The 1,118,350-nt window shown below is 45.1% G+C and overlaps 2 protein-coding genes, 2 non-coding genes and 4 pseudogenes across 4 annotated transcripts; 5 read left to right on the forward strand and 3 right to left on the reverse strand.

Annotated features, from left to right (window-relative positions):
• Positions 1-299,888: 299,888 nt before the first annotated feature.
• Positions 299,889-300,006, reverse strand: LOC126214107 (5S ribosomal RNA; annotated as a pseudogene).
• Positions 300,007-342,232: 42,226 nt separating this feature from the next.
• Positions 342,233-968,691, forward strand: LOC126213015 (coiled-coil domain-containing protein CG32809-like). The gene is made up of 6 exons (XM_049940576.1): positions 342,233-342,319; positions 374,446-374,472; positions 399,327-399,498; positions 470,133-470,331; positions 488,363-488,561; positions 968,567-968,691. Exons 1-6 carry the CDS (start codon positions 342,293-342,295, stop codon positions 968,594-968,596), a joined length of 654 nt encoding a protein of 217 aa, XP_049796533.1. The 5' UTR covers positions 342,233-342,292; the 3' UTR covers positions 968,597-968,691.
• Positions 522,041-644,755, reverse strand: LOC126213014 (uncharacterized). Its single transcript, XM_049940575.1, has 7 exons — positions 644,320-644,755; positions 639,201-639,306; positions 549,962-550,176; positions 546,547-546,949; positions 544,564-544,825; positions 534,361-534,716; positions 522,041-523,684 (listed from the first exon to the last, which is right to left on the reverse strand). Exons 1-7 carry the CDS (start codon positions 644,638-644,640, stop codon positions 523,398-523,400), a joined length of 1,950 nt encoding a protein of 649 aa, XP_049796532.1. The 5' UTR covers positions 644,641-644,755; the 3' UTR covers positions 522,041-523,397.
• Positions 660,632-660,706, forward strand: Trnat-ugu (transfer RNA threonine (anticodon UGU)). The gene has a single exon. It is a non-coding gene; the product is annotated as a tRNA-Thr (tRNA).
• LOC126214069 (5S ribosomal RNA) lies at positions 692,769-692,886 on the forward strand (annotated as a pseudogene).
• Positions 775,192-775,309, forward strand: LOC126214084 (5S ribosomal RNA; annotated as a pseudogene).
• A 4,832-nt stretch (positions 968,692-973,523) lies between the features above and the next one.
• LOC126214031 (5S ribosomal RNA) lies at positions 973,524-973,641 on the reverse strand (annotated as a pseudogene).
• A 92,871-nt stretch (positions 973,642-1,066,512) lies between these two features.
• Trnat-ugu (transfer RNA threonine (anticodon UGU)) lies at positions 1,066,513-1,066,586 on the forward strand. The gene has a single exon. It is a non-coding gene; the product is annotated as a tRNA-Thr (tRNA).
• Positions 1,066,587-1,118,350: the final 51,764 nt, after the last annotated feature.

The raw sequence follows: 1,118,350 nt of genomic DNA on the forward strand, positions 1-1,118,350 counted from the left end.
GAGGGTATAAGATGAACATGAACAAAAGCAAAACGAGGATAATGGAATGTACTCGAATTAAATCGGGTGCTGCTGAAGGAATTAGATTAGGAAATGAGACACTTAAAGTAGTAAAGGAGTTTTGCTATTTGGGGAGCAACATAACTGATGATGGTAGAAGTAGAGATGATATAAAATTGAGACTCGCAATGGCAAGGAAAGCCTTTCTGAAGAAGAGAAATTTGTTAACATCGAGTATAGATTTGTCAGGAAGTCGTTTCTGAAAGTATTTGTATGGAGTGTAGCCATGTATGGAAGTGAAGCGTGGACGATAATTAGTTTGGACAAGAAGAGAATAGAAGCTTTCGAAATGTGGTGCTACAGAAGAATGCTGAAGATTAGATGGGTAGATCACATAAAGAATGAGAAAAACAGCATTGGGGAGAAGAGGAGTTTGAGGCATCAAGGGATCACCAGTTTAGTATTGGAGGGCAGCGTGGAGGGTAAAAATCGTAGAGGGAGACCAAGAGATGAATACACTAAGCAGATTCAGAAGGATGTAGGTTGCAGTAGGTACTGGGAGATGAAGAAGCTTGCACAGGATAGAGTAGCATGGAGAGCTGCATCAAACCAGTCTCAGAACTGAAGACCACAACAACAACAACAACAACAACGCAGGTGCGTTCCGAGCAGAGCTGTCAGTTTCTTTCGGCGGAAAACCAGAGCATCGCAGATATTCACAGCCGCTGGCAGGAATTCTACGGAGAGCTGGCAGTGAACAAAAGGAAGGCGTCTCATATCGTCGCGATAACAAAGGTGAAGTCACTGATGACAGTGCCACTAAATCAGAGTTATTAAACACGGATTTCCGAAACTCCTTGACCAGAGAAGGCGAAGTAAATATTCCTGAATTCCAATCAAGAACAAGTGCCAAGATGAGCAACATAGAAGTAGATATGCTCGATGTAACAAAGCAGCTTAAATCACTTAATAAAGGCAAGGCCTCTGGCCCAGATTGTGCACCAGCCAGGTTCCTCTCAGAGTATGCTGGTAAAATAGCTCCATATTTAGCAATTATATACAACCACTCGCTCACAGACAGATCCGTAGCTAAAGACTGGAAAATTGGTCAAGTCACACCAATACCCAAAAAGCGAAGAATGAGTAGTCCGCTGAATTACAGGCCTATATCACTAACATCGATTTGCAGTAGGGTTTTGGAAAAGATACTGTATTCGAACATTATGAAGTACCCGGAAGAAAACGATTTATTGACTTATAGTCAGCGCGGATTCAGAAAATATTGTTATTGTGAAACACAACTAGCCCCTTATACTGGTGAAGTAATAAGTGCTATCGACAGGGTATGTCAAATTGACTCCATATTTTTAGATTTCCAGAAGGCTTCCGGCACCGTTCCTTACAAGCGTCTTCTAATCAAACTGTGTGCCTACGGAGTATCGACTCAGTTGTGCGACTGGATTCGTGATTTCCTGTCAGAGAGGTCGCAGTTCGTAGTAATAGACGGAAAGTCACCTAGTAAAACGGAAGTAATATCCGGCGTTCTCCAAGGAAGTGTTATAGGCCCTCTATTGTTCCTGATCTATATTAACGACATAGGAGACAATCTGAGTAGCAGTCTTAGATTGTTTGCAGATGATGCTGTGATTTACGGTCTTGTAAAGTCATCAGATGATCAAAACGACGTGCCAAATCATTTACGTAAGATATCTGTGTGGTGCGAAAAGTGGCAATTGACCCTGAATAAAGAAAAGTGTGATGTTATTCACATGAGTACTAAAAGAAATCAGCTAAATTTCAATTACGCGATAAGTCACACAAATCTGAGGGCTGTAAATTCAAGCCGGCCGGAGTGGCCGACGGTTCTAGGCGGTTCAGTCTGGAATCGCGCGACCGCTACGGTCGCAGGTTCGAGTCCTGCCTCGGGCATGGATGTGTGTGATGTCCTTAGGTTAGTTAGGTTTAAGTAGTGCTAAGTTCTAGGGGACTGATGACCTCAGAAATTAAGTCCCATAGTGCTCAGAGCCATTTGAACCATTTTTGTAAATTCAGGTAAATACTTAGCGATTACAATTACAAATAACCTAAAGTTGAACGATCACATGGATAATATTGTGGGCAGAGCAAACCAAAGACTGCGATTCACTGGCAGAAAGAAGGTGCAACAGGTGTACTAAAGAGACTGCTTACACCACGCTTTTCCGCCCTATTCTGGAGTACTGCTGTGCGGTGTGGGATCCGCATCAGGTGGGACTGACGGATGACATCGAAAAAGTACAAAGAATGGCAGTTCGTTTTGTATTATCGCGAAACAGGGGAGATAGTGTCACGGACATGATACGTGAACTGGAGCGGCAATCATTAAAACTAAGACGTTTTTCGTTGCGACGGTAACTTCTCATGAAATTTCAATAACCAGTTTTCTCCTCCGATTGCGAAAACATTCTGTTGGCACCCACCTACATGGGGAGAAATGATCATCACGATAAAATAAGAGAAATCAGGGCTCGCACAGAAAAATTTAAGTCCTCGTTTTTCCCGCGTGCCGTTCCAGAGTGGAATGGTAGAGAGACAGCTTGAAGGTGGTTCATTCAACCCTCTGCCAGGCACTTTATTGTGAATAGCAGAGTAATCACGTAGATGTAGATGTAGATGTAGACGTAGATGTCGCAGCAAGATGGCGCAAACCTGTGCGATCTCCCTCATGCCGCACACAGATGTGACCCCTACAATGTTGGAACGTGCGCACACTCTCTTAGAGGCGTCAACGGGTCGCAGTCAAACACCTTTCAGCACATATGAAGATAGTAACTGCTCTCGTAAGAACAGATACCATTGACGACCGTGCAGCTTCCCTAGAACAAATGATAATTAACTGAAAACCTCAGCTGCCGACAGGTGTTGCTGACATAACTTGATGGGGACAGCTGAAAATATGTGCCCCGACCGGGACTCGAACCCGGGATCTCATGCTTACGGAACGCCGTGCTGGATCCCAACGGCCTCGTATCTCTAGCTGTCGAGATGACAGCCGTCTTATCCGCACGGCTGTAACGGATCGTGCAGCCGCGTCTCGATCCCTGAGTCAACAGGTGGAGACGTTTACAAGACAACAACCATCTGCACGAACAGTTCGACGACGTTTGCAGCAGCACCGACTATCAGCTCGGAAACCACGGCTGCGGTTACCCTTGACGCTGCATCACAGACAGGAGCGCCTGCGATGGTGTACTGGACGACGAACCTGGGTGCACGAATGGCGGATGAATCGAGGTTCTGTTTACAGCATCATGATGGTCGCATCCGTGTTTGGCGACATCGCGGTGAACGCACATTGGAAGCGTGTATTCGTCATCGCCACACTGGCGTATCACCCTGCGTGATGGTATGGGGTACAATTGGTTACACGTCTCGGTCACCTCTTGTTCGCATTGACGGCACTTTGAACAGTGGACGTTACATTTCAGATGTGTTACGACCCGTGGCTCTACCCTTCATTCGATCCCTGCGAAACCCTACATTTGCGCAGGATAATGCACGACCGCATGTTGCAGGTCCTGTACGGGCCTTTCTGGATACAGAAAATGTTCCACTGCTGCCCTGGTCAGCACATTCTCCAGATCTCCAACCACTTGAAAACATCTGATCAATGGTGGCCGAGCAACTGGCTCGTCTCAATACGCCAGTCACTACTCTTGATGAACTGTGGTATCGTGTTCAAGCTGCATGGGCAGCCTGTACCTGTACACGCCATCCTATCTCTGTTTGACTCAATGCCCAGGCGTATCAAAGGCGGAGATGATTGTTCTGGGTGGTGATTTCTCAGGATCTATGCACCAAATAGAGTAAAAATGTAATCACATGTCAGTTCTAGTATAATATATCTGTCCAGTGAATACCCGTTTATAATCTGCATTTCTTCTTCGTCTAGCAATTTTAATGGACAGTATTGTACTTTGCCAATTCACTCATTACTCGCGGCAACTAAGTTGACGATTCCCGTAAGGTTTCGGGCAACCTGAGCCTATTCACACAGTCGAAGGTCAATGGCCGGGTAGCTTCTTAACTATATATGAAGATAGTAACTGTTCTCGAAAGGACAGATACCATTGATGACCGTGCGGCATCTCTAGAATAAATGATAATTAACTGAAACCCTCAGCTGCCGACAGGTTTTTTTGATGAACCTTGATGGTGACAGCTGAAAATGTGTGCCCCGACCGGGACTCTAAACTGCCATGTAAGCAGGAGATCCGAGTTCGAGTCCCGATCGGGGCACAAATTTTCAGCTGTCCCCATCAAGGTTGTTCAACAACACCTGTCGGCAGCTGAGGCTTTCATTAAGTATCAGCTTCCAGCACGACTGGACATGTCTATCGGTAGTGCTCAGACACTTGTCCACTACTGGCAGGTCTATGACCGCTGGGTACGTCCCCGCCCAACAGAGGACCAGAAAGAGCAGCGAAGAACCATCCGCACGGAATTGCTTGCGCTTTATGTGGCTGACAGCGACAATTTCTTGTCGAACAGCGTCATACGCGATAAAAGGGGGTCCACCGAATCGGAATCAAAATGGCAGTAGCGTCACACCACCCCTCCTCCAAAGGCAAAGTTCAAATGTTGAAATGTGTGTGAATTCCTAAGGGACCAAACGGCTGAGGTCATCGGTCGCTAGGCTTACACACTACTTAAACTACACTACTGCCCACTATAATTGCTACACCAAAAAGAAATGCATATGATAAACGGGTATTCATTGGACAAATATATTATACTAGAACTGACACGTGATTACATTTTATCGCAATTTGGGTGCATAGATCCTGAGAAATCAGCACCCAGAACAACCACCAATGGCCGTAATGACGGCCTCGATACGCCTGGGCATTGAGTCAAACAGAGCTTGGATGGCGTGTACAGGTACGGCTGTCCATGCAGCTTCAACACGATACCACAGTTCATCGAGAGTAGTGACTGGCGTATTGTGACGAGCCAGTTGCTCGGCCACCATTGACCAGACGTTTTCAATTGGTGAGAGATCTGGAGAATGTGCTGGCCAGGGCAGCAGTCGAACATTTTCTGTATCCAGAAAGGCCCGTACAGGACCTGCAACATGCGGTCGTGCATTATCCTGCTGAAATGTAGGGTTTCGCAGGTATCGAATTGAAAGGTGGAGCCACGGGTCGTAACACATTTGAAATGTAACGTCCACTGTTCAAAGTGCCGTCAATGCGAACAAGAGGTGACCGTGATGTGTTAGCAATGGCACCCCATACCATCACGCCGGGTGACACGCAGGTATGGCGATGACGAATACACGCTTCCAATGTGCGTTCACCGCGATGTCGCCAAACACGGATGCGACCATCGTGATGCTGTAAACAGAACCTCGATTCATCCGCCATTCGTGCACCCAGGTTCGTCGTCCAGTACACCATCGCAGGCGCTCCTGTCTGTGATGCAGCGTCAAGGGTAGCCGCAGCCTTGGTCACCGAGCTGATAGTCCGTGCTGCTGCAAACGTCGTCGAACTGTTCGTGCAGATGGTTGTTGTCTTGCATTGTCCCCATCTGTTGACTCAGGGATCGAGACGTGGCTGCACGGTCCGTTACAGCCATGCGGATAAGATGCCTGTCATCTCGACTGCTTGTGATACGAGGCCGTTGGGATCCAGCACGGCGTTCCGTATTACCCTCCTGAACCCACCGATTCTATATTCTGCTAGCAGTTATTGGATCTCGACCAACGCGAGCAGCAATGTGGCGATACGATAAACCGCAATCGCGATAGGCTACAATCCGACCTTTATTAAAGTCGGAAACGTCATGGTACGCATTTCTCCTCCTTACACGAGGCATCACAACAACGTTTCAGCACGCAACGCCGGTCAACTGCTGTTTGTGTAGGAGAAATCGGTTGGAAACTTTCCTCGTGTCAGCACGTTGTAGGTGTCATTTGCATATCACAGCATCTTCTTCCTGTCGGTTAAATTTCGCGTCTGTAGCACGTCATCTTCGTGGTGTATCAGTTTTAATTGTCAGTAGAGTAACTTTTACTGAGAAGAACACACACACCCATGCGCGAGGGAGCACTCGAACCTCTGTCGGAAAGGGCCACGCAGTCCGTGACATGGCGCCTGAGACCGCGCGGCCACTCCGCGCGGCGGAGATAAGTTCAATGCCGCAATCCCAGCCAGTAAATTCGAGGTCTCCTGCGACTCTGACGGGATTATTCTGTTTGATGTCGTCCTGCACTGTGCGACGATGAACTCGAAAGTGTATTGTGCTACCCTCATGATATTGAAGAAACGACTTCATTGTGTTCATTGCTACAAAGTGCAAACGAACTTCTCCGTGACAAAACAGGGCATCATGCAAATCTGGGCACCCGGGAAGAGACATTGGACTGTTCTCCCTCATCCACCTTACAGCCCGGATCTCGCACCTTCCAACTTCCATCTGTTCAGCCCAGTGAAGGATGAACTCCGCAGGAAGCAGTGGGGAGGTTATTTATTGATGCAGCAAGACGTTAGTCGAACGTCGGCCAGTATGGTGCCGTGCGGGCATAAAAGCCCTCCGAGTAAGGTGGCGTATGGCCTTCACATATAACGAAGATTAGGGTCGACAGAAGCGTCCGATCCCACGCGTCGGCTTTGACCCGTGACGTAAGTGTGTTGTCGTGTGTGACGTCATGACGGCGCGGAGTTTGGTTTGAGTGTGGCTGTCTCCATTTCTGTTTTATCTTATTTTATTTACTTTTCTGATCTGTTCGTTCTATCTCGTGAGATTTTTTTAAATTTAAAAACACTTATTACTTATTTTAATTCACCGTTTCTTCCAATTTCTGTTTCAGTTTATTATATTTATCTTTCTGATCTGTTCGTTCTATCCCGTGAGATTTTTTTTAAAAAAGACAAAAAACACTAATCAGCTACTGAAGCATCTTTATCTTCTATGGGTTGCAGGGGTTACGACCCCTGGGAGGTGGGTGGGTATTCATGCATGGCTGTCTTCACTTACACGTTGTAGCTACGCAAGGCGTCTACATTTGTTTATATTTAGTTTGCCCCCCACCCAAAACACCCCATTTCCAGCGCTTGTCCCGTTTGTTTCCGCCATATTTGTGACGTCATGGGTCAAAGCAGACGGGCGGGATCGGACGCTTCCGTAGTTCCGAAGATTATTTTGAAAAATAGGTTTCTGTAGCCAAAAGAGGGAAGGGAGGGGGAGTAATATGGTGCATTCGAATCCTGAATAAAATCAACCTGCTTTTAGGAAAAAAGTGTTCCATTTATATTGAACACCCCTCGTAGATTCAGTATACAGGGAGATATTGAGCTATGCAGTGGATTCCCCATCCGGAAATCGTATTCGCATGTTCTCTCTTTGTGAGAAGATGGTGTTACGCCTCTTGTAAGGAGGATGGACGTGTACCGGAATGTGTCGGAATTGTACAGTAATAGGATTGTAGTCTATCGCAAATGTGGGTTTGCTGTTCCTCGACATTGCGCCCTCTTATTGGTAGGTATCCCAGCAGCGTCAGGAAGGGCTTACATAAAACCATGCAAGATCTCAACGGCACCACGCGACTAGCGCCCGAGAGGACATTCGTATGTACTGACAGTGGTGCAGTCCAACAAATTGGCACTGGACACAGGAGTGGCACCACGTCGTCTTCTCAGAAGAGTCCCGATCACAGTCGACGTCTTCATGTGTGGAAGCAAAAGAACATAAATTAGCAGGTTACATTCGTTAGCGATACACGGCCCCACCACGTGACGTTAGGGTACTGTGTGCTATTGGGCGCGTGACACGATCGCCTGTGTTCGAATATGGGGTAATTTGGACAGCAGGCTTTTTAAGACCAGTGACTGTGCTCTACCTTCGAGGTGTCCGTGACGTTACGTTCCAGCAGGATAACAGCAGACCACGCGATTTGTTACTTGCAGTTCTTCGCAACTTTGCAGCTTTAAATTTAAGGAGTATATTTATTGTTCTTTCTCTCTCTCTCTCTCTCTCTATCTCTCTCTCTCTCTCTCTCTTTCTCTCTCTCTCACTGATTGATTCACTCACTCTTTCTCTGACTAGGTTTTATCTATAACTAATTGCGCTCTCTCTCTCTCTCTCTCTGTCTGTCTCAGTGACTCCTCCCTCACTCACTCTTTGTCCAGCTAGCAGATTTTTTCCATAACTAATTGCGCTCTCTCTCTCTCTGTCTCTTCTTCCCCATCTGGGTAGCGACTTTCCTCCATAATGAATAGCAGGCGCAACGGCTAATGTTTTAGGTGGTGATGTAAAAAGTTCCGATTAGAAATTTAAAAAACTAAACTCCTCCCGAACAGGCCATGAAGGCCAAACGGTAGCGGTACCGACCGGTCGCCGTGTCATCCTCAGGCAACAGGTGTCACTGGATGCGGATATGGAGGGGCACTGTGTCAGCACCCATCCAAGTGCTAACCCAGTCCAAGAGCGCTTAACTCCGGTGATACGACGGGAACCGGTGTTACCGCTGCGACAAGACCGTTGGATTAAATTAAAATAAGAGCAACTAAAGTTAGTTGATGATATTGGTATTTCCGGAGCAAAATAATTGCCGATGTGCGATGTAGGAAGGATATAAAATGCAGACTGGCAATAGCAAGAGAAGCCGTTCTGAACAAGATAGATTTGTTGGTATCGAATATATACGTACAGTCGTGGACAAAACGAGCGAGACCCCTCCCTTTTTCGTTATGCCGATCCGCACAGCTTTAAAGTCTGCTACACAGCATAACAGGCGTGAAATTGACAAACCATCCGAACTTTGTCAGACTGTTTTCAATCATGTGTATGACTATATTAATGCTGATTAGTGTGTTAAACACAACAAGTAAATATAAGATGTAAATGAAAGAAGAAACGCTAACTAGTATGAACTGTACTAATAAAAATGAATTTCAGCTTATTGAGGTAACATAACTGTTTTAGTAAGACAAAGTACCACCATATCGTTAAGAATTAGCAAAACGGGTTTTAAGGGCTGGGTAGACACTTAAACTGTGAAGAGAGTGACACTAGTAGGGTTCCATGTTTACCGATTTAGGTGACGAAATCCTAATAACGAAAATAGCTACGAGAGTTACTGATTCACGTTTACAGGAATGCAAATAAATTTCATTTGCCTATACACGTGGTAATCCAGATCCCAGTATTAATGCCACCGCGTTTTAGAAGTGCGAGCATTCCCATTGCTAGGGAGCTTAAGAAACACTTCGGCTAATGAACGGTTTCGGGCTGTGGCGAGTCTAATGGAGAATTCGAAACATTGTAGAATACGTTTGGCAGCTATGTAGCCGTTTATTGCCTGGGGTGGTGCAGAATTATCCTACTAAATTTACTCGCTTAATAACAGTATTTAGTTATTTCGAAAACATCCCGAATGATTGACACGTAAGCGGTGACATAAAGGTAGAAAATTCTTGTTTTTGAGTCCAGAAAGCTCTGTGCAACAGAAACTGCAGATCATTTTGCCATTTTCATTGCGAAATTGCCGGCTTATTCAAGTCTGGGGTAATAATAGAGGGCTGTTTGCTTGGATTGTCTGCTAGCGTAGTGAAAGGTGTTTGCTACTGCAAGGGCGGTCTGGTTTTCGGTTCTAATCTCGATGGAGGCAGGTAGACTATCAGTAAAGCAATTTTAAGAAATTCTCGCGCCCCCAATCCGTTTTATTGCTACCTTTATTCTGTACTGGCGCCCTGTGGATGTAAATATGAAGACCTTGTAGAATCTCATACTTGTTACTGATTACTTTTTCCGCTTCTGTCAATAATTGATTTGACTTATGTGTGGCACTGAATGCTTTTTTAACTTAATTTCGTTATGAATCTTCACGCATTGCTAAATTTGCACACTTTCATGGGAGGTCAGCAACGGTAATCCAGTATGACTGGTCGTAACGATATGGTGGTACTTTGTCGTACTAAAACAGTTATGTTACCTCAATAAGCTGAAATTCATTTTTATTAGTACAGTTCATACTAATTAGCGTTTGTTCTTTCATTTACATTTTATATTTACGTGTTGTGTTTAACACACTAATCAGCATTAATATAGTCTTCCACACGATTGAAAACAGTCTAACAAAGTTCGGATGGTTTGTCAATTTCACGCCTGTGCATAGTATGTTGGTAGCACTTCGTCGCCTTACCTTGTATACTGTGTAGCAGACTTTAAAGCTGTGCGGATCAGCATAACGAAAAGGCGAGGGGTCTCGCTCGTTTTGTCCACGACTGTACATGTAGGTATCCCTGAAAGGCATTTGTGTGCCCTGTGTAGCGTAAACTTGAAGTGGGACGTGCACGACAAGCATGTGCGAGTAGAAGATGACAGAAGTGTGGTGCTGCGGGAGAATGCTGAAGTTTAGATCAGTAGATCGAATAAGGCACTTGGGCGATGCGGTCGTATAAACAAATCGTCCTCCTGCGAATCGTATGTGTGATTTTGTGTACATGTGTGGATAGAGTTGACGGTCGTGCTAACTTATGAAATCGCCATTTTCTTCGACTGGAGCTAGGGTATCCTCAATATCTGTTTTCCTCCTGTTTCTAACTAGTCGGTCAGACTTTTCCCGGTTGTAACGAGGTACTCTGCAGCATATAGGGCCTCAGGTTCTACTGCTGTGGACTTGTGTATTATCGTGACATTAAGGGGCTCCGGAACGCCCTATACTTGCAATGTTAAAATAACGCTTATAAATTACATCTTTCCTCACAAAGTATTTGAGGTAGGAAGTTGAACTTTTTACAGATTATTTATTGGAATATGGGCTACAACTTAACACAGGAATTTTACAAAATTTTAGTTCAGTTATTAAAGATGATTTCTTTTCAATTGTAATGAAAATTCACAATTTTTCATTTATATATTCAAAAATATACAGTTTTTTGGAAAAAGGTTGTGTTAAATTATGCAGAAGGTACTGTGTAACACTTACTGAAAGTTTGAAACAAATATGTTTGGAAGATCCTTAGAAAACATGTAATTAGTATGAGAAAATAAAAGTTTTGGGAATCGAGCGACAAAGATTGGATTAACTTTTTAGTGCATTCCAGGTCCATAGGATGGATTATCTTCATCCTCTGCAAACTCCTCCTCCAGCTTCCTCTTGTTCCTCCTCCTGTTTACTCTTGCTTGTGTTTCTAGACTCTTTACAGCCCTGTCTGCAGCCCGAAGGCGTTCCTTGTCTAAAGCAAGCATCGCTCGTACCATGTTAGAACCTATCTTCATTCCCATATTTCTAAATACCTTGCACCTTACAATGTTGCCATCATTGAAAGTCGCAACAGCATCATACACACCAAAGTAAAGTGTTTCTATTCCAACAAATACAGTCTTGGGGATTCTCGACCATATAACACTATTTACACTTTCATTGGGGTTTTGAGTTTTTCCGTGAATACACTTTTTGAGAACCGACATATCAAATATTTCATTCACATCCGATTCGCCCATAAAACATTCATAGTTTTCACTCATTGAACCAAGCTTCTTCTGTGAAGTATTTTCTTTCCCACTTTGACTGCTATGGGCAGGTGTACTTGAGAGGTTAGGTTCACTCACTTGGTTATCGTCTTTATTGTTTACAGTAATAACACATACCGTTGGCTTTCCAACATTTCTCCTTTCCTTAAAAGCCTTCAGAGGATTTCTAATATCTTTACTTTTACTCATTATTGTACTTCAACAAAACAGAGACTCAAGAAACAGAATTACGAATATTTTCGTGATAACGACAGAGTAAATAAACATGAAACAATCGACAATCACACCAGCGATATATATTGAACCATCACAGGTTAGCCACAACACATACTTTATCTCACATCACTAAAATGTACCTGATGAACACGGACGTTAATAATAACACCATTTGACAGCAGCTTAACAGCGCCACAGTGGGTCACGCCCATGTAGAACACATTTCCAAAAAAATTTAAAAGTAGTTGTAGTCTTCTGAATTGAATAAATTATATATCTATTAAAAGGTAATAGTCTGCAGATTCAGAAAACGCAAAAAAGTAAAAATTGAACTTTCCATGATTTTGAGCCTTTCCGGATCCCCTTAACTGTTACTGAATTCTTCCTGCAGAGACTTTTGTTTAGTTGATGTGCCATTTCCATCATCCTGATCCGTGACGCAGAAAACTATAGTTTTCCAGATACTAGAATCTGTGCACTATCTTTCGGTACTCAGATATCTCCGTCCATCTGCTGTCCCCTTCTTCCACCTTTAGACTGGATGTTTGTTATAAATTCCGATTCCTCTAAAGAGATACTGAATCCTGCCTCCTGCTTGCGTCTTCGGTTCATTGATACGCTGTCGAGCTGTGTCTAGCGAATAAAATAAAAAAGGGAGGACTTACGTAGCCGGCCGCTGTGACCGAGCGGTTCTAGGCGCTTCAGTCCTGAACCGCGCTGCTGCTACGGTTGCAGGTTCGAATCCTGCCTCGGGCATGGATGTGTGTGATGTATTTTCGTTAGTTGTTTTAAGTAGTAAGTTATAGGGGACTGATGATCTCAGATGTTAAGTCCCATAGTGCTCAGAGCCATTTGGAGGTCATCTGCAAACAATAGATGGTGAACTGTCGAACTGGGTATTATCTTAGTTTATTTAACTTTCATTATATAACTTAAAAAAGTGGTTCAAATGGCTCTGAGCACTATGGGACTTAACATCTGAGGTCATCAGTCCCCTATATCTTACTACTTAAACCAACTGCGCTCGGCAGACCGGATGGTCACCCATCCAAGTGCCAGCCACGCCCGATAGCGCTTAACTTCGGTGATCTGACGGGAACCGGTGTATCCACTGCGGCAAGGCCCTTGGCGATTAGAAATTTAACTGTTCACAAACGGAGGTTCGAGTCCTCCCTCGGGCATGGCTGTGTATGTATTGTCCATAGCGTAAGTTACTTTAAGCTAGATTTAGTAGTACGTAAGCTTAGGGCCCGATGACCTCAGCAGGTTGGTCCCATAGGCTCTTACCACAAATTTCCAAATTTTTGAAAGTAAAACTATGTTCTACTACTATTTGAAAAGAACAATTTCAAGTATTTACTGGAAATTGCAGAAAAAGGTACAATATAAAATAAAAATATCAGCACTTCATCTTGCCATTTCAATATCGATGTTTTATGGGAAAAATTACGATATTTCTTCAACAGCCGTACTGGCGAATACGGCGTGAAACGTCAAGGCCACAGGAGGAAGCGTTGTGGTCAGGGGAAAAAAATGGCTCTGAGCACTATGGGACTTAACATCTATGGTCATCAGTCCCCTAGAACTTAGAACTACTTAAACCTAACTAACCTAAGGACAGCACATAACACCCAGCCATCACGAGGCAGAGAAAATCCCTGACCCCGCCGGGAATCGAACCCGGGAACCCGGGCGTGGGAAGCGAGAACGCTACCGCACGACCACGAGATGCGGGCTGGTGACGGGAATGTTTTCGTGGCATTTCCTGGGTCACCTCGTGATTCTCGGAGGCACAGTGAATAAACACAAGTGTGTGTCTGTCCTTTTGGACCACGACCACCGCCCGTGCACCTGTAAATGGAGAATCCGTTGGACCACCTCGTTCGGGCTGTCGGCGCCACGGATCGTCAACCGAGAAACCTAACGCACCTCGCCACGGTTTGGCTCCACATGCCTGTCGATACCTTCCAGTCTCTCATTGAGTCTCTTCCTACACGTCTTGCAGTGGTCCAAGCTGCAAAAGATGGTTATTCAGGCATCTGACACGTGGTCATGTTAATGTGAAGGCACAGTGTAGATTTTTCCACCTGTTTGTGCACAATACATTACATTTGTTGAGGTCCATCTGACAGCTAGTGTACCAACGTCAATCTCCCTCAGGTGTTCCTCGATTTCACCTCGGTTATCTATCGGAAAGCGCCACGGATTTTTCGACATTACCCACTAGGCCATTTACGTTACACTACTATCGCCTGTGATCGAAATTCGACCGTGTCGGTGTGGTTTAAATGGCTCTGACCACTATGGGACTTAACATCTGACGTCATAAGTCCCCTAGAACGTAGAACAACGTAAACCTAACTAACCTAAGAACATCACACACATCCATGCCCGAGGCAGGATTCGAACCTGGCCGGCGTGTCGGTGTGACAAAAATATAACTGTACATACCACGGTCAACGGCTATATATGCATGGTGGTCCATTGATAGTGACCGGGCCAAATATCTCACGAAATAAGCGTCAAACGAAAAAACTACAAAGAACGAAACTCGTCTAGCTTGAAGGGGCAATACAGATCGCGCTATGGTTGGCCCGCTAGATGGCGCTGCCATAGGTCAAACGGATATCAACTGCGTTTTTTTAAAAATAAGAACCACCATTTTTAAAACATATTCGTGTAGTACGTAGAGAAATATGAATGTTTTAGGTGCACCACTTTTTTCGCTTTGTGATAGATGGCGCTGTAACAGTCACAAGCATATGGCTCACAATTTTAGACGAACAGTTGGTTACAGGTAGGTTTTTTTAAACTAAAATACAGAACGTAGGTACGTTTGAACATTTCATTTCGGTTTTTCCAATGTGATACATGTACCTTTGTGAACTTATCATTTCTGAGAACGCATGCTGTTACAGCGTGATTACCTGTAAATACCACATTAACGCAAGAAATGCTCAAAATGATTTCCGTCAACCTCAATGCATTTGGCAACACGTGTAACGACATTCCTCTCAACAGCGAGTAGTTCGCCTTCCGTAATGTTCGCACATGCATTGAGAATGCGCTGACGCAGGCGTTGTCGGTGGATGACGATAGCAAATACCCTTCACTTTCCCCACAGAAAGAAATCCCGGGACGTCAGATCCGGTGAACGTGCGGGCCACGGTATGGTGCTTCGACGACCAATCCACCTGTCACGAATAATGCTATTCAATACCGCTTCAACCGCACGCGCGCAATGTGCCCGACATCCATCATGTTGGAAGTACATCGCCATTCTGTCACGCAGTGAAACATCTTGTAGTAACATCGGTAGAACATGACGTAGGAAATCAGCATACATTGCACCATTTAGATTGCCATGGATAAAATGGCTGCCAATTATCCTTCATCCCATAATGTCGCACCACACATTAACCCGCCAAGGTCGCTGATGCTCCACTTGTCGCAGCCATCGTGGATTTTCCGTTGCCCAATAGTGCATACTTATGCCGGATTACGTTATCGCTATTGGTGAATGACGCTTCGTCGCTAAATAGAACACCTGCAAAAAATCTGTCATCAACCCGTAATTTCTCTTGTGCCCAGTGGTAGAACTGTACACGACGTTCAAAGTCGTCGCCATGCAATTCCTGGTGCATAGAAATATAGTACGGGTGCAATCGATGTTGATGTAGCATTGTCAACACCAACGCTTTTAAGATTTCCGATTCTCGCGCAATTTTTCTGCTACTGATTTGCGGATTAGCCGCGACAGCAGCTAAAACGCCTACTTGGGCATCATCATTTGTTGCAGGTCGTGGTTGACGTTTCACATGTGGCTGAACACTTCCTGTTTCCTTAAATAACGGAACTATCCGGCGAACGGTCCGGACACTTGGATGATATCGTCCAGGATACCGAGCAGCATACATAGCACACGCCCGCTGGCCATTTTGATCACAATAGCCACACATCAACATGATATCAACTTTTTCCGCAGTTGGTAAAACTGTCCATTTTAACACGGGTAATGTATCACGAAGCAAATACCGTCCGCACTGGCGGAATGTTACGTGATACCACGTAGTTATACGTTTGTGAGTGTTACAGCGCCATCTATCACAAAGCGAAAAAAGTGGTCCAACTAAAACATTCATATTTCTTTACGTACTACACGAATATGTAATAAAAAATTGGGGTTCCTATTTAAAAAAACGCAGTTGATATCCGTTTGAACTATGGCAGCGACGTCTAGCGGGCCAACCATAGCGCCATCTGGTTTCCCCCCTTCAAGCTAGACGAGTTTCGTGTTTTGTTGGTTTTTCGTTTGACTCTTATTTCGTGAGATGTTTGGCCTGGTCACTATCAATGGACCACCCTGTATAGATTTCGTTGAACCAGACTGATGATTAAACTAACCACAGTAGTTGCTGCGTCGTAGCTACGAATATTCTTGAAATAATTCTTTCATCTCTCTCGAAGTCTAGAATCATTTGAAGTGCGTCCTTGATGAAGTGCATTGGAAATTAAATTTGTGTTGACGCCGGCAAATGAACTTTCCCCTTATGGCAGCACAATGTCAGTGCCTTTGTATCACTTGCAGTAATCTCTTATGTGAAATGTTTTGCATTACAGAATCTGTAATTCCATCAAACCGCAACTGGAACTGTCAAAATTATATGAAATTACCTAAGTGCACATGTAAATGTACCGTTCTAAAAAAGCAGCTGCATTACCATTATAAAAGTCCACTTTCTTGTTACTTTCTCTATGCAAAAATTGTGTCTGTCTAGCTCTGCGTCTTTCACTCCGGGCCATTAGCGTTGTCCTACTACACCGTCGCCAAGGTAGCCCCTGTGGGCCGGCAACACATCTAACACCACACAGGACCCAGGTTGTCTATGCCCGAGGCGCAAGCATTGGTAAACCTCGGCTGTTTTGGAAACAGACATTTCGCGTACTACTTCCTGCAGAGGGAGTTCGAGATGGCCTGCAGGAGGTATTACTACACCAACATCTGATTGGCTGGCCACTACTATTTAAAGGCTAGAACCAGCACCAGATATCAGTTCACGCGGCATAAGTCAAGGACGCCTCTACGGAACACTACGTCTTCGCCATCGGAATAGGACCTGGAATTAAGTGTATGTGTGTATACTACGTAGTCATGTGGGAAACTTACAAGGGAACCTCCCCATCGCACCCTCCTCACATTTTGTTATAAGTTGGCACAGTGGATTAGCCTCGAAAAACTGAACACAGATCAATCGAGAAAACAGGAAGAAGTTGTGTGGAACTATGAAAAAAATAAGCAAAATATACAAACTGAGTAGTCCATGCGAAGATATGCAACATCAAGGAGAACGGGAGCTCAGGAGCGCCGTGGTCCCGGGGTCAGCGTGAGTAACTGCGGAACGTGAGGTCCTTGGTTCAAGTCTTCCCTGGACTGAAAATTTTACTTTCTTTATTTTCGCAAAGTTATGATCTGTCCGTTCGTTCATTGACGTCTCTGTTCACTGTAATAAGTTTAGTGTCTGTGTTTTGCCACCGCACCGAAAAACCGTGCGATTAGTAGACGAAATGACGTGCCTCTCCAATGGGCACCGAAAACATTTGATCGCAAGGTCATAGATCAACCGATTCCTCCACAGGAAAACACGTCTGATATATTCTACACTACACTGGCGACGGCATGTGCGTCACATGACAGGAATATGTTGTCGACCCATCTAACTTGTACACTTGGCGAATGGGTAAAAAGATTCTTCTACCTTGCCGATTTAGGTTTTCTTGTGGATGTGATAATCACTCCCAAAAAAGTGATGAAAACATAAGAGTTTGCCACATGAACTGCAACAAATGAATGCATCAGTTTCACAGTCGCACAGTTTTCCATGTGCTCTGTCAAAACATATGTTTTTAACGTTTTCAAATTTTTCCGTGTGTAGACCGTCAAATCCTGCATGTGTCCAAGGAAATCTGAACATGTTCTGGAATTGTAGAGAGCGAAGTTGATTACGTTTGAGTGCCTTAACTTTGATAATAGTCTGAAAATAAAAAAAATTTTCACTCGAGGGAGGCTTGAACCAGAGACCTTTCGTTTCGCAGTTGCTCATGCTAACCACGAGACCACGGCGCTTCAGTTTACATTGCCCTTGATGCTGCCTATCTTACACATGGACTACTCAGTTTGTATATTTTGCTTATTTTTTTCATAGTTCCACACAACTTCTTCCTGTTTTCTCGATTGATCTGTGTTCAGTTTTTCGAGGCCTATCCACTGTGCCAACTAGTAATTAAATCTGAGGGGGGTGCGATGGGGAGGTCCCCTTGTTAGGAGTTACCTTTTCTTGCCTCTAATAGGAAATTATTACTGGCTTTCTGATTGTGACTTTTCGTTGTTATTCAGTCATTTCCATGTAGACTCACATAAATAAAAGTTGCGTTGTAAAAACTTTCAAATTTTCAGTTACAACAGTTTTCACATAATAAGGAAAGCCGGAAGTCGTGCCCGCATCTCGTGGTCGTGCGGTAGCGTTCTCGCTTCCCACGCCCGGGTTCCCGGGTTCGATTCCCGGCGGGGTCAGGGATTTTCTCTGCCTCGTGATGGCTGGGTGTTGTGTGCTGTCCTTAGGTTAGTTAGGTTTAAGTGGTTCTAAGTTCTAGGGGACTGATGACCATAGATGTTAAGTCCCATAGTGCTCAGAGCCATTTGAACCAGCCGGAAGTCGTAGTTCTTCCAAATGTAGGGCGTTAAAAATTAGGAACCTACTCCAAATTTTTATGGTAACAGCGCAAAATGACCACAGAATTACTCTTCCTGAAAAGAAAACGATATAACAATGCCAAAATACGTTATTTTTTAGATTTCGTTACTACGATAATTTGATTTTCGCTGCTGACATCACCGACCTATGAGCTGTCGCATTGTAGCTGCCCTGTATGCGTATTTTTCTGCAAGTGAACCACTTAAACATGAAGGCCCCTAGAATGAGATTTCACGGAGCTTTGCTACTTTCGTGTATTTCTACTATAGCACCTAATTGGTACATAGGCAGAAGATGCTAGCACTTCGGTTTTCGATGTTAAGATATTTGGGATCTTAATGGATGGTACAGAACTTCCCATCAAAGGTTTGAATATGAAAACATCTACTTGCTTTTACTACTTTATGATAGTGTGAACGGTACTGATGCGATAACAGTCCGTTGGGAACTGTCGAAGCTACTTTTGTGTCTGAAGTTAACTGTGCATTGTCAACAACGTGCTGCTTTTTATTTGCTAAGAAATCTTCAGTTCAGTGATAAAGATGTTCAGGTGCATTCGGATTTGCATGCGGATGCGCTGATTGGGTGTTAGACCACCGTTTCTTGAGGAATCCATGTTGCATCCTGCAGGAGAGAATGCAGTTCCCTTGTATGGCTCTTATTATTTTAAAAAACTGACAGTGATCTGAAATCAAACTTGCTACAAGTGCACAGAAATGGAAACTTCTGCCCTTTAAAGAAATGCTGAATCTAGTATGCTAGGTTAGCAATACGTGTGATTAACAGTTGAAAGCGGGTTACATACTACGGTTCATCTGTAGAATACTGGGGAAATGCAGTCATTCTACAAAGGAGATTCCATACAAAACACTCGTGTAGCCCATCCCTAACGTCTACCAAATAGGACGAATAGGGAAGATTCAAAATATACAAAGAATATCAGCACGAATGATCACAGGTTTGTTTGACCTGTGGGAAAATGTCACGGAATGCTGATAGAACTGTGTTCCAGATAGAATGAAAATTTCACTCTACAGCGGAGTGTGCGCTGATATGAAACTTCCTGGCAGATTAAAACTGTGTGCCGGACCGAGACTCGAACTCGGGACCTTTGCCCTTCGCGGGCAAGTGCTCTACCAACTGAGCTACCCAAGCACGACTCACGCCCCGTCCTCACAGCTTTACTTCTGCCAGTATCTCGTCTCCTACCTTCCAAACTTTACAGAAGCTCTCCTGCGAACCTTGCAGAACTAGCACTCCTGAAAGAAAGCACACAGTTCTAATCTGCCAGGAAGTTTCGTATCAGCGCACACTCCGCTGCAGAGTGAAACTCTCATTCTGGAAACATCCCCCAGGCTGTGGCTAAGCCATGTCTCCGCATTATCCTTTCTTTCAGGAGTGCTAGTTCTGCAAGGTTCGCAGGAGAGCTTCTGTGAAGTTTGGAAGGTAGGTGACGAGGTACTGGGAGAAGTAAAGCTGTGAGGAAGGGGCGAGAGTCGTGCTTGGGTAGCTCAGTTGGTAGAGCACTTACCTGTGAAAGGCAAAGGTCCCGAGTTCGAGTCTCGGTCCGGCACACAGTTTTAATCTGTATTCCAGATGCTTGAATATCAGTTATCGGGCGACAGTCCACTTAACCATTTTACGTGTACTACTCATCGTATGTGTAAAATTTAAATAAATTCCCAACCTAGCCGGTGTTTGTATCGAACAGCTGAATAAAATCCACTCTTACAGCAGCACGCGTTTGAAAACACGCCGTGTCCCGCGTGACCGCAGTTCCCCTCCTCCCCGCCGCGCGGCGCTGCACCCGTGTCCCGTGGCGCTGCCACGCGGCCAACACAGCAACTGCTTACCGCGTCGCGCCGTGCTCCGTGTCCCCGCTGTTCACTGTTCTCCGGCGCTCCCCGCGACAATATTGATCACGGCGCCGGCGCGCGTACTGTATTTGCCGCCGGATCCCCTCTTTATCTCCCGGGCGTGTCCCTGCTCTCCCGTGAGGCGGCGTGTGTGACTCTGTATGCGTGCGCGAGCGCGTGTGTACGTTTGTGTGCGTGCGCGCCGCCGACAGTCCATACGCGGGACGCTGGCAGCGCCGCGCCGCGGGCTCCGGTCAGAACTCACGTGCCCGTGCTGCCACCTCCTCGGCGCGAGCGCCAACTACGTGGGCCGCCCGCCACCGTCGTACAACTCCCCGTCATTCGGGTCTGCTGGTAGTTTGTATCAACTCGTCGGACGCGACGGGACGAATTTTAACCGGCGCGTCGCAGAACTCAAAAAAAAACATATCTCATCCCGCGCCAGAATTCCTCTCCACTTCGGGCCACTTTATATACGAAACGAGCACTGCCCGGTCTGTACAGAGGAAACGTACGAGCTTTTTTTGAGTGAAGTGCAATTATCGCGACGCACCACCCGTGTGTCAATATTTTTTTTGTTGCGAGTGCAAATTTAACGGCGCCGACGCGAACACTTAAATTTTCCGTCTCCGTGCGATAAATACTATTTTTTATATCTGTTTCAATCTGTCGGCGCCGACCCGTGTTTGTGTTTGTGTGTGGATAAACCTCTTTCGTGATTTCGCAGAGCCGTCTCGTCGTAAGAGCTTTTAAAAAAGTCAGCCTGTTCCGAAAAGTACGTATGTACCATCAGCAGAAACTTTACCAGTAGTAGCTTATTGCTGTAATCTTTTCGAACTTAACTGCCTAATTTAGTGATTGATTTTTTTTTCTTTAACTCGCGCGAAGTTGCATAGCCAAATTTGAGAACCTTGCCTGAGCCATTTCCATGAATTTTTAAATGCTTTTATTTTATTTTAGAATGTCCTGTGCTGCTAGAAATGACTATTTTAACTACTGCATGCATTTACATCTCCCCATTTCCTTCTTAGTCGATAAGAAACTAGAATTTTTGAAAAATAAAGTCGCCATGTAAAAGTTGTATGATTAGGAAGCGACTGGTGAGAATTTGTCTTTTAAGTAAAAGCAGTTTTACGATATCCTTGGATTATGCCGAACCGACAAACAGGGGACTGTACTAGTAATTTTTTTTTTTTGTGATACTTCCGGATATTGCATTTGACGTAATTTTTTTGTGTGTTAATTTTCAGCAAGAGAAGTTACCGCCGTTTTTGGGTGATATCGAGCGGTAGATGAAAACGAAGTGCCATGATTATTTCATTTGCAAATAAACTATATATTTTTACACACGGCCTTGACTATGAGGAAAAAAATATGCCGGGGCGTCTAAATTTACAGCAATAGTGTGTGTAGCGCGTGTAGTTACTGTTGCAGTGTGTGGGAAGTTAGTTATTGGTATTTGTGGAGAGGGTGGATGTAATATCAGAGTAGACGTACTAAGGGTGTGGTTTTGGAACAAGTTTAGGGGTTCAACTGTGGGCAGAATTACTACGAAGAGACTACCCGGCACCCCTACCTCACAGCACCGATGCGAGGGTGGGGCCTGGCTCAGTCCGAGAGCGGCAGAAGGGCACATCCCCTTTAAGCCGCCCTCCGATGTCTCATTCGGAGGAGAGAGGAGCCAGTAGCATTCCACCCTCATCTCTCTCTCTCTCTCTCTCTCTCTCTCTCTCTCTCTCTCTCTCTCTCCCCGTCTCCCTCTCTCTCCCACCCTCTTCTTCCGATTCTCTTTCACTTTCTCTTTCCCTTCCACCACCGACTGACTACCGGCAGCGCAGACTTCACAGGGAAATTACGACTGCTGTCGAAGAATGTATCGAAATGAACACGTCGATGTTAAGGAATTCCGCGGTAGCTACCGGGGTCCCGTCCTGACACAGGTTGATAGTAAAGTGTTTGTGGTGCTCACAAGGGAACCTCCCCATCGCACCCCCCTCAGATTTAGTTACAAGTTGGCACAGTGGATAGGCCTTGGAAAAACAACACAGATCAATCGAGAAAACAGAATGAATTTGTGTGGAACTATGAAAAAAAAAAAAGCAAAATATACAAACTGAGTAGTCCATGCGCAAGATAGTTTGAGCTCAGGAGCGCCGTGGTCCCGTGGTTAGCGTGAGCAGCTGCGGAAGGAAAGGTCGTTGGTTCAAGTCTTTCCGCGAGTCCCGGGTTCGATTCCCGGCGGGGTAAGGGATTTTCTCTGCCTCGTGATGACTGGGTGTTGTGTGAAGTCCTTAGGTTAGTTAGGTTTAAGTAGTTCTAAGTTCTAGGGGACTGATGACCATAGATGTTAAGTCCCATAGTGCTCAGAGCCATTTCTTTCCGCGAGTGAAAAGTTTAATTTTTTATTTTCAGACAATTATCAAAGTTCAGGCACTCATAGTCAACTTCGCTCTCCAAAATTCCAGGACATGTTCAGATTTGCTAGGACATACGCAGGATTTTACGGTCTACACACGGAAAAATTTGGAAACGTTAAAGACATATGTTTTGGCAGAGCATAGGGAAAACTGTGCGACTGTGAAACTGTTGAATTCATTTGTTGCAGTTTATGTGACAAACTCTTATGTTTTCATCACTTTGGCTGGCTCTGAGCACTATGCGACTTAACTTCTAAGGTCATCAGTCGCCTAGAACTTAGAACTACGTAAACCTAACCAACCCAAGGACACCACACACATCCCTGCCCAAGGCAGGATTCGAACCCGCGACCGCAGCGGTCGCTCGGCTCCAGACTGAAGCGCCCAGAACCGCACGGCCACTGCGGCCGGCTTTCATCACTTTCTTGGGAGTGATTGTCACATCCGCAAGAAAACCTAAATCGGGCAAGGTAGAAGAATCTTTTTACCCATTCGCCAAGTGTACAAGTTAGGTGGGTCGACAACATATTCCTGTCATGTGACGCGCATGCCGTCACCAGTGTCGTAGAGAATATATCAGACGTGTTTTGCTGTGGAGGAATCGGTTGACCTATGACCTTGCGATGAAATGTTTTCGGTTCCCATTGGAGAGGCACGTCCTTTCGTCTACTAATCGCACGGTTTTGCGGTGCCGTCGCAAAACACAGACACTAAACTTATTTCAGTGAACAGAGAGGTCAATGAACGAACGGACAGATCATAACTTTGCGAAAATAAAGAAAGTAAACTCCTCACTCGAGGGAAGACTTGAACCAAGGACCTCTTGTTCCGCAGCTGCTCAAGCTGCGCTCCCGAGCTCGTGGTATTCTTGATGTTGCCTATCTTCGCATGGACTACTCAGTTTGTATATTTTGCTTATTTTTTTCATAGTTCCACACAACTTCTTCCTGGTTTCTCGATTGATCTGTGTTCAGTTTTTCAAGGCCTTTTCACTGTGCAAACTTATAACTAAATCTGAGGGGGGTGCGATGGGGAGGTTCCCTTGTCAGATCAGCTTTCCTGTAATAGGATGACAGTGTGTGCGCTGTACTATCACGCAGATATTGACACGTGTACTATAGCTAAAGTGGTGCTTTAGTGTCGGAAACTGCCACAGGTTGACAGTCAAATGCGCCGTCCTTTCCATAGGGCTATTGTCATGTCTGTTATGCTCCCAAAGGGCGATAATCAAATGCAATATAATATCACAAGGTGATACACAAACTTGCTATATTGTCACAGGGTAATTGTTAAGCGTGCTATACTGCCACAGGATAATTTTGAAGTGTTGTACACGTTAAGTCATTGGAAAGCGATACGCACATACACAGGTGGCGGTCGTATCGCGTGCACATGATATAGAGGGGCAGTACATTGGTGCGGAGGTGTCACTTGTACTATTGCGAAAAGGTCTCGGACGGGAATTAATAGACTGGGAACGCATACTGCCTGGGTGGAACTGCACTACTGGCGATTGAAATTGCTACACCAAGAAGAAATGCAGATTATAAACGGGTATTCATTGGACAATTGTTTTATGCTAGAACTGACATGTGATTACATTTGCACGCAATTTGGGTGCATAGATCTTGAGAAATCAGTTCCCAGAACAACCACCTCTGACCGTAATAACGGCCTCGATACGCCTGGGCATTGAGTGAAACAGAGCTCGGATGGTGTGTACAGGTACAGCTGCCCTTGCAGCTTCAACACGATACCAAAGTTCATCGAGAGTAGTGACTGGCGTATTGTCACGAGCCAGTTGCTCCACCATTGACCAGACGTTTTCAGTTGGTGGGAGATCCGCAGAATGTGCTGGCCAGGGCAGCAGTCGAACATTTACTGTATCCAGAAAGGCCCGTACAGGACCCGCAACATGCGGTCGTGCATTATCCTGCTGAAAAGTAGGGTTTCGCAGGGATCGAGTGAAGGGTAGAGCCACGGGTCGTAACACATCTGAAATGTAACGTCCACTGTTCAAAGTGCCGTTAATGGGAACAAGAGGTGACCGAGACGGGTAACCGACGGCACCCCGTACCATCACGCCGGGTGATACGCCAGTATGGCGATGACGAATACACGCTTCCAATGTGCGTTCACCGCGATGTCGCCAAACACGGATGCGACCATCGTGATGCTGTGAACAGAACCTGGATTCATCCGAAAAAATGACGTTTTGCCATTCCTGCACCCAGGTTCGTCGTCGAGTACACCAACGCAGGCGCTCCTGTCTGTGATGCAGCGTCAAGGGTAACCACAACCACGGTCTCCGAGCTGATAGCCCGTGCTGTTGCAAACGTCGTCGAACTGTTCGCGTAGATGGTTGTTGTCTTGCAAACTTCCCCATCTGTTGACTTAGGGATCGAGACGTGGCTGCACGATCCGTTGCAGCCGTGCGGATAAGATGCCTGTCATCTCGACTGCTAGTGATACGAGGCCGTTGGGATCCAGCACGGCGTTCCGTATTACCCTCCTGAACCCACCGATTCCATATTCTGCCAACAGTCATTGGATCTCGACCGACGGGAGCAGCAATGTCGCGATACGATAAACCGTGATCGCGATAGGCTACAATCCGACCTTTATCAAAGTCGGAAACGTGATGGTACGCATTTCTCCTCCTTACACGAGGCACCACAACAAGGTTTCACCAGCCAACGCCGGTCATCTGCTGTTTGTGTATGAGAAATCGGTCGGAAACTTTCCTCGTGTCAGCACGTTGTAGGTGTCGCCACCGGCGCCAACCTCGTGTGAATGCTTGAAAAGCTAATCATTTGCATATCACAGCATCTTCTTGCTGTCGGTCAAATTTCGCGTCTGTAGCACGTGGTGTAGCAACTTTAATGGCCAGTAGTGTAGATGCATGGAACAGTCCATTTCGGTATTCGCTAGGGAACTCGACATTTCGACACCCGCAGGGAATCACCTGTCACCATGGACGACGCCGTCGCTGGCGGCGTTCATTAACGACCGAGGGTATCGGCGTTAGCGTAGAGTTGTCAGTGCTAACAGACAAGCAACGCCGCGTTAGTGGGCTTTGGCAGCAGACTGCTGGCGCGGGTGCCTTTGGTAACAGCTGTCTTGGGACCGTGATCATATCGGTTGGACCGTAGACTACTGGAAAAACGTGCCCTGGTTGGTTGAGTCCCGATTTCAGTCGGTAAGAGCTGATGGTAGCGTTCGAGAGTGGCGCAGGTCCCACGAAGCCACTTATCGAAGTTAAGCTGGTGAGCTGGCGGTGACTCCATAATGGTGTGGGCTGTCTTCACTTGAAAGTTCCGGGCTGGTAGACCGTGGTCGAAGTATAAAACTCTCCCCTGACGTTTCGCCTCCGACTGCGGGCGACATCCTCGGAGGTAAAACGGTGAACTGCGAAGAGAACTCGAGGAAGCGCTGATTATATAGGCAGTACAGAGGGCGCCACCGCCGATCACGTGGCGTAGGCTACGAGATTATTGTCTCTGCTAACGCCAACATTCTCGATTGATTGTAATCGATCGGCACGCTTGCGGTGCAACGCTGACATCCAAATTTTATCCAGTCTTTCGTGTTAAAATTATTACGGCGTTTATCAGTCTCAATAGCCTCTCTATACATGCGTGCGTAATAATGCGAGGTTTTTGATATGACGCTCGCCTCGCTGAATTTTCTTTCATGATCACCCTCCTGGTAAACATGTTCCGCGACGGCCGATAGATCCGGGTGACCCAGACGGAAACTCCTCTTATGTTCAACACAACGGGTGTTCAAACTTCTCTTTGTGGTACCGATGTAAACCTGTCCACAACTACAAGGAATTTTATATACCCCCGGTGTAGCCACAGGGTGTCGTACATCTTTTGCCGATCTTACATATTGTTTTATTTTCCTGGTGGGTCTGAAAATAGTGTCCACCCCATACTTGCTTAAAACTTTCCGAATGCGATCTGTGACCTTACTAAAGAACGTAAGAAAAACTTCGCCCTTGGGCGACTGTTGTTCGTCGTTGCTCCAGATTCTCTGCCTAGATCGAAGTGCTCGATCTATAACTTTGCTAGAATAGCCATTCTTCACGAAAGTTGACCGTAGATGTTCAATCTCATCTTGTAAGTAAACAGGATCACAAATTTTGTACGCCCTGTCTACCAAGGTTTTCATTACACCTCTTTTTTGTCTAGGGTGGTGGTTTCAATCTTTATGCAGATAACGATCAGTATGTGTGGCCTTCCTATACACCTTACGGCCCAACGTTCCGTCCCGTTGTTTAATCACAGACACTGTAAGACGTATGCGTTGCCGGCGATGGGCAAGGCATAGGAGAGTCTCTCACCAGAGAGCAGTATGTAGTTAGTTGTTGCTTGTCGCTAGTCGCCAGTAGTCTTGAGCAGTCTGCGTGAGTCGGCGCGTGTCGGGAGTCTGCTCTGGTCGGGACTCTGGAGGATGAGTATTATTGTAGAAGGTAAAGAAGCAGCCTTGCGCATATCTAGTAATGTATATTAACTGTCATAAATTTCTTTAAAAAATGCCCCAATAATAATTTTGTAATATAAAATAATTTTTTAAAAAAGAAACATTCATTTCAATTTAAAGATTTTATTCAATGGATTCCTTTCATGAATCACAAAGCATAGGCCAGCATTGCACAGAGCTTTGCCGAAATTTTTTTATGTAAGAGCAGATATATTCGTAGTTTTTACTGAGGTAAGAATTTTTTGCTTTTTTTTATTCAGAATACAGGGCCGTGGCGCAGCGCTGCTGTCGTCATAAAATTTACGAGGTTACTGCATTTTTTTATTATTATTTTGGTGTTTAGGAATTTTTCTGTCTCGAACTTAACATTAAATGAGAAAATAATTTTGTGGGAACATTAAATGTGAATGCATTTTTGCACAGAGATTATAAATGGGAGCCAATTTTGTTCAGAGGTTACAATATTTAAAATTCATTTAATTATTATTATTGCGCGGAGGTTACACTTGGTTCATGGTTCATCATGTAATTAATATTTTCATGTGGGGAGGTTACAATACATGCAGGAAATTCATTTGCCCATTCCTTTCAGTCTCCATAGTAAATTAGATTTTCGGATTAACGCTATTTAAATGCGTCAGGAAGCCATCCAACTCCTCTGCTCCGTGTGTCCACACTAAGAAAGTGTCACTGACATAGCGATACCATCTGGCTGGTCTCTTACTGGCAGACTGCAGCGCCCGTTCTTCAAAAGTCTCCATAAATAAGTTAGCCACAGCAGGACTAACGGGACTCCCCATCAATCTGTTCATAAAAGTTATTATTGTATTGAAACTAGGTTGTGGTGAGGCAGTGTCGGAATATGCCACAATATCGGTAGGAAAAAGGGCCAAGTTTTTCTTCTGCTCATTAGTAAGGTCAAGGATCACATTGGGAAACTTTTAAGCAAGTATGGGGTGGAAACTATTTCCAGACCCAGCAGGAAAATAAAAGAATATGTAAGATCGGCAAAAGATGTACGACACCCTTTGGCTACCTCGGGTCGCGCAGGATTAGCCGATCAGTCTGAGGCGCTGCAGTCATGAACTGTGCGGCTGGTCCCGGCCGAGGTTCGAGTCCTCCCTCGGGCATGGGTGTGTGTATTTGTCCTTAGGATAATTTATGTTACGTAGTGTGTAAGCTTAGGGACTGATGACCTTAGCAGTTAAGTCCCATAAGATTTCACACACATTTGAACATTTGGCTACTCCGGGGTATATAAAGTTCCTTGTAGTTGTGGACAGGTTTACATCGGTACCACAAAGAGAAGTTTGAACAGGCGTCTTGTTGAACATTGGAGGACTTGGCGTCTGGGTCACACGGATCTGTCGGCCGTCGCGGAACATGTTTACCAGAAAGGTGATCATGAAATAAAATTCAGCGAGGCGAGCGTCATATCAAAAACCTCGCACTATTATACACGCTTGTATAGAGAGGCTATCGAGACTGATAAACGCCGTAATAATTTTAACACGAAAGACGAAGGTGCTAAACTGGATCAAATTTGGATGCCAGCGTTGCACCGCAAGCGTGTCGGTCGATTACTTTCAATCGAGAATGTTGGCGTTACCAGAGACAATAATCTGATAGCCGACGCCACGTGATCGACGGTGGCGCCCTCTGTACTGCCTATATAATCAGCGCTTCCTCGAGTTGTCTTCGCAGTTCGCCGCCGTACCCCCGAGGAAGTCTCCGGCCGTCGGAGACGAAACGTCAGGGGAGAGTTTTATAATTCGACCACGGTCTCCCAGCCCGGAAATTTTAAGTAAAGAAAATACCGGCCGTGAAAGCTTACATTATATGCTGTGGGCTGTGTTTACACGACTATGGTCTTCTGATCCAGCTGGATCGACCATTGACTGAAAATATTAATGTTCTACTGGTTGGAGACCATTTGGAGCCATCCATGCAGTTGATGTTCCCAAGCAGCGATAGAATATTTATGGGTGACAATTCACCATGTTACCGGGCCACAGTCGTTCGTGAATGCGTGAATTCTGAACAATTCGAGCGAACGTTTTGGCCACCCAGATTGCCAGACGTAAACCCCGACGAACATTTGTGGGGCATAATGGAGAGGTCAGGTCGTGCAAAAAACACTGCTCCGGCAACACTTTCGCAATAACGGGGCGACTGTAGAGACAGCAGGGCTCAGCGTTTCTGTAGGGGACTTCCAACGACTTTTGAATCCGAGCCACGTCGGGCTGGTGCACCACACCAGGCAGAAGAAACTCCGACACGATGTAGGAGGTACACTCCTGGAAATGGAAAAAGGAACGCATTGACACCGGTGTGTCAGACCCACCATACTTGCTCCGGACACTGCGAGAGGGCTGTACAAGCAATGATCACACGCACGGCACAGCGGACACACCAGGAACCGCGGTGTTGGCCGTCGAATGGCGCTAGCTGCGCAGCATTTGTGCACCGCCGCCGTCAGTGTCAGCCAGTTTGCCGTGGCATACGGAGCTCCATCGCAGTCTTTAACACTGGTAGCATGCCGCGACAGCGTGGACGTGAACCGTATTGTGCAGTTGACTGAGCGAGGGCGTATAGTGGGCATGCGGGAGGCCGGGTGGACGTACCGCCGAATTGCTCAACACGTGGGGCGTGAGGTCTCCACAGTACATCGATGTTGTCGCCAGTGGTCGGCGGAAGGTGCACGTGCCCGTCGACCTGGGACCGGACCGCAGCGACGCACGGATGCACGCCAAGACCGTAGGATCCTACGCAGTGCCGTAGGGGACCGCACCGCCACTTCCCAGCAAATTAGGGACACTGTTGCTCCTGGGGTATCGGCGAGGACCATTCGCAACCGCCACCATGAAGCTGGGCTACGGTCCCGCACACCGTTAGGCCGTCTTCCGCTCACGCCCCAACATCGTGCAGCCCGCCTCCAGTGGTGTCGCGACAGGCGTGAATGGAGGGACGAATGGAGACGTGTCGTCTTCAGCGATGAGAGTCGCTTCTGCCTTGGTGCCAATGATGGTCGTATGCGTGTTTGGCGCCGTGCAGGTGAGCGCCACAATCAGGACTGCATACGACCGAGGCACACAGGGAGCGATCTCCTACACCGGCCGTACACCACTGGTGATCGTCGAGGGGACACTGAATAGTGCACGGTACATCCAAACCGTCATCGAACCCATCGTTCTACCATTCCTAGACCGGCAACGGAACTTGCTGTTCCAACAGGACAATGCACGTCCGCATGTATCCCGTGCCACCCAACGTGCTCTAGAAGGTGTAAGTCAACTACCCTGGCCAGCAAGATCTCCGGATCTGTCCCCCATTGAGCATGTTTGGGACTGGATGAAGCGTCGTCTCACGCGGTCTGCACGTCCAGCACGAACGCTGGTCCAACTGAGGCGCCAGGTGGAAATGGCATGGCAAGCCGTTCCACAGGACTACATCCAGCATCTCTACGATCGTCTCCATGGGAGAATAGCAGCCTGCATTGCTGCGAAAGGTGGATATACACTGTACTAGTGCCGACATTGTGCATGCTCTGTTGCCTGTGTCTATGTGCCTATGGTTCTGTCAGTGTGATCATGTGATGTATCTGACCCCAGGAATGTGTCAATAAAGTTTCCCCTTCCTGGGACAATGAATTCACGGTGTTCTTATTTCAATTTCCAGGAGTGTATTTCATGACTTTGTCCAGGCTTCAGGATCTCACATCATCGACGGCTGTACACAGTCAGGAATCGCTGTTCCGAATGCGCCCACATAGCATTCCCACAGGTCATCGACACTGCCAAGAGGCCTTGGGGGGGGGGTGGGGGTGGTTCAGCAAAGCTTTCTTTCATATATCCCCCCCCCCCCCCACGCCCACCACCCCATAATAAAATTCAGTGTATTCAGATCGGGGACCTGAAAGACCATGGTAGTGGCTAGACTGGACCGATTCATTTGCTGTCGGAGGTTCGTGCGATATAGAGGGTAGTCCATTGATCGTGACCGGGACAAATATCTCACGACATAAGCGTGAAACGAAAAAACTACAAAGATCGAAACTCATCTGGCTTGAAGGGGGAAACCAGATGGCGCTATGGTTGGCCCGCTAGATGGCGCTGCCATAGGTCAAACGGATATCAACTGCGTTTTTTTTTAAAATAGGAACCACCATTTTTTATTACGTATTCGTGTAGTACGTAAAGACATATGAATGTTTTAGTTGGACCACTTTTTTCACTTTGCGACATATGGCGCTGTAACAGTCACAAACATATGGCTGACAATTTTAGACGAACAGTTGGTTACAGGTACGGTTTTTTAATTTAAAATACAGAACGTGAGTACGTTCGAACATTTTATTTCGGTTGTTCCAATGTGATACATGTACCTTTGTGAACATATCAGTTCTGAGAACGCATGCTGTTACAGCGTGATTATCTACAAATACCACATTAATGCAATAAATGCTCAAAATGATGATCGTCAACCTCAATGCATCTGTCAATACGTGTAACGACATTCTTCTCAACAGCGAGTAGTTCGCCTTCCGTAATGTTCGCACATGCATGGACAATGCGCTGTCGCATGTTGTCAGGCGTTGTCCGTGGATCACGATAGCAAATATCCTTCAACTTTCCCCACAAAAAAGGAATCCAGGGACGTCAGATCCGGTGAACGTGCGGGCCACGGTATGGTGCTTCGACGACCAATGCACCTGTCAAGAAATATGCTATTCAATACCGCTTCAACCGCACGCGAGATATGTGCCGGACATCCATCATGTTGGAAGTACATCGCCATTCTGTCACGCAGTGAAACATCTTGTAGTAACATCGGCAGAACATTACGTAGGAAATCAGCACACCTTGCACCATTTAGATCGCCATGGATAAAATGGCTGCCAATTATCCTTCCTCCCATAAAGCCGCACCATACATTAAGCCAACAAGGTCGCTGATGTTCCACTTGTCGCAGCCATCGTGGATTTTCCGTTGCCCAATAGTGCATATTATGCCGGTCTACGTTACCGCTGTTGGTGAATGACGCTTCGTCGCTAAATAGAACGCTCGCAAAAAATCTGTCATCGTCCCGTAATTTGTCTTGTGCCCAGTGGCAGAACCGTACACGACGTTCAAAGTCGTCGCCATGCAATTCCTGGTGCACAGAAATATGGTACGGGTGCAATCGATGTTGATATAGCATTCTCAACAGCGACGTTTTTGAGATTCTCGATTCTCGCGCAATTTGTTTCTGCTGCTGATGTGCGGATTAGCCGCGGCAGCAGCTAAAATACCTACTTGGGCATCGTCATTTGTTGCAGGTCGTGGTTGACGTTTCACATGTGGCTGAATACTTTGTTTCCTTAAATAACGTAAATATCCGGCGAACGGTCTGGACACTTGGATGTCGTCGTCCAGGATACAGAGCAGCATCACGCCGGATGGGCATTTTGATCACAATAGCCATACATCAACACGATATCGACATTTTCCGCAATTGGTAAGCGGTCCATTGTGACACGGGTAATGTATCACGAAGCAAATACCATCCGCACTGGCGGAATGTTACGTGATACCACGTACTTATACGTTTGTGACTATTGCAGCGCCATCAGTCACAAAGACGAAAAAAGTGGTCCATCTAAAACATTCATATTTCTTTACGTACTACACGAATATGTGATAAAAATGGGGGTTCCTATTTTAAAAAACGCAGTTGATATCCGTTTGACCTATGGCAGCGCCATCTAGCGGGCCAAACATAGCGCACTTCAAGCTAGACGAGTTTCGTTCTTTGTAGTTTTCTCGTTTGATGCTTATTTCGTGAGATATTTGGCCCGGTCACGATTAATGGACCACCCTGTATACCTGAACATCCACGTGAAATTGTGCCGGAGCATCAAGAAGCATGTACCACATATCCACCATTTCACTACCAGGACCATAATCCAAAAATGTAGTCTTGGACATAACAACGTGTCATTGGTATGGCTCCATGTGTAGCTTTATCGTATCTGGGAATTCCGGACCTGTGTCTATTAGAATAATCTGCGTGTTTCATTGTTCTCTACATGCCTACGAGGACGTACTGAGAAGTAATGCCGCTGGTTTTTTTATAATGAAATGTTTTAAAGCTTTTTAAAGAAAACACACTTTATTAACATATCTACATTTTGTATCATGAGGATTTCCTTCCAGAGATACGGGTAGGATCTTGGTGAATGATATGCCTCCATTGGTTTCTGTCCTGGTACAGCTTTTCCCTCTCCACTACATCATATGTTATTCCTCTCCTCTTGAAATCTTCCTTAACCCGGCCTATCCATCTCTTTCTTGGCCGCCCAATTTGTCTTCTTCCTGGTACCTCTATCTCCAAAGACTTCCTCTGTAGTCAATATCACCTGCAGGTCTCCCCTTACATAATCAAATGGTTCAAATGGCTCTGAGCAGTATGGGACAACATTTGTGGTCATCAGTCGCCTAGAACTTAGAACTACTTAAACCTAACTTACCTGAGTATATCACACACATCCATGCCCGAGGCAGGTTTCGAACCTGCGACCGTAGCAGCAGCGCGGTTCCGGACTGAAGCCCCTAGAACCGCTCGGCCACAGCGGCCGGCCCTTACATAATCATTCCTGACTCTGTCTCTCCTAGTTTTTTGTAGATCTGGCCTAAGAAACTTCATTTCACATGCATGTATTTGACTCTCTTCTCTCTTATGACACAGACTTGCCAGGAGATAAGTTCTATACATGGTCTGTTTGGCTCTTTGAGGAACTTCCTTGTCACAGATTAGATTTCTTACTTGGTGGAAGAAGCTAGATCCTCTTGTTATTCTGTTTAAGACTTCTAGTTTGGAACTTCCATCGCGTGATATGATGCTGCTTAGATAACTGAAGCTTCTTCATGTCTGCATATTTATTTCTGAACGTAGTCACTGTGGCGACGAACAGATGTCTGTAAACTGAAGGTGCAATGGGGAGTAACGAAAGGAAAGGTTCAAATGGCTCTGAGCACTATGGCACTTAACTTCTGAGGTCATCAGTCCCATAGAACTTAGAACTACGTAAACCTAACTAACCTAAGGACATCACACACATCGATGCCCGAGGCAGGATTCGAACCTGCGACCGTAGCGGTCGCGTGGCTCCAGACTGAATTAAGTGAAGAGTCATAGTATAACCTCCTACACTACGTGATCAAAAGTATCCGGACACCCAAAAAAAACATACGTTTTTCATATTAGGTGCATCGTGCTGCCACCTACTGCCAGGTACTCCATATCAGCGACCTCGGTAGTCATCACACACTGTCAGAGAGCAGAATGGGGCGCTCTGCCGAACTCACGGACTTGGAACGTGGTCAGGTGATTGGGTGTCACTTGTGTCACACGTCTGTACACGAGATTTCCACACTCCTAAACATCCCTAGGTCCACTGTTTCCGATGTGACAGTGAAGTGGAAACGTGAAGGGACACGTACAGCACAAGAGCGTACAGGCCGACCTCGTCTGTTGACTGACAGAGACCGCCGACAGTTGAAGAGGGTCGTAATGTGTAATAGGCAGACATCTATCCAGACCATCACACAGGAATTCCAAACTGCATCTGGATCCACTGCAAGTACTATGACAGTCAGGCGGGAGGTGATTTCATGGTCGAACGACACACATCATACCGGTAAATACCAAGCGACGCCTCGCTTTGCGTAAGGAGCGTAAACATTGAACGATTCAACAGTGAAGAAACATTACGTGAAGTGAGGAATCACGGTACACAATGTGGCGATCCGATGGCAGGGTGCGGGTATGGCGAATGCCCGGTGAACGTCATCTGCCAGCGTGTGTAGTGCCAACAGTAGAATTCGGAGGCGGTGGTGTTACGGTGTGGACGTGTTTTTCATGGAGGGGGCTTGCACCCCTTGTTGTTTTGCAGCACAGGCCTACATTGATGTTTTAAGCACCTTCTACCTTCCCACTGTTGAAGAGCAATTCGGGGATGGCGACTGCATCTTTCAACACGATCCAGCACCTGTTCGTAATGCACGGACTGTGGCGGAGTGGTTACACGACAATAACATCCCTGTAACGGACTGGCCTGCACAGAGTCCTGACCTGAATCCTATAAACACCTTTGGGGTGTTTTGGAACGCCGACTTCGTGCCAGGCCTCACCGACCGACATCGATACCTCTCCTCAGTGCAGCACTCCGTGAAGAATGGGCTGTCATCCCCCAAGAAATGTTCCAGCACCTGATTGAACGTATGCCTGCGATAGTGGAAGTCGTCATCAAGGCTAAGGGTGGGCCAACACCGTATTGAATTCCAGCATTGGAGATGGAGAGCGCCACGAACTTGTAACTCATTTTCAGCCAGGTGACCAGATACATTTTATCACATAGTGGATAGTATAACGTCCTACATATCGGTCCCATAAGAATCACAAGAACATCCACATCTACATTTATACTCCGCAAAGCCATCCAACGGTGTGTGGCGGAGGGCTCTTTACGTGCCACTGTCATTACCTCCCTTTCCTGTTCCAGTCGCCTATGGTTCGCGGGAAGAACGACTGCCGGAAAGCCTCCGTGCGCGCTCTAATCTCTCTAATTTTACATTCGTGATCTCCTCGGGAGGTATAAGTAGGGGGAAGCAATATATTCGATACCTCATCCAGAAACGCACCCTCTCGAAACCTGGACAGCAAGCTACACCGCGATGCAGAGCGCCTCTCTTTCAGAGTCTGCGACTCGAGTTTTCTAAACACCTCCGTAACGCTATGACGCTTACCAAATAACCCTGTGACGAAACGCGCCGCTCTTCTTTGGATCTTCTCCATCTCCTCCGTCAACCCGACCTGGTACAGATCCCACACTGATGAGCAATACTCGAGTATAGGTCGAACGAGTGTTTTGTAAGCCACCTCCTTTGTTGATGGACTACATTTTCTAAGGACTCTCCCAATGAATCTCAACCCGGTACCCGCCTTACCAACAATTACTTTTATACGATCATTCCACTTCAAATCGTTCCGCACACATACTCCCAGATATTTTACAGAAGTAACTGCTACCAGTGTTTGTTCCGCTATCATATAATCGTACAATAAAGGTTAGTTAGGTTTAAGTAGTTCTAGGGGACTGATGACCTCAGATGTTAAGTCCCATAGTGGTCAGAGCCATTCGAACCATTTTCTCTTCAGTTAACAGTCGCCTTTGGGGATTAAAAGTAGGCTCTGAGGGGTTGGTTTGCGTCTGCCAGTTCAGTTTCTTCAGCCTCTCTGTCACACTCTACCATGTGTCAAACAAACCTGTGACCATTCGCACTGCCCTTCTCTGTATACCTTCAATATCCCCTGTTACTGCTGTACCGTACGGGTCCACACACTTGAGCAGTATTCTAGAATGGTTTGCTCGAGTACTTCGCAAGGAATTTCCTTTCCAGACTAATTGCACTTCGTCTATGACCTACTGTAGTCAAGACTGGGACTATGTAATCATTCTGTTCCATATCCGCACAAAGTGTTAGACCCTGGTGGCTACGGTCGCAGGTTCGAATCCTGCCTCGGGCATGGATGTGTGTGATGTCCTTAGGTTAGTTAGGTTTAAGTAGTTCTAGGGGACTGAAGACTTCAGATGTTAAGTTCCGTAGTGCTCAGAGCCATTTGAACCATTTGATATTTTAGTCACAGGATACTTCGTTTTCTTTTTTTTTTGTTTTTGTTTTTTTCTGTTTTTTTTTTTTTTCAGCTGGACAGTTTTACATTTTTGTGAAAATCTGAAGCAACTTGCCAATCTTTGCACCACTTTGAGATCTTATCAAAATTCGACTGAATATTTTGTGCAGCTGTTTTGAGACACTGTGCCCTACTTCATTATAGATAGCCGCGTCATCTGCAGAAAAAACCTGATTAATATGATCAGCGCCTGCTGCGAAGATTGGCATGCAACGACCATCGACATAAAAATAAATGTCAGGCGAAGCGCGGATGTAGGCGAGGAGATCCGGCATCGTTTTACTATACGATGGCAAGAATGTAAGTGGGATCAGCCACTGCCTTAAGAATATCCCGGTACTTCCCGTCCGCAGCGGTTTATGTTGCAACGTTCACATTCCGCTGTACTTAACTCACGTTTAGAATCAGCTGCCAGTTTTCGCAGCGGCCGCCCATCAAGTTTCCTGTGAAGATTTTTGAACGACATTACCTCCTTGTACAAAACTCTGTCGTGCAAGATAGGGACACGTATTAGTAGACAAAGGCCAGCTGCGCATTGGACTAAACGGACGACATTTTCAGCAAGAAATACTCACCAAGCCGCACAGCCAAAACTGTCTCTCTACGCCACCACCGTCACAAAAATAGCGCACTTGCGACATTTTTTTGTAACTTTAATAAAGGCGTTTCTTTTTATCTCATCTAAACTGTATTTTGTATACGTAGTTCTTTGGCACCTTGTATCTTTCATCTTTCGTTGACTAGTTCAAGTGATTCTAGTAACTTGAAGTACATTTCACTGAAGTTCATTTTCTATGTTCAGGGCAAAATATTCCTAACGACCACTACTACGTGTTGTTCTGTGATTGTGGCTTACGAAACTCTTAGCACTTAGATGAGTGTATAGAAGTGTTAAGCACATATTTTTCCCCAAACACGTGGAAAATTCTGTGATACGGCCGTCATTATAATGTGCTAAGGATACGATTCGAATCGCCCACTGCGTCGGAATAATAAACATTCTGATTGAGAGAGAGAGAGAGAGAGAGAGAGAGAGAGCTACCCTCTGTGCATTCGTTCGTTTTTCCGGAACGTACATTCGTCTTTGGTCAGGTGGACATCTAGCCGGCCGCTGTGGCCGAGCGGTTGTAGGCGCTACAGTCGGGAACCGCGTGACCGCTACGGTCACAGGTTCGAATCCTGCCTCGGGCATGAATGTGTGTGATGTCCTTAGGTTAGTTAGGTTTAAGTAGTTCTAGGGGACTGATGACCTCAGATGTTACGTCCCATAGTGCTTAGAGCCATTTTTTTTGTAAATTATTGGCAGCAAATGGAGAGAGTGGGGATCAATAGCAGTTAGAGCGAGATAGTGAATATGAACGCTTAACTAACCGTACAAAGTGACACTGGGTAAAAGATTTACAGTATTCTATGTAAAAAAAGAGCGGGAAATTGTTCACATGCGAAAGTTTTTGATGAGGAAGGAAGAATGATGATTGACGCGTCTGTTTCCCCACTTTTCTGTCAGTCTTTTAAAGAGGAGCATATTCGTCTTTTTGCTGTTGGGACACGAGCAGTTTTCCGTTGCTCGTTATAATACGAGGGCTATCCACAAAGTACATTACGTTTCGGAATTAGAAATAAAGTATTGGAAATTTTTTTTATTGTATACACATGTAAGCCACACTTAAATACTACGTTTCTACATAGTTGCCATTTAAATGAAGGCACTTATCGTAGCGATGGACGAGCTCGGATATTCCTTCGTCGTAAAATTCGGCCGCCTGCGCCTACAGCCACGTGGCGACTGTCTTTTTTCGACAGAAAAGGTGTGATTTTTGTGGATTTCCTGGAAAGAGGCACTACAATAAACTCTCAAAGGTATTGCCAAACTCTGCACAACCTCAGAAGAGCAATACAAAACAAGCGCAGGGGAAAATTGGGCTCAAAGATCTTGCCGATTCACGACAACGCCCGGGCCCACACGGCAAATGCCACTCGTGAAGTTCTCGAATCTTTTAAGTGGGAGTTGTTTCCTCATCCGCCGTACAGTCCCGACCTGGCACCGAGCGACTTCCACTCATTCCCGGCAATGAAGAAGTGGTTGGCTATGCAGCGTTTTGATGACGACGCACAGCTTCGAGAAGAGGTAACCACGAGGTTGAAGGCGCAGGCGGCCGAATTTTACGAAGAAGGAATTTCCGAGCTCGTTCATCGCTACGATAAGTGCCTTAATTTAAATGGAAACTATGTAGAAAAGTAGTATTGAAGTGTGGCTTTCATCTGTATATAATAAAAAAAATTCCAATACTTTATTTATTTTTAATTCCAAAACGTCAATGTACTTTGTGGATAGCCCTCGTACCGAAGTGGCGGTTCCACAGAAATTTTGTTTCGGACCTAGGTATCGTTGCTACGTGCGTTCGCGCTCTCTGGTCGTGCACCTAGGTCTACCTACCGTGCCGCGGGGAGCGATTCGCGACACAATCGATACGCGGCGCCACAATCGTTGATTAATCGGGCAGAGAGGGCGGGGCCTGCAGGGGGGCGTGCGTGTCTGCCGAGTCCGCGGTTCGATACCCGGCCGGCGGACGGGGGCACATTCCGTGCGCTTCGGTCCGGACCGGAATGAGGGCGATGTAGGCCTTGCAGGGGGGCGCGGCGGGGTGGATTGGGGGTGTGGATGATTGAGGAGGAGGGGGGGAGGCGGAATCTGAGAGCCACACGTACCAAGAGATTCGTGCGGAATGCACAGTGGGCGGAAAAATTTCACGCAAGTACACAACGTGAATTTGGTGTATACAAGTGAGAGATACAAACTGGAGAATTTACCAAGGCACGACAAACTGGCTGATAGAACCCAGTACGCTGTACTGCACGCATCTGTTCAGAGGCAAAGGCAGTAACTTCCGGTGTGTCGCAAGGACCACTGGCCGGCCGCTGTGGCCGATCGGTTCTCGGCGCTACAGTCCGGAACCGCCCTGCTGCTACGGTCGCAGGTTGGAATCATGCCTCGGGAATGGATGTGTGTGATGTCCTTAGGTTAGTCAGGTTTAAGTAGTACTTTCTAGGGGACTGATGACCACAGCTGTTAAGTCCCATTGTGCTCAGAGCCATTTGATTTGAGCAAGGACCACTGATGTGCTCATTATACGAGGGAAGGGGAAGTAGCTGAGGATGAGATGAGAGATACGGTACTGCGAGAAGAATTTGAAAGAACACTGAGAAATATAAGTCGAAATATCGCCCCTGGGGTAGACAACATTTTCTAAGAATTTGCCGGCCGGTGTGGCCGTGCGGTTATAGGCGCTTCAGTCTGGAATCGCGTGACCGCTACGGTCGCAGTTTCGAATCCTGTCTCGGGCATGGATGTGTGTGATGTCCTTAGGCTAGTTAGGTTTAAGTAGTTCTAAGTTCTAGGGGACTGATGACCACAGATGTTAATCCCATAGTGCTCAGAGCCACTTGAACTTCTAAGAATTTGGAGAGCGAAAATATCATCTATAAAAACCAACACGGACTCCGTAGACAATTCGTGCGAGAATCAGCTCGCTTTGTTGCTCCGTGAGACCTACACCGCTGTAGACAACGGCGCCCAGGTTGATGGCCTGTTCCTTGACTTTAGGAAAGCATTTGACACCGTTCCGCACTGCCGTTTAGTGGAAAAAAAACACGAGTTTATCGAGTATCGGAGCAGATTTGCGTCTCGATTCGAGACTGCCTTGCAGATAGAATTCAACACGTCGTTTTTACCGGAACAAGTTCGAGAGATGTAAAGGTAATATCCGTAGTGGTTCAAATGGTTCTGAGCACTATGGGACTCAACATCTGAGGTCATCAGTCCCCTAGAACTTAGAACTACTTAAACCTAACTAACCTAAGGACGTCACACACATCCATGCCCGAGGCAGGATTCGAACCTGCGACCGTAGCGGTCGCGCGGTTCCGGACTGAAGCGCCTAGAACCGCTCGGTCACACCGGCCGGCGATACCCGTAGTGTCCCAAGGAACTGTGATAGGAAAATTAGTGTTTACAATGTATGTAAATGATCTAGTGGAAACAATCGGACGCTCTTTAAGGCTGTTCGCAGATGATGGGGTTGTCTATCAGGAAGTAGCAACACCGAAAGACTGTGGCAATATCCAAAAGATTTGAAGAGGATAGATGAATGGTGAAGGTTCTGGCAGTTGACCCCGAACTAAATGTGTGGGAGATATTTGGCATGCATGAATAAGACTGTAGCAATATCCAAAAGATTTGAAGAGGATAGATGAATGGTGAAGGTTCTGGCAGTTGACCCCGAACTAAATATATGTGAGATATTTCGCATACATGAGAAATGAAATCCACTACTGTACAACTACAATGTTGATGACAAATCGCTAGAAACATATGGAGCAGTAACTATGCAGAGCGACCATAAGTGGTACGTCCACATAAAACAAATAGTAGGAAAAGTAAATGCCACACTGAGATTTATACGGAGAATCTTAAGGAAACGTAACTCATGCACGAAATAACTGGTTTACAAGACGTAGGACCTACTCTGAAGTATTGTTCACGCATCTGGGACGCTTACCAGTTAGGAATAAGAGAAAAGGGAGAGAGAGAGATAGATAGATAGAGAGAGAGAGAGAGAGAGAGAGAGAGAGAGAGAGAGAGAAGAGCGGCGCGTTTCGTCACGGTTTCGTTTAGACGGTACAAGAGAGGCGTCCTGCGTCACAGAGACGTTCACTGTAATAATTTTGAGAGAGCACTTTGCGAGAAGACTCGGACAACATATTAATTCCACCCACATACACCCCGCGAAACGAGCAAGATGAGGGAATTCGAGAAATTTTAGGATTAACAACAACCATTCTTCGCGTACGTCAGTCGCGAATCAAAAATAGTGTCACTACAAGTACCCTCCGCCACACACCATTATACCCTCATATTTAAGGAATAAAGTAATAATTCCACTTCCTATGAAGGCAGGCGTTGACGGGCGTGAAAAGTACCGAACTATCGGTTTAATAAGTCCTGGTTGCAGAATTCTTTACAGAATAGTGTAAAAAAAGTGGTAGGAGCCGACCTCGGAGAAGTTCAGTTTGGATTCCGCATGAATGTCAGAACACGTGAGGCAGTACTTGACCCTACACATTATCTTAAAAGTTAGGCTGACGGAAACCAAACTTACGTTTATAGTTTTCGTAGATTTGGAGAATGCTTCTGACGACACTCTTTGAAATTCTGAAAGTATCAGTAATAAAATACATTGTCCGAAAGCTTCTTTACAACTTGCACAGAAAACAATTATTCAAATAGCTCTAAGCACTATGGGGCTTAACATTTGACGTCATCAGTCCCCTAGACTTAGAACTACTTAAACCTAACTAACCTAAGGACATCACACACATCCATGCCCGAGGCAGGATTCGAACCTGCGACCGTAGCAGCCGCGTGGTTCCCGACTGAAGAGCCTAAAACCGCTCGACCACAGCGGCCGGCCAACTTGCACAGAAACAACATTCTACTTACAGATGTCGGAAGTTCGTGAAAGTGAAGCAATAGTGGAGAAGGTAGTGAGACAGGGTTGTAGCTTATCACCGATGTTATTCTGGGCTGTACATTGCGCAAGGTGTAAAGGAAACTAGGGAGGAATTTGGAAAGGCAATTAGAGGGGTAAGAAATAGAAATCTGAAGTTCGCCGGTGACGCGGTAATTATGTGAAAGACTGTAAAGAATTTGGCCGCGCGGGATTAGCCGAGCGGTCTTAGGCGTTACAGTCATGGACTGTGCGGCTGGTCCCGGCGGAGGTTCGAGTCATCGCTCGGGCATGGGTGTGTGTGTTTGTCCTTAGGATAATTTAGGTTAAGTAGTGTGTAAGCTTAGGGACTGATGACCTTAGCAGTTAAGCCCCATAAGATTTCACACGCACTTGAACATTTGTAAAGGATTTGAAAGGGCAGACGAACGAAGTGGATAGTATGTTGAAAGGCTGGTTCAAATGGCTCGGAGCACTATGGGACTTAACTTCTGAGATCATCAGTCCCCTAGAACTTAGAACTACTTAAACCTAACTAACCTAAGGACATCACACAGCCGGCCGGTGTGGCCGTGCGGTTCTAGGCGCTTCAGTCTGGAACCGCGTGACCGCTACGGTCGCAGGTTCGAATCCTGCCTCGGGCATGGATGTGTGTGATGTCCTTAGGTTAGTTAGGTTTAAGTAGTTCTAACAAGGGAACCTCCCCCTCAGATTTAGTTATAAGTTGGCACAGTGGATAGGCCTTGAAAAACCGAACACAGATCAATCGAGAAAACAGGAAGAAGTTGTGTGGAACTATAAAAAAATAAGCAAAATATACAAACTGAGTAGTCCACGCGAAGATAGGCAACATCATGGACATTTCGAGATAAGGAGCGCCGTGGTCCCGTGGTTAGCGTGAGCAGCTGCGGAACGAGTCGTCCTTGGTTCAAGTCTCCCCTCAAGCGAAAAATTATTCTTTATTTTAGCAAAGTTATGATCTGTCCATTCGTTCATTGACGTCTCTGTTCACTGTAATAAGTTTAGTGTCTGTGTTTTGCGGCCGCACCGCAAAACCGTGCGATTAGTAGACGAAAGGACGTGCCTCTCCAACGGGAACCGAAAACTTGATCGCAAGGTCATAGGTCAACCGAATCCTCCACAGGAAAACACGTCTGATATATTCTATACGACACTGGTGACGGCATGTGCGTCACATGACAGGAATATGTTGTCGACCCACCTAACTTGTACACTTGGCGAATGGGTAAAAACATTCTTCTACGCCGGCCGCGGTGGTCTAGCGGTTCTGGCGCTGCAGTCCGGAACCGCGGGACTGCTACGGTCGCAGGTTCGAATCCTGCCTCGGGCATGGGTGTGTGTGATGTCCTTAGGTTAGTTAGGTTTAAGTAGTTCTAAGTTCTAGGGGACTTATGACCACAGATGTTGAGTCCCATACTGCTCAGAGCCATTTGAACCATTCTTCTACGTTGCCCGATTTAGGCTTTCTTGTGGATGTGATAATTACTCCCAAAAAAATGATGAAAACATAAGAGTTTGTCACATAAACTGCAACAAATGAATCCAAAAGTCTCACACTCGCACACTTTTCCCTGTGCTCTGTCAAAACATGTTTTTTACGTTATCAAATTTTTCCGTGTGTAGACCGTCAAATCCTGCATATGTCCAAGCAAATCTGAACATGTCCTGGAATTTTGGAGAGCGAAGTTGACTATGTGTGAGTAACTGAACTTTGATAATTGTCTGAAAATAAAAAATTAAACTTTTTGCTCGAAGGAAGACTTGAACCAAGGACCTCTAGTTCCGCAGCTGCTCACGCTAACCACGGGACCACGGCGCTCCTGTGTTCAGTCGGTCCTTGATGTTGCTTATCTTACGCATGGACTACTCAGTTTGTATATTTTGCTTATTTTTTCATAGTTCCACACAACTTCTTCCTGTTTTCTCGATTGATCTGTGTTCAGTTTTTTAAAGGTCTATCCACTGTGGCAACTTATAACTAAATCTGAGGGGGGTGCTATGGGGAGGTTCCCTTATAAGTTATGTGGGACTGATGACCACAGATGTTAAGTTCCATAGTGCTTAGAGCCATTAGAACCATTTTTTTGACTTCACACACATCCATGCCCGAGGCATGATTCGAACCTGCGACCGTATGTTGAAAGGGAGTTGTAAAACCAGCATCAGCAAAAGTAAAACAAGAGCAATTCAATGTAGTGAAAGAAAATGAGATGATTCCCAAGGAATTACATTAGGAAATAGGAAACTAGAACTAGTAGAGGAATTTTGCAAGTTGGCAATCGAAATAAATGATGGATGAAGCAGAGAGGATATGAAATGTGGATTGGCTGCAGCATGTTAGGAAGTGTTTGATGAAGGTATTTTTATGGACTCTATCCATGTATGTGAGTGAAACATGGACGATGGTGATAACAATGCTGAAGGTCACGTGGATAGATTTGGCTTACCCGCAACTATTTTTATTTCGGCTTTCCACTTCAAATCGCTCCGTATGCATACTAGTAGATATGTTGTGAAAGTAACTGCTTCCACAGATTGTTCTGCAGATCTGAAATCATACAACAAAAGCGCTTTCTGCTTATACATTCGCAATACAATACATTTCTTTACGTTGAGGGTGAATTGCCACTCCATCCAGCAGGTATCTATCCCCTACATGTCGTGCTGATTTCGATACAATTTTCTATCGTTGTGATTTCTCTGAGTACAACAGCGTCACATGCAGAACGTCACATGCAACTTCCGACGTTATTTAATGGGTGATAAATATACACTACTGGCCATTAAAATTGCTACACCAAGAAGAAATCGAGATGACAAACGGGTATTCATTGGACAGATATATTATACTACAACTGACATGTGATTACATTTTCACGCAATTTAAGTGCATAGATCCTGAGATATCATTACCTAGAACAACCACCTCTGGCCGTAATAACGGCCTTGATACGCCTGGGCATTGAGTCAAACAGAGCTCGGATGGCGTGTACAGGTACAGCTGCCCATGCAGCTTCAACACGATACCACAGTTCATCAAGAGTAGTGACTGGCGTATTGTGACCAGCCAGTTGCTCGGCCACCGTTGACCGGACTTTTCAGTTGGTGAGAGATCTGGAGAATGTGCTGACCAGGGCAGCAGTCGAAGATTTTCTGTATCCAGGAAGGTCCGTAAAGGACTGTAACATGAGGTCGTGCATTATCCTGCTGAAATGGAGCGTTTTACAGGGATCGAATGAAGGATAGAGCCACGGGTCGTAACACATCTGAAATGTAACGTCCACTGTTCAAAGTGCCGTCAATGCGAACAAGAGGTGACCGAGACGTGTAACCAATGGCACCCCATACCATCACGCCGGGTGATACGCCAGTATGGCGATGACGAATACACGCTTCCAGTGTGCGTTCACCACGATGTCGCCAAGCACGGATGCGACCATCGTGATGCTGTAAACAGAACCTGGAGTCATCCGAAAAAATGACGTTTTGCTATTCGTGCACCCAGGTTCGTCGTCGAGTACACCATCGCAGGCGCTCCTGTCTGTGATGCAGCGTCAAGGGTAACCGCAGCCACGGTCTGCGAGCTGATAGTTCGTGCTGCTGCAAACGTCGTCGAACTGTTTGTGCGGATGGTTGTTCTCTTGCAAACGTCCCCATCTGTTGACTCAGGGATCGAGACGTGGCTGCACGATCCGTTACAGCCGTGCGGATGAGATGCCTGTCATCTCGACTGCTAGTGATACGAGGTCGTTGGGATCCAACACGGCGTTCCGTATTACCCTCCTCAACCCACCGATTCCATATTCTGCTAATAGTCATTGGATCTCGACCAACGCGAGCAGCAGTGTCGCGATACGATAAACCGCAATCGCGATAGGCTACAATCCGACCTTTATCAAAGTCGGAAACGTGCTGGTACGCATTTCTCCTCCTTACACGAAGCATCACAACAAGGTTTCACCAGGCAACGCCGGTCAAGTGCTGTTTGTGTATGAGAAATCGGTTGGAAACTTTCCTCGTGTCAGCACGTTGTAGGTGTCGCCACCGGCACCAACCTTGTGTGAATGCTCTGAAAAACTAATCATTAGCATATCACAGCATCTTCTTCCTGTCGATTAAATTTCACTTCTGTAGCACGTTATCTTCGTGGTGTAGCAATCTTAATGGCCAGTAGTGTATTACCACATACCTCCACCAATCTACCAACGAACTGTCGGATTCCTGATACGCAGAGTCAGTAACGTATCTCGTTCCAAAGACACACAAACGAGCTATTAAGCACGTGGTCACAATGTTTTCGCTCATCAGCGTAGTTTTGTCCGTGTTTTCGACAGACAACCCTTCTTGTGAATGAGCAACGGTCTTTTTACGATCGTTTTGCAATGATTGGAATGATTTACTCCTCTAGAGACCTACGGGACAGGGCTGCTAGAAGAGGGGAAAGTTCTTTCGCATACTCGTGTAGAATCGAACTGGGACCCTGTCAGGTCCGATGTACCTTCCTCTATTCGGCAATCTCAGTTGCTCACCTGTAGCACGCTCACTTCGATGTGGTTTTGTCCTTCGTGCGACGATTTAGATGAGGAACTGTCGAGAGAGTAAATACACTCCTGGAAATTGAAATAAGAACACCGTGAATTCATTGTCCCAGGAAGGGGAAACTTTATTGACACATTCCTGGGGTCAGATACATCACATGATCACACTGACAGAACCACAGGCACATAGACACAGGCAACAGAGCATGCACAATGTCGGCACTAGTACAGTGTATATCCACCTTTCGCAGCAATGCAGGCTGCTATTCTCCCATGGAGACGATCGAAGAGATGCTGGATGTAGTCCTGTGAAACGGCTTGCCATGCCATTTCCACCTGGCGCCTCAGTTGGACCAGCGTTCGTGCTGGACGTGCAGAGCGCGTGAGACGACGCTTCATCCAGTCCCAAACATGCTCAATGGGGGACAGATCCGGAGATCTTGCTGGCCAGGGTAGTTGACTTACACCTTCTAGAGCACGTTGGGTGGCACGGGATACATGCGGACGTGCATTGTCCTGTTGGAACAGCAAGTTCCCTTTCCGGTCTAGGAATGGTAGAACGATGGGTTCGATGACAGTTTGGATGTACCGTGCACTATTCAGTGTCTCCTCGACGATCACCAGTGGTGTACGGCCAGTGTAGGAGATCGCTCCCCACACCACGATGCCGGGTGTTGGCCCTGTGTGCCTCGGTCGTATGCAGTCCTGATTGTGGCGCTCACCTGCACGGCGCCAAACACGCATACGACCATCATTGGCACCGAGGCAGAAGCGACTCTCATCGCTGAAGACGACACGTCTCCATTCGTCCCTCGATTCACGCCTGTCGCGACACCACTGGAGGCGGGCTGCACGATGTTGGGGCGTGAGCGGAAGACGGCCTAACGGTGTGCGGGACCGTAGCCCAGCTTCGTGGAGACGGTTGCGAATGGTCCTCGCCGATACCCCAGGAGCAACAGTGTCCCTAATTTGCTGGGAAGTGGCGGTGCGGTCCCCTACGGCACTGCGTAGGATCCTACGGTCTTGGCGTGCATCCGTGCGTCGCTGCGGTCCGGTCCCAGGTCGACGGGCACGTGCACCTTCCGCCGACCACTGGCGACAACATCGATGTACTGTGGAGACCTCACGCCCCACGTGTTGAGCAATTCGGCGGTACGTCCACCCGGCCTCCCGCATGCCCACTATACGCCCTCGCTCAGTCAACTGCACAATACGGTTCACGTCCACGCTGTCGCGGCATGCTACCAGTGTTAAAGACTGCGATGGAGCTCCGTATGCCACGGCAAACTGGCTGACACTGACGGCGGCGGTGCACAAATGCTGCGCAGCTAGCGCCATTCGACGGCCAACATCGCGGTTCCTGGTGTGTCCGCTGTGCCGTGCGTGTGATCATTGCTTGTACAGCCCTCTCGCAGTGTCCGGAGCAAGTATGGTGGGTCTGACACACCGGTGTCAATGTGTTCTTTTTTCCATTTCCAGGAGTGTAGATAAAGCGCCTTGTAGCGGAAAAGCACGGCCATTGTGTCTGATAAGACCGGCCCAGGCAGCCACGGGTGGATATTGCAGTAAGCTGTAGGCCTACAGACGGGGAACAAGTGTTCCGACAAATGCAAAAAAATGGTAATCGGGAAGGGTTAGGTCTCAAGGTCAGTTATATTTGGTTTTTAGAATGAGATTTTCACTCTGCAGCGGAGTGTTCGCTGGTATGAAACTTCCTGGCAGATTTGAACTGTGTGCCGAACCGAGACTCGAACTCGGGACCTTTGCCTTTCGCGGGCAAGTGCTCTACTTTTTGTTCGGTAATGTTCGTTCCGTTTGGTCTGGGCGGACGTCATAGGACATCCGTTCAAGTTGATCGTTGATCCCTTTACTCAGTTTTTTAATTACAGAGGGAAGCTAAACCCTCTGACCGAACACGCTGAGCTACCGTGCCGGCTACATCTGAGCTACGCAAACACGACTCACGCCCCGTCCTCACAGCTTTATAGCACTTTCCCGCGAAAGGCAAAGGTCCCGAGTTCGAGTCTCGGTCCTGCACACAGTTTTAATCTGCCAAGAAGTTTCACACTGCAGCAATTCTCCCGAGGCATACTGAATTTGAGGCGATATACGGTTCACACAATAACTGGTGCCAATTTGAAGCTGGAAAAAAGAAAAAAAAGTCTAGGTAATGTAAATGAGTGTAGCTAGTGAACCACACAGTGTATCTTAGTAATATGGTTGATTGTGTAATTGGCGAGTGTTTGCATGAAGTCGTTCAATTTTCACCAAAAAAGGACAGTCATTTCTTATTATTATTATTATTATTATTATTATCGATTATTCCCAATTAAGAGAGCGTTTGAATTCCTTTATGATGATTGTTTGTTTTTTCTGAGCCCAAATTTTCTTCATGTGTTCACTGTGTTGTTTCTTTCGCTCCGCTGTCCATTTGCATCCTGGTCTCTTCTGTGTTGTGGTGTCAAATTTATGTTTTTTGATGATGTTCCTGAATTCAGTTCTATTTTCTGCATCGTTTACTGTTATGTGTGCTTGTGTGAGGTCCTCTTCAACTTCTTTTATCTATTTTGTTTTTCCCCTGCCTGAGTTGATGACTTTAAGAATTCGCTTTGAAATTCTGTTTTCATTCATCCTGTGGATATGTCCGTAGAACTCCATTCTTCTTTTCCTTATTGTATCCGTAATCTTGTCTGTGTATTTATATAATTCTGATGTTGGTCTCTTCTTCCAGATTCCTTGCTCTTGTATCGGGCCAAAAACTTTCCTGAGAATTTTCCTTTCTTGTTTCTCTATTTCTTTTCTTAATAAATATTGTTTAAATTAATTAATCGAAAATACTCTACGTGGTTCAATTTGAAATCTTGTTTCAAAGTTGTGGTTAAATTTTCAGACAAAAAACATTGAAAACTGTTGGAAATATGCTGCGTACCGTTTTGAAAAATCGTATTCCGAAAAAAAACGAGTTTGAAGTTTGAACTGTGTTATAGATGTGTACAAATGAAAACATTCTGCTTCTAGAAAACACTTACGATGATTGACTTGTCGTACGGTTGTCGTGACTGAAATGATATCTACTAGTTCATCGTGGAACGATTGAAATATTGGTCGTGGCAATTCCATGAACGCACGAAACTTTAGAATGCAAGCAGGCGCTCTGCAAGCATTATTCGACTGTTGACTCCACATGCGTTCCGCATAAACTTACTACTTGGGTACATCAACTTCTGGGCAGTTTAGAGAATCAGTAGTTACTGTGAATCCTAAGCCTCGAGGACTATACTGTAAAATTACAAGTAAACTATCAAAAGTCATCACTGTACACAGAAATCAACTTACGAAACGAAAGACTGTCTTTTTCGTACACGTACTGACGCTTGCTGACGTACTATTATTTTGAAATGCTTCTCACTATACCCAGACACTACATGTGGTCTAGAGTTGGCGCAGGTAGGCAGTTTCGGGTCATCCGAGGCGCTAGATTAGTAGTTCGGAATTCCATAGAACAAATTTCTGCAGGAATTAGATTCTTTGCTTCTTATTTTACAAGGTTCAAAGTATCTTTCAGGCCAATAAAAGTGAATTTTTTGAAAATTCTACAGCTGTCTTACCCCTTAATGTCTCAATTTCTAATCATATTCCCTCAGCTTCACCTGATTTTATTCGTCTATATTCCATTATCGTTGTTTTACTTTTGCTGATGTTCGTCTTATAACATCTTTTCAAGACGCTATTCATTACCTTCAACTCGTCTTTGAAGACCTTTGCCAGCTCTGACACTATCACATCATTGCCAAACCTCCAAGTTTTTACTTCGTCAGTCGAATTGTAATTTTCTTTCCAGATTTCTCCGTAGTTTCCCTTAGTGCTTTATCAGTGCACAGACAGAATAACATCAGGGATAGGCAACAACCCTGTCTCTACATGGGCTTCCCCTTTATCTCCTGTCTGTTCTTATATGTACAGTCTCGTTTCTGTACAAGTTGTAGCTAACTTTCCGCTCCCTCTATTCTGTCCCTTATACTTCCATAATTTCAAACCTACATCCCAGTCAACATCGTCAAAACCATTTTCGCATGTTCCTGTATTTCTCCGAAAACCAAGATCGGCTCCTACCAGTCTTTCCACTCTACTATAAATAATTCGTGTCATTATTTTGAAACCATGACTTATTAAATTGATGGTTCGGTAATACAGCTGCTTTCTTCGGATGTCTGAAGCTGTTTAACCTTTTTCATATGTGTTACAGACCAGGTGGAACCGTTTTGTCGTGGGTCGGTCGCGCAAGAATCTGAGTAGTTCTGAGGGAACATGGTATACTCCAGAGGCCTTGTTTCCACTTACAAGGGAACCTCCCCATCGCACCCCCCTCAGATTTAGTTATAAGTTGGCACAGTGGATAGGCCTTGAGAAACTGAACACAGACCAATCGAGAAAACAGGAAGAAGTTGTATGGAACTATGAAAAAAATAAGCAAGATATACAAACTGAGTAGTCCATGCGCAAGATAGGCAACATCAAGGATAGTATGAGCTGAGGCGCGCCGTGGTCCTGTGGTTAGCGTGAGCAACTGCGGAACGAGAGGTCCTTGGTTCAAATCTTCCCTCGGGTGAATAGTTTATTTTCTTTATTTTGGCAAAGTTATAATCTGTCCGTTCGTTCATTGACGTCTCTGTTCACTGTAATAAGTTTAGTATCTGTGTTTTGCGACCGCACCGCAAAACCGTACGATTAGTAGACGAAAGGACGTGCCTCTCCAATGGGAACCGAAAACATTTGATCGCAAGGTCATAGGTCAACTGATTCCTCCACAGGAAAACACGTCTGATATATTCTACACGACAATGATGACGGCATGTGCGTCACATGATAGCAATATGTTGTCGACCCACCTAACTTGTACACTTGGCGAATGGGTAAAAAGATTCTCCTACCTTGCCCGATTTAGGTTTTCTTTTGGATGTGATAATCACTCCCAAAAAAGTGATGAAAACATAAGAGTTTGTCACATAAACTGCAACAAATGAATGCAACAGTTTCACAGTCGCACAGTTTTCCCTGTGCTCTGCCAAAACGTATGTTTTTAACGTTTTCCGTGTGTAGACCGTCAAATCCTGCATGTGTCCAAGCAAATCTGAACATGTCGTGGAATTTTGGAGAGCGAAGTTGATTATGTAAAAAATTAAACTTTTCACCCGAGGGAAGACTTGAACCTAGGACTTCTCGTTCCGCAGCTGCTCAAGCTAACCACAGGACCACGGTGCTCCTGAGCTCACACTATCCTAGATGTTGCATATCTTGTGCGTGGACTACTCAGTTTATATATTTTGCTTATTTTTTCGTAGTTCCACACAACTTCTTCCTGTTTTCTCGATTGATCTGTGTTCAGTTTTTCAAGGCCTATCCACTGTGCCAACTTACAACTAAATCTGAAGGGGGGTGCGATGGGGAGGTTCCCTTGTAAGGGTCTGATGACCTCAGATGTTAAGTCCCATAGTGCTCAGAGCCATTTGAACCATTTGAAGCCATTCCACGCAAACACAGCCCACACTGTTACTGGGCCACCACGAGCTTTCACCGTGCCGTTTTGAAAACTTCGGCCCACAGCTTCGTGGGGTTTGCGCCACACTCGAACCATGCTTTCAGTTCCTACCAATGAAAGAGGGAGTTATCTCAAGAGGCCACGGATTTCCAGTCGTCCAGGGTCCAGCCGATATGGTCACAGAGTCCAGGAGAGGCGCTGCGGGCGATGTCTTGCTGTTAGACAAAGGCACTTGCGTCGGTCGTCTGCCGCCACAGCCCATTGACGTCAAGTTTCGCCACATTGTCCTGAGGGACGCCTTCGTCGCGCGTCCCACATTGACTTCTGCGGTAATTTCCGGCAGTGTTGCTTGTCTGTTATCACTGACGCCGCTGCTCTCGGTCGTTAAGTGAAGGCCGTCGGCCACAGCGTTCTCCGTTGGTGAGAGGTACTGCCTGAAATGTGATACTCTCGGCACGCTCTTAACACTGTGGATCTCGGAATACTGAATTCCCGAACGATTTCCGAAATGGACACGTGTAGCTCCAACTGCCATTCCGCCTTCAAAGCCTATTAATTCCTGTCGGATACCTCTTCACGTGAGTCACCTGAGTAGAGATCACAGCGCCGCCAATGCACTGCCTCGTAATGCCTTCTGTGTGCAATACTATCACCGTCTGTATATGTGCATATCGCTACGCCATGACCTCAGTGTATCTTTCCCGTGTACCTACAGTACTGCATTTCTCTTAGTCTATAGCCAATCATGCCTCAGCTTGTAGTTTCCGTCAACCTTACTTTTTAGACATCAAATAAATATGTCTCGTGCTCTAGCTAAGGATTTCTACTGTGCACATTTTGCCTATTTGGTCGTCTGCTGATTCTTCAGGTTAACAATTATTAAACTGAAACTTGCTGGCAGATTAAAACTGTGTGCCGGACCGAGACTCAAACTCGGGACCTTTGCCTTTCGCGGGCAAGTGCTCAACCAACTGAGCTACCCAAGCACGACTCACGCCCCGTCCTCACAGCTTTCGAGTCTCGGTCCGGCACACAGTTTTAATCTGCCAGGAAGTTTCATATCAGCGCACACTCCGCTGCAGAGTGAAAATCTCATTCCCCAATTATTAAACTACTTGACATAAAATGGTAACTTCTGAACACTTTGCGTCAGGAAGTTCAAACTGCACGGTTGGCCGCGGAGCATGATGGGAATTAGTATGCGCAGTATGTTTTACTACTTTTTTTTAATTTTTGCCATATTTTTCACCTTAAAACGTGACTGTAATCAAAACACTGGAGTTATGAATTAAACAACGCCTTCAGTCACAACTTTTTCGTGTTTTACTAACTACACGATGCATTTTTGACCCCGCCGGGCGGTGTGGCCGAGCGGTTCTAGGCGCTTCAGTCTGGAACCGCGCTGCTGCTACGGTCGCAGGTTCGAATCCTGCCTCGGGCATGGATGTGTGTGATGTCTTTAGGTTAGTTAGGTTTCAGTAGTCCTAAGTTCTAGGGGACTGATGACCTCAGATGTTAAGTCCCATAGTGCTCAGAGCCATTTGAACCATTTCGGACCCCTGTGGGTCCATCGTCAGATGTAATTTGTCTTAATACATGTTTTATTTCTTCTCCTGAATGAGGTGAAATGCATTTTCCTGTCACATAAAAGGTTCAATGTTAAGTTATGAATTTCGTAAGTCGAACGCGGAAAATATGTGCAAAATAGTGGAAAATGAACGTGTAAACTTACCACATAATCCAAGGAAAGGATTTTTAATGTTTTAGTACCGGCAAACATTCTTTTCTTCATCGTTTTAGTACATGTCACTTCATTCAAGATGTACATTTGCACACACATTTTTATAAACACTGTACAAAAACATCTGTGAAGTGTTAAAATTACCAAAAACTACTTTAAGCATGGCTAATTTTACCAATTTGTCGGTAGAGGACCCAAACTGTCCTTTTGTTAAGCGGTATTCCATTCCCTCCGCCCCCCATAACCCCCCCCCCCCATCCCCTTGACCGACTTCTAGAATCGCCCCTGCATGTTCATCGACTTTTCGTAACTACAGCCTCCTTTCCGTACAAGTTGCTGGTAACGTTTAGCTGCGTATTTTTCAATTCTGTGTCGTTCAGAATTCCGAATAGTGTATTCCAGTCAACATTGCAAAAAACTTTCTTGTAAGCCTGGAAACGTTATAAACGTTTGCATCGAAAGCAGTAAAGTGGCTGCAGCAGGCGTGTTCGCGTAAAGTGTAATCGGCTACCGGTGCACCTGTATGTTTATTATTGGTCGCGGAACGTACGGTAAAGCTATGGGGGGGGGGGGGGGGGGGCAGGGCTTAGCAGGGATTGTGCAGGGCGATGCCCGATAATCGCATTAGCCACAACCACCGGTTGCCGTGTGCACATAGCTCCGGACCCCGCATGTGAGCGTACGATATGGGCAGGCAGCGGAAACTTGCCGGAGTAATTTATTTGTAGCGCTCGGTTTTACGACGAGGGCGGTTCGTACGAGGGTAGCGGAGTTTTTACTGCCCAGGGGAAAGGGGGGGGGGAGGGATTTAGGGAGAGGGGGAGGGGGTGGCTAGGTTACTCCGTAGCACAGCAGAGCGGAGGTCGGCCCTTAAGGGCCAAATGCTTCACTCGCGACCGTCTTTTACGGGGTCAGGGTAGGGCGTTTCGGTTAACGCTCGCCGTCTTCGGTGCGTGTCCTATGCGGTGAAGCTTTCATAAAAGCCATTGTTGGCTTCGTATTTTTGTGCTACTAGTACTTCTTTGTTACGAGAGACGAAATACGCCTGTTATGCAAACACGAGAAGAAATCTGGACCACGCGAGGCACTACTGACATCTTAGAAAACGGGTTAATGACATACGTAGGGCAAAATGCATTCTTACACTTAAACATATACACTATTGGCCATTAAAATTGCTACACCACGAAGATGACGTGCTACATACGCGAAATTTAATCGACAGGAACAAGATGGTGTGATATGCAAATGATTAGCTTTTCAGAGCATTCACACAAGGTTGGCGCCGGTGGCGACACCTACAACGTGCTGACGTGAGGAAAGTTTGGGGTACTGATTTCTGAGGATCTACGCACCCAGATTGCGTGAAAATGTTATCACATGTCAGTTCTAGTATAATAGAATTGTCCAATGAATACCCGTTTATCATCTGCATTTCTTCTTGGTGTAGCAATTTTAATGGGCAGTAGTGTATACATCTCCAGAAATATGGCATCTAAAACAGTAAAATTTGAGACTATTATGTACAACATAATGGTTGGTATTCTGTGCAATTTTTGTTTGAAATGCGCGTCGACATACATTTTATAATGAACTGAATTTTTAATTGCCAGCAATAAAACTCGAATTCCGCAGTTGGTATCTGCATAACAGGATGGTAAAAGCGTGCGGAACATATTTTCGTTTAAGGTCATAGTTCATTTGAAATTACGTTTTCAGTTTTGTATTACGTGGGACTGCTCTATTTTTCTCAAATTCTAAAGTAGAACTTTTCTCCGAGAAAAGATAACGGAAGAGTGTTGTACAGGATTATTCATTAAGTAATTCTTAAGAACGCCAAATTTCAGCAGCATGTAAGCTTTTTTAGTTCCTGAGAGAAGATACATTATAGCTCAAAAAAGTCGGTTTACGGCATTTGAAGTTTTTATCTCAATTTATACCTCTAGTGACGAATGCTGTCCATATCCACAATCTTTACTCTGTCCCTCGTCTTCCTGGAGTAATCTCTTCCCCTGCGTCCTTTGCCTAGCCGACTTACGCATTTTTTTCCTCCTGCAACCTGAGCTTTATCCATTCGCGCTTCATCGATGCTTTTGAGTATCTTCAGAGTGAATGCACCTGTATAGAAGCCTAATCTCTGCAGGCACTTAATCCTGCCTACATTTCCCCTACTTAACTCTCAGACAGGCATCACATGCACCTGTCTTCACAACGGTAGAAATATTATTTTTGGGTAATGCTTCATATAAGGTGATTGTAACTCTCATTTGTATTCTGTGTTTTCTCATGTACACATTTTTTTTCAGCTGGTCAGGACTGGCTATGTACCTAAAAGTTGTTTTTATAACATCTAAAACAGCAAGTGGCATACCGTGTTTCTGGGTGTATGGCTTTCCACTGGCTTCTGCCTGAAGATATTTGCATCACGTTATGTCACATTGGGAATATTGAGGATTATCATCTGTGGAAAGTTTGTTAAAGAATATTGCCCACACGGCTTGCTGCTTTGTTTCCACGCTATGTACGTTATCCCTGATAGGTTTTCCATAATATATTCGTAAAGTGTTAACTCCCTTGTTTGTCAGTCTGTTAACACCTTCCAGTGTCTTTCCGTCTTCCGAGCACCACGTCGTAAACAAAGGAACAGACAAAGATAATCTTTCCCACAGCCTTCTAGACTCATCTGCAGTTCATTTCGGTTCTGTGAACGAAAAATTAACGCACAAAAAATTTCTAGCGTAGAGAAGGTGTGGATCGCAACACACAAAGAGGGGACGAAGTAGCCGCAGGCACCCAAACTTTTTAAAAACATAATTCTATCCACAATTTAATTATGAAACTGTGCGATGTTATTCTTAACGAATCAATCTAATAAATTACGCTTAAAAAATTACAATTTTTTCGCGGTTTACCCCATATCTGCCATTAAGGAAATGCAAACGTACGTTTATAGCATTTGTAGATTCAGAGGAAGCTTTTGACAGTGTTGACTGGAACACTCTCTTTGAAGTTCTGAAGGTAGCAGCGGTAAAATACAGGTAGCGAAAGACTGTTAATTGTTTGTACAGAAACCAGACGGCAGTTGTAAAAGTCGAGGGGCATGAAAGGGAAGGAATGGTTGAGAGGGGAGTGAGGCAGGGTTGTACCCCATCTTCCAAGTTATTCAATCTGTACATTGTGGAAGTAGTAAAGCAAAGAAAAATTTGGAGTAGGAATTAAAGTTGACGAAGAAGAAATAAAACTTCAGGGTTTGGTGATGAAGTAATTCTGTCAGAGACGGCAAAAGACTTGGAAAAGCAATTCTGCGGGATGGACAGTGTCTTTAAAGGAGGATATAAGATGAACATCTACCAAGACGAAACAAGGATAATAGAAAATAGTCTAATCAAATGAGGTAATGCTGAGGGAATTACATTAGCAATCGAGACATTTGAAAAGTAATAGATGAAGTTTGCTATTGGGGCAATAAAGTAACTCATGATGGTCGAAGTTGTTGTTGTTGTGGTCTTCAGTCCTGAGACTGGTTTGATGCAGCTCTCCATGCTACTCTATCCTGCGCAAGCTTCTTCATCTCCCAGTACCTACTGCAACCTACATCCTTCTGAATCTGCTTAGTGTATTGATCTCTTGGTCTCCCTCTACGATTTTTACCCTCCACGCTGCCCTCCAATGCTAAATTTGTGATCCCTTGATGCCTCAAACCATGTCCTACCAACCGATCCCTTCTTCTAGTCAAGTTGTGCCACAAACTTCTCTTCTCCCCAATCCTATTCAATACCTCCTCATTAGTTACGTGATCTACCCACCTTATCCTCAGCATTCTTCTGTAGCACCACATTTCGAAAGCTTCTATTCTCTTCTTGTCCAAACTAGTTATCGTCCATGTCTCACTTCCATACATGGCTACACTCCATACAAATACTTTCAGAAACGACTTCCTGACACCTAAATCTATACTCGATGTTAACAAATTTCTCTTCTTGAGAAACGCTTTCCTTGCCATTGCCAGTCTACATTTTATATCCTCTCTACTTCGACCATCATCGGTTATTTTACTCCCTAAATAGCAAAACTCCTTTACTACTTTAAGTGTCTCATTTCCTAATGTAATTCCCTCAGCATCACCTGATTTACTCCGACTACATTCCATTATCCTCGTTTTGCTTTTGTTGATGTTCATCTTATATCCTCCTTTCAAGACATTGTCCATTCCGTTCAACTGCTCTTCCAAGTCCTTTGCTGTCTCTGACAGAATTACAATGTCATCGGCGAACCTCAAAGTTTTTACTTCTTCTCCATGAATTTTAATACCTACTCCGAATTTTTCTTTTGTTTCCTTTACTGCTTGCTCAATATACAGATTGAATAACATCGGGGAGAGGCTACAACCCTGTCTCACTCCTTTCCCAACCACTGCTTCCCTTTCATGCCCCTCGACTCTTATAACTGCCATCTGGTTTCTGTACAAATTGTAAATAGCTTTTCGCTCCCTGTATTTTACCCCTGCCACCTTCAGAATTTGAAAGAGAGTATTCCAGTCAACATTGTCAAAAGCATTTCTCTAAGTCTACAAATGCTAGAAACGTAGGTTTGCCTTTTCTTAATCTTTCTTCCAAGATAAGTCGTAAGGTCAGTATTGCCTCACGTGTTCCAACATTTCTACGGAATCCAAACTGATCTTCCCCGAGGTCGGCTTCTACCAGTTTTTCCATTCGTCTGTAAAGAATTCGCGTTAGTATTTTGCAGCTGTGACTTATTAAACTGATAGTTCGGTAATTTTCACATCTGTCAACACCTGCTTTCTTTGGTATTGGAATTATTATATTCTTCCTGAAGTCTGTGGGTATTTCGCCTGTCTCATACATCTTGCTCACCAGATGGTAGAGTTTTGTCATGACTGGCTCTCCCAAGGCCATCAGTAGTTCTAATGGAATGTTATCTACGCCCGGGGCCTTGTTTCGACTCAGGTCTTTCAGTGCTCTGTCAAACTCTTCACGCAGTATCTTATCTCCCATTTCATCTTCATCTACATCCTCTTCCATTTCCATAATATTGTCCTCAAGTACATCTCCTTTGTATAAACCCTCTATATACTCCATCCACGTTTCTGCCTTCCCTTCTTTGCTTAGAACTGGGTTTCCATCTGAGCTCTTGATATTCATACAAGTGGTTATCTTCTCTCCAAGGGTCTCTTTAATTTTCCTGTAGGCAGTATCTATCTTACCCCTAGTGAGACAAGCCTCTACATCCTTACATTTGTCCTCTAGCCATCCCTGCTTAGCCATTTTGCACTTCCTGTCGATTTCATTTTTGAGACGTTTGTATTCCTTTTTGCCTGCTTCATTTACTGCATTTTTATATTTTCTCCTTTCATCAATTAAATTCAATATTTCTTCTGTTACCCAAGGATTTCTATTACCCCTCGTCTTTTTACCTACTTGATCGTCTGCTGCCTTCACCACTTCATCCCTCAGAGCTACCCATTCTTCTTCTACTGTATTTCTTTCCCCCATTCCTGTCAATTGTTCCCTTATGCTCTCCCTGAAACTCTCTACAACCTCTGGTTCTTTCAGTTTATCCAGGTCCCATCTCCTTAAATTCCCACCTTTTTGCAGTTTCTTCAGTTTCAATCTGCAGTTCATAACTAATAGATTGTGGTCAGAATCCACATCTGCCCCAGGAAATGTCTTACAATTTAAAACCTGGTTCCTAAATCTTTGTCTTACCATTATATAATCTATCTGAAACCTGTCAGTATCTCCTGGCTTCTTCCATGTATACAGCCTCCTTTCATGATTCTTGAACCAAGTGTTAGCTATGATTAAGTTATGCTCTGTGCAAAATTCTACAAGGCGGCTTCCTCTTTCATTCCTTCCCCCCAATCCATACTCACCTACTATGTTTCCTTCTCTCCCTTTCCCTACTGACGAATTCCAGTCACCCATGACTATTAAATTTTCGTCTCCCTTCACTACCTGAATAATTTCTTTTATCTCGTCATACATTTCATCAATTTCTTCATCATCTGCAGAGCTAGTTGGCATATAAACTTGTACTACTGTAGTAGGCATGGGCTTTGTGTCTATCTTGGCCACAATAATGCGTTCACTATGCTGTTTGTAGTAGCTAACACGCACTCCTATTTTTTTATTCATTATTAAACCTACTCCTGCATTACCCCTATTTGATTTTGTATTTATAACCCTGTAATCACCTGACCAAAAGTCTTGTTCCTCCTGCCACCGAACTTCACTAATTCCCACTATATCTAACTTTAACCTATCCATTTCCCTTTTCAAATTTTCTAACCTACCTGCCCGATTAAGTGATCTGACATTCCACGCTCCGATCCGTAGAACGCCAGTTTTCTTTCTCCTGATAACGACGTCCTCCTGAGTAGTCCCTGCCCGGAGATCCGAATGGGGGACTATTTTACCTCCGGAACATTTTACCCAAGAGGACGCCATCATTTAATCATACAGTAGAGCTGCATGTCCTCGGGAAAAATTACGGCTGTAGTTTCCCCTTGCTTTCAGCCGTTCGCAGTACCAGCTGATTCAGCACCCTATAAAATTAATTGTAGGAAGCACCTTAGTACAGTACGAAAAGAATGTTAAGAATGGAGCTTAACACAGTGTGACGCAGATTCACGTGAAGAATGGTAGGGGGCACGGCTTAACACTGTTTACCTACTTAAATAGTAATTTACATTTAGCTGTATGGCAACAACTTCAGAAGCTCATTCTGGCTGAGTGACACATTCAGGAACTCTATCAGACTCGCGTTAACCACATCATCCTCTAATTTGGAATTATTATATTCAAGAAGAATATAATAATTCCAATCCCAAAGAAAGCAGGTGTTGACAGATGTGAAAATTACCGAACTATCAGTTTAATAAGTCACAGCTGCAAAATACTAACGCGAATTCTTTACAGACGAATGGAAAAACTGGTAGAAGCCGACCTCGGGGAAGATCAGTTTGGATTCCGTAGAAATGTTGGAACACATGGGGCATTACTAACCTTACGACTTATCTTAGAAGAAAGATTAAGGAAAGGCAAACCTACGTTTCTAGCATTTGTAGACGTAGAGAAAGCTTTCGACAACGTTAACTGGAATACTCTCTTTCAAATTCTGAAGGTGGCAGGGGTAAAATACAGGGAGCGAAAGGCTATTTACAATTTGTACAGAAACCAGATGGCAGTTATAAGAGTCGAGGGGCATGAAAGGGAAGCAGTGGTTGGGAAAGGAGTGAGACAGGGTTGTAGCCTCTCCCCGATGTTATTCAATCTGTATATTGAGCAAGCAGTAAAGGAAACAAAAGAAAAATTCGGAGTAGGTATTAAAATTCATGGAGAAGAAGTAAAAACTTTGAGGTTCGCCGATGACATTGTAATTCTGTCAGAGACAGCAAAGGACTTGGAAGAGCAGTTGAACGGAATGGACAGTGTCTTGAAAGGAGGATATAAGATGAACATCAACAAAAGCAAAACGAGGATAATGGAATGTAGTCAAATTAAATCGGGTGATGCTGAGGGAATTAGATTAGGAAATGAGACACTTAAAGTAGTAAAGGAGTTTTGCTATTTAGGGAGTAAAATAACTGATGATGGTCGAAGTAGAGAGGATATAAAATGTAGACTGGCAATGGCAAGGAAATCGTTTCTGAAGAAGAGAAATTTGTTAACATCGAGTATAGATTTAAGTGTCAGGAAGTCGTTTCTGAAAGTATTTGTATGGAGTGTAGCCATGTATGGAAGTGAAACATGGACGATAACCAGTTTGGACAAGAAGAGAATAGAAGCTTTCGAAATGTGGTGCTAAGAAGAATGCTGAAGATAAGGTGGGTAGATCACGTAACTAATGAGGAGGTATTGAATAGGATTGTGGAGAAGAGAAGTTTGTGGCACAACTTGACTAGAAGAAGGGATCGGTTGGTAGGACATGTTTTGAGGCATCAAGGGATCACAAATTTAGCATTGCAGGGCAGCGTGGAGGGTAAAAATCGTAGAGGGAGACCAAGAGATGAATACACTAAACAGATTCAGAAGGATGTAGGTTGCAGTAGGTACTCGGAGATGAAAGGGCTTGCACAGGATAGAGTAGCATGGAGAGCTGCATCAAACCAGTCTCAGGACTGAAGACAACAACAACAACAACAACAACAACAACAACAGCACTGTTATCACGCACACATCCTGATAGACCTGTCTCTAGTTAGAATGTGAAATTTTGAGACAGAGCTACTAATTAATGTCAATGAAGCACGCCACATGTCTCAGTTGCAAAGTTTTGCAGCAACTGCTCAAAAAAGTAAAGTGCTCCTAAAATGCCAAAAAAACCTTTCTAATTTATTTTGTGACAATTGCGTGCAGTAATAGGAGGAAGGACGTGCATGACTAACACACTGAAGCGCCAAAGACACTAGTATAGACATGCGTATTCAAATACAGAGATGTGTAAGCAGGCAGAATACGGCGCTGCGGTCGACAACGGCTATGTAAGACAACAAGTGTCTGGCGCAGTTGTTAGATTAGTTACTGTTGCTACAATGGCAGGTTATCAGGATTTAAATGAGTCTGAACGTGGTGTTATAATCGGCACACGAGCGATGGGACACAGCATCTCCGAGGTAGCGATGAAGTGGGGATTTTCCCGTACGACCATCCCACGACCGTACCCTGAATATCGGGAATCCCGTGAAACATCAAATCTCCGACATCGCTGCGGCGGAAAAAGATCCTGCAAGAACGGGACCGACGACGACCGAAGAGAATCGTTCAAAGTGACAGAAGTGCAACCCTGCCGGGCCATCAACAAGTGTCAGCGTGCGAACCATTCAACGAAACATCATCGATATGGGCTTTCGGAGCCGAAGGCCCAATCGTGTACGCTTGATGACTGCACGACACAAAGCTTTACGCCTCGCCTGGACTCAGCAGCACCGACATTGGACTGTTGGTGACTGGAAACATGCTGCCTGGTCGGACGAGTCTCGTTCCAAATTGTATCGAACGTATAGACGTGTACGGGTGTGGAGGCAATCTCATGAATAACTGGACCCTGCTTGCCAGCAGGGGACTGTCCAAGCTGGTGGAGGCTCTGTAATGGTGTGGGGCGTGTGCAGTTGGAGTGATATGGGACCTCTGATACGCCTAGATACGACTCTGACAGGTGACACGTACGTAAGCATCCTGTCTGATCACCTGTATCCACTCATGTCCATCGTGCATTACGACGGACTTGGGCAATTCCAGCAGGACAATGCGACACCCCACACGTCCAGAATTGCTACAGAGTGGCTCCAGGAACACTCTTCTGAGTTTAAGGGGCTCCGGAAAGGCTCAAAATCATGAAAAGTTCCATTTTTACTTTTTTGCGTTTTCTGAATCTGCAGACTATTACCTTTTAATAGATATATAATTTATTCAATTACGAAGACTACAACTATTTTAAATTTTTTTTTGAAATGTGTTCTACATGGGCGTGACCCACTGTGGCGCTGTTAAACTGCTGTCAAATGGTGTTATTATTAACGTCCGTGTTCATCAGGTACATTTTAGTGATGTGAGATAAAGTATGTGTTGTGGCTAACCTGTGATGGTTCAATATATATCGCTGGTGTGATTGACGATTGTTTCATGTTTATTTACTCTGTCGTTATCTCGAAAATATTCGTAATTAATTCTGTTTCTTGAGTCTCTGTTTTGTTGAAGTATAATAATGAGTAAAAGTAAAGTTATTAGAAATCCTCTGAAGGCTTTTAAGAAAAGGAGAAATGTTGGAAAGCCAAAGGTATGTGTTATTACTGTAAAAAATAAAGACGATGAAAATCCCCAACATAGCTTGTGTCCCAAAGAAGAAGACAGTTGGTGTAAATATAACAAAGGATTACTAACTGGTGAAGTGTACACTCATAAGCATAGTCTGCCTCAAGCAATAATGGAGGTGATAAAACCTATTTTCAGAGACTTAGCAGCACCTGAACTGTTGAAAAAGTGTATTCACGGAAAAACTCAAAACCCCAATGAAAGTGTAAATAGTGTTATATGGTCGAGAATCCCCAAGACTGTATTTGTTGGAATAGAAACACTTCACTTTGGTGTGTATGATGCTGTTGCGACTTTCAATGATGGCAACATTGTAAGGTGCAAGGTATTTAGAAATATGGGAATGAAGATAGGTTCTAACATGGTACGAGCGATGCTTGCTTTAGACAAGGAACGCCTTCGGGCTGCAGACAGGGCTGTAAAGAGTCTAGAAATACAAGCAAGAGTAAACAGGAGGAGGAACAAGAGGAAGCTGGAGGAGGAGTTTGCAGAGGATGAAGATAATCCATCCTATGGACCTGGAATGCACTAAAAAGTTAATCCAATCTTTGTCGCTCGATTCCCAAAACTTTTATTTTCTCATACTAATTACATGTTTTCTAAGGATCTTCCAAACATATTTGTTTCAAACTTTCAGTAAATGTTACACAGTACCATCTGCATAATTTAACACAGCCTTTTTCCAAAAAACTATATTTTTGAATATATAAATAAACAATTGCAAAAAATGTTGTGAATTTTCATTACAATTAAAAAAAATCATCTTTAATAACTGAACTAAAATTTTGTAAAATCCCTGTGTTAAGTTGTAGCCCATATTCCAATAAATAATCTGTAAAAAGTTCACCTTCCTACCTCAAATACTTTGTGAGGAAAGATGTAATTTATAAGCGTTATTTTAACATTGCAAGTATAGGGCGTTCCGGAGCCCCTTAAACATTTCCGCTGGCCCCCAAACTCCCCATATGTAATTCAGCATATCTGGCATGCCCTGCGACGTACTGTTCAGAAGAGACCTCCACCCCTCGTACTCTTACCGATTTATGGCCTGTCCTGCAGTATTCATGGTGTCAGTTCCCTCCAGCACTACATCAGACATTAGTCGAGTCCATGGCAAGTCGTGTTGCGGCACTTCTGACTGCTCGCGGAGGCCGTACGGGGTATTAAGCAGGTCTATCATTTTCTTTGGCTTTTGAGTGTATATCAGTAAGGCATCGTCCGTAAAATGCTTGAAAATGGCCTGTGGCCGAAGTTGTACAATCTTACATGGAAATAAAGGGAATGGCAACTGTGAAGTTATCATGAAGTCATTCAAAAAATTCACTGTTACTGCAGATTTGATCGCAATGATAATTATAATCCAGGATGTGATTCTTGAGTTTCTCCCGGCGTATTTGATAATCAAAACGGACGGCGGAGGGAGCGCGCCGCGGGCGGAGGGTATTTAAATCGGCCGCCCCCGCGACCGAACCCAGTTCCCCCTGAGCAGCAATAGCGTACGGATCTCCGTGCCGGCACGTCCACAGGAGCTCAGTCCGTCAGTTCACCTGATGATGGCGACATGTTTGATCGCCGAAATATTGCGCCCGTTGGACACTGTAGACCGGCAGTACACCCGTGGATATTTTGATTATGATCCAGTATGTTTATTTCAAAATTTTCATCGTCAAAGTGTTGCCCCTTCTTGCATACCTACCTGATGAGCATGTTGTTGACCTTTCCGCCGTCCAAGATAGCGACAGCCAGTTAGGGCTCCAGACATACGTTCTCGGTGACGAATCCTGCCTCGGGCATGGATGTGTGTGATGTCCTTAGGTTAGTTAGGTTTAAGTAGTTCTAAGGTCTAGGGGACTTATGACCACAGATGTTGAGTCCCATAGTGCTCAGAGCCATTTGAACCATTTTCGGTTGACGAACACAAAGGAAGAACTTTCAGCATTGGAGTGCGTCAGCAATCGTAATTGTGAAAAATCCGCCTCGATTGCACAAACTACCTGGTGCTTACCTAGGTTTCAGCGTGGATAACCATGCCTTCTTCAGAACAAAATATAAAACAGCTTGCCTAAATAGGCACAGGGAAAGACTAAAATCAACTCCTACAGCGGCAAGACCCCATCATTTTTTTTTAATTTTTTTTTATCACGCGCATTTTCGCTACTCCAAATTCTGCTGTTCTGCTTACTGACGTACCCACTGAGGTGGAAGTGCGTCTCATCTGAGACATTTTATTCTTTTCTTGAAGTTGTCGCTCTCCGCTTGTCGATCCACGACCCACTGTGGAAATCGATGTCCATGATCTGCAGGCTTCAACACCTTGTGTAGGTTGATCCTTGCACGCATGCATTTTCAGATCTTTTGAAAGGATTTCATACACAGAACATGGTGATAAATTCAGTTGTTGAGGCCGGCTGTTGTGGCCGAGCGGTTCTAGGCGCTTCAGTCCGGAACCGCGCTGCTGCTGCGGTCGCAGGTTCGAATCCTGCCTCGGGCATGGATGTGTGTGATGTCCTTAGGTTAGTTAGGTTGAAGTAGTTCTAAGTTCTACGGGACTGATCACCTCAGATGTTAAGTCCCATAATGCTCAGGGCCATTTGAACGTTGAAAATGTGGATCTCGCGGGAGGCATGCCAGAGATAAATCCCTGCAGTCGCGCTATCCTCGGTGGCTCAGATGGATAGAGCGTCTGCCGTGTAAGCAGGAGATCCCGGGTTCGAGTCCCGGTCAGGGGCACACACTTTCATCTGTCCCCGTTGACGTATGTCAACGCCTGTATGCAGCTAGGGGTGTTCATTTCATTGTAATTTCACTGTTTTCTTGACTTCGAACAGAACGCGGCCATCCTGTTTTGTTAACGTTCGAAACAGAACCACACGTCTCAAACTTCCGCATCAACTTCCGAACTGACGATTCGGTTGGAGCAGCATTATGTCTGAGTGTCACACGCAATTCACGAACTTTGCCGTGGTACTTTCACTGTTTTCGTGATAACTTATCACTTGGATACGTTCTCAGTTGTCATCTGTTCCATGACGATAATAAACATCGGGCAACAATGCTCACCACACAAAAGCCACCAGGCTAGTAATGGAAAGGACCGCAGATAACAAACGTGGAAAAACCAAGGCTGGATCCGTCATGTGACAAAATGGCACAAAATTCAAATTCGTCCTTGCTTCCCGGACACCCATTACTTCGTCCGTTCTGTGTATGAGAACGAAGCTTACTTTGTCTCGAAACCTGACAGAAAATCCAAAGAGATTCTGGTCGTATGTGAAATATGTTAGCGGCAAGAAACAATCAGTGTCTTCTCTGCACGATAACAATGGAGATACTGTCGAAAACAGTGCTGCCAAAGCAGAGTTACTAAACACAGCCTTTAGAAATGCCTTCACAAAAGAAGACGAAGTAAATATTGCAGAATTCGAATCAAGAACAGCTGCCAACATGAGTAACGTAGAAGTAAATATCCTCGGAGTAGTGAAGCAACTCAAATCACTTAATAAAAGCAAGTCTTCTGGTCCAGACTGTACGCCAATTAGGTTCCTTTCAGAGTATGCTGATGCATTAGCTTCATACTTAACAATCACATACAACCGTTCGCTCGAGGAAAGATCCGTGCCCAAAGACTGGAAAGTTGCACATCTCACAATAATATTCAAGAAAGGTAGTAGGAGTAATCCACTAAATTAGACACCCATATCGTTAACGTCGATATGCAGCAGGATTTTAGAACATGTATTGTGTTCGATGCTGAGGGGATTAGATCAGGAAATGAGACGCTTAAAGTAGTAAATGAGTTTTGCTATTTGGGGAGCAAAATAACTGATGATGGTCGAAGTAGAGAGGATATAAAATGTAGACACGCAATGGCAAAGAAAGCGTTTCTGAAGAAGAGGAATTTGTTAACATCGAGTATAGATTTAAGTGTCAGGAAGTCGTTTCTGAAAGTATTTGTATGGAGTATGGCCATGTATGGAAGTGAAACATGGACGATAAATAGTTTGGACAAAAAGAGACTAGAAGATTTCGAAATGTGGTGCTACAGAAGAATGCTGAAGATTAGATGGGTAGATCACGTAACTCATCAGGAGGTATTAAATAGAATTGGGGAGCCGAGGAGTATGTGGCACAACTTGATAAGATGAAGGGACCGGTTGGTAGGGCATGTTCTGAGGCATCAAGGGATCACAAATTTAGCATTGGAGGGCAGCGTGGGGGGTAAAAATCGTAGAGGGAGACCAAGAGATGAATACACTAAGCAGATTCAGAAGGATGTGGGTTGCAGTAGGTACTGGGAGATGAAGAAGCTTGCACAGGATAGAGTAGCATGGAGAGCTGCATCAAACCAGTCTCAGGACTGAAGACCACAACAACAACAACAACAATTGTGTTCGAAAATTATGAATTACCTTGAACAAAACTGTCTATTGACACACAGTCAACATGGGTTTAGAAAACATCGTTCCTGTGAAACACAACTAGCTCTTTATTCCCATGAAGTGTTGAGTGCTCTTGACAAGGGATTTCAGATCGATTCCGTATTTGTGGATTTCGGAAAGGCTTTTGACACTGTACTACACAAGCAGTTCGTAGTAAAATAGCGTGCTTATGGAATAACGTCTCAGTTATGTGACTGGATTTGCAATTTCGCGTCAGAGAGATCACAGTTCGTAGTAATTGACGGAAAGTCATCGAGTAAAACAGAAGTGATTTCTGGCGTTCCCGAAGGTAGTGTTATATGCCCTTTGCTGTTGGTTATCTATATTAACGATTTTGGAGACAATCTGAGCAGCCGTCTTCGGTTGTTTGCAGATGACGGTGCCGTTTGTCGACTAATAAAGTCATCAGAAGATCAAAATATACTGCAAAACGATTTATAAAAGATATCTGAATGGCGGGAAAATTGGCATTTGACCCTAAATAACGAAAAGTGTGAGGTCATCCACATGAGTGCTAAAAGCAATTCGTTAAACTTCGGTTATACAATAAATCAGTCTAATCTAAAAGCCGTAGATGTAACTAAATACCTAGGTATTACAATTAAGAACGACTTAAATTGGAAGGAACACATAGAAAATGTTGTGGGGAAGGCTAACCACAGGCTTGCGTTTTATTAGCAGGACACTTAGAAAATGTAACAGACCTACTAAGGAGGCTGCCTACACTACGCTTGTCCGTTCTCTTTTAGAATACTGCTGCGCGGTGTGGGATCGTTACCAGATAGGACTGACGGAGTGCATCGAAAAAGTTCAAAGAAAGGCAGAACGTTTTGTATTATTGCGAAATATGGGAGAGAGTGTCACAGAAATGATACAGGATTTCGGCTGGACATCATTGAAAAGAAACGAGTTTTTCGTTGCGACGGAATCTTCTCACGAAATTCCAATCACCGACTTTCTCCTCCGAATGCGAAAATATGTTGTTGACACCGACCTACATCGATAAAATAAGGGAAATCAGAGCTCGTACGGGAAGATGTAGGTGTTCATTCTTTCCGCGCGCTATACGAGATTGGAATAAAAGAGAATTGTGAAGGTGGTTCGATGAACCCTCTGCCAGGCACTTGAATGTGATTTGCAGAGCCGGCCGGGATGGCCGAGCGGTTCAAGGCGCTACAGGCTGGAACCGCGCCACCGCTAGTTTCGCAGGTTCGAATCCTGCGTCTGGCGTGGATGTGTGTGATGTCCTTAGGTTAGTTAGGTTTAAGTAATTCTAACAAGGGAACCTCCCCATCGCACCCCCCTCAGATGTAGTTATAATTTGGCACAGCTGATAGGCCTTGAAAAACTGAACACAGATCTATCGAGAAAACAGGAAGAAGTTGTGTGAAACTATGAAAAAAATAAGCAAAATATACGAACTGAGTAGTTCATGCACAACATAGGCAATTTTAAGGAGCAAGTGATTTCACGAGGGCCGTGGTCCCGTGGTTAGCGGGAGCAGCTGCGGAATGAGAGGTCTTTGGTTCAAGTCTCCCTCGCGTGAAAATTTTAATTTTTTATTTTCAGACAATTATTATCTGTCCGTCCGTAGTATGGGGATGCTACACCTAAACAAACTTCGAAACACACGACGTCAGTCGACTACAGCGCACGGAAAAGAGAGTATTCCTCATAACGAGGCTCGCTGGCTGGCAGTTGACTGTTCGCTACTTTGGACGAGAGTGCATTAAATACGTGAGATGTATTCCGTGGGCAATATTAATCTAGCAAATATAGCGGACGGACGGAGAGACAATAATTGTCAGAAGATAAAAAAATTAAAATTTTCATCCGAGGGAAGACTTGAACCACGGACCTCTTACTCCGCAGCTGCTCACGCTAACCACGGGACCACGGCGGTCCTGAGCTTGTGTTATCATTGATGTTGCCTATCGTGCGCATGGACTACTCAGTTTGTATATTTTGCTTATTTTTTCATAGTTCCACACAACTTCTTCCTGTTTTCTCGATTGATCTGTGTTCAGTTTTTCAAGGCCTATCAGCTTTGCCAACTTATAACTAAATCTGAGGGGGGGGGGGGTGCGATGGGGAGGTTCCCTCGTAAGTTCCAGGGGACTGATGACCTCAGAAGTTAAGGGGCTCCGGAACGCCCTATACTTGCAATGTTAAAATAACGCTTATAAATTACATCTTTCCTCACAAAGTATTTGAGGTAGGAAGTTGAACTTTTTACACATTATTTATTGGAATATGGGCTACAACTTAACAGAGGGATTTTACAAATTTTAGTTCAGTTATTAAAGATGATTTTTTTTCAATTGTAATGAAAATTCACAACTTTTTTGCAATTTTTTATTTATATATTCAAAAATATACAGTTTTTTGGAAAAAGGCTGTGTTAAATTATGCAGAAGGTACTGTGTAACATTTACTGAAAGTTTGAAACAAATATGTTTGGAAGATCCTTAGAAAACATGTAATTAGTATGAGAAAATAAAAGTTTTGGGAATCGAGCGACAAAGATTGGATTAACTTTTTAGTGCATTCCAGGTCCATAGGATGGATTATCTTCATCCTCTGCAAACTCCTCCTCCAGCTTCCTCTTGTTCCTCCTCCTGTTTACTCTTGCTTGTATTTCTAGACTCTTTACAGCCCTGTCTGCAGCCCGAAGGCGTTCCTTGTCTAAAGCAAGCATCGCTCGTACCATGTTAGAACCTATCTTCATTCCCATATTTCTAAATACCTTGCACCTTGCAATGTTGCCATCATTGAAAGTCGCAACAGCATCATACACACCAAAGTGAAGTGTTTCTATTCCAACAAATACAGTCTTGGGGATCCTAGACCATATAACACTATTTACACTTTCATTGGGGTTTTGAGTTTTTCCGTGAATACACTTTTTCAACAGTTCAGGTGCTGCTAAGTCTCTGAAAATAGGTTTTATCACCATTATTGCATGAGGCAGACTATGCTTATGAGTGTACACTTCACCAGTTAGCAATCCTTTGTTATATTTACACCAACTGTCTTCTTCTTTGGGACACAAGCTATGTTGGGGATTTTCATCGTCTTTATTGTTTACAGTAATAACACATACCTTTGGCTTTCCAACATTTCTCCTTTTCTTAAAAGACTTCAGAGGATTTCTAATAACTTTACTTTTACTCATTATAATACTTCAACAAAACAGAGACTCAAGAAACAGAATTAATTACGAATATTTTGGAGATAACAACAGAGTAAATAAACATGAAACAATCGACAATCACACCAGCGATATACGAGGGCTATTCCGAAAGTAAGGTCCGATAGGTCGCGAAATGGAAACCACGGTAAAAATCAAAAATGTTTTATTTGCAACAGTTAGATACACCTTGCAGCTACTTATCTCCATAGTCGCCGACCCGACTTAGGCGTGTATCGTAGCGTTGTACCAACTTTCCCATACCCTCGCTATAGAAGGCAGCCGCCAGTGCTCTCCGCCAATTCTCTACGCTGGCCTACGGCTCGTTGTCTTGTGCCGAAATGTTGTCTTCATAACCAGCGGTTCATGTGACCTGAGCTGAAACAGAGGGAGACAATTACGGGCTGTATTGTGGGTACTCTCACATTTCCATTTGAAAACGATGCAGGAGCATCTTCATTGCCCCTGCAGAATGCGGCTGAGAATTGTCTTGAAGACGAAACAGCACGACAGTTATGTAATGTTAGCTGCATAGCTTCAGGCGAAATTTCTCACCAGGCCCCCGTACTTGGCGGCAGACACTATTTTCTAGACATCTTTACGCACTCACTGCGAGCTCAGAAATGAGAACAGCGACGTGATGCTAACTGGGGTTATACTAGAGACACTACCCAACACATATGTGCAAAGCTTTATCGGATTTTCATAGTCGTTTCCATTTCGTGACCGATCGGACCTTACTTTCGGAATAGCCCTCATATATTGAACCATCACAGGTTAGCCAGAACACATACTTTATCTCACATCACTAAAATGTACCCGATGAACACGGACGTTAATAATACCACCATTTGACAGCAGTTTAACAGCGCCACAGTGGGTCACGCCCATGTAGAACACATTTCAAAAAAAATTTAAAAATAGTTGTAGTCTTCGGAATTGAATAAATTATATATCTATTAAAAGGTAATAGTCTGCAGATTCAGAAAACGCAAAAAAGTAAAAATTGAACTTTCATGATTTTGAGCCTTTCCGGAGCCCCTTAAGTCCCATAGTGCTCAGAGCCATTTGAACCATTTTGATTTGCATAGTATCCTTGTAGATGTAGACATCGTTTTCTTTGTCAGTGTCAACAGATCGGCGGAAAAGTGAAATGAGGCTGTTCGCTTTCTTGTGCAGCAGTGTCGCCATGTTGGAGTCGGGCTGCTGTTCCCTCTCAGAATTCGTACCGCCGCGTCTCCACAGCCGTGCCGCAAGGCCCGTATTGGCTCTATTTATCTCGGTGCCCTGTTACTGCACGACCTAACCGCGCTGGCCTGCTCTTATCGCTGTCTGTGACCCAGCCAGCAGTGCAGCGTCGTATCGTATCGCTGCTGTGACCAGACCTGGGCTAAGTAAACACGCCTCACGACAGCACTTTCCTCTCTCCTAAGGTCTACCTCTGTAAGACAGCTGTCGAAAGTTACGTAAGTGATCCTGCAACTGCCCTGTCCGTACCCACCACGCACTTCAAATTTTCTTTCACTGCTCCTTTGCAGGTGTCGATTGTGAGACGGCGGACTGCGGCGAATGGTACTCGGAAGACGTGGTCACGACATTGTTATCACGGATTTACTTCAGACTTTGTACACTTCTAGCAGGCCTTCAAAACATCATGTGCAATGAGCCATAACGAACAAAATGAGATACAAAGAGTCGTTGGCGTTCGAGCCACATAACACAAACGTGTGTGACGCGACTCTTTGACTCCTGCTCTAAATTAATTTTAATCTATATTTCTTTAAATGGCTGGTCGTATTATTTAACTTATACGACATTTTTGGGATAATACAATACTGGCCATTAAAACTGCTACACCAAGAAGAAATGCAGATGATAAACGGGTATTCATTCGACAAATATATTATGCTAGAACTGACGTGTGATTACATTTTCACGTAATTTGGGTGCATAGATCCTGAGAAATCAGTACCCCGAACAACCACCTCTGGCCGTAATAACGGCCTTGATACGCCTGGCCATTCAGTCAAACGGAGCTCGGATGGCGTGTACAGGTACAGCTGCCCATGCAGCTTCAACACGATACCACAGTTCATCAAGAGTAGTGACTGGCGTATTGTGACGAGCCAGTTTGCTCGGCCACCATTGACCAGACGTTTTCAATTGGTGAGAGATCTGGAGAATGTGGTGGCCAGGGCAGCAGTCGAACATTTTCTGTATCCAGAAAGGCCTGTACAGAACCTGCAACATCCGGTCGTGCATTATCCTGCTGAAATGTAGGGTTTCGCTGGGATCGAATGAAGGGTAGAGCCACGGGTCGTAATACATCTGAAATGTAAGGTCCACTGTTCAAAGTGCCGTCAATGCGAACGAGAGGTGACCGAGACGTGTAACCAATGGCACCCCGTACCATCACGCCGGGTGAAACGCCAGTATGGCGATGACGAATACACGCGATGTCGCCAAACACGGATGCGACCATCATCATGCTGTAAACAGAACCTGGATTCATCCGAAAAAATGACGTTTTGCCATTCGTGCACCCAGGTTCGTCGTCGAGTACACCATCGCAGGCGCTCCTGTCTGTGATGCAGCTTCAAGGGTAACCGCAGCCACGGTCTCTGAGCTGATAGTCCGTGCTACTGCAAACGTCGTCGAACTGTTCGTGCAGATGGCTGTTGTCTTGCAAACGTCCCCATCTGTTGACTCAGCGATCGAGATGCCTGTTATCTCGACTGCTAGTGATACGAGACCGTTGGGATCCAGCACGGCGTTCCGTATTACCCTCCTGAACCCACCGATTCCATATTCTGCTAACAGTCATTGGATCTCGACCAACGCGAGCAGCAATGTCACGATACGATAACTGCAATCGCGATAGGCTACAATCCGACCTTTATCAAAGTCGGAAACGTGATGGTACACATTTCTCCCCCTTCCACGAGGCATCACATCAACGTTTCATCACGCAACGCCAGTCAACTGCTGTTTCTGTATGAGAAATCGGTAGGAAACTTTCCTCATGTCAGCACGTTGTAGGTGTCGCCACCGGCGCCAACCTTGTGTGAATGCTCTGAAAAGCTAATAATTTGCATATTACAGCATCTTCTTCCTGTCGGTTATATTTCGCGTCTGTAGCACGTCATGTTCGTGGTGTAGCAATTTTAACGGCCCGTAGTGTAGAAATATCTACACTCGTACCCGTCACGCCCTGTGCATGTTTTATAACTTTAAAGTGGGCGGAGTTGCAATGAGGAGCCGAAGTTTGTCATCTAATTCCCAAGGACAGCCCATATTAGGACGTATGTCTGTCTCAGGAGTGAGGTTGTTCTAATGACATTGTCATTCTTGCTTGTCAGAAATGTTAAGCTGCGATCGAATCGTTGAGAAAGGTTTCATGAACTCGGGGGTCAAGACAAAGACCGCAGCCGACAATATGCGAGGGACGGTCGCGTCACCGTTTTTCCGGTGTGGGCCGGACGGCACCGTAGCGTACCCGTTGTAGCTGGTCGCCTTTAAGAGCCGTTGCAGCGTCTCGCCGCCCCTTCCCTAGCCAGACTTGGATCCACAGGCCGCACAGCCAGTTTACGCGCTGCTTGGCGATTAATCGGCCGCGACGCGCGCTATCGACCCATCGCACGCCGCCGGGCGGTGGAGAGTGACTCGGGGAACCCCCACTCCCCTCCCACCGGCCACTACTACTCTTGCTCCCCACTAGACTTGGCCACTGTTTCTACGTTTCGGTACAGTGTATCGATACGTGGAACTGTTTCAGTGTTTCAGAACGGCTGTGGTTCACTGTTTCGAAACATTGGTGTTTCATTCCGCCCCTGTCTCGGATAACCGGACCAGATTCGATCTCGAGCCAGACACAGAAACTGTATCGTTGTTTCAAAATAAGGCTGTTTCAGTCCACCTGTGCTCGGAACGGACTAATTGTATCGAAACAGGGATGATGTTTCATTCCGCTCTGTGTCGGACGACATTCGGGCTCGGCATAGGTACTGAAACACAACATACCACTTCATGAAACTGTATCGTTGTTTCAAAATAAGGCTGTTTCAGTCCACCTGTGCTTGGAACGGACTAATTGTATCGAAACAGCGATGTTTCATTCCGCTCTGTGTCGGACGAGATTCGGGCTCGGCACAGGTACTGAAACACAACATACCACTTCGTGAAACTCTTTCAAGAGTGTCGAAATCTTTTTGACAAGCAATAGCATGAAGGTTAAGATATCCGAAAATAAAGCTTCGTTTCTAGCTGACTGTCCTATTCCGAAATGGCGTAACATCTGCTTTATAAACACTAACCAAACAATAAAACAACGCATATTATTCACATTCAAAATAATAAATATGTGAAAATCGTTCAGTTAAATTACACTTTTTTTACAACATACGTTCCCGGGTTCGATTCCCGGCGGGGTCAGGGATTTTCTCTGCCTCGTGATGGCTGGGTGTTGTGTGCTGTCCTTAGGTTAGTTAGGTTTAAGTAGTTCTAAGTTCTAGGGGACTAATGACCATAGATGTTAAGTCCCATAGTGCTCAGAGCCATTTTTGTACAACATACGCTTCTCTGTTCATGTACAGTAATCACATTAAGAAACGCAAGTAAGCTTACAACATTTTGAATAAAAAAAGGCGTACAGTGACAGTTATTAGACATATACATAAATTTGATGTAGCAACGGTTCGAACCACCTTGCAAGACAAAATTTTTTTCTGTTATTTTGTTATTTATTCGAATTATTTGGCGTTATTTGTGAGTGTATAGTCACTGTGCCTATTATCCACAATGATTCCCTTTGTGTGCATGGAAATTAGCAGGATGGGTATATTACCCATACTAACGGAATGTGGGAATCCCAGTAGCATATCCGTTGTTCCTGCAGTTTGCTCCCACCTCCAGTTCCGTTCGTGGTGGTTCTTCTGTCTTCAGCTATGGCTGTCCTCAGCCAATTGAAAAGTATGAAAGTCACACGACACGAAAGCAGCGCATTTGCTGCAGGAAATACGAAACTGCCAAGACGCCCAAGTGATAGTTTCATACTTTCTGCGACATGATTAGCGCTCTCGCACCTCATTTATGTTTATATGGACATACGTAGACAGTAGACATTCAAGATGATAAAATGTGTAGGTTTATTAGATTACAAAACACAAACTGTTTCACTGTTTCGAAACAGCGTATCGAAACATTACATTGTACTGTTTCATTTGTTTCGAAACAGTTACGTGTTTCAATTTGCCCATCTCTACTCCCCACTTCCCCCACCACTGTTGTCACCCTTACGGATAGAGACGGGCAAATTGAAACACGTAACTGTTTCGAAACAAATGAAACAGTACAATGTAATGTTTCGATACGCTGTTTCGAAACAGTGAAACAATTTGTGTTTTGTAATGTTATAAACCTACAAATTTTGTCATCTTGAATGTCTACTGTATAAGTATGTCCATATAAACACAAATGAGGTGCGAGAACGCTAATCATGTAGCAGAAAGTATGAAACTATCACTTGGGCGTCTTGGCAGTTTCGTATTTCCTGCAGCAAATGCGCTGCTTTCGTGTCGTGTGACTTTCAGACTTTTCAATTGGCTGAGGGCAGCCATAGCTGAAGACAGAAGAACCACCACGAACGGAACTGGAGGTGGGAGCAAACTGCAGAAACAACGGCTATGCTACTGGGGTTCCCACATTCCGTTAGTATTGGTAATATACCCATCCTGCTAATTTCCATGCACACAAAGGGAATCATTGTGGATAATTGGCACGGTGACTATAGACTCACAAATAACGCCGAATAATTCGAATAAATAACAAAATATAACAGAAAGAAATTTTGTCTTCCAAGGTGTTTATAACCATGCTTCTCTGCCCTTCCCGTTCACCATTACACTATCAGTGATATGTCAAACAGATTGCTTGCAATGATACCTACATCAAATTTATGTATATGTCTAATAACGGTAACTCCACGCCTTTTTTTATTCAAAATGTTGTAGGCTTACTTGCGTTTCTTAATATGATTACTGTACATAAACAGAGATGCGTACGTTGTAAAAAAAGTGTAATTTAACTGAATGATTTTCACATATTTATTATTTTCAATGTCACTAGTATGCGTTGTTTTATTGTTTGGTTAGTTCAAAAATGGTTCACATGCCTCTGAGCACTATGGGACTTAACTGCTGAGGTCATCAGTCCCCTAGAACTTAGAACTACTTAAACCTAACTAACCTAAGGACATCACACACATCCATGCCCGAGGCAGGATTCGAACCTGCCACCGTAGCGGTCGCGCGGTTCCACACTGTAGCGCCTAGAACCGCCCGGCCACTTCGGCCGGCGTTTGGTTAGTGTTTATAAAGCAGATGTTACGCCATTTCGGAATAGGACAGTCAGCTAGAAACGAAGCTTTATTTTCGGATATCTTAAGCTTCATGCTGTTGCCTGTCAAAAAGATTTCGACACTCTTGAAAGTGTTTCACGAAGTGGTATGTTGTGTTTCAGTACCTGTGCCGAGCCCGAATCTCGTCCGACACAGAGCGGAATGAAAATCCCTGTTTCGATAAAATTAGTCCGTTCCAAGCACAGGTGGACTGAAACAGCCTTATTTTGAAACAACGATACAGTTTCTGTGTCTGGCTCGAGATCGAATCTGGTCCGGTTATCCGAGACAGGGGCGTAATGAAACACCACTGTTTGGAAACAGTGAAGCACAGCCATTCCGGAACACTGAAACAGTTCCACGTATCGATACACTGTATCGAAACATAGAAACAGTGGCCAAGGCTACTTACGGACAGAGGTGGCTGCGTTCAGGTTAGATCTCGCCTCTACGCGGCGGGCTAGAACTCGCGGTCACACGCAAGAACAGAGAGCAGTGTGTGGACGCAGCTATTGCCGGAATAGCTCTGCCCTACCCTCCTCACACAGCAGCGCGCGAAACACTCCTTTGAAGGGACTACGCCAGCGTACGCAGCACGAGTACACAAGCAGCTGGCTCCAAGGCCGTCTTTTCAGCGTCTCATTCACCGCGCTTGCACGGGAGACGGCGCCCGTAGTAGAAAACGGAACCTGCAAAATTCTTGTGGTGTGCGCACTGAAGACCTTCGGTACACACACCATCAGATTATTTGACTTGTCGCTCTAACGAAGTAGGCGAGTGTCAGCAATATGTGTCGTGGTCTTATCGTGGCGTGTTTATCTTCTGCCGTTAGGTCAGACGATAGGAATGCCACTTGCACGCTTAGAGTAGCAGATTGACGGTGACCAACTTTAAACAGAACTTGATTAATTTTCACACACACTTATTAAAACAATAAAAAACATAGACATTACATAACTTGATTCTGGATACTGTTTACAATTGACAATCTGAAGTGCCTTTGGTCTTGGTACGTTAATCTTATTCTCACATATCTCTGATACTTGACAAAAGTGTCTATACATTTCTCTTCATGGCTATGTACAGGAATATTATGATCTTATTAGGCGCAGACTGAAACTTGGGTGCAGACTGACTAATCGGAGGTCTGTACACTCGTTATAATACACTCCTGGAAATTGAAATAAGAACACCGTGAATTCATTGTCCCAGGAAGGGGAAACTTTATTGACACATTCCTGGGGTCAGATACATCACATGATCACACTGACAGAACCACAGGCACATAGACACAGGCAACAGAGCATGCACAATGTCGGCACTAGTACGGTGTATATCCACCTTTCGCAGCAATGCAGGCTGCTATTCTCCCATGGAAACGATCGTAGAGATGCTGGATGTAGTCCTGTGGAACGGCTTGCCATGCCATTTCCACCTGGCGCCTCAGTTGGACCAGCGTTCGTGCTGGACGTGCAGACCGCGTGAGACGACGCTTCATCCAGTCCCAAACATGCTCAATGGGGGACAGATCCGGAGATCTTGCTGGCCAGGGTAGTTGACTTACACCTTCTAGAGCACGTTGGGTGGCACGGGATACATGCGGACGTGCATTGTCCTGTTGGAACAGCAAGTTCCCTTGCCGGTCTAGGAATGGTAGAACGATGGGTTCGATGACGGTTTGGATGTTCCGTGCACTATTCAGTGTCCCCTCGACGATCACCAGTGGTGTACGGCCAGTGTAGGAGATCGCTCCCCCACACCATGATGCCGGGTGTTGGCCCTGTGTGCCTCGGTCGTATGCAGTCCTGATTGTGGCGCTCACCTGCACGGCGCCAAACACGCATACGACCATCATTGGCACCAAGGCAGAAGCGACTCTCATCGCTGAAGACGACACGTCTCCATTCGTCCCTCCATTCACGCCTGTCGCGACACCACTGGAGGCGGGCTGCACGATGTTGGGGCGTGAGCGGAAGACGGCCTAACGGTGTGCGGGACCGTAGCCCAGCTTCATGGAGACGGTTCCGAATGGTCCTCGCCGATACCCCAGGAGCAACAGTGTCCCTAATTTGCTGGGAAGTGGCGGTGGAGTCCCCTACGGCACTGCGTAGGATCCTACGGTCTTGGCGTTCATCCGTGCGTCGCTGCGGTCCGGTCCCAGGTCGACGGGCACGTGCATCTTCCGCCGACCACTGGCGACAACATCGATGTACTGTGGAGACCTGACGCCCCACGTGTTGAGCAATTCGGCGGTACGTCCACCCGGCCTCCCGCATGCCCACTATACGCCCTCGCTCAAAGTCCGTCAACTGCACATACGGTCCACGTCCACGCTGTCGCGGCATGCTACCAGTGTTTAAGACTGCGATGGAGCTCCGTATGCCACGGCAAACTGGCTGACACTGACGGCGGCGGTGCACAAATGCTGCGCAGCTAGCGCCATTCGACGGCCAACACCGCGGTTCCTGGTGTGTCCGCTGTGCCGTGCGTGTGATCATTGCTTGTACAGCCCTCTCGCAGTGTCCGGAGCAAGTATGGTGGGTCTGACACACCGGTGTTCTTTTTTCCATTTCCAGGAGTGTACTTCGCGCGTTCAGGTATCACTGCGCGAGTGTGATCTGCGAGAAAAAAAGGTTCTACGTTAGCAGCAATCTCATTGGCTGCGTTACATATTAATACGCGGATCGGTGGAAGCAGAATTTGGTCCGTCTCTAAGGCAGCGCCATGTCGTAGTGCGGAGACGGACGAGCGCTGCGCCTGCGCTGTTGTGCTTAGCGGGGCGCGCTCTAGTGGGAAAGTTGTGTACGCGCTGACTGGCGAACTATGTACACAACAATTCTCTTCTGCAGTCCCCTCTCCATCGATTCTCTGGGACGATGATCTGCACCCGGTCGTACAAATGACCTACTTACAGCGAGAGCCATTCCGAAAGTAAGAAACGTTTCTTTCTCCGGATAGTTTTGACGTGAGAACGTCTGTTCGATAGTCGCTCGAACTTGCGTGAAGTACCGTCAGATTTGAAGCGCTACTGCACTGACGTGAAGCCGGCCGCTGTGCCCGAGCGGTTCTAGGCGCTTCAGTCTGGAACCGCTCGACCGCTACGGACGCAGTTTCGAGTCCTGCCCTGGGCATGGATGTGTGCGATGTCTTTAGGTTGGATAGGTTTAAGTAGTTCTAAGTTCTAGGGGACTGATGACCTCAGATGTTAAGTCCCAAAGTGCTCAGAGCCATTTGAACCGTTTGAACTGACGTGAATACAAGGGGCGTTTGAAAAGTCCGTGCAAAGTCCCAGAGATGGCACCACCGACGCGTATCGAGGTCATGTTTAGTTAGCAGCATATTTGGAAAGAACGCACACCAAGTTTCAGCCATATCGCTCTATTTCTTTGTTTGGCATTCGTGTGAATCAAGTAAGTCGAATGATTGTCAAGAAAATGGACGAAAAGGAATTTCGTGAGGTGATTAAACACTATGAAAGACAAAAGGCCTCGGTAGATTAAAGAGAAGCTTGATAAACATTACCGTGACTCTGCACCTTCGATTAGAACAGTTTATAAGTGCTTAACGTTCTGGACGCACTGTGGAGGTTACGACTCCAGAAATCATTGATGAAAGCCATGATATGGTGATGGATGACAGAAGAGTTAAGGTGCGTCAGACTGCTAGTGCTGTGGGCATCTCGAATGAACGGGTACATAATATTTTGCACAAACATTAGGACATGAGAAAGCTATCCGCAAGATGGGTTCAGCGATTGCTCTCCCTTGACCAAAAACGAAATCGTGTGAAGTGTTGCAAGGGTGGTTTGCAGCTGTTCAGGAAGAATCCGCAGGACTTTAAGCGTCGTTTCGTTACTGTGGATGAACTATGGATACATTACTGCCGGCCGAAGTGGCCGCGCGGTTCTGGCGCTGCAGTCTGGAACCGCGAGACCGCTACGGTCGCAGGTTCGAATCCTGCCTCGGGCATGGATGTGTGTGATGTCCTTAGGTTAGTTAGGTTTAACTAGTTCTAAGTTCTAGGGGACTAATGACCTCAGCAGTTGAGTCCCATAGTGCTCAGAGCCATTTCAACCATTTGATACATTACTATACTCCTGAGACCAAAGAACAATCCAAACAATGGATTACCAAGGGCGGATCTGCACCAAAAAAGACGAAGACCATTACTTCGGCAGGAAAGGTTATGGCGACTGTCTTTTGCGATTCGCAAGGGATAATCCTCATCAACTATCTGGAAAAGGGTAAAACTATTACAGGTGAATATTATTCATCGTTATTGGGCCGTTTGAAAACCGAGCTGCAAGAAAAACGCCGGCGATTGGACCGCAAAAAAAGTCCTTTTCCATCACGACAATGCACCAGCACACACGTCAGCAGTTGTGGTCGCAAAATTAGTGGAAATAGGATTCCAACTCGTTTCACATACCCCCCTATTCTGCAGACTTGGCTCCCTCTGACTACTATTTGTTCCCCAATTTGAAGAAATGGCTGGTGGAACAAAGATTTTATTCAAACGAGGAGGTGATTGCAACAACTAATAGCTATTCTGCAGACTTCGACAGTTCGTATTATTCGGAAGGGATCAACAAATTATTGTAGCGCTGGACGAAGTGTATAAGTCTAACAGGAGACTATGTTGAAAAATAAAAAAGGTTTACTCCAAACACGTAAGTAGTTTTTATTTTTGCCCCTCGTACAACTGCAATACCGAAGAAGAGCTGTGCGAGATATACGAAGGTTAGTAGGCGTGTTTCTACACCTGAAAGACGATGTCCATTCAAATTGCGCGTCAGTCGCATTAGAGTGGGGCTCCAACTCAGGCTTGCTTTAAATACGCTTTGTAACAGTCGTGAATGTTACTTACCTTTGAGATTGGACGTGGTGAGTTGATGTTAGACAAGAATGCCTTTAAGGCGACACTTCAACCACCATGGTGAGGTGATGGTTGAAGTGATCCCTATAGCAAGCAGAAATCTATTAATACCAGTACTGCTGGCCCCTGTTTTGAGCAGAACCGAGGTGGAGTCTTCCTATACGTCCGACAGGGGCCTGAACATGGCGTAGTAAATCGCCGAAACTACGAGGGTCACTCCAAAAGAAATGCACAAGATTTTTGGAAAAATAAAGTTTTCATTCTGCATGTGTGAAAGTTTTACAGTGTGTAGATACATCCTTCCCCCTTGTTTTCAAACTTAGTTCAACCTGTTCCCGTGAGTGGCACCGTCACAGCTTGCCTTCAAGACGGCTGCTACACTTGACGTTCGTCAGAAGCAACGTTCTGTCACAGAATTCCTGTGCTGTGAAAACGAGACAGTGGGAAACATCCACAAGAGGTCGAAAAAGGTGTACGGAGATTCTGCTGTCGATCGCAGTACAGTTAGTCGGTGGGCAAGCAGGTTACGTGATAAAAGCGGCCACGGCAATATTGAGGATTGTCCTCGCAGCGGCAGGCCTCGTACTGCACACACTCCAGACAATGTGCAGAGAGGTAACGAATTGGTGACTGCTGACAGACGCATCACAGTGAACGGATTGTCACGCTACGCTGGGATAGGGGAAGGAAGTGTTTGCAGAATACTGAAAGTGTTGGCGTTAAAAAAGGTTTGTGCCAGGTGGGTTCCCAGGATGTTGACAGTGGCTCACAAAGAAAAACGGTATGCAGCGAAGTTTTGGAACTGTACGAGAATGGTGGAGATGAATTTCTTGGAAGAATTGTGACACGTGACGAAACATGGCTCCATCATTTTTCACCAGAGTGAAGAGACAATCAGTGGAGCGGCATCATGCAAATTCACCCAAGAAAAAAAAATTTCAAAACTACAGCTTATGCTGGAAAAGTTATGACTACGGTGTTTTTCGATTCCGAAGCACTCTTGCTTGTGGACATCGTGCCAAGTGGAACCACCATAAATTCTGATGCATGTATGACGACACTGAAGAAACTTTTAGCTCGACTGAGTCGTGTTCGACCACATCGGCAAAAGCAGGATGTTTTGCTGTTGCACGACAATGCACGGCCACATGTCAGTCAAAAAACCGTGGAAGCGATCACAAAACTCGGATGGACAACACTGAAACACCCGCCTTACAGTCCTGACCTGGCTCCACGTGACTATCGTCTCCTTGGGAAACTGAAAGACTCTCTCCGTGGAACAAGGTTTGAAGATGATGACTCCCTTGTGCACGCTGCCAAACAGTGGCTCCAACAGGTTGGTCCAGAGTTTTACCGTGCGGGTATACAGGCGCTGGTTGCAAGATGGCGTAAGGCAGTTGAGAGGGATGGAAATTATGTGGAGAAATGAAAATGTTGTTCCTAAAGGATGTATCTACACACTGTAAAACTTTCAAACATGTAGAATCAAAGATGGAGTTTTTAAAAAAATAGTGTGCATTTCTTTTGGAGTGACCCTCGTAGTGGCCAAATAAAATAAGATTGGAAACTAGACGGCTGAAAGGTGTTTGATTTGACATCCTGTATCGAACAGCTGAGTCTTGCAAACATCTCGGGAAAGATGGACAGACAGACACTTGTAGAGTTTAGTTTGTGTATTTATGTTTATAAGTGCCACCTACCGCTGTCGGTCTAATTTTCTGGCCTTTTGTTCGTCTATTGCCGTGCGGATGACGTTGTTTGCCCTGCCAGTTTGCCATTAGATGTCATTCGGGTCCACTGGCCAACGAGCCACCAATAGTAACTAGGCAACTAGCCCGCCCGGCTATCCGCGCGGTCCAAAGCGCTGCTTCCCGAGCAGGAAGGCGTGCCGGTCCCCGGCACGAATCCGGCCGGCGGATTAGTGTCGAGGTCCGGTGTGTCGGCCAGCCCGTAGATTGCTTTTAGGCGGTTTTCCATCTGCCTCGGCGAATTCGGGCTGGTTCCCCTTATTCCGCCTCAGTTACATAATGTCGGCGATTGCTGGGCAAACACTGTCTCCACATAAGCGTACACCATAATTACTCTACCACGCAAACATATGGGGTTACACTCGTCCGGTATGAGACGTTCCCAGGGGGTCCACTGGGGGCCGAACCGCACAATGGCCCTGGGTTCGGTGTGGGTCGGCGGTGGGGTGGGTGGACTGCTGTGCCCTGCTGTGGAGTTCTGAACCACTGAGGGCTACGGCAGGATGAAGCCTCTCCGTCATTTCTGGGTCCCCGGTTCAAAACATAATAGACACTACACAACTACTCAACTAACACTATAGTTCAATTCTTTTATCTTGGCGGTTCGCGCATGCCCGCCCAGACGAGGGAGATTGCTGCGTTGCCAGTTGTACGCGCCAAGAGAAGCAGCGCCATAGTGTAGTATAGTTCGCAAACTTAGGTTTAGGGCGGAGCGCGCAGTTTATGAAGTAAAGCCACCACGGCCGCATTAATCCTTTCGCTGCTACAGAGACGTGCTCCCCGCATTCCGCGCTGTGCGTGATTTTGTCATCACTGCACTGCTCGCCTGTGCTGACACATGGTGTTTCGACTGCTTTGATACACTTATCATTCGATTTCACAAAACCTATTTGGCCCAAAAATTTGATTTTTACACATCTTCTTCACTGATACCTTCCCCCCATGAATGACTTAATTTTGTTTTTATGTTCAACGCAGTTATTGTGCAGCATTAGATGTAGTAAACCATTGCACGAAATTTTGAAGTGTTTGCAGAGGTAAAAGTCAATAGCGTATACTTTCCGTATGGTCGATTTCAGTTGCCACTAGAAATTTCAAAAAATTACATTCAAACGAATAAAATTCATGAAATCTCATTTTGTTCGTTATAGTTCGTTGCAATTCTTCGTGGCGGACGTCCCCTGACGCCCGTTGAAGTTCGTTATTAATCCATTAACTCAGTTTTTTTATTACAGAGGGCGGCTAATCCTCTGACCGAACACGCTGAGCTACCGTGCCGGCTGACACTTCAACCATTACGCTAATGTAGCTCGTCTTTCAGTATATCTCCAGGAGGACTTTAAAATATCACGCAAAGTACCGACAAACACTGTTGGTATGACTATGAATTACTCACGTTTCGTCGAAGTACAATAGGAAATAAACAATTACCGCTGTTCTTTATTGCGAAAAAGCGGTTCGTGAGAATGATACAAACACCTTTCCTTGCTATCGCCTGAATTAGGAGGCTTATTGCTTGTTTAATTAATAGAATATGAAGCAATTCGTATAAAGAATGCTTTTCCAAACTTTCTATAAAAGAAAGTCTGCTATCAAGAAATTGCTTTTGTTCAATTACTTTATTTATGACTGAACGTTTCTAAAACTGAAGACACTCGTCCGTGCTCTGCACTGCAGTCGAGATCTGGCAACGTCGTTCTCTGTTCATTGGCTGACTGTGTTTTGTGACGTCAGATGCGCAGAACGAACCTAAACTCGGCCGCCGTCGTAAATGACGCGCACTTTAATAGTGCTTAAGCAGTGGTGAAGCCAACAATGGACACCTCATGTCTGTACGTGTTTGTCACGCAGTATTTGCTTTGCTTGTGACGTCATTGTATCAGTATATGTACTACACGTAGTGTTACAAATTAGCTTCGTACGAAAGTTATAAACTGGCGCCGCAGGCAAGCGCATTTAGTTGGGACATCGATTTGAGTGTCAGTGTATTCAGATTGCGGAGATCCACTGGGGACCAAAGTGAGACGAGGTCTGTTCAAAACATTCCGGAACAAAAAAATGGTTCAAATGGCTCTGAGCACTGTGGGATTTAACATCTGTAGTCATCAGTCCCCTAGAACTTAGAACTACTTAAACCTAATTAACCTAAGGACATCACACAACACCCAGTCATCACGAGGCTGAGAAAATCCCTGACCCCGCCGGGAATCGAAGCCGGGAACCCGGTCGCGGGAAGCGAGAACGCTACCGCACGATCACGAGCTGCGGACGTTCCGGAACATTGCCCACAAAATTTTTCTGCGCTCCTTTTACTTATTGTGCATGGTCTCTTTCGGAATAGCTCCTCCACAACTGATACACCGCTACCAACGCCGCTTCCAATTCTGGATGCAGTCGTGGTATGCCTTTTGTTGGATCGGGCGAAGCGGCGAATTTCCTTTTATCTCGTCTATCGCTGCAAATCTTTGAACTTTTAACGGGGTTTTCAGGTTTGGAAATAAAAAAAAAACTCAGCCAGGTCTCGGAGGTACGGAGGATCAGGCACCATAGCGATTTCCTTTCTTGTGCAATAGTCACGCACCAACAGGGATGGATGAGCGGGTGCATTATCGTGATGCAAGAGCCACGAATTGTCTCGCCACATTTCAGGCCGTTTCCTTCTCACATTTTCTCGCAGGCGTCGAAACACGTTCGTATAGTACCACCGATTAACAGTCTGTTCCTATGGTACTAACTCGTGATGAATTACTCCTTCAAAGTCAAAGAAAACTATAAGCATCTCTTTGACCTTACCTGACGAGCTTTCTTTGGTGTCGAAGAACCTTTCCCGACCCATTGTGAAGACTGAACCTTGGCGTCAACATCATAATCGTAGACCCGTGTCTCATCACCAGTTAGCCGTGCGGGATTAGACCAGCGGTCTGAGGCGCTGCGCCGGCCGGAGTGGCCGAGCGGTTAAAGGCGCTACAGTCTGGAACCGCACGACCGCTACGGTCGCAGGTTCGAATCCTGCCTCGGGCATGGATGTGTGTGCTGTCCTTAGGTTAGTTAGGTTTAAGTAGTTCTAAGTTCTAGGGGACTTATGACCACAGCAGTTGAGTCCCATAGTGCTCAGAGCCATTTTTTGAGGCGCTGCAGTCATGGACTGTGCGGCTGGTCCCGGCGGAGGTTCGAGCCCTCCCTCGGGCATGGGTTTGTGTGTTTGTCCTTAGGATAATTTAGACTAAGTACTGTGTAAGCTTAGGGACTGATGACCTTAGCAGTTAAGTGCCATAAGATTTTACACACATTTGGACATTTGAACATCTCTAGTTATGATTCCCTTCAGGAACATCTCGTTGTCACTTACGCGATCCAAAAGCTCTTCACAGATTGCGAGGAGACGGTCTTTCTGGTCTTGACTCACGAGAAGTGGGACGAACTTGGCGGCAACACGATGGATTCCAAGATGCAGTGCCAGGATTTCATGACATGATCCGACTGAAATGTTATATTCTTCTACAATTTCTCGGACAGCCAGTCTTTGATTGTCAAGGGACGTTCCCGACTTGAGCATCGCCGGCAGACGTGGAAGGGCGTCCTGAACGAAGGTCATGTTTAACTTCCGTCCGGCCATTTTTTAAGGGGCTCCCGAACGCCCTATACTTGCAATGTTAAAATAACGCTTATAAATTACATCTTTCCTCACAAAGTATTTGAGGTAGGAAGGTGAACGTTTTACAGATTATTTATTGGAATATGGGCAACAACTTAACACAGGTATTTTACAAAATTTTAGTTCAGTTATAAAAGATGATTTTTTTCAATTGTAATGAAAATTCACAACATTTTTTTGCAATTTTTTATTTATATATTCAAAAATATACAGTTTTTTGGAAAAAGGCTGTGTTAAATTATGCAGAAGGTACTGTGTAACATTTACTGAAAGTTTGAAACAAATATGTTTGGAAGATCCTTAGAAAACATGTAATTAGCATGAGAAAATAAAAGTTTTGGGAATCGAGCGACAAAGATTGGATTGACTTTTTAGTGCATTCCAGGTCCATAGGATGGATTATCTTCATCCTCTGCAAACTCCTCCTCCAGCTTCCTCTTGTTCCTCCTCCAGTTTACTCTTGCGTGTATTTCAAGACTCTTTACAGCCCTGTGTGCAGCCCGAAGGCGTTCGTTGTCTAAAGCAAGCATCGCTCGTACCATGTTAGAACCTATCTTCATTCCCATATCTCTAAATACCTTGCACCTTACAATGTTGCCATCATTGAAAGTCGCAACAGCATCATACACACCAAAGTGAAGTGTTTCTATTCCAACAAATACAGTCTTGGGGATTCTCGACCATATAACACTATTTACACTTTCATTGGGGTTTTGAGTTTTTCCGTGAATACACTTTTTCAACAGTTCAGGTGCTGCTAAGTCTCTGAAAATAGGTTTTATCACCTCCATTATTGCATGAGGCAGACTATGCTTATGAGTGTACACTTCACCAGTTAGCAATCCTTTGTTATATTTACACCAACTGTCTTCTTCTTTGGGACACAAGCTATGTTGGGGATTTTCATCGTCTTTATTGTTTACAGTAATAACACATACCTTTGGCTTTCCAACATTTCTCCTTTTCTTAAAAGCCTTCAGAGGATTTCTAATAACTTTACTTTTACTCATTATTATACTTCAACAAAACAGAGACTCAAGAAACAGAATTAATTACGAATATTTTCGAGATAACGACAGAGTAAATAAACATGAAACAATCGACAATCACACCAGCGATATATATTGAACCATCACAGGTTAGCCACAACACATACTTTATCTCACATCACTAAAATTTACCCGATGAACACGGACGTTAATAATAACACCATTTGACAGCAGTTTAACAGCGCCACAGTGGGTCACGCCTATGTAGAACACATCTATCATCTATTAAGGGGCTCCGGAAAGGCTCAAAATCATGAAAAGTTCAATTTTTACTTTTTTGCGTTTTCTGAATCTGCAGACTATTACCTTTTAATAGATATATAATTTATTCAATTCCGAAGACTACAACTATTTTCAAATTTTTTTTGAAATGTGTTCTACATGGGCGTGACCCACTGTGGCGCTGTTAAACTGCTGTCAAATGGTGTTATTATTAACGTCCGTGTTCATCAGGTAAATTTTAGTGATGTGAGATAAAGTATGTGTTGTGGCTAACCTGTGATGGTTCAATATACAGTATATCGCTGGTGTCATTGTCGATTGTTTCATGTTTATTTACTCTGTCGTTATCTCGAAAATATTCGTAATTAATTCTGTTTCTTGAGTCTCTTTTTTGTTGAAGTATAATAATGAGTAAAAGTAATTAGAAATCCTCTGAAGGCTTTTAAGAAAAGGAGAAATGTTGGAAAGCCAAAGGTATGTGTTATTACTGTAAACAATAAAGACGATGAAAATCCCCAACATAGCTTGTGTCCCAAAGAAGAAGACAGTTGGTGTAAATATAACAAAGGATTGCTAACTGGTGAAGTGTACACTCATAAGCATAGTCTGCCTCATGCAATAGTGGAGGTGATAAAACCTATTTTCAGAGACTTAGCAGCACCTGAACTGTTGAAAAAGTGTATTCACGGAAAAACTCAAAACCCCAATGAAAGTGTAAATAGTGTTATATGGTCGAGAATCCCCAAGACTGTATTTGTTGGAATAGAAACACTTCACTTTGGTGTGTATGATGCTGTTGCGACTTTCAATGATGGCAACATTGTAAGGTGCAAGGTATTTAGAGATATAGGAATGAAGATACGTTCTAACACGGTACGAGCGATGCTTGCTTTAGACAAGGAACGCCTTCGGGCTGCAGACAGGGCTGTAAAGAGTCTAGAAATTCAAGCAAGAGTAAAGAGGAGGAGGAACAAGAGGAAGCTGGAGGAGGAGTTTGCAGAGGATGAAGATAATCCATCCTATGGACCTGCAATGCACTAAAAAGGTAATCCAATCTTTGTCGCTCGATTCCCAAAACATTTATTTTCTCATACTAATTACATGTTTTCTATGGATCTTCCAAACATATTTGTTTCAAACTTTCAGTAAATGTTACACAGTACCTTCTGCATAATTTAACACAGCCTTTTTCCAAAAAACTGTATATTTTTGAATATATAACTAAAAAATGTTGTGAATTTTCATTACAATTGAAAAAAAATCATATTTAATAACTGAACTAAAATTTTGTAAAATCCCTGTGTTAAGTTGTAGCCCATATTCCAATAAATAATCTGTAAAAAGTTCAACTTCCTACCTCAAATACTTTGTGAGGAAAGATGTAATTTATAAGCGTTATTTTAACATTGCAAGTATAGGGCGTTCCGGAGCCCCTTAAACCTAACTAACCTAAGGACATCACACACATCCATGCCCGAGGCAGGATTCGAACCTGCGACCGTAGCGGTCGCGCGGTTCCAGACTGTAGCGCCTAGAACCGCTCGGCCACCCCGGCCGGCAATTACGTATGTTCCGCAATTTCTTGAACAGAACTCGTATTCGCCAGAAAATAAGCGAAGATCGGTATTAAACAGGAAATTACGAATTAATGATAGATTTCCTCTAAAACGACTGCCCACTATGCTCGGAATTATAGGAAACGAAAGTCAGAGGAAACGTCTCGTCGAATTGGATCCAAAAAGCCTAAAATGTGATACAAAAAAGTGTGTAACGCTGTAATACGAGTAATTATTGTTGGGGTTCATTCGTAACAGAAGGGAAAGATAGGCTGTGTGTGTGTGTGTGTGTGTGTGTGTGTGTGTGTGTGTGTGTGTGTGTGTTCCGCATTTCGGCCGTAAATGGGGCAGTCGGGTCACTACCGACCACCATGTCGTCCTACGACAGTAGCCTCATCGGATGCTGTGTGGATGCGCGCGAGGTTCTCACACAGCTCTGCCCGCCATTAGTACGTTTCGTGACCTGAAGCCGCAACTAATCGGTCGTATCTATTGACACACACAGTCAACTTGGGTTTAGAAAACATCGTTCCTGTGAAACACAACTAGCTCTTTATTCACATGGTGTGTGTGTGTGTGAAATCTTATGGGACTTAACTGCTAAGGTCATCAGTCCCTAAGCTTACACACTACTTAACCTAAATTATCCTAAGGACAAACACACACACACACACACACACACACACACATGCCCGAGGGAGGACTCGAACCTCTGCCGGGACCAGCTGCACAGTCTATGACTGCAGCGCCTCAGACCGCTCGGCTAATCCCGCGCGGCTATTCACATGAAGTGTTGAGTGCTATTGACAAGGGATTTCAGATCGATTCCGTATTTCTGGATTTGCGGAGGGCTTTTGACACTGTACCACAGAAACGGCTCGTATTGAAATTGCGTGCTTATGGAATATCGTTTCAGTAACGTTACTGGATTTGTGATTTCCTGTCAGAGAGGTCACAGTACGTAGTAACTGAAGGAAAGTCATCGAGTAAAACAGAAGTGATTTCTGGTGTTCCCCGAGGTAGTGTTATAGGCCCTTTGATGTTCCTTATCTATATAAACGATTTGGGAGACAATCTGAGCAGCCGTCTTCGGTTGTTTGCAGATGGCGCTGCCGTTTATCGACTAATAAAGTCATCAGAAGATCAAAACAAACTGCAAAATGATTTAGAAAACATATCTAAATGGTACGAAAATTGGCATTTGACCCTAAATGACGAAAAGTGTGAGGTCATCCACATGAGTGCTAAAAGGAATTCGTTAAACTTCGGTTATACAATAAATCAGTCTAATCTAAAAGCCGTAGATGCAACTAAATACCTAGGTATTACAATTACGAACGACTTAAATTGGAAGGAACACATAGAAAATGTTGTGGGGAAGGCTAACCAAAGACTGCGTTTTATTTGCAGGATACTTAGAAAATGTAACAGACCCACTAAGGAGACTGCCTACACTACGCTTGTCCGTCCTCTTTTAGAATACTGCTGCGCGGTGTGGGATCCTTACCAGATAGGACTGACGGAGTACATCGAAAAAGTTCAAACAAAGGCAGAACGTTTTGTATTATCGCGAAATATGGGAGAGAGTGTCACAGAAATGATACAGGATTTCGGCTGGAAATCATTAAAAGAAAGGCGTTTTTCGTTGCGACGGAATCTTCTCACGAAATTCCAATCACCAACTTTCTCCTCCGAATGCGAAAATACTTTGTTGACACCGACCCACATAGGGAGGAACGATCAACACGATAAAATAAGGGAAATCAGAGCTCGTACGGAAAGATATAGGTGTTCATTCTTTCCGCGCGCTATACGAGTTGGGAATAATAGTGAATTGTAAAGGTGGTTCGATGAACCCTCTGCCAGGCACTTAAATGTTATTTACAGAGTATCCATGTAGATGTAGATGATGGCATTACGAGGCTGAGTACAAAAATCTCTGGCAGTACCAGGAATCGAATCCGAGTCCTCCGCGTCCAAAAGACTACGCTGCTATCTGCCATGCGACACCAGTAACCCACTTTTTTTTCACAATTTTTTCCCGGTTCTCGCCTGCGCCAGTATGAATTGCTCCTCCGTTTCTAAACACTACTGTCCAACTCCTCCTATATCCCCTCCCTGCGCCACTCTATCTCTGCATCTCCTTATTCTCGTTGCTCCTCTTAGTCCGGAAACCAGAGCGCTCTGTTTGAAAGAATTTTTAATTAATGCGCTGTCGCCCGGTTCCCTTTGCTTCCTCTCTTTTTACTTCTCCCAGTCCGGCGCCGGGCCCCACTTCTTGTTGCTCGCTCGCTTTCAGATTTGACATCTGACACCCGGACCTGCACCTCTCTCCTCCCCTACCGGGCACTGCCTGGCGGTCCCAGTTTTCGTAACATCACGGAGCTGCCTTGTCTACGAATGTACGCCGTTCGTCATCGACACGGGCGAAAGTAGCGTCTCGCGTACTTCGAGGTAGTGCGCTAGGGCCCCTCCTCTTCACCGGACAGTCTAAGGGAAAAAAAGACAATTACGCACCACGAAGGAATTGTCCGAACTGGATGGAAATCGGTAGATGTGGTGTAGCCAGCCCGTGTGGCCGAGCGGTTCTAGGCGCTTCAGTCCGGAACCGCGCGACCGCTACGGTCGCAGTTTCGAATCCTGCTTCGGTCTTGGATGTGTGTGATGTCCTTAGGTTAGTTAGGTTTAAGTAGTTCTAAGTTCTAGGGGGCTGATGACCTCAGATGTCCCATAGTGCTTAGAGCCATTTGAACCATTTTTAGATGTGGCGTACATGTACAGACAGACAAATGATAACAATTTCAGGAAAATTGGATAATTTATTCAAGAGAAACAGCTTCAGAAATTGAGCAAGTAAATAACGTTTTGGTCCGTCTCTGGCGCTTAAGCAAAATCCCGAGCTGGTTGGACGATTCTGCTCATAATGTTCCAAACGTTATCAATTGGAGAGAGATCCAGCGAGTTAGCTGCAAAAGGTATGGTCTGGAAAAAACGAAAACGAGCAGCAGAAAATCTCGCCGTCTATGGGCGGGCATTATCTTGCTGAAATGTGAGCCCAAGATGGCTTACTGTGAAGTTTTAGTTTTTCCCAGAACCTAAGTTTTCCAGCTAGGTCGCTGGATAAAGTCCCGAACTGAGAACGTTTGGAACATTATGGACAAGACCGTCCTACCAGTTCGGGATTTTGAGGATGTTATACGCCAACTGGACACGCCAGTTGGACACGATATCCCTCAGAACATTCGAAGACTCTTATCAATCAATGCCAAGCCGAATAACTGCATTGATAAGGGCCAGAGGTTTAAAAGTAGAGGCTGAGATGCAGAGCCTTAGAAGTAGAGGTTATGAAGCATCAGTACCGATATTCAGATTTCGGTTATCACTTGTCTGATACGCCTGCCATCTTAGGAGATGATGTTTCGCAAATGGATAGTGAAATTCTGGTTCAAAAATGATTCAAATGGCTCTGAGCACTATGGGACTTAACATCTGAGGTTATCAGTCATCTATAACTTAGACCTACTTAAACCTAACCAAGCTAAGAACATCACAGACATCCGTGCCTGAGGCAGGATTCGAACCTGTGACCGTGGCAGTCGCGTGGTACCGGACTGAAGCGCCTAGAACCGCTCGGCCACAGCGGCCGCTTCGAAATTTTACATGACCTGTTGGAGTGTCGGAACGTCGATGCTGTCGATGACCTCGTGATTAGGTGTTTTCGGTCCAGCAATGGTTTTGGAGGTATTGCTGTACACCTTCTCTTTAATACAGCCGCGCAAAAAAGAAGTCGCACGTTTTCAGATCGGGAGAATACGGCGGCCAATCGAGGCCCATGCCAGTGGCCTCTGGATAACCTGGACCCACAATGCGCTTGTCAAAGTGTTCTTCCGGGACATCGAACACTTTTCTGCTTCGATGGGGTCGAGCTACGTCTTGCGTCTTGTTGAAGTCAGGATCACTTTGGATAATGCGGATGAAATCATCTTCCAAAACCTTCAGATGCGGTTCACCGATTATCCCGTGAGTGGACAGTGCACACCGGACAGTCACCCGTTGAGGGTGAAGAGACTTCTCGATCGCGAAATGCGGATTCTCAGTCCCCCCAAATGCCCATGACCTTCATTTATACAGATGGCTCAAAGACCAATGACGGGGTCGGGTGTTCTTTTATTGTCGGGGCACAAAGTTTCAAATACCGGCTCCATGGCCATTGTTCGGTCTTCACAGCTGAGTTCTTTGCCCTCTACCAGGCTGTTCTTTACATCTGCCGCCACCGACATTCTGCTTATGTCATCTGCTCCGATTCCCTGAGCGCCATCCAGAGCCTCAGTGATCCTTATCCGGTTCACCCTTTCGTGCACCGGATCCAACGCTCTCTTCAGCAGCTGGTGGACGTCGGTTCTCCGGTTAGCTTTATGTGGGTCCCTGGCCATGTCGGTATCCCTGGGAACGAAGCTGCAGATGCCGCGGCCAAGGCTGCGGTCCTCCAGCCTCGGACAGCTTCTTGTTGTGTCCCTTCGTCGGATTGTAGCAGGGTACTTTGTCGGCGCATTTTATCGCCGTGGCATGCCGATTGGGCTGCACTTACAGACAACAAGCTTCGGGCCTTGAAACCTCTTCCCGCGGCTTGGACGTCCTCCTCCCGCCCTTCTCGGCGGGAGGAGGTCGTTTTGGCCCGGTTACGCATTGGACACTGCCGGTTCAGCCATCGCCATCTGCTGACGGCTGCGCCGGCGCCGTTCTGCCCATGTGGGCAATTGCTGACGGTCCGCCACATTTTAATGTCCTGTCCGGATTTTAACACACTGCGTCTAGATCTTAACCTGCCATGTACTCTAGATGCCATTTTAGCGGATGACCCACGAGCAGCTGCTCGCGTTCTTCGTTTTATCAATTTGACAAACCTCTCTAAGGACATTTGATGATGCTGTTTTTTACTCCTTTGCCTGTCAGTCTGTCTTTTATCGTGTTTTCCCTTTTAGTTGTTGTTTTAAACTTGTGCCTCGCGGTGCATCCTTAACGTAGTCAGGGCGCTAATGACCATTGAAGTTGTGCGCCCTAAAACCACAAAAAAAAAAAACAAACAAATGCCTCAATTTCGCTTATAGACGAAGCCGTTCAAATGAAAGTGGGGTTCGTCGCTAAACCAAACCACGCATGCGTACACTAATTCCCATGAAGCCCCGCGGCCAACGGTGCAGTTTGAACGCCCTAACGCAAACCATTCAGAAGTTATGACTGTTGTATTTGATATAGTTCAGTGATTGTCATCCCGTATGTGGAAGTTGTAAAAGGGCTCGGGACAAGAAGGTAGGAAGCAGGGGTAAACATAGAAGAAGATGGTTCAAATGGCTCTGAGCACTATGGGACTTAACATCTGAGGTCATCAGTCACCTAGAACTTAGAACTACACTGCTGGCCACCGTAAATGCAACACCCTGAAGGAAGCATCCGAATCAAGTGAAATTTACACCATGGGTTTGCAGCGATGAGATATGCAACTTATTAGAATTTCAGCGCAGACGCACATCACGCGCGCCTGTGGCGCCACCTCATAGCGCCATTTAAGGCTTGGCGATTTCGACGAGTGTACGTTCGGCACGTGTGTTTACCTTGTGGTTGTTTCACAAGACGATCAGTTATGCCTCGTAGACAACAGCGAACATCTTTTGATCAAGTATCCGAGTTCGACAGAGGAAGGATAGTGGCTTACCGAGATTGTGGATTATCGTACAGAGAAATCGCTAGTCGTGTTGGACGAAACCAAACAACTGTAATGCGGATATGTGACCGTTCGATGCAGGAGGGTACGACGGACCGACGTGGTCGATCGCTTTCACCTCGGTGCACCACTGCACGTGCTGATAGGCAAATTGTGCGCATGGCAGTGGCGGATCGCTCAGTGACATCCCGAACCGTAGCACAGCACATTGGGTCTGTAACTCATCATCCAGTGTCTGCGCGTACCATTCGACGCCGTTTACAGCAGAGTGGTCTGTCCGCAAGACGTCCATTGCTTCGTCTACCATTGACGCAGAACCACAGACGTCTCCGTCGCCAATGGTGTGATGACAGGCGGATGTGGACGGCAGAATGGAATGACGTTGTCTTTACTGACGAGGCACGCTTCTCTCTGCAGCACCACGATGGTCGGATTCGAGTGTGGAGACACCGTGGAGAGAGGATGCTGGACAGCTGCATTATGCACCGCCACACTGGTCTTGCACCGGGTATTATGGTATGGGGCGGTATTGGATATTACTCTCGCACGCCTCTAGTACGCATTGCCGGTACTTTAAATAGCCGGCGCTACATATCCGAGGTGCTGGAGCCAGTTGTCCTTCCTTACCTTCAGGGCTCGGCCACAGCCATATTTCAAGAGGATAATGCGCGACCACACGTGCCACGCATTGTCCAAAGGTTCTTCGTCAGTAACCAGATTGAATTGCTTCCCTGGCCGGCTCGCTCTCCTGATCTTTCCACGGTTGCTCAACGAGTGACCCAGATTACATCCCCAGCTGCCACACCAGATGATCTTTGGCAACGTTTGGAAGCTGCTTGGGCTGCTGTACCCCAGGAACACATCCAACGTCTCTTTGACTCAATGCCGAGACGTGTGGCAGCGGTGATCTCCAACAATGGCGGCTACTCTGGCTACTGATTCCGGCAGGAACCACATGTCACAGACGTCTGTAAACGTAACCATTTGATACTTGGTCAACATGTTATGTACAAAATAAATCTTGTTGTGCCACCTCTTGTCTTTCTTGGTGTTGTATTTACGGTGGCCAGCAGTGTACTTAAATCTAACTAACCTAAGGACATCACACACAGGATTCGAACCTGCGAACGTAGCAGTCGCGCGGTTCGCGACTGCAGCGCCTAGAACCGCTCGGCCACCGTGGCCGGCATAGAAGAAGAGAAATAGTAGTGGAGATAGAGAGGTAGAGATCTAACTACGGAGAGATATGGCGGGAGCAGATGAAAAGAAAGTGACGAGGAAGACTAGTGAGAGAGTTGTGGAGACAGACGAAGAGGATGAGGAGGTTGCTGCACGGGACACGTGTCGGCCACGTGGTTCGGCAGCCGGCACTTGCCACCCACACACAAATTCCGGCAGTGGCGCACACGCCTTCCGCGAACCGCAGGTGTGGAGTCGGCAGACCGCCGGCCTGCCCCTGTGTTTACTCGCCGGCCGGGTATTTCTGTTTCAGAAACGGCGTGATTTCGCGGGAATCCGTGCGTAAGCTGTGGCCCGGAATAGGCGCACCGCGTCACGTCAGCCAGTGGCGAGGCGGTAGGTGGACGGCCGTTACGTGGCCAGCCCGCTGTCGCAATGCGATCTACCCGTGGGCGCTTGCTTACACTCCCATCACTCACTCCGTCTGTCCCCAGCCACCCACACACCCACTGTATAGAGCTAGGGACTACTCTTATTGACTGGTCCTCTTCGTATACTCGAAACCGATTTGATGACCCAACAGCAATTTCCTCAAGTGTACGATCTAGCTTTTCTTTCTTTCTTTCTTTCTTTCTTTATTTAGAAGCGCTATTAAGTAGGAAATATAGTGAAGAGCCAAAGAAACTGGTACACTTGCCTAATATCGTGCACGCGGAGGTGCCGCAACACGACGTGACATGGACTCTACTAATGTCTGAAGTAGTGCTGGAAGGAACTAACACCATGAATCCTGCAGCACTGTTCATAAATCCATAAGTGTAGGAGGGAGTGGAGATCTCTTCTGAACAGTACATTGCGAAGCATCCCAGATATCCTCAATAATACAAAATTGTTAAGGCTTTCGTGGCCACTTGTTGACAAACTGCCTATTGGCTTCTGTCTCGGGTTCTTCGGCCGACGTTCATCTAATGATTTTTTCGACGTTTCGCCAGCACGAGTGGCTGGCATTGTCAAAGCTTCACCCTCCATTGCCGGTGGTGAACTGGAGGCGAGCTCGCGGCCGCAGACTACGAGGTGTGGCTAGAAAAAAAAACCGGACTAGTACTGGTGAAACAATAAAACGAATGCAATAAGGCTGAAAGTCGCGTGGCCTGTCACGTGACTCTCGCTCCGCCTACTGCTCGAGTTTCATCTGCCTCCTGCACTCAGTCTGCCCGTGGCGTCTGTCTTAAGTAGTTGACGTTTTGTCTGTGCGTCGGAAAATGTTGAGTGTACAGAAAGAACAGGGTCTTAACATCAAATTTTGTTTCAAACTAGGAAAATCTGCAAGTGAAACGTTTGTAATGTTACAACAAGTGTACGGCGATGATTGTTTATCGCGAACACAAGTGTTTGAGTGGTTTAAACGATTTAAAGATGGCCGCGAAGACACCAGTGATGACACTCGCACTGGCAGACCATTGTCAGCAAAAACTGATGCAAACATTGAAAAAATCGGTAAACTTGTTCGACACTTTCCTTGTCAACTCCTGTTAACTCAGACACTGCTCTGATTGTTAAACGGCGATCTTGTCGAACAAGTTTACCGATTTTTTCAATGTTTGCATCAGTTTTTGCTGACAATGGTCTGCCAGTGCGAGTGTCATCACTGGTGTCTTCGCGGCCATCTTTAAATCGTTTAAACCACTCAAACACTTGTGGTCGCGATAAACAATCATCGCCGTACACTTGTTGTAACATTACAAACGTTTCACTTGCAGATTTTCCTAGTTTGAAACAAAATTTGATGTTAACACGCTGTTCTTTCTGTACACTCAACATTTTCCGACGCACAGACAAAACGTCAACTACTTAAAACAGACGCCACGGGCAGACTGAGTGCAGGAGGCAGATGAAACTCGAGCAGTAGGCGGAGCGAGAGTCACGTGACAGGCCACGCGACTTTCAGCCTTATTGCATTCGGTTTATTGTTTCACCAGTACTAGTCGGGTTTTTTTCTAGCCACACCTCGTATATGTACCTGGCGCGCCAACGTCCGAGGGCTCCTCCGCGGTCATTTCCGGTGCGGTTCTCCTCTTGCTACCTGCGACGGTCGTTCGCTGCAGTACGGGAAGCCAGGATCCGTTTACCTTAAGGCTTTCCTCTTTCTTGTTGAAACTGTTCGCGTGTTTTTGGATTTCTACAGCTTCTCTGAACAAGCGCGTGTGATAGTGCTTCTCTACAGCCAGAACTTCCGTGTCGGCGAATTTTATAACGTGGTCGGTCTCATTGAGTGCGTGCTCTGCCACGGCCGATTTCTCCACCTGCCCCAACCTGCAATGTCGCTTATGCTCTTTGACCCTGGTGTTGATGGATCGTCGAGTCATTCCGACATAAACTTTTCCGCATGTGCAAGGTATACGGTATAATGTTCATGTCTGGGGTTTGGTGGCCAGCGGAAGTATTTAAACTCTGAAGAGTGTTCCTGGAGCCACTCTGTATCGCCGGCCGGGGTGGCCGAGCGGTTCTAGGCGCTTCAGTCTGGAACCGTGCGACCGCTGCGGTCGCAGGTTCGAATCCTGCCTCGGGCATGGATGTGTGTGATGTCCTTAGGTTAGTTAGGTTTAACTATTTCTAAGTCTAGGAGACTGATGAACTCAGATGTTAAGTCCCATAGCGCTTAGAGCCATTTTAACCATTTTTTTAGCCATTCTGTATCAAATGTGGACGTGTGGGGTGTCGCATTGTCCTGCTGGAATTGCCCAAATCTCAGTATGCAGAGTAGACATGAATGGATGCAGACAGGATGTTTACGTACGTGTCACCTGTCAGAGTCGTATCTAGATGTATCAGGGGTCCCATATCACTCCAATTGATCACGCACCCCCCATTACAGTGTCTTCGCCAGCTTGAAGAGTCCCTTGGTTACAAGCAGGGTTAATGGATTCATGACGTTGTCTCCGTACGTGTCTCCATCCTCTCGATATAATTTGAAACGAGACTCGTCCGACCAGACAGCATGTTTCCGGTCATCAACAGTCCAATGTCGGTGTTGACGGGCCAAGGCGAGGCATAAAGCTTTGTGTCGCGCAGTCATGAAGGACACGCGAGTGGGTCTTCGGCTCCGAAATCTCATATCGATGCTGTTTCGTTGAATGGTTCAAATGACTCTGAGCACTATGGGACTTAACATCTGAGGTCATCAGTCCCCTAGACTCAGAACTACTTAAACCTAACTAACCTGAGGACATCTCATACATCCATGCCCGAGGCAGGATTCGAACCTGCGACCGTAGCTGTCGCGCGGTTCCGGAGTGCGACGCCTAGAGCCGCTCGGCCACCGCGGCCGGATTTGCAAGACAACAACCATCTGCACGAACAGTTCGATGACGTTAGCAGCAGAACGGACTATCAGCTCGGAGACGACGGCTGCGGTTTACCTTCACGCTGCATCACAGACAGGAGCGCCTGCGAGGGTGTACTCGACGACGAACCTGGGTGCACGAATGGCAAAACATCGTTTTTTTTTCGGATGAATCCAGGTTCTGTTTACAGCATCATGATGGTCGCATCCGTGTTTGGCGACATCGCGGTGAACGCACATTGGAAGCGTGTATTCGTCATCGCCGTTCTGGCGTATCACCCGGCGTGATGGTATGGGGCGCCATTGGTTACACGTCTACGTCACCTCTTGTTCGCATTGACGGCACTTTGAACAGTGGACGGTACGTTTCACATGTGTTACGACCCGTGGCTCTACCCTTAATTCGATCCCTGCGAAACCCTACATTTCAGCAGGATAATACACGACCGCATGTTGCAGGTCCTGCACGGGCCTTTCTGGATACAGCAAATCAGCAAATGTTCGACTGCTGCCCTGGTCAATGGTGGCGGAGCAACTGGCTCGTCACAATACGCCAGTTCACTACTCTTGATGAACTGTGGTATCGTGTTGAAGCTGCATGGGCAGCTGTACCTGTGTCCTGTACACGCCATCCGAGCTCTGTCTCAATGCCCAGGCGTATCAAGGCCGTTGTTACGGCCAGAGCTGGTTGTTCTGGGTGCTCATTTCTCAGGATCTATGCACTTAAATTGAGTGAAAATGTAACCACATGTCAGTTCTAGTATAATATATTTGTCCAATCCTTGGTGTAGCAATTTTAATGACCAGTAGTGTCAAATCAGCTATAAGTCTTACGCGGCGTATCTAGTATATTGTGTTTTGTGGACTGGCAAGACAGCCAATCCACTAGGACGGGAGGCCGAGGGGCACGCGTTTAAGCTCACGCAGGCTGGCGTGAGGTCTGGAAAATGACAAGGAATTGAGACTCGCAAAATGGTACGTAGCTTCTGGAATACTTAACTTTAATCCATAATTGGTGAACATCGGTCTGACGGTACATGCATCACAAGATAAATAGTAACTGGTGGTGGTGGTGGTGGTTAGTGTTTAACGTCCCGTCGACAACGAGGTCATTAGAGACGGAGCGCAAGCTCGGGTTAGGGAAGGATTGGGAAGGAAATCGGCCGTGGCCTTTCGAAGGAACCATCCCGGCATTTGCCTGAAACGATTTAGGGTAATCACGGAAAACCTAAATCAGGATGGCCGGAGACGGGATTGAACCGTCGTCCTCCCGAATGCGAGTCCAGTGTGCTAACCACTGCGCCACCTCGCTCGGTAAATAGTAACTGGTAATGGCGCCTTGCTAGGTCGTAGCAAATGACGTAGCTGAAGGCTATGCTGAACTGTCGTCTCTGCAAATGAGAGCGTATTTTGTCAGTGAACCATCGCTAGCAAAGTCGGCTGTACAACTGGGTCGAGTGCTAGGAAGCCTCTCTAGACCTGCCGTGTGGCGGCGCTCGGTCTGCAATCACTGACAGTGGCGACACGCGGGTCCGACGTATAGTAACGGACCGCGGCCGATTTAAAGGCTACCACCTAGCAAGTGTGGTGTCTGGCGGTGACACCACATTGTGGATACTGTAACTATCGCTATTCTAGTATGCGATGTCACAACAACACCAACAAAAGAAAGAAAAACTTGCACCATCTGGTCTGCGTCAGGTTCTTCACGTATCGAGTTCGAGACGTGTACCGTAATCCGCCACTGGGAGACACGGCACCCATCCAGCGCAAGAGCCACGCATGCTGATCTGTGCCGATGCCCCAGTTTTCAGCAAGCTGCATTACAACTGCTCCTCCAACTAGCCGGCAGTAAATTTCCTCGTTGTTTACACGCGGAGGCAAATAGCGAGCGCAGTGTTGTTTGCCACGCAGTATCGAGTGTCGACAAGTGTTTGGACTCCGCAGTTAGTCGAGTGTCGTGTGTTTACCATACACCCTGTAGCGTTGTGACGAACGGATAGCGCCACACAACGCTGCAAAATGCAGAGAGAAACTCAACACTGGCCACCGTGACAGCTATTACGATTAGCTAAAAAAAAAAAAAAAAAAAAAAAAAATGCGATAGTCTGATTCCCGTAAATTAGAGGAAAATATCGCAATAGAGGTTTCATTAACTCGAGTGGCAGATTTTCGGAAAGAGGTCGAGTGTCTTCAAGTTACGGATTCTGGCAGTTTCGAAAACAGAGCGAGTGTCTTCAAGTTACGCCTGACATTGAATAAACCGCTATACCGCAAACCGACAACAGTTGCGGGTTGCCTACCTAACGGCTCCAAGTGGGGAACAATATTCAGATTTTCCGTATTTCCCGTTATTATTGGCCGAAGTGAAAGATTTAAAATGTGACGAACCAGTTGCTCGGCCACCATTGACCAGACGTTTTCAATGGGTGAGAGATCAGGAGAATGTGCTGACCAGGGCGGCAATCGAACATTTTCTGTATCCAGAAAGGCCCATACAGAACCTGCAACATGCGCTCGTGCATTATCCTGCTAAAATGTAGGGTTTCTCAGGGATAGAATGAAGGTTAGAGCCACAGGTCGTAACACATCTGAAATGTAACGTCCACTGTTCAGAGTGCCGTCAATGCGAACTAGAGGTGACCGAGACGTGTAACCAATGGCACCCCATACCATCACGCCGGGTGATACGCCACTATGGCGAAGACGAATACACGCGATGTCGCCAAACACAGATGCGACCATCATCATGCTGTAAACAGAACCTCGATTCATTCGAAAAAATGACGTTTTGCCATTCGTGCACCCAGGTTCGTCGTCGAGTACACCATCGCAGGCGCTCCTGTCTGTGATGCATTGTCAAGGGTAACCGCAGCCACGGTCTCCGAGCTGATAGTCCGTGCTGCTGCAAACGTTGTAGAAGTGTTCGTGCAGATGCCTGTTGTCTTGCAAACGTCCCCATCTCTTGGCTTAGCGATCGAGACGTGGCTGCACGATCCGTTACAACCATGAAGATAAGATGCCTGTCATCTCGACTGCTAGTGATACGAGGCCGTTGGGATGCAGCACGGCATTCCGTATTACCCTCCTGAACCCACCGATTCCATATTCTGCTAACAGTCATTGGATCTCGACCAACGCGAGCAGCAGTGTCGCGATACGATAAACCGCAATCGCGATAGGCTACAATCCGACCTTTATCAAAGTCGGAAACGTGATGGAACGCATTTCTCCTCCTTACACGAGGCATCACAACAACGTTTCACCAGGCAAAGCCGGTCAACTGCTGTTTGTGTATGAGAAATCGGTTGGAAACTTTCCTCACGTCAGCACGTTGTAGGTGTCGCCACCGGCGCGAATGCTGTGAAAAGCTAATCATTTTGAAACGGCCGGCCGAAGTGGCCGTGCGGTTAAAGGCGCTGCAGTCTGGAACCGCAAGACCGCTACGGTCGCAGGTTCGAATCCTGCCTCGGGCATGGATGTTTGTGATGTCCTTAGGTTAGTTAGGTTTAACTAGTTCTAAGTTCTAGGGGACTAATGACCTCAGCAGTTGAGTCCCATAGTGCTCAGAGCCATTTTTTTGAAACGTCCCTTTTTATCAATTTATACATACGACTGTGCTTATACCGACACACAGTATTTTTAGCGCAACGCAATCTGACTTTCAATAATCTCTACAACAGAATGGCCCTGACTAACATTAAACTATACCTTTCATAAATCACTTACCTCACAAAAATCTTGGTTACTCCCACTACTGCAATACAGCGAGCGCCACTACTGCCAGCTAAATAATAGATTCAAACTATGGAAGGCACTAACTACCGATAGGGATAGTTAGCAAATGAAAGATATTAATAGAGAACAAAGAATGTATTTACCTTGATATCATCATATATATAGCAGTTCATGACAAATTACAAAACTCCGCCATCTCTCTCCCCACATCCACCACTGCTGGCGGCTCACCTCCAACTGCGCAACGCTACGCGCTGTTAACATCCAGCTGCCTAACACTACAATGGCGAGTATTACAACAATGCAAAGCAGCCACAGACTGCACACAGCACAGCCAGTGATTTTCATACAGAGGTGGCGTTACCAATAAAAACACCTAAACAGCCTACTTACAATTTGCATATCACAGCGTCTTCTTGCAGTCGGTTAAATTTCGCGTCTCTAGCACGTCGTCTTCGTGGTGTAGCAATTTTAATGGCCAGTAGTGTACATAGCTTTAGAGCTACTAACAATTTTTCAGCTTCGATACTGTGAAGCAAATCTTTTCTACTGCAATCTCTTTGCTTTCCATATTTTGGGAAGTAGTAGTATGGGCCAAAACAAGAAAAAATGTCCAGTAAACATTTCCTCTAAAACGCATACTTTAAAAGTTTGAGTTGTGTTTCCAGGTAGCGAAGATGAGCACGTGCTCATATGTCTTAAGGTATGCACTTTAGATCACATATTTCTTGGACATTTTTTTCTTGTTTTGGTCCATACTGCCACTTCCCAAAATATGGAAAGCACCCAGCTTGCAGTAGAAGAGATTTGCTTCACAGTATCGAAGCCGAAAAATTGTCAGTAGCTTTAAAGCTATGCATTTTCGGCCCTATGTTTACTCAGACTTTTTTGCTTCTAGTATAATGTGCTTTGAACTGTATGCGTTTACGCCATTAATTATGATACACCCTACACATCCTCGAGCAATATAACTCATGGCGCGCAAATACCCGGAGTGTATTCATTCATGGCACGCAAGTACCCGGAGTGTATTCATTCAATACTTGAAATGAGAGCACTTTAGCGACTTGTAACAGAGCTTACACGTATTTCAAACCTTTACGAAACTTATTGTCGGTGACACCCCTCACATAATGGTGACAAGCAGGAAAGCTTCTCGCTTCCTACACTTTCGCAGCTCATGCAGCAGAATTTCAGCATCAGACATGACGTTTTAATTTACTACTAGATTTACTATTAATTCACAACTCGTTTGCAGACAGGATGCACATTCAGTTGACTCTTCTTAAGGGGCTCCGGAAAGGCTCAAAATCATGAAAAGCTCAATTTTTACTTTTTTGCGTTTTCTGAATCTGCAGACTATTACCTTTTAATAGATATATAATTTATTCAATTCCGAAGACTGCAACTATTTTAAATTTTTTTTTGAAATGTGTTCTACATGGGCGTGACCCACTGTGGCGCTGTTAAACTGCTGTCAAATGGTGTTATTATTAACGTCCGTGTTCATCAGGTACATTTTAGTGATGTGAGATAAAGTATGTGTTGTGGCTAACCTGTGATGGTTCAATATATATCGCTGGTGTGATTGTCGATTGTTTCATGTTTATTTACTCTGTCGTTATCTCGAAAATATTCGTAATTAATTCTGTTTCTTGAATCTCTGTTTTGTTGAAGTATAATAATGAGTAAAAGTAAAGTTATTAGAAATCCTCTGAAGGCTTTTAAGAAAAGGAGAAATGTTGGAAAGTCAAAGGTATGTGTTATTACTGTAAACAATAAAGACGATGAAAATCCCCAACATAGCTTGTGTCTCAAAGAAGAAGACAGTTGGTGTAAATATAACAAAGGATTGCTAACTGGTGAAGTGTACACTCATAAGCATAGTCCGCCTCATGCAATAATGGAGGTGATAAAACCTATTTTCAGAGACTTAGCAGCACCTGAACTGTTGAAAAAGTGTATTCACGGAAAAACTCAAAACCTCAATGAAAGTGTAAATAGTGTTATATGGTCGAGAATCCCCAAGACTGTATTTGCTGGAATAGAAACACTTCACTTTGGTGTGTATGATGCTGTTGCGACTTTCAATGATGGCAACATTGTAAGGTGCAAGGTATTTAGAAATATGGGAATGAAGATAGGTTCTAACATGGTACCAGCGATGCTTGCTTTAGACAAGGAACGCCTTCGGGCTGCAGACAGGGCTGTAAAGAGTCTAGAAATACAAGCAAGAGTAAACAGGAGGAGGAACAAGAGGAAGCTGGAGGAGGAGTTTGCAGAGGATGAAGATAATCCATCCTATGGACCTGGAATGCACTAAAAAGTTAATCCAATCTGTGTCGCTCGATTCCCAAAACTTTTATTTTCTCATACTAATTACATGTTTTCTAAGGATCTTCCAAACATATTTGTTTCAAACTTTCAGTAAATGTTACACAGTACCTTCTGCATAATTTAACACAGCCTTTTTCCAAAAAAACTGTATATTTTTGAATATATAAATAAAAAATTGCAAAAAAATGTTGTGAATTTTCATTACAATTGAAAAAAAAATCATCTTTAATAACTGAACTAAAATTTTGTAAAGTCCCTGTATTAAGTTGTAGCCCATATCCCAATAAATAATCTGTAAAATGTTCAACTTCCTACCTCAAATACTTTGTGAGGAAAGATGTAATTTATAAGCGTTATTTTAACATTCCAAGTATAGGGCGTTCCGGAGCCCCTTAACGTTTAAAAAACCTCTGAAGCGACGCAGATGACGCAGAGGCAAGTACGTGGGTCATGCAGTAATTAAAGAGACAAATTGATCTGGAGAATAAAGCGTTATTTTCACGAAACAACACTTTATCTGAAACTTCCTCGCAGATTAGAACTGTGTGCCGGACCGAGACTCGGACTCGGGACCTTTGCCTTTCGCGGCCAAGTGCTCTACCATCTGAGCTACCCAACCACGACTCACGTCCCGTCCTCACAGCTTTAATTCCGCCACTACCTCGTCTCCTACCTTCCAAACTTCACAGAAGCTCTATTGCGAACCTTGCAGATCTAGCACTCCTGAAAGAAAGGATATTGCGGAGACATGGCTTAGCCACAGCCTGGGGAATGTTCCCAGAATGATACTTTTTATACTTTTCAACATAATCCCCTTGAACAGTTGTCCTGGAATCGCTTCCTACGTAATGCCTCCTTCATTGCACCAAATGGAAATCACTAGATGCTAAATCAGGACTGTAAGGGGGATGAGGCAGTACTTCCCAGCCCATTTCGTCGATGGTTTCACGGATTAGTTGAGCAATATGAGAACGTGCGTTGTCTTGCTGGAGAATCACACCTCTCCTCTGAGATCCACGACGTCTCCCTCTCATGGCTGGCTTCACCTTGATTAAAAGCAAATCCGAGTAGTAGCGGCTGTTTATTGTACGCTGCTCTTCGAGAAAATCACAAAAAACTGGGCCTTCAGGATCTCAAAATCACCTTCAACATGACTTTTCCTGCTGATGCTTGGGTTTTGAATTTTTTCTTGACAGATGAGTTGGTGTGCTTTCACTCCATGCTTTGTCTTTTTGATTCTGTCTCATAATAGTGAACCCAAGTTTCATCACAAGTTAAAAATTTGTCGAGGAAGTGCTCACCTTCTCTTTCATAACGTTCCTTTAGCTCTCTGCACACTCTCAATCTTATTTCCTTGTGTAGCCGCGTCAACTCTTTTGGGACCCATCTTGCACATGCTTCGCGGTACTTCAGCTTGTTACAGATAATGCTACAAACTGTACCAGTACTAACTTGAACTTTATTTACTATCATTTCCACAGTCACACTTCGGTCGGCACGAACAATGTCATCAGTTCGACTTTCAAGTGAGGGTGTTGAAACTACAACTGGTCGGCCAGAACGGTGTTCGTCAACACTGAGTCGCGACCATCTTTGAACTGCTCCACCCACTTGTAAAAATTTGCACGATTCATAAAACCTTCACTATAAACTTTAGACATTGGTTCAAATGGCTCTGCGCACTAAGGGACTCAACTGCTGAGGTCATTAGTCCCCTAGAACTTAGAACCAGTTAAACCTAACTAACCTAAGGACATCACACACATCCATGCCCGAGGCAGGATTCGAACCTGCGACCGTAGCGGTCTCGCGGTTCCAGACTGCAGCGCCAGAACCGCGCGGCCACTTCAGCCGGCCAAACTTTAGACATTCTTCAGTATATATTCACTGGTTCCTCGCCTTCAGCAAGTACAAAACGAATAACAGAACGTTGTTCAGCTAATTGTAAGGTCCCCTTAAAAAAAATTATGAATGACTGTGCTGGTAAACTTCTACGTTATTTCATACAAAGACAGCTCAGTAAAACTGAACGTACTCAGACATTTCTCTCTGTAGTTACTCGGATCATCACAAAACTGACACACAATATTTTTAGCGCAACGCAGTCTGACTTTCAATAACTCGTACCAAATAATGGCCCTGACTAACAATAACCTATACCTTTCATGAATCACTTACCTCACAAAAATCTTCGTTACTCGAACTACTGCAATACGAGCGTCAATATTGCCAGCTAAATAAAAGATTCTAACTACTGAAGGCACTAACTACTGATAGCATAGTTAGCAAATGAAAGATTCTGATAGAGAACATATACAGGGTGTTTCAAAAATGACCGGTATATTTGAAACGGCAATAAAAACTAAACGAGCAGCGATAGAAATACACCGTTTGTTGCAATATGCTTGGGACAACAGTACATTTTCAGGCGGACAAACTTTCGAAATTACAGTAGTTACAATTGTCAACAACAGATGGCGCTGCGGTCTGGGAAACTCTGTAGTACGATATTTTCCACATATCCACCATGCGTAGCAATAATATGGCGCAGTCTCTGAATGAAATTACCCGAAACCTTCGACAACGTGTCTGGCGGAATGGCTTCACATGCAGATGAGATGTACTGCTTCAGCTGTTCAATTGTTTCTGGATTCTGGCGGTACACCTGGTCTTTCAAGTGTCCCCACAGAAAGAAGTCACAGGAGTTCACGTCTGGCGAATAGGGAGGCCAATCCACGCCGCCTCCTGTATGTTTCGGATAGCCCAAAGCAATCACACGATCATCGAAATATTCATGCAGGAAATTAAAGACGTCGGCCGTGCGATGTGGCCGGGCACCATCTTGCATAAACCACGAGGTGTTCGCAGTGTCGTCTAAGTCAGTTTGTACCGCCACAAATTCACGAAGAATGTCCAGATAGCGTGATGCAGTAATCGTTTCGGATCTGAAAAATGGCCCAATGATTCCTTTGGAAGAAATGGCGGCCCAGACCAGTACTTTTTGAGGATGCAGGGACGATGGGACTGCAACATGGGGCTTTTCGGTTCCCCATATGCGCCAGTTCTGTTTATTGACGAAGCCGTACAGGTAAAAATAAGCTTCGTCAGTAAACCAAATGCTGCCCACATGCATATCGCCGTCATCAATCCTGTGCACTATATCGTTAGCGAATGTCTCTCGTGCAGCAATGGTAGCGGCGCTGAGGGGTTGCCGCGTTTGAATTTTGTACGGATAGAGGTGTAAACTCTGGCGCATGAGACGATACGTGGACGTTGGCGTCATGTGGACCGCAGCTGCAACACGGCGAACGGAAACCCGAGGCCGCTGTCGGATCACCTGCTGCACTAGCTGCGCGTTGCCCTCTGTGGTTGCCGTATGCGGTCGCCCTACCTTTCCAGCACGTTCATCCGTCACGTTCCCAGTCCGTTGAAATTTTCCAAGCAGATCCTTTATTGTATCGCTTTTCGGTCCTTTGGTTACATTAAACCTCCGTTGAAAACTTCGTCTTGTTGCAACAACACTGTGTTCTAGGCGGTGGAATTCCAACACCAGAAACATCCTCTGTTCTAAGGAATAAACCATGTTGTCTACAGCACACTTGCACGTTGTGAACAGCACACGCTTACAGCAGAAAGACGACGTACAGAATGGCGCACCCACAGACTGCGTTGTCTTCTATATCTTTCACATCACTTGCAGCGCCATCTGTTGTTGAAAATTGTAAGTACTGTAATTTCGAAAGTTTGTCCGCCTGAAAATGTACTGTTGTCCCAAGCATATTGCAGCAACAATAGCGAATATTACAACAATGCCAACCATGCACAGACTGCACACAGCACAGTCAGTGATTTTCATACAGAGCGCTACGTGGCGTTACCAACATAAAAACCTAAACAGCCCAGTTACATAATGTGGACGTTTCAAGCGGACTAGCCGTCTTGAAATGCATTTTTGAGGTTATAAACAAAACAACGTTGATACATCAGCTGAGCATGGCTCATCCCAGTGATGCCAACTTAAAGTCATAAAACTAACAAACTTGCCCTACTAACAGTTTTTTCCCCAGACCAGATTGTCTCTTTAATTATTGAATGACCTCCGTAATTTAATGTAGGACACAGGGGGCTGCAAATCTCGGGAAATACCCCAAAAGTGGATGACAAGTGTCTGCGGCTTAGTGAAGTCTGCTCCATACTCAAACCCTACCTTCTCATCGTACCACCTGAAATCGGGACTCATGTGACCAGGCCGCGGTTCTCCAATCGTCTAGCGACCACAGGATATGGTCACGAACCCAGGAGAAGTGCCGTAGGCTCTCGCATCGCTCGTCTGCAGTCATAACCCGTTATCGATGAATAACGCCGCCTTGTCCTAGCGGATACGTTCGTCGTACGTCCCAAATTGATTTCTGGGGTTATTTCACGCAGTGTTGCTTGTCTGTCAGCACTAACAACCCTCCTCAAATGCCGCTGCTCTCGGTCGTTAAGTGAAGGCTGTCGGCCACTGCGTCGTCCGTGGTGAAGGGTAATGCCTGAAATGTGGTGTTCTCACAAGGGAACCTCCCCATCGCACCCCCCTCAGATTTAGTTATAAGTTGGCACAGTGGATAGGCCTTGAAAAACTGAACACAGATCAATCGAGAAAACAGGAAGAACTTGTGTGGAACTATGAAAAAAATAAGCAAAACATACAAACTGAGTAGTCCATGTGTAAGATAGGCAACATAAAGGAAAGAGAACGAAGAAGCGCCGTGGTCTCAGGGTTAGCGTGCGCAGCTGCGGAATAAAAGGTCCTTGGTTCAAGTCTTGCCTGGAGTGAAAATTTTAATTTTTTATTTTCAGTTTATGTGACAGTCTTATGTTTCATCACTTTTTTGGGAATGATTATCACATCCACAAGAAAACTAAATCGGGCAAGGTAGAAGAATCTTTTTACCCATTCGCATCACATCCACAAGAAAACCTAAATCGGGCAAGGTAGAAGAATATTTTTACCCATTCGCCAAGTGTACTAGTTAGGTGGGTCGACAACATATTCCTGTCATGTGACTCACATGCCGTCACCAGTGTCGTATAGAATATATCAGACGTGTTTTCCTGTGGAGGAATCGGTTGACCTGTGACCTTGCGATCAAATGTTTTCGGTTCCCATTGGAGAGGCACGTCCTTTCGTCTACTAATCGCACGGTTCTGCGGTGCGGTCGCAAAACACAGACAGTAAACTTATTACGGTGAACGGAGACGTCAATGAACTATCGGACACATCATAACTTTGCGAAAATAAAATTTTTAGTCAAGGGAAGACTTGAACCAAGGACCCCACGTTCCGCAGCTGCTTACGCTAACCACGGGACCACGGCGCTCGTGTACTCGCACTATCCTTGATTTTGCCTATCTTGCGCATGGACTACTCAGTTTGTATATTTTGATTATTTTTTTCATAGTTCCACACAAGTCCTTCCTGTTTTCTCGATTGATCTGTGTTCAGTTTTTCAAGGCCTATCCACTGTGCCAACTTATAACTAAATCTGAGGGGGGTGCGATGGGGAGGTTTCCTTGTCAGCAAACTCGGAGTAATGAATTCCCTGACGATTTCCGAAACGGAATGTTCCATCCGTCTAGCTCCAAATACCATTCCTGTGTCAGATCTGTTAATTCACGCCGTGCGGCCTTAACCACGCCGGAAACCTTTCACACGAATCACCTAGGTACAAATGACCGCTGCACCGATGCACCGCCCTTTTTGTAGCTGGAAATTGTTAGGAAATTCAATATTACGAGATCTGCAGTGTGAAGTGAGTGTCGAGAATACTAAATTTTGGGCATTCCTCTCACCACGGACAATGCAGTGGCCGACGGCCTTCACTTAACGACCTAGAGCATCGGCATTTGAGGAGAGTTGTTAGTGCTGACAGACGAGCAACACTGCGTGAAATAACCGCAGAAATCAATGTGCGACGTACGACGTAGCACGTTGTCATCGGTAGGACCCTAGACTTCTGGGAAATTGCGGTCTTGTCAGATAAGTCCCTATTTTATTTGGTAAGAGGTGGTGGTACGATTTGTGCCTATCACTATCCCTTAACTTTTGTTGCCTTGGTGTACATCCAAATACTGACCTATGCATCTGAAACATGGGTAATGAATAAAAGAGACGTAAGTAGACTACACGGATGTCAAATGAAGTTCCTCAGAAGCAGGATAAGAGTAACAAGGAGCGATATTAGGAATGAAAGGATAACGGAAATATCGAAAGAGTAACCCTTGCAGAGCGGGACAGAAACATCAAGGCTAAGATGGTATGGGGGCCCTTAAAGAAAATAGAAAACAGAATAATTCCAAAGCAGATACATGAAATGGAGGTGCAAGGAAATTACCGCGATGAAGTCTAGGGGATAGATGGCTGAAAGGTGTGTGTTGCAAAATAGAGACGAGGACTGGATCAGGATGAATATACAAGGGTCACTCCTAAAGAAATGCACACTATTTTTCTTAATCCACCTTTTATTCTACATATTTGAAAGTTTTACAGTGTGTAGATACATCCTTTAGGAACAATATTTTCATTTCTCCACATAATTTCCATCATCTTGGAACCAGCGCCTGTATACCCGCACGGTAAAATTCTGGACCAGCCTGTTGGAGCCACTGTTTGGCAGCGTGCACAAGGGAGTCATCATCTTCAAACCTTGTTCCACGGAGAGAGTCTTTTGTTTCCCAAAGAGATGATAGTCACACGGAGCCAGGTCAGGACTGTAAGGCGGGTGTTTCATTGTTGTCCATCCGAGTTTTGTGATCGCTTGCACGGTTTTTTGACTGACATGTTGCCGTGCATTGTCGTGCAACAGCAGAATATCCTGTTTTTGCCGATGTGGTCGAATACGACTAAGTCGAGCTCGAAGTTTCTTCAGTGTCGTCACATACGCATCAGAATTTATGGTGGTTCCACTTGGCACGGTGTCCGAAAGTAAGAGTTCTTCGGAATCGAAAAACACCGCAGCATAATTTTCCAGCAGAAGGTGCGATTTTGGGTGAATGTGCATGATGCCACTCCACTGATTGCCTCTTCGTCTCTGGTGAAAAATGATGGAGCCATCTTTCATCACCTGTCACAGTTCTTCCAAGAAATTCATCTCCGCCATTCTCGTATTATTCCAAAAGTTCGCTGCATACCGTTTTTCTTGTTTCTTTGTGAGCCACTCTCAACATCCTGGAAACCCACCTGGTCCAAACCTTTTTTAACGCCAACACTTTCAGTATTCTGCAGACACTTCCTTCCCCTATCCCAGCGTAGCGTGACAATTCGTTCACTGTGATGCGTCTGTCAACAGTCACTAATTTGTTAACTCTCCGCACATTGTCTGGAGTGTGTGCAGTACGAGGCCTGCCGCTGCGAGGACAATCCTCAATATTGCCGTGCCCGCTTTCGTCACGTAACCTGCTTGCCCACCGACTAACTGCACTGCGATCGACAGCAGCATCTCCGTACACCTTTTTCAACCTCTCGTGGATGTTTCCCACTGTCTCATTTTCACAGTACAGGAATTCTACGACAGCACGTTGCTTCTGACAAACGTCAAGTGTAGCAGCCATGTTGAAGTCATGCTGTGACGGCTCCACTCACGGGAACAGGTTGAACTAAGTTTGAAAACAAGCGGGAAGGATGTATCTATACACTGTAAAACTTTCACACATGCAGAATGAAAACTGTATTTTTACAAGAATAGTGTGCATTTCTTTTGGAGTGACCCTCGTAAGAAGAGGATTGTACGAGCAGAGCCAACTTGGGGCTGGAAACTGTTTGGGATGATGACGATGACGAAGAAGATGATGATGACAATGTATGTCCGCTGCACTATTTCTTCTGGATCCGAGGCCAAGAAAACAATATCTGCTGTAAAATTAATGCGCTGCCGACAAGATCCGTGTGTCTCGTGGACGCCATTGAACACTCGAGAATCATTCGAGCGGACGAAAGACATGCGCCGTAGTCAGTTGCGCACTGGTAGCGGAGCCGGAACTGACCTGGGCCGACCAGAGCGATTACGTAACGGCCGGCGCGACCGCAGCGGAAAAGCGATCGTCCAGAGAGGTTACGACACGACAGCACGAGGAACAAAAGACTGGCGCCGCGCGCGCCGCGGAGACACTCTCTGACCGCACGCTCACTTGTTCGGCCTTGAGCCGCCGCAGACAGCTGCCGATCGAAGACTAATGTGATTCCGTCGTGCGTTCTTTTTATCGGCGCACGTTTTCGGGGTTGCGGGAGCTTCTGCCGTTGCTACGCAACCGTTCCTCGCGATCCTAGTCACGGTCTGGCGACGTGACGCACTTGCGTCGTTAACGACTGCTTTAATAGCAGCGTGTTTCGCAAGGCGCCCGCCCTGGGCAGAATACACCATGATTGCAGTCGCTGCTAGCCGATTGGAACTAATGACGCGAACATCCTTTGAGGATTGTAATGTTGCTCGATTAACGGAAGGCGCTCGATTCAGTTCGGCGCTGTGGCCTAGAATAGAGTTTCTCGACTGCAGTGTTGCGACACATTGATATGTCGCGAATGCGTAGCCCTGTGAGTAGCGAGATTTTTAATGTCATCTAATATTCCGTAGATGAAATAATCGTATTTCATATTCAACATTTCGTAATCGTTCCACAATAAAAAAAAGCACTGTACGTACTTTACACACTAAGATGCCAAAGACCCATTATCGTGTCGACTCAAGAAGTCGTTGGAAGTTCCCTCCAGAAATTTTGAGCCATGCTGCCCCTATAGCCATCCATAATTGCGAAAGTATTACCAGTGCAGGATTTTGTACGTTGAACGTACCTCTCGGTTATGTCCCATAAATGGCCGGCCGGCGTGGCCGAGTGGTTCTAGGTGCTTCAATCTGGAACCGCGCGACCGCTACGGTCGCAGGTTCGAATCCTGCCTCCGGCATGAATGTGTGTGATGTCCTTAGGTTAGTAAGATTTACGTAGTGCTAAGTTCTAGGGGACTGATGACCACATACAGGGTGTTTCAAAAATGACCGGTATATTTGAAACGGCAATAAAAACTAAACGAGCAGCGATAGAAATACACCGTTTGTTGCAATATGCTTGGGACAACAGTACATTTTCAGGCGGACAAACTTTCGAAATTACAGTAGTTACAATTTTCAACAACAGATGGCGCTGCAAATGATGTGAAAGATATAGAAGACAACGCCGTCTGTGGGTGCGCCATTCTGTACGTCGTCTTTCTGCTGTAAGCGTGTGCTGTTCACAACGTGCAAGTGTGCTGTAGACAACATGGTTTATTCCTTAAAACAGAGGATTTTTCTGGTGTTGGAATTCCACCGCCTAGAACACAGTGTTGTTGCAACAAGACGAAGTTTTCATCGGAGGTTTAATGTAACCAAAGGACCGAAAAGCGATACAATAAAGGATCTGTTTGACAAATTTCAACGGACTGGGAACGTGACGGACGAACGTGCTGGAAAGGTAGGGCGACCGCGTACGGCAACCACAGAGGGCAACGCGCAGCTAGTGCAGCAGGTGATCCGACAGCGGCCTCGGGTTTCCGTTCGCCTTGTTGCAGCTGCGGTCCAAATGACGCCAACGTCCACGTATCGTCTCATGCGCCAGAGATTACACCTCTATCCGTACAAAATTCAAACGCGCCAACCCCTCAGCGCCACTACCATTGCTGCACGAGAGACATTCGCTAACGATATAGTGCACAGGATTGATGACAGAGATATGCATGTGGGCAGCATTTGGTTTACTGACGAAGCTTATTTTTACCTGGACGGCTTCCGTCAATAAGCAGAACTGGCACATATGGGGAACCGATAAGCCCAATGTTGCAGTCCCATCGTCCCTGCATCCTCAAAGTACTGGTCTGGGCCGCCATTTCTTCCAAAGGAATCATTGGCCCATTTTTCAGATCCGAAACGATTACTGCATCACGCTATCTGGACATTCTTCGTGAATTTGTGGCGGTACAAACTGCCTTAGACGACACTGCGAACACCTCGTGGTTTATGCAAGATGGTGCCCGGCCACATCGCACGGCCGACGTCTTTAATTTCCTGAATGAATATTTCGATGATCGTGTGATTGCTTTGGGCTATCCGAAACATACAGGAGGCGGCGTGGATTGGCCTCCCTATTCGCCAGACATGAACCCCTGTGACTTCTTTCTGTGGGGACACTTGAAAGACCAGGTGTACCGCCAGAATCCAGAAACAATTGAACAGCTGAAGCAGTACATCTCATCTGCATGTGAAGCCATTCCGCCAGACACGTTGTCAAAGGTTTCGGGTAATTTCATTCAGAGACTACGCCATATTATTGCTACGCATGGTGGATATGTGGAAAATATCGTACTATAGTGTTTCCCAGACCGCAGCGCCATCTGTTGTTGAAAATTGTAACTACTGTAATTTCGAAAGTTTGTCTGCCTGAAAATGTACTGTTGTCCCAAGCATATTGCAACAAACGGTGTATTTCTATCGCTGTTCGTTTAGTTTTTATTGCCGTTTCAAATATACCGGTCATTTTTGAAACACCCTGTATGTTAATTCCCATAGTGCTCAGAGCCATTTGAACCATTTTTTGTCCCATAAATGTTGGATGGGGTTCATGTCGGGCGATCTGGCTGGGTGCGCAGATCATTCGCTCTAATTGTACAGAATGTTCTAAGATGAACCTCTATTGCGCTCCGTAGGCACCATGCTTCACTTACACTATGTGATCAAATGTATCCGGACACCCGGCTGAAAATGACTTACAAGTTCGTTTCGCCCTCCATCGGTAATGCTGGAATTCAATATGGTGTTGGCTAACCCTTAGCCTTGGTGATAGTTTCTACTCTCGCAGTCATACGTTCAATCAGGTGCTGGAAGGTTTTTTGGGGAGTGGCAGCCCATTCTTCACGGAGTGCTGCACTGAGGAGAGGTATCGATGTCAGTCGGTGAGGCCTGGCACGAAGGCGTCGTTCCAAAACACCCCAAATGTGTTCTGTAGGTGTTCAGGTCAGGACTCTGTGCAGGCCAGCCCATTACAGGGATGTTATTGTCGTGTAACCACTCCGCCACAGGCCGTGCATTATGAGCAGGTGCTCGATCGTGCTGAAAGATGCAACCGCCATCCCCGTATTGCTCTTCGACAGTGGGAAGCAAGAAAATGCTTAAAACATTAATGTAGGCGTGTGCTGTGATAGTGCCTCGCAAAACAAGCGGTGCAAGCCCCTTGCATGAAAAACACGACCACACCATACTGTCATCGCCGCAGTATTTTACTGTTGGCACTACACACGCTGGCAGATGACGTTCACCGGACATTCGGCATATCCGCACCCTGCCATCGGATCGCCACATTGTGTACCGTGATTCGTCACTCCACACAACTTTTTTCCACTGTTCAATCGTCCAATGTTTACGTCATTTGGCATTTACCGGCGTGATGTGTAGCTTATGAACAGCCGCTCGACCATGAAATCCAAGTTTTCTCACCTCCCACCCAACTGTCATAGTACTTGCAGTGGATACAGATGCAGTTTGGAATCCTTGTGTGACGGTCTGGACAGATGTCTGCCTATTACACATTACGACCCTTTTCAACTGTCGGCGGTCCGTGTCAGTCAACAGACGAGGTCGGCCTGTACGCTTTTGTGCTGTACTTGTCCCTTCACGTTTCCACTTCACTATCTCAGTGGACCTATGGATGTTTAGGAGAGTGGATTTCTCATGTACTGACGTATGACACAATTGACATCCAATCACCTCACCACGTTCGGAGTCCGTGAGTTCCGTGGAGTCCCCCCCCCCCCCTTTCTGCTCTCTCACGGTGCCTAAATACTACTGAGGTCGCTGATACGGAGTACTTGGCTGTAGGTGGCAGCACAGTGCACCTAATATAAAAACGTATGTTTCTGGGTGTGTCCGGATACTTCTCAAATGGCTCTGAGCACTATGGAACTCAACTTCTGAGGTCATTAGTCCCCTAGAATTTAGAACTAGTTAAACCTAACTAACCTAAGGACATCACACACATCCATGCCCGAGGCAGCATTCGAACCTGCGACCGTAGCGGTCTCGCGCTTCCAGACTGCAGCGCCTAGAACCGCTCGGCCCGGATCCTTCTGATGACATAGTGTATCTATGCGGAAGACTTCCTCCCTCCCTCCCTCCTCCGTGTCTCTCTCTCTCTCTCTCTCTCTCTCTCTCTCTCTCTCTCTCTCTCTCTCTCACACACACACACACACACACACACACACACACACACACACACACACACACACACACGCGCGCGCGCGCGGAAAGAGACATACGGGGCAGCGTGACAAAATATTGTATTAAGTATGATTCCTATCTTGATAAGGAAGGGAGTTTGTGCTGTAAGGGAAAAAAAATGACATGAAAGTATTAACTGACAGTTTTCAAAAGCAACATTTCTCAAGCTGATAGCCTTCTTTTTCGTATATAAGAAACTAAGAAGAGTCGGAAAAGTAAGAGCTAGTGATCTATTGTATTCATTTCCAATGCAAAATATTTGTTGTTCACATTGCTTCAATTAGCGATCAGAATGATGAAACTTCCTAGAAAATGTAAACTTTGTTCCGGGTCGGGAACGGAACCCAGTACCTTCCATTCAGCATGAAAGTGCTTATTGACCTATGTATCCCATCCCGCCGCCCCCCCCCCTCCCCCGACAGCCTTCACAATTCATTAATAACTCACTAAGAGTCTTCCTTCCGTTTTAATCAAATAGGGGCCGCGTGACGATTTCTTTTTCTTCGGTTTACTGTTAAATGTGGCAGTAAGACAGACAGCAACGTAAATAATTTTGGCTCAAATGGCTCTGAGCACTATGGGACTTAACATACACTCCTGGAAATGGAAAAAAGAACACATTGACACGGGTGTGTCAGACCCACCATACTTGCTCCGGACACTGCGAGAGGGCTGTACAAGCAATGATCACACGCACGGCACAGCGGACACACCAGGAACCGCGGTGTTGGCCGTCGAATGGCGCTAGCTGCGCAGCATTTGTACACCGCCGCCGTCAGTGTCAGCCAGTTTGCCGTGGCATACGGAGCTCCATCGCAGTCTTTAACACTGGTAGCATGCCGCGACAGCGTGGACGTGAACCGTATGTGCAGTTGACGGACTTTGAGCGAGGGCGTATAGTGGGCATGCGGGAGGCCGGGTGGACGTACCGCCGAATTGCTCAACACGTGGGGCGTGAGGTCTCCACAGTACATCCATGTTGTCGCCAGTGGTCGGCGGAAGGTGCACGTGCCCGTCGACCTGGGACCGGACCGCAGCGACGCACGGATGCACGCCAAGACCGTAGGATCCTACGCAGTGCCGTAGGGGACCGCACCGCCACTTCCCAGCAAATTAGGGACACTGTTGCTCCTGGGGTATCGGCGAGGACCATTCGCACCCGTCTCCATGAAGCTGGGCTACGGTCCCGCACACCGTTAGGCCGTCTTCCGCTCACGCCCCAACATCGTGCAGCCCGCCTCCAGTGGTGTCGCGACAGGCGTGAATGGAGGGACGAATGGAGACGTGTCGTCTTCAGCGATGAGAGTCGCTTCTGCCTCGGTGCCAATGATGGTCGTATGCGTGTTTGGCGCCGTGCAGGTGAGCGCCACAATCAGGACTGCATACGACCGAGGCACACAGGGCCAACACCAGGCATCATGGTGTGGGGAGCGATCTCCTACACTGGCCATACACCACTGGTGATCGTCGAGGGGACACTGAATCGTGCACGGTACATCCAAACCGTCATCGAACCCATCGTTCTACCATTCCTAGACCGGCAAGGGAACTTGCTGTTCCAACAGGACAATGCACGTCCGCATGTATCCCGTGCCACCCAACGTGCTCTAGAAGGTGTAAGTCAACTACCCTGGCCAGCAAGATCTCCGGATCTGTCCCCCATTGAGCATGTTTGGGACTGGATGAAGCGTCGTCTCACGCGGTCTGCACGTCCAGCACGAACGCTGGTCCAACTGAGGCGCCAGGTGGAAATGGCATGGCAAGCCGTTCCACAGGACTACATCCAGCATCTCTACGATCGTCTCCATGGGAGAATAGCAGCCTGCATTGCTGCGAAAGGTGGATATACACTGTACTAGTGCCGACATTTTGCATGCTCTGTTGCCTGTGTCTATGTGCCTGTGGTTCTGTCAGTGTGATCATGTGATGTATCTGACCCCAGGAATGTGTCAATAAAGTTTCCCCTTCCTGGGACAATGAATTCACGGTGTTCTTATTTCAATTTCCAGGAGTGTATTTTCGCTTTTGGAGGAGAAATGTGCTGATTGAAATTTCGTGAGAAGATCCGGCCGCAACGAAAATTGCCTTTCTTTTAATGATGTCCATCTCAAATCCTGTATGATTTCCGTGACATTCGCCACCCCTGTTTCGCGATAATAGAAGACGTGCTGCTCTTGTTTGAATTTACTCGACGACCTCCGTTAATCCTATTAGTAAGGATCCCACACCGGGCAGCAGTACTCCAAAAGAGGACGGACAAGTGTAGTGTAGGCAGTCTCTTTAGTACATCTGTTACATTTTCTAATTGTTCTACCAATGGAAATGGAAATGAGCGTTTGAGTTCATTGGCCGGGAGGCCCCTTACGGGGCGGGTCCGGCCGCCTTGGTGCAGGTCTTATTACATTCGACGCCACATGGGACGACCTGCGCGCCGGATGGGGATGAAATGATGAAGGCAACACAACACCCAGTCCCTGAGTGGAGAAAATCCCCGACTCAGCCGGGAATCGAACCCGGTCCCCTTAGGACGGCAGTCCGTCACGCTGACCATTCAGCTATCGGGGTGGACGTTCTACCAATAAAACGCAGTCATTGGTTCGCTTCGCCACAACATTTTCTGCGTATTCTTTCCAATTTAAGTTGTTCGCAACTGTAATTGCTAGATATTTAGTTGAATTTACGGCCATTTAGATCTGACTGATTTATAGTGTAACCGAAGCTTGACAGTTTCCTTTTAGCACTCATGTGGATGACCTCACTCTTTTCATTATTTAGGGTCAACTGCCAATTTTCGCACCATATACACATCTTTTCTAAATCGTTTTGTAATTAAATAAAATATGGCGTTTCAGTCTTCGATCGCTATTCTTTATTTTCTATAACCGGTTTCGGGCTAGCTGCCCATCTTCAGATCTGTTAGACAATGTTAAAAATGTAATTAATAAGAGAGATGCAGTTAGTGATAAAAATATCTTAGTTTACAAAAAGAAAGAAATTTTGGAACGTATTAAATGCCAACATACCATATGTTGTAGTTACAGAGTAACTTGTCCGTACAGAACACACAGTTCACTGTCATAAGTAAAGTAAATTTCAATCTGTTAAAACATTATATCGCAGTATTTAAGAGTAACCTGATTGGTAACAGTAAACAGTGCCCTCTACCTATAACAATTGTGCATCTGTCATTATTTCGACGTATATATTAATGGCGAATATTCTTTTCAATAAAACAATTTTTAAGGTAATAACATATGAATAATCATTTTGAGTGGACCATGAAACGAAAAATTTTTGCATTAATTTAACATTTTTTTTATAAAGAAAAATAAAATATAATTAAAATGTAGATATTCTTCCGAATGCGCGTTTGCTCTTCTTTGTTTTTGATTGGTGGTGGAGTGGATTTCCCTACGTCAGAACGTATACAACGCCACGCCGAGTCGTCTTGCGCCGCGCCCAATTCACCTCGCCGCCAGTACGCTGAGGGCCGTTCCGCTGTAGCTGTTTCTTACTGGGGCGTGCTGTTGCATTCAAGAGGAAGCCTAAAACAGGTCTTTAAAAATCTCATAATAATTCCTGTGCATAAAATCACTTTGCTCATTAAGTAGTAGGTCTGGGGTTTTATTGTGATGTGCGTATATTTGAATCTCTTCGAGCACGTTGAGATAGAGACTTTTTGGAGCTTTATGTAGCACCTCCTTTTGATCATTTATATTACTCACTTCATGTCTACTCTCTTTTACATGTGTTCCAAATGCTGTTCGATTGCTATGACTGCAATGTTCCCTGTATCGAATTTCAAAATTCCGCCCTGTTTGTCCTATATAATAACTGTCACATTCAGCACATTTAATCTTATACACTCCGGATTTATTGTAATTCATTTGTTTCGTCGTTGCTGGTTTATGTCTTAATCTGTGTGCCATTTGCCCTTGGTTCTGAAATGCCACTGCGATGTTTTTTGGAAAGCATTTAGCAATTCTTTCCGACACACGCCCTTTGTATGTCAGGGTGACAAACTTCTTCTTAACTTTAATTTTCCTAGAATCGCTACTGATGCCCGCGGATCTGTTTTTGATTTTGTTAAACATACGTGTAACATCTTGTGTCCTGTATCCGTTAGCTGCTGCTACTTGCTTAATAATATCCAGTTCTTTCTGCAAGTCATCTTCCTGTAGTGGCAATCTGAGGGCTCTGTTGCACATTGCATGAAAGTACGCTCTTTTATGCTGTGCCGGGTGGTGCGACGTCGCTACTATGATGTTGTCGGAGCAAGTGTCTTTTCTATAGACGCCGAAAACGTGCCTGCCTCCCTCCTTTCTGACAGTCAAATCTAAACAGTTAATCGCCCCATTGTTTTCAATTTCTAGTGTGAATTGGATTTTTGGATGCTGCTCGTTTAAAACTTTAGTCATTTCCTCTACGTCTTCTTTTTCCCCTTTGAATAATAAAATAGTGTCGTCAACATACCGTCTGTAATAAATTAACTTCTCCTTAATTTCTGGAAAAGAGCTAAAAACTTTGTTCTCAAAGTCATTCATAAAAATTTCAGCTAAAATACGTGATAGACTGTTACCCATAGCTAAACCTTCGTCTTGAATAAAAACTTTATCGTTAAAAATAAAACTATTAAAACTCAGTGTGAACTCTAGCATATCTACGAGTTCGACGATTTCACCCATGCTCATTGACTTATTTTTTATCAGGTTTTTCCTTGTAATTTGCAAAGTGTCCGGTATTGTTATATTAGTGTAGAGGTTCACGACGTCCAATGAGGCTAGGACTGCATCCTCTGGGATTGCAATGTCCTTCACTTCGTTCGCGAAGCACACACTATTTTTTACGTTGTAAACTTGCTCGTATTTATACGCCGATTTTAACTTACGGTACAAAGCCCTATTCAAGAGCTCATTAACGGCTTCCTTCCCATTGCAAATAACACGCATTGGTTTATTCTCCTTATGCAATTTTATTTGCGCTCTTGCTTCTGGTGTTCTTGGATTCATCTTTACTAATCTAGCTTTTTCATTTGGAGTGAATAAAAATTGTGATTTTATGCACAGGAATTATTATGAGATTTTTAAAGACCTGTTTTAGGCTTCCTCTTGAATGCAACAGCACGCCCCAGTAAGAAACAGCTACAGCGGAACGGCCCTCAGCGTACTGGCGGCGAGGTGAATTGGGCGCGGCGCAAGACGACTCGGCGTGGCGTTGTATACGTTCTGACGTAGGGAAATCCACTCCACCACCAATCAAAAACAAAGAAGAGCAAACGCGCATTCGGAAGAATATCTACATTTTAATTATATTTTATTTTTCTTTATAAAAAAAATGTTAAATTAATGCAAAAATTTTTCGTTTCATGGTCCACTCAAAATGATTATTCATATGTTATTACCTTAAAAATTGTTTTATTGAAAAGAATATTCGCCATTAATATATACGTCGAAATAATGACAGATGCACAATTGTTATAGGTAGAGGGCACTGTTTACTGTTACCAATCAGGTTACTCTTAAATACTGCGATATAATGTTTTAACAGACTGAAATTTACTTTACTTATGACAGTGAACTGTGTGTTCTGTACGGACAAGTTACTCTGTAACTACAACATATGGTATGTTGGCATTTAATACGTTCCAAAATTTCTTTCTTTTTGTAAACTAAGATATTTTTATCACTAACTGTATCTCTCTTATTAATTACATTTTTAACATTGTCTAACAGATCTGAAGATGGGCAGCTAGCCCGAAACCGGTTATAGAAAATAAAGAATAGCGATCGAAGACTGAAACGCCATATTTTACTTATTGAACGATCGCGGACCTCCCAGTGAGACAACCATGTCTTGTTTTGATAGTTTTGTAATTAGTTTCGATCTCCTGATGACTTTATTACACGATAAACGACAGCATCATCTGCAAACAAGCTAAGAGGGCTGCTCAGATTGTATCCTAAATCATTTATATAGATAAGAAACAGCCGAGAGCCTATAATACTACCATGGGGAACGCCAGAAATCACTTCTGTTTTACTCGATGACTTTCCGTCGAATACTCCGAACTGCCAGATCACTGGTAGGAAATCACGAATCCAGTCACATAACTGAGACGATATTCCATAAGCACCCAATTTCCCTACAAGCCGCTTGTGGGGTACAGTGTCAAAAGGCTAACGGAAATCTAGAAATATGGAATCAATTTGAAATCCCTTGTCAGTAAAACTCAACACCTCGTGTGCGTAAAGAGCTTGTTCTGTTTCACAAGAACTATGTTTTCTCAATCCGTGTTGACTGTGACTCAATGGACCGTTTTCTTCGAGGTAACCCGTGATGTTCGAACAGAACATATGGTCCAAAATCATCTTTCAGTCTGTAACAAATTTAGCTACACACGTCTGAACTGCTTCCATCTTTTCCTTTAATCCAGCCTCCTGAGGATCCCAAATACTGTGGCAGTACTCAAGAATGGGGCGCACTACTGTTCTCTAGGCAGTCTCCTTCTTAGATGAGTTACACTTTCCTAAAAATCTCCCAAGAAACCGAAGTAGACCATTCGCCTTCGCTACTGCGGAGCTTATATAGGCATACTGATTCCATTTCGGGTTGCTTTCCAACGTTACGTCTAGATACATAATCATCTTGACTGCAAAGTGGCACATCATCATACTGTATTCGAACAGTATATAAAAAAAATGGTTCAAATGGCTCTAAGCACTATGGGACTTAACATCTGAGGTCATCAGTCCGCTAGACGTAGAACTACTTAAACCTAACTAACCTAAGGACATCACACACATCTATGCCCGAGGCAGCATTCGAACCTGCGACCGTAGCAGCCGTGTGGTTCCGGACTTGAAGCGCCTAGAACCGCTCGGTCACAGCGGCCGGCTTTTGAGTAACAAATTGTTAGTGTTCTGCTTCGTCTTGTGGCTAAGTTTTGCTGTGTGCTTTCAGATCTGTAATTTCTACGTAGGTGAACGTCAGTTCGTGGCCCAGGTCCGAAGTACGAAGTAAAAGAGCTAGACAAAAATTATATGTTCCACAGGGTGCTATATCGGGACCAGAGTTTCCGCGCCAGCCACAATCCACAGTAATATCCGACCGGTTGAGCGGTTCTGCTAGGGGTCTGGAAACGCGAGAAAATAAGATTTTTACGCGGAGACGGTTTACTTTTTTCTATTTTTTGAGAATCAAATTGGGAGTGTTCTGTTTCGTCTCGTGGTTAATTTCTGCTGTGTGCTTTCAGATCTGTAATTTTTACGTAGTTGAACCTCAGTTCGTAGTGCAGGTCCGAAGTACGAAGTAAAAGAGCTAGACAAAAATTATATGTTCCACAGGGTCCTATATCGGGACGAGAGTTTCCGCGCCAGCCACAATCCACAGTAATATCCGACCGGTTCAGCGGTTCTGCTAGGGGTCTGGAAACGCGAGAAAATAAGATTTCTGCGCGCCGCTTCTGGCGGTAATAATTTCTGTCTCCACCCACCCCCACCACCCCTTCACCCTCCCTCCGACAGAGCCCCTCTTCCGGGCGAGTAGGCGCTAGAAAATTCCGCAATTCCGAGGCGCGTCGCAGCCGATGGAAACTTGCGGGGACCCACCAGCGCTGTCGCCTTCTCTTCCGGGAGCCGGCGTCGCCTGGGGGAAACTTTATTAAGACCTGCTGGCAGCGCCCCTGGCGGTGGCGGGACGAAACGTGTGGCGAGGGTTCTGGAGGGAGGGGGCGCGAAATCACCAGCAGCGCACGAATACGAGCGCCGGGGCAGCGTGGTGGGGAACTTGGGCCGATTGGGGTTGTCAGAGGCATTGAGCGGTTAGGGTGAAGCCGTATTGAGGATGACGGGGGTGTCAGTCTAGGTCGCGAGACGCGTGTGTCTGGATCCAAAGGAATTGCCAAGGGAAGGAAAAAAGAAAAGCGTCTGGTCGTATCGGCGAAATTTCCACCAGCCAATACAATACCTGTAGTGTCGTCCGCAGAAATTGCCACTTGGCGTAGAAATGGCTGGAGAAGTGTCAGCGAGAAGATAGAGCTTTCTTTTTGGGAGCGGGGCAGTGGGTGGGGGGGCGGGGGGGGGGGGCGGCAGTGAACAACACAATCCCATTTGGAGTGGTGGAGTATAGCGAAGAAAGTAATACGCAGCTATTTTGTTTGAAGTGTGGCGCCATGTGTGATGTTTTTGTGTATATGTTTGAGTGTTTCGTTTGTGTGTTGCGTTTGCAAGTTTGCCTATATCATGCTTACAGGGACAACAAACATATGATTTCCATTATATATATATAGGGTGTTACAAAAAGGTACGGCCAGACTTTCAGGAAACATTCCTCACACACAAAGAAAATATGTTATGTGGATATGCGTCCGGAAACGTTTACTTTCCATGTTAGAGCTCATTTTATTACTTCTCTTCAAATGATGGAATGGAAACACACAGCAACAGAACGTACCAGCGTGACTTCAAACACTTTGTTACAGGAAATGTTCAAAATGTCCTCCGTTAGCGAGGATGCGTGCATCCACCCTCCGTCGCATGGAATCCCTGATGCACTGATGCGGCCCTGGAGAATGGCGTATTGTATCACAGCCGTCCACAATACGAGCACGAAGAGTCTCTACATTTGGTACCGGGGATGCGTAGACAAGAGCTTTCAAATGCCCCCATAAATGAAAGTCAAGAGGGTTGAGGTCAGGAGAGCGTGGAGGCCACGGAATTGGTCCGCCTCTACCAATCCATCGGTCACCGAATCTGTTGTTGAGAAGCGTACGAACACTTCGACTCAAATGTGCAGGAGCTCCATCGTGCATGAACCACATCTTGTGTCGTAAACGCACATGTTCTAGCAGCACAGGTAGAGTATCCCGTATGAAATCATGATAACGTGCTCCATTGATCGTAGGTGGAAGAACATGGGGCCCAATAAAGACATCACCAACAATGCCTGCCCAAACGTTCACAGAAAATTTGTGTTGATGACGTGACGTCACAATTGCGTGCGGATTCTCGTCAGCCCACACATGTTTATTGTGAAAATTTACAGTTTGATCACGTTGGAATGAAGTCACATCCATAAAGAGAACATTTGCACTGAAATGAGGATTGACACATTTTTGGATGAACCATTCGCAGAAATGTACCCGTGGAGGCCAATCAGCTGCTGATAGTGCCTGCACACGCTGTACACGGTACGGAAACAACTGGTTCTCCCGTAGCACTCTCCATACAGTGACGTGGTCAACGTTACCTTGTACAGGAGCAACTTCTATGACGCTGACATTAGGTTTATCGTCAACTGCACGAAGAATTGCCTCGTCCATTGCAGGTGTCCTCGTCGTTCTAGGTCTTCCCCAGTCGCGAGTCATAGACTGGAAAATTCCGTGCTCCAAAAGACGCCGATCAATTGCTTCGAACGTCTTCCTGTCGGGACACCTTCGTTCTGGAAATGTGTCTCGATACAAACGTACCGCGCCACGACTATTACCCCGTGCTAATCCGTACATCAAATGGGCATCTTCCAACTCCGCATTTGTAAACATTGCAGTGACTGCAAAACCACGTTCGTGATGAACACTAACCTTGATGCTAGTACTGTAGAGCAATGAGTCGCATGTCACCACAAGCACCGAAGTCAACATTACCTTCCTTCAATTGGGCCAAAAGGCGGTGAATCGAGGAAGTACAGTACTTACTGTCGAAACTAAAATGAGCTCTAACATGGAAATAAAGCGTTTCCGGACACATGTCCACATAACATCTTTTCTTTATTTGTGTGTGAGGAATGTTTCCTGAAAGTTTGGCCTTTTTGTAACACCCTATATATATATATATATATATATATATATATATATATATATATATATATATATATATATATATATATATATATACGAAGGTTGGAACTTTAATAGCGACAACTATCTATTTATAGCTCGTACAAAACAGATACGTGTTTCAAAGTTATACTGACCCTCAACGTAATCACCAGCATTGTGTATAACCCGTAGCTAGCGATGTGGAAGCCGTAGGATACTCTTAGCACTGCCATTGTGTGTTGCCGGCCCTGGTGGCCGAGCGGTTCTAGGCGCTACAGCCGGGAATTGCGCGACTGCTACGGTCGTAGGTTCGAATCCTGCATCAGGCATGGATGTGTGTGATGTCCTTAGGTCAGTTAAGTTTAAGTAGTTCTAAGTTCTAGGGGACCGATGACCTCACATCTTAAGTCCCATAGTGCTCAGAGCCATTTGAGCCAGTTGTGTTGACAGTTCGAGCGGCGCGGTCTATTGCCCGACGAATTTGTAGCAGTTCTGAAGCGAAGGCCGTGAAGTGTTTCCTTCAGTTTAGAAATCGACTTGAACTCCGGCTTAAATCGACTTGAACTCCGGCTTAAATCAGGGGAGTGCAGTAGGTAGTATAGCACTTAACAGCCCCATCAGTCAAACAAATCAGTAACAGCTTGCACGGTATGTGCTTGAGCATTTTCCTGCAAAATGATGGTCAGGTCGTGCACAAAGTGTCATCACTTCTGTCTCTATGCTGGTCGTAGGTTGTGTTCCAAAAATGAACAGCATACAGATAGAAGTGACGACATTTTCTGCAGGACCTGACAATCATTTTGCAGCACAATGCTGAAGCACGTACAGTGCAAGCTGTTTGTTTGACTGATGGAGCTGCTAAGTGCTATACCACTCACTGCACTCCATTGACTTAAGACCTCATGAATTCAACTCGATTTCTAAACTGAAGGAAAAACTTCACGGCATTCGCTTCACAACTGCTACAAATTCGTCGGGCAATAGACCGCGCCGCTCGAACTGTCAACACAACTGGCACTGCTGAGAGTATCCTACGACTTCCACATCGCTGGCAACGGGTTATACACAATGCTGGTTACTACTTTAAAGGTCAGTAAAACTTTGAAACACGCATCTGTTTTGTACGAGCTATAAATAAGTAGTTGCCACTATTAAAGTTCCAACCCTCGTCTACCTATCTAGATCTGGATCCCGCTCCAGCCACTGCCGGGTCTGGGTGCTGACGAGTCCTCTCCACTTGGCTCGGTCCTCCCACCACTTTTCTTCCTCCACTTGCTGCCAGGTCACGCCTCTCCTTTCCACAGATACTCTCACTCCCATTTTCCATAGTGGTCTTGGGCGCTCTCTGGGTCTTTTCCCATCCGTCTTTAGTTCTTCCATAATTTTGGGGAGTCTCTGCCCATGCATCCTCGTAATATGCCCGTACCATCTTCATGTCTTTTTTTAAATTTCTTCTCTCATGCTTTCTTGTTTAAGATCATTTCTAATCTCTACATTCCTTACTCCGTCCATTCTTGTTTTTCCCTTAACTGTTCTGAGAAATTTCATTTCCCCTGCATGCAGTCTGCTCCAGTCCGTTTCTGTCATTGTCCATGGTTTCTCCACCATAGGTGACAATAGGGAAGTAATAATTCTTATACATAAGGAGTTTTGCTTTTTCTGAAACTACCTTATTTCAAATCAGGTGTTTTATTGTTTGGTAGAAATCACTTCCCTTCTGTAACCTCCTATTAATTTCGTTGGTTATTCTTCCATCCCTAGATATTACGCTTCCTAAATAACCCTCGTATGAATATATAATATATTAATTATACAGGGTGATTCAAAAAGAATACCACAACTTTAGGAATTTAAAACTCTGCAACGACAAAAGGCAGAGCTAAGCACTATCTGTCGGCGAATTAAGGGAGCTATAAAGTTTCATTTAGTTGTACATTTGTTCGCTTGAGGCGCTGTTGACTAGGCGTCAGCGTCAGTTGATGCTAAGATGGCGACCGCTCAACAGAAAGCTTTTTGTGTTATCGAGTACGGCAGAAGTGAATCGACGACAGTTGTTCAGCGTGCATTTCGAACGAAGTATGGTGTTAAACCTCCTGATGGGTGGTGTATTAAACGTTGGTATTTCAGCCAATAAAGTTTTTGGTCCCTTTTTCTTCGAAGGTGCTACTGTAACTGGACTACAGTATCTGGAGATGTTAGAGAATTGGCTGTTCCCTCAGCTCGAACAAGAAGCACAACAATTCATATTTCAGCAGGATGGAGCGCCACCACATTGGCACTTATCTGTCCGTAACTACCTGAACGTCAACTACCCGAGGCGATGGATCGGCCGCCAGGCAGCCCGTGACAGAGCACTTCATCACTGGCCTCCAAGAAGCCCTGATCTTACCCCCTGCGATTTTTTCTTATGAGGGTATGTTAAGGATATGGTGTTTCGGCCACCTCTCCCAGCCACCATTGATGATTTGAAACGAGAAATAACAGCAGCTATCCAAACTGTTACGCCTGATATGCTACAGAGAGTGTGGCACGAGTTGGAGTATCGGGTTGATATTGCTCGTGTGTCTGGAGGGGGCCATATTGAACATCTCTGAACTTGTTTTTGAGTGAAAAAAAAACCTTTTTAAATACTCTTTTTATGATGTATAACAGAAGGTTATATTATGTTTCTTTCATTAAATACACATTTTTAAAGTTGTGGTATTCTTTTTGAATCACCCTGTATAATAAATTATAATATATAATAAACAATTGATATATTTTATAGTATCATATTACTATATATTATAATATATGTAATATAATTAAATAATCTACTCGTCATGAGGTATAATTTTGTAGCATAGATTACGACGCGCAAACTATCCACACTATAATTAACATCTTGGAATGGGTACGCTTAGCAACTTGCAACATACTTCACTCACAATTTTAAACTCTTACGAAATCTGCTGTCTCTCAGATCCACCCACAAGGCAATAAAAGTGAGAGTTTATCGATTACTACATTTTCGCTGTTTGCGTAGTGAAACTTTAGCGCCAGTCACTTTCTTTCCTTTATTTTTTAATTTTTTTTTTACTACCATCTATCCGATTTAGCGATTTCCAACGCACTTTAACCCTTTCATTGCGCGTTTACTCTCAGCGGCTCCCGCCCTGTGCGCGTTATTTTCACCCGGTGCGTATATATACGACTGTAGCAGTCTACCGTTATTATTGTGATAAAAATGAGACGCAAAATCCAGTATTGTCGGTGTAAATCTTTTCCTTTTTTTAAATGTTTGTTCAGAAAGTCTTATTTTGTTCAAAAAAGGTACTTTATTAGGAGAAAAAAATGCAAAACATATTACGTTAGTAATACTTCAAAGCGTGATATCTCTCGAAACAAAAATTCAAACATAAAGGCACATTACATTTTACACAAATGTATCTTGTGTCACTTCATTTATCGTGTTTTGCACATACAATACACCTTCTCTGGGCGGTCTTTTTCTTTGACGTTCATGGGATTAGCGACATAAAGTGGCGCTCGGTTAGGCGTAAGAGATTGTCACCATCAGCCTATCTCCTTCCACGACGTCCCTCTGTTTTGCGGTTGGTGGTAAATCTCTAAGATCTCCTTGATAAGTTTCTTTTGAAAATCAGATACTGAAATATTTCGTCCCGTTTTCAGTTTTATATAATGCATGCGCATTGAGCAGAGACAGATCCACTAAATGAAAAAAATACTTTTTTTATACCATTTTACAGTTTTTCGTACAAATTCTACTGAACTTAGTAGCATCATGTCGCTCCCGTCGACGGCCCCCATATATTCAGTGTAGCTTACGATGCAAGCTGGTTTTGTTTTTGGTTCATTCGTGGTTCTGTCAATTTTGTCAGTCGCTGTAATTTCGCTTGTGTGAAGAGTTGAAAGCATCCTCAATTCCCGCTTGTCCCGCCACTTCTTCAGGGCAAGAAGTTTATCTGTTGACATAAACTCGATCTCGCCTTTTCTAAGTTTTTTTTTATAAAGCAGGCATTCCTTTGCGGTTTGTTCTCACAGTTCCACAGGCATTAGTCACTCTGTCATGCAAATAAGAAAATAACGTTGGGCTAGTGTACCAATTGTCAACGAATAATGTGTGACCTTTACCAAGGTAACCTTCAAGTAAAGTGAGAACAATGCTTCCAGGTATTCCAACATTTACACCAAAGTCAGTTTCTTTTTTTTTTTACGTCTGTTGCTGCACCCACATAAATAATAAAGTCAAGAATATAGCCAGTTTCACAATCACATAACACAAAAATTTTACACCAAATCTGTGGCGTTTGGAAGGAATGTACTGCTAGAAGAAGACACGACCTTTGCAGAGAACTAAACTTTCGTCACTGCACAAATTTTTAAAAGGATAGAAAGCACTTGGAAATACTTTTATTAAGTGATCCACAATTCGACGTAATTTCCAGATTTTGTCATCTCCAGGGTCCCTTACTGTTATCAGCAAAATGTTTATTTCATTTTTTCTCACTTGAGCCATCAGAAAACTTACAGCAAGGAAACAGTAAACTTCGTCACTGTGTTTTTCCAACGTCGCAGTCTTGATTTTTCAATGGCATCATTGCAAAGGTGTTAATAATATAAATCACATTGCTCAGCTATGTAGCTCACAATTTCTTGACTAAAAAAAACTTAGAAGCAGTCGTATACAGTACACAAATAATCTAAATTGACGATTTTGCAACCGGAACCACTGTTACCGATATTATACACTTTAGGGTCCAAATCAGAGTCTTTCCATCTAAAATCAACTGTTTTGTGTTTCTTAGGATATTTTTCAGGCAAACGCACAGCCTCTTCTTCGGAATCGGAGAAAGAATCGACGATAACATCAAAATCCGGATATGCATTTACTGGTTCAACGTTTGTTGGTTCAGAAATATTTTTTATATTTGTGGTGACAGATTTATCTCGCCAGTCGTCGTCGTCATTATCTGTCCACCCATAATCGGCTGGATTGGGCATGATGATGCCCTCGTCGTCACTTTGGCTTAGAATACTCTGCAGCGCATCGTCTGTAAACGGACTGTTACGTCGCGTCATTTTATTCGGTAACGCGGAAACGGCCGCACACAATCTAGGTAATATAGCGATTCGAATGAATTCAGCAGAAAGAGAATTCAGCATTCAATAGTCTTTCGGGTATTTCCTAGTATTCCAACAATTAAACTGCATACTTGCGCAACAATTACCTCCGACTCGCTGGCCCGATTGTCAGTGTTATACGTAACTATACGACTGTAGCAGGCAACCGCTGTAAGTATTTTTTATTGCAAATAGTATATATTAGAGTTGGGCAACTCGATTCTTTTTCCCGATTCGATTCCTACGATTCAATCTCACATTGCGAATCGATTCCTACGATTCGTTCACGATTCTTTCACGATTCATTCTAGTCTGCGATGGCACGATTCTTACGGAATGCAAAAAGTACTACATCTTACTCACAGATGGCAGGACATGTCTGAAATTGTCAATGGGGTTAGAATCGAACTGTGTCATGATAAGATATGCCAGAAATAGTTTTACGATATGGCGTTATAAAAAAATGTGAAATAGCGTTTTTATAATATAAAATTGCGTTTTTACGAATGGAACTATGAAATATATTGTAAAACTGTCTTTTTACGAAAGAATGTAACTATGTAGGTGAACTCAAAAAGCAAAAACCAGTGTAAATACAAAATTTCATCCAAATCGTTGGGGCCGTTTTCGAGATACGCTAAATATAATACATAATTCAAGTGCTATTGCTCGTGTGTAAAGAAGGTGTGTGTGTTTTGCATTGCATCTGCAACAAATAAGAGGTACGTATTTATTTATCATACTTGGATTTCTTGATTTTAATCCTGTGTATTGGGAGCTGTGTACTCGCTGTATATCGTTTCTGTCATCACTGGTTCGTGTATTACTCACGCAAACTAAGCTGACTTCGGCGCGGTGGCTGATGGTAGCGATAATAAAGAGGGAAATGCCTTTACGCTCGTTCCCGTCAGCCACCGCCAAGTGTCAGCTTGGTTTTCACGACTAATATTACGGCCCACGAACTTCGTTTGTTCGTTCCGAGCTTCCTTTGTTCTCATGCATCGTCCGCTTGACTGCCATCTGGCGGTCGTAATCATTCAGCATGATTCGGAAGTTGCCTTCGAAGCATAGCGTACAAGGAATCGATGAATCGTTGGAACTTGGAATCGTCACGACTCGGAAACACGCAATCGTTTTTACGATTCTTTTGAACGACGATTCGTGCATATCACGATTCGATTCTTACGATTCTTTATTTAGAGTCGTTCAAATGAAAGACTCATTCACGAATCGCCACAACTCTAGTATATATACGTCTGGAGCACTGAAACGATTAGCGCATATTTACGTCTGGAGCAGTGAAAGGGTTAAACAATTTCAAGTGTTTTCTAAACTTTTTCTCGCTTACATGCGAGACACATTACGTCGTTAATAATCAGACGTTTGAATAGGTTTTATACTTGGGAGTTGGAATCTTCTGGTTAAAGATAAGGATTTCTAGATAACACATATCAACCCCGGCACGCCTCTCCCCCCTCTTTCTCACACTTCGCACGCCGCCACTGAATCCAAAGTTATGAAGCAGCGCTGTCACACTGGCGGCTAAATTATCTCTGACAGCAGAGATTTGCGCACTCTCGCCATCTCGCGATAAACCTCTCTGGCTTCAGCCCCAGCTGTCGCATCTCTGGCGCCACGCGGAAACAAATGAGCGGCGACAAATGACGATCGATAATGGCTGTCCACCCCTACCACCCCCACCTCCCACTCCCCCAGACCCCACCCTCCCTCGCCGCTCTTCCACTGTCAAACGATCGTGCCGGAGTGTCCGCTCGTTGCATAAGGCTGTGGGCGACAGTCGGAAGAGATACGCAACATCAGCCAGCGACGTCAGAGGCCATTTCCTCAAAACTTGTCATGTGGAATATCTTTCACGGAGAGCAGACGCAGTAATGTTGAATTAAAGTGTCTCGTCCTGGTGTAGAAAGCCGTATAGAATTATACGTACACCCTCCCCCCCCATCCATCCCTTCCCCCCTCTCTTCTCTCTCTCTCTCTCTCTCTCTCTCTCTCTCTCTCTCTCTGTCTCTCTATTCATTATGAAGAATGGTTTGATGCAGCTCTCCTTGCTATGCTATCCTGTACATGCCTCTTCATCTCTGAGTAACAATTGCAGCGTACATCCACACAGTAACCTGCTTGCTGTATTCATCTCTTCGTCTTCGATTTTAACTCTCCGCTCCCCTCTTTCCCATACTTCCGTCCAAGACTATATTTGTGTTCCCCTGATCACAATGCGTCGTATCGACCGAAGTCTTCTTTTAGTCAACTGAGCCATAAACTACTTTTCTCCCATATTCCGGTCAGTGCCTCCCCATTTGCTATTACATCTACCCATCTAATCTTCACCATTCTTTTACACCACTACGTATCAAAATCTTATATTCTCTGGCTAACGGGAATGTGTTTCGTCCACATTTCATTGCTGAGCAAGGCACCAATCCAGACAAATAGCTTCAGGAAAGATCTTCGTAACACCCATGTTCACATTAGATGTTAAACGATTCCTCTTTGTCAGAAACGCTTTTGTTACAATAGCGAGTCTGTATTGTATATCATCTCAACTTCGGCCATCATCAGCTATTTTGGTGCTCAAATAGTAAAAGACATCTACTACTTCTAGCGTCTCATTTCCGAACCTAATTCCATCAGCATCACGTGATTTAATTTGACTACATTCCATTACCGTTGTTTGTTGTTGTTGTGGTCTTCAGTCCAGAGACTGGTTTGATGCAGCTCTCCACGCTACTCTATCCTGTGCAAGCTTCTTCATCTCCCAGTACCTGCTGCAACCTACATCCTTCTGAATCTGCTTAGTGTATTCATCTCTTGGTATCCCTCTATGATTTTTACCCTCCACGCTGCCCTCCAATAGTAAATTGGTGACACCTTCATCCTCGGAACATGTCCTACCAACCGATCCCTTCTTCTAATCAAGTTGTGCCACAAACTCCTCTTCACCCCAATTCTATTCAATACCTCCTCATTAGTTATGTGATCTACCCATCTAATCTTCAGCATTCTTCTGTAGTACAACATTTCGAAAGCCTCTATTTTCTTCTTGTCCAAACTATTTATCATCCATGTTTCACTTCCATACATGGCTACACTCCATACAAATACTTTCAGAAATGACCTCCTGACACTTAAATCTATACTCGATGTTAACAAATTTCTCTTCTTCAGAAAGGCTTTCCTTGCAATTGCCAGTCTACATTTTATATCCTCTCTACTTCGACCATCATCAGTTATTTTGCTCCCCAAATAGCAAAACTTTTACTTTAAGCGTCTCATTTCCTAATCTAATTGCCTCAGCATCACCCGATTTAATTCGACTGAATTCCATTATCATCGTTTTACTTTTGTTGACGTTCATCTTATATCCTCCTTTCAAGACACTGTCCATTCTGTTCGACTGCTCTTCCAATTCCTTTGCTGTTTCTGACAGAATTACAATGTCATAGGCGAACCTCAGAGGCCGGCCGGAGTGGCCGAGCGGTTCCAGGCGCTACAGTCGCGGCGGAGATTTATACAAGTGTTCGATTCTTCCTTCATTCAGTTATGCCACGATCACAAAGAGTGTGTAGAAAACTGGATAAACTGCGTTTGAAAAAGTTAGTGAATGGAAAACGTGAGAAACAACGACAAACCAGCAATGAGGCTACGTCCGAAGTAACAAGATCTGCTGAAAATGTGAACTCGCTGAAAAGTCAGTTGAAGACCTGGTAAAGGAAAGAAGACAGACAACAAGAAACCAGAAGAGAAACCTTGAAGTGAAAGAGGACCCAGAGTACAAATGTGGTGCCTTCTCAAGAAGTGATATAAGGAAAAAGTTAGGTTGAACTTTAAATTGCGTTTCCTGAAAAATTTGTTTCTTAAATTTTTATGTACCTTCTCCTCAGATTCTATGAATGCTAGAATTATGAAATTTTGTACAGATATTTCTGTAAACCTAAAAAAACGTTGTCCCAAGAGCAAATTTCGAAATTCTGATTGCAAGCTCGGGTGTGGGGCAAAGTGATTGGAATTTTGCATGTGGAATTATAGTTAAAAAAATTATGAAAATTCTCATATTTGACTTATTCCAAAAACCTCATGAGAGAAGCTTACAACATATAAAGAGGTGAAACAGAGAAATATTTGTAGAAATCTCTTGAATACTTTCTGAGAAAAAGGAACATACATTATTTTTTGAAAATAAAACTTCAAATTTCATTAAAAAAAAAGTTGAATGTATACACGGTATTACAAAAAGGTACGGCCAAACTTTCAGGAAACATTCTCACCCACAAATAAGGAAAAGATGTTTTGTGCACATGTATCCGGAAAGCTTAATTTCCATGTTAGAGCTAATTTTAGTTTCGTCCACTTACGCTCAATGGAGCACGTTATCATGATTTCATACGGGATACTCTACCTGTGCTGCTAGAACATGTGCCTTTACAAGTACGACACAACATCTGGTTCATGCACGATGGAGCTCCTGCACATTTCAGTCGAAGCGTTCGTACGCTTCTCGACAACAGATTCGGTGACCGACGGATTGGTAGAGGCGGACCGATTCCGTGGCCTCCACGCTCTCCTGACCTCAACCCTCTCGACTTTCATTTATGGGGGCATTTGAAAGCTCTCGTCTACGCAACCCCGGTACCAAATGTAGAGACTCTTCGTGCTCGTATTGTGGACGGCTGTGATACAATACGCCATTCTCCAGGGCTGCATCAGCGCATCAGGGACTCCATGCGACGGAGGGTGGATGCATGTATCCTCGCTAACAGAGGACATTTTGAACATTTCCTGTAACAAAGTGTTTGAAGTCACGCTGGTACGTTCTGTTGCTGTGTGTTTCCATTCCATGATTAATGTCATTTGAAGAGAAGTAATAAAATGAGCTCTAACATGGAAAGTAAGCGTTTCCGGACACATGTCCACATAACATATTTTCCTTCTTTGTGTGTGAGGAATGTTTCCTGAATGTTTGGCCGTACCTTTTTGTAACACCCTGTATAATCAAAGGATTTTATATATAAATGTGTTACTTTCATGTAAAGCGTGGTACAAAATTTCATTGCCATATCTCTAAAACTGGGAATTTGGTGCGTTTTTGAAATAGCTTGTCTTTTACATCAACCTCCCCCCTTAAGCAAACATGGACATAGCAGTGAGCTTCGGCCTGAAGACGGATTGTGTACGAACATGTGGCAACAGGTGGATATGCGTCTCTGTCCCACTCGCACGACGCGATGCGTGCTCCAAGTTGACATAAGGACGGAGATTCCCGCTTGGGACAAGGTGGATGAGCGTGTGTGTGCGCTAGCGCGATAAGAGACTGGCTACATCTGTGTTTGTGTGTGCTCACAGCCCGTATCGCCGTCGGGTGGGGCAAGCCGAGCAGATCCGGCGGCTGCGTTATCGAGGAGGAAGACTCAGCCGTCTGCGGCTTCGCACTGCGGCTGAAGTCGTCGTCGTAGTTGTAAGCAGGCTGCGCGGCGTGTCTCCCGGTGAACGCAACGCTGATAGATACGTACCTCATCCCCCTTGCGGCAAAAACAGATCCGAGGAAAATAGTTGCCTTTCCTTTCTATTTTGCACTTATTTAGATTGGAAATTTGTGGGAAGTTCCTATGGGACCAAACTGCTCAGGTCATCGGTCCCTAGGCTTACCCACTACTTAATCTAACTTACGCTAAGGACAACACACACAAATCCATGCCCGAGAGAAGACTTGAACCTCCGGCGGCGGGAGGGGGGGGGGGGGGGCGGGCGGTGAACCGTGCGAACCGTGGCAAGGCGCCTGAGACTACGCGGCTCCTATTCAGATCGCATACACCTAGTCACTGATACACTTTCGAGTGGGTTCAAATGGCTCTGACAAGGGAACCTCCCCATCGCACCCCCGTCAGATTTAGTTATAAGTTGGCACAGGGATAGGCCATGAAAAACTGAACACAGATCAATCGAGAAAACAGGAAGAAGTTGTATGGAACTATGAAAAAAATAAGCAAAATATGCAAACTGAGTGGTCCGTGTGCAAGATAAGCCACATCAAGGTACGTGTACACTGAGGAGCACCGTGGTCCCGTGAGCAGCTACGGAACCGAAGGTCCCTGGTTCAATTCTCCCTCGAGTGAAAAGTTTTAATTTTTTATTTTCAGACAATTATCAAAGTTCATGCACTCAGACATGATCAACTTCTCTCTCCAAAATTCCAGTACATGTTCAGATTTGCTTGGACACATGCAGGATTTCACGGTCTACACACGTTAAAAACATATGTTTTGACAGAGCACAGGGAAAACTGTGCGACTGTGAAACTGTTGCATTCATTTCTTGCAGTTTATGTGACAAACTATTATGTTTTCATCACTTTTTTGGGAGTGATTATCACATCCACAAGAAAACCTAAATCGGGCAAGGTAGAAGAATCTTTTTACCGATTCGCCAAGTGTGCAAGTTAGGTGGGTCGACAACATATTCCTCTCATGCGACGCACATGCCGTCACCAGTATCTTATAGAATATTTAAGACGTGTTTTCCTGTGGAGGAATCGGTTGACCTATGAATTTGCGATCAAATGTTTTCGGTTCCTATTGGAGAGGCACGTCCTTTCGTCTACTAATCGCACGGTTTTGCGGTGCGCTCGCAAAACACAGACACTAAACTTATTACAGTGAACAGAGACGTCAATGAACGAACGGACAGATCGTAACTTTGCGAAAATAAAGTAAGTAAAATTTTTACTCGAGGGAGGACTCGAACCAAGGACCTCTCGTTCCGCAGTTACTCACTCTAACCACGGGACCACTGCGCTCCTCAGCTTAAATAGTCCTTGATGTTGCATATCTTACACTTGGAATACTCAGTTTGTCTATTTTGCTTATTTTTTTCTTAGTTCCACACCATTTCTTCCTGTTTTCTCGATTGACCTGTGTTCAGTTTTTCAAGGCCTGTCCACTGTGTCAATTTATAACTAAATCTGAGGGGGGTGCGATGGGGAGGTTCCCTTGTGAGCACTGTGGGACTTAGCCGGCCGCGGTGGCCATGCGGTTCTAGGCGCTGTTGTCCGGAACCGCGCGACTGCTACGGTCGCAGGTTCGAATCCTGCCTCGGGCATGGATGTGTGTGATGTCCTTAGGTTAGTTAGGTTTAAGTAGTTCTAAGTTTTAGGGGACAGATGACCTCAGCGGTTAAGTCCCATAGTGCTCAGAGCCATTTTTTGATTCGCTGATAATGACTGCATTGTGGTGACTGGATTATGATTATAATGGTGAGTTGTGGTGGTGGTGGTTGTGGTGGTGGTGGAGGCGGCGGTGGAGATGATGTCGTGCGACTAGGGCCTCCCGTCGGGTAGACCGTTCGCCAGGCTCAAGTCTTTCGATTTGACGCCACTTCGGATACTTGCGGGTCGGTGGGGATGAAATGACGATGATTAGGACGACATCCAGTCCCTGACTGGAGAAAATCTCCGACCCAGCCGGGAATAGAACCTGGGTCCTTAGGATTGACATTCTGTTGCGCTGACCACTCAGGTACCGGGGGCGGACAGGGATTTTGATGATAACTGGATTGTGATGTTCACTGGAATATGATGATGAGCGGATGATGATGACTGGTGGTGATGATTATCATCATGATTTTGGTGACTGGATGTGGATAAGTGGAGGACTGGATGAAGAAGCAGAACTGAATAGAGCTATTGACAATGATCAGATGATTGACAATGCCGTTTTGGCTTGACTCAGACGTTTAAATCCTTGTGAGTAGTAATGCCGATGTCGTACACACAGCACTCCACTGCTGCATATAATGTCTGTCTCACTAAATGGGAATAATCATGTACAGTGTGTTTTCAGCGAAGACTTAAGAGCTGACATAATGTCATAACGGATGTATCCGACCTTATAAATGTTTGTATAATAACTATTTATCACGACAAGGACGCCTTATGATATTACATTGTTTGCATTATCGGCTTAGCAATGTATTACCTCTTTCTGATGTGATCAGTTCAGTAACAGCTTCTTTTTGTCATGAGAGTACAGAGAGCAAGGTTGAATGTATGTGCTATGATGAAGCTGTTAGTGGATTAATTATTTCTGAACGTAGCAATAAACTGCCAAAACCGCTAATGTGAAGACTTTAATTATAAGACCATTTACAGGTTGTAAATAATCATTTGATTCTCGTAAACTTCCACGGAGGTTAAGTGCACGAAGAACTCTAGACGTCCAGCAGCGAATGTCGAATGGCTAACCGCGTGGTTTAGGCATCTTACGTCCGCTCCCCGCGTCGGAGGTTCGAGTCCTGCCTCGGGCATGGGGGTGTGTGCGTTGTCCTTAGCGTAAGTTAAAGTTAGATTAAGTAGTGCGTAAGGTTAGAGGGACCTATGACCTTAGCAGTTTGGTCCCATAAGACCTTACGACAAATTTCCTATTTTTCGAATGGCTAATGTTGGTGGTGGTGGTGGTGGTGGTGGTGGTACTGATGATGATATTATGATGATGATGTGATGCTGGTGGTGACAATGCTGAGGAGGTGAACAAAACGCATGCCATGCGCAGTGTTTTTACATCGGCACATTAAAGAATTGTTAGGTCGATAACTGTAGGTACCATAGACTGCGAATAATTTCTGTAGTCATGTTCTCACTAAGTTTATCACGAATTGCTACGTTGCTCTCTTATCCCTCTGTGGCGTGTTTCCTTGTTCCTTTTACTGCTCTTGCCAAAACTGGCGCGAGACGCATTTACTTTTGCCACTGCTGTGTGCTAAAGTTTGTTTTCTGTTTTCGTTACAGGTAAGCGTGCCGTATTATCTCACCTGCCCAGCCTCACTTCCTAATTAAGACGTTTGCCAAAAATGTAGCGGTAAGTAAAGATGCATGTTTAGACATTTGTTGGTGTAGTTCACCCACATTAACATATTTCTACAAGACAAATATTGCCCGACTGTACTATTCTCTCTGACGTTAGCGAATAGAACATGGCAAAGTGCTTCATATTATTTATGGTATCTGACTATAACCCATGACTTAGGGTGGTACGAGAGGAAAAATTATTGTTTGTAATTATAACAAAAGTTCGCGAAATATGTTTCTTCCGGTCTAAAGTTTGAACTGTTCAAGTGATATATTTGAAAACCCGCTTCCTCTCCCACTTTCTCTTTCTCGTGGATTTATTTAATTACCTGTCTTCCCACCTCCCCCGTCTGTCTCCCTCTCCCTCTCCCTCTCCCTACCTCCCTCTCCCTCTCCCTCTCCCTCTCCCTCTCCCTCTCCCTCTCCCTCTCCCTCTCTACCTCCCTCTCCCTCTCCCTACCTCCCTTCCCCTCTCCCTACCTCCCTCTCCCTCTCCCTACCTCCCTCTCCCTCTCCCTACCTCCCCTCTCCCTCTCCCTACCTCCCTCTCCCTACCTCCCTCTCCCTCTCCCTCTCCCTCTCCCTCCCTACCTCCCTCCCTCCCTCCACCCTCTCCCTCCCTACCTCCCTCCCTCCCTCTCACCCTCTCCCTCCCTACCTCCCTCTCTCTCTCTCTCTCTCTCTCTCTCTCTCTCTCTCTCTCTCTCTCTCTCTCTCTCTCTCTCTCTCTCTCTCTCTCGCCCTCCCCCCTCTCCCTCTCTCTCTCTCTCTCTCTCTCTCTCTCTCTCTCTCTCTCTCTCTCTCTCTCTCTCTTCCGCCCTCCCCCCTCTCTCTCCCCCCTCCCTCTCCCTCCCCCCTCTCTCCCTCCCTCCCTCCCTCCCTGTCTTCGTCTCTCTGTTCCATTCAATAGTTTTAAATTTCCATCCAACTCTTTCTACAGATATTTGCGATGACGTTAGTCCGCTTCTAGTTTAATCCCTCTTCGAAAACTCTCCTTCACTTTTTTCCCTAATTCTTGCATACTCAACTTTAACAACAAACCAGGCCCACATACTCGTTTAGCTTGACCTTGAAATCTAATGCTACAATAGGATGTAAATGTATGTGGGCAGATGTAGATATATAAAGCTGTATGGTAATATGTGGCAGCAGCAGTGTTGCCGTCAACATTGCTAGAAAGTGGCTTCAATGCTCGGCAGTAATGTGGTATGGCCGGTCAATATTGCTGATGGAACAGTCTGTGAGTATGACAAAAGGGTGCGAATTACTCCTACTTTTCAATGAGGGCTGCAGAAATTTAATCAGTATTACCGTATCACTATGACGATTCAGTGACTAACACTGGCCGATTACAAGAACATAATGCAAATCTTACCTTTTTTTCACTGTTACTTTGTGTCTTCGCGGATCAGATTACACTAAGTTGGCGAACCTTTTACAACAAGTGGTTCAAATGGCTCTGAGCACTATGAGACTTAATTTCTGAGGTCATTAGTCGCCTAGAACTGAGAACTAATTGTTGTGACTTGGCAAGACAGCCAAGCCACTATGAGGAAGCCGAAAGGCACGCGTTTAAGCTCACGCAGGCTGGCGTGAGGTCTGGAGCATTTAAGGGAGTTATACTTTAGCAAAAAGGTCGTAGCTGTTGGAATACTTAACTTTAATCCATAATTGGTGAACATAGCTCTTGACGGTACATGCATCACAAGATAAATAGCAAATGATAATGGCGCCTTGCTAGGTCGTAGCAAATGACGTAGCTGAAGGCTACGCTAACTATCGTCTCGGCAAATGAGAGCATAATTTGTCACTGAACCATCTCTAGCAAAGTCGGCTGTACAACCGGGGCGAGTGCTAGGAAGTCTCTCTAGACCTGCCGTGTGGCGGCGCTCGGTCTGCAATCACTGATAGTGGCGACACGCGGGTCCGACGTATACTAACGGACCGCGGCCGATTTAAAGGCAAGTGTGGTGTCTGGCGGTGACACCACACTAATTAAACCTAACTAACCTAAGGACATCACACACATCCATGCCCGAGGCAGGATTCGAACCTGCGACCGTAGCGGTCGCGCAGTTCCAGACTTTCGCAACATGGGGTACACTTATTGAGCGCTAGCATGCGTCTATTGCCATCCACAGAGCAATCGAGCTGGACCATGAATGGAGCCTGACCGTCGATATGGGGCTTTTGTTCGCCTTGACCATACCAAACAATATTTTTTTGTCCAGAAGCAGATAAAATTGTATGAAGCAAATGCTGGTTAGCAACCAGGGGGACGTTAACCAGCGTAATTCCTCTTCTTGTGACTACGAACGTACGAACGACAGCAGGTTTACGTCCGTTTCAAGAAGCATCATATATTTTTGTTCGGTAATCCGCTTCCTCTCCTCAAGACACATTCTAAAAAGGTATTGCAGTGCACCATTCACTAAACAACATGTTATTGTAAGTGTACCACAAAGCCACCTTTGACTCTGCTATACTGACGCATAATGCAGATCCCCGTTCAGATGGTTCAAATGACTCTAAGCACTATGGGACTTACCATCTGAGGTCATCAGTCCCCTCGACTTAGAACTACGTAAACCTAAGGACATCACACACATCCATGCCCGAGGCTGGATTCGAACCTACGACCGTAGCAGAATTGAAAATAATAGTATTGTCGATGCTATGCCTTGGACAATAAAATATTTAATTGATGAAGCAGCGCGGTTCCGAAGCGCCTAGAACCGCTCGGCCACAGCGGCCGGCTGCAGCTCCCCGTGGTAACGTAAGTTGACTACTAGGTGGAGTTGTCAGTGAACAGATGGAAACACGAGGAATGTCTTCACCGCGCATTCAGTCACCCGTTCTGAGCTGAAGGTCTGTGTGAATACGGTGGACACCAATGGACGGAAGGAAGAGATGCTGCTTCTACATGTATTCACATTCAACGCATGCTGCCATGCATGACATGAAACACGAGGAATTTTGTCTACAAAATTTATCTGCGCTTACCTTTTACTTACTGTGCATGGCCTCCTTCGAAATACGTTGCTCCCAACGCCGTTTCCAATCCCGGAAGCAGTTTCGCTACGCCTATTGAGGGAGCTCGCGAAGCGCCATCTGCGAATTTTCTTTTATCTCGTCTGTTGTTGCTGTTGTTGTTGTTGTTGTGGTCTTCAGTCCTGAGACTGGTTTGATGCAGCTCTCCATGCTACTCTATCCTGTGCAAGTTTCATCTCCCAGTACCTATTGCAACCTACATCCTTCTCAATCTGCTTAGTGTATTCATCTCTTGGTCTCCCTCTACGATTTTTACCCTCCACGGTGCCCTCCAATGCTAAATTTGTGATCCCTTGATGCCTCAGAACATGCCCTATCACCCGATCCCTTCTTTTAATCAAGTTGTGCCACAAGCTCCTCTTCTCCCGAATTCTGTTCAATACCTCCTCATTAGTTATGTAATCTACACATCTAATCTTCAGCATTCTTCTGTAGCACTACATATCGAAAGCTTCTATTCTCTTATTGTCCAAACTATTTATCGTCCACGTTTCACTTCCATACATGGCTACACTCCATACAAATACTTTCAGAAACGACTTCCTGACACTAAAATCTATACTCGATGTTAACAAATTTCTCTTCTTCAGAAACTCTTTCCTTTCCATTGCCAGTCTACATTTTATATCCTCTCTACTTCGACCATCATCAGTTATTTTACTCCCCAAATAGCAGAACTCCTTTACTACTTTAAGTGTCTCATTTCCTAACCTAATTCCCTTAGCATCACCCGACTTAATTCGGCTACATTCCATTATCCTCGTTTCGCTTTTGTTGATGTTCATCTTATACCCTCCTTTCAAGACACGGTCCATTCCGTTGGACTGCTCTTCCAATTCCTTTGCTGTTTCTGGCTGAATTACAATGTCATCGGCGCACCTCAGAGTTTTTATTTCTTCTCCATGCATTTTAATACCTTGTTTCCTTTACTGCTTGCTCAATGTACAGATTGAATAATTATCTCGTCTGTCGTTGCAAATCCTCGTCATTTCAAAAGGGTTTTCAACTTTGGAAATGTAAATAAAAAAAATTTCTGCAAGGGCCAGGTCTGTGGAGTACGGTGGATGAAGCACCACAGTGATTTCGGTTTTTGTGCAATAGTCACGCACCAACAGGAATGAATAAGCGGGTGCGTTATCGTGATGCAAGAGTCACGAATTGTCTCGCCACGTTTCAGACCGTTTCCTTCTCACATTTTCTCGCAGGCGTCGTAACGCGTCCCGATAGTGCCAACAATTAACACTTTGTCCCTGTGGCACGAATTTGTGATGAACTAATCCTTCACAATCAAACTATCAGCGTGGTTTTGACATTTGACCTGACCTGAAGAGCTTTCTTTGGTCTCGGAGAAACTCTCCCGACCCATTGCGAAGACTGCGTTGGTCGCAGCATCATAACCGTAGACCCACGTCTCATTACCCGTCATGATTCTCTTAAGGAGCATCTCGTTCTCCTTTGCGCGATCCAAAAGCTCTTCACAGATGGCGAGATGAAGGTCTTTCTGGTCCTCACTCATGAGCCGCGGGACGAACATGGCGGCAACACGATGCATTCCAAGGTGCTGTGTCAGGAATTTGTGACATGATCCAACTAAAATGTTATATTCTTCTGCAACCTCACGAACACGCACAATTTCGTTGACGTTCTTGAAATGCGGCAACGGCCTTGCCGCAATGGATACACGGTTCCCCCATCAGATCACCGACGTTAAGCGCTGTCGGGCGTGGCCGGCACTTGGATGGGTGACCGTCCTGGCCGCCATGCGCTGTTGCCATTTTTCGGGCCGCACTCAGCCTCGTGATGCCAATTGAGGAGCTACTCGACCGAACAGTAGCGGCTCCGGTCATAGGAAACCATCATAACGACCGGGAGAGCGGTGTGCTGACCCCACGCCCCTCCTATCCGCATCCTCACTGAGGATGACACGGCGGTCGGATGGTCCCGATGGGCCACTTGTGGCCTGAAGACGGAGTTCTTTTTGCTGAAACGAGAGTTGTCGGTAGAGGTTGAAGGACGTCATGAAAGAAGTTCATCTTTAACTTCCGTCCGATCATTTTTAAACCTCGCGACCTATTCGTAACACCTCTTACAGCTTAAGCACTCATCACCATAGCCTTTCTGTATCATTTGGTGTGTCTCTATATAGGTTTTCCTGAGTTTCACGCAAAATTTAATGCAGACGCGTTGCTCCTGTAACTCTACCATCTCGAAATTTGTGGTGGTGGTGGTGGTTAGTGTTTAACGTCCCGTCGACAACAAGGTCATTAGAGACGGAGCGGGTTAGGGAAGGATTGGGAAGGAAATCGGCTGTGCCCTTTCAAAGGAACCATCCCGGCATTTGCCTGAAACGATTTAGGGAAATCACGGAAAACCTAAATCAGGATGGCTGGAGACGGGATTGAACCGTCGTCCTCCCGAATGCGAGTCCAGTGTCGAAATTCGTAAACTGTGCGACACAACACTGTACTCAATACGGTACTAAACAATAACTAAGGACATACAAGAGTGGAACTTCCGACAGTTACAGATTGAACACAGGCGCGTGCAGAGATGGCAGCGGGGTAGCCGCACGGTCTCAGGCGTCTTGTCACGGTCTGCGCTGCTCCCCGCATCGGAGATTCGAGTCCTGCCTCGGGCATAGGTGTGTGTGTTGTCCTTAGCGTAAGTTAGATTAAGTAGTGCGTAAGCTTAGGGAACGATGCCCTCAGCAGTTTGGTCCCATAAGACATTACCACAAATTGCCAAATTTCCGATTTCGCTCCAACACACCATTGGTGCGAAATCGCGAATGTTTCGGAATTTTTTGATCAGATCTCGTTTATATGAGAAGCTCTTTCGTGCTTCAAAAAAATGGTTCAAATGGCTCTGAGCACTGCTGGACTCAACATGTGGGGTCATCGGTCCCCTAGACTTAGAACTACTGGCCGGTTTTGAGCGCGAGTACTCGCGTCTGCTCAGGCACGTGCTCGCGAGCAGCTGCAAGGTCGCGGAGTAGGGAGGGGGGGGGAAATGCGTGCGCACGTTTGAATAGGGCCGCAGCGTGCCTATTGAATTCGCGCCGAATGTGTAACGTTTAAAGTACTACGATCAGCTCTGACAGTCACTTCGCTGGTTAAGAATCATGTCAAGTCGCCGTTGTGTAACCCCAACCATGCTTTCGCAGTTCAACTCCCATTGGGGGGAATTGTATCTGTTTACAGAAAAAGAGGGTGTTGCAAAATATTTAGTATGTCACAAAACGCTGAATTCTTTTAGGAAATTTAATTTGCAGCGACATTATATGTCGTACTACGGAAGTGGAAAATGTGATGGACCAGATCGTGCACAGGAAGTTATTAAACTTAAAAGGAAGCTATCCGAAGAAGATCTGGACGACAAAGAAAAATCAACTGAGGCAGCTCTCAGAGTGGGTTACAAAATTGCTTTGCTTTTAGCAAAATCCCTGCGCCCCTTAACTGATGGCGATTTAATAAAAGAATGTTTGGTAGTTGCAGCGGAACATTTGTGTCCATCTCAAGTTGAACAGTTTCGGATTGTGCCATTATCTAACATGACCATTATGCGTCGCATACAGGACATGGCAGACGACGTCCAGAGGCAGCTTGCAAATATCCGTTAAGATTTTATGGCGTATTCTCTAGCTCTGGACGAAAGTGTTGATATCACTGGAACAGCGCAGCTTTCCATATTTATTAGAGGTGTTAATAGAGATCTTCAGGTGAGGGAGGAGCTCCTCGATGTAGTAGCCATGAAGAACACTACAACCGGAAGTGATATTTTAAGTAGCGTTGAAGGAAGTGTTGAAAATATAGGATTGTCGTGGAATTCTTTAGTTTCAGTGTCTACAGATGGTAGAGGCATACACTAAGCTAGTAAAATTATGTGACACGTCTACCTTCTCCTTTATTTGTTTCATTTGTCGCAGTAATAATTCGTGAGTGATATCCCTGCAGGTGGCCGCGGATTTACATCGACTGGCGGCAGCTGTTGTGTACCCCACGTGACTCTCCCCACTCTCCGCTCTGGTCCGGTAGTGGGGGTAGCGTGCTCGCGCTGCTCCGTGCTCGCGCCTTGCTGCTCACAGCTTGCTCCGCGAGCACGTATGTTGTGAAGCCCTGACTTAAACCTAACTAACCTAAGGACATCACGCACATCCATGCCCGAGGCAGGATTCGAACCTGCGACCGTAGCAGTCGCGCGGTTCCGGACTGAAGCGCCTAGAACCGCACGGCCACAGAGGCCGGCTTTCCTGCTTCATCAGTGGCGATTCACACAGTAAAGTAACACATCCCGTCTAGGGTGTCTGAACAGCATGCATGCAGAGATGTCCCGAACTAACTTGCTGGCAACCTCGCGTAACGATAGGAGTAGGTGAACATTCGCAGTCAGTGGTGCCAACTATTCGCCGCGGCGCGAGCCAAAAGATCGGGTCCAGACCTTCACCTGTATAGCCAGGCGGCAGGTGACGGGCTACTAGATCACACGGCGGGAATGTTGGCGGCACTGTCCGTGCCAACACTACTATGTAGACACATGCAGTGCCTTGCAGAGATTCTAGAACACACACTCATTTCGAGGAGTGAGTTTTACTTTCGGTATTAATTTATCGGCCTCCCCACGTAACCGATACATCAACTCTACGCGTGTTTTATGCGAGTATGCATAATCCAGGGCAACTCGATACAGATGTAGCGATTCCACATGGCTTAAGTATGTAGTGCGTAGCGATGCATCGAGTAGAGTTACATCGAATACGAGTGAAATGCTCCTGTCCGCAGCTCGTGGTCGTGCGGTAGCGTACTCGCTTTGCACGCCCGGGTTCGATTCCCGGCGGGGCCAGGGATTTTCTCTGCCTCGTGATGACTGGGTGTTGTGTGATGTCCTTAGGTTAGTTAGGTTTAAGTAGTTCTAAGTTCTAGTGGACTGATGACCGTAGATGTTAAGTCCCATAGTGCTGAGAGCCATTTGAACCATTTGAAATGCTCCTTGTCGTAAGTGAACAAGGCGAATCGCGCACGCGAAATATTGTGAGTGTCGAAATTTAAAGTCCTCTTTGCACCGAATCGAATGGAAGCGACGTGCGGTAGCGTTCTCGCTTCCCACGCCCGGGTTCCCGGGTTCGATTCCCGGCGGGGCCAGGGATTTTCTCTGCCTCGTGATGACTGGATGTTGTGTGATGTCCTTAGGTTAGTTCGGTTTAAGTAGTTCTAAGTTCTAGGGGACTGATGACCGTAGATGTTTAGTGCTCAGAGCCATTTGAACCATTTTTTGAATGGAAGCGGACACAAACGAACGACCATTCGCTGGCAATTCGTCAGTGTTCGCTAGCATTCGCTTCTAGCTATGAACAGGCGTTTACCTGGAGGGAACGGAAGACAATTTGAGATAACGAACTAATCGTGTGGATGCTGCGTTATTGTTTTTTGGCGCAAACAGTCGGCACACGACATACAACACTACAAAACTATAGTTACGATGCAACTCATGGTTAAAATGGCTCTGAGCACTATGGGACTTAACATCTGAGGTCATCAGACCTTTATAACTTAGAACTACTTAAACCTAACTAACCCAAGGACATCACATACATCCATGCCCTAGGCAGCATTCGAACCTGGGACCGTAGCTGTCGCGCGGTTCCGGGCTGAAGCGGGAAGAAGCGCTCGGCCACCGCGGCCGGCACGATGCAACACTTTGATATTCAGACAACATTGTTTTGACTAAGAAAATAAAATGGCGTAGGAAAGGTTGAATGTGGGTTTCTGAATTCGTACGTAAGCGTGTGTAATTGTGTGAGTGAAATCTTATGGGACTTAACTGCTAAGGTCATCAGTCCCTAAGCTTACCCACTACTTAACCTAAATTATCCTAAGGACAAACACACACACCCATGCCCGAGGGAGGACTCTAACCTCCGCCGGGACCAGCCGCACAGTCCATAACTGCAGCGCCTAAGACAGCTCGGCTAATCCCGCGCGGAGTAAGCGTGAAATGCTTGGATGTACAGTACACTTAACACTGAACTGCATCTCCAGTTTTTTCTTAGCGTTAGTCCAGCACTGTGTACATATGCCGGTGAACGATTTTTCTTAGCTCCTGATTACAGCTGAGAAGGAAATCTCAAAGAAGAACTGTAATTACCGGCGATCAGTATAGCGAGATTAAAAACTGTTTACACTAGGGTTATAAGTAATCCGAGACATTTTTGTTTCGCATTTCAGTATCTGCTAGGTATAGTTTTTGCGAGTTTGGTTCAAATGGCTCGGAGCACTATGGAACTTCACATCTGAGCTCATCAGTCCCATAGACTACTTAAAAGTACTACTTAAACCTAACCAATCTAAGGACATCGAACCATAGCAGTCGCGCGATTCCGAACTGAAGCGCCTAGAACCGCTCGACCACTGCGACTGGAAGGCCTCATTGTGACCAACCATTATTGGCACTGAGGCAGAACTAGCTTTCATCAGAAAACATAACAGACGTCCACCGTCCCCTGGAACGAGCAATCGCTTGTCACCACCGAAGTCGGAAATGGAGGTGGTTTGGGGTCAGTGGAATGAACGCTACAGGGCGTCTGGCTCGAAGCCATTCCAATTTCTAACAGTTGGTTGTGTCACTGTGGTGTAAACTGCTGTTCAGATAGCTGCTGCAGATGCAGTACGACACGCCACAGTCGCATGCCGAACACGATGATCGGTCGAGCGCTTCAGTCCGGAACCAAGCGTCTGCTACGGTCGCTGGTTCGAATCCTGCCTCGGGCATCGATGTGTGTGATGTCCTTAGGTTAGTTAGGTTTAAGTAGTTCTAAGTTCTAGGGGACTGATGACCACAGCTGTTGAGTCCCATTGTGCTCAGAGCCATTTGAACCAATCATCAGTCCCCTAGGACTAAGAACTACTTAAGCCTAACTAACGTAAGGACATCACACACATCCATGCCCGAGGCAGGATTCGAACCTGCGATCACAGCGGTCGCGCGGTTCCAGACTGTAGCGCCTAGAACCGCTCGGCCACTTCGGCCGGTCGTGTTGGGTTACAACAGTGGTATGTCGGCGAGCTTCATCCTGTTGGAATACAGCCCCTCGAATGCCGTTCGTGAATGGCAGCGCAACAGATCGACTCACCGGACTGACGCACAGATTTGCAGTCAGGATGCGTGGTATAATCACGACAGTGATCCTGCTGTCATGCGAAATCACACCCCAGACCATAACTCCGGGTGTAGTCCAGGTTCACTGTAGGCCCTCAGCTGGTCTCATTGTTCAAAATGGTTCAAATGGCTCGGAGCACTATGGGACTTCACATCTGAGCTCATCAGTCCCATAGACTACTTAAAAGTACTACTTAAACCTAACCAATCTAAGGACATCGAACCATAGCAGTCGCGCGATTCCGAACTGAAGCGCCTAGAACCGCTCGACCACTGCGACTGGAAGGCCTCATTGTGACCAACCATTATTGGCACTGAGGCAGAACTAGCTTTCATCAGAAAACATAACAGACGTCCACCGTCCCCTGGAACGAGCAATCGCTTGTCACCACCGAAGTCGGAAATGGAGGTGGTTTGGGGTCAGTGGAATGAACGCTACAGGGCGTCTGGCTCGAAGCCATTCCAATTTCTAACAGTTGGTTGTGTCACTGTGGTGTAAACTGCTGTTCAGATAGCTGCTGCAGATGCAGTACGACACGCCACAGTCGCATGCCGAACACGATGATCGGTCGAGCGCTTCAGTCCGGAACCAAGCGTCTGCTACGGTCGCTGGTTCGAATCCTGCCTCGGGCATCGATGTGTGTGATGTCCTTAGGTTAGTTAGGTTTAAGTAGTTCTAAGTTCTAGGGGACTGATGACCACAGCTGTTGAGTCCCATTGTGCTCAGAGCCATTTGAACCAATCATCAGTCCCCTAGGACTAAGAACTACTTAAGCCTAACTAACGTAAGGACATCACACATATCCATGCCCGAGGCAGGATTCGAACCTGCGATCACAGCGGTCGCGCGGTTCCAGACTGTAGCGCCTAGAACCGCTCGGCCACTTCGGCCGGTCGTGTTGGGTTACAACAGTGGTATGTCGGCGAGCTTCATCCTGTTGGAATACAGCCCCTCGAATGCCGTTCGTGAATGGCAGCGCAACAGATCGACTCACCGGACTGACGCACAGATTTGCAGTCAGGATGCGTGGTATAATCACGACAGTGATCCTGCTGTCATGCGAAATCACACCCCAGACCATAACTCCGGGTGTAGTCCAGGTTCACTGTAGGCCCTCAGCTGGTCTCATTGTTCAAAATGGTTCAAATGGCTCGGAGCACTATGGGACTTCACATCTGAGCTCATCAGTCCCATAGACTACTTAAAAGTACTACTTAAACCTAACCAATCTAAGGACATCGAACCATAGCAGTCGCGCGATTCCGAACTGAAGCGCCTAGAACCGCTCGACCACTGCGACTGGAAGGCCTCATTGTGACCAACCATTATTGGCACTGAGGCAGAACTAGCTTTCATCAGAAAACATAACAGACGTCCACCGTCCCCTGGAACGAGCAATCGCTTGTCACCACCGAAGTCGGAAATGGAGGTGGTTTGGGGTCAGTGGAATGAACGCTACAGGGCGTCTGGCTCGAAGCCATTCCAATTTCTAACAGTTGGTTGTGTCACTGTGGTGTAAACTGCTGTTCAGATAGCTGCTGCAGATGCAGTACGACACGCCACAGTCGCATGCCCAACACGATGATCGGTCGAGCGCTTCAGTCCGGAACCAAGCGTCTGCTACGGTCGCTGGTTCGAATCCTGCCTCGGGCATGGATGTGTGTGGTGTCCTTAGGTTAGTTAGGTTTAAGTAGTTCTAAGTTCTAGGGGACTGACGACCTCAGATGTTAAGTCCCATAGTGCTCAGAGCCATTTGAACCATTTCAACACGATGGTCTGCTCTCGGTAGTGCTATGTGGCCGTCCGGAGTCCGATCATCTGGCGACGGTACAGTTTGGTGACCACCGCTGCCAGCGATCATGTAGCGGGTGATCAAAAAGTCAGTATAAATTTGAAAACTGAAAACTTCATAAACCACGGAATAATGTAGATAGAGAGGTACAAATTGACACACATGCTTGGAATGACATGGGGCTTTATTAGAACCAACAAAAAAATACAAAAGTTCAAAAAATTTCCGACAGATGGGACTGAACAGCAAAACGTCAGTGACTGCGCATGACAATGATGTATAAAAGGAGCTGTAATGTTACAGAATCGCATCATCCCCAGCCTGGCTGATAAACACCGGCTGGAACGTACGATGTTTATGCAGGATGGCGCTCCACCCCACATTGCTAGACGCGTGAAACATCTCTTGCGCGCGTCGTTTGGTGATGATCGCGTGCTCAGCCGCCACTTTCGTCACGCTTTGCATCCCATGTCCCCAGACCCCAGTCTGTGCGATTATTGGCTTTGGGGTTACCTGCAGTCGCAAATGTATCGTGATCGACCGACATCTCTAGGGATGCTGAAACACAACATCCGACGCCAATGCCTCACCATAACTCCGGACATGCTTTACAGTGCTGTTCATAACATCATTCCTCGACTACAGCTATTGCTGAGGAATGACGGTGGACATATTGAGCATTTCCTGTAAAGAAGATCATCTTCACTTTGTCTTACTTTGTTATGCTAAGTATTGCTATTCTGATCAGATGAAGCGCCATCTGTCGTACATTTTTTGAACTTTTGTATTGTTTTGGTTCTAATAAAACCCCGTGTCATTCCGAGCATTTGTGTCAATTTGAACATCACATTATTCCGTTATTTATTCAGTTTTCAAATTTACACTGGCTTTTTCATCACCCGGTACAGTGGCTACAATCCTTCCAAGTCTTTCTACAATATCGCTGAACATCCGGCTTTGCGTAGCCCTATTACATGACCTCATCCAAACTCAGTTAGGTGCTGATAATGGCGTCTTTGTCGCCTTAAAGGCATTCTTGACTCACCACGTCCAATCTCGAAGGTTACTAACGCTCCACCGAGCGAGGTGGCGCAGTGGTTAGACACTGGACTCGCATTCCGGAGGACGACGGTTCAATCCCGCGTCCGGCCATCCGGATTTAGGTTTTCCGTGGTTTCCCTAAATCGTTTCAGGCAAATGCCGGGATGGTTCCTTTGAAAGGGCACGGCCGACTTCCTTCCCCAAACAACCCAACCCCCAACTAACGGTCTCGAGTTTCAGAGCGTTTATTTAAAGTAAACCTGATTTTCATCCTCATAGTGGCACTTCTAGCGGCACTCTTACGCGACTGGTGCGAAATTGCAGTGGCCATCATCTTTTAGATGTAGAAACGCGCCCACCAAAACTCCTCGGTGTTTCGATTTTTTTCCCGTCCCAACTTGGAGCTAGATTTTTCCTCGCATCCTGCTAACTCATCGCCACACAGAGACGGCTGCAGTGTGTTTTAATGTTAACAAGAGTGAAGAGAGTAATTTCCGGGCGCTGTCGGGACCTTACGCCGGCCGGTTATGAATCCCGAGCCAAATGTGTGCGGTCCGGAGCCACGCGGAACACAGCCGTTCGTTTGCCGCACACAGCCCAGGGGAACTGCCTAATGCCCCTCGGGGAGTCATCTGCCAGCGACACAAGGAGGGAGCGGGGGCAGAATTTCCGCAGGTTAATGGCGCTCTTAAGACGCAAAGTTGCGAGATGGGCCCTCTGAAATTCTGTCTGTGCCGGCGCGCACCTCACGTAACAGAGAATACGCTGGGCTAGACATACGAGGTGTGGCTAGAAAAAAACCGGACTAGTACTGGTGAAACAATAAAACGAATGCAATAAGGCTGAAAGTCGCGTGGCCTGTCACGTGACTCTCGCTCCGCCTACTGCTCGAGTTTCATCTGCCTCCTGCACCCAGTCTCCCCGTGGCGTCTGTTTTAAGTAGTTGACGTTTTGTCTGTGCGTCGGAAAATGTTGAGTGCACAGAAAGAACAGCGTGTTAACATCAAATTTTGTTTCAAACTAGGAAAATCTGCAAGTGAAACGTTTGTAATGTTACAACATGTGTACGGCGATGATTGTTTATCGCGAACACAAGTGTTTGGGTGGTTTAAACGATTTAAAGATGGCCGCGAAGACACCAGTGATGACACTCGCACTGGCAGACCATTGTCAGCAAAAACTGATGCACACATTGAAAAAATCGGTAAACTTGTTCGACAAGATCGCCGTTTAACAATCAGAGCAGTGTCTGAGTTAACAGGAGGTGACAAGGAAAGCGAGTACGGAGAAAACGGAACGATTTGTGGAGAAAAAAGTTATGGATCCTTCACCAAGACAATGCCCCAGCTCACAGTGCGTTGTCAGTGAAGACGTTTTTGGCAAAACACAACATTCCCATCTTAGATCATCCACCCTACTCACCTGATTTGGTCCCCTGTGACTTTTTTCTTTTCCCTAAAGTCAAGTCAGCTTTGAAAGGAACTAGATTTGAGACTGTTGAAGCAGTAAAAGAAAAAGCGACGGAAGTAATGTATGGACTTACCGAAAATGATCTGCAGCATTGCTATGAACAGTGGAAAATTCGTATGGAGCAGTGTAGAGACCGAGGAGGAGAGTACATTGAAGGAGATAACATGAAATTGTAAATAATTGTAAATAAATGTTTTTTCCAGCATCAGTCCGGTTTTTTTTCTAGCCGCACCTCGTAAAAGTTTTAATTATAACCCCGAAAAATTTGAGCTCTGAGCGTCAAACGCCGAGATGGTGTTGGTCCCTTCTCCACGTCTTCGTCCTCCAGGGCGACACATTCCTCCCAACGATGGATGACGTGGTAAACACTTGTACCAGTCCTCATTTGGCTCTTGAGGAAACATTCAACGTACACACATCAATAAAGTTGAACCTTCCTGGCAGATCGAAACTGTGTGCCGGACCGAGACTCGAACTCGGAGTTCGCAGGAGAGCTTCTGTGAAGTGTGGAAAGTAGGAGAGGAGGTACTGGCGGAAGTAAGGCTGTGAGGACGGGGCGTGAGTCGTGATTGGGTAACTCAGTTGGTAGAGTACCTGCCCCTGAGAGCCATAGGCTCCGAGTTCGAGTCTCGGTCCGGCACACGCTTTTGATGTGCCAGGAAGTTTCATATCAGCGCACACTCCGCTGCAGAGTGAAAATCTCATTCTGGATCAATAAAGTTTTGCATCACCTTGGTTCCCACAACTCCTGAAGATAGACGTCGACTGTGGATATTGTTTTACAGACACAGTCCCTTTGACTGTTCAGAGATCTCACTAAACCCTCTTAAAGATGTAAACAAGCATGCACTAGCTGCGCCTATTAGGCAAAGAGGGTCCGACAGCCGATCAGTTCCAGTCACTCCACCAGGAAGGAGGTACACGGCTCGTGTTTGTAGTTCAACCGTGCCTAGACGGTCAATACTGCGGTTCGATCGCGTCCGCATTGTTACTTTGTGCCAGGAAGAGCTCTCAACAAGGGAAGTGTCCAGGCGTCTCGGAGTGAACCAAAGCGATGTTGTTCAGACGTGGAGGAGACACAGAGACACAGGAACTGTCGATGATATGCCGAGGGTTACTACTGCAGTGGATGACCGCTACCTACGGATTATGGCTCGGAGGAACCCTGACAGCAACGCCACCATGTTGAATAATGCTTTCCGTTCAGCCACAGGACGTCGTGTTACGACTCACACTGTGCGCAATAGGCTGCATGATGCGCAACTTCACTCCCGACGTCCACGGCGAGGTCCGTCTTTGCAACCACGACACCGTGCAGCGCGGTACAGATGGGACCAACAACATGCCGAATGGACCGCTCAGGATTGGCATCACGTTCTCTTCACCGATGAGTGTAGCTTATGCCTTCAGCCAGACAATCGTCGGAGACGTGTTTGGAGGCATCCCAGTCAGGCTGAACGCCTTTGACACACCGTCCAGCGAGTGCAGCAAGGCGGAGGTTCCCTGCTGTTTTGGGGTGGCATTATGTGGGGACGACGTACGCCGCTGGTGGTCACGGAAGGCGCCGTAACGGCTGTACGATACGTGAATGCCATCCTCCGACCGATAGTGCAACACTATGGGGAGCATATTGGCAAGGTACTAGTCTTCAAAATGGTTCAAATGGCTCTGAGCACTACGGGACTTAACATCTATGGTCACCAGTCCCCTAGAACTTACAACCACTTAAACCTATGTAACCTAAGGACATCACACGCATCCATGCCCGAGGCAGGATTCGAACCTGCGACCGTAGCGGTCACGCGGTTCCAGGCTGAAGCGCCTAGAACCGCACGGCCACACCGACCGGCGTACTCGTCTTCATGGACGGCAATTCGCACCCCCCCATCGTGCACATCTTGTCACGACATCGCTCGACTGGAGTGGCAAGCATGTTCCCCTGACATGAACCCTATCGACACATGCCTGGGATAGATTGAAATGCCTGTTTATGGACGACGTGACTCACAAACCACTCGGAGAGATCTACGCCGAATCGCCTTTGAGGAGTGGGGCTATCTGGAACAGCAGTGCCTTGATGAACTTGTGGATAGTATGATACGGCGAATACAGGCATCCATCAATGCAAGAGGACGTGCTGCTGGGTATTAGAGGTACCGGTGTGTACACCAATCTGGACCACAACCTCTGAGGGTCTCGCTGTATGGTGGTACAACATGCAATGTGTGGCTTTCATCAGCAATAAAAAGGGCGGGAACGATGTTTATGTTGATCTCCATTCCAGTTTTTGTACAGGTTCCGGAACTCTCGGAACCGCGGCGATGCAAAACTTGTCTTGATGTGTGTACTACGATAATGATGGAAGCTGAAGAAATTAATTAAAATTTGTGCTATCGCCGGAACTGAAATCTGGGTCTACTTGTTCACTAGGCAGGAATGCTAGTCATTGCACCGCCAGAGCACTACAGCTAACGTTCCTGCGTGGACTACCCTATCAAAAATGGTTCAAATGGCTCTAAGCGCTATGGGATGTAATATCTTAGGTCATCAGTCCCATAGAACTTAGAACTACTTAAACCTAACTAACCTAAGGACATCACACACACCCATGCCCGAGGCAGGATTCGAACCTGCGACCGTAGCAGTCCCGCGGTTCCGGACTGCAGCGCCAGAACCGCACGGCCACCGCGGCCGGCGACTACCCTATCCAATGCCCTCCGTAAAACAAACTCAGTTCGGATCTTCAGCTTATTTTCCCCTTTTTTCTGACAGATAGCCAATAGCATTTAAAAGGATTAGATGAATTTTTGGATTTAGTAAGTGGGTAATTTTCCCACCCCCACCCAAAAAAATATATTGTTATGTAATATTTTGTGTAATGTAATATATTGTATAGACACCTTTTATTAACCTGACACGTCCCACATCACTACGATGTGTCGTATTCATGATCTATGGAACAAGTACTAATCTAATCTAATCTAACCTTCTTACATCGTCACTGTTGCTTAGGCTCTCCAGCATTGGAATAGCTGTTTTAAGGTAAATTTGGTTATAGTAGATCTATAGATGAGCTCTGCCTTAGTTGTAGGATTACCCCATTACGTCCAACACTGGGGTGCTGGTCCAATACAGGAGAGCGTTGGCAATAGTGACGATCAGAGAAGGCGAAAAAAAATGAATATGTGAATTGAAGGTTGGGTCAGGGAGTGGGGTACTCTGTGCAGGATTATTAGCTGTGGTACTCTAATGACACAGCGTCGTGGCGCAGCGGTAAGCGCTCGGATTCGTAATCCGAAGGTCGCTGGATCGAATCTCGCGCCATGCAACCCATTAACGAGCCTCACGAGTCTGCTTCTGACGGCGCTACGCCCTGCTTCACTAAGAGCGCCGGTGCCACTACAGGACATCCCAGCGCCCCTCTTTTATATAGGACGTTTCTATTTAGAACAAAGTTATTGCAGCGTCGCGCCCACGACACCACAAATGGCCACAACTCGACGCCTATATCATGACATGCTGCAACGCCGCCCCCTAAATGTGGTCGAACTAAAATATCCTGACGTACGGTGGCGCGTGGTGTGGAAGACTGTACACGATGCCATGCTTGATTCCGATGTTGTTTCTCAATGGTACGTCGTCGTTAATGGGAAGCTCGTGACGCAAGAACGTCTCTACAATATTCACATGGCAGAATCTCCCAATTGTGTGGGTTGTAATACAGTAGATTCTGACGAGCACCGCCTCAGCTGTGGAGAGACTGAACCGGTTTGGCACCTAGTGCGGCAGATGCTGGCCTATCTCTTGCGAGGTAGGCCGGAGCATATATCTGCACGCACGTTATTGTTTCCGGATGAGACATTTTACCCCAAGACTCGAACCAACTCGTGTCACCTGGATACGTGGACATGCGGTCCATTACCTCTGTCGTGACGGACACAAGAATTTCCTTGACTTCTGGCTCTATTTGCAAGAAAGACATCATGCTATTTCCGGGCATACCAGATATCGACAGTGCTTCACAAACTACCTATGGAGTGCCTTTCACAGCCCGCCGTGTAGCTGGAATGTTCCAGGCAGTGGCAGATGAGGTCAGAACGAACTGCAAACGACCATATATTGAACAATCTTATCAGTGGGCGCAGTCGCTGGGAAGCCTCACTACGACGTGGTAGCTTTCTTTTCATGCTATTTATGTTTCATATCTTCGATGGCGTCTTCATTCTGTTTTAGTTTTCCAGGCTTGGTTAACTGTGACTGTTCGCTGACCTGCGTTCGAATCAAAATATATACACAAGAACAAAAAACGAACAAAATGAACAACAAATAAAATTTAATAAAGTATTATACCCTTTCCTTTCTCCTTTTATTTTATTTTTTTATACAAAGTTCAGAGGCATATTTAATTTTTGTTCGTTGGCGGAACCTGAAGTGCCGGCGAACGGCCGTCCTAGTTAGCTTTAGGATGAAAGTGGCGGTGGCACTATTTTTGTTTTTGTTTATAGGCTAGATAGGTTTTTGGGGGTAGTATGGGTGATAGGGGCCAACGCCTGAAGTGGAAGAGGTAATTTTCTTTCTTTATTAAACAGAAAAAAAAAGAATCCTGCCTTGATGTACGTCGTGGTATAATTTCTACATGTGGTTTCCTTTACTTTATTAAAAAAAAAATGGCTAGCATTCCTGCCTCGTATGCAAGAAGGCCTGGGTTCAAGTGCCGGCCATGGAAAAAATTTTAATTAATTTCTTCAGCTTCCATCATTATCGTAGATAAAAATAAGACTTAACTGTCTCAAGGGAAATTAATTATATCATATTTATAGATTCCCAACTACATCTGTGGACTGAAAGGAAAAGCGAAGCATCCCAGAAGAAGAGGAGGACACCAGATGAAACTTCAAGATTGAATAACATCGGGGATAGGCTACAATCCTGTCTCACTCCCTTCCCATCCACTGCTTCCCTTTCATGCCCCTCGACTCTTATAATTGCCATCTGGTTTGTGTACAAATTGCAAATAGCCTTTCACTCTCTGTATTTTACCTCTGCCACCTTCAGAATTTGAAAAAGAGTAATCCAGTCAACATTGTCAAAAGCTTTCTCGAAGCCTACAAATGCTAGAAACGTATGTTTGACTTTCGTCAATCTAAGATAACCCGTAGGGTCGGTATTGCCTCACGTGTTCCAACATTTCTACGGAATCCAAACTGATCTTCCCCCAGGTCGGCTTCTACCACATTTTCCATTGGTCTGTAAGGAATTCGCTTTAGTATTTTGCAGCCGTGACTTATTAAACTGATAGTTCGGTAGTTTTCACATCTGTCAACACCTGCTTTCTTTGGGATTAGAATTATTATATTCTTCTTGAAGTATGAGAGTATTTCGCCTGTCTCATACATCTTGCTCACCAGATGGTAAAGTTTTCTCAGGCTTGGCTCTCCCAAGGCTGTCAGTAGTTCTAATGGATTGCTGTCTACTCCTGGGGCCTTGTTTCGACTTAGGTCTTTCACTGCTCGGTCAAACTCTTTTGTGGGGTTAACGGCAAAATCACACTGTATATATATATATATATATATATATATATATATATATATATATATATATATATATATATATCGCCAGCTGTCTGTGAATCGTGTCACTTCTGATCTGTGTGTTCTCTGTGTTACGTGTTTGTTATTCGTGTTTCCTAAGGCTGAGATTTGGAGCCAACGTAAATTAGAGAGGAAAACCGCACAAAAGCCACAGCGAGGCTAGCCACTGTACTAAACCAAAGGTCATTAAGCCACCTCACTGAATCGATCATCCCTGCCTGTCAAAGTAGCGCACTGTTCATTGCGCTGTACGAGCAGGTGTTACATTACACACGTCATGGCATACCTCTAATATCATGCCGGACCTCCTTTTGCCCGCCGTACTGCAGGTGCTACATGTGGCATGGACTCAACAATTTGTTGGAAGTCCCGGGCAGAAATATTCAGCCATGTTGCCTCTATAACCCTCCATAATTGCGTCAAATGGCTCTGAGCACTACGGGACTTAACATCTGAGGTCATCAGTCCCCTAGATCTTAGAACTACTTGAACCTAACTAACCTAAGGACATTACACACAGCCATGCCCGAGGCAGGATTCGAACCTGCGACCGTAGCAGCAGCGCGGTTCCAGACCGAAGTGCCAAGAACCACTTGGCCACAGCGGCCGGCCAGTTCATAATTGAGAAAGTGTTGCCAGTGCAAGTTTGAGCACGAACGTACCTCACGATTACGTCCAATAAATGTTCGATGGGATTCATTCGCTGGAAATGTCCAGAATGTTATTGAAATCAGTCGGCAGAAACTGTCGCCGGGTGACATGACATCGTTGCCTGGGAACACTGAGTTCAAGAATGACTGAAAATGGCCTCCAGATCGCCAGTCAGTGATCGGCTCAGTTGGATCAGATGACCCAGCTTGCACAGTGCCTTGTTGATGGTTCAGGCCCATGGCTTCGTGGGGTCTCTTACCAACCGAAATAAAAACTCCTCTGACTAGCGCACGGTAGTCCAGTCACCCAATATGGTCTCGGGGCCAGGAGAAGTGCTGCAAGCGATGTTGTGCTGTCAGCAAAAGCTGTAGGAGGCCGTCTACTGACATTGCCCATTAACGCCAAATTTCGCCCCACTGTACTAACACATACGTCCCACATTAATTTCTGCGGCTATTTCACTTACTGTTGTGAAACCTTCCCTTCTCCTCTATGCCTCTTTTGTTAATGATAACCATCTCTTTTACAAAAACCTATGTTACCTTTCCTTAGGATTTCTTTCTCTTGCTTACTAATAACAAATGAAATCTCCCCTTTGAAATTTATTCTCTTTCTCAATCTTCGCGTACAAATTTAATTGCTGCTTTTTAAAAGTGATTTTCGGATTAATTCTACGAAACATAGAATGTGTCGTCGTCGTGTGGCCCTCAGTCGTTACCTGCAATAACCCAAAACTGTTCCTCACCTTTTTTTTTACTGTTACTGGATCGCCATCTGACTGCTACATCGAACTGCGACATGAATATACTTACTCTGTTTCACTATACTCTATTAGCTGCTGGTGGGCTGTCATAATAAGTGGCTGTATTTATTACCAAAGCTGACGTTACTCTTTAATAGCAAAGCTGACGTCATTCTTTAATTAATTTGACTGAAGTTACGTAATTCATAGTTAAACTTTTTCTTGACAACAATAAAATTTTGCAAAGCTTTACGTTGATGGTTTTTGGGATGGATTATAATTAGAAATGCAATATTGCTGGCAAAAGTTAATTATATTCTGAATGAAATGATTTTACAAACTTTCAAATGGGACTTATTTTTTACAACAATGTTACAACTAGCAATGCGCTAACATACCTTCAGTAGTCTTGAGTTTCTCAAAAAATTAATTCAATAATATTAGTTCCTCTTATTATAATAGTTAGTTGATGTCTCTGTACATCCGTTTATAATCTCTTGTAAATCATAGCTGGTGGCTGGCAGGCACACCGCTCCTCTCAACCTCTCGCTTCAGACCTGCTACCGACTCGCTTCACATCTGGCTTACTACTCACTTCCTACGAACTCTAAAGTACGGTCTCTCCTGCCAACAATGCTTTCTGGTGCAGACATTCCCTGCTACCACAATTATTTCCAACATGACAAATATTAATTATTCCTACTTAATCCTATTAATAAAATATAAACATCTTTCCTAAATTGTGGTTTGACAATAGAAATATGCACGTCTCACAGTTGCTTGTCTGTTAGCACTGACGCCTTTACAGAGGCGCCCCTGCTCTCAGGCCGTCGACAACTGCGTTGTCCGTGGTGAGAAGTAATGCCTGAAATTTGGTATTCTCGGAACTGTGGATCCCGGAATATTGAATTGCTTCACGATTTCCGAAATGAAATGCCCCATGCCTGTCTCTCCAGCTAACATTCCGCGAGCACTGCCTGTTGATTACCGTCGTGTTCCCATGAGCAGCCGGCCGCTGTGGCCGAGCGGTTCTAGGCGCTTCAGTCCGGAACCGCGCAGCTGCTACGGTCGCAGGTTCGAATCCTGACTCGGGAATGGCTGTGTGTGATGTCCTTAGGTTAGGTAGGTTTAAGTAATTCTAAGTCTAGGGGACTGATGACCTCAGATGTTAAGTCCCATAGTGCTTAGAGGCATTTGAAGTCACAACCGCCGCGCGGGATTAGCCGAGCGGTCTAGGGCGCAGCAGTCATGGACTGTGCGGCTTCTCCCGGCAGAGATTCGAGTCCTCCCTCCGGCATGGGTGTGTGAGTTTGTCCTTACAAGGGAACCTCCCCATCGCACCCCCCTCAGATTTAGTTATGAGTTGGCACAGTGGATAGGCCTTGAAAAACTGAACACAAATCAATCGAGAAAATAGGAAGAAGTTGTGCGGAGCTGTGAAAAAAATCAGCAAAATATACAAACCGAGTAGTCCATGCGCAAGATAGGCAACATCAAGGATAGGGTGAGCTCAGGAGCGCCGTCGTCCCGTGGTTAGCGTGAGCAGCTGTGGAACGAGAGGTCCTTGGTTCAAGTCTTCCCTCGAGTGAAAAAGTTTACTTTCCTTATTTTCGCAAAGTTATGATCTGTGCGTTCGTTCATTGACGTCTCTGTTCACCGTAACAAGTTTAGTGTCTGTGTTTTGCGACCGCACCGCAAAACCGTGCTATTAGTTGAGGAAAGAACGTGTCTCTCCAATGGGAACCGAAAACATTTGATCGCAAGGTCATAGGTCAACTGATTCCTCCACAGGAAAACACGTCTGATATATTCTATACGACACTGGTGACGGCATGTGCTTCACATGACACGAATATGTTGTCGACCCACCTAACTTGTACACTTGGCGAATGGGTAAAAAGATTCTTCTACCGTGCCCGATGTAGGTTTTCTTGTGGATGTGATAATCATAAATTAAATTAAACTTTTTAGTCGAAGGAAGACTTGAACGAAAGACCTCTTGATCCACAGCTGCTCACGCTAACCACGGGACCACGGCGCTCCTGAACTCACACTATCCTAGACGTTGCCTATCTTGCCCATGGACTACTCAGTTTGTAGATTTTGCTAATTTTTTTCATAGTTCCACACAACTTCTTCCTGTTTTCTCGATTGATCTGCGTTCAGTTTTCCGAGGCCTATCCACTATGCCAACTTATAACTAAATCTGAGGGGGGTGCGATGGGGAGGTTCCCTTTTTAGGATAATTTAGGTTAAGTAGTGTGTAAGTCTAAGGACAGATGGCCTTAGCAGTTAAGTCCCATAAGATTTCACACACATTTTTGAAGCCACAATCCTGTCGGGAACCTTTTCCTATGAATCTCACGGGAACAAATGACAGTTCCGCCAACGCAGTTCCGTTTTATATACACTCCTGGAAATGGAAAAAAGAACACATTGACACCGGTGTGTCAGACCCACCATACTTGCTCCGGACACTGCGAGAGGGCTGTACAAGCAATGATCACACGCACGGCACAGCGGACACACCAGGAACCGCGGTGTTGGCCGTCGAATGGCGCTAGCTGCGCAGCATTTGTGCACCGCCGCCGTCAGTGTCAGCCAGTTTGCCGTGGCATACGGAGCTCCATCGCAGTCTTTAACACTGGTAGCATGCCGCGACAAATTGGACGTGAACCGTATGTGCAGTTGACGGACTTTGAGCGAGGGCGTATAGTGGGCATGCGGGAGGCCGGGTGGACGTACCGCCGAATTGCTCAACACGTGGGGCGTGAGGTCTCCACAGTACATCGATGTTGTCGCCAGTGGTCGGCGGAAGGTGCACGTGCCCGTCGACCTGGGACCGGACCGCAGCGACGCACGGATGCACGCCAAGACCGTAGGATCCTACGCAGTGCCGTAGGGGACCGCACCGCCACTTCCCAGCAAATTAGGGACACTGTTGCTCCTGGGGTATCGGCGAGGACCATTCGCAACCGTCTCCATGAAGCTGGGCTACAGTCACGCACACCGTTAGGCCGTCTTCCGCTCACGCCCCAACATCGTGCAGCCCGCCTCCAGTGGTGTCGCGACAGGCGTGAATGGATGGACGAATGGAGACGTGTCGTCTTCAGCGATGAGAGTCGCTTCTGCCTCGGTGCCAATGATGGTCGTATGCGTGTTTGGCGCCGTGCAGGTGAGCGCCACAATCGGGACTGCATACGACCGAGGCACACAAGGCCAACACCCGGCATCATGGTGTGGGGAGCGATCTCCTACACTGGCCGTACACCACTGGTGATCGTCGAGGGGACACTGAATAGTGCACGGTACATCCAAACCGTCATCGAACCCATCGTTCTACCATTCCTAGACCGGCAAGGGAACTTGCTGTTCCAACAGGACAATGCACGTCCGCATGTATCCCGTGCCACCCAACGTGCTCTAGAAGGTGTAAGTCAACTACCCTGGCCAGCAAGATCTCCGGATCCGTCCCCCATTGAGCATGTTTGGGACTGGATGAAGCGTCGTCTCACGCGGTCTGCACGTCCAGCACGAACGCTGGTCCAACTGAGGCGCCAGGTGGAGATGGCATGGCAAGCCGTTCCACAGGACTACATCCAGCATCTCTACGATCGTCTCCATGGGAGAATAGCAGCCTGCATTGCTGCGAAAGGTGGATATACACTGTACTAGTGCCGACATTGTGCATGCTCTGTTGCCTGTGTCTATGTGCCTCTGGTTCTGTCAGTGTGATCATGTGATGTATCTGACCCCAGGAATGTGTCAATAAAGTTTCCCCTTCCTGGGACAATGAATTCACGGTGTTCTTATTTCAATTTCCAGGAGTATATTATGTACTCGATACTGCCGCCATCTGTATATTTGCATATCTTCAGCCCATGACGTTTGCCACCTCAGTGTGTGAAGACGGAGAGTTGTCATTTTTCACGAAGTTAGGCAGTATGAAATAGTTATTTTTAGTTTATTGCGGCAGTCACATTCTGTGTTAGTTCTACGATGGAGGTTGCGGTGGCATTCGAGTAGGCGAGGGTTCCGTATAGGAAAGCTGTCGGCTGCGAAGCGCGTTGCTAGTGCAAGACAGTACAGTTAGCTGAGAGACAGCGGCCTCGGTTAACCGGTCTCTTGCCAGGGGCGTCCTAACTGCTCAGACGGTCGTTAGCACCCGCTCCTTAATGGCTTCCAGGACATTACTCCATCGGTGGCGCGTCGACAGTTCGTCATCGGAAAACTCGCCACGTTTCTGTGTCGGCCTTGCATATTGAGTGACAGTAAAATTGTTCTACTACAGTTTCAAGAGAACAGTTCCATATATTTACCGAAAATTTCGAAAAAAAATAAAAAATAAAACAAAAATAACGGCACTCGATATTGCCATTTCGATATCGAGATATCTGGAAGAAATATCGCCGACACATATCGATTCGAAATGGTTTTAATGTAATTACAGTGAAATGAACACTCTTAGCTGCTTATAGGCATTGACATACATCAACGGGGACAGCTGAAAATGTGTGCCCCGACCGGGACTCGAACCCAGGATCTCCTGCTTACATGGCAGACGCTCTATCCACCTTTCTCTTATCTCTTTTTTTTTTAATCTCATTTTGTTCGAGATTGTTCGTTGAATTTGTTCGTGGCGGACGTCCGATGACGCCTGTTCAGGTTGATCGTTGATTCGTTCACTCAGTTTTTTTGTTACAGATGGTAGCTAAACCCTCTGTCCGAACACGCTGAGCTACCGTGCCGGCATCCATCTGAGCCACCGAGGACACAGAGGAAAGCGCCACTGCAGGGATTTATCTCTGGCACGCCTCCCGCGAAACCCACATTCTCATCGTATTGTCCCGCACTACATTCGTAGTGCCCCCGCCCATTATACTCATTACTGGCGGCGCGTTGCCGATTCCCGTAAGAGTTCGGGCACTGTTTGTGCATTCGCACAGAAGAAGAAGATGGTCAAGTGGCCGGTGAGCCTTAAATATATACAGGGTGTCACAAAAAGGTACGGCCAAACTTTCAGGAAACATTCCTCACACACAAATAAAGAAAATATGTTATGTGGACATGTGTCCGGAAACGCTTAATTTCCATGTTAGAGCTCATTTTAGTTTCGTCAGTATGTACTGTACTTCCTCGATTCACCGCCAGTTGGCCCAATTGACGAGAATACGCACGCAATTCTGCAATCACGTGATCAACACAGATTTTCTGTGAACGTTTGGGCAGGCATTGTTGGTGATGTCTCGATTGGGCCCCATGTTCTTCCACCTACGCTCAATGGAGCACATTATCACGATTTCATACGGGATACTCTACCTGTGCTGCTATAACGTGTGCCTTTACAAGTACGACACAACACGTGGTTCATGCACGATGGAGCTCCTGCACATTTCAGTCGAAGTGTTCGTACGCTTCTCGACAACAGATTCGGTGACCGACGGATTGGTAGAGGCGGACCAATTCCGTGGCCTCCACGCTCTCCTGACCTCAACCCTCTTGACTTTCATTTATGGGGGCATTTGAAAGCTCTTGTCTACGCATCCCCGGTACCAAATGTAGAGACTCTTCGTGCTCGTATTGTGGACGGCTGTGATACAATACGCGATTCTCCAGGGCTGCATCAGCGCATCAGGGATTCCGTGCGACGGAGGGTGGATGCACGTATCCTCGCTAACGGAGGACATTTTGAACATTTCCTGTAACAAAGTGTTTGAAGTCACGCTGGTACGTTCTGTTGCTGTGTGTTCCCATTCCATGATTAATGTGATTTGAAGAGAAGTAATAACATGAGCTCTAACATGGAAAGTAAGCGTTTCCGGACACATGTCCACATAACATATTTTCTTTCTTTTTTTTTTCTATACTCCGCGAGCCACCTTACGGTGTGTGGCGGAGGGTACTTATTGTACCACTATCTGATCCCCCCTTCCCTGTTCCATTCACGAATTGTGCGTGGGAAGAACGACTGCTTGTAAGTCTCCGTATTTGCTCTAATTTCTCGGATCTTTTCGTTGTGATCATTACGCGAGATATATGTGGGCGGTAGTAATATGTTGCCCATCTCTTCCCGGAATGTGCTCTCTCGTAATTTCGATAATAAACCTCTCCGTATTGCGTAACGCCTTTCTTGAAGTGTCCGCCACTGGAGCTTGTTCAGCATCTCCGTAACGCTCTCGCGCTGACTAAATGTCCCCATGACGAATCGCGCTGCTTTTCGCTGGATCATGTCTATCTCTTCTATTAATCCAACCTGGTAAGGGTCCCATACTGATGAGCAATACTCAAGAATCGGACGAACAAGCGTTTTGTAAGCTACTTCTTTCGTCGATGAGTCACATTTTCTTAGAATTCTTCCTACGAATCTCAACCTGGCGCCTGCTTTTCCCACTATTTGTTTTATGTGATCATTCCACTTCAGATCGCTCCGGATAGTAACTCCTAAGTATTTTACGGTCGTTACCGCTTCCAATGATTTACCACCTATGGCATAATCGTACTGGAATGGATTTCTGCCCCTATGTATGCGCATTATATTACATTTATCTACGTTTAGGGAAAGCTGCCAGCTGTCGCACCATTCATTAATCCTCTGCAGGTCTTCCTGGAGTACGTACGAGTCTTCTGATGTTGCTACTTTCTTGTAGACAACCGTGTCATCTGCAAATAGCCTCACGGAGCTACCGATGTTGTCAACTAAGTCTTTTATGTATATTGTAAACAATAAAGGTCCTATCACGCTTCCTTGCGGTACTCCCGAAATTACCTCTACATCTGCAGATTTTGAACCGTTAAGAATGACATGTTGTGTTCTTTCTTCTAGGAAATCCTGAATCCAATCACAAACCTGGTCCGATATTCCGTAAGCTCGTATTTTTTTCACTAAACGTAAGGGCGGAACCGTATCAAATGCCTTCCTGAAGTCCAGGAACACGGCATGAATCTGCTCGCCAGTGTCTACGGCACTGTGAATTTCTTGGGCAAATAGGGCGAGCTGAGTTTCACATGATCTCTGTTTGTGGAATCCATGTTGGTTATGATGAAGGAGATTTGTATTATCTAAGAACGTCATAATACGAGAGGAATGTTTCCTGAAAGTTTGGCTGTACCTTTTTGTAACACCCTGTATATACGAAGATGGTATCTGTTCTTCCTCGGTGGCTCAGATGGATAGAGCGTCTGCCATGTAAGCAGGAGATTCCGGGTTCGAGTCCCGGACATGTCCGAAAGAACAGATGCCATCTTAGTATATGGTTTTAATGTGTTAACAGGGTGACTGGTTCACCCATGTTTTTCATAAATGCTTAGCAAATCGTATTTCCATGAGCCTTTCTTTTAACTCCTCTGTCGTTTTACTTGTGTTTTAATCTCCTGTAGAACAAATTCTAGAATTCCTTCGTTGTCTTAGCACGTATGTCAACATTTTCGCTATTATATCCACATTCGTTTCTTTTAATAGGTGTAAGGGCGCTATAACCTCGCTCTTGAGCGCTCCTATGCTCCAAACACACACACACACACACACACACACACACACACACACACACACACACACACACACACACACACCTACCTTTGTAGTGCACTGCGACCGCAATTTTTCGTCTCGTATACATGTCGGAACCACTCCAAATAGTTCAAATGGCTCTGAGCACTATGGGACTTAACATCTGTGGTCATCAGTCCCCTAGAAATTAGAACTACTTAAACCTAATTAACCTAAGGACATCACACACATCCATGCCCGAGACAGGATTCGAACCTGCGACCGTAGCGGTCACGCGGTTCCAGACTGAAGCGCCTAGAACCGCACGGCCACACCGGCCGGCGGAACCACTTCAAAGCCATTCGATGAAATCTGAAAGTGGTGCGAAGCAGTGAAGGTTACTTACATTTCTCCAGTGCTCCTGTTTACTGCCTTTCTGTGGCGTGCCCACGATGGAGTGCAGCATTAACATGCGCGTGCGTGAAACGGCGAAGTGCCCCTCTAAGATCCCCTCACCCCCCCCCCCCTCCATCCACCGCCTCCCACCCCCCAACCAGTTCAGCAACACCCTCAGTGCCTCCCACGAACCCTTGCTGAGCGCGTTAGAAATGTACAATCACAAACGTTGACACCGATTCAGCCGTGCAACTGTACTAGCGCCTGGGTTTCAGCCAACTATTCACGTCGGTTTTTAGAATGTATGGGTCTGCCGACATACCATCTGACTTTCTGTAAAATACAGGGTGTCCAGAAAAGGACTCCCTGATATCAAAATTAAATGGTTCAAATGGCTCTGAGCACTATGGGACTCAACTGCTGTGGTCATAAGTCCCCTAGAACTTAGAACTACTTAAACCTAACTAACCTAAGGACAGCACACAACACCCAGCCACCACGAGCCAGAGAAAATCCCTGACCCCGCCGGGAATCGAACCCGGGAACCCGGGCGAGGGAAGCGATAAAAATTAAATATCTCGAAAACAAAGATCGGTAGAGGAATGCAGTAAATGGTACGTTTATTGTGAAAGCTGTAAGAAGTTTATACAGCAGTTTGAAATGTTACAAAAGCTGCTAACAGATGGCGCTGTAATCGCCATAGGTAACGCCTAGTATAAATAGCGATCCGAAGCCCAGAGCGATCAGTTCCACTATTGAAACGTGAAAGGAGGTTAGCGTTCCGAAGGAAGAAAAAAATGGTTCAAATGGCTCTGAGCACTATGGGACTTAACAGCTGTGGTCATCAGTCCCCTAGAACTTAGAACTACACTCCTGGAAATTAAAATAAGAACACCGTGAATTCATTGTCCCAGGAAGGGGAAACTTTATTGACACATTCCTGGGGTCAGATACATCACATGATCACACTGACAGAACCACAGGCACATAGACACAGGCAACAGAGCATGCACAATGTCGGCACTAGTACAGTGTATATCCACCTTTCGCAGCAATGCAGGCTGCTATTCTCCCATGGAGACGATCGTAGAGATGCTGGATGTAGTCCTGTGGAACGGCTTGCCATGCCATTTCCACCTGGCGCCTCAGTTGGACCAGCGTTCGTGCTGGACGTGCAGACCGCGTGAGACGACGCTTCATCCAGTCCCAAACATGCTCAATGGGGGACAGATCCGGAGATCTTGCTGGCCAGGGTAGTTGACTTACACCTTCTAGAGCACGTTGGGTGGCACGGGATACATGCGGACGTGCATTGTCCTGTTGGAACAGCACGTTCCCTTGCCGGTCTAGGAATGGTAGAACGATGGGTTCGATGACGGTTTGGATGTACCGTGCACTATTCAGTGTCCCCTCGACGATCACCAGTGGTGTACGGCCAGTGTAGGAGATCGCTCCCTACACCATGATGCCGGGTGTTGGCCCTGTGTGCCTCGGTCGTATGCAGTCCTGATTGTGGCGCTCACCTGCACGGCGCCAAACACGCATACGACCATCATTGGCACCAAGGCAGAAGCGACTCTCATCGCTGAAGACGACACGTCTCCATTCGTCCCTCCATTCACGCCTGTCGCGACACCACTGGAGGCGGGCTGCACGATGTTGGGGCGTGAGCGGAAGACGGCCTAACGGTGTGCGGGACCGTAGCCCAGCTTCATGGAGACGGTTGCGAATGGTCCTCGCCGATACCCCAGGAGCAACAGTGTCCCTAATTTGCTGGGAAGTGGCGGTGCGGTCCCCTACGGCAGTGCGTAGGATCCTACGGTCTTGGCGTGCATCCGTGCGTCGCTGCGGTCCGGTCCCATGTCGACGGGCACGTGCACCTTCCGCCGACCACTGGCGACAACATCGATGTACTGTGTAGACCTCACGCCCCACGTGTTGAGCAATTCGGCGATACGTCCACCCGGCCTCCCGCATGCCCACTACACGCCCTCGCTCAAAGTCCGTCAACTGCACATACGGTTCACGTCCACGCTGTCGCGGCATGCTACCAGTGTTAAAGACTGCGATGGAGCTGCGTATGCCACGGCAAACTGGCTGACACTGACGGCGGCGGTGCACAAATGCTGCGCAGCTAGCGCCATTCGACGGCCAACACCGCGGTTCCTGGTGTGTCCGCTGTGCCGTGCGTGTGATCATTGCTTGTACAGCCCTCTCGCAGTGTCCGGAGCAAGTATGGTGGGTCTGACACACCGGTGTCAATGTGTTCTTTTTTCCATTTCCAGGAGTGTACTTAAACCTAACTAACCTAAGGACATCACACACGTCCATGCCCGAGGCAGGATTCGAACCTGCGACCGTACCGGTCGCGCTGTTACAGACTGTAGCGCCTAGAACCGCTCGGCCACAACGGCCGGCATCGAAGGAAGAGATTAAAACCGTGTACTCCATTGAACAACGCGTTTTTCTGGTGCTAGAGTACCACAGCTTAGAAGGTCCTACGGCAACAAGGCGAAGTTTTCGAGCACGATTTAATGTTCCAAAAGGACCCGATGCGAAAACCATTCGTACGCTCTTCGCAAAATTTCAACGAACAGGCAGCGTAACTGATGATCTAGTGGGGCATGTTGGCCGCAAGCAAACCGCAGTTACGCCTGAAAATATCGCCACAGTTTCTGGAATTATTCAGCGAAATCCAATGTCATCCGTCCGTAGAATTGCATCTGAGACTGGTTTGAAGCGTTCCAGCACGCAGAAAATACTGAGAAAGAGCCTACACGTGTTTCCATTCCAAATTCAAACGCACCAGGCCATACCCGTACGAGCTGTGCAACAAAGGGTTCCCTTTGCTAATCAGATGCTCACAATGATTGATAGTGAAGGATTTGATGTTGGCTGCATCTGGTTTACAGATGAAGCACACTTCCACCTGAATGGATACGTGAATAAGCAGAACTGGCGATTTTGGGGTTCCGAAAAGCCATATTGGTGTGAAGCGAAACCCCTGTATTCTCCAAAACTTACTGTGTGGGCTGCAGTATGCAGCAGAGGCATTATTGGCCCTTTTTTCATTCGAGAAACGGTCACTCGTGCACGTTACGTTGCAATTTTGGAACAATTTGTCGCCACACAGCAAGTGTTAGAGGGTCGACCAGGTACTGAACGGTTTATGCAAGATGGAGCCCGACCACATTGGACCGAACAAGTGTTTCGCTTTCTTGAGGAATACTTCGGGAATCGAGTCATTGCTTTGGAATATCCCAAATTTACTGGTGCAGGCATGGATTGGCCTCCATATTCGCCGGATTTGACTCCCTGTGACTTTTTTTTGTGGGGCACAGTGAAAGTCACGGTCTACCCGAAGCATCCCGCCACGCTGGACGAGCTCGAATCGGCGATCTCTGTGGCATGTGAATCCATTTCGGTTGAGACACTACGAAATGTGATGGCGAATTTCATTCTTCGTTTGCGCCACCTCTGCAGTGCCAATGGTGAACATTTTGAAAACATTGTGATGTGATTGTTTGCAAAGATTGTTTTCATACGATTATTTCACTTGTGTATGCTGATATGAGCTGTACAGCGTACAGCGCCATCTGTTAGCACCTTTTGTAACTATTATTTCAAACTGCTGTATAAACTTCTTACAGCTTTCACAATAAACATACCGTTTACTGCATTCCTCTATCGACATTCGTTTTCCAGATATTTAATTTTGAAATCAGGGAGCCCTTTTCTGGACACCTTGTATCATCCATACAATTCGGAAGACTGCAAGACCTGACAGGTGCGAGAATTATCGCACTATCAGCTTAACACCTCATGCATCCAAGTTGCTGACATACAGAAGAATGGAAAACGAAACTGAGGGCAGTTTCGCTTTAGGTAAAGGCACCCGAGAGGCAATTCTGGTGTTGCGGTTGATAATGGAAGCAACAGTAAAGAAAAATCAAGACACATTCATAGCATTTGTCGACCTCGAAAAAAGCGTTCGGCAGTTTAAAATGGTGCAAGATGTACGAAATTCTGAGAAAAATAGGGGTTAGCTATAGGGGGAGACGGGTAATATAAAATATGCACAAGGCCCAACAGGGAATAATAAGAGTGGACGACCAAGAACGAAGTGCTCGGATTAAAAGGGATGTAAGACAAGGAAGTAGTTTTACGCCGCTACTGTTCGATCTGTACATTGAAGAAGCAATGATGGAAATTCGAGGTGAAAGGATATCAATGATACGATTCGCTGATGACATTGCTATCCTGAATGAGAAGATCTGCTGAATGGAATGAACAGTCTAATGAGTACAGAATATGGATTGAGAGTAAATCGAAGAAAGACAAGTAATGAGAAGTAGCAGAAATTAGAACAGCGAAAAACTTAAAATCAGAAGTGATCGTCACGAAGTAGATGAAGTTAAGGAATTCCACTACCCAGGCAGCAAAATAGCAAATGATGGACAGAGCAATGAGGACATCAGAAACAGACTACCACTGGCAAAAAGGGTTCTCCTGGCGAAGAGAAGTCTTCTAATATCAAACATAGGCCTTAATTTGAGGAAGGAATTTCTGAGAATGTTCGTCTGGAGCACAGCATTGAATGGTACTGAAACTTGGACTGTCAGAAAATAGGATCAGAAGAGAATCGAAGCATTTGAGATGTGATGCTACAGACGAATACTGAAAATGAGGTAGAATCTGAGAGGAAAGGAATATGTGAAAAACATTGACAAGGAGAAGGGACAGGATCATAGTATATCTGTTAAGACATCAGGGAGCTGTAGGGGGCCAAATCTGTAGAGGAAGGCAGAGATTGGAATACATGCAACAAATAATTGAAGACGTAGGTTGCAAGTGCTACTCTGAGATGAGGAGGTTGCCACAGGAGAAGAATTACTGGCGGGTCGCATCAAACCAGTCAGAAGAATAATAACTTAAAAAAAAAAAGGAAATCTTCGACACGCCCCTTCAGGGGGTGAAGCAGACTCTACGCTGCTATCGAGAGTTTGTGAAGGTACATTTCTACCGCGCTTGACAACTCAAAGGTACGTTGGTACCACCGAGGTTGTTGCCAAGCTGAAGGGGATGTCGAGGGACTTTTCGACTTTTTATTCACGCACATGTTAATGTTGGATTTTTTACTGCAATTCAGCCTGGCAGCTGCTCCTACGCCTGAGTGTTATGCACCACCTTCGACACCTCTTGTGTGCGGCTTGCCTACCTTGCCTGCTTCGGTTCGTCAAATGGTTCAAATGGCTCTGAGCACTATGGGACTCAACATCTTAGGTCATAAGTCCCCTAGAACTTAGAACTACTTAAACCTAACTAACCTAAGGACATCACACACACCCATGCCCGAGGCAGGATTCGAACCTGCGACCGTAGCAGTCCCGCTGTTCCGGACTGCAGCGCCAGAACCGCTAGACCACCGCGGCCGGCTTCGGTTCGTCGGTATTTCTGAATGGTTATGAGTAGTCGCGGAACCCTGCCTTCGGCAACGTTGAGAATGTCGGGCAGGATGTTCAGAACTGACCTGTGTCTGATTTTCGTTTTTCGTACAATCTCCTAGGTTGAGATGCCGATCGTAGATGACTAGGACCTACATTTCTCTTTCATTTCCCGGTTCTCTACCGGAACACGGTCTACCACTTAGTTGTCCGTCGTACAGACTTATCACGATGGAAATGTCAGCGCTATCCAGTCACAGTGTCTCCCGCTGCTTCCATCAACCCGGCACGGAATGTAGGTCCATTATTCCGCGAAAAAGTATTGTAAGACTCAAATTTTCGAAAAAAAAAGAGAGAGATGGTTCAAATGGCTTTTGACTCAAAAGTTAAATTCAAAAATTTATTAAGAGACAGATGATTTCTCGTCAAAGCACTATGGGACTCAAAATCTGAGGTCATCAGTCCCCTAGACTACGAACTACTTAAACCTAACTAACCTAAGGACATCACACACATCCATGCCCGAGGCAGCAGCGCCGTTCCGGACTGAAGCGCCTAGAACCGGTCGGCCACAGCGGTCAGCTGAAGTTACTCTGCAGCGAAGTGTGCGCTGTTATGAAACTTCCTAGCAGATTAAAACAGTGTGCCGGAGCGAGACTCGAGCTCGAGACCTTTGCCTTTCGCAGTCAAATGCTCTACTACCGTCTTCCTTCTTTTCTTTTTTTTCGGTGCATTTGTTCGGTGCGGATGTCCCAGGACACCTGTTGAACTTCAATGTTGAGCCGTTGACCCAGTTTTTTTATTGCAGAGGGCAGCTAATCCCCTTACCGAACATGCTGAACCCGTCCTCACAGCTTTACTTCTGCCAGTACCTCGTCTCCTACCTTCCAAATTTTACAGAAGCTCTCGTGCTAGTTCTGCAAGGTTCGCAGTAGAGCTTCTGCGAAGTTTGGAATGTAGGAGACTAGGTACTGACGGAATTGAGGGTGTGAGGACGGGTCGCGAATCGTGGTTGGGTAGCTCATATGGTAGAGCAATTTCCCGCGAAAGGCAAAGGTCCCGAGTTCGAGTCTCGGTCCGGAACACAGTTTTGATCTGCCAGGAAGTTTCATATCAGCGCACACTCTGCTGCAGAGTGAAAAGCTCATTCTGGAAACATCCCCCAGGCTGTGGCTAAGCCATGTCTCCGAAATATCCTTTCTGCCAGGAGTGCTAGTTCTGCAAAGTTCCGCCGGCCGGAGTGGCCGAGCGGTTCTAGGCGCTACAGTCTGGAACCGCGCGACCACTACGGTCGCAGGTTCGAATCCTGCCTCGGGCATGGATGTGTGTAATGTCCTTAGTTAGGTTCAAGTAGTTGTAAGTTCTAGGGGACTGATGACCTTAGCAGTTAAGTCCCATAGTGCTCAGAGCCATTTTTTTCTGCAAAGTTCGCAGGAGAGATTCTGTGAAGTTTGGAAGGTAGGAGACGAGGTACTCACGGAGCTGAGGCTGTGAGGATGGGGCGTGAGTCGTGCTTGGGTAGCTCAGATGGTAGAGCTCTTTCCCGCGGAAGGTAAAGGTCCCGAATTCGAGTCTCGGTCCGGCACACAGTTTTAATCTGCCAGGAAGTTTCAAGAATTATAAGATTAATAGGCCGTGAATTTTTTGTTTTCTTCCTATTGCGGCCTGCTGCCGTTCTGTGGCGATGCATACCTGCAAAGAAACAAAAAATTAATTACGTAACTTTACTTTCTGGCTATCCTTCGTAACGTCTCCCTTTGCAGTTTGTTGAGCATCGCTGTGGCGCTCTCGCACTGCGTGTGTGTGTGTGTGTGTGTGTGTGTGTGTGTGTGTGTGTGTGTGTGTGTGTCCGCCTTGAGAGAGAGAGAGAAATCGTTGGAGATTTCCGCCTTCCATAATACGGGCTTCCACTGAATGAAATGATTCGTCGCAAAGTGATAAGGAGCCGATGCAAAGGAGGCGGAAGCGAAGACTGGTGCAAAAAGGCTGTAAAGGGGAGGGTCTTTTGTCCTCGTTACGTGACGTCATGGGGAGGGGGCGGCGGAGGGCGGGGCAAGGCGTGGGTCTCCAGGGTTCTTTTGTGTCGCTCACAGGAACTTGTTTTAAAATTCTATTCCCCACCAGAAAGACGTCTGCAGGCAGATAGAGGTAAAGGGTGAATAGCACGCGTGGGATGGAGGAGGGAGGGAGGCAGAGAGAGAGAGAGAGAGAGAGAGAGAGAGAGTGAGACAGGGGGTGGAGGGTGGGGGTGGGGAGAAAGACACTGCCAGTTGCACCCACAATTCGTGCCCCCGCTTTACCTCGTGCCACGAAGGGCAGCCCTAGAATTTTATGTTCATATCTGGTAGGCTCATGAATATAAAGTGCGTCCCAGAAATCCCTGTACCCCTTGGTCAGAGTCAAAACAGCGTATTCTGCATTGGAATACATTTCCTTTTTTGAGTCATCAGTCTTCTGGCTGGTTTGATGCGACCCGCCACGAATTCGTCTCCTGTGCCAACCGCTTCATCTCAGAGTAGCACTTGCAACCTACGTCCTCAGTTATTTGCTGGATATATTCCAATTTATGTCTTCTTCTACAGCTTTTGCCCTCTACAGCTCCCTCTAGTACCATGTAAGTCATTCCCTGTCTTAACATATTGCATGGGGGCTTAATTATATAATGAAAATATAATTTTAGTAGCTGCGTGTTCGGTTACGAAGTCTCGTAACCGGTTGGCCCTGACTAGTATTAGTACGCAATCTGACTGCATGAAATAACAATAAAGAATGAAAGGAAATTTCCGTTAACACAGTTGATTAATTAGGTCCCCTGCAACTATCAAAGCTACGAAACAACAAAGCACAAGTGTAACTGTTCTGTGTGTCGAAGTGCGATTCAACTTACATGTATCTGGCACGGTTCTTCCTCAATACGACAAGATATTTTAAACACCATTTACAATTAACTAATTGAAAAACCAGATATACTATAATTGCACATAGAAACCAGAATTACAGGTCTAACACATGAACACGAGCCAGATGCTTTGTTGACTGAACCTGTGACCAAGAGGCATTGTTATTTACGAAATTTGAAATAAAATTTTTTTTGTTACCTCCATATATATTGACGAAAAATACACTGTGATATTGAGGAAAAATACAGGGTGATTCAAAAAGAATACCACAACTTTAAAAATGTGTATTTAATGAAAGAAACATAATATAACCCTCTGTTATACATCATTACAAAGAGTATTTAAAAAGGTTTTTTTTCACTCAAAAACAAGTTCAGAGATGTTTAATATGGCCCCCTCCAGACACTCGAGCAATATCAACCCGATACTCCAACTCGTTCCACACTCTCTGTAGCATATCAGGCGTAACAGTTTGGATAGCTGCTGTTATTTCTCGTTTCAAATCATCAATGGTGGCTGGGAGAGGTGGCCGAAACACCATATCCTTAACAGACCCCCATAAGAAAAAATCGCAGGGGGTAAGATCAGAGCTTCTTGGAGGCCAGTGATGAAGTGCTCTGTCACGGGCTGCCTGGCGGCCGATCCATCGCCTCGGGTAGTTGACGTTCAGGTTTATACCAACGTTTAATACACCACCTATCAGGAGGTTTAACACCATACTTCGTTCGAAATGCACGCTGAACAACTGTCGTCGATTCACTTCTGCCGTACTCAATAACACAAAAAGCTTTCTGTTGAGCGGTCGCCATCTTAGCATCAACTGACGCTGACGCCTAGTCAACAGCGCCTCAAGCGAACAAATGTACAACTAAATGAAACTTTATAGCTCCCTTAATTCGCCGACAGATAGTGCTTAGCTCTGCCTTTTGTCGTTGCAGAGTTTTAAATTCCTAAAGTTGTGGTATTCTTTTTGAATCACCCTGTACACTGTGATCATTGCAACATCTTCCATGTATACATTACACCAACGGAACAGCATCTACTCTCTCGCCCAATAGAACAACAACTGCACACCACATCCTCTGAACTAGTACTGCTCTCGACATCCTCGCAACAAGTTCTGCCCACGGCAACCACTGAACTACTACTGCCCCAGTGGAGGCGGCGGAATAATAATCTTTGGCGCAATCTCTGGCGCTGTGATTCAGTGTAGCCACCTTTCAATATATCCTATTATCCTGTTCTTTCACCTTGTCAGTGTTTTCCACATATTCCTTTCCTCTCCGATTCTGCGCAGAACCTCTTCATTCCTTAGCTTATCAGTCCAGCTAATTTTCAGCATTCGTCTGTCGCACCACATCTGCCGGCCGCGGTGGCCGAGCGGTTCTAGGCGCTTCAGTCTGGAACCGCGCGACTGCTACGGTCGCAGGTTCGAATCCTGCGTCGGGCATGGATGTGTGCCATGTCCTCAGATGTTGAGTCCCATAGTGCTCAGAGCCATTTTTGGGAACCATTATAGCGACGATACCGCTCCGAAATGGGGAAATCCGCTGACATAGCCACTCTGGCAAATGGAAGATTGTTACGCCCTGGTACGCGGCAGAGAACTGGCAATGTGATTAACTGAGATCATTCCACCATCGTGCGACATTTACCCGCAATGGGGAATGTTCAAAAATCGAGTGTATGGGTACCGTATATCAGAGCCAAAATCACAAAATATCAGCGGGTGGCCATATGTGCATCTCTGACATAAGGAAAAGAAAGGAATATCTGAGCCCAAACAAAGCAACAACTCACCATACAAACACCTGAGCGCGTCCACAAAAGATAACGTTACATATCTGTTTGAACAGCGACGGTGTGGCGTACTACGAATTGCTTCCCCGAGGGACAGAAAACACTGTACAAGACTTGGGTTGGGAAGTCATTCCACACCTGATCTTGCGCCCTCCCTTTTTCAACTTTTCCGCTCCCTATGAAACGACCTTCAAGGAAGTTCATTTTCGGATGAAAATGCACTACGAACATAGGTCGACGATTTTTTTTGCCTCAGAACCACGTGATGTCTGCAGCTGAGGATTTGAGAAATTACCTCAGCGTGCGTGGGCAGACTGCTGTTTATAGTGAAGGACAATGACTTGTGTCTGTGTTAAGTGTGTTGTGTTTATTACACTTGTCGAAAAACGCTACAGACTTATGCACCAACTCAAAATATATGCTTCTGTGCTAGTGATCGCTCTCTGTACTTCTCCTTATCTTAAGGGGCTCCGGAACGCCCTATACTTGCAATGTTAAAATAACGCTTATAAATTACATCTTTCCTCACAAAGTATTTGAGGTAGGAAGTTGAACTTTTTACAGATTATTTATTGGAATACGGGCTACAACTTAACACAGGGATTTTAGTTCAGTTATTAAAGATGATTTTTTTTCAATTGTAATGAAAATTCACAACATTTTTTTTGCAATTTTTTATTTATATATTCAAAAATATACAGTTTTTTGGAAAAAGGCTGTGTTAAATTATGCAGAAGGTACTGTGTAACATTTACTGAAAGTTTGAAACAAATATGTTTGGAAGATCCTTAGAAAACATGTAATTAGTATGAGAAAATAAAAGTTTTGGGAATCGAGCGACAGAGATTGGATTAACTTTTTAGTGCATTCCAGGTCCATAGGATGGATTATCTTCATCCTCTGCAAACTCCTCCTCCAGCTTCCTCTTGTTCCTCCTCCTGTTTACTCTTGCTTGTATTTCTAGACTCTTTACAGCCCTGTCTGCAGCCCGAAGGCGTTCCTTGTCTAAAGCAAGCATCGCTCGTACCATGTTAGAACTTATCTTCGTTCCCATATTTCTAAATACCTTGCACCTTACAATGTTGCCATCATTGAAAGTCGCAACAGCATCATACACACCAAAGTGAAGTGTTTCTATTCCAACAAATACAGTCTTGGGGATTCTCGACCATATAACACTATTTACACTTTCATTGGGGTTTTGAGTTTTTCCGTGAATACACTTTTTCAACAGTTCAGGTGCTGCTAAGTCTCTGAAAATAGGTTTTATCAGCTCCATTATTGCATGAGGCAGACTATGCTTATGAGTGTACACTTCACCAGTTAGCAATCCTTTGTTATATTTACACCAACTGTCTTCTTCTTTGGGACACAAGCTATGTTGGGGATTTTCATCGTCTTTATTCTTTACAGTAATAACACATACCTTTGGCTTTCCAACATTTCTCCTTTTCTTAAAAGCCTTCAGAGGATTTCTAATAACTTTACTTTTACTCATTATTATACTTCAACAAAACAGAGACTCAAGAAACAGAATTAATTACGAATATTTTCGAGATAACGACAGAGTAAATAAACATGAAACAATCGACAATCACACCAGCGATATATATTGAACCATGACAGGTTAGCCACAACACATACTTTATCTCACATCACTAAAATGTACCTGATGAACACGGACGTTAATAATAACACCATTTGACAACAGTTTAACAGCGCCACAGTGGGTCACGCCCATGTAGAACACATTTCAAAAAAAATTTAAAAATAGTTGTAGTCTTCGGAATTGAATAAATTATATATCTATTAAAAGGTAATAGTCTGCAGATTCAGAAAACGCAAAAAAGTAACAATTGAACTTTTCATGATTTTGAGCCTTTCCGGAGCCCCTTAATAGTCAGAATGTCTCAATCGTGAGTACCAATTCTCTGTGCTTTCAGGAGCAATATAAAAATTATACGGTGGCAGTCTTAATTCTGGGAATTTGCCCTTTAGATCTGACTACGCGTGAAGGTTAAATTATACCACTGATTACCTGAAAATGCGAACGAAAAGAAGAGCTAACCGATATTACTAAATTTAAATGGTTAACGGTGTCTTATTTGATGTTCGTATTGTATACCGCCCGTCTTTATAATACAATGCAAGCTATTTCGTAATGTCACAACACCGTTTCTCAAAAATGCTTTAAATGGCTCTGAGCTCTATGGGACTTAACGTCTGAGGTCATCAGTTCCCTAAACTTAGAACTACTGAAGCCTAACTGACCTAAGGACAACACACACATCCATGCCCGAGGCAGGATTCGAACCTGCGACCGTAGCAGCAGCGCGTTTCCGGACTGAAGCGCCTAGAACCGCTCGGCCACAGCGGCCGGCCACCGTTTCTCCGTAACAAGGTATCTCAGTATACAGGGTGGTCCATTGTTAATGACCGGGCCAAATATCTCACGAAATAAGCGTCAAACGAAAAAACTACAAAGAACGAAACTCGTCTAGCTTGAAGGGGGAAACCAGATGGCACTATGGTTGGCCCGCTAGATGGCGCTGCCATAGGTCAAACGGATATCAACTGCGTTTTTTGAAATAGGAACCCCCATTTTTATTACATAATCGTGTAGTACGTAAAGAAATATGAATGTTTTAGTTGGACCACTTTTTTCGCTTTCTGGTAGATGGTGCTGTAATACTCTCAAACGTATAAGTACGTGGTAACACGTAACATTCCGCCAGTGCGGACGGAATTTGCTTCGTGATACATTACCCGTATTAAAATGGACTGTTTACCAATTGCGGAAAAGTTCGATATCGTGTTGATGTGTGGCTATTGTGATGAAAATGACCAACGGGCGTGTGCTATGTACGCTGCTCGTTATCCTGGACGACATCATCCAAGTGTCCGGACCGTTAGCCGGATAGTTACGTTATTTAAGGAAACAGAAAGTGTTCAGCCACATGTGAAACGTCAACCACGACCTGCAACAAATGATGATGGTCAAGTAGGTGTTTTAGCTGCTGTCGCGGCTAACCTGCACATCAGTAGCAGACAAATTGCGCGAGAATCGGGAATCTCAAAAATGTCGGTGTTGAGAATACTACATCAACAAGATGTTTCACTGTATGACAGAATGGCGATGTACTTCCCACATGATGGGTGTCCGGCACATAGCTCGCGTGCGGTTGAAGCGGTATTGAATAGCATATTTCATGACAGGTGGATTGGTCGTCGAAGCACCATAGCGTGGTCCGCACGTTCACCGGATCTGACGTCCCGGGATTTCTTTCTGTGGGGAAAGTTGGAGGATATTTGCTATCGTGGTCCATCGAGAACGCCTGACAACATGCGTCAGCGCATTGTCAATGCATGTGCGAACATTACGGAAGGCGAACTACTCGCTGTTGAGAAGAATGTCGTTACACGTATTGCCAAATGTATTGAGGTTGACGGACATCATTTTGAGCATTTATTGCATTAAAGTGGTATTTACAGGTAATCACGCTGCCACAGAAATTTTAAGTTCACGAAGGTACATGTATCACATTGGAACAACCGAAATAAAATGTTCAAACGTACCTACGTTCTGTATTTTAATTTAAAAAAACCTACCTGTTACCAACTGTTCGTCTAAAATTGTTAGCCATATGTTTGTGAGTATTGCAGCGCCATCTATCACAAAGCGAGAAAAAAGTGGTCCAACTAAAACATTCATACTTCTTTACGTACTGCAGGAATATGTAATTAAAAATGGGGGTTCCTATTTTGAAAAAACGCAGTTGATATCCGTTTGACCTATGGCAGCGCCACCTAGCGGGCCAACCATAGCGCCATATGGTTTCCCCCTTCAAGCTAGACGAGTTTCGTTCTTTGTAGTTTTTCCGTTTGACGCTTATTTCGTGAGATATTTGGCCCGGTCACGATCAGTGGACCACCCTGTATATTGCTGACTTCTTTTCCATTTTTTCCTTTCTGAATTTCTAATGAAGTGCTTATTTGCTTTTTTCTTGTGGAGGGAGGAGGACATTAGCTTTTAATGTCCCGTCGACATCGTGGTCCTTAGGAAGGGAGCACAAGCTCGGATTAGGAAAGGATGGAGAATGAAAACGGCTGTGTCCTTTCCCGGCGTTTGCCTAAAGCGATTTAGGGAAATGACGTGAAAACTAAATGAGGATGGCCGGATGCGGGTTTGAACCGTCGTCCTCCAGAATGCGAGTTCAGTGTGCCAACCATAGCGCTCGGACATTTTTACTGCCAGCCAAGTTTCTAGAAAATTTTTAACTTGAAATATTCAGCACGCTGTTGGTAGTTTGGTTTAACTATTTCACCCGCTTGGCTTAAATGAAAGGAGGCCTTCCAGGCTTCTGTAGAACAGAAACAAGCCTCCTGGAAACAGCATAATTCTCGCCAGTTACCAAAGGGTAAATAGAAACAGTATTTGGATAGGGCGGGAAACGGTGGTAATTGTGTTATTAGCGGGAACAAAAGAGGGTGTAACAGCGGCGATATCGGAACGGGGACTTTTTCGAAATCCCCGTCGGTTTGTCGGGGGAGGGGAGATTTCCGATAATGGGATGTGAGCGACCGTGATTACAATGGCAGAAGCGTCGTCCCCAATGGACGCTTCCTGGCGCCGGATTAACGTTTATGACGAGGCACGGTCGCCATTTTATTGGGAGAGGGGAAGTTCGGGGGTGGGGGTGGGAGTGGGGGAGGCAGGGAACACTAGTAACGTATATTGGTATCGAAAGCTGTTAGTCGATTCTCAGCGAAGTACTCGGTGGTTTGAGCAGCGTTTCTTTTCGCTTGGTTTCATCATAGCGGCTCACTATACACGGCGCTGGAGAAATACTGGAGGCCAGTGGCAGGTTAAGAGGACATTACAAGAACATAAACGCAGAACAAAAAAATCTTCCTGCCGGGTGTACTCTCGCTCGCTTTTGCTGTGTGTGTGTGTGTGTGTGTGTGTGTGTGTGTGTGTGTGTTTTACCTTGAAATCTCCAGTACAGCGTTGGAAATTGGGTTTAACTATTTCGCACCCTGAAAAAAAAAAAAAAAAAGACAACGGCTTTGCTTTAACGACAGCGGACCATCCAACGCCTGTAATAACAGAAACAAGCCCATTGCAGACAGCGTAAGACATTTTTGCCAGTTACGAAAAACTGTAACTTGCTAAAGTCGTATTCAGTGGCAGCTTGTATGCGATTGTGCAAGTGGCTGTGGAGTGGAGTAACAGAACCCAGTACGTTGTCCTCGATGGTGAGTGTTCATCGGAGGTGAGGGTATCATCTGGAGTGCCCCAGGGAAGTGTGGTAGGTCCGCTTTTGTTTTCTATCTACATAAATGATCTTTTGGATAGGGTGGATAGCAATGTGCGGCTGTTTGCTGACGATGCTGTGGTGTACGGGAAGGTGTCGTCGTTGAGTGACTGTAGGAGGATACAAGAAGACAGGATTTGTGATTGGTGTAAAGAATGGCAGCCAACTCTAAATATAGATAAATGTAAATTGATGCAGATGAATAGGAAAAAGAATCCTGTAATGTTTGAATACCCCATTAGTAGTGTAGCGCTTGACACAGTCACGTCGATTAAATATTTGGGCGTAACATTGCAGAGCGATATGAAGTGGGACAAGCATGTAATGGCAGCTGAACATTGCAGAGCGATATGAAGTGGGACAAGCATGTAATGGCAGCTGTGGGGAAGGCCGATAGTCGTCTTCGGTTCGTTGGTAGAATTTTGGGAAGATGTGGTTCATCTGTAAAGGAGACCGCTTATAAAACACTAACACGACCTATTCTTGGGTACTGCTCGAGCGTTTGGGTTCCCTATCAGGTCGGATTGAGGGAGGACGTGGAAGCGATTCAGAGGCGGGCTGCTAGATTTGTTACTGGTAGGTTTGATCGTCACGCGAGTGTTACGGAAATGCGTCAGGAACTCGGGTGGGAGTCTCTAGAGGAAAGGAGGCGTTCTTTTCGTGAATCGCTACTGAGGAAGTTTAGGGAACCAGCATTTGAGGCTGACTGCACTACAATTTTACTGCCGCCAACTTACATTTCGCGGAAATACCACAAAGGTAAGATAAGAGAGATTAGGGCTCGTACAGAGGCATATAGGCAGTCATTTTTCCCTCGTTCTGTTTGGGAGTGGAACAGGGAGAGAGGATGCTAGTTGTAGTACGAGGTACCCTCTGCCACGCACCGTGTGGTGGATTGCGGAGTATGTATATAGATGTAGCTGTAGAAACGGCATGCAACGAACGTCAGTCTGGCATAAAGCGTACTACTGGCTTCGATATGCAAGTAAGTAGCATTTCGACGCTACCGCTTATTTTTCTGTCTCTACTATCCAATGTCACTATCTCATCTTAATGCTTGTGTAGGCCGATTAAAATTAATTGACAGTTGGAAGTCCGTCTCGTGCTGCTACATTGTTGCCACATCCGCTGTCGGCTGTCGCTCACTTGTTGGCGGGTGACTCGACAAATGCTATTAGTGCGTAATGCGGAGCAACGTTGGAAGCGGCTCCCGCGAAGTAAAACGCAAATGCGAGAAGCTCTGTCGACCAGCCACTGAACTGCCGTTTCGTAGCCCTGGATTCAAACTCGTGTGCTAACCTGTTGTTGTTGTTGTTGTTGTTGTTGTTGTTGTCTTCAGTCCTGAGACTGGTTTGATGCAGCTCTCCATGCTACTCTATCCTGTGCAAGCTTCTTCGTCTCCCAGTACCTACTGCAGCCTACATCCTTCTGAATCTGCTTAGTGTATTCATCTCTTGGTCTCCCTCTACGATTTTTACCCTCCACGCTGCCTCCAATGCTAAACTGGTGATCCCTTGATGATGCCTCAGATCATGTCCTACTAACGCGTCCCTACTTCTTGTCAAGTTGTGCCACAAATTCCTCTTCTCCCCAGTCCTATTCAATACCTCTTCATTAGTTATGTGATCTACCCATCTAATCTGCAGCATTTTTCTGTAGCACCACATTTCGAAAGCTTCTATTCTCTTCTTGTCTAAACTATTTATCGTCCATGTTTCACTTCCATACATGGCTACACTCCATACAAATACTTTCCTGGCACTTAAATCTATACTCGATGTTAACAAATTTCTCTTCTTCAGAAACGCTTTCCTTGCCATTGCCGGTCTACATTTTATATCCTCTCTACTTCGACCATCATCAGTTATTTTGCTCCCCAAATAGCAAAACTCATTTACTACTTTAAGCGTCTCATTTCCTAATCTAATTCCCGCAGCATTATCCGATTTAATTCGACTACATTCCATTATCCTCGTTTTGCTTTTGTTGATGTTCATCATATATCCTCCTTTCAAGACGCTATCCATTGCATTCAGCTGCTCTTCCAAGTCCTTTGCTGTCTCTGACAGAATTACAATGTCATCGTTGAACCTCAACGTTTTTATTTCTTCTCCATGGACTTTAATACCTACTCCTAACTTTTCTTTTGTTTCCTTTACTGCTTGCTCAATATACAGATTCAATAACATCGGGGAGAGGCTACAACCCTGTCTCACTCCCTTTCCAACCACTGCTTCCCTTTCATGTCCCTCGACTCTTATAACTGCCATGTGGTTTCTGTACAAATTGTATATAGCCTTTCGCTCTCTGTATTTTACCCCTGCCACCTTTAGAATTTGAAAGAGAGTATTCCAGTCAACATTGTCAAAAGCTTTAAGTCTACAAATGCTATAAATATAGGTCTGCCTTTCCTTAATCTAGCTTCTAAGATAAGTCGTAGGGTCAGTATTGCCTCACGTGTTCCAACATTTCTGCGGTTTCCAAACTGATCTTCGCCGAGGTCGGCTTCTACCAGTTTTTCCATTCGTCTGTAAAGAATTCGCGTTAGTATTTTGCAGCTGTGACTTATTAAACTGATAGTTTGGTAATTTTCACATCTGTCAACACCTCCTTTCTTTGGGATTGGAATTATTATATTATAGTATTATTGTATTATATTATATTATAGTACTGGGAGATGAAGAAGCTTGCACAGGATAGAGTAGCACGGACAGCTGCATCAAACCAGTCTCAGGACTGAAGACAACAACAACAACAACAACCTAATCAGAACCTCATGATGTGCAACGTATCCGAGAAAACGGCGGTCGACAATCTGCGGCAGAACTGAAATCACGAACACTTTGTTCATTGCGTTTAAGACTAATCTCTACGAGCAAGCGCAAGAGAGAAAAATTTCGTAACATGCTTGTTTGTATAGCCATCTTCCGCAGCGAAATGTCAGTTTTAGCGCCAAAAGCAAACTGTAATTTCTCGCTGTCATTGGCTCATCTACATCTACGTCATTACTCTGCAGTTCACAATGAAGTGCCTGGGAGAGGGTACAAGGAACCACCTTCAAGCTGTCTCTCTACCGTTCCACTCTCTAGCTGCGCGCGGGAAAAACGAGCCCTGGTAAAATAAAGAAACTGACAGAACCTACATTGTGCAAACGAAACTAAACAATCACGTACATATTATGAATGTCACCTGCAAAATGAAAGTACTGGGAAAAACAGCAACACAGCAAGACTCCCGGGGCAATAGCTAAAAAATCCTGCTAAAAACTAACTACAGTTGGTCCAGGGAAATTGAGTTCGTAATGTTGACACAGAAGACCAATGAAACGACTCAACCTTAAATGGTTCAAATGGCTCTGAGCACTATGGGACTCAACATCTGAGGTCATCAGTCCCCTAGAACTTAGAACTACTTACAAGGGGAGGCCGCCAATTGTGAAATTCAGATTCGATTCATACTGCGCATAATAATAGCTCGTGGCCAGAGGTGTAATGTGGCAAAGCACCAAGATGCACTTCTCAGCCGTTGTCGAGAAAATCGACAGTTAAAAGAAACCGTTGCGGTGAAATGCTCTCCACGATTAATAATGTTCTACAGCGTCATGGCGCAGCGGTAAGCTCTCGGTTTCGTAATCCGAAGGTCGCCGGATCGAATCTCGCCCCATGCAACTATTTTTTTTTTTAGTATTTGCTTTTTGTAATTCAAATGTGTGTATACACACACACACACACACATATATATATAATTCCCGGCAATCAGTTGCAACAATTATGCATATAACAAGTTGTTGAAAGTCGTTTCTCGTGGAAAAACTGGCGACTTCGAACATCATTACGTTTTCCGCAAACAAAGTTGTATTTCACAAATGTTATTAATTGTCTTCATAATGTTAACCACGTATAGTTAACGGAAGACGTAGAAACGATATTCCGAAACGAAAACGTATAGCGTAAGTCAAACATTCGAATTAGAACAGAGGCCCCACGAACACAAATTTCCTGTAGCAGGTATGAAATATAAACTCCGTTACTCGCTCGTTACACTTGAAGGACAGATGTTGAATGGGCCGAAACGAGCAGCCGCATAACAGCGTAGTTGCCTGCTAACTTCGAAAGAAGGTAGATGCGGTCCCTAGCGCAACTTATAACATCGTCGAAAATCAGTGCGGACGGGAGAGCTTTGGTACACCCTGTTAAACAAACGGAAAAATGGAGGCGGTACAATTGGAGAGCGATCCGCCTTCACCAACATGCATAAGCAATTCATTAATGGTTTATATATAAAAAACTAATAAAAAAAATTGCATGGCGCGGACGGGAGAGCTTTGGTACACCCTGTTAAACAAACGGAAAAATGGAGGCGGTACAATTGGAGAGCGATCCGCCTTCACCAACATGCATAAGCAATTCATTAATGGTTTATATATAAAAAACTAATAAAAAAAATTGCATGGCGCGAGATTTGATCCGGCGACCTCCAGATTACGAACCCGAGCGCTTACCGCTGCGCCACGACGCTGTAGAACATTATTAATCGTAGAGAGTATTTCACGGCAACGGTTTCTTTTAACTGTCGATTTCCTCGACAACGGCTGAGAAGTGCATCTTGGTGCTTTGCCACATTACACCTCTGGCCATGAGCTTTTATTATGCGCAGTATGAATCGAATCTGAATTTCACTATTGGCGGCCTCCCCTTGTTAAACCTAACTAACCTAAGGACATCACACACATCCATGCCCGAGGCAGGATTCGAAACTGCGACCGTAGCAACAGCGCGGTTCCAAACTGTAGCGCCTAGAACCGCTCGGCCACCCCGGCTGGCGACTTAACCTTAAGTACTGTAATTTCAGTTAGGAAGGAACTTATCACAAGAAATTATAGACTCTAGATGAAAATTCATTTAATCTAATAACTTCCATGGTACAGTAAATTAACTCAGAAGATCAGTTAGCGGAATAAATATCGAGACCTCGATTGTGACGACCAGCAGTACAAGCCTACAAAAAATAAAAATAAACTTTTTACCTCCTATCGAACCATTTTTCCTCGTAATAAATGTGCAACTCACATAGTTCCATAAGTGCGTCCATGCATTACACTGTACGCTCAACAAAACCCCGCCTGCTGCATAACCGCAGCTTTCCACTACTTACTGTCACAGATTCTACGATTCCACAGTGCTGCCATCTCAGACACATAGACTTACTAAATAAAAACTAGACCGCGCATTGGCGCTAGTGTCGCGTCCCCACACTGAACGTGATAGAAGCCGCCATTTGCAGGGAAACAGTGCGTAAACATGGGTCGTTCGTGGGCTGCTTTTAATTGTAACAGTAAGAATGGAAGCAAAACGAAGACGGAAACAGTATTACATTTCACAGGTCAGTCATTTCTGGTTGTTTGTTACTTTCTATTACTTGTATATAGTATTTTCATGGAGAAATAATACATCATGGGCGTTTGTTATTGTTTGGATTTCCCCTTACAAATGATTTTCTAAATCGGAAATGGATTGTCGCTACTCGGAGAGAGCACTTCCAGCCGACAGCAAATCATTTGCTGTGCTCTCTTCATTTTGAAGAGAATTGTTACATGGAAAATTATGTAAATAGACGTCAACTGAAGGAAGATGCTATACCGACAGTATTCGGATTTCCAACTCATTTGAAAAAGTTATAGTGTTTGCAAAGCCAATTAATGCAAGTGCTAAATGTAGGTGACAGCAGATTGTTCTATAGCCTAACCTGATGTCTATATTTACACTTTATACTGTATGTAATAAACTTTCTGCTGCAGAAATTGCGCCGGCTGGTGTGTCCGTGCGGTTCTAGGCGCTTCAGTCTGGAGCCGAGCGACCGCTACGGTCGCAGGTTCGAATCCTGCCTCGGGCATGGATGTGTGTGATGTCCTTAGGTTAGTTAGGTTTACGTAGTTCTAGGGGACTGATGACCTCAGCAGCTAAGTCCCATAGTGCTCAGAGCTACAAAAATTGCAAGCTACATAGGGAAAAAGTTGCAGTGTTGGATTACAGACAAAGGTACTTTGATGCATGTCAAGTACTTATATTGTATTTGCATATAAATTACTAAAAATACTAACAGGGTTAATGTAGTAAGTTGAACTGCATGAAGAACTAGGCACATGTTAGGTATTTAGATTTTTAATCAAATATGTATTACGTATGAATCAGAGGTAGGTCGAATAATTGCGTTTAGATACTTAACATGTGTTGTCAGGTGGTGATTGTACTTCGTAAATGGTCAAATATTTGATCAAATGTTGCAAACTCAACCACTTCCAGAGGTGCTATCAGTGTTAATAACTAAAGCGCGAATGAAATTCCTACGTTATTTAAAGTGATATTGGTTATTATAATTAATCATACCAATATTCGAGTGTAGACAATACTGTGCTAAACAAAAGTAACTGTGCAAAATGTACACAGTAGTTGGCGAAAAGCAAACAGGACCTGGCAGGAAAATTATGTGAATTACATCGTACTGTGTGCTACTTCAAAAGTTTCATGTAACTATCTAATGCAAATAGCTCGATGTAAACTCGCTCCACCTTGTCAGGAAAGAGCCTTACATTCTTAAATTTCGCGTCTCTATGCAGACGTATTTCGGAAATTAGGAAACTTCATTCATTTAGGTATACTTTCAAAATAGACTCGAATAATCAGTATTTTTTAAAGAAACATGTGTTTAATGTGTGCTTCAATTTGCTCTTGTTGCGTCTCATATACTTCAAATGACAACTCCAGTACCAGGATTCATCCTTGCAAATGGCGGTGATCAGCTGCTTCAATTGATTGACAGTTGCCTCGCTTCTCCGCTACGGCGTGGTAGCGGCTTGCTCAGACACAGACACTGTGGCCTAGTAAGTGTTTCTCTGATCAGTTCTTCAAATATGTCATTTTCCTTTACAAGCATTAACACATCGAATAACATCATAAAAAAACAGCCATTTTACGAGGGCTATAAATAGATTTTGTTGTAAATGTTGTTTAGCCATTCAAGATTTTAAACATGGCTGCAACAGCAACTGTTGAAATTCTTCACGATCAAGGATGACAGCCAAAACAGTTGCAGGATAAAAATTTATTAAAATTCTTGATCAAGGTTTCGGTATATATAAATATACGTTCATCAGAAGTAAAAAATCCTAAACAGGAAGACACTTTCATTAGAAAAACCTTAGCATCGGAAGTGAGAAACACAAAAGCTTAAGTAACAGTGAAATTACCAGAGTAATACAGGCACAAAATCTTTTAGTTACTTGCTGAAATTATATCATGCAATGGAGATTAATAAAACAATTGTGTCAAAGGCGTCGTCAATAATTAAGACATCATCTCCATTTGTACAATATGACTATGGGCACAGGGTCAATGCCAACAGTTCAGCACCAGTACTTCGCCTATGAACTATCGAGACAAGATATGCACGAGTGTCTGGCACATACCACAAGTGCCCTCTCTCGGCGAAACCATCTGGCCTAGTGCTTTCACACTCTCGTCTCGATAGATCATAGGCGAAGTACTGGTGCTAAACTGTTCGCATAGACCCTGTGCCCATAGTCATATTGTACAAGTGGAGAAGATGTCTTAATTATTGACGACGCCTTTGGCACAATTGTTTTATTAATCTCCATTGCATAATGTAATTTCAGCAAGTAACTAAAAGATTTTGTGCCTGTATTACTCTGGTAATTTCACTGTTACTTAAGCTTTTGTGTTTCTCACTTCCGATGCTAAGGTTTTCCTAATGAAAGCCTCTTCCTGTTCAGGATTTTTTACTTCTGATAAAGGTATATTTATACACTCCTGGAAATTGAAATAAGAACACCGTGAATTCATTGTCCCAGGAAGGGGAAACTTTATTGACACATTCCTGGGGTCAGATACATCACATGATCACACTGACAGAACCACAGGCACATAGACACAGGCAACAGAGCATGCACAATGTCGGCACTAGTACAGTGTATATCCACCTTTCGCAGCAATGCAGGCTGCTATTCTCCCATGGAGACGATCGTAGAGATGCTGGATGTAGTCCTGTGGAACGGCTTGCCATGCCATTTCCACCTGGCGCCTCAGTTGGACCAGCGTTCGTGCTGGACGTGCAGACCGCGTGAGACGACGCTTCATCCAGTCCCAAACATGCTCAATGGGGGACAGATCCGGAGATCTTGCTGGCCAGGGTAGTTGACTTACACCTTCTAGAGCACGTTGGGTGGCACGGGATACATGCGGACGTGCATTGTCCTGTTGGAACAGCAAGTTCCCTTGCCGGTCTAGGAATGGTAGAACGATGGGTTCGATGACGGTTTGGATGTACCGTGCACTATTCAGTGTCCCCTCGACGATCACCAGTGGTGTACGGCCAGTGTAGGAGATCGCTCCCCACACCACGATGCCGGGTGTTGGCCCTGTGTGCCTCGGTCGTATGCAGTCCTGATTGTGGCGCCCACCTGCACGGCGCCAAACACGCATACGACCATCATTGGCACCAAGGCAGAAGCGACTCTCATCGCTGAAGACGACACGTCTCCATTCGTCCCTCCATTCACGCCTGTCGCGACACCACTGGAGGCGGGCTGCACGATGTTGGGGCGTGAGCGGAAGACGGCCTAACGGTGTGCGGGACCGTAGCCCAGCTTCATGGAGACGGTTGCGAATGGTCCTCGCCGATACCCCAGGAGCAACAGTGTCCCTAATTTGCTGGGAAGTGGCGGTGCGGTCCCCTACGGCACTGCGTAGGATCCTACGGTCTTGGCGTGCATCCGTGCGTCGCTGCGGTCCGGTCCCAGGTCGACGGGCACGTGCACCTTCCGCCGACCACTGGCGACAACATCGATGTACTGTGGAGACCTCACGCCCCACGTGTTGAGCAATTCGGCGGTACGTCCACCTGGCCTCCCGCATGCCCACTATACGCCCTCGCTCAAAGTCCGTCAACTGCACATACGGTTCACGTCCACGCTGTCGCGGCATGCTACCAGTGTTAAAGACTGCGATGGAGCTCCGTATGCCACGGCAAACTGGCTGACACTGACGGCGGCGGTGCACAAATGCTGCGCAGCTAGCGCCATTCGACGGCCAACACCGCGGTTCCTGGTGTGTCCGCTGTGCCGTGCGTGTGATCATTGCTTGTACAGCCCTCTCGCAGTGTCCGGAGCAAGTATGGTGGGTCTGACACACCGGTGTCAATGTGTTCTTTTTTCCATTTCCAGGAGTGTATATACCGAAACCTTGGCCAAGAATTTTAATAAATTTTTTAGCTTTATTTCATAACTCGTTGAATATCATGGATTTATTCGTATCTGGATGAAATTTAATACCGCTGAATCATAAAGGTGGAATGAATATTTCAGTCAGTAACTAGGAAAGATTTGAATATACTTCCCGTTTCGATATGAAAGTAACCTGTAAAATTCAAGATGGCGACCCGCCATTTGTCATCTATCGTTTCGAAGTTGCTGCGACCGCTCCTCGAAAAGCGATCTTCTGGCAAAAGGCAGAGGAAGCATCGATGATACTCTTCCCGCAATGTTCTGTATTCGTTTTGTTGGTTTGCATCCACCGTGACTGCAGTGTAGCGCCGAACTTGCCACTGCACCGAGAAATTAGCATAATTTCTCATGACTGGCGTGAAAACCGAAAAAATGCCATGACAGGTACTCATCGTTAAAGTCACAGTATTTTCCGTAGTGGATGCAACATCAAAATGGCGTCTCTTGTTTCGGACATGACCGAAAGAACAAATACCACAAATGTAAACAGAATTTAAAAAAGAACAAGTTATGACGACTACTCAAGTGTTCAGAGTCCGAGTTCTGGCACGAGTTTTCAGTTTTCTCGATATGTTCATTCTTTTGAGGACATTAACTGTTTCCTCTGCTGTGTTTCACGGCTATGACAGCCGGCCGGGATGACCGTGCGGTTCTAGGCGCTTCAGTCTGGAACCGCGCGAGTTCTACGGTCGCAGGTTCGAATGTACGTGATGTCCTTAGGTTAGTTAGGTTTAAGTAGTTCTAAGTCCTAGGGGACTGATAACCTCAGATGTTAAGTCCCACAGTGCTCAGAGCCATTTGAACCATTTTTGGACGGCTGTGACAAGACGAAAGTATGCTCGTGCACGCACACGCACTTGGATGTGCGTGCCCATGGAGTTAGGAGCGGTTTGTATGCTACAGCGAAGGACGTTAGAATAGGGAAGGTAGTGCAGCCTATGCTGAGCACAGCCTTCTCAGTTAAATACTGTGTAACGCTTGCTGTCTTTAGTAGGTCTAACTAGCAGTCATTTCTGAGAACGTATTTGGTACATTATAAAGAATCGCTCCAATGCATTATGAATACGCATTCGGCACCAAATGTTGTGGACACACCAATATGGCGGCCGTGGCTTCACTTTTGTGTGGTAAGGGTACCTCCCCTTATTCTAACCTCCTCGGCTACTGCGCTGGCACCGCTACAGACAGAGCCGGGGATTCCCCCACTTCAAGCCGAATCCCGCACCTGGTTCCCTCGTGCCCTGCGTTTGCCGTTCGTTTTATTTTTTAATTACCCTTCACGCCGCTACGCAGCGCTGCAGCAGCGCGGCCAATATCAGCAGGGGTTAAAAGCTCGCCTTTACGAACTAAATCCTCCCCAATCGCTCTTTTTCCTCTCGTTGTTGTTTTTTATTACGTTTTTTATTTCGCCTTTCCCCCATAGTCCCTCAGCTTGTCTCGTCGTGGCTTTTGAAACCCCCCCCCCCCTCCCCTCCCCCACCCGCGCCACCTCTCCAACACACACACACACACACACACACACACAAGGTTTTCCTTCTCTCTCTCCCTCCCCCTCTCTCTCCTGCCTTTCGTTAATGCCACAGAGCTAATACGACGGGTCCTACGTGGATTGTGACGTCACAGCAGGAATTAGTTCGTTGTGTGTGCGGCGGAAAAGTCACGCAAAGTACGAGACAGAAGGGGACCTTGATGAATGGCGCCGCGCCAGTCATTTGTCGTCACGCGCGTGTATGCGTGACAGAGAGAGAGAGAGAGAGAGAGGACTCTTGTTGACTGACGGTCAGGAACAAAAGAACGCCGCACGGGCTGCAGGAAGTATGTTAAGGGGGCAGCGAAGAGGAAAAAAAAAAGGACGGTGCAGCGAGTCTGTATGAGGACGACCAATGATCACCAAATTAGCTGGAGGAACAATCGGCGATCGAGTAACAAAACACAAGCGTGGCGGGGTGGAGAGAAAAACGGCTCACTCGCGCCAACGAACTTCGCACGAGAAAATCGCGTCGCGTCCTCACGTCAACAAATACGGGGTGAACCAGAACTCCACCGACAAACTTTTAGAGGCGGCAGTATAGAAAAAAGCAAGAAACAAAGTGTCTAGTACTCATGGGCTCCAAATTGCGCACCTCAAGAGCAATAAGCAGTTGTTCATCTTCGTTGCTGTGAAACATTCCTGGTTAGCCTGTGGTGGCCTTACTGCGCTTAAGAAAAAGCTAAATGGGGAAGGATAGTATAGTTCAGCAGGACAATTGCTGTCACAAAACAGCGTCTGAGAGGCTATGGTTTGTGCACAATAACATTCCTGTAACCCAATACCTTTGTGGATCACTTATGATGTCAACTACGCTCCACACACCACCGTTCAACTCTACCTTCTCTGGTTTCGCCTCGCCACGAAGAATATGATGCCATTCCTCCAGCCGGCCGGGATGGCCGAGCGGTTCTAGGCGCTTCAGTCCGGAACCGCGCGACCGCTACGGTCGCAGGTTCGAATCCTGCCTCGGGCATGGACGGGTGTGACGTCCTTAGGTTAGGCAGGATTAACTAGTTCTACGTCTAGGGGTCCGATGACCTCAGAAATTAACTCCCATAGTGCTCAGAGCCATTTGAACCATTCCTCCATACAGATTCAGACAAAAAAAAATAGTTTATGCTTATCCATTACGGATATTTTAGAACCGTGACTGTATATTGAATGTAAAGAAGTTATACACAACTGCAACCAGTAACATTTTTTCAATAATAATGCTTTATTACATGAACCGGTTTTCGAACCTTTTCAGGTTCATCTTCAGATGGTTGCAGTTGTGTATAACTTATTTACAAAAAATAGTGCAAATGGCTCTGAGCAATATGGGACTTAACATCTGAGGTTATCAGTCCCCTAGAACTTAGAACTACTTAAAGCTAACTAAGCTAAGGACATCACACACATCCATGCCCGACGCAGGATTCGAACGTGCTACCGTAGTGGTCGCGCGGTTCCAGACTGAAGTGCCTAGAACCGCTCGGTCACACCAGCCGGCCAGACTGAGCCACCTCATCGAAAGTGTCCACCCAGCAGAGGCCAAGCCGTTAGGGCGAAAGGTGGAAAGGTGGACTCACCGATATTAATATCCACTAATGGCTGTCCGGACGCTTTCGATCAGGTAGTTTATTTCTACGAACGTCATTACGATCATGAGAATAAAAAAAACACTCCGTGTTCAGGTCAGAAGTGGCCCATCAGGACCATCCGACCGCCGTGTCATCCTCAGCAGAGGATGGCGTGTGATACACACACCACACATCCGGTCGTTATGATGCTTTTCTTTGACCGGAGCAGCTACTATTCGATCGAGTAGCTCCTCAATTGGCATCACGAGCCTGAGTGCACCCCGAAAAATGGCAACAGCGCATGGCGGCATGGATGGTCACCCATCCAAGTGCCGACCACGCCCGACACCGCTTAACTTCGGTGATCTGACGTGAACCGGTGTATCCACTGCAGCAAGGCCGTAGCCGCACGATCGTGAGAGGCACACACAAAATCTTTTTCTCCTGTTGTGGCAAGTACAAGTCTTTCTTTCGGTATTGTGTCTCCTATTTCGGTAATACACTGATGGAAAACAAAACGCGACACCAAGAAGTTGTGTGATACACACGAAAGTTGGTAGGCGTGTTTCTCCATCTAAAAGACGATATCTGTTCAAATTTCGCGCACAAGAGTGGGGCTAGTAGCGCGACTATGAGGATACAAATCAGGTTTGTATTTTAACTAAAGTTCAGTCTTGATCACAACACTTGTCTCAATAACTGAGACTTCGTAGCAGCTGAATATAACCATAACTGGTCACTTATGTTATTGAGACTAAAGTGTTGTGATCAAGACTGAACTTTAGTTAAAATGTAATACTGTATTGATCACTGTCTCCTGCCGGCCAGAGTGGCCGAGCGGTTCTAGGCGCTACAGTCTGGAACCGTGCGACCACTACGGTCGCAGGTTCGAATCCTTCCACGGGCATGGATGTGTGTGATGTCCTGAGGTTGGTCAGGTTTAAGTAGTTCTAAGTCTAGGGGACTGATGACCGCAGCAGTTAAGTCCCATAGTGCTGAGAGCCATTTGAACCATTTTTGATCACTGTCTCCAAAAATGTCTACCAAAATTGCAAATTAGGTTTGCTATAAATACAAACTGTAGCGATCGTGATCGTTTGATACCTTTGAGATTGGACGTGGCGAGTCGATGTTAGTCAAGACTGCCTTTAAGGTGGCTGAATTTGAACGAGGTTTTGTGGTAGCGCTACGAGAAGCCGGTTGTTCCTTCTGCAATGCTACAGAATCACTTGACAGGAATGTAGCCACTGTGTATGATTGCTGGCAGCCGTGGTCACGAGAATGTATAGCCAAGAAGCCCGGGCTCCGGACGACCACGTGGCGCCGCCGAGAAGGAAAACCGTCGTGTTTGGCGTACGGCTCTGGCACTTCGTACTGCATCTGCAGCAGCAGTCGGAGCAGCAGTTGGCACCACTGTGACACAAGGAACCATTACAAGTGGGGTACTTCAAGGACAGCTTCGAACCAGACGCCCTGTATCATGCATTCCACTGACCCCAAACCACCTCCATTTGCGACTTGTGTCAAGCGATTGCTCGTTGGTGGGGAGGGTGGACGTCTGTTATGTTTTCTGCCTCAATGCCAGTAAAGGTTGGTAAGAAGGAAGCCTACAACCAACCTCTCTGTGTGCTGCACACACACTGGACTACACCTGGAGTTATGGTCTGGGGTGCGATTTCGGATGACAGCAGCAGCACCGTCATGGTCATCCCACGCATCCTGACTGCAAAATTTGTACGTCTGTCCGGTGAGTCGACCTGTTGTGCTGCCATTCACGAACGGCATTCGAGGGGCTGTATTTCAACAGGATAACGCTCGCCCACATACCACTGCTGTAACCCAACACACTCTCCAGAGTGTCGACATGTTGCCTGGACCTACTCGATCTTCACACCTGTCTCGAACGGAGCACGTGTGGGACATCATCAGACGACAACTCCAGCACCATCCAAAAACATCATTAACCATCTCCCTATCGATCGACGAAAAAATCGGGAGCTTCAAGGACAGCTCCGAGCCAGACGCCCTGTAGCGGGCATTCCACTGACCCCAAACCACCTCCATTTGCGACTTCAGTTGTGTCAAGCGATTGCTCGTTGGTGGGGAGGGTGGACGTCTGTTATGTTTTCTGCCTCAGTGCCAGTAAAGGTTGGTAAGAAGGAAGCCTACAACCAACCTCTCTATGTGCCGCACACACACTGGACTACACCTGGAGTTATGGTCTGGGGTGCGATTTCGCATGACAGCAGCAGCACGGTCATGGTCATCCCACGCATCCTGACTGCAAAATTTGTACGTCTGTCCGGTGAGTCGACCTGTTGTGCTGCCATTCACGAACGGCATTCGAGGGGCTGTATTTCAACAGGATAACGCTCGCCCACATACCACTGCTGTAACCCAACACACTCTCCAGAGTGTCGACATGTTGCCTGGACCTACTCGATCTTCACACTTGTCTCGAACGGAGCACGTGTGGGACATCATCAGACGACAACTCCAGCACCATCCAAAAACATCATTAACCATCTCCCTATCGATCGACGAAAAAATCGGGAGCTTCAAGGACAGCTCCGAGCCAGACGCCCTGTAGCGGGCATTCCACTGACCCCAAACCACCTCCATTTGCGACTTCAGTTGTGTCAAGCGATTGCTCGTTGGTGGGGAGGGTGGACGTCTGTTATGTTTTCTGCCTCAGTGCCAGTAAAGGTTGGTAAGAAGGAAGCCTACAACCAACCTCTCTATGTGCCGCACACACACTGGACTACACCTGGAGTTATGGTCTGGGGTGCGATTTCGCATGACAGCAGCAGCACGGTCATGGTCATCCCACGCATCCTGACTGCAAAATTTGTACGTCTGTCCGGTGAGTCGACCTGTTGTGCTGCCATTCACGAACGGCATTCGAGGGGCTGTATTTCAACAGGATAACGCTCGCCCACATACCACTGCTGTAACCCAACACACTCTCCAGAGTGTCGACATGTTGCCTGGACCTACTCGATCTTCACACTTGTCTCGAACGGAGCACGTGTGGGACATCATCAGACGACAACTCCATAACCATCCAAAAACATCATTAACCATCTCCCTATCGATCGACGAAAAAATCGGGAGCTTCAAGGACAGCTCCGTGCCAGACGCCCTGTAGCGGGCATTCCACTGACCCCAAACCACTGCCGTTTTCGACCTCAGTAGTGTCAAGCGACATGTCATCGGAGGACAAGGCGGAGGTATGTTGTGTTTTCTGATGAAAGCTGGTTCTGCCCCGGTGCCAGTGGTGGCCGTGTGTTGGTTAGAAGGAGACCAGTTGAGGGCGTCCAACCAACCTGTCTGTGTGCTAACCACACTGGACCTGCACGTGGACTTATGCTCTGACGTTTGATTTCCCTATAACAGCGGGAGCACTTACACGGTTTCACACGCACCATGACTGCAAATCTGTACGTCAGTCTGATGATTCGGCCTGTTGCGCTGGCCATTCGTGAACAGCATTCCAGGCGATGTTTTCCAACAGGATAACGCTCGACCCCATACCGCTGTTGCAACACTACAGAGAGTCGACATGTCGCCTTAGCCTGCTGGATCACCAAATCTGTGTCCAACTGAGCACATATGGGACACCATCGGATGATAACTCCAGCATCATCCAAAAACAGCATTAATCTCTGTATTGACCGACCAAGTGCAACAGGCATGGAAGTCCATCCCACAAACTGACATTCGGCACCTGTACAACAGAATGCATGCACGTTTGTATGCTTGCACTCAACATTCTGGCGGATACACCGGTTATTAATGTACAAGCATTTCACAATTGCAATGGGTTATTTCGTGCTTACATTAACCTGTGATTTTCCTATGTAAATCTTTTAAATTCGTTACCTAGAGAAATGTATTCCCGAAATTTCAATCTCCCCTCCTGAACAGGCCATGAAGTCCCCAAGGTACCGACCGGCCGCCGAGTCGTCCTCAGCCGGCAGGCGTCACTGGATGCGGATATGGAGGGGCATGTGGTCAGCACATCGCTCTCCCGGCCGTATGTCAGTTTACAAAACCGGAGCCGCTACTTCTCAGTCAAGTAGCTCCTCAGTTTGCCTCACAAGGGCTGAGTGCACCCCGCTTGCCAACAGCGCTAGGGAGACCACATGGTCACCCATCCAAGTGCTAGCCCAGCTCGACACCGCTTAACTTCGGTGTTACCCCTGCGGCAAGGCCATTGGCGAAATTTCAATACTCTACATTAATTACTTGTTGCTACTGAATTTTTTTCTGTCATTGTATGTGTGGCTATAGCTGTCTTTGTTACCATTTGGTCAGAGGCGGTAATGCAGACCAAGGCAGGATAAAATTGTGATGAAGATATGGGCTCTAAAATATGTATCTGAATAGCTAGGAGCACTTCTTCAACTTCACTACTATGAAACACATCTCTTCTACTGAACAAGAGCTCATGGGCCTTACCATGTGCGTTCTAGAACACATGTTTACTGGGAATTTTTTTTCTTGGTTTGCTCGATGCTACACAATATGGAAGGCAAAGAGCTTGAAGTGGAAAATACATGTATTTCTTGGTACTGTAGATGAACGAGTGCTCATAAGCCTAACTACACCTTTTTTTCTTGTTTGGTCGATAATGCCTCATCAGAAAGTATCGGTGAATTGACTCAGTGTTCCGTCGGTTCTTGGTAGAATATTTTATACATTATTAACGAAAATCTACATCTACATCCATACTCCGCAAGCGACCTGACGGTGTGTGGCGGAGGGTACCTTGAGTACCTCTATCGGTTCTCCCTTCTATTCCAGTCTCATATTGTTTGTGGAAAGAAAGATTGTCGGTATGCCTCTGTGTGGGCTCTAAGCTCTCTGATTTTATCTTCGCAGTCTCTTTGCGAGATATATGTAGGAGGGAGCAATGTAGTGCTTGACTCCTCGGTGAAGGTATGTTCTCGAAACTTCAACAAAAGCCCGTGCCGAGCTACTGAGCGTCTCTCCTGCAGTCTTCCACTGGAGTTTATCTATCATCTCCGTAACGCTTTGTGGATTACTAAATGATCCTGTAACGAAGCGCGCTGCTCTCCGTTGCATCTTCTCTATCTCTTCTACCAACCCTATCTGGTACGGATCCCACACTGCTGAGCAGTATTCAAGCAGTGGGCGAACAAGCGTACTGTAACCTGTGTTTTCGGACTGCATTTCCTTAGGATTCTTCCAATGAATCTCAGTCTGGCATCTACTTTACCGATGATCAACTTTATATGAGCATTCCATTTTAAATCACTCCTAATGCCTACTCGCAGATAATTTATGGAATTAACTGCTTCCAGTTGCTGACCTGCTATATTGTAGCTAATTGATAAGGGATCTTTCTTTCTATGTATTCGCAGCACATTACACACTTGTCTACATTGAGATTGCCATTCCCTGCACCATGCGTCAATTCGCTGCAGATCCTCCTGCATTGTGTGGGTTTTGTCGGTGAAGTTTTGGTTGACCCAGTACAGTCCACAAGGCTACAACCCATTTTCCGGTATGTGGCGGAGCGTACGTACCTTCCCCCCCCCCCCCCCCCGACCGCCTCCCCTTCCAACGTTTCTCTGTTCCTTTTGTGGATGAGCAGTTTTCTGCTGGTGGTCATATAGCGAGAAGCATGCGAGAGGAACTTACACACACTTCCCAGATTTTTTCTTGGAATTCACGCGGTCGTTACTGAAACACTAAACCTCTCTGTGATGCACAACGCCTCTCTTGTAGCGTCTGCGACAGTAGTCTGCTGAGCATCTCCTTGGGCTGACTAAACGATGCCGTCACAAACCGCGCTGCTCTTCTCTGCCTCCTGATGGGCGGCGCCTAACAAGGGAACCTCCCCATCGCACCCCCCTCAGATTTAGTTATAATTTGGCACAGTGGATAGGCCTTGAAAAACTGAACACAGATCAATCGAGAAAACAGGAAGAAGTTGTGTGGAACTATGAAAAAATAAGCAAAATATAAAAACTGAGTAGTCTATGGGCAATATAAGCAACATCACGGATGATGCAAGTACCGGAGCGCCGTGGTCCCGTGGTTAGCGTGAGCAGCTGCGAAGCGAGAGGTCCTTGGTTCAAGTTCTTCCCTCGAGAGAAAAGTTTATTTTCGCAAAGTTATGATCTGTCCGTTCGTTCATTGACGTCTCTGTTCACTGTAATAAGTTCAGTGTCTGTGTGTTGCGACCGCACCGCAAAACCGTGCGATTAGTAGACGAAAGGACGTGCCTCTCCAATGGGAACCGAAAACATTTGATCCAGGAAAACACGTCTGATATATTCTATACGACACTGGTGACGGCATGTGCGTCACATGACAGGAATATGTTGACGACCCACCTAACTTGCACACTTGGCGAATGGGTAAAAAGATTCTTCTACCTTGCCCGACTTAGGTTTTCTTGTGGATGTGATAATCACTCCCAAAAAAGTGATGAAAACATAAGAGTGTGTCACATATACTGCAACAAATGAATGCAACAGTTTCACAGTCGCACAGTTTTCCCTGTGCTCTGTCAAAACACATGTTTTTAACGTTTTCAAATTTTTCTGTGTGTAGACCGTCAAATCCTGCATATGTCCAAGGAAATCTGAACATGTCCTGCAATTTTGGAGAGCGAAGTTGATTATGTGGGAGCGCATGAAGTCTGATAATCGTCTGAAAATAAAAAATTAAACTTTTTACTCGAAGGAAGACTTGAACGAAGGACCTCTCGTTCCGCAGCTGCTCACGCTAACCACGGGACCACGGCGCTCCTGAGCCCACTTTATCCTAAATGTTGCCTATCATGCGCATGGACTACTCAGTTTGTATATTTTGCTTATTTTTTCCATAGTTCCACACAACTTCTTCCTGTTTTCTCGATTGATCTGTGTTCAGTTTTTCAAGGCCTATCCACTGTACCCACTTATAACTAAATCTGAGGGGGGTGCGATGGGGAGGTTCCCTGGTAAGAAACGGCCGAAGGAGTTCTATGTAAGCTACCTCTTTCGTGGATAAGTCCCATTTTCTGACGAATATCAAACTGGCATCTGCTTTTCCTACGATTTCTTTCGCGTGGACATTGCACTTTAGGTCACTGCGGATTGTTGATCCGTGGTCCTTTAACGTAGGTACCGTCTCCAGGGAAGGAAGGGAGATTGAGCTTAACATCCCGTCGTCATCGAGGTCGTTAGAGACGGAGCACAAGCTCGGATTCTGTCAAGAATGGGGAAGGAAATCGGCCGTGTCCTTCCAAGGAACCATCCCGGCATTCACCTTAAGCGATTTAGGGAAATCACGGAAAACCTAAGTGGCCGGACGCGGGTTGGAACCGCTGCACTCCTGAATGCGAGTCCAGCTTGCTGAACACTGCGCCACCTCGCACGGTGTAGTAATTCCTTCGTATTATTAGTAAAAAAAATGTGCAGTTCACTTTTATAAAAAGTTTTATGTGAAAAATATAAAAGCTGAAGAAGATGTCATTACAAGTTACAGCGTGTAATGGTACTTGAATTACGTAACCATTATGGTACCTCACCTGAACCTCTCGATACCAGCAATATTCTACTGTGTTTCTGTAAAGTAGCTGACATATTTCTGAGACAACATTCAGATTTGATTTCGTTAATGTAGAGGTACTTTGATACATCGATATGTTTATGTTGCAATGATATTATTCTTATGTGTATTCTTTCTTTTGTCACTATGATCTTTGACGTACTTGTAACTCCGATTTTTGGGCGTGTAAGCGATTATTTGTCACTGAGTTAGAGAGTCGGACCTTGAGAAGGTCAAGTCTTGGACGACATGTTGGAAAGACGCATATTGTAGTCAGCTTATAAAATGTGAACTTTAATAGTGAGGAAGATGTTTTCAAGTATGTTTCGTATTGTGAAGTGAAGTTTTGTGTGTTACGTGATATTGCAATAAAAGCAATTAAATTCGAAGTGCTGATTATATTTTTTACATCACCATTGTGCTAACTTTCAAAGGTTTAATCTTCAAGAATGGTTTGTGAAGCGCATCTACAAAACTTTTGAATATGGCAGAATAAAACCTAAGCCTCTTTGCATCCGAGCTTGGAATCATCACCACCTAGATTTTCGACGATTGAGCCATGATTTTACAACGAGAACAGCGTGGAAAACACGAAAAGATGACGGCCTAGTTTATTCATTATTACATGAAATGACTTTATTAACTGTGCTCTAAAGACACCTGCCACATAATAACTTTGTTGTTGCCCGAAAATGCAGTATTTAGCAGGTGAGCAACACCACAATCATTAAATTTTGACCTTTGTTGTGGTAGGGTTGTTAGAAGTGTAAGTTATTATATAATTTAGTTTTCAACAACAACCTGCAACAAATGAGTTTAAAAACTAAGATTTACATTTCTCATACTTGAAAATTAATTTTATACATTTTTATTCTTCTACTGTAGTGTTCGATACCCAGTGGTATCGGTAGGTACATATATGGGCTGGCCGTGATTTCATCAAAATTTGCAACAGTGTCAGTTTTAGAGTACGCTACGAAATAACTTCAGTGCAAGAGACGAGTGAAATAAAAGAACTTTTCAGTAACTGGAGCCATTACTAATTAATTCGGTACGCAGTTGCAGAGCAGAGGCGCTCTCCAGACACGGACTGACTGACCCTTAGCCGGAGCTCTAGCGCTGTAGACATCACAGAGCTACACTGTTTTCCTTTGTCTTCTTCTTCTTGCTTTTTCCTCGTTCGCTGCTCAGACAGCTGACGCTGATACACCGCCCTCTGTACTGACGGGTTCTCTTGGTGTGGGGCGGAGGGGGGGTTGTGAAGGGGGGGGATAAATTGAGTCAGGGGTGGGCGTGGAACGAAGAGGAGGGGTTGGCAGCGGGGGTGGGCGTGGAGCCTCGTTAGCGATCATTACCGCGCCGAAAGTTTTCCCGGGGAAAGTTGAAAAGCGGCAGCAGGAGGAAGCCGACGAGAAACTACGTCCCGCCCGTGTAAAACGCCCTTCGTCGGCAGGGCCTGCGGTTCGTATCTGCTGCGCTCCGCGGAAAGAGCTCCAAAGTGGATTACTTGTAGCGTAGCCCACGTACTCGGCAGTACAGAACCCAGGTAGGGGGGTGCGGTCCGCGTCTGCAGTATGGCTCCGTCTGTACCCCCACTCTATTCTCTTCCCGCAAGCTTTGGTAATTTTGCCGTTAAAAAAAAATCATCGACGTCAGGTCCTGTTTGCACGTACGAGTGTCATCTAGCAACTGAAAGCGTGGATTACGGTGGCTGGGCACTTAATCTGCTTTTACGGCTGCTCTTTTCTTTCATGTCGTCAAAATTTCGCTGACTGAGACTTTGCCCGTCACACAATTCAGTTGCGCTTCTCATTACCGCCAACAGCTGCCCTGTCCGCGTCCGTCATATGCTGCTAGCACCGGGCTTCATGCAACCCGCAACGCCTTCAAATACGCCCGAACTGTTAGCCCTGTAGAAAAAAGTGAACAGAATCTTTCTGTAAAATATTTAATGTAGTTAAATTGTATACTGATATACGTTTTCGCTAGAGGCAGTACTTTCCCAGTTATAAGAAAATAAACGTGCACAAGCGACCTTCAAACAGGTTTTTATTGAATAACATGAAACCGTGGGCTCCTGCGAAAACGTATCCCAGTACAAAATTTCACTACGTTACATATGCTACAAAAAGGTCCTGTTCATTCTTTCTGAAGGACTAATAGTTTGTGCATACTGAGTGAGAGAAAATGAAAATCTTGCGCGTGGTTTTAGAAGCCATTGTGGATTGCATAAAACCGATCACTAGGGGCAGCTGAATCGCGCTGTATACACAGCTCAGTCAACATTGCCACCATCGACTTGCTGAACAAGAAACATGATTAGTTCTAGTGGGCGAGAAGCTTCCATTGGTTCACGGTCTAATGTCTATACTTCTGTGCCCACTTTCGTCGTAATTGATGATGTTGTTGAGTCAGTGTCAGAACATGTAGGGGTCATCTGCTGGGCAGCAGAGACAAATGGAAACCATTCTAGCGATGATGTGAGCTGCAAAGGGCAAACCCACTACCCCACCCTGTGCTCTATCTTTGGGATCTCCATGATGTTATCTTTCAACAATATAACGCCAGACCACACACTGCCCTTACTGCCCGACCCTGTCCTCTACCCTTGGTATCTCCACAATGTTATCTTTCAACAAGATAACGTCAGACCGCACGCTGTCCTTATTGCCCCGCCCTGTGATCTACCTTTGGGATCTCCACACTTATCTTTCAACAGGATAACGCCAGACCGCACGCTGTCTTCACTGCCTGCACTGTGCGCTTTACCTTTGGGATCTCCACGATGTTATCTTTCAACAAGATAACGCCAGACCGCACGCTGTCCCTATTGCCCCGCCCTGTGATCTACCTTCGGGATCTCCACACTTATCTTTCAACAGGATAACGCCAGACCGCACGCTGTCTTCACTGCCTGCACTGTGCGCTTTACCTTTGGGATCTCCACGCTGTTATCTTTCAACAAGATAACGCCAGACTGCACGCTGCCCTTACTGCCCTGCCCTGTGCTCTACCTTTGGGATCTCCATGATGTTATTTTTCAACAGGATAACGCCAGTCCGCATGCTGCCCTGCCCTGTGCTCTACCTTTGGGATCTCCACAATGTTATCTTTCAACAAGATAACACCAGACCACACACTGTCCTTACTACCTCACCCTGTGCTCTACCTTTAGGATCTCCACGATGTTATCTTTCGACAAGATAACGCCACACCGCACGCTGCCCTTACTGCCCTGCCCTGTGCTCTACCTTTGGGAGCTCCATGATGTTATCTTTCAACAAGATAACGCAAGACCACATGCTGCCCTTACTGCCTCACCGTGTGCTCTACCTTTGGGATCTCCATGATGTTATCTTTCAACGCCAGACAGCACATTGCCCTTACTGCCCCACCCTGTGCACTACCTTTGGGATCTCCATGATGTTATCTTTTAAGAAGATAATGCCAGACTGCACACTGCACACCACCCTGCCTCAGTACAGAGGTGTAGTATTGCCAGCCTATCCAGACCTGTCATCCACTGACCGCACTTGTTCGCAGTGATACACCACCACTGCATACACACCATGAATGGTGGACTCTGGTACATAGCTGGAGCATCACAGACTGATGGGCCCTTACTGTCCTCATCAGGGCTCAGTCCTACCTAAAGCCCAGCCGGGTCACAGCCGGTGCTGCTGCCAGAGGTGACAACCTGTGTACTGAATTTTGCACCCTCTATAACTCTCACAAATCACCTACAAATTTAATCCTGTATTCTTCCTAGTGCACTGTACAGCATGTTTCCGTAAGAGGGTGCAAAAATGTAACCGGACTTAAGAGAAAGCTCCCCTGGACAGTTTGAGGTAGGGAACCTGGGGTCGGAGAAACCAGCGTAAGGAGATACGGAACTAAACTTGTCTACTGCTATGTCTAGTTTTACTGTTTTCGAGGTTATTTACAACTGACTTGTGTACACGTTTACACGTACTGTGTTGTTTATTTACTTGTACATTCCTTATTTCTGCAAGGAAACAAGGAGGACGATCCTGATTACTAGGAAGTCACGATGCAGTAGACCATCTGAATGGCCGCCACCTGTACTGTACTTGAGGTTTCTGCAAAGTGTTCTACCTGAGTTGTTGGAGAACGTGGCCTGGGCTGTTCGTAGAGGATGTGGATACAACAAGACCGTGTACATCTTCATCTGCATACATACTCCGCAATCCACCATACGGTGCGTGGCGGAGGGTACCTGATACCACAACTACCATCTTCTCTCCCTGTTCCACTCCCAAACAGAACGAGGGAAAAATGACTGCCTATATGCCTCTGTACGAGCCTTAATCTCTCTTATCTTATCTTTGTGGTCATTCCGCGAAATGCAAGTTGGCGGCAGTAAAACTGTACTGTAGTCAGCCTCAAATGCTGGTTCTCAAAACTTCCTCAGTAGCGATTCACGAAAAGGACGCCTCCTTTCCTCTAGAGACTCCCACCCGAGTTACTGAAGCATTTCCGTAACACTCGCATGATGGTCAAACCTACCAGTAACAAATCTAGCAGCCCGCCTCTGAATTGCTTCTACGTCCTCCCTCAATCCGACCTCATAGGGATCCCAAACGCTCGAGCAGTACTCGAGAATAGGTCGTATTAGTGTGTTTTAAGCGGTCTCCTTTACAGGTGAACCACATCTTCCCAAAATTCTACCAATGAACCGAAGACGACTATCCGCCTTCCCCACAACTGCCATTACATGCTTGTCCCACTTCATATCGCTCTGCAATGTTACGCCCAAATATTCAATCGGCCTGTACCGCCTGACTTCAGTGAGGATGTCCAGAACCATCTCTGTGCTGTACTTCCTAGTGGCTGGATTGTGAAGATATCTAAAGTCACTAGTGTATGAGATCCAACTAGGTACAGAGATGGAATTGGTTGCCATAATTTGGAAATTTGTGGTAGGGACTACAGGACCAAACTGCTGAGGTCATTGATCCCTTGATCCCTAGGCTTACGCACAACTTACTCTAACTTAAACTAACTTACTATAAGGACAACACACAATCATGCCCGAGGGAGGACTCGAACCTCCGACGGGGGGGGGGGGGGGGGGGGGGAGACCGTGTTGCCACAATTGTAGCTCCCTGTGATGCGGTTCGAAACACACCAGGGATATTTGTCAGAAAGCGTCAGAATCTTGTTACCCCATGTCATGCTTGCATTGAGGTTGATGGCCGTCAGTTTCAGCATATTTTGTAAGACGTAGTGCGAAGGGTACGTTCATTCTGTCAGTGATGGTATTTCCAGTTAACTGCAACTAGTATAAACAAAAAAAAGTGCACAGTACTTTGATCTTATTGCTACACTACAGGCCATTAAAATTGCTACACCACGAAGATGACGTGCTACAGACGCGAAATTTAACAGACAGGACGAGGATGCTGTGATATGCAAATGATTAGCTTTTCAGAGCATTCACACGAGGTTGGCGCCGGTGGCGACACCTACAACGTGCTGACATGAGGAACGTTTCCAACCGATTTCTCATACATGAACAGCAGTTGACCGGCGTTGCCTGGTGAAACGTTGTTGTGATGCCTCGTGTAAGGAGGAGAAATGCGTACCATCACGTTTCCGACTTTGATAAAGGTCGGATTGTAGCCAATCGCGATTGCGGTTTATCGTATCGCGACATTGCTGCTCGCGTTGGTCGAGATCCAATGACTGTTAGCAGAAGGCCGGCCGGAGTGGCCGAGCGGTTCTAGGCGCTACAGTCTGGAACCGCGCGACCGCTACGGTCGCAGGTTCGAATCCTGCCTCGGGCATGGACGTGTGTGGTGTCCTTAGGTTAGTTAGGTTTAAGTAGTTCTAAGTTCTAGGGGACTGATGACCTCAGCAGTTGAGTCCCGTAGTGCTCAGAGCCATTTGCACCATTTTGTTAGCAGAATATGGAATCGGTGGGTTCAGGAGGGTAATACGGAACGCCATGCTGGATCTCAACGGCCTCGTATCACTAGCAGTCGAGATGACAGGCATCTTATCCGCATAGCTGTAACGGATGGTGGAGCCTCGTCTCGATCCCTGAGACGACAGATGGGGACGTTTGCAAGACAACAACCATCTGCACGAACATTTCGACGACGTTTGCAGCAACACGGACTGTCAGCTCGGAGACCGTGGCTGCGGTTACCCTTGACGCTGCATCACACACAGGAGCGCCTGCGATGGTGACGAACTAGGGTGCACGAAGGGCAAAACGTCATTTTTTCGGATGAATCCAGGTTCTGTTTACAGCATTCCGATAGTCGCGTCCGTGTTTGGCGACACCGCGGTGAACGCACATTGGAAGCGTTTGTTCGTCATCGCCATACTGGCGTATCACCCGGCGTAATGGTGGGGTGCCATTGGTTACACGTCTCGGTCACCTCTTGTTCGGATTGACGGCACTTTGCACGTCCTGTGCGGGCCTTTCTGGATACAGAAAATGTTCGACTACTGCCCTATCCAGCAGATTCTCCAGATCTCTCACCAACTGAAAACGTCTGGTCAATGGTGGCCGAGCAACTGGCTCGTCACAATACGCCAGTCACTACTCTTGATGAACTGTGGTATCGTGTTGAAGCTGCATGGGTAGCTGTACCTGTACACGCCATCCGAGCTCTGTTTGACTCAATGGCCAGGCGTATGAAGGGCATTATTACGGCCAGGGGTGGTTGGTTCAAATGGTTCAAATGGCTCTGAGCACTATGGGACTCAACTGCTGAGGTCATTAGTCACTTAGAACTAGTTAAACCTAACTAACCTAAGGACATCACAAACATCCATGCCCGAGGCAGGATTCGAACCTGCGACCGTAGCGGTCTTGCGGTTCCAGACTGCAGCGCCTTTAACCGCACGGCCACCTCGGCCGGCAGGGGTGGTTGTTCCGGGTACTGATTTCTCAGGATCTATGCACCCAAATTGCGTGAAAATGTAATCACATGTTAGTTCTAGTATAATATATTTGTCAAACGAATACCCGTTTATCTTCTGCATTTCTTCTTGGTGCAGCCATGTTAATGGCCAGTAGTGTATTACCTCCTTAATTTGGCTCCTCCGACCCCAGGTTCCCTACCTCAGATTGTTCAGCGGAGCGTCCTCTATGAACCGTTAAATTTCTGCACGTAGGGAAACACAATAAGTAAAATTTCCTCGTTTGTTCTCATCCTGATGCAGGAATTTTAATGGCCGTCAACGCAGTAATATCCGAGCTGCTCTAGGCGACAGAAATTTTGCACCGATTGGGGTTGGCGCGTGCCGGGAGTTTAACGAGGGGCAGAGCTGTATTTTTTTAAGGAACGCAGAATTTCCGCTCGCGAGATGGGCCGCGCCCTTGCGTCCGGCCCGCCATTTGTAGCTGGGCTCACAGAAGGGCTGCGCCGCGGCTAATGACGGCTAATGAGCTGCACCCACACCCCTCTCCTACCACCCCCACTTCTGCGCACCCCCTGCCCTCGGTCAAACCCTTCACCCAGCTTCTAAGTCGCCACTATCTTAAAGCCACACCGCAGATGCACGCAGTACCTTTCCGCGCAACATCTTTGCACCACCTCCCTTTTTCCGGAAGGAATAACGGGCCAGAGCACTCAAGACGGGCCAAAGAGATGAAACTCATCCCCCCCCCCCCCCGCCTGCTCCTTCGCTGGTGGGCGTAATCTGTGGAGTGGAGACCTGAAAGCTCCGCTCGTAAAGCCGATGCCCCGAGCCCGCTGGAGGGGAACTCCCGCTGTGACGTCATCTCTGTTGTTCGGGACGGATCGCGAGAGCGACGTCATTGAGCCGCAGAAGCAGCCGCGACCACTTCTCATAGAAAACGGAATAGGAAGGGGCGCTGTACACACTGATGGCAAATTTAGCGGAAAGCGTACCCAATTACTTCGCCTTCACTTCGTTCCTGTAACACGCGAAAAGACGGCAGTAGTATACGTTCACAATATTAGTGCTCCACATTTTCACGACGCTACGTCGAGAATCCCAGTGCTCTTTCACAGAGGGTACTCTTCGGCACTGGTCCTTACTTAGCTCGCATTTATCGCGACTTTCTTGCCCGACTTTAGCAACAATATGGCAGGTCAGCAACTGGAAGCAGTTAATTCCATAAATTATCTGGGAGTACGCTTTAGAAGTGATTTAAAATGGAATGGTCATATGAAGTTGATCGTCGGTAAAGCAGATGCGAGGCTGAGATTCATTGGAAGAATCCTAACGAAATGCAATCCGGAAACATAGGAAGTAGGTTACAGTACGCTTGTTCGCCCACTGCTCGAATACTGCTCAGCAGTGTGGGATCCGTACCAGATAGGGTTGATAGAAGAGATAGAGAAGATCCAACGGAGAGCAGCGCGCTTCGTTACAGGATCATTTAGTAATCGCGAAAGCGTTACGGAAATGATAAACTCCAGTGAAAGACTCTGCAGGAGAGACGCTCAATAGCTCGGTACGGGCTTTTGTCAAAGTTTCGAGAACATACCTTCGCCGAGGAGTCAAGCAGTATATTGCTCCCTCCTACGTATATCTCGCGAAGAGACCGTGAGGATAAAATCAGAGAGGTTAGAGCCCACACAGAGGCATACTGACAATCTTTATTTCCACGAACAATACGAGACTGGAATAGAGGGGAGAACCGATGGAGGTACTCAAGGTACCCTCCGCCACACACCGTCAGGTGGCTTGTGGAGTATAGATGTAGATGTAGTAGATGTAGACACTAAATACCCAGGGCACAGGAAAATAAGGCGGGTGACTCTTGCGTTATAGGAAGGGCAAATGAACAGTCTCGGAAAACTGCAAGCCAATATCCTTAAAATAGGTTGGCTGCAGAATTCTTGAGCATATTCTAAGTTCGAAAATAATAAATTTACCCGAGAAACAAAAACGCCCGGCCACAAATCAGCAGGCTCCTTTTAACTCAGCTTGTCCTTTCTTCGCAAGATACCCTATGGACCATTGTTGAACGGCGACAGGTAGAGCATATTCCTGGATTTTGGGGAAAGTGTTTCACACGGTACCCCACTGCAGGTGGATAATACGGAATAGGTTCCAGATAAGTGAGTGGGTCGAATACTTCTTAACTAATAGCCGCCGGCCGCTGGTGGCCGAGCGGTTGTGGCGCTACAGTCTGGAACCGCGCGACCGCTACGGTCGCAGGTTCGAATCCTGCCTCGGGCATGGATGTGTGTGTTGTCCTTAGGTTAGTTAGGTTTAAGTAGTTCTAAGTTCTAGGGGACTTATGACCTCAGCAGTTGAGTCCCATAGTACTAATAGCCCCAGCACTTTGTTCTGGTCGGCAGTTGTTGATTGGAGACAAGGGTATCGTCAGGGGTAACCCGGGCCGCTGTTGTTTCCCATATACACTATGTCATCAAAAGTATCCGGACGCCCCCGAAAAACATACGTTTTTCATATTAGGTGCATTGTGCTGCCATCTACTGCCAGGTACTCCATATCAGCGACCTCAGTAGTTATTAAACATTCCGAGAGCAGAATGGGGCGCTCCGCAGAACTCACGTACTTCGAACGTGGTCATGTGATTGGGTGTCACTTGTGTGATACGTCTGTACGCGAGATTCCCACGCTCCTAAACAACCCTAGGTCCACGGTTTCCGCCGGCTGGTGTGGCCGAGCGGTTCTAGGCGCTCCAGTCTGGAACCACGCAACCGTTACGGTCGCAGGTTCGAATCCTGCCTCGGGCATGGATGTGTGTGATGTCCTTACGTTAGTTAGGTTTACGTAGTTCTAAGTTCTAGGGGACTGATGACCTCAGATGTTAAGTCCCATAGTGCTCAGAGCCATTTGAACCATTTCCACGGTTCCCGATGTGTTAGTGAATTGGAAACGTGAAAGGAAACGTACAGCACAAAAGCGTACAGTCATACTTCGTCTGTTGACTGAAAGAAAGCCTACAGTTGAAGAGGGTCGTAATGTGTAATAGGCAGACATCTATCCTCACTGTCACACAAGAATTGCAAATTGCATCAGTATCCACTGCAAGTACTGAGACAGTTAGGCGGGAGGTGGGAAAAATCCGATTTCATGGTCGAGCGGGTGCTCATAAGCCAGACATCACGCCAGTAAATGCCAAACGACGCCTCACTTGGTGTAAGGATCGTAAACATTGGACGATTGAACAGTGGAAAAACGTTCTGCGGAGTGTCGAATCACGGTACACAATGTGGCGATGCAATGGCTGTGTGTGGGTATGGCGAATCGCCGGTGAACGGCATCTGCCAGCGTGTGTAGTGCCAGCAGTAAAATACGGAGACGGTGGTGTTATGGTGTGGTATCGTTTTTCATGGAGGGGGCTTGCACCCCTTGTTTTGCGAGCCACTATCACAGCACACGCCTACATTAATGTTTTAAGTATCTTCTTCCTTCCCACTGTCGAAGAGCAATTCGGGGATGGGGACTGCATCTTTCAACACGATCGAACACCTGTTCGTAACGCACGGCCTGTGGCGGAGTGGTTACACGACAAAAACATCCCTGTAATGGACTGGCCTGCACAGTGTCCTGAGCTGATTTCTATAGAACTCCTTTGGGATGTTTTGGAACGCCGACTTCGTGCCAGACAAGAGAGAAAATATCTGTACTTGCAAACAGCGCAATAACAGTAAACATGTAAGTGAATCCGCGTTTAGAAGAAGGTAAACCACCGTGATACGTACCCAGGGTTGACAGTACTGTACAATAAGGCACACGAAGACGACGAAAACAAACTTAGCCTACAACACGAGTCGAACCACACAACTGACTGCAGACGGGCTAATGGCAAACAGACTACGTCATAATACCCTTCCGACCTACTTGAGGGAGCGCCAATGCAACGACTTCGCTAGTATCCGCAACCAAGGTTCGCGCAGCCCTTCCTATAAACACGTGTTTAGCTCGTTTCCGGACCCACTTTTATTGGACTTAATTTTCTTGTTGCTATGGTTACCACAATCTGTCAAAGTATTCTACATTTGTGTTTTGCACACACTCTGTAATATACAGGGTGTTACAAAAAGGAACGGCAAAACTTTCAGGAAACATTCCTCACACACAAATAAAGACAAGATGTTATGTGGACATGTGTCCGGAAACGCTAAATTTCCATGTTAGAGCTCATTTTAGTTTCGTCAGTATGTACTGTACTTCCTCGATTCACCGCCAGTTGGCCCAATTGAAGGAAGGTAATGTTGACTTCGGTGCTTGTGTTGACATGCGACTCATTGCTCCACAGTACTAGCATCAAGCACATCAGTACGTAGCATCGACAGGTTAGTGTTCATCACGAACGTGGTTTTGCAGTCAGTGCAATGTTTACAAATGCGGAGTTGGCAGATGCCCATTTGATGTACGGATTAGCACGGGGCAATAGCCGTGGCGCGGTACGTTTGTATCGAGACAGATTTCCAGAACGGAGGTGTCCCGACAGGAAGACGTTCGAAGCAATTGATCGGCGTCTTAGGGAGCACGGAACATTCCAGCCTATGACTCGCGACTGGGGAAGACCTAGAACGACGAGGACACCTGCAATGGACGAGGCAATTCTTCGTGCAGTTGACGATAACCCTAATGTGAGCGTCAGAGAAGTTGCTGCTGTACAAGGTAACGTTGACCACGTCACTGTATGGAGAGTGCTACGGGAGAACCAGTTGTTTCCGTACCGTGTACAGCGTGTGCAGGCACTATCAGCAGCTGATTGGCCTCCACGGGTACACTTCTGCGAATGGTTCATCCAACAATGTGTCAATCCTCATTTCAGTGCAAATGTTCTCTTAACGGATGAGGCTTCATTCCAACGTGATCAAATAGTAAATTTTCACAATCGACACGTGTGGGCTGACGAGAATCCGCACGGAATTGTGCAATCACGTCATCAACACAGATTTTCTGTGAACGTTTGGGCAGGCATTGTTGGTGATGTCTCGATTGGGCCCCATGTTCTTCCACCTACGCTCAATGGAGCACGTTATCACGATTTCATACGGGATACTCTATCTGTGCTGCTAGAACATGTGCCTTTACAAGTACGACACAACATGTGGTTCATGCACGATGGAGCTCCTGCACATTTCAGTCGAAGTGTGCGTACGCTTCTCAACAACCGATTCGGTGACCGACGGATTGGTAGAGGCGGACCAATTCCATGGTCTCCACGCTCTCCTGATCTCAACCCTCTTGACTTTCATGTATGGGTGCATTTGAAAGCTCTCGTCTACGAAACCCCGGTACAAAATGTGGAGACTCTTCGTGCTCGTATTGTGGACGGCTGTGATACAATACGCCATTCTCCAGGGCTGCATCAGAGGATCAGGGATTCCATGCGACGGAGGGTGGATGGACGTATCCTCGCTAACGGAGGACATTTTGTACATTTCCTGTAACAAAGTGTTTGAAGTCACGCTGGTACGTTCTGTTCCTGTTTCCATTCCATGTTTAATATGATTTGAAGAGAAGTAATAAAATGAGCTCTAACATGGGAAGTAAGCGTTACCGGACACATATTTTCTTTGTGTGTGAAGATTGTTTCCTGAAAGTTTGGCCGTACCTTTTTTGTAACACCCTGTATAGTGGAGCTGCCACAGAGCTTGTTGTGTCATTGTTTACCTTCGCGTGAGATAACGCGGGACTCGTAAACTGTCTGCGGATTATCGGGCGTTGTGAGTGGCCGGTGAAGGGGAGGGGAGGGGAGGGGAAAGAAAGGCTTTGGCTGGATAGGGGTAGCGGCTGTGAGGGTGGAGGGGGCGCGGACGTAATCCATTTACGACTGCAACGCGAGCCGATCTGAGCCGTGACATAACAGGCAGCCGTCCGCGTGCCGCGATAATTTAGCCCCGATCCTTATCTCGCACTCTGATACGTCCTCCTCCCCCCCCCCGCCCCCCCCCCCCCCATCTGTCCGCCGGCTCCGTGTCGTAAACGCCAGTCAAGGGCAAAACACGTGACCAGCTGTATAGTCTAGACTGCGTTTTTATTCCGTTACTCACTGCAGTTCCGCTATCGACCCTGTGTTTGTTCACCTTCTGCAGGTGGGTGGAGGCGGCGTTACGAGCCAGTAATACGGCCAAGTCCCAAAACAAAGCGAAAGCGTTCCTGCAGACATGGTACACAGACTATTGGGTCGCCTGAGAGTGAGATAGCAGCGTTTATCAATAACGCAGCCGAGTATGAGTAATAGGTCCTCCGGATGGCGAATATTCGACAAAAAGCTGTGTCTGAGAAGGACTCTGTGTATAATATTGAGATTCTAATATGTATACCACAGGGGTCTGTATCTACCCTGTCGAAAATCAAAATATCGATGTGCACACCTTAAACCATTAGGCATAAAACAGAATTCTCTATAGGCAAGCCGAAACTGTTCAAGTAATTGTTGTAAATTGGGTTTGTAAAACCACAATTCCTCTAAAACTATAACAGCAGCAGCGTAGTTTACTTTATTCCCATAAAACTTCAATGCCAAATCGTCGATACGATCCTGCGATGTAGGAACAAGGAAGGCGAGGCGTAGATCGTCTGGGTAGTTTCTGATGTGATCCCAATTAGAATAAAAGAACTCCAACGCAGACATGAGCTGTAACAATAACCTTTATTCAGAACGTGTCAGTTCCTTTACGTTTACAAAATGTCATGTATACACGATTTCTTACAACATATGTGACATATTTAACTTCACTCTGAATTACATCGTCCTTTCTTGGTTCGTCCCCTGCAATTTCTACACCAATATAAAACGGGTTTACTCCTTGAAATAACTTATTTTTACATTTACATTGATTCTCCAAGTCTGGCCACCCTTTGACTTTACTAATATCAGCACTTGTCTCCGGTTTACAATACGTGACAAACTTATATCGACAACGATTACTAAATTTTCTCCATGGAACACCAGATGACTTGTCCGGTCTCAAACTAAATGGACCTAACTTATTAGTACAAGCAAGTCTCACTTTCTCCAAGGCCCCTTGGTCTTCAAAAATCTTTTTGTTAGCACGATCATCAAGTGTAAGCCTTTCTATACGAACATTTACCCTATACACATAGGTTACAATTTTATTAATAATTACAGCATCATATTTGTTAGAAAAGAACTTAAACTCATCTGTTATATCGTAGTGACTTAATTTACTAAAATTCTCGTTTCCGTCTCGGTACACACAAACGATATACGCAATACGCTCGCGAGCACTGTCACGTACTACATTCAGTCTCCGCACGTAAACGCTTCGAGTGAAATTTCACACCAAAAATCGCCGTGTCACGATTCTCCTAGTCTCATTTTTTACGTAAGCATTGTTATGTTCTTGACGTTATTCCTGTTGTGGTCTTCATTGCGAAGAATGGTTTCGTGCAGCCTCTAACAACCATACCACAACGAAGGTCAAAATTTAATGAATGTGGTGTTGCTCACGCTGCTAAATACTGCATTTTCGGGCAACAACAAAGTTATTATGTTGCAGGTGTCATTAAAGCACAGTTAATAAAGTCATTTCATGTAATAATGAATAAACTAGGCCGTCATCTTTTCGTGTTTCCCACGCTGGTCTCGTTGTAAAATCGTGGCTCAATCGTCGAAAATCTAGGTGGTGATGATTCCAAGCTCGGATGCAAAGAGGCCTAGGTTTTTAATCTGCGATATTCAAAAGTTTTATAGATGTGTTTCACAAACCATTCTTGATCAAACCTTTCAAAGTTACACAATGTAAAAAATAATCTGCACTCCCAATTTAAGTTACACTTCTTTTTAATTGCTTTTAATGCAATATCACGTAACACACAAAACATCACTTCACAATACGAAACATACTTGAAAACATCTTCCTCACTGTTAAAGTTCACATTTTATAAACTGGCCACAATATGCGTCTTTCCAAAATGACGTCCAAGACTTGACTTTTTCAAGGTCCGACTAACAAGTAACTAATAATCACTTACACGCCCAAAAATCATAGTGACAAAAGAAAGAACACACATAAGAATAATAAAAATGGCTCTGAGCACTATGGGACTTAACATCTGAGGTCATCAGTCCCCTAGAACTTAGAACTACTTAAACCTAACTAACCTGAGGACATCACACAACACCCAGTCATCACGAGGCAGAGAAAATCCTCGACCCCGCCGTGAATGGAACCCGGGAACCCGGGCGTGGGAAGCGAGAACGCTACCGCACGACCACGAGCTGCGGACAGTAGAACGTAATTTTGATTTCAACTGTGTGAAGGAGTCTTACTACTTTTCGAGCTTTCAACACGTCCAGTCTTTCTCTTTCACTGTGGTGAAGCAAGTATAGGTGGCACAAAGCAGTAGTCATATTGCGCTTGGGAGAGGGAGGGAGGGAGGGGGGGAAAGGAGGATAACAACATTTCCGATGTGAAGAAATAGCACATGAGTTGCGTTAAGAAACAGTAATGAGCGCAACTTTACATCGGCAACCTTCAAAAACAATTGCTGGGAAAGACGACTATAATATAAATAACAAGGCTGGTCTCTGCGGTGGGCGAAGACATGTGAGGGGAAATGCTGACGTATTCGGCGCTACCAACAGAAATTGCAACGTTTTAGCTTGACCACGCAATTTTAGCGCTAGAGCTGCTAGGTCGCTGGCGTTGGCAGAAATGGAAAAAAACAGGGAAGTCGACATGAAGTGTTCCACACAAATCCGATATCTCATGAAACCGAACAACTTTTACTGTGCCTCTTACGTGCTGTTACCATCGCTAGAAAATTGGTTATCGCCAAGCCTGAACGTTTTCTCTTTCAATTTTTCAATTCTTGCTCTATGGGGGAAAAGCACGTTCCTAGCTTACTGATGTGCAGAATATCTATTAACGAATCAATGCTTATATGTACAGCTCTGCAACTGGGAATATATTTATGTGCAGCTGATTTTTTTTTTTTTTTTTTTTTTTTTTTTTGGGGGGGGGGGGGGCGGTACGTCGACTTTTCCCGTCACTATATCCACGTATCGGTATTATTTTTTTCGATGTGCAAAGAGAGGACATTGATATTTTTTTAAATATCGGTCTATAGGATTCCCAATATTTTTAAATATATCAGCCGGCCGAAGTGGCCGTGCGGTTAAAGGCGCTGCAGTCTGGAACCGCAAGACCGCTACGGTCACAGGTTCTAATCCTGCCTCGGGCATGGATGTTTGTGATGTCCTTAGGTTAGTTAGGTTTAACTAGTTCTAAGTTCTAGGGGACTAATGACCTCAGCAGTTGAGTCCCATAGTGCTCAGAGCCATTTGAACCATTTTTATATCAGCGGTCCTTGTCCAAGCTTCTGAATCTCTGCATAACTGCCGCAGTGTAAACGCACCTAAACCTGTTTACTTATCCCTTGGTCTCTCTCTACAATTTTTACTTCCTACAGTTCGCCCCATTGCCAAAGTGATGTAATTAGAATACAGTTCGTCACACTTGTTTTATTATTGTCGATTTTCGCCTTATTATCTCTTATGCCATTTCCTCCATAAAAAAATAAAAAATAAAGAAATAAAAGGCTCTGACCAATATGAAACTCAACTTCTGAGGTCATCAGTCACCTAGAACTTAGAACTAGTTAAACCTAACTAATCTAAGGACATCACACACATCCATGCCCGAGGCAGGACTCGAACCTGCGACCGTAGCGGTCGCGCGGTTCCAGACTGAAGCGCCTAGAACCGTGGCTGTCGATTTCCTTAGTAGCAAAATAAGTAACAATAGCAGAAGTGACGAGGATATAATGCAGACTGGCAATAGGAAGAAAAGGAGTTTCTGCACATGAAAAATTTGTCAACATCGAATACAAATTTAACTCTTTTTGTCTGGAGTGTAGGCTTCTCCGCCTGTACGGAATGAAACGTGCACAATAAACAGTTCGTACAAGAACACAGTACAAGTCTTTGAAATGTGATGCTACGGGAGACTGCTGAAGGTTAGACAGGAAAAGTGATGAAGAATAGAACTGACTCGGGGAGAAATGAAGTTTATGGTAAAACTTGAATAGAAGAAGCTTTAAGATGGCAGGACGCATCTTGAGGGAACAGGGAGTCCTGACTTTTCTGATGGATGTAATTGTTGGAGTTAAAAATGGTAGAAGATGAGGGGATGAATACAGTAAGGAGGGTCAAGTGGATGTGGAGTGCTTTAGTTATATACAGATGAAGTGGATTGCACACGATAGTGTAAGTTAGAGAGGTGAATCAAACCACTCTTCGGAATAAAAATCAGAGCTACCAGTCAGTGCAACGGTAAACGTATTCATTAATGACTTTTATTCACCAAAAGGGTAGAGAACAGTATGTTTAATTTGAGACAACTAAGTTTCGCCAAAGCGACACATCGTACCAAAAAATGTTTTAGGTGAAGATTAATATTAGTTCAAAAAATCTTCAAATGTGTGTGAAATCTTAAGGGACTTAACTGCTAAGGTCATCAGTCCCTAAGCGTACACACTACTTAACCTAAATTATCCTAAGGACAAACAAACACACCCATGCACGAGGGAGGACTCGAACCTCCGCCGGGATTAATATTAGTGAAGGGGCGTCTGTCTGTGCTACAACTGACCACTGCTAACCACAACTCCTGCGTGGGTGAGGTCAACTTTTTATTTTCAAATGGAAACCCCCCATTTTTATTGTACCAAGCGCGATGGCGCATTGGTTAGCACACTGTACTCGCATTCGGGAGGACGACGGTTCAAACCAGCGTCCGCCCATCCTGATTTAGGTTTTCCTTTCAAAAATGGTTCAAATGGCTCTGAGCACTATGTGACTTAACATCTGAGGTCATCAGTCCCCTACTACTTAGAATTACTTAAACGTAACTAACGTAAGGACATCACGCACATCCATGCCCGAGGCAGGGTTCGAACCTGCGGTCGCGCGGTTCCAGACTGAATCGGCCACAGCGGCCGGCAGGTTTTCCGTGATTTCCCTAAATCGCACCGGGCAAATCCCATGATGGTTCCGTTGAAAGGTCCCGGCCGACTTCCTTCCCCATCCTTCTCTAATTCGATGGCACCGATGACCTCGCTGTATCGTCCCTGCCGGCCGCGGTGGTCTAGCGGTTCTAGGCGCGCAGTCCGGAACCGCGCGACTGCTACGGTCGCAGGTTCGAATCCTGCCTCGGGCATGGATGTGTGTGATGTCCTTAGGTTAGTTAGGTTTAAGTAGTTCTAAGTTCTAGGGGACTGATGACCTCAGATGTTAAGTCCCATAGTGCTCAGAGCCATTTGAGCCATTTTTTTGTATCGTCCCCTCCCCCAAACGAACCAATGAACGAACCATTTTTCTTGCATATCCGGGTTCTGCACCAAAATAAACGTACGGTTTACTCAAACCCAGGCGCGGCTCGTGGTTTCTATACTGGAGAAGGCTGCGGTATTTATCGATGGGAGCCAACATAGATCTCGGGTTACGCTACAGATTAGTCTGACATAAACATCTAAGGATTCAGGAGGAGGGGGGTGGGCATATCACTCTCTACCCATAATTTTACGTACTGTATCTTCTATAATCAGGTATTAAATATCATTAGAAGCTAACTTCGAGTTAAAATCTTTGGTTAGTGTTTTTATACGTCATCATTACATTTTCTGACACTTTGCAGCAAATCATATGAAAAGACGCGTTTCGGGGAGATCTTTAATGCGACGAATCTTAACTTTGCGGCTGCTTAATATTTTAGGTGTTTTCAGTTCTAAACTTAAGGCGTTTATTGTGGTTTACCTCCAGAGCTCGAAGTTTACAAGTTCGCATGACGATACTGTGATGTTTTGGTGACGTCGCAGGTCTTGTGCAAGTAAAACTCACTAAAATCTTGCAAAATACACTCCGAAAAAGAAACTTGCTAATATCACACGATATCAACAAAAGCAGTCAGCATCAGCAAGCAAGGAAAGTAAAGTAATGGGACAAATTTCGCGCGCTTTGTCCTCTAATCACTTACGAAACTCTCGCTAGATGGCAGTACTGGTGTGTTACTGTAGTCTAGTGCACTCTGGCGGGATATTTGCAAACTTATTCTAAATGTGGATAAAATAGCCAAAACAAAACAACTATGTAAAACATTATCAAAACAATAATACTAAACGTAGATTAATGACACATCGAAGCGCAGTAGAGATGTGCAGAGACAGAGATTGGATAGCAAAGTTTCGGCCACTCTACATTCCTTTATTACATAGATAGTGGAACGTAAAAAACGTGTGGTGGTTGGTATGACACCCTTAGGCTGCAAGCTCTGAGCCTTCGGGTCGCCCATAAAGAGCAGTACTATGTAGAAGCCACGCCCCCAAACCGCTACTACATGCAGCTTACGGACGTTCCAAGGCGCAGCCTAAACATTACTAACCGTTCGGAAAACATCTATCGATACAAACAGTTCCAAAAACGTTGACCGTCGTTATTTTAATCGGAATGGGAAATATGTGAAATTCGTCCTGATAATTTAAATTATGTAATACGTTCTTCCGAAATTTACTTTAACATATATTTTGGGGCGGCTCCGCCTCAGAGCCTTTAATTACGAGCCGCGCCTGCTCAAACCATTGTTTCCCATCCGTGGTAGATGGCGCTGTAGCTAACAAACATCAACAGCGCCTATTTTTGCAGTGGTTCTAGGCGCTTCACTCCGAAACCGCGCTGCTGCTACGGTCGCAGGTTCGAATCCTGCCTCGGGCATGGATGTGTGTGATTTCATAGGTTAGTTCTAGAGGACTGATGACCTCACATGTTAAGTCCCTTAGCGCTCAGAGCCGTTTGAACCATTTTGAACCTGTTTTTGCAGTTAAGAACCGACGAATTTGATTTTAGATATCATTTACATTTGTCCGACTGGATTCGTGATTTCCTGTCAGGAAGGGCGCAGATCGTAGTAATAGACGGCAAATCATTGAGTAAAACTAAAGTGATATGAGGTGTTCCCCAGGGAAGCGTCCTGGGACCTCTGCTGTTCCTGATCTATATAAATGACCTGGGTGACAATCTGAGCAGTTCTCTTAGGTTGTTCGCAGATGATGCTGTAATTTACCGTCTAGTAAGGTCATCCGAAGACCAGTATCAGTTGCAAAGCGATTTAGGAAAGATTGCTGTATGGTGTGGCAGGTGGCAGTTGACGGTAAATAGCGAAAAGTGTGAGGTGATCCACACGAGTTCCAAAAGAAATCCGTTGGAATTCGATTACTCGATAAATAGTACAATTCTCAAGGCTGTCAATTCAACTAAGTACCTGGGTGTCAAAATTACGAACAACTTCAGTTGGAAAGACCACATAGATAATATTGTGGGGAAGGCGATCCAAAGGTCGCGTTTCATTGGCAGGACACTTGGAAGATGCAACAAGTCCACTAAAGAGACAGCTTACACTACACTCGTTCGTCCTCTGTTAGAATATTGCTGCGCGGTGTGGGATCCTTACCAGGTGGGATTGACAGAGGACATCGAGAGGGTGCAAAAAAGGGCAGCTCGTTTTGTATTATCACGTAATAGTGGAGAGAGTGTGGCAGATATGATACGCGAGTTGGGATGGAAGTCATTAAAGCAACGACGTTTTTCGTCGCGGCGAGATCTATTTACGAAATTTCAGTCACCAACTTTCTCTTCAGAATGCGAAAATATTTTGTTGAGCCCAACCTACATAGGTAGGAATGATCATCAAAATAAAATGAGAGAAATCAGAGCTCGAACAGAAAGGTTTAGGTGTTCGTTTTTCTCGCGCGCTGTTCGGGAGTGGAATGGTAGAGAGATAGTATGATTGTGGTTCGATGAACCCTCTGCCAAGCACTTAAATGTGAATTGCAGTGTAGTCATGTAGATGTAGATGTACATTCCGCTGACTGAACGCTTTTCCTTGTAGCTCTCCCCACACTTTTTTGTGGCCTGCGCCAGTTTTGGTTGTGTTTCGGCTTTGCTTTTTGAGTCTCCCACGGAATCGCTCAGTGGTTTGGTAGCAGGTCATCGCTATACGCGGCGACATTTCGCCACTGGGATGTTGCGACTCGCGCGCGCAGAACGGTCCCACATAGCGGCGCTAGCAGGAAGTTCCCGTTGCGCTCAGACGGGCGATACGCGGAAGCCCCGCTTCCTGCGTGTGTGTGTGTGTGTGTGTGTGTGTGTGTGTGTGTGTGTGTGTGTGTGTGTGAGTGTTTTATGTGGGCGCTAGGGTCGCGTGCCGGCGCCCCATCCCGCAACCAGCGCCTGCCCCGTATAGCAAGAGCCCGGGCACTGTGTTCGCGACCCTGGTATGTGTGTACCCTAGTAGACATATCCACCGCAGTTAGCATCGCTTCTGCATTATGTCGCTTGCGAGGCAATAAACTGCAGCCTCTAGCTTACACGCCGGCTCATCTGCATCTGTGTTTTACGCTCGAGCGGCCACTGCTTGGTATATGGCCGAGGGTGCCTCGTACCAGAATGTACTCTGTACCGGGAACGCTTTCAAATGTGTCCGAAAGTTATTACACTACTGCCGTTAATATTGCTACACCAACAAGAAAGGCAGTTGATAAACGGATATTCATTGGACATACACTAGAACTGACATGTGATTATATTTTCACGAAATTTGGGTGCATAGACCCTGAGAAATCAGTACCCAGAACAACCACCTCTGGCCGTAATAACGGCCTTGATGCCCCGGGGTATTGAGTCAGAGCTCGGATGGCGTGTACAGGTACAGCTGCCCATGCAGCTTCAACACGATAACACAGTTCATCGAGAGTAGTGACTGGCGTATTGTGACGAGCCAGTTGCTCGGCCACCATTGACCAGACGTTTTCAATTCGTGAGAGATCTGGAGAATGTGCTGGCCAGGGCAGCAGTCGAACATTTTCCGTATACAGAAATGACCGTACAGGACCTGGAACGTGCGGTCGTGCATTATCCTGCTGAAATGTAGGGTTTCGCAGGGATCGAATGAAGAAGGGTAGAGCCACGGGTCGTAACACATCTGAAACGTAACGTCCACTGTTCAAAGTGCCGTCAATGCGAACAAGAGGTGACCGAGACGTGTAACCAATGGCACCCCATACCATCACGCCGGGTGATACGACAGTACGGCGATGACGAATACACGCTTCCAATGTGCGTTCGCCGCGATGTCGCCAAAACACGGATGCGACCATCGTGATGCTGTAAACAGAACCTGGATTCATACGAAAGAATGACGTTTTGCCATTCGTGCACCCAGGTTCGTCGTTGAGTACACCATCGCAGGCGCTCCTGTCTGTGATGCAGCGTCGAGGGTAACCGCAGCCACGGTCTCCGAGCTGATAGTCCGTGCTGCTGCATACGTCGTCGAACTGTTCGTGCAGATGGTTGTTGTCTTGCAAACGTCCCCATCTGTTGACTCAGGGATCGAGACGTGGCTGCACGATCCGTTACAGCCATGCGGATAAGATGCCTGTCATCTCGACTGCTAGTGATACGAGGCCGTTGGGATCCAGCACTGCGTTCCGTATTACCCTCCTGAACCCACTGATGAATATTCTGCTAACAGTCATTGGATCTCAACCGACGCGAGGAGCAATGTCGCGATACTATAAACCGCAATCGCGATAGGCTACAATCCGACCTTTATCAAAGTCGGAAACGTGATGGTACGCATTTCTCCTCCTTACACGAGGCATCACAACAACGTTTCACCAGGCAAAGCCGGTCAACTGCTGTTTGTGTATGAGAAATCTGTTGGAAACTTTCCTCATGTCAGGTCGTTGTAGGTGTCGCCACCGGCGCCAACCTTGTGTGAATGCTCTGAAAAGCGTCTGTAGCCCGTCATCTGCGTGGCGTAGCAATTTTAATGGCCAGTAGTGTGTTACTAGAAGATGCTTGAGTGATTATGCACTGGTTGTCCGTCTTAAGAGCCGTCAGTCGCATTTTCTCTGGTGCTTCGGCAGGTATTTGTAGTTTCGCTTATTCAACGAGCAGATGGAGGCAGCCCATACAGATACCGGAAGTCAGATCTTTGCTGCATCGCCCAGTATCGATGGAACGCGTCAGTTCATTTCCCATTACAGACAAAATGATGTTTAAATCGGAATTTTACATGCCCCTCCGTCAAAGCGCTCCTAAAAAAAACTGAGTGACATATCCGTTTTATCGCTGTGTATTAAGAGAGACATTTATTTTATATATTTATTTCATTAACAGTACAGAATAACCCACCGCCTTGAAATGTAATGTGGATCGGATGCTTATAAATCTAACAGCAAAGACTTCTTATTATAGTCTTACTAGTATACAGTTGTTAATGCTTTTCTTAAATAATATAACGAAACTACCTGGTCTCCTACGTTCCAAACTTCACGGAAGGTCTGCTGCGAACCTTGCAGAACTAGCACCCCTGGAAGAAAGGATATTGCGGAGACATGCCTTAGCCACAGCCTGGGGGATGTTTCCAGAATGAGATTTTTCACTCTGCAGCGGAGTGTGCGCTGATATGAAACTTCCTGGCAAATTAAAACTGTGTGCCGGACCGAGACTCGAACTCGGGACATCTGCCTTTCGCGGGCAAGTTTCATATCAACGCACACTCCGCTGCAGAGTGAAAATCTCATTCTATTTCTACCTATTTCACGTGAGAAGGTGTCGGTAGAACCTATCATCTGAAATAGTTTGCGTTTATATATGTTTATTTTGTTTCTCTACGTTGGTATATTATATGCAGTTTGCACGTCATGACACTACATGATATTCAGTAATTGTTTGTTTGTCTTTGTTGGCAGTTGTCGTTTACTGTGTGTGATTCCTTAGATACCTGGTATGATAGGGATGAAATACTAATTGAGCATTTGATACATGGAATACATGAATTTTGGCTTCACATGAAGAATGTACTTATGGAAGTAAATTTGTTAGTAGAAGTAGAATTTAGTTCATTGCTACTTGAATGAAATATTCGTTAGATAACTTAATGAATCTCATTTTTAGTTTTATGCATACTTTATTCATAAAATACATTTGATGTATAAAATTCATTGACTGTAGCCTTAAATAAAGAAGACAATACACTTCTGTCTACACATAATAACATAAATAATACATTACTGCTTGTGTGCTGTATACTTTAAACCAGGGCTTCCCAGCCTTTTCAGCTGGCGGACTTAAGTCGAAAATCCATGTCGGACCCCTAGTCAGTCAAAAACACAATAACTTTAAATTTCAGAGCGAAACCCATGGGAACTGAAAGGTTCTTAATGCAAGTGCCATGTTCCCACGTTAGAGCCACCTCACTTCTGCGTGGAGAAGCAGGGAACTATGAAGGCTAAATATCTTCACACAGTATTGTGAAAAGTCCTGACTTCAACGCCCTTGATTTTATGTAGTTAATGATTTGAATGGATTCGTCTAAAACTTTGTTGAACGAAACAGGCATTTGTTTCGTAGCTAAAGCGTATGTGAGGAGAGCACAATGACTACAGGTGAAATTCTTGGAGTTTTCTTTTATTTTCGTTATTGCTCCGACTGTAGGACCCGTCATAGCTTTTGCACGATCTGTGCACACATCTATGCAATTAGACCATGAAACTTCGTTAGTCCTCAAAAAATCATCCAATAGACGGAATATTTCAGCACCTGTTGTCTTGGCAGGTAGTGGTCTGCACAATAAGAGGTCCTCCTCAAAACATCCAGAATATTCATAGCGGACAAAAGCCAATAAAATCGCTAATCCTGCAACATCAGTGGATTCATCTATCTGCAGAGAAAATGAATTGTGTTGGATGCGAGAAACAAGAGTGTCTTCCACATCATTTGACACGTCAACAGTGCGTCTCTTGACAGTATTGTTTGATAATGGCACCAAAGATACAAGCTTTGCTGCCTTTTCGTCTAGCATGCAAGAAATAATATCATTAACACACGGCTTTATGAGATTTTCTGCAGTGGTATGAGCTTTGCCTGTTTTTGCTACTCGATAACTAACCAAGAAAGAAGCTTTTAATGAATTTTCATTAATTGTTTTTGCATGAGTTTTCATGCAATGCTGAGAAGCAGCTAGTTCAGCACTCCTCCTTTTGGACAAAATCGATGTCTTAGCCTGGAAATCCGGGTGAGTACCTTCAAAATGACGTCGCAATTTATCTGGAACCATCGAACTGTTCGGAAGGATTCGTACACAAATTACACGCTGAGCTTTACCCTCCTTTGTCTCCATAAAGCCCATTTCTAAATAGCTTTCGTTGGACTTACGCTTCTTGGTTATTCCACTTCCACAGGAGATTTTACGCCAGAGGGACGTCGGTAGAGCATGAGACTCTTAATCTCAGGGTCGTGGGTTAGAGCCCCACGTTGGGCGCCAATGTCGCGTCCGTCGTAATTTAATATATATATATTATTATTGTTATTATTATTATTATTATTATTTGATTGTTGCCGTCTTACGTGGTGGGCCTTAATAAAAATGATATTCCATTTAATTTTGATTTTACGATTAAATGCTTTCCTGAAGTTCTCCTTTTTAACAATATTAATTTCAAATTATTCGTTACGTTAATGAATGTTAGAGTCGCTGAATCTTAAAACATGAGCATATAAGTTGTACAATGTAATAAACTTTTCATATTAATTTCCTCGGCTAGTCAGTTCACCTTAAAGCATAAGATCTTTAGTTATTAATTACAATTGCAGCCCACACACGCGCGAGAGTATTTTTCTTACCTCCGTTAACCATTGTATTGTAGTCAGAGTCCTGGCTCTGGGTCTCGGCTATGGTACTGAAAATAAGAATCTTAAAGCTAAGTATTTTCTGCAACGTCGGGCGGCTGTGGAGAAAAATTAATACTATGTTAATAGCGGGCGAGTTTTCCGCTTCCGCTAATTTTTCATAAGTTAATATCGCCACGTAATGGCGTCGTTGGCTGCATCGGCCGCTGCGATTGTTAAACTGTAAATTACTTGAGTGCAGGTTAATTCAAGGAAGGCGGACATGAAATCGGGATCACCACTTACAAATTAAAAGTGCACAATAATATTAAATCAGTATATTATATGCTTAACTCATAGAAATATGCTTACATTTGCCAGCACTCGCAAGATGTCCCTCTAAACACATTCAAGACAAAAGAGGAAGTCAAGACGACTAAAAAATTAACAAAAGAGCGTATCTTGTCGTCTCTTTAGATCACTTTGTTATATTTCTTTGCATTGCATTTCTTTGCATTTCTCGACAGAGAAATTATTGTTTTACGGCTACATGAAAAAAATATATTATTAAATTTATGAGTCTTTTCGTAATATGGGACTGGGGACGCTATAGAGATCGCAACCAGTGGAGTACTTGCAGCGTTTTCACATAATAAATCCGGCTGTGGAGCTTCTTGTGATTGTTCCCTTGGTCGTCCTCCCTCCTCATTAATTTCAACTGGAAACTTCCCTTGTTGTGAAGGCGATGGAGAAACTGCACACTTCTTCAACGATCCTTACTTCAGCCACCGACCCATGTTACAAGTAATAAACGGGTCAAAAATCGACTTACGAAATAGGTAGTGCACTGACAAAGCCAAGTTTAACATTCAATGATGCCTGGGGCCGCATACGTGCCAGCAACTGCTGTGATTGGCCGACAAAGCTCGCTCCGCGCATGCGTAAAAGGTTTCAGCGCATCTAGCGCCGTGAGCCGGCGCACAAACGACCCCCGTATTGGTTCAAATGGCTCTGAGCACTATGGGACTTAACTACTGTGGTCATCAGTCCCCTAGAACTTAGAACTACTTAAACCTAACTAACCTAAGGACATCACACACATCCATGCCCGAGGCAGGATTCGAACCTGCGACCGTAGCGGTCGCGCCGTTCCAGACTGCGCGCCTAGAACCGCTAGACCACCGCGGCGACCCCCGTATTGTTGCGAAACAACCGATCAGAGAAGCCGCATTCTCCGGCACTGAACTGTCTATGCGTTCTCATTTAGGAACCGCAAAGGCTGCTTTGGAATACGATCTGAAGTAAAAGTACACGTTTTTCAGACACACACACACACACACACACACACACACACACACACACACACACACACACAAAAATAGTGACGAATTTGATTTTCACATTCTTATTCAATAATTTTACTCATTATTTTACGCGATTTGGTGAAAGGTGGCCGCGGACCCCCTAGAAAGAGCAGGCGGACCCCTAAGGGGTCCGCGGACCACACATTGGGAAGCCCTGCTTTAAACAATATGAAACGTGTTGTTGGGGAAGAGAGCCTCGGATTAAAAGTTCTTTTAGCCTTCTCCTCCCAAGCGACGGTACATTACAGCAACAGTAAAACACGAATACTGACAGCACCGCCTTGGCCCGCGCTCATTCCTACCCCCACGCAGAAGCACTGCTCATTCACTGCCCGAGTACTGGTTATTCTTATTGTTCTTGTTAATACATATCGATAAAATAAATATCGCATTGGATTCAGGATTTCCTAGAAGAAAGAACACAACATGTCATTCTTAACGGTTCAAAATCTGCAGATGTAGAGGTAATTTCGGGAGTACCGCAAGGAAGCGTGATAGGACCTTTATTGTTTACAGTATACATAAATGACTTAGTTGACAACATCGGTAGCTCCGTGAGGCTATTTGCAGATGACACGGTTGTCTACAAGAAAGTAGCAACATCAGAAGACTCGTACGTACTCCAGGAAGACCTGCAGAGGATTAATGAATGGTGCGACAGCTGGCAGCTTTCCCTAAACGTAGATAAATGTAATATAATGCGCATACATAGGGGCAGAAATCCATTCCAGTACGATTATGCCATAGGTGGTAAATCATTGGAAGCGGTAACGACCGTAAAATACTTAGGAGTTACTATCCGGAGCGATCTGAAGTGGAATGATCACATAAAACAAATAGTGGGAAAAGCAGGCGCCAGGTTGAGATTCATAGGAAGAATTCTAAGAAAATGTGACTCATCGACGAAAGAAGTAGCTTACAAAACGCTTGTTCGTCCGATTCTTGAGTATTGCTCATCAGTATGGGACCCTTACCAGGTTGGATTAATAGAAGAGATAGACATGATCCAGCGAAAAGCAGCGCGATTCGTCATGGGGACATTTAGTCAGCGCGAGAGCGTTACGGAGATGCTGAACAAGCTCCAGTGGCGGACACTTCAAGAAAGGCGTTACGCAATACGGAGAGGTTTATTATCGAAATTACGAGAGAGCACATTCCGGGAAGAGATGGGCAACATATTACTACCGCCCACATATATCTCGCGTAATGATCACAACGAAAAGATCCGAGAAATTAGAGCAAATACGGAGACTTACAAGCAGTCGTTCTTCCCACGCACAATTCGTGAATGGAACAGGGAAGGGGGGATCAGATAGTGGTACAATAAGTACCCTCCGCCACACACCGTAAGGTGGCTCGCGGAGTATAGATGTAGATGTAGATGAACTTATCTCGCTCCGTTCTCTCGAACAGACACGTAAAATTCCGCCTTAAAAATCATTTACGCTGTAAGGGAAACAAATCGACACATTCTGTCGACACTGGGTGTCGCGTGAAAGAAATGATGAGAAGTATTTCTGTGGGCTGATTCCAACTACACGTTGCAAAATATATATATTGAAAGGCGGCTACACTGAGTCACAGCGCCAGAGATTGCGCCAAAGATTATTATTCCGCCGCCTCCACTGGTGCAGTAGTAGTTCAGTGGTTTCCGTGGGCAGTGCTTGTTGAGAGGATGTCGAGAGCTGTACTAGTTCAGAGGATGTGGTGTGCAGTTGTTGTTCTACTGGGCGAGAGAGTAGATGCTGTTCGGTTGGTGTAATGTATAGATGGAAGATGTTGCAATGATCACAGTGTATTTTTCGTCAATATATATTGAGGTAAAAAAAAATCACATTTCTTTAATGACAATGCCTCTTGGTCACAGGTTCAGTCAACAAAGCATCTGGCTCGTGTTCATGTATTAGACAGTAATTCTGGTTTCTATGTGCAATTATAGTATTTCTGGCTTTTTTAATTACTTCATTGTAAATGGTGTTTAAAATTTCATGTCGTATTGAGGAATAACCGTGCCAGATACATGTTCACCACACACAGAACGGTTACACTTGTGCTTTGTTGTTTCGTAGCTTTTATAGTTGCAGGGGACTTAATTAATCAATTGTGTTACCGGAAATTTCCTTTCATTCTTTATTGTTATTTTATGCAGTCAGATTGCGTACTAATACTAGTCAGGGACAACCGGTTACGAGACTTCGTAACCGGACACGCAGCTACTAAAAATTATTGCATAATAATTCAGCCCCCGTGCAATATATACACTCCTGGAAATGGAAAAAAGAACACATTGACACCGGTGTGTCAGACCCACCATACTTGCTCCGGACACTGCGAGAGGGCTGTACAAGCAATGATCACACGCACGGCACAGCGGACACACCAGGAACCGCGGTGTTGGCCGTCGAATGGCGCTAGCTGCGCAGCATTTGTGCACCGCCGCCGTCAGTGTCAGCCAGTTTGCCGTGGCATACGGAGCTCCATCGCAGTCTTTAACACTGGTAGCATGCCGCGACAGCGTGGACGTGAACCGTATGTGCAGTTGACGGACTTTGAGCGAGGGCGTATAGTGGGCATGCGGGAGGCCGGGTGGACGTACCGCCGAATTGCTCAACACGTGGGGCGTGGGGTCTCCACAGTACATCGATGTTGTCGCCAGTGGTCGGCGGAAGGTGCACGTGCCCGTCGACCTGGGACCGGACCGCAGGAACGCACGGATGCACGCCAAGACCGTAGGATCCTACGCAGTGCCGTAGGGGACCGCACCGCCACTTCCCAGCAAATTAGGGACACTGTTGCTCCTGGGGTATCGGCGAGGACCATTCGCAACCGTCTCCATGAAGCTGGGCTACGGTCCCGCACACCGTTAGGCCGTCTTCCGCTCACGCCCCAACATCGTGCAGCCCGCCTCCAGTGGTGTCGCGACAGGCGTGAATGGAGGGACGAATGGAGACGTGTCGTCTTCAGCGATGAGAGTCGCTTCTGCCTTGGTGCCAATGATGGTCGTATGCGTGTTTGGCGCCGTGCAGGTGAGCGCCACAATCAGGACTGCATACGACCGAGGCACACAGGGCCAACACCCGGCATCGTGGTGTGGGGAGCGATCTCCTACACTGGCCGTACACCACTGGTGATTGTCGAGGGGACACTGAATAGTGCACGGTACATCCAAACCGTCATCGAACCCATCGTTCTACCATTCCTAGACCGGCAAGGGAACTTGCTGTTCCAACAGGACAATGCACGTCCGCATGTATCCTGTGCCACCCAACGTGCTCTAGAAGGTGTAAGTCAACTACCCTGGCCAGCAAGATCTCCGGATCTGTCCCCCATTGAGCATGTTTGGGACTGGATGAAGCGTCGTCTCACGCGGTCTGCACGTCCGGCACGAACGCTGGTCCAACTGAGGCGCCAGGTGGAAATGGCATGGCAAGCTGTTCCACAGGACTACATCCAGCATCTCTACGATCGTCTCCATGGGAGAATAGCAGCCTGCATTGCTGTGAAAGGTGGATATACACTGTACTAGTGCCGACATTGTGCATGCTCTGTTGCCTGTGTCTATGTGCCTGTGGTTCTGTCAGTGTGATCATGTGATGTATCTGACCCCAGGAATGTGTCAATAAAGTTTCCCCTTCCTGGTACAATGAATTCACGGTGATCTTATTTAAATTTCCAGGAGTGTATATGGAGGGGAAAAGTCGAGGAGGAGAATAAAAAAAAGAAGAAGAAGAATACTGAAATGTCTGCGTAAAGTAAGAGAGAGAGAGGAAGGAGTTGAGTAAGAAGACAAAGATATTGAAAGGGAATGAGAGATAGAGTAGTAAGACTCAAAGGAAAAGACAATCAGGAAGAAGCGCTTAACAGAAGAGGAAGGGGTTTACATGAAGAGTGAAAATAAGAGAGACTGAGAAAGAAACAAAGGAATTAATAGAATTAATAGAATAAAGAAGAGGAAGGTAGGAAGGACTTGAGAATGAAGAGATACAGAGAGGAAGAAGTGGAGATAATTGGATGAGGAAATAGTTAAGAGGGAGAGAGAGAGAGGGAGAGAGAGAGAGAGAGAGAGAGAGAGAGAGAGAGAGAGCACGTTTCACATGACCTCTGTTATTGGATTAAGTATGTTTTTGCAGACGATAAAACATTTTCATGTTGTACTCCAGTTCCCCTGTTGAGTTAACGTTTCAGGAACTTGCGCCGGAACTCCACTAATGTCATTGAAGTCAGTTCCTTCACCGAAAACGCGAAACTTACAGACAGACGGCATTTCCTAACAAGAACTATTCTTACCGACATTATTAGCATAAGCTTGAAATGCAGAGATCGTGGTCGGGCGAAGGACGATAATTTCCGCCGCCTGTGAAATTCCGCTGCTGCGGGAAGCTTGGATGTCAATACCGGCTCTCATTGGCCCTTAATTATTAGCAAGACGCGCCAGAGCTGTCGGTTGTTACGAGTTGTCGCCGCTATCGCGAATGCCCAGAGCTGCTCGTAAGGACCTAAAGTTCCGTAATAATGCCACAGGAAGGGTCTAAATTTCGCACCGGCTTTATCACTAGGGAAACATACGACCGGCATAGTAGCAACGACTACCCCCTACTAAACCTCCGCTTCACTTTCCTCACCCCTGCTCTACCCAGTTCATCCCTCCCCCCCCCCCCCCCTCTCCCCATTACGCATTTCCCTTGGAGTCCTTTACATTATTCCCCCGGTAAACGGTAAACTATGCGAATCAAACTTAAGTGCCTGGCAGAGGGTAAATCGAGCCACATTCACAATAATTCTCTATTACTCCAATCACGAATACCCCATGTTTCGTGCGAGCTCTGACTTCCCTTCTTTTATTACACTACTGCCCATTAAAATTGCTACACCACGAAGATGACGTTCTACAGACGCGAAATTTAACCGGCAGGAAGAAGATGCTGTGATATGCAAATGATTAGCTTTTCAGAGGATTCACACAAGGTTGGCGCCGGTGGCGACACCTACAACGTGCTCACATGAGGAAAGTTTCCAACTGATTCGTCATACACAAAACAGCAGTTGACCGGCGTTGCCTGGTGAAACGTTGTTGTGATGCCTGGTGTAAGGAGGAGAAATGCGTACCATCACGTTTCCGACTTTGATAAAGGTCGGATTGTAGCCTATCGCGATTGCGGTTTATCGTATTGCGACATTGCTGCTCGCGTTGGTCGAGATCCAATGACTGTTAGCAGAATATGGAATCGGTGGGTTCAGGAGGGTAATACGCAACGCTGTGCTGGATCCCAACGACCTCGTATCACTAGCAGTCGATATGACAGGCATCTTATGCGCACGGCTGTAACGGATCGTGCAGCCACGTCTCGATCCCTAAGTCAACGGATGGGGACGTTTGTAAGACAACAACCATCTGCACGAACAGTTCGACGACGTTTGTAGCAGCACGGACTACCAGCTCGGAGACCACGACTTCGGTTACCCTTGACGCTGCATCACAGACAGGAGCGCCTGCGATGGTGTACTCGGCGACGAACCTGGGTGCACGAATGGCAAAACGTCATTTTTTCGGATGAATCCAGGTTCTGTTTACAGCATTATGATGGTCGCATCCGTGTTTGGCGACATCGTGGGTAAAGCACATTGGAAGCGTGTATTCGTCATCGCCATACTGGCGTATCACCCGCTGTGATGGTATGGGGTGCCATTGGTTACACGACTCGGTCACCTCTTGTTCGCATTGACGGCACTTTGAACAGTGGACGTTACATTTCAGATGTGTTACGACCCGTGGCTCTACCCTTCATTCGATCCCTGCGAAACCCTACATTTCGGCAGGATAATGCACGACCGCATGTTGCAGGCCCTGTACGGGCCTTTCTGGGTACAGAAAATGTTCGACTGCTGGCCTGGCCAGCACATTCTCCAGATCTCCCACCAATTGAAAACGTCTGGTCAATGGTGGCCGAGCAACTGGCTCCTCACAATACGCCAGTCACTAGTCTTGATGAACTGTGGTATCGTGTTGAAGCTGCATGGGCAGCTGTACCTGTACACGGCATCCGAGCTCTGTTTGACTCAATGCCCAGGCGTATCAAGACCGTTATTACGGCCGGACGTGGTTGTTCTGAGTACTGATTTCTCAGTGTCTATGCACCCAAATTGCGTGAAAATGTAATCACATGTCAGTTCTAGTATAATATATTTGTCCAATGAATGCCCGTTTTTGATCTGTATTTGTTCTTGGTGTAGCAAATTTAATGTCCAGTAGTGTATGATGATCGTCTCTACGTATGTAAGTTGGCGTCAACAAAATACAGCGTCTTACAGAAGTGATGGCCAATAATTCACACATGGATAATACAAGCCAAATCAGCTAAACGGCTCCAATAAATATGGGTCCACTAATCAACCGTTGTTGAGATACATTTTCTGTGGCGGGTTCATCAGTGTCTAGGAACACATGGCATCTTTCAACATTGAAGTAAGTGTTCGAAATGTTGTCATGCGTCTGAATGAAACATTGAACTCGTGTATGAAATGAGTTGCGAATCCCCTCAAGCAGTGCCTGGGAATTCTGTAAATGCTCGAAGGTTTCTTCAATCCTCAAGCGTAATTCCTCAAGGAAGTTGACCGCTGTAGCGTATATCAGGCTTTTGACATGACTCCACATGCAGAAATCCATTGCATTTAAACATGGAGATCTTGGAGGCAATGGCACAGCCCGTCCTTTACCTATCCAGTGTTGACCACACGTCGGAGTTGGAAGGCGTCACACTCGTAAATGAAAATGTGCTAGAGCACTGATATGATGAACCACATGTTCAGGCGTAGGTTCAGCGTTATACCATCATGTACATCTGCCGGTACAGTCCGCAGAAACCGCATGAACTACGTTTAGTCTCTGTGTTAGGAAGTGTGGTTCAATTATGCGGTCTCCGAGCAGTCCTGCCCAGACGCATCTTATGCCGTGATACGTGTGTTGCATTAGGGTTGACATAGGCCCAAATGTAACAGTTACTGATACCTGGTACCAAGGAAGACAGGATTGGTTGACGATTGTGGATGGGGCTGTAATCAATTGCTGTTGATTAGTTTATTTTTCAATGATGTACACTTTATTTGGAGACAACAATAAATGAAAGGTGACAATAAATTAAGAAGTGTTCCACTGCTGAGGGCCTTAATGACAACAAATTCAAACTATTTCTCAGCTGAAGGCCACAATAGTAATAATTTAAAAACTGTTTCACAGCTGGAGGCCTGAATAGCAATCCTTTAAGAACGAGTTAAACATCTTCAAACTTGAAATTGTTGCTGTTGTGGTCTTCAGTCCTGAGACTGGTTTGATGCTGCTCTCCATGCTACTCTATCCTGTGCAAGCTTCTTCATCTCCCAGTACCTACTGCAACCTACATCCTTCTGAATCTCCTTAGTGTATTCATCTCTTGGTCTCCCTCTACGATTTTTACCATCCACGCTGCCCTCCAATGCTAAATTTGTGATCCCTTGATGCCTCAAAACATGTCCTACCAACCGGTCCCTTCTACTAGTCAAGTTGTGCCACAAACTTCTCTTCTCCCCAATCCTATTCAATACCTCCTCATTAGGTACGTGATCTACCCACCTTATCTTCAGCATTCTTCTGTAGCACCACATTTCAAAAGCTTCTATTCTCTTCTTGTCCAAACTATTTACCGTCCATTTTTCACTTCCATACATGGCTACACTCCATACAAATAATTTTGAGAAATGACTTCCTGACACTTAAATCTATACTCGATGTTAACAAATTTCTCTTCTTCAGAAACGCTTTCCTTGCCATTGCCAGTCTACATTTTATATCCTCTCTACTTCGACCATCATCAGTTATTTTGCTCCCCAAATAGCAAAACTCCTTTACTACTCTAAGTGTCTCATTTCCTAATCTAATACCCTAAACATCACCCGACTTAATTCCACTACATTCCATTATCCTCGTTTTGCTTTTGTTGATGTTCATCTTATATCCTCCTTTCAAGACACCATCCATTCCATTCAACTGCTCTTCCAAGTCCTGTGCTGTCTCTGACAGAATTACAATGTTATCGGCGAACCTTAAAGTTTTTATTTCATCTCCATGGATTTTAATACCTACTCCGAATTTTTCTTTTGTTTCCTTTACTGCTTGCTCAATATACAGATTGAATAACATCGGGGATAGGCTACAACCCTGTCTCACTCCCTTCCCAACCGCTGCTTCCCTTTCATGTCCCTCGACTCTTATAGCTGCCATCTGGTTTCTGTACAAATTGTAAATAGCCTTTCGCTCCCTGCATTTGACCCCTGCCACATTCAGAATTTGAAAGAGAGTATTCCAGTCAACATTGTCATAAGCTTTCTCTAAGTCTACAAACGCTTGAAACGTAGGTTTGCCTTTCCGTAATCTATTTTCTAAGATAAGTCGTAGGGTCAGTATTGCCTCACGTGTTCCAACATTTCTACAGAATCCAAACTGATCTTCCCCGAGGTCGACTTACCCAGTTTTTCCATTCGTCTGTAAAGAGTTCGTGTTAGTATTTTGCAGCCGTGGCTTATTAACGTGATAGTTCGGTAATTTTCACATCTGTCAACACCGCTTCCTTTGGGATTCGAATTATTATATTCTTCTTGAAGTTTGAGGGTATTTCGCCTGTTTCATACATCTTGCTCACCAGATGGTAGAGTTTTGTCAGGACTGGCTCTCCCAAGGCCATCAGTAGTTCCAATGGAATGTTGTCTACTCCGGGGGCCTTGTTTCGACCCAGGTCTTTCAGTGCTCTGTCAAACTCTTCACGCAGTATCGTATCTCCCATTTCGTCTTCATCTACATCCTCTTCCATTTCCATAATATTGTCCTCAAGTACATCGCCCTTGTATAGACCCTCTATATACTCCTTCCACCTTTCTGCTTTCCCTTCTTTGCTTAGAACTGGGTTGCCATCTGAGCTCTTGATATTCATACAAGTGGTTCTCATTTCTCCAAAGGTCTCTATAATTTTCCTGTAGGCAGTATCTATCTTACCCCTAGTGAGAAAAGCCTCTACATCCTTACATTTGTCCTCTAGCCATCCCTGCTTAGCCATTTTGCACTTCCTGTCGATCTCATTTTTGAGACGTTTGTATTCCTTTTTGCCTGCTTCATTTACTGCATTTTTATATTTTCTCCTTTCATCAATTAAATTCAATGTTTCTTCTGTTACCCAAGGATTTCTACTAGCCCTCGTCTTTTTACCTATTTGATCCTCTGCTGCCTTCACTACTTCACTACTTGAAATTAGAGTTATTAATTTTTAAAAAAATCATCAAATCTGACCAAACCCAGGAGAGGGGATGGGGCACAGACGTTGCTCCAAGTATCGATGTGAGAAAGTCCCTCAAAACTTTGCAAGCGATGAGACAGAGCTCGCTAGCCTATTTGTAGAGTTGCAGACGGTGTAAGACTGGTCACCAGGTGGCCATGTAACCTCCCACAGGCACAGCAGTGGAGTTGTCTCCGTGTGACAATCGGCTGTATGGAATCGGCGCAATGAGGTCGGAGGCGCGATAGTATGGCGGAAAGGAGCTGTTGTGTCTGGACGTGCCTGTGAATGGAGTTGCCTGCTTTGTCGGTGTAAGTAGGGGGACGAAGTATGTTCTGGTGCATTTTGTTAGTGCGGGTTGCCTACATCAGGTGCAGGTATGCACCTTATGTAGGCAACCCGCACTAACAAAATGCACCAGAATATACTTTGCCCCCTACTGGTGTATCAACTTTAACTGACCAACGTGGTTGGTTGATTTGGAGGAGTGGACTAAACAGCAAGATCATCGGTCCCATCGGATAAGGGAAGGATGGGGCAGGAAGTTGGTCATGCCCTTTCAAACAAACCACCCCGGCACTTGCCTGAAGCAATTTACCAAAATCACAGAAAACCTAAATCAGGATGGCCGAACGCAGGTTTGAACCGCCGTCCTCCCGAACGTGAGTCCAGTGTGCTGACCACTGCGCCACCTCACTCGGTTACAAACGTGTCTACAAGGAATTCTGTCTCACTGACAGCTATGAAAGACAATGTAAGAGCAATGGTCATAAAAATGTCCTAACCGATGGGAGGTGCCTTGTCGATCATAGCCAGTTTCAAAGCCATCAGGAATGGTGGCCATCACTGGATGCAGGTTCACCCCGACAAGTTCCCAAGAGAACATCCCAAAGGAACTCACTGGACTCGCATTTGGGAAGGCAGCAGTCCAGAGCCGTGTACGACAATCCAGCTTTCGTTCTTTCGTGATTTCCACATCTGCATCTACATAGATACTCCACAAGCTACAGTACAGTGCGTGGCAAAGGGTACCCTGTGAAGTGATGTACCAACTGGCTATCAAAATGGAATCAGACAGATGAACACTAGCAGAAAAAAGCCGCCCATACTGTTCCAAGCCAGTACCCTGCACTATGCTAGAAATAGTGATTTGACGACCAAGAAAAAGCGTTTGACAATGTAGAATGATACAAGATGTTCGAAATTCTAAGAAAAATAAGGGCAAGCTATAGGGAGAGACATTATAAGAGCGGATGACCAAGAACGAAGTGCATGGATTCAAAAGGTTGTAAGATAGGGATGTAGTCTTTCGCCCCTACTGATCAGTTTGTATATCGAAGAACCAATGATGGAAATAAATGAAAGTTTCAGTAGCGGAATTAAAATACGAGGTGAAAGGATATCAATGATATGATTCACTGATAACATTGCTAACCTGATTGAAAGTGGAGAAGAATTACATGATCTGCTGAATGGAATGAACAGTCTAATGAGTACAGAATATGGACTGAGAGGAAATTGAAGAAAGACGAAAGTAATGAGAAGTAGCAGAAATGAGAACGTCAGGATTGATGCCCATGATGTTGTTGAAGTTAAGGAATTCTACTGCCTAGGCAGCAAAATAACCAAGAGAAGTCTACTGGTATCCAACAGGAAGAAATTTCTGAGAATGTGCGTCTGGATTACAGAATTGTATGGTAGTGAAACATGGACTGTGGGAAAATTGGAACAGAAGAGAATCGAAGAATTTGACGAATGTTGAAAATTATGTGGAAAATTTTGGAAACTTGTGGTAAGATGTTACAGGACCAAAAATGCAGAGGCCATGGGTCCCTAAGCTTCCAGACTACTTAATCTAACTTAAACTAACTTACGTTAATGACAACACACACACCCATGCCCAAGGGAGGACTCGAACCTCCGACGGGAGAAGCAGTGCGAGCTGTGACAAGACGCCTCAGTCTGCATGGCTAAAATTTTGTGGACTGATAAGGTAAGGAATGAGGAGGTTCTGCGCAGATTCGAAAAGGAGACAAATACGTGGCAATCACTCACAAGGAGAAGGGACGGAACGATAGGAGATCCGCTGAGACATCAGGGAATGACTTCCATGGTACTACAGGGAGCTGTAGAGGGCAAACACTACAGACGAAGACAGAGATTCGAATATGTCCAGCAAATGATTGAGGATGTAGTGGCCAAGTGCTACTCTGAGATGAAGAGTTTGGCATAGGAGAGGAATTTGTGGCGGGCCGCATCATACCAAAAAAGACTGATGACCAAAAAAAAATGCTGTAACTTCCAGAGAACCATCTGAAGATGAACCTCAAAAGGTTGAAAACCGGTTCATGGAATAATAAGTAATTGTTCAGAAAAGAGACTGGTTGCAATTGTATGTATTTACATGAGTTCTAAAATGTCCGTAATGGGTTGCGTAGTCTAGTTTACCAACTTTTTTCCATCTGTATTATTTTCATTCCACTGACGCCTATAGTCAAGGCTGGAGGTCGTTCTGAAATATTTTGGGGGAATTTTTTGTACAGTGGCTTGGGTGCACTGTTTCATGATTAATGTGAACTTTAATTAGGGTGTTAATTTCAGCTTTCTAGGTGACCAGATGTCACTTTGTGTACATCTTAATGACAGATATGCTGTGGACGCAGCTGTCTTCCAAGATGACCACTGCCCTGTTCTCAGGGGCTGCATGCATACATTCCTGGGCGAGAGCCAAACGCCACCTTGGCTCCAGGCTCAGGTTCGCATTCACCTTGACCTCAGCTCGCTCCCAAAGGAGGTTACCCCAGCTTCGGTATACCACTCCCGGTTTGTCGAACTTCGTTCGAAGTTCATTAATACGATCTTCATTTATACAGATGGCTCTAAGACCAATGATGGTGTCGGGTGTTCTTTTATTGCCGGGGCACACAGTTTCAAATACCGGCTCCGTGGCCATTGTTCGGTCTTCACAGCTGAGCTATTTGCCTTCTACCGGGCTGTTCTTTACATCCGCCGCCACCGACATTCTGCTTATGTCATCTGCTCTGATTCCCTGAGCGCCATCCAGAGCCTCAGTGATCCGTATCCGGTTCACCCCTTCGTGCACGGGATCCGACGCTCTCTTCAGCAGCTGGCGCACGACGGTTCTCTGGTTACCTTTATGTGGGTTCCTGGCCGTGTCGGTATCCCTGGGAACATAACTGCAGATGCCGCGGCCAAGGCTGCGGTCCTCCAGCCTCGGACAACTTCTTGTTGTGTGCCTTCATCTGATTTAAGCAGGGTCATTTGTCAGCATATTTTATCGCTGTGGCATGCCGATTGGGCCACACTTATGGACAACAAGCTTCGGGCCTCGAAACCTCTTCTCACGGCTTGGACGACCTCTTCACGCCCATCTCGACGGGAGGAGGTCGTTTTGGCCCGGTTACGGATCAGACACTGCCGGTTCAGCCACTGCCATCTGCCATCTATCTGCTGACGGCTGCGCCGGCGCCGTTCCGCCCGTGTGGGCAATTGCTGACGGGACGCCACATTTTAACGTCCTGTCCGAATTTTAATACACTGTGCGTTGACCTTGGCCTGCCATGTACTCTGGACGCCATTTTAGCGGATGACCCAGGAGCAGCTGTCGCGTTCTTCGTTTTATCCACTTGACAAACCTGTCTAAGGACATTTGATTGTGCTGTTTTATTTTAATCCTGTGCCTGTTAATGTTTTATAGTGTTGTCCGTGTAACTTGCTGTTTTAACCTTGTGCCTCACAGTGCATTCCTAACTTAGTGTGGGTGCTAATGACCATTGTAGTTGTGCGCCCTAAAACCACAAAAAAAAATTCCTGGGGTGGGGAACACACAGGCCACATATCACACCTATCCTTCCCCCCCCCCCCCCGCCCCCCCACCCCCCCACCACCTCCCAGTTAAGGATTTCCAAAGTTTCCCACTTTAGTCTTGTTGCTGTTTCGATGTGTCGCTAGTTGGGAATTTCTTCTCTTTCGTCGTCTCCCACGACATCTTCCCCACGAGCTCACCACACCACCTCCCCTCCACCCTAGCACCGTATAAAGCGACAAAGTCAACGCAGGCGCGAACGCCAAATCCAATTGTCCGTTCCAGCGTCAGGCTTGCCAGCCCCTCAGTTCTCCCAAATTTACCGTCGGCACCGCATACCACAGGACACTGCCTACATCGTTCCTGTTTCGTGTGTGTGTGTGTGAGTGTGTGCGCGCGCGCGCGTGTGTATGCCGGTCCTTGTTTGCTGTGCGGCGATTGGCGGTAACCTAGTTTGTGCGTGCGGCGGGCGGCCTACTCCGTCAGGGGCGGGAGCTGATTGCGAGACCGTAGTGTTTCCCCCGGCCGCCGATGGTGGCTCTGCCTGCGGCGCTCGTGTTCCCTACTCGTTCCACAGCAAATAATTGTACGTTACACTCTCGTAGCATACTCGACACTGTAGTCAAATTACGGCCACTTCTGTCCTGCACTGATTAATGACATGCAGATGTGTCAAAGTGTTGTTCAAATTGGCACATAGGGATCGTTCTCGTATGTTGAGCACGCAGAAGCTGGGAATATTCATTGTTTCTACTCAACATGACTAACCATTGATCGTAAACTTATATGGGAACACCACCTGCAAACTCTTCAAAAGAAAGCTCAATATAGACTAAAACTAGTAATTGACCAAACAGTGTGATTGCAGCCCTCCATCAAGCCCTAGATGTGTATATCCTTGATCTGATCTATCTTCCGCGATGCAAGTGTCGCTCAGATATCTGTCTCAACAAAATTCTATCGGGGCCTCCATATCCTTGCACACCTTGCACATTGTCTTGCTTCCCAAACCACTTGCTATCAACTTGGAAGTCTTTTCCTCACTTTTTCGCCCACACTGAAGACCTCTGTTTGTCTCCTATTCTCCTCATAAAATTGACCCTAACAATCCCATTGTTCCCTCCTCATCAGAGAGGGTGCTGCAGTACTGAATGTATATCAGTGCAGCCCACTCAAGTTATGCTACGCATTTTCCACATCTTCTCCAAGGGCAATTTTAACACATGCACCCTGACATCTATCACTGCTACCAGAGGTACCCCACTCTTTGATACATCTTTCTCATCTCACACCTGTGCTCCACTCACGTATCTCTTTCATTTCCTCCCCTAAAACCTGTGACAACTACAGGGTTATTACAAATGATTGAAGCGATTTCACAGCTCTACAATACCTTTATTATTTGAGATATTTTCACAATGCTTTGCACACACATTCAAAAACTCACAAAATTTTTTAGGCATCCACAAATGTTCGATATGTGCCCCTTTAGTGATTCGGCAGACATCAAGCCGATAATCAAGTTCCTCCCACACTCGGCGCAGCATGTCCCCATCAATGAGTTCGAAAGCATCGTTGATGCGAGCTCGCAGTTCTGGCACGTTTCTTGGTAGAGGAGGTTTAAACACTGAATCTTTCACATAACCCCACAGAAAGAAATCGCATGGGGTTAAGTCGGGAGAGCGTGGAGGCCATGACATGAATTGTTGATCATGATCTCCACCACGACCGATCCATCGGATTTCCAATCTCCTGTTTAAGAAATGCTTCTGCTTTAGCCTTTTCCGTAAGATTTTCCAAACCGTCGGCTGTGGTACGTTTAGCTCCCTGCTGGCTTTATTCGTCGACTTCCGCGGGCTACGCGTGAAACTTGCCCGCACGCGTTTAACCGTTTCTTCGCTCACTGCAGGCCGACCCGTTGATTTCCCCTTACAGAGGCATCCAGAAGCTTTAAACTGCGCATACCATCGCCGAATGGAGTTAGCAGTTAGTGGATCTTTGTTGAACTTCGTCCTGAAGTGTCGTTGCACTGTTATGACTGACTGATGTGAGTGCATTTCAAGCACGACATACGCTTTCTCGGCTCCTGTCGCCATTTTGTCTCACTGCGCTCTCGAGCGCTCTGGCGGCAGAAACCTGAAGTGCGGCTTCAGCCGAACAAAATTTTATGAGCTTTTCTACATATCTGTAGTGTGTCGCGACCATATGTCAATGAATGGAGCTACAGTGAATTTATGAAATCGCTTCAATCGTTTGTAATAGCCCTGTATATGTATGCCAAGCACCATATATTTCTACCCACTGGATACCTATCTCCACAACCCAACTTACCCGAACCAAGTACAGTATTTCTAAAAACACCCTAAATATTCCAAAGGACCAATCCTGCCCTCTTCTCCTTACTCCTCCTTAGTGCAGACCCTTCGCATCAGGTGGTAGTCAGGTGTAATACAGGGTGAGCATAAAGTCTTTCCCTGGTTACAAAAATTTATTCCTAAAACACTATGCGATTTGTTGCAAATATTAGCCCAATGCATGTGGTTTTTTATGGATAGAAATTCACACGTGCTCCCTTTGTTGCCTGTGGAATTTGTGAGCTATACTTGATATCTCCGCACGTTGTTACCATCATCTCTTTTGTCACCGCTGCTATTCCATCTGGTAGTGGTGCCGTTAAGAGCTCGCGCATCAGCAACTGGTGAACTGAGCACTTTTCCCTCAACGCAACGCTATAAAATAAAGTCAAGACGGTCTATGTCTGGTCAGTGTGGTTGCCACCATGTTGGATTCTCTCTACCGATCCATCTGTCTCGAAAGGTCTCATCCAAGAACAGACAAACTAGTAACCCCAGTGTGGTGGTGCACCATCTTGTTCAAACACTGCCCATGGTTCAAGCTCCTGTAACTCAGGTGTGACAAAGTGAGGACCAATTCAAGGGGAGATGTTTATCAAAAACACACACGAGTTTGAAGATGTGACAATGAAACTTTGTACCACGCTTCATATGAAAATGACACATTTAATGTTAAGTTCCTTTGATTATACACTCCTGGAAATTGAAATAAGAACACCGTGAATTCATTGTCCCAGGAAGGGGAAACTTTATTGACACATTCCTGGGGTCAGATACATCACATGATCACACTGACAGAACCACAGGCACATAGACACAGGCAACAGAGCATGCACAATGTCGGCACTAGTACAGTGTATATCCACCTTTCGCAGCAATGCAGGCTGCTATTCTCCCATGGAGACGATCGTAGAGATGCTGGATGTAGTCCTGTGGAACGGCTTGCCATGCCATTTCCACCTGGCGCCTCAGTTGGACCAGCGTTCGTGCTGGACGTGCAGACCGCGTGAGACGACGCTTCATCCAGTCCCAAACATGCTCAATGGGGGACAGATCCGGAGATCTTGCTGGCCAGGGTAGTTGACTTACACCTTCTAGAGCACGTTGGGTGGCACGGGATACATGCGGACGTGCATTGTCCTGTTGCACAGCAAGTTCCCTTGCCAGTCTAGGAATGGTAGAACGATGGGTTCGATGACGGTTTGGATGTACCGTGCACTATTCAGTGTCCCCTCGACGATCACCAGTGGTGTACGGCCAGTGTAGGAGATCGCTCCCCACACCACGATGCCGGGTGTTGGCCCTGTGTGCCTCGGTCGTATGCAGTCCTGATTGTGGCGCTCACCTGCACGGCGCCAAACACCCATACGACCATCATTGGCACCGAGGCAGAAGCGACTCTCATCGCTGAAGACGACACGTCTCCATTCGTCCCTCCATTCACGCCTGTCGCGACACCACTGGAGGCGGGCTGCACGATGTTGGGGCGTGAGCGGAAGACGGCCTAACGGTGTGCGGGACCGTATCCCAGCTTCATGGAGACGGTTGCGAATGGTCCTCGCCGATACCCCAGGAGCAACAGTGTCCCTAATTTGCTGGGAAGTGGCGGTGCGGTCCCCTACGGCACTGCGTAGGATCCTACGGTCTTGGCGTGCATCCGTGCGTCGCTGCGGTCCGGTCCCAGGTCGACGGGCACGTGCACCTTCCGCCGACCACTGGCGACAACATCGATGTACTGTGGAGACCTCACGCCCCACGTGTTGAGCAATTCGGCGGTACGTCCACCCGGCCTCCCGCATGCCCACTATACGCCCTCGCTCAAAGTCCGTCAACTGCACATACGGTTCACGTCCACGCTGTCGCGGCATGCTACCAGTGTTAAAGACTGCGATGGAGCTCCGTATGCCACGGCAAACTGGCTGACACTGACGGCGGCGGTGCACAAATGCTGCGCAGCTAGCGCCATTCGACGGCCAACACCGCGGTTCCTGGTGTGTCCGCTGTGCCGTGCGTGTTATCATTGCTTGTACAGCCCTCTCGCAGTGTCCGGAGCAAGTATGGTGGGTCTGACACACCAGTGTCAATGTGTTCTTTTTTCCATTTCCAGGAGTGTATATATTTAAATTTTTTATGCAATTTAAACTTTTTATTTTTAAAAGATAATATATGTACCCTTTTTAGATACTATTCAAGAGAGTTCTACAAAATTTTGTCTGTTTTATCTCTTTGCATTAAGGCTCACTCATGAGGTTTTTTGACTGTATCGAATAGGAGAATTTTAATTACTTTTAATTGTAGTTCTGTAAGTACAATACAAAATTCATCGAATATTCCAAACAATTGCCTCATATCTCAGCTTACCCTAAGAATTTTAAAATTAATTCTTCAGACAACATTTATTGGGTTTACAGAAATGACTATACTGAACTTCATATTCTACTCTACATAGATTCTGAGAAAAAGTTACCTAATTTTCAGGAAATGCAATTTGAAGTTCAACCTAACGTCCTTTTCTAATGTCACGTCTTGAGAAGGCCCCAAATTCGTTCTAAGGGTCCTCTTTCCCTTCAGGGCTTCTCTTCTGGTTTCTTGTTTGCAGTCTTCTTTCCTTTACCAGATCCTCAACTGACTTTTCAGCTACAGGGGGGCGCTGTAAGCCTATTTTTCTCAAGATGTCTTCAGTGAAATTTCCCATCCTAAAGCCCCTTCTCTCTAATATCTTTGTCCTCGCTAAGTTCCGCTCATCAAATACAATCGTTGCATCATAAGTTGCATGTCTGACAACTATCGGAGATGAAAATGTCGTTTTAGATCATCATTTCCATATGAGTGAATTTGAGAAACTCGTTTTGGTTCTGGGTTTTGTTCCTAATGTACACCCACAGATGATCTATGAAACCAAAGAGTATATACTTGTATCTCAGACATCTGGATGTATCCCATGCAAGTTTGCTTGAAAGTAATCCACGAGATCGTTGTTCACTGAGCAAGTACATTACTGGCCATTTAAATTGCTACACCACGAAGATGACGCGCTACAGACGCGAATTTAAGTTTCCAACCGATTACTCATACACAAACAGCAGTTGACCGGCGTTGACAAGTGAAACGTTGTTGTGATGCCTCGTGTAAGGAGGAGAAATGCGTACCATCGCTTTTCCGACTTTGTTAAAGGTCGGACTGTAGCCTATCGCGATTGCAGTTTATCGTATCGCGACATTGCTGCTCGCGTTGGTCGAGATCCAATGACTGTTAGCAGAATATGGAATCGGTGGGTTCAGGAGGGTAATACGGAACGCCGTGCTGGATCCCAACGGCCTCGTATCACTAGCAGTCGAGATGACAGGCATCTTATCCGCATAGCTGTAACGGATCGTGCAGCCACGTCTCGATCCCTGAGTCAGCCGCTGGGGACGTTTGCAAGACAACAACCATCTGCACGAACAGTTCGACGACGTTTGCAGCAGCACCGACTGTCAGCTCGGAGGCCGTGGCTGCGGTTACCTTTGACGCTGCATCACAGGCAGGAGCTCCTGCGATGGTGTACTCGACGACGAACCTGGGTGGACGAATGGCAGAGCGTCATTTTTTCGGATGAATCCAGGTGCTGCTTACAACATCGCGATGGTCGCATCCGTGTTTGGCGACACCGCGGTGAAAGCACATTAGAAGCGTGTGTTCGTTATCGCCATACTGGCGTATCACCCGGCGTGATGGTATGGGGTGCCATTGGTTACACGTCTCGGTCACCTCTTGTTCGCACTGACGGCACTTTGAACAGTGGACGTTACATTTCAGATGTGTTACGACCTGTCGCTCTACCCTTCATTCGATCCCTGCGAAACCCTACATTTCATCAGGATAATGCACGACCGCATGTTGCAGGTCCTGTACGGGCCTTTCTGGATACGGAAAATGTTTGACTGCTGCCCTGGCCAGCACATTCTCCAGATCTCCCACCAATTGAAAACGTCTGGTTAGTGGTGGCCGAGCAACTGGCTCGTCACAATACGCCAGTCGCTACTCTTGACGAACTGTGGTATCGTGTTGAAGCTGCATGGGCAGCTGTACCTGTACACGCCATCCGAGCTCTGTTTGACTCAATGCCCAGGCGTATCGAGGCCGTTATTACGGCCAGAGGTGGTTATTCTGGGTACTGATTTCTCAGGATCTATGCACCCAAATTGTGTGAAAACGTAATCATATGTCAGTTCTAGTATAATATATTTGTCCAATGAATATCCGTTTGTTATCTGCATTTCTTCTTGGTGTAGCAATTTTAATGGCCAGTAGTGTATTTGAAGTGATGCTTCAAAAAGTGGGCGTGGCAGGGAGGTCGTGACACATAATTAATTTTTCTCAGGTACCTTCGATACGATTTCATCGTTGAAACTTTCGGGAACTTTTTGTCCCTAAGTTCCTCTAATAAATAAAATTTGAAGTGAAAACTGACGTTTTCGGTCAATTTCGTGAATATCCTCCCTTAAGGCCCAAGTGCACAAGCTGCCTTTCGGCTCGTCTCGTTGACGCCAGAGGAGCCTGAAGTCTAAGATTTGTACACAAGTACTGTAGTCCAGTTAAAAGTACTTGACAGCTGACGTCTGTCACTTGATGTTACAGTGTTGCCACATCGGCTGCCGCCTACAGCTCGGTTACGGGCGATATGCAAACACACCGGTTCAACTCACAAGTGCTATTAACGTGTAATGCGAAGCAAAGCTGGAAGTGGCCGTCACGATGTATGTCGGAAACGCGAGATGCTGTGTCGACAGTTGTTTTTAAGTGACCAATGATTGAATTGCAGCGGACGAAGCGTATGGGAGCCCCAAATTTAAACTCATGCCCTAACCTAACCACAACCTAGTGACGTGCAGTGTATCCGAGAAAACAGCGGTCACCAACCTGCGACAGAACTAAAATCACGATCGCTTTGTCCATATCTATTGAAGCTAACCTTTATGAGCAAATTCGAAACATTAAAAATTCAAAAAAATGGTTCAAATCGCTCTGAGCACTATGGGACGTAACATCTGAAGTCATCAGTCCCCTAGACTTAGAACTATTTAAACCTAACTAACCGAAGGACATCACACACGTCCATGCCCGAGGCAGGATTCGAACCTGCGACCGTAGCAGCCGCGTGGTTCCCGACTGAAGAGCCTAAAACCGCTCGACCACAGCGCCGGCCAACTTGCACGTAAACAACATTGTACTTACAGATGTCGAAGTTCGTGAAAGTGAAGCAATAGTGGAGAAGGTAGTGAGACAGGGTTGTAGCTTATCACCGATGTTATTCTAGGCTGTACATAGCGCAAGGTGTAAAGGAAACTTAGGAGAAAATTGGAAAGACAATTAGAGGCGTAAGAAATAGAAATCTGGAGTTTGCCGGTGACGCTGTAATTCTGTGAAAGACTGTAAAGGATTTGAACGGGTAGTCGAACGAAATCGACAGTGCGTTGAAACGAAGTTGCAAAATCAACATCAGCAAAAGTAAAACAAGGGTAATTGAATGTAGTGAAAGAAAATGAGATGATGCCCAAGGAATTTGCAATTTGGGCATCGAAATAAATTATGGATGAAGCAGAGAGGATATGAAATGTGGACTGGCTGCAGCATGTTAACGAATTCGTTAAGATGCGATGTAAATTTAAGTGTTAGGAAGTGTTTTCTGAAGCTATTTTTATGGAGTGTATCCATGTATGTGAGTGAAACATGGACGATGGTGATACAGAACAGTGCTGAAGTATCAGTAATAAAATACATCGTTCGAAAAGTTCTTTGCAACTCGCACAGAAAAGAATGGTTCAAATGGCTCTAAGCACTATGAGGCTTAACATTTGAGGTCATCAGTCCCCAAGACTTTGAACTACTTGAATCTAACTAACCTAAGTACATCACACACATCCATGCCCCAGGAAGGATTCGAGCCTGCGACCGTAGCGGTCGCGCGATTCCGGACTTAAACGCCTAGAACCGCTCGGCCACACCAGCTGGCATAAAAAGTTCAGTTTGGGCGCTAAAAGCAAACTGTAATTACTCGTTACCATTGGCTATCTGAAACTATCCTTACACTGGCTACACGGGGTGCCTAGTTTACAGATTATGGGCAACACAGGCAGATTCCAGACGCAAGCTAGAATGACAGGAAGAAAAATAAGACCAAATAAGAAAGGCAGTACGATGATACAATCGTCGTGACAAAGATTAGAAATAAAAAATTGTGTTTAAATGAAGTAACTGAATAAAATTAATGATCAAACTCTTTTTGGTTAGATTTAGAAATAAAAAGAAATTACGCCATATTTGAGCCTACGACCATCTACACGAGGGATTAATGTGTTAACCGTCGCCCTACGCCACAGGACTCCGTAAAATACTATTATATTTATGACTCTATACACACAGACACAACGATGATTTGGAGCCTTAAAAAATTCGGCTTCGGGCAGTGTCATGCGGAGCTTGTATAATGTAATTCAATCTCTGTGATTATGATAACTGGATATATGACGCTGATTCGGGCCTTTTGTGGAAATATCCAGTAGTGTTTAGTTCGTGCTTCGTACGAAACTTTCGTATTTCATTAACATCGTTGTGTGTGTGTGTGTGTGTGTGTGTGTGTGTGTGTGTGTGTGTGTTGGTGTGGTTATTATGTGTGATGAAATACGGAAGAAAAGGGCCACATCCAGGTTCGAATCGAATCGAAAACACATTTAGAAAGGGAGTCCGACAAGGAATTGGAAGTGACTTTTAATTGTTGTCGCATCTGGCAACGGCGAAAAATTCCGGCGTGACCTTGAGTTCTCTGATTGGAGGAAACTAGCTGCAACGCGTGAAGAGTCATCTAAGTTAATTTATTCGGACTATAGTAGAAGCCGCAGAAAGGCGCGAAGTCGCGAAAATGCGCAAGATCCGTGTACATTGCGGATCCCAATTGGGAGCGAGAACGTTCAGGGGTGAAAGTGTGCAATGAAAATGGGGACACCAAATAATAAGTTGCTAGTGTGGGGAAAAATGCTCCTGAAGTTCCAACACGTCTAGGTTAACGGTTGTCAAGATGGTAGGCTCAATGATAAAGAACGGTCCAACAATTCTATGGTGCATTAAGCCACGCCCAACGTTCACTTTCGTGCTATCTCTTATCTGCCGTACTATTACAAGTCGACTGTCGACCCCCACAACCAAACGTTATACCTGATTACTGTGCTGGGTCGCTTCGTTGGAAAAACAAACTCTGTTTAGGTAGTCATTGTCTGCATCGATTCGATCCACAATCTTCCTTGCAAACCCGACAAGTCTGGCTCTATCATCCACCCGCAAAGTTTCCAGGAGTTCCACTTCGTATGTCTGGAGGTGCAGTGTGAATATAATTTTATGCAGTGTGAATATAATTTTATAAGTGATTTTCATTTACATCTCCGTGATTACTCTCCTATTCACAGCCGACCACGGTGGCCGAGCGGTTCTAGGCGCTCAGTCCGGAACCGCGCGACTGCTGCGGTCGCAGGTTCGAATCCTGCCTCGGGCATGGATGTGTGTGATGTCCTTAGGTTAGTTAGGTTTAAGTAGTTCTAAGTTCTAGGGGACTGATGACCACAGATGTTAAGTCCCATAGTGCTCAGAGCCAGAGTCTCCTATTCACAATAAAGTGCCTTGCAGAGGGTTCAATGAACCCTCTTCAAGCTGTCTCTCTATCGTTCCACTCTCGCACGGCGCGCGGGAAAAACAAACACTTCAATTTTTCTGTGCGAGCCCTGATTTCTCTTCTTTTATCGTCATGATCATTTCTCCCTGTGTAGCTGGGTGCCAACAGAATGTTTTCGCAATCTGAGGAGAAAACTGGTGATTGAAATTTCACGAGAAGATCCCGTCCCAACGAAAAACACCTTTGTTTTAATGATTGCCACTCCAATTCACGTATCATGTCTGTGACACTATCTCCCCTACTTCGCGATAATACAAAACAAGCTGTCCTTCTTTGAACATTTTCCATATCCGTCAGTCCCACCTGATGCGGATCCCACACCGCACAGCAACACTCCGGAATAGGGCGGACAAGCGTGGTGTAAGCACTCTTTAGTAGACCTGTTGCACCTTCTAAGTGTTCTGGCAATGAATCGCAGTCTTTGGTTTGCTCTACCCACAACATTATCTATGTGATCGTTCCAATTTAGGTTATTTGTACTTGTAATCCCTAAGTATGTAGTTGAATTTACAGCCTTCAGATTTGTGTGACTTGTCGCGTACTCGAAATTTAGCGGATTTCTTTTAGTACTCATGTGAATAACTTCACACTCTTCCTTTTCAGGGTCAGCTGCCGCGTTTCGCACCATACAGATATCTTGTCTAAATCATTCTGGAAGTCGTTTTGATCATCTGATGACTGTACAAGATAGTAAATGACAGCATCATCTGCAAGAAATCTAAGACGGCTACTGAGATTGTCTCCTTTGTCATTAATATAGACCAGGAAGAATAGAGGGCCTACAACACTTCCTTGGGGATACTATTCGGGGAAGATTCGTATTTAAAGTAACGAATCAATATATTTTACTTTATTGCCGCAGCATCAGGTTAGGTCTTCTTGGTTCAACACTGATATCCAAATCAGTAATTTCTTGGTATTTTTATAAAGTTTTGATGCAATCGTTATTAATGGAAAACACAAAAAGAATTTAATGAGTAGTATGAGAACTTGTCTACTAGAATACATTTTCATATTGAATTACATTTTTGTATTTCTCCAGTGTCGATCTTACATAATTGCAATTTGTAATGAAACATTTTTTATTACTTGCTAATTAATCTAAAAACATCCTTGAGACTATACCAATTACAAAATTTCACCATTGATGAATGGTAATTATCCACCATTACTTGGTGATGATTCTTTTTCTGAGGGGCAGATTTCACGAGAACAAAGATTGCATTCCATGTATTTAAGACATCTATCGTGATTCTCTGTACTTAGTAAACAGCTCAGAAATTGAGAAACACCTATTCTCCTTTTACCGCAACAGCAGTTGCACGAGGTTTTCCACTGCGACTCAGGTAAGCCAATTACAGCAGTTGTGAATTTTTTCAGTTTCACCGGGTCAATTAACTGTGCTGAGTCTAGTTAAAGTTCGTATTATTTATTTATATATTTTAACAGAGAGTTTTGGTTCAGATGTTGTTGTTGTGGTCTTCAGTCCTGAGACTGGTTTGATGCAGCTCTCCATGCTACTCTGTCCTGTGCAAGCTTCTTCATCCCCCAGTACCTACTGCAGCCTACATCCTCCTGAATCTGCTTAGTGTATTCATCTCCTGGTCTCCCTCTACGATTTTTACCCTCCACGCAGCCCTCCAGTACTAAATTGGTGATCCATTGATGCCTCAGAACATGTTCTACCAACCGATCCCTTCTTCTAGTCAAGTTGTGCCACAAACTTCTCTTCTCCCCAATCCTATTCAATACCTCCTCATTAGTTACGTGATCTACCCACCTTATCTTCATCATTCTTCTGTAGCACCACATTTCGAAAGCTTCTATTCTCTTCTTGTCCAAACTATTTATCGTCCATGTTTCACTTCCATACATGGCTACACTCCGTACAAATACTTTCAGAAACGACTTCCTGACACTTAAATCTATACTCGATGTTAACAAATTTCTCTTTTTCAGAAAGGCTTTCCTTACCATTGGCAGTCCACATTTTCTATCCTCTCTACTTCGACCATCATCAGTTATTTTGCTCCCCAAATAACAAAACTCCTTTACTACTTTAAGTGTCTCATTTCCTAATCTAATTCCCTCAGCATCAGCAACATTGATTCAGATAGGGCAGTGCATATGTCACTTTCATTCTCGCATTCAGATTTGCTCCTCCTCCACGCAGATTTATTTCTTAGCTATAAATGTGAAGTTAACTTATCCACATATTTATTTTCTATGAATGGAATTTTGTGCTCTGCAAAAGTTCACATTCATAAACAGAGTGTACATTCAGAAAGAGCCAATCCAGAAGTAAAGCAAACAGGTGCACATTCACATAATCTTATTTATCATTTATTATTTGTTACGGTAACTTTGAGCCACACTGCTCTGAGGTATCCCTATTTCTCAGGAAACACGATGCGTCGATATCTGCATTCTGCGACGAAATGCTACACGGATACTTCGTCACTCACTATCCTTTCTTGCCTTCTCACCAACACTGCTAGTCCCTTCACACCTGTCATACCGTCCTTCGATACTCTTCACATCTTGCAGATCTAGACTTTTGACACTAGGGAAGTGTCGCTGTACTGTAATAGGTTACCGTGTTTCGTGAAACCGCAGTACACATCGCGCTTTGTCCTGCACAGTCACCATTGGGACAGCAGTACGTTAGCTGTAACGAGGGAGGGAGAGGGAGGGAGGGAGAGGGAGGGAGGGAGAAGGAGGGAGGGAGAGGGAGGGAGAGAGAGGGAGGGAGGGAGAGGGAGGGAGGGAGGGAGGGAGAGGGAGGGAGGGAGAGGGAGGGAGGGAGAGGGAGGGAGGGAGGGAGGGAGAGGGAGGGAGGGAGAGGGAGGGAGAGAAGAAATCAGATGCTATCAAAGAGCATGTAGAACAGTGACCATAAAAAAATTTCATGAGTCAAGCTACCACTTACAACAAACCACGTACCTGTATGTAGTATACAGGGTGTTACAAAAAGGTACGACCAAACTTCCAGGAAACATTCCTCACACACAAATAAAGAAAATATGTTATGTGGAAATGTGTCCGGAAACGCTTAATTTCCATGTTAGAGCTCATTTTAGTTTCGTCAGTATGTACTGTACTTCCTCGATTCACCGCCAGTTGGCCCAATTGAAGGAAGGTAATGTTGACTTCGGTGCTTGTGTTGACATGAGACTCAATGCTCTACAGTAGCATCGAGCACATCAGTACGTAGCATCAACAGGTTAGTGTTCATCACGAACGTGGTTTTGCAGTCAGTGCAATGTTTACAAATGCGGAGTTGGCAGATGCCCATTTGATGTATGGATTAGCACGGGGCAATAGCCGTGGCGCGGTACGTTTGTATCGAGACAGATTTTCAGAACGAAGGTGTCCCGACAGGAAGACGTTCGAAGCAATTGATCGCCGTCTTAGGGAGCACGGAACATTTCAGCCTATGACTCGCGACTGGGGAAGACCTAGAACGACGAGGACACCTGCAATGGACGAGGCAATTCTTCGTGCAGTTGACGATAACCCTAATGTCAGCGTCAGAGAAGTTGCTGCTGTACAAGGGAACGTGGACCACGTCACTGTATGGAGAGTGCTACGGGAGAACCAGTTGTTTCCGTACCGTGTACAGCGTGTGCAGGCACTATCAGCAGCCGATTGGCCTCCACGGGTACACTTCTGGAAATGGTTCATGCATCAATGTGTCAATCCTCATTTCAGTGCAAATGTTCTCTTTACGGATGAGGCTTCATTCCAACGTGATCAAATTGTAAATTTTCACAATCGACATTTGTGGGCTGACGAGAATCCGCACGCAATTGTGCAATCACGTCATCAACACAGATTTTCTGTGAACGTTTGGGCAAGAATTGTTGGTGATGTCTCGATTGGGCCCCATCTTCTTCCACCTACGCTCAATGGAGCACGTTATCATGGTTTCATACGGGATACTCTACCTGTGCTGCTAGAACATGTGCCTTTGCAAATACGACACAACATGTGGTTCATGCACGATGGAGCTCCTGCACATTTCAGTCGAAGTGTTCGTACGCTTCTCAACAACAGATTCGGTGACCGAGGGATTGGTAGAGACGGACCAATTCCGTGGCCTCCACGCTCTCCTGACCTCAACCCTCTCGACTTTCATTTATGGGGGCATTTGAAAGCTCTCGTCTACGAAACCCCGGTACCAAATGTAGAGACTCTTCGTGCTCGTATTGTGGACGGCTGTGATACAATACGCCATTCTCCAGGGCTGCATCAGCGCATCAGGGATTCCGTGCGACGGAGGGTGGATGCACGTATCCTCGCTAACGGAGGACATTTTGAACATTTCCTGTAACAAAGTGTTTGAAGTCACACTGGTACGTTCTGCTGCTGTGTGTTTCCATTCCATGATTAATGTGATTTGAAAAGTAATAAAATGAGCTCTAACATGGGAAGTAAGCGTTTCCGGACACATGTCCACATAACATATTTTCTTTCTTTGTGTGTGAGGAATGTTTCCTGAACGTTTCGCCGTACCTTTTTGTAACACCCTGTAGTTCCTTAGAAAAAAAAAATTCCAGTCTGGGGAAGACTTTATGCTCACCCTGTGTTGTCCTAATAGTTACGGTAAATACGGCTAGTCCGCAGTTTTCGCTGGTCCGTTTGATCGAAGCCACAGCGGCCGATGCGAAACCGCAAATCGTTTCTGGTCCTAGCTTTCGCATCTCTGCCCTCTGCGGTCCATTGCGACGCATTAACCTCCGATGCGGCTACAGCTGTCTGTATGTGTGTATACATACATATATGCGGCCGTCATCAGGACGTCATTACAACATCGTTTGATGTGACTCGCGGCCGTCACCAGCTGTGTTCGTCCCCAATCTGCTGCACCGCCCGTGTCGGCAAATACCGCTGCGGTTCAAGACGGAAATGGGACTGCACTTTGTGCGGCGATTAATGGCGTTGTCACAGTGGGCGATTTGCGCACGACTATCATACGAGGTGTGGCTAGAAAAAAACCGGACTAGTACTGGTGAAACAATAAAACGAATGCAATAAGGCTGAAAGTCGCGTGGCCTGTCACGTGACTCTCGCTCCGCCTACTGCTCGAGTTTCATCTGCCTCCTGCACTCAGTCTGCCCGTGGCGTCTATTTTAAGTAGTTGACGTTTTGTCTGTGCGTCGGAAAATGTTGAGTGTACAGAAAGAACAGCGTGTTAACATCAAATTTTGTTTCAAACTAGGAAAATCTGCAGGTGAAACGTTTGTAATGTTACAACAAGTGTACGGCGATGATTGATTATCGCGAACACAAGTGTTTGAGTGGTTTAAACGATTTAAAGATGGCCGCGAAGACACCAGTGATGACACTCGCACTGGCAGACCATTGTCAGCAAAAACTGATGCAAACATTGAAAAAATCGGTAAACTTGTTCGACAAGATCGCCGTTTAACAATCAGAGCAGTGTCTGAGTTAACAGGAGTTGACAAGGAAAGTGTTAGGCAGATTCTTCATGAAAGTTTCAACATGAACAAAGTGTGTTCAGAAATGGTTCCAAAGTGTCTCACAATTGAACAGAAGGAACGCCGAAGAATGATTTGTTCTGACATCCTGGAAAACATTGAAAGTGATCCCACCTTCTTAGAAAATGTTATTACTTGCGATGAATCGTGGTTTTTTACTTACGATCCCGAAACTAAACGCCAATCGATGCATTGGAAAACTCCCGGTTCTCCACGACAAAAAAAAGCACGAATGTCAAAATCGAAATTCAAGGCAATGATGATTTTTTTTGACATCAAAGGGTTGTGCACATTGATTGGGTACCAGAGGGACAAACAGTGAATCAGCATTACTACATTAGCGTCCTGGCTACCCTACGTGAGCGAGTACGGAGAAAACGGAACGATTTGTGGAGAAAAAAAGTCATGGATCCTTCACCAAGACAATACCCCAGCTCACAGTGCGTTGTCAGTGGAGACGTTTTTGGCAAAACACAAAATTCCCATCTTAGATCATCCACCCTACTCACCTGATTTGGCCCCGTGTGACTTTTTTCTTTTCCCCTAAAGTCAAGTCAGCTTTGAAAGGAACTAGATTTGAGACTGTTGAAGCAGTAAAAGAAAAAGCGACGGAAGTAATGTATGGACTTACCTAAAATGATCGGTAAACTTGTTCGACACTTTCCTTGTCAACTCCTGTTAACTCAGACACTGCTCTGATTGTTAAACGGCGATCTTGTCGAACAGGTTGACCGATTTTTTCAATGTTTGCATCAGTTTTTGCTGACAATGGTCTGCCAGTGCGAGTGTCATCACTGGTGTCTTCGCGGCCATCTTTAAATCGTTTAAACCACTCAAACACTAGTGATCGCAATAAACAATCATCGCCGTACACTTGTTGTAACATTACAAACGTTTCACTTGCAGATTTTCCTAGTTTGAAACAAAATTTGATGTTAACACGCTGTTCTTTCTGTACACTCAACATTTTCCGACGCACAGACTAAACGTCAACTACTTAAAACAGACGCCACGGGCAGACTGAGTGCAGGAGGCAGATGAAACTCGAGCAGTAGGCGGAGCGAGAGTCACGTGACAGGCCACGCGACTTTCAGCCTTATTGCATTCGTTTTATTGTTTCACCAGTACTAGTCCGGTTTTTTTCTAGCCACACCTCGTATAGCCACTGCGCTTTCGGTCAGGACTTGAGCAGGAATCTGTTGTACTTTCAAAGGCAGCTGTGACGGAAAGAGTCGCTGGGCACCATAAAGTCAGAGCATATTTCCTAGCGTTCACTTCCCTCGTACACCTTTCGTCTTTCTTGTTTATAATACTCTCCACCTCTTCCCACCGTAGGAAATTAAGCGCGGTGACGTTCGTTGCTATTCTGTACACATTTGCAGCACCGCCAGAACCACCACCATCATGATCATTATCATTATATATTTCGTATCTACAGATCATTTCTGTATTTCCTTCCCACGAACGTCGAAAGGTAGATCTGTATTCAAAATGGGTCAAACGGCTCTGAGCACTATGGGGGGTCACCAGTCGCCTAGAACTTACAACGGAATCTCCCCATCGCACCCCCCTTAGATTTAGTTATAAGTTGGCACAGTGGATAGGCCTTGAAAAAATGAACACAGATCAATCGAGAAAACAGGAAGAAGTTGTGTGGAACTATGAAAAAAATTTGTAAAATATACAAACTGAGTAGTCCATGTGCAAGATAGACAACATCAAGGATAGTGCGAGTTCAGGAGCGCCGTGGTCCCGTGGTTAGCGTAACTGCGGAACGGGAGGTCCTTGGTTCAAGTCTTCTCTCGCCTGAACATTTTACTTTCTTTATTTTCGCAAAGTTGTGATCAGTCCGTTCGTTCATTGACGTCTCTGTTCACTGTAATAAGTTTAGTGTCTGTGTTTTGCGACCGCACCGCAAAACCGTGCCATTGGTAAACGAAAGGACGTGCCTCTCCAATGGGAACCGAAAACATTTGATCGCCAGGTCATAGATCAACCGATTTCTCCGCAGGAAAACACGTCTGATATATTCTATACGACACTGGTGACCGCATGTGCGTCACATGACAGGAATATGCTGTCGACCCACCCTTGGCGAATTGGTAAAAAGATTTTCTACCTTGCCCGATTTAGGTCTTCTTGTGGATGTGATAATCACTCCCAAAACAGTGATGAAAACGTAAGAGTTTGTCACATAAACTGAAAATAAAAAATTAAACTTTTCACTCGAGGGAAGACTTGAACCTAGGACCTCTCGTTTCGCAACTGCTCACGCTAACCACGGGACCACGGCGCTCCTTGAGTCCCATTGTCCTTGATGTTACCTATCTTCGCATAGACTACTGAGTTTGTATATTTTACTAATTTTTTTCATAGTTCCACACAACTTCTTCCTGTTTTCTCGATTGATCTGTGTTCAGTTTTTCATGGGCTATCCACTGTGCCAACTTATAACTAAATCTGAGGGGGGTGCGATGGGGTGGTTCCCTTGTTAGAACTACTTAAACCTAAGGACATCACACACACCCATGCCGGAGGCAGGATTCGAACCTGCGACCGTAGCGGTCTTACAGTTCTAGACTGAAGCACCTAGAACCGCTTGGCCACACCGGCCGGCATAGATCTGTATTGCTAACTCCTGTTCACAGCACCCAATCCCAGATGCACATTGCCTATATAACTGCCTCTGGGGACAACAAAAATTTTATTTTCAGTATTTGATACGAAACTTTCTGGCAGATTAAAAATGTGTGTCAGAAAGAGACTCAGACCTTTACCTTCGCGGCCAACGTGTTCCTCTTCAAGCAGCAACGAAGTCACCCTGAGGCATGAAAAAAAAATTTCAAGAAGGGCTGTAGGTGTTCGTATTGAGTTTGTACGTTAAAGTCACGTTGTTTATTCATAATCCCTTGGTTCTCTTAGATATTACCTCTCTACCTTTCGTATTGCGCCTCCTATGAATGTCACCCATCTAGGAGCTTTCTTGATGTTCGTCAACTAAAATGGTTTAGTAGTGCTGGACATTCCATAGAGATCATGCGAAAGATCTTCCTCCCTATCTACATCAGGCCTAGTTTATAATATGGTGGACTAACAAACCATTCCTACCGACTAGTAAAGAGACCAGAGTGATTTCCGAGAATCGTCGTGGGATAGGCGCGCAAAACTTTAAGTTTCTGTCGCTGCCGGCAATCTATCGTAGAATTACGTACAATTTTTGATTCTCATGCATAATGACGTTGTTGGATGACGACAATCTTCTCTACAAAGATCAATATGGAACCTGCCAACACAGATCTTGCGAAACTCAACTCGTTCTGTTCGTCCATGAAATCGAGAACGCCGTAGACATGGACGCTCAGCTTCATGCAATCTTCTTGTCTCCCGGAAGACACCAAATACATTCTCCACTCTTGTTTGGTCGAGTACCGAACATTTGTGATTGGATTTACTGAGCCGGCCGTGGTGGCCGAGCGGTTCTAGGCACTACAGTCTGGAACCGCACGACCGCTACGGTCGCAGGTTCGAATCCTGCCTCGGGCATGTATGTGTGTGATGTCCTTAGGTTAGTTAGGTTTAAGTAGTTCTATCTTACAGGGGACTGATGACCTCAGCAGTTAAGTCCCATAGTGCTCAGAGCCATTTGAACCATTTTTGGATTTACTGTCTCTCTTTCTTTGCCGGCCGGAGTGGCCGTGCTGTGCTAGGCGCTACAGTCTGGAACCGAGCGACCGCTACGGTCGCAGGTTCCAATCCTGCCTCGGGCATGGATCTGTGTGATGTCCTTAGGTTAGTTACGTTTAATTAGTTCTAGGCGACTCATGGCCTCTGAAGTTAACTCGCATAGTGCTCAGAGCCATTTCTTTCTCTTTCTTTAACTCTCTCTCTCCCTCTCTCCCCCTCCCACTCCCTCGCTTTCTCTTTGTTGCGTCTTTTTCCTGCACACCCCTACTTCCCTCTCTGTCCCTTTCAGTGAGTCTCTCTCTCTGTCTCTGTCTGTCTGTCTGTCTGTCTCTCTCTCTCTCTCTCTCTCTCTCTCTCTCTCTCTCTCTCCTCCATTCTTTCTCTTTTTCTTTCACTTTTCATTTTATTTGATTGCTGTTCTTCTTTTCTCTTGTCCCTCCCTTTGTTCTTTAACTTACCTTTTTTATTTCTCTCTCTTTGTCCCTCTCTCTTCAATCCCTCTCTCAGTACCTGTCTCCTGCCTGTCTCTGTGCCTCTCCCTGTATCTCAACTTACTGTACTTTCTGATGTTTCTGTTCCTCTTTTTGTCTACCTTTTGGTCTCCCCCCTCCCCCCTCTCTCTCCCTCCCTCCCCCCCTTCTCTCTCTCTCTCTCTCTCTCTCTCTCTCTCTCTCTCTCTCTCTTTCTGTGTCTTGAGCCCTCCCCTCTCCCTCACTCATTACCCTCTTTCTTTCCATTTCTTCACTACCCTTATCTGGCCATGCACCAACTTGGTAACTGCTGCTCTGCCCTCCGCCTCTGTCTGTGATCCCCAACTTCCCCCCAACACATACACACATTGATTTCCGATCTGCAACTGTGTACTGTGCCTGACTGTCACTTACTCGCGCATTTGTGACAATGCGTGGCGAGCTGCGAAACAAGATTCGGCCATTTGGACAGTCCGTTCGCCCCTGACAGCTGGTGTCACCTCTCTCTGAAGTGACACTGATTGGGCTTATGCAAGTCAAACAGCTGCTGCACGGCTGTCGTTGTCGGGGAACATGGTATTACGGCCAACGGTCAGCTTTGTTACCGATTTTCCAGTCGTGTGAAACAAGCAGAGGCTGAAAATTTCGTCGTCATGCGATTCTAGGTCCACTTTTTTATCTAAAATACGTCTACACACCACATTCACCTATTCTTCCAGTGGATTTGAATGTATTCCGGAAATACAATTCTCGAAGCTCTGTTACATCCTTCCATAACGTCTTAACTGGTCTGTCAAAACGATCTACAGCAACAAATTTCTATAGATATGGTAACAGGTCGAAGTAAGAGGAACCAAAACAGGCCAAGAATAGGATGAGTGTTCGAAGAATGCTGCTTCAAATTCCGCAGTACTATGGTTATCAAGCAGGGATATTTCCCTGCAGGAAGATAATTTATTTAGTGCTACCATAGCAGTTTTGTCGATCATTGTCCAACTGAGCATGGGCTTTCTCGCATTGATGTTGGTTTAGACGTGTAGTTAAATTCGAACCTTGTCTTCTGCCCTTAGACTGACAGGGATAACTAAAACTGACAGTCGATGAGTTCAAGAAACGCAAAAAGAAGGCACTTGAAATCAGCATGTAACATATTTTAAAACAAGAACATCTTAAGCACGAACAGGGGAAAAAAGAAAAATTACAGGAAACTAAATAGACAGGGAAATGTTCTAAATTGGACTGATGAAACGTGAGAAATCATTGGGGAAAGGTGTAAAGGATAACAGAAAAAAATTAAAACAAGAAGAAATTGTCAAGTTCATATTGACTAATGTGATAAAAATAGAATAACAAAAATGAAGTTAAAATAATTCCACAGTTGTAGATCACCAAATTTCAGATGGAGAGCACACAGTCTAAACAAAGTAGGATTGAGAATGACAGACTGAAGAGTTGGTAATGCGGAAAGAGGTAAGAGTGGTGTGTACCACTAAAAGTTTATGTAAAATGCTGAAAGCAAAATAGGTAGAAGGAAGAGGAGAAATTCGGTGAGATAAAAGGAGGAAGAGAAAATAGGGAATGAAGAAGGAGAAGAAAGTAGATGAGTAAGAAGATGGTGCAGAAGGTAGAAAAAAAAAGAAGGAAGTGAGGACTAGAGTATAACATCCCTTCAGTAGTGAGGTCATTAGAGACAAAGCACAAGTTTGGATTGAGGAGGATTGGAGAGGGCAAATGGCCTTACCTTTTACGAAGGAACTATCTCGGCATTTGCCTTTAGTGATTTAGGGAAACCACAGAAAACATGAAATTTCAATGTCCAGTTCAGGATTAAAATTGCTTTGCTTGCAGTTTTGAGTTTATAGAGATAGACCAGTGCACCACCCCCTTGGTGAAAGTAGAAGAGTAGGAAGCAGGAGGAGAAATAGAAGGCAAGTGAGAAGACAGTGAAAGTAGAACTGTAAAGAGGGGGAGAGTAGAAGGGTAAGAAGAAGAAGATGAAGAAGGAGGAAGAAGAAGAAGAAAGATGATGAGGAGGAGAAAGTACAATATGAAAGAGAAGGAGGGAAACGTAGGGGAGTATTATGAAGGAGGAGGAGTAGTAAGTGAAAAGAGGAGAATGAAGAGGAGAAGGAGAAATTAGAAGATAAGAAAAACAAGCAGGGGAAAGTAGAAGAATGAGAAGAAGCAGCAGAAAACTGAATAATAAGGAAGTGGAGGGAAAATGCAGAAAAATAAGAAGTAGTATTTGGAGGAGATAGTCAAAGACTAAGAATGAGGATGAGGAGGAAAAAAGTTGAAAATAGGGAGCTTAAAGTAGAAATGGAAGAATGAGAAGAAAGTAATAGGTAGGAGGAGTAAGCAGAAGAGTATAAAGAACTTCAAGGAAAAATCAGAACAGTAAGAAAGAGGAGGACAAAGTAGAATTAATAGTCAGAGGAGGAGAAAGTAAAAGAGAGGGAGGAGGATGTAGAATGGTAACAAGGAGGAGAATGAGGAAAAGATACAAGAGTGAAAAGGAGGAGGAGAAAGAATCATGAGAATGAGAACTGTGAGAGAAGATGGAAGAAGAGGAGGAGAATATAGAAGAGGGATATGAGGATACAGAGAAAGGGAAGAGTGAGGAGAGGATTGTGGATGAGAAATAGGAAGGATAGCAATGCAGAAGAGGACGGAGAGGGTATTTTTAAGAGGAAGAGGAATAAGAGTAAAATTTTACGGGAAAAACAGAAGGCAGAGGAGGATAAGGAGGACATAGAAGGAGTAAGATAGGAACACAGGAAGAAGACATTGAGGATAACTATGTGGAGGAGGAAGGAGAAAAGGAAAAGGCCCTGAAGGAAAGAACAGGAATGAGAGCAGAAAAATTTCACTTAACTGTAGATATGACATGGTTTTTAGCCTTGGAAGGGAACTCTGTGGTGAGTGATGTCTTTGGAATGCCGGCAGTGCTTGAGTGTTATCTCCGCAGCCCGAGATCTCTGGGCGCCACAACACTTGAACGATGTATGGCGCCAATAAAGCACGAAGGCCTCTTGAAGTGGCTCAGATTTACGGCTTCTGGAAATAGCGGGCGAACCAACACAAACACAGGGGCCATTTAGTAGCGGATATTGGTTCCTAACTATCCGGCCAGCACAGGGAAGCGTGCGCTCGTAAAAATCTGCTTTACGGGGAAGACGAGCGACCTTTTTACAAAGGCTGAGCGCCAATGCCTAATAGACCGTTGATGGATGGACTAAAAATTGTGCTCTGCAAGCATTGTGATCTCTACAGCTACGTCTAAACTCTTCAAACCACAGTGAAGTGCATGGCAGAGGGTAGTTAGCATGATACCACATGTTAGGCTTTCTTATTTTTTCCAGTCAGTGAAGAGCATAGTGAAAACGCCCGTGTAATTGCCTCTGTGAGCTCTGTATTTAGACTAGTCTTCATGGTACAGCGTGAGCGATGCTTAGGGAGTTGTAGTATACTCTAAGTGATTCAGCTGCCCATACTGATCGGTTTTATGCAACCCGCAACACCTTCAAAAACCGCAAATTAGATTTTCATATTCTCTCGCTCGATGTGCACAAGCTATTAGTCCTACAGAAAAAATGAACAGGACATTTACGTAGGGAATTTATTGTACTCAAATTTTGTACCGGAATATGTTTTCGCTGGAGGCCACAGTTTTCGAGTTATTCAGAAAAAACGTACTTGGTCACTCTTGTATAGTTTCCTTAGTAATTCGAAAACTACGGCCTCTAGCGAAAACGTGTTCCAGTATAAAATTTGACTACCTTAAATTTCCTACAAAATGGTCCTGTTCTTTTTTCTATAGGACTTACAGGTTGGGTGTACCGAGCAAGAAATATGAAAATCTTGCATGTGGTATCTGAAAGCATTGAGGGTTGCATAAAACCCAGCAGTATATGCAGCTGAATTACCTTGTATATAGGTTCTTCACTTAATGCTGCTTCCTTAAAACTTTGTAATCTGTCTGTCACAAGGTAGTTGATCTTTATGGGTTTGCCAGTCCAGATTTTTCAGCTTTTCTTTGACTCTCCTAAGTGAGTCAAACATTTTGAAGCACTGTTCGTGAGAAACCTGTGTATGTATACTTCTGGCCATTTAAAATGGAGCACCAGGAAATACAACAAACAACGAAGTTTTACTATTTGCTGTATACAGTATACTAGGAAGAATACAGGATAAAATTTATAGGTGTTTTGTGGGTTAAATTTAGTACATAGAAGGCCAACTCTCGCTGCAAGAATGGCGCTAGCCTGGATGAGCTTGGAGTCCAACTGATCTTGGATGAAAAATTCAGGTCCACCACTGCATGCTGCTCAAACTGTATTACGTCAGAGTCCACTAGCCATGGTGTATGGTGAGTGGTGGCGTAACACACTTTCTATGTTGTTGGTGGCTGACACTTCTGGGGGATGTGCTGGACGGGCAACAGTCCAACAGCCTATGCGCAGGCAACACGTGGTCTTGTGTTATTTCATTGAAACATTGCATGGCAGAAACCTTGAGGATATGTGACAGCCAAAGTCCGTGACAATGCCTGCCAACCAAATTACCAATTTTGCCAAAAAGAGGTCGACGTGTTGTTAGCCTCTGGCACCAAGTACCATCATCTCAGGTGCTGGGTCTGTATGAGAATGACGAGTGGAATCTGGCTACATCCGTTCTCCTCGGGGCCTGCACACATGGTTACATCCATGGTGTTGCTGTATGCAGACCTGGCCGGGTTCACCTCTCGCCACTCCTGTGTCAGTGTTGTCATTGGGCACACCACTGCCAGTATGTCTCTCTGTGTTGCCACATCAAGGGGAGTAGCAACTATGTTCACAGTACTGACTGTGCCATTCCAGACGCTGTTGCTCTGTCTCTCTGGATGCTCTTGCCTCGCTGCAAAGCAGCTCATTTCCTGACTCAGTTTATGTCATGTGGCTGCATAGTCCTGTATAATCGAGTGAATAGTAAGCTGGTCCTCTTGGGCGCTAGTCGCGTGGGGCCATGACATCCTGAATGGCGTTGAGTATGGCCCACCTGAGTTCATCAAGTCCATATTCACATGACAGTTGTGGGATCCTGAGCAATACGTGACCGAGTGAACAGTATGTCTGTCCTCTCTGGCGCTAGTCGCATGAAGCCATGACATCCTGAATGGCGTTGAATATGGCCCACCTGAGTTCATCAAGTCCATATTCACATGACAGTTGTGGGATCCTGAGCAATACGTGACTGAGTGAACAGTGCGTTGTCCTCTCTGGCGCTAGTCGCGTGGGACCATGACATCCTGAATGGCGTTGAATATGGCCCACCTGAACTCATGAGTTCTGTATTTGTGGACCCCGAGGAATACAAACAACAATACTGCATATCTATGGACCGCTTTATCGGTAGTCCACGATTGTGCCGGTTTCGAATTCCTATATGTTCTCGTAGTCAGGCAGACAAGCAACGTCGAAATGCGATTTCTGAATGTAGATGGCGTTGCTGCTACCTACTTTCTGCCATTGTCCTGAAATGCTAACCATTTGCTTATCAGACCATGTACTACACATCGACCCAGTTTGGCTGTTGCTGCGTACCACCTCGATGACGTTGCAACTTTAATGGCGGGCAGTGCACCTCTGTACTCCTCTGGCGCGTACAAAGGCGACCCGCCCCCATCTGGGAGCCGCTGTCTTCTGTGCTAGCGCAGTGCCGGTCCGTTTATTCTGCAGAGGCGCCCTGTGTAGGGCGGAGACGAGGCCCTTAAAGGGCTGAGCCGAGGTGAGCTAAGGCGCGGCCCTTCTGCCTGTGTCAACTCGGCCCTTTAAGCCGGCGCGAGCGTATTTTTAACCCTCGCGAGAGCAACCTGTGTCTACTCGCCGTCTCCTGCCCGTTCTGCTTCGCACTCGCGCTTCGCCGAGCACAACTTACGCGAAATAGTTCGCGAGATTTAAAGACGTCACTCCAGCAATTCGGAGCAGAACTTAAATTGAATTTTGAAATGTTACTGCAGGAGATGTTGAAAATTAAGTGAAGTGATGAGCTATACAATATGGTGGAGTTAGGATGAATAGGAGACGAAAAAAATGTCAAGTACACCTTGAAGAAGAGGGTAACAGCGTTTGTGCTACAGTTCTCACAAAATGTTTAGTAATAGTTTTCGATATGTATAATTTCCGGTCAGGCTGAGTAGGAAAACGATGAATGACGTTGGGGGGGGGGGGGGGGGGGGGTAGTAGAAGAGTAGTATTAGATGAGGACGTTTTGAGGTCCGATGAGACTGGAATATATGTAACAAGTTACATTGTCTGCTCAAATATATCTGGACGTCCCTATGTTATGCGGAACTGATCACTAGATGTCACAAAAGACGGGCCCAGCAGTGTAAAAAGGAGGTGAGTAGTACTGCGTTGTCAGTAGAGAAACAGTAACAGGTCGGATAGGAGAGCTCAATGACTTCGAAGTTGGACCAGTCACTGGATCCAGAATGAGATTTTCACTCTGCAGCGGAATGTGCGCTGATATGGAACTTCCTGGCAGATAAAAAATGTGTGCCGGACCGAGACTCGAACTCGGGACCTTTGCCTTTTGCGGGCAAGTAGGTAGGTAGGAGACGAGGTACTGGCAGAAGTAAAGCTGTTAGGAGGGGGCGTGAGTCGTGCTTGGGTAGCTCAGTTGGTAGAGCACTTGCCCGCGAAAGGCAAAGGTCCCGAGTTCGAGTCTCGGCGCGGCAAGTAGGCAACACGTGGTCTTGTGTTATTTCACTGAAACATTGCATGGCAGAAACCTTGAGGATATGTGACAGCCAAAGTCCGTGACAATGCCTGCCAACCAAATTACCAATTTTGCCAAAAAGAGGTCGTCGTAGATGGCGCTGCGGTCTGGGAAACTCTATAGTACGATATTTTCCACATATCCACCATGCGTAGCAATAATATGGCGTAGTCTCTGAATGAAATTACCCGAAACCTTTGACAACGTGTCTGGCGGAATGGCTTCACATGCAGATGAGATGTACTGCTTCAGCTGTTCAATTGTTTCTGGATTCTGGCGGTACACCTGGTCTTTCAAGTGTCCCCACAGAAAGAAGTCGCAGGGGTTCATGTCTGGCGAATAGGGAGGCCAATCCACGCCGCCTCCTGTATGTTTCGGATAGCCCAAAGCAATCACACGATCATCGAAATATTCATTCAGGAAATTAAAGACGTCGGCCGTGCGATGTGGCCGGGCACCATCTTGCATAAACCACGAGGTGTTCGCAGTGTCGTCTAAGGCAGTTTGTACCGCCACAAATTCACGAAGAATGTCCAGATAGCGTGATGCAGTAATCGTTTCGGATCTGAAAAATGGGCCAATGATTCCTTTGGAAGAAATGGCGGCCCAGACCAGTACTTTTTGAGGATGCAGGGACGATGGGACTGCAATATGGGGCTTTTCGGTTCCCCATATGCGCCAGTTCTGTTTATTGACGAAGCCGTCCAGGTAAAAAATGGTTCAAATGGCTCTGAGCACTATGCGACGTAACTTCTGAGGTCATCAGTCGCCTAGAACTTAGAAGTAATTAAACCTAACTAACCTAAGGACATCACACACATCCATGCCCGAAGCAGGATTCGAACCTGCGACCGAGGCGTTCACGCGGTTCCAGACTGAAGCGCCTTTAACCGCACGGCCACACCGCACACATTTTTAATCTGCCAGGAAGTTTCAGTCACTGGATGTCACCTGAGTAAAACGCTTTTTATACGATGAACGAAAGTGTTCAAGAAATTTTATAGTGTACTGAAGCGCCCCAAGCATACCGGGACCGCACTACATTGCAGCGCTAAAGAAACTGATGTATTCATGCGTATTGGAATACAGAGATGTGGAAACAGGCAGAGTACGGCGCTGCCTATATAAGACAGCAAGTGTCTGGCGCAGTTGTTAGACCGGTTGCTCCTGCTACAATGGCAGATTATCAAGATTTGAGTGAGTCTGAACGTGGTGTTACAGTCGTCGCACGAGCGATGGGACACAGCATCTCCGAGGCAGCGATGAAGTGGGGATTCTCCCGTACGACCATTTCACGAGTCTACAGTGAATATCAGGAATCCGGTAAAACATCAAATCTCCGACATCGCTGCGGCCGGAAAAAGATCCTGCAAGAACGGAAGAGAATCGTTCAGCGTGACAGAAGCGCAACCCCTCCGCAAATTGCTGCAGATTTCAATGCTGGGCCATCAACAAGTGTTAGCGTGCGAACCGTTCACAAAAAAACATCGGTATGGGCTTTCGTAGCCGGAGGCCCACTCGTGCACTGTTGATGATTGTACGATACAAAGCTTTACGTCTCGCCTGGGCCGTCAGCATCGACATTTGACTGTTGATGACTGCAAACATATTGCCTGCTCGGACGAGTCTCGTTTCAAATTGTATCTAGCGGAGGGACGTGTACGGGCGTGGAGAGAACCTCATGCCATAGACCCTGCATGTCAGGCTGGTGGAGGCTGTGTAATGGTGTGGGGCGTGTGCTGTTGGGATCCCTGACACGCCTAGATAGGACTTTGACAGCTGACACGCACGTAAGCATCCTGTCTGATCATCTGCATCCATTCATGGCCATTGTGCATTCCGACGGACTCGGTCAACTGCAGGCAGGGGTGGCCGAGCGGTTCTAGGCGCTACAGTCTGGAACCGTGCGACCGCAACTGCCTCGGGCATGGATGTGTGTGATCTCCTTTAGTTAGGTTTAAGTAGTTCTACGTTCTAGGGGACTGATGACCTCAGAAGTTGAGTCCCATAGTGCTCAGAGCCATTTGAACCAGTTGAACTTGGGCAACTCCAGCAGGACAATGCAACACACCCACACGTACATAATTGGTACAGTGTGTGTCCAGGAGTTTAAACACATCTGGTGCCCGCCAAACTCCACAGACGTGAATATTATTAAGCATATTTGCGATGTCTTGCCCCTCGTTCTCTTAGGGATTTATGGACAGCCCTGTAGGTTTCATGGTTTCAGTTCCCTCCAGCACTACTTCAGACATTAGTACAGTCTGTGCCACGTCGTGTTGCGCCACTTCTGCGTGTTCGGGCGGCTCTCCACGATATTAGGCAGGTGTACCAGTTTATTTAGCTCTTCAATGTATAGCAGGCACGTAAAACTTCTTGTGCGTTTTTCTCGTAATTGCCGCGCGGACTGACCGCGTGGTTTGAGGCGACATGTCACGGATTGCGCGGCCCCTCCCGCCGGTGGTTCGAGTCCTCCGTCGGGCATGGGTGTCTGTGTGTTCTTCTTACCATAAGGTAGTTTAAGTAGTGTGTAAGTCTAGGGACCGATGACCTCTGCAGTTTGGCCCCTTAGGAATTCACACGAAAACGGGTCTGAGCACTATGGGACTTAACATCTGAGGTCATCAGTCCCCTAGAACTTAGAACTACTTAAACCTAACTAACCTAAGGACATCACACACATCCATGTGTAACAATACGAGTCAAGATAGACGTAACGGAACTTGAATAGCGTATTTGCCTCTATTGGTTACGGTAGCGAGATCGATCTTTCGTTCCTGTCTGTGTATTTATATATAATATTGCATGAATAGAGGGAGGCGCTTCAGTCCGGAGCTACGCGACCGCTACGGTCGCAGGTTCGAATCCTGCCTCGGGCATGGATGTGTGTGATGTCATTAGGTTAGTTGGGTTTAAGTAGTTCTAAGTTCTAGGCGACTGATGACCTCAGATGTTAAGTCCCATAGTGCTCAGAGCCATTTGCACCACTTTTGGAATAGAGGATGGGCGAGTTTAAGGCTATCGTTAAAAACGCACGCCGCGCGATTTGTTACGATTTGGTCTGTCATAATAATAATAATTATAACATGCTTTTGAATACAATTAAAATATAACGGCGATACCTGTTTAGTGTTATTAGAAATAATATGTAGTAAATTAATGAGTAAGGTAGCCGATCCTATAAGAAGAGGTAAAATTGGACATATTGAGGTGTTTTGCTTTATATCGAGGAAGCCGATGATACGGCGTCATTTTTTCGTTTACTCTTAGAGATAACAAGTAAAGAAGTGCTAATTGTGCGTTGTGAAAAAAAAATATATAGGGGGCGAGTTTTAAATGACTAACGATCAGAGTAACAAAAGGACATTTAGTTACACGGAATCGCGGATAGCGAAGTGTGGTCATTAAATTGAGTACACCTACAGGGCGGTCATTACCGGGATAAATCTATACGCATTTCACGAGGGACGCGGTATTGAGACCGTTTTTTTTTTTTTTTTTTTTTTTTGTTTAAATTATATCGCGGAGAGCTGGTTCCAATTTATGAAGAGGAGAAAAACGTTAACTTGTACGCGAACTCTTAATAATAGCGGACCGGAGAGAAAAGTGTGTAATTGTCTTACGCCTAACAAACATTCGTGGAGGCTGGTGGCTAAACTAGAAGAGTCAATTACAAAATACTGTAACTTTATCATTGACTGTTCGTGTCGAGCAACCAAAACTGTTCATCAAAGGGCTTCGATGGAACTTGGGAGTTAAGGTTCAGACGTATATACTCCACATCAGAGTGTGAATGAGTGGTGAATGCGAAATAAAACTGTGAACAAAGTTACGTTAAATGAAACAGAAGAAACAAGACAGTTTGGTCGCATCTGTTATTATTCCATAAACATTTCTTATCGTTGTACGAAGCCTTTGTAGACGATCTTTATGACAATTTGCTTCGAAGAGATCTCGTTACGTGTTAAGTTTTGGGGACCTGGTCAAGAGGGGGTAGTTGGTAGATCCTAACTACTGCAGCTATTCTGGAATCAGGTGCTACCGTGACCGTTGTGTGTTCTCAATGGCTTAAGGTTACCATATCTCATGCTCTAAGATCGACGCGCCTTTCCTCTTGGTATAACGGAGCCTCACGCCAACAACGACAACGCCGACGGCGAAGGAAGATACGGTTGACATGCCCGAGGCAGGATTCGAACCTGCGACCGTAGCGGTCGCGCGGTTCCAGACTGTAGCGCCTAGAAGCGCTTGGCCACCCTGGTCGGCGAATTCACACACATTTGGATATTTTTTTCTCGTAATTGCCAGAATAGTGCACCGAACTAATTGCACATTATGTTGCTTTAATGACCTACTGTAGGTGTGCAGCGTTTGAAGTAAGTGCGTGATGTGAACGTACTGCCGGCCGGAACGGCCGAGCGGTTCTAGGCGCTACAGTCTGGAACCGCGCGACCGCTGCGGTCGCAGGTTCGAATCCTGCCTCGGGGCCGGCCAGTGTGGCCGAGCGCTTCTAGGCGCTACAGTCTGGAACCGCGCGACCGCTACGGTCGCAGGTTCGAATCCTGCCTCGGGTGTGGATGTGTGTGATGTCCTTAGGTTAGGTTAGGTTTAAGTAGTTGAAAGTTCTAGGGGACTGATTACCTCAGAAGTTAAGTCCGATAGTGCTCAGAGCCATTTGAACCATTTTTTTTTTTTTTTACGTGAACGTCCTGGCCTCCCCTTCTTACTTTTTTTTTTTTTTTTTTCGGGGTGCTAATTGAAGCTACGACGGTTGGAACAGTAACAGTGGCAAGCCCTCGTGAGTTGAACTCGATTTCTGAACTGAAGGAAACACTTCACGGCATTCGCTTCAGCCGGCCGCGGTGGTCTCGCGGTTCTAGGCGCTCAGTCCGGAGCCGCACGACTGCTACGGTCGCAGGTTCGAATCCTGCCTCGGGCATGGATGTGTGTGATGTCCTTAGGTTAGGTTTAAGTAGTTCTAACTTCTAGGGGACTGATGACCACTGATGTTTAAGTCCCATAGTGCTCAGAGCCATTTGAACCATTTGAGCCATTCGCTTCAGAGCTGCTAGAAATTGGTCGGGCAACAGACCGCGCCGCTCGAACTGTCAACACAACTGGCACTGCTAAGAGTATCCTACGACTTCCACATCGCTGGCAACGGGTTATACACAACGCTGGTGACTACTTTGAACGTCAGTAAAACTTTGAAACGGGCATCTATTTTGCACGAGCTGTAAATAAATAGTTGCCACTACTGAAGTTCCACCCCTCGTGTATTACTCATACGTTATTGCAGCTCATACAGACGACAGGGTTCTGAAGACACGCGTTGTGTTAGACCAGAGCTGTAGAAGTCTCTCGTTCCGGCGACGTCGCTTCCAGATGCGTCCCGCATGGTGGCGTGCGGGCGTCTAATTTTAATTTCCTCACTGCTGGCGAGTCGGCGCCGCGACGCCAGATCCGACGCTGATGTAACGACGTCGGCGCGGAAGGCGCCTCTGGACAGCGTCTCTCCCCCTTCACCCCCTCCCCCCCACCCACTCACCGTCTCTCTCTCTCTCTCTCTCTCTCTCTCTCTCTCTCTCTCTCCCCCCTCTGGCCCAGTTCGTGTGGGTCTAATAGTTGCGCCAGGGCAGGGACGTCATCGACAGATTTTTTTCGTCGGCAGTTCCTGAGTGACGCGATGTAGCCATTAGGGCTGTAGATATTTTAAAAAATATCGGGAATCCGATACATCTCTATTAAAGGAAGATATATCGACGGAAAAAGTACGTACCTGCCTCAAAAAATATCGTCTACAAATTGTAAATATACTGCCAGTTTTAGAGCTGGGAATTCAGGTTTTGATTCGTTATCAGATTCACTGTACATCAGCAAGCTAGCACCCTGCCCATCCCCCTTGGCGCAAAAATGGAAACTGAGACGACGCAAGTTCATGCTTGGCGATAACCACTTTGCTAACAATGGTACCAGCATACAAGTCGCACAGTAAAAGGTGTCCGGTGGGTCCGTCGTTCGGTTTCGTCACATATCGGATTTCTCCGGAACACTTCGTGTGGACTTCCCCGTTTTTTTCATTTCTGCCAACGCCACCGAAATAGCACTTGTAGTGTCAAAGTTGCCTGATGAAGTTAAACGTTTGCAGTTTCTCTTCGTAGCGCCGACCGCCGATTACGTCGGCATTCCCCCTCATACATCGCCACCCACCGCAGAGACCAATCTTGTCATTTAGATTTTTCTTAATCAGTTTCAGCAGCTGTTTTTGAAGATCTTCGATGTGAAATAACGCAGTTGGTGTACTTTTTCTTCACATCACAAGTCATTTTATTCCATTGACACCGCACCCCCCCCCCCCCCCACCTCCCCAAGTGCAACAGGTTTTTTCTTTCGTGCACACACACTCAAAAATTAGTAAGCCTCCTTCACACAGCGAAAGTAAAATTATGTTCTACTACAATTTCAAAAGAACAATACCAAATATTTACTGAAAATTGCGAAAAATAAAAATATCAGCACTCGATATAGCAATCTTGGTTCCGATATAACGATTTGTCAGTGCAGAAAAATCGCCTATACACACTATGTGATCAAAACTATCCGGACACCCCCCAAAAAACACGCGTTTTTCGTATTAGGTGCATTGCGCTGGCACCTACTGGCAGGTACTCAATATCAGCGACCTCAGTAGTCATTAGACATCATCAGAGAGCAGAATGGGGCGCTCCACGGAACTCACGGATTCCGAACGTGGTCAGGTAATTGGGTGTCATTTGTGTCATGCATGTGCACGCTAGATATCCACACACCTAAAATCCCTAGGTCCACCGTTTCCGATGTGATAGTGAAGTGGAAACGTGAAGGGACACGTACAGCACAAAAGCGTACAGGCCGACCTCGTCTGTTGACTGACAGAGACCGCCGACAGTTGAAGAGGGTCGTAATGTGTAATAGGCAGACATCTATCCAGACCATCACATAGGAATTCCAAGCTGCATCACGATCCACTGCAAGTACTATGACAGTTAGGCGGGAGGTGAGAGAACTTGGATTTCGTGGTCGAGCGGCTGCTCATAAGCCACACATCACGCAGGTAAATGCCAAACGATGCCTCGCTTGGTCTAAGGAGCGTGAACAGTGCAAAAAACGATGTGTGCAGTGACGAATCACGGTACACAATGTGGCGATCCGATGCGAATGCCCGCTGAACGTCATCTGCCAGCGTGTGTAGTGCCAATAGTAAAATTTGGAGGTGGTGGTGTTATTGTGTGGTCGTGTTTTTCATGGAGGGGGCTTCCATCCCTTCTTGTTTTGCTTGACACTATCACAGCACGGGCGTGCACTGATGTTTTAAGCACCTTCTTGCTTCCCACTGTTGAAGAGCGAATCGGGTATGGCGACTGCATCTTTCAACACGATCGAGCACCTGTTCATAATGCACGGCCTGTGGCGGAGTGGTTACATGTCAATCACATCCCTGTAATGGACTGGCCTGCACAGAGTCCTGACCTGAATCCTACAGAACACCTCTGGGATGCTTTGGAACGCCGACTTCGTGCCAGGCCTCACCGACCGACATCGATACCTCTCCTCAGTGCAGCACTCCGTGAAGAATGGGCTGCCATTATGGAATTAAGGCTAAGGGTGGGCCAACACCATATTGAATTCCAGCATTACCGATGAACGGCGCCACTAACTTGTAAGTCATCGTGAGCAAGGCGTCCGGACACTCTTGATCACATACTATATACAGGGTGTTTCAAAAATGACCGGTATATTTGAAACGGCAATAAAAACTAAACGAGCAGCGATAGAAATACACCGTTTGTTGCAATATGCTTGGGACAACAGTACATTTTCAGGCAGACAAACTTTCGAAATTACAGTAGTTACAATTTTCAACAACAGATGGCGCTGCGGTCTGGGAAACTCTATAGTACGATATTTTCCACATATCCACCATGCGTAGCAATAATATGGCGTAGTCTCTGAATGAAATTACCCGAAACCTTTGACAACGTGTCTGGCGGAATGGCTTCACATGCAGATGAGATGTACTGCTTCAGCTGTTCAATTGTCTGTGGATTCTGGCGGTACACCTGGTCTTTCAAGTGTCCCCACAGAAAGAAGTCACAGGGGTTCATGTCTGGCGAATAGGGAGGCCAATCCACGCCGCCTCCTGTATGTTTCGGATAGCCCAAAGCAATCACACGATCATCGAAATATTCATTCAGGAAATTAAAGACGTCGGCCGTGCGATGTGGCCGGGCACCATCTTGCATAAACCACGAGGTGTTCGCAGTGTCGTCTAAGGCAGTTTGTACCGCCACAAATTCACGAAGAATGTCCAGATAGCGTGATGCAGTAATCGTTTCGGATCTGAAAAATGGGCCAATGATTCCTTTGGAAGAAATGGCGGCCCAGACCAGTACTTTTTGAGGATGCAGGGACGATGGGACTGCAATATGGGGCTTTTCGGTTCCCCATATGCGCCAGTTCTGTTTATTGACGAAGCCGTCCAGGTAAAAATAAGCTTCGTCAGTAAACCAAATGCTGCCCACATGCATATCGCCGTCATCAATCCTGTGCACTATATCGTTAGCGAATGTCTCTCGTGCAGCAATGGTAGCGGCGCTGAGGGGTTGCCGCGTTTGAATTTTGTACGGATAGAGGTGTAAACTCTGGCGCATGAGACGATACGTGGACGTTGGCGTCATTTGGACCGCAGCTGCAACACGGCGAACGGAAACCCGAGGCCGCTGTCGGATCACCTGCTGCACTAGCTGCGCGTTGCCCTCTGTGGTTGCCGTACGCGGTCGCCCTACCTTTCCAGCACGTTCATCCGTCACGTTCCCAGTCCGTTGAAATTTTTCAAACAGATCCTTTATTGTATCGCTTTTCGGTCCTTTGGTTACATTAAACCTCCGTTGAAAACTTCGTCTTGTTGGAACAACACTGTGTTCTAGGCGGTGGAATTCCAACACCAGAAACATCCTCTGTTCTAAGGAATAAACCATGTTGTCTACAGCACACTTGCACGTTGTGAACAGCACACGCTTACAGCAGAAAGACGACGTACAGAATGGCGCACCCACAGACTGCGTTGTCTTCTATATCTTTCACATCACTTGCAGCGCCATCTGTTGTTGAAAATTGTAACTACTGTAATTTCGAAAGTTTGTCCGCCTGAAAATGTACTGTTCTCCCAAGCATATTGCAACAAACGGTGTATTTCTATCGCTGCTCGTTTAGTTTTTATTGCCGTTTCAAATATACCGGTCATTTTTTAAACACCCTCTGTGTGTGTGTGTGTGTGTATATATATATATATATATATATATATATATATATATATATATATATATATATAAAGAAAGCATCGATATATCGGTAATGTATCGAAAGCTCTAGTAGCCAGAGTGCACTGAATTTAGTTTGTACCCCTGAAAATGAGTGAAATGGTCGAAACACCACCACTGTGTGCCCTCTTTCCCCCAGACTGTGGAATCATTGCCACAATGTTGTTTTCTGTATATCTTACGGAGGTTCAATAGGCAGTGCGACACCTTTTTTCTCGGCTAATTTCTATTGCAAAAAATACGGTAATATTTCTGATAAATCATGAAATATTCGCTTCTCAGCCCCCTATACTTTCTTGAAGCTGCAATTGGTGACAGCACTACACGTAGCCTTCAAAATGGCGTCTGTAACAGAGGTGTGTTCCTTGCAGAGAGCTGTCATTGAGTTTCGTTTTGGCGGAAGACGAGAGCATTGCAGATACTGGTAGGCAAGGATGTCTGTGGAGACCTGGCAGTAAACATAAGCACGGTGAGCCGTTGGGCGAAGCATCGCAACAACGTCGCGTAAATCGTCCGATTTCGCGCGTGCCGGCCGGCCGTTCACAGCTGTGACTCCAGCAATGCTGGAACGTGCGGACACTCTCACGCTGCTCAACTGGACGTCCCTGTTGGTAGCGCTGATACACTCGTCCACCAGTTGAGCTGCTGTACCCACTGGGTTCCTTTCCACCTGAGACCGTAAAGAGCAACGAAGGGCCATCTGTTTTGCAGCAAGACGTTGGTTTTGACGTCGACCAGTAGAGTGTTACCATGTCGGCATACAGGCCTTCCCAGCAAGCTGGCGAAAAGCTGTCGCACTGAACGAAGATTATCTTGGCAATAGGGTGTTGCAGCCAAAAGTGGGAAATAATACGCTGTATTGCAAATCTGAATAAAACGAAGCTGCTCTCAGGGAAAAAAAAATGTTGCATTGCTTACTGAACGCCTTTCGTATATAGGGAGCCAGTTGAGCAGCTTACAACCGGATCGGTCGGCCGGAGTGGCCGAGCGGTTCTAGCCGCTTCAGTCCGGAAGCGCGCTGCTGCTACGGTCGCAGGTTCGAATCCTGCCCCGGGCAGTTAGTTAGGTTTAAGTAGTTCTAAGTTCTAGGGGACTGATGACCTCAGATGTTAAGTCCCATAGTGCTCAGAGCCATTCAGGAGGAGTTACACAGGTGAACAGGCTTGCACAGGATATACTGGCCTGGAGAGCTGCATCAAATCCGTCTTCCGACTGAAATACACAACAACAGGAAGCCGTGGAGGTAGGCGTTTAACGTATGTAGAGGCCTTGTTTGTTTGGACTTCACTCGGATTGTCGTGAATGAGATCGATCATTGCGTTGAAAAATAAATTTTTGGTGGCTAAAACATCACGCTAAATACAAAATTTATGGATTTTGAGCAGGTAGGTAAATTTTCGCAGTTAGGGTTATGTGAGCCGACTAACATATCTGATTTCAATATTGCGCACCGTTTATACGATTCTGGCAGTTTTAGTGCTGGGTGGGGCTATTTCAGGTACGTGTTACATCACGTAATCGAGGACCCATGTACTTTCCGACCTACTTTTTATTTCTTCACGTGATCAGTACTCAGGCGCTCTTAGTCTTGTTTACACACGCCTTGTTTTGTGTACTAAGAGAGCAAACCCGGCCTTGTTTACACACAGGATTTTCCGAGACTGTTTAACGTTCTTTAGCGAGCAGAGATAAGCTGGATAGGATGCCAGGGGCGAAAATGGGAGGGGGGGGGGGGTCAAAACGGATCCTGCGAAATGGCTCCACGCTGGCGGATTTATCGCTTCGGATTACTGGCAGAACTTCCAAGCTACACCGCTAGCGGGACATTAAGACACCTGTGTTTTTATATAATTTCGCAATTTATCGCTCCTAAATATATGGCAGACTAAGTGTGCAAACATTCCAGAAACGAAAACGCACCGAGGAAACGCTGAAGAGGTCGAATAAAATGCGTCTGGTTTTTGAGAATCTGGAATACGTTTCTGATCACTGTATATGCAGAAACTGGGGGCTATCTGATCAAAGAGAGCCACACATCTGTTACTGGACATTAATATGAACGAAGAGTACTCTACGTCACTGGCCCCTTACCTAGCTTACATTTATCTTGAGTCTCTCGCCCAGCACAAAGTCGCAAGCGACTGGGAAAAAGCGTAGGCGACTCCAGTATATAAGAATGGCAAAAGAGCAGACCCGCAGAATTACAGACCAACACCTCTAACTTCGGATTGCTTCAGAATCCGTACCGGCCGCTGTGGCCGAGCGGTTCTAGGCGCTTCACTCCGGAACCGCTCTCCTGCCTCGGGCGTGGATGTGTGTGATGTCCTTAAGTTAGGTTTAAGTAGTTCTAACTTGACTAGAAGAAGGGATCGGTTGGTAGGACGTGTTCTGAGACATCGAGGGATCACCAATTTAGTATTGGAGGGCAGCGTGGAGGGTAAAAATCGTAGAGGGAGACCAAGAGATGAATACACTAAGCAGATTCAGAAGGATGTAGGCTGCAGTAGGTACTGGGAGATGAAGAGGCTTGCACAGGATAGGGTAGCATGGAGAGCTGCATCAAACCAGTCTCAGGACTGAAGACCACAACAACAACAACAAGTCTAGGGGCTGCTGACCTCAGATGTTAAGTCCCATACTGCTCAGAGCCATTTGAACCACAATTTTCATCACAATAGCCATACATCAACACGATATCGACCTTTTCCGCTATTGGTAAACACTCCATTTTAACACGGGTAATGTATCACGAGGCAAATACTGTCCGCACTGGTGGAATGTTACGTGATACCACGTCCTTATACGTTTGTGACTATTACGGCGCCATCTATCACAAAGCGAAAAAAGTGGTCCAACTAAAACATTCATATTTTTTTTACGTACTACACGAATATGTAATAAAAATGGGGGTTCCCATTTTAAAAAACGCAGTTGATATCCGTTTGACCTACGGCAGCGCCATCTAGCGGGCCAACCATAGCGCCACCTGGTTCTCCCCTCAAGCTAGACGAGTTTCGTTCTTTATAGTTTTTTCGTTTGGCGCTTATTTCGTGAGATAGTGAGATATTTGGCCCGGTCACGGTCAGTGGACCACCCTGTATATACACTCCTGGAAATTGAAATAAGAACACCGTGAATTCATGGTCCCAGGAAGGGGAAACTTTATTGACACATTCCTGGGGTCAGATACATCACATGATCACACTGACAGAACCACAGGCACATAGACACAGGCAACAGAGCATGCACAATGTCGGCACTAGTACAGTGTATATCCACCTTTCGCAGCAATGCAGGCTGCTATTCTCCCATGGAGACGATCGTAGAGATGCTGGATGTAGTCCTGTGGAACGGCTTGCCATGCCATTTCCACCTGGCGCCTCAGTTGGACCAGCGTTCGTGCTGGACGTGCAGACCGCGTGAGACGACGCTTCATCCAGTCCCAAACATGCTCAATGGGGGACAGATCCGGAGATCTTGCTGGCCAGGGTAGTTGACTTACACCTTCTAGAGCACGTTGGGTGGCACGGGATACATGCGGACATGCATTGTCCTGTTGGAACAACAAGTTCCCTTGCCGGTCTAGGAATGGTAGAACGATGGGTTCGATGACGGTTTGGATGTACCGTGCACTATTCAGTGTCCCCTCGACGATCACCAGTGGTGTACGGCCAGTGTAGGAGATCGCTCCCCACACCATGATGCCGGGTGTTGGCCCTGTGTGCCTCGGTCGTATGCAGTCCTGATTGTGGCGCTCACCTACACGGCGCCAAACACGCATACGACCATCATTGGCACCAAGGCAGAAGCGACTCTCATCGCTGAAGACGACACGTCTCCATTCGTCCCTCGATTCACGCCTGTCGCGACACCACTGGAGGCGGGCTGCACGATGTTGGGGCGTGAGCGGAAGACGGCCTAACGGTGTGCGGGACCGTAGCCCAGCTTCATGGAGACGGTTGCGAATGGTCCTCGCCGATGCCCCAGGAGCAACAGTGTCCCTAATTTGCTGGGAAGTGGCGGTGCGGTCCCCTACGGCACTGCGTAGGATCCTACGGTCTTGGCGTGCATCCGTGCGTCGCTGCGGTCCGGTCCCAGGTCGACGGGCACGTGCACCTTCCGCCGACCACTGGCGACAACATCGATGTACTGTGGAGACCTCACGCCCCACGTGCTGAGCAATTCGGCGGTACGTCCACCCGGCCTCCCGCATGCCCACTATACGCCCTCGCTCAAAGTCCGTCAACTGCACATACGGTTCACGTCCACGCTGTCGCGGCATGCTACCAGTGTTAAAGACTGCGATGGAGCTCCGTATGCCACGGCAAACTGGCTGACACTGACGGCGGCGGTGCACAAATGCTGCGCAGCTAGCGCCATTCGACGGCCAACACCGCGGTTCCTGGTGTGTCCGCTGTGCCGTGCGTGTGATCATTGCTTGTACAGCCCTCTCGCAGTGTCCGGAGCAAGTATGGTGGGTCTGACACACCGGTGTCAATGTGTTCTTTTTTCCATTTCCAGGAGTGTACATACTGTGGTAATGTCACCTTTTTCCGTTTTAATTCCTTCTTTAATGCAAACAATTTTAAGTGATTTTTTGATAAAGGCAGAACTTTGCTGTAACATTTATCTAGCATTGTAGCTTACTGTATTTCATCGCAATAAAATACATGTAATTAATTTTTTTTTAAGTTAGCTCAGCCGGTAGGAAAATGACCCACGAAAGCACAGGTTCGATTCCCATTCCGTTGCACTGTTTTAATCTGCTGTCAAGGGTAAAACCAGCGCACACTTGGCTTGCAGAGCAATACGGGGACGGAGAAATGGCCCGGAAAAACTGTACTCGTTTCCCCTGCCTGCAATGTTGAAGGCGGTCGGGTTATTTTTAGCGTTTCATTTCTCAGCCGCGAGCAGACCAGAGGCGGGAGCTGGCCGGCAGGAAAGGCGGTTTCTCACCGACGGCGGGTCGGGGCTTCCCCGGCTGTAGTACGGCCGCTGGCCACCGCGCGGCGCTGCGGTCGCCGCTCTGTGCGCTCAAAAAAATGACGTCATAACTTCGCCCGGCTGGCGAAAGTTACTTTTGTACCACGGCGTATTCTGGTCGTATCGTGATAGTGATGGGCTAAACTGCGATTTTCCGATGTCAGTGATTTCTGTGAATGCTACTTTTCAGTACCTGTTATTCTTAACTGTGATTTGTCGCAGTTAAGAGTCGCAGTTAAGGAACCTAGGTCGTGTACCCCTCCGCCACTGCTATTTCTGCGACTTCCGCGACTTCTGCGACTTACCACCGTATGAAAAAGTTACATCTATCCACACAGAAAATTGCATCTCAACAAACCTGTCATTGGTAAGTATGTTTTACGTTTGTTCTTCCGTTGGCTTTAATTTTGTATTGAAGAAACAACTGTGAAAATATTAATAGTGTAATTAATATGTAAGTAGCCATACAGTAGCGTAATAGTTCGTGTTTATAAAATGAATTCTAACATATTGTTATGTTCACAGGTACCTGAACTACATTTCAGCCACTCAGTAAAGTGATAACTCAAAATATCATTGTCAACAGATCTGGATAAATTGCCACTGCATCTTTAGACTGTTTTCGTCAGACGAGACGTTATTTTCTAAGTGTTTCGATGGACTTAATTACTTCAGTGAGATCGTTCTTGCAAATGTGAAATATACCCCATTGAGTGACTTTCATTACAGCAAATATTAGCAATCTACTCTGTCAATTATATTACTTGTAATTAGTGACAGCAAAAATTGTTTAATAATCCTTGTGATTTTGCAGACACAGTTCTGACCCTGATTACTGGTTGCTGTACGTATCTATCCACATCAAGGCTGTTGAGAGAGACTCGTGAAGATTCAAGACAGCTCTTAGAAGATTTTGCAGTTTAAAAGTGACATAATTATGAAATAAGTGTGCAGATGAGTGATTAAACTGTGTTTTATTGAAGTTGTTGTGCGATTTTAAAGGAATAATAAATGTTAAATACAGTGAGTGAATAATGAAAATCTCATTTTCCACATGTTTAAGCCGTCCTATACCCGTAATTTTCCGCCACTTATTTACTGGTAAACACTAGTTGGAGAGTGACATGCCGCCTCCCCCCCCCCTCCCCATCTCCACAATCTCGGTGTGACACTGACCTGTAACATATCCCAAAGTCTACAATATGCATTTTGAGGCTGTTGATATGAAAGTGGGCTGTACAGATCTTCCACTTAAATCAGGAATAGCTTAAGTGCAGTACTTGAAAGTAACACAGGAAAAGCTTACTTTGTAGGTGGTAGTAGTGTCGGCAAAAAGTTCTTGTGTGTGAAGTTGCCATGTAGAACACCAGGTGTAAAACTTTTATCCCGAGTCTTGAACTGTGTCGGAACAAAAGTGAGGCATTCATATGACCCAATAATACCGTTTTCATTTCACTACACTTATACAGATGTCTGAGTTCCTCTGTGTTAACATTGCAAAGTCCTGTAGGCATGTGGAGTATTAAGCAAAACTGTCATATTGGAAGCAGAATCAAACACATTTGTTACGTTACTTGATATTTTCGGGAGAAAAAGGCAGTGTTGCTTCTTACTAATATAATACTTTCGGAGTCACAACTGTGTTTGACCAACCATAACTGATGCTGAATGTGCATGTCGTCATATAATGTGGAGGGCTTATTTCAATAGTGGTACAAGTCCATTACCTCCACTTTTCTGCCTATAATGCTTCTGAAATTAATGATCCAAACAAACATGAATAAAGGTTCGTCTCTAGCAAGAAGCCATATGCTTGAATATTTCTGGTATCTCAACTGCAGATTTTTCAGCGCTCATTTAACTTTACGACTCTGTATCTCAAAATGAACAAAAATGGACTTGTACCACTATTGAAATAAGTCCTTCATATGCACACACAGCACACCGATCTCGTGAGGCACAAGGCTCTCATAACGATGTACGTAAGTCGGTCAACAGATGGCACTAGGAAAAGAATGTTAACTGCGCTTTTTAGTTGCTACTTGTGACTCTTAGTTGCGATTTGTCACAGAAATCGCAGTTTCTCGGTAGCGAATAGCGTAGTATGCTCAACAGATGGCACTGCTAACTGCGCTTTTTAGTTGCTACTTGCGACCCTTAGTTGCGACTTGTCACGGAAATCGCAGTTAGACTCGATATCGTATCGCAGAGATAGACGTAGTACGAACTTTGGCCAACAGATGGCATTGTTAACTGCGCTTTTTAGTTGCTACTTGCGACTCTTAGTTGCGACTTGTCACGGAAATCGCAGTTGGATTCGACTGCGAATCGCAGAGACAAGCGTAGTACAAACTTTGGCCAACAGATGCCACTGTTAACCGCGCTTTTTAGTTGCTACTTGCGACTCTTACAAGGGAACCTCCCCATCGCACCCCCCTCAGATTTAGTTATAAGTTGGCACAGTGGATAGACCTTGAAAAACTGAACACAGATCAATTGAGAAAACAGGAAGGTGTGGAACTGCGAAAAAATAAGCAAAATATACAAACAGAGTAGTTCATGGGAAGATATGCAATGTCAAGGAGACCGAGAACGCAGGAGCGCCGTGGTCTCGTGGTAACGTCAGCAGCTGCGGAACGAAAGGTCCTAGGGCCAAGTCGACCGCCGAGTGAAAATTTTAATTTTTTATTTTCAGTTTATGTGACAAATTCTTATGTTTTCATCACTTTTTTGGGAGTGATTATCGCATCCACAAGAAAACCTAAATCGGGCAAGATAGAAGAATCTTTTTACCCCTTCGCCAAGTGTACAAGTTAGGTGGGTCGACAACATAGTCCTGTCATGTGACGCACATGCCGTCACCAGTGTCGTATAGAATATATCAGATGTGTTTTCCTGTGAAGGAATCGATTGACCTATGACCTTGCGATCAAATGTTTTCGGTTCCCATTGGAGAGGCACATCCTTTCGTCTACTAATCGCACGGTTTTGCGATGCGGTCGCAAAACACGGACACTAAACTTATTACAGTGAACAAAGACGTCAATGAACGAACGGACAGATAATAACTATGCAAAAATAAAGAAAATAAAATTTTCACTCAAGGTAAGACTTGAACCAAGGACCGCTCGTTCAGCAGCTGCTCACGCTACCACGGGACCACGACGCTTCTGAGCTCATTTTGTCCATGATGTTGCCTATGCGACCTGTGGACTACTCAGTTTGTATATTTTGCTTGTTTTTTCACAGTTCCACACAACTTCTTCCTGTTTTCTCAATTGATCTGTGTTCAGTTTATCAAGGCCTATCCACTGTGCCAACTTACAACTAAATCTGAGGGGGGTGCGATGGGGAGGTTCCCTTGTTAGTTGCGACTTGTCACTGAAATCGCAGAAAACAGTGCTAAATTCGACGAACAGATGGCTCACGTCTTTGAATATGAAATACTACTTGCGACTGCTAACTGTGACTGAGATCGCAGTTAGATTCTGTAAAGTTGTTATTGTGACATCTGCGACTTCTCAGTCACTGTGATTTCTAACAGATACGCGATTTCCTGCCCACCACTATATCGTGATTAATAGCACTGACGCTGGTGCAAGTAAACGGAACATGGGGGGGGGGGGGGGGGGGGGTGATTACGTCCTCTGTTCTCGACACCTGTAAGACCTGGATCTCACCTACGCCAGCGTTGCGTGGATGTCCACTCCACCCAAATTCTATCACCCCGACCAAATCTATGGACGCTAATTTGGATTTGACATCCATCTGTCTGCAGTAATATGCATCCTTTATCATCTCATCAAATTCCTGCCACTGGTCTTCCACAGTCAACACTTCCGTGATCTATACACTGTCTACAATGTCGACGAGCGGTCTAAGGCGCTGCAGTCATGGACTGTGCGGCTCGTCCCAGCGGGGGTTCGAGTCCTCCCTCGGGCATGGGTGTGTTTGTATGTCCCTAGGGTAATTTAGGTTAAGTAGTGTGTAAGCTTAGGGACTCATGACCTTAGCAGTTACGTCCCATAAGATTTCAGACACATTTGAACATTTTCTGCAATGTCGACTCAGTCCAAACACGGACTCCGTACTCGCTCCCAATGAAAATTCTGCCGACTCCCCTCCCTGCCCCCAGTTATTCCAGAGTTCTGGCAGGTTCTACGCGGCCTGCCACAAATTCCCGTCTCTCTAGAGTAGCACTTGCAACCTACCTCCTTAGTTATATCCGTGTTAACAATTTTTACCCTCTTAAGGTCCCTCTAGCACCATGGAAGTTATTCCCTCTTGTCTAAAAACGTGTCACGTTATGATCTATCGTACCAACTCAAGTTCTTCCTTCCATATCCCATCTCACACAAGAGTCTTCCCTTTCCTGTCCATCTTTCCCTATCCCTTCTCTTCTTCATACTACAGCTCTTCTCACATCGCAGTCTCCTACTTTCTTCCTCTCTTCCAACCATTCTCCTCAGGCTTCTCATCTCCATGGCTAAAATCCAGTTGATACCTATCCTCATACCTACAAGCCTGCAGAACACCTGCTGATAACTCAACGAGGTGGCTCAGTGGTTAGCACACTGGACTTGCATTTTGGGGACGATGGTTCAAACCTGCATCCGGCCATCCTGATTTAGATTTTCTATTTCCCAAAGTCGCTTCAGGCAAATGCTGGATGGTTCCTTAGAAAGGGCACAGTTGACTTTCTTCCCCATAATTCCCTAATTCGCTGGGACCGAAGACCTCGCTGTTTGGTCTCCTCCCCCATCCAACCAACACTTAATGATACGCTTTGCTAAATACACTCTAAGAGAAAAAAAACGAAGCACCACAAAGGAATTATCCGAATGGGAAGGAAATAGGTAGATCTGATGAACATGTAGAGATAAACAAATGTTCAGAAAAATTCGATGATTTATTTAAGAGAAGGATTGAGCAAGTTGATAACACACTGATCCACGCCTGAGCCTTATGCAAGCAGTTACTCGGCTTGGCTTTCACTGCTTGTTGGATGTTGGATGTCATAGTGAGGGATATCGTGTCAAATTCTGTTCAAAAATGGCTCTGAGCCCTATGAGACTTAACTTCTGAGGTCATCAGTCCCCTAGAACTTACAACTACTTAAACCTAACTAAGGACATCACACACATCCATGTCCGAGGCAGGATTCAAACCTGCGACCGTAGTGGTCGCACGGTTCCAGACTGAAGCGCCTAGAACCGTTCGGCCACACCAGCCGGCTGAATGTGAGATCTTTTATGTACGCAATACAGGGAGGGAGTATACGAGTTGGGAACTGTCCCCATTCATCATGTATTGTAATTTTGAAGATGATATAAGAAAAAAAAGGCTCCAAGCACTATGGGACTTAACATCTGAGGTCATCAGTCCCCTACACTTAGAACTACTTACACCTAACGATGCTAAGGACATCACACACATTTTTGCCCGAGGCAGGATTCAAACCTGCGACCGTAGCGGTCGCGCAGCTCCAGACTGTAGCGCCTAGAACCGTTCGGCCACCCCAGCCGGCTTCAAATTCTGTCCAGTAGACACTTTAGATCTTCAAAATCCCGAACTGGTTGGAAGTCCCTGCCCAAACGTTCGCAATTGTGAAGGGGGTGGGGAGAGCAGACTACCTTTCTGGCCAAGGTTGGGTTTGGCAAGTATGAAGACAAGCAGTAGAAACTGACGCCGTGTTCATGCGGGTGTTATCTTGCTGAAATTCGAGCCCAGCGTTATCTTGCTGAAATTAAAGCCCAGTGTTATCTTGCTGAAACTCAAGCCTAGCTATGAAGGGCAGCAAAAGGTACTGTAGAGTATCGTCGGTGTACTGCTCTGCTGTAAGTCTGCCGTGGGTGACAACGATAGGAGTCCTGCTGTGAAAAGATATAGCAGCACAGGCCGTCAGTCTAGCTTGTCCGGCCGTATGGCGGGCGTCAGTCAGGTTGCTGCCCCACTGCTATCCAGGGCACCTCCAGACACGTCTTCGGCCTGGAATCTCATTGACTGGAGTAGAATTGTGATGAGTCCCGCTTGGAACTGAGCCCCGATGACCAGCGGGCGCTTATACGAGGGTTGGAACTTAAATAGTGACAACTTCGAGGGCAGTTCAATAAGTAATGCAACACATTTTTTTTTCGGCCAATTTTGGTTTAAAAAACCGGAAATTTCTTGTGGAATATTTTCAAACATTCCCGCTTCGTCTCGTATAGTTTCATTGACTTCCGACAGGTGGCAGCGCTGTACGGAGCTGTTAAAATGGCGTCTGTAACGGATGTGCGTTGCAAACAACGGGCAGTGATCGAGTTTCTTTTGGCGGAAAACCAGGGCATCTCAGATATTCATAGGCGCTTGCAGAATGTCTACGGTGCTCTGGCAGTGGACAAAAGCACGGTGAGTCGTTGGGCAAAGCGTGTGTCATCATCGCCGCAAGGTCAAGCGAGACTGTCTGATCTCTCGCGTGCGGGCCGGCCGTGCACAGCTGTGACTCCTGCAATGGCGGAGCGTGCGAACACACTCGTTCGAGATGATCGACGGATCACCGTCAAACAACTCAGTGCTCAACTTGACATCTCTGTCGGTAGTGCTGTCACAATTGTTCACCAGTTGGGATATTCAAAGGTTTGTTCCCGCTGGGTCCCTCGTTGTCTAACCGAACACCATAAAGAGCAAAGGAGAACCATCTGTGCGGAATTGCTTGCTCGTCATGTGGCTGAGGGTGACAATTTCTTGTCAAAGATTGTTACAGGCGATGAAACATGGGTTCATCACTTCGAACCTGAAACAAAACGGCAATCAACGGAGTGGCGCCACACCCACTCCCCTACCAAGAAAAAGTTTAAAGCCATACCCTCAGCCGGTAAAGTCACGGTTACAGTCTTCTGGGACGCTGAAGGGGTTATTCTGTTCGATGTCCTTCCCCACGGTCAAACGATCAACTCTGAAGTGTATTGTGCTACTCTTCAGAAATTGAAGAAACGACTTCAGCGTGTTCGTAGGCACAAAAATCTGAACGAACTTCTCCTTCTTCATGACAACGCAAGACCTCACACAAGTCTTCGCACCCGAGAGGAGCTCACAAAACTTCAGTGGACTGTTCTTCCTCTTGCACCCTACAGCCCCGATCTCGCACCGTCGGATTTCCATGTGTTTGGCCCAATGAAGGACGCAATCCGTGGGAGGCACTACGCGGATGATGAAGAAGTTACTGATGCAGTACGACGTTGGCTCCGACATCGACCATTGGAATGGTACCGTGCAGGCATACAGGCCCTCATTTCAAGGTGGCGTAAGGCCGTAGCATTGAATGGAGATTACGCTGAAAAATAGTGTTGTGTAGCTAAAAGATTGGGGAATAACCTGGTGTATTTCAATGCTGAATAAAACAACCCCTGTTTCAGAAAAAAAATGTGTTGCATTACTTATTGAACTGCCCTCGTATTTATTCACAACCGATACAAAAGGGTTACGTGTTTGCACCTGTTACTGTCCTTCAAAGTAGTCACCAGCGTTGTGTAGGACCCGTTGCCAGCGATGCGGAAGGCGTAGTATATACCGTTAGCAGGGCCTGTTCTTTTGATGGTGCGAATGGAGCGGTGTACTGCCTCTCGAATCAGTTCTGAAGCGAATGCCACGAAGTGGTTCCTTCATCTTCGGAATCAAATCGAAGTCACGAGGATGTCTGGGGAGTATGGTGGACGGTACAGTACTTCCCAGTCCCGTCAACCGGACAGAGCAGCCACAGCTTGCGCTGTATGCGCCCGAGCGTTGTCGTGCAAAATGACGGGTGGGTTGCGCAGAAAGTGTCGCCGCTTGTTTCGCAAAGCTGGTCGCAGGTGATGCTCCAAAAACGAGCAGTAATACTGTGCATTGACGGTCTGCCTTGGAGGAACGTAATGCGTTAGGATATCACTGTCACAGCCGTACACGAGAATCGCCATAGCCTTCACCATACTGGGGCTCTGACGCACTTTGGACTTTCGCGTCGACCCATAATGACGCCATTCGTCGGATTGGCGTTTCAGTTTTGGCTCGTACGATGTGGCCCACATCTCATCCAGTGTTACGATACAGCGTAAGAAAGGCTCTCCTTCGCGCTCATAGCGCTCCAAGTGCGTCCGAGCAGCGTCGTAACGCATCTACGAGGTGCGGCTAGAAAAAAACCGGACTGATGCTGGAAAAAACATTTATTTACAATTATTTACAATTTCATCTTATCTCCTTCAATGTACTCTCCTCCTCGGTCTCTACACCGCTCCATACGAATTTTCCACTGTTCATAGCAATGCTGCAGATCATTTTCGGTAAGTCCATACATTACTTCCGTCGCTTTTTCTTTTACTGCTTCGACAGTCTCAAATCTAGTTCCTTTCAAAGCTGACTTGACTTTAGGGAAAAGAAAAAAGCCACAGGGGGCCAAATCAGGTGAGTAGGGTGGATGATCTAAGATGGGAATGTTGTGTTTTGCCGAAAACGTCTTCACTGACAACGCACTGTGAGCTGGGGCATTGTCTCGGTGAAGGATCCGTGACTTTTTTCTCCACAAATCGTTCCGTTTTCTCCGTACTCGCTCACGTAGGGTAGCCAGGACGCTAATGTAGTGATGCTGATTCACTGTTTGTCCCTCTGGTACCCAATCAATGTGCACAATCCCTTTGATGTCAAAAAAAACAATCATCATTGCCTCGAATTTCGATTTTGACATTCGTGCTTTTCTCTGTCGTGGAGAACCATGAGTTTTTCAATGCATCGATTGGCGTTTAGTTTCGGGATCGTAAGTAAAAAACCACGATTCATCGCAAGTAATAACATTTTGTAAGAAGGTGGGATCACTTTCAATGTTTTCCAGGATGTCAGAACAAATCATTCTTCGGCGTTCCTTCTGTTCAATTGTGAGACACTTTGGAACCATTTTTGAACACACTTTGTTCGTGTTGAAACTTTCATGAAGAATCTGCCTAACACTCTCCTTGTCAACTCCTGTTAACTCAGACACTGCTCTGATTGTTAAAAGTCGATCTTGTCGAACAAGTTTACCGATTTTTTCAATGTTTGCATCAGTTTTTGCTGACAATGGTCTGCCAGTGCGAGTGTCATCACTGGTGTCTTCGCGGCCATCTTTAAATCGTTTAAACCACTCAAACACTTGTGTTCGCGATAAACAATCATCGCCGTACACTTGTTGTAACATTACAAACGTTTCACCTGCAGATTTTCCTACTTTGAAACAAAATTTGATGTTAACACGCTGTTCTTTCTGTACACTCAACATTTTCCGACGCACAGACAAAACGTCAACTACTTAAAACAGACGCCACGGGCAGACTGAGTGCAGGAGGCAGATGAAACTCGAGCAGTAGGCGGAGCGAGAGTCACGTGACAGGCCACGCGACTTTCAGCCTTATTGCATTCGTTTTATTGTTTCACCAGTACTAGTCCGGTTTTTTTCTAGCCACACCTCGTATTTCTGCATTTCCGTCAAGCCGTGCGGGACCCATCGTGATGCAGTTTTTCGCATGCCCAGTCGTTCCTTCAGGATGCGAAGCACAGTCGTATGCGCTAATCCGGTTTCGTGGGCGAGCTCACGAATCGTATGTCGTCGATCACTGTCCACTAACGTGGCAACAGCATGCACTTCTTCTTCAGAGACGCTAGGACCATCTGCCCGATGCATGCCTGCCACAGTTTGCCGACCTTCCATGGAGGCTTTTACCCCACGTGCGACTGTTCTGTACGACAATGCCAATTCCCCGCACGGCTCTTGAAGACCCTGATGACACTGTCGTACGGTACGACCTCTGGCACATTCAATCTTGATCCAACTCAGTCGTTCCCGTTTCGAAAACACGGTGACACCGTTTCGTTAGACCGCTCGCTCAAAAGTGACTGTGTTTCCCTCTTTTGCGTGCACTCCGGTGAAGTGGGACGGGCGAGTCCATTTGCTCGGAGGTAAGGTAGGTATGTCAACAACGTGTGCTATCAGCGACAATAGTAGATTCCATTGCATAGTAGCCGGCCGCTGTGGCCGAGCAGTTCTAGGCTCTTCAGTCGGGAACCGCGCTGCTGCTGCGGTCGCAGGTTCGAATCCTGCCTCGGCCATAGATGTGTGTGATGTCCTTAGGTTAGTTTACCTACTACTAAGTCTAGTTTACGTACTACTAAGTCTAGGGGACTGATGACCTCAGATGTTAAGTCCCATAGTGCTTAGAGCCATTTGAACCATTGCATAGTGTCTCCACAGTAGTGTTGCCACTATTTAAGTTCCAACCTACTTTATATATAAAGTACTCCGTCTTCGGCCACGAGTGGCCTACCGGGACCATCCGACCGCCGTGTCATCCTTAGTGGAGGATGCGGATAGGAGAGGCGTGGGGTCAGTACACCGCTCTCCCAGTCGTAAGATGGTATTCTTGACCGAAGTCGCTACTGTTCGGTCGAGTAGCTCCTCAATTGGCATCACGAGGCTGAGTGCACCCCGAAAAATGGCAACAGCGCCTGGCGGCCTGGATGGTCACCCATCCGAGTGCCGACCACGCCCGACGGCGCTTAACTTCGGTGATCTCACGGGAACCGGTGTATCCACTGCGGCAAGGCCGTTGCCCATATATATATATATATATATATATATATATATATATATATATATATATATATATATATACTCCTGGAAATGGAAAAACACATTGACACCGGTGTGTCAGACCCACCATACTTGCTCCGGACACTGCGAGAGGGCTGTACAAGCAATGATCACACGCACGACACAGCGGACACACCAGGAACCGCGGTGTTGGCCGTCGAATGGCGCTAGCTGCGCAGCATTTGTGCACCGCCGCCGTCAGTGTCAGCCAGTTTGCCGTGGCATACGGAGCTCCATCGCAGTCTTTAACACTGGTAGCATGCCGCGACAGCGTGGACGTGAACCGTATGTGCAGTTGACGGACTTTGAGCGAGGGCGTATAGTGGGCATGCGGGAGGCCGGGTGGACGTACCGCCGAATTGCTCAACACGTGGGGCGTGAGGTCTCCACAGTACATCGATGTTGTCGCCAGTGGTCGGCGGAAGGTGCACGTGCCCGTCGACCTGGGACCGGACCGCAGCGACGCACGGATGCACGCCAAGACCGTAGGATCCTACGCAGTGCCGTAGGGGACCGCACCGCCACTTCCCAGCAAATTAGGGACACTGTTGCTCCTGGGGTATCGGCGAGGACCATTCGCAACCGTCTCCATGAAGCTGGGCTACGGTCCCGCACACCGTTAGGCCGTCTTCCGCTCACGCCCCAACATCGTGCAGCCCGCCTCCAGTGGTGTCGCGACAGGCGTGAATGGAGGGACGAATGGAGACGTGTCGTCTTCAGCGATGAGAGTCGCTTCTGCCTTGGTGCCAATGATGGTCGTATGCGTGTTTGGCGCCGTGCAGGTGAGCGCCACAATCAGGACTGCATACGACCGAGGCACACAGGGCCAACACCCGGCATCATGGTGTGGGGAGCGATCTCCTACACTGGCCGTACACCACTGGTGATCGTCGAGGGGACACTGAATAGTGCACGGTACATCCAAACCGTCATCGAACCCATCGTTCTACCATTCCTAGACCGGCAAGGGAACTTGCTGTTCCAACAGGACAGTACACGTCCGCATGTATCCCGTGCCACCCAACGTGCTCTAGAAGGTGTAAGTCAACTACCCTGGCCAGCAAGATCTCCGGATCTGTCCCCCATTGAGCATGTGTGGGACTGGATGAAGCGTCGTCTCACGCGGTCTGCACGTCCAGCACGAACGCTGGTCCAACTGAGGCGCCAGGTGGAAATGGCATGGCAAGCCGTTCCACAGGACTACATCCAGCATCTCTACGATCGTCTCCATGGGAGAATAGCAGCCTGCATTGCTGCGAAAGGTGGATATACACTGTACTAGTGCCGACATTGTGCATGCTCTGTTGCCTGTGTTTATGTGCCTGTGGTTCTGTCAGTGTGATCATGTGATGTATCTGACCCCAGGAATGTGTCAATAAAGTTTTCCCTTCCTGGGACAATGAATTCACGGTGTTCTTATTTCAATTTCCAGGAGTAATATATATATATGGTCTTACAAAAAGGTATGGCCAAACTTTCAGGAAACATTCCTCACACACAAAGAAAGAAAATATGTTATGTGGACATGTGTCTGGAAACGCTTACTTTCCATGTTGGAGCTCACTTTATTACTTCTCTTCAAATCACATTAATCATGGAATGGAAACACACAGCGACAGAACGTACCAGCGTGACTTCAAACACGTTGTTACAGGAAATGTTCAAAATGTCCTCCGTTAGCGAGGATACATACATCCACTCTCCGTCGCATGGAATCCCTGATGCGCTGATGCAGCCCTGGAGAATGGCGTATTGTATCACAGCCGTCCACAATACGAGCCGTGCTAATCCATACATCAAACGGGCATCTGCCAACTCCGCATTTGTAAACATTGCACTGACTGCAAAACCACGTTGGTGATGAACACTAACCTGTTGATGCTACGTACTGATGTTCTTGATGCTAGTACTGTAGAGCAATGAGTCGCATGTCAACACGAGCACCGAAGTCAACATTACCTTCCTTCGGTTGGGCCAACTGGCGGTGAATCGAGGAAGTACAGTACATACTGACGAAACTAAAATGAGCTCTAACACGGAAATTAAGCGTTTCCGGACGCATGTCCACATAACATCTTTTCTTTATTTGTGTGTGAGGAATGTTTCCTGAAAGTTTGGCCGTCCCTTTTTGTAACACCCTGTATATATATGTGTGCGTGTGCGTGTGTGTGTGTGTGTGTGTGTGTGTGTGTGTGTGTGTGTGAGAGAGAGAGAGAGAGAGAGAGAGAGAGAGAGAGAGAGAGAGAGAGAGAGCCCTTTCATATCATCTCATTGTCGCGCCGTGTAGAAGCAAAGACGTTGCAGCAGATGCGGGCCTCCGAATGGGCCGTGTGTTGGCGTTGTGTAGCTAGCAGTGGTCTCTGTGCCCGGGGCGGCGCGCTTCTAAATCGTCGGTGAGCTAACTGGACGGCTCTTCCATTTCCGCCCGTGACTCGCGTTGCTGACTCAGACGGGCTTTGGCGCGTCTCCAGTAAAGCGGCAAAGCCACACACACAGAAAGGCAGAGCAAAAGAGAAAGAGGGAGAGAGGAGGAGGAGGGGGGGGGGGGAGACGTGGCCTGTAACGTTGCTACCAATCCACTGTGGACCCGTGTCCCCATTACTGTTTCTTAGTCGGTCTACCATTTTGTAACCTAACTTCTTCGCCAGCGCACATTTCGAAGTAAAGTTAAGCTTCATATACTGGTCCTACAAGAAGGGCTTCAATAACATTTCAGTCTTGCAGTGACGCGTTTCTGTGAATTCTGTTGCTTTGTTACGCATAGAGCGTCGCGAACATCTAACTCCCGCCGGCCTGGGTGGCCGAGCGGTTCTAGGCGCTTCAGTCTGAAACTGCGCGATCGCTACGGTCGCAGGTTCGAATCCTGCCTCGGGCATGGATGTTTGTGCTGTCCCTAGTTAGGTTTAAGTAGTTCTCAGTTCTAGGGGACTGATGACCTCAGATGGTAAGTCCCATAGTGCTCAGAGCCATTTGAACCAATCTCACTCCCTGATCTACAGGGTGGAACAAAATTCACGCACTGGACTTCGTAGCGCGATTCCTCACAGCCCGCGCCTCGTGGTCGTGCGGTAGCGTTCTCGCTTCCCACGCTCGGGTTCCCGGGTTCGATTCCCGGCGGGGTCAGGGATTTTCTCTGCCTCGTGATGGCTGGGTGTTGTGTGCTGTCCTTAGGTTAGTTAGGTTTAAGTAGTTCTAAGTTCTAGGGGACTGATGACGATAGATGTTTAGTCCCATAGTGCTCAGAGCCATTTTGATTCCTCACATACTGGCAATGCAAAAATATCTTCACAAGCGAATTGAACACTGACCCGAATGTAGAATAAATTTCCTTCAGTTCACGTCTTTATGGTCACAAATTTTTTGTCATCAGACTACCAGTATCGGTCTATAATGACCATCTTCAGATCTGTTTTATAAAAACATGTCCTAATATACTGAAGCCATAGTTCCATCGTCAAATGCTAAATGATGGGCAGTTTGTTTTGAACAGTAGTGTTGCTGACAAAAAATGGTTGCAATGGCTCTGAGCACTATGGGACTTAACATCTGTGGTCATCAACCCCCTAGAACGTAGAACTACTTAAACCTAACTAATCTAAGGACATCACACACATCCATGCCCGAGGCAGGATTCGAACCTGCGACCGGAGCAGTAGCGCGATTCCGGACTGTCGCGCCTAGAACTGCTCGGCCACCCCAGCCGGCCATAAGAATGTGTAAAGAGAGTAAAATACTGGCTTTTCATTTACTTTTTGTTGGTGGGTTCACTGGTCATACAACACGCTTAAACAACTCATATATTTTAAGATTCTTTCGTTCGTAGCCAAGGCTGAAGCTGCTATAACTTAGATCTAAAATACTGTAAATACTCACACTGCAATAAAATAAACTCTTTGATATGCAAGCTTTATTGAAAGAAATACCTTAAACTGCTTTCTAGCTGCTACTCTGGAAAAAATGGATGAACTATTTTGCAATATGTGAAATTACCGTGTGATGGCCGCTGATTGTTGCACAACAGCGATGTTGTGTTTCCTGGTGGCGCGGCTGCTATAAATTGTGTAAATGTTGAAAACATTGACATGAGGGATCGGAAGGTTACTTAAAATAACAAGGCCAAGATGGCCTTAACAATTAGAACATACACACTTCCTCAACGTAAATGACTTTTCTCCAAGGACAGCGAAAGCAAAAGTAAGTAAGACAGACAGAAGACTTAGCGGCTATTACGACCGCTGATCAAAAAGAATTACTATACACTTCAGACGTTTTATTAAGATGTTACAAAAATCACGCAGTCTTCAGTGTCCAAATATGGAGACGTTATACCCCAATCGGGACATTTGCGTCATGAATCATTAACGGACAAACCTACTGCAGCTGGCCACGGGATTGTAATTGGCATGTGTCGATATTCCTGTCTCTACCTTCCAGACTGGGTGACTGGAATTCGTCAGTAGGAAAAGGGAGAGAAGGAAACATAGTAGGTGAATATGGATTGGGGGGAAGAAATGAAAGAGGAAGCCGCCTTGTAGAATTTTGCACAGAGCATAACTTAATCATAGCTAACACTTGGTTCGAGAATCATAAAAGAAGGTTGTATACCTGGAAGAATCCTGGAGATACTAATAGGTATCAGATAGATTATATAATGGTAAGACAGAGATTTAGGAACCAGGTCTTAAATTGTAAGACATTTCCAGGGGCAGATGTGGATTCTGACCACATTCTATTGGTTATGAACTGCAGATTGAAACTGAAGAAACTGCAAAAAGGTGGGAATTTAAGGAGATGGGACCTGGATAAACTGAAAGAACCAGAGGTTGTAGAGAGTTTCAGGGAGAGCATAGGGGAACAATTGACAGGAATGGGGAAAGAAATACAGTAGAAGAAGAATGGGTAGCTCTGAGGGATGAAGTAGTGAAGGCAGCAGAGGATCAAGTAGGTAAAAAGACGAGGGCTAGTAGAAATCCTTGGGTAACAGAAGAAATATTGAATTTAATTGATGAAAGGGGAAAATATAAAAATGCAGTAAATGAAGCAGGCAAAAAGGAATTAAAACGTCTCAAAAATGAGATCGACAGAAAGTGCAAAATGGCTAAGCAGGGATGGCTAGAGGACAAATGTAAGGATGTAGAGGCTTGTCTCACTAGGGGTAAAATAGATACTGCCTACAGGAAAATTAAAGAGACCTTTGGAGAGAAGAAAACCACTTGTATGAATATCAAGAGCTCAGATGGCAACCCAGTTCTAAGCAAAGAAGGGAAGGCAGAAAGGTGGAAGGAGTATATAGAGGGTTTATACAAGGGCGATGTACTTCAGGACAATATTATGGAAATGGAAGAGGATGTAGATGAAATGGGAGATAAGATACTGCGTGAAGAGTTTGACAGAGCACTGAAAGACCTGAGCCGAAACAAGGCCCCAGGAGTAGACAACATTCCATTAGAACTACTGATGGCCTTGGGAGAGTCAGTCATGACAAAACTCTAACCATCTGGTGAGCAAGATGTATGAGACAGGCGAAATACCCACAGACTTCAAGAACTATATAATAATTCCAATACCAAAGAAAGCAGGTGTTGACAGATGTGAAAATTACCGAGCTATCAGTTTAATAAGTCACAGCTGCAAAATACTAACGCGAATTCTTTACAGACGAATGGAAAAACTGGTAGAAGCGGACCTCGGGGAAGATCAGTTTGGATTCCGTAGACATGTTGGAACACGTGAGGCAATACTAACCTTACGACTTATCTTAGAAGAAAGATTAAGAAAAGGCAAACCTACGTTTCTAGCATTTGTAGACTTAGAGAAAGCTTTTGACAATGTTAACTGGAATACTCCCTTTCAAAGTCTGAAGGTGGCAGGGGTAAAATACAGGGAGCGAAAGGCTATTTACAATTTGTACAGAAACCAGATGGCAGTTATAAGAGTCCAGGGGCATGAAAGGGAAGCAGTGGTTGGGAAAGGAGTGAGACAGGGTTGTAGCCTCTCCCCGATGTTATTCAATCTGTATATTGAGCAAGCAGTAAAGGAAACAAAAGAAAAATTCGGAGTAGGTATTAAAATTCATGGAGAAGAAGTAAAAACTTTGAGGTTCGCCGATGACATTGTAATTCTGTCAGAGACAGCAAAGGACTTGGAAGAGCAGTTGAACGGAATGGACAGTGTCTTGAAAGGAGGATATAAGATGAACATCAACAAAAGCAAAACGAGGATAATGGAATGTAGTCAAATTAAATCGGGTGATGCTGAGGGGATTAGATTAGGAAATGAGACACTTAAAGTAGCAAAGGAGTTTTGCTATTTGGGGAGTAAAATAACTGTTGATGGTCGAAGTAGAGAGGATATAAAATGTAGACTGGCAATGGCAAGGAAATCGTTTCTGAAGAAGAGAAATTTGTTAACATCGAGTATAGATTTAAGTGTCAGGAAGTCGTTTCTGAAAGTATTTGTATGGAGTGTAGCCATGTATGGAAGTGAAACATGGACGATAACCAGTTTGGACAAGAAGAGAATAGAAGCTTTCGAAATGTGGTGCTACAGAAGAATGCTGAAGATAAGGTGGGTAGATCACGTAACTAATGAGGAGGTATTGAATAGGATTGGGGAGAAGAGAAGTTTGTGGCACAACTTGACTAGAAGAAGGGATCGGTTGGTAGGACATGTTTTGAGGCATCAAGGGATCACAAATTTAGCATTGGAGGGCAGCGTGGAGGGTAAAAATCGTAGAGGGAGACCAAGAGATGAATACACTAAGCAGATTCAGAAGGATGTAGGTTGCAGTAGGTACTGGGAGATGAAGAAGCTTGCACAGGATAGAGTAGCATGGAGAGCTGCATCAAACCAGTCTCATGACTGAAGACCACAACAACAACAACAACAACAAACCTTCCAGAACCTCTCTGACTCTCTTCCTGCTGGTCTATGCTGCAGATGGCAAGAAATTTTTTGCCTTCTTCAACTTGGGAAGCATTTTCCCCGTCACTCACGAGTTGTGCTTCTACTGTATCTTCTGAATTATGTTTCTCTAATCAACATCCTAGCGCATCCCTTTAACGTCACTACAGAACCACGATGAACAGCTGCCATTTGTCATCCAATATTAGAACGTTATCTGCACTGCCATTGACAGCCGTCATGTAGAAAGTGAGTCAAGGACAACATAGATAATAAACAAGAAAAAAAAAAGAAAATTAGAAGTAGCGTTTCGGCCATTGAGAGTTATGGCTCAGAAAGGTGCACGCACTTCGACCATAGATACTAGTAGAGTGGCCTTGCTCTGCAGAAGCTATAGGGCAGGTGTGGCTCCGACATAAACCACGTGGCGGGATTTCAAATCAGCGGTCTGCCATCCTATGTTCGTATCGTATTTTACCGACATTTCTCAATTGACTGCCAAATTCTTCCAACAAAAATTACTTTTTTATTTGCGAAAAATTATGTCAGAACTACATTTGACCTGGATTTGTTCACAGTACCATTTATAAAATCTAACAAATACATCGAACGCCCCTGTGGTGGGCAGCGGGACGAAATTGGCTCAAATCGCTCTGAGCACTATGGGACTTAACATCTGTGGTCATCAGTCCCCTAGAACTTAGAACTACTTAAACCTAATTAACCTAAGGACATCACACACATCCATGCATGAGGCAGGATTCGAACCTGCGACCGTAGCAGTCGCGCGGTTTCGGACTGAGCGCCTACAACCGCTAGACCACCACGGCCGGCAACGAAATGACTATAAACTGTCTATTAAAGTAAAATGTCGTTAAAATTCTTTTAAACAGTAAGAGTGGGCTCGTGTCAAAACTTTAAACATTGGATTCGCCGCGTTTTGAGCTCTAGTCACTTATAAAAGAAAACGGGATATGGGAATTATGTCAATTATAGGTGCCAAAATTGTCGACTTTAGGAGCAGGTCCATTTTAGAGTATCAATTGTAGGTGCACTTCAAAGGTTCAGTTCCTACTATTTTTTATAAAAGTTTAAACTATCAGTTTAAAAATTATAGATGAAAGGTGAGACTTTGAAGTTTCAGAAAATAATTTTGGAGCCTACATTTATTTAATAGTATTAGAAGGTAGCAAAAAATTCTCTTCATGTGTCGACTATAGGTGCTCTTACCTTATTATAATCTCATTTGTATACAGGGTGTTACAAAAAGGTACGCCCAAACTTTCAGGAAACATTCCTCACACACAAAGAAAGCAAATATGTTATGTGGACATGTGTCCGGAAACGCTTCCTTTCCATGTTAGAGCTCATTTTATTACTTCTCTTCAAATCACATTTATCATGGAATGCAAACACACCGCAACAGAACGTACCAGCGTAACTTCAAACACTTTGTTACAGGAAATGTTCAAAATGTCCTACGTTAGCGAGGATACGTGCATCCACCCTCCGTCGCACGGAATCTCTGATGCGCTGATGCAGCCCTGGAGAATGGCGTATTGTATCACAGCCGTCCACAATACGAGCACGAAGAGTCTCTACATTTGGTACCGGGGTTGCGTAGACGAGAGCTTTCAAATGCCCCCATAAATGAAAGTCAAGAGGGTTGAGGTCAGGAGAGCGTGGAGGCCATGGAATTGGTCCGCCTCTACCAATCCATCGGTCACCGAATCTGTTGTTGAGAAGCGTACGAACACTTCGACTGAAATGTGCAGGAGCTCCATCGTGCATGAACCACATGTTGTGTCGTACTTGTAAAGGCACATGTTCTAGCAGCACAGATAGAGTATCCCGTATGAAATCGTGATAAAGTGCTCCATTGAGCGTAGGTGGAAGAACATGGGGCCCAATCGAGACATCACGGACAATGCCTGCCCAAACGTTCACAGAAAATCTGTGTTGATGACGTGATTGCACAATTGCGTGCGGATTCTCGTCAGCCCATACATATCGATTGTGAAAATTTACAATTTGATCGCGTTGGAATGAAGCCTCATCCGTAAAGAGAACATTTGCACTCAAATGAGGATTGACACATTGTCGGATGAACCATTCGCAGAAGTGTACCCGTGGAGCTGCTGATAGTGCCTGCACACGCTGTACACGGTACGGAAACAACTGGTTCTCCCGTAGCACTCTCCATACAGTGACGTGGTCAACGTTACCTCGTACAGCAGCAACTTCTCTGACGCTGACATTAGGGTTATCGTCAACTGCACGAAGGATTGCCTCGTCCATTGCAGGTGTCCTCGTCGTTCTAGGTCTTCCCCAGTCGCGAGTCGTAGGCTGGAATGTTCCGTGCTCCCTAAGACGCCGATCAATTGCTTCGAACGTCTTCCTGTCGGGACACCTTCGTTCTGGAAATCTGTCTGGATACAAACGTACCGCGCCACGGCTATTGCCCCGTGCTAATCCGTACATCAAATGAGCATCTGCCATCTCCGCATTTGTAAACATTGCACTGACTGCAAAACCATGTTTGTGCTACGTACTGATGTGCTCGATGCTAGTACTGTAGAGCAATGAGTCGCGTGTCAACACAAGCACCGAAGTCAACATTACCTTCCTTCAATTGGGCCAGCTGGCGGTGAACCGAGGAAGTACAGTACATACTGACGAAACTAAAATGAGCTCTAACATGGAAATTAAGCGTTGCCGGACACATGTCCACATTACATCTTTTCTTTATTTGTGTGTGAGGAATGTTTCCTGAAAGTTTGGCCGTACCTTTTTGTTCAAAATGGTTCAAATGGCTCTGAGCGCTATGGGACTTAACATCCGTGGTCATCAGTCCCCTAGAACTTAGAACTACTTAAACCTAACTAACCTAAGGACAGCACAAACATCCATGCCCGAGGCAGGATTCGAACCTGCGTACCTTTTTGTAACACCTTGTATACAAAAATGCGCGTATGTGCAGATGGCTTAAAGATTCGTTTCAGGGCCTGTATCCAAAGCTGCCTTCGGTTTTATCCTTAGGGAACCTATGAATATGAACGAGAAACAGTTATACTTACTTGTGTAACCGAATTCCCACAGATACTTTCCAAAATGTAATATGAGTCTGATTTTACAGGCATCACTTTCAACAGTTTAATTTACGTGATACTCTATTTCAAGTGTAAGAAACGTATAAAAGTCACTTCAGCAGATTTCAATAAACGCATCTGCACTATCATAGAAACACACGTGAAATGTAAAGCCACTTCCCCCGACAAAACGCTGGGTACAGCCATAAGCGCAACACGAAACAACCATGTTTTGCCAACATTCACGTGACTTTAGCCCAGATATGTTGGCAGCCTATTATATTTATGGTCGAAGTGCACGCTGCAGTAGTTTATTATCTCTGACCAGAGGGGTTACTGCCCTCTGCTTCTCAGACTTCTATCTCTGGAGGGCGTGTTTGTTTTCCCGCGCGCCTGCGGAAGCCGCCACCGGCAGCGTCTTCTGGATTCTTTTGCTTGGCGATCGCTTTGCTCTCGTCGACACAAACAAACTGCTCAGCTCCACGAGACAGGTCCATGTTGAAAAGTCGAAATCGAAAGATAAAGACAGAAATAGAGAGACACAGAAATTGCATCCAAAAGGCACTGAATCCGGCATACCTGGTCGCGCCTGTCACTGTTTTCTTTTTTTTTTCTCCTCTATATTCGGGTTTGGAAGCCACACGCATTCAGAGTGTCTCAGGAGGAATGCCCAATACTCAGGGATATGATAGGAAAGATCATTGAAAGCAAAAAAGTCTAGTGAATATGGGCTGTAAAATTCGCATGTCAAAAGATGTGAGCACTTGTTCATCTTGGCTACTGCAAAACTCATCTCTTCCACTGATCAAATGCTCACAGCTCTTAATGTACGCGTTTTAGAGCCCATTTTTATTAGACTCCTTTGCTTCAAATGATCTTTCCTGTCATATCCGTGAGTATAGACCGTTCCTCCTGGGATATCCTAGATATGTTGCTGGCCATTAAAATTGCAACTCTATGAAGACAGGCTGCAAGAGACGTCAAACTGGCATGAAATGGACTTCATTCCTGAATAAATGAACAGACTAGCATTTCAGCGGAGCCGTGAAAGGGGTAAGAGTAGTCAAAATGGTTCAAATGGCTCTAAACATTATGGGACTTAACATCTGATGTCATCAGTGCCATAGACTTAGAACTACTTAAAGCTAACTAGCCTAAGGACATCACACACATCCATGCCCGAGGCAGGATTCGAACCTGCGACTTTAGCAGCAGGGCTGCTCCGGACTGAAGCGCCTAGAACCGCTCGGCCACAGCGGCCGCCTTAATAGTGGTCTCATCTACGTTCTGAACAAGCGCTCATAACACTTACGGTATGCGTTTTAGAGCCCGTCTTTATTAGATGTTGTTTGTTGGCAATGTAAAGGGTTTATCTGGAACCAAAGTGCAATATGGGACCTTAGCAAGTATTCCTGAGGTCTCTGTTATACTCCACGTCTTCCAGGAAAGAATATTTGCGTCAGGGAAAGCTGCAAGGCCGCCGTAGTCTGTGTGGTTCTCCCATACAATAGTCGAGGCCAGCCATGTACTGCCTCCAAAGACAGCAGTAACATCACAGGTGAACTTCATTCTAAGTCAACGAAAGACGTTTGGACCTCCACTAAGCTGATACTTATTGAATTGGCGAGCGAGGTCAATGTCTATTGTATAAACGCACCGTGCACCTCCAACGGCGACGTTAATCAAGTCGCCTAGGCATTGCAGTATCACGTGAACATGGCAGTCGTTCAGTTAAGGTGTTGTAAACTTCTGATTGAGAACTGTAACGTTACTTTTAAGTCATAACTCACTAAGTATTGCAGCTAGAAAGTACACTACTGGCCATTAAAATCGCTACAACACAAAGATGACGTGCTTAGAGACGCGAAATATAACCGACAGGAAGAAGATGCTGTGATATGCAGATGATTAGCTTTTCAGAGCATTCACACAAGGTTGGCGCCGGTGGCGACACCTACAACGTGCTGACATCAGGAAAGTTTCCAACCGATTTCTCATACAGAAACAGCAGTTGACCGGCGTTGCCTGGTGAAACGTTGTTGTGATGCCTCGTGTAAGGAGGAGAAATGCGTACCGTCACGTTTCCGACTTTGATAAAGGTCGGATTACAGCCTATCGCGGTTGCGGTTTATCGTATCGCGACATTGCTGCTCGCGTTGGTCGAGATCCAATGGCCGTTAGCAGATTATGGAATCGGTGGGTTCAGGAGGGTAATACGGAACGCCGTGTTGGATCGCAATGGTCTCGTATCACTAGCAGTCGAGATGACAGGCATGTTATCCGCACGGCTGTAACGGATCCCTGAGACAACAGATGGGGACGTTTGCGAGAGAACAACCATCTGCACGAACAGTGCGACGACGTTTGCAGCTGCACGCACTATCAGCTCGTAGACCGTGGCTGCGTCTACCCCTGACGCCTGCGATGTTGTACTCGACGAAGAACCTGGGTGCACGAATGGTAAAACGTCATTTTTTCGGATGAATCCAGGTTCTGTTTACAGCATCACGATGATCGCATCCGTGTTTGGTGACATCACGGTGAACGCACATTGGAAGCGTGTATTCGTCGTCGCCATACTGGCGTATCACCCGGCGTGATTATATGCGGTTGGGGTGCCATTGGTTACACGTCTCGGTCACCTCTTGTTCGCATTGACGACACTTTCAACAGTGGACGTTACATTTCAATGTGTTACGCCCCGTGGCTTTACCCTTCATCCGATCCCTGCGGAACCCTACATTTCAGCAGGATAATGCACGACCGCATGTTACAGGTCCTGTACGGGCCTTTCTGGTTACAGAAAATGTTCGACTGCTGTCCTGGCCAGCACATTCTCCAGATCTCTCACCAACTGAAAATGTCTGGTCAATGGTGGCCGAGCAACTGGCTCGTCACAATACGCCAGTCACTACGCTTGATGAACTGTGGTATCGTGTTGAAGCTGCATGGGCAGCTGTACCTGTACACGCCATCCAAGCTCTGTTTGACTCAATGGCCAGGCGTATCGAGGCCGTTATTACGGCCAGAAGTGGTTATTCTGGGTACTGATTTCTCAGGATCTATGCACCCAAACTGCGTGAAAATGTAATCACATGTGAGTTATAATATATTTGTCCACTGAATACCCGTTTATCATCTGCATTTCTTCTTGGTGTAGCAATTTTAATGGCCAGTTGTTGATGTGTACACTGTTAAGTGAGAAAATAATGACCACCCAGCTGCTGTCGGTATAAACCCATCCAGGCGATAGGAACGTCGCGTGGTGAGGAATGTCTACTAGGCAGGCAAACGCACGGTGCGTGTAGTATCAGTAAGCGAGCTGTCCGTGTGTAGAACGGGGCAGATTGTGCTGTCCCGGAGGCTCGGTACGAGGATTTTGGAAACTGCACGACTCATTGGGTGTGGTGAGTGTCTTCAACACGTGTCAGAACCAAGGTGAAACCACGTCCAGACATAGTGGCATTGGATGCCCACCTCTCAATACAGACATCGGACGCAGTAGGCTGGACAGACTTTTAGAGCAAGACAGGCGGCGAATTGTGGTGCAACTAACCTCAGACTGTAATGCTGGGCAGAGTGCAAGTGTGTTCGAGCACCCAGTCTACATCTACATCTGCATCTACATGGATACTCTGCAAATCACATTTAATTGCCTGGCAGACGGTTCATCGAAGCACCTTCACAATTTTCTATCGTTCCAATCTCGTATAGCGCGCGGAGAGAAAGAACACCTATATCTTTCCGTACGAGCTCTGATTTCCCTTATTTTATCTTTGTGATCGTTCCTCCCTATGTAGGTCGGTGTCAACAAAATATTTTCGCATCCGGAGGAGAAAGTTGGTGATTGGAATTTCGTGAGAAGATTGCGTAGCAATGAAAAACGCCTTTCTTTTAATGATTTCCAGCCCAAATCCTGTATCATTTCTGTGACACTCTCTCCCATATTTCGCGATAATACAAAACGTTCTGCCTTTCTTTGAACTTTTTCGATGTACTCCGTCAGTGCTATCTGGTAAGGATCCCACACCGCGCAGCAGTATTCTAAAAGAGGACGGACAAGCGTAGTGTAGGCAGTCTCCTTAGTGGGTCTGTTACATTTTCTAAGTATCCTGCAAATAAAACGCAGTCTTTGGTTAGCCTTCCCCACAACATTTTCTGTGTGTTCCTTCCAATTTAAGTCGTTCGTAATTGTAATACCTAGGTATTTAGTTCCATCTACGGCTTTTAGATTAGACTGATTTATTGTATAACCGAAGTTTAACGAATTCCTTTTAGCCCTCATGTGGATGACCTCAAACTTTTCGTCATTTAGGGTCAAATGCCAATTTTCGTACCATTTAGATATGTTTTCTAAATCATTTTGCAGTTTGTTTTGATCTTCTGATGACTTTATTAGTCGATAAACGGCAGCGCCATCTGCAAACAACCGAAGACGGCTGCTCAGATTGTCTCCCAAATCGTTTATATAGATAAGGAGCAGCAAAGAGCCTATAACACTACCTTGGGGAACGCCAGAAATCACTTCTGTTTTACTCGATGACTTTTCCTCAGTTACTACGAACTTTGACCTCTCTGACAAGAAATCACAAATCCAGTCACATAACTGTGACGATATTCCATAAGCACGCAATTTCAATACGAACCGCTTGTGTGCTACGGTGTCAAAAGCCTTTTCGAAATCCAGAAATACGGAATCGATCTTAAATCCCTTGTCAATACCACTCAACACTTCATGTGAATAAAGAGCTAATTGTGTTTCACAGAAGCGATGTTTTCTAATCCCACATTGACTGTGTCAATAGACAGTTTTCTTCGAGGTAATTCATAATGTTAGACCACAATGAATGTCCTAAAGCCCTGCTGCATATCGACGTTAATGATATGGGCCTGTAATTTAGTGGATTACTCCTACTACCATTCTTGAATATTGGTGTGACCTGTGCAACTTTCCAGTCTTTGGGTACGGATCTTTCGTCGAGCGAACGGTTGTATATGGTTCTTAAGTATGGAACTAATGCATCAGCATACTCGGAAACGAACCTAATTGGTATACAGTCTGGACCAGAAGACTTGCTTTCATTAACTGATTTGAGTTGCTTCACTACTCCGAGGATATTTACTTCTACGTTACTCATGTTGGCAGCTGTTCTTGATTCGAATTCTGGAATATTTACTTCGTCTTCTTTTGTGAAGGCATTTCGGAAGACTGTGTTTAGTTACTCTGCTTTGGCAGCAATGTCTTCGACGGTATCTCCATTGCTATCGTGCAGAGAAGGAATTGATTTTTTCTTGCCACTAACATTCTTCACGTAAGACCAGAATCTCTTTGGATTTTCTGCCAAATTTCAAGACTACGTTTCGTTGTGGAAACTGTTATAAGTATCTCGCATTGAAGTCCGCGCTAGATTTCGAGCTTCTGTAAAAGATCGCCAATCTTGGGGATTTTGCGTCTGTTTAAATTTGTTTGCATCAGGTTTATTCTTATGATGGACGAAGTATACAGCATCTCTTATTCATGCCTTAACTTTTGAACTGAATACTTCGTCCTTAACAGAACCGCAGAAAAATGACCGAGACGGGTTATTTGTGGTGAATGTGGTGGCCATGATGTCGGACTGGTTCTACCGCACCACCTGTTCGGAAATATTCCAGCCAAGAACTGGCGAAAAAATAACCACTGTTGAAATTCCTGCAACTCAGGTGCATCCTAAAGTTGCGACACTACCGGGTAAATTGTTACTGTAATGGTAGGCTCAGTGAAAGAGAACGGTGCAATAATTGCATTGTGAATTAAGTCGCAACAACTGTGTTATGCATTACGCCACACCTCACAATCAGTTTCGGGCTGTGCCCTATCTTCCACGACATATGTGTTCTCCGACCCGCAGATACGAACATTATTCCTGTTTGCTTTCCCGGAGACGACAGAAGTTGCCTCATCGGAAAAATAAACTTTAGTAAATTATGAAACTTCCTGGCAGATTATAACTGTGTGCCGGACCGAGACTCGAACTCGAGACCTTTGCCTTTCGCGGGCAAGTGCTCTACCATGTGAGCTACCCAAGCACGACTCACGCCCCGTCCTCACAGCTTTACTTTTGCCAGTACCTCGTCTCCTACCTTCCAAACTTTACAGAAGCTCTCCTGCGAACCTTGCAGAACTAGCACTCCTGAAAGAAAGGGTATTGCGGAGACATGGCTTAGCCACAACCTGGGGGATGTCTCCAGAATGAGATTTTCATTCTGCAGCGGAGTGTGCGCTGATATGAAACTTCCTGGCAGAAGTAAAGCTGTGAGGACGGGTCGGGAGTCGTGCTTGGGTAGCTCAGTTGGTAGAGCACTTGCCCGCGAAAGGCAAAGGTCCCGAGTTCGAGTCTCGGTCCGGCACATAGTTTTAATCTGCCAGGAAGTTTCACTTCAGCGCACACTCCACTGCAGAGTGAAACTCTCATTCTTCAGTAAGGTACTCTTTCCTGCATCGGTTCGTTCCAGAATGTTGCTAGCAAATTCTGCACGTCTGGTTCTATCACCTGGCTGCAAAGCTTGCAGCAGCTTCACTTCCTATGCATGGAAATGCTCCGAGGTACGCCTGTTTGTCTGGAAGCATTTACGCGGACTGCGTCGAACTCCTGTTACGTACACAGTATCAAAAATGCCGGCGCAACACTTCCTTTGTCGCCAACACTGCCAGTCCCCTCAAACTTTTCACACCGTCCTCCTTCGTTAGTCACAAATGTCAGATCTCGACTACAGGCAGTTCGGACCTGTCGCTGGCCTGTAACTGGCGACCGTGTTTCGTAAAAAAAAAAAAAAAACACACACACACACACACACATTGCGCTGTCTCTTGTGTAGACGATATTGTGATACGAGCACTCTTAAATTACACTTCCTGTAACGAGAGAGAGAGAGAGAGAGAGAGAGGAATTCGGATGTGGCAAGAGCGCATGTTACTTCTCTGACGCTGACATTAGGGTTATCGTCAACTGCACGAAGAATTGCCTCGTCCATAGCAGGTGTCGTCGTCGTTCTAGGTCTTCCCCAGTCGCGAGTCGTAGGCTGGAATGTTCCGTGCTCCCTAAGACGCCGATCAATTGCTTCGAACGTCTTCCTGTCGGGACACCTTCGTTCTGGAAATCTGTCTGGATACAAACGTACCGCGCCACGGCTATTGCCCCGTGCTAATCCGTACATCAAATGAGCATCTGCCATCTCCGCATTTGTAAACATTGCACTGACTGCAAAACCATGTTTGTGCTACGTACTGATGTGCTCGATGCTAGTACTGTAGAGCAATGAGTCGCGTGTCAACACAAGCACCGAAGTCAACATTACCTTCCTTCAATTGGGCCAGCTGGCGGTGAACCGAGGAAGTACAGTACATACTGACGAAACTAAAATGAGCTCTAACATGGAAATTAAGCGTTGCCGGACACATGTCCACATTACATCTTTTCTTTATTTGTGTGTGAGGAATGTTTCCTGAAAGTTTGGCCGTACCTTTTTGTTCAAAATGGTTCAAATGGCTCTGAGCGCTATGGGACTTAACATCCGTGGTCATCAGTCCCCTAGAACTTAGAACTACTTAAACCTAACTAACCTAAGGACAGCACAAACATCCATGCCCGAGGCAGGATTCGAACCTGCGTACCTTTTTGTAACACCTTGTATACAAAAATGCGCGTATGTGCAGATGGCTTAAAGATTCGTTTCAGGGCCTGTATCCAAAGCTGCCTTCGGTTTTATCCTTAGGGAACCTATGAATATGAACGAGAAACAGTTATACTTACTTCTGTAACCGAATTCCCACAGATACTTTCCAAAATGTAATATGAGTCTGATTTTACAGGCATCACTTTCAACAGTTTAATTTACGTGATACTCTATTTCAAGTGTAAGAAACGTATAAAAGTCACTTCAGCAGATTTCAATAAACGCATCTGCACTATCATAGAAACACACGTGAAATGTAAAGCCACTTCCCCCGACAAAACGCTGGGTACAGCCATAAGCGCAACACGAAACAAGTTTTGCCAACATTCACGTGACTTTAGCCCAGAGATGTTGGCGCCACGAAAATGATGTCAGAGGCAGTCTATTATATTTATGGTCGAAGTGCACGCTGCAGTGGTTTATTATCTCTGACCAGAGGGGTTACTGCCCTCTCCTTCTCAGACTTCTATCTCTGGAGGGCGTGTTTGTTTTCCCGCGCGCCTGCGGAAGCCGCCACCGGCAGCGTCTTCTGGACTCTTTTGCTTGGCGATCGCTTTGCTCTCGTCGACACAAACAAACTGCTCAGCCACACGAGACCTGTCCATGTTGAAAAGTCGAAAGCGAAAGATAAAGACAGAAATAGAGAGACACAGAAATTGCATCCAAAAGGCACTGAATCCGGCATACCTGGTCGGGCCTGTCACAGTTTTGTTTTTCTCCTCCATATTTGGGTTTGGAAGCCACACACATACAGTGTCACAGGAGGAATGCCCAATACTCAGGGATGTAATAGGAAAGATCATTGAAAGCAAAAAAGTCTAGCGAATATGGGATGTAAAATTCGTATGTCAAAAGATGTGAGCACTTGTTCATCTGCGCTACTGCAAAACTCATCTCTTCTACTGAACAAGTGCTCACAGCTCTTAATGTACGCGTTTTAGAGCCCATTTTTATTAGACTCCTTTGCTTCAAATGATCTTTCCTGTCATATCCGTGAGTATAGACCGTTCCTCCTGGGATATCCTAGATATGTTGCTGGCCATTAAAATTGCAACTCCATGAAGACAGGCTGCAAGAGACGTCAAACTGGCATGAAATGGACTTCATGCCTGAATAAATGAACAGACTAGCATTTCAGCGGACCGTGAAAGGGGTAAGAGTAGTCAAAATGGTTCAAATGGCTCTAAACATTATGGGACATCTGACGTCATCAGTGCCCTAGACTTAGAACTACTTAAAGCTAACTAACCTAACGACATCACACACATCCATGCCCGAGGCAGGATTCGAACCTGCGACCGTAGCAGTCGCGCGGTTCCAGAATGAAGCGTCTAGAACCGCTCGGCCACTTCGGCCGGCGGTAAGAGTAGTCAAAATGGTTCAAATGGCTCTAACAAGGGAACCTCCCCATCGCACCCTCCTCAGATTTAATCACAAGTTGGCACAGTGGATAGGCCTTGAAAAACTGAACACTGATCAATCGAGAAAACAGGAAGAAGCTGTGTGGAACTATGAAAAAAATAAGCAAAATATACAAACCGATTAGTCCATGCGTAAGATATGCTGCATCAAGGGCACTGCAAACTCTGAAGCGCCGTGGTCGCGTGGCTAGCGTGAGCAGCTGCGAAACGAAAGGTCTTTGGTTCAAGCGTCCCTCATGTGAAAAATTTTTTATTTTCAGACTATTATCAAAGTTAAGGCACTCAAACATAATCAACTTCGCTCTCCAAAATTCCAGGACATGTTCAGATTTGCTTGGACACATGCAGGATTTGACGGTCTACACACGGAAAAATTTGAAAACGTTAAAAACATATGTTTTGACAGAGCACAGGGAAAACTGTGCGACTGTGAAACTGTTGAATTCATTTGTTGCAGCTTATGTGACAAACTCTTATGTTTTCATCACATTTTTGGGAGTGATTATCACATCCACAAGAAAGCCTAAATCGGCAAGGTAGAAGAATGTTTTTACCCATTCGCCAAGTGTACAAGTTAGTTGGGTCGACAACATATTCCTGTCAGGTGACGCACATGCCGTCACCAGTGTCGTATAGAATATATCAGACGTGTTGTCCTTTGGAGGAATCGGTTGACGTATGACCTTGCGAGCAAATGTTTTCGGTTCCCATTGGAGAGGCACGTCATTTCGTCCACTAATCGCACGGTTTTGCGCTGCGGTGGCAAAACACAGACACTAAACTTATTACAGTGAACAGAGACGTCAATGAACGAACGGACGGATCATAACTTTGCGAGAATAAAGAAAGTAAAATTTTCACCCGATGGAAGACTTGAACCAAGGACCTCTATCCCCAGAGCCGCTGACGCTAACCACGGGACCACGGCGCTCCTGAGCTCACAACATCCTTAATGTTGCTTATGTTGCGCATGGACTACTCAGTTCGTATATTTTGCTTATTTTTTTCGTAGTTCCACACAACTTCTTCCTGTTTTCTCGATTGATCTGTGTCCAGTTTTTCAAGGCCTATCCACTGTGACAACTTATAACTAAATCTGAGGAGGGGGCGATGGGTAGGTTCCCTTGTAAGCACTATGGGACTTAACATCTGATGTCATCAGTGCCCTAGACTTAGAACTACTTAAAGCTAACTAGCCTAAGGACATCACACACATCCATGCCCGAGGCAGGATTCGAACCTGCGACTTCAGCAGCAGGGCTGGTCCGTACTGAAGCGCCTAGAACCGCTCGGCCACAGCGGCCGCCTTAATAGTGGTCTCATCTACGTTCTGAACAAGCGCTCACAGCACTTACGGTATGCCTTTTAGAGCCCGTCTTTATTACATGTTGTTTGTGGGCAATACAAAGGGCTTATCTGGAACCAAAGCGCCATATGGGACCTTAGCAAGTATTCCTGAGGTCTCTGTTATACTCCACGTCTTCCACGAAAGAATATTTGCGTCAGGGAAAGCTGCAAGGCCGCCGTAGTCTGTGTGGTTCCCCCATACAACAGCCGAGGCCAGCCATGTACTGCCTCCAAAGACAGCAGTAACATCACAGGTGAACTTCATTCTAAGTCAACGAAAGACGTTTGGACCTCCACTAAGCTGATACTTACTGAATTGGCGAGCGAGGTCAATATTGTATACACGCACCGTGCACCTCCAACGGCGACGTTAATCAAGTCGCCTAGGCATTGCAGTATCACGTGAACATGGCAGTCGTTCAGTTGAGGTGTTGTAACCTTCTGATTGAGAACTATAACGTTACTTTTAAGTCATAACTCACTAAGTATTGCAGCTAGAAAGTACACTACTGGCCATTAAAATCGCTACAACACAAAGGTGACGTGCTTAGAGACGCGAAATATAACCGACAGGAAGAAGATATTGAGATATGCAAATGATTAGGTTTTCAGAGCATTCACACAAGGTTGGCGCCGGTGGCGACACCTACAACGTGCTGACATGAGGAAAGTTTCCAACCGATTTCTCATACGCAAACAGCAGTTGACCGGCGTTGCCCGGTGAAACGTTGTTGTGATGCCTCGTGTAAGGAGGAGAAATGCGTACCATCACGTTTCCGACTTTGATAAAGGTCGGATTGTAGCCTATCGCGATTGCGGTTTATCGTATCGCGACATTGCTGCTCGCGTTAGACGAGATCCATTGACTGTTAGCAGAATATGGAATCGGTGGGTTCAGGAGCGTAATACGGAACGCCGTGCTGGATCCCAACAGCCTCGTATCACTAGCAGTCGAGATGACAGGCGTCTTGTCCGCATGGCTGTAACGGATCGTGCAGCCACGTCTCGATCAGATGGGGACGTCTGCAAGACAACAACCATCTGCACCAACAGTTCGACGACGTCTACAGCAGCACGGACTATCAGCTCTCATTACAGACAGGAGCGCCTGCGTTGGTGTACTCGACGACGAACCTGGGTTCAGGAATGGGAAAACGTCATTTTTTCGGATGAATCCAGGTTCTGTTTACAGCATGACGATGGTCGCATCCGTATTTGGCGACATCGCGGTGAACGCACATTGGAAGCGTGTATTCGTCATCGCCATACTGGCGTATCACCCGGCATGATGGTACGCGGTGCCGTCGGTTACCCGTCTCGGTCACCTCTTGTTCCCATTAACGGCACTTTGAACAGTGGACGTTACATTTCAGATGTGTTACGACCCGTGGCTCTACCCTTCATTCGATCCCTGCGAAACCCTACATTTCAGCAGGATAATGCACGACCGCATGTTACAGGTCCTGTACGGGCCTTTCTGGATACAGAAAATGTTCGACTGCTGACCTGGCCAGCACATTCTCCAGATCTCTCAGCAATTGAAAACGTCTGGTCAATGGTGACCGAGCAACTGGGTCGTCACAGTACGCCAGTCACTACTCTTGATGAACTGTGGTATCGTGTTGAAGCTGCATGGGCAGCTGTACCTGTACACGCCATCCAAATTCTGTTTGACTCAATGCCCAGGCGTATCAAGGCCGTTATTACGGCCAGAGGTGGTTGTTCTGGGTACTGATTTCTCAAGATCTGTGCACCCAAATTGCGTGAAAATGTAATCACAAGTCAGTTCTAGTATAATATATTTTTCCAATGAATAGCCGTATATCATCTGCATTTCTTCTTGGTGCAGCAATTTTAATGGCCAGTTGTTTATGTGTACACTGTTCAGCGAGATAATTATGACCACCCAGCTGCTGTCGGTATAAACCCATCCAGGCGATAGGAGCGTCGCGTGGTGAGGAATGTCTGCTAGCCGGACAAACGCACGGTGCGTGTAGTGTCAGTAAGCGAGCTGTCCGTGTGTAGAACGGGGAAGGCGCAGTTTTGATCGGGGGCGGATTGTGCTGTCCTGGAGACTCAGCACGAGGATTTCTGAAACTGCACGACTCATTGGGTTTGGTGAGTGTCTTCAACACGTGTCGGAACCAAGGTGAAACCACGTTCAGATATCGTGGCATTGGATGCCCACCTCTCATTACAGACATCGGACGTGATAGGCTGGACAGACTTCTAAAACAAGAGAGGCGGCGAATTGTGGCGCAACTAACCTCAGACTGTAATGCTGGGCAGAGTGCAAGTGTGTTCGAGCACCCAGTCTACATCTACATCTACATGGATACTCTGCAAATCACATTTAATTGCCTGGCAGAGGGTTCATCGAACCACCTTCACAATTCTCTATTATTCCAATCTCGTATAGCGCGAGGAAAGAATGAACACCTGTATCTTTCCATACGAGCTCTGATTTCTCTTATTTTATCGTTGTGATCGTTCCTCCGTATGTAGGTCGGTGTCAACAAAATATTTTCGCCTTCGGAGGAGAAAGTTGGTGATTGGAATATCGTGAGAAGATTCCGTAGCAACGAAAAACGCCTTTCTTTTAATGATTTCCAGCCCAAATCCTGTATCATTTCTGTGACACTCTCTCCCATATTTCGCGATAATACAAAACGTTCTGCCTTTCTTTGAACTTTTTCGATGTACTCCGTCAGTGCTATCTGGTAAGGATCCCACACCGCGCAGCAGTATTCTAAAAGAGGACAGACAAGCGTAGTGTAGGCAGTCTCCTTAGTGGGTCTGTTACATTTTCTAAGTATCCTGCAAATAAAACGCAGTCTTTGGTTAGCCTTCCCCACAACATTTTCTGTGTGTTCCTTCCAATTTAAGTCGTTCGTAATTGTAATACCTAGGTATTTAGTTCCATCTACGGCTTTTAGATTAGACTGATTTATTGTATAACCGAAGTTTAACGAATTCCTTTTAGCCCTCATGTGGATGACCTCAAACTTTTCGTCATTTAGGGTCAAATGCCAATTTTCGTACCATTTAGATATGTTTTCTAAATCATTTTGCAGTTTGTTTTGATCTTCTGATGACTTTATTAGTCGATAAACGGCAGCGCCATCTGCAAACAACCGAAGACGGCTGCTCAGATTGTCTCCCAAATCGTTTATATAGATAAGGAGCAGCAAAGAGCCTATAACACTACCTTGGGGAACGCCAGAAATCACTTCTGTTTTACTCGATGACTTTTCCTCAGTTACTACGAACTTTGACCTCTCTGACAAGAAATCACAAATCCAGTCACATAACTGTGACGATATTCCATAAACACGCAATATCAATACGAACCGCTTGTGTGCTACGGTGTCAAAAGCCTTTTCGAAATCCAGAAATACGGAATCGATCTTAAATCCCTTGTCAATACCACTCAACACTTCATGTGAATAAAGAGCTAATTGTGTTTCACAGAAACGATGTTTTCTAATCCCATATTGACTGTGTCAATAGACAGTTTTCTTCGAGGTAATTCATAATGTTAGACCACAAGGAATGTCCTAAAGCCCTGCTGCATATCGACGTTAATGATATGGGCCTGTAATTTAGTGGATTACTCCTACTACCATTGTTGAATATTGGTGTGACCTGTGCAACTTTCCAGTCTTTGGGTACGGATCTTTCGTCGAGCGAACGGTTGTATATGGTTGTTAAGTATGGAACTAATGCATCAGCATACTCGGAAACGAATCTAATTGGTATACAGTCTGGACCAGAAGACTTGCTTTTATTTAAGTTGCTCCACTACTCCGAGGATATTTACTTCTACGTTACTCATGTTGGCAGCTGTTCTTGATTCGAATTGTGGAATATTTACTTCGTCTTCTTTTGTGAAGGCATTTCGGAAGACTGTGTTTAGTATGCTTTGGCAGCAATGTCTTCGACGGTATCTCCATTGCTATCGTGCAGAGAAGGAATTGATTTTTTCTTGCCACTAACATTCTTCACGTAAGACCAGAATCTCTTTGGATTTTCTGCCAAATTTCGAGACAACGTTTCGTTGTGGAAACTGTTATAAGTATCTCGCATTGAAGTCCGCGCTAGATTTCGAGCTTCTGTAAAAGATCGCCAATCTTGGGGATTTTGCGTCTGTTTAAATTTGTTTGCATCAGGTTTATTCTTATGATGGACGAAGTATACAGCATCTCTTATTCATGCCTTAACTTTTGAACTGAATACTTCGTCCTTAACAGAACCGCAGAAAAATGGCCGAGACGGGTTATTTGTGGTGAATGTGGTGGCCATGATGTCGGACTGGTTCTACCGCACCACCTGTTCGGAAATATTCCAGCCAAGAACTGGCGAACAAATAACCACTGTTGAAATTCCTGCAACTCAGGTGCATCCTAAAGTTGCGACACTTCCGGGTAAATTGTTACCGTAATGGTAGGCTCAGTGAAAGAGGACGGTGCAATAATTGCATTGTGAATTAAGTCGCAACAACTGAGTTGTACATTAAGCCATACCTCACAATCAGTTTCGGGCTGTCCCCTATCTTCCACGACATGTGTGTTCTCCGACCCGCAGGTACGAACATTATTCCTGTTTGCTTTCCCGGAGACGACAGAAGTTGCCTCATCGGAAAAATAAACTTTAGTAAATTATGAAACTTCCTGGCAGATTATAACTGTGTGCCGGACCGAGACTCGAACTCGAGACATTTGCCTTTCGCGGGCAAGTGCTGTACCAACTGAGCTACCCAAGCACGATTCACGCCCCGTTCAAATGGCTCTGAGCAATATGGGACTCAACTGTTGTGGTCATAAGTCCCCTAGAACTTAGAACTACTTAAACCTAACTAACCTAAGGACAGCACACAACACCCAGCCATCACGACGCAGAGAAAATCCCTGACCCCGCCGGGAATCGAACCCGGGAACCCGGGCGTGGGAAGCGAGAACGCTACCGCACGACCACGAGATGCGGGCTCACGCCCGGTACTCACAGCTTTACTTCTGCCAGTACCTCGTCTCCTACATTCCAAACTTTACAGAAGCTCTCCTGCGAACCTTGCAGAACTAGCAGTCCTGAAAGAAAGGATACTGCGGAGACATAGCTTAGCCACAACCTGGGGGATGTCTCCAGAATGAGATTTTCATTCTGCAGCGGAGTGTGCGCTGATATGAAACTTCCTGGCAGAAGTAAAGCTGTGAGGACGGGTCGGGAGTCGTGCTTGGGTAGCTCAGTTGGTAGAGCACTTGCCCGCGAAAGGCAAAGGTCCCGAGTTCGAGTCTCGGTCCGGCACACAGTTTTAATCTGCCAGGAAGTTTCATAGCAGCGCACAGTCCGCTGCAGAGTGAAACTCTCATTCTTTAGTAAGGTACTCTTTCCTGCATCGGTTCGTTCCAGAATGTTGCTAGCAAATTCTGCACGTCTGGTTCTATCACCTGGCTGCAAAGCTTGCAGCAGCTTCACTTCCTATGCATGGAAATGCTCCGAGGTACGCCTGTTTGTCTGGAAGCATTTACGCGGACTGCGTCGAACTCCTGTTAGGTACACAGTATCAAAAATGCCGGCGCAACACTTCCTTTGTCGCCAACACTGCCAGTCCCCTCAAACTTTTCACACCGTCCTCCTTCGTTAGTCACAAATGTCAGATCTCGACTACAGGCAGTTCGGACCTGTCGCTGGCCTGTAACTGGCGACCGTGTTTCGTAAAACTACAAAAAAAAAAAAAAACCATTGCGCTGTCTCTTGTGTAGATGATATTGTGATACGAGCACTCTTAAATTACACTTCCTGTAACGAGAGAGAGAGAGAGAGAGAGAGAGAGAGAGAGAGAGAGAGAGAGAGAGAGGAATTCGGATGTGGCCAGAGCGCATGTAGAAGTGTGCCCATAAAAAAATTTACGAGTTAAGCTAGCATTTGCAAAAACAACCGCATAGCTGTACGTAGTACAGTTCCTTAAACAGAAACGTCTGTAATCACAGAAAGACTTTATGCTGACGCTATATGTTGGCCTCAAAAATTCTTTTCTGCATATCTACTGCTCAGCCCACAGATACTGCCACTCTTTGTACATCGCTGGCTGGAAGCATAGAGTAAGTATCTCTGGAGTGAGCATTCACATGCGCAGAACAGTTTTTCTGTTGTCAACATAGATTGCCGACCAGGTCACGTGTTCTCGGGACGTCGTGTGCTTGTCCGTATAGCGCCCTGTATATTTAGTATGTCACTACATCCCCAGTACAGACGGATTCTTTTCGTACGAGTCGTGTATTATTTATATATGTTTCGCAGACATTTTAACAGTATCCATTTGATACCGGGAATAAACCTGCTACGTAACTTTTAAAGGGCAAGTGATATTGCATTTTGCTTCTTTGCGATAGGTGTCACGGTTCAGATGCACTCGATTTTTGGTATTTTTCGGTATGATACGGCACTGTATAGTATTACAGAGCCTGACGTACATTTTTGCGGTGGTCTTGTAAAACGACTTGACAGTACGCCAGTACTTTTGCAAGTGTCCGAAAAACACCGAATTTGCCACACATTAGCGATTATATCCCTGCTAATTCGTCCTTTTTTCTGCTATTTCTGCGTATTTATTGCTTCGTTTTTGCGTCCTAAAGCACAATTTTTCTTCGTGGTGTCACTTTGAAGTATTTATGTAGCGCATTTTACGTACTTGTTCTCAGTTTATTAAATAAATAGTAGGCTGAGTAAGAAGGGGGAAAAAAGGCGATCGGAGAATGAATGTACTGTAAAGCAAATACAGTTGGTCATGTAACAGTCAACCAATATAACTCTATTAAGGGAAGTGGAAAGGGACACAAATGAAAGAGTTTGGGGACATGTTTACTAATATTTTACGCTTCTTAATCAAATGGCGAAGAAAATAAATTGAAGGCAAGATACACCAAAGATGATGAATGTGTACTTTGATTATCTACACTATTGTGTTTTTTATTTGATTTGTGCAGAAAATGTATTTAAGCTGAATGGAAAAACTGGTAGTAGGTGCTGTGGAAAATTCAAAATAGTTGGTATAGCATCTACCTTCAGCCACACACGTCCAAATTTTTCTCTATCTAAACATTCCTCTTCAGAGTGTTTTGAACATACTTTGGAATATTTTGTGTGGATAAAATTACTCCTCCTTATTTTCTGGAGCCACATTTTTACTCGTTGTTCATCCTTCTGGAAACTAAAATGTAAATCACACACAGTAATTCTCCATGTCCTTGACACACTTAACATGGTCTCCTACTGTAGCTTTACAGTAAACAAAAAGGTTTGGACACACATATTATACGAAGACAATTACAGACTCCCACTCTATTGAATTTATCTGTCTCCCGTCTTTCAAATCTATATACATAATCCACAAGTCACTGATAAATGCATGGAGGAAGTATTTGCTGAAACAACTAACCATTCCCTTTCCTGTTCCACTAGCAAATTTACGAGAGGAACTGATTGTTCGTAAGATATTGTACGAGCAGTAATATCTATTATATAGTCATAAAATCGTAGAAAAATTGGTCTACAGAATCAAGCCTTAATTATAATGCGTCTCGAAATTTTTAAACATAATACCCATGAAAAGTTACTATCTCTCCTTTCACATACTTTTCTTTGCATCCGTAGCAACAATAGTAATTCACCATAGCTTTTACACTATCAACAAATGGTGAAAACACAACAAAAACTCTTGATATTACAAACTTCCAACTCTGCGGAGAGCACACACGCACAGCGAAGTCCCGAAAACACGTGACAATCCTGGTTTAATGTTGACAACATGCGCAGAACGCGGGTCAATTCTAGTGTCCGATACCGCCCGTCGGCTTTGACCAATGACGTAATATGTGAAGTTATTTTGTTTGTGCCGCAGAGTACTGTCGATCAACGTTGAATGATTTCTCTGGGTTTCCTCGTTACGCACGTATATTACAAATTCGATTTAGATTGTTTTGTTTTCATCTCGTAATTTGTTTTAGGCATCTTTTGTTAATGAAATTAGTCGTGATTTATAAGGTCTTGATTTCTCACGCTGTTCGTTTGAGTCAGTTGTTTTTACTGCGAAAATTCTGCTTCAGAAAATCAGTGAACGTAAATCAACTATAAAATTTTTGCAATCATTGGGCGTCATTGCTGAATTTTGCAAGTGCAGTGTCTGTGGAAATTATATGGTTTTGACGAAGGTTGCGTTATCACGAACTTCCGACGAATACATGTGGAGGTGCAGAAAAAATAACATATGGAGATCCATACGCAGGGGGGCGTGGTTCGAAAGATCGCGGCTGAATTTAGAAGTAATTGTCATGCTAACCTACTATTTCTGCTATGAATATTCTTGCAAATCTGTCATGCACGAAGCAGCGGTTTCGTGTGGCACTGTAGTCGACTGGTTCTCGTTTTGTAGAGAAGTCTGCGGGGAATTTGTAAAGTATAGGCGGTCATTGGGGGGAGCCAGGGGTTATAGTTGAAGTAGATGAGTCACATTTTGGAAAGAGAAAGTACGAAAGGGGGCACGAGGTTGTTGGGCTTTGGGTTTTTGGAGTAGTAGTTTCTGGAGTAGGTTGTGCTGATGTTGTATTTAGGGTTGTACCAAATTAGATAAAGGAAGTCTTGACATCTTTAATAGAATAATATGTGGAAGAAGGTTCTATAGTAATGTCAGATGGGTTTGCTTTGTACAAGGGGTTATTATAATTTGGTCGTGAATCACAAGATTATAAGACGGGGCCATGTACTAATATAGAGGGGTATTGGGGGGCTGTAAAATGTGTTGTCGGGAGGGGAAAATGTAAAGCCTCGTTTTGTTAGTTGGGTGTTGGTGGGTCTGATACTTTTTTCTTGTTTTACGTTGCTTTTTTTATGTTACTGTATTGTGCGAGTGCTAATTTTTTGGTTTCTCTGGAGGGAGGTTTTTCTGTCGTTTCAATATTACCTGGTTACAGTGGTGGGCCGAGGGGTATTGCTGTGTCTTTGCCGGAGGGTTTATGTGATTGACTCGTGGTTTCATTTTTTTTATTATTTTAAAATTTTGCGTCTGATTGAGGGCGAGCGGTAGGGAAGAACTGATTTGTGAGGGACGTACCTCATTCGTGCCTGGCAGTTTGTTTCTTATTATTTTTTTTCATTAGTTATTTTGGATTTTGCTTCTTCCTTTACAGTTTGACCTGCTAACATTATTGTTTTTTGTTATGTCCTTATTTCATTTTTGCCAGCCTCGATCTTTGACTCCTTTGGAAGTCCATATGCGGGAAGTTTCTTTTTATGTAGCCATTTTTATGCTTTCCTTTTAGATGGTTCTGCTACAGTTCTCTTATTTTTACTGTCACTCCTGGTGTATAGATTTTACTGAATGTTACTTGGCGCTACTGTAGCTGGTGTGACTTTCGTGTAGTATAGTTATCGGTTGCAAGGTTTGGTCATTTTTGCGTTTTATTTCTTTGCGTGTGCAGCAATGTGTGTAAAGATTTTCGTTTTTTGAAAGTCTACTCGCATTCTGTAGTTCACTAACAAGATCATTTTTAAACACGTTTCTGATATAAGATTTTTGCGCAACAAACAGTAATATTGGAATCGGTAACTCGAAATGACCTCCTACATAGGTTGCTTCTAGTTGCCGATTCCATCTATTCGACGGTTCATTATTTAGATCGTTTTTGCAGTACATGTGGAAAATATAATATAATGCACTCGTAATTGCTCTCGTCTTCTTATTTAATTCAGTCAGCTTCATCTCGTTTTAACGAAATTCGCGCGTAAATAATAGTCCCGTTAAATGTATTATTTTATGGCATGCTACATTCGTTTGTTGACGAGTATGATCCGTTCCATTCATAGACTGTCCGTTGCAGCATCTTTGCCTCACGTATGACGTCATTGGTCAAAGCCGACGCGTGGTATCGGACACTAGAATTTATCCCAGAACGCAATGCTCACTCCAGAGATATTTACTCTATGGCTGGAAGCCGCTTGTTGGAATCCTCTCAGACCAGAGATAATAAACGTGCAAGCCGCGTGTTATTCTTTATCCGGGAGCGCCGGTTGTTTGAGCTGGCGCCGGCGCCTTCTTCTCCTCCCCTGCCCTCTCCCTACCCTCCCCCGCCCCCTCGTCCTCTTGGCTCCACCACCCACATCCTTTGTGGCCGGCTCGTGAAGAGAAGAGCGATGACGGACAATACGCGAGCTGCTGATCTGAAATCGATGCCCCCCGCTGGAGTTGAAAGCTGTTAACTGAAGAACGGCCTTGGCCGGAAGTTTTGCGGCCGAGGCTTTGATCCCACAGGGGGCCGGGCTACATTTAGGTCCGAGTCGTGACGTCACACAGAGCTCCGGGCGGTTACAGTGTGGAAAACGTAAGGCGCCAATCCTTAGCAGTTACTCGTCTGCTTCACTGTTCGTAATTCTAACCGTTGTTGTTGTTGTGGTCTTCAGTCCTGGGACTGGTTTGATGCAGCTCTCCATGCTACTCTATCCTGTGCAAGCCTCTTCATCTCCCAGTACCTACTGCAGCCTGCATCCTTCTGAATCCGCTTAGTGTATTCATCTCTTGGTCTCCCTCTACGATTTTTACCCTCCATGCTGCCCTCCAATACTAAATTGGTGATCCCTTGATGCCTCAGAACATGTCCTACCAACCGATCCCTTCTTCTAGTTAAGTTGTGCCACAAACTCCTCTTCTCCCCAATTCTATTCAATACCTCCTCATTAGTTATGTGATCTACCCATCTAATCTTCAGCATTCTTCTGTAGCACCACATTTCGAAAGCTTCTATTCTCTTCTTGTCTAAACTATATATCGTCCACGTTTCACTTCCATACATGGCTACACTCCATACAAATACTTTCAGAAATGACTTCCTGACACGTAAATCTATACTCGATGTTAACAAATTTCTCTTCTTCAGAACCACTTTCCTTGGCATTGCCATTTTATATCCTCTCTACTTCGACCATCATCAGTTATTTTGCTCCACTAATAGCAAAACTCCTTTACTACTTTAAGTGTCTCATTTCCTAATCTAATTCCCTCAGCATCACCCGATTTAATTTGACTACATCCCATTATCCTCATTTTGCTTTTGTTGATGTTCATCTCATTATCCTCCTGTCAAGACACTGTCCATTGCGTTCAACTTCTCTTCCAAGTCCTTTGCTGTCTCTGACAGAATTGCAATGTCATCGGCGAACCTCAAAGTTTTAATTTCTGCTCCATGGATTTTAATTCCTACTCCGAATTTTTCTTTGGTTTCCTTTACTGCTTGCTCAATATACAGACTGAATAACATTGGAGCCCTTGAAATCGCTAGAGCAATATCTTCGTCTACAAGAGGCTGTGCATTGCTGTATTGAAAGTGAGTAACAGATTAACAGTGTGCACTCGTCTTCCATTCCAACTCATACTCTCATTAGCAAACATCGTTCTATCCAGTTGAGCAACAAGGCGAGCATGTGAATCTCACTGATTTTTTCGACGTTTTTGAAACAGACTTGTTGATATTGCTTTTTAAGCTGGGACACAAACGCAGACCGACTTTCTCGAGCTATGCTCTTATCCACGGAAGTATGAATTGTTTGATGTTGGATTGGGCTGCGTGGTGGTTTGTTATACTTCACCTCTCGCACCAAACACACTACGTGATCAAAAGTATCCGGACACCTGGCTGAAAACGACTTACAAGTTCGTGGCGCCCTCCATCGGTAACTCTGGAATTCAGTATGGTGTTGGCCCACCCTTAGTCGTCGTGACAGCTTCCACTCTCGCAGGCATGCGTTCAATCAAGAGGTGGGAGATTTCTTGGGGAATGGCAGCCCATTATTCACGGAGTGTTGCACTGAGGAGAGGTATCAATGTCAGTCGATGAGGCCTGGCACGGAGCCGGCGTTCCAAAACATCCGAAAGGCGTTCTATAAGATTCAGGTCAGGACTCTGCGCAGGCCAATCAATTAAGGGACAGCTCTCTGCAAGGAACACACCTCTGTTACAGACGCCATTTTGAAGGCTACATGTAGTGCTGCCACCAATTGCAGCTTCAAGAAAGTATAGGGGGCTGAGAAGCGAATATTTCATGATTTACCAGAAATATTACCATATTTTTTGCAATAGAAATTAGCCGAGAAAAGAGGTGTCGCACTGCCTATTGAACCTCCGTAAGATATACAGAAAACAACATTGTGGCAATGATTCCACAGTCTGGGGGAAAGAGGGCACACAGTGGTGGTGTTTCGACCATTTCACTCATTTTCAGGGGTACAAACTAAATTCAGTGCACTCTGGCTACTAGAGCTTTTGATACATTATCGATATATCGATGCTTTCTTTGCAGCGAACATCGATTATATATATATATATATATATATATATATATATATATATATGGCACGAAGTTCGCGTTCCAAAACATCCCAAAGGCGTTCTATACGATTCAGGTCAGGACTCTGTGCGGGCTAGTCCATTACAGGGATGTAACCACTCCGCCACAGGCCGTGCATTATGAACAGGTGCTCGATCGTGTTGAAAGATGCAGTCCCCATCCCCGAATTGCTCTTCAACAGTGGGAAGCAACAAGGTGATTAAAACATCGATGTAGGTCTGTGCTGTGATAGTGCCACCCAAAACAATAAGGGGTGTAAACCGCCTGCATGAAAAACACGACCACACCATAGCATCACCACCTCCGAATTTTACTGTTGGCACTACACACACTGGCAGATGACGTTCACTGGGCATTCGCCATAGCGACACCCTGCCACCGGATCGCCACATTGTGTACCGTGATTCCTCACTCCAAACAACGTTTTTCTACAGTTTAATCGTCCAATGTTTAAGCTGCTTACACCAAGCGAGGTGTTGTTTGGCATTTACCGCCGTGACGTGTGGCTCATAAGTAGCCGGTCGACCGTGAAATCCAAGTTTTCTCACCTCCCACCTGTCATAGTACTTGCCGTGGATCCTCATGAAGTTTGGAATTGCTGTGAGATGGTCTGGATAGATGTCTGCCTCGTACACATTACGGCGGTCTCTGTCATTCAACGGACGAGGTCGGCCTGTGCGCTTCTGTGCTGTACGTGTCCCTTCACGTTTCCACTTCACTATCACATCGGAAACAGTGGACCTAGGGATATTTAGAAGCGTGGAAATCTCGCGTACAGACGTATGACACAAATGGCACCCAATCACCTGACCACGTTCGAAGTCCGTGAGTTCCGCAGAGCGCCCCATTCTGCTCTCTCACGATGTCTAATGACTGCTGAGGTCGCTGATATGGAGTACCTGGCAGTAGGTGGCAGCACAATGCACATAATATGAAAAACCTATGTTTTTGGGGGTCTCCGGATACATTTGATCACAAAATGGCTCTGAGCACTATGGGACTCAACTGCTGAGGTCATTAGTCCCCTAGAACTTAGAACTAGTTAAACCTAACTAACCTAAGGACATCACACACATCCATGCCCGAGGCAGGATTCGAACCTGCGACCGTAGCGGTCTCGCGGTTCCAGACTGCAGCGCCAGAACCGCGCGGCCACTTCGGCCGGCCTATTTGATCACATAGTGTAAATAAGTTGCCTCCGGAACACGCCTTTTATACATAATGAATGTTGCTTTCTGAATATTCGGGTGCCGTTAAATATTAATATCAGGGTCCAGCTAGTCTATGCTCTGAATCTGTGTGCCTTCTTCCTCCATCCGGGCTCGGAACGAAGCGAGATCCAATTCACCTTCTTATATTATAGCCGGCCGCTGTGGCCGAGCAGTTCTAGCCGCTTCAGTTGGGAACCGCGCTGCTGCTGCGGTCGCAGGTTCGAATTCTGCCTCGGGCATGAATGTGTGTGACGTCCTTAAGTTAGTTAGGTTTAAGTAGTTCTAAGTTCTAGGGGACTGATGACCTCAGATGTTAAGTCCGATAGTGCTCAGAGCCATTTGAACCATTTGAACATAAAAAAACAGGACTTCCATTATGTCCACGTGTGCCGTCAGAATTCCCTCAGTCACTAGCACCCGTAATCTGAAGTCATATCTTACACCTCTGATACTAATGCTGCATCATTGTCGCTGACAGTGGTCATCCGGGGGTAGTGCAGAGCTGCAATTCCTTGCTGAGCACAGTTCGACACCATTTATCAGCAATACATGCTTACCGGCCACAGCACCATTTCAAATGCAGCTGTTCGTTTTGTGATGTTAAAGGCAACCTACGTAACACACTATTAGTATGCACAGAATTGCATTGTAAATGTCAGACACTTGCCTTAGCAATCGATCCACTTAAGCAGTTGAGCTCTCCAATAACTCACAATTACAGCTTCCATCTGAAAGTGCATCTACATTACTGTGAGGAGGTGAGAAATCAGAGGCCATGTGGAGGTGTACTGACAACAGCTATTTCCACATATCGTTCAGGACTGGAACAAAGACAATGATACGTGAAGTACCCTCCGCCACACACCTCGAGTAGCTTATGCGTTACTTATGCGGCATATAATTCTTCCAAAGCCGAACCACTCACATAGGACAATAACAGCACTGGCCCTTGTAACGAACCCTGTGCTATTCTCCGTACTGATACCAGCTTTTTACTTAACATCTAGAATACAGTATCTGGTCTGACCATCTCGGGCAACAGCTTCATCGACCCTCAGAATATCTCGGTAAACTTTAAACTGCACTATTTTTGTTTCGTTTTTATTTCATGGAGGATACAGTAAAATACCGCCTGTTCGTATTATTCTCCCCACTATTTTTTTTTTATTTTGGAATACGAACGCTGGCTGCCGTGGCCCAGATGCGCTTCTGTGTCGTTTCGTTGTTCAGTGCGGCGAGTGCAGCGCTCCTGGCGGATTTCTGGCGGAACTTGGCCGGCCGACATATCTCTGGCTGGCTCTGTTTCAGGCGCCATTGTCTATTGTGGCGCCCCAGGCGAGGCGCTACACAAACTCTCTGACAACTTTCTGTTCCCGCATTCCATCCGTCTCTCTCTCTCTCTCTCTCTCTCTCTCTCTGACCTTATGCTCTTTGCTCGTCCGCTTCTGCTGCACTACCGTCTCTAGAGTGTGTCTAGCCAATGAATAGGAGCAATGGCTACCGCTGAATTTCATCTTCTTCTGTTTCATTCCTTTTTCTTTTGATGCTGTTCCCCTCTCTATACTTGCCCCTGATTTCTCTGCTCACATCGGTTATAGCGAGTTATATAGTAATAATATTGATTGAGGAATGAATTAAATGCAGTGAAATGAATTGAATGTATTTGTTAGGGTAGAAATAAGTGGAGATCCGACATGAAATGATACCAGTGCAAACTGGTCAGGTAAGCCGAACATAGTGCGAAAGAGACTGAGGTGCGATAGCTATATGCACATATGAGGCGTCCAGAAGCAAATTCCTTTTCATCATAGATTTATGCTTACCTAAGGAGTATATTTCTGACAATCCCTGAAATATTCGGTCTTTATTTTGCTAGTTATTACCTAAAATAATTTGGATTCACCGAGTTTTGCCTCTGTTCCCAGGGATCAACAGAGGTATGCTTATGTAGAGATCGATGCGCATATATTATCATTACATAAAAATAAAAAGACACCTTAATACTGTTACAAAAGATTTAATGACTAAAACAGAATGTGATTTCAAAGTATGTGACATTAAACAATAGCTTGGAAGTAGTTAATACGAAGTATGTGACATTAAACAACAGTTTGAGAGTAGTTTATACACTACTGGCCATTAAAATTGCCACACGACGAAGATTACGTGCTACAGACGCGAAATTTAACCGACAGGAAGAAGATGGTGTGATATGCAAATGATTAGCTTTTCAGAGCATTCACACAAGGTTGGTGCCGGTGGCGACACCTACAACGTGTTGACATGAGGAAAGTTTCCAACCGATTTCTCGTACACCAACAGCAGTTGACCGGCGTTCCCCGGTGAAACGTTGTGACTCCTCGTGTAAGGAGGAGAAATGCGTACCATCACGTTTCCGACTTTGATAAAGGTCGGATTACAGCCTATCGCGGTTGCGGTTTATCGTATCGCGACATTGCTGCTCGCTTTGGTCGAGATCCGATGACTGTTAGCAGAATATGGAATCGGTGGGTTCAGGAGGATAATACGGAACGCCGTGCTGGATCCCAACGGTCTCGTATCACTAGCAGTCGAGATGACAGGCGTCTTATGCGCACGGCTGTAACTGATCGTACAGCCACGTCTCGATCCCTAAGTGAACAGATGGGGACGTTTGCAAGACAACAGCCAACTGCACGAACAGTTCGACGACGTTTGCAGCAGCACGGACTATCAGCTCGGAGACCGTGGCTGCGGTTACCCTTGACGCTGCATCACAGACAGGAGCGCATGCGATGGTGTACACAACGACGAACCTCAGAGCATGAATGGCAAAACGTCATTTTTTCGGATGAATCCAGGTTCTGTTTACAGCATCACCATGGTCGCATCCGAGTTTAGCGACATCGCGGTGAACACACATTGGAAGCATGTATTCGTCATCGCCATACTGGAGTATCTCCCGGCGTGATGGTATGGGGTGCCATTGGTTTCACGTCTCGGTCACCTCTTGTTCGCATTGACGGCACTTTGGACAGTGGACGTTACATTTCAGATGTGTTACGACCCGTTGATTTACCCTTTATTCGATCCCTGCGAAACCCTACATTTCAGCAGGATAATGCACGACCGCATGTTGCAGGTCCTGTACCGGGCTCTCTGGATACAGAAAATGTTCGACTGCTGCCCTGGCCAGCACATTCTCCAGATCTCTCACCAACTGAAAACGTCTGGTCAATGCTGGCTGAGCAACTGGCTCGTCACAATACGCCAGTCACTACTCTTGATGAACTGTGGTATCGTGTTGAAGCTGCATGGGCAGCTGTACCTGTACACGCCATCCAAGCTCTGTTTGACTATGCCCAGGCGTATCAAGGCCGTTATTACGGCCAGAGGTGGTTGTTCTGGGTACTGATTTCTCAGGATCTATGCACCCAAATTGCGTAAAAATGTAATCACATGTCAGTTGTAGTATAATATATTTGTCCAATGAATTCCCGATTATCATCCGCATTTCTTGTCGGTGTAGCAATTTTAATGGCGAGTAGTGTACATCACAAGCTTTCCGGCCCGTCCCCTCTAAATTACACTGGCAACTCATTTTCCTCTGCATGAATTTCAAAGTCTGAATCTTCATATGCATTGTTCCCAGCTGCCTGACAATGGATTACATTCTTGTAGGAAGCAAGTGTGCCCGAAATGCTTTTGGAGCAGGAACTCAATATCCCTCACTTTAGCTTCCTTTAAGGATCTTCCAATTGTGATAACGTTTGGCTCCATGGACGAGTAGGCTTTGCCTCGTCTGCACATCCCTCGTCCTTCACCAGCGTCCATTCTGCAAGCCGCTTCAACTCTTACTGGTGCGTTTCTTTGTTTACTTCTGGTGAAGTTCTACAGGGGGAAATCTGAACTGCCATTGACGAGATGGCTTAATGACATCAGCAACTGCATCCTTCCAACACAGATTCTTGACATCTAATCCTAACTGCAAAACTATTCCGTGATCCTCAAACACTTCATTGTACTCACTCGGTGAGGTAATTGTGACTTTAGACCTGAGAACCTTTTCTACTTGGCCATAAATTCTGTCGGGTGGTAGAAACGAATGTCCAACCATTGGACCATCTTCACTTGTTTCACAGGAGCTTCTTGTGTTAGACAACAGCACAGCGTACCCAACATCGTCTGGTTTTTGTTTTGATCTCCACAACTGTCTGACATCATTCGGATGGTATGGATGCCAGTCAGGTCGGTAGATGTTAACCTGTGATGTACACAAGACACAATTTCACTGGATCACTTTGCAAAGTCTGTTTCTTTCCATGTGTAATAATCCAAACTTATTTTCCCCGAGGTCGGCTTCTACGAGGGCAGTTCAATAAGTAATGCAACACATTTTTTTTCTCGGCCAATTTTGGTTTAAAAAACCGGAAATTTCTTGTGGAATATTTTCAAACATTCCCGCTTCGTCTCGTATAGTTTCATTGACTTCCGACAGGTGGCAGCGCTGTACGGAGCTGTTAAAATGGCGTCTGTAACGGATGTGCGTTGCAAACAACGGGCAGTGATCGAGTTTCTTTTGGCGGAAAACCAGGGCATCTCAGATGTGTCATCATCGCCGCAAGGTCAAGCCAGACTGTCTGATCTCCCGCGTGCGGGCCGGCCGTGCACAGCTGTGACTCCTGCAATGGCGGAGCGTGCGAACACACTCGTTCGAGATGATCGACGGATCACCATCAAACAACTCAGTGCTCAACTTGACATCTCTGTCGGTAGTGCTGTCACAATTGTTCACCAGTTGGGATATTCAAAGGTTTGTTCCCGCTGGGTCCCTCGTTGTCTAACCGAACACCATAAAGAGCAAAGGAGAACCATCTGTGCGGAATTGCTTGCTCGTCATGTGGCTGAGGGTGACAATTTCTTGTGAAAGATTGTTACAGGCGATGAAACATGGGTTCATCACTTCGAACCTGAAACAAAACGGCAATCAATGGTGTGGCGCCACACCCACTCCCCTACCGAGAAAAAGTTTAAAGCCATACCCGCAGCCGGTAAAGTCACGGTTACAGTCTTCTGGGACGCTGTAGGGGTTATTCTGTTCGATGTCCTTCCCCACGGTCAAACGATCAACTCTGAAGTGTATTGTGCTACTCTTCAGAAATTGAAGAAACGACTTCAGCGTGTTCGTAGGCACAAAAATCTGAACGAACTTCTCCTTCTTCATTACAACGCATGACCTCACACAAGTCTTCGCACCCGAGAGGAGCTCACAAAACTTCAGTGGACTGTTCTTCCTCGTGCACCCTACAGCCCCGATCTCGCACCGTCGGATTTCCATATGTTTGGCCCAATGAAGGACGCAATCCGTGGGACGCACTACGCGGATGATGAAGAAGTTATTGATGCAGTACGACGTTGACTCCGACATCGACCAGTGGAATGGTACTGCGCAGGCATACAGGCCCTCATTTCAAGGTGGCGTAAGGCCATAGCATTGAATGGAGATTATGTTGAAAAATAGTGTTGTGTAGCTAAAAGATTGGGGAATAACCTGGTGTATTTCAATGCTGAATAAAACAACCCCTGTTTCAGAAAAAAAATGTGTTGCATTACTTATTGAACTGCTCTCGTACCAGTTTTTCCATTCGTCTGTAACGAATTCGTGTTAGTATTTTGCAGCCGTGCCTTATTAAACTGATAATTCGGTAATTTTCACATCTGTCAACACCTGCTTTCTTTGGGATTGGAATTACACTCCTGGAAATTGAAATAAGAACACCGTGAATTCATTGTCCCAGGAAGGGGAAACTTTATTGACACATTCCTGGGGTCAGATACATCACATGATCACACTGACAGAACCACAGGCACATAGACACAGGCAACAGAGCATGCACAATGTCGGCACTAGTACAGTGTAGATCCACCTTTCGCAGCAATGCAGGCTGCTATTCTCCCATGGAGACGATCGTAGAGATGCTGGATGTAGTCCTGTGGAACGGCTTGCCATGCCATTTCCACCTGGCGTCTCAGTTGGACCAGCGTTCGTGCTGGACGTGCAGACCGCGTGAGACGACGCTTCATCCAGTCCCAAACATGCTCAATGGGGGACAGATGCGGAGATCTTGCTGGCCAGGGTAGTTGACTTACACCTTCTAGAGCACGTTGGGTGGCACGGGATACATGCGGACGTGCATTGTCCTGTTGGAACAGCAAGTTCCCTTGCCGGTCTAGGAATGGTAGAACGATGGGTTCGATGACGGTTTGGATGTACCGTGCACTATTCAGTGTCCCCTCGACGATCACCAGTGGTGTACGGCCAGTGTAGGAGATCGCTCCCCACACCATGATGCCGGGTGTTGGCCCTGTGTGCCTCGGTCGTATGCAGTCCTGATTGTGGCGCTCACCTGCACGGCGCCAAACACGCATACGACCATCATTGGCACCGAGGCAGAAGCGACTCTCATCGCTGAAGACGACACGTCTCCATTCGTCCCTCCATTCACGCCTGTCGCGACACCACTGGAGGCGGGCTGCACGATGTTGGGGCGTGAGCGGAAGACGGCCTAACGGTGTGCGGGACCGTAGCCCAGCTTCACGGAGACGGTTGCGAATGGTCCTCGCCGATACCCCAGGAGCAACAGTGTCCCTAATTTGCTGGGAAGTGGCGGTGCGGTCCCCTACGGCACTGCGTAGGATCCTACGGTCTTGGCGTGCATCCGTGCGTCGCTGCGGTCCGGTCCCAGGTCGACGGGCACGTGCACCTTCCGCCGACCACTGGCGACAACATCGATGTACTGTGGAGACCTCACGCCCCACGTGTTGAGCAATTCGGCGGTACGTCCACCCGGCCTCCCGCATGCCCACTATACGCCCTCGCTCAAAGTCCGTCAACTGCACATACGGTTCACGTCCACGCTGTCGCGGCATGCTACCAGTGTTAAAGACTGCGATGGAGCTCCGTATGCCACGGCAAACTGGCCGACACTGACGGCGGCGGTGCACAAATGCTGCGCAGCTAGCGCCATTCGACGGCCAACACCGCGGTTCCTGGTGTGTCCGCTGTGCCGTGCGTGTGATCATTGCTTGTACAGCCCTCTCGCAGTGTCCGGAGCAAGTATGGTGGGTCTGACACACCGGTGTCAATGTGTTCTTTTTTCCATTTCCAGGAGTGTATTATATTCTTCTTGAAATCTGAGGGTGTTTCGCCTGTCTCATACATCTTGCTCACCAGATGGTAGAGTTTTCTCAGGACTGGCTCTCCCAAGGCTGTCAGTAGTTCTAATGGAATGTTGTCTACTCCCGGGGCCTTGTTTCGACTCAGGTCTTTCAGTGCTCTGTCAAACTCTTCGCGCAATATCATATCTCCCATTTCATCTTCATCTACATCCCTTTCCATTTCCATAATATTGTCCTCAAGAACATCGCCCCTGTATAGACCCTCTATATACTCCTTCCACCTTTCTGCTTTCCCTTCTTTGCTTAGAACTGGGTTTCCATCTGAGCTCTTGATATTCATACAAGTGGTTCTCTTTTCTCCAAAGGTCTCTTTAATTTTCCTGTAGGCAGTATCTAGCTTACCCCTAGTGAGATAAGCCTCTACATCCTTACATTTGTCCTCTAGCTATCCCTGCTTAGCCATTTTTTCATCTCCCTTCACTATCTGAATAATTCCTTTTATTTCATCATACATTTCATCATTAAACTGATAGTTCCGTAATTTTCACATCTGTAAACGCCTGCTTTCTTTGGGATTGGAATTATAACATTCTTCTTGAGTTACAACTAGCAGTAGGTAACTTTTACTCCTGATGGTAGCGTTGAAAGCAGATCGAAAGCTCGCGAATTTTGTTCGACGTAAAAACTGCGAAGATTTTATTCATTCAGAAGTTTTGATTGACATTAGTGTGGAATTCAGTCGGAGAATGGACGGGGAGTTGGGTGCGGGTGCAATTCACCAGGGTAAGGATGTGTTTGTGATGATTCCAGGAGGCGGCGGAGGCGGCAGCCGCGATGACTCTGAGCTGAGAGGGCGCGGCGGCGGGGGCGGAGGAGGCGGCGGAGGCGGGAGCGGCGGCCGGGCCTCCGGGGGCGGCCGCAGCCGCGACGACCCGCGGCGCCACACGCTGTCCGGCACGGCAGACCACCACCAGCACCAACAGCACCACCAGCACCACCAGCACCAGGCCATGGCCGGCCGCGCCATGGACCTCGAGGTGGGTGCCGCGGGCGTTGCCGTGCTGGAAAAAGTCTTCAGCTAATACGTGCCCAGTTCAGGAATTCCCAGTGATGAGGCGGTCTACTACTAGAAGGCATACCACTAAGGCAGATACGCTGCTTACACTGATTCATCGTGGTCGTGCGTTATCCTGTTGGAAAGCATCCCACTACAACATTGTCAGTTCAGGCATTTGTGGACGAGTTGGGCATTCTGCTGCCTGAAGCCATGTTACTATTAGAAATACTCCATACACACAGCTTCAGCATGCTTGGATGTTATCATGTTAGAAAGTAATGCACCAGAACATGCTCAGTCCGGACATTCGGAACAGTTGACCGTTTGCTGCCTGAAGCCATGCTGCTATTAGAAATACTCTGTTTAATGGATTCATTATGTTTGAGTGTTATCCCACTGGAAAGCTATGTACTAAGACATGCTAAGTTCTAACATGTGAAGCAGTTGGGCGTTCTACTGATTGAGTGCATGCTGCTATTACGAATACCCGGCTCACACAAATTCAGGATGGTTGTGTGTTATCCCGTTGGAAAACATTCCATTATGACAAACTCAGTTCAGATTTTTGGAATAACAGGGTGCTCTACCGCTGGGCGGCACACTGCTATTAAAATTATTCCATTCATACAGATTCACCATGGTTGTGTGTTATCCTGCCATACTCAGTTCAGATGTTTGGAACAGCTGGGTACTCTACTGCTGGGAAGCATACGCTACTAAAAATATTCCATTCATACAGATCTGTCATGGTTGGCTTTATGCTGTAAGAAAACTGTCCACTATGACATGTTCAGTTGAGACATTTCGAAATGGTTGGGCATTCTATTGCTGGAAGCATACTGCTTTTACAATTACCGATTCACCATTGTGTAGTGTTATCAAACTGGAAAATACCCACCTAGAATATCCAAATTCAGGAATTTGAAGCAGACTGGCGTTCTCTGGCGTAAAGGCATGCTGATATTACAAAAGCAATATTCACACAGATTAATCATGATTAGGTGTTATCCTGTTGTAAACCATTCCACCAGAATATGCTCAGTTCTTGGATTTGGAGCACTTGCGCATTGTTCTACTTGAAGCCATGCTGCTATTACAAATATTCAGTTTACGTAGATTCGTCATGGTTGGGAGTTATCCTGTTGGAAAACGCATTGATTTTACATGCTCAATTCAGACATTTGGAGCAGTTGTTCATTCTCTTAACTGAAGGCAAGCTGCTATAAAAGTACTCTCTCCACACAGGTTCATCATAGTTGGACTCTTTTCTGTTGGAAAGCACTTCAGCACTTAATTCTCTGTAATGACATTTGGAGCAGTTGGGATGTCCTGCTGGTGCAAATCATACCGCTATTACTAATACTCCATTCAGGCATTTTCATTAAGGTTGGGTGTTAAGCTGTTGGGAAAACATACCACTAAAACACTCAAGAGGTATGTATCAGTTGGTCTTTCTGGTGCTGCGAATTATACTGCTAATACAAATACTCCAATCGCTAGGACTGTTCATGGCTGGCTTTTCTCCTCTTAGAAAGCTTTCTGCTAGGACATGATCAGTTTTGACATTTGGAGCAGTTGGGCTTTCCACCACTTGAAGGCAAACATTCTGTTCACACAGTTTGAGCATGGCTAGGTGTTATCTTGTTAAAAACACTCTGCTAGGACATCATCAGTTTTGACAGTTGCAGCAGCTGGATGTTCTACTACACGGAGGCATGCTGCTGCTAGAAATACTTCTTCCACACGTTACTTGTGGTTGGATGTTATATTGTTAGAAAACACGCTGTTGGAACGTGCTCTGCTCTGACAATTGGAGCAGTTGGGCATTCTTCTGATTGAAGGCATGTTCTATTGCAGATGCTCCGTTTACATGGATTTATTATGGTTGGTGTTATCTTGTTGGAAAACACATGCTCACTTCTGACATTTTAAGCAGTCAGGTGTTCTCTTGCTTGAAGGCGTGCTCCTATTGCAAACACTCTGTTCACACAGATTTATCATTGTTGGATATTAGACTGTTTAGGAACGTTCTGCTAGAACATGTTCAGTTCTTACATTTGGTGTTCTACTGTTGGAGGGCATGGGAGGTTACAAATACACCACTAACACAAATTCGTAATGGTTGGACATAATCCTACTGGAAACGAACCCCTGGGACATGCTCAGTTAGAACGTTTGAGTGTTCCATTGCTGGAAGGTATGCTATCATTATGTTTACACCATTCACTGACAAGGAAACCTCCCCATCGCACTCCCCTCAGATTTAGTTATAAGTTGGCACAGTGGATAGGCCTTGAAAAACTGAACACAGATCAATCGAGAAAACAGGAAGAAGTTGTGTGGAACTATGAAAAAATAAGCAAAATATACAAACTGAGTAGTTCATGCGAAGATAGGCAACATCAAGGATAATCTCAGCTCAGAAACGCCGTGGTCCCGTGCTTAGCGTGAGCAACTGTGGAAAGAGAGGTCCTTCGTTCAAGTCTCCCCTCCAGCGAAAAGTTTTTATTTATTTTGGCAAAGTTATGATCTGTCCATTCGTTCATTGACGTCTCCGTTCACTGTAATAAGTTTAGTGTCTGTGTTTTGCGACCGCACCGCAAAACCGTGCGATTAGTAGACGAAAGGACGTGCCTCTCCAATGGGAACCGGAAACATTTGATCGCAAGGTCATAGGTCAACCGATTCCTCCACAGGAAAACACGTCTGATATATTCTATACGACACTGGTGACGGCATGTGCGTTACATGACAGGAATATGTTGTCGACCCACCTAACTTGTACACTTGGTGAATGGGTAAAAACATTCTTCTACGTTGCCCGATTTAGGTTTTCTTGTGGATGTGATAACCACTCCCAAAAAAGTGATGAAAACATACGAGTTTGTCACATAAACTGCAACAAATGAATCCAACAGTTTCGCAGTCGCTCACTTTTCCCTGTGCTCTGTCAAAACATATGTTTCAAATTTTTCCGTGTGTAGACCGTCAAATCCTGCCTATGTCCAAGCAAATCCGAACATGTCCTGGAATTTTGGAGAGCGAAGTTGATTATGTGTGAGTGCCTGAACGTTGATAATTGTCTGAAAATAAAAAATTAAACTTTCCGCTCGAAGGGAGACGTGAACCTAGGACCTCTCGTTCCGCAGCTGCTCACGCTAACCACGGGACCACGGCACTCCTGGGTTCAATTTATCGTTGATGTTGCGTATCTTGCACATCGACTACTCGGTTTGTATATTTTGCTTATTTTTTCATAGTTCCACACAACTTCTTCCTGTTTTCTCGATTGATCTGTGTTCAGTTTTTCAAGGCCTATCCACTGTGCCAACTTATAACTAAATCTGAGGGGGGTGCGATGGGGAGGTTCCCTTGTGAGAATCACCCCTGTTAATCGTTATCATTTTGGAAAACAATGAACTAGAACATGCTCAGTTCCAATATTTGAAATGTTTGGGCATTGTACATGTGGAAAGCAAAATATTATTACAAATAATTCATTCACTGATGGTATGTGTAGGCATTATTTTGCTGGAAATATTCGAGTAGTATGCTCAGTTCAGAAAGTTGTGATGGAAAGTATTTTGCTAGATCGAAACCTCATATCACATATTAAGTGCAGTTTGACATTTGTCACTGATATACTCTACATTCTTGTAGGTGAAGGTTATGTTTGATGTAATGAAATCGGCTGAATCCACACAATACGAGGTGTGGCTAGAAAAAAATCGGACTAGTACAGGTGAAACAATACAACGAATGCAATAAGGCTGAAAGTCGCGTGGCCTGTCACGTGACTCTCGCTCCGCCTACTGCTCGAGTTTCATCTGCCTCCTGCACTCAGTCTGCCCGTGGCGTATGTTTTAAGTAGTTGACGTTTTGTCTGTGCGTCGGAAAATGTTGAGTGTACAGAAAGAACAGCGTGTTAACATCAAATTTTGTTTCAAACTAGGAAAATCTGCAGGTGAAACGTTTGTAATGTTACAACAAGTGTACGGCGATGATTGTTTATCGCGAACACAAGTGTTTGAGTGGTTTAAACGATTTAAAGATGGCCGCGAAGACACCAGTGATGACACTCGCACTGGCAGACCATTGTCAGCAAAAAGTGATGCAAACATTGAAAAAATCGGTAAACTTGTTCGACACTTTCCTTGTCAACTCCTGTTAATTCAGACACTGCTCTGATTGTTAAACGGCGATCTTGTCGAACAAGTTTACCGATTTTTTCAATGTTTACATCAGTTTTCGCTGACAATGGTCTGCCAGTGCGAGTGTCATCACTGGTGTCTTCGCGGCCATCTTTAAATCGTTTAAACCACTCAAACACTTGTGTTCGCGATAAACAATTATCGCCGTACACTTGTTGAAACATTACAAACGTTTCACTTGCAGATTTTCCTAGTTTGAAACATAATTTGATGTTAACGCGCTGTTCTTTCTGTACACTCAACATTTTCCGACGCACAGACAAAACGTCAACTACTTAAAATAGACGCCACGGGCAGACTGAGTGCAGGAGGCAGATGAAACTCGAACAGTAGGCGGAGCGAGAGTCACGTGACAGGCCACGCGACTTTCAGCCTTATTGCATTCGTTTTATTGTTTCACCAGTACTAGTCCGGTTTTTTTTCTAGCCACACCTCGTATGTGTTATTGTTAACGGTCTGTGCATTATCGCCGTCATTTGCGGCAAAACTTATAGTGCATAAGATGCGTGACGCGTCCACATTTCATCTCGGTCTGGATCAAAAGCGTACTCAGACACAGACGTCCCTTCTTATTGCAATTGCTGCTTATATTCAGTCATAACACACAGGACTCAATTCAGTTGAAAATTATTTACATACATGAGATTCTGTGTGTAAGACCATCATCGTACCGACCACACAGCTGACCATGATATGTAGTTTGGTACATATTGTGTGTTCCAACATCATGAAATGCCTCGAAGAAAACCTACTCACACATAGCCAGCACGGATTCAGAAACTATCACATGAGGTCATGAGTGCTGTCTACAGGGGATCCCAAGTTGATTCCATATTTCTAGATTTCCTGTCAGCTTCTTTCCTGACAAGCAGCTTCTAATCAAACCCTGTTGCTGTAGTGTATTGTCTCAGCCGCGGGACTGGATTCGTGTTTTCCCATCAGGGAGGTCGCTGTTCGCCGTAGTCCACGGGAAGTCGTCGAGAGAAACCAAAGTGATATCTGGGGTTCTCCAAGGAAGTGTTATATAAGCCCTCTGCTGTTCTTGCTCTACATCAACGATTTAGGAGACAATCTGAGTTGACTGCAGTTGATGCTTTCGTTTACCGTGTGTAATTATAGTATAATAATATAATAATTTCACAATGATTTAGACAAGAAATGGAGCGAAAAGTGGCAATTTGAACATAAATAATGAAGAGTGTGTAGTCGTCCACAAGAGTACAGATGAGTACGGCACTAAAATAATTCCAAAAATTACGGTTACACGATAAATCACACAAATTTAAGGGACGTCGATTCAGTTAAATATCTAAGGATTGTTGTTTGTTGTGGTCTTCAGTCCTGAGACTGGTTTGATGCAGCTCTCCATGCTACTCTATCCTGTGCAAGCTTCATCTCCCAGTACCTACTGCAACCTACATCCTTCTGAATCTGCTTAGTGTATTCATCTCTTGGTCTCCCTCTACGATTTTTACCCTCCACGCTGCCCTCCAGTAGTAAATTGGTGACCCCTTGATGCCTCAGAACATGTCCTACCAACCGATCCCTTCTTCTACTCAAGTTGTGCCACAAATATCTCTCCAATTCTATTCAATATCTCCTAATTAGTTACGTGATCTAACCACCTAATCTTCAGCATTCTTCTGTAGCACCACATTTCGAAAGCTTCTATTCTCTTCTTGTCCAAACTATTTACCGTCCATGTTTCACTTCCATAATGGCTACACTCCATTTACTTTCAGAAATGACTTCCTGACACTTAAATCTATACTCGATGTTAACAAATTTCTCTTCTTCAGAAACGCTTTCCTTGCCATTGCCAGTCTACATTTTATATCCTCTCTACTTCGACCATCATCGGTTATTTTGCTCCCCAAATAGCAAAACTCCTTTACTACTTTAAGTGTCTCATTTCCTAATCTAATACCCTCAACATCACCCGACTTAATTCGACTACATTCCATTATCCTCGTTTTGCTTTTGTTGATGATCATCTTATATCCTCCCTTCAAGACACTGTCCATTCCGTTCAACTGCTCCTCCAAGTCCTTTGCTGTCTCTGACAGAATTACAATGTCATCGGCGAACCTCAAAGTTTTTATTTCTTCTCCATGGATTTTAATACCTACTCCGAATTTTTCTTTTGTTTCCTTTACTGCTTCCTCAATATACAGATTGAATCTAAGGATTATAATTACGAAAATATAAAACTGGAACAATCTTATAGAAAATGTGGGAAGGGAGAAACGAAGAATGCGTTTTATTCGCGGAATATGTAGAAGATGAACAAATCCGGTAAAGAGGTTGCTACAGTACACTTGTCTGAGATTTTCACTCTGCAGCGGAGTGTGCGCTGGTATGAAACTTCCTGGCAGATTAAAACTGTGTGCCGGACCGAGACTCTAACTCGGGACCTTTGCCAGAGTGAAAGTCTCATTCTGGAAACATCCCCGAGGCTGTGGCTAAGCCATGTCTCCGCAATATCCTTTCTTCCAGGAGTGCTAGTTCTGCAAGGTTCGCAGGAGAGCTTCTGTGAAGTTTGGAAAGTAGGAGACGAGGTACTGGCAGAAGTAAAGCTGTGAGGACGGGGCGTGAGTCGCGCTTGGGTAGCTCAGGTGGTAGAGCACTTGCCTGCGAAAGGCAAAGGTGCCGAGTTCGAGTCTCGGTCCGGCACACAATTTTAATCTGCCAGGAAGTTTCAGTACACTTGCCTGTCCTCTTCTGCAGTATTTCTGGGCGGTGTGGGATCCTTACCAGATAGGACTGACGAAGGGCATCGAGAGAGTTACAAGAACAGCAGCTCGTTTTGTACTATGGCGAAACAGGTGAGAGAGTCACGGATATGATAAGCAAGTTGCGGCTGCAATCGCTGAAAGAAAGGCAAATTTAACAGATAGGAGTATATGGGTCCAGCGACCTTTTCAAGTCTCATTTACGATGTTTGTAAGCACTCAGAAGCGACGAATGAAAATCTGTACTGAGGTCAGGATTCGAACTGCGGTCTCCCACTCACTAGGCGCTAGGCTAAACATTTCGACACCCCAGCACAGTGGCTTCGCACACCTGCAAGAACTATGATAGCGTGGCCTCCCTCCTCAATTCGAATTCCCATTGGAACTCAGTCTGAATATGTACATCAAGGGGAGTTTCGTTGTAGCGATGTCCTTTCGGGAAATGTCAATCACCAACTTTTTTCCTCCGAATGCGAAAATATTTCGTTGACTCCCATGACGATCGTGACAAAATAAGTTAAATAAGGGCTCTTTGAGCTTGGGAACGGTTGAACAATAGTCGAAAAGTGGTTCAGTGAACCTCCTGCTAATCACTGAAGTATGAATTGCAGTCATTTAGATGTAGATGTTGAAACATCCCCTTAGAAAAATTTTATAATGATAGTGCTGGAAAACGTCTACGTTATTTGATTTTCAAACAGCTGAGCAAAACTGAACGTACTCAGACATTCGCTAAACACAAAATATATTTAGCCCAACGCAAACTGACTTTCAATAATCCCTACAAAAGAATCCCGAACTACTGCAATACAGCGAGCGCCAATGCTGGCAGCTAAATAAAACATTCTAATTACTGAAGGCACTAACTGCTGATAGGCACAGTTGGCAAATGAAAGATCTATTACAAATTTACTCTTTCTGATGGACACACGTCCAGATCGTCCGCTCTCAAAACTCCGCCATCTCTCTCCCCACATCCACCACTGCTGGCGGCTCACCTCCAACTGCGCAACGCTACACCCTGTTCACATCCAACTGCCCAACATTACACAAGCGAATATTCCAACAATGCAAACCAGCCACAGACTGCACACAGCACAGCCAGTGATTTACATACAGGTCGCTACGTGGCGTTACCAACATAAAAACCTAAACAGCCTACTTAGAATGTACATACACTCCTGGAAATTGAAATAAGAACACCGTGAATTCATTGTCTCAGGAAGGGGAAACTTTATTGACACATTCCTGGGGTCAGATACATCACATGATCACACTGACAGAACCACAGGCACATAGACACAGGCAACAGAGCATGCACAATGTCGGCACTAGTACAGTGTATATCCACCTTTCGCAGCAATGCAGGCTGCTATTCTCCCATGGAGACGACCGTAGAGATGCTGGATGTAGTCCTGTGGAACGGCTTGCCATGCCATTTCCACCTGGCGCCTCAGTTGGACCAGCGTTCGTGCTGGACGTGCAGACCGCGTGAGACGACGCTTCATCCAGTCCCAAACATGCTCAATGGGGGACAGATCCGGAGATCTTGCTGGCCAGGGTAGTTGACTTACACCTTCTAGAGCACGTTGGGTGGCACGGGATACATGCGGACGTGCATTGTCCTGTTGGAACAGCAAGTTCCCTTGCCGGTCTAGGAATGGTAGAACGATGGGTTCGATGACGGTTTGGATGTACCGTGCACTATTCAGTGTCCCCTCGACGATCACCAGTGGTGTACGGCCAGTGTAGGAGATCGCTCCCCACACCATGATGCCGGGTGTTGGCCCTGTGTGCCTCGGTCGTATGCAGTCCTGATTGTGGCGCTCACCTGCACGGCGCCAAACACGCATACGACCATCATTGGCACCAAGGCAGAAGCGACTCTCATCGCTGAAGACGACACGTCTCCATTCGTCCCTCCATTCACGCCTGTCGCGACACCACTGGAGGCGGGCTGCACGATGTTGGGGCGTGAGCGGAAGACGGCCTAACGGTGTGCGGGACCGTAGCCCAGCTTCATGGAGACGGTTGCGAATGGTCCTCCCAGGAGCAACAGTGTCCCTAATTTGCTGGGAAGTGGCGGTGCGGTCCCCTACGGCACTGCGTAGGATCCTACGGTCTTGGCGTGCATCCGTGCGTCGCTGCGGTCCGGTCCCAGGTCGACGGGCACGTGCACCTTCCGCCGACCACTGGCGACAACATCGATGTACTGTGGAGACCTCACGCCCCACGTGTTGAGCAATTCGGCGGTACGTCCACCCGGCCTCCCGCATGCCCACTATACGCCCTCGCTCAAAGTCCGTCAACTGCACATACGGTTCACGTCCACGCTGTCGCGGCATGCTACCAGTGTTAAAGACTGCGATGGAGCTCCGTATGCCACGGCAAACTGGCTGACACTGACGGCGGCGGTGCACAAATGCTGCGCAGCTAGCGCCATTCGACGGCCAACACCGCGGTTCCTGGTGTGTCCGCTGTGCCGTGCGTGTGATCATTGCTTGTACAGCCCTCTCGCAGTGTCCGGAGCAAGTATGGTGGGTCTGACACACCGGTGTCAATGTGTTCTTTTTTCCATTTCCAGGAGTGTAGAAACAGACGTCACGTAACACAGGGGATTAAAAAGCACAAACAACTGCAACGTGTCATGATTCAAATGTGTACTCACCCTGAGCAGATAAATGAACGCTTACCAACACTCACTCCATGCCAGCAGTCAAAACGGATACTCGTAGAGCACATCATAAATCGTCATCCTAAGAATAAACCTGATGTAAACAAACACAAACGCGATGTATGGTCAGAAGCCATAGCACACGTACACTGGTGTTGTTACTCTCTTGGAAGTAGGTCCTGCCCGCATCTCGTGGTCGTGCGGTAGCGTTCTCGCTTCCCATGCCCGGGTTCCCGGGTTCGATTCCCGGCGGGGTCAGGGATTTTCTCTGCCTCGTGATGCCTGGGTGTTGTGTGCTGTCCTTAGGCTAGTTAGGTTTAAGTAGTTCTAAGTTCTAGGGGACTGATGACCATAGATGTTAAGTCCCATACTGCTCAGAGCCATTTGAACCATTTTTTGAAGTAGATCCTACTTATGTATGAGGTATATTATTACTAAGTTACGTTAAACGAAATGTTAAGATATTCAAATGTATTAACAGCCATCAGCGCTTTTCTTAATCACGCTTTAGCTACGTAGTTTTTATCTCATAAATCGGGTACAGTCGCAGCCCCTGCAGCGTTGTGCTCTGATTGTCGCGATGTTAATACGTTGTATGAAAATGGCTGAGGCTGCTTTCTTTTCCGTGGTGACACAGGCGCGTGGAACACGGTTAAAAAGTGCCGAGCAATAGGCTGTTCTTAATGTTTTTCATAAATTTACGCAGATAATCGGCTTTCAAGTTTTCCCAGTCTTTTATATAATGCAGGTGATAAGCAAGCCCCCATTGAACGTGTAGTGCAGCCGGTACATCTACATCTACATCTATACTCCGCGAGCCACCTTACGGTGTGTGGCGGAGGGTACTTATTGTACCACTATCTGATCCCCCCTTCCCTGTTCCATTCACGAATTGTGCGTGGGAAGAACGACTGCTTGTAAGTCTCCGTATTTGCTCTAATTTCTCGGATCTTTTCGTAGTGATCATTACGCGAGATATATGTGGGCGGTAGTAATATGTTGCCCATCTCTTCCCGGAATGTGCTCTCTCGTAATTTCGATAATAAACCTCTCCGTATTGCGTAACGCCTTTCTTGAAGTGTCCGCCACTGGAGCTTGTTCAGCATCTCCGTAACGCTCTCGCGCTGACTAAATGTCCCCATGACGAATCGCGCTGCTTTTCGCTGGATCATGTCTATCTCTTCTATTAATCCAACCTGGTAAGGGTCCCATACTGATGAGCAATACTCAAGAATCGGACGAACAAGCGTTTTGTAAGCTACTTCTTTCGTCGATGAGTCACATTTTCTTAGAATTCTTCCTATGAATCTCAACCTGGCGCCTGCTTTTCCCACTATTTGTTTTATGTGATCATTCCACTTCAGATCGCTCCGGATAGTAACTCCTAAGTATTTTACGGTCGTTACCGCTTCCAATGATTTACCACGTATGGCATAATCGTACTGGAATGGATTTCTGCCCCTATGTATGCGCATTATATTACATTTATCTACGTTTAGGGAAAGCTGCCAGCTGTCGCACCATTCATTAATCCTCTGCAGGTCTTCCTGGAGTACGTACGAGTCTTCTGATGTTGCTACTTTCTTGTAGACAACCGTGTCATCTGCAAATAGCCTCACGGAGCTACCGATGTTGTCAACTAAGTCATTTATGTATATTGTAAACAATAAAGGTCCTATCACGCTTCCTTGCGGTACTCCCGAAATTACCTCTACATCTGCAGATTTTGAACCGTTAAGAATGACATGTTGTGTTCTTTCTTCTAGGAAATCCTGAATCCAATCACAAACCTGGTCCGATATTCCGTAAGCTCGTATTTTTTTCACTAAACGTAAGTGCGGAACCGTATCAAATGCCTTCCTGAAGTCCAGGAATACGGCATCAATCTGCTCGCCAGTGTCTACGGCATTGTGAATAGAATGTGAACGCAGTGCGGTTATTAGTGCGTTGGTTGAAATCTTTCCGCTGTCATTTTTTTCTCGTCCGATGAGAAATACCTACATCTCGTAATTATAAAACTCATCATCATTTTTTTTTATGAATAATGCACGTCTTCTTGTTTTTAATTCCACATTGTACGCGAAATTCCTGTTTCCATTTCAAATACAAATTCTTAAATCCAGAATGAGATTTTCACTCTGCAGCGGAGTGTGCGCTGATGTGAAACCTCCTGGCAGATTAAAACTGCGTGCCGGACCGAGACTCGAACTCGGGACCTTTGCCTTTCGCGGGCAATTGCTCTACCAACTGAGCTACCCAAGCACGACTCACGCCCCGTCCTCACAGCTTTACTTCTGCCAGTACCTCGTCTCCTACCTTCCAAACTTTACAGAAGCTCTCCTGCGAACCTTGCAGAACTAGGACTCCTGAAAGAAAGGATATTGCGGAGACATGGCTTAGCCACAGCCTGGGGGATGTTTCCAGAAAGAGATTTTCACTCTGCAGCGGAGTGTGCGCTGATATGAAACTTCCTGGCAGATTAAAACTGTGTGCCGGACCGAGACTCGAACTCGGGATCTTTGCCTGTCGCGGGCAAGTGCTCTACCAACTGAGCTACCCAAGCACGACTCACGCCCCGTTCTCACAGCTTTACTTCTGCCAGACCAAGTCTCCTACCTTCCAAACTTTATAGAAGCTCTCCTGCGAACGTTGTAGAACTAGCACTCCTAAAAGAAAGCTTCTGTTAAGTTTGGAAGGTAGGAGACGAGGTACTGGCGGAATTACAGCTGTGGGGCCGGGCGTGAGTAATGCTAGGGTAGCTCAGTTGGTAGAGCACTTGCCCGCGAAAGGCAAAGGTCCCGAGTTCGAGTCTTGGTCCGGCACACAGTTTTAATCTGTCAGGAAGTTTCAAATTGTTAATTATCGATGTTTTATGAAGAACTGTTCATAAAAGTTTTTTAAACTAAGAAAACATAATTTAATTTTTTGAGGCAAAAATGTAAAACCAAATCCTCTTTAATTGGACTATTTCCATCGTTTTATACCACAGAGGTAAAAAAGTATCGTAGAAACATGAAAAACAATCATTTTCACAGCACCCAGGACATCATACAAAGGCTACATTTTTACATTTGCTACTGTACCATTACAATATGAACCTAACAGAACTGGTCTGGAGCCAAGCTGCGGGATTTGACCCGATTAATGACAATACTGAACGCTGGTGGGATACAAAACGGCTCGTGGGTTCTGTTGTTGATACGCTCGTTATCCGCGTAGCAGGTGACACGTCCAGAACTGAAATGTATTTCTCGGATTCGTGTAAGGAAGGAGCTAAGAGATTACCTGACGACTGACTGCCTTCAGTGGATTCAATATTTAATTATACGGTGAAATCCTTCAACACTCTCTTACGTCACGCACAGCTTATGCAGAAAAAATACCCTGTGGTTAAGTCAGGAATTTTCATTACTCTTGTTTTTAATTACAATAGTACGTCAGCTAAAAACGATAACGTGTTGCGGTTTTCGTCTAGTCGTCTAAGGAGCGTATTGTGGGAGACTTGCAGTGTATTATTTCATTCTGCTTAAACATTAAACGACATTTGAAGCTGTATTGCTCCTCTGCTCGTCTCTTTTTACGTGTGAACTGCAGCTGGCCACGTGACTGCAGTCTAGCTGTACCAGCTGACCGGCCAGTGCTGTCCAAGTCAAATGCGCCGCGAAAGTCGTTGTTCAGCATTACCGCTAACAAGGGGAGGCCGCCAATTATGAAATTCAGATTCGATTCATACTGCGCATAATGAAAGCTCATGGCCAGAGGTGTAATGTGGCAAAGCACCAAGATGCACTTCTCAGCCGTTGTCGAGAAAATCGACAGTTAAAAGAAACCGTTGCGGTGAAATACTCTCTACGATTAATAGTTTTTCACGGCGTCGTGGCGCAGCGGTAAGCGCTCGGGTTTGTAATCCGAAGGTTGCCGGACCGAATCTCGCACCATGCAACTTTTTTTGTTTTTAGTATTTGTTTTTTGTAATTCAAATATATATATATATATAATTCCCGGCAATCAGTTGCAACAATTATGCATATAATAAGTTGTTGAAAGTCGTTTGTCGTGGAAAAACTGGCGACTTTGAACATCATTATGTTTTCCGCAAACAAAGTTGTATTTCACAAATGCTATTAATTGTCTTCATAATGTTAACCACGTATAGTTAACGGAAGACGTAGAAACGATATTCCGAAACGAATACGTATAGCGTTAAGTCAAACGTTCGAATTAGAATAGAGACCCCACGAACACAAATTTTCTGTGGCAGGTATGAAATATAAACTCCGTTACTCGCTCGTTACACTTGAAGGACAGATGTTGAATGGGCCGAAACGAGCCGCTGCATAACAGCGTAGTTGCGTGCTAACTTCGAAAGAAGGTAGATGCGGTCCCTAGCGCAACTTATAACATCGTCGAAAATCAGTGCGGACGGGAAAGCTTTGGTACACGAACCCGAGCGCTTACCGCTGCGCCACGGCGCTGTAGATAATTGTTAGTCGTAGAGAGTATTTCACCGCAACGGTTTCTTTTAACTGTCGATTTTCTCGACAACGGCTGAGAAGTGCATCTTGGTCCTTTGCCACATTGCACCTCCGGCCATGAGCTCTTATTATCCGCAGTATGAATCGAATCTGAATTTCACAATTGGCGGCCTCTCCTTGTAAGTCGACGTGCGCGTAACGCACAGCAAAAAACCTACCATTCTTACCGTACTTCGCAGCACTCGAGAAAGAGTGGCTGCAGTCCCAGGTCAAACGGAAATCCAATGAGGTTCCAGGAAACGCGGAAGAACACGAGGCGTGTTTCTTAAGCAGGTACCGCTTTGAAATTAAAAAAAGACGTGCTAAGATACATCAATAATTTCATTTTTCATGAAAGCCTGTACCTTAATCTACTTTTCTACATAATTTCCGTCAGTATTGAGGCACTTGTCATAACGTTGTACCAGTTTTTGAATATCCTCCTCATAGAAGTCTGCCGCCTGACTTGTTAACCACTGCATCACCACCGTTTTGACTTCGTCATCGTCTCGAAGACGCTGACCGCCCAGGTGTTTCTTCAAGTGCAGGAACAGACGGTAGTCACTGGGCGCAAGATCGGGGCTGTACGGAGGATGATCTAGAGTTTCCCACCCAAAAGATGTGGCGAGATCTGTGGTCTGATTCGCCACATGCGGACGAGCATTGTCTTGCAGCAAAACGATGCCATAGCTCAACTTCCACGGACTGTCGCTTTGATTCTGGTGTGACGTAGGCCACCCATATTTCATCGCCCGTAACAATTTGGCTTGACAAACCATCACCGTCGTTGTGGTACCGCTCAAGGAAAGTCAATGCACTGTCTAAACGTTTGGTTTTGTGCACATCCGTCAACATTTTCGGTACCCGACGTGCGCACAATTTTCGGTAACTCAAGTGCTCGGTCACAATGCCATACTAAACACCACGAGAAACATTAGGAAAGTCATCCTGCAAGGAGGAAATCGTAAAGCGTCTGTTTTCTCTCACCTTCTTGTCCACTTCCTGCACCAAACTTTCATTAACGACCGAAGGTCGCCCACTCCGTTGTTCATCGTGCACATTTGTGCGGCCGTCTTTAAATGCTCTCACCCACTTTCTTATCATTCCATCACTCGTAATGTTTTCTCCGTAAACTGCACAGATCGCACGATGAATATCGATCGCTTTTAGGCCTTTAGCTCTAAGAAATCTTATAACAGCCCGTACTTTACAGTCGGTGGGACTCACGATTATCGGAGGCATCTTAAACACTCAGTTCACAACGTAAACAAGGAAGAATCAGTTTGTAATGGCGTCAGTGCGTAGATTAAGGTACAGGCTTTCAGCTAAAAATAAAATTATCGAGATATCTTAGCATGTCTTTTTTTTAATTTCAAAACGGCATTTACTTAAAAAACACGCCTCGTACATCGTGCAATGCTTACATCAGGTTTATTCTTATGATGAACGGATTATATCAGTGCAGACATTCGGCATGGTGACGAATGCATACGAGGTGCGGCTAGAAAAAAACCGGACTGATGCTGGAAAAAAACATTTATTTACAATTATTTACAATTTCATGTTATCTCCTTCAATGTACTCTCCTCCTCGGTCTCTACACCGCTCCATACGAATTTTCCACTGTTCATAGCAATGCTGCAGATCATTTTCGGTAAGTCCATACATTACTTCCGTCGCTTTTTCTTTTACTGCTTCAACAGTCTCAAATCTAGTTCCTTTCAAAGCTGACTTGACTTTAGGGAAAAGAAAAAAGTCACAGGGGGGCCAAATCAGGTGAGTAGGGTGGATGATCTAAGATGGGAATGTTGTGTTTTGCCAAAAACGTCTTCACTGACAACGCACTGTGAGCTGGGTCATTGTCTTGGTGAAGGATCCATGACTTTTTTCTCCACAAATCTTTCCGTTTTCTCCGTACTCGCTTTCCTTGTCAACTCCTGTTCACTCAGACACTGCTCTGATTGTTAAACGGCGATCTTGTCGAACAAGTTTACCGATTTTTTCAATGTTTGCATCAGTTTTTGCTGACAATGGTCTGCCAGTGCGAGTGTCATCACTGGTGTCTTCGCGGCCATCTTTAAATCGTTTAAACCACTCAAACACTTGTGTTCGCGATAAACAATCATCGCCGTACACTTGTTGTAACATTACAAACGTTTCACTTGCAGATTTTCCTAGTTTGAAACAAAATTTGATGTTAACACGCTGTTCTTTCTGTACACTCAACATTTTCCGACGCACAGACAAAACGTCAACTACTTAAAATAGACGCCACGGGCAGACTGAGTGCAGGAGGCAGATGAAACTCGAACAGTAGGCGGAGCGAGAGTCACGTGACAGGCCACGCGACTTTCAGCCTTATTGCATTCGTTGTATTGTTTCACCAGTACTAGTCCGGTTTTTTTCTAGCCACACCTCGTACCGCTAAACCATGCTAGCAGAAGCGGGTATCGTATTGCTATAACGTATTCTGCACAGACATTTTCAAAGCGGACAATCAGCATTCTTGTGCGTTATCTTATTGAAAACTATCCCAAATTCGGCAAGGACGTTCTGTATTTAGATATACACTGACAATGTTGAGTGTTTATGGAAAAAGGTCAAGGCAATCGTAAAATGCGTTTTAGACAGGTACGTGCCGAGTACAACAGTGAGGGATGGGAAAAACCCACCGTGGTTCAACAAAATAGTTAGAAAACTACTGCGACAGCAAAAAGAGCTTCACTGCAAATTTAAACGCAGCCAGAACCTCTCAGACAAACAGAAGCTAAACGATGTCATAGTTAGCGTAAGGAGGGCTATGCGTGACGCGTTCAGTGAATTCGAAAGTAAAATTCTATGTACCAACTTGACAAAAAATCCTAGGAACTTCTGGTCTTACGTTAAATCAGTAAGTGGACCGAAACAGCATATCCAGACACTCCGGGATGATGATGGCATTGAAACAGAGGATGACAGGCGTCAAGCTGAAATACTAAACACCTTTTTCCAAAGCTGTTTCACAGAGGAAGACCGCACTGCAGTTCCTTCTCTAAATCCTCGCACAAACGAAAAAATGGCTGACATCGAAATAACTGTCCAAGGAATAGAGAAGCAACTGAAATCGCTCAACAGAGGAAAGTCCACTGGACCTGACGGGATACCAATTCGCGTTCTACACAGAGTACGCGAAAGAAATTGCCCCCATTCTAACAACCGTGTACCGCAAGTCTCTAGAGGAACGGAGGGTTCCAAATGATTGGAAAAGAGCACAGGTAGTCCCAGTTTTCAAGAAGGGTCGTCGAGCAGATGCGCAAAACTATAGGCCTATATCTCTGACATGCATCTCTTGTAGAATTTTAGAACATGTTTTTTGCTCGCGTATCATGTCATTTCTGGAAACCCAGAATCTACTCTGTAGGAATCAACATGGATTCCGGAAACAGCGATCGTGTGAGACCCAGCTAGCTTTATTTGTTCATGAGACCCAGAAAATATTAGATACAGGCTCCCAGGTAGATGCCATTTTCCTTGACTTCCGGAAGGCGTTCGATACAGTTCCGCACTGTCGCCTGATAAACAAAGTAAGAGCCTACGGAATATCAGACCAGCTGTGTGGCTGGATTGAAGAGTTTTTAGCAAACAGAACACAGCATGTTGTTCTCAATGGAGAGACGTCTACACACGTTAAAGTAACCTCTGCCGTGCCACAGGGGAGTGTTATGGGACCATTGCTTTTCACAAAATACAATATATATATATATATATATATATATATATGACCTAGTAGATAGTGTCGGAAGTTCCATGCGGCTTTTCGCGGATAATGCTGTAGTATACAGAGAAGTTGCAGCATTAGAAAATTGTAGCGAAATGCAGGAAGATCTGCAGCGGATAGGCACTTGGTGCAGGGAGTGGCAGCTGACCCTTAACATCGACAAATGTAATGTATTGCGAATACATAAAAAGAAGGATCCTTTATTGTATGATTATATGATAGCGGAACAAACACTGGTAGCAGTTACTTCTGTAAAATATCTGGGAGTATGCCTACGGAACGATTTGAAGTGGAATGATCATATAAAATTAATTGTTGGTACGGCAGGTGCCAGGCTGAGATTCATTGGGAGAAAATGTAGTCCATCAACAAAGGAGGTGGCTTACAAAACACTCGTTCAACTTATACTTGAGTATTGCTCATCGGTGTGGGATCCGTACCAGGTCAGGTTGAGAGAGAAGATCCAAAGAAGAGCGGGGCGTTTCGTCACAGGGTTATTTGGTAAGCGTGATAGCGTTACGGAGCCCGCATCTCGTGGTCGTGCGGTAGCGTTCTCGCTTCCCACGCCAGGGTTCCCGGGTTCGATTCCCGGCGGGGTCAGGAATTTTCTCTGCCTCGTGATGGCTGGGTGTTGTGTGCTGTTCTTAGGTTAGTTAGGTTTAAGTAGTTCTAAGTTCTACGGGACTTATGACCAAAGCAGTTGAGTCCCATAGTGCTCAGAGCCATTTGAACCATAGCGTTACGGAGATGTTTAGCAAACTCGAGTGGCAGACTCTGCAAGAGAGGCGCTCTGCATCGCGGTGTAGCTTGCTGTCCAGGTTTCGAGAGGGTGCGTTTCTGGATGAGGCATCGAATATATTGCTTCCCCCTACTTATACCTCCCGAGGAGATCACGAGTGTAAAATTAGAGAGATTAGAGCGCGCACGGAGGCTTTCAGACAGTCGTTCTTCCCGCGAACCATACGCGACTGGAACAGGAAAGGGAGGTAATGACAGTGGCAGGTAAAGTGCCCTCCGCCACACACCGTTGGTTGGCTTGCGGAGTATAGACGTAGATGTAGATGACAAAAGTTATGGGATAGCGATTTGCACATTTAGAAATGGCGGTAGGATCACGTACACAAGGTGAAAAAGGGCAGTGCATCGGCGGAGCGGTCAATTGTACTCAGCTGGTTCATGCGAAAACGTTTCCGACAAGATTATGGCCATCTACAGCAATTAAAATCTTGCAGAAACACTAATATTTCACTGCCTCTTCTTTCTCACTCTGCGTAATTCCTTGGTTCCTTTTCTGGCGAAATATCAACTTCGGCAACTGCTGTTGTGGATATAATGCAGTGTTCGGGTTTGCATATCGTTGCCGCTGTTGTTGGTTACTCGTCAACAAAGCAGTTCCAATACACTCTGTAGCCTCGCGCTGTGCTCACCATTGGATACCTCCAATCCTGCGCCCTGTTGTCATTAGCAGCCAATACTGTGGTTGCATGGTAAACAATATTGCAGGCACGGAATGCCGTAAGCATAATTGGTCTCTGCGTCTTGACAGTCACGGGTTCCTTGTGGGTGTCCGTCAAACAAGGAGCTCGTTTTTCGAGCCCTTCGAACAAAGCTCTCACCATTTTGGAAGACAGGAATGGCCACAGCATACTAATCATGAAGATGTGGAAGAAAGACCAGCATTTGATCACCGTGAAAGTTGAAATGAATATGACGCGGCGGTTGCACCTACGGCCCAGTGAGTCCTATTACCCGCAGTGTGACGAAGTTGTGTAGTTCTGACTGGAGGTGGTTTTGTAATGTTTTAGGCAAGTTTCTCATACCGTGACCTGGGCCCACACATTCATGTTGCCTCGGACTTCATGTCCAAGTTCCTCGTACCGTGACCTGGGCCCACATATTCACATTGCCTCGGACTTCATGTGCAAGTTTCTCGTACTGTGACCTGGGCCCACACATTCACATTGCCTCGGACTTCATGTGCAAGTTTCTCGTACTGTGACCTGGGCCCACACATTCACATTGCCTCGGACTCCATGTGCAAGTTTCTCGTACCGTGACCTGGGCCCACACATTCACGTTGGCTCGGACTTCATGTCCACGTTGCCTCGGACTTCATGTACAAGTTTCTCATACCGTCACCTGGGCCCACACATTCACGTTGGCCGGCCGGTGTGGCCGAGCGGTCCTAGGCGCTTCAGTCTGGAACCGCGCGACCGCTACGGTCCTAGGTTCCAATCCTGCCTCGGGCATGGATGTGTGTGATGTCCTTAGGTTAGTTAGGTTTAAGTAGTTCTAAGTTGTAGGGGACTGATGACCTCAGATGTTAAGTCCCATAGTGCTCAGAGCCATTTGAACCATTTTGAACATTCACGTTGCCTCGGACTTCATGTCCAAGTTTGTCGTACCGTGACCTGGGCCCACACATTCACATTGCGTCGGACTTCATGTCCAAGTTTCTCGTACCGTGACCTGGGCCCACACATTCACGTTGCCTCGGACTTCATGTCCAAGTTTCTCGTACCGTGACCTGGGCCCACACATTCATGTTGCCTCGGACTTCATGTCCATGGCAACGTGAATGTGTGGGCCCAGGTCACGGTACGAGAAACTTGCCTAAGACATTATAACACCACCTCCAGTCTGAACTACACCTTCGTCACACTGCGGGTAAAACGACTCATTGGGCCCTAGGTGCAATCGCCGCGTCGCGTCATCTCGAAAAAAGAAGAGGCGAAATCTTCCCACACTACACGTCCCTCCAGTCAGCCGCTGTACCGTGCCTGGGCTGTTTGTACCAGTGAAGGCCTGCAGGTCATGTGTCTGTCGCGAGGTACCCGACTGCATATGTCCATTTTTGCTGTTCCCAAGACGGATCACCATGCACTGGTAACCGCATTTCTTGTCGCCTGTGAAGCCGATTGTTATTGACCTGACATAGCGTTCACTCCCGTCACTGTCCGTTACGATATTTTTACTACCACTGTACAGTGCAGAGTTGAGTGACCGCGTGCGGTTCACCATTCCTTGTTCACCCGCCATACGCTCCGCATTGACACACCGATAAATGGGGCAACATGATCCGTGGTAAGCCACAGGCATCTGCGCTCTGCCGTTCTTCGCGTCTCCACGTCAACCTTCACTATGTGATCAAAAGTATCCGGACACCTGACTGAAAATGACTTGCAAGTTCGTCGCGCCCTCCATCGGTACTGCTGGAATTCAATATGGTATTGGCCCACCCTTAGTCTTGATGACAGCTTGGAAGGTTTCTTGGGGAATGGCAGCCCATTCTTCACGGAGTCCTGCACTGGGGAGAAGTGTCGATGTCGGTCGGTGAGGCCTGGCACGAAGACGGCGTTCCAAAACATCCCAGAGCTGTTCTACAGGACCCAAGTCCATTACAGGGATGTTATATTTGTGTACCCACTCCGCCACAGGCCGTGCATCATGTACATATGCTCGATCGTGTTGAAAGGTGGAGTCGCCATCCCCGAATTGCTCTTCAGTAGTGGGAAGCAAGAAGGTGCTTAAAACATCAATATAGGCCTGTGTTGTGGTTGTGCCAAAACAACAAGGGGTGCAACCCTCCTCCATGAAAAACAAGACCACACCATAACACCACCGGCTCCGAATTTTACTGTTGGCACTAAACACGCTGGCAGATGACGTTCACCGGGCATTCGCCATACCCACACCCTGCCATCGGATCGCCACATTGTGTACCGTGATTCGTCAGTCCGCACAACGTTTTTCCACTGTTCAATCGTCCAATGTTTACTCTCCTTACACCAAGCGAGGCGTCGTTTGTCATTTACCAGCGTGATGTGTGGCTTATGAGCAGCCGCTCGACCACGAAATCCAAGTTCTGTCACCTCCCGCCTAACTGTCATAGTACTTGCAGTGGATCCTGATGCAGTTTGGAATTCCTGTCTGTTGGTCTGGATAGAGGTCTGCCTATTACAGATTACGACCCTCTTCATCTGTCGGCGGTGTCTGTCAGTCAACAGACGAGGTCGGCCTGTGCGCTTCTGCGCTGTACGTGTCCCTTCACGTTTCCACTTCACCATCACATCGGAAACAGTGGACCTATGGATGTTTAGGAGTGTGGAAATCTCGCGTACAGTTGCCATCGCTGATATGGAGTACCTGGCAGTAGGTGGCAGCACAATGCACCTCATATGAAAAACGTATGTTTTTCGGGGTGTCGGGATACTTTTGATCACAGAGTGTATCTCACTGGGCTGATGCCATGCAACTGACACACACACACACACACACACACACACACACACACACACACACACACACACACACACACACGACCTGACTGCAATGACTTAACTTAGCAGCAGAAGGTCAAACGACTGCCTGCTACCAGTTCTACACTATGTACAACACTACACTGAGAACAATGCGCTCTTTTAAGGTGACCTGGAAGTCTTGAGGGCCCAAAAAATTTATTATTTTTCTAAAAATATGTCCTGTATGTATAGCACCTCAGCATTTCCATGTTTACCATCCCTTGTTTATCTCTTTTTACACAATTTTTGGAAAAATATGTCCTGCATTTATAGCACCTCAGCATTTCCATGTTTACCATCCCTTGTTTATCTCTTTTTACACAATTTTTCTAAAAATATGTTCTGTAGTTATAGCACCTCAGCATTTCCATGTTTACCATCCCTTGTTTATCTCTTTTTACACAATTTTTGTAAAAATATGTCCTGTATGTATAGCACCTCAGCATTTCCATGTTTACCATCCCTTGTTTATCTCTTTTTACACAATTTTTGTAAAAATATGTACTGTATTTATAGCACCTCAGCATTTCCATGTTTACCATCCCTTCTTTATCTCTTTTTACACAATTTTTCTAAAAATAAGTCCTGTATGTATAGCACCTCAGCATTTCCATGTTTACCATCCCTTCTTTATCTCATTTTACACAATTTTTGGAAAAATATGTCCTGTATTTATAGCACCTCAGCATTTCCATGTTTACCATCCCTTGTTTATCTCTTTTTACACAATTTTTGTAAAAATATGTCCTGTATGTATAGCACCTCAGCATTTCCATGTTTACCATCCCTTCTTTATCTCTTTTTACACAATTTTTGTAAAAATATGTCCTGTATGTATAGCACCTCAGCATTTCCATGTTTACCATCCCTTGTTTATCTCTTTTTACACAATTTTTGTAAAAATATGTCCTGTATGTATAGCACCTCAGCATTTCCATGTTTACCATCCCTTGTTTATCTCTTTTTACACAATTTTTCTAAAAATGTCCTGTATGCATAGCACCTCAGCATTTCCATGTTTACCATCCCTTGTTTATCTCTTTTTACACAATTTTTCTAGAAATATGTCCTGTATGTATAGCACCTCAGAATTTCCATGTTTACCATCCCTTGTTTATCACTTTTTACACAATTTTTCTAAAAATATGTCCTGTATGTATAGCACCTCAGCATTTCCATGTTTACCATCCCTTGTTTATCTCTTTTTACACAATTTTTGGAAAAATATGTCCTGTATTTATAGCACCTCAGCATTTCCATGTTTACCATCCCTTGTTTATCTCTTTTTACACAATTTTTGTAAAAATATGTCCTGTATGTATAGCACCTCAGCATTTCCATGTTTACCATCCCTTCTTTATCTCTTTTTACACAATTTTTGTAAAAATATGTCCTGTATGTATAGCACCTCAGCATTTCCATGTTTACCATCCATTGTCTATCTCTTTTTACACAATTTTTGTAAAAATATGTCCTGTATGTATAGCACCTCAGCATTTCCACGTTTACCATCCCTTGTTTATCTCTTTTTACACAATTTTTGTAAAAATATGTCCTGTATTTATAGCACCTCAGCATTTCCATGTTTACCATCCCTTGTTTATCTCTTTTTACACAATTTTTGTAAAAATATGTCCTGTATTTATAGCACCTCAGCATTTCCATGTTTACCATCCCTTGTTTATCTCTTTTTACACACACACACACACACACACACACACACACACACACACACACACACACACACACACACACACACATTCACACAATGTGTTTCGTTATTTAATTTTGACGTCGCTGTTTCCATAGCAATTCCTTTGTGTAATGTCGTTGAAGAACATATCGACTGTGCTATGAACAGGGATTTATCGCAAGCGATCTGTCTGTCGGTACATGTAGGTTACTCGAGTTGAATTATGTCTTTATTGGCACGTCAGCTTTTCAGGTTGGTGGGATGGACGCCATAATGTGTTTTACTCATGGAGTAACAAGTAGATTAAATATCATGAGCGGACTAGGCATCAAAACTTGGGACGACGTCAAAAGTGGGATGCTATCAGTGGACAGGCAAAGTGCGGTTGAAGTCGAAAAAAAAAAGGCTGCTGAAGGCATGACAAAGGAGACCTCAATAAGAAAGAAAACTAAATGAGACGAAAACGACCGTCAGAATAAAATTATGGAACTGGAATGTTTTGGCATGTTATCATTAAGAAGCAATGCTATGCAAATCTTTAGTTTCAGTCTCCCGTTTTTGCATACTTAGGTATTACTATCTCATCTAATATTAAAGGTACAAAAACAAAATTGTGCATGATAATGATATAGTGCTTGTCTTCACAGTGTCCCACACTATTCAACAGAGTATTAAATATTTGAAGCTGGAGCATGTCACGTGTTCTTAAATTATTAGCTTAAAAACTGGCTTCTAAAAAACATTTCCTTAGAAATACACAAAACAACAAACTGGTAAACATTCCTGGTCCACTGTTTCAATAAGTTGATAATTAAAAGAATAAAATTTCTTTTCACCTTTTATTTTGAATAGTGTGGAGGTATGGTGTATCTAAAATAAAATTTATACGTAATACTGTAAGTAAGCTAAAATCAGAAGTGACTCCACTACGTATTCCATAATTTTTCGGTTTTTCAGATGAAGATCAGAATATGCCAATTAAATGATTAAAGTTTCATTTCCATACCTGTTATAGCTTTGAGTTATTAAATTTCAAAATACTAGTAAAAACTGAATGCTATGACGTCCAGGTCCCCTTAAGGAGATACTTTGGCCATTAAGGCTTAGATTAGAATAGGTTCGCGCAAGTTAGCCAGACGAGATAAAATGTTTAGAAGTACTATGAAATGGTGTTTATGTTGATGGGGAAAGCTGTGGCTTGTAAAGTTGTGTAGAGTACGTAATTATCAGCGATAAAGTTGCAACACGACACCGTTTACTCGTATATTTGTTAGGTTCTTGGCTGTGCACGTTGGTACTGAAACGGTGGTGGTATTGACTCTTTTTATAGTCCCTAAAATCGCGATAAGGGTGCGGGACTCTTACTGTATTATAAGGGTTTACTGCAACTGTTAACTGTGGGATTTGGTAGAGTCTGTGCCTCTGTCAGAACTATTACCTGCTGGCCACTAAACACTTAACTCGCCTCTTCGTGGGAGTATTTTGGCGTCCGGAGACATCGGTGGAACGGCATTGGGTGCGAGAGGCACTGAGGGGGGAGATGGGGAGACGGGAGGGGGGAGGTAGAACAACAAAACGAAGCTAAGTGGCGCTTCCAATTAAGGCAATTGCTGCCACTTTGCGGACAGCCACGGAAATTAGATGAGGCGGTTGCCTCCCTGGGCCACGTGTGTGCGCACTGCGCGTAACATCGTGCAGTTCCACTCGCCTGTGTCTCTCTCTCTGTCTCTCTCTTCTCTCTCACTTTCTCTATTTCTCCTGCTCTCATTCTGTTTCTGTTCCATTCTCTCTATTTCTCTGTCTAATTCTCTTCATTACTCCTTCACTTTTTTTCACACCCTTTCATTCTCTTTAGTGCTTTTCTCTCGTGGGGCTTCCACTTTCTCACTTTTTCTTTCTGTTACACATTTTCCTCTCGCTTTCGCAATCTGTTTTCCCATTTCACAGGCTTTTTTCCCTTGTTTCGCAGTTTTTCTCCATCTTCCTGCAATTCTCCTAGTTTGGCACTTTTTCCACATACTTCACACTCTTCTCCCTCTCTTACCAGTATACTATACACTTCTGTCTCTTTCACACAGTTTTCACTATTTCAAGAGTTTTGATGTTGAACAACCTAAACAAACAAGAGCAAGAATAATTCGACGCTTTATCTCTCTTTTCCACCATTTCTGCTTCTTTCACACGTTGTCTTCCACTTTCACATTTTCCTCCATCTTTCACTTTTACCCCTTGTTCCACATCCCTCTCCCTTCCTTCTTTCACTCTTCCTCTCTGTGTTACACACTTTTTCTACCTCTTTTGTACTTCTTCTTTCCCATTTTTCCTTTCTCCCCCACACTGTCCACTCTCCATGTTTTTCACTTTCGCTCTCTGTTCCACTCTTTTTCTCAGTGCTTTTAAAATTTTATCTTTCTTTCAGTTTTTCTTCCTCTTTGACAAACTTTCCCTTTCCCTATGCCTCCACTTTGTCGGCCTCCTTAACTGAATGGTCAGCACTTCTGACCGCCATGCAGTGGGCTTGGATACGATTTCCGCCCGGTCAGGGACTGTGTATTGTGTCGTCCTCATAAATTCATCATCATCAATATCCAAGTCGCCCAATCTGCCATCACGTGAAAAGACTAGCAATTCCCAGGTGAGAACTGGCCATCAATGTTACATGATGATTTCATTTCATTTCCTCCACTTTTGCACTGTTTCTCCCTGTTTCTCTCTTTTTCCAGTTTCATATTTATTCTACCTTGTTCTCTTTCATTTCTACTATCTTTCTATCTGTTTCTCTTTCTGTTTGTCAGTCAGTCAGTCTGTCTGTCTGTCTTTTTCACGCTCTTTCTCTCACATTTGCATTATTTCTCCTTCAGTAACCTTTTTCTCTTTGTCACTTTTTTCTCCCCCTTCACACTTTTCTCCAAAATCGCAGTTTTGCTCCCTCTTTTATACGTTTATTTCTCATTTACACTTTCTTCTCTCTTCCATATCATTCCTGTCTCTTCCATACTGTTTCTGTATATTCAACAGTAAAGCGACATACAGATAGTGCCCAAAATCAGGTGGTGATCTACCATTTTCCATGAGAAACCAGTGATTATAAACCTGTTACTACTTTTCTGTAGCTCACAAATGAAAAATGGGAGAAACGTAAAACTGATTTATATGTAAAATTATTATGCTGTAGACCTTTCGTTTCAGGAGTGAGCCTAGCGAAAGAGGTTCGAATTTTTGGAAACTCCATATTTATTCCAGTATTGGCCAGCACAGCTGTTTGATAAATGATGTCGGACGAATGTTCCTCATATGTATCCACCACATATCTGTAAGAGAGAACAGGAATTCTCCATAGTGCTGCTTTTCCTGATGGCCGCATATTGCTGCCTGTTCTCAGCACAGGCAGTTTCTGATGGTCATTCGAGTAAACATATAATTTTGATATTGGTTGTTTATTAAACTACAAACAAAACAAAAAATAGAAGAGTAATTCTCTACTGAAAATTATGTATAATTTGTCCAGGCGATCCTTCCATAATGATCGAAAGTCTCTCTGCGTATTTTGATGTCGACCATGTTTCCGTTTGCTCTGCTATGTTTCTATCCATTCCACACTGTATCTACCCATTCTATGCCCTGTCTGCCTATTTCACACTCTAGCTGTCTCATGCTCATTCTCTCAAATATCTGTGATAGGATGTTAATTTCAGTTTGCTTCCTGCCTTATTTCCTTCATTCATACACAAGATTATCTCTCTCTCTCTCTCTCTGTCTGTCTTTCTCTTTGTTTCTATCTTTTCCTCACTCACTCAGTCACTCTTTTTGTGTCGCATGATTCCATCCACTCTCTGACACACATCATTGCTTTCTCCCTTTTATGTATTTCCTCTCATATTATTTCCCTGTTTGATTTTACCTCTTTTTCCACTCATCTTCTCCCTCCCTTTCTTTTACATCCCTCTCCGTTTCTGAAATGCATTCTCTAGAGCTCTCTGTTTCTGTTCTCTATGGCTCTCCATGTTCACCATCCCTTGTTTATCTCTTTTTACCACACACACACACACACACACACACACACACACACACACACACACATATATATATATATGCACACATTCATTCATATAATGTGTTATTTTTCTTCTTTCCCACGCAGGAGTGCTTAGTACAGTGTGAGGAAGTAGCACATTAAGTAGCATTCCTGTCTTAATGAGGAAGTCAGCTTGTTTTGGAAGGCAACATTAACACAAAGGTATTAAGTGTCCATTTAACAGCTCATCAACATTTTGAAGCTGATACCCGTTTTTTAATGGAAACTAAGAAAACAGGAAATAATGAGAGCTAGTGGAATACCATATCCAGTTCCACCCTAAGTATTTATTTTTTACATTGCTTCAGACAAACAGTAATCATAATAACGAAACTTCCTGGCATACTGAAACTGTTTTCTGTACCGGGACTCGAACTGGGCACCTTGACATTTGTTTGTAATGCACTTACCCACTCAACTATCCAGGTACGATTCACGACCCGCCTTCAAAGCCTCACTTCCGTCATTAGGTCCTTTACTACTTTTCTTCATACAAGAACTACTGTATGCCTTGTGGCACTTGCACCCATGGAGGGAAGGATATTCTTGAGGAACGACATAGTATTGTGGCCTGGATGACTCGTTGACTCGCAGCGGAATCAAAGATTCTTTATACACTCCTGGAAATTGAAATAAGAACACCGTGAATTCATTGTCCCAGGAAGGGGAAACTTTATTGACACATTCCTGGGGGTCAGATACATCACATGATCACACTGACAGAACCACAGGCACATAGACACAGGCAACAGAGCATGCACAATGTCGGCACTAGTACAGTGTATATCCACCTTTCGCAGCAATGCAGGCTGCTATTCTCCCATGGAGACGATCGTAGAGATGCTGGATGTAGTCCTGTGGAACGGCTTGCCATGCCATTTCCACCTGGCGCCTCAGTTGGACCAGCGTTCGTGCCGGACGTGCAGACCGTGTGAGACGACGCTTCATCCAGTCCCAAACATGCTCAATGGGGGACAGATCCGGAGATCTTGCTGGCCAGGGTAGTTGACTTACACCTTCTAGAGCACGTTGGGTGGCACGGGATACATGCGGACGTGCATTGTCCTGTTGGAACAGCAAGTTCCCTTGCCGGTGTAGGAATGGTAGAACGATGGGTTCGATGACGGTTTGGATGTACCGTGCACTATTCAGTGTCCCCTCGACGATCACCAGTGGTGTACGGCCAGTGTAGGAGATCGCTCCCCACACCATGATGCCGGGTGTTGGCCCTGTGTGCCTCGGTCGTATGCAGTCCTGATTGTGGCGCTCACCTGCACGGCGCCAAACACGCATACGACCATCATTGGCACCAAGGCAGAAGCGACTCTCATCGCTGAAGACGACACGTCTCCATTCGTCCCTCCATTCACGCCTGTCGCGACACCACTGGAGGCGGGCTGCACGATGTTGGGGCGTGAGCGGAAGACGGCCTAACGGTGTGCGGGACCGTAGCCCAGCTTCATGGAGACGGTTGCGAATGGTCCTCGCCGATACCCCAGGAGCAACAGTGTCCCTAATTTGCTGGGAAGTGGCGGTGCGGTCCCCTACGGCACTGCGTAGGACCCTACGGTCTCGGCGTGCATCCGTGCGTCGCTGCGGTCCGGTCCCAGGTCGACGGGCACGTGCACCTTCCGCCGACCACTGGCGACAACATCGATGTACTGTGGAGACCTCACGCCCCACGTGTTGAGCAATTCGGCGGTACGTCCACCCGGCCTCCCGCATGCCCACTATACGCCCTCGCTCAAAGTCCGTCAACTGCACATACGGTTCACGTCCACGCTGTCGCGGCATGCTACCAGTGTTAAAGACTGCGATGGAGCTCCGTATGCCACGGCAAACTGGCTGACACTGACGGCGGCGGTGCACAAATGCTGCGCAGCTAGCGCCATTCGACGGCCAACACCGCGGTTCCTGGTGTGTCCGCTGTGCCGTGCGTGTGATCATTGCTTGTACAGCCCTCTCGCAGTGTCCGGAGCAAGTATGGTGGGTCTGACACACCGGTGTCAATGTGTTCTTTTTTCCATTTCCAGGAGTGTAGTTTATACAGTCAGAATTATATTTAACAGAGTCTGGCATTTTTCGTATCCAAACCTGTTTCAGCATTGTTGTGGCACTGTCAGTGGGTCGTTCATTTATTTTTGGCTCCACATTTTGTCGCCTCTTCGATTGGGTATTTTTTCAGCCACCATTTTTTCGCCCCATCTAGGGTGGAGAGAAGCAATGTGATGTTGACGTTCGAACAGGATAGGGGGCGTAGAATCGAGCAGAATTTTGCAGACAGTGGTAGTCATAAGTCGACTGTTTGTGCAGCTACGATAGTAAAATAACAACCAATCAGTGACGAGTTAGCAGAACCGGACAGCCTGAAGAGATGGTGGAAAGCATTTCTGAGAGCGCACCAATCATTCACAACATGCAAAGAATTTTCGTGAGCTGATGACTTCTATAGAGATGTCTAGTGTGCAGCGAGGTTGAAGGGATAATTCTGGAGCATTTGCTATAAAATTGACATTTGGGAAAACAAGAGTTAATCTCAGTTTACTATTTAGCTACAGGCTTGGTTTAGGATCAATAGTCTACTTATCACAAAAGCCCCCTTATATTAGTAAAAAATGAAACATGTGTCTTTTGATTTTTAAAAATCGATGTTTTGTCAAATGGGAGTATGCACCCCTGTGTCTTTTAGATTTTTAAGAAGCAATATCTCGCCAGACGGAAGAATGCGACTTCACAAATGTTTATACAGTAATCTAATATGTTAAGATAGCCAAATTCATATGGCTGCTTTCAGCATATTATTGTCGACTTCTCATGTGATAATTTCATCTTGATGTATCTATACATAGTATAAATTAAAGCCGCCTACGCATCTTTTATATTTTGGATGATAAGAAGTGATTCAAGAAGAACTGAAAACAGTGATAAAACCAAAACAGTATGATTACAGAGATTGTCATTCAGTATGAGACATAGATTTTCACATAGTTACATGCTTTTATCACAGGTAACACATTTCAACAACAGAAATCGGGCCATCGTTACTCGAGAACAATGTATGCACTCTGTTGCAGCAGACAGAGATTACAAGAAAATTATTGTGTAGGTTATGGAAAACTTTACGCTAAAAATTAGCTGGTTGACAGATACAGTAATGATGTCAGCCCTGATACAAGTCTACATCTGTTTATGACAACAAATATCTTAAATTTCCTAGGTTTATCAAAGCGCTTCTCATTCATATTTATAGCTCACAGTTACAGTTCTAAACATAGTTGCTGTAACATCTTAAAGGTAACCTCACAAATTACCATCAATTTTATTGCCTTGATGTCCTGCATTTTATGATTTCGTCATCATGTAACAGACAGTAACTTAAAGGCTTTTTTCTGAATTAACAGGTTACATCTAAAGTAAGTTAGATAACATTTTTTAGATATTACATGTTGGTTTGCTTTCATTCATAATTATTTAATCATTTCAGTTCAATTGCTAGCATGACCCATTTACTCAGTGTTTATTGGAGAACCCTGTTAGCTCAAAACTAATATCTGGGCATGATAGAGTAAGAACTACACTTTCGTTTCACTAAATATATAAACTGTATTGTTTCCTCATGTAAGCAACAGTAGTACTTGAAAATGACAGTTTTGAGCAAAATATTGCATTCCCTGTAATAGAATCACTCTTTTAAAAACCCCTCCTCATAAAGTTGTTTTCTGAGAGATTGCGTATTGGTGATTTTTAATTATGTGTCCTGTGCTCTTATTCTATATTGCCTGTAGTAAAATAATATAATCTTTTGGGAATGTAATGAAGTTTTTGAACATGGTACCTATAAGCTATTGTTTTGCATATTATTCAGTAAGTACATAATATTAAAAATTTTAATGTATCATACCCTTTTATTATACTGAAAATTTTCCCTTAACAACTTTTTATAGTCTCTAATAAATTCTTCAGTAATGACCTTTTTATATTTGCACGATGGGTTAATAACATTCAAAGTATATTTAAATTATTTAGTTGTTTAATTTGATGCCATTTCCATCAATTAATTAGAAACACAGATATGCAGTTAGTTGCTACTAATTTTACTAACATGTATCTTGGAATTTTTCTTTTCTTTGCATGTCTGGTTGGTTGCAGATGAGTTCAAAGTCACAAAGGCGCAAGGTGAGTGCAAGTTTGGTAAATATATATTTTGTCAACGTTTTCTGTGTGGCATTGTGTTGGTCACGATATTCTTACTGAGTACTGTGAGCACATGACATTGATTTGTTGAAATACAGAAGAAACTTGCAATAGATTTTTGTACTCTTTTTTTCCTCTTCTTATTCTTCTTCCTCTTCCTCTTCTTCTTCTGCCAGTCCAGCTTTAGGGCTTATGATCTATTCCGGCCTAAAATGCTCTTGTCGAGGTATTCTCTGAGGTGGCATATGCATTAAATGGGATTACTTTTTCAGTTAATGATTGTATCCCAGTTCTTTCCTTATTTCTTACTTTGTCTTCTCTTGTACAGCCTCTCACTGATCTGAAGAACTTCTTTTGTGATGCTTGAAATTGTCTTATGTCTTTTGTTCTCAATGTCCAACTTTCTGATCCACGTAGTAATGTGTGTTGTTCTGATCGTGCCACATATATTTTTGTAGGTATTAAGTCTCTTATTTACGTCTTTTCTCTCCTTCAAACGTTGTCACATCCTAGACACCGGAAATGAGACACCTGTTCTGTTATGTTACTGATGATTCTGTTGGATCTTGTGGTGTGTTCTCCTAAAAGTGTATTTGGTTTTATTTTTGTTGTTGGTATTTTCAGGCTATAATTTAGACTTGAATTATTTAATCTATTTACCGCTATTTGTAGTTTGTCTTTACTATCCTGTATGATTAGATTGTCATCGGCAAAAAGCGTCATTTTTAGATATTTATTTCTCCGAATTCATATACCCTGAGGTACTGTGTCGTTTATCCATTCCCTAACAAGGATGTTGATTTCGATATTGAACGGTCTAGTTGATATATTACAGCGTTGCCTTACACCCTGGGCCGGCCGGGGTGGCCGAGCGGTTCTAGGCGCTACAGTCTGGCACCGCGCGACCGCTAAGGTCGCAGGTTCGAATCCTGCCTCGGGCATGGATGTGTATGATGTCCTTAGGTTAGTTAGGTTTAAGTAGTTCTAAGTTCTAGGGGACTGATGACCTCAGAAGTTAAGTCCCACAGTGGTCAGAGCCATTGAACCATTGAGAGGACAGTAATTTTGTAACTTCTACGTTGACAATAGATCACATTTACAAAAGGTGTCCGAAATTTGTCGTGTTGTGTATCGATATATGTAGCACTACCCCCCCCCCCCCCCCCTCCCCGGCGAGGGTAGTATCAACAAGCCCAAGAGCGCTACACGTTCCGCGAAGTACGTCATCCGGTGACGTCACGTGTTCTACATTTATCATCCACTTTTGGCATATTTCCCGATACGGCCCCGTGTGTCTTACATTAATTTACTTGTCGTAGCGCCGTCTATGTCGCTTCGGGTGTTTTTAAACATTAATTCCAATCATCCTGTATTCCTTGTGTAGTAGAATGATTGCAGGATTGAAGAGGTTGACAAAAATCAGCCAACCAGTTCCAAATTAAAGCTTTATTTCAGCCCTCGTCCTAGGTTTCGATTTTTACAAAAATATCTTCTTCAGGAGGAGTGGGTCCTAAAAATGTATATAAACGATTACAAACTATGTTTGCTATATTGATAATACAAAAATATTGGTGAGGCAAGCGTACTCACTTGTTACATCACATGTTGGTAAACTACATAACTACATTACCTGAAGGCGAGCGACTCCTATCATATATAAAATTGGCATGTATACCTCTAAAATTATTGCATTTGTTACTGGCCTTGTTTAAGAGATTGTCATTTTGCTTCAATGTAAAATGACGTTACTTAACACCTGCAACACGCGGTGCTTACGCGCATATATACAGGGTGTACAAAAAGCTACGGCCAAACTTTCAGGAAACATTCCTCACACACAAAGAAAGAAAAGATGTTATGTGGACATGTGTCCGGAAACGCTTAATTTCCACGTTAGAGCTCATTTTAGTTTCGTCGGTATGTACTGTACTTCCTCGATTCACCGCCAGTTGGCCCAATTGAAGGAAGGTAATGTTGACTTCGGTGCTTGTGTTGACATGCGACTCATTGCTCTACAGTACTAGCATCAAGCACATCAGTACGTAGCATCAACAGGTTAGTGTTCATCACCGACGTGGTTTTGCAGTCAGTGCAATGTTTACAAATGCGGAGTTGGCAGATGCCCATTTGATGTGCGGATTAGCACGGGGCAATAGCCGTGGCGCGGTACGTTTGTATCGACACAGATTTCGAGAACGAAGAACGAAGGTGTCCCGACGTTAGACGTCGAAGCAATTGATCGGCGTCTTAGGGAGCACGGAACATTCCAGCCTATGACTCGCGACTGGGGAAGACCTAGAACGACGAGGACACCTGCAATGGACGAGGCAATTCTACGTGCAGTTGACGATAACCCTAATGTCAGCGTCAGAGAAGTTGCTGCTGTACAAGGTAACGTTGACCACGTCACTGTATGGAGAGTGCTACGGGAGAACCAGTTGTTTCCGTACCGTGTACAGCGTGTGCAGGCACGATCAGCAGCTGATTGGCCTCCACGGGTACACTTCTGCGAATGGTTCACCCGACAATGTGTCAATACTCATTTCAGTGCAAATGTTCTCTTTACGGATGAGGCTTCATTCCAACGTGATCAAATTGTAAATTTTCACAATCAACATGTGTGGGCTGACGAGAATCCGCACGCCATTGTTCAATCACGTCATCAACACAGATTTTCTGTGAACGTTTGGGCAGGCATTGTTGGTGATGTCTCGATTGGGCCCCATGTTCTTCCACCTACGCTCAATGGAGCACGTTATCACGATTTCATACGGGATACTCTACCTGTGCTGCTAGAACGTGTTCCTTTACAAGTACGACGCAACATGTGATTCGTGTACGATGGAGCTCCTGCACATTTCAGTCGAAGTGTTCGTACGCTTCTCAACAACAGATTCGGTGACCGACGGATTGGTAGAGGCGGACCAATTCCGTGGCCTCCACGCTCTCCTGACCTCAACCATCTTGACTTTCATTTATGGCGCCATTTGAAAGCTCTCGTCTACGCAACCCCGGTACCAAATGTAGAGACTCTTCGTGCTCGTATCGTGGACGGCTGTGATACAATACGCCATTCTCCAGGGCTGCATCAGCGCATCAGGGATTCCGTGCGACGGAGGGTGGATGCACGTATCCTCGCTAACGGTGGACATTTTGAACATTTCCTGTAACAAAGTGTTTGAAGTCACGCTGGTACGTTCTGTTGCTGTGTGTTTCATTCCATGATTAATGTGATTTGAAGAGAAGTAACAAAATGAGCTCTAACATGGAAAGTAAGCGCTTCCGGACACATGTCCACATAACATCTTTTCTTTCTTTGTGTGTGAGGAATGTTTCCTGAAAGTTTGGCCGTACCTTTTTGTAACACCCTGTATAGCGCCCACTGCATTCCAATTTTTCCTTGTCGCTTAAGCTTCCGCAGTGTTAAGCAGAAGTTTCTTTTTCTAGTGGCGGTCTCTTAGCTTGACGTGCTCTCTTCCTTCCCCAGGTATTTGTAAGAGTGTTCCTTTGTAAATAGAGCTATAGCTTCTGCACGCTGAATTTACGTACAGTTTTAGTCTGTCAGCAGATGTATTAGAGATTTTATACGTAACGTTTAACCGTGAATTTATTGCATTATTAATAGCCTTGCAGAAGGAGTTTTTATTCTTACTTTAATTTAAAATGCTGTTACTTAACACAAAGGAGGCACAGTTCTTACGCGCGTGTATTCAGCGCCCTCTGCGTCCCAGTTTTTCCTTATCGCTTGAGTCTGTACGTTTGAGCAGTTGGCCTTTGTCTCTGGCGTGGTGAATACTTATGTTATGCAAATATTTTATTCTCGGGAATCCTTTTATTTGGACTCCATATTTAAGAAGAACGATCCACTTGTTTGTGATAACTACAGAGGAATTGCCTTACTGGATGTCACCTACAAAATCTTACCGAGCTGCCTATTAAACAGGCTGACACCAGTAACAGAAAAACTGATTGGGGACTACCAGTGCGGTTTCCGCAGAAACAAAAAATGGTTCAAATGGCTCTGAGCACTATGGGACTTAACATCTGAGGTCATCAGTCCCCTAGAACTTGTTGTTGTTGTTGTGGTCTTCAGTCCTGAGACTGGTTTGATGCAGCTCTCCATGCTACTCTATTCTGTGCAAGCTTCTTCATCTCCCAGTACCTACTGCAGCCTACATCCTTCTGAATCTGCTTAGTGTATTCATCTCTTGGTCTCCCTCTACGATTTTTACCCTCCACGCTGCCCTCCAATGCTAAATTTGTGATCCCTTGATGCCTCAGAACATGTCCTACCAACCGGTCCCTCCTTCTTGTCAAGTTGCGCCACAAACTCCTCCCCAACTCTATTCAATACCTCCTTATTAGTTATGTGATCCACCCATATAATCTTCAGCATTCTTCCCTAGAACTTAGAACTACTTAAACCTAACTAACCTAAGGGCATCACACACATCCATGCCAGAGGCAGGTTTAGAACCTGCTACCGTAGCGGTCGCGCGGTTCCAGACTGTAGTGCCTAGAACTGTTCGGCTACTCCGTCGCCGAAACAGATGCACATTAGATCACTTATTCACCCCAAGACAAGTCACTGAGAAGGCGTGGGAATTAAATGTAGATGTCCATATATTATTCGTAGATTTTAAAAAGGCCTATTATAGCATACACCGACAGACACTCCTAAATATAATGAAGGAATTTAAAATACCATCAAAATTAATCAGACTAGTTGAAATGTGTATAGATGAAACTTTATGTCGCATCAAGACACCGGTAGGAGAAACTGAAGATTTTAAGGTGTACACTGGACTGAGACAAGGGGATGTCATTTCACCTATTTTATTTAACCTTGTCCTAGAGAAGATCGATGGAGAATTTTCTAAAACCAGTCCACAAGGGATCCAGCTACAGGATGTGAACATTGCAAGACTTGCCTATGCCGGTGATGTAGCACCAATAAGTATTTCCAAAAGAGAATTAATCAGAATGATGCCAAACTATTACAAAATTGCCGAGAAAACAGGATTCCATGTAACGAAGAGAAGACAGAATACCTGCCCAGAAGTAAGAAAACCAGAAAAGACGCAACTTTGACTTTGATGGATTCAGTTTCAAGACTGTTGACCATTTCAAGTATCTAGGAAGTCTGGGGGACGTTACACGCAATCTTCCTTCCTTCTACATCTACATCTACATTTATACTCCGCAAGCCACCCAACGGTGTGTGGCGGAGGGCACTTTACGTGCCACTGTCATTACCTCCCTTTCCTGTTCCAGTCGCGTATGGTTCGCGGGAAGAACGACTGCCGGAAAGCCTCCGTGCGCGCTCTAATCTCTCTAATTTTACATTCGTGATCTCCTCGGGAGGTATAAGTAGGGGGAAGCAATATATTCGATACCTCATCCAGAAACGCACCCTCTCGAAACCTGGCGAGCAAGCTACACCGCGATGCAGAGCGCCTCTCTTGCAGAGTCTGCCACTCGAGTTTATTAAACATCTCCGTAACGCTATCACGGTTACCAAATAACCCTGTGACGAAACGCGCCGCTCTTCTTTGGATCTTCTCTATCTCCTCTGTCAACCCGACCTGGTATGGATCCCACACTGATGAGCAATACTCAAGTATGGGTCGAACGAGTGTTTTGTAAGACACCTCCTTTGTTGATGGACTGCATTTTCTAAGGACTCTCCCAATGAGTCTCAACCTGGTACCCGCCTTACCAACAATTAACTTTATATGATCATTCCACTTCAAATCGTTCCGCACGCATACTCCCAGATATTTTACAGAAGTAACTGCTACCAGTGTTTGTTCCGCTATCATATAATCATACAATAAAGGATCCTTCTTTCTATTTATTCGCAATACATTACATTTGTCTATGTTAAGGGACAGTTGCCACTCCCTGCACCAAGTGCCTATCCGCTGCAGATCTTCCTGCATTTTGCTGCAATTTTCTAATGCTGTAACTTCTCTGTATACTACAGCATCATCCGCGAAAAGCCGCATGGAACTTCCGACACTATCTACTAGGTCATTTATATATATTGTGAAAAGCAATGGTCCCATAACACTCCCCTGTGGCACGCCAGATGTTACCTTAACGTCTGTAGACGTCTCTCCATTGATAACAACATGCTGTGTTCTGTTTACTAAAAACTCTTCAATCCAGCCACACAGCTGGTCTGATATTCCGTAGGCTCTTACTTTGTTTATCAGGCGACAGTGCGGAACTGTATCGAACGCGTTCCGGAAGTCAAGAAAAATGGCATCTACCTGGGAAAATGGCTCAAATGGCTCTGAGCACTATGGGACTCAACTGCTCTGGTCATAAGTCCCCCAGAACTTAGAACTACTTAAACCTAACTAACCTAAGGACAGCACACAACACCCAGCCATCACGAGGCAGAGAAAATCCCTGACCCCGCCGGGAATCGAACCCGGGAACCCGCATCTACCTGGGAGCCCGTATCTAATATTTTCTGGGTCTCATGAACAAATAAAGCTAGCTGGGTCTCAAACGATTGCTGTTTCCGGAATCCACGTTGATTCCTACATAGTAGATTCTGGGTTTCCAAAAACGACATGATACTCGAGCAAAAAACATGTTCTAAAATTCTACAACAGATCGACGTCAGAGATATAGGTCTATAGTTTTGCGCATCTGCTCGACGACCCTTCTTGAAGACTGGGACTACCTGTGCTCTTTTCCAATCATTTGGAACCCTCCGTTCCTCTAGAGACTTGCGGTACACGGCTGTTAGAAGGGGGGCAAGTTCCTTCTTCCTTTTATATCCCGCAGCCTAAATACCGGATATGCTGCAAACAACTGTCAAACATGGCATGTTACGGTTGTAGCATGTTGAGTTGGGACACCACACTGAACACATGTTGTAACTTGTGGCCGTATCGTAATAAATCTACCGGAGGGACCGTTATCTTGATGATTGCTCCCCCTTTCCTGCACCCACACGACAATTTGACTGCTTACAGCGGCGTATTTTCACCTGGTGGCAGGAAGTGGAACTATTATTTTTCAGCATACTCCACGAGCACACCAACCTGCCTATGATGTTCCTGTGCTTTGCAATGTACAGCTCACGCAGCAGCGCTCTGAACACCACAGTTTAATTATAACCACCTGGTATAAAAACTGATGTCTCTGCTGCAGTTCTGTATGTTCACTCTGATCTCAGGAACTACGGTAGAGATTTTATTCACTAACAGACCGATTGATTTACGAGAAAAGTTTCTGTGTATAATTTGTGAAGATTTTGTGCCAGCTGGCTTAAAAATGACGAAGCTAATTTCCTGACCCTGTGAAAACGATGCCATTGGCATCCATCGGTGAATTTCAGAACTGTATGGACTCCCGTAGCAGTGTGACGTAGCAAAGTGCGTTTGTTACTGATGTTTTGTGGCAGGGGCTGCTGCGTATCAATACTGTGTGGCAGAGGGATAGAGAAACAATTAAAATTGCTCAAAAGAGGAAAGGCCGCTGGATCTGATGGGATACCAGTTCGATTTTACACAGAGTACGCGCAGGATCTTGCCTCCCTTCTTGCAGCGGTGTACCGTAGGTCTCTAGAAGAGCGTAGCGTTCCAAAGGATTGGAAAAGGGCACAGGTCATCGCCGTTTTCAAGAAGGGATGAACAGATGTGCAGAACTATAGACCTATATCTCTAACGTCTATCAGTTGTAGAATTTTGGAACACGTATTATGTTCGAGTATAATGACTTTTCTGGAAACTAGAAATCTACTCTGTAGGAATCAGCACGGGTTTCGATAAAGACGATCGTGTGAAACCCAGCTCGCGCTATTCGTCCACGAGACTCAGAGGGCCATAGACACGGGTTCCCAGGTAGATGCCGTGTTTCTTGACTTCCGCAAGGCGTTCGATACAGTTCCCCACAGTCGTTTAATGAACAAAGTAAGAGCATATGGACTATCAGACCAATTGTGTGATTGGATTGAAGAGTTCCTAGATAACAGAACGCAGCATGTCATTCTCAATGGACAGAATTCTTCCGAAATAAGAGTGATTTCAGGTGTGCCGCAGGGGAGTGTCATAGGACCGTTGCTATTCACAATATATATAAATGACCCTGTGGATAACATCGGAAGTTCACTGAGGCTTTTTGCGGATGATGCTGTGCTATATCGAGAGGTTGTAACAATGGAAAATTGTACTGAAATGCAGGAGGATCTGCAGCGAATTGACGCATGGTGCAGGGAATGGCAATTGAATCTCAATGTAGACAAGTGTAATGTGCTGCGAATACATAGAAAGAAAGATCCCATATCATTTAGCTACATTATAGCAGGTCAGCAACTGGAAGCGGTTAATTCCATAAATTATCTGGGAGTACGCATTAGGAGTGATTTAAAATGGAATGATCATATAAAGTTGATCGTCGGTAAAGCAGATGCCAGACTGAGATTCATTGGAAGAATCCTAAGGAAATGCAATCCGAAAACAAAAGAAGTAGGTTACAGTACGCTTGTTCGCCCACTGCTTGAATACTGTTCGGCAGTGTGGGATCCGTACCAGATAGTGTTGATAGAAGAGACAGAGAAGATCCAACGGAGAGCAGCGCGCTTCGTTACAGGATCATTTAGTAATCGCGAAAGCGTTACGGAGATGATAGATAAACTCCAGTGGAAGACTCTGCAGGAGAGACGCTCAGTAGCTTGGTACGGGCTTTTGTTAAAGTTTCGAGAACATACCTTCACCGAGGAATCAAGCAGTATATCTCGCGAAGAGACCGTGAGGATAAAATCAGAGAGATTAGAGGCCACACAGAAGTATACCGACAGTCTGTCTTTCCACGAACGAGACTGGAATAGAAGGGAGAACCGATAGAGGTACTCAAGGTACCCTCCGCCACACACCGTCAAGTGGCTTCTGAAGTATGGACGTAGATGTAGATATACCGATGATGTGAGGCAGAAGGCGCTTCGTGCTGACGTTTCGTGATAGGGGGTGCATACTACCGACGTTGTGTGGCAGAGGGTACTTCAGAGTAGTGTTGTACTGGAAAGTGTGGGCAAAGCTTGTTCAGAGAATTGCCAGTCCGCTCTGGACTGTCACTGGAGTCAGGTAGACAGGGCCGTGCGGTACCTCGCAGCGCCGGCCGGAGTGACCGAGCGGTTCTAGGCGCTACAGTCTGGGACCGCGCGACCGGTTCGGTCGCAGGTTCGAATCCTGCCTCGGGCATGGGTGTGTGTGATGTCCTTAGGTTAGTTAGGTTTAAGTAGTTCTAAGTTCCAGGGGACTGATGACCTCAGAAGTTAAGTCCCATAGCGCTCAGAGCCATTTGAGCCATACCTCGCAGCTGCAATGGCTACCGCGATATGTCATTCCAAACTCCAGTTAAATATGAAACAGATAACATTTGTATGTTCTGAGAACTTTTCTGGCGTGCGCTGCTTAAATGCTTAAACTGTATGAAAGTGAAATACAGGGTGATTCAAAAAGAATACCACAACTTTAAAAATGTGTATTTAATGAAAGAAACATAATATAACCTTCTGTTATACATCATTACAAAGAGTATTTAAAAAGGTTTTTTTTTCACTCAAAAACAAGTTCAGAGATGTTCAATATGGCCCCCTCCAGACACTCGAGCAATATCAACCCGATACTCCAACTCGTTCCACACTCTCTGTAGCATATCAGGCGTAACAGTTTGGATAGCTGCTGTTATTTCTCGTTTCAAATCATCAATGGTGGCTGGGAGAGGTGGCCGAAATACCATATCCTTAACATACCCCCATAAGAAAAAATCGCATGGGGTAAGATCAGGGCTTCTTGGAGGCCAGTGATGAAGTGCTCTGTCACGGGCTGCCTGGCGGCCGATCCATCGCCTCGGGTAGTTGACGTTCGCCTCAAGCGAACAAATGTACAACTAAATGAAACTTTATAGCTCCCTTAATTCGCCGACAGATAGTGCTTAGCTCTGTCTTTTGTCGCTGCAGAGTTTTAAATTCCTAAAGTTGTGGTATTCTTTTTGAATCACCCTGTATTTAGTTACCTTCTTTCTCCGAATTTTTATTATGAGTCTACACAATGGCCTCTCAACAATACAGTAGTGGGAAACAGTGTAAAGGCAAAGACACTTTTAGAGAAGTTCTGTACTTCTACCATCGGAGGGTGGCACGTAACTTAACCCTTTCGTGGACAAAATTATTGAGCAGTTGTTTTAATGAATGGAGATCAGATAGTAGTTAACAGATAGGTGTATTTATCATACAGAATATCAAATTTGCTCCAACTGTGAAAGTGATGTCACACAACAAGGTGGGAAGTATTCTTCCCACTGCCCTTCCTTGGAGTTAAATGACAAAAACAACTTTTTCAATATATGTCATATTTATTTGATAAATTTACTTCTCTTGTTACAGTTATTGTTCACAATTACTTGCCACGAAATTTCCTGAAACATGGGTCTATGCAAAGTGGTATTTGACAATATGTACAAACACAGCGAGTGCTCTTTTCCGCAGCTTTGGTACTACAATGACGGCACGTCCAGTACGTTTCTCCTGAAATGGGTTGATGCTCCCCTACAGCCACATGACGATAATCTTCAGCTACTTTACCCCTTTTTAACAGAAAGACAGGTTTTTGTCCACGCCTTTTTGGCATGAGAATCCAGCGATCAGTTGTCTGGCTAGATGGATCCTGTATGTGAGCTGATCATGCTGTCCACTTTCTCTTTTATTTATTTTCCACAGGATAAAACTGTCCACTGCAGCAACGTCCGCCAGGAAATAAAATATTCTGCGCCACCATTTTACAGAACGTCTGCCAATAGCATACCTTTCTCGTAGTTGATCAAACTTATCGACACCACCCAATTTTGTTGTATTCTGCCACAACTTCAGGACAAGAAATCTCTGTACTAGTACATCCTTGTTTTTCCTTTTCACTGTGGCTGTTTCTCATGGGTCATGAATTGAGGACAGGAAAGTGACTGGACGGTTATCCATCCATTTTACTGCAGAAATGGCTCCTTTTGTTTCAAACAGGAATTCTACTCGTTCCAATTTTACGATTTCCTTCATACATTGGGGTAAATCAAAAGTATTTACCTAATTCTATAGCTTTGAGGAAAGAATCACAAAATGTCACGCAAACAGCACTGAATGTCTCCTCTTATCCACCGAGACAATTGGACCGGATCTGATCCGGTGACGCTGTGTAATAGTAAACTGCCACAAAAAAAAGAAAAAAAAATGGAAGTTGACATTGTCGGCTGGTATAGTTGTGCACGGTGTATGTGCAATAGTATGAGATCCAGTACACTGACAAATACAGTCAAATGGAAACCCTACTTAATGTGCAGGGAAAAAGGAATACAAACGTCTCAAAAATGAGATCGGCAGGAAGTGCAAGATGGCTAAGCAGGGATGGCTAGAGGACAAATATAAGGATGTAGAGGCTTGTCTCATGAGGGGTAAGATAGATACTGCCTACAGGAAAATTAAAGAGACCTTTAGAGAAAAGAGAACCACTTGCATGAATATCAAAAGCTCAGGTGGAAACCCAGTTCTAAGCACAGAAGGGAAAGCAGAAAGGTGGAAGGAGTATATAGAGGGTCTAAACAACGACGATATTCTCGAGGACAATATTATGGAATTGGATGTAGATGAAGAAGAAATCGTAGATATGATACTGCGTCAAGAGTTTGACAGAGCACTGAAACACCTAAGTCGAAACAAGGCCCCGGGAGTAGACAACATTCCATTAGAACTACTGACAGCCTTGGGAGAGCCAGTCCTGACAAAACTCTACTATCTGCTGAGCAAGATGTATGAGACAGGCGAAATTCCCTCAGACTTCAAGAGGAATATAATAATTCCAATCCCAAAGAAAGCAGGTGTTGACAGATCTGAAAATTACCGAACTATCAGTTTAATAAGTCACAGCTGCAAAATACTAACGGGAATTCTTTACAGACGAATGGAAAACCTGGTAGAAGCCGACCTCGGGGAAGATCAGTTTGGATTCCGTAGAAATACTGGAACACGTGAGGCAATACTGACCCTACGACTTATCTTAGAAAATAGATTAAGGAAAGGCAAACCTAAGTTTCTAGCATTTGTAGACTTAGAGAAAGCTTTTAACAATGTTGGCTGGAATACTCTCTTTCAAATGCTGAAGGTGGCAGGGGTAAAATACAGGGAGCGAAAGGCTATTTACAATTTGTACAGAAACCATATGGCAGTTATAAGAGTCGAGGGGCATGAAAGGAAAGCAGTGGTTGGGAAAGGAGTGAGACAGGGTTGTAGCCTCTCCCCGATGTTATTCAATCTGTATATTGAGCAAGCAGTAAAGGAAACGAAAGGAAAGTTCGGAGTAGGTATTAAAATTCATGGAGAAGAAATAAAAACTTTGACGTTCGCCGATGACAGACAGCAAAGGACTTGGAAGAGCAGCTGAACGGAATGGACAGTGTCTTGAAAGGAGGATATAAGATGAACATCAACAAAAGCAAAACGAGGATACTGGAATGTAGTCGAATTAAATCGGGCGATGCTGAGGGGATTAGATTAGGAAATGAGACACTTAAAGTAGTAAAGGAGTTTCGCTATTTGGGGAGCAAAATAACTGATGATGGTCGAAGTAGAGAGGATATAAAATGTAGACTGGCAATGGCAAGGAAAGCGTTTCTGAAGAAGAGAAATTTGTTAACATCGAGTATAGATTTAAGTGTCAGGAAGTCGCTTCTGAAAGTATTTGTATGGAACTGAAACGTGGACGATAAATAGTTTAGACAAGAAGAGAATAGAAGCTTTCGAAATGTGGTGCTACAGAAGAATGCTGAAGATTAGATGGGTAGATCACATAACTAATGAGGAGGTATTGAATAGAATTGGAGAGGAGTTTGTGGCACAACTTCACTAGAAGAAGGGATCGGTTGGTAGGACATGTTCTGAGGCATCAGAAATGGTCTTCCAAAACATTCAAATGAACAATTCGACAGGAGCCAAAATAGAACATTTAGCAAACAGGAAAAATTATTTGACAAGTGTCAAAATATCAGTAATGAAGTAATCCATTGCATAATATTCACTATCCAGTCTTTCTATCATTCAAAGGCGATAGCAGTGCTTCAGAAACCACAGAACTTCCTACCAACAACAAATATTTTTGAGCTACAATCAACAAACGTGGCATACACCTTGTACTCTGTATTTATTCTTATCTCATGCGTTTGTTGGTCATTTTTAACTGTCGGCGTCGTTATTAAAATAGCTCTGATCGCTTTTCTCATTTTCTGTAATAACCCAATATTTCAAAGCAATGTAAATTTCACGATTAAACATTACTCGTTTTTTAAAAGCGTTTTAATTAAAAATCGAAACTTTTAGCACCACTCCTATGACAAATTGATGTAACGGTGTTCGCACAGTCATTAGCAACAAATAAGAATACATAATCGACCCAAAAAATACCGAAAAATACCGGTTACGCAGAAATACTGATATCGGTTCTAGCCGGTCGGTTTATTCCATCCCTACTTGGCGACTGAAGACCACTACAACGACAACAGTAATAACATATTACTGTTTAAGTTTTCAAGCTTCCTCACTCCCTAAGTATATCGCATGTCAGATACATTGGCAACTATTTCTAAATATTCCCCCCCTGGCTCACAGGCTACTCGTATTTCGAGGAAGTGCAGACGCCAAACGCGTTCGGAAACTCACACTGAGTACAACAGCAAGGACGCTCGGCTCTCGCCGATGTCGGAACGGAATTAGCGCTTTCTGCCTTATCTGCAGAGGTCTCCAAAGTTTTTAATTAAAGCAGATTGTCCGGCGTTAATGAAATCAGAGGGGGATGCTGGGAACGGCAAACCAATCTCCAACTCTGCCGAATATCTAATGAACGAGCAAACAACAGCTCGCTCCCGATACACGATCGGTATCAGGCTGTATTGTGCGTTGGGATTAACGCCGCATTCGGCGAAACGACTTGATTACGGGCAACGGAAATACAGTCGTTTCCAGTTCCCCACGCCCCGACTTGTAAAAAAGTTTTACTAACCTCCTCGATGTAATTGGTTACAATTACAGAAAAGGCCATGTAGATGCTGATTTAAGGCAAACGGTTAAAGCTGCTGGAACTGCAGTACAAAAGAAAGTTGCATAACTACATCACGAAAATGGAAACTGTTAGGAAATGAACATTTTGACCGGACGCAACCGGACTGTTTTCTTGCTGCGGTTTTCAGTCCGAATACTAAAGTCCATCCTGTGCAAGTCTCTTCATCTCTTAGCAACTATTGCACCCTCCGTCCACTTGAACCTGTTTATTGTATTCTTGGTCTCCCTCTACCATTTTAACCCCCCCCCCCCTTCCCCAGACACACACTTCCCTCCAATACTAAGTTGGTGATCCCTTGATGTCTCAGAGTGTCTCGTATAAATCGATCTCTTCTCTATTGAAACGGTGCCATACACACTACGTGAGCAAAAGTATCCGGACACCTGGCTGAAAATGACTTACAAGCGCGTGGCGGACTCCATCGGTAATGCTGGAATTCAGTACGGTGTTGGCCCACCCTTAGCCTTGATGACAGCGTCCACTCTCGCAGGCACACGTTCAATCAGGTGCTGGGAGGTTTCTCGGGGAAAGACAGCCCATTCTTCACGGAATGCTGCACTGAGGAGAAGTATCGACGTCAGTCGGTGAGGCCTGGCACGAAGTCCGCGTTCCAAAACATCCCATAGGATTCAGGTCAGGACTCTGTGCAGGCCAGTCCATTACAGGGATGTTATATTCGTGTAGCCACTCCGCCACAAGCCGTGCATTATGAACAGGTGCTCGATCGTGTTGAAAGATGCATTCGCCATCCCCGAATTGCTCTTTAACATTGGGAAGCAAGAAGGTGCTTAAAACATCAATATAGGCCTGTGCTGTGGTACTGCCACGCAAAACAGCAAGGGGTGCAAGCCCCCTCCATGAAAAACACGACCACACCACAACACCACCGCCTCCGAATTTTACTGTTGGCACTACACACGCTGGCAGGTGACGTTCACCGGGCGTTCGCCATACCGACACCCCGCCACATTCTGTACCGTGATTCGTCACTCCACACAACGTTTTTCCACTGTTCAATCGTCCAATGTTTACACTATGACACCAAGCGAGGCGTCGTTTGGCATTTACCGGCGTGATGTGTGGCTTATGAGCAGCCGCTCGACCATGAAATCCAAGTTTTCTCACCTCCCGCCTAATTGTACTTGCAGTGGATCTAGATGCAGTTTGGAATTCCTGTCTGATGGTCTGCACAGATGTCTGCCTGTTACACATTACGACCCTCTTCAACTGTCGGCGGTCTCTGTCAGTCAACAGACGAGGTCGGCCTGTATGTTTTTGTGCTGTGTGTGTCGCTTCACGTTTCCACTTCACTATCGCATCGGAAACAGTGGACCTAGGGATGTTTAGGAGTGTGGAAATCTCGCGTACAGACGTATGACACAAGTGACACCCAATCACCTGACCACGTTCGAAGTCCGTGAGTTCCGCGGAGCGCCCCATTCTGCTCTCTCACGATGTCTAATGGCTACTGAGGTCGCTGATATGAAGTACCTGGCAGTGGGTGGCAGCACAATGCACCTAATATGAAAACGTATGTTTTTGGGGGTGTCCAGATAAGTGTATTTATTTTCTCCACAATTCGTTGTAGTACTTCTCCGTTATCTATCGCATCAGATCTTAAACATTCTTCTGCTGCATATTTCGAAAGCTTCTATTCTCTTCTTGCAAGAATAGTTCGTGGTGAATGTTTCAGTTGTGTACAAGGCTACAATCCACACAAACACCATCAGGAAAGAAGTCCTAGCGCTTTAATTTACGTTCCACCAGATACCCAGCCAGGCTTTCACACAGACAACACCTATTATCTACCGCCAAACGATTTGTCTGGCATAGCAGCAATTCAGTAGTGGTTACCGCAATAAAGACAGGGTTCCTATGAGAGTAATACTACAACGTCTGACGTCTGTAGCATACTATATCGAATTTACTAAAGACTTTCTTTCAAATTCTGAAGGTGGAAGGGGTAAAATACGGGGAGCGAAAGGCTATTTACAATTTGTACAGAAACCAGATGGCAGTTATAAGAGTCGAGGGACATGAAAGGGAAGCAGTGGTTGGGAAGGGAGTGAGACGGGGTTGTAGCCTCTCCCCGATGTTATTCAATCTGTATATTGAGCAAGCAGTAAAGGAAACAAAAGATATGTTTGGAGTAGGTATTAAAATTCGTGGAGAAGAAGTAAAAACTTTCAGGTTCGCCGATGGCATTGTAAATATGTGAGAGACAGCAAAGGAGTTGGAAGAGCAACAGGACGGAATGGATAGTGTCTTGAAAGGAAGATATAAGATGAACATCAACAAAAGCAAAACGAGGATAATGGAATGTAGTCAAATTAAATCGGGTGATGCTGAGGGAATTAAATTAGGAAATGAGACACTTAAAGTAGTAAAGGGGTTTGGTATTTAGGGAGTAAAGTAACTGATGATGGTCGAAGTAGAGAGGATATAAAATGTAGACTGGCAATAGCAAGGAAAGCGTTTCTGAAGAATAGAATTTTGTTAACATCTAGTATACATTTAAGTGCCAGGAAGTCGCTTCTGGAAGTATTTGTAAGGAGTGTTCAAAATGGTTCAAATGGCTCTGAGCACTATGGGACGTAACATCTGAGGTCATCAGTCCCCTAGAACTTACATCACACACATCCATGCCCGAGGCAGGATTCCAACCTGCGAGCGTAGCGGTCGCCAAGTTCCAAACTGAAGCGCCTAGAACCGCTTGGCGACACAGACCGGCAGTCGGCGATGGACGTGCGGAACGAGAGTTATCTCTTAACGTCCGTCTGGTCATATTTAAAACCGTGTGAACCATTAGTAACACCGAGTACGGGTTAAGGACTCATCAGCGTAGGTATCCTGCGTCATTTGGTGTGTCTCTCTAAAGGTTTTCTTTGGTTTCACGCAAAATTTAATGCACACGCGTTGCTCCTCTAACAACGTTCTACTCAGTACAGCACTGGACAATAACTGACAGAAACACAACAATGTTAGCCGGCCGCGGTGGCCGTGCGGTTCTAGGCGCTCCAGTCCGGAGCCGCGCTGCTGCTACGGTCGCAGGTTCGAATCCTGCCTCGGGCATGGATGTGTGTGATGTCCATAGGTTAGTTAGGTTTAAGTAGTTCTAAGTTCTAGGGGACTGATGACCTCAGCTGTTAAGTCCCATAGTGCTCAGAGCCATTTGAACCACAACAATGTTATTTCTGGCAATATGCTTGGGACAACAGTACATTTTCAGGCGGACAAACTTTCGAAATTACAGTAGTTACAATTTTCAACAACAGATGGCGCTGCAAGTGATGTGAAAGATATAGAAGACAACGCAGTCTGTGGGTGCGCCATTCTGTACGTCGTCTTTCTGCTGTAAGCGTGTGCTGTTCACAACGTGCAAGTGTGCTGTGGACAACATGGTTTATTCCTTAGAACAGAGGATTTTTCTGGTGTTGGAATTCCACCGCCTAGAACACAGTGTTGTTGCAACAAGACGAAGTTTTCAACGGAGGTTTAATGTAACTAAAGGACCGAAAAGCGATACAATAAAGGATCTGTTTGAAAAATTTCAACGGACTGGGAACGTGACGGATGAACGTGCTGGAAAGGTAGGGCGACCGCGTACGGCAACCACAGAGGGCAACGCGCAGCTAGTGCAGCAGGTGATCCGACAGCGGCCTCGGGTTTCCGTTCGCCGTGTTGCAGCTGCGGTCCAAATGACGCCAACGTCCACGTATCGTCTCATGCGCCAGAGTTTACACCTCTATCCGTACAAAATTCAAACGCGGCAACCCCTCAGCGCCGCTACCATTGCTGCACGAGAGACATTCGCTAACGATATAGTGCACAGGATTGATGACGGCGATATGCATGTGGGCAGTATTTGGTTTATTGACGAAGCTTATTTTTACCTGGACGGCTTCGTCAATAAACAGAACTGGCGCATATGGGGAACCGAAAAGCCCCATGTTGCAGTCCCATCGTCCCCGCATCCTCAAAAAGTACTGGTCTGGGCCGCCATTTCTTCCAAAGGAATCATTGGCCCATTTTTCAGATCCGAAACGATTACTGCATCTCGCTATCTGGACATTCTTCGTGAATTTGTGGCGGTACAAACTGCCTTAGACGACACTGCGAACACCTCGTGGTTTATGCAAGATGGTGCCCGGCCACATCGCACGGCCGACGTCTTTAATTTCCTGAATGAATATTTCGATGATCGTGTGATTGCTTTGGGCTATCCGAAACATACAGGAGGCGGCGTGGATTGGCCTCCCTATTCGCCAGACATGAACCCCTGTGACTTCTTTCTGTGGGCACACTTGAAAGACCAGGTGTACCGCCAGAATCCAGAAACAATTGAACAGCTGAAGCAGTACATCTCATCTGCATGTGAAGCCATTCCGCCAGACACGTTGTCAAAGGTTTCGGGTAATTTCATTCAGAGACTACGCCATATTATTGCTACGCATGGTGGATATGTGGAAAATATCGTACTATAGAGTTTCCCAGACCGCAGCGCCATCTGTTGTTGTAAATTGTAACTACTGTAATTTCGAAAGTTTGTCTGCCTGAAAATGTACTGTTATCCCAAGCATATTGCAACAAACGGTGTATTTCTATCGCTGCTCGTTTAGTTTGTATTGCCGTTTCAAATATACCGGTCATTTTTGAAACACCCTGTACATGGTAACTCTGCAATTCACACTTAACTGTCTGGCAGAGGGTTCATCGAAACATTTTCATACTACTTCTCTATCATTCCCCTCTCGAATGACGCGTGGGAAAAAGCAACACCTAAATCATTCCCTTCGAGCTCTTGATTTCTCTTATTTTATTGTGATAATCATTTCTTTCTACCTAGGTGGGTGTCAAAAAAATATTTTCGCATTCGGAAGAGAAAGTTAGTGATTGAAATTTCGTAAATAGATCTCGCCGCAAAGGAAACCGCCTTCGTTTCAGTGACTGCCACCCCAACTCGCGTATCATATCAGTGACACTCTCACCCCTATTGCGCGATAACACGAAACTAGCTGCCCTTCTTTGCACTGGTCATGCTGACAAAGTTTTATGAATTTATTTGTAAAAGTATAGAAAGTAGAAAATAAAATGTCCTGTTGTGCCTCTCCTGCTCCATGTCGGCCCGTTTGACGTCGTATCCCCCTTAAGACAGACACGTCGTTTAAATACCTGGGCGCAACGTTGCAAAGCGTTATTAGGTGGAACAAGCATGTAAGTACTGTGGTAGAGAAGGCGAATGGCCGACTTAGTTATATTGGGAGAATTTTAGGAAAGAGTGGTTCACCTGTGATGGAGACTGCATACAGGAAGCTGATGCAACCTCTTCTTGAGTACTGCTCGAGTGTTTGGGATCGGTAGCAGGTCGGATTGTAGAAAGACATCGAAGCAATTTGGAGACAGGCTGCTAGATTTGTTACCGGTACGTTCGAACAACACGCAAGTGTTACGGAGATGCTTCGGGAACTCAAATGGGAATCCCTGGAGGGATGTTGAGGTTCTTTTCGAGAAACACTGTTGAGAAAATTTAGAGAACCGCTATTTGAAATTGATTGGTGAACGATTCTACTGCCGCCACGAACATACACTGCGTGTAAGGATCACGAAGACAAGATAAGAGAAATTAGGGTTCACACGGAGATATATACAAGGTGTTACAAAAAGGTACAGCCAAACTTTCAGGAAACATTCCTCACACACAAAGAGAGAAAATATGTTATGTGGACATCTGTCCGGAAACGCTTACTTTCCATGTTAGAGCTCATTTTATTACTTCTCTTCAAATGATGGAATGGAAACACACAGCAACAGAACGTACCAGCGTGACTTCAACACTTTGTTACAGGAAATGTTCAAAATGTCCTCCGTTAGCGGGGATACATGCATCCACCCTCCGTCGCACGGAATCCCAGATGCGCTGATGCAGCCCTGGAGAATGGCGTATTGCATCACGGCCGTCCACAATACGAGCACGAAGAGTCTCTACATTTGGTACCGGGGTTGCGTAGACAAGAGCTTTCAAATGCCCCCATAAATGAAAGTCAAGAGGGTTGAGGTCAGGAGAGCGTGGAGGCCACGGAATTGGTCCGCCTCTACCAATCCGTCAGTCACCGAATCTGTTGTTGAGAAGCGTACGAACACTTGCACTGAAATGTGCAGGAGCTCCATCGTGGATGAACCACATGTTGTGTCGTACTTGTAAAGGTACATGTTCTAGCAGCAGAGGTAGAGTATGCCGTATGAAATCATGATAACGTGCTCCACTGAGCGTAGGTGGAAGAACATGGAGCCCAATCGAGACATCACCAACAATGCCTGCCCAAACGTTCACAGTACTGTAGAGCAATAAGTCGCATGTCAACACAAGCACCGAAGTCAACATTACCTTCCTTCAATTGGGCCAACTGGCGGTGAATCGAGGAAGTACAGTACATACTGACGAAACTAAAATGAGCTCTAACATGGAAAGTAAGCGTTTCCGGACACATGTCCACATAACATCTTTTCCTTATTTGTGTGTGAGGAATGTTTCCTGAAAGTTTGGCCGTACCTTTTTGTAACACCCTGTATAGATGTCGTTTTTCCCTCGTCCTGTTTGCGAGAGGAACAGGAAAGGAAATGACTAGTAGTGGTGCAGAGTGCCCTCCGCCACGCACCGTATCGTGACTTGCGGAGTATCTGTGCAGCGGTAGATGCAGAACCGCACCTGACAGAGACGCAAAAGAATATTCATCACCACCCACTAAATTTCATTGCCTTTTCATTACTTTTCGGAACACCTGCTCATTTTCATTACTACTTCATGACTTTCATGGCCTGTATAGGCCCTGGTATGGAATCAACGCAGTGAGACAAGTCGACCTGGAGAAGTGGCATAATGACAGAAATGAGCTGTAGTGTTTGGACGTGCCCGTGACCACACCGCGAACTGACTTGACAGGTTGGTCGCCGAATCAACTCGGACTTTTCAGCCTGTCTACGGGGAACGGTGCACCACAGGCAGTCATGCAGCGCGGTGTGAGAACAGTCGGCGTACATCTTAACCGATAAGGGCTGGTGACGACTGCCACGCATTATCCGTGACAACCGGTTTCAAACGTGACAGGAATCGCTGTTGTCTGTGAATGCAGCCGCGGCTCAACCTGTTTCCTAGCGAGCGTTGCGAAGGGAGCTGTATGCAGTGCGCATTTGGAGTCGGGTGTCTCGCGAAAGACCATTGCTCACATGGTCATACAGAGCTGCACGCCTGCAGTGGTCCTAACAACACAGGAGCTGGACAGTGGCTGATTTACGTGGGGGTGGGAAGGGGGGGGGGAGTGTTTAGTGTGGACTACAGAGTCTGACATTTCGCCTCTTTGTTCCAAATGATGCTATGCGTCGAGTGCAACGGTGGGCGAGTGAGGTGTTTAACGTGAAGTTCAACCTGGAAATTTGTCTGTGACTCTTGGACTCTCTGCAGGAGAGCTTCCGTAAAGTTTGGAAGGTAGGAGACGAGGTACTGGCAGAAGTAAAGCTTCAGTCGTGCTTGGATAGCTCAGTTGGTAGAGCACTTGCCCGCGAAAGGCAGAGGTCCCGAGTTCGAGTCTCGGTCGGGCACACAGTTTTAATCTGCCAGGAAGTTTCATATCAGCGCACACTCCGCTGCAGAGTGAAAATCTCATTCTGTCTTCGAATACTAGAACAGGGCCCATGCAAGCGGAGGAGAATGTCTCCCATAGAATCGAGCCGCCGTCCACCTCGTTGACGGCGTTTGTGGAGATTACCATGTTATTTACCTGAAGAGCCGACAGGTTTCTGTTGGTCGACGGTCGAATCCAGATGTTCCCGTGCCCATAATACTTGTAATTGAAGATGTCGTTGAGTCAACATGTGAACACGTAGGGGTGGTCAGCTGCGGAGCTCCAAGTTCGACAATGTTCGATGAACGGTGTGCCCCGAAACACTTGAGCGTGCACTGGCATTGTGCTCTTTTCGGCAGAGATGCCACAAATCAACATCTATCCTAGTTTACAGAGCAGACAAGCTTCCGAACGCAATGTTCTGTGAAGGGTCGTGGATGTCCAATCATTTAGAGCCTAGTGTTAGTCTCACTGTCCTTTCTCTTTCTGTAGATGCTCACGGCAGTAGCACGTGAACATTCCAACAGCTTCACTGTTTTCGAGATAACCGTTCACAGTCCATGCGCAATAATAATCTGTCTTTTGTTAAAGTCACTTATCTCAATGGATTTCCCCATTTGCAGCCCATAAGAGATGGAACTGATCCCCCATGGTACACAAAACAGGTCCGAACGCTGTTGCAGAGGCAACGGAAAAAGCATGCGAAGTTCAGGAGAACGCGAAATCCCGAAGATTAGCGAAAATTTACAGACGCGCGAAATTTGGCGCGGACTTCAATGAGAGATGCCTTTAATAGGTTCCACAACGAAACATTGTCTCGAAATTTCGTAGAAAATCCGAAGAAATTCTGGTCGTATGTAAAGTACACAAGCGGCAAGACGCAGTCAAAACCTTCGCTGCGCAGTGCCGATGGTACTGTTACCGACGACTGTGCCGCTAAAGCGGAGTTATTGAACGCAGTTTTCCGAAATTCCTTCGCCAGGGAATATGAATGGAATATCCCAGAATTTGAAACACGAACAGCTGCTAGCATGAGTTTCTTAGAAGTGGATACCTTAGGGGTTGCGAAGCAACTCAAATCGCTTGACACGGGCAAGTCTTCAGGTCCAGATTGTATACCGATTAGGTTCCTTTAAGATTACGCTGATACAATAGCTCCCTATTTAGCAATCATATACAACCGCTCGCTCACCGATAGATCTGTACCTACAGATTGGAAAATTGCGCAGGTTACACCAGTGTTTAAGAAGGGTAGTAGGAGTAATCCATAGAACTGCAAACCTATATCGTTGACGTCGGTTTGCAGTAGGGTTTTGGAGCATATACTGTGTTCAAACATCATGAATCACCTCGAAGGGAACGATCTATTGATACGTAATCGGCATGGTTTCAGAAAACATCGTTCTTGTGCAACGCAGCTAGCTCTTTATTCGCACGAAGTAATGGCTGCTATCGACAGGGGATCTCAAGTTTATTCCGTATTTCTAGATTTCCGGGAAGCATTTGACACCGTTCCTCACAAGCGACTTCTAATCAAGCTGCGGGCCTATGGGGTATCGTCTCAGTTGTGCGACTGGATTCGTGATTTCCTGTCAGGAAGGTCGCAGTTCGTAGTAATAGACGGCAAATCATCGAATAAAACAAGTGATATCAGGTGTTCCCCAGGGAAGCGTCCTGGGACCTCTGCTGTTCCTGATCTATATAAATGACCTGGGTGACAATCTGAGCAGTTCCCTTAGGTTGTTCGCAGATGATGCTGTAATTTACCGTCTAGTAAGGTCATCCGAAGACCAGTATCAGTTGCAAAGCGATTTAGAAAATATTGCTGTACGGTGTGGCAGGTGGCAGTTGACGCTAAATAGCGAAAAGTGTGAGGTGATCCACACGAGTTCCAAAAGAAATCCGTTGGAATTCGATTACTCAGAAATGGCTCTGAGCACTATGGGACTCAACTGCTGGGGTCATTAGTCCCCTAGAACTTAGAACTAGTTAAACCTAACTAACCTAAGGACATCACAAACATCCATGCCCGAGGCAGGATTCGAACCTGCGACCGTAGCGGTCTTGCGGTTCCAGACTGCAGCGCCTTTAACCGCACGGCCACTTCGGCCGGCTACTTCGATTACTCGATAAGTAGTACAATTCTCAAGGCTGGCAATTCAACTAAGTACCTGGGTGTTAAAATTACGTACAACTTCAGTTGGAAAGACCACATAGGTAATATTGTGGGGAAGGCGAGCCAAAGGTTGCGTTTCATTGGCAGGACACTTGGAAGATGCAACAAGTCCACTAAAGAGACAGCTCACACTACACTCGTTCGTCCTCTGTCGGAATATTGCTGCGCGGTGTGGGATCCTTACCAGGTGGGATTGACGGAGGACATAGAAAGGGTGCAAAAAAGGGCAGCTCGTTTTGTTTTATCACGTAATAGGGGAGAGAGAGTGGCAGATATGATACGCGAGTTGGGACGGAAGTCATTAAAGCAAAGACGTTTTTCGTCGCGGCGAGCTCTAGTAACGAAATTTCAGCCACCAACTTTCTCTTCCGAATGCGAAAATATTTTGTTGAGCCCAACCTACATAGGTAGGAATGATCATCAAAATAAAATAAATCAGAGCTCGAACAGAAAGGTTTAGGTGTTCGTTTTTTCCGCGCGCTGTTCGGGAGCGGAATGGTAGGGAGATAGTATGATTGTGGTTCGATGAACCCTCTGCCAAGCACTTAAATATGAATTGCAGAGTAATCATGTATATGTAGATGTAGGATGATCCCATGTCGGTGTCTGCTCCGCTCACATGCTTTTGTTATTGTGTCACGTGCCCACACTGCCATCAGGTTCCAGTGTCGTGGTGGGCAGTGGTCATTTTTGACTCATCAGTGTAGTTAGGCTTGCAGAGTGAATGAGTGAGTGCTGGAGGGTGGTTCAACACGTGGTGCTGTGGCTTCCCATTTCTGCTTCTGTGCGGAGAATTAGATGTGGGGAGTGAGTGGCGGAGGGCTGTTTGGCTTGGAATTGAGTGTGTTGCTGGCTAGTCTGCTGTCTTGTGTAGAGTTAGACTTGCAGTGTTGTTTGTGACGCGTTGCCGTGTGCCCTGTGCAGTCGCCGCTGCCGCGCGGGTACCCGCCGCTGCCGTCGGCCATGCTGTTCGACGACGACCCGGGCATCATGTCGGAGGTGGAGACCAGCTCGACGGGGTTCCGACGAGGCGGCAAGCAGCGCTCCAGCTTGCCCGTGGTTCGCACCCCGTCCAAGACCCTGGAGCGCCCACTAGGTGAGCCGTCCTACAGATTTAGTGGTCACGGTAACCACACTATTCAGTTTTTATTTTGACTACTACACTTTGCAGTGAGCTGATGCAGCAAATTTCATCGGGCAGACCACTGTTTACCACTATGTAATTTTTTGGGAACCCAGGCTTCTCTGACGAATTTCATTTATGAAAACTTGGCTCATCAGCCGAGTCGTAATGTCGTCTTGTCGCAACATTTCAATGTGTTTCCTATTTGCCATCTTCCAGGGCTGTTGTGTTCGTGTTCAGTTCATCCCTTTATAGACACTGGACTGCATAATCCTCTCCTAGGTGATCAATGGGAGAGCGAATCATGTGCCTTCTGCAGAGTGAAGTCGGATCTGGATATCGAGTCCCGATGCTGGCAGTGTGAAGTTGGCTCCAAGTGTCAAGTCGTGGAGCTAGTAGGGTGAAGTTGGCTCCAGGTGTAGAGTCCCAGTACTGGCAGGGTGAAGTTGGCCCTAGGTGTTCTGGTGCTGGCAGGGTGCATTTGGCTCTAGAGGTCAAGTCCCAGTCATATTAGGGTGAAGCTGGCTCCAGGTGTCGAGTCCCGGTTCTGGCGGAGTACAGTTGGCTCCAGAGGCCGAGTCCCAGTCGTGGTAGGTTCCAGGTGTCAAGTCTCAGTACTGGCAGGGTGAACTTGGCTCCAGGCGTCGAGTCCTGGCGCTGACAGGCTGGATTCGGAGGTCAAGTCCCAGTGGTGGCAGGGTGAAGTTGGTTCCAGGTGTAGAGTCCCACGGCTGGTGGGGTGAAGTTGGTTCCAGGTGTTGAGTCCCAGTGCTGGCAGGATGAAGTTGGCTCTGGGTGTCGAGTTACAGTGTTGGAAGTGTGAAGTTGGCTCCAGGTATTCTGGTGCTGGCAGGGTGCAGTTGGCTCCAGAGGTCAAGTACCAGTTGTGGTAGGTTCCAGGTGTCAAGTCTTAGTGCTGGTAGGGTGTAGTTGGCTCTAGGTGTCGAGTCCTGGTGCTAGCAGGGTGCAGTTGGCTCTGGAGGTCAAGTCCCAGTGGTGGCAGGGTGAAGTTGGTTCTAGGTGTTGAGTCCCATGGCTGGTAGGGTGAAGCTGGTTCCAGTTGTCGAGTTTCAGTGCTGGCAGGATGAAGTTGGCTCTGGAGGTAGATTCCCAGTGGTGGCAGGGTGAAGTTGGTGCCAGGTGTCGAGTCCCAATGCTGATAGGGTAAAGTTGACACTGCATCTACCACTTTCACATCAGCACGTTCCTGGCGCATTTTTACTAACGACACATCTGGGTTGACAAAATGGTTGTGCACGCTTATTTCCACTGTCTCTTTGATGATCAAATGCCAGAACTCATTAGCTTGGCACAACACTGTTGTCTGTTCAAAAACAAACGTGCTTCTTTTGTTGATGTGGTTCTCTGCCACTTCAGACTTGTCAGTTTCGCTTAGTCAAACGCTCTACACGTTTTCTGAATAGCACTGCGAGATGCATCACAGTATCTGCCCGATGGACTGCATGACCAGGTGTCTACAGCATCTGTTGCGAGTGTGGCATGCGGTACATTGGCCAGACGCAGCGATGCATCTCACAGTGCTGTTCAGAACAAGTGTTTGCCTTGCAATGGCAGTGTACGGTATAAACAAAGGACGCACGTTTGTTGTTGATCAGACAAAGGTAGTACGCTCAGCTAATGAATTCTGGCATTCAGTCATCAAAGAACCAGTGGAAATAAGACTACACAATGATTTTGTCAACTGGGACAACACTTTATAGCGGAACTCCCTATGGGAATTGGCGTTCGTAAGGAACGCTTTCATGTGAAAGTTGCGTAGGCAACGGACGGAATAGACAGGCAGCTCCCAGACTGGACGCCTATACCTCCCTCTACACAGGTGCCCCCATCCCCAACCCCCACCGCGGCCATCAGGAAAAGAGATGAAACTTCCTGGCAGATTAAAACTGTGTGCCGGACCGAGACTCGAACTCGGGACCTTGGCTTTCGCGGGCAAGTGCTATACCAGCTGAGCTACTCAAGCACGACTCACGTCCCGTCCTCACAGCTTTACTTCCACCAGTATCTCGTCTCCTACCTTCCAAACATAGGTCCCGTGTTCGAGTCTCGGTCCGGCACACAGTTTTAATCTGCCAGGAAGTTTCATATCAGCGCACACTCCGCTGCAGAGTGAAAATCTCATTCAGGAAAAGAGATGTCTGCGATCTAGAGGCTGTAAAAGGACAAACCGGTCGTGACCCGACACTTCACCAGACGACAGGAAATAGGGAACTTGTCGAAATGTTGCGGCGAGACGACTCGGCTGATAACACGAAAAAGATTTAATTAACTTTGTAATCATTTGTCAAAAATGACGAAACATGTTGTACAGAAGATTTTGACCACCCTCACTTGGACGAGTGTCTCAAGAAAAGTGCTGCACCTAAAAGCTAAAAATTGTTGGTGTTACGTTTGGCACGTGTTGGAATTTCGACGAAATGTGGGACGCTAAAGGCTAGACCATTTGACACGGAATGAGCCATTTTTCTGTTCTCTCAGCCATGCTGCGTCTCGGTACTGTCCAGAGAAGCTCTACCTTAAGTTTTTGAAGAAAAAAAAGAAAGTTCTGTCGTCCAGATAGTGTTTGACTTTATATTGTAAACTCAGTGTTTTCTTTGGCACAATAACAGAAATTGTTTTACGTTCCTAACCAGTGTCAGTCAGCTTTCGCCATCATCAGAACTGGAAGACAAAGGAAAGAATATCTACTCGTATTTTACCTTGTCACCTCTACACACGTGGGACAGCATAAAAAAATTACAACGAAAACTGGTTTTCATATAATGAGATTTTCACTCTGCAGCGGAGTGTGCGCTGATATGAAACTTCCTGGCAGATCAAAACTGTGTGCCAGACCGAGACTCGAACTCGGGACATTTACCTTTCGCGGGCAAGTGCTCTACCAATTGAGCTACCCAAGCACGAGTCAGGACCCCTCCCCACAGCTTTACTTCTGCCAGTACGTCTCCTACCTTCCAAACTTTACAGAAGCTCTCCTGCGAATCCTGCAGAAGTAAAGCTGTGAGGACGGGGCGTGAGTCGTGCTTGGGTAGCTCAGTTGGTAGAGCACTTGCCCACGAAAGGCAAAGGTCCCGAGTTCGAGTCTCGGTCCGGCACACAATTTTGATCTGGCAGGTAGTTTCATATCAGCGCACACTCCGCTGCAGAGTGAAAATCTCATTCTGGAAACATCCCCCAGGCTTTGGCTAAGCCATGTCTTCGCAATATCCTTTCTTTCAGGAGTGCTAGTTCTGCAAGGTTCGCAGGAGAGCTTCTGTGAAGTTTGGAAGGTAGGAGACAAGGTACTGGCAGAAGTATAGCTGTGAGGACGGGCCGGGTAACTCGGTTTGGTAGAGCACTTGCCCGCCCGCGAAAGGCAAAGGCCCCGAGTTCGAGTCTCGGCTCGGCACACAGTTTTAATCTGCCAGGTGGTTTTCATATTGATTCAGAGCAGTATCAGTTCATCACCAAGTAAAGCCCTGCCAGACTACATTGTGATGCTCTTCCTATTCCCGTACAGATGCCTAGTTACTTGCTTAATGACCCATTCGGTTAAAATATCGCCTGTTGTGCATCTGTGATTCGTATTCACCCCAGACGTGTACTGCCTAATCTAACAAAAGGCATCATCATTGGTTTCATTTCTCCACATTGTTACCGAGTAACTTTCTATTATATAGATTTGCTAAATTTTGATTTGGCTCGTCGATTTGTGAGAAGTGGTTTTGATTGGTGCACTGGTTTCCCTGTGTCTCTTAAGTTTCCAGGAGCCAATTGCCTGTTCTTATGTTGTGGGAAATAATAACTATGTTTCCGCAGAACGGATTATACTTCTTCTGCAGTGCAGCCTTAATGTGAGAAAAACTTCTTTATGTGCCTTTTGGATACAAAACTTGATGTACTTTCTTTTTCAGTGTTGTATGTGTTGTGGTAGTAACGTGCAGTGACCAGTGAGAAACCACACACACACACACACACACACACACACACACACACACACACACACCACACACACACAGATATATATATATATATATTCTTGCGCTGATAACGCATGAAGGGACATCCTCAAGTATGTGATCACATAAAATAGACCAAGACGATTTCATAAGACAGAATGAAGAATCAAAATAGTGTCAATGACAACAGTTGGTAACGACGTAAGCAGTACGATGACGACCAAATAAACGACGTTGAAATAGACAACAGTACAAAACACGACAGGAAAATAATGGAAGACAACAAAGAGTGAGACGACGACGACGGAAACGGTGGCGAAATAGGTGACGAAGCTGAGATTGACGATGGTGAAGGAATCAAATGTGACAAAACAGACGATGGGAAACTAGAGGAAAGCGATGATATAGATGATGTCGAAGTAGCGTCGACAAAGTACACCGTGCAGAAATAGACGATGACTGCGACATGACAGCGATATATACTATGAGGAAATAGGTGATGTTAACAGTGAAATAGATAATTATAAAATATACAACAATGAACAAACGGCATTGAAATAGAGGAAGACAATGAAAGATTTAGTGAGTATGCCAGAGATGATGATAATGATGTAGACTGCGACAATTGACGTGATGACTATAGTCAGACCACAACAATGAAAGGGACAATGACAAATCAGAGGACGATAATAATGAAATACATGACAGCAAGGAAAGAGAGAGTGAAGTAGGACAATGACAATATAAATGACGATCATGATGACAACGTTAATAACAACAATTAAGAAATGGACAACTTTGAAAGAGAGCGAAGGTGTGAAAAACGCACTGGCATTGTCAGTATGGGGGAGATTTGGAATGTAAGATAACTGAAGGAAACTACAGAAGTCAAGATAATTAATTAAACATTTAACTGGATGACTGGTTTCGAGAGAGCTATGCTGTCATCGGTCAATCTGCAACAGAATTTTATGTTCATCCTCATGCGGACCCGGCAATGGCAGCAATAGCCCTGTGGTTATCACGTATGGTTGGTTGGTAATAACACACTCTAAATATCGTATATGCATTTATTAGACACTGAGGCAAGAAGAACAAACATGGCAGAAACACAAGTTGCGCGCCGAGAGAGAGATAGAACAAAAGCAGTTCAAAGAAGTGGAGAGTCAAAGATATGGCGCTCTGTGCCAGAGACGCCACAGCCCTGTCGAAACCAGTCAAGCAATAAAGTGCTTTTTCAGCGATCTTTGCTTGTGAAGTTTTCTTCAGTTACCAAAGAAAATAGAACATGGTGATGATGACAAAGCGTACGACAGTGACAAACAGACCCCAGCGACAGTAATGATGCTCTGATGATGAACATTATTTCTGCCAAGGTAATTGTGATGACTTGCACGGTAGTACGGTTACCATTCGGCCTGGACTAATGAGCTCAGTTTTTAATTATTGCTTATAAATTGTCAGAGTAGTAGCTTGCAGGCCCAGTGACGTGCCGGACCTAATGTGCCTGTTAGACAGTGCAGACGTCAGAGCGTAGTGAGTACGGTGTGGTACGTTGTGGTGTGGTGTGACGGCCCCCAGGTAAGGGCGGTGGCGCAGTGGCGGGCCCCCCGCTGTTCGCGTACCCGTACCCCGCCATGGTGCCGCACGTGGTGTACCAGCCGGTGCTGCCCAGGCCGCAGCACCACCACCACCGCGGCCACCAGCAGCCCGCACAGGCCGCCACCACTGGCGGTAGGGAGCGCTTCTCTCTCCCTCTCTCTTTTTCTCTCTCTTTCTCTGTCTTTCTGCCTCTTTCCATCCACCCCATTGTCTGCTCCTGTAGATGGTTGGCAACTGTTCAGCATGGCACCCTCCACATTAGAGGAAAACCAATACTATTTGCCATCCCTGCTATATGCAAAGTAATAGATAAAAGGATTACACAAATAGGATTTTGTCCATCAGGGCTCGAGTGCACCGTCACTGTTTTCAGAAATATCACTAAAGAAAAAAATTGCAACGGTCCGTGCCTTTTCTATTAATGTAACTACACTTTCTATTAACATAACTATACTTTCTTTGACTTGCGCCTTTATCCCGTGGTTGCGCAGGGTCAGCGTGGTTAGGTATTAATTTGGCAACGTGAATGTTAAGGGGTGGCCAGATACCCATCCTGCCGCCACCTCGTACCCCCTGGGATGGAATTAGCGTACCCCAGCTGTCTGCATCTAGTGTAATCCCTGGATAGTGTGAAGGTGTTCAAATGCCTGCGAGTTGTGTAATTGAGGCGGGGGTGGTGGGAAACAGCCCGTTGTTCACGTTGTGGGATGTGGAAAACCGCCTAAAAACATCTAGGCTGGCTGGCACACTGGCCCTCGTCGTTAATCCGCTGGGCCGACATGCCTACCCGAGTCCAGGGAGCAGAGCATTAGCGCTCTCAGCTAACCTGGTGGGTCATTAAAACTGCAACGCCACAAAGCTCGAATGCAACAAATGTCAAATGGCCATCAAGTGTACTACACGTGTGCGTGTGCAAATGCAGAAAGTGAGCAGATGCAGCTTTCTGTACATTCCGTATATAAGGAGAAATTATGTAATAGGTTTCTAATTCCTAAATCACATATGAAAGTTCTTTGAGAGAAGGCCATATTATGCCTCATGTAGGAAGCAGAAACCTCTACCAGCACATGGTTGGTTCATTTGGGGAGGGGACGAAACAGCGAGATGGCGGTCCCATCCAACTAGGGAAGGGAGTTGGCCGTGCCCTTTCACAGGAACCATCCCAGCATTTACCTGAAGCGATTTAGGGAAATCATGGAAAACCTAAATCAGGATGGCCGGACGCATGTTTGATCCGTCATCCTCCCAAATGCGAGTCCAGTGTGCTAACCACTGCGCCACCTCGCTCGGCACCAGCACATGTCGGAATTTGATAGTGGAAGGATCACGATCTGTTGGGAAAGTGGCTTATCATTCTGCAATATTGCTGCTCATGTTTCTCGGGATACTGTGACTGTTGTGCAGATAAGTAATCGATGGGTTCAGGAGGCTCATACCGAATGCTGTGCGAGGTCTCAACAATCCCATGTGACTAGCGCCGGAGAGGGCAGTCGTGCTGTTCACTTAGACACGAGGGATTGTACAGCTATGTCACGTAGGACGACTCAGTAAATGGGCTTGTTTCAAGAAAAGTATGCACAGAATCGGTATGATGACATATGGAGGACCTTGCTTTGACACCAAGGTGACCGTTGTTGCGGCTCTCCTTGGGGTGGTAGCAGAGAGTGGTGCACTGACAGTGTCGACACTGAACACAAGGGTGGCACCACTTTGTCTGTTCTAGTCGACTCCGTTTTGTACATACGTCATCGCAATGGGCATAACTGTGTGTGGAGGCTCCAAGGAGAAAGAATGTTGCAGATTGCATTTGTCATCACCATATTGCCCCAACTCCTGGTGTGATGCCATGTAGTGCCATTGGGTATACTACACGATCACCCTTGGTTCACATAGCTTGTAATTTGGTTACCAGCTGTTAAATGTCTGGCATTTTAAGGCCAGTGGCTGTGTCCTATCTTTGCTGTTTCTGTGGGGTTATCTTTCAGCAAGATATCACAAGACCACATGTCTCCTGCTCTGGCCTGACATACCTCGATACAAATGATGTTGTACACTACTGCACTAGCCAGGACATTCTCCAGATCTATTACCCCCCCCCCTCCTCCAAAGACATTTATTCACGGGCGGTCAAAAGACTGGAACAACACGACTTGCCACGCACTATGATTGATGAAGACTTGGATAGAGCTGAAGAAGCACAGAATGACATACCTGCATCTGTCAGGCCAAGCCAGGCTATTGCTATTAATTCTGCTGGAAGTGGCTGCTCTGTGTACTAAATTGTATACCACCAGATCATGTACAAATGCAATGATGTATTCTTCCTACTTTACGGTATACATGCAGTAGCTAAAATTGCGTTGCCTGTTATACCTACTCCCTTCTCCTTCTCCATCTGAACAGGCCTCGAAAGGCACAATGGTACTGATCGACCGCTATGTCACCCTGGTGGTGGTCTTGTGATATCTTGCTGAAAGATAACCTCACGGAGACAGCAAAGATAGGACACAGCCACTGGCCTTAACAGGCCAGAAATTTAACAGCTGGTAACCAAATTACCAGCATCACACCAGGAGACCACACCATATGGAGAGACATGTGTTCAGCACACAGCTCGAAGCCAATGTCAGTCATCGTGACTGGAAGCGCTACTTCTAAATCGAATTGCCCTCACAAGGACTGAATGCACCCACTTGCTAACAGCATTCGGCAGACCTAGATGGTCACCCATCCAAGTACTAGCCAAACCTGACAGCACTTAACTTCAGTGATCTGACAGGAACCGGTGTTACCACTGTGGCAAGTCCCTGATCTGTACCTACCGGTGTTGCAGTTTTAATTGCCAACAGCGTAATTTCGGAATTAGACCAGATGACAGCGAGTGTTTTTGGTATGAATTTCACATTGTTATCTTACAATATAGCTGGATATTCGTTATTTTGTAGTTTACAAAAGCTTCTACTTAACATGAAAAGTCAACAGACTTTACTTACCCACCGATCAAAGATATAGACTCTGGATGATGTGCTTTTACACCTGTTATTTTTACGCCATACATAACATATTCGGAGTGATTTGATTGGCTGCACCAACGAATAGGGTGGTTGTGTGATGGAATACCTCTACAGCCATGATGTGTGATACTGCAAATAATGTTGTACCTAGCTTTCACGGCGATATAGTTTAGATACAATAACTGAACAGTTGCTACAATTGGCTACTGTTGTGCTTTGTCGTGTAGGCAGTTGGCTCTCACTGCCTTTTCTCCATTCACAGCTTAGCTTCAGCATTGGTTAATTAGTACCTGTACTGTATTTGTTAGCCTATAGCTTGCCATATGCTTCTAGATTTTTGGCTACCTGTGTAGACCCATTTTCCAGCATGCTCAAATTCTTTCTATGTCAACATTGTTCTCATATGTGGCACAATGCCCTGGCTATTTCGAGACAGTGCTGAATTTAAAATGGCTTCTGCTTTCTCCACATTTAAAATCTTCATGTCTACACGTCTAGTCTCTCTCCAGCTTTGACTGACACTATTAATCCCAAATGTATGAGGGGCCACACAACAGCCAGCTCAGACGTAAATCAATTAAATATCGCCTTCACAGAGATTCTATAAGTTCACGATAAGGTCTGGGCTTAACAGCGCCAGATGTTTGCTGGTTGATTCCATGCCCTGAAAAAGTATTTAAATCACCTTAATGCAGACTACCCAACTTACGTCTTTGGCACCCCTGGGTGGATGATGTATGTTCAATTGCATATCGTAAGGTGCATGAAATGTTTTCCAGCCAGCTTTAATTTCGCCAGCCTGTATGTGATTGGCTCGAAGAATTATTGAGAACTCACCACATTGCACGGAAGTAACGTCGGGTGTACCCCAAAGATGCATAATAAGACCTCGAACATTCTCATTATACAGGCTTGGGAGAAATTAAGTTCCGACGGAAAACTGTTTATAACTTAAATAATAAATAAACAGTTTTGATGCAAAATGAAAAATTTTGTTCCTTACAGCGGTAGAATAGTTACGCATTGTTAAAATTCCGCATAAGCACCACAATTATTCATCAGTTTCTGTAAAGGAATTGGGACATTTGTGACAGACTTCTGTGGGTAACCTAGTAGCATGTTTTCAAGAACTTGGCGAATTCACTTCTCCAACTTGTCAAGAGATTTTGGTTGTGTACAATAAAATTCCCCTTTCACCTCAGAGGAAGAAGTCGCTGGGAGTTAGGGCAGGGCTCTTTGCAGGACATTTGAGGATGCCAAGATGTGCCATCCAGCATCCCGAAGAATGGATGTCTAGCAATTGTAACACAACAAACCTTCCCAGGATCGCTATGTGAGGAGATGTATACATCATGTGCCGCGTACGAAGAAACACAGACTATGGCGTTTGTAAGCAAACAATCAGATAATTATCAAAATATCCACGGGTGTGCTGCCGGTCTATAGTGTCCAACGGGCACAATATTTCGGCGATCATACATGTCGCCATCATCAGGTGAACTGACGGACTGAGCTCCTGTGAACGTGCCGGCACGGAGATCCGTACGCTATGGCTGCTCAGAGGGAACTGGGCGGCGGCAGATTTAAATACCCTCCGCCCGCGGCGCGCTCCCTCCGCCGTCCGCGCCCCACAGATTGTGACGGCGTCTGAGATGACGTCGGTGTGATGGCTCTGTCCGCCGTGGTCGTCACAACTATACGTTTGCTCGATTTACTTTTCATTATCCCAATCACTGGTTCCCAAGCCTTGCTAAGATTATAGCTACAGTCACGGTTTATGAGGTCGTCATCGGTGCGAATTTCGATGGCCTCTCTAACAACGCTGTCCCAGTATCTCGACGTCTGTACCAGAATCCTCGTGCGTTCATACTCCATAGCGTGATTTTCCGACAATGTTGAGCGACCGCCGACTTGCTCGGATACATCAGTCGAGTGTGCCTCTGGTGTTCACGGCATCGATCCTCGACGGTACGCATCGTCTGACCAATATACGACTTGCCACATTGACACGGAATCTGGTACACGCCGGCCTTCCTCAAACCAAGGTTATCTTTGGCGCTCCCCACCAGTGCACGAGTTTTATTCGGAGGACAAAATACAGTTCCGACCCGGTGTTTCTTCAGAATGCGGGCGATTTTCGCCGAGAGTGGGCCTGTGTATGGAATAAATGCAGTGCCTACCTCCTCCCTCGTGACTTCATCCATCTCAACAGGTTGTGCTGCAGTGGTTGGGCGGAGAGCACGTCGAATCTGCCACTCTGAGTACCCATTTTTTCGAAATACAGTTCTCAGATGTTCCAATTCATGGGGTAGACTCTCTGCGTCAGAGATAGTGCGCGCCCTATGTACTAGAGTTTTGAGTACCCCATTCCTCTGTGAAGGGTGGTGGCAGCTGTCTGCGTGCAAATACAGATCAGTGTGCGTTGTCTTCCGATACACCCCATGGCCTAGGGTGCCGTCAGGCCTTCTCTTGACCAAGACGTCAAGGAAAGGTAGTTTACCCTCCGTTTCAGAGTGGCAGAGTGGCAGTGGACATGGACGAAATCACGAGGGAGGAGGTAGGCACTGCGTTTATTCCATATACAGGCGCACTCTCGGGGAAAATCGCCCGCATTCTGAAGAAACACCGAGTCGGAACTGTCTTTTGTCCTCCAAATAAAACTCGTGCACTGGTGGGGAGCGCCAAAGATGACGTCGGTTTGAGGAAGGCCGGCGTGTACCAGATTCCGTGTCAACGTGGCAAGTCGTATATTGGTCAGACGATGCGTACCGTCGAGGATCGATGCCGTGAACACCAGAGGCACACTCGACTGATGTATCCGAGCAAGTCGGCGGTCGCTCAACATTGTTTGTCGGAAAATCACGCTATGGGGTGTGAACGCACGAGGATTCTGGTACAGACGTCGAGATACTGGGACAGCGTTGTTAGAGAGGCCATCGAAATTCGCACCGATGACGACCTCATAAACCGTGACTGTGGCTATAATCTTAGCAAGGCTTGGGAACCACCGATTGGGTTAATCGAGAGTAAATCGAGCAAACGTATAGTTGTGACGACCACGGCGGACAGAGCCATCACACCGACGTCATCTCAGACGCCGTCGCAATCTGTTCCACCGCGCGACCGTGGCGCGGGGCGCGGACGGCGGAGGGAGCGCGCCGCGGGCGGAGGGTATTTAAATCGGCCGCCGTCGCGACTGAACCCAGTTCCCTCTGAGCAGCCATAGTGTACGGATCTCCATGCCGGCACGTTCACAGGAGCTCAGTCCGTCAGTTCACCTGATGATGGCGACATGTATGATCGCCGAAATATTGTGCCCGCTGGACACTATAGACCGGCAGCACACCCGTGGATATTTTGCTTATCAAATACGCCGGGAGGAACTCAAGAATCAAATCAGATAATTGCTTCAGGGCGCTTTGGTAACGGGCAACCCGCTGGTGTATCCATGATTTCCTTATCAGTTTTATTTAAACTTCCTTGAAATTACAGTCACATTTGACACCATTAACAAAATTCCTTAGACAAAAGAAACTTCATGACGATTTCTTACATATTGAGGAACCAAAACCTGGAAACAGATTTCGGCTGCCGACATTTTGAGAGGATTTGATAAATTACTGAAAATGGTGACAAACAGTAAAAACTATTCAAGTTTTAAATTGTCACTCTTCTTTCCTGTGGATGCGTAGAGGTACATTGAGAACATCTTTCCTATGTTTGGAAGTGAGCCTGAATAGCAAACCGCTGTCGGCATAAAGACATTGCCAACTTCTATGTCTCAGCAGGCAGGGTTTGGCCATTGTCTTCCCACGTAGTTGGCAAGAACTCTATTTTCTGAGATCAGAAGGTTACACCAGTGTGGCGCCAGCTAAGCAATTAAAGGTCTGGTCCTGATGCCACAACCTGCCCATTCAGTGTCAGCTTCAAAACGAATCAGCAACTCCGGCTTCATCATCCTAGCAGACATGTTTCACCAGAGGCATTTACCACTTTACAGTCGTAAAGACAGGCCTTGCAAAGAGATGCAGGGCCTTTTCTTGCATAAAGATTAGGTCACTGTAATCATCCCTTGTAGACAGTATCGTGAATGTAGCCTTCAATCCCGTTGTGTCCCCAATAAGATATGGACCCATTTGTAGACAACATGGATGTCATGCCACACATGCAGTGACCCTTTGGTATGTTGGTTCTTCGACAACCATCCTCAGATCCTCTGTTTCCCAATAATAACAGTTGTGCCAGTTAACAGACCCTCCAACATGAAACACAACCTCATCTGACCACAGGATCTCACTGAAAACTAGTCTCTTTACCATCGCTCTGCCTGCATATGTATTCGACACATATGTTGAACACATCTGCTCCTTCTCTTCTCTGTGTCCACCTCTTCCTCCCTCTGTCTGTCCACCTCGTTCTCCCACCTCTGCCTGTCTATCTCCTCCTCCCCACTCCCTGCCCCTCTCATTGTCTGTTTCCCCCTCTCCCTCTCCCTCCCCCTCTCATTGTCTGTTTCCCCCTCTCTCTTTCCCTGACTTCCCTCTGACCGTCTCCACCTCTCTTTCCATCTCTGCTTTCCTCTCACCCTTTTCCACCTGCCCACTACCCCTCTGCACCTTCCAGCTGACTCATGCATCTCCCTCTGCCCCCCTCTCTCTATTTCGTTCTCCCCCTTGCTCTGTCCATCCCCTTCACTATCTAACTCAACATGTCCCCTTCTGACCACAGGGTCTCACTTGCATATGTGTTCAAGACATGTGTTAAACATATCTTCTCCTCCCCTTCTCTGTCCCCACCTCATCCTCCCACCTCTATCTAGTCTATCTCGTCCTCCCCACTCCCGTCCGCAGCTCGAGATCTAGTGGCTAGTGTTGCTGCCTCTGGAACACGGGTTCGATTCCCAGCCATGTTGGAGATTTTCTTTGCCCATGGTCTGGGTGTATGTGTTGTTCTCACCATCTCAGCATCATTCAAGATGTGGTGCGACTGGGAATGGAATGATTGGGAACTAGTATGGGCGCTGATGACCACACTGTTGAGCACCCCATAAACCAACATCATCATCATCATCATCATCATCATCATCTCCTCACTCCCTCTGTCTCAATGGCTTCCTGCATCTCTCACTGCCTGTTTCCTCCTCTCCTTCTCCATGACTGTATCTTCCTTCAGCTTCCCTCTGACCACCTCTCCCTCTCTCTTTCCATCTCTACCTTCCTCCCTTCCTTTTCTACCAGCCCACTACCCCTCTGCACCTCCCAGCTGACTCGTGCATCTCCTCCTGCTCCCCTCTCTCTGTCAATTTCGTTCTCCCCCTGCTCTGTCCATCCCCTTCTCTATCCAACTCAACCTGTCCCCATCTGACCACAGGATCTCATCTGTATATGTATTCGACACACATGCTGAACACATCTTCTCCTCTGTGTCTACCTCTTCCTCCCTCTGTCTGTCCACCTCGTTCTCCCACCTCTATCTGTCTATTTCCTCCTCCCCACTCCCGTCTGCAGCTCGTAGTCTAGTGGCTAGTATTGCTGCCTCTGGATCACGGGTTCGATTCCCAGCTGTGTCGGGGATTTTCTCTGCCCAGAGACTGGGTGTTTGTGTTGTTCTCATCATCTCATCATCATTCAAGGCTGGGAACGGAATGATTGGGAACTTGTATGGACGCTGATGACCACAATGTGCCTCACAAACATCATCATCATCATCCTCATCCCCACTCCATCTGTCTCCATGGATTCCTGCCCCACTCTTTGTCTGTTTCCTCTGCTCCCTCTCTCTGGTCATACCTTCCTTCACCTTCTCTCTTTCCATCTCTGCCTCCCTCTCTTCCTTTTCCACCTGCCCACTGCCCCTCTTCACCTTCCAGCTGACACATCCATCTCCTCCTGTTCCCCTCTCTCTGGCAATTTCATCCTCCCCTTCCCTCTGTCCATCCCCTCCTATATCTGTCTCAACCTGTTCCCAACCACACTCATCGACACTTGTAACCCCTGCAGCAAAGTTCAATAAAGCAAGCAGATACTACTCTTAACACAAAATGCCTCTCATGCAGGGCAACCCACATGTCGGGGCACAGAAAACTGTTTCTTGTTTCTAAGTTGTAGGCTGCCCTGCAAAACATATTTACCTGGCAGGCCGATACTGTTCCCAAACAACATGCCTGTTTTGCAGGGCAGCCGAGTAAGTATATTTTTAGTCATATCTCTGCCCCTTTTGGAACTAAGAGGCTATAAATCACCAGTGCCGATACTCATGAGGCCTGCTATTTCTGCGCCAAATTTGGTTGGAATCAACCCAGGGTTTTCAATATTCATACCAAGAAAGCATCACCTTCCCGTATTTCAACTGATGGTCACAGTCGTCTCACGGTAACTCTTTACAGTAATGTAGTTCCCATTCTTCAGAAAAGTTGTAACTGTGTGTCAGGTTAATCCGCCCTCATGAGATGCTTGTCTTTTTTTGTGATTTCTGAGGATTTCGAGTTATCATTTCCTGAACCATTTCCACATTTTCGTCTGTGACTACACACCCACATCTGTGGTACAGATGCTGTTCCCATTTTCTTCATGTGGCAATTCTTAACAAACTTTACATATATCGAGCCATGAGAACGTTTTGCATTTTGATAACCGCTATGTGCTTGCAATGCAGACAGCGACACTTGGTGTCAGGATGCCAGCTGAGCTGCCTCATGCAAGGTTGGGTGTTGTGCCATGAGCTGCCACTGATACCTGCCGTGACATAAATGAGATACCATGCAACAAGTTCCATCAGTGTAAAAAAGAAAATGTTTTTTATTCCATCGTAACTGGTTAAGTATTAATAAAGCTACGAACTTTTTCAGTAGGGAATTAATGTGCAATTTACCAGAAAGGATCAGCAGTACTAAGAGATATTCACTGACAATATTGTCTACTGCAAAGTTTGGCTTTTGGACGATTTTAAGGAAGTGCAGAAAGGACTTGGACAGATTTGCATTTGATGTAAATAATGGTGATTCTCTTTGAATGCGAGATCGTGTCTATAGGAAAGAGAAAGAAGCCCATACTGTCTGATGGCAAGATTAGTGTCGAACATTTTGTGTTCATGACATCATATAAGCTTTTGGCTGATATGATATGATATGGGACAATCATATAAAATCAGTAAAGGGAAGGTCTAAGACTTGGATTTGTTGGAAGGGTTTTGGGGAAAATGCAATGGACCTGTAAATGAAACTGCATACAAGATGTCGGTGAGACCAATTCTAAAGTATTGTTCAAGTGTTTGGAATCATTACCTATTAGGCATGACAGCAGACATGGAACAAATTTAGAGACATATTGCTAGAATCGTAACAGGATGGTATAACTCACAGGAAGGTGTAACACAGCTGCTCATGGAACATAAATGGGAATCCCCACAAACCCCTGCTGGGAAGCTTAAATAACCTGTGTTCAAAGAAGATTGTGTGATTATTCTGCTCTCATCATTGTATATCTTGTATAGAGGTCATGAGAATAAGGTGAGAGCGCCAGCATCACAAAATGCAAAACAGCAGTGGAAATTGTGTTACACACTTTCTGCTTTCCTTGCATGTCCCTGTTTGCACCGTAAATAGTAAAGAGAATTGCACCTACACAGCACACTTTAAACATCATTTCCTGTCCCTGAGGTAGTTTTATTGCACAATTAATCTTAACTCGCCATATAAAGCCTATCTTGATATCTCTATCTTTAAATGTATTGCTTATTGTTCCTTCCCATTAGAGTGACTTCAGAAGTTGACTGTCTACTGTCAAATAATCATATAACAGATTTTAGTGCATAAAATGCATAAATTATTGAATCACAACAAAATGTATTAGTGCATTAATAACTGAGTGTTATTGTAGTTTTATATGAATTCTTAATGATGAATTTCAATAATTTCATTTGTGCTTTCTGCAGCAAAAAGCCATATTTTTTATAATACTGTGGCTCTTTTTCGTTATGTGATATCTAACTGATGTACATTTGTGTAACTGTATGCACACCACCTCCTAAGTGTATGTAATATCATCATCATGGAAGAAGGCAGTCAATTTCTATGTCTTTTTTAACAATTTTGTTACATAATTTCGCTTATGTGTTTTGTTTGGCTATACTAATCTACTTCATCATCTTTTATATCTCAATATTTCCCTGTAATTATAAAATATATTTTGACAATATCTTTCATTGAATTTCTTTTGGTTTTTCAGCTCCTCAAGAAATCTTTTGTCTCTTTATGTGCTGTAATCAGTATTAATTGCAATCTGAAAAACAATGTCATTGAAATAGTGCTCTCCCATTGACTGTAATTAAAAACTAATAAGAACAAACTTAATTACAGTTACTATATTTTATATAGTTGTGTTAGCTGCAATATAATTTTCACCAAGTATCCAGGGAAACAATTGCTAACAGATTATTGATTTATTGCTTTCTTGATGCTTCTATGACGAGAACATGAGAAAGATCTTTGTTCTTTTTCAAATCTTGTAATGCATGGGTTATTTGGAAGAAAAGCTGTTCATGTAAATGAAGTGGGTATTTACTTTCTGAGGTTGCTGTGCTGTTCTTTTTTTATATCTTACTTTGCATTGTATGATTGAATTCTTAAAAATATTTATACATTATGCAGATAGTTACTATGTGATTGTTTTTACAGATGGTGGAATATAAAATTCCATCTTTGGTAAATGAAAGTGAAAATGTTTCCTAAGCATTGTTTTTCTTCTCTCTCTTTTTTGGGATGGTTTTTGATTATTTATTTACGTGATGGAGCCCATTATGAGACAAATATGTCAACCAAGAGCTTACAGATAAGATGATTTTTAGTTAGAGGGATTAATCTCTAATATTTCCCTACATTTTTCTTGCCATAATGAAGCCACTGGCATGGGTCTTTCTGAACATTCTGTTTTGTTTATCTCTTTTGTATGATACGCTGTACAATGTAAAAGCTGAGTTTCATTTCAATCTCCTGCTGCTGGCAGTTTCGTTTTATCTCAGTTATATTTAATTTGATTTGATCCTTTACTTGCACAAAGGCACTCCTTCATGGGAAATTCCTCAGTGAAGGTCATATTTTAGTGATAAAAGTCTGTTTTTAATTCTTTTATACATGTGTGGTATGATTAGTTCAAGTCTCCTAGTCCCTGTACCAATAGATGTATAGGAAAAATGCACAAAATTATGTAGTTCCAATTGTGAAAACTTGATTATAAATCCCTTTTTGGATAAATGAAATACACAGTGAATGAATATGAAAACACATTTTTAACCATTAGTGTGTTGCCCCTAATACTGCACAGAATCCTTATAAATGCACCCCTGTTTAAAACAAAAATATTTAATCTCACAAATATCAAATTGCATTAATTATTTCTGTTAATATAGTGTTTGTTTCCCTGGAGATTAGTTTGATGCCCAACAGGCTTTAGTGTCATTTGCAAAATTGTAATGCTACACCGAAATAATAATCCTTGTATAGTTTGTTAAAAGCACAAAAGATAATTGTCAATGATGGAACATTTAGTAAGCACTTCAGGCTTTGTTGGAAATTATTGACTTCAAATTAGGGAAATGGCTTTTGATGTAATGTTTGTGAAATGGAGAGAGGTCATTCCAGTAGTAATTTTCATCAAAATCACTATAATTAATTTTGAGCCTAAAATAGTTATAAATGTTACAGGGGAATGAAACAATTCAGATATTTGCATATTGTCATCTGGAATGGTATCTTGTTTCCTTTCTCCTGAGAATATTTTTCTGTTGTGGTCTGTGACAGATGAATATTTTCCATGGAGTGACAAACTTAAATACATAGCTCTCTAATGAGTATGTCCATTTTGCAGGGGCTACTTTCGTGGCTTGATACATGAATGTTAGTTATTGTAATTTATACACTTTTTCTGACATTTTCACTGGGATTTGAATATATTTACATTTGCTTTCAATTGAAAAATTTTACCATAATAATAGTTTATCTTTTTCTAATTGCACAACTTACATAAATTTAATTGTTTGGGTTTCAAATCTAGCAGATGTAGGCAACAAAATACAAAAACAGGACAGTATCCACAATGCACTTGCTGCAAGATGTATTAATACCAGAGCACATATTAACAGCTGCCAGTGGAGTTACAGATGGATAGAATTCATTAAAACCTTATAACACATGGTAATTACAGTGGAGTAATGAAAGTGAAGATAATATAACAGACAGTTTACTGACAGAATAGTAGATCACGAACAAATTGAAAATAATATTTCTGAATGCAGATACTCAACAATTGTAGGAGTCTAATGTTTACTTACATACAAATTTTCCAGTATCAATAATTGTGCCCTGAAATGCTTACTGAATGTTCATAGAGTTTTGTTCTTTCATGGAGCTTGATCATTCACGTCTATAGCACCCACACAACCTCTGATTGTAAATATCACGTTATAATTAAAAAGATATATAAATAATAGAAAGTTATAAATAGTGAAAAGGGAGATCACTGTTTTTTGTTGTTTTTCTTTATTACAGAAGAGAAAAAAGATTGCTTTTTTTAATTTTTCTTGTCAAAACTTTCCTGTCTTTACGTTTGCTGCTACTCTTCTTTAGTCTGTCTAACTTGTGCAAACTGGCTGCAGTTTTGTTTCTTGTTTGCAGAAATGCTTTGCATGTGCTGCGCAAAGTCTCGTGCCCCCTTTTGTTTTCCTGCATTCTAAGCTTCCGTTGCACAGCTTCCTCGCGCTTACCCTATGCCAGTCGAGTTGATAAGCACCCTGTTTAACAAGCCCACTGGTTGTGTTTTGAATTTTTTTCCATTTTTTGTTTCTTATACCCATTTTCTGTGGTGGCACATGTTCCCCACTCAGAAGGAGCAAAGAGAGAGAGAAAGAGAGAGATTAAAATTTGTGTGAGAGAGAAGTGCCCTTGCACATAAAATATTATTTTCTAAGTCGTGATTTTGCCTAACCATTTCTTTGCTTAATGTGGATGACAGCTGTAATTTTCAGTCACATATGTATAAATGCTATGATCAATGTACCTGGGTAACTTGTATAATAATAAACAAGGTATGTAATAATAGACAGCATAAAAACCTCCATCAGTGTGTAGAAAATTATTTTTGTGCTGCTTTTCCTATTGTTATGCAAGTGTGTTCTCTTAGAGATAATAATTTGTTATTTTCACAGGATCATTTTTCCATCACATTTATTTCATTAATGAATTTGCTTGTAGTTTCAGATTGATACAGCCTTGTGTATGAGTTAAGATTCCTATAGTGTGTCAAAACAGAAATGAGACAGCTTGGATTATTTCAACACTGCCTGTGCCATAGTAATATGACGCTGTTTTCTGACTGCGAATTGCATCTTTACGCTATGTCGAGCTTCATCGAAACTGATCAACAAGCTGGAAGTGGAAGAGCAGATCGAAGTTTATTAACTTGTCAGCTGGATGCCTCCTAACTCACCTACTTTCTGTGTCTGGTTTATAATTCTAAGTGTTTTGAATAAACTTGAAATAACTTTTTGTCACCATCGAAGTAGATTTTCAAGAGTATGCCTATTTCTTATCACTGTCCACTTTGATAAGGACCACGTTTTATACAGTAAAATTCACACCTGCTATAAAATATATCAGTAAATTACGTGACTTCGAGAGGTCTAAATTATGTGAACTACTGGCTGTAATGCGTGTCTGTACTCAATAAATGTTCAGCTAAAAATGTACACTACTGACTGTATATAACATAGTCACAGAGTTTTACTCGGTGATTGGCAAATGTAATGCCTGGATATGAATATTTTTTGGCAGCAGTTCACTTCTACTACCAACAATGTAAATTTTACTATGCTCTGTCATTTCTCTGTGCGCAGCACTATGGCTTTGTTCACAGTGCAGGAAGGACGCATGTAAGAAAGGTTTTACAAATTTTTAGAATATGGAGTAATTACACACACACACACACACACACACACACACACACACACACACAGGAAACTTCATGAGTATCAGCAATCTGGGGTTTATAACTTCCTAGCTCCAGTACGCGCAGACTTACAGCATACACTCTTTTTCTCCTCCCCTGACACGTAGGATGACGTGCACAACAGGCCTGTTCTGTAGGAATTACACTCCTGGAAATTGAAATAAGAACACCGTGAATTCATTGTCCCAGGAAGGGGAAACTTTGTTGACACATTCCTGGGGTCAGATTCATCACATGATCACACTGACAGAACCACAGGCACATAGACACAGGCAACAGAGCATGCACAATGTCGGCACTAGTACAGTGTATATCCACCTTTCGCAGCAATGCAGGCTGCTATTCTCCCATGGAGACGATCGTAGAGATGCTGGATGTAGTCCTGTGGAACGGCTTGCCATGCCATTTCCACCTGGCGCCTCAGTTGGACCAGCGTTCGTGCTGGACGTGCAGACCGCGTGAGACGACGCTTCATCCAGTCCCAAACATGCTCAATGGGGGACAGATCCGGAGATCTTGCTGGCCAGGATAGTTGACTTACACCTTCTAGAGCACGTTGGGTGGCACGGGATACATGCGGACGTGCATTGTCCTGTTGGAACAGCACGTTCCCTTGCCGGTCTAGGAATGGTAGAACGATGGGTTCGATGACGGTTTGGATGTACCGTGCACTATTCAGTGTCCCCTCGACGATCACCAGTGGTGTACGGCCAGTGTAGGAGATCGCTCCCCACACCATGATGCCGGGTGTTGGCCCTGTGTGCCTCGGTCGTATGCAGTCCTGATTGTGGCGCTCACCTGCACGGCGCCAAACACGCATACGACCATCATTGGCACCAAGGCAGAAGCGACTCTCATCGCTGAAGACGACACGTCTCCATTCGTCCCTCCATTCACGCCTGTCGCGACACCACTGGAGGCGGGCTGCACGATGTTGGGGCGTGAGCGGAAGACGGCCTAACGGTGTGCGGGACCGTAGCCCAGCTTCATGGAGACGGTTGCGAATGGTCCTCGCCGATACCCCAGGAGCAACAGTGTCCCTAATTTGCTGGGAAGTGGCGGTGCGGTCCCCTACGGCACTGCGTAGGATCCTACGGTCTTGGCGTGCATCCGTGCGTCGCTGCGGTCCGGTCCCAGGTCGACGGGCACGTGCACCTTCCGCCGACCACTGGCGACAACATCGATGTACTGTGGAGACCTCACGCCCCACGTGTTGAGCAATTCGGCGGTACGTCCACCCGGCCTCCCGCATGCCCACTATACGCCCTCGCTCAAAGTCCGTCAACTGCACATACGGTTCACGTCCACGCTGTCGCGGCATGCTACCAGTGTTAAAGACTGCGATGGAGCTCCGTATGCCACGGCAAACTGGCTGACACTGACGGCGGCGGTGCACAAATGCTGCGCAGCTAGCGCCATTCGACGGCCAACACTGCGGTTCCTGGTGTGTCCGCTGTGCCGTGCGTGTGATCATTGCTTGTACAGCCCTCTCGCAGTGTCCGGAGCAAGTATGGTGGGTCTGACACACCGGTGTCAATGTGTTCTTTTTTCCATTTCCAGGAGTGTATATTGGCCTCCTTTATCGGCCTGATTTGTAGGGCAAATTTCCAGCCCCATATGTTTAAGTTGCCCTGCACGACAGCCATGTACTGTAGTAGTATTGGCCTGATTACGGTCATGTTCACAGGGCTGCATACATACGAGGGAAGACCCAAAAGTAACCGGAATTGTAATGCTGCACATCGTGTACTTGTAGTAGCAGGTTGTGCCGCCAGAGGGTTGTAGTAGGAGCTCTGCTGAGTCATTCTGCCACGCGGCGTCACCCGACAGTGAGAAGTGTAGTTTCTTTGGCAGTTCTTTGAGTGTGCGTACAGTGCAGACGTGACACGAGCAAATGGCTAGTTCTTACGAATAATGTGCGGCAGTGAAGTTTTGTTTTTTGCTCGGCAAGAACGCAGCACAAACTGTTGGGATGATTTAGACAGCCTACAAAGACCGTGCTCTTAGTAAAACGCAAGTGTACGAATGGGTTTCTCGGTTTAAAAAGGGAGAAACGGTGGTTGAAGATCAGCCCCGTTCCGGTCGACCTTCAACTGCTCGAAGCGAAGGCAGCATCGACAAAATCCGTGGTCTTATCAGAGAAGATCGACGCAGGACAATCGACCAACTCGAGAACTTGTCCGGAACTTGTCTGGAACTCAATTCAGCGCCTCTTGACCATCGATTTGGGGATTTTTGAAGAGTGGCAGCGGAATTTGTGCCGAAGCTTCTTACCGGAGATCAAAGGGATCGTCGCGTTCAAGCCTGTCTCGAAATGAAGGACGCATTCAAAGATGATCCACATTTTTTCAACAAAGTCATTACAGCAGGTGATGAGTCATGGTGCTATGGGTACGATCCAGAAAGTAAACAACAGTCATCACAATGGAAGTCACCTGGCTCACCTCGACCAAAAAAAGCTCGACAAGTGAAATCGTATGTGAAAACGATGTTGATCCTTTTATTTTTTTTTTTTACATCAAAGGGATCGTGCACTCTGAATTTGTCCCTGAAAACCAGACAGTAAACCAACAATTCTATTTGGAGGTTATGAAACGGCTTCGCAGAAGTTTGTCGCGAAAACGTCCGGCTTTGTGGGATTCTGGCGTGTGGTTCCTGCACCACGACTACGCTTCCGCACACATGGTTCTCAGTGTTCACCAGCTTTCGGTGTCAACTAAGACGACTACCTTGACCCACGTGCCCTATTCGCCGGATTTAGCACCCTCGGACTCCTTCCTATTCCCGAGGATGAAAAGGGACTTAAGAGGGAAGCGTTTTGCAGATGTGGAAGACATAAAACGCAATGTCATGAAATTGCTAGCAGGCATCAAAGAGGACGAATTTAAAAGGTGCTTCGAACACTGTAATGAATGTTTGGACAACTGTATCAATGCTAATGGAGAGTACTTTGAAGGAGATTCAGGTTGTATTTGAAAACAATAAAGTATATGCTTTCTAGAAAGAATTTCGGTTATTTTTGGGTCCCCCCCTTCGTATGTTGCTGGTTTGACTAACACTCGGGCAGGGTTACATGGGCTTAGCATAACGCCCTCTATCACGGTATAAGTGTATAATTTTTTATTTTTATAATTATATATTTTATGATTTTGGTTGGGGTGGCTTTAAATGTTGTGGGCTAGCATGAGACTTCTAATTAACTTATACCGCGATAACACTCGTACCGACATCGGCTGCCCCGAAGTACGTACGATATAATATTTTTTTTAAACACAGCGCGCGACTCACCGCCTTCTAATAAATAGTTTCCGTGAGCGTTGCTATTTGAAAAAGAAAATATGCGTATTCTTACGCAAACTGTAATTATTAATATTGTTCTCAGGGGCTACTGTTTATTCATATACCAAATTACACAAAGATTAACTTAGATATTGCGTAATGTAATGATTTTTAATATTTCTTTTTCATTAGTTGCAAGGCAAAACTGGAGAGAATCTCGTCTGCCGTTAGGCGGCCAAAATGAAACATACTGAACTCACTCAGTATTCTAAATATTAATAAACGAAATCAATGTTGACTCTTTTTAACTTTGAAATTAATGAAAGATCAAAATTGAGAAGTCTCTCGCATTTACATGTAATATTACGATATGATATTTTATTTAAATAATACGGTCAGCGTAATGGCCGACTAAATCCTGCCAGGGGAGATGAGCTCCCTGTACTGCGAAGTTCTGTAAAAACTTTGTTAATTATAATTAATGGTTGCGTTCATGAGAGGTGACAACTAAGTCAATAAAACACACTTTCTAATAACAATTTGTATTATATTTTTCAAAATACAGATAAAGCTTACATTAATTATCAGACAGCACTACAATGGCGGACTACCGCTAGACGAAACAAAACAGGAGAGCTAGTTCAGTCAAAGCATTGTCTCTGATCTTCATGGCCTATGTTACACAGAGATTATACCAAAAAACTGCGTTTTGTTAATTACATCGATATTTGTGTTTTGATAATAATAACTTACGTTCTTTACTATTTGTTATACATTGCACACACGTACACAGTCTTGAAATAATTTATAATTCACACGTCTCATAACAAAAACTTCCTTTCCCTTTCTCCAAATGTCCATTTATGTGACGTACTGTCACACCTCTCAGCCAGGCAAATTTTTTGTCCGCTGTTTGTATTATTATAGTTGCTTCGCATACACAGTCCAGTCACATTAAGGTGATCACAACCTATATTGAATGTCAGTGTTCAATAATCACTGACAGACAGCATGTGGCAGCAATAGCAGTGGGGGGGGGGGGGGGGGAGTGGAAAACATTGCAGTCGTCGTCATAATACAGAAACGGAGCAATTTATTTGATGTCCAAATGACATGATCACTGGCTTTCTGGTCAAGGGTTGAAAATTTCCAGAATCGCTAAGTTTATAAACTGTCTGCTTATCACCATGGTAAAAATTTACTGTTGTTTTTGTTGTTGTGGTCTTCAGTCCTGAGACTGGTTTGATGCAGCTCTCCATGCTACTCTATCCTGTGCAAGCTTCTTCATCTCCCAGTACCTACTGCAACCTACATCCTTCTGAATCTGCTTAGTGTATTCATCTCTTGGTCTCCCTCTACGATTTTTACCCTCCACGCTGCCCTCCAATGCTAAATTTGTGATCCCTTGATGCCTCAAAACATGTCCTACCAACCGATCCCTTCTTCTAGTCAAGTTGTGCCACAAACTTCTCTTCTCCCCAATCCTATTCAATACCTCCTCATTAGTTACGTGATCTACCCACCTTATCTTCAGCATTCTTCTGTAGCACCACATTTCGAAAGCTTCTATTCTCTTCTTGTCCAAACTGGTTATCGTCCATGTTTCACTTCCATACATGGCTACACTCCATACAAATACTTTCAGAAACGACTTCCTGACACTTAAATCTATACTCGATGTTAACAAATTTCTCTTCTTCAGAAAGGCTTTCCTTGCCATTGCCAGTCTACATTTTATATCCTCTCTACTTCGACCATCATCGGTTATTTTACTCCCTAAATAGCAAAACTCCTTTACTACTTTAAGTGTCTCATTTCCTAATCTAATCCCCTCAGCATCACCCGATTTAATTTGACTACATTCCATTATCCTCGTTTTGCTTTTGTTGATGTTCATCTTATATCCTCCTTTCATGACACTGTCCATTCCGTTCAACTGCTCTTCCAAGTCCTTTGCTGTCTCTGACAGAATTACAATGTCATCGGCGAACCTCAAAGTTTTTACTTCTTCTCCATGAATTTTAATACCTACTCCGAATTTTTCTTTTGTTTCCTTTACTGCTTGCTCAATATACAGATTGAATAACATCGGGGAGAGGCTACAACCCTGTCTCACTCCTTTCCCAACCACTGCTTCCCTTTTATGCCCCTCGACTCTTATAACTGCCATCTGGTTTCTGTACAAATTGTAAATAGCCTTTCGCTCCCTGTATTTTACCCCTGCCACCTTCAGAATTTGAAAGAGAGTATTCCAGTTAACGTTGTCAAAAGCTTTCTCTAAGTCTACAAATGCTAGAAACGTAGGTTTGCCTTTTCTTAATCTTTCTTCTAAAGTAAGTCGTAAGGTTAGTATTGCCTCATGGCCAAATGGTCCTATTCAAAACCAGCACCAGCACCAAAGCAACTGTGGTGCACCATGGGCTATAGATGACAGGGTGAATAACGGACGCAGAGATGTGCATGGGTCAATAGACATGCAACTGTTGAGTGACTGACCATCCAGATCAAACAAGGAAGTATCGACAGCATCTCCTCAATGTCCATCCAGCGAACAGTGCCGTGTATGCACCTTCCCCAGTAGGTGCCTGTTTCATGCACCCGTGCTGTTGTTCGTCAGTGATGAAGGCTGGAATTTGTGTCCCGATACCGACATCCATTGAGCAGCAATATGTGGCCCTTGCAGATGAAACACATTTTTTTGCCCCATCGGACAGATGCTGTTGGCCTGTACGGTATGAAGCATTTGAATCAGGCTGGAGGAGGGAGCATTATGGTCTGGGGAATGTTTTTGTGGCATTCCCTCGGTGACCTTGTCATTCTCGAAGGCACAATGGATCCACCCGTACAAGCAGTTTGTTTTTCCTCAGCATGATGGCATCTGCCAGAAGGACAATGCAACATGCCACACAGTCCACAGTGGACATGCATGGTTTGAAGAGTTCCAGGATAAGCTTACTGTACTCCCATGGCCACCAAACTCCCTGGATTTAAATCCAATCGAGAATCTTTGGGACTACCACAATTGGGCTGTCCGCGTCACAAACCCTCAACTGAGATATCTGGCATAGCTGGCAGCTGCACAGGAGTCGGAATGGCTCAACATCCCTCTCGGTATCTTCCCACATGTCATTAACTCTCTTCCTGAACATTTTGCAGTGATTAATGCTGCAAAAGAAGTTTATTCAGGCTTTTGACAGGTTTTCATGTTAATGTGGCTGGACAGTGTATGAAAGCAGTGTCCATGAGATAGATGCCAAATGTGCATCTGAGGTTCTGTTATATGTACACTGCAATAAACACATTACATACCATCTATCAGTTTAGGTAAATAACTAGTTGCACCTGGCACTATAGTTGTTCTATCCAAATATAATCACTTTTTCCCAGGCTGTTGGAAAATACTTGCAAAATTTTTAAAAATTTTTTTTACCAGTAGTTCACCATAATTTTTATAAATATTTTCTTGCCCTTTCTAAATGTTTTTAAAATTTTGTGGTTTTTTAATGTGCATTGTAATTTTTTTTTAAAAAAAATTATTGGTCTTACTTTCTGCCTTGGCATTGGTGTCAGTTTTAGGATTATGTTAGAAAAACACCTGTATGAAAAAGTAATCAAATCCTATCAGTTACATGCATTTAATGAAACATGCAACATTGATCATAGTGTATCATTCCTCAAATGTGTGTTTCTAATCTGGCAGTATTTGAAAAGAGCTTTACTTCACTTATTTGTACTGAATAAATAGTGAGAGACAAATTTTGCTTTCATGAGCTGCCATCAGCAAAGAAATGGCCAGTGATTCATTGGCACTGTCTATTGCTCAAATCAATGATTTTTTAAATCTTTGTTACAGGCTTTTCTATTATAGGAGATGCAGCAGTATTGCTAGTTGGAGTAATTGTAAACTGATTGTTTGATCTAATAAATGATCTCCAGTTCACAGAATATTCCTCGGAGAGTGGATTCATCAACATGAGATACGGAAATGATCATGATGATGTAATTGTGATGACAGTTTTATGACAATAATATTGCCATCTCTTGATCTGAGATGTTCTCTGTGGTAAAGTACAAACTCACAGTTTTACTGAAGTTCTTAGAATAAATGCAGAAATTGGTTCTATTTTAGCTTCATTGTTTTCTTATAGTAATTTACGGTGTGAAGACATTTCAGATATTGGGGTGACTACAGTAGGTGTACGGGTGATTCTCTAATGCTTTGTGCCAGTGTTTGCAGGCAATAAAACATAGGAACTTTAAGGTGGTTTTGCACAGGACCAAACAAATGGGAATACTGAATGAATAATTTACATCTAAAGATCTGGACTGTAGAAAATTTTACTTTGACATTTCACAGAGATGGATCACAGCTACAAAATTTTATGTCTGAAGCTAAGAGTTGCATGGCAGAAGGAACTAACATAGTTAAGCTACTTGGTAATTGTGTATATCAGCAGCAGACACTTGTGGGAACACATCAATTACAGCGACCTTCACAAATATTTAGAATATGTTGTCTGAATCAATTTACTTTTTCATTATGCCACTTTTATTGCGTACTAACTGAGTACTGTACCTCGTGTGTCCTCATTCCTTGTTTATTTCAGTCGTATATCGACAGGAAAAGAAATAAAATTTGTCTGTAGTGTAAATACATTGCATGAATATCGGAATCGCCACCAGTTAATCTGGTGATACCATAAACTATGGATTTGACACTAATATGCATTTTACATCTATCCAAGACAACCATATAATTGAAAAATAACACACAAACACTTCCAGAATAAACCAAACAAAAAATCTACATCTACATCTATATCCATATTCTGCAAGCCGCCTAATGGTGTGTGGCGGAGGGTACCTTGAGTACCTCTATTGGTTCTCCCTTCTATCCCAGTCTCGTATTGTTCGTGGAAAGAAAGATTGTCAGTATGCGTCTGTGTGGGCTCTAATCTCTCTGATTTTATCCTCATGATCTCTTCACGAGATATATGTAGGAGGGAGCAATATACTGCTTGACTCCTCGGTGAAGGTATGTTCTCGAAACTTCAACAAAAGCCCGTACTGAGCTACTGAGCGTTTCTCTCTTGCAGAGTCTTTCATTGGAGTTTATCTGTCATCTCCGTAATGCTTTCGCAATTACTAAATGATCCTGTAACGAACCGCGCTGCTCTCCATTGGATCTTCTCTATCTCTTCTATCAACCCTACCCGGTACAGATCTCACAGCGGTCACCAGTATTCAAGTAGTGGGCGAACAAGTGTACTGTAACTTACTTCCTTTGTTTTCGGGCTGCATTTCTGTAGGATTCTTCCAGTGAATCTCTGTCTGGCATCTGCTTTACCGATAATTAATTTTATATGGTCATTCCATTTTAAATCACTCCTAATGTCTACTCCCAGATAATTTATGGAATTAACTGCTTCCAGTTGCTGACAACTTGTTTACATTGAGATTCAATTGTCATTCCCTGCACCATGTGTCAATTCATTGTAGATCCTGCTGGATTTCGGTACAATTTTCCATTGTTACAACCTCACAATATACTACAGCATCATCTGAAAAAAGTCTGTGAACTTCCGATGTTATCCACAAGGTCATTTATATATCCAGAATGAGATTTTCACTCTGCAGCAGAGTGTGCACTGATATGAAACTTCCTGGTAGATTAAAACTGTGTGCCAGACCGAGACTCGAACTCAGGACCCGAGTTCGAGTCTCGGTCTGGCACACAGTTTTAATCTGCCAGGAAGTGTCATTTATATATATTGTGAATAGCAATGGTCCTAAGACACTCCCCTGCGGCACACCTGAAATCGCTCTTCCTTCGGAAGACTTCTCTCCGTTGAGAATGACATGCTGCGTTCTGTTATCTAGGAACTCTTCAATCCAATCACACAATTGGTCTGATAGTCCATGTTCATTAAAAGACTGTGGGGAACTGTATCAAATGCACTGCGGAAGTCAAGAAACACGGCATCTACCTGGGAACCCATGTCTATGGCCCTCCGAGTCTCGTGGACGAATAGTGTAAGCTGGGTTTCACACGATCATCTTTTTCGAAACCCATGCTGATTCCTACAGAGCAGGTTTCTAGTCTTCAGGATAGTCATTATACTCGAACATAATACGTGTTCCAAAATTCTACAACTTATCGACGTTAGAGATATAGGTCTATAGTTCTGCACATCTGTTCGACGTCCCTTCTTGAAAACGGGGATGACCTGTGCCTTAGATTAATGTGATCTATTGAGGGGGGTGTGGGGTGGGGGGGGGGTGGGGGGAAGAGGGCCTGGTATTGGTGTCTTTTTTTTAGCTATATACATCAAGCTAAATATTTAATTCTAATTGTGAGTCCTCTGTGGACAAACTTCAAAACCATCGTACAATATGCATTAGATGAGTATGTGCCAAGCAAGATCGTAAGAGATGGAAAAGAGCCACTGTGGCACAGCAACTGAGTTAGAAAACTGCTGTGGAAGCAAAGGGAACTTCACAGCAAACATAAACATAGCCAAAGCCTTGCAGACAAACAAAAATTACACGAAATGAAGTGTAGTGCGAGAGGCGTTCAGTGAATTCGAAAGTAAAGTTCTATGTACTGACTTGGCAGAAAATCTAGAAAAGGAACTACAGTGCAGTCTTCGCTTGTGAAACAGCTTTGGAAAAAGACATTTAGTATTTCGGCCTTAAGTCTGTCATCCTCTGTTTCAGTACCATTTTGGTCACAGAGTGTCTGGACATTTTGTTTTGATCCACCTACCGCTTTGACATAAGACAAAAATTTCTTAGGATTTTCTGCCAAGTCAGTACATAGAACTTTACTTTCGAATTCACTGAACGCCTCTCGCACTACACTTCATTTCGTGTAATTTTTGTTTGTCTGCAAGGCTTTGGCTATGTTTATGTTTGCTGTGAAGTTCCCTTTGCTTCCATAGCAGTTTTCTAACAGTTGCTGTGCCACAGTGGCTCTTTTCCATCTCTTACGATCTTGCTTGGCACATACTCATCTAATGCATATTGTACGATGGTTTTGAAGTTTGTCCACAGAAGACTCACAATTGGAATTGAATATTTAGCTTGATGTATATAGCTAAAAAAAAAAAAAAGACACCAATACCAGGCCCTCTACCCCCACCCCCCCAATAGATCACATTAATCTAAAAAAAAAAAAAAAAACTTTGCCCAAACAGGCCACGAATGCCCAACGGTACCAACTGGTCGCTATGTCATCCTCACCCCAAAGACGCCACTGGATGTGGATATGGAGGGGCATGTGGTCAGCACACCGCTCTCCCGTCCGTATTTTTACGAAACCGGAGCTGCTACTTCTCAGTGAAGTAGCTCCTCAGTTTGCCTCTCAAAGGCAGACCATAATAATTGGTATCGCAAATTTAACTTGACAACGACCCTTCCCCCCTTTACAAGACTAATCTGTTTCAAATAAAATGTCACATTCAAAAGAAACAGCCACGTATTTGTAAGAAACAAGATTATAAATTGCAGTAACAACAATTTCAGCTGTGCTCTTACGTTGCTGAATAATCTAATCCTTGAAAAGCAGACCACATTTAAATAACAGCCAAATAATTGTGAGAAACGAGATTATATTTATAATCACTAATAATTTCAGTCACAACAATTTAAACTATGATCTTAGGTTTCTGCCTAAACTTAGCCTTGCAAATTGTACCACATACAGACAGAAACAACAAAATATTTGTGAGAACAAAACTTATAAATATGATGATTACTTGTTTCTCTAGCAACAATTTGAGAGGTGCTCTCCAGTTCCTGCCTAACCACACCCTTGCCAGTCATGACATATTTGGAATAAACGGCATAGTTACACCAGTTACCTAGACAACCACAGATGACGCAGGCGACCTTCATCCTTCAGACTGTAAGTGCATGATATGTCAAATGGGACACCACTGGTCAAAGTGGATGAGTGAGTGGAATCGGACTGTGCATTTGACCCCAAATTTCACCTATGGCTTACCTGAACAAGAATACTGTGAGCAGTGTAATCTTACCCCCCCCCCCCACACACACACACACACACATCACCATTAAATTTCTCTTAGTCTCTTCATTATTCTCAAAAACTTAAGAGACGCATTAGATACACAAAAGAGAAACTTTTTACTTCTCTTCATTTTCTCTTCTTGTTGTTGGCTCCAAGTCTTGCGTGTAGGGGTACATTCTTGCAGTTGAAATTTTGACTTAACATTGTGGGTTCCTGATGACTAAATAACTGATGAAGATTTGCCTGTGTATTTCTTTTATTTTATCCCCTTCTTCTATATCACACTGACTTCACAATTTTCTAACTCACACTGACTTCTCAATTTTGATTTTCATAAAACCATCAATTACATTGTTGTTGACACGATTAGCAAAATACATGTGTTTCCATCAGCGGCATGCCCACTACTACTAAAATTCTGCGATACTCACAAGCAAAAAGAGTTTACATACTTTCTTGACAAAAGAAGAATGTTTACAAAGCCACATCATTGTTTTATAAATGAATCCAGAAATAAATTTAGTAATTGGCGTTTGATTGTGCAATTAATAATATGAATTTTAAATATGCCCGAAATATCGTAATTTCGAATGTTTCTAAAAGAAGAGTAATTTTAACTACATGTACAGAGTACTAACAAATTAATTTCTTTTTACACATTATAGTCTGAAATATAATACATCACATACAAAATCATATGAAATTCTTTCAGTGAAACAGCTGAGAATGTTCACCTATGAGATTAATCCTGTTATTGGCTACTTCTATACAAAAAAAAAAAAGGGTTAATGCTAGGAAAGGTGTCCCCTTACAGCAGGTTCAAGGGGATGTAGGTTGCTGTAGTTATTTGGAGATGAAGAAGCTTGCACAGGATAGAGTAGCATGGAGAGCTGCATCAAACCAGTCTTCAGGCTAAATTACTTTCACTTAGTGTGCATTTGACGTTTATGTTTTAGTGCCACAGTAGTGGTCAGGTAACTTTTATCAAAGGTTGCTTCTCAAACAAAGCTCATTTCACTAAGTGAGTAACACTTGCGCATCCCACTTCGTACCTAAAAAAGCTGGAGACCTTGCAGGACGAGGACACAGACGAAGACGGGGTCTGGAAAAGAAGTTTGGTAAGAACAAAGAAGCTGACGCACTTTCTCATCTGGACAGTTACGTGCCCCCTGGAGATGAAACTTCCTGCGAGAGACAATGCTCTGAGTGGGAACAATAGCGAAGGACAAAATTGTGGTGGGGGGTGGAGGGATGACAAGGGGAGGGGAGGAGGGAAGCGTTGTGTGGGAGGAAGGACCCAGATGAGGAAAACAATGAACCTACTTTTGAGGTTTAGTGTAGTGAAAGTGCTCTGAATGTATTTGCAAATTTCCTATGCATGTGTTTGCAAATTTGTGAACACAATGTGTAAGAGTTAATTATTTGTTGCAAAAAATTCATCCACAGGGTATTTTAGGAATTTCCACCTTTTGCTCAGTCCATTTACGTCTTAATGCATTTGATGCTACAAGTAAGAAGTTAGTTTCAGCTGGACAGTGACTTTTATGGCCATATTACAAGGCACCAACCTTCAACCATCAACCCCCCTCCTCATGACATAGAGAGAGAAGAGAAGAGAAGAGAGAGAGAGAGAGAGACAGAGAGAGAGAATGCATCTCTGCAGAACTGCTGCAACATACATCCACTTGAATCTGCTTACTGCGTTTGTATCTTGTGGTCTCCCTCTACCATTTTCACCCCACCCCCGCCACCACTTTCTCTCCATTACCAAATTGACAATTCCTTGACACCTCAGGAAATGCCCTATCAACAGATCCCTTCTTTTAGTCAACTTCTGCCATAATTTTTTTTTACATGATTTAGTCCAGTACATCCACTTCCGAATTCTACCCACCTAATGTTTAGCATTCTCCTAAAACACTATAAAATAGTTAGGAGTAACTATTTGGAGTGACCTACAGTGGAATGATCACACAGAACAAACTCTAGGAAAAGTAGGTGCTAGGATGCAATTCATAGAAGGACTCATTAGGAAGTGTAATTCATCCATGAAAGAAGTGGCATAAAAACAATTGTTTTGCTGATTCTGTGACCCTTACGATGTAGGATTAACAGAGATAGAGAAGATCCAACAGAGAGTGGCGAGTTTCATCACAGAATTGTCTTGTCGGTGTGACGGCATTACCTAGAAGTCCAACAAGCCCTGTGGCAGACGATATAAGAGAGGCGTGCATCGAGAAGTTTACTGTTAAAATTTTGAAAGAGTATGTTGCAAGAATATTTGGGCAACAAATTTCTTACTCCCACGTATGTTGTGTAAAATGGCCACAATGGGAAAATCAGAGAAATTAGAGCCCATACAGTGCATTACAAACAATTATTTCTCTGATGTGTCAATCACAAAAGTAAGTTAGAATGGTGGAGCTGGTCTCGGTATTACAAGTACCCTCCACCACAGACCATAAAGTGACTTGTGGGGATCGGATCTGTGTCCTTGTCTGAGCTCTTTACTGCCCACGTCTCACATCCGTACAAGGTTACACTCCAGACAAATACCTCAAGAAATGACTTCCTAACACTTAAATTTATATCTGACGTTAACAAAGTTCTCTTTTTTTTCAGAAACATTTTTCTTGCTACTACCAGTTGGTTTGAGAACATTTTTCCACACAAGCATTTTATGATACGCCCCCCCTTACACTTTCATACATGTCAGTTCTCACCACTAATACCGACACATACTGTACGCAAATCTTCCCATTCCGCAACCTAGGTACCTTTCTCAGCTTGGTGCTGTAAAGGAACTTATATAATTTTTTTCTTATTGATAAATGGATAGATAGTTATTCAACTCTCATACCAAAGATTATGTGAAAAGTATTTAACACTGATGGACAAAAGAAGCTTTATGCTCTTCGTTTATTAGTTTAAGTTACCTTTCGTTGTTCTCCTGTCCTTGTGGTAAGACGTGTTGTGTAATTTTAAAGTGAAATGGTGTTACACGATGAAAGCGATTCGTGGTCAATATGTTTTCTGATTTACGGTAGGAAGGATCCCAGCTCCTGTGACTCTGGGAGATTATTATTATTTTAGTTTTATATGGAGATTTTAGATGGAGGTGATGATATTCACGATGGCGCTGTTCAACAATAGAAGTACCTGAATGTGTTTATCTCTTTCCCTTCGTGGCCGCCAATGTCAGTTTTGATGTATTTGCCATGACATTCGGAACCTGCAGTCCTTCTTTTCATTTAATTTGGAAGTCCGACAATTTTCCTTCTTACAAGGGAACCTCCCCATCGCACCCTCCTCAGATTTAGTTATAAGTTGGCACAGTGGATAGGCCTTGAAAAACTGAACACAGATCAATCGAGAAAACAGGAAGAAGTTGTGTGGAACTATGAAAAAAAGCAAAATATACAAACTGAGTAGTCCATGTGCAATATAGGCAATACAAGGTTAATGTTAGATCAGGAGTACCGTGGTCCCGTGGTTAGCGTGAACAGCTGCGGAACGAGATGTCCTGGGTTCAAGTCTTCCGTCAAGTGAAAATTTTACTTTCTTTATTTTTGCAAAGTTATGATCTGTCCGTTCATTCATTGACGTCTCTGTTCACTGTAATAAGTTTAGTGTCTGTGTTTTTCGACCGCACCGCAAAACCGTGCGATTAGTAGACGAAAGGACGTGCCTCTCCAATGGGAACCGAAAACGTTTGATCGCAAGGTCATAGGTCAACCAATTCCTCCACAGGAAAACACGTCTGATATATTCTATACGACACTGGTGACGGCATGTGCGTCACAAGAGAGGAATATGTTGTCGACCCACCTAACTTGCACACTTGGCGAATGGGTAAAAAGATTCTTCTACCTTGCCCAATTTAGGTTTTCTTGTCGATGTGATAATCACTCCCAAAAAAGTGATCGCATCGGACGGACAGACGGACAGATAATAATTGTCTGAAAATAAAAAATTAAAACTTTTCACTCGAGGGAAGACATGAACCAAGGACCTCTCCTTCCGCAGCTGCTCACGCTAACCACGGGACCACAGCGCTCCTGAGCACACATTAGCCTTGATGTTGCCTTTCTTCTCATGGATTACTCAGTTTGTATATTTTGCTTATTTTTTTCATACTTCCACACAACCTCTTCCTGTTCTCTTGACCGATCTGTGTTCAGTTTTTCAAGGCCCATCCACTGTGCCAACTTATAACTAAATCTGAGTGGGGTGCGATGGGGAGGTTCCCTTGTTAGATGAATAAATGCAATTTAATCACAATTCTTAGGAATGATAGTACTTAGAATGTACGTGCGTCTATCCTGATCATTACGTTTGCATACAACTGAGTGTGTACCGACAGAACTAAATGTATGACCCTTTACGGTATTAATTCTTATTTTATTCTTATTTTATACCATTCACTCACGAGTGTACGTACCCTCTTATTTTGTGGAGTCAGTTGGGCGTATACTATAATAACATTACTTGTATTATCCAGTGGCTTAGTTTCCACAATCAACCTTTGCCTTTGTCACAACGGAACTTCAAGCAAAATACTTATTACGGGACCACCATAACAACTCTCATTTCAAAATTACGACACCAGCTGACTAAGTTTCCAACAATTTAACAGGGTGGTTACTGTGCCGTATCATCATTGCACGATTTCACTGGAATACTCTCCCTTACCCTTCTCAAGCTGTTGTTGGGGTTTGTCTTTTAGCTTCTTTTCAATACGCTATCAGTTCTATTTTCAAAAACTATCAGTTCTATTCAGCTGCACTTCCAAATCCCTCGGTCAAGTATGATAGAATTTCAATGTCAGCGGCAAACATCAGAGTTTCTGTTTTGGCTTTAATTCTATTTTCAAATTTCGCTGTGGTCTGCTTTACTGCTCCATCAGTGTACAGTTTGATTAACATCAGGGATAGGCTACAGTACTGTCAGACACCTTTCTCAACTACTGTTTCTCTTTCATGTCATACGACTTCTGTAATTGCAGCCTGGTTTCTGTACAGGTTGTAAGTAACATTTCACTCGTCATATTGTATCTGTGCTACTTTCAGAATTTCAAAGAGTATATTGCAGTCAACACTGTCAAAAGCTTTCTCTAAGTATACACATTCTATAAATGTAAGTTTGCCTTTCTTAAATTTACCTTCCAAAGTAAGTCATAAGGTCAGTATTGCCTCGTGTGTTCTTACATTTCTCTGGAACTCAATTGATCTTTTCTGAGGTTGGCTTCTACTAGTTTTTCCATTCTTCTGTAAATAATTTGTGTCAATATTTTGCAACCATGACTACTCAACCTGATGGTTCAATAATATTCACACTTCTCAGCACTTGCTTTCTTTGGAATTGGAATTATTTCTCGTTATCTGTTTCGAAATGTGACAAAGTACTACAACAGAAATCAGTTTAATTTTTACACTCCAGAATTAATGTTAACTGTTTTGTTATAGTCTTCTGTCTGAAGACTGGTTTGGTGCAGCTCTCCAAGCTGAGTGATGGTTCAAATGGTTCTGAGCACTATGGGACTTAACATCTGAGATCATCAGTCTCCTAGAACTTACAACTACTTAAAGCTAACTAACCTAAGGACATCACACACATCCATGCCTGAGGCAGGATTCGAACCTGTGACAGTAGTGGTCGCGCAGTTCCAGACTGTAGCGTCTAGAACCGCTCAGCCACCCGGCCGGCCCAAGCTGAGTAACTATTGGAACCTACAGCCTTCTGAATCTGCTTACTGTATTCATCTCTTGGTGTCCATGTACAATTTTTATCTCCCACACTCCCCTCCAGTACTAAATTGGTGATCCCTTTATGTCTCAGAACATGTCCTACCAACCGATCCCTTCTTCTAGTCAGGTTGTGCCACATATTTATTTGCTCCCAAATTCCATTCAGTACCTTCTCATTAGTTACGTGATCTACCCATCTAATCTTCAGTATTCATCTGTAGCACCACATTTCAAAAGCTGCTATTCTGTTCTTGTCTAAACTATTTATCATTCATGTTTCACTTCCATGCATGGGTGTAATCAATACCAATACTTTCAGAAAAGACTTCCTGATACTTAAATCTGTTCTTGATATTAACAAAATTGTCTTCTTCAGAAATCCTTCCCTTGCCATAGCCGGTCTACATTTTATATCCTCTCTACTTCAGCCATCATCAGTTATTTTGCTCCCGAAATAGCAAAACTCATCTACTTCAAGTGTCTCATTTGCTAATCTAAATCCCTCAACATCAACTGATTTTATTTGACTATATGATAATTAATTGAAAACCTCAGCTGCGAACAGGTTTTGTTGATATACCTCGATGGGGACAGCTGAAAATGTGTGCCCTGACCGGGACTCGAACCCAGGATCTCCTGCTTGCATGGCAGACGCTCTGTCCATCTGGGCCACCGACGACACAGATGAATAGCGCGACTGCAGGGACTTATCCCCGTGTTTCCCGTGAGACCCACATTCCCAACTGTCCACAATCTTCATACGTAATGTTCCTAATAATGCGTGGATGGGCAAATATCTATTAGGTACATTACGTATGTAGATTGTGGACAGTCGGGAACGTGGGTCTCGTGGGCAACGTATAAGGAATAAGTCCCTGCAGTCGTGCTATTCGTCTGTGTCCTTAGTGGCTCAGATGGATAGAGCATCTGCCATGTAATCAGGAGATCCCAGGTTCGAGTCCCGGTCGGGGCACACATTTTCACCTGTCCCCATAGGTATATCAACAACACCTGTTGGCAGCTGAGGGTTTTAATTATCATTTATTCTAGAGAAGCTGCACGGTCATAAATGGTATCTGTTCTTTCGAGAACAGTTACTATCTTCATATATACAATTTGACTACATTCCATTATCCTTTTTTGTGTTTGTTGATATTCATCTTATATCCTCCTTGCAAGACCCTGTCCTTTCCATTCAACTGCTCTTCTAAGTCCTTTGCTGTCCCTGTGAGAATATTGATGTCATCATCAAATCTCAAAGCTTTTCTTCTCCCTGCGCATTAATTTCTACTCCAAATTTTTGTTTTGTTTCCTTAGGTGCTTGCCTAATGACTGCCTGATTAGCTGGGTGGTGACGTGCTCGCCTCCCATGCAGCGGGCCCGGCATCGATTCCCAGCTGGGTTGGAGATTTTCTCCACTTGAGGACTGGGTGTTGTGTTGTCATCGTCATCATTTCATCCTCACCACCAGCACACAAGTCGCCCTATGTGGCGTTGACTGCAATAAAACTTGCACTTGGCAGCCGAACTTCCCTGGATGGGGCCTCCGGGCCAATGATGCCATACGCTCATTTCTATTTCCATTTTTGCTTAATTGAATAACATGGGGGATATGCTACAAACTGTCTCACTCCCTTCTTAACCACTGCCTCCCTTCCATGCACCCTGGACTCTTCTAATTACTGTCTGGCTTCTATATAAGTTGTAAATAACCTTTCAATTTGTGTATTTTACCCTTGCTGCCCTAAGAATTTCAAAGAGGGTATTCCAGTCAACATTGTCTAAACCTTTCTCTAAGTCTACAAATGCTATAAACATAGATTTGCCTTTCCTTTAACCTATCTTCTAAAAGAAGTCAGATCAGTATTGCATTGCATGTTCCTACATTTCTTCAGACTCCAAACTGATCATCCAAGAGGTCAGTCAGCTTCTACAAGTTTCTCTGTTCTTCTGTAAAGAATTCATGTTAGTATTTGCAACCATGACTTGTTAAACTAATAGTTTGGTAATATCCACACCTGTCAGCACTTGCTTTCTATGGAACTGGAATTGTTATATTCTTGTTCTGTTAACTATAAGGGTGATTTAGTGATGTTGACATGAGCTATTGCAGTTCTGTGTCTTATGCCTTCTGGAGAAACTTTTAATGTGTTGACCTAAAGACAAGAGATTTGGATTATTTTGTGCGTTTTCACTCCTTGTTGTCTTATGATGTTGTCATCTGGGTCAGTGCTCCTAAAGTAAATATATATAGGACGAAATCAAAAAGTTTCTGTTTGAAGGCTGTACAGTCCAGAATTGGTACGCCAATCAGGCAAAACCGAGCGAGGTGGCGCAGTGGTTAGACACTGGACTCGCATTCGGGAGGACGACGGTTCAATCCCGCGTCCGGCCATCCTGATTTAGGTTTTCCGTGATTTCCCTAAATCACTGCAGGCAGATGCCGGGATGGTTCCTCTGAAAGGGCACGGCCGACTTCCTTCCCCATCCTTCCCTAATCCGATGAGACCGATGACCACGCTGTCTGGTCTCCTTCCCCAAACCAACCAACCACCCAATCAGGCAAAACCACTGAGGCACCCATTTAATAAAATACCACGTTCTGCTGCATGAAGAATTCCATAACTGCCTGCCACACATCCGCAGTCAGACAGGAATCATTGACCCTTTACAACCTTTTTCAAGGGACTGAAGGTGTGATAATAGCATAGGACTATAGAGTGGGTAGCCAGTGCAACTTCTGCATTACGATATTTGCAATACCCCTTGCTAATCATTCCACAAAGGAGGACTTCAATGTATATGCTGTCCCATACACATTTTTCATTCTCTGATGAATGTGTACGATGTCTGTCCTTCAACACCTAAGAAAAGAATAACAGTATGTTGGTCTTTGACATATTTGATAATAAAATCATCATAGTTCACATTTCCACATTTCTTGCATCCACATAATAAAAAACACGAATGCCACACTAATCCCTAACCCACATTGGAGCTGTGCCCATACCGAGCTACTGAGCATCTCTCTTGCAGAGTCTTCCACTGGAGTTTATCTACCATCTCCGCAATGCTTTTGCGATTACTAAATGATCCTGTAATGAAGCACACTGCTCTCCATTCGATCTTCTTTATCTCTTCTATCAACCCTATCTGATACGGATCCCACACTGGTGAGCAGTATTCAAGCAGTGGGCAAACAAGTGTACTGTAACCTGTATGTAACATGTATGAAACCACTGTCAGATACACTGAACTCTTGCTAATACAGCCCTCAGTAGTCCGACCTCTCAGTAATCCGGCACACTTCCTGCTTCTAATCGTTCAACCTAAAATGACCCCTGCAATAATGAAATTTTGCCTGCAACAATGTTGTTAGTTAATTATAATGTTCAACATTCCCGTACACTTTGAAATTGTGGCTTTCCTTAGCAATCATTATCATGGCTTCTAAAGGGAAACACGTTATGCTACACCTCGAGCAGAAACTCGATATTATATATAAACTGAAATGAGGTTCTTCACAGAAAACCATTGTTGCTAGCAACAGTGTTGGACGAGCAACTAGTTACGACCAAACTTCAGCAGAGAAGAGGTAATCATAAGCTCACAGGAAAGTTACGATGAAACTGAAGAAGAGGGGGACATAGGAGGAGAGAACATGATGATATATCAAACTGACGAAATAAATCTCGGGTGAACAGCCTGTTATGAGTGTGCATAGGACACAATATTTCGGCAATCGACCACGTTGCACTGTTTCAGTACATCAGCGCACCTGATGATCGCAAAGTGTTCGATTGCCGAAATATTGTGTCCGTTGCACACTCATAACAGGCTGTTCACCCGAGATTTATTTAGTCATAAAATACGCGTGGAGAAATTGAAGAATCACATCTCAAACTGCTAGTGCTGAAGGTGGAGACATCTTCCTGGAGTACATTATGCAACAATCAGAAACATGGCAAATTCAAAATGGCTCTGAGCACTATGGGACCAAACATCTGAGGTCTCCTAGAACTTAGAACTACTTAAACCTAACTAACCTAAGGACATCACACACAGCCGTGCCCGAGGCAGGATTCGAACCTGCGACCATAGTGGTGGTCGCGCAGTTCTGGACTGAAGCGCCTAGAACCACTTGGCCACCGCAACTGGCAAACATGGCAGGACCAGTTAAATGCTCGTAAAGCTGTGTTGTGATAAAGAATACTACCGTCGCGTATCACCATTGTGACAACTAAAACTTTGGGACATGTTTCATAGCAAATGTCGAGTGATACTAATATGCATGTACACACTCAAGGGCCAAGTTTTCTGTAAAAACGAATGTATCTTTTGATTTGATAAAGTACAGTCCCTATGTTTTATACTAAATTTTAGCCACTCTCAACAATCCTGCATTTCCGCTAATCCAACACCCGTATGTGTGAGGAATGGCCAGTTTGGCAAGAGTCTAATGTATTTGTAAATAAGGAGGCCATTGTGTGCTGCAAGAGAGCCATTTTCGACAAGTGAATGAACCTTCCCCTTGGAGCCTCCAATCCAAAAACGACCGTACAACTTTACTTTTATAAGTAATATTTGTAATATGGTAATATCATTGTACTGATGTAAATATAATAGTTGTGAGAATGTGCAACAAGCTGACAGGAGTGGTAGCAGCATTCCCCCCATGCTTTAGATTTAGATGTGAAAGTCGCCTAATTTGTCTGAAAGAAGTAACACAAGTTGAACAAAAATGTGAGTGGGACAAAATTGTTCATGGAATAATAAAACCAGATCACAGCCATCTACTGCAACACAAGTTTGCAAGTATGTAGCTACTAATAGGTGATAAATAACAACTATTTAATAAAATGAGGAAGAGGCAAGTATTTTGAAGTAGCATCTTTCCTGTTAATTTTGCTACATCCAGTCTGTTTATTTCCTTTTTTGTATTCTGCAACCTACCCACCCAGTTAAGATATCTAACAGTCCACATTCTGACCTGTAGAATGCCAGTTCTGTTTTTCCTGTTGACATATTGGGGTATTAAGGCCATTATCATCATATGCCTCAAGCAATAGGGCTCTAAACCTGTTGCGAACTTCACATTTAACTTCCTCTTACAAAGATAGAGGCAAAAGACATTATTAACATTTGGCCAAGAAGTATTACTTTGTTCTCTGCAAATGGATTGCAGGGCTACCTTATTCTTGCCAGGAACCACTTATTTGTTAGAAACAGCCAGCTAGCAGCACATTTTCCATTGTATACAAAAAGCCATAAATTCTGTTTTGCTCTTCCATAGCTCATTGTCATGCATTTATACTGAGAATTTTCTGACCAAATGCTGTGCCAGAATTAGTGCTGTGTACTGATATTTTGAAGACGTGGAGCTATTCACTATCTCTATGGTCACAGGTTCGAATCCTGCCTCGGGCATGGATGTGTGTGATGTCCTTAGGTTAGTTAGGTTTAAGTAGTTCTAAATTCTAGGGGACTGATGACCACAGATGTTAAGTCCCATAGTGCTCAGAGCCATTTGAACCATTTTTGAACCATCTCTATACCCATACATGAGATATCCTTGAATTCCTTATATCACACAGTATGAATAGCAAGATGCTCTCTTCAGTAATGCCTGATTCTGTTCTTAAGTAGTGACTGATACTTTCCCAACGATGTCACTCTCCATTCATTCATTCACCCGGCCATTCATCAAATTCTGTAGATTCTACAACATAGTAGGACTTTCAATGTCATTTCCTTTGATTAGAGACAACAAAAACCGTGTGTTGCTTTTATGCCCAACCAATGGTATTTATTCAAACACTGGAAAATCAACAATATTAAGAAAAGGATAGTTGCTATTCACCATGTAGCAGAGATGCTGAGTTGCAGATAAGCACAACAAAAAGACTGTTACACAATAAGCTTTTGGCCAACAAGGACTTTGACACACACACACACGAAAACAAAACTGACACACACACACACATGTCCACTTTACATGTTACTTTGTAAAATACAGGTTGATGACGATGATGATGATGTTTGGTTTGTGGGGCACTCAACTGTGCGTTCATCAGCGCCCGTACAAAGTTCCAATTGTTACACAGACCATTTTTTATACAGTCCAATCTAGCCACTGTCATGAATGATGATGATGATGAAATGACGAGGACAACACAAACACCCGGTTCCTGGGCAAAGAAAATCCCCAGCCCAGCCGGGAATAGAACCCAGGTCTCTGTGATCCAGAGGCAGTAAAAAATACATTTTGTAATGTATACTAACTGTTGAACATGTGTAATCCTTTGTGTGTTGAATAATACAAAAAATAAATAAGTGTACATTGAATGCATTCTGTCTCTGAAAATATTCAGACTAGGGCACATGTCCATGTGAAGTTTTTTGCTTCAGATGAGCATTTCTGTCATATCCTTGAATAACTGACCTTCCTCCTAGGAGATCCTGCCTAACTTGGCTGTTGTACTTAAAATATGAACACCTTTTTGGAGTGTGTTCTTGCTATCAGCAATCACAATTTCATCACCAGCTACTGTTAATGTCATAGAATAATTGCTTTTGTTCAAGTCATATGTTTAAAAACTTAAATTTACTTAGCTTTAATTATGAAGCAACAATTATCTTTGTGCTGTATCAGTAGAGGCAGGTTTACAATGAAACTTCTCCTTTCCACGCAGCTAACATATCAACCCTTGAATGTAGACAGCCATATAATTTGTGGAAGTGGCTGTTCCGGTACATTATTAATTTTCTGTTAAATGTTTCTGAATTTTTGGTTTCTGCCTCTGAATTAGATGTGAGCTTGTTCAAGGTATTACCATCAGAATACTTAACTCCATTCTGAAATTGAGATAAAGAGGCATAGTCTATATGAAAATTATTTTTGTGTCTTTTATGGTGATCATCCAAATTACAGTTCAGTTGAAATATGTGTTGGCACATAAGTGCAAGAACCTCAAGGTCTCTTAAGAGGCTTCTGCAAGATCTTCCACTGTCGAATTTACACAACTACATCCAGCTACGTACTCCACAAACCACCTTATGGAGTGTGGTGGAGAGTGTTTGTAATGCCAACACCATCTCCCCACTTCTCAGTTACCTTTGCAATTGCCACATGAGAACTATGATTATGTGTAATGTGCCATATGAGATATATGTTTTTCTGATTTTCTCGTTGTGGTCATTTTGCAACACACATGTAAGAGTAAGAAATATGATGCCCAAATCTTCTTGTGATGTACTCTTTTGAAACTTCAACAGTAAATCTCTCCTAGATGCACAGCTCTCTGACACCATCTGCCACTGAAGCTTGTCGAACAGCTAGATAACACTCTCACACCGACCAAATGATAATGTGATGAAACTTGGTGCTCTCTGTTGGATCTGCTCTATCTCTGTTAATTCTGCTTCATAAGGGTCCCAGAATCAGCTGAACAAGTGTTTTGTAAGCCACTTATTTCATGGATGCATTACATTTCCTAAAGAGTCTTTTTATGAAATGTAGCCCGGCATCTACTTTTTCTAGAATTTGTTTTATGCAGTCATTCCACTGAAGGTCACTCCAAACGGCTACAAAGTACTTTGTGGTAGTCACTAAAATTTTATGGAGGCCAAGAACATGGCGTCAATTTAGGTGCCATTTTCTATGACACTCTGGATCTCATGAACAAACACAGTGACCTGAGTTTTGCGAGATCTCTGTTCCCAGAACCTACATTGATTTTTGTAGAGGAGATTTACATTCTCCAAAAATGGCACAATCCATGACAATAAAATGTGTGCTATAACTCGACAACAGATGGGTGTCAGTGATATAGGCAGATAGTCGTAAGACCCTTCTTGTAAATGGTAGACCAGCATTTTTTTTATTTTTATTATTTTTCAAATGTTGGAGATGTGCCTTTGCTTCAACAGCCTTTAACATACCACTGTTAAAGAAGATAAAGTTTTTTCAGATAATATCTATAGAATCTCTGCAGCTATCTCATCCCTTCCAGTTGCATTGCAAATGTCTGCCATTCTGGTACATGTGAAATGGTTGAAAGAAGGAACTGTTTTACAATCCTCTGCTGTAAAACAGTTTCAGAAGACCAAATTCAGTAGTTCAGCCTCCCCTCTGTTGTCTTTCTCTTTGCTACCAGTATGGGCACAGACTGAATAGATGATTTTGATCTCAGCTTATTGAATTTACGCAAGACCAAAACTTTTTAGCATATTACTGGGAAAACATTTAGTTTTAAATTCATTGAGTGCTTCCTCATTGCTCACCATATGCTCATTATGGCAGTGTTTGTTTGTCAACTAGGCTTCAACTTTACTGAAATCTGTGATGAAGTTTGGTTTGCTTTTGTAACAACTTTCTCCCACAGCTGTTGCAACATGGGCCTTTTCCATCCTTCACAGTCTTGTTATGCACATACTCGTCAGTGGCATGTTGTGGCAGCTGAATTTTTGATTTTGACAACTTACATAACCTACAAATTCGTCTCGCCTCACTCTAGCTAACAAAAAATATTTTATTACCTCCTTCTATATTCATTATAACACCAGTGGTCAATCAATACTCTCCTATATGGTAACTTATTTATAAAGTATGAGTCTGTCTCTAGGACATCTAAGACATTACTCAGTTGTCTATTTGCCTGAAGTGACTTTCATACAAAGCATTCAAAATAATTCCACTTGAATCCCTGTCTTTGGCATCAGTTTTAATTGCAAGCTCTCATATTCTCTAGGTGTTAACCTGAAGTCTTCCTCCATTAGGTCATGACAAGGAAATTTACTCACGAGATCATTCATGTTCTCTCAGAAAATGCTTTGCCATCTCACTGCTTGCTTTAGCTGAACAAATACTTCACAAATTGAGATCATATGACCTGCCTGGATTGTCAAGTGTATTAATACATTACTTTGGGATTCAGGGAGATGCACAAGCCCTGGATCCAGTCTGACCAGCATATTAACAATGATTGCTGATGTGGCAACCAACCTGGATGCAGTTTTTAGACACCGGCACGGTAGCTCAGCGTGTTCGGTCAGAGGGTTAGCTACCATCTGTAATAAAAAAACTGAGTGAACGGATCAACGAACATCCTGAACGGATGTCATGGGACGTCCACCCCGAACATATACAATGAACAATATAGACCAAAATGAGATTTAAAAAAAAAAGCCAGTTTTCCACATACAACTAGGACAATAGGTACCCAAATCATGCCTCAGTTAAATTATTCACAGACATTTAGAAAATGTTTGCACACCTTCACAGGGGATAGTACTAGATGCAGACAGTTACGGTACAGACATTCTGTTCCGGGAAAAAAAGTGTGGGCACCTACCATTATCACACAATAATATTGTGTCAGTATATTTTGCAAAGAAGTGACACCTAGTTCGGCACAATATTATTGCACAATATTTGCGTTTGTAGCAGAGACATCGGGACTTGATGATGCAGAAGTTGCATGTATTAAATTGCAAGTACTGTGTGCTGCAAAAAGAAAAGCAGGAGGAAGCGGTGGTAGGCAAAAAGTGACTTGGACGGCACTTTACACACAGCCGCTGCTTCCAACACAAACCAGTAAGCAGCTGCAGCATTATTTCCGTGCACTTAATCACTTTTGTCGAATGTTTCTACAGCTAATTACTGAGTAAGTAATCAAACTACTCCCCTGAATACATTTCACCAGATCATTCCTTTTCATCTGTATTACCTGATGTGTTCATATTCATATGGCACCATTGTATTATTGGATTGAATTTTCTCATTTTGCGAGAACTGAACGGTGATCTGTTTAAATGTTAGAAACCATTCGACAGCCAAGGTACCATAAAATAGTGTTTTATTAAAGACAAATGGTTTCAACAGCCTATGCTTTCATCTTCAGGTTTTAAAATCTTTTGTTGTAAAATGTTCATTTTGCACTGACCTCACACTCTCCCTCCAATATATCGTATGTTCCCATAACCCTCCTGGCCTCAACGTTTGTTAATGATTGTCCAATATATCCTACGTTCCTGTAACCCTCCTGGCCTCAACTTTTGCTAATCATTGGCCTTACCCTCTAGCCCCTTCCCTGTTCCTATTCCAGCACTACATAGGCTTAACACAACAAAATTCATATGACAGTAAATGTAGAGTGATGCGATTGCTGGTAATCCTAGTCTTCTTAAACAGTTGCCTCCATTACGTTCATGGAAGTATACCACGTGTTGTCCACAAAACACATTTTTTTGGAGGCAATAGATACAAGCTGACCTCGGGGAAGATCAGTTTGGATTCTTAAGAAATGTGATAACATTGGAATCGAGGAAATAAATACTGGCCTTATACAAACATCAAAAAAGTTCAGCATCACTTCGGTTTCGAGAGTTCCGGAACCTGTACAGAAAATTGGAATAGAGGTCAACATAAACATCATTTCTGCCCTTTTTATTGCTCATGAAAACCACATATTTCACGTTGTAGCACCATACAGCAAGACCTTCACAGGTGGTGGTCCAGATTGCTGTACACACTGGTACCTGTAATACGCAGTAGCACTTCCTCTTGCATTGATGCATGCCTGTATTCACAAGTTCACCAAAGCAATGTTGGTCCAGATTGTCCCGCTGCTCAATGGCGATTCAGAGTAGGTCCCTCAGAGTGGTTGGTAGGTCTTGTCATCCACAAACAACTTTTTTCAATCCGTCCCAGGCATGTTCGATAGGGATCATGTCTGGAGAACGTGCTGGCCACTCTAGTCGAGCGTTATCATTATCCTTATGGAAGTCATTTACAAGATGTGCATGAAGGGGGTGCGAATTGTCGTCCACGAAGACGAATGCCTCGCCAATATGCTGCCGATACGGCGCCTTCCGTGACCACCGGCAGCATACATCGGCCCCACATAATGCCACCCCAAAACAGCAGGGAACCTCCACCTTGCTGCACTCGCTGGACAGTGTGTCCGAGGCATTCAACCTGACCGGGTTGCCTCCAAACACATCTCCGACAATTGTCTGGTTGAAGGCATATGTGACACTTACTGGTGAATAGAACGAGATGCCGATCCTGAGCGGACCATTTGGCATGTTGAAGGGCTCATCTGTACAACACTGCATGGTATCATAGTTACAAAGATTGACCTCACCATGGACGTCAGGAGTAAAGTTGCACATTGTGCTGCCTATTGCACACAGTTTGAGTCTTCACGGGACATCCTGTGGCTGCATGAAAAGCATTATTCAACACGGTGTCAGAGTACCTCTGAGCCATAATGCATAGGTAGCGGTCATCCACTGCAGTAGTAGCCCTCGGGCGGCCTGAGCGAGGCATGTCATCGACAGTTCCCGTCTCTCTGTATCTCCTCCATGTCCGAAGAAATCGCTTTGGTTCACTCCGAGATGCCTGGACACTTCCGTTCTTGAGAGCACTTCCTGGCACAAAGTAACAGTGTGGACACGATTGAACTGTGGTATTGACCGTCTATGCGTGGCTGAACTACAGACAACACGAGCCGTGTACCTTCTTCCTGGAGGAATGACTGGAAGTGATCAGCTGTCAGACCCCTCTGTCTAATAGAGCTTTTAAATATGTTGACTGGAGTACCATATTTGAAATTTTGAAAGTAGCAGGGATAAAATACAGAGAGTGAAAGGTTATCTACATCTTATACTGAACCCACACTGCAGTTGTCACAGTCGAAGAACGTGACAGGGAAGAAAATTTTAGACGGGTGTGAAACAGTGCTGTGGCCTACACCTGATGATCTTCATTCTCTACATTGAGCAAGCAGTGAAGGGAACTAAGGTGAAATTTGAATGGCAAATTAAAGAAGAAGAAATGAAAAGTTTGATATGTGCCGATGACACTGTAATTCTGTCAGGCATTGCGAAGTATTTGGAATACCAGTTGAACAGAATGGGTAGTGTCTCGAAAAGAAGTTACAAGATGAACATGAAGCAAGGTAAAAGAAGGGTAATGGAATGTAGTCAAATAAAATCAGGCGATGCTGAGGGAATTAGGTTGTTGTTGTTGTTGTTGTTGTTGTTGTGGTCTTCAGTCCTGAGGCTGGTTTGATGCAGCTCTCCATGCTACTCTATCCTGTGCAAGCTTCTTCATCTCCCAGTACCTACTGCAGCCTACATCCTTCTGTATCTGTTTGGTGTATTCATCTCTTGGTCTCCTCCTACAATTTTTACCATCCACACTGCCCTTCAATACTAAATTGGTGATCCCTTGATGCCTCAGAGCATGTCCTACCAACCGCTCCCTTCTTCTTGTCAAGTTGTGCCACAAACTCCTCTTCTCCCCAATTCTGTTCAATACCTCCTCATTAGTTATGTGATCTACCCATCTAATCTTCAGCATTCTTCTGTAGCTCCACATTTCGAAAGCTTCTATTCTCTTCTTGTCCAAACTATTTATCGTCCATGTTTCACTTCCATACATGGCTACACTCCATAAAAATATTTTCAGAAATGAATTCCTGACCCTTAAATCTATACTCGATGTTAACAAATTTCTGTTCTTCAGAAACACTTTCCTTGCCATTGCCAGTCTACATTTTATATCCTCTCTACTTCGACCATCATCAGTTATTTTGCTCCCCAAATAGCAAAACTCCTTTATTACTTTAAGCGTCTCATTTCCTAATCTAATTCCCTCAGCATCACCCAACTTAATTCCACTACATTCCATTATCCTCGTTTTGCTTTTGTTGATGTTCATCTTATATCCTCCTTTCAAGACACTGTCCATTCCGTTCAATTGCTCTTCCAAGTCCTTTGCTGTCTCTGACAGAATTACAATGTCATCGGCGAACCTCAAAGTTTTTATTTCTTCTCCATGGATTTTACTACCTACTCCAAATTTTTCTTTTGTTTCCTTTACTGCTTGCTCAATATACAGACTGAATAACATCAGGGAGAGGCTACAACCCTGTCTCACTCCCTTCCCAACCACTGCTTCTCTTTCATGTCCCTTGACTCTTATAACTGCCATCTGGTTTCTGTACAAATTGTAAATAGCCTTTCGCTCCCTGTATTTTACCCCTGCCACCTTCAGAATTTGAAAGAGAGTATTCCAAGCAACACTGTCAAAAGCTTTCTCTGAGTCTACAAATGCTAGAAACGTAGGTTTGCCTTTCCTTAATCTTTCTTCTAAGATAAGTCGTAAGGTCAGTATTGCCTCACGTGTTCCAGTGTTTCTACGGAATCCAAACTAATCTTCCCCGATGTCGGCTTCTACTAGTTTTTCCAGTCATCTGTAAAGAATTCGTGTTAGTATTTTGCAGCTGTGGCTTATTAAACTGATTGTTCAGTAATTTTCACATCTGTCAACACCTGCTTTCTTTGGGATTGGAATTATTATATTCTTCTTGAAGTCTGAGGGTATTTCACCTCTTTCATACATCTTGCTCACCAGATGGTAGAGTTTTGACAGGACTGGCTCTCCCAAGGCCGTCAGTAGTTCCAATGGAATGTTGTCTACTCTGGGGGCCTTGTTCCGACTCAGGTCTTTCAGTGCTTTGTCAAACTCTTCACACAGTATCATAGGAATTAGGTTACGAAATGATATATTAAAAGTATGTGATGAGTTTTGCTGTGTGGGTGGGAAAATAAATGACAATGGCTAAAGTAGAAATGTTGTAGATAAGTTCTGCCCCCCCCCCCCCCTCCACACACACACACACACACAAACAACAAACACCTTCTGCTCCTACATGCAATCAGCGGGATTAATAGTGCCAGTCCTGAATTTCAGCAGGTGGACTGGTCGTGGGTGGTTAGTGGCTCGCTAGGAATGTGGAAGGGAGGGGTGGCAGGTACACAGACTAGGCATGTGATGCAGGACTGTAAGAGCCAATGGGGTGTGGCACACACTGAAGGTGACTTGGGAGTGTGTGTCAGCATGGAGGAGGGAGAAACTGTGGGGTGGAGGGTGTTAAAAGAGTGAGTTACCTGAGACTGAGGCCAGGACAGTTATGGGAGCGGAGGATTTGTTGTAAGGATAACTCCTATCTGCATTATTTAGAGTTGGGGGTCATCCTTACAACACATCGTCTGCTCCCATAATCATCTTTTTCTAGGTTGACAAATTCTATGAATGTGCCTTGATTTTTCTTAATTCTTTTTTCCATTTTTAAGCGCAACATGTTATTCAATCTGTATATTGAGCAAGCAGTAAAGGAAACCAAAAAAAATTTCAGAGTAGGTATTAAAATCCATGGAGAAGAAATAAAAACTTTGAGGTTCGTTGATGACATTGTAATTCTGTCAGAGACAGCAAAGGACTTGGAAGAGCAGTTGAACGGAATGGACAGTGTCTTGAAAGGAGAACGTCAACAAAAGCAAAACGAGGATAATGGAATGTAGTCGAATTAAGTCTGGTGATGCTGAGGGAATTAGATTAGGAAATGAGACGCTTAAAATAGTAAAGGAGTTTTGCTATTTGGGGAGCTAAATAACTGATGATGGTCGAAGTAGAGAGGATATAAAATGCAGACTGGCAATGGCAAGGAAAGCGTTTCTGAAGAACAGAAATTTGTTAACATCGAGTATAGATTTAAGGGTCAGGAATTCATTTCTGAAAATATTTGTATGGAGTGTAGCCATGTATGGAAGTGAAACATGGACGATAAATAGGTTAGACAAGAAGAGAATAGAAGCTTTCGAAATGTGGAGCTACAGAAGTATGCTGAAGATTAGATGGGTAGATCACATAAGTAATGAGGAGGTATTGAACAGAATTGGGGAGAAGAGGAGTTTGTGGCACAACTTGACAAGAAGAAGGGAGCGGTTGGTAGGACATGTTCTGAGGCATCAAGGGATCACCAATTTAGTATTGGAGGGCAGCGTGGAGAGTAAAAATCGTAGAGGGAGACCAAAGATGAATACACCAAGCAGATTCAGAAGGATGTAGGCTGCAGTAGGTACTGGGAGATGAAGAGGCTTGCACAGGATAGAGTAGCATGGAGAGCTGCATCAAACCAGTCTCAGGACTGAAGAGCACAACAACAACAAGCGCAACATCAGAACTACCTCTCCGGCACCTTTACCTTTCCTAAAGCCAAACTTATCATCTACCGCATCCTCAATGTTGATAGTTTTCACACTTACCTGCCCTTGTCATCTTCAGGATCGTGTGGATGATATTTTTTTGAAAGTGTAGTGGTATGTCTCCAGGCTAATAAATTCTACATACATATTAGAATAATCATTTGGTTGCCACTCCCCCCCCCCCCCTTCCCCAGTTATATTAGAAATTCTGAAGGGATGTTACCTGTGCCTTCCACCTTATTCATTTGCAAGTTTTCCAAAGCTCTCTTAAGTTCTGACTCTAATACTAGATTCACTCTCTCTTCCATGTTAACTCCAGTTTCCTCTTCTACTATGTCATCTGACAAATGGTGCACCTTGTAGAGGTCTTTAATGTACACTTTCCACCTATTCAGTTTCTCCTCTGTTTTTAACAGTGAAATTCCTATCGCACTCTTAATGTTGCTACCATAGCTCTTGACTTCTGTGTCTTGAGTCAGTCCTCCTCAAGACCTTTACTTTTTCAACTACTTCTCATTTTCCTTGCCCTAATTTTGCCTTGGTTTCCTTGTATTTCCTGTTTATTTCATTCCCAATTTACTTATATTGCTGTTTTCCTGTTTTGCCCTCAACAATTTTGTACTTCATTCTTTCATCAGTCAATTGAAGTATTAAACAATGGAAACTAAGGGTTCAAATATTAACAGTGTAGAGAAAAACAGATTGCTACTTATTGTAAAGAAGTTGCAGAAGAAAGGCACAATTAGAAGACACTTACACATAGGCTTTCAGCCCCAGCCTTCCTCAGAACAGGAAAGAGAAATGCACACAGTTCATTCACACGAGTAAGTGCACTTCGTGCACACGTGACCACCAACTCAAGCAGCGTGGACCAAAATGTATTCTGGTCCACACTGCCCGAGTTGGTGGTCACGTGTGTGTGAAGTGTGCTTGCTTGAGTGAATGAATGGTATGTGTTCTCTTTCTTATCCTGACAAAGGCTGTGGCCGAAAGTTTATGTGTAAATGTCTTTTAATTGTGCCAGTCTGCAACTTAATGTGTCATCTTTATGGTAAACTGAAGTATTCCTTCTTTAACCTTTTTTGTACCCGTATTTCTAAAGTTCAGGTTGGGATTACAACAATGTGGAGAGGATAGAGTGCTGCTAACCACATGGAGGAGGCACTGAGTACAGACAAGCACAATGGAAATGCTAGACATTTTTCAGCTTTCAGGCAAAGTCTTCCAAAAGTAGAAAACTCACATACATACTCATATAAGCACGATTCCCACAAATGTGGTCGTTGTCTCCTGTTGCCTAGGCTTGAAAGTCATACTGTACGTGGTGGAGAAAAATTGTGACATGAAATTGTGACCCTGGATAGCTGATGCCAGTAGGAGCCAAAATTAATAATGTCGTATAGGTCAACAATGCACAATTTTTAAACTACGGAAACTTGGCGGCCCGTGCTCCAATTGGCCACGGGACTGCCCTCTTTCCGGATGCTCTGGACAATGCACGAGTGCAAATGCTTTTGCTTGCCAGAGATCGTGATGTATCCCAGGTGGCCTGTACACTTGGTGGTAGCTATTTTCAATCTCTTGCCACATACGGAATAATATTTTGGGGCTCCACAACAGGGTGCCTAAAACAAATTTTTTTGTTGCAGAAGAGGGCCATCCGAATAATAACTCACAGTCATCCACAGACACACTGCAAACCCATATTCAAAAAGCTTAGAATACTTACTATACCATCATTATACATATGCGAATGTGTATTGTATGTCAGGACCCACACTGCAGATTTTCAGACAAATGCGGACTTTCATAACTACAATACCCGTAATAGCGCAGCACTCCGTACCCGGCAAACAAAAAGAATGAATACACAAAGGCATGTGAGCCATATCGGTGCAAAACTGTACAATGCACTGCCAGTCAACATCAGGCAGTTAGAAGATAACAAATTTAAAACAGAATTTAAAAAATTTCTAGTAGAACAATGTTTTTATTCTGTAAATGACTATGTAGGTCAATAAATTTTTTCTGATGATATTTATAAAGGCAAAATGGAAAATACTCTATCTGTACCTAATCATTCATTACCTAATCGTTCATTACATTTACATACTTAAAGGACAGCTGTTGTGTGATATAAATATATACTTAAGCAGTGCTGTGTATATAAGGACTTGCCGTTTAGGGAGGACAAAACTAAAGCCTTATGAAAAACAGACTATGCATTTCAAATAACAAGCAGGGATGTATATAGGCTATACTAATTTCATTGTATTATTATTAACTTCATTGTTTTATTTTGTTTTGTACTTTTTTACGTATATATTGTTTGTGTCCCATTTCTTTGAAATGGCTTACATGTACCTTGACAACATCCATACAATATTTATTGTCAACGGATGGATAAATAAAATAAATAAATAAATAATAAATAAATAAATAGCACACCACCCTTCCACTCTGGGGCATTACCATCAACTAGTCCATAAACAAAAACCATATCTCGTTGTTCTTCAAAAGAATAATGTGCCGCCATGCTTACTGTATGACTAAATTGCTGGTGATTTGTGTGTGCTCCAAAGTGAAGCTTACGTGTGAATACCTTTGACATGAGGTGAAAACAAACAGCAAGACCTATTCGACATGTACGCGTATCGTGTTGGGGCAGTGGTGGGGGACATTTGTATGTGTGAATCGACAATCGTAGCACTGCCCGACAACCGACAAATGGCAACAGGGCAATTCCACAGCCAATCGGAGTGTGTGGGGCCAAGTTTCTGTAGTTTAAAAATGGTGCATTGTCAGTCTACACAACATAAGTAAATTTGATTCCTAGTAATTTTGGTTCCTACAGGCATCAGCTATCCAGGGTTAAAATTTCGTGACACAATTTTTCTCCACCCTGTATAGACTGATGGTAATCTTGTCAAGTGTGCACCTGAATCATACAGTCATCTGAGACACAATATTTCAGTGGTCTGTCTGACCACCATCTTCAGATGAGACTGCTGCTCATTAATCTCACCAGAACATTCGTACCGTGAGCGGCAGACTTCATGTACACTGCGGAAGACCAAGAGGGTGTGTGCCAGAAATAATTGCAACTGCCACCTATCAAAACTGAAGATACACCACCCCAGTGGTGAAAGCTGCCAGAAACAATCAATTGCTGTCGAGCACCTCTGTCAATACATTCTGCCGACTCAGTCAAAGGCTTTCATTTTATTATGTCAGATAAAACAGGATTCTAAATGACAGTCTTAAACTCGGCCTGCAGAATTGGTAATGCTTGAGTCTATTTATAATCTCGTCCGTCAGTGTAATTTCACTTTATCCCTTTAAGACACAGTCCCTGTAGTGGAAAGCGTTTCTGAAGAAGAGAAATTTGTTAACATCGAGTATAGATTTAAGTGTCAGGAAGTCATTTCTGAAAGTATTTGTATGGAGTGTAGCCATGTATGGAAGTGAAACGTGAAGGATAAATAGTTTGGACAAGAAGAGAATAGAAGCTTTCGAAATGTGGTGCTACAGAAGAATGCTGAAGATTAGATGGGTAGATCACATAACTAATGAGGAGGTACTGAATACGATTGGGGAGAAGAGGAGTTTGTGGCACAACTTGACTAGAAGAAGGGATCGGTTGGTAGGACATGTTCTGAGGCATCAAGAGATCACAAATTTTGCATTGGAGGGCAGCGTGGAGGGTAAAAATCATAGAGGGAGACCAAGAGATGAATACAGTAAACAGATTCAGAAGGATGTAGGTTGCAGTAAGTACTGGGAGATGAAGCAGCTTGCACAGGATAGAGTAGCATGGAGAGCTGCATCAAACCAGTCTCAGGACTGAAGACGACAACAACAACAACAACAACAACAACAACAACAACCCTGTAGTGAGATGTGAGAACAACTGTTTCGCTGTGGCTGTAGGGAATAGACATTATTAACTATTTCCTAGATTCCTTTAATTGCCTTCACCTCAGCAACAAGTTCACAGTGGCAACATATGGCCAGGAGAGCTTACACCATCTCAGATGTGGAATGCTTGACCCAAGTGCAAGTATTAGTGTGTGTATTTAAAGAAACCTCATTTGCATCATCATAGTAGCTCTACAAGCGTTGATCTTATGTGACTGGCATGAAATTTAAATAGAGATCATATTTGATTCAGGTGTAGAAACACATCTACCAACTTTTGTTTAGCTCGCACAGCTCCTTCTTGGTCCTGTGATTTTTTTTTTCCCCCTCATCATTGTAGGTGCCCCTGCATTTCACTATTGGGACTGAGTCGTATGGAAAACAATCAAAATTAGACTGGCAGCCAGTAGTTATCCCTTAAGTACCATTTGACATCTTGTCTTATCTGACACCGAAAAATGACAATCTTAGACTCGGCTTGCAGAATTTAATCACAAGGGTACCTGACAGCAATTCATTACTTCTGCTAGCTTTAACCACTGGGGCACTGTACCTTCACTCGCATTAGGTGCCAGCAACAATTATTTCTGGAACACATGTTGTTGGGCTTCTGAATTATACGTATAAAAGGGGGGTTGTTCAAGGTATGAATTGCTTCCAGCAAGGTTAGCAAACAGCATTCTCACCTGAAGATGGCAGCCAGATGGAGGGCTGAAATACTGTATCTAGTTAATCGTGTGATCCTGCTGCAGACCTGGCAAGAATATCAAGCCATATTCCGTTCCAATTATGTTGTCCAGTCCTCTTAACTGGTCTCCTAAGCATCCCTTACATTCATCCAGATGTGTTAAGCTGTCTGTGCCCCTCACATTTTTCTTCACATTCTTAAATTTGTTCATTTGTTCGTGGTTGCTTTATATTCAAGTTGAACAATAGATGTGATAAGCTCTAACTCTGACATACTTCCTTCTTAACATGAACTTGTTTTTCTTAACTGTCTGCTTGTTATTATGCCTACTTTGTTTGTGATGTATGTTATTCATGTATCTGCGTTCTTCCACCCCAATCTTCTAACCATTTTGAACGTCTTACTCAGACTTAAATTGTCAAGAGAGTTTTCTGTGTGCACATATGCTAGGTATCCTTATTTGGCAATATACAATACAATACAATATTCTTGTATTTTGATATGATTTATTGTTCCATTAACTAGTCTGCAAGCCACTGTCAGATTAAGATGTTATAGGAACATTACCTTCACCATGTGCAATTAGATGCTTCCTCTGAGAACTTTTCATTTTCTCAAATATTCATACTTATTCTATTAAATTGAACCCTGATTCAGTAATGGTGTCCTCTTTAATACATACAATTGTGAATACTCTTATTTATTCTTAAATACCCTTTGTTGTATGAATTAGAGATTGTAGCTGACCTGCGTTTTTTCTAACCTTTGTAGCCTAGGCAGTAATAACAACAGTTGCATTCAATTTATCAAGTGGAAAGGTGTTATTATTCCATTGCGTAGTGGTAATTTCCCCTCAATCTTTTTACTGTATCCATGTGTAATACCAATTTTACAGAAGAAAATAATTTATTAGGTGGCAACAGCATAGATATAAATAATGGGTTGCCCTTGTATCAACCTCCACATTGAGTGATAACACTGTCTCCCCCCCCGCCCTCTCCTCCCATAATTAAGATTGGTCAAATATGGCTCAAGTTGGTTCTCTTATTCTCACACCAGAGCAAAGCAGTCTGAACGCACCCCCACATGCTGCTCCCAATGGAGTGGCAGTGCAGTAGGACCTTCCTCCCCAACAGTACTATTCATTCACCATATTCCATAGATTCCATGAACGAGGAGAACCTTTAGGAATGTGGAGCAGGTCAAGGTACACATTAATGAGAGACAAGGAAATAATATAAACATAATCTTTACACTATTTTAGCATCACTTTGCTGCTTAATACTACTAACACTGCGAGAAATAAACATAAGCTAGTAAATTAGACAAATTTATTACTTTGAAGAAAAGCTGCTGCCTCTTCAGTTTTACTACACATTTGATGATTAACTTCTACTGTTATCTTAATATTTACTTATTTGCCATGGGGTGTCTCAAAGAAAGTATTTACCTACATTTGTAAATATGGGATCCTGTTTATAGTCCATTATTGTTTGTCATATAGCTTTGCAGTGAATTATGCTACCTGCCATGTAGCCAACATGAATTTTTGGTTTCTGAATCTAAATAATCAGAAAATTTGTGAAGGAATTGCCAATGATGTATCTATTAATCTTATTTTGAAGTGTAGGGATTCCCACTTCTTGCTTTCTTTTGAATGGGAGGTCGTAGAATGCCTGATTACCAGAGTACATAAATGCATTCTGAACCCAGGCAAAGTTTACACAAAAATTATTTTTGCCTTGCTTTACGATTGTGTACAAGGCAGTTACAATTAAATTTGCACTGCTTGTGAGAGCCTCCATGAAAAATGAGTGATTGCAGGGCAATTTAACTCTATGGAAACATTTGTAAGGAGATGCTGAAGAGAAATAATGAATAAACCATTGAAAGAAACACACTGTAATTTTCGAGTGAGAGAGTAACATTTGTTAATTGTGTACCATGTTTATGTACCAATTTATAAATGTTGCTCATTGTGATGATCATTTGAATCCACAACAGCCTGGAACTGCACTAGAGGTACCATTTCAGAATTGTTCACAGTACTTTTCAAATGGTGGACCACGGAATGCCCAGCTTTTCTGACACAGTTCAAGCTCTGCTCCAAGATTGCACATTGCGTCCAGCATTCTCAGCCGTGGCAACACTAACTTCTTCAAGAATTTGTGGCACAGTTGGACATCGGCTCCTCCCAGGAGCAATTTCCAAATTGCCAGTTAATTGCAATTTCCGAATCTTGTTTTTCAGCATTAATGTGGAAAGAATAACTCGCCATATTCTTTTAATGTGTCGATACTCGTGAAGAGCAGGAGCGCTACTGCTGCTGTTTTGATAAAACGGCTTTACGAGTAAAGCCTTGCTCTCCTTGTCCGTGCCTATGTTGACTGTAATACACCCTGACACTTGTGTTTCAGCCGTACGTCGCCATAGCATTACCAGTGCCTAATGACAACTCATGACACTAATACAGGGTGATTCAAAAAGAATACCACAACTTTAGGAATTTAAAACTCTGCAACGACAAAAGGCAGAGCTAAGCACTATCTGTCGGCGAATTAAGGGAGCTATAAAGTTTCATTTAGTTGTACATGTGTTTGCTTGAGGCGCTGTTGACTAGGCGTCAGCATCAGTTGATGCTAAGATGGCGACCGCTCAACAGAAAGCTTTTTGTGTTATTGAGTACGGCAGAAGTGAATCGACGACAGTTGTTCAGCGTGCATTTCGAACGAAGTATGGTGTTAAACCTCCTGATAGGTGGTGTATTAAACGTTGGTATAAACAGTTTACAGAGAATGGGTGTTTGTGCAAAGGGAAAAGTTCTGGACGGCCGAGAACGAGTGATGAAAATGTAGCACGCATCCAGCAAGCATTTGTTCGCAGCCCAGGAAAATCGACTCGCAGAGCTAGCAGAGAGCTGCAAATTCCACAATCAACTGTATGGAGAGTCCTACGAAAAAGGTTAGTTATGAAACCTGAACGTCAACTACCCGAGGCGATGGATCGGCCGCCAGGCAGCCCGTGACAGAGCACTTCATCACTGGCCTCCAAGAAGCCCTGATCTTACCCCCTGCGATTTTTTCTTATGGGGGTATGTTAAGGATATGGTGTTTCGGCCACCTCTCCCAGCCACCATTGATGATTTGAAACGAGAAATAACAGCAGCTATCCAAACTGTTACGCCTGATATGCTACAGAGTGTGTGGAACGAGTTGGAGTATCGGGTTGATATTGCTCGTGTGTCTGGAGGGGGCCATATTGAACATCTCTGAACTTGTTTTCGAGTGAAAAAAAAACCTTTTTAAATACTCTTTGTAATGATGTATAACAGAAGGTTATATTATGTTTCTTTCATTAAATACACATTTTTAAAGTTGAGGTATTCTTTTTGAATCACCCTGTACTATTAACAGCACAAATCCTGCAGTGCACACTGTGACCGTCCTTCCCGTAAAGTTGTGTTTTCCATTTACGCTGAGACAAGTAGTGAAAGTTTTATCGTAACCACTCTGTATATCACAGTTCAGTTGAAAATGATTGTCTTTAGCAGCAGCAGAATCCATTAAGAACCAAACGTATTTGGAAGTGAGTGCAAGAATACCAAGATCTTTAAAAAGGCTTCTGCAAGTTACCCTTTTTACCCAGTATCTCTTACTTCTCACTTCTGATGGACAAATACTTTATACATCATTGCTGCACTGCTCCACAAAATAATTCCGTAAGAAAAAAGGAAGAGTAAATATCCAGAATAAGCCAACAATTTTGTCTAGTCAGCACAAAGCTTCTACAGGCAAAACACACTGCACTTACCTCCTTGATTAGTTTATATGTGTGTTCACTCCATTTGAATATTTATACAGCTGGACCCCAACAAACTTTAGAAACACGGATTCATTTAGTGCCTGTCCATTAATGTATACGGGGTGTACATAAAGTCTGGGAACACTTTCAATTATTTACTGCACAAGAACTAAACACTGTACAGATGTCATACAAATCACATTTTGAAGAGAAACTCTGGAAGTTTTTCTTTACAAACATTTGATATGCAACCCGTGAGTGAGTGACCCGGCAGATGTCAACACAGTAATTGAATTCTTGCTATACCCTTACCAGCATGGCATCGTCGACTGTGGCAGTTGCTTCCCATATTCTCTCCTGGAGTTCTTCTGCTATATCACAAAGTGATCTTTAATGTGTCCCCACAGAAAAAAGTCAGACAGAGTGAGATCTGGTGATAGGGGAGGCCGTTTTGTGAAACAGCTGTCCCCTTTGCCAGAACAGCCGATACATCAATGTGGCAGCTCTGTGTTCAGGTACCCATGAACTTCACAATGAAAATGTGGTGGAACCCCATCCTGCTGAAAGATGAACGGAGAGTCCGATTGCATTTGACGCATCAGCCATTACTGAAACATGTCCAAGTAGGAATATCCAGTGACAGTACTCTTGGCGAAGAAAAACGGCCCGTAGAGTTTTCGATGTTACAAGGCAAAAAAAATTTACCTCTGGAGAATCACACTGAAATTAAATGCATTTGTGTGGATGCTTTGTAGCCCATATTCGACACTTATGCTTGTTCACTTTCCCATTAATGTGAATTAAGCGATCAACAATGCCACTCCCATCCTCATTCAGCTGTTCCAACTGCAAACAAAACTCAAAACGCTTGTGTTTGTCATCGTCATTGAGCTTCTGCACTAGCTCCAATTTGAATGGTTTCATAGACAGCTTCTGTCGCAGGACTTTCCACATTGTCATTGGAGCCATTTCAAGTTCACGGGATGCACGACCTACAGATTTCTTTGGACTCCTTACAAATCTCTCTTGTATGTGCTTCACATTCACTCCACTCACATTGCGACGTCCGCTTCTCTTTACCAGGCACAGGCAACCCTTCATAACAAATTTGTTGTGTCAGTGGTAAATGGCCTTTCTTGTTGGTGGCTTCTTACCGTACTTGATCCTAAACATCCGTTGAACAGCTGTAGCACACTTGTTTTTTTCTAACTCCAACACACAGAAAGCTCACTCCGGCATCTGAACTCGCCATGTTGGCGACTAGCACTGACTATCGGTGAATTACCAAACTATGTTGTGGCAGTATACATGAAAAAGAATTTTCAGGGTTTTTCAAAATGACATATGTATGATATCTGTACAATGTGTGGTTCTTGTGCAATAAATAATTGAAAGTGTTCCCGGACTTTATGTACACCCATTACTTCTTGTGCTAGCAGATGCTCTGTGCATATCTGACATAGCACAGTATGAGTCAGTCTGTATAATGACATAAGTGGCTATACTATCTTTATTTATTTATTTACTTACCTTTGGACAGCTTTCAACCTGCTTAAGACATTGCACACACCAACATACATATACCTGTACAACATACATGTACCTGTTTAAATACAAGCTGTGTTTAGCAATACATAATTGTGTGACTGATCTCTTATCTGACAATACATGGATGTACAAGATCAGCTCTGACCGCAGTCACCCACACCCTTCTTCTGGTGAATGGGCACGATTGAAACTGAAAATCTCCAGATATATAAAATGTAAAGAATACAGTATTTGTTCCTCCTCCTACAATTTATCAGAATATTTCAATTTACTCACATTCTAAATATGCCTTGTCAGTACAACCACTCTCTTCCCTCATTGGCTGTTCACTTTAGTTCCTTGTGATTGTTACAGCGTATCCTCTTCTTGATGTCTTCCAAATACTTCTTTGTAGGCTGGCCTCTTCCTTTATTTCGAACACTTTGCGTTAAAGAATGTTAATCAGGAAAGTGTTGTATCTGATGACATATTCAACAATTTTTTCTTCTATTCTATTTCCTTTAATAATCTTCTCTCTCCATTGATTTCCTACTGCCATTCAGCAGTTTACTCTTTAAAAATGATTTTGCAAAGCATTTCCAGACATCTCTACTCACATCTTTTCAGATTAAAATGTTTTGTTGTGCTGACGCCATCCTTCTCTTTACTTTCGTTAAGAATCTATTGCCCTCAGTGATTGTACTACTGAAAAACAATATTGTTTCACCGTATCAGTCCTAATGCCATCTATTTTTGTATTGGTTTTAATTTCTTCCATATTTTTCTGTATGGACTTTCGTTTCCCATTTCTTCACTCTTAATCTCCATTGTTTACAAGTGTCTGATAGGACTTGCAGCACTTTATTCATTTTTCTTTACTGTCTGCAACTATAATGATATCAAAAGAAAATCTGATAATATATCCTTTCACCATTGGCTTATATTCCATTTGTCTCCTTTTCATTATCTGGATAGTTTTCTCAATGAATACATTAGATAAATCAAATAGGGGTAAATCAAATGGGGATAATGCAGGAGTAGATTTAATACTGAATAAAAAAATAGGAGTGCGGGTAAGCTACTACAAACAGCATAGTGAACGCATTATTGTGGCCAAGATAGATATGAAGTCCACGCCTACTACAGTAGTACAAGTTTATATGCCAACTAGCTCCGCAGATGACGAAGAAATTGAAGAAATGTATGATGAAATAAAAGAAATTGTTCAGATAGTGAAGGGAGACGAACATTTAATAGTCATGGGTGTCTGGAATTCGGTAGTAGGCAAAGGGAGAGAAGGAAACGTAGTAGGTGAATATGGATCGGAGAGGGGGGGGGGGGGGGGGAAGAAATGAAAGAGGAAGCCGCCTGGTAGAATTTTGCACAGAGCACAACTTAATCATAGCTAACACTCGGTTGTATACATGGAAGAAGCCTGGAGATACTGACAGGTTTCAGATAGATTATATAATGGTAAGACAGAGATTTAGGAACCAGGTTTTAAATTGTTAGACATTTCCTGGGGCAGATGTGGACTCTGACCACAATCTATTGGTTATGAACTGTAGATTAAAACTGAAGAAACTGAAAAAAAGGTGGGAATTTAAGGAGATGGGACCTGGATAAACTGACTAAACCAGAAGTTGTACAGAGTTTCATGGAGACCATAAGGGAACAATTGACAGGAATAGGGGAAAGAAATACAGTGGAAGAAGAATGGGTAGCTCTGAGGGATGGAATTGTGAAGGCAGCAGAAGATAAAGTAGGTAAAAACACGAGGGCTACTAGAAATCCTTGGGTAACAGAAGAAATATTGAATTTAATTGATGAAAGGAGAAAATATAAAAATGCAGTAAATGAAGCAGGCAAAAAGGAATACAAACGTCTCAAAAATGAGATCGACAGGAAGTGCAAAATGGCTAAGCAGGGATGGCTAGAGGACAAATGTAAGGATGTAGAGGCTTGTCTCACTAGGGGTAAGATAGATACTGCCTACAGGAAAATTAAAGAGACCTTTGGAGAGAAGAGAACCACTTGTATGAATATCAAGAGCTCAGATAGAAACCCAGTTCTAAGAAAAGAAGGGAAAGCAGAAAGGTGGAAGGGGTATATAGAGGGTCTATACAAGGGTGATGTACTTGATGACAATATTATGGAAATGGAAGAGGATGTAAATGAAGATGAAATGGGAGATATGATACTGCGTGAAGAGTTTGACAGAGCACTGAAAGACCTGAGTCGAAACAAGGCCCCGGGAGTAGACAACATTCCATTAGAACTACTGATGACCTTGGAAGAGCCAGTCCTAACAAGACTCTACTATCTGGTGAGCAAGATGTATGAGACAGGCGAAATACCCTCAGACTTCAAGAAGAATATAATAATTCCAATCCCAAATAAAGCAGGTGTTGACAGATGCGAAAATTACCGAACTATCAGTTTAATAAGTCACAGCTGCAAAATACTAACGCGAATTCTTTACAGACGAATGGAAAAACTCGTAGAAGCCGACCTTGAGGAAGATCAGTTTGGATTCCGTAGAAATATGGGAACACGTGAGGCAATACTGACCCTACGACTTATCTTAGAAGATAGATTAAGGAAAGGCAAACCTACGTTTCTAGCATTTGTAGACTTAAAGAAAGCTTTTGACAGTGTTGACTGGAATACTCTCCAAACTCTGAAGGTGGTAGGGGTAAAATACAGGGAGCGAAAAGCTATTTACAATTTGTACAGAAAGCAGATGGCAGTTATAAGAGTTGAGGGACATGAAAGAGAAGCAGTGGTTGGGAAGGGAGTGAGACAGGGTTGTAGCCTATCTCTGATGTTATTCAATCTGTATGTTGAGCAAGCAGTGAAGGAAACAAAAGAAAAGTTCAGAGTAGGTATTAAAATACATGCAGAAGAAATAAAAACTTTGAGGTTCGCTGACGACATTGTAATTCTGTCAGAGACAGCAAAGGACTTGGAAAAGCAGCTGAATGGAATGGATAGTGTCTTGAAAGGAGGGTATAAGATGAACATCAACAAGAGCGAAACGAGGATAATGGAATGTAGTTGAATTAAGTCAGGTGATGCTGAGGGAATTAGATTAGGAAATGAGACACTTAAAGTAGTAAAGGAGTTTTGCTATTTGGGGAGCAAAATAACTGATGATGGTCAAAGTAGAGAGGATATAAAATGTAGACTGGCAATGGCAAGGAAAGCCTTTCTGAAGAAGAGAAATTTGTTAACATCGAGTATAGATTTAAGTGTCAGGAAGTCATTTCTGAAAGTATTTGTATGGAGTGCAGCCATGTATGGAAGTGAAACATGGACGATAAATAGTTTGGACAAGAAGAGAACAGAAGCTTTCGGAATGTGGTGCTACAGAAGAATGCTGAAGATTAGATGGGTAGATCACATAACTAATGAGGAGGTATTGAACAGAATTGGGTAGAAGAGAAATTTGTGGCACAACTTGACTAGAAGAAAGGAACGGTTGGTAGGACATGTTCTGAGGCATCAAGGGATCACCAATTTAGTATTGGATTGCAGTGTGGAGGGTAAAATCGTAGAGGGAGACCAAGAGATGAATACACTAAGCAGATTCAGAAGGATGTAGGCTGCAGTAGGTACTGGGAGATGAAGAATCTTGCACAGGATAGAGTAGCATGGAGAGCTGCATCAAACCAGTCTCAGGACTGAAGACCACAACAACAATGGTATTTAGTGACTGGATGCCATTCCTGAGACTAGTAATCCCTCCCCCCCCTCCCCCTCCCACCCCAGGCAGGGATTCGTGCACACCATCTGTCTGTCTAATGTAGATCTTATGTTCTAGTGTGATAACATTTTCTCAAGTGTTTGTGTATTTGTATCTGAGGTGAAACATGAGTGTAAGTCCAGTGTTCACCTAACTGCATGTGGGAAACCTCCTAAAAACCACATTCAGGCTGGCTGGCTCTCCAGTTTTCATCATTAATCTAGAAGGTGGTTCAGTCTATGGCCTGCACACCTCCCTGTGTCCCAAAAGCGATTCTTATACTCTGGACTATCTGGATACGTTACAAGAGAAAATCTTGTATAAACTCTCTCAAAGTTAATATTTTTCTGCATTTATGTACTAAATGCATTCTACAACTTTTGTTACAACTAAAATGTCACATTTGTGTTAACACAGGAGGAAGGGATCTGTTATAGACAAGCTGTAGTTTCCCAGTGTCCTCCTAATGAGCTGTAGGCTGTCTGCCACATGCTTTATTTGCAGCCGAGACTATGTGGTTGTTCATACTTTACACTTTTACATATTGCAACTCCCAGACATTGGTATGCCATGACTGACTCTTGTTGTGTTAATAATGTTAGCAAAGGATGTCCCACTTTCACATTTCATGGAGCCAGTCAAGGTGACACAGATTCGGAATTGAGATGCAGGTAGGACACAAAAGTGTTGATGGTGACAGTTTGATGACAATAACTTTCATGATGGTGATAACACAATCAGTGATGATAGTGGTGATGACAGTGCTGTTGATGAGAATAAAGTTGATGTGGAAGATGACAGTGGTTGTTGTTGCCAATCATCCAATACAGTATCCTTCATGAACACTGTACAGGATACTAAATCCTGTATTCGATATTTTTCAGTTCATTTATTTCATTCATGTAATTAATTTGCCAAAAATATGATTTTAAGACTTTTATCCTGCTGGTCAGTATTTTGAAATATGACTTTGTCTACGTTTGTTGGAATCGTAGTATGGTACATCACATTATTATAAAAGTAATTCAGTCATGGAAGAAACAAGACAGCAATGGATAAAATTAAGTTACATTCCTTATTTTTTTTAATGGACGATGCATTAAAGTTTGAATTTGCCTTACTTAAACTGTAGCGTAAGTTAATTATTAAAGTAAATTAAGTAATAGAGTCTATTTATTACTAGACAATACAATCAGTTGTGAAAAGTTGCTGCAACAATGAACAATACTTTATTTCAATGAGCCTTTGCAATTAAGCCCAGACATTGCTCAACATTTGACATTTGTTGTACAAATATGATTAATACATTAAGTAATAATATCTAATTCATAATACAAATAACAACTAATTCATAATAATAATAATAATAATAATAATAATAATAATAATAATAATAATAATAATAATAATAAATAATACAATTCATAATAATAATAATAATAATAATAATAATAATAATAAACTACAAATATTGGAAATATACAAAGTAGATCCTAAATTGATACAGTTTCTAAACATAGTAATGAAAAATTGGAAAACCACACTTAATATCCAAACAAATTCAAATAATATCACATCACAGCCAATACAGATTAAGTGTGGAATGTACCAAGGAGACTCATTAAGTCCTTTCTGGTTCTGCCTTGCTCTGAACCCACTATCCAACATGCTAAATAATACAAATTATGGATACAATATTACTGGAACATACCCACACAAAATCACACATTTGCTATACATGGATGATCTAAAACTACTGGCAGCAACAAATCAACAACTCAACCAATTACTAAAGATAACAGAAGTATTCAGCAATGATATAAGTATGGCTTTTGGAACAGACAAATGTAAGAAAAATAGCATAGTCAAGGGAAAACACACTAAACAAGAAGATTACATATTGGATAACCACAGCGACTGCATAGAAGCGATGGAAAAAACAGATGCCTATAAATATCTAGGATACAGACAAAAAATAGGAATAGATAATACAAATATTAAAGAAGAACTAAAAGAAAAATATAGACAAAGACTAACAAAAATACTGAAAACAGAATTGACAGCAAGAAACAAGACAAAAGCTATAAATACTTATTCCATACCAATATTGACCTACTCATTTGGAGTAGTGAAATGGAGTAACACAGACCTAGAAGCACTCAATACACTTACACGATCACAATGCCACAAATATAGAATACATCACATACATTCAGCAACAGAAAGATTCACATTAAGCAGAAAGGAAGGAGGAAGGGGATTTATCGACATAAAAAACCTACATTATGGACAGGTAGACAATTTAAGAAAATTCTTTCTAGAACGAGCAGAAACTAGCAAAATACACAAGGCAATCACTCATATAAATACATCAGCTACACCACTGCAATTTCATAACCACTTCTACAACCCTTTAGATCACATAACATCAACAGATACGAAGAAAGTAAATTGGAAAAAGAAAACACTTCATGGCAAGCACCCGTATCATCTAACACAGCCACACATCGATCAAGACGCATCCCACACATGGCTAAGAAAAGGCAATATATACAGTGAGACGGAAGGATTCATGATTGCAATACAGGATCAAACAATAAACACCAGGTATTACAGCAAGCATATTATTAAAGATCCCAATACCACAACAGATAAATGCAGACTTTGTAAACAACAAATAGAAACAGTAGATCACATCACAAGCGGATGTACAATACTAGCAAATACAGAATACCCCAGAAGACATGACAATGTCGCAAAAATAATACATCAACAGCTTGCCTTACAACATAAACTTTTAAAACAACAAGTTCCTACATACAAGTATGCACCACAAAATGTACTGGAGAATGATGAATACAAATTATACTGGAACAGAACCATTATAACAGATAAAACAACGCCACATAACAAACCTGACATCATACTCACCAATAAAAAGAAGAAATTAACACAACTAATCGAAATATCCATACCCAATACAACAAATATACAAAAGAAAACAGGAGAAAAAATTGAAAAATACATCCAACTGGCTGAGGAAGTCAAAGACATGTGGCATCAGGATAAAGTTGACATCATACCAATTATACTATCAACTACAGGAGTCATACCACACAATATCCACCAGTACATCAATGCAATACAGCTACATCCAAACATATATATACAACTACAGAAATCAGTAATTATTGATACATGTTCAATTACCCGAAAGTTCCTAAATGCAATATAACACATACCGTACAGTTAATAGGAAGTGACGCTTGATCAAGGTCCGCGTCACTTTCCATTCTTAACCAGACTTAACGTCTGAGAAAGTAAAGAAATAATAATAATATCTAATTCATAATCAAATGGCTACATGTTTATCTAGAGTGATGAGAAATGAAATGTCCATGGCTAGCATGCATCAAAACAATTCATTCAAGGATGAATGCATAAGTTCTAACTTGCAGGAACAATTATCAGGATTTTTCTCACCATTATGAATTATAAGAAACTGTTGACTGAAACAAAATAAGTACCTAAATATGGTTTTGTTAGAGATAAGCTTCATGATGAAATGATATCTGTTAATGTTCAATGTCTGACATTTTGAATGTTTTGTAACTAATAAACAGGCTCTGTAGTATTTGCAGTCAGAGTTATAAATGCAGTATTTTACACTACACTGCTTAACATGTTTTCTGATTATTGCATTGTGCTTGTTCTTTCATTAGTAAAATGATAGCTGATTGGCATAAAAATCTGAAGTTATCATTGGTGTCCTGTACTCAAGTGTTGTGAAAGTTGGAAACTCTTATGGTGCTGATAACAATAATGATTTTGATGATGATGATAGGTGTTCACAAATCACTGTGATGGCAATTGTACTGATGGTACTGTCGGTAGTGATGCTAATAAAATTTATGTTGGCAGGAGAGGATACATTTTGGTGATGCATGCTTCATCACAGCTGTTTATGTCTGGATGTGATAATGATGTTTTCTATTTTAAAATAGGTCTACAGTTCTTCTAATACATCTTTGACAGGCAGAGGTCCACTAGTGGCAGAACCAGCCAGTGCTGAAGTGACTGGAGTGATGCTAATGGCTGTCTCTCCCAGTTCACAGATCTGACTTTCCTATGAAGCTGCCATTGCCACAGCACGTCTCCCGCAGAAAGTGGTGCGACAGTGGCTCGGCCTGAAAATCCCAGATTATTGGTTGGTAACAGCCTTTCTCTCTCGATTCACAGGGCTGGTGTTCCTCCAGTACCGGAGCGAGACCAAGCGCGCGCTGCTGCCCAACGAGATCACGTCGCTGGACACGGTGAAGGCGCTGTTTGTACGCTCCTTTCCCAAACAGCTCACCATGGAGTACCTCGACTCGCCCATGGTCAAGATCTACATTCACGACTCCTCCAAGGACATGTTCTACGAGCTCGAGGACCTCAGGTAGCGTACCTGTATCTCAGCCACCACCTCCGTCACTTCCTTCACTTACTGACTTTCTACCTCAGCCGACAGTCTTAATCCTGTAACTCATTGACAGTCATTGGCTAGAAACCGATAGAGAAGTCTACCAATAAACCAGGATAGATTTGGAAATATTCACTAAGTATGTAATTTTTCTCTATTTGGTCTACCAAGAATACCTGTCATTTAGCCAGTTGAAACTACTTCCATGCACATAATAAGGTCTTTCAACACATTAAGAGAAAATTATAATTTAGCTGTTGGTTGAAGAAATAATAATTAATACCTTTACGACATTGCGGCTTGCATTTCTATTAATGTCTGTACAAATATTTGCCCTGCGGATGTAAAAAGGAAATGGAAAAAAAAAATCCTTACAGTCGATCAGCGTAACTTTTTATCAGTCAGGATATCTTTGTATAACCTATTACATTTGTTTGAAATGACTGGTGTTTCACCTGTTTGCATTATTTTGTACTAAAAGTAACAGTTTTATTACCTATGTCATTTCTAGTTAGTATTTATGTCGCCTTTCCCCTTTCCTACAAGCCCTTACACTTGTAACTGGTCTTTAACTGCGTTGGCTGCGAAAAAAGCTTCTGATAAGTGTGATTTGAGTTGAACAGTACCAGGTCGATACAAATATTTTGATATTCCTAGGTAAACAGGCAGTACAGAAATAACACTGTTTTTATCTCTTACTAACACCTGATTTCCTTCAGACATGATCTATATATACTCAGAGCATTAGTTACTAGAAAATTATTATGTTCTTAAAACTGGTCTTAAGTTAATCAGAATGACTGTGTGACTTTGTAACAGTATTAAAATCAAAATTTTACTCTATTAAGGCATTATTAGTATACATTCTATCTTTCTGAGCTATGAGTATCTCTAAATGTAAAATTTTACAATGTCTCTTGTGATGTGTAACATATTTTATATTCATATCTAAAAACAAAGATGATGTGACTTACCAAATGAAAGCGCTGGCACATCGATAGACACACAAACAAACACAAACATACACACAAAATTCAAGCTTTCGCAACAAACTGTTGCCTCATCAGGAAAGAGGGAAGGAGAGGGAAAGATGAAAGGATGTGGGTTTTAAGGGAGAGGGTGAGGAGTCATTCCAATCCCGGGAGCGGAAAGACTTACCTTAGGGGGAAAAAAGGACGGGTATACACTCGCACACACGCACACACATATCCATCCCCACATATACAGACACAAGCAGACATATTTAAAGACAAAGAGTTTGGGCAGAGATGTCAGTCGAGGCAGAAGTGCAGAGGCAAAGATGTTGTTGAATAACAGGTGAGGTATGAGTGGCGGCAACTTGAAATTAGCGGAGATTGAGGCCTGGTGGATAACGGGAAGAGAGGATATATTGAAGAGCAAGTTCCCATCTCCGGAGTTCGGATAGGTTGGTGTTAGTGGGAAGTATCCAGATAACCCGGACGGTGTAACACTGCGCCAAGATGTGCTGGCCGTGCACCAAGGCATGTCTAGTCACAGGGTGTTCCTCATTACCGACAAACACTGTCTGCCTGTGTCCATTCATGCGAATGGACAGTTTGTTGCCGGTCATTCCCACATAGAATGCGTCACAGTGTAGGCAGGTCAGTTGGTAGATCACATGGGTGTTTTCACACGTGGCTCTGCCTTTGATCGTGTACACCTTCCGGGTTACAGGACTGGAGTAGGTGGTGGTGGGAGGGTGCACGGGACAGGTTTTACACCGGGGGCGGTTACAAGGGTAGGAGCCAGAGGGTAGGGAAGGTGGTTTGGGCATTTCATAGGGATGAACTAAGAGGTTACGAAGGTTAGGTGGACGGCGGAAAGACACTCTTGGTGGAGTGGGGAGGATTTCATGAAGGATGGATCTCATTTCAGGGCAGGATTTGAGGAAGTCGTATCCCTGCTGGAGAGCCACATTCAGAATTGATCCAGTCCCGGAAAGTATCCTGTCACAAGTGGGGCACTTTTGTGGTTCTTCTGTGGGAGGTTCTGGGTTTGAGGGGATGAGGAAGTGGCTCTGGTTATTTGCTTCTGGTACACCTCCCCTACCCTCTGGCTCCTACCCTTGTAACTGCCCCCGGTGTAAAACCTGTCCCATGCACCCTCCCACCACCACCTACTCCAGTCCTGTAACCCGGAAGGTGTACGCGATCAAAGGCAGAGCCACGTGTGAAAGCACCCACGTGATCTACCAACTGATGAATGGACACAGGCAGACAATGTTTGTTGGTAATGAGGATCACCCTGTGGCTAAACATGCCTTGGTGCACGGCCATCACATCTTGGCGCAGTGTTACACCGTCCGGGTTATCTGGATACTTCCCACCAACACCAACCTATCCGAACTCCGGAGATGGGAACTTGCTCTTCAATATATCCTCTCTTCCCGTTATCCACCAGGCCTCAATCTCCGCTTATTTCAAGTTGCCGCCACTCATACCTCACCTGTCATTCGACAACATCTTTGCCTCTGCACTTCTGCCTCGACTGACATCTCTGCCCAAACTCTTTGTCTTTAAATATGTCTGCTTGTGTCTGTATATGTGTGGATGGATATGTGTGTGCGAGTGTATACCCGTCCTTTTTTCCCCCTAAGGTAAGTCTTTCCGCTCCCGGGATTGGAATGACTCCTTACCCTCTCCCTTAAAACCCACATCCTTTCGTCTTTCCCTCTCCTTCCCTCTTTCCTGATGAGGCAACAGTTTGTTGCGAAAGCTTGAATTTTGTGTGTATGTTTGTGTTTGTTTGTGTGTCTATCGACGTGCCAGCGCTTTCATTTGGTAAGTCAAATCATCTTTGTTTTTAGATATATTTTTCCCACGTGGAATGTTTCCCTTTATTAATTTATATATTTTATATTCAGTATTTCTAAAACATGGAAAAAAGTGGTACAGAGTTGCCCCAGTTGGCTGTACCACAAATGTCAGCAATTTCTGTCAGCTGGTGCTAGAACGCCCAACTCTTCAGTTTCACCCATAACATGTCTGCCCCTCGGTAGCTGAGTGGTCAGCATGACAGAATGCTAATCCTAAGGGCCCGGGTTAGATTCCTGGCTGGGTCGGAGATTTTCTCTGCTCAGGGACTGGGTGTCGTGTTGTCCGAATCGTCATAATTTCATCCCCATCGATGCGCTAGTCACCGAATTGGCATCAAATCGAAAGACTTGCACCCGGCGAATGGTCTCCCCGATGGGAGGCCCTAGTCACACGACAACAACAACACCCATAACATACGTAACTGTGCTTCACTAACAATGATTTTAGATGCCAGGTAATCACACAGTTAGAAGTAACCAATACTGCAGTCACAGAATCTGTGTTTCGTCACTTCTTTATAATACTCTCATTACAGATACAATGAACATAAATTAATTTAAATTTAATAGCTTTAAGCAGTAATAATTTACAGAATACAGGGTGATTCAAAAAGAATACCACAACTTTAGGAATTTAAAACTCTGCAACGACAAAAGGGAGAGCTAAGCACAATCTGTCGGCGAATTAAGGGAGCTATAAAGTTTCATTTAGTTGTACATTTGTTCGCTTGAGGCGCTGTTGACTAGGCGTCAGCGTCAGTTGATGCTAAGATGGCGACCGCTCAACAGGCAGCCCGTGACAGAGCACTTCATCACTGGCCTCCAAGAAGCCCTGATCTTACCCCCTGAGATTTTTTCTTATGGGGGTATGTTAAGGATATGGTGTTTCGGCCACCTTCCCAGTCACCATTGATGATTTGAAACGAGAAATAACAGCAGCTATCCAAACTGTTACGCCTGATATGCTACAGAGAGTGTGGAACGAGTTGGAGTATCGGGTTGATATTGCTCGAGTGTCTGGAGGGGGCCATATTGAACATCTCTGAACTTGTTTTTGAGTGAAAAAAAAACCTTTTTAAATACTCTTTGTAATGATGTATAACAGAAGGTTATATTATGTTTCTTTCATTAAATACACATTTTTAAAGTTGAGGTATTCTTTTTGAATCACCCTGTACAAGAAGAAAATGAATACAAATCACATGCCACAGAGTTAACACTATGCAACAATCACAAATGTTTCCTTACAAGGAGTAAGAGCTGGCATCTGAGTCCGCGAACTGGTTTGAATAAATTTACTAAAATTGATGTAATGGAAACTACAATAAATTGCTATTCCTGTCCTATAGCACAAATGAAGGAAAAAATTTTGAATGCCCTGCACAAGTGTAGAATGTAGTTTATTTGTCTCATAATGTACAGTTACAAATAATGGCTCTGAGCACTATGGGACTTAACTTCTGAGGTCATCAGTCCCCTAGAACTTAGAGCTACTTAAACCTAACTAACCCAAGGGCATCTCACACATCCATGTCCGAAGCAGCATTCGAACCTCATCAGTTACACTGCCAGAAGCAGAGTTCGTTTCGTTTGCAGATGACACAAGTATTGCAATAAATAGTATGTTGAGTGTAGTTCTAGAAAGATCTGCTAATGATATTTTCGTGGATATTAATAAATGGTTTAAAGCCAACTCACTGACACTAAACTTCGAAAAGACTCACTATATGCAATTCAGAACCTGTAAGAGGTTTCCACCCAGCATATGCATAAAGTATGAAGAAGAGCAGATAGAAGAGGTTGACAGTCTTAAATTCCTGGGATTACAACTTGATAATAAATTCTGTTGGGAGGAGCACACCACAGAAATGCAGAAACGCCTTAACAAATCTGTATTTGCAGTTCGAGTGATAGCAGACATGGGCGACATAAAAATGAAAAAGCTTGGATACTTTTCCTGCTTTCATTCCATAATGTCATATGGTATAATATTTTGGGGTAAATCTTCAAGTCAAACAAAAGTTTTCAGAGTCCAAAAGCGTGTAATAAGTATTATTTGTGGAGTAAATTAACGAACTTCCTGTAGAAACCTCTTCAAAGAACTGGGTATACTAACTACTGCCTCTCAGTATATTTACTCCTTAATGGAATTTGTCCTAAATAATATATCTCTTTTTCCAACAAACAGCTCAGTTCATACATACAATACCAGGAACAAAAATGATCTGCATAAGGAATCCGCTACTCAGGAACACTCGTCGTCAATAATTTGCCAGTAAGCATAAAAAATTTAGTTACAAATAAATGTCAGTTTAAAAGGAGCCTGAAAGACTTACTAGTGGCCAACTCCTTCTACTCCATTGACGAATTTTTTAATAGAAACAAATGATGTATTGTATGTACATTCATACCATTAGTATTGTTATTTCAGCTTTTTATAAAAAAAAAAAATTTACATGTGCCACATCCTCGAGGATATCCTCAGCACGGATCTATGGAACGAAAACTAATCTAATCTAATCTAAACCTGCGACCGTAGCAGCCCCGTGGTTCCGGACAGAAGCGCCTAGAACCGCTCAGTCACAGCGGCAGGCTCCCCAATTACAATGATAAAGATAAATTCTAATGTGAATGAATAAAACAACAGCGAACCTTATCTTACGAACTGTAGCAAATTACGAACGAGCATTCTGGTTGGCTATCGACAAATCAACCGCAATTCTTCGCGTTCACTTCCCGTCGTTCGTTGCGCTGTCAGCAATTGCAGCACGCAACAGAAGAGCTAGGGACATCGGAACTGCACTTTTATCCAGATTACCTTAATGAATTTCTTGAATTCGTTCACCAAATTATTGCAAATGTCAGTTACCAAGAGGTATCCATGAGGACAGCACTTTAAAAGAGGTACATGAAATTCTGTATGAATCACCAGTAGGCAAAAGATGAAGGGAAATTGCCAATCTCCTTGTAAAGGGGTATACACAGCCCATCATGTCGGTATTGGTCTTAATTTTATGGCCAGTTGCTTTTACGATGTCTTTTCAAAACAAGTAAGAAAGAAAGGAGGGAGGGAAGGAAAAAAGGGAGGGAGGGCAGGTTTTAACGTCCCATCGACGTCGAAATGTTTCAAGGGTGGGGAATGAAATTGCCTGTATATTTTTTAAAAAGAACCATACAGGCATTTGCCTAGAGAAATTTAAGGAAATAACGGAAAACCTAAACCTGGATGGCCAGACAGGGTCTTGAACCATCGTCCTTTCGAATGCGAATCAAGTGTTCTAACCGATCGCTCAGTATGATACACTCCTGGAAATTGAAATAAGAACACCGTGAATTCATTGTCCCAGGAAGGGGAAACTTTATTGACACATTCCTGGGGTCAGATACATCACATGATCACACTGACAGAACCACAGGCACATAGACACAGGCAACAGAGTATGCACAATGTCGGCACTAGTACAGTGTATATCCACCTTTCGCAGCAATGCAGGCTGCTATTCTCCCATGGAGACGATCGTAGAGATGCTGGATGTAGTCCTGTGGAACGGCTTGCCATGCCATTTCCACCTGGCGCCTCAGTTGGACCAGCGTTCGTGCTGGACGTGCAGACCGCGTGAGACGACGCTTCATCCAGTCCCAAACATGCTCAATGGGGGACAGATCCGGAGATCTTGCTGGCCAGGGTAGTTGACGTACACCTTCTAGAGCACGTTGGGTGGCACGGGATACATGCGGACGTGCATTGTCCTGTTGGAACAGCAAGTTCCCTTGCCGGTCTAGGAATGGTAGAACGATGGGTTCGATGACGGTTTGGATGTACCGTGCACTATTCAGTCTCCCCTCGACGATCACCAGTGGTGTACGGCCAGTGTAGGAGATCGCTCCCCACACCATGATGCCGGGTGTTGGCCCTGTGTGCCTCGGTCGTATGCAGTCCTGATTGTGGCGCTCACCTGCACGGCGCCAAACACGCATACGACCATCATTGGCACCAAGGCAGAAGCGACTCTCATCGCTGAAGACGACACGTCTCCATTCGTCCCTCCATTCACGCCTGTCGCGACACCACTGGAGGCGGGCTGCACGATGTTGGGGCGTGAGCGGAAGACGGCCTAACGGTGTGCGGGACCGTAGCCCAGCTTCATGGAGACGGTTGCGAATGGTCCTCGCCGATACCCCAGGAGCAACAGTGTCCCTAATTTGCTGGGAAGTGGCGGTGCGGTCCCCTACGGCACTGCGTAGGATCCTACGGTCTTGGCGTGCATCCGTGCGTCGCTGCGGTCCGGTCCCAGGTCGACGGGCACGTGCACCTTCCGCCGACCACTGGCGACAACATCGATGTACTGTGGAGGCCTCACGCCCCACGTGTTGAGCAATTCGGCGGTACGTCCACCCGGCCTCCCGCATGCCCACTATACGCCCACGCTCAAAGTCCGTCAACTGCACATACGGTACACGTCCACGCTGTCGCGGCATGCTACTAGTGTTAAAGACTGCGATGGAGCTCCGTATGCCACGGCAAACTGGCTGACACTGACGGCGGCGGTGCACAAATGCTGCGCAGCTAGCGCCATTCGACGGCCAACACCGCGGTTCCTGGTGTGTCCGCTGTGCCGTGCGTGTGATCATTGCTTGTACAGCCCTCTCGCAGTGTCCGGAGCAAGTATGGTGGGTCTGACACACCGGTGTCAATGTGTTCTTTTTTCCATTTCCAGGAGTGTATATTGAACATCGTGTTCCAACGTATCAATATCCTCAAAAAGCTGTGTACGCAGCATCAGTTCAGGAGTTAAAAGTTCTTTTTCCTGTTTGTTTATTGGCCCGCAAAGTAAGTTGACTCTTGGCGTGATGGCTGATGGGGGCGACCGTAAAGGCATTTCCCATTTACACTCCTGGCGCTGAAAGGTACTGACCTAAACATTGCCGAGCAACAGTGACCGGCAATGTTGCCGATCATGTGGCTACAAGTCATGTGCCCGGCAATATGGTTGGAAATATGCGGTTTGTATTGACCGCCGTACGGTTGCAGTTCTGTTTACTCTGGCCGCAACTGTATGCTTTTGTTTTGTAGCTGCTAGACTCTGTTCATCATAAGAATAAACCTGATGTAAACATTACACCATGTAACTTCCTGGCAGATTAAAACTGTGTGCCCGACCGAGACTCGAACTCGGGACCTTTGCCTTTCGCGGGCAAGTGCTCTACCGACTGAGCTACCCAAGCACGACTTGCAGAACTAGCAAGGTTCGCAGGAGAGCTTCTGTAAAGTTTGGAAGGTAGGAGACGAGGTACTGGCAGAAGTAAAGCTGTGAGTACCGGGCGTGAGTCGTGCTTCGGTAGCTCAGTTGGTAGAGCACTTGCCCGCGAAAGGCAAAGGTCCCGAGTTCGAGTCTCGGTCGGGCACACAGTTTTAATCTGCCAGGAAGTTTCATATCAGCGCACACTCCGCTGCAGAGTGAAAATCTCATTCTGATTACGCCATGTATTCTTCTGCGTCTGACAATCTAATTGGATTTCGTTTCTCATGGAGCGGAAGCTAAGCTTTGACCAGTATAGCTAAGTAGGATCTCATAAGGATACATTTTATGCTGTGTTACACGCACACAGACCGAACGATAATGCGGGACAACAGCCTTACCGGCACATTAAACTTGGGACGGCACTGCCAAACCAGCGGTTCAACTAACCCGTAATGATGTGAGCAGTTACAATTCAGGATTAAAAAATGACGAGCAAAGAAACAATACAGCTTCGAACGTCATTTAATTTTTAAAGAAAATGAAATAATATTCGGCAAAACTCCAGCACTACCACGCGCTTCTGAGGCGACCAGATGGGAAGCATAAAATACTCTCATTCTCCCCCGAAATAGTATTCTAATTACAAAGAAGAGTGATGCAAATTTCTAACTTAAACACAGGGTAATTTTTCTGAGTGCGCTGCAAAACCATACTGCCGGGATTTCACCGTACTGTTGAATACTTAAGCCACTGAAGGTATTACTTACAATAAGTCATATGGTATTTTCTTAGCTCCTTCCTTAGCCGAATTGGAGAAATACATTTCAGTTTTGGAAGTGTCACCTTCTACGTTGACAACGAGCCCATCAACAACAGAATCCACGAAGCCAACCCGGCGCTCCTCTTCTTATATGGCGAGCCGTTCTACACGGTGTTACAAAAAGGTACGGCCAAACTTTCAGGAAACATTCCTCACACACAAAAAAAGAAAATATGTTATGTGCACATGTGTCCGGAAACGCTTACTTTCCATGTTAGAGCTCATTTTATTACTTCTCTTCAAATCACATTAATCATGGAATGGAAACACACAGCAACAGAACGTACCAGCGTGACTTCAAACACTTTGTTACAGGAAATGTTCAAAATGTCCTCCGTTAGCGAGGATACATGCATCCACCCTCCGTCGCATGGAATCCCTGATGCGCTGATGCAGCCCTTGGTTAATGGCGTATTCTATCACAGCCGTCCACAATAAGAGCACGAACAGTCTCTAAATTTGGTACCGGGGTTGCGTAGACAAGAGCTTTCAAATGCCCCCGTAAATGAAAGTCGAGAGGGTTGAGGTCAGGAGAGCGTGGAGGCCACGGAATTGGTTCGCCTCTACCAATCCGTCGGTCACCGAATCTGTTGTTGAGAAGCGTACGAACACTTCGACTGAAATGTGCAGGAGCTCCATCGTGCATGAACCACATGTTGTGTCGTACTTGTAAAGGCTCATGTTCTAGCAGCACAGGTAGAATATCCCGTATGAAATCATGATAACGTGCTCCATTGAGCGTAGGTGGAAGAACGTGGGGCCCAATCGAGACATCACCGACAATGCCTGCCCAAACGTCCACAGAAAATCTATGTTGATGACGTGATTGCACAGCTGCGTGCGGATTCTCGTCAGCCCACACGTGTCGATTGTGAAAATTTACAATTTGATCACGTTGGAATGAAGCCTCATCCGTAAAGAGAACATTTGCACTGAAATGAGGATTGACACATTGTCGGATGAACCATTCGCAGAAGTGTACCCGTGGAGGCCAATCAGCTGCTGATAGTGCCTGCACACGCTGTACACGGTACGGAAACAACTGGTTCTCCCGTAGCACTCTCCATACAGTGACGTGGTCAACGTTACCTTGTACAGCAGCAACTTCTCTGACGCTGACATTAGGGTTATCGTCAACTGCACGAAGAATTGCCTCGTCCATTGCAGGTGCCCTCGTCGTTCTAGGTCTTCCCCAGTCGCGAGTCATAGGCTGGAATGTTCTGTGCTCCCTAAGACGTCGATCAATTGCTTCGAACGTCTTCCTGTCGGGACACCTTCGTTCTGAAAATCTGTCTCGATACAAACGTACCGCGCCACGGCTATTGCCCCGTGCTAATCCGTACATCAAATGGGCATCTGCCAACGCCGCATTTGTAAACATTGCACTGACTGCAAAACCACGTTCGTGATGAACACTAACCTGTTGATGCTACGTACTGATGTGCTCGATGCTAGAACTGTAGAGCAATGAGTCGCATGTCAACACAAGCACCGAAGTCAACATTACCTTCCTTCAATTGGGCCAACTGGCGGTGAGTCGAGGAAGTGCAGTACATACTGAAGAAACGAAAATGAGCTCTAACATGGAAATTAAGCGTTTCCGGACACATGTCCACATATCATCTTTTCTTTATTTGTGTGTGAGGAATGTTTCGTGAAAGTTTGGCCGTACCTTTTTGTAACACCCTGTATACCCCCCAGCGTTCGGTCAGTGACGTGTGAAAAAGCTGGGTGGGTTAGTTCCAGTACTTCTGGCAGCTTTAACAGTCTGTTACTTCACAGCCCAAATCCCGTAACTTGGCTCCAAATCAGCTCTGATGGGTTCATATTATAATGGTACAGTGTACCAACGTAAAAATGCAGCAGATGTATGGTTTGCTTGATTCTGTGAAAATGATTGTTTTTCATCTTTCTACGACACTTATCTACATGTGTGGTATAAAACGATGAACTTAGTCCAAATAAAGAGAATTTGGTTTTTCATTTTTGCCTTAAAAATTAAATTATGTTTTCTTAATTTAAGCAACTGTTGTGGACAGTCTTTCATAAAACATCGATAATTAAGAATTTGTATTTTAAATAAAAGCAAGAATTTCGCGTGCAATATATAATTAGAAACAAGAAGCCGTGCATTATTCATTAAAAAAATGATGATGAATTTTCTAATTACGAGATGTAGGTATTTCAAATTGAACGAGAAAAAGAGTGGGAGTTTGGAGACTTGAACCAACAAACACGTAATTAGAAAATGGTTATCGAACCAATACGCTACCGACTGCGCTGCAAGTACAATGCCAATACGAGTATAATTTGTATTACATACAGTCGCTGGAAAAATATCAAATTTATGTAACACTTTAATAATAGCCTATTTCTCGGCAGTTTTTAACAGTTTTCCACACGCGTGTTTCACTACAAAGCAGGAAGCAGCCTCACCAATTTTCATACTGCTCATCAACAGCGCGACAATCAGAGCACAACGCTGCAGAGGCCCTGACTGTACACGATTTTTGAAATAAAAAAAAAAAAACTACGTAGCTAAAGCGTGATTAAGAAAAACGTTTATGGCTGTTAGTACATTTAAATTTGTTAAAGTTTCATTTAAGGTATTTTGTGGTTGTTGTCTTCAGTCCTGAGACTGGTTTGATGCAGCTCTCCATGCTACTCTATCCTGTGCAAGCTTCATCATCTCCCAGTACCTACTGCAACCTATATCCTTCTGAATCTGCTTAGTGTATTGATCTCTTGGACTCCCTCTACGATTTTTACCCTCCACGCTGCCCTCCAATACTAAATTGGTGATCCCTTGGTGCCTCAGAACATGTCCTACCAACCGATCCCTTCTTCTAGTCAAGTTGTGCCACAAACTTCTCTCCAATCCTATTCAATACCTCCTCATTAGTTATATGATCTACCCATCTAATCTTCAGCATTATTCTATAGCACCATATTTCGAAAGCTTCTATTCTCTTCTTGTCTAAACTATTTATCGTCCGTATTTCACTTCCATACATGGCTACACTCCATACAAATACTTTCACAAGCGACTTCCTGACACTTAAATCTATACTCGATGTTAACAAATTTCTCTTCTTCAGAAACGATTTCCTTACCATTGCCAGTCTACATTTTATATCCTCTCTACTTCGACCATCATCAGTTATTTTGCTCCCCAAACAGCAAAACTCATTTACTACTTTCAGCTTCTCATTTCCTAATCTAATTCCCTCAGCATCACTCGACTTAATTCGACTACATTCCATTATCCTCGTTTTGCTTTTGTTGATGTTCATCTTATATCCTCCCTTCAAGACACCATCCATTCCGTTCAACTGCTCTTCCAAGTCCTTTGCTGTCTCTGACAGAATTACAATCTCATCGGCGAACCTCAAAGTTTTTACTTCTTCTCCATGAATTTTAATACCTACTCCGAATTTTTCTTTTGTTTCCTTTACTGCTTGCTCAATATACAGATTGAATAACATCGGGGATAGGCTGCAACCCTGTCTCACTCCCTTCCCAACCACTGCTTCCCTTTCATGCCCCTCGACTCTTATAATTGCCATCTGGTTTCTGTACAAATTGTAAATAATCTTTCGCTCCCTGTATTTTACCCCTGCCACCTTTAGAATTTGAAAGAGAGTATTCCAGTCAACATTGTCAAAAGCTTTCTCTAAGTCTACAAATGCTAGAAACGTAGGTTTGGCTTTCCTTAATCTAGCTTCTAAGATAAGTCGTATGGTCAGTATTGCCTCACGTGTTCCAACATTTCTACGGAATCCAAACTGATCTTCCCCGAGGTCCGCTTCTACCAGTTTTTCCATTCGTCTGTAAAGAATTCGCATTAGTACTTTGCATCCGTGACTTATTAAACTGATTGTTCGGTAATTTTCACATCTGTCAACACCTGCTTTCTTTGGTATTGGAATTATTATATTCTTCTTGAAGTCTGAGGGTATTTCGCCTGTCTCATACATCTTGCTCACCAGATGGTAGAGTTCTGTCATGACTGGTTCTCCCAAGGCCATCAGTAGTTCTAATGGAATGTTGTCTACTCCCGGAGCCTTGTTTCGACTCAGGTCTTTCAGTGCTCTGTCAAACTCTTCACGCAGTATCTTATCTTCCATTTCATCTTCATCTACATCCTCTTCCATTTCCATAATATTGTCCTCAAGTACATCGCCCTTGTATAAACCCTCTATATACTCCTTCCACCTTTCTGCCTTCCCTTCTTTGCTTAGAACTGGGTTGCCATCTGAGCTCTTGATATTCATACAAGTGGTTCTCTTCTCTCCAAAGGTCTCTTTAATTTTCCTGTAGGCAGTATCTATCTTACCCCTAGTGACACAAGCCTCTACATCCTTACATTTGTCCTCTAGCCATCCCTGCTTAGCCATTTTGCACTTCCTGTAGATCTCATTTTTGAGACGTTTGTATTCCTGTTTGCCTGCTTCATTTACTGCATTTTTATATTTTCTCCTTTCATCAATTAAATTGAATATTTCTTCTGTTACCCAAGGATTTCTATTAGCCCTCGTCTTTTTACCTACTTGATCGTCTGCTGCCTTCACCACTTCATCCCTCAGAGCTGCCCATTCTTCTTCTACTGTATTTCTTTCCCCCATTCCTGTCAATTGTTCCCTTATGCTCTCCCTGAAACTCTCTACAACCTCTGGTTTTTTTTTTCAGTTTATCCAGGTCCCATCTCCTTAAATTCCCACCTTTTTGCAGTTTCTTCAGTTTCAATCTGCAGTTCATAACCAATAGATTGTGGTCAGAATCCACATCTGCCCCTGGAAATGTCTTACAATTTAAAAAAATGGCTCTGAGCACTATGGGACTCAACTGCTGTGGTCATAAGTCCCCTAGAACTTAGAACTACTTAAACCTAACTAACCTAAGGACAGCACACAACACCCAGCCATCACGAGGCAGAGAAAATCCCTGACCCCGCCGGGAATCGAACCCGGGAACCCGGGCGTGGGAAGCGAGAACGCTACCGCACGACCACGAGATGCGGGCTCTTACAATTTAAAACCTGGTTCCTAAATATATAATCTATCTGATACCTTTTAGTATCTCCAGGATTCTTCCAGGTATACAACCTTCTTTTATGATTCTTGAACCAAGTGTTAGCTTAGTAACATCTAATACGTCAGTAGGACCAACTTCCAAAAGCGTAACAACACCAGTGTATATGTGCTACGGCTTCTGACCAATCATCGGGTTTGTATTTGTTTACAATTTAAAACCTGGTTCCTAAATATATAATCTATCTGATACCTTTTAGTATCTCCAGGATTCTTCCAGGTATACAACCTTCTTTTATGATTCTTGAACCAAGTGTTAGCTTAGTAACATCTAATACGTCAGTAGGACCAACTTCCAAAAGCGTAACAACACCAGTGTATATGTGCTACGGCTTCTGACCAATCATCGGGTTTGTATTTGTTTACATCATGTTTATTCTTATGATGAACATATAATAATCTCGTGAATGGCGCCACAGTTGCTCTGAAAATTTCGCGCAAAAATGGGTTACTAATCTTAAATTGCAGTAAAAAACTCTGTAGATCTGTATTTTTCAGGCAGCGTACGCTAGAATTGCGACATAGCTTAAGCCTCGTTAAATGTCTGTAGAAATATTTGTTCATTGTATCACGAGCGTAAGAGAGAAGTGGAAAGACCCTGATCCAAGATGTCTGACTGTTGGTGGAATGCTCTACTCCGATAATTCCCTAGTTTTGGACGTAACCTATGTGACTGTGTGTTACCAACTGCGATTTTAGATTACAGATAAATCAGAAAATTAAAAGTAACCAATACTGGAGTCATAAAATCTGTACCACGCCTCCATAATACTTCACCCATTGCAGATACAATGAATGTAAATCAATTTCAATTTAGTAACTTTAAGTGATAATGTTGCATATTAAAGATCTTGGAGACAATATTAACAGTAAAATCAGGCTTTTTGCAGATCATGCAGTTATCGGCACTTATGGAGTTTACGGGAACAAAATTTTCCAAAATATTTTTTCTCATTTTTTGATCATTTAGACTATGTTGATCTCGAAGATGTTATTTATTTTCATCCCCGATAAACACTTTTTAATACATCGAGAGAAAAAAAATTTAATGACAATTTTTTCTCATTTTTTGACCTGACCACGAATATGTTATTTGCAAAAATCAGTGAAGCTAAATCGTAGCACATCAAAGCACTGGGATAAAATCGCCTCATTCAGTTTACACTGAAGTCAAATAACAGTGTAGTTAAGTGTTTGTTCTGTGCGTTTGTTCTACTAACTCGTAATGACTAGAATTTCCCCTGATGTTTCAATCACATTGTTAGGCCTGTGTTGTTGTATTGTTGCATTTTGATTAAATGACAATATGTTGTTCCACTGTTTCAAAACCGATGAAAAATATGTCATATTCGTGATCAGCATAGTCAAATTGACGATGATCGGTAAAAAATCAAAGATTTCATGGGTGTCCCCCATGTTATTTATAATGACGTGCTACATGAGAGAAGCTACATAAATATTCAGTCAGATCTTGATGAGATTTCAAAGCGGTGCAGAGATTGGCAACTTGCTTTAAATGTCCAGAAATGTAAAATTTTACACTTCACGAAACAAAACAAAAACACAATATCCTATGACTATAATATCCACGAGTCTGTTGGAATCGGCCAACTGATACAAATACCTGCATGTAACTCTGTGTTGGGATATGAAATGGAATTGTCACATGGGTTCTGTCGTGGGTAAAGCATGTGGTAGGCTTCGGTTTATTGGCAGAATACTGGGGAACTGCAATCAGTCTACAAAAGAGATTGCTTACAAATCAGTCTTGCGATGCATCCTAGAATATTGCTCAAGTGTGTGAGATCCGTACCAGACAGGCCTAACAGGGGATATAGAACGTACACACAGAAGGGCAGCACGAATCATCACATGTTTGTTTAATCCGTGTGAGAATGTTAGAGAGACATCGAAGTGGTGAACTGAACTGGCAGACTCTTGAGAAAGTCTATTAACAAAGTTTCAATGATGTAAATGATTACTCTAGTGATATCTACAACCCCCTACGTATCGCCCACATAGGGATCGTGAGATAAGATTCACAGATGCACTCACTCATTCTTCCCGCGCTCCATACCTGAATGGAACAGAAAGAAATTCAAGTAACCGGTTCAGTGCTATGTACCCTCTGCCATGCACTTCGCCGCGGTTTGCAGAGTGTAGATGTAGATGTGGATAATAATTTACAGAAAATAAGGAACGAAAACGAAATTCAGACAATAGTAAAACCACAGAGTTAACAACACACAACTATCAGAGATGTTACCTTTCGAAGAGAAACAGCTAATATCGCAGTCAGAGCGCTTCTTTGAATAAATACAGTAAAATTAACGTAACGCAGACTACAGTAAATTTTGAATATTCTGCAAAGATTAGGGCAACTGCTGTATTTCACACTGTCGAATTTAGTTAAGTTGTAACGCAAAGACAGATTAGTCGACACCAGAATGAACAGTACCCTGCTGACATGCAGCGTCCGTCGATTCATGAGATTGTCTCCATACCCGTACATGTCCCTCCGTCCATCAGCTTGAACAGTCACCTGCTGACATTAGTGTCCATCGATTCATGAGATTATCTCCATACCCGTACATGTCCATCCGTCCAGCAGCTTGAACAGTCCCCTGCTGACATGCAGCGTCCATCAATTCATGAGATTCTCTCTATACCCGTACAGGTCCAATCGTCCACCAGCATGAACAGTCTCCAGCTGACATGCAGCGTCCATCAATTAATGAGATTATCTCCATACCCGTACATGTCCATCTGTCCAGCAGCATGAACAGTACCCTGCTGACATGCAGCGTCCATCGATTCATGAGATTCTCTCCATACCCGTACAGCTCCAATCGTCCACCAGCATGAACAGTCCCCTGCTGACATGCAGCGTCCATCGATTAATGAGATTCTCTCCATACCCATACAGGTCCATCCGTCCAGCAGCATGAACAGTCCCCTGCTGACATGCAGGGTCCATCGATTCATGAGATTCTCTCCATACCCGTACAGGTCCAATCGTCCACCAGCTTGAACAGTCCCCTGCTGACATGCAGTGTCCATCGATTCATGAGATTGTCTCCATACCTGTACAGGTCCATCTGTCCACCATCTTGAACAGTCCCCTGCTGACCTGCAGTGTCCATGAATTCATGAGATTGTCTCCATACCCATACAGATCCAATCGTCCACAAGCATGAACAGTCCCCTGCTGACATGCAGCATCCATCGATTAATGAGATTCTCTCCATAACCGTACTTGTCCATTCGTCCACCAGCTTGAACACTCCGCTGCTGACATTGGTATCCATTGATTCACAAGATTGTCTCCATACCCATACACGCCCATCCGCTCGATACAATTTGAAGCGAGACTCGTCCAACCAGGCAACATATTTCCAGTCCTCAACACTCCAATGTCGGTGTTGACTGGCCCAGGCGAGGCGTAAAGCTTTGTTTCGCACAGTCATCAAGGGGATACCAGTGGGCCTTCGGTTCTGAAAGCCCATATTGGTGAAGTTGTTTCGTTGAATGGTTTGCACGCTGACACTTGTTGATGGCCCAGCGTTGGAATCCGAAGCAAATCTCGGAAGGGTAGCACTTCTATCACGTTGAACGATTCTCTTCAGTCGTAGTTAGTCCCATGCTTGTAGAATCTTTTTCCGGCCGCAGCGATGTCGGAGATTTCATGTTTTACCGGATTCCTGGTATTGACTCGTGAAATGGTCGTACGGGAAAATCTCCACTTCATCGCCACCTTGGAGACGCTGTGTCCCATCGCTCGTGCGCCGACTGTACACCACGTTCAAACTGACTTAAATCTTGATAACCTGCCATTGTAGCAGCAGTACCCGATCTAACAACTGCGCCAGACACTTGTCATCACATATAGGCGTTGCCGACCGTACCGCCATATTCTTCCTGTTTACATGTCTCTGTATTTGAATACGCATGCCTATACTAGTTTCTTTGGCGCCTCAGTGTGAATGTGATGCGTTTCAACGCCCGCTGCCATCCTCAGGTCCCACCTGCGCGAGATCCGCGACCGGTCGGTGCTGCGGCTGTTCGAGGCGGCCGACGTGAACGGGGGCGTGCTGCCCGGTGCGGGGGTGGGCCTGGCCCCGCCCCCGCCGCCCTCCGCCTGGGACCAGGACCAGTCCTACTTCAGCGAGCCCGAGTTCGACTCCGACTACCACCACCAGCACATCCACAAGAGCAAGGTAGGCACTCAACAAGTGTCTCCACCCCAGAGCAGGCTTCACTCGTACCCTGGTCCCGGTGGCTACTAGGGCCGACGTCTTCGAGCTGTCACAGCGTGTCACCACGAGAAATAATCTACAGTGTTGCTATGAAAAGTGCTGTCTAGTCTGTTACATACTGCTCCAAAACTGGATTGTGTAGGACAATTTCAAAAGGTTTTGACTGGGCTTTTGAAATGTGATTATATCAAGGTAAGTACTGGAGTAAGATAATGTGATAGTGACCTATAGGTACTGTAGCTGTGTGTGAGCGAACTTTGAAAAGTGTAGGCAGCTTGCGAGATAAGGTGGGAATCCTGATTGTCTCAAGATGGGTCTCCGCCTTGGGGGTATAAGTTGGTGTTAAAGCGGCCACTGGAGATATTACGTGGCAGTGGCCATTGGATCCGAGGTATTTTGAGATATGTGATGGGGCACAATTGTCAAGGCAGCCTTTGGATTGCATGATCACATCAAGGTCACCTTTCTCACAAGTGATCATTTCAGAAGCCTTCAAGGTCAGGGTGGCCATTGGAGCATGAGTGCATTACGGTCCCATTTGTGACACAAACAGCAGACATTGAGCAGTACGATTGTGTCAAAGTGAAGTGTGGTGAATGTGATCGTCTCAGCTGGCCTTTGAAGATAGTGCCAGTGTGAGTCTTGGGGCATAGCTTATAACTGTTTCGGCTGGGACTTTAAGGTGTTCAGATATATTTTGGGTGTATCATTATGTCAAGGTGGTTTCTGTAGAGAGTGAACCCTTCAAGGCTGTCTAGCTAATATCATTATAATGTACAGATATCGGATTATTTGCTTCATTCTTAATTTCACTGTACAAACAAGAGCATCTCTAGTTATTCATTTCCCTGATGGCATCCCATTAAAGGTTCGAAGTTCCTCTCAGCATTATCTTCAACAAAAAGTTGGGATGAACACACCACAGACCACCTAGACATGATCACACTTTGCAGGTGTTCATTATGTCAGGGAAGCTACGTATAGTCTGATCACCTTTGGAGAGTGTCATAGTGTCAAGTCAGTTTTTGGGGAATGTGACATTGTCATTGTGGACTTTGGAAGTAGTGACCATATCAGGGTGGCTATTCAGTCATATATAAGGGGGATTCAAAAAGAAACGACCTGGAAGCAAAATTACAAAAACCAGTACCTGTATGTCAGATGTATTGACCTTGGCTGCTGAGACACTTCTCTCACTGTGATCCAAGGCGGTGAATGGTTGTCTCTTAAAATTCCCAGGACTGCGATGTTAACCAGTTCCCCAGCTCGACGTCGTCGTCCGAGGTGTATCGTTTGCCCCCCACAACCTTTTTAAGGGAACCAAAAATTTCGTAATCACAGGGAGAGAGGTCTGGACCGTATGGAGGGTGGCCGAGAACCTCCCAATGGAATTTCTGCACGAGTGCCGCGACTGTTTAGGTCGTGTGAGGCTTTGCACTGTCGTGGAGCAGAATGACCGCATGGGTGAGATTGCCTGGTCGTTTTGATTTTATCGCTTGGTGAAGGGTGGTCAAGATTTGCGAGTAACGCAGGGCATTCACTGTTGTCCCTGTGATTACGCCATTTTTGGTCCCCTTAAAAAGGCTCTGAGGGACAAACGATTCACCTCGAACGACGATGTTCAGCTGTACATGCAGAACTGGTTAAAATTGCAGCCTCGGGAATATTATGAGACAGCCATTCACCGCCTTGTGTCACAGCGGGATAAGTGTCCCAACAGCCAGGGTCAATACATACAGATACTGGTTACTGTAATTATGACTCCAGCTCGCTTCTTTTTGATCGCCCTTTATATATAACATTGTACCCATTTGAACATGAGTGTGTCAAGGCTGTTTAGGGGAGTGGATTAAATCACAGTAACCTTTGTAGAGCATGACCATGTCAAAGCGACCTTTTGTAGACGTGACCGTGTCAAAGCACCCTTTAAAGGTAGAGATTATGTACAGGTGGTCTTCGCAACATCGGTGTATCGTGGTATCAGTTAGAACATGGCGATATTAAGACAGTGATGGGGATGTATGTTGGTGTCAAGGTGGTCTGTGGTGAATGTGATCATGTCAACTGGCCTTTGGGGATCATGCCAATGTGGCCTTCAAAGCATGGGTATGTCAAGGTGCCAAGTGGGACATTATGGTGCTTAGGACACCTTGGTCGAGTACGAGTGGCAAGTGGTCTCTGTATAGTGTGGTCTTGTCAAGGCAGTCTTTTGGCGAGTTATATCAGTGTGGCGTTTGGGCTAATTATCGTGTTAATATTGCTGCCGAAGCATGAGTGTGCTGTAATGTCCATTAGGACACAAGAATGTCAGGGCAGCATTTGGGAAGTCAGTTGTGTCATGGTAGTCTTTATAGAGTGTGATCATGTCAAGGTGACCTTTGGCAAATATGAGTATGTAGCAGCACTTTTTGGGTGGCATTTATAAAATGTTGTCATGTCAAGACGATTTTCGTATGTCTTAGGATCCTTTTTGTAAACCATCGTATCTTGGTGGCCTACAATGTTTGTGATCTTGTTAAATCGACCTTTGAAGAGTTTGGAGGAGACGATTCTAGAATGAGTTTTTCAGTGTACTGTTCGGAACCTGATGGTGTCAGTGTAGTCAGTGGAGAGAGTAATTGTAACACGGTGGCCTTTGCAGAGTGTGGTCGGAGTGCGAAAGAATAATACAGCCTTCTGAGTGTGTGTCGACTGACATAATCTCGTATGTGCGTTCTTGAGAGTGATTGTATTATATGATTATTTTGTATTAAACCACACAATTATAGTACTGTGATTTGGGTAGAGGTGGGAGAAAAACATAAGGTGTTGAAATTTCGTTTGTTATTTGTGCAGTCATGTTTTTCTTGCGTAAAATACTGAAACTAACCAATTTTTGGAATGTTTCTCTTATGAAAGGGTAATTCGAGCTGTTTTGATAACAGGCAAATATATGTTAATTGTAGTTTTATTTAAAATGAGGCAAAATAGGTTAAGAGTGTTTGGTAACATATTCCATATACTTGAAGACTACTGTATCGACTTCCAAAATGTGTCTGAAGTAATGGCTTTATATGTAGCGGTGTGTTCAACCTGGAACTCATAGTATTTTTTTCGCCCACCTTGGTTTGGAAGCCAGCGTTGATTGAATGTTTTGTCATCTGCTGAAGCGACAAATTATTTTCATTTTTCTGTATATTGCTTCTTTATGAGTTTGTATTTCTATCTGGTTACAATAAACAAGTAGATTTTTAAAGTTTTATTTTTAAAAATAAATGTCTCCATTCTCCACTGTCAGTGAATGTTTCCAATAAAAAGTTCTGTGTTGAATTTGTTGCTCGGTTTCGTCAAGTGGAACTGGAGCACTTTTAAAAAACTAATAACAAGACCTACATCTGCTATAGAGCAACGTCGATTTCGAACTGTGTGTTCGCTCTTCTCAGTACACGTTTCTTTGGGAAACACTTTGTCGTGTAATTGCTCACTGTCAATCTAGTTTCTCTGGGCGTAAGGTAACTATGGAAAAAAATATATTTATATTATTTCAACGAACTGCAACAGTACATATTAAAGACTATTTTCAAGGAGTAAAGCCTTCTTTCAACACGTGCTTTAGTTTTTAAGTTCATTATCATTGAAACAAGACGATGCCTAATTTAATGTAAAATGGGAACCACACGATATTTCGAGGAAAATATTTGGAAGTACCAATTTGGAACGATTTCCTTTCTTAAGTCGTTGAGTACATTCCGACTGCATCGGTGGAAAAGTTACCGCATGTTATACAAAACTTGACTTGTTACACTTGTCCTGCGACCAAATTTCCCTCATATCTTGTTTCATTTCTATAGAGTTACTTGCATAGCTTTTATGTTTGTAACAGATTTATATTTGTTTTTGGATAACTTCTGTATTGAGCAAACACATTTTTCTTCTTCTTTACCAAGACTTGCTTCGCTAAAGTTACAGAATCTTCAGTGCTATTTTTTTTTTAATTTGACTTGTTGAATGACAGGAAAAACTGCTTTTTACAGTCTATACATAGAGAATTTGAGTTTTCGAGTAAGGTATTCACAAATATAAAACTAAAAATTTTTAATAGTTTGTTAACAGATGTTGTGGTTTCTGCTGCTTTCAGTACTTCGTAACTTAGCTGTTATTCTTTTGCAGTGTAGCATCTACAGCCATAATACAGAAATACGATATTGCAGTGGCTGTGTTATTTTGATTACGATGCAAAGTTCCTTCGGCGACCACAGCCGTTACGAAACACATCAAATGAACTCGCAATTGCGAATAAGGACTACCATCACCTGTAGAATTGAATGTTGTTGTTGTCTTGGTCTTCAGTCCTGAGACTGGTTTGATGCAGCTCTCCATGCTACCCTATCCTGTGCAAGCTTCTTCATCTCCCAGTACCTACTGCAGCCTACATCCTTCTGTATCTGTTTGGTGTATTCATCTCTTGGTCTCCCTCTACGATTTTTACCCTCCACGCTGCCCTCGAATACTAAATTGGTGATCCCTTTCTAGAATAAAATTTTCACTCACCAGCGGAGCGTCCGCTGATACGAAACTTCCTGGCAGATTAAAACTGTGTGCCGGACCGAGACTCGAACTAGGTCCCGAGTTCGAGTCTCAGTCCGGCACACAGTTTTGATCTGCCAGGAAGTTTGGTGATCCCTTGATGCCTCAGAACATCTCCTACCAACCGATCCCTTCTTCTAGTCAAGTTGTGACACAAACTTCTCTTCTCCCCAATCCCATTCAGTACCTCCTCATTAGTTATGTGATCCACCCATCTAATCTTCAGCATTCTTCTGTAGCACCACATTTCGAAAGCTTCTATTCTCTTCTTGTCCACACTATTTATCGTCCATGTTTCACTTCCATACATGGCTACACTCCATACAAATACTTTCAGTAACGACTTCCAGACACTTAAATCTACACTCGATGTTAACAAATTTCTCTTCTTAAGAAACTCTTTCCTTGCCATTGCCATCTACATTTTATATTCTCTCTACTTCGACCGTCATCAGTTGCTTTGCTCCCCAAATAGCAAAACTCCTTTACTACTTTAAATGTCTCATTTCCTTATCTAATTCCCTCTGCATCACCCGACTTAATTCGACTGTGTTCCATTATCCTCGTTTTGCTTTTGTTGTTCATCTTATACCTCCTTTCATGACACTGTCCATTCCGTTCAACTGCTCTTTCAAGTCCTTTGCTGTCTCTGACAGAATTACAATCTCATCGGCGAACCTCAAAGTTTTTCTCTCTTCTCCATGGATTTTAATACCTCCTCCAAATTTTTCTTTTGTTTCCTTCACTTCTTGCTCAATATAAAGATTGATTTAGATCGTGCAAAGGCTACAACCCTGTCCCACTCAGTTCCCAACCACTGCTTCCCTTTCGTGTCCCTCGACACGACAACGTCAATGAAAATTTGTGCCGGACCCGGACTCTCACGCGGGTTTGCCGCTTATCGCGACCGATTGCCTTACCATCTGGCTAGTGGAGCAAGCGAATTTCAATTAAAATGTCTCGGCTCTACGGGAATATGCGTAATGGATGTACGAGTGCAGGTTGTAGAGACTTGGTTGACGTCGTATGGAAATTTGGGTCTGGCCGTGGGGTTGCTCAGTAATCAAATGGTAAGGCTACCACTTGCGATATGCGGGAAATCCGGATTCGGATCGTCATTCCATTATACAGCTGATGGTTGTACATAGTGACACTCGCGAATATGTTTCATGTGTACAGGGTGATCGATAGATCGTGACCGGGCCAAATATCTCACGAAATAAGCATCGAACGAAAAAACTACCAAGAACGAATCTCGTCTAGCTTGAAGGAGGAAACCAGATGGCGCTATGGTTGACCCGCTAGATGGCGCTGCCATAGGTCAAACGGATATCAACTGCGGTTTTTTAAATAGGAACCCCCATTTTTTATTACATATTCGTGAAGTACGTAAAGAAACACGACTGTTTTAGTTGGACCACTTTTTTCGCTTTGTGATAGATGGCGCTGTAATAGACACAAACGTATAAGTACGTGGTATCACGTAACATTCCGCCAGTGCGGGCGGTATTTGCTTCGTGATACATTAGCCGTGTTAAAATGGACAATTTACCAATTGCTGAAAATGTCGATATCGTGTTGATGTATGGCTATTGTGATCAAAATGCCCAACGGGCGTGTGCTATGTATGCTGCTCGGTATCCTGGACGACATCATCCAAGTGTCCGGACCGTTCGCCGGATAGTTACGTTATTTAAGGAAACAGGAAGTGTTCAGCCACATGTGAAACGTCAACCACGACCTGCAACAAATGATGATGCCCAAGTAGGTGTTTTAGCTGCTGTCGCTGCTAATCCGCCCATCAGTAGCAGACAAATTGCACGAGGATCGGGAATCTCAAAAATGTCGGTGTTGAGAATACTACATCAACATCGATTGCACCCGTACCATATTTCTATGCACCAGGAATTGCATGGCGACGACTTTGAACGTCGTGTGCAGTTCTGCCACTGGGCACAAGAGAAATTACGTGACGATGACAGATTTTTTGCACTCGTTCTATTTAGCGACGAAGCGTCATTGACCAACAGCGGTAACTTAAACCGGCATAATATGCACTATTGGGCAACGGAAAATCCACGATGGCTGCGACAAGTGGAACATCAGCGACCTTGGCGGGTTAATGTATGGTGCGGAATTATGGGAGGAAGGATAATTGGCCCCCATTTTATCGACGGCAATCTAAATGGTGCAGTGTATGCTGATTTCCTACGTAATGTTCTACCGATGTTACTACAAGATGTTTCACTGCATGACAGAATGGCGATGTACTTCCAACATGATGGATGTCCGGCACATAGCTCGCCTGCGGTTGAAGCGGTATTGAATAGCGTATTTCATGACAGGTGGATTGGTCGTCGAAGCACCATACCGTGGCCCGCACGTTCACCGGATCTGACATCCCCGGATTTCTTTCTGTGGGGAAAGTTGAAGGATATTTGCTATCGTGATCCACCGGTAACGCCTGACAACATGCGTCAGCGCATTGTCAATGCATGTGCGAACATTACGGAAGGCGAACTACTCGCTATTGGGAGGAATGTCGTTACACGTATTGCCAAATGCACTGAGGTTGACCGACATTGCTTTAATGCGGTATTTACAGGTAATCATGCTGTAACACCATACGTTCTTAGAAATGATAAGTTCACAAAGGTTCATGTATCACATTGCAACAACCGAAATAAAATGTTCAAACGTACCTACGTTCTGTATTTAAATTTAAAAAACCTACCTGTTCGTCTCAAATTGTGAGCAATATGTTTGTGACTATTACAGCACCATCTATCACAAAGCGAAAAAAGTGGTCCAACAAAAACATTCATATTTCTTTACGTACTACACGAATATGTAATAAAAAAAGCGGTTTCTATTTTAAAAAAACGCAGTTGATATCTGTTTGACCTATGGCAGCGCCATCTAGCGGGCCAACCATAGCGCCATCTGGTTTCCCCCTTCAAGCTAGACGAGTTTCGCTGTTTGCAGTTTTTTCGTTTGACGCTTATTTCGTGAGATATTTGGCCCGCTCGCGATCAATGGGCCACTCTGTATAATATGTAAAAGTTATTTATGTCGAAAGTTACGCCTGGAATTTTCATACTATACGTGAAAAATAAACACCCTCTAATAGAAGACCTTTCGCATCCGCTCAGTAACTATCTTACACCTTAGCTTCAGCCTGTAAATTCACTGGTGTAATCAACAATGTGTTCGCAAATTGTTTCATACTTTTAAAACAGCTTGATCTGTCGAACCAAGTAATACTTCTTTTCACATGTTTCGCGTTGGAACCAAATGCTGTGTAATGTTTTATCACTGTAATGAAGAAACCTTTACTGAAAATGATACAGTTAAGGTAAAGATTAGTTGAACGGCATTCCATGTAGACGCCACAACCAGTCGCCTACACTGAGATGTTGGTTTCGGTATAATGAGGGCAAGCGTTGTCTGTATCAATTGTGAGCTAAGTACACGGACGTAAAAAAAAAATTGCAACGCCCAAAAATTATTCAGACCAAACAATACAGTTGAGAAGAGACTAAGACCAGTCAGAAAAACCTCAGACAAACAGCAACGCTGGAATATGTCAACTCACAACTCTTGTCAGGCCCACTACATAGGACAACAAGGAGCTACACAGAGCACATGAGTGCTCTAAGAAGTGACGGCACACATTCAACTTTTGCAGAACATCTAATGAACATAACCGCACTAATATCGAAAAACGATCTACGCATTCTGAGAAACAGCAACAGTCTATACTGACAACTAACGATAGAAGAAAATTACCACATACAAAAGTCTATAGTCGAAGGGAAAAATTTAATAAATGAAAACGCAACAGTCTGCAACAACAAACTCTTTACCGCTCGGAGAGAACTGACCGAGGACACAGAACAGAAAGCACACACACGCAAAAGAACCACTTCCCCATCACACACACAGACATTAATAATGAACAGAAGTCGTCGTAATTCGCGCTACAGTTTTTCATAGCCTCTCTCGCCACATGCGATACGCCTCTCGCGACACACACGAACAGCAAGATGGCGTAATATTCTGGATCAGAAACAAAGTGCAAAAGTTTTGTTTTTCTGTGTAAAAAGCAGCCACACACCATCCAACGAACGTGAGTACACGAATAGCTAAGCAACAGCTCACTACACACCAAAATAACTGGTTTCCACAACACTACCACAACCCCAAGTATATATTGCTGACATACGAAGTTCACATTGAGTATTTGTTTACTAACAGCCGCTCACATGGTTGCAGATGACATGATGTTCGCTAAGTAAAAAAACGGAAACAGAAAAAAAGAGCACAGAAAATATGTCGCAAACAGCGACAATAATAGCTTAAAACATGCTGTAGCATACAATAAATAAGGCAGTATGAAAGTATCAATATAAGACTATATTTCAAAAGACGACTTGTAAGAATGTAATAATGTTTTACTGTGTTTGTACAACCATGCCATTTTCTGCATGCTTTAGATTAAAAAACGCCCCTGATGATGGTGATATCTGTCGCCGAAACTAGTTTTGGGATAATAAAGAAATAAACAAATAACACGGTGTTTCGCATCAAGGCGGACTCAGTTTGTCATATTACTGTTTTTTCTATGCAAGCACGGACCAAATGGAAGAGTTCCAAGATAATATTATTGTTACGGAATATCGTCTCAGTTATGTGACTGCATTTGCGATTTCCTGTCAGAGAGGTCACTGTTCGTAGTAATTGACGGAAAGTCATCGAGTAAAACAGAAGTGATTTCTGGCGTTCCCCAAGGTACTGTTATAGGCCCTTTTCTGTTCCTTATCTGTATATAAAGGATTGCCCGCATCTCGTGGTCGTGTGGTAGCGTTCTCGCTTCCCACGCCCGGGTTCCCGGGTTCGATTCCCGGCGGGGTCAGGGATTTTCTCTGCCTCGTGATGGCTGGGTGTTGTGTGATGTCCTTAGGGTAGTTAGGTTTAAGTAGTTCTAAGTTCTAGGGGACTGATGACCATAGATGTTAAGTCCCATAGTGCTCAGAGCCATTTGAACCATTTTTTTTATAAACGATGTGGGAGACAATCTGAGCACCCGTCTTTCGGTTGTTTGCAGATGACGCTGTCGTTTATCGACTAATAAAGTCATCAGAAGATCAAAATATACTGCAAAACGATTTAGAAAAGATATCTGAATGGTGCGAAAAGTGACAGTTGGCCCTAAATAACGAAAAGTGTGAGGTTATCCACATGAGTGCTAAAAGGAACTCGTTAAACTTCGGTTACACGATGATTCAGTCTAATCTAAAAGCCGTAAATTGAACTAAATACCTAGATATTACAATTACGAACAACTTAAATTGGAAGGAACACGTAGAAAATGTTGTGGGGAAGGCTAAAAAAAGACTGCGTTTTATTGGCAGGACACTTATAAAATGTAACAGACCTACTAAGGAGACTGCCTACATTACGCTTGTCCGTCCTCTTTTAGAATACTGCTGCGCGGTGTGGGATCCTTATCAGGTAGGACTGGCGGAGTATATCGAAAAAGTTCAAAGAAAGGCAGCACGTTTTGTACTATCGCAAAATACGGGAGAGAGTGTCACAGAAATGATACAGGATTTGGGCTGGAAATCATTGAAAAGAAAGGCGTTTTTCGTTGCGACGGAATCTTCTCACGTAATTCCAATCACCAACATTCTCCTCCGAATGGTTCAAATGGCTCTGAGCACTATGGTACTTAACTTCTGAGTCATCAGTCAGGATTCGAACCTGCGACCGTAGCGGTCGCGCGGTTCCAGACTGTAGTGCCTAGAACCGCTCGGCCACCCCGGCCGGCTCCTCCGAATGCGAAAGAATTTGGTGACACCGACCTGCATAGAGAGGAACGATCACCACGATACAATAAGGGAAATCAGAGCTCGTACGGAAAGATACAGGTGTTCATTCTTTCCGCGCGCTATACGAGATTGGAATAATAGAGAATTGTGAAGGTGGTTCGATGAAGTCTCTGCCAGGCATTTGAATGTGATTTGCAGAGAATCCATGTAGATGCAGGAGTAGATGTAGATGCTGCTGGTGCGAAATTGGAATAGACATAATCTGTTGTCGAAATTACCTACCAACTTTTATCTCACACATAAAGAAAATGCCAGCAAAATCGTGTGCACAATACAGAACCCTCAGCCTAACATCACATGCATCAAAAATTTTGACGACCATCCTCCTCAGAAGAATTGAAGGGAACGTGGAATGCATGCTCACAGAAGACCAGTTTGGCTTTAGAAGAGGGAGAGGTACGCGAGAAGCCATTATGGCCCTAAGGCTCATAACAGAAAAAAGAATGGAAAAAGGAAAGGACACCTACATAGCATTTGTTGACCTCGAAAAGGCCTTTGATAAGGTTGAATGGAAAAAACTATTCCAGATATTGAGGGAAACTGGAGCTAACTACAAGGACAGGAGAACGATATGGAACATATACAAAGAAGAGGTGGCAATAGTGAGATGTGGGGAACATCAACAACAAGCAAAAATTAAACAGGGTGTGAGACAGGGATGTGCACTCTCCCCTGTCCTCTTTAATATGTACATACAGAAAGCAATGGACGAGGTCAGAGAAAAGTTAGGACAAGCTAATGGAATCAGGATCCAGGGAAAAATAGTTGATATGCTGCGTTTTGCGGATGACATTGCTGTCCTAGCGGAAAATGAGGAAGAATTACAAGTAGTGTTGGAGGAAATGGAAAACACTCTTGCTACACGGTACAACATGAAAATTAATAAGTCAAAAACAAAAATCTTAGTTGCAAGCAAACAAAATAATCAAGCAATTACGAATATAAGGCTGAATGGAGAGAAGCTGAAAGAAATACAAGACTTTGTCTACTTGGGAAGCAGAATAACATCAGATGGTCGTAGTAGGAAAGATGTAATAAGTAGAATAAATCAGGCAAAGACTGCATTCTATAAAAGGAAAGGACTCCTCACATCAAATATGATAAGTCTGTCGTTAAGGAAGCGGTTAATAAAGACCTTTGTTGGGAGTGTGCTTCTCTACGGCAGCGAAACCTGGACACTTGGAGAGGACGAAAGAAGAAGGATTGAAGGATTCGAAATGTGTCTGCGAAGGATGTTAAAAATTCCATGCACGGCCAGGATGACAAATGAAGAAGTCCTGCAGAGAGCGGAGGAAGTTCCAGTTCTTTGGAAGATGGTCAAGAAGAGGAGAGATATATGGATTGGACACATTCTGAGACATGAAAGTCTTCTCCACACTATAATGGAAGGCCTTGTGGAGGGAAAAAGGGCAAGAGGCAGACCTAGAAGAAAGTACATAAGCCAGATAATGCAGGACCTAGGATGCGGAAGTTTCACGGAATTGAAGAGGCTGGCCGACAATCGCACTGAATGGAGAGCTGCTGCAAATCAATCTTAGGATTGGCAACTTAAGAAGAAGACTCCTCATGGGTGTTGCGATTTTTTTCCATTAGTGTTTTTAGCCTGTAATAGAGTTACGAGAATTTTGCCAGCAGCTCACGTGTTACTTATCGAAAGAGATTGTGCGCTGGGATGCCTTGTTGCAGCCGGAGCAGTTTCTGGCTGGCCTGCACCGCGTGTGGGTACCGTGGTGAGGGGAGGGGGGGAGTGACGTTAGGGGAGGGGGGTGGAATTTTGGGGGGAGGGGCGTGCTGCGGGGTGCAGCGACCGCTGGCGAGATGCCACCACCCCGGATCAATAGGGAATCCACCCCTCCGGCGCCTGATATTTCGGGGTTCGGTTGCATTGCGGCGTTCAGAGCGAGACCCAACTCCCGTAGTGGAAGTCGCCCTATCTCAGGACACAACCTCTCCTACTAAAATGTAGACTTTCACGGCCGGAAATGTCATGTCCATTATAATTATCCGGGCTGTTATGCCGTGGTCGGTTGATGAATTCTGTGTCGATTCCCAACGTTTCGTCTGCGACTGCGGGAGACATCTTCAAGGGGGTCCGTAGCTCGATGGAAGGTGCAACACACCCACTGCCTCGCTACTGACTGCCGCTAAATTCCGTGTCCGAGGCGTGACGTCACGTGTTTTGGAGACGTCAGTGCAATTGGCCGCTGTCCGCTGCCGTCGATCGCCGTTTGCATCACCCAGTGGTGTACGGGTGGTACACGCCTTCTTCAACACTGGCATCCATATACCGTTTAATTTCACGCCCTCCTCCTTTCGATTCAAATTATTAGGGTGTTTGGCGATTTCGATTGCCTCCCTGTAGAGCCTTTCGTAGTATCCGCTCATGGCCGCTAGCACTTGCGTCTCCTCCAAACGAATATTGTGGTTCCCTGGCTGGAAAGCATGCTCCGCAACAGCTGATCGTTCCGTTTCTCCTCTTCTACAATTTCCCTTCTGCTCTTCTTTTGTGGAGGAAAAATGGGGCTCGCAATAGCTGTAGCGCACAATACCGTAAGCTGTGGTGACTGCTGTCTGCGCCGCTCGCTGCTGACAAATAAGATAACTCTCGTTCTATCTGGATTGACCTTCGCCAATCAAACTCTCACTACGCCTTGATGAAGTCGAGGATTCCTATTCGCCCCTAGTCTATTGGCGTGGTACCCCAGTCAGATAACCAGTCCACCGTGATGCCACTCAAAATTAGCTCTCAGGCGTTTAACTATAACTCTGTCCGTTCACACCGCACAATAAGTATGTCAGCCAACACAGTGAACAACGCTTAATCGCAAGGACTCAATATAGAGTCGCACTCCGATTCGCTCTCGACAGAGGTGCTCTCCCAGTGAAGTACTGAGGAGAGACTTGTTCCTCCCTCCAAGAGTGACAACGGAATGGCGCCTCTCCATGCCAGACGTGAAGGGGTATATCTTTCGATCTCTTCCATTACTCCTTCAGCTCAAGACTTCAGAAATATCATCCGCCAATGGGAGAATGACGTTTCATTCAAGGTGACCAATCCGGAAACCTGCAGCATCGAGGTTTGGCGTTTGCTGTCTCCCTGTGAAAATCTCTGAAACTGCGTGCTATGTGTAAAGAACGCGTAGGCTGGCCGCTCCCACACAATGTAGCGGAATTTGCTTTTAAGCCGAACACGGGGTTGTTCCCCCCTTTCACTCGGGCCCACGCTGTCCGCTACACTGGCGGTCACCGTCCAACATGCGCTGGGTCGCCCTCTGAAGGGACCGGTGTCCCATTGTGCAGTTTGCGTCTACCGAACTAAAAGCTTCTGTGACCGTTGTGTCTGGAATGTATGTGTGTACCCCAGCTTCTAGTATTTCAACCACGGTGCACTTACTTGTAAATTGCATATCGTTTACATGAATTCATACAACACTGACTTAATCGAGTTTGGGTTCAAATGAAGCGTCTTGATGTGCGCAATATGATTGTGAGGGCGGAATATGTGAGCATTGAAGGTCAGGAGCCTACGACGTCTTACAGTGTGGTGAACTACGAATTGTTTCCCTGAGCTTTAACCATCGCTGCTGACATTTATTGTCAAGAACTGCGTCGTATCGCAGACGCAGTGCGAGAACAACGACGAGGAAGACAGCGTGAAGTCGTGCTACTCCACGATAACGCTCGCCTGCGTTCTGCTAGTCTGACAGAAAACACTGTACGGGAGTTCGGCTGGGATGTTATGCCGCACTCACCTTACACACATCTTGCGTTCTCAGATTTTCACTTTTCCGCTCTCTATCGAACAACCTCCAAGTAACATCCTTTCCGGATACAAACGTGCTCCGAACTTGGCTTGTTCCTCCTGGGAGAGGCTGGTAGCCAGAATCTGCATGCGTTGACGCCTGTGGTCGTAGGATGGCACGGCGGTCGGCCGGTACCGCTGGGCATTTAAGTCCAGAGTCTTTCACTGTTGCCTATTAAAACTTGAGTGTCATCAAGAAGAGCATGATGTGTAAAACTCGAACAGCCAATATGCTACTGGCCATTAAAATTGCTACACCAATAAGAAATGCAGATGATAAACGGCTGTTCATTGGAAGAATATATTATGCTAGAACTGACATGTGATTCCATTTTCACGCAATTTGGGTGCGTAGATCCTGAGAAATCAGTACCCACAACAACCACCTCTGGCCATAATAACGGCCTTGATACGCCTGGGCATTGAGTCAAACAGAGCGTGGATGGCGTGTACAGGTACACCTGCCCATGCAGCTTCAACACGATACCACAGTTCATCAAGAGTAGTGACTGGTGTATTGTGACGAGCCAGTTGCTCGGCCAGCAATGATCAGACGTTTTCAGTTCGTCAGAGATCTGGAGAATGTGCTGGCCAGGTCAGCAGTCGAACATTTTCTGTATCCAGAAAGGCCAGTACAGGACCTGCAACATGCGGTCGTGCATTATCCTGCTGAAATGTAGGGTTTCGCAGGGATCGAATGAAGGGTAGAGCCGCGGGTCGTAACACATCTGAAATGTAAGGTCCACTGTTCAAAGTGCCGTCAATGAGAAGAAGAGGTGACCGAGACGTGTAACCAACGGCACCCCATACCATAACGCCGGGTGATACGCCAGTATGGCGATGACGAATACACGCTTCCAATGTGCGTTCACCGCGATGTTGCCAAACACGGATGCGACCATCATGATTCTGTAAACAGAACGTGGATTCACCCGAAAAAATGACGTTTTGCCGTTCGTGCACCCAGGTTCGTCGTCGAGTACACCGTCGCAGGCGCTCCTGTCTGTGATGCAGCGTCAAGGGTAACCGCAGCCACGGTCTCCGAGCTGATAGTCCGTGCTGCTGCAAACGTCGTCGAACTGTTCGTGCAGATGGTTGTTGTCATGCAAACGTCCCCATCTGTTGACTCAGGGATCGAGACGTGGCTGCACGATCCGTTACAGCCGTGCGGATAAGATGCCTGTCATCTCGACTGCTAGTGATACGAGGCCGTTGGGATCCAGCACGGCGTTCCGTATTACCCTCCTGAACCCACCGATTCCATATTCTGTTAACAGTCATTGGATCTCGACCAACGCGAGCAGCAATTTCGCGATACGATAAACCGCAATCGCGATAGGCTACAATCCGACCTTTGTCCAAGTCGGAAACGTGATGGTACGCATTTCTCCTCCTTACACGAGGCATCACGACAACGTTTCACCAGGCAACGCCGGTCAACTGCTGTTTGTGTATGAGAAATCGGTTGTAAACTTTCGTCATGTCAGCACGTTGTAAGTGTCGCCACCGGCGCCAACCTTGTGTGAATGCTCTGAAAAGCTAATCATGTGCATATCACAGCGTCTTACTCCTGCCAGCACGGATTCCGAAAACATCGATCATGTGAAACTCAACTCGCACTATACTGAAAGCTTCGAATCAAGGCAGTTAAGTGGAGGTAGTAATTCTTGAATTCCGTAAAGTATTTGCTTCAGTTCGAAGCCAACGCTTACTTACGAAAGTACGAACATATGCGATGTCGTTCAATATTTGTTATTTGTGACTGGAATGAGGATTTATTGGTAGAGAGGTCGCAGAATATTGTCGTGTATTGGAAATGGAAGTGTCGTGTGACTAGGGCCTCCCGTCGGGTAGACCGTTCGCCGGGTGCAAGTCTGTCGCAGGTTCGAATCCTGCCTCGGGCATGGATGTGTGTGATGTCCTTAGGTCAGTTAGGTTTAAGTAGTTCTAAGTTCTAGGGGACTGATGACCTCAGATGTTAAGTCCCATAGTGCTTAGAGCCATTTTTGAATGATCTGCCAGACAGCATTAGTACTGACCTCCGATTTCTAGCGTATGATGCAGTTATGTACGGAAACAAGGTGCACAATTATTCTGGTTTATCTGGGATAAGATTTCAGTGCTCAGAAATGTAAAACTGTTCATTTCAGAAAACGGAAAAGTGTGATGTCCTACCTATAACTACAAAACTAATGAGTTTCAATTGCAGCTGGTCACCTGGGTCAGCACTTTGTAAGGATGTGAAATGGATCGATAACACGGGTTCAGTCGTGGGTAAAGCTGGTGGTAGACCGCTGTTAATTGGTAGAAAACTGGGGAAGTGCAGTCAGTCTACAAAAGAGATTGCTAACAAATCACGCGTGCTATGCATCCGAGAGTAGTGCTCAAGTGTGTGGGACGTGTGGCCGTCCTCTGTGGCCGAGCGGTTCTAGGCGCTTCAGTCTGGAAACGCGCTGCTGCTACGGTCGCAGGTTCGAATCCTGCCTCGGGCATGGATGTGTGTGATGTCCTTAGGTTAGTTAGCTTTAAGTAGTTCTAAGTTCTAGGGGACTGTCGACCTCAGATGTTAAGTCCCATAGTGCCGAGAGCCATAGATTCATTTTTTGGGACTTGTACTAGACAGGACTAGCAACGGTACCGAACGTACACAGAGAAGGGAGCACGAATGGTCACAGGTTTGGTTGACTCTTGGGAGAGAGTGGCAGTGAGATACTGAAAAGGCTGAACCGGTAGCCGCTTGAAGACGGACGCAAACTGTCCCGCAGAATCCTACTTACAAAGTCTGAAGATTCCGTACGAATCGAGGAATTAAAGTATACGAGGCTTGTTCAAAAATTCCGGAACGTTGTCCACAAAATTTTTCTACTTTTACCTCTTACTTATTGTGCACGGTCTCCTTCGAAATACTCTGGTCCACAGTTGATACACCGCCCCAGACGCCGTTTCCACTTCCGCAACATTCTTGGTACGCCTCTCGCTGGGTAGCGCGAAACGCCGTCTGCGGATTTTCTTTTATCTCGTCTGTCGTTCCAAACCTTCATCCTTTCAACGGTGTTTTCAACTTTGGAAACAAGAAAAAATCGGCAGGGGCCAGGTCTGACGGGGATGGAGGATGAGACAGCACAGTGATTTCGTATTTTGTACAGTAGTCACGCACCAACAGGGATGAATGTGCGGGTGCGTTATCGTCATGTGAGAGCCACGAATTGTCTCTCCCCGTTTCATGCTATTTTCTTCTCATGTTTTCTCACAGGCGTCACAACACGTCCAGATAGTACTACCGATTCACAGTTTGTCCCTGTGGCTAGAACTCATGATGAACTAATTCTTCGCCGGTCGTGGTGGCCGTGCTGTTCTAGGCGCTTCAGTCTGGAACCACCCGACCGCTACGGTCGCAGGTTCGAATCCTGCCTCGGGCATGGATGTGTGTGTTATCCTTAGGTTAGTTAGGTTTAAGTAGTTCTAAGTTCTAGGGGACTTATGACCTAAGATGTTGAGTCCCATAGTGCTCAGAGCCATTTGAACCATTTTTGATGACCTCAGAAGTTAAGTCCCATAGTGCTCAGAGCCATTTTAACCATTTGAACCAATCGTTGAAAGTCAAAGATAACTATCAGTATCGCTTTGGGGGAAAAAAAAAGTTCAAATGTGTGTGACATACAGATGGGCAAAACTGTTCTTTTCAGAGATCGGATCAGGTCTTTTTCATGACTCACCACTCATTCACAATAGAAAATAAATGGAAGGCACATTGCCCTTTAAACTTGGTTTATTCTAGTACTATACCTGTATTTTGACCTTATTTGATCCTATTTTGAATTAACACAGATAATGAGTAAGAATTTTGTATTCTTTACTGAAATTTCCACGATATGACAAAGTTTTTGATTATCGATTTATTTTGCACTATCGTGGTTTTTTGGGTGATCGGAAAATGTTGTAACTTGAGATTTACATTAACAATGTATTTGGCTATAATGTATTAAAATTTCATTAACCTCGTACAAATACATCCCAAGCCATATATTTTTAAAGTGAACGTTTCCTTCCGAAGACGCCCAAAATCGCAATATCCGTACTACAATTAGAAAAAAAATATAAATTTGACTGTAAGACCAAAGAGCTGCATATAGCCTTACGCAGAATAAAACAAGGAAAATATTGGTGTATCACATTTTGCGATACGTTTATCGGTTCACTCGTAATTAAAGCGTAAATTCGAGTGTCCATAATAAAAAATCCTATAGTAAGAGGAGTCGTCAGGAACCTCATCTGATCAGTTTAAACAAATAAAAATAAAATAAAAACAAATGATGTATAAATAACATAATTATGTAATATACACATCGGTATTAGTACGAAGAACAATATCCAGTATGGACGAACTCCGATGCAGAGGCGCTGAGTCAAGCAGGTCGAGCCACGAGCTGTATTGCTGCGTGAGCTAAGACCGCAGAGACAAGAGTGACACCTGAGTTGCTTTGCTCAACGCTCTGGCTGGAGTCGAGAACGGTGGGGTGAGCGTTGAGCGGGCGAGTTCCGAGGGTGGGGGGAGTGGTGAACGGCCACGAGCCACCCCCTCCGAGGCAAATCGTCCGTTCTCTTGCGAGCGGGTTGTTGCAAGTAGTTCTTATGTTCTCCACTAGGAGGCTCTCTGTCCTGTTGCTCGCATCAACCGCCCAGAGGGCAGGATGTGCGACTGAAACGATCGCCGACAGAGTGCGATGCGAAGTTAAGCTGCGCCAGACACTGCACGCGGCAGACGAAGCACAGAGATGGCAACGGCATATGTGAAACACAAAATCCAATGGGGCACTGCACAATGCAGGCAGCCAAGGCAGAAGCAGGGCAGAGGCCGGCGCTGGCTGTGTTGTGTGGCGTGCACTGTGCTCTGACCAGCAGAGGCGCTGCTGATATGCTCCGTCTCTCTCTCTCTCTCTCTCTCTCTCTCTCTCTCTCTCTCTCTCTCTGCTGTGGGAAACTTTTGGAGCTACCGTTCTTTTTTTCTGAATCACTGATTGTTCACTCCTTTGAAAGATTCAACTCCATGAATCGGTTCAGGAGCGGATCCCCCATCTCTAGCTGTGACATCTTATGGGACTTAACTGCTAAGGTCATCAGTCCCTAAGCTTACACACTACTTATCCTAAATTATCCTAAGGACAAACACACACACACCCATGCCCGAGGGAGGACTCGAACCTCCGCCGGGACCAGCCGCAAGGTCCATGACTGCAGCGCCTCAGACCGCTCGGCTAATCCCGCGAGGCCATGGCTTTCACATTTGACCTGACCTGACGAGCTTTGTTTGGTCTCGGAGAACCTTTCCCGGCCCATTGTGAAGATGGAACATTGGTCTCAGCATCATAACCGTAGACCCACGACTCATCACCAGTTACGATTCTCTTAAGGAACATCTCGATCTCATTTGCACGATCCAAAAGTTCATTACAAATTGAGAGGCGAATGTCTTTCTGGTCTTGACTCATGAGCCATCGAACAAAATGGCGGCAACAGGATGCATTCCAAAATGCTGTGTCAGGATTTCATGACACGATCCAACTGAAATGTTACATTCTTTTCCAATCTCTCAGTCTTCGATCGGCACGCGAAATTCTCTTAAGGAACATCTCGATCTCATTTGCACGATCCAAAAGTTTTTTACAAATTGAGAGGCGAATGCCTTTCTGGTCATGAGCCATGGAACGAAATGGCGGCAACAGGGTTCATTCCAAATTGCTGTGTCAGGATTTCATGGCACCATCTAACTGAAATGTTACATTCTTCTCCAATCTCTCAGTCTTCGATCGGCACGCCAAATTTCCTTGACGTTCCCGACTTGAGCGTCGTCGGCAGAAGTCGAAGGGCGTCCTGAACGAGGGTCACAGTTAACTTCCATCTGGCCATTTTTAAACCGTGTCAGCCATTCGTAACACCGAGTACGGCTTAAGCACTCGTCACCGTGGGCTTTATCTGGTGTGCCTCTGTGAACGGTTTCTTGAGTTTCACGCAAAATTTAATCCAGACGCGTTGCTTCCCTAACTCTGCCATCTCGAAATCTGCAAACTGTGCGACACGACGTTCTACTCTATACAGCACTGAACAACAACTAACACACGGCCGCGCTGTGTGGCCGCGCGGTTTGAGGCGCCATGTCGCGGTTTTGCACGGCCCCTACCGCCGGTGGTTGGAGTCCTCCCTCGGGCATGGGTGTGTGTTAGTTTTAGTTCTGTGTGTAAGTCTAGAGACCGATAATCTCAGCAGTCTGGTCCCATAGGAATTCACGCACATTAGAACACATACGACAATGAAACTGCTAACACACATTAAACACAGACGTGTGCGCCGCTGTGACCGAGCGGCTCTAGGCGCTACAGTCCGGAACCGCGCTGCTGCTACGGTCGCAGGTTCGAATCCTGCCTCGGCCATCGATGTGCGTGATGTCCTTAGGTTAGTTAGGTTTAGGTAGTTCCAAGTGTAGGGGTCTGATGACCTCAGATGTTAAGTCCCATAGTACTTACAAGGGAACCTCCCCATCGCACCCCCCTCAGATTTAGTTACAATTTGGCGCAGTGGATAGGCCTTGAAAAACTGAACACAGATCAATCGAGAAAACAGGAAGAAGTTGTGTGGAACTATGAAAAAATAAGCAAAATATACAAACTGAGTAGTCCATGGGCAACATAGGCAACATAAAGGATGATATGGGCACGGGAGCGCCGTGGTCCCGTGGTTAGCGTGAGCGGCTGCGGAACAAGAGGTCCTTGGTTCAAGTCTTCCCTCCAGTGAAAAGTTTAAATTTTTATTTTCAGACAATTATCAGAGTTCAGGCACTCACGCATAATCAATTTCGCTCTCCGAACTTCCAGGACGTGTTCAGATTTGCTTGGACATATGCAGATTTTCTTGGACATTTGCAGGATTTGACGGTCTAGACACGGAAAAATTTGAAAACGTTAAAAACATTTGTTTTGACAGAGCACAGAGAAAACTCTGCGACTGTGAAACTGTTGCTTTCATTTGTTGCAGTTTATGTGACACACTCTTATGTTTTCATCACTTTTTTGGGAGTGATTATCACATCCACAAGAAAACCTAAATCGGGCAAGGTAGAAGAATCTTCTTACCCATTCGCCAAGTGTACAAGTTAGGTGGGTCGACAACATATTCCTGTCATGTGACGCACATGCCGTCACCCGTGTCGTATAGAATATATCAGACGTGTTTTCCTGCATCAAATGTTTTCGGTTCCCATTGGAGAGGCACGTCCTTTCGTCTACTAATCGCACGGTTTTGCGGTGCGGTCGCGAAACACAGACACTAAACTTATTTCAGTGAACAGAGACGTCAGTGAACGAACGGGCAGACCATAACTTTGGAAAAATAAAGTAAGTAAACTTTTCACTCGAGGGAAGACTTGAACCAAAGACCTCTCGCTCCGCAGCTGCTCACGCTAACCACAGGACCTCAGCGCTCCTGCGTCCATATTATCCTTGATGTTGCCTATGTTGCCCGTGGACTACTCAGTTTGTATATTTTACTAATTTTTTTTCATATTTCCACTCAACTTCTTCCTGTTTTCTCGACTGATCTGTGTTCAGTTTTTCAAGGCCTTCCACTGTGCCAAATTATAACCAAATCTGAGGGGGGTGCGATGGGGAGGTTCCCATGTTAGAGACATTTGAACCATTTGAACAGACGTGTGCAGCAATGCCAACTGCATTTCGCTCCAACACACCATTGGCGCGAAATTGCGAATGTTTCGGAATTTTTTGGACAGACCTCGTATATTACAGCCTCCTGCGTATCGCTTGCGCAGAGACCGCGAATACAAACTGGCTCTTATTACACCGCCCGCACTGCCGTTTAAGTAGTCATCCTTCGCACGCTCCATACTTAAAAAACAAATGGCTCTGAGCACTAGGGGACCTGTGGTCATCAGTCCCCTAGTACTTAGAACTACTTAAACCTAACTAACCTAAGGACATCACACACATCCATGCCCGAGGCAGGATTCGAACCTGCGACCGTAGCAGCTGCGCGGTTCCAGACTGTAGCGCCTAGAACCGCTCGGCCACTCCGGCCGGCTCCATACTTCAGTGGAACCGGAAGAAAGCCTGGAAATACCCTCTTCCCTGCACGCTTGTTTGCGGAGTGTAGATGTAGACGTACAACCTCCAACGGAACTCGCTTCACACGTGAGCCACCAACCTTATTCTCCATTCGTTCTCTGCATCAGTCTTCTGATTGGTTCGATGCACCCACCACGAGTTTCTCTCCTGTGGCAACGTCTTCATCGCAAAGTATCCTTAGTTATTCGTTAGGTGTATTTCAATCTCTTGTCTTCCCCTGCAGGGTTGACCCTCTCTAGCTCCGTCTAGAACTCTGCAACTCATTCCCTGATCGTCTTTCATCCTGTCCCTTCCTCTTGTCAGACTTTTCCATATGTTCCTTTCTTCGAAGTTTTTGCGGAGACATAGTCCGCCTAATTTTCAACAACCTCTCTACAACACGCCATCTGAAACGCTTCGATTCCCTGCTTTGCCTGATTTCTTACAATGCTGCGGTCCTAGCGTAAATTCTCAGACATTTCGTCCTCAAATTAAAGCCTATATCTGATACTAGCCGACTACTCTTGATTACCAATGCTCGCTTTACCTGTGCTAACCCCCTTTATGTCCTACTTGCTTCGTCCGTCATCTGTTATTTTGCTGTCAATGTTGTTGTTGTGATCTTCAGTCCTGAGACTGGTTTGATGCAGCTCTCCATGCTACTCTATCCTGTGCAAGCTTCTTCATCTCCCAGTACCTACTGCAGCACACATCCATCTGAATCTGTTTAGTGTATTCATCTCTTGGTCTCCCTCTACGATTTTTACCCTCCACACTGCCCTCCAATACTAAATTGGTGATCCCTTGTTGCCTCAGAACATGTCCTACCAACCGCCCCCTTCTTTTTGTCAAGTTGTGCCACAAACTCCTCTTCTCCCCAATCCTGTTCATTACTTCCTCATTAGTTATGTGATCTACCCATCTAATCTTCAGCATTCTTCTGTAGCACCACATTTCGTAAGCTTTTATTCTCTTCTTGTCCAAACTATTTATCATCCATGTTTCACTTCCATACATGGCTACACTCCATACAAATACCTTCAGAAACGATTTCCTGACATTTAGATCTATATTCGATGTTAACAAATTTCTCTTCTTCAGAAACGCTTTCCTTGCTATTGCCAGTCTACATTTTATATCCTCTCTACTTCAGTTATTTTGCTCCCCAAATAGCAAAACTCCTTTACTACTTTAAGTGTCTCATTTCCTAATCTAATTCCCTCAGCATCACCCGATTTAATTCGACTACATTCCATTATCCTCGTTTTGCTTTTGTTGATGTTCATTTTATATCCTCCCTTCAAGAGACTGTCCATTCCCTTCAACTGTTCTTCTTAGTCCTTTGCTGTCTCTGACAGAATTACAATGTCATCGGCGAATCTCAAAGTTTTTATTTCTTCTCCATGGATTTTAATACCTACTCCGATTTTTCTTTTGTTTCCTTTACTGCTTGCTCAATATACAGATTGAATAACATCGGGCAGAGGCTACAACCCTGTCTCACTCCCTTCCCAACCACTGCTTCCCTTTCATGCCCCTCGACTCTTATAACTGCCATCTGGTTTCTGTACAAATTGTAAATAGCCTTTCGCTCCCTGTATTTTACCCCTGCCACCTTTAGAATTTGAAAGAGAGTATTCCAGTCAACATTGTCAAAAGCTTACTGTAAGTCCACAAATGCTATAAACGTAGCTTTGCCTTTCCTTAATCTATTTTCTAAGCTAAGTCGTAGGGTCAGTATTGCCTCACGTGTCCCAACATTTCTACGGAATCCAAACTGATCCTCCCCGAGGTCGGCTTCTACCGGTTTTTCCATTCGTCTGTACAGAATTCGCGATAGTATTTTGCAGCCGTGACTTGTTAAACTGATAGTTCGGTAATTTTCACATCTGTCAACGCCTGCTTTGCTGTCCAGGTAGCACAAATACTTAGCACGTGTAATTTGTCGTCCGCAATTTTGATGACGATTTGTAATTGCTCTCTTGGACGTTTCATTTATTTTCATCATTGATTCTTCGATATATAGGTTGAACAGTAGGGGTGGAAGGCTACATCCCTGTCTTATACACTTCTTAATCCGAGCACTTCCTTATTGGCTCTGAGCACTACAGGATTTAACATCTGAGGTCATCAGTCCCCTAGAACGTAGAACTAGTTAAACCTAACTAACCTAATGACATCACACACATCCATGCCCGAGGCAGGATTCGAACTTGCGACCGTAGCAGCAGCGCGGTTCCAGACTGAAGCGCCTAGAACCGCTCGGTCACTGCGGCCGGCACTTAGTTAATCATCTCCTCTGTTGTTACCTGTACATGTTATATATAACCTTTCCTTCCCTACATCTTACTCCTATTTTTCTCGGAATGACGAACATTTTTCACCATTTTACACTGTTGAGCACCTCACGTCAGAGCTGTCGCTCTGGTGCCCTGGCTGGGTCACGTATCCAGCTATCTTAACGCAATCTCATGATGCCCCCAAAAGGGTTGGATTCGCTTGTTTGGGGGAGGAGACCAGACAGCGAGGTCAGCGGTCTCATCGGATTAGGGAAGGATGGGGAAGGAAGTCGGCCGTGCCCTTTCAAATGAATCATCCCTGCATTTGCCTGGAGCGATTTAGGGAAATCACGGAAAACCTAAATCAGGATGGCCGGACGCGGGATTGAACCGTCGTCCTCCCGAATGCGAGTCCAGTGTGCTTAACCACTGCGCCACCTCGCTCGGTCCCAAAAGGATGAAACATGTCACTGACATTAAATAACTTCGCAAACGAGACTGTTTTCTTATGTGAAACACTTTTAAACCGGTTGCTGTAACAGCCTGGCACCATAGAATGGGAAAATTTTTACACGAATTTGGCGCTTAAATGTCTTACCTAAACAAACATATTACCGAAATTTCATTACTCTATTTCTTACTGGAGGTATTTTTTTTCCCGTCGGTGTACACGTTAAAGACGATGGGTGATAATGCACAAACCTGTCGGACACCTTTTCGTGTCAGCACAACTACTTGATTTGTCATTCCGTAAATAATGGCTCTCACATATTTTTGTAAAGCCGGCCGCTGTGGCCGAGCGGTTCTAGGCGCTTCAGTGTGGAACCGCGCTGCTGCTACGGTCGGAGGTTCGAATCCTGCCTCGGGCACGGACGTGTGTGATGTCCTTAGGTTAGTTAGGTTTAAGTAGTTCTAAGTTCTAGGGGACTGATGACCTCAGATGTTGTCCAATAGTGCTTACAAGGGAACCTCCCCATCGCACCCCCCTCAGATTTAGTTATAAGTTGTCACAGTGGATAGGCCTTGAAAAACTGAACACAGATCAATCGAGAAAACAGGAAGAACTTGTGTGGAACTATGAAAAAAATTAGTAAAATATACAAACTGAGTAGTCCATGTGCAAGATAGGCAACAACAGGGAAATCGAAAGATCAGGAGCTCCGTGGTCCCGTGGTTAGCGTGAGTAGCTGCGGAACGAGAGGTCCTTGGTTCAAGTCTTCCCTCGACTCAAAATTTTACTTTGTTTATTTTCGCAAACTTATGATCTGTCCGTTCGTTCATTGACGTCTCTGTTCACTGCAATAAGTGTAGTGTCTGTGTTTTGCGACCGCACCGCAAAACCGTGCGATTAGTAGACGAAAGGACGTGCCTCTCCAATGGGAACCGAAAACATTTGATTGCAAGGTCATAGGTCAACCGATTCCTCCACAGGAAAACACGTCTGATATATTCTATACGACACTGGTGACGGCATGTGCGTCACATGACAGGAATATGTTGTCGACCCACCTAACTTGTACACTTGGCGAATGGGTAAAAAGATTCTTCTACCTTGCCCGATTTAGGTTTTCTTGTGGATGTGATAATCACTCCCAAAAAAGTGATGAAAACATAAGAGTTTGTCACATAAACTGAAAATAAAAAATTAAACTTTTAACTCGAGGTAAGACTTGAACCTAGGACCTCTCGCTCCGTAGCTGCTCTCGCTAACCACGGGACCACGGCACTCTTTGACTCCCATTGCCCTTGATGTTGCCTATCTTCGCATGGACTACTCAGCTTGTATATTTTACTAATTTTTTTCATAGTTCCACACAACTTCTTCCTGTTTTCTCGATTGATCTGTGTTCAGTTTTTCAAGGCCTATCCACTGTGCCAACTTATAACTAAATCTGAGGCGGGTGCGATGGGGAAGTTCCCTTGTTAGAGCCGTTTGAGCTATTTTGTCATTCCGTAAATAATAGGTCTCCCAATTTTTTTTTGTAAAGTTCGTTATTATTGTTCGATGATAATGATCTGTCCCTGAAAACATTTCGTCCCATCTGCCATTGTCAGAGTCTTCTTTTAATTGTGGTAACCGGGTGTAAGATGGTGTACGTAGTTGCACTTTCTTTTGCAGACAGGCGCAGCTCGGTCTTGCAACACAGACTCCACCCTACGGGTCGTAAAACACCCTTCCTCGGGAGAAATTCGCCGACACAGCACTCCGTCGCTATTGGAAATTCTGTCCAGGGCTAGTGCGGCCGTGGGTGGTTCGTATGTTGTTACACGTAGCGCCACCAGCGGCGCGCCCGCTGACGTGTCCCTCGTGCACGACTACCACCCCTCCCCCGCTCTCACCCCTTCACCCCCCCCCCCCCCACCACCACCACCAACCCTCACGGCTTTCGATATTGGTTCCTTTCTCGCCAGCGCACGGGCGGAAACCTTAGAAGTCCCGGGCGGCGGAGGAATTGAATATTCTTTGCGCCGCTGCGGCGCGTTTGTCAACACGGGGGGGGGGGGGGGGGGGACGCTGCTTAAAGGGACAGAGCTGTGTGTGTGGAAGGAGGAAGGGGGGGGGGGGGAAAGCGTTACGTGGACTTTTCTGCTCCTAGGCGCGATCGCATGCGTTTACGCTCTCTCTTTGTCGGCAGCACAAAGACCTCATTGCGATGTTGCTTTACGCACTAGTTCGCAAGGGCTGGCGGAGCTACGGTTCAGTCATTGCCATCCGCAGAAATCTTTTAAAGAAGAAGGGGACGGGGGGGTAGGGAGGGGTTGGATTCTCCAAGATTTCCAGTTTCGATGTGTAAGTTCTTAAATAAGTTTGATAATACGAGGGCGGTTCAGAAAGTAACCTCCGATTGGTCACAGTGCGGGTTGTGGGGGGAGTAGCGACGCCATCTGTGCGTTCACGCACTCAACAGGTCAGTCGGCATCAAGTGAACGTCGAGTGAACGTCGTACCTGCGCTAGCTTAGTTTTTGTGGCAGTTTGAAATGTGTGCTGCAATAGAAAACCCCGCCAAATGTGAAGTGCGTGCTGTCATAAGGTTTTTTTACAGCCAAGGGATATTCTGCAGCAGCTATTCATCGTGAGCTTTGTGCCGTGTACGGACCGAGAGTTATGAGTGAAGGAGTTGTCCGTGAATGGGTACGTTTATTTAAAAGTGGACGAGAAAACGTTCGTGATGAAGAGAGGAGTGGTAGACCATCATTGGTGACTGACGAACTCGTTCAGACAGTTGATGCAAGAGTTCGTGAAAATCGACGTTTCTCAATGTCGGAGTTGTCTATTGGTTTTCCACAGATTTCTAAGACTCTCTTGTACGAGATAGTGACAGCAATATTGGGTTACCGTAAGTTCTGTGCACGATGGGTGCCCAAAATCCTTACCGACCACCACAAAACTCAAAGAATGCCTCTGTATTAGACTTTCTGTCACGTTATGAGGACGAAGGAGAACCATTGTTAAACAGAATCGTGACCGGTGACGAAACCTGGATTAAGTACGTGAACCCTGAGACAAAAGAACAATCAAAGATGTGGGCACATTCAAATTCGCCTACCAAACCGAGAAAAGCCTCGCAAGATTTTTCTGCCAGAAAACTGATGGCAACGGTGTTTTGGGATGCCAAAGGGGTGTTGTTGGTTGAATTCGTGGAACGTGGTACGACCATTAATCAAGACGTGTACTGTGGAACAATAAAAAAGTTACGACGGGCTATACAGAACAAACGCCGTGGTACGCTGACTTCCGGTATCGTTTTTTTGCACGATAACGCCCGTCCTCACTCTGCTCGCAGAACAACGGCCCTTCTCGAGTCCTTCAAGTGGGACGTTATCAACCGTCCACCTTACAGCCCAGACCTGGCGCCAAGTGATTATCACCTCTTCATGCATTTGAAGAAATGGCTCGGGTCACAGCGGTTTGATGACGACGAAGAGTTCAAAGATGCGGTCACAGGCTGGCTCCAGGCACAAGCGGGTGATTTTTATGCAGAAGGAATTTCAAAGCTTGTGAAGAGATACGATAAGTGCCTCAATCGCTATGGAGACTATGTAGAAAAATAGTGCAAAGATGTAGTTGTAAGATGTATATATTAAAATATTTTTATTTAACTTGGTGTATTTTTTTAAATCAACCGGAGGTTACTTTCTGATTGGCCGTCGTATATTGTGCGGAAGAGCTAAATTTGACGAAAGCAGAGAAAACCTTGTCTATCTGAAAACGAATGATAGTTACCCACTTCCTTCTAGGTTTCATTAATACGTAAACGATAAGCGTATTTCAGTAGTATATGCAAGTTAAACGTATTGATTCTGTTACCTTAGCGACTCACCCTGACTTCGCACAGGTACCGCTACATATCTCTGTCTGGACGATTTGATTATTCTTCGTACATCCATACTTAAATTGGATGATGGTGGGACACAGCTGGTATAATTTTTAGTAAATATGGAACTCCTCCAGCTGTACTTAAGATTTTATATTTACTTGGCTACTAGTTTCGACGTTGCGTCAACGCCATCTTCAGGCCCGTACACTTTGATGAAATCAATTGTGTGTGGCTGACTTCTACAAGTCCGCGGTGAGACCAGTACGTGCTCCACATGGATGGCGGGAAGTTTAAACCAGCGGGTCAAAGACAGTAAACAGATCTGTCGAAACTAGTAGCCAAATAAATATATAATCTTAAGTACAGCTGAAGGTGTTTCATTTTTAATAAAAAGACTTGTTTATTATGTGTAGTGATACACACAAACCGCCCTCGAGTATCGGGCTGCATATTAGTGAAAACCGTACCAAAATTTCTACAATACTTCCTGAGACCAGCCTTCGCATACAGACAGAATAACACCATTACACATAACAATTTATGTCTGTTATCAGTATTGGGCTAATGGGAATGAGACGTGGACTTTGATGGTAAAACCCTCCGAAACTGCAGTCTCTAAACGAGTAATGGAACCGCGCGGGATTAGCCGAGCGGTCTGAGGCGCTGCAGTCATGGACTGTGCGGCTGGTCCCGGCGGAGGTTCGAGTCCTCCCTCGGGCGTGGGTGTGTGTGTTTGTCCTTAGGATAATTTAGGTTAAGTAGTGTGTAAGCTTAGGGACTGATGACCTTAGCAGTTAAGTCCCATAAGATTTCACACACATTTGAACTTTTTTTTTTTTTCGAGCAATGGGTACACTCATACTGCGAATTACTGGCAGACGAGGAAACAGAAAAATAACTCAGATAACATATTAGAGTGAGAGACTTGATCACGACCGTAACGGGATTTGTCACTCTGAAAAATGCATTCCACAATGTAAAAAGGTGCAAGATGTTCGAAGTGGGGAAGGATGGGAACTATACAGTATGCTCAAGAACAAAGAGGGACCAATAAGAACTGAAGTTGAAGAATGCGGTGCTCGGATTAAAAAGGATGTAAGACAGGGATGTAATCTTCCACACCTACTGCTCAATCTACACCTCGGAGAAGTAATGACGAAACTAGAGGAAAGGGTCAAGTGTAGAATTAGAATTTCTGGTGAAAGGATATCAATGGCGAGATTAGCTGATGTCATCGCTATGCTTCCTAGAGGTGAAGAATAATTACAGGATGTGCTGAGTGGAAAGAGTGAGAAGTAACAGAAGTGAATTTACCCATAAACTTAACATCAAAATTGACGACCTGCAAGTAGGCGAAATTACGGAATTCTGTTCCCTTGCCGGCCGGGGTTGCCGAGCAGTTCTAGGCGCTTCAGTCTGGAACTGCGCGGCAGCCACGGTCGCAGGTTCGAATCCTGCCTCGGGCATGGATGTGTGTGATGTCCTTAGATTAGTTAGGTTTAAGTAGTTCTAGGTTCTAGGGCACTGATGACCTCAGAACTTAAGTCCCATAGTGCTCAGAGCCATTTGAACCATTTTTTGTTGCCTTGGAAGCAAAATAACAGATGACGGACTAAGTAAGGAGAATACAAAATGCAAATTATCACAGGGACAGAGGGTATTCGAGGTAACGAGAAGTCTGCTGCCATCAAACATAGGCTTCATCTGAGGAAGAAATTTCTGAGAATGCACGACTGGAGCACACCTAGTTTATAATAGACTGGGAAAATATAGAAAAGAATAGAATCGAAGTGTTTGATATGTGGTGCTAGATAAGGATGTTGAAAATGGGGCCGACTGATAAGGTAAGGAATGAGGAGGTTGTCCGCAAAATCGGTGAGGAAAGGAATATGTGGGGAACACTGACAAGAACAAGGGATGGAATCGTAGGACGTGTGTTAAGACATCAGGGAATAAGTTGCACTGTTCTAAAGGGAGCTGTTGCGGGTCAGACTGTAGGCGGAGGCAGAGATTCGAATACATCCAACAAAAATTTGAGGACGTTGGGTGATTACAATGGAATTTCTGAAAACCATGGATCCGGTACATTAAGTCCAGTTAGGCTGTGGAGGATAAGATGAGAAGAATTCCCTCAGTTTGCTGTAAACGTTTATTTATGTCTTTATACATACAACAATTTTTTTCTTGTTTTCATTTCAACAGTATCTTATCAGAAATGCTTACCTAGTTCACAGCTTCCTGATTTCCAATGACACATAAAATACACAAAATAAATTGGAATTTAAGCTAAGGAAAGAATTACAGGAGAAAAATACCAGTCATCAATAAATTGAATAATTATTTTCACATCAATCAGGACAGAACCGCATTTAGACCACGGAGGTAAAAATTTAATAAAATAAAGACATAAATCATTACCAGCGGTTGGTGTTCATCTTCAGTTGATGGCTTTTAAATCTGTTAGACAGTGGCTGCATGATCTGAATCGAGTCCAAATTTGAGTACTCTATGTAAAAGATGAAAAATTAGAAAGGTGAACAAAGAATAATGACAACTTTTGTCTTCACTGATATTCTATAAGACCCATTATCAAGCCTAAGCCATTGTCTTTCGCCAACACGAAAGCTTTATTTTTGTTCAAAACAGATGATGAAGAAAAGATGTGTTGCAGTGCAATTATTGCAAAACTTCACTTAATATTTGCAGCTATGGGCAGCTTTTCTCACTACTGTAAGATTCTAAACGCGATAAAGGAATGTAGTTTCGATTCAGAACACAAAACCACAGCGCTAGTAACACAAATCTGAAAATGAGTGTTCAACACTGAAATACCTGAATTTTCGATGCTACCGTAAAAACGTTGCACATATCTTCCTGTAGAACAAATGGAGATGTAGATTGTATCATTCACTAGAAACTGCAACCAAATGTCGTTAGAGGTATAACAGACATGTTGGCACTTTTCTCAAGCCTTTGTTTGTGTTTGTTGTATAAAAATTACTCAAAATACACATTTATAAAAATCCCCTACTAAAGTTAACACTTCGACAGTAAAAATTCATCGTAACACAAAAAATGGTTTAATAAATAAGAAATAACATTTACTTCCAAAGTTTGGAACAATTAATAGATGAGATACGAAATAATGATTGAAGATGACGACTGTTGATGAATATAAACCGAATGTATTATGGTAACAATTGCTAGCGGTCACTGCATCATCATGGCGATATTGGGAAGGGACATACGTGAAATGAAGGAAAAATTGCGTGAAACTAGAAACAGATAAATCAACAGGGGATACAGATGTCATCACTTGAATTATCACATCTGCAGCCGCAAAGCTTTTTATTGTCTTCGTCTTGTCATTGTAGTTTTTCCCTCATTTCAGCTGAATCATGTTGATATATAGGACATGCTGCATCCTGTTTACATCAGTGGACGTAAAATTAAATTAATTTTGCACTTCATAAAGGGTGAACATGTACACTTTGCTTTAGGGAGGTTTTTTGTGGATTACAAAGCATTTGATTTAACTGAACTAAAAATTATATTTAATATGATCTAGGAACAAGTAAGCTGTTAATCAGTTTAAATCGATTTGCAAAAGTAAATAAATAAAACATGATTTTGCGACTGGTTGCTGCTTATTTGGTAATTTTATGGTTTACAGTCGCTGCACAACTAGGGAACCACATGGAGCCCACCATTCATAAGTAATTGTACAGAATGTATTTATATACCATGCACTGGCTCGTATGTGCTTCTGTACACTCATGTAATTGTCTTTCTACCCATCTGCACAGCTGTAAGTAGCCATTTACACAAAGCTCCCAATTTAGAAGAGAGAAATTTGCACCTCTGTGCAGATAGCACAATTGTGCGTAAGACAGTTTGCATTATCTTGCTGGTTCAAGATGTGGAGTGCGATGGGGCAGTGGATAATTTTCGCTGTCCTGCAGTAGACTGCTGGTATGATCAAACTGACTGCACAGGTTTGTGGTGATGGTTTGCACTATTGTGGACATTCCAAGATAGCACTCATGGTGCAGACTATGGGATATTTGGCGGAACTGTTTTCTATTTACACACAGTGGGCAGTTTCTGCTCTTGTGTAGGTGGCACAATAGTGCAGTGGACGGGCTCTGGTCCTATTGCAGTCAAAATATTGTAACAATTTGCAAACTGTGCAATAGTGTAGGGAATAGTTATCTCTGCTACATAGATTGCTTGAGTGCTCAGCAGACAGTTTGCATTGTCGTGCAGACAGCCTGACTGTGCAGCTGACAGTATGCACTTTCATGGAGACAGCCTGACTGTGCAGTTGACAATAGGCATTGCTACACAGACAGCCGAGTTGTGCAACTGACAGTTTGCACTTTTATTGAGACAGCCTGACTGTGCAGCAGGCAGTTTGCATTGTCAGACAGACAGCATAACTGTGCAGCAGACAGTTTGCACTGTCGGTTTGTGGTGATGGTTTGCACTATTGTGCACATTCCAAGATAGTACTCATGGTGCAGACTATGGGATATTGGGGGGAACTGTTTTCTATTTACACACAGTGGGCAGTTTCTGCTCTTGTGTAGGTGGCACAATAGTGCAGTGGACAGGCTCTGGTCCTATTGCAGTCAAAATATTGTAACAATTTGCAAACTGTGCAATAGTGTAGGGAGTAGTTATCTCTGCTACATAGATTGCTTGAGTGTGCAGCAGACAGTTTGCATTGTCGTGCAGACAGCCTGACTGTGCAGCTGACAGTATGCACTTTCATGGAGACAGCCTGACTGTGCAGTTGACAATAGGCATTGCTACACAGACAGCCGAGTTGTGCAACTGACAGTTTGCACTTTTATTGAGACAGCCTGACTGTGCAGCAGGCAGTTTGCATTGTCAGACAGACAGCATAACTGTGCAGCAGACAGTTTGCACTGTCATGCTGAGAGCCTGGCTGTGCAGCAGACACTTTGAACTTTCATGCAGACAGCCTGATTGTACAGGAGTCAATTTGCTCTGTCATGCAGACAGCCTGGCTGTGCAGCAGACAGTTTGCACTGTCATGTAGACAACCTGACCATATAGCAGGCAGTTTGCATTGTCAGACAGATGGCCTCACTATGCAGCAAACTGTTTGCATTGTCAGACAGACAACTTAAATGTGCAGCAGACAGTTTGCACTGTCATGCAGACAATGTGACCATGCCACAGACAGTTTGCACTGTCATGCAGACAGCCTGACTGTGCAGCAGACAGTTTGTACTATCATGCAGACAGCCTGAGTGTGCAGCAGACAGTTTGTACTATCATGCAGACAAGCTGACTGTGCAGCAGACAGTTTACACTGTCATGCAGACAGACCTGACTGTACAGCCTTTTTGCAATTATGTACTAAAGAGTTTGCAGCTGTGTGTACATTACCTGAGCATGCAGCAGACAGTTTGGAATGCAGTGCATATGGCCAGATTATGCAGCAAACAGTTGGCACTGTCACACAGATGGACCACTTTGTACTTCTGTGTACTTTGCCTCCCCATGTACAGGACAGTTTGTGCATGCTGCACGACAATGTGGTGACCAACTTACTCGGTCATATAGTAGCCTATATCACTCTCCAACACTATGCAACAATCCCCTCCCATATTTCCATGAATGTGCAGCAGATGATAATGATCAAGTAGATGCACATACACAGAATTCACTATTATTTCCAGTTATACGAACAAGAAGTCCTCTTCACACAAACAATAAACCATCCATCCACAAGGCGAAACCCATGGATCCAAATCCAGCCTCACATCACATTGTCACAGAATCTGTAATGCAGAGGATCAGAACTTCCTGCACTCCGGGTTGGCGAGCGAGTAGAGTGCGCCGGAGTAGACCTTCTTGGGCGTGGCACGCCACGAGATGATGGCGGCTGCCTTGAACGGCTCGGGGTCGCACCCCGAGCAGACCCGCATTACCTCGGCCACCTCCCCCTCGGCAGGCTCTCGGGGGTAGGGCTCCGCCTCTGGCTCCAACAATGGAGGAGGTGTCCCAGGCTGCAGCAACAATGGCGCCGCCTCCACAGGCAGCTTACTGAAGGCGAACGAGCCCGACAGCACCGACGAGGAACCTGCAACACCGACCCACACTCAGATCCGGTTCTCTAGCTGTCAATTCTTGATCACTGTATTACATATACACTACATATACCTGATGATCATTCCACAGAAAATGTCTGGGATTGTTTCAAATTGAGGATTAATGTAGTAATCAACATTCACACAATTTGCTAGTTCTCTGGGATCCAACATTGTAATGTGACTACAACTGAACATAGGATACCTAAAGGAACTTCTGGAGTGTTTCCCAAGCCGAATTGAGGCCAATATGAAGGATAGAAGCAGTATTATGCGGTATTGGCGCGACGTCTCCTATGGTGAACATGTGGTCGTACAATACCATGAATACTCACAGAGTGGTCCATATTTCAACAAGTATTTAATTTCTGAACATATTTTATTGCATAGCGTCTTCTAGTTATTACCAGCACATCTCATGTAAATATTTTGGGAACTTTTTGTTGAGCATCTTATATATTAAATAGTTCTATTCGAACATATGGCCTGCAGAAGTATCAAGGGTGCAAAGTATAAGAGACTGTATCACAATATGTATAGGGTAAATAAACAGTGCAAAGTGAATCAAGAAACACATTGGTTTTTACAATGTGACTCTCATAAAATGATCACAAGGTAAAATGAGAACTAATTAGATCAGATACTGGGGGTTACCAACAGCCACATGTACTGTATGTGAATAGGACAAGAAGGGGAAAATATCAGCATGGTGTGCTATGAACTTTCTGCCACACACTGCAGAGCACATTTTTCCATCATCCCATTCGCAACTGGAATTAAGGCACAGAGAGGTTGTTATTAGTCAAAGTACACCCTTCTGCGCAGTGCACTTCATTTGTTGAGTAATTGTGTACATATAAGGGCTGGAGAAGAGCAGGCCTATTCTGATTGATTGATCTCACCAGTATGAACCTCTGAAGAGATGATGCTGAATGCCTATTGGACAGCATTAGATGAAGCTCTTACTGTGAAGAGGTGTAGATTGACAAAAGAAAGACATCTCCATAAGTAGTGCATGTATTGTAAGATGCAAATGGGCGAAGGAAGAGTGGAAAAGACGTGACAATAAGTACAGAGAGACTACTAAAGTCCAGTACTTGCAGGGTTATTGTGAACAAAGGCACCGTCTGGGTCACTTGCTGTGTTTCATTTTAACTGAATCCTGACCCTGGTGACAAGCCCTGCATTGTTGCACATAAACGATAAGGATGACCTGTGTCATGGGCTGAAAGTACAGGGTGTTTCAAAAATGACCGGTATATTTGAAACGGCAATAAAAACTAAACGAGCAGCGATAGAAATAAACCGTTTGTTGGAATATGCTTGGGACAACAGTACATTTTCAGGCAGACAAACTTTCGAAATTACAGTAGTTACAATTTTCAACAACAGATGGCGCTGCGGTCTGGGAAACTCTATAGTACGATATTTTCCACATATCCACCATGCGTAGCAATAATATGGCGTAGTCTCTGAATGAAATTACCCGAAACCTTTGACAACGTGTCTGGCGGAATGGCTTCACATGCAGATGAGATGTACTGCTTCAGCTGTTCAATTGTTTCTGAATTCTGGCGGTACACCTGGTCTTTCAAGTGTCCCCACAGAAAGGAGTCACAGGGGTTCATGTCTGGCGAATAGGGAGGCCAATCCACGCCGCCGCCTGTATGTTTCGGATAGCCCAAAGCAATCACACGATCATCGAAATATTCATTCAGGAAATTAAAGACGTCGGCCGTGCGATGTGGCCGGGCACCATCTTGCATAAACCACGAGGTGTTCGCAGTGTCGTCTAAGGCAGTTTGTACCGCCACAAATTCACGAAGAATGTCCAGATAGCGTGATGCAGTAATCGTTTCGGATCTGAAAAATGGGCCAATGATTCCTTTGGAAGAAATGGCGGCCCAGGCCAGTACTTTTTGAGGATGCAGGGACGATGGGACTGCAACATGGGGCTTTTCGGTTCCCCATATGCGCCAGTTCTGTTTATTGACGAAGCCGTCCAGGTAAAAATAAGCTTCGTCAGTAAACCAAATGCTGCCCACATGCATATCGCCGTCATCAATCCTGTGCACTATATCGTTAGCGAATGTCTTTCGTGCAGCAATGGTAGCGGCGCTGAGGGGTTGCCGCGTTTGAATTTTGTACGGATAGAGGTGTAAACTCTGGCGCACGAGACGATACGTGGACGTTGGCGTCATTTGGACCGCAGCTGCAACACGGCGAACGGAAACCCGAGGCCGCTGTCGGATCACCTGCTGCACTAGCTGCGCGTTGCCCTCTGTGGTTGCCGTACGCGGTCGCCCTACCTTTCCAGCACGTTCGTCCATCACGTTCCCAGTCCGTTGAAATTTTTCAGATCCTTTATTGTATCGCTTTTCGGTCCTTTGGTTACATTAAACCTCCGTTGAAAACTTCGTCTTGTTGCAACAACACTGTGTTCTAGGTGGTGGAATTCCAACACCAGAAAAATCCTCTGTTCTAAGGAATAAACCATATTGTCTACAGCACACTTGCACGTTGTGAACAGCACACGCTTACAGCAGAAAGACGACGTACAGAATGGCGCACCCACAGACTGCGTTGTCTTCTATATCTTTGACATCACTTGCAGCGCCATCTGTTGTTGAAAATTGTAACTACTGTAATTTCGAAAGTTTGTCTGCCTGAAAATGTACTGTTGTCCCAAGCATATTGCAACAAACGGTGTATTTCTATCGCTGCTCGTTTAGTTTTTATTGCCGTTTCAAATATACCGGTCATTTTTGAAACACCCTGTAGTTACTGTAATGAAATGTACAATGTGACCCAGAGGGTAGTAGGATGTTAGGGCCAGAGTGTATACTACCCGGGACAACCGGGAGATCCGGGAAAAACTCGGGAATTTTTTCATCCGGGAGAAAACCGGGAAAAAACCGGGATTTTTTTTTAGAATTCCGGGAATTTTTCACTGTTGCGGGCGGGCTCTTGTGCATGCGCATTTGAGTCGCGTATGAGTAGAACCTTCTCCCGCTTCAGGCTACAGAAGTTTGGCTGGGCGCCACTACTTAATACTGCCCCGGTTCGGAAATATTGTAGGTCCGGGGCTGATGCACAGAGCAGTCCGAGTTGTGGTGGGGAGGTGGGGAGCGTCCACGTGACCTGTGTTTACGTTCAGTGGTTCAAATGGTTCAAATGGCTCTGAGCACTATGGGACTCAACATCTTAGGTCATCAGTCCCCTAGAACTTAGAACTACTTAAACCTAACTAACCTAAGGACATCACACACACCCATGCCCGAGGCAGGATTCGAACTTGCGACCGTAGCAGTCCCGCGGTTCCGGACTGCAGCGCCAGAACCGCTAGACCACCGCGGCCGGCTACGTTCAGTGGTTTTGTTGTTTCCTCTTCGTTTATTGCTCTCACATTAAATGATAACAAAACGGATTTTTGTGGCCGGAAGCTGTCAAATGAGTTAAAATACGTTCGCATAGTTACGGAAGGCTAAAATTTGTTATTAGTTTCAGATTTTATTTCCGCCTTGCAGAACAATGAAGTTATTTTTGTCGGTTTGGTTAAGAGATTTGGCTTTTATTAATCTTTTCTGCTGGGGCAGTCAATTTATTTGAAACGAAGTGTTTAATTTCACACTGTGGGCTAGTTTCAACTGTTCGCTGTATTTCAAGTGCACGTATGGCATTATGGCATAATAAAGAACCAAACATGAGATAATAAAGTACTGATACGCCAAGAAAATTTACATCCGAATCTGGACATATGCACTTTAAGCCGAATTATGCATTTTAGTGTGGTTCACGAAATTCCGACGCTCTTGAAGTATCCTCTGATGTCTTGTTTGTTTTATGACATAATGTATGATCTTTTAATGTTTTACACGTACGAACATATGGGCCTCCTGCGTCATCGTAGCTGCACAAGCTCGGTGACGCCTGTTATATGGCGCTATCTTGCAACTGCTGAAACGAACCTATTTCTAACAGGTGGCAGGAAAATATTGCGAATGGTGGTTTGAAAAGCGTTACATACAAAGCAAGTTTCCTTTTACGCAAGATGAACTATGTGCGAGAATGTACGATGAATTTCTTAAATGACAAGGCGTTTGACTCTCATTTAAAAATCAACTCTTTGAGGACGATCATTGAGAAGAATTTCGAGCCTAGAAGAAGAGACATTTACGTCGTTATTAAAAATTTTACTGGCACATTTGTGTGGTGATATTTTTTGAGCGTGTTACCCTTTAAGATACTACATTATATGGGAAAGCTTAGCTTCTCTTCCAGCTTATTAATCTTCGAGCCCAATATTATATGTGAATGCTATGTATATTAATTTAAACCATTAACATTCATTATAAGTGTGTTCGAGCTACTTAAGGGGCTCCGGAACGCCCTATACTTGCAATGTTAAAATAACGCTTATACATTACATCTTTCCTCACATAGTATTTGAGGTAGGAAGTTGAACTTTTTACAGATTATTTATTGGAATATGGGCTACAACTTAACACAGGGATTTTACAAAATTTTAGTTCAGTTATTAAAGATGATTTTTTTTCAATTGTAATGAAAATTCACAACATTTTTTTGCAATTTTTTTATTTATATATTCAAAACTATACAGTTTTTTGGAAAAAGGCTGTGTTAAATTATGCAGAAGGTACTGTGTAACATTTACTGAAAGTTTGAAACAAATATGTTTGGAAGATCCTTAGAAAACATGTAATTAGTATGAGAAAATAAAAGTTTTGGGAATCGAGGGACAAAGATTGGATTAACTTTTCAGTGCATTCCAGGTCCATAGGATGGATTATCTTCATCCTCTGCAAACTCCTCCTCCAGCTTCCTCTTGTTCCTCCTCCTGTTTACTCTTGCTTGTATTTCTAGACTCTTTACAGCCCTGTCTGCAGCCCGAAGGCGTTCGTCGTCTAAAGCAAGCATCGCTCGTACCATGTTAGAACCTATCTTCATTCCCATATTTCTAAATACCTTGCACCTTACAATGTTGCCATCATTGAAAGTCGCAACAGCATCATACACACCAAAGTGAAGTGTTTCTATTCCAACAAATACAGTCTTGGGGATTCTCGACCATATAACACTATTTACACTTTCATTGGGGTTTTGAGTTTTTCCGTGAATACACTTTTTCAACAGTTCAGGTGCTGCTAAGTCTCTGAAAATAGGTTTTATCAGCTCCATTATTGCATGAGGCAGACTATGCTTATGAGTGTACACTTCACCAGTTAGCAATCCTTTGTTATATTTACACCAACTGTCTTCTTCTTTGGGACACAAGCTATGTTGGGGATTTTCATCGTCTTTATTGTTTACAGTAATAACACATACCTTTGGCTTTCCAACATTTCTCCTTTTCTTAAAAGCCTTCAGAGGATTTCTAATAACTTTACTTTTACTCCTTATTATACTTCAACAAAACAGAGACTCAAGAAACAGAATTAATTACGAATATTTTCGAGATAACGACAGAGTAAATAAACATGAAACAATCGACAATCACACCAGCGATATATATTGAACCATCACAGGTTAGCCACAACACATACTTTATCTCACATCACTAAAATGTACCTGATGAACACGGACGTTAATAATACCATTTGACAGCAGTTTAACAGCGCCACAGTGGGTCACGCCCATGTAGAACACATTTCAAAAAAAATTTAAAAATAGTTGTAGTCTTCGGAATTGAATAAATTATATATCTATTAAAAGGTAATAGTCTGCAGATTCAGAAAACGCAAAAAAGTAAAAATTGAACTTTTCATGATTTTGAGCCTTTCCGGAGCCCCTTAAAGAGTGGTCTTGCTATTGGCTGACTACGTCACGTGTCCTGTGCTGTCACCAGCTGGCGAGATCACGTGACATGAGCTTTGACTGGCTTACAAAAGCGCATCGCAATCTCGGTGTCAATGTTTCGGAAAGTGACATGCGGTGTTTGGTGGAATTCGAAGTTGTACCTTCGTAATACGAAAATGTGCAGCATACAAGTTGCTGCACATCAAAGATCTTTCAAAACGTGTTTTACCCCCTGAGTTTCGTTTTCTAATGTGCCAGGAAATTCCACGGTGGTATATAAAACCATAAAAATTCAAAGGATTGACGAGTTTTACAGTGCCGAGGAAGAGTATACCGTCACTTAACACTCTACCGTCCGGCGACACCACACTGGTGTCGTGTGCATAGTATCGCGCAGTGGCCGGCGACAGCACTTTAGTAGTATCCTTTGCACTCTATTTACGATGAATGCGCGGACGTCTCGTCTGACGTTATGGACGACTTAGCCGATTAAGAAGAAGACATTGGATATCAAAAAAATGAAAGTGAAGCAGAATTTTCGAAAGATAGTGAGATATGTCCAAACGGTTGCCAACCGATTTGGATGAATCCGACGAAGACAGTGCACAGTGGTCAGACTTTGATTTACCGAGGACCAATAATAAATTTTAAGGATTTTAGAGTCCATATATACAGGGCTATTACAAATGATTGAAGCGATTTCATAAATTAACGGTAGCTCCATTCATTGACATATGGTCACGACACACTACAGATACGTAGAAAAACTCATAAAGTTTCGTTCGGCTGAAGCCGCACTTCACGTTTCTGCCGCCAGAGTGCTCGAGAGCGCAGTGAGACAAAATGGCGACAGGGGCCGAGAAAGCGTATGTCGTGCTTGAAATGCACTCACATCAGTCAGTCATAACAGTGCAACGACACTTCAGGACGAAGTTCAACAAAGATCCACCATTCGGCGATGGTATGCGCAGTTTAAAGCTTCTGGATGCCTCTGTAAGGGGAAATCAACGGGTCGGCCTGCAGCGAGCGAAGAAACGGTTAAACGCGTGCGGGCAAGTTTCACGCGTAGCCCGCGGAAGTCCACGAATAAAGCAAGCAGGGAGCTAAACGTACCACAGCCGACGGTTTGGAAAATCTTACGGAAAAGGTTAAAGCAGAAGCTTTACCGTTTACAATTGCTACAAGCCTTGACACCCGATGACAAAGTCAAACGCTTTGAATTTTCGGCGCGGTTGCAACAGCTCGTGGAAGAGGATGCGTTCAGTGCGAAACTTGTTTTCAGTGATGAAGCAACGTTTTATTCTTAATGGTGAAGTGAACAGACACAATGTGCGAATCTGGGCGGTAGAGAATCGTCACGCATTCGTGCAGCAAATTCGCAATTCACCAAAAGTTAACGTGTTTTGTGCAATCTCACTGTTTAAAGTTTACAGCCCCTTTTTCTTCTGCGAAAAAAACGTTACAGGACACGTGTATCTGGACATGCTGGAAAATTGGCTCGTGCCACAACTGGAGACCTACAGCGCCGACTTCATCTTTCAACAGGATGGTGCTCCACCGCAATTCCATAACGATGTTCGGCATTTCTTAAACAGGAGATGGGAAAACCGATGGATCGGTCTTGGTGGAGATCATGATCAGCAATTCATGTCATGGCCTCCACGCCCTCCCGACTTAACCCCGTGCGATTTGTTTCTGTGGGGTTATGTGAAAGATTCAGTGTTTAAACCTCCTCTACCAAGAAACGTGCCAGAACTGCGAGCTCGCATCGACGATGCTTTCGAACTCATTGATGGGGACATGCTGCACCGAGTGTGGGAGGAACTTGATTATCGGCTTGATGTCTGCCGAATCACTAAAGGGGCACATATCGAACATTTGTGAATGCCTAAAAAAACTTTTTGAGTTTTTGTATGTGTGTGCAAAGCATTGTGAAAACATCTCAAATAATAAAGTTATTGTAGAGCTATGAAATCGCTTCAATCATTTGTAATAACCCTGTATTTCCCAAAGATACACAGAGTGCCGAGGATATCGTAGAATTATATATTGGGAATGATCTATTTGAGTACATTAGCAAAGAAACTAACAAGTAATACAGTCAGAATTGCAACAGAAGGAGACTGGATAAAAAAAAATTGCCAAATTCGTCGACGTTACGGGACTCGAACTTACAAAATAGTTTGGGCTTGCTGTCCTTATGGCATTGTAAAAAAATCAAGGATTGATGATTATTGGTGAACAAATCCGTTGATAGACACACCGATATTTCGCAAAACGATGTCCCACAACCGATTCAGACAAATATTATCATTTTTGCGTTTTTCCGACAACAACAATAAACCGAGTAATGCCGACCGGGTTTTCAAAGTGTAATTGGTAATTCATTATTTTTCCAAAAAGTTTGTTTCAACAAATTTTGTATTTATTTACATATGTATATCTTCGAAACTTAATGAAAGTAGGGGAACAGGATTGAGGACTAATGAGAACTAACGATGAGATTAGTAAAACTTAAAAATTTATAATCTCCCGATAATGGTAAGAATGGCGACAAGCCAAGTAATTCGAACTACCGCTGCCGGCGCCAAGCGAATCAGTTTGTATGAGACGTGCGGATGTCAAAGTGTTAACACGGAAAAAGTGTATTTTCACCCGGGAGAAACTGTATTTTTAACCGGGAAATCCGGGAATTTTTTTCCTTGTCCACGTATACACCTTGTAGGGGAGTTCCAGGACAGGCTGCGTTATTGCCAGCTTTTGCTCCCACTACTCCTTATAAACTCGTAATGTTGCCAAATTTTCCCTCTAAAGGTCACCCCAACGTCTTCTGCAGCCCTCTTTCATCCCTCTCTTACAACCAACCCAAGATGGCAAGTATAGTCCACATGTACCTGGAGGCAGAATGTTCTGCATTTGATCAAGATCAAGTTTTTTCATAAATTTTATCTGATTTCCAGAAATTTTGGGATGGGGTTGTGACACACATAGTTAGTTGAAAGGTCACAATTGGCCTACTTAAGTGTGTTAAAACCCCGTCCCAAAATTCTTGGAAAACAGATGAAAATTAAGAAAAATAAACGTGCAGTGGATCAAACCCAGAACCTTCCAGCTCCAGGGTCAAGTGGGCTAGATCCATTATCTTGGATGGGGGAACTGACGTCGAAGGGGGAAATGTGGCAATACTGCATGATGTCATCATCATCACCATCATCATCAGCCATTTCAATCATTAGATGATGTGGCCTCTTCGAGTCGTGGATTCAGGTAGGCTTTCAGCAGTCTTCTCCAAGTGGGACGGTCTTGGGCAGTTCTCTGCCAGGTGTTACCAGCGATCTTCTTGATGTCTTTGTCCCATCTGTCTGGTGGTCTTCCTCTAGGCCTCCGGTGCTCTCTCGGACTCCACTCCAGTACTAGCTTCATCCATCTGTTGTCTTTTCTTCTTGCGACATGGCCAGCCCACTGTCATTTCAAGGAACCTACTGTCTCTAAGATGTCTCATCTGCTCCTGCTTTCTTGTTATTTACATGTGATATTTACAATTGAGGCTCCACCTTGTTGTTGTTGTTGTTGTGGTCTTCAGTCCTGAGACTGGTTTGATGCTGCTCTCCATGCTACTCTATCCTGTGCAAGCTTCTTCGTCTCCCAGTACCTACTGCAACCTATATCCTTCCGAATCTGCTTAGTGTATTCATCTCTTGGTCTCCCTCTACGATTTTTACCCTCCACGCTGCCCTCCAATACTAAATTGGTGATCCCTTGATGCCTCAGAACATGTCCTACCAACCGATCCATTCTTCTAGTCAAGATGTGCCACAAACTTCTCTTCTCCCCAATCCTATTCAATACCTCCTCATTAGTTATGTGATCTACCCATCTAATCTTCAGCATTCTTCTGTAGCACCACATTTCTAAAACTTCTATTCTCTTCTTGTCTAAACTATTTATCGTCCACGTTTCACTTCCATACATGGCTACACTCCATACAAATACTTTCAGAAACGACTTCCTGACTCTTAAATCTATACACGATGTAAACAAATTTCTCTTCTTCAGAAACGCTTTCCTTGCCATTGCCAGTCTACATTTTATATCCTCTCTACTTCGACCATCATCAGTTATTTTGCTCCCCAAATAGCAAAACTCCTTTACTACTTTAAGTGTCTCATTTACTAACCTAATTCCCTCAGCATCACCCGACTTTATTCGACCACATTCCATTATCCTCGTTTTTCTTTTGTTGATGTTCATCTTATACCCTCCTTTTAAGACACTGTCCATTCCGTTCAACCGCTCTTCCAAGTCCTTTGCTGTCTCTGACAGAATTACAATGTCTGTCATCTATCCTTTTCCTATCCTTCCTTGTATTGCCCAGCATTGATCTCTCCATGGCTCTCTGTGCTGTGCTAAGTTTCCCTTTTGTAAATGAGTTCGCCGATCGGTTCTAGGCTCTACAGTCTAGAACTGCGCGACCGCTACGGTCGCAGGTTCGAATCCTGCCTCGCGCATGGATGTGTGTGGTGTCCTTAGGTTAGTTAGGTTTAAGTAGTTCTAAGTTCTAGGGGACTGATGACCTCAAAAGTTAAGTCCCATAGTGGTCAGAGCCATTTTTTTATAAATGAGTTCAGTGTCCATGTCTCGCAGCCATACGTTATCACAGGAAGAATGCATTGATCAAATACTGCTTTCTTCAGATTTACTGGCATTTTTGATCTGAATCATAGGGGGAGGGAAATCTGGCAACAATTAGTCTTTTCTGGAATTCACTAACCGCACTACTTAGAGTGTCATCCTCATTATAATGACAAGTAGTCCAGTTGTGTGAGATCTCATTTGTTGGACCGTGACTTACTGGGCTGGCTGAGCAGACTGGCGCTGGAGCTCAGGAAGAGGTCATCGGAGGGAAGGAGGGCCCCCCTCTTGCTGGTGCGCGAGTTCTTGGCATCGCCGTCAGCCTCTGCCAGGACCTCCTCCTCCAGGCCGGAGGCCGCGGCTGGAGCTTTGGGCCCGTTGGTGGCCCTCTTGGTCACAGGGGACTTCCTCGCCCTGTCTGCCACCTTTTTGACGGGACTGCTGGTCGCTGGCTCGCTGTCGACACTCTCCGTGGAGCTGTCGGCCTTGCTGGTGGGTGCCTCTTCAGCTGAAGTGGACGTTCTGGAGGTGGCCCACAGTTTCTTGCTGAGTTTCAGCGGCATCTTGGCCTTGTACCTGCAACACCAGAGACATTGTTTTTATTCTCGAAATAACTCGTTCCTGTGCTTTTTTGCGCTAGCATCAGTCAATAAGACTCAAGACATTGGGCACCCATTTGGCATAAAAATGGCTTATATATACAGGGCGGTCCATCTGAAGTTTCGGATCAGATTATCTCGAAAACTATACATCGGCTAAAAATATTGGGTAAGTGTTGTGTACATAGTTCAGCGTAGTCAGCGCGTACACAACTTTCCCACTAGAGCGCGCCCCGCTAAGCACAACAGCGCAGGCGCAGCGCTCGTCCGTCTCCGCACTACGAGATGGCGCTGCCTTAGAGACGGACCAAATTCAGCTTCTGCCGATCCGCGTATTAATGTGTAACGCAGCCAATGAGATTGCTGCTAACGTAGAACCTTTTCTTCTCGCAAATCACACTCGCGCAGTGATACCTGAACGCGCGAAGTATTATAACAAGTGTAGGCTACAGACCTCCGATTAGTCAGTCTGCATTAGTCTGTAGTCAAGTTTCAGTCTGCGCCTAATAAGATTATCATATTCCTGTACATAGCCATGAAGATAAATGTATAGACACTTTGTCAAGTATCAGAGATATGTGAGAATAAGATTAACGTACCAAGACCAAAGGAACTTCAGATTGTCAATTGTAAACAGCATCCGGAATCAAGTTACGTAATGTCTATGTTTTTTATTATTTTAATAAATGTGTATGAAAATTAATAAAGTTCTCTTTAAAGTTGGTCACCGTCCATTTGCTACTCTAAGCGTGCGAGTGACATTTCTATTGTCTGACCTAACGGCAGAAGATAAACACGCCACGATAAGACCACGAGACATATTGCTGACACTCGCCTACTTCGCTAGAGCGACAAGTCAAATAATCTGATGGTGTGTGTACCGAAGGTCTTCAGTACGCACACCACAGTAAGCCAAGTTCGTAAACTCAAAGGGCACATCAAATGATACTACACGTGATCTCCAGCCCCTGCCCCTTGGGTGGGGCGGGGGCAACTTTTAAATCTTAAATGGAAACCCCCATTTCTTACTGCAGATTTGGATTCTCTATAAAAAAAGTAATGAACTTTTGTCTCAAACATTTTTTTGAACCATTGACTGAAATCGAGAAACATTAAAATTGGGGAAGAACCCCGATTTATTTAGAATGATCGGAGAAGGACGCATCAAATCGATACAAAATGTGCACCAATTCTTTCATTACGCCAAATTAAGCTTTTTTTTCGTAAATGTATCCTACTTGCCACAGTTTTTGATGGAGGGAGGCGGAATGGTATTAAAATCTCGTTAGGGAACTCTTCCCAATTGCATTACTCACCCGACTGTGGCGCTACCGTGGCCAAACTGCGAACTATGGCTCAGTATAAAGGTCGGTGCAATGCGATCAGACGGCACTTCACTTTCAGATTGTGAACAGTAAACATCAGCTGACGAAAGTAAAATATTCTTTAGCGAAACATGACTCGCTATCCTCTCCTACAGAGATTGTTGATATCTTAATTTTAGGTGGATGCCATGACAATTACGCTGCAGCTGCGCAATTGTATGCGGATCGTTTTCCAAACAGACGACACATAAGGGAAAACATTATTCAAAATTGCACTCGACGAGCTCTAAATGGCTACACGCACCGTCCAACTCGTCATCGCGAATACAATTAAAAATGACGCTCGTAGCCTTACCGTTGTAGCCTGTGTTCAACTGGATCCCGAAATTAGTGGTCGTGCGATTCAGAGACAAACTGGAATACCGAAATCAGCTGTTTTGAGGATTTCGAAGGCACATAAATATCATGCGTATCATATCACACTGACACAGGCCGTAACGCCGAAAGATATGCAAATACGCATGCATTTCTGCCACTGAGCCTTGGGAATGATGAGGCGACAATGATTTTTTTAGATACGTTATATTGACCGATGAAGCCGCATGCAAAAGCAATGGCGAATTAAATCGTCATGATTGTCATTATTGGTCCCCTGTCAATCCACACTGGCACAGACCCGTAGAGCAGGGCTTCACAACATACGTGCTCGCGGAGCAAGCTGTGAGCAGCAAGGCGCGAGCACGGAGCAGCGCGAGCACGCTACCCCCACTACCGGACCAGAGCGGAGAGTGGGGAGAGTCACGTGGGGCACACAACAGCTGCAGCCAGTCGATATAAATCCGCGGCCACCTGCAGGGATATCACCCACGAATTATTACTGCGACAAATGAAACAAATAAAGGAGAATGTACACGTGCCACATAATTTTATTAGCTTAGTGTATGCCTCTACCATCTGTAGACACTGAAACTAAAGAATTCCACGACAATCCTATATTTTCAACACTTTCTTCAACACTACTTAAAATATCACCTCCGGTTGTAGTGTTCTTCATGGCTACTACATCGAGGAGCTCCTCCCTCACCTGAAGATCTCTATTAACACCTCTAATAAATATGGCAAGCTGCGCTGTTCGAGTGATATCAACACTTTCGTCCAGAGCTAGAGAATACGCCATAAAATCTTTACAGATATTTGCAAGCTGGCTCTGGACGTCGTCTGCCACGTCCTGTATGCGACGCATAATGGTCATGTTAGATAATGGCACAATCCGAAACTGTTCAACTTGAGATGGACACAAATGTTCCGCTGTAACTACCAAACATTATTAAATCGCCATTAGTTAAGGGGCGCAGGGATTTTTCTAAAAGCAAATCAATTTTGTAACCCACTCTGAGAGCTGCCTCAGTTGATTTTTCTTTGTCGTCCAGATCTTCTTCGAATAGCTTCCTTTTAAGTTTAATAACTTCCTGTGCACGATCTGGTCCATCACATTTTCCACGTCCATAGTCTTTCGCGTGGTACGACATATAATGTCGCTGCAAATTAAATTTCGTAAAAGAATTCAGCGTTTTGTGACATACTAAACATTTTGCAACACCATCTTTTTCTGTAAACAGATACAATTCCTCCCAATGGGGGATGAACTGCGAAAGCATGGTTGGGGTTACACAACGGCGACTTGACATGATTCTTAACCAGCGAAGCGACTGTAACAGCTGATCGTAGTACTTTAAACGTTACATAGTCGGTGCGAATTCAATAGGCACGCTGCGGCCCTATTCAAACGTGCGCGCGCATTTCCCCTCCCTCCCCTCCCTCCCTAGTCCACGACCTTGCACCTGCTCGCGAGCACTTGCCTGAGCAGACGAGAGTACTCGCGCTCAAAACCGGCCGGTTGTTAAGCCCTGCCGTAGACAATCAGCACAAATGGTCGTTAATGGCCTGGTGTGGAATTTTATATGGTTACTTGATAGGAACGTATTTTTTGACCGAAATGTTACTAGGGAATCTTATTTACAACTTGTGCGCGATGATTTGTTGCAGCTAATGGAAGATGTTGATTTAGACGCTAGGCAACGAATGTGGTTCAAACAGGACGGAGAAGCTCCCCATTACGCTAAAAATGTGCGGAACGTTTTAAATTTACGGTACCCTGGTCGGTGGACAGCACGCGGCGGACCATTTCAATGACCTCCACGTTCACCAGACCTGACATCTCCTGATTTTTTCTTGTGGGGTTATTTAAAAAATATCCTTTATATATATGCTAACTGGAAACAGACATTTCTAAAGGTCACAGCCAGAGTAAGGCACAACAACATTAACATCCACTAGGCACGCAGTAGGGGCGAATCACAACAACACTTAAGATTCACATGACATAGTGTCTCGCGGTAGCTAAATCCTCCTTCGTATAATGACGGTACTTACGCACAGGAGACAAAATCTTCATCGAGCAAGCGTGTTGGGCTTCTGAACATGTTTGCTAAATCGTTCAAGTATATCTAGAACATTATAACTACTGTTATGCATCCTTGGGGAACATCCAAAGTTACTTGCCGCTTCTGGTTAATATCCTTCACCCGGGTCAACTTGTGCCTTCGATACTGTCTCTCGACTTTGAACAGTGATGCAGTACTGTTGCGGTGGATGAGCGGAAACAGTGAAGTACATGTGCCTCTTCTTGCCTGGCGTGCAACCTACTTTAAGAAATCGAGGCTCAGTTTGTGTGTTATAGTATTTTAACATATTAAGCCTTTCTTTCATTTCGATACAACTTTCGCTGATTGCCACAGCTTTTCGCTATGTGTATAGGTGCTGCTTCATAGTTTCTTGCACAGTTATCGGTATTTGGCATTTTCTATTTGTATTCCATTAGAACTACTGACAGCCTTGGGAGAGCCAGTCCTGACAAAACTCTACCATCTGGTGAGCAAGACGTATGAGACAGGCGACATTCCCTCAGACTTCAACAAGAATATAATAATTCCAATCCCAAAGAAAGCAGGTGTTGACAGATGTGAAAATTACCGAACTATCAGTTTAATAAGTCACAGCTGCAAAATACTAACGCGATTTATTTACAGACGAATAGAAAAACTGGTAGAAGCCGACTTCGGGGAAGATCAGTTTGGATTCCGTAGAAATGTTGGAACACGTGAGGCAATACTGACCCTACGACTTACCTTAGAAGAAAGATTAAAGAAAGGCAAACCTACATTTCTAGCATTTGTAGACTTAGAGAAAGCTTTTGACAATGTTGATTGGAATACTCTCTTTCAAATTTTGAAGGTGGCAGGGGTAAAGTACAGGGAGCGAAACGCTATCTACAATTTGCACAGAAACCAGATGGCAGTTATAAGAGTCGAGGGGCATGAAAGGGAAGCAGTGGTTGGGAAGGGAGTGAGACAGGGTTGTAGCCTCTCCCCGATATTATTCAATCTGTATATTGAGCAGGCAGTAAAGGAAACGGAAGAAAAGTTCGGAGAAGGTATTAAAATCCATGGAGAAGAAATAAAAACTCTGAGGTTCGCCGATGACATTGTAATTCTGTCAGAGACAGCAAAGGCCATGGAAGAGCAGCTGAACGGAATGGACAGTGTCTGGAAAGAAGGGTATAGGATGAACATCAACAAAAGCAAAACGAGGATAATGGAATGTAGTCGAATTAATCGGGTGATGCTGAGGGAATTAGATTAGGAAAAGATACACTTAAAGTAGTAAAGGAGTTTTGCTACTTTGGGAGCAAAATAACTGATGATGCTCGAAGCAGAGAGGATATAAAATGTAGACTGGCAATAGCAAGGAAAGCGTTTCTGAAGAAGAGAAATTTGTTAACATCGAGTATTGATTTAAGTGTCAGGAAGTCGTTTCTGAAAGTATTTGTATGGAGCATAGCCATGTATGGAAGTGAAATATGACGATAAATAGACAAGAAGAGAATAGAAGCTTTCGAAATGTGGTGCTACAGAAGAAAGCTGAAGATTGGATGGGTAGATCACATAACTAATGAGGAGGTATTGAATAGAATTGGGAGGAGTTTGTGGCACAACTTGACAAGAAGAAGGGACCGGTTGGTAGGACATGTTCTGAGGCATAAAGGGATCACCAATTTAGTACTGGAGGGCAGCGTGGAGCGTAAAAATCGTGGAGGGAGACCAAGAGATGAATACACTAAGTAGATTCAGAAGGATGTAGGCTGCAGTAGGTACCGGGAGATGAAGAAGCTTGCACAGGATAGAGTAGCATGGAGAACTGCATCAAACCAGTCTCAGGACTGAAGACCACAACAACAACATATTTGTATTGATATTAGTATTGAACTTACGGTTTTTCACTGTGTGTATTGGTACCATCTTAAGGCTTTTTGTGATCGTGTTGGTTTCTGTATTGCTATCAGCTGTCTCAGGTGAGGTACGTATGCCAAGCGGATATTCGATACTGCATGTAGGTCAAGTCGGGCGAGCGGGGTGCTGGTCCAAAGGCTCTCCAAACCGCATCCAGTGACGCCTTTGGCGGAAGATGACACGGCGGTCGGTCGGTACCGACAGTCCCGCAGGGGTCTGTGAACGGAGTCCTAATATACGTCAAGTTAGCTCTTCGGTACATGTTAAAGATGGTTCGCGCTAATTGTATCTTTTTTGAGTTTTTGAAATCAATCATTGTATCGTGTCTCTCTGTTTCATTTTGTATATCGGTATGCATGCGACAGTAAGAGTACCTAATACGTTCCAAAACGCCGCGCATGAAACCGGGACTTTCCCGCGCTCATTCTTCGGGTCTATTAGTGATAAAAAGATAGGGTCAAGTGCTTTGGATAGTCCTTGGGCTAGGGATAATTTGTGTATCTAACAGGATTGGCCTAGTGTGACTATCCAACAATACAGGGCCAAAGTATGAATATTAAAAATGGACCAAATCGGTTGATTCTTTCTGCATTTCATACGGTCTACGATGGGCTTGATGGGAGCGGTTGAGGCACCATTATTTCATGGGCGGTTCCTCGGAAAACCCCCACAAAAAGGGTTTTTTCACTTTTTTCCGCCGTTACCAGAGGACCAAAACCCAGGCCAGGGTTCCAAGACGGCTACCCACAGTAAATGGCTGAAATCTTTATGATGTGTTCCTAAGATCCTCATCTCAAATCCTAAGATCCTCATTTCAAACACCATTGAAAATTTCCGTGATACCTTTAAACGTTTGCAAGATACAGAGGTTCAAAGTTACCATGCTTCTAAACATTAAATACTCACTTAAAATCCGTCGAGAAGCGAAAAAGTAGTTTATATAGAGTCGGAGCATGGAGAAATATGCTGTGTAGTGTCTCCGTTATCCCTGGGAACCCCATGTTGTAGTTCTGAAGAGAAGCACATGCAAAAATTTTTGCACATAAAATTCGGTGTGAGGTGTAAAATTAGTTGTGCACTATTTCAGTTTGACATAAGTAAACTATCCAAATTTTCAGAAGGAATTTCTCACTGTGTGTAGAGTGTGCGCTGCTGAACTTCCTCACAGATTAAAACTCTGTGCCAGGCCGAGACTCGAACTCGGGACCTTTATTGACGGATACATTTCTTTTCATATGAGTTAGATGCACTGCTACAGCAGGGAAAAGAAGGGAACCAGCGTAAAAATCTTCTTATCAGAGATCAAAAAATGCGGTTATGCTCCTGTTTATTTAAAAGACTGACTGAAAAGTAAGGTACCAGTTGCCTCATTCTACCTCCCTCAACAACTTCAAAAAATTTTCTCAAAAATTCTGACATATGAACATATTCGCACTTTTTTATGAGAGAGAGAGAGAAGAAGACTGTGGCAGTGGGAAAGAGACGGAAAAGTAATGAATACTGGAAGATAGTGGTTTTGTTACAGAAATATCAGAGGAGACAATAGCAGTGTGAGAGAGAGAGTGGCAGTGGCAGTTGAACGCAGTTGACAGTGACAGAACTGTGTTAAGAGTGAAAGAGACAGTGCCGGGGAGGGAGGTGGGTGGGGAAGAGAATGCGGAAGTGGGTATGAGCCAGTGACTGTGAGAAACAGAGTATATGACAATGACAAGGAAGAGAGGGACAGTGAGAGTGAGAAGTGGCAGAAGTAGTGGGAAGAAGGAATGAGATAGCAGCAGTAAGAGAGAGCAAGAGGAAGACAGTGACAGAGAGAAAAGACAGTAACAGCAGGACAGAACGAAGGAGACTGTGGCTGTGAGACTGGAGACAGTCACAGAGAGACAGACTGGTAGTTCATAAATGGATTAGAGGCCCCCACTCCAAAGTACTCTTATACAGGGTGGTCCATTGATAGTGACCGGGCCAAATATCTCGCGAAATAAGCGTCAAACGAAAAAACTACAAAGAACGAAACTCGTCTAGCTTGAAGGGGGAAACCAGATGGCGCTATGGTTGGCACGCTAGATGGCGCTGCCATAGGTCAAACGGATATCAACAGCGTTTTTTTTAACTAAGAACCCCCATTTTTTATTACATATTCGTGTAGTACGTAAAGAAATATGAATGTTTTAGTTGGACCACTTTTTTCGCTTTGTGATAGATGACGCTGTAATAGTCACAAACGTATAAATACGTGAAATCACGTAGCATTCCGCCAGTGCGGACGGTATTTGCTCCGTGATACATTACCTGTGTTAAAATGGACCGTTTACCAATTGGGGAAAAGATCGATATCGTGTTGATGTATGGCTATTGTGATCAAAATGCCCAACGGGCGTGTGCTATGTATGCTGCTCGGTATCCTGGACGACATTCTCCAAGTGTCGGGACTGGTAGGTTTTTTAAATTAAAATACAGAACATAGATACGTTTGAACACTTTATTTCGGTTGTTCCAATGTGATACATGTACCTTTGTGAACTTATCACTTCTTAGAACGCATCCTGTTACAGCGTGATTACCTGTAAGTACCACATTAATGCAATGCTCAAAATAATGGCCGTCAATCTCGATGCATTTGGCAATACGTGTAACGACATTCCTCTCAACAGCGAGTAGTTCGCCTTCCGTAATGTTCGCACATGCATTGACAGTGCACTGACGCATGTTGTCAGGCGTTACCGGTGGATCACGATAGCAAATATCCTTCAACTTTCCCTACAGAAAGAAATTCGGGGACGTCAGATCCGGTGAACGTGCGGGCCACGGTATGGTGCTTCGACGACCAATCCACCTGTCATGAAATATGCTATCCAACACCGCTTCAACCGCACGCGAGCTATGTGCCGGACATCCATCATGTTGGAACTACATCGCCATTCTGACATGCAGGGAAACATCTTGTAGTAACATCGGTAGAACATTACGTAGGAAATCAGCATACACTGCACCATTTAGATTGCCATCGATAAAATGGGGGCCAATTATCCTTCCTCCCATAATGCCGCACCATACATTAACCCGCCAAGGTCGCCGATGTTCCACTTGTCGCAGCGATCGTGGATTTTCCGTTGCCCAATAGTGCATATTATGCCGGTTTACGTTACCGCATTTGCTGAATGACGCTTCGTCGCTAAATAGGACGCGTGCAAAAAATATGTCATCGTGACGTAATTTCTCTTGTGCCCAGTGGCAGAACAGTACGCGACGTTCAAAGTCGTCGCCATGCAACTCCTGGTGCATAGAAATATGGTACGGGTGCAGTCGATGTTGATGTAGCATTCTCAACACCGACGTTTTTCCTGTTTCCTTAAATAACATAACTATCTAGCGAACGGTCCGGACACTTGGATGATGTCGTCCAGGATACCGAGCAGCATGCATAGCACACGCCCGTTGGGCATTTTGATCACAATAGCCATACATCAACACGATTCGACCTTCTCCGCAATTGGTAAACGGTCCATTTTAACACGGGTAATGTATCACGAAGCAAATACCGTCCGCACTGGCGGAATGTTACGTGATACCACGTACTTATACGTTTGTGGCCATCTATCACAAAGCGAAAAAAGTGGTCCAACTAAAACATTCATATTTCTTTACGTACTACACGAATATGTAATAAAAATGGGTGTTCTTACTTAAAAAAACGCAGTTGATATCCGTTTGAGCTATGGCAGCGCCATCTAGCGGGCCAATCATAGCGCCATCTGGTTTCCCCCTTCAAGCTACACGAGTTTCGTTCTTTGTAGCTTTTTCGTTTGATGCTTATTTCGTGAGATACTTGACCCAGTCACGATCAATAGACCACCCTGTATAAATGATACCCTTCAATATCTGTGATGATGATTCCCTTCAATGTGCCTGATGATGAAGTACCCAAACACTCTACTGTATTGCTGGTGACTGAAGCATCCCATTGCCTTACTGTGTTAGACTGGGTAATCCAAATGCCAGTGTTCATGTAAACCCAACATGGTGTGCCCCAAAGCTCGACACACTGGGCTCGAAGTGGTCCCGGCACTGACTGACCAGTTGAGCGCAGTAGCCCCCACGTGGCCGGCAGTGCCCAGTAGCCGTGTGCGCTGGACAGCAGCAGGTGGGTTACCTGGGCGTGGTGTACTCGTCCTCGGGGTCCTCGGACACGGGCGCGACGTGCAGCTCCCTGCTCCTCCTGGTGGTGGGGCGGCCCTCCTCCAGCTCCAGCCTCTGGCCGTCCGAGTCCCCGGGCAGCGCCTGGTGCTCCTGCTGCCTCTTGAACAGCTTGTGGCTGGACACGGCGCCGCCCTCCAGCAGGGACCCCTCGAAGGCCTTGTTGGACAGGAAGGAGTCCCCGCCCAGTCCCAGACCGTCCACCCCGAAGATGCTTCCTGCGGGCACAAGCGGCATCTAGTGTAGAGTACAGCATCTACATCTACTAACGGCGCACACGGTGTTACAAAAAGGTATGGCCAAACTTTCAGGAATCATTCCTCACACACAAATAAAGAAAAGATGTTATGTGGACATGTGTCCGGAAACGCTTAATTTCCATGTTAGAGCTCATTTTAGTTTCGTCAGTATGTACTTCCTCGATTCAGCGCCAGTTGGCCCAATTGAAGGAAGGTAATGTCGACTTCGGTGCTTGTGTTGACATGCGACTCATTGCTCTACAGTACTAGCATCGAGCACATCAGTACGTAGCATCCACAGGTTAGTGTTCATCACGAACGTGGTTTTGCAGTCAGTGCAATGTTTACAAACGCGGAGTTGGCAGATGCCCATTTGATGTACGGATTTGCACGGGGCAATAGCCGTGGCGCGGTACGTTTGTATCCAGACAGATTTCCAGAACGAAGGTGTCCCGACAGGAAGACGTTCGAAGCAATTGATCTGCGTCTTAGGGAGCACGGAACATTCCAGCCTACGACTCGTGAGGGGGGAAGACCTAGAACGACGAGGACACCTGTAATGGACGAGGCAATTCTTCGTGCAGCTGACGATAACCCTAATGTCAGCGTCAGAGAAGTTGCTGCTGTACAAGGTAACGTTGACCACGTCACTGTATGGAGAGTGCTACGGGAGAACCAGTTGTTTCCGTACCGTGTACAGCGTGTGCAGGCACTATCAGCAGCTGATTGGCCTCCACGGGTACACTTCTGCGAATTGTTCATCCGACAATGTGTCAATCCTCATTTGAGTGCAAATGTTTTCTTTACGGATAAGGCTTCATTCCGACGTGATCAAATTGTAAATTTTCACAATCGACACGTGTGGGCTGACGAGAATCCGCACGCAATTGTGCAATCACGTCATCGACACAGATTTTCTGTGAACGTTTGTGCAGGCATTGTTGGTGATGTCTCGATTGGGCCCCACGTTCTTCCACCTACGCTCAACGGAACACGTTATCACGATTTCATACGGGATACTCTACCTGTGCTGCTAGAACGTGTGCCTTTACAAGTACGACACAACATGTGGTTCGTGCACGATGGAGCTCCTGCACATTTCAGTCGAAGTGTTCGTGCGCTTCTCAACATTTCCGGTTTTTGGAACAGTGTCTATAAAGAGGCGATTGAAATTAGATGGGCTCATAATGTAATCAACAGAGGCAATGGGTTTCCTCTTAGCAAGACGTGGAATCCTGTATTATCTCGCATCAAAGCTGAACGTTCTTCGGTGCGGCCTCGATTGCGATGTATCGTTGCCAACAGTGTTTCACTAAGGGCGGCGCCACCTCCCTGTCTAGGAAGGCAGAAACCGTGATGGGCGGCGCATGCGCCGTGTACTGAACGGCGGCCTATATAGGACGTCGATTTGCAACCTGGCGTCAGTTCTCAGCGGGACTCATCAGCAGAAGCAGCATTCTCCTGAAGATGGCGACCAGTTGGGTCGCCGAAATATCGACTCAAGTTGATTTTAGGATCCGGCAGCAAACCCGAAGAGACTTTCAAGTCTTATTAGGCCGGGAAAGCCTACGTAATCACAACAACATGGGAGCTTATGAAAGATCAACAGAGTAAGAGTGAGCACTGGAAGACAGCTAAGTACTGCAATTTTTGGAGAAGATTGAAGCCCAGCTGTCCAGTGAGGCAGGGAGAGTGCGCACCTGAGAGGATCTGCTGCTGTTGCTGCGGCTGCTCGGGCAGACGGGGCCTCGAACCCTCGATCTGCTGGATGACGTTCTGGCCGCGGGGCGCGATCTGGCCGGCGACCAGCAGCGGGTGCATGAACTGCGGGGGCGGCGGAGGCGGAGGGGGCGGCGTGGCGGAGGCGGGCGACTGCCCGTTGGCCGGGTAGTCCTCGTGGTGGTTGCCGTGGTGGTGCTTGTGGTCGCGGTGGGCCTTGCCCGCGGCCAGCGCCGCGCCGAACAGGTACACCATCGTCACCTCGCCCAGCATGCCTCCAGAGCCCAGCGGCGCCCCAGGGCCCTCCAGGAAGCCGCCTCCGGGCTGGCGCTGCTCCTGGCCCGTGATGGCCACTCCGCCTCCGGGGATCGTGTACCCCACCAGCTGGAAGGAGAGGGGTCCAAATCTCAAGCAACATACCAGGAGTCAGCAATCACATGATATAATATACCTTCAGAATTCCAAAATAGGCAAGTCGAGTAGTCCATTGCTGGAAAAACAGTGACCCATTTCTGAAGGGACATACCAATTGTCAAATAAACCAAAATTAACATCCGCATGATAAAATACTGAGCGATCATCTGGCATCCACATACTCCACCAGCTGGAAGTGAGCAAGTCACATTTCAAGGGGCACAATGAAGCTCAAAGAAGTCATTGACAGCACCCAAAATAATGGGATCGTGGACCCCACCAGCTGGTAGCAGTCCAACACATTTCTTGAAAGGCATACCATGACTCAAGGAAACCAACATTAACAACTGCATCGCATAATAATGAACCAGCTTCTAAACCAAAAATAGTTGGATCATACAGCCCACCAGCTGTAACCAGAGTGGCCTGTTTCTCAAACGACAGAGTGAGTGTCATGCAAATCAACATTAACTTCTACATGATATAATCCTGAACTACCTTCTGGCATTCACAATATCTGTATCGTGTAGCTCACCAATTTGAAAAAGAATGATTTGTTTTTTAAGCCACACAGCAAAGATGAGGCGAGACATCATTAACATCCACATGAAAGCTGGTTGGCAACTTTCTGGGACAACTACCTTCTAGCTGCAAACAGACCATAACAAAATAAACATCGACCATTATAAATTCGCCACCTTTTAGTGGCTGTAATACTTTTGTGACACTTTCTGGCTAGAAAGTAACTGAATTGGGCCAACCAGCTCGAAACAGAGTGTAGAATGAAAGGCCCACATGATACAGTGTCTGATAGCCCTTGAACCACTGTAATAGCTGGACCACTACCGGGTAACAATTCATGTCAATCTTTAATAATGATCAACGGGATATTGTACATTTTGCGACAGTGAGGGAGACTTTCTCGTAACAGTAAATAACATTAATTGAGCAGTCAAAAGAAATGGATTATTTGACCAAATTCTTTAGGAAACCAATATTGCACATTTACATCTGCGTGCATAGGGACATTGTGATCTTAGAAGAGTAGCCCGCTGCCAGGAATGAATTCGGCACTATTCAGTAACCATTGCTATCTGACATTCTTTCGTAAATATTACCTGCCATCTCTCCTTCTGACTCTCATCATCTCCTGGCATGGCGAACCGTTTCTCAGAGGAGGTACACTTGTGAAGCAGACATACAAAGCCTACATTAACTGTCACAGATAGACTGTGAGAGAGTAATGGAATTTGAGAATGATTGTGGAAATTAGTGAGAATGGCTGTGACAGAATGTGTGAATGTCTGAGTGAGAGAGTAGATAAGGGAATTTAGAAATAAGATGTTGAACAGTAAATGAGAGAGAGAGAGAGAGAGAGAGAGAGAGAGAGAGAGAGAGAGAGAGAATAGGAGAATGGGTGAACATGAGTAAACTGGGGCTTGTAAGTGGAGAGTATTTGAAAAATGGTTCAAATGGCTCTGAGCACTATGGGACTCAACTGCTGAGGTCATTAGTCCCCTAGAACTTAGAACTAGTTAAACCTAACTAACCTAAGGACATCACAAACATCCATGCCCGAGGCAGGATTCGAACCTGCGACCGTAGCGGTCTTGCGGTTCCAGACTGCAGCGCCTTTAACCGCACGGCCACTTCGGCCGGCGAGAGTATTTGATGGCATATGAAAGAGAGTAAGTGAGTGTGAGCAAATGGGAGCTTGTCAGTGTGGAAGAGTAAACGAAAGTGAGTGCAAGTGAGTATTTGAGAATGAGTGAATGTGTGAAAGTGCAGGAGCGAGAGAAAGAGAGAGCATGAATGTGGGATATGGTGGGTGAAAACAGACGTAATGATTGTAAATGTTCACAGCTCGTGGTCAAGTGGTTACCATTGCTACTTCTAGATCATGGGGTCCAAGGTTCGGTTTCCGGATGGACCAGCGTTCATCAGCTTGGGGACTGGGTGTTTTGTTTCCTTAACATCATCGGTTCGCAGTCGTGGTCTCGTGGTAACTTTCTGGCTTCTCAAGCATGGGGTCCCAGGTTCGAATCCCGGCAGGGTCGGGGATTTTCACCTGCCTCGAGATGACTGGGTGTTGTTGTGTCGTCTTCATCATCATCATCATCATCATCATCATCATCATCATCATCATCATTCACCCCCATTATGGTCGGAGGAAGACAATGGCAAACTACCTTCACAAGGACCTTGCCTAGTACAGTGGGGTCTTCCGCATCATTCCCCTATTCTATGTCAAGGGGTATGGGGCTTCATCATCATTATTATCATCATGTCATCATCATTGACGCACAAGTCTTTGAAGTGGCGTCAAATAGAAAGACTTGCACCATGTAGCCAAACAACCACAGATGAGTCCATCCCCAGCAAATAATGCCATATAATCATTTCATTTTTTCATTTGGTATTATCGTCAGTTGATGTCATTTACTATTGTATTCTAGTGGAACTGCATCATTTTTGACAATGTGTTCAATCTGCATCCCATTACTTTCCTGTATAAGTTTTCTTGAATCCTTGCTGGAAGGATGGCTCAAATGGTTCAAATGGCTCTGAGCAGTATGTGACTTAACATCTGTGGTCATCAGTCCCCTAGAACTTAGAACTACTTAAACCTAACTAATCTAAGGACATCACACACATCCATGCCCGAGGCAGGATTCGAACCTGCGACCGTAGCAGTCGCGCGGTTCCGGACTGCGGGCCTAGAACCGCTAGACAACCGCGGCCGGCGCTGGAAGGATGCATCTAAAGAAAATCCACATACGATTACGTATCTCCAGACTCGCTACACTGCCTCGCTAGAATATTAGACCTGAGCACTTCTGTGTCTTGGCATGGTCTCAGTACATTTCACTAGCACCACATCGCTCACACCGACCGCCACATCTACAGCCCCACCACCATGAGGTAATGGACCAGCCACGCTGCCCAACCGTGTCCACCCTTCCAGCTCCTCCAGCCACTCACCCTGTTGTGGAATCCCCTGCCGACCCTCTCGTCGTTCACCCAGAGCTGGAATTCTCCAGTCTGGCTGTTCCAGGAGGCGCACGAATGGTACCAGCGATGCAGCCTCAGCGGGTAGTTGAGCCGGTAGAAGGTGTGTCCGTTCACTGACATCTGCCAGTAGTTGGACCGCTGTGTCGATGACACCCACACGTAGATGGCGCGTGGCTGGTTTGGCACTGTAACAACAAAACAGAAATATTACAGGAGTAGAGGTAAAGCTTTAGTTAAGACTCTGAAAAGAATCAAGCTCCAACCACGAAACTTTTGACGGTGTTAGTCTGGATGCTTGACTGATCTGGCCTTGTAACATTAACCAAAACGGCCTTGCTGTGCTGGTACTGCGAACGGCTGCAAGCAAGGGGCAAACTACAGCCGTATTTTTTTCCCGAGGACATGCAGCTTTACTGTATGATTAAATGATGATGGCGTCCACTTGGGTAAAATATTCCGGAGGTAAAATAGTCCCCCATTCGGATCTCCGGGCGGGGACTACTCAGGAGGACGTCGTTATCAGGAGAAAGGGAATTAGATTAGGAAATGAGACACTTAAAGCAGTAAAGGAGTTTTGCTATTTACGGAGTAAAATAACTGATGATGGTCGAAGTAGAGAGGATATAAAATGTAGACTGGCAATGGCAAGGAAATCGTTTCTGAAGAAGAAAAATTTGTTAACATCGAGTATAGATTTAAGTGTCAGGAAGTCGTTCCTGAAAGTATTTGTATGGAGTGTAGCCATGTATGGAAGTGAAACATGGACGATAACTAGTTTGGACAAGAAGAGAATAGAAGCTTTTGAAATGTGGTGCTACAGAAGAATGCTGAAGATAAGGTGGGTAGATCACATAACTAATGAGGAGGTATTGAATAGGATTGGGGAGAAGAGAAGTTTGTGGCACAACTTGACTAGAAGAAGGGATCGGTTGGTAGGACATGTTTTGAGGCATCAAGGGATCACAAATTTAGCATTGGAGGGCAGCGGTGGGGGTAAAAATCGTAGAGGGAGACCAAGAGATGAATACACTAAGCAGATTCAGAAGGATGTAGGTTGCAGTAAGTACTGGGAGATGAAGAAGCTTGCACAGGATAGAGTAGCATGGAGAGCTGCATCAAACCAGTCTCAGGACTGAAGACCACAACAACAACAGTCCTCGTTTACATATTCATCCTACAGTGCGACACATTTTGACCAACTGTGGATGACTTTAAGTCTGTAGTATTGTATTTCAGGAAATGCTCCACTAAAATTACCTCATCGTCATTCTCTAATGGTTTCTTTGTCCAATGGAAGAGGAAATAGGTACCTATTGTGTGTCAGAAGAATTCAGAGGGCGAGGGAAATTTTGATAACCCAGAGAAGCAGTGACTGTGTGCCATAGAGAACGGCTCGGCCACAGCGGACGGCTGGACTTGTCGTGGTGGATCAAAATACTCCTTCGAAAAGCTTCCTGCGACAGTGTTCGTGACGGCATCCAACTAAACTCGTCAGACAATACTGCGTTTTCCTCCTGTAACGGTCTGTTCCTTATTAGCATAATGTGTTAGCACCACACCGGAGCGGTCCGAAAAAATAATCAAAATCAGCTTGTTCGTGGGGACTTGTACTGAGCCCGCATCTCGTGGTCGTGCGGTAGCGTTCTCGCTTCCCACGCCCGGGTTCCCGGGTTCGATTCCCGGCGGGGTCAGGGATTTTCTCTGCCTCGTGATGGCTGGGTGTTGTGTGCTGTCCTTAGGTTAGTTTAAGTAGTTCTAAGTTCTAGGGGACTTATGACAACAGCAGTTGAGTCCCATAGTGCTCAGAGCCATTTGAACCATTTTTTTGAACTTGTACTGAATTAAGAATGTTTTCCTCTTCTTGACCGTCATGATGTCTTTCAGAGTGACTACGAATAGTGGGAAGAGTACCAGTTCGGTTGTTGTTGTTGTGGTCTTCAGTCCTGAGACGGTTTGATGCAGCTCTCCATGCTACTCTATCCTGTGCAAGCTTCTTCATCTCCCAGTACCTACTGCAACCTACATCCTTCTGAATCTGCTTAGTGTATTCATCTCTTGGTCTCCCTCTACGATTTTTACCCTCCACGCTGCCCTCCAATGCTAAATTGGTGATCCCTTGATGCCTCAAAACATGTCCTACCAACCGATCCCTTCTTCTAGTCAAGTTGTGCCACAAACTTCTCTTCTCCCCAATCCTATTCAATACCTCCTCATTAGTTACGTGATCTACCCACCTTATCTTCAGCATTCTTCTGTAGCACCACATTTCGAAAGCTTCTATTCTCTTCTTGTCCAAACTAGTTATCGTCCATGTCTCACTTCCATACATGGCTACACTCCATACAAATACTTTCAGAAACGACTTCCTGACACCTAAATCTATACTCGATGTTAACAAATTTCTCTTCTTGAGAAACGCTTTCCTTGCCATTGCCAGTCTACATTTTATATCCTCTCTACTTCGACCATCATCAGTTATTTTACTCCCTAAATAGCAAAACTCCTTTACTACTTTAAGTGTCTCATTTCCTAATCTAATTCCCTCAGCATCACCCGACTTAATTTGACTACATTCCATTATCCTCGTTTTGCTTTTGTTGATGTTCATCTTATATCCTCCTTTCAAGACACTGTCCATTCCGTTCAACTGCTCTTCCAAGTCCTTTGCTGTCTCTGACAGAATTACAATGTCATCGGCGAACCTCAAAGTTTTTACTTCTTCTCCATGAATTTTAATACCTATGCACTCGGAATCCTACGATTAGGATACCGCCAGTGATATTCGGCAACAGCAGCTTTCGCATTACCATCACAGAATCCCAAGATGTATACCATCTCTCCATACTCCTGTGATGAAGTGTTGTACGGCATCGCAAAGTGTACACCGGTTCCCGTCAGATCACCCAAGTTAAGGGCTGTCGGGCGTGGCCGGCACTCGGATGGGTGACCATCCGGGCCGCCATGCGCTGTTGCCATATTTCGGGGTGCACTCAGCCTCGTGATGCCAATTGAGGAGCTACTCGACCGAATAGTAGCGGCTCCGGTCACAGAAAACCATCATAACGACCGGGAGAGCGGTGTGCTGACCACACGCTCCTGCTATCCGCATCCTCAGTGAGGATGACACGGCGGTCGGGTGGTCCCGATGGGCCACTTGTGGCCTGAAGACGGAGTGCTTTGTGCTGTTTATCGCAAAGTGTACTGTACACAGGAGACAATAACAGTAAACACAGACTGCAAGGGTCAACAACGTGGTTGTTATGCAAACGTACCACTCGCTGCACTTGTCTACCCAAGACATCGTGAACTGAAGTGTAGTACTCCATACACCGTGGCATGTTTCGGAACTCTGTTGTAGCTTCAGTGTGGAATGTTCCAGAATATTATGGCATCTTCAAAAGGTTCGAAAATGTTGTAGAATTTTCCAGAATGCCCTCCATTGGCCTAATACCCTATTGTGGTGTGGATATGTTCCAGCTGAGAAGGGTGTAGAAAGACGGTGGCGAGATGCATGCGTCAGTATACTTCCGGAAATCGACTGGAGTGCATCAAAGAAACGTGAAGTAAATTTGTGTGCAACTGACTTGCTTAAAGTAGTGAGCAGTGTATTAATTAGAATTTTAGAGTGTTATGTATAATTCTAAGACAAGTCGTAAGGTTAGTATTGCCTCACGTGTTGCATTTCTACGGAATCCAAACTGATCTTCCCCGAGGTCCGCTTCTACCAGTTTTTCCATTCGTCTGTAAAGAATTCGCGTTAGTATTTTGCAGCTATGACTTATTAAACTGATAGTTCGGTAATTTTCACATCTGTCAACACCTGCTTTCTTTGGGATTGGAATTATTATATTCTTCTTGAAGTCTGTGGGTATTTCGCCTGTCTCATACATCTGCTCACCAGATGGTAGAGTTTTGTCAGGACTGGCTCTCCCAAGGCCGTCAGTAGTTCTAATGGAATGTTGTCTACTCCCGGGGCCTCGTTTCAACTCAGGTCTTTCAGTGCTCTGTCAAGCTCTTCACGCAGTATCTTATCTCCCATTTCATCTTCATCTACATCCTCTTCCATTTCCATAATATTGTCCTCAAGTACATCGCCCTTGTATAAACCCTCTATATACTCCTTCCACCTTTCTGCCTTCCCTTCTTTGCTTAGAACTGGGTTGCCATCTGAGCTCTTGATATTCATACAAGTTGTTCTCTTCTCTCTGCAGTAGGTACTGGGAGATGAAGAAGCTTGCACAGGATAGAGTAGCATGGAGAGCTGCATCAAACCAGTCTCAGGACTGAAGACCACAACAACAACAACATGTATAATTCACATTTAACAAGAGGCCGAAACGTAAAAGAGGAGGAGACCTTCGCAGTGCCAGACTGGAAAGTCATTCTCGATCGAATATTTTGGAATGTTATTGGTGCTCTATAAAGAAATGAATAAGTGAGTTAAGAGAACTTAATTTCAAGGTAGGGTGTTACTGAATACATAAGTGGATTTGAGAGTACTTTGAATCACTTGAGATCATTTTTGAGTGCGAAATACTAAAATTTTTAAGTATTTTAATATTCATTTTTCATGATGTCAAATGTTCTCAAGTGATCAGGAATATTCTCAGAAAATAAATAGGAGATAAAGACCAAGGGAGTGGGGTCTTTCTCAATGAGTACTAAGTAAATTGCCGTAATTTCGATTTACATTTGTTTTGTCAATTTTTTAGTGTATAACGAACTCATATTGTGACAAAACAGTGACTGAATGAACAAAACTGAAGTCCGACATGGATTCGATGAGGAAAACCCCTTAGTCTTAAACAGTTACCAAAAAAAAAAAAAAAAAATTGTCAAAGTATCCTTTTTACGCACTGCCATTTTATGGATACTGATAGGACTTTACAAAACGATGATACACGCTCACTAATAACGATGTTACTGCCATTGCGAAATAAACGTATTAGGTTCACTTATAAAATGAACTATAATTTTCACAAATATGTGCTGAAAATTGTTATTCATATGGGCTGTAGTGTGTGTGTGTGTGTGTGTGTGTGTGTGTGTGTGTGTTTCACTTCGCCTTGTCTCGTGTCGGAATGTGTAATTAATAGTAAAAGATTCTGTGGCATAGTCTAACAGACCCCTTCTCTTGTTTGTTTCAGGTAAGCAGTGTGGAGCATACGGACAATTTTCTGGTGTTTACAACAGTCCTGGGTAAGTATTTCCCTGTTTATCCGTACGGGAAGCTGTCATAGTGCCGGGTTCTGTCATTTTATTTGTAACAGGCATTGGTATGCCGTTTTTTCGGCAATAGTCACCACAATAAAAGCACGTGATGTCACTATAGGCAGAGGTATCAAGGTAATCTAGGTTAGAAAAATTGTAAATTTATTGCATGAGATATGTATTTGTTTAATGACTCGTTACATAAATAAATGTGATGTATCACCCAGCCTGCTGCAAACCTTTCAATGTAAGGACCTCGTAACGTCTCGATTTGTGGTCACGCTGGAGAAGATAAATAAAAATGTTGGCTCTGAGCACTATGGGACTTACCATTTGAGGTCATCAGTCCCCTAGACTTAGAACTACTAAAACCTAACTAACCTAAGGACATCACACACATCCATGCCCGAGGCAGGATTCGAACCTGCGACTGTAGCAGCAGTGTGGTTCCGGACTGAAGCGCTTAGAACCGCTTGGCCACCGCGGCCGGCAATAAAAATGTTCCTCATGAGGTTAAAGTTCCCATTTTAACGGTGTTTACTTTCAGATAAACATGTTTTCGGGAGGAATTCTTCCGCGAGCAAAGACTTTTTTTTTCAGCCATGCATTTTAGTGCAGAGTTCCACTATCATCAGTGGGTTCATTTTAGTTTCTGTCGAATGACAGGTAAAAATTTGCATGCCAGTACACTCTAAGACAAACAAAAACGACTCACCACAGAGGATTTAGTCGAATGGGACGGAAATGGGTAGAAAAATTGGATGATTTATTCAAGAGAATGTCCCGTCGACAACGAGGTCATTAGAGACTGAGTACAACCTCGGATTAGGAAGGAAATCACCCGTGCCCTTTCAAAGGAACCATCCCAGCATTTGCCTGAAACGATTTAGGGAAATCAAGGAAAACGTAATTCAGGTTGGCCGGAGACGGGTCTGCACCGTCGTCCTCCCAAATGCGAGTCCAATGTGCTAACCACTGCGCCACCCCGCCCGGTGAGTCTTGGAAGACCTCTGGCCCTTATACACTCCTGGAAATTGAAATAAGAACACCGTGAATTCATTGTCCCAGGAAGGGGAAACTTTATTGACACATTCCTGGGGTCAGATACATCACATGATCACACTGACAGAACCACAGGCACATAGACACAGGCAACAGAGCATGCACAATGTCGGCACTAGTACAGTGTATATCCACCTTTCGCAGCAATGCAGGCTGCTATTCTCCCATGGAGACGATCGTAGAGATGCTGGATGTAGTCCTGTGGAACGGCTTGCCATGCCATTTCCACCTGGCGCCTCAGTTGGACCAGCGTTCGTGCTGGACGTGCAGACCGCGTGAGACGACGCTTCATCCAGTCCCAAATATGCTCAATGGCGGACAGATCCGGAGATCTTGCTGGCCAGGATAGTTGACTTACACCTTCTAGAGCACGTTGGGTGGCACGGGATACATGCGGACGTGCATTGTCCTGTTGGAATAGCAAGTTCCCTTGCCGGTCTAGGAATGGTAGAACGATGGGTTCGATGACGGTTTGGATGTACCGTGCACTATTCAGTGTCCCCTCGACGATCACCAGTGGTGTACGGCCAGTGTAGGAGATCGCTCCCCACACCATGATGCCGGGTGTTGGCCCTGTGTGCCTCGGTCGTATGCAGTCCTGATTGTGGCGCTCACCTGCACGGCGCCAAACACGCATACGACCATCATTGGCACCAAGGCAGAAGCGACTCTCATCGCTGAAGACGACACGTCTCCATTCGTCCCTCCATTCACGCCTGTCGCGACACCACTGGAGGCGGGCTGCACGATGTTGGGGCGTGAGCGGAAGACGGCCTAACGGTGTGCGGGACCGTAGCCCAGCTTCATGGAGACGGTTGCGAATGGTCCTCGCCGATACCCCAGGAGCAACAGTGTCCCTAATTTGCTGGGAAGTGGCGGTGCGGTCCCCTACGGCACGGCGTAGGATCCTACGGTCTTGGCGTGCATCCGTGCGTCGCTGCGGCCCGGTCCCAGGTCGACGGGCACGTGCACCTTCCGCCGACCACTGGCGACAACATCGATGTACTGTGGAGACCTCACGCCCCACGTGTTGAGCAATTCGGCGGTACGTCCACCCGGCCTCCCGCATGCCCACTATACGCCCTCGCTCAAAGTCCGTCAACTGCACATACGGTTCACGTCCACGCTGTCGCGGCATGCTACCAGTGTTAAAGACTGCGATGGAGCTCCGTATGCCACGGCAAACTGGCTGACACTGACGGCGGCGGTGCACAAATGCTGCGCAGCTAGCGCCATTCGACGGCCAACATCGCGGTTCCTGGTGTGTCCGCTGTGCCGTGCGTGTGATCATTGCTTGTACAGCCCTCTCGCAGTGTCCGGAGCAAGTATGGTGGGTCTGACACACCGGTGTCAATGTGTTCTTTTTTACATTTCCAGGAGTGTATGTACTAGTCGGATCTTACACAACTATACAACGCTGTATTTGACAAGATTAAAACAATGCTATCTGCACTGAAATATATGACGTCCTTTAACGCAATTAAGAAACATCGAATCACGTATAATGAGCAGATGTTGTTGCAGTGGTCTTCAGTCCTGAGACTGGTTTGATGCAGCTCTCCATGCTACTCTATCCTGTGCAAGCTTCTCCATCTCCCAGTACCTACTGCAACCTACATCCTTCTGAATCTGTTTAGTGTACCCATCTCTTGGTCTCCCTCTGTGATTTTTACCCTCCACGCTGCCCTCCAATGCTAAATTTGCGATCCCTTGATGCCTCGGGACATGTCCTACCAACCGATCCCTTCTTCTAGTCAAGTTGTGCCACAAATTTCACTTCTCCCCAATCCTATTCAATACCTCCTCATTAGTTTCGTGATCTACCCACCTAATCTTCAACATTCTTCTGTAGCACCACATTTCGAAAGCTTCTATTCTCTTCTTGTCCAAACTATTTATTGTCCATGTTTCACTTCCATACATGGCTACACTCCATACAAATACTTTCAGAAACGACTTCCTGACACTTAAATCTATACTCCATGTTAACAAATTTCTCTTCTTCCGAAACGCTTTCTTTGCCATGAGCAGATAACACATCGAAATACAGCTTATCTTATCACCTATACTCTTCTCTCTGTATGAGTCATGGGTTCTGACCTACTGCAAATATCGCATGTATGCTGATGACCTTCAGTTGTATCTAATAGCAAAACCAATCAATCTTAAGAAAGCTACTGAAAATTTCAATACGGACCTCGATGCACTGTCAAAATGGGCACAGAACATAGGACTATAACTTGTTGGTCACTCTAAGCTCATTAGCCCAGAACATCGGGAATCCGTACCATCTATAATCCTAAATGGAACAAATATCAACTAATCTCCCTCAATAAAGAGTTAGGGAGTAATAATAGATGAAAATCTAAATTGGACAGAGCACGTAATTGCAGTGTGCAAAAAAGCATCAGCATCCCTTCATGCCCTACAAAAATATAAAAAACTCTTCCCTTTCGAACTGAAAAAGAAATTAGTACAAACGCTTATACTCCCAATCATTGACTAGAGCGATATTATCCTAGAAGGTCTCACTCAAGAAAATTCGCGACGTCTGGAACTGGTCATGAATGCCTGCGTCCGATATACCTGGGATGTTCGACTTTTTGATCACATTTCACCAGCATATGCACAAGTGTCCTGGCGGCGTGCAGACAAACGCAGAGATTTCCATATACTATGTCTCGTCTGCTCTCTTATAAATGTGCACTGTCCCTCACATCTCTCCTCATCCTTAACACTCATGTCCGAACAAGATGACAAACATAACAAAATTCTCTCTGTTCCACCACATCGCTCAGTCACTTTCTCGAAGTCCTTTACAGTAGCAGAAACCCGACTCTGGAATAACCTCCCTCGTCATACTAGAGAGCTTAAAAACATGTCCGACTTCAAAAAAACAGTTAATAACGTATCTATTTAAGCAACAGCAATGCCTTCCTCTGTACATGAATGCACTCCACACCATTACTTCCTTCTTTCCTAAAAGATCTTCGTCAGTTTCCAGTGTTTTTTCTTACCTGATGTGGCCTCCTTATATCTCCCTTTCCCAAAACTCGCTATACCAGTAACATCTACTTTATACACCAATATATTAATCTGCACAAATCTTCATTACTATTGCCAATTTGGAAATACGGAAGCGTCCTATCCCACCAGTTTGCTTTGACCCGTGACGTCACAAATATGGCGGAAACGACCATAAAGCACGATTCCAATATATCGCATATAAAGTTGTTACATACACATTATGAGGATAAAAATACATCGAAAAACAAACACACACACGTTCCACAAAAATCCTAATGACACTAACGGGACAAGGGCGGGAAATAGGGGGTTTTTGGGTGGGGACAAACTAAATATAAACAAATTTAGACTCCCCCCTCATACAAAACCACGCAAAACGACGAAAAAAACCGACATTACAAAACTCCCCAAATACCATTAAACACCCGCATGCCCACTATACGCCCTCGCTCAAAGTCCGTCAACTGCACATACGGTTCACGTCCACGCTGTCGCGGCATGCTACCAGTGTTAAAGACTGCGATGGAGCTCCGTATGCCACGGCAAACTGGCTGACACTGACGGCGGCGGTGCACACATGCTGCGCAGCTAGCGCCATTCGACGGCCAACACCGCGGTTCCTGGTGTGTCCGCTGTGCCGTGCGTGTGATCATTGCTTGTACAGCCCTCTCGCAGTGTCCGGAGCAAGTATGGTGGGTCTGACACACCGGTGTCAATGTGTTCTTTTTTACATTTCCAGGAGTGTATGTACTAGTCGGATCTTACACAACTATACAACGCTGTATTTGACAAGATTAAAACAATGCCATCTGCACTGAAATATATGACGTCCTTTAACGCAATTAAGAAACATCGAATCACGTATAATGAGCAGATGTTGTTGCAGTGGTCTTCAGTCCTGAGACTGGTTTGATGCAGCTCTCCATGCTACTCTATCCTGTGCAAGCTTCTCCATCTCCCAGTACCTACTGCAACCTACATCCTTCTGAATCTGTTTAGTGTACCCATCTCTTGGTCTCCCTCTGTGATTTTTACCCTCCACGCTGCCCTCCAATGCTAAATTTGCGATCCCTTGATGCCTCGGGACATGTCCTACCAACCGATCCCTTCTTCTAGTCAAGTTGTGCCACAAATTTCACTTCTCCCCAATCCTATTCAATACCTCCTCATTAGTTACGTGATCTACCTACCTAATCTTCAACATTCTTCTGTAGCACCACATTTCGAAAGCTTCTATTCTCTTCTTGTCCAAACTATTTATTGTCCATGTTTCACTTCCATACATGGCTACACTCCATACAAATACTTTCAGAAACGACTTCCTGACACTTAAATCTATACTCCATGTTAACAAATTTCTCTTCTTCCGAAACGCTTTCTTTGCCATGAGCAGATAACACATCGAAATACAGCTTATCTTATCACCTATACTCTTCTCTCTGTATGAGTCATGGGTTCTGACCTACTGCAAATATCGCATGTATGCTGATGACCTTCAGTTGTATCTAATAGCAAAACCAATCAATCTTAAGAAAGCTACTGAAAATTTCAATACGGACCTCGATGCACTGTCAAAATGGGCACAGAACATAGGACTATAACTTGTTGGTCACTCTAAGCTCATTAGCCCAGAACATCGGGAATCCGTACCATCTATAATCCTAAATGGAACAAATATCAACTAATCTCCCTCAATAAAGAGTTAGGGAGTAATAATAGATGAAAATCTAAATTGGACAGAGCACGTAATTGCAGTGTGCAAAAAAGCATCAGCATCCCTTCATGCCCTACAAAAATATAAAAAACTCTTCCCTTTCGAACTGAAAAAGAAATTAGTACAAACGCTTATACTCCCAATCATTGACTAGAGCGATATTATCCTAGAAGGTCTCACTCAAGAAAATTCGCGACGTCTGGAACTGGTCATGAATGCCTGCGTCCGATATACCTGGGATGTTCGACTTTTTGATCACATTTCACCAGCATATGCACAAGTGTCCTGGCGGCGTGCAGACAAACGCAGAGATTTCCATATACTATGTCTCGTCTGCTCTCTTATAAATGTGCACTGTCCCTCACATCTCTCCTCATCCTTAACACTCATGTCCGAACAAGATGACAAACATAACAAAATTCTCTCTGTTCCACCACATCGCTCAGTCACTTTCTCGAAGTCCTTTACAGTAGCAGAAACCCGACTCTGGAATAACCTCCCTCGTCATACTAGAGAGCTTAAAAACATGTCCGACTTCAAAAAAACAGTTAATAACGTATCTATTTAAGCAACAGCAATGCCTTCCTCTGTACATGAATGCACTCCACACCATTACTTCCTTCTTTCCTAAAAGATCTTCGTCAGTTTCCAGTGTTTTTTCTTACCTGATGTGGCCTCCTTATATCTCCCTTTCCCAAAACTCGCTATACCAGTAACATCTACTTTATACACCAATATATTAATCTGCACAAATCTTCATTACTATTGCCAATTTGGAAATACGGAAGCGTCCTATCCCACCAGTTTGCTTTGACCCGTGACGTCACAAATATGGCGGAAACGACCATAAAGCACGATTCCAATATATCGCATATAAAGTTGTTACATACACATTATGAGGATAAAAATACATCGAAAAACAAACACACACACGTTCCACAAAAATCCTAATGACACTAACGGGACAAGGGCGGGAAATAGGGGGTTTTTGGGTGGGGACAAACTAAATATAAACAAATTTAGACTCCCCCCCCATACAAAACCACGCAAAACGACGAAAAAAACCGACATTACAAAACTCCCCAAATACCATTAAACACCCGCATGCCCACTATACGCCCTCGCTCAAAGTCCGTCAACTGCACATACGGTTCACGTCCACGCTGTCGCGGCATGCTACCAGTGTTAAAGACTGCGATGGAGCTCCGTATGCCACGGCAAACTGGCTGACACTGACGGCGGCGGTGCACACATGCTGCGCAGCTAGCGCCATTCGACGGCCAACACCGCGGTTGCTGGTGTGTCCGCTGTGCCGTGCGTGTGATCATTGCTTGTACAGCCCTCTCGCAGTGTCCGGAGCAAGTATGGTGGGTCTGACACACCGGTGTCAATGTGTTCTTTTTTCCATTTCCAGGAGTGTATATGCAGTTGTTCGGCGTGCCATTGATGGGCAGAGTTGTTGGATGTCTTCCCGGTGGATATCGTGCCCAGTTCTGTCCAATTGGTGCGATGGACAGTCAAGATTCCGAGCTGGTTGGAGTACCCTGCCCCTGATGGTTGGTATCCCTCTGCTGTTCGGGGGCTCTTGAGAAACCTCTTCAGCGTAGAATTTCATTGACTGGAGTAGAATAGTCTCCAGTGATGGGACCCACTTCGAAATGAGCCGCAATGACCAGCAGTATCTGGAGACGCCCTGGACAGCGGCGGGATACCGACCTGATTGTCACCCGCCGTACGGCCTAACAAACGTGGAACGCCATTTCTCATCGAAATCGAGATATTCTGCTCTTGTAGTTCGACTGAAATACACTACTGGCCGTTAAAATTGCTACACCACGAAGATGACGTGCTAAGGACGCGAAATTTAACCGACAGGAAGAAGATGCTGTGATATGCAAATGATTAGTTTTTCAGAGCATTCACACAAGGTTGGCGACGGTGGCGACACTAATAACGAGCTGACATGAGGAAAGTTTCCAACCGATTTCTCATACACAAACAGCAGTTGACCGGCGTTGCCTGGTGAAACGTTGTTGTGATGCCTCGTGTAAGGAGGAGAAATGCGTACCACCATGTTTCCGACTCTGATAAAGGTCGGATTGTAGCCTATCGCGATTGCGGTTTATGGTATCGCGACATTGCTGCTCGCGTTGGTCGAGATCCAATGACTGTTAGCAGAATATGGAATCGGTGGGTTCAGGAGGCTAATACGGAACGCCGTGCTGGATCGCAACGGCCTCGTATCACTAGCAGTCGAGATGACAGGCATTTTATCCGCATGGCTGTAACGGATCGTACAGCCACGTCTCGATCCCTGAGTCAACAGATGGGGACGTTTACACGACAACAACCACCTGCACGAACAGTTCGACGACGTTTGCAGCAGTGTGGACTATCCGCTCGGAGACCGTGGCTGCGGTTACCCTTGACGCTGCATCACAGACGGGAGCGCCTTCGATGGCGTACTCGACGACGAACCTGGGTGCACGAATGGCAAAACGTCATTTTTTCGGATGAATCCAGGTTCTGTTTACAGCATCGTGATGGTCGCATCCGTGTTTGGCGACATCGCGGTGAACGCACATTGGAAGCGTGTATTCGTCATCGCCATACTGGCGTATCACCCGGCGCGATGGCATGGTGTGCTATTGGTTACACGTCTCGGTCACCTCTCGTTCGCACTGATGGCACTTGGAACAGTGGACGTTACATTTCGGATGTGTTACGACCCGTGGCTCTAACCTTCATTCGATCCCTGCGAAACCCTACATTTCAGCAGAATAATGCACGACCACATGTTGCAGGTCCTGCATGGGCCTTTCTGGATACAGAAAATGTTCGACTGCTGCCCTGGCCAGCACATTCTCCAGATCTCTCACCAATTGAAAACGTCTGGTCAATGGTGGCAGAGCAACTGGCTCGTCACAATAAGCCAGTCACTACTCTTGATGAATTGTGGTATCGTGTTGAAGCTGCATGGGCAGCTGTACCTGTACACGCCATCCAAGCTCTGTTTGACTCAATGCCAAGTCGTATCAAGGCCGTTATTACGGCCAGAGGTGATCGTTGTGGGTACTGATTTCTCAGGATCTATGCACCCAAATTGTAATCACATGTCAGTTCTAATACAATATATTTGTCCAATGATTACCCGTTTATCATTTGCATTTCTTCTTGGTGTTGCAATTTTAATGGCCAGTAGTGTACTTTAAAAAACTTCAAAAACAAGTGTCAATACTGTGTTGTGTAGTGTTGTCATACGCAATGACAATTATTTAACCGTATCAAATACAATCGTCATAACTTCTGAACGGTTAGCGGTAGGACATTCATACTGCACAGTTGGCCGCTGGTTCATGATGGGAATTACAGTAGTAGACGCATGTGTAGTTCAGTTTAGCGACGAAGCCCACTATGATGTGAATGGGTTCGTCAGTAAGCAAAATTGGGGCATTTGGGGGACTGAGAATCCGCATTTCGCGATCGAGAAGTCTCTTCACCCTCAATGGGTGATTCTGTGGTGTGCAATATCCAGTCACGGAATAATCGGTACGATAGTCGTTGATGGCATGGTGACCATCGAATGGTGTGTGAAGGTTTTAGAAGATGATTTCATCCCCATTATCCGAAGTGACCCTGATTTCGACGAGATGTGGTGCTTGCAAGACGGAACTGCACCCCATCGAAGCAGGAGAGTGTTTGATGTAGTGGAGGAGAACTTTGGGGACCGCTCTCTGGTTCTGGGGTACCCAGAGGCCACTGGCATGGGCCTCGATTGGCCGCCATATTCTCCACATGTGCCTCCTTTTTGTGGGCGTATGTTAAAAAAAAGGCGTACAGTAATAAATCCAAAGCCATGCTGAGCTGAAACCAGCCGTTCAGGAGGTCATCGACAACATCGATGTTCCGACACGTCAGCAGGTCATGCAGAATTTCACTATTCGTCTGCGACATACCGTCGTCAATGATAGCAGGAATGTCCGCTGCTCGTGGTCGTGCGGTAGCGTTCTCGCTTCCCGCGCCCGGGTTCCCGTGTTCAATTCCCGGCAGGGTCAGGGATTTTCTCTGCCTCGTGATGACTGGGTGTTGTGTGATGTCCTTAGGTTAGTTAGGTTTAAGTAGTTCTAAGTTCTAGGGGACTGATGACCATAGATGTTAAGTCCCATAGTGCTCGAAGCCATTTGAACTATGTTTGATAGCATATCATAAGCTAAATCCGAATATCTCTAGTGGCGTTGACATGTTGAACAAAGTGTGTGCACGCCATAGTTTGTAACTGCGAGGGTAATCCCAAAAGTAAGGTCTCCTATTCTTTACAAGTACACAGACCTGTTTATTTCTAGAATGGTTTACATCAGTTTACAGCTTGAAGATTTAGCTATTTTTCGACATAATCACCATTTCTGTCGATGCATTTTTGTAGACACTGCGGCAGTTTTTCTATGCCCACGTCATACCAGCTCACCTCCATGCTGTTCAGAAAGTTATGAACCTCTACTTTCACCTCGTCCTCGGAGCTGAATCACTTTCCGGCCAAATGTTCTTTTAACCTAGGGAACAGGTGATAGTCACTGGGCGCCAAGTCAGGACTATACAGGGTGTTACAAAAAGGTACGGCCCAACTTTAAGGAAACATTCCTCAAACACAAAGAAAGAAAATATGTTATGTGGACGTGTGTCCGGAAACGCTTAATTTCCATGTTAGAGCTCATTTTAGTTTCGTGAGTATGTACTGTACAACGTGATCAAATTTTAAAATTTCACAATCAACATGTGTGGACTGACGTGAATCCGCACGCAATTGTGTAATCACGTCATCAACACAGATTTTCTGTGAACGTTTGGGCAGGCATTGTTGGTGATGTCTCGATTGGGCCCCATGTTCTTCCACCTACGCTCAATGGAGCACGTTATCATGATTTCATACGGGATACTCTACCTGTGCTGCTAGAATATGTGCCTTTACAAGTAAGACACAACATGTGGTTCATGCACGATGGAGCTCCTGCACATTTCAGTCGAAGTGTTCGTACGCTTCTCAACAACAGATTCGGTGACCGACGGATTGGTAGAGGCGGACCAATTCCGTGGCCTCCACGCTCTCCTGACCTCAACCCTCTTCACTTTCATTTATGGGGTCATTTGAAAGCTCTCGTCTACGCAACCCCGGTACCAAATGTAGAGACTCTTCGTGCTCGTATTGTGGACGGCTGTGATACAATACGCCATTCTCCAGGGCTGCATCAGCGCATCAGGGATTCCGTGCGACGGAGGGTGGGTGCACGTATCCTCGCTAACGGAGGACATTTTGAACATTTCCTGTAACAAAGTGTTAGAAGTCACGCTGGTACGTTCTGTTGCTGTGTGTTTCCATTCCATGATTGTGATTCGAAGAGAAGTAATAAAATGAGCTCTAACATGGAAAGTAAGCGTTTCCGGACACATGTTGTCCGCATAACATCTTTTCTTTATTTGTGTGTGAGGAATGTTTCCTGAAAGTTTGGCCGTACCTTTTTGTAACACCCTGTAGATTGGGTGGGTGATTATGTTTCACTGAAACTGCTGAATGAGAGCAACGGCTTGCCGAGCGATGTGTGGGCGAGCGTTGTCATGGAGAATGTGTACGCCCCTGCTCAACATTCCTCTTCTCCGGTTCTGAATTGCCCGTTTGAGTTTTTTCACAGTACCTGTCAGCGTTAATTGTGGTCCCAGCCATTCAGCTCCGACGACGAGGTGAAAGAAGAGGTTCATAACTTTCTGAACAGCATGGCGGCGAGCTGGTATGACGTGGGCATACAAAAACTACAAAAATGTATCGACAGAAATGGTGATTATGTCGAAAAGCAGCTAAATGTTCAAGCTGTAAACTGATGTAAACCATTGTACAAATAAACAGGTCTATGTACTTATAATAAATAGGAGACCTTACTTTTGGGATTACCCTCTTAATTTATGTTTTTCTCCATATAGTTCAATAATTGTCACCCTGTATCAAGCTTGACAGCATTGGTTCATATAATGTCTCCCACACAAAACCTATCATCTCACTGCGAGTAACACGTGGATCTGACTAGCAAACAATGCTGATAAAGTAAAAATAAATAAAAGATCGATGTGGAAAGCGATGGACTATTTCAAACAGTTACGTGCAGTGGCCGAATGTGCATGTAATGTTATATCAGAACCAAGTTTTATCACGTAGAATTTTTGGTTATAATATACACTGCTGGCCACCGTAAATGCAACACCCTGAAGGAAGCATCCGAATCCAGTGAAATTTACACCATGAGTTTGCAGCGATGAGATATGCAACTGATTAGAATTTCAGCGCAGACGCACATCACGCGCGCCTGTGGCGCCACCTCATAGCGCCATTTAAGGCTTGGCGATTTCGACGAGTGTACGTTCGGCACGTGTGTTTACCTTGTGGTTGTTTCACAAGACGATCAGTTATGCCTCGTAGACAACAGCGAACATCTTTTGATCAAGTATCCGAGTTCGACAGAGGAAGGATAGTGGCTTACCGAGATTGTGGATTATCATACAGAGAAATCGCTACTCGTGTTGGACGAAACCAAACAACTGTAATGCGGATATGTGACAGTTGGATGCTGGAGGGTACGACGGACCGACGTGGTCGATCGCATTCACCTCGGTGCACCACTGCACGTGCTGATAGGCAAATTGTGCGCATGGCAGTGACGGATCGCTCAGTGACATCCCGAACCGTAGCACAGCACATTGCGTCTGTAACGCATCATCCAGTGTCTGCGCGTACCATTCGACGCCGTTTACAGCAGAGTGGTCTGTCCGCAAGACGTCCATTGCTTCGTCTACCATTGACGCAGAACCACAGACGTCTCCGTCGCCAATGCTGTGATGACAGACGGATGTGGACGGCAGAATGGAATGACGTTGTCTTTACTGACGAGGCACGCTTCTGTCTGCAGCACCACGATGGTCGGATTCGAGTGTGGAGACACCGTGGAGAGAGGATGCTGGACAGCTGCATTATGCACCGCCACACTGGTCTTGCACCGGCTATTATGGTATGGGGCGGTATTGGATATTACTCTCGCACGCCTCTAGTACGCATTGCCGGTACTTTAAATAGCCGGCGCTACATATCCGAGGTGCTGGAGCCAATTGTCCTTCCTTACCTTCAGGGCTCGGCCACAGCCATATTTCAACAGGATAATGCGCGACCACACGTGGCACGCATTGTCCAAAGGTTCTTCGTCAAAAAAGCAGTTTGAATTGCTTCCCTGGCCGATAGAAAACATGTGGTCCATGGTTGCTCAACGAGTGACCCAGATTACATCCCCAGCTGCCACACCAGATGATCTTTGGCAACGTGTGGAAGCTGCTTGGGCTGCTGTACCCCAGGAACACATCCAACGTCTCTTTGACTCAATGCCGAGACGTGTGGCAGCGGTGATCTCCAACAATGGCGGCTACTCTGGCTACTGATTCTGGCAGGAACCACATGTCACAGACGTCTGTAAACGTAACCATTTGATACTTGGTCAACATGTTATCTATAAAATAATTTTTGTTGTGCTACCTCTTGTCTTTCTTGGTGTTGCATTTACGGTGGCCAGCAGTGTACAAAGCAGTGTTTGATGCAATCGATTTGTAACGACGGGGTGCAGTCGATACTGACTTTGTAAAAAGCGCAGCTAGTTCGATGGAATTATATCACAATACGATTCACTACTTCTCATAGAATTCCAAATTGATAAAAATTGTCTGCTCAGTCAACGAAATACAAGAAACAGTTAGTGGTAAGTTTTTGTTGCAACAGATACGTTGGACGTTTTATAGGAGAAGCCCACCATTGCCTAGAGTTAAAAAATGGCTCTGATCACTAAGGGACTTAACATCTGAGGTCATCAGTTCCCTAGAACTTAAAACTACTTTAAACTAACTAACCTAAGGACGTCACACACTTCCGTGCCCGAGGCAGGATTCGAACCTGCGACCGTAGCGGTCCTGCAGTTCCAGACTGAAGCGCCTAGAACCGCTCGGCCACACCGGCCGGCTGTCTAGGGTTAATGGAACGTGTTAGTTCAGTTACTTTTGTAGTACGCATGATTTCCGCTGTAGGTGTTGGGGGTCGTCGTCGTATGGTGAAGCTCGCACATGGAAACCAAGCCGTCGCTAGATTGAATGCCTGTCGGACCAATATTTCAGTCTGCCTTTCTACCTAGCCTTCGTAGCATGGTGTGATGATTCGCCAGAAACGAAACGCGGTTCGGATTCCATTGTTAAGCCACAGCCCTTACAAGGGAACCTCCCCATCGCACCCTCCTCAGATTTAGTTATAAGTTGGCGCAGTGGATAGGCCTTGAAAAACTGAACACAGATCAATCGAGAAAACAGGAAGAAGTTGTGTGGAACTATGGAAAAAATAAGCAAAATATACAAACCGAGTAGTCCGTACGCAAGGTAGGTAACATCAAGGACAATGTGAAGTCGGGAGCGCCGTGGTTCCGTGGTTAGGGTGAGCAGGTCCTTGGTTCAACTCTTCCCTCGAGTGAAAAGTTTAATTTTTTATACAATTAACTTCACTCTCCTAAATTCCAGGACATGTTCAGATTTGCTTGGACATATGCAGGACTTGACGGTTTACACACGGAAAAATTTGAAAGCGTTAAAAACATATGTTTTGACAGAGCACAGGGAAAATTGTGCGACTGTGAAACTGTTGCATTCATTTGTTGCAGTTTATGTGACAAACTCTTATGTTTTCATCACTTTTCTGGGAGTGATTATCACATCCAAAAGAAAACCTAAATCGGGCAAGGTAGAAGAAACTTTTTACCCATTCGCCAAGTGTGCAAGTTAGGTGGGTCGACAACATATTCCTGTCATGTGACGCACATGCCGTCACCAGTCTCGTATAGAATATATCAGACGTATTATCCTGTGGAGGAATCGGTTGACCTATGACCTTGCGATCAAATGTTTTCGGTTCCCATTGGAGAGGCACGTCCTTTCGTCTACTAATCGCACGGTTTTGCGGTGCGGTCGCAAAACACAGACACTAAACTTATTACAGTGAACAGAGAGGTCAATGAACGAACGGACTGATCATAACTTCGCGAAAATAAACAAAATAAACTTTTCACTCGAGTGTAGACTTGAACCAAGGACCTCTCGTTCCGAAGTTGCTCACGCTAACCGCGGGTCCACGGCGATGCTGAGCTCACACTATCCTTGATGTTGCCTATCTTGCACATGCACTACTCAGTTTGTATATTTTGTTTATTTGTTCATAGTTCCACACAACTTCTTCGTGTTTTCTCTATTGATCTGTGTTCACTTTTTCAAGGCCTATCCACCGTGCCAACTTATAACTAAATCTGAGGGGGGTGCGATGGGGAGGTTCCCTTGTTAGAAGGAGAAGTACCGTTAGTTCTGTTTTCGTATCTTCCATAGCTGTAGTTGCTGCTCTCACCGACAGATTGCGTAGCGGTCGTTTGTGTCTGGCTGAAGCAATTACTAATATTGCAGCTCGTACGACACATTTAGAATTGTTATTGTGTTATTTTTTTCGTGATATTAGAGAATTTTTTATCAAAAAGTAACAGTGGAATAATATTTTCGTGTGTGTTCGTAGACATTTTTCGCAAAACTAACCCCGAGAATTTTAGCAGCTGTGAAAACTCGGAACTATTCACGAGAGATATGAATACCGTAATGTATCAGATGCGCTCGACTCTAAAATACCAAATAGCTCACTCTACAAAAATTCACCTTCGTACAGAATATTAATTTACTTTTACGAAACCATTTGCTCAGAAAACAACATATTTTCTGAGTGGGACGCAAAGTCTATGGACTTCCGTCCTCAAGAATATCGCTGGAGAAACGTATCTCTCTGGACTTAGGGCAGTGTGTTCTGAGACGCGACGTGTACAAGTTGTAACTGTCCATAAATGAGTGTAAACAAATATTGTGTGTGTCAATTTGCAACGTTGACAGTCATTACGCATCATGAACATCGTTTTCGTTACCCAAATCGTACAGAACAATGGAATCTCTGTCACGCGAAAAAGTACAGTGGTAGTTTCTCAGTATTTATGGTTCAAAAGTTTTAAGAACATAATGACAGGAGAAGTCAACGAAGTCCCCGCGGAACGTTATTTTGGAATTTTGAGATCTACAGGTGTGACAACCATCCATTCATCAGTTATAGATTTTCAGACGTTATATATATATATATATATATATATATATATATTATAGTGCGTGTATGTCCCCGTTAAGATGGCTGTATCTGCATCCGGGAACTGTAAACCGAATTCAGATGCGTTCATGTGCTAAAGAAATGGAGGTACGCAACAAACGCATTAATTTTTCTGCCGAGGTCAAATGAAGGACTGCAGGTTACATTGTCAGAAAGCTTAATTAGCAGAGCAGCTGGGTGAATTGTGCTCAAGCTTTGTGAACGAAAACCCGTCTGACACAAAAGTTACAACTTTCACCGCCATAAAGGACTTCGGCTCAATAAGTGGTCTCTCTTATTTGACTTACACGTCCGAAAGCGTTTTCTGCATTTTTTTACAGGTTTCCATCTCAATCTATGGGGGGGGGGGGGATATATTTCATGAGTTTTTAAACAGCACTGACGAAATTGTTTTAGGAACATGAATTTGACCTTGCCCGTAAATAAATTTTCCATTTTATGAAAAGCTGCGCTTTCTTTCTCACGAAAGAAATCAGCAAAGGGCTTTCGTCAGCGAAAACTGCGAAGTCATCGCGCAAGTTTTCCAAAGTTTCCAACTACCAACAGCTCCAAATTATGAGGGTGAGTTTATATTAACTTTTATTTCCTATGTTTAAGTCTGTATTGTTGATTGGTATGTGCTGCTGTATTTATTTATTTAACCTGATCAGATTAGGGCCATCAGCCCTCTCTTACATCGGACCAGTGTTCCAAACATGCAGATTTTACACATCATAGTTACATCATGACAGTGGTTTGAATAAGAAAAATAGATTAATTTAGTGACGATATGAATAAAGAATAATGACTAAGACCTAATAAAGAAAATACTGGCAGTATTTTTACAGCAGGTGCTATACCTAAAAAGCGTCGACCGAAGCGTCCGATCCCACCCGTCGGCTTTGACCCGTGACGTAAGGCTGTTGTGGTGTGTGACGTCACGACGGCGCGGAATTTAGTTTGTGAGAGTGGCGTGTTTGTAGGTGTCGTTTTGATGCGATCGGTGGTGCTCTCTGGTGGTGTGTTAGGTGATGTTTTTGGTTTAGTTTGCGATTGTGGCATAGTGTGTGAATTTTGGTAAATTGCTTTTTTTATGTACGTAGGTACTGATATGACTGACAGGGTCAACAGTTTTCGGTTGTCGGATATGATGGGGGACAGTGCGTTGTCTCTAATAAAATTTCTTCAACTTTTTGGATTTTTGGATGAAGTCGTGAAGTGTTCAGTATGTCGTAAAGAAATGAGGTTTACTTAGAGTTCCGGCGTCTCGGACCAGGGACGGCTGTATGTGGAGATGTCGTAAGGATGACAGGTCAAGGGAAGTGTTCGATCCCAATGTGTGGCTGTGAATGGTGGTATTGGTATCGGGAGATGTTTTTGAGCTATATAGGTCAAGGGAAGTGTTAGGTCCTAATTTATGGGATCGGGAGCTGCTGTTGAGCTATATAGGTCAAGGGTAGTGTCCGATTCCAGATGATATTGTGTTTAATGGTATTTGGGGAGTTTTGTGATGTCGGTTTTTTTCGTCGTTTTGCGTGGTTTTGTATGGGGGGGGGAGTCTAAATTTGTTTATATTTAGTTTGTCCCCACCCAAAAACCCCCTATTTCCCGCCCTTGTCCCGTTAGTGTCATTAGGATTTTTGTGGAACGTGTGTGTGTTTGTTTTTCGATGTATTTTCGTCCTCATAATGTGTACGTAACAACTTTATATGCGATATATTGGAATCGTGCTTTATGGTGGTATTGGTATCGGGAGATGTTTTTGAGCTATATAGGTCAAGGGAAGTGTTAGGTCCTAATTTATGGGATCGGGAGCTGCTGTTGAGCTATATAGGTCAAGGGTAGTGTCCGATTCCAGATGATATTGTGTTTAATGGTATTTGGGGAGTTTTGTGATGTCGGTTTTTTTCGTCGTTTTGCGTGGTTTTGTATGGGGGGGGGAGTCTAAATTTGTTTATATTTAGTTTGTCCCCACCCAAAAACCCCCTATTTCCCGCCCTTGTCCCGTTAGTGTCATTAGGATTTTTGTGGAACGTGTGTGTGTTTGTTTTTCGATGTATTTTTGTCCTCATAATGTGTACGTAACAACTTTATATGCGATATATTGGAATCGTGCTTTATGGTCGTTTCCGCCATATTTGTGACGTCACGGGTCAAAGCAGACTGGTGGGATAGGACGCTTCCGTATTTCCAAATTGGCAATAGTAATGAAGATTTGTGCAGATTAATATATTGGTGTATAAAGTAGATGTTACTGGTATAGCGAGTTTTGGGAAAGGGAGATATAAGGAGGCCACATCAGGTAAGAAAAAACACTGGAAACTGACGAAGATCTTTTAGGAAAGAAGGAAGCAATGGTGTGGAGTGCATTCATGTACAGAGGAAGGCATTACTGTTGCTTAAATAGATACGTTATTAACTGTTTTTTTGAAGTCGGACATGTTTTTAAGCTCTCTAGTGTGACGAGGGAGGTTATTCCAGAGTCGGGTTTCTGCTACTGTAAAGGACTTCGAGAAAGTGACTGAGCGATGTGGTGGAACAGAGAGAATTTTGTTATGTTTGTCATCTTGTTCGGACATGAGTGTTAAGGATGAGGAGAGATGTGAGGGACAGTGCACATTTATAAGAGAGCAGACGAGACATAGTATATGGAAATCTCTGCGTTTGTCTGCACGCCGCCAGGACACTTGTGCATATGCTGGTGAAATGTGATCAAAAAGTCGAACATCCCAGGTATATCGGACGCAGGCATTCATGACCAGTTCCAGACGTCGCGAATTTTCTTGAGTGAGACCTTCTAGGATAATATCGCTCTAGTCAATGATTGGGAGTATAAGCGTTTGTACTAATTTCTTTTTCAGTTCGAAAGGGAAGAGCTTTTTATATTTTTGTAGGGCATGAAGGGATGCTGATGCTTTTTTGCACACTGCAATTACGTGCTCTGTCCAATTTAGATTTTCATCTATTATTACTCCCTAACTCTTTATTGAGGGAGATTAGTTGATATTTGTTCCATTTAGGATTATAGATGGTACGGATTCCCGATGTTCTTGGCTAATAAGCTTAGAGTGACCAACAAGTTATAGTCCTATGTTCTGTGCCCATTTTGACAGTGCATCGAGGTCCGTATTGAAATTTTCAGTAGCTTTCTTAAGATTGATTGGTTTTGCTATTAGATACAACTGAAGGTCATCAGCATACATGCGATATTTGCAGTAGGTCAGAACCCATGACTCATCATTGACATACAGAGAGAAGAGTATAGGTGATAAGATAAGCTGTATTTCGATGTGTTATCTGCTCATGGCAAAGACGCAATGGCAAAGAAAGCGTTTCTGAAGAAGAGAAATTTGTTAACATGGAGTATAGATTTAAGTGTCAGGAAGTCGTTCCTGAAAGTATTTTGTATGGAGTGTAGCCATGTATGGAAGTGAAACATGGACAATAAATAGTTTGGACAAGAAGAGAATAGAAGCTTTCGAAATGTGGTGCTACAGAAGAATGTTGAAGATAAGGTGGGTAGATCACGTAACTAATGAGGAGGTATTGAATAGGATTGGGGAGAAGTGAAATTTGTGGCACAACTTGACTAGAAGAAGGGATCGGTTGGTAGGACATGTCCCGAGGCATCAAGGGATCGCAAATTTAGCATTGGAGGGCAGCGTGGAGGGTAAAAATCACAGAGGGAGACCAAGAGATGAATACACTAAGCAGATACAGACGGATGTAGGCTGCAGTAAGTACTGGGAGATGAAGAAGCTTGCACAGGATAGAGTAGCATGGAGAGCTGCATCAAACCAGTCTCAGGACTGAAGAGCACAACAACAACATCTGCGTGATGCGATGTTTCTTAATTGCGTTAAAGGACGTCATATATTTCAGAGCAGATGGCATTGTTTGAATCTTGTCAAATAAAGCGTTTTCATGTTCTATAAGATCCGACTAGTATATGGAGACGTTCCTCGCCCAGCGCTAAGCGACGGTAGTGCTTGTAATTGCAGGTCCCGTTTCCGCATAAGGATAACTGTGTGCGTTAGGAATACAGCAAGTCGCGTTCCATTCCAAGACTAGTGAAACGGAATTATTACTGTCGCTTCCTGCACGCGATGTAAAAATGAAGAAACTACTTTATTTTGTGTACCGGTACTTTCGTTCACTAATAGGTTACGCAATAATTTTCGTGAGGACTAGTTACACGTTACGTATTCTGAAAAAAACTCAAGCGTGTTTTAAGGATTGCCTCTTATGTTAGCGCTAGAACATCTAAAAATATGGTATTTTGACATTTTTTCGCAAGTAATATATTCATTAACGACCTTCGCCGATATTAAAGCACTCCGTCTTCAGGCCACAAGTGGCCCATCGGGACCATTCGACCTCCGTGTCATCCTCAGTTGAGGATGCGGATAGGAGGGGCGTGGGGTCACCACACCGCTCTCCCGCTCGTAATGATGGTTTTCTGTGACCGGAGCCGCTACTATTCGGTCGAGTAGCTACTGAATTGGCATCACGAGGCGGAGTGCACCCCGAAAAATGGCTGCCTGAATGGTCACCCATCCAAGTGCCGGCCAGGTCCGACAGCGCTTAAGTTCGGTGATCTCACGGGAACCGGTGTATCCACTGCGGCAAGGCCGTTGCCACGCATCGACATAACATTGGCATCAAAAACAGTCTCTGGAAAGACTTCAAGAGTTTAAGGGGCTTAGCATTACAACAGAAAGGACTCAGATACGCATTAATTCAACAACATGCTAGGGTATATTATAAATATCATGCATGTAATTGGGTTTAGTTTTAGACTGAATTAAATAGCTTTCTACATCTACATCTATACTCCGCAAGCCACCCAACGGTGTGTGGCGGAGGGCACTTTACGTGCCACTGTCATTACCTCCCTTTTCTGTTCCAGTCGCGTATGGTTCGCGGGAAGAACGACTGTCTGAAAGCCTCCGTGCGCGCTCTAATCTCTCTAATTTTACATTCGTGATCTCCTCGGGAGATATAAGTAGGGCGAAGCAATATATTCGATACCTCATCCAGAAACGCACCCTCTCGAAACCTGGCGAGCAAGCTACACCGCGATGCAGAGCGCCTCTCTTTCAGAGTCTGCCACTTGAGTTTGTTAAACATCTCCGTAACGCTATCACGGTTACCAAATAACCCTGTGACGAAACGCGCCGCTCTTCTTTGGATCTTCTCTATCTCCTCCGTCAACCCGATCTGGTACGGATCCCACACTGATGAGCAATACTCAAGTATAGGTCGAACGAGTGTTTTGTAAGCCACCTCCTTTGTTGATGGAAGCTCCTTTTATTCTGCTGAAGAGTATCTCCACAGAATTTTACCTCTTCAGTACCACAGTCTTTCATAATATTAAGTGACCTCACTTCATTACACTGAAACGAAATTTACATCGTTGACTTTTATTCTACTGAAGAGTACCTCCGCAGAATTTAACTAATTAGTACAACAGTCTTCCATAATATTACGCGACCTCATTGCATTACACTGTTATAAAATTTACGTCGTTGACTTTTTCCACGTGCGTGGGATCCATATAGTTTAGCAGATGCTCTGCAGTTTAAAAGTCCACGAAAGACTTAGTGGCCTGTCTGTGTAGCTGTGACAGCAAAACTTGCGAGACACCCTGTACAGTGCGTTTCTAATGACGTTGCGGAATGCGAAGAGGGAAAGAAACGGCCGATGTAGCCGAGTGGTTTCTTCCGAATAATCGATTCGCTGTCAAGGTCGATTGTTGTTCGTAGAATCGACACAGCCAATGGCCAAGCGTGACTGTGAACGAGCGTAACATCACGTAACCAGCCCAGGCAGGGTCCGAACTAACACAGATTACGGCGTTACCTAGTTATCCCACCATCCACGCAGTAGCCAACTATACGCCATTTCCCTTATATAATTTAACCGCTTCAAATCGTATGCAAAGTACCGCGTAATTTCGTTTTATTTAAAAAGAGCAGTTAGTTTGCTTGCAGTTACATCTCTGAGGGAAAGAAATATTCGTGCATTCAATAATTTTTGTGAAATGTCCGTGTCGAAAATAACGACAGTGACTTAAACGCATGGTTAGAACAGTAACCGTATGCATCAGCATCGCTCAACTCACCCCACTTAATGGAACGGCAAAACGTTCTAAATTCCACTATTAGTATGCCGGCCGGGATGTCCTAGCGGTTCTAGGCGCTACAGTCTGGAACCGTGCGTCCGCTACGGTCGCAGGTTCGAATCCTGCCTCGGGCAATGGATGTGTGTGATGTCCTTAGGCTAGTTAGGTTTAAGTAGTTCTAAGTTCTAGGGGACTGAAGACCTCAGAAGTTAAGTCCCATAGTGCTCAGAGCCATTTGAACCATTTTCCACTATTAGTATCAGAATTTCAGTAGTAATTTTACGTAGGCGATAGTCGAACGCCAAGCCGGAAAAAGGACACTGCGCCAAAATATGTTAGTGTACTGCTGCGTACGACCGTAACACTTTTCTCCAACGGTAATGATCGGTGCGGCCAAGTTGTATATTACCGCAATCAACGTTCTACTGATATATCTCCGTTGCACGTAAAATCGTGCTTAAAGTCTGTATTTCCAGATCAGATTACGGAATGTAAGTCAAGGTAATCTGTGAATGATTGCAGCCACAGACATTATGACTCAGGCAATGTTTGAGGTATCCTAGTTGCCTGTGAGTAATCGATCCTTCGGTTCTGCCTCTTACCAATGGAAGGAGTGTATATTAGTTAACTCGTCCAGTCTGCTTCAGGCATTCCAGCCTCCAGCCACTCACATCCGTGTCACTCTCTGCATGTCTTCTGACGTCACCTCCCCACCTCCCACCATGCCGTCAGCTCCGTGTTGCTCCAGCTGGGTATAGAGTCCAGCACAGAACTACCTCGCCCAATCGATCACCAGTTCTCCTCGCTCGGAGTCCCACCCATTCTCATTACGGTCGTAACTAGGTCTCCCATTCCATTCTTTTACCTGACACTTTGGTCTCTTTTACTGTATCTTCTAGTGCCTCCCAACATGGGTTGGGTTCCAGAATGAGATTTTCACTCTGCAGCGGAGTGTGCGCTGATATGAAACTTCCTGGCAGATTAAAACTGTGTGCCCGACCGAGACTCGAACTCGGGACCTTTGCCTTTCGCGGGCAAGTGCTCTACCATCTGAGCTACCGAAGCACGACTCACGCCCGGTACTCACAGCTTTACTTCTGCCAGTATCTCGTCTCCTACCTTCCAAACTTTACAGAAGTTCTCCTGCGAACCTTGCAGAACTAGCACTCCTGAAAGAAAGTTCTGCAAGGTTCGCAGGAGAACTTCTGTAAAGTTTGGAAGGTAGGAGACGAGATACTGGCAGAAGTAAAGCTGTGAGTACCGGGCGTGAGTCGTGCTTCGGTAGCTCAGATGGTAGAGCACTTACCCGCGAAAGGCAAAGGTCCCGAGTTCGAGTCTCGGTCGGGCACACAGTTTTAATCTGCCAGGAAGTTTCATGGGTTGGGTTGTTTGGGGGAGCAGACGAGACAGCGAGGTCATCGGCCTCATCGGATTAAAGAAGGACGGGGAAGGAAGTCGGCCGTGCCCTTTCAAAGGAACCATCCCGGGATTTGCCTGGAGTGATTTAGGGAAATCACAGAAAACCTAAATCAGGATGGCCGGACGCGGGATTGAACCGCCGTCCTCCAGAATTCGATTCCAGTGTGTTAAACCACTGCACCACCTCGCTCGGTCTATCTCAACATGCATCTCTCCATTACTCACTGTGCAGCATTCACTTACTGGATGGTTATTCCCGTTAAAAATCCCTAACTGGCGTAAGTCAAAATTGGCATGACACGTTGACTAGAAACTTTCATTTTCAGACAAATCAATAGTTAAGTTATGAAAACTCCAAGTTACAATGTAGTGTGGCTAGGTGTTGTAATAAATAGGTTAACACCTTCGTGTGCAGGAGTTTGTAAGTTTGAATCTCGCCCGGTGCAATAATTTATTTTTATTTCCAAATCTTTACTGTAATTACTTCGATAGTTATTTTTATAGTATTAATTTAAATATAATTTTTATTTCTGTTCCATTGTCATATCATTTTAACCACTGAATAAACTTTTTCATTTTTTCTTTATGTTTTTCTTTTTCCAGTCTCAATTTTTGTGAATATTAATATAATTATATTCATCATAATATTCAATTATTTGAAAATTCCTGTCTATCGTTTGAAAAATAAAAGAATAAGTAACCAATTTATATTTGTGCAACAATGTGAAAAATAGTTTTTTTTACCAGATTTGCAACTTTTTTTGCACAGTAATCGTCATAAGGACATTTAAAACATAACCTAAATAACTACTGCACTATGGACAAAGTGACGCAGATGAAAATTTAAATGAAAGACGGGTTTACAAGTAAAACGAAATTCAAGCAAAATGAGAAACAGATACAATGAACGCAATAATGTGGACTAAAAGATAGGGTGTAAAACAAAAGAAAGTAAATGAAATTGCCGGCCGGAGTGGCCGAGCGGTTCTAGGCGCTTCAGTCTCGAACCGCGCGACCGCTACGGTCGCAGGTTCGAATCCTGCCTCGGGCATGGATGTGTGTGATGTCCTTAGGTTAGTTGGGGTTAAGTAGTTCTAAGTTCTAGGTGACTGATGACCTCAGCAGTGAAGTCCCATAGCGCTCAGAGCCATTTGAACCATTTTGAACCAAAGTAAATGAAATTAATACAGAAAGTTAATTAAAATATATGAACAAACATTTCAAGTCCAGAAACAATGGTAGGAAGAAAAATAAGAGCAAATGAAGAAGTTGATATTATGATTAAAATTATAATGCAAACTAATAGAAATAAAAAATTACAATTAAATCAGTTAAGTGGTTAAAATGATGATCAAAGTAATTCCGATAGAGATTTAAAAATAAAAAAAAAATTATTGCACCTGACAGGACTCGAACTAACGATTTCCTGCATGTGAAAATGTCATCGTATACATTTCAACACTAAACCACATTATATTGGGCAACCTCTTTAACGTTATTGAATATCGCACAAAATTTCGAATTTTTTTTCCGTCTATTACTCGCAAACAAGGGATCACCAGTGTAAATGGCTGCAGTATGTGATACCTGGGACATTAACCTACACCACCGTATAGATAGTTCCAAAAAGTCGATCGCACTACTGCGGATCTCTCCTTGCTAGTTAAGGAAAAAGCATTGAAGGCGATTTTCAGTCTTCTGTCTATTTCATTTTCTGTCCACTTAGTATTTTGTCAACTGCGTCAGATACGAAGGGATTTCAAGAAGGAAGTACCGGCTGGTTATAATCAAACTCTCCCTATTTACCACGTTATAACACGCTAATTACGGTACGAGTACCAAACTTGGTAGCATTAATGTCAAGGACATGGGGAAGAGAAATAATACAGAATCAATTCATTAGAAACACTTTTAATGTGCTGCTACCGCACATCATACCACTGCATACCGGTACCATTACAGTTACAAAAGGGGCTCAATATGGCGCCCATAAGTGCCCAGAAGAGTTTGAAAGCGCAGGATTGCGTTCTGCACAGCAGAACGAAGCATGTCTGTACGTATGCTGGCTGTCTCTCTTGATATGATGCGCTTCAGATCGGTGCATGTGCGAATGTTTCCTGGTTAAACCCTGTCCTTCAGGTAGCCCCACAACCAGAAATCACAGGGAGAGAGATCAGGTGGTCGTGCCGGCCAAGCATTTGGAAACGACCGGCTGATAATTCGATCGTTTCCAAAAGTTTCGGAGAAGCAGGTTGACTTCACAAGCGATATGCCGTGGGGCCCCATCTTGCACGACAATAGTTGAGTTCTGTGCGTCTCTCCCGTGTAGGGCGGGTGTGACATATCGCAGTAACGTTGGCCAGTCACACTGCATGTCTTTGGTCCTTGAACATCAACCAGTTCAAAAAAGAATGGGCCAATGATGAACGTAGCAGTCAAGCCACACCATACGGTCACACGTTCACAGTACGGAGAAACTTCATGCGCAGTGACTGGGTGATGATGATGATGATGATGATGATGATGGCGGCCGGCCGTTGTGGCCGAGCGGTTCTAGGCGCTTCAGTCTAGAACCGCGCGACCGCTACGGTCGCAGGTTAAAATCCTGCCTCGGGCATGGATGTGTGTGATGTCCTTAGGTTAGTTATGTTCCCATAGTGCTCAGAGCCATTTTGTAAAATTACATTGCCAAAGAGCGGTGGTCCAGCCTTTACCATGTGTGTCTAGCTGGAAACAATATGTGATGTTGTGCTACGGTCGCAGGTTCGAATCCTGCCTCGGGCATGGCTGTGTGTGATGTCCTTAGTTAGGTTTAAGTAGTTCTAAGTTCTAGGGGACTGATGACCACAGCAGTTACGTCCCATAGTGCTCAGAGCCATTTGAATTTGAATATGTGATGTTGTTCCTAGCTAGGCACATGTGGCAGAGGCTAGAAAGTGTTACTTTACTTTTGACTTGAGCATAGCCGCTCTAAATTCTGACCACTGCTTTTTGGCAGTGTAATTTTTCGGTACATCAAAATTTCATTCTGATGAAGACTCGCTTGGTAGGTGTCGAAACCTAGGTCAGTATTCTGAAAAGTTATCTGCATTCGGTTGGCTGTATAATCCTGTGTTGAGAATAGTGTTTAATTTTATTTGCTTTTCATTGCTCACAAAAATAACTGTAACGCAAGAAATATATAACTAACGGGTCAAACATTGCAAGTGCCCTTTTTAATGACTTTTTATTTTATTCTGCTGAGTATAAGCAGTGATCGATTTTTATATTATTTTGTGTAGTTTCGGCTGTGTCATTCTTTCACAATATCTACACAGCCGAAACGTCATACTACACAAAATAATATAAAATGAAATGGAAACGAATAAAAGCCGACGAAGGAACCTAATTTCCTGTAAGAACTTCATTACGGCTGTTGATCCTGTTGCAACTAAAAAAAAAAGCGTAAGGTGATTTGCGGAAGGTATATGCCGGTAACCGCAAATGGCTTTGCGCGGTTTATTAATTTTCACGTCTCGTGTAAGAAGCGAACAGCTGGTAACCGTGCCGAAAATTCGCCTCTTCGTGAACATATAGTTTCCTTGCGAAGCCTGCCAATGTAAGCCGTGTTCTGCGACGTTCACCGTCGGTGGGAATTGGCCGTTCACAGGGAAGACGGGAAAATAACCGGTCCGCCATATCGGTTTCGTAACAGACGCCGTCCCATTGCGCAGAAACTGATTTCACCTCAACACTGGTCGTGGAGCGGTATAGGGCGCTGGAGAAAACGGCTCCAGAGCACTGTGAGGGGGGCGGGGTGGGGGAGGGGGAAAGGACCAAGAGAGAGAGAGAGATCGCCGGGCCAGATTTTTGGAGTCGCTGGTACCTGTCAAGAGTCGTAATCCTACTTGTGGATCAACCTGTACTTGGGTTCCGCGTAACGATAATGCGCCGTGCACGAATTTGACCTACATACTGAACCTCTCATATCTATACGTGGCAGATCGCCGAGAATGTGTGTGTGTGTGTGTGTGTGTGTGTGTGTGTGTGTGTTTTGGGTGCAGCGCTCATATGTCGAAAGTTCGTATGCAGCCCGATCTGAAATGACGATGTTAATGTGCGGCAAGTTGCACCGATATAGTGCGTTTCGAAAGTTGTTACAATTTTCGGTAGGCAGTGAAGGGACCTAATTTGTTGTGTTGATCGTTAAAGCTTGTGTCGAGACAGCGTCAGCGCGTTTTCTGCTCTCGCCAGCAGTAATAACTAAAATGAGGTAATTGAAAGTAGAAGTTTTGTGAGTGGGGTGCTGACAGGTGGATAGGGTAGTTAGATTGTTATGGCCACAGCGGGGTTTGCTGGTGTAGTTCAGTGTCAAGTGAGGTCACCATGCGAAGACTGAAAAAAGGACTCTCGTGGATGAAGTGATATGGGGTAATTTCCTGATCCATTTCGGAATGATGATAGTGTAGAACGTCCTCATTTCCATAATGAAATTTTCACCCTGCAGCGGAGAGTGCGCTGATATCAAACTTCCTGGCAGATTAAAACTGTGTGCCGGACCGAGACTCGACCTCGGGACCTTCGCAGGAGAGCTTCTGTAAAATTTGGAAGGTAGGAGGCGAGATACTGGCTGAAGTAAAGGTGTGAGGATGGGGCGTGAGTCGTGCTTGGGTAGCTCAGATGGTAGAGCACTTGCCCGCGAAAGGCAAACGTCTCGAGTTCGAGTCTCGGTCCGGCACACAGTTTTAATCTGTCAGGAAGTTTCAACTGCAGTCTGGTTTCCACACAAGTTGTAAATAACCTTTAGATCTCCATATTTTATGCCCACTTCATTCGAACTGTAATTCTGTCAGAGACAGCAAAGGGCATGGAAGAGCAGTTGAACGGAATGGCCAGTGTCTTGAAAGGACATTATAAGCATGAACGAAAGAAACAGGAGGACAATGGAATGTAGTCGAATAAAATCTGGTGATGCTGAGGGAATTAGATTAGAAAGTGAAGCACTTCAATTGGCAGATGAGTTTTGCTATTTGAGGACAAAGGAACTGATGCTGGTCGAAGTAGATAGGATATAAAATGTAGACTGGCAATGCAAAGGAAAGTGTTCCTTTAACATCGAATATAGATTTAAGTGTTAGAAAGTCTTTTCTGAAAGTTTTTGTATGGAGTGTAGCCATGTTTAAAAGTGAAACATGGAAGTTAAACAGTTCAGACAAGAAGAGAATAGAAGCTTTTGAAATGTGGTGCTACAGGAGAACGCAGAAAATTAGACGGGTAGATCACGTAACTAATGAGGAACTACTGAAGAGGACGAGGGAAAAAAAATTTGTGGCACAGCTTCAGTAAGAGAAGGCATCGGTTGATAGGGCATATTCTGAGGCATCAAGGAATCACCAGTTTGGTACTGCAGGGAAGTGGGGGAGGTAAAAATCGTAGAGGGAGACCAAGAGACGAATATAATAAGCGGACTCAAAAGGATGTAGGTTGCAGTAGTTATTCGTAGATGAAGTGGCTTGCACAGGATAGAGTAGCTTGGAGAGCTGCATCCAACCTGTTTTCGGAGTGAAGACCACAACAGTAACATTCAAAAAGCAATATATTCCAGCTGCCATAGTCAACAGCTTCCTCTAAAACGTAGACTCAACAGGCGGAGGTTCGTCTTTCCTCCAAGATAATTCTTTGGGTCAATATTGCTACATTTCTCTGAAACCTAAACTGATTTTGTGCAAGGTTGGCCTTTACCAGTTTTTCCTTTCTTCTGTAAATACTTCGAGTCAATCTTATGCAGACATGTCTGTCAGGACTTATTAATAATAGCTACACGGTAGAAACTCTTCTTACAGAAACATCGCCAGTTTCACTGCCATATCTACTGAAAGTGGAAGTGTTTGTATCAGACAGCTTGCATCCTACACATCCAACCAAAAGGCAGAAAACTAGACATCCTTGAAACACTCCAAATATACAAACATCAAATGAAACAACCAGAATACATCTTAAATGATAAAAATGACAATATTTACAATAGTATCATCTCCGTTTTCAGCAACTGCCTACACTCTTAAAAATGCACACACACCCACAGACACACACACACACACACACACACACACACACACACACACACACACACACACACACACACACACACACACTTTTTCTCTCTCTCTCTACCTCTCCTTCTGCCTCCAGCCCCTCACTTCACATCTGTTTATTAATCCCAATCAAAGAGTGTAATGTATGTATGATTTTACTGTTGTAGCCAATATGATCATTGTAATTAAGTGTGTAACATTCCACCTAATTGTTATCAACAAGTATGAAGTTTAAGCCATATTAACACTTCACCTGATTGTATAAACGAGTACGAATGTTTGCTGTTTTAACTTGTCAGAATTGGATTTATATACAACCTGAAGTACACACACATATATTTGACACCTCAAAACAAACACCGCCAAATGCTTAAAGCAATTATTCTGTAATAATGTTGTTACTATGTATATTCTTTGCACTTTGCGATTATGTCTTCTCTTCTGCTATACGAACCTTGCACCCAGCTGATTCCAGACGCCATATTTGTTTACAAATGTGGCAGTATACATGTGATGTGTTACGACAGCAAAAGGAACCTGTGACCACTGAAGGTACTCTAGTTTACTTATTTAATGTTTACCATTAGATATCAGTTTAATTTTTCGTCAAAAGTAATCCTAAACCATATTCTGAAATAGTGTCTCGTTTCTCCACTAGGCAGTGCCACAAGTTCCTCCAAAAATCGTAACACAACACACACACAAATGTAATACTTACTAATGTAAATCCACCCGATGATGGAGGTTTAAACCTTCGAAACGCGTCGTGGAAATAAATAAAACGGTGACTGGTAACAGTGAACTTGCTGTTTCATTTAAAGACAGCTTTCAACTGTGGAACTGTGAACATGGTCTGGTGATGGGTGACAGTGTCTGAAAGCGGTTATCTCGAGATAATAAAACAGCGAGCGACAGATTGGAAAGAAACATATTTCTGTCTCAGTGTGTGTAAAAACGATATAATATACGACAAAAGCGATGGGCCACGTACAGTGCCCTGTGGTAACGCGTAATGTCGTGGCCGGTTTTGTTACAAACGCCGCAGTCAGTCAGGCAAATCGAAAGAGAGAGATTCAGGCAGATACACAGGGTTGACCGAGATAAGCGGACCACGCCCACACGTCTGGACAAGCCTTCACTTGTTCTCAACAGCGTGAGGCAAGAACTGGTGCCATTGGCCGGATAGATACCTTACACACTGCCACAAACTCGCCTTTCCCTGCCTGTGTGTGTGTGTGTGTGTGTGTGTGTGTGTGTGTGTGTGTGTGTGTGTGTGTGTGTGAGAGAGAGAGAGAGAGAGAGAGAGAGAGAGAGTTGTGGGCGTTGCAGCAACCGCATCGGTAAAAGAGAGAGGTAATGGCCGAAATTTAGCAGCGAGAGAGAGGAGCGGAAACCGAACCCAAGACCGCGGCCGTGGGTCCAGTAACACCAGCTGCCGTATTGCTTCGTGACCGGCTGGACTGTTAGTATTCGCGCTACAGCGATAGCACGCTGGCTGGAATAGAAGGTGCGCCTCTGTTGCCGCCACGATCGTTCCTACAGCAGACACACTTGTCTAGTTTCTGACAGAAGAATGTATAGCCACTAAAGCAGATATAAGGTACAATTTCGTTTTTGAATCCACAAAACGCCCTTAAATACACTAGAAAAATTCGGAACAAAAAAAAAGAAGACACTTCGCTATTCTACACTCCTGGAAATTGAAATAAGAACACCGTGAATTCATTGTCCCAGGAAGGGGAAACTTTATTGACACATTCCTGGGGTCAGATACATCACATGATCACACTGACAGAACCACAGGCACATAGACACAGGCAACAGAGCATGCACAATGTCGGCACTAGTACAGTGTATATCCACCTTTCGCAGCAATGCAGGCTGCTATTCTCCCATGGAGACGATCGTAGAGATGCTGGATGTAGTCCTGTGGAACGGCTTGCCATGCCATTTCCACCTGGCGCCTCAGTTGGACCAGCGTTCGTGCTGGACGTGCAGACCGCGTGAGACGACGCTTCATCCAGTCCCAAACATGCTCAATGGGGGACAGATCCGGAGATCTTGCTGGCCAGGGTAGTTGACTTACACCTTCTAGAGCACGTTGGGTGGCACGGGATACATGCGGACGTGCATTGTCTGTTGGAACAGCAAGTTCCCTTGCCGGTCTAGGAATGGTAGAACGATGGGTTCGATGACGGTTTGGATGTACCGTGCACTATTCAGTGTCCCCTCGACGATCACCAGTGGTGTACGGCCAGTGTAGGAGATCGCTCCCCACACCACGATGCCGGGTGTTGGCCCTGTGTGCCTCGGTCGTATGCAGTCCTGATTGTGGCGCTCACCTACACGGCGCCAAACACGCATACGACCATCATTGGCACCAAGGCAGAAGCGACTCTCATCGCTGAAGACGACACGTCTCCATTCGTCCCTGTCGCGACACCACTGGAGGCGGGCTGCACGATGTTGGGGCGTGAGCAGAAGACGGCCTAACGGTGTGCGGGACCGTAGCCCAGCTTCATGGAGACGGTTGCGAATGGTCCTCGCCGATACCCCAGGAGCAACAGTGTCCCTAATTTGCTGGGAAGTGGCGGTGCGGTCCCCTACGGCACTGCGTAGGATCCTACGGTCTTGGCGTGCATCCGTGCGTCGCTGCGGTCCGGTCCCAGGTCGACGGGCACGTGCACCTTCCGCCGACCACTGGCGACAACATCGATGTACTGTGGAGACCTCACGCCCCACGTGTTGAGCAATTCGGCGGTACGTCCACCCGGCCTCCCGCATGCCCACTATACGCCCTCGCTCAAAGTCCGTCAACTGCACATACGGTTCACGTCCACGCTGTCGCGGCATGCTACCAGTGTTAGAGACTGCGATGGAGCTCCGTATGCCACGGCAAACTGGCTGACACTGACGGCGGCGGTGCACAAATGCTGCGCAGCTAGCGCCATTCGACGGCCAACACCGCGGTTCCTGGTGTGTCCGCTGTGCCGTGCGTGTGATCATTGCTTGTACAGCCCTCTCGCAGTGTCCGGAGCAAGTATGGTGGGTCTGACACACCGGTGTCAATGTGTTCTTTTTTCCATTTCCAGGAGTGTATATCACTAAGTGGGTATCCCGGAACCAGGAGTTGCAGGCAACAAAATTTTGATTTTTCAGTATTTTGCCTAATTATTGGCCACATTTAACAATTTAAAATACTGTCATGAACCACTCATTAAAATGTAAAATCTTATTTTCGAAGTTTAACAGAATAAGAGAAGTATCACAGTTCGAAACTGTGTATAGAGGGCGAGTCAGGTGCCCCTGCCGCTGTCGTTTTATGGAACCCGCAACGTTATATATAGCCTTCGTAAACAACGAGCGAGATTTTCATATTCTCTCGCTTGCCATGTGCGAGCTATTAGTCCTACAGAAGAAAATGAACAGGACCTTTTTGTAGTAAATTTACTGTAGTTAAATTTTGTGCTTTTCACTAGAGACCGTAGTTATCGAGTTGAAAAACGTGAGAAAGTGACCTTCAAACGCACCTCCACTCCCGCAGTCATCCCTCACCAGTCAGGATTTGTAGTAAGTTGTTCGTGGCACTCAGTCCTACCACGGAACAAAAACTGCCGACTACACGAAGTATTCCCGATATTAGACCTTTTCCGGGCCCCGTTGATTGGGCTATAACGCCACCAGCGTATTCGTTATTATTACTGATTTAAACGTGCCGGTGAGTATTATGAAATAAAAACGACTTTCTTAAACGTTACACTAAAACTACTTATGCGAACAATCCTTTCCAAACTGAACCCTTACAAACACAGTAGTTTAGTAATCAGAAGGGCTGACGAATACAACGATTGCACAAAATTGTGAAGTAAAATTTACAAAGACGACAGTTTCACAATTTGTAAGTACTCGACTGAGCCGGTGGCGTAATAAGGCCGGTCACTGAAGACCGAAAAAGACCGAATGCAGGAAATAATTCACGCAGTACAGTGTACAGTGGTAGGGGGGGGGGGGGGGAGGAGTGTGCCATGAACAACACCCTAGAAATCCTGATGGGTGGGGCTGAATGTGGCGTAGAGGTGCGTTTGAATGTCATTTTTGTACATTTCTCAACTCTAGAACTACGGCCTCTAGCGAAAACCTATCCCAGCACAAAATTTAACTACATTAAACTTACAACAAAAGACAACACTAATAGTTTGCTCGAAGCTAGCGAGAGAATATGAATGTATGGTGCGTGGTTTGTGAAGGGCAAAAATAATAATGCGGGTTGCATAAAACGTCAGCGGTAGGGGCAGCGCAAATCACGGCGCAAATTCACGGATTTTATTCATCCAGTATTTCAGAATGAGAACAGTTAGCGACTTCCAACAGACCTTTCACATGATTTCAACTCTCTGTGAAACTTTTTCTCGCTGACGGCCCCCCACACAATGATGAAACGAAAAACGTTTACAACTCACAACATTTTCCCTGTTCGTGCAGTAAAACTTCAGCATCGGATATGACATTTCAGTTTATTACTTCTCTGCTACCAATTCTGTTCGCAACACAGTTTTCAGACAGTATCCGCATGTTTCTTCGAATGCACCTGCAAATCATATCATAGTAAAACACATCGTTCAGGAGCTATGACATCATAAACATTGAGATGCGTGAAAAACTAGCATATGTCTAAAACGGAGCGCCAAATTATTCACAGTATATTCATGCAGCGCTTGATAATGAGAGGAGTTAGTGACGTGCAACAAACTTTAAGCATAACTTTAGACCTTTCCTAAACTTTTTCTCGCTTATATGCTTAACGTCAAATATTTAAGACATTAATTCATTTGTAAAGCAATAAGATGTTCGAAGCTGCATTGTGTATCGGAGTTCGACTGTTAAAAAAATTGGGAGTTTACTGGTAATTAAAGAAACATGGCGCCAACCAAACTCCAAAACACCGTGCAGAAATTTCGGAACTATCTGAAATCAAAACTGGCGGGTGGTAAGGCGACAGCCTATATCCAATGCTCTCTAACTGCGTTTTGGAAAAAGTAATAAGGGAATGGACTCTAAAACTTCAAGAAAAATAATCCACTAAGTATGATTGAGATACAATAACTGGAACGTCATACTCAATTCCCTAATCTTTGCAGATGATTTAGCAATATTTTCCGAAAATATCGATGAAGCTGGCGAGAAAATAAACCTGTTGAAATACACCGCGAAAAATGGAGTACAAGTTTCTTTCGAGGAGACAATTCATACGGTACGTTAAAAATACTTCAAATGTTCTGAGCACAAGATACGGTAAAATGAATAGAGTGAAAAAATTTAGGTGCTTAGGGGAAAAGAAAATAGAAATACCTTATCAAATTACATGTCCAAAGAACAGATACCATCTTAGTAATATATATATATATATATATATATATATATATATATATATATATAAAATAGCTTATCAATTAACGAAGCACACCATAAAAATCGCTTTGAATAAAAAAGATACAACACAACAACGCTGTCAGAAAACTGGAGTGCCTTCACGCAACGGTATATTCAGTCTTTGACAAATAGGGAGGTACTGAAGAATTTGTAGACAAAGGAAAGCTAGGAAACTACGGAAAAAGTCAACCCAAGAAAAGTTTGCGGTGAGGGGGTGAGAAGAAAAAGTGAAGAAATGTACACCAAAACTGAGAAAGTAACTGATGATCTGAAGATGTTATGGTCACTTGGTTCGAATGAACCTGGATAGACTGCGTAAAAAAATCGGAGCATTTCGTCAAAAATTCCAAAACGCAGATCAGTTGGCCCACAGGAGTGGAAAAGGACTTGGCGGAGACCAACGTTACTAAAGCAGGTATTCTAGACAGGACAACTTTTCGAAACGAGATTAGGAATCTCGTGTGTTTTCAGGAGAAGGTGAACAAGCGAAAGAAGAAAGTAACATAGTGAAAGAATGGAGAAATACTGAAAAGATCGAAAACTTCTCATGATCAGGGTTCACAGTCGTGCAGACCTTTTTACTGACTTAGAAACTATTTGTTTGACAATTGCATTTCCGATCTTCTGCAGTATCGTTTGAGAATGGCCCAAAGACAGTTGTGAAGTAAATAATTTCTACAGTCACTGGCGAACTTCTTGTCCTTTAAAAAATGAGGCAGTTACTTCACGTAATCCGTAGATGGCTCTGAGAACTATAGGACTTAACTTCTGAGGTCATCAGTCCCCTAGACTTAGAACTACTTAAACCTAACTAACCTAAGGACATCACACACATCCATGCCCGAGGCAGGATACGAACCTGCGACCGTAGCAGTCCCGCGGTTCCGGACTGAGCACCTAGAACAGCTAGACCGCCGCGGCCGGCTCTCAACAACAGATTCGGTGACCGACGGATTGGTAGAGGCGGACCAATTCCGTGGCCTCCACGCTCTCCTGACCTCAACCCTCTTGACTTTCATTTATGGGGGCATTTGAAAGCTCTCGTCTACGCAACCCCGGTACCAAATGTAGAGACTCTTCGTGCTCGTATTGTGGACGGCTGTGATACAATACGCCATTCTCCAGGGCTGCATCAGCGCATCAGGGATTCCGTGCGACGGAGGGTGGATGCACGTATCCTCGCTAATGGAGGACATTTTGAACATTTCCTGTAACAAAGTGTTTGAAGTCACGCTGGTACGTTCTGTTGCTGTGTGTTTCCATTCCATGATAAATGTGATTTGAAGAGAAGTAATAAAATGAGCTCTAACATGGAAATTAAGCGTTTCCGGACACATGTCCACATAACAACTTTCTTTCTTTGTGTGTGAGGAATGTTTCCTGAAAGTTTGGCCGTACCTTTTTGTAACACCCTGTATATGTTATGAATAATAACTAGATGTAAATGTACTGGCGGAAAAAAAGTAAATTACTGAGATACTGTTAAGGGATAGGGATAGTTCTGGTATGTCAAGTATGCTAGCCACACACTGTACTCACGGAGAGCTACTATAGACGTAATAGGTCGCAACGGTACTCTAGTGCAATTAAACTTTTGCTCCAGTTACGCCGTCTTCTGCACCTACGCTTGTAAGTAACTTGAACTGTTGGATCACTCATACACAGTAACGACCCGCTGTGGTTGGTACCCCTGCTAACTCCGTCGCTTCCCTGCGGACGGGGGACTTCCCCTCAGAGCGGAACAAACGAGCAGCGACGGCCTCCCCCACCGCCACCTCCTCCCGTGTCCGTCTCGGAGGCAGCCATTACCGAATTAGTTTCTTGGATTTTCCACGGATGACTTCGTCGCCAAAGGCAGGCTGTTTCCGTCCAATTAGGGTCAACCAGGACGCAGGAGGTGAAATCGCCTGCGCGTAAAAGGCGACCTCTGGGAGCAAGTTCGACCAACCTCACAATGGACGGAGAGACAGACAGTGCTGCCACCTTACATCTTAGACCCAGCTTTCAAACAAAGTTCGCCCTGGTGGACAACGCTTAACATTTTTTCTACATTCCTGCAGTCTCAAAATGAGCTGCATCTGCACCATCATATATATATATATATATATATATACTCCTGGAAATGGAAAAAAGAACACATTGACACCGGTGCGTCAGACCCACCATACTTGCTCCGGACACTGCGAGAGGGCTGTACAAGCAATGATCACACGCACGGCACAGCGGACACACCAGGAACCGCGGTGTTGGCCGTCGAATGGCGCTAGCTGCGCAGCATTTGTGCACCGCCGCCGTCAGTGTCAGCCAGTTTGCCGTGGCATACGGAGCTCCATCGCAGTCTTTAACACTGGTAGCATGCCGCGACAGCGTGGACGTGAACCGTATGTGCAGTTGACGGACTTTGAGCGAGGGCGTATAGTGGGCATGCGGGAGGCCGGGTGGACGTACCGCCGAATTGCTCAACACGTGGGGCGTGAGGTCTCCACAGTACATCGATGTTGTCGCCAGTGGTCGGCGGAAGGTGCACGTGCCCGTCGACCTGGGACCGGACCGCAGCGACGCACGGATGCACGCCAAGACCGTAGGATCCTACGCAGTGCCGTAGGGGACCGCACCGCCACTTCCCAGCAAATTAGGGACACTGTTGCTCCTGGGGTATCGGCGAGGACCATTCGCAACCGTCTCCATGAAGCTGGGCTACGGTCCCGCACACCGTTAGGCCGTCTTCTGCTCACGCCCCAACATCGTGCAGCCCGCCTCCAGTGGTGTCGCGACAGGCGTGAATGGAGGGACGAATGGAGACGTGTCGTCTTCAGCGATGAGAGTCGCTTCTGCCTTGGTGCCAATGATGGTCGTATGCGTGTTTGGCGCCGTGCAGGTGAGCGCCACAATCAGGACTGCATACGACCGAGGCACACAGGGCCAACACCCGGCATCATGGTGAGGGGAGCGATCTCCTACACTGGCCGTACACCACTGGTGATCGTCGAGGGGACACTGAATAGTGCACGGTACATCCAAACCGTCATCGAACCCATCGTTCTACCATTCCTAGACCGGCAAGGGAACTTGCTGTTCCAACAGGACAATGCACGTCCGCATGTATCCCGTGCCACCCAACGTGCTCTAGAAGGTGTAAGTCAACTACCCTGGCCAGCAAGATCTCCGGATCTGTCCCCCATTGAGCATGTTTGGGACTGGATGAAGCGTCGTCTCACGCGGTCTGCACGTCCAGCACGAACGCTGGTCCAACAGAGGCGCCAGGTGGAAATGGCATGGCAAGCCGTTCCACAGGACTACATCCAGCATCTCTACGATCGTCTCCATGGGAGAATAGCAGCCTGCATTGCTGCGAAAGGTGGATATACACTGTACTAGTGCCGACATTGTGCATGCTCTGTTGCCTGTGTCTATGTGCCTGTGGTTCTGTCAGTGTGATCATGTGATGTATCTGACCCCAGGAATGTGTCAATAAAGTTTCCCCTTCCTGGGACAATGAATTCACGGTGTTCTTATTTCAATTTCCAGGAGTGTATATACGAGGGCAGTTCAATAAGTAATGCAACACTTTTTTTTCTGAAACAGGGGTTGTTTTATTCAGCATTGAAATACACCAGGTTATTCCCCAATCTTTTAGCTACACAACACTATTTTTCAACGTAATCTCCATTCAATGCTACGGCCTTACGCCACCTTGAAATGAGGGCCTGTATGCCTGCACGGTACCATTCCACTGGTCGATATCGGAGCCAACGTCGTACTGCATCAATAACGTCTTCATCATCCGCGTAGAGCGTCCCACGGATTGCGTCCTTCATTGGGCCAAACATATGGAAATCCGACGGTGCGAGATCGGGGCTGTAGGGTGCATGAGGAAGAACAGTCCACTGAAGTTTTGTGAGCTCCTCTCGGGTGCGAAGACTTGTGTGAGGTCTTGCGTTGTCATGAAGAAGGAGAAGTTCGTTCTGATTTTTGTGCCTTACGAACACGCTGAAGTCGTTTCTTCAATTTCTGAAGAGTAGCACAATACACTTCAGAGTTGATCGTTTGAGCATGGGGAAGGACATCGAACAGAATAACCCCTTCAGCGTCCCAGAAGCCTGTAACCGTGACTTTACCGGCTGAGGGTATGGCTTTAAATTTTTGCTTGGTAGGGGAGTGGGTGTGGCGCCACTCCATTGATTGCCGTTTTGTTTCAGGTTAGAAGTGATGAACCCATGTTTCATCGCCTGTAACAATCTTTGACAAGAAATTGTCACCCTCAGCCACATGACGAGCAAGCAATTCCGCACAGATGGTTCTCCTTTGCTCTTTATGGTGTTCGGTTAGACAGCGAGGGACCCAGCGGGAACAAACCTTTGAATATCCCAACTGGTGAACAATTGTGACAGCACTACCGACAGAGATGTCAAGTTGAGCACTGAGTTGTTTGACGGTGATCCGTCGATCATCTCGAACGAGTGTGTTCGCACGCTCCGCCATTGCAGGAGTCACAGCTGTGCACGGCCGGCCCGCACGCGGGAGATCAGACAGTCTCGCTTGACCTTGCGGCGATGATGACACACGCTTTGCCCAACGACTCACCGTGCTTTTGTCCACTGCCAGATCACTGTAGACATTCTGCAAGCGCCTGTGAATATCTGAGATGCCCTGGTTTTCCACCAAAGGAAACTCGATCACTGCCCGTTGTTTGCAACGCACATCCGTTACAGACGCCATTTTAACAGCTCCGTACAGCGCTGCCACCTGTCGGAAGTCAATGAAACTATACGAGACGAAGCGGGAATGTTTGAAAATATTCCACAAGAAATTTCCGGTTTTTTCAACCAAAATTGGCCGAGAAAAAAAAATGTGTTGCATTACTTATTGAACTGCCCTATATATATATATATATATATATATATATATATATATATATATATATATATATATATATATATATATGCCACGACATCTTGGTAGATGATTGTTACAGTGTCTGTGTGTTTATGGGTTGCATTTTTTCACGACTTGTCAAGCCAATGGCAGCACGGCATCTCTTGCCGCAATTGTCACAAGTGTATCTGGCTGCTGAGACAGGAGCAGTGGTAGCATTGCGAAGCTTTTTCTGCCTTAATCTGTCTAACAAGCCTTCATCGTGCTTCGACATTCCAGATTATACATCATCACGCCACTCTGGTCTCATGCTAGCCCGTGCCCCCCATCTGTTTGTCTCGATTCCAAAGCTCTCCACATCTCGTTTACGGGAGTCATTGAACCTCGCACCGAGCGAGGTGGCGCATTGGTTAGCACACTGGACTCGCATTCGGGAGGACGACGGTTCAATACCACGTCCGGCCATCGTGATTTAGGTTTTCCGTGATTTCCCTAAATCGCTCCAGGCAAATGCCGCGTTGGTTCCTTTGAAAGGGCACAGCCGACTTCCTTCCCTAATCCGATGAGACCGATGACCTCGTAGTTTGGTCTCTTCCCCCAAAACAACCCAACCCCAACCCATCCTTGAACCTCAATATAGGACGTCCTACAGGTCTTTTGGCTATAGAGATCTCTCCAAGCATCACCTCACGTGATAATCTGTCAGGATGCATACGGTGGACGTGTCCCAGCCAGCGGAGTCGTCTCTGCTTCAAGATAGCTGAAATACTGTTGCAGTTAGTTTCAGATAGCACTGCTTCGTTGGTCACTCGCTCCTTCCACATTACTCCGGGGATGGATCTCAGGCACCGCACGTAGAAAGCATTAAGGCGACGTTCTTGTTTGGCATGTTTCCGATGCATACAACATATAGAATAAAATAAAGTAATCCATCCCTTCTATTGTCTCCAAAGCCCTGTTAATTGCCTATAGTCTCAAATAGATTCACAAATAGGAGAATAGAAATGAGGTTTCAGAAAGGGAAGATCATGCACTGAACCAATATAGTGCCTGAGACCAATATTAACAACAAGAAGAATGTCAAGGAATACCACAGTAACATTCGTCGACTTCAGGAAGGTCTGCGACTCTGTAGATAGAGAAACACTCTTCAACACATTGGAAGAGAAGGTGGTCAAAAAGAGCAGTAAGCTAATCCAGGAAACTTTAACAAACATAATATCTAAAATGAAGTTATTGGGAGGGATCTGGGAACCATTCGAAATCAAAACAGGAGTCAGACACCCCATTGCTGATGATACAGCCATCATAACAGAAAAGAATCCAAAGAAGCTGTAGAGACACTACACGAAATGTCAGCCAAAACAGGTGTACAAATCTCATGGACACCCAAATATATAGATAGGCACCCACTGGTAACGAGGTATGGAAAGATAACACACAAGTAGAAAGTTTCAGATATTTGAGAGAGATTATACAGAAAACGCGACTGAACACAACATTCAATGAAGAAAGGAGCACTAAAGCACAAAAAGCATACGGACTTAGATGGAAACATTACCACAAATGAAATATTTCCATCATTGTCAAGAGATTATAGTGCAGTTCACGTATCAGAGGCCTTGTATGCTTCAGAAACAACAGTAATCAAGGAAAGAAGGAAAATCAAGGAGATGGTGAAACAAGAGTGGAAATCACTGAAAAAGATCTACGGGTCGATTGAGAGAGAGAGAGAGAGAGAGAGAGAGGATGACGATAAAAAGACCAGCAAAACAGCTGAACGAACAGTGAAAGCCGGCCGGTGTGGCCGAGTTGTTCTAGGCGCTTCAGTCAGGAACCGCGCGACCGCTACAGTCGCAGGTTCGAGTCCTGCCTCGGGCATGTATGTGTGTGATGTCCTTACGTTAGTTAGGTTTAAGTAGTTCTAAGTGACTGATGACCTCAGATATTAAGTTCCATAGTGCTCAGACCCATTTGAACCATTTCGAACAGTGAAAGAGACGATTACAAACAACACCAGGAAAATAAGGGCAAAGTTCTACAGACACATACATAGGATTGATGTAAATAGATTGACCAAGAAAAATTTTAACATAGTGACAACTAATAAAGTTAAGCCCAACAGTATAATGGAAACCATGAAGTCCTCAAGAAACAATATTTTCACAATTGGTAAGGCAGACAGAAAAAAATACAAAGGAAAAATAATCATGATACAGAAATTTCAGCACACATACAAGCAGAACAAAACTGTAAATGAGGGGTCAGAAGAGAGGAAGAAGAAACACAGTGAATATATGAGAGGTTATAGAGAAGAAAAAAAGAGACAGAAAAAAATGCCGTGAAAATTGTGTTTCAGCGGTGTGCTTAAGGGGGGAATTAATGATAATGACATCCCTTTTTGGCACAGTTATCATTCTGTGACTAATTCCTGCCTGTCCTGTATTAGTTCTGCCTGTAGGAACAGGGGGAAAATCATTGCTGGTATCACACTGTGTGAGTTGTTATTATCCTCTTCACTTTTCAAAAAAATTGTTCAAGTGGCTCTGAGCACTATGGGACTTAACATCTGAGGTCATCAGTCCCCTAGAACTTAGAACTACCTAAACCTAACTAACCTAAGGACATCACACACATCCATGCCCGAGGGAGGATTGGAACCTGCGACCGTAGCGATCGCGCGGATCCAGACTGAAGCGCCTAGAACCGCTCGGTCACTGCGGCCGGCTCTTCACTTTTCCAAATGGAGATTACATTTCTGGATACACTAAAGTCAACTCTGGGTTACTCACACCTTCCTGAATAATAGGTGACTTACATGGTTTTACAATACTTTACACAACAGACGGCGTGGATCTTACCCAGCTCTGTAACTTATAAGTTTTTACTGTGTTGCGTCCACAGTCCTGCAGTATTTTTAGAAATGACAGCATTCAGCGCCTGTATTGTCATTAATTTTGCCAAAAAAAAAAAAAATGCAAGCACCCAAAATGGCACGAGGAAAATGAAATGCAACTTCGTAAGCTGAGAGCCTGTGTAATTTTACTTGTTCAGATGTGTGTCAAATCTTATGGGACTTAACTGCTAAGGTCATCAGTCCCCAAGCTTACACACTACTAAACCTAAATTATCCTAAGGACAAACACACACACACACCCATGCCCAAGGGAGGACTCGAACCTCCGCCGGGACCAGCCGCTCAGTCCGTGACTGCAGCGCCTTAGACCGCTCGGCTGTAATTTTACTTCAGTGATTGCAAAATCGAGTTAAGTTTACAAAGTACGCGGTAATTTCAGCCCACTTGTCAGTACCACCTTGTATCCCGTCTGCTATAAAGGGTGATTTTTTTCCACTGTGTAGAAACTCTAGGGACTGATCGATAATAGAATACGGAACAAAAAAGTCTAATGAACTTAACGTTCGGAAATGCATAGTTTGCATGCTAGAGACCATTTACTCAACAATACTTTGTAACAGAGACTGTAAGTACAAATATAACAAATTTCCATGAGACTGAAATGCTTCCCTCCACAAATCAGCACCTATGTAGAAAACATCGGCCGTGCGAACTTCATCTTGCGCTTTTCTCACTAAATATGCTGCGAACAAAAGAAGAAAGACAACAGGGAGATTCCACATTGCTAGATCTCCGGAAAGTATTCGGCACGGTACCACATTGCCGACTTCTAACGAAGGAGTAGGTTCCCCGATATGGTCAATGGCTCGAAGACTTCTTAAATAACAATGATTTTTCCTTCGTGAGGGACCACAGTCGCATAGAATTTTTTGATAGAAATTTCCATGATTTGAATGTTAGTAGCTTATTTATTTTACACAATCATGATTTCAGCTTCGTAGCCATATTCAAGCGCATGTTGAAATACGTCTGACTCGTCTGCGACGTGTCATAGTCGAAAAAACGTAATTTTTGCAGTATATACCAGTTGTCGTATTACAGGATACGAGAACTTACCGAAGTTACATAATATGACTGACACTGTGCGCAGTGAAAAACTATTAACACTCACAAGGGAACCTCCCCATCGCACCCCCCTCAGATTTAGTTATAAGTTGGCACAGTGGATAGGCCTTGAAAAACTGAACACAGATCAATTGAGAAAACAGGAAGAAGTTGTGTGGAACTATGAAAAAAGAAGCAAAATATACAAACTGAGTAGTTCAAGGAAAGATAGGCAACATTAATGACAATGGGAACGCAGGAGCGCCGTGGTCTCGTGGTAACGTGAGCAGCTGCGGAACGAAAGGTCCTTGGTTCAAATCTTCCATCCAGTGAAAAGTTTAATTTTTTATTTTCAGTTTATGTGACAAACTTTTATGTTTTCATCACTTTTTTGGGAGTGATTATCACATCCACAAGAAAACCTAAATCGGGCAAGGTAGAAGAATCTTTTTACCCATTCGGCAAGTGTACAAGTTAGGTGGGGCGACAACATATTCCTGTCATGTGACGCACATGCCGTTACCAGTGTCGTATAGAATATATCAGACGTGTTTTCCTGTGGAGGAATCGGTTGACCTATGACCTTGCGATGAAATATTTTCCGTTCCCATTGGAGAGGCACGTCCTTTCGTCTACTAATCGCACGGTTTTGCGGTGCGGTCGCACAACACAGACACTAAACTTATTACAGTGAACAGACACGTCAATGAACGAACTGCCAGATCATAACTTTGCGAAAATAAAGAAAGTAAAATTTTCAATCGAGGGAAGACTTGAACCAGAGACCTCTTGTTCCACAGCTACTGACGCTAAGCACGGGACCACGGGGCTCCTACGCTCACTTTGTCCATTATGTTGCTTATGTGACCCACGGACTACTCAGATTGTATATTTTGCTTATTTTTTCACAGTTCCACACAACTTCTTCCTGTTTTTCTCAGTTGATCTGTGTTCAGTTTATCAAGGCCTATCCACTGTGCCAACTTATAACTAAATCTGAGGGGGGTGCGATGGGGAGGTTCCCTTGTCAGTACGGCGTTTTTAACAGATAACAATGTTCCTGTGACCTGAATTCGTCATTTCTGTTCATCAAACGATCGGCCGAAATCATGATTCTGTAAAATAAATGAACAATTAACAATGATATTGCCGAAATTTCTTTCTGAAAAAGGGAAAAAGAACCTTGTAAGTGATAGGTTGGTGCTTAAGTTCGTAGCGTTTTTGTTTTGCGCAATGGTTTATTTATCGGTTGTCATTTTTTGTTTGTAGTTCACTGTTGCTATTTGAGTTGACGTATTGTCATTTTGTCAGTTAGTACTAGTGAACAGGTAACGGCCTAGCCGCAAAGGATACGCCGGTTCCCGTCAGGTCAACTGAAACTCTTTGAATGTGTCAGATAATTTGCTTTTATTAATACCATAGCACACGTGAATTTATGTTAAACCGGAAAATCAAATCTTCACAGATTCGCCAGACCAATAACAAAATAAATTGAAATCATGCTTTACTTTAACCTGGTACAATTTTACGATGTTGCTAAATTTCAGGCAAAATATTTTATTAGCCGTAACTCCGTAACTAAACATTTGCGGATCTATGTTTATATGGACTTTTTTCTTTTGTTTCACTTATAGAATACCACATTACAAGACAATGATTAAGCCAGAAGCACTGCATGCAGCAGAAAGACTAAACATGAATTTCTAAGGCCAAATGGAGAAACTTGAGCTAAAGGAAACAAAAATTTTAAGAAAAATCTCACGACCAAAATTTCAAGACAATAAGATTCTACATACATCAAAAATCAAAGTCTCTACAAGAAAATTGAAAAACTTTCAGATACTGTGCGAAAAACGAGGATAAATTGTTATGGTCATCTTCTCAGAATGAATTCCAACAGATTAACCAAACAAAACTTTGACTTTTTCCGTAACCGCAAATCGAAACCCAGCTGGTTTATAGAAACTGAGAAAGGCGTAGTAGAGTTAAAGATTTCACAAAATTCACTTATCGACCGAACAGCTAAATTAATTACTAAAGATGAAAACATAAGGTTCCAAGACATATCTACACAAACGTCCACACCCTTCATCTCGGAAGAAGAGAGGAAAAGATCAGAAAAAAATGAAGGAATACTGGGCCCTAAGAAAAGGACAACGCACAAAGAAATGATTGATCCAGCTTACCCCAAAGAGGGCGACACGAAGAAGAAGAATACCATATTAAAATATTTGCATATCTCCGATATACAGGGTGATTCAAAAAGAATACCACAACTTTAAAAATGTGTATTTAATGAAAGAAACATAATATAACCTTCTGTTATACATCATTACAAAGAGTATTTAAAAAGGTTTTTTTTTCACTCAAAAACAAGTTCAGAGTTGTTCAATATGGCCCCCTCCAGACACTCGAGCAATATCAACCCGATACTCCAACTCGTTCCACACTCTCTGTAGCATATCAGGCGTAACAGTTTGGATAGCTGCTGTTATTTCTCGTTTCAAATCATCAATGGTGGCTGGGAGAGGTGGCCGAAACACCATATCATTAACATACCCCCATAAGAAAAAATCGCAGGGGGTAAGATCAGGGCTTCTTGGAGGCCAGTGATGAAGTGCTCTGTCACGGGCTGCCTGGCGGCCGATCCATCGCCTCGGGTAGTTGACGTTCAGGTTTCATAACAAACCTTTTTCGTAGGACTCTCCATACAGTTGATTGTGGAATTTGCAGCTCTCTGCTAGCTCTGCGAGTCGATTTTCCTGGGCTGCGAACAAATGCTTGCTGGATGCGTGCTACATTTTCATCACTCGTTCTCGCCCGTCCAGAACTTTTCCCTTTGCACAAACACCCATTCTCTGTAAACTGTTTATACCAACGTTTAATACACCACCTATCAGGAGGTTTAACACCATACTTCGTTCGAAATGCACGCTGAACAACTGTCGTCGATTCACTTCTGCCGTACTCAATAACACAAAAAGCTTTCTGTTGAGCGGTCGCCATCTTAGCATCAACTGACGCTGACGCCTAGTCAACAGCGCCTCAAGCGAACAAATGTACAACTAAATGAAACTTTATAGATCCCTTAATTCGCCGACAGATAGTGCTTAGCTCTGCCTTTTGTCGTTGCAGAGTTTTAAATTCCTAAAGTTGTGGTATTCTTTTTGAATCACCCTGTATATATATACGTCCTGTTGTCTTTGGGTGACTGTAGGAGGATATTGGACGACTTCGGCAGAATTTCTGTTTGGTTTGGTGAGTGGCAAGTTGCTCTAAATATATAACCGACGAGTTGAGTTCTGAATGCATGCAAGTACTGAATCTAGACACAAATGTGGTCCGATACTCGGTAAGGTCGTACCTTGTTCAGTACCGTGCGGAACTGTGCCGAATGCCTTGTGGAGCAACACCGCCTCACCCTGGACGTCTTTATCTTCCGTGCTCTGGAGCTGCTGAAGAAACACACCTAGCGAGTCCTCCAGGATATTTAGAGGAGATTAATAGTCGGTTTAGAGAGTAAAACTGCGGAGCTGCTTTCTCACTGCTTGAAAAATACCATCTCTGGCACGACCTTTGCATGTAGGTCGACCGCCTGCGCAATGCTCGTTGCATCAGGGCGAATCACGCCGGGCATCGAACCAGCGACCGCCATATTTAATGCCTCTGCCGGCGATAGAATCTGGCCGAGACTGGGTAAGGCCCGGCTGCTCTGCCCCACGATATTTGATTTCGAAACTCCCAACATGCCGAATAACTGCACGCGTACGTGCAAACTTAATAACAGCTCTTATTAGAAGCAGTAGAGCGATACGTCGTGTAGGCCTTGCAATTGCAGTAGCACCCGAAGTGCAAACCTCGTTCATTAATAATAGCTCCGAGTCGGACAGCATTAAGCAGGCTGCGCTGTCCTAAGAGAATAAATTAGGGCTCGCCTCACTGATCCATACACAACCTTCAATTTCTGTTGAAGAATAATTCAGCGTTTCGACCACTGTTCGCCATCATCAGCATCACTATATAAAGCCTGTTATCAACACATTAGTTTACATACACAATTTTTACTCAGACAGATAGAGATAAGGATAGGTTTGTATCGCTGAGGTCAATGTGTTGTAAAATTAGCTGCGTTCTAGACTCATCCACTGTTATTTTCTTTTGTTTTTAGTCATCTGACTGCTTTGATGCGGCCCACCACGAATTCCTTTCCTGTGGTAACCTCTTCATCTCAGAGTAGCACTTGCAACCTACGTCCTCAATTATTTGCTTGACGTATTCCAATCTCTGTCTTCCTCTACAGTTTTTGCCCTCTACAGCTCCCTCTATTACCATGTAAGTCATTCCCTCATGTCTTAGCAGATGTCCTATCATCCTGTCCCTTCTCCTCATCAGTGTTTTCCACATATTCCTTTCCTCTCCAATTCTGCGCAGAACTTCCCCAGTCCTTACCTTATCAGTCCACCTAATTTTCAACATTCGTCTATAGCACCACATCTCAAATGCTTCGATTCACTTCTGTTCCGGTTTTCCCACAGTCCGTATTTCACTGCCATACAATGCTGTACTCCAGACGTACATTCTCAGAAATTTCTTCCTCAAATTAAGACCTATGTTTGATGTTTCTCTTGGCCAGGAATGCTCATTTTGCCAGTGCAAGTCTGCTTTTGATGTCCTCCTTGCTCCGTCCGTCATTGGTTATTTTGCTGCCTAGGTAGCAAAATTCCATCAATCCGCATGTTGAGTTTCTCGCTGTTCTCATTTTTGCTACTTCCTATTACTTTCGTCTTGTTTCGATTTACTCTCAGTGTATATTCTGTACTCATGGCACTGTTCATTCCACTGAGATCATGTAATTCCTCTTCACTTTCACTCACGATAGCAATGTCTTCAGCGAATCGTATCACTGATATCCTTTCACCTTGAATTTTAATTCCTCTCCTGAACCTTTCTTTTATTTCCATCATTGCTTCTCCCATGTACAGACTGAACAGTAGGGACGAAACACAACATCCCTGTCTTAGACGCTTTTTAATCCGAGCATTCCGTTCTTGGTCGTCCACTCTTACTATTCCCTCTTCACTCTTGTACATATTATATATTACCCGTCATCCTGATTAGCTGAGTGTTAATGTGCTCACCTCCGAATCAAGCGGGCCCGGGTTCGACTCCCGGCCGGGTTGGAGATTTTCTGCGCTCGTGGACCGTGTGTTGTCGTCATCATCGTTTCCTCCTCATTACCGGCGCGCAAGTTGCCGAACGTGGCGTCGACTGAAATAAGATTTGCACTTGGGGCCGAACTTCCCCAGATTTTTTTTTTTTTTTTACCGTCTCTCCTATAGCTTACCCCTATTTTCCTCAGAATTTCGAACATCTTGCACAATTTTACGTTGTGGACCGCTGTTTTCAGGTCGACAAAACCTGTGAACGTGTCTTGATTTTTCTCTAGTCTTGCCTCCATTTCTCAACTGGAAAGTCAGAATCGCCTCTTTGGCGCCTTTACCTTTCGTAAAGCTAAATTTTCTTTTCTATTCTTCTGTACATTATTCTTGAAGATAACTCGTATTTTGATGATTTTCAAAATTTTTAAAGTTTGTTGGAAGCGGCGAAGCGCAGCCATTATCAAACACTGGATGAGTACAGTGTGGGTAATTTTCGTTCCGTGTTAAGGAAGAGCTCAGGTAACATCGAAGTCGCTGAGCTATCCTGACCGACCAGTTGTGCTGCTGCTGCAACACCATACTTCACGCTTCCTTGTACGCTGACGGGTCTCCCGCTCGTCACATCTGGAGCTCAGTTCCACATTATGTAGGGGCGTCCGGATGCTTTTAATTAACTAGTGCACAGTGCGCCACATCACATTACTGAAATTATCTTTACATCTGCCCATTGCATTCCGTTAACCCTTTGCAACCAAAATTTTATGTTGCTTTAGAAAAAAAATTAAAATGACGGAAGCGGAAGAGATGAATTAAAATTTGTGCCATAGCCGGGACTTGAACCCGGGTCTCCTGGTTACTAGGCAGGTATGCTAGCCATTACACAGCACTACAAATAACATAGCTGCAGGGACCACCCTAGTCCAATGCCCTCCCTAGTGTTATTTTTCACTTGCAAATTCTTCTAACAACTCATTAAAGAAGATTCCGATTTTTTTAATTAATGCAGTTTTTTATACTGGCTCCTCTTGGTGCTGCCAACCTAGTGATCTAGACTCATGCTCATAAATTGAGGAAAATGCTGATACATGGTGAAACAACGTTCTGGTGGGCAGTTTGAGGGTTTAAATCACCTCGGCGTATGACCATGCGGTGCATTTGTCCTGCGTTCGTCGCACGGTGGCGCTGGCAGCAGTCCACATACGCAGAGGTGTGTTGGTGCATGTCAGAGTACGGTGCAGCGAGTAAGTGTGCAGACGTGCTAATGGTGACTGTGTGTTGAAAATGGCTCAAAGAACACATATTGATGACGTTATGAGGGGTAGATACTAGGGCGAGTGGAGGCTGGTCAAACACAGCAGGTCGTAGCACGGGCCCTCCGTGTGCCACAAAGCGTGACCTCGAGATTATGGCAACGATCCCAGCAGACAGGAAACGTGTCCAGGCGCTACAGTACGGGACGTCCACAGTGTACAACACCACAAGAAGACCGATATCTCACCATCAGTGCCCGCAGACGGCCACGGAGTACTGCAGGTAGCCTCGCTCGGGACCTAACCGCGGCCTCTGGAACAGTTGTCTCCAGACACACTGTCTACAGACGACTGAACAGACACGGTTTATTCACCTGGAGACCTGCAAGGTGCATTCCACTGACCCCCGGTCACAGGAGAGACCATAATGCCTGGTTTCAAGAACGCAGTACATGACCATTGGAACAGTGGTCCCAGGTTATGTTCACGGACGAGTCCAGGTATAGTCTGAACAGTGATTCTCGCCGGGTTTCCATCTGGCGTGAACCAGGAACCAGATACTAACCCCTTAATGTCCTCGAAAGGGACCTGTAGGTCGTGGTCTGATGGGTGGGATTATGATTGGTGCACGTACACCACTACATATCTTTGACAGAGGAACTGTAACAGGTCAGGTGTATCGGGACGCCATTTTGCACCAGTATGTCCAGCTTTTCAGATGTGCAGTGAGTCCCACCTTCCTCCTGATGGATAATAACGCACGGCCCCACCGAGCTGCCATCGTGGAGGAGTACCTCGAATGGAGTGGCCTGCCTGTTCCCCAAACCTAAACCCCATCGAGCACGTCTGGGATGCTCTCGGTCGACGTATCGCTGCACGTCTTCAAACCCCTACGACACTTCAGGAGCTCCGACAGGCACTGGTGCAAGAATGGGAGGCTATACCCCAGCAGCTGCTCGACCACCTGATCCAGAGTATGCCAACCCGTTGTGCGGCCTGTGTACGTGTGCACGGTGATCATATCCCATACTGATGTCGGGGTACATGCGCAGGAAACAGTGGCGTTTGCAGCACATGTGTTTCGGGACGGTTTTCTCAACATATCACCAATACCGTGGACTTACAGATATGAGTGTAGTTTACACACCAGAACGCAATGGTTCCATATGGTACCAGTTGAATTTCGTGCGTATCGCAAAAATATCTAAAAAATTTTAATAAGTCCAAATGTACCCATTGGGCTGGGAAGGGTTAAGAGCAGTTTGGTGAACTCTACCTGCAAGGAAGTGCTGAATCCAGTCACAAACCTGGTCCAAAACCCCGTAGCTTGCTGTTTTCCGCACTAAACGCGAGTACGGACCTATGCTGAATGCCTTCCAGAGATGCAGAAACACAGTGCGGATGTCTGCGGCCCCCTTGCAACTCATCAAGGAATGGATCTTGCTGCATTTCGCAAGACATGGTTTGTGGTGTCCACGATGCTAGTTATAGCTTCACAGTGGAAGGACTGACTCGGCATATAGAAAAGTCAAATCAACCTTCGGTGTAATTAAAAGCAAGGTTGGTAACATTAAGAGTGGAACGGTAATTCCACTATTAAATGCAGAGGACAGAGCGTATAGGTGGAAAGACTACATTGAAGGCCTCTATGATGAACAAGACTAGTCTGATGTGATAGAAGAAGAAACAAGAGTCGATCTAGAAGAGACAGGGGATCCGATATTACAATCACAATTTAAAAGAGCTTTGGGTGACATAAGATTAAATAAGTCAGGGGGGATAGACAACATTAAAATAAGGCAGAATGGATAGATAGCATTCCATCTGAAGTTCTAAAATAATTGTGGGAAGTGGCAACAAAACGACTGTTCACGTTGATGTGTAGAATTTATGAATCTGGCGACATACCATCTGACCTTCGGAAAAATACATACAGTTCCGAAGATTGCAAGCTGATAAGTGCGTGAATTATCGCACAGTCGGCTTAACAGCTCATACATCCAACTTGCTGACAAGAATAATGTACAGAAGAATGGAAAAGAAAATTGAGGATGTGTTAGATGACGATCAGTTTGGCTTTAGGAAAGGTAAGAAATGTAACAGAGAGGCAATTCTGACGTTGCGGATGATAACGGAAGCAAGACTGAAGAAAAATCAAGATAAACGATTTGTCGCCCTACAAAAAGCGTTCGAGAGTGTGCACTACTGAGCATTAAAATTGCTACACCACGAAGATGACGTGCTACAGACGTGAAATTTAACCGACAGAAAAGATGCTGTGATAAGAAAATGATTAGCTTTTCAGAGCATTCACACAAGGTTGGCGCCGGTGGCGACACCTACAACGTGCTGGCATGAGGAAAGATTACAACCGATTTCTCACACACAAATAGCATTTGACCGGCGTTGCCTGGTGAAACGTTGTTGTGATGCCTCGTGTAAGGAGGAGAAATGCCTACCATCACGTTTCCGTCGGATTGTAGCCTAACGCGATTGTGGATTATCGTATCGCGACATTGCTGCTCGCATTGGTCGAGATCCAATAAATGTTAGGAGAATATGGAATCGGTGGCTTCTTATCCGCATGGCTGTAACGGATCGTGGAGCCACGTCTCGATCCCTGAGTCAACAGATGACGAAGTTTGCAAGACAACCACGATCTGCACGAACAGTTCGACGACGTTTGCAGCAGCACGGACTATCAGCTCGGAGACCGTGGCTGCGGTTATCCTTGACGCTGCATCACAGACAGGAGCGCCTGCGATGGTGTACTCGACGACGGACCTGGGTGCACGAATGGCAAAAGGTCATTTTTTCGGATGAATCCAGGTTCTGTTTACAGCATCACGATGGTCGCATCCGTGTTTGGCGACATCGCGGTCAACGCACATTGGAAGCGTGTATTCGTCATCGCCATACTGGCGTATCACCCGGCGTGACGGTATGGCGTGCCATTGGTTACACGTCTCGGTCGCCACTTGTTCGCATTGACGGCAACTTTAAACAGTGGACGTTACATTTCAGATGTGTTACGACCCGTGGCTCTACCTGCGAAACCCTACATTTCAGCAGGATAATGCCCGACCGCATGTTGCAGGTCCTGTACGGGCCTTTCTGGATACAGAAAATGTTCGACTGCTGACCTGGCCAGCACATTCTCCAGATCTCTCACCAATTGAAAACGTGTGGTCATTGGTGGTCGAGCAACTGGCTCGTCACAATACGCCAGTCACTACTCTTGATGAAGTGTGATATCGTGTTGAAGCTGCATGGGCAGCTGTACCTGTACTCGCCATCCAAGCTCTGTTTGACTCAATGCCCAGGCGTATCGAGGCCGTTATTACGCCAAAGGTGGTTGTTCTGGGAACTGATTTCTCAGGATCTATGCACCCAAATTGCGTGAAAATGTAAACACATGTCAGTTCTAGTATAATATATTTGTCCAATGAATACCCGTTTATCATCTGCATTTCTTCTTTGTGTAGCAATTTTAATGGGCAGTAGTGTAGAAAGAAGTCCGCAGCTCGTGGTCTAGTGGCTAGCGTTGCTGGCTCTGGACCACGGGTTACCGGGTTCGATTGCCGGCCGGGCCGGTGATTTCCTCCGCTCGGGGAATGGGTATGTGTGACGTCCGCATCATTTCATCATCATTCGTGAAAGAGGAGTCTGGACTGTGTAAAGATTGAGAATTTGTGCGAACGCTGATAACCGCGCAGTTGAGCGGCCCACGAACCGATAATCATCATCATCATCTAGAAGGAAGCGGGGATATTTCATATTTCGACTTTTTGCAATTAGGACAGTCCGCCAAAAAACCTGTTTCACAACAGACAGCTCTCCCAACGCGCACAATGCCCCCCACCCCATCCCACCCCCACTCGTTGTAGGCGATACTCAGTTTCGTGAATCATACGCAGGGGCGCTGGAGTAGATCGATTGCTCGAGTGAGACAAAGGAAAGTCGCTCGTGTAGGAAAAGCACTGTACACCCTTCCTTACGCGAATCCGCCCCCCTCGACCTTACACGTTGGTAACCCCCCCCCCCCCCCCCCCACTTTACATTCGGCCGCAGAGCCACGCTCTCCAATCCAGCACCTCACTGCTGGCTGGCTGGCTGGCTGGCTGGCTGGCTTTATTACAGCACTTTCTCCCGCGCCCGCCCTTTGCCAGGACTTTCGCACGTGCTCCGTAATACGTCTCGGCTGACCGCAGCCACGGGACGCTTACGCAACTCGCCGCCGGACCATTCAGATCCGCCAACGTAAATCCTGTTGCCCGCCACACCCGCGCAAGGCAACGCCTCACCTGGAATGTGACCGCAGCTCGCAGTCCAGTAGTTACGCGTTGCAGCCTCTAGTTCCTGTGGTACAGGGTTCGATTACCGGCCGGGTCGGAGATTTTCTCCGCTCGCGGACTGTGTGTGTGTGTGTGTGTGTGTGTGTGTGTGTGTGTGTGTGTCTGTGTGTGTGTGTGAATTGTCCAAATCAGCATAATGAAGGAAGTAGAAGAAATGAATTTTGTGCCAAGGCGAGGACTCGAACCCGGGTCTCCTTGCTTACTAGGCAGGAATGCTAGCCATTACACCACTACAGCCAACATTTCTGCAGGGACTATCCAAAGGATAGTGGCAGGGGTAAAATACAGGGAGCGAAAGGCTATTTACAATTTGTACAGAAACCAGATGGCAGTTATAGGAGGCCGGCCGCGGTGGTCTAGCGGTTCTGGCGCTGCAGTCCGGAACCGCGGGACTGCTACGGTCGCAGGTTCGAATCCTGCTTCGGGCATGGGTGTGTGTGATGTCCTTAGGTTAGTTAGGTTTAAGTAGTTCTAAGTTCTAGGGGACTGATGACCTAAGATGTTGAGTCCCATAGTGCTCAGAGCCATTTGAACCATTTTTTGCAGTTATAGGAGTCGAGGGGCACGAAAGGGAAGCAGTGGAAGGGAGTGAGACAGGGTTGTAGCCTCTCTCCGATGTTATTCAATCTGTATATTGAGCAAGCAGTAAAAGAAACAAAAGAAAAATTTCGGAGTAGGTATTAAAATCAATGGAGAAGAAATAAAAACTTTGAGGTTCGCCGATGACATTGTATTTCTGTCAGAGACAGGAAAGGACTTGGAAGTACAGTTGAACGGAATGGACAGTGTCTTGAAAGGAGGATATAAGATGAACATCGACAAAAGCAAAACGAGGATAATGGAATGTAGTCGAATTAAGTCGGGTGATGCTGCGGGAATTAGATTACAAAATGAGACGCTTAAAGTAGTAAAGGAGTTTTGCTACTTGGGGAGCAAAATAACTGATGATGGTCGAAGTAGAGAGGATATAAAATATAGACTGGCAATGGCAATGAATGCGTTTCTGAAGAAGAGAAATCTGTTAACATCGAGTATAGATTTCAGTGTCAGGAACTCAAAAAAATGGTTCAAATGGCTCTGAGCACTATGCGACTTAACTTATGAGGTCATCAGTCGCCTAGAACTTAGAACTAATTAAACCTAACTAACCTAAGGACATCACACATATCCATGCCCGAGGCAGGATTCGAACCTACGACCGTAGCGGTCGTTCGGCTCCAGACTGTAGCGCCTAGAACCGCACGGCCACTCCGGCCGGCTCAGGAAGTCATTTCTGAAAGTATTTGTATGGCGTGTAGCCATGTATGGAAGTGAAACACGGACGATAAATAGTTTGCACAAGAAGAGAATAGAAGCTTTCGAAACGTGGTGCTACAGAAGAATGCTGAAGATTAGATGGGTAAATCACGTAACTGATGAGGAGCTGTTGAATAGAATTGGGGAGAAGAGGAATTTGTGGCGCAACTTGGCTAGAAGAAGGGATTAGTTGGTAGGACATGTTCTCAGGCATCAAGGGATCATCAATTTAGCATTGGAGGGCAGCGTGGAGGGTAAAAATCGTAGAGGGAGACCAAGAGATGAATACACTAAGCAGAAGCAGAAGGATGTAGGCTGCAGCAGGTACTCGGAGATGAAGAAGCTTGCACAGGATAGAGTAGCATTGAGAACTGCATCAAACCAGTCTGTGGACTGAAGACCACAACAACAACAACAAGATATCCAAGTCCGATGCCATTCCCAGCACAACATGGGGAGGGCACTGGACTTCGGCAGTCCTTGCAGAAATGTTAGCTGTAGTGTTGTTATGGGGAGCATCTCTGCCTAGTAAGCACGGGTGTCTGAGTTCGAGTCCCGGCCATGGCACAAATTTTAATCCATTTCTTCAGAATCCATCATTGTCGTAGAGAAAGGTGAGACTCAAATGTCTTGAAGAAAATTTAATTCTAAGATGTTGTCCAAATAAGTTTATCTCATCTGCACCACGCTGACACCCAAGTTGCTAAAGTGGTGTCAAATAGAAAGACTTGCACGAGACCACCGAACTACCAAACATGGGGTCAGTAATGCCATATAGTTATTTCATCTCACCTGGACTGTAGCTCCTGTCCCGCAAGAAACAAGTCTGCCGCACTAACACCAAAATGTGTAGCAATACGCAAGCAATAACACGGCCTCTGTGGTGATCCTCTTCGTTTCTTGTCATTCCACCTAATTTTCATCCTCTTTTTCTTCTTATGGTGGTGGTCCACAAGCCATAAAGTGGCTTAAGCAGCTCTCCATTCTAGTCTATACTGTACAAACCTCTTCGTCTCTTTATAAGTTCCACAAACAACATCCATTTGAACCAGCTTATGACAGTCAGACTTCAGTCTGCTCTGCAATTTTCACCCCCCCCCCCCCCCTCACACTCCCTCCGTTACCAGATTGTCGATTCTTTGAAAGGGCTGTTCATTAAATACGAATACATCGACATAACGATAAATTAAAAAAAAAAAGATACACATCAGCGATACTATAAGCACATCAATATATCGATATATAAATAATGATATCGAGTGCCGATATCTTTATTTTGTATTTTTTTCCCGCAATATCGGTAAATATTTGAAGTCGTTCTTTTGAAATTGAAGTAGCACATAACTGCACATTGACTGTCCGAAGGAGTCATACTGCCTTTTGAGCTTTCATAACGTTCAGTCTTTGACTGTGGAAAGCTAGCATAGATGACTTACAGAAAAAGTCCGATTGCACTGTCGGTGCCGGCCTCGGTGGCCGAGCGGTTCTAGGCGCTGCAGTCCGGAACCGCGCGACTGCTACGGTAGCAAGTTCGAATCCTGCCTCGGGCATCGATGTGTGTGACGTCCTTAGGTTAGTTAGGCTTAAGTAGTTCTAAGTTCTAGGGGACTGATGACCCCTGATGTTAAGTCCCATAGTGCTCAGTCATTTTAAGCATTTTGCACTGGCGGTGGTGGTGTGACTGGAATAACAAGATTTCCGATGTGTGCAACAGTCACGCTAGTTGCGTTAAAAATAATTCTTAACGCAAATAGTGTGCTATTTCTTGACATCACTTTCCTGAAAAACACTTGTTGAAAATGACGAACAAAAATCTAAATGACAAGATTCGTCTTTCCGGTGGGCGTAGAAGCTTGAGGGGGAAATGCTGACGCAATCGGCGCTCGGTGCCACCAACAAATGGTTCAAATGTCTCTGAGCACTATGGGACTTAACATCTGTGGTCATCAGTCCCCTAGACTTAGAACTACTTAAACCTAACTAACCTAAGGACATCACACACATCCATGCCCGAGGCAGGGTTAGAACCTGCGACCGTAGGTGCAGCGCGGTTCCGGACTGGAGGGCCTATAACCGCTCGGCCACAGCGGCCGGCCTCCACCAACAGAAACTGCAACGTTTAGCTTCGCCACGTAATTTTAACACTACAGCTGCGAGGCCGGTGAACTTTGCAGAAATGAAAAAACAGGGAGGTCGACAGTAAGTTTTGGGGACAAACCCGATATGTGACGAAACCCAAGAACAGTCCCACCGGACACCTTTTATTGTGCCGCTTACATTCAATTACCATTGTTAGCAAAATGGTTATGGCAAAGCGTGAACGTGCTTCGTTTTCCTTTCAGTTCTTGCTCTGTGGAGGATAGGCAGCTTGCTAGCTTCGTGATGTACAGAATTTTTGATAATACACTACTGGCCATTAAAATTGCTTCACCAAGAAGAAATGCAGATGATAAACGGGTATTCGTTAAACAAATATATTACACTAGAACTGACATGTGATTACATTTTCACGCAATTTGGGCGCATAGATGCTGAGAAATCAGTACCCAGAACAACCACCTCTGGCCGTAATAACGGCCATGATACGCCTGGCCATTTAGTCAAACAGAGCTTGGATGACGTGTGCAGGTACAGCTGCCCATGCAGCTTCAACACGATACCACAGTTCATCAAGAGAAGTGACTGGCGTATTGTGGCGAGCCAGTTGCTCGGCCACCATTGACCAGACGTTTTCAATTGGTGAGAGATCTGGAGGATGTGTTGGCCAGGGCAGCAGTCAAACATTTTCTGTATCCAGAAAGGCCCATACAGGATCTGCAAAATGCGGTCGTGCATTATCCTGCTGCAATGTAGGTTTTCGCAGGGATCGAATGAAGGGTAGAGCCACGGGTCGTAACACATCTGAAGTGTAACGTCCACTGTTCAAAGTGCCGTCAATGCGAACAAGAGGTGACCGAGACGTGTAACCAATGTCACCCCATACCATCACGCCGGGTGATACGCCAGTATGGCGATGATGAGTACACGCTTCCAATGTACGTTCACCGCGATGTCGCCATACAGGGATGCGACCATCGTGATGCTGTAAACAAAACCTGGATTTATCCGAAAAAATTATGTTTTGCCATTCGTGCACCCAGGTTCGTCGTCGAGTACACCATCGCAGGCGCTCCTGTCTGTGATGCAGCGTCAAGGGTAACCGCAGCCGTGGTCTCCGAGCTGATAGTCGGTGCTGCTGCAAACGTTGTCGAACTGTTCGTACAGATGGTTGTCGTCTTGCGAACGTCTCCATCTGTTGACTCAGGGATCGAGACGTGGCTGCACGATCCGTTACAGCCATGCGGATAAGATGGCTGTCATCTCGACTGCTAGTGATACGAGGCCGTTGGGATCCAGCACGGCGTTCCGTATTACCCTCCTGAACCCAGCGATTCCATATTCCGCCCAACAGTCATTGGATCTCGACCAACGCGAGCAGCAATGTCGCGATACGATAAACCGCAATCGCAACAGGGTACAATCCGAGCTTGATCAAAGTCGGAAACATGATGGTACGCATTTCTCCTCCCTACACGAGGCATCACAACAACGTTTCACCAGGCAACGCCGATCAACTGCTGTTTGTGTATGAGAAATCGGTTGGAGACGTTCCTCATGTCAGCACGTTGTAGGTGTCGCCACTGGCGCGAACCTTGTGTGTAAATGCTCTGGAAAGGTAATCATTTGCATATCACAGCATCTTCTTTCTCTCTGTTAAATTTCGCGTCTGTAGCACGTCATCTTCGTGGTGTAGTAATTTTAATGGCCAGTAGTGTAAATCAATACTTACATATACAGCTCTAAAACCGGCAATATATTTACAAATTCCAACCGACTTTTTTTTTTTTTGGCTGGTATGTCGATATTTACTACGTTGATGGATTGACGTATCGATAATTTTTTCGGTATATCTACGACCTATAATGCTTTTTTTTAAAAAAAAAAAAGTCGAGGTATCGGAATTCTGATATTTTTCAAAATATCGACAGTCCAGATACAAATTTTAATTCGTTATGGATGGTCACTTTTGCCTCGCTCCATTTGCGAGTGTAACAGAGAAGTGACTGAGTAGTAGTAATACAGTATACCCTCCGCCATACACCATACGGTGGCTCTCAGAGTTTGTATATAGATATATACGTAGCTCGTTCAGCTTGTGTAAATTATGACACGTGTCTTGTCAGCCGTCAATGACTAAATGGAATGACATGTAGGAACTCGCTAGGCAGGGAGAATGTACGCAACGACAGCGATCCAACTTTCGCCCGAGGCCTCGTAACTACAGGGCGTGTTGTGTAACCGAGTCGCGTACTGACTGACACTGAGAGAAATATCCCGTCGGCGGACGCTTGATTGATGAACGAGAGAGCGGACAGCCAGCAGCTACACGCGACTCGTCAGTGTCCGGGCGTCCATTGGCTGCGTGCCGCCCGTCACGGGGGAGGCGCGGCGGTCATAAGCGAACAGTGCGGTCGCCGCCGCGAGTGACCGAGTTAGCAGTAATTCCTGCACTTCTGGCACAAGAAGCGCGAGGCCGGCCGACGCCGACCCGCAGTTCTCCAGAGCTTTCTCCAGCAGGATTTCCTCGCCTCCGCTTCAACGGCGGCCACGGCGAACTTGCGAAACGGAGAAGGGATTTGGGACCCGGCAATATTTCGTGGGAACTGCTCTCCAGCTGATCACTCGCGCAACTCTCGAATCCCTTGATGGTTTCTTGGGACCGGTGTTCCTGTACCCGGAACTTTTTTTACGCCATCAGTCTTCTGACTGCTTCTACGCAATTTACCACTACTTCCTCTCCTGTGCTGACTTCCGTATCTGAGAGCACCACTCGCACGCTACACCCGTTACTATTTGTTGCTGGTATATTCCAGTCTCTGCCTTCCCGTGCAGCTTTCATCCTCTGCAGCACCCTCTACCATGGTAGAGGTTACATTGCTTGATTCTCAACAAGTGTCCTATCGTCCTGTCCATCTTGTTAATATCAGTCCACTTAATGCTCAACATCTTTCAATAACACCATACTTAAGTCGCTTCGATTTGCTTCTCTTCCGGTTTTTACACAGTCTGCACGATGCTATGCTCCATAAATACGTTTTTCAGAAATTTCTCCCTCAGATTAAGGCGGCTCACGTTTGATACAAGCACACTTCTTGTGGCCAGGAATTTCCTCTTTGGCTGCATTAGTCTCCGTCTTATATCCTCCTTGCTTTAGGATATTATGTACTCGTTTATGACAAGTACACAATGTCAGAAAGTAATAACCCGATTAAAACCATTACATACACTCCTGGAAATGGAAAAAATAACACATTGACACCGGTGTGTCAGACCCACCATACTTGCTCCGGACACTGCGAGAGGGCTGTACAAGCAATGATCACACGCACGGCACAGCGGACACACCAGGAACCGCGGTGTTGGCCGTCGAATGGCGCTAGCTGCGCAGCATTTGTGCACCGCCGCCGTCAGTGTCAGCCAGTTTGCCGTGGCATACGGAGCTCCATCGCAGCGACAGCGTGGACGTGAACCGTATGTGCAGTTGACGGACTTTGAGCGAGGGCGTATAGTGGGCATGCGGGAGGCCGGGTGGACGTACCGCCGAATTGCTCAACACGTGGGGCGTGAGGTCTCCACAGTACATCGATGTTGTCGCCAGTGGTCGGCGGAAGGTGCACGTGCCCGTCGACCTGGGACCGGACCGCAGCGACGCACGGATGCACGCCAAGACCGTAGGATCCTACGCAGTGCCGTAGGGGACCGCACCGCCACTTCCCAGCAAATTAGGGACACTGTTGCTCCTGGGGTATCGGCGAGGACCATTCGCAACCGTCTCCATGAAGCTGGGCTACGGTCCCGCACACCGTTAGGCCGTCTTCCGCTCACGCCCCAACATCGTGCAGCCCGCCTCCAGTGGTGTCGCGACAGGCGTGAATGGAGGGACGAATGGAGACGTGTCGTCTTCAGCGATGAGAGTCGCTTCTGCCTTGGTGCCAATGATGGTCGTATGCGTGTTTGGCGCCGTGCAGGTGAGCGCCACAATCAGGACTGCATACGACCGAGGCACACAAGGCCAACACCCGGCATCATGGTGTGGGGAGCGATCTCCTACACTGGCCTTACACCACTGGTGATCGTCGAGGGGACACTGAATAGTGCACGGTACATCCAAACCGTCATCGAACCCATCGTTCTACCATTCCTAGACCGGCAAGGGAACTTGCTGTTCCAACAGGACAATGCACGTCCGCATGTATCCCGTGCCACCCAACGTGTTCTAGAAGTGTATGTCAACTACCCTGGCCAGCAAGATCTCCGGATCTGTCCCCCATTGAGCATGTTTGGGACTGGATGAAGCGTCGTCTCACGCGGTCTGCACGTCCAGCACGAACGCTGGTCCAACTGAGGCGCCAGGTGGAAATGGCATGGCAAGCCGTTCCACAGGACTACATCCAGCATCTCTACGATCGTCTCCATGGGAGAATAGCAGCCTGCATTGCTGCGAAAGGTGGATATACACTGTACTAGTGCCGACATTGTGCATGCTCTTTTGCCTGTGTCTATGTGCCTGTGGTTCTGTCAGTGTGATCATGTGATGTATCTGACCCCAGGAATGTGTCAATAAAGTTTCCCCTTCCTGGGACAATGAATTCACGGTGTTCTTATTTCAATTTCCAGGAGTGTATATATACCGGGTGATCAAAAAGTCAGTATAAATTTGAAAACTGATTAAACTACGGAATAATGTAGATAGAGAGGTAAAAATTGACACACATGCTTGCAGTGACATGGGGTTTTATTAGAACAAAAAAAAAACAAAGGTCACAAAATGTCCGACAGATGGCGATGGACAGCAAAACGTCAGTGACTGCGCATGACAATCGTGTATAAAAGGAGCTGTAATGAGAGAGACAATCTGATGCGCCAGCAGTCGCAGCATGTTGACGTTACCTGAAAAGGCGCTTTTAGTGGAGCTGTATTATCAGAATGGGGAATGTGCTAGTTCAGCGTTACGATCCTATCGCCATAGGAAGGGCATTCGGGCGGGTAAAGGTCTGTTGACAAATGCAGCTGTGGCGAGAATGATTTCGAAGCCACGGGTTGTTTAGACGATAGACCCCGCAGTGACCGACCGAGTACAAGGCGTAATGCTGCTGAGACAGTTCGGGAAGAAATGGAGAGTGTAGCGGGTTCGTCTGTGCACGGGGAAGTCAGCGCTCGTGCAGCCGCACGTCGCACCGGCATTCCGTACACTACTGTTTGGTTGGCACTGAGGCGTACCCTCCGATGCTATCCGTACAAAATCCATCGGCATCATGAACTGTTATCTGGCGATTTAGTGAAGCGGAGGGCATTTGCGGTGTGGGCGTTTCAAAAGATGGCGGAAGATGACGATTAGTTGAGTAACGTGTTGAGGACTGACGAAGCTCATTTCACGCTCCGAGGGTCTGTCAACGAACTGCAGAATTTGGGCTACCGAAAACCCTAGAACTGTTGTGGAAACTATTGCATGACGAGAAAGTCACGTTATGGGTTCGATTTACCACATCTACCGTTATCGGGCCTTTTTTCTTTGAGTAAATGCGTGATTCTGATTTTGTAACTGCTACCGTGATGGGTGAGAGGTACGCCAATATGTTACAGAATCGCATCATCCCCAGCCTGGCTGATAAACACCTGCTGGAACGTACGATGTTTATGCAGGATGGCGCTCCACCCCATATTGCTAGACGCGTGAAAGATCTGTATCGTGATCAAGCGACATCTCGAGGGATGCTGGAAGACAACATCCGACGCCAATGCCACACCATAACTCCGGACATGCTTTACAGTGCTGTTCACAACATTATCCCTCGACTACAGCTATTGTTGAGGAATGATGGTGGACATATTGAGCATTTCCTGTAAAGAACATCATCTTTGCTTCGTCTCACTTTGTTATGCTAATTATTGCTATTCTCATCACATGAAGCGCCATGTGTCGGACATTTTTTGAACTTTTGTATTTTTTTGGTTCTAATAAAACCCCATGTCATTCCAAGCATGTGTGTCAATTTGTACCTCTCCATCTACATTATTCCGTGATTTATTCATTTTTCAAATTTATACTGATGAGTCACTAACTGTTGCCACCAAGAATAACTCCGAAAGTATGATAGTTCCTGAAAATCTTGTGGCACAAATGTTGCGTGGGACAACGGGGGCCATAATATGACGTTGGATTTTTGTTAGTAGGTGGGGTCGCGTCAGAGATATGAAGGATAACTTCGTTTTTTTAAAATGGGATTCTATAGTCTGGTACTTATTTTCTGATGGTGGCTATCGAGACGAATCCAGTGATGTGTAACAGTAAGGTCTCTGAAGGTCAACAAGGTGGCATCAACGTCCATTTACAGAAGGTGTTCGAAGTGATGACCATTGGTATGAATGCAGTGCTGCAATCTTCTTATCGTGGATTGAGTGGTATTTCTTATCACTGCGGCACTTATCGAAGTACATGCTCTGACAATTCTCTCTCGTATATCGTGCAAATAGTAAATATTAGCCGAATACGGCGTATGCATGTAACGTGCTATTGACATGTAAACACCATTCGACGGTTTCGCAATATAACACTAATAGAAACGGTAAGACTAGTATCGTCGAATCAAGCGAATGTGAATGACCTATTCCTTCGGAGAACATGTCGATATGCTTCTCCTTTATGTAGAATACCAACGAAATTCAGTGCGACCTAGAGACACGCTGAAAGATATCTTCAACGTACTCGCCCTACACGTTGTAGATTTAAATATGAGTACGATAAATTGAGAACAACTGGATCTTTAACGCGTGGGAAACATATCCGGCAAAGGAAAGTCATTAACGAGGAAACGGAAATTGGTACTCTTGCCACTGTGGTTCGAGATCCTTGCGTTAGTTCGCGTTATATCGCAAGGGAACCTCGCATGAGCGAGAGTAGTGTTGTTCGTGTCCTGCGTCGCCATAAATATCATCCTTACCACATCACTCTCCACCAAGAATTAACTGCTACGGATTGTATGCGTCGCACTGAATTCTGCTGATGGGCTCAACTTCAGACTCAGAAGGATGACACATTTGTTAATTTGATTTTATTTACTGACGAGGCTACATTCACTAACCATGGAAATGTCAATCTGCGTAACATGTGTTATTGGGCAACTGAAAATCCATGTTGGCTGCGGCAAGTTGCACACCGAAAACCGTGGTCCGTGAACGTATGGTGTGCGATTCTGTAGGATAGAATTACAGGCCCCTATTTCATAGAAGGATATCTTAATGGTAGGAAGTACACCACATTCCTGCAAGAAACATTCGGTCTGCTATTGGCAGAAATATGTTTAGGAACAAGGAACAGAATGTGGTATCAACACAATGGGTGTCCGGCACATTTTTCGCTGGTGGCCAGAAATGAGTTGCAGAGACAATTCCCAAATCGTTGGATTGGACGCTGAGGAGATGTGTCGTGGCCGGATCGTTCGCCAGACTTGACGCCTCTGGATGTTTTCTTGCGGCTATTCGTAAAAGTCATCGTTTATAAAGACGTTCCAACTACACCTGAAGATATGCGAGAGAGAATTGTAAGAGCACGTGTTTTGGTAAGTCCCGATGTGATTAGGAATACCACTCAATGCATGATACGAAGATTGCAGCACTTCATTGATACCAATTCTCATTACTTCGAACACCTTCTGTAAATGGACTTTCATGCCACCTTCTTGACCTTCGTTGACCTTCAAAGACATTACTGTTACACATCATTGGATTCGTCTCGATAGCCGCTATCAAAAATTAAGTAACAAACTATAGCAGCCCACTTAAAAAAAAAAAGGCTGACGCGACCACACCTAGCAACAGAAAAACAATGTCATATTATGGCCCCGTTGTCCCATGCAAGTTTTGACCCACAAACTTTTCAGCTACTATCATACTTTCGGAGTTATTCTAGGTGGCAATAGTTAGGGGTTCAAATGGCTCTGAGCACTATGGGACTAAACTTCTGAGGTCATGAGTCCCCTAGAACTTAGAACTACTTAAACCTAACTAACCTACGGACATCACACACATCCATGACAGAGGCAGGATTCGAAACTGCGACCGTAGCGGTCGCGCGGTTCCCGACTGTAACGCCTAGAATCGCTCGGCCACCCCGGCCGGCTATAGTTAGTGAATCAGCCTGTATAATATTGGGTGTATATATACAAGGGGCAGTCAAATGAAAACGACTCGGATGGAAAAAAGTAAGTAAACTGTTTATTATTTCGAAAGTAATCTCCATAACTGTTAATAATTCGATTGTCAGGCAAGACAGTCTGTGCTATCCAGAATGAGATTTTGACTCTGCAGCGGAGTCTGCGCTGATATGAAACTTCCTGGCAGATTAAAACTGTGTGCCCGACCGAGACTCGAACTCGGCACCTTTGCATTTCGCGGGCAAGTGCTCTACCAACTGAGCTACCGAAGCACGACTCACGCCCGGTACTCACAGCTTTACTTCTGCCAGTACCTCGTCTCCTACCTTCCAAACTTTACAGAAGCTCTCCTGCGAACCTTGCAGGACTAGCACTCCTGAAAGAAAGGATATTGCGGAGACATGGCTTAGCCACAGCCTGGGGGATGTTTCCAGAATGAGATTTTCACTCTGCAGCGGAGTGTGCGCTGATATGAAACTTCCTGGAAGATTAAAACTGTGTGCCCGACCGAGACTCGAACTCGGGACCTTTGCCTTTCGCGGGCAAGTGCTCTACCAACTGAGCTACCGAAGCACGACTCACGCCCGGTACTCACAGCTTTACTTCTGCCAGTACCTCGTCTCCTACCTTCCAAACTTTACAGAAGCTCTCCTGCGAACCTTGCAGGACTAGCACTCCTGAAAGAAAGGATATTGCGGAGACATGGCTTAGCCACAGCCTGGGGGATGTTTCCAGAATGAGATTTTGACTCTGCAGCGGAGTGTGCGCTGATATGAAACTTCCTGGCAGATTAAAACTGTGTGCCCGACCGAGACTCGAACTCGGCACCTTTGCCTTTCGCGGGCAAGTGCTCTACCAACTAAGCTACCGAAGCACGACTCACAAACGGTACTCACAGCTTTAGAGCACTTGCCCGCGAAAGGCAAAGGTCCCGAGTTCGAGTCTCGGTCGGGCACACAGTTTTAATCTGCCAGGAAGTTTCAAGTCAGTGCCATGATGGAAAAAAAGTGGTTGCATTTGCCTATAGACCGATGATTGTGCCCAGAGGTGCATCAATCCGTCCGAAGCAATCCGCGCACGTCTTTCTTGGTGACTCCAGAAATGTGGAAATCGCAAGGGGAAGAGATCGGCTCTGTAAGGATGATCTGTAAGGGCTTTCCAGAGAAACTTGTGCTGTATAGTCGAAACGGTATCATTCTGTTGCAGGATGATGGCAGCCCACATGTGACCAAGACGGTTCGAGCACGGTATAGAAGTTCCGCTGGAAAGCCGTAACACGTTCTCCATACAGTCCCGATGTCTTTTTCCTTGCGACTTCCACATTTCTGGAGCCATCAAGAGATTTCGTGGCCGTACAGATCATCCTTCCTTAGCCAAAGGAAAACATTTTTCTGTGAAGGCATTGACCGTTTTGTCTCACAGTGGGATAAACAGTCGAGCCGATTACGTTCGAAATAATAAACCGTTTACTTACTTTTTCCCATCCGAGTCGTTTTTATTTGACTGTCCCTGATGTTGTATATCTCCAATATTTGTCAACTGCAGAGCACATTGAAGACCTTCTTCAGTGAAAGGGGTTACGTCGTAGGTCAGAAGCTGTGTGCTGGAATGGCATTTGAACTTCGTAGCTTTCCCTGTCGCGGGCATTGACTCTATCAGCTAATGGACCCAAGCACGTCTGATTCTGGAAACAATGCTTTACGCTGTGGCTAAACCGTGTCTGCGCAGTATCCTTCTTGCAGTAGAGTGGGTCCGCGAGGTGTGCAGAAGAACTTGTGTGCATTTGTAAAGGTAGGAGATGAGGCACTGCCGGAAGTAAAGTTGAAGTTTCGAGAACGTACCTTCACCGAGGACTCAAGCAGTATATTGCTCCCTCCTACGTATATGTCGCGAAGAGACCGTGAGGATAAAATCAGAGAGATTAGAGCCCACACAGAGGCATACTGAAACGTCCCCTTAGAAAAATTAATGAATTACTGTGCTGGTAAAGCCCTTACGTTATTTGATTTTCAAACAGCTCAGCAGAACTGAACGTACTCAGACATTTCTCTCTTTACGTATTCTGATCATCACTAAACTCACACACAATATTTTTAGTGCAACGCAGTCTGACTTTTAATAATCCCTACCAAAGAATGGCCCTGATCACAATAGCGTATACCTTTCACGAATCACTTACGTCACAAAAATCTTCGTTACTCGAACTACTGCAATACAGCGAGCGCCAATACTGCCAGCTAAATAAAAGATTCAAACTACTGAAGGCACTAACTACTGATAGGCATAGTTATCAAATGAAAGATTTTGATAGTGAACAAACAATGTATTTACCTTAATGGTGTTCAAAAGTCATAATATATATATATATATATATATATATATATATATATATATATATATATATATCTGTTCATGACATCCAGTCTTAGAAATTTACTCTTTCTGACGGACACACGTCCAGATCATCCGCCATCTCTCTCCCCACATCCACCACTGCTGGCGGCTCACCTCCAACTGCGCAACGCTACGCGCTGTTCACATCCAACTGTCCAACACTATAATAGCAAACAACATTGCAAACCAGCCACAGACTGCACACAGCAAAGCCAGTGATTTTCATATAGAGCGCTACATAGTGTTACCAACGTAGAAACCTAAACAGCCTACTTACAATACAGAGAATCTTTCTTTCCACGGCTCTGAGCACTGTGGGGCTTAACATCTGTAGTCATTAGTCCCCTAGAACTTAGAGCTACTTAAACCTAACTAACCTAAGGACGTCACACACATCCATGCCCGAGGCAGGATTCGAACCTGCGACCGTAGGGGTCGCGCGGTTCCAGACTGTAGCGCCTAGAACCGCTCGGCCATTCACGGCCGGCTATTACAACTTGCTTCCCGACAAATCTTTACTCTGACATTCAGTTGCGGGTGTTTACTTCTGTTCGCCTCAGCACCATTTGAAATGCACTGTCGAATGTTCTGAGATTCCGTCCTACAAGTCAGAAAGAAACAACCTTAATGTCGCTAAATGCTTGTAGTGCCGTTCACAGACCGACGTTATTATGTCTGCCTTTCGGTCAGCGCTTCCCATTTCGGAATCCTGTACTTAAAACTGCGTGTCGCGGTTGTTCTGAGAAGTGGGACGTGGAAGATTCGCGAAAAAAAAAGATAACCGGGGCTCTTTAGTAATTACGGTAGCTGTGTGCAGTTGCTCGTTAACCTGCCTGTGCGGGTACTTTCGCCCCATACGAAGTAGAGACGGCACAAGTGTGACCACGGAAGACGGCCATTGCCCTACCTTGGCACACGCGGGCCGTGCGTGTCTGTATGGCGTTCGCCCCACAGTTAATTGGCAATTAAGATCAGTGCGCGGACTATGTGCTCAGACGGCGACCACAAGGCTTGAGAGAGAGAGAGAGGAAAAAAACGCTCGTGTAGGCAACTGTCGTAGATAGCAGTCTGTCTCGTGGGAACACGCTTCTGTTTGGCTTCTGCAGTAAATCGTGTAACAGATACTTTCGTCGTCATCTACTACCTACCCAAAATGGAAAATTGTACTGAAATGCAGGAGGATCTGCAGCGAATTGACGCATGGTACACGGAATGGCAATTGAATCTCAATGTAGACAGGTGTAATTTGCTGCGAATACATAGAAAGAAAGATCCTTTATTATTTAGCTGCAATATAGCAGGTCAGCAACTGGAAGCAACTTAATTCTATAAATTATCTGGGAGTACGCATTAGGAGTGATTTAAAATGGAATGACCGTATAAAATTTATCGTCGGTAAAGCAGATGCCAGACTGAGATTCATTGGAAGAATCCTAAGGAAATGCAGTCCGAAAACAAAGGAAGTGGGCTACAATACACTTGTTCGCCCACTCCTTGAATACTGCTCACTCGTGTGGGATCCGTACTAGATAGGGTTGATAGAAGAGATAGAGAAGATCAATGGAGAGCAGCGCGCTTCATTACAGGATCAGTTAGTAATCGAGAAAGCGTTACGGAGATGATAGATAAACTCCAGTGGAAGACTCTGCAGGAAAGACGCTCAGTAGCTCGGTACGGGCTTTTGTTGACGTTTCGAGAACATACCTTCACCGAGGAGTCAAGCAGTATATTGCTCCTTCCTATCTCGCGAAGAGACCGTGGGGATTAAATCAGAGAGATTAGAGCCCACACAGAAGCATACCGACAATCCTTTCCACGAACAACACGAGACTGGAATAGAAGGGAGAACCGATAGAGGTACTCAAGGTACCCTCCGCCACACACCTTCAGGTGGCTTGCGGAGTATAGATGTAGATACTAACGTAATTTAAAAAATCGAAGAGGATAAAACATTTCGGGGCAATGGACAACATTGTACATGCACACACAGGTATGTAAATGATTAAACTTTATGAAAGATGTAACTGCTATTCGGCTGGACAACAGGTTTTATTGTACGATCTAGATTTCGGCCTTAAGACACTATCAAATGTTACCGGTATTAATTATCATTAGACTTGCCCTGAACGCCGGCCGGTGTTGCCCAGCGGTTCTAGGCGCTTCAGTCTGGAACTGCGCTGCTGCTACGATCGGAGGTTCGAATCCTGCCTGGGGCATGGATGTGTGTGATGTCCTTAGGTTAGTTAGGTTTAAGTAGTTCTAAGTTCTAGGGGACTAATGACCTCAGATGTTAAGTCCCATGGTGCTCAGAGCCATTTGAACCATTTTTGAAGTTGTAACAGTGAGGGTGTGGTGGGGGGACGGGAGGCGAAGGTGCACATGCGGAGCTGTGACGTCATCGGGGCAAATCATAACTTGTTGTCAGATTTGTTTGCAGTTTAATTCACGCTGCCATTTGTGACTCAGGTACCCAGCGTTGGGGTCAACTTTTTGAGACAATCTATTGCTTTATGTAGGTTAAGATTCCAGACGTAGCACACTGTACCCATTCACCGTAATGGGCCCTTGTTTTCGAGTGCCTGGCAGAAGGTTCAGTGAACCACCTTCAAGCTGTCTCTCTACCGTTCCACTCTCGAACGGCACGCGGGAAAAACGATCACTTAAATATTTCTGTGCGAGCCCTGATTTCTCTTACACTCCTGGAAATTGAAATAAGAACACCGTGAATTCATTGTCCCAGGAAGGGGAAACTTTATTGACACATTCCTGGGGTCAGATACATCACATGATCACACTGACAGAACCACAGGCACATAAACACAGGCAACAGAGCATGCACAATGTCGGCACTAGTACAGTGTATATCCACCTTTCGCAGAAATGCAGGCTGCTATTCTCCCATGGAGACGATCGTAGAGATGTTGGATGTAGGCTTGCCATGCCATTTCCACCTGGCGCCTCAGTTGGACCAGCGTTCGTGCTGGACGTGCAGACCGCGTGAGACGACGCTTCATCCAGTCCAAAACATGCTCAATGGGGGACAGATCCGGAGATCTTGCTGGCCACGGTAGTTGACTTACACCTTCTAGAACACGTTGGGTGGCACGGGATACATGCGGACGTGCATTGTCCTGTTGGAACAGCAAGTTCCCTTGCCGGTCTAGGAATGGTAGAACGATGGGTTCGATGACGGTTTGGATGTACCGTGCACTATTCAGTGTCCCCTCGACGATCACCAGTGGTGTACGGCCAGTGTAGGAGATCGCTCCCCACACCGTGATGCCGGGTGTTGGCCCTGTATGCCTCGGTCGTATGCAGTCCTGATTGTGGCGCTCACCTGCACGGCGCCAAACACGCATACGACCATCATTGGCACCAAGGCAGAAGCGACTCTCATCGCTGAAGACGACACGTCTCCATTCGTCCCTCCATTCACGCCTGTCGCGACACCACTGGACGCGGGCTGCACGATGTTGGGGCGTGAGCGGAAGACGGCCTAACGGTGTGCGGGACCGTAGCCCAGCTTCATGGAGACGGTTGCGAATGGTCCTCGCCGATACCCCAGGAGCAACAGTGTCCCTAATTTGCTGGGAAGTGGCGGTGCGGTCCCCTACGGCACTGCGTAGGATCCTACGGTCTTGGCGTGCATCCGTGCGTCGCTGCGGTCCGGTCCCAGGTGGACGGGCACGTGCACCTTCCGCCGACCACTGGCGACAACATCGATGTACTGTGGAGACCTCACGCCCCACGTGTTGAGCAATTCGGCGGTACGTCCACCCGGCCTTCCGCATGCCCACTATACGCCCTCGCTCAAAGTCCGTCAACTGCACATACGGTTCACGTCCACGCTGTCGCGGCATGCTACCAGTGTTAAAGACTGCGATGGAGCTCCGTATGCCACGGCAAACTGGCTGACACTGACGGCGGCGGTGCACAAATGCTGCGCAGCTAGCGCCATTCGACGGCCAACACCGCGGTTCCTGGTGTGTCCGCTGTGCCGTGCGTGTGATCATTGCTTGTACAGCCCTCTCGCAGTGTCCGGAGCAAGTATGGTGGATCTGACACACTGGTGTCAATGTGTTCTTTTTTCCATTTCCAGGAGTGTATTTTATCGTGATGATCATTTCTCCCTATGTATGTGAGTGCCAACAGAATGTTTTCGCAATGGGAGGAGAAAACTGGTTATTGAACTTTCACGAGAAGATCCCGTCGCAACGAAAAACGCCTTTGTTTTAATGATTGCCACTCCAATTCACGTATCATGTCTGTGGCACTATCTCCCCTATTTCGCGATAATACAAAACGAGCTGCCCTTCTTTGAACTTTTTCGATGTCATCCGTCAATCTCACCTGATGTGGAGCACACACCGCACAGCAATACTCCAGAATAGGGCGGACAAGCGTGGTGTAAGCAGTCTCTTTGGTAGACCTGTTGCACCTTCTAAGTGTTCTGCCAATGAATCGCAGTCTTTGGTTTGCTCTATCCACAACATTATGTATGTGATCGTTCCAATGTATGTTATTTGTAATTGTAATTTCTAAGTATTTAGTTGAATTTACAACCTTCAGATTTGTGTGACTTGTCGCGTAATCGAAATTTAGCTGATTTTTTTCAGTGAATAACTTCACACTTTTTCTTATTTAGGATCAATTGCCACTTTTCGCACCATACAGATATCTTATCTAAATCATTTTGCAAGTCGTTTTGATCATCTGATGACTTTACAAGACGGTAAATGACAGCATCATCTGCAAATAAACGGTTACTCAGATTGTGTCGCATGTCGTTAATATAGATCAGGAACAATAGAGGGTCTATAACACTTCCTTGGGGAACGCCGGACATTACTTCTGTTTTACTCGATGACTTTCCGTCTGTTTCTTTGAACTGTGACCTTTCTGACAGGAAACGTTAAAAATGTTCTGTTATGCAGTGTGGTTGCGTGGTGTGGTGGATAGGATAATAGCTTGACCTGCAGTAAGTTTTGGGTTCGAATCTTCTCAGGAAAAGTGATTTTTTTATTTTTAAATCTTTGTAGAAATGATTTTATTCAATTAATCGGTTTAACTGTAATTGTTTATTTCTGTTACTTTATCACATTCTTTTTCGAATCGAAATTTTTGTGAATATGAATTTGATTATATTTATCTATTATAATATCGAATTATTTGAAAACTCTCGTCTATCAGTTAAAACACAAAAGACGAAATAATCTATTTATATTAACTGTGCAAAAGTGTGAAAAATGTGTTTTTTGTTACCAGCTGTGCAGTTTTTTTGTACTGTCTTCGTCATACAAACATTTAAAACATAAGATAAATGTCTAGTGCACTACAGACGAAATAACTCAGATGAAGATTTAAAAGGAAAAAGGGGTTTATAAGTAAAACGAAATTCAAGCAAAACGAGAAATAGATATAATGAACGCAGTGATGTCGATGAAAAAACAGGTGATAAAACAAAAGAAACTAAATCGAAATTAATAAAAAAGCACTCCGTCTTCAGGCCACGAGTGGCCTACCGGGACCATCCGACCGCCGTGTCATCCTCCGTGGAGGATGCGGATAGGAGGGGCGTGGCGTCAGCACACTGCTCTCCGGGTCGTTTTCTGTGACCGAAGCCGCTACTGTTCGGTCGAGTAGCTCCTCAATCGGCATCACAAGGCTGAGTGCACCCCGAAAAACGGCAACAGCGCATGGCGGTCCGGATGGTCACCCATCCAAGTGCCGACCATGCCCGACAGCGCTTAACTTCGGTGTTCTCACGGGAATAGGTGTAACCAATGCGGCAAGGCCGTTGCCCTCAAATCCAAATTAATACATAAAATTAATTAAAAACTTATGAAGAGAGATTTCAACTGGAGAAAGAATGGGAAGAAAATTCAGAGAAAATAAAGAAGTTGATATTATGATTAAAATTGTGTGCCAAAGGAATGGAAGTAAAAAATTACATTTAAATGAATTAATTAAATAAACCATGATGATCAATGTCATTTCGATAAAGATTTAAAAATGAAAAAAATAGCATATCTGACGAGAACTTGATCCCACAATCTCCTGCATGTGAAGCTATTAACCTATCCACCACACCATGTTGTTGATCACATTTTGTTCTATATTGTTCGTTGAATTTGTTGGGGGCGGACGTCCGATGATACCCTTTTGTTTCTTCGTTGCTACATTCAAAAAACAACTAAAAAATAGTTCAAATATGTGTGAAGTTACAGAAGAAGAAGAATGGGCAGCTCTGAGGGATGAAGTAGTGAAGGCAGCAGACGATCAAGTAGGTAAAAAGACGAGGGCTAATAGAAATCCTTGGGTAACAGAAGAAGTATTGAATTTAATTGATGAAAGGAGAAAATATAAAAATGCAGTAAATGAGGCAGGCAAAAAGGAATACAAACGTCTCAAAAATGATATCGACAGTAAGTGCAAAATGGCTAAGCAGGGATGGCTAGAGGACAAATGTAAGGATGTAGAGGCTTGTCTCACTAGGGGTAAGATAGATACTGCCTACAGGAAAATTAAAGAGACCTTTGGAGAGAAGAGAACCACTTGTATGAATATCAAGAGCTCAGATGGCAACCCAGTTCTAAGCAAAGAAGGGAAGGCAGAAAGGTGGAAGGAGTATATAGAGGGTTTATACAAGGGAGATGTACTCGAGGACAATATTATGGAAATGGAAGAGGATGTAGATGAAGACGAAATGGGAGATACGATACTGCGTGAAGAGTTTGACAGAGCACTGAAAGACCTGAGTCGAAACAGGGCCCCGGGAGTAGACGACATTCCATTAGAACTACTGATGGCCTTGGGAGAGCCAGTCATGACAAAACTCTACCATCTGGTGAGCAAGATGTATGAGACAGGTGAAATACCCTCAGACATCAAGAAGAATATAATAATTCCAATCCCAAAGAAAGCAGGTGTTGACAGTTGTGAAAATTACCGAACTATCAGTTTAATAAGTCACAGCTGCAAAATACTAACGCGAATTCGTTACAGACGAATGGAAAAACTGGTAGAAGCGGACCTCGAGGAAGATCAGTTTGGATTCCGTAGAAATGTTGGAACACGTGAGGCAATACTAACCTTACGACTTATCTTAGAAGAAAGATTAAGGAAAGGCAAACCTACGTTTCTAGCATTTGTAGACTTAGAGAAAGCTTTTGACAATGTTAACTGGAATACTCTCTTTCAAATTCTGAAGGTGGCAGGGGTAAAATACAGGGAGCGAAAGGCTATTTACAATTTGTACAGAAACCAAATGGCAGTTATAAGAGTCGAGGGGCATGAAAGGGAAGCAGTGGTTGGGAAAGGAGTGAGACAGGGTTGTAGCATCTCCCCGATGTTATTCAATCTGTATATTGAGCAAGCAGTAAAGGAAACAAAAGAAAAATTCGGAGTAGGTATTAAAATCCATGGAGAAGAAATAAAAACTTTGAGGTTCGCCGATGATATTGTAATTCTGTCAGAGACAGCAAAGGACTTGGAAGAGCAGTTGAACGGAATGGACAGTGTATTGAAAGGAGGATATAAGATGAACATCAACAAAAGCAAAACGAGGATAATGGAATGTAGTCAAATTAAATCAGGTGATGCTGAGGGAATTAGATTAGGAAATGAGACACTTAAAGTAGTAAAGGAGTTTTGCTATTTAGGGAGCAAAATAACTGATGATGGTCGAAGTAGAGAGGATATAAAATGTAGACTGGCAATGGGAAGGAAAGCGTTTCTGAAGAAATTTGTTGACATCGAGTATAGATTTAAGTGTAAGGAAGTCGTTTCTGAAAGTATTTGTATGGAGTGTAGCCATGTATGGAAGTGAAACATGGACGATAACTAGTTTGGACAAGAAGAGAATAGAAGCTTTCGAAATGTGGTGCTACAGAAGAATGCTGAAGATAAGGTGGGTAGATCACGTAACTAATGAGGAGGTATTGAATAGGATTGGGAGAAGAGGAGTTTGTGGCACAACTTGACTAGAAGAAGGGATCGGTTGGTAGGACATGTTCTGAGGCATCAAGGGATCACAAATTTAGCATTGGAGGGCAGCGTGGAGGGTAAAAATCATAGAGGGAGACCAAGGGATGAATACACTAGGCAGATTCAGAAGGATGTAGGTTGCAGTAGGTACTGGGAGATGAAGAAGCTTGCACAGGATAAAGTAGCATGGAGAGCTGCATCAAACCAGTCTCAGGACTGAAGACCACAACAACAACAACAGCAACATGTGTGAAGTCTTATGGGACTTAAATGCTAAGGTCATCAGTCCCTAAGCTTACACACTGCTTAACCTAAATCATCCTAAGGACAAACACACACACACCCATGCCGGAGGGAGGACTCGAACCTCCGTCGGGACCAGACGCGCGAACACGCAGAGCTACCGTGCCGGCATTCAACCACACTACGTAGTACCCCTTTCTTTATTGCTGTTGAGTGCCACGCAGAATTCCAAAATTTTTTTCCGGCTATTACTCGCAGACGAGGGCGTTCCAGGGTGAAAAAAAATGGCTCTGAGCACTGTGGGACTTAGCATCTGAGGTCATCAGTGCCCTAGAACTTAGAACTGCTTAAACCTAGCTAACCTAAGGACATCGCACACATCCATGCCCGAGGCAGGATTCGGACCTGCGACCGGTTCCAGGGTGAATGGCTGCAGTGTGTGATAGCTGGGACCTTAACCTACGTAACCGTATAATAGATAGTTTCAAGAAGTTGATGGCAACGCTGGGGGCCTCTCCTTTTGAGTTGCAACTAATCCTAAAATGCGTTAGGGCTTCGCGGCAAGAATAGTGCGGCCAGACGGTGAAATGTACGAATGTGGACTAAAAACGTCGTAAGCTGTAGTGAAGCTTCGGTGAAGGTCGGGTGGTGAGTTACATTACGACGCACGGCACGAACAGTGGGCGCACTGTGCGTGATGCTCGAGATACACACGATAGACATGACTGATAAAAATGGCGCGGCGACATATTGGCTAAAACCGGGCAGAAAAGACCAGTTAGGGCAGAGAACACCGACCTTTGGAGAGCTCGAAACCTGGGGAGGGAATTCATGGCAGAGGGACTGGGACAACAGCGAAAGCACCCGCGGGGTATATACCTGGTGTTCAAAAAGTCAGTATAAATTTGAAAACTGAATAAATCACGGAATAATGTAGATAGAGAGGTACAAATTGACACACATGCTTGGAATGACATGGGGTTTTATTAGAACCAAAACGATACAAAAGTTCAAAAAATGTCCGACAGATGGCGCTTCATCTGATCAGAATAGCAATAATTAGCATAACAAAGTAAGACAAAGCAAAGATCATGTTCTTTACAGGAAATGCTCAATATGTCCACCATCATTCCTCAGCAATAGCTGTAGTCGAGGAATAATGTTGTGAACAGCACTGTAAAGCATGTCCGGAGTTGTGGTGAGGCATTGGCGTCGGATGTTGTATTTCAGCATCCCTAGAGATGTCGGTCGATCACGATACACTTACGACTTCAGGTAACCCCAAAGGTAATAATCGCACGGACTGAGGTCTGGGGACCTGGGAGGCCAAGCGTGACTAAAGTGGCGGCTGAGCACACGATCCGATCATCACCAAACGACACGCGCAAGAGATCTTTCACGCGTCTAGCAATATGTGGTGGAGCGTCATCCTGCATAAACATCGTACGTTTCAGCAGGTGTTTATCAGCCAGGCTGGGGATGATGCGATTCTGTAACATAGCGGCGTACCTCTCACCCGTCACGGTAGCAGTTTTGCTGTCCAGCGCCTTCTGTCGGACATTTTGTGAACTTTGTTTTTTTTGTTTAAAATAAACCCCATGTCACTCCAAGCATGTGTGTCAATTTTTACCTCTCTATCTACATTATTCCGTGGTTTATTAAGTTTTCAAATTTATACTAACTTTTTGATCACCCTGTATGTTCATCTACATCTACGTGGATACTCCGCAAATCACAATTAAGTGCCTGGCAGAGGCTGCATCAAACAACCTTCACAATAATTCTCTATTATTCCCATCTCGAACAGCGTGCGGAAAAAACGAACACCCGTATCTTTACGTGCGTGCTCCCATTTCCCTTATTTTATTATGACGATCGTTTCTGGCTATGTAGTTCGGCGTCAACAAAATATTTTCACATTCCGAGGAGGAAGTTAGTGATTGAGATTTCGCCGCAACGGAAAACGCCTTTGTTTTGATTATGTCCACCCCAAATCCCAAACATTTGAGTTCCAACCAACGTATATTTATTTATTTATTTTCGTGTTATGGGTTCTGCCATAATTAATTTTCATGGGTCACCTTGACTAGGCTTACTAACAAAAAAAAATTGTGCCCATTTAATTAAAATGATTTAAGCTTTGTAGCGACTCACTTTAGTTTTGTGCGCCAACCAAAAATTACCTCTTCATTATGGCAAAGTGTGAAGTAAGAAATTTTGAAACAAAGCTATGTATTTCGGACACTTTTTAAGATTATTGTGCTCTTCCATTATTTACTGCATATACTCGTCTATACCCGCATGTTTAACCGTAATTGCAAAATATGCGAACTGGTCGATAATCCAAGTGTAGCTATTATTCTTTGTTTCAGGAATGAAATGCCAGTTTGGTTGAGGTACTTCTTTAAGTGTTAAAGCAGATTCTGTAGTCCTAGTAATTAATTGCGAGTTCTTTTCTAGCCCATTTCCATTCGTGCAATTGGTATGGACAGATTGGGATGTGTGCCTGTGGTGTGCGTACTGTAAGACCTTCGGTACACACACCAACAGATTATTTGACTTGTCGCTCTAACGAAGTAGGCGAGTGTCAGCAATATGTCTCGTGGTCTTATCGTGGCGTGTTTATCTTCTGCCGTTAGGTCAGACGATAGAAATGCCACTTGCACTCTTAGAGTAGCAGATTGATGGTGACCAACTTTGAACAGAACATGATTAATTTTCACACACGTTTATTAAAATAATAAAAATCATAGAAATTACTTAACTTGATTCTGGATGCTGTTTACAATGGACAATCTGAAGTTCCTTTGGTCTTATTCTCACATATCTCTGATACTTGACAAAGTGTCTATACATTTCTCTTCATGGCTATGTACAGGAATATGGTAATCTTATTAGGTGGAGACTGATGCAGGCTGACAGATCGGAGGTCTGTACACTCGTTATAATACCTCGAGCGTTCAGGTATCACTGCGCGAGTGTGATCCGCGAGGAGAAAAGGTTCTACGTTAGCAGCAATCTCATTGGCTGCGCTACATATTAATACGCGGATCGGCGGAAGCAGAATTTGGTCCGTCTCTAAGGCAGCGCCATCTCGTAGTGCGGAGACGGACGAGCGCTGCGCCTGCGCTGTTGTGCTTAGCGAGGCGCGCTCTAGTGGGAGAGTTGTGTACGCGCTGACTACGCAGAACTATGTACACAACAGTGCCAAGGTACCTTCTCGTTTATATTATCATTCCATGTGGACACTATTTTGGAGTGGAGGATGGGATTATTAAAATTTTTCCAGACATTACTTCAGTGGACCACTGTATATTTCGCTTGCACGGGGTTTGGCCTATGGTGTCTCGTGAGGTGGTAATATGTCCTTCTGGTGTGAAGCTGATGTGGAGTATGTTGAATATACCATTTGAACACAATGAACTCTTAACGTCTGGCCCTAATGCACGTATACATCAGTTACATAACAGACTTGTCAAACTTTCTCCTGCGATCGACTTTCTCGCAATTGCCAGAGTAGTGCACCGTACTACTTGCACATCATGTTGTTTAAATGGCCTACTTAAGTTTGAAGTAAACCTGTGATCCCAACGTTGTGGCCTCCACTTGTTGGTTATAAGGAGGCAGGTCATCTGTAAATGGCAGGAAATAAAATACGAATCGTCCAGTTAGGCAATGCAGTTTGGAGGATTGCCGAAGCTGCAGTGAGGCAGTCGCGACGGTGGATGGGCTGAGCTTGCGGCCGGCGGTGACCCGTGAAGGAAGGAACGAGTTGGCGACCGTGACAGGACGAGGCGAGGCGAGGAGAGGCGGGGGCGTGGAAACTGGGCCGCCACAGCCAGTGTTTCTAGACACAGGGCGAGAGGCGTTTCGCAAGTGTCAGTCTAAAGGAGAGGAGCGCCGTGGCGAAATTCGCTGACATTTCGTCTGTGGTGATGGTAACAGAGTTCTAATAATTACGCCAAAGGATGATTGGGTGAGGGGGGGGGGGAAGTCAACTGCGATCCTGCTTCCTTCATCGACAGGATCAAATAACCCTCTACAAGCCTACTGGATGTGGACCAAAATACGAGGTGTGGCTAGAAAAAAACCGGACTAGTACTGGTGAAACAATAAAACGAATGCAATAAGGCTGAAAGTCGCTCCGCCTACTGCTCGAGTTTCATCTGCCTCCTGCACTCAGTCTGCCCGTGGCGTCTGTTTTAAGTAGTTGACGTTTTGTCTGCGCGTCGGAAAATGTTGAGTGTACAGAAAGAACAGCGTGTTAACATCAAATTTTGTTTCAAACTAGAAAATCTGCAAGTGAAACGTTTGTAATGTTACAACAAATGTACGGCAATGATTGTTTATCACGAACACAAGTGTTTGAGTGGTTTAAACGATTTAAAGATGGCCGCGAAGACACCAGTGATGACACTCGCACTGGCAGACCATTGTCAGCAAAAACTGATGCAAACATTGAAAAAATCGGTAAACTTGTTCGACAAGATCGCCGTTTAACAATCAGAGCAGTGTCTGAGTTAACAGGAGTTGACAAGGAAAGTGTTAGGCAGATTCTTCATGAAAGTTTCAACATGAACAAAGTGTGTTCAAAAATGGTTCCAAAGTGTCTCACAATTGAACAGAAGGAACGCCGAAGAATGATTTGTTCTGACATCCTGGAAAACATTGAAAATGATCCCACCCCGGCGATCTTGTCGAACAAGTTTACCGATTTTTTCAATGTTTGCATCAGGTTTTGCTGACAATGGTCTGCCAGTGCGAGTGTCATCACTGGTGTCTTCGCGGCCATCTTTAAATCGTTTAAACCACTCAAACACTTGTGTTCGCGATAAAGAATCATCGCTGTACACTTGTTGTAACATTACAAACGTTTCACTTGCAGATTTTCCTAGTTAGAAACAAAATTTGACGTTAACACGCTGTTCTTTCTGTACACTCAACATTTTCCGACGCACAGACAAAACGTCAACTACTTAAAACAGACGCCACGGGCAGACTGAGTGCAGGAGGCAGATGAAACTCGAGCAGTAGGCGGAGCGAGAGTCACGTGACAGGCCACGCGACTTTCAGCCTTATTGCATTCGTTTTATTGTTTCACCAGTACTAGTCCGGTTTTTTTCTAGCCACACCTCGTAGGTGCAAACAAGAGGGACAGTGGAGGATACCGATACTACCAAATAATTCTAATAAAACATGTTGTCTTCTTTGTTTTGAGGCCTCCTAATTAACGATCTCTCATTCGTGGGGGACCACAGTCATATCGAACTTTTTGAAAGAAATTTTCGCCATTTGTTAATAGTTCATTTATTTTACATAATCATGATTTCGACTTAATAATCATTTTCATGAGCGTGTTGAAATGTTGGAACATGTTCGACTTGTCTGTGACGTGTCATCGTCGAAGAATGTCACCAAAGAGATGGTTTCTTTTCTGACGACATTGCATACTGAAAATCGTGGATCAAGGCACCACGTAGATGCAGCATTTCTTTCGAAATGGATTCGATTGACTTCACACCAAAGATTAGGTAGGGATGTACGACCGTATGGGGGATCGAAGCATTGGGAGTAGGTTCAGGATGTCTCGGTTCAAATGGTCCAAATGGCTCTGAGCACCATGGGACTTAACATCTGAGGTCATCAGTCCCCTAGAACTTACAACTGCTTAAACCTAACTAACCTAAGGACATCACACACATCCATGCACGAGGCAGGATTCGAACCTGCGACCGTAGCAGCCTGAGGCCCCTAGAACCGCTCGCTCACAGCGGCCGGCTCTGAATTGCACACTTTGCAAAAACAAAAAGGTAGTACCGTGTGACTATAGTGTCAGTGCTTCTCAGCTGGAGTCGGTCAACTCGTACAAATACCTGGGTATGGTAATTTGCAGGAATACGTTATAGAACGATCACATAAGCTCAGTTCGAGGTAAAGCAGGTTTCCTAATATACAGGGTGATTCAAAAAGAATACCACAACTTTAAAAATGTGTATTTAATGAAAGAAACATAATATAACCTTCTGTTATACATCATTACAAAGAGTATTAAAAAAGGTTTTTTTTCACTCGAAAACAAGTTCAGAGATGTTCAGTATGGCCCCCTCCAGACACACGAGCAATATCAACCCGATACTCCAACTCGTTCCACACTCTCTGTAGCATATCAGGCGTAACAGTTTGGATAGCTGCTGTTATTTCTAGTTTAAAATCATCAATGGTGGCTGGGAGAGGTGGCCGAAACACCGTATCCTTAACATACCCTCATAAGAAAAAATCGCAGGGGTAAGATCAGGGCTTCTTGGAGGCCAGTGATGAAGTGCTCTGTCACGGGCTGCCTGGCGGCCGATCCATCGCCTCGGGTAGTTGACGTTTCATAACTAACCTTTTTCGTAGGACTCTCCATACAGTTGATTGTGGAATTTGCAGCTCTCTGCTAGCTCTGCGAGTCGATTTCCCTGGGCTGCGAACAAATGCTTGCTGGATGGGTGCTACATTTTCATCACTCGTTCTCGGCCGTCCAGAACTTTTCCCTTTGCACAAACACCCATTCTCTGTAAACTGTTTATACCAACGTTTAATACACCACCTATCAGGAGGTTTAACACCATACTTCGTTCGAAATGCACGCTGAACAACTGTCGTCGATTCACTTCTGCCGTACTCAATAACACAAAAAGCTTTCTGTTGAGCGGTCGCCATCTTAGCATCAACTGACGCTGACGCCTAGTCAACAGCGCCTCAAGCGAACAAATGTACAACTAAATGAAACTTTATAGCTCCCTTAATTCGCCGACAGATAGTGCTTAGCTCTGCCTTTTGTCGTTGCAGAGTTTTAAATTCCTAAAGTTGTGGTATTCTTTTTGAATCACCCTGTATTGTGTAATAAATAGTACCTCCTGCCACGCATTTTCTGCATGTTCACGGAGTATAGACATAAACTTGGAAGTACAAGTAAGCTACTGTAGGTCCCCAACAACAATGATCAGTATGTCTAAAATTGGGGAACTACGAACTGGTTAGTGCACGCTAAAATGTAAATGAGAGCAGTCGCAGTAAGTAGTAAATGACGCCTTCTGTGCGATAGTCGAAGGCAAGGAAAATGTAATTACATAGGGAATGTCACACAAGTTAAGCGAACTCACCAGCGTACGAGAATATCGGGTGGTCGTTGGAGTGGTTGCTGAACTTGGTCCAAGCGCAGAGGGTGAACTGCTGGATGTCTGGGATGTCCGCCTTGTACTGAATGTACTGAAACACGACACAAACACGCCACTCTGTGAGTTACAGTCTCACACTCCGACGGCATCTAGCATGGAGCATTTTCTGTTCGTAGCTAGGCCGGCGAATGTGTTTATACAGTTTTAGAAATAAACGAAAATGTGACAGCCCAAACCATGAAAAATCTCTCTGACAAGGGAACCTCCCCATCGCACCCCCCTCAGATTTAGTTATAAGTTGGCACAGTGGATAGCCCTCGAAGAACTGAACACAGATCAATCGAGAAAACAGGAAGAAGTTGTGTGGAACTATGAAAAAAATAAACAAAATATACAAACTGAGTAGTCCATGCGCAAGATAGGCAACATCATGGATAATGTGAGCTCAGGAGCGCCGTGGTCCCATGGTTAGCGTGAGTGGCTGCGGAACGAGAGGTATTTGGTTCAAGTCTACCCTCGAGTGAAAAGTTTAAGTTCTTGTTTTCAGATAATTATCAAAGTTCAGGCACTCACACATAATCAACTACGCTCTCCAAAATTCCAGGACATGTTCAGATTCGCTTGCACATATGCAGGATTTGACGGTTTACACACGGAAAAATTTGAAAACGTTAAAAACATATGTTTTGACAGAGCACAGGGAAAACTGCGACTGTGAAACTGTTGCATTCATTTGTTGCAGTTTATGTGACAAACTCTTATGTTTTCATCACTTTTTGGGAGTGATTACTACATCCACAAGAAAACCTAAATCGGGCACGGTAGAAGAATCTTTTTACCCATTCGCCAAGTGTACAAGTTAGGTGGGTCGACAACATATTCCTGTCATGTGAAGCACATGCCGTCACCAGTGTCGTATAGAATATATCAGACGTGTTTTCCTGCGGAGGAATCGGTTGACCTATGACCTTGCGATGAAATGTTTACAGTTCCCATTGGAGAGGCACGTCCTTTCGTCTACTAATCGCACGGTTTTGCAGTGCGGTCGCGAAAACACAAAACTTATTACAGTGATCAGAGACGTCAATGAACGAACGGACAGATCATAACTTTACGAAAATAAAGAATTAAACTTTTCACTCGAGGGAAGACTTGAACCAAGGACCTCTCGTTCCGCAGCTGGTCACGCTAACCACGGGACCACGGCGCTCCTAAGCTCACATTGTCGTTGATGTTGCTTATGTTGCACATGGACTACTTAGTCTGTATATTTTGCTTACTTTTTCATAGTTCCACACAACTTCTTCCTGTTTTCTCGATAGATCTGTGTTCAGTTTTTCAAGGCCTATCCACTGTGCCAACTTATAACTAAATCTGAGGGGGGTGCGATGGGGAGGTTTCCTTGTCAGTGATCGGTGTTTATGCTTTTAGTTCCAAAGTGTGCTGAATCCCAGTAGGATAACAAAAATCCATATCAACCACCATTTATACAATTAAATCTCAATACTAAAAACTTAATTGTATTTGTTTAATTTTTATGTAGAGGTTGGATTCATGATGATGATACAGAGTTTCATGGATGATGAAGAAGCACAAATGTATTAATTTGAGGAAGAGACCCTGGTCCGGAAACGATCGCGTAGAAAGTTGCAATCGAAAATCGTTCTCATACGTCTGACACTGAAACTCTTCTAATAGAAGCTCTTTGCTTTCCAAATTTTGAGAGGATGAGGTGAGGATGAAAACAGTAAAAAAAGTTTAGTAAACTAGAGTCCTAAAAAGTATGCCTTAAAAGCTATGGGCACCTGTTCAGTAAGAGATTTTTTTCACAGTAGTAAATACGAAAAACTCCTCGTAGCTCTTAAGGTATGTACTTTAGAGCCCATGTTTACTGAACATTTTACTCTTCTTTTGGTCACTACTACTTTCTCCCACATCTGGAAAGCAAAGAGCGTGTGTTACTAGGGTTGCACTCTCTGAGGTATCAGTAGGATTTTCGCTTATAAATTTCGACTCAGTCGTTTCCGCACCGGGATGCCTTACTTCAGATAGATACAGTTACTCTCCTCCATCATCCCAGAAAGTCTTTAACATCATCACGGAATCACCCTCTACATTTCTTAGGCAGCTAAAGATAATCTATAACTTGCAAATAAATAAGACTACACTTAGTTGAGAAGGGAGTGAAATACGGTTGGAGTCTGTTCTCGGATCTTATTTAATCTGTACACTGAACAAGCAATAGAGGAAACCAAAGAGAAATTTGGAAAGCGAATTATAGTTCTGGAAGAAGAAATAAAAAGTTTGAGCGCTGCCGATGACTGTATCAGAGATGGCGAAGGACTTCAAAGAGCAGTTGAACGAAATTGATAGTGTCCTGAAAAGAGGTTGGACGTTAGAAAGTAACACATTAAAAGTAACAAGTGAGCTTTATTAGTTCGGCAGCTGAAATATAAGCAGCAGTCAAAACGTAAAAGTTGCCCTACCTGGTACACTGACGCGGAATCTGTTACACCATGAACATCATGACCTAACATTATCAAACTTATTCTCTTGTGGGATAAGTTGAGTAAACTTTCATCCTTATACCAGCACATTCTCAGTAAAGAAAAAGGCCACGCCTAGCGATAAAGACTGGTGTCAGCACGTGCTCGCTATTAGGTGTGTCAAGCGTTACTGCAACTTTTCAAGTGATGGACGTGCAACGTTTCACCATTTTTCGGACTTTCACAAAAGTCAAAATTACTGGAACGAGGGACGTATCGCACAGACAGTTCGCTATAGTGGTGTAACTGCAGAACGAGTGTAGACGAGGTGGACTGGGACAACAGTGTGGAAAGAAGAGTGGGAAAGCATCCTTCCAGAAGGAATGGACCATGAGTAGAACATATGGTTGTTGGAAGGTCTCTGACGAATAGGTGGACGACAACAGCTGAAGTCTGGACAGAGGTTGCAGGCGAGGTGTCACCACAAAGCTTAGGGAACACATTACTGGAAGCTGGGTAGAGATCTCGAGTTGGCTAGCATCTTTTACATACAACACAGTACTGCAGTCAACATAGACTTGATTGGTTTAGAGCAGGGCTTAACAACTGGCCGGTTTTGAGCGCGAGTACTCGCGTCTGCTCAGGCACGTGCTCGCGAGCAGCTGCAAGGTCGCGGAGTACGGAGGGTGGGGAGGGAGGGGAAATGCGCGCGCACGTTTGAATAGGGCCGCAGCGTGCCTATTGAATTCGCGCCGACTGTGTAACGTTTAAAGTACTACGATCAGCTCTTAACAGTCACTTCGCTGGTTAAGGATCATGTGAAGTCGCCGTTGTGTAACCCCAACCATGCTTTCGCAGTTCAACCCCCATTGGGAGGAATTTTATCTGTTTACTGAAAAAGATGGTGTTGCAGAATGTTTAGTATGTCACAAAACGCTGAATTCTTTTACGAAATTTAATTTGCAGCGACATTATATGTCGTACCACGCGAAAGACTACGGACGTGGAAAATGTGATTGACCAGACCGTGCACAGGAAGTTATTAAACTTAAAAGGAAGCTATCCGAAGAAGATCTGGACGACGAAGAAAAATCAACTGAGGCAGCTCTCAGAGTGGGTTACAAAATTGCTTTGCTTTTAGCAAAATCCCTGCGCCCCTTAACTGATGCCAATTTAATAAAAGAATGTTTGGTAGTTGCAGCGGAACATTTGTGTCCATCTCAAGTTGAACAGTGTCGGATTTTGCCATTATCTAACATGACCATTATGCGTCACATACAGGTCATGGCAGACGACGTCCAGAGCCAGCTTGCAAATATCTGTAAAGATTTTATGGCGTATTCTCCAGCTCTGGACGAAAGTGTTGATATCACTGGAACAGCGCAGCTTGCCATATTTATTAGAGGTGTTAACAGAGACCTTCAGGTGAGAGAGGAGCTCCTCGATGTAGTAGCCATGAAGAACACTACAACCGGAGGTGATATTTTAAGTAGTGTTGAAGAAAGTGTTGAAAATACAGGATTTTCGTGGAATTCTTTAGTTTCAGTGTCTACAGATGGTAGAGGCATACACTAAGCTAATAAAATTATGTGGCACGTGTACATTCTCCTTTATTTGTTTCATTTGTCGCAGTAATAATTCGTGAGTGATATCCCTGCAGGTGGCCGCGGATTTACATTGACTAGCGGCAGCTGTTGTGTACCCCACGTGACTTTCCCCACTCTCCGCTCTGGTCCGGTAGTGGGGGTAGCGTGCTCGCGCTGCTCCGTGCTCGCGCCTTGCTGCTCACAGCTTGCTCCGCGAGCACGTATGTTGTGAAGCCCTGGTTTAGAGACAGTGTCAGTTGGAACATTAACTGGCATTCTGTAGTGTTCAGCGATAAGTCTCGCTTCTATTAATTGTAGCTAGATCTACGTCAACATGTTAGTAAACAAGCTGGTGGAAGGTCAGGGCAAGCAGAGGTTTTCGAGACCCATATCTCTCCTACTCTGGGTATCCTAGTGTTGAGGAGCCACTGGATATGACAACAGGGCTGATGAGATAAATGTTGAAGGGAGGCTGCAAACGTCCCAGTACGTGGCAAGAATGGTAAACACTGCAGTTACACACTTCATTAACATGGCACCAAATGGTGTATTCCAACACGATAGCGCATGACCCCACATGACAGTTTACACCACAAATGAAGAATGTGCAGATTCTCGATTGGCCTGCCTGGTCTTCTCATTTCTCACCCACAGAGTGTGCCTGGGATTGAAAGGAAGACGTAAGCTTCCAAAGAAGCCTCCAGCCAGCACTATCACTGTACATGTAAGACACTGCACGTGTTTCAAATATGACAAGGAATTTCACAAAACATTTTGATATTGTTTTCTTCTGTGCCACAAGAAATACAAGCATGTACTGATGCCAATGGGGATCACACACTATACTGTTGTTTGATGATGGACCATCAGTCCTGAATGGAATACCCATAATGTGATGAACATCCCCTAAAAGTTTGATAAATATCCAATTGATACTTCATGGTGTAACACTTTCCATCAGACTATGATAGAATATTGAGGTAAAGCTATTGAATAATGAGATGGGGTTATTATATGACTTATGTTACTCACCTGGAAATAGAGGTCCTGTGTGAATGTGACTTTGTAGAGGGCGCACTGCCCCCCATCCGCTTCACCGAATCCTTGACTCGCACCGTACAGTGGCGAAGATATTCCTTCGGGCCCGTCCAGGGTGGATATCTTGTTGACCAAGTTCTGGTAGGATACTGCAGGCGCTGCGGAACCCAACGTCAGGCCGATGCCGGGACTTGGGTCTGGAATGGGTCTCCAGCCTGGAGAAGAGCTGATGACAGCGCCGCCAGTGGCAGGGCGCGGTACTAGCAGCGCTGTTGCCGCTAGCAGCACCAGTTGCACTAACATCTCTGGATCCATTGGAGTGAAATGTCTGTGCTGCTAATGTTTGGCCTCAGGTAGTAGTATTGTCGAAATGTAAACAATATTGTCCCTTCCCAAGCGTATTCTCTATTCTTCTGTTGGTTTAGTGAAAAAAAGACTATGTTTGTATCTGTTTATAACTTCACATTAATATCCATTCACTGACGAGAAATATAGCACTAAGAAATTCTGATGTAAACATGGAGGTGACGCCTTTCCTTCAGAAAACTGTTTTCATTGTTAATAAAGTTAGTAATGTCTGAATCCTTGTTATATCAGTATGCTAACGGAACAGTTATGAATAACTTTCTGCTGTGCAGTAGCTTTGCTAGCTGTTACAGTTTGAAACTTGATTCTTGCGAATTATTTCACGATAGTCTGAAGTTTCGTCTTTCAGAAGGCAACGTGACGGAAATCGCACAGGATATTGCCTGTAAGCAACGTTTAGCTGTGTTTCCGTCGCGAAATTTTGTCGGCGGTGCCGAATGCCGCAGGTTGCGAAAACAGACGACTGTCTGGCCTAAGAAGGCGGCAGCAGGCGTGCCAACGTTTGTGAGCTAACGGATCTCAGACGTTGCGAAGAAAGCGACAACAAAACTTTCGTGTTTCTTGCGACACTTAACGATGTTTTCACTTTTTTTCTTTCCTCTCCCTTTCAAACACACACTTTTTCTTCTCTCCTTGCTTCGTTCCCTAAATTACTTTTTTTACTCTGTTGCTCTGCTCCTGGTATGGTTTGCATGCGACAGAGCTTTGGTCGCGTTTTAGAAAGCCGAGCCGATTACGCAAGCTTTGCGTGTGGTATGTTAATTAAAACCACTTTCTAGTCTGAAGTGCCGGTAAGTGCTGGGAGATGTCTCGGGACTAAATGTTGCGACTGTCTTCTTCGTTTTCTCTTCCTTATCTTCGCTTCAGCAGAGTGGACATGCGCCGGGTTGTTGAGTCTGGAACAAAGAAGGCAGACGTTTGAGTTAGACGATGAATAGCGCCGAATAGTGAATGATCACAAAAGCCTGTTATCAAAGTAATGGAGACAGCTATCATACGTTGCGGAATGCAGTATTTCTGTGTGTTGGCAAATCATACTTTCCTATACTCGTCATACAAATTATAACGCCAGCACACCAACAAAGCGAAACTAGACGGTGAACACTATAGAATAGGCACACTACGTAGAAGGAAAATCGATGTTTTCTGCCGGCCGGAGTGGCCGAGCGGTTCTAGGCGCTACAGTCTGGAACCGCGCGACCGCTGCGGTCGCAGGTTCGAATCCTGTCTCAGGCATGGATGTGTGTGATGTCCTTAGGTTAGTTTGGTTTAACTAGTTCTAAGTTCTAGGGGACTGATGACCTGAGAAGTCCCATAGTGCTCAGAGCCATTTGTGATATGTGTTCGTCTTTCTTTCTAAATAATAATTTTTTTTGAAACAGATACTGACAGAACTAAAGCTGTGAGGAGGGGGCGTGAGTCGTGCTTGGGTAGCTCAGATGGTAGAGCACTTGCCCGCAAAAGGCAAAGGGCCCGAGTTCGAGTCTCGGTCTGGCACACAGTTTTATTCTGCCAGGAAGTTTCATTTCAGCGCACACTCCGCTTCAGAGTGAAAATCTCATTCTGGAATAAATTTTTTTGTTGGATTTTATTGTCCAGTATTTCATCTTATCCATCCGCCTCTTCATATTCGTTCATCTGTCCCTAGAGGAGTGTAAAATATAATATAGCACAAAAAAGGTGAATATGCCGTGGGCTTGTTTTTCGACATATATTTGCGCATTTTTACTTGATAGTATTAGTGCCCATGTAATGTAATATAATGCATCGTCTAGGGAAACGTGACATGATGCATGTTATGTTGTATAGCATGACACACGCCAACATATCATCTAACATTGCATTTTCCATGTCGTGCAATATGATACAACGTGTCACTAAAATTTAGGATGCATGCATTCCCCTCTGGGATACTTGCTATTACAGATGCAATCCAACTCTCTACTTAAGATGAATCTGATCTCACTGTCAACAAGCATATAAATTTGTGTCTATTTGTTCTTACACTGGACATCATACATGTAACAGGAGGTGAGAGTGGAGAAGAAATGGTCCATTTGGAGGAAAAAAATCAACCTTCCCCACAAATAAAGAACATGTTTTAGTGCCCCCCCCCCGCCCCCAAGGAACAAATCAACCCCCAAAAATTTTATCGCCACAGAAAATCTTTTTTAACTATTACACGTAGGCTCTTTAGCCACATTATATTGTATATTATTTACTGTAGATGGCGAATCTCCTGGATTTTGGGCACAGGGCCATTTGCCTTATAACCTGTAAATAGCAAGGTCCAGGTGTGCCAACATCTTGCAACTAAGAGAACTCACTACACGGGGGAAGTAGGGTTAACTCGCAAAAAAGCGCGAATATCTCAATATGTTTTGATTTGAATGTCTTTGAAACTGCTAGATAAATCGAACAGCTATTTCCCATCTTTTACTTTGCTAACTCTGCCTTCTTTGTGATATGAGAGAAGTATTTTTTCATTCTGGTTCCCAGCTTTTACTCCATCACAATTTCGACATTAGACCACCATAGCTTGGCAGTCCATGTAGATTTTTTGTTGACTAGGGCGACTGATCCGATACGGGTTTTTAATTCTCGAACCATGCTGCTTGTATCTTGGCAGCGGGTAAAGTTTTCTACCTTCTTACAAAATTTGAATTGGTTTGCACAAGTTTGAGACACAGGAGTGGCGAACTTAAAAGAAAAGCGCAAAAAAATGAAGCTAGATGTTTTGAGTTTAAAATTTTATCGTAAGAATGCGTTTTTTTATTTATTTGATTCACTTTAAACCGTTTCTTCGCACTCATTTCACGTAATTTTACGCTCTACATTTAGCTCGACTTTAAACCATAGTATCTAGACAACGGATAAAGATTACTATATATATATATATATATATATATATATATATATTTTATATATATAATTTTTTTTAAGTGGCGTGCTTCCAAAACATCCCCAAAAAAACTTGTTTTTTGCACATAATACCCAAACGAAGCAAGGCTTTTTCAAACGGTTACAACTTATCTTCGACCAAGGTTCGACACACCGGTGGACCTAATTGGAACCAACAGTCTCTTGGCAGCCCGGAGTTATTTAAGGATGACTGTTTTTTCTCCTAAAATCCGAACTGTGCACATACAAATGGTACCATTACCTGAGCAGTAATTGCAGCCCAATTAAAATCTTTTGTAAAAGGAATTAATGGCTTCGAACAATTTGCCTGAGCGCCGGTTCGTCTTCCAAACCTTGCTTAATAATCTGTAACATAGCTACTGCGAGACGGATGTTCGCATGGCTATACAAATGGCCGGTGGCCCGGGCCAAACCAAAAACTTTTCACCGCATATTCAGAGCTCAAATGCAACCAAGCAGCTAGCCCTACCCAAACCACTATTTAGCGCGCAGCCTTCTCAAACAATTTGTCACTGCACTTCCGAGCTATAACTATTGATCCAAAATGTTCTTATCTCTCTGCTTATCCACCTAGACTTCTGTTTCTTGGAAATTTTTCACTTTCTTCCGTCCTGTCTTTGTTCTTATATCTCTTCCTATTCTTTCCTCAGTATTATTCCTCTATTCTTATCCTCCCTACCTATTCCTCCCTCACTACCTCTTCCGCCCTCACTACCTATTCAACCCTCAATGCGTCTTCTTTCGTTTGTACCTATTCTTTCATCACTTTTAATCATCCATTTCTTTCCTCTCAATGTGTTGTCTGCACTCTTCAATATCTTTCATTTTTTTCATTTTGTTTTCTTCTCTCTCTTCCAAATCATTCCTTTCTTCACATATTCTCGCCTCTCTCACATCTTCATTTTCGTCTCCCATCTTGATCAACTTATTCCTTTACTACACTCAAAATCCACCAAAACATGTGTTCCATAGTCTAGTCTGTGCCCATACAATTCTTCTCCTGTATTGCTCCTTCCAACGCCATTTTCGCTTTTCTTGAAGTCCTACTAACGTCTTCGTGCCTATGGGGAACTTTTCAATAGCTTTCTTTCCTTTCCTATTCTTTTCAGTCTCACCAGCATCATAAAACACAAACATGACACCACCCTATCTAGGCACACATCTGTTACGATTACCTACACCCAAAAGACTCATTAACATACAACTATTTATATATATATATATATATATATATATATATATATATATATATATATATATATATATATAAATTAAGGATAATGCTGATACATGGTGAAACAAAGCTCTGGTGGGTGGTTTGCGGGTTTAAACCATCTCAGGATGTGACCTTGCGGTGCATTTGACCTGCGGTCGTCGCACGGTGGCGCTGGCAGCAGTCCACATACGCAGAGGTGTGTTGGTGTGTGTCAGAGTACGGAGCAGCGAGTAAGTGTGCAGACGTTTTCAGACGTGCTAATGGCGACTGTGTGTTGAAAACGGCTCAAAGATCACATGTTGATGACGTTATGAGGGGTAGAATAATAAGGCGACTGGAGGCTGGTCAAACACAGCAGGTCGTAGCACGGGCCCTCCGTGTGCCACAAAATGTGATCTCAAGATTATGGCAACAATTCCAGCAGACAGGAAACGTGTCCAGGCGCTACAGTACGGGACGTCCACAGTGTACAACACCACAAGAAGACCGATATCTCACCATCAGTGCCCACAGACGGCCACGGAGTACTGCAGGTAGCCTCGCTCGGGACCTTACCGCAGCCACTGGAACAGTTGTCTCCAGACACACAGTCTACAGACGACTGAACAGACAGTTTATTCGCACGGAGACCTGCAAGGTGCATTCCACTGACCCCTGGTCACAGGAGAGCCCGTAAAGCCTGGTGTCAAGAACACAGTACATGGTCATTGGAACAGTGGTCCCAGGTTATGTCCACAGGCGAGACCAGGTACAGTCTGAACAGTGATTCTCGCCGGGTTTTCATCTGGCGTGAACCAGGAACCAGATACCAACCCCTTAAAGTCCTTGAAAGGGACCTGTATGGAGGTCGTGGTTTGATGGTGTGGGGTGGGATTATGATTGGTGCACGTACACCCCTGCATGTCTTTGACAGAGGAACTGTAACAGGTCAGGTGTATCGGGACGTCATTTTGCACCAGTATGTCCGCCTTTTCAGATGTGCAGTGGGTCCCACCTTCCTCCTGATGGATAATAACGCACGGCCCCACCGAGCTGCCATCGTGGAGGAGTACCTCGAATGGAGTGGCCTGCCTGTTCTCCAGACCTAAACCCCATCGAGCACGTCTGGGATGCTCTCGGTCGACGTATCGCTGCACGTCTTCAAACCCCTACGACACTTCAGGAGCTCCGACAGGCACTGGAGCAAGAATGGGAGGCTATACCCCAGCAGCTGCTCGACCACCTGATCCAGAGTATGCCAGCCCGTTGTGCGGCCTGTGTACGTGTGCACGGTGATCATATCCCATACTGATGTCGGGGTACATGCGTGGGAAGCAGTGGCGTTTTGTAGCACATGTGTTTTCTCAACTTTCCACCAATACCGTGGACTTACAGATCTGTGTCGTGTGTGTTCCCCGTGTGCCTATGCTATTAGCGCCAGTTTTGTGTACTGCCACGTTGTGTGGCACCACATTCTGCAATTATCGTTAATTTATGAGCGTGTGTGTGTGTGTGTGTGTGTGTGTGTGTGTGTGTGTGTGTGTGTGTGTGTGTGTGTGTGTGGCTCGAACTCTTACAGGAATCGGCGAAATGCCGCCAATAATAAGGATAATGGGCAAAGAGCCTCACAATACTAGTGTGTGGAAAAGTCGAGGATTTGAGTTTGACAGGAAGCGTGAAGGGTGGTCTTAGCAGTTACGGTGACCAGCTCAGTGGTCAGAGCACATGGCTAGTAAGCAAGAGGCCAGAGTTCGACTCCCAGTATGGCACAAATTTTCAAATGGTTCAAATGGCTCTGAGCACTATGGGACTTAACAGCTATGGTCATCAGTCCCCTAGAACTTAGAACTACTTAAACCTAACTAACCTAAGGACATCACACAACACCCAGCCATCACGAGGCAGAGAAAATCCCTGACCCCGCCGGGAATCGAACCCGGGAACCCGGGCGTGGGAAGCGAGAACGCTACCGCACGACCACGAGATGCGGGCACAAATTTTCAACTTTGCCCCACTGATTTCAATCAGTGCCCGCTCATAGCCAATGTCTCTAATTCCTTTGCGTCTTAATACACAGTTGTCACACATTTGGACAAAAGGGGCCATTATGTGTGGAGAAAGAAACCTGTGGGCGCCTGAAACTAACGCTCGGGATATTTCAGGCACCAGTGCCGTGTGACTCTACCTTTCCTCTTTCTGTCTCTTCATACTTCGCTTTCCCCGTTCCCTTAACATCCACTTGTTATGCCATGTTACAAATGATCCTGTCTTTGCCTCAAGACAGCGTAATTTGACAAACAGGTTAACTGCAGTACAAGAATTAAAGTAAAAAGAGTAAAAGCCAGCCAGAAACACGTGAACTGCTTATTACGTATTACGCCTCCAATCTCTGGATTGCAACATGAGATACTGATGGGCCTCATACGCTAGGAAATGAGTTTAGAAAGTCAGAGTGTAGCGAAATGTCGATAATTAAGGAAGTGCATGTTATATAGGGAGCACTTTCACTCGTGTGTGGCGGGCTGGCTGATACGGCCTTTCACGGAATGCGCGGAAATCGCTTTTTGCGGCGCGGTCGTTGCAAAAGCGGCCTCTTCCGTTCTGGATAAACTTGCGTTTGACACCCGTTACGTCAGCAATGCGCCGATTTCTCGCGAGGGAAGTGTCTAGTCAGCTAGAGCAATTACCACGTCAGCTGCACCTGCAGCTGCAGGGTGATCCACGAAGATATGCGAATAAAAAAATGGTTCTGAGCACTATGGGACTTAACTTCTGAGATCATCAGTCCCCTAGAACTTAGAACTACTTAAACCTAACTAACCTAAGGACATCACACACATCCATGCCCGAGGCAGGATTCGAACCTGCGACCGTAGCGGTCGCGCGGTTCCAGACTGAAGCGCCTAGAACCGCTCGGCCACACCGGCCGGCGATATGCGAATATTTTAATACGTTATTCTACAAGTAAAACTAAAGAAAAAGTTCATGTAAAGATAGGTCCGCAAATGTTTAGTTACCGAGTTACGGCTAGTAAAATATTTTGCCTGAAATTCAGCAACTTTGCTAGTATGAAGCCATCGCAAAACTGTACGAGGTTAAATTAAAGCACGATTTCCATTTATTTCGTTATTGGTGTGGTGAATCTAATAACACATGTCCCAGACGTGTGTCTGCAGTAGTTTTCCAGAACACCCAGAGAAGCAAAGATTATTATACAAGTAAATTTGTTTACTTTCCATTAAGAATGTAGAAACGTTTATGCCATTGTTGGCAACCGTTAGTGAGTTGTTGCAGTCGTTTCCCAACCATGAAACGAATTTTCTCTATTGTTCAGTGGAAGAACATAATAACAACAGTGTATTTAAGTGAAAGCACATATTAACTGTTGTAGATTATTTATGAAATAGGGATGCCTTACAAAATTTCGACAAAGGTATAAGCCGATATGGTGTTTAAAGGCTCTAAGCACTATGGGAGTTAACGTCTGAGGTCATCAGTCCCCTACAGTTAGAACTACCTAAACCTAACTAACCTAAGGACATCACACACATCCATGCCTGAGGTAGGACTCGAACCTGCGACCGTAGCAGCAGCGCGGTTCCGGACTGAAGCGCCTAGAACCGCTCGGCCACAACGCCGCCGATATGGTGTTTATTACCATTATTTTTCCAAAATTAAATTCTCTACAACTTCTCTGAAAAACTCTGGGCAATTGTCTGAAATTTAAAAAATAAATGGTGCCAACTATTTAATAAATTAAAAATTTTACGAAATTACTTCTTTGCTTCTCTGGATGTTCTGAAAAACTACTGCACATATACTTCCGTTAGCCCTGTTACACAGTACACCTAACGCGGAAGTCCGCACCAGCGCCCAAAGTGTACATATTCGGAACTGCTGGCTTGCTTACGTCATTGAGTTTGAAAATGGTGTTTTTTTAAAGCTGTTCTTAACCCATATTGAAACTTCTGAAAGGACTACCTTCGTATTGTTGTCTTGCGCAACTAGAATGAAATCACGATATGATTATACAAAATTACGGAGTAAAGCGGTTCTCTTCATGTACAATCAAATGACTGAGTTAACGTTTCACAGAATTTTGAACATGATGGACGTAATTATCTATACAGCATTTGTCGTGGCAGTGTCGGCCTTAGTCGTCAGGAGAAAGGCAGATAGAGGACGTAATGGCAGGAGGGAATACGGTGCTTGACTGTTACTGGAAATCGTGTGAAACGGTTAAATATCTCGTTTCACGCTCATAACATGGTTTTTTTTTCCTCATGAATTTCAGTATTTTTAAAAACAGACGGAAACTAAATCCAAATAATTTGATAGCCCGCTAAAAGGCTCCATTTCAGTCATGTGCTTGTGACGTCACTGGCTAGCACGCTGCTCCTACAGTCGTATTCACACTGGTATGTTATCTGAAACTTCGTGCTTGATGCAACTCTTTTTAAGAAGGAACTGAAAAGCGACGTGACAATTTGTGACTACATTAGTCTTCTCAAACAAGTCACTGAAGAAAATAATTTGCTACTTCGAACGGTGTTCACTGAGCATGCTGTAAAGCTCTTCTATTTTGACGAAGACAAAAATTAAATATTGCTTGGAACTTACAAGGTTATGTAAGGAGACCAGGCCATTACGATAAAATGAAAGCTGGTTCTGCTTAAGCACTTTAAAATGACATTGTTTCGGCAGCAGTTAAGTATACAGTAGAACAACAAATAATTTAAGGTTCTGCTGCAGTAAATTTTACAGACATAATCTTCCGGTGGTTTAAACTAATGACACGGAGGAACATAAAAACTGGACAGCGCAGTCCGGAAACACGAGAATGCTGCGTGTTCCGGACAAATGTTGCTACGCTCTCTGAAAATATGAAAATTGGGAAAAGCGGTACCTGTAAAACAGTAGTAGTTCTGGCAACAAAAACAGCAATTACCCAGCTTTAATACGGTTCTGCAACTTACTGCTGCGTCACTATGGCAGTCGCTATGCAGTTGGGTTTCTCCCGTTTCTTATTTCGGCAATATACACTCCTGGAAATGGAAAAAAGAACACATTGACACCGGTGTGTCAGACCCACCATACTTGCTCCGGACACTGCGAGAGGGCTGTACAAGCAATGATCACACGCACGGCACAGCGGACACACCAGGACCCGCGGTGTTGGCCGTCGAATGGCGCTAGCTGCGCACCATTTGTGCACCGCCGTCGTCAGTGTCAGCCAGTTTGCCGTGGCATACGGAGCTCCATCGCAGTCTTTAACACTGGTAGCATGCCGCGACAGCGTGGACGTGAACCGTATGTGCAGTTGTCGGACTTTGAGCGAGGGCGTATAGTGGGCATGCGGGAGGCCGGGTGGACGTACCGCCGAATTGCTCAACACGTGGGGCGTGAGGTCTCCACAGTACATCAATGTTGCCGCCAGTGGTCGGCGGAAGGTGCACGTGCCCGTCGACCTGGGACCGGACCGCAGCGACGCACGGATGCACGCCAAGACCGTAGGATCCTACGCAGTGCCGTAGGGGACCGCACCGCCACTTCCCAGCAAATTAGGGACACTGTTGCTCCTGGGGTATCGGCGAGGACCATTCGCAACCGTCTCCATGAAGCTGGGCTACGGTCCCGCACACCGTTAGGCCGTCTTCCGCTCACGCCCCAACATCGTGCAGCCCGCCGCCAGTGGTGTCGCGACAGGCGTGAATGGAGGGACGAATGGAGACGTGTCGTCTTCAGCGATGAGAGTCGCTTCTGCCTTGGTGCCAATGATGGTCGTATGCCTGTTTGGCACCGTGCAGGTGAGCGCCACAATCAGGACTGCATACGACCGAGGCACACAGGGCCAACACCGGCATCATGGTGTAGGGAGCGATCTCCTACACTGGCCGTACACCACTGGTGATCGTCGAGGGGACACTGAATAGTGCACGGTACATGGTACATCCAAACCGTCATCGAACCCATCGTTCTACCATTCCTAGAACGGCAAGGGAACTTGCTGTTCCAACAGGACAATGCACGTCCGCATGTATCCCGTGCCACCCAACGTGCTCTAGAAGGTGTAAGTCAACTACCCTGGCCAGCAAGATCTCCGGATCTGTCCCCCATTGAGCATGTTTGGGACTGGATGAAGCGTCGTCTCACGCGGTCTGCACGTCCAGCACGAACGCTGGTCCAACTGAGGCGCCAGGTGGGAATGGCATGGCAAGCCGTTCCACAGGACTACATCCAGCATCTCTACGATCGTCTCCATGGGAGAATAGCAGCCTGCATTGCTGCGAAAGGTGGATATACACTGTACTAGTGCCGACATTGTGCATGCTCTGTTGCCTGTGTCTATGTGCCTGTGGTTCTGTCAGTGTGATCATGTGATGTATCTGACCCCAGGAATGTGTCAATAAAGTTTCCCCTTCCTGGGACAATGAATTCACGGTGTTCTTATTTCAATTTCCAGGAGTGTAAAAGCCCGATCTAGGCGCTACAGTCTGGAACCGCGCGACCGCTACGGTCGCAGGTTCGAATCTTGCCTCGGGCATGGATGTGTGTGATGTCCTTAGGTTAGTTAGGTTTAAGTAGTTCTAAGTTCTAGGCGATGATGACCTCAGAAGTTAAGTCCCATAGTGCTCAGAGCCATTTTAAAAACCCGGACTGTTTTCGAAGAACGAAGACACCATAACGCATCAACTTTCGGAAGGTTTCCACTATTGTACTTCACAACCTTCCCTTACATCGTCAATTAAGAGCTGCAAATGCGATTTCCATCACTAAATAACTAAACTGTTTGCAGAAGAAGTACCGAAAAACACTAGTAACTTTACGTAAGACTCCTATAACACACGTACACTATGTGATCAAAAGTATCCGGACACCCCCAAAAACATACGTTTTTCATATTAGTCGCATTGTGCTGCCACCTACTGTCAGGTACTCCATATCAGCGACCTCAGTAGTCATTAGACATCGTGAGAGAGCAGAATGGGAGGACGACGGTTCAATCCCGTCTGCGGCCATCCTGATTTAGGTTTTCCGTGATTTTCCTAAATCGTTTCAGGCAAATGCCGGGATGGTTCCTTTGAAAGGGCACGGCCGATTTCCTTCCCAATCCTTCCCTAACCCGAGCTTGCGCTCCAATGACCTCGTTGTCGATGGGACGTTAAATACTAACCACCACCACCACCAGAGCAGAATGGGGCGCTCCGCGGAACTCACGGACTTCGAACGTGGTCAGGTGATTGGGTCTCACTTGTGCCATACGCCTGTATGCGAGATTTCCTCGCTCCTAAACATCCCTACGTCCACTGTTTCCGATGTGATTCTGAAGTGGAAACGTGAAGGGACACGTACAGCGCAAAAGCGTACAGGCCGACCTCGTCTGTTGAGTGACACAGACCGCCGACCGTTAAAGAGGGTCGTAATATTAATAAGCAGACATCTATCCGGACCATCACACAGGAATTCCAAACTGCATCAGGATCCGCTGCAAGGACTATGACAGTTAGGCGGGAGCAGAGAAAACTTGGATTTCGCGGTCGAAACTGTGGAACATGTAACACCTCGGTTCAGTTTACAGTGATTAAAGCTATAGAACGAATAATTTAAAATTAAGAATAGAATTTTTAGAGGGGAAAATCGTGTAGAATCAGAGTTCCGTAATTGCAGATAACAATTATAGTATATCAGCAAGTAGTTTAACGTCGAAGTACAGCAAAGCCACGGAAGCTCCGTCATGGAGAAGGCGGTGACGTTAAACTCTTGTGATGAAAAACCTGTAAAAAGGCCTGATCGTTATTATTGCCGCCTTTTTTCATTGATTATTTCGTTAAAGGGCGGGGAACCCGCATCAGTCAGCGAGACAATCATTAGATTTGACTTTATCGTGTTAAGATTCACGATAAACTGTTAGAATATTACAGAGATTAAAAGTGATGTAGTGTACCATCTCTGACTGTTGGTAGCAACGGAGTATTAAGGGGATTTTAGGACTGTAGCGCTAGATTGGAACTTCACGGGCATATAGACGGCAGAAACTCAAATTATCTGCTGATACGAGTGAATTCAGAGGTACCGGTATTCAGATATTAACGTGTGGACTTTTGAAAGTGTGTGACCGACCGGTTCTAGGCGCTACAGTCTGGAACCGCGCGACCGCTACGGTCGCAGGTTCGAATCCTGCCTCGGGCATGGATGTTTGTGATGTCCTTAGGTTGGTTAGGTTTAAGTAGTTCTAAGTTCTAGGGGACTGATGACCTGAGAAGTTAAGTCCCATAGAGCTCCGAGCCATTTGAACCATTTTTTTGAAAGTGTTGTGTGCCGTTAGTTGCGAATCTGGACGTAGAGCGCGTGCATATCGGCATTTGCGGATTATTTAGATTCCTCCTGGCTAGGAACCTTTTAAATAGACCATCTTCCATCACCATCTTAATCCTTGAATATAGAGTGAAAGTGAAATACAAGTGTTGTACTTATTTCATTTACCTAGTACTAATCAGTGGAGGTTTTACGGAACCAAAGCCATTCAGCAGTAAGTCAGCACCATCTAGCGGAAAGCGTAGGCATTAAGTAACTCGCTGACTGAAGTGAAGGTTTACGTGTTTTACGGACTGCTTAATATGAACTTTTGTGACTCTGACGTCCCCACTCCCTCCGAAACGTGGCGCAGGCTGTCTTAATCATAAAAGGGGAGAGTTTTAGCCGGGCAAATTACTAAATAAAAGCGATATTTACAAGACTCGCAGTAATAGCAAAACACAAGGCCCGCACCTCATCGGAGAGTCGTCGCTGTCACGTTGGGAAGTAAAGCCGGAAAACCTACCGACGATACGTATCTACGAGCAGACGTCGACGTGGAGCAACTAAAAAGGGAACCACAAGACAGTTGGGGATGCTTCAAACTCAGTACAGCACTCGTGGCTGCCGCATCGCGGTCGCGAAGTGGGACCGAGGCAGTTTCAGATAATTTTTTACAGTCTGACGATAATTTATGGATTTGTAGTTTTAGCTTGACGATGTCCACTATGGACAAGAAGGTTGGGTTATCCCGACTGAAACGTAGGTAAATTCTAGGTGAACGGTGCAACTCAGGCTGTTGATTATTAAAATTAAAAATATATAGTTTTGTTTCCAAATTACACTGTGTCAATTAAGTATGATTTACGTCCGTAAGATGCCGACACCTTTCGGACACAGCGGCAACTACTTGCAGCTAGCTACTGGATCGCAGCGCACACCCATCATGCTACAACGATGACTCATGTATGAAAGCGGTCTGGTCGCTGTATCCGAGGTACAAGGCGAATCGTCTCAGGCAGTAGCGTCGTGTGAGTGAACACGCGAGAGTCAGAATCCTAGGTATCTGGATGCTTCCAAATACAAGCGCGCCTATTTCATTCCTCATTCCTTCGACACGTCAAGCGACCGCTACGGAAAAAAAAAGACTGATTACTCTTGGATTTGGAAGTCTGTTGACATCCTCACGGAATTGTAGACATTTTCACCTCTCTAAGGAGAAGCCACTGGCTGGATTGCTGCCACTCGAGAAGTGAAAGAGCGTGGCAATGAATTTGAATGACCCGTCTGTAGCACCGCTTCCTTTTGATGTCGCGTTCGCAAAAGCATTTTGCCCTGTGGTGGCAGAATGGGTTTGGAAAGCGAATGGGACGTGTCTGCCGGCTCGTGCAGTAAAGTCGGACCGGTTTCTCGCGAGAATGCTATCACCTGTCCAAAACCGGATATCCGAGCCATTATCCAGTTGCACTCTCACGGCTGCAGAAGCGACTTACTTCACTGCTACAGGTTTCTTTATTCCGCCCGCGGGCCTACAGTAAAGCACATACCGCGCTAAACCATACAATGGCAAATAACCACAGCGGACGAAAAAACCATTCAGGCTCAGGGGAGACCACCCGTATACCACGTACCACGACTTGTACCGCTGATAATGCCTAGGAAGAGTGCCCGATAGTTTTTACAGGTATCCCAAACCCAGTTGAAGCCAGTCATTAATGATTACATCCCGTGGAACTACCAAACATTGGGGGTATTGATTGCTGTGTTTCACCTGCTGCTCCATATAACCAGAAATATTTTCTTAGAGATTGAGACCCGGTGAAAAAATTTGGAAATTTGTGGTAAGATCTTGTGCTCAGGTCATCGGTCTGTAAGCTTACATGTCCGAAAGAACAGACACCATATCCATGTAAGTACACTACTGGCCATTAAAATTGCTACACCAAGAAAAAATGCAGATGATAAACGGGTATTCATTGGACAAATATATTATACTAGAACTGACATGTGATTACATTTTCACGCAATTTGGGTGCATAGATCCTCAGAAATCAGTACCCAGAACAACCACCTCTGGCCGTAATAACGGCCATGATACGCCTGGGCATTGAGTCAAACAGAGCTCGGATGGCGTGTACATGAACAGCTGCCCATGCAGCTTCAACACGATACCACACTTCATCACGAGTAGTGACTGGCGTATTGTGATGAGACAGTTGCTCCGCCACACGTTTTCAGTTGGCGAGAGATCTGGGGAATGTGCTGGCCAGGGCAGCAGATCGAACATTTTCTGTAACCAGAAAGGCCCGTACAGGACGTGCAACATGCGGTCGTGCATTATCCTGCTGAAATGTAGGGTTTCGCAGGGATCGAATGAAGGGTAGAGCCACGGGCCGTGACACATCTGAAATGCAACGTCCACTGTTCAAAGTGCCGTCAATGCGAACAAGAGGTGACCGAGACGTGTAACCAATGGCACCCCATACCATCACGCCGGGTGGTACGCCAGTATGGCGATGACGAATACACGCTTCCAATGTGCGTTGACCGCGATGTCGCCAAACACGGATGCGACCATCGTGATGCTGTAAACAGAACCTGGATTCATCCGAAAAAATAGCGTTTTGCCATTCGTGCACCCAGGTTCGTCGTCGAGTACACCATCGCAGGCGCTCCTGTCTGTGATGCAGCGTCAAGGGTAACCGCAGCCGTGGTCTCCGAGCTGATAGTCCATGCTGCTGCAAACGTCGTCGAACTGTTCGTGCAGATGGTTGTTGTCTTGCAAACGTCCCCATCTGTTGACTCAGGGATCGAGACGTGGCTGCACGATCCGTTACAGCCATGCGGATAAGATGGCTGTCATCTCGACTGCTAGTGATACGAGGCCGTTGGGATCCAGCACGGCGTTCTGTATTACCCTCCTGAACCCACCGATTCCATATTCTACTAACAGTCATTGGATCTCGACCAACGCGAGCAGGAATCTCGCGATACGATAAACCGCAATCGCGATAGGCTACAATCCGACCTTTATCAAAGCTGGAAACGTGATGGTACGCATTTCTCCTCCTTACACGAGGCATCACAACAACGTTGCACCAGGCAACGCCGGTCAACTGCTGTTTGTGTATGAGAAATCGGTTGGAAGCTTTCCTCGTGTCAGCACGTTGCAGGTGTCGCCACCGGCGCCAACCTTGTGTGAATGCTCTGGAAAGCTAATCATTTGCATATCACAGCATCTCCTTCCTGGTGGTTAAATTTCGCGTCTATAGCACGTCATCTTCGTGGTGTAGCAGTTTTAATGGCCAGTCGTGTATATAGTTATGGCAATACCGGCCATGACCTCCTTCTGTTGGATGCACACATATTACCCGAACTCTTACGGGACTTGGTAAGAATGTCTTCCACGGGTAATGAGTGTGTTGGGTAGGGACACTACGAATTTAGTGTTCCGACATAAAAAGGTGAGAATGTGGGTCTCGCGGGAGGCATGCGTGAGATCATCCATGCCGTCGCACTGTCCTCTGTGCCCTCGGTGGCTCAGTTGGATAGAGCGTCTGCCATGTAAGCAGGGGATCCCGGGTTCGAGTCCCGGTCGGGGCACACATTTTCAACTGTCCCCGTTGATATATATCAACGCCCGTCAGCAGCTGAAGGTATTAATATATAATTCTAATTTCGTTCTAGACGGCTGCAGGTCATCGATGGTGTCCGTTCTTTCGGACATGTCCGAAAGAACAGACACAGTAACCATATAAGTATAAATTACGCTATGGACGACACACACACCCATGCCCGAGGGAGAACTCCAACCTCCGACGGGGGAGCCGAGCGAACCGTGACAAAGCACCTCGGACCGCACGGCTATCCCGCGCGGCTTAGACCGCGTGATTTGACGAGTCAGTTGACTCTGATTGAGGCTTGTCTGAGCGTTTGCAAAACCAGGAATGTAATGTTGTGCAGCTCTGTGAGCATGGATGTTTACATCTTGGAACACTGCAGTGTCCACAGCATACTCATCATGAAGACGTAGATGCGAGGGCAACACTTGGTCAGCCATAACGTTGAAACAACCACACTGGTACGTGTTTACAGTGACACGAATGAGTAGCCTGAAGTCGTGGTACGGGAAACACTCCCGAAACACGCCAGAGGCTGCTAATAAAATATCGAAATATCGATATTTTCCCAAAAAGTATTTTCTCAAGATATGTCGATACATCGATAGCTAATGGAAATACCGGGTGTCGATACTTTTGTTTTATATTATATTTATTTCCCAATTTCCGGTAAATATTTGAAATTGTAGTAGAACGTAATTTCACTTTCATTGTGTGATGGAATGTTACTACTGTTTGAGCTTTCATCAGGTCCAGTTTTTTCTCTTTGATTGTGTGAAGCAAGTGTCACAAAGAAGTAGTCCGATTACATTGGGGAGTGGCAGTGAGAATGAAATAATGAGACATCCGATGTGAAGAAATAAAAAAAAAATTAATGCGTCTGCTACTTCGTCACATCGGCATTCTTAAAAATCATTTGCTTAAACTCCCTTGCCTTCTTGAATTGTTGGAAATTCGTCTCTCTCAGTGCTTTCTGATGGAGCAAAGTCTTCTGCTGTGAAGGTATGCAGAGTGAACGGGAACATTCGCATTCACTCGAAGGATCTCTCAGCTGTTTGGACTCTAGCAACTCTAGAATATCCAGCTCGGAAAAAAAAAAAAACACTCACATCTGTCTGCCTAATGGGTCTTCATGGATTAGTAAACCGTTAGAAACGAAGAGGGGGGGCGGTAGTTTAGAGTACGTGTGTAATTTTTCCCACTATCTTACAGCGTACTCTTAACCAATGCGCCACACGGTTAAAAATAGTTACAAACGTCAGTCAGTTATTGATTGGTTCTGATGTTTCTCATGCCATGGTTTGTTGCTCACAGAACAGTGGCAAATAATTTTATTTCCTAGTGCATACCTACCCAGTGCCTAAAGATTACATAATTTGAAACACAAACTTATATTTACTTGCTACAACCAATAAATTTGGCAGAGCTCTTCTATATTACATGTGAAGGCGTCAATCTAGAACCAACAGTTGAATGTAGTTTTTCGTTGTCTGTCAGTGTTGTCAGTGTAGAAAAAATGCCATTGCAAACCCTTACCAGGTGCGTACTCTTACCCGACTGTGCCCTGCAGGCACACTTCATCGACCTGCTTTGTATGGCAGCCTGTATTCCAGGGGCAAATAAATGATTTTCTAGCCCCTGATATGTAGCCTGCTGTGCATGACAGGGAAGCTGTGGGAGTAGCAGCGACCTGCTTCATGGAACTCTAATGCAGGGGTTGCAGGTGCTGATTGGCATAGTTAAGGACAGGTTGAGATATATGGAGGAGGGTGATGGATGAGCCAGTTGGAAGGTTCAGGTGTGGTGGGTAGGTCGGAAGAGGGGAGGTAGGGATGGATATGGAAAGAGAGAGGAAGAGTAGGATATTGTCAGAGGGACAGAGATAGGGGATGGAGGAAATGGACAAAGACAGACAGGTGAGCATATGAAAGAGAGAATGGGGAGGAAGAGATGGATATATAGAGATGGAAGGATGAGATGGACATACAGCGAGAGGAAGAGGTGGACAGAGAGAGAGAGAGAGAGAGAGAGAGAGAGAGAGAGAGAGAGAGAGAGAGAGAGAGAGAGAGGGGGGGGGGGGGGAGTCTCTTCAGTATATGTGTGGAACACATATGTAGGTGAAACCACGGGGAAAAGGCTAGTACATAGTACAATATCTCGAACTGAATGATGTTCCCATGCCGACCAGAAATCCAAAAACATTGATTCGAAATGCAGCACCCTTTTCGCACATGAAATCCTAAAAACAATGGATCAAGGTATCATGTGAATGCAGTATTTCTTGACTTCATGAAGAGATTTAACTCAGTACGACATCAACGCTAATTAACGAAGTGAGATCGTAATTCGGGCACAAACAAAATTTGTGACGAGTTTGAAGATTTCTTGATAGAGACGACACCACATGTAATTTTGGATGAAGGCTCATCGAAAGAAGCTTGAGTAACTTCAGGCGTTCTCCAAGGAAGTGACTGTTATTGTTCATGTTGTATGTTACGGACTTTACAGAAAATATTAACAGTAACCTTAAACATTACGCATATGAATCAGTTATCTGTAACGAAGTACTGTCTGAAAGAAGCTACACACATATTCACAAGATAGTGATGGGATCTAAGGTGGTGCAAAGATTGGCAACATTGATGTCAGTACCAACGACTCAGAATGGTAACCGATCTTCTCGTACGAACAGCTTGGTGTAACGACTGGTGAGGATAAGAAATGGACTGACTAAATGCGCCCAGTGGCACATACGGCACACTTCCCTTCTTTGGTAGTATAATGGGATAATGCAGTCAATCTACAATGGAGACCCTCTGTCTTTATAGCCTGATGTAGCCTGCAGCTTCGGTCTCTACTTTTGTATTCGTCTCATGACTCTCTACATCTACCTCCAGTTTATACCTCTGAAGGCTTTCTCTGCGTCCGTAAATGGCACTGCCCATTCTCCGAGACAAGAGCGCGCGGGTCAGAGTAGTAATCGCAGAGTCATGCCGTGGACCGACTGGTCATCCGCCCGACCGCTGCAAGTTACAAGTCAGCGTGAGCTGTCACACTGCACACGGACAAGGCATGGCCCGCTCTGTGGCGTATTCACTGTGAATGGGATTCCAAAAGAATCAAATCCGCATCTGTCTCTCTCGTACGCTAACCACTAGTGTCTGGTAGATAGTGCATACGATCTTCTTACGCCGACGAAGATACTCTTATGCTCCACGACCGTATGAGCCCAAATTTCTCTAATTCTACACCGTATCAGTAAGTGGGAACATTTTGAGTGGTACATTTAATACTTCTTTACAAACTGCAGTGCTTGTTTATATCTTTGATTTAAATTCTTCGCTCATCATCATCATCATTACAGACTAATTAAAATTACTTGATAGTTGACGTCTGTTGCTAGCCTCTACAGTGTTATCACGTCGGCAGGCACTGGTTTGAAGCCGGCCGCTGTGACCGAGCGGTTCTAGGCGCTTCAGTCCGGAACCGCGCTGCTGCTATGGTCGCAGGTTCGAATCCTGCGTCGGCCATGGATGTGTGTGATGTCCTTAGGTTAGTTAGTTCAAGTAGTTGTAAGTCTAGGGGACTGATGACCTCTGATATTAAGTCCCATAGTGCTTACAAGGGAACCTCCCCATCGCACCCCCCTCAGATTTGGTTATAAGTTGGCACAGGGATAGGCCATGAAAAACTGAACACAGATCAATCGAGAAAACAGGAAGAAGTTGTATGGAACTATGAAAAAAATAAGCAAAATATACAAACTGAGTAGTCCGTGTCCAAGATAAGCCACATCAAGGTACATGTACACTGATGAGCGCCGTGGTCCCGTGGTTACCGCGAGCAGCTACGGAACGGAAGGTCCCTGTTTCAATCCTCCCTCGAGTGAAAGATTTTAATTTTTTATTTTCAGACAATTATCAAAGTTCATGCACTCTCCAAAATTCCAGGACATGTTCAGATTTGCTTGGACACATGCAGGATTTGACGGTCTACACACGGAAAAACTTGAAAACGTTGAAAACGTATGTTTTGACAGAGCACAGGGAAAACTGTGCGACTGTGAAACTTGCATTCATTTGTTGCAGTTTATGTGGCAAACTCTTATGTTTTCATCACTTTTTTGGGAGTCATTATCACATCCACAAGAAAACCTAAATCGGGCAAGGTAGAAGAAACTTTTTACCCATTCGCCAAGTGTGCAAGTTCGGTGGGTCGACAACATATTCCTGTAATGTGAAGCACATGCCGTCACCAGTGTCGTATAGAATATTTCAGACGTGTTTTCCTGTGGACGAATCGGTTGACATATGACCTTGCGATGAAATGTTTTCGGTTGCTATTGGAGAGGAACGTCCTTTCGTCTACTAATCGCAGGGTTTTGCGGTGCGGTCGCAAAACACAGACACTAAACTTATTACAGTGAACAGAGACGTCAATGAATGAACGGTCAGATCATAACTTTGCGAAAATAAAGTAAGTAGAATTTTTACTCGAGGGAGGACTCGAACCAAGGACCTCTCGATCCGCAGTTACTCACTCTAACCACGGGACCACGGCGCTCCTCAGCTTACACAGTCCTTGATGTTGCATATCTTACACTTGGACTACTCAGTTTGTATAATTTGCTTATTTTTTCATAGTTACACACAACTTCTTCCTGTTTTCTCGATTGATCTGTGTTCAGTTTTTCAAGGCCTATCCACTGTGTCAATTTATAACTAAATCTGAGGGGGGTGCGATGGGGAGGTTCCCTTGTTAGAGCGATTTGAGCCTCTGTACCCGATGTAATCAGTCACGTCTTGTCCTCTCAGTCACTTCGGGAGGGACACGTAGTGGGTAGTAGTATATTCCTAGAGTCATTATTTAAAGCCTGTTTATGAAACTTTGTAAATAGGCTCTCTCGGGATAGTTTACGTCTGTTTTTAAGATTCTGCTAGTCCAGTTTCTTAAACATCTCCGTGACAGTCTTCCAAGGGTGAAACAAACCCGTGACTATTCGTGCTGCCCTTGTCTGTATACTTTCAATAGCCGGTGATAGTCCTGTTCGGTACAGGTCCCAAACACCTGAGCAGTATTCTAGAAAGGAGCGCGTAAAGCTCTGTGTCGTGCAGTCATCAAGGGTATACGAGTGAGCCTTCGGCTCCGAAAGCCCACATCGGTGATGTTTCGTTGAACGGTTCGCTCGCTGACACTTGTTGATGACCCAGCATTGAAATCTGCAGCAAGGAAGGGCTGAACTTCTGTCATGTTCAACGATTCTCTCCAGTCGTCGTCGGTCGCGATCTTGCAGGGTCTTTTTCCGGCCGTAGCGATCTCTGAGATTTGATGTTTTACCGGATACCTGATGTTCACGGTACACTCGTGAAATGGTCGTACGGGAAAATCTCCACTTGATCGCTACCTCAGAGATGCTGTGTCCCATCGCTCGTGCGCCGAATGTAACACCACGTTCAGACTCACTTAAATCTTGGTAACCTGCCATTGTAGCTGCAGTAACCGATCTGACAACTGCGCCACACACTTGTTGTCTTATACAGGCGTTGCCGACCGCAACGGCGTATTCTGCCTGTTTACATATCTCAGTATTTGAGTACGCATGCCTATACCAGTTCCTTTGGGGCTTCAGCGTAAATCGTGTGTTGCAGCTTTGCGGAGGAAATGGCAGTGTAAAGAAACACATTATACGAGAGCGGAAAAATTCCCAGTATCTTAGTGATACTGCACTCTTCCTTCCTTCCTTCCTTCCTCCTGTTTGTCCATCTGAGCTAATTGTCCCACTTCTGAAACTTCCTGGCAGATTAAAACTGTGTGCCGGACCGAGACTCGAACTTGGGACCTTTGCCTTTCGCGGGCAAGTGCTCTACCAACTGAGCTACCGAAGCACGACTCACGCCCGGTCCTCACAGTTTTACTTCCGCAAGTACCTCGTCTCCTACCTTCCAAACTTTACAGAAGCTCTCCTGCGAACCATGCAGAACTAGCACTCCTGAAAGAAAGGATACTGCGGAGACATGGCTTAGCCACAGCATGGGGGATGTTTCCAGAATGACATTTTCACTCTGCAGCGGAGTGTGCGCTGATAAGAAACTTCCTGGCAGATTAAAACTGTGTGCCGGACCGAGACTAGAACTCGGGACCTTTGCCTTTCGCGGGCAAGTGCTCTACCAACTGAGCTACCCAAGCACGACTCACGCCCCGTCCTCACAGCCTCACTTGCCCGCGAATAGGCAAAGGTCCCGAGTTCGAGTCTCGGTCCGGCACACAGTTTTAATCTGCCAGGAAGTTTCATATCAGCGCACACTCCGCTGCAGAGTGAAAATCCCATTCTGGAAATGTCCCACTTCTGTTGACCTCGACGGCAACAAGACGCTAAACCCAAATTTACTGTGTACTTTCGGCCGTTTGACATACAAGGTTGCACACGAAGGAGAGCGGCCGTTGAGGTGCCCTGGAAGAGGTTTCAAGCTATCGTACTCCGTAATAACAGCCCCGCTTTCTCGCCCGCTCCACAGAGAGAGAGAGAGAGAGAGAGAGAGAGAGAGAGAGAGAGAAGTGAACGAGCTATTAGCTTCATCATGGAGAGAGGCTGGGTACACCGTGAGGTAGTTACAATCCACTGTTCGTCCAGGGTCGTGAAAGTTGATCGCGCGACGTTGGCGTCCTCTTGGTTTGGGGAACCGAAGAGACTACTACCAAACGTCTCTCTGCGCGGTGTACCTTCTCAAGATGGTTCGCACTACACCAGCGCTCTCCTCCTCCACGTGTATCTGGTGAGTGAATGAGTTGTTCAAAGTGTCTCCTCTTAGCTATCCGTATTTCCCAGTCACAAGGTTACGACCTACGGATTTTGTAGTTAGTGAAACGAAAAGGGCCACTTGATGAATGACATCCATTCTGGAAGTCCTCCCAGATTAGGACGGTAAGAAACTTTTTGGGGATTCAACTATCAGTATTATTGAACAGCTAAAATTGTCACGCGGTCACGGTTGCAGGTTCCCTATGGAAAGGATTCCAAGAACAACAAATATTGTTCAGTATACAGCGTGGTCATTGATAGTGACAGGGCCAAATATCTCACCAAATAAGCATCAAAAGAAAAAAACTACAAAGAACGAAACTCGTCTGGCTTGAAGGAGGAAACCAGATGGCGCTATGGTTGGCCCGCTAGATGGCGCTGTCAGGTCAAACAGATATCAATTGGTTTTTTTTATTTTAAATAGGAACCCCAATTTTTTATTACACATTCGTGTAGTACGTAAAGAAATATGAATGTTTTAGTTGGACCTCTTTTTTCGCTGTAATAGTCACAAACGTATAAGTACGTGGTATCACGTAACATTCCGCCAGTGCGGACGGTATTTGCTTCGTAATACATTACCCGTGTTAAAATGGACCGCTTACCAATTGCGGAAAAGGTCGGTATCGTGTTGATGTGTGGCTATTGTGATCAAAATGCCCAACGGGCGTGTGCTATGTATGCTGCTCGGTATCCTGGACGACATCATCCAAGTGTCCGGACCGTTCGCCGGATAGTTACGTTATTTAAGGAAACAGGAAGTGTTCAGCCACGTGTGAAAGGTCAACTACGACCTGCAACAAATGATGATGCCCAAGTAGGTGTTTTAGCTGCTGTCGCGGCTAATCCGCACATCAGCAGCAGACAGATTGCGCGAGAATAGGGAATCTTAAAAACGTCGGTGTTGAGAATGCTACATCAACATCGATCGCACCCGTACCATATTTCTATGCGCAAGGAATTGCATGGCGACGACTTTGAACGTCGTGTACAGTTCTGCCACTGGGCACAAGAGAAATTACGCGATGATGACAGATATTTTGCACGCGTTCTGTTTAGCGACGAAATGTCATTCACCAATATGTATTAAAGGCATCGGAAAATCCACGATGGCTGCGACAAGTGGAACATCAGCGACCTTGGCGGGTTAGTGTATGGTGCGGCATTATGGGAGGAAGGATAATTGGCCCCCATTTTATCGATGGCAATCTGAATGGTGCAATGTATGCTGATTTCCTACGTAATGTTCTACCGATGTTACTACAAGATGTTTCACTGCATGACAGAATGGCGATTTACTTCCAACACGATGGATGTCCGGCACATAGCTCGCGTGCAGTTGAAGCGGTATTGAATAGCATTATTCGTGACAGATGGATTGGTCGTCGAAGCACCATACCGTGGCCCGCACGTTCACGGGATCTGACGTCCCCGGATTTCTTTCTGTGGGGAAAGTTGAAGGACATTTGCTATCGTGATACACCGACAACGCCTGACAACATGCGTCAGCGCATTGTCAATGCATCAGCGAACACTACGGAAGGCGAACTACTCGCTGTTGAGAGGAATGTCGTTACACGTATTGCCAAATGCATTGAGGTTGACGGACACCACTTTGAGCATTTATTGCATTAATGTGGTATTTACAGGTAATCACGCTGTAGCAGCATGCGTTCTAAGAAGTGATAAGTTCACAAAGGTGCATGTATCACTTTGGAACAACCAAAATAACGTGGTGAAACATATCTACGTTCTGTATTTTAATTTTAAAAACCTACCTGTTACCAACAGTTCGTCTAAAATTGTGAGCCATATATTTGTGACTATTACAGCGCCATCTATCACAAAGCAAAAAAAGTGGTCCAACTAAAACATTCGTACTACTCGAATATGTAATAAAAATGGGGGTTCCTATTTTAAAAAAACGCAGTTGATATCCGTTTGGCCGGCCGCGGTGGTCTAGCGGTTCTAGGCGCTCAGTCCGGAACCGCGCGACTGCTACGGTCGCAGGTTCGAATCCTGCCTCGGGCATTGATATGTGTGATGTCCTTAGGTTAGTTAGGTTTAAGTAGTTCTAAGTTCTAGGGGACTGATGACCACAGATGTTAAGTCCCATAGTGCTCATAGCCATTTGAACCATGTGATATCCGTTTGATCTATGGCAGCGCCATCTAGGGGGCCAACCATAGCGCCATCTAGTTTCCCCCTTCAAGCTAGACAAGTTTCGTTCTTTGCAGTTTTTTCGTTTGACGCTTATTTCGTGAGATATTTGGCCCGGTCACGATCAATGGACCACCCTTTATAACGCAGGTATTGACCGAGTTAAAAATTTAAAATCCTGTCATAATCTACCCATTAAGAGGAATAATACGTTATGCGTTTAGTCGAGTGTGAACGTTAGGAATTGTGTAAGTGTGTTGAGGAAGCGCAAATTACCTAGACTATATTCACCCAGTATTGGAGAATGAGACGACATAGCGACTTCCAACAAGCTTCACATCTAATTTCTAGCTGGCATTTTCGAAACATTCTCTCTGATACCCCCATACCCTTCTCCCCGCACACATATACAAAATAATGAACGGAAAAAAGAGTTATCACTTCCCACATTTTCGCTGTTCTTGCAGTAAAATTTCAACATCAGGCACGACGTTTTAATTTGTTACTTCTTTACTGTTAACTACATTCGCAACACATTTTGCACACAGTTCCTGCACATGGCACTGAATGGACCTGGAAAATTATATCATTGTAGGACACGTTCAGGAGATACGACGTCACGATAAATCAGACTGAAGGTATAGCTGGGCGTATAACCAAGATGAGTATGATCAGAATGAGGGAAAGAGTGAGGGAGGCATCAGGGAGGAAAGACAGGACCCAAGTGGTTTGCTGAACTCCAGAACGATTGGGCGGAATTGAGGGTCGAGGTGGAAGGAAAGGAAAATTGGAGAAGCAAGTAGACACCGATCAATACGCCGAAGATCGACCATAAACAGATATGCAGAGGAAATATGTCACCAGTGGAGAAGACAAGAGAAGAGTATGTTCAAGGTCTCAGAAGAAAAGTAGGAGGGAAGAAAGGATGAAGAGGTTTGGGAGGAGAAGAGGGAAACACAATCCATGAAAGGCCTACCCATCGTCTTAGAGAAACTGCAATATGAGAAGAAGAAGAAGAAGAAGGAGAAAATGAAGGAGAAGAAGAAGGTCGTTAATGGGAGATGAAACTTGGATAAATTCGTACGAGCTGAAAACGAATCTTTGCAAAAACAGACATAATGTCTTATGGGATAACAGCAATCAGTGATTTTATAATGTTACTTAAAACCGTCTTGATTGCAATTTTTTTTATTATTCATATGACCGGTTTCGGTTCATTCAGAACCATCTTCAGATCTGATATTTCAGTTACAGGAGTAACCCGTCCAAATCCAGCAACTTTAACATGCTACGTCACATGTAACTGAAATATCAGATCTGAAGATGGTTCTGAATGAACCGAAACCGGTCATATGAATAATAAAAAAAATGCAGTCAAGACGGATTTTAAGTAACATTATGAAAACGAATCGACAGTTCACTGTTTGAGTGTGGCAAGATGAAGACAAACCAATAAAAATCGTTCGTTCGTGAAGCACATCTAAATATTATGTTTGTCTCCCCCTGCTTACACTGGGCTTGCCACGACCATTGCCTTTGATGATCGACGAAAACTGAATCCTGAATGGTATACAAATATTTGTTTGACACAAGTGATGGACGAAATCAAGAAATCAATCATAAATGTCAGTGATAGATAGTAGGACAGCAGGAAGACAGTATAGAGACTGTGTACATTTGTGTCATCGGGGTCCCAATTACACCTAATGAGCCCACACCTCTCTGTGACGTTTGTCCCCCCCCCCCCCCCCCACACACACACAGATACCAAGATACCACCACCACCACCACCACCACCACCACCACCAATCTTAGTTTTTGGACATATTCAAATTATGTAAATAATTCATCCTGCACCATCTACCTCAGTGTATTCATGGTCTGGTTGTGCATTTGGGCTGTTTCCACCATCTTGGATTGGGAATGTAGTGGGTGAATGACGTCATTGCGAGGCTGATTATGGGTAATCAGGATCCAAACGACAGTAACGTACATGGTTTTTAAACTGTCTTCATGCTGTCTTGCATTCACTACTAGCGTCGCACCATTCTTCATCATGACAGTAGCTACTGTCGCACATCTGCTGTGGGGAGGTAAAGGGTTAATGAAGCCATAGGGGTTTAGGGTCATTAGGGTTAATTAGGACTGTGATGACACTAGTGTAGACGGCCTCTATACTTTCTGCTGTCTTCCATTCGTTACTAATCTCGCATCATTCTTCATCCACCACGCTGGACCTCAAGGAAAAGAATGACATCATACGTTATCATACGGTTGGGATGTGTTTAGGGATAATTAGAACATTGATGACATTAGCTTGCACGCTCCCTAAACTCTCTTCGTGCTCTTTGATCTACTAATAACGCCGCATCATTCTTCTTCACGACAGCGGCAGCTACCAGGCAGCACACCGAATAGCTGACTATGTGACGGTCGCCTAAAGGTTGCTTTTGAATTCTTGATGTGCAACGAAAAATGCGGAAACATTGGTTTTCATCACCTGAGTCGTTCAAAAATCATGTTGCTGACGTACCAACATTACATTGGAAAAAATTGTAGGAAGTATTTTTTTATAGCGCTTGAAAAAGTGGTCAGCATTTAGTAGACGAACGTTTTGAGAAATGATAAAAAGATTGTATAAAAAATTATTTTTCATTTTTTGACTAAAGTTTAGTCTTGATCACACCATTTATGTTTCATTGATGTAGGTAACCGGTTTCGGTTATTTTTGCAAAACCATCATCAGACCCATGGCTCCCTTAGGATGGTAGGCGGAGCTCTCCTCAGCTGCTACGAAGTCAACTGATCAGTTGACATCATTGAAACATAAATAATATAATAATTGATCACTGTTTTCCAAAAATGTTTACCAAAATTATTTTTCATTGTTTTTGTAAAAATTTAAAAGCGCCCCCTCAGATTTCTTCACTTTCTAATTACATTGTCCAACTTCACCTCAATCACGTAATCCGATTTTCTCTTTTGTTGCAGGTAAGAACCATCTACATGTACCTATCTACATATACTTCATTAGGTGAGTACCTCATTCGCATTTCTCCCAGATACAGCAACCCCGTATAATGTTTTCTGCCAGATTTGTAATTCGTCGTAAGTGGCCCGACTCTTGAAGGAAAAAAGAATGGAAAGCTAGGGTTTAAAGTGCGGTGGACAACGAGTTCATTAGCTTCGGGGGACAAGGTAGGATTGGAGTAGGAAATCAGACATACCGTTTCGAAGGAACCATCCTGGGATTCGCCTAAAGCGATTCAGGCAAACCACTGGATGGAACAGGTAACATCATCACCGAATTATTCTGTATAATGTGAATACGCTGTCATTTTCGTTCCTATGCCAGTTACTTCTCGGTAAATATTCGATTAGGAACAAACCGGGCGATAAGTTAGCCACCCGCAGAAGAGATCACGCTAATGGCTTGTGAAGCCTTCTTTGGTATCAAATGTGTGGGCGGAGCAAACCAGCAAATTCCGAGGGGGGTTGATTGCTTGCTTTCCAGCCGCTCTTCCAAATAGTCACAGATATTTTCTATGGGAGACAGATCGGGTAAGTTAGCAGGCTAGTCGAAATGCGACAACGTGCAGACCAGGAACACAATGCGTACAATCCTGTGAAGGCGGCTCTTGTCGTCTAGGAAGACGGAAGTGAGGCAGCATCAGGATGCAGTAGGAAGGGCAAGTTTTGTTCACCGATAATGTCGAAATGAACAGCGTTCACGGCAACCCGAACGAGTGAGACCTAATCACGTTAGAAAGAAACCCCAGAAATAACTGCGGCATGAACCACAGCCTGCACACAGTCTACATCTACGTCTACATGATTACTCTGCTATTCACAATAAAGTGCCTGGCAGAGGGTTCAATGAACCACGTTCAAGCTGTCTCTCTACCATTCCACTCTCGAACACCGCGCGGGATAAACGAGCACTTAAATTTTTCTGTGCGAGCCCTGATTCCTCTTATTTTATCGTAATGATCATTTTTCTCTACGTAGATGGGTGCAAACAGAATCTTTTGGCAATCTGAGGAGAAAACTGGTGATTGAAATTTCATGAGAAGATCCCATCGCAACGAAAAACGCCTTTGTTTTAATGATTGCCACTCCAATTCCCGTATCATGTCTGTGGCACTATCTCCCATATTTCGCGATACTACAAAACGAGCTGCCCTTCTTTGTACTTTTTCGATGTCATCCGTCAGTCCCACCTGATGCGGATCCCACACCGCACAGCAATACTCCAGAATAGGGCGGACAAGCGTGGTGTAAGCAGTCTTTAGTAGGCCTGTTGCACCTTCTAAGTGTTCTGCCAATGAATCGCCGTCTTTGGTTTGCTCTACCCACAGCATTATGTATGTGATCGTTCCAATTTAAGTTATTTGTAATTGTAATCACTAAGTATTTAGTTGAATTTACACAGCCGGCCGTGGGTGGCCGAGCGGTTCTAGGCACTACAGTCTGGAACCGCGCGACCGCTATAGTCGCAGGTTCGAATCCTGCCTCGGGCATGGATGTGTGTGATGTCCTTAGGTTAGTTAGGTTTAAGTAGTTCTAAGTTCTAGGGGACTTATGACCTAAGATGTTGAGTCCCGTAGTGCTCAGATCCATTTGAAGCATTTTTTTTGAATTTACAGTCTTAAGATTTGTGTGACTTATCGAGTAATCGAAATTTAGCGGATTTCTTTTGGTACTCGTGTGAAGAACTTCACACTCTTCTTTACTCAATGTCAATTGCCACTTTTTGCACCACACAGACATCTTATCTGAATCATTTTCCAAGTAGTTTTGATCATCTGATGACTTTACAAGACGGTAACTGACAGCATCATCTGCAAACAATCTAGGACGGCTACTCAGATTGTCTCCTATGTCGTTAATATAGATCAGGAACAATAGAGGGCCTATAACACTTCCTTGGGGAGCGCCGGGCATTACTTCTGTTTTACTCGATGACTTTCCGTCTATTAGTACGAACTGTGACCTTTCTGGCAGGAAATCACGAATCCAGTCGCACAACTGAGGCGATACTCCGTAGGCACGCAGTTTGGTTAGAAGACGCTTTTGAGGAACGGTGGCGAAGGCCTTCTGGAAATCTAAAAATATGGAATCAATTTTACATCCCCTGTCGATAGCACGCATTACTTCATGAGTATAGAGAGCTAGTTGCGTTTCACAAGAACGATATTTTCTGAATCCGCGCTGACTGTAAGTCAATAAATCGTTTTCTTCCGGGTGCTTCATAATGTTCGAATACAGTATATGTTCCAAAACCCTACTGCAAATGTGCGTTAGTGATCTGGGCCTGTAATTCAGCGGATTCGTGTGACTTGAGTAATTTTCCAGTCTTTAAGTACTGATCTTTCTGTGAGCGAGTGGTTGTATATAATTGCTAAATATGGAGCTATTTTATCAGCATACTCTGAGAGGAACCTGACTGGTAGTCGAAGACGCGCTAACAGCTGGGAACCACCTGCAGCCCTACGTGCTTCATATCTTCCCCGACGGCGAGGTCATCTTGCAGCAGTATAATTGTTTGAGTCTCGGAGCCAGAACCGTGCTACAGTGCTTTGAGGAGCATTATAGCCAACTGACGTTGATGTCTAGGCGACCGAATTCGCCTGGTGTAAATCCTATGGAACGCATCTGGGTCGCCATAATCGCGTACGCAAATTAGCGGCCCGTTATTTAAGCGTATTACATTACCTGTTCGTCACATTATACCTCCACAAACGTACCAACAAACTGTCGGATCCTCGATATGCAAATCAATGATGTACTTCGCTCCAAACACGGACAAACAAGCTATTAGGTATGTAGTCATAATGTTTTGGCTCATCACTGTACATAGTGGTGTATGTGGCGAAATGGTTTTCGAATAGGCTTACTTGTTAGTGGTAAAGAAATAAGAAACTACAACGTCGCGCGTGATACTAAACTTCTACTGCTTGAGCAGCGAAAACATAATAGGCGACATACTATTTTTCATTATTTTGTTGGGGGTGTCAGCGGGAAAAGCTTTCAAAAAATTAGAAATTATGTGTAAAGTTTTTTGGAAATCGCTAAGTGCTCAAATTCTAAAATACTGGATGAGTATACTCCGGGTATTTGTGCGCCGTCAGGAACGATAACTGAAAGCATATATAGAATTTAAGTTTTGACCTTGACATGTTTCATTAGAGTATACGAGATGCGGCAATAAAGTAATGAGACCGATGTTGTTTGCAAGATGTGACAACCCTGCATGCTTGCGTAGGCACAATATCTTTGACCTCGGTCTATAAGCTGCTTCTAGTCCAAGCGGCACATCGATGCAGCTGCTCAGTCGTGAGTTGTGCTGTAATAAGTTAACACGTGTTTGTGTCTCTCGTCACGAAAATAGAACCACATAATACTGCGCAACGGTATGCCATTTCATTTTGCGTTAAATTGGGTGAACACGCGACGACAACTTGCGATAAGCTTCAGAAGGCTTTTGGAGAGGAGGTTATGTCAAGATCTCAAGTTTTTCGTTGACATAAAATGTTTAGTGAAGGCAGAACGAATGTTGAAGGTGAAGACCGCAGTGGACGACCATCAACCTCACGGACGAATTTCAACTAGGCCAGGGTGCGTGAACTCGTACGATCTGATAGGAGATTATCTGTTAAAATGATTGCAGAATAACTGAACATCAATCGAGAAACGGTTCGTCTAACAATAACTAAAGATCTTGGCATGAGAAAGCTTTGTGCAAAAATAGTCCCCAAAAATCTCACACCACAACAGCGGGAAACACGGAAAAATGTGGCAGCCGATCTGTTAGAGCAAACGGAAATCAATCCAGAATTGTTGAGATGTGTTATCACTGGTGGTGAAAGTTGGTTTTTTTCAGTACGATCCAGAGACAAAACACGAGAGTTTGCAATGGTACTCAAAGGGATCACATAGACCCAAAAAACTCGCATGTCAAAAGTCAAAAGTGAAATGCATGCTTGTGTGCTTCTTTGATTCCAAGGGAATTGTTTAAAAAGAGTGGGTGCCTCCTGGACAAACAGTTAACCAATATTACTACAAAGAAATTTTAGAAAGACTTCGTAAAAGAAATCTTCGTGTCCTTGCCGACATTGCTGATAATTGGATTCTGCATCACGATAATGCGCCATCCCATACTGCTCTGTCAGTAATCACAAAACAAATTTCAGTACTACCACAGCCACCTTATTCACCAGATATCGCTCCGTGGGACTTCTTTCGGTTTCCAAGAGTCAAAACGGCGGTCAAGGGACACCATTTCCAAACAACACAAGATGTCCAAAAAGCTGTGACTAGGGTCTTGGAGGATATTACAGAAGATGAGTTCCAGAAATGTTACCATCAATGGCAGAAGCGGTGGAAAAAGTGTGTGCAATCAGGAGGGAATTATTTTCAAGGAGACAACACTAAACTTGACTAAAACGGCAAGCAACTTTTTTCACATCAGTCTCATTTCTTTATTGTCACACCTCGTTCCTCCTAACGTTAGATTAGACCTCTTAATGACTAGATTATGACATCGTTTTAAAGTTTTAGGTTCAATCAGGAATTATATGAAGCACTGAATATCACATTTTTTTCCGCCTACGAGCAGTTACATTTGTAATCTGCAACTGGGACTGCGACGCAGTCGTAGTGACTGCGAGTGAAAAGTGAGCACTAGAAATGAAGATATCACTAACCTATTACTCTTCAGTCTCTTTCTCGTAATAGAGCGCTGTCTAGCCGGCCGCAGTGGCCGAGCGGTTCTAGGCGCTAAAGTCCGGAACCGCGCTGCTGCTATGGTCACAGGTTCGAATCCTGCCTCGGGCATGGATCTGTGTGATGTCCTTTAGGTTAGTTAGGTTGAATTAGTTCTAAGTCTAGGGGACTGATGATCTCAGATGTTCCGTAGTGCTCAGAGTCATTTGAACCAGCACTGTCTAATCGTCATATCCTGATCGCTCTCTTTATCTCGTGTGGTTTTTTTCGTATACGGATACTTTCACATCTCTGCGAGGTCAAAAATAGCCCTGTCACGTAGAGATTAGAGAGTGTAGTCTGGGCCCAGCTTTCTATAAGGTTGACAGTGCCATTGTTACGACTCTGCGCGTTATAACAGCGCGTCAGTCTATTTTTTTTTTTCCACGTCGCAAAGGAGCCATTGTGTGTCGGCGCATTCACGGTTGTAGCGAAGGAGGCGGGGCAACTTTCGCCCGCCGTTTCGAACTGTCGAGGGACGAATGGCCAAATTTCGGTCGCGTGGGACCAGAGTACGAAACCGGATCGCACGCGTGCGGTTTCGCCACGGTCCTCGCTTTGGGAACTGAAAATCTCGCTTGTAAGAACGGATTCCGCGAATAGCTTCTCTTGCGAAACGCGTCACTGCCGGCCCACGAGGGCTGCAGCGCGTAAACAACGGGCGCCCACGTTGACGTCGGTGGTTCCTCGACTGCCAGAAGGGATTCGGCAAGGGGTCCGCACTGCCGGTCTAAGGAAAAAAACGGACAGACTTCGTGACCTACAAGGACAATCTACCAACTGGTTCAAATGGCTCTGAACAGTATGGGACTTAACATCTGAGGTCATCAGTCCCCTACAACTTAGAACTACTTGAGGCTAACTAACGTAAAGACATCACACACACCCATGCCCGAGGCAGGGTTCGAACCTGTGACCGCAGCAGCGGCGTAGTTCTGGACTGAAGCGCCTAGAACCGCTCGACCACCGCGGCCGGCCCCATCAATACCAAATTTCGCCGCACTGTCCTAACGGATACGTTTGTGGCCTACTTTGATTTCTGCGGTTATATCAGACAGTGTTGCTTGTCTGATAGCACTGACAACTATACACAAACGCTGCTGCCCTCTGTCGTTAAGTGAAGGCCGTCGGCCACTGTCTTGTCCGTGCTGAGAGTTAATGCCTGAACTTTGGTATTCTCGGCACACACTTGGCACTCTCGATCTCTGAATATTCAATTCCCTGACGATTTCCGAAATGGAATGTCCCATGCGTCTAGCTGCAACTACCATTACGCGTTCACAGCCTGTCAATTCCCGTCGAGCGACTTAATAACTTCGGAAACCTGTTCAAATGAATCGCAAATGACAGCTCCGCCAATGAACTATCCGTTTATGCTGTATGTGAGCATATTGCTAGCCCTTGATTTTTGTCGCCTCAGTGTACATTCAGTACTATTTGGGGATACTGTCTGCAAAATTTGGTGCGAACAGAGTTGGGACCGAGCGGGGTGGCGCAGTGGTTAGACACTGGACTCGCATTCGGGAGGACGACGGTTCAATCCCGCGTCCGGCCATCCTGATTTAGGTTTTCCGTGATTTCCCTAAATCACTCCAGGCAAATGCCGGGATGGTTCCTCTGAAAGGGCACGGCTGACTTCCTTCCCCGTCCTTCCCTAATCCGATGAGACCGATGACCTCGCTGTCTGGTCTCCTTCCCCAAACCAACCAACCAACCAACCAACCAACCAATCAACAGAGTTGGTAGTAAAGAACTGGTAAATTAGAACGTCATGGCTTAAGTACTGCTGGACTGCTGTGTTCGGTGAATTAGTACGGAAGACGAAATAAATTAAAACGTCTTGCCTGTGAGACTTGGCTCCATCTCGGAAGTGTCATCTTCTTTCTTTCAAATGTTGATCACTAACAAGGAGACGTCACGACCGTGGGGTCCGGGATTTGTCCGAAATTTTGTGTGGTGAAAGAAGACCCCTAACACCTCAAGTGGTTAAAATAGAAGGGCGCACTACCCGGAAAATCCCGGGAAAAATCTATCCCAAGTTTCTTAGGTGCCGTATGAGTACGAAATGTTAGTACATTGCCGAGCCGCCGTTTGGCCCGCATGGTTAGCCCTCGGACTCTTACGCCACAGGTCTCGGGTTCGATTCCTCCTCCAGCACTGTTTTTTTTTCTTCTGTTGCTTGCAAAATTGCAGCGCATTGTTACAGAAGAATCGTGAAATCAATTCCCGGGAAGATTGTATAAAAATTCATTCTGTAATTCACCGTCAATTATCGTCACCAATATTCCGAGACATCATTCAATATGCCTGGTTTGCCTCAAAATGATCAGAGACCCAAAACATTTTCGTAAATTTTAATGGGGCATGTTTTTGTACAGATTTATTGCAAACGCCCTGTGATTGAAAAAAAAAATCCGCCTTCATATGTTGCGCAAGATGTCGCAAAAATTATTGCTTTGTTTTTACGGTAATTACCACTGCGATTCTTGTTTATAATCATCATATGTATAAAAAGTAAATGTTTCCCAATCGACTTTGTTACTCTGATTAAAGCCGGCCGGAGTGGCCGAGCGGTTAAAGGCGCTACAGTCTGGAACCGCACGACCGCTACGGTCGCAGGTTCGAATCCTGCCTCGGGCATGGATGTGTGTGATGTCCTTAGGTTAGTTAGGTTTAAGTAGTTCTAAGTTCTAGGGGACTTATGACCACAGCAGTTGAGTCCCATAGTGCTCAGAGCCATTTGAACCATACTCTGATTAAAAACCCAATTTTTCCCCTCATATAATTTACAATTAAAAATGGAAAACCCACCGCCATCAATTGTGTTGTTGGACAAAAAGAAAATAATTTTTATTGAATAATGTAACTAATTTGTTAAAGATAATGTAGGTTTGGGAAACTTTCTGAATAATTGGTGGAATAACAAAAGAAAATCAAACAGATGAAAAGAAAGTGCCGGAGGAGGAGTCGAACCCGAGACCTCTGGCGTAAGAGTCCGAGGCCTAAACATTTTTTTTTCGAATTTATTAGTCATAACATTCCACAGTAGTACATAATTTTCAACTGACATTTAAAAGTAATGAAGCAAACTAAAATTAATTACAGGTTCCTCGGCATTTTAGAAAAAAACCAATTCTAAACTAGATAGTGATAGGCCAGACGGCGGCTCGGCAATGGACTAACATTTTATACTCATAAGGCTCGTAAGAAACTTTTGATCGATTTTTCCCAGGATTTTCCGGGTAGTCCGCCCCAATATTTTAAGTGGCTCCGGAACGCCCTATACTTGCAATGTTAAAATAACGCTTATAAATTACATCTTTCCTCACAAAGTATTTGAGGTAGGAAGTTGAACTTTTTACACATTATTTATTGGAATATGGGCTACAACTTAACAGAGGGATTTTACAAATTTTAGTTCAGTTATTAAAGATGATTTTTTTCAATTGTAATCAAAATTCACAACATTTTTTTGGAATTTTTTATTTATATATTCAAAAATATACAGTTTTTTGGAAAAAGGCTGTGTTAAATTATGCAGAAGGTACTGTGTAACATTTACTGAAAGTTTGAAACAAATATGTTTGGAAGATCCTTAGAAAACATGTAATTAGTATGAGAAAATAAAAGTTTTGGGAATCGAGCGACAAAGATTGGATTAACTTTTTAGTGCATTCCAGGTCCATAGGATGGATTATCTTCATCCTCTGCAAACTCCTCCTCCAGCTTCCTCTTGTTCCTCCTCCTGTTTACTCTCGCTTGTATTTCTAGACTCTTTACAGCCCTGTCTGCAGCCCGAAGGCGTTCCTTGTCTAAAGCAAGCATCGCTCGTACCATGTTAGAACCTATCTTCATTCCCATATTTCTAAATACCTTGCACCTTACAATGTTGCCATCATTGAAAGTCGCAACAGCATCATACACACCAAAGTGGAGTGTTTCTATTCCAACAAATACAGTCTTGGGGATTCTCGACCATGTAACACTATTTACACTTTCATTGGGGTTTTGAGTTTTTCCGTGAATACACTTTTTCAACAGTTCAGGTGCTGCTAAGTCTCTGAAAATAGGTTTTATCACCTCCATTATTGCATGAGGCAGACTATGCTTATGAGTGTACACTTCACCAGTTAGCAATCCTTTGTTATATTTACACCAACTGTCTTCTTCTTTGGGACACAAGCTATGTTGGGGATTTTCATCGTCTTTATTGTTTACAGTAATAACACATACCTTTGGCTTTCCAACATTTCTCCTTTTCTTAAAAGCCTTCAGAGGATTTCTAATAACTTTACTTTTACTCATTATTATACTTCAACAAAACAGAGACCCAAGAAACAGAATTAATTACGAATATTTTCGAGATAACGACAGAGTAAATAAACATGAAACAATCGACAATCACACTAGCGATATATATTGAACCATCACAGGTTAGCCACAACACATACTTTATCTCACATCACTAAAATGTACCTGATGAACACGGACGTTAATAACAACACCATTTGAGAGCAGTTTAACAGCGCCACACTGGGTCACGCCCATGTAGAACACATTTCAAAAAAAAATTAAAAATAGTTGTAGTCTTCGGAATTGAATAAATTATATATCTATTAAAAGGTAATAGTCTGCAGATTCAGAAAACGCAAAAAAGTGAAAATTGAACTTTTCATGATTTTGAGCCTTTCCGGAGCCCCTTAACCACGTGAGGTGTTAGAGCTCCTCTTTGACCACACAAAATTTTCGGACAAATCCCGGACCCCACGGTCGTGCCGCCTCCTTGTAAGTTTGGGAAGTGCTGTTGGAGCACCGAAACGAGACAGAGTGGACTTGAGCTAGTAGCATCTGCGGCGCGGCAGAAAGCTCTCTCCGCCACTCGCCTGAGGCGTGAGGTCGGCAGCGCACGCGCTGACTCAGCCGGTCACGGTCAAGAGTAGCGTTAAGCGCCAACAGCACTCTGAGCCGACGCAAACTGTGACACGTAGCCGAGGAGTCATGTGGCGGAGAGAGAGTAAAGAGGAGTAGTGAGCGAATTAAAGAAAAAAAAAAGTCTGCCCCTGGCCAGGTGGGCAGGCGTACCGGTTCCCCAGCGACGCCGGTCCTTGCGTCAGGTCCCTGACTGAGCGACTCACTTTCACCGGCTGGCAGCCTCCAGTTTATTGGCCCGCAACTCACTCGCCTGTTTTTGCAGACTACGACTTCATTGCCGCCTTGGCGAGCAGCTGGTGCCCGTAATGTGACCGCGACTGTGACTCGAATACTTTCCGGAAGACTAGAATGTACTGCGCATCTACCTGACTGCCACGATCCACGGCTTTTGGGATATCAGGACGCATCCTGACTTAACCTATAAGGTTTCCCGTAACTCCAGCGTCGAGTGTTCAACACTAAAGTGCCAAAGAAACTGACAGATAACAGAACGCAGCATGTCATTTTCAATGGAGAGAAGTCTTCCGAAGTAAGAGTGATTTCAGGTGTGCCGCAGGGGAGTGTCGTAGGACCGTTGCTATTCACAATATACAGGGTGTTTCAAAAATGACCGGTATATTTGAAACGGCAATAAAAACTAAACGAGCAGCGATAGAAATACACCGTTTGTTGCAATATGCTTGGGACAACAGTACATTTTCAGGCGGACAAACTTTCGAAATTACAGTAGTTACAATTTTCAACAACAGATGGCGCTGCAAGTGATGTGAAAGATATAGAAGACAACGCAGTCTGTGGGTGCGCCATTCTGTACGTCGTCTTTCTGCTGTAAGCGTGTGCTGTTCACAACGTGCAAGTGTGCTGTAGACAACATGGTTTATTCCTTAGAACAGAGGATTTTTCTGGTGTTGGAATTCCACCGCCTAGAACACAGTGTTGTTGCAACAAGACGACGTTTTCAACGGAGGTTTAATGTAACCAAAGGACCGAAAAGCGATACAATAAAGCATCTGTTCGACAAATTTCAACGGACTGGGAACGTGACGGATGAACGTGCTGGAAAGGTAGGGCGACCGCGTACGGCAACCACAGAGGGCAACGCGCAGCTAGTGCAGCAGGTGATCCGACAGCGGCCTCGGGTTTCCGTTCGCCGTGTTGCATCTGCGGTCCAAATGACGCCAACGTCCACGTATCGTCTCATGCGCCAGAGTTTACACCTCTATCCGTACAAAATTCAAACGCGGCAACCCCTCAGCGCCGCTACCATTGCTGCACGAGAGACATTCGCTAACGATATAGTGCACAGGATTGATGACGGCTATATGCATGTGGGCAGCATTTGGTTTACTGACGAAGCTTATTTTTACCTGGACGGCTTCGTCAATAAACAGAACTGGCGCATATGGGGAACCGAAAAGCCCCATGTTGCAGTCCCATCGTCCCTGCATCCTCAAAAAGTACTGGTCTGGGCCGCCATTTCTTCCAAAGGAATCATTGGCCCATTTTTCAGATCCGAAACGATTACTGCATCACGCTATCTGGACATTCTTCGTGAATTTGTGGCGGTACAAACTGCCTTAGACGACACTGCGAACACCTCGTGGTTTATGCAAGATGGTGCCCGGCCACATCGCACGGCCGACGTCTTTAATTTCCTGAATGAATATTTCGATGATCGTGTGACTGCTTTGGGCTATCCGAAACATACAGGAGGCGGCGTGGATTGGCCTCCCTATTCGCCAGACATGAACCCCTGTAACTTCTTTCTGTGGGGACACTTGAAAGACCAGGTGTACCGCCAGAATCCAGAAACAATTGAACAGCTGAAGCAGTACATCTCATCTGCATGTGAAGCCATTCCGCCAGACACGTTGTCAAAGGTTTCGGGTAATTTCATTCAGAGACTACGCCATGTTATTGCTACGCATGGTGGATATGTGGAAAATATCGTACTATAGAGTTTCCCAGACCGCAGCGCCATCTGTTGTTGAAAATTGTAACTACTGTAATTTCGAAAGTTTGTCTGCCTGAAAATGTACTGTTGTCCCAAGCATATTGCAACAAACGGTGTATTTCTATCGCTGCTCGTTTAGTTTTTATTGCCGTTTCAAATATACCGGTCATTTTTGAAACACCCTGTATATATAAATGACCTTGTGGATGACATCGGAAGTACACTGACGCTTTTTGCGGATGAAGCTGTAGTATATCGAGAGGCTGTAACAATGGAAAATTGTACTGAAATGCCGGAGGATCTGCAACGAATTGACGCATGGTGCAGGGAATGGCAATTGAATCTCAATGTAGACAAGTGTAATGTGCTGCGAATACACAGAACGAAAGATCCTTTATCATTTAGCTACAATGTAGCAGGGTCAGGAACTGGAAGCTGTTAGTTTCGTGAATTATCTGGGAGTAGGCATTAGGAGCGATTTAAAATCGAATGATCGTATAAAGTTGATGGTCGGTGAAGCAGATGCCAGACAGATTCATTGGAAGAATCCTAAGGAAATGTAGTCCGAAAACAAAGGAAGTAGGTTAGAGTACACTTGTTCGCCCACTGCTTGAATACTGCTTACCGGTGTGGGATCCGTACCAGATAGGGTTGATATAATAGAGAAGATCCAACGGAGAGTACCGAGTTCGTTACAGGATCATTTAGTAATCGCGAAAGCGTTACGGAGATGATAGATAAACTCCAGTGGAAGACTCTGCAGGAGAGACGCTCAGTAGCTCGGTACGGGCATTTGTTGAAGTTTCGAGAACATACCTTCACCGAGGAGTCAAGCTGTATGTAGGTCCCTCCTACGTATATCTCGCGAAGAGACCGGGATAAAATCAGAGAGATTAGAGCCCACACAGACGCATACCGACAATCCTCCTTTCCACGAACAATACGAGACTAGAATAGAAGGGAGAATCGATAGAGGTACTCAAGGTGCCCTTCGCCACACACCGTCAGGTGGCTTGCGGAGTATGGATGTAGATATAGATATATAGTCATGCATATTAAAATACAGAGATATGTAAACAGGCAGGGCCGGCCGGAGTGGCCGAGCAGTTCTAGGCGCTACAGTCTGCAACCGCGCGACCGCTACGGTCGCAGGTTCGAATCCTGCCTCGGGCATGGATGTGTGTGATGTCCTTAGGTTAGTTAGGTTTAAGTAGTTCTAAGGTCTAGGGGACTGATTACCTCAGAAGTTAAGTCCCATAGTGCTCAGAGCCAATTGAACCAATAAACAGGCAGAATACGGAGCTGCGGTCGGCAACACCTACGTGTCTGGCGCAGATGTTAGATCGGTTAATCCTGCTACAATGGCGGGCTGTTAAGATTTAAGTGAGATTGAACGTCGTGTTATAGTCGGCGCACGGGTGATGGGACACAGCATCTCCGAGGTAGCGATGAAGTGGGGATTTTCCCGTAAGACTATTTCACGAGTGTATCGCGAATATCAGGAATCCGATGAAGCATCAAATCTCCGACATCGTTGCGGCCGGAAAAAGATCCTGCAAGAACGGGATCGACAAGTACGGAAGAGAATCGTTCAACGTGACGGAAGTCCAAACCTTCCGCAAATTGTTGCAGATATCAATGCTGGGCCATCAAGTGTCACCGTGTGAACCATCGTGGATATGGGATTTTGGAGCCGAAGCAGCACTCGTGTATCCTTGATCACTGGACGACAGAAAGCTTTACGCTTCGCTTGGGCCGGTCAACACCGAGTTGATGACTGGAAACATGTTGCCTGGTCCGAAGAGTCTCGTCTCAAATTGTATCGAGCGGATGGGCGTGTACGGGTATGGATACAACCGTGTGAATCCATGGACCCTGCATGTTAGCAGGAGACTGATGAAGTTGGTGGAGGTTCTGTAATGATATGGGACATGTGCATTTGGAGTGATATGGGGCCTCTGATACGTCTAGATATGACTCTGACAGATGACACTTACGTAAGCATGATGTCTGATCACCTGCATCCATTCGTGTCCATTGTGCATTCCGAAGGACTCGGGCAATTCCAGCAGGACAATGCGACACCCCACACGTCCAGAATTGTTACAGAGAGGCTCCAGGAACACTCTTCTGAGTTTAAACACTTACGCTGGCCACCAAACGCCCGAGACATGAACATTACTGACAAGGGAACCTCGCCATCGCACCCCCCTCAGATTTAGTTATAAGTTGGCACAGTGGATAGGCCTTGCGCACCCCCCTCAGATTTAGTTTGGCACAGTGGATAGGCCTTGATAAACTGAACACAGATCAGTCGAGAAAACAAGAAGAAGTTGTGTGGAACTACGAAAAAATTAGTAAAATTTACAAACTGAGTAGTCCATGGGCCACATAGGCAACATCATGGACAATTTCAGTTCAGGAGAGCTGTGGTCCCGTGGTAGCGTGAGCAGCTGCAGAACGAGAGGTCCTTGGTTCAAGTCTTCCCTCGAGTGAAAATTTTACTGTCTTTATTTTTGCATAGTTATTATCTGTCCGTTCGTTCATTGACGTCTCTGTTCACTGTAATAAGTTTAGTGTCTGTGTTTTGCGACCGCACCGCAAAACCGTGCGATTAGTAGACGAAAGGACGTGCCTCTCCAATGGAAACCGAAAACATTTGATTGCAAGGTCATAGATCATCCGATTCCTCCACAGGAAAACACATCTGACACTGGTGACGGCATGTGCGTCACATGACAGGAATATGTTGTCGACCCACCTAACTTGTACACTTGGCGAATGGGTAAAAAGATTCTTCTACCTTGCCCGATTTAGGTTTTCTTGTGGATGTGATAATCACTCCCCAAAAAGTGATGAAAACATAAGAGTTTGTCAGATAAACTGAAAATAAAAAATTAAATTTTTCACTCGATGTGAGATTTGAACCAAGGACGTTTCGTTCCGCAGCTGCTCACGTTACCACGAGACCTCGGCGCTCCTGCCTTCCCAATGTCCTTGACGTTGCGTATCTTCCCATGGACTACTCAGTTTGTATATTTTGCTTATTTTTTCATAGTTCCACACAACTTCTTCTTGTTTTCTCGACTGATCTGTGTTCAGTTTTTCGAGGCCTATCCACTGTGCCAACTTATAACTAAATCTGAGGGGGGTGCGATGGGGAGGTTCCCTTGTGAGCATATCCGGGATGCCTCGGAACGTGCTTTTCAGAAGAGATCTGCACCCCTTCGTAGTCGTACGGATTTATGGACAGCCCTGCAGGATTCACGGTGTCAGTTCCCTCCGGCTCTACTTCAGACATTAGTAGAGTCCATGCCACGTAGTGTTGTAGTACTTTTGCGTGCTCACGGGGGCGCTACAGAATACTAGGCAGGTGTACCAGTTTCTTTGGCTTTTCAGTGTAAGACTGCGTTCGCAGTCGAACTGACAGTAGTCGTTAGACACCGTCGCCAGAGATCACCCGATAAGATCGGCCCACAGCGTGGGTCATAGTGCGTCCGATCTCCTTCGTCAGTTTTTAGCAGCTTAGGTTACGTTATGCTAGAATCTACTGTATGCGTGAAGTAGGTTAGATTCTAACCTCTTAGGGTGGGGTGGATACGCCGACGCCTCTGTCCTTGGATACGAGTGCTGCAAAGCGGCTTCTGCTATTAAAGACACGGAGAAAACTTGTGAATGAGCTTCCCTGTCTCGTAAAGAGCGTGGCAAGTACTATATACTCTGTCTTCGGTTATCGGAATAACGAGACACGTTTTACGAATATATGAGATGACGGGAGGAGTGTTCTGTTACATACTCGACATAATTTGTGGTGACCTTGAAAGCAAGCTGTAAACACTCTGTTTCGCCGTATTTATTTGAAGTTGTCCAGACGTAGTCAACTAACCTTCAGTGACTGTTATTTAGCGCACAGTGAAAGACAAGCACAAGATACTCTGAAAACCCACAGCACTTAAAAAGTGTAAACACATACCGTAATCATATTTGCGGAGAACTTCATATTAACAGAATCACACACTGCTAGTAAGCAGTAATAATAATTTGTAGACAACTAATGACAACCTACCACAAAAAGATCCAGTGCAGTAGCCGTAAGCACATAAGATACGGCACCCTTTTCACTTGAACAAATTATTTCTTAAGATTATACAGGGCTATTACAAATGATTGAAGCGATTTCATAAATTCATTGTAGCTCCATTCATTGACATATGGTCACGACACACTACAGATACGTAGAAAAACTCAAAGTTTTCTTCGGCTGAAGCCGCACTTCAGGTTTCTGCCGCCAGAGCGCTCGAGAGCGCAGTGAGACAAAATGGCGACAGGAGCCGAGAAAGCGTATGTCGTGCTTGAAATGCACTCACATCAGTCAGTCATAACAGTGCAACGACACTTCAGGACGAAGTTCAACAAAGATTCACCAACTGCTAACTCCAATCGGCGATGGTATGCGCAGTTTAAAGCTTCTGGATGCCTCTGTAAGGGGAAATCGACGGGTCGGCCTGCAGTGAGCGAAGAAACGGTTGAACGCGTGCGGGCAAGTTTCACGCGTAGCCCGCGGAAGTCGACGAATAAAGCAAGCAGGGAGCTAAACGTACCACAGCCGACGGTTTGGAAAATCTTACGGAAAAGGCTAAAGCAGAAGCCTTACCGTTTACAATTGCTACAAGCCCTGACACCCGATGACAAAGTCAAACCCTTTGAATTTTCGGCGCGGTTGCAACAGCTCACGGAAGAGGATGCGTTCAGTGCGAAACTTGTTTTCAGTGATGAAGCAACATTTTTTGTTAATGGTAAAGTGAATAGACACAATGTGCGAATCTGGGCGGTAGAGAATCCTCACGCATTCGTGCAGCAAATTCGCAATTCACCAAAAGTTAACGTGTTTTGTGCAATCTCACGGTTTAAAGTTTACGGCCCCTTTTTCTTCTGCGAAAAAAACGTTACAGGACACGTGTATCTGGACATGCTGGAAAATTGGCTCGTGCCACAACTGGAGACCGACAGCGCCGACTTCATCTTTCAACAGGATGGTGCTCCACCGCACCGCACTTCCATCACGATGTTCGACATTTCTTAAACAGGAGATTGGAAAACCGATGGATCGGTCTTGGTGGAGATCATGATCAGCAATTCGTGTCATGGCCTCCACGCTCTCCCGACTTAACCCCATCCGATTTCTTTCTGTGGGGTTATGTGAAAGATTCAGTGTTTAAACCTCCTCTACCAAGAAACGTGCCAGAACTGCGAGCTCGCATCAACGATGCTTTCGAACTCATTGATGGGGACATGCTGCGCCGAGTGTGGGAGGAACTTGATTATCGGCTTGATGTCTGCCGAATCACTAAAGGGGCACATATCGAACATTTGTGAATGCCTAAAAAAACTTTTTGAGTTTTTGTATGTGTGTGCAAAGCATTGTGAAAATATCTCAAATAATAAAGTTATTGTAGAGCTGTGAAATCGCTCCAATCATTTGTAATAACCCTGTAATCTATGCCCAAAATTTCCAATAAAGATTTTGCATGTTTCAGGTATGGTATTTTCATCCTCAGCATGCCACAAATTCACTCTTTCTTGGACTGAGCTTATCAGTTTGTCACGCTCCATATTTCGTATGTGAGGACGCCGATCGATTTGACCTAAGACAACAGACTAATTTGAATTTCACCGATTGTGCCCGAAGTCTGTAAGTTCGAGAGACACAGGGTAACAATTATTGAAATATATGAAAAAAAACGTAAATTACTTACAAACTACGGCGTGCACACACTTCATTCAACACGTAAACGTCACCATAGATATTCGGATTTAGTTTACGACATGTTCAATATGCCTGCCAATATTTGCCATCTTGTGGCGCAGACGAAAAGCGAAATTCTGCATTACCTGCTGTACTTGGTTCAAATGGCTCTGAGCACTATGGGACTTAACTTCTGAGGTTACCAGTCCCCTAGAACTAGTTAAACCTAAGGACGTCACACACATCCATGCCCGAGGTAGGATTCGAACCTGCGACCGTAGCCTTGCTGTACTGTCGGAAAATCGATGCTGTCGATTACTGGAATGACATCATCTTCGAAAACCTTCACACACCTGCTCGTCAGGGTAGAGGTCAGGAGCGGAGGGCGTTGTAAAATGAAAAGTAATGAAGTGGAATGGACCCAGTTCATTCCTGTAACGATGATACAGTGGTGCCTACGTAGGGCTGAGCAGCCCCAAGAGGGGTTGCCGTCTGCTCATCGGAGGGGCAGAGGCTAGAGGCCGAGGTCTGAAGCTAAAAGAGCGAGGAGCTGTTTCCGAGCCGCCCTCGCCGCTCCCGGCCGCGTCCCCACGTGATCACACGATTAGTCTCTGACTGGAGGATTGATTCCGCCAACGTGCCTTGCTAGTAGCGTACCCCCGTCAGCGCAACCAACCCGTGGGACTCGAGTCTGACCGAGGAGCACGTGGCAGGAATGTGCCGACCATGGTCTTCCGGCCAGCACCTTCCACCACAGTGTGCCCAAGCCGGCTACGACCGAACATTATGCATGGAAAATTCTATTTAATAAAATTTTGTCGACAATGATCGCTCTTGGGGGCTCTCCTCCCTGCACACACCGTTCTGTAGTCACCGTGCCATCAAGGACTACCGCACCGCTTATTCCGTGACTGGACACTGCACACAACACAGTCACCCGCGACTTCTCCAACGCGAAATGTAGATTCTCAGTCCAGTAAATGCGCCATTTGTGATTACTGATTAACCCATACAAACTCCCATCATGCCCCACTGCCAACCGTGCAGTTAGAACGTCCTAACGCAAACCGTTCAGAAGTTATGACGATTTTATTTCGTATAGCTCAACTATTATCACGCCGTAAGATCGGCTGTAGTGTGGCCGCGCACGTAGTAGCGTACTGATTTGGAAACATCGGCCGTGTCCGGCCTAGTCGGCGGAATCCACCGATATCGCTGCCACTGTGACCACAGCCTAAGAGTTGTATCGTATCGTATAACGCTGCCGTGCTTCGTGAGAAAAAGGAGCACTTCGATGTCGACGTCTCTATCGCGCACACACTGCAATAGCCAGTTGGCGGTAGTGAAGTCGTGCAGGTACAACCCCCCCCCCTTCCCCACCTCCCCCCCCCCCGCCTCCCTCACGAATGTTTCGCAAGGCCAGCTCACGCCCGGTAACCCGTCTCGGGTGCCAGTCCGCACTTTCGCGGAAATGCCTCAGTCGCTGCTGCTACGGGCACAGTGCCCGGTGACGTCATCGGCACAGCGTCTTGTGTGCCGGATAGAAGTTGTCTCGTCCGGCAGGTTGGTTGGCGCGGGGGCGGAGAGGGGGCGGTGAGAGTAGACTGGAATTAATAGTCGAGTGTCGCTAAACTGCTGTGTCGGGTGATTTCTACATTGCCGGCCACTCAAGCTGGAACACCACGAAAGCTACAAGCAAGACACGTGAGATAGGCGTGAAGTGCGGAACATCCTCATCCACTTGTTGCAGAATCTTGGAAGATATTCTGGGCTAAAACGTGATGATGTATCCCGAACAGAACAATTCCTCCGTGCCAACCAGCGTCGATTTCGAAAACACAGACCATGCGAAAAACGAGGCAGTCAGTTGGGTGCAGTACTTCGCGATTTGCGAAAAGCATTTGACGCAGCACCAACCTTACGCTAATTATCAAAAGTACTGTCGTGTGGAGTATCAGACAAAATTTGTGACTGGACTGAGGATTTCGTGGCAGGGAAGACGCAGCATGGTTTCTTTGATGAAGAGCCATCGGCAGCCATAGAAGTAACTCCGGGTGCACCCCTGGGAAGTGTGTTCGTTTTGTTGCTGTTCCCGTTATATATTGATGATCTCGCGGACAACATTACTAGGAAGCTCAGACTTGACGCAAATTATGCACTTATCTATAACGAAGTACAGTCTGAATGAAGCTGTACAAATATTCAGTGAGATCTGATAAGAACCGAGCGAGGTGGCGCAGTGGTTAGCACACTGGACTCGCATTCGGGAGGACGACGGTTCAATCCCGTCTCCAGCCATCCTGATTTAGGTTTTCCGTGATTTCCCTAAATCGTTTCAGGCAAATGCCGGGATGGTTCCTTTGAAAGGGCACGGCCGATTTCCTTCCCCATCCTTCCCTAACCCGAGCTTGCGCTCCGTCTCTAATGACCTCGTTGTCGACGGGACGTTAAACAACACTAACCTAACCTAACCTCTGATAAGATTTCAAAGTGGTGCATTAATTGACAGCTTGCTTCAAATGTTCAAAAATGTAAAATTGTGCACTTCACAAAACGAAAAGAACATAGCAGCCTGTCAATGCACCATAACTGAGTCACAGCTGGAATCTGTACACTCATACTAGTACTTGGGTGTAACAGTAGTGACATGAAGTGGAACGATCAAATAGCCTCAGTTATGGATAAAGCAGGGCAACGGCCTTGCCGCAGTGGATACACCGGTTTCCCTGAGATCACCGAAGTTAAGCGCTATCGGGCGTGGTCGGCACTCGGATGGGTGACCACCCAGGCAGCCATGTGCTGTTGCCATTTTTCGGGGTGCACTCAGCCTCGTGATACCAATTGAGGAGCTACTCGACCGAATAGTAGCAGCTTCGGTCAAGAATCCCATCATAACGACCGGGAGAGCGGTGTGCTGACCCCACGCCCCCCCTAACCGCATCCTCCCCTGAGGATGACACGGCGGTCGGATGGTCCCGAGAGGCCAGTCGTGGCCTGAAGACGCAGTATGGATAAAGCAGGTAGCAGACTTACGTACTGCTGGATACCTCTCCTTGTCAGTAGAGTCCCGGCTAGCTCCCATAGACGATAGTTTGAACAGCAGGCGTAATACACTGCTGGAAATGGAAAAAAGAACACATTGACACCGGTGTGTCAGACCCACCATACTTGCTCCGGACACTGCGACAGGGCTGTACAAGCAATGATCACACGCACGGCACAGCGGACACACCAGGAACCGCGGTGTTGGCCGTCGAATGGCGCTAGCTGCGCAGCATTTGTGCACCGCCGCCGTCAGTGTCAGCCAGTTTGCCGTGGCATACGGAGCTCCATCGCAGTCTTTAACACTGGTAGCATGCCGCGACAGCGTGGACGTGAACCGTATGTGCAGTTGACGGACTTTGAGCGAGGGCGTATAGTGGGCATGCGGGAGGCCGGGTGGCCGTACCGCCGAATTGCTCAACACGTGGGGCGTGAGGTCTCCACAGTACAGCGATGTTGTCGCCAGTGGTCGGAGGAAGATGCACGTGCCCGTCGACCTGGGACCGGACCGCAGCGACGCACGGATGCACGCCAAGACCGTAGGATTCTACGCAGTGCCGTAGGGGACCGCACCGCCACTTCCCAGCAAATTAGGGACACTGTTGCTCCTGGGGTATCGGCGAGGACCATTCGCAACCGTCTCCATGAAGCTGGGCTACGGTCCCGCACACCGTTAGGCCGTCTTCCGCTCACGCCCCAACATCGTGCAGCCCGCCTCCAGTTGTGTCGCGACAGGCGTGAATGGAGGGACGAATGGAGACGTGTCGTCTTCAGCGATGAGAGTCGCTTCTGCCTCGATGCCAATGACGGTCGTATGCGTGTTTGGCGCCGTGCAGGTGAGCGCCACAATCAGGACTGCATACGACCGAGGCACACAGGGCCAACACCCGGCATCATGGTGTGGGGAGCGATCTCCTACACTGGCCGTACACCACTGGTGATCGTCGAGGGGACACTGAATAGTGCACGGTACATCCAAACCGTCATCGAACCCATTGTTCTACCATTCCTAGACCGGCAAGGGAACTTGCTGTTCCAACAGGACAATGCACGTCCGCATGTATCCCGTGCCACCCAACGTGCTCTAGAAGGTGTAAGTCAACTACCCTGGCCAGCAAGATCTCCGGATCTGTCCCCCATTGAGCATGTTTGGGACTGGATGAAGCGTCGTCTCACGCGGTCTGCACGTCCAGCACGAACGCTGGTCCAACTGAGGCGCCAGGTGGAAATGGCATGGCAAGCCGTTCCACAGGACTACATCCAGCATCTCTACGATCGTCTCCATGGGAGAATAGCAGCCTGCATTGCTGCGAAAGGTGGATATACACTGTACTAGTGCCGACATTGTGCATGCTCTGTTGCCTGTGTCTATGTGCCTGTGGTTCTGTCAGTGTGATCATGTGATGTATCTGACCCCAGGAATGTGTCAATAAAGTTTCCCCTTCCTGGGACAATGAATTCACGGTGTTCTTATTTCAATTTCCAGGAGTGTACTTCTGACGTATTAAGGGCAATGGCTGTTCCATATCTTCTAAGCCTGTGTGACGGTATCTTCCAACAAGATAACGGCAGACCGCACGCTACCCGCGCTGCCCTACCCCGCCTCTGCACAGAGAGTGTCATGTTGCCGCCCTTTCCAGACCTGTCAGCCAGTGACCACAGCTGGCCACAGCGAGGCTGGCACGCATCCACACGGCTGGTGGACCCTGGCATAACACAGCTGCAGCAACACCGAATGACGTAGCCGTCTCTGCCATCCCAGTCCAGTTACTGTGTACTAAATGTGATTCCCTCCACAGGCCTGAATCACCCAGACAATTTAATCGACCATTCTTCCTACGTTGCTGTCTACACACATGAAGTGAACTTCCGTTACCTCCTGCCGACCTGGTATTGCAGTTTTAGTGACCAGCGTGGTATTTATCGATTATAGATACACGAGTGTTTGGTTTGGCCCGTCATAACTTCCCTCAGCTTTATAACAGGATACGTGCGTCCACACGATGCCTTTTTTTCTGTTCAACTTTGCGCATGCACGTTAATTTCCGACAGCGCCAGTACGCATGCGCATTTGTGCATGCGTGATATCGTAAAAATCGAGGCCGTGCGTTAAGCGCATTGCTCCGCGCCTTCGGTGGGGATTATTATGCATTTTAGCAGACGCCAGGCAACCGCTGCGCATCTGTGTTTCATTGTGTAGTGCGTTGAGGTTATGCTGCGATGCGATTCATGTGTCGTAATATTTGTTTACTCCAGAGCAAGCATGCTTAAATTTATAGATGAAAACAGACAAAGAAAAACCTTACGGAACGTCACTTTTAAAGATTATTTGAATAAAAATTTGACTCCCTGGGAATCAAGTATTAGATAAAAGTATGCGATCCTATTTCTGTAAAGAGTAACACATCGTAACTTTTGAAGTAGGAAAGCAGAGAAGAGTAAGCCAGAAATGTATGAATAGTTTAAAAGAAAGCTGTGGGCGAATACTCATATGGCGACTTAATACCACAGCTGTGGAGCCTGACATCTGAAGAAAAGAAATGATGCGGTACGTGTAGCTCATCAACAAATTCCTACAAATGAAGGACGTCGATGATGCCAAAAATACAATTTGTAAAACGCGATCTCCGTTCTAGTGGATTTGGCGTCTATGAAATTTCCATATTTCTCGAGTCCTAGGGTGTTAATCTATAATAATCTTTCATGATTAAAATTGTGTAAATAACTTTTCTGTAAAATAAAATACAAATGATGGAACAGAAAGTTATACTGAAGCCCCAAAGACACTCGTATAGGCATGCGTAATCAAAGTGAGTGAACCCGTGGTCTAGGAGTAGCGTCTTTGATTCATAATCAAAACGTCTTCTGTCACGGGTTCGATCCCCGCCACTGCCTAAATTTTGATAAATAATCAGCATTGGCGACCGAAGACTTCCGGCATAAGAAGTCAGCCTCATTCTGCCAACGGCCTTGTCAAAGAGGGCGGAGGAGCGGATAGAGGTTCAGGGCACTCTGTTGTCCACTCAATGTACCTCCAATGACATTAGTTACCATTCCTCTATTACTGTATCTATGTTCAGGAGGGTAATACGGAATGCCGTGCTGGATCCCAACGGCCTCGTATCACCAGTCGAGATGACAGGCATCTTACCCGCACGGCTGTAACGGATCCTGCAGCCAAGTCTCGATCCAACAGTCAACAGATGGGGACGTTTGCAAGACAACAACCATCTGCACGAACAGTTCGACGACGTTTGCAGCAGCACAGACTATCAGCTCGGAGACCGTGGCTGCGGTTACGCTTGACACTGCATCACAGACAGGAGCGCCTGCGATGGTGTACTCGACGACGAACCTGTGTGCACGAATGGCAAAATGTCATTTTTTCGGATGAATCCAGGTTCTGTGTACAGCATCACAATGGTAGCATCCGTGTTTGGCGACATCGCGGTGAACGCACACTGGAAGCGTGTATTCGTCATCGCCATACTGGCGTATCACCCGACGTGTTGGTATGGGGTGCTATTGGTTACACGTCTCGGTCACCTCTTGTTCGCACTCACGGCACTTTGAACAGTGGACGTTACATTTCAGATGTGTTACGACCCGTGGCTCTACCCTACATTCGATGCCTGCGAAACCCTACATTTCAGCAGGATAATGCACGACCTCATGTTGCAGATCCTGTACGGGCCTTTGTGGATACAGAAAATGTTCGACTGCTGCCCTGGCCAGCACGTTCTGCAGATCTGTCACCAACTGAAAACGTCTGGTCAATGGTGGCCGAGCAACTGACTGGTCACAATACGCCAGTGACTACTGTCGATGAACTGTGGTATCGTGTTGAAGCTGCACGGGCAGCTGTACCTGTACACGCCGTCCAAGCTCTGTTTGACTCAATGCCCGATGCCAGAGGTGCTTGTTCTGGGTACTGATTTCTGAGGATCTATGCACCCAAATTGCGTGAAAATGTAGTCACATGTCAGTTCTAGCATATTTGTCCAATGAATACCCGTTTATCATCTGCATTTCTTCTTGGTGTAGCAATTTTAATGGCCAGTAGTGTAGATAGGTACTTCTTTATGTACTGTCGCTAGTAAGAAGCAGATAAGGGGATCTATAGCAGACTACTTGCGCAGAGGCAACATCTGGACACGGGAACGCCCATGCCTTCCACAAACATGTGTGCCCCGGTATTCCCACCCATCTGCGATAGCTGACGAGGAAAGAGGCGAGGTGTAGAAGTACCGTAAGACTAATTTCGAGTGCCGATTACAGGTGTCGCGCGAGCAGCCATTGACGGAGGAGCGAAGCTCTCGTTTCCGCCCGCCGCCTTTGATCTCGCCGGCCGCTATTTCGGCAAGGCCAGTCGCCGCAGGCGGAACAGAATGTGTCTCGCCTTGGCAGTCGCACGGAGTGGTTCCCTGGCCTAGGCGCCTCTCGCCCCTAATTGGCCAGACAGACACTTCCCAGCGCTCTCCCTCGCTCTGCTGGTCGCACTCCGAGCCGCCGTGCCAACTGCAACCGGGTTTCTCGCCGGATTTTCCTCGCCAAACTGTTTCCACACTGTGTCGACAGTGCGCCGCCTCAACAGGACTGATTAAGCGACAGATATCTCAATATCGCGCCTTTCACTAAAACGTCGCCGCAATTTCCTTGCGAAAGAATTCAGAAAGCTGTACTTTATACACCTGCATAACACCGTGTAGAGCCCCCGCAAGCACGCAGAAGTTCCGCAACACGAGGTGGCATGGACTCGATTGATGTCTGAAGTAGTCCTGTGGGGAATTGACACCGTGAATCCTGCAGAACTGTCCACGTTGTAAGGCATTCCAGATATGCTCAGTAATGCTCATGTCTGGGGGGGGGGGGGGTGGTTGATGGGTAGCGCAAGTGTTTAAACTCAGACGAGTGTTCCCGTAGGAACTCTGGACGTGTGGGGTGTCGCATTGTCCTGCTGGAATTTCCCCATTCCGTCGAAATGCACAATGGACACGAATGGATGCGGGTGATCAGACAGGATGCTTACGCACGTGTCAGCTGTGTCACCTGTCATAGTCGTATCCCACATAATTCCAACTGCACACGCCCCACACCATTACGGAGCCTCGACCAGCTTGAACAGTCGCCGGCTGAAATGCAGCGTCCATCGATTCATGGGTTGCCTCTATACCCGCACACGTCCATCCGCTCGAGACAAGTTGAAACGAGACTCGTCCGACCAGGCAACATGTTTGCAGTCACCAATGGTCCAATGTCAGTGTTGACGGGCCCAGGTGAGGCGTTCAGCTTTGTGTCGTGCAGTCATCAAGGGTACACGAGCGGGCCTTCGGCTCCGAAAGCCCATGTCGTGGTCATCTCCCATACTGGTCGATGCAAGTTTATTAAAAAAAGAAAAAATAAGTTTGAATGGACACACCAACTTTGACGCCATGTTTACAGTCACAGTACAGGGACGTCAAATAGCTGGAGCGACGCCAGCGCACCAAGCGGTTACATTTCACATTGCAGTGAACATAAGACGAACGACTTTTACGATCTGATCTACGGCGAGGCCCTAGATTTGATCATATCTATTTGACGAGAGGCGAGATCTGACAAAGTTCCCTATTACATCATCACATTTCTTTGACATAAATATTTGAGATGTCAACTTTGACAAAGAAATGTGATAGTGTAATACAGGGTGATTCAAAAAGAATACCACAACTTTAAAAATGTGTATTTAATGAAAGAAACAGAATATAACCTTCTGTTATACATCATTACAAAGAGTATTTAAAAAGGTTTTTTTTTCACTCAAAAACAAGTTCAGAGATGTTCAATATGGCCCCCTCCAGACACACGAGCAATATCAACCCGATACTCCAACTCGTTCCACACTCTCTGTAGCATATCAGGTGTAACAGTTTGGATAGCTGCTGTTATTTCTCGTTTCAAATCATCAATGGTGGCTGGGAGAGGTGGCCGAAACACCATATCCTTAACATACCCCCATAAGAAAAAATCGCAGGGGGTAAGATCAGGGCTTCTTGGAGGCCAGTGATGAAGTGCTCTGTCACGGGCTCCCTGGCGGCCGATCCGTCGCCTTGGGTAGTTGACGTTCAGGTTTATACCAACGTTTAATACACCACCTATCAGGAGGTTTAACACCATACTTCGTTCGAAATGCACGCTGAACAACTGTCGTCGATTCACTTCTGCCGTACTCAATAACACAAAAAGCTTTCTGTTGAGCGGTCGCCATCTTAGCATCAACTGACGCTGACGCCTAGTCAACAGCGCCTCAAGCGAACAAATGTACAACTAAATGAAACTTTATAGCTCCCTTAATTCGCCGACAGATAGTGCTTAGCTCTGCCTTTTGTCGTTGCAGAGTTTTAAATTACTAAAGTTGTGGTATTCTTATTGAATCACCCTGTACATCTCTATATAGTCAGTGCTCCGACTTGGGCATTTGTTGTGCCGTGGTACCAACATTCCAATGACGTCGTCATAGAAGGCGACCGCCTGTGATTTCCACCACTTTTCTGCGCTGATTAGCAGCTCGCTGTCATTGCTGAAATGCTGTCCCCATAACCAGCAGTTCATGTGAGCAAAGTGATCAGAGTCAGAGAGAGCCAAGTCCAGGCTGTGCATGGTGGGTGGTGTAACACTTCCCATTTAAAACGCTGCAGGGGTGTCTTCTGACCCTGCAGTAGGTGCCCGAGAATCGTCACGGACAAGAAGACGCCTCACAGTTACGTTATGTGGGATGCATCACTTCAGGCGTAAACGCTCAGCAGTTCTTCACGCTTGGCGAGAGACGCTATTGTTCTAGGCATCTTTACGTGTTCTCTGTGCGTTCAGGACTCAGAAGTGCGACGCGACACGATACACAGGCGTACTAGAGACACTGCCCAACACATTTGTTCGACGTTTAGAAGTATCGGAGGTAAAAAAAAAAAAAAATAGGATTCATACTCGGGGGTTCGATTCTGTAAAGAGTCGTCGGGGAACCAGTGGTTGGGGGGCGGGGCTGAGAGGGGGGAAGGTTGTGTTGCTGATACGGTGATGCAGACGAAGAGGCCTTTAAAAATTCTCCTCGCCCTTGATACGCGAATGGAACAGTAAGAAACCTAGTATGCGGTAGAGCGGGAAGTAGCTTTTCCCAAGGTACAAGCTGGTTTGCAGAGCGTATAGGAAGATGTTGATGCATTTATCAGTAAACTCTTCCGGGCTCCGTGGTCGATCTGTAGAACTTCTTCTCCCTGACGTTTCGTTCTCGTCGACTCACCTCGGAAGGTGTTCTCCGTAGTTGAGAACGAAACGTCAGGGAGAAGTAGTTCTACAGATCGACCACGGCAACTTAGCCCGGAAGAGTTTACTGATAAAGACGCCGGCCGTGAAAGCCTACATGGAATGATGTTGATGGATTGTTCGGCTGTGTTCCAGCCCTGCTGACAACGTCGTCGACGAAACGTAAGATGGACGACTTCCTCCCTCTGTATAATTTACAGACATTCCTCGACAGTTCATCTGCTGACACAATACGGTGAAACAGCACATACGATTGTTGCCTCTTTTTCTTGCAACAAGTTTGAATTCGCAACTGGCTAATCAGTATGTGGCATTCGAACGGCGTACCGTCGTATTAAACGTGTTTAATACCAGCTACAGCTTTACAACTTGGCCTTCGTGGTGTTAACTGATACAGTCCCCGTTTTTATGTCCCTACTGTTTGTTCAACAGCCGTCGAGGAGAGAGTGACTGTTTAGACACCCTGTAGCAGTCACGTGCCACGGATCGCCGAGATACGGGAACCCTGTGTCCTTGTGTAGTTTGTCCGTTCGCGACCAGGAACTAGCTACCAGGAGAGAGGAAAAAAAATATCACTCTTTAGGCTTCACCAGCGCCACAGTCCGATCAGCAAAAAAATTCCCTCACAAACACACGTGTTAGTAGTAAAAATAAGATGCCATCATATTTTTTCTTCCTCATTTTCTTTTTCTTCTGCCTTTTACAGATTAGGCCTCTCGACTTGTCCTCCGTTCCATCTTTTAACTAGCCCACCTACGTCCCTTTGTCCATAGGGCCTTCGTAATCCTTGTTTCTTCCACTCTTTCGAGATGTTCCATCCAGTTTTTTTTTTATGCTCTTATACTAGCTGACTACTCGGCTGTGCCCTGGTTTGTATTTATTCCAACTAGTATCGCCTGTGGTCGAAATTCGACCAACCGAGTCAATCAACGTGATGTATAGTAAAAAATGTCGTCTATCTTAAAGTGATAACACAACGCGTGAAACTGTGTCTGAAATTTCAGACTCAGAACTGACCAATAGCAAATGCTCCATTGTAGCTACGACTATTGTTGACATACTTCTTTGATTTCTCTTTAATTGTTACGTGATTTGAAGTGAGTCTGTGGCACAGTGCTTAAAAACTAACTTTTGCGTTAGTAGCGGCGAATTAACTTTTTCCTTATGACAACACAAAAATGGTTCAAATGGCTCTGAGCACTATGGGACTAAACATCTGAGGTGATCAGTCCCCTAGAACTTAGAACTACTTAAACCTAACCTAAGGACACCACACACATCCATGCCCGAGGCAGGATTCGAACCTGCGACCGTAGCGGTTGCACGGTTCCAGACTGAAGCGCCTAGAACCGTTCGGCTACACAAGCCGGCTATGACAACACAATGTGAATACCGTTGTTTCGCGTAAACTCAGTTGCGAAGTGATTTGCGCTGTAAATCCATCAAACCGCAGTTACAGCTCTCAAAATTATTTGGAACTACGTTCAGTGCACATTTAAATGTATCTTTCAAATTATCATTATCAACGCCCGCATTATTCCTATTACTTTGTCGACGCAACAATTGTCTTTACCTCTTAGTCTTTTAATCCGACCCGTCAACGTTATTCTTCGAGGCGTAGTCTCAATACAAATACACTTTCGGTATAATAAGGGAAGTCGTAGCTATTCAAAATGAAGAAATTGAAAATTAGCAACACTTCAAATTTTGTTCTGACGGCGGAGAACAAGCGCAAAGTTGATTCCGTTTATTCTTAGACAAAGGTAATTGAAAAAAAAAGACGCTAATGAACAATGTTGCTTCTCACGTCCTCGTGATTACTGCGTTTTGTTTCCCACTGCTGACAACTTTAACGGGGCAGGAGTTGTGATATTGTAGCTGCCCGGTATGCGTGTGTTACTCCAAATAAATATATGCAACATTTAAACTTGAAAGTTCCTAGAATGCGATTTCACGAAACGATGTTACTTCCGTCTCTCATTTCTACCGTACGGTATGCAGCGCAGAAGTTGGTAGCAGTTCAATTTTCGATGTTGCACGCATTGTAGATTTTTAATGCAACAAAGTATCTCTGCCCTTTTACCATACTGCAACAGTTACTCACACACACGATTTTTTTCTTCATGGACATGTATGGCAAAGTACCTTTGTAATTATATAAGTTTCGTTGGCCTCCTTGTGCAGTTAATATAAAAAATCGATATTTCAATTTTCGTGTTCACGTATTAATATTATGAAGATTAGTCAGCCTCCTCTTTCGCTCCGTGTTCGTTTTCTTCTCTGCCCATGTGCTTCTACCCTTTCTCCCTGTCCACCTCCTACTCTCCCATTCTTTGCCCTTCTCCTGCCCCTCTCCCTGTCCATTTGCTACTCCTCCTATCTCTTTTGATCTCCGCCTCTTTCTTTCTCTATGCGTCTCGTCGTCCCCTCTCTGTGTGCCGCACAGTGATCTAATTTTGTAGGTTCATTCAGCGGCATACGGGGACACTGTCTGCTAAATGTTTTGCCAGTAGTTACTATCGTAAAAGTTATGAATTCAAACACCATGGACGGCGTGGCAGGTTTTGACGCATATCAGTGTTTACGACGTCATAACCGAGCGAGGTGGCGCAGTGGTTAGCACACTGGACTCGCATTCGGGAGGACGACGGTTCAATCCCGTCTCCGGCCATCCTGATTTAGGTTTTCCGTGATTTCCCTAAATCGTTTCAGGCAAATGCCGGGATGGTTCCTTTGAAAGGGCACGGCCGATTTCCTTCCCAATCCTTCCCTAACCCGAGCTTGCGCTCCGTCTCTAATGACCTCGTTGTCGACGGGACGTTAAACACTAACCACCACCACCACGAAGTCATATCTTCTGAACTCAAATGGTTCAAATGGCTCTGAGCACTATGGGACTCAACTGCTGTGGTCATAAGTTCCATAGAACTTAGAACTACTTAAACCTAACTAACCTAAGGACAGCACACAACACCCAGCCATCACGAGGCAGAGAAAATCCCTGACCCCGCCGGGAATCGAACCCGGGAACCCGGGCGTGGGAAGCGAGAACGCTACCGCACGACCACGAGATGCGGGCTATCTTCTGAACTATATGCTGTGCAATGACATAATTTTGCCCAGATGTTCATTGCTACATGCCAACGGCCTTTGAGGTAGCAAGTTGAGACGAACTGTTTGATACGGGACACGTGGTCAATCAAGTCGGGGAACTACCTCAAACTGGTCTCCAAAAACTACGTAAGCTACAGTGCATGCTCGTCGAGCGAGTTCTTCAACGTTCTCGCGCTCTCTTCGCACAAACCATTAGTTCTAGAGAAAAAAATGCATAGGACCTTTTTTGTAGGAAATTTAATATAGTTCAATTTTGTACTGCGACACGTTTTCGCTGGAGGGTGCGTTTTTCGAGTTATTCAAGAAATACGTACAAAAGTGATATTAAATGTGTTGTATCTTGGGAACCATTCGGAAAAGGGCATACGTCCATATGCAGTTTTTTGTCCAGTATCACTAATACTATCACCCGTCAAACCATATATCCTTCCTCCTGACTCACCCTGTATATGAATATCCTTTTTTTCCCCCTCATGATCCTTGTGATGAAAGAGAGTCATACGACGTCCTAGCTACGTCTTTGAGATTAGTGTGTTCAGTCCGACAGACACAGTTTTAGTAAAACTGGAAATCACGATTCCTCTAGTAATTTTGGATACTAGCATGGCAAGAAAAACAGACACGACGATTTTCAGATTTATTACTAGTATAGATTTTGCCACTGACTGCAAAAATATTCAGTTCTTGTCTAATGTTATCGTTACGGGTCATTTCCAACATAGTGCAAGCTTTAATGCTCTTAAAGATTTCATTGTAGCCGCCCGCGCATGGTTATAATCTTTCCTCTTCGTAACCTAGGTTTCACAGGTATTCAGTAGAACAAGAGCAGCCATTACTTCATAGTATTTCATTTTCTCTCCATTCGTGCATTTCTCAGTATTCTGTTTACGGTGCCACATATAGTCTGATATCTCCCTAATTTAATATCTACATCGTTATCTTTGTTAAAATTAATATACCTCCATAGACAGTTGAAGCGGTGATTTTCAATTATAATTTTGTTTCGTACTGGTTATTCTTCGTAGAACCCCATTGTCTTACTTTTATTTACTGTTTCGGTTGTATTTAATGCAGTATTAAAAATATAATGTGTTGATTTTTGTATTTCGTATTCAGAAAAATAGGATCTCAAAATCCAACACATGCAGAAATAGTTGGTGCTGTGGAACAGGTAGGCAGTAGAGCAGGTTTAGCGATCTCTGGGGAGGGAACCATTTATGACTAACATAAAAAATGGATACTGAAGAGAGAGAAATTCTAATAACCTTCAAGTATCTAAGGGAGATAGCTGAAGCTAATGGATGTGAAGAACCATGACTTAAATCAACGGACTTCCGAACTGAAAAGAGCATATGGATTATAAACCTTTACAGTTAAAAAGTGCGTATTAAGAAATGCAAAAATATGCAATACGATTATCAAACCAGAATGCCTCTAAGCAAGTGAATGATTGGCGCTCAGTTCTAATTTAGAGACACTAGAAATATTAAGTAGATGAATTTTAGATACAATATGAGGAAAACAAGCCTGCAAATTAAGAAACAAAGATGCAATATGTGGAATAAAAAAATAACAAAAACAATAAGGAAAGGATGTCTGATATTTTTTGCGCATTCATATCTAATGAAAGCCGAAAGGGCGAGAAAACGGATCTGCAACTAGCTCCAGTGAAAGAAATCAACAATCTGGAACTGAGGAGTTGAAAGAAATTTAGAATTGCGCAACTTAAGAACAGAAGAATCAGAAAGAGATATTTCCACAAGGAAAGCTTAAAAGGATTCCAAGGGGGCCCCAGCAGTAAGAGAACAGGTTTGAATTGGTTTGAAGAATGAAAAAAACAGACAAGGTGAAGAGATGAAAGGACATTGTAGGAAGAGAAAAAAACTTTTCATCCATTATGCATGTGGAACACAGCGACTGTGGGGAATAAAGGTTATCAGAAATGACAGAAACCAGTCGTCTTTTGCGGTTGAAGCGTTTTTATTTATTTATTTATTTTCTATTCTTTTTTTCTAGTGCCCGTTTCAAGTCGCCTAGCGACGCATCATCGAATGGTTTACAGTTCTTAGTAGCATTATGGTGACACTGTGTAGTTTTTGCATTCTGTAAAGTAGTTGGGGGCCGTTCAGTGGGGCACGGTTTGTGAATTGCTGTGTAATGGTCAGATGTGGAAAACATAAACAAGGTTGTACAAGGTGATTTTTGCACCTATGGTAATCCCATTAGTATTGGTAATCACAAGTCAGATTCCACAATGCTAGACGAAACACTAAGAACTGTGTACCATTTATTGCTGATGAGTCACTAGGCAGCTTGCAACCGCTAACGGGAACACAAAAAGTGTACTGCGAGGCAGCTGTCGGTATGGCTAACTGTTTATAAAGAAGTTTCAGAGTGTGCGCCACACGTTACCGTCATTACATACACGTTTCTATGCAAGTTCACTTTCTTCCCATATGAAGAGTTGTTCCAGAATATAATACCAACAACGCGGTGAATGAACTTCTCTCCATAACGTGATACTCCCCGTAACGCAAAAGTTGCAGTGCTTGAGATGGCCTGTGACATTTGACTCTCACTTCACGTTTCGATCAATGTAAATAGCTGAGAATTTAGAATATTCTGATCCATCCATTTATTGATTCACCTTCGTGCATTACGAGGTGCGGCTAGAAAAAAACCGGACTGATGCTGGAAAAAACATTTATTTACAATTATTTACAATTTCATGTTATCTCCTTCAATGTACTCTCCTCCTCGGTCTCTACACCGCTCCATACGAATTTTCCACTGTTCATAGCAATGCTGCAGATCATTTTCGGTAAGTCCGTACACTACTTCCGTCGCTTTTTCTTTTACTGCTTCAACAGCCTCAAATCTAGTTCCTTTCAAAGCTGACTTGACTTTAGGGAAAAGAAAAAAGTCACAGGGGGCCAAACTAGGTGAGTAGGGTGGATGATCTAAGATGGGAATGTTGTGTTTTGCCAAAAACGTCTTCACTGACAACGCACTGTGAGCTGGGGCATTGTCTTGGTGAAGGATCCGTGACTTTTTTCTCCACAAATCGTTCCGTTTTCTCCGTACTCGCTCACGTAGGGTAGCCAGGACGCTAATGTAGTAATGCTGATTCACAGTTTGTCCCTCTGGTACCCAATCAATGTGCACAATCCCTTTGATGTCAAAAAAAAAACCAATCATCATTGCCTTGAATTTCGATTTTGACATTCGTGCTTTTTTTTGTCGTGGAGAACCAGGAGTTTTCCAATGCATCGATTGGCGTTTAGTTTCGGGATCGTAAGTAAAAAACCACGATTCATCGCAAGTAATAACATTTTGTAAGAAGGTGGGATCACTTTCAATGTTTTCCAGGATGTCAGAACAAATCATTCTTCGGCGTTCCTTCTGTTCAATTGTGAGACACTTTGGAACCATTCTTGAACACACTTTGTTCATGTTGAAACTTTCATGAAGAATCTGCCTAACACTTTCCTTGTCAACTCCTGTTAACTCAGACACTGCTCTGATTGTTAAAAGGCGATCTTGTCGAACAAGTTTACCGATTTTTTCAATGTTTGCATCAGTTTTTGCTGACAATGGTCTGCCAGTGCGAGTGTCATCACTGGTGTCTTCGCGGCCATCTTTAAATCGTTTAAACCACTCAAACACTTGTGTTCGCGATAAACAATCATCGCCGTACACTTGTTGTAACATTACAAACGTTTCACTTGCAGATTTTCCTAGTTTGAAACAAAATTTGATGTTAACACGCTGTTCTTTCTGTACACTCAACATTTTCCGACGCTCAGACAAAACGTCAACTACTTAAAACAGACGCCACGGGCAGACTGAGTGCAGGAGGCAGATGAAACTCGAGCAGTAGGCGGAGCGAGAGTCACGTGACAGGCCACGCGACTTTCAGCCTTATTGCATTCGTTTTATTGTTTCACCAGTACTAGTCCGATTTTTTTCTAGCCACACCTCGTATTTCTAGTAGCTTGCTCAGGCTTTGTGCAGTGCTGAATTATGTGTATTCTGTTTCATGTAAATTCATTGGTAAATCATTAGCAGTGAACTAGCTTTTAATTTGTAAGAAAATATTATTCACATACGCAAAAGTGAAAGTTTCTGCGTTGTGTGTGGCCTATAATACTTCCGTCGTCTGCAAAGAGATATTCCTATCTTGTATGTATTGTTTATCTGTAGAATAAGAACAAGAGTGGACCCAATATCGACCCCTGTGGTACATTCGAATACGCTGTTTCGTTGTACGCACTCCGTCAGTTCGTTATAAAAAGTCTACTTCCTTTTAGTTACACAGACGAAAACCACTTATCAGCAAATATGTAATACTGTACCATAATATTTTAACTTCTCTGGGAGAAAATGACTGAACTGTTACGTGGGGTGCCATAAGGCTTTAAAAAACAGTGACAGCTCGTAGGTGATTTAGTTGCGCTATGTTACTGATAAGCGCAGGTACACAATGACGCATATAATACGTTGCTCCACTAGGTGCCGGTCTATCGGCAAGAACCTACATGCATGTCTGAAATAACAGACACTTTCAGTGATCCATCGCTGTACGAAATAAATAGCAATTAATTCGCTAGCTGCTAACTGCTTGATATGAGCTGTATTAGGTGCTAGCGAAGCGGCCACAGCTTCGCTCGCATAGACTGTATGGTCTGCAAAAAATTTTTTTTTTCCTTTAATCAAATTTTTATGTTGTTCACAAGTTGGAACAGCTTCTAAAATCTTCACGCTAAATAAGGCCAAAAAAGCACGGTCTTTTTCGAACGTACTGACCAAAAAACGATTGTGGTAGCTGGAATCCACGGTTTTTGTTAACCGTGCCTTTTGCGTTCTTGTCATGATATTTTCGTCCTCTGACGCGTATTTCTTTTGTATCCAACCGAGAAGTGAGTAACGCCGGCCGGAGTGGCCGAGCGGTTCTGGGCGCTACAGTCTGGAACCGCGCGACCACTACGGTGGCAGGTTCGAATCCTGCCTCGGGCATGGATGTGTGTGATGTCCTTAGGTTAGTTAGGTTTAAGTAGTTCTAGGGGACTGATGACCTCAGAAGTTAAGTGCTATGGTGGTCATAGCCATTTGAACCATCTGAGAAGTGAATTACAGATTTTCAAAGATTTAGCTTCAAAAACTTTGCAATATAGTGAAATATTATCTTAAAGATTTGCGTCGCCTATTTCATTCCGTTAGGGGTTCAATTTCCAAAACAGGGAAACACTTGTAACCGAGAAGGCAAATACAAATTTTCATAGATTTAACTTTGAAATTGCTTTCACAGTGAAATATTTTCGTAAAACATGTCGCCTGCTATTTCACCTCCTTAGGCGCTGAATTTTCGAAATCAGCGAAATGCGTATTTTTTATATCTAACAGAGAAGCCAAATACAAATTTTAATAGGTTAAGCTTCCAAAATTCTTTCATAATGAAATATTTCCGTAAAAATTTTCATCCCCTATTTGACCTCCATAGGAGGTGACCTTCCAGAAACAGTGAAGCACGAACTTTTTTATTTCTAAGCTCGAAGCCAATTTTCAAAATTTTCTTAGATATAACTGTAAAAATGCTTAGATAAGGCAGTATTTCATAAAACGTTTCATCCTCTATCTCAGCTGCTTACGGGACTGAATTTCCAAAAATGCTGACACATCTATTTTTTTTAATTTGTAACCAAGAAGTCAGAGATCAGTTTTAATAGATGTAGGTTTAAAACTACTTTAGCAGTTCTTTAATAATGATTTATTTTCGAAAAAAGATTTATCCGCTATTTCTGCGTATATGGGTTTAAATTTAAAAAAAATGCTCGTATTTCTTTCTTTGACTGAGAATCTAAATACTAATTTTGGAAAGTGTAGCTTCAAAATCGCTTTAATGGCGACGTAGTTTCAAAAGGCATTTTATTCCCTGTTTCACTCCCTTAGGGGTGAAATTTCGAAAATTGTCTTGTTAAGTGATACCTACAGAATAAGGTGAGCATCATCTGCAAACTTCTACTTTCTATCGTTAGCGGTTTTAGCTGGGCGATTATGAGTTAGTGAGGCAGGGCAGTGCTTTTTGTATATTTACTACGTGACAGGACGTATGAAAATTGTTGTCGGATTGGGACTGGAACCTTGATGGCTTTAGTGGAGTACAGTATAGGTATATAGGCGGTGTGACATACGGAAGTTTGGATCTGTCTGAATCCTGCATGGGTAGCCGAAGCGGCTAAGCCGACCTCTCGCGGGAAATGCGGGTTCGACTCCTCGTCGGACACAAGTTTTCATCTCTTACGTTTGGGTAATATTTTATAAATTTATACGTAATACAGCTAACGTCAAGAAACGCTCAGTCAGCGAAATAATTTCGAACTGTCAAGAACTGCCTGTTTTACCGCACTGTGTGGGGAAATTAATGAGTTGCACTGCGATGCCAAGAAGCCAAACAGCTCGGAACTGCAAAACGCACTTTACATATGAGGCGCGGTGCGCAGTGCAGTGCAGTATTTCTTGCCAGCCAGTCGTCGACTGCAGACAGGTCGCAGTTAACTCACTGCCTGCATAATAGATGCGGCAGTGGTGCCACAGGGTGTTCCACAAGCTGTTGACGGTCGGCGAAAAGTTGACACTGACCTGCGAACGTGTGAGTGAAGCGTGGGCGGTGGCGGCCGCTTCTGTTCTGGCGCTGCGTGCGTCTTCTAGGCGGCGGGAAACCACTGTGCGCCTACTGTTCGCTACTGAGACACGGCAGGAGGCTGCAGACCGTCAAGACCAGCCCTGCCGGTAAACGGAGAGAAGGGAAGCCGGCAGCAAGACTTGGTGGGGGGGGGGGGAGGGGGGGGGGGTGTCCCGTTTCACTTTTACTCTCGCCTGCCGCGGTCATGCATGTGTGAGGCTGGAGACTGGTACGAACCGGTAGCCTAATTTGCTTGCGCGTCTTTCCTGAGGGGAGGGAAACAAAAAAAAAAAAAAAAAAAAAAATGTCTGTAATAACAGCCGCGATGTTGTTGAGCGGCGCAGTACAGGGTGTACCATAAGCACACGTAACTGCGAAACCTAGCGTAGCCAACAATAAATGCAAGACGGAGCGCATTCCCCTGTGACGTCAGCAATGTAGTGCTAACTCTCGGCCGACACAAGCTCATGCTTTCTCAAAGATTTCTTCAAACTACTTCTTACACGATCGTAAAACTTTTCGTCGTAGTCGTTCAGGAATGGATGCCGAACAGTTAACAACATACGTTGGTGGCGAGTGTATTGCTTGAAAAGAAAGAGAAATGGGAGCGACAGCGGATGAATCCGTGGACAGCGAGAGGACAAGCTCCAAGTGTTCAGCTGAATTAGCTACGCGATTTGCAGTACGTGCGCATAAAAAACAACAAAAATTACTTGAGAATGGGATCAGCCGAGCGGTCTAAGGCTGCAGTCATGGACTGTGCGGCTGGTGCCGGCGGAGTTTCGAGTCCTCCCTCGGGCATGGGTGTGTGTGTGTTTGTCCTTACCATAATACAGCTTAAAGTAGTGTGTAAGTTTAGGAACTGATGACCTTAGTAGTCCCGTAAGATTTCACACACATTTGAACATTTTTGAACTTGAGAATGGCAAACAAACGTTTCAGTTTGCTCTCATGAAAGTGGCCCCTCGCATTTGCAAACACGATACTGATTTAAGAAATGCCATTTCTTAACTTCATTCATGGTAATCGATGTTTTTGGAAAGCCTGCAAGTGTGTCATCCACGATTTAAATAATGAACCGCTGCACTAGGTATGTACTTTTTTGTGCTTAATATGACGCTTTTCGAGATTTATTCTCATTATCAAAAGGAAATATTCACCTAGGTATTTTATTTGGTGTTTACATATGTCCAATGTTATTTATAATCCGTCTTGATTCCAAAAAATGTTTATTCAAATGACCGGTTTCGGTTCCTCTAGAACCATCTTCAGATCTGCAGTTTCGGTTACAGGAGTAACCTCTCCATACACAGCAACATTCACATGCTGCGTCACATATGTGACTCAATTGGACAGATTTCTTTTGTCCAATTTTCCGAAACGTTCAGATAAAACACCTATGTAAATGTTTGTACTCGATCATCAGAATAAATTATCGCAAACCATCGTATAAAAATACTTAATTGGTAAGGAGTTTCATTATTTAAATCATGAATGCCACTTCGCCTGAAGATTGCCTCATGGCTAAAATGAGATTTCATTAACAAGCGTAGCTATTCCAGCTTTCAATATAGTACTCGAATGTCGATGTTGTGTTTTAAATATTATTCCAGAAACATGTGAACCAATATATAAATCACCGGAGCCGGAGCGGTTCTAGGCGCTTCAGTCCGGAACCGCGCTGCTGCTACGGTCGCAGGTTCGCATCCTGCCTCGGGCATGGGTGTGTATGATGTCCTTAGGTTAGGTTAGGTTTAAGTAGTTCTAAGTTCTAGGGGAGTGATGATCTCAGATATTAAGTCCGATAGTGCTTAGAGCCATTTGAACCATTTAAAATCACCGGATGAGGAATTTATGAAGATAAAGTTAGCTTATTTAGAGTATAAATAAATACATGTGTCTTTTCACATCTCCATCTCATTCCACATGCCTCCTCTTTATACGTAAGCTTAAGTCATCCATAGTGCAACAACTTCGAATGTAGCTGATGGCTGCACCAGTTCGTTTGTAAGGTGCTACCCGCTTATTACCGTTTCTGTAGTTAGCCTGCGTCGCATTATAAAGAATTTCGTATTCTTCATACTCTGCAACGATGAGTGTGGTGGTAGCCACGCACGAAAATACACTCCTGGAAATGGAAAAAAGAACACATTGACACCGGTGTGTCAGACCCACCATACTTGCTCCGGACACTGCGAGAGGGCTGTACAAGCAATGATCACACGCACGGCACAGCGGACACACCAGGAGCCGCGGTGTTGGCCGTCGAATGGCGCTAGCTGCGCAGCATTTGTGCACCGCCGCCGTCAGTGTCAGCCAGTTTGCCGTGGCATACGGAGCTCCATCGCAGTCTTTAACACTGGTAGCATGCCGCGACAGCGTGGACGTGAACCGTATGTGCAGTTTACGGACTTTGAGCGAGGGCGTATAGTGGGCATGCGGGAGGCCGGGTGGACGTACCGCCGAATTGCTCAACACGTGGGGCGTGAGGTCTCCACAGTACATCGATGTTGTCGCCAGTGGTCGGCGGAAGGTGCACGTGCCCGTCGACCTGGGACCGGACCGCAGCGACGCACGGATGCACGCCAAGACCGTAGGATCCTACGCAGTGCCGCAGGGGACCGCACCGCCACTTCCCAGCAAATTAGGGACACTGTTGCTCCTGGGGTATCGGCGAGGACCATTCGCAACCGTCTCCATGAAGCTGGGCTACGGTCCCGCACACCGTTAGGCCGTCTTCCGCTCACGCCCCAACATCGTGCAGCCCGCCTCCAGTGGTGTCGCGACAGGCGTGAATGGAGGGACGAATGGAGACGTGTCGTCTTCAGCGATGAGAGTCGCTTCTGCCTTGGTGCCAATGATGGTCGTATGCGTGTTTGGCGCCGTGCAGGTGAGCGCCACAATCAGGACTGCATACGACCGAGGCACACAGGGCCAACACCCGGCATCATGGTGTGGGGAGCGATCTCCTACACTGGCCGTACACCACTGGTGATCGTCGAGGGGACACTGAATAGTGCACGGTACATCCAAACCGTCATCGAACCCATCGTTCTACCATTCCTAGACCGGCAAGGGAACTTGCTGTTCCAACAGGACAATGCACGTCCGCATGTATCCCGTGCCACCCAACGTGCTCTAGAAGGTGTAAGTCAACTACCCTGGCCAGCAAGATCTCCGGATCTGTCCCCCATTGAGCATGTTTGGGACTGGATGAAGCGTCGTCTCACGCGGTCTGCACGTCCAGCACGAACGCTGGTCCAACTGAGGCGCCAGGTGGAAATGGCATGGCAAGCCGTTCCACAGGACTACATCCAGCATCTCTACGATCGTCTCCATGGGAGAATAGCAGCCTGCATTGCTGCGAAAGGTGGATATACACTGTACTAGTGCCGACATTGTGCATGCTCTGTTGCCTGTGTCTATGTGCCTGTGGTTCTGTCAGTGTGATCATGTGATGTATCTGACCCCAGGAATGTGTCAATGAAGTTTCCCCTTCCTGGGACAATGAATTCACGGTGTTCTTATTTCAATTTCCAGGAGTGTACTTAGTCAAAAATGGTTCAAATGGCTCTGAGCACTATGGGACTTAACTTCTGAGGTCATCAGTCCCCTAGAACTTAGAACTACTTAAACCTAACTAACCTAAGGACACCACACACATCCATGCCCGAGGCAGGATTCGAACCTGCGGACCGTAGCGGTCCGCTGGTTCCGGACTGAAGCGCCTGGAACCGCTCTGCCACAGCGGCCGGCTAATGTGGACATTGATAATGATAATCCTGTTCTTGTTTTGTAAGATATATATAAATGAACATTGAAGGTAATTCGAAAGAATTTTGAGAGTTATAATTGTGGTTTGATGATTTTGTAATGCAAATCATTTCGCATCTGACGTGGCTTTACGTGATACAACGGCATTCATATTATATTGTGATAAGTTAACCTTCCGTCGTTAACACAAAATTTATTTTTTAGCATACTGTATCAAGGACTCACTTCAAACGATCGAATAGTTGAAGAGAAATCAAAGAAGTTTCAAGAATACTCGTAGCTACAATGCATCATTTGCTACGGGTCTGCTCTGAGGGCAGAATTTCAGTTTTCACGTGGGGTGTCTCACTTTAAGATGGATGACCTTTTTTTTTTTCGTCACAGATCAGGTCTGCTGTTAGTGGAATTTCAACCAAAGGCGATACTATTTTTAAAAATATCTGAGCAGATGCGGAACCTCTCCAACAATATGTCATCCATTACTGAAATGACTGGCCGTGCGGTTCTAAGCGCTTCAGTTTGGAAACGCGTGACCACCACGGTCGCAGGTTCGAATCCTGCCTCGGGCACGGATGTGTGTGATGTCCTTAGGTTAGTTAAGTTTAAGTAGTTCTAAGTTCTAGGGGACTGATGACCTCAGAGGTTAAGTCCCATAGTGCTCAGAGCCATGTGAACCATTTGAACCTGAAATGACTTTTCCTTAAGATGTAGGGCAAATTGTCAAGACTCCATTGATCCAGTTTCCGTCTCCGTAGGTAAGTGGTCAGCGCGGTTGACTGCCGGACGGAGGATCTGGGTTCGATTCCCGGTTCTCAGAGTGGTTTCTTCCTGCTGGGACTGCTGGTATGCACTCAACCTCGTGAGGTCAGTTGAGGAGCTACTTGACGTAGCAGTAGCGCCTCCAAGGTCAAGGAACTCGTTAACCGTTGGGAGAAAGATGTGCTGGCGCCACGCTCCTCCATACCGCATCCAGTGACACCATTCGCGTAGGATGAGACGGCTGAGACGGCTGTCGGTCGGTACCGATGGACTAGTGAGGATCTAACAAGGGAACCTCCCCATCGCACCCCCCTCAGATTTAGTTATAAATTGACACAGTGGATAGGCCTTGAAAAACTGAACACAGATCAATCGAGAAAACAGGAAGAAGTTGTGTGGAACTATGAAAAATAAGCAAAATATACAAACTGAGTAGTCCATGTGCAAGATAGGCAACATAAAGGGGAATATTAACTGATGAGCGCCATGGTCTCGTGCTTAGAGTGAGCAACTGCGGAACGAAAGGTCCTTGGTTCGAGTCCTCCCTCGAGTGAAAATTTTACTTTCTTTATTTTCGCAAAGTTACGATCTGTCCGTTCATTCATTGACGTCTCTGTTCACTGTAATAAGTTTAGTGTCTGTGTTTTGCGACCGCACCGCAAAACCGTGCGATTAGTAGACGAAGGGACGTTCCTCTCCAATAGGAACCGAAAACATTTGATCGCAAGGTCATAGGTCAACCGATTCCTCCACAGGAAAACACGTCTGATATATTCTTTACGACACTGGTGACGGCATGTGCGTCACATGACAGGAATATGTTGTCGACCCACCTAACTTGCACACTTGGCGAATGGGTAAAAATATTCTTCTACCTTGCCCGATTTAGGTTTTCTTGTGAATGTGATAATCACTCCAAAAAAAGTGATGAAAACATAAGAGTTTGTCACATAAACTGCGTCAAATGAATGCAACAGTTTCAGAGTCGCACAGTTTTCCCTGTGCTCTGTCAAAACATATGTTTTTTACGTTTTCAAATGTTTCCGTGCGTAGACCGTCAAATTCTGTATATGTCCAAGCAAATCAGAACATGTCCTGGAATTTTGGAGAGCGAAGTTGATTATGTGTGAGTGCCTGAACTTTGATAATTATCTGAAAATAAAAAATTAAAATTTTCACCCGAGAGAAGATTTGAACCAAAGACCTGTCGTTCCACAGCTGCTCACGCTAACCACGGGACCACGGCGCTCGTAAGCCAACACTCTCCTTGATGTTGCCTACCTTGCGCATGGACTACTCAGTTTGTATATTTTGCTTATTTTTTTCATAGTTCCACACAACTTCTTCCTGTTTTCTCGATTGATCTGTGTTCAGTTTTTCAAGGCCTATCCCTGTGCCAACTTATAACTAAATCTGAGGGGGGTGCGATGGGGAGGTTCCCTTGTAAGGGCGTAGTTTACGTCTAGTCGTCCCGTGTTTGGTATGAACTAGCGGTGGGATTACTGGTACAGGAGAACCCGAGGAAACCCAAATCAGGAGAAGCTGGCAGCGGGACGGCGATTTAAGTCGTCGAGGGAGTGCCTGAGCACACAGTCCTAGCCAGTTCTCACTGTGTGGCAGAGTGAAGGGACGGAACGGCTTCAGCGCCGGATGCCGGGGCCGAGAGAAAGCAGGAGGCAGCTGCCTGTTTCCTGCCTGTTTTCTGCGTGCGACGCCCTGGCGAAGCTCCACCCGACTACCTGCTGTCTCACGCGCAGAACTACAGGAGTCGTGGCGGCAACAAAGGCTTGCGAATTCTTCAACACAGCCTCACCTCTCTACTGTAGCTGCCTCGCCCACATTGCTTCACCTTACAGTAAGAAGTACGCTACAATGAGATTTTCACTCTGCAGCGGAGTGTGTGCTGATACGAAACTTTCTGGGAGATTAAAACTGTGTGCCGGACCGAGACTCGAACTCGAGAACTTTGCCTTGTGCGGCCAAGTGCTCTACCATCTGAGCTACCGAAGCACGACTCACGCCCCGTCCTTACAGCTTTACTTCTGCCAGTACCTCGTCTCCTACCTTACAAACTTAACAGAAGCTCTCCTGCGAAACTTGCAGAACTAGTAGCATTCCTAGCAGAAAGCTTTGAGGACGGGTCATGCGTCGTGTTTGGGTAGCTCAGTTGGTAGAGCACTTGCCCGCGAAAGGCAAAGGTCCCCAGTTCGAGTCTCGGTCCGGCACACAGATTTAATCTGACAGGAAGTTTCATATCAGCGCACACTCCGCTGCAGAGTGAAAATCTCATTCTGGATTCATCCCCCAGGCTGTGGCTAAGCCATGTCTCCGCAGTATCCTTTCTTTCAGGAGTGCTAGTTCTGCAAGGCTCGCAGGAGAGCTTCTGTAAAGTTTGGAAGGTAGGAGACGAGGGACTGGCAGAAGTGAAGCTGTGAGTACGGGGTGTGAGTCGTGCTTGGGTAGTTCAGTTGGTAGAGCATTTGCCCGCGAAAGGCGAAGGTCTCGAGTTCGGCTCTCGGTCCTGCACATAGTTTTAATCTGTCAGGAAGTTTCAAGAAGTACGCTCTACAAAAAATCGCATGGCAGCAGTGGCCGCTTAATTGAGACTACTGCCCGGTCTGTAGCGCCGTAGAAGACTGCAAGAGCCGACAAGTGCAAGAATTATTGCACAATCAGCTTAACAGCTCATGCATCCAAGTTGATGACAAGAATAATAATCAGAGGAATGGGAAAGAAAATTGAGGCTGTGTGAGATAATGATCAGTTTGCCTTTAATTATGGTAATGGAGCCAGAGAGGCAACTCCGACGTTGCGGTCGGCAATGGATGCAAGACTAAAGAAAAATCAAGACACATTCACAGGATTTGTAGACCTGGAAAGAGCGTTAGATAATGTAAAATGATGCAAGGTGTTCTAAACTCTTAGAAAAATAGGGTTAAGGTATTGGAAAATGCCGGCCGGAGTGGCCTAGCGGTTCTAGGCGCTTGTGTCTGGAAGCGCGCGACCGCTACGGTCGCAGGTTCGAATCCTGCCTAGGGAATGGACGTGTGTGATGTCCTTAGGTTAGATAGGTTTAAGTAGTTCTAATTTCTAGGGGATTGTTGGCCTCAGAAGTTAAGGCCCATAGTGCTCACAGCCATTTTTTATTGGAAAATACGGGTAATAAACCATATCTACAAGAACCAAGAGGGAATAATAAGAGTGGACGACCAGCGACGAAGTGCTCGGATTATAAAGGCTGTAAAAGAGGGATGTAGTCCTTCGTCCCTACTGTTCAATCTGACATCCAAGAAGCAATGATGAAAATAAAAGATATGTGCAGGAGTGGGATTAAAATACAAGGTGAAAGGATATCAATGATACGATTCGCTGATGGCATTGCTATCGTGAGTGAAAGTGAAGAAGAATTACAGGATCTGATGAATGGAATGAACAATCTAATGAGTACAGGATGTGGATTGAGAGTAAATCGAAGAAAGACAAAAGTAATAAGAAGCTGCATAAATGAGAACAGCGAGAAACTTAACATCATGATTGATGGTTACAAAGTAGATGAAGTTAAGAAATTCTGATACCTAGGCAGCAAAATAACCAATGACAGACGGAGCAAGAAGGACATCAAAAGCACAATAGCAGTGGCAAAAAGGGCATTCTGGCCAGGGGAAGTCAACTAGTGAACGAGAACCAGGACGTTTATTTCACCATTCTCGGTGACGTTTCTTCTGCCAGCTGTGTTCGGGGCTGCACGCGTGTTTGTTTATTTCTTCATTATTTAGCCTGACCAGGTTAGAGCCTTAAAGCGTTCTCTTACATTTGACCAGGAAATACATACCAAAAAATATTACATAACGATTACCATAATAATTTACATTAACAGTAATATAAACAAACACCGTCCGAACAGGCCTTGAAGACCCATCGGTAGCGACCGGCCGCCGTGTCATCCTCAGCTCACAGACGTCACTGATTGCGGATATGGAGGGGCATGTGGTCAGCACACCAGTCTCCCTGCCATGTGTCAGTTTCCGAGACCGGAGCCGCTACTTCTCAAGTAGCTCCTCAGTTTGCCTCACAAGGGCCGAGTGTACCCCGCTTGCCACCATCACTCGGCAGAGTGGGATAGTCACCCATCCAAGTACTGCCCAAGTTCGACAGCATTTAACTTCGGTGTTACCACTGCGGCAAGGCCGTTGGGTACGATAACGATAGTAATAGTAGTAGTAATAATAATAATTATTATTATTATTAATATAGACAGTATTAAGAATCACTCTGATTAATTTAGCATATTTCAGACTGTGTTTGGGATGATGAAAGAGGATCAGCTGGAAATGTGACACTGGTGGGTAATAAAGAATAGAATATCAGTGAAGAACAATGTTGACGAGAGGGAGGGAAAACTGGTGGAGGTGGGAGGACTGAAGAGAGCGAACTGCAGACAAGTATATGGAAGAGGAAGCTATAGTGATAATAAAGTGGTCCATTAGCTGTTTTTAAACTTTGAAAGGATTCCCGTTTCTGATGCTTTGAGGAAGATTGCTCCAAAGGTTCCTGTTACTGAAAGTGATTTAGAGAACATGGCAGTGTTAGGTGGTGGCACAGAGAGTATTTCAGTTAGCTGAAAACGAGTATTTCTGCTGTGCTGTTGATACAGAAGTGTCAGGGTTGATGATAAATGCCACGCGGGATTACCCGAGCGGTCTGAGGCGCTGCAGTCATGAACTGTGCGGCTGGTCCCGGCGGAGGTTCGAGTCCTCCCTCGGGCATGGGGTTGTGTGTTTGTCCTTAGGATACTTTAAGTAGTGTGTAAGCTTAGGGACTGATGACCTTACCAGTTAAGTCCCATAAGATTTCACACAAATTAGAACTTTTTTAAGATAAATAAGAGGGACTGCGATGACTCAGAAGATGATGCAGCAAACACGGGGAATGACAGACTGTACATTCATCGTCACGCAGCAGTGATAACTATTTGAAGCAGGAGTCAAATTGTCGACATAGCGTTCGACACAAACGTACCGCACACAAGGATTAATCGCCAGTTCCAGCTGGTCTTAACTCTCACAGAACACTCCTTTGAGAATAGGATCACCATAATCAAGAACGGGGAATTTTTGCGACTGTGAGATTCTCTTAAAGCTGGAAAGGAAACATCTTTTTATATTTCGGTAGTGAAAGAAATGACGCTAACACCTTATCACAGACTGCAGTTGTGTGTTCAGTCCAGTCTGATGGTCCAAAATTATCTCCAACAAGCTCTTTGCAGAAGAACAAAAGGATGAAGTGTGGAAGAGATTCTTTGAACTGAGGGGTAAAAAGAAATCATTTGCGTTTTAGATGGGTTGAGTTCCAAACCTATTTTTTCTGCACCCACTCCGATAAAGCAAATAATTGAGCATTTTCGTACTGGACAGCTGTACATAGGTTTGTTGGGCATGCAGTCAGGTGTAACTGAACGTCTTAAGCGTATAGATGATATCTGCTATGGGAAAAAATGGTCGACACGTCATTAAAATATAGCGAGAAAAGTAATGGGCCCAATACTGATCCTTGTGGGACTCCTTACACTACACCCCTCTCATTGTGGCACTTTTTGTTTCGATCACTGCACACTATTCGCGGTATGTAAATGTCCAACCGCTAGACAGTACTTGAGAGAAAAATTATGACGAATGTCAAAGGTGGGAGTGTGGAAAGCTTGCCTGAAAATCAAGAAGGACGTAATAGATCAAATGGCTCTGAGCACTATGGGACTTAACATCTGAGGTCATCAGTCCCCTAGAACTCAGAACTACTTAAACCTAACTAACCTAAGGACATCACACACGTCCATGCCCGAGGGAGGATTCGAACCTGCGACCGTAGCGGTCGCGCGGTTCCAGACTGAAGCGCCTAGAACCGCTCGGCCACAGAGGCCGGCGACGTAATAGTCACATTTTCCTTCTCCATAGCATGTCCCTGTTCCGACGCATGCAGCCTATCACATCTCGGCTTGCCCGTTAAATCGTCGTATGTAATAAATGTCTGGCATAATTCTGAACAGAGGGTGGAATATAGCCCTCAACATCCGCACACTCTGGTACCTCTCCGCGAGCTAGCCATCAGCGAATTGGGATTCATCTGGGTACGGCATACGTGGAACAATATGGGACATCCGTTCTTTGTGAATTGAGGCCATTACCAAGTCAATAAACATCGCATTACAGCCTACTACAGACCATGTTTACGTTTATTATTTATTTTCAGTTCCAAAAGAATGTTTTACGTAAATCGTTCATTTCCGACGTAAATAATACACTCCTGGAAATTGAAATAAGAACACCGTGAATTCATTGTCCCAGGAAGGGGGAACTTTATTGACATATTCCTGGGGTCAGATACATCACATGATCACACTGACAGAACCACAGGCACATAGACACAGGCAACAGAGCATGCACAATGTCGGCACTAGTACAGTGTATATCCACCTTTCGCAGCAATGCAGGCTGCTATTCTCCCATGGAGACGTTCGTAGAGATGCTGGATGTAGTCCTGTGGAACGGCTTGCCATGCCATTTCCACCTGGCGCCTCAGTTGGACCAGCGTTCGTGCTGGACGTGCAGAGCGCGTGAGACGACGCTTCATCCAGTCCCAAACATGCTCAATGGGGGACAGATCCGGAGGTCTTGCTGGCCAGGGTAGTTGACTTACACCTTCTAGAGCACGTTGGGTGGCACGGGATACATGCGTACGTGGATTGTCCTGTTGAAACAGCAAGTTCCCTTGCCGGTCTAGGAATGGTAGAACGATGGGTTCGATGACGGTATGGATGTACCGTGCACTATTCAGTGTCCCCTCGACGATCACCAGTGGTGTACGGCCAGTGTAGGAGATCGCTCCCCAAACCATGATGCCGGGTGTTGGCCCTGTGTGCCTCGGTCGTATGCAGTCCTGATTGTGGCGCTCACCTGCACGGCGCCAAACACGCATACGACCATCTTTGGCACCAAGGCAGAAGCGACTCTCATCGCTGAAGACGACACGTCTCCATTCGTCCCTCCATTGACGCCTGTCGCGACACCACTGGAGGCGGGCTGCACGATGTTGGGGCGTGAGCGGAAGACGGCCTAACGGTGTGCGGGACCGTAGCCCAGCTTCATGGAGACGGTTGCGAATGGTCCTCGCCGATACCCCAGGAGCAACAGTGTCCCTAATTTGCTGGGAAGTGGCGGTGCGGTCCCCTACGGCACTGCGTAGGATCCTACGGTCTTGGCGTGCATCCGTGCGTCGCTGCGGTCCGGTCCCAGGTCGACGGACACGTGCACCTTCCGCCGACCACTGGCGACAACATCGATGTACTGTGGAGACCTCACGCCCCACGTGTTGAGCAATTCGGCGGTACGTCCACCCGGCCTCCCGCATGCCCACTATACGCCCTCGCTCAAAGTCCGTCAACTGCACATACGGTTCACGTCCACGCTGTCGCGGCATGCTACCAGTGTTAAAGACTGCGATGGAGCTCCGTATGCCACGGCAAACTGGCTGACACTGACGGCGGCGGTGCACAAATGCTGCGCAGCTAGCGCCATTCGACGGCCAACACCGCGGTTCCTGGTGTGTCCGCTGTGCCGTGCGTGTGATCATTGCTTGTACAGCCCTCTCGCAGTGTCCGGAGCAAGTATGGTGGGTCTGACACACCGGTGTCAATGTGTTCTTTTTTCCATTTCCAGGAGTGTAGCTCTGCGTATAGGCTACATGCTCCTCAATAAATTAGTAACAAGCTGATACAACAGCTTTGCTAGGAATATGTTTTTGTGCATCATTACAGACTGGCCAGCAAGTTGCTAGCCATTTCTCTGCCAGACAATTTTAACGGCGCGGTGCTGTGCAAGAAGCGGAACTGTTCCTGGCCTGTTGAAAATGCCCCTACAGATGCAACCTCGACTATTTGTGGCCGGTCAAGGAAGAACCGCTGGACGTCGCCCAATACTGGGCTGAAAGACTGTGATTGGTTTCCGGACACGTAAAAGTAAAGTGACGGTGTGGAAGAACGTTTGCCCCAGATAACTTCATGCAACAACGACTGACGTTTTATGGTCCGAACTCAAGTTTTGCAAAACAGGTACATCTCACAGGTGAATTAGGTCGCAGACCATGTGCACATACCAGTAGTCCACATGTCATTAAGTGTTTACGCGATGTTAAAAATGTTTTCCCTAGGTGATTGAGTATATGAACTCTACAGTTTGATCTCCCCTTCATTGTGAGAGCAGAATAGCCGCCCACGCAGACCTGTGGCCGTTTGCAGTATGCTACAGAAATTGACGTTCTATTTTTCTTTTCCAAAACCATATTGTGGGGAACCGATTCATACCACAAGTGACGTACAGTCGCACTGAAAGTGTACATCGTAGTGCTCAAATGGCTCTGAGTGAAACGCGTATGTATTCGGTACAGCGATGGCGAGGCATGACAGAATCTCTGACCAGAAAGTTATTTATCGTTGCTAGTCTGCGCTTGACCGCGCGAGAGTTCAGTGCAGTTGCGGTCGAGTTGCGAGAGAGTTCAGTTGTACGTAGCGAGTCGCGAGAGCATGTAGTTGCTAGTTGCACTGAGTCAGTGCTAGTAGCACGCGCGAGAGACAGTCGGAGTTGTGTGTGAGGAGTCGGCGGGCATCGACATGGCCCTCTGGTCAAGATTCAGGACGAGGTATATTTTTTAAATAAGGTAATGAAGCAGCATTGCGCACATCTGATAATGTAATGTATCTTAACTGTAATTAATTTGTCCAAGAATCGCCCCAATAATAATTTTGTTTTCAAAGCAATTTTTTAAGAAAACAATCATTTGAATTGAAAGAAAGTTTCCCATGCATTTCCTTAAAGAAAAGTTTCACCTAAATTCAAAGAATATTTGCAATGCATTTCCTCCAAGCTATGGCGAAAAATAAGAGCAGATGCAGTTTTACTGAGGTAAGAATTTGAGTTTAATTAGTGAACAGGGCCTAAGATCGACATTTCGGTCTATTTGCGTTTTCATTGTCACTGAGATTTCATTATCATTGAATTGAATTACATTTTTGTGGGAGCTCAACATCATTTGGGTCATTATTATTCAGTAATCTTGTGGGGAAATAACTTTTGGCACGTTTTCATTATCATACGCTTTTCTTTTATTTTTGCTGGGAGGTTACATGAGCACTATGGGACTCAACTTCTGAGGTCATTAGTCCCCTAGAACTTAGAACTAGTTAAACCTAACCTAAGGACATCACACACATCCATGCTCGAGGCAGGATTCGAACCTGCGACCGTAGCAGTCGCGCGGTTCCGGACTGAGCGCCTAGAACCGCTAGACCACCGCGGCCGGCTCGTAGTGCTCTACAAGCTCGTATCGAATTACAGGGTGTTACAAAAGTCGAGGTTAACCAGCCAGAGCAGTGGATAAATAGTACAGGGTGATCCACAAATGGTTATCTGCATATGTGTCAAAGAGGAATGCGGGTCCAAATAAGGGTTTTTGTTGGCGTACTGGATCCATCAGCTCTTGACGTTCCATTTTCCTGTTCAGAATCACAAATGCCATAACTGTTCATATCACATGTGAAATCTAACAGCACTGCATTACGCAGTATGATATTCCACGAATTAGTATCAGGTGACACGCTGATGGAAAAGTCTCCGCTAGGCGCCCATGTGAAACCATAAAGAGCATAGCGTGTCCCACAGATGTATACCGAATTACATGTGTACATTGCATGTCCAAGAATACCTATCTCCGTCTGTTGGTTCCTACAGTAAATAATATTGTGATTTCCATTCCGGAATCTTGTATCGCCAAACTGGTTCATGTTACAAATAGAATCACGGCGCATGCACACAACATGCTACGGTGCTCCACAAGGCAATATCAGTGTGAGTTACATTTCAAAAGTCCTAGCCAGGGGTGACAGAAAAATCTGCCTCCGTTTCTACATCTACATTTATACTCCGCAAGCCACCCAACGGTGTGTGGCGGAGGGCACTTTACGTGCCACTGCCATTACCTCCCTTTTCTGTTCCAGTCGCGTACGGTTCGCGGGAAGAACGACTGCCGGAAAGCCTCCGTGCGCGCTCGAATCTCTCTAATTTTACATTCGTGATCTCCTCGGGAGGTATAAGTAGGGGGAAGCAATATATTCGATACCTCACCCAGAAACGCACCCTCTCGAAACCTGGACAGCAAGCTACACCGCGATGCAGAGCGCCTCTTTTGCAGAGTCTGCCACTCGAGTTTGCTAAACATCTCCGTAACGCTATCACGCTTACCAAATAACCGTGTGACGAAACGCGCCGCTCTTCTTTGGATCTTCTCTATCTCCTCCGTCAACCCAACCTGGTACGGATCCCACACTGATGAGCAATACTCAAGTATAGCCCCAACGAGTGTTTTGTAAGCCACCTCCTTTGTTGATGGACTACATTTTCTAAGCACTCTCCCAATCAATCTCAACCTGGTACCCGCCTTACCAACAATTAATTTTATATGATCATTCCACTTCAAATCGTTCCGCACGCATACTCCCAGATATTTTACAGAAGTAACCGCTACCAGTGTTTGTTCCGCTATCATATAATCATACAATAAAGGATCCTTCTTTCTATGTATTCGCAATACATTACATTTGTCTGTGTTAAGGGTCAGTTGCCACTCCCTGCACCAATTGCGTATCCGCTGAAGATCTTCCTGCATTTCGCTGCAATTTTCTAATGTTGCAACTTCTCTGTATACTACAGCATCATCCGCGAAATGCCGCATGGAACTTTCGACACTATCTACTAGGTCATTTATATATATTGTGAAAAGCAATGGTCCCATAACACTCCCCTGTGGCACAGCAGAGGTTACTTTAACGTCTGTAGACATCGCTCCATTGAGAACAACATGCTGTGTTCTGTTTGCTAAAAACTCTTCAATCCAGCCACACAGCTGGTCTGATATTCCGTAGGCTCTTACTTTGTTTATCAGGCGACAGTGCGGAACTGTATCGAACGCCTTCTGGAAGTCAAGGAAAATAGCATCTACCTGGGAGACTGTATCTAATATGTTCTGGGTCTCGTGAACAAATAAAGCGAGTTGGGTCTCACACGATCGCTGTTTCCGGAATCCATGTTGATTCCTACAGAGTAGATTCTGGGTTTCCAGAAATGACATGATACGCGAGCAAAAAAACATGTTCTAAAATTCTACAACAAATTTACCTGAGCAGAGTACAGGTCTGGGGATGTGTGGTTGCTCCAGAAGATAACATTACACTTTACGTTCCAAAATAATGTGTCACGAAACAGTTTCATCTCATACGCGAAATACATTCGCAGCTTATACGTGCAAACGGTACTCTACAAGCTAGTGTCAGTTAGTAGGGTGTTACAAAAGTCTCGGCTGGGCGCCTATGTGAGTGCAGGAAAACGACAGGGTGGCCCGCAAGTTGGTGCCTGCTTACCTGTCAGAGCAGACTACTACTCTAAGCAAGTCTGTGTTCGATTACTGGATGCAGCAGAAGTTGATCGCAGTCCTCTCCGAAATCACGTACGTGAAAATCGTTTCACACGTAAAATACTAGAGCAATAAGCGTATCTGTGTGCAGTGTGCTGTTCTGCAAGTTATTATCAGTGTACACTGTGTTACGAAAGTTGTGGGTTGGTATCCAAATGAAGAACTGAAAGGTACAGGGCGCCCCAGAAGTTGAACACAGTGTATATCCGTCAGTTGGTTCCTACACGAGCTACTATTCCAGTTTCCACTGCGAAGTCACATATGACTAAATTGTTTCATCTGGAAAGCGAAATACAATTGCAGTGTAAATAGGCTGCACTTGCCCCACAAGTTATACCACTGTATAGGGCATTGCAGAAGTCTTGACAAAGAGCCTTGGCCAACTTAGTAACAGCACAGAATGCCCCATAAATTTCTTCCTTCTTACCCGTGCAGACTGTAGAATGTCTGTGGCTATCAGCTGCTTGCTGCGCGAGTTGTCATTCCATTTTCCGTCGAAAAGTCATGAATCGCGATGCTGTCACAAGTGAAATACAGTTTACGTCTAAATATTGAACACGGTGGCCCACAAGTTACCACCATTATATAGGGTATCACAAAAGTCTTCACATAGCGCCAATGCGAGTGCAATTACCTTACAGGGTGGCTAGCAAGTTAGTACTGTTGTATAGGGTGTCACAAAAGTCTTGACACGGCACCAATGCGAGTGCAGATACCATACAAGGTGCCTGACAAGTTTGTACCATTGTATAGAGCGCCACAAAAGTCTTGACACAGCACCGGTGCTATCGCACTTACCACACAGGGTGCCTCACAAGTTAGCGCCATTGTATGGGCGTAACAAAATTCTTGACACAGCACCAATGGCTCTGAGCACTATGGGACTCAACTGCTGAGGTCATTAGTCCCCTAGAACTTAGAACTAGTTAAACCTAACTAACCTAAGGACATCACAAACATCCATGCCCGAGGCAGGATTCGAACCTGCGACCGTAGCGGTCTTGCGGTTCCAGACTGCAGCGCCTTTAACCGCACGGCCACTTCGGCCGGCTACACAGCACCAATGCAAGTGCAGTTACCCTACAGGGTGCCCCACAAGTAAGCACTATCGCATAGGGTGTTAGAAAAGTTTAGGCTGAGATCCTCTGCTAGCAAAGTAACGGTACAGGGTGCCCCGCAAGTCGGCGCCCGCTTACCTGTCGGAGAGGCGGGGTGGTCCAGACGGCCTGGCTGGGGCTGGCTGCTACTGGGACGTGTGCCCGGGGCGCGCTTTGTCGGCAGACTGAGCTCGGCCGCGCCGCCTCTCTCGCAGTACACACCGCTCCTCGACTTTCTCCGTACACAGCCTCCGTCCACAATCTCCCGCCTCCCACCGCCGTCTCGTCTGTAGGCGCCCACTGCCACACACTGCCGACTCACCCGCCGTCCTGGAATCTCGGGCGCCTTCCGCCACTCTCCGTTTGTGTATAGCCCATCTGTCGCATCCGCAACGGAACCCACCGACTGTGGTGGCACAAGTGACGTGGTTCCACAGAGGACACTTCTCGGTTTCTGACTGTCCCATCAACATCGAGAAAACCGCCTCAGTGAGGAGTGGAGTAGAAAATATATTTACAGATGTACTACCCAAAGAGAGAAAGGAAGGTCTGGCTTTGACGTTCCTTAGACGATGAAATAGTAGGCATACAGAGGAAAAAAGAGAAAGAGGGGTGGGGGGGAGGACAAGACAGCCCTTCATCCCCCCATCTCCACACAACCCACACCGACGGGTAGATAGAAAGAAAAAAGAGTGGGGAAAGGGGGGCAATAACACAGATCAGGTGAACCCAAATTCGCGCTAAGGGACACCGTAGTGGGAATTCTGGCATACTAACAGTACAGAAATGTTGTTCATAAAATTTCGTCCCGTTCATAGTTTTGGTAGAAAAATAGATGTCAGACCAATGCAATGAATGAGCAACAAGTATCTTCATTCGACGCTCTGTACGTGTGTTGCGCAAGTATTGCAGTGGGTAAAGATCTATGTTAGAATAGTCGAGTTCGATTCCGGGTCAAGGCGTAATTTTTTTTTTATATATATATCCAACTTGATCTACCCAATAATGCTGTACTACACACTGTTTCTTAGTATATATCGTACAACTGCAGTTTTTTTAATGTTGAACATAATAATTATTTGAAACTTCCTGGCAGATTAAAACTGTGTGCCGGACCGAGACTCGAACTCGGGACCTAATGTGCCAGGAAGTTTCGTATCAGGGCTAACATGAAAATCTCATTCTGGAAACATCCCTTAGGCTGTGGCTAAGCCATGTCTCCGCAATATCCTTTCTTTCAAGGGTGCTAGTTCTGCAAGGTTCGCAGGAGAGCGTCTGTAAAGTTTCGAAGGTAGGAGACGAGGTACTGGCAGAAGTAAAGCTGTGAGGACGGGGCGTGAGTCGTGCTTATGTAGCTCAGTAGGTAGAGCACTTGCCTGCGAAAGGCAAAGGTCCCGAGTTCGAGTCTCGGTCCGGGACACAGTTTTAATCTGCCAGGAAGTTTCATATCAGCGCACACTCCGCTGCAGAGTGAAAATCTCATTCTGGATAATAATTATTTGTCAGAAACATCAGAAATATTGACCAAGGGTAATAATCAGTTATAAACAAATGACCTCTAATAGGACAGGAATGACTACGAAGCTCATGAGCGTGGAGTTGTCAAAGATAGGGTTTCTACTACGTTCAGTAAGACGGGTCAGTCCTGATACTTCCAATACGCTTTCAGCGCAAGCATGTCAGTGGACCGGAAAGAATGTAAGGGTGTTAGTGCATGGTAGGGAACAGTAAACACTTAATAGGAACACATCTTTAAAAGCGGAACGATAAATAAGAAAATAAAAATTTCTGCGTGCGCGTTTCGGGCCCGTGGTGCAGATTTTTGGTGAAAAAAAAAAGTTCAAATGTGTCTGAATTTCTAAGGGACCAAACTGCTTAGGTCATCAAATGGTTCAAATGGCTGTGAGCCCTATGGGACTTAATATCTGAGGTCATCAGTCCCCTAGACTTAGATCTAGTTAAACCTAACTAAGCTAAGGACATCACACAGATGCATGCCCGAGGCAGGATTCGAACCTGCGACCGTAGCAGCAGCGCGGCTCCGGTCTGAAGCGCCTAGAACCGCTCGGCCACAACGGCCGGCTGCTTAGGTCATCGGTCCCTAGACTTACGCACTACGTAAACTGACATAAAGTAACTTATGCTAAGAACAACACTCACACGCATGCACGAGGGAGGACTCGAACCTCCGGTGGTAGGGACGGCGTAATTCGTGACATAGCGCCTCTAACCGCGCGGCCACTCCGCGCGGCTTTTTGGTGAAAGCATCTGCAAAAAATCATAACAAGTGCTTCGTATTAGTATGTAATTTAATTGCCAATGCCTTTAAGATAGTGATTAGACAGATTAGTATAATTGTTACAGAAGTTAGCGTCGATCGACAACACGTGATAATTCGTGGTCGCGACACAAACTCTTCAGCCTCACGTCACGTTACCGTTTGCGCCTGTATTATTTACTTTTTCGGTGTGGCCTTCCAAGGATCATCCGCTCGCCGCTGTCTGCCCAATGGGCCAATTTTCCTAATGGCTTTGCGCTGTTTTTTTATTATTTTTTTCGTTGTGGCAGCAGGCTCTCTCATTCGCTCGGTGCACTGGAATTTTGAGGCTTTGTGGATTCTTTCCGACGCGAGCTTTCCTCTCATTTGCGTCCTCTATAATCCGGAATGTTTATAGACGACAGTGCGTCATGGCGCCGGGCCGTGCTTGTTCGCGTTTGATTTGAAAAACATTCTGCGAAATACGAGCGTATGATGTGGCCATCTCCATCGACCGAGATGGATTCCATCCAACATTTACGGGTCGCATGGGCGTCTTTCACTATTTTCTAATTTTCAGTTTAATGCCGATTTTACCTAGCTATATTTTGGCGAATATTTTTATTGCCTCTCTTTGCTTTCTAGTAGCGTTCCGCAAGCTCTTCAAAATGACAAAAATTTAAAACGCCACACAAAGCTAATACGTAACAGTCAGCTGCATGCGTCTACGCTAGTGCCGGCCGCTGTGGCCGAGCGGTTCTAGGCGCTTCACTCCGGAACCGCGCGACCGCTACGCTCACAGGTTCGAATCCTGCCTCGGACATGGATGTGTGTGACGTCCTTAGGTTTGTTAGGTTTAAGTAGTTCTAGGGGACTGATGACCTCAGATGTTAAGTCCCATAGTGCTCAGAGCCATTTGAACCATTTCTACACTAGTACGATGACGTCACACGCAAAAGAATTCCTACGCGACATACGCGCAGAGAGATGAACTATCTGTTGTTTACACAATTACCTTTCTACTGCAGTTATTTGTCAACCACATGTCACGGTATTTTCTCACGCAAGAAGATATGTTTCCACGTGATATCGTTTTAGTCTGTTTTTGTATTGAGTCCAGGTGTTTCGTATAGCACCTGCTGTAACTGCTGCATAACTATGAACTGTTGAGAAGCGAGTTAGCAAATGATGCAGTCTAAAATTATGAAATTAAAAAAAATGCACCTAGATATGTAATCGAACTCTCGAGCTAGCGTGTTGTGACGGAAAACTCTGCCACCGCTCTAACTGTACAGCATTGGTACGCTGTGTAGCGTAAAGACATTTGACGTACGTGTCAGCACAACGTCGCCAAAGTGCTCTTCATTGACGTCCAATTTGTACCGAAAACATCCATGGGAAGGAATTTTGGCACAAATACTTTTATTCTGTGGTGTCCGAGTGTCCGAGTTTTGGTTCACCCCGTAAAATGAGACAGTGAGAAAGATACACCATGCGATCAAATCCGGACACCAGACTGAAAATGACTTACAAGTACGTGGCGCCCTCCATCGGTAATGCTGGAATTCAATATGGTGTTGTCCCACCCTTAGCCTTGATGACAGCTTCCACTCTCACAGGCATACATTCAGTCAGGTGGTTGTGAAGGTTTGTTGGTCAGTTGCAGCCCGTTCTTCACGGAGTGCTGCACTGAGGAGAGGTATCGATGTCGGTCGGTGAGGCCTGGCACGAAGTCGGCGTCCCAAAATATCCCAAAGGTGTTGTATAGGATTCAGGTCGGGACTCTGTGCAGGCCAGTCCATTACAGGGATGTTATTGTCGTGTAATCACTCCGCCACAGGAAGTGCATTATGAACAGGTGCTCTATCGAGTTGAAAGATGCAATCGCCATCCCCGTATTGCTCTTCAACAGTGGCAAGCAACAACGCGATTAAGACACCACTGTATGCCTGTGCTGTGATAGTGCCACGCAAAACAACAAGGTGTGCAAGCCCCCTCCGTGAAAAACACGACCACACCGTAACACCACCGCCTCCGAATTTTACTGTTGGCACTACACTCGCTGGCAGATGACGTTCACCGGGCATTCGCCATACCCACACCCTGCCATCTGTGTACCGTGATTCGTCACTCCACACAACGTTTTTCCACTGTTCAATCGCCCAATCTTTACGCTCCTTACACCGAGCGAGGCGTCATCTGTGGATTATGAGCAGCCGCTCGACCGTGAACAGCGAGGAAAGGGATCTTCAAATGAAACACGGATATTTAACATCAGATTTACGTAAGTATCCAACAAAAGGGTACGAGTGACACATACATACACAGCTTAGCTCGGTAGCGGAGGAGAAAAGAGAGAGCGAGAGAGAGAGATGGCGAACTAGGCGCGTTCCGGTTCCTCTTACCGTTAAACAAACGAATGTACCTAGTAAAACATTTTGTTTCACAGAGTTTACTTTACAGATTTTAACTCATAGATACTTCTTTACAAAGTAATTGCTGAATAATTACAAATACATCGTCTCATTAGTACGTAGTTCCTTTATATAAAGGAACTACGTACTAATGAGACGATGTATTTTTTTGTACATTTATAAAGTAACATTTCAAGAGTGTATATATATATATATATATATATATATATATATATATATATATATATTCTCTCTTGAAATGTTACTTTGTACAAAAAAATAACCCCAATATTAATTAACGCCTGAATATATATATATATATATATATATATATATATACTCCTGGAAATTGAAATAAGAACACCGTGAATTCATTGTCCCAGGAAGGGGAAAGTTTATTGACACATTCCTGGGGTCAGATACATCACATGATCACACTGACAGAACCACAGGCACATAGACACAGGCAACAGAGCATGCACAATGTCGGCACTAGTACAGTGTATATCCACCTTTCGCAGCAATGCAGGCTGCTATTCTCCCATGGAGACGATCGTAGAGATGCTGGATGTAGTCCTGTCGAACGGCTTGCCATGCCATTTCCACCTGGCGCCTCAGTTGGACCAGCGTTCGTGCTGGACGTGCAGACCGCGTGAGAGGACGCTTCATCCAGTCCCAAACATGCTCAATGGGGGACAGATCTGGAGATCTTGCTGGCCAGGGTAGTTCACTTACACCTTCTAGAGCACGTTGGGTGGCACGGGATACATGCGGACGTGCATTGTCCTGTTGGAACAGCAAGTTGCCTTGCCGGTCTAGGAATGGTAGAACGATGGGTTCGATGACGGTTTGGATGTACCGTGCACTATTCAGTGTCCCCTCGACGATCACCAGTGGTGTACGGCCAGTGTAGGAGACCGCTCCCCACACCATGATGCCGGGTGTTGGCCCTGTGTGCCTCGGTCGTATGCAGTCCTGATTGTGGCGCTCACCTTCACGGCGCCAAACACGCATACGACCATCATTGGCACCAAGGCAGAAGCGACTCTCATTGCTGAAGACGAGACGTCTCCATTCGTCCCTCCATTCACGCCTGTCGCGACACCACTGGAGGCGGGCTGCACGATGTTGGGGCCTGAGCGGAAGACGGCCTAACGGTGTGCGGGACCGTAGCCCAGCTTCATGGAGACGGTTGCGAATGGTCCTCGCCGATACCCCAGGAGCAACAGTGTCCCTAATTTGCTGGGAAGTGGCGGTGCGGTCCCCTACGGCACTGCGTAGGATCCTACGGTCTTGGCGTGCATCCGTGCGTCTCTGCGGTCCGGTCCCAGGTCGACGGGCACGTGCACCTTCCGCCGACCACTGGCGACAACATCGATGTACTGTGGAGACCTCACGCCCCACGTGTTGAGCAATTCGGCGGTACGTCCACCCGGCCTCCCGCATGCCCACTACACGCCCTCGCTCAAAGTCCGTCAACTGCACATACGGTTCACGTCCACGCTGTCGCGGCATGCTACCAGTGTTAAAGACTGCGATGGAGCTCCGTATGCCACGGCAAACTGGCTGACACTGACGGCGGCGGTGCACAAATGCTGCGCAGCTAGCGCCATTCGACGGCCAACACCGCGGTTCCTGGTGTGTCCGCTGTGCCGTGCGTGTGATCATTGCTTGTACAGCCCTCTCGCAGTGTCCGGAGCAAGTATGGTGGGTCTGACACACCGGTGTCAATGTGTTCTTTTTTCCATTTCGTTAACCAGACGAAGAGACACACACACACACACACACACACACACACGCACGCGCGCGCGCGACGGAGAGAGAGAGAGAGAGAGAGAGAGAGAGAGAGAGAGAGAGAGAAATGGAGGAAAAACGAAGGGAGGATTTAAAGGTTGAAGCAGAACTCCGCTGACAAAATGTTGGTCATTGAGGGATATTTTCTGAGTATTTTGGTACAAGGAGCCAACGGTCTGCAGCACATAGTAGCTTTGAAAACTCTCGTAAAAGCTGCCAAAGGAGTCTGAAGCCTGAGGTATCGTCAAGTGCCGCTTGGCTTGCAGCTAAAGCAACTACGGATCAGCTGAGAACAGGCCACCCAGTTACGTCACAAGCTGCAGAGAACATACGGCTGCGACGCGAGCCGCATTAAATTGACATTTCGGTTAACTGTTCCAGGAAACAGCTGATGAACAGTTGCCTTTTACCGCTCAGCTGTTGGTATGTTTCTCGCGGAAGGAAGGAGAGTGGCAATCACAGTATTGAGATGTATCTCGAGACGGGAGCTTCCGTGAGAACAGCCTCTTTACACGGCGAGTGGAGAGCTAACGTGTGTCTCACTCCGCTCGGTTGGAGGGCCCGTGGTGGAGAGATTCGTATCTGCTAACCGGGGCGCCGTTTCTGCCACGGTGGGACGTCGGTGTAACGAGCGCTCCGGAGAAGGTCTGTTACCCGGGCTGTCGGCTGATGGCGGGAAGAAATGGCTTTCACCGGCCTGCCCCGGGAAGCGAAGGCTCTATCAGTCGGCCGCTGTGGTGTCCGTCTTCACAGCTCCGCTGTACGCGCAGCTCCACATAATGCAGGGCGTTTCGCAATTCCTGTTACACGCTTTTCATAAAGGACCCACGTCTGGATATGTGCAGTTCCGATGAAGATTCAAGTTTGAACACGGTGTAAGGTGGCTATAATTTCGCACCTTACAAGCACCCATCCACATACTTTGCCGTGATGTACAATTAGGTATCGTGTGATAGGTTGCACATCGTATATGTGAATATATAAAGGAGACTGACATTGTCACGTACGCCTTGTAAATAATCGTTAACTCTTGAAACTTCCTGGCAGATCAAAACTGTGTGCCCGACCGAGACTCGAACTCGGGACCTAATCTGCCAGGAAGTTTCATATCAGCGCTCACGCCACTGCAGAGTGAAAATCTCATTCTGGAAACATCCCGCAGGCTGTGGCTAAGCCATGTCTCCGCAGTATCCTTTCTTTCAGGAATGCTAGTTGTGCAAGGTTCGCAGGAGAGCTTCTGTAAAGTTTGGAAGGAAGGAGACGAGGTACTGGCAGAAGTAAAGCTGTGAGTACCGGGCGTGAGTCGTGCTAGGGTAGCTCAGATGGTAGAGCACTTGCCCGCGAAAGGCAAAGGTCCCGAGTTCGAGTCTCGGTCCGGCAGACAGTTTAATATCCTTTCTTTCAGGATTGGTAGTTCTGCAAGGTTTGCAGGAGAGCTTCTGTAAAGTTTGGAAGGTAGGAGACGAAGTACTGGCAGAAGTAAAGCTGTGAGAACGGGGCGTGAGTCATGCTAGGGTAGCTCAGTTGGTAGAGCACTTGCCCGCGAAAGGCAAAGGTCCCGAGTTCGAGTCTCGGTCCGGCACACAGTTTTAATCTGCCAGGAAGTTTCATATCAGCGCACACTCCGCTGCAGAGTGAAAATCTCATTCTGGAATCGTTAACTCCTGTTACATAAAAGGTGACGGAGTGTCTTTACCATCAGAACAGTGTAATAAATAAAACTTCCTGGCAGATTAAAACTGTGTGCCCGACCGAGACTCGAACTCGGGACCTTTGCCTTTCGCGGGCAAGTGCTCTGAGCTACCGAAGCACGACTCACGCCCGGTCCTCACAGCTTTACTTCTGCCAGTATCTCGTCTCCTACCTTCCAAACTTTACAGAAGCTCTCCTGCGAACCTTGCAGAACTAGCACTCCTGAAAGAAAGGATATTGCGGAGACATGGCTTAGCCACAGCCTGGGGGATGTTTCAAGAATGAGATTTTCACTCTGCAGCGGAGTGGAGGTAGGAGACGAGATACTGGCAGAAGTAAAGCTGTGAGGACCGGGCGTGAGTCGTGCTTCGGTAGCTCAGAGCACTTGCCCGCGAAAGGCAAAGGTCCCGAGTTCGAGTCTCGGTCCGGCACACAGTTTTAATCTGCCAGGAAGTTTCATATCAGCGCACATTCCGCTGCAGAGTGAAAATCTCATTCCAGTGTAATAAATGATTGCCTACACTGATAGAGGTTGGAACGCCAGTGGAAATGAAACGGCAGGCAGAACTCAAGCTCTGGCTGGAAGGCCCACACAGGTGTGTTGGTCCTGCTTAAACACAGGAAGTAGCAAGACAGACGTCGTAGTACCCAAGCGCTGGATCACAATACAGTCGCGATCGGCCGGTTTTGTAGCCGGGCGGGAAGGAATATACTTCAGAAACTACGAAAATCTTGGACGCAGCTGAGAGGAACGAGGAAGCGTCACCGTGCGAACCACGCAGGCTGGGTTATTTCCAAGGATTTTTACTCAGGAGCGAACCATTGTACGAGTATAGGGTTTTCCTCGCAAACTTATCGCGCTGGACGACAAAAGACTAAAATATGGTTGGTCGGAGTTCGGAAGAATCTGTAGAGAGGCAGAATATTCCGTGGTTACTGAAATATGATTCGTTTTCTGAATTACGAGGGTGGGGAGCCGAGCCTTGCTGGGAGGCCAGCGGTGGAGAGACGGGGTCTTCCGCTGTGAGCGCCCTTGTGTGACGGTCGAGCTGTATCAGCTTTCTTGGGACAGACGGACTTGCTGTCTTTGCTCTGAGGAGAGTTCATAGGACAGTTAGACACTGTACTGTTGCCAACCTACACGACTCTGGACTTCGCCTCCGGGTTGGGAGTCGTCGTTGAGTACGCAGCGTTCAGTAATTGAGAGCACTTCCTCTGCCTATACTTACGTAGAGACGTTATCTGAACTCCGTCCTTGTGGCTGGGAGTTCGCGTTTCTCGTCCGTAGAACACAGAGAGGAGAAGACAGTATTAGAGTGCAGTAGTCAGAGGACCGTCTTCTGCCGTCCTAGTGTTTGAAAGAGTCTGTTTGTGGCTGGAGTCCTTCCACCGTCGCAGACGAGTACGAGAACCATCACATCGACGCAGTAGATTCGGTGATGTCGCAAACTGCTTCGGCTTATTAGGCCTATAAAAGCTAAACAGCTGTGACCACGTTAGTTTACTTCCACTGACGTTCCACACCACCGTAGATCATCCTTGAAAGTAGTGTCTTCTGGTGTTTGGTACATAGATGATGTCAGTCATTTCGCGTTATTGATATTAGAGCGCGCAGTTATAATAAAAGGGCAGAGTTGTTCAATGGATCAGTAACTTTAGTTGGGAAATATAAAAATTTGTAATAAAGACTGTTTTTTAATAAACAGTAAATGTATAAGCAGCAACAACGTTTATCATTTAGTATAATTAGCTCCCTTAATCATTCATTTCTGTTTGGTTTGGAATTTATATGTTAAAGTCCATTAAGAGATCCTAAGATGTCGTTGAGGGGGTAGGAAGAGAGGACCAAATCTTCATTTTAGCTTATATTAGAACAAATAAGCCCTCGGTCGCAAATATTAAGTCAAAACTGACCAGGTTTCGACGCTACTATGAGCGTCGTCTTCAGAATTAAACTAACTGTTCTAAAACATAACAGGAATATAAGACATTAATAAACTAAACTGTGTTCTGACTGTAAAGAGATACAGTACTTACAAGTCACATTCTAAAAAAAATAAGAACTGCATCTCACTCTGATCTATTGTTGATAATTATTTGGGTTGGCATTCATTTACTGGGATTGCAAATATGTGAGCTAAAACTGTACTCACTATTCATTTGCTTTTTTTGATTGAGAAATTCGATGTCATTTTTTGATTGAAACACGTAACTGTTTCGAAACAAATGAAACAGTACAATGTAATGTTTCGATACGCTGTTTCGAAACAGTGAAACAATTTGTGTTTTGTAATCTAATAAACCTACACATTTTATCATCTTGAATGTCTACTGTATAAGTATGTCCATATAAACACAAATGAGGCGCGAGAGCGCTAATCATATATCAGAAAGTATGAAACTATAACTTGGGCGTCCTGGCAGTTTCGTATTTCTTGCAGCAAATGCGCTGCTTTCGTGTCGTGTGACTTTCATACTTTTCAATTGGCTGAGGACAGCCATAGCTGAAGACAGAAGAACCACCACGAACGGAACTGGAGGTGGGAGCAAACTGCAGAAACAACGGATATGCTACTGGGATTCCCACATTCCCTTAGTATGGGTAATATACCCATCCTGCTAATTTCCATGCACAGTGACTATAGACTCACAAATAAGGCCAAATATTTCGAATAAATAACAAAATATAACACAAAGAAATTTTGTCTTCCAAGATGTTTATAACCATGCTTCCCAGCCCTTCCAGTTCACCATTACACTATCAGTGATATGTCAAACAGATTGCTTGCAATTATACCTACATCAAATTTATGTATATGTCTAATAACTGTCACTCTACGCCTTTTTTTATTCAAAATGTTGTAGGCATACTTGCGTTTCTTAATGTGATTCCTGAACATGAACAGAGAAGCGTATGTAATAAAAAAGAGTAATTTAACTGAATGATTTTCACATATTTATTATTTTGAATGTGAATAGTATGCGTTGTTTTATTGTTTGGTTAGTGTTTATAAAGCAGATGTTACGCCATTTCGGAATAGGACAGTCAGCTAGAAGCCTTATTTTCGGATATCTTAAGCTTCATACTATTGCTTGTCAAAAAGATTTCGACACTCTTGAAAGTGTTTCATGAAGTGGTATGTTGTGTTTCAGTACCTGTGCCGAGCCCGAATCTCGTCCGACACAGAGCGGAATGAAACATCGCTGTTTCGATACAATTAGTCCGTTCCAAGCACAGGTGGACTGAAACAGCCTCATTTTGAAACAACGATACAGTTTCTGTGTCTGGCTCGAGATCGAATCTGGTCCGGTTATCCGAGACAGGGGCGGAATGAAACACCACTGTTTCGAAACAGTGAACCACAGCCGTTCCGAAACACTGAAACAGTTCCACGTATCGATACACTGTATCGAAACATAGAAACAGTGGCCAAGTCTACTGCACACCTGTTACACTAACAGCTGAGCAGGTGGAGAAAAAGCGAACGTTTCTTCTTCATCTCGAAGCGTGCTGTGCGAGAGTAACCCAGGTCTACACTCGTTGGCCACGAGTCGTATTAGTTAGAGAGCATGACTCGACCTTTCCGCGCAGAAGGCGTCGCGTACCTAGAATGAGCGACGTGTGAAGTAAATTACGGTGTTCTGGTTCCTGAACATTTATAACCTCAATGCTCCAAATAACGTTTGACTGCAGTGTAATTGAACGACTGGCTGGAAAGAGCTGGGACGTAGGATTGCCCTGGATTCGGCGAAATGTTGGAACTCGGGAGGCGAACAGACCGTACGGCTTATCCCTGTCAGGAAACCGCTGAAATCACCACACCCATTGCCGTCTAAGGGCTTCCACGAGCATCAGAATTTTGATTTTCAGTATTTGTTACAATTACAACCCGAATTTAAAAGTTTGAAATGGTGTCATAACCTCCTCATACTACCTAAGTGCGTATCGTGTTGCCGGAGCGTCTGCTGTGACTGCCGTCCGAATACTGAAACGGTGAGGGAAACTGAACTAACACGGGCAACACGGAAAATAAGAAAGCTCTCGTTCTCAGCTGCTGTGTTGGTGGCAAATACACTCATGCTCTTAAATTAAGGACAATTGCAGAATGTCGTCCCATACAACGTGACACTACAGACACATGGCGCTAATAGCATAGGCACATAGGGAACACACACGACACAGATCTGTAAGTCCACAGTATTGGTGATATGTTGAGAAAACCGTCCCGAAACACATGTGCTGCAAACGCCACTGTTTCCCACGCATGTACCCCGACATCAGTATGGGATATGATCACCGTGCACACGTACACAGGCCGCACAACGGGTTGGCATTCTCTGGATCAGGTGGTCGAGCAGCTGCTGGGGTATAGCCTCACATTCTTGCACCAGTGCCTCTCGGAGCTCCTGAAGTGTCGTAGGGGTTTGAAGACGTGCAGCGATACGTCGACCGAGAGCATCCGAGACGTGCTCGATGGAGTTTAGGTCTGGAGAACAGGCAGGCCACTCCATTCGCCTGATATCTTCTGTTTCGAGGTACTCCTCCACGATGGCAGCTCGGTGGGGCCGTGCGTTATCATCCGTCAGGAGGAAGGTGGGACCCACTGCACCCCTGAAGAGGCGAACATACTGGTGCAAAATGACGTCCCGATACACCTGACCTGTTACAGTTCCTCTCTCAAAGACGTGCAGGGGTGTACGTGTACCGATCACCATCTCACCCCACACCATCAAACCACGAGCTCCATACAGGTCCCTTTCAAGGACATTAAGGGGTTGGTATCTGGTTCCTGGTTCACGCCAGATGAAACCCCGGCGAGAATCACTGTTCAGAGTATACCTGGACTCGTCCGTGAACCTGGGACCACTGTTCCAATGCCCATGTACTGTTTCTTGACTCCAGTATTTATGGGCTCTCCTGTGACTGTTCAGTCGTCTGTAGACTGTGTGTCTGGAGGCAACTGTTCCAGTGGCTGCGGTAAGGTCGCGAGCGAGGCTACCTGCAGTACTCCGTGGCCGTCTGCGGGCACTGATGGTGAGATATCGGTCTTCTTGTGGTGTTGTACACTGTGGGCGCCCCGCAGTGTAGCGCCTGGACACGCTTCCTGTCTGCTGGAATCGTTTCCATAATCACACTTTGTGGCACACGGAGGGCCCGTGCTACGACCTGCTGTGTTTGACCAGCCTCCAGTCGCCCTAGTATTCTACCCCCTCATAAGGTCATCACTATGTGTTCTTTGAGCCATTTTCAACACACAGTCACTATTAGCACGTGTGAAAACGTCTGCGTATGTGGACTGCTGCCAGCGCCACCGTGCGACGACCGCAGGTGAAATGCACCGCACGGTCATACCCCGAGGTGATTTAAACCCGCAAAAGGCCCACCAGTGCGTTGTTTCACCATGTATCAGCATTATCCTTAGTTTATGAGCATGAGTGTATATCGAAGTATCGTTGAGTAATGTGTCGCCAATAATTATCGATATTTCGTGGTAAATATTTCAATGTAGATATTTTACTAGCTGTCCTAATAACAACCCTCGAAATTACAGAATTCGCGTTACCTTTTGAAGTCATTTGGTATTTCTGCAGCTTTCTTGTGGCCCCGGTGAAGCTGCGCAGTTGCAAAATATGGCGGGCGTAGTCCCAGCCGGGAAACCTTTGACCCACGACCGACTGATTGCGGCGGAATTTCTCGAGGGTGCGGTGGCCACGGGTTAAAGGGATCGCCGCCGCCGCCGCAGCCGCGGCTGACCTAACCCAGCGTTGCCCAAGCCGCCTGCGAGCCCAGCCCAGCCCAGCCCGTGACTGAGTCGAGGGCCGGCAGACCGCCCACGCACGGCACCGGATTGCAGAAACACCGGACGCAATTCCGCTCTTAATAGCCGGGTCGGCCGTCCAGGGGTCAGGGCTAGTAGGTGGGTACTGTGTACAGTGGAGCGCGGCGCAGGCGAGATGGAATAAATGGTGGCGCCGACGCGGACGCGGCTGACTCACCCGGCGTTTAGCGATTCTGCTCGCTGCTGCAACGCGAAGGCGGAACTCGGCCCGACAGCACCAAGTTCTGCGTCTCAAAGAGCCGCGTGTTCACAAGCCACGGTCGCGACCCGTTGCGTACAACTTCCTGTTAATAAAGCCAATAAATTCATTGGGTGCATCAGATCGGCCGGCCGCATTGGCCGAGCGGTTCCAGGCGCTCCAGCCCGGAACCGCGCTGCTGCTACGGTCGCAGGTTCGAATCCTGCCTCGGGCTTGGGTGTGTGTGATGTCCTTATGTTAGGTTTAATTAGTTTTTTCTAGGGGACTGATGACCTCAGATGTTAAGTCCCACAGTGCTCCGAGCCATTTTTGAAGGGGACTCGAACCGGTAAAGGTCCGTTGACAAATGCAGCTGTCGCGAGAATGATTTCGAAGTTCGAAGCCACGGGTTGTTTAGACGATACAGCCCGTAGTGGCCGACCGAGCACAAGGCGTAATGCTGCTGAGACAGTTCAGGAAGAAGTGGAGACTGTAGCGGGTTCGTCTGCGCACGGGGGAGTCAGCGCTCGTGCAGTCGCACGTCGCACCGGCATTCCCTACACTACTGCTTGGTCGACACTTACGCGTACCCACCAATGTTTTCCGTACAAAATCCATCAGCATTATGAACTGTTACCTGGTGATTTAGTGAAGCGGAGGGCATTTGCGGTGTGGGCGTTTCAAAAGATGGCGTAAGATGACGATTGGTTGAGTAACGTGTTGTGCACCCACAAAGCTCATTTCACGCTCCGAGGGTCTGTCAACGCCAATTTGGGCTACCGGAAATCCTAGAACTGTCGTGGAAACTCCATTGCACGACGAGAAAGTCACGGTACGGGTTGGATTTACCACATCTACCGTTATCGGGCCTTTTCCCTTCGAGGAAATGCGTGATTCTGGTTTTGTAACTGCTACCGTGACGGGTGAGAGGTACACCGACATGTTACAGAATCGCATCATCCCCAGCCTGGCTGATAAACACCTGCTGGAACGCACGATGTTCATGCAGGATGGCGCTCCACCCCATATTGCTAGACGCGTGAAAGATCTCTTGCGCGCGTCGTTTGGTGATGATCGTGTGCTCGGCCGCCACTTTCGTCATGCTTGGCCTCCCAGGTCCCCAGACCTCAGTCCGTACGATTATTGGCTTTGGGGTTACCTGAAGTCGCAAGTGTATCGTGATCGACCGACATCTCTAGGGATGCTGAAAGACAACATCCGACGCCAATGCCTCACCGTAACTCCGGACATGCTTTACAGTGCTGTTCACAACATTATTCCTCGACTACAGCTATTGTTGAGGAATGATGGTGGACATATTGAGCATTTCCTGTAAAGAACATCATCTTTGCTTTGTCTTACTTTGTTATGCTAATTATTGCTATTCTGATCAGATGAAGCGCCATCTGTCGGACATTTTTTGAACTTTTGTATTGTTTTGGTTCTATTAAAACCCTGTGTCATTCAAAGCACGTGTGTCAATTTGTACCTCTCTATCTATAATATTCCGTGATTTATTCAGTTTTGAAATTCATACTGACTTTTTGAAATTCATACTGACTTTTTGATCACGCCGTACTGTTTTCATGGTCGGTTGCTTGATTTGGCGGAGGGGAGCAAATAACGAGGTCATCGGTCCCGTGGGATTAGGGAAGGATGGGGAAGGCAGTCGGCCGTGCCGTTTCAAGGAAACCATCCCGGCATTTGCCTGAAGCGATTTAGGGAAAGGTCGGAAAACCTAAATCTGGGTGGTCGGACGCGGGTTTGAACCGCCGTCCTCCCGGATGCCAGTCCAGTGTGATACTGTTTTGACCCAGGGGTACGGCCGAAGTGGCCGATCGGTTCTAGGCGCTGCAGTCTGGAGCCGCGCGACCGCTGCGGTCGCAGGTTCGAATCCTGCTTCGGGCACGGATGTGTGTGATGTCCTTAGGTTAGTTAGGTTTAAGTAGTTCTACGGGACTGATGACCTAAGATGTTAAGTCCCATAGTGCTCAGAGCCATTTTTTCAGAGCCAGGGGTACGGGGCCTTGTCGGACACCTGTAGATGTCGAACGAGTAACACTGGCAGACCGGACATTGTGAGAAACTGCCTGAAAAGCGTATACCGTGTGGCTGACCACCCCTCCCCCCTCCCTGCCCCGCACCGGACCGCCCTCCCTTCCCACACACACACACACACACACACACACACAGAGTAGACCGCTTTGTGCTGGGATAACAATGGGGTCCGGCTGTTACACCCGCAGAGGAGAAAGCGCTCTTTATGAAGGAACCGCCTTTCTCTGCCGTCTGAATACCGCCAGGCCCGGACCAAGGAGACAGCCGGTTCCAAGGACACACACACACACACACACACACACACACACACACACACACACACATACCTGACCCACGGGCAAGTCGTGTTCTTATTCTGCGGCGAGCGAGGTAGCTGAGAGCGAAGAGTCCACTCAAACGCAGCTCGCGTTGTTTATGGACGATGAATGGCTTGCCGGCGCGGTCAGGTGGCTGACGTCCCTCAACGATGCAGACAGCCGTACCGTAGGTCCAGCCACGAGAGAGCGGTGAGTCTCTGGAGAGGGCAAACATCATACGTGAGCACGAAGACTGAAGTGCCGACTTTTAATATCAATTGTAAAACGAAACCAGTGATATAATTCCAAAGGTACTTTGCGATAGATACGCACAAAGATGTGCAATCGCCAAGATTAGCAAAGTTTTACAGAAGTTCGAAATATGGCGCTTTTAATAAATTCCGCAACGAAATTCTGTCTCGAAATCTGGCAGAAAACCCAAAGAGATTCTGGTCACACATAAAGCACACCAGTGGCAAGGCGCAATCAATACCTTGACTGCGCGATAACAACGGTGAAGTCACTGATGACAGGGCCACTAAAGCAGAGTTATTAAAAACGCTTTTCCGAAACTCCTTCACCAAAGACGAAGAAGTAAATGTACCTGAATTCCAATCAAGAAAAAACTGCCAAGATGAGAAACATAGAAGTAGATATGCTTGGAGTAACGAAGCAGCTTAAATCACTTGATAAAGGCAACACATCCGGTCCAGATTGTATACCAGTCAGGTTCCTCTCAGAGTATGCTCCATATTTAGCAATTATATACAACCACTCGCTCACAGAAAGATCCGTACCTAAAGACTGGAAAATTGCTCAAGTCACACCAATACCCAAAAAGGGAAGTAGGAGTAATCCGTCGAATTACAGGCCCATATCACTAACGTCGATTTGCTGTAGGGTTTTGGAACATATACTGTATTCGAACATTATGAAGTACCTCGCAGAAAACGATTGACACATGGTCAGCACGGTTTCACAAAATATCGTTCTTGTGAAACACAACTAGCTCTTTATACTCATGAAGTAGGGGATGTCAAATTGATTCCATATTTTTAGATTTCCAGAAGGCTTTCGACACCGTTCCTCACAATCGTCTTCTAACCAAACTGCGTGCATACGGAGTATCGCCTCAGTTGTGTGACTGGATTTGTGATTTCCTGTCAGAAAGGTCACAGTTAGTAGTAATAGACGGAAAGTCATCGAGTAAAACAGAAGTAATATCCGGCGTTCCCCAAGGAAGTGTTATAGGCCCTCTATTGTTCCTGATGTATATTAACGACATAGGAGACAATCTGAGTAGCCGTCTTAGATTGTTTGCAGATGATGCTGTCATTTACCGTCTTGTAAAGTCATCAGATGACCAAAACGACTTGCAAAATGATTTAAATAATATATCTGTATGGTGCGAAAAGTGGCAATTGACGCTGAATAAAGAAAAAAAAAAATCAGCTAAATTTCGATTACGCGACAAGTCATACAAATATGAGGCTTGTAAATTCTGTTGGCACCAACCTACATAGGGAGAAATGATCATCACGATAAAATAAGAGAAATCAGGGCTCGCACAGAAAAATGTAAGTGCTCGGTTTTCCCGCGTGCCGTTCGAGAATGGAACGGTAGAGAGACAGCTTGAAGATGGTTCATTGAACCCTCTGCCAGGCACTTTATTGTGAATAGGAGAGTAATCACGTAGATGTAGAAAGAAAAAATAAAATGTGTATGTAGCCATTAGCACTGGTACAAGGAGGTAGAGGCTTACACATTCATAACGCTGATGTTACACTCTCTATCACGCATTAAAATCTCCAAAACCTGAACATCAATAACTGATGACCTCCGGCCTGTGCATCGATCAAGTGCTGTGGAAGAAATGACACACCAAAGTAATAACACTTCGTGGCTATGGTAGGAATGAAAAAAAAAAAAAAAACAGAAAAAAATAAAAAAAGCACTATGGAACTTGACATCTGAGGTCATCAGTCCCCTAGAACTTAGAACTACTTAAACCTAACTAACCTAACGACATCGCACACATCCATGCCCGAGGCAGGATTCGAACCTGCGACCGTAGGAGCAGCGACGTTTTTCGTGATGTCCCTAAAACGCTCCAGGGAAATGCTGGGACGGTTTCTTTGGATGGGCACGACCATCTTCGTTCCCCATCCTTCACACAATCCGATTTCGTGCTCGGGACTTTAAACCCAATATTCTTTCGGCACTTTAACTCCCGGCGCACATATTATCCGGGATATATTCATGCAGTATTTGAGAGTTGCAACAAACTTTACACATAATATCAAAGCTTTTCGCAACTTTTTCTCGCTAACGTTAGGTTAGGTCAGGAACACACAAAATAATGAAAGGAAAAAAGTTATCGCCTACTATATTTCCGCTGTTCATGCAGTAAAACTTGAGCATCTGGCGTGAAATTTTAATTTGTTACTTCTTTACTACCTACTCCATACGCAAACATCGTGGTGATAGTATCCACATATACTACTGAATCAATGTCCAAAATTATGTCATTTCAGAAACATTTTCGGGAAATATGACGTCGTAAAGGTTCAGATACGTTAAAAATTGGAAAGTCTGCAACGTAAGTATCTTACATGGGTAACATCAAACATTTAAGATGTTAACTCATTTGTCAATTAATGACAACTTTCTATAGGTGTTGTATACGTGGGAGTTCGATTCCCCTAAGAATTATCGGAGGACGGTTACTGCCATGGTTCCTGGGCAGTACAAGAAGCCTTTCAGTAGTTGCACAGGCAAAATCTGCATGATTCACAGATCTGGCCTTGTAACATTAGCCAACATGGCCTTCCAATGCCGGTACTCCGGCTCTGTTGAAAGCAAGGAGAAACTACAGCCCGTTATATTTCTTATGGATATGCAGCTTTGCTGTATGATTTAATGATAATTGCATCCTCTCCGTCAGTGGCATACTCGGGGATAAAATATGACGGGAGTTCAATAGGCACCCATTGTGATTGTGATCTTCAGTCGGGAGGGGGGGGGGGTACGTACACACACACACACACACACACACACACACACACACAAATGGTTCAAATGGCTCTGAGCACTATGGGACTCAACTGCTGAGGTCATTAGTCCCCTAGAACTTAGAACTACTTAAACCTAACTAACCTAAGGACATCACACACATCCATGCCCGAGGCAGGATTCGAACCTGTGACCGTAGCGGTCTCGCGGTTCCAGACTGCAGCGCCAGAACCGCGCGGCCACTTCGGCCGGCACACACACACACACACCACTGGCCATTTATCAGGAGTGTACGGGAACTAGTCGATGCGATCCCTACTGGAGTGAAAGATACGGGGTGAGCAGTTTCTCTAGATTACTCGATTGTAGCTGGTTCTTGAAGCGGAATAGGTGATGTATGTAGCATATCCGTGACACTCTCCCATGAGTAAAACAAACCTGTAACCATTCGTGCTTCCCTTCTCTGAATGTTTCCTATTTGTCCTGTTGGTACCCGTGCCACACATTTGAGCAATATTCTAGAATGGGTCGTAGCAGTGTTTAGTAAGGAGGTCCCTTTGTAGAGTGAAGGCAATTCCGAAGTATGCTATTAATGAATTGAAGTCTGCCGCCTGCCTTACCTACGACTATATCTGTGTGATCGCTCCATTTCATATTCCTACAAATTGTTATAATCAGGTGAAACTTCCTGGCAGATTACAACTGTGTGTCGCACCGAGACTCGAACTCGGTTCAAAAATGGTTCAAATGGCTCTGAGCACGATGGGACTTAACTTCTGAGGTTATCAGTCGCCTAGAACTTAGAACTACTTAAACCTAACTAACCTAAGGACATCACACACATCCACGCCCGAGGCAGGATTCGAACCTGCGACCGTAGCGGTCGCGCGGTTCCAGACTGTAGCGCCTAGAACCGCTCGGCGACTCCGGCCGGCCGTCGAACTCGGGACCTTAGGCTTTAGCGGGCAAGTGTTCTACCGTCTGAGCTACCCTATCACGATTCAGGGCCTGTTCTCACAGCTTTATTTCCTCCAGTACCTCGTCTCCTACCATCCAAACTTCACGGAAGCTCTCCTGCGAAACTTGCAGAACTAGCACGCGTGCAAGAAAGGAAATACCAGGTGTTCGTACGAGTTGGCTGATTGCAGTGGCAACTTACGGATACTTCACTCGTAGGATAGCATCTTTTTGCGTTTTGTAAAATGCACAGTTCTACGTTTCTGAATGTATAATGCAAACTGCCAAACTTCTAACCATTGTGAAACATTATCAAGATGTGATCGCGTGAAGTCCAATTCACACTAGCTGTCATGTCACGACACGTCACTTTCCGTGACGTCACGTCACTTTCCGTGACGTCACGTCACTTTCCGTGACGTCACGTCACGTCACGTTAAGTTGCGTCGCGTCACGTCACGTTAAGTTACTTCGCGTCACGTCACGTTAAGTTACGTCGCGTCACGTCACGTTAAGTTACGTCGCGTCACGTCACCTTCAAGGTCCGTCGGGAAGAAAGTTTTGACGGCTGACTTCATCGTCCGTTCTTGATGACGTTACCCACAAGCTCATTTCCCCCCGGTACACGTCTGTGCGTTCATCTTCCATACTTCGTTTCGCCGTTCTGCTCTTGAGTGGATCAGTTGTTTTTATAAGCCTTTGTTGTTCTTTTTGTGTTATTTGCTGTAAATTGTTTCGTTTCGTTATTTCTTGTGGTGAAATTTATGATGCTATAATGAATGTGTAGATTCAGATCGGTCAGTGAATGGAATTTATTTGTATGTCTTATTTTACGTACTGTTAGGCCTGCAGCATAGAATACATCGGTATAACACACAATATGGAAATCAATGCTCCAAACAAGCTGCAGTAACGTAAAATGTTTTAATATTTTACACGACAGGCATGTTTCGGCTTATTTCCATTATCAAGTGACCTGTGAAATAACATAAGATTATCTGTACATAAATTGTGGCTGTTTCACGTTTACTTTGCGCTGAGTGTTTCTGTCAGGTCTCGGAAAGTATAATAGTTCACGTAGTTACGATACGTATAAATACGTTTTTGTCGAATATTTTGACAATTCAGTTTTGACTCTATAATGCTACATGTTTACAACGTGTATACAGCTTACCACAAATGATGTTACCTATCGTTGTTCTTATTTTCCTTTAATTTCTATATATGGTCTGTGTAAGGGATTTGAAATACTTCATAAAGAAATGGACTGAAACTTTCAGACACTGGAACCATAAATTAATACCTTAAGATGGACTGTTAGACTAACTTAAGTAAACATGTCTGGTATATTTCAGTTTTGGCAAAAAAAAAAAAAGCCCTTGGTGACAGCAGTCAAGATTAGGTTGTTTGTGTTTCATAAATGTATTAAAAATGCGTAACAGTGTTTCATTCTGAAAGTGTATTAATTCTGTAAATTTTAGCAGTGCCCGGCCGCTGTGGCCGAGCAGTTCTACGCACTTCAGTCCGGAACCACGCGGCTGCTACGGTCGCAGGTCCGAATCCTGCCTCGGGCATGGATGTGTGTGATGTCCTTAGGTTAGTTAGGTTTAAGTAGTTCTAAGTCTAGGGGACTGATGACCACACGTGTTAAGTCCCATAGTGCTCAGAGCCATTTGAACCATTTTTTGCAGGTCTAGGGACCGATGACCTCAGCAGTTTTGTCCCTTACGAAGTCACATACATCTGAACATTTTGACTGAACGCGTGTAATTGTAAGCCACTAACGCGGCGCTGTTCTTTTATTTTAATTAGCCTAATTTACATCGGACAGTAAATTGTGTGAAATTTGTCTATAGTGTAAAAACGAACGTAGTTCATTTACATTACATTTACACAAGACATTTTACATGTCTTAAAGACGTTGTTTTGGTCTTCAGTCCAGAGACTGGTTTGATGCAGCTGTCCATGCTACTCTATCCTGTGCAAGCTTCATCATCTCCCAGTACCTACTGCAGCCTACATCCGTCTGAATCTGCTCACTGCATTCATCTCTTGGTCTCCCTCTACGATTTTCGATCCCCTCACTTCTCTCCAAGCTGACGATTGTTGATGCCTCTGGATGTGTCCTGCCAACCGATGCCTTCGCTTAGTCGAGTTCTAGCATAATCTCTCTTCTCCCCAAATCGATTCAGTATTTCCTCATGGTTATTAGACCTACCCATATAATATTCAGCATTCTTCTGTAGCACTACATTTGAAAAGCTTCAGTGTTCTTGTTGTCTGACCTTATCGTCAACGTTTCAGTTCCATACACTGCTACATCGAGGCAAGTACCTTCAGGAAAAACGTTGTAAGGAGGCTGATTAGGTTTTTATGTTGGTAACGCCACGTAGCGATCTGTATGAAAATCACTGGCTGTGCTGTGTGCAGTCTGTGGCTGGTTGGACTCACTGTTGGAATATTCGCTTGTGTAATGCAGGGAGCGCAGAAAGCTATGCGCAGAAAGCGACGTGTTTTCTCAGTTGTGCGCATGACGTCACTTTGGAAGCAGCTGTGCCAAATTCGAATTGCATGTGATTGTTTTTCTTGTGTTGTTTTGTGTATGAAGGAGTATTTTGATTGAGTTCTTTCTTCTGAGGTACTCAGTCAACAGCGGAAACATTCGGAATTCGGGAGTGTTAACGGTTTTTGCTGTAACTGATATTTGATTCTGAACTGAAATAGTTAGCGATAGTGGACAGTGGAATCAACATTGTGTTCGCCAGCTCTGTATTTTATGGTTCGTCCTGTAAAATTCTTATTGGAGAATCTACAAGTGAGTGAGAAAATTAATTTTTACAATGCCAGGCTGTGCTGTAACGTGCTGTTTTTCCTACAACCGGAGCACAAAGGGAACTGACGTAATGTATCACAGTTTCCCGCGTAATGAAACATTACAAAAACTATGGTTGTCGAAATGTTGTAGGAAAGACAGTGTAAATGTTGCGCATGCAAGAATATTTTCTCGCCATTTCGCGGAAACAGATTACTTAAGGGATTTTCAGTCTGAATTACTTAATTTGCCCCGAAAAAGAATGGTCAAGCCAGATGCAGTTCCTTCGTGCAATTTGCCGTGCAGTAGTGCGATTGTCAATTTGTCACCCGGAACAGAAGACAGAACCAAACGGTATAAGAAACGAGAACTACATAAGAAATGTCTGGAAACTCTGGAGAAGCTGTCACCAAATAAGAAACATCATAATAAGAGCACATGTACAGATGACAGTTTTTTTTTCAGACACAGATAAAGTTACTTTGATGAATACTATAGCGGCTTTAGAAAGAAGGAATGCTGTTCTTACAAACAAGTGTGTGCAACTTCGAGCTCTTAAGTAAATTCATTTCAATGCGATTAAATGAATAGTTTCTGATTTATTTGAGCCGAGGTTTCGAATTTCAAGTGTGTGTCAGTGTGGTTGTGATCTGACATTTTACCGATGTGTGAGGCATAAGCTGCGAAAGAATATAACTGATCAGTTTTAACTGTAATATTTTAGCAGTAGAAAAGCAGTTTAGACATCTCAATTCTGGTACAAACAAAATCTTCCGCCAAAAACTTGACGTAAACGCGCATGCCGTGTCGTCTGCTTGTGAGCGCTTGCTTCCACGCTGACGTCACTAGGCCAGCCAATGGCAGGTGTAGTGTTGGGCAGCTGGCTGTGAACAGCGCGTAGCGTTGCGCAGCTGGAGGTGAGCCGCCACCAGTGGTGGATGTGGGGAGAGAGATGGCGGAGTTTTGCGAGCGGACGATCTGGACGTGTGTCCATCAGAGACAGAAAATTTGTAAGACTGGATGTCATGAACTGCTATATATATATTATGACTTTTGAACATTATTAAAGTAAATACATTGTTTGTTCTCTATCAAAATCTTTCATTTCCTAACTATGCCTATCAGTAGTTAGTGCCTTCAGTAGTTTGAATCTTTTATTTAGCTGGCAGTATTGGCGCTCGCTGTATTGCAGTAGTTCTAATAACGAAGATTTTTGTGAGGTAAGTGATTCATGGAAGGTATAGGTTATTGTTAGTCAGGGCCATTCTTTTGTAGGGATTATTGAAAGACAGATTGCGTTGCGCTAAAAATATTGTGTGCCATTTCATTGATGATCAGAATAAGTAAAGAGAGAAAGGTCTGAGTACGTTCAGTTTTGCTCAGCTGTTTGAAAATCAAATAACGTAAGCGGTTTACCAGCACAGTAATTCATAAATTTTTCCAAGGAGACGTTTGAACGTCTTTTGTTAGACAACCCCAGAGACAGAACTCACATGAACTCATATGAGGTGATACTGCAGGCCATGCATCTGGAAAATCTCTGGAGATAACACTTTTGTGGAAGGTTGCATTAAGCATATCTTTCACTGGGCGAGCAACATGAGGTGGTGCCTCATCTTGCATAAAAACTGTGGTTTCCATACAGTTGCGCTCTTCCAGAGCAGAGATCGTATGCTGTAAAAGGATGTCTCGATGAGACGGAGATGTCGCGGTACACCTGACATACCCCCTGGGTATATTCCCTTCAAAGGAGAATGTACACCACACGCTCACATACGGTGCAACTTCCCCACTATATTTGTACCTTCGTACATCCATATTTAAATTGGACGATGATGGGACATCAGCTGGTATAATTTTTATTAAAAATGAAACTCCTCCAGCTGTGCTTAAGATTTCATATTTATTTGGCTACTAGTTTCGACGTTGCGTCAGCGCCATCTTCAGGCCCGTACACTTTGATATCAAAGCAGTAACTGCCCGCCATCCGTGCGGAGCACGTATTGGTCTCACAGCGGATTTCTAGTACTCAGCCACACACAATTGATTTCATCAAAGTGTACGGGCCTGAAGATGGCGTTGACGCAACGTCGAAACTAGTAGCCAAATAAATATGAAATCTTAAGTACAGGTGGAGGAGTTACATTTTCAGTAAAAATATTTGTACCTGTCTGACACTTAGCTCAAGTTTACTTCCCTCTGTATAAAATCTACGTATTACGACAACTATGTCTCCACAAACTGTGATCCAACCTAAACTCGTATGCTAATTTTTGACTAAACAGAACCTAATTTGAGCTGAACTGTAACTGGTCTGAATACAACTTCTCTTAATATTAAATCCGCAAGTGAAGAAAACAGTTGTCTGGCCCTAGCGAAAATTTGCACTTACGTACCGCCTTGACAACACTATTGCTGATTTCTTCAAAGCCCGACAGCAAACAGCAAACAGTAAGCAGACAGCGGCTGTGCTAGATTTCTATTTTTTAAATGAAATTTCCAAACTATATTCAAACTTTTGCATACCTCATGGTGCAATGTGGTAATGCGTAATGATAAACAGTAACTATTCCTATGAAATGATACTCCAAGACAATGATTTTAGAATGAAATATGTATTCAAAAAGAAAGAATAAAGCTTTGCGTGATCTTCACACATTAACACTGGACTCAACAATACCATGCTTAACAAAGTGAACGATGATTTGGAAGTGGTACAGTGTTAACAGAGAGTTTCTGTAAGAGCCAAACAGCTTAATCAGTTAGTATGTTAAAGCCTGACTCAGGGAACTGTGATGGTCTTTCTCTCAGCTCTGAGCAAGTTAACTAGCTGACAATAAACATTTCCACAAATCAGGCGCACAGTGCTGCAGTCTTACCTCAGACTACTTCTTCTAAAAAGATAAAAAATGAAAATAAACTTCAAAATTTATATTCCCTTATTATATTTTCCAATGTATACGTTTTTTCATTCTGCATGTGTGAAAGTTTTACAGTGTGTAGATACATCCTTCCTGATGGTTTTCAAACTTAGTTCAACCTGTTCCCGTGAGTGGCGCCGTCACAGCATGTCTTCAAGATGGCTGCTACACTTGACGTTCGTCAGAAGCAACGTGCTGTCACAGAATTCCTGTGCTGTGAAAACGAGACAGTGGGAAACATCCACAAGTGGTTGAAAAAGGTGTACGGAGATGCTGCTGTCGATCGCAGTACAGTTAGTCGGTGGGCAAGCAGGTTACGTGATGAAAGACGGCGCGGCAATATTGAGGATCGTCCTCGCAGCGGCAGGCCTCGTACTGCACACACTCCAGACAATGTGCAGAGAGTTAACGAATTGGTGACTGCTGACAGACGCATCACAGTGAACGAATTGTCACGCTACGTTGGGATAGGGGAAGGAAGTGTTTGCAGAATACTGAAAATGTTGGCGCTAAAGAAGGTTTGGACCAGGTGGGTTCCCAGCATGTTTACAGTGGCTCACACGGAAACAAGAAAGACAGTATGCTGTGAACTTTTGGAACAGTACGAGAATGGCGGAGATCAATGTCTTGGAAGAATTGTGACAGCTGATGAAACGTGGCTCCATCATTTTTCACGAGAGACGAAGAGGCAATCAGTGGAGTGGCATCGTGCAAATTCACCCCAGAAAAAACATTCAAAACCACACCTTCTGCTGGAAAAGTTACGGCTATGGTGTTTTTCGATTCCGAAGGACTCTCGCTTGTGGACATCGTGCCGAGTGGAACCACCATAAGTTCTGATGCATATGTGACGACACTGAAGAAACTTCGAGCTCGACTGAGTCGTGTTCGACCACATCGGCAAAAGCAGGACGTTTTGCTGTTGCACCACAATGCACGGCCACATGTCAGTAAAAAAACCGTGGAAGCGATCACAAAACTCGGATGGACAACACTGAAACACCCGCCTTACAGCCCTGACCTGGCTCCGTGTGACTATTATCTCTTTGCGAAACTGAAAGACTCTCTCCGTGGAACAAGGTTTGAAGATGATGACTCCCTTGTGCACGCTGCCAAACAGTGGCTCCAACAGGTCAGTTCAGAATTTTACAGTGCGGGTATACAGGCCTGCTTCCAAGATGGCGTAAGGCAGTTGTGAGGGATGGAAATTATGTGGAGAAATGAAAATATTGTTCCTAAAGGATGTATCTACACACTGTAAAACTTTCAAACATGTAGAATTAAAGATGGATTAAAAAAAAAAAAGCAGTGTGCACTTCTTTTGGAGTGATATTCATCCTTGCTGTCCTTTACAATAAATCTTTCTTCATCTAACAGATACAATCACAAGTCCATACATCATTACAGAATACATCCATCACCTACAACACTTCAACTAAGATTGTGTCAGAGTGCGCCGAGGCAAAGACTGTGCCACGGCAGGACCAAAGACTGTTTAACAGTAACGCAACTTGCTCTCTCTCTGACGTGCGCATCTATAATATACAAACGTCAAAATGACATGAGAACCTTACAACGGCGAGTGCAGTCGCTCTTCGTGTACAACACAAAGGTTAACATTCCCGCAACTTTTGCAGTTCTGTATGTTCACTGCACCCTGTGGGTAACATATGTCTCGTCAATCCATAGAATATTACCCGGCCATATGTCATCAACATCGATCCGTGCCAGAAACCAAAGAGAAAATCGGAACGTTGCTACGGATCGTGTGTTTTCATTTGCAGCACTGTCTGGATCTTGTACGGGTCCCGTTATAAAATAGCACGCAAAGCTTCCCGTACTGTTGGCAGTGGAGTGGGCAGTTCTCGTGACACTTACAAGCACTAACACTACATGGCGCACGAGCTACGTGGTCAGTTACACCAACAGAGACCTCGCCAATAGCTTCCACCGGGATAGGACGCCTTCCTCTCCCAGATGCCACACCTACCTTACCAATGTTTCGGAATTTCATTTTTATTTTATTTTGAGTCATCAGTCCTCTGACTGCTTTGATGTGGCCCGCCTCTTCATCTCAGAGTAGCACTTGCAACCTACGTCCTCAATTATTTGCTTGACGTATTCCAATCTCTTCTAAGCAAAGAAGGGAAAGCAGAAAGGTGGAAGGAGTATATAGAGGGTCTATACAAGGGCGATGTACTTGAGGAAAATATTATGGAAATGGAAGAGGATGTAGATGAAGATGAAATGGGAGATACGATACTGCGTGAAGAGTTTGACAGAGCACCGAAAGACCTGAGTCCAAACAAGGCCCCCGGAGTAGACAACATTCCATTGGAACTACTGACGGCCTTGGGAGAGCCAGTCCTGACAAAACTCTACCATTTGGTGAGCAAGATGTATGAAACAGGCGAAATACCCTCAGACTTCAAGAAGAATATAATAATTCCAATCCCAAAGAAAGCAGGTGTTGACAGATGTGAGAATTACCGAACAATCAGTTTAATAAGCCACAGCTGCAAAATACTAACACGAATTCTTTACAGACGAATGGAAAAACTAGTAGAAGCCGACCTCGGGGAAGATCAGTTTGGATTCCGTAGAAATACTGGAACACGTGAGGCAATACTGACCTTACGACTTATCTTAGAAGGAAGATTAAGGAAAGGCAAACCTACGTTTCTAGCATTTGTAGACTTAGAGAAAGCGTTTGACAATGTTGACTGGAATACTCTCTTTCAAATTCTAAAGGTGGCAGGGGTAAAATACAGGGAGCGAAAGGCTAATTACAATTTGTACAGAAACCAGATGGCAGTTATAAGAGTCGACGGACATGAAAGGGAAGCAGTGGTTGGGAAGGGAGTAAGACAGGGTTGTAGCCTCTCCCCGATGTTATTCAATCTGTATATTGAGCAAGCAGTAAAGGAAACAAAAGAAAAGTTCGGAGTAGGTATTAAAATCCATGGAGAAGAAATAAAAACTTTGAGGTTCGCCGATGACATTGTAATTCTGTCAGAGATACCAAAGGACTTGGATGAGCAGTTGAATGGAATGGATGGTGTCTTGAAGGGAGGATATAAGATGAACATCAACAAAAGCAAAACGAAGATAATGGAATGTAGTCGAATTAAGTCGGGTGATGCTGAGGGTATTAGATTAGGAAATGAGTAGTAAAGGAGTTTTGCTATTTGGGGAGCAAAATAACTGATGATGGTCGAAGTAGAGAGGATATAAAATGTAGACTGGCAATGGCCAGAAAAGCGTTTCTGAAGAAGAGAAATTTGTTAACATCGAGTATAGATTTAAATGTCAGGAAGTCATTTCTGAAAGTATTTGTATGGAGTGTAGCCATGTATGGAAGTGAAACATGGACAATAAATAGTTTGGACAAGAAGAGAATAGAAGCTTTTGAAATGTGGTGCTACAGAAGAATGCTGAAAATTAGATGGGTAGATCACATAACTAATGAGGAAGTATTGAATAGAATTGGGGAGAAGTTTGTGGCACAACTTGACTAAAAGAAGGGATCGGTTGGTAGGACATGTTCTGAGGAATCAAGGGCTCACCAATTTCGTATTGGAGGGCAGCGTGGAGGGTAAAAATCGTAGAGGGAGACCAAGAGATCAATACACTAAGCAGATTCAGAAGGATGTAGGTTGCAGTAGGTACTGGGAGACGAAGAAGCTTGCGCAGGATAGAGTAGCATGGAGAGCTGCATCAAACCAGTCTCAGGACTGAAGACCACAACAACAACAACATTCCAATCTCTGTCTTCCTCTACAGTTTTTGCCCTCTACAGCTCCCTCTATTACCACGGAAGTCATTCCCTCATGTCTTAACAGATATCCTATCATCCTGTTCCTTCACCTTGTCAGTGTTTTCCACATATTCCTTTCCTCTCTGATTCTGCGCAGAACCACCTCATTCCTTACCTTATCAATCCACGTAATTTTCAACATTCGTCTATAGCACATCTCATATGCTTCGACTCTTTTTTTGTCCCGTTTTTCCACAGTGCGTGTTTCTCTACCATACAATGCTGTGCTCCAAACATACATTCTCAGAAATTTCTTCCTCAAATTAAGGCCTATCTTTGATACTAGTAGACTTCTCTTGGCCAGCAATGCCCTTTTTGTCAGTGCTCGTCCGCTTTTTATGTCGTCCTCATTGGTTAGTTGCCTTTACTTCATCTGCTTCCTGACTATCAATCCTGATATTAAGTTCCTCGCTGTCCTCATTACTTCCGTCTTTCTACGACTTACTCTCAATCCATATTCTCTGCTCATTACACTGTTCATTCCAATCAACAGATCGTGTAATTCTCCTTCACTTCCACTCAGGATAGCAATGCCATTTGCTAATAGTATCATTGATATCCTTTCACCTTGAATTTTAATTCCACTCATGAACTTTCTTTTATTTGCATCATTGCTTCTTCGATGTACAGATTGACCAGTGGGGATGAAAGACTACATCCCCGTCTTACACCCTATTTAATCCTAACACTTTGTTGCGACCACAATTATTATTTCCTCGTGGTCGTTGTACATATAATACACTCGTCTTTCCCTATAGCTTGTATCTATTCTGCCGCGCGGGATTAGCCGAGCGGTCTCAGGCGCTGCAGTCGTGGACTGTGCGTCTGGTCCCCGCGGAGGTTCGAGTCCTTCCTCGGGCATGGGTGTGTGTGTTTGTCCTTAGGATAATTCAGGTTAAGTAGTGTGTAAGTTAGGGACTGATGACCTTAGCAATTAAGTCGCATGCACACATTTGAACATTTTGTACCTATTCTTCTCAGAATTTCGAACATCTTGCTCCATTTTACTTTGTCGAACTATTTTTCCTGGTCGACAAATCCAATGAATAGGTCTTGATTTTTCTTTAGTCTTCCTTCCGTTATCAACCACAACGTCAGAATTGCCTCGCTGGTGCCTTTACGTTTCCTAAAGCCAAACTGTTCGTCATCTGACACACCCTCAATTTTCTTTCCCATTCTTCCGTATATTATAATTTTATTAGCATCTTCTTTAAACAATTTCATGACATCGAGCTTCACCTCAGACTTTTCAGTCGGCGATACCCTCTCAGTGCAGCATGTTAAGGGACACTGTGTCTGAGAAAACGTGCTGCATCCTCGCTACCAGGAAATCCTCAACCCAATCAGATACTTCGCCTCGAGCCGCACATGATCATAATGCTACCACTGCATCTCGCGACACCTGCTGTACTTCTGAAAATACAGAACTAAATTTAGTGGCTTTACTTCCGTCTCGGATGCCCACTTCGCGATAAGAAAACCGTGTGTCTGGCGTCTTTATATCTGTGACAGAGATCACGCTTCCGGCCGGCGAGAGAGAGAAAGTCGTTTCCAAATAAAACGCTGCTACGCTGGCGGAAAGCTGCCGGGAAGACAATGGTTTCAGTTACGCAGTGGCAGAGTGGCATCTGCGAGACCACGGTTTGGCAACCGGCCGCGTGGCAGTATTTGCGCTGGCGTGCGGCGTTTTGTTACGCAACGGGCGGCTCTGTAGGGGTGCACGGTGCGCCAGACTAACGCTCCATTGTCTGGGCGTGTGTGTCTCTCACTCTATACCGGTATACAAGAGCGCGGTTTTCGGCGGTATTTCTTGTTATCGGCTCCAACACACTTCCTTGTCTGGCATTGGCAAACCCTACTGTCTGGCTAGAGATGAGACGATACCGTATTACCGTGTCTGTTGGAGTGACTGATTAAACTAGTTAACAAAAAATGGTTCAAATGGCTCTGAGCACTATGGGACTCAACTGCTGTGGTCATCAGTCCCCTAGAACTTAGAACTACTTAAACCTAACTAACCTAAGGACATCACATACACCCATGCCCGAGGCAGGACTCGAACCTGCGACCGTAGCAGTCACACAAACTAGTTAACAAATTTAAACTTTTTTCCCTGCACCTGGTGTCTAAATGGGCGGATTTACCTAATTCTGGGGTGCTGAATACACTGGTGAAATCGGTTTTTCTCTATGACATTTCCTAGATACACAGCAGAATAAACTTTATTGTCAGAGGTTGTATCAGACGGCGCAAGGGCAAAGAAAAAAATTGTTCAAATGGCTCTAAGCACTATGGGACTTAACATCTGAGATCATGTCCCCTAGACTTAGAACTACTTAAACCTAACTAACCTAAGGACATCACACACATCCATGCCCGAGGCAGCATTCGAACCTGCGACCGTAGCAGCAGCGCGGTTCCGGACTGAGAGTGTAGAACCGCTCGGCCACAGTGGCCGACCATTTTTCTTAGAGTAAGTTTTAAACACAAAAAGTTTTCACTATCTTTCACAGGAAACACTCACTGAGGATCTCTTTCACACCACTGGGTTACCACACCAACCATTTACTGACGATTTGCAGGTATTCTAGCTCTCCTCTGCAAATAAAAAACAATTAAACATCAAATTAGAAGAACAGCAAAAAGCGAAATACTGAATACGAAAGATAAAAAAACGTTTAAAAACTCAAAAATGGTACGTGCTAGAACATTTTGAAAGGTATATTCGGATTCTACACACCAAAATACATACTAGTTAATGTATCACATCCCAGATGCAAAATGATTGTTGACTAGTGTTATTAACCTTGAATTGCAACGTTATTTTTATTATTTTTTTAATGGAGCGATGTATCATGTACACGTGGTTTGTCTAAAGTGTTACCGCACTGATCACAAGGTCTGTTCAAAAAATTCCGGAACATTCGTAATTTCGCGCCAATGGTATGGTGGAGCGAAATACGATTGGCATCACTGCACACATATGTATTTAGTTTCTAATTGCCGGAAGATTCACTGTTGTATGTCTGTTAGTTATTGATCAGTGCTGTATTGAGTAGAGCGTTGTGTCGCACAGCCGGCCGTGGTGGCCGAGCGGTTCTAGGCACTTCAGTCTGGAACCGCGCGACCACTACGGTCGCAGGTTCGAATCCTGCCTCGGGCATGGATGTGTGTGATGTCCTTAGGTTCGTTAGGTTTAAGTAGGTCTAAGTTCTAGGGGACTGATGACCTTAGCTGTTAAGTCCCATAGTGCTCAGAGCCATTTGAACAATTGTGTGTGTGTGTGTGTGTGTGTGTGTGTGTGTGTGTGTGTGTGTGTGTGTGTGTGTGTGTGTGTGCCGGCCGCGATGGTCTCGCGGTTGTGCGACTGCTACGGTCACAGGTTCGAATCCTGCCTCGGGCATGGATGTGTGTGATGTCCTTAGGTTCGTTAGGTTTAAGTAGTTCTAAGTTCTAGGGGACTGATGACCTTAGCTGTTAAGTCCCATAGTGCTCAGAGCCATTTGAACAATTTTGTGTGTGTGTGTGTGTGTGTGTGTGTGTGTGTGTGTGTGTGAAGTGCTTTTGGATCGCTCAAATGAGAACTAGATGTTCCTTAAGACAGTCATAACTCCTAATGATACGTTGGTCTACGGTTATGATGTTGAGATCAAGGTTCAACCTATCCCGGTTCTCCAAGGCCACAAATAGCTCGTCAGGTCAGGTCAAACGTGAAAGCCATGCCGATAGTTTTGTTTGACTTTGTAGTTCATGTTGAATTCGTGTCACAGGGACAAACTGTTAATTGACAGTACTATCGGGACGTGTTGCGACGCCTGTGAGAAAATGTGAGAAGGAAACGACTTGAAATGTGGCGAGACAATTTGTGGCTCTTGCATCAGGATAACGCACCCGCTCATTCATCCCTGTTGGTGCGTGACTACTGCAGAAAAAACGAAATTACCGTGCTGTCTCATCCTCCGTACTCTCCAGACCCGGCCTCAGCGGACGTTCTTTCACTTCTAAAGTGCGTAACCCCGCTGGAAGGAGCAAGATTTCGAACGCTAGAGGAGATAAAAGAAAATTCGCAGTCGACGTAACCAAGACTGTTTCCGAAAGCGGAAACGGCGTTGGGAGCGGTGTCTCAATTGTGGAGGAGAGTATTTCGAAGGAGACCACACACAATAAGTAAAAGGTAAGCGTAGAGATATTTTGTGGACGAAGTTCCGGAATTTTTTGAACAGACGTATTTAGCAGATAGCGCGGGCCTGTGTCGAAAGCCACACTCCCGGATCACGTGACACGTCCTCTCCACTAGGGATGGGCTAAACAGTGACTTTTCGATACCTGTGATTTCTGTGAATGCTACTTTTTAGTAACTGCGATTTTTACCTGCGAATTGTCACGGATTAAAATCACATTTTAGAAGTTCGCAATTTGTATCCCTTCGTGACGTTAAAATGCTTTTTCGGTGATTTTTCACCGTAGATGTTTCCCTGGGTTAGTGCCAAATAGGAACTAACAGGCACTGGCAAATACACTCCTGGAAATTGAAATAAGAACACCGTGAATTCATTGTCCCAGGAAGGGGAAACTTTATTGACACATTCCTGGGGTCAGATACATCACATGATCACACTGACAGTACCACAGGCACATAGACACAGGCAACAGAGCATGCACAATGTCGGCACTAGTACAGTGTATATCCACCTTTCGCAGCAATGCAGGCTGCTATTCTCCCATGGAGACGATCGTAGAGATGCTGGATGTAGTCCTGTGGAACGGCTTGCCATGCCATTTCCACCTGGCGCCTCAGTTGGACCAGCGTTCGTGCTGGACGTGCAGACCGCGTGAGACGACGCTTCATCCAGTCCCAAACATGCTCAATGGGGGACAGATCCGGAGATCTTGCTGGCCAGGGTAGTTGACGTACACCTTCTAGAGCACGTTGGGTGGCACGGGATACATGCGGACGTGCATTGTCCTGTTGGAACAGCAAGTTCCCTTGCCGGTCTAGGAATGGTAGAACGATGGGTTCGATGACGGTTTGGATGTACCGTGCACTATTCAGTGTCCCCTGGACGATCACCAGTGGAGTACGGCCAGTGTAGGAGATCGCTCCCCACACCATGATGCCGGGTGTTGGCCCTGTGTGCCTCGGTCGTATGCAGTCCTGATTGTGGCGCTCACCTGCAAGGCGCCAAACACGCATACGACCATCATTGGCACCAAGGCAGAAGCGACTCTCATCGCTGAAGACGACACGTCTCCATTCGTCCCTCCATTCACGCCTGTCGCGACACCACTGGAGGCGGGCTGCACGATGTTGGGGCGTGAGCGGAAGACGGCCTAACGGTGTGCGGGACCGTAGCCCAGCTTCATGGAGACGGTTGCGAATGGTCCTCGCCGATACCCCAGGAGCAACAGTGTCCCTAATTTGCTGACAAGTGGCGGTGCGGTCCCCTACGGCACTGCGTAGGATCCTACGGTCTTGGCGTGCATCCGTGCGTCGCTGCGGTCCGGTCCCAGGTCGACGGGCACGTGCACCTTCCGCCGACCACTGGCGACAACATCGATGTACTGTGGAGACCTCACGCCCCACGTGTTGAGCAATTCGGCGGTACGTCCACCCGGCCTCCCGCATGGCCACTATACGCCCTCGCTCAAAGTCCGTCAACTGCACATACGGTTCACGTCCACGCTGTCGCGGCATGCTACCAGTGTTAAAGACTGCGATGGAGCTCCGTATGCCACGGCAAACTGGCTGACACTGACGGCGGCGGTGCACAAATGCTGCCGTATGCCACGGCAAACTGGCTGACACTGACGGCGGCGGTGCACAAATGCTGCGCAGCTAGCGCCATTCGACGGCCAACACCGCGGGTCCTGGTGTGTCCGCTGTGCCGTGCGTGTGATCATTGCTTGTACAGCCCTCTCGCAGTGTCCGGAGCAAGTATGGTGGGTCTGACACACCGGTGTCAGTGTGTTCTTTTTTCCATTTCCAGGAGTGTATATCTGCTAACTGGTATTTCCGGCCAAGTTACCTGTGTGTGTGTGTGTGTGTGTGTGTGAGAGAGAGAGAGAGAGAGAGAGAGAGAGAGAGAGAGAGAGAGTGACAGACAGGTAAGGTAATTCGGATTTATTAGGAACCGTTCCCGTAAAACCAGTGGGCCGTGTCTCGCTACGCATGGATCGCTCCAAATTTAAGAGGGAAAATTAATGCTTGTCTGGGAACTTTCTCACCGTCTGCTGCGGTGATGGTATCTGCTCTCACCTGCGTACTTCACCAACCGCTCCCAAATTTCCTCCGCTCTGTTTCAGAAAGCAGCACCAGTCTCTGAGAGAACGTCACCTGTCGGGGCGGCGTGGTATTTTCGTGAGACATCTCCTCGTATTCCAGCGCCCCGTCTAAGAGCTTGGCGAACACATTTAAACCGCATTTTGCACGGTATGTTAGGTCGGAACTGCAGGTCAGACCTGTTTAATCAGTAATCACCCACCCACATTCTGTAAAGAACACATGTATAGGAGGGCCTACCTTGGCAAAGTAAATACTTCTCATAAGGCTTGAAGTGTACTTGGCCAGCTTCGCCAGTAAAACTTTACTCGATGCTTACCATTGCCCGCCAAGCGTGTCTTCGTTACGTTCTTATTTTTTTATATTTTACACATATATTTGTGTATGAAGCTAGTACGGTTGTGGTTTTGATATCATAGTGATATAGTTTGTCATTGGACTTGGAAGAGCAATTGAACGAAATGACAGTGTCTTGAAAGAAGGATATAAGATGAACATCAACAAAAGCAAAAAAATGGTTCAAATAGCTCTGAGCACTATGGGACTCAACATCTTAGGTCATAAGTCCCCTAGAACTTAGAACTACTTAAACCTAACTAACCTAAGGACATCACACACACCCATGCCCGAGGCAGGATTCGAACCTGCGACCGTAGCAGCCCCGCGGTTCCGGACTGCAGCGCCAGAACCGCTAGACCACCGCGGCCGGCTCAACAAAAGCAAAACGAGGATAATGGAATGTAGTCGAATTAAGTCGGGTGATGCTGAGGGAATTAGATTAGGAAATGAGACACTTAAAGTAGTAAAGCAGTTTTGCTATTTGGGCAGCAAAATAACTGATGATGGTAGAAGTAGAGAGGATATAAAATGTAGACTGGCAATGACAAGGAAAGCGTTTCTGAAGAAGAGAAATTTGTTAACATCGAGTATAGATTTAAGTGTCCGGAAGTCGTTTCTGAAAGTATTTGTATGGAGTGTAGCCATGTATGGAAGTGAAACGTAGACGATAAATAGTTTAGGCAAGAAGAGAATAGAAGCTTTCGAAATCTGTTGGTACAGAAGAATGCTGAAGATTAGATGGATAGATATAACTAATGAGGAGGTATTGAATAGGACTGGGGAGAAGAGGAGTTTGTGGCACAACTTGACTAGAAGAAGGTATCGGTTGGTAGGGCGTGTTCTGAGGTATCAAGGGATCACAAATTTAGTATTGGAGGGCAGTGTGGAGGGTAAAAATCGTAGAGGGAGACCAAGAGATGAATACACTAAGCAGATTGAGAAAGATGTAGGTTTCAGTAGGTACTGGGAGATGAAGAAGCTTGCACAGGATAGAGTAGCATGGAGAGCTGCATCAAACCAGTCTCAAGACTGAAGACCACAACAACAACATTATTCCCCATTCGGTGAGGTCCATGGACGGAACGAGTGCCATGCCGATGGGAGCGTACGTGGAGTCATGGTGCATCTTGGTCTGCATATCGTTTCCCCCCCCCACCCCCCACCCCCCACCCCTGTTCCTGAGCCCTTCGGTTTGCTTCTGACCTTGCATTCCTTAATTCCACGTGCCTATGCAGTTTTTCGTAGTTAATTCGTACCTTGCGCATAACGAATGTATAGATGGTGAGAGACTTCATAGCAAGTGAATATGTTCTTCTTTAGCGCTTACAATACCTAAGACCATAGTGCCTAGACAGGTAAAGCCCAGCATACAGGTTTTAATCGCTCGTCACATTGTACCGAAGTCGTGTTATGAACAGCTTTCTGTGTGCATATTCCTGACGTCCTTATATGAATAAAGGTAAATTATAATATGTAGTTATGTTAGGCGCTAATAGATAATGTCTGTGCCTCAGATGCTTTTACTGTGTAATTGACGTACTTTTTAGTGATTTTGGGCGCTAAAGACTACACTGTTGAGCGCTCATAACACCATATCCGTCTTTATAGTGATGTAGTATGTACAGGAAATGTATGCGCAAATGTGGGCTTTGCATGGATATGTGACATGCAGTTATAGTAAAGCTGTGTTTTAGTAGTAATGAGTGGTTATACCGTGGGACTGTGTATGCGCTGCTCGGACAGGTGGCCGGTTGTGAACCGCTACAATTACAGCAGATAAGCCTGCGTGCGGAATGCCGGCCGGTGTTAGGCGAGCAGTGGTAGTTTGATGTGGTGACTTCAGTTTTATATTTTATGGAAAGAACGACCATGAGAGCAGTTTTTTATTATTTTTTATTGGTTGTGACAATGATGTTTATCAGATGGTCTGCCTCATACGTCATGATGTCCATATGCTTTTATAAATGTTAATCCACGTATCAGGTATGTGGTTTTGTAATAATTGTAATATATATAGTTGACTCATGTAAGCCCTACCTCAAACCTGCTACACCTTCACAGATCTGGTGATGGCACCTTCATAGTGCTGAAACCGGTCATCTAGTAAACGATATTGAAGCGATCGTGACTTTTCAATTATTTTAAAAACAGAATTATCGCCCCACGACACACCATGTGTTTACTGCAAAAATGTATAAAACAGTTTCAAACGCCTTATTGGAAACCGTTTGGTTGAGGACGTTGTAGTTTTTGAGGCATCTCAATGTTTATGACATCATATCTGGAGAAATATGCATCGCACAGTGGTACAATTTCGTAGGTACGTTCTTATCATCGTGTCAGAAACATGCATGAAACACAGTTTATACGATTGTTGACGGATCGACACATTTTATACAATCTTCCTGAAATTTTGCTTTTTTAATAATTAGGTACAATCTTTTTTAGGAATTAACCATCATAGAGCAGTGAAACTTACACAACTTACAGAGGTACGTTACTCAGCACGAAGAAATTTTGTGAATTAACGTAAAACAAGATTTAAGCTACTATTTAAAAAACAGTCCTAGGTTATAGAATGTTCTTTATTAACTTAAGAACGGTGCGTTTCGCCCGGATAGTCCATCATCAGGACACCTTAAAAGGTCAGGAATTCTGTAAAGTTTCCTTCTCTTCTGGCCACGAAAAGTGTAGCAGACACTGCACAGCACTGTGGCATTACTTCGGCACAAACTTTGTAAAACACGCAGGAGAGGTAACAGGGAGGTCTGATATCCTGACGTGGTGCGACTTAGCCAGTCACGAAGTGCGGATAGCGGCAGGCGGAGGGGGAAAATGATAGCCGTGCTTTCCCTGTACAGGCCTTCCCTCCACTAGCTAGTAAGCTCCCGCAAATCCCTTGCAGAAGCCGCTTTGACGTGGAAATCACCTCAGCAAGTCGACTTGTGGAAGTGTCATCAACTTCCAGACGTAGCATCCGCAAATTCATGAATCTGGCTGGCAGTTCTTGCCAGCTGATGGAAATTTTTCTCAAACTTGCAGAAGTTTTTTCGTGTTAAATTTTTTTTAAGTCATCAGTCTTGTGATTGGTTTGATGCGGCCCGCCGCGAATTCCTCTCCTGTGCCAACCTCTTCCACTCAGAGTGACACATGCAACGTACGTCCTTCCTTTAAATTCGTGCAGATGGTTTCGGCAGGGTGGCTTTTATTGTCGGAGACTTGCTGTATGTCAATCTCTGACGCGTCTTCACAGAAGGGAACGTCTAGAGTGGAGTCATCATCATGCCACCTGGACAGCCGAACAATGGGCCAATGTTGTTTTCACAGTTGTTTGTTGTGGTCTTCAGTCCTGAGACTGGTTTGATGCAGCTCTCCATGCTACTCTATCCTGTGCAAGCTTCTTCATCTCCCAGTAACTACTGCAACCTACATCCTTCTGAATCTGCTTACTTTCTTCATCTCTTGGTCTCCCTCTACGATTTTTACCCTCCACGCTACCCTCCAATGCTAAATTTGTGATCCCTTGATGCCTCAGAACTAGTCAAGTTGTGCAACAAACTCCTCTTCACCCCAATTCTATTCAATACCTCCTCATTAGTTATGTGATCTACCCACCTAATCTTCAGCATTCTTCTGTAGCACCACATTTCGAAAGCTTCTATTCTCTTCTTGTCTAAACTATTTATCGTCCATGTTTCACTTCCATACATGGCTACACTCCATACAAATACTTTCAGAAACGACTTCCTGACTCTTAAATCTATACTCGATGTTAACAAATTTCTCTTCTTCGGAAACGCTTTCCTTGCATTGCCAGTCTGGATTTTGTATCCTCTCTACTTCGACCATCATCAGTTATTTTGCTCCCCAAACAGCAGAACTCCTTTACTACTTCAAGTGTCTCATTTCCTAATCTAATTCCCTCAGCATCACCCGACTTAATTCGACTACATTCCATTATCCTCGTTTTGCTTTTGTTGATGTTCATCTTATATCCTCCTTTCAAGACACTGTCCGTTCCGTTCAACTGCTCTTCCAGGTCCTTTGCTGATAGAATTGCAATGTTATCGGCGAACCTCAAAGTTTTGATATCTTCTCCATGGATTTTAATTCCTAGTCCAAATTTTTCTTTTGTTTTATTTACTGCTTGCTCAATATACAGATTGAATAGCATCGGGGAGAGGCTACAACCCTGTCTCACTCCCTTCCCAACCTCCGCTTCCCTTTCATGTCCCTCGACTCTTATAACTGCCTTCTGGTTTCTGTATAAATTGTAAATAGCCATTCGCTCTCTGTATTTTACCCCTGCTACCTTCGGAATTTGAAAGAGAGTATTCCAGTCATTATTGTCAAAAGATTTATCTAAGTCTACTTATGCTAGAAATGTAGGTTTGTCTTTCCTTAATCTATCTTCTAAGATAAGTCGTAGGGTCAGTATTGTCTCACTACGGAATCCAAACTGATCTTCCCAGAGGTCGGCTTCTACCAGTTTTCCCATTCGTCTGTAAGGAATTCGCGTTAGTATTTTGCAGCCGTGACTTATTAAACTGATACTTCGGTAAATTTCACATCTGCCAACACCTGCTAATGTCCTACAATTTAAAACATGGTTCCTAAGTCTCTCTTACCATTACATAATCTATCTGAAACCTTTCAGTGTCTCCAGGCTTCTTCCACGTATACAATCACGACTTTTAACCCAAGTGTTAGCTGTGATTAGGTTATGCTCTGTGCAAAATTCTACCAGTCATCTTCCTCTTGCATTCCTAAAAAAATGGTTCAAATGGCTCTGAGCACTATGGGACTCAACATCTTAGGTCATAAGTTCCCTAGAACTTAGAACTACTTAAACCTAACTAACCTAAGGACATCACACACACCCATGCCCGAGGCATGATTCGAACCTGCGACCGTAGCAGTCCCGCGGCTCCGGACTGCAGCGCCAGAACCGCTAGACCACCGCGGCCGGCTTGCATTCCTAATCCCCAGCCCATATTCACCTACTACTTTTCCTTCTTTTCCTTTTCCTACTATCGAATTCCAGTCCCCCATAATTATTAATTTTTCGTCTATCTTAGCTAACTGAATAATTTCTTTTATCGCATCATGCATTTCATCAATATCATCATCTGCGGAGCTAGTTGGTATATAAACTACTGTGGCAGGCGTGGGCTTCGTGTGTATCTTGGTCACAATAATGCGTTCACTATGCTGTTTGTAGTAGCTTACCCGCACTCCTATTTTTTAGGATACTCCTGCATTACTCCTATTTGATTTTGTATTTATAACCCTGTAGTCACCTGACCAGAAGTCTTGTTCCGCCTGCCACCGAACTTCACTAATTCCCACTATATCTAACTTTAACTTATCCATTTCTATTTTTAAATTTTCTAACGTACCTGCCCGATTAAGGGATGTGACAGTCCACGCTCCGATCCGTAAAACGCCAGTTTTCTTTGTCCTGGTAACGACGTCCTCTTGAGTAGTCCCCGCCCGGAGATCCGAATGGGGGACTATTTTACCTCTGGAATATTTTACCCAAGAAGACGCCATCATCATTTAACCATACAGTAAAGCTGCATGCCCTCCAGAAAAATTACGGCTGTAGTTTCCCCTCGCTTTCAGCCGTTCGTAGTACCAGCACAGCAAGGCCGTTTTGGTTATTGTTACAAGGCCAGTTCAGTCAATCATCCAGACTGTTGCCCCTGCAACTACTGAAAAGGCTGCTGCCCCTCTTCAGGAACCACATGTTTGTCTGGTCTCTCAACAGATACCCCTCCGTTGTGGTTGTACCTACGGTACTGCTATCTGTATCGCTGGGGCATGCAAGCCTCCCCACGAACGGCAAGGTCCATGGTTCATGAGTCCCGATATAGTCTGGAGGATGATTCTCTCTGGATTCGCATCTGGAGGGAACGTGGAACGCGATTACGGGACCCAAACAATGCGGAAAGAGATCGATATCGAGGAGGAGCGCTAATCGTGTGGGCAGGGATTATGTTTAACAATCGAACCCCTCTTCAGGTGAATCGGCAATGTTTAACTGATGTCAGGTATCGTGGCGAGATCTTCGGGTTTCATGTGCGGTTGTTGCGAGGTGCTGTGGGGCTAGACTTCTTAATGATGGACGATAACGCTCGACCTCATAGAGCATAGATGGTTGATGTTTTCTTGGAAACGGAAGATATTACGCGCATGGCGTGCCCTGCTCGCTCTCCCGATTTGAATCTCACAGAGCATGTCTAGAATGCACTGGGGAGACGGTTTGCTGGCCTAGGTGGCCGAGCGGTTCTAGGCGCTACGGTCGCAGGTTCGAATCCTACCTCGGGCATGGATGAGTGTGATGTCCTTAGGTCAGTTAGGTTTAAGTACTTCTAAGTTCTAGGCGACTGATGACCTCAGACGTTAAGTCCCATAGTGCTCAGAGCCATTTGAACATTTAAAACTCTCCAAGACTTGCAGTGAGCGAGGTGGTGCAGTGGTTAGCACAATGGACTCGCTCGCATTCGGGAGGACGACGGTTCAATCCCGCGTCCGGCCATCCGGGATTTAGGTTTTCCTTGATTTCCCTTAATCGCTTCAGGCAAATGCCGGGATGGTTCCTTTGACAGCGCAAGGCCGACTTCCTTCCCCATCCTTCCATAATCCAATGAGACCGATGACTTCACTGTTTGCTCTCTTCTCCCAAATCAATCCCATCCAATCTTGTCCAAGACTTGCGAGCAGCTGTGTGCTCAAAGAATGGCCGTTTTGGCTCAACGTAAGACTGATAACATCACTCAGGGGCTACGCCCCCGTTGCCATGCATGTATTGTTGCCAGAGGTGGTCACACCACATGCTGAGCACATTAGATAGTTGTCAGAATAAGTGTGCAAACGCGTGAAGTTGAAAAAAAACGAACAACATTTTTGTCTACCGTTATGCATGTTGCAATTGTTTACGTTCTGAATTCTTTACATCGTTTCTACACTACTGGCCATTCAAATTGCTACACCAACAAGAAATGCAGATGATACACGGGTATTCATTGGACAAATATACTATACTAGAACTGACATGTGATTACATTTTCACCCAATTTGGGTGCTTAGATTCCGAGAAATCAGCACCAACAATAACCACCTGTGGCCGTAATAACGGCCTTGATACGCCTGGGCATTGAGTCAAACAGAGCTTGGATGGCGTGTACAGGTACAGCTGCCCATGCAGCTTCAACACGATACCACAGTTCATCAAGAGTAGTGACTGGCGTATTGTGACGAGCCAGTTGCTCGGACACCATTGACCAGACGTTTTCAGTTGGTGAGAGATCTGGAGAATGTGCTGGCCAGGGCAGCATTCGAACATTTTTTGTATCCAGAAAGGCCCGTACACGACCTGCAACATGCGGTCGTGCCTTATCCTGCTGAAATGTAGGGTTTCGCAGGGATCAAATGAGGGGTAGAACCGCGGGTCGTAACACATCTGAAATGTAACGTCCACTGTTCAAAGTGCCGTCAAAGCGAACAAGAGATGACCGAGACGTGTAACCAATGGCACCCCATACCATCACGCCTGGTAATACGCCAGTATGGCGATGACGATTACACGCTTCCAATGTGCGTTCACTGCGATGTCGCCAAACACGGATGCGACCATCATGATGCTGTAAACAGAACCTGGATTCGTCCGAAAAAATGACGTTTTGCTATTCGTGCACCCAGGTTCGTCGTCGAGTACACCATCACAGGCGCTGCTGTCTGTGATGCAGCGTCAAGGGTAACCGCAGCCACGGTCTCCGAGCTGATAGTCCATGCTGCTGCAAACTGTTCGTGCAGATGGTTGTTGTCTTGCAAACGTCCCCATCTGTTGACTCAGGGATCGAGACGTGGCTGCACGATCCGTTACAGCCGTGCGGATAAGATGCCTGTCATCTCGACTGCTAGTGATACGAGGCCGTTGGGATCCAGCACGGCGTTCCGTTATTACCCTCCTGAACCCACCGATTCCATATTCTGCTAACAGTCATTGGATCTCGACCAACGCGAGCAGCAATGACCTTTATCAAAGTCGGAAACGTGATGGTACGCATTTCTTCTCCTTACACGAGGCATCACGACAACGTTTCACCAGGCAACGCCGCTGAACTGCTGTTTGTGTATGAGAAATCGGTTGTAAACTTTCCTTAAGTCAGCACGTTGTAGGTTTCGCCACCGGCGCCAACCTTGTGTGAATACTCTGAAAAGGTAATAATTTGCATATCGCAGCATCTTCTTCTTGTCGGTTAAGTTTCGCATCTGTAGCACGTCATCTCCGTGGTGTAGGAATTTTAATCGCCAGTTGTGTACTTTTGTATCACATGTTTATACTGATTTGTGGCAAAAAATTCAACCTTGCCAAAATTATATTTCTTGCTCTAATTGTGGACACCAGTGTGTGTTACTTTGTCGTTCTTAAATTGTAATACCACGACATGGCCAATATCCTTGTACTACTGCTACACAAGCAGCAGGAGTGCCCAGTAAGGCCGGAAGCTTGGCGACTCGAACCAGTCACTAGCTGCAGAAGACGGTAACAGGAGAGGGAAATGAATGGCCGTGCTTTCGCTGTACAGGTCTTCAGGTGTGCCCGGTTGCTGGGACCTTATGCGGTCGGCGTGCTTCAGTAAGGCTGTGTGGCGGGTGTGATGAAGCGGGGCGAGCGTCCACGCTGGGAAACCTAACGACTCCGTAATGACCGCCACTTTCCCTGCGCGGCTCCACCAAGTGAATACTTGCAGCGAAAACTCGGCGTGAAACTATCTGTCTGACGTCTAACTGAACGGAACGAATAGGCCGGGACAGGGTGTGTAAGTGTGTATTATGAGGTCGGTACGTCTGCACCACGGCCGTAAGACGCACTTTCACTCGCGAAGTTGCGGCACACAGGCATACCCTCGACAATGGCAGCAAGTACAGGGTGTTTCAAAAATGACCGGTATATTTGAAACGGCAATAAAAACTAAACAAGCAGCGATAGAAATACACCGTTTGTTGCAATATGCTTGGGACAACAGTACATTTTCAGGCGGACAAACTTTCGAAATTACAGTAGTTACAATTTTCAACAACAGATGGCGCTGCAAGTGATGTGAAAGATATAGAAGACAACGCAGTCTGTGGGTGCGCCATTCTGTACGTCGTCTTTCTGCTGTAAGCGTGTGCTGTTCACAACGTGCAAGTGTGCTGTGGACAACATGGTTTATTCCTTACAACAGAGGATTTTTCTGGTGTTGGAATTCCACCGCCTAGAACACAGTGTTGTTGCAACAAGACGTTTTCAACGGAGGTTTAATGTAACCAAAGGACCGAAAAGAGATACAATAAAGCATCTGTTCGACAAATTTCAACGGACTGGGAACGTGACGGACGAACGTGCTGGAAAGGTAGGGCGACCGCGTACGGCAACCACAGAGGGCAACGCGCAGCTAGTGCAGCAGGTGATCCGACAGCGGCCTCGGGTTTCCGTTCGCCGTGTTGCAGCTGCGGTCCAAATGACGCCAAGGTCCACGTATCGTCTCGTGCGCCAGAGTTTACACCTCTATCCGTACAAAATTCAAACGCGGCAACCCCTCAGCGCCGCTACCATTGCTGCACGAGAGACATTCGCTAACGATATAGTGCACGGGATTGATGACGGCGATATGCATGTGGGCAGCATTTGGTTTACTGACGAAGCTTATTTTCACCTGGACGGCTTCGTCAATAAACAGAACTGGCGCATATGGGGAACCGAAAAGCTCCATGTTGCAGTCCCATCGTCCCAGCATCCTCAAAAAGTACTGGTCTGGGCCGCCATTTCTTCCAAAGGAATCATTGGCCTATTTTTCAGATCCGAAACGATTACTGCATCACGCTATCTGGACATTCTTCGTGAATTTGTGGCGGTACAAACTGCCTTAGACGACACTGCGAACACCTCGTGGTTTATGCAAGATGGTGCCCGGCCACATCGCACGGCCGACGTCTTTAATTTCCTGAATGAATATTTCGATGATCGTGTGATTGCTTTGGGCTATCCGAAACATACAGGAGGCTGCGTGGATTGGCCTCCCTATTCGCCAGACATGAACCCCTGTGACTTCTTTCTGTGGGGACACTTGAAAGACCAGGTGTACCGCCAGAATCCAGAAACAATTGAACAGCTGAAGCAGTACATCTCATCTGCATGTGAAGCCATTCCGCCAGACACGTTGTCAAAGGTTTCGGGTAATTTCATTCAGAGACTACGCCATATCATTGCTACGCATGGTGGATATGTGGAAAATATCGTACTATAGAGTTTCCCAGACGGCAGCGCCATCTGTTGTTGAAAATTGTAACTACTGTAATTTCGAAAGTTTGTCTGCCTGAAAATGTACTGTTGTCCCAAGCATATTGCAACAAACGGTGTATTTCTATCGCTGCTCGTTTAGTTTTTATTGCCGTTTCAAATATACCGGTCATTTTTGAAACACCCTGTAGATGCTTCACTCTATTGCTGGGTGAGGGTCCTACTTCATAATGTACAGTTGTTTGATTTTTTTTCCGTCGCACTGCCGAAGACAGTGACGCTTCATTGATCATCACTGTTCGCCTAAGTAATTATAAGCCTATAACGCGGCGTTGCTCTTTTATGTAATTATCCTAATTTACTTTAAATGCGAACATTTTAGGTTAGGCTTTATCGTGACTGTTGACATTAAATGAAACAAGTTTACTGTTACCACTCACCGTTTTATTTATTTCCACGACGCGTTTCAAACATTTAAACCTCCATCATCGGGTGGATTTACATTAGTTAGTATGACATTTGTTTACAAATATGACAGTATACATGTGATGTGTTACGACAGCGAAAGGAACCTGCGACCACTGGAGACAGTGCCACACGTTCCTCCAAAAACTCCTAACTCCTAACACCACACACACACAAATGTCATGCTACCTAATGTAAATACACCTGATGATGGAGGTTTAAACCTTTGAAACGCGCCGTGGAAATAAATAAAACGGTCACTGGTAACAGTAAACTTGTTGTTTCATTTAATATCCTAATTTATATTAGATAGTAAATTGGGTGACATTTGTCTCTAGTGTAAAAACGAACATAGCTCATTTACGTGTATTAAGGGGCAATTGTAGCTTCGCAGGGGGCACAATGTGCCAACGGCCTTGCCGCAATGGTAACACCGGTTCCCGTCAAATCACCGAAGTTAAGCGCTGTCGGGCTGGGCTGGCACTTGGATGGGTGACCATCCGGTCTGCCGAGCGCTGTTGGCAAGCGGGGTGCTCTCAGTCCATGTGAGGCAAACTGAGGAGCTGCTTGACTGACAAGTAGCGGCTCCGGTCTCCTAAGCTGACATACGGCCGGGAGAGCGGTGTGCTGACCAAATGCCCCTCCATATCCGCGTCCAGTGACGCCTGTGGACTGAGGATGACACGGCGGCCGGTCGGTACCGTTGGGCCTTTCAAGGCCTGTTCGTAGGCAGTTAAGTTTTTAGAGGGCAAAATATTAAAACAAATTGTGATAAACATTCGTTGGAGTGTATTTTACTAGAGAAATGTGGGTTCTAAGGATATTTTAGCCATTGAAAGGCTTTAAGGGGCTCCGGAACGCCCTATACTTGCAATGTTAAAATAACGCTTATAAATTACATCTTTCCTCACGAAGTATTTGAGGTAGGAAGTTGAACATTTTACAGATTATTTATTGGAATATGGGCTACAACTTAACACAGCGATTTTACAAAATTTTAGTTCAGTTATTAAAGATGATTTTTTCAATTGTAATGAAAATTCACATTTTTTTGCAATTTTTTATTTATATATTCAAAAATATACAGTTTTTTGGAAAAAGGCTGTGTTAAATTATGCAGAAGGTACTGTGTAACATTTACTGAAAGTTTGAAACAAATATGTTTGGAAGATCCTTAGAAAACATGTAATTAGTATGAGAAAATAAAAGTTTTGGGAATCGAGAGACAAAGATTGGATTAACTTTTTAGTGCATTCCAAGTCCATAGGATGGATTATCTTCATCCTCTGCAAACTCCTCCTCCAGCTTCCTCTTGTTCCTCCTCCTGTTTACTCTTGCTTGTATTTCTAGACTCTTTACAGCCCTGTCTGCAGCCCGGAGGCATTCCTTGTCTAAAGCAAGCATCGCTCGTTGTTGTGTTCGTAGATTGTGCTACCATTTTCTTCAGTTGCAGTTACTGCAACACTGTTCCAAAAGGTGGTCATGTATGAACACTTATCACATTTCAGTTGTATTTCACTAGCAAGTCCTACGTGCTTTATTATGGAGAGTTCCAGACCAACTTCACTACAATGAATACATCTTACACAGTTTGAAAAAATTCCTTTGAGAACCGGCATATCAAATATTTCATTCGCATCCGATTCGCCCATAAAACATTCATCGTTTTCACTCATTGAACCAAGCTTCTTCTGTGAAGTATTTTCTTTCCCACTTTGACTGCTATGGGCAGGTGTACTTGAGAGGTTAGGTTCACTCACTTGGTTATCGTCTTTATTGTTTACAGTAATAACACATACCTTTGGCTTTCCAACATTTCTCCTTTTCTTAAAAGCCTTCAGAGGATTTCTAATAACTTTACTTTTACTCATTATTATACTTCAACAAAACAGAGACTCAAGAAACAGAATTAATTACGAATGTTTTCGAGATAACGACAGAGTAAATTAACATGAAACAATCGACAATCACACCAGCGATATATATTGAACCATCACAGGTTAGCCACAACACATACTTTATCTCACATCACTAAAATGTACCTGATGAACACGGACGTTAATAATAACACCATTTGACAGCAGTTTAACAGCGCCACAGTGGGTCACGCCCATGTAGAACACATTTCAAAAAAAATTTAAAAATAGTTGTAGTCTTCGGAATTGAATAAATTATATATCTATTAAAAGGTAATAGTCTGCAGATTCAGAAAACGCAAAAAAGTAAAAATTGAACTTTCATGATTTTGAGCCTTTCCGGAGCCTCTTAAATAGTCATTTACTTTAAGGGCAGCACATGTTGCCACGCTTCCCTCTTGCCTTCTGCCAACTTCTTGAACAGTTACCTAATTTACTGATTTGTGAAAATATCTGGTTCTCACAGTTGGCTGCCTTATTCGTGCGCTGCCTTCACTTGTTCCTTGTCCTTCCAGAACCCAAATGAATCATTTAACAGTGTCATATGGTCCAGAATTCCTAAATATTTGTGGGTAAAGATACATTGAATTTGGGTGTTTATGATGCAGTTCTTTCATTTAATGGTGGCAATGTCGGGAGAGTTAGGCTACTTCAAAAGTTAGTCATAATACCTGGGGAAAATATGGTAATGGCATGTTCTGAATTGGATGCTGTCCACGTGAAAAAAGTAGATTATGAAGTGACCTTGATAGCTAGGAAGGCAAGAATCCATTCAAGGAATGCTGCGAGAGCCAGGGAGGATGAAGAAAATGCAGATGGCCCGGGATATGGTGCAGGGATGTTCTAAGGTCACAAACAGACTATGTTAATCTTTAAAGCCAGATTCCAGAGATTTTATTTTTTTAATGATTAGGTACATTTTTTCAGGAAGTTACCATCTTAAAACAGTGAAACTTACACAAATTACAGAAACTGGGCTGGACATCAATGATGCATTTTTAAAAGAACTTCAGTTTAATATTGTAGAAATTATGAATTTCTTTCTTTTTGCTTACGCCGTTGTCGCGCAGTTTTCGCAGGGTCGGTGTCGTTACAAGTGGAATTGGCAAGGTTAATTTGAAGGGATGGCCGGATGCTCTTCGTGGCACCACACCTTACCCCCCTGGGATGGAATCAATGCACCCCAGCTGTCTGCATGTAGTGTAAACCATGAAATAGTGCAAACGTGTTTCAAATGTCTGTGGTGTGTAAGTGATGTGGGATGTGGGGACCAGCCTGGTATTCACCTAGTGGGATGTGGAAAACCGCCTAAAAACCACATTCAGGCTGACTGGCACACCGGGATGGAATCAGTGTACCCCAGCTGTCTGTGTCTAGTGTAAATCATGAAATATTGTGAACATGTTTCAAATGTCTGCAAGGTCTGTAACTGATGTGAGACGTGGGAACCAGCCTGGTATTCACCTGGTAGGATGTGGAAAACCACCTGGAAACCACATCCAGGCTGGCCGGCACACCGGCTCCCGTCATTAATCCGCCGGCCGGATTCAATTCGGGGCCAGCGCGCCTACCCGAGACCAGGAAGCAGAGCATTAGCGCTCTTGGCTAATCTGGCGGATCAAATTATGAATTAATAAAGCTTAAATATGTGGAAAAAAATTTCAATTTGCAAAAAATTCTCTAAAAAATAAATTATGCAGGCGACTTATCTACTAAAATAGATTTTATAACATTATCATGAACCGTTCACGAGATAAATGTACCTAAAATTGAGAAATTTAACTTTGTAAGTTTATAAGGTAAAATCTCCCCTTAAAGGTGATGCTATCTTGTTGTTGTTGTGGTCTTCAGTCAGAAGACTGATTAGATCTCTCCACGTTAATCCGTCCTATGGAAGCGCCATCAACTTTGCGTAACTACTGAAGCACACACGCTGTTGAACGTGCTAATTGTCTTCATCTCATGGTCTCCCTCTACGCACTGCGTGTGCCATCTGCTTCGTTCTGAATGACCAACTAGCAAAGTGGTTCACACCAAGCTGTTCAGTAGTGTTAGTGGAGGGGCCAAACAGTTTGGATGGAGACACTGCAGTGCGCTGCTGTGATCACGAATCTAAGACCAACGAAGAGGATAATTAAGTTTAGGAAACTCTAATTTGGTTCCTGAAATGTCGAAAGTATTTGCTACTCAATTCAAAAGTGAGAAAGGTTTTATTTTGACGATCAGTAGTTTTGAATGACACTCTTAGTCATGTTGGGTTGTGATGTTTCTTTTTTTTTTGCGAGGGTCGCCGTCAAACGCTTTTGGATCGTGTGCAAAGAAGATTCATCAGGTGAAAAAGCTTGCTCGTGATATGCACACTATCAACAACGCATTGTGCAGAGTACTGGTGGAGCAAGACTCACACCGCTGCTACATGGGGGACAAAATAAAACTGGCCCAGAAAATATTTCGTGCACCTTAAGATAAGCAACCTAGCTTACAGTATCACCTGCCATGTTGCATACTTTAAGGGGCACGAAATATATCTGTGGGCGGGTTCTATTCTGCGCAATCTGAAGGCAGTGCGAGCAAATGGCTTTCAATCTAGAGCTGTTCAGTCCTAACAGTGGATGATGATGTATGCTTGTACTTCGATTGGAGGTCGCCACTTCGAAGTTGTAGCTGTACTGTGTGAGCTGCTTGTCTCAGAAAGAAAACCAATATTGATTTCCGACTATTAGTTCCTTAGGGAATGAGATATGGTTGTAACCAATCCCGATGTTATTCAGTCAGTACATCGAGCAAGCAATAAACGAAAACAAAGAAAAATGTGGATAAGAAACTGAAGTTCAGGAAGGAGAAATAAAAAACTTTGAAGTCTGCCGCTGACACTGTAATTCTGTCAAAGACGGAAATGACTTTGAATGGAATGGACAGTGTCTTGAAAGGAGGATGCAAAATGCACATCAATAATAGCAAAAGAAAGCTGATGGAATGTAGTCGAATTAAGTCGGGTGATGCTGAGGGAATTAGATTAGGAAGTGAGACACTGAAAGTAGTAGATGAGTTTTGCTATTTGGGGAGCAAAATAACTGAAGATGGTCGAAGTAGAGAGGATATAAAATGTAGACCGGCAGTATCAAGGAAAGCGTTTCTGAAGAAGAGAAATTTGTTAACATCGAATATACAGGGCCACATTAATAAAACCCACAAACTGCAGGAACTGATTCCTGACAGGAAATGGAGAATAAAAGGTTATCTGAACATATGTCCAGAAATGCCTCGTTCCCACGATAGATGGCGCTGACGAATAACAGTTCCTGTAACAGTTCCTCTGACCTCATGCCGTGTCCCTTGAGTGTCGCAGGCTGTGTGATTGACGCACCGTACTGTAAGCAGCAGAATGGTCCGGTAATCCTGTCGGGAACAAGGCGAGAGGGTGTTTGTGTATGGCCAAGCAAAATGGTTCAAATGGCTCTGAGCACTATGGGACTCAACTGCTGTGGTCATCAGTCCCCTAGAACTTAGAACTACTTAAACCTAACTAACCTAAGGACATCACACACATCCATGCCCGAGGCAAGATTCGAACCTGCGACCGTAGCAGCAGCGCGGTTCCGGACTGAAGCGCCTAGAACCGCTCGGCCAGAGCAGCCGGCGCAGAAGCACGCACAGAACGTCCGAAAACTTGTTTGGTGAAACTTATACACACAGATGAGGAAGTTTAACCGAACACTTTTATTTGTTGTTGTTGCTGCTGTTGTTATTGTTGTGGTCTTCAATGCGAAGACTGGTATGATGCAACTCACCACAGATACCTTATACTGCGCAAGCCTCTTCATCTCCAATAACTACTGCAGCCCACAGCCGGCTGCTGTGGCCGAGCGATTCTAGGCGCTTGAGTCTGGAGCTGCGCTGCTGCTACGGTCGCTAGTTCGAATCCTGCCTCGGGCATAGATGTCTGTGTGATGTCCTTGGTTGATTAGGTTTAAGTACTTCTAAGTCTAGGGGACTGATGACGTCATATGTTAAGTCCCATTGTGTTTAGAGCCATTTGAAACATGTGAACCTCCCTCTACAATGAAATGAAATGATCGCATGGCATTGTTGGCCGGGAGGCCCCGTCCGGGGAAGTTCGGCCGTCGTGTTGTAGGTCTCTAGGTCTTACGTGACGCCAGATTCGGCGACCTGGGCGTCGATGAGGATGAGATGATGATGATGATAACACAACACCCAATCCACCGGCAGAGCGCTCTCAAACCTGGCCGGGAATCGAACCCACTGCATGATAGGCAAGCACGTTACCACTCAGCTATGCAGGCGGAGCCCTCTACGATTTTTACCCTCAACAGTTCTCCCGAGTACTAAATTGATGATCCCTTGGTGTCTCAAAATGTGTATTATCAACCGATGCCTTCTCCTAGTCGGGTCGTGCCACAAATTTCTTTATCGTTCATCACGCACATTTCATTTCCATACTTGGCTATACTCCAGACAATTACCTTCAGAAAGGACATCGTAACTCATCTGCTGGGTGAACATTAATAAAACCATGAACTGCAAGGACGAATTCCTGGCTGGAAATGTAAGAAGAGAAGTCCTATGAACACGTGTCAGGAAATGCATCGTTGCCACGCTAGATGGTGCTGACCAATGACAGTTCGCCGCGCGGGATTAGCCGAGCGGTCTCGGGCACTGCAGTCATGGACTGTGCGGCTGGTCCCGGCGGAGGTTAGAGTCCTCCCTCGGGCATGGGTGTGTGTGTGTGTGTTTGTCCTTAGGATAATTTAGGTTAAGTAGTGTGTAAGCTTAGGGATTGATGACCTTAGCAGTTAAGTCCCATAAGATTTCACACACACATTTGAACCTATGACAGTTCCTCTGACCACGTGCCATGTGTTCCTCGTGTGATCCAGGTGGTAGGGATGGTAGCGGTTGTCATGCAGGATACACATAATTTTACTCTGGCTTACAGCATGTTGACGGGTCACTTGACTGGAGGTACTAGGGTCAGAGCCATTTGAACCATTTTTTTGTGCTGCTGCTGACTTCGAACCACACTTGTATATATTGTGTATTTACAACACCTAACTGCCGTGCTGCGAGTGCCAGCAAAGGAAACCAAGGAAGAATTTGGAAACGGACTTTAAGTTCAGGGGAAGAAGAAATAAAAGCTTTGATGTTTGCAGATGGTATTGTAATTCTGTCACAGATGGCTAACGCTATGGACAAGCAGTTGAACGGAATGGATATTGTCTCGAAAAGTCGTTATGACATGAAGGCTACAAAAGTAAAGCCAAGGGTATTCGAATGCAGTAGATATGACAGGCGACGCTGAAGGTTGTATTGTATGTTAACCGGGGGCCTAGAAACGACGGAGAGGCTCCGTCCCCACCGCAGCCGCAGTGGTCCACAACCCCACGACGACTACCGCAGTCCACTTCACCCCTCCGCCGCCCCACACAGAACCACTCTTTCAGGGTTATTGTGCGGTTCGGCCCCCAGTGGACACCCCCCCTCCCCCTCCCCCAGGGAACGTCTGAAGTGCGCGTCATTTACGACGGCGGCCGAGTTTAGGTTCGTTCTGCGCATCTGACGTCACAAAACACAGTCAGCCGATGAACAGAGAACGACGTTGCCAGAGCTCGACTGCAGTGCAGAGCACGGACGAGTGTCTTCAGTTTTAGAAACGTTCAGTCATAAATAAAGTAATTGAGCAAAAGCAAGGTCTTGATAGCATGCTTTCTTTTATAGAAAGTTTGGAAAAAGCATTCTTTATACCAATTGCTTCACATTCTATTAATTAATTCAAGCAAACAAGCAATAAGCCTCCTAATTCAGGCGATAGCTAAGAAAGGTGTTTCATTCTCACTAACCGCTTTTTCGCAATAAAGAACAGCGGTAATTGTTTATTTCCTATTGTACTTCGACGGAACGTGAATAATTAAGTCATACCAACAGCGTTTATCGGTATTTTGCGTGATATGTTAAAGTCCTCCGGGAAATATATTGAATGACAAGCTGTGTTAGTGTAATGGTTAAAGTGTATGGCTGCTAAGTGAAAAGTTCTGAGTTCAAACCTTGTTCGGTGCTTAATATTTTCTTTATTTAAAAACAATATCGAAGTGTCTTACTTCATGAATTTTATTTGTTTGAATGTAATTTTTTGAAATTTCTAGTGGCAACCAAAATCGACCATACGGAAAGTATACACTATGGACTTTTACCTCTGCAAACTCTTCAAAATTTCGTGCAAATGGTTTACTACATCTAATGCTGCACAATAACTGCGTTGAACATAGAAACAAAATTAAGTCATTTATGGGGGGAAGGAATCAGTCAAGAAGATGTGTAAAAATCAAATTTATGGGCCAAATGCTTTTTGTGAAATCGAATGATAAAGTGTGTCAAAGCAGTCGGAACACCGTGTGTCTGCACAGGCGAGCAGTGCAGTGATGACAAAATCGCGCACATCGCGGAATGCGGGGAGCACGTCTCTGTAGCAGCGAAAGGGTTAATGCGGCCGTGGTGGCTTTACTTCATAAACTGCGCGCTCCCCCCTAAACGTAAGTTTGCGAACTATGCTGTACTATGGCGCTGCTTCTCTTGGCGCGTACAACTGGCAACGCAGCAATGTCCCTCGTCTGGGCGGGCATGCGCGAACCGCCAAGATAAAAGAATTGAACTATAGTGTTAGTTGAGTAGTTGTGTAGTGTCTATTGTGTTTTGAACCGGGGACTCAGAAACAACGGAGAGGCTTCGTCCCATCGTAGCCCTCAGTGGTTCAGAACCCCACAACAGGCCGCAGCAGTCCACCCACCCCACCGCCGCCCCACACCGAACCCAGGGCTATTGTGCGGTTCGGATGCCAGTGGAGCCCCACGGGAACGTCTCACAGCAGACGAGTGTAACCCCAAACGTTTGCGTGGTAGAGTAATTATGTGGAGACAGTGTTTGCGCAGCAATCGCCGACAGTGTAGCTGAGGCGGAATAAGGGGAACCAGCCCGCATTCGCCGAGGCAGATGGAAAACCGCCTAAAAACCATCCACAGACTGGCCACCTCACCAGACCTCGACACAAGTCCGCCGGGCGGATTCGTGCCGGGGACCGGGCGGGCATGCTGAAGGTTACGAAATGAGACACTAAAATGAGTTGCTATTTGGGAAGCAAAATAACTGATGATGGGTCTAATCGAGCTTTCGATACCCTCCGTCGGCTTTGAGCCTCGACAAAGTACTGTTGTCGTGGGGAACGTCATTCATTAACGAACTTCGGCCATAGATACATAACAAGCTTACGCTCCTAATCTGTCAGATCAACCATTACCTTTGCTTGTCCCAGTAACGAGCGAAAATAGTGCTTGCAATTTACGTGAAATTGCGATTATTGATGAATGCATTTTCCTTTCGGCTATAAAATTCTTGCCTAGTGTACTATTTGCTTTGACAGATCGAGTTTCATGTTGTGTGTCATTGAAGAATGAGATTTTCACTCTGCAGCGGAGTGTGCGCTGATATGAAACTTCCTGGCAGATTAAAACTGTGTGCCCGACCGAGACTCGAACTCGGGACCTTTCTTTCAGGAGTGCTAGTTCTGCAAGGTCCGCAGGAGAGCTTCTGTAAAGTTTGGAAGGTAGGAGACGAGATACTGGCAGAAGTAAAGCTGTGAGACCGGGCGTGAGTCGTGCTTCGGTAGCTCAGATGGTAGAGCACTTGCCCGCGGACGGCAAAGGTCCCGAGTTCGAGTCTTGGTCCGGCACACAGTTTTAATCTGCCAGGAAGTTTTTGTGTGTCATTGTTATGTAACCCTCTTTCACTCCGGCACTGAGCTTCGTTGACTGCCGTGATTTTTAGCCGACTCCGTCATTGCAGCCTTGTGGCTTTTTGTACTGCCGTTGGCTTTTGGATTTTTCTGTTGTCCATGAAGTCCCTTTACAACTTCAGAATCTTATTACAACGGCATTTGCTGCAATATTTTAACAACTTTTCATTTATTGTAATCAGTGTTTATAAAAGTTTTTTTGACAGTGTTTAATAGACCTCTTTATGGTCGCCTTCAGTTGTACGAAGCACATCATGACGGTACTCGATTTCTTGCCATGTTCGCTGTAGCATAGCGTCACGAGTGGTGGCAATGGCATTACGAATACTTTTCCTCAAGTCGGCAATGTGCCGAATGTGTGTTTGATAGATGGTATCTTTCACATACCCCTATGAAAAAAAGTCCAAGGGAGTGACATCCGGCGAAAGCGGTGGCCAAGGAATTGGCCCATCCCTCCCACTCCATCTGCCTGGAAATGTTTTATTGAGGAACCGACAGACATGCAGTCCCCAATGTTGTGGTGCATCATCCTGCTGGAAAATGATGGTTGTAAGTCAATTAGTTGTGGTGCTACATATTCGGTCAGAAAGTCGAGGTAAACATCTGCAGTAATTGTTCACTTATCGAAGAAAAATGGACCAATTAGTCGGTTGCACCCTGTAGTTCTAAGTTCTAGGGGACTGATGACCCCAAATGTTAAGTCGCATAGTGCTCAGAGCCAATTGAACCATTTTTTTGAAAAGTTGCCTCGTCACTGAAACAAACTCGCTTGAAGAATGCTTCATCCTCCGAAACGCGTTCCAGCAAGTTGAGTGCAAACTCTGTCCGTTTTGGCTTGTCATTTCTCTGTAACAGCTGCACTTTGTAAGTTCTTGTGGAGACCCTTACGCATAGCTGAACGCGGTAGTTCCAATTGTCTGCCAGCTGTGCGGATGGACTTCGTAGTTGAACTAGTGAAGGCGTTTAAAACGCGATCTATGACTTCCTCAAATGTTCTTGGTCGCTCGCTCCTCGCTTTATCTGACACTGTCCCTGTTATTCTTCTTGGTGTAGCAGTTTTAATGGCCAGTTGTGTATTTATCTCCGGTAACCTAACCGTTACTACTTCAGCCTGCTCTCTGCAGTGTTTCTCTTGATTTGCTACGTTGGAGTGCCCTTGATGGCTCCAAATAGCCTTAAGCGCAACGACGTACAAGTCATTATGTCGTGAATGTAACGACTTCTATCCGTACAGCCATAACGTCACTCTCACACTGCAAGCTATGTCTGGCTCACCGCTGAGGCAACAATGATTGGACGCTTGAGACGTCGATTGTTCGTAATACGTACTGCGGTGTTCCTGCCGTGGCCGCAAGGAATGCCACTTCCGGTGTTGCTCCCATCTCCCTCCCTCCCATGCAGCCGACACAGCGCTGGCAGGCCAGCTTTCCCGTGACAGCGTGTTGTTTACATCCGAGCGGGTGTCATCGTTGACAGCTGTGACGGCTTGCAGAAGAAAGTCTCATTCTTTAGTGACATCCACACCAACAGGCACTATCGAATAAACGCCCTCCTCCAGATTTCTCCACGCATTCCAGTCTCCAGCCACTATACGCATCCACGTTGCTCCTGCGTGTGACGTCAGCTACCCACCTCCCATTAGGGTCGTTTGCGTCCTACTGCATTACGGTTCAAAAATGGTTCAAATGGCTCTGAGCACTATGGGACTTGACATCTGAGGTCATCAGTCCCATAGAACGTAGAACTACTTAAACCTAACTAACCTAAGGACATCACACACATCCATGCCCGAGGCAGGATTCGAACCTGCGACCGTACCGGTCACGCGGTTCCAGACTGAAGCACGTAGAACCGCGCGGCCACACCGGCCGGCCACTGCATTACGGGTGTGTAGACTTTGCAACATTAATTTCGCGGGAACGCAGATTTTTTTCGACTACTTTCACAGACTAAATATTCTCGCGCATTACCAGCACGGATTCAGATTATCCTTCTCATCCCGTTACTAATGTACCGGGTGCTTATAATTAAACTACACCTACTCACAGAGATCCAGTGTGGCATTTAAATATAATATCACAGCGAAACATGATGCATATTCTAATGCGTTGATGAGGAAATGATTTACTTACTTTCAGTTTACGCAACCAGGTGCAAATTTAGCGCTAAGAACGCAAGAAACACGTATAGAAATGTTTCCGTACTTTTTGAGGTTGTAGCTCTTCTGTCCCTGTTCACTTACAAGTAGATTTGTGTTTGGAGAGGGTCCGCTTTGAGCAAAACACAGTTACTTATTTTTCTTTTTGTTCCCCAGACATGTTTCGCTCAAGTTACATCATCAGTGCGTTTTATGTTGTCTTCTATAAAACAGGAAAAGTGCTTTGTACTTACAATATACATGCAAATTTGAGTTCATAAACTCAGCCTTTGCATATTTGAAAAACGAACAAAGTTTTGTATGTATACCTTGCTACCATATGCTGTGGATTTCATGGATTCTACGTAATTCAGTGTAGTTGTTTTGTTTCACAGTTTGTCATCTGCAACCTACAGAACTTAATGTAGAACAATTGTGCATCAAGTTCTACAATAACTTTGGAATTTTGTCCTGGTTGTTGCTATTTGACAGGTATTTTTCCAACCGTTCTGATTTTTGCTCTATTTCTGATTTCTAACTACTAGTGAAAACATAATAGTGTGTAAATTTTGTCCCTTGTTAGGAACGCGCTGAATTTCCTGGATTTAATCTTAATAAGGATGTAAGTTCAGATAGCTGAGTCAAACACATCACATTCATATTAATATTTATAATAACAACAACGGGTTGGGTTGTTTTATTTTGGGGACGGGGGTGGGGGGGGGAGGCGGGGGGAGAGACCAAACAGCGAGGTCATGGGTCTCATCGGACGAGGGAAGGACGTCGGCCGTGCCCTTTCAAAGGAACCATCCCGGCATTTGCCTGGAGCGATTTAGGGAAATCACGGAAAACCTAAATCAGGATGGCCGGACGCGGCATTGAACTGTCGTCCTCCCGAATGCGAGTCCAGTGTGTTAACCCCTGCGCAACCTCTCTCGCTAACGAATTTGTACTCAGCATACACTGATGAAATATTAAACTTTAATTCGTCGAGAATTTGTAGACTTAGAGAAAGCTTTTGACAATGTTGACTGGAATCCTCTCTTTAAAATTCTGAAGGTGGCAGGGGTAAAATGCAGGGAGCGAAAGGCTATTTGCCCGCAGCTCGTGGTCTCGCGGTAGCGTTCTCGCTTCCCGAGCACGGGGTCCCGGGTTCGATTCCCGGCGGGGTCAGGGATTTTCTCTGCCTCGTAATGACTGGGTGTTGTGTGACGTCCTTAGGTGAGTTAGGTTTAAGTAGTTCTAAGTTCTAGGGGACTGATGACCATACATGTTAAGTCCCATAGTGGTCAGAGCCATTTGAACCATTTTTGAAATGCTATTTACAATATGTACTGAAACCAGATGGGAGTTATACGAGTCGAGGGGCATGAAAGGGAAGCAGTGGTTGGGAAGGGAGTGAGACAGGGTTGTAGCCTCTCCCAGATGCTATTCAGTCTGTATATTGAGCAAGCTGTAAAGGAAACAAAAGAAAAGTTCGGAGTAGGTATTAAAATCCGTGGAGAAGAAATAAAAACTTTGAGGTTCGCCGATGACTGTAATTCTGTCAGAGACAGCAAAGGACTTGGAAGAGCAATTGAACGGAATGGACAGTGTCTTGAAAGGAGGGTATAAGATGAACATCAACAAAAGCGAGGATAATGGAATGTAGTCGAATTAAATCGGGTGATGCTGAGGGAATTAGATTAGGAAATGAGACAGTTAAAGTAGTAAAGGAGTTTTGCTATTTGGGGAGCAAAATAACTGATGATGGTCGAAGTAGAGAGGATATAAAATGTAAACTGGCAATGGCAAGGAAAGGGTTTCTGAGGAAGAGAAATTTGTTAACATCGAGTATAAATTTGTCAGGAAGTCGTTTCTGAAAGTATTTGTATGGAGTGTACCCATGTATGGAAGTGAAAGATGGACGGTAAATAATTTAGACAAGAAGAGAATAGAAACTTTCGAAATGTGGTGCTACAGAAGAATGTTGAAGATTAGATGGGTAGATCACATAACTAATGAGGAGGTATTGAACAGAATTGGGGAAAGAGAAATTTGTGGCACAACTTGACTAGAAGAAGGGATCGGTTGGTATGACATGTTCTGAGGCATCAAGGGATCACCAATTTAGTATTGGAGGGCCGCGTGGAGGGTAAAAATCGTACAGGGAGACCAAGAGATGAATACACTAAGCAGATTCAGAAGGATGTAGGCTGCAGTAGGTACTGGGAGATGAAGAAGCTTGCACAGGATAGAGTAGCATGGAGAGCTGCATCAAACCAGTCTCAGGACTGAAGACCACAACAACAACAACAATTCGTCGAGCGCTGTATGTTCTCAAACGCACTGAATCAGGTACATCTGATATGACAATTTTAAAATTTTGCCTGCAGTTTAATTTGGCCCGCGAACCACGGAGCAGTTTTCATCTCACCGAACACTACCGGAGGTGGTCTGAATAAACTAGACCACTGCAACTGTTAGAATTCCTTATTGGAGAACACGGCCAGTTTTCGCAAATTAAATTTGCCTCTTCAGATGCTTCACTCTGTGCGAAGGGATAAAAGAACTTATCAGAAGTTTAGCCATGCCACGAAGCGGACGAATTAAAGTAATGAGGTCTGAGGTCTGTGTCTACTTACAGTCAAAAGATGAAAGGTTCCATTTAAAACGGATAAAGTCATTCCCAACATATATATCCAGGTATTTAAAACAAAGGGTAGCCGGGGAGAAGTTTTAATTTAATATTTCTCTAGCGTCCTGCTAATTCCAGTACAAAGTCAGCTTCGAGAGCTCACTTGCAAGAGACGGCACACACAGTCTCTGATGTTGCCAACAGTCTTCAGATACTTGACCGGGAGAACACACGTAGTGTTCCAAATATTTTAGAAGAATTGGAGATTTTACTAGCACTGAAGAGAGCCCCAGAAAATACCCTCAACTCGCGGACAGATCTACGTCATTGAAATGTCCTAGCCGGATTTGGTTATTTTAGTGAATGACGTTTTCCAGCCCTGCAATTGTTTTTTATCAACGTAAAAAACTTTGCACTTGTGAAAACAATGTTATTAATTACTAAAATGTAGACTTTGGAGGCCCAATATCTTTGTCACAGGATTCATCAACCGACCACGGCATAACAGCCCGGATCATTATAATGGACATAATGTTATTAATTGTAAGGACACTGCATTTGATAGTGCTGGAATATAGGACCCTAGACAGTATCAGGAAGCCTTTTGAAATTAGTTGTAACAGTAATTCTGACTTATGCGACTCATATACAGAGTCTATTATTTCTGATTATTGCAGTTTGGTAATTTAAAATGTGCAGCAAACCCCCAACATTTCAATGAAGGTATGTGGTTACTTAATGTTTCCAAAACTGCGCATGCGCGGCTTACCACGTGGAGATAGCGGTTAGTTGACGCTACGCTTCCTCCCCAGGCTGTCTACAGTGGAGGTTAAAGAGTGGCAATATTGACAACTGTTTCTCTTATAATGTTACAAACGTCGCGTTTTTGCTAGGAATTTTAATTATTTTTCGTAATAAATTATTTTAACAGCTACTACGTTCTTATTTTCACCTTTTATTGGGTTTTCTTTTAGGTTGGGGACGCACATTCGCGTGTCAAATTTTGGGAATGGCTTTATCGGGCTTAAATAGAACCTTTAATTTTTTTCTTCTTCTTTAGGGCCAGTAGCGTAATATATTTCTGATAACAACATGATTGTTAGAGTAACTATACCAAATAGCTGCTTATAATGAGAAATCTTTACTTACGACAGACTGTATCGGCTTAATCGCCATTTTCAGATACCTGCAATTAGAATTTTGGTGAGAACAGGTATGGGTGCCAATGTCATTCATATTAAAGTAGCTGTCTTGTACTCACGTCTGGATTGATGTGACGTCCATACTGCGTCATTAGTGGACTGTTTTGTAATTGTCACTGCTTTAATAAGGTCCTAAATGTTGATAAGATGTTGAAATTAAATGTTGATTACGATGTGACACCAGATTGGCAGTGCTACTCTTACTACGCTATATACACTCCTGGAAATTGAAATAAGAACACCGTGAATTCATTGTCCCAGGAAGGGGAAACTTTATTGACACATTCCTGTGGTCAGATACATCACATGATCACACTGACAGAACCACAGGCACATAGACACAGGCAACAGAGCATGCACAATGTCGGCACTAGTACAGTGTATATCCACCTTTCGCAGCAATGCAGGCTGCTATTCTCCCATGGAGACGATCGTAGAGATGCTGGATGTAGTCCTGTGGAACGGCTTGCCATGCCATTTCCACCTGGCGCCTCAGTTGGACCAGCGTTCGTGCTGGACGTGCAGACCGCGTGAGACGACGCTTCATCCAGTCCCAAACACGCTCAATGGGGGACAGATCCGGAGATCTTGCTGGCCAGGGTAGTTGACTTACACCTTCTAGAGCACGTTGGGTGGCACGGGATACATGCGGACGTGCATTGTCCTGTTGGAACAGCAAGTTCCCTTGCCGGTCTAGGAATGGTAGAACGATGGGTTCGATGACGGTTTGGATGTACGGTGCACTATTCAGTGTCCCCTTGACGATCACCAGTGGTGTACGGCCAGTGTAGGAGATCGCTCCCCACACCATGATGCCGGGTGTTGGCCCTGTGCGCCTCGGTCGTCTGCAGTCCTCATTGTGGCGCTCACCTGCACGGCGCCAAACACGCATACGACCATCATTGGCACCAAGGAAGAAGCGACTCTCATCGCTGAAGACGACACGTCTCCATTCGTCCCTCCATTCACGCCTGTCGCGACACCACTGGAGGCGGGCTGCACGATGTTGGGGCGTGAGCGGAAGACGGCCTAACGGTGTGCGTGACCGTAGCCCAGCTTCATGGAGACGGTTGCGAATGGTCCTCGCCGATACCCCAGGAGCAACAGTGTTCCTAATTTGCTGGGAAGTGGCGGTGCGGTCCCCTACGGCACTGCGTAGGATCCTACGGTCTCGGCGTGCATCCGTGCGTCGCTGCGGTCCGGTCCCAGGTCGACGGGCACGTGCACCTTCCGCCGACCACTGGCGACAACATCGATGTACCGTGGAGACCTCACGCCCCACGTGTTGAGCAATTCGGCGGTACGTCCACCCGGCCGCCCGCATGCCCACTATACGCCCTCGCTCAAAGTCCGTCAACTGCACATACGGTTCACGTCCACGCTGTCGCGGCATGCTACCAGTGTTAAAGACTGCGATGGAGCTCCGTATGCCACGGCAAACTGGCTGACACTGACGGCGGCGGTGCACAAATGCTGCGCAGCGATCGCCATTCGACGGCCAACATCGCGGTTCATGGTGTGTCCGCTGTGCCGTGCGTGTGATCATTGCTTGTACAGCCCTCTCGCAGTGTCCGGAGCAAGTATGGTGGGTCTGACACACCGGTGTCAATGTGTTCTTTTTTCCATTTCCAGGAGTGTATTTAGAAAGATTGTGCAGATGAGCAGCGATTTTATTAACTAAAACTTGTTACGATTATCTTTGGTTGTTGCATATGTTACTTCCGATATATCCAATTTCGTGTTCTAAACTTTCAATAAAGTTTTTAAGAATGTATTTGTGTCTAAATTCTGTCTGTTCGTTTAATATTTTTGTGTGTATTTTCTCGAGTCCATATAATTTTCTAATTCCTCAAGGATGTTCATTGCAAAACCTTTTGGTATTCTGTGCATTTTCGATCGTATCAGCAGTGTGATTTTGATTTTTCAAGGGTAGAAAGAAGCTCGACTGATTATATTCGCTCTCTTTAGTGTGTTCTTTATATCTCGCGTTAAAATTTCGTCCTATTTGGCCAATGTAAAAGCTATTAGAGCTATATATGCCTGGATTATCATATTTCGATGGTCTAGTGGTGGCGAAACGTAATTTTATTGAAGAGCTGCTATTGGTTCGAAAGGATAGTTGAATATTTGTGGCTTTAAAAAGTGCATCAAATCTGTTGGAAATTCTACCAAGGTAGACTGCTGGTCTTATTTTCTGTGTCAGTGATGTTTCTCGAGGTACGCATACCTCGCTATGTATTGTGTTCTGCTTTGGTGTTTTACATTTGTAATATAATTTTGCGATTATGTTGGGGTCAAAATCATTTCTATAGGCTATACAACGAAGTGTGTTACGTTCATTTTGAATTGCTGGCTTTTCTAATGGAATGTTATTTAATCTATTACTCACTGAATGCAAAAATGCTAGTTATGAGCCACTGGGTGACACGAATTGGGATTTATAATATTGTCAAATGGTTCAAATGGTTCTAAGCACTATAGGACTTAACATCTGAGGTCATCAGTGCCCTAGAACTTAGAACTACTTAAACCCAACCAACCTAAGGACATCAAACACATGCATGCCCGAGGCAGGATTCGAACCTGCGACCGTAGCAGCGGCGCGATTAATATTGTCAGAAGTGGTATTCTTTCTATAGATATCAAATGCGTGGCGATTATTATTTTTGCCAATTGCGAGGTCTAGATAGTTAATGTTGTTGTCTTTCTCAGTTTCCGTACTGAGTTTTTGACTGTAAGTAGACACAGACCTGATCTATTTAATTTGTCCCTTTCTTGGCATGGCTAAAGTTGTGGTAAGTTCTTTTATATCTTTGTATAAGTGAAGCACCTAAAGATTTATTTTTTATTTGTTTATTATTCCGTGGGACCAAATTAAGGAGAAGTCTCCATGGTCATGGAACGAGTCAATACATGAAATTATAACACGATAGTAGAAACATATTCAGGTGACAAGTCGTAAGTTTAAATAAGGAAAATCAACAATGTAACACTGGAATTTGCTTATTTTTTTAGCTCTTCCAGGAGCTCCTCGACAGAATAGAAGGAGTGAGCCATGAGGAAACTCTTCAGTTTGGACTCAAAAGTGTTTGGGCTGCTGCTAAGGTTTTTGAGTTCTTGTCGTAGCTTATTGAAAATGGATGCAGCAGAATACTGCACTCCTTTCTGCACAAGAGTCAAGGAAGTGCATTCCGCATGCAGATTTGATTTCTGCCTAGTATTAACTGAGTGAAAGCAACTAACTCTTGGGAATAAGCTAATATTGCTAACAACAAACGACATTAAAGAAAATATATACTGTGAGGGCAATGTCAAAATTCCCAGACTATTGAATAGGGGTCGACAAGAGGTTCTCGAACTTACACCACATATAGCTCGAACAGCCCGTTTTTGAGCCAAAAATACCCTTTTTGAATCAGAAAAATTACCCCAAAAATAATACCATAGGACATAATCGTATGAAAATATGCGAAGTATACTTTTTGTGTTGAACTGTCACTTATTTCAGATACTGTTCTAATGGTAAATAAAGCAGCATTTAATTTCTGAACAAGAACCTGAACGTGGGCTTTCCACAACAGCTTACTATCTATCCGAACGCCTAGGAACTTGAACTGTTCCGTCTCGCTTATAATATGCCCATTCTGTCTGATCAAAATATCGGTTCTTGTTGAATTGTGAGCTAGAAACTGTAAAAACTTACTGTGATTTAGCATCAAATTATTTTCCACAAGCCACGAACTTATTTCATGAACTACATTATTTGATACTGTTTCAGTATTACACACAAGATCTTTCACTATCGAGCTGGTGTCATCAGCAAACAAAAATATTTTTGAAACGCCTGTAATACTAGAAGGCATATCATTTATATAAATAAGAAACAGCAGCGGCCCCAGCACCGACCCTTGGGGAACACCCCACTTAACAGTGCCCCATTGGGACTGAACATCACTACCACTCTCAATATTGCGGAGAATTACCTTCTGCTTTCTGTTCTTAAAGTAAGAGGCGAACCAATTGTAAGCTACTCCCCTTACTCCATAATGGTCCAACTTCTGCAGTAATATTTTGTGGTCAACACAGTCAAAAGCCTTCGTTAAATCAAAGAAAACACCTAGCGTTTAATTTGCGAAACCGGTCGTGTTCTCCAATAAAAAACACTAAAAGTCGCAGCGGTCTTGTTTATTCAGATCGCGGAATATTTCATAAACGGCCCATTTTAACATGGGTAATGTATCACGAAGCAAATACCGTCCGCACTGGCGGAATGTTACGTGATACCACGTACTTATACATTTGCGAGTATTACAGCGCCATCTGTCACAAAGCGAAAAAAGTGGTACAACTAAAACATTCACATTTCTTTACGTACTACACGAATATGTAATAAAAAATTGGGGTTCCTATTTAAAAAAAACGCAGTTGATATCCGTTTGACCTATGGCAGCGCCATCTAGCGGGCCCAACTATAGCGCCATCTGGTTTCCCCCTTCAAGCTAGACGAGTTTCGTTCTCTGTAGTGTTTTCGTTTGGTGCTTATTTCGTGAGACATTTGGCCCGGTCACGATTAATGGACCACCCTGTATATGCGAGAGTATGTCCTGTAGAATTAACATTGGGACCGTGTGAGACTCCATACACCAGCGTCGTGGCAAGCGCCACATCCCTCCAGCAGCCTCCAGTCCGCAGGTCAGAAGCCGCGCAGGGGTCCAGTGAGACGGCCGAGACTCGGTTTCCAGCGGGGCTGGAATGTTGTGTCGGGGCAGACGGCCGGCTATAGCGGCCTTGCGACATGTTCTGAGGAAACGTGCCCGAGAGATCTGCCGGCCGGCCGGGCAGAGAAATTGTCGCCCCGGACTAGAAATCGGCCGCCGCTCCAGGATGAGGCAATCGCTCCTGGAACTTCCCGGGGACGTCTCGCCGCTTCGGTTTTTATCTCTGACTTATGTCACCAGTCTTTCGGCTAGTTAAACGCTGTCCATCTGTCTGGAAAATCGCCGCAACATGTCCCAGACATGAAACTTCCTGGCAGATTAAAACTGTGTCCCGGACCGAGACTCGAACTCGGGACCTTTGCCTTTCGCAGGCAAGTGCTCTACCATTGAGCTACCGAAGCACGACTCACGCCCGGTCCTCACAGCTTTTTTACTTCTGCCAATATCTCGTCTCCTGCCTTCCAAACTTAACAGAAGCTCTCCTGCGAACCCGCACTCTTGAAAGAAAGGATACTGCGGAGACATGGCTTAGCCACAGCCTGGGGGATGTTTCCAGAATGAGATTTTCACTCGGCAGCGGAGTGTGCGCAGATATGAAACTTCCTGACAGATTAAAACAGTGTGCACCGACCGAGACTCGAACTCGGGACGTTTGCCTTTCGCGGGCAAGTGCTCTACCATCTGAGCTACCCAAGCACGACTCACGCCCGGTCCTCACAGCTGTACTTCTGCCAGTATCTCGTCTCCTACCTTCCAAACTTTACAGAAGCTCTCCTGCGAACCGGGGGTGAGTCGTGCTTCGGTAGCTCAGATGGTAGAGCACTTGCCCGCGAAAGGCAAAGGTCCCAAGTTCGAGTCTATGTCGGGGCACACAGTTTTAATCTATCAGGAAGTTTCATATCAGCGCACACTCCGCTGCAGAGTGAAAATCTCATTATGTCCCAGACATGTCCCAACATGTAAATCCAGTTAGCGGCATGATTCATTCCCTAACCGGCTGTCGACAAATTACCTGACAAGGGAACCTCCCCATCGCACCCCCCTCAGATTTAGTTATAATTTGGCACAGTGGATAGGCCTTGAAAAACTGAACACAGATCAATCGAGAAAACAGGAAGAAGTTGTGTGGAACTATGAAAAAATAAGCAAAATATACAAACTGAGTAGTCCATGGGTAACATAGGCAACATGAAGGAGATTGTAAGCTCAGGAGCGCCGTGGTCTCGTGGTTTGCGTGTGTAGCTGCGGAGCGAAAGGTCGTTGGTTCAAGCCTTACCTCGAGCGAAATATTTACTTTATTTTTGCAAAGTTATGATCTGTCCATTCGTTCATTGACGTCTCTGTTCACTGTAATAAGTTTAGTGTCTATGTTTTGCGACCGCACCGCAAAACCGTGTGATGAGTAGACGAAAGGACGTGCCTCTGCCATGGGAACCTAAAATATTTAATCGCAAGGTCATAGGTCAACCGATTCCTCCACAGGAATGCACGTCTGATATATTCTATACGACACTGGTGACGGCATGTGCGTCACATGACAGGAATATATTTCGACCCACCTAACTTGCACACTTGGCGAATGGGTAAAAAGATTCTTCTACCTTGCCCGATTTAGGTTTTCTTGTTGATGTGATAATCACTTCCAAAAAAGTGATGAAAACATAAGAGTGTGTCACATAAACTGCAACAAATGAATGCAACGGTTTCACAGTCGCACAGTTTTCTCTGTGCTCTGTCAAAATATATGTTTTTAACGTTTTCAAATGCTTCCGTGTGTAGATCGTCAAATCCTGCATATGTCCAAGCAAATCTGAACATGTCCTGGAATTTTGGAGAGCGATATTGATTATGTGTGAGTGCCTGAACTCTGATAATTGTCTGAAAATAAAAAATTAAAATTTTCACTCGCGGGAAGACTTGAACCAAGGACCTCTCGATCCGCAGCTGCTCACGCCAACCACGGGACCACGGCGCTCCTGAGCTTACATCATCCTTGATGTTGCCTATCTTGCTCATGGACTACTCAGTTTGTATATTTTGCTTATTTTTTCATAGTTCCACACAACTTCTTCCTGTTTTCTCGATTGATCTGTGTTCAGTTTTTCAAGGCCTATCCACTGTGCCAACTTATAACTAAATCTGAGGAGGGTGCGATGGGGAGGTTCCCTTGTGAGTATGATAAGTAAGGAGGATCATTAAGGCCAAATATGTGCGAGAACGACTGCAAGCTGATTGCAAAATTCAAGGTGTTGACAGGAATAATATACAGAAAAAATGGAAAAGCAAATCGCGGGTCTGTTAGACGGCGGTCAGTTTGGCTTTACGAGAGGTGAAGGCACCAAGAGAGACATTTCTGACGTCGCGGTTGATAATGGGTGCAAGACTAAAGAAAAATCAAGACGCGGTCTTTTTCGACGTGGAATAAGCGTTCCACAATGTAAATTGGTGTAAGCTACAGGGAAAGATGGGTAATATACAGTATGTACAAGAACCAAAAGAGGATAACAAGAGTGGATGACCGTGAAAGAATGGCTCTGATTGATTCAGTCTATAGACCGAAGAAGCAATGATGAAAATAAAGGTTCCCGAGTGTAATTACAATCCAGAGTGAAAGGATATCAGTCATAAGATTCGCTAATGGCATTGCTTCGGTCAGTGAAAGTGAAGAATTACAGGATATGTTGAATGGAATGAGCAATCTGATGAGGAGGAAGAAAGACAGGAGTAAAGAGAAGTAACACAAATGAGAATAGCCAGAAGCTTAGCATGGTGGTCGTAAAGTAGACAAACTTAAGGGATTCTGGTAACTTGGAAGCAAAATAACCCGTGACGTACGGAGCAAAGTGGACGTAAAGACAGACTAGAACTGGCGAAGACAGCATTCCTGACCACGAAATGTTTACAAGTCTTAATATGAGAAAGAAATTTCTGAGAACGTACTTTTGTAGCACAGCATTGTATCTAGCGAAAGATGGACTGTGGGGAAACTGGAACAGAAAAGGCTAGGGCGTTTGTTGTGGTATTATAGAAGGACGTTGTAAATTAGGAGGACTGATAAAGTAGGAAATGAGGATGTTCTCGGCGGAATCGGCGAGAAGAAAAAACATACGGAAAGGACTGGACAGGAGGATAGGATATGTTTTAAGACATCAGGGAATGTCTTCAGTGCTGCTAGAGGGAGGGAGCTGTAGAGGGCAAAAACTGTACAGGAACACAGGGATTGGAATAAGTACAACAATAATTATGGACGTAGGTTGCAAGTGCTCCTCTGAGACGAAAAGGTTGGCAAAGGACAAGAATTCGTGGGGGGTCGCATTTAGCCAGTCGGAAGACTGATGACACAAACAAACAAACAAACAAACAAAATGATAAATAAACGTCCGACATACAGGGTGTTTCAAAAATGACCGGTATATTTGAAACGGCAATAAAAACTAAACGAGCAGCGATAGAAATACACCGTTTGTTGCAATATGCTTGGGACAACAGTACATTTTCAGGCGGACAAACTTTCGAAATTACAATAGTTACAATTTTCAACAACATATGGCGCTGCAAGTGATGTGAAAGATATAGAAGACAACGCAGTCTGTGGGTGCGCCATTCTGTACGTCGTCTTTCTGCTGTAAGCGTGTGCTGTTCACAACGTGCAAGTGTGCTGTGGACAACATGGTTTATTCCTTAGAACAGAGGATTTTTCTGGTGTTGGAATTCCACCGCCTAGAACACAGTGTTGTTGCAACAAGACGAAGTTTTCAACGGAGGTTTAATGTAACCAAAGGACCGAAAGGCGATACAATAAATGATCTGTTTGGAAAATTTCAACGGACTGGGAACGTGACGGATGAACGTGCCGGAAAGGTAGGGCGACCGCGTACGGCAACCACAGAGGGCAACGCGCAGCTAGTGCAGCAGGTGATCCGACAGCGGCCTCGGGTTTCCGTTCGCCGTGTTGCAGCTGCGGTCCAAATGACGCCAACGTCCACGTATCGTCTCATGCGCCAGAGTTTACACCTCTATCCGTACAAAATTCAAACGCGGCAACCCCTCAGCGCCGCTACCATTGCTGCACGAGAGACATTCGCTAACGATATAGTGCACAGGATTGATGACGGCGATATGCATGTGGGCAGCATTTGGTTTACTGACGAAGCTTATTTTTACCTGGACGGCTTCGTCAATAAACAGAACTGGCGCGTATGGGGAACCGAAAAGCCCCATGTTGCAGTCCCATCGTCCCTGCATCCTCAAAAAGTACTGGTCTGGGCCGCCATTTCTTCCATTGGAATCATTGGCCCATTTTTCAGATCCGAAACGATTACTGCATCTCGCTATCTGGACATTCTTCGTGAATTTGTGGCGGTACAAACTGCCTTAGACGACACTGCGAACACCTCGTGGTTTATGCAAGACGGTGCCCGGCCACATCGCACGGCCGACGTCTTTAATTTCCTGAATGAATATTTCGATGATCGTGTGATTGCTTTGGGCTATCCGAAACATACAGGAGGCGGCGTGGATTGGCCTCCCTATTCGCCAGACATGAACCCCTGTGACTTCTTTCTGTGGGGACACTTGAAAGACCAGGTGTACCGCCAGAATCCAGAAACAATTGAACAGCTGAAGCAGTACATCTCATCTGCATGTGAAGCCATTCCGCCAGACACGTTGTCAAAGGTTTCGGGTAATTTCATTCAGAGACTACGCCATATTATTGCTACGCATGGTGGATATGTGGAAAATATCGTACTATAGAGTTTCCCAGACCGCAGCGCCATCTGTTGTTGAAAAGTGTAACTACTGTAATTTCGAAAGTTTGTCTGCCTGAAAATGTACTGTTGTCCCAAGCATATTGCAACAAACGGTGTATTTCTATCGCTGCTCGTTTAGTTTGTATTGCCGTTTGAAATATACCGGTCATTTTTGAAACACCCTGTATATATGGTGCATGCGGTGACATTGGTACACGAGACCATATCATTTTAGCAGCCCTGCCTATGAAGACGATGACTCTAAAGACGATTATTGGTACGCCAAGTCACGTTGTTAGAGGCAAAGAAAAATTACACCTGATGAATGAAGTAGCAAATAAGGTACCCGGGAACGAACTTAGAAATTGTTCAGAAGATAAAGGAGAACCTAATTGTGAGTGATGCACTGAATACTGTGAATACAGTCAACATCACTGGGGACTCACTGATGCAGGAATTAATTTCTGCATAGATCACGACCGGAAGCAGTGGATATGGATGAACACCCTGCAAGCTACGCCAGGACCAGCAGAATGGATGGCAACTTGAAGCGGACTTATGTAAGTCTCCCAACAGCGACAGCCCGCAGTGTGTTGTGAAAGCGTCAAGTTCATATGGTAGGCGCCATAGTAATGGGGGGGGGGGGGGGGGGGTGACGGCGCTAGTTTAGCTGCGGTCCCTTCTAGACCTGACGTGGCGTAGGTTCTAGATTGTTTGCGGATGCTATAGATTTCGTACAAATACGGTTCTGCAGACGTAGCATGCTATCTCCAGCAATCGCAGACTCACTCGCATAGTCGCAAGTAAGGTCAACATAGGTCATACAGATAGAATTCCGCAACAGGGTCGTTCTGAAGAATGTATCTTCCTTAACCCTGAAGGAAGGAAGGAGGAAAGGAAGAAAGTAAGATTAGGGTTTAAGGGGGTAGGACGTCAAACAGGCCGACTTGGAGCAGGAGAGTCACCACCTGACATTTTAATTTCCACTGTCTATACTTTTACAAGTAAATTCATAAAACTTTGTCAGCATGACCAGGAAGGATTCAGGATTCACACTCGTAGCAGCGGAAGTTCAAAAACGTAACAAAATAATTTTTTTTTACATGTGGAATTCCATCATTTTTTTCACTTACTATTGGCTGTATTTGTTGCTATAGGTACACTTTCCTTCATAAGCAAGAGAGACTATTAGATGAATTTTGCACAGCATAAAAACCATACTTAGATGTGTCTGAAACTCTAGAATCTATTTAATTTATGAATAAATGGATGAGCTGATATGTTTTAAACTTTGTGTTTAGAAGGAAATCAAATTTTGTACTTAATTATCTCAATTTTTACCACAGTTTTTAATAGATTTGGAAAATTCTAGAGTTTCATACACCTGTAAGTGTGGTTTGTATGCTGTGCAAAATTCATCAAAGAATGTCTCTTACTTGTGAAGAAAAATTTACCTATAGCAACAAATGCAGCCAGTAGTAAGTGAAAAAATGATGAAATTTCACATGTAAAAAAAAAAATTATTTTGTTATGTTTTTGAACTTCCGCTGCTACGAGTGTGAATCCTGAATCCTTCCTGGTCATGCTGACAAAGTTTTATGAATTTACTTGTAAAAGTATAGACAGTGGAAATTAAAATGTCCTGTGGTGACTCTCCTGCTCCAAGTCGGCCCGTTTGACGTCCTACCCCCTTTAATGTCCCGTCGATGTCGAGGTCATTAGAGACGCAGTAGAAGCTCGTTCACGAGAGCATGGGGAAGGAAATGGTCCGTGCCCTTTCAAGGGAACAATCCCGGGATTTGCTGGTAGCGATTTAGGGAAACACAAGGAAAGCTAAATCTGGATGGCCGGACGCGTTCTGCCGAATGCAAGACCACTGCGCTGACATTAACCCGGAAGAGAGTACGAGTGGTTAAGATTAGTAGCCGGCAATAAACAATCTGCTGTGATGTTAGTGTACGAGAACAAATTTTTTTTTATTTTTATTTTTATTTATTTTTTTTTTTTTTTATTAGGGTGTTCCGGGAGGAATGGTCAGTATTCGGGTATATGGCAGGAACGATCATTCGAATCAAAGAAGTCCAGAATTTCAGAATGACAACTCCTACTCAATACATGAACTTTTAGAAATGAAGCAGTAACAGCAAAAAAAAATTATTTTGTGAAAACAAAACTTATGTTAAGGTGATACGTTCCTCGTCATTACGAAATGTCGTATTCATGATCTGAGGAACAAGTATTTATGTATGTACGTAAACATGAGCTCTAAAGTGCATATGTAAGAGCTACGAGCACTTGTCCATCGCCGGCCGGAGTGGCCGAGCGGTTCTAGGCGCTACTGTCTGGAACCGCGCGACCGCTACAGTCGCAGGTTCGAATCCTGCCTCGGGCACGGATGTATGTGATGTCCTTAGGCTAGTTAGGATTAAGTAGTTCTATGTTCTAGGGGACTGATGACCTCAGAAGATAAGTCCCACAGTGCTCAGGGCCATTTGAACCATTTTGAACCCTTGAGTTACTTGAGGGGAAGGCTGGCTTGATCCCTTGGAGAACCAAAACGGACTAATAAGCCATCACTCATTTTCCTTACTGTCAGAGAAACGGAGCGAAATAAAAAATAGATGAAGGGAAGATAAACGAGGCGTATTTGGAGTCTGGATAATTACGAGAGTATTGGAAATGAAGTTGAAAACAGGAAATGGCAGGATCCAAGTCGCGGATATGAGTGTGTGCTGAGTCATTCACGGAAGGAAAAAAGAAACACGAATAGTTAAATTGGAGCTACATTGTTATTCTTGACCAAACTGCGAGGTTATCGGTCCCATCGCATTTAGGGAGGCATGGGGAAGGAAATCGGTTGTGCCCTTTCAAAGGAACCAGCCCGGCATTCGCCTGAAGCGATTTAGGGAAATCACGGGAAACCTAAATCAGGATAGCCGAACGCGGGATTGATCCGTCGTCCTTCCGGATGCGAGTCCAGTTTGCTAGCCACTGGGCCACCTCCCACTGTGCTTCTTCATCTTTGCGTAAGTACTGCAACCCACGTCCACTTAAGGGGCTCCGGAACGCCCTATACTTGCAATGTTAAAATAACGCTTATAAATTACATCTTTCCTCACAATGTATTTGAGGTAGGAAGTTGAAATTTTTACAGATTATTTATTGGAATATGGGCTACAACTTAACACAGCGATTTTACAAAATTTTAGTTCAGTTATTAAAGGTGATTTTTTCAATTATAATGAAAATTCACAACATTTTTTTGGAATTTTTTATTTATATATTCAAAAATATACAGGTTTTTGGAAAAAGGCTGTGTTAAATTATGCAGAAGGTACTGTGTAACATTTACTGAAAGTTTGAAACAAACATGTTTGGAAGATCCTTAGAAAACATGTAATTAGTATGAGAAAATAAAAGTTTTGGGAATCGAGCGACAAAGATTGGATTAACTTTTTAGTGCATTCCAGGTCCATAGGATGGATTATCTTCATCCTCTGCAAACTCCTCCTCCAGCTTCATCTTGTTCCTCCTCCTGTTTACTCTTGCTTGTGTTTCTAGACTCTTTACAGCCCGAAGGCGTTCCTTGTCTAAAGCAAGCATCACTCGTACGATGTTAGAACCTATCTTCATTCCCATATTTCTAAATACCTTGCACCTTACAATGTTGCCATCATTGAAAGTCGCAACAGCATCATACACACCAAAGTGAAGTGTTTCTATTCAAACAAATACAGTCTTGGGGATTCTCGACCATATAACACTATTTACACTTTCATTGGGGTTTTGAGTTTTTCCGTGAACACACTTTTTCAACAGTTCAGGTGCTGCTAAGTCTCTGAAAATAGGTTTTATCACCTCCATTATTGCATGAGGCAGACTATGCTTATGAGTGTACACTTCACCAGTTAGCAATCCTTTGTTATATTTACACCAACTGTCTTCTTCTTTGGGACACAAGCTATGTTGGGGATTTTCATCGTCTTTATTGTTTACAGTAATAACACATACCTTTGGCTTTCCAACATTTCTCCTTTTCTTAAAAGCCTTCAGAGGATTTCTAATAACTTTACTTTTACTCATTATTATACTTCAACAAAACAGAGACTCAAGAAACAGAATTAATTACGAATATTTTCGAGATAACGACAGAGTAAATAAACATGAAACAATCGACAATCACACCAGCGATATATATTGAACCATCACAGGTTAGCCACAACACATACTGTATCTCACATCACTAAAATGTACCTGATGAACACGGACGTTAATAATAACACCATTTGACAGCAGTTTAACAGCGCCACAGTGGGTCACGCCCATGTAGAACACATTTCAAAAAAAATTTAAAAATAGTTGTAATCTTCGGAATTATATATCTATTAAAAGGTAATAGTCTCCAGATTCACAAAACGCAAAAAAGTAAAAATTGAGCTTTTCATGATTTTGAGCCTTTCCGGAGCCACTTAAAGCTTTTCATCATACTCATCCTTTGGTCTCCCTCTACAGTTTTTATTTCCCACACTTCCTTCCGTTAGCGAATTGGCGAAATGTCTAATCCTTTATGCCCCGTGGCAGTACATGAGCAAAAATACTTGGCACTGACAAGGAGTAACCTGTACCGTGTCAACCTCTTCAGCTAGCAGTAGCACTTGCAGCCAATGTCCTCGGTTACGATCTGTATACGAGTCTACTCCAATCCTTGTCTTCCCCTGCAGATCCTACCCTCCAGATCTTCGTGTCGGCCCACGAAATTTATTCCCTGCTGTCGTAACACATGTTCTGTGATCCTGTCTCTCCCTCTCCTCGCCTCTTACGCAGAGAACCTCCCCATTCGTTACCACTCAACCGAAATTTCAACATCTCAATGGCGTCGATTCACTTCGTTCCGAGTTCTCCCGCCGTCCATGATTCACTGCCGTACAATGCTGTGCTCCAAACGTACATTCTCAGAAACTTCTTCCTCAAATTAATGCTTATGTTGGATACTAGTAGACTTCTCTTTGCCAGGAATGCCTATTTTGCTATTGCTAGTCTGCTTTTCATGTCCTCCTTGTTCCGTCCGTCGTGGGTTATTTTTCTTCAAAGGTACAGTACATAGAAACTTACGGAAAGTCATCGAGTGAAACAGATAGGCCCTCTTCAGTTCCGTATCTATATAAACGATTTTGGAGACAATCTGAGCAGCCGTCTTCGGTTGTTTGCAGATGATACTGTCGTTTATCGACTAATAAACTCATCAGAAGATCAAAACGAACTGCGAAATGATTTAGACAAGATATCTGAATGGCGAATAAATTTGCAATTGACCCTAAATAATGAAAGTGTGAGGTCATTCACATGAGTCGCAAAAGGAATGCGTTAAACTTCGGTTACACGATAAGTCAGTCAAATATAAAATCTCTAATTTCAACTAAGTACCTACAGGGTGTTTCAAAAATGACCGGTATATTTGAAACGGCAATACAAACTAAACGAGCAGCGATAGAAATACACCGTTTGTTGCAATATGCTTGGGACAACAGTACATTTTCAGGCAGACAAACTTTCGAAATTACAGTAGTTACAATTGTCAACAACAGATGGCGCTGCGGTCTGGGAAACTCTATAGTACGATATTTTCCACATATCCACCATGCGTAGCAATAATATGGCGTAGTCTCTGAATGAAATTACCCGAAACCTTTGACAACGTGTCTGGCGGAATGGCTTCACGTGCAGATGAGATATACTGCTTCAGCTGTTCAATTGTTTCTGGATTCTGACGGTACACCTGGTCTTTCAAGTGTCCCCACAGAAAGAAGTCACAGGGGTTCATGTCTGGCGAACAGGGAGGCCAATCCACGCCGCCTCCTGTATGTTTCGGATAGGCCAAAGCAATCACACGATCATCGAAATATTCATTCAGGAAATTAAAGACGTCGGCCGTGCGATGTGGCCGGGCACCATCTTGCATAAACCACGAGGTGTTCGCAGTGCCGTCTAAGGCAGTTTGTACCGCCACAAATTCACGAAGAATGTCCAGATAGCGTGATGCAGTAATCGTTTCGGATCCGAAAAATGGGCCAATGATTCCTTTGGAAGAAATGGTGGCCCAGACCAGTACTTTTTGAGGATGCAGGGACGATGGGACCGCAACATGGGGCTTTTCGGTTCCCCATATGCGCCAGTTCTGTTTATTGACGAAGCCGTCCAGGTAAAAATAAGCTTCGTCAGTAAACCAAATGCTGCCCACATGCATATCGCCGTCATCAATCCTGTGCACTATATCGTTAGCGAATGTCTCTCGTGCAGCAATGGTAGCGGCGCTGAGGGGTTGCCGCGTTTGAATTTTGTACGGATAGAGGTGTAAACTCTGGCGCACGAGACGATACGTGGACGTTGGCGTCATTTGGACCGCAGCTGCAACACGGCGAACGGAAACCCGAGGCCGCTGTCGGATCACCTGCTGCACTAGCTGCGCGTTGCCCTCTGTGGTTGCCGTACGCGGTCGCCCTACCTTTCCAGCACGTTCATCCGTCACGTTCCCAGTCCGTTGAAATTTTTCAAACAGATCCTTTATTGTATCGCTTTTCGGTCCTTTGGTTACATTAAACCTCCGTTGAAAACTTCGTCTTGTTGCAACAACACTGTGTTCTAGGCAGTGGAATTCCAACACCAGAAAAATCCTCTGTTCTAAGGAATAAACCATGTTGTCTACAGCACACTTGTACGTTGTGAACAGCACACGCTTACAGCAGAAAGACGACGTACAGAATGGCGCACCCACAGACTGCGTTGTCTTCTATATCTTTCACATCACTTGCAGCGCCATCTGTTGTTGAAAATTGTAACTACTGTAATTTCGAAAGTTTGTCCGCCTGAAAATGTACTGTTGTCCCAAGCATATTGCAACAAACGGTGTATTTCTATCGCTGCTCGTTTAGTTTTTATTGCCGTTTCAGATATACCGGTCATTTTTGAAACACCCTGTATGAATTACATTTACGGCCCGTCCCGATAACTGAGTGGTCACTGTGCCGGACTGCCGTCCTACTGGCCCGGGTTCGATTCCAGGCTGGGTGTGGTATTTTTTACGCTCAGGGACTTTTTGTTGTGTTGTCATCATCATCATCATTTCATCATCGTCACAGGCGCGCAGGTCGCCCAGTGTCGCTTCGAATGTAGTAAGAGCTGCACCAAGGCGGCCGGACCTGCCCCGTAAGGGGCCTCCCGGCCAATGGCGCCAAACGCTCGTTTTCCAATTACGAACAACTTAAATGGGAAAGAACGCATAGAAAATGTTGTGGGGAAGGCTAACCAAGGACTGCGTTTTATTGGCAGGACGCTTGGAAAATGTAACAGACCTACTAAGGAGACTGCCTACACTACGCTTGTCCGTCCTCTTTTAGAATACTGCTGCGCGGTGTGGGATCCTTACCAGATAGAACTGACGGAGTACATCGAAAAAGTTCGAAGAAAGGCAGCACTTTTTGTTTTATCGCGAAATATGGGAGAGAGTGTCACAGAAATGACACAGGATTTGGCCTGGACATGATTAAAAGAAAGGCTTTTTTCCTTGCGACGGATTCTTCTCACGAAATTCCAATCATCAACTTTCTCCTCCGAATGCGAAAATATTTTGTTGACGCCGATCTACGTAGGGAGAAGCGATCATTATAATGAAGTGAGGGAAATCAGAGCTCGCACGAAAGTATGTAGGTGCTCGTTTGTTCCGAGCGCTAATCGAGACTGGAATAATAGATAATTATTGTGAAAGGGGTTCGATGAACCCTCTGCCAGACACCTAGGGGGGATTTGCAGAACATCGATGTTGATGTAGATGAAGGTAGCAGACTTCCTTAACTTCTTCTAGTTCGTTGTCATCAATTTTCATTTCAAGTTTATCGCTAATTTCGTTTCTTCTACTCCTCAACACTCTTTGTCTTTCTCAGGTTGACTGCCAGTTCATATTCTGTGCTCACCCCGCTCAACAGGTCCTTCAGTTGTTTTTACCATTCCACTGAGGAAGCAATGTCATCAGCAAATCTTATCATTGATACCCTTTCATCTTGAATATCGATCCCACTCCTGATTGTTTGTTTTATCCTATCTGCAGGTTGAACAGTAGGAACTGTTGTCTTATGTCCTATCTAATCCGAGTACATCTCTCTGTATCTTCCATGTTTACTCTACCCTCTCGAGTTCTGTACTTCTCCGTGAATGCCTACAGCGTATTCAGTGTCTCTCTAAAGCGTATATTAATTTCGCTGAGTAGACCCAACCTCTCGCATCACATCACATTACCAGTCCTTTATTCCACAAATCGTATCAAAGGAGCAGAGTACAGGAAACAAGTCGTAGGGGGATGTAACGAATATGCAGAGATGAAGACATGTAAAACTGATAAAAAGAGACAGCGCAGTTTGCGTATGACCACTTCGAAGAACACAAAGAATGCGCGATGGAAGCAAATAAAGCAATACGGGGAAGGATTGTCGCGAGCTGAATGCGGAAACAGCAGATGGAGCAGGTGTTGTCTTTATAGACGTCTGGACGTTATAAGTGGCAGCTACTAGAAACCCAGAAGAGCGTGCCCTGCGAAAAAGCCATTTGCGGTCATCTACCGGGGTTTCGCTGTTGCCGCAACCTGTTGGTTTTCATTCCGTAATCTCTCTTTTCAGGCAGTCAAGTCAGAGTCCTATACAATACGAGCGACCATGTTTATACTTATGACTACGTGTGACTCCTGTATCATGCTGGTAGTAACTGTTTTGTTCTTACTGCCATATTGCAGTCTAAATACGTTGGCGATATTCATTATGGCCTTATGTAAACGTACGATACCTACTAGGGCTAAGTTCGTTGGTGAGATTTCAGGCGTTCGTTTGGTAGTCTAGTGTTGACAGTCCGGTGTTTTCGATTCGAATGTGCCTTAGTTATAACGTACGAGGTCAATCGTGAAGTTTTAATTACCGTCTTCAAAAATTAAGTTACGTAATTAATTCTACATCTACATGGTTACTCTGCAATTCACCCTTAAGTGCCTGGCAGAGGGTTCATCGAACCATTTTCATACTACTTCTCTACCATTCCACTCTCGAATGGCGCGTGGGAAAAAGGAACACCTAAATCTTTCCGTTCGAGCTCTGATATCTCTTATTTTATTATGATGATCATTTCTCCCTACGTGGGTGCGTGTCAACAAAATATTTACGCATTCGGAAGAGAAAGTTGGTGACTGAAATTTCGTAAATAGATCTCGCCGCAAGACAGTGACTGCCACCCCAACTCGCGTATCATATCAGTGACTCTCTCACCCCTATTGCGCGATAACACGAAACGGGCTGCCCTTCTTTGCACTTTTTCGACGTCCTCCGTCAACCCCACCTAGGAAGGATCCCACACAGCGCAGCAATATTCCAGCAGAGGACGGACAAGTGTAATGTATTTTGCCGGCCGGTGTGGCCGTGCGGTTAAAGGCGCTTCAGTCTGGAACCGCGTGACCGCTACGGTCGCAGGTTCGAATCCTGCCTCGGGCATGGATGTGTGTGATGTCCTTAGGTTAGTTAGGTTTAAGTAGTTCTAAGTTCTAGGCGACTGATGACCTCAGAACTTAAGTCGCATAGTGCTCAGAGCCATTTGAACCATTTTGTAATGTATTTTATTATATGTAGGCTGTCTCTTTAGTAGGTTGGTCGCATCTTCTAAGTGTTCTGCGAACAAAGCGCAGTCTTTGTTTCGCCTTCCCCACAATATTATCTATGTGGTCTTTCTAATTTAAGTTCCTCGTAATTGTAATTCCTAGGTATTGAATTGACACCCCTTAGATTTGTGCGATTTATCGTATACCCAAAATTTATCGGACTTCTTTTAGTACCCATGTGGATGACCTCACACATTCCTTTGCTTAATGCCAATTGCCACTTTTCGTGCCATACAGAAATTCTCTCTGGATCATTTTGTAATTGGAATTGGTCCTCTGATGATTTTACTAGACGGTAAATTACAGCGTCATCTGCAAACAATCTAAGGGGGCATCTGAGATTATGACCTAGATCATTTATGTAAATCAGGAACAGCAGAGGGCGTATGACACTACCTTGCGGAACGCCAGATATCACTTGTGTTTTACTCGATGATTTACTATTACTACGAATTGTGACCTCTATGGGAGGAGGAAATCACGAATCCAGTCACAAAACTGAGACGATACTCCATATGCACGCAATTTGATTAATAGTCGCTTGTGAGAAACGGTATCAAACGACTTCTGGAAATCTAGGAATATGGAATCGATCTGAGATGTCGACAGCACTCATTACTTCATGGGAATAAAGAGCTAGCTGTGTTGCACAAGAACGATATTTTCTGAATCCGTGTTGGTTATGTATCAATAAGTACTCTATCAATGGCCTGCGCTATTTTCTTTTAAGTGTTCTAGTGGTGCGCTACGGTACTTTGGCGCGTTTTTCTTTCTTTTTTTTTTCGTATCGAGAGTGCAGGCATGTGGGTGCAAGACAACAAACACATTGGTTATGTGAGTTTATTTTTTTTAGGTGATAACGAAGTCTTTATGACCATCTGTCGTAGTCAGTGAATCGTTGGAGTACGGTAGAACCCCCAGCAAAATTTCGTTTGACATCGAACAGTAATCGATACGGAAGAGCATTTAATGTGCAGTATCAGTAACGCAGGCCAACGCCATGAAGGAAAAATGCTGATTAATTACGTGGATGAAAATATCCTAAGAGGAAGTTACCAGTAAACAAACACGACCAACGATTCTTTAAAGAATTGAAATTCAGTGTATGAAACAACTTCAGACATCTGATTACTTGCAAATGAGTTAAAGTGCCAGATACTTGACGTTAAGCATGTAATACCTTTGCGGTTGAGGACACAAAACCCTAACTATGTTAGTTTCATTACTTTCGAATTGTTCACACACAGACTAATGAAAAAGTTTCGAAAAGGTTTGAAATTACGTATTAAGTTTGTTGGAAGTTGCAAAATGCTCGTATTGTCAAATACTAGAGTGATATAGTTCGTGTAACTTGCATGCCCAATTTTACAAAGTTTCTAATTATAATACTTGTGTTACTGTGTTGAACCTTTAACGTAAGATTATGTCTTTTTTTTAATTCCTTGAAATACTGCAAATGAAATTTTCCTTGCCCCTGGAAGCCTTGGACACATAAGCTGCAATTGGATTTGAATGACAGTATTAACAGTTGAGTAATATACACTAAGTGATCAAAAGTACCCGGACAACTGGCTGAAAACGACTTACAGGTTCGTCGCACCCTCCATCGATAATGATGGAATTTAATATGGTGTCGGCCCACACTTAGCCTTGATGACAGCTCCCACTCTCGCAGGCATACGTTCAATCAGGTGCTGGAATGTTTCTTGGGGAATGGCTGCACTGAGGAGAGGTATCGATGTCGGTCGGTGAGGCCTGGCACGAAGTCGGCGTTCCAAAACATCCCACAGGTGTTCTGTAGGATTCAGGTCAGGACTCTGTGCAGGCCAGTCCATTACAGGGATGTTATTGTCGTGTAACCACACCGCCACAGGCCGTGCATTATGAACAGGTGCTCGATCGTGTTGAAAGATGCAATCGCCAACTCCGAATTGCTCTTCAACAGTGGGAAGCAATAAGGTGCTTAAAACATCAGTGTACGCCTGTGGTGTGGTAGTGCCACGTAAAACAACAACGGGTGCGAGCCCCCTTCATGAAAAACACGATCACACCATAACACCACCACCTCCGAATTTTACTGTTGGCACTACACACGCTGGCAGATGACGTTCACGGGGGATTCGCCATACCCACACCCTGCCATCGGATCTCCACATTCTGTACCGTGATTCGTCACTCCACACAACGTTTCTCCATTGTTCAATCGTCCAATGTTTACACTTATTACACCAAGCGAGGCGTCGTTTGGCATTCACGGGCGTGATTTGTGGCTTCTGCGCTCGACCATGATATCCAAGTTTTCTCACCTCCCGCCTAACGGATCCAGATGCAGTTTGGAATTCCTGTGTGATGGTCTGGATAGATGTCTGCCTAATACACATTACGACCCTCTTCAACTGTCGGCGGTCTCTTGTGAGTCAACAGACGGGGTTGGCCTGTACGCTTTTGTGCTGTACGTGTCCCTTCACGTTTCCACTTCAGTATCACATCGGAAACAGTGGACCTAGGGATGTTTAGGAGTGTGGAAATCTCGCGTACAGACGTATGACACAAGTGACACCCAACCACCTGACCACGTTCGAAGTCCGTGAGTTCCGCGGAGCACCCCATTCTGCTCTCTCATGATGTCTACTGACTACTGAGGTCGGAGCACAATGCACTTGGCTCTGAGCACTATGCGACTCCACATCTGAGGTTATCAGTCCCCTGCACAATGCACCTAGTATGAAAAATGTATGTTTTTGGGGGTGTCCGGATACTTTTGATCACATGGTGTAGCTGCGAGTCGGTACATTCGACACGTAATTTCTTAAGCCAGCGGCTTGGTTGTTTTCTTAGGGTTAATGGGAACCATTCTATTTTAATGTGAGCTATTCAATGTTAAATAGTGATTTAAAGCCAGTTTGATGTTTTTGTTGCAGGTGAGTCGTGCGTCGAATTCTTTTCCGAGGCACGTAACACGTAAGTCCGATCATTTTATTAATATTTTCCGCTACGCTCAAAGTATCCGCTCCACACATAATGGCAGTGTGCTGTCATCATTTCTGCACAAACGTCGGCGCACAGCTTATTGTCATAATGAATAGTTGTGCGATGATAACCGCTTGTGATTTTACAGTAGGGACACAATTCGCCGTAACTATCCTTGCTGTATTTGTTTTCACTAAACATATTATTTATTAATGTTACTGTCTGTTCAAATCGAGAAAAAAGTTCTGACAGAAATTGACATTTGAGTGAATCGTTTGACAGACACATTCTTATGTATGAGGGAGTCGTCCACTTGGTATTCGAGGAAGTGTGGGTAGTAAAAATTGTAGAGGGAGACCAAGAGATGAATAAGCAAGTTCAGATGGTTGTAGGAGGCTGCAGTAGTTATTCGGGGATGAAGAAGCTTGCACAGTATAGAGTCGCATGGAGAGCTGCATCAAACCAGTCTCGGAACTGAAGACAACAACAACAACATCGAATATTGATGTCACACATCACACAATGTATCAAGGATTAACCACGTTCAAACAAATTATTAGTTCCAATTTTCTTTACAGTTACGCCATAAGTCATTTCAAGGCCAAGTTACCCTAAACGTAAGATCCGCGACATTTATTCCTCACAACTGCCGACAATGCAGGGCGTAACGTAACGTAACAGTAGGCCTATTCGTTAAGAAACTGTGCAAACATAGTCGATGACTGAACGCCAAACGACTGTATTTATACCAGTTACTATGTAAGTTGCTTAAAATTCAACAATCTATGACAACATATTTGACACTCTGCACAACAATATATTTAATGTCCTCTAATTTGAAACTCAGATACCAACTTATGATCAGTGTAACTAATATGTATCTCAAGGATGAAGGTTTCTCTTGGGGCTTTATCCTGGATTTTCCTCGAGATCTGCCTTCTTGCGGAAGTACAGTAAATAAATAAGTCCTGGGCAAAAGAATCAATCCAACCTTGAGCGAATAGTTGTAGCGTCGCACAGTATTCTAACCATTAATGTACATAGCACGTAGTGAAGGAAGTCATTAAACAATCCAATACTGAGCATAATCGTAATAAAAGAAAAAAAATGTTTTGACTGTTGATGTCCTCTATATCCTATGCAAAAGTTGAGACAGTCGTCCAATCTTAAATGTAGTATTTTCATATATTATGTTATAAAAATGATACACAGTTAACCAGAACCAAAATTCAAAGAAGACTGGCCTAATATGAATATTTTTGACGTAAAGAAACAATCACTATGAAGTGTATAACATAAAACTATTCTCTAGGAAAAAATGCAAACGCACTCTCTGTTGATAAAGCAATGATCGAACACAAAACAACTGAGTATTTGTAATTATGTAAATGTGCAATAGCGACTTCGTTTGTTTGTTACAAAAAACCTTTCGTGAATATGAATACGAAATAATCAGTAATCTGCAATCATATCCCAACATGATCAAAACGTACGGATTCTTTGACAGACTTTGGGGACAGATTCCTTACACCAAAACAAGAAAAAAATCCGACTGAACTGGCCCCTAAAATACATACATTAAGAAATAAGAGCATTGTTTCATCTTCGATACTGTGAAACAAATCTCTTCTTGGAAGCTCTTTGCTTTCCAAATTTTGGGAGGAGGTACTATGGACCAAAGCAAGAAAATAAGGGGAACGTGAGCTCTGAAATGCGTAACTTAAACAGGTTTGAACAATTTTTCATCTTTGCTACTGTGGAACACATCAATTCTGTTGAACAGGCCCTCATAGCTCCCTAGGCATTCATTTTAGAGTCTACATTTACTGGAGTTTTTTTTGGTCTATACTACCTATTCCTATAATATGGAAAGCAAAGAGGTTACACTCGAAGAGATTTCCTTCACAGTATCTAAGATGAACGTGTGTTCAATGCTCTTTAAGGTATTTAGAGCCCATGCTTACTGGACTATTTTTTTCTTGTGTTGATGCAAGGAACCATCCTCAAAGTACGTAATTTAGTTACACCTGTGTGCATGAATGAAGACATAACTGTCTGCGTTGGCCACATTGTAATAGTGACAGGTGTGTTCGCTGCTGGTCATTGAAAGTAGAAGTCTCTGTTGGCGGCAAGCATCAATTGTCAAATTGGCATAAAGTGTACTATATGCTTGATATGTAAATTATTAGCATTTCAGTACAAAGAAGCTAGGGGTAACACCACGAAAAATCGGCCCCTAGACTGATCATTTTGCTTACCAATCGTCATCTATTGTTCCGAAGTTGTTTGCATTAACTTACTTGTTATTTCTTCACTGCCTAATTATCACATGTTTATCTATTCTGCTCGTAGCGGTCAACAATTCGTGCGTAATTGGTTCAAATGGCTCTGAGCACTATGGGACTTAACATCTATGGTCATCAGTCCCCTAGAACTTAGAATTACTTAAACCTAACTAACCTAAGGACAGCACACAACACCCAGCCATCACGAGGCAGAGAAAATCCCTGACCCCGCCGGGAATCGAACCCGGGAACCCGGGCGTGGGAAGCGAGAACGCTACCGCACGACCACGAGATGCGGGCTCGTGCGTAATTGGCGAGCAGTCTGTACTCGGGGCCGGTTTTTCGTGCGCCACCTTACATTACTTCATTGCTATGAGCCACATAACGCTACAGTTGGCTAAACGATATGTTTTGCAGAATCACGAAAATTACGAGTGTGTGAGAGTTCTGTTATGAATAAAAACTCTGTACTCCATGGGGGAGGCAAGCGCCCCTTCTTGGCGCCTTCCGTCTTCAGTCACCTACGCTACTAATTTTCAGTTTTTCACAACAGCCATATGCCAAGCACAATGAACAGTGAACGAGTAAAAATGAACAGTTCCCAAAAAAGAGCGATCACCAGTGAACTAGTTCCAAAGGATGAACGACTTTGCCCATCTCTAATGCTGTGTCTAGTTGTTAGTGGGGCCACAGGTGTCAGCTCTGCGTACTAAATATTGCACCCTGCAAATTGATACAAGTGTTCTTGCAACTACACTCCTGGAAATGGAAAAAAGAACACATTGACACCGCTGTGTCAGACCCACCATACTTGCTCCGGACACTGCGAGAGGGCTGTACAAGCAATGATCACACGCACGGCACAGCGGACACACCAGGAACCGCGGTGTTGGCCGTCGAATGGCGCTAGCTGCGCAGCATTTGTGCACCGCCGCCGTCAGTGTCAGCCAGTTTGCCGTGGCATACGGAGCTCCATCGCAGTCTTTAACACTGGTAGCATGCCGCGACAGCGTGGACGTGAACCGTATGTGCAGTTGACGGACTTTGAGCGAGGGCGTATAGTGGGCATGCGGGAGGCCGGGTGGACGTACCGCCGAATTGCTCAACACGTGGGGCGTGAGGTCTCCACAGTACATCGATGTTGTCGCCAGTGGTCGGCGGAAGGTGCACGTGCCCGTCGACGTGGGACCGGACCGCAGCGACGCACGGATGCACGCAAAGACCGTAGGATCCTACGCAGTGACGTAGGGGACCGCACCGCCACATGCCAGCAAATTAGGGACACTGTTGCTCCTGGGGTATCGGCGAGGATCATTCGCAACCGTCTCCATGAAGCTGGGCTACGGTCCCGTACACCGTTAGGCCGTCTTCCGCTCACGCCCCAACATCGTGCAGCCCGCCTCCAGTGGTGTCGCGATAGGCGTGAATGGAGGGACGAATGGAGACGTGTCGTCTTCAGCGATGAGAGTCGCTTCTGCCTTGGTGCCAATGATGGTCGTATGCGTGTTTGGCGCCGTGCAGGTGAGCGCCACAATCAGGACTGCATACGACCGAGGCACACAGGGCCAACACCCGGCATCATGGTGTGGGGAGCGATCTCCTACACTGGCCGTACACCACTGGTGATCGTCGAGGGGACACTGAATAGTGCACGGTACATCCAAACCGTCATCGAACCCATCGTTCTACCATTCCTAGACCGGCAAGGGAACTTGCTGTTCCAACAGGAGAATGCACGTCCGCATGTATCCCGTGCCACCCAACGTGCTCTAGAAGGTGTAAGTCAACTACCCTGGCCAGCAAGATCTCCGGATCTGTCCCCCATTGAGCATGTTTGGGACTGGATGAAGCGTCGTCTCACGCGGTCTGCACGTCCAGCACGAACGCTTGTCCAACTGAGGCGCCAGGTGGAAATGGCATGGCAAGCCGTTCCACAGGACTACATCCAGCATCTCTACTATCGTCTCCATGGGAGAATAGCAGCCTGCATTGCTGCGAAAGGTGGATATACACTGTACTAGTGCCGACATTGTGCATGCTCTGTTGCCTGTGTCTATGTGCCTGTGGTTCCGTCAGTGTGATCATGTGATGTATCTGACCGCAGGAATGTGTCAATAAAGTTTCCCCTTCCTGGGGCAATGAATTCACGGTGTTCTTATTTCAATTTCCAGGAGTGTATATTGTATATGCTCAACACGTAAACGTACGATGTTTGCTATCCTTTCTCGTTTTGCCATTTTAATGGTGAGTAATATACTTGCTTTGATTGTAGCGGCCGTTCTGTCTGAATAGTCGCTTAAGCTGTTCCTACAATCTTCACGTTGGTTATGCCAATTAAGAACCTTAAGAATCATACCGGACAAATATTTCGTCATGTCAAATCAGTTTATGACCGTGTGCCGTCAGTATAATTTTCACTCGTAAATTCTGAGACACGATTCGTGTGCTGATGCATGTGACACTTCTGTCAACACCGAGAGGCAAATCATTTTCACCGCGTTGTACCCACATGTGCGAGAAGTGGAACGGAAAAGTGAAGGGAGGTCGGTGAATTTGTGCAATACCTGGTTCACTCTATCAGCGCCCTCCGCCAGTATCTCGTACAAGGCAATCGGACAATTCGTGCTGGAACTGGCCCCGTTGCTGCACCTATCTTATTAACCTCTGCTCGTTGCGCAGAGAGTCGAGAAACGCAGGCGTATTACGCACCCTCCGCCACACGCCTTCACCACTCTACGCCTCCCTCCCTTCCCCCTACTCCGCCATCAGATCACTGAACGCAGCTTCAGCAGTATTGTGTGACTCTGTAACGCGTAGATGAGTTACTAAATCGAGCGCTATCGTACAAGTCCTTTTAACTCTGACGTGTTACCGCGGGACACACACCCAGGCTTGTGAAGACCGATACAGCAGTCTTCCAGTTTCCAGCTTGTTATAAATAGTGGTTTGGAAAACCATTTATAAGAAAAAAATTTTTGAAAAAAAGAGAGGGTCAGTTGTTTTGTGAAATGATTTGTCTAGAGGTGCCGGCCGGAGTGGCCAAGCCGTTTAGGCGCTACAGTCCGGAACCGCGCGACTGCTACGGTCGCATGTTCGAATCCTGCCTCGGCCATGGATGTGTGTGATGTCCTTAGGTTAGTTAGGTTTAAGTAGTTCTAAGTTCTAGGGGACTGATGACCTCAGCAGTTGAGTCCCATAGTGCTCAGAGCCATTTGAACCATTTTTTTTTGTCTAGAGGTAAGAAACAAAATACACTCCTGGAAATTGAAATAAGAACACCGTGAATTCATTGTCCCAGGAAGGGGAAACTTTATTGACACATTCCTGGCGTCAGATACATCACATGATCACACTGACAGAACCACAGGCACATAGACACAGGCAACAGAGCATGCACAATGTCGGCACTAGTACAGTGTATACCCACCTTTCGCAGCAATGCAGGCTGCTATTCTCCCATGGAGACGATCGTAGAGATGCTGGATGTAGTCCTGTGGAACGGCTTGCCATGCCATTTCCACCTGGAGCCTCAGTTGGACCAGCGTTCGTGCTGGACGTGCACACCGCGTGAGACGACGCTTCATCCAGTCCCAAACATGCTCAATGGGGGACAGATCCGGAGATCTTGCTGGCCAGGGTAGTTGACTTACACCTTCTAGAGCACGTTGGGTGGCACGGGATACATGCGGACGTGCATTGTCCTGTTGGAACAGCAAGTTCCCTTGCCGGTCTAGGAATGGTAGAACGATGGGTTCGATGACGGTTTGGATGTACCGTGCACTATTCAGTGTCCCCTCGACGATCACCAGTGGTGTACGGCAAGTGTAGGAGATCGCTCCCCACACCATGATGCCGGGTGTTGGCCCTGTGTGCCTCGGTCGTATGCAGTCCTGATTGTGGCGCTCACCTGCACGGCGCCAAACACGCATACGACCATCATTGGCACCAAGGCAGAAGCGACTCTCATCGCTGAAGACGACACGTCTCCATTCGTCCCTCCATTCACGCCTGTCGCGACACCACTGGAGGCGGGCTGCACGATGTTGCGGCGTGAGCGGAAGACGGCCTAACGGTGTGCGGGACCGTAGCCCAGCTTCATGGAGACGGTTGCGAATGGTCCTCGCCGATACCCCAGGAGCAACAGCGTCCCTAATTTGCTGGGAAGTGGCGGTGCGGTCCCCTACGGCACTGCGTAGGATCCTACGGTCTTGGCGTGCATCCGTGCGTCGCTGCGGTCCGGTGCCAGGTCGACGGGCACGTGCACCTTCCGCCGACCACTGGCGACAACATCGATGTACTGTGGAGACCTCACGCCCCACGTGTTGAGCAATTCGGCGGTACGTCCACCCTGCCTCCCGCATGCCCACTATACGCCCTCGCTCAAAGTCCGTCAACTGCACATACGGTTCACGTCCACGCTGTCGCGGCACGCTACCAGTGTTAAAGACTGCGATGGAGCTCCGTATGCCACGGCAAACTGGCTGACACTGACGGCGGCGGTGCACAAATGCTGCGCAGCTAGCGCCATTCGACGGCCAACACCGCGGTTCCTGGTGTGTCCGCTGTGCCGTGCGTGTGATCATTGCTTGTACAGCCCTCTCGCAGTGTCCGGAGCAAGTATGGTGGGTCTGACACACCGGTGTCAATGTGTTCTTTTTTCCATTTCCAGGAGTGTAGATTAGAGAAACGTTTGACACACGTTTGAAAGATCCTCTAAATCATGTACATAAAATGATGCGTGTCATATGTTTCTGTGGTGTCACTGACAGACACCACACTTGCTAGGTGGTAGCTTAAATCGGCCGCGGTCCATTAGTACATGTCGGACCCGCGTGTCGCCACTGTGTGATCGCAGACCGAGCGCCACCACACGGCAGGTCTCGAGAGACGTACGAGAACTCGCCCCAGTTGTACGACGACGATGCTAGCGACTATACTAACGAAGCCTTTGCTCTCATTTGCCGAGAGACAGTTAGAATAGCCTTCAGCTAAGTTAATGGCTACGACTTAGCAAGGCGCCAATTGTCACAGTGCATGTATCTTACGAGTCTCATTTGTATAGTCAAGAGAGATGTACCAAAGGAAGCATTAAAAGTTAAGTATATTCCAAAGCTACGTATTTTCTTTATAGCAGTCATAACTTATCCTGTTCCAGACTTGACGCCAGTCGGCGTGTGTGTACGCGTGCCTTTCGGCTTCCTCCTCAGTGTGGCGTGACTAGCTTGTTACGCCACAACAGTTTCTCTAATCTTTTTTATTTCTTACTTTTACACAAATATTTCCCAAAAGATTTGACCGTCTTTTTTTTTCAAAATATTTCTAAATTTCAAGTTTCGTTCAGAAAGCATAAAATACACTGAAGAGAAACTGGGACACCTGCCTAACATCCGCACGCAGAAGTGCCGCAACACGACGTGGCATGGACTCTACTAACGTGCAAAGTAGTGATGGAGGGAGCTGACACCATGAATCCTGCAGAGCTGTGCATAAATCTGTACGAGAACGTGGGGGTGAACATCTCTTCTCAACAGCACGTTGCAAGGCATCCCAGAGGTGGTCAATAATGTCTGTCTGGGGAGTTTGGTGGCCAGAGGAAGTGTTTAAACTCAGAACAGTGTTCATGGAGCCACTCTGTAGCAATTCTGGACGTGTGGGGTGTCGCATTGTCCTGCTGGAATTGCTCAATTCCTTCGGAATGCACAATGCACATGAATGGATGCAGATGATCAGACAGGATGCTTAAGTACGTGTCACCTGTCAGAGTCGTATCTAGACGTATCAGGGATCCCATATCACTCCAACTGCACACGCCCCACACCATTACGGAGCTTCCACCAGCTTGAACAGTCTCCTGCTGACATGCAGGGTCCATGGATTCATGGTGTTGTCTCCATACCCGTACACGTCCATCCGCTCGATCCAATTTGAAACGAGATTCGTCCGACCAGCCAACATGTTTCCAGTCATCAACAGTCGAATGTCGGTGCTGACGGGTCCAGATGAGGTGTAACGCTTCCTGTTGCGCAGTCATCAAGGCTACACGAGTCGGTCTTCGGCTCCGAAAGCCCACATCGTCGATGTTTCGTTGAGTGGTTCGCGCGCTGACACTCGTTGATGGCTCAGCTTTGAAATCTGCAGCAATTTGCGGAAACGTTGCACTTCTGTCACGTTGAACGATTCTCTTCAGTCGTCGTTGGTCCCCTTGTTGCAGCATCTGTTTCCGGTCGCAGCGATGTCGGAGATTTGTTGTTTTACCCGACAGTCACAGTACGCTGCTGAAATGGTCGTACGGGAAAATCCCGACTTCATAGCTACCTCGTGTACGGTGTGTCCCATCGTTCGCCCGCGGTCTATAACACCACGTTCAAAATCACTTAAAAGTTGATAACCTGCCATTGTAGCAGCAGTAACCGATCGTTGCCGACCACAGCGTGGTCTCCTGCCTATTTACGTATCTCTGTATTTCAATACGCATACCTATACCAGTTTCTTTGGCGCTTCAGTGTGTAATACGACAGTCAATCAATAAATAAGTAACAAACTGGGATAGAGACTTCACGTCGCGTGTACCACCCTGAAATTGTCCTTTTTAACATACTCCCCCCTCTAAAGTTAGACACTGATCCCGTGGTTCGACAAGACGTTAAAAGCTTGCAGCGTAGAATTCTTGTGGCAGCGTCCTCATCCATCGACGTCTCGCGAGATAACAAGTTTATTTGGTTCCTTAAATTGCTGCAACCCGCAAGACCGACTTGTCCTGCGGGTTTCGAAATGCCCCTAGACAGGGAAACAACGTATCATCACTGCATAGCCAGGGCGACGAGGAAGCTCTTTGTTCGTGACTTCACGTTTTCTGATTTCCTGTGTCCACTTGGACATAGATTTCCATGAAATACAGTTCGGAATTAGTTAACATCGAGTATTGATTTAAGTGTCAGGAAGTCGTTTCTGAAAGTACGAGGGCAGTTCAATAAGTAATGCAACACATTTTTTTTTCTCGGCCAATTTTGGTTGAAAAAACCGGAAATTTCTTGTGGAATATTTTCAAACATTCCCGCTTCGTCTCGTATAGTTTCATTGACTTCCGACAGGTGGCAGCACTGTACGGAGCTGTTGAAATGGCGTCTGTAACGGATGTGCGTTGCAAACAACGGGCAGTGATCGAGTTTCTTTTGGCGGGAAACCAGGGCATCTCAGATATTCATAGGCGCTTGCAGAATGTCTACGGTGATCTGGCAGTGGACAAAAGCACGGTGAGTCGTTGGGCAAAGCGTGTGTCATCATCGCCTCAAGGTCAAGCGAGACTGTCTGATCTCCCGCGTGCGGGCCGGCCGTGCACAGCTGTGACTCCTGCAATGGCGGAGCGTGCGAACACACTCGTTCGAGATGATCGACGGATCACCGTCAAACAACTCAGTGCTCAACTTGACATCTCTGTTGGTAGTGCTGTCACAATTGTTCACCAGTTGGGATATTCAAAGGTTTGTTCCCGCTGGGTCCCTCGTTGTCTAACCGAACACCATAAAGAGCAAAGGAGAACCATCTGTCCGGAATTGCTTGCTCGTCATGTGGCTGAGGGTGACAATTTCTTGTCAAAGATTGTTACAGGCGATGAAACATGGGTTCATCACTTCGAACCTGAAACAAAACGGCAATCAATGGAGTGGCGCCACACCCACTCCCCTACCAAGAAAAAGTTTAAAGCCATACCCTCAGCCGGTAAAGTCACGGTTAGTCTTCTGGGACGCTGAAGGGGTTATTCTGTTCGATGTCCTTCCCCACGGTCAAACGATCAACTCTGAAGTGTATTGTGCTACTCTTCAGAAATTGAAGAAACGACTTCAGCGTGTTCGTAGGCACAAAAATCAGAACGAACGTCTCCTTCTTCATGACAACGCAAGACCTCACACAAGTCTTCGCACCCGAGAGGAGCTCACAAAACTTCAGTGGACTGTTCTTCCTCATGCACCCTACAGCCCCGATCTCGCACCGTCGGATTTCCATATGTTTGGCCCAATGAAGGACGCAATCCGTGGGAGGCACTACGCGGATGATGAAGAAGTTATTGATGCAGTACGACGTTGGCTCCGACATCGACCAGTGGAATGGTACCGTGCAGGCATACAGGCCCTCATTTCAAGGTGGCGTAAGGCCGTAGCATTGAATGGAGATTACGTTGAAAAATAGTGTTGTGTAGCTAAAAGATTGGGGAATAACCTGGTGTATTTCAATGCTGAATAAAACAACCCCTGTTTCAGAAAAAAAATGTGTTGCATTACTTATTGAACTGCCCTCGTATTTGTATGGAGTGTAGCCATGTATGGAAGTGAAACGTGGATATAAGTAGTGTGGACAATAAGAGAATAGAAGCTTTCGAAATGTGGTGCTACAGAAGAATGCTGAAGATTAGATGGGTAGATCACATAACTAATGAGGAGGTATTGAATAGAATTGGGGAGAACAGGAGTTTGTGGCACAACTTGACTAGAAGAAGGGATTGGTTTGTGGGACATGTTCTGAGGCACCAAGGGATCACCAATTTAGTACTGGAGGGCAGCGTGGAGGGTAAAAATCGTAGAGGGAGACCAAGAGATGAATACACTAAGCAGATTCAGAAGGATGTAGGTTGCAGTAGGTACTGGGAGATGAAGCTTGCACAGGATACAGTAGCATGGAGAGCTGCATCAAACCAGTCTCAGGACTGAAGACCACAACATCAACAACATACGAGACCAATTTCGGTACAGACGGACTCTGCGGACACAGTCCTTCGGCTAACAAAAAACGCGTTTTCTGTTCGGGTACACACACACAGCACACCTGCTATCTTGGCCTGACTGCAGACCACTAACTATTGGCCGCGCAATTCCAAGCCACAGTAAAGGTGCGAAAAAGCGATATGTGGTGTTCTCGCGTTTGCCGACCACTGTGGCCGAGAGGTTCTAGGCGCTTCAGTCCGGAACCGCGCTGCTGCTACGGTCGCAGGTTCGAATCCTGCCTCGGGCAAGTATGTGTGTGATGTCCTTTGGCTAGTTAGGTTTAAGTAGGTTCTAAGTTCTGGGGGACTGATGACCTCACAAGTTAAGTCCGATAGTGCTCAGAGCCATTTTGCTCCATGATTGACACATACTTCCTAGTGCGAACGGGCCTATCCCATTTGGCGACGTAGTCATCCTGAATCTCACGCCACATGCTTTCCACCTTTCTTTGAATGACTGGGAGATCTCTGCCAAAATGCACCCTCACTTTCGTACCTGCCCACCGTGGTGTTAATACACAGAGTTGACAAAAGTCGTAGGGTATCTCCTAATAACGCATCAGACCTCCTTTTGCCCGTAGTAGTGGTGGAAGTGAACGTGGAATGAACTCCACTCTCCTGCAGAAATATTGAACTATACTGCCTTTTGCCCGGTGTAATGGAGCAAGTCGATTTGGAATGAACTCGACTCTCCTGCAGAAATATTGAACTATACTGCCTTTTGCCCGGAGTAGTGGAGCAGGTCGACGTGGAATGAACTCAACTCTCTTGCAGAGATATTGAACTGTACTGCCTTTTGCCCGGAGTAGTGGAGCAAGTCGACGTGGAATGAACTCGACTCTCCTGCAGAAATATTGAACTATACTGCCGTTTGCCCGGTGTAATGGAGCAAGTAGACTTGGAATGAACTCGACTCTCCTGCAGAAATATTGAACTATACTGCCTTTTGCCCGGAGTAGTGGATCAAGTCGTCGTGGAATGAACTCGACTCTCCTGTAGAAATATTGAACTATACTGCCTTTTGCCCGGAGTAGTGGAGCAAGTCGACGTGGAATGAAAACTCTCCTGCAGAAATATTGAACTATACTGCCTTTTGCCCGGAGTAGTGGAGCAGGTCGACGTGGAATGAACTCAACTCTCTTGCAGAGATATTGAACTGTACTGCCTTTTGCCCGGAGTAGTGGAGCAAGTCGACGTGGAATGAACTCAACTCTCTTGCAGAGATATTGAACTGTACTGCCTTTTGCCCGGAGTAGTGGAGCAAGTCGACGTGGAATGAACTCGACTCTCCTGTAGAAATATTGAACTATACTGCTTCTTGAGCTGTCCATAATGGGGAAGGTGTTGCCAGTGCAGGATTTTGTGCACGGACTGATGTCCCAATTATGGCCCATATATGTTCAATGGAATTCATGTTGGGCCACCTAGGTGGCCAAGCCATTCGGTCTAATTGTCCAGAACGCTCTTCAAACTGTCTGCCCCGATAGCTGAGTGGTCAGTGCGGCCGTCTGTCACGCCAAGGGGTCCAGGTTCGATTCCCGGCTGGGTCAGAGATTTTCTCCGTGTCGTTGGTTGTTGTCCTCATAATCATTTCATCATCATTAATGGAAGGCAACGGTAAACTACCACTGTAATTACTTCCCTAGACGCCCAAGCGGTGGACCTCTCTGAAGAGGCTTCCCCGATGACAAGACCTGCCGTAAGGCAGAACACAGAGTTAAGTTTCTTCTAAGCAGTCGTGAAGAATTGTGAGCCGGTGACGTGGCGCACTGTCATCTGTAAAAATTCCATCGGTGTCATGAAGTTCATGATTGGCTGCAAATGGTCTCCTAGTAGCTGAACATCCAGAGGACGCATTCAATTCCATGTAAACACAGCCCACAGGATTATGGAACCACTACCACCTTGCACAGTGCCTTGTTGACAATCTGGGTCTATGGCTTTGTGGGGTGTGGGCCACACTCGAACCCTAATATCAGCTCTTACCAACTGAAATCGAGATTCATCTGACCAGGCCGCGATTTTCCAGTCGTCTATGGTCCAAGCCTACATCCATTTCTGCGGTTATTTCAAGCAGTGTTGCTTGTCTGTTAGCACTGACAACTCTACGCAAATGCCACTGATGTCGGTCGTTAAGTGAAGGCCGTCGGCCTCGGCGTTGTCCGTGGTGAGAGGAAATGGCTTAAATTTGGTATTCTCCACACACTCGTGACGCTTTGCATCTTACAATATTAGACTGCATAACGATTTCCGAAATCGAATGTCCCATGCCGCTAGCTGCTACCACCACTCCGCGTTTAAAGTCTGTTAATTCTCGCCGGCCGGAGTGGCCGAGCGGTTCTAGGCGCTACAGTCTGGAACCGCGCGACCGCTAAGGTCGCAGGTTCGAATCCTGCCTCGGGCATGGATGTGTGTGATGTCCTTCTTAGGTTAGTTAGGTTTAAGTCGTTCTAAGTTCTAGGGGACTGACGACCTCAGCAGTTAAGTCCCATATTGCTCAGAGGCATTTGAACCTTCTTTTTTTTTTTTTTTTTTTTTTTTTTTTTTTTTTTGTTAATTCTCGTCGTGCACCATAACCGTGGTGGACACCTCTTCAAATGCTTTGCCTGACTACAAACGACAGCTCCGCCAATGCACTGTCCTTTCGTTCCTTGTGCACGCTATACTACCGGCATCTGTCTTACGTGCATATCGCTTTCCGATGACTTTTGTCAGCTTGGTGTATGTTATGTTGCTTTACCTGTCTCGGCCTTGTGTTCCCCTTTATTGCTGACTTTACCTGTCTCGGCCTTGTGTTCTGCAGAGCGATCTCCCCTTTATAGCTGACTTTGTGGACTGTGGCTCAATAATGCAAGAGAACAGTTGGTGTCTATTCTTACAAGGGAACCTCCCCATCGCACCCCCCTCAGATTTAGTTATAAGTTGGCACAGTGGATAGGCCTTGAAAAACTGAACACAGATCAATTGAGAAAACAGGAAGAAGTTCTATGGAACTGTGAAAAAATAAGCAAAATATACAAACTGAGTAGTTCATGGCTAGATGAGCAACATCAAGGACACAGAGACCGCAGGAGCGCCGTGGTCTCGTGGTAACGTAAGCAGCTGCGGAACGAAATGTCCTTGGTTCAAATCTCCCATCGAGTGAAAACTTTAATTTTTTATTTTCAGTTTATGTGACAAACTCTTATGTTTTCATCACTTTTTTGGGAGTGATTATCACATCCACAAGAAAACCTAAATCGGGCAAGGTAGAAGAATCTTTTTACCCATTCGCCAAGTGTACAAGTTAGGTGGGTCGACAACATATTCCTGTCATGTGACGCACATGCCGCCACCAGTGTCGTATAGAATATATCAGACGTGTTTTCCTGTGGAGGAATCGGTTGACCTATGACCTTGCGATAAAATGTTTTCGGTTCCGATTGGAGAGGCACGTCCTTTCGTCTACTAATCGCACGGTTTTGCGATGCGGTCGCAAAACACAGACACTAAACTTATTACAGTGAACAGAGACGTCAATGAACGAGCGGACAGATAATAACTATGCAGAAATAAAGAAAGTAAAATTTTCAGTCGTGGGAACACTCGAACCGAGGACTTCTCCTTCTGCAGCTGCTCACGCTACCACGGGACCACGGCACGGCACTTCTAATCTTACGTTTTCCTTGATGTTGCGTATGTAGCCCATGGACTACTCAGTTTGTATATTTTGCTTATTTTTTCACAGTTCCACACAACTTCTTCCTGTTTTCTCAGTTGATCTGTGTTCAGTTTATCAAGGCCTATCCACTGTGCCAAGTTATAACTAAATCTGAGGGGGGTGCGATGGGGAGGTTCCCTTGTTAGCTGTGTGTAATTGTTTCGCCTCACAGGAGAAGGTGAGGCATGCGAGATGCAGATGGCAAGCCAGAGGACGTCGTGAAACAAACTAAATTCCATCAGAAAAGGCCTTGGAAAGTGCTACGGTGCCGACCGACAGCCATGTCGTCCTCTGTAGGTAGGCGTTAGTGGATGCGTATATTGAGGGCCATGCGTTCGGCACACACCTGTCAGTTTACGAGACCGGAGCCGCTACTTCTCAGTCAAGCAGCTCCTCAGTTTGCCTCACAAGGGCTGAGTGCACCCCGCTTGCCAACAGCGCTCGGCAGACCGGACGGTCACCACTCCAAGTGCTAGCCCAGCTCGACAGCGCTTAACTGCGGTGATCTGGCGGGAACCGTTGTTACCAGTGCGGCAAGGCCGTTGACAGATTGCGCAATACGAGGTGATCGGTCGCGCGCCGTAGTACTCTCCGAAACCGATGGCATACGTGTTTTCCTCGTTGGGACCTGCGGACTGTGCCGTGAGGCGGTGAAGCAATTCCGTTGCGAGTCCCAGTTGACCTGGAATGTGTCAAGTTATGTAAACCACGGCTGCCACTAACGTAACCAGGCGACGGAGCTGGCTTCACCAAGGACGTAGCAGCCTGACCTGGCCCCTTACCTGTCTAGCCTATTCATTCTAGATCGCCCTCTAATTTCCTACGGAATGCTAGGAAATATTTTCATGCAGTCATTTTTCTTAGCATTAGTTGCCTTTAAACTCCTATACAAATGATATTTCTTCTTCGTTTCGGCCATCTATGGACCACGTGAAGTAACTTCCTCGTGAATTTGCCTTGTTACCTGATTTTTCGGTCTTTCCAGTATCTCTTCTTTCTTAATTTTGGCCGTACTGGCTATCTCTGGGAATCGTGACTGTATGGAATAATTATTTATTTCTATCTTTGTACAGAAAGCAGATGGCAGTTATAAGAGTCGAGGGACATGAAAGGGAAGCAGTGGTTAGGAAGGGAGTGAGTCCGCAGCTCGTGGTCGTGCGATAGCGTTCTCGCTTCCCACACCCGGGCTCCCGGGTTCGATTCCCGGAGGGGTCAGGGATTTTCTCTGCCTCGTGATGACTGGGTGTTGTGTGCTGTCCTTAGGTTAGTTAGGTTTAAGTAGTTCTAAGTTCTAGGGGACTTATGACCATAGATGTTAAGTCCCATAGTGCTCAGAGCCATTTGAACCATTTGAACCAAGGGAGTGAGACAGGGTTGTAGTCTCTCCCCGATGCTATTAAATCTGTATATTGAGCAAGCAGTAAAGGAAACGAAAGAAAAGTTCGGAGTAGGTATTAAAATCCATGGAGAAGAAACAAAAACTTTGAGGTTCGCCGATGACATTGTAATTCTGTCAGAGACAGCAAAGGACTTGGAAGAGCAGTTGAACGGAATGGACAGTGTCTTGAAGGGAGGATATAAGATGAACATCAACAAAACCAAAACGAGGATAATGGAATGTAGTCGAATTAAGTCAGGTGATGTTGGGGGAATTAGATAAGGAAATGAGACACAGTAGTAAAGGAGTTTTGCTATTTAGGGAGCAAAATAACTCATGATGGTCGAAGTAGAGAGGATATAAAATGTAGACTCGCAATGGCAAGGAAAGGGTTTCTGAAGAAGAGAAATTTGTTAACATCGAGTATGGATTTAAGTGTCAGGAAGTCGTTTCTGAAAGTATTTGTATGGAGTGTAGCCATGTATGGAAGTGAAAGATGGACGATAAATAGTTTGGACAAGAAGAGAATAGAAGCTTTCGAAATGTGGTGCTACAGAAGAATGCTCAAGATTAGATGGGTAGATCACATAACTAATGAGGAGATATTGAACTGGGGAGAAGAGAAATTTGTGGCACAACTTGACTAGAAGAAGGGATCGGTTGTTTGGACAAGTTCTGAGGCATCAAGGGATGACCAATTTAGTATTGGAGGGCAGCGTGGAGGGTAAAAATCGTAGAGGGAGACCAAGAGATGAATACACTAAGCAGATTCATAAGGATGTAGGGTGCAGTAGTTACTGGGAGATGAAGAAACTTGCACAGGATAGAGTAGCATGGAGAGCTGCATCAAACCAGTCTCAGGACTGAAGACCACAACAACAACAACAACAACAACAATCTTCTGGTACCAGTCACTTTTGTTTTATATTTAATATAATGCAACGCGTTTCGAGTATGTTCTGCCCATCTTCAGGCGTTATGCATACAGAAATTGTAACTTAAAAATAAATTGTCTTAAACTAGATAAACTTAGTACTTTTTGTAACTGTTTGCTGCAGGAGGTTTGTTGGGGTATTTGGAAGGGTGAGGGGGGGGGGGGGCAGTGGTTGGGTTGGCCAGAAATTTATGTCAAATGATGTATTCAGTAGTATGGACCTGTGTGTCGTTGTTAATTATGACTGACACCACAGCCTTTATGCCACATAGTTTTGCATCAGTTGCTATGCTGTGAAAATCCTGTGATACACTGTTCTGTACGACAGTTGCTCAGTTACGTTTTTTCCATTCCAAAGCTTCGTTTCTTGTTGTTGGTACACTGGCTGAGATGCTGCGTACCAATAGTAAAAAGCTTTATGTTACACAAGACGGGAACATGCATACGGCCGGATGGGTGTTTTGTATTTAGTTCCGTGTTACATATGGGGTCACTCTTGTGGTCGATAGAAAGATCCAGCTATATTCTGTACCCAGTCTTGTATGCTGCGTCTGGCCCGAGCAGTCTCACATGCAGCTTCAATTTCCATCTCGGTGGATTCGAGTCTCTTGTCCACTGCGACAAATACACTACCTATCATTTCGAAACACTTTGACTGACTTCTGAAATCTCTCTGCTCTTTAGGATCGCTCGCTTCGAAGCCTACCGAGTTGCTTGTGACTGCTTCCGCAGTCGATCACTTGAATTTTTAATCTTTTCATCTATTGCTGGGGGGGCGGGGGGTATTTGGGTGTTACACTAATACACTTCGAGGTCTCCTACAGCCGAAATCAATGGTGAGCCGCCTAACCTTAGAGAAAAAAGAAATTTTTTGCATCCCACATTATGTCAGCTACCCGGTTACCAACTTCAGAAGCGGCAGCCTTTTGTCATAGCTATCATGACGAGGGTCACACATCATATTCCAGCAGGATAACGCAAGACCGCACAGCAGCACTTCTTACCTTAAATGCCGTGTGGAGGGTACAGGTCCTTGAGTGACCTGCCAGATCCTCTGATTTGTTATTCATAGCATGTCTGAGATGCTATCCGGAGACCTATACTACATACTATCTTCCAACCAATATCTCCTGACGCAATATGTTTTACAGACAAGACAATAAATTCCCCAAACTGGCATTCACGGGCCGATTGCTTCAATTTCACAACGAATACAAGAGTGTATTCATGTGTATGGGTGGCACACCTCACACTGACATTGATTATTCCGCTTAAAAAAGTCCCTACTCAGGGAAAGAGCGTAGGCGAGCAGAAGCAGGATTCTCGCAGCGGAGTTCTAGGCAAGGTCGTGGTGGGGTGGTTTACCATTGCCCTCCTATGACCTGCCACGTAGTGCCAGGTACGCTACGACCTGTGTCGCGTGCATGTGATGAACGCTTGTACACTGTTTGTTGCAGTTGTATTGTTGTGAATGAAGGGACGGGACAGGGGTTCGAAACCCGGTTCCAGCAAATAGCATACTCCTCTCGAATAGCACCAAGAGGAACTCCATCCTTAACGTCCCTATCCAATGGACGAATCTCCTTCAAGAGCATCACATCACCCCACTTCTTGAGGTAATGCAAAGAGGTTTGTAATTTAATCGTGGACATTGGCGCGAAGTCTGGTGGTCAGGAACGCTCTTCTCTTTACTGAAAAATACTGACAATGAAAATTTCATCTACCACCAGGAGTCGAACCAGCTTACCCCCAAGTCGAGTGCCAGTGCATGCGACCACGACTACAGAGGAGAGTTTAAGCATTTAGTACTCGTTAAGTGATGAACATCGATCAGTATCGAACTGGTGCTTCACTGTGTTACACTTTGCATTCCCTGCACTGGTTAGTGCGTAATGATCTGAATGATCGGGGTCAGTCTATGCTGCGAGTCAGATTCTACGAGGGTAGGAACTTAAATAGTGGCAACTATTTATTTACAGCTCGTACAACATAGATACGTGCTTCAAAGTTTTACTGACCTGCAAAGTAGTAACCAGCACTGTGTATAGCCCGTTGCCAGCGATGTGGAAGCCATAAGATTTGTAACGTCCCCTTTGGAAAATTATAAATGACTGTGCTAGTAAGCCTGTTATTTGATTTTCAAACAGCTGAGCAAAACTGAACGTACTCAGACATTTCTCTCTTTACTTATTCTGATCATCACTAAACTGACACATTTTTTTTACCGCAACGCAGTCTGACTCAATAATCCCTACAAAAGAATCGCCCTGACTAACAATAACCTATACCTTTCACGAATCACTTACCTCACAGAAATATTCCTTACTCGAACTACTGCGCCGGCCGAAGTGGCCGTGCGGGTAAAGGCGCTGCAGTCTGGAACCGCAAGACCGCTACGGTCGCAGGTTCGAATCCTGCCTCGGACATGGATGTTTGTGATGTCCCTAGGTTAGTTAGGTTTCCCTAGTTCTAAGTTCTAGGCGACTAATGACCTCAGCAGTTGAGTCCCATAGTGCTCAGAGCCATTTGAACCATTTTTGAACTACTGCAATACAGCGAGCGCCAATACTGCCAGTTAAATAAAAGAAGAGGAGTTTGTGGCACAACTTGACCAGAAGAAGGGATCGGTTGGTAGGACATGTTCTGAGGCATCAAGGGATCACCAATTTAGTATTGGAGGGCATCGTGGAGGGTAAAAATCGTAGGGGGAGACCAAGAGATGAATACACTAAGCAGATTCAGAAGGATGTAGGTTGCAGTAGGTACTGGGAGATGAAGAAGCTTGCACAGGATAGAGTAGCATGGAGAGCTGCATCAAACCAGTCTCAGGACTGAAGACCACAACAACAACAACTAACTACTGATAGGCATATAGTTATCAAATGGAAGATTTTGATGGAGAACGAACAATGTATTTACCTTAATAATGTTCAAAAGTCATTATATATATACCAGTTCATAACACCCAGTCTTACAAATTTACTCTTTCTGATGGACACACGTCCAGATCATCCGCTCTCAAAACTCCGCCATCTCTCTCCCCACATCCACCACTGCTGGCGGCTCACCTCCAACTGCGCAACACTACGCGCTGTTCACATCCAACTGCCCAACACTACACAAGCGAATATTCCAACAGTGAGTCCAACCAGCCACAGACTGCACACAGCACAGTCAGCGATTTTCATACAGAGCGCTACGTGGCGTCACCAGCATAAAAACCTTAACAGGCTACTTACACTCTTAGCAGTGCCAATTGTGTTGACGGTTCGAGCGGCGCAGCCTATTGCCCGACGAAATGTTAGCAGTTGTGAAGCGAATGCCGTGAAGTGTTTCCTTCAGTTTAGAAATCGAGTTGAACTCACGAGGGCTTAAGTCAGGGGAGTGCAGTAGGTGGTATAGCACTTACGTTAGGTACCCATCAGTCAAACAAATCAGTAACAGCTTGCACTGTACGTGCTTGAGCATTGTCCTGCAAAATGATGGTCAGGCCCTGCAGAAAGTGTCATCACTTCTGTCTCTAAGCTGGTCGTAGGTTGTATTCCAAAAATGAACAGCACAGAGACAGAAGTGATGACACTTTCTGCAGGACCTGACCATCATTTTGCAGGAAAGTGCTCAAGCACGTACAGTGCAAGCTGTTCCTGATTTGTTTGACTGATGGGGCTGCTAAGTGCTGTACCACCTACTGCACTCCCCTGACTTAAGTCCTCAACTCGATTTCTAAACTGAAGGAAACACTTCACGGCATTACTTTTAGAACTGCTACAAATTCGTCGGGCAGTAGACCACACCGCTCGTACTGTCAACACAACTGGCACTGCTAAGAGTATCCTACGACTTCCACATCGCTGGCAACGGGTTATACACAATGCTGGTGACTACTTTGAAGGTCAGTAAAACTTTGGAACACGTATCTATTTTGTGCGAGCTGTAAATAAATAGTTGTCACTATTAAAGTTCCAACCCTCGTATATACAGGGCGATTCCGTGATGATGATACAAGTTCCAGAGATGACGAACAACGGAAATGTACCAATCTGGGGTAAGGGATCCAGGTCTGGAAGCGACCGAGGCAAAAGCTATAAGCGAAATGCTTCTGCTACTTCTGACAGTGGAATGACTGGAATCGGTGGGTTCAGGAGGGTAATACGGAACGCCATGCTGAATCCCAACGGCCTCGTATCACTAGCAGTCGAGATGACAGGCATCTTATCCACATGGCTGTAACGGATCGTGCAGCCACGTCTCGATCCCTGAGTCAACAGATGGGGACGTTTGCAAGACAACAACCATCTGCACGAACAGTTCGACGACGTTTGCAGCAGCACGGACTATCACCTCGGAGACCGTGGCTGTGGTTACCCTTTCGCTGCATCACAGACAGGAGCGCCTGCGATTGTGTACTCGACGACGAACCTGGGTGCGCGAATGGCAAAACGTCATTTTTTCGGATGAATCCAGGTTCTGTTTACAGCATCACGATGGTCGCATCCGTGTTTGGCGACATCGCGGTGATCGCACATTGGAAGCGTGTATTCCTCATCGACATACTGGCGTTTCACCCGGCGTGATGGTATGGGGTACCATTGGTTACACGTGTCGGTCACCTCTTGTTCGCATTGACGGCACTTTCAGCAGTGGACGTTACATTTCAGATGCGTTGCGACCCGTGGCTCTACCCTTCATTCGATCCCTGCGAAACCCTGCATTTCAGCAGGATAATGCACGACCGCATGTTGCAAGTCCTGTACGGGCCTTTCTGGATACAGAAAATGTCCGGCTGCTGCCCTGGCCAGCACATTCTCCAGATCTCTCACCAATTGAAATCGTTGGTCAATGGTGGCCGAGCAACTGGCTCGTCACAATACGCCAGTCACTAGTCTTGATGAACTGTGGTATCGTGTTGAAGCTGCATGGGCAGCTGTACCTATACACGCCATCCGAGCTATGTTTGACTCAATGCCCAGGCGTATCGAGGCCGTTATTACGGCCAGAGGTGGTTGTCCTGGGTACTGATTTCTCAGGATCTATGCACCGAAATTGCGTGAAAATGTAATCACATGTCATTTCTAGTATAATATACGAGTATTTGTCCAATGAATACCCGTTTATCATCTGCATTTATTCTTGGTGTAGCAATGTTAATGGCCAGAAGTGTAGTTGATGGATCGGAATAAAAGTGGTACAACTCCTAGAGAATTTAATTAGCTTCGTCGGAAGCAAAGAATCATGCCAATTGGTTCAGTAGATTTGAAGTTACCATACCGCGCGATAAAAAAGAGTCATTTCGATAAAATCGCGTTTGAAGTTTTGACTACATATAAATGCAATATGATGCAACGTACGTTCAACCTGCTATTCCGGGTGCATATACTAGTCCTTCCTCTTCCTCACAGAGGGCGTTCTGCTCGATCTGGGCCATCCTGCGCTGCCCCAGAGCCGCTCGTACGGCCGGTGACAAGCGGTTTTCGGCCGTTCGAAACCGGCGGTCGTCCGAATGCTCGGCGAACTGCGTCGAATAGAGTCCCAGGGGGACGTCCATCGTTGTCACGGTCTTCAGAATTGCTGAATACCCTTAGTTGAAGCTCCTCACTGCCAGGAAAGTCGCAACCTCCACAGTCTTCGCACCAGAATGCAAATGCTTGAGGGCTAACTTCCAAACACACGCGTTGAAACTTTCATCTGAATTGTGTCTGTTTCCTTCCAAGCACCGGTACGATAACTCGTCCTCCGAAAGAAAAAAATCTGGTGCGTGGAAACGGCTGATTTCAGGCAGGTGAATTTTCTTGTTGACACCGCGAATAACAAACATTTCCGTTCCGTATTCGGAAAAACCGTTTCAGGGGTGATTCCAAACACTTTTATGGGTCCAAAAAAAAATTTTTATTTTAAATCGATTTTTTGAAGCAAAAGATAGTAAACCTCCCCTTAAAGCAATCGCATTGAACGGAGATTATGTTGAAGAGCAGGGCTTCGTAGCCAGAAGAGTGCGGATTGATGTGGTTTATTGGAATCGTGAAAGTGTTGCATTATTGAGCACTCCCTCCAACCGCCCCCACACCTCCTCCTACACCCCCCCCCTCCTGCCCGTAGTTATCTACACCGTTAATAGAAGATCAACAGGGAAATTATGTAAGGGTATTGGACAACGGCCAGCGGGAATTCTGTACGTCATGATATGGGTTCGGAAGTTGGGGTGCGTAGTTCGACCGCTGCGCGAGTCTCACCAACATCGACTCAAAGGAAGGCCTCGGCGCTTGTCGGTGACGTCACGTCAGCTAGGCACGGCGAACGCCAGGTCTCTTGCGGGCAGAAACGCCTGGGCGTGCTTATCACTATAAATTTCTTATTTTTGGACAAAATGTTTGGTATTGTTTTGGATTCTGCAGTTTTATTTAGATGAAAGATTTTCTTATTATCGTAAAGCTACAAATGAAGATCATAGTTCTGTATTACCGAATCCTGTCGAAACAAACGTAGATCAATATGTGAAGATGCTTTGCCCCATTGCAAGCTTCGGAAATTTTACATTCGAGTAACTATATTTACTTGATCGATTTTGTTATGGAAACTTACCCCCAACCCCCTTACAATGAACTCGTTTATTTTGTTTATTTATTTATTTTCGTTTGACATCGACACTGGAAATGTGAACTAATTTACATGTGTAAATGTCCAACTGTTGCGAGTTATTAGATTACAGTCGTTTTCAACGAAAGGAATTCTAAACAGGAAACAAAATAGCTCCATACATCGAAAATACTGCTGAGCTTAAACTTTTTTAAACATGCACATTAGAAAAGATAAATATTCCCCTCTTGCAACTGAAAGCAGGAAGTTTGTAAGATAAAAAAATTTTATTTGATAAAACAAGTATCTCTTCTTCTGTCCCCCACCCCCTCCCGCAACGTGTACAATCGCAAGATATTTCATTAACATTCAGTGCTCCTCACCCCATAGTCAACCAAGATACCTAAAGAAGAGCACCGATGTGTTCACATTTTCTTGTGAAAGCAACCCAGTGCAAACGTAACTTCCTCAGAAGTAAGGTAAAGAAGCACGAATTCTGTTTCTGCTGGACCATGAAGTTGTTTTTGTATGTCAATCCTTAAAACAGGTGGAAATTTGAGTTCAGGAGTACACTATTTGTTAAGAAGTGTAAAGAATTGCGCAATTAATTGACGGCAGAAATCTCTCAGAACAATGTGTGTCGGTCAACTACCGCCAATGGTTTCACATTTTCCTGTGTCAGAGAGGGAGACACCACCAGTATGAGTATGCCTGCGACAGACCTGGCGTTCGCCGTGCCTAGATGACGTGACGTCACCGACAAGCGCCGAGGCCTTCCTTTGAGTCGGTGTTGGTCTCACACGGCTGTTGACTAGATCTTCACTTACCCGTTTCGACTCTGCCATTTCCGGATCAGGGTTCCTTATCTCGAGCTGATGCGCTTACCTTTCTCCGTCGTCCCTGGAAGTTTGTAAAATCATCACGGAATCATTCTGTGTATTAGAGGCGGCAAGCTGTGACCTCCTTAGCGATCTCTCTCTCTCTCTCTCTCTCTCTCTCTCTCTCTCTCTCTCTCTCTCTCTCTCTCTCTCTCTCTCTGTGTGTGTGTGTGTGTGTGTGTGTGTGTGTGTGTGTGTGTGTGTGTGTGTAGGTAGCTGGTGCTCTGCGGCGATACGCCAATTACTTTTCCTGGTTCTGACGGCAGAGAACCGGTTCTTGAGTAACGGGCCCTGTTACAGGAGCGAGGCGGCCCTAAAAGAAAAAATTAGATCTGTATAAGACTTATGAAACTGGAGTGACGAATGCCGTAACGTTCCTAGCGGGACGAGCAGAAGGCGAAAGCGGAATCTATCTCTGCCGTTTATACGGGATCTATATTACGGTCACGGCTATAGGCGGGTCCACAGTTGACGAACCGGAACGTGCTGTCTGCCGCGTAGCGTGGGGCGTTGGCGGTGGGCGCGTCTGTTGTACACTCCTGGAAATGGAAAAAAGAACACATTGACACCGGTGTGTCAGACCCACCATACTTGCTCCGGACACTGCAAGAGGGCTGTACAAGCAATGATCACACGCACGGCACAGCGGACACACCAGGAACCGCGGTGTTGGCCGTCGAATGGCGCTAGCTGCACAGCATTTGTGCACCGCCGCCGTCAGTGTCAGCCAGTTTGCCGTGGCATACGGAGCTCCATCGCAGTCTTTAACACTGGTAGCATGCCGCGACAGCGTGGACGTGAACCGTATGTGCAGTTGACGGACTTTGAGCGAGGGCGTATAGTGGGCATGCGGGAGGCCGGGTGGACGTACCGCCGAATTGCTCAACACGTGGGGCGTGAGGTCTCCACAGTACATCGATGTTGTCGCCAGTGGTCGGCGGAAGGTGCACGTGCCCGTCGACCTGGGACCGGACCGCAGCGACGCACGGATGCACGCCAAGACCGTAGGATCCTACGCAGTGCCGTAGGGGACCGCACCGCCACTTCCCAGCAAATTAGGGACACTGTTGCTCCTGGGGTATCGGCGAGGACCATTCGCAACCGTCTCCATGAAGCTGGACTACGGTCCCGCACACCGTTAGGCCGTCTTCCGCTCACGCCCCAACGTCGTGCAGCCCGCCTCCAGTGGTGTCGCGACAGGCGTGAATGGAGGGACGAATGGAGACGTGTCGTCTTCAGCGATGAGAGTCGCTTCTGCCTTGGTGTCAATGATGGTCGTATGCGTGTTTGGCGCCGTGCAGGTGAGCGCCACAATCAGGACTGCATACGACCGAGGCACACAGGGCCAACACCCGGCATCATGGTGTGGGGAGCGATCTCCTACACTGGCCGTACACCACTGGTGATCGTCGAGGGGACACTGAATAGTGCACGGTACATCCAAACCGTCATCGAACCCATCGTTCTACCATTCCTAGACCGGCAAGGGAACTTGCTGTTCCAACAGGACAATGCACGTCCGCATGTATCCCGTGCCACCCAACGTGCTCTAGAAGGTGTAAGTCAACTACCCTGGCCAGCAAGATCTCCGGATCTGTCCCCCATTGAGCATGTTTGGGACTGGATGAAGCGTCGTCTCACGCGGTCTGCACGTCCAGCACGAACGCTGGTCCAACTGAGGCGCCAGGTGGAAATGGCATGGCAAGCCGTTCCACAGGACTACATCCAGCATCTCTACGATCGTCTCCATGGGAGAATAGCAGCCTGCATTGCTGCGAAAGGTGGATATACACTGTACTAGTGCCGACATTGTGCATGCTCTGTTGCCTGTGTCTATGTGCCTGTGGTTCTGTCAGTGGGATCATGTGATGTATCTGACCCCAGGAATGTGTCAATAAAGTTTCCCCTTCCTGGGACAATGAATTCACGGTGTTCTTATTTCAATTACCAGCGAATCCGGCAGTGCTTAGCAACTCACAAGTAGGTATGCGAATCGGATAAACGTCCTTGTCTGTCTCCCCCTCTCTCTTTCTTCTTCCTATCTCTGTCCATCTCCTTCCCCCGCCTCCCCCCTCCCCCTCTCCCTGCTTATCTCTCTCTCTATCCATCTCCTCGTCCCTCATCTTGGGCAAAGGGGGGGGGGGGGAGTTCGGGTTAGAGTTCTCATTGTCCGTTAACAATCAATCGGCCTACCTGAATAGATTTCGTCCGCCCCTTCAGTCTGCGATAGTAGCCGGCCGCTGTGGCCGAGCGGTCCTCGGCGCTTCAGTCCGGAACCGCGCTGCTCCTATGGTCGCAGGTTCGAATGCTGCATCGGGCATGGATGTGTGTGATGTCCTTAAGTTAGTTAGGTTTAAGTAGTTCTAAGTCTAGGGGACTGATGATCTCAGATGTTAAATCCCATAGTGCTCAGAGCCATTTGAACCATTTTTTCTGCGATACTACATACTGGTTCAGCCGACAAAAGGAGTGTTCGACTAAATACCTACCACTCAAAGACCACATAACTCTAGTCCACGAACAATAGCTGAAAGTTAAACTATCGGGCGATCGGGGTTCTTGCTTGACTCGCTTTAAAAATGTCAAAAACTTCGTGTAAGTAGGTTTATTCTCTTTGAAACTCAGAAAGTGGCTATCAAGTACGTATTTGATATCCCCACGTCTATTACACACTGTTACTGACTGCCACAGTCACAAATTCACGCCCGAAAGCATCCAGAAGAATACTGTAACAAATAAGCTCTCGGTCACAAATATTAAGTCAAAATTGACAGCCGGCCGCGGTGGTCTCGCGGTTCTAGGTGCGCAGTCCGGAACCGTGGGACTGCTACGGTCGCAGGTTCGAATCCTGCCTCGGGCATGGATGTGTGTGATGTCCTTAGGTTAGTTGGGTTTAAGTAGTTCTAAGTTCTAGGGGACTGATAACCACAGCAGTTGAGTCCCACAGTGCTCAGAGCCATTTGAACCATTTGAGCCAAAATTGACAAAATTGACCTTTGCAGCTATGTTCAAAGTTTTACGCATCCAGAAGATATTTATCCGACTCGATATTTTGAACGTCGTAAACAACCACTGACCCACGACTACTTGCGAGCTAACACACTCCGTCGTCCAGTAGGATTCTTGTAAAAAAGTGCTCTCCATAATGTAGTCTGCACCAAACACCCCACGCGGTAATGGAAATGAGTGTTTGGCGTCATTGGCCGGGAGGCCCCTTACGCGGCAGGTCCGGCCGCCTTGGTGCAGCTCTTATTACATTCGACGCCACTGTGGGCGGCCTGTTCGCCGGATGGGGATGAAATGATTATGAAGGCAACACAACACCCAGTGCCTGAGCTGAGAAAAATTCCCGATCAATCCGGGAATCGAACCCGGGCCCCTTAGGACGGTAGTCCGTCAGGCTGACCACTTTTTATTTTTTTTAAATCTCATTTTGTTCGTTTTTGATCGTTGTATCTGCTCTGGGCGGACGTCGCAAGACGCCCGCTTCAGTTCGTCGTTGATCCATTAACTTAGTTTTTTTTTATTTTTAATTTTTTATTACAGAAGGCAGCTAACCCACTGACCGAACACGCTGAGCTACCGTGCCGGCGCCACTCAGCTATCGGGGCGGACACGCCACGTGGAGATTGAGTACGACATGAAACGTTCACACGCGATTTATCTCCTAAAATCAACCTTTTACGAAGCTAAAACTTTCACAAAATAGTCAACACTGTAGCCGTTCTTCGACAACGACGCGATAACCGATGAAACGTTCGAATTTCTTCATTTTGGTACAAATGTGATCAGCGCGCTTTAACACAGGTGTTTTCCACAAGACGGTTCCCGAGCGACTATATCGACTCCTAGATCTAAGGCAGAAAGCCCTACTCAAACGGAAGGGAGACGGTGAATTACTGTTGGCTAGTATGTTAAGCAGCCAATCAAATCATCTCGATCACTTATATACTTGCAGTATTTCTAATGCCAGCAAATCAGATTACCACAAGTAATTTAGACTACAAATTTTGTTAAAAAATGGTTCAAATAGCTCTAAGCACTACGGGACTTAACATCTGTGGTCATCAGTCCCCTAGAACTTAGAACTACTTAAACCTAACCAACCTAAGGACATCACACACATCCATGCCCGAGGCAGGATTCGAACCTGCGACCGTAGCGGTCACGCAGTTCCAGAGTGAAGCGCCTAGAACCGCACGGGCACACCGGCCGGCAGAAATTTTGTATTAAAAATTTAATGAAAACAAAATACGATTTCTTTCCACAAAATAAGTTACACTAATAAATTTTATACTCGGCGTCCCCTTCTTCGCTGCCTTTCACAAGATCAGGCTCACTCGGCCATACGGTACAAATTTCCCTAGTGCACAACAATATTCTCACGCCTAGATTTACGTAGTATTAATGCAGTATTACATTCTCACTTTTTGTATGCCCTCCATTCGCTCTTACAGTCTCTCTCAAACACTCACACAACTATAAAACGATGAAATAATAATTAATAAAAGTATTTTAATTACATCGGAAATCTATGGTAATGAAACTAAAGAAAATTCCGGAAAATTAGATTATATGACCCTATTCTCTTGGTCGCAATTTCAGTTGATCCTCAAGATGAATACGTTACATTCCCTATCTCACTATCACAATGCCAGCATGGTTACTGTGTGTTTTCGTTAAAAATATATATCTCCGAAAGTACTGAAGTTATTGATTAGCAATTTCAGCGCTATGGTTGTGTTGTACATAGAATGTGATGTAAAAAAATGGTTCAAATGGCTCTGAGCACTATGGGACTTAACTTCTGAGGTCATCGGTGCCCTAGAACTTAGAAGTACTTAAACCAACTAACCTAAGGACATCACATACATCCACGCCCGAGGCAGGATTCGAATCTGCGACAGTAGCAGTCGCGCGATTCCTTACTGAAGGGCCTAGAACCACTCGGCCACAGCGGCCGGCTACTAAGCATGACAAAATCGATTAATATTAAAGAGTACTTCTTCAGATTCATAGTGAGAATGTGTACCGTACTGCACGCAGCTTTAGCCAAGTACTTGGCTCACTCGCCGGGCCCAGGAGCCACCTTCAGTTGTGCCAGCGTGAGAACCAAAATCTGCCCTCCTCCCGGCTCCATGGTAAGCTAGGTTTTCCGTGCAAGATAACAAATGTTCAAATGTGTGTGAAATATTATGGGACTTAACTGCTAAGGTCATCAGTCCCTAAGCTAAATTATCCTAAGGACAAACACACACACCCATGCCCGAGGGAGGACTCGAACCTCCGCCGTGAGCAGCCGCACAGTCCATGACCGCAGCGCCCCAGACCGCTCGGCTAATCCCACGCGGCGGCAAGATAACAACTCACAATAATTTACTACTTTACAGTCTCTCTTTCCATACCCTCCTTCCCTTTCTTTACGTCCATTGCCTCCCCTCTCTCTGTCCACCCCCCCCCTCCCCCTCCTGATCTCATTTATTCTTATTGCTAGCGGTACCTTGATTGGGAAAGAAGTTCGATTTATTGAGTAAATGGATTGGAATCATTATCACACGTGGTGCTATCTGCGAGGATAGCAGCATTAATGGCAGTATGGCAAAAATAAAAACTACGTGTTTCGGGTAAACCTTTTTTATTTTTCGACATAGTCTCCTTTTAGACTTACACACTTCGTCCAGCGCTGTTCTAATTTATTGACCCCTTCCGAACGATAGGTATTGTTCAAGTCTGCAAATTAGCTATTAGTTGCTGCAATCACCTCCTCGTTTGAATAAAATCTTTGTGCCGCCAGCCATTTCTTAAAATTGGCGAACAAATAGTAGTCCGAGGGAGCCACGTCTGGAGAATAGGGGGAATGTGAAAGGAATTGGAATCCTATTTGCATTAATTTTGCGACCACAACTGCTGAGGTGTTTGCTGGTGCATTGTCGTGATGGAAAAGGACTTTTTCAAACGGTCCAGTAACGATAAATAATACGCACCTGTAATAGTTTTACCCTTTCCAGATAGTCGATGAGGATTATGCCTTGCAAATCCCAAAAGACAGTCGTCATAACCTTGCGGCCGAAGGACTGGTCTTCGCCTTTTTTGGTGCAGATTCTCCCTTGCTAACCCATTGTTTAGATTGTTGTTTGGTTTCAGGAGTGTAGTAATGTATCCATGTTTCATCCACAGTGAGGAAGCGACGCTTAAAGTGCTGCAGTTTCTTCGTGAACACCTGCAAACCATCCTTGCAACACTTCACACCATTGTTTTTGGTCAGGCGTGAGCAATCGCGGAACCCATCCTGCGGATAGCTTTCTCATGTCCAAATGTTTATGCAAAATATTATGCACCCGTTCATTCGAGATGCCCACAGCACTAGCAATCTCACACTAACCACGGGACCACGGTCTTCCTGAGCTCGCACTTTGGTTGATGTTGCCTATCTTGCACATGGACTACTCAGTTTGTGTATTTTGCTTATTTTTTTCATAGTTCCACACAACTTCTCCCTGTATTCTCGATTGACCTGTGTTCAGTTTTTCGAGGCCTATCCACTGTGCCAACTTATAACTAAATCTAAGAGGGGTGCGATGGGGAGGTTCCCTTGTCAGTGCGATCAGTAACAGGACGTCGTCCTTGATAATCTTTGATGCTGCTGCTACCGGGACGCTTCAGCCCCTCTCTAAGGACATTGTGAGGCTGCATCCCTATTGAACACGATGGCACCCATTTGGGCCGGCCATTGTGGCCCAGCGGTTCTAGGCGCTTCAGTCTGGAACCGCGCGACTGGTATGGTCGCAGGTTCGAGTCCTGCCTTGCGCATGGATCTGTCTGGTGTCCTTAGGTTAGTTAGGTTTAAGTAGTTCTAACAAGGGAACCTCCCCATCGCACCCCCCTCATATTTAGTTATAAGTTGGCACAGTGGATAGGCCTTGAAAAACTGAAGACAGGTCAATTGAGAAAACAGGAAGAAGTTGTGTGCAACTATGAAAAAATAAGCAAAATACACAAACTGAGTAGTTCAAGCGAAGACAGGCAACATCAAGGAAACTGGGACCGCAGGAGCGCAGTGGTCTCGTGGTAACGTGAGCAGCTGCGGAACGAAAGATCCTTGGTTCAAATCTTCCATCGAGTGAAAAGTTTAATTTTTTATTTTCAGTTTATGTGACAAACTCTTATGTTTTCATCACTTTTTTGGGAGTGATTATCACATCCACAAGAAAACCTAAATCGGGCAAGGTAGAAGAATCTTTTTACCCATTCGCCAAGTGTGAAAGTTAGGTGGGTCGACAACATATTCTTGTCATGTGACGCATATGCTGTCAGCAGTGTCGTATAGAATACATCAGACGTGTTTTCCTGTGGAGGAATCGGTTGACCTATGACCTTGCGATCAAATATTTTCGGTTCCCATTGGAGAGGCACGTCCTTTCATCTACTAATCGCACGGTTTTGCGGTCCGGTCGCAAAACACAGACACTAAACTTATTACAGTGAACAGAGACGTCAATGAACGAACGGACAGATCATAACTTTGCGAAAATAATGAAAACTTTTCACTCGAGGGAAGACTTGAACCAAGGACCTCTCGTACCGCAACTGCTTACGCTAACCACGGGACCATGACGCTCTTCAGCTCACATTATCCTTGATGTTTGCTATCTTGGACATGGACTAGTCAGTTTGTATATTTTGCTTCTTTTTTTCATAGTTCCACACAACTTCTTCCTGTTTTCTCGATTGATCTGTGTGCAGTTTATCAAGGCCTATCCACTGTGCCAAGTTATAACTAAATCTGAGGGGGGTGCGATGGGGAGGTTCCCTTGTAAGTCAGGGCGGGCCAGAAATTCTGCACGCGTGCGGTGCTCCTGCACGCGTGCAACTTCCGGGTCACAGCGTGCGCGCCGCAGCCGTCGGCGTTCAGGTAGTGCATGTTTCTACGCACAGACGTCGCTCCTCTGTTACACAAAGTGCGTTATCGACACCTCGTACGTATATCACAGCCTGGGCTGTGTCTGTAAGATCTGTTGCTTCGTCGAGCGCATCAGAGAAAGCAACAAAGTCTTTAGCCTTATTTATTAGCTGCCTGTGCAGATCTCCGGCCACAGCACTGATACGTCTTGTCGCTGTTTGTTTGGATAGATTGATTTCTTGAAACCTGCTAACGTTCGTGGGACACACAAGTTACGCAGCATCAATCAGACACCCTTTCACAAACTCCCCTTCGGAAACTGGTTTCCCAGATTGTGCAATTCTTAATGCGATTTTAAAACTTGCTCACAGTGAACATTTAGTGTGGTTGTCATTCTGGAAAATTGAAAACAGCACATTCTGCAGCGTACAGTAAAACAGAGATAAATGTAACACAAGAAACTAAGAGTTCAAGAAGTATCAGTTACTTTGACTTACAGTAAAATCTAGTTGATGTGTCTCATCCATTTTCTTAAGGACATTTAATTTTGCTTACCCTTCTTCACTGTTGAGTACACTACACTCGTCTTTGTGATATGTATTGTAGTGTCTTTCAGTTGAAAACTTACGCTGGACGCCTATTATTCGGCGGCGCAGCAAACACTGTGAGTTTTCACCAACGGCTACAAAAAAGCATTGCAGTTCCCAGTCATTTTTAAACGACTGAGAACATAGATCTCCCGTCCTTAGCTTTTTCACAGTACTTGCCACTTCTCAGTACTTCTCTGTTAAGGTTACGGGTACTAGGGGTAAACGAGACTGGATATGTTGCGCTCTTGCTTGTACCACATAAACAGGGAAGTGGAGCCGCCGCCGTTCATTTAGGACACATGTCTAATAACAGATGTCGCTGTCGCTCGCTGTCGCACATGTGCAGCACTTCCGCACGTCTGCACACTGTGCAGAGTTTGGCCGGCCCTGTTCTAACAAGGGAACCTCCCCATCGCACCCCCCTCAGATTTAGTTATAAGTTGGCACAGTGGATAGGCCTTGAAAAACTGAACACAGATCAATCGAGAAAACAGGAAGAAGTTGTGTGGAACTATGAAAAAATAAGCAAAATATACAAACTGAGTAGTCCATGTGCAAAATAGGCAACATCAAGGAGAACGTTAGCTGAGGTGGTTAGCGTGAGTATCTGCGGAGCGAGAGGTCCTTGGTTCAAGTCTTCCCTCGACTGAAGATTTTACTTTCTTTATTTTCGCAAAGTCATGATCTGTCCGTTCGTTCATTCACGTCTCTGTTCACTGTAATAAGTTTAGTGTCTGTGTTTTGCGACCGCACCGCAAAACCGTGCGATTAGTAGACGAAAGGAAGTGCCTCTCCAAAGGGAACCGAAAACATTTGATCGCAAGGTCCTAGGTCAACCGATTCCTCCACAGGAAAACACGTCTGATATATTCTATACGACACTGGTGACGGCATGTGCGTCACATGACAGGAATATGTTGTCGACCCACCTAACTTGCACACTTGGCGAATGGGTAAAAAGATTCTTCTACCTTGACCGATTTAGGTTTTCTTGTGGATGTGATAATCACTCCCAAAAAAGTGATGAAAACATAAGAGTTTGTCGCATAAACTGAAAATGAAAAATAAAACTTTTCGCTCGAGGGGAGACTTGAACCTAGGACCTCACATTCTGTAGCTGCTCTCGCTAACCACGGGACCACGGCGCTGCTTGACTGCAACTCTCCTTGATTTTTCCTATGTTGGCATGGACTACTCAGTTTGTATATTTTACTAATTTTTTTTTCATAGTTCCACACAACTTCTTCCTGTTTTCTCGATTGATCTGTGTTCAGTTTGTCAAGGCCTATCCACTGTGCCAACTTGTAACTAAATCTGCTAAATCTGAAGGGGGTGCGATGGGGAGGTTCCCTTGTAAGTTCTAGGGGACTGATGACCTCCCATAGTGCTCAGAGCCATTTGAGCCATGGGCTGCTGTCACGGCGTTAACGACGCATCACACCTGACACGAGTCACGCCAGACATCAACAAAACGGCGTGGCCTCCTGTACGCTCCCGGAAACACGGCAGGCAGCTGGCCGCAGCTGGAGAGCCTGTATACAGAGGGAGTGGCCATAGGGGAAGTTGCCCGTGATTGGTTGATTAGCTTTGGCGCCATTTTTCTGCCAAACGTCTCTCGCGGTTCCTATGTTCGCCGTGCTTTTGAGTTGAATTGAAGTTCGGAGGACTTCTGGAAACGATTAAAAGGTATTTGAATTATTGAGAGACTTGTTATGCGTCGTGCATGCATGTTCGATTTAGATGTATATCGTTTTTAGTACGTAATCAGCGTTTGCGTCCACACTGGTAGCATCACAAGCTTTTGTGAAGCCAATATCTGACAGCACTTGCTGGAAACGGAAAGTTGCTGTAATTGTTGTGCCATGCTCATATACCGTCAAACTTTATTTCGTTCCGAATCAGAACACTAGGCATTATTTTGGTTTCATTCAGTATTATTGCCTGACTGTTGACGCAGGCAAGTTGTAGGCACGTTTTCCGCAGTTGTCGTGCTTGCTGAAACATTATTCGTGGTAAATAAATGTAGGTACTCTTGAAGACAGTTTTTAATAGGCCTACTTACTGTGGGGTAGAAGGGATACGGTAGTTTTCTTGTTATATTTGGCCGATATTACAGTAACCTACATTTAACAGTAGCTGATTTTTGTAATCTTATTCGTTTGTTATCTACGAGAGGTATTCCAGTTGTTTACTTGTGACATGCAAAAAGTTTGAAGACGTGACAAGAAGTACTAATACGTCTCACACTTTTTGCATGTCACAAGTAAACAACTGCTTACGACGCTCATTCATCTGACGTAATACAGGTACGTTAAATCTTTAGCGTTATGCACTTCAGATACAAAACAAATGCTATACACTATATTTTTTTATTTACGTTACTTTCATTGCAATATGTCTAGTAAACGAACTTTAAAGGAGATAAATGCAAGTAACGAATAATTTTTACAGCCACTGTATGAAACTTTCCCCTGCTGTACGTACTAGGCTACTACGAGGATATTATAGCTGTGAAGAAAGGCATTTAACGAATGATTTCGCCATATCGTCTTGTGCTTTTGATTCGGTGAGTGTGTACTCCATTACTCCACTACTGGCCATTCAAAAGTCCCGCCCGCAGTTTGGCAGAAAAATAGCCGCCGTATCGTCCGGTTGGCCACACTCTCCCTATACAGGCTCTCTATATAGTCGCAGCAAAGCCACAGCGCCGTCTGGCCGGGGTGAGGAAACAGCAGAGCGGCAAGCGGGAACTTCAAAAGGAACGCGCTACAGACAAGGACACGCACAGAAGCAACCGTGACATTAGCAACGGTTGATATGTGAAGACCGATGTCATTTATAAGCAAATAAATAAGCAAACCAGTACTTTCACCCTTAGTAGACTTAGTACGAAATGTTTGGACAAAAAGCGTAACTGTGCGAAGAAGAAAAAAAATCTGTAATGTACAAGTGTATACCTGTATAAGAAAGTAATCTGAAACAAACGGAAATTTATGCTGAAGACTGGAAAATTGCTCAAGTCACACCGATACCCAAAAAGGGAAGTAGGTGTAATCCGCTGAATTGCAGGCCTATATCACTAACGTCGATTTGCAGTAGGGTTTTGGAACATGTACTGTACTCGAAAATTGAGAAGTACCTCGAAGATAACGATTTATTGACACACTGATTCAGAAAATATCGTTCTTGTGAAACACAACTAGCTCTGTATACTCATGAAGTAATGAGAGCTATCGGCAGGGGATGTCAAATTGATTCCATATTTTTAGATTTCCAGAAGGCTTTCGACACCGATCCTCACAATCGTCTTCTAACCAAACTGCGTGCCTACGGAGTATCGCCTCAGTTGTGCGACTGGATTCGTGATTTCCTGTCAGAAAGGTCACAGTTCGTAGTAATAGACGGAAAGTCATCGAGTAAAACAGAAGTAATATCCGGCGTTCCCCAAGGAAGTGTTATAGGCCCTCTATTGTTCCTTATCTATATTAACGACATGGGAGACAATCTGAGTAGCCGTCTTGGATTGTTTGCAGATGATGCTGTCATTTACCGTCTTGTAAAGTCCTCAGATGATCAAAACGACTTGCAAACTGATTTAGATAAGATACCTGCATGGTGCGAAAAGTGGCAATTGACCCTGAATAAGGAAAAGTGTGAAGTTATTCACACGGGTACTAAAAGAAATCAGCTAAATTTCGATTACGGGATAAGTCACACAAATATGAAGGCTGTAAATTCAACTAAATACTTAGGGATTACAATTACAAATAACCTAAATTGGAACGATGACACAGATAATATTGTGGGTAGAGCAAACCAAAGACTGCGATTCATTGGCAGAACACTTAGAAGGTGCAACAGGTCTACTAAAGAGACTGCTTACACCACGCTTGTCCGCCCTATTCTGGAGTATTGCTGTGCGGTGTGAGATCCACATCAGGTGGGACTGACGGATGACACCGAAAAAGTACAAAGAAGGCCAGTTCGTTTTGTATTATCGCGAAATAGGGGAGATAGTGTCACAGACATGATACGTGAATTGGAGTAGCAATCATTAAAAACAAAGGCGTTTTCCGTTGCGACCGGATCTGCTCATGAAATTTTAGTTTTCTCCTCCGGTTGCGAAAACATTGTGTTGGCACCCGCCTACACGTTAAGAGAAACCAGGGCTCGCACAGAAAAATTAAAGTGTTCTTTTTTCCCGCGTGCCGTTCGATAGTGGAACGGTAGAGAGACAGCTTGAAGGTGGTTCATTGAACCCTCTGCCAGGCACTTTATCGTGAATAGCAGAGTAATCACGTAGATGTAGATGGCCCTGGTAAAGTAAAGAAACTGACAGAACCTATATTGCGTAAAGGAAACGAAACGATCACGTATTGTGAATCTCACCTGCAAAATGTACTGGCAAACACAGCGACTCAGCAAGACTACTTCGCAACAGCTAAAAAAGTACTGCTAAAAAAACTAAATACAGTTGGTGCAGGGAAATTGGGTTCATAATCGTAACACAGAATGCTAATAAAACACATGACTCAGCCTTTAAGTTCTGAAATTCCAGTCAGAAAGGAGCTTATAAAATGTTCAAATGTGTGTGAAATCCTATGGGAGTTAACTGCTAAGGTCATCAGTCCCTAAGCGTACTCTCTACTTAACCTAAATTATCCTAAGGACAAACACACACACACACACACACACACACCCATGCCGAGGGAGGACTCGAACCTCCGCCGGGATCAGCCGCACAGTCCGTGACTGCAGTGCCTAAGACCGCTCGGCTAATCCCGAGCGGCCCAAGGAGCTTATAAAAAAAAAATTATAGACTCTAATATGAAAATTCATTTAATCTAATAACTTCCGTGTTACAGTAAATTAACTCAGAACACCAGTCAATAGAATAATTATCAAAAAGTCGACTGTGACGAGGCTGCAGTGGACTAACCATACAAGTCGAGAAAAATAAAAATAAACTTTTTACCTCGTCTAATAATACTTTGTTCTTCATTTAAAAAACTATTTTTATGTCCGTATGGCATCCAACCGCTGTTCTGGGTCATCATTCGTCCTCGTAATAAATCTGCAACTCACTTAGTTCTTAAAGTGCGTCCATGCATTATACAGTACACTCATGCATCCCCCCCCCCCCCCGCCCCCCCCAGCTGTCCACTGCTGACTGTCAAAGATTCTACGACTCCACAGTGCTGCAAAAGCACACACAGATACTGTTGCCTTACAACTGTTTCTCTGATCACAATTCTTCAAATACATCATTTTCCTTTACAAATATTAATATATCCAATAACATCACCAAAAAATAGCCATCTTACAGTAGTTAATTTCAAACAATCCTGTTGGGAGAACATCCGCAACATTATTCTAGCAGAGGTTGAAAATACTGCTTTAGTTGTAAATTTCTTCGTTTTTACACGAGCGGTTTCGGACTGTTATAAGTCCATCTTCAAGTATCGTACTGGAAATAGCAAAAGACGGAGTTAATTTCCATACGCCGCGATACACGTAAAACACAAAAAAAATTTCTTTTTTATAACCGGTGGTTTCGAAATTTTATGAAACTTATTAGTTTTTTTTTTTTTTTTACGCGCGTTGCGGCGTATGGATATCAACTCCCGTCCTTTGCTATTTCCAGTACGATACCTGAAGATGGGCTTATAACAGTCCGAAACCGGTCGCGTGAAAATAAAGAAATTTACAACGGAAGCGGTATCTTCAACCTCTGCAATAGTTAATTTACCATAACTCGATGTAAACGTTTTTTTTTTTAACCCGTCGTGTGAGAGATGCTGACTTCTTGGGCTGTACGGATATCTATTCTGGGCTACATGTGACGTGTCGGATCGGCTTGGACAGACCCGATCTAAAATAAGTAGAGGGAGCTGTAGAGGTAAAACCAATGGAGGAAAACAGACACTGGAATACATCCCACAAATGATTGATTGCATGGGATGCAAATGCTATTCTGGAGTGAAGAGGTTGGCACAGGAGTACCAAACCAGTCAGAAAACTGATTAGCCCCTCTCCAAAACTATTTGTCCCTTACTGGAGAAAGTCTATAACCACACACCCTAAAACATCGGGACACCTGTTTCCCCGGCACGCCGACAATGGTTTGAAGGAGTGGTCTTGATTTTCATTTTGTTTCACTTCATGGAGCCTCCAGCCTGGCGCCACGATGGAGCACACTTTCCCCGATGGCCGCGGCAGCACTTTCTGGACAGTGCTGGAGCCCAACCGCTTTTCTTCAGCAGCGACGAGTGCGTCTGCGGCCGCGGCAGTGCTGGAAGCTCCGAACCGGTTTTTTTTAAAATCCTTCCAGTGGCTGCGTGACTCCAGTCTCAGCAGACGGGTCATTAAACCACTTTCCCCGTCGTCCACGCGAGAGCGCAGAATAAATCTGCAACCGTCCCTAAAATGCTCCCAAGATTTTGGACGGATTCGTTCCCCTCCTCATTTCCCGTATAACGGGCCACGTCCGGCTTTTGATCCGTGGGCTGCCCTCCACATTCGCCACGTAGCAACTGCAGGTTTAATGCATGACAACATTGAATCATTCCTTAGCTAGGGGCAGACGTTTGTAAACCTCCCGCTGAAATGGTCATACCTCGTAAATCCTCTTCTGCTATTCCCTTATCTGGTTCTTTGTGCCGGCCGTGGTGTCCGAGCGGTTCTAGGCGCTTCAGTCGTGAACCGCGCGACTGCTACGGTCGCAGCTTCGAACCCTCCCTCGGGCATGGATGTGTGAGATGTCCTTAGGTTAGTTAGGTTTAAATAGTTCTGAGTTCTAGGCGCTAGAGTCTGGAGCCGAGCGACCGCTACGGTCGCAGGTTCGAATCCCGCCTCGGGCATGGATGTGTGTGATGCCCTCATGTTAGTTAAGTTTAATTAGTTCTAAGTTCTAGGCGACGACCTCAGAAGTTAAGTCGCGTAGTGCTCAGAGCGATTTGAACCATTTTTCTAAGTTCTAGGGGACTGATGGACTCAGAAGTTAAGTACCATAGTGCCTTAATTAGCGAGAAACTTTAGAAGATATTGCAGTTTGTGAACGATATAAAAATTCGAGTAAAGGAAAATAGAAAGATAACCTTGGCACACCTTACAGTCGACCCCATCGAAGCAGCTGGCGATAAACTAGCGATATAATAATTAAAAAAGTAAATCAGTACGATGTCGAGGCAGAACTATTCGGGCAAATTTATTATTACGGACTCAAATCAATAAATATGACAAATGGCGGGCCCAATCTGCTACTCCTAAGGACTGACCCTATATTCTGATTCTCTGACAAAAAGGTCAGATTTGCTTTTGTGACACAACAGGATCTGTGCATCCGCTGGCCTGCAGTTAGTCGGGCACGCCGTGTGGCTTTGGTTTCGTTCTGTCGCATTTTTTTTCCACTCCGTCTCTGGGCAATGCGAGTTTTTCGCCCAGCGCTGAGACCGCTCTGTAACGAGCCGGTTTTTCCGCCGACTTTTCCCACCCCCGCCTGCGGCCCACGTTCTCGCCCGAATCTGCAGACGACGGCGTGAGCAGCAATTGTCTGCGATCGTGTGCGCCGCTGATGCCACCCACGAGCGAGTGGATCCGGAAGTCACGGAGACCTCGCGTGCTGTCTGCTGTGTCGCCTCTAGCCATGCTGGATCTCGTTGCCACACATTCATGCTCGTGACAAAGCTTTTTTTCTCCTTTTTCCACCAGTCCTCTGAATGATTTGATGTGTCCCGCCTCGAATTCTTCGCCTGTACCAACTGTAACACCCCAACCGTCACTTATCTGGTTTTGGTGTGTGTTCACCCCAGGTAATTGACTAACAGATCAACAGAGAGTGCAAAACTGCCGCAATGTCGGATAACGTAAAGAAATTAATAAGGCCCTGTGACTCCAGATTGAACTGCGGTGGCAGTGTTGACATTAATTGATTCAGAATTGATCACTTTTAATTGAAAATGGGTGTACATTGATGTTATATTCAGCTATTGAACACCAGATGCAAATGTTGAACATAAAATTAATCAAGAAAATGACTTGGGATTTCAACTACTTGATTGAAAACAGATGCAGTCGATTAGCACAGATTTATTTTAACTCACGACCTTCAATCGTCACATTACATGACTCTCCTACCAGGCAGTGGTAATAAATTGCGTTTGCGTGGAGTAAAGCTCGATAACTCAAAAGTAACTCCTATCGACTGACCCAGGCGTAATGCGAAGTGCGAGAAGAAATCTACAATACACGGCCCATGAAACCCTCGTGGAAACTTTGCCGACAAATTACTCTGAGGCCGGAGCGGGCGCAATATCACCGAATACAGCGTGGTGGGGCGTCGTCGTTGTGTGGACATCGGCCGACCTCGTCGTGCTGCAAGGCTGCGCTCGTCTATTCACTCCTAGCTATCTTGCTCAGTACATAGCTGAACCAAAACTTCCTATCTCGAAGCTCAATCGTTCCATTTGCTAAGTCCTAAACTGCAGAGATGCTCACTCTGCCGGCCGCGGTGGTCTAGCAGTTCTGGCGCTGCAGTCCGGAACCGCGGGACTGCTACGGTCGCAGGTTCGATTACTGCCTCGGGCATGGGTGTGTGTGATGTCCTTAGGTTAGTTACGTTTAAGTAGTTCTAAGTTCTAGGGAACTTATGGCCTAAGATGTTGAGTCCCATAGGTCCCATAGTGCTCAGAGCCATTTTTTTTGCTCACTCTTTCTCAGGCAAGCTGAGTAAAGAACGCCACGTCCGCACTCTAGGCAAGCTGGGAACGGAAGACCTCTATGGGGACTTCTGCCAGTCCGCTCTTCGCGTTGGTTTCCCCTCCAGCAAAATCACTTACGCCAATTGCAGCGCAAGTCGCGTTTATTATGCGTCGCTCCCCAGTGCCGACCAATGCCTGCTCTGGGAAGTGTACAAATTCCCACAGAATTTCCCTTCCTCTCAACTTCTGCTATTTAGCTCCTCCCAGGCCACCCATCAAGGTTAGCATCTGCACAAAACACCAATTTGTCCGGAATTCTGACTCCCAGGAGAGTACTTCAAATTCCTCGGTCCTACGTTCCCATCGGAGGCCGGCGTATTTCATTCTGTCGCTCTTCATCTGATTTACTTCAGACTCTGGAGACCGTGAATTCGGCGTGAAGTTGCTATAGTCACGAACACGCATATTTTGACCTCTGTTGACCGCTGCACCGTAGCTTTGCGCGGCTTCCTCGCATGTTTCACAGAAAACGGGACGACGGACATCTATCCACAGGCGTACAAGTTCTCCGTCTGCTTCCCCGTACACCAGCATGGAGTCGGGGTCAACCACCCACTCTCTGTGACTCATCTTAAGGCAGCTGGAGGCCGCGCCCCGTTAACGCTTTCTCAGAGCTTGAGCCGCCCTAAGCTGCCTATTGTCGCTTCCCTTCGCCGCTCCCGAGCTGGCCACTGTCAACTCTGAGTACTTCCCTGGGATAAACTAGCCTCCAGTAAATCGACGCGTTTCCACAAAGTTTTCATGTCATGTGAATTACTTTAAAACCATCACCTGACAATGATTATTCCAATATGTCCATACTATGCCATCTACAAGATGCATTGTGCCTTGTCAGTCACTTTGTTCAGCCCTACTGTTCGCTCAACGTGGGTTAGGTGATCTTTAATGACTTCATGTAAGGGGTATAGTTCTTGCCATCTTACAAAACATACCAAAAAAAGAGTAGGAATAGACTATAAAGATAGAAAAATGATATAGAACCTGTACAAAAACGAGACAGCAGTTATCCGTGGACGAACAAAACAAGAAGAGGTGCAGATACGGAAAGGTGTCCGACAAGGTTGCGCACTATCCCCTGTTATCTTTAACGTATACATTGAAGAGGCGCTGAAAAAAGTAAGGGAAAATTCACGGACAGGTGTAGTAATTCATGGCCAACGAGTGGATAAGATATGCCGATGATATATAGCTGTCCTAGCTCAAAGTGAAGAAGATCTTGTAGTCCTACTGAATAGAAAGGATAAAGTTATGGGTGAAGAATGAGAATTAATAAAGCAAAAACAAAGTAATGGCATGCGACAAAGAAGATCAAGTGAAAGTCCAAGTTCATGTAGGCTATGAACTGCTTGCACAAGTTGATAAATTTACTTATCTGGGCAGTAATATTACCAGGGGTGGAAGGAGCAAGGCAGAAGTGAGAAGTAGAATTGCTCAAGCAAAGGCTGCTTTTAACAAGAAGAAAAACATCTTAACATCTAAGAGCATCAGCCTTGAAATCAGGAAAAAATTTTTGAAATCATATGTGTGGAGTGTCGCACGCTATTGGTGTGAAACATGGACTCTCGGGACAGAGGAAGGCCAGAACCTACATTCTTTTGAAATGTGGTGCTATAGACGCATGCTCAAAATAAAATGGATCGACAAGGTCACAAACGAAGTGGTTCTGGAAAGAGCAGGTGGGAAGAGAAGCTTCTGGAGTTTCATTGTTAAAAGAAGAGTGCAATTTACAGGCCATCTATTAAGACATAAAGGACTCGTGAATACAATCATAGAGGGATATGTCGAGGGAAAAAGACCAAGAGGAAGACCACGACTGAGGTACGTGGATCAAACCGTGAAAGACGTGGGATGTAACACCTATAAAGAAATGAAGAGAAAAGCTGAAAGACGCACAGAATGGAGACAAGCTGCCATTGTAGCTGTTGCAAATCAATCCTTGGATTGACCACTACAGAAGGAAAGAAGACCAACATCTTTATCTCGGAGTAACACTTGTACTCTACGTCCTCAACTATTTGTTAGATGTGTTTCAATCTTTGTTGTCCCCTACAGCTTTTGCCATCTCAAACACTGTCTCTTGTCTGTGTTCTCCCCATGTTCCTTTCTTCGCCGGTTCTGCGGACGACACAACCTCCCCTTTCTTTACCTTACCACTCCATCTAATTTTCAATATCTTCCTATAGCACAACATCTCAAGCGCTTCGATTCTCTTTCTCCCCTGCTGTTCCACAGACCATGTTTCATTACCACAAAGTGATGCGCTGGAAACCTTCATTCTCAGAAATTTCTGCATCAACCTGACTCCTAGATTTGATATTTAGCGGACTTCTCTTGGCTGGGGGAACATAAAAAAGCGGTTTAGCACAGACAAAGAGGGCATACCTGACCAAAAAAAAGTCTGCTAGTAATAAATATAAGGCTTTGTTTGAGATAGAAATTTCAGAGGACGCACGTGCAGAAAACGGGATTGTATGGTAGCGAGGAAAAGAAGACGGAAAACTGGAGAATTGAAGCATCTCAGATGTGGTACTGCAGAAGAATGTTGAACATTAGGTAGAGTAATATGATGAAATATGAGGAAGTTCTCCACAGAATCGGCGACGAAAGGAACATGTGGAAAGCCATGACAAGAAGGGACAGGATGGTAGTACAAGATATCAGGGAATAACTTAAGTCAGGGCTTAACAACTGGCCGGTTTTGAGCGCGAGTACTCGCGTCTGCTCAGGCACGTGCTCGCGAGCAGGTGCAAGGTCGCGGAGTAGGGAGGGAGGGGAAATGCGCGCGCACGTTTGAATGTGATCTCGCGTTCGTAGCAGATTTAACTAGCCATCTGAATGCTTTGAACATTTTACTACAAGGTAAAGATCTGCTAATTACTCATTTCATAGATCGAATACGAGGTTTTAAAATGAAATCGACACTTTGGGTGAGTCAGCTGGAAGCAGGAAACCTAGCTCATTTTCCTAAATTATCATCCATGCAAGATGTTCACAAAGACTGTGAACGTTATTCACATAGTTTAGTTGATCAGCGCTTTCAAGATCCGACAGCGCTAGACAGTGTTTTTGATCTGTTCTCTCCATATTCAGCGAATATTTAAGAGATTCGTCCTGAGCTGCAGCAAGAAATTATTGACCTGCAGTGTGACAGACAATACAGAGACAAATTTCAGAACAACAAAAACATTTTGGAACTCTACAGACACTTCCCTCAGGATAGATTTCCTCGTTTGCACAAACTGGCGGCGACAATAATATCAATGTTCGGTTCCACGTATGTTTGTGAACAACTGTTCTCTGCAATGAAATGTAACAAGACGCGCCTGAGAAACGCATTGTCTGATCGAAATTTAAACTGCACGCTGCACCTAAAATGCACAAGAACAATTACTCCGAACATATACGCAATTGTAAAGGGCAAAAAGTACAAGATAACCGAGAATGACACACTTCAGTGACACCTTTTATTGTGTAACAGTTCACAAATTAATGCGAAGCTAATAAAATTATGTGGCACGTGTACATTCTCCTTTATTTGTGAGTGATATCCCTGCAGGTGGCCCCGGATTTACATTGACTGGCGGCAGCTGTTGTGAGCCCCACGTGACTGTCCCCACTCTCCGCTCTGGTCCGGTAGTGGGGGTAGCGTGCTCGCGCTGCTCCGTGCTCGCGCCTTGCTGCTCACAGCTTGCTGCGCGAGCACGTATGTTGTGAAGCCCTGACTTAAGTGTTACTACAACTATATTAACAATTACATCGATACTCTGCAAATTACACTTAATTGCCTGGTGGAGGGTTCGTCGCACCACTTTCACACTAATTCTCTATTATTCCACTCTCGAACAGCAGTACTGGAAAAGAGGGCGCACAAGCGTAGTGTAGGCTTTCTGTTTGAGAAGATCTGTTACAGTTTCTACCACTAAAACGCTGTCTTTCGTTTGCGTTCCCCACAACATTTTCTGTGTGTTCTTTCCAATTTAAGTTGTTCGTAATTGTGATTCCTAGGTATTTATTTGAATTGAGGGCCCTTAGATGTGACTGATATATCGTGTAACAGAAGTTTAAGCGATTCCTTTTAGCACTCGTGTGGGTGACCTCACACTTTTCGTTATTTAGAGTCAATTGTCAAAAAAAAAAAAAAAAAAGGTTCAAAAGGCTCTAAACACTATGGGACTTTACATCTGAGGGCATTAGTCCCCTAGACTTAGATCTACTTAAACCTGACTAACCTAAGGACATCACACACATCGATGCCCGAGGCAGGATTCGAAGCTGCGACCGTAGCAGCATCGCGGTTCCAGACTGACGCGCGTAGAACCGCTCGGTCACAGCGGCCTGCAGAGGCAATTGTCAATTTTCAGAGAAGTGTAGAGGGGTTGGGTTGTTTGGGGAAGGAGACCAATAAATCAGGATGGCCGGACGCGGGATTGAACCGTCGTCCTCCCGAATGCGAGTCCAGTGTGCTAACCACTGCGCCCCCTCGCTCCGTCCGAAGTGTAGAAGGCCAAAACTGTAGAGGAAAATGTTACAGCACTGTTTCCCTGAACGCTCACTAGAAAACAAAATAGTTGGCCTGTTTCTGAACTGCCATTGTTTTTACAATAGCAGATGACTAATTTTAAAATAACATTGATGTCACATCTCAGAGCGTCATATAGAGCCCTTTTATGTCATTAAACGGCGACAGTTGCGCGTACCACGCACAATATTTTTTTTACCACCTGCTGTGGACCACGGGAATCCATTGATTTGCCGGTTATTCTTGTATCAGAATGTCTTCATTCCTCCTCTTTACTATGTCGAGATGGTCTTGCTCATTGCACTTTTTTTTTTTACTGTAATTCCTTGTAGTTAGCAGCCTTCATCCGAAATACCTCTTTAGATTAAAACTGTGTCCCGGACCGAGAGTCGAACTCGGGACATGAGTCGTGCTTGGGTAGCTCAGTTGGTTGAGCACTTGCCCGCGAAAGACAAAGGTCCCGAGTTCAAGTCTCAGTCCGGCACACAGTTTTAATCTGCCAGGAAGTTTCATATCAGCGCACACTCCGCTGCACAGTGAAAATCTCATTCTGACCTCTTCAGTCATCGAACTTTCTTTGTCTCAGTTCCATTTCTTCATTATTATTTAGTATCAGACATTTTCAGCTGTGCTTCTGGCTCAACAACCGTGGTCTAGGGCTTAATATTTGGATTGTAGAAGTTTTTGTTTTTTCGTTACGCGATGGTTGGGCAGAAATATGGAAACACCGAAAGAAGTACGTGGTTGAAGATAAATGAAGATGTTAGCCAAGCACATAGGCTACGCTGTTGCATTCGGCCACAAACGGCACCTGCGCAGTGTCCTCAGCACCTTGGAAGTGCCACTCGTGGCCAGACTACTGCTAGGTCTAGTTGTGAGTGCCTTATGTTGGAGCCACGTGGATTCGAACCCTGACAAATGTTTGCTCCTTGTACGGTAGCTACTTTCGTAACCAACGTAGCCGATGAACTTGGTGTTTCAGGAGGCACCCTATGCAAGACTTTGCCGCATACAGGGAAAGCGGAAAAACATCGTTCACCAAGTCACTACGCGGACTAAAGTGCGCGTTGTGTGAGCGTGAGAGATCGTCATTGGAGAAGATTGTGACGAAAAATAAGGGGACGACATTTGCAAAAGTGACTGAAGAAGTGAATACCGCAAATCGCGAATTCTGTCAGCACCAAAACAAAAATCCACAAATGGTTCAAATGGCTCTAAGCACTATGGGCGTTAACATCTGAGGACGTCACTCTCCTAAACTTACAACTACCTAAAGCTAACTAACCTAAGGACGTCACACTTACCCGTGCCCGAGGCAGGATTCGAACCTGCGACCGTAACAGCAGCGCGATTCCGGACTGAAGCGCCTAGAACCGCTCGGCCACAGCAAAAATCCACACATCGTTGTAGAAAACGTTGTGCTGAAGCCCCCTGTGATGTGTCGGTAACTAGAATCCCAATAAGAAACAATCAAATATCTACAAAAACGCTACGCATTAACAAGTTTATTTACAATATTTATACTTACCGTATTTACTCGAATCTAAGCCGCACTTTTTTCCCGGTTTTTGTAATCCAAAAAACCGCCTGCGGCTTAGAATCGAGTACAAAGCAAGCGGAAGTTCTGAAAAATGTTGAAAGGCGCCGCCACAACTAACTCCTGCCGTCGAATATACGTAGCGCTACACTGGTATGCTTTGTAGGCACAAAGATAAATACTGGCGCCAAAACCTCTGCCTCAGTAAATAAATTTAAAAAGAAAAGCTGGAAGACGAGCTTTTTTTCTCCGCCCCGAGTTTCGACCACTGTATTTTCATACATTATCCAACGAAGAAAATACAAATTCCGTATTGTTTATCTTCGAATGTAGCAGCATTTCAATGTACTACGAAAATCCGACTGGCAAGACTGTTTGGGATATTTGTCAATATGGCCAATTCCACGTTCTGAATTTTTTCCTACCTGTGAGAAGAGATGGTTGCTAATAGGAACTTGATGAATTGTGAATCACATGCGGTATTCTCTTCACCATAAGAATAATACGAATATAAACATTCTGCCATGTATTCTTTCGTGTTTGCTGCTATCTCATTTAAATCCTGTCTGCCTAATAAACTACGAAACTAGAGTGAGACAACAGTAAACGCGGAAGAGTATACGTATCGTGTCATGTTTGTATTCGTATTATTCTTATGCCTAATAGTGATACAGTCAGAAATGAAGCACGGCAACTGACTAGATTTTTAAATCTAAGATGACTCTAATTTCTGTGCAGAATGTAATGTACTAAAGAGACGCCTGCAAAGATTTTCAAACGGAGAAAAATTTTCGCTACACTCTCGTTCAGAACATCATTTATCATACGCATTTATCATTATCAAAGAAAGCAGTGGTGTAAGTAACAAAAAATAGCAGTCTCTTGCCATTGTTTCGCTAGTGAGACGATTCCTCTCTTTTTTGTAAGCGGCGGTTGCGCGCACAAAAGCAAGCCATGCCGCGAGCGGCATCAGAATGCGACAAACAAGCGTGACACAGTTCAGTAATGCATTTTTAGGTTAGAGTGACGTAAACACCTATAACAAAGAAAACGACACTTATCAGATCTAAGTAAAATAAGCAAACGATTCAAACCAGAGGAAGCACGTGCAAAAGGAAGGGTACCCGTATAAATACGGACGGAGCGCCTGACGCATAGCAATGGCTACCTGGTAAAGCTTAACTGCTAAGCTTACGACTCGAACCAAACTACTGTAGCTGTATCGTCATTCATTCGACCTAAATTGTGTCTTATATTACAATGGACCAACTTTGTTTCGATTTGGAGGTGCGGCCTAAAACTTTTCCCTCCCCTTGAATTTCGAGTCTCATTTTTCAGGTGCGGCTTAGATTCGAGTGCGGCTTAGATTCGAGTAAATACGGTAATTACTGAGATATACACAACATTTTGTAGCTGTACATCCTTCTGTGGTGCTGAGTTATATACAGTGGTCTTGATGGCAATAAATTGTCTTCAGTGCTGATACATTCCGATAAAACATTGACACATATTAAAGTTTAGTAACATCGTGCTACTCCGATGCATTTTCCTCACTGCCCTTGTAGGTACTAACGTCGATACGAGTTCGAAGATTCACTGAGTCTGAACCGAATCTGAGTGTGGCTGCTTAAAGAGACCCAACAGCCAATCAGAGTCGCAGGCAGTGAAATCAGCGTGGATTCGGCGTTCCCTAACGGTGTGTATACATTGAGGCCGGCCCCCGTCGCAACTATTTATTTACAGCTCGTACAGAATAGATATGTGTTTCAAAGTTTTACTGACCTTCAAGGTAGTCACCAGCATTGAGTGTAACCCGTTGCCAGCGATGTGGAAGTCGTAGGATACTCTTAGCAGTGCCAGTTGTGTTGATAGTTCGAGCGTCGCGGTCTATTGCCCGACGAATTTGTAGCAGTTGTGAAGCGAATGCCGTGAAATGTTTCCTTCGGTTTAGAAATCGAGTTGAACTCACGAGAGCTTAATAAGCCGGGGGAGTGCAGTAGGTGGTGTAGCACTTAGCAGCCCCATCAGTCAAACAAATCAGTTAACAGCTTGCACTGTACGTGCTTGAGCATTGTGGTGCAAAATGATGGTCAGGTCCTGCAGAAAGTGTCATCACTTCTAAGCTGGTCGTAGATTGTGTTCTAAATATGAACAGCATAGAAGTGATGACACTTTCTGTAGGATCTGACCATCATTTTGCAGGACAATGCTCAAGCACGTACAGTGCAAGCTGTTACGGATTTATTTGACTGATGGGGTAGCTAAGTGCTGTACCTTACCTATTGCAAGCCCTCGTGAGTTCAACTCGATTTCTAAACCTCTTACTTCGGGAGACTTCTCTCCATTGAGAATGACATGCTGCGTTCTGTTGTCTAGGAACTCTTCAATCCAGTCACACGATTGGTCTGATAGTCCATATGCTCTTACTTTGTTCATTAAACGACTGTGGGGAACTGTATTAAACGCTTTTCGGAAGTCAAGAAACACGTCTTCTACCTGTGAACCCGTGTCTATGGCCCTCTGAGTCTCGTGGACGAACAGCGCGAACTAGGTTTCACACGATCGTCTTTTTCGAAACACATGCTGATTCCTACAGAGTAGATTTCTAGTCTCCAGGAAAGTCATTATACTCGAACATAATACGTGTTACAATATTCTACAACTGATCGACGTTAGAGATATAGGTCTATAAGTTCTGCACATCTGTTCGACGTCCCTTCTTGAAAACTGGGATGACCTGTGCCCTTTTCCAATCATTTGGAACGCTACGCTTTTCTAGAGACCTACGGTACACCGCTGCAAGAAAGGGGGCAAGTTCCTTCGCCTACTCTGTGTAGAGTCGAACTGGTATCCCATCAGGTCCAGCGGCCTTTCCTCTTTTGAGCGATTTTGTTTTTCTATCAGATGTTCAAATGTGTGAGAAATCTTATTGGACTTAACTCCTAAGGTCATCAGTCCCTAAGCTTACACACTACTTAACCTAAATTACCCTAAGGACAAACACACACCCCCGTGCCCGAGGGAGGACTCTAACCTCCGCCGGGACCAGCCGCACAGTCCATGACTGTTTTTTCTATCACTCCGTCATCTATTTCGATATCTACCATTTTGTCATCTGTGCGACAATCTAGAGAAGGAACTACAGTGCATTCTTCCTCTGTGAAACAGCTTTGGAAAAAACTTACAAGGGAACCTCCCCATCGCACCCCCCTCACATTTAGTTATAAGTTGGCACAGGGATAGGCCTTGAAAAACTGAACACAGATCAATCAAGAAAACAGGAAGAAGTTGTGTGGAACTATGAAAAAGATAAGCAAAATATACAAACTGAGTAGTCCATGCGCGAGATATGCAATATCAAGGAGAGTGTCAGCTGACGAGCGCCGTGGTCCCGTGGTTAGCGTGAGCAGCTGCGGAATGAGATGTCTTTGGTTCAAATCTTCTCTCGAGTGAAAAGTTTAATTTTTTATTTTCAGACAATTATTAAAGTTCAGGCACTCACACATAATCAACTTCGCTCTCCAAAATTCCAGGACATGTTTAGATTTGCTTGGACATATGCAGGATTTGACGGTCTACACACGGAAACATTTGAAAACGTTGAAAACAAATGTTTTGACAGAGCACAGGGAAAACTGTGCGACTGTGAAACTGTTGCATTCATTTGTTGCAGTTTATGTGACAAACTCTTATGTTTTCATCTCTTTTTTGGGAGTGATTATCACATCCACAAGAAAACCTAAATCGGACAGGGGAGAAGAATCTTTTTACCCATTCGCCAAGTGTACAAGTTAGGTGGGTCGACAACATATTCCTGTCATGTGACGCACATGCCGTCACCAGTGTCGTATAGAATATATCAGACGTGTTTTCCTGTGGAGGAATCGGTTGACCTATGACCCTGCGATCAAATGTTTTCGGTTCCCATTGGAAAGGCACGTCCTTTCGTCTACTAATCGCACGGTTTTGCGGTGCGGTCGCAAAACACAGACACTAAACTTATTACAGTGAACAGAGACGTCAATGAATGAACGGACAGATCGTAACTTTGCGAAAATAAAGAAAGTAAAATTTTCACCCGCTGGAGGACTCGAACCACGGACCTCTCGTTCTGTATTTGCTGACTCTAACCACGGGACCACGGCGCTCCTCAACCCACATTGTCCTTGATGTTGCATATGTTGCACATGGACTACTCAGTTTGTATATTTTGTTCATTTTTTCATAGTTTCACACAACTTCTTCCTGTTTTCTCGATTGAACTGTGTTCAGTTTTTCAAGGCCTATCCACTGCGTCAATTTATAACTAAATCTGAGGGGGGTGCGATGGGGAGGTTCCCTTGTTAGTATTTCGCCCTTTGGTCTGTCATCCTCTGTTTCAGTACCATTTTGGTCACAGAGTGTCTGGACATTTTGTTTTGATCCACTTACCGCTTTGACATAGGACCAACTAATATGTTCGCTGACTGCTTGGAACGTGCGCTGTGTTAATTTAACTACTAAACGCCTCAGTAATGTACGACACGTGTCTTACGTGAAACTGACGAACCAGGGAAAAAAAGCGGGCGGCCATCATACGGCCGTTGGCCTGCACAGGCTGGTGCAAGTCCCTCTGGGAACCACTTTCCACAGTGAAATGACTGACTCCCTGCAGCGCCGTTTACCTTCGAGCTCCTCGTTTGCTGCGGTCGCCGCCTGTATAGCCGGCTGCCTGTCTGTCAGCTGTTGCTGTTTATACAACACCGCCCGCGGAATTCACGCGTAACAGGTTTCTTTTTCCTTCTTTCACTCTCGTTTGCAAGCAATATACGGTCACCAAGCCAAGAGAAGGGGGCGTGGCGCCTGCTCGGTGCTGTACATTCGTATTCAGAACCTTAGAATGCTCTACAAAGCTTACTGGACTTCCCCTAGACGGATAGGGAGTTACACATCTCGTCTACTAGGCGGTTGTAGAATACGCAGAAGCGAACAGTGGATAAATTTTCTCGCCGTGTACATTCACATCGGATGACGATGAATTTGGCTTTAGGAAAGGTAAAGGCACCAGACAGGCAAAAAAATGGCTCTGAGCACTATGGGACTCAACATCTTAGGTCATCAGTCCCCTAGAACTTAGAACTACTTAAACCTAACTAACCCAAGGACACCACACACACCCATGCCCGGGGCAGGGTTCGAACCTGCGACCGTAGCGGTAGCGCGGTTCCAGACTGTAGCGCCTAGAACCTATCGGCCACCCCGGCCGGTCGCTGCACGCTTTGTCTGTTTTCCCTTTTCACAGTTTCCCGAGGGAAAAGTCCAACCACACGACCGCCACAGCTCTGTCTTCTATTTGTTTTCTTTCAACTTTCCACATTACAGATAATGACGTCTTGTACCTGTCAGCAGTCGCAACCTTGACACTAATTTCGACTTTCTCTACGAAAAGGAAAGGAACGAGAGAAGCGTAAAGACTGTGGCTTCTTAAGTGAAACCGTTATTTGGTGAAGTGTCCCTCTGGGTTGCGCATTAGGACCATGCTCCTGTATCACGTAAATTAATGACTTTGCTCAAATTGTACGTTAAGAGATGAGAAAAGAAATGTAGTTTTCAAATTACTACTATTAGGAAGTGACGTTAGGCATGCTTACGGTAATGCTTTCACTATGCTGTACGCAGTAGCTCATTCGCATTCCGTTTTCTTATTCATTATTAAACGTACAACTGCATTAGCCGTATCTGATTTTGTGTTAATAACCCTGTGCTCGTCCACAGCCCGTGGTCTTGCGGTAACGTTCTCGCTTCCCGAGCACGGGGTCCCGGGTTCGATTCCCGGCGGCGTCAGGGATTTTTCCTGCCTCGAGATGACTGGGTGTTGTTGTGTCGTCTTCATCATCATCATTCATCCCCATTACGGTCGGAGTAAGGCAATGGCAAACCACCTCCGCTACGACCTCGCCTAGTAAGGCGGTGCGGGTCTCCCGCGTCTCTCCCCTACGCTCTGTACAGGAGTATGGGACTCATCATCATCATCATCATCATCATCATCATCATCATCAACCCTGTGCTCATGTGATCGAAAGTCCTGTTCGTTCTGCCATCCACTTACCTCATTCCCGCTATATCTAAACTCAACCAATCCCTTTTCCTTTTTAAATTCTGTAACCTACCTACCTGATTAAGGGATCTAACATCCCACAGTTAGGCCCCGCAGTCACTGTCCGGAGATCCGAATGGGGAAGTATTTTGCCCCCGTTATATTTTTTTCCTTGAGGGTGCCTTCATTATTAAACCATACAGTAGAAATTGTGTATGTGAAAGATGACGATTAGTTATGCTTTAGGGAAGGTAAAGGTACAAGAGATGAAATTCTCACGTTACAGTTGATAAACGGAAGCAAGACTAAAGAAAAATGAAGACACGTTCACAGGATTTGTCGATCTGGAAAAAGCGTTCGACAATGTAAAATGGTGGACCAGGATGTTCGAAATCCTGAGAAAAATAGGGGTAAACGGGAAATATACAATATGTACAAGAGGCAAGAGGCAATAATAAGAGTGGACGATCAAGAACGAGGTGATATGATTAAAAAGGGTGCAAGACAGGGATGCAGTCTTTCGCCCCTGCTGTTCAATCTGTACATCGAAGAAGCAGCGATGGAAATAAAAGAAAGATCCAGGAGTGGAATTAAAATTCAAGGTGAAAGGATAACAGTGATACGAATCGCTGATGACATTGCTATCCTGAGTGAAAGTGAAGAAGAATTAGATGATCTGCTGAATGGAATGAACAGTCTAATGAGTACACAGTATGGTTTGAGAGTAAATCAAAGAAAACAAAAATGGTTCAGATGGCTCTGAGCACTATAGGACTTAACGTCTGAGGTCATCAGTCCCCTAGAACTTAGAACTACTTAAACCAAACTAACCTAAGGACATCACACACATCCATGCCCGAGGCAGAGTTCGAACCTGCGGTCGTGCGGATGCACACTGTAGCGCCTAGAACCGCTCGGCCGCCCCGGCCGGCAAAAACAAAAATAATGAGAAGTAGAAGAAATGAGAACAGTGAGAAACTCAACATCGGGATTGACGGTCACGAAGTAGACGAATTTAAGGAATTCTGCTACCTAGGCAGTAAAATAACCAATGACGGACGGAGCAAGGAGGACTTCAGAAGCAGACTAGCAATGGCAAAAAAGGCATTTCTGGCCAAGAGAAGTCTACTAATATCAAATACCGGCCTTAATTTGAGGAAGAAATTTCTGAGGATGTACGTCTGGAGTACAGCATTGTATGGTAGTGAAACACGGACGTTGGGAAAACCGGAACAGAGGAGAATCGAAGCATTTGAGATGTGGTGCTACTGTTGAAAATTAGTTGGACTGATAAGGTAAGAAACGAGGAGATTGTGCGCAGAATCGGAGAGGAAAAGATTATGTGGAAAAACACTGATAAGGAGAATGGACAGGATCTGCTAAGGCATGAGGGAATGACTTCCATGGTACTAGAGGGAGCTGTAGAGGGCAGAAACTGTAGACGAAGACAGAGATTGGAATACATCCAAGTGCTATTCTGAGATGAAGAGATTGGCACAGGAGAGGAATTTGTGGCGGGTCCTCATCAAAGCAGTCAGAAGACAGATGACTCAAAAAATGGCTCTGAGCACTATGGGACTTAACATCTATGGTCATCAGTCCCCTAGACCTTAGAACTACTTAAACCTAACTAACCTAAGGACATCACACACATCCATGCCCGAGGCAGGATTCGAACCTACGACCGTAGGGGATGCGCGGTTCCAGACTGAAGCGCCTAGAACCGCTCGGCCAACCTGGCCGGCGACGGATGACTCAAAAAACAGGAAAGACATTCAGAAGGTACATACAAAAATGGAGCCCCCTGCATTTCATAGAGAATTTGCTGCTAGGATTATCCTCTCTTTCAACCCCCCCCCCCCCCCCCATCCACCCCACAGCACCCAGCCCCTTCGTCGCACCAATTTCGATCATGATGCAGTGTAGATCGGTGAGCGAAAATACTGTACCCGCTGGTTGGAAGAAACCACAGATCACACCCTTCTACAAGCAGGTTAGGCGGACGTTCAAAAATGTTCACATGTGTGTGAAATCTTATGGGACTCAACTGCTAAGCTTACACACTACTTAACCTCAATTATCCTAAGGACAAACACAGACTCCCCCACGCCCGAGGGAGGACTCGAACCTCCTCCGGGACCAGCCGCACAGTGCATGACTGCAGCGGTTAGGTGAAGGGATCCACAAAACTGCCATCCCGTATCATTCGCGTCCCTCTGTTGTAGAATTTTAGAACATATCAATAGCCTGTCCCCCATCCCTCCCAATCCCAATTTTTTTAAAGAATCGAACTCCCATTTATGATTAAGTTTTGCAGGAAAGCCATATTTCGCATTCAGGATGTTTTATTGACCGGTTTCGTTCTTTAATTTAACAACACCATCATCATCATCATCATCATCATCATCATTAGAAACTCTGGAATTAACACTCTGAAATATACATAGTGTGATAATATGACAAGAGAGAATATATTCCATTTAGAATATGATAACTATGCAGTGAGCATCCAAGGATAATGTAGTATTCTTTTTCAGCGAGATAAGGTCTCTATATATATATATATGTATATATATATATATATATATATATATATATATATATATATATATATATATATATGTGGTGTTACAAAAAGGTACGGCCAAACTTTCAGGAAACATTCCTCACACATAAAGAAAGAAAATATGTTATTGTTATGTGGAAATGTGTCCGGAAATGCTTACTTTCCATGTTAGAGCTCATTTTATTACTTTTCAAATCACATTTATCATGGAATGGAAACACACAGCAACAGAACGTACCAGCGTGACTTCACTTTGTTACAGGAAATGTTCAAAATGTCCTCCGTTAGCGAGGATACGTGCATCCACCCTCCATCGCATGGAATCCCTGATGCGCTGACGCAGCCGTGGAGAATGGCGTATTGTATCACAGCCGTCCACAATACGAGCACGAAGAGTCTCTACATTTGGTACCGGGGTTGCGTGGACGAGAGCTTTCAAATGCCCCCACAAATGAAAGTCAAGAGGGTTGAGGTCAGGAGAGCGTGGAGGCGACGGAATTGGTCCGCCTCTACCAATCCGTCGGTCACCGAATCTGTTGTCGAGAAGCGTACGAACACTTCGACTGAAATGTGCAGGAGCTCCATCGTGCATGAACCACATGTTGTGTCGTACTTGTAAAGGCACATGTTGTAGCAGCACAGGTAGAGTATCCCGTATGAAATCGTGATAACGTGCTCCATTGAGCGTAGGTGGAAGAACATGGGGCCCAATCAAGACATCACCAAGAATGCTTGCCCAAACGTTCACAGAAAATCTGTGTCGATGACGTGATTGCACAATTGCGTGCGGATTCTCGTCAATTGGGCCAACTGGCGGTGAATCGAGGAAGTACAGTACTTACTGACGAAACTAAAATGAGCTCTAACATGGAAAGTAAGCGTTTCCGGACACATGTCCACATAACATCTTTTCTTTATTTGTGTGTGAGGAATGTTTCCTGAAAGTTTGGCCGTACCTTTTTGTAACACCCTGTATATACAGGGTGTCCCAGCTATCTTGTCCACCCAAAATATTTCTGGAACAATAACAGCTATTGGAAAACGACTTTCACCGGTATCAATGTACGGCTGGGGCCCATGAATGTACATATTTGGAAACATTCTAAAACGAAAGCATATGTGTTTTTTAACACAAACTTATGTTGACAAAGCACATACACAATGGCGTTGATTGCATCGCAATATTCCCATTACATCCCGAGATATTGAGACGCGAAGTTGACGCTTGAAACACCCGACATGCGCTGCTAGCGCACGTCCTGAGGCTCAGGCTTGAACCCTATGCTGCCCGTAATCGCGCAGCAGACCGTGTTATTCGTTTCGGACCTCTTGATAAGTATGGAAGTGTGATTACGCGGCCGGCCGCGGTGGTCTCGCGGTTCTAGGCGCTCATTCCGGAACCGCGGGACTGCTACGGTCGCAGGTTCGAATCCTGCCTCGGGCATGGATGTGTGTGATGTCCTTAGGTTAGTTAGGTTTAAGTAGTTCTAAGTTCTAGGGCACTGATAACCACAGCTGTTAAGTCCCATAGTACTCAGAGCCATTTTTTTGTGATTACGCATGTCAATTACATCGCGATTACGGGCAGCATGGGGTTCACGCCAGAGCCTCAGGAGGTTAGCTAGCAGCGCATGTCGGGTGTTTCAAGCGTCAACTTCGCGTCTCAATATCTGGGGATGTAATGGGAATATTGCGATGCAATCAACGCCATTGTGTATGTGCTTTGTCATGCTATGGATTGCTGAAGAAAAAATATAGGAGTTCCATTTAAAAAAAACATAAGTTTGTGTTAAAAAACACATATGCTTTCGTTTTAGAATGTTTCCAAATATGTACATTCATGGGCCCCAGCCGTACATTGATACCGGTGAAAGTCGTTTTCCAATAGCTGTTATTGTTCCAGAGATATTTTGGGTGGACAAGATAGCTGGGACACCCTATATATATATATATATATATATATATATATATATATATATATATATAATGTTTAAAAAGTTCCGTAACATTCGTAGTTTATTCGTAATTTAGGGCGAATGATGTGTTGGAGCGAAATGCGGTTGGCATCCTTGTACACGCCTGTGTTTAATATGTGCCTGCCGGAAGTTTCAGTGTTGTATGTCTGTTAGTTACTGTTCACTTCCGTAGTGAGTAGAACGTTTTGTCACACAGTCTGAGAATTTCGAAGTGACAGAGTTAGAGGAGCAACACGTCTGCATTTAATTTTGCGTGAAACTCAAGAAATCCTTTAGAGAGACCAAATGATACAGAAAGCCTGCGGTGATGCGTGCTTAAGCCGTACGAGGTGTTACGAATAGTTTGCGCGGTTTAAGAGTGGTCGGACGGAAGTTAGAGATAACGTTCTTTGAGGACGTCTTTCGACGTCTACCAACGACGTTCATATCAGGAACGTCAACGAAACTGTGTTTGACAATCGAAGACAGGCTGTCCGAGGCAGTGCAGAAGAATGTAACATTTCAGTTGGCTCATGTCAAGAAATCCTGACACAGCATCTTGGAATGCATCGCGTTGCCACCAAGTTCGTCATACGACTCTTGAGTCGGGACCAGAAAGACCTTCGCCTCTCTGTCTGTGAAGAGCTTTTGGATCGCGCAAATGAGAACGAGATGTTCCTTAAGAGGATCGTAAATGGTGATGAGACGTGAGTCTACGGTTATGGTATTGAGACCGAGGTTCAATCTTCACAATGGGTCGGGAGAGCTTCTCCGAGACCAAAGAAAGCTTGTCAGGTCAGGTCAAAAGTGAAAGCCGTGCTGAAGAAGAGGAAGCCGATGCTGAAAGTCTAAGCAAGAAATATGACATAGTAGAAATATAAAGATGTGGTAGGAGGATTGGTTCATCACAAATTCGTACCACAGGAACAGGCTGTTAATCGATGGTACTACTGGGACGCGTTACGACGAGTGCGAGAAAATGTGGGAAGGAAACGGCCTGAAATGTGGTGAGACGATTCGTGGCTCTTGCATCTCGATAACGCACTCCCACATTTATCCCTGTTGGTGCGTGACTGCTGCACATAGAACGAAATCACTGTGCTGTCTCACCCTGCGTAGTCTCGAAACCTGGTCTCTGCGGACTTTTTTTTTTTTAATTTCTGAAGTTGAAAATCCCTGTGAAAGGACGAAGATTTGCTACGGCAGACCAGATAGAAGAAAATTCGCAACGGCGCTTTGAGCAATATAGCAAGAGGCGTTCCAAGTGTGCTTGTGAAACTGGCGTGTTGAAGCTCGACGATTCAAATCTCGCCAAATGGAGCGAATTTTTTAATTTTTCTTAATCTAGTCAGTAGTTCTTGATTGTCATTTTTATTCAGTTAATTGGTGTAAATGTAATTTTTTTTTATTTCAGATACTTCACCGATTCATTTTCATCATCCTATTCACCTTTTTATTTGCTATTATTTTTTTCCTGTCTTTGTTTTTCCTTCGAATCTGCTTGTATCACCTACAATCTGTAACCAAATGCCAACCAGAGCTGCTCATATGGTGGTAACACAGCATCCCGTGCAGCCAGTGTGTGGATAGTTTCAAGAAATCGGTGACAGTGAGAAAATACCGTTTGCTTTTACCGCTAAAACATATTCTTTTGTGGAAGAGGTGCAGTGCAAACAAACAATTTGCAAAATTTTTCTGTCTTGAGTTTGCTCGTAGAGGTTCGTCTTAAACGCCTTGAGCAAAGCAAATTGGAAATTTGTTCCTAAGGGACACACACACACACACACACACACACACACACACACACACACACACACACACACACACACACACACACACACAACGGAGGACTCGAACCTCCGACGGGGGGAGCCGCGCGAACCATGGCAAGGCGCCTTTGATCGCACGGCTACCCTGCGCGTCTTGAACAAAGCGATCGTGATTTTCTGAAAGATGAGGGAGTAGAGATGAAGAGATGGGGTAGTAAAAACAGAAAGATGAAGAAGCAGGGAGAGAAAGAAGAAGAAGTAGATGTGAAAGTTGAAGTAAGAAATATGAGGTAGAAAGGTAGAAAGATGATGTAGAAAGATGAGGTAGGAGAGACAAGATGAAGAGATAGTATAGTAGAGAGAGAATGATGAAGGAGTAGAGACACAACGATAAAGAAGTACAGACAGAATGATGAGGGAGTAGAGTGTGAGAAATGTGGTATTGTAGAGAAAGAAAGTTGAGGGAGTAGAGAAAGAAAGTTGAGGTAGTACAGAAAGAAAGTTGAGGGAGATGACTCAGAGATGAGGGAATAGAGGGGGAACCAAAGATGAAAAGTTGAGACAGAGACAGACGTAGTCTTAAGACGATGGTCAGAGGAGGGAAAAGTGGCCGGTATTACACTTTCAAATTCCTTTGTCAAACATTTGATCAAAGATTTGATCAAAAATACGATGAAATATTCGTCAAATATATTGTTAGTCGCCGTTTTCTCGGATACATCGCACGTCACGAGGTTATGGTTAGCTTAGGATATGAGTTTACCTTCAGGCCTACGAAACGCGTCGTCTACCGCAGTTCAGTCACTAATCGTTTAAAAAATCAGCTGTTGACAGAGTATCTCGCATTTCCGTCATACCTCGCGCCGGCCCCTTCCAGCATTGCTCTGCGTTACTCATAAACAGCATTTGTAAAGTTAGACGCCGTGTTCGTATGTCGCCTATAACCGAGCAGCAGGTGTGGGAACAATGTAACGGAAAGTGACAGACGTCAAGTGTCAAGTTATTTTAATCGGGTTGTAGTTTGTATGCTCAATATGCCACCTGCCGACAGTGCCACAGGATCGGGGTTGTCCTTTGCGGCGGTCGCAGGCGCCCTCCCCAGTATACTGGTTCCCTAGTAACGTCTCATACGTAATGCTTGTTTCAGAGTTATTGATGCAGTCTTCACAGATATCGAAAGTCTCCAACTGGGTGCTAGACGCGTCGTGTTCACTCCTTCCCCACGTCTTCACCTAACGCGCAGACGTGAGAGACTAAGCCAATATTTTTATATTTTTATAGGCGCGGCTAATAGATGTAGGTCTAGACCGGGGCTCCAGCGACAGGCAAGCAGTCTCGCGAAATTCCAGGCTGGAATGCAGGAAGGGGCCACGGAGCGGAACGCGCGGACTAATCTTTGTGTTCCACGCGCCGGCGCACCGCACCGCTGTTCTTTCGCACAGCTGTGTTCTGGTCTGCTGTGTGGTGATAACTTTGCGGTTATCTCAGCCCGACGCTGAATGTAATGGCCGGTTGTAACCGGCTATAAAACGGCAAAGGACTGTACTTTCTCTCTCTCTCTCTCTCTCTCTTTCATTTTTATTTGCTTCTTCTATTGCAGTTCTCCTTCACTCTCCAGGCTTTATTCATTTATCTATTTCTCGTCTGTAAATCTGCTATCTCTCATATTTGGTCTCTACGTCTCCTCCATCAAAACACTATATCTTTCTGCCACTTCTACGTAATCTCTCAGACTTTTCTGCCTCTTTTCCCTCCCCTCACCATCGTCTTATTGCTACTTCTCTGTCTTTCTCTCTTTCACAACTTTTCATATTTGGTTCCCCCTCTATTCCCTCATCTCCGACTCGTCTCCCTCAACTTTCTTCCTCTACTCCCTCAACTTTCTTTCTCTACCCCCTCAACTTTCTTTCTCTACCCCCTCAACTTTCTTTCTCTACCCCCTCAACTTTCTTTCTCTACCCCCTCAACTTTCTTTCTCTACCCTCTCATCTTCCTTTCTAAAAATACCACATTTCTCACACTCTACTCCCTCATCATTCTCTCTGTACTTCTTCATCGTTCTGTCTCTAATCCCTTGTCATTCTCTCTCTACTATCTTTTCGTTTTGTCTCTCCTACCACATCTTTATATTTCTACTATGTCATATTTCTTGGTTAGACTTTCAGCATCTACTTCCTCTTCTTTCTCTCCCTGCTTCTTCATCTAGCTGTCTGTACTACCCCATCTTTTCATCTCTACTTTCTCATCTTTCTGAATCACTTTTATGCTGCCCCTCCCCCCAAAAAAATCTCTCTCTCACTCTTCATGTACACACACACACACACACACACACACACACACACACACACACACACACACACACACACACACACACACACACATACTACCAAAACTTTCTTGAGTAGATACATTGCTGGCCATTAAAATTGCAACATCATGAGTGTAGCATGTAACAAACATCAAATTGCCATGAAGCACACTACAGACTTGCATAAGCAAACCATTAGTTACGGTTTTGAATATGGCTAGTTTCAACTTAGGATTAAGCAGCCAACTCACTGCACATGAATGGTAGTTGGTACATTGACCTAATTTTCGACACCTACTAGAGGTGTCTTCACCAGAATGAAATGTTGCTAAATAGTAAAATTACATTGCTAAAAAGCAATAGAATTTGGAGCAGCTATGCTCATGTCAAAAGTAAAATAAAGTTTTGTAGCTTTCGCTGCGTGTGCCCAGCAGGGAACAACCATCAGGCTATTTAGCAACATTTCATTCTGATGATGACACCCCCAGTAGGTGTCACAATCTAGGACAATGTCTGCCTGTTTAACTGGGTGGTAATGTGCTCGCCTCCCATGCAAGTGGGACCGGGTTCGATTCCCGGCTGCGTTGGAGATTTTCTTCGCTCAGGGGCTGGGTGTTGTGTTGTTCTGATCATCATTTCATTCTCATCAGCGTCGAATGAAATAAGACTTGCACATGGCGGCCAAACTTTCCTGGATAGGGGCCTTCCGACCTACAATGTGTAAGGGATCCGTGATCCCACGAACATACACTCCTGGAAATGGAAAAAAGAACACATTGACACCGGTGTGTCAGACCCACCATACTTGCTCCGGACACTGCGAGAGAGCTGTACAAGCAATGATCACACGCACGGCACAGCGGACACACCAGGAACCGCGGTGTTGGCCGTCGAATGGCGCTAGCTGCGCAGCATTTGTGCACCGCCGCCGTCACTGTCAGCCAGTTTGCCGTGGCATACGGAGCTCCATCGCAGTCTTTAACACTGGTAGCATGCCGCGACAGCGTGGACCGTGAACCGTATGTGCAGTTGACGGACTTTGAGCGAGGGCGTATAGTGGGCATGCGGGAGGCCGGGTGGACGTACCGCCGAATTGCTCAACACGTGGGGCGTGAGGTCTCCACAGTACATCGATGTTGTCGCCAGTGGTCGGCGGAAGGTGCACGTGCCCGTCGACCTGGGACCGGACCGCAGCGACGCACGGATGCACGCCAAGACCGTAGGATCCTACGCAGTGCCGTAGGGGACCGCACCGCCACTTCCCAGCAAATTAGGGACACTGTTGCTCCTGGGGTATCGGCGAGGACCATTCGCAACCGTCTCCATGAAGCTGGGCTACGGTCCCGCACACCGTTAGGCCGTCTTCCGCTCACGCCCCAACATCGTGCAGCCCGCCTCCAGTGGTGTCGCGACAGGCGTGAATGGAGGGACGAATGGAGACGTGTCGTCTTCAGCGATGAGAGTCGCTTCTGCCTCGGTGCCAATGATGGTCGTATGCGTGTTTGGCGCCGTGCAGGTGAGCGCCACAATCAGGACTGCATACGACCGAGGCACACAGGGCCAACACCCAGCATCATGGTGTGGGGAGCGATCTCCTACACTGGCCGTACACCACTGGTGATCGTCGAGGGGACACTGAATAGTGCACGGTACATCCAAACCGTCATCGAACCCATCGTTCTACCATTCCTAGACCGGCAAGGGAACTTGCTGTTCCAACAGGACAATGCACGTCCGCATGTATCCCGTGCCACCCAACGTGCTCTAGAAGGTGTAAGTCAACTACCCTGGCCAGCAAGATCTCCGGATCTGTCCCCCATTAAGCATGTTTGGGACTGGATGAAGCGTCGTCTCACGCGGTCTGCACGTCCAGCACGAACGCTGGTCCAACTGAGGCGCCAGGTGGAAATGGCATGGCAAGCCGTTCCACAGGACTACATCCAGCATCTCTACGATCGTCTCCATGGGAGAATAGCAGCCTGCATTGCTGCGAAAGGTGGATATACACTGTACTAGTGCCGACATTGTGCATGCTCTGTTGCCTGTGTCTATGTGCCTGTGGTTCTGTCAGTGTGATCATGTGATGTATCTGACCCCAGGAATGTGTCAATAAAGTTTCCCCTTCCTGGGACAATGAATTCACGGTGTTCTTATTTCAATTTCCAGGAGTGTAGATGCTAGTATCCGACGCCCAGGTCGATAGCAGACAGAAGTCGATTGTCGAGCACTGCAGCAGGCAGTGAGACTAGTGTTGTGTGAGGAGTAGTACTAGAGAGTGACGAGTGTGAGAAGTGGTGCTGGAAAGACGGGCAAGAATGGTGGTCGAGTCAGTTGTAAACGGTAAAATTCACCGGAGTATGACAGATGAGCGCGTCCCCCTGAACGTCGTGGGGTGGACCCTCATCGATACCGATTCGCGAGTGATGTGAAACAGAAAGTGACAAGTGCCGAATTACGTGTTTCGCGTCAACCGCGTCGGCCAGCAACAACCATGGATTGCAGTGAGGATTGTTGTGAATGTTAACCATCAGCATTGCGTGTGACGAAGTACTGAAAATCAACAACCAATAAAAAGATATAACCGTAATTAAACGTGTAAGGCGAAGGTAGCAACTGCCTCAGAATTGGTGTGTTAGTAGAAAATATATATATATCAGTCTGTACATCGCAACCTTTGTGGTCCTTAATGATAGACAAACTTTCAATCATTCCAGTATTCAGTCTCAGAACAGCCGCACTCGGTTGAAATGCCCCCGAAACCAGCAGAAAAACCGATAGCCTTTCTTCCATTAAGCACACGGTCATATAATCATAATAACTGTTTGGCGGCTTCGATAAATTACACAAAATCCAGTAAAGGAATTTTAAACGGGGATGTTTCAAACGCCATACGTTCATTTCCATTTCTAGGTCACTGTACCTACCGGTTATGTGGAACCGGTTGCCTGTTTAAACCTAAGTTCAAATCATTAGTATTTCAATGCAACACCACAAACTAGGTAGAAGCTAAACCATCTGTATTTTGTGTATAAAAAAAATGCACAGTACGTTTCTCATTCAGAAATCGCATTTGAGTGTTGGCTGTTTGTGAGAATATCATGTTGTGTCTTATGGGAGAAGGAGAAAAGCATACCAGCACGTGTCGGAATTCGAAAAGAGGCAGGATTGCGGCCTATCGATATTGCAGTTCATCGTTCCGTGACACTGCTGCTCATGTTGGTCGGGATCCCACAATCGCCATGTGAATATGGAATCAACGGTTTCAGGAGGCGCTCAGTCAGCACCATATAGGACCTCAGCAGCCCCACGTAACTAGCGCCAGAGAGGAGAGCTGTAGTGTTCGCTCGGCTATGCAAGAACGCACAGCCATGTCAACTACCTGGAGTCACGAAATGCATGTGTCTGCAGCAACAATAGAGTATGCACATGGCCAATGCAATGACGTCTGGATCACCACAAGGTGTCAACGCAGCAACCATTCATGATAATTTCATTGACGTGGCAGCAGGGAGAAGCATGTCAACAGTGCGCTACACTGAACAGTTCATGCTGACCTGGCGACTGCGCTCATTACTAGAACAGTCTTTAATATCTGAATGACGTCACCCACCGCAGCAGTCGCGAAGCTGGCGGGAGGTACTGGAGGCTCTGTTTGAACCAAAACCTCTCTGACATAGGCCGGTATTACACTATCAAATTTCTTTGTCAAATATTTGATCAGAGATACGATGAAATATTCGTCAAATATATTTGACAATGATCTTTGACGTGGTGCTAAAAAGGGGTATTACACTGTCAGCATATTTTTCATCAAAGTTCAAGATGGCTGACAACAACAACTTGTTATTAACCGCAGCAGTTGCATGTACCACAATTGCACCGTGCGCACATGTGGAAGAGAAGCGGGAAAAAAGGTACGTGGGTGAAGCCGTGGATTTTACGACAAGACGATAAAAGCATTCAACAAAACTTGTTACGTGAGCTTGTAGTGGAGGTCGTCCAGTCATACATAAATTACTTAAGAATGGATGAGCATACATTTCTCTATTTGCTCAGTGAAATGTATCCTCAAATCACAAAGCACAATACTCACTTAAGAACTGCTATATCTGAAGAAGACAGGCTCACATAACACTCTGATTCCTTGCTACAGGAGAGAGTTAGGTCAGGTCTCCAATCTTCTTAATCTATTTTTGTATTCAGGGTGCCTCACGCTGTAAAAACGCCTCATCAGCTTCATACATCTCTATTAATTTGGTAGTTGTCAGCACACACCAATTGTATTTACCGGTCATGTTTATAAACACACTACACATGATAGAACGACGCAGCGATGCTAACGCTCCACGTGGTAACATGTCACAGTGTAGTGAACAGAAGACTAGCGACTTTTATGATCAAATCTACAGCGAGGCCCTAGATTTGATCAAATTTATTTGACGACATACGAGATTTGACTAAGTGCCCTATTACACCATCAAACTTCTTTGACAAAAATATTTTATAGATCAACTTTGACAAAGAAATTTGATAGTGTAATACCACCATAGGGGGAGATTAAACTATGCTTCTATTTGGTAGACTAATCATACAGTATTTCAAATTGACAATTTTTGAATTAGAAGTTACAACCCGTTTTTATTGCCATTTTTTCGGGGTGCACTTAGATTAGATTAGACTGGATTAGATTTTCGTTCCATAGATCCGTGCTGAGGAGATCATCGTGGATGTAGAACATGTCAGTTTTTTTTAAGCTGAAATAACAATACTAATAGTATGAGTATATACAATACATCATTTGTTTCTATTAAAAAATTCGTCAATGGAGTAGAAGGAGTTGGCCACTAGTAAGTCTTTCAGGCTCCTTTTAAACTGATCTTTATTTGTAACTAAATTTTTTTTGTTTGCTGGCAAATTATTGAAGATGAGTGTTCCTGAGCGTGGACCCCTTTTTGAACTAAAGTAAGTGCTTTTAAGTCCTTGTGCAGATCATTTTTGTTCCTGGTATTGTATGTATGAACTGAGCTGTTTGTTGGAAAAAGAGATATATTATTTAGGACAAATTTCATTAAGGAGTAAATATACTGAGAGGCAGTAGTAAGTATACCCAGTTCTTTGAAGAGGTTTCTGCAGGACGTCCGTGAATTTACTCCACAAATAATACGTATTACACGCTTTTGGATTCTGAAAACTTTTGATTGACTTGAATAAAAATGGTTCAAATGGCTCTGAGCACTATGGGACTCAACTGCTGTGGTCATCAGTCCCCTAGAACTTAGAACTACTTAAACCTAACTAACCTAAGGACATCACACACATCCATGCCCGAGGCAGGATTCGAACCTGCGACCGTAGCGGTCACGCGGTTCCAGACTGTAGTGACTTGAATAGTTACCCCAAAATATTATACCATATGACATTATGGAATGAATGTAGGCAAAGTATGCAAGCTTTTTCATTTGTATGTCGCCTATGTCTGCTAACACTCGAATTGCAAATACAGATTTGTTAAGGCGTTTCTCCAGTTCTGTTGTGTGCTCCTCCCAACTGAATTTATTATCAAGTTGTAATCCCAGGAATTTAAGACTGTCAACCTCAGCCTCGTGATGCCAATTGAGGAGCTACTCGACAGAATAGTAGCGGCTCCGGTCACAGAAAACCATCGTAACGACCAGGGGAGCGGTGTGCTGAACCCCACGCCCCTCCTATCCGCATCCCCTCTAAGGATGACACGGCGGTCGGATGGTCCCGGTATATGGCCACTCGTGGTCTGAAGACGGATTGTTTTATTATTGGTACGGGTGAACCACAGGGAAGGGGGAGGCAGGTGGATAGAGGAACTATAAGTACCCTTTTCCACACACCGTTAGGTGTCTCGCAGAATGTAGACGCGGATGTAGACAGGTGTTTTGAAATGGACGCGCCGAATTTCGGCAGACGCGAGAAATTCGTGAGCGGGCAGGAGAAACTAGCGAGCTTGTGGGTGTCGTTGACCGGCCGAGACATCTACCGACGGACAGTGTAATTTATTTAGTTCCACCGCGGAAGAGATCCGAGAGAAAGGCGAGGGATGGGATGGGATGCTGGGACCGGTTCTCTCTCGTCTTCTCGTCTTTTTTTCTTCCCTCTCTCAGCCCTCCTCCTTCTCAGCTCTGTCTGACGAGATGATCCGCCATTCACCAGGCGAGAGCAGCCGTCCCTCGTATTGTTTTTACTTCTACTTTTTCCTCCGTTGTTGACATCGGGACTAGCAGATCGCGGCTGCAGCCGCCATATTGCGCAATCTCTGCGGGGCGCTAGCCCGTGACAAAAGACTGCTCAGCCCTGGCGGTCGTGTTTTGTTTATGACGTGGCCGCTGCCCTGTTAAATCGACAGTGTTTTGTTCCGGCCGCGACCGTTCACTATTGCAGCGTTTCGATATTGTTTCAGAGAGTCATCTCATCGCCTGCTTTCCGGCTTCTGATTCATGTTGTACACCGGTTTCCAACCCACGGGTAATTGTTTTTACAATTACGTTTAGGATCAGTGTTTCACAAATGTCCAATGAGCCCTACACCGGGTTGTCCCTATGCATCGTCACCGATCAGCACAGCTGTTGCAAGGGGAGGCACATACGAGGGGGTACAAAGAAAAGTAATTATTTTGTAAAAGCTATATATTTTCTAACTGTTTACGAAACAAACTTATCCCCTTCAAAATACTCTCCATTACAACTAACACATTTGTCACATCGATGCTTCCACTGTTCGAAACATTTTTGTAGGCATCTTCAGAAATGGCAGACAGCTCCTCCCTCGTTTTTTCTTCACTTCTTCAATGTTGTCAGATCGGTGTCCTTTCCTGCCCCTTTTCAGGCGTGGAAATAAGAAAATGTCGCACGGAGCTAGGTCAGGCGAGTAAGGTGCGTCGGTCAGCGGAACCGTGAGCCAAAAACTTTCTAACAGAGATGGCTGTGTGTGTATGTGCGTTGTCGTGGTGGAAAAAACATTCTCCTGTTTGCCACGAATCGGGTCTTTTTTCACACTGATGCGCAGTGTTCGTAAAACTTCCAAGTAAAATGTTTGATTGACAGTCTGACGTGAGGGAATAAACTCTAAATGAACTAACATCTACATTTATACTCCGCAAGCCACCCAACGGTGTTTGGCGGAGGGCACTTTACGTGCCACTGTCATTACCTCCCTTTCCTGTCCCAGTCGCGTATGGTTCGCGGGAAGAACGACTCTCTGAAAGCCTCCGTGCGCGCTCGAATCTCTCTAATTTTACATTCGTGACCTCCGTAGGATGTATAAGTAGGGGGAAGCAATATATTCGATACCTCATCCAGAAACGCACCCTCCCGAAACCTGGACAGCAAGCTACACCGCGATGCAGAGCGCCTCTCTTGCAGAGTCTGCCAATCGAGTTTGCTAAAAATCTCCGTAACGCTATCGCGGTTACCAAATAACGCTGTGACGAAACGCGCCGCTCTTCTTTGGATCTTCTCTATCTCCTCCGTCAACCCGACCTGGTACGGACCCCACACTGATGAGCAATACTCAAGTATAGGTCGAACGAGTGTTTTGTAAGCCACCTCCTTTGTTGATGGACTACATTTTCTAAGGACTGTCCCAATGAATCTCAACCTGGCACCCGCCTTAGCAACAATTAATTTTATATGATCATTCCACTTCAAATCGTTCCATACGCACACACCCTGATATTTTACAGAAGTAACTGCTACCAGTGTTTGTTCCGCTATCATATAATCATACAATAAAGGATCCTTCTTTCTCTGTATTCGCAATACATTACATTTGTCTATGTTAAGAGTCAGTTGCCACCCCCTGCACCAAGTGCCTATCCGCTGCAGATCTTCGTGCATTTCGCTGCAATTTTCTAATGCTGCAACTTCTCTGTATACTACAGCATCATCCGCGAAAAGCCGCATGGAACTTCCGACACTAAGCCCTTGACACCAAAAAAACAAATTAGTAAGATGTTTGATTTGACTTGACGATATTTTTTCGGACAGGGTGACGATGACGTCACCCATTGGCGTGACTTTTGCTTTGTTTCTGGGTCGTAACCATAGCATCATGATCTTTGACAGAAAATCTGAATCAGTTTCAAGCTGTTGTTTCAAAGTACGACGACATGTTTTAATTGGACGTTGCCTTTGATTGTCAGTCAGAACTCGAGGAACAAATTTAGCAGCAACCCTTTTCATTCCCAAATCCTCCCTCTTCATTCCCAAATTTTCCGTTAAAATGCGCTGAAGTGAGCTCAAAATAACCCACTAATCTCTGACAATTGATCAGTACTCTGTCGACGGTCTGTGAGCATAAGCTCTCGAATTTTTCCAACATTTTCGCCTATTCGGGCAGTTGATGGACGTCAAGAACGAAGTTTGTCATCAGTTGACAAGTTGCCATTTTTAAATTGAGCAGACCTCTCGTACACTTTAGTTCTTCCTGTAGCGTCATGTTCGAATGGCTCAAATGGCTCCGAGCACTATGGGACATAACATAGGAGGTCATCTGTCCCCTAGAACTTAGAATTACTTAAACCTAATTAACCTAAGGACATCACACACATCCATGCCCGAGGCAGGATTCGAACCTGCGACCGTAGCGGTTGCGCGGTTCCAGACTGTAGCGCCTCGAAGCGCTCGGTCACAGCGGCCGGCTCCAGACTGGTCAACAAGCCACTCAGTGGAAGCCTTAAGACCCGTTTAGCGATTTTATGTACGACCAGAATTTTCTCGGGTTCTGCGCCAGATCTTCTGCTAAGGTGTGACGGAGGTAGTGGTAGCATGCTTCACGCATAGATCTTTTCACAGACGCACGAATCTCTACTGCTTCAGTAACCAGCAGCGTATAATGCTCTCGGACGTTAACCGAATAATCGCTTCGAAAGAAGTTAATAATGGACACCTCCAAAATGCTGTCGTGTCCTGACGTAGGTTGGACAGGATTTGTGATTGGTGTAAAGAGTGGCAGCTAACTCTAAATATAGGTAAATGTAAATTAATGCAGATGAATAGGGAAAAGAATGCCGTAATGTTTGAATACTCCATTAGTAGTGTAGCGCTTGACACAGTCACGTCGATTAAATGTTTGGCCGTAACATTGCAGAGCTATACGAAGTGGGACAAGCGTGTAATGGCAGTTGTGGGGAAGGCCGATAGTCATCTTCGGTTCATTGGTAGAATTTTGGAAAGATGTGGTTCATCTGTGAAGGAGACCACTTATAAAACACTAATACGACCTATTCTTGAGTACTGCTCGAGCGTTTGGGATCCCTATCAGGTCGGATTGTGGGGGGACATAGAAGCAATTCATAGGCGGGCTGCTAGATTTGTTACTGGTAGGTTTGATCATCACGCGAGTGTTACGGAAATGCTTCAGGAACTCGGGGTGGGAGTCTCTGGAGGAAAGGAGGCGTTCTTTTCGTGAATCGCTACTGAGGAAATTTAGAGAACCAGCATTTGAGGCTGACTGCAGAACAATTTTACTGCCGCCAACTTACATATCGCGGAAAGACCACAAAGATAAGAGAGATTAGGGCTCGTACAGAGGTATATAGTCAGTCATTTTCCCCTCGTTCTGTTTGGGAGAGGAACAGGGAGAGAAGATGCTAGTTGTGGTACGAGGTAGCCTCCGCCACGCACCGTATGGTGGATTGCGGAGTATGTACAGGGTGTTTCAAAAATGACCGGTATATTTGAAACGGCAATAAAAACTAAACGAGCAGCGATAGAAATTCACCGTTTGTTGCAATATGCTGGGGACAACAGTACATTTTCAGGCGGACAAACTTTCGAAATTACAGTAGTTACAATTTTCAACAACAGATGGCGCTGCAAGTGATGTGAAAGATATAGAAGACAACGCAGTCTGTGGGTGCGCCATTCTGTACGTCGTCTTTCTGCTGTAAGCGTGTGCTGTTCACAACGTGCAAGTGTGCTGTAGACAACATGGTTTATTCCTTAGAACAGAGGATTTTTCTGGTGTTGGAATTCCACCGCCTAGAACACAGTGTTGTTGCAACAAGACGAAGTTTTCAACGGAGTTTTAATGTAACCAAAGGACCGAAAAGTGATACAATAAAGGATCTGTTTGAAAAATTTCAACGGACTGGGAACGTGACGGATGAACGTGCTGGAAAGGTAGGGCGACCGTGTACGGCAACCACAGAGGGCAATGCGCAGCTAGTGCAGCAGGTGATCCGACAGCGGCCTCGGGTTTCCATTCGCCGTGTTGCAGCTGCGGTCCACATGACGCCAACGTCCACGTATCGTCTCATGCGCCAGAGTTTACACCTCTATCCGTACAAAATGCAAACGCGGCAACCCCTCAGCACCTCTACCATTGCTACACGAGAGACATTCGTTAACGATATAGTGCACAGGATTGATGACGGCGATATGCGTGTGGGCAGCATTTGGTTTACTGACGAAGCTTATTTTTACGTGGACGGCTTCGTCAATAAACAGAACTGGCGCATATGGGGAACCGAAAAGCCCCATGTTGCAGTCCCATCGTCCCTGCATCCTCAAAAAGTACTGGTCTGGGCCGCCATTTCTTCCAAAGGAATCATTGGCCCATTTTTCAGATCCGAAACGATTACTGCATCACGCTATCTGGACATTCTTCGTGAATTTGTGGCGGTACAAACTGCCTTAGACGACACTGCGAACACCTCGTGGTTTATGCAAGATGGTGCCCGGCCACATCGCACGGCCGACGTCTTTAATTTCCTGAATGAATATTTCGATGATCGTGTGATTGCTTTGGGCTATCCGAAACATACAGGAGGCGGCGTGGATTGGCCTCCCTATTCGCCAGACATGAACCCCTGTGACTTCTTTCTGTGGGGACACTTGAAAGACCAGGTGTACCGCCAGAATCCAGAAACAATTGAACAGCTGAAGCAGTACATCTCATCTGCATGTGAAGCCATTCCGCCAGACACGTTGTCAAAGGTTTCGGGTAATTTCATTCAGAGACTATGCCATATTATTGCTACGCATGGTGGATATGTGGAAAATATCGTACTATAGAGTTTCCCAGACCGCAGCGCCATCTGTTGTTGAAAAGTGTAACTACAGTAATTTCGAAAGTTTGTCTGCCTGAAAATGTACTGTTGTCCCAAGCATATTGCAACAAACGGTGTATTTCTATCGCTGCTCGTTTAGTTTTTATTGCCGTTTCAAATATACCGGTCATTTTTGAAACACCCTGTATGTATGTAGGTGGGAGAGGGAAAAAGGGGTTGCTGCTCAGTGTGCGCTCCCGAGCGGTACAGAACAGAAGGCAGGAGGACAATTCACAGTGAAGCCATTGATTGTTTTCTTCTATCTGAGCTAACAGTAGTACAGGCATTTACTAAAAATACAGGTGTTGAGACTCGGTAGGGAACTCGTTGTGGAGACTCTTGGACAAACAGGGTTTTGAAATACACTGCTGGCCACCGTAAATGCAACACCAAGAAAGACAAGAGGTAGCACAACAAGATTTATTTTGTAGATAACATGTTGACCAAGTATCAAATGATTACGTTTACAGACGTCTGTGACATGTGGTTCCTGCCAGAATCAGTCGCCAGAGTAGCCGCCATCGTTGGAGATCACCGCTGCCACACGTCTCGGCATTGAGTCAAAGAGACGTTGGATGTGTTCCTGGGGTACAGCAGCCCAAGCAGCTTCCACACGTTGCCAAAGATCATCTGGTGTGGCAGCTGGGGATGTAATCTGGGTCACTCGCTGAGCAACCGTGGACCACATGTTTTCTATCGGCGAAAGATCCGGAGAGCGAGCCGGCCAGGGAAGCAGTTCAATCTGGTTACTGACGAAGAACCTTTGGACAATGCGTGCCACGTGTGGTCGCGCATTATCCTGTTGAAATATGGCTGTGGCCGAGCCCTGAAGGTAAGGAAGGACAACTGGCTCCAGCACATCGGATATGTAAAGTACCGGCAATGCGTACTAGAGGCGTGCGAGAGTAATATCCAATACCGCCCCATACCATAATACCCGGTGCAAGACCAGTGTGGCGGTGCATAATGCAGCTGTCCAGCATCCTCTCTCCACGGTGTCTCCACACTCGAATCCGACCATCGTGGTGCTGCAGACAGAAGCGTGCCTCGTCAGTAAAGACAACGTCATTCCATTCTGCCGTCCACATCCGTCTGTCATCACACCATTGGCGACGGAGACGTCTGTGGTTCTGCGTCAGTGGTAGACGAAGCAAAGGACGACTTGCGGACAGACCACTCTGCTGTAAACGGCGTCGAATGGTACGCGCAGACACTGGATGATGCGTTACAGACGCAATGTGCTGTGCTACGGTTCGGGATGTCACTGAGCGATCCGTCACTGCCATGCGCACAATTTGCCTATCAGCACGTGCAGTGGTGCACCGAGGTGAATGCGATCGACCACGTCGGTCCGTCGTACCCTCCAGCATCCAACTGTCACATATCCGCATTACAGTTGTTTGGTTTCGTCCGACACGAGTAGCGATTTCTCTGTATGATAATCCACAATCTCGGTAAGCCACTATCCTTCCTCTGTCGAACTCGGATACTTGATCAAAAGATGTTCGCTGTTGTCTACGAGGCATAACTGATCGTCTTGTGAAACAACCGTGCCGAACGTACACTCGTCGAAATCGCCAAGCCTAAAATGGCGCTATGAGGTGGCGCCACAGGCGCGCGTGATGTGCGTCTGCGCTGAAATTCTAATCAGTTGCATATCTCATCGCTGCAAACTCATGGTGTAAATTTCACTTGATTCGGATGCTTCCTTCAGGGTGTTGCATTTACGGTGGCCAGCAGTGTAGTTGTTTATTCCAGACGGGACTAACTAATACACTGGAGGCTAGTTCTAGGGTTATAAAAAGCGTGAATAACACTGTTACAGCAGAATTCCCAGGAGTGGATGCTAACCAGAGTAGCAAACACTAGCAGCATCTTAAGGCAACGACTTAGTGGCAAAACAAAACATACTGAATGTGACACTGTTCACTGAGGCACTCCAGGTGAGAGAGCAGACTTAGGCGGAGCTGGACCGAGACTGGAGTCGACGGACGCGGATTCGGCGCCCAGATCGTCGGAAATTAGGGGCTGTAGTTTGGACAAGAAGAGAATAGAAGCTTTCGAAATGTGGCGCTACAGAAGAATGCTGAAGATTAGATGGGTAGATGACATAACTAATTAGGAGGTATTGAATAGGATTGGGGAGAAGAGGACTTTGTGGCACAACTTGACTAGAGGAAGGGATCGGTTGGTAGGACATGTTCTGAGGCGTCAAGGGATCACCAATTTAGTACTGGAGGGCAGCGTGGAGGGTAAAAATCGTCGAGGGAGACCAAAAGATGAATACCCTAAGCAGATTCAGAAAGATGAATATTGCAGTAGGTACTGGGAGATGAATATTTTGCACAGGGTAGAGTAGCATGGAGAGCTGTATCAAACCAGTTTCAGGACTGAAGACCGCAACAACAACAACAACAACAACAACAACGTTCTTAGATCTGCAGTTTACGCCAGTTGCCCTCCCCCACCCTCAATTTTTAATGACGTAATGGTAAAAGAGAGAATATTCCTTGAACCGGCAGTGAAACTGTGAGCTTTAGGTAAAAAAAGTTCTTTCTCTTCAAAGTCCAGTTTTCGATCAAGCACAAAATAGAATCTTCCATAAGTACAGTTCTAGAATATCCCCAAAACTCTTTGTCTGTGGCTCTCATGACGTATTTACAGGAATCAAGACGTCACGCAGTGACGACTTCTTTTGGCGTGAGAACACGAGAAAGCCAGAAATTGCGAAATCGGGTGAACAGGAGAACGTAGCAACGTTACTATACCAATCTCCCAGTTTTATCACTTTTCTTTCTCAATATAGCCCCCACCAGTCCTTTGTTTTTCATCCAGATGGTTCACAAGGATTTATGAATAAAACTAACAGACTTAGTGGCATTCACCAGCTGTTTTGTTTCCCTCTTTGCAAGGTAGTCAATAAGGAGAATCCCATATGCATCCCAAAGACACAGACCATCACGTACCAGGGAGATGAAAATCGTTCTACCTGTTTCTGTGGAGCACCATCATCTTCCAGCTACAGCTCTATTGATTTATAGATCAGTACCTTTGTCTTTATCTGTAGCTTGCGGTTGACCACATGTCACACAAAATTGCTAACGTATATCTGATTTGATCCATTATAAATGGCTCTGAAAGTCTGCGACTGTGAAAACAATATAAATATCTCATCTGCTACCAGTCACGATTTTCTTTATTTTAGTTTTCGCACGACGCGTTTCGGGAAATGATTCCCATTTTCAAGTGCGTTTTTTGTGTTTGTTATATTTTCCCACTTAAAGCCATCCAGCCAATCCCGCAGGTCTCTTGCAGGCGCCTGCCAATCACAGCTTAGTTAGGTCCCCTCTAGTGCTCCTAAGGCGGGGATGTTAATGCAGTTGCACTAAGTAAGCCCGTATTTCACATCAACATTGTCCAGCTGAAAGCTAAACGTAACTGGTTTGCCAAATAAGGCTTGCAACATTATTATTCTACGTCATTTAGCCCCAACCCTCGGGCTTCCCGGAGTAGCGACTGCTAGGTCAACAGTTTTTTGGCGTGTTCGCTCTCTTTCCAACCCTTGTGAGCCTACTGACGCTGCTGTTCTCGGGGCTGGTGTCAAGCTGGCTTTATACGCTAATACGTGCCTGTTGGTTACACAGTTCTACGATGGCAACCTACCACAGCGTCTAGACGCCATATGAAGTTACATGGTAATTCCTTGAAGAGTAACTAACGCCCTGGGACCGCGTCTGGGGGCGTCTGCATTTTCGGAAGGCTCTCCCCATTCGGTTTACTTCATGTAACAATATCTCTCTTAGTTTCGTCTGTCCCCAGCATCGTCTCTGCTTCCGCGCCTCGGAGCGCCCGTCCTCCTTTCTCATAGCTTCAAGATAACTCTACAGTAGCAAGCAATCTACATCCATACTCCGCAAGCTACCTGACGGTGTGTGGCGGAGGGTACCCTGAGTACCTCTATCGGTTCTCCCTTCTATTCCAGTCTCGTATTGTTCGTGGAAAGAAGGATTGTCTGTATGCCTCTGTGTGGGCTCTAATCACTCTGATTTTATCCTCATAGTCTCTTCGCGAGATATACGTAGGAGGGAGCAATATACTGCTTGACTCCTCGGTGAAGGTATGTTCTCGAAACTTCAACAAAAGCCCGTACCGAGTTACTGAGCGTCTCTCCTGCAGAGTCTTCCACTGGAGTTTATCTATCATCTCCGTAACGCTTTCGCGATTACTAAATGATCCTGTAACGAAGCGCGCTGCTCTCCGTTGGATCTTCTCTCTCTCTTCTATCGACCCTATCTGGTACGGAGCCCACACTGCTGAGCAGTATTCGAGCAGTGGGCGAACAAGCGTACTGTAACCTACTTTCTTTGTTTTCGGACTGCATTTCCTTAGGATTCTTCCAATGAATCTCAGTCTGGCATCTGCTTTACCGACGATCAACTTTATATGATCATTCCATTTTAAATCACTCCTAATGCGTACTCCCAGATAATTTATGGAATTAACTGCTTCCAGTTGCTGACCTGCTATACTGTAGCTAAACGATAAGGGATCTATCTTTCTATGTATTCGCAGCACGTTACACTTGTCTACATTGAGATTCAATTGCCATTCCCTGCACCATGCGTCATTTCGCTGCAGATCCTCCTGCATTTCAGTACAATTTTCCATTGTTACAACCTCTCGATATACCACAGCATCATCCGCAAAAAGCCTCAGTGAACTTCCGATGTCATCCACAAGGTCATTTATGTATATTGTGAATAGCAACGGTCCTACGACACTGTCCTGCGGCACACCTGAAATCACTCTTACTTCCATTTAGAATGACATGCTGCGTTGTGCTATCTAAAAAGCACTCCGACTGCAGGCCACAAGTGGCCTACCGGGACCATCCGACCGCCGTGTCATCCTCAGTGGAGGATGCGGATAGGAGGGGCGTGGGGTCACCACACCGCTCTCCCGGTCGTTACGATGGGATTCTTGACCGGAGCCGCTACTGTTCGGTCGAGAAGCTCCTCAATTGGCATCACGAGGCTGAGTGCACCCCGAAAACCGGCAACAGCGCATGGCGGCCCGGATGGTCACCCATCCAAGTGCCGGCCACACTCGACAGCACTTAACTTCGGTGATCTGACGGGAACCGGCGTTTCCCCTGAGGCAAGGCCGTTCCCGTTGTGCTATCTAGGAGCTCTTCAATGCAATCACACAATTTGTCTGATAGTCCATATGGGCTTACTTTGTTCATTAAGGGGCTCCGGAACGCCCTATACTTGCAATGTTAAAATAACGCTTATAAATTACATCTTTCCTCACAAAGTATTTGAGGTAGGAAGTTGAACTTTTTACAGATTATTTATTGGAATATGGGCTACAACTTAACACAGGGATTTTACAAAATTTTAGTTCAGTTATAAAAGATGATTTTTTTCAATTGTAATGAAAATTCACAACTTTTTTTGCAATTTTTTATTTATATATTCAAAAATATACAGTTTTTTTGAAAAAGGTTGTGTTAAATTATGCAGAAGGTACTGTGTAACATTTACTGAAAGTTTGAAACAAATATGTTTGGAAGATCCTTAGAAAACATGTAATTAGTATGAGAAAATAAAAGTTTTGGGAATCGAGCGACAAAGATTGGATTAACTTTTTAGTACATTCCAGGTACATAGGATGGATTATCTTCATCCTCTGCAAACTCCTCCTCTTGTTCCTCCTCCTGTTTACTCTTGCTTGTATTTCTAGACTCTTTACAGCCCTGTCTGCAGGCCGAAGGCGTTCCTTGTCTAAAGCAAGCATCGCTCGTACCATGTTAGAACCCATCTTCATTCCCATATTTCTAAATACCTTGCACCTTACAATGTTCCCATCTTTGAAAGTCGCAACAGCATCATACACACCAAAGTGAAGTGTTTCTATTCCAACAAATACAGTCTTGGGGATTCTCGACCATATAACACTATATACACTTTCATTGGGGTTTTGAGTTTTTCCGTGAATACACTTTTTCAACAGTTCAGGTGCTGCTAAGTCTCTGAAAATAGGTTTTATCACCTCCATTATTGCATGAGGCAGACTATGCTTATGAGTGTACACTTCACCAGTTAGCAATCCTTTGTTATATTTACACCAACTGTCTTCTTCTTTGGGACACAAGTTATGTTGGGGATTTTCATCGTCTTTATTGTTTACAGTAATAACACATACCTTTGGCTTTCCAACATTTCTCCTTTTCTTAAAACCCTTCAGAGGATTTCTAATAACTTTACTTTTACTCATTATTATACTTCAACAAAACAGAGACTCAAGAAACAGAATTAATTACGAATATTTTCGAGATAACGACAGAGTAAATAAACATGAAACAATCGACAACCACACGAGCGATATATATTGAACCATCACAGGTTAGCCACAACACATACTTTATCTCACATCACTAAAATGTACCTGATGAACACGGACGTTAATAATAACACCATTTGACAGCAGTTTAACAGCGGCACAGTGGGTCACGCCCATGTAGAACACATTTCCAAAAAAATTTAAAAATAGTTGTAGTCTTCGGAATTGAATAAATTGTATACCTATTAAAAGGTAATAGTCTGCAGATTCACAAAACGCAAAAAAGTAAAAATTGAACTTTTCATGATTTTGAGCCTTTCCGGAGCCCCTTAAACGACTGTGGGGAACTGTATAATCAGTATATTACAATGCTCGACATCGGCGGTTACAGATGGAAGTGAAAAATGGAAAAGTAGGGCGACTAGTGGTCGTACACATTCCGCCAGAGGAGTCGCGATGCCTGCCGCGTGCGAACCCACCGCGCCTCGCCTCGCCGGCAGACACCGCACCGGAGGGAAGGAAAGCCGGCCTCCGGTATCCCCACAAGGACGCCGCGTCCAGGAATGCCCGCCTGCCCGCCTCTTCAAAGTGCAAGGCTGGCCTGCGTCGTCTCCACCCACCGCGGACACGCCCTGCCTTCTGCTCCTCTGACCGGCGCAGTGCGTCGCACGTTAAGTCTGCTGCACTCGGTACAGTCCAACTGGCGTTCCGCTAAAATCGACCGATTTGGTTGTGATGGCAGGCTGATCTTGTTACGGTTGTTTACGTGACCATTACGGCACTCCAACCCCAGTTATCGATGCCAGTAATATCGTACTACTTTTCTGCAAAGTAACAGACACATTTTTGTGACAATATTCACATTTGGTTTTATTGATATACAGGGTGTTACAAAAAGGTCCGGCCAAACTTTCAGGAAACATTCCTCACACACAAAGAAAGAAAGAAAATATTTTATGTGGACATGTGTCCGGAAACGCTTAATTTGCATTTTACTACTTCTCTTCAAATCACATTAATCATGGAATGAAAAACCACAGCAACAGAACGTACCAGCTTGACTTCAAACACTTTGCTACAGGAAATGTTCAAAATGTCCTCCGTTAGCGAGGATACGTGCATCCACCCTCCGTCGCACGGAATCCATGATGCGCTGATGCAGCCCTGGAGAATAGCGTATTGTATCACAGCCGTCCACAATACGAGCACGAACAGTCTCTACATTTGGTACTGGGGTTGCGTAGACGAGAGCTTTCAAATGCCCCCATAAATGAAAGTCGAGAGGGTTGAGGTCAGGAGAGCGTGGAGGCCACGGAATTGATCCGCCTCTACCGATCCGTCGTTCACCGAATCTGTTGTTGAGAAGCCTACGAACACTTCGACTGAAATATGCAGGAGCTCCTTCGTGCACGAACCACATGTTGTGTCGTACTTGTAAAGGCACATGTTCTAGCAGCACAGGTAGAGTATCCCGTATGAAATCATGATAATGTGCTCCATTGAGCATAGGTGGAAGAACGTGGGGCCCAATCGAGACATCACCAACAATGCCTGCCCAAACGTTCAAAGAAGATCTGTGTCGATGACGTGATTGCACAATTGCGTGCTGATTCTCGTCCGCCCACACATGTGTCGGTGAATCGAGGAAGTACAGTACATACTGACGAAACTAAAATGAGCTCTAACATGGAAATTAAGCGTTTACGGACACATGCCTACATAACATATTTTCTTTCTTTGTGTGTGAGGAATGTATCCTGAAAGTTTGGCCGTACCTTTTTGTAACACCCTGTATAGGTACTCCGATGTATCGACATATTACAGTGATACGGTTCTTGGCCGGCCGCGGTTGCCGTGCGGTTCTAGGCACTTCAGTCCGGAACCGTGTTACTTCTACGGTCGCAGGTTCGAATCCTGCCTCGGGCATGGATGTGTGTGATGTCCTTAGGTTTAAGTAGTTCTAAGTTCTAGGGGACTTATGACCTCAGATGTTAAGTCCCATTGTGCTCAGAGCCATTTGAACCATTTGATATGGTTCTTGTGTGTATTCATTTCTGTGAGACTCTCATAATCTTTGACTTACTTTTAACCGTTTTGGTGTGAATGCGCTCAGAGCAGTCTTTGTTTCACTTTGCAGAAGTTAAGTTGTTATTTCGCTTTGTAGAAGAACAGTCAAGTCTTGTGTTTGGTGAAAGTGGAAATTAAATATATGAAGATTGACACAAAACTGTTTCCTTCGTGGTGTTACAATTAAGAAGTACTATATGTGAATTTACAAGAAGTTTAATAAAAATGTGGATCGTGAACACCAAGTCAAAAATTATTCCTACCATACCATTGTTCTGATCTGAGATTGTTTGATCATTAAGAATTTCCTGAAAAACGCATTTGTTAGGTCTTCAAATTTTGCTAAAATACAGACCTGGACCTTCTAGCAGTCAAAGTGGAATCACTCTAGAATCAACAATATGAGCCATAACAACTTCGACGAAATCTACGTGGAAAACCATTCAAGATATGTGCCAAAATTGATGACTTTTTCTTACAGTGACTTCATTATTTCCATTCTGACGATACCATCCACAGTCAATAACTTTGTTGTTGCCTGATAAAGCGAACATATGCTGCGTGAGCAACATTATTAATCTGATTTCTAGCCTACTTTGCAAGTGATGGTATTATTAGAATCTGTAACGTACCCCGAGGTCTAGGTTAGGTTGGGAGATGATAATTTGGTTGCGAGATGGCGAAGCCTACGAACGTGAATGCACCGTTGTGGTAACAGCTTGATTTGTAGCATAGTCCAAAATCCATATCAGCTTGAAAGGTGATAATTTGCTTGTAACATGGTGGAACCAACGAATGTGAAAACAAAACACCTAGCTGTGGTGGCAGACTGATCTGTAGCGTAGCCCGAGGTCCTGATTGGGTTTGCAAGGTGATAATTTGGTTGTGCGTTGTCAATGCCAAATAAATGCTGTCGTAACAGATGGCCTTGTTGCGTAGCCCGAGGTCTAGGTTACGTCGGAATGTTATATTTGCTTGTGAGCCAGCAAATATGGGAACAAAAAAAACCTGGTTGTGGTGATAGATTGCTCTGAAGCGCAACCTGAGTGCAACCTTCCTCTCCATGGAGGGAGCTTGTACCTCTTGTTGTTTTCCGTGGCACTGTCACATCACAGGCCTACATTGATGTTTTAAGCAGCTTCTTGCCTCCCACCGTTGAAGAATCGGGGATGGCGATTGCATCTTTCAACACGATCGAGCACCTGTTCATAAGGCACTACCTGTTACGGAGTGGTTACACGACAATAACATCCCTGTCAATGGACTGGCCTGCAAAGAGCTCTGACCTGAATCCTATAGAACACCTTTGGGATGTTTTGGAACGCCGACTTCGTGCCAGGCCTCACCGACCGACATCGATACCTCTCCTCAGTGCAGCACTCCGTGAAGAATGGGCTGCCATTCCCCAAGAAACCTTCCAGCACCTGAGTGAACGTATGCGTGCGAGAGTGGAAGCAGTAGTCAAGGCTAAGGGTGGGCACCGTGCGACTGCTACGGTCGCAGGTTCGAATCCTGCCTCGGGCATGGATGTGTGTGATGTCCTTAGGTTAGTTAGGTTTAATTAGTTCTAAGTTCTAGGGGACTGATAACCACAGCAGTTGAGTCCTATAGTGCTCAGAGCCATTTGAACCATTTTTTGCTAAGGGTGGGCAAACGCCATACTGAATTCGAGCATTACCGATGGAGGGCGCCACGAACTTGTAAGTCATTTTCAGCCAGGTGTCCGGATACTTTTGATCACATAGTGTATGTCCCACCCAATCTGCTTTCCTTTTCCAGTACTCCACTGTTCTTCACTTTATAGGACACTCTTATTTTCTCCATTCTCCTCGAAAACCCCCACAAGCCGATTACTTCAATTTTGCCCCTGTCTCTCTTCTTCTACGTCAAGCTTCCACAGTCTTAGAGAAAAACGGTACACACCAAGCAATTTTGCTACCTCCTACTCCATTTTCCTGCTGAATAAGTGCTTATTTTTCCTGAAAACTCGTTTGATATTGCAATTCGTGATCGCATTTCTTTTGCACTCGTCCAGTTATTTGGCGAACTCAAGAAACATGTGTACCTGCTCAGTTTGGCCTTTTGTTGTTTTCACCTTGGTATCTTCTCTGTCCCAATCCCAAAGAAAGCAGGTGTTGACAGATGTGAAAATTACCGAACAATCAGTTTAATAAGTCACGGATGCAAAATACTAACGCGAATTCTTTACAGACGAATGGAAAAACTGGTAGAAGCCGACCTCGGGAAAGATCAGTTTGGATTCCGTAGACATATGGTAACGCGTGAGGCAATACTGACCCTACGGCTTATCTTAGAAGCTAGATCAAGGAAAGGCAAATCTATGTTTCTAGCATTTGTAGACTTAGAAAAAGCTTTTGACGATGTTGACTGGAATACTCTCTTTCAAATTCTGAAAGTGGCAGGGGTAAAATACAGGGAGCGAAAGGCTATTTACAATTTGTACAGAAACCAGATGGCAGTTATAAGAGTCGAGGGACATGAAAGGGAAGCAGTGGTTGGGAAGGGAGTGAGACAGAGGTGTTGCCTCTCCCCGATGCTATTCAATCTGTATGTTGAGCAAGCAGTAAAGGAAACAAAAGAAAAATTCGGAGTAGCTATTAAAATCCGTGGAGAAGAAATAAAAACTTTGAGGTTCGCCGATGACAGAGACAGCAAAGGACTTGGAAGAGCAGTTGAACGGAATGGATAGTGTGTTGAAAGGAGGATATAAGATGAACATCAACAAAAGCAAAACGAGGATAATGGAATGAAGTCGAATTAAGTCGGGTGATGCTAAGAGATTTAGATTAGGAAATGAGACACTTAAAGTAGTAAAGGAGTTTTGCTATTTGGGGAGCAAAATAACTGATGGTGGTCGAAGTAGAGAGGATATAAAATGTAGACTGGCAATGGCAAGGAAAGCGTTTCTCAAGAAGAGAAATTTGTTAACATCGAGTATAGACTTAAGTGTCAGGAAATCGTTTCTGAAAGTATTTGTATGGAGTGTAGCCATGTATGGAAGTGAAACGTGGACGATAAATAGTTTGGACAAGAAGAGAATAGAAGCTTTCGAAATGTGGTGCTACAGAAGTTGCTGAAGATTAGATGCGTAGATCACATAACTAATGAGGAGGTATTGAATAAAATTGGGGAGAACAGGATTTTGTGGCACAACTTGACTGGAAGAAGGGACCGGTTTGTAGGACATGTTCTCAGGCATCAAGGGATCACCAATTTAGTATTGGAGGGCAGCGTGGAGGGTAAAAATCGTAGAGGGAGACCAAGAGATGAATACACTGAGCAGATGAAGAAGGATGTAGGCTGCAGTAGGTACTGGGAGATGAAGAAGCTTGCACAAGATAGAGTAGCATGGAGAGCTGCATCAAACTAGTCTCAGGACTGAAGACCACAACAACAACAACAACAACAACAACAACATCTTCTCTGTCGTGTCCTCTCATCACCTTACTGTTCTTTGTGTTGGACTTTATTCCGTACGAGTGAAGTTCCAGTCTGAAAACCTGGCCAGAAGCGTAACCGCGGCAGTGCGGGCCTGCTGTGGCTCAGCGGGCGCAGTCGCCGGCATCTGTCGCTGCGATGGCGGGATGATGGGGCGTAAAACCCGGCCTGAGCCGCCGAGAGGCGAAAGCAGGACTGAGTGGATAGCAGAGAGGAGCAGCCAGCGGGCTTTCTCGCCGTGGAGGTCAGGAACACCAACACGCCGCAGCAGCCGTCCCAAGTTCAAGGACCGCCGCGAATCGAATCCTGTTACGGCACTGTGGCGTCGTAACCTGCCAGCCCGGAGCTCTGTATTTACAAGGGTCACTCCAAAAGAAATGCACAGTATTTTTTTTAAATCCATCTTTTATTCTACATGTTTGAAAGTTTTACAGTGTGTAGGTACATTCTTTAGGAACAATATTTTCATTTCTCTACATAACTTCCATCCCTCTCAACTGACTTACGCCATCTTGGAACCGGCGCCGGTATACCCGCACTGTAAAATTCTGGACCAACCTGTTGGAGCCACTGTTTGGCAGCGTGCACGAGCGAGTCATCATCTTCAAACCTTGTTCCACGAAGAGAGTCTTTCAGTTTCCCAAAGAGACGATAGTCACATGGAGCCAGGTCAGGACTGTAAGGCGGGTGTTTCAGTGGTGTCCATCCGTGTTTTGTGATCGCTTCCACGGTTTTTTGACTGACATGTTGCCGTGCATTGTCGTGCAACAGCAAAACGTCCTGCTTTTGCCGATGTGGTCGAACACGACACCGTTCAGCTCGAAGTTTCTTCAGTGTCGTCACATATGCATCAGAATTTATGGTGGTTCCACTTGGCACCATGTCGACAAGCAAGAATCCTACGGAATCGACAAACACTGTAGCCACAACTTTTCCAGCAGAAGGTGTGGTTTTGAATTTATTTTTCCTTCGGTGAATTTGCATGATGCCAATCCATCGATTGCCTCTTCGTCTCTGGCGAAAAATGATGGAGCCACGTTTCATCAGCTGTCACAATCCTTCCAAGAAATTCATCTCCGCCATTCTCGTAATGTTCCAAAAGTTCTCTGCATACCGTTTTTCTTGTTTCTTTGTGAGTCCCTGTGAACATCCTGGGAACCCACCTGGCACAAACCTTTTTTAACACCAACACTTTCAGTATTCTGAAAACACTTCCCTCCCCTATCCCAACGTAGCGTGACAATTCGTTCACTGTGATGCGTCTGCCAGCAGTCACCAATTCGTTAACTCTCTGCACATTGGAGTGTGTGCAGTACGAGGCCTGCCACTCAATATTGCCGTGTCCGCTTTCGTCACGTAACCTGCTTGACCACCGACTAACTGTACTGCGATCGACAGCAGCATCTCCGTACACCTTTTTCAACCTCTTGTGGATGTTTGCCACTGTTTTTCGCAGCACAGGAATTGTATGACAGCACGTTGCTTCTGACGAACGTCAAGTGTAGCAGCCATCTTGAAGACATCCTGTGACGGCGCCACTCACGGGAACAGTTTGAACTAAGTTTGAAAATAAGAGGGAAGGATTTATCTACACACTATAAAACTTTCACACATGCAGAATGAAAACTGTATTTTTACAAAATAGTGTGCATTTCTTTTGGAATGGCCCTCGTACATTCACGTCCATATTCCTCATTCAGGCGTCTGACGAAGGGTAATAGTTGTGTGGTGCATGCAGAACTGGTACAGTTTAGGGTCCGTCTACGCCAGTGTCATGAGGGTCTTAGGCCACATGCCTAACTGCACCATCCCATTCTAATGACGTCACTGCGCAGACTTCTCACCTCTCCCTCAATCCAAGATTGCGACATGTACCACATTTCGGCCATTACAGATGGAAGTCGTATGGTGCGAGATCCAGAATCTTTTACATCTACGTCATACTCCGCAAGCCACCTGACGGTGTGTGGCGCAGGTTTTTTTTTAAATTTTTTATTAATGGGAGCAGTTCTGAGAACTTTCTATATTTGCTCCTGCAGTTTACTATTACCACATTAATATTATAATTCCCTGTAGCGTTTTGCCTACTCCTACCTTGCCGCGTCTCAGGAGGCGTCTTCTCTGGCATAGGGAGGGAATTCTCTGACGTAAAAAAACCCCACATGTGCACTCCACACGTACTCCGCTACCCTTGTAGCCGCTTCCTGCGTGTAGTGCACGCCTGACCTATTCGGGGGGGACCCTACATTTCTCCACCCGATAGCGGAGGTCGAGAAATTTGCCACCCAGATCTCCGCAGAATCGTGTGAGCCTCTGGTTTAAGCCTTCCACTCGGCTCCAAACCAGAGGACCGCGATCGGTTCTGGGAACGACACTACAAATAGTCAGCTCAGATTCCACCCCGCGAGCGGGGCTTTCCGCCAACCGCCTGTACGAACTGAGGATGACCTCTGAACCAAGTGACGAACAGTGATAATGCCATCACTGTGCATGCAGTGGGGAAGGTTCAAAAACCGGGTGCTTTAAACCAAAATCACAAAATAACAGCGGTGCATCTCTGCTTGCTCGTCATCAATTGACTCGTAAACAACAGCGACCGTTCTTATACTGTATTGTTAGTGATGACGAGAACTCGTGTCTTAACGCTAACTCAAGGGAAACAAAGCAATGGTTGAGCCCAACAACCGCCAACTCAGGAGTTGAGTTCGGAAATCATTCTGCACCCACGTTATTCACCTGATCTTGCGCCGTCAGATTTTCCTCTTTTCCGCTCTTTATCGAAGAACTTCATTTCCGGATACTGAGCAACATTCCCCCACCGGACCTGCGGAGAGAGAACGCTCTCTTACGCGAGTATGGAAAAGTGCTGAACAACGAGAAACTGCCAATCCATAAGGATGTTTCTGCCCTGGAGATGAACAGATTGCGCTCATGACACCCCTCTTTAAAAAAGGCAAAAAATACGCATCCTCTCAACCCGGATTATGGCAACCTCTGGAAAATGCGGTGGAGAGAATCTGTGCCCCAAAACCTGCAGAATATGCCATGCATCAATGTCCAACCACCAGGATTCAATTTGCCAAGGAAAACTTGGACGACCCTGAATCGAATTCGGACAAATAACGGCAGATGTGCAGACAGCCTCCACAGGTGGGGTAAAATCACCACCCCGAGATGTGACTGCGGTGCGGACCGGCAGACGATTCGTCGCATCGTGGAAGATTGCCCTCTGAGACGTTTTGCAGGAGACCCCAGTGAGTTTCTGACCGCGACTGAAAGTGCAATAGACTATGTCACAAATCTGGATGTTTGTTTGTGAACTTTTGTTTGTTATATACACTATTTTTAAACACTTTTATATCTACAACTACATGTTACACACTGTGACTACTTTTATTTCAGTGTCTTATGATTTTTATGTCTTTTCTATATGATGTGTTATATGCCATAAGCTAAATAAACTAAATAAATCCGGATGAAAATGCATTCTCAACTTGGCTCGACGCGGAATCGGAGAGTTACCGCAGTGTTGGAAGACCGATGTGAACAGCAAGGAGAATATACAAGTACTATTGATGACCAAAGTCTCTGTCACGTGTATCTGTCGTTTTTATTTAACTTATGGAAAAACGGAAGAAACTTATTCTCCAAACTAGAACATCAGCCGGCCAATGTGGCCGAGCGGTTCTAGGCGCTTCAGTCTGCAACCGCGCGACCGCTACGGTCGCAGTTTCGAATCCTGCCTCGGGCATGGTTGTGTGCGACGTCCTTAGATAGGTTTAAGTAGTTCTAAGTTCTAGGCGAATGATGACCTCAGATGTTAAGTCCCATAGTGCTCAGAGCCATTTGAACCGTTTTTCTTTTGAGAATGTACGTTTAGTACACAACATTGTATGGTAATGAAACATGGACTGTGGCGAAACCGGAATAGAACAGGATCGAAGCACCTGAGATGTGGTGCTACTGAGAAATATTTTAAATAGGTCCACTGATAGGGTAAAGGATGAGGATGTTCTGCGCAGATTCAGTGAGGAGAGAAATATGTGGAAAACACCGACAAGGGACAGGATGATAGGACATCTGTTAAGACAACACAGAATGGCTTCCATGGTACTAGAGGGAGCTGTAGAGGGTAAAGACTGTAGATTATGATGAGGTCCCATACTCTGAGGAGCGTAGGGGACGATGCGGGAGACCCGCACCGCCGTACCAGGCAAGGTCCTAGCGGAGGTGGTTTGCCGTTGCCTTCCTCCGACCGTAATGGGGATGAATGATGATGATGAAGACGACACAACACCACCCACCCATCTCCAGGCAGGGAAAATCCCTGACTCCGCCGAGAATCGAACCCGGGACCCCGTGCGCGAGAAGCGAGAACGCTACCGCAAGACCACGAGCGGCGCACTGTTCTCCATAACGTAAGTTTGTTGAAGTTAGATTAAGTAGTGAGTAGGCACGAGAGAGGCAATTCTGACGTCACGGCTAATAATGAAAGCAAGGCTAAAGAAAAATCAAGACACTTTCATAGGATTTGTCGACCTGGAAAAAGCGTTCGACAATATAAAATGGTGCAAGCTGTTCGAGATTCTGAAAAAAGTAGGGGTAAGCTATAGGGAGAGACGGGTCATATACAATATGTACAACAACCGAGAGGGAATAATAAGAGTGGACGATCAAGAACGAAGTGCTCGTATTAAGAAGGGTGTAAGACAAGGCTGTAGCCTTTCCCCCCTACTCTTCAATATGTACATCGAGGAAGCAATGATGGAAATGAAAGAAAGGTTCAGGGGTGGAATTAAAATACAAGGTGAAAGGATATCAATGATACGATTCGCTGATGACATTGCTATCCTGAGTGAAAGTGAAGAATTAAATGATCTGCTGAACGGAATGAACAGTCTAATGAGTACACAGTATGGTAATGAGAAGTAGTAGAAATGAGAACAGCGAGCAACTTAACATCAGGATTGATCGTCACGAAGTCAATGAAGTTAAGGAATTCTGCTACCTAGGCAGTAAAATAACGAATGACGGACGGAGCAAGGAGGACATCAAAAGCAGACTCGCTATGGCAAAAAAGGCATTTCTGGCCAAGAGAAGTCTATATCAAATACCGGCCTTAATTTGAGGAAGAAATTTCTGAGGATGTACGTCTGGAGTACAGCATTGTATGGTAGTGAAACATGGACTGTGGGAAAAACGGAACAGAAGAGAATCGAAGCATTTGAGATGTGGTGCAATAGAAGAATGTTGAAAATTAGGTGGACTGATAAGGTAAGGAATGAGGAGGTTCTACGCAGAATCGGAAAGGAAAGGAATATGTGGAAAACACTGATAAGGAGAAGGGACAGGATGATAGGACATCTGCTAAGACATGAGGGAATGACTTCCATGGTACTAGAGGGAGCTGTAGAGGGCAAAAACTGTAGAGGAAGACAGATTGGAATACGTCAAGCAAATAATTGAGGACGTAGGTTGCAAGTGCTACTCTGAGATGAAGAGGTTAGCACAGGAAAGGAATTCGTGGCAGGCCGCATCAAACCAGTCAGTAGACTGATGACCAAAAAAAAAAAAAAAAGGTTAGGGACTGATGACCTCAGCAGTTTCGTCCCATAAGACCTTACCACGAATTTCCAAACTAGATCATTGGCTAATTTTATTACGCAGTCTTCACTAGCTGCTATATCAGTTGTTGTACCGCTGTAAACTTAGAGCTCCATTACAGATCCAGAGTGTCAGTCACGCACAGCAAACGTTGTTATTCCCAAACTACTGTTTTTCTTACACACATCAAAAAAAGTTTTGCATCACCTCGGTTCCAAGAGTTCCGGAACCTCTACAGGAAACTGGAATAGAGATCAACATAAAAATCATTTCCGCCCTTTTTATTGCTGATGAAAGCCACACATTGCATGTTGCACCACCATACAGTGAGACCTTCAGAGTTGGTGGTCCAAACTGCTGTACACACCGGTACCTCTAATACCCAGTAGAAATTCCTCTTGCATTATTGCGTGGCTGTATTCGTCGTGGCATACTATCCACAAGTTCATCAAGGCACTGTTCGTCGACATTGTCCCACTCCTCAATGGTGATTCGGCAAAGATCCCTCGAGTGGTCGGTGGGTCACGTCATCCACAAACAGCCCTTTTCGATCTATCCCGGGCATGTTCGATACGTTTCATTTCTGGAGAACACGCTGGCCACTCTAGTCGAGCGATGTCGTTATCCTGAAGGAAGTCATTCACAAGATGTGCACGATGGGGGCGCGAATTGTCGTCCATCAACACGAATGCCTCGCCAATATGCTGCCGATTTGGTTGCTCTATCAGTCGGAGGATGGCATTCACGTATCGTACAGCCGTTACGGCGCCTTCCATGACCACCAGCGGCGTACGTCGGCCCCACATAATGCCACCCCAAAACAGCAGGGAACCTCCACCTTGCTGCACTCGCTGGACGGTGTGTCTAAGGCGTTCAGCCTGACTGGGTTGCCTCCAAACACGTGTCCGACGATTGACTGGCAGAAGGCATATGCGACACTCATCAGTGGTGCCAATCCTGAGCGGTCCATTCGGCATGTTGTTGGGCCCATCTGTACCGCACTGCACGGTGTCGTGGTTGCAAAGATGGACCTCGCCGTGAACGTCGGGAGTGAAGTTGTGCGTCATAGAGCCTATTGCGCACAGTTTGGGTCGTAACACGGCGTCTTGTGGCTGCACGAAAACCATTATTCAACACGGTGGCGGTGCTGTCAGGGTTCCTCCGAGCCATAATCCGTAGGTAGCGGTCATCCACTGCAGTAGTAGCCCTCGGGCGGCCTGAGCGAGGCATGTCATCGACAGTTCCTGTCTCTCTGTATCTCCTCCATATCTTAACAACGCTTTTTGTTCACTCCGAGGCGCCTGGTCACTTCCCTTGTTAAGAGCCCTTCGTGGCACAAAGTAACAAGGCGGACGTGATCGAACCGTGGTATTGACCGTCTAGGCACGGTTGAACTACAGACAACTCTAGCCGTGTTGTAGCGGGACTTTGAATTTCGCCGCGCTACACTCGTTCCCTCAGATAAAAATATCCCGTCGCAGCGGTATGAGCGCTCGACGGCAGAGAGAAAATACTAAAATTGTAACCTTTTTTGTTTTCTATCCGTTTCTTGTTTGTCTCTTGTTAGCCGAAGATGAAGGCAGACGTGATCTGATGAAGATGTTAAACAAAACTTATTAGCTAGTCTTGATCTGATTTTAATGTGTAGACATATTGTGGAAGTTGTTAAGAAATTCGGAGGATGGAAGTAGCGAAGTAAATTAAATTGCATACAGTATCAAGATGATTTTAATTGGTATAAATTAGTGATTCCTGGACGATTTCAAGATTTCGGAGCAGACTTTTCACGCAGACCAGGAGATTTTTGAAGACCTGGACGCCGCTCAGAAGACAAGTTAACCTGGTAAACGATGATCTCTCACCTACGCCACTTCCCCCTGTCAGTTACATTCTGTTATTCTCTGTTTCTTTTCAGTAATTTTTGTAGTGGAAATTGGTTTCACTTTTGCTCAAAAACGCCACAAGGACCACCCCAACTATAGCCTTTCTGGAATACGAAGTCCGATTTGCATTTCATTCTTTCCTTTTTTCACGGTCATTAACGATTTTAAAAAACCCATTTTCACTTACGATTTCTTCCCACATTTTCAACCTTTTCCTTTTCTTTTCATTTCCTCTCTTCTTATTTATCTTTTTTTATTAACGACTACAGTGTACCTCCTTCCTGGAGGAATGACTGGAACTGATCGGCTGTCGGACTCCCTCCGTCTAATATGCGCTGCTCTTGCATGGTTGTTTACATCTTTGGGCAAGTTTCGTGACATCACTGAACAGTCACATACACAGTGTCTGTGATACAATATCCACAGTCAACGTCTATCTTCAGGAGTTCTGGGAACCTGAATAACGCAAAACTTTTTTTGATGTGTGTAGTATACGATGTGAAAGCCAGCCACTCTTTCAACAGGAGACGAGTTTCGTCTAAAGGGTGTTCCAGTAAGAGCGTGCAAAAATTTAACTGGACATAGAGAATGTTCCACTGAACAATTTGAGCCAGGGATCGGAGAAGCCATCTGAAGAAGGTACGGAAGTAAACTTGACTACCGCTTTATGTAGCGTTACTGCTTTGCAGCTTATTTACAACTAACATACTTACAAGTTTACACGTGCTGTGCTGTTAATTTACATCTACATTCTTTATTTCCTGCAAGGAAACAAGGAAGACGAGCCTGATTACTGGGAAGTCATGATGCAGGGTTTGTTTACTTTACTTGTTCGTAAGATGGCTCTGTTGTGTCGTATTTCCATTTCCGCATGACAGAATGTGCTATGAATCAGCGACTGGACCCATTCATTACTCAATGCTATTCAGAGATGTACAGTGTAATACGAGTTTCGTAGAACTCACTGACATGCACCTTGTAAGAGGTCCAGGATTAAGGAATTTGTTGCTAGCGCACTCGAGCAGATGTAATTTCGATGGATTGCTCACGCGCTGCCTGCGATATGTAAGCTATACGAGAATCTCAGAGCAGAGGGCAGTGTTGTATGCAGTAAGAGCTTTGGCAATAGGAGTAGGAGTAAGTGGTAGCTAGCAGTCTTTACAGACGAATCGAAAAACTGGTAGAAGCGGACCTCGGGGAAGATCAGTTTGGATTCCGTAGAAATGTTGGAACACGTGAGGCAATACTAACCTTACGACTTATCTTACAAGAAAGATTAAGAAAAGGCAAACCTACGTTTCTAGCATTTGTAGACTTAGAGAAAGCTTTTGACAACGTTAACTGGAATACTCTCTTTCAAATACTGAAAGTGGCAGGGGTAAAATACAGGGAGCGAAAGGCTATTTACAATTTGTACAGAAACCAGATGGCAGTTATAAGAGTCGAGGGGCATGAAAGGGAAGCAGTGGTTGGGAAAGGAGTGAGACAGGGTTGTAGCCTCTCCCCGATGTTATTCAATCTGTATATTGAGCAAGCAGTAAAGGAAACAAAAGAAAAATTCGGAGTAGGTATTAAAATTCATGGAGAAGAAATAAAAACTTTGAGGTTCGCCGATGACATTGTAATTCTGTCAGAGACAGCAAAGGACTTGGAAGAGAAGTTGAACGGAATGGACAGTGTCTTGAAAGGAGGATATAAGATGAACATCAACAAAAGCAAAACGAGGATAATGGAATGTAGTCAAATTAAATCGGGTGATGCTGAGGGGATTAGATTAGGAAATGAGACGCTTAAAGTAGTAAAGGAATTTTGCTATTTGGGGAGCAAAATAACTGAATATGGTCGAAGTAGAGAGGATATAAAATGTAGACCGGCAATGGCAAGGAAATCGTTTGTGAAGAAGAGAAATTTGTTAACATCGAGTATAGATTTAAGTGTCAGGAAGTCGTTTCTGAAAGTATTTGTATGGAGTGTAGCCATGTATGGAAGTGACAAGAAGAGAATAGAAGCTTTCGAAATGTGGTGCTACAGAAGAATGCTGAAGATAAGGTGGGTAGATCACGTAACTAATGAGGAGGTATTGAATAGGATTGGGGAGAAGAGAAGTTTGTGGCACAACTTGACTAGAAGAAGGGATCGGTTGGTAGGACATGTTTTGAGGCATCAAGGGATCACAAATTTAGCATTGGAGGGCAGCGTGGAGGGTAAAAATCGTAGAGGGAGACCAAGAGATCAATACACTAAGCAGATTCAGAAGGATGTAGGCTGCAGTAGGTACTGGGAGATGATGAAGCTTGCACAGGATAGTGTAGCATGGAGAGCTGCATCAAACCAGTCTCAGGACTGAAGACCACAACAACAACAACAACAGTACAAATGGTGCGTTCATTGTGTCAGTATGGTATTTGCAGTCAACTGCAACTAATGCAAATAAAAGTACACGCAGTAATGTTATTTTATTCCTATTATCTCCTTAAGCTGGCATCTCCTACCCCAGGTTCCGTATCTCAAATTGTTCAGCCGAGCATCCTCTATGTCCTGTTAAATTTTTGCACGCTCTTATGGGATCAGCCAGTATAACTACATTGTAGCCGGCCGGAGGTTGCCGAGCGGTTCTAGGCGCTTCAGTGCGGAACTGCACGACTGCTACGGTCGCAGGTTCGAATCCTGCCTCGGCATGGATGTGTGTGATGTCCTTAGGTTAGTTAGGTTTAAGTAGTTCTAAGTTCTAGGGGACTCATGACCTCAGAAGTTAAGTCGCATACTGCTTAGAGCGATTTGAATCATTTGAACCATTGCACCAAGTGGAAATGTTTGTCCAAGATTGTTTTGCAGTTCGTTAGGAAAAGGTCAACGACGGTACACTTATGTACACAACAGAATCGTATGCGAACAGTCTGATCGTGTGTTATAAACCAGTGAAGTGTCCAGCGTGTAACAGAATGACGTTTTTAAGTATTGGGAGACTGTCGACGAGGAAATTCGGAAGGTTTCGATAGAAGGGACATATATCCGGAAATACGAAATAACGTTGTTACAGTACTCAGTGGGCTAAAGAAAGAACCGGGATACTGTAGTTTAGAAAATTTTTATTGACAGGACGTTCGGGTACAATCAAATAATGTGAATAGAATCTCTTGCCCAACGTAAAGTCCCGAGCGACTGAAAAAAGGCGCAGGTGACGCCTGTATATAAGAAGGGTAGAAGGACGGATCCTCAAAATTACAGACCAATATCCTTAACATCGGTTTGTTGCAGGATTCTCGAACATATTCTCAGTTCGAATATAATGAATTTCCTTCAGACAGAGAAGTTGCTGTCCATGCATCAGCACGGCCTTAGAAAGCATCGCTCCTGCGAAACGCGACTTGCCCTTTTTTCACATGATATCTTGCGAACCACGGGTGAAGTGTATCAGACGGATGCCATATTCCTTGACTTCCGGAAAGCGTTTGACTCGGTGCCCCACTGCAGACTCCTAACTATAGTACGAGCATATGGGATTGGTTCCCAAATCTGTGAGTGGCTCGAAGACTTCTTAAGTAATATAACCCAGTACGTTGTCCTCGATGGTGAGTGTTCATCGGAGGTGAGGGTATCATCTGGAGTGCCCCAGGGAAGTGTGGTAGGTCCGCTGTTGTTTTCTATCTACATAAATGATCTTTTGGATAGGGTGGATAGCAATGAGCGGCTGTTTGCTGATGATGCTGTGATGTACGGGAAGGTGTCGTCGTTGAGTGACTGTAGGAGGATACAAGATGACTTGGACAGGATGTGTCATTGGTGTAAAGAATGGCAGCTAACTCTAAATATAGATCAATGTAAATTAATGCAGATGAATAGGAAAAAGAGTCATGTAATGTTTGAATACTCCATTAGTAGTGTAGCGCTTGACACAGTCACGTCGATTAAATATTTGGGCGTAACATTGCAGAGCGATATGAAGTGGGACAAGCATGTAATGGCAGTTGTGGGGAAGTCGGATAGTCGTCTTCGGTTCGTTGGTAGAATTTTGGGAAGATGTGGTTCATCTGTAAAGGAGACCGCTTATAAAACACTAATACGACCTATTCTCGAGTACTGCTCGAGCGTTTGGGATCCCTATCAGGTCGGATTGAGGGAGGACATAGAAGCATCTCAGAGGCGGGCTGCTAGATTTGTTACTGGTAGGTTTGATCATCACGCGAGTGTTACGGAAATGCTTCAGGAACTCGGGAGGGAGTCTCTAGAGGAAAGGAGGCGTTCTTTTCGTGAATCGCTACTGAGGAAATTTAGGGAACCAGCATCTGAGGCTGACTGCAGTACAATTTTACTGCCGCCAACTTACATTTCGCAGAAAGACCACAAAGATAAAATAAGAGAGATTAGGGCTCGTACAGAGGCATATAGGCAGTCATTTTTCCCTCGTTCTGTTTGGGAGTGGAACAGAGAGAGAAGATGCTAGTTGTGGTACAAGGTACCCTCCGCCACGCACCGTATGGTGAATTGCGGAGCATGTATGTAGATGTAGATGTAGATGACTTGAATGTTGAGTGCGACGAGCACCAATTTCGTCACATCAGGTGAACGTGCAACTAAGTTTTGTCTGATTCTCCGTAAGGTTCTACGCTCCCCTCTCGTGGTTTCGAGTGCTGTAAAGATGCGCTCAGTAACTTAAGTTCTGTTCCTATCGGTGTTGACCACACAATGGACTTTACGTAAACCCAGAGGAAGAAGTCAAGAGGGGTGACGTCACCAGAGCAGACAGACCAAGGGACTGGGCATCCATTCCAATTGCTCTGCCCGAAGTTATCCGTGAGATATTCCCCCCTGACTTGACGATCAGAGTAGGGGACGCCTTCCAGAACTTAAAAAGTAAGACAGTCTCCAGAAAGTTCAGATACTACGCACCTGAGCTGGTAACTCGATGTACAGATCGGGCTTGGATTTTCTACAGCCCAGTTGCAGCTGTAGGGACTTTATTTCACACGCCCAACTTTGCGTACCTTACGTCAAAACGTTCCGAATTTCATCCTGGACCATCTTCAAAATCTTTAAAACATCTTCCTGTACTGAGTGTTCAGTTAAAGTGTCCACTTCGGTTTGGAACACCGGACACTGTTTCTGTTATATTCACCGTCCACTGCAATGCGCTGCTTTCTGTTAGTCGCATACCAGTAAACACCCTCTCCCCCCCCCCCTCCCCCCCACCCACGAATCTTAAAAGACTCGAATTTGCGCCTACAAATTAGTTACAGACATCTGTGTTCAGTGTCCCTAATCTTTGTTACTAAAGACGCGAACCCTAATTATGTTTCTTTTGTTACTTTTGGATTACCCACCCTTGGACTAACGAAAAGGTCAAAACCGAAACTGGTTTGTTGCAAGTAGCTGAGTGCTCTTACTGTCAAACAGTGAATGAATATAGTGTGCATAATTTGCAAGCCGTGTATCGAGGCGTACACACAGGCCATATTTGTTGTTGCGAAGGAAAAAGAACATTCACAACAAACCGTATTCTTTACCAGTTCTTTGTGGTGCAATATGGAATTAATTCGACCGTGTGACATCTTGTAACATGCAGTTGCTGATTAAGTAAAGCATCGAGTGCGATACTGCAAACAAAATCCGTTGTATAACAGTGAAACGCGGAAAAATGATTTCCTCGCGTGTCTGACTGAGCTGTAGGAAAAAGAACCACTATTTTCCGCATAAAGAATTATTTGAAAGCAGTCTTTCTCAAGTTGTACGATTGTAACATTGCGTACATGTTGTGGAGAGATAGAAGAAATGCTGACATTGATTAAAAGAACATTTTTTTGAATTACTGTATGTTCATTTGTTTTACGCACATATGTTTGAGAATCTGTGTGCAAGTATCTGCCTGTTAACGTATCTGTGTTTTTTTAAGACCAAAAACGCTGGAAAAGTGAGGAGTGTTTTGTGAAGTATTGCAGTCAGAAACAGTCTTTAATTTAGTTAGACTTTGCGCAAACCATAAGGAATAAGTTCCCTCAATTGTGTTATTAACTTTGCCGCAGTTAACTACTACCTAGGGAAAACTTCAGGCAGTTTTGTGGTTGAAACTATGACAGAATAATCAGTGAAAAAGACATCGGTCATGAAAGTAATTAGAGACTTCCTTTCTTTTAAGAAAGTGAAATGGACGCCTTAATAACTGCATGTCTGTCCCCGCATTAAACTAAGTTCTGCTCAATGTGACCTTTTGAAGGCGTCTGCCATCTAGCGTCGTGAAAGTGAAAGAAGGCTGCAAAAGCTACTTAGTGGAGCCGACAGATGGTGTACCAGTTCACGTCTACAACTTAGTTCCCTGAGATGGCTTATAGAGGTCACCAGCTACCATTAGCAGAGCATCGGTCGTCTGTACCGCTTACACTCTTTCCACCTCTGTACTTGTCATTCCTTTTTTTTTTCTCCTTCTTAATATATTCTGTATCCTCTCGAAACTGCAATACGCTTACGAAAAAAGGCAGGCGCTTTGTAAGTCCTTTGTTAGGTAAGTTTTCCAAACTCGCCGTTGGCAAATAAATGAATTCTGATATCGGCATTCTTACACACACACACACACACACACACACACACACAATTTACCGAGTAATTTCGAACTTCACTGTCTTGAAATTCTGCTATGGAAAATGAACTGCTGTTTGAAAACGGTTAAAACAACAGGAACTAAAATTGCTTAAACTTGTTTTTGAATGCATTTCTTGACAGTTGTAGGCTATGTCTGGAGTACCGCGGAAGAACTTCTTCCAATCTTTCGTTTTTCACATTTAGTATTTATTTCAAACAAATAATGTGAAATTAATTACAGCCGAATCTGGTACAAATATTCAATGTGTTGAAGAGGAATGTCGTTTAAAATATTTATTAATCATTTACATCGCAAATGTTATTGTCCAGCTGTGTAATAGTGTAATGAACTGAACGTGGAGTATAATAAATTAATAGTTCGAAAAGAAAAACAGTCAGTATCAAATCAATCGTTGCCTGTAAACCAGGCTTCCTACATGTTTCGGCTGGAAGCATTTTCCTATTTATCGTTAGAGCTTTAAAGTTTACCTCGATTAAGCTCAACTTGACTCTCAAATCTTCAGCACTAGATCTATTTGTGTATTTATTTTAAGGTACATCAACTCAGAAAATCTATTTTCACACATGTAAGTAGTAACAAGCGGCACCAAAACTTGGACTGCTTGTTTAAAAAACGAAGGGTGTTCTGTTTTTCTTACCATCCAAAAAGAAAGTAGAGTTTTCTTTTTGAAGGCATTTTTCATTCAACTGTCACTAGTGATTACTTCTTTCGGTTCTTTTCCGGAAAATGTGGGCAGTCCGAAACAAAGATTGTGCGCTAAATCCGATTGACATTGTGCAGATGCTACTATTATTCATCAGTTTTCTCGCAACCGTTTTACTTTAAAAATAAAGTAACGTAAGGGAATTATTTTACCTATGTCAGCATGTGTTTCGTTTATTTGTACGCGTACCACCTGGAATATCCTTGCGTGCCAGGAACGGTACAGTAGCCACCGTTGGGGTGATACATTCACCGCCTTGGTGCAAAGTTTGCGTTTTCCCTTGTGAACTAACACAACTAGTGAATAAACTTGGACGTCTCCGCATAATTTTGTTCAAGAAGGTAAATTTCACAAGAATTACGCAACACTTACAAGGTGTACAACTTTGCTTCCGCCGTTTGCCGATAGGTGGCGACAACGGTAAGCAGCGGTCGAAACAAACGTATCGCAGACGTCAGGTAGTTAGCTTGGACCTCGGTCAACATAACCTCTTTCAAACACCAGTCGATTTGTGTCTGCGTCATGAAGTTGTTCTCGATTGAAAATGTCAGTTTACGAGCCTAATTCTCGTCATTTGCAGGGAGGTGTTACAGTTTTGTTTCAATATGAAGAAACCAGCGGCTGAGTCTCATCGAATGCTCTCAAGTACGTGTGGTAAGGATGCTGTTAGTGAAAGAACGTGTCGTGAGTGGTTTCAACGCTTCAAGAACGGCGATTTTAACGTCGTAGACCGGCATAGTGATTGAAGAGAGAATATTTTCGTAGATGCAGAATTGGAGACTCGCGTCAAACTCAATTAGAATTGGCACGGTTAGTGGGAATGACACAGCAAGCCATTTCAAAATGCCTCAAGGCTATGGGCACGATTCAGAAAGAAGGAACTTGGGTCCCGTGTCAGCTGAAACCGAGAGACGTTGAACGGCGTTTGTGTGTTTGTGAACAGTTGCTTCAGAGGCAAAAACGGAAGGGATTTCTGCATCGCATTGTGACCGGGGACGAAAAATGGGTTCATTACGATAAAAGTATCTATTAGAAACATTACGTATGTAGACTGTGGACAGTTGGGAATGTGGGTCTCACGGGAAGCGTGCAAGGGATAAGTCCCTGCAGTCGCGCTATTCATCTGTGTCCTCGGTGGCTCAGATGGATAGAGCGTGTGCCATGTTAGGAGGAGATCCCGGGTTCGAGTCCCGGTCGGGGCACACATTTTCATCTGTCGCCATCAAAGTATGTCAACAACACCTGTCGGCAGCTGAGGGTTTCAATTAATTATCATTTATTCATTGCGATAACCCTAAACGCAAAAAATCATGGTGATATCCCCCGGCCTTGCTTCCACGTCGACGGGCAAACCGGATATTCACGGCTCCAAGATCGTGCACTGCATTTGGTGGGACCAGCTCGGCGTCGTGTACCATGAGCTGTTAAAACCGAGTGAAGCAATCACAGGTGCTCGTCGTCGAACGCAATTAATGCGTCTGAGCAGAGCATTAAAAGACAAATGGCCGCAATACAGCGAGGGGTACGAAATAGTGATTTCCCAGCACGACAACGCTCGACCCCACGTTGCGAAAGAGGTCGAAACGTAGTTGGAAACGTTAAAATGGGAAGTCCTACCCCACCCGCCGTATTCTCCGGACATTGCTCCCTTTGACTATCACCTGTTTATATCAATGGCGCATGGCCTGGCACACCTTATCCTGCTCGTTCCTCAGAGCTCAATCCCATAGACTCTCGGTTATGAGGCGCTTGAAGGAATTGGTCTACACCACACCAATCATCGAATTGCGAACAGGGTCACGTCTTCAGTGCGTGTTAGCAGATAAAACAACAACCGTGTGCACTTCAAAGGGTGCGTCATTCCTTACGCCGGACGGCGCATTGTGGTAATTGGACGCCACGTTGAACACCTCCTGTAAGCACGTGTTTACGGCAGCAAGTACGCATTCCTGGACCCGTGTTTATTGGTCTTACCTCAGAGAGTATGGATTTCCGGACCACTTGTTTCGATGAGTGCTACCACTTCTCAAAGTATGGGACACCGTTTTTGGACACCCTGTATTTGTTACCCCCCAAAGACACCTTCAAGGAAATTCTGCCATCCAAACGATATCGCTCTGGCTTGTCAATCAAAAGAGATGGTTAGTCACAGGGAACACTAACAAAGGACTTAGCGGCACTAACCTCATATTTCAAGAAATGCAGATTGAAGCCCAGTACCAGTAAGGGCGACATTTGTGCGCTTCACCTCAACAGCAAACAAGTTAACAGTGAGTTCAAGGAGCAATTCGTCTGCAATATTGTCCGTTACAACAGATACTCCAGGTATCCTGGCATCACACTTGACCCTATTCTGTGGGCCGGCCGAAGTGGCCGTGCGGTTAAAGGCGCTGCAGTCTGGAACCGCAAGACCGCTACGGTCGCAGGTTCGAATCCTGCCTCGGGCATGGATGTTTGTGATGTCCTTAGGTTAGTTAGGTTTAACTAGTTCTAAGTTCTAGGGGACTAATGACCTCAGCAGTTGAGTCCCATAGTGCTCAGAGCCATTTGAACCATTTGAACCTATTCTGTGTTATATAAAACATCTAGGAAACAGATTAGCCAGTCGGCAGTTGTGGCCGAGCGGTTCTAGGCGCTTCATCTGGAACCGCGCGACCGCTACGATTGCAGATTCGAATCCTGCCTCGGGTATGGATGTGTGTGTTGTCCTTAGCTTAGTTAGGTTTAAGTAGTGCTAAGTTGTAAGGGAATGATAACCTCAGATGTTAAGTCCCATACTGCTCAGAGCAATTTGAATTTGAAACACATCAGCGTAGATAGAAGCTCGCAATAACAACATCCAGAGTCCATGTGGCACAACTTGGGGAGCTTAAATGAAGACGTTGCGTACATTGGCTCTTCCACACTTTTTTTTTTTTTTTTTTTGCAGTGTATGGTGCTTCGGTGCGGTGTACTAGGTGCATTCAAGTTCTAAGGCCTCCGATTTTTTTTTTTTATTAACTACTCACCCGAAATCGATGAAACTGGCGTTACTTCTCGACGTAATCGCCCTGCACACGTACACATTTTTCACAACGCTGACGCCATGATTCCACGGCAGCGGCGAAGGCTTCTTTAGGAGTCCGTTTTGACCACTGGAAAATCGCTGAGGCAATAGCAGCACGGCTGGTGAATGTGCGGCCACGGAGAGTGTCTTTCATTGTTGGAAAAAGCCAAAAGTCACTAGGAGCCAGGTCAGGTGAGTAGGGAGCATGAGGAAACACTTCAAAGTTGTTATCACGAAGAAACTGTTGCGTAACGTTAGCTCGATGTGCGGGTGCGTTGTCTCGGTGAAACAGCACACGCGCAGCCCTTCCCGGACGTTTTTGTTGCAGTGCAGGAAGGAATTTGTTCTTCAAAACATTTTCGTAGGATGCACCTGTTACCGTAGTGCCCTTTGGAACGCAATGGGTAAGGATTACGCCCTCGCTGTCCCAGAACATGGACACCATCATTTTTTCAGCACTGGCGGTTACCCGAAATTTTTTTGGTGACGGTGAATCTGTGTGCTTCCAATGAGCTGACTGGCGCTTTGTTTCTGGATTGAAAAATGGCATCCACGTCTCATCCATTGTCACAACCGCCGAAAAGAAAGTCCCATTCGTGCTGTCGTTGCGCATCAACATTGCTCGGCAACGTGTCACACGGGCAGCCGTGTGGTCGTCTGTCAGCATTCGTGGCACCCACCTGGATGACACTTTTCGCGTCTTCAGGTCGTCATACAGGATTGTGTGCACAGAACCCACAGAAAAGCCAACTCTGGAGGCGATCTGTTCGACAGTCATTCGGCGATCCCCCAAAACAATTCTCTCCACTTTCTCGATCGTGTCGTCAGACCGGCTCGTGCGAGCCCGAGGTTGTTTCGGTTTGTTGTCACACGATGTTCTGCCTTCATTAAACTGTCGCACCCACGAACGCACTTTCGACACATCCGTAACTCCGTCACCACACGTCTGCTTCAGCTGTCGATGAATTTCAATTGGTGTCACAGTACGCAAATTCAGAAAACGAATGATTGCACGCTGTTCAAGTAAGGAAAACGTCGCCATTTTAAGTATTTAAAACAGTTCTCATTCTCGCCGCTGGCGGTTAAATTCCATCTGCCGTACGGTGCTGCCATCTCTGGGACGTATTGACAATGAACACGGCCTCATTTTAAAACAATGCGCATGTTTCTATCTCTTTCCAGTCCGGAGAAAAAAAAATCGGCCTTAGAACTTGAATGCACCTCGTAATACCTGCCATACTAGCCTCAAGAACACGGTGCACATGCTTCTGGCTACAGTCAGACGAACTCCTGTCTATTCAGTTCTCCTGCTAAGCAATATGTACCCGCCACAGATTTTCAGAACTGAGACCCTACTTAGAGATTACCAAAATGCACAAGAGAATAATAAGGAACTACCCATCATCACGGCATATCTGACTTATATTACACTGCTGGCCACCGTAAATGCAACACCAAGAAAGACAAGAGGTAGCACAACAAAATTTGTTTTGTAGATAACATGTTGACCAAGTGTCAAATGATTACGTTTACAGACGTCTGTGACATGTGGTTCCTGCCAGAATCAGTAGCCAGAGTAGCCGCCATTGTTGGAGATCACCGCTGCCACACGTCTCGGCATTGAGTCAAAGAGACGTTGGATGTGTTCCTGGGGTACAGCAGCCCAAGCAGCTTCCACACGTTGCCAAAGATCATCTGGTGTGGCAGCTGGGGATGTAATCTGGGTCACTCGTTGAGCAACCGTGGACCACACGTTTTCTATTGGCGAAAGATCCGGAGAGCGAGCCGGCCAGGGAAGCAGTTCAATCTGGTTACTGACGAAGAACCTTTGGACAATGCGTGCCACGTGTGGTCGCGCATTATCCTATTGAAATATGGCTGTGGCCGAGCCCTGATGGTAAGGAAGGACAAGTGGCTCCAGCACCTCGGATATGTAGCGCCGGCTATTTAAAGTACCGGCAATGCGTACTAGAGGCGTGCGAGAGTAATATCCAATACCACCCCATACCATAATACCCGGTGCAAGAGCAGTGTGGCGGTGCATAATGCAGCTGTCCAGCATCCTCTCTCCACGGTGTCTCCACACTCGAATCCGACCATCGTGGTGCTGCAGACAGAAGCGTGCCTCGTCAGTAAAGACAACGTCATTCCATTCTGCCGTCCACATCCGCCTGTGATCACACCATTGGCGACGGAGACGTCTGTGGTTCTGCGTCAATGGTAGACGAAGCAATGGACGTCTTGCGGACAGACCACTGTGCTGTAAACGGCGTCGAATGGTACGCGCAGACACTGGATGATGCGTTACAGACGCAATGTGCTGTGCTACGGTTCGGGATGTCACTGAGCGATCCGTCACTGCCATGCGCACAATTTGCCTATCAGCACGTGCAGTGGTGCACCGAGGTGAATGCGATCGACCACGTCGGTCCGTCGTACCCTCCTGCATCCAACGGTCACATATCCGCATTACAGTTGTTTGGTTTCGTCCAACACGACTAGCGATTTCTCTGTATGATAATCCACAATCTCGGTAAGCCACTATCCTTCCTCTGTCGAACTCGGATACTTGATCAAAAGATGTTCGCTGTTGTCTACGAGGCATAACTGATCGTCTTGTGAAACAACCACAAGGTAAACACACGTGCCGAACGTACACTCGTCGAAATCGCCAAGCCTTAAATGGCGCTATGAGGTGGCGCCACAGGCGCGCGTGATGTGCGTCTGCGCTGAAATTCTAATCAGCTGCATATCTCATCGCTGCAAACCCATGGTGTAAATTTCACTCGATTCGGATGCTTCCTTCGGGGTGTTGCATTTACGGTGGCCAGCAGTGTAGAAACAGCCTTCACTACTGTATGCTCAACAAGTAAAACTAAAGTAAGAGATATCTGGAACGAGAACTGCCAACACGTCGCCAATCAGTAAGGACGCGAATGCTTCGAGAATACAGCTTCGATACTGGGCCGTCGAAGCACTGTATAAATTCCGTATTGTGGAGTCTCAGAACGGTGACTGCGGTGTGCTGAAGCATTCTGTCAGACATATGAGAGGGAAGTGCGTCCTACGATGCTGCAAGGGCACATAGAATGACTTCATGAATGCCAATGCATCAGCGGTGGAATGGATAAGTAAACCAGATATTAATATTTACTCGATTTATTTTTGTTTCATGCAGTGACGTTCATTACATATTATAAAGACATTGCATTTGTGTGCCGTAGCAGTTATCACGATGACGTGACTGGATTGAGGATTTCATTGTAGGGAGGATGCAGCTTATCTTGGATGGAGAGTCATCGACAGATCGAGAAGTAACTTCAGATGTGCCGCAGGAAAGTACGCCGGAAGCCTTGCTGTTCATTAATGACCTCGCGGACAGTATTAATATAAGGAGCTGCTGTCCGGATGTCCGGATGAAGGTGCATAAATAATCTAAGAAGATTTGAAATACTGGTAACATGTTCTAAATCTTCAGAAGTATAGAATTATGGACTCGCAAAACGTTTAAGTGTAATGCCCTTTTTGACACATTTATTTTCACAATTCCGTCTTGATCACACAGATTTCTTTACACTTTATTGCCGGTTTCGGCTACGCTATTCAAACTGGTAGGTCTCTGAATACATCAAAGTAAGCATACAGGTTAAAGTCGTTCTGTTCGTTCAGCAGTCATTCCAGTTGTTTTATGTGCACATAAATCTCCATTTCTTCGAGCAGGTTCATTAACTGTCCCTTTGACGCCCTATGCAACACTTTCATATTACTATCCATAGTATTGGAGGGCATCGTGGAGGGTAAAAATCGTAGGGGGAGACCAAGAGATGAATACACTAAGCAGATTCAGAAGGATGTAGGTTGCAGTAGGTACTGGGAAATGAAGAAGCTTGCACAGGATAGAGTAGCATGGAGAGCTGCATCAAACCAGTCTCAGGACTGAAGACCACAACAACAACAACAACAACAACATCCTACTGAATGTAAGCGTAGGCTTCCGCGGCCGTTGTCTTCTTCAATAAAATTCTTCAGGGTATCAGACCGCATCGTCATAATTTAAAATGCGCCAACGTTTCGGCCAGCGTTGCAGCTAGCCTTCATCAGGGCCTTACGTTAACTGCTAAATGAACACACTTGGTTCCTTAAATAGCTGCACGAGAAAACCGTGTCGTTGCTTGATTGGCTGTAAACGTAAGGCCCTGATGAAGGCTAGCTGCAACGCTGGCCGATACGTTGGCGCATTTTAAATTATGACGATGCGGTCTGATACCCTGAAGAATTTTATTGAAGGATCCTACTGAATGTCTTTCTCTGTCCAAACATGTACTCGTTTTAGAGAACATGCATATAATCAAAATAAAAGTGCTTTCGGCATTCATAACAGGCTAAGGGCTGTATTGTATAGTATTTGTGCTTTTTATGGGTTCCAAGTATGAGTCCAGTTTCACATATAGTATATCAGCATATGTTTTTAATGTCAGACGCTCATTTAGCCAAAGAAAAATTTTAACTAAAGACAGTGCACACTGAATTTTAATCTTTATATTGGCGACACTGGTTTACTATGTACTCTAGCTAAAGTGCCCTCTGCTGGCAGTACGTTCTTGTGTAAATACGTGACGCAATCTGAGTATTATCAGCACGTACCATGTACTCACATATTTAACTTGATGATTTTTATCAGAATATTTTAAGGGTCTGTACGGCTGCTATATATGGCTATAGATATTTTATATTTTTATGTTTCATGCATTTAATACTGTATATATTTAGTCTTAAGTAGCTGAACCTGGTCGCTTACACAATTTTTATATTTACAACGGATCTGAAGATAGCGGTAAGCCAAAACCGGTCATAAAGTGTAAAGAAATCTGTGTGATCAAGACGGACTTGTGAAAATAACAATGCCAAAAATAAAATGGTTGCGGACTCATTTATAGACTTCATGTCTTCAGTTGATAAGTAATACCCTTTGATTACAACATGAGTGGATCACAACCGGAATCGGCAAACAAATACCTGGGTGTAACATGTTTGACGGATATGAAATGCAACGATCACATAGCATCACGTAAAGCAGATGGTAGACTTCGGTTCGTTGGCACAATAGTCGTAAAAGGGGGTCGGTCTAAAAAGGAGATTGTTTACAAATCACTTTTGCGACTCGTGCTAGAATACTCTTATTGCTGAAATGTGTGAGGTCCATGCCAAACGGGACTAACAGCTGACATTCAGCGTGTATGGACAAGAGCAGAACAAATAGTTACAAGCCTCCGTGTTACGGAGATGCTTCGGGAACTCAAATGGGAATTAAATTACAATGAAATGAACACCCTTAGCTGCTTGCAGGCGTTGACATACGTCAACGGGGACAGATGAATATGTGTGCCCCGACCGGGACTCGAACGCGTGCCTGTTTGACCCATGGGATGGAGTCACAGAGATGCTTAAAAAAAAAACTGAAGTGGCACACGCTCAAAGACAGACGCGAAATCCTACTTACAAAGTTTCGAGAACTGTTATTGATTGAAGAGTCTAGTGCAGAGGGTTTAAGCAGTTATTCTTCCCGTGCTGCATACGCGATAGGAAATCTTAACACGTGGGGCAGTACTAAGTATCCTCTGCCGTGCACTTCAGACTGGTTTGCAGAATATGACTGTATGTGTAGATGTGCGCTGTAGCTCCAGCCCTGTCGTGTTATGAGTAGGAAGAGCAATAACTGCAGTGTTCGGATACAGTATTCCTAGTGTCCTGCGTGACACAGACAAGTGGTTTAAATATTTGAGCGCAACGTTGCAAAGCGGTATGAAATGGAAAAAGCATGTGAGAACTTTGGCACGTAAGGCGAATGGTCGACTTCGGTTTATTGCGAGAATTTTAGGAAAGAGTGGTTCAACTTTACAGGAGACCGCATATGACACGCTGGTGCGACCCATTCTTGAGTACTGTTCGAGTGTTTGGAATACGTACGAGGTCGCATTGAAGGAAGACATCGAAGCAATTCAGAGGCAGGCTGCAAGATTTGTTACTGGTAGGTTCGAACATCACGTACGTGTTACGGAGATGCTTCGGGAACTCAAATGGGAATGAAATTACAATGAAATGAGCACCCTTAGTTGCTTACAGGCGTTGACATACGTCAACGGGGACAGATGAAAATGTGTGCCCCGACCGGGACTCGAACCCGGGATCTCCTGCTTACATGGCAGACGCTCTATCCATCCGAGGCACCGCAGGCACAGAGGATAGCGCGACTGCAGGGATTTATCTCTGGCACGCCTCCCGCGTGTCAACGCCTGTAAGCAGCTAAGGGTGTTTATTTCAATGTAGTTTCATTCTAACGAGCTGCATGGTCACCGATGCTATCTGTTCTTTCGGACATGTCCGAAAGAACAGATACCATGTTAGTATATATCAAATGGAAATCCCTGGAGAGAAGGCGACGTTCTTTTCGAGGATCACTACCGAGAAAATTTAGAGGCATCTGAAGCTGACTGCCGAAGATTCTACTGCCGCCAACGTACATTGCACGTAGGGACGACGAAGATAAGATACGACGAATTGGGGGTCATACGGAATCGTATGAACAGTCATTTCTCCCTCCCTCTATTTGCTAGTGGAGCAGGGGAGGGAATGACTATTAGTGGTACAGAGTACCCTCCGCCACGCAGCATTCAGTAGCTTGAGGAGTGTCTGTGTAGATGTAGATGACTGTAATAGAGTATTAGCTTCCCAGGAATTCTGTATTTTTTCGCAGCTTACATACTTGCTTTTATCTGTGGCACTCTAAGAAAATGAAGTATATTAATATTTTCACCAAGGGAGAATAGAAGCAACAACAACAAAACGACAGGAAAACGTGTTTATTTTACTTAATTTATATTCTAGTTTTAACATGATATGTGCTACATAAAAAAAGACATTAGATGCAATTTTTAATACATATACAAGACTGTGCGAACAGATACATAAATAAACAGTTAACAAAAGTTATATTGTACTTCCTTGTTAACAATAATAGATTACACTAGGAAAAAAGCAATTTACATGGGAGTCAATATTTCGTCGATATGTGTTATGCGTTGTCATTATATCTGGGATTAAGACTTCATATCGATGCTTCCTGCGCTGGAAGTAAATGTGTAGTTGGCTTGCCGTTTATTTCGACCTTGCGTATACTATGAAGTTATTTCCAGCCTGACGTTTACAATATGTGGCGGTAGCCATGCGGAGATATTATTTTCCTAATGGAGCGACTGTATCTACAACGTTGTCAAGTGAGACGGCCAAGATCTGAATCAGTTGATGACTTCTGTTGTCATCCAAAGGATCTCCCGTCAGACCGTGTGTTCCACGTCCAGTCATAAGCGTTCTGCCGTACATCTCCTAAGCTGTTACCATTCATCGTGCAAAACGTACAAGGTGTTTCACTGATGTAGGCCTGTAAACGGAATACGATTCTAGGTCCCTTGAAGTTTGTTTACTGCGAACAAACAGGGTTATCGGAAACAGTCTGAAGAGCTTGTGAGGCTGTCGTAGGGCAGATTGTGCTGAGAAGTAATTGTTCCCCAAGGTAGTGTTATAGGCCCTTTGCTGTTCCTTATCTATGTAAACGATTTTGGAGACAATCTGAGCCACTACATTGCGTTGTTTGAAGATGACGCTGTCGTTTATCGACTAATAAAGTCAGCTGAAGATCAAAACACATTGCAAAACGATTTAGAAAAGATATCTGTATGGTGCGAAAATTGCCAATTGACCGTAAATAACGAAAGATATAAGGTCAACCACATGAGTTGTAAAAGAAATTCGCACGGAGGCTTTCAGACAGTCGTTCTTCCCGCGAACCATACGCGACTCGAACAGGAAAGGGAGGTAATGACAGTGGCACGTAAAGTGCCCTCCGCCACACACCGTTGGGTGGCTTGCGGAGTATAAATTTAGATGTAGATGTACACGATAAATCAGTCAAATCTAAACGCCGCCGTAAATTCAACTAAATACCTAGGTATTACAATTTCGAACAACTTAAATTGGAAGGAAAACATAGAAAATGTTGTGGGGAAGGCTACCCAAAGACTGCGTTTTACTGCCAATAGCAAATAGAAAATGTAGCTGATCTAGTAAAGAGACTGCCTACACTACGCTTGTCCGTCCTCTTTTTGCTGCGAGGTGTGGGATCCTTACCAGATAGGACTGACGGAGTACATCGAAAAAGTTCAAAGAAGGGCAGCACGTTTTGTATTATCGCGAAATAGGGGAGACAGTGTCACAGAAATGATACATAATTTGAAACGGACACTACTAAAACAAAGGCGTTTTTCGTTGCGGCGGCTCTTCTCACGGAATTTGAATCATCAGCTTTCGCCTCCGAATGTGAAAATATTTTCTTGACACCGACCTACATGGGGAGGAACGATCACCACGATAAAATGAGGGATATCAGAGCTCGTACGGAAAGATATAGATGTTCGTTTTCTCCGCGTTCTGTACGTGATTGGAATAGTAGAGGATTGTGTTAGTGGATCGATGAACCCTCTGACAGGCACTTAAATGTGATTTGCAAAGTATCGATGTAGGTGTTAAGAAAAAATGTGATACGTTGCAGTATTTCCGCGTTGATTAAAATTGAGATTAGCCTACCAAGCCCTTGCGCGCGCGAATTCAAGCGGCCCGCCCCCATAGAACTAGTGTCAAGTTGTTCTCACAGTGTAGATGGTAGGACACGCAACTGCTTATTCTTTGTCTCTGGTTCGATTACTACTACCATACCATATTCCATTTTTCCATCGTTCCCTTATTCGGTTTTAGGCAAACCAAACGAAGAACAGTCTCTGTAAGCCCATCTTTATACAAGGTGGTTGCGGAACCTCGACTGTTTAGTATAAAATGTCAAATCGAAATACCTCCAGCTGTCTAAATTTCGAGTTTTATTTTATTTGTGCTACGAGTTTCAGCGTTATATTACACCATGTTCAGGCACCTTGAGGGCGTATAGGCAGAATCCCACCTCAGGTTCAGTCGAAATAGGTGCCAGTATACTGGCATAAGATTGCGTACATGTAATTTTTAACATAGCGATCCCTTCGATCATCACTAACAGTCTGCAGGTGACGATCGAAGGAATCGCTGTGTTAAAAATACATGTACGGAATCTTATGCCAGTATACTGGCACCTACAGGGGACAGGCAAAATAATGTGAATAGTGGTAGTAATGGGATGTTTGTGTTTGACGGTCAACAACGCAGGTAAGGCACGCTCGGGCTTGATTGTTCAATACGGACAAGGCATCAGTGCTGGTTGTTTACGGGTAGTACACGCTTCCTATTTGCATTCAGAGGCCGAGGTCGGCGTGCAATGAAAGTCCTAAGAGAGTTCCAAAGAGGGCAGACTGTCGGGGCCCGATTGGCAAGAGCAATAGTAACGAAGACAGCCAACTTACTGAATGTTTCGAGAGCAACTGTTACGACAGTCATGACAGCCTACACAAAACATGGAAAGACATCATCGTGTAAGCGTAATAGTGCACGCAGATCAAAACTAAATGACAGAGACCGTCGTACGCTGACACGAATTGTGTCAAAACAACACAAAACTACGGCGCCTACGTGACTGCAGAGCTCAATAGCCATCTCCGAGATCCCGTATCTGTCCACACTGTCCACCGAGAACTCCATAAAGTGAAAATTCGTGGACGAGCTGCTATACCGAAACCATTAGTGGCGACAGCAGACGCAAAGAAGGGTAAAATATGGTGCCAGGAGCATAAATCCTGGACGGCTGAGCAATAGAAACACGTCATGTGGTCCGACGAGTCAACGTTTTCGTTATTCCAGACATCGGGCCGGGTTTACTTCTGGAGAACGCCAAAAGAAGCGTACATTGCCGAATGCTTGATTCTAACGGTCAAGCATGGAGACGGAAGTGTCATGGTATGGGCAGCCATACGATGGTATTCTGCTGGTCCCATCATTACTCTCAAAGGCAGTGTCACAGCCAATGATTACCTGAACATTTTAGGTGATCACGTGCACCCGATGATTCAAATACTGTTCACCAACAATGATGACACATTTCAGGACGACAATGCATCCATTCACACAGCCAGGACAGTACAATCGTGGTATGAGCAGCAAGCAACTGATCGTGTTTCCTGCCCAGCACAGTTCCCGAACTTGAACATTATCGAATTCTTCTGGGCGGTATTGGAGCGCAGACTCCTGAGCAGATTTCCGCTTCCCACGTCACTACAGAAGTTACAAGAGGTTCTCATCAAAGAGTGGCATAACATGTCACTGAAGACTATACAGTCATTATATGCCAGTATTCCGAGAAGAAACGCAGTTGTATTATGGGCAAATGGGGGTCCAACCCCTTATTAATAAACCATTCCCAAATGAGTACAGGTGTTCACATTATTTTGCCTATCCCCTGTAATTCGACTGTACCATACGTGAGACATGTTCTGAGGCATCAATCGAGGTCAGCGTGGAGGGTAAAAATCGTAGAGGGGGACCAAAAGGTAACTACACTAAGCAGAATCAGAAGCAGGTAGTCTGCAGTAGGTACTGGGAGATGAAGAAGTTAACACAGGATAGAGTAGCATGGAGAGCTGCATGAAACCAGTCGCAGGACTGAAGACCACAACAACAACACAGGTGGGATTCACGCAACACGCCGGTGAGGTTGCCTGAAAGTGGCGTAATGTATCGCTGAGAGTGGTAGCACAAATAAGATAAAACTGGAAATCTAGATGGCAGAAGGTATTTTGATTTGACATTTTAAACAAAGAACACGTTTGGCGACACCGTCTCTGGCGGACCGCTTGACTTTGCGCCCCCAAAGGCCTGATTTGCTTAACTTGAGTGCTAATTAACTTCGAAACGCCGCAAAGCATCGAATTTTTTTCCGAACAATTGTTCATCTGTACAACCTACCCTGCAACACCCTTACAAGCTTTTCAGAGTTTGTGGCCATTATATATAGGTACAAATCCATTACCTCCACTTTTCTGTCTATAATGCTTCTGAATTTAATGAGCCAAACAGATAGAAAGAAAGGTTCATCTCTAGCAAGAAGCCATATGCTTGACTATTTCTGGTATCTCAACTGCATATTTTTCAGCGCTCATTTAACTTTAGGACTATGTATCTCAATATGAACAAAAATAGAGTTGTACCACTATTTAAATAAGCCCTGATTTCAGGCAAACCAAACGAAGAACAGTCTCTGTGAGCCCATCTTTATACAAGGTGGTCGCGGAACCTCGACTGTTTAGTATAAAATGTCAAATCGAAATACCTCCAGCCGTCTAAATTTCGAGTTTTGTTTGATTTGTGCTACGAGTTTCAGCGTTATATTACGCCATCTTCAGGCACCCTGACCGGCGAGTAGGGACAATCCCACCTCTGGTACAGTCGAAATAGGTACCAGCGTAGTGTCACTGGTATCCGTAGACTTCTTTTAAACACATCGATCCCTTCGATCATCACTTGCAGACTGTTAACAGCGATGATTTTTATCTGGCATTTCGAACGAAGGACACGTTTGGCGACACCCTGTCTGGTGGACAGTTTGAATTTGCGCCCGCAAAGGCCTGACTGGCTGACTTCAATGCTAATTAACACGGAGACGGTGCAACGTATCCATTTTTTTCTGAACAATTATTTCTCAGTACAACCTACACCGCAAACCGAACCTTCACAAGCGTTTCAGCGTTTCTGACCGCCATGTGTGTGTGTGTGTGTGTGTGTGTGTGTGTGTTGCAGTTATAGGAACGAACCCTGAAGCTATGCTATTTGTGGACAGTGCGCTTGCGAACTGTGATATCAGAACCAAACAAGCACCACACCCTGAGTCAAAGCTTCACTGTACAGACGTGTGGGAGACAGATTGTGGCAGACAGTGTTTTACCCCGTAATGTGCGGCATGGTCCTGGGATCAGTACCGTGCTGTGCCCTAGAGTGACCACTAGCGGATTAGGAAACATTTTTCCCAGTGTAGTGTGGTGCTCTGATACTTCCATCTGCCAGCGATAGACCCGATCTCTTGTCGACAGTAGAGATCCTCACGTGTCTATTGCTGGATGTTTGATGGACACACGATGCAAGCACCTGTACAGATGTGAGAGTGATTCAGCTGGTTCCCAGTTGCTCAGAAGTGTCCGCAGACGGGCCTGGCTGGAAGGAGGACAGCACCGCCGAACACCTTGACAGGGGACCGCGCCCACGCCACCAGCAGCGGAAGCCCCGCGTCCGGGATCGAACCGCGGCCTTGCGCGCACTGCTCGAAGCCTGAGTGCACGAGGCGCGCCGCAGCCGCCTGGAACGCACGGCTGGAGCTGGAGATGCGCCCCGGAGGCCTGGAGGGGTACCGCCTGTACCACGGGAAGGGCTGCCGGCGGCGGCGCAGTGGGCTGCGAAAACGGACCAAATGTTACAGTGTTGCGGCACTTGTTCTGGGGAAAACATACAGACACACATCTGGAGAGAGAGAGAGAGAGAGAGAGAGAGAGAGAGAGAGAGAGAGAGAGGATATGTATGGAAAGGGGAGAAGATACAAGTGGTAGTAGAACAGAAATAGAGGAAATTGGAAGTAGTAGAGGAAATGTACAGACACACATCTGGAGAGGGTGAAAGAGAGAGAGAGAGAGAGAGAGAGAGAGAGAGAGAGAGAGAGAGAGATGGAGGATATCTATGGAAAGGGGAGAAGACAACAAGTGGCAGTAGAACAGAAATAGAGGAAACTGGAAGTAGGAGTAGAGGAAACGTACACACACGCATCTGGGGAGAGAGAGAGAGAGAGAGAGAGAGAGAGAGAGAGAGAGATATGGAGGTATGGAAAGTAGCAGTAGAACAGAAATACAGTAAATTGGATGTAGGAGTAGACACACATCTGGAGAGAGAGAGAGAGGGGGGGGGGAGGGAGAGAGGGAGAGAGAGAGAGACAGACAGACAGACAGATATGGAAGATATCTATGGAAAGGAGAGAACACAACAAGTGGCAGTAGAACAGAAATAGAGGAAACTGGAAGTAGGAGTAGAGGAAACGTACACACACACATCTGGGGGGGGGGGGGGGGGAGAGAGAGAGAGATGCGGAGGATAGGTATGGAAAAGGAAAAGGCAACAAGTGGAACTAGAAAAGAAATAGAGGAAATTGGAAGTAGGAGTAGCAGAATTGAAGTACAAATACAGGCTGGCCAACAGTCAAAGTTCTTTTGTTCAGTATGAGGTTAAGCATATACACTGCCGGAAAAACACCAAGAAATAATTAATGTACGAGGGTGAGTCAAATGAAAACCTTAAATTTTTTAAAAAAATATTTTTTGTGCAGAAGTGGTACAAAGCTGTATCACTTTTCAACATAATTTCCCCCATGCTCAATGCAAGTCCTCCAGCGCTTACAAAGTGCATAAATTCCTTTAGAAAAAAAATCTTTTGGTAGTCCCTGCAACCACTCGTGCACCGCGTGGCGTACCTCTTCATCAGAACGGAACTTCTTTCCTCCCGTTGCTTCTTTGAGTGGTCCAAACATATGGAAATCACGTGGGGCAAGGTCTGGTGAGTATGGTGGATGAGGAAGACACTCAAAATGCAGGTCTCTGATTGTTGCAACTGTCGTACGGGCAGTGTGGGGCCTTGCATTGTCACGTCGCTTTGATTTGATTGCAGGCCGCAGATGATTTTTTAGGAGATCTGTGTACGATGCACTGGTGACAGTTTTCCCTCTAGGCGTGTAATGCTCCAAAATGACGCCTTTTTCGTCCCAAAAGAGAGTCAGCATAACCTTCCCTGCTGATGGTTCTGTTCGAAACTTCTTTGGTTTTGGTGATGAGGAATTGCTCCATTCCTTGCTCGCTCTCTTCGTTTCCGGTTGGTGGAAGTGAACCCAGGTTTCGTCCCCAGTAACGATTCTTGCAAGGAAGCCATCACCTTCTCGTTCAAAGCGCCGAAGAAGTTCTTCACAAGCATCGACACGTCGTTCTCTCATTTCAGGAGTCAGCTGCCGTGGCACCCATCTTGCAGACACTTTGTGAAACTGGACCACATCATGCACAATGTGGTGTGCTGACCCGTGACTAATCTGTAAACATGCTGCAATGTCATTCAGTGGTTTTCCTTCACTATGGCTTCAGCTGCTGCAATGTTCTGTGGAGTCACAACTCGTTGTGCCTGACCTGGACGAGGAGCATCTTCCACCGAAGTCACACCATTTGCGAACTTCCTACTCCATTCGGAGACTTACTGCCGTGACAAACATGCATCACCGTACTGAACCTTCATTCGTCGATGAATCTCAGTAGGTTTCACATCTTCACTACGCAAAAACTGAAGAACAGAACGCTGTTCTTCCCTGGTGCAAGTCGCCAGTGGGGCGGCCATCTTTATACTGATACTGCGACGGTATGTGTGCATCTGCACTATGCTGCCACCTACAGGCCATTCTGCGCGATGTGTGTAGCACGCTTACCAACTTATAGGATAACGGCACGAAATTTCGATTTGTTATTACAAAATTTAAGGTTTTCAGTTGACTCACCCTCGTAATTTAATGAAATTTGGGGAATATGTTTGTCTAGGGAACATTTTTAACTAACATTGCAAGATCACGGGTTAATATAATAGCGATTTAAGCCATTGCAAATGTGTAACCGCCAGAATATTGCATGTAAGCACGCAAAAGGGCATTCATTGTGTTGTACGGGTGCCAGATGTTGGTTTTTGGGATGGAGTTCGATGCCTGTTGCACTTGGTCGGTCAGTACGGCGACTGTTAATGCTGGTTCTGAATGACGCTCGAATGGTCGCCCGATGATGTGCCGTATGTGCTTCACTGAAGACAGATCTGGTGACTGAGCAGACCAGAGCAATATGTCCACACACTCTGCAGAGCATTGTGTGTGACTGTGGGGAACCGCATTTTAAAGGGCGCTTTTGAATGAACTTTCTTATTGTAGATGACTTTGCCCGCATCTCGTGGTCGTGCGGTAGCGTTCTCGCTTCCCACGCCCGGGTTCCCGGGTTCGATTCCCGGCGGGGTCAGGGATTTTCTCTGCCTCGTGATGGCTGGGTGTTGTGTGGTGTCCTTAGGTTAGTCAGGTTTAAGTAGTTCTAAGTTGTAGGGGACTGATGACCATAGATGTTAAGTCCCATAGTGCTCAGAGCCATTTGTAGATGACTTTACTCCTTGACTTATGTTTCTTGCCGGCCGCTGTGGCCGAGCGGTTGTAGACGCTTCAGTTCGGAACCACGCGGCTGCTACGGTCGCAGGTTCGAATCCTGCCTCGGGCATGGATGTGTGTGATGTCCTTAGGCGGTTGTTGTTGCCGTCGTCTTCAGTCCTGTGCGAGCTCCTTCATCTCCCAGTACCTACTGCAACCTACATCCTTCTGAATCTGCTTAGTGTATTCATCTCTTGGTCTCCCTCTACGATTTTTACCCTCCACGCTGCCCTACAATGCTAAATTTGTTATCCCTTGATGCCTCAGAACATGTCCTACCAACCGATCCCTTCTTCTGGTCAAGTTGTGCCACAAACTCTTCTTCTCCCCAATCCTAATCAATACCTCCTCATTAGTTATGTGATCTACCTATCTAATATTCAGCATTCTTCTGTAGCTCCACATGTCGACAGCTTCTATTCTCTTCTTGTCTAAACTATGTATCCTAATCCCCTCAGCATCACCCGACTTAATTCGACTACGTTCCATTATCCTCGTTTTGCTTTTTTTGATGTTCATCTTACATCCTCCTTTCGAGACACTGTCCATTCCCTTCAACTGCTCTTCCAAGTTCCTTGCTGTCTCTGACAGAATTACAATGTCATCAAAAATGGCTCTGAGCACTATGGGACTTAACTGCTGAGGTCATCAGTCCCCTAGAACTTAGACCTACTTAAACCTAACTAACCTAAGGACATCACACACATCGATGCCCGAGGCAGGATTCGAACCTGCGACTGTAACGGTCACGCGGTTCCAAACTGAAGCGCTTAGAACCGCACGGCCACACCGGCCGGCTACAATGTCATCGGCGAACCTCAAGGTTAGTTAGGTTTAAGTGGTTCTAAGTCTAGGGGACTGATGACCTCAGATGTTAAGTACTATAGTGCGTGGAGCCACTTGATTTTTTATGTTTCTTTATTTTAACGACTAAGAATATTTTGTCCCTTGTTCGCAATGCGTAACACCGTCCCTGATCCTGGTATCAGAATGCATAAGCTACGAATTTAATCCAAAATTTAGCTGTTTTACTCCGTGTTATGGAATTTTAACGACATTTATTGATTACTTGTTTTTCGTGTATTCATTGTACCTGTTCTTTGTGCTTTATATGGGACTACTTTTATTTTATTCTTGGGTTTTATGTGTCTGCATTGGTTTGCTTATATGCATTTTACTTAGTGGAGTGGAAATGAAGTCCCATGCTTCTTGCCAAAGGGTAGGGGAACGATGCGGGAGACCCGCACCGCCTTACTAGGCAAGGTCCTAATGGAGGTGGTTTGCCGTTGCCTTCCTCCGACCGTAATGGGGATGAATGATGATGATGGAGACGACACAACACCTCCCAGTCATCTCGGGGCAGGTGAAAATCCCTGACCCCGCCGGGAATCGAACCCGGGACCCCGTGCTCGGGAAGCGAGACCACGAGCTGCGAACATTTTACTTATCATTTTTACATATTTGTGTTTTTAGAAGAAAAGTGCCTTAAGCCGATCATGCACCCCACCTGGGTACTTCTTGCCGCACTACACTCGGCACCTGTATCTCAGTTTTTAATAGCAATGTTTGTGTGCGGGCCAATACAGACGTTATGCCGTGCGCGGCTTGTACCGCGATTTTGTAGGCGTGGTCCTATGTATGCTGCCACGGCTGGTGTGCATAAGGCAACACACGATAACGGTGGAAACTTTTTCCGCCACATATTTGTACTTTCGCGATGTTATTCAGGCTGTTTGTCTCAATTCACTAGGGCCACTTCACGGTTTAGATGTTTCGTGATGGATGGATTTTGTATCCGGTTACCTTGGTGTCTATTTTACGTTATATATGGTTTTATGACTCACGGGTCACGTATCGAGCTACGCAACGTAAGTTTTTATTACCTTCAGTTCACGTTGTCGTTCCTTCATTTGTATCTAACTGATTGGTTCATTGTATTTGTAGACAATCTGATGATGCCCCAAAAGGGTGAAACGCGTCATTGACATTAGATAATTTTCCCAACCGAGACTGTTTTTGTTCTGAAACTCTTTTTAAACCGGCTGCTGTAACAACATGTAACGGTGGAGTGGTTTTTTTTTGTAATTAAATTACCCTTTAGACTAAGTTTCTTTTGGGATTGCGTAATTTATGTTTCAAAACAATTTTTCTTGCAACAATGAAAAACCTTCCTGTATATTACATAATATGTATTCGCAATTGCGGACACTGACAACCAACAGCTGTATAATGAATGACGACAGTGAAAATTTGTGCCTCACCGGGACTCTAACCCGGGTATTCCCGTACGCGGGAGACATTTTACTAGAAAGTCGCTTGCCCAGAGTCGGCGGATAAATACGATATGGCATGTCTGAAGGAACGCTGCATCATAATTCGGATACTGCAATACTGCATTGCCTGTACATTTGTTGGATAGTGTATACTCAAAGGAATCAGTAGAGAAAGTGATGCTATTTGTTATTAAGAGCAGTGACGTTAAATGTAATGAAAAATTTTGTACTCAATAATCCTGAGACAACTTAAATTTTCTAACCAGATTTTTTTGTATAACAATTGCATGGTACTGCTTTGACATTGATGCCTTTCAAATCCTACAGGTATGAAAAAAATCGTAGAGGGTCACGCTAGTGGCTTATGAGTGAGGCAAAACGTGAAATAGGCTGGGAGAGCGCAATGGAAAAATTAGGTGTGAGGGAGAAATAAAAAACAGTTAGAGTGGCACAGAGAGTAAAAGACTGCAAGAGAAAGATTAAGAAAGTTGAGAGGATAGGAAAGTTAGAGAGAAAGATTAAAAGACTTAGAGAGTGAGTGAGGAGAGAGTGGGGGGAGAGTTAGAGAGAAAGATTAAAGGACTTAGAGGGAGGGAGAGATAGAGAGAGAGAGAGAGAGAGAGAGAGAGAGAGAGAGAGAGAGAGAGAGAGAGAGAGAGAGGGGGGGGGGGGAAGAGAGAGAAAGTGAGCATGGTATAGAAAGTAGGAGAGACTGGCAGACAGACAGGCAGTTAGTGGAGACAACAGAATATTTGTCAGCCTGCTGGAGACCCAGCCACCAGCTGACAGTTACTTCACCGTGGCAGCTGTTTCGCACCTGTCGCCGTCGCCATCCTCAGGTGCAGCCCCCCTCTTCCTCCGGGCGAATCCCCGGAAAGGGTAGCGGGGCGCGGGCTGCGGGGGCGTGGCCAGCAGGTTGAAGCCGAACAGCTCGCCCTCGATGCCGTCGTCGAGGCCCTTCTCCTGGTCCGTGTACTCCTGGCCCACCACCACGTCGCCGCCCGGAGGCAGCTTCAGGCCCCTCAACTGTTCGGGAAAAAAAATAGATCAAGATTGCGTAAACAGCTTCCTCTCTTAGTTGCCAACATTATGTTCCAAACAGAACTGCTACTTACTAGCTTTTTGGAACACTCCATATTTGAAAACGTATTGGGCTATACTCGTAGAACACAACCTATAGATTGGATAAGAAGAAAATAGAAGCTTTTGAAATATGGTGCTACAGAAGAATGTTGAAGATTACATGGGTAGATCAAAAAACTAATGAGGAGGTATTGAATAGGATTGGGAAGAAGGGATCGATTGGTAGGACATGTTCTGAGGCATCAAGGTATCACCAATTTAGTATTGGAGGGCAGCGTGGAGGGTAAAAATCGTAGAGGGAGACCAAGAGATGAATACACTAAGCAGATTCAGAAGGAAGTAGGTTGCAGTAATTACTGGGAGATGAAGAAGCTTGCACAGGATAGAGTAGCATGGAGAGCTGCATCAAACCAGTCTCAGGACAACAACAACAACATTACCAAATGGCTAAAACAGTCACACAGTTCCAGTTGCAGGTTGCCTACATACTGGCTTCCACGGACAAGAAAACTTTGATTTTCAGTATCTCATATAATTATTGACTGAATGATAATTGATAGAAACCCTCAGCTGCCGACAGGTGTTGTTGATATACCTCAATGGGGGCAGCTGTAAATGTGTGCCGCGACCTGGACTCGAACCCGGGATCTGCTGCTTACATGGCAGACGCTCTATCCATCTGAGCCACCGAGGACACAGATGAATAGCGCAACTGCAGGGACTTATCCCTTGCACGGTCCCCGTGAGACCCACATTCCCAACTGTCCACAATCTACGTACATAATGTTCCTAATAGATATTTGCCCATACACTGTTCTTCCTAGAACGGATACTATCTTCACATATAGTTAAGTGGCTACCCGGCCAGGCTGAGGCTAAGCCATGTCTCCGCAATATCCTTTCTTTCAGGTGTGTTAGTTCTGCAGGGTTCGCAATAGAGGTGAGATTCTACATCTACATCCATACTTCGCAAGCCACCTGACGGTGTGTGGCGGAGGATACCCTGAGTACCTCTATCGGTTCTCCCTTCTATTCCAGTCTCGTATTGTTCGTGGAAAGAAGGATTTCTGTATGCTTCTGTGTGAGCTCTAATCTCTCTGATTTTATCCTCACGGTCTCTTCGCGAGATATACGTAGGAGGGAGCAATATACTGCTCGACTCTTCGGTGAAGGTATGTTCTCGAAACTTCAACAAAAGCCCGTACCGAGCTACTGAGCGCCTCTCATGCAGAGTCTTCCACTGCAGTCTATCTATCATCTCCGTAACGCTTTCGCGATTGCTAAATGATCCTGTAACGAAGCGCGCTGCTCTCCGTTGGATCTTCTCTATCTCTTCTATCAACCCTATCTGGTATGGCTTCTGTAAAGTTTGGATGTTAAGAGACGAGATACTGGTAGAAGTAAAGCTGTGAGGACGGGGCGTGAGTCGTGCTTAGGTAGCTCACGTGGTAGGCCACTTTCCCGCGAAAGGCAAAGGTCCCGAGTTCCAGTCTCGGTCCGGCACACAGTTTTAATCTGCTAGGAAGCGTCATCTATTAGGAACATGACGAATGTAGGTTGTGGACAGATCGGAATGTGGGTCTCACGGGAAGCGTGCAAGGGATAAGTCCCTGCAATCGCGCTATTCATCTGTGTTCTCGGTGGCTCAGATGGATAGAGCGTCTGCCATGTAAGCAGGAGATCTCGGGTTCGAGTCCCGGTCGGGGCACACATTTTCAGCTGTCCACATTGAGGTATGTCAACAACACCTATCGGCAGCTGAGGGTTTCAATTAATTATCGTTTATTCTAGAGAAGCTGCGCAGTCATCAATGCTATCTGTTCTATATTGTACATGAATCCACGCACCGCCGAATTTTCACGGAATCGAGCTCCCATGCATAACAAACCTTCAAATAGAAGATTACCTTACAAATAAATTAGTGTGTTTAGCGTCTGACGTTAAACGAAAGCCTCGTTTCTTTTCCTTCTGAATTCGATAGTCGCGTCAACTTAATTTGCACGTTTTGATCGCCTTTGTTCATGCTTTCGAGCGCGTTGGCTATTTCCTTGCCTTCGATCTATGCTCTAAATTAAACTAACTTTCGGGTCGAGCTAAACGCTTAACTGTAGAACGCCTACCATATATGAAGGGCTTATTTCAATAGTGGTACAAGTCCATTTTTCTTCATTGTGAGGTACATAGTCCTAAAGTTAAATGAGCGCTGAGAAATCTGCAGTTGAGATACCAGAAATATCCAAGCATATGGCTTCTTGCTAGAGATGAAACTTTCTTTCTGTTTGTTTGTATCATTAATTGCAGAAGAATTATATGCAGAAAAGTGGAGGTAATGGCCTTGTACCACTATTGAAATACGCCTTTCACATGAAGTCGAACTGCAACTAGTTCATCAAAGAACCGTAGACCGGCGCAGACACTCTACTGGAATAGCGCTGATTCTTCTTTCGGAGCCAGCGCTATTAATTTTAGTAATCGCGAGAAGCCGACGCGTATGGTACCTATTACGATTCCTTGCTATCCATTTTCGGGAGGAGGAAATGATCGGAAGTAGTAGCAACAGCTCCGTTAGTAACGATGAAATACTCTGGACACTGAACTGTAGTCTGGGTAATTTGCGCTGCGTTTTAAGAATACCTAGTTTTCCACGCATCTGAATGTTTGTGACATCATATCTCTGAACTTTTTATAGTAAAATGATACATTTTTGCAGTTGTATTCAGGGGTATATGCAGATACTGCCTGAAAATGTACACTCCGGGAAATTGAAATAAGAACACCGTGAATTCATTGTCCCAGGAAGGGGAAACTTTATTGACACATTCCTGTGGTCAGATACATCACATGAACACACTGACAGAACCACAGGCACATAGACACAGGCAACAGAGCATGCACAATGTCGGCACTAGTACAGTGTATATCCACCTTTCGCAGCAATGCAGGCTGCTATTCTCCCATGGAGACGATCGTAGAGATGCTGGATGTAGTCCTGTGGAACGGCTTGCCATGCCATTTCCACCTGGCGCCTCAGTTGGACCAGCGTTCGTGCTGGACGTGCAGACCGCGTGAGACGACGCTTCATCCAGTCCCAAACATGCTCAATGGGGGACAGATCCGGAGATCTTGCTGGCCAGGGTAGTTGACTTACACCTTCTAGAGCACGTTGGGTGGCACGGGATACATGCGGACGTGCATTGTCCTGTTGGAACAGCAAGTTCCCTTGCCGGTCTAGGAATGGTAGAACGATGGGTTCGATGACGGTTTGGATGTACCGTGCACTATTCAGTGTCCCCTCGACAATCACCAGTGGTGTACGGCCAGTGTAGGAGATCGCTCCCCACACCATGATGCCGGGTGTTGGCCCTGTGTGCCTCGGTCGTATGCAGTCCTGATTGTGGCGCTCACCTGCACGGCGCCAAACACGCATACGACCATCATTGGCACCAAGGCAGAAGCGACTCTCATCGCTGAAGACGACACGTCTCCATTCGTCCCTCCATTCACGCCTGTCGCGACACCACTGGAGGCGGGCTGCACGATGTTGGGGCGTGAGCAGAAGACGGCCTAACGGTGTGCGGGACCGTAGCCCAGCTTCATGGAGACGGTTGCGAATGGTCCTCGCCGATACCCCAGGAGCAACAGTGTCCCTAATTTGCTGGGAAGTGGCGATGCGGTCCCCTACGGCACTGCGTAGGATCCTACGGTCTTGGCGTGCATCCGTGCGTCGCTGCGGTCCGGTCCCAGGTCGACGGGCACGTGCACCTTCCGCCGACCACTGGCGACAACATCGATGTACTGTGGAGACCTCACGCCCCACGTGTTGAGCAATTCGGCGGTACGTCCACCCGGCCTCCCGCATGCCCACTATACGCCCTCGCTCAAAGTCCGTCAACTGCACATACGGTTCACGTCCACGCTGTCGCGGCATGCTACCAGTGTTAAAGACTGCGATGGAGCTCCGTATGCCACGGCAAACTGGCTGACACTGACGGCGGCGGTGCACAAATGCTGCGCAGCTAGCGCCATTCGACGGCCAACACCGCGGTTCCTGGTGTGTCCGCTGTGCCGTGCGTGTGATCATTGCTTGTACAGCCCTCTCGCAGTGTCCGGAGCAAGTATGGTGGGTCTGACACACCGGTGTCAATGTGTTCTTTTTTCCATTTCCAGGAGTGTATTTCGAGTAGAATTAGTAGTAAAGTAGTGTTGAATCAAAATCTTGCCTGCTGCAAAAAAATTGAGAATTACGTTTCCTTGTGCGACTAAACAGAGATTGTCTTTATGAGAGTTTTTTTGAATGATTACTTTCGATGCTCTCTTGTAAACGCTATAAAAGTGCGAAAATTGCGCCTTGGACATAGGCAACCTGCTATACGCCGCTGCCGCAACTGTAGCCTATATGACAGGTGCTCGCTGTCTTGTTTGTTCGGTTCAGAATGAGAGACAAGTATACAGTGAGTATGAGAGTCAATCAATTTTTCAAGAACGTAGATGTGTAGCTACGAAGAAACAGGAAAATATGATAGCGTGCTACAACCTTCCCATTTTGATCTGGAATCTGCACCAGAATAAGGACATAGAGAGCGAAGCAGAATTATTGGAGCCCATATCAGAGACGATTATGCGGTAAATAACGTTTTACCCTGCAAAGCGAACTTGTTGCCCGACCACGGTGGCAGTGCCATCGTGTTTACGGCCGAGAAGCGGGGAGGGCAGGTAGTAAAAGGGTACACCACAGTTCTCTTACGAGTGGAACCGCCGGGGTCTGGATTCGATTCCCAGTGAGCACCAAACATTTTTATCTAGTGGGAAGATATGGAAAGAGGTCAATTCAGGCTTGTGAGACCAACTATGGAGCTGCTCTAATATAAAAGCAGCAAAATTCAAACAAATGGTTCAAATGGCTCTGAGCACTATGGAAATTAACATCTGAGGTCAGCAGTCCCCTAGAATGTAGAACTACTTAAACCTAACTAACCTAAGGACATCACATACATCCATGCCCGAGGCAGGATTCGAACCTGCGACCGTAGCAGTCGCGCGGTTTCCGGACTGAAGCGCCTAGAACCGCCTAGAACCGCTCGACCACAACGGCCGGTGCAGCAAAATTGTCGCACAAGTAACGAAAGTAGCGTTATAGGCCTTGCACGAGGCTGGTCAATATTCATTTATTCATTAGCAGCGAAAGCTTCGGCAATTTTTTTTGGGAGGTGGGTTTAGAGAATGAGATGCTTGACGCATTAGGTTTAGAGGTCTTATTCTTTGCACCAGTACATTTCTATAGCTTTTAGATCTGGCGCTCCTTAATTAATAACAAAAGTTCGCTTTTCCTTGTCTCCACATACTTTTAATTTCTTTTCTGTCTAGTGATACTCTGGAGATTTACTGTTATACTCACAGAGGAGAACAGAACATGAATTTCCCTGTATTGTCAAAATATCGGACAAACTGCTGATTAATAATGCATTTATCTGTATCGTCAGTGAAATGTTTATTGGATGCATTGTACTTGTTCTCCACTCGGCATCGTGTCCATCCTTCCGTAATTTGCACGCCACTGACTTACTTAAATTTTGCTTGTCAATATTTGCTTCACCTTCCATCGCCTTCTGTGTCGGCACTAACACACCTTTCTCATTTTCGTTGTCAGTGGCATTAATGCCGTTAAGAGCAAGCTGTTGCGGCTGCCCGCCAAGGTGTTTTCTGCCATCACTTTTCACGGTCGCACTGTTAGATAACAATGTGGGCTACTTGGAACTGCAACGATGTTCTGTCCCATCACTTGACCAAGTTAGCTCCCGCGTAACCGATCCGCCTTGCCGTGTAATGATTCTCTTTCAGCAACCAAGTCGAGGAAGCGAGTCGTTCCTTAGCGCTATGCAACCCGCTTCACTGTACTGCAGGAAGTGTTATCTAACACTTCCATCGCAGGAGCTTGTATTACAGCGGATGACTCACTGAACAATATTAGTGTGAAATAAGAAGGTTTAAAGATCAGTAGACGACAAGGTCTTCATAAAACGAGAGAAGGCAACTCAGCCGTATTCTTTTCAATGGCGTCATGCTGCTACCGACTATGTTCGTGCACGATACCCACTAGGCAATAGATGCAGTAGACGTCGGCGCCAAATGGTTCAAATGGCTCTAAGCACCATGGGACTTCACATCTGAGGTCATCAGTCCCCTAGACCTAGAACTACTTAAACCTAACTAACCTAAGGACATCAAACATATCCATGCCCGAGGCAGGATTCGAACCTGCGACCGTAGCAGCAGCGCGGTTCGGGGCTGAAGCGCCTAGAACCGCTCGGTCACAGCGGCCGGCTCATCGGCGCCGAATTTGACGCCGTGTTCCACGAGTTCCAGAAGGTGACCAATACAGTTCCTCCCTGGCGCCTAGCGGGCGTACGGAATGTCTGGACCGCAAATGGAAATGGATAATTCAGAACTTCCTAGTAGACACAATTCAAACACCTCGGTGAAATTGTCAGCTGTAGGAGTAACGTCTTTACAATCCCAGGGCCTGAGTTTTAATAAGGGACATACCAGGGAGGGGGATAGCAAGGACAAGAAAAAGTTGACGATGGTGGACGAAAGAGGAGGAAGAAGAAGAAGAAGCACAAGAACGAGTAGGGATATTTCAAGTTTTTTTATTGGTTTGATGGGATCTACCACGAATTTTTCTCTTGTGTCAATCTTTTCACATCAGAGTGGTTCTTGCACCCTACATTCTCAGTTATTTGTTGGATGTATTACAATATATACGAGGGCAGTTCAATAAGTAATGCAACACATTTTTTTTCTGAAGCAGGGGTTGTTTTATTCAGCATTGAAATACACCAGGTTATTCCCCAATCTTTTAGCTACACAACACTATTTTTCAACGTAATCTCCATTCAATGCTACGGCCTTACGCCACCTTGAAATGAGGGCCTGTATGCCTGCACGGTACCATTCCACTGGTCGATGTCGGAGCCAACGTCGTACTGCATCAATAACTTCTTCATCATCCGCGTAGTGCCTCCCACGGATTGCGTCCTTCATTGGGCCAAACATATGGAAATCCGACGGTGCGAGATCGGGGCTGTAGGGTGCATGAGGAAGAACAGTCCACTGAAGTTTTGTGAGCTCCTCTCGGGTGCGACGACTTGTGTGAGGTCTTGCGTTGTCATGAAGAAGGAGAAGTTCGTTCAGATTTTTGTGCCTACGAACACGCTGAAGTCGTTTCTTCAATTTCTGAAGAGTAGCACAATACACTTCAGAGTTGATCGTTTGACCATGGGGAAGGACATCGAACAGAATAACCCCTTCAGCGTCCCAGAAGACTGTAACCGTGACTTTACCGGCTGAGGGTATGGCTTTAAACTTTTTCTTGGTAGCGGAGTGGGTGTGGCGCCACTCCATTGATTGCCGTTTTGTTTCAGGTTCGAAGTGATGAACCCATGTTTCATCGCCTGTAACAATCTTTGACAAGAAATTGTCACCCTCAGCCACATGACGAGCAAGCAATTCCGTACAGATGGTTCTCCTTTGCTCTTTATGGTGTTCGGTTAGACAACGAGGGACCCAGCGGAAAAAACCTTTGAATATCCCAACTGGTGAACAATTGTGACAGCACTACCAACAGAGATGTCAAGTTGAGCACTGAGTTGTTTGATGGTGATCCGTCGATCATATCGAACGAGTGTGTTCGCACGCTCCGCCATTGCAGGAGTCACAGCTGTGCACGGCCGGCCCGCACGCGGGAGATCAGACAGTCTCGCTTGACCTTGCGGCGATGATGACACAAGCTTTGCCCAACGACTCACCGTGCTTTTGTCCACTGCCAGATCACCGTAGACATTCTGCAAGCGCCTATGAATATCTGAGATGCCCTGGTTTTCCGCCAAAAGAAACTCGATCACTGCCCGTTGTTTGCAACGCACATCCGTTACAGACGCCATTTTAACAGCTCCGTACAGCGCTGGCACCTGTCGGAAGTCAATGAAACTATACGAGACGAAGCGGGAATGTTTGAAAATATTCCACAAGAAATTTCCGGTTTTTTCAACCAAAATTGGCCGAGAAAAGAAATGTGTTGCATTACTTATTGAACTGCCCTCGTATTTCCCCCTATATTTTTTACTCTCTCCAGCTCTCTGTAGTGGTATGCAAGTTACTTCCTGATGTCTCAACACGAGTCTCATTATCCTGGCCCTTCTTGTCAGCGTTTTCCGTATGTTCGTTTTTTCGCAGATTTTGCTCGTAACCTTAGTCTTTATCATATCACTCCTCCTAATTTTCAACATCTTTCTTTAGTACCATACCTCAAATGCTTCCATTCTCCTGTTCCGGTTTTTCCGGTGCAAGTCATTCGCTTCCATACAACGGTATTCTTCAAACGCGCAGTCTTGGAAATTTTGTCCCCAGATTAACGCCAATGTTTGATACTAGCCATCTTGTGTTGGACAAGAATCGTCTCTTAGCCTGTGATATTCACCTCGGTGAAATTGTCAGCTGTAGAAGTAACATCTTTACCATCCCAGGACCTGAGGGACATGCCGGGGAGAGGGGTAGTAAGGACAAGAAAAAGGTGAAGATGGTGGATGAAAGAGGAGGAGGAGGAAGAAGAAGAATAAGAAGAAGAAGAAGAACGAGCAGCTCTCGCAGCTACTGCCTCACAACTCCGACCACGCGTGCATGCTGCCAGCGGCCCCAGCCTGACCACACGCCGCGGAGACTTCTTCGCTACTCTGTCGCAACCGACCGACTACTCACACACACCACCACACCGAAAATATAGCGGTCACACAAAAATTGGTACAGCAGTACTCACTGCATACTTGCGTTGAACTGCTGTGCATACCAGAACGATGAGACCACTCAGAGAATGCCCCAGACCCTTCCGACAACTCTTGCAAGGTCTTGTGTTAATCTGCTTCCAAGGTAGGAGAATTCCTTCATTTGCTTCGTTGTCCCCAATCTTTGATACTAAATTTATCCGTAATCACGTTTCTGCAATTCACCCCTACTTTCGCTTTTCTTTGCTTTACTCTCAGTCCACATTCTGTGCTCATTAAACACGCCGTCAAGGAGTCCACTGAGTGGCGACATGTAGCCTTTTCAGAGGGATCACGTTTTATGCTCCATCGGCGTGAAACACCTGAAAGCAGACAGCCTGCAAGAATTGTCGGAAGGGTCTGGGGCATTCTCTGAGTGGTCTCGTCGTTCTGATAGGCACAGCAGATCAACACAAGTACGCAGTGAGTACTGCTGTACCAACTTTGGTGTGACCGCTATACAGGGTGATTCAAAAAGAATACCACACCTTTAAAAATGTGTATTTAATGAAATAAACATAATATGACCTTCTGTTATACATCATTACAAAGAGTATTTAAAAAGGTTTTTTTTCACTCAAAAACAAGTTCAGAGATGTTCAATATGGCCCCCTCCAGACACACGAGCAATATCAACCCGATACTCCAACTCGTTCCACACTCTCTGTAGCATATCAGGCATAACAGTTTGGATAGCTGCCGTTATTTCTCGTTTCAAATCGTCAATGGTGGCTGGGAGAGGTGGCCGAAACACCATATCCTTAACATACCCCCATAAGAAAAAAATCAGGGCTTCTTGGAGGCCAGTGATGAAGTGCTCTGTCACGGGCTGCCTGGCGGCCGATCCATCGCCTCGGGTAGTTGACGTTCAGGTAGTTACGGACAGATAAGTGCCAATGTGGTGGCGCTCCATCCTGCTGAAACATGAATTGTTGTGCTTCTTGTTTGAGTTGAGGGAACAGCCAATCCTCTAACATCTCCAGATACTGTAGTCCAGTCCCTTTGCACAAACACCCATTCTCTGTAAACTGTTTATACCAACGTTTAATACACCACCTATCAGGAGGTTTAACACGATACTTCGTTCGAAATGCACGCTGAACAACTGTCGTCGATTCACTTCTGCCGTACTCAATAACACAAAAAGGTTTCTGTTGAGCGGTCGCCATCTTAGCATCAACTGACGCTGACGCCTAGTCAACAGCGCCTCAAGCGAACAAATGTACAACTAAATGAAACTTTATAGCTCCCTTAATTCGCCGACAGATAGTGCTTACCTCTGCCTTTTGTCGTTGCAGAGTTTTAAATTCCTAAAGTTGTGGTATTCTTTTTGAATCACCCTGTATTTTCCGTGTGGTGGTGTGTGTGAGTAGTCGGTCGGCTGCGACAGAGCAGCGAGGAAGTCTCTGCTGCGTGTGGTCAGGCTGGGAACGCTGGCGGCGTGCACGCGCGGTCGGAGTTGTGAGGCAGTAGCTGCGAGAGCCGCAAAGTTCGTCGCCCACCGAACCTGGATACTGGAGTTGAGTAATCAGTAAACCTCAACTGCTGTGACATTATTCATTGCCGGTCGTTGCTTCCTGGGCAGTTAAAAACTCGCAAGCAGCAACTTATGGTGTGCTGGAGCCGACAAATTTTGCAGCCGTCTTCCTGTATGGTGTTTAACTATTGGAATGATTGTAACATATTAGTGAAGTGCACCAGCGGTATTTTCTGCCTTATGGCCGTTAACGTTCTGCCCTGGTCGTTAGTGTAGTTTTCTGGCAGTGTGTTTTTCTACTTTTGTTTTCTTTGAGTGGTTATTGTGCCTTGACTGTGTTTAGTTGCCAATTATCAAGATGTAGTGCTGCTGCAATCTTCGGCATATTTTCGGTTGTCGTGCCGTTGGTTGGGTGGGAGGGAATTGATTAGCTTGTTGGTTGGTTCTTCAGCCGTCCCTAGGTCCTGCTGCCACCCGACTATTTAATGTTACGCTCGGCTGTCTGTCTCACCTAAACTGTTGTTAGAGTTTCCTACCTAGGCCGACCCTTTGAACACTTCTGAGCACCACTGTTCTGTTTGGGATTCTGATTTTCTTTTGTCGCAAGTTCCGTGCAAGGCCTGCAGCTGTGTATTAATTTAGTTTGTTTCAATGTTCAGTGTGTGGCCTCCAGCCGAACCTTATGCGAAATATCTTAAGATATGGCCTTCAGCCGTCTGAAGTAAAAAAAAATCATCAGTTGAAAATATTCTATCTTAATTTATTTCTATCTTAATTTATTATCTCAGTTTGGATTCCGTAGAAATGTTGGAACACGTGAGGCAATACTAACCTTACGACTTATCTTAGAAGAAAGATTAAGGAAAGGCAAACCTACGTTTCTAGCATTTGTAGACTTAGAGAAAGCTTTTGACAACGTTAACTGGAATACTCTCTTTCAAATTCTGAAGGTGGCACGGGTAAAATACAGGGAGAGAGAGGCTATTTACAATTTGTACAGAAACCAGATGGCAGTTATAAGAGTCGAGGGGCATGAAAAGGAAGGAGCGGTTGCGAAGGGGGTGAGACAGCGTCGTAGCCTCTCCCCGATGTTATTCAATCTGTATATTGAGCAAGCAGTAAAGGAAACAAAACAAAAATTCGGAGTAGGTATTAAAATTCATGGAGAAGAAGTAAAAACTTTGAGGTTCGCCGATGACATTGTAATTCTGTCAGAGACAGCAAAGGACTTGGAAGAGCAGTTGAACGGAATGGACAGTGTCTTGAAAGGAGGGTATAAGATGAACATCAACAAAAGCAAAACGAGAATAATGGAATGTAGTCAAATTAAATCGGGTGATGCTGGGGGGATTAGATTAGGAAATGAGACACTTAAAGTAGTAAAGGAGTTTTGCTATTTAGGGAGTAAAATAACTGATGATCGTCGAAGTAGAGAGGATATAAAATGTAGACTGTCAATGGCAAGGAAATCGTTTCTGAAGAAGAGAAATTTGTTGACATCTAGATTTAAGTGTCAGGAAGTAGCTTCTGAAAGTATTTGTATGGAGTGTAGCCATGTATGGAAGTGAAACATGGACCATAACCAGTTTGGACAAGAAGAGAATAGAAGCTTTCGAAATGTGGTGCTACAGAAGAATGCTGAAGATTAGATGGGTAGATCACGTAACTAATGAGGAGGTATTGAATAGGATTGGGGAGAAGAGAAGTTTGTGGCACAACTTGACTAGAAGAAGGGATCGGTTGGTAGGACATGTTCTGACACATCGAGGGATCACCAATTTAGTACTGGAGGGCAGCGTGCAGGGTAAAAATAGTAGAGGGAGACCAAGAGATGAATGCACTAAGCAGATTCAGAAGGATGTAGGCTGCAGTAGGTACTGGGAGATGAAGAAGCTTGCACAGGATAGGGATAGGGTAGGATGGAGAGCTGCATCAAACCAGTCTCAGGACTGAAGACCACAACAACAACAATTTATTATCCAGGCCTTAAGCCTTGAGTTGTTCTATGTTGCAGTATATGGCCGTCAGCCGAACCTTAGGTGAAATATTTTAAGATTCGACCTTCAGCGCCAACCGCAGTGGTCGAGCGGTTCTAGGTGCTTCAGTCCGGAACCACGCAGGTGCTACGGTCGCACGTTCGAATCCTGCCTCGAGCATGGATGTGCGTGATGCCCTTAGGTTAGTTAGATTTAAGTAGTTCTAAGTTCTAGGGGACTGATGACCATAGAAGTTAAGTCCCATAGTGCTCAGAGGCTTTTGAACCTTTATCCGTGTGTATTCCTTAACGCAATTTTGATAACTTGTGCTCTGGCAGTCAGCCGTATTGTCTCTGAATCCCTTTAAGGGAATGTTTGATTAAGTGTTTTTAGGAAATTAAGTTTGTATATTTGTGCAAGAAGCAGCAACTGATTTGGGCCCCTTTCCACAACCTGATCCGCTCTGTCCTGCGAAACCAGATTTCAAGCAGTTTCCTCCCTATGTAGGTCGGCGTCAACAAAATATTTTCGCATTTGGAGGAGGGAGAAAGTTGGTGATTGGAATTTCGTGAGAAGATACCGTTGCAACGAAAAACACCTTTCTTTTAATGATGTCCAGCCCAACTCCTGTATCACTTCAGCGACACTCTCTCCCCTAGTTTCGCGATAATACAAAACGTGCTGCCCTTCTTTGAATGTTTTCGATGTACTCCGTCAGTCCTATTTGGTAAGGATCCCAAACGCCGCAGCATTATTCTAAAAGAGGACGGACAAGCGTAGTGTAGGCAGTCTCCTTAGTAGGTCTGTTACATTTTCTAAGTGTCCTGCCAATAAAACGCAGTCTTTGGTTAGCCTTCCCCACAACATTTTCTGTATGTTCTTTCCAGTTTAAGTTGTTCGTAATTGTAATACCCAGGTATTTAATTGAATTTACGGCTTTTAAATTAGACTGCTTTATCGTGTAACCGAATTCCTTTTAGCACTCACGTGGATGACCTCACCCTTTTTGTTATTCAGGGTCAACTGCCACTTTTCGCACCATTTAGGTAACTTTTCTAAATCGTTTTGCAGTTTGTTTTGATCTTCTGATGACTTTAATAAATGACAAACGACAACATCATCTGCAAATAACCTAAGACGTATGCTCAGATTGCCTCCCAAAGCGTTTTTATTGATGACGAACAACAGAGGGTCTACAACACTGCCTTGGTGAACGCCAGATGTCACTTCTGTTTTACTCGATGACTCTCCGTAAGTTACTACTAACTGTGACCTCTCTGACAGGAAATCACGAACCCATGTAAATGTGCACTTTTGCATTACGATTAGACTTGTTCACTCTGGTGGTATTGCACTTTCGAATTTTGCGTCTTCAGATGAATTTCCTGTATCAAAATAACATAATAGAAAGGCGTGCAGCAACAGGAATAGTGTCGAAAATCCATGTCCTTGTTATTAATTATTGGTGTAATCATGTACATAAGGCCATCAGATGATAATCATTTGGCTCGCTTATTGGCAATTCGCTTAGCAAATTTCATTTGTCAGTGTTTCTCCCTTCTTATACCAGCCATTCTACGTCTAAGTCTCCATCTTTCTTCACGCGAGCCTAGAGAGAGCCGACGACCAGATAGCTACTGTTCATATCCGCCTTGTTTGCATCTGCGAGATTTCACATAAAGACTGCACGATACAGCTTCGCCGTATACAGCCAATCGTCAATACGAGGTGTGGCTAGAAAAAAACCGGACTAGTACTGGTGAAACAATAAAACGAATGCAATAAGGCTGAAAGTCGCGTGGCCTGTCACGTGACTCTCGCTCCGCCTACTGCTCGAGTTTCATCTGCCTCCTGCACTCAGTCTGCCCGTGGCGTCTGTTTTAAGTAGTTGACGTTTTGTCTGTGCGTCGGAAAATGTTGAGTGTACAGAAAGAACAGCGTGTTAACATCAAATTTTGTTTCAAACTAGGAAAATCTGCAAGTGAAACGTTTGTAATGTTACAACAAGTGTACGGCGATGATTGTTTATCGCGAACACAAGTGTTTGAGTGGTTTAAACGATTTAAAGATGGCCGCGAAGACACCAGTGATGACACTCGCACTGGCAGACCATTGTCAGCAAAAACTGATGCAAACATTGAAAAAATCGGTAAACTTGTTCGACAAGATCGCCGTTTAACAATCAGAGCTGTGTCTGAGTTAACAGGAGTTGACAAGGAAAGTGTCGAACAAGTTTACCGATTTTTTCAATGTTTGCATCAGTTTTTGCTGACAATGGTCTGCCAGTGCGAGTGTCATCACTGGTGTCTTCGCGGCCATCTTTAAATCGTTTAAACCACTCAAACACTTGTGTTCGCGATAAACAATCATCGCCGTACACTTGTTGTAACATTACAAACGTTTCACTTGCAGATTTTCCTAGTTTGAAACAAAATTTGATGTTAACACGCTGTTCCTGCTGTACACTCAACATTTTCCGACGCACAGACAAAACGTCAACTACTTAAAACAGACGCCACGGGCAGACTGATTGCAGCAGGCAGATGAAACTCGAGCAGTAGGCGGAGCGAGAGTCACGTGACAGGCCACGCGACTTTCAGCCTTATTGCATTCGTTTTATTGTTTCACCAGTACTAGTCCGGTTTTTTTCTAGCCACACCTCGTACATTGCCCAATATTATTGACAATCTACGGGTGGCTTAACAGCACCGCCACGTTTCACGGTCGCAGTTTGTTTTTGTGCCAGAGCAATTAAAACTTTATGACGACCTATGGTAGCATGTGCAAGGGGAATCCCCGAACAGAGAGAGTGTGTTTTCTTGCTGAGCGCGTCTTATATATAAGGCAACCCTGTCGCATCTGCGTCCTGAGTTATGGGCGCCGAGCCAGTTTAACGGTCGTTTTATGGCCCTCCCTCCTTTCCCCTCCCACTCCCCTACCGCACCCCCAACCACTCTTGCCTGCTGCATACATTCAGGGGCAGACACTGTGTGGCCCATTATGCTGCCACGGCAGAGCGCCTCTGGGGCGAAGCGGCTTGTGGCTGCGAGCAAGTAGCTGTGGTGTGGGAGGAGGAGGAGGAGGGGGGAGGATAGAGGAAGAGAAGACAGGGAGAGGGCGCCCGTAGCGTCTTGCATATGCGCGGCGGTCTGAATATTCATCGCCCCTCGTCTTGCCAGTCCGCCGTATTTCTCTGCCCGCCAGTCGCTTGCGTATTCACCACTGCGCGGGTTGCCTCTCTCTCAGGCGCCGACCGTCGCGAATAAGCAAATGTCCTTCGCCACGACGACGTGGAGGAATATGTATGGAGTGAACATTCAGATGCGCGAGAACAGAATTTTTGTCGCCAACATAACTTCACTGGGAAAATACATTAGTCACCTCCGTCACACCCGTAAAAGGGCACACTGGTCGCTTTGTAGCTTTGTAGAAATGGCGTGATTCTCCACCGCTGATTTAATCGCTACCAGTAAAATAAATCAGTTGGTAGTTTGAAATCAGCGCAGAAAAGAGCTTCATGACCATACCATACCATGAGTGAAGTTGCTCGATTTGATGCTGTATGGGCATGGAGTGTCTAACCTATCTGCAGTGAGCGGTGTACGTTCGAGCACAAATAACATGGCATGGTAATAGTAGTCATAACAAGATTCTGGCAGGGACTGGAGTTCATTCTCACGCTTTGTCAGTCACAGTTCGTTTCAAATCCGGCATGCTGCTGTCAGTGATTGTAAATGCATCTCGACCGGAACTGCGTGCAATGGACATTTGGAGACCAATACCTTGCAAAAGACCATTGTTCATACCAGTGCATAAAGTTGTACGTCTTCAGTGAACCAAATAACGCAAAAACTGGACGTTAATTAACAGCTGTGTGTGGTCCGATAAGTCATTAAATCGCTTCCTTTTCAACTGAGGCAAGTGTCGAGTTCGCCTACACTTATTGAGGTGACTATGAATATGAACCAGAGTTTTAATTCATGATAGTGAATTGTTGTCCTTTCTTGCATACCTTCCTTATCAGTATGCTGCGGACACTCCTATCTTCCAGCATGACAATACGTCTGTTAATAGGTAAGTGCACTTACATTCATGATTTCATAAATACTCAGGCGTGCTATCACACCTCAGCTGTTGCACTAATACACCCCATTTCAATTCAGTATAAAACGTTGCAGCATAGCAATTTGAAGTATAGCAGTCAACACAATCAAATTTTGGTAGCTCTATGGTGTAGTCATCAGAGAGACAATTGGATTGATGGTGTTGAAGAGGACCTAGAATAAGAACTGGAAAAATCATTAATGTGTAATTGTGACATATGGTGCAAAGTTATGGACGGGGGACTAGAGAGGTGCAGAAGGAGAAAGAGAAGAGAGAAAATAGAAGGAGGTGGAGGTGAGAAGTAAAACAAGAGGAGAAAGGGAAGAATATGATGAGAAGGAGAAAACGTGGTACCAGCAAAAGATGATCGAGTGAGATCGTGCAGTGGTTAGCACACTAGACTCGAATTTGGGAGGACGACAGTTCAAACCCACATCCGGCCATCCTGATTTACATTTTTCGTGATTTCCCTAAATCACTTCAAATGGCAGGATGGTTCCTTTGTAGGGCACAGCTGACTTCCTTCCCTAATCTGATGGGACCGATGACCTTGCTGTTTGGTCGGTCCCCTTCCCCAAGTCAACAAATCAAAAAGATGTGTAAGCCTGAAAGGTGAAGGAGAGGAAGATGAAGATGTGGTGAAGTAGAGAATGATTGAATTAAGGAGGAGAAGAAAAAGTGTAAGGGAAGGAGGATAGAAGAAGAATAGGAAAAAGAAGGAGGTGGAGATAAGGAAAAGTAGGAGGAGGAGGGGCTCAGTTTCATTACAAAGATGAGGAGGAATTGTAAGTGTGAAGAAGAAGAAGAAGAAGAAGAAGAAGAAGAAGAAGAAGACTAGGAGAGGAACAAGAGGAACAGGAGAAGGAGACAGAGACTAGAAAAACAAGAGGAAATAGGAGGAGAGACGATGAAAGGAAGAAGAGGGTGGAAAAGTAAAGGAGAAGTAGACAAGAAGAGATCGTCATACAACAGGGAGAGTAGTTCGGTGGCGAAGTTACGTGTTGAGGTTGGAACTGGACGCACCTGCGCTGGCGCGTGCCCTTGCCCTGCCAGCTGCCCGTGCAGAAAGAGGCGCCACGTGCCGGGCCGGCCGTCCCACGTGTAGCACACGTGCAACCAGGGGTAGAGGCCGCCGGGCTGCGGGCCCAGCGACGGGTCGGACAGCGGCACAGAGAACACGGGGATTCCCAGCAGCGACAGCCGCGCATGCGCCGTGAAGCCGTTGATCGCAGATCCTGGCTCCAGCCACGCCTGCACCAGAGGCTCCGTCTCGTGGCCTGCCGAGGAAAAAGAAAAAAAAAAAGTTGCGCCTCACCGAGTGTGCAGCTCGCGTAAACTGTCATAATTATTCACAGTGCTGGCCATTAAAAACTGCAACACGGTGAAGGCAGCGTCCAACGAACTTCCAACTGGTAAGAAGTGAACTGGATGGTTGGGTATGTAAATGACGAGCATTTCAGAGCAACTGTAAAAATTAGATAGTCGTACGGGTCTACCACTCTGTATACAAGGAAATTATGCAATGGGTTTCAGACTCAAAAATTGATTTTGAATGTCCGTTTTTCGTGATGAGCTCGTATTATGCATCATGTAAAGAGGAAAACAGACGGCCGACATGTGTCGGGGTTCTACATTGACAGGATCATAACATATCGAGGCTAGTTTATTGTTCTGTGATATTGTTGCTCACGTTTTTCAGGATCCCACAAGTGTCATGCGAGTGTAGAATCGATACGTTCTGAAGGGCCACACTCAACACAGTGCAGGAGCTCACTGGCCCCACGTGAGTAGCGCCCGAGAGGGCAGACATATATTTTGCTCAGCCAGGTGGGATCGTACAGCCACATCACATATCTTGAGTCAAGAAACGGGCTTGTTTGCTGCGAGGCAAGTATCCACACAGACAATGCGTCGATATCCGGAGCGCCACAGACTGCCAACATGGAGGCCATTGTTGTGCCTACCCTTGACGTGACTACAGAGAGAGGTGCGCAGACAGTGGTGCGTGCACACAGCACCAATATGGGCACACTAATGGCAGCAAATCGTCTTATCAGACGAGCTGCGGTGTTGCGTGCAGGTATCCATAATTTTATCTTCCAACAAGATAACGCCAGGCCACATGCTGATTGTGTTGCCCCGCCCCGCCTCTGTACAGAGGATGTTGTAGTGCCATCCTGTCCATACCAGTCAGCCGCTGACCACATCTGGCTACAGAAAGAGTGTCACATGACCACTCAGCACACACTATGGCTGATGGACTCTGGCACTCAGCTAGAGCAACATGGAATGATGGCATACTCATATCTGCAATCCACGATGAGGTGGAATAGATGCCGCGCGGGATTGGCCGAGCGGTCTGAGGCGCTGCAGTCATGGACTGTGCGGCTGGTCCCAGCGGAGGTTCGAATCCACCCTCGGGCATGGGTGTGTGTGTGTTTGTCCTTTCTATAATTTAGGTTAAGTAGTGTGTAAGCTTAGGGACTGATGACCTTAGCAGTTAAGTCCCATAAGATTTCACACACATATGAACATTTGTGGAATAGATACTCAGCCTGCCTAGAGTTATTGTTGCTCCCAGAGGTAGCACTCTGTGTACCCACAAATCACTAAATTTTGTATTCTTACTATGATGTTGTGTAAGCACTGCAAGTAAAATTTCGTTATTTCTTTTCGTTCCCAGTGTTGAAATTTTAATGACCAGATGTATATATAACAGAAAAGAAATGATGCTCTTCCATGTAATGTGAAAGATATTCTCTAAAGTCTGTGAACAAAACAGAACCTACATCAGACTTTTATGTTAGGGCTGTCATGACTGGTTTAGGTCAAATTTGGGCAAGCCTCGGAGAGGACGGTAGCTATTACCGGTGGTCAGTTTCAGCCGTGTTATGCGATGTTTACAAGGCAGGTGTCTATAATGTCATCTTCCAACAAGATAATGCCAGACCACATGCTGCCCTCGTTACCCTGCCCGGACTGTAACGCCTGTTGAATATCGCAGCAAATTTTACGAAAAGTTTCACTGGACATGGCTGTTCACTGTTGTATACTGTACTAGTTTTTCAATAGCCTATTGAATTTAATCAAGAAAGTACACTGTCTGGTGGGAAAAAAATACAGATTTTAAAGTCTAATTAGATAATAATGGTATAAAGTAATCTATCAACTACGGAAAAGCATATTAACTGGTGTGTGCACGCAAAGCTTTGTAGCCGCCTGTAATGAATACTACCCTCTTGAGTAGAGACGTACTACTTACGTGAGTAGGAGAAGATGGGGTGCGGGTTGGTGAAGTTGGTAGACCTGAGCCACAGGCAGAAGGCGAAGTCTTCCAGTGGCGGGAAGTCCACCTCATACTTCAGGAACTGGAAAGAGATTTGAACATGGTGATTGGAAAACATTGTAAAAATGATTTAAACAGTAGCATAATAGTCGGCCGCTGTGGCCGAGCGATTGTGGGCGCTTCAGTCCGGAACCGCGCTGCTGCTACGGTCGCAGGTTCGAATCCTGCCTCGGGCATGGATGTGTGTGATGTCGTTAGGTTTAAGTAGTTCTAAGTCTAGGGACCTGATGACCTCAGATGTTAAGTCCCATGTTGCTTAGAGCCATTTGAACTATTTGAACTCTCCTGTATTGAGAAGTCGCAGTGTCACGGTGGGCCTGTCTTCTGCACACACAGCATTTCCCAAGTGAGTATTCCGTTGTGCAATATGAGAAGCCACTTTACTGAGTAACTGCTGAAATGTACACTCATCCATTTGTAATTAATGTAGATAAGACCTGACGTCCTCCATTTGCAGCTGTCTTACCAAATTTTGGTCAATGGTTTTATCATCTCGACGAAATACCCATGGCTTCACGCGAGTGTGTTTCCTTTTTTTCGTACCGATTTTCTTCCATGTGTACGCACAATGCAATTGTAGCGCATAACAAGTTGCTGTCGTTTGCGATATTGAAATTTGACAAAAAATATGAATCATTTTTCACTCCACGTCAGATATCTTAGTCAAGAAAATTAGATGAATATTTGATCATAATTTTCTTTGCCGGAAAAGTATGATGTTGTGATATGGGCCTAAGCTTGGGCTAGATGAGGATGAGGTGACAAATCCGCTAACTCGGGGTACTAACCACAATTCACATGAATTAAATTGAAGAAAATTAAATGTACCTCATTTCCACGGACTGCAGTGCCATCTAGACACACACTTGCTAGCTACACTATGTGATCAAAAGTATCCGGACACCCGCAAAACATACGTTTTTCGTATTAGGTGCATTATGCTGCCACCTACTGCCAGGTACTCTCCATATCAGCGACCTCGGTAGTCGTTAGACATCGTAAGATAGCAGAATGGGGCGCTCCGTGGAACTCACGGACTTCGAACGTAGTCAGGTGATAGGGTGTCACTTGTGTCATACGTCTCTACGCGAGATTTCCACACTCCTAAACATCCCTCTGTGCACTGTATCCGATGTGAGAGTGAAGTGGAAACGTGAAGGGACACGTACAGCACAAAAGTGTTGACTGACAGAGACTGCCGGCAATTCAAGAGGGCCGTAATGTGTAATAGGTAGACATCTATCCAGACCATCAGACAGGATTTGCAAACTGCATCAGGATCCACTGCAAGTACTATGACAGTTAGGCGGGAGGTGAGGAAACTTGGATTTCGCGGTCGAGCGGCTGCTCATAAGCCACACATCACGCAGGTAAATGCCAACGAACGCCTCGCTTAATGTAAGTAGTGTAAAAATTGGACGACTGAACAGTGGAGAAACGTTGTGTGGAGTGACGAATCACGGTACACGATGTGGCGATCCGATGGCAGGGTGTGGGTATGACGAATGCTCGGTGAACGTCATCTGCCAGCGTGTGTAGTGCCAACAGTAAAATTCGGCGGCGGTGTTGCTTTGGTGTGGTCGTGTTTTTCGCGGAGGGGGCTTGCACCCCTTGTTGTTTTGCGTGGCGCTATCACAGCACAGGCTTACATTGGTGTTTTAAGCACCTTCTTGCTTCCCACTGCTGAAGAGCAATCCGGGGATGGCGACTGCATCTTTCAGTACGATCGAGCACCTGTTTATCATGCTCGGCCTGTGGCTGAGTGGTTACACGACAACACCATTCCTGTAATGGACTGGCCTGCACAGAGAGTCATGACCTGAATCCTATATGAACACCTTTGGGATGTTTTGGAACGCCGTCTTCGTGCCAGGCCTCACCGACGTAAGTCATTTGGAGCCAGGTGTCCGGATACTTTTGATCACACAGTGTATAATAGCGGATAGCCACTCACCTGTATGTAGTTCTTCTGCGTCAGCGCCACCTTGAACAAGTTTCCCGCGGCATCTGCCGGTCCAAAGAGCAAGTTCTCGGAGCTCTCCAGGAGGCTTGTCTTCCCGCTGGAACTCTTTGCTACCGAGGGCTCTAGCAGTGCTGTCAACGTGACAGCGGCGAAGAGGGCGGTTGTCCAACTTGCCAGTGCCGCCATCTTCGCATTTTTGTTCCGACCACTTGCAGACTGTCACACCTATTTCTTCTTTTCTTTTTCCTCCACAGAATTTATCACTCTTCTCTCTTCTCCTCTTCCCCCTTAATAGCAGCTCAGTTCACTGGTATTTTTCTCTGTCTGTCTGTATTTACTTTCCCTCTAACACACTGCCCGTCTCCGACACTATCTTCAGTTAACTGGAAACAGATGCTCTGGTAAACTCCCAGTCCTTGACCTTGTCAGTTTTAATTTACAAATTTTCTGTGCTCCTTCTCTAGTTCTGCCTGCCTTATTTGTGTCCCAGAGAAATAGGTAGCATCTAGCTAAAATCTGTAGCTAGTGCGAAGTTGTTGTTATTTCACCATGTCACTCCACATTTGATGTTCTTGACATCCATTGGAGACCTGTAATGACAAGAAAGAGTAATGTTAATGAAATGATTATATACATGTCACCCAGATATTGTCGTCATTTGTACTCTATTGGCCAGAGACAATTTTTGATAGAAATATACACTCACGAGCCGCGGGAATTTTGTGAGGCAGCCATTCACTGCCTTGTGTCACAGTGGGACAAGTGTCTCAACGGCCAGGGTCAATACTTTTCACATAAAGGTACTGGTTACTGTAATTATGGCAACAGCTCGTTTCTTTTTGAACGCCCCTTACATATTCCGTCTGGAATTAAGCCTTTCAATTCGTCATGATGGTAGCTCGTGGCCGCTCATTTAATTTGCCACTATTGATGCGCTGGACGCAAAAATGCCCGGTTAGAAAGTCAGCAGCGAGGCGACCTGCTAATTTTTTTGTCCGTCTGTTGCGAGTGAGTTGGCCGTGCATTAGTAGTGACGGTTACGTGGCAGCCGCAATGCGAGTAGAGCGTCCAGGTAGCGCTGCGTCACGGAGAACCGCTTCCGCAAAGTGTTTGAGGGCGTCGCTGCGTCACCAGCTCAGCAGAGACCTTTCTGTCTGTCGCCCTGACCAGGCAGATAGAAAGTAAATGCAAAATCCCGCCAGCACAACACTGTCATTACACCAGAGTGCCTTTATGCTTCAGAAGGTCTTTAGTAAAATACTCTGAGGTGACAAAGGTTATGGATTAGCGATATCCCCATATACAGATGGCAACAGTATCGCGTACACAAGGTAAAAAAGGACAGTGCTTTGACGAGGCTGTCATTTGTACTCTGGTGATTCGTGTGAAAATATTTCCAACATGAAACTTCCTGGCAGATTAAAACTGTGTGCCGGACCGAGACTCGAACTCGGGACCTTTGCCTTTCTACCAACTGAGCTACCCAAGCACGACTCACGCCCCCTCCTCACAGCTTTACTTCTGCCAGTACCTCGTCTCCTTCGCAGGAGAGCTTCTGTAAAGTTTGGAAGGTAGGAGACGAGGTACTGGCAGAAGTAAAGCTGTGAGGAGGGGGCGTGAGTCGTGCTTGGGTAGCTCAGATGGTAGACCACTTGCCTGCGAAAGGCAAACGTCCCGAGTTCGAGTCTCGGTCCGGCACACAGTTTTAATCTGCCAGGAAATTTCATATCAGCGCACACTCCGCCGCAGAGTGAAAATCTCATTCAGTAATGAAGTTCATGAATGTTCAGAACGAGTATTAGACAGTATGAGCAAAATAAGAGATGATTTCTGTGGATAGATAAAAAGGGTAGATGAGAAAAGAATAAGAAAAAGACATTTTTAACATCTTTGACAGAAATCGGAAAATATGAATGACGTGGATCGAAGAAGTTAAAGCAGACGTGACGGAAACGTTAATAATGTGGGAAAAATAGAGAAAAGAGAAGAGTTCAGACAAAAGCGTAAACTTTCAAGGGCTTCCAAGAGGAAACAGGAAAAAGATAGACGCAATATGAACAGAAGAAAGACACCTGGAAAGAATAAAAAACTACTCTAAACAAACGAAGAAGAAAAAGAAGACGTAAGTCATTTCATGTGTTTCTCAGTAAGACAAAAAAAAAGTTAGCAGACTGCAGTTAAGAGTTTAAGCGCATGAAGTGACAGCAGTAGCTGAGAAGTGAGAGAGATAGGGTTGAAGCCACGTGTTATTCTGTCTGTACATTGAGCAAACAGTAAAGGCAACCAACGAGAAATCTGCATCGGAAGTAAACCTGAGGGAGGGAAAGTAAAAATTTTGAGGTTTGCCAATGTAATCATAATTTTGCCAGACACGGCAAAGCACTTGGAAAAGTAGTTGAACGGAACGGATAGCGTCTTGAGAAGAGGTTATAAGATGAACGATAGAAAAAGTAAAACATGTGTAATGAGGTGTAATACTGGGCATACTGAGGGAATTCGTTTAGGAAATGGGACACTAAAACTAGTAGATGATATTTTACTATTTGGGCAGCAAAATAAGTGACCATGGCTGAACTAGAGAGGATATAAAATGCAGAGTAGCCATAGCAAAAAGTGCTTTCCTGTTGAAGAAAAATTAGTTAAATTCCTGAGTAAATTTAATTTTTAAGAAATCGCTTCTGAAGGTATTTGTCAGAGATATTGCCTTGTACAGAAGTGAAACTTGGATGAGAAGCAATTCAAACAAGAAGAGCTTTTGAAATGTGGTGATTTAGAAGAAAATAAAATCAGATCTAACACCAAATGAGATGGAGAAAAAAGACTGGCTAAAAGGAGGATCGGCTGATAAATTACATCATCAGGCATCAAGAAATAATCTGTTTGATAATGGAGGGGAATGTGTTTGGGGGGGGGGGGTTAAAATAGTAGAGGGAGGCCAACAGATGAAAGCAGTAAACAGGTTGAAGTGGCTGTAGGCTGCAGCATTAGTGTAGAGATGGAGAGACTTGCACAGCATAGAGTAGCATGGGGATATGCAAAAACCAGTCTCCGGGATGCTGACCGCAACAACAACGACGACGACTTTCGAGGAAGAGTCAGTCGACATACAACTTTCTCGCTCGTACATCTCGCGAAACTGCGAAGACAGTAAAATTAGAGAAAATATGGAGCCTTGTCCAATGTCATTCTCACCACACACAATTTGCGAACAGAATAGAAAAGTGGAAAACGATAGATGTTCCAGGAGTAACCTCACCCATTACACTAGAAAACGCCATACAAGGTCTGGAGTGGAGCTAACGACAGTGACAGAAATCCATCTCTTCCTCGAGAGGTATATATATATATATATATATATATATATATCACTCAAAAACAAGTTCAGAGATGTTCAATATGGCCCCCTCCAGACACTCGAGCAATATCAACCCGATACTCCAACTCGTTCCACACTCTCTGTAGCATATCAGGCGTAACAGTTTGGATAGCTGCTGTTATTTCTCGTTTCAAATCATCAATGGTGGCTGGGAGAGGTGGCCGAAACACCATATCCTTAACATACCCCCATAAGAAAAAATCGCAGGGGGTAAGATCAGGGCTTCTTGGAGGCCAGTGATGAAGTGCTCTGTCACGGGCTGCCTGGCGGCCGATCCATCGCCTCGGGTAGTTGACGTTCAGGTAGTTACGGACAGATAAGTGCCAATGTGGTGGCGCTCCATCCTGCTGAAATATGAATTGTTGTGCTTCTTGTTCGAGCTGAGGGAACAGCCAATTCTCTAACATCTCCAGATACTGTAGTCCAGTTACAGTAGCACCTTCGAAGAAAAAGGGGCCAAAAACTTTATTGGCTGAAATGCCACAGAAAACGTTCACCTTAGGCGAGTCACGTTCATACTGAGTTGTTTCCCGCGGATTCTCAGTGCCCCATATACAGACATTGTGACGGTTGACTTTCCCGTTAGTGTGGAAAGTTCCTTCATCACTAAACACAATCTTTGAAACGAAAGATTCATCTGTTTCCATTTGAGCAAGGATAAAATCGATTCTTTTAATCTTATCAGCTGCAGACAGTGCTTGAACCAATTTCAGACGATAAGGTTTCATAACTAACCTTTTTCGTAGGACTCTCCATACAGTTGATTGTGGAATTTGCAGCTCTCTGCTAGCTCTGCGAGTCGATTTTCCTGGGCTGCGAACAAATGCTTGCTGGATGCGTGCTACATTTTCATCACTCGTTCTTGGCCGTCCAGAACTTTTCCCTTTGCACAAACACCCATTCTCTGTAAACTGTTTATACCAACGTTTAATACACCACCTATCAGGAAGTTTAACACCATACTTCGTTCGAAATGCACGCTGAACAACTGTCGTCGATTCACTTCTGCCGTACTCAATAACAAAAAAAGCTTTCTGTTGAGCGGTCGCCATCTTAGCATCAACTGACGCTGACGCCTAGTCAACAGCGCCTCAAGCGAACAAATGTACAAGTAAATGAAACTTTATAGCTCCCTTAATTCGCCGACAGATAGTGCTTAGCTCTGCCTTTTGTCGTTGCAGAGTTTTAAATTCCTAAAGTTGTGGTATTCTTTTTGAATCACCCTGTATAAAGTTTCGCATCACCACGGTTCTGAGAGTTCCAGAACCTGTACAGAAAATTGGAATAGAGATCAACATAATCACCATTTCCGCCATTTTTATTGCTCATGAATACCACAAATTGCTTGTTGTACCACCATACAGCGATACCTTCGGAGGTGGTGGTCCAGATTGCTGTACATACTGGTGCGTCTAATACCCAGTAACACGTCCTCTTGCATTGATACCTGCCTGTATTCGTCGTGGCATACTATCCACAAGTTCATCAAGGCGGTCCAGATTGTCCCAGTCCTCAACGGCGATTCGGCCTAGATACCTCAGATTGGTTGGTGGATCACGTCGTCCATAAACAGCGCTTTTCAATCTATCCCAGGCATGTTCGATAGGGTTCATGTCTGGAGAACATGCTGGCCACTCTAGTGAAGCGATGCCGTTATCCTGAAGGAAATCATTCACAAGGTGTGCACGATGGGGGCACGAATTGTCGTCCACGAAGACGAATGCCTCGCCAATATGCTGCCGATGCACTATCGGTCGGAGGATGGCTTTCACGTATCGTACAGCCGTTACGGCGCCTTCAGTGACCACCAGCGGCGTACGTCGGCCCCACATGATGCCACTCCGAAACAGCAGGGAACCTCCGCCTTGCTGCACTCGCTGGACAGTGTGTCTAAGGCGTTCAGCCTGACCGGGTTGCCTCCAAACATGTCTTCGGCAATTGTCTGGTTGAAGCCATATGCGACACTCATCGGTGAAGAGAACTTGATGTCAGTCGTGAGCGGTCCATTCGGCTTTTTGTTGGGTCCATCTGTATCACGCTGCATGGTGTCGTGGTTGCAAAGATGGACCTCGCCATGGACGTCGGGAGTGGAGTTGCGCATCATGCAGCCTATTGGGCACAGTTTGGGTCGTAACACGACGTCCTGTGGCTGCACGAAAAGCATTATTCAACATGGTGGCGTTGCTGTCAGGGTTCCTCTGAGCCATAATCCGTAGGTATCGGTCACCCACTGCAGTAGTAGCCCTCGGGCGGCCTGAGCGAGGCATGTCGTCGACAGTTCCTGTCTCTCTGTATCTCCTCCATGTCAGAACATCATCGCTTTGGTTCACTCCGAGACGCCTGGACACTTCCCTTGTCGAGAGCCCTTCCTGGCACAAAGTATCAATGCGTACGAACCGCGGTATTGACCATCTAGGCACGGTTGAACTGCAGACAACACTAGCCGTGTACCACATTCCTGGAGGAATGACTGGAACTGATCGGCTGTCGGACTCCCTCCGTCTAGGTTGCGCTGCTCATGAATGATTGTTGACATCTTTGGGCGGATTTAGTGACATCTCTGAACAGTCAAAGGGACTGTGTGTGTGATAGAATATCCACAGTCAACGTCTATCTTCCGGAGTTCTGGGAACCACAGTCATGCAAAACTTTTTTATGGCGCATATATATATATATATATATATATATATATATATATATATATATATATACTCCTGGAAATTGAAATAAGAACACCGTGAATTCATTGTCCCAGGAAGGGGAAACTTTATTGACACATTCCTGGGGTCAGATACATCACATGATCACACTGACAGAACCACAGGCACATAGACACAGGCAACAGAGCATGCACAATGTCGGCACTAGTACAGTGTATATCCACCTTTCGCAGCAATGCAGGCTGCTATTCTCCCATGGAGACGATCGTAGAGATGCTGGATGTAGTCCTGTGGAACGGCTTGCCATGCCATTTCCACCTGGCGCCTCAGTTGGACCAGCGTTAGTGCTGGACGTGCAGACCGCGTGAGACGACGCTTCATCCAGTCCCAAACATGCTCAATGGGGGACAGATCCGGAGATCTTGCTGGCGAGGGTAGTTGACTTACACCTTCTAGAGCACGTTGGATGGCACGGGATACATGCGGACGTGCATTGTCCTGTTGGAACAGCAAGTTCCCTTGCCGGTCTAGGAATGGTAGAACGATGGGTTCGATGACGGTTTGGATGTACCGTGCACTATTCAGTGTCCCCTCGACGATCACCAGTGGTGTACGGCCAGTGTAGGAGATCGCTCCCCACACCATGATGCCGGGTGTTGGCCCTGTGTGCCTCGGTCGTATGCAGTCCAGATTGTGGCGCTCACCTGCACGGCGCCAAACACGCATACGACCATCATTGGCACCAAGGCAGAAGCGACTCTCATCGCTGAAGACGACACGTCTCCATTCGTCCCTCCATTCACGCCTGTCGCGACACCACTGGAGGCGGGCTGCACGATGTTGGGGCGTGAGCGGAAGACGGCCTAACGGTGTGCGGGACCGTAGCCCAGCTTCATGGAGACGGTTGCGAATGGTCCTCGCCGATACCCCAGGAGCAACAGTGTCCCTAATTTGCTGGGAAGTGGCGGTGCGGTCCCCTACGGCACTGCGTAGGATCCTACGGTCTTGGCGTGCATCCGTGCGTCGCTGCGGTCCGGTCCCAGGTCGACGGGCACGTGCACCTTCCGCCGACCACTGGCGACAACATCGATGTACTGTGGAGACCTCACGGCCCACGTGTTGAGCAATTCGGCGGTACGTCCACCCGGCCTCCCGCATGCCCACTATACGCCCTCGCTCAAAGTCCGTCAACTGCACATACGGTTCACGTCCACGCTGTCGTGGCATGCTACCAGTGTTAAAGACTGCAATGGAGCTCCGTATGCCACGGCAAACTGGCTGACACTGACGGCGGCAGTGCACAAATGCTGCGCAGCTAGCGCCATTCGACGGCCAACACCGCGGTTCCTGGTGTGTCCGCTGTGCCGTGCGTGTGATCATTGCTTGTACAGCCCTCTCGGAGTGTCCGGAGCAAGTATGGTGGGTCTGACACACCGGTGTCAATGTGTTCTTTTCTCCATTTCCAGGAGTGTATATATATATATATATACCTCACTCCGTGTGCAACAGTTGGGCTTGTCTAATCTCACATGCAGGGGGCAGCGGTACACATAACTCCACTGGGCTAATCTGTTTTCGTAAACATAAACCTGCTTTATCGTAGTACTGCATTATTACTACCGCGAGCACTACCGTATCACATCGGATAATGCAAGATCGCTAACAGAGTAGCCTAGCGGAGCGATGTGTAGCACCAGTGACATTAGGGTGGACAAACCCAGCCACTGCACGTGCTACGGAGTACATCATTTGGTGATATCACATGTTCCAATATTTATCATCCACTTTTCTGGTGTTTTCCGGCATTTTTATGTCCAACCCAGTGACAATATGCAGATGTTAGGAGACCGTGTGAGCAATGCGTGGGAGACAGTACAAGAGGAGCCAAGTGTATCTGAAAAACTGCGTGACTCGCTGAGAAGATGGACTGAAGGTGTGTGAGGGTGCGTCGTAACCACGTACAGCACTGGCTATAGTGTCTGCTTCTCCGCAACAGACAAATGAGAGGACAGATTGACCCATATCCCAACAGGTATTGGTTTCTGGACAAGTCATCATAGGAACTTCTCTTCCAGTTTTCATCAATACTACCTCCTGTAAGAGTATGTGACAACTAATTACAGATGCATCAGTTATTACAGACCAAATTTAATACGAGGTGCATTCAAGTTCTAAGGCCTCCGATTTTTTTTCTAATTAACTACTCACCCGAAATCGATGAAACTGCCGTTACTTCTCGACGTAATCGCCCTGCAGACGTACACATTTTTCACAACACTGACGCCACGATTCCATGGCAGTGGCGAAGGCTTCTTTAGGAGTCTGTTTTGACCACTGGAAAATCGCTGAGGCAATAGCAGCACGGCTGGTGAATGTGCGGCCACGGAGAGTGTCTTTCATTGTTGGAAAAAGCCAAAACTCACTAGGAGCCAGGTCAGGTGAGTAGGGAGCACGAGGAATCACTTCAAAGTTGTTATCACGAAGAAACTGTTGCGTAACGTTAGCTCGATGTGCGGGTGCGTTGTCTCGGTGAAACAGCACACGCACAGCCCTTCCCGGACTTTTTGTTGCAGTGCAGCAAGGAATTTGTTCCTCAAAACATTTTCGTAGGATGCACCTGTTACCGTAGTGCCCTTTGGAACGCAATGGGTAAGGATTACGCCCTCGCTGTCCCAGAACATGGACGCAATCATTTTTTCAGCACTGGCGGTTACCCGAAATTTTTTTGGCGGCGGTGAATCTGTGTGCTTCCATCGAGCTGACTGGCGCTTTGTTTCTGGATTGAAAAGTGGCATCCACGTCTCATCCATTGTCACAACCGACGAAAAGAAAGTCCCATTCGTGCTGTCGTTGCGTGTCAACATTGCTCGGCAACGTGCGACACGGGCAGCCGTGTGGTCGTCCGTCAGCATTCGTGGCACCCACCTGGATGACACTTTTCGCATTTTCAGGTCGTCATGCAGGATTGTGTGCACAGAACCCACAGAAATGCCAACTCTGGAGGCGATCTGTTCAACAGTCATTCAGCGGTCGCCCAAAACAATTCTCTCCACTTTCTCGATCGTGTCGTCAGACCGGCTTGTGCGAGCCCGAGGTTGTTTCGGTTTGTCGCCACACGATGTTCTGCCTTCATTAAACTGTCGCACCCACGAACGCACTTTCGACACATCCATAACTCCGTCAACACATGTCTCCTTCAACTGTCTATGAATTTCAATTGGTTTCACACCACGCAAATTCAGAAAACGAATGATTGCACGCTGTTCAAGTAAGGAAAACGTCGCCATTTTAAGTATTTAAAACAGTTCTCATTCTCGCCGCTGGCGGTAAAATTCCATCTGCCGTACGGTGCTGCCATCTCTGGGACGTATTGACAATGAACGCGGCCTCATTTTAAAACAATGCGCATGTTTCTATCTCTTTCCAGTCCGGAGAAAAAAAATCGGAGGCCTTAGAACTTGAATGCACCTCGTACAGCGATTGCAAACGGTAGTCAGTGCATTCGGATAGATCAATAAGAATAACAGAGAATGCAAAAGAAAGTTCAAAATTGACATCGTTGTGCCAGCACAAGAGTAGATGCTGGCTACTGTTGAAGAACTACTGTAGTGTACTGTAGGGTGTAGACTACCATAAGTAAGTGTAGACTACAGTAGCTTTCGTCATTTAAGGTCGTACCTGCGTTACTTGTACGTTATGTGTGTTGCATACCTATCGGGCGGTACCTCATAACGGTGCCTTTCTTTACGCATGCGATCAGTGTCTTACTAGACTCCCCTAAAGAACTGAAGCGCTAAACCGTCTACAAACTGAGTGAGGGCCGGGTAACCTACGGAACATTTTTGTCCTACATACACTCCTGGAAATGGAAAAAAGAACACATTGACACCGGTGTGTCAGACCCACCATACTTGCTCCGAACACTGCGAGAGGGCTGTACAAGCAATGATCACACGCACGGCACAGCGGACACACCAGGAACCGCGGTGTTGGCCGTCGAATGGCGCTAGCTGCGCAGCATTTGTGCACCGCCGCCGTCAGTGTCAGCCAGTTTGCCGTGGCATACGGAGCTCCATCGCAGTCTTTAACACTTGTAGCATGCCGCGACAGCGTGGACGTGAACCGTATGTGCAGTTGACGGACTTTGAGCGAGGGCGTATAGTGGGCATGCGGGAGGCCGGGTGGACGTACCGCCGAATTGCTCAACACGTGGGGCGTGAGGTCTCCACAGTACATCGATGTTGTCGCCAGTGGTCGGCGGAAGGTGCACGTGCCCGTCGACCTGGGACCGGACCGCAGCGACGCACGGATGCACGCCAAGACCGTAGGATCCTACGCAGTGCCGTAGGGGACCGCACCGCCACTTCCCAGCAAATTAGGGACACTGTTGCTCCTGGGGTATCGGCGAGGACCATTCGCAACCGTCTCCATGAAGCTGGGCTACGGTCCCGCACACCGTTAGGCCGTCTTCCGCTCACGCCCCAACATCGTGCAGCCCGCCTCCAGTGGTGTCGCGACAGGCGTGAATGGAGGGACGAATGGAGACGTGTCGTCTTCAGCGATGAGAGTCGCTTCTGCCTTGGTGCCAATGATGGTCGTATGCGTGTTTGGCGCCGTGCAGGTGAGCGCCACAATCAGGACTGCATACGACCGAGGCACACAGGGCCAACACCCGGCATCGTGGTGTGGGGAGCGATCTCCTACACTGGCCGTACACCACTGGTGATCGTCGAGGGGACACTGAATAGTGCACGGTACATCCAAACCGTCATCGAACCCATCGTTCTACCATTCCTAGACCGGCAAGGGAACTTGCTGTCCCAACAGGACAATGCACGTCCGCATGTGTCCCGTGCCACCCAACGTGCTCTAGAAGGTGTAAGTCAACTACCCTGGCCAGCAAGATCTCCGGATCTGTCCCCCATTGAGCATGTTTGGGACTGGATGAAGCGTCGTCTCACGCGGTCTGCACGTCCAGCACGAACGCTGGTCCAACTGAGGCGCCAGGTGGAAATGGCATGGCAAGCCGTTCCACAGGACTACATCCAGCATCTCTACGATCGTCTCCATGGGAGAATAGCAGCCTGCATTGCTGCGAAAGGTGGATATACACGGTACTAGTGCCGACTTTGTGCATGCTCTGTTGCCTGTATCTATGTGCCTGTGGTTCTGTCAGTGTGATCATGTGATGTATCTGACCCCAGGAATGTGTCAATAAAGTTTCCCCTTCCTGGGACAATGAATTCACGGTGTTCTTATTTCAATTTCCAGGAGTGTAGTTATCCTCCTGTGTGCTACTTAAAAATAAACTGCATGTACCCAAAATTGAAACTGTCGATGTTAAATTCAGTTTTTCTTCGATAATTACTGATTTGTAACGTGAAAACGGAGGGATGTTGCCGAACTTACATAAAACATGTTTCTGTTATTCATAAACGATTTTCACATTCATCAATAATAACATCAAACTCTGGTCTTTGATCATGTTTAAGACCGTTCTATTGAGTTCAAAATAACAAGCCGGCCGCGGTGGTCTAGCGGTTCTGGCGCTGCAGTCCGGAACCACGGGACTGCTACGGTCGCAGGTTCGAATCCTGCCTCGGGCATGGGTGTGTGTGATGTCCTTAGGTTAGTTAGGTTTAAGTGGTTCTAAGTTCTAGGGGACTTATGACCTAAGATGTTGAGTCCCATGGTTCTCAGAGCCATTTGAGCCAAAATGACAACAATAAATATACATTCATTTATGTGTCTGTATGTAGACTCTACCTGCTTCAGAAGTAATTGCTTTGATTTTATAAAATGTAAGAGTTCGTGATCAACAAATTTTTATTACTTATAAACTCACTGTAAGGGGATTTAATAAACGATGGACTAACCCTAAATGATGTGCCCAAAAATGGTCAATATTTGCTGCTACGGATTCCCCAGACTGCATCTTCCAGCGAGATGGAGTACCCCCGTACTGGATTATGGAGGATCGCGGATGTATAAATCAACATCTTCGAAAACGATGGGTAGGTGGTATTGGACATGACAATGTTATGTTCTGCTCTCGGCCACCTCCGTACCGGACCTGTCACATCGGTGGATTTCTTCTTTACACAGTAAAAGACGTCGGGCATGTGCCTCGTTCGTGTACCGGAATCAGAACAGAAAATGCACAACTCTGACGCACTCGCAATGGTAGCTCCAAATACGTAGGCTTCAGGATGTCGACGTGAAATGGATTATCACATAGATGCTGTCCATTTGACCGAGGACAGCCATTTGTGACTCCTAGAACTTACATAAATATCGTTAATTTATTTTCCATCTTATCGATGTACCGGTATCAACTATTTATTTGTAAGTTATCACTGTTCGAACGTACAATTCACTTCATGTAATAATAAAAACTTCTTTCTTTTTGTGTTTCAGGTAAGCGTGATCAAGTTTACATTTTCGTGACGTGCCCTTTGTGGTAAGTAAGGCATACTGCATTAACTTCAGTGTCAAGTTCTTTATGTTTATTAGAATGAGCATACGCGTACTGAAAAAGCGAAATTAGAAGGTTAATTTACGAACAAGACTTACATATTCATTTATTTCTCAGCTTCGTTTCAAGTGACTCCTGGCCATGTGCCACACAACGAAGTACAAAACAGAAGTATGAGCCAAAACTAAATTGAAGTAACTTTAGACATACACTACGTGAGCAAAAGTATCCTGACACTTGGCTGAAAATGACTTAAAAGTTCCTGGTGCCCTCCATCGGTAATGCTGGAATTCAATTCGATGACAGCTTCCACTCTCTCAGGCATACGTTCAATCAGGTGCTGGAAGGTTTCTTGGGGAATGGCAGCCCATTCTCCACGGAGTGCTGCACTGAGGGCAGGTATCGATGTCGGTCGGTGGGGCGTCGTGCGAATTCCAAAACATCCCAAAAGTGTTCTGTAGGATTCAGGTCAGGACTCTGTGCAGGCCAGTCCATTACAGGAATGCTGTTGTCGTGTAACCACTCCGCCACAGGCCGTGCATTACAAACAGGTGCTGGATCGTGTTGAAAGATGCAGTCGCCATCCCCATTGCTCTTCAACAGTGAGAAGCAAGAAGGTGCTTAAAACATCAGTGTAGGCCTCTGCTGTAACAGTGCCACGCAAAACACCAAGGGGTGCAAGCGTCCTCCACGAAAAACACGACCACACCATAACACTACCGCATCCGAATTTTACTGTAGGCACGACACACGCTGGCAGATGACGTTCACCGGGCATTCGCCATACCCACACCCTTCCCATAGGATCGCCACATTGTGTACCGTAACTCGTCACTCCACACAACGTTTTTCCACTGTTCAATAGTCCAATGTTTACGCTTCTTATACAAAGTGAGGCGTCGTTTGGCATTTACTGGAGTGATGTGTACCTTATGAGCAGCCGCTCGACCATGAAATCCACGTTTTCTCACCTCCTACCTAACTGTCATAGTACTTGCAGTGGATCCTGGTGTTCCTGTGTGATACTCTAGATAGATGTCTGCCTATTACACATTACGACCGTCTTCAAATGTCGGCGGTCTCTGTCAGTGAGCAGACGAGGCCGGCCTGTACACTTTTGTGCTGTACGTGTCCCTTTACTTTTCCACTTCACTATCACATCGGAAACAGTAGAAATGGCTCTGAGCACTATGGGACTTCTCAGGTCATCAGTCCCCTAGAAAAAATGGTTCAAATGGCTCTGACCACTATGGGATTTAACATCTGAGGTCATCAATCTCCGAGAACTCAGAACTACTTAAACCTAACTAACCTAAGGACATCACTCACATCCATGCCCGAGGCAGGAGTCGAACTTACGACCCTAGCGGTCGCTCGGTTCCCGACTGAAGCGCCTAGAACCGCTCGGCCACACCGGCCGGCGTACAGGAATAACGCCAAGACCATCGCTGAGCTGAAAACAGCCATTCTGGAGGTCATCGACAACATAGATGTTCCGAAACCTCGGCGGGTCATACAGAATTCGCTGTCCGCGTGCGTCACATCATCCCCAATGACGGTAGGCATGTAGAACAAGTCACAATCTAAAGTGACGCTTGCATGTTGAATAAATTGTGTGTAAGCCGTAGTTTGTAACTAATTTACGTTTTCTTCATGTTGTTGTTGTGGTCTTCAGTCCGGGGACTGGTTTGATGCAGCTCTCCATGCTACTCTATTCTGTGCTTCTTCATCTCCCAGTACGTACTGCAACCTACATCCTTCTGAATCTGCGTACTGTATTCATCTCTTGGTCTCCCTCTACGATTTTTACCCTCCATGCTGCCCTCCAATACTACATTGGTGATTCCTTGATGCCTCAGAACATGTCCTACCAACCTATCCCTTCTTCTAGTCAAGTTGTGCAAGCTCCTCTTCTCCCCAATTCTATTCAATACCTCCTCATTGGTTACCTGATCTACCCACGTAATCTTCAGCATTCTTCTGTAGCACCACATTTCGAAAGCTTCTATTCTCTTCTTGTCTAAACTATTTATTGTCTATGTTTCACTTTCATACATGGCTACATTCCATACAAATACTTTGACAAACGACTTCTTGACGCTTAAACCTATACTCGACGTTAACAAATTTCTCTTCTTCAGAAACGCTTTTCTTGCCATTGCCAGTCTACATTTTATATCCTCTCTACTTCGACCATCATCAGTTATTTTGCTCCCCAAATAGCAAAAGTCATCTACTACTTCAAGCGTCTCATTTCCTAATCTAATTCCCTCAGTATCACCTGATTTATTTCGACTACATTCCCTTATCCTCGTCTTGCTTTTGTTGATGTTCATCTTATATCCTCCTTTCAAGACACTGCTCTTCCAGGTCCTTTGCTGTCTCTTTTAATCATTGTCACCTTGTACCTTAACTAAATGAGTCGCTTGAAATGAGGTCACCTGCTGTACAAAAAACTAATGCTGACTTGTTTCGGCTTGAGCACTGATGGTGAGGACGTACGGGTTTGATGCGACACTTTGTGTGCAGGCAGTTTCTTTTACATTGCAAATATGAGATGTACCGGAAACGTATCAGTGTAATTTTTTCAAACGGCCCATTTAGCAGTGGTATAAAAAAGCGGGAGAATTTACGTCGTGGTCCGAGGCCTCCTGTGTGACTTCGTGTCCCCACTTAAATCCTACATCTACATCTACATTTATACTCCGCAAGCCACCCAACGGTGTGTGACGGAGGGCACTTTACGTGCCACTGTCATTCCTGTTCCAGCCGCGTATGGTTCGCGGGAAGAACGACTGCCGGAAAGCCTCCGTGCGCTCTCGAATCTCTCTAATTTTACATTCGTGACCTCCTCGGGAGGTTTAAGTAGGGGGAAGCAACATATTCGATACCTCATCCAGAAACGCACCCTCTCGAAACCTGGACAGCAAGCTACACCGCGATGCAGAGCGCCTCTCTTGCAGTCTGCCATTCGAGTTTGTTAAACACCTCCGTAACGCTATCACGCTTACCAAATAACCCTGTGACGAAACGCGCCGCTCTTCTTTGGATCTTCTCTATTTCCTCTGTCAAGCCGACCGGGTACGGATCCCATACCGATGAGCAATACTCGAGGATAGGTCGAACGAGTGTTTTGTAAGCCACATCCTTTGTTGACTCTCCCAATGAATCTCAACCTAGTACCCGCCTTACCAACAATTAATTTTATATGATCATTCCACTTCAGATCGTTCCGTACGCATATTGCGAGGTATTTTACAGAAGTATCTGCTACCAGTGTTTGTTCCGCTATCATATAATCGTACAATAAAGGATCCTTCTTTCTATGTACTCGCAATGAATTACATTTGTCTATGTTAAGAGTCAGTTGCCACTACCTGCACCAAGTGCCTATCCGCTGCAGATCTTCCTGCATTTCGCTACAATTTTCTAATGCTGCAACTTCTCTGTATACTACAGCATCATCCGCGAAAAGCCGCATCGCGATACACGTGCATCGCGATACACGTACGTGGAAATAGACAGCACTTTGGCAACGGCAGGCTACTTTGATTCCCGTTTTCGACACACCGCGGACGCGTTTGCCGCATATTGGGATGCAATGACTGGCGCGCGTGGAGTTGCGAACCGGCGTTGTTCTTTCGGCAGACAGGGCAGGCAGGAAACGGGAAGCGGCGAAAAGTCTCCTGGCCGTGGTGCCGGTGGGGAAGCAGAGCGCAAACGCTGGCGATAGAGGGCGTACAGGCTGGCACGGCGTGGGCCGCACCGAGGGAAAAGCGCCGGAAAATTGCCCGCCGGAGCGAGGATGAAATACTGCCGGCAAGGGACCGTACTACAGAATCTGTGTGTGTGTGTGTACAGTAGCTACAAGGCCGTCGGGACGACACGCCACACTCTGGTTTGCTTATATACGTGATTTCATTTAATACGCGAATTGTTGCCAAAAGTCGGAAGTGGTGGTAAGTTCCTGTGGGACCAAACTGCTGACGTCGTCGGTCCCTAGGCTGACACATTACTTAATCTAACGTAAACTAACTTACGCTAAGGAAAGCACACACACACACACACACACACACACACACACACACACACACACACACACACACACGCCCGAGGGAGGACTCGAACGTCCGACGTGGGAGGGGGGGGGGGGGAGCCGCGCGAACCGTGGTAAGGCTCCTAAGACCGCGTGGTTACCCCGCGCGGCGAAGACGGGAGTATGCGCCACACACACACACCGAACCGTGGTAAGGCTCCTAAGACCGCGCAGCGAAGCCGGGAATATGCGACACACACACACACACACACACACACACACACACACCGAACCGTGGCAAAGGCGCCCAAGACGGCGCGGTTACCCCGCGTGGCCAAGTCGGAAGTATGCACCTTGTTAAATGTTTGTGTAGTAAGTCTGGGAAGTTGACAAGTCACACCAGTATTCAAGAAAGGTAGGAGTAATCCTTTACACTGTAGACCCTTATCATTAACGTCGATAGGCAGCAGGATTTTGGAACATATATTGCCTTCGAACACTTCGAATTACGTCGAAGACAAACGTCTATTGTTACACGGTCAACACGGATTTGGACAACATCGTTCTTTTGAAACACAACTAGCTCTTTACACACACTAAGTGTTGACTGCTATTGACAAGTTATTTCAAATTGATTCCGTATTTCTGGATTTCCAGAAAACCACTCCGTCTACAGACCACAAGTGGCCCATCGAGACCATCCGACTGCCGTGTCATCCTCAGATGAGGACGCGGATAGGAGGGGCGTGGGGTCAGCACACCGCTCTCCCGGTCGTTATGATGGTTTTCTGTGACCGAAGCCGCTACTGTTCGGTCGAGTAGCTCCTCAATTGGCATCAAGAGGCTGAGTGCACACCGAAAAATGGCAACAGCGCATGGCAGCCTGGATGGTCACCCATCCAAGTGCCGACCACGCCCGACAGCGCTTAACTTCGGTGATCTCACGGGAACCGGTGTATCCACTGCGGCAAGGCCGTTGTCTGGATTTCCAGAAGGTTTGTGACATTCTGCAAGACAAGCGACTTGTAGCGAAATTGCGTACTTATGGAATATCGTCTCAGCTATGTGACTGGTTTTGTGATTTACCGTCAGAGAGGTCACAGTTCGTAGTAATTCACCAAGTCATCGAGTAAAACAGAAGTGATTTCTGGCGTTCTCCGAGATAGTGCTATAGGCCTTTTGCTGTTCGTTATCTATATAAACGATTTAGGAGACAATCTGAGCAGCCGTCTTAGATTGTTTGCAGACGATGCTGTCGTTTATCCTCTAGTAAAGTCATCAGAAGTTGAAAACAAATTGCAAAACAGATTTAGAAAAAATATCTGTAACGTGCAAAAATTGACGATTGACCCAAAATAATCCGAAGTGTGGGGTTATCCACATGCGTGCTAAAAGGAGCTCGTTAAACTTCGGTTACACGATAAATCAGTCAAATCTAAAGGCCATAAATTCAACTAAATACCTAGGAATTACAATTACGAACAACTTAAATCGGAAAGAAAACACAGAAAATGTTGTGGAGAAGGCTAAGCAAAGACTGCGTTTTATTGGCAGGACACTTAGAAAATGTAACAGACCAACTAAGGAGACTGCCTACACTACGCTTGTCCGTCCTCTTTTAGAATACTGTTGCGCGCTGTGGGGTCCTTACCAGATAGGATTGACGGAGTACGCCGATAAAATTCAAAGAAGAGCAGCACGTTTTGTATTATCGCGAAATAGTGAGACATGATACAGAATTTGGGATGGATATCATTATAAAAAAAAAGCGCTTTTGGTTGCGGCGGAATCTTGCCTCAAAACTTCAATGACCAACTTCCTCCTCTGAATGCAGAGTGAGTTTATTGACGTGGACCCGCATAGGGGGAAACGACCATCATAATAAAGTAAGGGAAATCAGAGGTCGCATGGAAAGATTTAGGTGTCTGTTTTCTCCGCCCGCTTTTCGACAGTGGAATAATAGAAAATTATTGTGAAGGTGAACCTTCTGCCAGGCGCTTAAGTGTGATTTGCGGAGTATCCATGTAGGTGTAAAATAATTACGTCCGATATCACTTAAACACGACAATATTCATGTTACCGTTTTCAGCACTTCATTTCCATATTCTTTTGCTTTCGCTTTTGCCTTTGTCCCACATCTAGGCTGAGTCGCCATAGTTATGAACGGAAATGCCGTGGTTAATTTAAGGTGTGGCCGGATGCCCTTTCTTGTACCGCCCCGTTCGCGTCCCTTTGTTCACTAAAGAACAGCGACGAATTGTATCGAATCGTGAAGTGAAGCAAAATGGCGACGGCCGTCTGAATCTCACGGACGAACAGTTCCTCGAGGTCGCAGTTTTAAGAAGTTTTGTAGAGTATATTTTATGTTCCCGAAAAGAGTCAGAAAGCGTGGGGGTAGAACGTACTCCGTAATTCTTCAAAAGACTGGCGTCAGTGTTATAAAAATGGATGCATGGATGTGTGTTGTGTCCCTTTGTTTCACATCTCTTGCTAAACCACTGGACCGATTTCAACACGTATCCGTTACCCTCAGGCAACAATCGCTGTGACTAAGAATCGCCAATCATCGTGAAGGAGATATGACATCAACGAGATCACTGAAAAATTGCCGTTATCTTGCATCTGGTTTAGGTTTATTATTTCTTTCCTACTAACTCTGTTCGCAACACATTTTGCAAACAATATGCCACTGAATGTATCTACACAAATATGTCGTAGTGCGACACACAGTTGAAAGGATATGACGTCACAGACACTGAGATGCGTGAAAAAATGACGCATCGTCGATGAAGTTTTATTACATTTATTGTTTACTACAGTCGACTTGCGGAAATCCCTGACGCCTGCAAGCCGTTTTTGGCTGCTTTCAATTACGAAGTGCAAACGAGAACTATAACCGTCATCAGAACTATGGAGAGGCGTTGCCTTTGAGACGTTTACAAAATGGCGTTGTAGACATGCCGAAGCAAGAAGGGTCGTCGAGCAGATGCGCAAAACTATAGGCCTATATCTCTGACATCGATTTGTTGTACGAGGACAGTTCAATAAGTAATGCAACACATTTTTTTTTCTGAAACAGGGGTTGTTTTATTCAGCATTGAAATACACCAGGTTATTCCCCAATCTTTTAGCTACACAACACTATTTTTCAACGTAATCTCCATTCAATGCTACGGCCTTACGCCACCTTGAAATGAGGGCCTGTATGCCTGCACGGTACCATTCCACTGGTCGATGTCGGAGCCAACGTCGTACTGCATCAATAACTTATTCATCATCCGCGTAGTGCCTCCCACGGATTGCGTCCTTCAGCCCGCATCTCGTGGTCGTGCGGTAGCGTTCTCGCTTCCCACGCCCGGGTTCCCGGGTTCGATTCCCGGCGGGGTCAGGGATTTTCTCTGCCTCGTGATGGCTGGGTGTTGTGTGCTGTCCTTAGGTTAGTTAGGTTTAAGTAGTTCTAAGTTCTAGGGGACTTATGACCACAGCAGTTGAGTCCCATAGTGCTCAGAGCCATTTGAACCATTTTTTGCGTCCTTCATTGGGCCAAACATATGGAAATCCGACGGTGCGAGATCGGGGCTGTAGGGTGCATGAGGAAGAACAGTCCACTGAAGTTTTGTGAGCTCCTCTCGGGTGCGAAGACTTGTGTGAGGTCTTGCGTTGTCATGAAGAAGTTCGTTCTGATTTTTGTGCCTACGAACACGCTGAAGCCGTTTCTTCAATTTCTGAAGAGTAGCACAATACACTTCAGAGTTGATCGTTTGACCGTGGGGAAGGACATCGAACAGAATAACCCCTTCAGCGTCCCAGAAGTCTGTAACCATGACTTTACCGGCTGAGGGTACGGCTTTAAACTTTTTCTTGGTAGGGGAGTGGGTGTGGCGCCACTCCATTGATTGCCGTTTTGTTTCAGGTTCGAAGTGATGAACCCATGTTTCATCGCCTGTAACAATCTTTGACAAGAAATTGTCACCCTCAGCCACATGACAAGCAAGCAATTCCGCACAGATGGTTCTCGTTTGCTCTTTATGGTGTTCGGTTAGACAACGAGGGACCCAGCGGGAACAAACCTTTGAATATCCCAAGTGGTGAACAATTGTGACAGCACTACCGACAGAGATGTCAAGTTGAGCACTGAGTTGTTTGATGGTGATCCGTCGATCATCTCGAACGAGTGTGTTCGCACGCTCCGCCATTGCAGGAGTCACAGCTGTGCACGGCCGGCCCGCACGCGGGAGATCAGACAGTCTTGCTTGACCTTGCGGCGATGATGACACACGCTTTGCCCAACGACTCACCGTGCTTTTGTCCACTGCCAGATCACCGTAGACATTCTGCAAGCGCCTACGAATATCTGAGATGCCCTGGTTTTCCGCCAAAAGAAACTCGATCACTGCCAGTTGTTTGCAACGCACATCCGTTACAGACGCCATTTTAACAGCTCCGTACAGGGCTGCCACCTGTCGGAAGTCAATGAAGCTATACGAGACGAAGCGGGAATGTTTGAAAATATTCCACAAGAAATTTCCGGTTTTTTCAACCAAAATTGGCCGAGAAAAAAAATGTGTTGCATTACTTATTGAACTGTCCTCATAGAAGAACATGTTTTTTGCTCGCGTATCACGTCATTTCTGGAAACCCAGAATCTACTCTGTAGGAGTCAACATGGATTCCGGAAACAGCGATCGCGTGAGACCCAACTCGCTTTATTTGTTCATGAGACCCAGAAAATATTAGATACAGGCTCCCAGGTAGGTGCCATTTTCCTTGACTTTCGGAAGGCGTTCGATACAGTTCCACACTGTCGCCTGATAAAGTAAGAGCCTACCGGAATATCAGACCAGCTGTGTGGCTGGATTGAAGAGTTTTTAGCAAACACAACACAGCATGTTGTTCTCAATGGAGAGACGTCTACAGACGTCAAAGTAACCTCTGGCGTACCACAGGGGAGTGTTATGGGACCATTGCTTTTCACAATATATATAAATGACCTAGTAGATAGTGTCGGAAGTTCCATGCGGCTTTTCGCGGATGATGCTGTAGTATACAGAGAAGTTGCAGCATTAGAAAATTGCAGCGAAATGCAGGAAGATCTGCAGCGGATAGGCACTTGGTGCAGGGAGTGGCATCTGACCCTTAACATAGACAAATGTAATGTATTCCGAATACATAGAAAGAAGGATTCTTTATTGTATGATTGTATGATGGTGGAACAAACACTGGTAGCAGTTACTTCTGTAAAATATCTGGGAGTATGCGTACGGAACGATTTGAAGTGGAATGATCATATAAAATTAATTGTTGGTAAGGCGGGTGCCAGGTTGAGATTCATTGGGAGAGTCCTTAGAAAATGTAGTCCATCAAGAAAGGAGGTGGCTTACAAAACACTCGTTGGGGCTATACTTGAGTTTTGGTAAACCTTTTTGGAAAGCAGTGATCAATTAATTGTTATATTTTGACTAAAGTTCAGTCTTGATCACGTCATGTATGTTTTAATGATACAGGTAACCGGTTTCGGTTCTTTCTACAAAACCATCATCAGACCTATGGCTCCTTAGGATGGTAGGCGGAGCTCTCCTCGCTGCGTAGCTACCATCCTAAGGAGCCATAGGTCTGATGATGGTTTTGTAGAAAGAACCGAAACCGGTTACCTGTATCATTAAAACATACATGACGTGATCATGACTGAACTTTAGTCAAACTATACTTGAGTATTGCTCATCAGTGTGGGATCCGTACCAGGTTGGGTTGACAGAGGAGATAGAAAAGAGCCAAAGAAGAGCGGCGCGTTTCGTGACATGGTTATCTGGTAAGCGTGATAGCGTTACGGAGATGTTTAGCAAACTCGAGTGGCAGACTCTGCAAGAGAGGCGCTCTGCATCGCGGTGTAGCTTGCTGTCCAGGTTTCGAGAGGATGCTTTTCTGGATGAGGTATCGAACATATTGCTTCCCCCTACTTATACCTGCCGAGGAGGTCACGAATGTAAAATTAGAGAGATTCGAACGCGCACGGAGGCTTTGCGGCAGTCGTTCTTCCCGCGAACCATACGCGGGTGGAACAGGAAAGGGAGGTAATGGCAGTGGCACGTAAAGTGCCCTCCGCCACACACCGTTGGGTGGCTTGCGGAGTATAAATGTAGATGTAGAAGCAGCTGCACACAGCATACACAAACTGTCCGTGATGATGTTATATATTTTTGCAGGTAATGCACGTACGACTCTGGTACGAATGTTTCATAATTCGAGGAGGAGGAGGAGGAGGAGGAGATTAGTGTTTAACGTCCCGTCGACAACGAGGTCATTAGAGACGGAGCGCAAGCTCGGGTGAGGGAAGGATGGGGAAGGAAATCGGTCGTGCCCTTTCAAAGGAACCATCCCGGCATTTGTCTGAAGCGATTTAGGGAAATCACGGAAAACCTAAATCAGGATGGCCGGAGACGGGATTGAACCGTCGTCCTCCCGAATGCGAGTCCAGTGTGCTAACCACTGCGCCACCTCGCTCGGTTCCATAATTCCAAAGGTGTTTTCACGAATACATGGAAATCAGTTTTTTTTCTGCATTACACTACAAACACAGTTCATTTTTTTTCGTTTATAATAGATAATGGGCAAAACGAATACCCGGGCAGTGCCAGATCTGTCAGCTACTAGACCTATAATTATGTCCATCTATCCGACGCAAACCATCTTAATTCGGCTATAAGGATGTTTGTAGCTACCTAGATGGATGGATGGATGGATGGATGGATGGATGGATGGATGGATGAACAAATGGATTGACTGAGTGGTCTGCTGGATTACTGGATCAATGAGAAATCGACAGTAAGGTACTTTCTTAGATAACAGCAGACCGACCTTCCAAAAGTGGGCAAGGTGACCCCCCCTTTCGTCATCTACGCTACCACGTACGCAAATAGTACAGGTGCTATCGCCGTCACTTTTAACCTTCCTCGCTTCTCTCTCTTTCTCTTTCTCTTTTGCTCCCACAGACGTGCCCCCTGTCTCGTTGAAAGCCTGACGTTAATTTGGCGCGTTTCCTGTTTTCCCAGCCAGCCAGCTCGGGAAACAATCATTTCCCGCTGCGCCTCGCTTACCATTTTCTTTTTGTCGCTCTCGTGTCCACAACTTTCACCAAAAAGTTCTCACCAGTACCGCGGCAAACGCCAAATGGATCTGAATAGCTTGTTTACTTTCGGCTGACAGTCACGAAATTTACCTGCCACACGCATACACTACTGAAGTAAAAAAATAAATAAAAAATCTTGACCAAAACATGAAAACCTTATAACATACGTCTCAAAAGATGTTTTTTTTTCAGACAGAGGGTATGTGTTGGGGATATTCGAGAATAATCTTCACGTTTGACAGAAACTTTATACACAGACAGATTCAAAATCCAGTTTCCTCATGATTACCGGCTTTGGTTCTTTTATAGCTTCAAAGCAGGTAACTCCTTCAGTTGCAACAGCATCGCATCTATTTATTGAACGTGTCGTATGGGGAAATTTGGAGAACAGGCATTCCTTCGGTACCAACTGTCAGCTTTCAGCAGTGGCGTGGTAGGTGACGTCATCCCTTAACGAGGTAAAGCTCCTATTCGGTCATAGATTAAACATTACCCTTGGTTCTCCTAAGAACGAGCGGAAACAGTAATTACAATTTATAAAAACTCAGGTTATACATAAAATAAATTTTCCTTCCGGAAATAATTTTTTTTTTCACAGCTTCCGATTTCCTTCTTAGAGATCGAGGCTCACTTTGTGTGTTATTCTGATACAATACGTTAATCCCTTGTATTATTTCTCTGCAGCAATCTCTTTGGTTATTGTTTTGTTTTATTGGTCTCTGATGTCGCACTGTAATTTTTGCAGACTGGATACATCATGAATAATTAATTGACATATCTTGTGGCGTGGGGATGGAACATCAAAAGTCGACTGTTAAATTTTTACAAACGTTGTGTGTAATCGGTGAATACTGAAAATGTTATGTATGTGGTGTTAATACAAGTTTGACGCAGGGTTCGCCTGAGCGGTCATCCGTTGGCTGCATGCTGAGGTGTCGTCGCCGTAATTTGGGGCGACCAAACAGGCGCAGTACGTGACTTGAAGATGGTTCAAATGGCTCTGAGCTCTATGGGACTTAACATCTCAGGTCATCAGTCCCCTAGAACTTAGAACTACTTAAACCTAACTAACCTAAGGACATCACACACATCCATGCCCGAGGCAGGATTCGAACGTGTGACCGTAGCGGTCGCGCGGTTCCAGACTGAAGCGCCTAGAACCGCTCGGCCACCAGCGGCGGCTGACTTGAAGAGATCTGGACTCCGTCTCTCCTTTAAAGTTATGATAACGTACTATTTCTGTTAGCAGTCCTCTGTAACATGTACTATCCACGGAACGGGTGTTTGTGAACGAACGATAATAGGTTGAGTACTGGTATCAACCTTTTAGATTTTTGCACATTTATCGCCTTTTGGCTTTCCATATTGGTGTCGGCGTTTTAAGCTAAGCTATACAGCTTAGCTGATGTCTTCGATACCGCTTTTTGTTAGCTTTTGCGATAAATGGTTCAAATGGCTCTGAGCACTATGGGACTCAACTGCTGAGGTCATTAGTCCCCTAGAACTTAGAACTACTTAAACCTAACTAACCTAAGGACATCACAAACATCCATGCCCGAGGCAGGATTCGAACCTGCGACCGTAGCGGTCTTGCGGTTCCAGACTGCAGCGCCTTTAACCGCACGGCCACTTCGGCCGGCCAGCTTTTGCGATATTTCGCGATGTGTGTTGCTATCGCCGTTTGGCATTTTGTTAAAAGCCATTCAGAAGCCAAGAACGCACAAAAAATTTATTATTCAAGACAACCGGTTTCAGCTGTCTTAGCTGTCGTCTTGAGGTCTTTGCTTCAGTGCCTAGCCGGGCACAATTTGATTAAATTTTCTCATTACGAGAGTTTCAGGGGCGATCTGTTTTAATTGTTAAAAACCATTCAAAAGCCAAAATCGCACAAAATTGTGTTCCGCGTAGCACTGAAGGGAAGTCCTGAAGATGACAGGAAAGACTGTTGAAACAGGTTGTCTCGAATAAAAATACTTTGTGTGGTCTTGGCTGTTGAATGGTCTTTAACAATTAAAACAGATCACCTCCAATACTCACATAATGAAAAAATTCGCTTTTCGCTTTTTGTAATAGTTTCGTATCGTTTTTTGAGATAGCAGTTACAGTTCGATAGCAGTTACAGTGGATTTGCGCTAATTTCGTGATTTTTAAAGTTTTTTAAACTAATGCTCTATCGTGTTTCTCTGGTTTTATAGTTTTGTATATTTAATATATGTATAGCGATTTTTGGGTTGTTTTTTATTATCGCGTGTGCCGTTCAGAAATTCACGTTTCTCTCTGGTTTCCCCGTTAAATTCATATTTTAGCGTCGTTGGAATGCGTAATGTTATTGGTCGCCATTTGTCGTCATTACACAAGGCCGACGCTTAGAATCGGACGCTACGTCTCATCGTATATCACGCGTAGCTGCGATGAGAATAAATTGAGAGACATCAGCGCGCGTACGGAGGAACATAGGCACATTACCGTCTCTCAGCGCGTGGCTGCAACCTATATTTATCAGTGAGAAATTATCCCGAAACAAGGAACCCATATACATTTGCAGCTGCTGCCTCTCTAACGGCTTGCGGAAGCAAACAAATACGATTTTGCCGTACTTCACAGAATTATTGACCGAATCTAAAAATTTAAAATGCTTTCGTAACCTAATCGTTCAAGAGTATAATCTTATATGAAAGACTGAACACAGCAGGGAAACGTATTGAAGTTAGAAATCGTCTACATTTGTTGAGGCAGCGTAAATCAGCACGCGCAAATACCGAGACTATATTCGGAGTGAATGCACTCAGTCACCTCCAACAAACTTTACACTTAATTGCAAACCTGTCCAAAACTTTTTCTCGACGACGCTACACATTTAATTTCTCATTTCTTCACTTGTAACTGTATTCGGAAGTTATTTTCCACATAGTACTAACGCTTACCAGTGAATGTACCTGGAAAATTGTCATTGTACGACACCTACTTCGGGAGATATGACGTCATAGACACTTACAACGGACCGCAAATTATCTAGAGTAAATTCTTTCAGTGTTTGAGCGGTTAGCGACACTCGACAAATTTTAAATATATTTTGAAACATTTTTTAAACTTTTCCTTGTTTAAATGTTTAACGTCCAATATTTAAGGAACAAACTCATTTGTAAAGCTCCGAGTTGTTTCGCGAATACGAGGTCGATTCTTTTTAAGACTCTGGTGTTTCCTGGTAGCACAGAAAAAACCCGTTAACATTGTCACGAAGTAATCTCCGCCATGTTACGGAGTGCAGGGCGACTCAAAACACCTCGACAAAATTGCAGAGGTTGTGTCGGAGATACTTTCAGAGTGCTTCGGTACAAGAGACCCGTATTCTCAGCCGCTTAATCCTGAGAAGGAAGAAGACGAACTTTTATCGGAACGCTCTCGAGGAAGTTTAAACAACGGGCATTTGCGACACAGTTCAGAACGCTTCTGGGTTCTTCAAAGTTCACCCCCGCGCAGCGCTCCCGAAAACATTAGTTAACTGCTTGCACAGAGCCACAGGGCCAATCGATTTTTCTTCGGTCCAGTTTCGTGAGGAACGAAAACATAATGGCATTGGCACAAAGTACCCTCTGCCATGCGCTGCACAATTTCTTGCGGAATGTGTCTGTAGATAAAGAGGTAAATGTAGTTTTGCATCCATTCTTTATTATACACCGATACATAATTCTTCAAGTGTGTAAATTTCTAATTTACGAAATTTGACTGCACCGATATTAGTTATGTTGCTATAATTTTTACGTGACTTCTAGTGAGGCCTGGACCTTGCCGACACAGACAGACATGTAGCCCTGCCGTAAGTGCAACAAGAAAGCAAGAGGCCGTAGTAACCCGTGGTTCCTGAAAAAGAGGCACGTGGCTTTTCCGTAGTCTCAGGGGTAGCAGTCTACATGATTCACTGACATGGCGTTGTAGCATTAGCTAACATGTCTTTGATATGTCGGTACTGCAAATAGCTGAAAACTTAGGGGAACGGAACCTACAGCCGTGATTTTTCCAGAGGTCAAGCTCTGCTCTACTTAGGTCATCAGTCTTCTGACTGATCTTATGTGAATGATTTTATGTGGCCCGTCACGAATTCCTCTCCTTTGCCAACCTCTTCATCTCCGAGTAGCAGTTGCAACCTACTTCCTCAATTATTTGCTTGATCTATTCCAATCTCTGGCTTCCTCTGCAATTTTTGCCCTCCACAGCACCCTGTACTAACATGCAACTAATTCCCTCATGTCTTAGCAGATGTCCTATCATCCTGTCCCTTCTCCTTATCAGTGTTTTCTACATATTCCTTTCCTCTCCAATTCTGTGTAGAACATCCTCATTCCTTACCTTATCAGTCCACCTAATTTTCAACATTCGTCTCTAACACAACACATCAAATGCTTCGACTCTCTCCCGTTCCGGTTTTCCCACAGTCCATGTTTCACTACCATACAATCGTGCGCTCCAAACCTACATTCTCAGAAATTTCTTCCTCAAATTAAGGCCTATGGTTGACACTAGTAAACTTCTCTTGGCCAGGAATGCTCTTTTTTTTCCAGTTCTAGTCTCCTTTTCATGTCCACCTTGCTCCGTCCGTCATTGGTTATTTTGCTGCCTGGGTAGTAGAATTCCTTAACTTCATCTACTTCGTGACCATCAATTCTGATCTTAAGTTTATCGCTGCTACTCCTCATTCCTTTCGTCCTTCTTCGATTTACTTTCAATCTACATTCTTCACTCACTATACTATTCATTCGATTCAACAGATCGTGTAATTCTTCTTCACTTTCACTCCGAATAGCAGTATCATCGGCGAATCATTGATATCATCTTCAATTTTAATTCCACTCCTGGCTCTTTCTTTTATTTCCATCACTGCTTCTTCGATGTACAGATTGAACAGTAGGGGCGAAAGACTGCATCCCTGTCTTAAACCGTTTTTAATCCTATCACTTCGTTCTTGCTCGCACACTCTTATTATTGTCTCTTGGCTCTTGTACATATTGTATATTTCCCGTTTACCCCTATTTTTCTCAGAATTTGGAACATCATGCTCCATTTTACATTGTCGAACGCTTTTTCCAGATCGACAAATCCTGTGAACGTGTCTTCACTTTTCTTTAGTCTGGCTTCCGTTTATCAACTGTAACGTGAGAATTGCCTCTCTGGTACCTTTACCTTTCCTAAAGCCAAACTAATCGTCATCTATCACATCCCCAATTTCTACTGTATGGTTTAATAATGAAGGCACCCTCAAGGAAAAAATATACCGGGGGCAAAATACTGCCCCATTCGGATCTCTGGACAGTGACTAGTTCAAAATAAAAAAAAAGAAAGAAAGAAAGAAAGAAAGAAAGACAGATCCCTTAATTGGGTAGGTTGTTTAGAGAATTCAAAAAGGAAAATGGATTGGTTGTGTTTAGATATAGCGGGAATGAGCTAAGTGCAGTGGCAGAAAGAACAGGACTTTCGATCAGATGAGCACAGGGTTATTAACACAAAATCAAATACTGCTTATGCAGTTGTATGTTTAATAATGTGTAAGGAAAACGAATGCGAATGAGCTACTGCATACAGCATAGTGAAGGCATTATCGTAAGCATGCCTAACGTCACTTCCTAATAGTAGTAATTTGCAGACTACATTCTTTTTTTCTCATCTGTTAACGTACAATTTGAGCACAGTCATTAATTTACGTGATGAAGGAGTATGGTCCTAACACGTAACCCTGAGGGACACCCCTCCAAATAACGGTTTCCCTTAATAAGCCACAGTATTTGCGCTTCTCTCGTTCCTTTACCTTTCGTAGAGAAAGTCCAAATTAGTGTCAAGGTTGCGACTGCTGACAGGTGACGTACAAGACGTCATTATCTGTAATGTGGAAAGTTGAAAGAAAACAAATAGAAGACAGAGGTGTGGCGGTCGTGCGGTTGGACTTTTCCCTCGGCAAACTGTGAGAAGACAAATCAGACAAAGCGTGGAGGGTAGAGTTTGCGACGCTTCTCTTCCGGCTTTGCCCCAGCACACGATTCGCTTCCATACAGCAATGCTATGCACTAAACACACATACTAAAAAAAATCCTAGGTAGGACGCATCTGTCATACTAGTACGAGCGGCAGGCCGTCTTGTCTATTCAGAACATTATTAGAGTGTACAGTATTCAGAACCTCGTATCAGAGTGTACAGTTCTCTTTTAGATTCTGAACAGGCAAGACGGGTTGCTGACACTACAATTTAACCGTGGTCCGCAGTAATCGAAACATGTTCTGTTCTGGAAAATGTGCAACTGAGGCTGAAGAATAAGTGAGAATTATTTTACTATAATTGTGATGTGAAGTTAAACTTGACTGTGTGACTTACGCGTGATTTTGTTTAAGTTAACAATGAAGCGATTTTTAAGCCAGCAATCCGCTGTCTCCAAGGAGGCAGTTAAAAAAACGTAAACCAACACAACACCTGACCACAAGTTAGATGAAAGATACTGTAAAACTTTAATACATTTGTTAAATGTCATTCCACTCTTACTCGTTGACTATTTGTGGCCGGCCGTTGTGGCTGAGGGGTTCTAGGCGCTTCAGTCTGGAACCGCGCGACCGCTACGGTCGCAGGTTCGAATCCTGCCTCGGGCATGGATGTGTGTGATGTCCTTAGGTTAGTTATGTTTAAGTAGTTCTAAGTTCTAGGGGACTGATGACCTCAGATTTTAAGTCCCATAGTGCTCAGAGGCATTTGAACCACTATTTGTGCCACAACCGGCTTAATTTAATTTCATAGACTGCGCGTCAAATAAGTACCTCACGTGAATATGAACGCCTTTCTACAAATTCTTATTACGTGTGTGTGTTAAATTTCTACGATACATAGGACTGTTGATATGTTCAAAAATGCCGGGAGTTCGATATATCGATATTTAAAAAACAAACATAATCCGCCATCGATAAATCGCAAAGCTATCGAAAATGACGGGAAAAGTATCGACGTACCGGCCAAAAAAATATCGGCTGCACGTTGTAAATATACTGCCACTTTTACAGCTATATATTTAATTATCGATTTATTATTAGATATTCTGTACATCAACACGCTAGCAGCCTGCGTATCGCCCTTACAGCAAGAATTGAAAGGAAAACGGTGCGTGTTCACGCCTGGTGATAGCCACTTTGCTAACAATGGTAACTGTATGTAGGCCTAAGTGGCACAATAAAAGGTGTCCGATGGCTCCGTCGTTCGGCTTCGTCACATATCGGATTTGTCCGGAGCACTTCATGTCGACTTCCCAATTTTTTCATTTCTACTTGTTCTTCGTTTCTGCAAACGCCAGCCACCTTGGAGTCCTAGTATCAGAATTCTGGCCGGCCGGTGTGGCCGAGCGGTTCTAGGTGCTTCAGTCTGGAACTGCGCGACCGCTAAGGTCGCGGGTTCGAATCCTACCTCGGGCATGGATGTGTGTGATGTCCTTAGGTTAGTTAGGTTTAAGTAGTTCTAAGTTCTAGGGGACTGATTACCTCAGATGTTAAGTCCCATAGTCGTCAGAGCCATTTGAATCAATCAATATTGTGTGGTGAAGCTAAACGTTGCAATTTCTGTTGGTAGCACCGAGCGTAGGTGACGTTAGCATTTCCCCTCACATGTGTCCGCCCACAGCAAAGACCAGTCTTGTCATTTAGATTTTTGTTCATCAGTTTCAGCGACCGTTTTTGAAGAATGTCGACGTGAAGAAAATAGCACTCTAGTTGCGTTAAAAGTTGTTTTTTAACGCAAGTGGCGTGCTGTTTCTTCGCGTCGGAAATCTTGTTATTTCATTCACACCGCTACCCCCCAGTGCAATCGAACTTTTTCATTTGTGTCACGTATAGTTGCCTTACACAGTCAAAGAGAAAGACTGGACGTGACGAAAGCACATGAAGTAGTAAGACTCCTTTACACAGTGAAAGTAATATAATGTTCTAGTATAGTTTCAAAAGAAAATCTTCAGATATTTGGCGAAAATAAAAAAAAGACATAAAATAAAAATATCGGTACTCGGTATTGTCATTTCGATATCGATATATCCGTTACAAAAATGTCGCGAATGCATATCGAAATTTTTCGGAATAATTATCGACATATCTATATTATATGAACAGCCCTAATACGTAGTAATGGAACGGCACGACGCAAAAACCGTATGTGTGCTGTGAGCACTGAGGAAGATGGGGAAAGTGTTTACCCTCCATCTCTCCTCCTCACCTCCTCCTATTCCCACCTCCTACTATTCCTCACCTCCTACTATTCCCCACCTCCTACTATTCCTCACCTCCTACTATTCCTCACCTCCTACTATTCCTCACCTCCTACTATTCCTCACCTCCTACTATTCCTCACCTCCTACTATTCCTCACCTCTGCGACAGCCGTCACTCAACCTTCCGCATAACTCCCCCGCCTCAGGGTTCGTTTAAAAGTGAGCAAGCTATAGTTATACGCCGAAATTTTTTAAAATGCCGAGCGGTGTGCAGTGGCAGGAAGTACGGGAACCTCTGCTATAGAGAATAACAGTGCTCAGGAGGTGAGAAACCGTTCGTTCCGTCGCGTTTCGCGTGTTTTTCCGATCCTGTCCCTATTTCAGACACAGTAGTATTGGTCTCTACCTTTCGTAACCCCGAGAGTTTCGCTCGGAACCTTGCGTCGTTGTCCCCATAGCGCTGGCTTTTCGTAACGGGTCACAAGACTTTTTCTCAACGATACCAGTCTACTGCACTGGCTGTTGCGACTTAAATTAAAACACGAGGCGTGTTTGTTAAGTAAGTACCGTTTTGAAATTGAAAGAAGACGTGCTAAGATATCTCAATAATTTTACAGGCTATAAAATTTTTTCCTCTCATTATTTTGTGGGGATGTCAGCGACAAAAAGTTTTGAAAAGGTTTGGAATTAGGTATACAGCTTGTCGCTTATCTATACAGTTCTGTCTCATTCTCAAGAAATAGATTAGTATAGTCTGGGTAATTTGCACGCAGTGAGTTCCAGTGCCTCAACACACACGCGCTTTCCAACTGTGATATTTGTGCTGTCGTATCAAATCTTCCACGTAAGACTATATGTCTTAATGAGTAGATTATGACAGCATTTTAAAGTTTTAAATTCGCCAGTAGTTATAAAAAGTGTTGAAAATCAAATTCTTGTTGCCCCTCGGAGCCATTAGTCTTTTAGTAACATAGACAGGAATTGCTTCTTTAGTTCACACAATAAAAATTAAAATGAAGGGTATGTAAAAGTGTTTTCAATAGAAACGAGACAAGTAAAACGTCAACAGTTATGGACTGACTTCCAACAGTGGCATACACAACACTACCGTACAATGCCGTGTTCGAGACGTACAGTCTCAGAAATTTCTTCCTCAACTTAAGGCCTATGTTTGATACTAGTAGACTTCTCTTGGCCAGGAATGCCCTTTTTCCCAGTGCTATTCTGCTTCTGATGTTCACCTTGCTCCGTCCGTCATGGGTTATTTTGCTGCCTAGGTAGCAGAATTGCTCAACTTCATCACTTTCGTGACCATCAATCCTGATGTTAAGTTTCTCGCTGTTCTTATTTCCGCTACTTCACATTGCTTTCGTCTTTCTTCGATTTACTCTCAATCCACATTCTATACTCATGGAACTGTTCATCGCATTCAGCACATCCTGTAATTCTTCTTCACTTTCGCTGAGGATAGCAATGTCATCAGCGAATCATATCATTGATATCCTTCCACCTTGAATTTTAATTCACTCTGGAACCTTACTTTTATTTGCATCATTGCTTATTGAGTGTACCGATTGAACAGTAGGGATGAAAGACTACATCCCTGTCTTACAGCTTTTTTAATCCGAGCACTTCGTTCTTGGTCGTCCACTCTTGGCTCCTGTACATATTGTGTATTACCCATCTCTCCCTATAGCTAACCCCTAATTTTCTCAGAACTTCGAAGATCCTGCACCACATTACATTGTCGAACGGTTTTTCCAGGTCGACAGATCGTATGAACGTGTCCTGATTTTTCTTTAGTCTTGCTTCCATTATCAACCGCAACTTCAGAATTGCCTCTCGTGCCTTTACCTTTCTTGAAGCCAAACTGTTCGTCATCTAACACATCCTCAATTTTCTTATCCAAATTACAGCAACGAAAACCGTGCTCTAGCAGCACTCCATGAATAGTGTAATCACTAACTGGAAGGTGAAAGTATGTCTTTAAGCTGGGGCAGCTGATTCTGAATTCCCGACAGATTACTGGCATTAGTAATGGACGAGGAGAAAATGGGTTTGTGTTTGCTGCCAACAGGTCCCGTACAGGTACTGCCCGTAAGGGCGTTTTAGAGAGATCATTGCTGATGATGATCCATTAGGGCGCAACTGTTTAATTTACTGTGGGTCGATATGGAGGTTAATAGTGCTGTGCTGTCCACGGCACGATTTCCATTGTTCCAGCCACTACAATTAGGACTATACAGAGGTTGTAATGTTCTCAAAGTGAATGTTCCGCTGATTCCAGCCAGATGAAGTCGGTGGAAGACAGAAAAGAGAGACAGCGGGTGAAATTGGATCTTCAGGGAACAGGTCCGCGAGAGAGGCTGATTCGCGAGGTGGCCAGTCCGTTAGTCTGCTGGCTAGCTGCAGTTTTCATTAGCGGAGCTCCCCCTGTTTGTCTTTCGTGTCTCGAAACCTCGGCCTTTCCTTGCGGTGACGCGACTAACCAGCAATTCGGCCGTGAAAGTTTAAAATTCCAGGTTCCTGTTGCGGTCGGAAGAACCTGCGTATTAACTCGTAGCTTTCTTCCTAACTCACAAGGGGAACGCATCAAGACTCGGACAACCACCTCCGCTTGTATTGTGTAGGTCGCTTATCTACAGCGTAAAACTAAATACACTATGATATTTTGCCTCAACAATCCCCCATTGTTGAGAAAACCACCCCTAAAGTTCATGACGCGTACTCCACTCGAAATTGATGATATCGATAGACAGTTGATACTGAGCATTTTTCATCTTCACATTTGGGGCCCCCAAAACACACATTTTCCTAGAAATCGAGACAGGAAACTTTTTAAACTGCCAATTAACGTATAACCATTGTTTAGCGGAAGTCCTGCTGGCGGAGCAAACAAGGCATCTGAATGGGAAGCAGAAAATGTGTGTTCGGTTCCCGGATGCATTCTGCAATATTATTTTTTTTCCGTTTATATTTTTCCCGTATCGAAAGTGGTTGTAACGATAGGCTAATGACGCATGTAAATCAATAAGGAAAAATAACAAGGTTGGCAAATAAATTTTTCAAACTACTTGGATTAGTGAAAAATTAAAATCTTAGGTTCGTTGTACGGAAACAATTCGGAGTAAGATTGCTACGAAGAGCAGTATTCGGCGAACGCTGTAGCTCAGGAGAAAACGAACCTTTGTCGGAATTGTTACTATACGTAAAAATAAATAAATAGATAAAATAAAAATAAAACACATCCCCTGGAAAATTGCTGCCTTAAGTTTCAAAACTGGTTAAAATGGCTCTAAGCACTATGGGACAACATCTGAGGCCATCAGTCCCCTAGACTTAGAACTACTTAAACCTAACTAACCTAAGGATATCACACACATCCATGCCCGAGGCAAGATTCGAAACTGCGACCGTAGCAGCAGCGCAGTTCCGGACTGAAGCGCCTAGAACCGCTTGGCCACAGCGGCCGGCCCTAATGTTTCGTTGCTGAACTTATACTGTGATAAATTAATGATTAGTTTGGTCCTCGGGGTATAGGTCAATTATTTAACTGACTCACTTATCCAAATCGGAGAAATTGAAAAATTCGGTTTTCAAAACATACTGTGAGAACATTCTCAAACGATACCTTGTTGCTAACGAATTTTGTCGCAAACTGGATTCCTGGAGTGGACAAACTAATACCGTCATTTTGAGGTATATATAGATACGTCTGACAGAAGAGACACCACTCTTGATACAGCGACCGTAAAGAAACCACACTGAAGCGCCAAAGAAACTGGTACAGGCATGCGTATTCAAATACAGCGATATGTAAAGAGGCGGAATATGGCGCTGCGGTCGGCAACACCTTTATAAGGCAACAAGTGTCTGGCGCAGTTGTTAGATCGGTTACTGCTGCTACAATGGCAGCTTATCAAGATTTAAGTGAGTTCGAACGTGGTGTTACGGTCGGCGCACGAGCGATGCGACACAGCATCTCCGAGGTAGCGATCAAGTGGGTATTTGCCCGTACGACTCTTTCACGAGTGTACCGTGAATATCAGCAATCCGGTAAGACATCAAATCTCCGACATCGCTGCGGCGATCCTGCAAGAACGGGACCAACGACGACTGAAGGGAATCGTTCAACGTGACAGAAGTGCAACCCTTCCGCAAATTGCTGCAGATTTCAATTTTGGGCCGTCAGCAGCTGTCAGAGTGCGAACTGTTCAACAAAACATAGTCGATATGGGCTTTCGCAGCCGAAGGTCCACTCGTGTACCCCTTGATGACTGCACGATAAAAAGTTTTACACATCGCCTGGGCCAGTCAAGACCGACATTAGACCGTTGGTGACTGGAAACTTGTTGTCTCGTGGGACGAGTCACGTTTAAAATTGTATCGAGCGGATGGACGTGTACGGGTATGGAGACAACCCCATGAATCCGACAACCTTGCATGTCAGCAGGTGACTGTTCAAGCTAATGGAGGTGCTGCAATGGTGTGGGGCGTGTGCAAAAAAGTGGTTCAAATGGCTCGGAGCACTATGGGACTTCACAACTGTGGTCATCAGTCCCCTTGAACTTAGAACTACTTAAACCTAACTAACCTAAGGACATCACACACATCCATGCCCGAGGCAGGATTCGAACCTGCGACCATAGCGGTCACGCGGTTCCAGACTGAAGCGCCTAGAACCGCACGGCCACACTGGCAGGCTGGGCGTGTGCAGTTGGAGTGATACGGGAGCCCTGACACGTCTAGATACGACTCTCACAGGTGACACGTACGTAAGCATCCTGTCTGATCACCTGCATCCATTCATTCCCACTGTGCATTCTGACGGGCTTGGGCAGTTCCAGTAGGACAATGCGACAGCTCACACGTCCAGAATTGCTACCCCGTGGCTCCAGGAACACTCTTCTGAGTTTAAACACTCCCGCTGACCACCAGACTCGCCAGCTATGAACATCATTGAGCATATTTGGGATGCCTTGCAACGTTCTGTTCAGAAGAGATCTCCACCCCCTCGTACTCTTAGGGATTTATGGACAGGCCTGCAGGATTCATGGTGTCAGTTCCTTCCAGCACTACTTCAGACATTAGGCGAGTCCATGCCACGTCGTGTTGCGGCACTTCTGTGTGCTCGTAGGGTCCCTATATAGACAGGTGTACCAGATTGTTTGGCTCTTCAGTGTGTATTACCGGAAAATGGGGCTCCAGCCGCCTAAAGACTTTGCAATAAATTAGTGGTCAGTCCCGGTCCGTTGAAAATTTTCAACCTCCAGTATTCACATTTTACAATGCCAGTAGGCAGCTGAAGTCCTGATTTCTCGTAGTGTACTTTGTTTACAGCCGCTGCACCACCAGTGGTGTTTTTTCCGATAGATGGCGGCGCTATACACAACCTTCAGAATGGCGTCTGTGACGGAGGTGGGTTCTAATTTCAGTTCTTTAGTCTTCGTTCCTTTCTTTTCAATCAGAATGCTCTCATCTGTTCAATATATTTCCTTTTTCTATCTTAAGACCATTTTGAACCGGTCTTTTTAGCTACCCTGCCTTGGAAACCTTCCATTTTCAATGCTTTTTCCCGAAAGGCTTCTTTGTAGTTTATATCTTCTGTTTTTGTATTGTTTCTTTCTAAATACTTTTCTACTTCGTTGATACATTTTGTTGTTAACTTCGTAACCCACAAATATTTGAAAATCTTATTAGTTAATCTACTGTATTGCATTCGAAATAAATATCCAAAAAACATTAGTCTTCTTTTTCGCATTGCGTTTGAAATATTTTCTGTATTTCGGTATATTTCGCGTTACTAAGTAATTTACAACCTTCTGCTGTGTTTTGTGGTCCTAATATTTTTCTTATAATTCGCCTTTGTGGTACTAATTTATCTAAATTATTGTTTAATGCCAGGCATTGCTGTGCTGTAATGTTCATTTTTGCATTTTTAGATAGGAACATTTTATTTTAAGCAAATGCTTCCAAAGCATTTTTTGGATTATTTCCCACAGATCTTTAAACTTTTTGTTCTCCGTATTTGGCCAATATCTGTTTTCAGGAATTTTGGAGCATCGTTAATGTTTGTTAAAAATTTTGTTTTTTTCTGCAGAATTTCTTGAGCCAGTTCTGCTGGCTACTTTTTTCCAGGAGATTTATCTGTGTCACATTTTCGGAGATACAGCGAAATCATCTGCCAATGTAAGACAGTTGATTTCGATTTTTTTTGCTTCCTCTTTCTAACCTTATCAGCGAAATGTTGAGTTCAATACGTTTTTCGTTCCAAATTCTCACTGTTTTCTGTTACACTCTATTAAAAAGAATTAGGGATACGCCGGTCACCTAGTCGTTCATCTCTTTTTAATTCTAAGGCTGGAAGTTTCTCTCACAAATTTTACTTTACAGACAGTATCTGTAAGTGTTTTACGTATTAGGTTTCCCAGTTTACACTTTACGCCAAATTCACGAATTCCACAACGAAACTTTGTCTCGAAACCTGGCATAAAATCCAAAGAGATTCTGGTCGTATGTGAAGTATGTTAGCGGCAAGAAACAATCAATGCCTTCTCTGCGCGATAGCAATGGAGATACTATCGAAGGCAGTGCTGCCAAAGCAGAGTTACTAAACACAGCCTTCCGAAATGCCTTCACAAAAGAAGACGAAGTAAATATTCCAGAATTCGAATCGAGAACAGCTGCGAACATGAGTAATATAGAAGTAAATATCTTCAGAGTAGTGAAGCAAGTTAAACCACTTAATAAAAGCAACTCTTCTGGTCCAGACTGTGTACCAATCAGGTTCCTTTCGGAATATGCTGATGCATTAGCTCCATACTTAACAATCACATACAATAGTTCACTCGACGAAATATCCGTACCCAAAGACTGGAAACTTGCACAGGTCACACCAATATTGAAGAAAGGTAGCAGTAGTAATCCACTTAGTTACAGGCCTATATCGTTATCGTCGATATGCAGGAGTATTTTAGAACATGTATTGTATTCGAACATTATGATTACCTCGAAGAAAACGGTCTGTTGACACACAGGCAACATAGGTTTAGAAAACATCGTTCCTGTGAAACACAACTGGCTCTTTATTCGCATGAAGTGTTGAGTGCTGTTGACAAGGCATTTCAGATCGATTCCGTATTTCTGGATTTCCGGAAGGTTTTTGACACCATACCACACAAGCGGCTCGCAGTGAAATTGCGTGCTTATGGAATATCGTCTTAGTTATGTGACTGGATTTGTGATTTCCTGTCAGAGAGGTCACAGATCGTAGTAATTGACGGAAAGTCATCGAGTAAAAGAGAAGTGATTTCTTGCGTTCCCTAAGGTAATGTTACAGGCCCTCTGCTATTCCTTATCTAAATAAACGAGTTTGGAGACAATCTGAGCAGCCGTCTTTGGTTGTTTGCAGGTGATGCTGTTGTTTATCGTCTAATAAACTCATCAGAAGATCAAAACAAACTGCAAAACGATGTAGGAAGAATATCTGAATGGTGCGAAAAGTGGTAGTTGACACTAAATAATGAAAAGTGTCAGGTCATCCACATGAGTGCTAAAAGGAACTCAGACTTCGGTTAGACCATAAATGAGTCAAATCTAAAGGAATTACAATTACGAACAACTTAAAGTGGGAGGAACACACAGAAAATGCAAACTGCGTTTTATTGGCAGGACACTTAGAAAATGTAACAGAACTACTAAGGGGACTGCCTACACTACGCTTGTCCGTCCTCTTTTAGAATACTACTGCGGGGTGTGGGATCCTTACCAGATAGGACAGACGGAGTACATCGTAAAAGGTCAGAGAAGGGCAGCACGTTTTGTATTATCGCGAAAAATGGGAGATAGTGTCACTGAAATGATACAGGATTAGGGCTGTACATCATTAAAAGAAAGGGGTTTTTCGTTGCGAGGGAATCTTCTCACGAAATTCCAACCACCAACTTTCTCCTCCGAATGTGAACCGCACAATAACCGTGGGTTCAGTGTGGGGCGGCGGTGGGGCGGATGGACTGCTGTGACCTTTTATGGGATTGTGAACCACTGAGGGCTACGGCAGGGACGAAGCCTCTCCGTCGTTTCTAGGTCCCCAGTTCAATACACTATACACACCTCTACTCCATCTCCATGTTCCCTAGGCATTTCTTGGTTCCTGTAGGGTGGGAACAGGACATGACGGCCAGGCCTAGGGTTCCGACACTTCCGTATTTAAAAAATAAAATAAAATTAAAAAAAAGTTGTTGGAACAGTAGCGAATTTTACCAGTTGATGTCCTCCTAGAACGTTTGTTCGAATCTAACACGACAAAAAAAAAAGGCTCTGAGCGCTATGGGACTTAACATCTGAGGTCATCAGTCCCATAGAACTTAGAACTACTTAAACCTAACTAACCTAAGGACATCACACACATCCATGCCAGAGGCAGGATTCGAACCTGCGACCGTAGCGATCGCGCGGTTCCAGTCTGAAGCTAAATTGGAAGGAACACATAGAAAATGTTGTGGGGAAGGCTAACCAAAACTGCGTTTTATTGGCAGGACGCTTGGAAAATGTAACAGGCCTGCTAAGGAGACTGCCTACACTACGCTTGTCCGTCCTCCTTTGGAACACTGCTGGGCGGTGTGGGATCCTTACCAGATAGGACTGATGGAGTACATCGAAAAAGTTCAAAGAAAGGCAGCACGTTTTGTATTATCGCGAAACAGGGCAGAGAGTGAAATGATACAGGATTTGGACTGGGCATTAGTAAAACAAAGGCGTCTTTCGTTGCGGCGGGATCTTCTCGCGAAATTTTTACCACCAACTTGCTCCTGAGAATGCGGAAATATTTTGTTGACGCTGACCTACGTAGAACGATCATCATACTAAAATAAGGGAAATCAGAGCGGCCGGCCAGGGTGGCCGAGCGGTTCTAGGCGCTACAGTCCGCGCGACCGCTACGGTCGCAGGTTCGAATCCTGCCTCTGGCATGGATGTGTGTGACGTCCTTGGGTTAGTTAGGTTTAAGGAGTTCTAAGTTCTAGGGGACTGATGACCTCAGCAGTTGAGTCCCATAGTGCTCAGAGCCATTTGAACCATTCTTGAAATCAGAGCTCGCACTGAAAGATATAGGTGTTCGCTTCTTCTGCGCGCTGTTCGAGAGAGGAATAATAGGGAATTATTGTGATAGAGGTTCGATGAGCCCTCTGCCACACACTTAAGTGTGATTTGCGGAGGATCAAAGTAGATGTAGATGTGTTGGTCAGTTATTGTTCTTTTTTTTTTTTTAAATCAAGCTAGTGGGCACCTTTTCACGGTTGCGACGCAGCCAGCATGTTAGAGTTGGATGTCTCCGTGCCCCCGAAAGCCTCGCGCCGTGGTGCCGGACTTATCGCTCGCTTCCCAACTCCTCCAGTTTGGGCCGCTTGACCCAGAAACACTGGCGTCCAAGCCGTGAAGCCCTCGGCCCGTATCCGGAGTAAAGAGCGCGGGGAGCGGCTACCAAGCAGTACCACGTGGCCTTGACAACGCACAGCTGACACCAGCCACGTGTTGGAGTGGTCTCAGCCTGTTTCTTTCTGGAGTGGGCAGCGAAAGGAGGAAAGATGGGGGAACCATTTCGGGGACATCGTGTCCATGACGTTCTCATTATACACACGGAAGATGTCTGCAGGTTTAAACACAAACTGGGGAAATAATGTAGAATATGTCGACCAAATCATTTCTCCGCCGGCCATATTACCGTTGTAACACTACTTCCCGGATTTTTGGCAATCGTTCATATGTCCTAATGCCCCTGATATTGCCAATGTTCTTACGAAATCTTGTATCCCTTCTAACACGGAACTCCGCCTGAGCAGGCCATGAAGACCCGACGGTACTGACCGGCCGCCGTGTCATCCTCAGCCCACAGGCTTCACTGATGCGGATACGGAGGGGCATGTGGTCAGCTCACCGCTCTCCCGGCCGTGTGTCAGTTTCCGAGACCGGAGCCGCTACTTCTCAGTCAAGCAGCTCCTCAGTTTGCCTCACAAGGGCTGAGTGCACCCCGCTTGCCAACAGCGCTCGTCAGACTGGACGGTCACCCATCCAGCTGTTAGTCCAGCCCGATAGCGCTTAACTTTCGTGATCAGACGGAAACTGAAGTGTCGGCAGAAGTGCCAACACCGTGTTGTTCGAGGAAGCCGAAATGCACGCTATAAGCTCACGCAGGCTGGCGTGAGGTCTGAAACAGGATACGTAATGAATACTATAAAGAAAATTACGTAGCTTCTGGAATACTTAACTTTAATCCATAATTGTAGAACATCGCTCTTGATGATACATGCACATATAATAAATATCAATTGAATACGGCGCCTTACTAGGTCGTAGCAATCGACTTAGCTGAAGGCTATGCTAACTATCTTCTCGGCAAATGAGAAAGTCTTCGTCAGTGTCTGTTGTTAGCTACGTCGGCTGTACAACTGGGACGAGTGCTAGTACGTCTCTCTAGACCTGCCGTGTGGTGGCGCTCGGTCTGCTATCACTGACAGTGGCGACACGCGGGTCCGACGTATACCAGCGGACCGCGGCCGATTTAAAGGCTACCACCTAGCAAGTGTGGTGTCTGGCGGTGACACCACAGAAACCACTGTTATAACTGTGGCAAATCCGTTTTGTATACCTTCTAGTCGATAAAATAAAATAAATGTCGTGTGACAATGGGGATGAAATGATGATGATTAAAACAACACAACATCCAGTCCCTGAGCGGAGAAAATATCCGACCCAGCCGGGAATCGAACCCGGGCCCTAAGGATTGACATTCCGTCGCGCTGACCACTCTTTTTTTTTTTTTTAAATTCTGATTTTGTTCACTTTTGTTCGTTGCATCTGCTCAGGGCGGACATCGTAAGACATCCGTTTAAGTTCGTTGTTGATCGATTAGCTCAGTTTTTTTTATTACAGAGGGGTGCTAACCCTCTGACCGAACACGCTGAGCTACCGTGCCGGCTACCACTCAGCTACCGGGGGCGGACTTCTAGTCGATATTAACTGATGATCAAAGACCACTTTAAATGTTGATATTTGAATGATTTCTGGTCAGATGAGTATCGGGTAATATCAACAGCAGCAGAAAATGGTATAACAGGTGTAGGATTCGTTATGAATAGGAACGTAGGGCAGAGGGTGTGTTACTGTGAACAGTTCAGTGACCGGGTTGTTCTAATCAGAATCGACAGCAGACCAACACCGACAACGATAGTTCAGGTATACATGCCGACGTCGCAAGCTGAAGATGAACAGATAGAGAAAGTGTATGAGGATATTGAAAGGGTAATGCAGTATGTAAAGGGGGACGAAAATCTAATAGCCATGGGCGACTGGAATGCAGTTGTAGGGGGAGGAGTAGAAGAAAAGGTTACAGGAGAATATGGGCTTGGGACAAGGAATGAAAGAGGAGAAAGACTAATTGAGTTCTGTAACAAGTTTCAGCTAGTAATAGCGAATACCCTGTTCAAGAATCACAAGAGGAGGAGGTATACTTGGAAAAGGCCGGGAGATACGGGAAGATTTCAATTAGATTACATCATGGTCAGACAGAGATTCCGAAATCAGATACTGGATTGTAAGGCGTACCCAGGAGCAGATATAGACTCAGATCACAATATAGTAGTGATGAAGAGTAGGCTGAAGTTCAAGACATTAGTCAGGAAGAATCAATACGCAAAGAAGTGGGATACGGAAGTACTAAGGAATGACGAGATACGTTTGAAGTTCTCTAACGCTATAGATACAGCAATAAGGAATAGCGCAGTAGGCAGTACAGTTGAAGAGGAATGGACATCTCTAAAAAGGGCCATCACGGAAGTTGGGAAGGAAAACATAGGTACAAAGAAGGTACCTGCGAAGAAACCATGGGTAACAGAAGAAATACTTCAGTTGATTGATGAAAGGAGGAAGTACAAACATGTTCCGGGAAAATCAGGAATACAGAAGTACAAGTCGCTGAGGAATGAAATAAATAGGAAGTGCAGGGAAGCTAAGACGAAATGGCTGCAGGAAAAATGTGAAGACATCGAAAAAGATATGATTGTCGGAAGGACAGACTCAGCATACAGGCAAGTCAAAACAACCTTTGGTGACATTAAAAGCAACGGTGGTAACATTAAGAGTGCAACGGGAATTCCACTGTTAAATGCAGAGGAGAGAGCAGATAGGTGGAAAGAATACATTGAAAGCCTCTATGAGGGTGAAGATTTGTCTGATGTGATAGAAGAAGAAACAGGAGTCGATTTAGAAGAGATAGGGGATCCAGTATTAGAATCGGAATTTAAAAGAGTTTTGGAGGACTTACGGTCAAATAAGGCAGAAGGGATAGATAACATTCCATCAGAATTTCTAAAATCATTGGGGGAAGTGGCAACAAAACGACTATTCACGTTGGTGTGTAGAATATATGAGTCTGGCGACATACCATCTGACTTTCAGAAAAGCATCATCCACACAATTCCGAAGACGGCAAGAGCTGACAAGTGCGAGAATTATCGCACAATCAGCTTAACAGCTCATGCATCGAAGCTGCTTACAAGAATACTATACAGAAGAATGGAAAAGAAAATTGATAATGCGCTAGGTGACGATCAGTTTGGCTTTAGGAAAAGTAAAGGGACGAGAGAGGCAATTCTGACGTTACGGCTAATAATGGAAGCAAGGCTGAAGAAAAATCAAGACACTTTCATAGGATTTGTCGACCTGGAAAAAGCGTTCGACAATATAAAATGGTGCAATCTGTTCGAGATTCTGAAAAAAGTAGGGGTAAGCTATAGGGAGAGACGGGTCATATACAATATGTACAACAACCAAGAGGGAATAATAAGAGTGGACGATCAAGAACGAAGTGCTCGTAGTAAGAAGGGTGTAAGACAAGGCTGTAGCCTTTCGCCCCTATTCTTCAATCTGTACATCGAAGAAGCAATGATGGAAATAAAAGAAAGGTTCAGGAGTGGAATTAATATACAAGGTGAAAGGATATCAATGATACGATTCGCTGATGACATTGCTATCCTGAGTGAAAGTGAAGAAGAATTAAATGATCTGCTGAACGGAATGAACAGTCTAATGAGTACACAGTATGGTTTGAGAGTAAATCGGAGAAAGACGAAGGTAATGAGAAGTAGTAGAAATGAGAACAGCGAGAAACTTAACATCAAGATTGATGGTCACGAAGTCAATGAAGTTAAGGAATTCTGCTACCTAGGCAGTAAAATAACCAGTGACGGACGGAGCAAGGAGGACATCAAAAGCGGACTCGCTATGGCAAAAAAGGCATTTCTGGCCAAGAGAAGTCTACTAATATCAAATACCGGCCTTAATTTGAGGAAGAAATTTCTGAGGATGTACGTCTGGAGTACAGCATTGTATGGTAGTGAAACATGGACTGTGGGAAAACCGGAACAGAAGAGAATCGAAGCATTTGAGATGTGGTGCTACAGAAGAATGTTGAAAATTAGGTGGACTGATAAGGTAAGGAATGAGGAGGTTCTACGCAGAATCGGAGAGGAAAGGAATATGTGGAAAACACTGATAAGGAGAAGGGACAGGATGATAGGACATCTGCTAAGACATGAGGGAATGACTTCCATGGTACTAGAGGGAGCTGTAGAGGGCAAAAACTCTAGAGGAAGACACAGATTGGAATACGTCAAGCAAATAATTGAGGACGTAGGTTGCAAGTGCTACTCTGAGATGAAGAGGTTAGGACAGGAAAGGAATTCGTGGCGGGCCGCATCAAACCAGTCAGTAGAATGATGACAAAAAAAAATTGAATGGTGAAAATAGCAATTGTGGTATAATTTCGACATAACATTGGAAAAGGCGACAAACTTAACTAAAATCAGCTTTTCACAAAACAACATAACGTGCAATACGTAGATCCACCATATTATCCACTTCCCCAGGAAAATGTGTTGGCTCCAATTCTGTTCAATATACAGGGTGTTACAAAAATGTACGGCCAAACTTTCAGTAAACATTCCTCACACACAAAGAAAGAACATATGTTATGTGGACATGTGTCCGGGAACGCTTAATTTCCATGTTAGAGCTCATTTTAGTTTCGTCAGTATGTACTGTACTTCCTCGATTCACCGCCAGTTGGACCAATTGAAGGAAGGTAATGATGTTGACTTCGGTGCTTGTGTTGACATGCGACTGATTGCTCTACAGTACTAGCATCAAGCACATCAGTACGTAGCATCAACAGGTTAGTGTTCGTCAGGAACGTGGTTTTGCAGTCAGTGCAATGTTTACAAATGCGGAGTTGGCAGATGCCCATTTGATGTACGGATTAGCACGGGGCAATAGCAGTGGCGCGGTACGTTTGTATCGAGACAAATTTCCAGAACGAAGGTGTCCCGACAGGAAGACGTTCGAAGCTATTGATCGGCGTCTTATGGAGCACGGAACATTCCAGGCTGTGACTCGCGACTGGGGAAGACCTAGAACGACGAGGACACCTGCAATGGACGAGGCAGTTCTTCGTGCAGTTGACGATAAAGCTAATGTCAGCATCAGAGAAGTTGCTGCTGTACGAGGTAACGTTGACCACGTCACTGTATGGAGAGTGCTACGGGAGAACCAGTTGTTTCCGTACCGTGTACAGCGTGTGAAGGCATTATCAGCAGCCGATTGGCCTCCACGGATACACTTCTGCGAATAGTTCGTCCAACAATGTGTCAATGCTCATTTCAGTGCAAATGTTCTCTTTACGGATGAGGCTTCATTCCAACGTGATCAAATTGTAAATTTTCACAATCAACACGTGTGGGCTGACGAGAATCCGCACGCAATTGTGCAATCACGTCATCGACACAGACTTTCTGTGAACGTTTGGGCAGGCATTGTTGGTGATTTCTCGATTGGGCCCTATGTTCTTCCACCTACGCTCAATGGAGCACGTTATCACGATTTCATACGGGATACTCTACCTGTGCTGCTAGAACACGTACCTTTACAAGTACGACACAACATGTGGTTCGTGCACGATGGCGCTCTTGCACATTTCAGTCGAAGTGTTCGTACGCTTCTCAACAACAGATTCGGTGACCGACGGATTGGTAGAGGCGGACCAATTCCGTGGCCTCCACGCTCTCCTGACCTCAACCCTCTTGACTTTCATTTATGGGGGCATTTGAAAGCTCTTGTCTACGCAACCCTGGTACCAAATGTAGAGACTCTTCGTGTTAGTATTGTGGACGGCTGTGATACAATACGCCATTCTCCAGGGCTGCATCAGCGCATCAGGGAATCCGTGCGACGGAGGGTGGATGCACGTATCCTCGCTAACGGAGGACATTTTGAACATTTCCTGTAACAAAGTGTTTCAAGTCACGGTGGTACATTCTGTTGCTGTGTTACGATTCCATGATTAATGTGATTTGAAGAGAAGTAATAAAATGAGCTCTAACATGGAAAGTAAGCGTTTCCGGACACATGTCCACATAACATATTTTCTTTCTTTGTGTGTGAGGAATATTTCCTGAAAGTTTGGCCGTACCGTTTTGTAACACCCTGTAGAGGCTGGATAATGATATTTTTTAAATATCGAGATATTGGGTTCGCGATATTTTTAAAAATGTTAACAGTCCTAGTGGGGAGGGGCGGATTGTGTGACAGAGTTCGTTGCACTGACTCGGCCCACGAAAATAAACGTAAGAGACAGACATGTGTATATCATTACGGTATATTCCCATATTCAGTTGCACTTAGCTTTCTTAGATTGGAATAGGTCGTATTTACTTGTGCGTTCTCTACTTAGACGATAGTAAGCTCAGGGAAAGGCGGACAGGCCGGAGCTGTAGCTGTACTATTCTTGCGAAGGTACCAGTCTTCGTCGCGTGCGCAACGTGACGTCACTGCTGTGGTGATACCTGCTCGGCGGTGCTGACCTTGACACAAAGAAGCGGCCGAGTCGCCGTGAAGAAGCGGCACTTGTCTGGCTGCATCTGCGGTGCGAGGAAGGGGGGTGGAGGGGGGGGGACGTAGCTGGTGGTGGGGGTACCTCGTCCCCTCCCTCTAGCCTTTCTCCTGTGTACAGGCTGGCAGTCACGGCCAAGGACCAAGAGCAACAGACAACTCGTGTAGTCGGTCACGGGCGAAAGTGGTTACGCGGCTGAGCTATCACACACCCGTCTCTCTCTCTCTCTCTCTCTCTCTATCTCTCTCCCTCCCTCCTTGTGAATATGTTTTGTGACAGTGACTTCTCATTTCTACCACATGCAATGCTTACATACAAGGTCTTTGGGGAGGACAAGTCAATGTTTTAAACAGTAATGTTGTTGTGGTCTCCAGTCCTGAGACTGGTTTGATGCAGCTCTCCATGCTACTCTATCCTGTGCAAGATTCTTCATCTCCCAGTACTTACTGCAACCTACATCCTTCTGAATTGCTTAGTGTATTCACCTCTTCTTCTGCCTCTAAGATTTTTACCCTCCACGCTGCCCTCCAATGCTAAATTCCCTCCAATGCTAAATTTGTGATCCCTTGATGCCTCTAGAACATGTCCTGCCAACCGGTCACTTCTTCTGGTCAAGTTGTGCCACAAACTCCTCTTCTCCCCAATCCTACTCAATACCTCCTGATTAGTTACGTGATCTACCCATCTAATCTTCAGCATTCTTCTGTAGCACCACATTTCCAAAGCTTCTATTCTCTTCTTGTCTAAACTATTAATCGTCCATGTTTCACTTCCATACATAGCTACACTCCATACAAATACTTTCAGCAACGAGTTCCTGACACTTAAATCTATACTCGATGTTAACAAATTTCTCTTCCTCAGAAACGATTTCCTTGCCATTGCCAGTCTACATTTTATATCCTCACTACTTCGACCATCATCAGTTATTTTGCTCCCCAAATAGCAAAACTCCTTTACTACTTTAAGTGTCTCATTTCCCTCAGCATCAGCCGACTTAATTCGACTACATTCCATTATCCGCGTTTTGATTTTGTTGATGTTCATCTTATACTCTCCTTTCAAGATACTGTCCATTCCGTTCAACTGCTCTTCCAAGTCCTTTGCTGTAATACCCTCTCCGAACTTTTCTTTTGTTTCCTTTACTGCTTGCTCAATATACAAACCGAATAGCATCGGGGAGAGGCTACAACCCTGTCTCACTCCCTTCCCAACCACTGCTTCCCTTTCATGTCCCTCGACCCTTATAACTGCCATCTGGTTTCTCTACAAATTGTAAATAGCCTTTCGCTCCCTGTATTTTACCTCTGCCACCTTCAGAATTTGAAAGAGATTATTCCAGTCAACATTGTCAAAAGCTTTCTCTAAGTCTACAAATGCTACAAACGTAGGTTTGCCTTTCCTTAATCTAGCTTCTAAGATAAGTTCTAGGGTCAGTATTGCCTCACGTGTTCCAACATTTCTATGGAATCAAAACTGATCTTCCCCGAGGTTGGCCTCTACCAGTTTTTCCATTCGTCTGTAAGGAATTCGTGTTAGTATTTTGCAGCTGTGACTTATTAAACTGATAGTTCGGTAATTTTCACATCTGTCAATTTCTGCTTTCTTTGTGATTGGAATTATTATATTGTTCTTGGAGGGAATTTCGCCTGTCTCATACATCTTGCTCACGAGATGGTAGAGTTTTGGCAGGACTGGCTCTCCCAACGCTATCAGTAGTTCTAATGGAATGTTGTCTACTCCCGGGGCCTTGTTTCAGCTCAGGTCTTTCAGTGCTCTGTCAAACTGTTCACGCAGTATCATATCTCCCATTTCTTCTTTATCTACATCCGATTCCATAATATTGTCCTCAAGAACATCGCCCTTGTATAGACCCTCCATATACTCCTTCCACCTTTCTGCTTTCCCTCCTTTGCTTAGAACTGGGTTTCCTTCTGAGCTCTTGATATTCATACAAGTAGTTCTCTTTTCTCCAAAGGTCTCTAATTTTCCTGTAGGCAGTATCAATCTTACCCCTGTTGATATGTGCGTCTACATCTTTACATTTGCCCTCAAGCCATCACTACTTAGCCATTTTGCACTTCCTGTCGATCTCATTTTTGAGACGTTTGTATTCCTTTTTGCCTGCTTCATTTACTGCATTTTTATATTTTTCCTTTCATCAATTAAATTCAATATTTCTTCTGTTACCCAAGGATTTCTATTAGCCCTCGTCTTTTTACCTACTTGATCCTCTGCTGCCTTCACTACTTCATCCCTCAAAGCTACCCATTCTTCTTCTACAGTATTTCTTTCCCCCATTCCTGTCAATTGTTCCCTTATGCTCTCCCTGAAACTCTGTACAACCTTTGGTTCTTTCAGTTTATCCAGGTCCCATCTCCTTAAATTCCCACCTTTTTGCAGTTTCTTCAGTTTTAATCTACAGGTCATAACCAATAGATTGTGGTCAGAGTCCACATCTGCCCCTGGAAATGTCTTACAATTTAAAACCTGGTTCCTAAATCTCTGTCTTACCATTATATAATCTGTCTGAAACCTTCCAGAATCTCCAGGCCTCTTCCATGTATGCAACCGTGTTAGGATAGAGGCTGGATACAGGGAAGGCCTCTCATGGGTGACTTGGGACATATTGATAGGGCCCAGCCGAATGAGTTGTTTCTCGATGACAATTGCCATTCTTATTCCAGACTTGACATTACTGTTCCAGGCTTGAAATTAGTATTGCTTCTTTGACGTATTCAAGTGTAACAAACGGACAATGGAGGGTGGGAGGAGTAGCGGGTTGAAGATTTAAGAGATTAGGAGAGTTCGACATCAGTGAAGAGCTACAAAGCCGAATTTTGCGCCTGTCGGCAGTCACCGTAGCCAACACCGACTCAAAGGAAGGCCTCGGCGCTTGTCGGTGACGTCACGTCAGCTAGGCACGGCGATCGCCAGGTGTGTTGCAGGCAAAACGCCTGGGCGTGCTTATCACTATAAATCTCTTATTTTTGGACAAACTGTTTGGTATTGTTTTGGATTCTGCAGTTTTATTTAGATGAAAGATTTTCTCACTATCGTAAAGCTACAAATGAAGATCATAGTTCTGTATTACTGAATCCTGTCGAAACAAACGTAGATCCATATGAGAAGAAGCTTTGCCCTATTGCAAGCTTCGGAAATTTTACATTCGAGTAAGTATATTTACTTGTTCCATTTTGTTATCGAAACTTACCCCAACCCCCTTACAATTGACTCGTTTCTTTTATTTATTTATTTATTTTCGTTTGACATCGACACTGGAAATGTGAACTAATTTACATGTGTAAATGTCCAACTGCTGCCAGTCATTAGATTACAGTCGTTTTCAACGAAAGGAATTCTAAACAGGAAACAATATAGCTTCATACATCGAAAATACTGCTGAACTTAAACATTTTTAAACATGCACATTAGAAAAGATAAATATTCCCCTCTTGCAACTGAAAGGAGGAACTTTATAGGATAAAAAAATTTTATTTGACAAAACAAGTATCTCTCTTTTTCCTCTTCTTCTGTCCCCCACCCCCTCCCCCAACGTGTACAATCGCAAGATATTTCATTGATATTCAGTGCTCCTCACCCCATAGTCAACCAAGATACCTAAAGAAAAGCACCAATATGTTCACATTTTCTTGTAAAAGGAAGCCAGTACAAACGTAACTTCCTCAGATTTGCAAATAAAGTAAAGAAGCACGAATTTTGTTGCTGCTGGACCATGAACTTGTTTTTCTATCTCAATCCTTAAAACAGGTGTAAATTTAAGTTCAGGAGTACACTATTTGTTAAGAAGTGTAACGAATAGCGCAATTAATTGATTGCAGGAATCTCTCAGAACAATGTGTGGTGGTCAACTACCGCCAATAGTCTCACATTTTCCTGTGTCAGAGAGGGAGACACCACCATTATGAGTATGCCTGCAACAGACATGGCGTTCGCCGTGCCTTGCTGACGTGACGACACGAACAAGCGCCGAGGCCTTCCTTGGAGTCGGTGTTGCCGTAGCTGCGCCGCTGAAGGTAGGTGGCGTTCCTGCGCCCGTTCTGCAGATAGCGCGCCTTTCCCACGGCGCCCGGGCTGTCTCCAGGTGCCTGGACAACACAAGGCTGCTCCGACATTTGGGAAGCCACCTCGCCCCGTCTCCAGCTATTGTTCCAGCAGCGACGTGGAGCGCCCGAATCAGCGGTTCCCACGACCTCATTGGGCACGTCCGCGCGCGGCGAGCGAAGTGTCTGCTCGCGATCCAGAAGGTTGCGGGTTTGAGTCTCCTTCTGGCCCCAACTTACGAGGAGAACGCGGCTGGAGCCGTAACCCGATTTCCCAAAAACTTCACTCAGTGGAAGAGACGTCAGAGTAAGCGAACACGTGTCTCCGCGTATCCGCAGATACTCGATTGTTTCTGAGAAAACGACCGTCAAAATTTTCGTCGTAATTTTGATGCCTTTTAACGGACGCTCAGCTCAGTGCAGCTGGTGACACAGTGACTGGTGTCGCTGCCCCTCAATTCTGTGCCAAAAAAATGGTTCAAATGGCTCTGAGTCCCCTAGGACTTGGAACTACTTTAACTAACCTAAGGACATCACACAACACCCAGTCATCACGAGGCAGAGAAAATTCTGTGTCCCGTGTTTGAAATCCGACTATTGTTTTTATTTATTTTCTTTTAATTTTTTCATTTATGTATCCATGTCCGTAGAAGGTTACTAAAGGCACGTTTCTTATCAAGTTAGGGCATACAAAGGCGTTACATTAATTATAAAATTATAACTGAATTTCACAATAACTGTCATACATTTATTATACACTACCGGCCATTAAAAATGCTACACAAAGAAGAAATCTAGATGATAAACGGGTATTCATTGGACAAATATATTATACTAGAACAGACATGTGATTACATTTTCACGCAATTTGGGTGCATAGATACTGAGAAATCAGTACCCAGAACAACCACCTCTGGCCGTAATAACGGCCTCCATACGCCTGGCCATTGAGTCAAACAGAGCTCGGATGGCGTGTACAGGTACAGCTGCCCATGCAGCTTCAACACGATACCACAGTTCATCGAGAGTAGTGACTGGCGTATTGTGACGAGCCAGTTCCTCGGCCACCATTGACCAGACGTTGGTGAGAGATCTGGAGAATGTGCTGGCCAGGGCAGCAGTCGAACATTTTCTGTATCCAGAAAGGCCCGTATAGGACCTGCAATATGCGGTCGTGCATTATCCTGCTGAAATGTAGGGTTTCGCAGGGATCGAATGAAGGGTAGAGCCACGGGTCGTAACACATCTGAAATGTAACGTTCACTGTTCAAAGTGCCGTCAATGCGAACAAGAGATGACCGAGACGTGTAACCAATGGCACCCCATACCATCACGCCAGGTGATACGACAGTATGGCGATGACGAATACATGTTTGCAATCTGCGTTCACCGCGATGTCACCAAACACGGATGCCACCGTCGTGATTCGTGCCCCCAGGTTCGTCGTCAAGTACACCATCCCAGGCGCTCCTGTCTATGATGCAGCGTCAAGGGTAACCGCAGCCACGGTCTCCGAGCTGATAGTCCGTGCTGCTGCAAACGTCGTCCAACTGTTCGTGCAGATGGTTGTTGTCTTGCAAACTTCCCGACCTGTTTACTCAGGGATCGAGACGTGGCTGCACGATCCGTTACAGCCTTGCGGATAAGATGGCTGTCATCTCGACTGCTAGTGATACGAGGCTGTTGGGATCCAGCATGGCGTTCCGTATTGCCCTCCTGAACCCAACGATCCATATTCTGCTAACAGTCATTGGATCTCGACCAACGCAAGCAGCAATGTCGCGATACGATAAACCGCAATCGCGACAGGCTACAATCCGACCTTTATCAAAGTCGGAAGCGTGATGGTACACATTCCTCCTCCTTACACGAGGAATCATAACAACGTTTCACCAGGCAACGCCGGTCAACTGCTGTTTGTGTATGAGAAATCGGTTGGAAACTTTCCTCATGTCAGCACGTTGTAAGTGTCGCCACCGGCGCCAACCTTGTGTGAATGCTCTGAAAAACTAATCATTTGCATATCACAGCATCTTCTTCCTGTCGGTTAAGATTCGCGTCTGTAGCACGTCATCTTCGTGGTGTAGCACTTTTAATGGCCGGTAGTGTACAACATATGTGCGGGTGTGGTATTTTCAGTGGTTACAATCTTCTTAAAGTCTCGTGTTCTTGTGTTTCATCCTTACGTCGATTCTTTATTCTTATATTTTACTCGTATGTCTATTCTTCTAGATGTGGGGTACTCTCTTCGAAATACTTACCGTAGAAACATTCGAAACATAGAAATTCCGAACAGAGCATTGCGCGAAACCATGTTTCCCACAGCGACATTTCTTTGCATGAATCTCATTAGGCAACACTGTTCAAGAGTTCAAGCACTGCCAATAATTTCGAAACAAAGCACGCATAATGGATCACTTTTTCAGAAACTGGCGCTTGCGATTGATTACGAATGGGGACACACTACAGGAATTCGACGGAAAATAATTTCAAATAATATTTGCATCCAGTTGTTGCTTTTATTTATTTTGTAATTAATTCACCAGACATACAATTACTAGAGAAATAAGGGCAACGTTATTTCAATATACGGGGTATTTTCGCAGGAGGGTGCAAAAATTTAACAGGACACAGAGGATGCTCCACTGACCAATTTGAGGTAGGGAACCTGGAGTCGGAGAAGGCACCTTAAGGTGATAATTGGAATAAACTCACATTACTGTGTACTTTTTTATTTACATTAGTCAACTGTAAAGACCTTCATTGACACAATGAACGTACCATTTGTACTGCATCTCACGAAATGTGCTGAAACTGACGGTCATCAACCTTAATGCAAGCATGGCATCGGCGAACAAGATTCTGACGCACCGTGAGAAATGTCGCTGATGTGTTTTGAATCACATCTGAGACAGCTGCAGTTCTGGCAACTAATTCCATGTCCGTGTCCACTGAGATCTCATACACAAGGACTTTAGATATCCTCATGGGAGATAATGGAGGATAATCAGGTCAGGTGGCGTTCCAATCGGCCGGCCGCGGTGGCCGAGCGGTTCTAGGCGCTACAGTCCGGAACCGCGCGACTGCTACGGTCGCAGGTTCGAATCCTGCCTCGGGCATGGATGTGTGTGATGTCCTTAGGTTGGTTACGTTTAAGTAGTTCTAAGTTCTAGGGGACTGATTACCTCAGATGTTAAGTACCATAGTTCTCAGAGCCATTTGAACCATTTTTTGGCGTTCCAATCCACCGACCAGGAAATACTGTACCAGTACTCTCCCATCGTATTGTAGTTTACGGCTCTCAAGAGCACTGAGTAATGAAGCGTCGTTGATTCGTAGCACGTTCTGTCATGGGACGATGTAAGTACGATACAACAGAGCCACTTTACGGACAGGTAAAGTAAACAAAACCTGCATCATGACTTTCTGGTAAGGAGGCTCGTCCTCCTTCTTTCCTTGCAGGAAATGAAGAATGTACATGTAAGTAAACATCGTAGTACGTGTAAAGTTGTATGCTGGTTAGTTTTAAATAAGCTGGAAAACAGTAATGTTAGACAAAGCGGTAGACAAGTTTACTTCCATATCTCATTAAGCTGGCTTCTCCGACCCCAGGTTCCCCACCTCAAATTGTTCAGAGGAGGATTGTCTAGGTCGTGTTAAATTTTTGCACGCGGTTACGGAAACATGCCGTATATGAAGATGGTATCTGTTCATTCAGACATGTCCGAAAGAACAGATACCGTATATCATCTTCGTATATTTAAGGATACCCGGCCATTGACCTTCTTCTTCTGTGCTGGACGCACACGTATTGCCCGAACCCTTACGGGACCCGGTAAGATTGTCTGCCGCGAGTAATGAATGTAGTGGGCAGGGGCACTACGAATATAGTGTGTGGACATTAAAGTTGGGGATGTGGGTCTCACGGGGAGCGTGCAAGGGATAAATCGCTGGAGCCGCACTATCCTCTGTGCCCTCGGTGGCTCAGATGGATAGAGCGTCCGCCATGTAAGCATATCTCGGGTTCGAGTCCCGATCGGGGCCCACATTTTCAACTGTCCCCGTTGACGAATGTCGACGCCTGTAAGCAGCTAAGGGTGTTCATTTCATTGTAAAGACACTGTAATCCTTCAGAAGCTGTCCGACTGCTGGTGACGTGACCGTGAAGTGGAAATGCGGTGGACGAAACACAGCTCGATGGATACTTTCGAACAGGTCTGGTATACCAGTGGCGACTGCAGCCGCTACGCGCCGTGTACCGCGTCGGTTGGCGCCCGCCTACGGCAGTATGCAGAGCCGGCTTTCTACGTGACAACTCGGTGGCGCCGGGGGCAAGGTCGGAGGGGAGGCTGGCGGGACCTCAGGCAACAGCGCTGTCTCCTTATAGCAGGTCTGTACACACTTGAGGACCGCAAACCTCTCACCGTCATCACGTTAGGGCCGCACGGGAGAAAGGGTTTACATCAAGACAACAACCATCTGCAAGAACAGTTGCACGACGTTTGCAGCAGCACGGACTATCAGCTCGGAAACAACGGCTGCGGTTACCCTTGACGCAGAATCACAGACAGAAGCGCTTTCGATGGTGTACTCGACGACGAACCTGGCTGCACGAATGGGAAAACGTCATTTTTTCGGATGAATCCAGGTTCTGTTCACAGCATCACGATGGTCGCATCCGTGTTTGGCGACATCGCGGTGAACGCACTTTGGAAGCGTGTATTCGTCATCGCCATACTGGCGTATCACCCGGCGCGATGGCATGGGGTGCCATTGGTTACACGTCTCGGTCACCTCTTCTTCGCATTGACGGCACTTTGAATAGTGGACGTTACATTTCAGATGTGTTACGACCCGTGGCTCTACCCTTCATTCGATCCCTGCGAAACCCTACATTTCAGCAGGATAATGCACGACCGCATATTGCAGGTCCTGCACGGGCCTTACTGGATACAGAAAATGTTCGACTGCTGCCCTGGCCAGCACATTCTCCAGATGTCTCACCAACGTCTGGTCAATGGTGGGCGAGCAACTGGCTCGTCACAATACGCCAGTCACTACTCTCGATGAACTGTGGTATCGTGTCGAAGCTGCATGGGCAGCTGTACCTGTACACACCATCCGAGCTCTGTGTGACTCAATGCCCAGGCGTATCAAGGCCGTTATTACGGGCAGAGGTGGTTGTTCTGGGTACTGATTTCTCAGGGTCTATGCACCCAAATTGCGTGAAAATGTGCTCACATGTCAGTTCTAGTACAATATATTAGTCACTTTATTAAGCACAGACGTATCCGGACATCTGGCTGAAAAGACAAGTTCGTGGCACCCTCCATCACCAATGCTGGAATCCAATATGGTGTTGTCCCAGCCATACTCTTGGTGACAGCTTGCACTGTCACAGGCATAAGTTCAGTCAGATGCTGGAAGTTTTCTTGGGCAATGGCAGCCCATTCTTCACGGAGTGCTGCACTGAGGAGAGGTATCGATGTGGGTCGCTGAGGCCTCGGACGAAGTCGGCCTTCCAAAACATCCCAAAGGTGTTCTGTAGGATTCAGGTCAGGACTCTGTGCAGGCCAGTCCATTACATGGATGTTATTGTCGTGTAATCACTCCGCCACATGCCGTGCGTTATGAAGGGGTGCTCGATCGTGTTGAAAGATGAAATCGCCATCCCCGATTTCCTCTACAAAAGTGGGAAGCAAGAAAGTGCTTAAAACATCAGTGTAGGCCTGGGCTGTGATAGTGCCACGCAAAACAACAAGGGGTGCAAGACACCTCTATGAAAAAACGCGACCACACCGTAACACCGCCGCCTCCGAATTTTACTGTTGGCACTACACACACTGACACATGACGTTCACCAGGCATTCGCCATACCCATATCCTGCCGTTGGATCGCCACATTGTGTGCCGTGATTCGTCACTCCACACAACGTTTTTTCACTGTTCAGTCGTCCAATGTTTACGCTCCTTACAACAAGCGAGGCGTCGTTTGGCATTTATTGGCGCGATGTGTGGCTTATGAGCAGCCGCTCGACCATGAAACCCGAGTTGCAAGCCTTGTCCACAGTACGAGCAGCCCTTAGCGGCTCGCCATCTCACAACTATTCATGACGTCGCGTTTCCGGCTCAGATCTTTTTTAATACGTGACTTGTAAGTACTGCATGTTTTCCAGTCACTACAAACTTTAATTTTATTAATGTATTATATACCTTATATGTTTTAGAACAGTTAGTCTAATTGTGAAGACGACGGTCATAGTAGCGTCGAATGGTTGGTTGTGTTGGGGAAGGAGACCAGACAGCGAGGTCATCGGTCTCATCGGATTAGGGAAGGACGGGGAAGGAAGTCGGCCGTGCCCTTTGAAAGGAACCATCCCGGCATTTGCCTGGAGCGATTTAGGGAAATCACGGAAAACCTAAATCAGGATGGCCGGACGCGGGATTGAACCGTCGTCCTCCCGAATGCGAGTCCAGTGTCTAACCACTGCGCCACCTCGCTCGGTATAGTAGCGTCGAAACCTGGTCAATTTTGACTTAATATTTCTGACCGAGGGCTTATTTGTTCTAATATGATCCCAAGCTTTCTCACCTCCCGCCTGTCATACTATTTGCAGTGGATCCCGATGAAGTCTGGAATTCCTGTGTGATGGTCTGGATAGGTGTCTGCCTCATACACATTACGGCGGTCTTTGTCAGTCAACAGACGAGGTCGGCCTGTACGCTTTTGCTTTCGATGAAATTCCTGAAGTGTATCTTGATCCACAGTAAATTGCAACTCCCAGTGGAAAGTTATGCGTGGTTTGCCGCGAAATTGTTGCCAAGCGCGATATCGTTATTAATATTAACGAAGTTTCTGTACCGAGTGATATTCATTTGAAGAATTGTCACTGTCGCGAACCTCCCTTCGCTGGCGGTGTTCCGAATATCTACGTTTCGAATGTGCCTTCGGTCGGTATCATCCAACGGAATGCACCAATTTTTCCTGAAGAATAAATATACGATTACAATACAAGAATTAATATAAGAATTGATACGAGGATGAAATATCAGAGAATGAGAATTGAAAAATATAACCCATCAACATCACACACACCTGTATTATATAATATATGTAATGAGACTTATTGTGAATAATAAATATAATCATACTTATTCTGAAATCCAGTTGTAAGTTTAAAATTAATATAATGCCCATATGTCTCCTAATTTCATAAGAAAGGTTCGTGTAGCAATCTTTTACGAACGTGCGTAGATAAATAGAAACAATAACTAAATAAATAAATAAAAACAGTAATCGGGTTTCCAACACGGGACGCAAAGTTAAAAAAGCGCAATGCTAACCATTAGGCCGCCATTTGGTCGGAAGAGAAGATACCGGGCAACTAAAAGGTACATGAACTACTTCGAAAACTTTGACCGACTGTTTTTCATAAGCGATCGAGTAAAACCTGGCACGTGTTATTTTGACTCCACCTCCGCTCAGCGAAGTTCCCGCGAAGCCGGATTATGGCACGCGCCGTGTTCTGCTCGTAAGTGTGAGGGCGTGGCGTTAGAAACTACTCGGTTACGGTCAGCCATGCCTCGGGCATGGATGTGTGTGATGTCCTTAGGTTCGTTAGGTTTAACTAGTTCTAAGTTCTAGGGGACTAATGACCTCAGCGGTTGAGTCCCATAGTGCTCAGAGCCATTTGAACCATTTTTTTGAACGGTCAGCCATCTGGGAGCAAAACAGTTTGTACTATGCATTCAGGAATGCGTCCTTTGGCTTGTGATATGTTTGTTAACAATATCCCTTGCTCACAGACTAATAAAGGACTAATATAGAGACTGACAGGTGATTTGTGGGAGCCTGAGAGACATACGCATGATTATGCAGCATTGCGGAACTGTGATTCCGATTTTTTCTGGCGGAATATGTTTATATTCTAATACAAAAGACCTAGTGTCCCCATAAACCACCGCCGGCCGGGGTGGCCGTGCGGTTCTAGGCGCTACAATCTGGACCCGCGTGACCGCTACGGTCGCAGGTTCGGATCCTGCCTCGGGCATGGATGTGTGTGATGTCCTTAGGTTAGTTAGGTGTAAGTAGTTCTAAGTTGTAGGGGACTGATGACCTCAGAAGTTGAGTCCCATAGTGCTCAGAGCAATTTCAACCATTTTTGAACCCCATAAACCACCAACTCTTTTAATCTGATGCGATAAAAGCCTTACCGAGTTTCATTGTAATTCCGTACAGCTTCTCATCAAAAGAGAAGAATTTGAGGCATACGTGTTTTTTTAAGTAAGTACCGTTTTGAAATAAAAAAAAAACTACCTAAGATATCTCAATAATTTAATTTTCACGTGGAAACCTGTACCTTAATCTACTTTTCTACATAATTTCCGTCAATATTGAGGCACTTGTCATAACATTGTACCAGTTTTTGAATACCCTCCTCATAGAAGTCTGCCGCCTGACTTGTTAACCACTGCATCACCACCGTTTTGACTTCGTCATCGTCTCGAAGACGCTGACCGCCCAGGTGTTTCTTCAAGTGCAGGAACAGACGGTAGTCACTGGGCGCAAGATCGGGGCTGTACGGGGGATGATCTAGAGTTTCCCATTGCAAAGATGTGATCAGATCTTTGGTCTGATTCGCCACATGTGGACGGGCATTGTCTTGCAGCAAAACGATGCCCTTGCTCAACTTCTACGGACTGTTGCTTTGATTCTGGTGTGACGTAGGCCACCCATATTTCATCGCCCGTAACAATTTGGCTTAAGAAATCGTCACTGTCGTTGTGGTACCGCTCAAGGATAGTCAATGCACTGTCTAAACGTTTGGTTTCGTGCACATCCTTCACCATTTCCGGTACCCAACGTGCGCACAGTTTTCGGTAACTCAAGTGCTCGGTCACAATGCCGTACAAAACACTACGAGAAACATTAGGAAAGTCATCCCGCAAGGAGGAAATCGTAAAGCGTCTGTTTTCTCTCACCTTATTGTCCACTTCCTGCACCAAACTTTCATTAACGACCGAAGGATGCCCACTCCGTTGTTCATCGTGCACATTTGTGCGGCCGTCTTTAAATGCTCTCACGCACTTTCTTACCATTCCATCACTCATAATGTTCTCTCCGTAAACTGTACAGATCTCACGATGAATATCGATCGCTTTTAGGCCTTTAGCACTAAGAAATCTTAAAACAGCCCGTACTTCACAGACGGCGGAAACCGCGATTGTCGGAGACATCTTAAACACTCAGTACACAACGTAAACAAGGAAGAATCAGTTTGCAATGGCGTTAGTGCGTAGATTAAGGTACAGGCTTTCATGTAAAAATAAAATTATCGAGATATCTTAGCACGTCTCTTTTTAATTTCAAAACGGTACTTACTTAAAAAACACGCATCGTATGTGTTACCTCTGTTCTGGGGTAACAACATCACCTGGAGACCCCAATTTGTTGGAACTATTGGAACTGCAGTGTCTTGTAGTGAAGTGGCGAGACAGAATCTGCTGCTACAGTGCAAATGGAGGCACTTACGTATTACATCTCGGTCTGGTACGAATTGCCAAGAGTCAACATATTATTACCGTTCCAGTATCTTTAAATCTGATGTTACTCCGTATCTTCTTCACTGATTTCGTCTCGAACAATCCATGTATTTAATTTCAGTGTATTTAATTCATTCCGGTATGTAATACACGTAACAACTGTACTACTATTTTTGCCATTGTTGTTGGACTTCTGTCACGGGATGTATGCGCTCTTCATACCATCCCACTAGGTGTTATATATATATATATATATATATATATATATATATATATATATATATATATATATATATATATATATGTGTGTGTGTGTGTGTGTGTGTGTGTGTGTGTGTGTGTGTGTGTGTCTGAGAGAGAGAAGGAACGAAAGGCACAGATAGGGAGACATGTAGAGAGGAAGGGGGAGAGATGCAGAGGAAGAATGATTGTCGGGAAGAGGATATGAGACAGAGATGGGTAAGGAATGTGAGAATGTCACATCGTCCATAGAGAGGCAAGAGCTGGGGAAACGCGGGAGTATTTCAGCATCAGACGATGTGAAAGTGACAATGTGAGGCTGGATATAGGCAAGTCGAGTCTGCAATAGGAGGTGTTGTGCTGGCAGAGAGGGAAGTGTCGATGAGTTTCAGCTACAGGCTGACAGCTTCTAGAAGTGCCTACAGAGGGCTATACGACTTACCGCTACGTGGTTCAAGGAGTACAGTTCCACGGTGACAGTGTAGATGGAAGGGCTGTAAACTTCCGGTACGTTACTGCGAAATAAAAGGGAAAACCGTCCCGATAAACCTTTAACCTGTAGGGAGAAACCAGTCGGCGGCCAGTCATGTCCGTGCGCAGACGAGACGGACCTTCCTGGATCTGGGGCGCCGATGAAAGTGGGGCCACGAACGGCTTTGAAGCCAAGACCTCCTGCCACCGGCGTATGCCTCCTGCGCCTACAGCCCCTTTTGATCGTCGTCCTCATTGATCATCGTCGTCGTCGTCGTCCTCGTTGTCGTCTACATCATCATCATTATCATACTCACGGTCATTATCATTAACTGCCACCAATAACATTAAAAAATGGTTAAAATGGCTCTAACAAGGGAACTTCCCCATCGCACCCCCCTCAGATTTAGTTATAAGTTGGCACAGTGGATAGGCCTTGAAAAACTGAACACAGATCAATCGAGAAAACAGGAAGAAGTTGTGTGGAACTATGAAAAAATAAGCAAGATAGCCAACATCAAGGATAACGTGAGCTTTGGAGCGCTGTGGGCCCGTGGTTAGCGTGAGCAGCTACGGAACGAGAGGTTTTTGGTTCAACTCTCCCCGCGAGTGAAAATTTTAGTTTTTTTATTTTCAGACAGTTATTATCTGTCCGTCTGTCCGTCCGATGCGAGGTAACTGCGCCGTAGTATGGGGACGCTACACCTAAACAAACATCGAAACACACGACGTCAGTCGAGTACAGCGCACGGAAGAGAGAGTATTGCTACTAACGAGGCTCCCTGGCAGGCAGTTGACTGTTCGCTACTTTGCACGGGAGTGCGTTAAATACGTGAGATGTATTCCGTGGGCAATATGAATCCAGCAAATATAGCTCGCGACTTCAATAACAAGGTTCCCATTGGAGAGGCAGGTCTTTTCGTCTACTAATCGCACGGTTTTGCGGTGCAGTCGCGAAAGACAGACAGTAAACTTATTACAGTGAACAGAGACGTCTATGAACGAACGGACAGATCATAACTTTGCGAAAATTAAGAAAATAAACTTTTCATTCGAGGGAAGATTTGAACCATGAACGTCTCGCTCCGCAGCTGCTCACGGTAACCAAGGGACCACGCCGCTCCTTGGCTCAGATTGTCCTTTATGTTACCTATGTTGGCCATGGACTACTCAGTTTGTATATTTTGCTTATTTTTTTCATAGTTCCACACAACTTCTTCCTCTTTTCTCGATTGATCTGTGTTCAGTTTTTCAAGGCCTATCCACTGTACCAACTTATAACTAATTCTGAGGGGGGTGCGATGGGGAGGTTCCCTTGTAAGTACTATGGGACTTAACATATGAGGTCGTCAGTCGCCTAGACTTAGAGCTACTTAAACCTAGCCAACCTAAGAACATCACACACATCCATGCCCGAGGCAGGATTCGAACCTGCGACCGTAGGAGCTGCGTGGTTCCGGTCTGAAGCACCTAGAACTGCTCGGTCACAGCGGCCGGCACCTCTATCATCATTGTCGTCGTCATATTCACCATCTATACACCAGCATCATATTCTACATCAGCATCATCACCCGTATCACCGTCATCTTCATCATTGTCAAATTGTTATCAGCATGAGCGTCATTGTCACTGCCACCGTGATATGAGAATGCAGGCTTTCTCGGCGAATTTCGATGACGAAGTCTTCTCGGGTTGTCAGCCGACTCGGCTGATCATTATCATTGTCGTGACTATCGGCGATTTTATCATCATTATCGTCGTCGTCTTTGTGTGCATACTCATCGTCATCACCATTGCCCCGATTATCATGTCCAAGAATCAGAATGGTTTTAGAAAGCATCGCCCGGGCGAAGCTCAGCTTGCCCTTTTCTGACCTGATACACTGAGAATTGTTGATGAAGGGCAAAAGGTACATTCCATTTTCTAGGTTTCCGGAAAGCATATGACACGGTGCCCCATTGCAGGCTGTTAACGAAGGTATGCGCATATGGAATGATTTCAAAGATATGTGAGTTTGCTGGAACACTTCTTAAATAATAGGATTCAGTATGTTGTCCTCGATGGCGAGTGTTCATCAGAGTCTAGGGTATCTTCAAGAGTGACCCAGGGAAGTGTGATAGGACCTCTGTTGTTCTTTAAATACATAAATGATTCGGTGGATAGGGAGGGCAGCAGCCTGCGGTTGTTTGTTGATGATACTGTGGTGAACGAGAAGGTGTCGAAGATGAGCGACTGTAGGAAGATACGAGACGACTTTGGCAAAATTTCCAGTTATTGTGATGTATGGCAGGTGGCTCTAAATGTTGAAAAACGTAGGTTAATGCGGATGAGTACGAGAAACTAACCCCTAATGTTCGGAACAGCATTAGAAGGGTCCTGCTTGACAGAGTCTCCTTGTTGAAGTATGTGGGCGTAACGTTGCGAAGCGATATGAAACGGAACGAGCATCTGAGGATGGTCGACTTCTGTTTATTGGAAGAATTTTAGGAAAGTGTGGTTCACCTGTAAAGGAGATCTCTTACAGGACGCTGATGCCACCTATTCTTGAGTTCTGCTCAAGTGTTTGGGATCCGCATCAGGTGAGATTGAAGGAAGACATCGAAGGAGTTCAGAGGCGGGCTACTAGACTTGTTACCGACAGGTTCGAACAACACGTAACTGTTACTGAGATGCTTCAGGAACTCAAATGGAAATCGCTGGGGGGGAAGGCGACTTTCTTTTCGAGGAACACTGTCGAGAAAATGTAGAGTTCCGGCACGTGACGCTACTGCAGAAAGATCTCGCTCCCGCCAAAATATACACTCCTGGAAATTGAAATAAGAACACCGTGAATTCATTGTCCCAGGAAGGGGAAACTTTATTGACACATTCCTGGGGTCAGATACATCACATGATCACACTGACAGAACCACAGGCACATAGACACAGGCAACACAGCATGCACAATGTCGGCACTAGTACAGTGTATATCCACCTTTCGCAGCAATGCAGGCTGCTATTCTCCCATGGAGACGATCGTAGAGATGCTGGATGTAGTCCTGTGGAACGGCTTGCCATGCCATTTCCACCTGGAGCCTCAGTTGGACCAGCGTTCGTGCTGGACGTGCAGACCGCGTGAGACGACGCTTCATCCAGTCCCAAACATGCTCAATGGGGGACAGATCCGGAGATCTTGCTGGCCAGGGTAGTTGACTTACACCTTCTAGAGCACGTTGGGTGGCACGGGACACATGCGGACGTGCATTGTCCTGTTGGAACAGCAAGTTCCCTTGCCGGTCTAGGAATGGTAGAACGATGGGTTCGATGACGGTTTGGATGTACCGTGCACTATTCAGTGTCCCCTCGACGATCACCAGTGGTGTACGGCCAGTGTAGGAGATCGCTCCCCACACCATGATGCCGGGTGTTGGCCCTGTGTGCCTCGGTCGTATGCAGTCCTGATTGTGGCGCTCACCTGCACGGCGCCAAACACGCATACGACCATCATTGGCATCAAGGCAGAAGCGACTCTCATCGCTGAAGACGACACGTCTCCATTCGTCCCTCCATTCACGCCTGTCGCGACACCACTGGAGGCGGGCTGCACGATGTTGGGGCGTGAGCGGAAGACGGCCTAACGGTGTGCGGGACCGTAGCCCAGTTTCGTGGAGACGGTTGCGAATGGTCCTCGCCGATACCCCAGGAGCAACAGTGTCCCTAATTTGCTGGGAAGTGGCGGTGCGGTCCCCTACGGCACTGCGTAGGATCCTACGGTCTTGGCGTGCATCCGTGCGTCGCTGCGGTCCGGTCCCAGGTCGACGGGCACGTGCACCTTCCGCCGACCACTGGCGACAACATCGATGTACTGTGGAGACCTCACGCCCCACGTGTTGAGCAATTCGGCGGTACGTCCACCCGGCCTCCCGCATGCCCACTATACGCCCTCGCTCAAAGTCCGTCAACTGCACATACGGTTCACGTCCACGCTGTCGCGGCATGCTACCAGTGTTAAAGACTGCGATGGAGCTCCGTATGCCACGGCAAACTGGCTGACACTGACGGCGGCGGTGCACAAATGCTGCGCAGCTAGCGCCATTCGACGGCCAACACCGCGGTTCCTGGTGTGTCCGCTGTGCCGTGCGTGTGATCATTGCTTGTACAGCCCTCTCGCAGTGTCCGGAGCAAGTATGGTGGGTCTGACACACCGGTGTCAATGTGTTCTTTTTTCCATTTCCAGGAGTGTATTTCGCGTAAGGACCACGAAGACAAGATCCGAGAAATTAGGGCTCATACGGAGGTATATAGACAGTCGTTTTTCCCTCGCTCTATTTGCGAGTTGAATAAAGGGAATGTCAAGTAGTGGTACAGGGTACCCTCCGCCACGCACCGCACGGTGGTATGCAGAGTATGTCACATAACTGGGATGTGAACTCCTCGTTACCTTAGCGATGGGAATACGTAATGGAAGCAGAAGACAAGCGTCGAGAAGGTTTCCCTTTTAAACACAATTCTGGAAGAGATTACATTCGTGAACATCGACAGTTATGTCGTCATTGTTGTCGCTATCATCATCAGTGCCGTCGCCATTGTTGACGTCGTCGTCGTCATCGTCGTAGCCAACACTATCATTCTCAACGTCATAATAATCATCATCACGATCCTCGTTGCTACCTTGGTATTGTCGTCGTCACTCTGAGCATGCCATCAGCGTTGTCAGAATTTTCCCCAAGTGTAGCGGAATGGTTTCACTTGCCACTTATCTGCTTATGACATGTCTGGGGCCAAAAAGATACAGTGGCAACAAAGCTGGTATTACGATTCGATACGCTTCTCATTGTGCTTCAGTCAAGCGTTATCATTGTGTGTCAGTGTAAATACCACATGTATGTCACTGTTGGCTGGGCGACACTCGAAAAATTATGTTGGTCTCGAGGATAAAATACAGCGAGCGAAAGACAACTATTAGAGAGACAAGGCTGCATTTGTAAGAGCCGAAGGACGTGAAACGGAAGCTATAGTTGAAGATCCCTGATATCATTTAGTCTATACTCTGAGCAAGCAGTAAAGGAGACCAAAGTGAAATTTGGAATGGGAATTAAAGTTCCGGAAGAACAAATAAAAACTTTGAGATTTGGCGATGACATTGTAATTCTGGCAGAGAGGACTAAGAACTTGGAAGAACAGTTAAAAGGAGTGGATAGTGTCTCGAAAAGACGTGGCAACATGAACATAGACTAAAGTAAAACATCGATAATGAAATTTAGTCGAATTAAGTCAGATGATGCTGAGGTGATTAGGTTACGAAATCAGACGCTATACGTAGTTGTTAACTTTTGCTGTTTGTGCAGGTAAAAGGCTAATGAAGGTCGAAGTAGAGAAGACATAAAATGCAGACTGGTAATAGCAAGGAAAGCGTTTGTTAAAGAGAGAAATTTTCCAACATCGATTTTAAATTTAAAGTTTTAGAAAGTCTTTTCTGGTCGTATTTGTCTGGAGTATAACCTTGTATGGAAGTAAAACGTGCACAGTAATCAATTTATACAAAAAGAGAATGGAAGCTTTTGAAAGGTTGTGCTGCTGAAGAATGTTGAAGATTAGATGGGTAGATCGAATGAATAATGAAGAGATATTGAGTGGATTTGCGGAGAAAATAAATTTATCGCGCAACTTGACTATAAGAAGAAATCGGTTGTCAGGACAGGTCCAGAGGCATCAAGCATTGGTCAGTTTGATAATGGAGGGAAGTTTAAGAGGTAATAATTGTAGAGGGAGACCAAGGGATGGATGCAGCAACCAGGTTCAGATGGCTGTAGCCTGCAGTAGTTACGAAGAGATGGAGAAGCTTGCACAGACTGGAGTAGTGTGGGGAGCCACATCAGAGCAGCCTTCGGACTGAGGACAACAACAACAACAACAACAACGTATTACGAAGAGATGGAGAAGCTTGCACAGAATGGAGTAGTGTGGGGAGCCACATCAGAGCAGCCTTCGGACTGAAGACTACAACAACAACAACAACAACAAGGTGTTACGAAGAGATGGAGAAGCTTGCACAGAATGGAGTAGTGTGGGGAGCCACATCAGAGCAGCCTTCGGACTGAAAACTACAACAACAACAACAAGGTGTTACGAAGAGATGGAGAAGCTTGCACAGAATGGAGTAGTGTGGGGAGCCACATCAGAGCAGCCTTCGGACTGAAGACTACAACAACAACAACAACAAGGTGTTACGAAGAGATGGAGAAGCTTGCACAGAATGGAGTAGTGTGGGGAGCCACATCAGAGCAGCCTTCGGACTGAAAACAACAACAACAAGGTGTTGACGATCTGCAGCTGCACTTAACTCCGTAAGCAATTGATTTGAGGACAAAGGTCGAGAATATAAATGCTGATTTGTAACCATCGTCTAAATGGCCACAGGTTACAGGGTTAGAGCTTACCCCATGCACAGACCGGCCGGTTCTCGTTGGTCATTGTAGGCTCATTAGCGGGAAATTTCGAGAATCCCAATCATTTTTAATCGTAAATGGAACAAACATAAATTTTCATCCCTGGGTTAAGAGTCTAGGAGACGAAACTCTGTATTGCGTTGAACACCCATCTCTACATCTACATGCATACTCTGCAAATCAAATGCCTGTCAGAGGGTTCATCGAACCACCTTCACAATTCTCTATTATTCCAATCTCGTATTGCGCCCGGAAAGAATGAACACCTGTATCTTTCCGCACGAGCTCTGATTTCCCTTTTTTATCTTGGTGATCGTTCCTCCCTATGCAGGTCGGTGTCAACAAAATATTTTCGCATTCGGAGCAGAAAGTTGGTGATTGGAATTTCGTGAGAAGATTCCGTCGCAACGAAAAACGCCTTTCTTTTAACGATGTCCAGCCCAAATCCTGTATCATTTCTGAGACTCTCTCTCACATATTTCGCGATAATACAAAACGTGCTGCCTTTCTTTGAACTTTTTCGATGTTCTCCGTGAGTCCTATCTGGTAAGGATCCCACAGCGGCCAGCAGTATTCTAAAAGAGGACGGACAAGTGTAGTGTAGGCGGTCTCCTTAGTAGGACTGTTAACATTTTCAAACTGTCCTGCCAATAAAACGCAGTCTTTGGTTAGCCTCCCCAACAATAGTTTCTGTGTGTTCCTTCCAATTTAAGTTGTTCGTAATTGTAATTCCTTGGTGTTTAGTTGAATTTACGGCCTTTAGATTTGACTGATTTATCGTGTAACGGAAGTTTAACGAGTTCGTTTTAGCACTCATGTGGATGACCCCACACTTTTCGTTGTTCAGGGTCAACTGCCACTTTTCGCACCATTCAGATATCTTTTCTAAATCGTTTTGCAGTTTGATCTTCTGATGACTTTATTAGTCGATAAACGATAGCGTCATCTGCAAACAGCCGAAGACGGCTGCTCAGATTGTATTCCAAATCGTTTATATACATAAGGAACCGCAAAGGGTCTATAACACTACTTTGGGGAACGCCAGAAATCACTTCTGTTTTACTCGATGAGTTTCCCTCAGTTACTACGAACTGTGACCTCTCTGACAGGAAATCACAAATCCAGTCACATAACTGAAACGATTTTCCATAAGCACGCAATTTCACTGCGAGCCGCTTGTGTGGTATGGTGTCAAAAACCTTCCGGAAATCCAGAAATACGGAATCGATCTGAAATGCCTTGTCAACAGCACTCAACACTTCATGCGAATAAAGAGCCATTTGTGTTTCACAGGAACGATGTTTTCTAAACGCTTGTTGCCTGTGTGTCAACAGACCGTTTTCTTCGAGGTAGTTCCTAATGTTCGAATACAATATATCTTCTAAAATCCTGCCGCATATCGACGATAACGATATAGGCCTGTAACTAAGTGGATTACTACTGCTACCTTTCTTCAATATTGGTGTGACCTGTGCAACTTTGCACTCTTTGGGTACGGATCTTTCGTCGAGCGAACGTTTGTATATGAATCAAGTATGGAGCTAATCACTAGACTGGAAGATGACATATACGGAATGAGACACAACAAGAAATGACAAAGACATATCACTCCATGTTAATGTAATACTGCCGTCTTCTGAAGAAGATAGATTTAAATCTATCGAAACCTAGGTAAAGATTACTTTATCCTTTGCAACTGGTCGGCTGCTTTTAATCTTATTACGTGGAACCGTTGCTGTAGCGCAGCTATGTTTAAAATACAACAAGAAACTCTACTAACATCTAGGGGGTATTACGGAACCAATGAGAAAGAACAGACTGATCTTCTATGGTCGAATACTCAGGATGGAGAACTGGGCACTCACGTAAAGGACCTTTAGCACTGTCTCCAAAGTGGGCAACAATAGGTAGGAAAGACCTTGGGCTAGTGTAAACTGACCATACTGTCAGCGCAAATGCTCATCAGCACATCTGATACTTTTCACTCACAGCTGTATAAGTGATGTGGAACGGTACAGGGACGGAAAAGCAATAGCAGTGCCAGGATTTTGAGTACTGCGCTAGGTGGAATGGAATTTAATAAGTAGAGCCGGATAGACTGGACCGGAAAACAAGAAAACTCGTGACAATTCAGCACGCTCTTCACTGTCGCAGTCACGTAGACAGACTGTACTAGCCCAGAGGAAGAGGACTCTTGCAAATGAGGCAGACAGTTGAAGAAGAGAAACATGCATTGGCAGACTGTGTGAGAACAGGCAAAGATGAAGTCAACAACAGAGATCTTCCAGAGATTCAGCAAACCAAGATTCGATACCGGAAAGCTGTACTCCAGTGCTGGACTGCCAGCCTGCGCAATAAAGCGTTGCATGGACAGTATCTGGAGAAGATTGAAGGCGAAGTAGAGAAAGAAAAGACCTGTATTTGATTGATCGATGAGACCCTAAAGAAGAAAAGCGGAGGACTGATTCTAGCTACACAGGAAAAAGTCATGAGAACTAAAACTATCGAAGGTAGAATCAGTAAATCAGCAAAAGAACAAAAGCGTAGACACTGCATAGAAGCCGACGAAACAATTGACCGTATCTTGAGCTGCTGCAAAAACTTCGCTCATATTACAAGCAGAGCAGCAATGATGTGGTACGAATCATCCACTGGAACTTAATGCCAAAATCACCACCTGCTGGCGAACTCATGGGACCAAAAGCCTGAAGAAACTGTCGAAAATGAATATGTCAGTTTAGTGTGGTACTCCCGACTCCAGACTGATGGAATGCTGGAACGCAGTAGACCAGACACCACGGTTCTGGTGGGAAATAGAGCATTCGCATTGCCATTCCACGTGTTAACAGAATAGACAAGAAACAATTTGAAAAATTTGCCAGATTCGAGGACTTGAAAATCGAACTACAGCACCTTTGGCGTAACCCAGTGAAAGTAGTCGCATTGGTTCTCAGCAAAACAAAGAGCAGTGCCAGTTTCATATCAGCGCACACTCCGCTGTAAATTTCATTCTAGAAACATCCCCCAGGCTGTGGCTAAGCGATGTCTCCGCAATATCCTTTCTTCCAGGAGTGCTAGTTCTGCAAGGTTCGCAGGAGAGCTTCTGTAAAGTTTGGAAGGTAGGAGACGAGATACTGGCTGAAGTAAAGCTGTGAGGACGGGTCGTGAGTCGTGCTTGGGTAGCTCAGTTGGTAGAGCACTTGCCCGCGAAAGGCAAAGGTCCCGAGTTCGAGTCTCGGTCTGGCATACAGTTTTAATCTGCCAGGAAGTTTCAAAGAAGTCATTGACAAACAGAATAAATTAGTGGCTCAGTCCGCAGAAGACGTGTACGATTTTACAGTCACCTCAAATGAATGGATTGGAACTAGTTGACAGAGATACGAAAGACCTCCAACTTCTACAAATGAAACACGAAGACGCTTCTGACAGGGACCTCTTCCATAACAACAAGTGGCGAATGGGCTACACCGAAATGAACAAGCGGAATTAAGATGCGAAACTCCTTGGACAGAAGAGAGAACCACTGACAAAGAATGAAGCAAATCTTGAATTCAAAGAAATCGGACTTCATTGCCAAATGTAACAAGACATAACGCTGTCCTAGACGGTCCCAGGGAAATAATAATGGTAAGAAAAACTAAACTCCTCACGAACAGGCCATGAAGGCCCAACGGGACCGACCGGCCGCCGTGTCCTCCTCAGACCACAGGCGTCACTCGATGCGGATACGGAGGGGCATGTGGTCAGCACACCGCCCTCCCGGCCGTACGTCAGTTTACGAGACCGGAGCCGCTACTTCTCAGTCAAGTAGCTCCTAAGTTTGCCTCACAAGGGCTGAGTGCACCCCGCTTGCCAACAGCGCTCGGCAGACCGGATGGTCACCCATCCAAGTGCCAGCCCAGCTCGACAGCGCTTAACTCCGGTGATCTGACGGGAATCGGTGTTACCACTGCGGCAAAGCCGTTGGCAATAATGGTGAAAATTATTCGAAAAACCATCTATATTTTTGCAAGTCAGTTATTGAAAAATTTCTCCTGCTGCGAACTGTTCTGCAGTCTTAGCCTAAATACGGCCCTGGATGGGTACGACAATCTTCAAACGGTTACAAGCTCTGTAACAGCGCGTGGTTGAGGTACATAGAATGTCTCTCCGGGAGTGAACCAAGTGCTGGAGACTCGCCCCCTCCCAGGGACCTCACGGGTTGGCCAACCTGGCCGCCACTGGAGTCTGGATCCGGTGGCCCAACCAGGCGTTCACAGTCCGCCGCTTCCCGAATCCTTTGGTCGCGCACGCCTCGCCGGCTGCTCGAATTGCAAATGGCCGCGCCGTGACGCAACGTGGCCCAGCCCGCAGTGACACGCTAGCATCATAATGTGCGCCCCGCTCTCCTCTTACTCTCCTTACATAATGTGTCCGCTGGCCAGAGATCCCTATTTTTTTCTTCACCCGTTTCCTTTTCGTTCGCTGGAGCCTCCGGCACTCCTTCCGGGTCCAGTAATGACGCCTCTCGCGCCGTCCCAATTATGCAAATGTCTCCGTACCGTAAAGAATCCGCTGCTCCTTTTCCTTCTCTCTTTCAACTCGGCCGAGGGCAGCGCCTGACGTAATTGGCGACCAAGCGTCGGCGGAGTTGGCGGTCTGACTTGCAAAACTGCGAGTCACTTCTCAAAATGGTGACGAAGGGAAATTCACAGACGGTATCCTCATCTCCGTGCACAGTCCCTTACGCCGTTCTGACATAGTTCTGGAGCAATGAGGTGGTGCAGCGTTGCGCTGAAGATATGGATACAGTGGGCGGAACAATCGGATGAAAACAGCAGGACAGTAGCTCCATGTTCTGTTCGCTGGTGATGGACGGCTGCAGACCTACCAGGGTCGCCATCCCACCCCATGTAGACACTGTCCACAGAGTATCATCGCCATTTCGAAAAGATTCAAATGGCTCTGAGCACTATGGGACTTAACATCTGAGGTCATCAGTCCCCAAGACTTAGAACTACTTAAACCTAACTAACACATCCCAAGGCAGGATTCGAACCTGCGACCGTAGCAGTCGCGCGGTTCTAGACTGAAGCGCCTAGAACCGCTCGGCCACAACCGCTGACGTCCCGATTTCGAACTTGAACAGATCCCCTCATTATACTGATTCAATTCTGGTGTGATGGGGTGGTGCATTGTCGTGCTGAAGGCACCCCATGTCCATGAAGTTATGAAACACCATTCTGACTCATAGTGCAATGCGATGATTCATTGTCGTGTCGAATCTATGTGCCTGCCTATGGAGTGGTTCCAACACTGTTATGACTGAATACCAGTGTGATGGGGTGATGCATTGTCATGCTGAAGGAATTACCATATCTATGGAGTGGTCCCCCCCACCATTATGGGTCAGTTCTGGTGCACTTTGATGATGCACTATCATGGTGAAGGTAGCTCATATCCAAGCCCACACACCATTCTGACCCGATTATGGTGCAATGGGTCAGTTCTTTGTCATGCTGATCTGTAGAGTGGCCACCACATCTATCTAACTGTGATGTGATGGGGTGGCGCATTGTCGTGATGAAGGTACCCCCATATCTGTGGACTTGTCCTCCTACCATTCTGACTCAGTTTTGATGCGGTGGGTGATGTATTTTCGAGGTGGAAGTATTCCCTTGTCTGTGAGGTGGTCCACATACCATTCTAGCGCATCTGTAGTGCGTTGGGGTGGGGTGCTCCATTGTCGTGATGAAAATGTTCACATATCTGTGGAGTGATCTCATCCAATTCTGGTTCAGTGAGGTAGAGCATTGTTGCGCTAAAGGCACAGGTCGCCTAGGATGTGATGGAGACGATAAAACGGATGGGTATAGTGTGACAACAACTTCCCGTACCGTACGCCTTATTCGGTCGTCTCAGCAATGCAGGGCCAACATTTCTGAGCATTACTTTCCAATAAGGTTTCATGTTTCATCGGTTTTATCTACATTATCTCCATTCATTGCATGTCGGTGAAATTTTTTCGACGGGGTTTTGGAACATATACTGTATTCGAACATTATGAAGTACCTTGAAGAAAACGATTTATTGGCACATATTCAGCACAGTATCAGAAAATATTGTTATTGTGAAACACAACTAGCTGTTTATACTCATGAAGTAATAAGTGCTATCGACGGGGGATGTCAAATTCATTCCATATTTTTAGATTTCCAGAAGGCTTTCGACACCGTTCCTCAAAAGCGTCTTCTAACCAAACTGCGTGCCTACGGAATATCGCCTCAGTTGTGCGACTGGATTCGTGATTTCCTGTCAGAAAGGTCACAGTTCGTAGTAATAGCCGGAATGTCATCGAGTACAACAGAAGTAATATCCGGCGTTCCCCAAGGAAGTGTTATAGGCCCTCTATTGTTCCTGATCTATATTAACGACATAGGAGACAATCTGAGTAGCAGTCTTAGATTGTTTGCAGATGATGCTGTCATTTATCGTCTTGTAAAGTCATCAGATGATCAAAACGAATTACAAAATGATTTAGATAAGATATCTGTATGGTGCGAAAAGTGGCAATTGACCCTGAATAAAGAAAAGTGTGAAGTTATTCATATGAGTACTAAAAGAAATCAGCTAAATTTCGATTACGCGACAAGTCACACAACTGAATACTTAGGGATTACAATTTCGAATAACCTAAATTGGAACGATAACAAAGATAATGTTGTGGGTAGAGCAAAGCAAAGACTGCGATTCACTGGCAGAACACTTAGAAGGTGCAACAGGTCTACTAAAGAGACTGCTTACACGACGCTTGTCCGTGCTATTCTGGAGTATTGCTGTGCGGAGTGGGATCCGCATCAGGTGTGACTGACGGATGACGTCGAAAAAGTACAGAGAAGGGCAGCTCGTTTTGTATTATCGCGAAATAGGGGAGATAGTGTCACAGACATGATACGTGAACTGGAGTGGCAATCATTAACACGAAGGTGTTTTTCGTCGCGACGGGAGAATTTAAGTGCTCGTTTTTCCCGCGTGGCGTTCGAGAGTGGAACGGTAGAGAGACAGAATGAAGCTGGTTCATTGAACCATCTGCCAGGCACTTTACTGTGAATAGCAGAGTAATCATGTAGATGTAGATAGTTACTGGAGACTCTTATACAGGGAGGAAAAAAGGTAGTATTCATTAGAAGTGAGTTGTGGTGGCAAGGTATGATGTTAACTGGACGACTTACTGAGACGCAGAGAAGGCTTCTTAGAACCGACAAAAGCTGAAATCGTGACAGTTTCTGTTATTTCCGACTGATTAAATGGGCTACAGAGCTATGCAAGCGTTTCTCTGTTTAGTACACTGGATTTAGTGTCCTGTCTTTACTTCTTATGTCAAGGAACCATTCTCCCGTGCTATGTTGCTAATATTTGTCGACCTAAACATAATTTATGATCGAAACTGATCGAAAATTATAAAAAATTGTTAATGTAAGAGATTTTGCTGGTTTTAACGCCTTTTATGAATGATTTATGATCTGCTGAGCACTGTCTGCAAGTAGTCGCAAAAATGACGCCGAAGAGAGTGTAATTATCAGGTGAGGCGATGAGTGAGGTAGTGGAGGTTAGAAGACCAATAGTTTTCTCATCCTCCTAATAGGGGGTTGGGCCCCGAGAGTGAAACGCCGAGTTGAAGCGGCGGCGTGGTTCTATCCTAGAGAAAGGACGTCCTCAGCGGCGCGACAAGGAAAAACAGCTCCTAGTGGTGTCCCTCGGCCGGTCATTAACGTCTTAAAGTCGGGAAGGCGGGAATGCGGTTTAGAGTGCAGCCGCGCTGGAACTTCTGGTGCGTGAAATGCGCTCCCTTTCTGTGGTTTTAGAGAGGCCGATCACGGAAGCGGTAGCCGATAAAACATCAGCTTATAACCTTCACGGAAAATTAGAAAGACTGGCAGAAGCCGATCTCGGGGAAATGTACGAGCACGCGAGGCAGTACTGATCCTACCATTTATCATAGAAGATAGGTTGCAGAAAGGCAGATCTACGTTTATAGCGTTTGTAAATTCACAGAAGGTGTTCCACTATGGTGACTGGATTGCACTCTTTCAAAAATGGTTCAAATCGCTCTAAGCTCTATGGGACTTAGCAGCTGAGGTCATCAGTCCCCTAAACTTACAACTAGTTAAACCTAACTAACCTGAGGACATCACTCACATCCATGCCCGAGGCAGGATTCGAACCTGCGACCGTAGCAGCCGCCTGGTTCCAGACTGAAGCGCCTAGAACCGCTCGGCCACCATTGCACTCTTTTAAAATTCTAACTTTAGCAGGGATAAAAACAAGGAGTGAGAGATTATGTATAACTTGTGTAGAAATTAGGCTCCTGCTGAAATAAAGTGATGGAAGAAAATCGCAACACCAAAAAAATAATGTTTCGGGAATACATTTGTCTAGGCAGCATATTTAGGTGATTAACATTGCAAGATGACAGATAAGCGCGAGATAATATGACTACAGAGTGCAGACAAGAACAATATAGAAACTTTTGAAGTGAAGTGCTACAGAACAGTGCTGAAGATTAGATGGGTTGATCGAGTAACTAATGAAGAGGTAATGTGTCAAATTCGGGAGAATAGCGATTTATGGCGGAACTTGACTAAAAGAAGCGGTCCTCTGACGGCACACAGCCAGAGGCGTCAAGGAATCGTCAGGTTGACAATGGAGGGAAGCGTAAGAGGTTCGCGGAAGTTCCATTTCATATCCGCACAAATTGTTACACCCACGTATTTGTGTGAGTTGGCTGATTTCAGCTGTGACCCAGTGATCTCGTGGTCACAGGATACTGTGAAGCGCACTGTTTTTCATTGTGACCATGTAAAGTAAGTTGCATATTTTTGCACGACTCTGAAGTATTATGGACATCTGACCGGGTAAATGCGCTGGTATTTACAGGTAGTATTTCATTATAGTTTCATATAGATAACTGCATCATGGTCATATAGTCTGCGGTTAAAACCAGTGTTGCCTCTCAGATCATTAACATACATAAGGGTGGCAAGACATTTGTTGAAGCTATGGACAAGTTATAGTGAAGAAATACTCTGAAGCGCCAAAGAAACTGGTATAGGCATGCGTATTGAAATACGCAGATGTGTAAATTGACAGAATACGGCGCTGCGGTTGGCGAAGCCCATGTAAGACAAGAAGTGTCTGGCGCAGTTGTTAGATCGGTTACTGCTTTTGTAGTGGCAGGTTATCAAGATTTATGTGAGTTTGAACGTGGTCTTATAAACGGCGCACGAACGATGAGGAAGAACATCTCCTGCAACGTGACAGAACTGCAAGCCTTACGCAAATTACTGCAGATTTTAATGCTGGTTCAAAATGGTTCAAATGGCTCTGAGCACCATGGGACTTAACATCTGTGGCCATCACTCCCCTAGAACTTACAACTACTTAAACCTAACTAACCTAAGGACATCGCACACATCCATGCCCTAGGCAGGATTCGAACCTGCGACCGTAGCAGTCACGCGGTTCCAGACTGAAGCGCCTAGAACCACACGGCCACAACGGCCGGCTTCAATGCTGGGCCATCAACAAGTGTCAGCCTGCGGATCATTCAACGAAACATCCTAGATATGGGCTTTCAGAGGGGAAGGACTACTCGTGTACCCTTGATGACTGCAGGACACAAAGCTTTACGCCTCGCCTGGGCCCGTCAACACCGACATTGGACTGTTGGTGACTGGAAACATGTTGCCTTGTCGGACGAGCCTCGTTCGAAATCGTATTGAGCGGATGGACGTGTACGGGTATGGAGAAAACCTCATGTATCCCTGGACCCAGGGCGCAGTGGTTAGCACACTGGACTCGCATTCGGGAGGACGACGGTTCAATCCCGCGTCCGGCCATCCTGATTTAGGTTTTCCATGGTTTCCCTTGGGTAACAGAAGAAATATTGAATTTAATTGATGAAAGGAGAAAATACAAAAATGCAGTAAATGAAGCAGGCAAAAGGGAATACAAACGTCTCAAAAATGAGATCGACAGAAAGTGCAAAATGGCTAAGCAGGGATGGCTAGAGGACAAATGTAAGGATGTAGAGGCTTGTCTCACTAGGGGTAAGATAGATACTGCCTACAGGAAAATTAAAGAGACCTTTGGAGAGAAGAGAACCACTTGTATGAATATCAAGAGCTCAGATGGCAACCCAGTTCTAAGCAAAGAAGGGAAGGCAGAAAGGTGGAAGGAGTATATAGAGGGTTTATACAAGGGTGATGTACTTGAGGACAATATTATGGAAATGGAAGAGGATGTAGATGAAGATGAAATGGGAGATAAGATACTGCGTGAAGAGTTTGACAGAGCACTGAAAGACCTGAGTCGAAACAAGGCCCCGGGAGTAGACAACATTCCATTAGAACTACTGATGGCCTTGGGAGAGCCAGTCATGACAAAACTCTACCATCTGGTGAGCAAGATGTATGACACAGGCGAAATACTCACAGACTTCAAGAAGAATATAATAATTCCAATCCCAAAGAAGGCAGGTGTTGACAGATGTGAAAATTACCGAACTATCAGTTTAATAAGTCACAGCTGCAAAATACTAACGCGAATTCTTTACAGACGAATGGAAAAGCTGGTAGAAGCGGACCTCGGGGAAGATCAGTTTGGATTCCGTAGAAATGTTGGAACACGAGAGGCAATACTAACCTTACCACTTATCTTAGAAGAAAGATTAAGAAAAGGCAAACCTACATTTCTAGCATTTGTAGACTTAGAGAAAGCTTTTGACAACGTTAACTGGAATACTCTCTTTCAAATTCTGAAGGTGGCAGGGGTAAAATACAGGGAGCGAGAGGCTATTTACAATTTGTACAGAAACCAGATGGCAGTTATAAGAGTCGAGGGGCATGAAAGGGAAGCAGTGGTTGGGAAAGGAGTGAGACAGGGTTGTAGCCTCTCCCCGATGTTATTCAATCTGTATATTGAGCAAGCAGTAAAGGAAACAAAAGAAAAATTCGGAGTAGGTATTAAAATTCATGGAGAAGAAGTAAAAACTTTGAGGTTCGCCGATGACATTGTAATTCTGTTAGAGACAGCAAAGGACTTGGAAGAGCAGTTGAACGGAATGGACAGTGTCTTGAAAGGAGGATATAAGATGAATATCAACAAAAGCAAAACGAGGATAATGGAATGTAGTGAAATTAAATCGGGTGATGCTGAGGGGATTAGATTAGGAAATGAGACACTTAAAGTAGTAAAGGAGTTTTGCTATTTAGGGAGTAAAATAACTGATGATGGTCGAAGTAGAGAGGATATAAAATGTAGACTGGCAATGGCAAGGAAAGCGTTTCTGAAGAAGAGAAATTTGTTAACATCGAGTATTGATTTAAGTGTCAGGAAGTCGTTTCTAAAAATATTTGTATGGAGTGTAGCCATGTATGGAAGTGAAACATGGACGATAACCAGTTTGGACAAGAAGAGAATAGAAGCTTTCGAAATGTGGTGCTACAGAAGAATGCTGAAGATAAGGTGGGTAGATCACGTAACTAATGAGGAGGTATTGAATAGGATTGGGGAGAAGAGAAGTTTGTGGCACAACTTGACTAGAAGAAGGGATCGGTTGGTAGGACATGTTTTAAGGCATCAAGGGATCACAAATTTAGCATTGGAGGGCAGCGTGGAGGGTAAAAATCGTAGAGGGAGACCAAGAGATGAATACACTAAGCAGATTCAGAAGGATGTAGGTTGCAGTAGGTACTGGGAGATGAAGAAGCTTGCACAGGATAGAGTAGCATGGAGAGCTGCATCAAACCAGTCTCAGGACTGAAGACCACAACAACAACAACAATGGTTTCCCTAGATCACTTCAGGCAAATGCCGGGATGCTTCCTTCGAAAGGGCACGGCCGACTTCCTTCCCCATCCTTCCCTAATCCGAGCTTGTGCTCCGTCTCTAATGACCTCGTTGTCGACGGGACGTTAAACACTAATCTCCTCCTCTCCTCCCCTCCTGGACCCTGCATGTCAGCAGGTGACTGTTGAAGCTGGTGGACGCTGTGTAATGGTGTGGGGCATGTACGGTGGGAGTGATATGGAACCTCTGGTACGTCTAGATACGACTCAGACAGGTGACACGTAAGTAAGCATCCTGTCTGATCACCTGCATGCATTTATTTCCATTGTGCATTAGGACGGACTTGGGCAATTTGTAACACTCCGATTATGTGTATCCCGCGCGATCGGGATCTGATAGCAGCCCAAATAATAATTAATTAATGTGACCGTGTACCTAATGGGGCTGGCAATCGGAATGGACTGCTGCGGAGTTGTTACATTCCATTTTGTCCTTCTCAAATGCTGTAATAATGAAATGTCTGGTGACAAGAAGAACGCCAACACAGCTTCACTAATCAAGACCTATATTCGTCTCTATACCACAAGAAAAAGGAGACAGCCACTGCCTTCGTCATACATATTTAATTACGGCTAATCTCAGCACAGGCCTCTTCGTTATTCATTATTGTCACACGCAAATTCAATCACTGCAATCCAACACTGCAATCCAAATGATGCCGGCGCGGTAGACGCGAAACCAAATAAATATCGGCACAGAAATATCACTGATCACTCTCGTAATTATACTTTTTTACTTTCCCGTATTATTGTAACACAAAGGGGTTAAACCGCGGCGATGGCCACTCCCTTTGTCGGTAAAGCCTTGCATTACAGCAGCCGGCCTCCGCACGGCTCGGCTCGCAACCTGGAACTGACTCAACTCTACACTCGACTCTCGCAACCCGACACTATCGATTGTTTGCCCTTTCGACTTGTGCCGAGTGCAAACTTATAGTAAGGGCCTACGGACCCCTTACATATTCCAGCAGGACAATGCGACAACCCGCTCGTGCAGAATTGCTACAGAGGGAATCCAGGAACAGAGTTTAAACACTTCCGCTGGCCACCAGACTCCCCGCACATGAAGATTACTGAGCATATCCGGGATGCCTTGGAACGTGTTGTCCAGAAGATATCTCCACCCCTCGTAGTCTTACGGATTTATGGACAGCCCTGCTGGAGTCATGGCGTGAGTTCCCTCCAGCACTATTTCAGACGTTAGTCGAGTCCGTGCCACGTCGTGTTGCATCACTTCGGCGTGCTCACAGTGGCCCTACACGATATTATGCAGATGTACCATTTTCTTTGGCTCTTCGGTGTATGATAAAGAACTATGTCGTATGTCAATTTCAACGAGCTGTACGTACTTACTTCAGATATAATGACGAACATCGCGTGGAATTTGTCGCCATTATAACAGGAGGTGGACGACTGTTTGCAGCTCCTGCGAGTTGCATCACGCTTGAGATAATCCGCCCGCCATTTGAGCACGTGGGCAGCGTGATCGCTCAGCTTTCATCAGACTTTTCTCTCTGCACCGTGTCGGAAACCGCGGACTTTCGCATAAAAAGACCGTATATCTGACGTTTCTTTGTGTCGTCTCCAGGCGCCGTAAAGGAAAAAGTGTAGTTGCGGGCACACGGCGTCACGATTACGCCCATAGAAAGGCACTCGGGTTTTGTGGCGTCACGATTGTTAAACGTCAAAGAAACTAACACTTTCCCGGTTTGCGTCACGTTTACTTTATTTTCGTTTCGTCCACGTGCCGTCAGTGCTCACAGTCTGGAAGTGTTGTTATGAGATACGGTTGTTGTCTATCGCTCAATGGAACTGTGTTTATGAGATAAGGTTGTTGTCTATCGCTCAACGCTATAGGCAGCATTTGACGACGCTTACCATGAACCCGGCCTTAACGGGTACTAACTTGGTGACATAAGCGTGTACAGACGTCGCCCTCGTTAGCTGCGCGTTCAGAGCGGCAGATTGCTAGCCGAACGGGCCCGGGTTCGATTACCAGACAGGATCGGAGATTTTCTCCTGTTGGGGACTGCGTGTTGTATTGACATTGCGATCGTATTGTCGTAACTGACAAGAAAATTGTCTCCAATGTGATAGCATATCGTCTTTCCAGCACTGAGATGGCTAGAATGGGGATAATTCGAAACCTAATACATAGAGTCTCACGGGAAGCGTGCAAGGGATAAGTCCCTGCAGTCGCGCTATTCATCTGTGTCCTCGGTGGCTCAGATAGACAGAGCGTCTGCCATGTAAGCAGGAGATCCCGGGTTCGAGTCCCGGTCGGGGCACACATTTTCAGCTGTCCACATCGAGGTATATCAACAACACCTGTCGGCAGCTGAGGGTTTCAGTTAGTCATAATTAATACATAGAAATAAATAAACAATAAAAAAGTGCAATTGTGTCCCAGTAGAAAGTGTCGCGCGCTGTCAGCACACGGTGCGAGAGTGGAAAATGATCGTGGGAAATGTCTTCGTGGGCTGTGGAAGTCATTAAATTTTATTGACTATGAGGACAAGGATTCTGTGACTGTGCAGAAGGAAAAGGCAACGGAACGTACGAACAAAATGTCAAAGTTGAGCAAGTCGATAACGTGCAAATTGGAACAGGAGGGACATAGCACTGAACAGAGCTGGATTCAGCCACCTACAAGCAAACTTTAAGTTGTAAATATTCCGTTCTCGATATTGTTACGTTTGTTATTTACCAGTAATTTTCTGGGGTTAGCTACAGGATGATTTTTTCCACCATGTACAAACTCTAGGGACTGACCTGTGAGAGGTTCAAAAATGGTTCAAATGGCTCTGAGCACTATGGGACTTAACATCTGTGGTCATCAGTCCCCTAGGACTTAGAACTACTTAAACCTAACTAACCTAAGGACATCACACACATCCATGCCCGAGGCAGGGTTCGAACCTGCGACCGTAGCAGTCGCGCGGTTCCGGACTGAGCGCCTAGAACCGCATGACCACCGCGGCCGGCCCGGCGAGAGGATATGGCAGAAAAAAGGTCTAATAACTTATGTCCGGAAATGCATGGTTTCGATGCTAGAGACTATTTATTTAATTATACTTTGTCACAGAGGCTCCGGTAGCGTTCTCGCTTCCCGCGCCCGGGTTCCCGGGTTCGATTCCCGGCGGGGTCAGGGATTTTCTCTGCCTCGTGATGACTGGGTGTTGTGTGATGTCCTTGGGTTAGTTAGGTTTAAGTAGTCCTAAGTTCTAGGGGACTGATGACCATAGATGTGAAGTCCCATAGTGCTCAGAGCCATTTGAACCATTTTTTTTACAGAGGCTCCAATGTAATACACCCTGTACCATGCAGCCACGGTTACGGTATGCATGGTCAGCTCCTAGAGGGTGGTACTATTCCTCATACGTCATGCCCTAGCGCCAGCTCCTGCCACAGTCATCGGTAATGTTGCGTCCGACTCACATCTCTTGCTGACTCACCACGTAGTGGATGTGATGCAGCATTGTACACAATGGTTTCGTTTTCGAATCGAGAGCTTGCCGACATGGTGTTTGTGGTGTCACCGCCAGACACCATACTTGCTAGGTGGTAGCCTTTAAATCGGCGGCAGTCCGTTAGTATACGTCGGTCCCGCGTGTCGCCACTGTCAGTGATTGCAGACCGAGCGCCGCCACACGGCAAGTCTAGAGAGACTTCCTAGCACTCGCCGCAGTTGTACAGCCGACTTTGCTAGCGATGGTTCACTGACAAATTACGCTCTCATTTGCCGAGACGATAGTTAGCATAGCCTTCAGCTACGTCACTTGCTACGACCTAGCAAGGCGCCATTATCATTTGCTATTTATCTTGTGATGCATGTACCGTCAGACCGATGTTCACCAATTATGGATTAAAGTTAAGTATTCCAGAAGCTACGTACTTTTTTTACTACACTCAACTAATTTAACTGTTCCAGACCTCACGCCAGCCTGCGTGAGCTTAAACGCGTGCCTTTCAGCTATCTCATAGTGGCTTGGCTGTCTCGCCAAGTCACAACAGTGTTTACTTACGGAAAGGCAAATGGCAACACACGGCGGGCAGCAAGGTTGTATCAGGAGATCTATCGCCGCTGACAACTACCACAGTATTCAATATTTTCAACAGTGTTTCGACGTTTCTCTGAGACAGGGTCGTTTCAGGTAGCACGAAATCATGAAGGATGTACCCGAAATCTTCGCACACCACACTTGGAGGAAGATGTGATTAACACTGTGGAAGGCGACCGCCGTGTCAGTACCAAGCAGTTGGCCCGCCAGTACAGGGTATGTCAGACGACCGTGTGGAGCATCCTCCATGACAATTGAGGGCTTACTAGCGACAGACTTTCCACATCGGGAGCAGTTTTGTCACTGGTTTCATCACCAAGCAACCATGATTGCGGGATTTGTATCATTCACAGATGAGGCGACCTTTACACGGAGTGGTATCTTCAACTTTGGTAACAGTCATCTGTGAGACAGTATGGAAAAACCCCAAGGTATGGTGCAGCCGGAAAGTGTAAAATGGCTCTGAGCACTATGGGACTCAACTGCTGTGGTTATCAGTTCCCTAGAACTTACAACTACTTAAACCTAACTAACCTAAGGACATCACTCACATCCATGCCCGAGGCAGGATTCGAACCTGCGACCGTAGCAGTCGCACGGTTCCGGACTGCGCGCCTAGAACCGCGAGACCACCGCGGCCGGCCGGAATGTGTAAGCCGGGATAATTGGCGACCGTATTTTGGGACCAGCCTTCCCTCCACGTCGCCTAACAGGCCGCAACTATCGGTGTTTCTTGCCGGTGACTTTGCCTCCCCTGCTGGAAGAATTGCTATTAATGATTCGAAGGGTTATGTGGTTGATACACGATGGTGCTCCAGCCCAATTCGTCGTTAACATCCAGACGCATCCCAATCGTGTCCTCCCTGGTCGATCAATCTGACGAGGGGGTCCAGTTGCATGGCCTGCTCGTTCACCAGACCTCAAACCGCGTGATTTCTAGTTATGGGGCCATCTCAAACCTATGCAGAGCCCATTCCAGGTGTGGAGGTACTGGAGCAGCGTATTCGTACTGCCTTTGACACTGTTCGGATGCGACCCGGCCGATGTGAATGTGTGAGACAGCACGCATGTAACTGTGACGGCATGGTAGAGCGTGTGCTAGACCGCAGTCTCTGTAACAATTTATGAATGAATAAACAGTCTCTTAGCACGGAAACCACCCATTTCCGGACATACGTTCATGCTTCTTTCGTATTCTCTCATCGATCAATCCTTAGAGTTTGTACACGGTGGAACAAATCACCCCGTATACTGTATTTCTAAGCTACTGACTCGTAACCCAGTAACAGTCACATATTGCCTATCTTAACGGTTTCCAGGGGCAACAAAAAATTTGCTTTTCACAATTTCGTCTAATTATTGACCAGATTTAAAAAGTTAAAATGGTGTCATAGTCTACTCATTATAAGCTATAACCTTATCTTCAGCACAGTAAGAGAAATACTGCAGTAATTAAACTGTGTGTTTCTCTTGAGGCACCGTAACCGACTCTACGGAAATACCCCGAATCCATTCATCCAGAATTTGAGAATGACAGCACTTGCAGACCTCCAACAAACTTCACACATAATTTCAAATCTTAACGAAACTTTTTTCTGACACCTCCGACAAAATTATGAAAGGAGAAAAAAAAATTATCGCTTACTACGTATTCTCTGCTCACGCAGTCAAACTTACGTAGAAATCGTGACGTTTTAATTCATTACTTCCCCACTATCGACTCTATTCGCAACACACGTTGCAGCCAATATCCTCTTACACAGCTGGAAGGACCTGCGACATTATATCATTACACGACACACAGTTCAGGAGATATCACGAAATAAACATTTAGATGCCCCTGTTTAAAATGGAGCGCAAATTACTCAGCCTACGACATTCATCTAGTGTCTCATAATGAGAGCACTTTGCGACTTTCAGCAAACTTGAAGCTTTATTTCAAACCTTTCCTGAATTATTGTTCAATTAGATACTTAACGCCAGATACGCTGTATGATCAAAAGTATCCGGACACCCCCAAAACCATGCGTTTTTCATATTAGGTGCATTGTGCTGCCACCCACTGCCAGGTACTCCGTATCAGCGACCTCAGTAGTCGTCAGACATCGTGAGAGAGCAGAATGGTGTGCTCAGCGGAAATCATGGACTTCGAACGTGGTCAGCTGATTAGATGTCGCTTGTGTCATACGTCTGTAAGCGAGATTTCCACACTCCTAAACATCCCTTAGTGAAGTGGAAACGTGAAGGGACACGGACAGCACAAAAGCTTACAGGCCGACCTCGTCTGTTGGCTGACAGAGACTGCCGACAGTTGAAGAGGGTCGTAATGTGTAATAGGCAGACATCTATACAGACCATCACACAAGTATTCCAGACTGCATCGGGATCCACTGCAAGCACTTTGTCAGTTAGGCGGGAGGTGACAAAACTTGGATTGCACGGTCGAGCGACTGCTCATAAGCTACATATCACGCCGGTAAATGCCAAACGACGCCTCGCTTGGTGTATGGAGCGTAAACATTGGACGATTGAACAGTGGAAAAACGTTGTGTGGAGTGACGAATCACGGTACACAATGTGGCGATCCGATGGCAGGGTGTTGGTGTGGCGAATGCCCGGTGAACGTCATCTGCCAGCGTGTGTAGTGCCAGCAGTAAAATACGGAGGTGGTGGTGTTATGGTGTGGTCGTGTTTTCATTGATGTTTTAAGCACCTTCTTGCTTCCCACTGTTAAAGAGCAAATTTGGGGATGGCGATTGCATCTGCCAACACTGTCGAGCACCTGTTCACAATGCGCAGCCTGTGGCGGAGTGGTTACACCATAACAACATCCCTGTAATGGACTGCTCTGCACAGGGTCCTGACCTAAACCTTATACAACAGGGATGGGACGTTTTGGAACGCCGACTTCGTGCCAGATTTCACCGACCGACATCGACACCTCTCCTCAGTGCAGCACTCCGTGAAGAATGGGGCTGCCATTTCCCAAGAAACCTTCCAGCACCTGACTGAACCTATGCCTGCGAGAGTGGACGCTGTCATCAAGGCTAAGTGTGGACCAGCACCATACTGAATTCCAGCATTACCTATGGAGGGTCCCACGAACTTGTAAGTCATTTTCAGTCAGGTGTCCGGATACTTTTGATCACATAGTGTACAAGTATTTAACACATTAACTCATTAGTTAAGTAATCAGACGTTTGAAACTTTTTTATACATAGGAGTTCGAGACTTTTAAAGAATAGGAGGTTTACTGATTGTTAACAATACAGGGAGATAACAAGTTTGCGGAAACTTAACAGCTTTTTTGACGGAACTGGACTTCAAGACCAGCATTATACTCCCAAAAAATGTGCCATCCATCGGATTTCCTTTCATAGCGGGTCAGAATAAAAGAAGTGATCATGTGCGAACGCGATGGCATTTTTTTAAAAAAAGGCGGCAAATCGATTTTTACGAGGAAATGGAGCATCAGGATTAAAGTGGCCAGTGCCTTATTCGGACGGAACGTGGATCCATACACATCTACGGCGAATGACTGTTGTGGAAGTGATCGTGAGCTCGGACGCAGTCAAAAGTAATTTTTTGGCAAACGGCTCGTTTGCACCCCAGTGCTTACTGGAACGGTTTTGATTCTCGGGTTCCGCACGTAGAACGAGGTAGGGAAACTAGTGAGGCCCACCACCCACAGAACAAAACTACGAGGGCAGTTCAGTAAGTAATGCAACACATTTTTTTTCTCGGCCAATTTTGCTTGAAAAAACCGGAAATTTCTTGTGGAATATTTTCAGACATTCCCGCTTCGTCTCGTATAGTTTCATTGACTTCCGACAGGTGGCAGCGCTGTACGGAGCTGTTACAATTGCGTCTGTAATGGATGTGCGTTGCAAACAACGGGCAGTGATCGAGTTTCTTTTGGCGGAAAACCAGGGCATCTCAGATATTCGTAGGCGCTTGCAGAATGTCTACGGTGATCTGGCAGTGGACAAAAGCACGGTGAATCGTTGGGCAAAGCGTGTGTCATCATCGCCGCAAGGTCGAGCGAGACTGTCTGATCTCCCGCGTGCGGGCCGGCCGTGCACAGCTGTGACTCCTGCAATGGCGGAGCGTGCGAACACACTCGTTCGAGATGATCGACGGATCACCATCAAACAACTCAGTGCTCAACTTGACATCTCCGTCGGTAGTGCTGTCACAATTGTTCACCAGTTGGGATATTCAAAGGTTTGTTCCCGCTGGGTCCCTCGTTGTCTAACCGAACACCATAAAGAGCAAAGGAGAACCGTCTGTGCGGAATTCCTTGCTCGTCATGTGGCTGAGGGTGACAATTTCTTGTCAAAGATTGTTACAGGGGATGAAACATGGGTTCATCACTTCGAACCTGAAACAAAACGGCAATCAATGGAGTGGCGCCACACCCACTCCCCTACCAAGAAAAAGTTTAAAGCCATACCCTCAGCCGGTAAAGTCACAGTTACAGTCTTCTGGGACACTGAAGGGGTTATTCTGTTCGATGTCCTTCCCCACGGTCAAACGATCAACTCTGAAGTGTATTGTGCTACTCTTCAGAAATTGAAGAAACGGCTTCAGCGTGTTCGTAGGCACAAAAATCAGAACGAACTTCTCCTTCTTCGTGACAACGCAAGGCCTCACACAAGTCTTCGCACCCGAGAGGAGCTCACAAAACTTCAGTGGACTGTTCTTCCTCATGCACCCTACAGCCCCGATCTCGCACCGTCGGATTTCCATATGTTTGGCCCAATGAAGGACGCAATCCGTGGGAGGCACTACGCGGATGATGAAGAAGTTATTGATGCAGTACGACGTTGGCTCCGACATCGACCAGTGGCATGGTACCGTGCAGGCATACAGGCCCTCATTTCAAGGTGGCGTAAGGCCGTAGGATTGAATGGAGATTACGTTCAAAAATAGTGTTGTGTAGCTAAAGGATTGGGGAATAACCTGGTGTATTTCAATGCTGAATAAAACAACCCCTGTTTCAGAAAAAAAATGTGTTGCATTACTTATTGAACTGCCCTCGTATTTACGCGGTCTGGAAACTGCAGACTTGAATGTGGCGGATGTGCGGCAAACAGGTGGGTGTTTCTCCAGCAGATTAAGAGAGCACACCAAGCCTCAGTTATTGGACATCCGCATAATTACTGGGTTGGTGCATAAGTTCGTAGCGTTTTTCCATAAGTTTAATAAACACAGAAAGAACACCTAACATTCTGTCATGGCTAATACAGTCTCCTTCACTATTTACAACAGTCTGCCAACGCTGGGGTAGCTTTTCGGTTCCGCAACTATAGAATTGCGTGTTTTGAGGCGAAGAACTTGTCGAGCCATGTTCGGGGCGCACTTTCATCCGGAAAGGAAGTTCCTCGAAAGTAGTTCGACAGAGAACGGAAAAGGTGAAACTGTGAGTGCGCAAGACCAGGTGGGTGCGGAATGACTTCCCAACCCCAACTCCTGTGTACTGTTTTTTATCAGTCTAGCAGAACCTGGTCGGGCGTTATCTTGGAGTAGAATCACTTCACGCAGTCTTCCTGGCCGTTGTTCTCCGACTGCGTGTGCGAGACGTCTCGGTTGTTGACAATAAACGTCAGTAGCTGTGGTTACACCTCGGGGAAGCGATTTGTACTTCAGCACTCCGTCGCTGTTCCAGCAGATACGTAAAAAAAAAAAAAAACAAAAAAAAAAAACAAAAAAAAAAAAAGAGGCTCCGAGCACTATGGGACTTAACATCTGAGGTCATCAGTCCCCTACAACTTAGAACTACGTAAACCTAACTAACCTACGGACATCACACACATGCATGCCCGAGCCAGGATTCGAACCTGCGACCGTAGCGGTCGCGCGATTCCAGACTCTAGCGCCTAGAACCGCTTGGCCACCGCAGCCGGCGAGGGTCCCAACACATTTCCTTGGGGCACACTTGAAGTTACTTCTACATCTGAGGATGGCATTCCATCAAAGATAACATGCAGCGTCCTCTCTATCAAAAAGTCCTCAGACCAGTCACAAATGTCACTTTATACGCCATATGAATGTACATTTGATAATATGCGCAGCTGCTGTACTCAGTCAAATGCTTTTCGTAAATCAAAAAATACTGCATCTACTTGATCCAAAGCTTTCAGTATGTCATGTGAGAAAAGTGCGAGTTGTGTTTCACACGATCGATGCTTTCGAAGTCAATTGGAATTCAGGAGGTCATTCTATTTCAAGACACCTCCATAAGTTGTAACTCAGAATATGTCCCAGATTTGCTGCGTGAAGACACTTGCACATTTTCTATTATATATGTCTCATGACGAATGGAAAAACTAGTAGAAGCCGGCCTCGGGGAAGATTAGTTTGGATTCCGTAGAAATACTGGAACACGTGAGGCAATACTGACCTTACGACTTACCTTAGAAGAAAGATTAAGGAAAGGCAAACCTACGTTTCTAGCATTTGTAGACTTAGAGAAAGCTTTTGACAATGTTGACTGGAATACTCTCTTTCAAATTCTAAAGGTAGCAGGGGTAAAATACAGGGAGCGAAAGGCCATTTACAATTTCTACAGAAACCAGATGGCAGTTATAAGAGTCGAGGGACATGAAAGGGAAGCAGCGGTTGGGAAGGGAGTAAGACAGGGTTGTAGCCTCTCCCCGATGTTATTCAATCTGTATATTGAGCAAGCAGCAAAAGAAAAATTCGGAGTAGGTATTAAAATTCATGGAGAAGAAGTAAAAACTTTGCAATTTGCCGATGACATTGTAATTCTGTCAGAGACAGCAAAGGACTTGCAAGAGCAGTTGAACGGAATGGATAGTGTCTTGAAAGGAGGATATAAGATGAACATGAACAAAAGCAAAACGAGGATAATGGAATGTAGTCTAATTAAGTCGGGTGATGTTGAGGGTATTAGATTAGGAAATGAGACACTTAAAGTAGTAAAGGAGTTTTGCTATTTGGGGAGTAAAATAACTGATGATGGTCGAAGTAGAGAGGATATAAAATGTAGACTGGCAATGGCAAGGAAATTGTTTCGGAAGAAGAGAAATTTGTTGACATCGAGTATAGATTTAAGTGTCAGGAAGTCATTTCTGAAAGTATTTGTATGGAGTGTAGCCATGTATGGAAGTGAAACATGGACGGTAAATAGTTTGGACAAGAAGAGAATAGAAGCTTTCGAAATGTGGTGCTACAGAAGAATGCTGAAGATTAGATGGGTAGATCACATAACTAATGAGGAGGTACTGAATAGGATTGGGGAGAAGAGGAGTTTGTGGCACAACTTGACCAGAAGAAGGGATCGGTTGGTAGGACATGTTCTGAAGCATCAAGGGATCACCAATTTAGTATTGAAGGGCATCGTGGAGGGTAAAAATCGTAGGGGGAGACCAAGAGATGAATACACTAAGCAGATTCACAAGGATGTAGGTTGCAGTAGGTACTGGGAGATGAAGAAGCTTGCACAGGATAGAGTAGCATGGAGAGCTGCATCAAACCGGTCTCAGGACTGAAGACCACTACGACAACAACATGTCTCATTCTCTTAATCTTTTAACATAACACTATACCGCTCAGTATATGGATTATGAGAGCACTTTAATTTTTTTTATTTCGTCAGTAAATACGCGAAATATTGGAAATCAAATACACATATCAAAGGAAGTTTTGCATCACCCCGGTTCCCAGAACTCCGAAAGACAGACGTTGACTGTGGATATTGTATCACAGACACAGTCCCTTTAACTGTTCAGAGATGCCACTAAACCCGCCCAAAGACGTAAACAACCATGCATGAGGAGCCCCTGCTAGACGGAGGGGGTCCGACAGCCGATCAGTTCCAGTCATTCCACCAGGAAGGAGGTACACGGCTCGTGTTTGTAGTTCAACCGTGCCTAGACGGTCAATACCGCCGTTCGATCGCGTCCGCATTGTTACTTTGTGCCAGGAAGAGCTCTCAACAAGGGAAGTGTCCAGGCGTCTCGGAGTGAACCAAAGCGATGTTGTTCAGACGTGGAGGAGACACAGAGACGCAGGAACTGTCGATGACATGCCTCGCTCAGGCCACCCATGGGCTACTACTGCAGTGGATGACCGCTACCTACGGATTATGGCTCGGAGGAGGCCTGACAGCAACGCCACCATGTTGAGTAATGCTTCTCGTGCAGCCACAGGACGTCTTGTTACGACGCACACTGTGCGCAATAGGCTGCATAATGCGCAACTTCACCCCCAACGTCCATGGCGAGGTCCATCCTTGCAACCACACCTTTCACTTGGTACAGATGGGCCCAACATTATGCCGAATGGACCGCTCAGGACTGGCATCACGTTCTCTTCACCGGTGAGCGTCGCATATGCCTTCAGTCAGACAGTCGTCGGAGACGTGTTTGGAGGCAACCCGGTCAGGCTGAACGCCTTAGACACACTGTCCAGCGAGTGCAGCGAGGTGGAGGTTCCCTGATGTTTTGGGGTGGCATTATGTGGGGCCGACGTACGCCGCTGGTGGTCATGGAAGGCGCCGTAACGGCTGTACGATACGAAAATTCCATCCTCCGACCGATAGTGCAACCATACCGGCAGCATAATGGCGATTCATTCGTCTTCATGGACGACTATTCCCGCCCCAATCGTGCACATCGTGTGAATGACTTTCTTCAGGATAAAGACATCCCTCGACTAGAGTGGCCAGCATGTTCTCCAGACATGAACCCTATCTAACATGCCTGGAATAGATCGAAAAGGGCTGTTTATGGATGATATGGCCCACCAACCACTGAGGGATCTACGCCGAATCGCCGTTGGGGAGTGGGACAATCTGGACCAACAGTGCCTTGATGAACTTGTGGATAGTATGCCACGACGAATACAGGAATGCATCAGTGGAAGAGGACGTGCTACTGAGTATTATATGTACCGGTGTGTACAGCAATGTGGACCACCACCTCTGAAGGTCTCGCTGTATGGTGGTGCAACATGTAATGCGTGGTGTTCATGTGGAATACAACGGGCGGAAATGATGTTGATGTTGATCTCTATTCTAATTTTCTGTAGAGGTTGCGGAACTCTCGGAACCGAGATGATGCAAAAGTTTTTTTGATGTATGTATTTTGTCTGCCCTGAAAGATAGGTAACCTACAACGCTAATAGGCTCCGAGATAGCGGTTTAGTTGCCTGTAGACTTTCTGGTATGGAAAGGCTACCTATTTAACAATATGAAAACTTCTTATCAGATTATCGTCTAACTGATGCTGGTCGGATTGTACGGGGCAAGTTACTGACGACCAGAGGAAAGTTAGCCGTGGCCATTAACTAATTGGTTGTCAGCAGTGAAGGGGCCACTTACGAAGAGAGCGGTGTTTTTCTGCTCATCAGCTCGACCGGAGAAACAGGCGGGACGCGTTCTCGGTCCAAATGCAGCGCCCAGCCCTTGCCGCGGCTCGTCCGACACGTCAGAGGCGCACTTTCTACGTGGATTCGCATAATCGGGATAGCCACTCGCCTGCCCTGTGTAAACCCGTGCTTCCTAATTCGCACACTGGTTTCCTCATTGCGGGCGACAAAACGAGACAATGCTTTTCCCAACGGGAAGCGGTTATCCTGTAAATAAGGCGTTTCTTTCGCTTTCGCCGAATGGCCAATTGTCCTGCGAGGCCGCTAATTGCTGGAGAGAACTGCCATTACTCGTTCTGTGCCGTCTAGGAATTGGAGCACTCGTTTCTAAGCGGTTTTTAACTGCTCAGGTGCGTTTCAGCTCAGACCCGGAGATTAAGCGAATTAATGCGGCGTGCAAGCTTCAACCGTGAGGCGTGTAAGGTCGCGGTAACGTAGTCAAGCTTCTTGACCTTTTTTCACTCGGGAAAGTGCTAATTTCCTCTCTACGATAGCCGCTGATGATGATGTTTGGTTTGTGGGGCTCTCACAAGGAGAGGCCGCCAATTGTGAAATTCAGATTCGATTCATACTGCGCATAATAAAAGCTCATGGCCAGAGGTGTAATGTGGCAAAGCACGAAGATGCACTTCTCAGCCGTTGTCGAGAAAATCGACAGTTAAAAGAACCGTTGCCGTGAAATACTCTCTACGATTAATAACCTTCTACAGCGTCGTGGTGCAGCGGTAAGCGCTCGGGCTCGTAATCCGAAGGTCGCCAGATCGAATCTCACGCTATGCAACCTTTTTTTTAGTATTTGTTTTTTGTAATTATATATATATATATATATATATATATATATATATATAATTCCCGGCAATCAGTTTCAACAATTATGCATATAATAAGTTGTTGAGAGTCGTTTGTCGTGGAAAAACTGGCGACTTCGAACATCATTATGTTTCCCGTAAACAAAGTTGTATTTCACAAATGTTATTAATTGTCTTCATAATGTTAACCACGTATAGTTAACGGAAGACGTAGAAACGATATTCCGAAACGAATACGTATAGCGCAAGTCAAACGTTCGAATTAGAATAGAGACCCCACGAACACAAATTTGCTGTGGCAGGTATGAAATATAAACTCCGTTACTCGCTCGTTACACTTGAAGAACAGACGTTGAATGGGCCGAAACGAGCCGCCGCATAACTAGCGTAGTTGCCTGCTAACTTCGAAAGAAGATAGATGCGGTCCCTAGCGCAACTTATAACATAGTCGAAAATCAGTGCGGACGGGAGAGCTTTGGTACACCCTGTTAAACAAACGGAAAAATGGAGGCGGTACAGTTGGAGAGCGATCCGCCTTCACCAACACGCATAAGCAATTCCAAAAAACTAATTATAAAAAAAGTTGCATGGCGCGAGATTCGATCCGGCGACCTTTGGATTACGAACCCGAGCGCTTACCGCTGCGCCACGACGCTACAGAAAATTATTAATCGTAGAGACTATTTCACCGCAACGGTTCTTTTAACTGTCGATTTTCTCGACAACGGCTGAGAAGTGCATCTTGGTGCTTTGCCACATTACACCTCTGGTCATGAGCTTTTATTATGCGCAGTATGAATCGAATCTGAATTTCGCAATTGGCGGCCTCCCCTTGACAACTGCGCAGTCATCAGCGCCCGTACGAAGTCCCACTTTTTACACAGTCCAATTTTTTTTACCCAGTCCAATCTAGCCACTGTCACGAATGATGATGATGATGATGAAATGATCAGGACAAAATTATGGCACCAGATAAACGTAAACGTGTGACGCTGCCTTTACAATCGGACGTTGAGCCGAGCGACGTACGTGACTGGATCTAAGAGATTTTCAAACGTGTGTGAATTCCTAAGGGAGCAAACTTCTGAGGTCATGGTTCCACACTACTTAATCTGACGTAAACTAACGGTAAGGACGACACACACATCCATGCCCGAGGGAGGACTCGAACCTCCGGCAGGAGGGACCGCGCGAACCGTGGCAAGGCGCCTCTAACCGCGCGGCCACTCCGCACGGCAACTGCATCAGTACAGCTGATCTTGACTGCACAATGGAAGCAGAATTAACTGACCAACAACTCATTGACGCTGTAACTCGAACAATCGAGGAAAACGGCTCGAGTATCACATACAGATGTTAAAGATACCTTTGATATAGCCCTTCGACACATCGAACAAAACTCTAGGCCTTCCCCAACAGACATTTTGTCGTTTATGAAATGGTGGAACATGGCGGCAAAATCGATGTTGTCGTCAGCTAAGCAAAAGGACATTACAGACTTATTCCGTCCTCAGTAAATAATCAGAACCTTTTTTTTATTTTAACTTTGCGATTTCTCACGTTTTAATCGCATAAGTACAAATCTGGTGTAATTCAATGCAGTACTGTGATAAGGTACACTATGTGATCAAAAGTATCCGGACACCCCCAAAAACATACATTGTGCTGCCACCTAATACCGGGTACTCCATATCAGAGACCTCAGTAGTCATTAGACATCGTCAGAGAGCAGGATGGGGCGCTCCGAGGATCTCAAGGACTTTGAACGTGGTCAGGTGATTGGGTGTCACTTGTGTCATACGTCTGTACGCGAGATTTCCACCCTCCTAAACATGCCTAGGTCCACTGTTTCCGATGTGATAGTGAAGTGGAAACGTGAAGGGACACGTACAGCACAAAAGCGTACAGGCCGACCTCGTCTGTTGAGGCGACAGTTGAAGACGGTCGTAATGTGTAATAGGCAGACATCTATCCAGACCATCACACAGGAATTCCAGAGTACATCAGGATCCACTGCAAGTACTATCACAGTTAGGCGGGAGGTTAGAAAACTTGGATTTCATGGTCGAGCGGCTGCTCGTAAGCCACACATCACGCCGGTAAATGCCAAACGACGCTTCGCTTGGTGTATGGAACGTAAACATTGGACGATTGAACAGTGGATAAACGTTGTGTGGAGTGACGGATCACGGTATACAATGTGGCGATCCGATCGCAGGGTGTGGGTATGGCGAATGCCCGGTGAACGTCACCTGCCAGCGTGTGTAGTGCCAACACTGAAATTCGGACGAGGTGGTGCTATGGTGCGGATGTGTTTTTCATTGAGAGGGCTTGCACTCCTCGTTGTTCAGCGTAGCAGTATCACAGCAGAGGCCTCCACTGATGTTTTAAGCACCTTCTTACTTCCCACTGTTGAAGAGGAATTCGGGGATGTCGTTGCATCTTTCAACACGATCGAGCACCTGTTCATAATGCACGACTTTGCCGGAGTGGTTACACGACAATAACATCCCTGTAATGGACTGGCCTGCACAGAGTCCTGACCTGAATCCTAGAGAACACTTTTGGGATGTTTTGGAACGCAGACTTCGTGCCAGGCCTCACCGACCGACGTCGATACCTCTCCTCAATGCAGCACTCCGTGAAGAAAGGGCTGCCATTCCCCAAGAAACCTTCCAGCACCTGATTGAACGTATGCCTAGACTGGAGGCTGTCACCGGGACTAAGGGTGGGCCAATGCAATACTGAATTCCAGCATTATCGATGGAGGGCGCCACGAACTTTTAAGTCATTTCAGCCAGGTGTCCGGATACTTTTGATCACATAGTGTAGATGTTTTCAGTAAGTCGATCCCACCGCTGAGGACCTCTCCTTGTTTTGGTGTATTTACGCTTAAGGTCAACTGCAGGTTCAACAGGAATTCGCCAGACCCACACCCTGCCATCGGATCGCTACATAGTGTACCGTGATTCCTCACTCCGCACAACGTTTTTCCACTGTTCAATCTTCCAATGTTTACGCTCCTTGCATCAAGCGAGGCGTCGTTTGGCATTTACCGGCGTGCTGTGTGGCTTATGAGCTGCCGCTCGCCCATGAACCCCAAGTTTCCTCACCAGCCACCTACACACAATCACCAATCGTCTTCAGGTCTTTCGCAGTATAGGCGTTGCTATCGTCTTACAGATAACCGCATCTTCTGCAAAGAGCTCGTGGAGCTTCCGTCGCTATTCACTCGTTTTCCTATACCGTGGCCGGCCGAAGTGGCCGTGCGGTTAAAGGCGCTGCAGTCTGGAACCGCAAGACCGCTACGGTCGCAGGTTCGAATCCTGCCTCGGGCATGGATGTTTGTGATGTCCTTAGGTTAGTTAGGTTTAACTAGTTCTAAGTTCTAGGGGACTAATGACCTCAGCAGTTGAGTCCCATAGTGCTCAGAGCCATTTGAACCTATACCGTGACGTTCGCTTCCTGGAACCATTCCTGAAATTGTATTTACATCTGACGATTCCTTTCTTTTAAGAACGACGTATTGAATTTTTAACCGCAAGGAAGTCTTGAATCCTGACATTAAACAGCAGTGCGGTACTTTACGGAACGCCTGACGTCAACCAGACACCGTAGCGGCGTTTCCGCACGGAAGCCGGAAAGAGCGGGACATTAAAACGCGCAGTACAGTGTCTACGAGCTGTAGAAAGCCGACGCAGTCCGCGCCCTGGTGCATTCTTTCCTGGAAACCGTATTCCCGCTTCCCTGATCACGCCTCTCGTCATCTCATCTCAACCAGATCGCGCTCCGCGAGAATGCTAGAGTCGTAGTAGCTTTAACACAGTAGCACCAACGATGGCTTGCTCACAGCACGTGCGATCTCCATCAGTTTCCGGCTGGATCAAGGAGATTAGGTTACAATGCATACACTAGGGCTGTTGTCAAAACAAGCAAATATCGATCTATCGGTACATTTTCCAAAGTCTTTCGATATAGTCGGCGATGTATTTTAACCGTTATATCGATATCGAAATGGTAATGTCTAGCGCCGATATACTTTACATTATACAGGGTGTCCGAAAAGTCTTTCCTTGATAGCATAAATTGATAACTCAAGCTAGAAGTAAGATACAAATATGAAACTGGTCTCTAATTGTTTACAAACTATCAAAGTTTTTTTTACACGTCAGTAAACTTCCACTTCCATTGTTGCCCAATGGCAGTACACGTCGATATGACTTTGCAGTCGAAATGCTATCACGTTTTGAGAACGATGATGGTTATCTCAGACGAATTGCCTTTCCCGACGAAGCGACCTTTTTTGTCAGTGGAGTAGTGAATCGCCATAATGTGAGCATTTGGGGTTCACAACCCCCTGGCGAGGTCACGGAGAGCACCAGAGGCAGTCCAAAGGTGAAAGTTTGGTGCGCGCTATTGCACGATTGAATTATCGGGCCATTCTTCTTCGCTGAGGCTGCAGTGTATCTGGACATGTTGCAACTGTATGCTGTTCCTCAGCTGCTTCAGTACCACCCCGATGTCTTGTTCCAGCAAGACGGTGCACCGCCTCGTTGGGGTTTGGACGTCCGTGCCTATCTCGACATGACCTTTCCTGGGCGATGGATTGGTCGTGATGGGCCAACGGTTTGGCCTCCACGCTCTCCTGACGTAACCCCATTAGACTTCTTTTTATGGGGTTATGTCAAGCACGAGGTCTACCGAACACGTGTACCAGATCTCGAAACCCTGCGGCAACGGATAACCACAGTCGTTGATCCCTCCAGTGATGTTGGCTCATGTATGCACGGAAACTGAATATCGCCTAGATGTACTACGTGCTACCCAGTGTGCTCATGTAGAAGTTTACTGATGTGTGAAAAAAGCTTTGATAGTTTGTAAAGAATTAGACACCAGTTTCATATTTGTATCTTACTTCTAGCCTATCAATTTATGTAATCAGCGAAAGACTTTTCGGACACCCTGTATTTTTTCGCAATTTTCGATGATATATGAAGTTGTCCTTTTGAAATTGTAGTTCAAATGTGTGCGAATTCCAAAGGGACCAAACTGCTGAGGTTATCGGTCCCTAGACTCACACACTACTTAAACTAACTTATGCTAAGAACAACACACACACCCATGTCCGAGGGAGGACTCGAACCTCCGGCGGGAGGGGCCGCGCAGTCCGTGACATGACGCTTTAAACCGCGCGGCCACTCCGTGTGGTGAAATTGTAGTAGAACATAATTTTACTTTCACTGTGTGAAGGAGTCTTACTACTTTTTGAGCTTTCAAAATGGCACTGAGTACTATGCGACTTAAATTGTGAGGTCATCAGTCGCCTAGAACTAATTAAACCTAACTAACCTAAGGACATCACACACATCCAAGCCCGAGGCAGGATTCGAACCTGCGACCGTAGCTGTCGCTCGGTTCCAGACTGTAGCGCCTAGAACCGCACGGCCACTCCGGCCGGCGTTTTGACCTTTCATCAGGTCCAGTCTTTCTTTTTGTGTGAAGCAAGTATATGTGGCGTAAACGAAGAGCTCCGACTGCACTGGCGTGTCGGCCTGAGTGGCCGAGCGGTTCTAGGCGCTACAGTCTGGGATCGCGCGATCGCTACGGTCGCAGGTTCGAATCCTGCCTCGGGCATGGATGTGTGTGGTGTCCTTAGGTTAGTTAGGTTTAAGTAGTTCTAAGTTCTAGGGGACTGATGAATTCAGAAGTTAAGTCCCATAGTGCTCAGAGCCATTTGAACCATTTCTTTGCACTGGCGTGTGGCGTTGTGAATGGAATAACAAGACATCTGGTGTGAAGAAACAGCACACCAGTTGCGTTAAAAAAAAAAAAAGAAAAAGAAAAAAATAAGGCAGCTAGTCTGCTATTTCATCATATCGGCATTATTCAAAAACAGTTGCTGAAACTGATGAACAAAAATGTGAATGGCTAGATTTGTCTTTGCAGTGGGCGGAGATGTGTGAGGGGAAATGCTGACGTAATTGGCGCTCGGCGCTACCAACAGAAACTGCAACGTTTAATTTCACCATGTGATTTTGACGCTACAGCTGTTAGGTTGCTGGCGTTTGCAGAAATAAAAAAAATAAATAAAAACAGGGAAGTCGGCACGAGGCGTTCCAGAAAAATCCGATATGTGACGAAACCGAGCAACGGACCCATCGGAGACCTTTTATTGTACCGCTTACCTGCAGTTACCATTCTTAGAAGAGTGGTTATCGCCAAGCGTGAACGTACATAGTTTTCCTTTCAATTCCTGCTCTAAGGGGCTAAGCAGGCCGCTAGCTTGTTGGTGTACAGAATATCTAACAATAAATCTATACTTAAATATACAGCTCCAAAATTGGCAGTATGTTTACAATTTGGTGCCGGTATTTTTTGGCTGGTACGTCTATATTCTCTCAGTCGATATATTCCATATGTCGAGGGTCGAAAATTATGGTTTTCGTAAATATCGATACATCGATTCCTGGTACTTTAAAAAATATCAACAGTTCTTCCATACACTGTGTATCCCAGTTGCGTTACTTCTGTTGCTATGAAAAATGAAAGGCATGTATTACGACCACAAAATCATTGTATTTATTCAAAATAGTCTCCCCGTGAATCGACACCTTTGAATTCATTTTAAAAGCGTTTTGAAGCAGTCACTGTTGTTATTTTTTGAAATTGCATTTAGTACCGCAAAATTTTCTTGCATGTTCTTAACTGTGTCAGAACTGTGTTCTTTCATTGCGAATTTTGAGGCAGAACCAGAAGGCGACTGGGGTCAAATCCGGCGAATGCGACGGGTGACCCAGGACTCTCATCCAATCGCTGGCCGAAAACTCGTGCACAGTCTTCGCTTTGTCGACTGGGGTGTATTCGTGAAAGAGCAACCAAGAACCTGCCTCTCCGTATTCGGGTCCAAGTCGACAGACGCTGGAGGACTCAGAAAAACTTGATGTTGCCCCACTGCTCCACCGCCATTTTCCGACGAGTGTCACTGGGGGCCACTTTGACGTTCTACACGGTTCTTGCTGAAACTCCAAGAATTATAACGCTGGTTCTCGCCACGAGATAGCATTGCAGTCTGGAATTTCAGACAAGCAGACCTAACAGAACTGAATTATAAAAGTGAGTTTACACATAAAACTCAAACCTTTACGAGATTTTTTCCTCCCTGACACCCCTCACAAAATGAGGAAGGACAAAAAAGCTTTTCGCTTAGTACATCCTTTTAATTTATTACTACTTTACTACTAACACACTTTGCAGACAGAGTTCCCATATGCCGCTGAATGTACTTGCAAAAACATATCATTCTAGGACATAGGGTTCAGTGCATGAAAAACTGCTGCTGTTTTAACTTATTAATCTTTGCTACTAACTCTATTCGCAACATACTTCGCAGAAAGTATTCACACATACCATTGGATATAACTGCAAAGTTATATCAATGCGCGACACTTAATTCAGAAGACATGACGTCATAAACATCGAGTCGCGTGAAGACGGAACTGTAGGGTAAAATTCGCTAGAGATACAGGTGATAATATCTGTACAAATGTGTGGGAAATACGTTAAATGTATGTAACTTGTGCGTATGAAGGCAAAGCCACGGGTAAAAAGCTCTTCGTAAATGTCTGGATTGATTTCAATGAGACCTCATACACACATTACTTACTACATGGAAAGAAATACTGTGGGAATAAGAATCAGCAACCTCCCATTGAGGTGAGGGTGGTAATGTGGAGGTAGAAAGGGGCTGGTGGAGAAAGAAGGGGAAGGAGAACATGGAAACATGTTGCGGGAAGGGGAAATGGATGGGAAGAGAAGAGGAGAAGATGGATAGAGAAGGGGAATTGGAAGAGGTAGTCAGAGAAACGATAGAGGAGGATATGGACAGTGAAAGGGAAAAGGAGGAGACAGACAGAGAGGGGAAAGGAGGAGATGTACAGAGAGGGGATGCAGGAGATGGACAGGGAGGGGGAGAGCAGGAGATAGAGAAACGAAAGAGGAGGAGATGGACAGACAGAGGGGCAAGGAAGACATGCAAGAGAGGGAAGGAAAAGATTGATAGGTGCCGAAAGAAGAGATTGAAAGAGTGTGGGGAAAGAGGAGACGGATAGAGACAGGAAGATTGAGGAGATGGACATAGAGAGGGCGAGGAGATGGATAGGGAAAGAGGAGATGGGTAAAGAGAGGGGGGAGAAGATGGATAGGAGGAAGGAGGAGATGGATAGGGAGAGGGGGAAGGAAGAGTTGGAGAAAGAGGGGAGGAACAACATATGGATAGAGAGTCAGGGAAGGAAGAAATGGAGGAAAGGCAGGGGATGGATTAAAGAGATGGACTAACAGAAGACTGTAATAAATACTTACTCGGGCAGCGCCAGATTCTCAGCTAGTCTGTGCTATAAAGGAGGTTAGATTCTGGTCTCCGTGGCCGGTATGGATGGCTCGACGCTTTTCAGCTTGGAGGCCAGAGCTGCATCATGGCTTGTGCCACACGGCGAGTGCATTTGAATAACCTGTATCTGTCTCGAAATGAACGTGGCGAGTACTATAAACTGTTGCTTCAGTTACTGGAATAACCAGACAATTTCCACAAACATATAAGGTGAATAGAGAAATATTCTACAATTACTACACACTCTTGATGATTAATGGCGGCACTGACAAACAAGATTGCGAACACAATGCTCAGCTTCAAATAATTTCAGCAAAGCATATATACGCCATTAGAATCTCAATGACTGTCATTCAGTATACGCGTGAAAGACAAACATAAATTTTATAATAAGATACGCTGAACACATACATCATGAAAAGTGGAAATACATACACAACTACAAAACTTCCTCGTATAACAGAACGTCACCATCTTACTGCCGTGAAAACACCAGTAGGCAGTAGCAATAATTTATAGACAGCCAAAGAGCACCTGCCACAACCCAAAAAAGCTCCTCTACAGTAACTTTAAGCATAAGGTACACTACCCCTCACACGTGGAAAAATTGAGGTTATAATTTACGCCTGAACTTTTCCGACAAGGGTTTTGCCCACTTCTGGTTTCGAACAACGCTGGTATTTAAGTCTCTAGATTCCGAGCTATAACTCGATTATTTTGTTTTTTATCCTCAGGATGCCAGAAACTGCTTCTTCCTTGACCTAAACTTACCATTTCTCACATTCCATGTTTCATGCGTGAGAACATTGGCGGCAGAACGGCAGAATCCTGAACTGCTGTTTATACTTACTCCCAGTAGAGTTCAGGAGAACGCAGAGCTAAGAAACCAGTGGGTCCGCTTTCGGAGGGTAGTCCACTTTAGGGCACTTTCCTCTATTTATGAAGTTTCGATAGAATTCTACAATCTACGTATATGACTGCAGAATGGGCAAAGAACTACGTTTCCACATACACACTGACAAGGAAAATACGAACATCACACATGGCATTCTCTTCTTGCGGTGATAATATAAATCCATTACGCTACACAGACTTTTCAAGCAATAAATGGCTTTCGTCGCCCACCTTGCTTGATGGATTGCCTCTGGTACGCGAAAAGAAAGTTAGAAATCACTGCTGCTTGACGTCCGCTTCTCTTTTTTTTACGTGTGGCTCTGAAATTTCTGAGACAGTGTAACCAGCTGATGTTGCTGGAGCTTCCTGGAGATCAAGTAACTTTAATTCAACGCTACTGCAATCTGACGTTTCCAGTTCGGCAAGTCAATCTGAGAAGAAAGTGACTGGAAAGATCTGAACCATAGCGAGCTAAACGGCCAAAGTATGAGTGAAATTAATAGCACTGAATGTGTAATGTGTGTTTCTTTTCTCTTATTTTCGAATGTTGTGAATTCATAAATAAATGATTTCGCAAAGTGATGAATTTCATATTCGCTTCGCTCTCGCGTCTTCCTAGCTGCCAATGCTCGATCATATGTTATTCTCTCTACGTCAAGTATGTAGTAGTCAGTTCTATGCATGATCCGTAGCTGCCCTTTCAGCTTTTGGTTGATCAAGAAGTGTTTACCTTCTTCAGTAGTAATGACATCTAAAGTATCAAAATGCCACAAAGTTTTGAACAAAATCTGTTTGCCTTCGCTTATCAACGTCCGATGATGACCTGCAAGCATGTTTCGTGGTTGCCTTCATTTTTACGAAAGCTACAATTTTGCTATTCAGTTCATCAGATACTGTGCAAGAATTAGTGTATTTTCCCAGTAAACCATCACTTCCTGTATAGGTATCGTGTCTCAATGATGAACATTTAATTTATACTCCTGCAAATTGTAGAAGGAAGCTTGTAATCTTTGTCTGATAGAGGGCAGTTTGCTTCGAATTACCTCGTGGCAGTAATACCTGAGTAAATAAATCTTCTTCTGCAAACGAACCGAAGGACGAAGACATTGTCCTTGCTATGACTGTTGCCTTCTCTCGAAAGTGAAAGACTGCTGGGTGTACCGGTTTGGGTCGTAAAAGGGAACGTCTCTACTTCCTCTGCCTTCTCTCTACCTCTCTTGGTGTCACAGGCCTGTCATATACCTAGCCAATACGATCTTTGACAAGAGAAAGTAATGTTTGAGTTTGTAGTGCAGAAGCAATATTTTGCGAAATTCATGGTTTTACCTTTATGGGTTTTCCGCTTTTGAAGGCTCTGTAGAACCCCCTCCCGTTATCCTACTCAGCCCAATTTTCACTCAGCTTCTTTTCACATGGACTGGAACAAAACTGGATGGTTGCCCAAGAAAAATTAAAAGAGTTCCAAAGAAGAGCCACTCTAATCTCCATAGTCCAACCCTGTAACAGAGTGGTCAGTGTGTGCGATTACCATGCAGAGGACCCGGGTTCGGTTCCCGGTACTGCCAGGGTTTTTCCTTTGGGGGTATACAGAACGGGTGTGCACTCAGCCTCGTTATACTAACTCAGGAACTACTCAACCGAGTAGTAGCGGATCCGAGGTCAAGAAATGACCCCATGTCCCTCCATACTGCATCCGATGACGCCATTTTGCAGAGAATGACGCGGCGGTCGGTCGGACCCGTTTTGATACCTTAGCACATGTGTGATCATCGTGACCTTTCTTCCCGTCAATGTTTTCACAAGTTTCTCTCCTCGCTGATTCTGCGGAGAGCCTTCTCATCACTTACCTTATCAGTCCATCTAATTTTCAACGTCTGCCCATGCACACCTCATACGCTTCCATTCTCCTCTTTTCTGGTTTTTGCGCACTGTCCATGATTCACTACAATTTTTCTCCTATTTACGCCTTTTTTATCTTATTCGTTGGGAAGAGAGAGAGAGAGAGAGAGAGAGAGAGAGAGAGAGAGAGAGAGAGTGCTGCCACTCATTACAGCAAGTCAAAATTTTCTCAAGTCCTTTTGCAATTTTTATAGCGGCGACACTTTTCTGTACACAAAAGCAACGTCATTCAACAGTCTTATAGTGCAAGTGGCCCTGTCTGACAGATCGTGTATGTACCAGGGGCATTCAAAAAATTTCCATTTGAGTGCGCTGCTGCAGCATATATGGAACGTACCGCGTCTCCGATATGTGTTTATAAGCATCGACATGTAGACAAAGAATTAGTGTGGTATTCGCGTCTTTCCAACTTGCAAGGAGTAAATGCAGAAACGTAACTATGGTGACGGTATTACCAAATGCGTCCAAACAAGAGCGATATGCTGTTGTTATTTTCTTGGCTGCCGAAGGACAAACCACTGGTAGATACCCATTGGAGAATGAAGAATGTGTATGGACATGTCTGTCAAAAGCCACAGTTGTGGAATGGTGCGCCAACTTCCGTGCCGGTCGGCATTAATCTCAAGACGCCGGTGGAATTGGGAGACCAGCCTCACTCAAGCCGGGAATCTAACACGGGCGCTTAGGATTCAAATATGGCGCCGAGCACTGTGGGAGTTAACAGCCGAGGTAATCAGTCCTCTAGTACTTAGAACTATTTAAACCTAACTAACCTAAGGATATCACACACATTCATGCCCGAGGCAGGATTCGAACCTGCGACCGTAGCAGTCGCGCGGTTCCCGACTGAAGCGCATAGAACCGCTCGGCCACGGTGGCCGGTCCCTTAGGAGTGACATTCTGTCCCACTGACCACTCAGCTACTGGGGGGGGGGGGGGGGGACGGGTGAAGATGACCATAAGACTGTGCACAGAAACGTAGTGGTGGCAAGTTATCGATATCTGGAGGTTGACCTGAAATTCCATGGAACAATTTATGCGCCGGTAAGCCGGCCGGAGTGGCCGAGCGGTTCTAGGCGCTACAATCTGGAACCGCGCGGCCGCAGGTTCGAATCCTGCCTGGGGCATGGATGTGTGTGATGTCCTTAGGTTAGTTGGGTTTAAGAAGTTCTAAGTTCTAGGGGACTGATCACCACAGAAGTTAAGTCCCATAGTGCTCAGAGCCATTTTTTTTATGCGCCGGTAAACTGTTTTGGAGACAGACACACTGCATCTCGTTCGCACGCATTCGGGCATCGTTTTAACAGCACATTTTGACCTCGCCAAAAACTGACGGAGGAGGTGGGACGCATTGTGACCAAGTTGTCGGTACGCGTCCAGTCGGGAACAGGCGTGTAGGCGATGCTCTTCCAGCGAAAGTGCGGCGGATGGCTCACCGGAATCCGGGTGCGATAAAAACACTGGACGGGGCGGTCCGTCGCGTGCGCTGACCTGGGATGGCCGCGGTGAAAGTTCACCCGATCGGCGGAGGTCCGGCATCGGTCTGTCGGCTCCCCACACCAGGTCCGTGCTCGCAGTATATTAACCGGCTCTGACGTCACGCCGGTGACTCACAAATCTCTCCGGATTCCGAGCAGCTGAAAACACACACGCGCGCGCTGCTGACGTCCCAGGGAAATCTGGCTCAGTCGCGGTCACCAGCTTTCCTCGCTGATGATTACATTGTCTGTGTTTGTGCAGTCCTTCAGACTTGGACGCATATCTGAAGGACATTGTGTAACACGGCCGGGAGTACATATGGGTGGAGGACCCTTAAATTACTTCTGGACCGTGCGCCCTGTCCACACCACGTACTTGATACTGGCGCGGAGGTCTTACTGTTCTGCTCCACACCGCTGCTGGCTTGCCTGAAATTATCTAACTAAAAACGCAAGCGGGTTTAAGGGAGCCACTCGACGTTAAAATACAACACCGTCCTACGTCTGGCATGAACATCTACAGGGTGTTACAAAAAGGTACGGCCAAACTTTCAGGAAACATTCCTCACACACAAAGAAAGAAAAGATGTTATGTGGACATGTGTCCGGAAACGCTTAATTTCCATGTTAGAGCTCATTTTAGTTTCGTCAGTATGTACTGTACTTCCTCGATTCACCGCCAGTTGGACCAATTGAAGGAAGGTAATGTTGACTTCGGTGCTTGTGTTGGCATGCAACTCACTGCTCTACAGTACTAGCATCGAGCACATCAGTACGTAGCATCAACAGGTTAGTGTTCATCACGAACGTGATTTTGCAGTCAGTACAATATTTACAAATGCGGAGTTGGCAGATGCCCATTTGATGTACGGATTAGCACGGGGCAATAGCCGTGGCGCGGTACGTTTGTATCGAGACAGATTTCCAGAACGAAGGTGTGCCGACAGGAAGACGTTCGAAGCAATTGATCGGCGTCTTAGGGAGCACGGAACATTCCAGCCTATGACTCGCGACTGGGGAAGACCTAGAACGACGAGGACACCTGCAATGGACGAGGCAATTCTTCGTGCAGTTGACGATAACCCTAATGTCAGCGTCAGAGAAGTTGCTGCTGTACAAGGTAACGTTGACCACGTCACTGTATGGAGAGTGCTACGGCAGCACCAGTTGTTTCCGTACCGTGTACAGCGTGTGCAGGCACTATCAGCAGCTGATTGGCATCCACGGGTACACTTCTGCGAATGGTTCATCCGACAATGTGTCAATACTCATTTCAGTGCAAATGTTCTCTTTACGGATGAGGCTTCATTCCAACGTGATCAAATTGTAAATTCTCACAATCAGCATGTGTCGGCTGACGAGAATCCGCACGCAATTGTGCAATCACGTCATCAACAGAGATTTTCTGTGAACGTTTGGGCAGGCATTGTTGGTGATGTGTCGATTGGGCCCCGTGTTCTTCCACCTACGCTCAATGGAGCACGTTATCACGATTTCATACGGGATACTCTACCTGTGCTACTAGAACATGTGCCTTTACAAGTACAGCACAACATGTGGTTCGTGCACGATGGAGCTCCTGCACATTTCAGTCGAAGTGTTCGTACGCTTCTCAACAACAGATTCGGTGACCGACGGATTGGTAGAGGCGGACCAATTCCGTGGCCTCCACGCTCTCCTGACCTCAACCCCCTTGACTCATTTATGGGGGCACTTGAAAGCTCTCGTCTACGCAACCCCGGTACCAAATGTAGAGACTCTTCGTGCTCTTGTGGACGGCTGTGATACAATACGCCATTCTCCAGGGCTGCATCAGCGCATCAGGGATTCCATGCGACGGAGGGTGGATGCACGTATCGTCGCTAACGGAGGACATTTTGAGCATTTCCTGTAACAAAGTGTTTGAAGTCACGCTGGTACGTTCTGTTGCTGTGTGTTTCCATTTCATGATTAATGTGATTTGAAGAGAAGTAATAAAATGAGCTCTAACATGGAAATTAAGCTTTTCCGACACATCTCCACATAACATATTTTCTTTCTTTGTGTGTGAGGAATGTTTCCTGAAAGTTTGGCCGTACCTTTTTGTAACACCCTGTATATGCTGAGACGATAGGAAATCGGTTGCACTGCTTACATGCCAACTTCTAGATGATTATCTGTCCACAAAAATCACTAGGACGAGCTTACGCGTAACCGACCACGGCGCGGATGTTTGTCGATGATGCGAGAGCCGAGTAGTCGAACAAAGGTTCTTACGCTCGCCGCGCACACACAAATTTCTTTTGGTACCAGTCTCCTTGACACTAATAATAACTTTTAACGCTGTTCACGAATTTACAGTTCACAGTTCTCAATTGTGCGAGCGCGCGCGTAACTGTTGCGGCGCGGCTGATAATGCGGAAACGCGATGACCGAACGCACGTTCTCACGCTCGCTACAATACACTGGTACTTGTTTGTACTCCTTTATGGTAACTAATTTTTGCTGATTCACATCAGTTCATTCTGGGAGACCGAACACGGCGCGGATGATTGATACAGTACGGTACGACACGCAAGGAGACGATACACAAATACGTTATCGGCGGCACTGCTCACTTTTTAATTACTTCTTGACGCTCTTTCCTCTGAATCACTTCCATATTTCATCAATTTACTGTAACAGCACTTGTAGCAACACTTCAACTTCCATACTAACAGTGCCTCTCACATGCAGAACTACCCACAACACAACACAACAGTTCCGTGTCCCGTGTTCGACTCTACAGACGCGGCTGCCCGCAAAGATACTCCGCAACTAAGCCATACGCTTACAATTGTACTGTGAAGACAGTCTAAAGATTACAGCTGTGGTAAACATTACGAAATACAGTGACGGAAAAATATCGCATCACCAATAATTAATGTAGAGAAATGAAATGAATATGTAGAATTGTGGACAGTTGGGAATGTGAGTCTCACGGGAAGCGTGCAAGGGATAAGTCCCTGCAGTCGCGCTATTCATCTGTGTCCTCGGTGGCTCAGATGGATAGAGCGTCTGCCATGTAAGCAGGAGGTCCCGGGTTCGAGTCCCGGTCGGGGCACACATTTTCAGCTGTCCACATCGAGGTATAACAACAACACCTATCAGCAGCTGAGGTTGTCAGTTAGTCATCATTTATTTCAGAGAAAAGCTGCACGGTCATCAACAATAACTGTTCTTTCGAGAACAAGTTACTGTCTTTGTATATAAATGAAATTTCGACAATACATTTGTCTATGTAACATACTGAAATGATTGACAGTGCAAGATCACAGGTTAACACGAGTGCGAGATAAGCCATTGCAAATGTGAAATGCTGTCACATCAGTAACCGGTGTAATCGCCACAGTGCTGAATGCAAGTGTGCAAACGCGCGTGGGCCGCTGTGGCCGTGCGGTTCTAGGCGCTTCAGTCTGGAACGGCACGACCGCTACGGTCGCAGGTTGGAATCCTGCCTCGGGCATGGATGTGTGTGATATCCTTAGGTTTAAGTAGTTCTAAGTCTAGGGGACTGATAACCTCAGATGTTAAGTCCCATATTGCTCAGAGCCATTTGAACCATTTTTTTTATTCGGTTTGCCGTCCCGGCCCGTCACAAATTTTAAAGCGTTTGCATGTAGCTCATGTCAATGCATAGTCACAGAATGCGAATCTGTTTCGTAACGAGCTTTCATTGTCACACTGGAGCCCTCCATCTGCGAGGTAAAGTTGATTATTATCCGCAAAGTAGTTTAAAATTTTACTGTAATCAAATATGAAACTTACAAGAACATCGTTTTTCGACATAGTCTCCTTGTGTTTCAACGCACTTGGTCCATCGTTGTACAAGCTTCCTGATGCCGTCATAAAAGGAGGTTCTCGGTTGAGCTGCGAGCCAGAAATGCGCCGCCTCTTTCACTGCTTCGTCCGAGGCAAATCGACGGCTCCTTAATGCCTGTTTGAGTGGACCAAACAAGTGATAGAAGGGACAAGATGGGGACCATATGGAGGATGATCCAGTACTTCAAATTTGAGTTTCTGGAGCGTTTCAGCAGTGTGGGCAGCAGTATGCGGACGGGCATTTTGTTGCAACAACACAACACCTTTTGACGGCAATCCTCGGCGTTTGCTTCGAATTGCAGGCTTTAGCCTGGCAGTAAGCATCTCACTGTAACGTACACTGTTTATTGTTGTGGCCCTTTCCCAATAACGTTCCACTACTGCACCTGGTGCGTCCCAAAACACCATAAGCTTGTGTTTTCCTGCTGGACGGTTGGGTCTTGAACTTTTTCTTGCACGGTGAATTTGCATGTTTCCATTCCATACTCTGCCGTTTACTCTCCGGCTCGTAATGATGGATCCATGTTTCGTCACCGGTAATGATCCCGCCTAAGAAATTGTCCCCTTCGTTACCATAGCGATCCAAATGTTTCTTGGAGATGTCCCAGCGCGTTGGTTCATAAAACTGTGGAGTTGGTTTGAGACCCATTTTGCGCAAACTTTATGAAACCCAAGTCTGTTGCGGACGATTTCGTAGCCAGAACCGTGACTAATTTGCAGACGATGTGCCACTTCGTCAGTAGTTAATCGTCTGTCTAAGAGAATCGTTTCACGTGAACGCTCAATGGTTTCTTCATTTGTGCCGGTAAACTGTCGTCGGGCTCCTTCATCGTGCGTAACACTTGTGCGACCATTTCGGAATTTTTCGATCCATTCGTAGACACTCGATTGTGGCAAAACAATATTCGCGTACTGTACCGAAAGTCTTCGATGAATTTCGGCCCCAGACCCGCCTTTCGACCACAAAAAACGGATCTCTGAACGTTGCTCGTGTTTGTTGCAAATAGACAGCGTAGCAGGCATCATTAACAGCACCGCTGCGATAACGAAATTAACCTAGCAGCTTGACAATTCCAAAGAAAAGATATGACAACAAATAAACAAAGCGTCTGTCGTAACGTAAAACGACAGTACTACCAAAATAAACAAAAATATAACTGGAATCTGGCTCTGAGCACTATGGGACTTAACATCTATGGTCATCAGTCCCCTAGAACTTAGAACTACTTAAACCTAACTAACCTAAGGACAGCACACAACACCCAGTCATCACGAGGCACAGAAAATCCCTGACCCCGCCGGGAATCGAACCCGGGAACCCGGGCGTGGGAAGCGAGAACGCTACCGCACGACCACGAGTCGCGGACTAAAAATATAACTGTCTAGGGCGCTGCAGTCATGGACTGTGCGGCTGGTCCCGGCGGAGGTTCGAGTCCTCCCTCGGGCATGGGTGTGTGTGTTTGTCCTTAGGATTATTTAGGTTCAGTAGTGTGTAAGCTTAGGGACTTATGACCTTAGCAGCTAAGTCCCATAAGATTTCACACACAGTTGAACATTTTTGAAAAATATAACTAAATTGCGGATAATAATTGACTTACCTTCGTATTTGAGAAATACACCTTCGTTCATGGACGTCCCTGTTGCATTTCGTGGATTTATGACAGTTAAGTGGTTTCAGCTTTTACTGGTTTTACAAGTCAAGCCGCCATCTGCCGTTCATCGATGTCAGTAACAATCACAATTTCAGAAAGAATGGAAAATAATAATAATAATAATAATAATAATAATAATAATAATAATAATAATAATCATTAAGTGTGCCCTAATGGCTGGGTACAAGTGTTTCAATTGGACGCCACATCGGTGACTTTCGTGTCGGTAACCTAGGGCAGTAATAGTTTAGGGGGAAAGGGGACCTGCGGCTTAACTTGGTAGGAGAAGCACGGGCCGTTCATCGCGAGTCCCCACATGGTTGATAGGCGAAAACTAGATAAAACGCAGACCCAAAATTTCCTTCTTCCTATCAGTATTCGATGCCCCGACCTCTGGAATTCCAGGCAAGTGCTTACCACAAGGCTACCATGCCCGACACGGCAAATGTGAGACGCCACATTCATCAGTGATTGTAACTGAGTCGTATTTTCGGGTCTGAACAGTGTTTCCCGTTCTGACGGGACGCAACGTGTGGTGAAAGAGTTGCGCAATTTCCTGTGCAACGTGAGTACCAAGGCGGGGAGAAACGGCACGTGTAGTAGCTTCGAATAACACTTCGCGCAACGCAGGTATTGGAGCACGACGTTCGTTCCACAACCCGCCGTCACGTGACCTTACTCGTTTCTCGTCTGCCTACTCTACATCTGCTAATAAACTTGACTAACGTAGGATAGGGCAATTCGTGCCTGCGTTAGCGTCTTTCCGACCTCACGTGTGTAGCAGGTCAGCCGACCGTTGTGACCGAGCGGTTCTAGGCGCTTCTGTCCGGAACCGCGCTGCTGCTACGGTCTCAGGTTCGAATCCTGCCTCGGGTATGAATGTGTGTGATCTCCTTAGGTTGTTGTTGTTGTTGTGGTCTTCAGTCCTGAGACTGGTTTGATGCAGCTCTCCATGCTACTCTATCCTGTGCAAGCTTCTTCATCTCCCAGTACCTACTGCAACCTACATCCTTCTGAATCTGCTTAGTGTATTCATCTCTTGGTCTCCCTCTACGATTTTTACCCTCCACGCTGCCCTCCAATGCTAAATTTGTGATCCCTTGATGCCTCAAAACATGTCCTACCAACCGATCCCTTCTTCTAGTCAAGTTGTGCCAAAAACGTCTCTTCTCCCCAATCCTATTCAATACCTCCTCATTAGTTATGTGATCTACCCACCTTATCTTCAGCATTCTTCTGTAGCACCACATTTCGAAAGCTTCTATTCTCTTCTTGTCCAAACTATTTACCGTCCATGTTTCACTTCCATACATGGCTACACTCCATACAAATACTTTCAGAAACGACTTCCTGACACTTAAATCTATACTCGATGTTAACAAATTTCTCTTCTTCAGAAACGATTTCCTTGCCATTGCCAGTCTACATTTTATATCCTCTCTACTTCGACCATCATCAGTTATTTTACTCCCTAAATACCAAAACTCCTTTACAACTTTAAGTGTCTCATTTCCTAATCTAATCCCCTCAGCATCACCCGATTTAATTTGATTACATTCCATTATCCTCGTTTTGCTTTTGTTGATGTTCATCTTATATCCTCCTTTCAAGACACTGTCCATTCCGTTCAACTGCTCTTCCAAGTCCATTGCTGTCTCTGATAGAATTACAATGTCATCGGCAAACCTCAAAGTTTTTACTTCTTCTCCATGAATTTTAATACCTACTCCGAATTTTTCTTTTGTTTCCTTTACTGCTTGCTCAATATACAGATTGGGGAGAGGCTACAAGCCTGTCTCACTCCCTTCCCAACCACTGCTTCCCTTTCATGCCCCTCTACTCTTATAACTGCCATCTGGTTTCTGTACAAATTGTAAATAGCCTTCCGCTCCCTGTATTTTACCCCTGCCACCTTCAGACTTTGAAAGAGCGTATTCCAGTTAACATTGTCAAAAGCTTTCTCTAAGTCTACAAATGCTAGAAACGTAGGTTTGCCTTTTCTTAATCTAGCTTCTAAGATAAGTCGTAAGGTTAGTATTGCCTCACATCTTCCAACATTTCTACGGAATCCAAACTGATCTTCCCCGAGGTCCGCTTCTACCAGTTTTTCCATTCGTCTGTAAAGAATTCGCGTTAGTATTTTGCAACTGTGACTTATTAAACTGATAGTTCGGTAATTTTCACATCTGTCAACACCTGCTTTCTTTGGGATTGGAATTATTATATTCTTCTTGAAGTCTGAGGGTATTTCGCCTGTCTCATACATCTTGCTCACCAGATGGTAGAGTTTTGTCAGGACTGGCTCTCCCAAGGCCATCAGTAGTTCTAATGGAATGTTGTCTACTCCCGGGGCCTTGTTTCGACTCAGGTCTTTCAGTGCTCTGTCAAACTCATCACGCAGTATCTTATCTCCCATTTCATCTTCATCTACATCCTCTTCCATTTCCATAATATTGTCCTCAAGTACATCGCCCTTGTATAAACCCTCTATATACTCCTTCCACCTTTCTGCCTTCCCTTCTTTGCTTAGAACTGGGTTGCCATCTGAGCTCTTGATATTCATACAAGTGGTTCTCTTCTCTCCAAAGGTCTCTTTAATTTTCCTGTAGGCAGTATCTATCTTGCCCCTAGTGAGACAGGCCTCTACATCCTTACATTTGTCCTCTAGCCATCCCTGCTTAGCCATTTTGCACTTCCTGTCGATCTCATTTTTGGGACGTTTGTATTCCTTTTTGTCTGCTTCATTTACTGCATTTTTATATTTTCTCCTTTCATCAATTAAATTCAATATTTCTTCTGTTACCCAAGGATTTCTATTAGCCCTCGTCTTTTTACCTACTTGATCCTCTGCTGCCTTCACTACTTCATCCCTCAGAGCTACCCATTCTTCTTCTACTGTATTTCTTTCCCCCATTCCTGTCAATTGTTCCCTTATGCTCTCCCTGAAACTCTCTACAACTTCTGGTTCTTTCAGTTTATCCAGGTCCCGTCTCCTTAAATTCCCACCTTTTTGCAGTTTCTTCAGTTTCAATCTGCAGTTCATAACCAATAGATTGTGGTCAGAATCCACATCTGCCCCTGGAAATGTCTTACAATTTAAAACCTGGTTCCTAAATGTCTGTCTTACCATTATATAATCTATCTGATACCTTCTAGTATCTCCAGGATTCTTCCAGGTATACAACCTTCTTTTATGGTTCTTGAACCAAGTGTTAGCTGTGATTAAGTTATGCTCTGTGCAAAATTCTACAAGGCGGCTTCCTCTTTCATTTCTTCCCCCCAGTCGATATTCACCTATTATGTTTCCTTCTCTCCCTTTTCCTACTGACGAATTCCAGTCACCCATGACTATTAAATTTTCGTCTCCCTTCACTACCTGAATAATTTCTTTTATCTCGTCATACATTTCATCAATTTCTTCATCATCTGCAGAGCTAGTTGGCATATAAACTTGTACTACTGTAGTAGGCATGGGCTTTGTGTCTATCTTGACCACAATAATGCGTTCACTATGCTGTTTGTAGTAGCTAACCCGCACTCCTATTTTTTTATTCATTAGGTTAGTTAGGTTTAAGTAGTTCTAAGTTCTAGGGGACTGATGACATCAGACGTTCAAGTCCCATAGTGCTCAGAGCCATTTGAAGCAAAACAGGTCAGACATTTGCAGGACCTCTTCTCATGACGGTGGGACAATACATCTACATCTACAGCGATACTCTGCAAATCACATTTAAGTGCCTGGCAGAGGGTTCATCGAACCACCTTTACAATTCTCTGTTACTCGAATCTCGTATAGCGCGCGGAAAGAATGAACACCTATATCTTTCCGTACCAGCTCCGACTTCCCTTATTTTCTCGTGGTGATCGCTCCACCCTACGTAGATCTGTGTCAACAAAATATTTTCGCATTCGGAGGAGAAAGTTGGTGATTGGAATTTCGTGAGAAGATTCCGTCGCAACGAAAAACGCCTTTCTTTTAACGATTTCTAGCCCAAATCCTGTATCATTTCTTTGACAATCTCTCCCATATTTCGCTATAATACGAAACGTGCTGCCTTTCTTTGAACTGTTTCGATGTTCTCAGTCAGTCCTATCTGGTAAGGATCCCACACCACGCAGCTGTATTCTAGAAGAGGACGGACAAGCGTAGTGTAGGCAGTCTCTTTCGTAGGTCTGTTACATTTTCTAAGTGTGCTGCCAATAAAACGCAGTCTTTGGTTAGCCTTCCCCACAACATTTTCTGTGTGTTCCTTCCAATTTAAGTTGCTCGAAATTGTTATACCTAGGTATTTAGTCGAATTTACGGCTTTTAGGTTAGACTGAGGATTAATGAGTTCCTTTTAGCACTCATGTGGATGACCTCACACTTTTCGTTATTTAGGGTCAACTGCCACTTTTCGCACTATTCAGATACCTTTTTGCAGTTTGTTTTGATTTTCTGATGACTGTATTAGTCGATAAATGACAGCGTCATCTCCAAACAACCGAAGACGGCTGCTCAGATTGTCTCCCAAATCGTTTATATAGATAACGAACAGCAAAGGGCCTGTAACACTACCTTGGGGAACGCCAGAAATCACTTCTGTTTTACTCGATGACTTTCCGTCAGTTACTACAAACTGTGGTCTCTCTGACAGGAAATCACAAATCCAGTTACATAACTGAGACGATATTCCATACGCACGCAATTTCACTACAAGCCGCTTGTGTGGTACAGTGTCAAAAGCCTTCTGGAAATCTAGAAATAGGGAACTAATTTGAAATTCCATGACAATAGCACTCAAAACTTCATGTGAATAAAGAGCTAGTGTTTCACAGGAACTATGTTTTTTAAACCGATGTTGACTGTGTGTGAATAGGCCGTTTTCTTCGAGGTAATTCATAATCTTAGAACACAATATATGTCCTAAAATCCTGCTACATATCGACGTTAACGATATGGGCCTGTAATTTAGTGGATTACTCCAACTACCTTTCTTTAATATTGGTGTGACCTGTGCAACTTTCCAGTCTTTGGGTACGGATCTTTCGTCGAGCAAACGGTTGTATATGATTGTTAAGAATGGAGCTAATGCATCAGCATACTCCGAAATGAACCTAGTTGGTATACAGTCTGGAGCAGAATACTTGCTTTTATTAAGTGATTTAAGTTGCTTTGCGGCGCTGTCATATTGAGATTATTTGATCAAGCTCCATAAATGTTATGTCGCTGAAGTTCTCTTTGAAGCCTGATTCCGATACCACAGAAAAATTGTATAATTAGTTCTATTAAAAACGCGCGATCTCCGGATCGTTTATGGGTAGTTATTAGGTTGGTGCATAAGTGCGTAGCGTTTTTGCTTTGCGTGTTGGTACTTCGGTTGCTATGGGTTCACTTACCGATTTTCATTTTGCATTTATAATTTACTGTTGCTATTTGGGTTTACATATTGTCATTTGGAGATAGTGATCGGAACTCTGAACGCTAGAAAATGGAGTTCCAAGTGGAGAATTCGGAACACTTCCGACGAGTTCAACAGAGGGGCAACAGTAGCAGAGGCATTTGCGACATGTATCGGGATAACGCCAATGGACAGAGCACGGCAACGAAGTGGTTTTCTCGTGTTAAGGAGCATCCTTTGGCATTAGTGAGTCTCCACGTACAGGAAGATCTCCGGGGTTTCACAAAATGGTTCAAATGGCTCTAAGCACTATGGGATGTAACATCTGAGGTCATCAGTTCCCTAGACTTAGAACTACTTAAACCTAACTAACCTAAGGACATCACACACATCCATGCCTGAGGCAGGATTCGAACCGGTGACCGTAGCAGCTGCGCTGTTCTGGACTGAAGCGCCTACAACCGCTCGGCCACAGCGGCCGGCCTCCGGGGTTAGATGAAGATCATTTAAACGTATTAATTTACAACGATCCATGTCAGTGTACACGAGAACTGTCAAATGTAACGAACTGCGATCATTCCACCGTCGTGCGACATTTGCTTGCTGTGGGAAAGGTTCACAAATTGAGTGTATGGGTACCACACGCTCTAAGCCAAAATCACAAAAGTCAGTGAGTGGCGAGATGTGCATCTCCCATCACTAGTCATCAATTGGCTCATCAACAACACCGATCATTCCTGTGATGTAACGTCACTGGTGACGAAAAATGGTGTCGTTATGCTAACAGAAGGAAAAGAAAGGAATGGTTGAGACCAAAGCAGCAATTCGCCGTACAAAACCTCTTCATCTCGGAGTAGCACTTGCAACCTACGTCCTCAGTTATTTGGTCATGTGTTCCAATCCCTGTCTTCCTCTACAGTTTTCTTCCCTCCACAGCTCCCTCTAGTAGCGGATAGGCACTTGGTGCAGGGAGTGGCAACTGACCCTTAACATAGACAAATGTCACGTATTGCGAATACATAGAAAGAAGGAGCCTTTATTGTATGATTATATGATAGCGGAACAAACACTGGTAGCAGTTACTTCTGTAAAATATCTGGGAGTATGCTTACGGAACGGTTTGAACTGGAATGATCATATAAAATTATTTGTTGGTAAGGCGGGTACCAGGTTGAGATTCATTGCGAGAGTCCTTAGAAAATGTAGTCCATCAGCAAAAGAGGTGGCTTACAAAACACTCGTTCCACCTATAGCTGAGTATTGCTCATCAGTGTGGGATCCGTACCAGGTCGGGTTGACGGAGCACATAGAGAAGATCCAAAGAAGAGCGGCGCGTTTCGTCACAGGGTTATTTGGTAAACGTGATAGCGTTACGGAGATGTTTAACAAACTCAAGTGGCAGACTCTGCAAGAGAGGCGCTCTGCATCGCGGTGTAGCTTGCTGTCCAGGTTTGGAGAGGGTGCGTTTCTGGATGAGGTATCGAATATATTGCTTCCCCCTACTTATACCTCCCCAGGAGATCAGAATGTAAAATTAGAGAGATTAGAGCGCGCACGGAGGCTTTCCGGCAGTCGTTCTTCCCGCGAACCATACGCGACTGGAACAGGAAAGGGAGGTAATGACAGTGGCACGTATAGTGCCCTCCGCCACAAACCGTTGGGTGGCTTGCTGAGTATAAATGTAGATGTAGATTTAGATGTACCATGGAAGTCATTCCCTGATACCTTAACAGATGTCCTATCATCCTGCCTCATCTAAATGGCTCTGAGCACTATGGGACTTAACATCTGAGGTTTTCAGTCCCCTAGAACTTACAACTACTTAAACCTAACTAATCTAGGGACATCACACACATCCATGCCCGAGGCAGGATTCGAACCTGCGACCGTAGCAGGCATGCGGTTCCGGACTGCAGTGCCTAGAACCGCTCGGCTACCGCGGCCGGCTCCTGCCGCATCTCCTTGTCAGCGTTTTTCACATATTCCTTTCCTCTCCGATTCTGCGTAGAAACTCCTCATTCGTTACCTTATCAGTCCACCCAATTTTCAACATTCGTCTGTAGCACCACATCTCAAATGCTTCGATTCTCTTCTGTTCCAGTTTTCCCACAGTTCATGTTTCACTGCCATACAATGCTGTGTTTCAAACGTATACTCCCAGAAATTTTTTCCTCAAATTAAGGCCTATGTTTGATACTAGTAGACTTCTCTTCGCCAGGAATGCCCTTTTTGCCAGTGCTTTCCGCCATAAAACCTGAAGTTGCTAGTTAGATTTAGAAAATCTAAAACAAGCCTCCGACGAGTATTTTGATTCATATTATGTACATTTAGCTTACATACACGACGGAAAATGCAAGAGGAGGGGTTGGGGTTGCGGATGTCCACTGTGTAACTTTTACTGTTAAACGGAATGTCGCTTGCTATAGCGCCGTGCTATTACTCACTTCACGCTCCAGGACGCATCGTCTGTTATCAGTATAAATTCGTAAAACTTTGTGAGCATCACCAGGGAGGATTCAAGTTTCATACTCATAGCAGTGGAAGTTCAAACATAACAAGATAAATTTTTTACATGTGTAATTTCACTTTTTTTGCACTTACTATTGGTTGCATTTGTTGCTATAGGTACGCTTTTCATGTAAGTAAGAGAGTCTTCGATGAACTTTGCACAGCATACAAACCATACATACAGATTTATGAAACTCTAGAGTTTATTTAATGTATGAAAAAATTGAATGAGCTGCTACATTTTAAACTTCATGTTTAGAAAAAACTCAAATTTTATAATTGTTGGATGTGAGGTCCGCCAGTTATGCAAAACACCGTTTTTACATATAAATAACGTAGTAAAACACTTTTCACTTCACCATAACACAGTGTCATTGTGGTTTTGGTGAAGTGAAAGGTATTTCACTATGTCATTTGTGTAAAATACTTGTTACAGTTACGTGTGCATCACAACACCTCAGCATGATGCGAAGAATGGAAGTGCTTGCCACACGAAAATATGACAAGCTACCTGTAGTAATTAACACTCAAGGGGGTCCAGAAAATTCATGCACACCAAATGTAAAGAATAAATAAAAACGAAAACCCACTGATGATGGCACAGTGGTGCCGAAACATGTATGGGCACTGAGAAAAAAACGGTGTTTTGCATAACTGGCGGACCTCACATCCGACAATTTTAATTGCAAACACGGCCAACACAAGGAGCTGCAAATCAAAATGATCAGTTTTTACCACAGTTTTTAATATATTTGAAAAATTCTAGACTTTCATACACCTGTAAGTATGGTTTGTATCCTGTGCAAAATTCATCGAAGATTCTCTCTAACTTATTCAGAGAGTGTACCTATAGCATCACATGCAGCCAATAGCAAGTCAAAAAATGATGAAATTTCACATGTAAGAAAAATTTATTTTGTTATGTTTTTGAATTTCCACTGCAATGAGTCTGAATCCTGAATCCTTCCTGGCCATGCTGACAAAGTTTTATGAATTTATTTGTAAAAGTATACACAGGAGAAATTTTAATCTCCTGTGGTGTCTCTCCTGCTCCAAGCTGGCCCGTTTGACGTCCAACCCCCCTCAAACCCCTTTCGCCCGTTGCCGTCCATGCAACCGACGTAATTTCTAATGTTGAGTGCGTGTCCACTCAAGAAACGTGACTGCGGATCGTTTTCAGCTAAAGGTGACGTTGACGTACGCCAGTGGGCAGCGCTTTTGCGCGTGTCAGACGTGACCCGGAAGAGAGGGAGAAATTGAGGTTCACACGCGCCTGTAGGCCGAAGAGCTCGCGTGGACAGCTTGAGCGATGTGCATGCGTGTGTTGAGCCGCGCTGAGAATTATGACTCTCTCTCTCTCTCTCTCTCTCTCTCTCTCTCTCTCTCTCCCTCTACGTCTACGACACTGAATTAGCCACTTTTTATCCGGGCCCCCAACTACGTGACAAAGGAGCCTGCCACAAATTCCGCTTTCTCACGCCGTCGTTGTGATAACCAGGTCATCGTATTGTGGTCGCAGGCCGCAGGCGACCGTCGCCCAAAAGCCGTTCTACTGCCTTCCTTTTATGACGATTTGCTTTGTCCTGGCGACGTGCAAAGAACATTCGAGACATTAGCTGCTGCCACTGTGAGTCCCACACACTTTCCTGCCGTGGCGGGGACGGGACGGCATCGCCCGCCACAGGGAACCACTTCTCATCTACCACACTTTCGTGAAAGACCTTCGAGCAGTCGTGTGTCGGCGTGTTCTTGTACCTTTATCCCTGGTGGTCTGCGGCGATATATCTGCTGTGATAACTATTTTGCGCATATAAGCCTGTGCTGCTATCCAGTAGTAGTAGTAGTATGTGTGCGGAGCGATTTAAAGCGGAACGATCACATAAAACTAATCGCAGGAAAGGCAGATCCCAGACTGAGAGTCCCTGGAGGAATCCTCAGGAAATGCAGTCCATCGACGAAGAAGGTAGCTTAGATAGCGGTTCTTCGACCAATACTTGAATACTGCCCGACAGTATGGGATCCTTACCAGACAGGACTGATCGAGGAAACAGAGAAGATCCAAAGAAGAGCAGCACGTTTCGTTACAGGTTCGTTTACTAATCACGAAAGCGTCACAGAGATGATCAAGCAATAACAGTGGCAGACACTGCAAGAGAGGGGTTCTGCATCACATTTTGGTTTACTGTTGAAAGTTCCCAGAGCGTACCTCCCTCGAAGAGTCAACAAATATATTGTTTCCTCCTACGTATATCTCGCGAAAAGACCATGAAGATAGAGGTTTCCGAGCCCACACGGAGGCTTGCCAACAATCGTTCTAACCGCACACTATTTGCGGCTGAGACGGGAAAGAGAGGAAGTGAGAGTGGTGCGCCAAGTACCCTCCGCCACGCACCACAGTGTGACTTCTGCAGTATACGTGTACATGCAGATATCCACGGGTATATTTATATAAATGATATGCCTTCTAGTATTACAGGTGACTCTATAAAATATTTCTGTTTGCTGATGACACTAGCTTGGTAGTGAAGGATCTTGTAATATTGAAACAGTATCAAATAATGTAGTTCATGAAATAAGTTAGTGGCTTGTGGAAAATAAACTAAAGCTAAATCACAGTAAGACTCAGTTTTTACAGTTTCTAACGCACAATTCAACAAAACCTGACGTTTTAATTTCACAGCACGGGCATATGATTAGTGCAACTGAACAATTCAAATCTCTAGGTGTTCAGATAGATAGTAAGCTGTCGTGGAAAGCCCACGTTCGGGATCTTGTTCAAAGACTTAATACTGCCATTTTTAGTATTCCAACGGTATCAGAAGTGAATGATCGCTCTACACGAAAATTAGTCTACTTTGCTTATTTTCATTCCCTTATGTCGTATGGTATTATATTTTGGGGTGACTCTTCCCATTCTAAATGGATATTTTTGTCTCAGAAACGGGCTCTTCGGACAACAAGTGGTGTGAGTCCACGAACCTCTTGTCGGCTCCTGTTCCAGAGTCTGGGTATTTTGACATTGGCCTCGACGCGCTTTCAAGTCGAAACTGAAGAGTTTCTTCATGGGTCACTACTTCTATTCTCTCGAGGAGTTCCTTGAAAAATTATGAACTGACTTTTCTTCAGGTTCATAAACATTTATTTTTATCTGTTATTACTTTTATGTTGTAATTTCATGTACTGACACGTTCCATGACCTTTGAGATTTGCTCCTCAATTTGGTGCTACGGAACTTGACGCGTAAATAAAAAAAATAATAATTCATCGCAGTAATTGAAGAAGATATTTCTGGGTTGCGGGGAAATGTAGGAAACTGTGAAGTACTATTGACCTTACGACGTATCTTATAGACAAAAAAGGTAAACTAAGTTTGTAGCATTAGTAGATTTAGGGGAAACTTTCGACAATGTTCAATGGAGTACTCTCTCTCTAATTTTTGAAGTTAGCAGGGATAAAATACAGGGAGTAAAGGTTATCTACATCTTCTACAGAAGCCAGACAGCAATTACAAGCTTTTATTTATTTAACAATGGAATCCGCCAAACGGCCGTGCAATGTAAGTGTTATTTTCTTCTATGTTCGCTGCCAGTTCCAGCAATTCGTTATGTCATCCCATATGGGCCTCTCAACAGCAATCGGTATTGGAAAACTGGGGCCATTTGAAGACTTGGCTGCAAAGTCTTCGAAAGAAGCACCTGAACTACGAATTCACGACATCAAGAAACATATCGCCCCAGTATGCCAATATCGATTGTTTTTGAGAGGTGCATATGGGGCCTGAAGAGGCCATAGTGAAATGCCGACACTGGTAGCGAAAATAAAATAACATCTCAATTGCAAGGCTGTTTGGGGAATTTCGTTGTTAAATTTTTCACCAGATGCTCTCCCATGTCCACAACAACAGAGAGCAGTTACAAGAGACGGGCGGCCGGAGTGGCCGAGCGGTTCTAGGCGCTTCAGTCTGGAACCGCGCGACCGCTACGGACGCAGGTTCGAATGCTGCCTCGGGCATGGATGTGTGTGATGTCCTTAGGTTTAAGTAGTTCTAAGTTCTAGGGGACTGATGACGTGAGATGTTAAGTTCAAAAAATGGTTCAAATGGCTCTGAGCACTATGGGACTTAACTTCTGAGGTCATCAGTCTCCTAGAACTTTAGAACTATTTAAACCTAACTAACCTAAGGACATCACACACATCCATGTCCGAGGCAGGATTCGAACCTGCGACCATAGCAGTCGCGCGGTTTTCTCATATAACACCTCTCATGTGATTGTACAGTGGTGCCATTTTTCAACAGGACAATGCTCAACCACAATTAGCACGTCTGTCAAATCTTCAGATGGTTCAAATTATCTTGAGCACTATGAGACTTAACATCTGAGGTCATCAGTCCCCTACAACTTAGAACCACTTAAACCTAACTAACCTAAGGACATCACACACATCCATGCCCGGGGCAGGATTCGAACCTGCGACCGTAGCAGCCGCTTGGTTCCGGACTGAAGCGCCTAGAACCGCTCGGCCACTCTGGCCGGCAGATGTTAAGTCCCATTGTGCTTAGAGCCATTTGAACTTCGCTGTTCGGCCCTCTTCCCCCAATCAAACAACCACCTGCATACGTGTTTTACAGTGAGTCAAAGATTCTCTCAAAAACCTCTTCGTAAATCTTGACAAAACTGTACAGTTCGCTGGTCCAGTTCTTCAACCTATCGACGGGGGTGCTGTAAACTTCACTTCTGATTTGACCCCAGGCGATTTAGGCCAGCTGATCTTGGGCAAGGTACAGTCTCTGTTCGACCGTCCAAGTTCGATCGTATCTGCTCGTCAGACGACGACAGCAAGCATCTACCACATCGCCCAGCCACAGCGTAAGGCTAACATTTGAGACCAATTACATGGGCGTAAGATGATAAAATTTACTCGTCTACTGACTAGGACAGCATTTCGCACTGAAATCAGTGGCGGCCCGCATATTTTTCGTAGTTACCTCGCAAACAGGTCTTTTGCGAATCCATCTACAGTACGGTCGAAACAGCCTGAAAACCTGGTAACGGTGTTGCGAGGTAAGTTGTGCTGGGAAACAGTTATTAAGAAAAAAATTCGCTTCGTTTTGCAGTTTCCGAGTTCATACGCTTTAAAGTTAACCAGTCAGGCCGTTCGCCCAAAATCAAACGGCTCGCTAGAAACGGTATCTCCAGATGTGTTCTTTGTTTTGACGCATGTAACAGCCCGCAAGTACATGGATTATATGAAGGGCTTATTTCAGTAGTGGTACAAGTCCGTTACCTCCACTTTTCCGTCTATAATGCATCTGAATTAATGATCCAAACAAACAGAAAGAAAGGTTCATCTCTAGGAAGAAGCCATATGCCTGAATATTTCTGGTATCTCAACTGCAGGTTTTTCAGCGCTCATTTAACTTTAGGACTCTGTACCTCAAAATGAACAAAAATGGACTTGTACCACTACTGAAATAAGCCCTTCATATTAGCCATGGGTGACCAGAAGTCCCGTAATTTATAGGATCGTCCCTTATTTAGCTTAAATGTCCCGTTGTCCCGACAAAACATGTACGGGATATACATTGTCCCGTTTCTCATTGAACGACGTTTCGTGGACGGGACGGTTAATGAGAAACGTCCCGTATATTTTGAAATGGTGTGTTTTAAGTAACATGTAGCATAACGAACTGAAGAGCAAATGTGGTCATACGCAAAGTATAACGAAAATACACTTTGATTAAACCACAGCGAATGAGGTCTATCGTTTTCAACTTCCTTATAACTCAAGATAACTGCAGCAAGAATTCGCAGTTCATTATTGTACTAATGCTACTGCAGAAAGTGTGTTCTCGATCAACATGATTTATGAATTAAGGAAAAGAGGAGATTTAGTGTCGAAGCAGTTAAGAAGATAATATTAACCAAGATTCATTTTCAGTATACTCAAGTGTTCATTTCTATAAAATTCCATTAGAAAAGACATACATTCTTCTGCAGAATATAAAAAGATTTTTCAGAAAATACCCGCGGCGAAAGTTCCAGGTCAATTGAAATTGAAAAATAAGTAACCTAAGCTAGTTAAAGACATCGTTATATTAAAGTGATATTTTGTGTTTGCATTTGGCAACAATAAAACAAAATATTTACTCGATTATTAATTCAAGGTATTTTGATAGTTTTTAGTGCTGATTTTAAGAAAATAATATGATGATCTATTTGGTTCTAGCATAAATCAAAGCCGGCCGCGGTGGTCTAGCGGTTCTGGCGCTGCAGTCCGGAACCGCGGGACTGCTACGGTCGCAGGTTCGAATCCTGCCTCGGGCATGGGTGTGTGTGATGTCCTTAGGTTAGTTAGGTTTAAGTAGTTCTAAGTTCTAGGGGACTTATGACCTAAGCTGTTGAGTCCCATAGTGCTCAGAGCCATTTGAACCATTTGAACCATAAATCAAATATTTTGCAAAAACAGACATAATGCCTGATGGGATATCAGCAATCAGCGATTGTATAATGTTACTCATAATCCGTCTTGATTGCAAAAATTTTTTTATTCATATGACCGGTTTCGGTTCATTCAGAACCATCTTCAGATCTGATATTTCAGTTACAGAAGTAGCCCGTCCAAATCCAGCAACTTTCACACGCTGGATTTGGACGGGTTACTCCTGTAACTGAAATATCAGATCTGAAGATGGTTCTGAGTGAACCGAAACCGGTCATATGAATAAAAAAAAAATTGCAAAAAATATGGTTCAAATGGCTCTGAGCACTATGGGACTTAACAGCTATGGTCATCAGTCCCCTAGAACTTAGATCTACTTAAACCTAACTAACCTAAGGACAGCACACAACACCCAGTCATCACGAGGCAGAGAAAATCCCTGACCCCGCCACCGAGCGAGGTGGCGCAGTGGTTAGCACACTGGACTCGCATTCGGGAGGACGACGGTTCAATCCCGTCTCTGGCCATCCTGATTTAGGTTTTCCGTGATTTCCCAAAATCGCTTCAGGCAAATGCCGGGATGGTTCCTTTGAAAGGGCACGGCCGATTTCCTTCCCCATCCTTCCCTCACCCGAGCTTGCGCTCCGTCTCTAATGACCTCGTTGTCGACGGGACGTTAAACACTAATCTCCTCCTCCTCCTCCTCCTGACCCCGCCGGGAATCGAACCCGGGAACCCGGGCGCGGGAAGCGAGGAAAAAAAATTGCAATCAAGACGGAATATACACTCCTGGAAATTGAAATAAGAACACCGTGAATTCATTGTCCCAGGAAGGGGAAACTTTATTGACACATTCCTGGGGTCAGATACATCACATGATCACACTGACAGAACCACAGGCACATAGACACAGGCAACAGAGCATGCACAATGTCGGCACTAGTACAGTGTATATCCACCTTTCGCAGCAATGCAGGCTGCTATTCTCCCATGGAGACGATCGTAGAGATGCTGGATGCAGTCCTGTGGAACGGCTTGCCATGCCATTTCCACCTGGCGCCTCAGTTGGACCAGCGTTCGTGCTGGACGTGCAGACCGCGTGAGACGACGCTTCATCCAGTCCCAAACATGCTCAATGGGGGACAGATCCGGAGATCTTGCTGGCCAGGGTAGTTGACTTACACCTTCTAGAGCACGTTGGGTGGCACGGGATACATGCGGACGTGCATTGTCCTGTTGGAACAGCAAGTTCCCTTGCCGGTCTAGGAATGGTAGAACGATGGGTTCGATGACGGTTTGGATGTACCGTGCACTATTCAGTGTCCCCTCGACGATCACCAGTGGTGTACGGCCAGTGTAGGAGATCGCTCCCCACACCATGATGCCGGGTGTTGGCCCTGTGTGCCTCGGTCGTATGCAGTCCTGATTGTGGCGCTCACCTGCACGGCGCCAAACACGCATACGACCATCATTGGCACCAAGGCACAAGCGACTCTCATCGCTGAAGACGACACGTCTCCATTCGTCCCTCCATTCACGCCTGTCGCGACACCACTGGAGGCGGGCTGCAAGATGTTGGGGCGTGAGCGGAAGACGGCCTAACGGTGTGCGGGACCGTAGCCCAGCTTCATGGAGACGGTTGCGAATGGTCCTCGCCGATACCCCAGGAGCAACAGTGTCCCTAATTTGCTGGGAAGTGGCGGTGCGGTCCCCTACGGCACTGCGTAGGATCCTACGGTCTTGGCGTGCATCCGTGCGTCGCTGCGGTCCGGTCCCAGGTCGACGGGCACGTGCACCTTCCGCCGACCACTGGCGACAACATCGATGTACTGTGGAGACCTCACGCCCCACGTGTTGAGCAATTCGGCGGTACGTCCACCCGGCCTCCCGCATGCCCACTATACGCCCTCGCTCAAAGTCCGTCAACTGCACATACGGTTCACGTCCACGCTGTCGCGGCATGCTACCAGTGTTAAAGACTGCGATGGAGCTCCGTATGCCACGGCAAACTGGCTGACACTGACGGCGGCGGTGCACAAATGCTGCGCAGCTAGCGCCATTCGACGGCCAACACCGCGGTTCCTGGTGTGTCCGCTGTGCCGTGCGTGTGATCATTGCTTGTAGAGCCCTCTCGCAGTGTCCGGAGCAAGTATGGTGGGTCTGACACACCGGTGTCAATGTGTTCTTTTTTCCATTTCCAGGAGTGTAAGTAACATTATAAATTAAATAGTTTAGCTCAAAACTACTCTACAGATATAGAGTTAACAAAAGTTTCCACAAAATGTCATTTCATTTCGTCTGCTAATTTTGGTCCCATATTTTGATCTTGAAAATCTGGTCACCCAATGTTAGCCAGTATTTGAGAATAAGAGGCATAGCGATCCGACAAACATTACACATAATTTCAAACTCGTACGAAATTGTTTCTCGCTTACACTCATCTCAAAATAATAAAAGGCCAAAAGTTCATCGTTTACAACATTTTCGCTGTTCAGGCAGTAAACCTTCAACATCAGGCATCACGTTTAACTGATTGCTTCCGTACTGTTAGTCTGTTCGCAACACATTTTGCACACTGTATCCACATACACAACTAAATATACCACATGAATTATATCATTACATGACGCATAGTTCAGGAGATATCACACCATAAACATAATTTGCAAAGTTTTCTAAACTTTTTCTCTCTTGCACGCTTAACGTCAAATATTTAGCAAATAACTTATTTTGAATGTAATCAGATGTTTCAAGCTCTTTTACTGATGGCAGCTCGTTTATTTAAAGAATCGGTAGTTAATGGGATGTTGTTCCTACTATTATCGTATTCTTTTATCGGTACCAGTTTTCGATATTAATTACGATAAACCCTGTATATTGTTTGTATACTCACTGCGCACCAGACAATAGAACTTGTTCTCTAATACCTCATTTTTAAACATCTATGTTTATAATGGAATGGACGCTTAAATTTTTGGTGTATATAAAAACAGATATTTGAAGCCTTTGTTAAAGGGCACATATTTCACACAATTTGGGAACCGATAACTTTCTTCGTACTGCAGGCAAAAGAAAAAAAATAATATTAGTTTTGTTGGATAATATATTCTGCGATGTTCATTACCGATGTAAACAAAACATAATTTGGGACCAATAATTTTTGTATTTCAATCGGAAGTGTAATTGTGGTGTTCTGGAGACGATAGGTCTAAACTTAGCAGTTAAGCATGCACGTTTTAGGAGTCGTACTCTGCAGAAAAAGTAAACAATATTCATCTGAATCGAAATGATGCCCCTTAGTGTGTAGAGAGTGACAGTGAGGAAGATGGTCGCTAATACAAGCAAGAGTGTGCCGCTAACTGGTCCGCTGGAGCCTTCCTTTCCGACTCACCTCAGTTCAGTACTACAAGCCGGCGGCAGAATTCCTCTTCTCCAGCTCCGCTGCTCCGCCTGCTTGTCTTCAGACGCCGGACCCGCGACTGGAGAAAGCAACGCGGACACGCCTGGAAGCTGTCCCCCCTTTCCTGTATCACTCTGCCTGCCTCCCCCCCTCTCATCCCCGCGCCGTGGCCACGCCCCCACCACAGCTGACCACTTGCATTCTCTTCTGCCTCTACCATATTCTTTTATACGAGGTGTCTAAAGAGTGTCTTTCCTACTGGCGACAAGCTACGGACGACATACCACAAGGTTCGGTGCTTGGTCCACTACTAAACTCGTCACATCGACGTCTCCCCATCTTACTTAAATTTATCTATCTAGTTATTTGTTTCTTACACTGTACCTGTTTACCTGTAACTGCAGCCTACATCCACTTCAGACTCCTTGCTAGTGAAACCTTGGTGTCCCTCTATAATTTTTACCTCACACATTTCCCTTCATTACCAAATTAACGGCCGGCCGTTGGGGCCGATCGGTTCTAGCCGCTTCAGTGTGGAACCGCGCGGCCGCTACGGTCGCGGGTTCGAATCCTGCCTAGCGCATGGTTTTGTGTGATGTCCTTAGGTTAGTTAGCTTTAAGTAGTTCAGACTCGAGGGGACTGATGACCTCAGATGTTAAGTCCCATAGTGCTCAGAGCCACTTGAACCATTTTGAACCAAATTAACGTTTTCTTCAATCCTCGGGATCTGTAAGCCTGCTATAGACAGAACCTTCCCGTCAGTCATGTACTTCCATAAATTTGTTTCCTCCCCTATTCTTATCAGTATTTTATCATTAGCTAACCGATCTACCGACCTTATTTTGAGCATACTTTTGTGATACCACCTTTCAAAAGCTTCTATTGATCTCTTGTTTGAACTGTTTATCGTCCACGTTTCGCTTCCATATAAGGGTACATTCCAGAATTATGTTCTGTCACCCGCCACGCGCTGCATAGTGGTCTTCGGGAAATGTAGAATTGCAGGTGGGAGTACATGACTCAAGTGTGATTTCTCTTCGGGGAGTAAATTTGTAACCAGAGTACGTGGGTGTGTGTGAAATCTTACGAGACTTAACTGCTAAGGTCATCAGTCCCTAAGCTTACACACTACTTAACCTAAACTATCCTAAGGACAAACACACACACCCATGCCCGAGGGAGGACTCGAACCTCCGCCGGGACCAGCCGCACAGTCCATGACCGCAGCGCCTAAGACCGCTTGGCTAATCTCGCGCGGCTAACCAGAGTACGTTGTGTGTTAAAAAAGCTACGGGATAATTGTAATTTCGAGTGTTGTATGAGTCTGATTCACGCGTTTGTATATGTATGTATACATACAGCTGGTAAAAAATCCCGGAAAGTATATGCACAGTATTACTCATATTGCATATTTGGTCTGCTGCCAACTATGATTAAAGTCACATGTGTTTCAGGATCGGCGATTATTTATTTTGTATAAAAATTGATAAAAAAAATGGCTCTGAGCACTATGGGACTTAACTTCTGTGGTCATCAGTCCCCTAGAACTTGGAACTACTTAAACCTAACTAACCTAAGGCAGGATTCGAACCGCGACCGTAGCAGTCGCGCGGTTCCGGACTGAGCGCCTTAACCGCGAGACCACCGCGGCCGGCAATTGATAAAAGGATTTGTATTAAATTTTGCTATAAGAACGAATAAAAATAAATATTGTTTTTTGTGAGTCTTCTACGGCCAATGGCCTTGCCGCAGTGGTAACACCTGTTCCCGTCAGATCACCGAAGTTAAGCGCTGTGGGGCTGGGCTAGCACATGGATACCGAGCCCTGTTGGCAAGCGGGGCGCACTCAGCCCTTGTGAGGCAAACTGAGGAGCTACTTGACTGACAAGTAGAGGCTCCGGTCTCGTAAACTGACATACGGCCGGGAGAGCGGTGTGCTGACCACATGCTCCTCCGTATCCGCATCCAGTGACGCCTGTGGGGTGAGGATGACACGGCGGCCGGTCGGTACCGTTGGGCCTTCCAAGGCCTGTTTGGACTGAGTTTAGTTTTAAAGTCTTCTACGAGTAAAGTGATAGTTTACGAGAGCTATAGCGATGAAATTGTGGAAAACGTGAAGGAAATGATTATGAACCATCGCCGAATCACCAGAGAATCCGCTTATCATGTCGGCCTATCAGTCGGTTCAAGCCATAATTTTTTTTTCAAGTGGTAATAAAATCTATTCCAAAACTATTGAACTTCGAACAAAAAGAGCAACGAACGCAAGTTGCGCAGATTAGGTCAATAAGGATGCAGAAATACTGAAAGGTGTCATTCGCGAAGCGCGGTCAAATGTCAAGGTTACGCTCACTGCGCTCTTGGATTTGAATGGCATAGTTCGCAGTGGGTTCTCTCTGCAAGGTCGAACGACCAGTAGGGATTACTACTTCACAGATTGAACGCCGTTTGCGGGAAGCAGTCCGGCCGGCCGCGGTGGCCGTGCGGTTCTGGCGCTGCAGTCCGGAACCGCGAGGTTGCTACGGTCGCAGGTTCGAATCCTGCCTCGGGCATGGGTGTGTGTGATGTCCTTAGGTTAGTTAGGTCTAAGTAGTTCTAAGTTCTAGGGGACTTATGACCTAAGATGTTGAGTCCCATAGTGCTCAGAGCCATTTGGGAAGCAGTCGGAAAAGAAATACTGATTTGTGGCCAAACAATTCGTGGATTTTGCATCAGGCAATGCACCTGCTCCTACATTTTAGTTTGTTTGTGAAGTATTTGCAAATATCCTTATTTTAATGATGCCCCAGCCTCCGTAGCCGTCATCGGTGACACCATTATACTTTCTTCTGTTCCTGAAAATAATGACAAGCTTTTGTTTTTCAAGTATAAATGAAATCAAGAACGCGGTTTTTGAGAGCAATGAAAGTTATCTCAAAGATCGATATCCAGAAACATTTTAGGGATTGGAAAAGGCGCAGGCATAAGTAGTGTTTAATACCTAATGGGAGACGACTTTGAAGGGACTAATATTGACGCAAACGAACAAATAAAATTGTTTCAACAAAAAAGTCGTCTTTCGAATACGCCTTGTATTTTCCATTCTTTTATAGCGATCTACTAATGCAGGGCTTCCCGACCTTTTCAGCTGGCGGATCCCTTCTTCAGTCGAAAATCCATGGCGGACCACTAGTCAGTCAAGAGCACAGTAACTTTAAATTTCAGAGCGAAACGCATGGGAACTGAAAGCTTATTAATGCAGCTGCCATGTTCCCAATGACCCCCCCCTCCTCTACCCCCCTGAAGTATCAATAGTCTTTGTTTTAGAGATGAATGAAAGAAACGTGAAATTAACGATCCAATTTGAATTCCCACTTTATCCAGACACTTACTAGTGGGTTTACTCCCTTTGTTCAACACACTATAGCCTGATTAAAATTACTTGGTAATTGACATTTCACACGCTCGAGCTGCCTTCCTCCCAGAGCAATCAACGTCACATCCAAACTGTTCGCTGTTGACAAGCTGCCGCTTGTGGTCTGTTCACTTCCACTGTTTGGCTACAGTTGTGCAAGGAGCATGCATATTTCGTAAGAGTCGTGTGTGTGTGTGTGTGTGTGTGTGGTTTTTCGTGAAATCCGAAGAAAAATGTTCAAATGTATGTAAAGTCTATGGGACTTAACTGCTGAGGTCATCAGTCCCCTAGAACTTAGAACTACTTAAACCTAACTAACCTAAGGACATCACACACATCCATGCCCGAGGCAGGATTCGAACCTGCGACCGTAGCAGTCGCGCGGTTCCAGACTGAAGCGCCTAGAACCGCTAGACCACCGCGGCCGGCTATGCGTTCTCACTTAGGAACCGCAAAGGCTGCTTGGGAATACGACCTGAAATAAAAGTAGACATGTTTTTCACACGAAAAAAGTAGTTCTGAATTTGATTTTCACATTTTTATTCAATAATTTTACTCATTATTTTACACGATTTGGTGAAAGGTGGCGGCGGACCCCTTAGAAAGAGCCGGCGGAGCCCTAAGAGGTCCGAGGACCACGCGTTAGGAAGCCCTGTACTAATGTGTATCACAGAAAATCACCAAATGACCATAGTTCATAATCGTCTATGCTGTTCGAAAATATGGCCTCTCGCCATCTTTACATTCACAATACAATGCGAGTATTGAGTTTTTAGCCGCGCGGGATTAGCCGAGCGGTCTAGGGCGCTGCAGTCATGGACTGTGCGGCTGATCCCGTCGGAGGTTCGAGTCCTCCCTCTGGCATGTGTGTGTGTGTGTGTGTGTGTGTGTGTGTGTGTGTGTGTCCGTCCTTAGGATAATTTAGGTTAAGTAGTGTGTAAGCTTAGGGACTGATGACCTTAGCGCCGGCCGCGGTGGTCTAGCGGTTCTGGCGCTGCAGTCCGGAACCGCGGGACTGCTACGGTCGCAGGTTCGAATCCTGCCTCGGGCATGGGTGTGTGTGATGTCCTTAGGTTAGTTAGGTTTAAGTAGTTCTAAGTTCTAGGGGACTTATGACCTAAGATGTTGAGTCCCATAGTGCTCAGAGCCATTTGAACCATTTTTGATGACCTTAGCAGTTAAGTCCCATAAGATTTCACACATTTGAACATTTTAGTTCTATGTCATTAAAGGGCCTGAATCTGCAAACTGTGTAGCTTAACAAGTTTGTTTGTGTGGTCGTCCTCCGCAGCAACCATATAAATACTTATTTTCTAAATAAAACTGCTTTTTCCTGCTGCTAGTTCCTTTGTTTATCCCATAAGCATTTCGCCTTTTCTAAGGCATCATCAGCGGGATCTATAACCATACAGTTTTGTTAGTTATAGATTATTAAACAGTTCACTTCGCGATTTTTTTGTAAAAAAAGTAATTACTTACGATCAGCAGGAAAAGGCAGTTTTATTTACAAAACAAGTATGTGTAACTTCACGTTGCGTTCTTTAGTATTGCAGTGATTTCACTGGATGAAATTTGGAATTGTAACTAACATGTGGTCCGAATGTAAAGGCCAGTCAAATGTAAACGAGACAGACGGAAAAAGGTAAGTAAACTGTTTATTATTTCAAAAGTAATCAACTTAACTGTTAATACTTTTTGTCAAACAAGGTGGTCAGTGTCGTCATGGAAAAATGTTTGCGGTTGCCTAAGTAACCATGATTGTACCCAGGCGTTCATCCCTTCGTCCGAAGCAAATCGACGCCGCATAATGTCTTTCTTCAGGTCTCCAAAGATATAGAAATCGCATGAGAAGAGATAGGATGTGTAAGGGCTTCCCAGCGAAACTTCTGCAGCGTACTCGAACGTTGCAGGCCCACATGTTGCCGAGGTTGTTTCGACTGTGCTGCAGAAGTTTCGCCAGGAAGCTCTTGTACGTCCTACTTACAGTCCTATCTCTCCTCACGCGATTTCTGTATTTTTGGAGCTCCGAAGGAAGACATTCGTGGGCGTTGATTTCCTTCGGATGAACAGGTGGAAGCTTGGGTACCATCATGGCTCCGTAGGCAATCGCAAGCGTTTTGCCATGAAGGCAACGACCATCTTGTCTCACAGTGGAATAAATGTATTAACAGTTATGGCTATTACTTCTGAAATAATAAACAGTTCACTTGTTTTTTCCATCTTGTCACGTTTCCATCTGACTGTCCGTTATACAAGCCGCCCATTCCATGAACCATGGACCTTGCCGTTGGTGGGGAGGCTTGCGTGCCTCAGCGATACAGATGGCCGTACCGTAGGTGCAACCACAACGGAGGGGTATCTGTTGAGAGGCCAGACAAACATGTGGTTCCTGAAGAGGGGCAGCAGCCTTTTCAGTAGTTGCAGGGGCAACAGTCTGGATGATTGACTGATCTGGCCTTGCAACATTAACCAAAACGGCCTTGCTGTGCTGGTACTGCGAACGGCTGAAAGCAAGGGGAAATTACAGCCGTAATTTTTCCCGAGGACATGCAGCTTTACTGTAAGATTAAATGATGATGGCGTCCTCTTGGGTAAAATATTCCGGAGGTAAAATAGTCCCCCATTCGGATCTCCGGGCGGGGACTACTCAAGAGGACGTCGTTATCAGGAGAAAGAAAACTGGCATTCTACGGATCGGAGCGTGGAATGTCAGATCCCTTAATCGGGCAGGTAGGTTAGAAAATTTAAAAAGGGAAATGGATAGGTTAAAGTTAGATATAGTGGGAGTTAGTGAAGTTCGGTGGCAGGAGGAACAAGACTTTTGGTCAGGTGATTACAGGGTTATAAATACAAAATCAAATAGGGGTAATACAGGAGTAGGTTTAATAATGAATAAAAAATAGGAGTGCGGGTTAGCTACTACAAACAGCATAGTGAACGCATTATTGTGGCCAAGATAGACACAAAGCCCATGCCTACTACAGTAGTACAAGTTTATATGCCAACTAGCTCTGCAGATGATGAAGAAATTGATGAAATGTATGATTAGATAAAAGAAATTATTCAGGTAGTGAAGGGAGACGAAAATTTAATAGTCATGGGTGACTGGAATTCGTCAGTAGGAAAATGGAGAGAAGGAAACATAGTAGGTGAGTATGGATTGGGGGAAAGAAATGAAAGAGGAAGCCGTCTGGTAGAATTTTGCACAGAGCATAACTTAATCATAGCTAACACTTGGTTCAAGAATCATAAAAGAAGGTTGTATACCTGGAAGAATCCTGGAGATACTAAAAGGTATCAGATAGATTATATAATGGTAAGACAGAGATTTAGGAACCAGGTTTTAAATTGTAAGACATTTCCAGGGGCAGATGTGGATTCTGACCACAATCTATTGGTTATGAACTGCAGATTGAAACTGAAGAAACTGCAAAAAGGTGGGAATTTAAGGAGATGGGACCTGGATAAACTGAAAGAACCAGAGGTTGTAGAGAGTTTCAGGGAGAGCATAAGGGAACAATTGACAGGAATGGGGGAAAGAAATACAGTAGAAGAAGAATGGGTAGCTCTGAGGGATGAAGTAGTGAAGGCAGCAGAGGATCAAGTAGGTAAAAACACGAGGGCTAATAGAAATCCTTGGGTAACAGAAGAAATATTGAATTTAATTGATGAAAGGAGAAAATATAAAAATGCAGTAAATGAAGCAGGCAAAAAGGAATACAAACGTCTCAAAAATGAGATCGACAGGAAGTGCAAAATGGCTAAGCAGGGATGGCTAGAGGACAAATGTAAGGATGTAGAGGCTTGTCTCACTAGGGGTAAGATAGATACTGCCTACAGGAAAATTAAAGAGACCTTTGGAGAGAAGAGAACCACTTGTACGAATATCAAGAGCTCAGATGGCAACCCAGTTCTAAGCAAAGAAGGAAAGGCAGAAAGGTGGAAGGAGTATATAGAGGGTTTATACAAGGGCGATGTACTTGAGGAAAATATTATGGAAATGGAAGAGGATGTAGATGAAGATGAAATGGGAGATAAGATACTGCGTGAAGAGTTTGACAGAGCACTGAAAGACCTGAGTCGAAACAAGGCCCCGGGAGTAGACAACATTCCATTAGAACTACTGATGGCCTTGGGAGAGCCAGTCATGACAAAACTCTACCATCTGGTGAGAAAGATGTATGAGACAGGCGAAATACCCACAGACTTCAAGAAGAATATAATAATTCCAATCCCAAAGAAAGCAGGTGTTGACAGATGTGAAAATTACCGAACTATCAGTTTAATAAGTCACAGCTGCAAAATATTAACGCGAATTCTTTACAGACGAATGGAAAAACTGGTAGAAGCGGACCTCGGGGAAGATCAGTTTGGAAATGTTGGAACATTTGAGGCAATACTAACCTTACGACTTATCTTAGAAGAAAGATTAAGAAAAGGCAAACCTACGTTTCTAGCATTTGTAGACTTAGAGAAAGCTTTTGACAACGTTAACTGGAATACTCTCTTTCAAATTATGAAGGTGGCAGGTGTAAAATACAGGGAGCGAAAGGCTATTTACAATTTGTACAGAAACCAGATGGCAGTTATAAGAGTCGAGGGGCATGAAAGGGAAGCAGTGGTTGGGGAAGGAGTGAGACAGGGTTGTAGCTTCTCCCCGATGTTATTCAATCTGTATATTGAGCAAGCAGTAAAGGAAACAAAAGAAAAATTCGGAGTAGGTATTAAAATCCATGGCGAAAAAATAAAAACTTTGAGGTTCGCCGATGACATTGTAATTCTGTCAGAGACAGCAAAGGACTTGGAAGAGCAGTTGAACGGAATGGACAGTGTCTTGAAAGGAGGATATAAGATGACCATCAACAAAAGCAAAACGAGGATAATGGAATGTAGTCGAATTAAGTCTGGTGATGCTGAGGGGATTAGATTAGGAAATGAGACACTTAAAGTAGTAAAGGAGTTTTGCTATTTAGGGAGTAAAATAACTGATTATGGTCGAAGTAGAGAGGATATAAAATGTACACCGGCAATGGCAAGGTAATCGTTTCTGAAGAAGAGAAATTTGTTAACATCGGGTATAGATTTAAGTGTCAGGAAGTCGTTTCTGAAAGTATTTGTATGGAGTGCAGCCATGTATGGAAGTGAAACATGGACGATAACTAGTTTGGACAAGAAGAGAATAGAAGCTTTCGAAATGAAGAATGCTGAAGATTAGACAGGTAGATCACATAACTAATGAGGAGCTATTGAATAGAATTGGGGAGAAGAGAAGTTTGTGGCACAACTTGACTAGAAGAAGGGATCGGTTTGTAGGACATGTTCTCAGGCATCAAGGGATCACCGATTTAGTACTGGAGGGCAGCGTGGAGGGTAAAAATCGTAGAGGGAGACCAAGAGATCAATACACTCAGCAGATTCAGAAGGATGTAGGTTGCAGTAGGTACTGGGAGTTGAAGAGGCTTGTACAGGATAGAGTAGCATGGAGAGCTGCATCAAACCAGTCTCAGGACTGAAGACCACAACAACAAATACAAGCCGCACCCTAATATAAGCCATACCCTCAATTTCGAAGAAAAATTATGGCACATTGCCCGTTAGTAAACATTGTTCGCAATACGGTCATTCTTAATCACATTTTTAGTTTGTAATGTAATTACACAGAAATACCTGCGTTCTAATCGCAGCCTTCACTGATGTCACTGTTAACATCACCACTAGTAATCATTTCATGACTGCCAGTATTTCTGTCATTCTCCTCCAAAAGTACGTCGAGCTGTACCTCGTCCTCCCTATCATACGGGGCGTAGGGCGCGCATCACTTGTAGAAACTCTCTGATGATAGAGTCTGAATCAGGAAGGTGGAATCTACTGTAACATGGGGCTGAATGACACCTTTTTAATCTTGCGGCAAACAGAATTGTGTTCTGCGAGACGGTCTTTAAATGCCTTATTTACGACGACATCAAGTACTTGCAGTTTCGGTTGTCACTTCTCCATTATATCAGCTAGGTAAGTTTTCAAAGCAACAAAGAAGGAACGAGCACTAGAGTTTTACGGCTTATACAAAGAAACTGGTATACCTCCCTAATATCGTGCAGGCCCCCGCGAGCACGCAAAAGTGCTGCAACACGACGTGGCATGGACTCGTCTAATGTCTGAAGTAGTGATTGGCACCATGAATCTTGCACGGGCGTCCATAAACCCGTAAGAGTACGACGGGGTGGAGATCTCTTCTGAACAGCACGTTGCAAGGCATCCCAGATATGCTCAATAATGTTCATGTCTGGGGAGTTTGGTGGCCAGCGGAAGTGTTTAAACTCAGAAGAGTGTTTCTGCAGTGACTCTGTAGCAATTTTGGACCTGTGGGGTGTCGCATTGCCCTGCTGAAATTTCCCATATCCGTCGGAATGCACAATCGTCACGAATGGACGCAGGTGGTCAGACAGGATGCGTACGTACGTGTCACCTGTCAGAGTCGTATCTAGACGTATCAGGAGCGCCATATCACTCCAACTGCACACGACCCTCACCATTACAGATCTTCCACGAGCTTCAACAGTCCCCTGCTGACATGCACGGTCCATGCATTCGTGAGGTTGTGTCCATACCTGTACACGTCCATCCGCTCGATACAATTTGAAACGAGCTCGCCCGACCAGACAAAATGTTTCCAGTCCAATGTCGGTGTTGATGGGCCCAAGCGAGGCGTAAGCTTCGTATCGTGCAGTCATCGAGGGTACGCGATTGGGCCTTCGGCGCCGAAAGCACACATCGATGAAGTTTCGTTGAATGGTTCGCACGCTGACAATTGTTGATGGTCCAGCAATGAAAACTTCAGGAGTTTGCGGGAGGGTCACAGTTCTGTCAAGTTGAGCGATTCTCTTCAGTTGTCGTTCGTCCAGTTCTTGCAGGATGTTTTTGTGGCAGCAGTGATGCCGGAGATTCGGTATTTTACCGGATTCCTGAAACAGTACAGTCGTGAAATGGTCGTACGGGAAAATCCCCACTTAATTGCTACCTTGGAGATGCTGTCTCCTCGCTGGTGCGCCGACTATAACACAACGTTCAGACTCAATTATATCTTGATAAACTGCTATTGTAACAGCAGTAACCGATCAATCAACAGCGCCAGACACTTGTCGCGTTATACAGGGTGTTACAAAAAGGTACGGCCAAACTTTCAGGAAACATTCCTCACACACAAATAAAGAAAAGATGTTATGTGGACATGAGTACGGAAATGCTTAATTTCCATGTTAGAGCTCATTTTAGTTTCGTCAGTATGTACTGTACTTCCTCGATTCACCGCCAGTTGGCCCAATTGAAGGAAAGTAATGTTGACTTCGGTGCTTGTGTTGAGATGCGACTCATTGCTCTGCAGTACTAGCATCAAGCACATCAGTAAGTAGTATCAACAGGTTAGTGTTCATCACGAACGTGGTTTTGCAGTCAGTGCAATGTTTACAAATGCGGAGTTGGCAGATGCCCATTTGATGTACGGATTAGCACGGGGCAATAGCCGTGGCGCGGTACGTTTGTATCGAGACAGATTTCCAGAACGAAGGTGTCCCGACAGGAAGACGTTCGAAGCAATTGATCGGCGTCTTAGGGAGCACGGAACATTCCAGCCTACGACTGGCGACTGGGGAAGACCTAGAACGACGAGGACACCTGCAATGGACGAGGCAATTCTACGTGCAGTTGACGATAACCCTAATGTCAGCGTCAGAGAAGTTGCTGCTGTACAAGGTAACGTTGACCACGTCACTGTATGGAGAGTGCTACGGGAGAACCAGTTGTTTCCGTACCATGTACAGCGTGTGCAGGCACTATCGGCAGCTGATTGGCCTCCACGGGTACACTTCTGCGAATGGTTCATCCAACAATGTGTCAATCCTCATTTCAGTGCAAATGTTCTCTTTACGGATGAGGCTTCATTCCAACGTGATCAACTTGTAAATTTTCACAATCAACATGTGGGGGCTGACGAGAATCCGCACGCAATTGTGCAATCACGTCATCAACACAGATTTTCTGTGAACGTTTGGGCAGGCATTGTTGGTGATGTCTCGATTGGGCCCCATGTTCTTCCACCTACGCTCAATGGAGCACGTTATCACGATTTCATACGGGATGCTCTACCTGTGCTGTTAGAACATGTGCCTTTACAAGTACGACACAACACGTGGTTCATGCACGATGGAGCTCCTGCACATTTCAGTCGAAGTGTTGGTACGCTTCTCAACAACAGATTCGGTGACCGACGGATTGGTAGAGGCGGACCAATTCCGTGGCCTCCACGCTCTCCTGACCTCAACCCTCTTGACTTCCATTTATGGGAGCATTTGAAAGCTCTCGTCTACGCAACCCCGGTACCAAATGTAGAGACTCTTCGTGCTCGTATTGTGGACGGCTGTGATACAATACGCCATTCTCCAGGGCTGCATCAGCGCATCAGGGATTCCGTGCGACGGAGGGTGGATGCACGTATCCTCGCTAACGGAGGACATTTTGAACATTTCCTGTAACAAAGTGTTTGAAGTCACGCTGGTACGTTGTGTTGCCGTGTGTTTCCATTCCATGATTAATGTGATTTGAAGAGAAGCTCTAACATGGAAAGTAAGCGTTTCCGGACACATGTCCACATAACATGTTTTCTTTCTTTGTGTGTGAGGAATGTTTCCTGAAAGTTTGGCCGTACGTTTTTGTAACACCCTGTATAGGCGTTGCCGACCGCAGTGCCGTATTCTGCCCGCTCACATATCTCTGTGTTTGAATAAGCATGCCTATACCAGTTTCTGTGGCGCTTCAGTGTATTTGGGCAAGCACGGTAACTCAAGTTCAAGTGCATCTGCACAAGTATCGAAAGCGACGTCATGACCATACAGAGGCACGGTAATTCGATTTGCAAATCAGTGCCTCACGATAGGGAATTGCACCAGTCACGCAACTGTCCACAGAATCTGGTTGCTGGAGGAGACAGAACGGTAGCAGAGAGGAAATGCCTCCCCCTCTTCCCTCCCCTCCCAACTCTTCGCCACACGTGTACAGTCAGCGTGATGCGCAAGCGCCGGTTCAGTTTGGCCGAGTCCGCATGACTCAGCGGGCCGTCAGAGGCGATGTCCTAACGGGCTGGGGTTCTGATTTCACTGACTTCACAATACTCGCTGCAACAAGTAAACAAGAAATAATACGTAAAGTTTTAGTTGTAACATAGAAAAATGTCAGGGTGCAACCATGAAGTCTGGTGTCGCCTTCACATATTCAGTGTTCAACGCGACACATGTTTGCCAACGGTGCTTGGCCTGGTGGAGAATATGGTTGTTCAGGAAACGCTCCACTTCCAAAATTTCCTCGTCGCGTTTGTGGAAAAACCTGCAAAGCAGTGGTTTCTTCATGCGAGGGAAGAGGAAAGGGAAAGAAGCCAGTGGGCGCTGTCAGGACTTGTAACCTGGAAGGTATAGACTTTGTACTCAACGTTGGAATGTTTGCCCTTGTGATTTATTGACAGTCATACCGGAAATTGGAGCCTTTAAAGTTGAGTGGAAAGTTAGTTGTAATGAACGGAGTTCGTGGTAGAGGGTGACAGTGAAATAAAAGCGTCATAACTTCTGAACGGTTTGCTTTAGGGCGTTCATACCGCAGGGTTGGCCGCCGGTCATGATGGGCATTAGTATGCGCATTTTGTTTGGTTTAGCAAAGAAGCCCACTTTCAGGCTGGTTCGTCAGTGAGCAAAATTGGCGCATTTTGGGGACTGAGAACCCGCAGTTCGCGTTCGAGAAGTCTCTTCACCTTCAACGGGTGACTCTGTGGTCTGCAATGTCCAGTCACGTAATAATCGGTGCGATATTCCTTGATGGCACGGTGACTACGGAACGGTACGAAAAGGTTTTGGAAGGTGATTTTATCCCCATTATCCAAAGTGACCCTGATTTCGACAAGATGTGGTTCATGAAAGATGGAGCTCGACCCCATCGAAACAGGAGACTGTTTGGATGTCCTGGAGGAGCACTTTGGGGTCCGCATTCTGGTTCTTGGGAACCCAGAGGCCACTGGCATGGGCCTCGATTAGCCGCCATAGTCTCTGGATCTGAACAAGTGCGACTCCTTTTTGTGGGGTCTATATTGAAGACAAGGCGTACAGTAATAACCCCAAAACCATTGCTGTTCGGGAGGTCACCGACAACATCGATGTTCCAACACTTCTGCGGGTCATGCAGAATTTCGCTATTCGTCTGCTCCACATCATCGCTAATAATGGCAGGCATATCGGACATGTCATAACCTAAATCCGAATATCTGTAGTGACGTTTACATGCTGAATAAAGTGTGTGCACTCCGTAGTTTGTATCTAATTTACGTTTTCTTTTTTTTTCAAGTAGCTCAATGACTGTCACCCTGTATGTCACACGTTTTGTTACTCGCAGACTCACTATCAGAACGCATAGGGCATTTCCCGTTAGCGTAGAATCACGAAATTTGGCAAGAAATAGGGCTTTACAGTACAAGTAAACGAAAAAAACGAAAATTCTCAATACTTATTTATAGCTAATAAAAATATTCTTTTGCCATTTACTGTTCTTCTGCGGTGTTTGTTAAGACCCGTTTATCTCAGGAACGAATGGAAGTATGACACTGAAATTTATGTCGTACCGCAGGGTTGGCCGTGATGTATGTCAAACATTTCATACACGCATACTCATTCATAAGAACCTATAATTATGTTTGTATAGGTCCATCAGAGCGCGATTCTTACACTCATTTGTCGGGATATTTATTTATTTATTTTTTTCGCTCACACAATATTCTGGTGCAGTTTTAGCAATGATTGTCTGCGATCCTTCTAAATAAGAGATTGGCCACTGTCACGAAAGGAAATACTGTTGTCTTTTTAAAATTTATTTCCGTTTCTCCGCTTTGAGAGGTATTAACTCGACATTTTTCATGATTACTTTGTTGCATTCAGTCATAATTTTCTACGTGGCTCAGATTTTCTTCCTATTTCAGAATTTAATTTTCAGTGTTCAAATGGTTCAATGGGTCTGAGCACTATGGGACTTAACATTTGAGGTCATCAGTCCCCTACACTTAGAACTACTTAAAGCTAACTCACCTAAGGACGTCACACACATCCAAGCCCGAGGGAGGATTCGAACCTGCGACCGTAGCAGCAGCACGGTTCCGGACGAAGCGCCTAGAACCGCTCGACCACAGTGTCAACGTTATGTACATGTGTTTTAGAATCTGTAATTGTGTTTCTCCTCAAATCACATTTCCCTTTCAATGGACCGAGGATTTTCTTCGAACTGCTCTTATAGCGTAGAGCGATGGCTTGCGAAACTGGCGGCCGAGCTAGACCCGTATCGAATCCGCGTGGCGCACTGACGATCGGGGGCAGGTAAACAGGTTAGCCTGTGTGGTGTTTAGGGAAACGGTGGTCTGATCCTCAAATTCCGACTCAGGAGAGGACAACGCCTATGCATAATCACCGATTTCGTACAAATTTGTGCTCTATACCGGGCGTGGGAAGTCCAAATAGCCAAAGCGTTTGGAAGAAATAGTGGTTGTAGTGCGGATCGGGCGAGACCTGAGGCAGTTGTGTTAGCGTAGCACCTTGGCAGCGCTTGGCGCTGCTGGAAGACTACAGACTGGTAATACGAGGGTCGTGGCGTCGAGTCCCGGTGCGGAATACTTGTTTATCTGCTATTTTATTCCTTCGTGACACTGCAAGTAAACCGAAATAATGCCCAATACATTGTATTTATTAATATTTTCATTAAAAGCCCGAAAGGGAAAGGCAAAGGAAATTTTGGTATTGGAAATAAAGCTCCAGTGCACGAGAACAAATTCCTTCTCGTAAGTGACTCCTGGGAGATACAAACAAATCCAAAATTATGTATGTGGCGTGTTCTTTCGGACATGTCCGCAACAACAGACAGCACATATATAATTAAGATGAGAACGACCAGTTGATCACTGCAGTGCAGATCCATAGCCGGCTGGAACTCTTACGGGAATCGGCGAAATGCCGCGAGCTATAGAGGATAACGGGCAAGGAGCACTACATCAGTAGTGTGTGGATAAGTTCGGAATGTGGGTCCGACAGGAGGCGTGCTAGGGTAGTCCGTGTAGTTGCGATGATCACTGTGTCCGGATGGCGCAGTAATCAGCTTGTGTGTCTGCCAAGCAGAAGACCCGGGTTCGAATTGCAGTCCATCAAAAATTTTCAACTTTCCCCATTAATTTAATCAACGCCTAGTAGCAGCCAATTGCAGTCATTTCTTTATATTTTAAATCCAAAATTACACGACCAGGTTTTTCGAGACGGAGGAGGACTTCCATCCAGTAGCACTGGAGTGATGCCCCTCAAATGCACTCCGCTTGTGCAACACTGCAGTGTCTATTTTTGCCGTCAGGTAAAGGATTTGATCAAAAAGCTTCATAACTTCCCTTATTGAGAGAGAAAAATAAATCGCATTGCGGGAAGAGAGCGTCAAAATACATTCCATTGTACAGCGCTATCCTCGCCATGGTTTATGCGTGCTTTGCAGCCAAATAGTGCGATGAGAGATAACCTTTTATGGATGTAAGCCAAGTTTCTTTTTCTATAGAGATTTTAAAACCAAACAAGTAATTGTAAAAATGCGGCGTTTTTAACTTGTGCAACATGCCGAGAATATTACTGCTTCCCCTGTTTTCACAGTGAATACGACTCAAGCACATGTAAATCATGAACTGTAAAATAATCAAACTGTATAATTTATATACTCAGTTCTCGTGTACACCTTATAATATCTAACTGAAAATTTATTTACAATACAATTTCTCCGTTGCCTTTCCTTTTCATGCATTTTAAGAAAATCTTAATAAGTACAATGTATTGAGCATTATTCCGATTTATTTGTAGTGTAAGTAACGTAAAAACTGCAGATAAAAGGTGGTCAGTACGGGGACTAGAACCCACGACCCCTCTGTTACGAGTGTCTACTCTTTCCGCTGCGCCAACGGATGGTTAGAAATAACGCTAACAGAGGACTCGCGCTTTGTCCGTCCGCGCTAAAAAAGGCTGTTTCTTCTAAACGCTTGGGTGGCCATATGGAGCTCCTGTCACTTTCATTTCTGACCAAGAACCGCATATACCATAAATTTGGACGAAATCTGTGATGACGTGTAGGCGCGGCCCCCTGGCAGCTAGCACGATATGCAAACAGTTAAAATACGATCACACATAGAAAAAAGTTTACACGGATTCACCGTCAAATGGCGCTCACAGCCTCCCACCCTTAGTCAGTCATGACGACTTTGTAGACGGGAAGGGGTTCGGGACACAAAAGTCGAACAATAAAAATAGAATTTGCCAAATCCGCCTCTGCCAATCCGTCGGTCACCGAATCTGTTGTTGGGAAGCCTACAAACACTTCGACTGAAATATGCAGGAGCTCCATCGTGCATGAACCACATGTTGTGTCGTACTTGTAAAGGCACATGTTCTAGCACCACAGGTGGAGTATCCCGTATGAAATGATGATAACGTGCTCCATTGAGCGTAGGTGGAAGAACATGGGGCCCAATCGAGACATCACCAACAATGCCTGCCCAAACGATCACAGAAAATCTGTGTTGATGACGTGATTGCACAATCGCGTGCGGATTCTCGTCAGCCCACACATGTTGACTGTGAAAATTTACAATTTGATCACGTCGGGATGAAGCCTCATCCGTAAAGAGAACATTTGCACTGAAATGAGGATTGACACATTGTCGGATGAACCATTCGCAGAAGTGTACCCGTGGAGGCCAATCAGCTGCTGATAGTGCCTGCACACGCTGTACACGGTACGGAAACAACTGGTTCTCCCGTAGCACTCTCCATACAGTGACGTGGTCAACGTTACCTTGTACAGCAGCAAGTTCTCTGACGCTGACATTAGGGTTATCGTCAACTGCACGAAGAATTGCCTCGTCCATTGCAGGTGTCCTCGTCGTTCTAGGTTTTCGCCAGTCGCGAGTCGTAGGCTGGAATGTTCCGTGCTCCCTAAGACGCCGATCAATTGCTTCGACGTCTAACTGTCGGGACACCTTCGTTCTTCGTTCTGGAAATCTGTGTCGATACAAACGTACCGCGCCACGGCTATTGCCCCGTGCTAATCCGTACATCAAATGGGCATCTGCCAACTCCGCATTTGTAAGCATTGGACTGACTGCAAAACCACGTTCGTGATGAACACTAACCTGTTGATGCTACGTACTGATGTGCTTGATGCTAGTACTGTAGAGCAATGAGTCGCATGTCAACACAAGCACCGAAGTCAACATTACCTTCCTTCAATTGTGCCAACTGGCGGTGAATCGAGGAAGTACAGTACATACTGAAGAAACTAAAATGAGCTCTAACATGGAAAGTAAGCGTTTCCGGACACATGTCCACATAACATCTTTTCTTTATTTGTGTGTGAGGAAGGTTTCCTGAACGTTTGGCCGTACCTTTTTGTAACACTCTGTATGTTTAGTAGTTTCAGAAATATAGACGATCCCAATCGGATGATTCTTTTTATGTTGAAACACTAAGAGTGTCTGGTTTGATGTAAGACAGCGCTAGAAGTCGCGAAACTACACACGAGAAGTAAATGTGTAAATAAAAAAATTGGTCCCGTTGTCGGTAGCGCAGGTAGTGTCAGCGGCCGGAAAAGATTGTTTCTACTGCCCCTGTCTCCAGCCTAATTCTCTGCTCCGACGTTCCGCTCCCCAGCATTGAGTGTGGCTAATCCCATATAGAGGAGATGTAGCGGGTGATCCGTCGCCGTCGATTAGGCAAATAGAAGTAATGAGCTGACCTGGGGAATGGGCTGCGGCGTGAAAGCAGTCCAGCAGGCCGTTAGTTTTACGGCGTGATGAGGTCTACGGACAGGGCGTGGCAACCAGTCGTCTGTTTAATTACGGCTGACGTAGGTCACGGCTGGAGACCGAGAGAAGGGGGAACGTCCTGGAAGCACTGGAAAAGGGGGGGGGGGGGGGCGGAGTCCGTCTGTGTCTGTGGTAGGAGGCTGCTAGTTACGTGCTGAGTGTGTCAGGGAGAGGGAATGGAGAGAGTGGGTTTATTTATTTATTTAGCGTATGGAATTTAAGTACATTTCAGTACTGGATCACGTTATTCTACATTACATAAAATTTCATATATTCACAGACAAACATGTAGTATACCGGTTGATCAAAAAGTCAGTATAAATTTGAAAACTTAGTAAACCACTGAATAATATAGATAGAGAGTTAAAAATTGACACACGTGCTTGGAATGACATGAGGTTTTATTAGAACCACCCCATATTGCTAGACGCGTGAAAGATCTCTTGCGCGCGGCATTTGGTGACGATCGTGTGCTCAGCCGCCACTTTCGTCACGCTTGGCCTTCCAGGTCCCCAGACCTCAGTCCGTGCGATTATTGGCTTTGGGGTTACCTGAAGTCGCAAGTGTATCGTGATCGACCGACATCTCTAGGGATGCTGAAAGACAACATCCGACGCCAATGCCTCAGCACAACTCCGGACGTCCTTTACAGTGCTGTTCACGACATTATTCCTCGACTACAGCTATTGTTGAGGAATGATGGTGGACATATTGAGCATTTCCTGTAAAGAACATCATCTTTGCTTTGTCTTACTTTGTTATGCTAATTACTGCTATTCTGATCAGATGAAGCGCCATCTGTCGGACATTTTTTGAACTTTTGTATTTTTTTGGTTCTAATAAAACCCCATGTCATTCCTAGCATGTGTGTCAATTTGTACTTCTCTATCTACATTATTCCGTGATTTATTCAGTTTCCAAATTTATACTCACTTTTTGATCACCCGGTATATTCGATGGATCTTTGGGATGCCACGAGGAATTCTTCAAAGTCGCCACTGAACGCTCAAGCATTGCATTCTTCTCTGATGTTTTGGATAGTCTGCTTAGTCGCGCCGCAGTCACATGCTGGCAAAGACAGCAGTCCCCAATTGAAGAGTGAGTCAGCACGTCTTCCATGCCCAGTTCTTAATCGGTTTAGAGTTGACCAGATCTTGTGGGGCTGATCAAACCCAGGTACTGCCTCGGTGATACAAGGCATTAGGTGGCAAGTTGTTGTGCCATTCTGGAGCCATTCCCTTCTCCAAGAGTTGATGTCAGACCCAGTGAGGCTGTCGAGAGCAAGAGGAGGATGTCTTGAACGAAGGCTCTTGGTCCTCAGATCAGGTATATCCATGTGTACCTGTAGTTCAGGGTTTGCTTCGATCTTGTTGTATTCCCTGACCATGGCTGCTTCTCGTCGTATTTTTGGGGGTAATATATGACTCAGGGCAACGGCCTTGCCGCAGTGGATAGACCGGTTGCCGTGAGATCACCGAAGTTAAGCGCTGTCGGGCGCGGTCGGCACTTGGATGGGTGACCATCCAGGACGCCATGCGCTGTTGCCAGTTTTCGGGGTGCACTCAGCCTCGTGATGCCAACTGAGGAGCTACTCGGCCGAATAGTAGCGGCTTCGGTCAAGAATACCATCATAACGACCGGGAGAGCGGTGTGCTGACCCCACGCCCCTCCTATCCGCATCCTCAACTGAGGATGATACGGCGGTCGGATGGTCCCGGTAGGCCAGTCGTGGCCTGAAGACGGAGTGCTTATATGATTCAGGACAGGCAGCCGTGTGTTAGGGGTAGACCTAACGGTTCCTGAAATAATGCGCATGGTGCTGTTAAGTTCGACATCGATTTTGTTCACATGACTAGTGTTTACCCACACTGGTGCACAGTACTCCGCCGCAGAGTATACCAGGCTCAGCGCAGACGTCCTCAGAGTTGTTGCCGTTGATCCCCAGGTGGTTCCGCAGAGTTTATGGATGAGGTTGTTTCTTGTTCTCACCTTGGCAGCTGTTTGCCCCACACGTGACCCCCGGGTGGTGCTAAGAAGGCTACAAAACTGGCAGCCAGACAATCTTTCTAGACCTCCTGGCTATACGAGAAGTACATAACCGGGAGGAAATGACTCGTAAACACATGAAAAGCTGAAACTTCCTGGCAGATTAAAACTGTGTGCCCGACCGAGACTCGAACTCGGGACCTTTGCCTTTCGCGGGCAAGTGCTCTACCAACTGAGCTACCGAAGCACGACTCAGGCCCGGTACTCCCAGCTTTACTTCTGCCAGTACCTCGTCTCCTACCTTCCAAACTTTACAGAAGCTCTCCTGCGAACCTTGCAGAACTAGCACTCCTGAAAGAAAGGATATTGCGGAGACATGGCTTAGCCACAGCCTAGGGGATGTTTCCAGAATGAGATTTTCACTACGCAGCGGAGTGTGCGCTGATATCCTTTCTTTCAGAAGTGCTAGTTCTGCAAGGTTCGCAGGAGAGCTTCTGTAAAGTTTGGAAGGTAGGACACGAGGTACTGGCAGAAGTAAAGCTGTGAGTACCGGGCGTGAGTCGTGCTTCGGTACCTCAGTTGGTAGAGCACTTGCCCGCGAAATGCAAAGGTCCCGAGTTCGAGTCTCGGTCGGGCACACAGTTTTAATCTGCCAGGAAGTTTCATATCAGCGCACACTCCGCTGCAGAGTGAAAATCTCATTCTGGAAACATCAAAAGCTCTTCTCAGGGCCAAGCATCCAGGAAACTTGGAACAAGAGAGAGGTGAGTGTTATATATATATAAGAGAGAGAGAGAGAGAGAGAGAGATTTGTTGTCAGTGTGGAGCGAGAGAGAGACACACATTTCTTTGTAGAGTCATCATATTATCTTCAGTGTTTTCCACCAAAGCATCGCCACTGTTGTCTTCATGTTATTGCCTTTAACACACAACCCCATGTCTGCATTTTTTTATGCTGCATACATTGTTCAGATTCACAAAACGCATAAGAACCGACACAAAAATGACAGAAACTAATGAGAAAAGTTTTTGTTAGCGGTTTTTTTAGGGGGGGGGGGGAAATATCTCTGAATCTAATCCTTTTTGGGGTACTGAGTATATATCTGACTCCAGTCTTTTCCTATCACGTACACTTTTCCACCCTGTGACGTCGTTAAAAACTATACAATTAGAAAAACACACGCAACTGAAAGGAAAACTAATTTAAATTTTCAATTTCAACAAAGCTTTTCTCGAAGCATAAACACGAAAAAACCGCTTTATTACATAGAAATTGTGTGATCACTGACTTTTAACATTTTCTTCCTCTCTTCTCCTTAAAGTATCTGATACAGTTTTTTAAGCACAGTCTGCCCGCATGTCTTTGTGAAGTGAGCAACTCTAGTCAGTCAGCCATCAGCGTGCTGTCGCAACGGCCCTAGTAGCGTAGAAACACTACTCCGACGTCTTGGTGATAACGGTCTATGTTATCTCGACTGAGACGACAAATGTTAAGGTAAAAAAAATCAAGGTGACTGTTCAAACAACGAAACACCTGCCCGCGAAAGGCAAAGGTGCCGAGTTCGAGTCTCGGTCCGGCACACAGTTTTAATCTGCCAGAAAGTTTCATATCAACGCACACTCCGCTACAGAATGAAAACTTCATTCTGCAAACATCCTAACTTGTTTAAATTTTTCAACATGTTTCCTACAACACATTTAACGCGATTTCTTTTTACTGCGCAACAGCTCTGCTGAACGATACCCAAGTCTCGTCATTTTTTATTCAGTGTTGGAACCGAACATCATCTTTCGAATCGCTAACAAACACGCTTTGCCGGCCGAAGTGGCCGCGCGGTTCTGGCGCTGCAATCTGGAACCGCGAGACCGCTACGGTCGCAGGTTCGAATCCTGCCTCGGGCATGGATGTGTGTGATGTCCTTAGGTTAGTTAGGTTTAACTAGTTCTAAGTTCTAGGGGACTAATGACCTCAGCAGTTGAGTCCCATAGTGCTCAGAGCCATTTGAACCAAACACGCTTTCTCTCAATTTTGTTTATGATGGATGACGAGATTTTGCACAGTGATGCTTCAAATTTTCCCTACCTGTTGCGTTCGTAACATCATAAAGCGTACGATCACATGGGGCATCAAACGAAATTTTTGACTGCATTGAGGGAGGATGCAGCGTATCATCTTATGGAGAGTGATCAACTGATGTAGAAGTTAACTCCAGGCTTGCCGCAGAGAAGAGAGATGCGACCCTTGGTGTTCGTGTTGTGTATCAGTGAACCTGCAGACAATACTAACAGTGACCTCACACTTTTCGCAGATGGTTATCTATACAGAAGTACTGCTGCAAAAATTACACAAATATCCAGATAATGATAAGATTTCAAAGTGACGCAAAGGTTGGAAACTTGCCTTAAATGTTCGGAAATGCAAACCTATGTACTACACAGAAGAAAAGTCATTTTAGTTTATGACTATACTATCAGTGAGTTGTAATTCTGTCAGAGACAGCAAAGGACTTGGAAGAGCAGTTGAACGGAATGGACAGTGTCTTGAAAGGAGGATATAAGATGAATATCAACAAAAGGAAAACGAGGATAATGGAATGTAGTCAAATTAAATCGGGTGATGCTGAGGGAATTAGATTAGGAAATGAGACACTTAAAGTAGTAAAGGAGTTTTGCTATTTAGGGAGTAAAATAACTGATGATGGTCGAAGTAGAGAGGATATAAAATGTAGACTGGCAATGGCAAGGAAATCGTTTCTGAAGAAGAGAAATTTGTTAACATCGAGTATTGATTTAAGTGTCAGGAAGTCGTTTCTAAAAATATTTGTATGGAGTGTAGCCATGTATGGAAGTGAAACATGGACGATAACCAGTTTGGACAAGAAGAGAATAGAAGCTTTCGAAATGTGGTGCTACAGAAGAATGCTGAAGATAAGGTGGGTAGATCACGTAACTAATGAGGAGGCATTGAATAGGATTGGGGAGAAGAGAAGTTTGTGGCACAACTTGACTAGAAGAAGGGATCGGTTGGTAGGACATATTTTAAGGCATCAAGGGATCACAAGTTTAGCATTGGAGGGCAGCGTGGAGGGTAAAAATCGTAGAGGGAGACCAAGAGATGAATACACTAAGCAGATTCAGAAGGATGTAGGTTGCAGTAGGTACTGGGAGATGAAGAAGCTTGCACAGGATAGAGTAACATGGAGAGCTGCATCAAACCAGTCTCAGGACTGAAGACCACAACAACAACAACAACAACATCAGTGAGTTGCAGTTGGGATCAGTTAACTCGTACAAATAAGTAGGTGTTACAATTGATGTGGCATGAAATGGAATTATCTCATAGGCTCAATGTTAAGTGAATTTGGGAACAGAATTGGTTCATTGGCAGAATACTAGGAAAATTCAGTCAATATACAAAGCTCGTCTTACAAAGCATTCGTGCGACCGATGTGCTGCTCAGATGTGTGGTCCTGTACCAGACAGAACTAACATGGGATATTGGACATATACAGAGGAGCACAAGTTCGTTTGACACATGGGACGGTGTCACGAAGATCCTGAAGGAACTAAACTTGCGGGTAAGAAGACTGATATCAACTAACTCGCGGAAACCTCCTTTGGAAGTTACAAGAACGACACTTAAGTCAGGAATATCAGACTAACTATAGCGCGCACAGACGCATTTAAGCAATCATTCTTCCCGCGCTCCAAAAGCGATTGGAACGGAAAGAAACCCTAACATGTGCTTCAGTGCTAAGTATTCACTGCCCTTTCCTTCACGGTGGTTTGCATAATATGCATCTCTTAAGCTACCTAGCTATCACTGTAGGGTAAAGTACAGTGCCTGACATGAAATGAAAACATCAAGAAGAGGACGAGAAAATGAAATGAAACTTCATTGGTTGAGAGGGCTTATGATACTACACTCCTGGAAATGGAAAAAAGAACACATTGACACCGGTGTGTCAGACCCACCATACTTGCTCCGGACACTGCGAGAGGGCTGTACAAGCAATGATCACACGCACGGCACAGCGGACACACCAGCAACCGCGGTGTTGGCCGTCGAATGGCGCTAGCTGCGCAGCATTTGTGCACCGCCGCCGTCAGTGTCAGCCAGTTTGCCGTGGCATACGGAGCTCCATCGCAGTCTTTAACACTGGTAGCATGCCGCGACAGCGTGGACGTGAACCGTATGTGCAGTTGACGGACTTTGAGCGAGGGCGTATAGTGGGCATGCGGGAGGCCGGGTGGACGTACCGCCGAATTGCTCAACACGTGGGGCGTGAGGTCTCCACAGTACATCGATGTTGTCGCCAGTGGTCGGCGGAAGGTGCACGTGCCCGTCGACCTGGGACCGGACCGCAGCGACGCACGGATGCACGCCAAGACCGTAGGATCCTACGCAGTGCCGTAGGGGACCGCACCGCCACTTCCCAGCAAATTAGGGACACTGTTGCTCCTGGGGTATCGGCGAGGACCATTCGCAACCGTCTCCATGAAGCTGGGTTACGGTCCCGCACACCGTTAGGCCGTCTTCCGCTCACGCCCCAACATCGTGCAGCCCGCCTCCAGTGGTGTCGCGACAGGCGTGAATGGAGGGACGAATGGAGACGTGTCGTCTTCAGCGATGAGAGTCGCTTCTGCCTTGGTGCCAATGATGGTCGTATGCGTGTTTTGCGCCGTGCAGGTGAGCGCCACAATCAGGACTGCATACGACCGAGGCACACAGGGCCAACACCCGGCATCATGGTGTGGGGAGCGATCTCCTACACTGGCCGTACACCACTGGTGATCGTCGAGGGGACACTGAATAGTGCACGGTACATCCAAACCGTCATCGAACCCATCGTTCTACCATTCCTAGACCGGCAAGGGAACTTGCTGTTCCAACAGGACAATGCACGTCCGCATGTATCCCGTGCCACCCAACGTGCTCTAGAAGGTGTAAGTCAACTACCCTGGCCAGCAAGATCTCCGGATCTGTCCCCCATTGAGCATGTTTGGAACTGGATGAAGCGTCGTCTCACGCGGTCTGCACGTCCAGCACGAACGCTGGTCCAACTGAGGCGCCAGGTGGAAATGGCATGGCAAGCCGTTCCACAGGACTACATCCAGCATCTCTACGATCGTCTCCATGGGAGAATAGCAGCCTGCATTGCTGCGAAAGGTGGATATACACTGTACTAGTGCCGACATTGTGCATGCTCTGTTGCCTGTGTCTATGTGCCTGTGGTTCTGTCAGTGTGATCATGTGATGTATCTGACCCCAGGAATGTGTCAATAAAGTTTCCCCTTCCTGGGACAATGAATTCACGGTGTTCTTATTTCAATTTCCAGGAGTGTATTTCAGTGATGACTCCCTACCAATATGACGCTGCACACCTTCTGACCTGGATGTACGCACTGATTGGGTTGTGAAGCTGTCATAATGTCGCCGTATCCTCTCCTGAGGCAGATTCACAACTGTTGTAACTGTCCTTGATACACTATGTGATCAAAAGTATCCGGACACCCCCAAAAACATACGGTTTTCATGTTGTGCTGCCAACTACTGCCAGGTACTTCATATCAGCGACCTCATTAGTCATTACACACCATGAGAGAGCAGAATGGGGCGCTCCGCGGAACTCGCGGACTTCGAACGTGGTCAGGTGATTGGGTGTCACTTGTCTCATAAGTCTGTAAGCGATATTTCCACACTCCTAAACATCCCTAGGTCCATTGTTTCCGATGTGATGGCTAAGTGGAAACGTGAAGGGACACGTACAGCACAAAAGCGTACATGCCGACCTCGTCTGTTGCCTGACAGAGACCTCCGACAGCTGAAGAGGGTCGTAATGTGTAATAGGCAGATATCTATCCAGACCATCACACAGGAATTCCAAACTGCACCACGATCCACTCCACGTACTATGAAGTTAGGTGAGACGTGAGAAAACTTGGACTTCATGATAGAGTGACTGCACATAAGCCACACATCATGCTGGTAAATGGCAAACGACACCTCGCTTGGTGAAAGGAGCGTAAACATTGGACGATTGAACAGTGGAAAAATGTTGTATGGAATGACGAATCTCGGTACACAATGTGGCGATCCGATGGCAGGGTGTGGGTATGGCGAATGCCCGGTGGACGTCATCTGCCACCGTGTGTAGTGCCTCCAGTAAAATTCGGAGGCGGTGGAGTTATGGTGTGGTCCTGTTTTTCATGGAGGGGGCTTGCACTCCTTGTTGTTCTGCGTGGCACTATCACAGGACAGGCCTACACTGATGTTTTAAGAACCTTCTTGCTTTCCACTGTTGGAGAGCAATTCGGGGATGACAACTGCATCTTTCAACACGATCGAGCACCTGTTCATAATGCACGGCCTGTGGCGGATTGCTCACAGACAATAGCACCCCTGTAATGGACTGGCCCGCACAGAGTCCTGACTTGAAACCTATAGAACACCTTTGGGATGTTTTTGAACGCCGACTTCGTGCCAGGCCTCACTGATCGACATCGATACCGCTCCTCAGTGCAGCACTCCGTGAAGAATGGGCTGACATTCCCCAAGAAACCTTGCAGCACCTGAGTGAAGGTATGCCAGTGAGAGTGAGGGTGGGCCAACACCATGCTGAATTTCAGCGTTACCAATGGAGAGCGCTACGAACTTGTCATTTTCAGCCAGGTATCCGGATACTTTTGATCACATGGTGTATCTGATCCAGTGGGGCGGAGTTGAGATTCTAGCTGGTCCCACCTGTGTTCTTTTGGGGCCAGATATGGGGACCTTACGTGCGCAGGAGTACCTGAACATCACGCAGATAGTTCTAGAGACTCGTCCCATGTGTAGACGAGCGTTGTTCTGTTGACAAATGGGACCACGCTACTGGCACTTAAGAGGTAACACTTGGGGACGCAGCATGTCCTGCCCGCATTTCGTGGTCGTGCGGTAGCGTTCTCGCTTCCCACGCCCGGGGTCCCGGGTTCGATTCCCGACGGGGTCAGGGATTTTCTCTGCCTCGTGATGGCTGGGTGTTGTGTGGTGTCCTTAGGTTAGTTAGGTTTAAGTAGTTCTAAGTTCTAGGGGACTGATGACCATAGATGTTAAGTCCCATAGTGCTCAGAGCCATTTGAACCATTTGAACGCAGCATGTCCGTGACTTACCGATATTCCGTCAGAGTTCCCTCAGTCACTACCAGCCGTGACCTGAGATCATATCCAATAGCTCTTCGTACCATGGTGCCTGGAGTAACACCACTGCGTTCTTCCAAAACTTTGGAAGAATCAGACCTCTCCCCAGTACGCCGCCGACGATAGTCATCTGAGATGGTTCAGAGCCAACCTTGATTCATCGCTGACCACAGCGCGACGCCATTCATCAGCAATCCATGCCTCCCAGTCATGACACCACATGGAATGCTGTTGGTTGTGTTGGTGAGTCAATGGCAACCTACAGATGGGGTGGTAATTACGTACTCTGGCTACTGCTAGCCTCCACGCAATACTGTGGGATCATACAGGAGTCCATTACTTGTTCTCCAACGGTAGCTGCAGATGTGAAGGGGCTACGATGTACTTGGTGTGCAACACGGCGATCCCTCCTTGTGGTGGTCAGACATGGTCGACCAGAACACTGATGATGAGTTAGCCTGCCCTCACTTTCCCACACTGTCCAACATTGGACCACCGTGAGATCCGAGTGCCCTACAAATCTGAATATTGCACTATTCGACTAGCTGACCAAACTGAGGCCTAAAATGAAGCCCCTTCCAGAGTCTGTCTGCTGCTGATAACACTATCTCATACGTGTCCGCGGCATCTCCGAGTCTTTTTTTCGTCACGTAACATGTGACGCTGTACACGCCTCTTGCCTACCAGGCAAGTTAAAAACACTAAATGCCACCAGCAACACTGCGTGGGGTTGACCTTTCTATCTGCCATACCCACAGATGGTGTGTACACTTACGAAGTTACATTGGCATCTGAGCTTGTCTTCTGGGTTTTTCACTTCTTTCGTCAGAATGTACGAGGGTCACTCCAAAAGAAATACACACTATTTTTGTAAAAATACAGTTTTCATTCTGCATGTGTGAAATTTTCACAGTGTGTAGATACACTCTTCCCGCTTGTTTTCAAACTTAGCTCAACCTGTTCCAATGAGTGGCGCCGTCACAGCATGTGTTCGAGATGGCAGCTACACTTGACGTTCGTCAGAAGCAACGTGCTGTCATAGAATTCCTGTGCTGTGAAATCGAGACAGTGGGAAACATCCACAAGAGGTCGAAAATGGTGTACGGAGATGCTGCTGTCGATCGCAGTACAGTTAGTCGATGGGCAAGCAGGTTTCGTGATGTAAGCGGGCACAGCAATATTGAGGATTGTCCTCGCAGCGGCAGGCCTCGTATTGCACACACTCCAGGCAATGTGCAGAGAGTTAACGAATTGGTGACTGCTGACAGACGCATCACAGTGAACGAATTGTGACGCTACGTTGGGATAGGGGAAGGAAGAGTTTGCAGAATACTGAAAGTGTTGTCGTTAAAAAAGGTTTGTGCCAGGTGGGTTCCCAGGATGTTGACAGTGGCTCACAAAGAAATAAGAAAAACGGTATGCAGCGAACTTTGGAACAGTACGAGAATGGTGGAGATGAATTTCTTGGAAGAATTGTGACAGGTGATGAAGCGTGGCTCCATCATTTTTCACCAGAGACGAAGAGGCAATCAGTGTAGTGGCATCCTGCAAATTCACCCGAGAAAAAAAAATTCAAAACCACACCTTCTGCTGGAAAAGTTATGGCTACGGTGTTTTTCGATTCCGAAGGACACTTGCTTGTGGACATCGTGCCAAGTGGAGCCACCATAAATTCTGATGCGTATGAGACGACACTGAAGAAACTTCGAGCTCGACTGAGTCGTGTTCGACCAAATCGGCAAAAGCAGGATGTTTTGGTGTTGCAGGACAATGCACGGCCACATGTCAGTCAAAAAACCGTGGAAGCGATCACAAAACTCGGATGGACAACACTGAAACACCCGCCTCCCAGTGCTGACCTGGCTCCGTGTGACTATTATCTCTTTGGGAAAGTGAAAGACTCTCTCCGTGGAACAAGGTTTGAAGGTGATGACTCCCTTGTGCACGCTGCCAAACAGTGGCTCCAACAGGTTGGTCCAGAATTTTACCGTGCGGGTAGACAGGCGCTGGTTCCAAGATGGCGTAAGGCAGTTGAGAGGGATGGAAATTATGTGGAGAAATGAAAATCTTGTTCCTAAAGGATGCATCTACACACTGTAAAACTTTCAAACATGTAGAATAAAAGATGGATTTTGAAAAAAAATAGTGTGCATTTCTTTTGGAGTGACCCTCGTATATTTAAGAATCTTTACTCACATTTGAATGCTCACAAGTGGTAGTAACCTCAATATTATTTTGCTTTTCTTCAGTCTTGTGTCTGCTTTGCCAGTGGCCTTGCTGCGATAGTAACACCGGTTCCCGTCAGTTCAGCGAATTCGAGCGTTGTCTGGATTGGCTGGCACTTGGATGAATGACTGTGCGGGCTGCCGAATTTTGTTGGCATGCGGGCTGCATTCAGCCCTTATGAGGAGCTACTTGACTGGGAAGTAGCAGCTGGCGGTGGCTGATAGGGCAGTGGGTTGAACACATACTCCTCCATATCCGCATCCAGTGACGCCTAAGATCTGAGGATGACACGGCGGTCGGTCGGTACTGTTTGGCCTACATCTACATACATACTCCGCAATCCACCATACGGTGCGTGGCGGAGGGTACCTGGTACCACAACCAACATCTTCGCTCCCTGTTCCACTCCCAAACAGAACGAGGGAAAAATGACTGCCTATATGCCTCTCTACGAGCCCTAATCTCTCTTAACTCTTTGTGGTCTTTCCGCGAAATGTAAGTTGGTGGCAGTAAAATTGTACTGCAGTCAGCCTCGAATGCTGGTTCTCTAAATTTGCTCAGTAGCGATTCACGAAAAGAACGCCTCCTTTCCTCTACAGACTCCAACCCGAGTTCCTGAAGCATTTGCGTAACACTCGCGTGAGGACGGAGGAGTTCCTGGTTTGACGCAGGCTGCCACGAATTTCTCTTTGTGCCATCATCTGCATGTAAGCACATACGCATCAGAAACAATAAAAAAAATTAAGAAGTCAGGAAAAGAAATCAATGATTGTGAAGAGGTATATTGGGAAACAGAACAGTGATGAAACATCACTGGCAGAAGCAAACTCGTAGAAAAAAGTACAGATGAAATCAGGAAAAGAATACAAACGCTGTGTAAGCGCATCTGAAAACGGACAAGCAACTGACAAGGAAAGGAGTAAGTGTTGAAAAACTGCAAGGTTTGTGAAAGTACATGAAGGTCTAGAAGAAGTTGGCATAAATAATCAAGGACAAAATTTAGTAACAAAATTAAGAAGTGAGATGGTTTTCAATTTAAAAAAGACGGGGAAGTAAATCTGCAGCAGAAGAGACGAAAGCAAAAATAGTGAATAGAGGGAAAATTGGAGAAGATTTAAAACTAACTTAGGAACCTGAAAATGGTCCTTAGCTGGCATGTATGGAAAGAAGAAGGAATTAAAGAAGAAGGAATTATTTCCCCATAAATATATTAATTCGTACTGTGCTGGTTTAGCTAGTTTCTCAGAGCACACAAGTACTAGAAGTGTACTTCCTACCATTACATCAAGGTACGGAAGCTGTCCTCAGAACGCGTACCCAGCAGCTGGCAGGCTGGCCAACTTTCTCCTATAGGCAGTCGTTCCTAATGTCCCCTACGATCTCATTATTATCGGTATAAAGAAGTTTGGCCTCTGAGCACTGAACCTGGCTGCTGATATCTGCCGTGTGGATCTACGGAGGGGAGGTGACGTCCAACATTTGTAATCGTTCTGTTTGGTGGTATACGCGCGTGAAAACATCCACGTTAGGCACTGTTGACTTCGGAAACTCCAATTTTTTGTGAAATCTCCGATAAGCTAGTCCGCAGCTCGTGGTTGCTGGCTCTGGATCATGGGCCCCGGGTTCGATTGCCGGCGGGGTTGGGGATTTTCTCTGTCCGGGGGGTGGGTGTTTGTGTTGTCCTCATCATTTCATCATCATCATTCTTGACAGTGATTAGATTGGAATGTACAAAAATTGGGACTTTTACGGGCGCTGATGACCGCGCAGTTTAGCTCCCCACAAACCAAATAATGTGGCAGAGCGGTTCTAGGCGCTTCAGTCTTATTGATCCCTATGTTCCGCTACGGTCGCCTCGGGCATGGATGTGTGTGATGTCCTTAGGTTAGTTAGGTTTAAGTAGTTCTAAGTTCTAGGGGACTGATGGCCTCA

This window comes from Schistocerca nitens, chromosome 11, assembly GCF_023898315.1.
Source record: "Schistocerca nitens isolate TAMUIC-IGC-003100 chromosome 11, iqSchNite1.1, whole genome shotgun sequence".
In the NCBI taxonomy this organism is placed as follows: Eukaryota; Metazoa; Arthropoda; class Insecta; order Orthoptera; family Acrididae; genus Schistocerca; species Schistocerca nitens.

Excerpts from the sequence above, each read along its gene's own strand:
- LOC126213015 (XM_049940576.1), top strand. The coding sequence starts at position 342,293 with ATGGCCGGCCGCGCCATGGACCTCGAG. Across the intron at positions 399,499-470,132 it reads GACCCTGGAGCGCCCACTAG|GGCTGGTGTTCCTCCAGTAC; the intron begins GTGAGCCGTCCT and ends CTCGATTCACAG. Across the intron at positions 470,332-488,362 it reads TACGAGCTCGAGGACCTCAG|GTCCCACCTGCGCGAGATCC; the intron begins GTAGCGTACCTG and ends TGCCATCCTCAG.
- LOC126213014 (XM_049940575.1), bottom strand. The coding sequence starts at position 644,640 with ATGGATCCAGAGATGTTAGTGCAACTGGTGCTGCTAGCGGCAACAGCG. Across the intron at positions 639,307-644,319 it reads CACAGGACCTCTATTTCCAG|TACATTCAGTACAAGGCGGA; the intron begins GTGAGTAACATA and ends GTCGTGTTTCAG. Across the intron at positions 534,717-544,563 it reads GACGAGTACACCACGCCCAG|GTACAAGGCCAAGATGCCGC; the intron begins GTAACCCACCTG and ends CTGGTGTTGCAG.